At 40.1% G+C, this 1,153,433-nt stretch overlaps 23 protein-coding genes and 3 long non-coding RNA genes across 97 annotated transcripts; 12 read left to right on the forward strand and 14 right to left on the reverse strand.

Moving 5' to 3' along the window:
• The first annotated feature begins 8,367 nt into the window (after window positions 1-8,367).
• Window positions 8,368-86,219, forward strand: CSTPP1 (centriolar satellite-associated tubulin polyglutamylase complex regulator 1). Its single transcript, XM_021533346.3, has 9 exons — window positions 8,368-8,485; window positions 17,225-17,327; window positions 33,295-33,425; window positions 72,844-72,928; window positions 77,820-77,905; window positions 80,347-80,542; window positions 82,240-82,349; window positions 85,355-85,418; window positions 85,922-86,219. Exons 1-9 carry the CDS (start codon window positions 8,440-8,442, stop codon window positions 86,100-86,102), a joined length of 1,002 nt encoding a protein of 333 aa, XP_021389021.1. The 5' UTR covers window positions 8,368-8,439; the 3' UTR covers window positions 86,103-86,219.
• Window positions 86,220-88,407: 2,188 nt separating this feature from the next.
• ARFGAP2 (ARF GTPase activating protein 2) lies at window positions 88,408-97,564 on the reverse strand. The gene is made up of 16 exons (XM_021533345.3): window positions 97,462-97,564; window positions 97,106-97,224; window positions 96,144-96,216; window positions 95,519-95,650; window positions 95,348-95,428; window positions 94,468-94,570; window positions 93,730-93,786; window positions 92,005-92,057; window positions 91,490-91,626; window positions 90,813-90,944; window positions 90,206-90,334; window positions 89,998-90,126; window positions 89,495-89,621; window positions 89,290-89,380; window positions 89,057-89,175; window positions 88,408-88,630 (listed from the first exon to the last, which is right to left on the reverse strand). Exons 1-16 carry the CDS (start codon window positions 97,531-97,533, stop codon window positions 88,610-88,612), a joined length of 1,575 nt encoding a protein of 524 aa, XP_021389020.2. The 5' UTR covers window positions 97,534-97,564; the 3' UTR covers window positions 88,408-88,609.
• Window positions 97,565-105,284: 7,720 nt separating this feature from the next.
• PACSIN3 (protein kinase C and casein kinase substrate in neurons 3) lies at window positions 105,285-129,832 on the reverse strand. Of its 5 annotated transcripts, none has more exons than XM_021533333.2 (13): window positions 129,719-129,741; window positions 123,390-123,454; window positions 117,466-117,552; window positions 115,956-116,056; window positions 115,363-115,519; window positions 114,356-114,591; window positions 113,804-113,959; window positions 113,085-113,260; window positions 112,155-112,275; window positions 111,559-111,689; window positions 110,839-110,904; window positions 110,165-110,325; window positions 105,285-108,588 (listed from the first exon to the last, which is right to left on the reverse strand). In XM_021533333.2, exons 4-13 carry the CDS (start codon window positions 116,007-116,009, stop codon window positions 108,473-108,475), a joined length of 1,374 nt encoding a protein of 457 aa, XP_021389008.1. In that variant the 5' UTR covers window positions 116,010-116,056; window positions 117,466-117,552; window positions 123,390-123,454; window positions 129,719-129,741; the 3' UTR covers window positions 105,285-108,472. The 5 variants fall into 5 exon arrangements, with proteins under 5 accessions (XP_021389008.1, XP_021389009.1, XP_021389007.1 ...); XM_021533334.2 differs by lacking the exon at window positions 129,719-129,741 and adding an exon at window positions 127,678-127,810; XM_021533332.2 differs by lacking the exon at window positions 123,390-123,454 and having other exon boundaries at window positions 129,719-129,832.
• A 3,869-nt stretch (window positions 129,833-133,701) lies between these two features.
• DDB2 (damage specific DNA binding protein 2) lies at window positions 133,702-147,007 on the forward strand. The gene is made up of 11 exons (XM_021533329.3): window positions 133,702-133,814; window positions 134,718-134,901; window positions 137,542-137,672; window positions 138,294-138,485; window positions 140,967-141,133; window positions 142,128-142,227; window positions 143,546-143,723; window positions 144,416-144,561; window positions 144,815-144,979; window positions 145,289-145,334; window positions 145,798-147,007. Exons 2-11 carry the CDS (start codon window positions 134,730-134,732, stop codon window positions 145,890-145,892), a joined length of 1,392 nt encoding a protein of 463 aa, XP_021389004.2. The 5' UTR covers window positions 133,702-133,814; window positions 134,718-134,729; the 3' UTR covers window positions 145,893-147,007.
• Window positions 147,008-147,331: 324 nt separating this feature from the next.
• ACP2 (acid phosphatase 2, lysosomal) lies at window positions 147,332-156,635 on the reverse strand. The gene is made up of 11 exons (XM_021533336.2): window positions 156,508-156,635; window positions 156,333-156,428; window positions 156,170-156,256; window positions 153,614-153,766; window positions 153,191-153,289; window positions 152,947-153,036; window positions 150,578-150,710; window positions 150,414-150,502; window positions 149,700-149,806; window positions 149,307-149,482; window positions 147,332-149,224 (listed from the first exon to the last, which is right to left on the reverse strand). Exons 1-11 carry the CDS (start codon window positions 156,601-156,603, stop codon window positions 149,088-149,090), a joined length of 1,263 nt encoding a protein of 420 aa, XP_021389011.2. The 5' UTR covers window positions 156,604-156,635; the 3' UTR covers window positions 147,332-149,087.
• On the forward strand, window positions 148,620-187,419 carry NR1H3 (nuclear receptor subfamily 1 group H member 3). Of its 8 annotated transcripts, none has more exons than XM_031505028.2 (9): window positions 148,620-148,756; window positions 174,523-174,766; window positions 177,536-177,802; window positions 181,435-181,643; window positions 181,880-182,059; window positions 182,490-182,589; window positions 184,077-184,190; window positions 184,991-185,085; window positions 185,481-187,419. In XM_031505028.2, the coding sequence occupies exons 2-9, from the start codon at window positions 174,649-174,651 to the stop codon at window positions 185,625-185,627; spliced, it is 1,230 nt and encodes a 409-aa protein (XP_031360888.1). In that variant the 5' UTR covers window positions 148,620-148,756; window positions 174,523-174,648; the 3' UTR covers window positions 185,628-187,419. The 8 variants fall into 8 exon arrangements, with proteins under 8 accessions (XP_031360888.1, XP_021389012.1, XP_021389016.1 ...); XM_021533337.3 differs by lacking the exon at window positions 148,620-148,756 and adding an exon at window positions 156,704-156,831; XM_021533341.3 differs by lacking the exon at window positions 148,620-148,756 and adding an exon at window positions 156,788-156,897.
• Window positions 187,420-190,133: 2,714 nt separating this feature from the next.
• MADD (MAP kinase activating death domain) lies at window positions 190,134-259,057 on the forward strand. Of its 36 annotated transcripts, XM_077784185.1 has the most exons (41): window positions 197,363-197,528; window positions 197,844-197,897; window positions 198,184-198,289; window positions 199,300-199,523; window positions 204,238-204,428; window positions 206,922-207,536; window positions 210,167-210,470; window positions 210,846-210,977; window positions 212,196-212,309; window positions 212,976-213,056; window positions 214,230-214,286; window positions 215,036-215,214; window positions 215,794-216,029; window positions 216,386-216,541; window positions 217,514-217,621; window positions 218,418-218,611; window positions 219,199-219,530; window positions 220,230-220,369; window positions 221,571-221,672; window positions 222,579-222,617; window positions 223,645-223,704; window positions 224,162-224,264; window positions 225,307-225,493; window positions 225,663-225,813; window positions 228,171-228,377; window positions 233,082-233,135; window positions 236,195-236,292; window positions 236,632-236,715; window positions 237,169-237,327; window positions 238,723-238,831; window positions 239,368-239,430; window positions 239,815-239,935; window positions 241,039-241,144; window positions 242,232-242,342; window positions 243,243-243,350; window positions 243,441-243,605; window positions 244,744-244,816; window positions 245,726-245,832; window positions 251,152-251,221; window positions 256,087-256,133; window positions 257,587-259,057. In XM_077784185.1, exons 5-41 carry the CDS (start codon window positions 204,367-204,369, stop codon window positions 257,692-257,694), a joined length of 5,142 nt encoding a protein of 1,713 aa, XP_077640311.1. In that variant the 5' UTR covers window positions 197,363-197,528; window positions 197,844-197,897; window positions 198,184-198,289; window positions 199,300-199,523; window positions 204,238-204,366; the 3' UTR covers window positions 257,695-259,057. The 36 variants fall into 36 exon arrangements, with proteins under 36 accessions (XP_077640317.1, XP_077640320.1, XP_077640307.1 ...); XM_077784184.1 differs by lacking the exons at window positions 197,363-197,528; window positions 199,300-199,523 and adding an exon at window positions 190,199-190,219; XM_077784183.1 differs by lacking the exons at window positions 197,363-197,528; window positions 199,300-199,523 and adding an exon at window positions 196,735-196,754.
• Window positions 259,058-270,276: 11,219 nt separating this feature from the next.
• Window positions 270,277-330,490, reverse strand: MYBPC3 (myosin binding protein C3). The gene is made up of 33 exons (XM_077784415.1): window positions 330,333-330,490; window positions 321,304-321,570; window positions 319,285-319,380; window positions 318,970-319,056; window positions 318,684-318,832; window positions 317,651-317,768; window positions 316,275-316,323; window positions 315,047-315,091; window positions 312,752-312,808; window positions 312,136-312,138; window positions 308,093-308,116; window positions 307,183-307,349; window positions 306,290-306,422; window positions 306,057-306,059; window positions 305,529-305,653; window positions 304,841-304,946; window positions 300,749-300,915; window positions 300,206-300,371; window positions 299,206-299,312; window positions 298,856-298,885; window positions 298,546-298,682; window positions 295,601-295,678; window positions 294,356-294,515; window positions 292,220-292,324; window positions 288,896-289,084; window positions 286,807-286,941; window positions 285,432-285,599; window positions 284,068-284,156; window positions 278,965-279,160; window positions 274,603-274,742; window positions 273,678-273,837; window positions 272,962-273,098; window positions 270,277-270,504 (listed from the first exon to the last, which is right to left on the reverse strand). The coding sequence occupies exons 1-33, from the start codon at window positions 330,355-330,357 to the stop codon at window positions 270,277-270,279; spliced, it is 3,846 nt and encodes a 1,281-aa protein (XP_077640541.1). The 5' UTR covers window positions 330,358-330,490.
• Window positions 330,491-339,360: 8,870 nt separating this feature from the next.
• On the reverse strand, window positions 339,361-358,529 carry SPI1 (Spi-1 proto-oncogene). The gene is made up of 5 exons (XM_021533291.3): window positions 358,202-358,529; window positions 351,668-351,761; window positions 344,321-344,508; window positions 340,445-340,592; window positions 339,361-339,765 (listed from the first exon to the last, which is right to left on the reverse strand). Exons 1-5 carry the CDS (start codon window positions 358,244-358,246, stop codon window positions 339,449-339,451), a joined length of 792 nt encoding a protein of 263 aa, XP_021388966.1. The 5' UTR covers window positions 358,247-358,529; the 3' UTR covers window positions 339,361-339,448.
• A 32,119-nt stretch (window positions 358,530-390,648) lies between these two features.
• Window positions 390,649-410,970, forward strand: SLC39A13 (solute carrier family 39 member 13). Its single transcript, XM_021533290.2, has 10 exons — window positions 390,649-390,724; window positions 396,391-396,690; window positions 397,143-397,256; window positions 398,886-399,004; window positions 400,248-400,391; window positions 405,563-405,652; window positions 406,194-406,244; window positions 406,481-406,613; window positions 406,740-406,839; window positions 408,295-410,970. The coding sequence occupies exons 2-10, from the start codon at window positions 396,423-396,425 to the stop codon at window positions 408,368-408,370; spliced, it is 1,095 nt and encodes a 364-aa protein (XP_021388965.2). The 5' UTR covers window positions 390,649-390,724; window positions 396,391-396,422; the 3' UTR covers window positions 408,371-410,970.
• Window positions 410,971-413,247: 2,277 nt separating this feature from the next.
• On the forward strand, window positions 413,248-424,672 carry LOC110472054 (transmembrane protein 178B). Its single transcript, XM_021533289.2, has 4 exons — window positions 413,248-413,662; window positions 420,396-420,509; window positions 421,730-421,867; window positions 423,034-424,672. The coding sequence occupies exons 1-4, from the start codon at window positions 413,278-413,280 to the stop codon at window positions 423,276-423,278; spliced, it is 882 nt and encodes a 293-aa protein (XP_021388964.1). The 5' UTR covers window positions 413,248-413,277; the 3' UTR covers window positions 423,279-424,672.
• On the reverse strand, window positions 424,529-432,149 carry PSMC3 (proteasome 26S subunit, ATPase 3). The gene is made up of 12 exons (XM_021533288.2): window positions 432,037-432,149; window positions 431,873-431,953; window positions 428,800-428,925; window positions 427,943-428,047; window positions 427,791-427,853; window positions 427,199-427,336; window positions 426,928-427,071; window positions 426,568-426,716; window positions 425,971-426,067; window positions 425,678-425,823; window positions 425,451-425,532; window positions 424,529-425,338 (listed from the first exon to the last, which is right to left on the reverse strand). The coding sequence occupies exons 1-12, from the start codon at window positions 432,061-432,063 to the stop codon at window positions 425,228-425,230; spliced, it is 1,269 nt and encodes a 422-aa protein (XP_021388963.1). The 5' UTR covers window positions 432,064-432,149; the 3' UTR covers window positions 424,529-425,227.
• A 292-nt stretch (window positions 432,150-432,441) lies between these two features.
• Window positions 432,442-442,450, reverse strand: RAPSN (receptor associated protein of the synapse). 2 transcript variants are annotated; one of them, XM_021533286.2, is made up of 8 exons: window positions 441,753-442,450; window positions 438,836-439,027; window positions 437,476-437,634; window positions 437,049-437,147; window positions 436,829-436,951; window positions 434,187-434,240; window positions 433,394-433,593; window positions 432,442-432,611 (listed from the first exon to the last, which is right to left on the reverse strand). In XM_021533286.2, exons 1-8 carry the CDS (start codon window positions 441,966-441,968, stop codon window positions 432,539-432,541), a joined length of 1,116 nt encoding a protein of 371 aa, XP_021388961.1. In that variant the 5' UTR covers window positions 441,969-442,450; the 3' UTR covers window positions 432,442-432,538. The 2 variants fall into 2 exon arrangements, with proteins under 2 accessions (XP_021388961.1, XP_021388962.1); XM_021533287.2 differs by having other exon boundaries at window positions 438,836-439,174.
• Window positions 442,451-452,172: 9,722 nt separating this feature from the next.
• On the reverse strand, window positions 452,173-505,765 carry CELF1 (CUGBP Elav-like family member 1). Of its 11 annotated transcripts, none has more exons than XM_077784214.1 (14): window positions 505,705-505,765; window positions 490,016-490,056; window positions 474,236-474,423; window positions 473,370-473,452; window positions 472,917-472,965; window positions 469,669-469,800; window positions 469,395-469,474; window positions 468,839-469,000; window positions 467,431-467,500; window positions 464,696-464,824; window positions 458,353-458,466; window positions 457,987-458,172; window positions 456,978-457,121; window positions 452,173-455,357 (listed from the first exon to the last, which is right to left on the reverse strand). In XM_077784214.1, exons 3-14 carry the CDS (start codon window positions 474,411-474,413, stop codon window positions 455,230-455,232), a joined length of 1,455 nt encoding a protein of 484 aa, XP_077640340.1. In that variant the 5' UTR covers window positions 474,414-474,423; window positions 490,016-490,056; window positions 505,705-505,765; the 3' UTR covers window positions 452,173-455,229. The 11 variants fall into 11 exon arrangements, with proteins under 11 accessions (XP_077640340.1, XP_031360898.1, XP_031360899.1 ...); XM_031505038.2 differs by having other exon boundaries at window positions 467,431-467,512; XM_031505039.2 differs by having other exon boundaries at window positions 469,669-469,803.
• Window positions 505,766-505,977: 212 nt separating this feature from the next.
• On the forward strand, window positions 505,978-508,251 carry PTPMT1 (protein tyrosine phosphatase mitochondrial 1). 2 transcript variants are annotated; one of them, XM_021533265.3, is made up of 4 exons: window positions 505,978-506,190; window positions 506,261-506,341; window positions 506,876-507,067; window positions 507,939-508,251. In XM_021533265.3, the coding sequence occupies exons 1-4, from the start codon at window positions 506,020-506,022 to the stop codon at window positions 508,068-508,070; spliced, it is 576 nt and encodes a 191-aa protein (XP_021388940.1). In that variant the 5' UTR covers window positions 505,978-506,019; the 3' UTR covers window positions 508,071-508,251. The 2 variants fall into 2 exon arrangements, with proteins under 2 accessions (XP_021388940.1, XP_077640345.1); XM_077784219.1 differs by having other exon boundaries at window positions 507,883-508,148.
• A 111-nt stretch (window positions 508,252-508,362) lies between these two features.
• KBTBD4 (kelch repeat and BTB domain containing 4) lies at window positions 508,363-527,730 on the reverse strand. 3 transcript variants are annotated; one of them, XM_021533262.3, is made up of 4 exons: window positions 527,584-527,730; window positions 513,138-513,758; window positions 510,566-510,672; window positions 508,363-509,990 (listed from the first exon to the last, which is right to left on the reverse strand). In XM_021533262.3, exons 1-4 carry the CDS (start codon window positions 527,600-527,602, stop codon window positions 509,130-509,132), a joined length of 1,608 nt encoding a protein of 535 aa, XP_021388937.1. In that variant the 5' UTR covers window positions 527,603-527,730; the 3' UTR covers window positions 508,363-509,129. The 3 variants fall into 3 exon arrangements, with proteins under 3 accessions (XP_021388937.1, XP_021388936.1, XP_021388938.1); XM_021533261.3 differs by lacking the exon at window positions 527,584-527,730 and adding an exon at window positions 516,133-516,270; XM_021533263.2 differs by lacking the exon at window positions 527,584-527,730 and adding an exon at window positions 516,195-516,264.
• NDUFS3 (NADH:ubiquinone oxidoreductase core subunit S3) lies at window positions 516,343-520,586 on the forward strand. Its single transcript, XM_021533629.3, has 7 exons — window positions 516,343-516,388; window positions 516,484-516,546; window positions 517,312-517,409; window positions 517,674-517,823; window positions 518,608-518,733; window positions 518,999-519,118; window positions 520,339-520,586. The coding sequence occupies exons 1-7, from the start codon at window positions 516,343-516,345 to the stop codon at window positions 520,504-520,506; spliced, it is 771 nt and encodes a 256-aa protein (XP_021389304.1). The 3' UTR covers window positions 520,507-520,586.
• FAM180B (family with sequence similarity 180 member B) lies at window positions 525,449-528,640 on the forward strand. Its single transcript, XM_021533600.3, has 3 exons — window positions 525,449-525,578; window positions 527,438-527,505; window positions 528,028-528,640. The coding sequence occupies exons 1-3, from the start codon at window positions 525,512-525,514 to the stop codon at window positions 528,469-528,471; spliced, it is 579 nt and encodes a 192-aa protein (XP_021389275.2). The 5' UTR covers window positions 525,449-525,511; the 3' UTR covers window positions 528,472-528,640.
• Window positions 528,641-531,066: 2,426 nt separating this feature from the next.
• Window positions 531,067-551,884, reverse strand: C1QTNF4 (C1q and TNF related 4). The gene is made up of 2 exons (XM_021533260.3): window positions 551,803-551,884; window positions 531,067-532,592 (listed from the first exon to the last, which is right to left on the reverse strand). The coding sequence occupies exon 2, from the start codon at window positions 532,585-532,587 to the stop codon at window positions 531,484-531,486; it is 1,104 nt and encodes a 367-aa protein (XP_021388935.1). The 5' UTR covers window positions 532,588-532,592; window positions 551,803-551,884; the 3' UTR covers window positions 531,067-531,483.
• Window positions 551,713-632,281, forward strand: LOC110472047 (uncharacterized). 2 transcript variants are annotated; one of them, XR_004148435.2, is made up of 5 exons: window positions 552,611-553,414; window positions 554,782-554,915; window positions 627,761-627,948; window positions 628,909-628,938; window positions 631,158-632,281. It is a non-coding gene; the product is annotated as an uncharacterized LOC110472047 (long non-coding RNA). The 2 variants fall into 2 exon arrangements; XR_002465686.3 differs by lacking the exons at window positions 552,611-553,414; window positions 628,909-628,938 and adding an exon at window positions 551,713-551,798.
• Window positions 615,788-636,195, reverse strand: LOC144246487 (uncharacterized). Its single transcript, XR_013340179.1, has 3 exons — window positions 636,096-636,195; window positions 628,680-628,816; window positions 615,788-616,083 (listed from the first exon to the last, which is right to left on the reverse strand). It is a non-coding gene; the product is annotated as an uncharacterized LOC144246487 (long non-coding RNA).
• Window positions 635,783-733,148, forward strand: FUT8 (fucosyltransferase 8). Of its 6 annotated transcripts, none has more exons than XM_021533254.2 (13): window positions 635,783-635,869; window positions 657,973-658,052; window positions 677,153-677,247; window positions 683,587-683,718; window positions 685,013-685,433; window positions 693,479-693,594; window positions 693,713-693,881; window positions 699,812-699,926; window positions 705,925-706,162; window positions 720,337-720,583; window positions 721,713-721,889; window positions 725,712-725,862; window positions 729,577-733,148. In XM_021533254.2, exons 5-13 carry the CDS (start codon window positions 685,231-685,233, stop codon window positions 729,892-729,894), a joined length of 1,734 nt encoding a protein of 577 aa, XP_021388929.1. In that variant the 5' UTR covers window positions 635,783-635,869; window positions 657,973-658,052; window positions 677,153-677,247; window positions 683,587-683,718; window positions 685,013-685,230; the 3' UTR covers window positions 729,895-733,148. The 6 variants fall into 6 exon arrangements, with proteins under 6 accessions (XP_021388929.1, XP_021388928.1, XP_021388932.1 ...); XM_021533253.2 differs by having other exon boundaries at window positions 657,973-658,048; XM_021533257.2 differs by having other exon boundaries at window positions 657,973-658,048; window positions 685,136-685,433.
• Window positions 706,234-955,870, reverse strand: LOC110472043 (uncharacterized). 2 transcript variants are annotated; one of them, XR_004148436.2, is made up of 4 exons: window positions 955,790-955,870; window positions 852,252-852,340; window positions 849,224-849,279; window positions 706,234-706,306 (listed from the first exon to the last, which is right to left on the reverse strand). It is a non-coding gene; the product is annotated as an uncharacterized LOC110472043 (long non-coding RNA). The 2 variants fall into 2 exon arrangements; XR_002465684.2 differs by lacking the exon at window positions 706,234-706,306 and adding an exon at window positions 776,408-776,923.
• A 35,238-nt stretch (window positions 955,871-991,108) lies between these two features.
• On the reverse strand, window positions 991,109-1,001,105 carry LOC110472148 (astacin-like metalloendopeptidase). Its single transcript, XM_031504939.2, has 13 exons — window positions 1,001,037-1,001,105; window positions 1,000,784-1,000,808; window positions 998,517-998,533; window positions 998,101-998,125; window positions 997,194-997,265; window positions 996,251-996,385; window positions 995,503-995,620; window positions 994,581-994,759; window positions 994,373-994,457; window positions 993,852-993,979; window positions 993,006-993,121; window positions 992,366-992,591; window positions 991,109-991,381 (listed from the first exon to the last, which is right to left on the reverse strand). Exons 1-13 carry the CDS (start codon window positions 1,001,103-1,001,105, stop codon window positions 991,347-991,349), a joined length of 1,230 nt encoding a protein of 409 aa, XP_031360799.2. The 3' UTR covers window positions 991,109-991,346.
• Window positions 1,001,106-1,018,569: 17,464 nt separating this feature from the next.
• On the forward strand, window positions 1,018,570-1,038,920 carry SYT13 (synaptotagmin 13). 2 transcript variants are annotated; one of them, XM_021533251.3, is made up of 6 exons: window positions 1,018,570-1,019,158; window positions 1,023,740-1,023,962; window positions 1,025,878-1,026,018; window positions 1,027,563-1,027,876; window positions 1,032,231-1,032,360; window positions 1,033,089-1,038,920. In XM_021533251.3, exons 1-6 carry the CDS (start codon window positions 1,018,976-1,018,978, stop codon window positions 1,033,391-1,033,393), a joined length of 1,296 nt encoding a protein of 431 aa, XP_021388926.2. In that variant the 5' UTR covers window positions 1,018,570-1,018,975; the 3' UTR covers window positions 1,033,394-1,038,920. The 2 variants fall into 2 exon arrangements, with proteins under 2 accessions (XP_021388926.2, XP_021388927.2); XM_021533252.3 differs by having other exon boundaries at window positions 1,025,884-1,026,018.
• Window positions 1,038,921-1,049,733: 10,813 nt separating this feature from the next.
• PRDM11 (PR/SET domain 11) lies at window positions 1,049,734-1,091,953 on the reverse strand. 4 transcript variants are annotated; one of them, XM_077784220.1, is made up of 11 exons: window positions 1,091,749-1,091,953; window positions 1,074,039-1,074,157; window positions 1,073,553-1,073,656; window positions 1,072,411-1,072,673; window positions 1,071,556-1,071,623; window positions 1,065,328-1,065,740; window positions 1,064,437-1,064,553; window positions 1,063,578-1,063,725; window positions 1,056,653-1,056,840; window positions 1,052,943-1,053,593; window positions 1,049,734-1,052,101 (listed from the first exon to the last, which is right to left on the reverse strand). In XM_077784220.1, the coding sequence occupies exons 2-11, from the start codon at window positions 1,074,152-1,074,154 to the stop codon at window positions 1,049,937-1,049,939; spliced, it is 4,233 nt and encodes a 1,410-aa protein (XP_077640346.1). In that variant the 5' UTR covers window positions 1,074,155-1,074,157; window positions 1,091,749-1,091,953; the 3' UTR covers window positions 1,049,734-1,049,936. The 4 variants fall into 4 exon arrangements, with proteins under 4 accessions (XP_077640346.1, XP_021388921.2, XP_021388924.2 ...); XM_021533246.3 differs by lacking the exon at window positions 1,064,437-1,064,553; XM_021533249.3 differs by lacking the exons at window positions 1,063,578-1,063,725; window positions 1,064,437-1,064,553; window positions 1,065,328-1,065,740.
• Window positions 1,091,954-1,153,433: the final 61,480 nt, after the last annotated feature.

The following is a 1,153,433-nucleotide window of genomic DNA, read 5'->3' on the forward strand; positions in this document are numbered from 1 at the left end:
TCTGGTTATCTAGTTTGTAAATTATGGTCTCCATATTAAATACATTAAATGAAATTTTAACATTGATTTATATTTTATGTTATCATATTTTCCTTTGTTGCCTTTCCTTAAGTTTTCTAAGTACTGGCAGTACTACTGTGTACCTAGAGGTGCTCCTAGGTGTCATAAACTTTCAAATATTGTCACCATTGTCCCCTACAGTGTTCATCAAGTTACTGCTCACTTATGCTTAAAATAAGAATAAAACCATATGCCACCTTCTGCAGTGTTACCACAATTGTTTTCATTCAAAACAATATACAATTCAGGTTAGCAGATGAGAATTTAGGTGTTACTTAATTTTCTTGACCTTTCATTTAACTGCTGCTTTCTAAGCATTCCAATTGCACATTTGTTTTGGGAAACTTTATGATCATCTCATGGACTACTATTAATTCTACTCTGCAGTGCAGACCAGTAAAACTAAAGATTACATTAAATGGCTACATTCAAAAGCTGAGATATAAAGAATCTTGCAAAAGGTCCTTTGTAATGTAATGTCCAAAGTACAGATTCATCTAACCCCACCCCTTTTCATTTGTGTGTCTAGAAGGTGGGACAGCAACCAACTTCCAAGGCCCTTTAATCTTCCACTCTAGGAAAAAAAAAAAAAAAAAAAAAGAAGAAGAAAAGGAAACAAAACCATAAATAAATTGACTCTCAAAATAGGGAAAAAAACACCAAAACCAAACAACAGACCAAACCAAATCTTTCTTCACATTTTCTTTGAGATGGTGAGATGGTAGCTCTTCCTGTGTTTTTGAAAGCTGGTTCTGCTCCTTCTTTTACTGGTTCCCTAACATCATCTATGTAAAAATAATGCAAATAAACACCCTCTTCAATTCCTGATGAGACTCCTCCCTGCAGTGAAATGGCAATTATCCAGGCCTTGCACAATGTCTGCATTGCAAAGGTAGTAGCCTATGGCCTACCCTTAGGAATTGCACAGCTTAATACCTTGACTCTGGCACAGAAAAAAAGGAAAATAGGAAGAGCTTAAAAGGGAAATGTTCTCTCAAAATCCAGCAAAAGAAGAATTCAGTTTGAAGACAGAAGCCTAGCCACCTTTATTCCCCAAACACATTCAAATGGATAAGTAGCAAGTTGTGTCTCCTAAATTAATTTTTGACTCCACAGAGAAGTATTTTCTAAGGAACTGAAGACATGTATCTTTCTTTGACTTCCAGCTATTAATGTAGCTTGCCACCAATAGTCACTGTAGTCAGATAAGAAGTTTGTGGTAAAAATCAATCACACAATCAGAAAGAAAGGGGACCTTATATCTCAGTATGTGGAATATCTATGATGGGCTGACTTTTCCTTTCTTAAAAAACCTAGAATACTTAAATTGGGCTTGTAAAGAAACAAGTAGTCATGGGAATAGATGTGAAAACATAAACATCTTTCTCTCAGCTCACACACCTTTCTTGTTTGCAGAAGCCACTATGGAGATGTAAAAATGTAGACAGAACTATAAAGAGAGTTTTCTTTTTTGCAGATTATTCATGTCTAATACTTTATTGGCAAGTACTGCCAACACAAACAAGATACAACCCTTAAGTGTTTCTGATAAGATGTCAGCCATCTGCTTTTCTATCAGATGGCTGAATCAGAGATTCCTCTTAACCTCTCCCTCTGTCATACTAGCTCTTGAAAAATGGGAGAGAGGGAACAAATTAATTGCTCCCTATGAGCACTGGGTGAGACCTGAATAAAAGCAGAGGTGGGAGCAAGATCAAGACTTGCACATTCCCTTCACAGGAGCCACCCACATGTATGCACACACATCCAACACCCCTCCCAGTCACATATACTTGCGTCCATTTCATTGCAAGTTTAGGATTTTAGAAACTTAACACATTAACATGATATTAGCATTCAAAGAGTTTAAGGTAATCTGAGTTTGTGTATTGCATTTCCATTTGTGCTTCATTCTATGTCAGACTTGTTGGAAACTGTATCAGAGTTTGAGTGAGCAAAACCCAACACTTTTAATGCACAGGGAAGACCATGTCATAGGGACTATAGGTTTCTCTTGTTTCTGTTTCACAAAACTTAGAGCATACTGAGTATGTTTAGTAAATATTATAAATGGACACTAGCCACAGAATTTGAAACTCGGATCCACATCTAAACTTTTCATATTCAAGGAACACCTCTTCCTTCACTAACACAATGTAAAATTTAACCCTTGAAGTTAGAATCTTAAGGATTTTTTTAAATATCTCATGTTATTATCAGATTCAAATGCAGAATGGTCAGTCTATTTTGTTGTGGTATAGAAACTAGAATGATAAAGTTAAAAAAGCAAAAGAAAAATTTAAAAACATTCCTCAGATAAAACTTAATTAGGTCTGAATTTTCTATTATATTCTGAAAAATGTTCCATGCTTTCTCTAGTCTGTTCAGAATTAGTTGCCATAATCTTCATTTGCTGTTTCAGCCTCAGTTGGTTTATATTCTCTCTCACTAAGTGATTTGCTTCTCTTCGTAAGGACTCCAACCATTACATCATTGTCCAATCTCTATCTTCTCCTCTAGTGACTCCATAAAGGTATCACTCTTGAAAACACCTTATGCATTATGTAGCAAAAAGGAAAAAAACATTCACCACTATGTCCTCTTATATTAGGGAGTGAATCACCAGGCTACACATGTGTGCTTTTGCTGGAAAAATATTTTGACTACAACTCCTGTACAGTGGCAGGGTTCTGTAGTGGTGTCTTCTAAATGCCCTTTTGTGTAGCTAACAGACAGAATTAAGAATTGTTTTTCAACCATTCCACTATTTAAATGAATCTGTGATCTCCTCTTTCTTACATTTTATTGGCTTTCACCCTTGATTCTATCATTTGCTTTTCCATGCAGATATTATACGACAAAATATTTTCAGAGTGCTTTGCATGTGTTTAACCTCTGTTCTGCACACAGAAAGTTATACACCTTTCCCATAAGAGCTGGCAACTGCAGCCATCAGTTATGGCTTCGCTTCATCCCCAGACACAACAGCTCACTCCCACTTAGTTCTGCCTGCTCTCTTGCACACACACAGAGGCATTTACTTATTATAATTTTCTCACACAAACACCTTATCTAATGGATAACAGAGTCTGGCATCTTATGTTTGCAAGGAACATTTGATAAGTCGAAACAAAGAATGAAAATTTCTGGCCTTTTTGGGTTACCCCCCAGGATGAGCTAAGCCTTGGCTGTCAGAAATGCTTCTCATGCCAGAATTTCGTAGTGATATTTATTTTTACCAGGCATTTTAGACTTTTTTTTTTTGTTTGGCATGAGAGATCTTGCAAACTCTGCCAGAAATGGCTGTTTTTCTTCTCTGCATCATTAGTGGGGCGGCATTCCAACAGGGAAGGGTCACTCACTTGGTACTTAAGTACTTTTAAAGATGTTGTCCTTTCTTTCCTGATGAGATAATGGGAACAAAAACTGGATGATTCATTCAACAGTTTGTTCTTATGAAAAAGCCAACTTTGCTTACTAAACACTAAACTCAAAATCAGATTTTGGACAGTACATTTAATACATGCCAGGAATCTATTATACAACTTACAGCTACCATTGATCTGAAAATGAACATGTGGCCTCCCTGAGCCACAGAATTTGTCATATTACTATTCCCTTTTCTCATAAGCACATCATCCAGAATTCAAGTGTACTCATATGGCTGAGGAGTAGAAGAATATTTCAAGGGGTTTTCCCCCCACCAACTTGTATTTAAAATACAAGGATCTTGGAGGTTGTTTAGATCTCAAAATCAGATCAGATCTCTCTTTACTTTCTTTCTGTCCACCAGTTCAAGAGGGAAAATAAAATCTTAGCAATCCAGATGAAAATGCAGCTAAACTAGTAAATAAAATAAAAATTATGATGGCATCATGTTCACAGCACGTTTCCTGTATGCTCATGATATTTTACTAGTTCAATATATTCCTGATTTAAGATTTGCTCTTACAATTACTGGTGTCACAGTTAAGCTCTGTAATGGTACAAATGCTGGCTACTAAAGAGAGGTGCTGCTGTTATTTTGTTATCTATCACCAGCTGAAAAACACACAGTTGTTTCCAGAATTCATCTTTTGGCAGGTGCTAGGAGAGAAAAACTTGGTGAATCTTATTTCTCTGAAAATCTTAAAGAACAGTGTAAGTCAAATCTGCTTGTCTAGGTTTTACCTGGAGAGGTAAACCAGTATTAATACTGCATTATTTGGGAAAAATAAGTCATTTACTTGTGCAAAACCACTGTGCTACAGGTGAACCAGATAAACAGTTCATTCAGTTTGAGAAGGCTCAGATTATGAGAAGCACTACAAGTACTGGATCTTTTTTTTGTAAATGACTCCTGAGGAACCAACAATATAAAACCATGGATTTCATTACATAATTTCATTGTGGTTTTGGCTGACCATTTTATTTAAGATAATCTTATTTTTAGTGTATGTGTTTAGAGAGTTTGGTCACAATCCATATAAATAATTATTAAATCAAAAATTTAATGAGAGATTTTATGGGTTTGCAACTGACTCATATATGAATCATCCAGCTTTAGTGCCATTGATTTTTAAAATTACTTACAAAATAGAATTCTAATTTCACTTACAAGATTTCCATCATTTACATAAATAATAGCATGTGAAATTCTTATTCTCCATTTCTTCAGATCTCTTCTCAAAACTTATCTCTGCTACTGTGCCCAAAATAATAGATTATCAATAAAGATTGACAGTTATTTAACTCAATGCTTTTCTCCTCACAGTATAATTTGTTTTTCATGTGTCTTTTTGTTACAACACCTGCAATTTTATTAATTATTATGTACAAGGAAAAGCTCATCTGGAAAATACATGAGAAGCCTCAAAGAACACAAAGCACTATCAAAATCAAAAAAGCTGAGTTCTGCACAAGAGGGGCTCTTAGCTAACTATGTTTTAAAACAGGATAAACAAGAAAGGCTAGAGACATTTTCCTAGTGTTTCTATGAAACTGTCTTACATTGATTTCACAGTCAGATGAAACAATACTGAAGACTGCCCACAGCTTAGTTCTTTGTACATTGTAGCAACAGCATTTCCATCAGTCACTTGAAGGAAAAAAAGGTTGTTTCCTCTAATACACCTAATAGACTGTATTTTAACTACTGTAGTAATAATTGTTAAAATTCTAAGCAAATGAAACATTTAATTCCAAGAAAAGTTAAAGAAGCCGGTGAAAGGTACGCAAGCTGTTTAAAACAAGGCATTTCCTCTGGAATTTTTTTCTTGCTATCTAGTCCTGTTTATTATTCTATATAATACACTCTCTGAAAGAGGAGCTGTTTCTCAGGATAACTTTGTTAATAAAAGGAAAATATTTCAGTTCCACATTGATAGTATAATTCAGGAAGATGAACATAAAATCGGCTGAGAGTAAGCTAAGCAATTAATATAGTGGGGGCAAAGTATGTGTTTCTGGAGAAAACCAGAAATCTGACTTTAGCTAAGTTGCTGAAAAACACTTACAAAACTTACACAGGAAAGATTTTCAGTCCATGCATCTTAACATAATAAAGACATTTTATTTCATCATGTAATTTAAATTACACCACTAACTATTTTAAAACTTGTGGTCACATGGTCTCTTACATAACTAACAGTTTACTAAACATGATTTCTGAAACTGTACTTAAACCACACTTCAAAGTGAATTAAGCTAAATCAGATCAAGATCACGTTACCTCTGAAAGAGGGTGTGCACAAAATGTACCAATGTAATCCAACTTATCTTCCTTGAAAGACCGATCTGGATACCCAAATGTCCCTGGTAAAGAAAATGCAGCAATTTTAGCTACGAGATGTTAAGCACCACCATGATTCCCAGGGTAGACAGTAAAAGTGTGCTCCATAGGCTTGCCCTGAAGTGAGATCTGTACCTCTGATAATCTACCAAGAGGCTGTGACAGGAAATTTTCTTCTCCATCATTCTTCCAGCTGGGTCCAAAAGAACATTAAGCTCTTGTTAGATGTGCCCCTCTGGGGGCAGCTATTAAACCTCCACATGGTTTCCAGTGGCCGAGAAAAGCCTTCTCAATTTATTAAAATGCACTAGTCTAGGGTTCTAAATTCAAGTTGGTAAAACAACCTTAACACCTATGGACAGGCTGGCAGCATTTCTCCCTTTTCAGGTCATGAGAGTGAGGGAACAAGAAAATGCTGCTGATCTGTTATATCACCTAATCCAGGCTCTGGCAAGCCAAAGGAGAAATAATAGTAAACAGGAAAGTCTATAAATAGCTTCAGAAATGACATCTTGTTTTTATAAAATTTTCTTGAAGTTGTTAACAGTCAAGCACCATTACTACTGAAACTTATTGTTATTAAAACTGCAACTGGGACCAGTGTCCAAAAGGTTTCCCTTAGGGTCTGAAGAAATAACAAAGTCTAACCCATAGAGACCAAGTGAGAAAAAAGGAGAGGGGAGGGGAGAGGAGGAGGGGAGGAGAGGGGAGAAGAGGAGAGGAGGGGAGGGACCACCCCAAGGAAAAACCAGAGAGATGTCAGAATATGTAGTATTCAAAACTGGACTTTATTGGCCTCTTGTAAATAAGTGCTCTAGATACTGATCAAAGCTAAACTCTGGTTTACAGAAATGGTTTAAACAACAAAAAGAAAACAGTACACAACCTGTAGAAGACTCCTACCAGCTCAGCTGACCAGCATTACAGAAGAGGTTTTTAAACACCGGTGACACTGCTTATGTGTGTAACAACATAATCCTGTGTTTTCTCATTCTGCTTGAATATAGTTCCTTTCTAAATTCTGCTGAATTTCTGGGCTCAAAAATATCTTGTATCAATGTATGCTGTGAGCTAATTGTATCTATCACTAAAAAAATCCCATATTTAAATTTATCGCCATAACTTAGCAAACTGGAGTTTTGAATGAGTTTCATTGTAGTACAAATAATTTTAGGTAACATAATTTCATGAGTATCCTCTTTAAGACAATCTTACATTTTTTCAATCATTCTTCATGCTGGAGTGTCTCATTGTCTGCTCCCTAAGCTATTCTCTCTGCTCATCTTTGAAATATTTATATCTAAGCTATATGCTTTTAAAGACAGAACAAAAGACAAAGGAGTGATCCAGGCAATCTTAAGTGGGATATTAACATTTAAGTTATAGCATCTTGTTTGCTCTTTTAAAAGGTTTCCGTCCTTTAAATATAGATTAAAATTGAGTTGCCAATGCCTCAGCATTTTCCTCTAGTGGAATAAAGGCAGATCATATGCACGTACAAATGTTACTTTCTGTTTTGCATTTGTCATTAAAAACACGGACAACACCTGCAGTCCTTTTTTGTCTGGTTGCTTGGTTGGTTTTTTTGGTAATACTTCCAGGATTACATCCTGGGCTGTTATTTCTTCTAATGCTGATGAAAGAAACTGCAAAGTATTTTGGGAATTTTTGCCACATCAGCTTTTGTGAAAGAGGAGTCCAACAGGCTTGCTTCCAGCCACATGAAGAGCTCTGCTACTCCTACATCCCTGATACAATGGCCATTCCCAGACAAGCTCCCAGGCAAGAAAGGAAAGAGCCCTGTGACTCAGGACTTTTCTGCTCATTTCAGCTTGAATCTACAGAAGCAACAATTCATGAGGCTCCCCATACCTACCTCTCCTGAGCACAAGGGATGCAGAAATTCCAGTTCTGGGATAGTATGGACAGAAGGACACAAGCCTAAAGGATCTCCTTGGCCACACTTTCAGTCATTGGTCTCTGGAACACAGCTGCAACACATCATTAACCCAAGGATGTGGTCAGAGCAGCAAGCCTGGCAGAGTTCAAGCAGCATCTGAACAATGCTCTCAGGCTCATGGTGTGATTTTTGGAGTGTCCTGCACAGGGCCAGGAGCTAGACTCGACAATTCTGATGGGTCTCTTCCAACTCAGAATATTGTATGATTTTAACTTATTACAATTCACCTTCAAATCAAGGTTTTCCCCCCACAGCCCTAGTCCTAAATAACCCCTAGCAGCTTGTCTAAATGAGACAACACGTGCCTCTGCTTTAGCAATTTGGGCTCTTCGGGGGAGCCTGCTCACTCGCTCTCCCCTCTCCGAGGCGTCCCTCGGCCGCGGAGCAGCCGCCCGGGGCATGGCGCACCGCGGCGCCCGCGCAGCCCCGCTCCGGGCGCCGCCGCCGGCCCCAGGCACCGTCCCTCCCGCGGCTCCCTCCCGGCCTCGCCCAGCCCCCGAGGGCCCGGGCGAGGGGGCTGCCGGCGGCTGTGGGCGCGGAACTGTGGCGGCGAGGGGCGTGTTCCCAGCCGGGGCGAACCGCCAGCCGCGCCGGGAGCGTCGGGCGCCTTGGAAACGGGCGGAAGCCGGGAAGGAGCGGCGGGAGGAGGATGCTGAGCCCCGAGCGGCTCTCGCTGCCCGGCGCCGAGTACCTGGGTGAGGAGCGCGGCGCGGAGGCTTCCCGAGGGTTCTCTCTCCCTGCCGTGCTGCGGCCCGGCTCGGGGAGGGCTCGGCGGGCCGGGGTGGCCGCGGCCCGGCCTTTCCGGGGACGGCGGCGAGCGGCCCCGGGCTGGGCCGGGCTGAGGGGGCTCGCAGCGGCTCCGTGTCCGCCTTGGCTGGGGCGAGCAGCCCCGGACCGTAACAGAGCGGGGTTGTGGGCCCTGAGGTGGGAGGGCTGCGGAGCCCTCCGGGCACAGGGAGCATCCCTCCGGTGCCCGGAGGTGATGGAGAGCGCGGCCGGAGCTGAGCTGCCGCCTCCTTCCTCCACTGTCCGCTTTGGCGATGTGAGCGGTGTCCAGCCTCTCTGTGATAGACTTCACCCATTACCAACCTGTTTTGCTCACAGATCGATGTGAGCATCCTTATTTTATGCTCGTTTCCCAACAATGGGAAGGAGTGACGCTGATACGTTGCGAGCTGGTTCGAATGTTAGCTTTTGTTCTGAAATTAGGTAGCGTCGACAATGTTTCCCTACATAAAATGAAAATCTTTTAACCTGTGAAGCAGCTACTCCTTTGAAGACTACATCCTTTTTAAGCTGCCTGTAACGGCTTGATGTTCCAGGAAACTAAGGAGCAAAGTGATTTGATGTTAATGTGTCAAATAAAAATAATTAGGATGGAATAAAGTCAATATGACTTAATTTAATTGCTGAAAAGGAGATGAATTACGAGTAGTAAGCATTTGGATTGTGTTCAAGAGTGTTTGTGAAGTGAAACTGCAGCCATTACTTCCTAGGTCCAAGAGACTGTTCGATAACTCTTATAAAGGTATACATAATTTTCTGTGGTTTTCTTGTACAAGGGAGGTCAGAAATGGATCAGATTGTTTTGTGCTGTTTGTTCTATCATGATTTTGCCATTTCTGTAAGTAAAAATGGAACAAGAGTACAGAAACACTGCTGTAAATGGAAAACCTGTCTTGCCGTGGGTACTAGACTAGAAGACTTCTGTTTAACCATTTATGCAAAGGAGTGATCTAAGTCATCTTACAGTAGAATCTCAGTGTTCTGTAGCTGCTAGGCTGCTGTTAGGGTGCTTTGTGCATACCTGCATAACTGCAATGCTGTTCTGTGTCAAGGAAGTTCAAGAAATAGGTTTATTTACTGCTCTATTCAGGGTGACTCATGGGCCTCACCTTGCTGAAGTTGTTATTGCTGATTTCAGTTGTGGAGCTTTGGGTGTTTGAGAACAGCATCATAGTGCCATGTAGACACACTAGACACACACCCTTTGGGTTTGTGCTGTTCTGTCACACTACTTCAGCATTTTTAACCTACATGCTAATAGAGTAGTTCATACCTTTTCCAGAATGGCTCTAGGTTGAAAACTGCAAAATATATTTTCCTTAATGAACCAGCTTGGTTTCAGGTTCTTGTAATTGTTTTTAATTACATAGGCACTTTTAATTGTGTGAAACTTGTCAATAAGTATTGAATCACTCAAACCAATCTAGGAAGCAGACTAAAAATACTTAAAGTGTGAAAATAAACCAGTTTTCTGTTGCACATCTGAAAGCAAGACATGAGATATAAAAGAGAGATTTCTTAGATGTACAAGATTGTTAGGTGCAAGCAGCTTTACAAGTCACTTAAATAAGCCTCCTTTTATCTCTGTTCCACATGGTGATTTGGAATTACCTTTTCATTTTGTACAACTTTCTAAATTATTCTGACACTGGGGTTAGAAAAAGACATGTGACCATATTTGGGTGAAGAATGACTTCTATAAGAGTCTTTTCTGTTCATTACTTAGTATATCTTTGATTTAGATTGTAGTTTCTGCCGTCTATTAGAGGGGGAAACATATTCTTATTAGCTATAAATGTTACCAAAAGCAGTGTTTTTGCCTTCCTGAGACTTTGTAACTTGCCAAACTGCTCACAGATCCTAAAGAATTTAGTGTGGATTAGCAGTAGGAAAATGGTTAAAAACCAAACCAAAACAACCCCCAACTCCCCCTTCTCCCACCCCAAACAAACACACCTCCCCACATGTTTTTCTGAGTTGCATTTCTGTTTTCTACATTGGCATTTTGAAATCACCATTATTTGGATTGTTCTGTTGTGCACCTCAGGGTCTTGTTAATACAGTTATCTGAAGTGGGGTTGTAAGGAGCTGTGATAAATTTCACTTTCTGTAATTTCATTCTGAAGTTCTTTGCCTTAGCTTGCCACTTAAGGTACTGACTCTCACAGATGGGTAACTCACCCAAACCCTTCTTCCTCTTGTCTCATTATCAAAACCAGGCTAACACGTAAATTGAGCAGCCAGAATAACATAATGTGCTACTTGCTGTGTTATTCTACACAGCCCGCAGCCCCTGCTCTATTTGAGATAATTCTTCTACAGCCAGCTAGAATGCTGAGAGGGAAATAAAAGCAGTTTTGCGTTAAAATAGACATGAACAGGGAGAGAATTAAGTATTAACTTTAGATGAAAAATAATTGCAAAGCTTTGTTATGCCAGAGTTCCTGGAATATGAAAATCAGGGCAACATGTCTCATGCCACAATGAGACAGTAAGTAGAAGAAAAGAGATAACCATTATTTAGGGAATGGGAGTGGAGATGAGGTCTACAGAGTTGGCAGAAATGCTATAGTGAAGATGATGTTGTTACAAGCATGACATTATAAACAGTATTTTCACTGAATAAACAGCATTTATTGTTTGGGTATAGCGATGATAATCTGTTTCTCATTTGATGGATGAGACTGGACCTACAGTAGGCAAAATGAGGCATATTTGAGAGACTTTTTCTTGGCTTCCTCCTTATGGTTTAATAACTGGTGATTGCTCAGTTATTTATAACAGGCAGTGGAGCACTTAGGGTATTGTTCTGCTCATGCAGCTGTCTCTGAAGCTTCATATTGTATTACTTCCCTGCTTCCATTTCCTGTTACGGAGAAAAAGCAGTAGAGTACTGCAAATTTCAAAACTTCTATTTTTATGTATTCTCCTGCCTTCTACTACCCAGCTCCAGGATGTTGTTTTTTGTCCTTCTTTGCCAATATAAGGCATGTAAAAATGCAAATACTGTGCCAGGGAAGTGCCTTATCAGTGAAGCATGGGCCTGTTAAATGCCAGAAACACAGTTGTGTTTCCTCATCTCTCTCATAAAAGGTCTTGGGTTTAATGGTTATAAAGAGTATACATTCTTTTACAAAACTGAGTAGTTCCCAACAGAGAACTTCAGTTGTGTGGAGTCTTTGCTGAAGCCTAAGGCTTACTCTTCTTCTGAACAGTCTTAAGAAATATTGATCTGGAAAGTGCAAGTACAAATTTCTTTTAACAGCATAATCAACACATAGGCTACATTGTTGTCCAGACATCTCAGCTGACACTGATTCTCCTCTTAGTATAGAGCTTTGGTGAACTTCTGTGTAGTACTGTGACTGAAAGATCTCATGGTCTAGAAAAAGAGCAGAGAATGCCTTTTTAAAAATTTTATTTCTTGCTCTGTTGTACGGATAGGAGAATCGTAATGTAGATTGAATATAATGTGTAAGAGTTTGCTTATAGAAATGTTAGTTAAATTTGGATTATCTTAGGCTCAGCCTAGTACTTTGTCCAGAAGATGGAGGTTTCACCACCATACTGCTGTTGCACTCCAGGATTTCCACCTTTACTTAAAAGGTACAGGTGAAATCTGATCCTGAATTAGGTAGAGTTCCAGAACTGGAGAGCACAGTCCTTTGCATATGTCCCTCTGAGCATGAATAGGCAGGGAACCATTAGGCTACTTAATGCCTTATAACAAACTGGAATGAAAATTTCTTCCATGATTAATCATTTTAGATTTAAACAAAAATCTCCAAAACCCCCAACCAAACAAAAAACAAAAGAAAAGATACTCAATGATTTGCTTCAATGAGGGGCTCATTTCTAGCAGCTGTATGACACCTTGCAGGAAGCAGTCTGCTGGAAGGACTTGCACTTTTAAGTCAGTTTGTGTGCAGTATTATGCTCATTGTTTGAACCAAATTCTCAGCTATGGTCCAGACTAAATTATAAATGGAAATGTTTCTTAATTTTTTTGTTGAAAGTGGTTTTGAAAATTCGAATGTATGAAACGTGCTATAGTTACAGTGTGTGACCCCTTGGCACATGCTCCTGGTAACAGCACATCTCGCATTGTGGGATACCTCTGGTGTGACAAGGTCTACTTGTACTTATATGTTCTGTCCTTCAAAAAACATTTTGCTTTTGAGTATTAAGAGGAAATTTCACTGTGAAGCTATGCAAAGTTGGAAGGAACTATGACAGTGCAGAGATGTAGCATTTAGGTTGTTTTGTTCACTTACTTCTCTTTCCCAGGCCATTTCTTAGCAACATCTGAAGAGGTTAAGTCCTTAATGATATCTGAAAAGGTTATAATGAGCATCCTGAAAAACCATTAATGCTGGAAAAATTTCCAGAGTTGCTGTGATTTTGTTGTTGCAGTTGATATCCTTACTATTTCTCTCTTGCATCATTATTGTTTTGGTAATGTTTACATGAAATTGATTTTATGTTGCTATGGATGTATCTTTACAACGTGGGTAATAAGGTAGTCCTTAGTTAAGCTCCAGTTTAGAACAAATGCTGAAATGGTATTTAGCTATTACCTTATGCTCTCAGAGTATATGTTCTCTGAGATTAAAAATGCCAGAAATACTCCAGATCCATTAAAGCTTGTTATGCTCTCGAGCTTCTGATAACTGAAATGAACCATAACATTAATTGCATCAAGTAGTGTGTATTTTCAGCACTTCAGCTGAGGAGGAGGCAAATAAGTAAGAAAAGCTGGTCTTATCCAGGAATTCCCACTCCTGATTTTTCAGCATATTCAGTTATGCCAGGAATGACCCCAACTTAAAAAAAAACCAAAAAAACAAAAAAAGCCCCCTTATGTGCATACAGAGCAAATTGCTTTGATAGACAGCTCCTGCTCAGAAGTCATGACTCCTGAAGAGTTAAGCAATCATATAACCACTTGGATAATAAAACCATTACATATACATGGTATCATGACTTAAAAGTGACATCTATTTCCTTCCTTCCTCCTGAATTTCTGGTCTGAGAATATCAGTGCATATATTCAGTTTTGTGCAGTGAGATTATTTGCATTAAGTTTTCCTTCAAGACTTTTCAAGTATCAATGCTTGTTCTTATGACATGTGTAATCAAACCTACAAAGTAATGGATTGTTTGTTCTCATCAGAAGATTGAAACAAGTAATTTGGTAGCTTATAAAAATACTATTTTTATTATTTAAATACATATGCAAAATTATTTGGTGTGGTTATGGCTAAATGTAATTAGTTGTGATTGTCTAATCTGTTGTAGAGAAATCTATAGAGATTGTGGATGTAATCCTCATTATGCCTTGTACTTGTAAGCTGAAGATTTCTGTGACTTGGTCTCGCCATGCTTGAATTTAACAGTCACTGCTCATCCCTGAATTTGGTTCTGAGCCAAAAGTGCATTCATTCTAAAATTCATTTTAAACATTGGGCATGTATGTGATGGTGGGGTTTGAGCACATGAGTATCACAGGCCGTTCTCTTAAGTGCTGCAGGGGGCAGCTTTAGAGGAGCTGTACATGCTGCTACTGATTGGACTGAGGCTTCAAGTATAACATCACTGCTAGTGGTTTAATGATAAGAATTAAGATATTCTATGCAAAGGTATTTACTTAACATCAGGTTATGGGCTGCCTGAAAAATCCTCTGTGAGCTTTGTCAGATTCCTTTGTGAAAGCCAACTGTTTTTAAATCTGACAGCAAAGAGTGTGGTACTTATCAAATGAGTGTGTCAGGCACACTGGCTTCTTGTTCGGGGTAGTTGCCTGGGATTTCAGAATTGAGAATTTTTGTTATATATACAGAATATGGGTTGCATGGGAAAGTTCTGTATGAGTAGGGAACTTCTGTTACAGTAAGCCTGAAACAAATGCCGAGATGATATCCTGATATAACACCTCCTGCATAGAAACTGCAGTATACTAGAGTTCTGTCAGGAAGAAAATTAGCAGAGACAGAAAGCTGTAATAGCACAGTGGGTATTTGGGCTTTACATTCTGATTTGGACTTGCTGCCTTGTTATTGCAAAGAGGGCCTCAAAATATGAGCAACTGAATTTTCAGAAATTGTTAAAATGTATGAATCATCCTATTTATTTTGCCTAGAATGCCACAGATTTTTGACTATGCTTGCATTAACAGTTAATATTCCGGTATGGTTCCAGTGTTTGTTGTGGAAAGTACCATTTGTATAAATTAAGGAACTACTCTTTTGGTATATAACCAGACTCCTGGCACTTTATTTTGCCTCTCTGGCCTGCTAAAACCTGTCTGCAAATTACATTTTGTTCTATGACTTTCCTGTATAGTGGAACATTAGTTGGGTTATAAAACATATTACTTGCATCGTTCCATGGAACTGGGCAGTCAGTGAACAGGAAGCCAGAGCTGGAATTTGGTTTGGCAGTGTGAACTATGCTACCTGGAAAAGAGCACAGCAGCCAAAAGGGCAAGGAGGGAGACTTCTCAAGGAGATTTAAAGTGCTATTTTCTTTTAATTTCTCTGCTCACAGTTTCCTTCCCTTCCCCACACCTCTACTCACTCTTCTGGGAAATGGGTATAGAGGCTCTTTGCCAGTATCCTTACGGTATGCAACTAAAAGCTTAAGAGAAATACCCTTTTACAAACAATCGTATTCAATACTGACCTATATATTTTTGTGTACATTTTGCAATGTCTAAAATTATATGTTGAAAGTTGATTTATTCTCCAGGAGCAGTTCAAAGGTATTTATTATAGAGGTCAGCCACATTGTGCTGTGTAGCACTGTGGGACCATGCATGTCTATTCCCAAAGGCTTTTAGGGGAGGGTTATGACTCTATGGAGAAGTATGGTTCATTGATAGGGACTATCCTGTGACAGGAGTGTATACTTCCCCACAAAGTGTTGAGAATGACATGGCATGATCTGGTACTGCTGACACCTCAGGAGGGGCCTTGGGAGATGATTGCTGAACGCGAGATGGGCTGCTTCAGGAGGAGGGAGGAAGGATGGGCTGAAATAAAGTTACCCAGTTGTTACTATCTTGAGCCTATGACTGAGCTGCACGGACTCATTCTTCCCTCAGGGGACACAGGTGCGCAGAGCTATTTTTCTTTAATCACTCACATAAATTAAATTTATTCCTTTGCATTAAAATAATTAAATAAAGCTACGCCCTATATCTTTTAGTGCCAGATAATATCTTTAAACCTTTGGCTCACCATTTTGCTATCATCTGCAAGGTATTTTCCAGGGTGTGCTTAACCAATTTTACTATTGTCCTGAAAAGTGTTCTAGGCAGAGAAATCCCCTGATAGCAATCAATATTCATGCCTACTTTTAATCACTGTATCCACTGGGAATAATCATTTCCGGGCCTCTCTTGAAGTCCACCTGCCCCACACTAAGATGAAAGTGCCTTCCATGCTGTGTATCAAGTGGCACAGGCTTGATGCTCACCAGGATATTAAACACAAATTAAAATGGTTTGGAGAATATTGATGTGGGTCTGAGGTTGGCCAGTTGCTGGTGAGGGGGTGATTCTGCCAAGTCTGGAGCAGATTGGCAAGGAGCAAGAACAGTCCTTGCCTTTCCTATATTCCCTAAGGGTTTTCTCCCGCTCTTTTTAGGACACGACACTACTTGCAAAGGTACAGTAGGATACGTGTTTAGGATGGAGGTGTGTGGTTTGGGAACAGGGTTTATGTGCTTTCCAGGTTAGGAATGATTTTCCTGGGTTCGTTGTAACTTGTCTTCTGATTGTTGAACTTGCAGATTTGGAAAGTCTACTGCTTTCTTGCTGGCACATCACCTCAGACTCGGCTCTTTGTTGCTCCAACTTGGTTTCTAGCCAAAAACATCAAAGGGGCTCAGTGGTAAATCTGTGCTGTTTCCTCCCTGGCAAATGCTTGTTTTGTACAGTCTTCCCCCTGTAGAAGCAGCAGAACAGTTTGTGTTGCACCAAACTGTCTTTACTCAGGAGTCTTATAAGTGAATGTCATTCTGTGGTGAGGTATTGGCAGATCTGCCATTTCTGAAATTCTTCTGTGACTGGCCTAGGTAATTATTTGAGACTGGCTGTTGAACAATATAAATCGCTCTTGGCATTCAGACCTGTTCCCCACCTGCCACATTTACTGATGCTTGCTTGGAAACAGATGTACTTTTATTTGTACCTTCAGGAGGAAACCTTTACAAAACAACCTTAAAGCTACTTGGCTTTGGTATACAGGGAAGAGTAAACAACACCTAAAGCTCTGCAACAACCCCATCAAAACAGCATTGACAATCTTTGTAGGAAAGATGGCTCAGAACAGAGATCAGGAACTCCTCTGGAGTAAGCATTTTCCAGTGAAACTGCCTCACAACTCCTTACCTTCCTTCAATACCAAAATCTCAGGGGATTCTAAAAAAGAGTCAGTGCTGTTAATGACTAACGCTGTGTAGCCAGGAAGGAAAGCAGAATTTAGGTGATGAATTTTGCTATCCATTTCTGGGAGAAAGAAACCTCCACTCTATAATTGAGGAAGCAGATGCTTGATGTCTTGTGTAAGGCACATAGCTGGGCTTGTTTTGCTCTGGGAAGGCCCCATAGATTCTAACTTCTGTCTCTTACTCTTTTTTATTTGCAGCTCAGCGACATGTCCTCACATACATGGAGGATGCAGTGAGCCAGCTGCTGGAGAGCAGAGAAGATATTAGTCAGTACGGCATTGCCAGGTTCTTCACTGAATAGTAAGTACATCAGGATGCTGCCAGTAGGGCCAGCCTGAGAGGAGCTTTTAGAAACAGATAGAATACATGGAGAATGGAGCTGGAAATGTGCTGCTTATATTGTGAATGCTGGACTTTACTGGGTTAGTCAAGGGCTGCCTGAGCATGTACGTGGGTTTTGTACAGTTCAGTACCTCTTCTGTTACAAACATTCATGTGAAGGAGTCACTCTGGGGAACAGTGATTTTAAAAACATGGAAAACCAAATTCTGCTTCTCTTGGTCAGGACTGTTAGTATCAAGCTGCTTGAGAAATACTGAAGCAAACTGTTTCACAGACTGCTGCTGGTTTCAGCAGCGCTTGTTCTTCCTTTTCCTGAGTATGAATTTGAATTGTTTGTCTCCTTGTGTGATTGTTGTCCTGTTGAATGCTTTAATAGGATGCCTCTTCTCTTAAAACTTGCCTAAGTCCTTAAATACTGGACATGAGCACTATCTCTTCTTAGTAATTTGCAAGAAAATTCTTGAGAGAAAAACTACGTGCTTTCTGTCCACAGAAAGCAATACCAACATTAGTCAGCTGAGCAAATAGTTGGAAAACAAGAGCTTAAGAAAGATAAAGAGCAGGATTACAATGACCTCTACCCACCAAGAGGATTTCTTTACTGGGGTTGAAGGCAAGGTGGCTTTGAAATACCCTGCTGAAATTGTCATTGAGGCATCTCTGCAGATCAGCTTACATCTAATTTCAAACTGACCCTTCTGTGCCTTTTCTAAACTTCTGATCATATATACTTCACAAATTTTTCCATTTATTTTCATAGATATGATTTCTACAATGTTTTCTTGTTCACAGTGTCTTGTGCAGTTTCTGATTTTATGAAGGATAGGCAAATGATTTATTTTCATTCAATCTGTAATATAGAACTAGTAGTTATCTTTTTTTATTTTTTTCTTTTATAAAATATCTGGAGTTTAGCAGATAAAACTGTGTCCCCATACCAAAGCACAGACAGGCTTAGTAATTTTGAGAGTTGTGAAGATTTCAAATGTGGGATTCTTCATTTAAAGTGGAGAATGAATGATAAACAATATGGATGTAGAATGTGAAGTTTCCTATTATGAAAATGTCACATGTTCTGGCTCCCAGGGCTTAGTAGTGAGCCTTCACTGCCCAAAAGATTTCTGTTCATCCACTCAACTAACAACATTTGTTCCAGCTGTGCTTTGAAGGCTACACTTCTTTCCCAAGCAAATAAACTTAATCTTCAGTCTCAGCATCTTCAAACTCAAAGATAACTTGTGAGATTCCAGAAGGTTTGTGGGCACTGTTCCACTGTTTTCCATAATCCATGTTTTTCTGTAGGAGAGGACTGGAATCTGCATGTTTTGAATTATTCTGCAGTGATTTGAGATGAAGGGACTTGGTATTAGGATGTCCAGTTTTTAAAATTGTCCTTTCCCTACTTATGCTGACTTAAAATTAGAGACCAAGCCCAGGTCCTTAGACCGAACCCTTAGAAAGCTAGCAGGCCAGCCCAAACAAGTAACTTTTTTTTTAAAGTGCTTATGGGGTACAAGAATGACTTCTGTAACTTTTCAGAAATTGAAATTAGTCTGTCAAGGACAAGTGTTAGATATTTTCCAAACTCCTCTCAGAGGGCACACTTCTCAATACAGTGGTGTTCCATGGACCTCTCTTCACTGCTGAAAAGCAACCTGATGGCATTTCTATCATGCATTGCAATGCCCCACTTTACCATAAGTCAATTCAAGTCTTTGAGCCAGTTACAACAACTTTTTTTTTTTTTTACTTTTTTTTTTTTTTTTTTTTTTTTTGGTAATTAAGAAAACTTTATTGAGACTTAGCATACCTGAGTGAAATTTCAGAATTGAAAATTATGCAGTCATTTAGTTTTGTATGGATCAAGCAGTAAGTGTTTTGCTGGCAATGAGTATTTCAGTTGTTTCTAAGGAATGGAATTGGGTATGTATTTCACTGCTAGCTACCATCTAGCACTGTGATTGCTGATTGCAAAGGTCTGACCTTACTCTGTACAGTTTTCCTTCCAGAATGGTTTTAGTTTTCAAGGATAGTTTTTTCTCCCTCTTTATTCCAATGTTCATTTGTCCCAGTCATGTGGACATCTGCTTTCAATCTTGGGAGTACCTTGAGGCTTCCCTCATCTTGCTCACTTCTGACCCTTACAGGAACAGGGATCAATCACCCCTCTGCCAATTAATCCACATCTTTTAGTTAAACAAGTAAAATTATGTCTCTCTTAGGACTAATCTTGATGTTATAGATATGCTGAAATGCTACTGGTATTTGTTCATTACAAGCCTGAGAAATCTCAGCTCTGCTCTTGAATCTTCATGAAATGCAGACTCTTGAAAACCCTCTGTGTAATTACACACTAATGCTGCTTTGCTTCTTCCAGCCTCATGTCTGTGACAACATATCTTAAAGGAACATGTTCCCCATATACATTATTTATCATCCTGTTTTCTTGATCTTTCCTATACTGAAGAAAAATAGGGCCCTCATGCTAATGCATTTGATCATGCAGAGGGAATGTGCATAGCATCCCACTTCATAATTTCTGGGCTCTTAAAAGGAGTCTGTTTGTCTTTTTTTCATTTCAGCTTAAAGAACCAGAAAAAAAATTATGAAGAGACTTCCTTCTAGTATGTTTTACTTTTCTTATAGTCTAATCCTTTGTATGAAACGTTCTCTTCCAGCATGCAGGTAGATGTGCTGCTCTGTTCAAGACTCTTTGGAAAGTTCAGAAATAATAACCAGTTGTAACTTACCTTGGTTAGGAAAGTGTTTTTTTCATAACTTTAATAATTTGTTTGATAAATCAAACACAAGTGAACTGGAGACAAGGGGATGAACTTTTTTTTTTTTGAGTCTATATTCTTATTGCAAAACACTTCTCCTTTCTGTTGTTTCTGGTGAAATGTCTCCTGACCAATTGCTAGCTGGAGCATGACTGATAAAAAACTCTTGCTTTTAGCTTCCACTGGACTCTGCAAACTGATGTCTGAGATCCCCTTTTCCTGTAAAGAGTGCTTCTGCTGGCTCTGACTTGAACGCCCCTGCTGGATCTTATGTGACAGTTTAACAGTATTTATCTGAGAAGGTATCTGTGATGTGTGTGACAGGGTTGAGGGTCAGATACTGCTCTTAGATCTGTTGTGTGCCTGGCAATTCAAAACACCAGCTCAGCACTGTGTAGAGCCCTGTTTTACAGAAAGGAGCATTTGCTTTGTTCCTAGTAACAAGACTGACAGTGCTACATAGTTTGGGATCCTTGGGAAGGAAGATGTTATCATGGTGAGAAGTATCAACTTCTAGCAATGAAAGTACCTCATTTTCTCTTGCTGTCTTGATTGGCTGGAACGATTTGTTCAACTCTTTCCTTAGGGACAAATATGATACCGCTCCTTTGGCTTTCTCTGGCAATAGATACAGGCTTTGGTATCAGACAAACTTTTGGCTTGTTCAGTCCTTTATTGCTATACAACATTACAGAAATAAATCTGTAGAGTAAACAATGTCCTCCTCTTTAAAAACCGCCTCAATACCCTTGGGGGAGGAGGGCAGGGGGGAAGGGCCAGGAACAAGACAGATGGGATGCCCATGAGAACTAAGCCACTCACTGAAGGCAACCTTAATTGGCAACTGCAAATAAGCTGAATTATCTGATTATGAAAAGGAGAGATTCTTAGAGCTAGCTTAGAGCCATCAATTTTCTTTTTTCTTTGTATCTGTGTATGTAGGCCTTATCACCATCATCATCTTGCTGTCATCTGCTCTGCATCTTTCCCCTTTTCAGAGTAACTTGTTTTGTCTTGTTTGCAAGGATAGTGTAAGCTCTTCAAGACAGAAATGATATTGTACTGCGTGTACTTTACAGCACCTAGCATTGTAGAATGTCGACTCTGTACTTTGTACAATTACAGTACAAACAGCAAAAACAGTAGTGAGAAGGTCCTTAGGGCTTTGACAAGTTGTGCCAGATTCCCTTTCTGAGAGATGGAGCCATTCATTAGAATTTCTCAGTACAACTGTTTGGGGGAGGGGCATTGGTTGTTGGGGATTTTTAGTGTTAGTTTGTTGTGTTTTGGGCAAATCAGTAGTATTTGTGAGGTATTATTACTTTTAGGATATTACGTAAAATGTTGATATTCTCTCTGATATAATCATCTGAGCAATTGCAAAAAACTCCACAACATTTCTTGTATTCTTCAAATACTATCCTAATTCCTACATGTTCTTCTGCTATGGAGAGAAAAAGATAAAATTATACCACTCAATGCAAGACTGCACTGAGCCATGTGATCGGTATCAAGCTGCTGCTGTCAATGACCTAGCTGTGCAGCCCTTTGGGCTGAAAATCTCGGCTGGAATAATGTGCTTGATGGTTCCTGACAGGCTTTTACTTGGGATTCCTTGACCCCTAGGGCACTGCGTAAGACTGCTGTCTGCCTCTCCTTTGCTCTTCAGTTATCAGTGGAAAGAGTGAATATATGAACTCAGACACAGCACTTGTGCCAGAAGCTCTGAGGAGGTTTTGCAGCTAATGTGAATAAGTTGCTGTGAAAAAAACATTTCGAAAGCGTCTCTCTACTGACTGCACGGATTTAAAGGACAGAATTTGTTGATAAATCTTTCTGGGGAACCTACAGTAATCGCATATTTCTCCACTAAGAGTGTTGCTAATGGACACAAAGCCTTTCTGTTAGTCTCTTTGTTGCCTTCCAGTCTCACCTCTACAGAGAAGCATGAAGGGCAAACTCTCTTCTTGTAATTGAATTTCTCCAGCCCACCTTAGAAATGGGATTTCAGTACCTCCTGCCCACTGTGCATGGGGTGTGTGTTTTGTATGAGAGCTATCAAAGAACTGGGGGTTGTGGATAACCCTATTTATGATTTAAATTATGTGAATTTTGTCTGGAACCTGTATATCTGTCACCCAATGTTTTTGTAATAGAATAGCTTTATGGCAGAAACAGCATTGGGATTTTGATATGACAGCCAGTATCTATGAACTCCTTATTTTCCCAGAGTCATTTCTCTGTAACAAACATTACAACAAGTCTTAACCTGACAAATATGCTGATTGGGAAAACTGCTGTTGAGTAAACAGCTGGAAAAAATGCATATATTAATCTCAATAACATACTTAATTCCCACTGTAGTTTGCACATGTTGCCAATATATTAGAAAATGTAGTATTTTCTTACTTTTTTCTTGAGAGTCTTACAGATGAGTGGATATTCAGATGTGTCCTTTGCAAAGAAACAGAGGGGATAAAAAGGTAAAAAAATCTTTTTGGTAAACAGGATTATCTTGGAAGAACTGTAGCAAAGCAATAACAGAATAGAACTTAAGAGAAAACATTTACCATTGATGCTCTATGTGGTAATATATTCCATGTAAGAAATTTCTCATAATGTTTTGGTGACAAAAGAATCTGCAGGATTTGCCAAAGCATATGAATGTTAATACTTGGTACTGGCATATTGTCAGCACAGGGTAGTTATCCATGATATGTCTGCACTTTTATACTGACTTGGCTTACACTGTGCTCTTGCTCTTTGAAGAGAGGTAATCACAGTTTCCATGTGCAGTGTGATCAGATTATGATGCTCCTAGTATAAATTCACAGGAGTATCAGAGGAGTCTTTGCCCACTTCTTTCCTATTCCTTCACATCATGGAAATTATATATTTACTTGTGGTCTTTTTCAGAATAGCTGCAGCAGGAGTTGGCTGACTACTTCATGGAGACCTTATGTAATTTGGTATATTTTATTTTTACTTACAGCCTTGAAGGTTGAAATACAACACAGCTGCCATGAAATTGAGCTTCCTTTAGGATAAAGCCAACTACATACAGGTGGTGTGGATAGCTAATAAAACTGGAAAGAAATTTCCCAAAAGCCAGAGTCTAGGAATGTGGTAAATGGTACAAGCATCAAGACAATATATATCTGAGTTACCTTTGTGCCTTTTCTCTGTGCTAGAGTTGAATGTACTATCCTCTCTCTAGCTTTGGTTTTTAACTCTAGTAAAATGCTCATTTATGCTTCCATTTTTTTATTCCTTTTCATCAGAGTTGCTGATATTACTAGTACAAATTTGGAGAAGTATATGATCCCAGCTGGGAGTTGAGATCAAACTTTTGTGACTTGAAGTGTATGAACTTATACAGGCTGGGATAAGTTCATACCGGGGGATGAACAGATTGAGAGCAGCCCTACCAAGAAGGCCTTGGGGATACTGGTGGATGAGAGGCTGGACACGAGCTGGCAACGTGCATCACGCCCTTCCCAGGATGTCACAGAGTCTTCTGTTTAGTTTTACTTTCTCCAGCAGTCTGCTTTTGCTTTTTTTTTTTCTTTTTTTTTTTTTTTTTTTTTTTAATATATCTGTGATATTGGCTGGTTCCTGCCCTGTTCTTGCATTTCTTATCATGCATCTCTGTTGTGGTTTTGTTTCTATCCTTGCAGAATTGGAAGGGCCCTCAAGTCAGAATTGGGGAGCTCTGGAAATCTTATACTGTCCATCTTCCACTGAGAAAAGGTCTGTAGTAGAGTTTGCTGTGATGCAAATTAGATATTCAATGCTTATTTAACTGTTTGATAAGCAACTTTTGCTATCATTCTGGAAAATTGCTCAGTTGTGCTTGCTGAGTCACTCTGGGAATATATAGGAAAAGATGAGAAACATAAATAGTGATAGATGCACCACAGATGTAGTGGGACTACTTACAGGCTTTTGCATATGATCTGCAATGTGTATATAAAGCAGTAATCTTACCTCATGCTTGGTCATATGCTTGAAAGATTGGATTTCCTGCAGTTTCTCTAAGTGTTTTGAAGCAAACTGTTTTAGTAATGTGAAATTGGGAACTGGAATTCAGTAGAAATGCACACAAGAATAGCAACTTTGGAAAAACATAGCAGCATAGAAAGTTTGGTAAATGGTGTTTTTTCCCATATTATATGTGGGAGTTTAAAAATTATTCTTAAGAATGAAAGGCAGAGTTTTATAGTTTTTGTTAATAATATTTTCTTTTTAACATACTATTTCATCAAATAGTTTTTGATGGCTCATGCAATAAGAGTACCACTGTTGGATACATGGTAACTTTATGAATAGCAGTATCTCTTTCTGCATTACTAACTCACATGGTTTAGTTCTTGTTTTAATGAAGCACTTGGCATGGGTCTAGGCTACTTCATGTATATAGGAGTTCAGTTTTAGAGTTCTTGGCTTACATCTGTCTAAACCTATAAGGCTTCCTATTAAATTTGAGTCAAGTAGTGTAAATTTAAGGAACACTTTTGTTTTTCCCAGAAATATCTTTAAGGAAAGATGGATCAGAATTGAAGTTGGGGTTTGGGTTTTTTTTTGTTGTTGTTGTTAATTTGGGTTTTTTTTCCCAGTTTTGTGTTGTTAGAAGGACTTTTGTGTTTATTCTTAGGCTGCAAAATGTTGAGGCATCACAGAAAACCTTGAGGAACATTTCTAATTGCTGTGCTAAGAATATATGTGTTCCCTTCCTTACCCTTCACAGGATAAAATCCCTTAACTATGTCTGCATCTCCATGAATATCAAACACCAAAAGTCTTGCAAGTCTGAAAAATGCATTTTTAAAACATGGTTTATCTTCCTGTTATTTAAAAACAAAACTAAACAATAGCAAAAAAACAAAAATCTAGTTTCTAGAAATCTGCATATCTTCAGAGAACCTGAGATCTTCTATGCAGTGCTGTGTTGAAACTATACAGATCCCAGACTACATTAGCTTTAGTGAATTGCAATAACCATGTCCTGCAAATTTAATGTTATTGTGTATCTTCAAGTGAATTAAACAAACTGTAGCTGGTCAACACTGTAGCCAAGCAGTTGTAGTGAGCACAATGTGGTTTAGCTAAGCAATCTCCAAATGCAGAGTTAGCATTAATGTCAAATGATGTAACTTCATCTATATTAAGGAATTTTGGCAAGGTTCATTTGTTGCCATGATGAAAATATTGGAAACCACTCAGTCTTTGTGCTATAGTTCTTGCCAAAGCAACTGAATAGGTGAGAGAACACAAGTTGTAAGTTTTTTCTTCTGAAATTCTCCAGTCAAATGAAAGCTGAAATGAGCAAATACAGAATCTGTTTGCATGGCACCAGTATTGAATCTCTTTAGAAGAGGTATTCAGTTATATTTCAGTATTTCATGCATCATCACATTCCATAACATGATTGGGCTGCTACCTTTTAAAATAACTAAAAGTCTAGTTTATAAAACATGGAACTGTCTTACAATAGGAGACTTCATGCAGAATGGAGCAAGCAGGCCCTTACTTGTACTTACACTTTGGCCTCAACTTTCTGAGAAGTCAGTTTGCCTTTACTTGGCATTTTACTTTGATCTCAGGAGTTCAAGATGCATGCAGTTCCTCAATAATTTTCAAATTCATACTCCTACTTTGGTGGACATTTATGCTTTGGTATCAAAATCCATCTCCAGCTGATGTCAGTTCTGTAGCTCCTTTGGAACTGTTAGACAAGAGGAAATCAGAATGCTACCTTGTGTAACTTGTGTTTTTCATCTTTGTGCCATTTTCTCACCCTTGCCACAGGTTCACAATATGGTTTCTGTGGCAGCTTGAAGCTAGTGAATGAATTCCACAACACAACAGAGAGGACAGAAATACTGATTAGTTAATAAAGGAAGCCAAAGAGTAGAGAGATCATGGCGGTAGGATAATGAAGCTAACAAAGGACTTGCATCTCCTATACTCTCAGAATACAGCGTTATAGAGCTTTCTGAAGGAATTTTATTCTTGCCCCAAAATGTCAAGTTGGACTAGTTTGAACAAATATTAAATAGATTAGCTGGAGAGTTATCAGTTTTCCTTGTGTATCATTCTAGATTGCTTTATTATTTATGTATTTAGTTTAGGTTTTGCCAGAAAAAAAGCAGGTTTTTTTGAGGGAATCTGGTTAGCAACTTGCAGTCATCTCCATAAAAGCTAGTTATAATGGTGTTCATGCAGCTGTTCCTGTGGTGTGCAACTTAAACAGTTTCCTATGAGACATTAATTTTGAAGAATAAAGAATTTTAGGGAAGTTAAGAAGATAGTTAAATTAGATGTTGCTGAGTTAGCAGAAGTAGATAAACAGGCTTTGTTCATAGTTAACTGTAGCCAGATCCATTAACTCATTGCTTGTCAACATAAGTTTGGGTAGCTGTGCTTATCATGAAAAACAGAATGTGATAGACAGATCTCAGGGACACAAAAACAGTTGCAGACTTCCCATACATGAGAGACCCACTGAACACAGGAAAACTACAGGATTCATTTGTCATGTATGCATGGGAAAGGTAGAAAGGTCAGAACAAGGAAGACTTATTTTACTTCTTCACTTTGGAGATCCCTCCCTAAAATGGACCCCCAACTCATTTCAGGAATAAAACTATGCATGCTTAATAGCCTTTTTGCCAATTAGCATACGAAGCAGAGCAGAAGAAGTGACAGGGATATGAATATGCATTCATATTTTGTGTATTCAAGACTTCCGTAAATAAAAGAGCTTTTTAATACCTGTGATTTTTGCAGTGCACATTAGGGAATGATCCCATGTATTGCCCTGCCGTTGCAATAAACATACACTTTCTAACTTTAAACTGTTAGAGAGTTTTTGTCCGTTTCAGTTGCATATCAATATTAGATCTATATTCATATTTTAGTAAATCACCTCCTGTAAAACGAGATCTCTGTTTATACCAGCAAGACCTCTCTAGACTCACTGAAACACCATGTAGTCTGAAATTGCACCTGATCAGACTGAAAGAGCTGGTCATGGGTGATTGATGCTTATCTGTGGAGGCTTCTTTACGTTTCCCTTAAGCACCTTGGAGGGCTTCTGCAGGGCTATTTATGGTCTTTCATTGTATGCCCTTTCCCATCTTCCTGAATACTAGGCTTCCCAGCTCATAATTCTAAGAAGAAGCTTTATTTCACAGTAGAAAGGGGCCCCAATATGTGGCCTATTATATCCATATCAGCTTGCTTACCCTTTTCAAACAGCTATTGTGTTTTAATAGGACCCTGCCTGGCAGGGGGAGTCCTTAATTCCTGCTATGTAAGAATGGTCAGCTTGAGTTACAGCAAACTGCAGGATGCTGCTCTGATCAAAAGGCCTCTGTTTTTAAAGATTCCCATGTCCCCACCCCTCCCCATTTGCCTTTTAATTTTAATTTTTTATTTTTTTTTAATCTGGGCTACTAGTTCAACACAGTATGGTCATTTTAGCTTGGGATTTGCAAGCCTTGAGGTGTTAAATTACTGACCTAGCATATGAAAAATTAAGGGAGAGGGCTCCAAAAAAGATGAAGGCTTTCTGGGTAATAACAAGCAAACACAGCAACTCCTTTAATCCTTTCCTTCTCCAGAATCTCTAAACTGGTCTCAGAGGGTTTGATTTGCTACAAAGCAACATAAGAAAGCTTGTTCACTGCCTACTCTGAGCTGTGTCACAGGTGCTGTAGTTCATTTCCTTCATCCCAGTACATGGGATAATCTTTGTACCACCTGTATTAAGTCTGCCATGAATACAGAGATTCCTAGCCTATATTAAGAAATCTGAAAACCAGAGTTAAAATTTGTGTCGCTCCTTTCTTCCTTTTCACGCCCTTCAGCTGAAGTAAATTTGAGTGCATGAGACAGAAAGGATCTCAAAAGATCCAGTCACTGTGTTTGCAGTGTTATATCACCCAATCTTGCCAAAATTTTTGAATGTTAATGATTTCCTATCTGCCTAGTTGTTAAAAAACCCAACTATCTTCCCTTAAAGCCAGTCATCAGGAATAACTTCTAGCATCTGTTTTGTCTTAACACATTTCCAAGGAAATGCCTAAAAAGCACTGCTAATTATATTAGAGGATGATGGTGGTTTCCTTGCGGCTGACCTCAGTGTCCCAAGTTCTAAGATCTGTAGAATTTAAAAAAGCAATTGAAACAGTGGCTTTGAATTGGGGAATGCTCATGGTCCTAAACTACCTTCCAAGGGGGATAGCTAATAAAGCAGCCCAGTGATTAATCTGAATATTGTAAATATTGTAGTACACTTAAACCAAGAGGTGAAGAATAAAATTATCTTAAACTACACTCATACAGCAGTAATCACTACAACAGTGATTTTTTTTTTACCCAGTTAGGCATCCAGTTTTAACTGTTCCCTGTCTCGGTTCCTTCTAGGCAAGGTAAACCTCACTTTACTATCTCAGAGAATAGCCTTGGGCTAAGTGCAGTTGGTCATTTGGGGATGCTTTACTGTGGTGGATGAGTTATTTAAAAATAGAAATGGCCTGTTTTGTACAGCCTTTTGTATTTCAGTATTTTCTATTGCTAGAGCTAGTTCTTTTTTACCCATTGTAGCCTAGTCTCTAATCCTAATACTCCTGGTTATCCCTACTTACTGTGCTTTAGTTCACACAATGAAGCTATCTTGGACCTCTTGGTTCCTTTCAGATGGAGTTTAACTGTAAATGTGTTCCTTCTGCAAATGAACATTCAGTCAATGAGACTAGATTAGAAGTAGTCCTGACCATGTGTCAAGAAGAAACAAGTCCTGGGAGGCCTGTAATGTTGACATAAAATCCTCCACACTGTTCTTCTCTACAGACCTTTCAGTCAGTCTAAACATAGCCTCTGACAGCAACTTTGCATTTGACACTGCCTTATTTTTGCTTGAGACACTCAACTCTGCGATAATGACTTAGACACTTGTGTAGCTGGCAAAAGAAGGGGGTGGGGGGTGGGGTGTGTGTGTAAATGGTTCATGCTCAAGAAGCCTTCAAAATTTTTTCTTCATCATGCTCTTGATAGAAAGTGCAAGAAGTAATGCTGTCAATTAAGGAAAAATGGTTATTGTTTCTTATTTTCCATTTGGTAGTGGAGGGGTCCTATGAGCTTGTTGAGCTCTTTGCATGGTAACCAAAGGTGGCACCTGCTAGGGGGACAGCAGGGTCCTGGCAAGCTCTTCCATCCTTCTCAAGGACTTGGGATTCTGCATTGTGCATATTTGGCTTTGCCTGAGTTCAGCAGGCAGAGGCTAACTGCTATAATGGGTTTCAATTGAGATGTTACCATAGCATCCTGGGACTTTTACAATCTATTTAGAAGTCCAAAGGTTTGAAAAGAGTGCTTGAAAGTTTCTGGACGCTGGCAGGTTGCCAAAATGTAAAGACACAAAAGACAAAGCCTTATGAAAGCTGCTCTGTTCAGAGAAGCAGCACCTGAGTGCTAGAATTCCCAGCACAGCCATTTTTGATAGCTAGGGCTGTTTTATCATAGTCTCCTCCCATATCTTTTTTCTTCCTCTCACGAGAATAGCCTGGCTGTGCTGTGAGATGCAGCCCTATCAGCAGTAGTGTTGGAGGAGCCTGTTCTGGGCTTTGGCTGCTCTGGGCACAGGAAGGAAAGGAGTGAGAAAGCATCCTGAAGCCCCTACTGTAAGAATATCTTTAGATATCCCCGTCAACTGAGAACCTTGCTTTATTCTTCTCTCATCTTTCTTCAGGGTTTTCTCACAAGTGAATGGAAAAAGCTATTCTGTTAACAGAATATCCAGTTGCCTAACAATTCTTGTGTGAAATTTGAGTGCTCACAGTAAACTGGTGTTAACTAATGAACATTCAATTCAATTTGTAGTCTTGGTTTCAGCAAGACAATAAAATCACATCATTAGTAACAGTTGTTACTCTTCTAATTTGCCTGCTCTATTTACTGATCATGTAGAGGACTGAAACAATCATTAGGTTTGCAGTAGGAGGCTTGCAGGCTAGCGCAGTTGTTGAAAGCTTTCTTCTGGAAGGAATCTCTTGCAGATGGCTGCACTTCCAATGCCTAAAAGGGGAAAAAAAAGTTAACCAGAGAAGTGAAAAATTATTTTCCCTGCTTCTGGGTTCCCAAACCCATTTCTAAATGATTGAGGACAAAGTAATAACTTGTTGAGGTACCCTGTTTTTTTCCTAAGTCTTTCTTCAAATGTGCTGAAAAGCTCTAGCCACTTAACTTTGCTAACAGTATGAGCTGTTCAGTGAGAGGAGGACAGATAGAAGGAAAACTGAGCAATCCTAAGGGAAGAGTCTCAGCAGCTGTTCAGCTTGCTGAGAATGATTGAGCTTAATAGTTAAGTTTGTTCCTTTATTATTGATATCTTGCTTAAGCCATTCCTCTGAGTGCAGCTTATTTATTTTCTGTATTCAAAAGGAATTGGAAAAAAATATGTTTGCATGTATAAAAATCAAAGTAAGGTGTTGGTCATATGCCCTACCTACTGTTGGAATACCTGTAACAACTTTGGGTTGTCATAATTTTTCTTTCTTCTAGAAATGTTTACCTGTAAGATTGCCGCATTAATGGTAACTTCATCTCTGGGCAGCTGTTATAAAAAAAGGTGGCCAAGTTATTTTGGTACTGCCCATCTACCCATGATATAAGAATTTCAACATATATAATTTACTCAAAATATATAGTGTTCCTGTCCCTTGTAGTGATCTTGACCCTGTCTGAAAATAGATTTGTCATTGGGCTGCTTGCTGGATAGCTCCATCATGGGCTGGCTCCTTTGACCTGTACTTTTACAACTTATAAAAAGAAATGTATAAAGTAGGGTATATAAAATGTAGCATCTTAACTGGGATAAAATTCTGACTCCCAGGCTTGCAATCCTGAGCTTTTGGGGGAAAATCCTTCCATTGTATAGTTAAACAAAATCCTCCTCTACTCAACTAGCTGGAAGCACTTGGCTGTCAGCACATCCAGGTGTAATGTTCCAGCATATCCACCCACTCTTTTATCTGAGTAAGCAACAAATTATATCATACCCTTCTGCCTGGTAGTTTAAAGCCATCCTATGAAAATGCAAGGGGCTAGAGTTTTTGCTTATTAGAAATAAGGAGTAATATAGTAGGGCTGTCTGCTTTGACTTAATAGTATGTTAGCTTCATGTCTGGACTTTTCTGTTACAGTTGTGCCAGGATCTGCTTCCAAAATTTGCATGTTCTGTAGATGTACTGAGCAGCATAATTTGGTGCATTTAATTGTATCATTGTGCCTTCATTTTCTTTCTCTTCCAAAATGTCTCCCTTATGTTGTTACGTTTCTGAAAGCTGCCTTCTTCTATTACAGCAAGTTTCTTCTTTTTCATCTGTATCCTTATTTTCTCCATCAGTCTGTCAGATCATCAGTGAAACAATGCACATCAGAAATGAAAGAAGTCATACAGGCTGTGGTTTGGGATGAGAAGATCTGAAATTCCATCTCCAGCTTTGTCATAGGCATCTTGTGGGACCTTTTTCAAGTTACTGTACCTTACTCTGAACTTGTTCACTCTTAGGCAGTGAGTGACAGCACTTTGTAATGAATACTCTTTACTCACAATGATAGTCATGTAATTTTGGCATATTTTGATCCATCATATGATTTATTTATTTACTTTAATCTCCTGGGACAGTGGTTGTGCTTTACTTAACATGAATAAGGTTTCATAAATATAAATATTGTATTTGTCCATAATATTTACAGGAAGACTATTCCTGATTCCAGGATTCAAGTGTCATGAGTGTTTCTTAACCATAAGGTGATTGTACTTATTTTATTTGATTTACATTTCCTTTTGGGTAGGGGGGCTAGAAACTGTGTTCTATATTACCTTTCAACAGATGACAACAGATTTTGTTTGCTTGCATATGTTTGAGAACCAGGATATTAAAAATGAGAAATAGTGATTCCTTTTGTAAAAATTGAATGACTTCTCTCTACACACACACCCACATGCAGTTGTTCCATGATTTTTAAAATTTTGCTCAAGTCTGTCTGGTATAATTCTCTTTCCCTTTCCGTATTACGAAGGATAAAGTGATTTAAAGTCTTTATATTAAAAGAGGTGATTTAAAATTGCAAACTGAGAAGGTTCACCACACTGACCACTGGATTTTGTCTGTTTTGAAGATGCTACTGAAGGAGAGGATCTGCTGTGATGAAAGTAAACTTGTATCTTTCATTAATTCTCGTCTATGAGGGAGAGTTAAGCTGCTGTCCCAAGTGAATGTTTTAATGATCTCTCTGGAGTGTTTCAAAGCTTTGTCCCACTTGCATGATGCCAAGTGAAATGCACAAAATCTGTCTTTGAGGCAACGCTGTCATTATACCTTTTGGTATATAATGTTTGTATTTGCATTTCTTTTGTTCTTGTATGTTGAGCTTTACCGTGCCCAAAGGAGAACCTCTTGCACTTCAGAGAAACCTTTGTAATCAAATGTTTGCTCTAATAAGTTAGCCTAATGTGCTTACAACTCAGATTTTAGAAATTTATACTAAAATACAGAAACATGAGTGTCAAATTGAAGGTCCATCATAATGACCAACTACTCTTTTCAAAATGCATTAGTGCAAATTGTTATTTAGTGATGTGCCAACCAGCTTTTCATCACAAGTGCAATAAGTTTTATACATCCCATAATCAATATTCAGTAACCTAGAAATGATATCTTGGGGTTTCTCTTAAAGAGGATTTTTTTGTGGCTTTAAAGAAAACTGTAATGAAAACAGCAGTGAAGTTCAAAGGTACTAAAATAAAGGGTATCTTCTGGTCAAATAAACAACCGTTACTCTTGGCAAGCCATTTTCCAATGGATTGTTTTCAAATAAGTGGGTCTTGGACGCTCCTTGCTGGGATTCTTAAGAATGAATTTTACTTTCACAAACCTCTAATTCCTATAATTAAATTTCAATGTGTGGTTTTTGCAAATAGTCTTCTCTCTAGAGAACAGATGGGTATAAACTTTGGAGATTTGGTTTCACAAAATGTAATAGCCAGTGGTTTTCTTGCTGCTGTTCTAGTTGTTCCCAGAATATTCATATTGGTTCAGCTTTCTAACATTCTTGTTTTGACTTTCTGTCCACAGTTTTAACAGCGTGCGGCAAGGAACACACATCTTGTTCCGTGAGTTCAGCTTTGTCCAAGCCACCCCTCATAACAGGGCGTCTTTTCTTCGGACCTTCTGGAGGTGTTTCCGAACTGTGGGGAAAAATGGAGGCAAGTGTTCCAGCATCTACTGCTGTCCTTTACCTCGACATGAAACTCGTTAGCCAGGCTATTAATGCACTACAAATACTGATCCTTCACATTGCATTCTAATTATCCTAATATTATTCATGGGGAGAAAACATCACATTTCCCTGTGGAATGGTTAAAAATGGCTCCCAGAATATAGCAGGGTAGAAGCACCTTGGTTGCCAGTGCTACTTCTGTTACAGAACAGCATGTCAAGCAACAATAGATCAGTTGTGGACCTGTGCATTGAGATGGATAGGAAAAGAAACATGCTGGAGGTTGGTGGCTGGGACCCAGGAAGATTAGAATATTGAGTGTGGAGCATGAGGGCAGGGGGTACTGAGATTCTCATCCAGCTGGGCTCCTGAGTGCTTTCATTAGGAGCCTGCAGGAGGCTGGGTTCATAGTGGTGAGCACTGCCTGAATAGTCCTGCCATAGCTAGGTGATGCTGCAGAAGCCTGATGGCTGTAGAAGAGGGACCACTGACAACTGTGTGACCTCTTCACCAACCCTACCCACAAAGAAAAAGCTCCAGTGCCAAAATAAATACTCGTACTGTGCTATCGTGTCTAGCTATTCTTATATTGCACTTGGTGTATTAGGTATTACAGAGCTGGACAGAATTCAAAATAAACTCCTGTAACTACATGCAACTAAAATTATGTTTTGTTTTACTTTTTAATTTAGTATTTTAAGCAAATACACTGAAAATTGCTGTACAAATATGAATGTTGGTGGGGTTTTTTTACTATAAGCCTCATTTTTTCAGGCTATTCAGACTCATTTCTTCTTTCAGGAAAGATTAGAACCATCTCTTAAATATAGATAAAACCTTGCCTTTTGGCTAAACTTTGTAACACTTCTGCTTTTGATGAACACAGTTTACCAGACCATCAATAAAGATTTTTTTGACATATGCTATCTAGATCTTCGGCAATTAAGCAATCATAGTTAAACATGACAAAATCTGTCGTAAGCTGCTGAAGAAACTGACTATGCTATCCGTAACACCTTCTTCCCAGTGGGAGGTACTTTGTTACGTTATAAATAATTTGCTTTAGTTCAGGGATAATATTTTAAAGTTTTGAGGTAAATTATATGATACTGCAGTAAGGACATATCTGTTTTGAGATCAGGTCATAGTCAGGAAAAGTAAAATGTAGACTTGCAGAACATATTTCTGTGGGGAGTTAGAGATAATAGTGAAGAAGTCATCCACCAGAACTGCAGCTGTTAGTGGTAAACCATATTGAAAAATTGAGAAGAAGCTCTCTAATGCAAAGTATCCACTGCAGTACTTTCAGTGCAAGTTTTCATCAGGCTTCAGCACTGACCTCAACCAGATGAAGGGCACCTGGATTTGTTGAAAAGAACAGAAAAATTTTAGCTTTGTAATATCTTCTTTCTCTTTAACTTTTAGTACTTTTTTTGTGAATATGGAAAAGGCCATGGAAGAAAGTGTAATCACCAAGGTACTTTGAAGAGAAAGGGTAATAAGCACAGGCACAAAAGCTCAGGTGGATTTTGCTAAGCTCTGGTTGTGGCCTAAAAGGAGTTCAGTGTATATTTTTCTAACTATAAAGTATAGTAGTTTCACTTTTTAGTCTAATTAAATATTACATGTTTTACTGTATGCTTATACATCTACCACCATTTTCTTTTTACACCAACCAGAGACAGAAATGCATCACTTTAGGTAAATTACTGTCAATATTTTCATCCATGTAGTCCAATGTCTGTGGTTCTCTAGCCATAATTATAGAATAGAACCTTGAGGTTTTTCATTTCAGTTTTATTTGCTATGGAATTCTTTTTGCTATACCTGTGTGTAGAGGAGCTCATAACATAGATGGCCACCTAAGAATTAAACTCGTTCACTGAGAAGCTGAACCTGTGCACTGTGGTGGATGAAATATGGTCATTACAACACTCAGACATAGAGTAGACCTAGATGTTTTTTTCATAGCTGTGTTTGCATGAGAAACCTATGCTGAAGCAGACTCCTGGAAGGACCTGTGGACCCATGGAGAGAGGAGCCCATGCTGGAGCAGCTTTGCTGGCAGGACTTGTGACTCCATGGGGGACTCAGGCTGGTGCAGTGCATTCCTGAAGGACTGTACCCTGTGGAAGGGACCTACTTTTTGAAGTTTGTGATGAGCTGCAGCCCTTGGGAGAGTATTATGCTGCAGAAGTTTGTGGAGGAGTGTCTGTGGAATACCATATTGGAACTGGAGAGCAAGGAGATAAAAATGGCAGAGACAATGTGTGACAAACTTCCTGGTCTCCCTGTGTCACCTGGGGGAGGGAAGGTGGTAAAGAAATCAGGATGAGGTTGAGCCCAGAAAGAAGGGAGAGCTGAGTGGAAAGTTTTAAGATTTGGTTTTATTTCTTACTATCCTACTCTGATTTAATTGGTAATAAAATAAATTTCATTTCCCCAAGTCAAGTCTGCTTTGCCTGCAACAGTAACTGGTCAGTGATCTCTCCCTGTCCTACTCTTGTCTCATGAGCATTTCATTATATTTTCTCTTGATTATCCAGCTGACGGGGGAGAGTGACAGTACAGCTTTGGTGGGCACCTCGTTAGGGTCAAATCACCACAAGGTCAGTCAGTTATGGAGTCCTGGTAAGAAATTCTGCTTATGGTTATATAAAGTGCAACAGAGCATGGGACAAACAACCTGCTGTTTCTGAAATTAGTAGCAATATAGCTTGGGCTAACATAGGAACATTGCTTTTGAGATCTGAACTATAATTTCTGCATTTGATGCCCTGTGTCAGGAGTTTGAAGAGTTATTCATCAAATGGCCGCTTTATGTCAGTGGGATTTCTGTGTGCAGAAAAGGATGAAAATATACCCTTTGCTTTCTACAGTATGATTCTTATCTGCCCCAGTTTTCTCTCTGGGTTTGTTTCTGGGCAGGGATTGCTCCATTCTTTGTCATTGATTTATGTCTGTGAAGAACTATGAAAGCATGTTTTTTTCTTCCTTTGTCAGAAGTAGTACATTCACTAACTTCCACGTCTTCTAGGTTGTTCTTGGTTTTATTTATTCCTTTATCATAAACGTGTTTACTGCTGTTTCTCCCTCTCTCAATTACTTTACATTTCATTCCAGATTTGAATTTCATGTTTTAGGAGTGGGTGGTGGCTTTTTAAAAATTTTCTCCATCTGTGGAGGATATCCCTGATAAACAACATAAATACCAACCCTATAAGGATATAAGTCCACCTAATAAATAACTTACATCAAAGCTTGTACCCTGGCTGGAGGGAAGCAAGGGAGAATATTAAAGATGATGCAATTTCCAAGCTTATACAAACTCACAAAACCCCCAAACAAACAAACCCCCATCTTTTCACTTCCGAATGTGTAACTGGGATTTTAGAAAAATAGGAAAAAATCTCACAAATAAGCTCAGTGATTGTTTTATCTGGTTTGTAGCTGTTCCTCCTCGATGCAGGGAAATTTACTGCTTTGTCTGTCAGTCTTGACCATGCCTTGACTTGGAATATGCATGTCATTCACTTAAGCAGATGCATCAAGCCATGAGCTCTCAAATGGCCAATAATAGAGAAATCTGTCTGAACACAAGCAATGCTTAAAGGTAACAATCTGTGTGTGTCCAGAACCATGTATACAGTAACTGAAATGCACTAGCATTACTGTTTCTCTTGGGAAATTGCTGTAGATGTTACTTTTCTACTTCATTCCTTATCTTTTTGAATTACTGGGAAATAGCTCTTCATGGAGAAATATAGCAGATTTTATGTTATTTTTCTATGATGTTAGCTCTGTTACTCAATGTGTTCCGGTTACCTTGACTTTTTAAAGTCCTTTTGTTTAGAGACTAGATTTACTTTTTTCTTTTGTCTCTGAATAGTGAGGGAAATTTACTAGCCTCAATAAATGTGATAGTAACACTTCAAAAAGTGAAGAAAAGTTTGTTGTTTGGGGAGATTTGTTTGTTTGTTTATTTTTTCTTAAGATGATTTCTTTTTGGTGATATGCTGGATCCATTTTACAGGATTTTCCAGTGGTTTTAGAAGCTGAGCAAGATGCAGAGTTCTATTTTCAAGTATGCACAAGCATATCTGGGATCCCATGCATTGGGAATGTGATACCAGGACTAGAAGGAAACAGATTAATGTGATCCAGTGTCAAGAAACTGAGGTTTCTTGGTGAAAAACACTTCACAGAATTTCTTGTGAGAGAATCATAGAATATGCTAAGTGGAAGGGACCCATTATGATCACTGAATCCAGTTCCTGTCCCGGCATAGGATAACCCCAAGAATCACACCATGTGCCTGAGAGCATTTTCCAGATGCTTCTTGAACTTTGTCAGGCTGTTGCTGTTACCACTTCCCTGGGGACCCTGTCCCAGTGCCCAACCACCCTCTGGGTGAAGAACCATTTTGCCAACATCCAGCCTAAACCTCCCCTGGCTCAGCTTCATGTCTTCCTCATGTCTTCCTCGAGTCTTGTCCCTGGTCACAAGAGAGAAGAGATCAGTGCTTGCCCCTCTACTTCCCCTTGTGAGGATGCTGAAGACTACAGTGAGGTTTCCCCTCAGTGTCTTCTCTAGACTGAACAGAGCAAGTGACCTCAGCCACTTCTCATATGACTTTCCCTCCAGACCCTTCACCATTATTGTAGCCCTCCTTTGAACAATCTATAATAGTTTCATGCCTTACTTATATTGTGGCATGCGAAACTGCCCCCAGCACTCAAGCTGAGGCCACCCCAGTGCAGAGCAGAGTGGGACAATCCCTTCCCTGGCTCAGCTGGTGCTGCTGGCCCTGATGCACCCCAGGACATGTTTGGCCTTCCTGGCTGCCAGGGCACTTCTGACTCATAATCCACTGTCAGCCCATGTCCCTTTCCTGTGGCACTGCTCTACAGCCAGATTACACTTCCTAATCTATACACACAACCAGGGTTGCCCCATCCCAGGCGCAGAATCAGGCACCTTCCCTTGTTAAACTTCACATGGTTGGTGAATGCCCAGCACTCTGATTTCTCAAGGTCTCTCTGCAGGGCCTTTCTGCCCTTGAGAAAGTCGATAGCTCCACCCAATTTAGTGTCCTTGACAAACTTACTTAGTATTCCTTTGAGTCCCACATCTAGGTCATTAATGAAGATGTTGAGAACTGGGCATAAGATGGAGCCCTGTGGAACCCCACTAGCAAGAGGTCACCCAGTCAGTCTGTTACCCCATTCACTACAACCCTTTGTGCCCTCCTTTTAACTTTACCAATGATACGCAACACTCACAGAGGTGGTTAGAGGACAGCTTGTGTTTGTTGAAGCATAATGATCAGTTAGCAACAGATTTCTCCCAGAGGAAGGCAGAATGGCCAGAAGTCTTGTTTTCCCTTTGCTTGTGCTTAAATTGACCTCTTGGAATCTATCTGACCTGCTCTTTTGAATTGTCTGTTCCTCAGGACTCTTTAATTAAAACTGTGCTTTCTCAGTTTAAACAGCCCCTGCAGAGTTCTGCTGTGAAGCCTCATAAGGTCAACATATGCCTCTCCCAACCCCCATGGCTTTCATGTCTTGTTGGTTCTCTGTTTTTAATTAAAAAGATTTTTCCTTAAATGCTTTCCAGCCAATTAGAGAAATTTTGCACTCAGAAACTTGTTCCAGGCCTGATGTACTGAGAAGTGTACAGAAAGCTCAGTCAGAACCATTGGCACTTTTTTCCTAGAGCCCCAGCTTTCTTTGGTGCTTTTCAACAGCTTTTCTCTTTTTTCTTTCTTTGCACCTCCCCCTCTTCCCAATTTAGAACTGCTTCCAGCAAAAATAGCTGTTGTTTGATACCTTAGATTTAGCACTGAAATGTAAAACTGCTGCAGAAAGTTATGTTAGACTATATTGCCTGAGAATCTTTTTTACAGACACTTGCCTCCCCTTCAGACTGTTCTGAAGGTACTGTTACTGTTCATATTGAAATAAAATCTTATAAAATGACCAGGTTTTTTTCACATTCATCACATGGTGTGATGGCTACCTCTTTGCTTCTGCACACTTGAATTAGGAAATTGGAAGCCTAGCTGTCTCTGGAACTTGTGGAAAGGGAGGTTGACCACAACCAAGCACACAAGCTATGTCATGAAATGAGAAGAGTGGTAAGCCTCTATGACTAATTCTACTTGAGTTCTTGAGTTTGCCAGGAAGGCTAGGTTCCTTACAAAAATTAAAGAAATGTCTTATCTATATAATTAATGTAACTTGGACGTGGAGAAGAGCTAAATGGACCACTGTTCTCCCAGCTCAGTTTTGAAATATGCTATTTTAATGTATTTTTGCTGACAAGATTACTTTCCTGAGGTTACAAAATCCCTTCCTTTGCTAATGTCATTCTAATGCTTCCATATGTTATTCTTTATATTAAATTACTCTGCCTTTTTTTATTCCCTCCTTTGTAAGCTTTTAGACTGTGTCCATCTCTAGCTTAGCCAGTCTCTGCTAAGTGAGATGTTTAGAACAATACAGTGATTATCACAATAAATATCAGAATCTTTTTTCCTTTCCTTTTTGTTACTAAAACCAAATCAGATTTTTATACATGTTATTGTAGGAAATCTTTTATGAATCAGTGAGGTCTCACAGCATGTCCTAAAGATAAGATACCTGTGTTTTCTGGAAATTCATTCTGCAGTGAAATAGCCTTAGCTGAAATGATTGATCTCTAACCTTACTCACCTCATAGTTCCTTCATGCTACGGTTACAGCTGTTGCTATTTATGATTTATCAATGCTGCTCTGCCTGGAAGCACTCATGACTCTGGAGTATCAGGACAAAGGATTTCTGAAGCTGGGTAGAAATAAGTAGAGGATTACATTTTAGAGATGGTGAGATATATCTACAAGCCATTGTAAGTTAAAATGTCTGCATTGCATAGATCTAAAATGCACTGCAGTAATCATTTGTAGAAGTGGGTCAGTGATGGAGTTTTCAGCTAGTCTCTCCCTGAATTCAGTTCATGCCATTCTGTCAAGGCAGTTTGTGAAGTTAAATGTAGTACACTGAAAACCCTTCTTGTCTAATCTGGTTTGGGGTTTATTTTTCACCCCAGTATTATATTTCCTTTTCAACTGTCTCTGAGCATACACCAGCTCTTCTTAATATTAATTTTTTTTTCAGTTTCATATTCCAGATGTATATCTTGCTAAACCAGTAAATATTTCTGTTTGTTTTCTAATGTTTTCTGGCAATTTTGTGTCTTTTGACACTTCTTCACTGGTTGTGTCATTGGCAAATAAAATTAATATGTTCTTTACTTTTTGTCCCAGTTGAGCAAAACATTTAAATAAGCAGTGATCATTGTTGCATTCTGCTAAGCAATTATCCAAAATTCAACTGGTAATTATTATTACTATTTGTTTTGCAGTCTTCTGGCAAGTTTCTCATCCCTATGACAGCATTCCTATTCAAACCAACTGAAATGGATTTTTTTAATTAAGGCTTTTTTAGGTTACAATGTAGTCTTGAAGAGTTAGTATTAAAAATTGTGGGGAAGTTTCCTGGAACAAAACTGGTTCTAGAAGATTTGATCTAGCCTGGGATTCTGAATGCTCCATGTTTCTTATATTAAATAAACTTGGTCTGTCTCTTCTCTCACTTGTGACATATCTTGAAAGATGATCTGCACATGAAGTGTGCATAGGTGATCATCTAGTAGAATGTCTGTGAAGCTTTAGTTTCATTAATTAGCATGTTTTTTGCTATTGCTGATCTCTTCTTCAGTAGCAGAGGTGCTGAAAGGGAGAGGTAGACAAAGTAGATAAAAATCTTTTTTTATCTCACTTCCTTATACTATGATTTTCTGCAAAGAGGTTTTATGAAAAGGGTCTCTATGAAGCCCACATCTGCTTTCAGCCCAGTGTTGGCTCTTAGTCTGCCCTGAGAGGTGAAAGTACTGAAACTGAGGAATGCATTGTCTTTTCTCTGTGAACCCTAAAGCGTACTTCTGCCCATGATGTTGGCTGCAAGTGTGTGTCTGTGCTGTGTAATGCAATGTTTACATAGACAACTAAGCTTGGGGTTTGTGTTTCCATATGGTACAATTCAGCACTAACTCAAGATACTAGCTTGGGACCTGGAAGTTACAGAGCTGTATTGCTCTGACAGCAGCCTGAACCTAGTTGATGTGTCTCAGCAGATCAGTGGACATAAGGGGAGTGTTGTTATGGTGTGTCTGCACTCATTTCTGTGAAATAAACTCTAGCATCTCTGTGTTGAGCTGCTGAGAGCAGTGTAGCTGCAATCTGAGGAAGAAGACTGAAGGAGGAAGGCGTGTTCAGCATGAACAGCAGAGTAAGGACTCTCCTTCACACATGTAATTAAGTCTTCAACGTCGCCTTGGTACTGGGAGTTATAATTTTAAGTGAAGAGATAACTATATTTTTGTCTAGCTGCACAAAATATCTCTGAACAAATAATTTTTGTGTCTTTATAATCCCAGGTTCTTCAGCTTTTCTCTCTCATGATCTTGTTTTTTATAGTTTCCTACACATCACTACACATTCACTTCCTAGCTTTCCTAAATTAACTCAGCTGATTAGTGTGCTCCTGACTCTACAGTATGTTACTCTCATTGGATTGAGCAGATCTGACCTATATCTAGAAATTTTTTTCCTGTTTGTTCATTAGGAATTTGCACAACTACAATTTCTGGTCCCCTGTTCTTCCGCTTAATCTATTAGTTATACTCACAAAAGCTTTATATTCAGTTATTTTGATAAAATAAACTTGAGAGTGCCATTTATTTCTTTTGAGGAACTTATTTTCCTTTGTGTTGTTAAAAGGACTGACTGAGTTTCTGTTTCTGTAACTATATTACTGAACTATTCCAGTAAGCCTTTTCTTGTTAGGGAAGATAATTCGATCCTAGAAACTTTAAACCTTTCAGGAAATCCCTACTTTGCACTTTGTTTTGAGGCCTCATTCAGTTCCATTCAGGATGTCCATGTTTGACTAAAGTGTGATGCTGAATTAAGTACAGAAATTCTTGCATCCTTTTAAAGTTGCCTTACCTCAGTAAACACCTTGAAGTCTGGTTTAAATGAGTATGATCATGTATAAATTGTTGTATATGATGAAAAGGATTGTTGGTTTATACTTTGTTATGCCTCTTTCAAGGATCCTAGATGAGTATCAGTAGAAGTGATCTGCATGCATGATTGGTACTTTGATATGCTACTACTACTCTGTGAAATGGTGATAAGGTATTACTATGGAAAACCTGCAATCTGCAAATGAGTTATGAAATGTAGTTGGTAATATTTATAAGTTAAGCTTGATCCATTCTGAATTTGTCACAGGACATGACTGTGGTAATGTACAGTCTGTGATACCTTCCTTCATAAGTAGATCTGAGAATGATTTGCATTCTGTGATCCTACTAAGCCTGAATCTCATAACTTCTGTTGGAAAAATGGAGCTTTCTTTTTCTTGGATGAAGAGATACTTAAATCTCCATCACTTCTTGACCTCTTTTTTTCTTTAGAGCCATATCGCATAGAATTCTTCCAAAATTATCTCTGAAGTCATTAAAGTCTGCTCTCCTGAAATCCGGGCCTTTGGTCCTTCTAATTGCCAAGTAGCTAATTTTCTGAAACTTTTATAAAATGGTTTTTCAGGTATAAAGAAAAACACCTTAGAAATGCTTCAGGCACAGGAAAAGCTCACACAGTTCACACTTTCCCAGGCTGCAATGTCAGCCAAAACCCAAAAATCCATAGGATCAAAGCTTTGCTAATTCTAGTGCTCACATAGAGACTTTCAAATCCTGTCTTCTCTGAGGTTTTCCTGCATTAAGTTTCAGACCCAGAAATAGTCAAAATTTACATCAGCTAATTTAATGGATTTGTACATATTCTCCAGTAGAACTTGGGTGATATTTGTAATGCAGTAACCTGGCGTTTTCTCAGTAGAAGAAACCATAGCATCAAGGGGATCTGGAGAGTACATGGATTACACAATAAACCTAAAGGAAACGGAACATTTGAGAAGATTTTTTTTTTTTTTCTGTTTGGAAATGCAAGTTTGTGAGGTTACAAAGTGTTACTAGTGTTCATTTTCATAGAGGGCAGGGAGAGATGTCAAGAAAGGCAATATTGTCCTGAATAGAATTTTAACTCTTCCCCTTTAGTTCCTTTGTGTTGTAGGACAAACTCATTGAGAACTATATTCATCCCTTTCTCTAGTCATCTCTATATCTGCCCATGTTTTTGTTATATATCTCTGTTTTGATCATCTGTTTGTCAAATATTTGTTTCCTTCCAGCTATGGTATCTGCTTATCTGTTACCACTTTTCTCCCTACTCTTTCTGCTGGAGTCAAGGTATTGCATATTCATTCAAAGTGCTCATCTACTCTTCAATCAAAATTCCTTTATATAATTCCCAGAATAACTTAAACATTTCCTGAAAAGAAGTCAAGCTGTCAGTACTTTTTGCATGAAGTTGTCTCTGCATTGCTATCTGATGTCAGAAACAAAGCTTTTTCTGTATTTACTCTTTCTCATCCCCATTCCTCATGCTGCTATTAGGTATTTCTTCATTCTGCTAGCAGAGGCAGAAAGATAGGTGTGCTGTGAGAAGTTACAATGTGATGCAAATGATAGTTAACATGATTAGGGTAGTGAGCAGTTAATATTGTGGCTTGTGCCTGAAAGAATTAATTTTTTTTTCTGTCTACTTTGATTGGAAACTTCCCTTAACAAACCCTTCAAATGACTGAGCAAGTGTAATTGTCCTTAAGGTGCTGAGAAGTATTTCATGGCTTTCTTCTGTGACGGACAAGACCTCTAATATGATGTCTTAATTTCAGAATGATGATTATTGATAACACTTTTCTGTACCTACTCTCTAAGGATCTCCAGGTATTTTACAGACATTAAGGATTGAAGCTTCCCAAAATTCTTGACAATACCATTTTCATTTGACAGTTCCGGAAAGTGAGACAGGGAAATGAAGTAATTAGCTGAAGTTCACATAGTCAGAGTTCAAGATGTTTGGCCTTTTGATATATTATTTCAGTTTTATATATTAAAGTGGTTTTTTTACAGATACAGGATTGTTTTCCTGTGAAACAAGTAAGAAAACACACACATGTTAATATGAAGCAACATTGTCTACATAAATTGTTTGTAAGAATCTGTCATATTTTTTGTTTTTTGAATGTTTTGAGTGTACTTGTCTTACTCAGAATAGTAGATCACTGTGCATGAGCTGTGTAGAATGATGCAGGATGTAGTTGTAGTTGTATTCAAGTTTGATATTACAGCCCTCTTTGCTACATGCTTTTCTCAACAATGTCTTTAGAACAAGATAGAAATCAATTTAATTAACATATGTCATCAAGTTCATCATCTCTGCTGTAGAATCACATCTCTGTTGTAGAATCACATGCTCAGTATTATTTTCCTGACAATTCTTTGCTCTTTAGGAGGGGAAGGTTATTTCATATGTGTGCAATACCTGTCTGAAAATGTCTTGGCTCATAAGCAGTCTAGTGCTTAGCTGGTAGCTGTATCACTTAGAAAGCCAGTCTTGGTGTACAGAAGTTGCTGGTTTCTACAGTAAAATTGGCAAGAGATTATCCCTTTTGAAGAAGCTCAAAATAGAAACTACTTTATATGCTGAAGTATATTCTTTATTCATCTTCCCTTATTGTAAATTCAGACTATTTCCCTTTTATACAGAGGTTGCAGTCTTTTGTTGTTTTTGCTTAGCTTCAAAGTACTAGCTAGTAGAGTCTTGTTCAAGCATGTTATTTTTCAAGGGACCAACCACCTTATAAAATAGAAGACAGTTCTTTCCCCTTAGGTCCAGTCTACTAGTCAAGTTGCATACAAAGTCTAGTGAAAGATTTCTTAAATATATCTGTTCTGTGAAGGGCCATCTTCTGAGTTCTTTCATTTAAAGAGTAAAAGAACAAAGCTTAGAACCTGATCTGCCTATGTCCTGTCTTGCTATTTATCTGGAAAAGCAGGCTTAAAAGCTGAACTCTGGGTCTCAAACCCAGCAAAGTGGGATTTTGGCATTTGCTTTGAAGAGGCTACTCCATGGAAAAGTTGAGTATGTGCGTGGTGTAGCTAAAGCCAAAATTAAAGAATACCTGCTGGAGCTTGTCCCTTGTTGCAGGTTGTATCCATCATGTCTTGTCCTGTGAGTATACCAGTTTGATGCCCAAACTCGAAATCTAATGCACTTTTTTGGTAGTCAGCAGAGAGTGTCTGATCCATGGGCATTTTGAATAGTTCTGATGGCCTTCTGGTCATTATCCTTCTCCTGTTTTTTACACTAGGAGTTTAGGTAGAGCAGCCTTTACATTGAGGCTCTAAGTTCAGAGGTTGAGGAGAGACAACATAAAATTTACATTTCACTCTGCATTTCAAACATTTTCTGTTTTCTGGATCAGTACATTAAACCCTTAACAAAATGTGTCTTTCTAATGATGCTGTGTTAATTTATTCTGGCGCTCACTATTCTTGAATAAAGAATCATGAGTAAAGTTCATGAATACATTTTAGAAAAGTTTTTATTTCATAATGCTTTTTATCCCTTATAAATCTTCCTTAGCTTTTGTGTCTAAAGCATCCCCTAAACAAAGCAAAGGGAAGTGAATGCTGTATTAAATCTTACTAGACTAGAGGAGTTAAGAAACAAATCAATGGTCAATGAAATCAAACTTGTAATCTCTTTAAATATTTCCTTTGAACCCCAGCTAAGATATCTTGAAGAACTAATATTAAAAAGAAAATTCTAGTAAAATTTCTTTATCTGTTTCTTGGTAAGTAAACATTTCTAGCTTTAGCAGATTGTGTTGGGTTGACCCTAACTGGATGCCAAGGCACCAGACTGCTTTCTCACTTCCCCTCCTTAGCTGGAGAATGAAGAGAAAAATACAACTAAAGGCTTGCAGGTCAAGATGAGGATGGGGAGAGATCACTTACCAGTTACTGTCACTGGCAAAACTGACATGATTTATGGAAATTAATTGAATTTATTACCAATTAAATCAAGAGTAGGATAAAGAGAAAACCAGAATTTAAAAACGCCTTCCAGCAAGCCCTCCTTTCTTCCTAGGCTCAACCTCACTCTTGATTTTTTGTATCTCCTTGCCCTACCAGAGCTACAGGGGTATCTGCTTGGGGGTCTGGAGCACCTCCTTGTGCACTGACCTTTGAGTGAGAGTTACTTCTCTCACACAGCCTCGCTTCTCTCTCCAGCCACATGGGGTTTTTTATCCCTGCTTAAATATGTTATCCCAGATGCACTACCATGGTCACTGACCAGCTCAGCCTTGGCCAGTGATGTGTTGATCTTGGTTCAGGCTGGCATTGGCTCTGTCGCACCTGGGGGTGAAGCTTATTAAAACTTCTCACACAAACTGTCCTTGCATCTTCACCCATGACCAAAAGCTTGCCACACTAATCCAATACACAGATGCAGCAAATAAACAGGGTTACTAAGAGAAGCAGTTTTAAAAAACATAATACAGCTACTGAAAGCTTTGTTTGTTATTTCTTTTGTCTTTCTCTGTTGGAAGAATGTATCTGGAACATCCCTATACACACAGAGCCCGGAGCTTTGTTTTGCAAGGTCTTACGCTGATTTAAAATAAATTAAATTAGTTCTTGGGTACTCAGAATACTATTTCTGATAATAGCCATGCTTTGGGTGTACATAAAGGCAATTCCTAGTCAGACAGCTGATACTGAATAGGTGTTTTAACATTTTTTTCTTGATGCCAAGTAGAAGATGTCAGTATTTTCCTCTGTTCTCTGCTGTCCTTGTATTTAGATTGCTGGAGCAAATATGGGATAAACAAGGAAATTCAAACTGGCAACTCCTGAATCCTAATCCTCTTAATCCATATCTTTGGCAAATCCCTTAATCTCACTGTACCTTCATTTTTCTATTTATAACCTCGAGTTACACCTGTTGGATTGAATTAGATAATCTTTGGACATACAAGTGTTGGCTGGATTGGTCAAACTCAGAGTATTTAACTATCTGTATACAGCATATTTGATGGAATCAAGGCCTTAATGAACTTTCACTTTCTTGTTAGTGATAAACAGCTAACTTTAGACAGATGCATGTAAACTTGCAGCTTTTGTCCATTGTAATAATTTAACTCTTTTTTGAATACAGGAAAAAGAGTGAGTAAAACATTGTAAACATTTGGAATGTAAAATCTTTAACATAAAAAAGCCTTTAATATCAGTCTTTCTTCTCTTCTTTCCTCCCCCCTCCCCCAGTTCAGACTCAAAGTTTTTTCCTATGGGAATTTTTGTGCCTTTTAACAGTTCTTAGGATTATATTAAAATCAATTCTGGAGGAAGGGAGGAAAGGCTTTATGATAGATAGAACTGGATTTCAAGAGTTATATCTATTCATGTGAAAACTAACCAAACTTGCAGAGAGTAAATATGAAAGTGGTGGCTCTGTTTGTTGTGGTTTGGTTGCACAGGATTGTCATACACAATGTACAGAATCATCTTCAAATCTTTCAGACCTGGAACAGCTTCAGAAGAGTGCAAGGTGTACCATTCTTCTTTGCCCAATTGTTAACATTTCCTTCTTTGCCTTTGCTTACTCTCTTTGTGTTTGAGTATTTGGTAAATGTTTAATAAAACATTAACTGTTGGTCAGATACATCCAATACTTAATTTGTGGATATTTGTATATTTCTAATTGCTACAAACTGAACATATAAAAAAATAAAAATTCAAATTAGGAAAGTGTCATTATACAAGCAAATCTGTTTTAATTACCTTTTCTTTTTGTAAGCGTTTTTTATATAACGGAGATACATGAGAACAATTCTGCTTTTCACTCACTTATGACTACTCTGCAGGGCAGAGACCTCACTGTTATGTCAGTTCTAAACAGTGACTCTAAGGTATTTTTAGAAGGAGCTTAAATGTTAAGTTAATCCAATATCTTAAGCAGCCCCAAAATGATGGATATTTGCTTGCTACTAAGTTAACTCACCTTAAAAAATTATTTATTTGTCTTTTAGATCTTTTACAGTTACCATAGCAAAAGGAATTTACATAACTCCTAAAGTTACACAACAGTGTTGATTTTGAAACTGGAGTGTGGTGGTTATTGTAGAGGAGCCTGAATCTATAAGGAGTTAACTGTGTCATCAAACATATTCCTCATGACCTAGGAATGTGATTGTTCAAGTTATAGCCAGAAATTATTCTAAAATCTTGTTTTCAGACTATAGTAGCTTTTTAAGGAAATACAGGCAAAAATAAATAAATACAGAAAATATTAATAAAGAATTAAATAGATTGTACCCCTGCAGAAGAGATAATTTAAATAAAATACCAAGAGAGTTTTCTTCAAAATACTTCAGTTTTCAGTTATTGAGCTATCCAGAAGTGAGTTTTCTGTTCTTCAGGAGCCTTGTTCAGATCACTTTGAATTTACAATGATTTCAAGGTAAATGCAGATTTGGCAGATATTATTATCCTTGAGCCTTAAAGAAAAAATAGCATTTTATTTGTCTTCTTTGATGATTTCGAGGAGAAACAAAACCAAATAAGCAAAAGTGACCACACTGAGAAAGAATTGTTAATGAAAACATCTCACAGAACATATCTTCAATTAAGCCTCTGATACTGACTCCCATCTGCTGTAATTGGAAGTGCAGTACAGAACTTCTTGGGACTTGAATGCAGGTAGAGCAGCATGTCGGCTGCTAATTTTTCTGCACAAGAATGTATTTTCCCTTTGCTAACTGGGGAATTCTCCAGATATACTCAGTACAGTGTTCTTCTATAATTTCATTACTTGTGCTGCATTTTTTAAAGCTTATTTTTAACTCAGATCACTTTCATAATCAGATTTCTCTGAAATCTTTGCATTGGATTATCTCAGTGGGATGATATGGGAATCAATTGGGTGACTTCACAGAATTCAGTTTCATCTTTAGGTGAACACTACAACTTCCACTAGAGATAATATATTTGAAAATTGTTGCAGAATTTGTTCTCCCATTTCTGCATGTGTAACTATATAATTTTTTTCCAGTTACGTTAAGGTACAGGTGAGAACCTGAAGGGATACTGTATTCTGCAGTTTTAGCCTGGTCTAGATGGTACCTCTACTAAATATCCCTTGGTTATCTTCTACAGTTTTAGTATGTGACTTCTATGCCTGAGAGCCAGAAGCTATCTAGGGACCACTAAAACATTGTGATAGTTCAGTTGCTTTCTGCATGCACATTGTTGCAGGCTTTAGATTCACTGAATAGACAAATTCTGATAATACTACTGCATGCAATCCCCTTGCTTCCAAGTAGTGACAAGTGATTTGGAAAGGGCCACAAGCACCATGACAGGAGCTTGCAAGACAAAAAAAGAAAAGGCAAATTCTTTCACTGGTTTTGAAGGAGTTTCAAAGTTCCAAAGTATTTTATATTTTTGCTTGTTGAAAAGTCCCAATTCCACCGTGTTTTACCTGAGTCACAGGTGAAGAAGCTGCCCTGTAACTACATTGTCTGTATAGGCTTTGTCTAGCATGGAAGCGAAGGTGTTGTAATGGAGATGTTTAGGGAGTGGGATGAAGCATGATGTATTGCATTAATTGTTAATGCAGCCATTTTTGATTAGAAGTGCATAAGCAGGTTAGGGCACCGAGGAGCACCTGTTCCCTGACCACTGAGTATCAAAGTGTACACTTTTTGTTGATGAAACAGCAGAGTATCTGTGTGCGAGTTCAAACGTCTGAAAAACTGGCAGCTGGGTTTTCTTCACATAAAATTGCAAGCATTCTTCTCATATCATACTATCCTCCTGTGCATTCCCTCTCATTTGTTTCAGTCCCTCCCTGATACCTTCTATTTTGAGGGCAGAGTCTACCAAAGATGGATTAGCAAGAAAAGCAATTTCTCCTTCTGAAGACCTGGTGTCACTCATTAGCATTTGAAAAGGGTGAATGTAAATAAACAACAAATTATTTTAATTTCTGTTTAGTATTAATTCTAGTAATGTATACAACGACATGCATCTGACTGGATAAGGTAGAGATACCATTATTGTTTAGAAAGAAATTATTCCTGCAGCCGTTTAAATGCTTGGCACTTTTTCCCAGAAACCTTATTGCAACAAGAACAATTGACACTGTCCTTATCTTAGCATTACCTGTAGTGTCCTTGTTTTCTTTCAGTTGATCTTTCCAGGTGAAAGAGAACCAAGAAAGTATATATGTGTGTCCTGTAGAGTTGTCCAATATTCAGTTAAGTGTTGTTGCCAGTAATGCATGTTATGATCCCACACTCTGTCTTTAATATAAATACAGGCAATACACATGACTGTATGTTCCACCCCACAGTGCAAATGGGTTGCCCAGGAATACTTGCAAGTCGAAACCTGTTCTTTTAGAAATTGTACTTTCATTACCTTGGAAGCAATTTAATTTTTGTTCTTCACAGTAATTTTTTAAAATGGCTTTAAAACCAAACCACCATGCTTCATGTGGCTATGAAACATTTATAGTTGCTTTATTCTATTTTGTACTGGGAAAAAGTTCAGCATTTAAGATACCCTAGTGATTCCGTTTCTTGAGGTAAGAGCTAGACAGAAAAAGTTACCTATTCTGGTCATATGCCTAAGATAAATTCAAAACTAAAGTTGTTGTCATCTTTGAATTGAATGCATCTTAGACTTTACTAATGCCTTAATTAAATCTGCAGTACCATGTCGGCATAACCTGATCTAATTGCTGGCTAGTGGGGTACTGCCTTCTTGCATCCTTCTCATGGCAGCTCCAGCACTTGTTCCATCTTGTGCTGATCTGTCTCAGCATGCTAAACTGGCAGCAAACAATTCAGTACTTCTGCTACTTGAGTTAGTTTTCTCCCAGCACAGTACATTGAAATGTGCCAGTACAAGGTCACAAAGAGGTGGAATGCAGAGTGTGGTACTCTGCACCCATGGCAGAACTCAAACTGCCAACAGTTCCTAAGTGCAAAAATCCCAGCATTGACAAACCTGACCTTAAAATACAGGTTATATTGCTTTGTATTGATATTTAGCCTAGTCTAATCAAGTAATGTACTGGATATATTAATATTTTGCTTTAAAACCTCCTTTAGAGAGTAATACACTTGTTGCGTTTATAGCCAGAAAGTGCCATTAAGCCATGAAGTTTGACCTGTATAGCACATCATTAAACTTCACTTAGTAACACCAGTATTGAGCCAAAACACTTTTGTCTGACTGAAAAATAATTTGCATATCTTCCAGAAGGGCATTCAGGTTTGATTAAGTCATGTGAGCCTGAAGGGGCCGAAGGGCCCCTGGGAAAAATAGCAAGAGGAAGCAGTCAGCTGCCGGTGCTGCCAGAGCAATTAGGCTGGCCTGCAGCCCGGTCCCCATGAAGTACTGGGTTTTCATGGGAAGGAGAGCTTGTGCAAACTGCCTGCTCTGCTCTCGGACACCTTCCTCAGGAAGGCTGAGCCACGTGTAGATGTTCTGCAGTCATGCAGTAGGGTGGCCCTTGTATACACGCCACTCTGCTGCTGCTGAGAGGACAGTGCTTGTGAAGATAGCAGGGCCAGGTGAGAAAGAAATTGTCCTAACAGGGGAGGAAGGTTGTTTATTGGTAACTTGTTTTTTTTTGTTGGAGGTCAGAATTTACTAAGACTTACTTGATTTTGTACTGAAACATCTCTTTGGGTGCCTGTAAAATCAGATTCCTGAGCACACTACTGCAATCTCAACGTGTGGCAGTCTTTAATAGTGTGATTATCTTCACCTGATGTATTTTTTTCACTTTATGAAAATTATGGTGTTTTAAGTGTTTCAATAATATGTTAAATTCCATATTCTTGATTTTGACAAGCTAGTAAATTATCATCTTGAGCCTTCCTCTGTGAGGCATGTTTTGTAAGCACATGATCATTCCTGCAGTGCTTCTGACTCCTTTTCAGTTCAACCATCATTCCAGATTGGTCAAGTGCTGGTAACTGAGCCTCTTTACTTGATAGCTGTGTTTACTCATCTCAGGACCATATTATTCTCCTAATTGCATTTTTCTGAGCATTTCTGGTGACCACCATTTTCACCTGTCTTTGTAGAAACTATTTATAGAGGTGGAGCCCTCTGCATTCTTTGTTTCTGGATACAGTGTTTCATGTATGAGGCTCTAAGCTATATATAAGCTGACTATGCCCACAAGGTCTCTCCATGGTACTACTCATTCCTTTTAAATTTTTTGTTTCCTCAGTTTGTCTATGGCTCACAAATGTTACATTTAATTATTTTTCTCTTCTAGGCCATTAATTGAAAAATTGCTTTAAAATGTAGAACTGAGGAGATATTCTTGGGGATCCCAAGAGAAGTACATCTCCTAAGTAGTGATTCCTCATCCTTATTTTGAGATGCAACAGTTAATGTAATTAGCTGTTGCTTTGAGTAATTCAAAATTTTTAATCACAGCATTGTTTGTATGAAGGGTAATATCTCAGAAAACCTAACTGATTTTTGATGCTGTTTTACACCTAGACTTGTGTTCCCTTTGAAAAGATTGCTTAATTCACCAAGAAGCCTTTCTTCATGTTTCATAGCTCTCAGTTATTTAGTGATAAAATGCAATATTTCCTATTTGAATATTTTGTTTGGAAGTGCTATCAGGGTGACCATGATACAGATGCCCAGCTTATCTCAACTGGTGGCAATACTTTAAGTGGTATTTTGACCCCATCTTTGCTCTCATCAGTATCCTGTGTGCTCGTGTTGGGTAGGCCCTTCACTCAGAGTAAGCCCCAGTCTTAGAATGTTTAAGTGCTGAAGTGACTTCAGCTTTTTTCTAGTTGTGTAAAATTTCCCAGGTGCTTCAGGCTTTGAAAATCACTTCTCAGTAGTGCTGAGAGCTTGTCAGCCAACCCTCTTGAAAATTCTCACAGAAATTATGAACATCTGCTTTTAATTTTTTAATATGTTAAGTACCACTCCACTACTGATATCCTCGCAAATTATCGTTGGAATGGAAAATGTTTAGGATTCTGCAGAAAAAGAAGGATTATATGTATCAGATTAAATACAGCACATGCTTTTTCTGAATGCTACTTTTTTTTTTCCCCCATGTAGCAAAATGTCAAGAGGACTATTATTACTACAGTTTTCTCCTGATAGGCATATCATTATCTTTCTCTTTTTCCCCCTCTTTTTTTTTACCAGCTTCACTCTGTTTCTCTGCAAATTCCTAGCTCCTCAGTATTATTCACTGCTGTCAGATGCTTTTATTTTTTACATTGTTTTATTTATTTTTATACTGCTTAGGAATCTATGAAAGATATTTATGCTAATATTAGATTAATTTTACTTGAATCTTCCACTTGAAATATATCAGAAAGGTAGTTAAAGTATTGTCAATTTTTGGCAGGGAACTTAATCTCTCCCACTATCTGAATTTCCTCTTGGGTAGGTTGTGCACCTTTTTGGAAGGGAATATATCACAGAATATGCTGAGTTGGAAGGGACCCATAAGGGTCATAGAGTCTAAATCCTGGCCCTGCACAGAACCAGCCACAAGAGTCACACCATGTGTCCAAACACCTCTAGAACTCTGTCAGGCTGGTGCTGTGGCCACTGCCCTGGGAGCCTGTTCCACTGCCCAGCCACCTTCTGGGTGAAGAACCTTTTCCTAATATCCAGCTTAAACCTTCCCTGACAAAACTTTGGGCCATTCTCATGGATCCTGTCTCTGCTCACACAGAGAAGAGATCAGTGGCTGCCCCTCCTCTTCTCCTCACAAGGAAATGTGTGATATTTCATCCAAGTAAAGAGTAATACAAAAATGTGTCAATAAAGATGTTTGGCAGCACTGTGATAATGAAATTGGTATGAAGTATGCAAGAATGATAAATATTATGAAGAAACTAGGAGAAAATCTGTAATAGCATAATGCTTCAAAATAGTATTTGCATAATGGAGGAAGGGTTGATATAATTTATACAGACATGAGGTAGTTTTCTGCACATTCCTGATTTTAGCATTTTTTTGACATTTACAATTTTATATTACTGTCATGTCTTTAAAGGGCTTTTCCTTGAGTTTTTCTGAGATAAACAAGGATTTAGAGCACTGAAATAATTAATGAATACTAACAGCCTTCTTACTCCACATACTACCATGTATTCCATGTGCTGAACAAATTCCTTAGCAGGAATTCCTTCCTTTTCGTTCATTTTATAACTTGTGCATAAAATCAGGTAACAGCTTGGACAAAGCCTTGTTCTATTCTTTGAATGACTTCCAAAACACCTAAAGGAGTAAACAGGGAAAAATTTCAGTTTCAGATACAGGAATTTGTAACATAAGATGAAAAATTCAGTGCTTAGGCAATGCCATAAAGTTTCAAAAAGGGTTATTTTCTAATAAATGGATTTATCTCTGTTCATCCTTATTTTATTATATTGAGTGGAAAGACAGATAGTTTTAAACAGTGAAGATCCAAAATCAGGTTTTTCAGTTTACTCAAGTTAGAGTGGTTTACTGTAATGATGTTTTCCATTTAAAAAGCTGAATAATAAGACTTCTAAATAATAGAAGCTGACAGCAGAGGCAAAATAGCCCTTATGTTGGCATGTCAGTTCAACTGTGGGTGGATTTTCAGAATTTTGAACTCTTTAGCTATTAATAACCCACTCTCTGCAGAGAAATCTAATCTGGTAATTTCAAAATTAATTATCACACTTTCAACCACCTGATAGTCATAAGTAACTCTTGAAAAAAAATCCACCAAACCAACAAACTCCAAAACTTCAAAAGGGTACGTACTCCCATTACTAGTAAAGAAACTGACTTGTCTGGAATACCTTAAGGCAAACATGGCACTTTTGAAGAAGATGCACCTTTCCAAGTCAAATACATAAACGCATATGAGGGGGTGGAACTGGGTGCACTAATGACTTTTTTGCCCAGAGCAAGGGATGTTCCAGTGTTGTTTAATGAAATGCAGTCTCTGATGCTACAAAATAGAGGCTCATACACCACTGCTGAGTGCTAAAGTGACTGGTTAAAAATTCATTTGTCCTTAATTAAATGACCTTAAATTTCTTCACACGGTGGCTACTGGAGGATATAATTGGAGGCACCTCACACTTATTCACTAACTTTAGTTCAAAATTTTACTCTTGTAAGAGATTTTTCAGTAGATAAATTCAGAATGATTTATCCCTTTAATGCTCTAGCTTTAATAACCATAAGCTATTTCCTTAATGATTTAGAATTGTGTGATGCAGGAGATAGTTAAGCTTACACTCCAGGAGATTAATTTCCTGCTTTTGCACTGGCATTGGCTTCTTTTTTTTTTAACAGGAATATTATGGATTTCAGTCATGTTTTCTAATTGCAGTTACTGTAATTTATAAAGCATTGTCTGTCACTCTCTCCTGTGTGCTTTGGAGGCAAGGATATTTGTGAGGAAGGTGATGCATTGCTTTCAGACGGTGAAGAAAAGAGTTTGCCTGGGAATCCTGTGACCAGCTGTGCTGCCAGGTGGCTTGCAAGGAAACTGCTTCTGCCCAAGGAAGACAGCTGAGCCTGTGGCCAGATAAGGACTGTTAGGTTGGCACTGGTGAGAGAAGGAGTAGTTCTTCCCTTCCTCTCTACTGATTTTCTTCCCTTTCTTTGTGGGGGTGCAGTTAGCTGTGTGGTGAAGGCAGCTGATCCAAACAAAAAATAACCTTTAAAAAAGAAATTTCTTTTCAGTTTCATTAGTATTTGTCTTGTTTGTAATGAAGCTGTATAGGCAGCTGTGCTGGAATAATGGAGAGGATGGGAATGAAATGTAAGGGAGATTAAAACTTCCCTTTGCAGTAGAAGACCCTGTATAAAATCTGTGTTTATATTACAGCTTTTGTCTGATGGTGTTATAAAGGGCCTAATTGGTAGGTCAGACCTGCTCTTAACACCATCGAACTTCTCTTCCTCAGAAAACAATTTTTATATAACTTCAAATCTCTTGTTTACAATTGTAGCATAAGCTATCAGCAGCTTGTTGAATTTGTCTTGTCTGGCTTTAACTGCATGTGAAAGAGTGGGAGCCAGAGCACAAAGATGACTTGTTTATTGGCTCACATAACATTTCACTGAAAACATCCTGGTTGCAGGTATTTCTAGTGTTTTCCTGGACTTTCCATATAAAAAGTATTATGGATGCTTAACTGACAGATACACAGATATTAAATCCTCTATAGAATAGGTCCTGGCATTTTTTCAGTTTATTGTTCTTCTGTTCATCCCAAAGTTGTCAGAATATTTTTTCTATTTCTTCCAAAAGCCCCCTGGTACTACAGCCAATGAAGTAGCTTTATTCTTTTTCTTAACTCTTTGATGTACGTTATAATCTGCTATACATACAGAAAAGAGTTTGAACAAAACTATACATGTTTTACTCAGACCATAGATGTAATGTAGTTGCTTTGACAAGCAGCTTTAATATATTTCTACCTTTCTCAAACTGTGAAAAAGGCTCTAGGGGAACCAAGAATGTTTGCCAAAACTGCTTAGCCAAATGCCTAAACATATCCTCCAACCACACTCATAGTGTTTGAGCACAGCAGACTTGGACTGAGTCAGACTGACAATATTTCTAGAATAATTCTGTTTCAGATGTTAAAATTAGTGGATGGATAATGAAAGCACCTCTGCTGACTGCAAGTACATTAGAATAACAGAGCAAAACACACCACTGCAGACAGTCAGGAGACTAACATTAATCAAGGTACTCACCTGTATTTTGTATTGAAGCTTCCCAAAACAAACAAAACCACTGAAAACATTGTTCAGACTATTACCAGTGGTTCCTTAGTCTTGACAGTACCAGCTCAATTCAGAGCTGGTTAGCCTGAGGATTCTTTCTCTTTACTAAGTAGTGCTATCTCTAGCACTCATCTTCTGAGCATATCCACTTGTATTAAAGTGCCTTCGTGTGGCAGTACTTGAAAGCCCTCCTCCAGAATTTGTTGTGTTCTGTATTTTAACTGAGCAGTTTATATTAAAACCATTTCTGATTTCCTTGCCTATTCTCTTTTCCCTCTTCTCTATCCTTCTTTTTCCTGAGTAACTGTAGGGTGAGAAAAGAAGCAGTTTTGCATTTCAGTACACTTAATGTAGCCAAGAGGTTTGTTCATTGCTGCTTTGTACTTTCAGGCAAACGAGAAAATTTAGATTAATGGGTTGTTTATTCTTTTGCGTGTTCCTCAAATCAAAGGCACTGGATTGCATTATTAAAGCAGTTTTGTGTGGCAGGCTTGGAACTGTCCTCACTGAGCTGTACATGAAGAAAAACTATTGCTTTTCATCCCCCACTCATTATGCAGATTGGCACAGGAACACTGTTAAATGTGGTATCATGTACTATCACTTAAAGACCTTCCTTCTGTACAGCTAATGTTGGGCTCCAATTTCACAGGATGATCTGTCTTGGAACAGACAAGGAAACCCTAGAAATAGAAACATGTATGTCCTTAAATTTTAAAAATTTAAATACTAACCAGTTTAATAAACAGAGGTTTTTTCAGAACACTAGTGACTATCTGCTTTGCTGTACTTTTAAATCTCTTAATTGATTTAAAATTATTGATCTCTTCATTTGTTTGTCATCCATTCAGTTAGCAACAATGCTTGATTTAGGCTGGCAGCAATAGTCTACCCAGCCAAATTAATGAAGAAAATTTTCAGCATTTTTAGTCCAGACCCATAATGGAAGGACCTAACTAGTGTTAGGTAGCTGAATTAAATACATGACTCTGTCCTGTGGATGTTCTATACTGAACTGGCAATAGTGTATCTCTGAGTCTCTGAATACATTAGGTACTCTAATTCCTTTTTCATTCTGTGACAGCAGAATCTCTCCTGACCCAAGGCCTTCTGCTTTCGAAGTCAAAAGTCTGGGGGACATAGTTTAAGAGTTGAGGAAGCGATTGTTCATGTCTGGGGTAAATAGGAGGAAACAAGTTTCTTTGCCTTATTATTCTACTTCAGCTCTAGCTAATGTTCAGAGTAAGAAAGCACTACATTAATCGTCTTACGAAATGGCAAAACTTCTACTGTGTGCAACACACCAGTATGGCTGGGTGCACAGTGAGAAATAAGCAGTGTCACAGAACTCCGTCACAACAGAGTTCAGACTGGCTGAACCTCTGACCTTTCGTTGTGTAATACCAGGAATTCTTCTTCAGTGTCAGACCTGATGCAGGATGAAGTAATTATGATTTTTCTTATTGTCTGCTATGTTCCTGATTCTACAGTCCCTTTTCCTAAATTAGAATCCTCTAGTTGGTGTGACTGAAATGTACATTCTCTCTGAGATATGAGGGCTAGGTTCTCTAAGTCTCCCTAGAGAAAAGTGTTGAAAGTGAACATGTGGGCTTGTTTATAAGGTACACTGTCATCTTCCACCTGAGGATCATGTAGAATTTCTACCGCCATTTTCTTATTTCACTTTGCTATGTTAGTTTATAATTGTATCACAGATCACTGGGTTTTTCCTGTCACGTAACCATTGTCTTTCTCCAAGGGATTTCTACCTTTCTTGGGAGTTGAGAGTGCCAGTACTTTGTTTTTTAGGGGTTTGTTTGTTTGTTTTCAAGCTCTAGGAAAGTGCTGTGGCTTTTCTACCTAAAACATGTGAATGTACTAGTGTCTTGTAACTGCTATAGATACTGGGGATACTAACAGTTTTGGTCTTTTTATAACTTTTTAGTTCTCTACGTTGTTCATTCATGCCATGTTTTCTATTCCCATCAATGCTTGTAGGCCGTGATAGGCAAGTTTGTAAAATAATTACAGATTCCCTATTTATAATGTTACATATCAACTATTAACCTATTATAAAATGATTAAACATGAAAAATTATACAACTATGTTCTTCTCCTTTGTTTCTAGGCAGGGGAGAAAATGTGACTGGATCCCAAATATTCTGTGTGCAGCTATGTGTTTCATCTGTGACAAAAATATGACAGTCACTGAGCCAAACATTGTCACTTTTCTGAGAAAATTATAAATACTTTTTATCTTTCTGCATTAACATTCTAGATACTATTTTGCCTGCTTAAATTTATTCCTTAATTCAATTTTTCCCCCCCTTATTGCTTTTGGACATTTTGGAATCAGATATGGCTATTTGGTGATATATCATTATCATTAATGTTGTGTTGGTGACCAGTAGTATTCACTCTTAGAAATACTAAAATACTGAAAAGAAGAGGAATATTTTATACTTACATTATCTAGTCATAACTCTTCTGTCCCTATTTCTATTTTGCATCTGAAGGCACATTACTGCATCCACAAATTTGCTCCTACATCTCCACATATTCCTGCTGTACAAGACATTTCTAGCAGCTGAGTGGTTTTCTTTTTGTTTTCTAATAGGTACAATAGAAAGTATTTTCAGTGTTTCCTTTTAACATCTAGAATAGTTAACATTTTCACTCAGACATTGAAATTAGAATCTAGTCTGTCTAGCTCTGAAAGCTTTCAGATCCACACTGTGTTCATGGAAAGACTTCAGAGTGATACAGACAACAGTTCAAAAAGAAAAGGGACTCAAAGAAAAGCTAATTAAATTTCCAAATAATTCACTGATTTATTATTTCAAACCTTAACTGCAAAGCAAGAAATTATCATCTTCCTTTTGCTGTGGCAGTGGCTGCAGAACTGTGTGTCCCTCATTGAGCAAAAGTCTGTTCTGGTCACAGCTGTGTATACAAAGCTGCAAGTGAAAATGAGATGTACACATAAAGGCTCTCAGTCTATTTCCCTTTGTAGCACTCATTTGTTTGCTCTTTACCAAACCCCAGAAAATATCCTTCTAAAAGGAAAGCACAAAAGTAAATAGTGAGAAGATTTGTTTTTTCCTTTGATACACGTCATGCAAAATGACTTTCCAAACATATCCCATTTAGTGGAGATAATTTAGAAACCTTGAACTTCATCATTGTTTGATGCCTACAAGCAAGAATCCTAAAGGCCCTCTTCTCTCCAATTCCAGGATCAGTTAAGTCTTGTTTTGGCACATGGCCCCATGTTCTCCAGTTCAAAGAGTCACTTTTTATTTTTTTGATAACTGAGGAACTATCTCTTGCTGAACGTCTCTGAGGATTCTTAGAGATGGGATATTTTTTGCTTTCCTTTTGGATCCCGTATGTGTTAATAATTTCATTTAATCTTGAATCTCTTAAGAGCTAGCACTACTAGTTTTGGAGGCCTTAGTACTGCATGTAGGCTGGGACTTGGCACAGTAAAGCCTGAAACAGATCCAGACAGAAGATAACTCATGTGAAAGGCAACTGAAAGGATAGATGCTACCTTTAAACATGGCATGAAAGTGAGAGGAGAACAAATTAATGCATTCATATAGAATCCCCTTTTTTACCATCCACTTCACATAAAGTACTACTAAAATACAGCTACATATGATGCAGTGAATTGAGAGAGTTCTTTTGCCAGAAAAACCAGGAAGCATTTTTTTCCCATCAGGGCAGTATTAAGAAATACTTCTAATTGCAGGGAGCAAATAGGACCTCAGCTTTCAAGCTTTGCTTTGAAAGATGCAGCCTATTTCCTTTGAGTCGAGAACACATGCTGAAATACATTATATTTAAGTGATTCTTGCAGCTATATTGCTGTACAATTTGCGCCATCTGATTTTCAGACTTGCTCCATAAGTCTTAACATTGAATGGGAAAAAAAGGGCAGATATTGCAGGAAATAAAAGGAACATGTGTGTTCTAAGTCTTCAATGGCTGGAGATGCTTAAAGAGCAGCTTTCATCTCGCTCCTCCTCTGAGGGTTTACCATACTTGCATTTCCATGATGATTTTTTAGTGAACAGTCCGGATATTGTTGCATGGCAGATGAAAAAATGTAAGTGAAACCACAAAGAGTACAGTTGTGTTAGAGCAATGTAGCTGAGGCCCCAGCTGCTAGTAAAGGTTAGAACAGTGTTACTCACTGTGGATGGCCCACCTCACTGACTGTTGCTATTAATGGGTTAGTCAGCAGTAACTGTAGGTTTTTAACTGTTCCAACTAAGGACAGTCCTACATCTTTTAGAGATAGTGTTTTGTTCCACTTTTTTTTTGTTGTCTTCTCAGTAGCCTGCATCACAGCAGCAATCCATCCATGATTCTACAGAAGATGATCTTGCTTCCTTTAGGAAAAATCATTTGCATATCATATCTAGTAAAAATCATTTGCTCACTATGCTAAGTTATCATCCCACATCTAATCAGTTAAGTGATATTCCTTTTTATTGCTCCTGCTATAAAGATACTTACAAAGATCTTGAAGAGCCTGGTCTTGTTATAAGGCTGAAAAAGGTTGCACAACTGAATTCTGTTTTCAGTTTTAACAAGCCAGAATTATGGTATGTATTCCTCTCTACACGTGTCTTCCAGTAGATGGCCTTTTATTCCCCTCTAGAAAGCACTGTGCAACAACAAGAAAGTGTCCTTTTCTCTTTCTGAAACAACTTGCTCTTTTGTCTAGTTTCTTGCACTTCTCTGATTACCATAATATATGCATAGCATCAGTGTTAGTGCATAATGTTTGAATATTTAGGACCTGAACTTTCTTCCAGCAAAATAGTCTTAACTTGTGGTTCATGGTGCATGGTCCAAGGAAGTTTATTTAGCTGTAACATAGGTGGCATTCAAGTTAAACTTTGACAAAGATGCATTATGTCCATAAAAAACTTTCAGAATTAATGGAAAAGTTCAGAACTTCCTTAAAGAAACATTAAAAAAAAAAAAAAAGGAAATAATTTGTTTCATTTTTTAGAAATTAATATCTATGTTAAATTTTTATTAAATATGTATTTCTGCATGTGAAATACAGAGCAAACTAACATTCTTTCTCTCTCTTTTCAATCTTAAAAAAACCACATTATTTTGGACACATAGCTCACTAGAGTATTGTAAGAGTTAAAATCAAGGGACATTACAAAGCATTAGCCAAAAGCATACCCTTAAAAGGGGCAGTTGGATGCCTTGTTTCAGGTTTCTCATAGTGCATTCATTCTGTTCTGTATTCAGACCAGTTCTGTAGTGGTGGTCATTTACAATCATTAATCTAGCTCATTGATATTGTAATGGGCTCCAAGCATTCTCTGTGAAGCTTACATGCTCCACTGCATTTCCTTCTAAATAACTAATGATGACTTCTTCAGTCTCGTCATTAACCAGATTACCTTTCTCCAGCCAGTTGTCTTATAGATTTGCTTTGTTTGAGGTTCATTTTCTTTCTCAGTTTTCACACTCATAAAAGAGCATTTTTTATGACTGAGCAATACTGCCAAGCATAGGTCCACATACCATACTTAATTTTATGAATAGAGACTTTAACTGTTGACTTGGAGGCTCCTAAAAACAATGTCCTTTCCTTTCAGACTGTTGTTTTAGGCACTATAATTTCTGAAAGAAAATTGGAGAAAACTAGCCCATAGTCTGGGTACTTGGGATTATACTGCATAGCCTGTGTGTAAACCTCTAGTAAATATACCGTGCAGTAAAGTCAAAGAATGGTCAGGCTTGCTGGTGGCTTTCAGTTCTTGGAAGATGCATGTTTATGTCAGATAGATGGTTCCAGGTGAACACAAATGCACAGAGAAAGATGTTCTAGATCCTTCAATGCTTTGTGGATCACAACCAGCTTCTTGAGTTTCAAATAGAGTGCCTTGACTGCTTTGTATAATTGCATACTGGTGTCACTCTTGGTGGCACATGGAATTCTCCGTTCTTTGCATGCCTGAACTTGTCTCCTTCACGGCTGGGCTCGTGATGGATGTATTTCAGAGAAGCAGTATCAGCAGAGTGCCTGCTGTGATAACAGCTCTTGGTGAAGGTGCAGTTAACTGTTCAAAATCTTGCAGTAGATTAGTTAAGAGTTGATGTGGAGCAGGGTCAGGAAGACACACAAGACTATCCCTAGTCATGATACAAATTAATGCTGAAATTGTCTCTCTTCCATTGAGGGCTTGTAGCAGCTGCACCGTTCTTTGAATGCTTCTTCCAAAGAAGTCACTAAAAGAGGAAAGTCCAAAACATTCCTGTTTTATTCATTGTTCTGAGAAAATTGTTGACTGTTGCACCTCATGCCACATATTTGAAAATACCTGATTCTACCAGAACTGGTTCATTGGAACTTTTCACTGATGTTTCTTGGAAAAGTTGTATAGAAAGAAACTGGAATCTTTGATCTTACATTGTTACAGCAATCTTCAGCATTTCCACAGTTCATTGTGTATTTTCCTTATCCTCTACCTCCTCTTTCTTTTAGGTCAATGTCATAGCTTTCTTCTGCTCCCTGACCCTATGTGCATGACACAGATGAGCTGTCTGCCAGCTAACTGTGTTTCTCAGGGCTCCCAAATCAGAAAGGAAATACCAAACACTAATTGAAGACTGGCCATATTGTCACTAGTCCTAGTACATATCCAAGGGAGGATGTAAGGTCCTGCATTGAGTGAAATACAGCTGCATACCACCTGCCCATTTACTCTGCCCATCTCGTGATGTGTAGCCATGAATTCTTCAGTTGTTTTGAAGATCTTAAGCTTAATGACAACTTGTTTTCTTGAGTGGAGGCTGATCCACATCTTGTCTAAAGATTACTGCTGCTGTTTGAGAGCTTGGGGAAATGTTGATGGTCCCCTTCAGTGAAGTGTTGCCGGCATTCCTGTACTTCACTATTAAGAGTGCTGTGGGTCCTGTTTCAAGTGGTTGAGCAGTCTGCCCCCCAGATGGCCAGAACTTCAACAGGAGTGTTTTCTCCTTATTGTTTACAAGACCAATTAGCTCTGGCATTGGATCGATTATTTCCTACACGAGTGACTGAAAACTTCTCAAAGTGGAGAAAAGTCATCTGTTGAACAAGATAAAAGCAGGCTAAATCACCTATAGCTGGGGAGATCTGCTAGTTATATCTTTAGTAACATATAGTGAAAGGAAAAAATATTTTCATAGTGGACACATACAAAAAATGTCAAATATTATGGCATTTCAGTTATAAATTACTTTCACTCTGAAATAGAACCTTATTTCTAGTTTTCTAGTTTATCTGTCTTAAAAGGCATTTATCTGTCTTGCATTGTTTTGGTCTGGGTTTGCTGTGCCTCTGAAACATGTTGAGTATTCATACATTCTCATACTGTAGTCCACAAAACTAGGCCTGTGTCCTTTGAGACAGCTAAATGCCCTTAGAGATCATACTCAATGAGCTGAGCATATCTTTAGGATTATATGTGCTTTGGAATATGCATGGATTTATCTTTGTAAATGTTAAAGAACATTGCATGGATAAAATAGGGTGTCCATTTAAGTCACCATCTGGTTCCTGTATTCAACTATGTACTGGAAAATTTAAACCAGACGCTTTTGTTTGTCATCTTGTATCTTCTTTTTCTGCTTCTGGAAATACTGCCAGAAGTTGTGGCTGCTTCTCCTTTCTTATTGTTTGCTGTTCTTGCACTTTAGGAACTCTGAATTCTTTAAGCCAAAACTACATTCAAAGTCCCACTCTAGACTTAGAACAAGAAATTAAAGAGTTAACATTGTCTTTAGTGTTGCATTAGGCACACTGTTTAGGTTCCTAAAGGGAAAAGATCAAACTTCAATCATGTTTCAGATTTTCTGTGGATTCAGGAATATCACACTGTATCAGTTAAACTCTTTAAGTATTGGAATGTTTGCTCTACAACCATGAGAGCTGAAATGTTTCTAATGTCTCTATATTTCTAATGAAAATTTAAATTTTTCAGTTTGTGGATGTACCATGTTAACCACATAAGCACGCCAAATGATAGCCTTGGACTGTACCTTTGGCACAGCTCATGGTGCCCTGAGTAGCATTCACTCAAAGCTGAAGTAATGCTGCCACATGAAACACTTCATACTAAAGGGTAATTATGGGGCATTTGAAAAAGACTAGAGGATGATTAACATTTGTATAAACAGAAAGAATCTGGATTCTGGGGATAGAATTGGAGCAGTTCTGTATAAATTCATTTTCTGTTTTTGTTAATCTGGCAAGTGGTTTATTGATAAAAGGGCTCAAGATCAAAGTGCAGGAAAACAATCACACCATCTAGAAGATTTAACTCTTAAAAACCTTTAGCTTGCTCAAAGTAGTGTGCTACAAACTTTGCCCATAATGGACCCATTTCTTAGTTCATATGAACTGTCTGGGCTACCTCAAGAACAAATTACTTCGTTCTTTGTATCAGTCTGCTTAGCCCTCCACTGTATTTGTCCTGAGTCAGGTATAGGCTCTTCCAGGCAAATCTCACTATATCTCTTTCACTTTTTGTTTTTTCACATCGTAAACTGGCTCTTTTTACCTGTTGTCAACAGGAGTCACCTAAGTCTGCTGTTTGCAGTCATGCACCTTTTGTAGAGTGCAAAACATCTTGTTTGTGAAGACTGCTCACCTGTAGCAGCTCCCTTCCCTTGTGTCTGGCAGGATTTTGCTCGAATTCTCACAGGTTAGAAGAGGCAATCCAGGGTGCAGCCAATTGCTGAAGGTACCTTTCTATCTGAGCCAAATTGTAGTTATTCTGTGCATTCTTCAGTTACCCTATCTGCTTTTGCTGTCTTGTCAGACACAAAGGCTTCTGGGGTCCTTTCCTGAGGATCCCATTTGGGAGGACCTAAACAGAATCAGTGGAAAGCATAGGTCTGTGAGTAACCTGAATTCATCTGCCTGCTTGGATAGTAAGGATACCAAATGTTCTGTCTTAAATGTGTCTGATACCAGAGTGTTGACAAGCCATTACAGCAGGCAGGGTGCAAGTACAGCAGGTAAAGCTGAATCTGCTTTTCATTAGAGGATCGCTAATCTTAGGACATTGCCTTGCATACATCTTGGACTTTAAGGATTAAAATGTCTGAAGCAGGGAACTACTTAAGCCTATATAACAGTTTTTCTCTGCTGAGGAGGGGTGAATCTGCTGTCTTTATCCACCTCCTTCCCTCTTCCTTGCAGCTGGCTGTGCTCTTCCACAGCTTGCTTTGCATGAGCTTTCATCACATATTTCTGAGAGCCAGTGCAATTCACTAGCCCAGGGAAAAAGTTAAATTTTTCTCAGCAAGAGGCCTGCTGAGTGGCAGAGCTGGTACAAGGGGTGGTTCAGAGCCATGTGGCCACCAGCAAGTGATGAGAAAGGAGGAAGAAGAGTGAGCCTGTCCCTTTCAGCAAGAGTATAAGTTTAAGTTGGCTTAGGTGCATGTTGAACTTCATCATCAGGAAGACAGAATTAATGCATCCAGTTGTTAGAATAAGAAAGTACATGCTAGTAATTTATAAAATGTATAAAATATTGAAATCATATATGCTAGTATATAATGAGATTGAGCCAGACCTTGGTACGAAGCCACAGTATTAAAAGCTACTTATGCCCAAGACTCCATGTAAAGAACAGGTTCTTATGTTGATCCGTGATACAGATTTTACCATTATCCTCTTTAAACTATTCACTAGAAAATCCCCCTTTAAAAAAATAAGTTGTTTTTTATCTAACCTGGTATCAATCTTTGGCTTTTAGAGCATTTTCCCATTGCTTAGAAGTAACAAGTGGGTGTCTCTCAGTTTTCTTCTGATTTTCCTACACTCTTTGAACTAAGATTTAATGGTTGTAGAAGCTTTACATTTCAAGAGCAAAATGAATCCTACTGTACATGTCTTACATGAATATGCTCAGTCCTATCCATGGATAATTCCACTAGAATTCTTGACTTTTTGATTGTTATTAGCACTAGATATATGGAGGAAATTAGGCCATAGGTATCCTGGGAACAAGGCATGTGCAGGGTTTAGCCTGCTATCCAGATGATACTTGTGAAGTTGCAGTATTATCAATGCTCATGTTTATGTTCACTTTTTGGTAAAATTGCAGTTCCTGGAGACAGCATGAGAACACATGGATTTTTATTTTGGGGGGCTTTTGGTTTTTTTGTTGTTTTCTACAAAGTTGCAATCCTTCATGGATATAGAGAGGATACTAAATATGTGGTACTTACACCAGAAGCACTAAAAAACTAAAGGCCAGCAAAGACTCTTCCAACTCTTAAAAAAAAAAGAAATTAAGTTGTTCTGTGTTATATTTGCAGGAGACTGATTTACAGCTCTATGCCTTTATGACTCTTGAATGACTTCATGACTGTAGTAGAAAAACAACCTGTGGAAATTGTGTGTCCTACCATAATTCAGAGGGGACAGCTGCATTGCTTAGGGCTCCAGTCTGCTTGGATACTGGTTGTACCTGAAAAAATATAGGGAATAGGGAACTTTAATGTTTAATGAATATTCATCAAGGCAATTCTTGTTGTTTCTGGGAAGCTAATAATGTGACTTTTTGGAGCAGATTTCATACACCAGCTGCAGTAAATATTCTCCTACTGCTTTGGGCATTTTTATAGCTGTCAAAATGTTGTGACAACATTCTAGATAGCTACTTCTTATGTTGAAAGCAGCCTAGATACAGCAGCAATGACTGCAATTCAGGCTAAGTCCTAAATATTTATTGGCTTCCTGGGTAGATTTTACAGCCTTCACTGAGCTGTAGGCTGCTGTCAGTATGGAAGATAACTGGTTTTAAGATAATTCAGGTGTGTCTACACTTCATGCACAACACTGACAGCGGCATTAACACATAATTTAGTATTCCTGGAGTTTGCATCACTCCAGGTTGTGTGCCATCTGTTAGCCACATACAAACCAGAAGCTGCTTTAATATGTGCTTTAAAAGCCAGGGAAGTACAAAGCAGCTGCCTCCATGTTTCTCAAGGTAGGCCATTTTTATCCAGAAAATGGTACCTCCTTAGACTGTACGACATGGACGAAATTCTTTCTCCTCTATATCTCTGAAACATGAGAAACAGTCTGCCTCAGGCACTAAAAGACAATAAACTATTCACGGGACAAGCCAATCTGTAGGAAAAGGTTAGGATTTTGCTAGTGGCATGGTCTCAGTAGCAGTACAAGCTAGGCAAGAATTTGAGGTCTAGTAGAGCAGAAATTATGCAGAATGGTCAAAGTACTTCCTGTTAGGCTCCTTCTTAGTGAGCTGTTCTTTTAAAATTACTTAGGAATTTGTTATTAGCTCTTTTTTAGTAGATGAATGAAGTGTTAGTTCAGCTGTAAATGAACATGATTAACATGGAGACTGCAATTTCCATCCTTAAGCATATGGTTATGAGCAAGTTTGTTCCACTGCAAGGGCATGGTAGAATGTGTGTATCTCACTGCCCTGTGCTGTGGGGTCAGATTTAAACACTCCATGATTTGCTTCATTTGTTACTGGAACTTGAGACGCAGTAATTTGTGGTAGCAACTAAAGTGGCAGTTGTGGATTCTAGTTTTCACTCATTCTGACTGGTACCTTCCTTCTTTTCTTTCTTTCTTCATCATGCAACATTGAGCTCTATTTACTCAGCTGTGGCCTGGGGACAGGAAGGAGCAACGTGGTCATGCACCAAAACTGCCCTTGTTTATTCCCAGCAGCTCTTGGCAGACAACATGGTGCATGGGCAAATGTAATTTTCTGCATGGTCTTCACTGACCTTGCTGTAGGGGATAGGAAAACAGTGATCACAGCAAACTGAAGACACCTCCTAAGGTCTGTGGTGATCCCACTTCCTGTATAAAAGGTACCCAACTATAGTCTGAAAAAATGGTATGATTTGTTGGTCAGGCGCCTGAGGTGTCTACAGGCTGAGTTGTGTTACAGCCTAAAAAAGTCTGCCTGTGTACTTCACTGAATAATTTGGTACCATTTCCCCAGGCATTAGAAACGAAGTGTTTCTTTAGAGCAGGAACTTCTCTGCACCACTTCAGCTTTATGGGCAGTTTCTAGTATAAATGGACCATTTGCCCAAAGATTGAAACTGTAATTAATTCCACTTTTACTGACAACAAATTTAATTCTCTAATGAGCTGGTTTGGAGAGGATCTCCACCACCCTTTCCCAAATTCCTTCTGAGCAGGCTTTGACTTTTATTCTATATTGTTTTGTTGTTTTATGGTAGAGGAGTAAGGATGATGCTGTGATTTGGTAAGAAGAGAGAGAAGAAAAAGACAGCATGAATTATTATAAGTTTTTGAAATATGTTATTTCTGCCAAATGAGAGCTCTATTTATGTCTCAAAACTAATGCTCTCTTAGGGCCTAGTTAACTTCTCAAGCTGCTTTTGTCTATCAGTCAGACGGACTGAGAAAAAAGTGCAACTTTCTTTGAAAACCTCGTCCTTCAAAGAAAAAAAAAAACAACCTCAGACTCCTTCACCTTCAGGGAGAAAAGAGACTAAAACCCAAAATTATTTAAAAGGGCCTTAGCTGATTAAAGCAAGCAGATTATCCTGCTAGAGCCTGAATGCATGAAGAATGCTTTGTATACTGCTGGACACCACACTGTGGAAAATTAAAGGGGATCAAAGCAGAGGAACAGATATAACTAGGCTAAGTAGGGAAAGAAGTAGAGGGTAAGGTAAACAGATTTAACTTTAGATAAATGTAGTTATCTGTTAAGTAAATTCAGTAAGATACTACATTATGAAGAAATGTTATTATAATGATCTGTTGACAAATGAAAGAAAAAATATTAACAAGCGAGGTGTAAGGATGCACAAATATGAATTTTCATTTTAGCAAATAAAAAATGAAAATTGAGTATTGCATAAAGTTTCCAATTGGTATGATTCCTTCAGACCAACATCTAGACTTTTTAGCAAAGATCAGAAATTTATTGCCCAGCATTATTCACAGCTAGATTTAGAAATCCTTGACAAGTAAGAGGTCAACAAGAGCTTTTACATGCCCAAGTTCTCTGTTTTCATGTAACCTGCTTCCTGTGCTGGGTCTATGGAACATCACAGAATCACAGAATGGGTCACTGACCACAGTGGGTCATTTGGTCCAACCTTCCTGCTTGAGCAAGTTCATCCTAGAGCACATTACACAGTGTTGCATACAGATGGTTCTTGAGTATCTCCAGTGAGAGAAACTCCACAACCTTGTTGGACAACCTAGTGCATGGTCACTCCCACAGGAAAGAAATTCTTCGTCGTATCCATGTGGAAATTTCCTGTGCATCTGTTTCCGCCTATTGCTTCTTGTCCTACTGCTTGGCACCATCAAAAAGAGCCTGGCTCCATCCTCTTAACACCCTCCCTTCAGATACTGATAGATGTTGATGAGGTTCCCTCTCAGTTGTCTCTTCTCAAGTTGAGCAGGCCCAAGTCACTCAGCCTGTGCTTGTAAGAGAGATTCTGCAGACCCTTAATAACCTTTGTCACCCTCCACTGGACCTGGTCCAGGAGCTCCATGTCTCTCTTGTCCTGAGCATCTCAGAACTGGACACAGTGCTCCTCATTAGCTTCACCAGGGCTGAGTAGAGGGGCAGGATCACCTTCCTGGACTTACTGGCAATGCTCTTCCTAACACACCCCAGGACACCATTGGCCTTCTTGGCCACAAGGGCACTGCTGGCTCAGGGACAGTTTGTTATCCATCAGGATCCCCAGGTCCTTCTCCACAGAGTTGCTTTCCAGCAGGTCAGCCCTCAGCCTTTGCTGGTGCATGGGGTTGTTCTTGTCCAGATGCAGGATGCTATACTTGCCTGTTTAAAATTTCCACTGGTTCCTCTCTGCCCATCTCTTGTTGAGGTCTTACTGAACAGCAGCCCAGGTAGCCAAGAGGGCCAATGGCTTCCTGGCCTGTATCAGCAATAGTGTGACTAGCAGGACCATGGCAGTGATTGTCCCCCTGTACTCAGCAGTGGTGAGGCCACACTTTGAACCTTGCATCCAGTTTGGGCCCCTCACTGCAAGAAAGACATTGAGGTGCTGGATTGTGTCCAGAGACGGGCAATGGAGCTGATGAAGGGTCTGGAGCACAAGACTTAGGAGAAATAGCTGAGGGAGCTGGTGTTGTTCAGCCTGGAGAAAAGGAGGCTCAGGGGAAACCTTACTGTTCTCTACATTTACCTGAAAAGAGGTTGTAGAGATATGGGCGTCAGTCTCTCCTTCCAAGTCACAAGGTTAGAGAAAATGCCTAACCTTTTGGTTAGTTGCACCAGGGAAAGTTTAGATTGGATATTAGGAAATATTTCTTCCCTGAAAGTGTGGTCAAGCATTGGAATGCCTCCCCCCACCCCCATTCCCCACCAGGGAAGTGATGGAATCACCATCCTTGGAAGTGTTCAAAAGACTTGCCGATGTGATGCTTAGGGATATGGTTCAATGGTGGACTTGGCAGTGTTGGTTAATTGTTGGACCTTGCTGATTCTGTGATTCTGAGTTGTGGCTGTCATCTGAAACAAGGTTAATTATTTGGATAAGAGCCTAATGAAGACTAATGAGTTTGTGGCGGAAGAACTTACGCTCTGTACCTCAGTCCCACTGCCAGTGCCCTTGAGATCCCCTCCCTGACTACTGCTTGGCTCTACTTCCACCGCTGGCTCTTTCTTCCATACTTTGCATTCTTCTGTATATAGACATACTGCAAAATTGCTGCTGTTCAGCTAGTCCTCTTCTTAACTCCAGTCCACAGCCTTTTGGACTGTGAACATACAATCATGTAGGGCTTTTTGACATCAGGATGTTTCCATTCCCTTGGGATCCTATAAGCTTCCCTAAGAGTCACCTCTTTTAGATTCTTTCTGCTGAGCCACAGAGTTCCTTCTTGACCATTCTTTCACAAAGCTGCTCTCTAAAACATTAATAACTTGATTTGGTTTCTTGTGTTTTTTGGATCTTTGTTCTGTGCTTCCTATAATACAGTGACCAGATTTGTACACATTATTCCAAAAGAGACCATCCAGCTGCCTTACTGAATGCCAAAGTAATAACGTCTGTGGTTTATACTCTGTAGCCTTCCATACACAACCCAAAAACCTTGTTTGCCTTTGTTACTGCTGCCAGATGTTCTGTGGATGATTTTCAAGTGTATTGTGGGGAATGTCACCATGCCAGTGAATTTCAGCAAATTTAAGCAACTTTGAAATGATTCCTTTTTCCACATGGTTATATTCAAGTCAAACCAAACTGTGTTCTCACTTGAAACTGCCCTGTTTTGGTTACCCCTTTTTCACACTGAATTACTCACTACCTGTTACCAGTTTCTCTGCAGGAGGCTGTACAATAGGATTTCCCCTTCATCAGGCCTCTTTCAGATGGTGCTGGAAACTCCATCTACAGAGCCCAGCTCTGAAAATCAGGAACAGTTATGTTGTCTTTAATACTCAAACTACTTGAATTACAAGTAAAGGGAATAGGAGGCTTTTTTCCTAGAGAGGAAGCGAGGGGAGGGAACAGCCTATAAAAGAATTACAATGTTCTCACCTCTCTTTCCCTGCAGATTTGCTGACAGCACAGGAATACCACTGCCTGCTGCAGTTGCTCTGCCCTGACTTCCCAATGGAACTCACTCAGAAAGCAGCTAGGTGAGTCCTCATTCTCTCTTTAAAGGCAAGATTAGTCCTACATGTGTGGACTTAGGCACTAGACCTGTGGGTAAAGGTAGGAACAAGGTCCTTCAGCTTTTAAGGTTTTGGGGAAGAGACACCGTCTTTTGAGGTTAAGAACAGGGTGTTTCTCTAGAAGTGTGAAAGAGTATATATTTAAGATATACAAAGACTGAAATATCAGTGCAGAATGCTGCTATTGGCTCTATGTTCAGATGAGTTGCAGATAAAAGAATGTTAGCCAATATGTTTTTAACTGACATGTTTTTTAAACTCGATTTCAAATAGTGTTTACCATTCTAAAATGTGTTCCCCCTTGCCCCAGCTTCTATGGTTGATCACATTTAAACACACTAACCTCTGAAAGATTGCCAGTGTTTTAAAGTATGGTAAGAATATGGCAGCTAATCTGTTTGAAATTTTATTTTAATCTAGACAAGGCAAAAAGCTGATAGTTGGCTCAGGGCATTGATAATTTGATATGTAGTATTTTACTGATGGTGCTTGCTGATTCCAGTCCAACCCAGGCAGCTGATTATTAACTATCTGATATGAAAAATTTAATAAGTACACACATCTGTTCAGTTGCTTGTCCCCAGTGCCAGACTAAGAAAGAACACTAGCCTCATAGCAGAGATCTATCTGCTGCTTCCTTCCATGGAGGTATACAAGCACCAGCCCCATGTGCTGGTGTGTATTTCATAGGGCTCCAGCTGAACTGAGCAGGAATTTGTGATGGTGCATGCAATGAAGGAGACTTCAGCGTATCTACACATGTTGTGATGTTTGTGTCAAGGAATTTAGTCCACAAGGCTTCTGTAAACTAGAGGCCCCATTCAAGGGCTGGCTGCACTGTTGTGCATGTGTCATAGAGACAGACAAGCTGGCTTTGGGAGCAGGTGCTGGAGAGATACGAGATCTCTGTCAGAGGCACACAAGCTCAGGTGGGGGTGATCTCACTCCTACTTTTGTCTGGCTAGAGATTTAGTTGCACATTGCTAGCTCTGTAACAAGCTAATCTAATGGAACAATTTTAATAAATCTTTGTCATATTTCCAAACCATTTTTCCCTTTGCTTACAACTGTTGCTCACTCTCTTGTCCTTTTTCTGGTCTATACTTCCCATTGTCCTCCTTGGTCTCTGCCTGTTAGAAGGGTGAGCTCTGCAGACTTTCTTACAGCACCAGTTGACCTAGTCTTTGCAAAACATGAGTATTGCATGCAAACCTAGAGACATTGTTCCTTCTTCAGTCTGCATGCCCCCAACAGTTTTGTTGCTAATTTTCTTAGGAAAAGAACTAAATAAAGTAGCAGTGGGAGTAGCCACAACATTCAGTGACACAGCCAGGACCTGCATTGGTACTGCTGGGAATAGGGCAGCCATAGCTCTAGCCTTAGTGCTGCATGACTGAGATGATCTCACAGCATGGTGCAGTCCACTCATGCAGGAGCTGTTGCTATGCTCTGATAACAAACAATAGGACCAAGATCAGGATATGTCAGAATATTAGAATGGAGGCTACAACAATATAGGTTTTATTCATGTAACATCAGAGAGCTCTATTTTCCTATTCCTGGCCCAGAAGTTATACCCAAAAAATGAACTAGGATATCTGTGTCTGTGAGATTTCTTGGATTTTCTTTTTTAAAATTGTTATAGGCATTAGCAGATTAAAGACTTTAATCTACAGAGATAACTTTGATCTTCAGAGACACCTTTAAGCTTTCTGAATCTTGAAATTGCAGGACAGAAACTGAAGGATTTTTTTCTGATTTGATGCCATGATTTTAAGATCTGTACCTGAGCACTGATTTTTCTATTGTAAGAGAAGCACAAGGAACTCACTGCCCACATTTGAGTAGTGACAGCTCCGTAGTTCACAGGTCCTATGCTGTTTTATTTGGTGTGTGAGCTCATGTTGCACTGATCAGTACTAATGGAACTGGGGCTTGCAATTCAGTACTTGTGCTGTTAAAAGATTGCCTAAGAGTGCAGACTGTTTTGTATATTTTGCTTATTTTTGCCTCCATGTCTCAGTAAATAAACCAAGTCTCTGAAAACTCATTTGAGCCAGCCTGGCTTTAAGACAGATTGTGTCTTTAATGGCAGAAAATGGTAAAAGTCCTTGCAACTTGCCTGGTCCAGAGCTTTTCCTGGGAACATCCTGTCTAAACTGGATTTCTGAGATTTTAACCACAATCAGGAGACCATAAAATTTCCCCACTGGCACAATAGCAAGGCTTTCCTGCCAACCAAACCCACTTGAACCCTGAAAAGCCACTATACCCTCTACCACGATGCGTCAAGTGTAGGCATTTTTCTTCAGTCCTTTCCAAAGTTCCTCCTTGATTTTCATTATTCACTGAGTGCCAACGACTAACTTTAAATAAATCTGTAGCCTCAGGATTTAAAGTCTAATTTGGACAAGAAAAAAAATTCCCTTGAAATACAAGATACCTGATGAACTCTTTTGAGTTGCAGTTCATACTTTCAGATTTTGCCATCAATTTTGGTCCTGTTTTCTAGGTTACAGTCCATAGCTAGGTTTTTCTTGCCAAATACTTCAAGAAAGAGGTGCAGATATGTTGCATATGATGCTCTCTCAGCTTCCTTGAGTGCTTAGTCAGCTGGCTATGTGGGGGAATTGCCAGCTGCAGTCAATCTCCTCATAAATGATTGTATTGGATTTAAAGATTCTCAACATTTCCGGCGTGCAAACCCCTGGCCAAGCGGAGTGAGTAACCCAGCACCAGAGTGCACCTGCTTCTATTTAGATGCTCCTCTGTCACATATGTGCTGTACAGGCTTCCTCAAAGGCTCCTTGCTGTCTTTAACAGCAAAAACTGTCCAGTAAATTCTCATACTTCGGTGTACTTTCTCATGCTCTCCTCCAAGTAAGAGGCTGGAACTTGGTGCTGCAGAGCAGTGCCATTGACCAGAATTTTAGATTTAACAAGTGAAATGGGTTTCTTGTTAGGAAGGTGATGTAATATTGTCTCTCTGCATAAGAAATATGTAAAACCACTCTCCACTGTTGTTTTCCTGCATCTTAGAGCTTTGGTGCTTTGAGGGTATCAGGGAGACAGACCATCATTTCAAAGGAGGGAGTGCAGCTCATCAGTGATGTGGCCAATTGCATTTCCAGTGCTTAAATAGTGGTTGGAAATGCCAGTGGCTGAGCAGTTTTGCCTGAGAGATGAAGATGCTCTGCCTGCCAGCTTCAAAGTCATTTCCTTGATGTGGCCACTGACAATCTCAGTAACATGCTTATTAGTGAGAATTAAGAACTGAAGCTACTGCTTCTTTAGACAGGAGGAGAGGAGGCTTCTGGAATGTAATAAATAAATCAGAAGCACTTTGACATCTTCAAAGGGTTTTGTTTTAAATACTGGCTTTTCTCCTGGGGACCCTCTTAGCCCCAGTCTTTCTTCTTTGAGATAATTAATTCAAGCTGCTCTACATGTTTGATTTTGCCACAGTGAACAGAACTGGTCTGAGTGGCAGGGAAGTCTTGCAAGATCCTATGTTCTTCTAGGTCAGCCTCCCACACAGCTCCCTGGAGTCTTTTACATGAGACAGAATAGTGTTTCTCCAGCAATGTGTTTAGACAATTGATGCTGCAGGAGTTGGTGTGCAGATTGCATCTGGCCCTGTGTTCAAAAGGGTCCTATTGGATAAGCCATACTTTGGCTGTAATGAACTGACAATCCCCATATGGCACAGTATGCCAGATGCTGACTGTACAGGTTCAGTAGACCTAGATGCAGTTGAAAACACCAATTGCCTTTCTTTAGCATTGCCTTAATACTCTGGGTTTTTCCCCATCAAATTGGAGTATTTTCTTCTGTTTTCAGTCTAAGCTGTCATTGATTAGATGAATTTGATTTTCCCCACTCTTCAGAGACTGACCTTTTTAATCTTAGGCAGTGGTGGCAGTAACCAGAGTATTGTTTTTGTTTTAATTTTTGCCCTGAAATCCACAGTTTTTTCCCTTAAAGGAAGAGCTGGACTTTGCTATCACTTATATTTCGTGTTTATGACCTGTGGCTGGTATTTTACGTATTCAAGAAATGTGCTTCAAAATAGGGATGCATGTAGCTCCCTACATTCACCTACAACTTAGCAGGGACAAAGACTGTCCCTGGCCCAGGAAGTCTTCAGTTGCCACGACATTTGACTTGATAATCAAATAATAGACCTAATATGAAAAGAGACTGATCCTTTTATCAGGAAGGGAGGATAGGGTGTTCACAAAGTGCAGTTAGGAAGCTGAATGTTGGTGCAATGTTATTTCCTCTGTAGTCAAGTAGCATTTGTTTAAGTATAGATGGTGAATTGCAACTGTTCTGAAATATGTCCCAGTTTGATGACGTCTGATATACAGAGGAATAGCATGAGTCTCATTCTGCTTGCACCAGTTTACTACTTGTGTAACTGTCCTGTAGTCACATGTAGTCAGAAGCTGGACTTTGATGATCCTTGTTGATCCCTTCCAACCTCAGGATATTCTACAATTCTGTAAAACCATGTAAACCAGCCTTGCAGTTTTTGTACCAGTGTTTGTTCCATCTTGTCGACCAGGCTTTGAATGTCACACTGCTCTGTTCACACTGTAGCTGAAGTGTGTGGTTGACATTCAGGATCTTGTCCTTGCTTCAGGTTCTTAAGCTGCCTTCAGTTGACATTAGGGTGTCCAATCCATGCCACAATGGGTGTTCCAATTTCTCTCTCCTAACTTCTTATATTGGGCCACTGGCAATCCTCAATTGTGCATAGTTCCCTGGCTGCACTTTCTCAGGGTCTGGGGTTCATGGTTACAGACTTTAGGTTTTTTGTAGATGCTAAACTGTTTCTCTCATCTTGTCATAGGATTGTGCTGATGGATGATGCAATGGATTGCCTGATGTCTTTTTCTGATTTCCTCTTTGCTTTCCAGATCCAGTTCTACTACTCAGGTAAATTCCGGGAAGCTGTTGACTTCTCCCATTTGTAGCATTACAACTTTACAGCTTCCCAATTTCTGCAGTTTTTGAAACTTGAAAGGATATGGGTTTTTTTACAGAAAATATATAGCTAATGGACTCTACTGATGAAAAGCATCACAGATGTCAAGAGATTAGGAGACTTAATGAGGAGATTCCAAATTGTGAATAATGACACACCCGCAACTGCTATGTCTGATGAATTTATTTGTCTTGGCCTTGAGACATGAATTTCCAGCTTTATCTACACTATGTTAACAGCTAACAATTAGCTTTTACTAGGAGTTCATTTTTCCCTTTCTTTAAGGAAATTATTCAATCCTGCTGGATATAGCATAGGAAAAACCCACCAGCTGGTGCCTTTAAAGGAAAAGTAGCTGGACAAATTGATATAATTCTTCCCATTCAGATTTGCTCAACTATGATCTGGTTTCAGCTCAGAGAGTTTCTGAACTGGGTATAATTCCCATGGGTTTAGGAAACCTCAGTGGACTCCACTCCCAAGAACTTTTCTAGCCTCCCCTTGAAATCACATAAACTTGTAACCTCCACACCTTTTGATGAAGAATTGCACAGGTTTGGCACATGTCCTGTGAAGACCCACCTCTTTTGTTTGATTTGAGACCCCCTAGTTGGAAAGCAAATGGAACAGATAATCCATATGAACAGTCTTCATATTGTTGATCATTTATTGTATTCTATCCCACTTCCTCAGTCTGCATTTTAACTAGATAGGATACTTCTAAAATTCTTGGCAGGAAAAGTACGAATCAAGTAATATTGGTTTGTGTGTGGGTATTTCCTCATGCTCACCACACATATACATCTGTAAAATCCCAAGGTATTTTTAAACTTCAGGAGACAAGGTGGAGAAACTTGGATGAGCATTCAGGTGCTTATCCTCTACGGGGAGACTGCTTTAATATACATCATCCTGTTGCCCTAGCCCCTCTAAATTGTGATTGAGGAATGAGAATCATTCAGGACAAAAAGAGGGCGAACAGATATTAGATATGCTCCCAAGCACTGGCTAGCGTGCTACTTTCTCATCTTATGGCACACAGCACTTTCTAAAATAAAGCTCATGGATTTCTGTCCACTCACACTGAAATGGCTCCCTCTGATGGACGTAGCTCACAATTGGCCTCGACCAAGCAAAATGGGCCAGGTTTGGATACACAGAAACACTGGCTAGAAGCTGTTGTGAGCATAGTCTGTGATCAGAGAGTAAACTTGGGTGGCCTTCTGATTTGATTCAACCTGTGAGTTCCCATCTTTCTAGCAGTTAGGAGTCTGCTGTTACCGCTAATGCAAAAATCTTTTTCTGAATATTTCTCTGTATATACTTCCCTTGTAACTCTGCTGTACATATCACAACTTCATCCATGACATCTTATTGTAAAAAAACGTTCAAATTGGTGATTTTGAGTTGGGCAGAACCAGGCATGTAATGCCCTTAGTCAGGAACAGAAAATGTGTTTGGAAAGTTTTCTCTGATATAACAAATATTTCCATGGAGCTGCAGAAACTCAGCACAGCCTCAGGGCCTGCTGACAGCCTGACTTTCCTCTCCACCCACCTCATGCACAGCATTGCACTTCCATTCACTTGGAACTTAAATGCCACTGGAGTCCTGGCAAGCTCATTCTTGTGTACACACTCTCAGAGATCCCATCCCTGTCCTGTTCATGCAGGCAGAGTGCACACACAGCCTGTCATACACTCTCCCACCAACCCACACACATGCAAACCACTCCACATGGAATCTAGATTCGTAAACTGCTGACCACATCCATAAACAAACTTGTTTAAAATTAGACTCCTGCAGTAAACAGTGGGTAGTATGAGGAGCCTGGGGAGAGGCTTTCTGCCAACTCTAGCCCTGACCTGCCCTGGCCCTTCTTCTAGATCCTGTGTTATATTTACTTTGGAGCAGCATGGGGACAAGCTGATATACAGCCTGAAGCCCAACTAACATGCTTCCTTTCTTCCTGTTGCAGTTCAATGTAGTTTGCTCCCTACTTGGATGAGTTCTTAATCAGTGGCAAAAGGTGGAGAAGGAAAACATTTTAGACTTCACAAACCAGTCAGTTTTGTGTTTTACATTAGCTTTCACGCTTCACTGTTTTATCAGTGTGCTAGCTAGCCTTCGCTCCCTTGGGATGAATCTTCTCAACAGAGTGAGTGACGTCTCATAATCATCCTAAGAAGAAGAAGATAGCAACTTCTATGGAAATAGCTGTATGGACATGCATAATATCTGTTCTGAACATGCAGGATGCTGTAGAGTTGTGTTTATTTCCAGTTAGTCCTGTGTACAACACAGAACAACAATTTAAGCCACAATATGGTAGGTCTGGAGGATGCTTTGATGGTTACAGCTCTGAGTTTGAAATAGCTTTCTATTCTTTTAGAGTTCCTGGAAAGTGTGGCTGCCATTTATCAAGATCTGCTGGCTGGTAAGAGTCCAAATACTGTGATTGTGCCAACATCATCCTCTGGGCAACATCGGCAGCGCCAGCCCCCAAATGACTGCAACCCACTTGAAGGAGTAGAGGCATCTCTCTTCTACCAGTGCCTGGAGTCCTTGTGTGACAGATCAAAATACAGGTATGAATGGAGTCTAAAGTACAAATTTGAAGTCTCTGTCTCTGGAGACCCTTTATAAGGTTGGAGCTGTGAAGAAAAAGAGGACTTTTAACAAGCCGATACTCCCACATGGCTCTCACTGAAAAAGTACAAAGGGAAACGTCATAGCTGAACAGCTTTAACCAAATGAGAGAAACAATTTCATGGACCAAAGAAACATGGGGTTTGAACTGATTCTTCAAGTAATAGATGGATTTGAGTCTCTGCTGTCCATCTCACTTCTGCATTGACACTTCCATCAAGGAGAAATTCATCTTGAGTTTGCTAGAGGGGAATAACAAGTGCAGTTGCATTCTTGGGAGTTGAAAGAGCCCACTGGATGGATGGAGTATGAAGCTTTAGTACTAGGTGAGTTCACACTGTCAGTCTGTACCCAAGCCTGGTACACACTGTGGAACTGGTTTCCATCTACAGATCCCAGGCACAAGACTAGCTTTAGTTCAGCAGAGGATGGAGCAACAGCAGACTTTACTGTACAGCTTTGACAGACACTTTGATCATATTTTCACTACCTGCAAGAAATTATGCCCTCCTAGAAGGTCATGGTCTGGAAACAGAAAATAACTCAGGACAATAACTCATAACAAGTTCCACCTGATTTCTACTTTAGGTTTCCAAATCCAGATTTGTGATCCACAAAGTTACTGCTGAACTGCTGTCCAGTGCTATAGATATCTAAGCATGGAGCTGATGTGTTGTTTTGTTATTTTAAACAACAAAAGATCTACATTCCTTGTATGTCCTGAGAACTTCAGATGGGAAGAGTACTGTGGGCCTATCTGGTAGGTCAGGCTTTGCACAGCACTATGAGGGGAGCCATTCCCAGCCTTTCATGCAGTAGCTCAGTCCTCAGGCTTTGGTAACCACTGCTGCCTGAGGAATTACCAGCCCACCCCCACATCTCACAGGGGTGCCACTACGCCATTGACTGTTCAACACTTTCTCTTTATGAGGCAGTTTGATTTTGCATGAAATCCTTCAAGGAGTATTGGTCAAGAGCAAGAATCACCATGAAGATACTGCTTAGAACTCAGGATGAGGGGTTAAGGTCAGCGTAGAAGAAGGGGATATGCTGATTTAGTCCTCACCTAAATAGTGTTCTCTGACACATTTAGGCTCTCACTGGAGAGGTTTTCTTGCCCCTTGGATGACTATCACTGCTAATAATGTGATAGCAGCTTTGCTGAAATTGTTCAAAAATGTGTAGAATGTGGCAGTTAGGGATCTGGTTTAGTGGTGAACACAGTGGTGCTCCATTAACCACTGGACTCAATTGTCGTAGTCTTTTCCAAACTTAACACTTCTATGAAAGTTTATTGACTTCTGAAAGCAAGTATTTCCCAGAGAATTTTTGAAAAAAACATGCTAAGAGTTGGGATGTGTATGCCTCTGAGTGAATCTAGGCTTTTCTTACTGTCCTTAGAATGAAGACAGGTAAGACTGCTCCTAGGGATGTCCCCAGGCAAAGATCTTGCTTTGCAAATGGGGAGCATATCCAGTGCTCAATAAGCAAGCTGGCGGCTCTTCATTTTAAATTGAGTCAGAGCAACCTTACAGTGTTAGACCAAGTGAAAGGGTTTGTTTCTTGATATGAGCTGGGTCTTAGAAAAAATACTGTAATTTAGAAGACAAGATTATCTCTATCTCTCTTTTCCTAGCTGCCCACCTTCTGCTCTTGTGAAGGAAATGCTGAGTAGTGTGCAGAGAATGACCTTCTATGGATTCCTTATGGCTCTTGCAAAGGATCAGGGCATCAATCGAGCCCTAGGTAAGACTTCTCTAAATGATACAGCTCTAGGTTTTCAGTCATTCTGTATTTCTGTGGAATTTAGTTTGTAATTATAACCCACATTTTACATTGCCAGGAAGAGAGTAAGGGGAAGTTTTTCATATTTTTGTTGATGGATTAACTTTAAAAACATAACACTGTGCCTTACTGTCTACCTGAAGCTGTAGAGCTTTCTCAAGGCTTACTACATGAGTTGAGATGCCATCCTCTGTTTTAGCTCTCTGTGGTCGTGCAGATTTTAAATGGCTGGTCTCATCTATAAGGAAAGAAGGCACACCTAATGGAAAGCCTCTGCTGTCTCCTTGGCTGGAAGGTTAAACGCCCAGTCTTCCCCAGCTCTTCTCTATCTTTCCTCGAGGCAGTGTGATCTTGCTTGTGGCTATCTGTGGCCTGCTGAAAATCCAATCATAAAACACAAACTGCTACAAAAATCTGTACCACACTGCTGTGGGAACCACAAGGGTTAGCAACCAGCATCTCACTGCTTGTGTCCGTGTTGTGCTGGTTTGGAGCAAAGAAGCAGTGTTACATTGGCTAAAGACAGTATGTAACCCATCCATAAGTCACTCAAGGTTTCATATTTCCCCCTTATGCCTTGCTTGTGCTCTTCCTCCTCCTACAAAGAGCAGAAATGGCTTTTCTGTTTGACAAGACTGTATCCAGGAGATAAATCTAAGTGGCAGGAGCAGGGAGGGAGGGTTGTGTGTGTGGGTGTTCCCAAACACTCAGCCCATCTCCATTCAGCAAATCACCTGGCCATTAAGGCCATTCTCTGTCTTTGGGTAAGTATCCTCTTCCTCTCCTTCCGGGTCTGGGTATCTGCCAGTCCCTAACTGCAAAGACAAAACTCAACAAAAAGGTGTACTTTGCCTGAGGGCTGCTTCTTTGCACAGGTGTGTGTCATAGTAAAGTAAAAGTGTCTTCCCTGGGTGAACCCCTTCTTATAGCAAACCATTTAAGCTGCTAATGTTCCTCTGGGGCAGGGCAGATTATGCATCAAAAGTGCATGAATACACCCCTGCAATCCCCTCTGAAAACAGGCTTAGAAAGCAGTGTATTCACTGGGAGGAAGGTGATGCCTGGATGGCAGCAAGCAAAACCTTTTTTCCTTTGCCCTATGAAATCCACTTCTAGTCAAGCATAAAGAAAACAGATGAAAAGAAAAAAAACTCCTGCCCACAGCCCCCATTGTGCCATCTACAAAGTGAGTGGGTTTTCGTTTCCATTAACGTAGGCCAGTCCTCTGGCCCTCTGCCAGGCTCCTGCTGCGGCCTCTCTCAGAGGAGGGGCAGCAACCACAAGTGTGACAGGTGGTAGGGTTTTTGGCAAGGAAAAGATTCTTTTCCTGATGTCTTTTAATCTCTCCTGAAGGGTGATTTCAATAGTCTTTGGTCTGTAGGGGATCATAAGCTCCCTAAAACCCTTCAGTGAGAGCAGTTTCAGGCAGAGGAGGTTTTGGTGTCACAAAGCCAGCAGCTCCTCTTGAGAAACAGGGATAGAGATTAAAGCAGCTTGGGCAGTGCCATTAAGTTTGCCAGGCAGACTGGAATCTGCAGTATATCTCCAATGTAAGTGTTGATTTGTGAATTCTTCAAGTGCCATTTATCAACTCTCCCAAGTAAATCTTGTGCCCCATAGTATTCACTGTGCACTCTGCAACAAGTTAAGCTTTAGTTGTTTATTCTTTTAATTGAGCCCACAAAAAGAAACAGACTGGGACACTTCCATGGATCTCCTGACACTGTTTAGCAGTGCTAGACTTTACTGCTCATTTACAGGAGGAGTAGACCAGAGCCCAAATAAATAGGGGAATCAGTTCTGGTCTAAACTTACTCTAGTTTTCAGGCGCTCATCGCTACAGTTTTGATGACTGCTGCCAGCCTGCCTCTGTGGGACAAGGTAAGAGCAAGGTAACAGAGCCAGCAAACATATTTGCATCCCCACATGGAATACAAACCCCCTTCCCAAAGGTATTGAGTGTAGCACCCAAGTCTCCTGAAAAATCTTAGAAAGAGCATTCCTCATTGTACTGTTGGTAAAGATTATAAAATAGGTTTTTTGCCCTGGTGTGCAGTGGTACTCTTCAGGCTCTGGTAAGCAATCTCTGTGCTGTTCTTTGTCATGACCCCTATACAACGTGGAGTTTGGAAGGAGGGCTTTCCTAGGAGCCCCATCTTCCTTTCTGGCTCTGCTAAGGTCGCAGTGTTTTCAGAGAACAGCAAGGATTATCAATCAGCTGTTCCAGTCCTGAACTATATCATGCCCTTCATCTGGAATAGGGTTTCTAAAGCGAAAAGGAGTGTGTTGATCTTAGACTGAGAGGGTACCCAAGTACTGGCCCAGCCTTTCATGCTCACACCCAGACAGCAAGCAATGCTAGAGCACAGTTCATCTACACTTAACTCCTATAGGCAATGTGCAAAAGTCAGGCCTTTCCTGAGTTGCAAGGAAAGCGAAGGCCTTAAATCCATGGAGTATTTTGATCCCCAAGATCAGTATTCCACAAGAAAGGCAGGGGGCACAAAAACATGAATAACCCTGGGTGGTATAAAACATGTTTCAGGCTGTGGCACTGACAACACCACATCTATTACATCTGGTACTGGTGACTATACTGGGCAATGAACAGAGGCCCAAAGTTGACAGACTTTGGCCTGTTTGGTCAGATCTTCCTGACAGTACTCTAATTTTGTACAGTGAATGAAAACTGCCAATCCTCAGGGCTGAAGGAAGTGGGGGGGGGGCTACTGAAGTTGCCTCCAGTTTAGTCTGAGCTCAGCTATAGCATATATGAAAGACACAGTAAATGGATCATCATTCTTTACCTGTCTGTGATCCTCAACATTGTATCCATTTCTCTAAGAGGTATAAGGAAAAATGTTCTCTGTCTTGCAGGTCAGATTTTGGATGCTGCTATGCCTTGAACACTTTTCTTGAAGAATTAATGCCTAACTCTGCTGACTGTTTGTTTTTCTTTTCCCTAGGGGCTCTGCCAGATAAAGGAGACTTGTTTCTGGACCCTGCCATGGATCAGGAAATTGAGAAATTGTAAGTGGAATTGCCTAAACTAGGCGGCAAAGCAATAGATTAAAGGTAGCATGCTAAAGAAGAGTGGAATAAAGTACTGTCCTATTCCTCTGCTCTATTACAAAACAATAGAGGAGCTAAAAGAGCAACCTGAACAGGAAGAGTTTCTTACTTTGTGGTGCCTCAGTGCAGTTAACAAAATCCTTACAAAAATCTTCAGCAGAAGGGAAGAGTGTGACTCAAAGAAGGATCTAGAGAAAGCAGCAGTCTTTAATGATATTTTGTTTGGATGGTGAAAATTAGGAGTATTGGAAGGAACAAGATCAGCCCAGAAGATATGTTTAAATAGGAGAAGATTCACAGAGTGAGCCAGGGAGGTACCAGTGCAAGGTGTTCCCCCTCTGTGCCATGAACATCTTTCTATCCCTGTACTAGTTTGAAGCCTTTCTCCCAGGTTCACTCCAAGAGTGCTGCAGTAGAAGTTTTTGCAACATGCTGCCTAGCACATTTCTTTTCTCTTTCAGGGTAGCTCAGGTTTCAGGGCTTTCTGTCTCTGGTCCTGCCAGCTCCAGTGCAGACACAGCAAATATGCCTGTTCGTAACTCACCCAGGATTAACTCACCTTGGAAACCTCTACACCATCGTCGAAAAATGGATGCTGAGAGTGAAGGCTCCAATGAAGAGACAGACTCCTCTGAAAACTGAAAGTTGTGAGGGTGGGGACCATTCCCATCTTGGGTTCTCCAGAACCCACTGGAGGAACAGCACCTCCTCCCAGAGCAGCTGCTCTAACAGTGGGTTCTGTCTACATCAGCAGTGTGTGTGCTAATCCTCGGTGCCAGGTTCACCCATCTTTTCCCAGGAACAACTTGCCTTTCTCTTAGCTCCAAATCCGTGCAGAAATAGCGCCTCTGCAGAAGCCATTTACAGCTACAGAATTATGCTTCCCTCTGCTGGCAGGTAAGACAAGCCAGCAGCCGCCAGCTCCGCCACCACTTGGAACCAGCCGGGTATGCTCCCACCGGGGCGCTCCCTCCCAGTTCTGCAGTTCAGCAGCTGCTGAAGCAGTGAGAGCACTAGTACAGGCCACTTGCCAGTGATTCATTGTGTAGCTCTGCTCAGATTTGGCCCAGATAACAGAGGGGTTAAATCACCGGCAGCAGCTCTGCACTTCTGTTCCATTATTATTCCCAGTAAAGCTGCATCTGTATATGACCAAAGGTAAGGAAATTCCTGAAGTTCCTAGAAAAGGGAAGCTTAGATATTGCCATGCAACTTGTCTCTGCTTTGTGCTTTCTCCTCCATGTGTCCAAGACTTGCCGAAGCAAGTACAGCAAATAAGCTAGACTGCAGTAAGTACTGCATGGTGCTGTCTGGCTCCGCTGCTGTACTAAGTGCCCTTCTGTGAGGTCTCCCTGTCCCTCCAACAGCATATTATGGTCATTTGGAAAAGTGAATTTCAGAGGATTTGGAAAAGAGGGATAAGGTTGTTAAATTCCTTGGCCACAGGTGGTATGGCTTGCAAGTATATAGTGCACGTACTGGGTGGACAGAAGCTAAGGGAAAAGGAAGCAGTCATCAAATAAGATCAAGTTGGGGTTTTTTGTAAATGTTGGAATTGTTGCAGCAGCAGTGTAGCCCTTAAAACTACAAAAATACGTAGTGTCACATTGCATTAATGGTAACCCACTCAGCAGTTTAAACCTCCGCAGACCTGAACGCTTTGTCTAGCCCAGTTCCTGCACCCCAGCTTGCACAGACTAGTTATTTTGGGGGGAACTTCAATTTCTCATGCTTCTTTGGCAGCCTCCTTGCTCTTCTTGGTCATAAAGTGCTACATCACAGGCCACCAGGAGCTGGTACCCAAAGCTTGTAGGAGAGTGCCATCAGGGTTATTTATTTATTATAAGTTAAATAATTTATTGTCTGTACATTCTCTCCCAGCTTGGTGAGTGGCTGTGACAGCCTGGCAATAAAGCACGCTGTGTCAGGGCTCTGTTGCCTCTGGGTTCTCCGGTCTTCTGGGCTGCCCCGGCCGCTCCTCGGGGGGAGTGGAATCTGGTGGGCAGGACCAGTGGAGGGCCCCGGCCATCTTCCAGGGCCCCAGGAACCCCACCCCTCGGCCGGGGAAGGTGCCGGCCCCACCCCTGAATGCCGGGATCGCCACCAAGCCCTGCAGCCGCAGGGCAGCCGCACCACTGCTCCCTGCCGCTCCAGCCTGCTGTGGGTACTGTGATATTGACCCTTACCCCCCTCATGCCCCACCAAAGTGAAACATCAGCACGGAGCAGCCGAGTAGCTGCTGCAACCCCTCAACTGGGCAGGAGAGGTGAAACCCATGCAAGCATCTTCCCAGTCCCAGGCAGAAGGCTCCAGAACAGCCCCAAACTCTCTTTTGCTAACATTGTGTAACTAGCCCTTTCCCACCCTTCTTCTTACTACCTAGTCATCAACACCACAGTCCAAGGAAGAGAAGAGCACTCGTGTTCAAACCAGAGACAAAGCTGAACAGGACTAAAAGTTCTCACTGCTGCACCTCATGGTTGACTTAGAAGCTCAGTACTTTGATCTGATCCAAAGCTGGGCAACAAAATAAACCAGGGATCCAGTGAATTTCTTTACTTCTTTACCTGGGCTTTTTTTGCTGATGATGTAGTTAGAAGCTAAAAAAATAATCTTTGATTTGATTTTTTTTTCTCCTGCATTCATATATGTTGGTTTAGAAGACAGTAAAAAGGACTAGATCATGGTAAAAGGCAAACCCTGCAAATACAGAGGACTCCACAGCACCATGGATTGGGAGCAGTGATCAGAACAAAAAACAGTCATGTCACATGATGTTCAGAAAAATAGCATTCCCCTTTTCTCTGTCACTTGGTGAGCTAAGGTATGGGCCAAAGAAGGAGAGGAGCACTGATGAGGACAACCCAGGAGTTCCTGTCATCTTTTACAGCAATGAGGTTGACCCTGTAAGAAGGCCTATCTCCACTGGCTAGTAGATAGCAGTGGGTATGAGGGCACATTGAATTTTAATAGAGTGGAATCCAGAGATATTCAGAAAACATCCTGGGCACAGCCATGTCCTGACTCTCTCTGCTTACCTTCTCCCCTCCCCACCCAACCCAGACAAATAAGACAATCCTGTGGAGTTTACTCCAGGCAAAGTTGGCGTCAGTGCCTCTTGCTGGCTTCCCCTTGCAGTCCCTGGGTCATCAATATGAACCATAACGATCCTAAGAAGGAAACAGACAGAGACACCTTGCTACAACACCTTTGTGCAAAATCCAGAGACAAGACATTTGGGGGGTTTGGTATTTTAATGCAGTGTGAGGTTCTCTAGACAGGATGCTGTACAAAGGCAGAAGGTAAAATGACCTTGACTTCCAAAATTCTGCCTGGAATTTGTGGTAGAAGGTGGATCTGACATGACAAGGTGTCCTGTGCAGCAGGAGGGTAAGGCTGGCCAAGCAGAGTTCACTGGCCCACTGCAATTGCTCAGCTATTGTACTACAGTCAACAGCTACAAACAACAGGTATCTACCTGGAACTTTCCACATAATTTGAGAAAATAAGTGATAATTCCTATGGAAGCCAGGTAATGGTGAAAAGTCCCTGAATGTGACAACACCCTTTCTCAAGTTACCATCATTTAAACTCACCTGAAGGGAGTTCATCACCCCATTGGCCAAGACAGCCATCTTGCCAGCAACTGATTTCACTCCTTGCTTGAATTGTGCAATGTCAGCTGCAGGCAGGACATTTCCAATAGACACACCACCTACAAGAACCAGGAGGAGTTAGCCCAGAGTCAGCTCCACAAAACACTTCGATCCCCTCCAGTCTAGGTCTTCCAAAGCTGCCCCCTTCCTCAACCCACTGAGTGCTAACAAACCTGAGTGCACATTGTCAGCCTCTCCAAACAGGTCTGCAGAGCTGATGGCACTGCTGCCTGAGAGCTGCTGTAGTCGGGATCTGGCTTCATACTGCAGCAGAAAACAAAACAAAAAGGTTATATAGGAAAGGAACAAAGGACCTGAGAAAACAGTAGGAGGTAAAGCCAGAGCTTTACCAGTGTAAGCAGTGCAGAATGCATCTACCTCAGCATCTGCCTCCCGCCCGAAAAACATATCTGAAGAGATAGCTTTAGCCCCTGCAAACTTCTGCCGAGCTTCATTGGATTCCACCATGGATGGCCGGTTCTCAATTTCCCGCCTACTGGCGGGTCTAAGGAAACAAGAGGAGACATCTCAGATTAAGCTCACCAACACAGTAAAGAATCACGACTTCTGTCTCAGACCTCAACTAATCAAAGGAAAGCAAGTTATTCTTAAGTAAGTGTTAATTGCATAGGGGCTCTCCTCTCCCCATGTGAGGACAGTCAGCACTCAATGACCACAAAGGCTGTATAAACTTACAGACATGACAGGCAAAGAAGTGTCTAAGGCCCTTTCACTCGAGGCTCTTTTACTTGGGCTTGTCTGTGCCTGTGCAAGTCATTTTCTGCAGCATGAGGCTCCAGCATCTGTGCCACAGCTCCTACACTTATTCCTTGTCCCCTACACAAGTGCACAAGATACACTAGCAGTGGAAAGCACTTTACCTCTCTGAAACCGGCCGAATGCTGGAAACGGTCACCTCTGGTTCCTCCTCTTTGTCCATACCCCATGAAGAGTCCGTTTCCCATCGTGAGCCAAATGCATCTTCGAATGAGAAGGGACTGTATTTGTACCTAGGTACCAAAAATAGGTAATTTACACCAGACATAAAATTCAGGAATAAACAAAGACTATACGAAAGCTAAGTCTTACTTGGGGGGTCCAGATGTGAAGCTTCCACCATCTTCAAACAAGTCCAATTGGGAGCGGGAAGATTTTGCTACCAGCGGTGTCTCTTGCTCAATTACTTGCATCTCAGACATGACCGAGTGTGAAACAGAACTAGCACAACAAACAGGCAGAGTCAGGGCTGACGGGTCTGACGACATCCAGTCCCTACAACCAGTCTGCCTCAAAACTCAATCTGGCCTTCACAGGCAGGACAGGTGACACAAGTTATGAAGGAGAGTTGGGGGATGTCAGCCCCCTTCACCACTTATCTATGCTCCCTCAGAAATCTTGAGCTACCTTCTTAAAGGAAGGATTTTGCAGGGGGACACCTGTCAAGCAGCAGGACTCTAGTGCTAGACACTGACAGGCCACACATATCTGTCAAAAAGCTCAAATGAGAACCAGAACCTTTGAACAAAGTCCCTATTCCTTCTGGGGCCCGAAGCATTTTCAGTCAGAGAACAGCATATGAGCATTTTAACTTATCTCCTTATCTATTACAAGAGCTAACTACTGCCTTCAAGAAACTTTTCCAGAGCAGGGTACTTATAAGACACTTGTCTATACTATGCCATCTACAGCCAAGTACCTTCTGGACACCAATCCCATGCCCAGCCTCTCTGCTTGTTCACGTTTCTTCCCTTCAAGGCTCTGGAGTTTCTTCTCTTCCTTCTTCCGATCAAGCTGCAGTTCCTGATAAGCCAGTCGCATTGACGTGACTCTAGGGAAAGAACCATGGTGGGTACCAGCTCATTACCCTCCCTTGCTGCCCTTGCTGTGTTATAGAAGAACAAGTGATTAAGTAACCCCAACCATCCTTCAAAACAGCCACTTTCACAGCAGCTCTGCCAAAAATCCTTGCACAGAAGTTATTGCTTGTTTTGCCATCTCCTCCACTGGGATTCAAGTCTTTGGCTAACCATGATTTCCTTATTGTAAGCATCACAATGTATATCTACGCCCCACCCCTGCACTCAGAATGATCGACCCACTTAAGCCTTTCGCTTTTTCAGCCCTGTCCAGAGGTGAACAGAAACACACGATACACAGAAGCTCCCTACGCTCTTCCAGGAATGCTAATTTGAATAAAATACAGCAGTATAACTTGTACCCTGCTGCAAGGGCCATATTGGCATATAGCTACTGCTCTTCCTCTCATGCAATATGTTCTGAAGTCACATTTGGTGGTCCTAGGATGAACAGCATTAACCTCACATTACTTCTGCCTTAGGTATGCAAGGTCCTCATCCCAAAGAGGGCACTTACATGGACTCCTCAGCTTGTTTCCTGGACTCCACTGCCTGTTGCTCCCTCAGCTGTTCTGCCACCTGGGCTTGCCGCTCAATCTCACTGAAGCTCTGGCTGCTGACTTTCTGGGCTCCAAGACCTTTTTTTGCACCCAGCTTAAAAACAAGAACAAAATCCTGTGAATTCTTCATCCTAGATTGTTTATTGTAGAAGAAAACCTGAATCTACTTCTTGCTGCACCAATGAGGCTTTCAGTCTTCCTGTGTAGTCACAGCCTACAGACCTACAAGAGTTTGCAACACAGTATGGAAGAACATCCAAGAGTTAACGCATCAGTGGCCAGCACTTAGAGATCAACCAGTAATGATCCAGAACATAATTTTTTTTTAGCAATAATATACAGGCTGCTTAAGGTCTCCTTTCCCCTAAGCAGATCTCTATAGCCTTGTTAAGCAGAAAGCAAGAATCAGGGAAAGGACAGCAGAAATGCAAGACATGCTTTACCTCCCCTCCATAAAAGAGCTCAGACATACCCCTTTCTTGGCAGCTCCCGGCTTCTTCTTTCCAATGAGGGAGGATTTAAGTTCTGCAAAAGGAGGGAAGCAGCAAATAAGCAGAAGGGAATTAATTTAAGAGGCCAAAATTAGACAGCAACCCACAAGATCATCCACCACAGTCCAGCTGCAGTAGCGTCCAGGGCACACCATGCATCTTCACATCAGAAGCCTGGGTGATTTAACCCAGGCAAGAAAGATGCACGTAGAAGCTCCACAGTTGCAGGCTTGTGGCCTAAAGAAGCACATCCATTTCTGGAGCAGCTATAATTGAATTAGGAATGGTAACTCCTCTGAGTGTTATGCAGCAGGTATCAGGGTAGTTAGAGAAAGACCAGGTTTATCCCGTACACAAATTCAAGAAAATGCACCTTCAGATGCATGGGAAGATCAGAGCCTCATCAATGCCTTAAGGGACAAAGCAGCAAGAACTCTGAAGTTGTGTTTACATGAACATACAAAAAAAAAATGGACCTGAAGTGCAGCAAGCTGTAAAAGCAACAGGTTCCCCGACACCTCGCACTTGTCACTCTTGAGGGCATGCCACACTCATAAAACCAGACAAAGGCCAGCCAAGCAGCAGATGTCTGGGGAAAAGTCTAAGAAAAAGCAGAGAGGAACTGCCCAACACATTTTCCAGCTTCCTATAGGTAAGTCCAAAATCTTTTATTGCCCTTGTTGGGCTTTTATTTTGTGTGCGCATCTTCTGACTTTCTACAGCCATGTGACTTTTGTTAGCCCATAAATTATTCTTGACACGTTTTCTTTCATCTTTTCTAGTCTTATGATAAGTCTTTTTTAAAAAGGGGATTCAAAACATTCACACTATCTGAAACTGTTTTCTGCTTGCTGTTCCTAACACTTAATTCAAGGTTGTTTGGGTTTATGTTTGGAGATTTTTATATTTCAGGAAACATTTAACAGAAATGTTAATACAGTCTCTACAGATACAACATATCTGGTTTAGCTCTCAATACAACAATATAAGCTTTGTCTTGTTCTCTCCCTCTAAGCACAGGAAGCTAAAGTTAGAATTGAAGGCAGAATCTCAGGAGGGGCAAGCAGAGTTGTCACAAGCAGCCAGCGCAGGCCACCTGTTAGCCAATTACCTCCAGCAGGAGCAGCCCCTTGTGTTGACAGATACATGGACATGTCTGAGGAAGAGATGTAAAACATGGGGAATGAAAAGACACTTGAGGACACAGTCTTTCCACCCAGAATGAACCCACTGTGGGCTAGGAGCACGCTCTCAATAAAGGAAGAAGCTCCAGCTAGATGTTCTGTGTGCGGCCAGGACCGTAATGGCAGGGGAGAATCAGATACAAATCCCTATCATTCTGAAAACTAAAAATTCATTTGCCTCCAAAGGTTCTGTGGGGAAACAAACCAAAAACAACAGCCATGTGGCTTTGATCACCCAAATTCTAGATATGCAAGTCCCAAGTTTTACCCAAAGCTCAAAACCAGGAAAACATGCATTTGGAAAAGCAACGGCTTTAAACTTAATTATCCAAAACAAGGAGGAAACCTCCAGAAAACTGTGACTTGGTTTTGGGCTTCAGGAACATCCTAAGTACTGGCTCAACAGGGAAATAAGCTTGTTTAGATGTTCTGGAAAACTGGCTCATTGCTTCCAGCTTCACTGAGCTTACTACTGAGCAGTGGGTATAAGAGCAAGACTGATCTGAGAGTGAAGAGTCTTACCTAGAGGAGCCTTAGGAGATGTGCTCAACAAGTCAATAGATGGACCTTGGGTGGGATCTGTGGGCACAAAACCAGAAGAGAACATTCATCAGATTCTCAAACCTTTTCTTTCCAGTATGTTCACAGTTCCACTACATCTCTCCTAGCTCCTCTGCCCCCACAAATAAATCCAGTTACAGCTTGAAATATGCAATTTCCCAAGCAAGACAGCTTTATTTCTCAACAGAGCAAATTATTCCTTCTGCAGTCTTCTTAACACAGTACAAGAAAGCAAACATTCTGCAGGGAGATATACAAAGCTGTTTCAAATTACAGCTATGCCCCCAGGTTCTTGGTTTCCTTGTCCTTCACCTAAAAATTTTTCTATCCTATGTCATTTTCAGACCCACCAAATTCAAGGAATAGAGAAGAATATTTAGACAAATAATGTTTGGGGCAGCTAATCCCCAAAACAGTTTTGTGTACATTTCAGAAGAAGTGAAGAACTGACCACAAATGGAGCAGCATTTTTAGAAGTCTCCACTAATTTAACTAAACATCCTAACAATTGAGCCCAAATGGAGCAGTGTTTTTAGAAGTTACCACTAATTTAACTAAATATCATAAGAGTGTGAAGAACTTCCACTCCTTCAGGCCTGAACCAAAGGATAAGTTCAGCCCTTCCAACACTGGTTCAGAACTATATTCTCCTGGAAATGAAGGCAGGCTCTTGGAAAAATTATTCAGTAAAGAACTCACTTGAAATTTCGCTGCCTTCTGATGAATTTGCTGCTTTTTCCATCTCTGGAGAAGACTGTGCAGGATTCTGGGTGGCATCTGCTACATCCCAGGTACTGGAAGACTGCAAGGAGATACTCATTCCAGTTATTTCCAGAAGATGAATGAACCAAACAATCCTGCATTTACTACTGGTTTTGTGACCTGTATTCAATTTTAGGCCAAAGGAAACTTATTCCAAACTTCAGACTATGCCTTCCTTGAACATAACATATGGACAAGTCCACATTCCCTTAGCAGGGACAAAAATGAAAAAAAAAAACCAAAAAGGAAGCTAAGTTGAATGTAAGGCCAGGAGGAATGACAGAATCATTTGACAAGCTGGTTAATGTGAGGACTTCCCAGGTAAAAGGAAATTAGTTTAAATCTGGGAGAAAGTGTAAGTGAGTTTTCCTGAAAAAAATACATCTCCACTTCTCTATTTGCCATTACCTGAGAAAGTCTGCCTGGCATGGTGCAGTTGCCCAAATCCAGTTTACCAGGGTCTTATGCACTGAAAAGTTTCTTCTAAAGCAGAAGTTAAAAGTAATAGCTAGTCCTTGCTTTAACTGTACAAAGAAACTAAGCATTAATACAGCACACAAAGCATATTCCAGGGCATTGGTGGTAGCTTTGAGTTCTGGAAGCTAAAGATGGTCTCAAAAACAAAGGATGTGGATATTACAGGGACTGTTGAGATCTTGACTATGTCCCAGGCAGATGACCGAGTCTGACTTCTTCCACATTACTACTGATTAATTGTACAATTTAGAGTCCTTCAAGCTAAGTGGGACTGCTCCTGGCTGAACAGCTGGCTATTGAAGAGCTATTATGGCTGCCTGGTTTAGGCAGCTCTTCTCACCTGTGTGTGCTCCATGAAGAAATCAGCATCACTCTTCTCAGGGGAGTGCCCAGGGGCTCCATTCAGTCCATCTATAAGCAACTGAAGAGAGGAGAGGGAAAAAAAAAAGGTATCCTACAAGACTCAGCATCCAGCACTACCCATCTAGCACTGCAGAGCTCTCAGACTTACATCAGTGCCATACTTGGCCATGGCAGCACTTGCCAGCTGCCGGATCTTCTCCCTGTACATCTGGGCAGCTCGACTATTATATTTAGCATTGGCATCTGTGGTGGTACAGCCGTGCTGGCGGAAGAAAGCAGTCTGAAAAGAGAGGAATATTCAGTCTCCTGACTGCTAGATCATACTCAAGCAAGCACTAGACAAACTCAACAGAAAAAGAAAACTTCCCAGAGACAGAGGATGAAAAACTGAGAACGCAGCATAAACCAACCATTCACTGATAAGCTTTCTACAAGAAGTCTCACTCCAGAGGCCTATGGAAATCATCCGTCTTCTCTACAGAGAGATGATTCCGAGTCACAAAGCTGAGCATGAGCTTTCAAACTAATCAGTGTTATTAACTTCTATCATTTAAGAAGGCTTTGCCTCTCATTTAAATGAGATGTAAAAAATGAGAGATCTGCACATCAGAAAACAAGGCATGCAAAGGTCACAGTCTGACAAATTCCCCCCTTCATTACACATTTCAGATCAGACTGGTACCAAGAAAGCCACACAAAGGAAAGGGACAAGAAGCAGAGGATGTGGATTAGCAAGAGGGAAAGCAAGCAAAACGCCTACAGAGGCTCCTCACCGCGTTGGCATTGCTGCCCACTTGCATACACCTCAGCTGGAACCAGTTCCAGTTAGAATCCAACTCTGTGGACCTGTGTGAGAACCAATTATTTCTATTAATAAACACCAAGCAAACCAAATGCAAAACCAAGCTCTGACATAAAATAGTGAGATATCCCACTACTATTCCAAAGTGTAGGAGGCAAAGGTAGAAAGAACATCTTGGGAATTTCTTTACTCCTCTAAAAAATTAATTTCAACTTTCAAAGTGAGGAAAAAGACCACCTTTTACCCAAATTTTGAGGCTCTCTCCCTTGTACTGCTTGTTTAGAGGGCAGAGCTTGAGTTAGGAAAGCACAGCCAAGAACTTTTGTTCTACATGTGATCTCACCACAACATGAGAGACTCGTATTCAGCCTGTCCCACAGGTTGGGCCAAAACACGTGACAAAGCAACTGAGAATACATCCAAGTAAAGCTAAGGGACACAGAGTCTCATACTAGTTACTCAACTTCTCTCCTAACAAGTAAAGGTCACAGTTCTCTTAACTTAAAGTGCTAATTTCTACAAGTACTGAAAACAAGAAGTAGGCTGAAAAGCCAACACCATCTTCTCCATTAGGCTGATACCAAAAAGATCGAACAATATTCCTCTTTTTGCCTTGCTCAGTGTTACGAAAAATTACGTACACCACGCTGCTGCATTACTGGCAAGATTCACAGACCACACTCTCATCTTTGTTCCTACAATGCCAAGTCCAGATAGCGTTTCTGCAAGGTTAGTGAAAGCAACACGTCGACGTTCCATCCGAGGTACTTTGGAAGTGCTGAGTGACCCAGAACCTCCTGCGAACAAGCCTCATAAACGCCGAGGTGATCGCTCCGCGATCAGGCTTCTCTCCCAGTCCCTGCGTGCTCCCACCCCGGGCGGGATGGCTGCTGCGGGCCTGCCGGCGGCACCGCGGCCGCGCTCCCCACGCACCTGATGAAGCTGAGGTGCACGCCCAGGGACCTGTGGACGCCGGAGCAGTCGATGCACAGGAAGACCCCGTAGGTGATACTGGCCCAGCTCGGGTTCTTGGCGCCGCAGTCGAAGCACGACTAAAGCGAAGGCAGAGGGACAGGCAGGTTGAAGCTCTGCCGCTCCGCCACCCCCTGCCACAGCTCGGCGGCCCGGCCGCTCTGCCCAGCCGCTCCCCAGGGGCCCCGGCCCGGCCGCCCCAACAGCCGCCGCAGCGCGGCCCGGAGCCCACCGGGGCCCAGCCGGAGCGCAGGCCGCGGCCACAGAGCAACAGCCGGGCACGGACAGCCCGGGGGACCCTGGCCGCTCCCCGCTACCTTGTTGGCCGGCGCTGCCCGAAGCCGCTTGAAGAGGGTCTGGATCTCCGTCTTGCTCGGCTCCACCGCCATGATCTCTCCTTCCCAGACACCCCCGCGGGGACGGCAGCCGGCCGGGCCCAATCGGCGCCGCGGCCGCGGGAGAGTCGTGCTGGGCCGGCCCCCGCCGCGTCCGCGCTTGTGAAGGGCGAGAAGAGAGCGGGGCCCTCTTCGCTCCGGGCCGGCATTAAACAGCGGCAGCGCTCGCTGCGGGTCACCCCGGCCTGCGCCGGCTGCCGGCCGGACGCCTGGCGGGGTCCCGGCAGCGCTGTGCGCGCATCGCACGCCCCGAGCCCCCGTGAGCTCGGAGCGCTTTGCCGCAGCCCCGCAGCGGCTGGGGAGCGCCGGGCTGTGCCCAGGCTGCGCTTCTGGGGCCGCTGCGGGCCTGCACCGACAGACGCGAGCTTTGGAATAGTCATGGGCCACTGCCTGCCGTGGGTCATTGCTACCGGGAAAAAGCTCGGCAGCGTTTCAGACATCACCTGTTCCAGCAGCCAGACTCAGGGCACCGGGCCTGCTACACTGGCACAGACGAACGGTGATTTGTAAATGATGCACAGAACCACAGAATGGCCTGAGTTGGAAGGCACCGACATAGATCATATAGTCCAACTCCTGGCCCTGCACAGGATATGCCTAAGAGTCACACCATGTGCCTGAGAGCATAGTCATAACACTTGTTGAGCTCTGTCAAACTTGTGCTGTGATCACTTCCGTGGGCAGCCTGTTCCAGTGCCCAGACACCCTCTGGGTGATGAACTCTTTTCTATTATCAATCCTAAATCTCTGCTGGCAACTCTAAGCCTGACACTGGTCATTAAAGAGAAGTGATCAGTACCTACCCCTATGCTTCCCCTTGTGAGGGTATCGAAGATAATGTGAGGTTCCCTCAGTTTCCTCAAGGCTGAAAGACAAAGTGACTTCATAGACACCTAGTATGGCTTCCCCTTCAGACTCTTCTCCATTTCATAGCCCTGATTTAACCAGGGCTGAAGATGCTATTACTTGGCTATGCAATAATCAAGGCATCATGAGGCAGTAATCAAGGTAGGGAAGTTATTACTTCAGAGCAAAAATTATGTAATGGCCCTTATTACTGCTGTTTTATCTGTCTAGAAATAGTAGAGTATTGGCTAGAAAGTAATTCAGTTATAATGCAAGAAAAATAGAAAAATATGGTTGTGCTGTGAATTAGAAGTCAATGGCATATAGTCCATTCTTTAGTAAAAAAAAAAAAAAAAAAAAAAAAGTAAAAAAGTGACTGCAGAGCAATGAGAGGTTCAGAAGGATGAGAACAACAACAAAAGTTAATCAGCACCATGGTACTACAGAGATGGAATGCATTGGGAGTTCCTTACCTCTGAAAAGAGATTGCTCTGCAACACCATCTTGTCACTAAAAGAAACTTAAATGTACTAATATCTGGACAAGACAACTTTCAGTTTAGATTTAAAGGCTTTTTTCACTCATTACCGCAGATATTAAGGTAGGCAATAGAATTCCTTGCAATGGGAACCTAGGACCCATGGTCTTGGGAAGATACATGAAGTATTGGGACATAGAGATGCAATCAAGAGGAACAGAGTTTTTAAGGAGGAAAAAAAAAGCCCTGCAGAAAAACCCCTGCAGATTTAGCAGGGTTTTGTGTTCTGGGAATCAGCAAGACTCCGACTGTATGATCACAGTGAGGCCTGATATGGTAAGCACATGCAGTAAGATGAGAGGCTTCTGGCTGACACATTTGATTGAAACTGCTCTGAGATGAGTTTCTGAGCCGGGTAGTGAAGCCTGATCTAGCCTGACAGAGCTCATTCTTGGCAGCAGCCTTGTCAGTCTTGTCTTCAGTATTCCCTGGTTTCAGTTGCTTTTATTCTACTACGTTAATGGTGCCTATATGCCATTTCTAGGATTACACACACATGTAATTTCATGGGGAAGCAATGCAGGTAAAAGTAACTGATAGCATTTTTCTCACAGCTATTTTTAAACCAGTTGAGTTCCCTGATGCCATTCATGGTGCAGCTGTCCTGGCAGTCATACTAGGAGAGCTGATGTCAGGGTGCAGTAAGGGCTGGCCACACACTAGGACAGGGAGAGCTGTGAGGGGCTGTTCCTGAGGCCAGCAGCCTCATGGGGCATGGCCCATTCCCACAGTACGTGACCACAGAGAGCCCGGCAGGCCTGGCATAGCATCTGGTATCCAATTCTTGGATTTCATCAAGGATTGAGATAGCTGGACAAGTTCATGGTGATGAGTAACTTGCAGTCAAACTGGGCCAGGATCAGGTCCAGTGACTGCCAGGTGCCTCTGTGGTAATAAGGCAAGGTAAACCAGCCTACAGGTTAAGATCAACAAAGCACAGCCAGAAACTACTACTCCTCTAACATAGCTCAGACAGGGCCTAGGAACTCTGGGCTGAGCTTAAATGCAAAGACACCTTCCCCAAACACCATGGACAAAGGCTTTGGGCAGAGCAATGAGGTCAGGCTGCTCTGGACAGTGAAGGTCTGTTAGTGCATTCAGGGCCCTGGCAGGTGAATCTACAGAAGGGCAGGAGAGGGAGTCTCTGGTGCCAGGTTGTGTAAGCTGCATCTTGTGTAGAGGAGGAAGTTCAGATGATGAGAGTGCATTGGGAGTGTTTGTGTTTATGTTGGCTGGAGCTGCCTCAACCTGAGTTGCTTGCTCCTGCCCTGTCAGCATCAGTTATGTGGTGCTGCTCCCTTCTCTGCATGTTTGTTTCTTGTGTTTGAGAATGGGATGGGCATCAGTCAGCAGGCGGTAAGCAATTGTATTGTGCATCACTTGTTTTTCTTGGATTTAATTCCTTTTTTCCTATTATTATTATTATTATTATTATATTTTACTTTGTTTCATTTCTTAAACTGTTCTTATCTCCACCCACCAATTTTATCTTTTTCCAATTCTTTTCCCCATCCCAGTGCGTGGTGTGGGGTGGGTGGAGTGAGCTGTGTGATGCTTGGATTAAATAATGTGATGCAGGGGTAAATCATGACAGAGAGAAATGGCACATGCTCAGGAGGAGCCAAGGCAGCCTCAGAGGCCAGTAGGTCAGTGCCACACTTTGTCTCTGCTGGTCTGTGCTAGGAGACATGGGGAGTGCAAGCTCCTCTCCTCCATGGAGTAAGCACTGTTTCTGTTCACTGCATTGTGTCCTTGGAATGCTTGCTACAGCAGGGTTGCTTCAGCTTCTCTTCCTCAGCAGGTCTCTTGCAGGCCTTCAAACCCATGCTGGTTGCTCCAGATCCTGGCAAGGCTGTTGATCCTGTCCATCAGTTTTGCATAAAAGCAGCAGGGAGAGCATGCTGCTAGTCTGAGAAATAATCAGTTTCTTTTTGTTGCCTTTGTCAGTACAGGAAAGACCTCCTGCTGCTGACTGTTCCCTGTGAATGAGTGCTGTCACTGCACTGTTCTTGCTATTTCCTGCATCTGTTTCTTTTGCATCTCATGTGCTTTAGTGCTGAATTTCTGAGCTCCAAGCTGACAGCCTGCTCTTTGGCTCTCAGCTTCCCTTTCCATCTACATCCCAACTGACATCTTTCCTCCTGACTGCTGTGACACCAGACCCTGATGTAGCCTTCTAATCAGAGATTACCTTCTGTTATCCACCTCTGCCAATAGATAGTTCCCAGCATTATCCAAGAGAGCAAAGGAAAGCAAAGGATGATGACCAGCCATGATCTTGGGAGTCTGCCATACCACCAGGGACACATTTTCAATGCAGAAGTCTGGTTATCTGAGAGCATGAGGTTACTGTGAAAGAGCTGAAGAGATTCAGGAGGGAAGTGCTGTGACGGGGATAAAACATGCCCTGCACTTTCAGGCCTGAGCCAAATGTAAGAAGTGTTTCTCTGCAAGTCTGTCCAAAAGCAGGGTGGTAGAGGGAAAAAGGGACCTTGCTCTTTTCTCACTGCCCAGAAAAGAACAAGGGTGATAGGACTATGCAGGAGAGACATGAGGTGGCTGAGTCTTCCTCTCCTGTTCAGACCTATTGGCCCCTCACACTTTTGCTGAATGAGGAATTTTAGGAATGGGGCTGGCAAATTCAGTAAACTACCCAGAAAGTAACAGGGAGATGCAGTTTCCTATAGTTCACAATGTTGGGTGGTGGGGTACCAGAAATCTACAATGATGCCTTGGGCAAAAGAAGCAATTCCTAACCCAAATATTTTTAAATTTTTTTTTCCTCCTCTCTTATTAAGCAGTTCACAGACACTAACTAATCCACATGATTTCTCTTGGGGATAGCCACTAACTCTGGGAGAAATCTCTGCTCAGTATTTCCAGGCAGCCTGGCTATTTTCAGTAGTGGAAGGACAAAACACAGCCACAAATGGAGGAGAGGAAAATCAAGTAGAAAGCATTCTCCATCTCACTACAACAAGGGACAGGTTCTCAGGAGGTATGCTCCTTCCCAGATGAAAGGGACAATGTGTAGGAGGGTGCTCCTAATTATCTGTGGTTTCAGGGATCACATGGAAAACTTTTCCTTGGGTTAAGTTAGGTTTCTGTCACGTCAGCAAAGTGCCCTGCCATGTATTCACTTGGATTGATGCAAGGGAAGCAGCTGGCTGAGGGCTGTGGCTGACCAGGCTGCCAGTGTGCTGGACTGGGTGTAATTAGTAGCTGCCTCCCTAAGAGAAAGTATAACACCAAGGCAGGCAGTCACGTCACTCACTGGCTCCATGCAATGCTTCCAGCAAGATCTAAGATAAGAAGCTATTACAGTATGTGTAGAGTGAATAAAGTTTACAACTTATACAATTTTATACTGCAGTCTTGCAAATGTTGCAGTTTGGAGAAATGTCAGCAAATGTTGAAGGAACACATAATTTAAGGAACACAACAAATAGGTAACTTGAGAGATATTGAGGAGTGCAGTCATGGATGGCTTGCTCTGATTGGAAGTTGTGTTGCAGCCAAAAGGTTGGTTCTGCTGTATGTGCTGTGCCTTGCACCCACTCTGGGAAGTGGCAACTGTGGGCTGAGTTGATATCCCGAGCCCTGCTCAAACAGCGATTGTCATTGCATTGCTGAGCTCATCTTGGGCTTGTGCAAGTGCTGCATAAGTAAGGCAAGGGCTAGAAGTCTTGGAAGGGAGAAGAGAGGACTGTTCCTTTCATCTGTGCCAGACAGTGTTGCTGGGTTGCCAGACAAAACTGCTGTGGTTTGATGGAAAGGGTGACAGAAGTGTAGAGCCAGGGCAGGAGTGTGCTGCTCCTGAGCAGTTGTTAAGTGAATGTTTGTGTTTCTTTTCTTTAGGCTTTTGTTACTCCATTTCCAAAATTACAATTAAATGTTGATTTGCAGATGTCTGGTAATGTCACCTCTGGCCTAGCAGGTGCTTTGGACCTGGGAAGCTTTAGATATACCCCAAAGTAGGGGTATGCTAGCTGATGTGGCCTGGGGTTTCCAGGATCTGAGGACTAGTTTTAGATCTTGATGTGCTGGTCTGAAGATGTTACAGGTGTCCCTGCTGGAAGCAGGCTGTTTGGCCAGGAGCAATCACTCAAGTGATGGAAGACACACATCACACCACATGGAAGCAAGGTGAAAAATTGAGAAATTGGTAGACCCTGAGCTTCCCTCTTTCAAGGGCAGTTGACAGCACAGGCACTAACTTGCCTGAGGTCAGAACCAGCACAGCTGTCCACCCATCAAACATGACTCTTCCAAATTTTCCAGTAGGTGTGTAATCTCTTCCCTGCAGATCACTCCACTCAGGAGTCTGCTACATAAACTGAATCCCTCTAGTACAGGGACTAGTTGCCTGCAACCCCTACAAGCATTGGGAGTGTGCCTTAAGCAGAAGACAGTGATCCATGAAAGAAAGACCAGCAGAGCTGACCAGAAGACAAGGTAATAAGCAAGGCAAAATGAGAAAGCTTTTTTGAAAACAAAGGATTTTCAGAGTTGAATTGCCACTGTCTAACAGGCCACTAGGACTGAAGGATTTGGGTGCAGGGGGAGTAGGTAGCTTCAGCTCCATAGGGGGCTGCAATATGTAGAGGGGATGCACAGTCACTGATGAAACAAAAATCCATAGAATTATTTTTAAGCATTCCTTAGGAACTGTCTGGCACCTGTAAGGAAGCCCTGAAGAGAATCTGAGAGAAAGAGCAACTGTGGTTACATCTGGAGGCAGTGACTATTTGGGTGTCAGCCTCCTGCTGGAAGCAGGAACAATAGACTCAGGAAGGAGGTATTGAAGTCAAAGTGGGAGAGTGGAGGACCTGGAAGAAGACTTCCAGCTGCTTGGACAGAAAGGAAACGCAGGGAGGAAGGGACCACAGGATGTGTAACTAGGACCCAGTGGGAGGGCTGAGACTGAAGAGGAGAGCTTATGGACCCCCACACTAAGGGAGAAGAAGTGCTGAACACCACTACACTGCCTGTTGAGGTGTCTCAAGCTGCAGCTATAATTGCTTTAAGCTGAAAGACTTGACAAACCAGAAACCTCTGCAAGAAGGGTTACTGAATGATGAAAAACAGGACGACATGGCCAAAAAATGGATGTTCTGAAAGCAGCAGAAGTGATTTGGCCTGAAATTTAGTTTGGAAAAGTTCACTGCAGCCATGTTGCTTAGTCAAGATGTTCTAAAGATAACTAACCAGTTTCTTCCAGTTACAGTATCTACTTCACCCCCCACTTCACCTCCCTTTCAGCAAGGATTTGTTCATCATCTCATACTAATCCTCTTTGATCTGCTAAGAACCTAGGTAGCTTGGTAAAGTCTCACTCCCTTGCAGCCCTGAGTTTTTCAGCTCCTTCTAGCCTGGACCTGGGCAGTGCTTCATCACATGGTTACAAGTTTTTTGTTTCTTCTTTTTTTGGCTGGTTGGTTGTTTTGGTGCGAGGTCCCTTTGAAGACACTACTTTGTATCATGCCATGTATCATCATTATTGTTTATTTTGCACAACCTTTGTTACCAGGCTGCAATTCCAACGACATTTCCGTGGGTCAAGATGGGGTTTGCGGCACTGGCTTTGTCTCACCTTCAGCGCCATCATCTGTTAGCAGCTGGTCTCAGTGCAGTTACCCTAGAAATGATCACCTACAGGTCTGTGTGGAGTGTTCAAGCCCATTTTGACTGCAACACCAGCTTTCTTCACAAGCAGAAGGGATTTTTGCAGCCTGCTGTCCCTGAGCATAATGCCAGCGGTTCACAAATGCAAGGCAGCTCCAGTTCACACAGAGCCTGCACTGCAGTTGGGGGAGCCTGCGGGAGACAACAGCGCTGAGCTCCACAGCCTCACAGCTGTGGCCTTGGGCTGCACCTGCAAACAGAGCAGGAGCAGAGGCAGTGCAGGACAGTTTTTAACAGCACTCATGGGTCTCTCTGCAGGATTGCCACATACTTGCACCTGCCTCAGTGATTAGTGCCAAGCAAAACAGCCACAAGGACACAGGGGATGGGAAGTGGGATGGAAAGTAAACTGAAGCAGCAATGGCCCCAAGCTCCAGGCAGGGCTGTGGGAGTGCCACCCAGAGCTGAAGACTAACCACAACTCAGCTGCCATCCCACAGCACAGCTGCCCCGTGGGCTCTGTGACCCAGATTCTGCCTACAGGGCAAAACCATTACTGGGTTAGCCAAGCTCAGCTACTACTTTGGGGAAATGGGTGTGATCTGTCATAGATAATCTTTCACTTCCTCTTCCTACAAAATTCATCATCAACAGGAAATCCAAGCTTCGCATGACAGTTCTAAAATTCTTTCCCAGGAAGATGCCAGAACCAAATTAATTATCTACTAACCACAGGTGTATGTGCTTTCCACAAGGAATGGCTTTATTATAAAATAAAATATGACTAGATAATTATTCACTGTGTTGCCCATCAGGCACAGAGGTGCATTTGTGTCTTTTTTTACAAAAACTATGGGGGAAGAACAGGCTTCACTGGCCTTCTGGAATTCACGCACAGCAATTAGTTTATGTATACATGTCTCTGTCCACACACAAAACTTCTGGCATGGCATGGAAATTTCAACTAGAACCTTTGTGGTTAACAAAACCTCATTTGCTTCTGTGGAAAACCAAGCATCCAGGCAGAGCTATTACTTTAATATAAGATCATTAGATGTGGGTTGGTGTGGGTTTTTTTCCTCCTTCCCTCTAGCTGGATCTTTACTACACAAACTCTCTTTTACTAATCCAGATGGTTTTGAGTAGCCAGAACTAAGTGCCATGCCTGTTTGTAAGGTACAGTCTAGCCACACAGTTTTTAATTCTCAGTCTATTGTCTGCTGTCCATTACTTCAGCTCTTGGCAGGAATTTCTGATGTGCAAACAGTCCTTAGAGAACTTGTTCACATAAGATACAATAATGTCACAATTTCTGGAAACCTTCAAGCAGCCCACTATAATCAGGTGGTCATGTTTTCCTAGGACAAACAAGTCTGTTCAGACTTTGTCCTGTGGAATTTCAGGTTGTTTGTACTGTAATCAGCGGTCCTGTTCACTGGACATTTCTGTCCTTTAGCATGTTATGGCCACACCTAACTCCATCTCTAATTACAGCCTGACTAGAACTCAAAAGAGGAGATAAAGTCAGTTTTCCATGTCATCCTCTGTAGCTCCCTTCTACCATTTTTTCGACTTTACATGAAAGTCTAGCATTAGTGTTTGAAATATGCAGATTAATCAGGGAAACTTCAGTATTGTTTATAGGAATCTCAGGTCATTTTAGCACTGTTTTAGTCTCAGTTCTCTCATAAGCCTGGCAGGCATGACTCTCTTCATATTTGCATGTGCTAGGACAAAGGAGCAACAAATCATTCCATTGTGGGTCAGCAAGTGGAACACATGCAATTACTGGACAACACTAATTATATTTTTACTTGAGACACAGAACTGAAAGCAGACTGGATCTTTAAATAAATCCAAATGCTTATATACCAACACCTCTAATTACATGGCATAAGCTTAGAGGCATCTTCAGATACTGAACCTAGAATACTAATTAAATTCATAGCTAAATCCAGGCATTTTTAATGTCTGTTGCTTAGATATATAATTGCCTTTCAGAAATACTTTCTCCTTTATTGAGAAATTACATAATAGACTCTGAGAAAATGCTTTAGCCTTTTTCTTTTGGTTTGCACCCCTCTTCCCCATTCAAGAAGTACATTGCTAGGGCTATTTCAAGCAAAACTTTGCAACTGTAAATTTCTGTGGTCTCACAAAAGCACTAAATAGCATTAGTCTCCCATCTCTTTGTCCATGGCAGACTACATTTCAAGGCATCCAATATGCTGTAAAAGGTTATTTTCTGTTGTCAGCCAGGCAATGAGATTTTTGTGATACTTAATCTTCCTAAATTAACAGTTTGAATATGTCTATCCCCTCCTTTGTTTCAGTCTACATTTTGGTTTAGTAGCTGCTGTTAACACAATACATTTAATCCCAATGCTCACCCACAGCTTTAGACTTTATGTGTAGCACCCTTTTTTCAAACAGCTTTGAAGCAGTTCACCCCAAGTGGTTGGTGGAGGCTCGACTGAGTTTTTTGAGTTTGACTGAGCCAGGTCACTCACATCTGCTAGGCCAGAATAAGAATGTCACTACAGAAGGTTACTATAAACTCCAAATACATTTCAGCAGCACTTTCAAGCAGATGTACTAAGTAAGCCATTTTTAAGCAACTGCTTGCTTGCCTTTGTTTGTCTGACAATGGGAGCTTTTCCAGTTTTTTGTTCCCTCAAGCTCTTGGGCTTATCAGTCCCTATGCTGGAACATGCAGAGCACTAGGATCAGGATGCCAGGTCTTCCCAGCAGTCTCACAGGCTCTCAAAGGCAGGACAGGTGAGAGAAAGATGTTTGATACATCCTCACTGCTGAATGGCACTTAACAACTGGGCAGAAGTGCACTTGAAGCAATCCAGGACAAAAAGGGGAGTTACCCCTCTATAGATAATTTGTGCTAGCCAGTAGGCAACTTCCACAGTGCAACCCTCATCACAGTGCAGGGGTCTTTGGGAAAGCAGGGAGCGCACTTCTAGCCCTGTGTAAGTCAAGAAGATATTGGAAAGGAAAAAAAGAGGGTCTCTGCTGTGCATTAAGTGATCTTGAAGAGAGGTGTAGCAAAAATAATCCAGATGCATTAGAAACCCCAACATACACAAGTGAATTTAGGAACCCTAAGCAAAACAACACTGGAATATGGCTGTCATTTTGTTAAAAACAGCCTTCAGCATGTCTCAAATCCATTTTAGCTCAGGGAGCATTCAGTCAACTCCAACTTGCTGCACAACAGGTCTGTTCAGAACTCATTAGCCTGAACAGCCACACCATGCAAGACAGAAGCTTCTTTCTCCTGTGCCTCAGCTATACTATTATTCATTCCTGGGGTTATCTCAATAAAAATTAGGGCAGTGAAAAGGGATGTTCAGGTTGTAGCTGTGTAACTTTTACCAGCTGCCTTATCAGGGAAGCCAACAAGCTTGCAGGTGAGGGAAAACTTAGAAAAGACATGGGAAAATAAAGAGCTTTCTGCCAGTCAGCTTGATGGAGCTAAAAAGGGCTAAGTTCCCTATTACCTTGCATATCAAAACTTCATTGAACAGGAAGCCTGGAGGCAGGGCAGACCTCAACACCCAATGCACTATGGATGCATGTGCACTGAAGTCAAGGAAGGATGCTTTCTCTCTTCTATAGAGCTCCCTGAAAACTTACCTCCTTTCACTGAGTGCAAGTCAAAAGGATCTGTTTCTTTCTGCACTCCTACACTACTGTAGTGCTCATAACAGTCTTTATTCATCCTTGTTTATTTTTTAGAAAATCCCTACAGATCTAGATGTTTAAAATGAAGCATTAGTTACATGGAATATGTGCCTTTAAAGTCCAGAAGCTGCTGGATATACTGCAAAGGTGGGTTGGGGCCAGGAGTGACCCAGTGACCTCTGCAGGAGATGCTGGTATGGCTGTGAGGCAGTGGTGGGGCAGCAGCAATCATGATCCAACCTTCTCAACATAATTAGCAGGATAGAGTCCAACTTGACCAGTGAGAAGTCGGCCCTTGCACCAGCCCTGCTCATCTTCCTCACTAATCTTCATTAGTTCTTCACCTAAAAGTAAGAACAGTCATTAGGAGGCAGTCTTGAGAAAGGCAGCATGGCATTTTTACCCACCTAAGATGACTTGATAAAAAACAAAAGATTATTGGTCTCAGTCATCACTCTCTTCTCCCCTTATCAAAACCCCTATCATACTGCAGTTTAATCAAAGCCAGAATAACTGATCTCTTCAGTATTTATACTCAGTACTATCATCTTGACTAAGGAACTTCAACAGACCTTCACTACTTCTATTCAGCATCAGAAATCTTTTGTGCCCTATAGTTCTACCTGCTTTTCTCTCCCTAAGGAACATGCTTACAAACCAGAGTGATCAGACAGATCTGACACATTTTTTTCTTTGTGGCCCCTCTGATAGGCAAGTGGGAAGAAAATACAAGAAGCTACTAAGCTCTGGCTGTTAGGACCCAAAATGCCTGTTCGATGATGGAGTGTCTGGTTTGGCCAGTAAGGCATGAAATCAACTGATTTCTCAGACTATGACCAGGAAAGGCTTTTAAAATTCCCACATCTACTTTGGGAAGGGGCAGAAAGATCCCCTCCTTGACCAGTGGAAGGTCATACTTCTGCCAGAGAGGGAGGTCTGACTGCATCAATAGGCACATCCCACATTGGCAGAGCCTCAGAAAGTCACTGCTGTTAAGCTGAAGCCTTAATGGTATGTGTTGCTGAAAGCAGATTCAAAAAGGAGATGACTACAGCTAACAAGTCATACCCCATTTCATCTGCTGAGTGGAAAGAGAGAACCAAGTCAAGTTCTAGAGCACCCATACTGCAAGATCTTTTAAAGCAACAAGTTAGCCTTAGGAAGTTTACTAGTATGGTAACACTGCAGCACAGATACCGGCCTCAGGCGCAAGGCTCTGCTACTGAAGGACTTCAGTGACTTCCAGTGGGTGTGTTTTGGAGAGGTATAGCACAGAGATACCATGTAAAACTCAAAACAAGATAGATCAGAGACACTCCCAAGATCATGATGTCCACTTGAAGATGAGAGGAGGGCACATGCAAACTTAAATTTAACTAAAGGAAGAGAAGAAGACAGGTCTGTTTGCTCCAGCACTCAATCCTCTGCTGCAAGCCAGGATCTCCATTCTCGAGATACCCATTTTGAGCAACAGTTTGCATAGCTGTTTTTTGCCAGCTGACTTCTGCCTTCAGTAGTACATGTCAGTCAGGTGAGCTTCTCCCAAAATATCTATCTTCACATTATTTGAAAAGACAATCCAAAACACCTATGTAATTTTTATATCAATGGTGCAAGAGAGAAACATTTAATAAAGGCTCAAGGCACAATTCAGCATAAATGCCCTAAGGATAGGCAGGGTTTTGCTCTCTGACCAAGGCCTAGACTGTCTCTTTCCATGCGGCCTTACTACCTTCTGGTCTAGAAAAAACTGGATTTCCCATTGTGTCATCCACCTCAAAGGAGCTGGAAGTGGTCAGATCAAGGCAATAATAAATGTCATTTTTCAAGTGGACATGCAATTCTTACAGAGTGTTTCAATCATTCAGTGAGCCCAAGTGAGGACAGTGGAAGGTTAGTAAGAGATTAGTGTTTCTGTACCTGCTTTAAAGCTCAGCTCATCAGCCTCCTGTCCTGTGTAATCATAGAGTGCTCGTACCCGTACACCTGGTACGTTTAGGTCTTCCTCATGCCCATTGGCATCCAGGCACTTCTTGGGAGTGTCCTCATCTGACCACTCCGAAATGTCTTCCTTCCCTCCGCTGTGTGTGTGGAAGGCGAGAAGGGACAAGATGGTTGTTAGTAGATTGATCATGGACCTGAATCATGCACCACCCTGACTCCCCCTGAGACTGCTCTACTATAGGACAGGGTGCAAGAGGCCCAAAAGTCAAGCGAGGGCAAACAGGGAAGAGAGATCCCAGGAGATACTAGATTTTGTTGAAAGCACCCCAGCATTGGAACCCTGAGGGCCAGGAGGATAACTTGCTCTCAACATATTTTTATACACATACACACACACACACTCTTCATGATCTCCTCCTACTCTAGCAGATCTTCTTATACAAGAAAGGCCAGTCCTAACTGGAGAGCCCAGCTGCATCCAGAGTTATTCCAGCCAAGAATAAGACAGAGAGGAAAAGCTGTGTTTTGCATCCTGATGAGATATCTGGAATTATGTTTTCCAAGTCAGGGACAAGAGAAGAGGGGAAGAGCAGCAGAAGACAGGCACCTGGAACCCAAAAAACCCAACAGAGGCTATGTTCCATACTAACTTCACATGGGTTGGTGCCTTCAGGGTGTCATAGAAGAAGCTGTTCTGCTCCTCTTGATAGGAAAACCTGTAGATTGGTAAATAGGGCCCCTGAATCCAATTGACTGTGAAATACAGTAGTGGCCTTGAAAAAATCTCTATATCCCCATTCTTCTTGGTTCACTTTGGATAGAGTCTGCCTTTTAGAACAGGACAGCTACTGGAACAGTAGGATGAGTCTGTTCTGCTTCTCCCTATTCGCCCGGCTTGCTTCCTGGTAAGTGAAGCAGCTATACCCAAACTTGTCAGGTACTACTCAGCACAATACCAGCGAAAAACAGTAAGTATTTGTTACCTTCATTTAGGAAACCACACAAACCCCAACTCTTTTCACCCTGTCTGGAAGGAAGAACTGGGGAAATGCATGCCAGAATCAGACAGCACTAGTCAGACTGGGCTAAATCTTGTCACTAGAAGGATCTTTACCAGGAAGGCATTTTGCGAGGCAGAATGTGCTAGACAAAAAAATCCCAAAAAAACTCTAAAAACAAAACAAACCCAAAGCCAAACAGCTCCCTAAATGGCATTTTCTACATGGCCTTTTCCAGAGTGACACAGGTAAGGCCATAGGCAAGAGACAGGAAATTAAGGAAGAGATTACTCTTACCAATCCAACTCATTCATGTACCTAGGCAGGACTGTACTTTTCCTAACCTGATGTATCCCAGAATTCAGCCTTTACCTTGTCTGCAGAGGGGTCTGTGAGACAACACCATCTCGTGCAGGCAAAATACTGGTCAGAGTGACATCATCAGCCACCTTGCCACTCTTCTCCTTCTTGGTGATTTGCCTCTGTGTTTCGAGAGACCATTCCTGTCCAGGGAAAACCAGTAATACCATCAAAGCCACCCAGATAGAAAAGCTCTGTGCGTCTTTTCTGCCCAATACAAAACAACGGAAGACCAGGTGGTACTTCAGTAGCAGCTGAACTGGTCAGCTCAATAGCCTTGCTGGTATAGCAGGCTCATTTCTGTTGAATCCCAAGGTGCAACAAGAGAGGCTGTGAGAAAATCATCACAGAAAGCTGTCCCACAGCCCTGAGCACCACCTCCTGTTCTCTGACCTTGCAGCTGGATGGCTGGAATATAGCTTGGCAGCCTATGTGTGCCCCTTTGGGCAACAGACAGCTTGCAACACAACAATTTCAGAAGAGCCCAACATCCCGAGTCTGCTGAGCAAAGACATGGTCTTTCCAACACAAAACTAGTAATCGCCAATTTCAGCTGAGCAGCTAATTGTTTGGAAATAGCATTAACACACTCTAGAATGCTACCCCACCTCAAACTGAGGCCAATTCATCGCCATGCCTGGTCCATGAGTGTTGCGCCACCACTTCAGGTCCTCCTGGTTGTCTGCAGCCATGATGACTTGGTGGAGATCCCGATACAATGCATGAAAGCTACAACCAGAACAGGCAGAACCACCAGTAATCAAATCCCTCGGCAGTTTCCCAAAAACCAAGTAGGAAGGAAGAGATTAACCTCATGCACAATTACATAGTATCCTCAATCCCACAGGATTAAGAATGCTAGAGCACCACCTATTCAGCCCTAGGAAAACACAGCCTCCCTTACTGGAGAATCAGCTGGGCAAATGGGACAGGCTTGTTTGGTGTGGCAGTGCCTAACAAGTGCCAGTGCAGCTCATTAAGTGAGCACTGAAATAACTTGGCAAATTCTTGCACATGGACAGGGAGGTAGCTCAGATTTATTGCCTCTAACATAAAAGCGGCACAGAAGATTTTTGGCTGTGCCTGTTACCCCTGTGTAACCTCTGCTTAGGGCAACTAGTGGCCTTACAGGCATTACTTCACAAAAGGTCTCTCTACTAAGGGCAAAATAGGTGGAATAACCATCAATACTAGAAGGCAACAGAGCTACTACATTCCTTAGCCTGGGATTACATATAGCAACGTAAGGCTTTTCATTGGATAGAAATACACACACAGGACAGTACTGGAGAGTAGTGAAAAAGGAAGGGTTCAAAGGCAGAAAATCCTCTCTGGGGAGCCTGGCACTGCCTACAATCACAGACCCCAGCACTGGCCACTCTAAAGAGACCAAATGCCACTTCTAATATACATTTGAAAGGGGGAAAAGTGAGAGTTGGCTGATACAAGCAGCTTTCAGAGACACCAGAACTGGCACCCCTCACCATAGCCTAAGCACTCCAGGCTGGCAGAATTCCCCTCTGCATCAGGACCAGTACCTTTCACTGGTGGAGAGGTTGAGATGCTGGTGCAGATTCAGAAGCATCTCCTTAAAGAAGCACAATCGCTTGCGCTCTGCCTCCTGGCAGCCCTCAAACACTTGCTCCATATCCTCCATGTAGCGGGGATTGTAGCGATTCAATTCTTCCAGCATCTTCTCATATTGATCCTTGCACTGTAGCAGGAACACAGCAGTGGTGAGATGTGTTGCCCTGATGGCAAACAAGTAACAACCCTCCCTATTCTGGCTTGGGATTGATAAATATTTTCCACCCTGCACTGTTGAACAAATACACCAAAGAAATAAGAAATCCCATAGCTGATGTCCCAGTCCATTGCTCTCCTAATATTCTTGCAAGTTTCCTGTTCTTCCTTACTACTCTCTTTCAAACAGGACCTTCCTCTTGTGGACAGACAAATCAGCTATTTTTGGTAGCCAAGTCTTCAGCTCTACAGGCTCCACTCCCTGCCCCAAATCCCCTACACTTTTTTCCTTTTTCAGTTTAAATTTATTTATAAATTAAGATTTTGCCTAACTCCAAGACCAAGATCTTAGTAACTGAAGTCTCAGTCTAGCTTACTAAAGCCTCACATGATGGGATTTCACATCTTCTTACAGGCTTCAGCCAAATCATTTCACTGAGGGACATTACCACCAATGCTTTTTCCTTGAAAGAAGTATCCTTGTGACCCCCATCCATACAACACACACACACACCTTCTCAGCCTCCTGAGTGCACTTCTCTACACGCTCCTGCAGCTTGCGCATCTGCTCCTGTGAGACAGACGAGTCTGCCTTGGCATGGTTCTCCCTTGTATGGGCCGTTTTCTCCTCCTTCCGGGCTGCATGATAGTTTTTCTTAGAAGTCTCCACCTGCAGGAGAAGAGATGCAGAAAAAGTTATGATCCTGTCCACATTGATCCTCCAATGCTGAGAGGAGGCATGTTAATATTTGTTAGAGTCTACAGAAATCTAACAGGAATGCCAGTTCAGCATTTAGTAAACAATGCTTCAGTGTGAAGTGGTACCTTCAAATGATCTCTTTTTCAGTGCTCACCTGCTGTGTAGGAGTAAAAAACCTGTTAGGAAAGTCTTCCCATATGGGAAAGAAATTATAAAACCACGAGAACATGAGATCTTCAAGAAATCCATCCCTCTCTGGGAATTCTCTTACTCTAGCTAACCTAGTTTGCCCGCCCAGTGGCTCTTGAAATCAGGCAGCCAGCTCAATTACCCTTATCTCTCTTTCCCCATTCACACTTTGCTTACATCTTTCATCTTTTTCACCCAGGGTTTCTGGGCCTTGCGGAACCCATCCTCTGCATCCTTTGTTTCCTTGAAGCCTCCAATCATCTGCTTGTGGTAGGCCTCCTTCTGCCAGGCCTTGATCTTATCTGAATCTTCACCAGCCAGGTGGTTCCGGACAGCCAGGTGAATTTCACTGAGTTTGTCTGCAGCTGTTAGGAAGGCATGCCAGGCTTTTTCCAGAGTACCATACTGCGGACCTGCAGGAACAAGCACCGGAGAGGCTCTTATACCTACTGCCCATAGAAGGGAACACAGATTATTTTCCTCATACATCTACCAGTACATAGTCCAACTCTGCCCCATCAAACAAGTCAGCACTGATAGGTCTCCACAGTTCCACCAGGCAGCATCTAGACTGGCTGTTAGAGCCGGATGAGATAGGCATTTCTTTGGGCAGCTTCAACAGTCCCAGACAGTGCCTGCTAGGAGGAGGTTTCTGTAGAAAATTCTCTTCCCAAATCTGGCTTAGGCTTTAGAGCAGAGAGCAACATTTATTCATGACTGAGGCTAGGCTTCTGCTTCACAGACCATAAAGTCCTTTGGGACATCTGTCCCATTGTTTCCTGTTACTTTGTGAGACACTATCAGTTTGAGCACACTGGCACTAAATCACAGCATTAGTAGTTATTCTCAGACTGGAGGAGAAGACAGCAAAGCCATCCTTAAAGTGGGGTATCTCCAGCTTGATTTAAGACATGGACTGCCCAAAGACTTGCCAAACTTAGCACAAAGGTTTTTTGGTTATTTTTAATAACCATGCACATGACAAGAGAACACATCTCCAAGTGAATCAGAGGACTGACTATAAAATCAGGCAAATACACAAAATGATGTCCAAGAAAATTACCCCCTTCCTGGGGAGGGGAAGCCCATCCCTCACAGAAAAAGTGTCACCTCAGTAAGAGATAGCACTCAAAAAGGGAGTGCAATGATTGCTTCCTGTTCCCAGTCTGATATGCCAACTTTACCTCTCTCCACATTGGTCCTCCACTTACGGGACCATTCTGTTAGCTGCTGGGCATAGTTCTTCTCTATCTTGGCTCGCTCCTGGAAGCAGGAGATAAGGTCATTGCAGAGCCGGTAGCCATCATCGACACGTTTCACTGTCCGCTTGTAGTTTCCAGCCTGAAATGTCACACAACATTATTGTTTATACTGTACTGACTTTCACATTCCTTCAGTACAGACAAGAGCAGGCCCATCATTGCACAGGGAGGGAACATGGGCCCTTCTGAAGTCAGCATCTGGGCTCAGACGCTCCTCTGGCAGTCTCAGGCAGATACAGTACTGGAGAGAAGAAGCTGAGATGCTTTGCTTGCTTCTTTCACAGCTCAGATCAATGTCAGCTGAATAAGGAACTCTCATTCCACAGTATCTATGGAAGAAAGACTCACTACTCCCCTACAGTAACACACAGCATGGCACTGAACCTTCCCATAGTTCCTCCCTTCCACTCCTCAAGGGCATCATGTCACCACAGACCTGCAACTCAACCCAATTTCACCAGTGGGTGGCAAGATGACACTCCTACCTCCCTCACACTCCAATTATCCTTCCTTACCTCCCAGAAACTGCCCCCAGGAGCCTCCCCGCCAGCATCATCTTCTGATGACATCACCCTCTTTTTCTTGCAGCAGAGAATGTTTGCAGATTTCAGTTAACCTGAGAAGAGAGAAAAGTGATTTCCATCACAGCACTAGCTGAGCCTTTGCAGACAGCATAGTTCATGACTCTTGGAGCTGGAGGAGCCCAACTTGCTGCCCTGCAGTCAAGTACTGTCATCAGTGCCCTTGTAGCTGCAGATGGCAAGGTCCAGCAGAGATACACAGGGCTGAACCGGCCTCCTCCCTCCCTGAAGACAAGAGGCCTCCTTGGTAGGCTTGGAACACATTGGGAAAGGATGTTGCAGAAGACAATATTGCCAAACCTTGGCTGTGCAGATACTGGACATGCTCATGAATCCAACACTCTTCAGCAGCACCAAATACTTCTGCAGAGGTTCTGTTCTTAACCAAGGCCTTCAAGAGGGTAACAGAAACTGAGATAGCTAAGGCTATTTAAAATCTGCCTTGAAAGACTTTATTTAAAGTCTTGTGTCAATGGAGATGACTCCAGCTTCCCAGTGTGACTCAGGATTACAACAACTGACTGGGAAAAACAAGGCTGAGCAGTCAGCAGGCAGGCATGTCTTGAATGGGGAGGAGCCCCATAAGCTGCCCACCAGCTGAACTGTGCTCGAGCAGAAGTACAGAAATGTGCCCAGCCAAATGGCAGCACAGCACATCTGCCTGTTACCAAGCAGCACTGCTTCTCTAGAAACATGCCTGCACAGCTGCTTTCACTACACTCACTGCATTAGGCTCAAAATCTGGACTGGAATGTAAAAGGTTCCTCTCATTCTCTACTATCTCAGAACTTCTGCCCTGTGCTAGCCTGCACTGCCAGTTTGTTCCTGATGTGGTACAAAGCCATGAATTCCTTAGGGAGAGGTTCAGGATTGTTCTTGTGCAAGAATGAGAGAAGGAGTAACAGGACCCAAGCCCAGTCACTTGCTGACAAACCCAGTTCTTTTTGGACAAGCCCAGGTTAATGCATGGCCTTTGCTGCCACTTCTCCTCTTGCACATTCCTAGTTATAAAAAGCTTTCCTCACACCCCAGAGAGGTATCTGCTCATTCTGCCAGCCCACAGAGCACACAGCAGAGAAGATCAGGTCAAGAGTCAACATCTCCCACCTCATACAAATCCTTCTTGATGGCATGAGCCACACAGTCAAGCACCCCAACCCAGACTTCAGGAATTTCTGACTTTTGACTGTGCCCAGTGTCACCCCATGGAGTATGTCAGAAGTAAATTAATGATGTTCTTCTGGCATTCTTCAGATGGCTAGAAATGCTGAATTCCAGTCACTGAAGCAACTTGTTAAATGGGATATGACATTCAGGTACACAAACCTTGAAAATGCCACCAGCTGTCTTTGTCCTCCCTCCCCACCATTTGTCATCTGACTGCAAAACCATCTTACAGCCTCCAGGGTATGCAACTCTACTCCTGGCCCCAGTAACTACATACCTGAAAGCTGAAAGCGAGATACCGCAGGGGAGCAGTGGGAAGCTGGCAAATGTGTCTCAAGCTCTTCTTTCAGATTCTGAAAAAAGACTGGAGGAGACAGAGATGGACACGGTCAGACACTCCTTCACAGGGATGATGCCTGTTCTAATGCACACAAAGGGGTGTCCCTTTTCTACCAACCACTTAGGAGGGGCACCCTCTGATATAGCAGCTGCACCCACTGTGCCTTCCGAGATGCCAGATGCCATGTTCCAACACGTAGGAGAGATGCCAAATCCTTGTGTCACAAGATCTAGCCCCAGAGAGCATTAAAATAGAAACACTGGGGTGGCTGACAGCACTTTTCTGCAGGAAAGGTAGCATCACAACAGCTGAGCACAGGGAACAGCTTGGGCCAGAAAGGCCTAAAATAAGCACCCAAGAACCCCACATGGGGCGTGGTCCCCCTCACTGGACAGTGCCCAGTTTAGCAAACCCCACCGCCTTTATGCCCTCGCTGCATATACTTTTACACATAGCTGCCTTTGGGAGAAAGAAAGAAGGACACACACATACCTTCTCCAGTCTCTCAACTAAAGACGAAGACTTATACACAAGTCAAAGAACTTGATAACTCTACATAAAGAAAAAAAGAAAAAGCCACTAAAACTCACCAGAATGCATATTCTGGTCTACAGTCCCTTTAGTACAAGAGCACCTAGCACTGCACTGGTAGGATGTAGCCCTCTAGCAGGGAGCTTTTCTGTCCCTTGCTTCTGTAAGCGGTTCCAATCACATTCTCAGAAATACTTTATTTTGCTATATGATAGTGGTCAAGTAATGGTCATCAGCTTTCCACAGAGCAAAGACAAGTAAAAGGTCTGCAAAGGCTAAGAGAATCAAGGGCAGAATAAGATATTTTTGTTTATCTCACCTTTACATCCCTGGGGATTTACCTCAATCTAAAAGGTTTATTTATTAAAAAAAAAAAAAAAAACAGACAAAAATAGCAAAAAACCTCAACTATGGCCAAGCAAAAAAATCCCTTCTCAGTCTCCAGTATGCACTCAGCTGAGGCTGGAAGGTTTAGGGCAGTTGAGAGCAGAAACTGCAAAACATGGAAGTGGGATTTTTAGCCAGATGGTAAGACCATTTTTGAGAAGAAGTGAAAGAAGATAGGGAAAGAGAAGGAAGGAAAGAAAAGCAGACTGGGTTATTGCAAACTAATGACTTTTGGTGAAGAAGGGAAGGCAAGAGGTGAGGGGGAAGAGTTGTGACTCTGAGTCGTCCATGTCACTGGATAAAAAGTTAAAGCTTCCAGTAGTCCCCAATAAAACCAGAATAAATATTCCTGAAATTGCTATGATTAAAAAAAAAAAAACAACTTTGTGAAGGTGTATAAAAGTGTATTTAAAACTCATCCTTTCTTTCTCCTGATGAAGACATAGATCAATTATACATGTATACATGACAAATGAATGCTGTATCACTTTTTCCGCACTACTCCCCCATCCCCACTTTATCAGGAAGCAATGAATCACAAACATGCCTTCCATCTCTGGTTTCCAATTCAGGCTTACTACATGGTACTAGAATTTAGAGGGTAAATGTGGAAAGCTGTTGTATGGCAGTATATGGTTGTCCATTTGAGGGACAGTCAAGCTAAGCAAACATCCCAAACCCTGAATCCATTCTTTCTGCATTTTCCATGTTAGAATTTTAGTCACACCTGCTTGCTTTCTCAGGAGTCACCAACTCAAATAACCAGATTTACTATCACTAAATGGCTCTGAAATATAATAGTAGCTGTGCTGGATCAGACTAAGGTTTGTCACGCCCTCATAGCTTTTCTAGACTGCAGCCAAAAGGAGATACTTTCCTTCACTTTGACTACAGAGCAAGCATACATGACGCCTCCCTGCACGCTCTCCAAGCCTCTAACCACTTGCTGACAGGAACTTCCCTGAGCTGGATGTGCCCCCTGTGAATAAGCACTCAACAGATTTGTCTTCCATTAATTTCTTCAACCTACTTTTGAATTCATATGATTTTTTAGCATCTGTAATATCATGTGGTAAATATGCCACAGCTAACGGCTTTACTGTAGTCATCAACACAGTAGCCGGGGGGGGATACAATGAAGTGGTATAATATTTCTACAGGCTAATCTCCATGATCTGAGTAAGCAGTCAGTTGAGTACATATTTCCATAGCAGTTGTATAGTCTTTATAAAAATCCAGAAAAATCCAGCTTGGTAGAAGCAAAAAGGTCAAAGAACAAGAACAACCCTTTCCTGCTGGGCTTTTTCTGGACTTTACATACTTCATGAGCCCATGTCAGTCAGCAGATCAAATTGGATCTGCATGCAGACATAGGGAACGTACTTAGTACTTGCACAGAGGGGCTGAAAAGAACAGCTGCTGCTGTCACCCTGAGCAAGCCCTAGACAAGCAAGCAGATTGCCAATCCACCCCTTCATGCCGATCTATTCCTGAAATACCACATGATGTGAGCCACTAAGTGTTTGAGACCAGGGAAAACCCATGTTTGACGGGTAAGGTAAATACATGTGCCAAAGCCTGGACATTGTTTTACAGCAAAATAAAGATGACAGGGATGGACATGGACAGCCTTGTTTAGCAAGAGCCACCAAATGATTCAGGAGGGCTGGCAGAGCCTGTACAGTATAAGCAATGTAGCTGGAGTTATATTGGATCAACTAGAGTTTTATGTGGGCCAGTACCACATACAAGACTCCTCCTGATTCCACTGCCACCTCTTCTAAGAGGAGGCTATCTAGCAACAAATCATATTTGCAGGGCAAAGGAATGTTTATGCCTATCTTCCCACCTTTATTTATCAGCTCTCACAGTTAAGAGCTAATTAAGACTTCACAGCAGCTCCTGCAAGAGGTCTCTGAAAAAGATGGAGTGACTACACTGTTATTCATTTCATACCTCCAGAGGATTTCCAATAAAGGCATCACAGACACCACTACAACCAGCAACATCAGGCAAACTGAACCATGTAAATGACAGCTACAACTATTTCAGCTTGCTGTGTTAGAAAAGATACCTCCCTTCTCATGCCTACCTGCTCTCACTTAGGAGCCAACATAATTATTAGGCCACACCTGCTATCAACTCCCTATTAAGTTATCAAAAAATGCTTCTTGTTCTTTAGCTGCAGAAAGATGGAATGGCTCATGACTGGCACACTGGTACTGAGCTCCACTCAGGAAAATACCTGAGGGCTCATTGTGATAGAGCTGTTTCTACCTTTAAGCCATGTTGTTATTCTCACTTGTGATCCAGTCAGGGATGCATCTCAGAGCACAGATCCCTGCCCTCAGATCAAGGTGTCAGGCTAAAACATTCTCTTTCAAAAATATGTGAAACCCATTACGCATTGTAGGGTGTGCCTTGTTGCTTCATGCTTTCACAGCATCTGTGCAACAGGGTCCTGATCCACATAGAAAAACTTCTAGATGCAAAAGTAATAATAGCTCTTGTCCATTGAAAGCTTTCCCTCAGGCAGGTAAACCACAGAAATTCTCTTCCATCTCTACCACATTCCAATACTTCCAGCCTCCAAATGCCCAAGGCACCATGTCTATGCGCTGCTTGACTGCCTCCTGAGAATTCTTATGAGCAACTGTTTTCTTAAGTTCCCCAAGATCAAACCTCTGAACTCTACAAAGGCTCAAAGGGCTGCAGCCCTGCAGGAATTAATCCACACAAAGTTTGTATATTGTACCAGAGAAGGCCTTCTGCCCAACTCCTCTTCCCTTTCCCAACTACAAGAGCAAATGCTGGATACAGACAGACACATGTAGGGACAAATTGAGTTACATTTATCTAGTAAGTGAGACTTTGGTGAAGACACACTTTCATTGTGGATCAATTTCTATATAGGTGCTAAAGCCAAGCTAAGCAAAAGTTTTAATCAGTGCTACAAAATAATTTCCACCTAAAGACAAACTACTACCAGAAAGGAGGAATTTGATACTTTCTGCAACCAATTTGTTTGATTCCCCGGTCATTTTTCTGTACAGCACACAGTGGTCAAGGCATTCTTTTCCCTCCAAAAATATTGGCACTCTGGTATAGGTTGCAGATAAATGTTTCAATCAAAAAGATGGCAGCCCCCTTTCTCTTACAGAATTACTTTTTTTTCCTTCTAACTTGTCAGAATGAAACTAGAGAACTGAAGCCAGAAGATTCCTTGTCACTCCAGCAGTGTAACAAACTTGATTATTGTTGGTACAGCAGAGCTAAGAAGGTCCTCAACAGAGAGAATGAAATGGGGCATGGGACAGGGTGTCCTTTCCAGACTCCCCAGCTCTGGAACTGCACATCCAATAGCTCTGCACCAATAACTGGGATGATGTCCAGTAATGTGCTTTCCACTGCCATTATGCAGGAGGTCTGGTATTTATAGGCATACTCACCTTTCTGAAGAGGGGACAGTTCTTGTCTACTGCTAGAAAGAATGCCAAGTAACACAAAGATCTCCCAAAACTTCCCTTAGATGCATTTATCTCATTGCAGCATCACGCCCTCAGCAGTCACCTGACTGGGAAAGAGACTAAGCCAGTGTTTTCCAGCCTCTCCCTAAGGACTGAAGCCTGCCAGGGCTGTCTAATACAGTTTCAAACAAGATTTCAGCTCCTTTCTGCAGCCAGGGAGAGGTCAGAGAGACACCAGGCAGAACAGTAACTACACACATAGGTCACTTCAGCTCTGTGCAAGCCTGTAACAGAAGCCCATCTCCCAGCCCATGATTGTCTAGAGATTGTGTGGTTGTCCACTAGCAAAATTCTCAATGATTATACCAAAGTACTAAAACACAGACAAGATTGAAGGGTTGACCCCTGAGTCCAGACCACAGCTTCTTTAGCTTAGTCTTCACATTCAGATCAAGTTAATGTACCAATGACAGACACTCCCCATGTGCCACTCCAAGCTGTTTTTGAAGTGTTCATGCAGAACTCAATTTTTTCTACTATTAGCTATTCCCTGTCAGCAGCCAAGGCTACAGGACAGGCTTCTACTAATACATTGCTGCTGATCTAAGGGTTAAGATTCCTGGCTGACGTAGCTTTACCAGACAGAAACTGTTTTACCAATAAAAGGAAAATAATCTGATTTTATTTCCAATATGATGCAGAGGATCTTTAATATCACAGGAACACAGATCTACTCTGGTTAACATGACAGTATGAGACAATGCTAATGAAGGAATGTAGTGGGCTATCAAGGTACATGTAACATTTTCTTCCCAGTTATTCTTTTTATTAAAATAAATTACAATCTCAAATACAGAGCTGAAGGAGGGAAAAAGCCAGTGCCAAACCATTGTGTATGTACCATACTCACACAGGGCAATAGGCTATGTTCATCTTTATTCAAAATGGTTGCTGGAATAATTTAAACATGTATGTTGTGTCTAGGTGTTTAGCAGCTGCAGCTGACAATTTAGTAAGAAGCCACACATACAAGTTACAAGGAACAGCACAACCCTAGCTGCTTTTCTTAGACCTATGAACAGTATCATTCCCGTTCCACTCCTTAGTCACAGCATGCTCACTTTCTAGCTCTCACACTCTGTCTTACCACTCTCTCGGGGCAAGGTTTTAACCCAGGCAGAAATGGAGAACATGTACTTGCTACTGTCCCATTCCCTGGCCTCTTCATTTGTTTGATTCTATGCTGGATATTTCCCAGGGTACTTCCCACCCTGCTGCATCAGTCTCTGCAAGCAAACACCAACCACATGCACTTCCCTGCTCATCAGATGGCACCCCAAACAAGTTGAAGTTCTTTCTTCCTAAATCACTGATAAACAGGTGTCTAAAGCTCTAGTCAAAGCTAGTATAACCCTCCTCAGCAGTCTCAATCCACACCGAATGCAAACATTTTCCAGGATTTAATCTACATCTTACCTGGTAATGTTTTTTCTGCACTTATTAACTGGGAGGATCAATAGTCCATTCTGTAACACAGCTGCCTGGAATTTAGTAAGATAAGTTATTGTAGTAGCAGGTTGGACCAGTCTATCCTCTCCAACTAGGCTTGGAGTTAGAAGTTTGATTTGTTGGAATCTTTATGTGAACAACACCGATCCAAACAGAATAAAATGCCCTGGACTCATCTAATGCTGAGTAAAGAAGGCAGAAATAATGGGAAGTAGTGATCAGGGGTGTTTCCTGTGGTTGTGGATGGGGAGCAGGTAGGGAGGCAAACTCCACTAAGTTCCTGCCACTGGAATAGTCTCCTGTGATTGAATCACCTTGCAATGCCAAGAGCAGGGATCAAGTTTACATGAATGCATTAGGAAGTCCTAAAGAAGCAGACTGCACTTAATGCAGTCAAACAAACTTTGTAGGAGCCATAAGCCAGTTAGGTCCATTCTAACAATGAGCTTCTGATGGTTTCTTGCTTCACTAGACTGCACAGCAGTCAGAAGTCTCCAGCCTTCTCTGCTCCCTTCTCCCACTTGGAAACCACAGTGAGTTTTTAACTCATCTGCAGTTCTGCAGCTTCTGGGTTTTCTTTACAAATAGTTGTCTTTTCCACTGGCTGCTTTTTGAGAAAGGGGAAAGGGAGATAAGAGTTGGAAGAAATTTGTCCTTCAGACCAAGTGTGTGATAATCATGTGGCCAATTATTTCAAAGTATTGCATTTCTTTATCTATGGCTGCATCAAATGGGTTTCTGGTTTTACATGGTAAAAGCTGATTTACTAAAACTGCTTATTATGTGAATACTTTCCTTCCAAATATTCATATAATGGAGACAAAAACATTAAAGATCATCCTCAAGGCATTTCTGAAGTTCATCCAGTTCTCTGCAGAGTTTTGAGTCCCCAAACAGTCTGTTAAAGGGAGTGCAACCAACTCCTTGACTTGAGAGCTGAATAAGATAAAAATGAGTGCTAGGGCATCTCTTATGATAAAGAAGAATGAGGTTAAAGTATCACACCCATTGCTTCTGTTCCAGGTGTGACCAGTTCCTCCACTTTGACACCAAGGCTCTTTTTATACCTTTTGTTACCAGAGCTAGGTTTATTCTGCAGGAAAATCTAAACAGCATAAAGACAGCTGCAACTAAAGGCAGATTTCAACACCATGTAAACTGGAAGGACTGTAGAGTAGCTTTTACACAGAGTCATTTTGCCTATTTTTTTATGGGACCAGGCGTGAAACAAAAGCATCATTTGCTCTGTGGACTGGAGAGAACTTATATTCCCTCTCCAGCATCTCCTGGTTCAAGAAGAGTTTGGCAGATCAGCCACTTTGGAAGTACTCCACTTCTAAACATTTTCATGCACCTTTCTGACACACTTCCCAGAGATACACACAAGGTAACAAGGTTGAAGTAGGAAATCCATTAGGAACTGGCCTGCACTGTGGAGATTCGTACTTCATTGAATCATAGAATGGTTTGGGTTGGAAGGAACCACAAATATCATCTGTGCCTATCTCCATGGGCTTGGACACCACCCATTAGACCAGGTTGTTCAAAAGTCCATCCAACCTGGCCTTGAACACTACCAGGGATGGGATATCCACAACTTCTCTAGCAACCCTTTAAGTAAAGAATGTCTTCATAACATCTAAATTTCTTGTCTAGCTTGAAAGCATTCCCCCTTGTCCGATCACCATCTGCCCATGCAAGAAGTTGCTCTCCCTCTTTATATAAAGCTCCTTTTAAGTACTGAAAGGCTTAAATCCTTCTACTGGAAGGCCACAAATACTTCACACATTCTTCTTGAAGTTCATTGCCCTGCATGTCATGGAGCAACTTTTATCTGCTTTCATAGTATCTGCATAGAATCCACTCCTTAGTATCAGTAGTGCCTCTTAAAATAAGTTTTTGGATCTCAGGCTGGAAACCAGAACTATTAAGACTTCATATCCTAAATTTTATTCAAAATACTTTAGAAGAATACAGGCAAACAGGGCAGTCAGCCCAAAGTGCACACGTGACAGGACAGATTTTAATGTTCAGCATCACTGGAATTTCATTTGCTTTCTCAGTCCACTGCCCAAAGGAATGATTTCAGTTTCTGGTCCTCAAGATTCAACCTGACATGTGAGAAAAGAACACTGGAAGGCTTTTTAAAAAAACCACAAGCATAACAAAGCAACCTAGTGGGCTTTATTTCCCTACAATACTTCCTGAAGCAGCTCAAAACCCTAACTGTTTGCTTGCATTGGAGTCGAAGCCTGCTGGAGTCAACAGCAAGGTTTCCCATGGGTTACCATAGCTCACCAGTCCTCATCCAAGGCAGAGCTGACTGAAAACATCAAGAAGCAGAAGTAAATACCTGTAATCATTCAAGAAGTGAAATATACTGCATCTTCTCTCAATCCTCCATGAAAGCTTCTTGCCCTTGTCAGAAAAGGCAGCAAGGCCACTTCAGAGCTCTGCACAGCAGTACTGCAGCTGGTGCAGCTCAGCACTCTCAGGAGTGGGAGAGGTTTGGCTCAGCAGCAGGGGTACTGTACTGAGGGATGGCAGCAACTTACTACCAACAGCAAATCACCCGTAGGTAACTGAAAGGACTATGTCCCTGAGAACCCAGAAGGTAAGTACTGTATCTTCCTGCAAACAGGAGAGACACAGCTTGGGCAACCTCACAGTAGGGGCAGGACTGAGGAGGCTGAAGACTTGCCAGCACTGTTACTTATGGGTTGCCTGCAGCAATTCTAACTCCTCTAGCCTGGAAAAACTTAGTTGCAATAAACAGTCCTACCACAGTCAGCTATTAAGAGAGCATAAAATCCTATACAAACCTAATGCTTCTGGATCCAGGCCCCTGGTACCATGGAGACCTCTCACATGCCTTTTCAACAAACTGCAGTGCCCAGTGGCAATCACTAGATTTAACACACAAATTCCAACTATCCCAAGTCTTAAAGGCTCATTCCCATCATCCCATTCACAGCAAGGAGAAACCAGTGAACGCTCAAATGTGATTAGGATGCCAGTCACATTTACTGCCTTATAGCAGTGCCCAGCTTCAACCCACATTTCAGCACAAAGGAATTGAAACTAATGTACTGGTCATTGAAACAAAGCTGGATGATTACAGCAGAGGATGCACCACGTTCTTTGTACAACATTTTCCTTTGTGCTGCTGGAAAAACTTGTGCCCAGATAGTGAAGAGTGCATTTTGATGTTAAATTACAGTGACCACCATGCTGGAAGGTAGCAGCAAAAAGCTACCACTTGAACAGCTTAACTGCTTCAAGGATGCCAAATTCTGTTGTAATTCTTCAAAGAGCAAAATCCTAAGTTCTTCGTGAAAATTTCCAGATACAGTAGTCACTGTTTTCTGACCCATCCACTAAAGTCTTAGACTAAAATATTAAGGTTTTTTTTAAATCTATCTGTCACAGTTGCCTCTCACAGAGTACCCTCTACACCCATTGCACTGAGTAACTAGCGATAAAACAGCTTGCCTGATCACAAAGTCTGTTTTAAAAAGATAAGAGCTCCTTAAAGGGCTTAAACAGCTCTCATATTGTTCAGCCATTTCCCCATAAACTCTCAAAAGCAGCCCAAATTCACAGATCACTGATCAGCTGATGGCAAAAACACAGGCAGTTTATTAATGCTCTCTGATCAAGAGTATAGCTTTTTCCACTCAGGCTACAAGCAGATACTTTTAGCTTTTGAGGTCCCCAGTTCAATCCCTGGATGCCAGCCATGACAGACCAAATGATTCAAACAATAACTGAATAATCTCCACTCTTGAGATGGTCAGAATAAAGAATATGCAGTATTTGCCATGCTTGCTGATATCATGAGTTCTGACAGAAGCTCACATCACCCTGTTGTGGTGGTAGAGACATTCTTACAGCTTTGCATCTCCTAAGAAGTCCCATTATTGTGTTACTGTGTGTATATATATATATATATATTATTACATTATTGTATTATATATACATTATATATAGATATATAATTGTACTTTTTATATATATATGCATGTGTGTGTGTAAATATACATTGATTCTCCAATACATATTTATTTTCTTTTTGTTGGAAATTCATGATCACCCAGGGAAAGCCCAGAAGATTCAGGCTAAGTTTTGTAAAATCCACGAAAACCTAAAATGACTAAAAGCGCCAGTCATTATCCTGTGAAGAAATTTATTTGGGTCCATAAAATATGCAGGCTTTTATGACTTGGTTATACTTGGAGGGGCTGGTTGCACTGACCTGCAGCATTTTGGCACAGTCCAGCCACACACAAGCCTATTCACTTGTTGACATTTGAGAATAGACTTCCAGGTAGGCAGTTGTTCTCAGCCCTATACATGGGTGACACTCTGAAGTTACTGCTTTTTGCAGCCTGAAAAGAAGACAGTCTTCACCTGAACAAGTGCAGGCAAGCCAGAGAAGCTCAAACACACAGACCAGAAGAAAAAAATTAAAAAGCCAGTAAAGCAATACAATGGACCAGGCACAGAATAGGGAAGGCAGCAGGCAGCTGATCATGCTCACACATTCATTCTGTTCCAAGCTGCAACTCAAAGGACAATCGAGTAAATATTTTAGGGAACTTCTAGAGAAATACCATTAATTACACAAAACACTATCAAAGCAGACTCCATCTCACAGAAAGCACATTGTGGACTTCAGAGAAAGGTGAATCCTTGCATGAAAGAATGTGCCCAGTTACGCAACTCATGGGGAGAAGCTCCACTTTGACTCCACCCAAAGACCAGCTCACACCTGCATCACAGAGTATCTGGACCCTGTCATTTTAGCCCACACATTGCAGTTGTGCATTCTGCTCTCATTCCTTCCCAAGAATGACTTGAGTCACCCACTGTAAGGCTTAGTGACACTTCAATTCCAGGGTGCAGTGAGAGGCTCTGCTTTGGTTCTGTACTGCAATCAATTACCATCATATCAGAAATTCCTTTGTGCAAATTAGACCGGCAGCTGATTTGAAGGGGAGAGAAGTCCATTTCCAGTTTCAGGAAATAAGGAGCACCAGTTCTATAAGGACGGTCCAAGAGTGAACAAAAAGGCCAGACTACTTCCTAGGGCCACAAACAAGTGTCTGGTGGTGGTCAGCTAACGTTGCCTGCCCCACCAAGCCCTGAGCCTTCTTGCATACCTGAAGAACTGAAGCAAGGAAAGAACACATAGTTGGCACAGAAAGTGGTGGAACAAGTTAATGCGTTTGTGCCATGCTCACTTATCGATAGCTTTAGAGACCATGGAACCCTCCTCCCATGCCCAGTGACAAATCAGACTGTCTTCTCAAGCACTGGATATTCAGGCACATTAATACCCTCCCTGTTTATCAGCTTTCTCCTGCCCTAGGCTGGAGAGGACACGGTAACCCCAGCAGCCTACGAGGGGCCCGGTGACACGGCCACAGGCAGCACCCCTGGGTGCCTGCCCCTCGCCCTCCCCTCCCTGCTGTTGGCAGCCACAAGAGAGGAAGAGGACGAACAAGGACACCTTGTTCGGTCTCGTGTACCGAACTTCTCCAGTCAGCTGTCCGGAGTCCGGTTCACAGTCCGGCAACACGGACGCCGGAGACAAGGGACTGCAGCCCCGCGAGCACGGGCCCCGGCGCGGCCCCTTTCCCGGGGGGTCCTGGGAAGCCGCTTTATCCCCACTCTGCACAGCGCTGCCAGCGCCCGCGGCTCCGGTTTCAGAGTGGGAAGCGGCTCTGCGCGGATCCGGCACAAAGAGGCCCCTGTCCCCGCGGCGGAGCGGAGGCGCGGGCTCCGGAGGGAGGGAGGGAGGGAACGCCTCGGCAGCCCCCAGTGACGGGGCGGTGGCAGCGGGCCGGCCCCAGGAGGCCGGCGGCGGGGCACCCGGCGAAGCTTAGGGACGCGAAGGCAGTGAAACTCCGGCAAGAGCTTCCCCAGCCCCTCGCGACCAACCCGCCGGGACCACAGCCCCGCCGCCCTTCCCAGCACCGCACGCCGCCGCTCCCGCACCTACCGGGGGTCTCCGCTGCGCCTCCAGACGAACCGCGCCGAGCCGCCTCCCAGTCCCCTCCTGCCCACAGCCAGCGCCCAGCCGGGTACCGCCTCCCCCACCCGCCCCCTTTCCATGAGGAAACTTTTCCCTCGCAGTTGCCAGCGCGTCCCGAGACACGCTGCTCGCCGCGGGAAGGCGGCGCCGGGACCGGGACGGGCTCCGCCGCCAGGACCCCCAGCACCCCGCAGGGCACAGGTCCGAAAAGGCGGCGGGCCCGCGGAGCGAAGCCCACAGCAGCGAGCCCGCCGCTTACCTCGCAGGCGGCGCGGCGGGACGCTCAGCGGGCAGCGGCCACCTCGGGGAGGGGCCGGCTGAGCCCTCCCCCTACTTCAGCCGCGGGACTCGGGGGTCCCGCCCCGCCTCCAGCGGCTCCCGCGGGGCGGGCCCGCGCTCGGGCTGCTCCGATGGCAGCGACGGAGCCGCTCCAGCACAGCTCCCGCCTCCCGCCCCCGCCGCCCGGCCCTTGATCCAATTAACGGGAGCGGGCTCTGCCCAGGCAGGTGGGGTCGGCAGAGGTGCCGGGAGGGCAGCGCCGGCTCCCGTTGTCGTTCTCCCCTACCTCCACGTTGGGAAGGGCTGCAGCTGTGGGATGCGGAGGGGACTGAGGGAAATCGGCCTGGCTGGGATCCCCCTCGTGGCGGGGTCGGGAGGGAGACAGCTCTGGGAGGAGCTGCCCACTCGGCCCAGCCCCGAGTTCGGCTCCTGTCCGTGAGTTCGTTCATCTGTGTGCTGTACCGGCCAGCTGACGTGCAGGGCTTGGAGCCCCCCTGCTGTTGGAGCAGGAGGTTCCCCAAGGCTGATTTCCACCCAAGTGAAGTGCTGTGGTCTCTCGTGTGAGAGTGGCATGGGTCACTCTCCCTGGGCTTAGAGGGTGGCATCAGTTCACCTTGGCATCCGTCTTTCTCGTTCAGCCCGATCTTGCAAACTGCTTTCAGTCACTCTTCCATTTCTCTGAAAACGTCTATCTGAATAATTTGGACGTCATCTTTTAAATCCCTGAGTGCAATATCCCCTGGGCCAGGGCTTGCTGGCGGAGCGCTACCAGGCCTTGCTGGCCCGCCTTCTCTTGAAGTCACTGCTTCCAAGTGACTTGGGACATAATTCCAAGGACCAACTGTGGGTTTGTAGTGATGTTTATTCAATTGGTGGAAAAAGGAAAGACTGAGAGCCTTGCAGAAGAAAGAAAGGAAAGAGCATGCCATAAATCTTCCATTTCTCTGCAGCAGTACTTAGGTGTTTTGCCTTTCTTTCCAAGTGCCCTAGATTTCATAAGAACCAGAAAATAACTGTGCTGATGCCCTTCATATACAGTGAAATTTTGTGTTAGAAAGTGGACATTAGAAACCATTCCACTTAATTTCTTCTGAGACCAATCCTCTGTTCACCTTTACCAGCATAGGGTCTCTGGAAGGTAGACACCCATGACAGGTCATTGCCTATGGGTGTCACTTGTAAAAAGTGAAAAAATATGCTTGTCTTGTCCTTGAAGTTAATCACAGCTGAGAGTATAAGCAACTTTGTCTTTTACTAAAACAAAACTGAACCCTATTCTTTGGCACAGATACTCCCTAATTCAATTAAGTTCTGCATTTTTGATTTCTGTTATCAAAGTAATGTACATTAATGAAGGTCAGAAAAGGCAAGCTCCTGTCATCCATTAATAGTCTATATCCAGTGTTTGCCCGGTGTTATGTTTGCATGCTGATTTCTAGATTGCTATCTCATGTGCATCTAAGATAGCATGTCTAAGACAGATACTGCCCATGTGGGACTTGGCCACCACCAATACTGATTGCAAGGTGAGAGTATTAAATAGCATGGCTGTTGCGATCCTGTCCTCCAAGGCTGGAATGGCTTGGGGGAGATAGGGTGCTTTCGTAAATAAGCCCATAATGATAGTGATCTTTTTGTTCATTTTCGTGGTATGGGCAGCTTAACAATGGCCATGGAAGAGAAGGAGGTCAAATAGCATGATATTTACTCCTTCATCTCTTGGGTTTTATATTTTGTTTTACTTTTTCATGGAATATAGGCTTGTTTTCATATGCATGGCAAACTCTAGTTGCTCTAATGATATATACATCAGTATATATAATTTATATATTTGTATATGATTTATACATTTGTATATAACTGTATATTTAGCTAAGGTGGCAAAATTATTCATGCTTTGGACAAAGGTCCTGGAAACAAGGAGGCAGAACACCTAATGGTATTATTACTACCATGAAACTGATCTTAGTTTCAATATAGCTTCACCGGATCCAGTGATAAGACAACGTGATTCTGTTGGAGAGAACCATGTCCCATAACTGAGGCAGAACCTCAGCATAATTGTACATCAGAGAACTGGCAGAATAAAATAAACCTAATATCCTGCCCATGCAGAATTCTATTCCTCTTTGTTGCATACTGCAATTCTAAGACACTGTAAATACGTCAAAGAATATTTTTTCAAATTAGTCTTTCTCTTGCTCAGAGTACCATCCAGACACTGAGCTGTGGGACATCAGGCCAGTGGCATTTTTCTGTGCATGAACTGTGTACTGTCTGTTGTTCTTACCCTTAGTGGATAATTATTACAAAAATATCTCGTGATTCTCCAGAGAGAAATCAAACTTGGTGTTAGTCATTGACACAAACACTCTATTTAGCATGTGACCTCATCTTGAGTACTTTGTGCAGTTCTGAGACTCAACATTTGAGAGTGGTGTTGAAGTCCTCGATTGGTCCGGAGTCCAGAGTCTGGCTTGCCTAGGTTGGAGAAAAGCATGCTGAGGGAAGACCTCATGGCTCCCTACAGCTTCCTGAGAAGGGTAAGTGTAGTGGGAGATCTGATCTCTACTCCTGGGATCCAGTAATAGGATGCATAGGAGTGGTCTGAAGCTGTAAAAGGGTAGGCTTAGACTGGACAATAGGAAGCATTTCTTTACAGAGAGGGTAGTGAAACACCGGAACAATCTTCCTAGAGAGAGGTGGTGAATGCACCAAGCTGTCAATTTTTAAAGGCATTTGGACAATGCCCTTAATACCAGGCTTTGACTAGGTCAGCCCTGAACTGGTCAGGCAGTTGGACTAGATGTTCATTGTAGGTGCCTTCCACAGGCAATAGCCTTTTCTACTCTTTTCTAGTCTATTTCATTTCTAAAAAATGCTGTGATAGCTCCAAGATGGAAATGCGTAGGTTACACTGGTTTTTGCTAATGGGTACAGTTCTAAGACAAAAGCTGTATATTATAAAAGTGCCTGTTGAGACTCTAAGACTTGCTAATTGGTTTGGTGTATATGTCCAAAACCAGATTGTATTAGTGATTATCATTTTTGTGTATGGCATTCTGATACAGCAAGTAATAAAACTTTGTTACTGTTCAGGGAAAGAGCATAGAGACTGTTTGTTGTTTTTCTGGGGAATTTTTCTGTGCCTTTTCTAGTATGTGAGAAAATCCATAGGTAACTGTAGTTATAGCGCAAAAAATAGTAGCACGTGAAACCAAACCCTACAGAAGGCATGGCTATGTACAGCTATTTCAGAACCTGTGTTCATAGCCTCCTGTGTGGATGACTGTACCTTAATTACTCAGCATAGTTACTGTTAGGCCTGAAGCCAGGGACTTCACTGCTTCAGAGATGAGGGATAAGGTTCCCCACGGCCGGCAGACAGCAGCCTCCTTTGCAGGTGCGAAGTGCTGGTACTTCCCTTTCTGTTGGTAGAGCTCTTCCTTCCCCATTCTTGTCAGCTGCACCATGTAGGATCTAGTACTCTCTGAGCTGCTCTCGACAAGACTTTGTTATCAGCTTTTGAAGCACCTTTTGTTGTTGATGGTGTTGATGCTGTTGTTGTTGTGTTCCAACACCAGGTGAGTTTTCTTGTGGAAATGATGTTTTGATTTGTTTTGATTGCCGTGTTTGGGGCTTTAATAGGCCAATTTGGTGCTCTACAAACTAATGAGGGGCATATGATTTTACGTGCTGCACCAAATAAACAAGAGGCAGACAGACGGACCGCGCGTTTCAGGCCGGCTCGGCCCTCGCAGCCGCCTGTCGCTGCCGGGGGGCCGGAGGCGCTGCTCATGCGGATGGCCGGGAGGCCGGCAGGGGTAGGGGGGGGAGGCGGGCTAGGGCTAGACAAGCACGCCGAGCCCTCCCCGGCCTACCCCTGTCGATGGCGCTGCCCCTCAGCGGGGAAGGCTGGCGGGGGCCGCCATGGCCGGCGAAATCGGTGCCGCTCCGGGGGCCGGGCCGAAGCCGCTGCCCCCCGTTCCCGCCCCGGTTATGAAACCGCGGGGGAGGGGCCAGTGCCGGCCGCCGGCCGCGGCGGCGCCGGGAGAGCCGAGGCCGCGGGAGCGCAGGTGAGAGCGGGGGGGCTTTCCGCCCGGGCCGCGAGGGCCGCGGGCCGCGCCGGGGGCTGAGGGGAGGCCCCGCCGTGCCCGGAGGTGCCGGAAGCGGCAGCTGCCTGCGCAAGAGCCTGCGCGGTGCCCGCCGAGCTGGATTTAACAGATATCCGTGATGGCCATTCAGGAATTCTAAACGAGCTCAACGTGAGCGCAGGCTCAGCCCAGGGATGCTGTGCGGGAAGGTGCTGCGGCTGCGGAGGGCCTTTGGCGCACGGCCCGCTGGCTGCAGAGAAGGCCGTGGAAGGCCTGTGCTTTTCCTCAGGGGCCTGGTGGCGTTGTGGCCGGCATAACCCGGGACACGAGTCGCTGAATCTCACCGCCGTTAGAAGAGCAGTTCCGGTGTGGCTGCCAGGCTGTGCACGAGCTGAATCCAAATACCAGGTGGTGGTTGTGAGGAAAAGTGGCCACTATGCAGGAAGTACCTTCTGAGCCCATTTGTTGCAAGGCCAGTCAGCCCTGGCCATCATCATAAAAATTCTGACCTTTTGCTTAGCTGAATCTAAAGAGCTCAGTGTGAGCTACCAGAGAAACAGTTAGGGGATTATGTGGTTTCACAGATGTACTTTATGCAGATCTGTGGGTTTCAGGCTTAAAAGTCTAGTAGAGGCACATCTGTCAAAACATATTCTAGTGCTCTAGGATACATTCATTTTCATATGTGAACAAAGAAGATTTTATTGAACCTGTTCCTCTCTTCAGTAGAGAACAACAAAAAGCTAGTGTCATCCCAATGAAAGAGGATACACATCTAATCACTACGTTCGGACTAACTGGGATATGTTCCATTCCACTTTTCCTCTCTGTCCTCTGGTTAGAAGTGTATGACAGTCTTACCTTCCATGCTTTGCTTGCTTTCAGTGGTCAGGCAGAATGGCTCCAGTAAACCAGCCAAAGGACAAGAAGCGTGAGAGGGCATGTCAGCATTGGCCAGAAGAAGCAAAATCAGCTGGGAAGAGGAAACGGGACTATGGAGAACGAGGGAATGAGAAACAAGAAAAGAAGTTGTTTGTGAGAAAAGCATCTAGACCCTCAGGGAAAATCGGTAATATTTCCTCAGATTCTTTCTCCCTACCAGATTTACTGCAAATGACAGGCATTTACTAGTTGAAGAGAAAGAATGCCAAGAATCATGTTCAGACATGAGTGTTCAGATGATGTTAGATGTTGAAGTAATAGGCAGACTTGTGTTGGGGTAGTACATCCTCCAAGTTTTTGTCTAGTGAATGTGTGTGCATGCAGGAATGTTTGAGACTATGTACCCCTTGATAAAAGCCTGAAGCACTGAAGATGCTGTTACAGCTCATTTGAGGGTGGTCAAGTTTTATAGAATTCCAGTATTACCAGATCTCTGCTTTAGTGTCAGACAGACCAGTCTTGGTAATAAATTCTTACTCTCATGCAATTCTGAATACAACTGTTAGTTTAAGTGTTGGTGTCCTACAGCATCCAGTCTGAGCTGGTATTTGAACCCCATTCTTTCCCTGTTCTAACTTTTGCTACAGTAAGTATGAATACTTTCTACCTCTGTTCAGATTATAAAGGACAGAGTTTCCTCTAATTTCTTCTTCTCATGTGCATTTTTTTTCCTTTGGTGACTAACTTATGAGAAAGACCAAATCTTAAAGAGTTTTGATGTAATGTGGAGTTGTGATTAATTTCTAATATACTGGAAAGTTTAATGCTTTGCATATATTGAGGAAGTTGTCCAGACTTTACCTACAGCGATTTCATAGAATTATTTAGGTTCAAAAAGACCTTTAAGATCATAGAATCCAATGGTTTACAACTCTTTCAGTGAAGAAATTTTTCATGATAGCAAATCTGAACCTCTCCTGGTGTAACTGGAGACCCTTTTGTCCTTCCTCTCACTTGTTACTTGAGAGAAGCGACCAACTCCCTTCTTGCTGCAGTATCCTTTCAGGTGGTTGTAGAGAGCAATATGGTCTCCCCTCAGCCTCCTTTTCTCAGACATAACTTTTAATTCCATCAGTGGTTTAGGAAATCACTAGGGTTACTGCCTTATGTGGAGATACTATGTGTTTTCTGTACAATTTTGGCTTAAGGATCCAGAAATTACTGAAGTCTTTTTCAAAAGTCAGAGATACAGGGGTTCTATGATTTTGCACATTTCCATTGTGTGATCTGTAAGTCCAAACTTGGAGGAGTTAGCAGAGTGAACAGTAACTGTGGAGGCAAAATACTCTGTTTGAAAGGAGTTCCGTTTATAATTGTAGATAGTTAAAACATCTTCTGTAGTTAATTTAGCTACATGATTTTATTGTAACTTTGTGACCCGATTTTTGTATTTGGTAAGAATCTGCCATTCCTGTAAGATACTTCAGAAAAATGAGGCTAATCATATTTTCCCTTAACCCTTTCTTAAAAAGATGAAGACCTTTCTATTTGAGATTTCCCATTCTGTGTTCCAGTTTGTTTGTGTTTGGAATTTTTTTTTCTCCTGATCCATATAGGACAGTTTCCATTTCTTACAATTAAACCACCTTTTTAGAGGGTTTCTTTCAGCTGATTCTAAAAAGGCCTGAAGCTTTGTTTCTTAATAAACTATCCTTAATTGTAAAATAGAATCTGAAAAAAAATACCTCAATTTCTGTCACCTCTGAAGAAGGAACTGTGGATACCAATTCTTTAGTGAAAAAAAAAAAAAGAAATTAGAATAGAAATACTTTTGTACCTATTTCAACAAGTGTGACAAGTGTTCTCACTATGTGAACAAAGAAGTGTGCTTTTCTCCATCATTGCATTAAAGAAAGATTTAATTTAGGTTGTAATCATATAGGATGATCCACGTGTTTTCAGTCTTCTATGTTTGTTTTCTTTTTAATGTGTGTCCTTACATGAAAATAGCATTTGTGTTTCTTAAGAAATGCATTTGACATTTAGATTCCCTGAAGTGTTACAGGTAATTGTTGTGGGGATGATTAGATCACAGACATGCGACTGAACAGATTTTTTACATAAAGGTCCCTAAAGACAAAAACTTGGAACATGAGCAAAATCTAGAAACAAGCTGTGCTGTCAGCAAAAATCACTCCAAACAGAAAGGTTTTCAGGCATTGAGGTGTCAGCAAGTCTATTATCAAAAATAAAACTCACAGTGCTGTAAGCAGACTGTATGGGCTACAGCATGAGCAGACAGAAAGTTCTGATTCACAGCAGGCTTTTCAGGAACTGTGTGGGAGCTCCTGTTGCCATACTTGGGAAATTTTCAGGTGTTCCTGCTGATAATAAATGTAACTTTAGCTGTATGCAGGGGCTTACCACCTCCCATGGCATATTTCCAAGTTTCTGGGGCTTTGGATAGCAGTATTGAATTTTGGGTATGAAACATTGAAATTGTATGTTGTCCAAAAGGTGCACCACCCACCTGTGGCATTGCTTTAGTCCTTTCCTGTTATCTTTGTTAAATCTGTGGGAAAGAGAAGGAAGGTTTAACAAGAGGAAGCATACACAAATCTCTGGTGGCCTATGGGATGCACTGGACTCCATAATTGCAGAAGCTGCTGCACCTTGATGTATAAGAATTATTTAGAAGCTTTTATCTTGTGGCTGAAGCTTTTCATGGATTTAGTAGAAAATGCAGATGTCTTCCTATATTGTTTCTGTTGAATGAGCATGACAGGTGTTGCTAATCAGTAAGTTTTACTCTTTTCTTCACTGGCAGGTTGCAGTGGAGGTGGATTTGTGATGAGAAACAAGAGAGTCCTTTCCTCTCAGCTGGAGCGGCGATGCAGCATTGTTCATTATGTCTACCAGAAAATGCTGGGAGGCTCCATGCAAGCACAGCTCAGGCAGGTGAGGAGTGTCTCCTTCAGGACCTGTTGGACATTTCAGCTCCCTACATAAAAAGATCTTCAACACAAGCAGAGGAATTTTAAGGGGCCTAGAAAGTTCCCCACATACACAGTTTGTGGCTCCAAGTCTGGTGCACTCTTATGTTTGTTAATCCTGTAAAATGCAAGAACTGAGATGGCTTTCCCTTTTGTTTGACCCAGCCCTGCCTATTTTTAGCCTGTCTTAATTCTCTACTTCCTTGAATCATATTTAAACTTGTCCACTCTCCCAGCTGAGTTATTGCAGAGTGATACTTTTGCATGCTGATCTGACTGTTTTGTGATACTGTTCTTGTATCCATTCTACTTTGGCAATCGTGTCAGGTTAAGTGTTGATTTTTTCCCTCTTCACAGACATAGTCTTCAAGTCCATAATGTTTTACTGTTTTGTAGAGCCAAATGCCTTTTGTTTGAAAGTTAATTCTTCCTGTAACATCCATAGGTGGGAAGGACCTGGGCAAGCTTTGTTGTTAAGATATTGTGTGAACTTACATTAATGACAGTTAGAAATTGTTATAATTTCTTATTCAGAGAATCTCAGGGATACTTGAAAAAGTCATATTTCTCTTTACCTTTTTAACAGAGATTGGAGCTGGCTTTTGTGCGTTCTCTTTCCTCATACTGCCTCTTTCGAAGAGCAAGTCCTTTTGACAGGAGAGTGACATGTCTGGAATGGCACCCAACACACCCCAGTACGCTAGCTGTCGGTTCCAAAGGTGGAGACATAATCCTTTGGGATTGTGAAGTACTTGCTAAAACCTGCTTCATAAAGGGGGTAAGCCTCTCTATGTGAGGAATGGGTGGGAGGGAAAATTGGAGCACTATGAAATACTGCAGATAAAAACTGAGGTTTGTTGTGAGAAGCATATAAGGATTTTGGATTTCAGAGTAGCTAGTTATGGGTAGGACTGAGATGCAACAGCATGTCTGTTACCAGGTCCCAGACTGTTTTAGCACTGGGGAGAACTGAGGCATGATGATTAAGTTCATAATGAAGCAGCACTTGGTCTGTGCTCAGTGGAAAAATAATATAACAACTGGCAAAACCAAGAGATGCCAGAAACAAATATGCAGAGAGGGTGTGTCTGGTGTAGGTCTTGATCTTTCTCTGCTCACCTTTTATTGTGGCAGATGAAGAAACATCTCTGGGGAGAAACAAAGTACCTTTATGTCAAGTGGTAGAATGAATGGTGTGTACATCTGGCATACCCCCTCATTGCTGTATTCAGCCATTTCCATTCCAACAGGGGATCAAAGACTTTGTACCTTTTATCACCCAAGTTAAGATAGATACACATTGAGAGGTCTATCCTCCAGAAATTCCAGAGTCACCTTTCTCTTTTTGTAAATAGTGTGGTGCTAGACAACAAGGGAATACCTTGCTGGGAACTGAAGGAATTGCAGATTTGTCCTCCAGGAGAGCAGCTCCTGGTTTAGACAATGGTCATGTCAAAGACATGGCTGTGTTTCGTGCTTAGAGGACTGTGGTGTGTTTCACTGTTACTGTTAAAGACATAGCAGTGCCTGCAGACTTACAGAACACACTTTTCTCCTTCCCCATCACTCAGTGGATTTTTCTTTTGTTCATCCCCTTCCTTGTAGATGGGAGCTGGAGGGGCCATCACAGCAATGAAGTTTAACCCTTTTAACCCTAGTCAGCTGTACACTGCGTCAGTTGCCGGCACTACCACCCTGCAGGATTTTAATGGCCATACTGTCCGGGTCTTCACCAGCACCGAGGACTGGGAGTAAGAATAATGCTTTGGGCCTCTGTGTCCTGCTGGCAGAAAGCACTACAGAGAGCAAGAGAAACAAAGAGAGATATGTTTGTCTCTAATATGTGAGAGCTGGGCTTCCTCTTCCCCATATACATGTTCTTTATCCTCTGAATTTCAGGGAGGCTCATTCTTTTTATTTTTCCTTGAAATGGGGTAGTGGGTAGCAAAGAGCTTTTCACTAATTGGGAGGGACTCTGATGCTGCTTACTTCCTGTTGTACATGAGTGAGTGGGGATCCAGTGGATTTCCTTACTTGTCTGTTCTTAACACACAAAGCTCTGTGCCTTGGGGACCTTCTAACCTCTTCACCTGCTAGCAGTGCTGCTTGTTGTCAGGTGGTTTTTACAGGACAATTCATAGTTCTCACCATGCTTCTCCACAAATACCACTGACTTCAAGCAGTGCCTGCCATTTAGGGTCACACCAATTCATCCCACTGAGCTTCTGGTGCTTGTCTAAAATACCAAAATTAAGAATCTGGGTTCCTTCAGTAGTGAGTGAAAAGAGGAGATTACTTGCTAGAAGCAGCTCTCAGAATTATTTTCTCAAGACTGTTGGGTTTTTTGTGGACTCATGAGGAAGCCTGAGATCTTCAATTAGTTACTTGAGTTCTGTGCTTGAAGGTAAGTGAGAGAATTTGAGTCAGCTTTCACTTTATTTTCCCCCACCTAATTCTTTCTGAGTGCAGCTTTCACGGCTGTTTTTAATTTGGCTGTTCACCTGCAACCTTGTAATAGGGCAGATGGTGAACCCAAGTCATGCTGGGATGACTGGTGGGGTGACGTAAAACTGTGAGAGATAAAGGAGAGGTAAACTGCATCCTGAAACCTAAGTAGTTGTTCTGTGGGCAGCAGATGCAGTGCACTTGAATGCCAAAGATTTGGGGACTCCCAAGTAGCACTCTTCTTCTGTCTTTGTGTAGGGTTTCCACTTTTCCTCAGTAGACCAGCTAGGGGAAAACAACATAATAACAATACAACATAACATAAAACATAACATTCCTGCCATGGGGTTAGCAATAAGATTTGCACTTGGCTTTTCCTGCTTGTTGGTACCTTGAGAAAGACCAGATATAGCACTGGAAGCAGCTTCTAGGGAGCTAGTCAATGTAAGGAAAGCTTGGTGCTGGGCTGTAATGAGATTTTACATGGTTTATGCATGGAATGGTGCTGGTGTTGCTTGTGAACTCCTAAGCATGGCCTGAGCCAGGTAGTTCACTGCAGATAAGTCCTACCTCCATAATAGAAGCAGCAGTCCCTGCTGATAATGAGGTTTGCAGCCCAAACTTTGAAGGCTCAGAATATGTGTGCTTGGATTTGAAACAGATTAGAAAAAAAAGAGTTCTTGTGCATGTGCTCTGCTAGAAAGCAGTGCTTATACCTAAAGAAACTGACAGGGTGTACCAGGAGGTGACTGTTAAATTAAGATTTTCACTTTCACTCTAACCTTGATGTCTCTTGGCTTTGTGTGTATTTCAGAAAGGGCCAGGAGATTCTCTCGGAGACATCAAGTTCAGTCCTTATGAGGCAGAGAAGCTTTATGTGGCATCAGGTGATGGCACCCTAAGTCTGCAGGATCTTGAGGGCAGAGCGGTGCAGGTGATCTCTCGTGCCCTGGACTGTGGCCATGAGCATCATAATGTTTGGTGAGAAGAGGGCACTGCAAGGTTAATTCTCTGTTCCTTGGGGTTAATGCTGTGTTGCTTCTTCATCTCTCCCAGTGTTAGGAGACACATGGGGGAGCTTGGAGACAGGGTCCTGGTTGCTAGGCAGCCACAGGGCATGTAGCTTTTATATTAGCTGAGTGTGCCACCCCCATTTTCCCATGTTACTTTCTGGTGATGCCAATTCCTATCTTGCAGATTCTGACGGCTTTTCACTTTATGAAGTGTGAGGTGAGAAGAGCAGGGTAACTTCCTTCTCTTCATTGTTGTCAGTAGTCTGTCTTGTCAGTGGCAGCTCAGGTAGCATAAGCAAAGCTATGCAACATTCCTGTACAATCTGAGTTTCAGTTTATTGAGTTTACCCTGTGGCCCTGTTGTGTTTTTAGAATAATTTATCTTGCAAGTGAAGCTTTTGCACCAAGTTCCCAAAGGAGCCCAGCATTATTCTCACTGTCCTTCTCCTGGGAGAGCTGGCATTAAGACATGTGTCTTTATCAGATAAGTTTCTATTCAGTTTTGTTGCCTGGAGCATGAAGTTGAGACACTTCTATGTGCAACTTTTCAGTCCAAAGCTTCTGTCTTTACTGCTGCTTCAGTGTTTTGTGGAAAAGGTATTTTTAAAGCTGTTTCTCCACATTTGTCAAAGTCCCAAGGATGTTCTGATCTTTCCCAAGGTATTTTCATGTGCAGGCACCAAGTGGTTCTCTTCAGCCTCAATTATGTTCCACTGTTGCAATGTGTTGCACTCCAGCTAATAAGCACTTCAAAATGACATTGAAGTTGTTTCACATTCAGTCACAGACAAGCATTGCTGATAAGCTGTCCTCCTTCCTGATACTCAGGCCCACACCACCAGGCAGGAGATTGCAGTTACAATCTGTTGCAGTCTCCCGTGTCGGGGAGGAGATGTGGACCAGAATTTCTACTGCTTTCACTTTGTTGTAGGAACAGCACTGATTTGTGTCTTTCCCTCTAGTTGCTGGTACTGCAGTGTGGACGTTTCTGCAAGCTGCCGTGCAGTGGTGACAGGTGATAATGTGGGCAACGTGGTCCTACTCAGCACTTCTGGTGAAGAGGTTTGTATGGCTCCATGCAGCATCTCCTCTATAGGAATCTTCATGGATCATGAGCTTTCCTACTCTACAGGGACCCTGCAAAGAGGAGCAAGTGACTTGCAGCTCTGGAGATGAATTCACTTATTGTCTGGGTGGTGAGAAATTCTCCAATTCTGCCACCAAGTAGACATTTTACATTGTTGAGTATAATGGTAATAATTTCTAAACAATTATTACGTGTCATGTACTGTCCCTTCCTTAAGAGTATTTGCTACTAGCCAGAATAATTATAGGGTAACCTGAAAATATGAGCACACTCTGCCAACAACCTTCACACTTGCAGAGAAACTTAGTGCCGTGATGGGAGTCATTTAGGAGGTACTGCTTTGCTGTGCACCCTTCCATGGCCTGAGGGTAGGCACGGAGCAGTATTGCAGTAATACTGGGATGGAAATTGCACTCCTGCTGTTGGACACGAGAGGGCAGGCAGAAGCAGACCGTGAGTCTGGAGTGTAGCGAAAGAGGAGAGAATAGTTGGAGTGGGCCCTGCTTCCAGTACTGTCACACTGGCACTGCCCTCTCTCCTGCATGTAAGGGTAAGATCTGTAAAAGTTGGCCACCCAATGAGCTGTGGCCAAAGGTAGCTGTGCAAAGTAATGGGCAGAGTCAGGAGTTCTCCAAGTGACTTGTCTTTATTCAGCATTAGTTGCTGAATTACTTTTTTTTCCCCTGAAAGAATGTGACAGACTTTTCTGCAGTAGGGAGATATCCATTATTCTAGGGAGGATGGGCCAGCTTTGTGTTTATTTATTGTTGTTAATTGAAATATTTGTTCTACCCTCATGTTTCTTTGCTGACATGTTTCTAGAAGCTAATTGTATCTTCTCTCATTTTTTTTACTTAAAGGAAGGTTTTTTGGTTTTCCAGACAAAGCAGTTTTTTCCTTCTTGTTATCTTGGCAGAAGATTTTCTCTACATGTTCCAGTTTGTTTAAATCTTTCTGCAAGTGAAAGGCTTGCATTGCTTAAGGTCTTCCAGATGTGATCTTGCTTTGTACAGTGGCACTAATACTTCCCTCCATGAAGACCTGGGCTTGTGTTTTCTCTTCTCATAGCTGTAATAAATTGTCAGATCAGAGTTTTTCTAGAATGAAACAGTTATTTCTCAAGGTCATTCTTTTCCTTTCTTGTTTCCAGTGAATACACTCTTGGTGTATTGTAGAAGATTTGTTACTCTATAAATGTGAGACCTCTTTACTTGGCACTAGGAGATTATAATTTAATTTCTTTACTCCAGATAGTGATTATTTTTTTTCTACATGATTTTCTGTTTGGTGTAGGTCTGGAAACTGAAATTGCATAAGAAGAAAGTGACTCATGTAGAATTTAACTCCCGATGTGAGTGGATGTTTGCCACAGCATCTGTGGATCAGACAGTCAAAATCTGGGACCTCAGAAACATCAAAAACAAAACAAACTTTCTTCATCTGCTTCCACATGAGAAACCTGTCAATGCAGGTGAGTTAAGGATTTCTTTGCATATTCCATTGCATTGGATTTCTGCAGAGAGTCCAATTGGCTGAGCTTTTATTGTGGTGGCAGTGTTAGGTTTTGCTCAGATTCCAAGCTGCATGGTAATTAAAGCAAGGAAGCTGTTGGGAATACGTGGCCAGAGGCAAGGAGGTGGTAGGGCAGCTGCAGCACCTTCTTAGGACTTGCCATACAAACTGTGACACTGTACCTTAGAAGTGAGTTTGAAAGCAGCAGTGGCTGAGATTAGAAAACTGAATTTATTGAGGCAATCCCTTTAACAAGAGCAGAGAATGGAACTCAAAATTCTGTTTCTTGGGTGCAACTTTACCATTTAATGGAAGTCCAAACTGCAGGTGTTCATCTCATTATTCCACTGTCTTTCATTTGAATGAGCAAGTGCCTTTCTTTGCAATGTTTCCTCCTGTGATTCTGAAATGAGAAACATTTTCTTCTTAGGTAATCCAGCAAGGTAGGTTTCAGCTTACTTTTTGTAAGAGTTTTGAGTTTGAGACAGGTAGTTGTCTTGTGAAAATCTTGCCTATTGGGACACACAGCCATATTCACATCTCAGTTAAAGAAATAGTGATGGATTTTCAGTCAGTGAAATGTGACACTTGCATTTCTTGTCAGTCACAGCATTGTGATCTTTAGTTTGCCTTATTGTCCCACTTTGCTAGCTTACTTCAGCCCAACACATGGTGCCAAGCTTCTGAGCACAGACCAGCACAATGAAATCAGGGTTTACTCATCTTCAGACTGGACCAAGCCGCAGCATCTGATTCCACATCCACATAGGCAGTTTCAGCACCTCACACCTATTAAGGTGAGTTAAGTCTAAGAGGAGCACCATGCTTGGTGCTAGCAGCCATCTGCAAATCAAAAATGGTCTGATTTCTGGTTAAGATACTACACTGGTGGGTGGATATTTACACTGCTGCAGCTCCCAGTGGAGCAGTGTTCTTCAAGCTGTGGGTTGGATGTAATGAGAATTGCTCCCAATGTCATTTTTCTGGATTACGTCAGTGGTGAGCTCTGTTCCTTTCTCTAAGCTCTCCATGACTGTCTTTCCTGATCAGGCAACGTGGCATCCTCGCTATGACCTCATTGTCGTAGGTCGCTACCCAGACCCCAAGTTCCCTGGGTACACGCTGAACGAGCTGCGAACTGTGGATGTGTTTGATGGCAACACCGGCGAGATGGTTTGTCAGCTCTACGATCCAAATGCTTCTGGGATCATCTCGGTGAGCTGAGCGCTGCAGCTGAAAGGGCTGTCAGTAACACTGCTCTGTCTCTGGGAAGGAGGCATGACTTAGGGACTAGAACCATATCCAGTTTACTTGTGACAGACTCATGCTGTCATGGGATATGGCTGCCAGCTAATACTGCTGACTCGAGCAGGGCTAGTCCATGGTCCTTTGTGGGGTTTTTGTGATACTCTTAGGGAACACTTGTTTTTCCAGATGGTTTGTTGCTGTTATATAAACTGTGGTGGTCTTATGACTGTTACATAAGCAGTGATGCTCTTACAGACTCTGTATTTTCATTTTCAGCTCAATAAATTTAACCCTATGGGAGACACACTGGCCTCTGGCATGGGTAAGTAAAGAGAACCTAGGGCACTAAATGTGTGGGTCCTAGGCCCAGAAAAGGGCTGGCTTCTTATTCCATGCTATCCATGAAGCAGTAGAAGAAAACAATGGAGGGGGGGAAAGCCTTTTCCTGCTAGGCTGTACCATTTCCTTTTGTTTAATTTATCTCATTTCCTAGACTGTAGAGCCAAGTTTAGTCAGCTTTTCACAGGCTGTGTGGGATTAAATTAGCTGGCTATAGATTAGGTTTTAGGCCTGTGACAGATGACACTAGGAATTGGGTATGTTTCTTAGATCAGATTTCCATGGCTATGTGGACACAGCACCTACAATAACTATTTTTGCATCCTCTTATATTTGGAAATGTCTTAGAAAAAGTCTTTTGAATTTTTGGCATTTATGTGACATAGCCTAAGGTATTATGATTGATGTAGAGTTTCTGATTTGCAGTATTTAATTTTTCTTCTCAGGCTTTAATATTCTGATCTGGAACCAGGAGGAGATGGCAGCCAAGAAGCATGAACATCTCTTGAAAGCCATGACAAATGAGGAGATTGAACCATGAGAGAACAGGGGATTGGAAGCTGGAGTTCATCCAGACTTGGAGGGCAGAGGCAGGCAAACCCTGGCACAAGCAAACTCAAAAGCTAAGTTAATGTCTGGGGAGCTGTAGGAGATGAGAACAAAAAGCAGTGATTCTAAACCACAGGGAAGGGAGTAAAAAGAGATGGATCTAGAGAACTGATTTAATATTTTCATCCTTTCTGAATCCCAGGGTACAAACTCAGTTGTTGGCAATGGGCAGTATAAGTCATGCAGGGAATTAGATTTTGTCCTTCCTCCCCGGATCTTATGTTGCTTCCCTGATCCTTGTGGCCTCTGTTTCTAGAAAGTTGTGTCAATACTGGGTTCCTTCAAGTGGAGTTACAACTTGTTTTCTGAGGCATTAGGAAAACTTCAAAGATGTTCCCAGATCTTGCTAAAGCTACTGCTTTCAGCCTACCATATCTGTTTGTCACCACTTGTCAGAAGTTCCAGTTTTCTGTAGTCTGCAGTGGAGCAGCTCATGACAGGGTCCCCAGCCTGTTCTAGTGCAGCCAAGCTGAGAAACTATTTGCTAACAGGATTTACATCCTGAAAAGATAGAATATTCACAGGGGTGAATTCATAGATAGCTTGGGTATCCAAGGAAACACCAAGCTCTTCCAAATGCAGGCTTGGAAAATGTGTTGGTCAAAACATCAGGCTTAGCCAATTCTCTGCTTGCAGCTGTTTAACTGAACCACAAAGAACAGGATGTCAGAGGTCTCTATCATTGATTGCAAGGACAGTACAGAGCTGGGCACCTACTGATTCTGTAGTTTCTCTTTTCAGAGTTCTAGGCTGTTTCTTGCCAATGATTAGGTAATTTTTTTCACCCATGCCTATGGGCTTAAAAATGTTTGGCAAGAGTGTTATAAAACAGAAATGAGGGATTTCTTCCAAATACCCCTGCTCAGAGCCAAATTTTAAGACTGTTGTTAAAGGGTTAAGTTTTGCTTTTTCTACTTTGTTTACAAGGCTGCTGCTTGTCCCAGTGGTTGATGAGATGGGATGGGCTCCAGGCCTGTGCAGATTCTCCACGTTCGTGTTTATAGTTTTGCAATATTAATATCAATAAAATTTTGTACTAAACTAAAACTCTTTGATAAAGTGGCTGCTTTGAGGATACTGATGAACTACTTTTGTAGGGGAGAAGTTTGAGACCTTTCTACAGGAGGGCTATGAGACATAGTGCTGGGTCTGCAGCAGACCCCTCCAAGTTGGACAGGATGCATCATCAGCTGTATCTATGAATAGCTGCTGCAGTCAAAAGCAGTTTATGTCAAATCTCCCTGTGCAGTGTGTGGGATTGTGAAACAGGGAATTCCTTTAGCGGGGATATGCTGCAGTAAATTCTGTCTGCTTTCCAACGCTGAGCACACTGGTTCTAACCCTGTAACCTCCTATAGAAGAGGAGTAGAATTCAGTGCGAAATTGATTTTAATAATGAAATGTATTGGAACAAGTACAGAAAGTCATTCACAGTCAAAATGTCTAAATCATCATAGAAACCTTTTCTGTATTATGTGCAAAATTTGGTGCCTTTAAAAATAACAGGTCTGGTCCTCTTAACTGCACTTTCTATTACCTCTTTCTTGTGCCTGTTCTCACAGGCAGTAGCTTTTCCTTTATGACTGTCTTGCTGTGCAGGAGACCTAGTCTGTATCTTCAGAGGACAAAAAGGTGAGGAAGATGCTGAGAACAGCAAGCTGCTTCTGCTGATTTAGGGTTCCCATGCTGGCAGATGCTGATTACGGTGTGGAGAAAAGTCCCCACGGTACTCCTTAGGGGGAACAAAGGGAAATGTTTGTAACCTAAGAACTGGTTTCTGCATCCAAGAGGGGAAGGGAACTGCACCAAAAAGGGAAGTAAAAGTAGGAAGTGAATGTGCAGTATCACCACGTGAAGAGCCTGTGCTTCTGGTGCCTGCTGCAGTCTCTCATTTTCTGCCAAAAACTACAGGCAGGTAGTGAGCACTTGGTGTGAAAGTCTCTGCAGCAGCTGCAGAGAGGCCATGCTGGAGAAAGAATCAAGAATCACACTTTGGACAAAATGCCCAAATGTGTCAAATAAAGGAATCCACAGTCACCTGCCAAAGCCAGATCCTTAATGTTTGTTGTCCATCCAGTAGAGAAGATAGGAAGAAAAACTATAGAACTTGGTATTTAATCTAGTCTTAGGTAAACAGCTCTGCTACATCTCTTAATTACAGCATAAAAACATTTTGCTAGTAAAGCATATTCCTTGGGCTGAAATCTGGACTACCTGGAGTACTGGATACTCCCCTTAATATGTCCTTGAAGTTCAGATGTGGGAAGTAAAATTTAAACCTGGGATCTTTAGACAGAAACCAAATTTCTTATCTAGGGAGACTTTCCTTTCTAGAGCAAGCATTGCACAAGAAATTGATTGTGGGTTTGCTTCAGTCACAGAAATTGCTCTCTTTCATAAGAGAGCTTTTTAGGTTCTGCTCTGATTCCACTCTGAGCCAAATCCTAGGACTGATTGAAAACTGCTTGTTTTTAGGCTTGTCCTGATTTCAGTACAGTCCTCTCTTGACCCAATGTGAAGAGAGGAAGAATACCCAGTTGCCAGCAGCAACTATTTGACAGCAACCTCAAGAAACACTTTACATGTCTCCCATCATCTGCAGCAGTTCCCTCTGCATGGACAGTAGATAAATCTTGATGCATTGTTGGTGAGCTGCACCCTCAGCTCAAGCCCAGCCTTTCTACCATCAGCAGCCCTATGGTGTGAGGGAAAAGCAATCAAAGTAGTTGATCCTGAAGGGAAATGCAACTGGATGTAGCAACTGCTGGAGGCTCAAACTTCTCTGCCACAGTCATGGTGAGTGGTAATGTTTACAGTCACTTGAGAGGAGGAAAACTTGAAACTGGCCATGGTGGGAATCCCAGACTGGGTAAGCTGTATGAGGACCAGGGCACCAGACAGTATATTGGCTTCAAAGTTAAGGTCTCATTTCCTTACAGTAGCTCAGTTCTTTTTCTCAGTTATTTCTAAAGGATGTCACTTTTAGAAAGCATCCAGAAATCAAGTCCAGTTCTGTTCTGGGAAGTAAAGGCCAAAATAGAAGAATGCTGAGTAACTGAAGGTGCCCAATCATCCTTAGGGGCAACACAGCTCCTTCCTACTGCCTGGGAAGGAGTTGAAGCAACTGTCAGGCCTGCTCTTCTCCTTCATTGGAAACGTGCCGGTAGCCAGGGGGCTGAGACTGTATGCGAAAGAGTACAGTCAAGAGGAGAATGATAAGGAGAAGGAGAATGGATCCACACACAGCCAAACCCACAAAGAGTTCTGTAAGGGAGAAAATAAATGGTCAGCATGCTATCATCCAGACTTCCCCCTTCTGCCACACTCTGGTCAAGCCCGGGCTCACCTGTGTCATGCATGCTGCTCGATACCTTGCATTCTTGCTCCCAGTCCTGGGGAACAACAGGATCTGTGAGTTCCAAGAATCTTCGCAATGGGCATTTTTGCTGACAGCCAGGGATTGTCAGTGGGAAGGGTTCCTTCCCACTCTCATTCCGGTAAAACATCTCCACAGAGAAGTTACTGAAAATGAAACAGAGCAAGGTGGTTTCTTTTTCTCTACTTGAAGTTATCCCTTCCCAAAAACTAAGTGTGCACACCCTTTCCTTTATTCTGGTGTTAAGTTTTCCTCATGAGTCTTCCACTAGGAGCAAGATTGCATGCCCCAGGAGTGGAGCCTAGCCTAGGTATCAAACCCTCGAGGTGAAATCACAGCAGACATCTTTACTGCAGCCCTCACCCATCATCCTCTTGGTACAGTTCAAATAAATGACATGAGGCATATGGTGCTTGGATCTTGTTGTAGACATCTAGAGCCATCTGCAGTGCCACAAGTGTGGTGTCATGCTGAGAAAGAGGGAAAAAAACCAAATCAGTCACCCTTAGGGATGTGGCAGGGCAGCTCAGACCATAACAGACAAGGCAGTGCTGAGGGGATGTTATCCTTGTAACTTCCATCTGGAAAATGGGAGAGGAACTGTGCTGCTACAACTGTGGTCTGTGATGGTGCCAGAGAAGGGGAGGAAGTGAAACAGCCATATATAAACTGCACTGCTTTTCTGAGAACTAGTCTCTAGAGAGCAATTTGGAAGAAATGCTTGGCTTTCCAGGCAGTAGGCTGCTGGAAAGGGGAGACAACTGTATCTGCACTTTTGAAACATCATATTTGAGAAGCATCAACCCATCTAGCAAATAAATAGCGGCTCTCCAAAGTCTGCCAGTCTAATTCATGAGCCTGAGCTAACAGGAATAAGGACACATTGGGAATTTTCCCTCAGAGAACCCAGAAGAACGATGCCAGATACTGCATCTCCCACCCAGTCAGAGGCAAAGATGCATGTCCTGATCACTGCATGGGCTGTAGGGAAGCTAGAAAGGGTTAGAACTATCACCAAGCCCAAATCCCCTGTAAGCAGGAGGAGATGGCTAAAAGCCAGCCCCAGCTCTAACTTACCGCTGAATAGGCAAGTAGTTTTAGGTTCTGGTGGGCAGAAGCATTTGCTGCTTTGGTTAGATTTTTCCTGATGTGATCCAGCAGAACCCCTGAGAGGAGAGATCAGCTGGTAAGAGGCAAAAGCCAGACAGGGCAGCACAAGGCTCCCTCCCCAGAGCACTCACCGCCTTGCAGACGAGCTTTTTCTACCCGATTGTGGATCCCAAACAGAAATTCAAAACCAAAGTCTTTTAGTTCCTTCAACTGAGTCATGACTTCTGGAGTCACCCATCCAGGCAAATCCATTTTGTGTGCTTGCTAGAAAGAGAAACAGAATATTCATGTGCAGGTAACACAGGTCACAGATTAAACAGAGAAGGGGAGGGTGTCTGGAGATGTGCCCATACTGCTGTTGCTTTCCTACACTATTTTAAAAATGCAATATGTGCCTTTCCTGTATGTGTTTCTGACCTCACACTGCTATGCTGCATACGAAGAATACATGTGGGTTTTGATGTTGCTCCAGAAAATAGTAATGAAAAGAATAAAGATTGCAACCTGGGAGCTACATTTCTGTGAAAGCACAGCTGGAATGCAAGTATATTGTAATTGATACAATAATCTTAGGGCATTAACTTTACACGTGGCTAATTCTGCCCTGCAGATGGCATACAGTCAAAGAAAAAAACCAGATAAGCGAGTGAACACAAACTCAGGATTTCAGGTGTACCTGCACCTGTTCTCCTGGAGGCTCTGAGGGCCACTGAAAGATACTACACAGAGTTAGCAAGTGCTCTGTGGACAGAACAGTGGGATGCACCACTGATAAAGCCATGTACTCAAACCCAGGAGCCCGAGAACTGGGAACCAAGAGAAGAACTTGCTTTGCAGCCAAACCATTACATGAAAGGATTAGTTATAATGGCAGACAAACAGCAGTTGTGGTTTCCCAGCATTGCTACGAACAATTTTCTTTGCCACATCCCATTAGACTTCCGGAAGTTGAGGCTTAATATCCTTAAGGGCCCATTCTGTCTGAGCAGTTCAGAGAAATTCCATCAGCAGCTTAGATATTTAGTTAGTTCTTAATGAATTTAAGAGAATAGCTGGTAAGTTCAGCTATTTCTTGGACTTTTTTGTCTCCATCCAGATAGCAGAATGACTCTACTGGCTCAGGTGAGAAAAACAACCCTCTTCAGGGCACTTTTTGCATGACTTACTAAAAAGGAGAAAGACCAACGGAGCTGAAAAGACCAGTCAGCCTGAGGGTACAGTTCTGAGTGAGAAGCACTCTTTTCTTAACAAAATTCGGGTTTTGCTTTGGGACTGTGGGTTGTTCTCCAAGTTCTTGGGGATTATAGTGGCTGTCAGCTGGCCTTCCAGGCCCAATCTGAAAGCTCATGAAGTGACTCTTGAAAATTAAGATCTGAAATTCTTGATCTCTCTGACCAAAGGATATTTTTTTACCAAATGAAGTTGGTGATTGTTACAAGACAGGAGATGAGGTTTGTGATACAAAGGGCAGATTCACATAGTACACAGCAGCTCTGGATGGGAATATTCTCAGCTTGCAGCAACCCAAGCTGCTACTTTTCATAGAAAAGTGCTATTCCCTGCTGATTTATCTTTTAGACCCCCAATATAGTGCACACCACTGTATACCACTGCCAGCAATCAAAGCAGTCTTGCACACCCATAGAATTAGTGTGTCTCAGTGTCAAAATGCTTTTGTTTACTGTGTCCATAATTCAATAATTCACTAGTTTGACATGAAAGATCACGCTGTACAGTTATACTGAGAAACTTGAGTGTAACAACTTTAAATATCCTGGATATGTAACATTTAGTTTAGTGTTACCACAGCAGTTAACCCAATTTCTGATTTTGTTTAAGTCTTCATGAGATATGCTTTCAACAGAAATCAACTCAAATATAGAGTTTGGTGCCCCCATCCCAAATGGTAAAGGGTAACATCTATCTCTAGAATCTTCCTCTGACAAAAGAAAATAGGTCAAAACCAGATGTGAGTGAACCCCACTTAAATTAGGATAGCATTATTTTCTTTTAGATATGGCAATAAAATAAGCACAGAAAGAAAAGTGATTTATTTAAAGAACCAGAGAGGTAGGGGTAGCACCAGGAATAATCCTAATTAAGGTCCCAACTTAAATAATAAATTTAATGTTTCTTCAGTTTGCAGAGATCTCATTTCTACCCTACTGGACTTAGACTTGTCAAGAGACATCTAAAGATTTCAGATTGCAGTAATTTTCTAGTGACTTTCAAGAGATACATATTATGTAGGTGGGATTTTTTCTGACTCTGACATGATATATGTCTGAGCTACAGAGTGGGAGGTTATATGGTGTAAAAATAGGTAATTCTTGGCACATGCCTCTAGTGAGTGGGAGCTGTTATTATTCTGAAATTAGATCATAACTTCTAATTTTAGGGCAAAAAGTTGTTTAATGGGATTTTATAAAATAATTTCCACCAAATCCAGTGAATCCTGAAAACCAGATTCCAGTGGGTGTAAGATGATGGCCAGACTTACTTCACAGAACAGTGTGTCATACACACTCCATATACTCTCGAGAGAGATATCCCGGATCCCAGTCTCCTTTGCCACCATCTGCATGAATTGCTGTAGGTTGGAGAAAAGAGAAAGTTCTTCAATTTTCTAATCTCATACTGTATTATATGCACTGGTGTCCCTTCCCTTTTCTCAGAGCTCTGATTATATGGAAGTCATAACTACAAGCCTAGAACCACCTTATCTCATGTAAACCATCACTTACCCAGCTCTCTTTGGTCTTATTTATGTATTCTGCTGAGTGCCGTGTTTCAGTTTGTAGCTGTTCATACCGTGGACAAGGAGTCAAAGGGAACTTCAGTAGCTGGGCAAAGACAAGAGAAGCCAGGTCACCAAGAATGCTGGAGTACAGAATTTGCAGTAAACATAGACCACTATAATGAAACAGTGTAAACTGCCTCAAGTACTGCCTGCTGACATAGTCCTGATCATGTCTGATCTGCTCAAGTGTTGCACCTGACATGTTGAGTGAACCCAGCCCCTGAATTCTCTCATATTTTCTGAAAATAGGAAAACCTCTGCAAGGTAGGTCCCAGAAGTTCAAGACAATCTGAATCAAGACTATAGCAAATATTTTTGGACACTACACTACTTGAGTAGTCAATATATGTCTTTGAGATGAACTTACCCTTTCATCAGACTCAGGGACTGTGTGCACAGGGATAGGCTGCCAGGAGATGTTAGGGTTGAACATCTCTTGTCCTCTTGGGGGATACAGGCCTGCCAGATTGGCCTCTGCACTCATCAGCGTCCGATCACAGTCTGTGCTGCGGATGAAGATCTGCCAGGACAGGGACAGTGCATCATTACTAATGCTCCTGCAAGTGGTGATGCTCAGGCACAGGCTGGTGCACTCGCCCAGGAACACTGTCAAGTGCCCTGCAGCTGCTCATGGACAACAGGGGAATAAGAGTTAAAGGGACCAAGCCTGCTGATGTTGGCCTGGACAAAACTGTAAAGACACACGAAGGCAATCTGGTGTCTAATACTGGAGCTGTCTGGTCTGGATCAACGAGATACCCAGGTGCAGTGTGCAGAGGTTAGAGATAGAAAGGAGTCTGAGTCTGAGGAAGGGTCAGAGAAGAGGAAGACAAGGATGCAGAAAATTATGGGTACAGATAGGAAATGTGCTATATTTACAGAGCAGAACTGAGGCAAATACTCCTGCATTCTGTTGTCGGTTCTAGGAACGACTGACTGTGCTCAGGAAAAGAAATGGCTTCTTCAAGCCTCAATTTTTCCATCTGAGAAACAAAGACAAGAGTGATCTGACTAACAGGAGAGTAAACAAAAACAGGGAGGGCTGGGATTTTACCTGATCATTGTGGGCTCTTGGGATTAATGGGCCAAGACTTGACCATTCTAGAGCTCAGAAGAGAGAGCTCTGAGCCAGAAAAAAGGAGAAATGAGAAAAATACAGCAATGTTCAGGAGGTCAAAATGGCAAAACTTTAGTGTTCTGCTATCTGTGTACTGAAAACAGTTAAGGGGAAACTGGAGAAACTGGTAATAAAACAAGAGGAACAACAGGAAATCATAAAAGAATGTCCCAGGAAACAGCATGTTTGATCCGAAACAAGAACAAAAAGCCTGAAGAATGAAATATAAAGATAGTGATTTTTTTTTTAAGTGTTAGGAGGGAAACATAAAATACATATACTCTGTATAATCTCTCTCATGTGAAGTGTACCTCAGAACCTTACAGTCACAAGAAAAAAACTCAACTGGTCCTTTCTCTAACATCAATGTCTGCCCTCTTTTACCTCTTAACAGTGGCTTGAAAAAACTGACCCTGTACTCATTAGACAGATTTGCTTTTGTCCTTGATAAGCTCTGAAGAAATGAAATATTTTAAAAGATAAGGACCTAATTCTAGGAGTATCATAAAAACCCCAAGCAATTAAGCCCTGAGTGTACATGCTTTCTTCAGCACCTTTTGCCAGGCTCCAGCTTGTCGCTGAGTCAGGTGACAGACGGTCATATGGTGTCACCCAGAGGCAACACTTCTTACAAGGGAGGTTGCTCAACTTGAACGAGGGTTCAGGCTTGGTTAGCAGAACAGCTTTTGTTTGCACAAAACTTTGTTTGTTTTTCTTTCTCAAGCAAGAAAAGGAAAAGAGCTCCAACTTGCAGAAACTGTATATGAGTGAAGTATGTTTGTAAAGAAAATACTGAGTATAATTAAAGGATCTGTGTTTGAGCCAATGCTGGAAGTTTTGTTGATGAGGTAAATGTCAAAGAAGGGACGTAATCTGAATTGTGACAAACTGTGTTCTTACTGGGAAGCCTAGTAGGGGAGAAACAAGGAAAAGTGTATGGGGATTCTTAGTTTGCCCCATCTGTTCAATCAGCTTAATTGAGCTCAGATAAAATAACTGAAGTAGTGCAGAGCCTGTAGTGGGACAAGGGGCCTTGGCTGCCTGCTGTCCATCTGAACCAGCTTCTCATCTGGACACCAGTTCATGTTTCAATTGACTCAGTACCAGTTGATTATTAGCAGAGGTACTTGGGAGGATTTTTGATTTCCTTACTTTTCTTTATCTTTTATAATTTCACCTGTGCTTAGTACACAGTTTCACACGGTCTCTATGACTTTTTCCAAAAGAAACCTACCGGTTTCTCAAGAACTGTTATAAAGTGTGTGGACATCCTAATGAGAGAGAGAGGAATGAATAGCTTTGGGTAACTATAGCTGTCAATACTTTACAGTTGAAAGGAAATGAGAGGGTCATTGCTGGTCAGTAATTACTACTAATATTTACAGGCTCTGGTAAGATTGTACCTCAAGTGCACCGGGGAGAGCAGGGCCAACACGGGCTGCATTGCTGTGAGCTATTGTAACAGAAAAAAAAAAAAATCTCACAAGCTTCAGTAAGAAACAAATACCAACTACAACAAACATTGCTCTTTAGTTCCCTGGGCTTCAGAGTGGGCAGCTCGAGCAGTCTCACAGCTCTGGCTGGATTTGCCTTCACATCCGCTGCGAGGGCAGCGCTGAGACAGGGTCGATCCGTGCCCCGCGGCCAGACTCAGCACAGAGCCTGCGCTTGGGCCCTTCTTTTTCCTGCAGTGGGAACGGGCTAAGGAACGAAAATACTTGGGAGACGAGTCCCGGCGCCGGCGTTTCCTTTCCCAAAGGAGCCACCCGCAGCCCCGGCCCGCCGAGCCGCGAGGCTGGCACTGACCTCCTGCCGCCGGTACGCGTCGCTGAGGAAGTCGCGGTAGCGCCGCCGCAGGGCCTGGCCCAGCTCCCACTGCTGCCGCATCCCCACCTGCAACGGCACCGGGCGTCACCGGCGGTCCGGACCCCGGCCCGGCCCCCGCCGCCCGCCCCGCCTCGCCCCGCACCTGCGTGAGCTGCCCGAATCCCTGGGGCCAGGCGCTCTCCTGGTGCGGATCTCGCGGGAAGGCCTTGATGGGCGAGCGGTCTCCGTGCCGGTACACCTGCGGGCGGCACCAAGTCACCCCGGCCCGGCCCGGCCATCCCGGCCCGGCCCGGCCCCCGTACCCCCGTCCCCCTCACCAGCGTCACGAAGCGGAGGCTGCGGGCCCGGGCGGGCGGCGGCTGCAGACACAGCGCCAGGAGCAGCAGGACGGCACCGCCCCGCCCGCCCGCCATGGCGCTCGCACACCGCCCGGAACCGAGCGCCGCGGCCGCCGGCCCGCGCGGACGGGGTTCCGCAGCGCACAGCCCCGGCCGCGCTCCCGGCGCTGCGCCCGCCCCCGAGGAGGAGGATCTCGGCGGCGGGACAGCCCCGCTCGGCGCCCTGAGCGGCCGCGTCGGGCCCGCGGGGCCGGCGCTGACCTCCGCTGTCGGCCCTGCGGTGCTTCGCCCCGGAGGCGCTCGGTAGGAGCGGCGGGAATGAGGGCGCAGCGGTGTCACCGCCGCCGCAGCTTCGCTCGAGGACGCGAGGTTTCGTAGCGTTCTGGCGCTGTGCGTGTGGTCCCGGGCGAACTCGTGGGCAGGAGTAGGGAAGGAGGCCTGGCACGCAATGCCCGGCAGCCGTGGGTCGCTAATCGTCGCATCTCTCGGGTCAGCCTCAGGATGCCCGTGTGGAATGGAAAGCTCCTGCTGCTCCTGGCCCTGGGCAAAGAGGCTGCCCAGCCTTGGCAGGTTTTGCCCGGTTTTGGTTGTTCTTTACGAAACTTAGTCGAATTAGATGAGTGTGAGACGAAACCCGGCTTCTGCATCGGCATCGTTGGCCGAGGATCTCGTAGGTGCCGTGTTTAGAGAAAAATCATAGGCATTTAAACCAATTTAGTGCTACTTAGTATTTATCTCCACTAAGAAGTGCATAGAGGGCGGTGAATGAGGTTCTCGGCTTTCTCTTTTTTAAGAAAAGAAGGAAACATGGCTCTCGCGTTTGCAAGGAAGTCTTGGGAGGCATGAATTTGCAGCGTCAGAAAGTTGTGTGTAAGGTCTCAATAATTCAAGCCAAACCTTATCCCAGAGCAGCCCCCTGCATCATAAGCATTCGAGGCATGTAACTTGAGGGTGCCAGATTGTTTGTGAAGCAAGCGGGTTATTTCAGGACAGGATTGGTGCAATACACGAGGCTCAGCTGGACAGAATAACGTGTTTAATTTGCTCATGCTCGAATGCTTAGTGAATTTAAACTGAATTACGTTTCCTATCTGTAGGACAGCACGAAGCCGCATTCTTTTTTTTTTTTTTTCTTTGTTTACCGATACCGCACCACTGAGGAAGTTCCTGGCGAGTGCTGGAAGGAGAAGGTTCTCTGCGGAAGGAGAACGCGCGCTGTTCCTGCGGCACCTTCTTTGGGATTGTTCTGTCGTTGCTGCTGGTTTTGCTCCGCCGCTGCGGGCTCGGCTGCGGGCGGGCAGGCGGCGAGGCCGGCGGGAGGGGCTGCGGTCCCGCCGCCCGGGAGTCACCCGCGCCCGGAGCCTTCGCGCCCCGCGGGACCCGTGGGGGCGGAGCGGGGCGGGCGGCGCCTGCACGTGACCCGGGTCCGCGTGACATCACGGCAGCTCCGCCGCGGCGCCGGGAAGAGCGCCGGGAGCAGCGCCGGGAGCAGCGCCGGGCCGGGCCGCCCCTCCCGCCCGCGGCTCGGCCACCGGCGCTACGGGGGGCGGCGGCCGCGCGTCGCCGGGAGCCGCGGCCCGCGCCGGTAACTTTCCGCGCTGGCTCTGGGGGCGGCGGCGTCTCCTCCTCGCCGCCCGCGGGGCCGTGAGTCACGGCGGGGGACGTGGACGCGCCGTCCCGCCCCGCGGCCTGCGCCGGCCCGAGAGCCGCCGCGTTCCTTGGACCCGGAGCCGGCGGCGTAGCGCCGCCCGCCCGCGCCGTGCTGCCGGCCGGGCCGGGCCGGGCCGAGCGGCGCTGGAAGGTGCTGGAAGGAAGAGGGACGGCGGCGGCCCGTCCCGCTGAGGCACCCGTGGCCGGCGGGGTGCGGGCCGGGCTGGCGGCGTCACCCGAGAGCGGACGGGAGGGAAGGGGTCACTCGGCCTGGGTCCGGAGCCCAGCGCCGGCCGCGATGCGCGGTGTCTGCCGGCGGGGACCGAGGGCGCGCTGTCGGAGAGTCCCTTTGCTAAGGGGGTCGGAGGCGTTTGGGAGCGGTGTCAGTTTCTAGTGGCTCTTGTGCATCTGAAGAGCCCGGGTTTCTGTCTGCCGTCTCCGGACGTGCTGTCAGGAGATGTTTACTTGCTTTGTGGTAACTTGTTAGCTTTCCTCTGCTCAACTTTAAGTTCTCTGTGTCATTCACCTGTTGCATCCTGTCAACCCAGGTCACGAGTTTTCTAGGGCAGAAACTTTTCTGTACGGCTGTTGGTTTGCATGGTGCTGTTAAAAGGTAACTTTGCTTACATTGGTGGTTACTCTTCATTGTGCCGTTTCACTGAAGCTTATGCTGCTGAAGTCCACAGATCTGTCAAGACAGGATTTCGTTATGGGCTGGAAGCAAACCTTGGATCACCAGTGAAAGAGAAATGCTCTGCCTCCTGAAAATTCCTTCCCTTCTTTTCTTTTTCCTAAAGGGACAGCTGGGCTCTTCCCTGCAAGGCTTTTTTTGAGGGAGTCTCCAACACTGAGTCACGTTTCTGACTAACAATTTGGATCGCTGTGTGTCAGACAGTTTCTGGCTATGACTGCAGGTTATGTTTGTCTGTAGGGAAGAGTCTTCTTGGATCTGCTTCGTGTTCCAAGGTACTTAGAGTTGATCTTCTGTTCCTGGGTGTCAGAGAGAGGGCTATACCTGACGACAGACAAAAGAAAACAGAAAACCTGGATTTTATTTCCTTTACTGAGTGGTGGGCTTGATTTTTTAAATTGAGTCTGAATCAAAACATAACCCCCTTGCTGAAGTACAAAAACATTACTTATATTTTAATTAGGGAAACAAAAACTGTTTTCAAACAGCCAGTTGTTCCTGAGCTCTACCCTTCTATCATTTGGGTTGTGAAACGAGGGCATTGGACGTGGTACACATTGTGCCAGGACCAGGTGGAGATTGGCCTTGCTACACTTCTTTGTCACCACACCTGTGGTATATTCACCAGAAGATACTGCTGCTGCAAGGCTTGTGAGGGCAGACAGACTTGTGGCTTCCTGTTGTGACCCCTTTTTGGAGTCTAGAACTTGCAGTGACACTTCTTTCTCATACATGAATGTGTCCATGCATTCTTTTTTATACAGGAAGGTCAACTTTTGCAGGAGAAAAGCCAGGATGAAAATATTTAACAGCTTTCTCCCAGACCTCCAGAATAAAAGGTGGAGGAAATAAACCTAAACTAGCCTGAAGGGGGATAGAAAATGGGTCATTGTGGAGCTGCATGGGAGTTCTGTAGCTGCCAGAGGAAACTTGCAGCTACTCATGTTGTGAAGGGATGCAGGGAGAAGTACCACAGCAGGGACTGTATGTATATAAATTGCCTAATCTAAAAAAATAGGGACAGGAAACTTTATCACAGAATTAGTGTGTCCTGGCAGTGTGCCTGAGGTTGCTCTCGCTTGCTGTTTCCAGTTACTGCTGCTGCAGCTCGCTGTGCCTTGTCAGCATGTTTTCCTTACCAGCTGGCTGTGCAGGGAGGCAGGGGGAGGCTATGCAGGACAGGCGTGCAGCCGTACAAATACACAGCAGGAGTTTGCTGCCTTGTCCCTGTCTTACACCTGCAGGAAGAGTTGTGTTTCCAGTGTGGTAATGTGCATTTGATTGCTCTTTCTTTTCCTTTTTCTTGGATTAGTACTCGCAACTCGGCATGCTTGTTCTGAGGTAATCAGAAGAAATTTTGCTGTTGTTGAATGTTAGATCAAGTGGTGATGGTCTCACGTCTTAGAAATATGTCTCTTTTAATTAGATGTATGGCTGTCAAGACTGACAAGTTTTCAAAATTTCAAGTTTTGAATTTAAAAATCTTTTAACTGTTGCTGTTTTTCAGAAGTTGTGATTCCATCTCTCTAAGGAAGAGTATAGAATATAATGTGCTTTGTCTTGGGTGCATTGAAGGATGATCCTACTTTCTGCTCTGGAGGCAGCTGCTGTGAAAGTCTCATTGTTGCAGCTGTGTGGGTCTTTGCATGTTGAATAGGAAAGCTTATCAGATTGTTTGTCACTCTCCCTCTTTTCCCTCCCCCGCCAAGTAATGAGATTCTCACACCTGACAGCCTTGGAGAAAAGTCAGTCTTCCAGAACAGTCATAGGCGTTCCTGCCCATTGTGGTGGGGGTTGAACTTACTGGATTTTTTAGGCCCATTCAAAACCATTTTATGATTCTCTACAAAAATACCTTGTTTCGTTGGGGGAGAATATTCTGCTGATCTTCTGTAGGATGTGTTAACGTGTTTTCCTTACAGCATAATAACTCAGGAAGGCAGTCACATTCGCTTGGCTGTGGAAACTGTCTCAGTGTGAAGGAATTTCATCTTAGGAGGGAATTCAGGAGAGTGTTTCCTTCTGATAGGTACAGGTTTGCATTAAGGCTTATAAACAGGTTGAACTTGGTCATTAGATCATACTTCTGCTAGTATACAAGTACTGTGTTTGACTTAACATTTTCATTGTTGTTACTTCATCTTTGAGAGATGTGTTCAATATTGTTAAATGAAAAGAGGCCGTCCATGTTCAGTCAGACCTTAAAAATATATCAGTTAGAAATGATGCAATGGCTTTCTTTAGCATTCCCATGTCAATTTTGTTCTGTGACTTCCTGCTTGTAACCAAATACTTTTTTTTCCATATTTGGAACATTAGACAAATTTCTTTCTTGTGTTCCCACCAAAAGGGAGACACCACTAAAGCTAGTGTAACTTGTACTTTTATATCTGGGGATCTCAAAACCAGATTTCCTGTAAAGCAAAATTACTCGCTTTATGGAGTGTCACAAAGAAAATGTTAAGGTGATTTACATAATTTTGGTGTAATATAATAAATCACTTTGAAGTATGCATTGTCAATGTCTTCAACAATCTTATTTGGGTAGAACAAAGGTTCACTAAGGTAGTGCACAGAGGAGAGCAGAGCATTGCAGATCTTCCCAGTAGGTTTAAGGAGGGGAAAAAAAATATTTATTTAGTGGGAAGTCAGTGAAGAAATGAAGAGAAAATGGTAGAGGATGAGAAATCTAATTCTTGTTTTGAGCAGAACTGAAACTAGTGCCTAAGTGGGAGAACTATCTTGTGGGATTCAAGAATTGAAGCAATTTAAAAGCCGTGTTGCAGAGTCAGGTTGTATTGTGTACTCATAGAAACCTCTCTGAGATGTAAATAAGGTGTTAGGTGAGTATTAGACTGATTGCTAAAGCACATGACTGACAAGAGAGTAGGTGTTTCCTGGCATATAAGGCTTTCTAGTTTGTTTTAAGATTTAAAAAATATTGGCAAATACGCTCATAAAATTTCTTGAAACCAATAGGGCATGGAAGTCATACTCCAGGGAGTGGGGCACTGTTGGCCCACTGGTCCTCCTGCAGCTATGAGGCAAACAAGGTCGATTGGTTTAAATCAAGGCTTCCCACTTGCTGATAGAAATCATGATTAAAGTTAGTGATTTAAATAATTCATTTAAAGTTTGTTTTGCATTTAATAATTTCTTAAAAGGTAGCTTTAGAGTAATCAGTTAGGCTCATCTATTACTGCTTCTTGCCAAACAGGACGATACAGTGTATATGCATACATCTATTTATGCTATTATATCACAGTAGATGTTTACATTACAAAATGATCAGTTGTAATTACTAGGTGAATTTCTTTCCTTATGACTTGTAGAAAACTGCACTTGAATAAAAAGGTCAAATCAAATATGCACTGTTTTCTACTTATACTATAATCACACAAATCATGCACTGGATACATAAGAGAAAATATGCTTGCTGGAATGTGCTATTAAATAACTGATTCTGTAAGGGGTATTTAGTATGAAATGGTTAGTTTTGGTAATCGTCTCTTTCCAGATCTTAGAATGAGCATAACTCATTGTTCCTTGTCTTGTTTTAATTTGGATATTGTTAAGAGAGAGGTACCTCCCAACCATTTTATACTGCCTGCACCAGCTTTGAGGGAACTGAACTAATTTAAAAAGTGGATTGAAGAAACTAATCTCTCTGCCTTTTTAAGAAAGAATTGTTTTGTACTGACTCTGCAGACTTTGTGACTTTCTTGAGTTTAGGAGTTAGACTTTTTAAACATTATTCAGTATCCATCTCCTGCTTGAATAGGGTCTGCATGTGTTTGTTTAAATGGTTGTTTTAGATTTCATCATAAATTGCCATTAACTTAGAAAATAAATTAACAAGTGTAAAACTAATTTAAAGGAAAGTGTTTGGAATGTAAATAGTCTTATCTAGAGCGCTTATGAAATGAGTGCGGACAGATAGGTTTCTGTAGTATGTCTTGGTTGCCACGGACATACATGCAGAAATGGGCCAGCCCCCAAAGGACTCCACATGCCTTGCCAGAGATTTTTGCTGGAGGATTTCACAGCCAGAGATGCACACATAGTGGCTTTTCCCATGTTTGCCAGCAGAAGCTCACATGCAGCTTTGTGTGGGCACATGAACTTGCACTGGAACAGCCTTTGGGACTTGCTGTGGTGGTGCATGCCTTGACATGCAGGCACACATGCACTCTCAGAGTCCTGTGGGCAGCCCTCAGCAATGTGCATTAGCTTGCATGAGAAGTGCCATCGAGGCAGGACAGCTCAGCTCAGCCAGCTGCAAGCTCCAAGAGTAGGAGAGGCTGTCACCTGGCCCTCAAACAACAGCTTTGTGATTCCAGCCTTCTGGTTGACTGCTTCCCACCTTTAGCCGTTGTGTGCAGGAAAGGAATAATATGCTGATTTCTGTGAAAGGGCTAGGAAGAAGTTCAAAAGAATGCTTTTGTGTTTGCAGCTGGTAAGATGGATATTCTCAGGCATCTGCATGTCTGGACGGGAAGCCAGGTAAGGATATGATAGGTAAGGATATGATTTAAGGTTCATATAACATGAGGACAGGCAAGGTTGCACTAATGCACCTTTAAGGAAGGTGTTAGAACCCCTTCCTTAGCAAAAGAAGAGGGAACTTCTGTTGTGAAGAGTGTTTTAAAATGAAAAATAAAAACCTAAAATGTAAGATACAAAATAATTCTAGATCATACAAGGTAGTCTCTTATCAGATTGTGTCTGAAAAGCAAGGACATAACTTTCTGGCCTTTATGGGACTGAAGAAAAATTGTTCCTTGGTCTGCAGTAGGCTCTCAAGCTGCTGTTTGTTCTTGTAGAAATTGAACAGGAGTGGAGAAAGGAGAAACCTTTGCCTGAAGAAAACATTCATTTTCTCCCTATTGGTTGTACTTCAAGGGCATTTTCTAAAGTGCTTCTTTTGGGCAGCAGACTGGGGGTGAAGCTTGAAGAAAAAAAACAAGGAGAGACTTCAGGCTTTTTTATCCCTTGTTTCAGTATCATCTTCCACTGCTACTCCCTGATACTTGCTCTGGGTGGTGCCTTTAGCAGTGTCCCAGAATCAGTGGGCCATCCACACCCTTCTTCCTTGATACAAGGATCAAAATAAGAAATGGAGCCACTTGTTGGCTTAGTCCCATTGCCTACTCCCACACACTTGTACATGTGCTGGATTTTGCAGCCTGGATCTTGGATTTGCACTTACTTCTGAGAAGTCAAGGTTATAGGAGTGCTATGATAGGATAATGCGTGCTGGCTTCCTCCAGACCCTGCTGGAGCATCAGTCTTTGCAGGATCACTGGCTTCTCCTTTGTCCATGGGTCTTGTGTGATGGCTTCCTTCTTGTGGCAGGGTTGTGCCAGAGTTGGGAATAGACTGCACTCTTGCAGCAGGATGCTTGTGACAAACTCAGATGGTTTGATGGTTACGTTCTTTTGCATTTCTCTGTTAAAACCTTTGTGCAGACTTTCAGTCTGTTCTGAGCTATTATTGGGGCAATAGGAAAACATTGGTCTGTTAGCACCTCTGGTCTATTTGCACCTTGGTACTGCACTTTGTGCATGGATGAGGGTAAGGCCTCCTGGGTGCTTGGTGACAACCTGTGAGGAGAATTGGTGGCTCTGTTTCCCCTGTGGTGGGTGTGCCGGCAGTGCAGCCATTTCACTGGCTGGGGTTGGAGTGGTGGATTCTCTCCGGCTCTGGACTGTTTTCGAGCTGAGTATTTGTGGTGATGTCAGGCAGTGTGAGAAGGGAACATGACTTGGCAGGACAAAGTCTGCAGAAAGTTCAGCTCCACATTTGGCCAAGAGCCTTGAAGGCAATGAGATTGACACACACATTCTGTTACACAGCCTGTCACACGCCCTCTCACATGCTCCCTTCCTGTCACACAGATCCCTTTATCTCATTTTCAGACCTTTAACCCTTCCCTCCGAGCTTCTGCTTGGTGGGTTTATAAAACTCAGAGAAGTCTTTCTTACTTTGTTGATACTGTACCTTGTAAGGGTTCAGTTGCAATGACCCCCAAGGCAGAAATAACCTATACAGGCCAGTATCCAGAAGAGTAGTCAAAAGCAGGGCAAGTTTACTTTGCAGCAAAGCTCTTAATAGTCCTTTATTCTGACCTGCACCCCTCTGCCAGTCTTCATTGTGTTTCTTGGCAGCTCTTCTGATCTCTTTCATTGCTCTGCTGCAGTCTTCTGGCTGATCTATGTTTGGATATGTACATCTGCAACCCTGCCTCTCTCCTGCTCTTCTAAGAGCAGTATTAGCAAAACCTGACAAAACCTTGATGATGCTTGAGTGGGGAATAGACTACCAGTCAGGCTTACTCTGAAGCAGTTTAAAACTCTGTTATGGTATTCCTCTGATGTGTTCTTTATATGGGTATTTCTGTAGTACTGTAATTTCTTCCTGACCTCTGTGCTACATCTAGGGATGATCCTTCTATGAATGGGAATCAGTGCTTTTCCCCTACTGCCCTGAAGGGAATCTTAATGAGTTTCCTGCCTGTTTTGCAATCCAGTACTGTATTTCTGGTTTGCCTGTGAGCGGTAGTATTTGTTGTGATTGATGCTTTTGAATGGAATGGTGCTTGGATATAAGGTGTTATATAGACAAATTACTAAGAAGTTGTTTCTCAGAAGCAGTCTTGTATCAGTTATGGTGATGTGCAGTGTGCTGATGGAAGTACTGGGGTGGGAGGAAAGAAGGAAGTCGGAAAAATGAACAAACAATTTTACTGTAAGCAGCCCTCCCCTTCTCTTCTTTCCTCTTGTGCCTCTCTTCTTCATGTCCTCTAATTTCATAGCTGGTAGAGGATGGAGAAAACCAGTTTGAAAGAGAATGTAGTCTGGACAAGGGCTGAAGGCTTTTAAGTTCTCTTTTTGTTTATCTTTTTGGCTTTGCCATGATTTATGCTATGCCTTTATGTGTCTTTTGTCATAATGTCTTTCTGATAAAATGGTGCAGTTGCTTATTTTTTGCTTTTACCTGTTTTAGTAACTCAGTGCAGTTAGTGGACTGTGCCATGTTCCTGTTCAGAGGAGTAAACAGCAGTTTGAGGTTCAGTGTTGAAGGGATGCACTGAGGCAGCCTGGGGAGCAGAGGAGATTTCCCTTGATAAAAAGTGCTTGGTTAGAATAGGCCAATAGGATCATGAAATATCGTTCCCTTACTGCATAGTTGAGATGAAATAATTTTTTAAGGAAACAATCAGGTAAAACCCAGTATGTTGTGGGATTATCTATCACTACTATTTTCTGTATGCAGAAAAAAGGCCTGCAGTGCTCTTTTCTGAGCATAATCTTATTGGTCCTTTTATTCCTTAAGGACTAGGTTTTGCCCTTTTCCCTGGCATTTCCACTACCAGGATGTTATTTTGGTGGGTTTTTTAATGTGTTTTTTTTTTTTTTTTTTTTTTTTGTTTTTTTTTTTTTTTTTTGAAAGTTCTGCTCTTTTGCTTCAGATTGGAAATGGCACTGGGGTGATGGGGTGACATCTCAAATCTGCTGTGAATCAGACTCATGTTTCCCTGAAGCCAGGCTATAACATCTGTGGGACTAAGGGTCATAAGGAAGGAATGCAGGATCCATGGTAGAGTTTTTGTTCTGTAATATGGTGCTCCCAGGAAAGTCCACAATTATTGAAGGGAGAGGCTTCTCTAATTCTTCCCACTCTGTTCCAACTCCTATGCAAGCTGCATTAAAAAAAAAACCGGTTTTTTGGACCTATTTGGTTATTGTCATTGCTTTTCATCTTGGTGACACTATTATTTCTTGTCCCTTTTTAAATTTGTTCTCTGGGAAGACAAAGGAAGCTCTGGGTTATAAAACTGTTGCTTCAAGGAATGCCTGACTCTTTAAGTTTTGCATATCTATGTGCAGAACAAGATATTGATGGCTGAGTAAATATAGAGAAGGCATCCAGAAAGAAACTGAGTCTGTGGTCCTGTTTTCCATAATGTCATGCAGTGGCATTTATAAAGAAACAGAGGTGGTGGGGCCAGGTTGCAATTTTGGCCTTCAGGTAGGATGTGATGAGCTATTGCTGCATGAAGGGTAAGAGCTGGTCAGCAGCAGGATTAATTGAGCTGCAGACACCTCAACTTTAATTTTCCAAACTGAAGGGGGATTTAGTTAGCAGGTTATTTTATAGTAAGAAGTTTTGATGGTTGCTTGAACACTTTTTACTTTTTTTTTTTTTTTTGTTAGTAATGTGTATCTGATGCTGTGGTTAGAAATGTGAAGGAATAACACTATTAGCTAATACAGGGACCCTAGAAAGAAAAACAGACATGTAAACCAAAAACACATTTGCATAGATACATGTACTAGGGGGAAAAGGACTTACTGCTAGGATAGCTAAATTTGCTTGGAGAAATTGAGTACTACTGGCAAAAGAATGTTGTTTCAAATTTAAAGTGAGTTTCCATAGGGAAAAATTGCTATTACAGTTGATGCTGACACATTCTGTGGACAAGGACCCACCCAGGCTGGATTCCTACCGTTCTGCTTCCCCAGAAGTGGCACAGAGCTGCCCCTTTGTTTTCTGTTAGCAGGAAGGGGCATCTGCTCTGGGTGTTTTGTCCTCCTGGGAGGAGCACAGATGGAATTTTTCCTGTAGGAAGCCCCTATCAGAGACTCAGTTGTGCTTCCTGCCATCTGAAGGTTGGTGCTGATAGTGGTGTTGAGCTGTCAGTGAGCTGGAGTCGTGGCCAGGCATAGGGGATTATTGCAGTTCAGCTACAAACATCAGGTTCTGCTCATGATCATCCCTGTGAGTGCTGCAGAAGTTGGTGTCCCTCTAAAGTGACTGCTTTGTCTCCTCCCCATGTTGAGAAACTGGCTACACAGCTCTTCTGGCCAGACAGAGCTGAGAAGGGATGACTTGTTATTTTACAGGATGGCTTGGAGGGGAGGATGGAGGGATGCTGCTGTTGTCACATCTTCCTTGCTGTAAGCCTGTGCATACACTGGTTTTGGCCATTCCTGAAGTGGCTATACTCTAGGTTAGCCAAAAGCTTGAAAGCTGAGGTGACAATAGAAAGCCTAGAAGGGGTTAGAGATTTTTATTATCCAGACTAGGGTTGTGTTGCTTTCCAGAGCTCAAAGGAACTTGTGTCAATGGCCTTTTAAAGAAATTTCATGGCAGCTAGGTGGCTACATCACTCCTGATACGACTTGTTATTAATTTCCAGTTCATTAACCAGGGAAAAAAGTCTTCTTACCATAATCCCTTCCTCCCTCTCCTTGTTTCCCTCCCCTCTCTCTCTTCCTTCTTCTCACTCTTCGCCCATCCTCTTGTCTGCCTCTTGCTGTTTCCTGTTGTCAGAGGGACTAATATTTCCTTGCAAACAGGAAGAGAGGCGGGAGCAGCCCTGTGTGCAGTGTGAATGAACTCCAGTAACCTTGTCTCCTTTCTTCTCCACTCAGTTGCAGTACCAAGGACATCTGGCAATTGGGAGAGAGGGAGGGAGGAAAAAATAAAGGCACAGTCCATTTCAGGATCTTAGCCACCCTGAAAGTAGTCACATGTATGCTGTCTTTCCTTCTTGTTCCTTTGTTGACATAGCTCTCTTTAATCAGACAGAAACCAAGAGTTGAAGGGAAGGGCAAACCCAAAACATCAGCCTTTGCCAGGCAAGGTATAATGAGAGGCAGGTGAGAGAGCAGGGAGCACCTGCTTCTGGATGAGGCATGTGAGCAGGAGAGCTGACTTGAAAAACAGCTGCTGTTGGGGGTGAGCATTGCAGAGCCTGTAGTTCCCTGGGTGGGACTGGAGTCGGCGCATTCCGTCGTCATCTGATTTAAAATTTGGGAAGCCATATTTCCAGAAGGAGGGAGTCCACAGGTTCTGCAGGAAAGAAACAAATATTGTAATCTGCAGACTGTGGAGAAGGAGCAGGTTTGATTTTTTTTGACTTTTTATGTGGAGCAAAGCAGAAGTACTTTAGGCTTGTTCTGCCCTGTTTTATTGCATTGTGTTTGGTTATACAGTTGTGCCTTAAGACTCTAATTCACTTTGCTAACCCATTTGTTCACTTGTTTCAGTCCTACATTCCTTCGTGCCTTTTGTAGGGTGAAACTGGCTTGGAACTCCTGTTGCTACCATTGTTTGTTTATAATAGACACTTCACCCACAGAATAGCTAAGCCATATTAAGTGCAGATTCATAAATGTCCATAGAACTCTTTGTATTTTGTAATTTCTCTTTCTAATTATAAAGTCTAATTCTAGAAGGAACATTATGAAGGCTTCCAGTCTCCCAGAACTCAGCTTTAGGATGATTTTCTGTAATAACGAGATTTTTCCCTTCTCAGTGTTTTTTTTAGACATACTTTCAGAGCAGCACCTTTCAGGAAATCATAGTTACACCTTTCTTCTCTTCCCAGTACTCTTTCAACCAAGTGACATACATTTGTTTGTTTTAATCTTTTCAGTTGTTAGTCACTTCTGCTGTTGTTCTCTGAACTTTGTGGTGGTTTCCATGCCTGACCTGGGTAGGAGACGGCATGCCTTGTGTTGAGACCAAATGAAACCCAGTGAGAGCTGGATGCTGCAATGAGCCCACTTCAAAGGGAGAGACAAATGCCTGGGCAAAGACCATGCCAGGAATCACCTAAGTTATGTGTAATAAAGGAATTGTTTAGCAGCAGGAGTAAAACCCAAAGTAAGGTGGGGGACAGGGGTAGGGAGGCAGGCTTTGGAACTGAGCTAGGTAGGGAGAGGTGGTGATTAAGACCCTTAATTTGAGGGCAAGAGATGGGAATGCAGCTGCATAGCTGGGAGTGACTTGTAGGACTCTTCTGCATAATTGTCAGTGGTGCCAAACAACTTAAAAGGCTTACAAAGCAGTACTACAGTCTTGGACAGCTGCTCATGGTCAGCTGAATTTTAGCTGGACAGCAAATGAAAGCAATCAGGAGGTTGTAGTTGTTCCTTATCAGCTTGGGCATGATAGTGTCTCACCAATTCTTTCCAGTTTGTGGTTGCCTTTGTGCTACCGGGAGATGAATACAGATAATGTGATTTCAAACTGTGTCCCTGCAGTTCTCTGAGAGAGGGATTTACAGCAGGGGCACTGGACTAGTCTGTTCCCTGAGAGTTGCAAAACTTTTTTCCATTCTTTGTAGACATACTGTTCAAAATCATTCTTGATGGTATCCCGTTGCACTGCTTTTCACATTTTGCATTTTCATGATTTGTCTCTCCCATTGTTAATCTGAAGTTATTTTTGCATGTGAATTTTGACAGTTTTCACATATAATACTACTTTCAAAGCGACAGATTCTTTTTCTGTCTTGAAAGGTACAAAGTATCTTTTTCAACTTTTTTCTAATTGAAACGTGTCATATGAAGACTTCTGCCTCACTCATGGACCTGCTGTTTCAGCCTTTTTTGAGTAATGTGGTGATGTAGAGGGAAGAAGAATAGGCCAACGTGAGCTGGGAATAATCTTTGTTTCTCTGAAACAGCTACAAGGTAGTACCAAGATCCTATGGAAGATTTGTGAAAATACTCTGGCTGCTACACTAGGCACAGTATAGGAAAAGCATTAGGTCACAAAATATGGTTACGCTGTATGAAAGTATTGGAACAGTGGTGCCTCTCAAGGGGCTTAGTTTTCTGCTGGTGCTGTAGAGTCCTGTGAAATCTCAGTCTAACTGGTGTTTTCTTTTCTTGGCCATTTAGATCTGCAGCCAGCATCTGATACCCAAGGTAGCATTATTGCTGTGTGAGTCGTGCATTTAGGTTTCAGCAGAGGTCATTATGCACTGCTGTGGGCCCAGATTTCAGAGATAAAAGCTAGCAGCCAGTGTGAATCTATACTGCATGTCAGAGAACATGTAGAAGCCAAAATGCCTAATTATATCCCTGCTTTAGTTACCTCTGAAAGATAGCCCTTCCTGCCAGGTGTATTTGTTCACCAACAGCCTATTAAAGCCCAGTAGAGAGGTGCTGTCCTGTTGACACACAGTGAGCACAGTCATGTTAGCATATGTATGCAAACATGAGGTCTCTTCTGCTGATGCTGACACGCTGCAGAGTGGCTGCTTGTGATTCATTACAGACTGAAACTTAGCTATATATTTTTACCTTGGCAGAAACTGTAGGATATTGTAATTTACTGGGCCGGGACTGCGATGAGTAAATCGTGTTTTGAAGGATCACAGAGACTTGAACAAACTTCCTAAAAAGCTACTCTTTCCTCTGAGCATCCATTATTTGGAAGTAAAGGGCTTATTGTACTGTTCCTCTGATTGTTTGTATGTTACAGTTTCTTCAGAGATGTGCTTGCATCTGGTCTGGCTCCTGATCCTTAAACTCCTCACAGAAAGTGCCAAACTAAGAATACCAGGAAGAGGGCAGCACTCTTCAGCAGAAGTGTCACACTAATTGCATTTGGCTGATTCAGTTTTTGTATATTCTGTGCTGCCCAGTGGTATCTCCTCTACTTGTCCTCAATGAATGTGGGACAATAGTTTGGTATGTTCTGTAGCTTAGTCTGTTGATGACAGGTCAGATCAAAGTCTTCCAGAAGAATGTGTAAATGCTTCAGCTGGTTTAGAGGAGGACTCAGTTGAGGGAATGGGATGAGATTGTTGCTGAAGGAAGTGATGAATGTTTTTGACATTTAGCATGAGATGCAAAAGCCAGGGCTGCCATCTTTAAGTCTTTCTAAAAAACAGTACTTTGTTGTAACAGTGCTGACCTGGAGACCATCAGTATCTGAGTTGTTCTGTTTTCTCAGAAAAGAAGGGGAGATGGAAGAAATGGAGTAGGGTGAAGCTGATGGTGACACATTTTAGACACTAAACAGAAGTGTTTAGTGTTACATTCGAGACATGGGTGGCAAGGGCTAACAGAAATTTGTTCCCCTTAGCCTTTCATCTCTACCTGTTTCCTCACTGGAGTTTGTCTCCTCATCAGGTTATTCTCTTCAACATGCTGCATTTGAGAAAAGTGATTGCTTCATTTTGTCACATGGCCAGTCCTGGTTTATGAAACTGAAGGAGTTGAGACAGACAGTGGGAGGCAGCACAGCTGACTGTGTCAAGAAGACAGTGTTCTCTCTAGCAGTTATGGCTTGCATCACCTTTCTGCATTTTTGGTTGAAGTGGTGGTGCAGTTTGGAAGGTGTGAATATCTTATATTGTGACTATTAGTACAAAACTTGGCAAGATTTTTAGTCATGTAAAAACAATCCTCATGCAGTTCTGTGACAACTAAACCTCAGGCCTCGTCACACAACCTCTCACTTGTGTGCATGTGAGGAAAATGCTCAGTAGGCTTCTTTACCTAGCACCAGAGTGCTGCTGTTCACAGGTCAGTTTCCCACAGCCTGCAAGTGTTATTATTGTACCTACAAAAGGAAAACTGCTCTGTGTTAGGAGCAGAGAAGACAAGAAACCTTTTCTATCTGCCCATTCTGTTTTGGGAAGGTTGGAGGCTGATGCATGAAGCAGGAACACATTGGATAGTTCTGCGGTGCAGAAAGTGACTTCTCTGTTGCTGTGTCCTGGATGTGCACATGGATTTATATTCTCCTCCCTCTTGGTAGCTTGCAGTCTCTCAGACAATCCCCTTTTCTCCAGATGTCTTCCTGACAGCAAGGTTCATTCTTACAATGTCAGTCGTTGTGCAGATCACGCAGTTCTGAAATTGCATCAGACTGTACCTTCCTCTTATTTTCTGGAATAAGTTTCAGTTGAGGCAGGGATGCACTAAGAATGGGTCACTGTACTGAGGCCTGAGCACTGTTAATCAGTCCCTCAGATGGGTGATCAAACCCTTCCTTTGAAAAATTGCTGCAGGAGTGCTGCTGGTGATTCATTCTGCACAGTAATTAATCTTTGAGTGAGTCTTTTGCATGGTTTAAAGGAATGTGGAGATGCAGAGGCTTACTCTTAGCTTTCTTGTTTCATGCCCAAACATGTCCAGAGACATCTGTGTCAGCATTGGTGAGGAGCTTATGTAAGACTAGGAATGCAAATTGGGTTTGGATTTATTGCAGTAAAGTTCCTATCTCCATCTGATGCTCTATTCTGCTTCCACAAGGTTTTCAGATTCTGCAAGATTTCCTGGGGAGACTTTTTTTTAAAAAAGTTGATTGTGGTAGCTACATTGTTCCTTTGAGGACTCTGAGTTTCTTCAAATTGGTTGCAAATCGCATTGGTTAGGTTGTATTCTCCCATAGTAGGACTTCTGTCTGTAGGTTTGAGTTTCATATTTGCTGTCACTGCTTTTATCCTAGATAGTCTGTTTCTCCAGCTTCCTTAGAGGGAAGGGAGCTCTGAATTCCTGATGCAGTCTGAGGCTATGTTTACAGATGTCACGTGAATTAATGTGCCCCGTGGGTTTTAACACCTGCATCCACTGTGTAATTGGAGATGACAGGATCTCAGCAGGCCTGCCAATGTAACTTGCTTTTATACTTGATGCCTGTTTCAGAATTCTGGGAGGGGGTTCATTTTCGGAAGCATTCCTTTCATCTTTGTTTTTGACATTCTGAGAAAAGTTGTGTGGTCTGGTCCAAATAGCCAGGAGGAAAGAAGGGGCCTGGGACAGTGGTTTTCTGCATCTTTGTGGTCAGCACTACAGTGTGTGAGGCATGCCCCTGCTTGCCTGATGCTCTTGTATCTGGGCTGCTTCAGAACTTTCTGTCTCCTCCTGTGCTTCAGAGACTGATAGGCTTTCAGTCCTGAACTCAGTCATTCAAACTGGTACAGGCCTTTCACGTAGTTGCTTTTAAAATCAGTTAATCTCTTTAGCTTGCATTGGTAAATCACTGAGTTAAGATGAACTGACGTTCAATCAGCTTAGGGGTGTTTACATTAGCAATTTACATCAGTTTCACTGAATCTGTGCATCAACTGAGTAGGTGTGCAGGTGGGGCTTTTTGGAGAAAGTGGTTGGATTTGCTTTCCAGTTTCATGTTCTGTAGTGAAGTTAGGGCTGTGTAATGAAGATGCTTTTCAGTATAGTTTCTAGGTTCCACAAAAGGGTGTCCTCAGAAGGCTGGTGGTGAAGCCATTTCCTGAGAACGACATCATGGCCATTTCCCATAGGGAGCATGCAAGCTTTCAGTTTCTTACTGTAGGTTTGGGGAGGATTTGTAAGCTTATCTTTGATGCATCATCAACTTTTATCAGTCTTTAGCTGCTGATACTAAGAGGGAAATTCAGTATTTTGTAGTTGCTAAATAATTGTATGAAAAATCTCTTTTCCAATTTTCTATATGCTCTGCAATACCAAAATTCAGGGCAGCTGGCAGCAGTGAGCTGTTTGTTACTGGAAGCTTTAACAAAGGCCACTGGATATAATGCCAGGAATTTCCCTCTTACACACTTGGAGAGATCGGGAATGAAGTGCACTGGTAGTGTTGGCAGTAATGAAGACTTTTCTTGCTTTGATAAATCTGTTGGCAATGAAAGAATAGTTTTGCACCTGGACATGCTAGTCTTGTACCTTTTACCACAGTTAGTTAAAATATTGTGTTTTAAGAGTATTAGCATTAATAAAACAAAACTAATTACGGAAATGAAATCTTGAAGCTTGCTTGTGATACAGCTTGTAATAGATTTTGGAAGTTAATAGTCTCAGTAGCTGAACTCTTGCCTCTTTTGCATCTGTTTGTTTTTTCCACAGGTACTTCCTGACTTTCAGTAGTAGAGAGAAACGAAGGACTTCTAAGATAGATGCCTGTCGCCCCTTGCTTGGCAGAAACAATGCTGCAGCGATGAGATTATAGTGAGCCCTTCCTGTGTGGCTTCCATGGGTCCCACTCAACTCAGCACACAGGATCATGGGAAGAGGGTGGCAAGTGTATTTGAAATGGAGGAGGAAGGGCTTCCACTCTTCTCTGGCTCAGAGAACCCCCCTGAGCATGCAGGTATGCAAAAATTCTCTCTAAATCTATGCAAGATAAAGGCTATCCATTCTTTCAGCTGTAAGCAGATTTGATACTTGGCAAAATTTTAGGACAAGTTCTACTGTGCTTGAGGTACTCAGAGATGATGTTTCAGAATAGAGTCAGTTATTGATAGCTGAAGACTGGGTTTATCTAAGTGATAAATTTGCTCATTTGACCTTCTAGAGACTAGGTTCATGGCAGTAAGATAAAAGTTTCTTGGCCTTATCAAAAGCTGCTGAACAATAAAGCTTTACTACAGGTAGCAATCCAAAAAGGGTAGGTGGTGCAAAGAAATGATAGTTTTGCAGGTTCATGCAATGGGAAGACAGTAGGAGTTTCTTCATGTATTTCTTACATTAACTGAGGATGAAAAGTATCAGACATAGAACTGAGATTCTGTAGTTAAAACTACTACTTATAACCACAATCCTACACTTTCAAACTGTAAGAAGACAGTATAACATCTCTGGACAGGTAAAATGAAAAAAAAGGAAAGCATAAGTGCATGGGGTCTTCATCTTAATGAGAATATGACACATTAATGCATTTGCTCAGCAATGAGACAGTGGGCAATCTTGATATAAACAAAGATAATCTGAAGATTGGATGAGGACTCATCAATAGAGTAGAAAAAAAGAGAGTAGTTAAAGGGTGATATGAAATTATCCAATAAAAGTCCTTAAAATGGGTCTGAGGACTTGAAAAGAAAGTGGCTGATAGATTGTTTCCTTATGAAAATGTAAGGAAAAAAGACACAAAATGTGGAAAATATTTATTAAATAGGGAAGCTACCAAGGAAGGAGGACCCTAATGAGAGCTAAAGGTTCAGAGGTGTCATTCATGCTTTCTTTATACATCTTATGTTACTTCTGTGTTATCTTTAATGACAGAAAATAACAATAATCATCTATATAACTAAAATGCTTCATGCTCAAAAATAGAAAATAATTTGCATAGATCAAAGAATAAGCCTATCTGTCTCAATAAAACAGTCATACAAAAGGTAATAAGAAACTTATGTAGTGTCTTAAAGACAGCTAAGAAATCCAAAAGGGGGACAGATTTATCTGTGGAAGTCATTGGATTACTCTGTTGTTCCTCAGTAGCATATGAACATCACTTGAGGCTTCAGCAAAGTTGTTATACTAGTTAGTCCACCATTACCTGTGTTATACTAAGTAATCTGAAATAACTGTAGGCGTTGCATAATTTTTACTTGGTAGTACATTGTGTGAAGAGAAATATAGTTGAACAAGAGAGGAGAATATCAGAAATTTAAACTTTCTGATGACATTTTCTTGCTGTCCTATCTGCAATGAGATATACAGGCCAAAATGAATGATCTCCAAGCCTCTGTAAAGTCAGTGGGATTGAAAATCAACACCAAGATACTTACTGCTAAAAACATGTGTTGAGGAACACAAATAATAATGTCTGAGACTGACCTAAAACTAGTTAGAATTTCAGGGACTTGAGCAGAATAGTAAATGTAAATGCAAGTAAGGATAGAAGCATTGGAAGAGTAAGTACAAAAATGAGACCTGCAATTGTAACCCTCATGCTGATCAAGAAATGCAGGAGCCTTTTTCTTCACACTAGGCAGTAACTCCAGTGTGAAGGCTTTCCAGGCATATCTAAATGTTATCTGGAGATTTATGAAGACATGGTGGTTGTAATCTTTATAACAGCTGCCATAGAATAATCTATAATATCTGACATACAGAAAAATGCCTGCACTATGAGATGTGTAGATTAACAGATGTCAACGTAGCTAGAATTAAGTGGGTGGAAAAGAGAGAGGGCTAATAGAAAGGGAATACACATTTAATTATTGGCAAGCATTTGATTTGAGTGCCTAAGGTAAGATGTGTTGGAACAGACCTAAGATATTTTCAAAATGCAGAGCCACTGATAAGGTTAAAATTTGTCAGGATGATATAGGAAGAGTTGGGAGCTGCTGCACAAGACCATCCCAAGTGTGAGGCAGTAGTGAAGGCCCTGTGTTTAAACTAGAGCAACAAGCTTTAGTAAATGAACTGTCACTATGAGAGTGTTTGTTTTTAGGAGTGGGGAGCGCTCTTCTTGAAGAGGAGGTGCTGACTTCAGGATTCCATAGGCTCACAGAGCTTCTGAAGTGTACTGGTTGTGTGCTTATTGCAGCTAACTCCACAAGTTGCTGTCTTCTGTTTCAGCAGTTTCCCCAAGTGTTCAGTTACAGGGATTGTTTGCTCAATCTGTATTTGTAGGGTTACAGTTTCAGCACTGTATTTCTGTCACTACTGAATTGAGGAAACATTTTTCCTTATTCTTGTGCATATGTATGGCAGAAAACAGAAGTAAGAGAACTTTAGGTGAGTTCTGAAGAAATTTACTTTTTGCACAATCTTGGATTTCTGACTCAACTTTTTTTTAGGTCTTTCTCGTATTGGTAACGTAACTAATTGGAAAGTGCAGAACACTTGGCCTGAGCGTGTTTTGGCTCTTTCACTCTGTTTTGGAGAGGAACAAGTGAGAAGCTGTATTTGTTTATATAGTTGAGGTGAAACCTTGTAGATTATGTCAGTAAGTTTGTTGCAGAAGATTTGCTTGCCCAGAAAGGGGTGTGTGGTTGGGAGATAGTTGGTTTGAGTGAGAATGTTGGTTGTCAGGAATGGGGCAGTTAGCTGCAAACACCACGCTTCCTTCATGTCTGTGAGTTTTCTTTTTTTTTTTTTTTTTTTTTTACCTCACTACCATTCGTTTTGATAGAAAATCCCCCCTTGAAGCGGAAGAAGGGCCCAGCCCCTAAGATGCTGGGAAACGAAGTGTGCAGTGTCTGTGGGGACAAGGCCTCTGGCTTCCACTACAACGTGCTGAGCTGCGAAGGCTGCAAGGGCTTCTTCCGCCGCAGCGTCATCAAGGGCGCGCAGTACGTCTGCAAGAACGGCGGCAAGTGCGAGATGGACATGTACATGCGCCGCAAGTGCCAGGAGTGCCGGCTGCGCAAGTGCCAGGAGGCCGGCATGCGGGAGCAGTGTGAGTGCAGGCACCGGGCGCCGCGGCTGGGACGGGACCGGAGGGCTCTGGGAACGATGGCTGTAAGGCAGGGGGCACTGCGAGTGCTTGGGGAGGGGGGACATGGAAGCCTGAATGTTGGAATGTGTGTGGGAAGAGCTCAGCAAGGGTCACTTAGGGAGGTGAGGCTGCTAGTGGAACGCTGACACTCAGCCTTGCTTTATTCCTTGTAAGAAATTGTGGAATATACGAGCAGAGGAAAGACTCATGTTCATCAGGGCGCTATAAAGTGTGTTAGTAACATCAGGCTTGTGACCAGGACTGTAAGATTGGTCACTGTGCTCCTTGAACAACAGGCACTTTTCTTTGCTTCCTGCTGTGACCTTGTAAAAGAGGTCAAGGGCAGCTGTGTTTGTGCATGAGCTGATCTCATTGCTCCCTTTAGTGATCTCTGCTATTTTTCTCACGCAAGCCATAAGGCTGCTGTTTCTGAATATTCACCAGTATTTCTGCTGGCATATCATGAACAGTCCTCCTTGGCCAAGGTATCCAGGTTTCATCCCTTTTGCTGGTCAAGACTGACTGAATGCATTCTCAGTTAATGTTAGATCTGTGTGAAGTCTTCTTTTTTGACATTCAGCACCCAGAACAGCTAGGAACAGCGGGTGTTTCAGAAACATAAAATAATTTTGCAAAAACTAAGTCCTAATGAGGTAGGAGATATGCTGTTCAGTTTTTCAGCATGAAACACACATCAGTATCTTTGTCTCACCGGTTTGTATCAGCATTACGTGTGCTGTCTTTACCTCATTTCCCCTTTCCCAAGAGCTACAAAACAGATGTATTTTAGAAGCAATGCAGTAAGACCACTTGTTCACTTTGCTTCTCTTTTGTTGCAGATAGATACAGAGAGCCTCAGTATGTTTCTGCATTTAGTCATTGTTTTCTGTTGAAGACAGCTCAGGAAAATTAGGTCGAATGGAATCTTGGTGTTATTATCAAGAACTTGGCAATTCTTGTTGATGCTGTAATCCCCACTGCAAATTTGCCTTGTTAGTTTTGACAGAAATTAAGGGCTTTTTCCTCCAGCTGTTTCACTTGCAAGGTCATTCCAGAACTTCCCTCCTAGTAATTGCTGGAAACATTCTTCTAATTCCCAGACTGAAGTTATTCGTGGCCAGTTTATTGTTCTTAAGCCAGTGTGAACCATGAGTTTAAATAATTCCTTCCTGACAAATCAAGTAAGTTAGGTTGCTTTGAATTTAGCATGGTGTAGGAGCTTGCAAATAGGCAGTTTTCAAGATTCATTAGTAGCCAAGTAACATGTTACCAGATAAAAAATTTTTTTTGTGCGTTGGAGTCCCAAGATGAGGGACTGTAATCACTTGGATCAATTACTTCTCTCCTTAAACTGACACTGTAAGTAGCAGTCTCTAATCTTATAGATCTCCCCTTTTTTTGGTAATTGTATTAAATGCCTTTGCTGTTAGAATTGTAAATTTTGTGCATGGTGCATGTTCTTGTACAAACATCCTCACTGTTTGAAGTCAGGGATAAAGGTTACTCTCAGCTTGACTGTGTTATGTTCTTTGTCTTATCTTTCCAATCCCAAGAATGTTGTCTTACAGCAGCTCTGCAGTTCTTGTCTTTGTTTAATGTGATTAAGTGCAGTTGTATACTTCAGTTTTAGGGCCTGCTTTTCTGTGTAGTAGCTATAGAATCATCAAGGTTGCAAGAGATCTTTTAAGATCATCAAGTCTAAATGTCTGCCCAGCAGTACCACTGTAACCCTTAAACCACTAAACCATATCAATGAGCACAGATCCAGGTGCCCTTTAAACATCTCCAAGGATGGTGACTCCATCACCTCCCAGGGCAACTTGTTCCAATGCATGCCCTAACAAGGATTTTTTTTTTTTTTTAAATACCTAATCTAAATCTTCTCTGTCTAAATGGCCTGAGAGGCCATTTCTTCTTGTCCTCTCACTGTGGACATGGCAGGAGAGACTAACACCCCCATCTCATTGCAACTTCCTTTCTTTTTTATGTTATTTGTGCATTTAAAAAAAAGGCCAAAGAATCTTTCAGCACTTTTAAAGTCTTATTTGTAAAGTCAAGCTTTGTTCCTGAAGATACAGAGTGTAGGGTTTTTTTTCCAATTAGTTCCTTTTCTGCTTCCCTCCCTTCCAGAGTGTCAATCACAGTTGATGCTGTCAGAGCCTTGCTGAGGGTGTGCTCAGTGCCACTGTCCATGTCACTGATAAAGGTGTTAAACAGTGCCAGTCCCCGTACCAACCCCTGGGGAATGCCACTTGGCACTGATCTCCACCTGGACATTGAGCCATTGGCCACAACTCTGAGTGTGACCATCCAACCCATCTTTTATCCTTCATGTGATCTATCTGTAAAATCCATGCTATTCCAATTTAGACACAGGGTTGCATCGCTCCTGAGCTTGGAGGAGGTGATCTTTGAATATTAACCAGCTTTCTTGGGCCCCTCTTCCCTCCAGCACTTTATCTGATAGTACTCTACTGAGCAGATCCCTGAAGAGGCCAGAGTCTGCTCTCCTGAAGTCCAGGCCAGCCTACTTGCTGTGCACCCTCTCTCTGTGATGCCAATATGATCACAGCCCTGCAGGTGTGTGCATGTCTCTGACTCCTTTTATTTATTTCCTATGCTGTGTGCATTTGCATAGAGGCATTTAAGCTGGGCTCCCGATGAACCTGACTTACTCGAGGGAGTGGCAGGAATTCCATTGTGTTGCCCTTCAGGTGTTCTCCTGCTGACCTGCATACCCTCTCCAGGCTCTGGGCATCTCTTGCTGGATCTGGCATCTAATTGGATTGGGAGAGGAAAGGGATGGATTGAGGTTCCTGTCCCTAGGCAGCTTTAGTTTAAATCCCTCTTTGTTGCTTTTCAAGCCTATGAGAAAAGATGTGCTTCCCTTTCTCAGAGAGGGACCCCATCAGCCCTCAGTAGAGCAGATGCCTTTGAGTTCTGTTCTTTACAGTGTTGCATCCAAATAACATCTCCCCTTTGATGTAACAACTGAAGGAGACATATAACCCTGTTCCTGAAGGACCTGCCATTGGTCCTCAGTACATTTATGCGCAGTTACTCTTCTATTATTTATCTTGGAGTATGTTACTGCTCTAGAGTTTGCTGCTGATAGCCTGTATAGCAAATTATCCTCTCAAACTCCACCCAGGATTGAGTCTGACTTTTGAAGAGAGTGAAATGACACAAGCTGTTAAATTAACAATATTGAAAAAAGACATAGTAGTTATATAATATAAAATACAGTGGACACACCATGGCATATGAAGGAAACACCTGTTATAACATGACACTTTAGGGAATTGCTTTATGGGGAAAATCACTTGTTTTTCTGAGATCTGCAGGGCATCATGAGGGGAGCTTCAGACTTTTGTGAACACTTTACATGACAGTATGATTAGAAGAAGGGCAATGAAACAACTTAAAGTAGGGAATAGAGGGAGAAACAACTATCACTGTCTGTGTTTGTACACTCTTCTATGCCTGGTCCAGGCAGCTGTGATCTCTGCCTCTCCATCCACAGCACATTATCCTGTATTTAGTGTGGTTTCCATTGTGTTCCTATGATTGATTATGAGCTGTTCCTGCTTTAGATGTTCTGTCTGAAGAGCAGATACGACTGAAGAAGCTGAAGAAGCAGGAAGACGATCAGGCTCGGACAGTTGTGGTGCGTCCAAACCCTCCGAATCCGCCAAGCCCTTCCCACAAACTGACGCCAGAACAGCTGAGCATGATAAAAAAGCTCGTGGCCGCTCAGCAGCAGTGCAACCAGCGCTCCTTCACAGACAGGCTCAAAGTGACGGTAAGAACTATACCAGTGTACCCAAAATAAGAAAAAATGAAGTCTGGGGAGTTGCATTTTAGGTAAAATATTTGGGAGAGCAGAGTTACTTTAGGCATGACATCTGTGGGCTAAAGCTCTGTAAAGAACAGCAAAAGATTTGAAGTTGTTGTTTTCTTTCCTTGTTCTCTTCATCTTATCTTTCATCTTTAGCTCCATCTTTCACAAATATCTGCTGTCTCTTCCCATTCCTACAGCCGTGGCCCCAGATTCCTGATCCAAATAACCGTGAAGCAAGGCAGCAGCGTTTTGCTCACTTCACAGAACTCGCAATTATCTCTGTGCAAGAGATCGTGGACTTTGCCAAGCAATTACCTGGATTCCTGGAGCTCACCAGGGAAGATCAGATCGCTTTACTGAAGACATCTACCATAGAGGTGAGGGTTTGACTCCACCCCAGATGATAGTAGCAGAGATTAAAGATTTTGGAGTTATCCATCTAGAGAACTAGTTCCTTCCCTTTTTTGAGGATGGCAGACTGAAGGATCTCAGCTGTGGGATCATTACTGCAGTATAAGGTTATATTGGCAGGATGCCTGGTTATATACTGTAGTGCCTACTTATTCAGGAAGGGAATGGGGCAAGCGCCTTGGTAGTGGTAAGCAGGAATTTCCCATTTCTGAGAAGCAAGGCACCACAAAGGATGGCACCAGGCTTAATCTTGGAATTTTTAAGCACTCTGAGAGAAACTGGAGTGGTTTTGTTTGGTTTTTCTTTTTCCAAAGATGCTTCAGCTGTCAGCAAAGTACTGATACTGTAACATTTCTTCCTGCTTTCAAATTGAGTATATCTTATTCCTGTCTTCAGGTGATGTTGTTGGAGACATCTCGGCGCTACAATCCAGAGATTGAGAGCATCACCTTTCTTAAGGACCTGAGCTATAATCGGGATGACTTCGCCAAAGCAGGTGGTGCATTAGACAGGTGTTTCTTCCTCCCCAGTGTCTTGTGTTCTTACATATTTCCCTTTTTAATGTGGGCAGCTGGAAGTAGTTTATGGTGAGAGGTTTAGAACAGGACCAAACCAATAGCCTCACAAACTGTGGTTTTTTTTTTTTTTGATTTTTAACTTACGGTACCAGCTCATTTAATGTCTTTTTCTAGGTGTCAATTTGTTTGGGAAAATCTGGACTCTTAAAGCATGAAAATATTGCTGCAAGTGTCCACCTAGGACTAGCAGTTGGTAGGAAATTCCTTGCTTGTAGAGATGTGACGTGGTGGAGCTGTATCAGATCATACCAATCCAAACCACAAGCAAGCATATCACCTGCTAATCCAGATGGACACTTGGAGTGATGACATTACTGTAATTACATTGCAGTTGATATGAAGTTTGTACTGTGCACTGAGGATCCCCAGAGACTGCTTTAGACCCTTTATCATCCTAATATATGGTTGCCTGTGGTGTTGTGATCTCTGAAGTGTATTTTTCCAGGAGCTATGAGTGTTTGTAATTTCAGAGGCAGTAACAAGAAGTGTGTAACTTCAGCATTTTTAAAAACAAGACTTTAGCCATGCTTCAGCTGTTTTTTTTGTTTTATTCCTTGACTAGATATTTAACCATTTATACTTGAGATGGCCTGTGTATAAAACTTTTCTTTATGACCCTTTTCCTGGTTGCCTTTTCTTCAGGTTATTAGAAAGGCAAAAACCAAGAGTTCAGAAAGATTCCGTCCAGTTTGTTCTTCCTTCTCTTATGCATTTGTAATGCAAGAAATTAGAAACTTGGTTGCTATTTTGGAGGAAAGGTCTGAAGTTTTCAGTATGATTACATAGCACAAAGGGACCTGATTTGAAAGTGGTCTCTGTTATGGCAGTAAATATCAGTCCATTTCTATCTGACTGCATTTATCAAATGAGGTGATTGGAAGCCTAGGTCAGACCCTGCCTCAGGTTGCCCAGTTCTTTGAGCTGAAGGAAATGACATAGTTCAGAGTTCTTGGAACCACATATTTTTCAGCTCATACATTCTTTAGATGAACCTGAATTAAAGCTTTTTTTGAAAGCATGAAGGCTACTGAAGTGAAGGAGGTGATGCTGTGAGAGTGGACAGTGTAAATGTTGTGTTCATGACCTCCTGATGTTTTGATGGACTTGTCTGATAGTTGATGTAGTGTTCCTTTAGCTGTTGCCCAAGAATGTGCTGTGGGGCATTTAGGAAAACCCAGAAATAATATCATTTTACAGTTAGAACCTGACTCCTCAGCCACTGTTGTTGGTGCTTACCAGTAGTGGATGTAAAGGGAGGATTCATTAGAGCATAGTGTAAAGGTTTTTCCCTGCCTCTCTCTGCTCCCCACTCTCTGGTGTATAGCAGTGGATTTCTTTTGAAGGGAGGGGGAGAGAGGGGAGACAATTGTTACTGCCTCACCTTGTTCTCTTCTGTTTGTTGCAGGTCTGCAGTTTGAGTTCATTAACCCCATCTTTGAGTTCTCAAAGGGAATGAATGAGCTACAGCTTAATGATGCTGAATATGCACTTTTAATTGCCATCAACATTTTCTCTGCAGGTAAAAAGCCAGGAAGATCCGCAGAGCTGCAGCAGTGAGTCAGAGTGCAAAGGAAGTAGTGTGAAGTGATGTTACAAGCAGAAAAGGAGTAATAGAGTCTAGTGATAAAGGGAGTATATTATTAATTATATTCTGAATGTTCTAGTGCCACTTCCAGAGGAAATTGAATTCCTCACTACTGGAAAAGTGTGCAGGAAAACCAGCCAGTCTTTATCTTCCTCATTTAGAAAGTGATATTTTACTGCCCCCTTAATGTTCTTGGCACCTCTCTGGTGTGATGCAGGTCCCACACCATGAGTGACATCTAGTGGGCAAGCCAACATACTCTGGACAAGAGGCAGTGTTGCTCTGGGCCAGGACAGGGTTTGCCAAGAAGCCACCTCTTCTGTCTTGTGACCTGTTTAATGGCTCTTTTTCTTTGTTCCTGTTTTCTAACTGGCTCAGCTACTGGAGAGACTTTCCCATTTACTCTTGAATAGGTGGCTTTGCGTTTTTTCTGGGACAAAAATATGAGACCAACAAGCACTGTGTAAATGTGTTTGGTCTCTCTCACCTCCCTCCTCTATAGGAGTTGGATTGCACTCCCCATGTGCAGTGGATATCACTGAGAAAGAGACATTACAGGCAGCTGCCACAGTGTCATGGATATATCTCCCAGCTGTGCTGGGTGAATGTGAGATGAAGTTTGGGAAGACACCATAGGAGGAGGTGGGGTTAGACAGAGATGTTAAATCCAGGGAAGCTGCCCATGGCAATCTGCTTATATCTAATCTGCTTACTTCTAACCTGCTTTTTGGCAGACCGACCGAATGTGCAGGACCAGTCCCTGGTGGAGAGGCTGCAGCACACCTATGTGGAAGCACTTCATTCTTACATTTGCATCAACAGACCAAATGTAAGTGCCTGACCAGAACATCTCCAGGGATGATGCAAGCAGATTTTTATTTATGCAGGCAGAGTTCCTGCAGTATTGTCTCTAACAGGTCTCTTGCTGCCTGTACTGTCAGGCTTGTCCCTTCTGGGGTCTTTGATAGCTGTAAATGCAGAATTTGTGAGCTGTCACAATCTGCTGTCCTGTATCACATTCCATAGTTTAGCCAGCATGGAAAGTCTGGAGTTTTGGGGCATGATGTACTACTTGTGTTCTTTCATACTGCATCCTCCTGGAGAATGCTGGGTCTAGAGGAAGTAAGGATTGTGATTACAGTGTAATGTAATCAGTTGTGGTAATTTTTTTTTTAAATGACGTTTTAGGTGAATTCACTAACAGCTGTCTATTTGGCCCTGCAGGACCGTTTGATGTTTCCACGGATGTTAATGAAGCTGGTCAGTCTTCGGACACTGAGCAGTGTCCACTCTGAACAGGTGTTTGCCCTTCGGCTGCAGGATAAGAAACTCCCGCCCTTGCTCTCAGAAATCTGGGATGTGCATGAGTGACTGCATGCTCCCAGGGCGCTGACATGCTGACATAATGCCATCTCCCAGCCTTTGCTAACGAGAAGCCAGCCTCCCCTCTCCATAGCACTGAACCCTGGGCTGGGCATGCCTGGAGTGATGACCCTGGGGTTTCAGTGTTGTCATAAGAATATGCAGGAGGCAGCTGGGCTAGATCAGATGGAGGGGTTGGTTTTGATGTAGTGCCCATACCCCAAAGGAATAACATGAACCATTTGAAAACGGTAGAAATGAAGACCTTTCCCCCTGCCCCTCAACTCCTTTTACTTCAGTCTTTCTCTAAGCATATACTGAGGGTTTGCCCCATTGATCCTCTTCTTGCTGATTATGAAAATGAATTTGCAGGAACTTGCCAAAAGCTCTCTGTTGAGAGTAACCCAGCTCAAAAGGCTTCTGCAGGGTCCCCAGTGTACCTGGATCTGAGAAGCTCAGGGAAGTCAGTGTGGATGTTCTAGGGATTTCACTGGGTTTCCTATAAATAAAATCTCTTGAATGTGCTGCCCTTTACAATGATTCCAAGAGAAGTAGCTTTTATTTCTTTATTATGAGACTACATCTCTAGAGCTGCCCTTTATTCTGGCCCTCCTTTGGAAAAAGGATTCCTGTAATGTGTAGTGCCCTCTGTCTAACAAGGAGGTCCTCTGTGTAGGGAACATTGTGTATCAAAAAGATGTCAGGCATGAAGTAGTGGATTTTTTTTAATGTAATGCATCATGGTTTTATCTCATGGCGGTTCTCAGACAGCTCAATTTACCTTTGATCTGCTAACAGCTGAAAAACTGTAGTTCAAAACAAATCAGGGCATAGATTTTATCTTTAGGGGTGGAATAGAAGAAAGATGGGTGGGTAGGCCTGGTACCTAAGTAAGATGGGTGTGGTGGAAGGATCTCAAAAACTTCCAAGAATCTGGAGCATGTGGTATGTGTTCCAAGGTGGGTGTGAAGATGAATCGACCAAGGAGAGAGGACACACTGCATTTAGTGAAATATGTGGGCATTGCATAAGCTGTGGGCTGTACAACTCTCAGATCACAGGCTGCAGGAATATTGTGTGTAATCAGATCCACTTGCATCGTCTTCCTTTTGCCAAAGTCTTTCCAAGGTACTTGCTCAAAGTTTCAGTGATGATCATGGGATATGGAGGCACTCCTGCATGAGGAGTGCCAACTCCTTCAGAAGGACACTTGTGTCTTGTATCAATTCTTCACTTTGGGCATTGTGAGATCCACACTGTATTTATGGTCCAAGTTTTTAAGTATCCACATCCATAAGTATTCTAGGATTTACAGCAATATTTTGTCTGACAGGAGAGAAATATATTGTTATAAAACGTGTTCCTTATTTTCCAAGAAAAAACATCTTATGGCTGATCTCAGAGATGTAACCTTAAATATCCTGGTAGCTTGGTCTCATGAGTCTTCTCTGACATAGAGTCTATGTTTGCTTGCCCGGTGAGCATCCCAAGAGCATAGGTTCACATGGCTCGGGGTTTTTTTGTCTGTCTGTTTTTTGGTTTGTTTGTTGTTTTTTTTTGACTGTGTATCTGAACGCTATGCCCGTGGTGAGGGTATCGTGTCCATTTTGCACTTGAGGTTGGTCCCCTGCCACTGGCCTTCACTCTGCACCTTTGTAAAGCACTTGTAACAATCTGTAAAATAATCTGTTGTTTTTATAACTCATTGCAATTGCAAAAATTCTTGTTTAAATCTGTATTTTTAACTAATCTGTTTGAGAAATGTTAATGTTTATATAAAAGAATAAAGCCTAATACAGGATTTTGACATTCTCTGATGTGCTGTCATGAGACTGGAGGAAGGTGAAATAAGTTCTTGCTGTAACAAGCTGAAAGTTGATAAGAAATTACGAGTATATGTGTTGGGAGAGAAGCAAGAAGTGGTGAGAAAGAAATAGCGTGCAACCCCAGGCAGTTTCTTTTGGCCTTTAGTATGAGATTTTAGTTCAGTATGTGCCTTGCTGTGTGCCAGAGCTGACAAATAGGTGAAGTGGATTGTGTATCACAAAGACCATGCATTATGCATACACACCTCACCTCAATTTGTACAGCTGCATTCAGAATGTAAAGAATGTAAACCTTTTATTGTGTGTGTTCTACTCACCAAAATTGAAAGAGGAGTCCAGTGTGCCCCAGCTGTCACGTGGATTTCAGTAGGGCCTTACCTGACCCTTGGTAGGCTGCTCATTTCTCATGTGTCCACAGGCAGAACACCAGGAAGAGTTGAACCATGTGCATTACCTCAAAGGGAGTGAGCGGCAGGATGGGGGAAAGCGGAGAGCTGTCCAGCATTAGCTGCTTCTGAAGTGCTTGATGATCACCTGCCCCAAAGGGAGAGAAAAACAAACCACAGGCTGTTCTGCTGAAGCCTCTGCATTACTCTGGAGTATCAAATTCAAATTGGAATCTACTGAACCAGAGGAAGAAGGAATAACAGTAGGCTTATAGGAGACGAGTTGGATATGAGAGCGGGGGAGTAATAAGCACAGCTCAAGAGCTCATCAGTGCTGGGTGGATTAGAGGGTGGCTGGGCCCTGCTGTCAACAAAAGAGCTGCATCTTAACTTCCAGCTTTGTATTTTTTGGGCTGCATCTCCTTAATTTGAAGAGAAAAACTGCATAGGAATTTGGGAGAGTCTCAAGGTACAGCCTGTAACATTGATGTGGATGGCAGTGGTGAAAACAATCATTTTCCTTGCCTCTGTGTAGTGGTTTAATCCAGACAGCTACCAAGCCCCACACAATGACTTGCTCACTCCCCAGCAGCAGGACTGGGGAGAGAATCGGAAGGGTAAAAGCCAGAAAACTTGTGGGTTGAGATAAAGACAGGTTAATAGGGAGAGCAAAAGCCACACACACAAGCAAAGTAAGGACTTAATTGACTGTTTCCTGTGGACAATTCACTAATTCACTGTGGACAAGCAGGTGTTCAGCCATCTCCAGGAGAGTGGGGCCTTATCATGTGTAATTGTTACTTGGGAAGACAAACACCATCACTCCAAACATCCTCCTCTTCCTCCTTCCCCCCTTTATGCACTTAGCCATATGGTCTGGAATATCCCTTTGGCCAGTTGGGGTCATCTGTCCTGGCTGTGTCTCCTCCCAAGCTCCCACGTACTCCCAGCTTCCTCACCACCATGGCAGCATGGAAAGCAGAAAAGGCCTTGGCTCTGTGTGAGCCTGCTCGGCAATAACAAAAACATCTCTGTGTTATCAACCCTGTGCTCAGCACAAATCCAAAACACAGCCCCATACCAGTCACTGTGAAGAAAATGAACTCTTCCAGCCCAAATCAGCACACTTTTCATTATCATGTAGTCAAATACCATTTCCTTGTTTACATCTTCACATTCTCACTTTTTTTGGAAAGTGCAAATCCATACAGAACTTTTTTTTTTTTTTTTCATCTTCTAGAAGCTTCCCAGGTTAGCCTATGGAGCTCAAGCAAGCAGGTGTTGGGGAAGAACCATCTATGAGATTGGTGATCCTTTATACTTTTATGTTTACAAAATGCTATCTAGGCCTGAGATTCAGTCCTGCTGCCCTAAGTCTCTATACCTGATCTATTTAAAATTAATTTTGCTGATTTGGCTGCTGGAGAAATCTTGGGGGGGTTTGAATTACAATCCTGGGAGGTGTTCCTGGTTGGCTGTACCCTTATCCATCAGCTGTATCTGCTCTTGATGCATTCATATTAATGGGGAAGGAGGAAAGGTATTTCTGAAAACCCAATTCCTTTACAGTGAGCAAAGTACAGATGATAATATCAAAGTGTTTCTCCATTTTACACTCCATATGTATAAAAATTGTGGGTTACTTGTGGTACTTTGGTTGCGTTTTGGGGTTATTTTGGTAATCTTGGTTTTGTTAACAAATGGATTTGTTGAGCAGCATACTGGAGCTTGGCAGGAGTTAAAAAAGCGGTATCTCAAGCTTTTAATAACCAAATTATTTTGTAATCTTATGAAGCTACTAGCAAATCAGCAAGTATATAGAGGGCACTGTGTCTCTGCTGCAAGGCAGCGTGTTCTTGTCCGTGTGGAGCCGCGCTTTGCCGCGAAGCTTCAGCTGCTGCTTGCCAGGACGAGGTCTGAAAGCGCCAATTCGACGCTTCAAGCGGCTGAAGTGTTCCCGGTTCCTCTCGACAGCCTGCTCAGGAGAGCCGCTTCCTTCCAGGCTCCCTGACATCCCGCCTCAATCCCGCCTCCAATCCCGCTCCAATCCCGCTCCAATCCCGCCCCCAATCCCTCCCCCAATCCTGCTCCAATCCCGATCCAATCCCTCCCCCAATCCCGCTCCAATCCCGCCCCCAATCCCTCCCCCAATCCTGCTCCAATCCCGATCCAATCCCGATCCAATCCTGCTCCAATCCCGCCCCCAGTCCCGCCTGCCCCTCCGCGGCTGCAGCGCCCCCTGCGGGCGGCTGGCGGGCGGCTCCCCCCGCCCTGCTGCAGTGGTTCGCTCCGCCCGCCCCGCTGCCCCCTGCCCCGGCGGTGGCGCGCGCCGCCGGCGGCGCTGGATGCGGAACTGGGCGGGCGGCGCAGAGCGGCGGCGGCGGCGCAGGTGAGCGGGGCGGCCCGGCCGGCGGGGCCCGCTGCCGGTGCCGCAGGCGGCCGGGTGCGTGCACATGTCACAGGCGGAGCCCGCCCCGCCGACCCGGCATGTGGGTCGGGCTGGGGAGCGCGGAGCGCGGCCGGCAGCGCTGCCCGCGGTTACCCGCACCCGGACAGCTGGCCCCCCGCCCGCCCCGAGCGCTGCCGCAGCCGCCCGGCCGGTCGCCGTGGTGATGCTCGGGAGCAGCGAGCCCTTCCGCAAGGTCACGGCCGGCGGCGGACCGGGATGGTGTCCCGCCGCTGCCGGGAGCGGGGCCGGCCGGGTTCGGCTCCATCGTGCCGGGGCGGCGGTGGCGGGCGGGGCCGCGGTGTCCCGCTGTGGCCGCGGGGCCGCCGGCCGCTGTGGGAGCGGCCGCAGCCCCTGCGGGGTCGCTGGTGCGTTTCGGCGGCACCGGGCGGCTTCGGGAGCCGCGGCGTGGCGGCCGGGCCGGGACTCTGCCCGCCGGGGCTGCGGGCGCAGCGCCCGCGGTCCCGCGGCACCCGGGGGCTTCTCCCCGCTCCCGGCCGGTGGAAGCGGGCAGGATAGCGAAGGAAGGGAGAAGGACGGCTCAGGGCGGACAGAACTCCTTGGAAAGGGTGAGGCGTGCCGCCGTGTGAAGGGGTTGCCGCGGTAATGTGACTGGAAAGGTGCTTTTACTCCTTGGTTTGTAAACAGCAGATCCTGTTACTCCGCAAGACAATAGAATAGGAAATCCACTTTATACTGGGCAATTTCTTATGGAGTCGACTATGAATCAAATGCATTTTCCCCTCAGAAATGGGTGTCACCACCTTGTGTTGCTCGCTTGTATGGTCAGGTGGAGGAGGGGTAGAAAGCTTGGTCTGTGTCACTGTTTGTGTGGAGTCACGATAAAGAAGTGTTTTGAGAAATGATAAGCTTTGAAGGAACCTGATTTGGTTCCTGTCTTTCTTCTCTCCCTTTCTCCCTGAACTCCTCCATATACCACGCTGTTTTCAGTCATATGCAAAATAACATACATCATAAATTTGCAGCCCCGTGGAGATGGAGTAGAAGTGTCATCTGGCAATATGTTGTGCTCTCCCTAGACAAGCCAGCCATTTTCTCTAGTCCAGTGTGACTCTGGGTCAGCATTTCTGTTGGTGTGCTCTCAAGTGTCCTTGCTGTGCTCCTTGCACCATTGCTTATCTGCAAAAAGGATGCTACTTGTAGACACAAGCAAGAGGAGGGAAGATTTATTATGGTGTATCTTGAGGGTCACATAATCAAACCAATGTCATCCAGATATAGGTTATTTGGGAAGTGTCTCTATTTTTGGACTTTATACTGCTTGGACCTAGGCAACTGTTTTGGATTGGGCACAAGAAGCACTTGCTGTGTTCAGCATTAATGAAAAGCTGCAGTCCTGACACATCTGAGAGAGTACTTCACATCCAACATAGCTAAAACGCAGTTTTTACAGGATCTAATCTGGCCATCCCTTCTCAGTGTGTTATGTAACACTGAACTGATAGATCATTCCATCTATAAAATACTATTTTTGCCTTACAGTTGTATTGTTAGAAAATGCACAGCTTTTGAACACAATTTAATAGACACTGTAATTGAATGCACACTTGTTAAGTATCTTACTCTGTGTTTAACAAAATGCAAAATCATCAGCAAGTCTCTAGAATGCTTTTGTTAGGAGAGTACTACAGCCTTGTCCTCACTAAAAGATCTTGCACCTGCCTGTCCAGTGGTGCTGCATTTGTATCACGTCTGGGCTTCTGTGTTCTTACCAAATTAACAGCTGTAAGCTTCAGAGTCCTACTGTGTTGTTTTTCACATTACTACCTTTAAAACAATTCTGATTCTAAAACAATTCTAATTTTAGATGGGCAAAAAAGGAAAACAGTGTCCTCACTGAAAGAGTGTTGTGCATAACATGGCCAAGACACGGTTCTAGGATGTGTGTTATATGCCAAAGCTGTGAAAGGTGGTGAACCAAAGGCCATGTGGAAACTGGCAAAAAAAAAAAAAAAAAAAAAAAAAAAAAAAGAAGCTTCTAGTTTAAAGTTTTCATGGAAAAGCATAAATATATACTAAAGGGCAAACCTCTTCTTTAGCCATGGTACCTTTCTGTAACTCTTTTGAAAGCAGACAAGGTGTGTATGTAATGAATCACAGAATTGCAGAATGTGCTGAGCTGGAACGGACCCACAAGGATCATTGAATCCAGCTCCTGGCCCTTCACAGGACCATCCCCAGGAGCCACACCATGTGCCTGAGAGTATTGAGTCCAACTTCTGTCTGTTTTAGAAGGATGTAGGGGTCAGAGAAGTAAAAGTTTTGAGGATTTTTAACAGTAATCCTTGCCCATCTAGCCAAAGTAGCTTTTTAGTTTTTAGAGCATCAGGGCTGATGGCTCAGTAAAAATGGTGGAAGCATCAGTGCATTTCAGGCCTTACTAGAACACTTGTTTATATTATCTTCCTGAATTAAATTAGTGTTGGCTTTGATTTTATCTGCCTTGAGCTCAGGGGTATAGAGGCTCATAATGTATAGCTTTTCCCCTCTCAAGCCATATCAAATACTCAGGTTCTATATAGACAGGATATATGAAGCATACCTCTGTCAAAATATTCAGTCTGATCTATTTAATATCTTCTGTGGTGAGCCTGTTGAAAAACCAAATATTTATGAAAACTTTTGAGTATTAAATTAGAAAGTCACAAGTCCTGCTAAATTCTAAGAGACTAAATTTCTTCAAAATGTTTAATTTCCAGCACTCCAGCTAGTATGTTTTTTCTGATACTCCTTTCCATTTGTTAGATGAATGGCTTTCTTTTTTGGGGGAAATACTGGTAGAGATTTAGAATGTGAGAGGGGATAACAAGTGGTGTAAAATACTGTGTCTTCCCTGTCATTTCACACTGTCATTTTTAACTGGATTTGCCATCATGCTCACAAGGTGGTAATTGATACTTTTATGTTAAAACTTAGTACAGAGGTGAATGGTCCACTTGCTTTCCATTAGGAAGGAATTGGAGACAGGTAATGCATATGTTACAACCCAGATGAATTCCTGCAATGTCCTTTGGCCCTGTTGTGCCTGCATTTAAGACATACTGCATTAAATTTCCAGCCAGTTGACGTAGTTATTCAGTGCAGTGGTAGAAAGTACAGATACAGCTTCTGATTAGGGATTTGCAGCAATGGGGAAAGGATTTAGTAAAAAAGAATGAAAGAGCTTGATATGCAAGATTAATATAATGTCCTCAGTTTAAAGAGCTTTAATCTCTCTCAAGATATGAATTTTTGTAAAGTGAAAGCATTGTCAGTGACCTAATAAGAAACAAAGTGAAATAAAAATGAGCATCATGAGGCATCAATTAGAAAGGAGTGTATTTTAGTGGGATAATCTGTTAATCTGTGGAATAATTGTGATATATCTTTTGAGGACATAATGCTTTGCTGCTTTTCCTTCTCTACCTTGAGAGCTATGAAAAACTTCCATTGACCTACTGCTCACTCTCTGTGGCTGAACCTGTATAATTCAGCTGGTCTTTGCTCTATTGTTTGAACTGGAAAATAATTTTAGAGCAGTTAGATTCTCTGTCGCTGGATCTCCTTAAACCTGTCCAAACAACATGGAAATACAGTTGGTTATTGACAAACATGCTCATGATTTCTGTCTTGGAACTAGAATAACTAGCTGAAACCCCAAACCAAGCAAACTGAAGAACTGACCCATGTACAGTGAGGAGCTCTGAAGTATCTTTACACTGGAGAACTCCCAGATGGGGAGGTTGTACCTGTTGGTGCCCAGAAAGCACTAAATTGTGAGAGGTTGTGTTCACTTTAGATCGCTGCTACTAGCACGACCCTGGTAGAGATTTAGAAATAGGAAATGCTGCTTGCATATGCCTAAATTACCTAAGCTGAGGCAGTTCTCATGCTGTGATCCCAGACATTGCAGTTAAATGAGAGACTTGTGCTTCTGGGTTGCTGTGAGAAATAATGCATCAGCGTAGCAGCAAGGAACAAGGTTTTATGGTTTTCTGTTTCTAGTACAGCCTTCGTTATTTCAAAGCATCAGCATTCCTCAAAACGGAGCTGGTCATTATGTTGCCTTTGATGTATCCAGTAATGTTTGTCAGATACCACCTTTTTGTTTGTTACTGATCTCTAAACAGTTGTGACAATCAGGGAATTAACATTTGCTTTTTTGTACTAGGGACAAAGATACTGTGAAATTTGTTATCTGATGAACTCTGGGAACTGTGTGTTATCTTCTGAGCAGAGCAGCCTTTTATTTCATATCCTGTTACTTTGTCACATCTGCAAGATCAGTGCCCTGGTTGTGTCCTGCTTCCCATTATATTCTAACTGAATTTCCTAATGTCAGTGTAAAACTTTTGATCACCTTCTTGCCTGTAGCTTTGACACCAGCTTCCCTGTATCTCCTCTTGCCTGGATATCTTGTCCTTGCTCTGGAAAGGCTCTGGTGACAGCAGATGAGGAGTTGTGCCTCTGCCTGTTTCCATGTCATCAGCTAGTGGGAGGAGAGGAGTGCTTTTTGTGATACAGATAATTAAGAACCAAAACCAGTACCCACCAAAATTTGCTGCAGCCGCAAATGCTGAGCCACTCTGCGGCCGTGTGTTTCCTCTTGATAAGCAGTTAAACTGCTCTGCTAGAGCCACGAGCCAGGCACGCTGCTTCTGTCCCCCAGGCCACCTGCTTTCTCCCTTCTCTCATTAATAGTCTTAAGACATGCCCAACAGGGTGGTGTTTTCCCTCCTTCCTTTGCCCTGGTGACTGCCACTGCCAGTGTCTAGAAGATCCTCTCGGGAGCCCTTGCTCTGTCATTTGCTGGCTCCAGCAGTCGCTTGAGGTGGTTCCTGTCCCTTCTTCACACTGAGCTTGCTTCCCCCAATGTTTACGTGTGGGTGAGTCTGCCAAACACACGCTTCTCACACCTCAGAGCTCTTGTAGAGAGAAAATGGGTTTGTCTCTTTTATTTCCTTTCAGTTTTGACCAGCTGGTACTATGACTTATCAACAAAATTAATAGCAGGATTGGTTTGAGAGTAGGAATTTCTGATCTCCCACAGTGTTGATGAAGAGAAGGGAAAGGTGTGTAGAGGGAAGGAATAACAAGCAGGTGGCACATGTGGGGAGACAGGCTGAGTGCTTCTAATACACAAGGCAAAACAGATGTGGGGCTCTGAGTTCTGAGGTGCTAACAACAGCCAAATACTGGATTATTTAAAGTACTTTATTTTCTGGTTCACATTATCCTGAACAATGTTTCGGTGTTTTCACACTGGTTGTGAGCATTCCTCTTCCTCTCTCTTACAAATGGCTGTAATTTATTGTTGGGATCTCATTTGTCTGTGTGACTGATTTCCAGGAAAGAGTTGAATGTGCCTGTATCTGGTGGTGCTGATGCCATGAGTGATGTCTCCTGGCCCAGAGCTGCTCACTGTGGCTGGGGGAGGCACCATGGTGAGGGAAACACTGAATAATTTAGCAGTTGCAGCTGCATCTAGCAGTTCTCTCAAATGTCATATGCTTTGTTGTTTTCTTGTTAATTTTTTTATGGCTGTACATTTACACTATTTGGTTTTTGGAAAAAAACCTTCTGGTGCCTGCATTATGGGAACTGTGGCCTACTGCTCAAATTCCCACCAGAGGGCTGGGAATGGAAGCGTCTTGTGGGTGCTGGGGTCTGAACTCAGAAGCAGCACCAGCATTTCTCAGCTCAAAGCTCATGTCAAAAGCAGTCTGGTTTGGAAAAAAATTTAATGCTGTAGTGGTTGCAGGTGGTGTGAGGCTAATTTGGCTTGGGGGCATTGTGTGAGCTTTGGTTTGCCCTTCCTTCCTCCTGCCCCCACTCCTTGCAAAATGTTTGAGTGCAGATTTGAGGACCAGTGAAAAGCTGATGAGGTAGAGAAAATGAGAAGGCTCTTGTATTTTGTGATGGTGCCCCTCACAAGGAGGGGCAAAAAAGGACAGGCTTGAAAAGAGTTGGCCTTGTGTTACTGTTCTCTCATACAAATCTCCAGAGATGGTTTTTGAATAAAATATTAATTTAAATTCAAACAGTGTAAAGCAGGAGAACTGGCCAGATTGGGAGAGGGTTTTTAAGAATTTGTTCTATGATTCTGTAGTGAGTGGTGCCTCGCACAATGATCCTGCCCAGGAAGGATCATGAGAGATGTTTCACATAGTAAAGGAGGGGAGGAGAATAAGGTCTTTAGCCTAAATTGAAGTGTGTGAAATGTCATGTGGCTGAGGCTAAAATCTGTCATCTCCTTCCTATTAGGAAGTAGAGTACTATAAAAGGGTGTGCTTTTCCTGCATTAGATTACTGTTTATGGTTTTCCTCAAGAGTGTAATGGAATAAAATGGATAACAGTATTTGCATGCTGTTCTTCCTCACATGCTTATCTCTTGTTGCCCATTCAAGCTCTGGTCTTGATTTTTCTTCATGGCTTTCAGGTGCTACTGGTGGGTGCAGCTGTGGCTGTGTGAGGCAGGTGCTGCTGGAACCTCTCCTTTGCCTCTGCTGCTGCCTGCAAGTTCCAGTTAGGATTGCGTGCTTGTGTTAGCACACTTGGCACGTTCTTTTTGTGCCTGCGCTGCATGCCTGTGGAAGCATCTTGTGGGTACCTGGGTGAGCAGATTTTGTCAGCTGTGGTTGGTACTCAGCTTGGCGTGGGCAAGAAGGCCTCCTGATTGTAGTACTCGTGGATATGGAAAGCTCAGGGACTGGGAGGCGTTTAGCATGCTGAGGACACTGCGCTGTCATCTGGCCGGGGGCCTGCAGCTGCCAGGAGGCTCTGCCGGAGGCTCTGCTTCAGGCTGACTCCAGGCGGAGGCTCTGCTTCAGGCTGACTCCAGGCGGAGGCTCTGCTTCAGGCTGACTCCAGGCAGTCCCTGCGCCTGGGTGAAGCTTGCTGGCAGTGTGGGCAGCGCTGGGAGCTCTGGTGGTGGAGCAGAGGGGGTGGAGCGCCGCAGCTGCTCTATAAATATACCCGACAGGCTGAGATCTAGGGACTAAAAGATTGGGTTGCTATGGCGATTGATCTGAATCAGATTACCTGTGGGTCTGTTTTCACAGCATGTGCATGTGTGGTGACGGCGTGATCTTGCATGTACAGCAGGCTGCTTTAGCCAAGCTTCTGGCTGAAGCAGGGAGGAGAGAGGAAGCAACACTGAAGGGCCAACATATGGCAAGGACGGGGAAATCTGTCACTATAGCAACCGGGAACCTGAATCAGTCCAGCTTCACTCCGTGATACTGCAAAAAGGTTCCCATCTGGGTGGCATGATACTTCTGTTTGTGGAGTAATTCTGGTCATTTTCAGTCTGTCTGTCAGCACCCCTGCCCATGCTACTTCCAGTTTGCTCTCAAAAACTAATGTGGAAGCTAAAGACGCATGGCTGTGTCAGTTCTATTTTCATAAGGCAAAGAGATAATATTATTTAGTAGGAAAGGAAGAAATATTTTAATTGTTATAGTTATTGAGAAGGCCTTTAAAATAAGTCTTCTGTTGTCAAAACCTGTTTTCCCCGTTCATTCTTTAATTTTCTTTTATCTTGTTTGCTCTGTCCTTTCCCTCAAGATCTATTGATGGATGAAAAGTGGAAATAGTTGGGGTGCATCTGCTGCTTTACCTGTAAGCAACTTTTACTCATTGAAGTGATGCATGTGCTCCAGGGCGAATGCTTTTAAAATTTGCCTGCAGTCTTGTTCTCTGCTGGGTGATTTCTTATGCTTGGAACTATCCCCAAGGCATTTTGCAGAACCACACCTATGTTATAGATTAGCCATACTAGATAAATATGCCATTGTCTGTTTAGGTATGCTTGCAATTCTTTGAAAATGCTTTTTTTTAGGTTTTTTGTTTTTGTTGTTGTTGTTTTTTTTTTTTTTTTTTTTTTTTTTTTTTTTTTCTCCTCCAGAGTGCAAGTATCTTCTTAGGAGTCACACTTTTGGCATGCACTGCTGCATTGCCAAGGTGCATGGTAACACACAGAGCAGCTGCACCAGTATAGCAAGTCCATCCAGGTCAGATTTTAGAAATTGTTCCATGTTCTGTCAGGTTCTGGAGAATGGGAGGTGTTCTCATCTCTGCTGTTGTCTGTTTCTTGTGTTAGCAAAAACATTGTAGTACCTGGATAATAGCAATAATGAGCTTCCTAAAATGTTGTATATTTTAAAGTATGAAACTATTAGCAGTGTTTTATATAGTTGCTAAGCAGAGGAAATGAAAAATGGCTCATGTGAAAAGAATACTGTCTATCTGCTTCTTTAAAAGCTTAGTAGAAGCAAAAATAGCATGTCCTATGCCAGAGAGAATGTCTGGCAACATTTGAAACACACTTGGAAGAAGAAGCAACCAAAATTTCAGTGGTAATTATTCCATAAAGATTATTAAAATGTCTAAAGACAAAGCTACCATGAACATTTCATACTGGGCTTCAAACCATGTTCTTTCCAGTTCAGCAGTGAGTTAAATGAAGTTCCTGCCCACACAGGCGAGGCTGGCTAGTCCTGAGGTACTCACACCTTTTTCTCATGGCTTAACAGACAGGTCAAGGTGTGTGATGTGAGAAAAAGAAATATAAATCAACCCAAAAGTGGGCATTGAAACTCCTGGCCCTATTTCTGTTTGTTTCAGCTTTCAGTTTAGTTTGATTGGTGAGCCTAGAGGTCACAGAAAACTGCACTAGGGTCAGGCATAGTGGCTATTAGAGCTGAACTCAGTACAGACTGAGAGTTGGCTGAGAGTAAATAGAAATTCAGGATGTTCCAAGGAAACTAAAAATTTAGTTCTTTTTGGGTGTTACTGGAAGTTTGGTTTTTCACAAGGTGAAATTCCAGTGAACTGTAATTTATGTGGTTTCTGTCCTGTAACTTGTTCTATCTCCTTCACAATTTCCGCTTTTTTCTCTTACAAATTAATGTCCCATGTATGCTTTTTATTCAGGCAGTGTGCAAATTGAATTGTATGATGCTGATGTATATTCTAAAGGTATCCATGCACTGGTGAACTATGCAGTATGTCTTTTTACCAGGTAAAAGCTGGAGATAATGAAAGGAGAAGTATTTCTGGTCCGATCTTAAAGCATGGAAGAGTTGTAAGGAAAGCAGGGCTTAGCACCTTCCTGTTGTAAATTAATCTGGTTTTTTCATACCATTTTTGCAAGCAATGATGTAAATACCTGCCAGGCATCATGCAGTTCATTGTAAGCCTGGCCCATCAAAGCTGCAAGCCTCTGTGTGAGGAAAACAACTGCAGGTGAGTGTGGTGGGTTGACCTTGGCTGGATGCCACTTGTCCACCAAGCCACTCTTATCACACCCCTCCTCAGCAGGACAGTGGGAGGAAAAAACCTTGTGGGTCAAAGTAAAGGCAGTTTAATAAAGTATTAAAGAAGCCCAAGAAATTTTATTATCTACTTCCCAGAAGCAAGTGCTATCCAGCCATTTCCTCTGAAGCAGAGCTTCAGTAGGCTTAGTGGTTGCTCCAGATTATAAATGTTTTAAATAATGGATTCTCTGCCTTTCTTCTCCTCTCTCTTAGTTTTTTTCCTGAGCAGATGTTATATGGAATATCCTTATGGTCAGTTTGGGTTAGCAGTCCTGGCTATGTCCCCTTCCAAGACTTTGCATACTCCTCAGCACTGCTGGGGTAAGATGTTGGAGAGGTAGCCTTGATGCTGTGCCAGCACTGCTCAGCAATAGCCAAAACACAGATGTGCTATCAGCCAGTTACCAGCACACAGCACATCACTGGGAGGGCTGCTGTGGGGAAAATGACCTCCATCTCAGCCAGACTCCATACAGTGACACTGGTTGTGTTAACAGTTTGTTATTCTTAGACTAAATTGCTTTGTTTCTCTAGATTTGTGTCTCAAATGAGAAGACTCTTAACAAGAATGAGGGCTCCAAGGGATAGATGAAATAGGATAACTACACAACTCATTAGTCCCAACTCAATTTGGACTAAAGCAGGGCATGGCTCTGACACAGATGACTCTAAACTGATAGAAAGCCTGCTGTGGTTCTTTTATGCTGCCCTATCCATTGTGTGCTGTGGTGCTTTTCATGAGTGTGTATGTTTGTTTATATAGATTTTTATTTCTGAGAGGACTTTAAATTGCAGAATACCATGCAGATTGTCCTCTAAGAAGTTGTGCTACAACCTAAAATGTGGGTGTTTGGGGAATTTTGAAATGCAGAGTAATGCCAATAATAGAAGTGTTTGTTGTTTTGAACACTTTTTTCATGTCTCAAGTTACTGGTAAGCTGTGGTTTTCTGCTGGTTCTTGCCTGTTGTCTCTGTGCCTAGGCTACAGTGCTAACTTTTACTAGTGAGTATTGCTGACAGCTGCTACAGTGTGTGGGTAGTGTTAGTTCTCACCAACCCATTCACCATCCATATAAGTGCTTATTTCAATTTTGGTGTTGTCTGAGACATGATCTGTTGGTGCAGTATTTTTCTGTGGTAGGCCTTCACTTCTCTGCTTTTCTTCTTTTCTAGAGTTGAAATAAGATGAAGTCTCTTCTCAAGTGCTGCTTGAGGATTCAGCCTTCAAAGGGCTGGTTCCAATATGTTTGCAAAGAGAAAAGACACTGTACAATACCTTGTAAGAGAAAGCAACCTAAAGTTAAAGCAATTTGAGAGAGAGAAGAGGCTTTAACATTGATATGTCAAAACCTGTACCATCTCAGAGTCAAGATAATATCTTGGTTCAGGTCCAAATACCAACATGAAAGAGGAAAGATTGAAGTATCTCTTGGTTGTTTGATCTATTTCTGTCCTAATGTACTTAGTCTCTAAAATCTAGGAGATATTGGAAGGATTATAGGAAAACTCTTAGAAAGAAAATACTTTACTTCTGTATTGCCTATACAGGTGCTGTCTGTAGTTCTGTGGTCACATTATGTTCAGTCAAGTCTTCCATGTTCTCATAACTGCTTTCTCCTACCTTTTCTTTGTGCCTGCACAAGCATTTGTGGGGCCACTTAGTGAACCAAGTAAAAAATAATCAATCACCTTATAAAAACAAAAGTAGCGAGGGAGAAGAAGGGAGGGTGTTAAGTTTAGTCCGTATCAATTCCAGTTGGTTTTGCCCTATAGCTCACAAACTCTTCTGCCAGCACAGGAAATGGAATGATACTGGCCTGAAAGCAAGCTTTTGGCAGACAGGGACGGGGAGGCAGGACTGGGATGCCTGTTTGTGTTGCCTTATACACATCATCAACTGTAGTGTCTTATTCCAAGCAGGAGTAGGAAGATGAGTTCCAACAAATGCTGGTGCAATACTCTTCTAAGTGCTGTCATCAGCCATTGCTAGATCTCTGAAGAAGGCAGAGATTGAATAGAGGAAGGCAAAAAACACTTTGTTCTAATTCTTCTACCTCTTGCTCCAATCCAACAATAAATCATTTTCCCAGAAAGAGCCTTTGTCCTCTTATGTCTGACTTTAACTGTTGTGTTGTTAAGTGTAGTAAATCAATAAAGGTGGCTCTGGAAGGCCTGGCACAACATCTGCATCAGTCTGGTCTCCCTTGTACTTGTGTTGCAATAGAAAGCAGAAATTACAGAAAGTGCTCAGATATTTTTTTAAAAACTGACAGAAACTTCAGTGTCTGATGTCAGTGGGATGTAGCTCCAGCCATTCCAGGGACATTGTAAGCCCTGCCTATGTTCTTTGTACTTGTCTGCTTAGATACTCTTGAAATTTCATGGTTTCTAGGACCTTCATAATGCATACCTTGCTAACTCCTTTGCTGTGGGAGCTGTGGGAAAAATGTGTGAGGAATTGCAGTCATAAGACAAACAGTGTATTTTCTCCACCTTCACTGAGCCTCTCTTTCTGAGGAAAAACATCTTTGGTTACCATTAAGTAGCAGAATTTCCTTGAAATTGTACTTCTAGTTTGAATTGCGATGGCTTCTTGCTATGCCCCTGTCTGTGACTGAGCAGTTTGTTCTTTAAAGAGATCTGGGGAAAGACATTTGGAAAGAAAACAGATAAAGTAGTTCTTTAAGATGAAGACAAAAAGGACCACTTGATATCCCAACTTCATCTTGTTCCTCTTGAGTTTTTCTGTGCCAAGATATTTGCAGAATATCAAGGTTCAAGAGCTTTTCCAGGACAGATTCTATGTTTTCGATAATGTCATTAAAATATAGAATCAGAAACTTTGCTTCTTGTGTCCGTATTTTCTCTGTTGTTCAGAGAAGATAATTTACAACAATATTGCTGCTCAGAAGAGATAATTCATACTGCTGTTACTTAGGACTCTACAGCGATTATAGTTGAGGATCTACTAAAAACATGCCACAGTTTCACAAAATGTGGGATTTTTTACGTGTGAGGTTTAAAGTTTCTTTCAGTTTATTATTCCTTTAATAATACTTACTGACTAGTATGATTTTTCTTTTTTTTATAAATTGTATATGTGCTTTTTTGTTCTTACTATTGTAATGTTTTTGTGTTCTTACTGCTGTTTGTAAGGCTAATGAATAAAATTTTCCTGCTGTGTTCTTGCAGAGTGAAGGACTGGGAAAAAAACAGCTATATTGCTGGACTTTGAATGTGACTCTGAGATGTGACAATTACAGTGCTTATGAATTAATGAGGGAAACATCAAGAAAATTACCTGATTTTGCGGAGATTTGATGATGTTGTTAGTTAAAATGTTATACTTTTATACAAATAAAACCTAAACATTTATGCTGCAGAACTGAAAGATTTTAGTACAGTAATAATAATTCTATGATGACTTTAGGGTGTAAACATGAACTGAAATGGAAACCTTATTCTGGATATGACCCCGAAAGCAATCAATTCAATTTTTAAAATATAAAATAACTCTTATTAAAATAATCATTGGAATGCTCAGTAAACTTCTAGCATACTCTGAGCATCTCTGATTTTTAGAGTTTCTGAGACCTTTCAATTTCAGGAAGTTTCTGTTTTCAGGTTTGTTTCAAACACTGTAGGGAACACTGTAATGTGGAACTATATTCCTTTTTTAAACTTTATTTTTGTCCCTCTTCTTTAATGAATTCTGTGAACTATGAATGATGGGATTGGAAAGAATTATTTTCTAGATATCTATTAAGCATAATTATTGACAAGTAGTAATACTGCAGTATAATCTCAGTTTTATTAAGAGGATCTTTCTATCATGAAGTATTCAGAGAAATTAGCTGCAGGAGGCATGGGTGTCAAGAATAAGGAGTGAAGTTAAACTGAATGAAGTAACTGAAAAAACCCAGTATGCTTTACAAGATGCACTTTTGCTATTGCAAACTGCAATTCTGTAGAACTGCAGTTCTGTATCTTCAGACAAAAAGTGTTAGCGATCACAGTCTTTGGGAACTGTGGAGATCATTCCTGCTGACAGCCATTTGCAGGTTTGGGATGGTGGGATGCTTTTTATCAAATTGAATTTCTGGTGTTACCCCTTCTTTAGTTGTTCTGTTTATCCCACAGCTAAAGTTCAGGTTGTGTTGTTTTTCCTTCAGTCTTGCCAGTTGAAGCTCTCTTCTCAAGCACTCTCAAGATCTTATGGATTTGCCTAAGCAGCACACAAACCATTTAATGAGTAGCTCTGTGACAGTGGTAGGCAGCTTTGTTTGTCTGTATTTTTCCTTAGAACAGAATCATAGAATCTTTATGTCAGAAAAGGCCTCTAAGATTGTTGGAATTTCAGGTGAATTGGTTGAATTCTTTCTTTAACCAAAGAATTAATGATTGAAGTCGAGATGATTGACTCCAACCATTAATTCTTGAGATACTCTTGTATTTTTTTGTGTGCTTTTCATATCTCTGCTTCTGCAGGCATATGGCTGTGTTTTTGTTCTCATGAAGATGAGATTGTGCATGACCATGACTGCACTAAACGTTGAGGCTTTTTGAGAATATAATTAAGGTCATTAAGTTGCTTGTATATATTGGATGTTCCTGGTTTTGACACTTGCTTTTCTTGGTTCTAGATTGACTTGGCAGACATTTCCAAGCAGATTCTGTTCCCCAAGGAAGTGATCACAGCTGATGGGATAACTGACCACTGGATCAATGAACCGGAATTCCTTGAGATGACATAGGGAGGGGCATCAAGGACAATGGTGCAAAAAAAGAAAATCTGTTCTCGGCTACTTGACTATCTTGTGATCATTGGAGCCAGGTAATGTGACACAGCCTCAGCAGAGCTTTTGCTTGAGCAGTAGAGTGGGGATAAATAGCCCTGCATCCACTGGTGAAGCCTTCTTGATGCTTAGGAAGTGCTGTCTGAAATGTGTGCAGAATGCGCCCCTAAGGGGAACACCTGCTTGAGCCAGGGTACTTCCTGAAAGATACTGATGTGGTCAGAGTTTTTTTAACTTGTGGTCTTTAGACTTCTTTTCAAGGGTCTGCAGAGGGTGACTAAGAAAAGCTAATTTAGCTATTGCTCTCTGGTAGTCTACGTGTCTGAACTTTGCTTCTACTGCCATCAGAACAGAGGGATTCAGAAATTGAAAACACCGAGAGCTAAACACAAGTAAAATACAAGTTTTCTACTACTTTTATTACTAGTAATGTGCTAGCAGTAGAATAATGCTTCTTTTCTAACTTTTGAAATGTAGTCTGTAAACTCGGTTTAAAAAAAAATCTGAAACCTGCTTTACTTGGCTGTTTCTCCCTCTAATACTTATTTATCCTCACAGGAATGACATGAATGCCTTCTGGTTTTAAAGTCTAATTAATAGATAAAATGTTATGAATATTTACATAAAGCTTGTATGAAATGCAGGGTTGATGTGTTCTGTTTGTCAAACATATAGGTGCTCAATAAATGTTTTTTTTTCCTTATTCAAAGTTTATGCTGCAGCTTTCTGCAAATTCTAAGTAATGGGTGTATCCCAAAGTTTGTTTTGCTTTCATTTCTAAATGGTTCATTTCAGTGGTCCATGTGCATCAGCCTATTGCTGTACATCTTGCTTTCTTTTCAGAATACTTTGACTGTAATATTTAAATAGGCTGAGCAGAAGAAATGACTAATAGTTATTTTATTATTGCATTTTATGGACCGAATACTGTAATAGTTTAATACTTCTTACTTTCTACTGTCTGTAGAAAAACAACCAGATTTTATATATGTGTGTCACCAATTAGGAAGAGGAGGGAGAAATGTTAGCTGCCTCCTCCAGTGAAGCTTATAGTGTCTGATGTTCTCACTTAGAAATTTGCTACTATCACTTATGGACTCCTACAGTTCTCTTGCTTTTTGCCAGCCTGTGCTGGTTAGGCTGCTACTGCTGTCTTGTTTGGCACTTTGGCAAATGCCTATGATGAAAGATGGGACTGACTGAAAGAGCCTCTCCTACAAAGCCCTTAGGAGCTCCATGTGGCCTTTACTGTTACATCTTGTTATCCACTGTGCACAAATAGCAATACGTTTTACAACTGTTGGGTTCAAACTTTCTCAGTGTCTCAGAAAACTCTGTCCTTGTAGCTAATATTACAGCAGAGGCATGAAGTGGTGATACATGCACTTGTACTTTGTTGATGTAATTTTTTGGACCATTTGCTGCCAAAGAGACTCTCTAAATAGTACCAGTATTATTTGACATTTCTTTTTCAGCAAATGATGTGTTAGTTGTGTCCATTAACATATAAAAGCATATTAGTGTTTCTCTTTTTCATACTGTGTTTTAATATCTAACTTTACAGGCAGTATAAATCTTGTTACCAGTTTTATTATGAAAGCATTTTCACTTGTTTTAAATAAAATCTTAGTTTGGAAGAATTAGTCAGCAGAGACATTTACACCAGTAATTTTCTTTTGTAAATTGTGAACATTCTATTACCCACTTGGTTGAATTTTTTCACATCTCTTATATGAGAACAGCAAGTGTCATTTGTATTTTGAAATAGGCAAAAGCATAATATCTTGAAAGAATCTAGTGGAAAATTAGGAAACAACAGTATTGCCTTTCTGTCTTCTGTTTCTGTAGTGATTTGTGGTCCAAAGATTAGTGAGTCACAGTGGTAAATAGCTGTGCATGTTACCATACAGTTTATATAAAAATTACACTTTAAATCCCATTCTGAAAATAAAACACATATGTTTGTGTGTTTGCTAGAACTTTTGATGAAAGTGTTTTTAGGATGAGGTCCATACCCCTCCACTGTTCATCAGAGTTCTTTCCTTATAAGTTCTTGCTTTCCCAGTTAGGAGCTGATACTGGATTTCTCACTTAATTGTTCATCATGTTCATAAATGGCTGAAATCTAGGAGCTTTTCCTCTGACTTTGTATTTGGAGAGGGGTAGTGTGTTTCCTACAGAGATCTGTGCAGTTAAATTAATTTTGAAAGTCAAAGTCAGAGCAACATGACAATACAGTGTTCTCCTGGGAACAACATACTCCTGGAAAGCCTTTTCTTAATCAAAATTGAACAGGCTCCTTGCTAATGATTGTATAGACTTAGACTTCTTTACTGAACCTTTTGACCTTATGCTAGTGAGTGAGATCTGTGGCTAGTGAATGAGAAACTGCACTTTCCCTGGATAGTAGGGAAGAGAGGAAACAAAGATGAATCTGAGTCCACAGGCTCCTGACACATTAGTAGGAAGTTTCCAGAAATATTTTTTATTAGTCACCTATGTATGGGTTTTTTTGTTTGCTTCTTTTGTAGGCACCCAAGCAGCGACAGTGTTGCTCAGACTCCTGAACTGCTGCGGCGTTACCCTCTGGAAGACCACACAGACTTTCCTCTCCCGCCCGATGTTGTGTTCTTCTGCCAGCCAGAAGGATGTCTGAGCGTGCGGCAGAAACGCATGAGCTTCCGTGATGACACTTCCTTCGTGTTCACCCTCACAGACAAGGACACGGGGGTCACTCGCTATGGAATCTGCGTCAACTTCTACCGCTCCTTCCAGAAGCGAGTACCCAAGGAGAAGGGAGAAGGCACAGGGGGACATCGAGCTCGAGAGGGACAGAAGGTCCCTAAACCTGCGGATGCATCAGCGCCGCAGGAGGAAGTGGGCACAGAGAGTTCAGAGAGTGGTTCTTCACTGCAGGCTCCCAGTGCAGAGTCTACCCCTGACGTGAACCGATCCCCACGCAACAAGCGCCTGGCCAAAGGCAGCCATCGCTCCCGGAACAGCACTCTCACTTCTCTCTGCATCCTTAGTCATTATCCCTTCTTTTCCACCTTCCGTGAGTGTCTGTACACCCTCAAGAGACTTGTGGACTGCTGTAGTGAGAGACTGTTGGGCAAGAAGTTGGGGATTCCACGTGGGGTGCAGAGGTATGTTGAGAGGGAAGAACCTTTTCCTGCTACTGTTTGTGTTCAGTGCTGCAATTTATTTTCACGGTAAATTGTGGCTGCAGATGTGGTTGCAGAAGCAGCCAAACACCAAGGGTTGGCCTTTTTCACTGTTTTAACCCAGGTTCACAGTAGGAAAAGGAAATTTTTGTAACAATTCCTTTAAAACATCTCTCTCTGATTCTGTAATCTGGTATGATTTTAATTTTTGATGCACCTGAGGAGGCACTACCCTTCTGGGGACTGCAGATGAGTGCTCATGCTGTTACTGTTGCTTTGGCATTTAAACTCTGTGGCACTATGTGTCAGGACTGATTCTCTGGGAAATTAGAAGCAGCCAAGAAATAACAGGGAGAATTTCTACTTGGGGCAGGAGGGGAATGATGAAAATGTGCTTAACAAGCTTATGAAACAGTCTAAACTTCAGCGTGGGAGAGAAAAGACTAGAGAAGCAGGATCAGCTGAAATAGGTCAAAGTACAATATTTGAAGGAGCGTGGGAAGAGAGGTAGAAAACAAAGTGGTTGTCTAGGAAACATAGGAATGGTTGTTGGTAACAATACATTGACTGGAACTCGGTGTATATTTAATATAATGTAGGAATCTTAATGTATCTACTGTTGTAACATTGAGTATGTAGCAGAAGCCATTGCACTGGAAGGACCAATATCTTTATGTATTTCAGTCAAGGATGTGTATCTGTGCTACTGTGCCTGAAACCTTCCTTCCAGGATGGTGTTTTCCTTTCTGATGTGCTAACTGAATAGAAAAAGTATGAAATTGATCTTTGGAGAAGCAGGGGGTTATCTCAACAGTTTGAGGGACAGGACTGTGAGATAGAACATAAGTGAGTTAAGTAGCTTGGTACACTCCAAATTAGACTTGTCAAAATCAAAAAATTCCAGGATTATAATTATTATAATTTTTATCTTTATAAGCTCTTTACGTTTTGCATGAAATGGAAAATGTGTCCTATTCATAGAGCAGTGGCCTACTTCTTGGGCTACTGCCCTGGAATAGTTCTAGGAGACTGTTCTGGGCTAGTATGACTGCTTCCTGCATCAGCAGATCTATGACTTGAATCCACTGATGGAGAATAAATTATTTTCTCAGAGCAAAACTTCTCCCCTCAGTGGAAGTATGTGTTAAGGACTGTTATTTTGTCACTTGGTTTAGCCTGATAATTACCAAGGAAAAATGCTCCATTGAATTTAATGATTTTCCTCAATTTGGTGTTTGAATGACATGTGGTATTTGAAAAGTGTGCTCTTATTGGATATAATTCTTAGAGAAAATAATTGAGTGATGGATGAGGATGGCAAGAGAAGGAATATTGAGCATACATCTCTGGGAAAAGTGAAGCAGTAGATTTGAATTGCCATGGGATTTTCTTGTGGTGACCTGGAAAACTAGAATGGTTTTGAAGTGGTGGCAGAATAAAGGTGAAACCGAATCCTTACAGCTGGCACAAGTGGAGCACACCTCCTAGTAGCCTAATGTCTAATGCATGACAAGTAGCCGAAGGAAGAGTGGAGGATGAGAAGCATCATGGTTCCTGAGAGGTGTATCATGTACTCAGTGTAATCTCAAATTGCCCTTATTTTGAGCATCCAAATTTCTCTAATTATTCTGTCTTTGTGAAGCCTTCAGTGTCATAATCTTTTTTCCTTTTAGTTATTTTTTTTTGAAGTTATGAACTGTAAGATAGAACCTTCAATTTGAACTCATACTTTCTGAGGGATCAGTTACAGTAACTCAGGATATTTATCAGGCTGAAGTTATTTGGAGCATGAATACGTGAGGTTTGCAGCCTTCATTGTGCTACAGGATAAAGGGCTGAGGTGAACAAGACTCTATGCTTCCCTTGTCAGTCTCAGTTTTGAGTTTTGAGCCCTGAAGGCCCTGAGCAATGCTGTACATGCTTTTTTGCCAGCCTGTCTGTGAGCTGCAGGTTTGCAAATTGCCAGCTTAGGGTGTGGAGAACTTGCTGCTTGTTTTGCTAAAATGCCTAAATGTTTTCTACACAGCTTTCAGAGATTTAGCTGAAACAGATCCATTTTTCCCATGGGTTATTCATCTCTTAAGAATGATACAGTGCAATTTAGGACAGAATGATGCTGGGTATTTTATTATGCTAAAACATCTGGGAAAGCATGGATGTGGCATATTTTTATTATCTCAGGTTTAATTTCTATTCTTGCAAAGGCTTGTAGACTGCTAGAAGCAGAGTCTTGCAGTTAATCTGCTACAGTTCTGGATGAGATAGGAGAGTATCCTGTGTGCCTGCTGAATTTCAAGCGTGAGGGTGATGAGAGTTCTTCAGAGATCTGGACCTGACTGAATCCTTTAAACGTGTGAATGAAGTCTGAAGTGACATACTTGTGTTGATTCCTGCCACAGAAAGATTTATTCTTCTTCACATTGTGGATGTGTCAGTAAGCTTAAATGCCTGTCTTCCTGTTGTTGGAGGGTAGCTAAATATTCCATTCCTTTGTGTGATCAAAGGTTTGTTAGTTGCCTCTTTCAATCCTTGGTGGATCTGCCCTTTCTCTGGAAGGAATGACTGTCAAGTGAAGTTTTTGGAGTGTTAACCTTGGCATTCTCCCTGTCCAGGGACACAATGTGGCGGATTTTCACGGGCTCCCTCCTGGTGGAAGAGAAGTCCAGCGCCTTGCTTCACGACTTGCGGGAGATTGAGGCTTGGATATACCGTCTGCTCCGCTCCCCCATGCCCGTTGCTGGGCAGAAGCGGGTGGACGTGGAAGTCTTGCCACACGAGCTGCAGCCAGCTTTGACCTTTGCTCTTCCCGATCCATCCCGCTTCACTTTGGTAGATTTTCCATTACATCTGCCTTTGGAGTTATTGGGAGTGGATGCCTGCCTGCAGGTGCTGACCTGCATCCTTCTGGAGCATAAGGTAAGAAGGGAAGATCACTGATCTTTGATAAGTATGTAGGAAGTTCTGCCCTCTACAAAATCACGGTAGTCTGGATGTGTAGAACAGCTGTCTCTCTGCACTGCCTGTGCACTGTGCACTGCCTGCACTCCACTGTCTGTGGAGGATGAGGGGAATAAATAGCTCCTTCTGAGGTTCCTGTTTTGAAAAGTTCTGTTCTCACTCAAAAAACACCTGAAGCTTGTTTTGAGACAGATTAGTGGAGGGTTACCCAGTTCACAGCCATTGAATTTGAGTCTGCGGAGATCACAAAATCTGTGGTCTTTGTATGCACCCAGGGGGAGTATTAGGAGTGAATGGTTGCTGCAGTGCTAATGGGAGTTTCTTTGGTTGCAGGTTGTGTTGCAGTCCCGAGATTATAATGCACTTTCAATGTCTGTGATGGCCTTTGTGGCCATGATCTACCCACTGGAGTACATGTTCCCAGTGATCCCTCTGCTTCCCACCTGCATGGCCTCTGCAGAACAGGTACGTATTTTTCCTTTATTGGTCTTTCACAGGAGATATTTCCGTGATGTCTAAAACTCATATAGTTGTAGTCCTTTTTTCATTCACCAGCTTCTCAGAGATTGTATCAGTTTACCTTGCAAAGGACATTGCTTGAGTATGACTATTTAAATCATAGGCAACACCACTTATGTAGGATATCTTCAGACCGTGCTCAGTTAATAGAATGGATCAAAGCTGTAGTTCACAAACAATAGACTGAACAACCATAGATTGACAATATTATGATGATATTTACCCTCTCCCCTCTAAACTGAGTATTGAAGTTTGTTGAGGAGGGACCAGAGTAACATTTAGGGGTGCTTGAGGGCTCTTTAATTCAGAGTTCAGAAACTGTTGCCTGCAATCTCAGAAATAAGAAGTGTTGTGTAGCTTTATCAGGGAGCTTGGGTTTTGCTAATAATCAGCTCTTTGCAGGAGCTCATTAGTCTGCTTGGAAAGATAGAATTCAGGCCATCTTACTACTTCAGTGCTATCCTGCAACTGATGCTGCAGATTTGTTCTTGTGCCACTCTTTGGAGGTGACCAACAATTCTAAATTAAAATAATAAATTAGCCTCCCAAGCCACTGGTCTCAAGCTGCTACATGCCTAGTTGATTTAAACCTTTTTTCTCTGCTCATTGTCTTGCCAGAAGCAACCTGAATTTCCCCATAAGTTTTCCACATACATCTGAAAGAATGTCTATCTTGTACTTCTTAGAGATGTTATTATTTTGAAACCAAATTACCACTACAAGCATAAGGGTAAAGTCCTTGTATCTGCCTATTTACAATGGCACAGACTCAATTTGAGCTGAGGATGTATTCATCCATGACTTCTTGCTTTTCAACTTAGGCTCCCACTCTGAACATGATAGACATGGCAAGCTGTTTTCAAAGAGCTCTGTAGCCATGTAAATTATGTCCTGGATGGGACTGGGACATATAACATGGGACATGGAAATGTATTTTCTCCTAGATGAAAATTAAGGCTTTCTGAGCAGGAGCTTTTATTCTTTTCTTTTTCTTTTTTTTTCCTTTTTTATGCTTCCGTTGTATGATATTAATTACTTACCAGTGCATTTTGTGTTGTCTACTCTGCTATAAACATACTGTAGTCAATGAAAAAATATTTGGGAAGAACATGGTGATATCAAATGCAGATCTTGTCCTTATTAAAGTCTGTCTTTCTCTCACAGTTGCTTCTAGCCCCTACACCTTATATCATTGGTGTTCCAGCAAGTTTCTTCCTTTACAAACTGGATTTTAAAATGCCTGATGATGTATGGCTTATTGACTTGGATACCAACAGGGTAAGTGGCACCCATAAGAACTTGAGGCTTTGTTTCCAGGAACTGTGTACTGTCACCAGTGTACCCACTGAGAATTTGGTAATGCCTGGCCTCAGTCTGCCTTTGCCACTCCCATCTTAAACTTTAGGATTCCATTCCTTGTTCTGTCTCAAGGTCCCCATGCCTTTTGCATTAGACATCCTTTTTCAGTTAATTGATCTGTCTATATCATTAGAAGGTAAATCATTAAGCAAATGGTAGAACTTTCTTCTTGACTAATTGTCAGATGGCTTATAGCCCTACCTAAGAAACTCAGTCTGTTAAGAACCTTCCCACAGGTTGTCATGATTCTAGTGGGGCTATGTATCTCACTTTCTACAAGGATACGAGCTAGGCTAATTCAAGGAAAATGTGAATGACATCATCGACTTGATGCAAAGTGTGGGTTGATTCAAACTTCTTGTTTTTATGGTAAATCATAAAGTAACTCCACTGTTTATTATATTGTAAACAATAACAACATTAAAGAACTGAAGAGCAGGTGTCTGTGACTGTGTTTTTTTTTTTTTTTCTTATTTTACCTTTGTGTCTTCTACTCTTTGGTGACTGGAGTGCTGGAGATTCTGGGGGTTCTGTTTTGGAGCTACAGGTGGGGAATTTTTAGTCTGTTGTTGTGCTTAATTCCAGGTGATCGTTCCCACAAATGCAGAATCTTTGCCAGCATTGCCAGAACCAGAAGCTTCAGAGCTGAAAAAGCATCTGAAACAGGTAATATGCACTTTGGGGAAAGGACTCGGATTCAGCAGAATGTAGCATAGGTAGTGTTGCCCAGCTCTTCTGCTAGAGTGGGTAAGAGTTCAAGTCAGTGAATGTAAAGCTGAAATGTCCCTGTTCACAACAGGTGGTTTCTTATTTTTACTGTTGTTTGAGGCTAACTTGTTTCCAGTTGATACAGAAAGTTCCAGATTCCTCCTTTATGTTTGCCATGTGGGCTTTAAACTCTGACTTGATCCATCAAGCTATGATCATCTTTGTTTCCCCTCCATTCACAGATCTGTGTGTGAAGTGTCAGTCTCTCCTCTCAGGTCCTGCTAAGCCATTAATCAGCTTGGGTCATCCTGGCTGATCGTGTCAAGCAGGTTTTATCTCTTTATTTCTGTTTTCCTTATGCACGCTGCATGCAGTATCTAAAAGTAAAGTGTGTTACTGATGTGATGAGGTTTGCTCTTTCTCTTTCCTCATAGACCAGGAGAGCAAAGTGTGTAACCTCTCTGATATCCCAGTACCTGCTGTCAGCACAGATGGAAGTGATGTATTGCCTGGAGTTTTGTTAGATCAACCTTCTCCCCACTGCTGCCTCACCCCCTTGCAATTTCAGACAGGCACTATTTAGCAAAACTTTCTCACTAGTAGAAAGGCAAACTCAAGTATCAGAAGAACAAATTGCATTTTTTTTGAAGACACATTTAAAATTCACAGAGTGTTCGCCCAAATTCAACTTACATCCCCTAAGTATTCCTATGGGCATTGTCATTAAGGGTTTGCCATTGGCAAAAGAGTGCTCCTGGTAAAAAGCAGACAAATTGTGGCCCACTTTATTAAGGTTAACACTTCTATGTGCCTTTGGTTCTTTGAGTCAATAAATGAATTTCAGGATATCTACTTTTAACCTGCTGTAGAAAGTTCTTAGCTGCATCATTAAGGACAACAGGCTTGCCAGTTTCCAAAGTGACCAGATATGAATGTTTGGGGGTGGGGCAGTTATACCTCTTTCCTAAGATGTGTCTATTTTGTGATCCGTTTTATTTTCCTCTCATTTGTGATATGTGGTAGTAATAGATTTTTTTTTTTCCTTCCATTTGTTTCTCTGTGGTCATGTGTTCGTCTTGGCTCTGATGGGCTGCTGTGGTGTTATCATATGATCTTCCATCTTGCCTCCAGTGTCTCGTTAGCATGACTGCAATCACTCAGAAACAGCTGCTCACTCCTGACAACAAGGTTCTTTATTTTATTCTTTTCCCCTCGATTTTCCATCTTACCCTTTTCCTTTGGAGTTTTTTTTTTTTGTTTGTTTCTTTGTTTTTGTTTTATATATTTATTTATTTTTAAGAGAAAAGTTGAAGCCTCAGTGGGCAAATGGGAAAAATTAGGAAGATTTAGGATAGGGCTGGGTGTCCAGGACTGACTCACCACTTGTGCTGCTCCTTGAAGAATTTATGAGGGTTGAAGAGGTAACTTTATAGACAGATGAAGGCTTTATTCAAATGCAAAGTGGAGGTTTTCAGGGATACAAGCAGATGTTTGTATAGAGGTGTCTCCACATTTTCCTGGAATATCAAATTACTGGTTGAATAGCCACCTTTAAGGGCAAGTTTCAAGGCCTCTAGTTCCCAAGATGTATTCAAATTACACATGGAAATAACTCTACAAGCAGTAGAATTATGCAGTGCCATACTAGTAGTGGTCCAGTTACAACTCTGTTTTCATGTCATGAATGATCTAGCAAGGTGAAATTCTGTGCTACTCCTTGACTGGCTCCAGGACTCCTTTCAGCATTGAGGAGATCATTTTGACAATCAACATAAATGAGGGCTTGGAGATACTTGTTGCCTCAGCGTGGAGGTGGTTTAAGACAAATTAATGGAGCATGCATAATTGTTGCAATTGCCTAGAGGGCAGGGTAGCTCTGATTATTTGTTCCATAAATAACTGTTCTTGCTTAATGTGTGCACAATGTCCTTCAATAGGCCCTGGCCAGCATGAGCCTGAATACTCAGCCCATTCTTAATCTAGAGAAGTTTCATGAGGGGCAGGAGGTGCCTCTGCTGCTGGGAAGACCACAGAATGATTTGCAGTCTACTCCCTCCACAGAATTCAACCCTTTGATCTATGGAAATGATGTGGACTCTGTCGATGTAGCTACCAGGTGAGGCTTAACAGGAAGGTGGCATTGAGTCTTCATAAAAATTTGCACTTGAGGGCAGCACAAACATTTCTGTGAGTGAAACAGCTTCTGTCAGGTACTATTGTAGATTTCTTGGCATCATGTGGGGAAAAAGAATAGTAATTACAGTGTTTATCTCATATCTATGATGTACATGAACATAACTGTGTATCTTGAGAGGGTGTTTTGCTTCTTGCATCATCCACTTTACCTGGATTTGTCAGTCTGATATTGTATCCCCAGCTTAAATCACAAACCTTAACTACAGAAAGAAAAAGCTGGAGACTTAGTTTTTACCTCAGCTGGGAGAAACAAGAATTATATCCTTCACTGAGTGGGTGTTTGTGTTAAGATGGTGAATTAGAACAAAGTAATTTCTTGGGTTTAAGTTTGTTTGAATTTTTCTTTTATTTTTTGCAAGACAGCTGTTTGCTAAGAAGAGTTAGGTTACCATTCTCAAAGGTTTGAAACATTGTCTATGGCATACCTTTTAAGGGCTCTCTCTTCTTTTTTGTTATGCTCTGTGTTTTTATCTAATGTATTGTTCTCTATTTCTTTTAGGGTTGCTATGGTGAGATTCTTCAACTCACCAAACGTTTTGCAAGGTTTCCAAATGCATACTCGCACTCTTCGCCTCTTCCCACGACCAGTGGTAGCCTTCCAGGCAAATTCTTTTCTTGCCTCTAGGCCGAAGCAAACACCTTTTGCAGATAAGCTTTCCAGAACACAGGCAGTAGAATACTTTGGAGAATGGTCACTCAACCCTACTAATTATGCTTTCCAAAGAATTCATAATAGTAAGTGTTGATCTTGCCTTTCCTGCACTTGGATGTAATGCAGGATCTTAAAAACTAGACATTCTAGGGAAGGATTTAATTTTATACTGTATTAGTCCTGCTGGGGAGGAAAATCTAGTTCAAGGAATATTTTTCTCTTTTTATGTATGGCCTCATGTGTTTCTCCCAAGTTAGCCCTGCTATTGGTGAGTTGTTCCTCCAATCAATTTTACCTCTTGTTTGATTATGGAGAAGTTTTGTAGGCTTCTTAGACTGTCCCTTTGTGCAAGACTTAGTAGAGGGTAGTGTTACTATGAATGAAGCCTTTGACACAGTAAATGAGTTTGATTAATGCTCTTCTTGGTTTTTTTGTGCAGACATGTTTGACCCAGCCCTAATTGGTGACAAACCCAAGTGGTATGCTCACCAGCTGCAGCCCATCCACTATCGAGTCTATGACAGCAATTCACAGCTGGCTGAAGCCCTGAATGTCCCAGCAGAGAAGGAAACAGATTCTGATCCCACTGATGACAGGTTAGTGGGGAACATGCCCATAGTCACATGAGAGTTATCTCAGATTGCTGGAACTCTCCTACTTCTCATTTGCAGCCTTTTCCTGTAGTCTGCCAGGCTGCTGTTTCATTTCTAGTCTGGGCAGCATACACTGAAGCAAATTTTCTCACTTCTCCGTTACCACAGCAAACCTCTTAACCCTTTGCTAGTGTATTCATTTAATGTGATTCTCCATACTTTCCTTTTTTCTTTTGCTACCTGTATGCCATTTGTCATTTCCTCACACCCTAATTGTCTTTTCTTCCATACTGTTCTTTTTCTGGTTATTTCTGCTACAGTACTGCAAATACTCCCACCCATCCTACCACCCTTTTAAATGTCTTTTCCCTATCCATAGTTATGCAAAGCTTGTTAGTACTACCCACTGCCTGTGACCACCTTGTGTGTTTAGTAAACTGAAAGGAAACTTCATATAGTAGTTTTTGGCCATATTTCCTGGAGTTTTGTGTCTAATTTTATTCCTTTTTATTCCTTCCTGGTTTGTGAGATCTTTCAGCCTCAGACTTGCACGTATTTTACATTCTATACAGCACCAGTGGTCCTAACAGAATGGGATTTATCACTAGTGTAAAAAGGAAATGCTTTTACTTGTGGTTCCCAGTTTCTTGAAGTTGTCCTACATAAACACACACGTTTTGTGAATTAATACACTATTCTCTACTCACTTATGTTTAGCCTCATAACTTTATGTTGTTAGCCTCATAATCTCTTGCTAAGAGGTTTTAAATGTCTTCCCATAACTCTTCACATACCTGAAAGTGATGTTTTTTGCTCTTACCTTTCATGAAGCTGGCCTGTGAAATTTGTTTGTAACTACTATAATATGAGATTTTTAGGAGGTCCATGAAAACAGTGCTGATTCACATCTTTAAAGCGTCAGAGCCTGCTGTTGCTTTGATGCTGCCACTCATCTCTCTCTCTCGCCTCTTGCGGCAGTGGCAGTGACAGTGTCGACTATGACGATTCAAGTTCCTCCTACTCCTCCCTTGGTGACTTTGTCAGTGAGATGATGAAATGTGACATTAATGGTGATACCCCAAGTGAGTAACTTTTGCTTTTACTTTCACAAGGTTCACATAGGTTCCCTTTCCTAATTCATCTGAAGCACTTTGGGAAAAAGGCCTCCCCTAAATCCCTGAATCAGAATGAAGTATTGTCCCATTGTGGTCTTGCTCTGAGGTAAAAGTGTGTGGGTAGACTGAGAAAGGACATTTCTCCTGCTTATAAACAACTTCCTCCAAATAGGTGCTGCTGAACAAAACTGGTTCACTAGATCTGGAAGCAACCTTCTGCTGCCAGTAAATACTTTGCAATATGGACAGCAGAGTGTGAGCTCTCTCCTGCCCCTGCATATTGATTCTCAGTGCTAGCTCTGTCCTAGTGGGGACAGAAAAATGCATTCTCAGTGGCTTATATGGAAGCTGCATAAACACTCACTTTTGTTCAACAAACTAAATGTAGAAGTCCCAAAACATTTCCCTTGTCTCAAGGACAAGAGGTAACAATCATAAGCTGCAACAAAGATACTCTACTTGGACACAAGTAAAATAACTTAATGGTTATTGTAGTTGAATAGGTTCCCAGGATCACTGTAGAATGTCAAGCATTGAAAACTTTCAAAACTCAGTGAGATAAAGCCCTGAGCAACCTGCTTTAATTTTGAAGGTGCTTCTGCTTTGAGGAGAGAATAGGAATGGATGACCTCTAAAAGCCCATTGCAACCTAAATTTTTATGCAAGTTGATTCTGTTGAGCAGTCCTCATCTTCTAGGAATAATTAGATGGGCAAAAGGCTGAGGAAGGCAATGTTGTTTAATGAATAATGATGTGTTTGCAGATGTTGACCCCCTGACTCATGCAGCCCTTGGTGATGCTAGTGAAGTGGAATTTGATGACTTTCAAGAATATTCAGGAGATCCCGATGAACAGACCATGGACAGTGAGACATCCCAAGAGAATAACCAGCCTCGTTCAAGTTCCAGTACTACAGCCAGTAGCAGCCCCAGCACTGTCATCCATGGAGTGAATCATGTGTGTACTGAGATGAGTTCAGCCTCAGGATCAGCGTATTAGAATATAAAGAATGGGAGAATGCATGTGATTCTGTCTGAGAAAGGCAAAAGCTAATAGGACTGTGACACCATGCCCAGATTTAATTGCATGCTCACCCTGGACTTTCTGAGCAAGGTGGAGTTTGCTGGGACCCTCTTATGCTGGAATAGACCATTCCTGTACAAAAAAATTCCATTGCATTGAAAAATGCAGCATTAGCAGAGAGAAATGGTCCAGGTTGGGACTGCAGGAATTGCTTTTACAGAGTCTGGAAAGACCTGATGTATTTAGAGGAACAGGGAGTGGGGTGGAGAAACTCATGAATTTGTGGTCTTTTGAGCATGGAAACATGGTAATGGAAAGCCATTATCCTGAGCTAACACTTACTTTGTCAGAGCTGTTTTAATGGGAAGTAAGCCCCTAGAAAAATGCACAAATACTGCAGTGTATGAGAAATCCTAGTTCAGAGACATAAGTGGTGGGGATGTGGTGGGGGCCCCGTAGCAAGCAGCAAGGACTGTGCAGATTTCCCAGTTTGAAATAATTGTTCTTGTCCTGCCCTTCAGTTGTATGTAACACAAATTAGCGAACAGATCAATGCTTTGACTGGTCCACAGGAGGCAGCAGACTCAGCAGAAATAGAAGAGAAGTTGGCTGCTGGATTTTCAAACCATCTCTCTTCCTTGCCACTGCAACCAAGCTTTCCCAAGATAAGCTTGGATCGTCGTGAGAGTGACATTGCAGCTGGCAGCATGAGCTCCTCAGAAGGGGTGGTGAGGAAGCGAGAGTATGACAATCCATACTTTGAACCACAGTATGGTTTTCCTACGGAGGATGAAGATGATGAGCAGGAAGAGAGCTACACCCCAAGATTTAACCAGAATCTCAATGGAAGCAGGCAAGTCCTCCTTTTCTCCTTTTCACCAGAATCTCAGTGGAAGCAGGCGTGTGCTCCTTCTGTACAGCGCATCTGGGGTTTCTGTCTGCTTCATGTAGTTTAACATTCATGCACTCAAATGTCTTTGGCAACTGAGATGTATTGTTGATCACTTTCATTTAATATTGAAATGCTGTCAACCCTTGAATAAAAGCATCTTTTTAGTCCCTTAGTTCCTTACTTTTATGTAAGCAGTAGGAGCTATGAGAATTAACAATTCTTTCTACAACATTCTAGTATATCATGTACTGATTTCTGGAAACTGTTTTGGTAAATCTTTATCTTTTGGGGGGAAGATACTGCAGTGATTGGTGGCAATGGGTTTTCTTGTTACTCCTTTCAAACCAGAACCCTGTCACCTGCAAGTCTGCCAATGCCCTTTTGTAGACAAGTTTTCAATATGCCCTGAAAGGCTATAAAAGCCTGAATGTGAAGATGCTTCAGTTGTCTAGTTTTTGGTTTTTGTTGGTTTTTTTTTGTTTTTTTTTTTTTCCCTTGTTTATTTGGGTGTTTTTTTTTTTTCTTTTCTACAAGGTTGCAGGTAGTGTAGTGAAAACTGGTTGGAATGAGACCAACATCGGTCTCCCACAACCATACAATTTATTGATTTGGGGTGGGAAGGGGAAATGCTAATAACAGTTGTACTTAATTTCTTTAAAGGTCTCAGAAGTTACTTCGGCCAAACAGTTTAAAACTGGCCAGTGATTCTGATGCAGATTCAGATTCCAGGGCCAGCTCCCCAAACTCTACTGTCTCCAACAACAGCAGTGAAGGTTTTGGTGGCATCATGTCTTTTGCAAGTATGTACGATGCATTCATTAAGCTAGTTTTATTTATTGTATCAGAGTGTACAGAGAGATGGCTAGTCAAGAGAATGAGTTGGTTGTCAAATTGTTACCAGCTCTCCAGTAGTCATGGTGGCTTGCTGACAGCTGCTGACAGCTACTGCTTTATATATTCTTCAGTAAGAAGGACTTTGGTTTTGTGGTTAGCCCCTTGAGTTGTATGGCACTTTAGGGCACAGATCAGAAATTTCTTATGTTTCATTTAAACAAAGCATTGTATAATTTTATGAAATTGATTAAAAAAATCTTACAGTAATATGCCTTCCATGCTGCCATGTTGTGTACTTAGGTGCAAAATTCAATTCTTTGACTACCTACTTTCAATTATATTTTAATAAAAAAACCCACAGGTGTGGAACATGAATCTAGAATCTCTCAATGAGGGACAGAAGGCATGGCCACTTGTCTTGCACTACAGTAAAAAGCAGTGGAAGAAATTTGTAGCATTGGGAAAATATATTAAATGTTTCTGGTAATTTGACTGTTACTAAAGTAAGGCTACAAAAAAACAAAGAACCAAGGAAAATTGAAATAGTATGTTGACACTTTAATAATTTGAAGTGCTAATCAGCTCCTTTATCTAAATGTGATGCTTTCAGGCTGTCTACGGGCTTAAACAGATGAGAATGCATAATTGTGTCCTTAAGATCTGCCTGTACCAGGAAGAATGTGTGTTTTTTCCTAATAAATTAAAAGCTTCTATTTCAAAGCATGGTTCCATGGCAGATTTACAGTGTTTCACAAGACACAGTGAACAGTCCTCACTTCAGTTACATGTTTTGCAAATCTTCTGTCATCCTGTTTCTCATGTGGCCCAACCATTCATTTGTTCCCAAAAACAGGATCAAACTAGAAGGTAGACCTAAGACGATCTGTTCTAAGTGCAGGAAGACAGGAAGATTTTGCTGTTACATTTCAGCCTGGAAGACCCAAAATCAATTACTGTAACACAAATGCTAAGACATGTTTTTGTACAGTTTAGAATAATCTGATTACAGATGTGGTTGCAATGTAAATGAGGTCATGTAGCGGTTGTGAGACTTTTGGGTAATAAAGAACTTAATCATTAAGGATCTGAAATAAGATGATGAATTGCAGGATCTTTGGGTGTGTGCAGTGAGCAGTAGGCATTAATTGTTTTTGTCTTCTGTCATAGGCAGCCTGTACAGAAACCACAGCACAAGTTTCAGTCTGTCCAACTTGGCCTTACCAACCAAAGTTGGGAGAGATAAGAATACTCCTTTTCCCAGCCTGAAAGGTAATAATTTTTTACTTTGTCTTCTACAGCCTTTTCCAGTCTGAGGTCCTACCCCTAACAGGAATCCCAGGAGTGATGCCTTTTGGTTGTTTGGGTAATACCTGTGTTAAGGCGCAAGATAGGAAATAGTTTTCTTATTTCTCGGTCTTTTACCCAACAATTGTTGGGATGGGGAGTGTCCAATCTAGGCTGAGTTAACAGATAGAAAACAAAACCAATGTTCATAGTGTATTTTGTTTCATTTTATTTTTAAGTACTTAGTATAAAGAATGGGTGTGGTAAGCACATTTCTCTGTGTGCACCTCTATGAAAAAACTTGAGAGGGAGAGATATGTGCTTACCACAAATGGGAACCAAGAGGTAGGTCCTGCTTTTGTGCTGCCACTATCTTCATGCTTATCCATAGGTAATTTATAAAAGTGATGATACTGCTTTTGTAAATGCAGTATCCTCCCATGGAGACTGCAGATTATGTGAGTTTCAAAAGTGTTTATCATCTTTTCAGATTGCTAAATAAAAAATCAAATTACATCCATGCTTTCAGTTCTCTGAGAGTGAAGATTAATCCCTAGCTTATGTGCACAATCTTTTCAATCTTTTCATGAGAACATCTCCTGTTAGTCTGCGGTTTCATTAGGTAACATGTCTGAATGAGCATTAGAGAAATGGCCCTCACACCATGGGTGTTAGACAGCCTGGTCATCCTTGTACCAAATGTAATATCACAGGGGTGACTGAGCTTGCACTGGTCTCGTAGTGCTGAGACCTGTTCAGATGCTATTTTGAGGAGAGGTTTTATTCTGCCTTTTGAGTTATTCTATCTGATTAGAACTTACTGCTTTTGTTTTAATGTGTTGATTTTTTTTTTCATTTGTTTTTTCCTTCTCATCACTTTTATCGGTAAAGATTACTTTAATCTGGAATTGGGAAGGGATGTGGATGAAGGTTGGTATGATGTTTTGCTGACCTTTGACCTTGTAGAAACAAAGACCAAAAGGTGGATTTTGTGTTTCTGCTTTGGACTTTGTTTTTGAGACAAGTAGTCATTCCCTGTGTGTAAAGGGAGGAGTAAGAGGACTGGTAGGGTGAAAACACTAGCAGAGACTCTGCACTGCTGTTTTTGACAACCTTTTACCAGTTGGTTATGTTTTTATGTCCAGTTGTACTGGATACAAAACATGCTTCATGTCAGGGTTGTTTCATGGGTAAACTTAATGACTGATTCCATGCATTGGAAGAAAACAGTGATGGGGTTTCCCATTCCTCATTCATGCTTTGTGCCTCATGTTCTGCACTTTGGTGTTCTTTTCTTGACTATTTTAATGCTGTAGGACCTTTAATGTTACTGTGCAGATATGAGAATGGGATTTCCATGGAGTAGCTCAGTCTGTTTTATGCATGTGCAAGTGTGTGTTTGTGTGTGTGTGTGTGTGTGCGTTCATTTACATGTGCATGCTGGCTCAGTGGGATTCCCACTGGGCACTTCAGTGGTTTTTAGATATTTTTTGCCTCTGTTGTAGAGATACAAAGTTTCTGCATTAACTTGTTCTTGCCAAGTGTGTGTTTCTAACTGTAATGGGAAATGATGCTGGGACTCCATTTCATTGCTGCTGTTTGACCACTTTCCATCTTACTTTTTAATTTTTATTTCATGTGCATCCATTGGTATTTTTTCCTTGGTGATGCAGATGATTTTTGTAGTGCCATTCAAATACAATATGTGCAATAATGTCCTTGAAGATGCAATACACTGGTTCCACGATGCCAAATTTCAAGTCAAGCACTATCTGTTAAGATAAGTTATTCTGGCCCTTGTGGTCTTGAGCTTTCAAACATCCTTCCTGCACTAGTGTCATTTGGGTTTTATTTTGAGGGAGGGCTGGGAAGAAGCTAGTAGTTGGATTCTTTTGATGCTGACAGTGGGGAGTGTAGATATTTCAGTACACTACTAATTGTATATTTTGTGTCCCAGTATTTGGGTTAAATACTATAATGGAGATTATTACTGAAGCTGGCCCAGTAAGCAATGAAGGTGGGTTCCCTACAGCATGAGCTGTGCATGATGTAACAATTTCCAGCATTCCCTGTGCCTGACTTTGGGCTACCTTTCTCGCTGGGTAACCAATACCACATGATCTATACTAGTCACCCTCAATGCATTATGCTTTTACATATAGTGACTAATTTGAAGATGGTTTTTGTTGTGGAACTGCATGCAGAGCAGCCTAACTTTTCCTGCCTCTCACCTCCTGCTCCCATTACCATCTCTTTTTCTCTCCGCATTACTCCCATTACTGTTTTCTGCCGATGTGTGATGCTAGAATATGATATATGCTGCTGCTTTTTTGGAGTTTTCCATTTTGTTTGAAGTCTGTTACCTGTAATTTGAATAGGTGTGTTAGCCAACTTTAGTGTTGCTTGTTACTGTCCTGCTATCAGTTTGTTTTCTTCCTGCCCTTTCCTCTCACTCTGTTTCCTCTCCTCTTTAGGAAACAGACGGGCTCTTGTTGATCAGAAGTCTTCAGTCATAAAGCACAGCCCAACAGTGAAAAGAGAATCTCCATCACCTCAGGGACGATCTAGCAATTCCAGGTAATATTTTTTCCTGCTTTTCAGGTGTACAGTGTAGTTAGAGTGGCCTCCTACCTGGCCAATGTTTTCTCAGAAGTCTAGCTGTTGAAAACTAAGTACTACTTTTCTGTTGCCCTAGACCTGGACATGTTATTGTCTAAGACGATTTGGGATGGATATCTTACAGTTAATAGTGCACATGCTTATTTTTCTGTGCTCCAAAATGTATCCTCCTTCTGTCTGAGATCTAAAATGTACTAGATTTCTACTTTAACTCAGTAGTTATTCTTTCTAATTGAGTGTTCTGAACAAGGGGATCTAGCCCATTGGGTTTTAATGCACCATGTAGGGGGATCAGCTGAGTCCAAAGAATAAGTTTGATTCCATAAATTCATCTGAAGTGCTTTTCTCAACCTTGGGAAGGGACTCAGAATGGTGCAAGTAAACATTACCTGACCTGTGCCTGTGCTCTCTCCTCCCTTTCTTATGTAGCAGTCATGTGTAGAGTGAATTTATTTTGATCTACTGGCTTTGGGGGACAAGTAAGAAGAACAGTAACTGCAGTTCAGACTGGGGAATGCAGTAGGTTGCACAGGAGTTTCCTTCTTACCTTTCCCTCTGTGGCAAAAGAAGCTGAGCAAACATGTGTCCCACAAAACATGTGCCAAGGCTGCTGCAGTAATCCATTAGTAGTGCTGCACTTCCGCTTTCAAAGAAAGCCTACAGCCCAGATGTTGGGGCTATGGAAGAAGGTTGAGGCATAAAAAATTTCTATGGATGTGCTGTGAAAGTGAAGGGTAGAGCAGTACCCTAGAGGAGCTAGAGGAAAGCCTGATTATGGCTTTTTATAGGAAATAAAGGACAAAATAAAGTATTTGATACTATACCTATGGAGCAGAGCTTGAACGGTGTGCAGTTATGTTAGCAGCAGACAGAGCTAGATGTCAACTACTGTTGATAGGGAAGGTACTTCTGTGTGTGCCCTGGCTGTAGCTCTCTTCCCATGCAAGGCAAAGGAAGCAGAGATTAACTAACTTTTGCCTGCTTTCTCTGCCTGTATCAGTGAGAACCAGCAGTTCCTGAAGGAAGTGGTGCACAATGTTCTTGATGGGCAAGGTGTTGGCTGGCTGAACATGAAGAGAGTCCGACGACTGCTGGAGAGTGAGCAGCTCCGTGTCTTTGTACTGAGCAAGCTGAATCGCACCATCCAGTCCGAGGAGGATGCTCGACAGGATGTCATACAGGATGTGGTCAGTGCTGAACTCAGCAGGGTCCTCACACTGGGTGTCTGCTGAGGCTCAATTCACAGGAAGTTTTTGTCAGTTGTGAAAAGCTGGTGTTACAGCAGCTCTAGAATTTATGTTCTTGACTTACTTTCTCACATCTGAAATAGCAGCACTAATGGGGATTTCATTGCAGGAGATCAGCCGCAAGGTTTATAAAGGCATGCTGGACCTGCTGAAGTGTACTGTGTTGAGCCTGGAGCAGTCATATGCAAATGCTGGCCTGGGAGGCATGGCCAGTGTTTTTGGCCTGCTAGAGATAGCACATACTCACTACTATAATAAAGGTAAGAAGAGTGTTCATGAGAATACAGTGTTCATGAACTATTGGGAAGGTAGCTTGTTTTGTGCCTTTTGATATTTCAGGGCTTTTCCAGCACTTCCAAAATAGTGAGAATTGTACCATTGTTACTGAAGCCTTAAAAAGCTTGAGCCTGTTTTGTGTTTCTTACATACATGTTACTGGACCAAAGCAGAATAATGGCCATACTGATATTTAATTGAAAATGGAAACTCTGCAGTGAGATATAAAACCTGGCACTTCTATAGCTGAAGTGGAAAGTCTGGGAACGGGGACCTTCAGCTAAAACTGTCCCAGTCACAGTCTTGGAAAGTTGTTGCAGGCAACCTCAGTAGGGAGGGAGATGCTTGTAGTGTGGTACCATTTGAGACTTACATCTCTCCAACCACATTGCACTGTACAGTTATTCTCATACAACTAAACACTCTTAGAGAAGAAAGTTTGAAAACTGCTCTTTATTTTTCAGCTGTTTTTTAAGAATGTGATTCTTAACGCAAAGAAAATGCATGCTAAGGAAGAAAGCAAAAAACGACAAAAAGATAAATCTCCGCTTAGTATCTGACTTTTCTGTAATCTCAAATGATGAAAAATTACTTATTTCATTGTAGCAGAGGAGTAGCATCTACTAAACCCTTTATAGTTGGTGTCCTGGGTCTTGTATCAGAGATTTTTTAATGAGCTGGCTTAGATACACCCTGTGTTCCTTTCCAGTCATTGTTGGAATGCTGAGGAAGGTAAGGAAGGATGTGCTAGTGGAATAGTCCTGAATGTGGAGAATGGACTGATCATGGTAATTACAAGCTTTTAGTCTGACCCTGATTTCTAAGGAAAATTGGAGTGGCTGATGTAAAACTCGGTAGTTTTAGAGTGAAGACCAGATAGCATAATTTGATGATAAGTAGAGTTTTCCCAGTAAACTAACTGTGGTCATGACAGACAAAATTTGGTGCAAACTTCTAAAAACTCTTCTCATTATTACATAACATCTTAATTTGCAGTCAAGTTTTAGCTGTTTAGTATGTTTTACTTGTTTTCAATTAGTTGAAATTAGTATTTATTTCTAGATGTTTTATAGAGATTAGTCCTTATGTTTACATTATTTAACATATAGTAATAAACTAGTAATCCAACAGGACATGATGGATATTGCTTATTTGTGTAGAGTAAGCTAAGTCTTAATAAAGCATGGTGATTAAGTTATTATAATGTGGTCAAACTAAGGACTTGTTTTTAGGAACAAGGACAGTGGGAGGTATATCCTAGGAACCAGTCTCCTGCTGCTGTATGTGAACTTCCCACTATTTACTGTGTCTGTAAAAACTGGGAAGGGAGGCACTGTGTATCTGTGAATACACATTTGGAATGCAGATACTGTATAGTATCTTGATGTATCAGTAACAAGACCCACAAATGAGGTAGTACTTCCAGTTCTGGTATTCACATCTTGCAAAGTTGAGGAGGTTTCTGAAAGATCTGCAAGGAATTGGGGAAACACTTTTGCTCTGAAGGATGGAAGTGCTCAGTCTGTGGAGTGTTAGCTGTTGATTCTTTACAGTTACTGTCTAAATAGAAAGGTTTTTTTTATCTAGCAGAATCTTAAATCCACTGAACAAAAGTATCACAAATTCTAGCAGTAGCACAGATTTAGATAACGGGAAATGAAGTTTTGACTATTGGATTCATCAGGTATTGGAATAGTTTGAGCAGGAGGCTCTTTATGGAAAACCTGGTTTTAATTATTCTTTTCTGAAGGTTTTGCTGTAGTTCAAACTGTGGGGTTTGATACAGAGAAATTATCCAAACTGCCTTTAGGGGCATATGATTATAGGAAGTCTCAGAGACTGATGGAAGAGCTATAGGTGATTGGTATTTTTTTTTTTTCCCCTAACTGAAGTTTGATTTCTTGCATTATTATTACCCATGGAACTGATTCCATTTGTCATCTTTGCCCTGTGAGAGGAACTTATGTATCTTCTATAAATTGCACTCTTGGTGGTTTAGACAGAGTTGTTTAATTTTTCACAGTTTGGCAGAGGAGATGCTACAGTTACTGTGTCAGAGAACATTCCTAGGTTTCAGATATACACAAGTGAGATACTTGAGCATCCCTAAAACAGTACTCTGGCTTTCTCCTCTACTGTTTCCACCTGTGTGTTAGGCTATCAGCAAGCCATGTTGGCCTTTGGGAGCAAATGTGGCACTGAGCTGTTTTAGTGCCAGGCTTAATGATTTAGGTGAGACCATCTGTCTCATCTTTCTTCTCCTGCTCTCATTTTATTTTTCCTTAGGTTTCTTTATCTTTATTTATTTATTTACTCTCAACACTGTTCTTTTAATTTAAAGAGCCAGAAAAGAGGAAACGAAGTCCTACAGATGGATCTGTCACTCCAGTTGGCAAGGATTCTGCGTCATCCCCAAGAGTGGAGCCAAAACCTACGATGCAGCTGCCAGTACCTCAGCTAATGCCAAAGCCACCGAGCCCTGCAGGCAAAGGGCCAAGGGAGTTTGACACAAGAAGTCTGAAGGAAGAAAATTTTATTGCTTCCATTGGTGTGTATTGAGGTGCACGTGAAGTGCAGGGGGGACTTCTGGTTTGGACTTAGGTTCTATTTGCATTCTCTCCATTTTAACACACTACATTGCTACTGTAACATGCTTCATTTACACCTTGGATCACAAGGAACAATCATATGTATTTTCACCCTACTCTTGGATAAACTATCCACTGCAGTTTTCCCCCAGAAGCTGTCTAATCTTAATTGTTTCTATATTTCATTACATCTTAAACAGCCTTATTTTTTGTTCTGTGTTTGCTGATTTCAAGCAATGGAAAATGGCAAAAGAGGAACAGGGACAGCAGGACTTCAGAAAGGGCAGCTGTGGAAGGGAAATGTGAAACAAAGGTTTTGTGTCTTTGCTAGCTACCTGTGAATTATGTAGATTGTATCCGGATATAAGTGGGATCCAAAATCTGCTGTTTGTTAACAACAAAATTTCCAAAAAGAGTTATAGTGTTACAGTTTTAGTGAGCAGGACTGATGGATTTTCCTTCTATGCAATAGTAAATAGAATGTGCATTCTTCTAAACAGTATCTGCTAGACTAGTCCCTGGAGATTTTCCTGTTTTACTCTTAGCTGGCTTAGCTTTTCCTTATGTCTTGGGGCAAAAGTTTGAAGTAGGATTTTCAGAACTGTTTTATTTAGAAAGGGCTTTACAGACTTTTTTAGTGGAGGAGAAAGAAAAAAATTACTTTGATTGGATTCTGTGGGCTGTGGGTTGTAAACAGGAGAAGTACGATCAGCATATGAGAAATTTTTTGTCAACTGCAAAAATATGTCGTGTTAAATTATAGATGTTGCTTCTTACAGCCTGTTTAAAATATTTTTGTGGAATCACTGTGTGAAAGATTAATCTTGTGAAAATGTGGTGCTGTGAGGATTTATATGTAGTTTGTGGCATAAGACAAGGGAATGTGTGTGTTGAGCAGCCAAGTGACAGGAGTACAGACATACATTCTTATACACACATAATAACTGCAGGCTGTCTGCTGTTGAGTCCTGAACTGATACTGAACCCCTCTGACTTTATTTGTTTTCTGTTTAAAGAGGTTTTCTATGGAAGCAGTTGCTCAGAAACTAGTCTTGCACTGTATTTGAAAAGCTGTCAGGAAGCTGAAAGAGTTGCAGATTCTGATGTCCAGTGTTTCAGTTAGTTATTTGGTTTGCTCTGGATATGTCACTACTTTTCTGTAGAAAAGAAAAAGGAAAGTATACTTCTGGCACAACTAAGAATAAACCAGGGTCTAGGACAGTGTTCTTTTAAAGAATGAAGAGAGATCTTTTGATGAGATTGCAAAGACTGCTTCCTTCCCTTTGATGAAATTAAAGCCTCATAGAAATGGAGATAACAGACATCAGGTAGTTCCTGTTTGTGATGCATCATAAGAAGTGCTTTCCAAAATAAGTGCTATGCAATATGTCATGTTAGCTACTGTTGCCAGAATATAAGCCTTAAACAATTCACAGTCTTCAAGGACAGGCAAAGGTACATTCTCATTGGTGGTTCTAATGTTATGATGGTTTCCACTTGTCTCTTATGGAGCTAAATTATAGCAAGAATATGGTTTTACCTAGACTGACCAAAGTTCAAAAGACTTGAATGTTTTTCCTGGAGCCTTTTCTTCTAACTGCTTTTGTCTTTCACCCCAAAACATGAACTGGTATGCAAGTCACTTTTTAGAAGATTGTTGTAGAAACAGTGTAGTCTCCATGTTAATCTGACTTGTGTGATCTACAAGTACAGGTTGTTTCTCTTGTGTTGCAGACAGATCATTTAAAGCTGCTTGCCTATTATACTTCCTTTATATTCTGTCACAGAAACTTCAGAACAAGACATCTTCAGAATACAGGATTGGCCTTAGTCATGTGAAATGCAGGTGTTCTCATTCAAACTAATTTATTTAGGGAAGAGCATTTGGTAAACATTTACATCTTGCTGAAATACCAACTTATTTGTAAGTAGTTCCATTTAAACATGGGGAGAAAATGGTTTTATGTGAGGATGATCCAACACTAGAACAGGTTGCTTGGAAATGTGGTAGATTCTCCATCTGTGGGGAAAGTGAATATCTGAATGGACATGGTCCTGTGGCAGGCAGCTTTAGTTGATCCTGCATTAAGAAGGGAGATTGGACTAGATGATGTCCTCAGATCCCTTTGAACTTCAGCAGTTCTGTGATTCTGTGAAGTTTAGAAGGTACTTACAGCCTCAAGTTGCAGATATGTAAATAAAAATTTGAATTAATCTCTTGGTATTGTATAGATGAAATGCAAATTGGGCTTCTACCCTTTTAACCCATATACAGGAAGAAATACTAGAATGAGAAGTCTTCAGAAGGATGGAGCAAAATAATGTATAGGTCTGTTTGCAGTAGTCATGTGTAAAGTGTATGTTAGTGTGGTGATTAAGCTGCATCTCAAATCTAGAGCTGAATCTGTGCAGTTTTTTGGTACTACAGGAACAACGGCCATAAAGTTCACAGGGTTTCCTATTCTGAGGTGAAGTGGGATGGATTTTTACCACCTGAACTTTGGTCTTGACTGTGCTTGATACCTAATTCCTACCTAGAAAATTCAAAGTGAAGATGATGCTTCTGATACTCAGCAATTGCTTACTTCTGGGCTTCTTGTCTTCCAAGGTTTATCATCTGTAGTGTAGGTCATCACCTGTAGTGTAGGTCTTTTTGTTAGGACACTGGTGGCTTGATAGTTAATTAATTTACCCCTTTATGTTAGTGATAAGTTAGGTTTATTGCATACTTTCCATAACTGTTAATGAAAATGTCAGTACTTACTGAAGTTTCCATTACTAGTTTTCAAATAATTGTTTAATCCTGTCAGATCATGCCCATCAGGCCCTTTTTAGACCTGCTGTCCTGTTTAGTTCAGGGTCATGTAACAAAGCCATAGGTGTAGTGTTTTATGCCCTGTGAGTTTATTTGAAGTTTTGTTTTTCTTCTTCAACAAAGTAATTTTTAATGTGCTAGGATATACTCTACACTAAATTAACAGAAAAGTCATCTAAAAGTAAGTTAATGGCAGGTGTTGTAGCTTTCAGACTGGTAATTTTTAAAGTAAAGCCATATAAACTGAGCATGGAAGAGGCCAGATGTTTTCAAAGCCCTTTAACAAACAAATTCAGTCCATCTTAGAGATTGTTATCTCTGTCAGTGTATGCTCAGCTTGATAAGCCTGTAGGATGCTGTTTGGATCCCTCAGCAATTTTATCTTATCCATCTGTCTATTTATGAAAGTTGAAGGAGCATCCATCAATCATGAAGCAGATCTAGAAATCAGTCAGCTAGAAGCTGTCTTTCTAGCTTTTTCTACCTTGTTTTTCATAATACTTTGGAGCCTTCCTCCACAGTTGTAAACTATCCTTTTTATTTGTCTTTTTTTTTATGTGGACATTTTGCTCAATAGAACTTATTTAGAGCCTGTTTTGCCCTTATTTCTGCTATTTGCAGTGTGGAATGGGTTTCTAACACATTTAAGTGACCTTTCATTTGTTCAGGAAGTTTTCTTAAAGAGCAGTAAAAGAACATTTTACTTATTTTTCCTTTCCTTTGCCACTTTTTAAAGAGGATCTTCCTCTGTAGTGTCCCCAGCTTTAATGATGCTAGTGAGAGACGACAGTGCCTAACACTTAAGAGCCAGCTCACCATGTCAGCTTGTAGTGTTTCCTTTGGCCAATGAGACAGCACCTGGAATGATCTGATGTTTCTGAGCAGAAAAGGTGACTGCTTTTCAGAGAGTTTAACAATGTGAGTGATAGAAAAGTGCAAGTGCCTCATCGCTTTTTTGTCCCAGGGCTAAATTTCAAATTCAGTTTTAAATGAACTTCAGACTCTTTTGGTGTTTTGTGCATTGTATATTCTCTTATGGAACTCATCCACTTGAGTGCTGTGACTTTGAGATTTGGAAATTAGAGTGAAGCATGTCTGATATTGTGCTCATTTTAGTTCTTCATCATTTTCCATTCTCTATACTCTGATAGGAGCAAGTGGATTCAGAGAAGTTCAGCTCTTTACATATAGGACAGGTTCATAGGCAGAGCTAGGCTTTTATTGAAAATGTTGTTAGGTCAAAAATAACTTGTAAACTTTGTGATAATATGTAAGATATAATGTTGATTAAATGTTATGTTAACCTATAGTTTAATATTTTTGGAATTGCTGCTGCTGTTTTTGTGTCTTTCTCCTTTCAGTGATATAAACTAGAGACATTAAAATATTACTGTTAATTAGAGCTTCTGTGATTCCTATGTTTTAGATGGGTAAATATCTGACAGTCTTAAATCCCTTTCTTAGTAAAGGTGACTAATTATTTGTTCATAAGAGCGTGTTTTTCCTTAGTTGATTAACTGCTGTCAAAGTGTGGCCCAAGGAGGGGAGGGGGGATGCACCACCACCACTGTATGAAGTCATCTCTAATGTTTGAATACTGTTACTAAGAGATGATGCAGTGCTCAATATGTAACATCGACTTCTTTAAACTGGTGTTAATTAACCCTTCACTCAGTAGTTGTCATAAAATTCTTCCTTTTTCTTTTTTTTTTTTTTTTTTTTTGGGTTTGTTTTTGGTTTTTTGAGGTGAAGGGATGGGTTTTTTCTCTGAATTTTTTTCCCCATTTTCACCTGTCTGACCAGCTGCTGACTCTCTCTTTCTCTCCTGCTTTCAATGCATCTTGGGTAGAATTGTGGAACAAGCACCAGGAAGTGAAAAAGCAAAAATCTTTGGAAAAAACGAGTAAGGAAATGTAAAAAAATGTAGAAACTGACTCCTCCAGCCTCCCCATAACTGCCAACTCCCAAGGTGCAGGGTGAGCTTGCATCTCTGGCACACAGGTTTTATACTCATAAGAACAAAATCTATCAAGAAAATTTCTACTAAAGGACCAAACAAATCTGTTTGCCCCGAGGAAATTATGTTCAAATGTCTCTTTTTTTTTCTTTTTTTCTCCTTTCTTTTTTCCTCCCACAATTGTTGCCTTCAAAGAAGGGGAAGCAGGTGTTCTGCATCCTCACCAATCAAATAAATATGGAAGAATTTTAAGATACTCCATCTCCTTCCTTAAGAGTTAAAACTTGTTCAACAAGTTGTTGGCGTGGATATATTGATTGATTAAATGTTACTGGAATGAAAAATTCCTGTTTGTTCAAGCCGTGGGATGGCAAATTTTGTTAACTGGCATCAACCATGAGCAGTCAGTCTGCAAAAAGAAATACTTCTGAGGGGGAGAGAGAAGGTGTATGTGAATAACTGTATTTAGTGATGGCTTCTAGAAAATAGCCTCATAATAAGGAATCAACCTGATTTTGTTTTTCATATGCCTTGGTAAAGAAGGAGTAAAATAGTTTGAGGCTGTTGCAGAGTCTAAATAATAGTCTAAATCTACACAAATCTGAACATCTGTTGAAATATGATAATGAATAAAATATTGAATATGTATACTCTGCAGGTGCAGTACCAAGTTTTGCTCTTTTGGTTGTCACTGTTGTAAATAGGGACATACGACATAAGGGAAACAGCCAGTTTATAACAACCATATTGTGGTAGGTGTTTCCTAACCATAAGCTTAGTTTGTACTTTGCAGAGCTGATGCTACCTATTTTACAGACTGAAAATTGGGAAGGATTAATAGCCAAGGTGAATGAGTGAAGATTCCTAACATTCTGCCTAGGTCTGGATTTTTGGCACCTCAGTTAAATACTTCTGTTAACTACAGATTAGCATGTGGAGTTGGTTCAGAGAGAGTGGGGCCACTGGGCCAGCACTGCAGTGCAGCTTATTGTACTTAATTTGTGAATTGCTACCTGCTGAGGAGGAGTCTGGGAGACAGACACACAGCACATGCACACATGCTCTCCCAAACTGAGCCTTTCAGGTAGATGCCTACATTGGGAGGAGTAAATTGAAGTTTTAGTGTTCCATGTGTATTAGACATATAGCTATGGGGCTATATGCTAATATGGGCATTAGCTCTATAAAGAAGGGAATGGGAGGTTTTTAAGTGCATGTAAATTGACAGTGACAACAATGTAGTTGTGTCTATTGTGCTCCTTAAACTCAGTTACAGCCCTCAAATATCTGAACTGCTTCAGTCGATTTCAATTCCTTTGAAAGTCAAACTGCCAGAAACATATCTGAATTATGTGTTGGGACAGGAAACTTCTAAATTGCTTAAAACACACAGCTGAAATTTCATGTTATTGCTGTAGTAATGAGATATAAAACTTTTGGCTGTATCAGAACTAGAAATGATGACCACTTGAATGAGAAGATATAGACCTCTAGAAGTGAGCTATGTGTATTTCAGTAGAAAATAATATTCCAAATTCTTAGAAAATATATTTTTTGTTATTTTTCTTCACAAATTCTGTTTATGCTTTCTCTTTCTTAGAGTCTTTGAGGAGTTGATTTACAGCAACTAAGGCATTTGGGTCTAAAGGCAAAATACTATAGCAAATGAAGACTACTTTCTGTAAACACTTCACAGGAAGAATTGGTGGTTCAATAGTAAGCTAGTATGGTCTGCACAGCCCGCTTATGGCTTTGCTATTCATGAGTTTACATATCATCTCAAACTCACTCCCACAGATCTTTGTATATTATCCTTCTCTCTCTCTCTCCTCCCTTCCCGTTTTCTTTCCTTTTCACTATCTTATCTTCTCTAATATTACGTATAATACGAACATGTTCATAATTCCCAGGTTGTTGTGATCAGTAGTTACATAGGTAGTGGCATTGTTTGTTTAGAGATACTGGCTACAGACATGGGTATATAATACAAATATTCTAGCAGCTGATCATGTGTTCCTGCTACTGAATAGTTGGCAGATATGGCTATGGCACAAGTATTGCATTCAGTCTCTTCCCCTTTCTGAGAATATTAACATTCTGTGTACAGCCTATGACACACTCTTTTCTTGCATTGTTATTTACTTCATTCAGTGCTTATCCAAATTTCTTTTCAGGCTCTACCTCCCCATCATTCTCCTTTCCTTCTGCCATCCCATCCAAGGACAATAGATGATATGATTCTAGACGTGCATGGGAAACTGAATATAAAGTTCTTTATCCTTTCTTTCCCTTTTTTGTTTTTTGGATCGTTGGATTAATGAATGCATGACTTAAAAGCTTGCTGATTTCCTCTCTCTCCCCTACCTATGTGATTGCCAACTCTGGAGAGCCATTTGTTAATGTAATTGGGGAATGTTGGGAAGTACAGCATCATGCAAGTTTAGTCTTTGAAAATCTTACTGGGTAACACCAATTGTCACTGTTTATTTTCTTGTCATGTGTTACCTGATTTTTGCCTAGATAGTTGCAGTGGGCAACCGAAAAAACTCAGTCCATGACTTGGAGCAATTTAGCTGTTCAAAAAAAGATTCTGACTTTTAAGTAAATAGGTATTCTTTTTTATTACCAAGAATTAAAGGAAGTGGCTTCCTAGAGTTGAATGTCAACTGCTGTGCATGTGTTATTGTAACTGGAAGCTACTTGACTGTTGTCTGTCCTCTTATCTCTCTTGAATTGCTAAGAAAGGTACTGTTTAATTATAGTCACTCCTGGACTTCAGAATATTTGAAATTCAAACTAATGTTTGAAGACTAGCAGATGTGTTCTGCTGGCGTTGTTGTTTTTGTCAGTACCAAGGAATAATAAAAAATGCATTAAAAATCAAAGAAATGAGAAAGCAAATCTGTTTTCTTGGTACTGTTCCTGCTCCCAATATGTCTGTCATCTGCTTTCTCCTATGCTGTTTTTTCTTGGTACAGTAATTATTTACTCTTTCCTTTGTTTAGGACCAGAAGGTGTGAAACAATTTGATTTGGGAGAAACAGATGAGAAGAAATCCCAAATCAGTGCAGACAGTGGCCTAAGTTTGGCCTCAGGTTCTCAGGTCAGTGGCTCCTATGCTTGCTTTATTTATGTGGTAAGAGACAGGATTCTTCTATTCACTGCTTAATTATGAGAAGACTTCTAGGGTTTGAATATCTTGAGAGGGTCATTTGGTAAAATTTCTTTGCCGCTTTCTCTAGGGAACTGGTCTTTGTAAACTCAATTACAAGACACCATGGTCTTTCTGACACTCAGACAATAGTTTCTATTTGATTGGCTAAATAAACTAAGGAAGCATAAGGCATGGAATTCAAGAGCCCAGAAGAATGGGAAGTGATATGTTCTCCTTATGGTAAAAGCTAATGTGACTCTTCTTGTCCTTTTTATGTTTTGATTGCAGAAGAGTGATTTTGACTCTATTCCCAGTGGAGGACCAACAGTTATGGTCCGAAGTACAAGCCAGGATTCTGAAGTCAGCACTGTGGTAGGATATGCCCAGAGTGAAATCTGGATGTGATTGACTGCTTGTTAAAGTGGGGAAGGGCATTTCATGCCTACATTTCAAGTGGTGTGGCAGCACAGTGTCACACGTGCATCATGTACTCAGTGAGTTCTCTCTCCAGAGCCTCTGAATCGGTACCAAGCATGTGTGCCTGACAGAACATACATAGTGCTTGCTTTATGAGCAGATTACAGCCTACATATATAGTGCTGATACATATTCCTACATTTTGGTGTATTAACGGAGCTGGTGGATTGCAACAATTCTATAATTGTGTCTTAGTTTTGTAAAAACCATCTGTATAAAATAGTTTAAAAAGATAACCTGAGAGAAAAAAAAAAAAAAAACAAAACAGATTGTTTGATGCATTAAAAATAAGAGCAAAATCTCTGGTGTATTATCTATTGAAGATAATTGCTTTATTTTTCTCCACAGGTTAGTAACAGTTCTGGAGAGACATTGGGAGCAGACAGTGACTTGAGTAGCAATGCTGGTGATGGCCCAAGTGTGGAAAATGGTGGCAATTTAGCAGGATCCAGAGGCACTGTGTCAGACAGTGAAATTGAGACAAACTCTGCTACTAGCTCTATCTTTGTAAGGGCATTGCAGACTTCCTTTTTTTTTTAATAGATCTTGTACATTAATATGTGTGTGCATGTATGCAATACGCTCTCTGATTCAGTTCTAAGGGTTAATCAGCAATGACCTACAATATTACAGTGTCAAAGATGTAGTTTTGTCTGGATCCACATACCTTTTTTCATTTCCTGTGCAGTAAATGGTTTTTTGAAAGTAGTAGATTGACATCTTGCACCACTTTAGAGACTCTAGTAATGTTTAATATTAATTCAATATTTCTCTCAACCAAATGGACATGTGGTGGGCATTGTTTGTCCTTAACTAAAAGGAAAATTCCCTGTTTCTTAGCAGAAGCTGCTTGATAAAAGAGTGATCCATTTTAGTTTTAGCAACTATTCTGTTTCTTTAGAGTATTACTTTAATCCTATTTGAAGTGTAATCATAGCTTTCAAATATATTTGCTAGTTGGAAGATCTGTATGCAGTAAAACCCAAATAATTTGTGAGTGCTTTGTTTTGTAAAGTCCTTGATTATTGTGTATAACCTCTAATATGCATCTTACCAAGAAAATAATTATACACTTGATTTGGCTAAATCAAGCTCTTAAGATTGGTCTCACTGTGTCCATTATTTTGTAATCCTGATAAAAATGTAAAAGCTTTTACAGGGTTCTACTTCTAATGTTAAGAAACAAACAAAACCATTGTGTTTCATGGCAGATTTCTACGAAATGCATGAAAATGATTTAACCATGTCTGCTTCCTTAGTTGCAAGTGGGTGTCCTCTCAGCTACTGAAGAGTCAGACTTTTTTTTTAACATTTAATTTTCTGCATTTTTCTACTAAACTAAATAGAGTAGAACTAAATAGAATTCTAAGAAACCTTGCAAGAGGTTTAGAACAAAGATGATGGCTGTATATGATGTGTGATTAATTCAAATACCACACCACAGTTTATCTGGTGGTAGAGAAATAAATGGACCAGCTTTGTTGTCACAGTTCCTGCTGGCTGGTCACCCCAAATCTCTTCAGGCCAGATGAGATGTAATTATTTGCTTAATGTCACACCTTTATGAATGCATAAGTATGAAATAAGGGGCTGACAGAAGTTCTTTCCTTCAGTCTGGGCTTGCATTTCTGTTTTGCCTCAGTTTTCCTTTAGGGAAGCACTGTGCCTCCTTTGTGTTTTGATTTCTCTGTTTGCCTTTCTTTGATTTTTCTTTGGCTGACTCTGGATGTTTAAGTTTATTCCACTGCTCTTTGAACAAAACAATTGTTTTGTGAATGTTTGCAGGAGAAGCTTTTTTGAAGTACAGCTTGCAAACTGTGTCTGTGCAGCTGTGCTGTTGCACAAGAGAGAGCCCTGCAGCTTGCAGAGTTAAATGGCCAATACCTCTTGTATTATTTTCAGGCCAAGTCTCATAACCTGAAGCAGAGTGTGAAGGATAGCAAAGGGAGTACTCCAGGGAGAGGTCCAGATGATGGGAACCAGCGTGTCTATCTGTATGAAGGACTTTTGGGTAAGCTACTTTTTCTTGTAGGAAGGGAATCTTTCAGGTTGAAGTTCAGATTAAATCATGTCTAGGACAGACTGGAATTTTCACTTTCCCTGACACTTTTTTTCATCTCTAACTGTTGTCCATGTTGGTAGAATAGGAAGGCACTTCAGACCATTCAGAGTAAAGCCAAAGCTTTGCTGGGGAAATTAAGTAAGTGTAAGAGGAGATTGGTGTGAGTGGTGTAGTTTGCATAAAATTATGTCTGTCCAAGTCTCTTGCTCTTCTTGAATATGAATACAGTATGAAGAAGGGGAGAAGGAAGTTATCTATGCATGGAAAGCTAAAATATATAATTTATCTTGAAAAAATATCATTTAGCTTAAGTCACTGAACAGAGGGCTAAACTCAGAATACTAAAGGGCTTCAAGTGTATCCTTGAATTAGGAGTACATTGGCTTTTTTGTATTTTGTCTCGATTTGCTGTTAATCAAAAGCTCTCTCTTCCTGTGTTTTTCATCCTTCCCATTTATCGTTCCTACCTGCTTGGAATGGTGCAGGTAGGGATAAAGGATCTGTCTGGGACCAGTTAGAGGATGCTGCAATGGAAACCTTCTCTCTGAGTAATAATCTTTTCTTTCCACTTCTCTTTGTGTTTGCTGTGATCTGTGTCTGTGTGAGATATTCCTGTCGCTTTCGGGCAGTGTTAACCGTTTATGGAAGAAGCTGTACTTCTTAAAGAATAGAGATGAGAGGTGCTTTACTGTGAGGGATTAAAAATATTGTGCCATTAATTAGAATGAGACATTTGTCTTGTCTTTTTTTTTTACACTTTTCTTCAGTTGTGATATTGCTTGTGGTTTAACCTTCTTTACATTTTTTAATATAGTTTTGTTGTGTGTTGGCTTATGGTATTTTCAAGGAATGGGAATGAACAGGAATTAATAATGAAGTATCTGACTGGAGTAAACAGAATAAATGCTCAATTTTTTAAATACATTGCATAGGCAAAGAGCGTTCAACTTTGTGGGACCAGATGCAGTTCTGGGAAGATGCTTTTTTGGATGCGGTGATGTTAGAGAGAGAAGGAATGGGGATGGACCAGGGACCTCAGGAGATGATTGACAGGTAAATTCTTTAGTAGATCTTTTTCCTCCTCATTGTTTCATCTGGGGCTGAAATAGTAAAAATAGTAGGGAAAAAATTATTTTAATTCTGCTTAATATGCTATTGTCACTTTGATAACCTTGTTACTCTATCTGACTGTTCCAAAGGGAGCCTATTCTCCCTCTACTGGTCAGTAGCTCCTGATCCTGAAATACTTGTCCTTAGTTATGACATATATATTTTTTAACACTTGTGGTGAGATCTTTCCATAGAAATGGGTAATATAAGCATAAGAACAATTGACTGAATGGAATAGACTAGCACATTAGTAAAGCAAGAGATTTCTGTGGCAGGATGGCTATATTCTGAAATAATAGTGTGTTGACATACAGTGAAAGAATTAAATAGTTCCAGAAATGGCACTTTGAGCCTTCTCAAAATGCAAAGTAACTTAAAGGTGTTTTCACAGCTTGTAGTTAAAACAAACAAAAAAACCCATGAGGAAACCACCCTCTAGAAATGTCTGTGTGGTTGCCTAAGGCTTGACTGCTTCTAAAATGTCAGTCTTGACTAACTTCCTCTTCCCTCCCCCCAGCTCTGTTAACAGCTGATCATTCTGTGCTCTTGTCTACCACCTGCAACTCTACTGCCTCCATCCATGCTTTTGTGGAACACGAAATCTGGTGGCCAAAATAAGAGCTAGTTTGGGGTGCTACTTTCAAAACTATTATTCCAGAAACTGCCTACCTTACTGAAAAAAGAGAGTGCCTCGTGCACTTCCTTGCAGCTGTATTTAAGCTCTAATGCAGGATAGCTCTTGTGCTGTGTTCCTCTTCTGACAGTTTTAATTGTCACAGAGCTGAGACTACAGAGACCAGGAAGCTCTGCAGACCACTAACAAATTGCCCACTGAGCAGATGTTATTTGCTTCAACTAGTTAATAATTAAGGGAAATGTGGAATTACCAATGACAGTGTTGTACTGGAAAATGCCCATTTAACTTAGTGTTTTTAGAGGTTTATTTGCTATACACTTTGCAAACAGTGCTGTGTCCTGTGCCAATGCTTTAGTGAAGTGGGTGACGAATGCCTGTGAGTCTGCTTCACATGTAGCTCTTCTTGCAGATATCTTTCCCTGGGAGAACATGATCGAAAGCGTTTGGAGGATGATGAGGATCGATTATTGGCTACACTGCTGCATAATATGATTGCTTATATGCTTATGATTAAGGTGACTTCTTGTTCTTTTTAGTAGATTGCTTCTCAGATTTAAGCAGTATATTTCGTTTGTGTTGTCTTGAAACCATACATCTCTGTTTATGAAACTCAGAACTGAGGATAATAAGGGCAGTTTCTAGTAGAAACTGCAAAGTTGGAAGGCTTTCTGTTACTGGAAAGATAAATTTATTAGAGCTATCAATGGAAGCATAATCCTGCAAACCCAACACATTGGTACTTTAATTTATTTTCTTGTTTTGCATAGCAGAGCCTTGTAGGTTTTAATTTTAGAATATATTGAAAAGTACAATGCTTCTTTCATTCACAAAGAATTCTTGTCAAAGGAGGGAAGCAGATTGAGTTTGTTTTATATACTCTTCAACATTAAGGTTATAATGCAAATGTGTTAAAAAATAGTGTTTGATCCAGCTTGAAGTCAGCACTCAAACATGAGTGTACTGTCTTTGAAGCCTTTACTATCAATGGCTGGCATTCATAGTAGCCTTTTGAAATGGCAGCTGAGGCAGAAGTATTTTGCTTCTGATGTTGCCTGCAGCTCATCTTCAGGAAGAACCTTTTGCTGTTTGAAGGCTCTCTGGGAGTGTTTGTTAGAGTCACAGCCTAGTGACCAGGAAGCACATGGTGAAAGAATGAGAACTCTGAAAGATACCATGTTGTGTTGAGGGCTCCACAGCTGTGTAACTTGAGTCTGTGCAGAGGAAGAGGTGGAGGAGCTGTTCTGGCCAGTGAGACTCAGAAGTGATAACATGGAGAACTGCGGCTTCTGATGTCAATAGTTGGAAGTGGTGGGTAATGGAACTGCAGCTTGTGTACATGGGCAGGCAGGAAGTCTGTTGTGCACAGCATCACTTGCACAGTAGCTGGGAAAAGTAGGGTATGTGCAATGTGGTCCTATACTGCTGAGTAAAGAGCCCCTAGCATGAGTGAATTGGATATAAGTTATTTTACTTCTTAGCAATGGAAACCAAGATATATTTGGGAGATTGGAGTTGCCTCCTGTGAATAGAGAAGAGTATGCAACTGTCTGTATAATATCTGCTTTCTAGGTGTATGCAACTATCTGTATATCTGCTTTCTAGGTGAACAAGAATGATATTAGGAAAAAGGTGCGTCGTCTAATGGGAAAATCACACATTGGATTGGTGCACAGCCAGCAAATAAATGATATTCTAGACAAACTTGCCAATCTGGTAAGTAAAACATTAATGAGTGATATACCTCTGGGATATACAGTGGAGGAAATAAATTGCCTGTAAAATTTTATGTATATTCTCTGCAACACTAATTTAAAAATATTAAAAATAATTAATTGGATTTTAAAATGCTACTCTTCACAAGTATAGAATAAAGACTGTGACTATATGACCCTGTTTATAATGTTTTAATGTTACACAGTTATCAGAGGTGCAATACAAACATGTATAAACATGACACTTATGGGCCACAGTTCTGTACAACATCAATGTTTTCTTAATAACTTTTGTTGTTGGCATGGATCCATATAATTACTATAAATGTAAGAAGCGTTTCATTTTCTATCAGTTTCCAGGCCACTATAAGACTTAAAGCAATCAGTTTCTGTACAAAACTATTCCCAGTATTCATAGAGAATAAACCTGATGTCCTCTAATGACCAATAAGAATATAGGCTAAAGCTTCAGTTAATAAATCTAGCCAGTTTTAAGCACAACCATCATTGGGGTGGACACAAGCTAGGCTCTTTTAAAGGTAATTTCTATCTTTGGAACTTACTTTTCTGCACAGAGAAGACACAAAATTATCTTATAATTAAATGGGAAAAATCAGACCAGTTTACTGCAATGATACCAGAACTCAGACACCTTGCTTTTCCATACTGAGTATGGTACCATGTGAATATTGTATGCTGTGATAACTCTCCCAGTCACTAAAACTTACTAGAGTATCTTACTAAAACTAAACTTACTAGAGTATCTTGGCTATGGCTTTGTTCAAAATTGTCTCCAATAAGCTTATTAAATACTGTTAAAAATTCTTCTTTCTTTCATGTATATAACCTAATGGGTTTTTTTCCCAAGTTCATTGACGATTGCATGTGGGTTTTTTTCTAGAATGGACGGGAACTCCCTGTGAGACCCAGTGGCAGCCGCCACATCAAGAAGCAGACTTTTGTAGTACATGCTGGGACAGACACAACAGGAGACATATTTTTCATGGAGGTAGAGACAAGAATATTACTAATGCAATCAGTAGCAGAAGAAATAAGAGGAAAAGCATTAAAAATCTTACATAATATGTTGTACTCCTAGGTATGTGATGATTGTATTGTGCTGAGAAGCAACATTGGAACTGTGTATGAACGTTGGTGGTATGAGAAACTCATCAACATGACTTACTGTCCCAAAACAAAAGTGCTTTGTCTCTGGCGCAGGAATGGTCAGGAGACACAATTGAACAAGTTCTACACAAAGAAGGTTTGTATCTTGTTTAATAGACAAAATACTGCAGGCATAACTACACAGAAAAAATCAAATCCTTTGCATGTCATATTCCATGTTTAATCAAAAAATAGCACTGTCTTTCCAGCACTGGTTACTGAACTGCAATGCTATTTAGCAGCACTGACATCTAAAGCTGGCATTGTGCCCTGTCATTTACTTGAAGACAGTTGTCCATCAGAAAGTAATTTAAGAAATGACATGTAGCTTTTTTGTTAGAAGAAGTATCAGTAGCATTAATATTACTAAATATTGTGTGAGCTTGCAGGCTTGTGAAGATAGTAAAAATATTACAGAGGATTTATGGGCAAAACCAAAATAAAACTATGCCCTAAGAGTTAATTGTATGATTTTTGATCTTAGAATCATAGGATGGCTTGCGTTGGAGGGGACTTTTAAGATCACCTACTTTCAACCCCCCACTGCCATGGGACACATTCCATTAGTCCCACTGTCCATGTCACTGACAAAGGTGTTAAACAGCATCAGACCCAGTACTGAGACCCAAGGAACACCACTTGTCACTGGTTTCCACTTGGATGCTGAGCCGTTGATCTCAAATCTTTTGAGTTTGTCCATCCATCAAATTTGTTCCTTTCTAGTATAGAGTAGCTCAGCCTTCCTTGTGTCCTGTATTTTGGGCTATTGATAAAAATTTTTCTTAAATTTAGCTCTGAGATTATGGCTTAATCTCAGAGTTGAAGGACCATAAAGAGAAGAATATGCCATGAGGAAAATAATATGAATAACAAAAAGATAGGTATCATGTGCATGACTAGCAATATTGATTGCTGGAAGCTGAAAGAAAGGGAGGGATTATTTTGATGCTTTTTCTACAGTAAGAAACTGCATAGGCTTGGTTAGAATGTGCCAATGCATGAACTCTTCACTAACTTTTGTGGTTAAATGCTATGAAATAGTTTCTCTATCATCTTGTAAAACAAATATAAATGCTAATTAGTAATTAGTTGTGCTTGAACTTGAATAGGCTTTTAGTCATTGGGCACAATATGGGGCTTGCTCTTTTTTGTAGAATCTTAGAATTTTGCTGTTCTTTTCCCCTCCTTACTAATTTGGAGAAATAACATTGTATTACTCTTTTTGTATCTGTTAGTGTCGGGAACTGTACTACTGTGTAAAAGATAGCATGGAGCGAGCAGCAGCAAGGCAGCAAAGCATTAAACCAGGTACAAGATTTTAAATGTTGGGAACATTTGTTGTTTAATCTGCAATCAGCAATTTTTTTTATTAGTAACTTTGAACATAATCTTCTTCTACTTGGAAATCTTGGGGTAACTTTGTACATCCATGTTCGAGTAGCAGATTGTTGTCTTTAGCATGAGTGTATTTGAAAGGTATTTTAAGAATTGGGCAATAATGTAGTATTAAAAACGTGTTTGAAAAGTGTTTGCATTGTGTTAAAAGCCATTCCCCAGAGCTCAGTGGTTCTGCAAAAGATGATAATTTTTCAAAAATAATTTTAAGAACATACTTTTTAGCTGAACTGAATAATGCAAAAGAAACTAGATGAAAATGTCTAGATTATTCACCTATTAATAACCTCTATTAAATTATTATTTTAATCATATTTTGACATTTTAATTGCTTAAAACAATATCATGCAATGCAGCTCACAATTACAAGCCTCCTTTGTGCTGCTTATGTATCTGTGCTTAAGACTATGCTCTCTATGGTATTATGTAATTGCAGGGTCTTACTATGTAGAAATAAAATGTGGCATTTAAAGAAAACAAACAATACCCAAATATGACATACAATAAATACAGGATGGACTGACATTGATGTTACTTCATGTTACTAGAATGAAATTTATTACAATTTGTAAAATTCTAGTGGTTCTCAGAAAGCTGTCATTAGTGAATGGACTCACAGAAATGGTCTCTACTATTATTAGTAGTATCCTTTTGTTATGCACATCAATAGAAATTATGTTTTTACTATTTTATATTCCCCTTCCACATACCATAACTCAGCTGACTGCTTTCTGCTCTCTCTCTTTCTCTCTTTCTCTGGATTTTTGTTTTGGTTTGTTGTTGTTTTTGTTTTGGATTTTTTTTTCTTTATTAACATCACAGGCCCTGAGTTGGGTGGTGAGTTCCCTGTGCAGGATATGAAAACTGGTGAAGGAGGTCTTCTTCAGGTCACACTGGAAGGAATTAACCTGAAATTTATGCACAGTCAGGTATGAGGGAAATCTGTGAGAAGACTGAGCATGAAGCTTTCTGCAGCATGCCTTTATAGGTGTTTCCTCTTCCCAGAGTATCAGTAAAGACAGGGGATAGCTTGATGTGGGTAAAAAAACTTAGATATATTTACACTCAAACCCACAAGCATGTATCAATATATATGTGTAAAAACATGCTGAAATTAAATATCTATAGGAAAACTATAGTCTGTTAAAGAAAGATGTTGATACATCTTTCAGCTTCTTTTTTCTTGTGGTCTGAATTGTCTAAGCAGAAAACAAATGTTAGCCTGTATTAAGGGACAGAAAAAGTGATCAATAATAATTGAAGCTGCTATAATGCATCACACCATGAGTAAATCCTCATTGCATAAGCAGTAAGACTTAAAGATACAGTGTTTGAATATTGCAGGTACAGAAAGCAACCTTCTGCATTGTATTTAATCTATTGTATTTTAAAATTTTAGAAATTATCTACAAATTTGTATGAAAATAAAATAGGAAACTGGCTCTTGATGTAATTCAGAAAAATAAGAAAAGCAATGATTCCTTTTTCATTCCAAATAGCAGATATTGTGGGTATAGAGGAAACACAAGTAGAATTGTCATTTCTTCCTTTCTCTGGATGTTGTTTCTGTTGCTTCCTTTGATCCTTGTTTTTTATTTTGCTTTATGTTTTTTGTTTTGCATATATTAAATGCATGCTATGCTAGACAGTAGAATCAATTTTTAGGGGAGAAGGGAGAGTGTGTGTATATGTGTGTGAGAGAGAGAAAGAAAGAAAAGTTTCTGTCAGTTCTCTGTGGAGTGTTTTTTCCTTTCCTCCTGACTAGACTTTTCTCCCCACACAAGCTTTGTTTTTCTTTGAGGATACATCAGTGTAGATCCCACTGGAAGTGCACGTGCATCTCAAACACACATGCTCAGAATCTTTAATACTTCTCCCAAGGTCACAGCAGTGCCATGTGCCACTTTGAGTTCCTATGTGCCAGTATAATGAGTGGAGAGTTGAGAACCCCTCTCAGTTTCCTTGCTGTCTCTTTCAAGGGTAGAACCTGGATTATGTCCAACCTGCTGTAGAGTTTCAGACCTACTCTGTGATGGAACACTCTACTTGACTAAGTTACAGAGTTTATCTTTTCACTGGGTGTGCTGAAATACAAAAAAACTGTAATAGGAAGTTATTGATTGTACAGAATGAATTTTCATAGATCTTGAAAATGACAGATCTAACTAAAGTCTTTGAAAATTAAACCCTGGTCTCAAAGCAACAGTTTGATATTCTCATAGATGGATGTAATAGAAATTACTTTACCCTAAGGTAAGAACACAAAGTAGGAATGTTCTGTTTGCTACTTTGCCCAGAAGTCACAAAAGTTCTGCTCAAACTGCTCATCTCTAAGGAGATGACTCCATTTCATAAATGAAAAGGCAGGCAAATTCACATTTGCAGTGAGAAAAGACGTATGAAAAGTTAGCCACATCAGCACAGCATGATTTCTTAAGCATAGCAGGCATCTTCACAAGACAAAGACACTCAGTGGTAAGCACATAGTGAGCGCACATGTATTTGTGCAAAAGAAAAACTCCAGATGCAAGCCTTTTTTTTTCCTGAGAGACTGGAATGACATTCAGAAAGAACTTAAGGGAAACCTTGTACCGATTTTTAGTATGGGACTCTCTGAAGCATTACTTTAATTTTGTACAACAGGTACTGAGACCAGAACTCATAGAATGCCAGCTTTATCATATCCTTCTTTAGAGAAAATGGTGTTCTAATTTGCTGTCTGTCATGAAGATTTGTATCTTTTTTTCTGGAAAGGAGTCTATACAGGTCAGATATAGGACATGTACCAGCAATCTCCCTCACCTGAAGGATTATTCCTTCTCTTCATCACCTTTCCAATGAAGCTATAGCCAGATGAGTTGCCATTACTTAGGATGGTTATTGAAACAAATACCGTTCTGGAAAATCCACTGCATTTATTCATTATGTTTAATTCTTGGTCTTTTAGATTATATTGCCAGCTGACCAGGGTATTCAGTACCATTTAGGGGATCCAAGGTATACAACCTTGTTTTCCTTCTCAAAGCAAAGTGTCTAGACAGATATCAAACATGTCATTTGATGGTATCTGTAGAATGGACAACTGTAGCAGTTACATAAAGGATTCCTACTAGTTGCACCATGCAAAAAAACCCCAAAAAAACATCAGCTTCATAATCTTTGGAGCTAAAGGATGTTGGCATTCTTATTCTGACACTCATCAAACAGTCTGTTTTCTTAATAAAATGTCTGCTATTCTGGATGATTTTTTTTTCAATTCTTGTATACATTGTGTGAATTGCTTCCTAAGGCGGTTGATTTCAGAATATTTATATAAGCATCATTAAAACCAGGATCTCAGAACCATTTTTTGGTGTTGAAAATAGCATTTTCTATTTCTGTTGAGTTTGAATGGGGATACTGACCAACAAAAGCCTACAGGATCTCATCAGGACCAGCTTTCTCTTCATCTTCCTCTCTTTACTTAATATGATGGCTCTGTTCTTGGCTATCTTTCCAAGCGTTCTTTTCAGTATTGTGGCTTACTAGTATAAGGGATTTTTATTGTTCTGCTTGACTGGACATCATAGAATTAATTTAGAACATAGGAAGAGGGGTTTCCACTTTTTAAAAGAAAAATTTAAATGGAGTCTATGTGAGAAGATTGAACATAATGCTTCAGTGTGAAGCTTGCTGTTATGAAGCTGTTTTTGAAGGCTCTTGATTTGCGGTGTGTGTACTTTCTTACTGTCTTGTGAATTCCTTAGGCAATGTCTCAGATGCTTGGTGGGACAATCTGTTATTGACATGTGAGAGTGATCTTTAGTGTTCACAGATTGTCTCACCATGCTGCAGCATATGTAAGTTTAAGAATAAAAAATGTTGAAATCTGTCTGTACCTAGCAGGTTAGAGGTTGTTCATTAGAACAGGGAGGAATCAAGTGTATCTGTGGCATTGGCAGATAATTCTGAGTTCACATCTACAAAGTCTGTTGCAATATTGGGACTCAGGTAGCCTGTGCCTGTTGTGAATTCATGTGTGTCAAAATAGATGTAAGCTTAATAAGATGCATAAGGCACATGCCCATCTACAGTAGGATCCACACTGAATGCTCTGTCTTGAGGAACCACAGTTTCCCTAGGGTAAGTAACTGCTATTTCCTTTATGTGTGTTTTCTGATGGAGTGAGAGGAGAGCACCTCTGTCCCTTAAACAATATAGCAAGAAATTGCCCTTTAACTCATATCTTCTGGAGATGGATTGTAATTGTGACAAACTTTATAAATTTTCATCTTGCTCATAGGTCTTGTGGAAATGCAGTACTCCGTAACATTAACTCAGATAGTGAGCGCCTGGGGCAGTCAAGTCTCTTAGGCAGTTTTACTCTTCCCAAATAAAATGGCCAGTGTTTTGCCTGAGCCTTTCTATTGAGTTTCTGAATTTTTGTACTTCAGACTATTAGCAAAACTTTTTCACAGAAAAGATTACAGAAAAAACAGAACTAAGTGCAGTAAAGAAAGTATTCTGTTACTATTTGTTTATTCTGTAAGTATACCTCAAAAAATAAAGTGTTTCTGACCAAGTAAACTGATATACAACATGAATGAAAACAGTCAAGCAAAAAAAAGCTGGGATTAAGTCTCCTTTCCCTTGAGTGCTTGAACATAGGCAGAAAAAAAGATTTTTGTTTAAGTAAGAGGAAGTTTTGGTTTTTTATGTTGAACAAAAAATATCTCAGGTCTGTTGGTTAGTTCTCGATGAATAAAAATAATAATATAATTCCTTTGACTTGAAAATCAGCATGTCTTATCTCAGATGTATAGTGGATTTACTGATCTCTCTTGATATAGTAAATATTTTCAAAAAACTCCACAACAATTTCTAGTGTTGACATCCTTTGTCTTTCATGCATAGCATAAAATGCATGACTACATTGGTGTTGCTAATATGGGATTCAAGAGGGTTGCAGAGTTTTCCTTTCCCTTCTTTCCAAGATAATGAAGTTTCTCCAGTACTATTTAATAAAAAGGTCCTGAGATCACGGTGTCCTAATGGTATAGGCACTTGAAGTATCAAACCACACTATTGTAATACAGTTCTAAAAGGACCTCTCTAAAGTGTTTGACATAGACACTCCAAATATTAGGGTAATGTTACTCTTAGTGTTTCTCTTGCCTTGAAAAGCAAGTCTATTAGAAACTGGGATATGGATTAGAGTCTTGACAGCACTTACTACAGCTTCTTATGTCTGTGTACTGACTCTGACCCTTCTGGACATGTGTGCATAAGAAGGGTCTGTTTTGTATCTTCAAATACATTGGATGTTAAACACATTATGCAAAGAGAACTTGTTTATTCATGCAGTCTTGGCATCTACGTCTGGACTGAAAATCCTTGTTATGTAGTTCAACTGCTTTTGTCTTTTGGGGATTTTGGGGATCATGTATGTAAAACATGACTTTAAGGCAGGTTTGTTTTCCAAATGACTTGCTCAACTGGCAGAGCCATATGCGAAGTGAGCAAACCACAGAGAAGAATCTAAATTCCTCCATCCTGCTTAAAGCAGAAAACTGGTATGGATTGTTAAAAGGAGATGATTCCAAGAGTAACTCTGAAGATTATATGTCATAACCTCTAGTAAAATCCTACATGGCAGAACTGTCAGGGAGAAGAAAGGTTGGTGGTTCGTCATTGGATTCAATTTGACTGCTTGGTAGGTTAGGAGGATCAGTATCAGGGTAGGAAATATAGTGCCCCTTACCTGCCCTCTATGCTGGAGGAGGATGCATGGAGGGGCAGAAACTACCTGGGATGAATCAGAGGCTATAAATAGTGCCAAATTTGGGAGCCAGCTTTATTCTCGTCCCCCCTTTTGCTATATTTCAGGTGTGTTGGTATTCTTTTTGCAATAACTCATTTGAGTGCCTGAAGGGGTAGCAATGTTGGATATGTCAGAGTTACTAACTCCTTCGTTTCTCTTCCATGCTTTCTCCTCCTGCAAGGAGCGGAAGGTACTTCATCTTCTGCTGTCTTCGCTTCTTAGCACTTTTAAGTTTTTTGTTGATTTCTAGCATTGTGGCAAGTTTGTCTTCTGAATATTTATTTCACCCTTTATTTATATATTAAGCTGTAAATGAACTGGTAGTGTATGCTATCAAACTTCAGGTTGTACCTGTTGTGATGATGTTTTTTTTTAATTTTGATTTTTGGTTTAAAAAAAAACTCCAAACCCAACTAATTTTATGTTACTTTTCCTCCTGTTTTTGTAGGTTTTCATAGAGCTGAATCACATTAAAAAGTGCAATACTGTGCGAGGAGTCTTTGTCCTGGAGGAATTTGGTAATTACATTATTTTGATATTAGGTCTGTACTCACATGGCAGTAACTCAAATTTCCAGTCTTCAGATTCAGAGTTGCACCGCAATTTCAAAGATGGGAGAGAAAGTAGATTGCCTATAAGGAGTTGCCTGAGAGATGGGTGACTTTACATACAAATTTGCACATTCATTTTTATCATATTAAGATTTGTGATCTAGGTGCTTTTTTATTATTAGACAAAGTCCTGAGTCTTCTGAAACAAACAAAAAGTAGATGTGGATGTGTGTGAGAATTGTCTTGGTATGTTCGTTTTTCATCTGAGAAACCACATTTTTAAAGCAGAATTTAAAGTTGATCTTTCTCAACACACCATGCTTTCATTACAAAGAATTACTGTTAATTGCAAAGCTTTCTTTCTGCTCTAATGTAGTTTAATTTTTGTTGAGTGGAGCAGAAGCTGTTATGCCAAGTTATACTTTATTTATCCTGTGATTTTTATTTTAGAGCATGAGTGGAAAAGTAAAGGCTAAGGAGAACAGAGCGTTTGTGCTATTTTGGTCAGTTATTGCTATTGCATATCTGCCTGCACCAGAGTCTGGGCAAAATTTCAGGTTATCTTCAGTGTTAGTGTCAGTCACAATATTCTTAGCTAGGGTCTGAAAAATATGAGTGACTTCAGATGCAGCTCTCTGGAAGGGCAATCCACATACTTCTTCTGAAACCCAAATTGGTTTATTCTTCGAGCAATCTTTGAGACATTTGTACTTAGGAGTATGTATGAAACATAAAAAAAGAAGCTGAAATTTAATTCCATAGTAGGTCAGTATGCATACTTTGGCCATTAAGCAGAATCTGAATCAGCAGCTCCCATTATCAAGACTGTCATTGTTCTTTGGTACTCTGAGCAGAATGTTCTGGCTGAGAGCTTCTCCCTTGAATTATAGAAGACTATTAACATGAGATTTCTGAAATTAATGTCTTTGTCCATCAGAATGTGTTGTCTCCTTTGGGTGACATAAAGTTTTAAGTGATAAAACCCTTCTGGCTGTTGCAGTTTGCTTGTTGTTTACTGTAAATCTCCCAGGTTTTTCAGATTTCAATTGGTGAACAATTTTTTTCTGATTTTTTGAAAGTGTTGTTCATGGTTCATATGATCAAATCTATATTTTTAAACCGTGAACATTTTCTAATAGCTTAGCTGTTCATAAGCTCTATTCAGTTTCTGTTCCTTTGATATCATGTTTTCATGCTGATGGGCACGATTCCTTTTATTACTTAAAGAAATTTCTGAAGTCTGTAAAAGACTCTTGATGGGTTTTACAGTGATGAGTATTCAGAAGTCATAAAATTAACTTAAAGAATGGCTTCAGCTTCTGAAATATTTACTTAAAATAAATTATTTGGATCAGAAAGTAATTTTGGATAATTTTTTTAAGTTTTATACAAAAAACTTCTTTTAATAGTTTGTTTATATTGCACAAGACAAAAGACAGTGTTTGACTTGGTTATTTCTAGTTAATTTTTATTGGTGACTGTAACAGAGCGTTTAGCCCCTAAATAATGTCCGTAATAAATGTAAGAAAAAGTACTTCTTATTTTTTTACAAAAGATTTGTAATCGTGGGACTATTTAAAAAGCTAGAATTGTCATATGGAACTTATAAAAGGGTAATTTTAAGAAGTAATTAAAAATAAACTGGGAGTTGAAATCTACAATCAAAAACTGAGAAATTAAACCACTTGAGTTAAAAATGTCCTCTCTCACAAAATAGAAGTCACAGACAAGAACCAATTTAGATGTACCAAATGAGATTGACAATTTGCTCATCAAGCTAATATAGAGGAAAAAGGAAAAAAAGGAGGATGTTGCAGGGGAAGTAGCTTTTCTTCTTATGCCGAGATTAGAGTCTACAGCTGTTTTTTGAATTGTTGTAAAGGTGAGAGGGATATGGCAATCTGTCCTGTTCAAGATAAATGAACATGTTTGGTAGTAGTACACTAAAAGCATTCAGTAAAGACTTACTTGGACTTCAGAAGAATGAAGTTATTTAGTGTTAAACATTGTAAACTTTGCCATCAGATTTATTTTAGTAGGAGCATATTGAAGTAGTAGATGCTCTTAGAAAGGTACAATCTGGTAAGTGTGCAAGCTCCAGTCTGATGGGAGGTACTTAAATGCAAGATTTTGATTTTACCAAGCATGAGTGCTCCAAATTAGTGATAGCACAGGAGGAAATTAAAGGTCTGTTTGTGTTAATGCTGGGTTTAGATGGCAGCATCACAGTTGGACTTGTGGTTTCAGAGCAAGCAGAAGTTCAGGAATTGTGTCCCACAAATGAAAGTGTAAACTTAAGTAAGTGAGGAAATCCAAGGTTCTTCCCTCTGGAATTTGAGTTACTGCTGTGTACTTGTGCTTTACTTTCTTGTGGCCCCTTCACCGCTGCTGCTATGAAAACCTTCATTCTCCAGCAGGTAAAGTGATCTCCCCTAAACTCATTTTGTGGTAGCACCATATTTTCATTTACAGGACCAAAGGCTGCAGGATGGTACCTAATTTACTCCCTTCATCCACTCAGTTCAAGAGTTCAAGTTATCAGGAACAACTTCTAATGTTAGAAGAAAAGTGCTAATCTCTCAGTTTGAGGCTTGAATCTCTGAAATCTTGGGTCTTTTCTTTGTCTTGTTTTTTTTTTTTTCTTCTTGGGGTGGGGTTTGGGTTTTGTTTTTTTTGGTGGGAGGGCAGTTTCTTTTTTCCTTTCTTTCTTTTTTCTTTGTATTCTGCAGTAGTAGTACTTTGACTTCTATGTTTTTAAATGCAAACCTACTCTTCTTAATCTTCCTAACTCAGTCCTCTCAGGAGAATTTTCTGCATTGGAAGGACTGTGATGGAGTACTTTAAGTAAAGACAAGGCAACTTACTGTGGAGAGACAGTACCTTGCCTAGCTGCTCTCCTGTTCCCTCTCTTCCTACTCTCAGTTATGATACAGGACTTTACAGCTTCCCTTCTCTCCTTCCCTTGTGGCACAAGGTCCTTACAGCTTTCCCTTCCTGCTTTTGAAGAGTATATGAACAGTTGTATGTTATCCAGTGGGCAGTGAGACTTGCACAGCTGTAAAAGTCCTACCCTATTTGGCTGTGCACCAGCCTCACTCCCACCTTTATCCCCTGGTGACATGGAGTTAATTTGGAACATCTGGTGCCAACGGGTAAGGTAGCTTGGATGTGCACCTCCTTATCTCCCCAGCTTTAGTCTCTGGTATCACTGGGGCAGTGCAGCCTGGGTGTGCACTTCCCTTGTTTCTCAGCCCTTCATGCAACTGCCAACTCCAAGGAGAGTGAAAGTTGAAAAATATAACAAAAATATTACTTTTTCCCATCATATTCTGTACTTTTTAATAGATTATTTTCAAGAATGACAGTACCATGATATACAAGAATTAGTAGGTACTGGTTTATATTTTGAGAACTTTCTTAAACCCAGTCTGCACTGCCTACTCTTGGCCCCTTAGAGTGTGATCCATCTCCCTCTCCAGCGCTGAGCTGTGTCATACCATAGTTGAAGAGATGACATCTGCATGGATAGGTTTTGTTGTGGACTTTTCCTGGGTCTTCATACTGAACTCATCTGCCTCTGTTTCTTTTCTTGTCACTAGTACTATGTGTAATAAAACATTTATCCTTCCTCTATGAACCTGGAATTGTTTGGTATTGCATAATTTCTGTACTGCCTCTTCTAAATTCTTTTGTTGTGACACAGAAATTTCATGGCAAATTCCAGCTATTCTGGAAGGGAAGTACTCAGAGTTGGTCTTGGTATTCCCCTGATATTGATGTTTTGAGTTTGCCAGTTGAATGTTCTAGTGTGGTCTTGGTTCTCTTCTGGTGATTTCCCATGGTATCTGTTCACAACATTTGCAGACCGAGTGTGGGCCAAAGGCACAGTTCAGGTGCACTGCACACAAATGGAGTGGTTGCAGTTTGCTTTTTTATGCATTCTACAATGAGAAAAAAAGACAAATTTCCTTTAGCTATATTATGCCAGTTTTCTTTCTATCAGTTTGAGGCAGTGCAATGGAACAAGGGCAGATATTCTGGATAATAGATTTTTTTATCAATGCCCTAATCTTTTTATATAAAGCTTTCTATAAACCAACCAGCTTAGTATTTTAGGAATACGTGTCACTGAACTCAGCATTTTATTTTAAGGCAACTCATTCAAAAACTATGAATGTTTTCAGTGAGTATGTCAAGTAAATACCATCACACACATCCCATACAGGAGAAAGAATATCTTGAGAGACTTAAAATAGAGCTGGAAAACAGTCTTCAAGTTGAGAAAAATTTCTCCCTCAGCTCTTTTTTCCCCCCTGGATTTGACTTGCTTACTATACAGTGTACAGTGTCCAACAGTTCTTTTAAAATCTGTTGCTCAGCAGAGGTCTCAATCGCAAAATCTTTGGCACTTGTATAGTGACAAATTCCTATGGAATTTTTGGGTTATGATGTATTGTAGTAGGCATTAGGCATATTTTGTCATTAAGCATATTTTTTCATTATTTTTATTATCTAGCAGGAATAAGTAATATGAGAAAAGCCAGAGTCTTTTAAGAACCATCAAACATCTGCTGTGCCAAACAGAGGCAGTGAAAATTTTTGCCATCTTGAGTAATTTATTATGACATTACCACTGTCTTCCAAGGATATATGTAATGTAAATGAAAAGAAGTATAAGTATATAGAAGTGAGGGATAGTGAAGTGCCCTGTACCTGCACCTGCTGTCTGTCTGTCTCCCTTCCCTTTCCCATGGGAACATTGTGCTATTTCTCCACCATTTGCCTCTCGTTTTTTGAACTTTTTGTTTTGTCTCTTGCCCGTCCGGTTTTAGTTCCTGAAACTAAAGAAGTGGTGAGCCACAAGTACAAGACACCAATGGTGAGTCTACTGTGATGCCTCTGGTGGTTCTCTAGAGGATGTATCCTTACATTTTCATGTGGAGAAACAGATTACATTGAGACTTCAGGATTTACAGTGAAACACCAGCTGCTCTTTATGATGTTTTCAGTAGGAGGAGACAACAAAACTCAGTGATTGTTGGATCTATGAAATTAGAGGAACTCACCAGTAGTGCAGAAAGCACTGTTTCCTTTTTTAAGACAGATGAAGATGAAAGGTTGCCAATTTGGCATTGAACTTTAGCACAATAGGAACTGGTGGAACTGTTAATTTTAAGACAGTGCAGAACATAACCCTTACTCCATAGAACCAATGGAAAGGGGGACTACTTCCTAAGAATAAAATTATTATTAACAGTTTACCAAAAAATCACATCTCTTCATGAGCAATGACTTGTGAGAGAACAGTAAAAGTATTGATTCCTGCTTTATAGATGAATTCTTGTTCTGGAATAATGTTGAGTTTTTATTTAATTTTTTGTGAACACCAACAGTTGATAATGATATTTAGATACTTACATATAAGTCTGATGATCAGGCTTATGTGGGCTCATGAGGAAAAAAGAGAAAGGAATGATTATTATCAGAACGGAAATTTCAGTTTATGTCTGATGTGCAGAAATTTGGTGATTTCATGGAAACTCAGTCCTTCACGAGGAGAAGAGAGCAAAATTATTTGAAGAAGCTGGAAATGTTTTAGAACAAAATGCTTAGAATATATGTAGTTTAAGAAGCAAATAGCTGTATCTGTTAGTAAGAAAAGCCAGTTTAATGGAAAAAAAAAGTATTTTATGGAAGTGTTTTAGCTTGTACTGTAATACAGCAAAACATGTTGTTATGCTTATTACTTTTACAAAATTTCTAAGTATCAGTTTAAAGGACAAGAATTTTTAAGATCATCAGAACAGCTGGTATTAGAATTAGTATATAAATTAAGTCTAAATTACCTTCACTGAATTGTGCTGCCAGTCACCTGGTAGAAGAGGATTTTTGGTTAAATAATAGCACTGTTAATCAGTTAAATAATTGTAAAACTGTGTAGTGCTATGTGAAACCCTCTCTTTAGTTAGTTCTTTCAGCTCCTCCCAGAAAATATCTTGTCATTTCATGCAACAGACGAAAAACAAATATGAAGAATTTTTTTTCCAAAGCCAGTAGGCCAACTTTCTAGTTTAGCATACTGTTCTTCAAAATTATTAAATCATACTGTTAATTATCTAATGCTTTTATCCCAAAGAAATTTTTTAGTTTGTTATATGGCTCTTCTTCTCTCTCTGTCTGAGTTAGAAGGTGGTAGGGGACACATTTTTCTGATTTTGTCTGTAGCCAGAGGAGTTGTTCCATGAAGGAAGACATGCAGGAAGATACAAATGTACAATGGATTTTGTAAAACTCTTAATCTGAATTTCAGTATCTCTTCTAAATTCTTGTAGGCTCATGAGATCTGCTACTCCGTGCTGTGTCTCTTCTCATATGTGGCTGCAATTCGTGGAAAAGAGGCAGAAAACAAAAGCAAACCACCTCGACCAGTTTCCAGTTGATCAGGATACTTGGAAATATCTACCCTTTGGCATACTGATATGCAGTACTCCCAGTTTTACTGCAGTTACTGGAGCTCACTTTCTGTCTTTTATGAGAACTTGATTATTTATGTATGACCCTGCAAGTCTTTCCCCATAGAAAAACCTAAGCTTTCCTCGTTCAGTCTCCTTCTGAAATCATCCTTAATGGAGTTTTTAAATGAGCTTTTAATCAGACGGTTTTAAGCATCTGCATCCAGCTGTGAGTGACTTACTCTGGACATTCCTTTGAAATTCCTTTTTTGTCAAGACGACTAACAGCTTGAATTTAGTTGTTTTTTGTTCTAGTGGTACTTGTTACAATTTGATCTCTTTACAACTGCAGGCTTCTGCTTTCAGATTCTCTGGTATGTGCTGCAGTGGAAGCAGCCTGGTCCTGTATGTTGTTTCAATGTTGTGTTTTTGTTGTTTTTCTTCTGTGTTGTTAATTTTTAATTACCATCACGGTGTTCCTATCACATAGTTCTACAGTCCCTTTTAGTAGAGATGAACAATTTAGCTGTCATAGTCTTAAAATATCATGTGAGAGTTGAAGTTTGGTTATTTAATTGGTCCGTCTCTTCTCAAGTGGAGAGAGAAAGTTTGAAGGTAGTATAGTGTAAAAAGCCTCAACACTTCATGGGTTCTGTGGATTTTCAAATGAGATTTTAGGTAACATTTGTAGCTACCCCAGCAGTAGAGTTCACAGATGCAAATAAGCACTCCCTAAAGCAGTTAATCACAGGGATTAGAAAATTAATGAGACAATGTAAAACTTGGAAACATTGTTGGCAGAAGCACAGTACTGAAATCTACAGATCTTGTTCAGAAGCCCAGAGGATTTTGTTGTCTGTCTCCAAATTTTTTAAACTATTGTTTTTTATTTTGTTTTCAGTCTGTACCTGTATATGAAGGGATCTTGAAGATATTGTGTTTATGTATAATGAAACTCACATAGTTAAAAGTTCTCCATCACATTCCTTATTTTAAATAGGCTGGATATGAATGGGGTTTTTGCATCCTGTTTTTGTCCTTGAACTGTACTGCACTTGTCTGGAAAGCTCTTAGGATGCTGGAAAGTGAGACTGTCTAGAGAAAATAATGTTACGTGTAAAATACCAGGAAAAATTACTCTGACACAAACTGATGTATTGTATGTTTTGACATAGAATCCTGACTAAATGCACCCAGAAATAGCCCTGTTTTGGCTTGGTCAGGGTATCTACCATTTAAAATGGAATATAATAGTATGGGTGAGGATGATGTAAATATAATAGTATCACATCTATTTATAGAAACTGTACAGCTATCTGAATGTGAAAATAAAATGTCATTCAACCAGCAACTAGTTTTCATCCTCCTGTGCATTTCTATCATTTGTTATTCTGAAACAAATGTAATTATATACAAAATACGTCACACACATACATAAAATAGTGGAAAAGAGAAGACCCTGAATGGACAATCTAAATTTCTTTCCACATAATGAGCTTTAAATAATGTGGGTTTTTTTTTCCAAAACAACATCTGTGTCATTTGTCTTTAAAACAAAAGTGTTTGAAAAATATTAATAGGGAAAACAGACACATCTGAAATATGGAAATTTCTTTTGCAAGCTTGCAAGTAGAAGTGGTATGTAAATGATCTTTCATCCTTTCCTAACACAAAAGGGAAACTGAAATTGGCAAATAATGAAATTAACCTGGTTTGAATTTATTTTCTTTCTTTTGTCTTCTGAGACTAAATTTTCTTACAGCAATACCTGAATTTTTAGCATTTGTAGTTTTCTGCATACTACTGTATTTCAAGTACAGTTAAGACTGAAAGCACTTTGGTCTACAATAGAGATTCCATTTATGCAATGCTGAGTCCCACTGAGGTAGACTATTTCAATTTTTAGTCCGTAATTATGTTAGTAGACCTATTAACATAATCAACTTAAAATTTTAGGGGGAAGATTATTAAATGCACAACACCATTTACTATATAGAGCTCCTTTTAAAATTACATAAGCTGCTATCGGCTTTAGGCTGATGAGAAACAGCAGTGCAGAATAAGACTTTTAAAGGACCTGATAATAAAAATGGCCCTCTGTCTTTTGACAGAATTTGTTTTGATGAACAAGTGTGGTTAAATATAGTGCTTGCTGTTCCATGGCTGAGATGAATCAGTAACAAGCTCAGCAACTGCAGGCACTGGGCTTCTGCTCTTTAGGTGAGACTTGGCTTCAAAACTGAGGACAATTTTGAAATACATAAAATCTTCTGCATACTTGATATTTTGGGAGTAGCATATTCATCTGTGCCAAAGATGTGCTGTGCAGTTTCCATCACTAAATGCCCAGTGGTGCTCTCTGGATACCAAATGCAAGTTGGATTTTAAATTGTTGCAAAAGCATTAATCTTTTAGAGTACAATCTTCTATCCTTTCCACTCCATCACTCCAAAGTACTAAGAGGTAGATAAACTTTATTTTGGAGGAAAAATGGTTGTACAGTGAATTGCAAGTGTTTTTAGTCATGTCCCACTCATTTTGATACTTAGATAACAATACCTTGGCAGCAGGTAAGAACTTGGAAACCTCTAAACCTTCCAGAGCAAAATGGAAGGCTAATAGACTAATTAGGCTAACAGACTATAATAGACTATAATAGACAAGAGACTATAATAACTATAAATCGTTCCAGAAATTTCTTAAAACAAAAAGAATAATTTCTACGTTTTTACCACTAGGAGGAGCCTGTGTCTTAATTTTTAAGATTTTCAAAATTGCGACCTTTTCATTTTAACGCTTGTGTTATTTCCAAGGCTCTTACACAAATGTGACAAAGAACATAAACTTGCCTTAAAACTTCCTTATGGCTGAACAGGTTTCTTTTTTTACTACAATTTCTTGTTTATGAAAATTGGTTTTCAAAGTGACAGTTTTTAAAAGTTCTCTACAAATGCTGGAAATTATGAGTAGTCTTCCTGGCAGTATTCAAAGTGGAACCTTAGTTACTAATTTATCTGTATTCTGGTTATTAGATCTTCACTGTGATGTTCCAAAAATGCTCTTGTTTTATTTGTGAATGCAGTGTGCATTTCTAATATGAGTGGGTCCCATTTTAAAGATTAAAAGTTTAAGCATCAGTGAGTGTCATGATGCTGGTACTTATTAAGTGATATTTATTAAGGGTATGTCTGGAAAAAGTGTTTTGAAGGTCTGTTGAGGGAAAGAGCTTATTACTTTAAGAAACCTGTTGTAAAAATTTCCTCCACCCTGATTCCTAACTTTGGATAATCTCTACCATCCTCTGCATTCAAGATAGCTGAGTAAGATGAAATGTTCATCTGGATATTAAAAAGCTTAATTGCTAGTAAATATAAGTCATTAAGAATTGCAATTCCAACTAAAGTTCTAGCTTAGTAATCAAAGTGAATGGGAAAATTGGCTGTGATTGTAAGCCTTATGAAACTTTACATTGAAAAAAATTTAAAATATTTCTAGAATGATGCTGCTTATGCCAGAAGAGGGTTTTTGGCTCACAGAGTGTGTTTCTAATAAGGATGCAGTTGCCTGCAATGGTAACAAATCAGCTCTTGCCCCAGTGTCAGGCATAGGCTCCTGTTATCACTGAATTCAGAACTAGGCAGAAAATAGAAGCTAAGCTTCTCACAAAGAACAATATTTACATCCCAGTTCCCCTTGATTGCCAAAGGGATGAATGTTGCTGTCGAGGCAGGACGGGAATACGAAGACTGACTCAGAAGGCTGTGAGAGTAAAAAACCAGTTTATTCAAAATACACTGCTCTTTTATACAGAGCTTCATGAGGACCAACTCCATTGGTCCTGAAGTGCAAACAACCTACACCATTGGTGCAAAGTGCTTGATGCACAGTGCTAGAACTTAACTATAAACAATGTGAAAAACAAGAGATAAAGAATTATTTACATTTTTCTCCAACTCTTTCCCAGGATTCTGTCTGGCTAGAAACTCAGTTTCTTTCTTTGACTGAAGACCCACAGATGAAAGTCAGATGATGTTGCCTCTGAGGCAAGATCTTCCTTCTGGGAAAAAAATGGTTTCTGCTTAAGTCTGACTCCAGTGTTATTTACAAACTCAAAATCTCTGCTCTTAGACAAGCCAGGTGTTGTTGAAACAAAAAATCTCAGAGCTCCAGAAGAGGTGGGAATTGGGACCAAGAAGCAGCAGCTTTGTGCAAAGGACCTTGTCATACAAAAGGCAGTACCAAAGAGCTTCTTGCAGTTCCAGAAGTCACAATTCAGCCAGAGGCATCTATCTGCTTGTCTCCGGGGCAGGACACTCCCAGGCAGCTGAGTGGTGACTTTGCCTGTACTGGTGGTAAAGGCTTCATACAGGGCCCTAACCTGTGACACCCTTGGAAGGTGTTCAGTGTGAACAACAGCTTTGAGATTCTACAGCCATTCCCAGTATGGCTGTTTCGCTAAAATAGTGGGAATGTGATGAAGCTTTAAATAATGGTAGGTGTGTGATCCCTCTTTCCAGCACTGTGTCTGAAGGTTTGGAAGCTTGATGTTGGTGACAAGGGAGGTTTGAATGCAGTTGAGTACATGACATGCTTAGAGAAGACCTCTTTCAGGTAGGTACTCTAGTCAGATATGATAAAAATCATCTCATTTATACCAAGGTTAGTAAAATTGTAAATTAACTTTGTGTTTACAGGTGTACAATGTTTTGAAACTTCTGCAGCATGCTAGTTTTAGCACTGATTGATTTTGTTTTAAAGCCTCAATCCAACAAAGAAGCATATATATGTCAGCCAAGGGCAGAGTCCTGCTTCTATTTGCAACAGTTACTGTAGTGATAAATGTGGTTTAGGAACCTACACAGAAATAGAAATCCCCATCTCCCAAAATAGCTTTATATAAAAAGGAACAAACAGTGTCAGGAAAAACACCAGTAAAACTAAATAGTTGCTTCCTTCAAGTATGTGAAAACTCTGGTTCTGTATCCTCATTCTTTGCTCTCATTTTTTCCTTTTCAGTTTCTCATGCTAAGTCCAGTGAATACAAGTCTATCGATTGTACTCTAGGTATCAAAGAAATCTCCTTCTTCTCTTTTTACACGTCGCCCTGCTTGGATTCCTCGCTGTTTCCTCACACATCCTTGGCCTACGCTCTCTTCAGCCAGTCAGGCTCAACGCTGCAATTCAATTTCCCATCAGATCATCTCTATTTGTTTCCCTTTGTAGCTTTTTCATACATTCTTCTTGCCTCTGTGGCCATCATCACCTTCCAGCCTCTTTGCCCAAGCACTTCAGACTTACACTCTTCCCAGTCACCTGCTCAACCAGTCCCTGTTCCTTTCCAGCATCCTGCCATAGTCTCTAATTCCTCTCTCCTGTTCTTACCAAGTGCTCTGTCATCTTCTTTCATTCTCAGCCTTATTCCATGCTTACTCCTCTTGCATTTAAATCAAGTTATTTTCGGTGGAGTGCTGAAGAGTGCTACAGAGGGAAGGGAAAAGGTTTCCAGTCTTAGTGCTGCTGTTCTGGGATAGCTTCCAGTAGCAGCTCTTCCCTACACTGCTTGTTAGAAATGGCTTAACTACTTAATCTGATATTAAGAATAAATACATTTGTGTAAACCAGATTTGTAACCTAAATTTTTTAATAAATTGTTAATGTTTTTCAGTACTATAGGAAACAGAAATCATAAAAGTAAATACTATGCTTTGTAAATACACAGTCCAGTAATCCCCCCTTATACCAGTGAGAAAGAACAAGTCCTGTTTTCAGGTAGAAATTTTTGAGGACTTTCCTATGATCAAAATCTACTATACTTGGGGTTTTCTTTTCAGGCATCACATACAATGAGCTCACCTCCAAAGAAGAAGAGATGCTTGGATTTTTTGGCCATTTTTTTCCTGGGTATATGAAACTGTAAGTAAATAAAAAAAGTGTATTTGAGAGTTATATTGATAGTCTTTTGTGATCATAATTTCCTGGAATGCATCTGGATTTCTGGGGCAATTGCTAGCATTATGATAGGTACCAAGGAAATGCAACCTTATTGAAGGTTAAAGTGTATCCATCCACAATTTGGGTTCATGTATTTGGGTCCTACAATTTATACTTTCGAGCAAAACAATGGAAACTATGTATATTGTTTATATTTGCTACATACATTGTATAGAACACAAAATCACGTCCAAACTATTATCCATGGAGAAGAAGAAAAAGGGAACACAGTTAACACTTTTGTTTTACATTTGAATATCCACTGATATTTTATATATTTTAGATTAGCCACTTTTTTAGATTATTTGTCTTTGGTACAGCTGTCTCAATACACAATTATTGACTGAAATGTGTTCATAGGTATGACACTTATCTATGCTTTCAGGGCTGGTTATTGTCAATGTTTCTGTCTGGCAAAGAGAGCAGATGCTCAACTATTTTTTCTATATCTGGATCTAATAAGTGAGGCTGTTCTTATCTGTTTCTCTTTCACCAGTTCATGCTGTTTAGGATGTGTTGCTTATGCAGACTGCTGTGGGGACCCTGCCCAATGACAAGTAAAGGATATCTCTATGACAGCTTTTGTTTCCCAAAAATAGAGTTCTCTTCTTGGTAAGCACTTGAAAGGTATCAGTGGGGCTATTTTTAATCTCAGCAGAATGTTCTTATAAAATTCATTTTTAAGGAGACAGAAACAGCTTGTAGTTCTAAACCTGCTCTGAGACGACATGTTAGTGACAAACTTTTCTCCTAAATACATGCAAGGATTTTGTTTCAAAGTAATTCTGTGATCAAAGCAACAGAAATAATTTTTATGACTTCCAGAAAAGTTATTTTCTCTTGCTACTGTCCTTTGAATGGCCATCGTATGATTCAATTAAGGAAAAAGTTCTACCAAATAATATTTTCTTGTGTTTTAATAATTCTATTCAATTGTAGATATCTCTTGAAATAGCTAGAACAATAATCCTTTCTTATAAGGAATGAAACCTGGAGGTGAGATGTACTGAGACTATCTTTACATGTCTGGCATGTCCTGCACTGAAAAATTGTTAAAATAATATATAGAAATGTCTTGATCTCTCACTGTAATTTTCAACAAGTAGAACTGATTTTTAATGTAATTTGATATAGTAAGCCTAGAAAAAACTGAAGAAGTTGGTAAAGATAACTGTTCCTCTGTCTTACAGAGAGGAAGAGGAAGATAATCTCAAGACAGGTGAGGCACTTCTCATCAACATTTTGTTGAGACAATTTGAACTCAGTCAATTGAATTTGCATTTTACCCCCCTATATCACATAAGTGTTGTAGCTTAGGCAGCAAAGCTGCTTAAGAATTATAGAATAATAGAACAGTTTGGATTGAAAGGGACCTTTGAAGGTCATCTAGATCACTGATGTCATGGAAACACTGGTGACAACATACACTGATGTAGCTTCTTATTACACAGGTTACCCTTCTTTAGACACACAGGTATTCACCTGCATTGTGGGTGGTATAAAATATATATTAGGAGTTGACATCCTTTCTGCAGGAATAGCTTTAGTATTAGAGCATATACTTGGATTTACAGTGGCCTGGGAATGAAATACTCCTGAGATTTTTATTAACGAGTCAGAAAACTAAGGCTCAGGAAAGAAACAACACTTTTATTCTGCAGCTGTCACCACAGATAAACCTGCTAGTTTTAAAGTAATAGTTGTGGGTCTATGGTAGCAGAATACAGAACAGGCTGCAACCTGAGAAGCTCTGCCAAACAGTCACTGTCCTTACTGCTGTGTGGATATAAGTGTAATTTCCTTCTTTAGCTTCAACTGATCCATTGTTATTTGTTAATAGGAAAAAAGAATTAATCTCCATGGGGGACCATCCGTTAACTCCCACACAGCCTTTGGCAGCTTCTGTACAAACCTGCTGAAGAGGAAAAGGAGGAAACCCAGTAGCTTTACCTTAATCTGTTATACTCACACCACAATTTGAAGAGATTTTCTTCAGGGTTTGCAACCCTGAGCAATAATCTCTTGGAGTAAGAGCTGACAAGTGGGTGGGAGAGTTCCTGGCACTGAAGGGGAGAGCTGGTGCTGCAGCACGAGAGAGCTCTTTGGCCCTTTTCTTTGTTGTTTTAAGAAGTAATGGTAAATCATTAACTCCTTTTGCTGTTATTATTTGCTCACAGAATAATAGTCAGGATTTGAGCACTAAGGCAAGCTCAAGGAAACAAGGTGCTCAGATAAGGTTTGTTTGCATTTGACAGTTTAAGTCCAGCTGGTGGCTTTTATGAAGAGTATTACGTGAAGCTTCTCATTACCAGGAATAAGTAAATATTGTTTACTTAGAGTATTTACAAAACAGTGCTGAAACAAAAGAATTGATGCTGTGGTGTGGAGTGCGTGTTGTCCTAGGCTAAAGTGTCAGCAGAGCGTTTGTTTGGCAGGTAATGCCACCCTGAGAGCTGGGCTGGTAGGAGTACTGTAAGTGTTTTTTCTTGTCATAATATATTAGAGTTGATGTTTCTTACCTGAAGTGAAGCACTGGGCTTTAGTAATGCTCTGTAGCATCCCTGTGCTTCAAATAAATCTTACATATGTTAATCCAAAGCATCCAAGTATTTCCATCAGGAGGAAAGACATGTGAACACTGAACAGCCAACCAGCAGCCTCAATTGATAGGATTTAAATGGAAATTGTGGAAGCATCAAAACTTACAGTCAGTTTCACATCCAACTGGATAGAAATACTCAGCCGAAAGAGGTTATGTTTGTTGAAGTTACATATATTTTTCATATGGAAGGGGCTTTTCACAGGAGCAATAACAGATTTTTTTTTTTGTTTTGATGGAGAAACTACTGGAAGGACTTCAGTAAGACTGCTGGTTTTGAAAGTAAAAGGCACTTAGTGTGCTAAAAGAGAATGCTGCTAGGTAGGAAATTTTAGATTTTATGACCTATATTAATTCTTTATTTTACTATTGAACAAACCTTGCACACTTCTAACAGTACTAAACAACTACAAGGTAAGAATATTTGCCATGAAATTTAGAGATAAGGCTGATTTTACATCAGAGTAGATCTCACCCAGGAAATGACAGTGTAAACTGTCTTTCATCAAGTCTTTCAGGTATAAGGGGGGAAAAATTGGGAGATACTTTGTTGTTCTTAACCAGGTGGTAGGTTTGGGAGAAGTTTCTCAGTGTACATAGTTTTAATCAGATTGGGATGAAGGTTATTTACTTAATCATTTATTTATTACCAGCATGGAGTTAATGGACAATTAGTGACTCTACTTTCAAGATCTATGACAGCCACTGAACAGATAAATGACAATAGTATATGCTGGCAAAACATCAATAAACACCTACAATTTTCTGAAGACCTTTCTTGAAAAAAATACAGGAAATTGAGATTTTGCAGGTGCACCTTCCCCCTTTTCCTCTTTTCAGTGTGAGGAGTGGTTAGTTTTGAACTCAGAATTCTCATTTTTATGAAAACTTTTTAAAAACCTAGCTAGAATTAGCGCTTCTCTTTTGTTAATGCTTTGGATTTGCATTTGACTCATTGTCATTGGAAGTTTTGGAAATCAAAACTAATTTGTGTTTTTCAACTGCAGCATTCTTAGAAGGCCCTATGGAATTAGGCTCCAACTCTTGCAATTCAGTCACTGCTTTGCAATGTGCTTTGTCCCACAGATGCTGGGATGGTCCTCTTGGTCCACTGCATTCTGGTCACAGGTTCTTTAGAATATGGATAATCTCTATCTTTTATTTGTGGTATGTGCCTTTTAAAAAAAATAATAGCATTGCTCAGAAAATGTAAGCACAAAACAATATAAACCTGGATGCATGTTTTCCTTTTTAAATTGTATTTATTTGTTGAATAACAACAATATGCAACAGACAAGTGTTAACCTGGAATAAGTTTGCTTTGGGTTTAGAGGGTATCCTTTTTTGTTCTGATACCATAGTGAAATCATTAAAATACACATCTCATAACCATCAGTGCTTTTATTATGAAGATGCATTAATACATCTGGTTAATACAACTAACACGCTGTGTCAGGCTTTGCCATCCCAAGTGGCATGTTGGAGGCAGGGTAGGAGTGTTGCTTCAGTTCCTTTGTGTAGCTTCTTCCAAAAGGCAATGCTGCCTGGATTAATATAATCTTCCTGCTGTCTGCTGTACTGTGATCATTAAAATGTACCTCCCAGCCAGAAACTATCAACTAGTGCAGAAGAAATCCTAATCCAAATATTCCTCAAACTTGTAGGTGAGAAGCTAGAAATGCTATTGTGTCATTTGCTTAGACAAAATCATCTGCAAAAATGCCGACATATCACTCATAGCCTTTCACAAACCTTCAGGAAGAGTTATGACAGTGAGTTTATTACATTCATTCCAAGCTTCTACTTTAAAGTTTTTTATTTATGTGCAAATAGTCTCCCTTGCTAGAATTTTCACTGTTTCATCTGATGTGCAAAATTATCCTTGTAGATTCGTGTGGTGTCTCTGATTGGTAGGAAAAAACATCTAATAACTGCAATTCCCTGCTGGTGTCTTTTTAAAAGCTAGAAAACAAATAGTGAGTACTTATCAAAGGAATTATTTTCTAGAAGAAGGAGAACAGTAGCTATAGTCAGTGGCTCCCAAGTGGTGTGATTTGGACACAGTTCTGCTCGAGAGCACAGCAGTGGATATTTCAAGCAGTCACTGACAGTAAAAACAGTAGGAATTAAAGTTACATTCTGCTGTACAGAGACAATTATAATGATTATATACTGTAAATAATATCTTACTGCTTCGTTATTCTGAGCTACTTGTTTCTTATGAAGAATGTCAGAGTTCTGCAAAGAGAAAATGGAGTGAACTGTAGAATTGGGGGATTTATGCTTGTTTCAGACATTAGGAAACAACTAGGGGTTTTTTCAGTTTTACATAGTTTTACTATTTTTAAAAAATATATTTTATGTATGTAATGGGGGAAACATTTTATCTTGATTTCTTCCAATTTCTTCATGTGGAGACAAGGGCAATCTAACTATGACAGATATATGAAAAGAGGAAATATTGTCTGAAAACACACCGAGTGAGCAGGACAATACAGAACACTGCTGCCTCCTTGTACATGTGTATTATGTGACTTCTAAGATGAGCAGGACTCCTAAATGAGCAGAATTTATGTTTCATTAATCTCTTCACTTTTCTTCTTTTCAAGTTCCACTCTAATACTGAGACAGAAAATGGGAAGAAGGATTTATTGTCAAATACATTACCTGATTGCTATTACACGACTTCATTCTTTTAAAGTCTAAAATGTACATTACACATCTATATGCATTTAAATGTTAAGTATACTTTCTTTGTTGAAGCAAGGCTATTGATATTTGTTAGCCCTACTTTAATAAATAACAGTCTCTTAGAGGGAGGGCTTGTAGTGAATTAAGAAAAAATGACAACCAAGTATTCTGTTATTCTTACAAACTTTTACACTGGCACAGTGTATTAAAGGTGGACCCCCATGAAATACTGACTATTGAAAAAACAAACAGAAATCAAAACAAACACATATCCCCACCAACATTATAAACATTCTAAAAAGTCTCTACCATGAATATTTAATGATTGTTTATTCATAGATCTGACCAAACAGCCATTGCTCCTTCATCCAGCTGAATTAATTTTATTCGTACCTTGACTTGCAGATCAACTGAGATTCAGAGTTTTACTGAGGTGCTGGAGAATGAAAAAAAGTTCAAGATGTTATCAGACATTAAATAATGCTAATTTAAAATTGAGACATGGTACTGAAAGTGAAATGTGGACACTCTCTACTAGTTGCTTTTATTTGATGATTCTAAGAAGATTTAACGTTCCTAAAGCAATCTTCAGATGATGATAAAATTAATCTGTGAGCCCTGAGGGTACTGGCACCCAGCACTGCAAGGTGTCCTGTATGCACATTCCTGATTTAGCACTGAGTCAAATATTCAGCTTGGTGCTGTGTAGAAATACCTTCAGGCTTGCTGTGCTGAAAATGGATTTCCATCAATTACTATTATGTAGGTCACTTTTGCAGCTACATTTGTATTGATAAATAGATACTTTGCTAGCATCTTTACAAAAGTTATTTAATATTTGATTTTTTTTATTGTGTTATAAACATGTAACTTTTGTTCCTGGTCCTTTTTACAAACAAAATAATTTGTTACTGTTCAAAAAACGTTTGTGATGTAGCATGTACTACCTATTACATATGTCTAATAGCCAATGACTTGATTTAAAACCTTCAGTTATGGAATAAACACAAAGTCTAATGAAGTTATCCTCAATGCAGTGGTTGTAGATCGACCTCCCTTCCACTGCTAAGTATCTGCTCTAGAAATAGGAAGTCAGAAGTGCAATAATTGTACATCACCAGACTTGTATTATCTAGCAAGTAACCCAATTCTATCATAATGCTTCAGAATGAAAAAACAATCTTGCTGATGCACGTAATTAACAAACTTTTTATATACCACCCAAAAAATCAGGGTTAGATAAAGGGGAACTATGATTTAATTTCCTTTAACTACCCATTACTCTCTCTTCATTGCCTTGTTGGGGTTATCCATAGGATTAATCTGTTACCTCTGACATCCAGCCTGCACTCTATTTCAGCTTCACCACACTCATTCACAGCTTTGCAGGTGTAAATGCCTCCGTCAAAGGGAGTGGGTTTTCTGATCTCCAGGGTCAACACCCCCTGCTTACTGAACATGCGGTACTTGGCATCCCCAGAGAGATCCATTTTGTTTTTGAACCAGAATATCTTTGGCTGAAGAACAAAAAAGAAGATTTTTTTAAAATAGAAGGTAGGGAATGGAAGATTTACACCTGATCTTGCAGCCTCAATGTAGCCATCAAAGGCTAAATAGTATTATGAGGACTATTTACAAAGAACTGATAATAATTTTTCAAGGAACATCTCATTCAGTAGATATGCATGAAACCAATAGTTCAAAAGTTCAATATTTTTTAAACTCAAAAATAGCATATAGAAAATGTATGTTTTTGCCCTGTTTTATTGCAATTTAAAGAAAAAAAACCCCAACCCCTATTAGTTGTCTATAAATCTATCCACTTAGGAGTTATTTAGTTGCAGTTATTAAAATGTATTTGAATGCTACAAGTATCTTACTGAAGGGGAATTAAATGTCACAGATTATTAGAACAGAAGTATCATAAAAGTCCACAGGTGCTTGGTGACCAAATTAGGATGCCAAGATTTAGCCCAGAAGAGTATTTTCCAAATTCTCTAGCATATCTCTAGAAACTTCAGGAATTTAAAAATTAAGTTCCTGTTGGCTTCCATTATAGTATGAAGTGGTTACTTCTATACCAGTTCAAACTCTTATGTTTTGTTTCCAGTGCCTGAAAATGTGCCTTTAATTTTTATAAACTAAATTTTGAAAATGAAAAATCTCATATTCTGCTTTTGTTTGTTTCTATCTTAATAGTATATACAGTGAAGAAACAGTCTTTAAAGAATGGAAAACCAAGCTTAACATTTATCTGTTTTTCTTATAGAATTAATGTCTTCTGTTTCTTCATCCATAAACCCCAGAACTACTGCACTGTTTTTACAGAGTGCATTCAAATCTACTGAATCACTTTTGTCTTTGACCTGTGGTGTATTAATCCAGTGCATCCCACCTGCCACTTGCTTAATTTTCTTGACAGATCTCTGCTGAAATTTTTCCTGCCTTAACACATTTTTCTTGTTTCTCTATAGCCTCTTTATCTTTCTGGGTATATGTCTCTTGTTATACTTCATTACTGGCAGGGCATGAGTAGTGTCTCTGCTTGCAGTGTTAACTTTTCCATGCCCTACAAATCATCCTGAGGTGTGCTTGAGAATCTACAGTTATTAAGAACTGGGAACTTTTCATGCACATAAGGTAATGAGAGCTTTTGCAGAGCACTGCTGCATGTACTGAAACATTTTATCAAGGTTAATTTGGGCAATGGAAGTACAAAAACATATCTGGAAAAGCTGCTTTAAGAGCATTAGGTGTACTGAGGGTTGAGGACTACTTGGATCCTTCAGGCTAATGTGAAGGAGGAGGTAGCATGCCTGCATTCCAAAGCCTTCCATTACTGCACAAGAAGAGCTGTAAAATTGAGAAGGTTTTTAAAGAATCTTCTTAAAACCATGGAAACAGAATGAAGTGGATGCAGATGCACAAAAATGTCAGTTAACCAAGAGGGAATATTGTCAATAGCACTGTCATTTCTAAGCTGAGGCAGCTACTGGAAGATGGATTTTGCCTACAGTTGCTGGTGTTTATTCTGTAATGTTGTTGGGTTTTTGAAGCTATTTACATGGATATGCTTCCTTTTGACTTTTGAGTTTTGTCTGGAGCTCCTTCTTTGTCCAATGGACTGCAACAAATGATTTTTTTTTTCAGTTTGGACTGACTGATTGTTGCAGGTTTTGCTCTGTAGCAATCAGATCCCTTCACAGGTATGAGGCAGTGAAAGAAGCTGAAAATAAGCAGCCAGACATGAAGGGATTTAAGACAAGATTATGTCATAATATGGTAAATTCCTTCACTGCAGAGAAAAATCTTATTTCCCTTTTCTGAGAAGTCTAAATTTAGCTCCTAGCTGATACAGTTTGTACTGCTTGTTCCCAATTAACAAAATAGTACATCTTTATGTACCCTTTGATAGGACTTTAATAAATATATTTATAATGAGAAAATATTCCTGCAAGATTAAAAAATGAAACCAACAAAAGACCCACAAAAAACTTCACTTGTGGCCAGGCCTTATTCTAGTTAGTTTTGCAAAATAGCTCAGACTGTCAAAAACTTATGTGGATGCATGGGTATAACAGAAAACCTCTGTGCCTCTGTGTCACTTGGTTAGTGGAGCAGTAGATGACATTCAGCTGCAGTTTTCTTGAAAATGTGAAGAGAGCAAAGTATAGATTGTGAGCAGATCATTTTGTCATTGTTTACCTTCTCCAGTGATAGCATTTGTGCAGAGGTGCTACATTTCCAGTGGTGTGGTGTCACCACCAGCAGTGAGTGCCCTTCCCTCTGTCCCCTTCACTGCGTTGCCCCCCTGGCCGTGCACAGACCCCCCAGCGCTCGTCCCCCTCTCTGCAGCCCCGGGACACGGCTGGGTCCTGCTCCTTTCTGCGGCCATGCCACTCTCAGCCACCCTGAACTGGCAGGAGTTCTTGCCTTGGTGCAGCAACAGTCTGAGTGACAGTGCTGGCGTGTACCTTGGGGATCCCTCTGACAGCACAGCTGAGTGTGGTGTTGTATCCTGCAATCACAGAGCGGTTCACCAGAGGGTGGGTGAATTTAGGAGCTTCGGAGAAGTCGTGTTCTTTGTAACAAGGGGGTTTATAAGTGGTGCCTGCAGTTCAAAGAGACAAAATAGTAAGAACCGTGTTGGCAGTTCTGCTGACTTGTGTACAATCTACCATCATCTATCATCAATCTGTCATAATTTGTCTGTATGGTTTTAAGAAACTTCAAAGCTTTTGGCATTGTGATATAAAAAGTCTTTAAATACATTTCGTTCTAAAACACATCTCATGTTTAATGTGTTAGTTAAAGTAAAAGGTCCTGGTAATCATTGGTTTTCAGCTTCTGTTAAAAATATGACAGCCATATGTGTGCAGAGAAAGTCTTCACCACAGACATCTTCAACTTTTAACCCCAAAATATAAATATAATCCCCCTGTTGTATTATTTACTTCAGACAATATAGTCTAGGAAGACTGCATGATTAAATATTTTTAATTAACATTTGTATTAGTACAGATCTTCCTAGATAAAGGCTCTTGATGCTAAACTTCTCTATAAGTGCTAGTTACTAAATATTGAAAATATCTTTAGGGGTGCAGCTAGTAAAACTGTATTTTCCATTTGCCAGTGTATTACTTCTGATACTTAGTGGCTTTTGTGATCTTTGGTTTGAAGAATATGTTACCTGTTTTTTGGATATGGGCAGGATTTTTGGTGGTTGCAGCAGTTTCACTCAATCCACACAAATTTTCACTGAAGACTCGAAAAAAATACTCATTTCCCATAATCAGGTCTGACACGATACAGTTTGTGCGACGATAGTGATCGAAAACCGTGTACCATTCCTGTAACAAGACTGCACTGTTTAGAAAGATGTTATGAGAGGTCACACTGGTGCAACTTCTGTTAGGGAGAGATTTTTTTTTTGCTACAAGGAAAAGACAGGCAGACAGGTATTTAACACTAACCTGTGAAATTAATATTATGTTGCTTCCTGTGGAGATCAGCTGATATATTTTCTGATTTTTATATGCTGGTGGTGTGATAGGTGTATGAATGCTTCCATTTTGAGAAAAAAGTTCCCTCGCCTCTCTACCATATTTTAGCCATACTTGTATCTGGGGAATCTGGTACAAGATGTGTACTCAGAGTGTGACTGCTTAATGGGATCTTCCATGAGAAAGGTATTTTCCAGTTTGACAGGTATACATATCTCTCCCAGTACATACCCTGGTATGCCTAGCATCTCACTTCAAGTCTAACTCTTACTCCCTCCCCTTCAATCCTTTCCTGCATTTATGAAAAATATAATTGCAAATAAAAAGTATAATTCCACCTTCTAAGGAGAACTGTCTATGCAGTCATCACCAGAGACTGCACAGGCTTGATCTCTCTTCCATTTTCTACTGAGTATTTAATTTAATCTTTCACCTTTTGGGGTTTTTTTAAGATTGTATTTTTCAATGTTTAATTGCTTCTGAGGTGCCACAGGACACCTTGGACACATAAATGAGTGTCATGAGCTCAGCTATTTCCCTCAAGTCTCTGTGCTCCCAGAGCAGGTGCTGGTTTAACTCCCTTCAAAGCCACGGACCCAGCCAAGTTCTTACCATTGTTTTTTTGTCAGCTTTCTGGACTGTGTAGCCCAAGATCTGAGCATTGCCATCATCTTGGGGAGGAGTCCACTCCAGGGCTGCATTAAATCCCCAAACATCTACAAGCTTTATATTCTGAGGAGGACCAGGCTTGTCTGCAGAGGAGACATAAGAAAACACCTTAGCTTTTAGTTCAAGATCCAAGAGCTTTGTCATTTCCCCATGCAGGGAAAAAAATAATAGAACCTGATAGCAGTCTGTAACATTCCATAGCAACACACTTCATTAATGTGAAGATAAAACTATAAACAAGAAAATTGGGAAATTTTAAAATACCCTTTGAATATTTTTTTGAGACACCCGAATCCTATGGAGAAATAGAAAACACACTAGAATTAGTAACATCTTTAAAATGGAATAAGAAGTTTGTGTTGTTTGGGTGGATGTGATAAACTCTTTAACTGCAGTTTTATTACTTATTTTTTTTACCTCAGTGCAGTTTCTTGGCCATTTATCTACATTGCTATAACAACCAGGGCAATGGGTATGTGCCTTACAGCTGAGGAAAAACAACATAGAATGAAATTATAATAATTTTCTTTTTTTCTTTTTGAGGATAATTCATATTTATACCATGTTGTTTAGTCAAATGCTGTAGATTTAGATTAGATTTATTAAATAATATTTCTGTCTTTTTAAATTTGAGGACACCAGTTCACCTTTTTGATGTTAGATTGTTGCACCCAATTATGGGGCCTGCTGGGGACAGCTGGATAGTTCATTTTGTTATTGAGTGAAAAATAGTTCAAGATCATTCTAGACAGCTGATGAGAAACTGTCTCCCCATTCTGTAGCTAAACTGGAAAAATTAAGAAAATGGTAGGTTTGAGATGAGCAAAGCACAGAGGAATGTAATTATAGGTGACTTGTAATTTAATTCCTTAAAAAAGGATATGCAAACCAGTAATAAATCAGTCTTTGTTATTAGGGGAACTGTGACTTTCTACATCAAAGCATAATGTGCTATTTTTTTTTTTCACTGACAAACTTTGGAATTGAAGAGTGCTTTATAATTAGGTTTGACCCCTACTGTCCTCCTTCAAAGTCCTACTAGAACACTGCATGATGTCTGATAAGGGATATGGAATGCATGGTTCTCATTCCACTTACCATCCTCTTTCTGCCTATCTTACACTAACATTTCAGAGAAAAACCTGCCATCTTCTGTGTTTCTCAGCAGCCACCAACCAGATAAAGCCTTCTTACATTTCCTTCTCTGTTTCTGAAGTAGGGAATGGCAATATGTTGTCAAAGGAACAATACTGCTTATGGGGATGTGGAAATGCATTTGTTGTCAACTTGAATCACAACTTAGAAGAAAAAAACCCTATTTGTTTTGTTAGATATGTATCTTCATTATACAGAAATCAATTAATCTATTCTGATTTAAGAGAAGAATTTTTCATTCTATACACCTGTCTGTATATTTGTGAAGAACAACCTTTAAAAAGTCAGAGGTGGATACATTTGCTACATGGGTTTTTATGTTCTTGATCATTGTGGTTCAGTGAGATAATGCAATCTGCAAGAAGATCTATCCAAAATTTCTTTGTAGAATGGTAGAATATTTCTTTCTCAGTAATAACCAGTACATCTTTAGTTTGTAGATAGAAGATGGGAAAAGTTAAACTTACTGATGCTTCTTATCCAAGTTATTTTCCTCTGAAGGGCACTGTGTCAGAGTGGGGATTTATATTCTGAGGAAGTATCCTGTCTTACCCTCAGCACAAGCTCAGCTGAGGAGTTTTGCAAACTAATGAAATTTATACAATGGGAAGAAGAGCTAAAGTGTGATTTATCTTTCAAAGATAAATTATAATTTATGTTTTCAAATAATACACAATGAGAAAAATAATTAATTCCCGTTAAAAAATATAGAACTGAGGTTTGCTTCAGTCAATAGAAGTAATGATGAAAGACATAATTTATTGATTCATACAGAGGGTGAAAGAAGTTGAGGGAACCACATTCTCCAGAGATTGGAGATATTTTCATTATTTTAGAACTTTCTAAAAGTCGTTAATAAATACTGTATTCCCATAGAAAAAGTGCCTATTTTTTTGATCTGTGGAGTAAATGGCAAAAACTGTTTTGGCAACAAGGGAAGGTGATGGCAGTAACAGAATTGTTTCCTCTTGTTTGGAGCTGACCTGACTCATCACCACAGCAGAGCTTTTGGCGACCTGCACTCTTGCCTTCCCCCCAGAAAAGGTAGGTGCTGGAGCCACGAGCATTAATTCTTTATCAAGGAGACTTTTGCAAAGGGAAAAGTCTATTTAAAAAGTTAGTTGATGGAAAGACACCTCAAAATATCACTGACTGACTTGTGGTGTCTCTGAAAGCCAGGCTCATATTTCTGTCATGCCAAGAGAGTAAAAAATCTGGGGAATAAAAAGTGCAGTTAACAGAATTGAGAAGAGGTAGTTCTGATGACAGAATCAAGAATCAGAGTAGATGCCCTGATTGCAGAAGTATCTGCATATGTTACAAGTACTTTCTCTTCTTGGTCATGAATTAAATGAAATATATGTATTCCCATTCATTTGACCAAACTGCTCAAGAAGTACAAAATTAATGTCTGTCCTCCAACTCTTATCTGTGTGATAGGATTAGTTCTTTTCTTCATTCATTTTCTGTATGGTATAACTCTCTGGCAATGGTAGATGGATGTGTTTTTGTGACTTTCTACAGTACCAAACAATAGGCAGAAGATACTTGATGCTATGGCCTAAGAGCAATGACAGAATCAAGAGTCACTTACCAGTTTTAGAAAGATAATTTAGAGTGTAGGGTGCACTACTCCCCTTTACTTGAGTCATAGGGTCAGAGAATGGCTTGGCTTGGAAGGGACCTCAAAGATCTTTCAGTTCCAACCCCATGCTGTGGCAGGGACACCTTCCAGCAGACCAGATTGCTCAGAGCCCCATCCAGCCTGGCCCTGGACACCCCCCAGGCATGGGGCATCCACATCTTCTCTGGCACTCTTGGGATTATTTTGTTTTAGCTACCATTTACTTATTTTGCTCTTGCAGAACTGCAGTGACCCTCTTGAGCAGAAGCAGCTGCTGGTATTAAGACATATTTGCTCCAATTTTTTATGCTGTTCTTGTTTGCTGTTGGCACCATTGCATACCCATTCTGCCAACATAATTAATAAAACTTTAAGCAGAGCAAAGTCAGCATTTTTAATTCCAAAACATTAGGAGTTGAGCCGAAACACATATTCTAAAAATGTATTGATACACTGGAAGAAATATGGGATAATGGTGTGAAAGTGTAGGGAAAGGAAAATAAAAACAGTTATCAAGAATGTTAAAAAGAGCGGTAATGAGGATAAATAATAAAACCCTGGCTAAACATTAATGAAATCTGAATAGGCAAGATCATGGAATATCTCTCACATAATCCCAACAGAAATTATGGAAACTTTGGCAATGCATTCCTTTAAAATGACATTAGAAAAGAGACTGGAAATTGTATAATAGAGAATAAGCCCCAGACTAACTGGACACTCTTAAAAGTAAAGCATTAAATGTGAATTTTTCAAATTCACAGAAATATGTCTTCTAATTTTTGGAATGGTAGAGGTATATTACAGCAATGGTTTTATCTTCCTATCCTTCTCTAATGAAAAAAACCATGTAGGACTACATCCATTCCAAGATTAATATTTCCTTCCTTGAGTACCATATGGCTGTGCCTAAGAACACCAGAACTCTGAAATTCTATCTCTCTCAGAGTGATAGAAAGGAGATTGATAAGGATAATCAAGGATATGGAATGGCATCTGTTTGAAAATAATCAAAATTAAGAGAGTAAAACTTGAGAAAGTTAACTGAGGCAAGTGGGACTGAAGGCTATAAAATAATGAGTAACATGGAAAAGCTGAATGATTATTCATGTTTTTTTTCTGATACAAAACTGTATGGACATCAAAGGAAATTGTTAGGAGACAGACTCAAATCAAAACAAATAGGTATATGTACTTAAAATGAAATTCCTTATAAAAGGATGCTTGGATTCTCAAACTAGACCTAGTTTAAATACAGACTGGATAAAATTAGGCAAGCAAAAGAACACTAAAGGGCTATGGAACACATAAAATATCCCTCACCTTCTGAAGGTCTCTAGGACACAGATAATTTCAAGGTGGGAAAATGTAGTAGGAACGCTAGCCCTTCTCTTTATCCTACCATCTGCAAGCAACCATTGAAAGGGAAGGGATTCTGAGGTAGTTGGACCTTTTTGTGTTGTCTCAGTCTGGCCATTATTTTGTTTTGCATGATCTGCTTAATTCTGATGTTGTCAGGGTCTTACCTATGATTTGTATTGTTATTGCAACTTTATCAGACATGTTTTCTATCTGAAGAGTGACTTCATATGCTCCTGAGTGATGAAGCTCTGCTTTTCTGATGAAAAGGATGGTGTCCGTGTTGCTGTTCCGAATTCCCACATCTTTGGAGTCTAAAGTTTGACCATCTTTCAGCCAAGTGATTTTGGGTCTTGGTTTACCCTAAACAGAGAAAAAAAATGTTAAGGCTTTAGTATTTCCATTTTTCTCTTAGCGATAAATCTAGAAAGCTTGATATAAAATAAAGAGTTGAGATAGTAAACTCCATAAATAATTTCTGTTTTCTTCCAGACAAATATTTGCTACCATCTGTGTGGTTTAATGGCACCATGCTCTGAGGATGCCATTTAGTAAGAGTCTGAAATGACACTGAGAAGAAATCCAGAAATCCTATACTTGTGCTGGTCTGGTACTCTTTCCCAGGCACATCATGAAGCCAACAGGTGATCTGACTTGTTCTGATTGCTGTTAGCAGAACCCTTACACACCTGAGGACTTTATTAGCTCTGCTTCCCTTCTTCTCCCTTTTTTAAAACATTTGATGCTCTGTCCACATTTTGAAGATATTTTGAAAAATTATTGTCACCTTGAAGTGTTGGGACGTGAAATTTACTGTATAATTCTTTCTGCACTGCAAAATTATTTTGGTGACTGTCAACCTAAGCAGTCAGGGTTGCTACACCCATGGAAGATTGCATTGTGGAATCAGTGAGATATCATTGGTGTGCACCACTCTTATCCAGCCATTTCCAGGAAAAATGGTAAGTACTATTTAATTCTTCAAAAGTTAATGGAGTGCTACTTCTACAGTACAACTCCAAACAAGGAAGAAAATGGCCCTAACATATTTATTAAGTGTATTAATATTTAATCCAACAGAAAATAACTCAGTGCATTTTTTTTTTAGTTTCTGACAGATTGCCAAGGTGAAATAGTGCAGCACAGGGCTGGAGTAGTTCAGATGGCTGGAGAGGGAAAGTGGGACCTTGCAGGGCAGCAGCCAGCTGTGCTCAGGATGCCCTGAACTGGAGGCTAGGGTGCTGAAATGGGAACACTGCCTCCAGTAAACAGCAGAGAAAGCAGCTCTGGAAGGTTCCTCAATCCACTGAAAGCCTCTCTCTCACTTTGAAAGACTGTATATCTTCCCTTAGCCTACAGAGGGAGATCAAGATACTCAGACTCTTTTGGTGCCTAAAGGTAGGCAGAATAATAATAAATCTTTGTGCATTGCTACACCTTTATTTCAGGTTTGTCTGGTATTTGCTCAGAAGGTCTGTGTACCATCATTTTTTTTTCCAGTGGTATTAGGAAAAAAACTTCACCTTTTATAAGAGTGAGGCCAAGATCTGTCCAAAATTATACTTAAAGGATGTCTCAAACACCTAGAAATTGCTATTTGTTCATTGATGCTCTTTTCTCTAACTCATCAGATGTATTGCAGTTTATTTTACATCAAGGCTGATATATACCCCTTGAATGAGCAATGGTTCTGGATCTTCCATTCTCTCCCTCTCTGGTAAATTAATTTCCTACAGCTTTCTGCCAAGGGGCATAGTTAAGAGAAACTCAGGCCTGCAGTGCTGAAATAATAGATACAAGAGAGTTTAGTCCTGTTCTAGTGTACCTGTACCCTGGTCTCGTTTCAGAGAACCCTCACAAAAACCTGTTAGAGCAAGAAATGACTTCCTCTCTTCAGCTGGAATGTATAGTAGAGATTCTGGAATAAGTGAAAGGGTGTGGGTTCTTTTGTGTTTTGTTTTCCATATCTGTGTCTTATTATTTGTGAACAGGCCAAGAACTAACTCTATTTTACTTCCCACATATGCCTGTATATTAAAGTGATATGAAGATCCTCCTTGAAAAATTTGGCTAGGGAATGCTTTCAAAATAAAATTAATCTGCCTAAATAGTATAGTTCTATGGGCATTTATTTAAATTTCTACTTTGTCAACACAAATACTTGGCAGGTTTTCAGACTGATTAGATTGTTGCTGCTGGTGTTCTAGTGTGGTTGATCAGATATTTCACTCACAGCTCCTCCTTTTTTGAGGTGCTCTGAGAGCCAGTGAAAGATTGCAAGTGTTCAAAGTGTTGGTTTTCATATACTCTTATATTTATAGACTGTGAAAAGCATAATCAGATAGAAAGCATGTTCCTAATACATATGTCAGAGGATTGGATTTCTGCAATGTGTAATAGATAATCTGAGAGAGAACAGTGAGTGACAGAGTAGCTAAATAGCACCAGAGAAACTTAGGGAGTTCACAGCCAGGGAAAAATTAATTTAAATGCTCTTAGATATCTATATTCACACATATATGATGGACAAAATAGACTGCTCAGTACTACTGTGAATTTTATCCACTAGTAGCACATAATACCCCTCCAATCACATGCCATGTAGTTAATTTTGAAGCAAAAATGTGTTGATTCTCTTCCTTTCACCAGAATGTTCCACCTGCTTAATGCACTCAACAGAAGAAAGGTTGGTAACAATGTTTTACTTTCTTTTCTGGACATTTTGATCTAAAGGTTCAAATAGATCTGACAATAGCATTAAACCCAGGATACCTTGACAGTGTATTTCACAGAATTATACTGTAGTGACCACAGAGGTCACTGGAAAGGCTGCACAGAGACTGTAAATAGCAGAAGGCACTGACTTCCACTAGATACTAGAGTCTGTATTTACTTAGAGTCTTCTGCAATAGAAATGACCAGTGACTTAAAATTTTTCAAAATGTGAAGGGAAAAGTTCTTTTTTATTTGCTTTATTTGAAAGGTCATCAGTATTACAGATTCTAAATAGCTATAGCTACAATTCTTAATACTGTGAGAGCTGCAATTCAACACTATGACAAATTTAATTAACTAAAAAAAAAACCTTCTTGAATTAAAGTCTTCTGGTTTTGTTCTCAGAGTAAAATCTAGTGTTGCTGGATAGATTTTAACATTTTTTGTTAGCTTTACCCTTTAGGAAACAAGAACTTATACCTGCACATGATTTATCAGCTACTCAAATCACTTTTCAATCAGTTGGTTCAATTTGGGCAAATTTGACAGAGCACTTGAAATCTCTATGATTAGCTTAGTACAGTTCTGTGGAAAATTGATGGCAGGGTGAAATACCAAAACCTCAGTTAGTGTTCCTACTAAGAAAAGTCAGGGAAAGCTCAGTATTTTAAGTCTTTGGTTTGGCAACAGCAGAATGATGAGGCAGGATTAAGTGAAGCTCTGGATTAGTTGCCACATGCACTTGCCCTGGCCAGGGAAGTGAGGATGTGTCAGCTGGGGAAGAGGGCACAGAACTGGCAAATCTCTGGGAATATTGCAGAGGGGCTGCTCCCAGCAGAGGAGATGCTGCATGTGCTGGGACAGTGGTGACATGGGGGTGTCATGGCAGAGTCTTGTGGGGAGCAGAGAAGGTCTTGACTCTGTGTATGCACTGCTCTCAGCAACAGCTAAAACATCCCAAAATTATCAATACTCTTTCCAGCACTAACTCAGAACATGACCCCCCATAGTAACTTCCATGAAGAAAATTAACTACCCAGTCAAAACCAGCACAAGGGGACACAAGACACAAATCTCTAAAATGCTAAATTTTATTCCCCTGCTTATAGGACAGCTTGTCATATTTGTGCAATTTTTCTTCAACTTGGATGTCAAAGCAGGAAAAATATCTGTTTATTTTACGGATTTAAAAAAATAATTACATAACTCAGAAATAGCAGATGTACAAGTCTTGAATTTTGTGTGTGGCTAGACATCAGTAAAAAAGTAATTTTAAAAATTTGGAGATAAGAAATGTGAAAGAAAAGAAAATGCCTTATGATTATGCTGAAATAATTCAAGCATGTAATTCAAGAAAATTATGCATTCATGGGTGTGCAATTGCATACTAATCAGATATATCTCTGTGAAAAACACAACTTTTCATGTGACTCAGTAACCGTAGTGCAAGAAGACATGTACCTTTAAGTTTACATAAATTTTACTCTAATAATTTTTTTCCTGTTGGTGCTGCTCAAACAAAATGCAGGTGATATGTGCATATTGTGTATTGAAAAAAGGTTTTACATATCTCTAGCATCTTTTATATGAGGATTTCAAAGCTCTTCACTAATAACAGGATTACATTTCTATAAATGTCAGTCCTGGACTGTAGAGAAATTTCAGTGTCTTGAAATTTTAACTGAAGACTTGATTAAGTGATAGATCTGTTATTACTGAGGATATCTGTGTCAGAGCCAGAGTCTGTAATTTACAATTTCTTTTGCTATTTCTCCCTTAGAAAACTACTTCCTTACACACACTAATTCTTGCACTCTATTGATATTATAGTCTTGCATCTGAAAAAAGGCATGTGGGGTTTTAGAAACGGTCAAATAGTTGTCTGTACAGCTCTAGAAAATGCCAAGATGAGGTAACTAGTCAAGTCAGTTTTTGTGTATATTTTAGTAATTTTGTGCATGCCTTAGAGAAATGTAGTTACATATATGCACCCTTGATAATCTTCAGCATGCTCTGGTATGCTTCAGGCACAGTAATGCCCAAGCAGGTCTTTGTACACACACTCAAGTTCTGCATCCCAGGGCCAACTGGGGTCTTCTGTTTATGTGAAAACTCTGATTTTTGCAGTCAGCCTTTCAGAAATCAACATACACACTACACACTTTTGCCAAAGAAGTTTCCCAGTGACATCATATGCCTTAGTTCCAGAAGAGTAATTAGTTGGATTCTTACACTGTCTACTAGCCTGTCTACTTTCTCTCTAATGTGCCTCCTGTGCCCAGTAAGCAGGAATGGGCTTACATTTACTTAGACCACTTTTTCCTTCTTCCCCAAAAGGTGGGCTTAAGGAAGAAACTCTGACTGTAAAAAAAAAAAAAATACTGAAAAAAAGAGTGATTCCCTCCCCTTCTCAAATTTTTGAGAGGGTTTAATGAATCATCAGCCATACTTATGTAATTCTGCTAAAGCAATCAAGCAATGGGAACTTGCATTAGGAAAACCGCTTTAGGTAAGTAATCATAAATAACCATGACAAAATAGAAGCTGATACATACCTGAAAAGGGATCACAATATTGATTGTCTCACCCACTTTCTTCACCAGAGTCTGTCTGAGGTGGCGTGGCAGCCAGAATTTGGGACGCTCTGCAGTTAAGCATTAGTACACTAAATACAAAACTTTTGATAATATGCAACATTATTTATAGCAAAAATAAGGCAATAGATAATTTTAAACATAAGAAAATTGTGGAAACACTGTTTATACTTTTAGAGACTAGGTCAGTCTTTCAGTAGTTTCAAATGTATTTGTCTACTGGATAAAAAGTTAACATTAAGTCTCAGTTATATATTTGCATCTGAGCATGTTTTCAGTGACAGCAGCATTGTGAAAATGTGTCACATCTGAAATGCCAAATTTGGGTGGCTCTGTTGGATGTGATTCTTCTATATGGACTTTGTTTCTTTGGAGAAATTCTTCAATTCAGTAGAAAGAATGGGACAAGGGATGTATTAGAGTAAAAGGGTGATTATAGATTATTATCTATTGCTATATTGATACTGCAGCACCTTGTAAATTGCAGCACTTTGTAAATTTATGGACCTACTCAGAAAGCACAGCAACTGATGGATTCCTTTATCTTCCTACAGTCATTCAGTTACAGTTCTTTCTTTGAGGTGGATGTAATGGAATCTCTTTGTAGTATCTTACTTTTCACTAACAAATAAGGACCTTACTTCATGTTTTTTTCATCTAGTCTCTGCTTTCCTCTACCTCACTAGAAAGCTTTCTAGGCTCTCCTTTAATCCTTAGTCTTTTCCCTATTATTTACAGAAGGAATTTCTTAACATACAGTTATATATCTATCTTCATGACCATTTGGTATTGAGATACATTAAACTTTGTTTTATTTACATTGGCTCAATTTACTGCCAGTGAGACTCTGGCAGACACTTCATGTGAGCCAAGGTTGAGGAATCCACTATTAGCAGCTCTTGATGTCTTTTGGACTCCAGTCAAATGAATTTTAATCTACTGCTGTTGGGTGATACCCAGGGTGGTAATTAATAATCTGAGACAATGAAGTAAATAGATCTCTTGCCATAGCCAAGACAGTCATTTTGCAGTAATATAGCAGCTTTTCAAGCAGAGAGGTAAATATTAAATAGATGTTTCTTAAATGCTGACAGTGCCATTGCAAGAGGTGAAGTATCCATATTTTGAAAGTGAGAAGTAGAATTTTATTTTAAGAGCTATGCTTTACAAATATAAGACCTGGGTGCTGTAGAGATGTTCTCAGAGTCAGAAGACACTGGGCACCTAATCAAAGTGCAAAAACAGTTTGTGTGTTATTCTCAGATAAAGGAGAATTCTGGCCAGGAGAAATAAATGACTAAGGTTTATTCAGTATAGATACTCACGCAGGATCTCTTGAACAGTAACAGGCTCTTTTATTGTTGCTGCTCCACTCTCACCAGCCAGGTTTACAGCCTTGACACGGAAATAAAGTTTGTCCCCTGTGACCAGATCTTTAATCAGTGCAGATGTGCGCTCAGTTAGGCCAGGAAGAGCAGGAATCCATTCTGTAGCTACAGAATTTGCATATTGCAATAACACATTATTTTTCCAAACTGATGCCTTGTTTGCAATTGAAAGTAAATTTCTATTAGGGTAAAATGAACTCAAGTTACAACACCATACTTAAAATGGAATAAAATTAGTTGGAAGAAGAACTGTAGATCAAGGAGGTGTGTTTACGTGTGGAGTTAAGCAATCCCTACACTTCATTACTCAAAATAGCTAAGGATAAGGGAATCATCTTTGGGTAGTTTCTTTGGCATTTTGTTTTATAGAGCTTAGAGCTGTGGGAGTTCTTGACATTTATTTTACTACATAAGAATGGGGAGAATTTTGGAAGTAGCTTTAGCAAGAAAGTGAAGCCTTAATTTAATATTTTTCTTGGAGTAAATATAACTTCTGTGTCTGTCCAAACAGATCAGTGAGAGACATATATGCTGAAAACAATAATAGAGCAAATAACTGTTGGAATTTATTGTTTAATTCTAAATTGACACATTAGAACAGAATTCTTAGTGCTTCTTTTTTATAAAGCACAGAAATATGACAGATAAAATCATTCTGCTCTGACAATGACATAGATAATTTGGTAATTTTATAGTGATGTCTCATTAAAGACTGTAAATTGTTTCTACATAAATTACCTCTGTAAACCCCCTAGTTTAGATTATTTGGCAATCAAGCCTAGTGTCAGGGAAAATGTCAATATTGAAGTGACTATAAATTTGTTCTTGGACTTTTATGACATAAGTATTATGTTGTAGCATAACAGAACATTGAATTATGTAGATATGGTGCTGTTACACTCTTTATCACCAGTAAGAGTTTAAATGAGGTAAGGCAATGGTTACTTTAAAGTTTGACTGATGTTGTCACAATTGTGTTATTTTATTTGTTTTAAGGAATATGCAATTAATGGATGATACAGAAGTATAATAGTGACTATAGAAGAGTAATGATATTTTTGTTTTACTTATGTTTGTTAAAGGTTATGATGATTGTGAAGATGACATTATGGATGTGACTTCCATGGTTTTACAGTCACATTGTAGTGAGTATGGTGATGGTTGGCAAGGAAGGTAGACATTGATTAGAGTTAAAATTTGATCATGCTGGAAATAGTTAGGTTTTTGGTATTGTGTATTGAGATGAAGTTATTGCAAATGTAGCATTTTTTAAATGCTCTGTTGCTGCTGCCTAGTACTCATGCTTACTTACATCCATCTTTGCAGTATTCCACCATGTAACCATCTAATCCCCCAGCTCCAATCCTCTCAGGGGGCCTCCATTTCAAGGAAACAGTGCTGTCAGAAACATCCTCCACTGTGAAGTGGGTTGGTTCACTTGGAGGAGCTGTAAGGAAACACAGACAAGTAGATTCTGAGAAATAGCAATACAACTATGAGAATTCAAAGGCTATACAAAGAGTGATTAACCACTGATTTATGTACCACTCTCTATATTAATAAAATAAATCTACCTGAAGCTCAGTTGTAAAGTGTAACACCTATTACATCATTTAATAAAAGCAGAGCATAAGATTTCTCTTATAGGCTAAGGAACAAGAGGTTAAAATAGGAGTTCGTATTCACAGATGCTCCCTTAAGAGAAAACTTGCTGAAAAAAGACTTGTAGAAGAGAGTCAAATTGACTTACACCCTGATTGTAACTGGACAAAATTCACATGGTCAGAGGAGCAAACTGACAGTGCCTAAATTTCGCTTCACTCACACAGTGAAAAAAACCCCCAAATTTATGACTACATGTTTATAGAAACACTACTTCTGATTTGTGCATTTTTAACAGAGACATACTTAAGAAAAATATTTTGGGGATGAAAAATTTTGATTTAGATACAGCTTTTTCATAGCTCTTCTAAACAGGTGTGTCATGGCTTTTTATAAACCCACAGTTCAGAAAGACAACTAGCTAAATTCAGTCTTCTGCAGCACGACTATTTTCTACTAATTTAAAAATAATCAAGAAAAGCCCTTACTAGAGGATTCAAAATACACATTAATGTTACTGTGAAATAATTGATACCAAAAAGCAAACAGATAACAACTTTATCAAAATAACATTTAGGGTGTAGGACCATAAAATTTAGTATACATACCATAATAGTAATTGTGTTAATAATTCTGTTTGGCATAATCTGTGTACATGTGTATTATAAACTGAACATCTACTGAATATACATAATAGATTTTACAAGGTAAGTTAAATACAGTTTCTCATATTGTGGAACTAATTGAAATCAGTCTTAGTTCCCAAAGTTATTGTAAAAAAAAAAAAAAAAAAAAAAAAAAACAAACCCAAAAAATCACCTAATTTCATTTCTGTAACTGTCAAAAGTTTTGTATTCACATGAGAGCAAGTACAGCACACAGGAGGCAAATGCAATTGGGATCATACACAACCACACAGTACACGATCAAAACCCCAAACCTCTTCTCTGAAGAAGTAAGTGTGAACTTTATCCTTAATCAAGTGTAAACTCTGCCTATCCCATGAAAACTTTGGACCTTTTTTTTCAGTAGCTCCACTTGATGGTTCTTGTTTGATCTCTTTTGTTGCAGAACAGCTGTTGTGAGTTTGAAATCCAGAATTAAGAGACCCTTCTTGCAGTTCAGCCTTCCCTTCTGACTCCTTCACTGCATCATCTGCTTTTACATTATCTCCGTCAGCAGGCTGTCCCCCTTCGCTGTTGTTTGTAGATTTAGAAACTCTAGTCATTTTAGTCTCCAGCTATTTGTATTTCTGTGGGTCTTCTCCCTAAAAGTCTTAGCAGGCAGGCTTCCTGAGGACTCCTTTAGTTTGCTCCTTGCTCAGGGACTGCAGGAGACACTGCGCTGCTGTGTTGGGAAGGATTATTTATAGAAAATCATTCCTCAAATATTTTCTTAATCATCTATCCTTTTAGCTGTGGAGAGGGCTGGGATTAAGGGAGCACTGGACGGGATACTGTGATATTTGCACCCATAGGGGAATGGGAGAAGCTGTGAGGGACAGGGAAATCTCTGTCAATTAGTTCTCCTCCTTTTGAGATTCAGCTTGACTCTCACACTTCTAATTATAGCAACTAAAAATTCATCAGCAATTTCATGAAACTGGAACCTCTGTGCTCTTCAGGAAGAGGCATGAGAGATAGAGGAATATTACAAAGGAAAAGATTGATTAAATATAGAATATAGAGGTGGTTGATAGCCTCTTTCCTGACACATTCTTTTTAGCTGTAAGAGTGGCTGAAGAAAAGAGATCAAAAATTTGTTTTATCCTAAAAATACCATGGAGTTTCAAAACTCACCAATTGGCATGAAGGGTTGCGAGGCAGGGCTTGGCCGGGACATGCCAATAGAATTCACAGCATAAATCCGCATCTCATAAACCACTCCCTCAATCATCCTCTTGGCTTCATAGGTTAGCTCTTTTAAAAGGTCAAAGTTCAGTCTCATCCATCGGTAGCTCTTCTTCTTCTTTCTCTCTAAAATATAGCCTGGAAAGGACAGCTGTTATGATGTAAAAGAACTGGAAATTGTTATCTCACACTCAGGAAAAAAGAAAATCCTTTTAAGCGAAGGAGAAATTTCATTGAAATGTCTAAGATGTGGTATAGAGTTAAAAATTTAATTTATTTCTTTTATTCTGCTTCACTTCATTAAACTTGACTAACAGCCTAAATCCCCACAAAGAATTAATTGGATTAACAGATTGAAAATTCCTTTTATTTTAAATTAATGTTTTATCAAGAAACTGATGCTAGATCTCTGTGTTCTTTGCGAAGTGGTGGGAATGCAGAATGCTTGCCAGATAATGCAGATCTCAGCTTGCTTCAGCCCTACAGTGAGTGAGATATGGCCACTCACCATTTTTCTTGCTCTGATTTCCTTGGGAAGGAAAGAGAGCCTGTATGATAACAGAGAACAAAGAGAGCCGGGTGCACTGCAGACCAAATCTGCAGTACAGCTTAAGGTGTCATCTGTATGCCTGGAATCCATGTCTTAGCACTTCGCCAGAACATCCATAGCTTTTCCAACACTACCATGTTGTTTTCCAGAATGACTAAGTGAGGCTGGATTATCAGTATAAAAGATAAACTTCTCATTTCCCAAAACTGGAAATGGAATCTGTGATTCCTGATACTTAATATGGAGGATGGTTGTATATCACATTGGAAACATAGATGTCAGATATTTTCCAGTTGACCTGCTACAAAGGACTACTGAACTGTTTCTTTCCATTTAGCTATATTAAATTTCTGCTGCTTCTCTGTGTTGCAGATAGAGTGACTGGATGTGATCCATATAGGCTTCTTTCAAACAAACTCTGCTATGAAAGCCATTCATCTTTTAACTACAGAGTGACTATCAGAAAATAGTCATGTACATGTGCCATGTATCTGAGTGTGTTGTGTAGGTGTGCTCCTACCCATGGACTGCAGAGGTCTGTACAGATGTCTGTAACAGAGGGCAGCTGCAATAGTGTAAGTCCATAGCAAGGACTTATAACTGAGCCATGCAGGAGAGTGATTCAGTCCCTGCTGCTCACCAAGGTCAAGGCTATCAAATTTGCAAAAGTCCCTTTGGTATACCTGGGAAGTATGATTCACACTTAAGGTGTCTCCAGGGATAAGGAAAATGACAGGCACATTTGATTTGCTGGCATTCTGTAGGCACAGACACCATGTAGCCTTTCCTGTCAATGCTGAAATGCAAGAAGAGCATGGGAGTCCACAGAATGTTCTGGGGAAAGAACAGTGGAAGTATCTTTAAGCTGACAGGTTATATCATCACTTGAAATGCATCAAGATGTACTCCTGGCATACTTGTTTTCAGTAGCTTTCAGAGTTAAGTGCGGTGAGCGACGAACCTATTGTTCTTCTGGTATGTTCCTGTTTTCTTCTCTCTTCAGCAGGGTCTATGAGACTGAGAGAAGTTCCATCAACTCAGTTCCTGGGGTTTTTTGCTGTTATAGATAACCAGTGTTAAGCACATAAGTGTCAAAATGAAGAGGCTTGCAATTAAAAAAAAAAAAACAGGCAGAAAGGAGGTAAAATTACAATACCGGTCGTATTGGTGACATTTGGTAAAGCAGATTATTTCCCCAAATGCACCAAATGTGTGAGAATTAAAGATATTGTTTTAGTAATACAAAAAGTACACAAAACCCCAGGAAAGGTGAAGATGGGGTGTGAATTTCTTTTTTATATCTGTTGGATACAGCTAATAAAGACTGTATCTGACTGCCTACAAAGCCATCTGTAACAATATGAAGACAGATGAGAATGAATATGCCTTTTAGCCCCTGCCTTCTTGCTTGTAAAGCTCTGTTTGAATGGGTAGTGCAGCATCTTGGCTTTTCCTCTCTCCCTGCTGCAGGTGTTTTATTTGAGCTGTAGCAGTAATGAAGCCTTGTGCTATCTGAAGGAACCTCCTCAGGTAGTGCAAAGGGTCCTTACTGTGGCATAAATGAAATCTTTCCTTTGACAGTGAAAACAAAGCAAAGAACTTTTCAAAATATGTGCCCTGAAAACCCTACAAAACAATATCACAGGCTTTTTAAAGTCAATGAGGTGGAGATTGCTTATGGTAATGACACAACTACTGGTAAATGTCTTTGCACATAATATTTTGACTTCTTGCTTGCTTCCTGCCAGAATAGATGAAACCACAAAGCAGTGGCCCAGCGGTACCTTGTTTATTCCTGGGCAGGTAAATTCTTTGATTTAAATGAGATAGATCTTGTGGAAAAGAATGAAGTCCAAACATCCAAATGCAAATGCAAACTACTTGCTTCCAGGTACTATTCAGGGGATTAAAAGAATTTTAGATATTTCTAGCTCTGGCATCCCCATGGGAGTCAATATAGCTTTCAATGTGTTTTTTCAAAGAAACTCAAACTCCAGAGATCTTTATTAAACAAATTGCTAGACATGGACTCCAGAAGAATTTTTTCCCCTAAAATTGGTCAAGACTCTGCATTATTTTCTTTTATTTCTGAGGATCACAGAGATTTCTATCTAAAACTCACTATGCTCTATGCAGAACTTAAAATGGTGTCAGTGATAATCTCGATTGTGCCTGCTAATTTCCTTCATCACGTGATAACTTTGCACTCTAGTTTTTAGTACAGGTTTTAAGGTCACTAAAATGATTGAAAATATTTTATGGTCCATTTGTTTTATATGAAGTAGAATTATGAAGTAGTTTTCCACTATAAAACATACATTGCATGAGTGCCTGAGATTGCAGCTGTCTGGAGTTGATGACGGAGGCGGCCACAGATCTGTTTGGATATTCCTAAGTAAGCACAAAGGCCTGTAAACTGACTTAAACTTTCAGTCTTGAATGAGGATAGTTAGCTTTAGCAATTTTTCATCTCAATTTTTTGTGCTTTGGTAACTTGTTTGCTGAAATACTTCTCTGAGTCAAACCGCACAGGCAGGTGGCACTCTCTCCTCAAAATTGGAGGGCCAGACCCTGGGCTGGTTTGAGGGTTCAGTGCATCAGAGCAGCTCCTGTCTGAGGGTCAGCTTTCCTTGTGTCTACACAGAGAATTCTTCTGTGCCATTTCAAAGGAGCAGCAAAAAATATATGCCAATGCAGGGGACTTTGTGTGTTTGGACTCTTACCAAGCACCGGTTGCCCACCATCATATTTAGGGGGTTGCCACTGCACAGTACAGTAATCTTCTCCAATGTTGCTGATTGTGGGAGCTTCTGGAGGGTCAGGAACATCTGAAGAAAGTGTGAGAATGAACAAGAGTTTTTATTGTTTCAATTTCTTTAGGCAAGTAAATTAAATATTTTTAATACTTTCTTTTTCTGTGTGGTATTGAGGTAGTGGTGTCCTCCAGGAATCAGTGTTGGGCCTAGTCCTGCTTAATATCTTTAGTGATGATTTGGATGAGGGTATTGAATCCATCATTAGCACATTCATGGATGATACCAAGTTGGGTCAGAGTGTCGATTTGCTGGAGGACAGGAGGGCTCTGCAGAGGGGCCAGGACAGGCTGGAACATGGACCAAGGCCAATGGCATAAGGTTCAACAACATCAAGTGCTGGGTGCTTCACTTTGGCAATAACCTCTTCCAGCACTGTAGGCTGCAGGAAGAGTGGCTGGAAAGTATTCCAGTGGAAAAGGACCTGGAGGTGTTGGTCAACAGCAGCTGAACATGAGCCAGCAGTGCCCAGGTGGCCAAGAAGGCTGGTGGCATCCTGGCCTGCATCAGCAACAGTGTGGCCAGCAGGACCAGGACAGTGATTGTCCCCTTGTACTTGGCACTGCTGAGGCCACACCTGAAGTGCTGTGAATGGTTTTGGGTCCCTCACTACAAGAAGGACACTGAGGGGCTGGGGCACATTCTGAGAAGGGCAATGGAGCTGGTGAAGGGTCTGGAGCACAAGTCCTATGAGGAGCAGCTGAGGGAGCTGGGGGTGTTTAGCCTGGAGAAAAGGAGGCTCAGGGGTGACCTTATTGCTCTCTACATCTTCCTGAAAGGAGGGTGTAGCCAGCTGGGATTTGGCCTCTTCTCCCAGGCAGCCAGAGACAGGATGAGAGGACACAGGCTCAAGCTTCACCAGGAGAGGTTTAGGTTAGACATTAGGAAGAAATTCTTCACAGAAAGGGTGATTAGATTTTGGAATGGGCCACCTAGGGAGTCACCACCCCTGGAGGTGCTTATGCAAAGACTGGATGTGGCAGTCAGTGCCTGATCTAGTTGACATAGTGGGGTTAGACTTGATGAGATCAGAAATCTTTTCCAGACAAATTTATTATGTAATTCTGTGATATAATTCTAGCTTTATCAGATAGCAACAATAGGTACAACCATAATGTATTAACTTAATCTAAAGGGAATCCTGCTCTTCAATTCTTCTTTGTTAGGTTGATTTCCTTTAAATATCACTGATTATTCATCTCCCTTTTTCTTCCCAGATAATAATAGTTTTTTTAATATAATAATCAAATTTTTGCAAAATTGTAAGGTAATTCTGTTCTGTAAGATGAGACTTGCTCCAGGGTTTCCTATTTTCTCTAGAATAAATTTTATAAAATACGACTGCATGTCTCACATTTTATGTCACTTTGGAGATATTAATAGTAAATATCCTGATTTAATATTTATAAAAGAAGAAAGAAAACTTACTATTTACCAAGGAAGTCTAAATTTTAATACTGTAGGTGAAAGTAATTTTCTTTTATAATTTCTGATTTGCTTATAACTTGTTCTTTTGTTATGTGTGCCAGGGTATCAGCAAATTAAATATTATGAAAAATTTATAAAACTTACTGACTCAAAATCATATCTCTCCCTGGTCTTTTGTGACTCATTGAAGAGTCTGTCAATCTGTTCATCTTCTATCATATACAGTACGTTTCTTTATTCCATTAACCATTTACTACTTATAGAATGAAGTAATCTCTGCTTAAAAACATAACCCATGACAAAATGACTAAAAAGTTTTCATATTTCTGACAAACATGAAGCATGTACTTCAAAATGGATTGTCATCCATAAAATGATAGAATCACCTGAAACAGGTTACTACAGGGTTACTACTGGGAATTCTTTTCTTTTCACCTCTGAAAAAATACTTCTGCCAAAGTTATGATTGATAATATTCCTCTCTTTATGATCCTTTTCCATTTTTCTAAACTTAAAATCAGAACTTGTATCAGAGAGACTTTTAGACTTTTTGAGAAGGTTGAACTTCACCAGACTCAAGATTCTTTCATGCTCTGCCTCTTTCTTTCCTTCACTTACCAATAACTTTGACTGTGATATCAGCCTTATCTTCTCCAACTGGATTCTTAAGTATAACTCTGTAAACTCCCTCATCCTCTTTTTCTGCCCCTTCAATGATGAAGACACAATGGTCTTCATGCATCTCCACACGGACTCTGCCTTCAGATTCAAACAGGAGCTGTGGGCAGGGAAAGTGACAGATAAAATCATTGCAAATTGTGCCAGGGACAGCCTGATGAGTCTTTGTATAAGCTGGAGAAAAACTACAAATCACTAAATATTACAATAATTATTGAAAAGCTGCAAAATGTTTCAAGTTCTTTTTGTATGTAGAAGAGGGAATACATAGTTGGTTCACATAAGTAACATTGGGAAAATTGGTTCTGAAAGTCTGCAGGCTGTTGGGATTGACCACTAGTTACACAAACCCAGTTACGTTTCAAAGAAGTTACTGAGTACTTCCAGAAATTCCTACTTGGTACAGCTGCTAGCATCACTGTGAAGAGTCTCATGGTTAACAGCTGGTTACTGTATAAATTAAAACACGATTATTGTAACTGTTAATGGCATCAGTGTGATTTTTGTCACTCAATATTGTAATATGGAGAAACTTTCTACTTTTCACTAAAATCTAAACAAAAGGACCACAATGTAGTTGTACATATGTAACACACTTCTTTCTTCCTTATGTGCCTATATATCTTTAGATTTAGAACAGGAACCACTAGAAATAATACATATCCAAATAGTGATCAGTGCAGCAAGACCCTAATCCTGAGAATAGTTTATTGCTGTAAAATAAATGTAAAATATTTTTTACTCTATCAAGAGAGAAGTCATTTATGTGAAAAATGAAAGTTGCTGCAAAGCTAATCCAGTTTCACTTCTTTATAATCCATCCACTCTCTTTACCCGTTGTCATCTTTCCATGTGTCCTGTTATTATCCTAGTTATTATTGAAACTTACAGGTTACTGAGGGAAAAAATCCCCACATATAAATCTAAAAGAGTTTTCAAATAACTGCTTTAACTCCTTGTAACCCAGTCACCATATGATGGTGATTAGAAAGACTTTGTCAATCAGCTTCTTACTCTAAAACTGCTCACCAGATCTCTTGTGCCCAGCAGGTGGTTACCACTGTGAGGCAGAATAGTGGGCCTGATGTGCTGTTTGATTTTTAGTATCTACTGAATTAAATGTTATTTCCTTTTACCTGGAAAACACTAACACTTGTGTGGTTGCATAAATAAGAAGGAACTTACCTTATTATCAGTGTTTAAATCACTGCTGTTTTCTGAGGGAGTCATGGAATCATCACTGTTTCGAAGTAGGTCATTTCTCTAGATAAACAAAGAAACCACAGAAAGTCAGCTAAGGCTGAGCAGAACAGTAAAAGCTGTTTCTGCAAGACAGAGAAGAGTTTGTTAGGGGGATTGAATGTGAAGGTGTGAGAAAAGCAAAGTCAGGCAGCAAGCAGACCTGGAAGGAAATCCACCAAAAGGAAGTAAAAAGCAAAAATGGAAAAAAGTATCAGAATGTCATGAATTAAGGGAAGGATAAGTCAGAAAACTCAGGTTTGCAGCTTAGCAAAGGAAGAAGAATAACATTCCTGCAGTATTGCTGTAACCTGTGTCCTCTGATACTAGTTACTCTGTATGTGTAAGTACAAAAATAAGGATTACTTCTCTCTGTAACAATGGGATAGTAAGCTGATGTAAATATTTTAACACTCAGAAATAGTTGGGTCTGTAATACTCATTGAACGAGATCTTTTGAGGCCGTGCTACTCTTTGAGATTTCATTAGTAAGTATATTCTACACAGCCTTCAATCATGACTGGTTGCTTTTCCTCATGTGTTGAGACCTCACACCTCAGAAGTAACGCTGTATAGAGGTCATCTGATACCCAATCATCATTTTATCAGAGAAATTTCAGTATAGAAGAGTCAATTTCTTGCCTTTTAAAAAAATTATTTCCATAGTAATTCTGCATTGAAGGATGAAATTTCTGCGTGCTATTAGATATGCTGTTGTGGTTTGACACGGAAAAGAATTTTCTCGGAAGGAAGAGGTCAATTTGGATGTTGACCAATTGAAGGTGGACACGCCTCTGAGAACACAGAGGGGTTGAAAGCAGAATTCCCAGGAGAACTCGCTCTCTTTGGTTCCGCTCAGCCGCAGTGCAGCCTCTCCCCTGCCCGGCCGTGGCTGGGTGGGGAGGGGAAGGCCCCTGGCCTGACTGAGGTGGGCCCAAGGGTGGAGGGACTGGAACCCCCTGCAGATGGAAGGGTGGAGAAATCTGGGATGTCTCCGTTCCCCTCCCCCCCCAGAGTCTCTCTCTCTCTCTCTCTCTCTCTCTCTCAAGAGACAGCAGCAGCAGTTTTGTCAGCAGTTCACCGCGGGGAAGGAGAAGAGCAAGGGGGGACCACAAAGTGCCCAGCTGCCTGTGGGAGTTGGAGCCTGGGCATCGAGCCATCCTGGGAGTCAGGATTTTTAACCCTTCCTTGAGAAATGAAAGCTTTGTGAAATTTTTCTCCTCTTTGGTTTGAAGGAGAGGAAGAGAGACAGCTTGGACCCTGGGATGTTAGAAGGAGAAATTCTAGGTGGGAGGAGGTGAGGAGTGTTTTTTTTGGCTGGACTTTTCCTTGTTGGCCATTGACTGAATTGATTTTTCTCCTCCAAGAGAGCCTGTATTTTAGGAGGATGCCAGTGAGCCAAGAGACCTGCTTCAGCTGGGAAAAGACAGAAGCGGAGTGAACAGAGGAAAGTTAGGGTGTTTGTGGTGGTGACCCCATCCTCAAAGAAGGAGAAAAGAAGATCTCTGTTCTTGGACCCCCGGTCCCAGGGGGAAGTGGTGGGGCGACTGTGGTCCCAAAAAATGAAAAAACTGAACTGTTGTTTTCTCCCCTCTTGGCAGGGCATACTTGAAAGGAAAAATCCTAAAAGCAGTCTGTCCATCCATGCATTGGTGGTGAGAGCACTGTGCATGGAAAGGAGAAGGGTCACCATGGCAAACTTTTCTCCGGGTGGTGCCATGTGTGACGTGGAAACACAGGATGTTCCAGCTGTGTTTCTTGGGGGGTCTGTGGCACAGGAGAGACTCCTGTCGCCCTTCAAGGGCTGAGTATTGATTGTCTGGAGGGTGGAAACCTGATTGGGGTCCAGATTGTGTCTCACTGTGGTTTGTTGGAGTTGGGTGGTGGGAAGAGGAATGTTGTGCAAGGTTTTCATTGTGATCTTTGTGTGTGTTTTTTCCCCCCTTTTTATTCCTTTTATAGTAGTAGCTTAATGAAGTTTTCTTTCTGTTATTAAGCTTGGGCCTGCTTTGCTCTGTTCTCGATTTAATTTCACAGCATTCAATTGAGAGATTGCATTTTCATGGGGGCACTGGCATTGTGCCAGTGTCAAACCATGACATTTTATGCTAACCTGAATAAGAATGTGGCATAATAATGAAGAAGTAGGAGATTGGGGGAATTAACATAATTGGCAATATTATTTTTTCTGTATCTACACATATGAATGTGTAATGATGCTGGAGAATGTTATGCAAAATATTTCTGTTTTGTGCTAGTTATAGCTCAAGAGCCCACAGATGGTGAGGGGTGGAGATATTTTGAGATACCCAGAAAAGAAGCTCACTTAACATTTTAAATCTAGCCTCTAAGTACTTTCTCTGATGTTTTGTAATTGCTTTGATAAGGTAAATAGCAAAGTTTCTCTATTTTTATTATATGAAATTCAGTTTTATGCCACTAGTCTGCTAAGATGACATTTCGTCACAAATGGTAGAATCCTTGATAAAGACTAAAAAAAGAAGTTGCCACCTTCAGAAAATGTTCATTCTATCAGGTGAAGGTGATGACTCATAGTTTATTTTTTTTCTCTGAGGTAGGAAGAGAATAAATGTGTATGGCATCCTTCTATCTGCATCTACATATATCTACTCATATATAGTCAGCCTGTTGAACTAGAAAAACAGAGAACAGTTCATAAAAAGGAACAGTTCAGGATGAATTACAAAGCCAGCTATGTCTCAGACAGCTGCAGTCCAGGTATTTAATTTTTTTTCTTGAGGTTTAAAAACATAAAATTGAAAGGAAGATGGAAATACTTGTAAATAACTGTAAACCAAGTAATATTTGAGAAGGAAAAATAAATTTGCAGTTGTGACTTGCTTCAGACACTCTGTCAGGTTGCACATTACCTTGTTTACTTTCTGCCAGATGACAGTGGGTGTTGGATCTCCTGACACAGGAACATCCAATCTCAGTTTGTTCCCAGCCACCACGACAATCGTGTCAGGGGATTGGCCCAGACAGTCAAGGTGGATCTTAGGGGGTTCTATAGTAAAAATGGAGAACAAAAGTTTCAAATATAGTTTGAGTAATCTGAATGAAACATAATAATAAAAAAAGAATATTCATGCATTAAAATAAAAATGAAAAAAATATACTGCTCACTTTGCTGTTGAAAACATTTTTTACTTGCATATAAATAGTGATTGCTGTTCTTACCTTCTCTTGGTACAAAATCTATCTTGACCTCTGAGAGGGAAAGGAAAGAGGAGACATGGAAGGAGAAATAGATCAGAAAACAGATTTTACATAGTATCTGCACAAACAAAGTAATTTAAAAGCTGACTGAAACTTCATAAGGCACATTAATCAGCAGATTTATACAATAAATTAACAAACAGGCTCTGTAAACCCATGTGGTAATGGTAATGCAAAATAACAGGGAAAAGCAATGTGCCTACACTGAGGTATCAGTAAAGAGATCAGCATTCTCTTCCCTGGTATAACCATGATTAATGTCACCATTTTATCCCTGTGGGATTCCCATTACACATTCTAAAATAACTCACCCAAGAACTGAAGCTTGGCAGAAAGGTTATAAGCAAATCCTTGTGGAATGAAGGAATAATCAGCCTCGTCCTCTGGTGTTACATCCTCAATAATTAGCTTATGGATTCTGGAAATATGAACAAATATATTGCACTCCCTTACCTTGCGTCCCCAGAAGAAGCAGGGCTATGTCAAGAGACAAGGTGCAGGCTATAGGATACTAACAGAAATTATTATTCTTCCCTTGCCATGACACATGTCAACAACCACCAGGGCTGTAGATTGCTCTGCTCTCAATATTAAAGCCAATCCATATCAGTACATTGTCTATGAATGGAATTTTTTGTCAAGGTGGATTGTTTGAAGAGAGGAATCAGTTCCCTTGCTCTAGTCCAGTCCTTTGCCATCACAAGGGCAGTTGTAACACTGCTGACTGGTTTCATTTGATCTGATTGTGAGACAGTAACTCTGACTCAGCAAATTAAAAAGTAATTCTCCATCCCTGTATTATTTTAAGTTCAAAACAGAATACAGAAAAGAATACCAGGAAAGACTTCACTTGGTATTTAATGACGAAGCTTCTTGGTCTCCATTTCCATTAGTAACTAGAGTGCTAGGAAACTTGAGCACTGAATTACGCAACTGTATATGTTAATATAAATGGTTATTTTTCTGTAGGGTTTACTCATATGTACTATCTTAACACTACTGTTAGTTTTAAAGTTATCAACTATGTGTTTTGAATACCAAAACACCATGTAATCTTAATGAAAACTAAGATTTATTTTTGCTGATATACCACTGAAGTAATATACATAAAATGGACCAACTCAGACTGCACACATAAAAAACTAGTCTGTCGCTAAATGTTGGTTGCATATGAAAAGCTTTTAAACCTTTTACCTGTTAGCTGGAGCCAGGAAAAAGTCTCCCTTTATATTCTTAACCCCTGAGATAACAATTCTTATGGATTGCACTGCAATTCCCAAGCTTGTACCTGCTTTCTGAGACAAGACTGACCTGCCAATATGGGAGATCTTTATCCTTTCGTCTGGGATCACCTCCTTTCCGTTTTTCAGCCAGATTCCTTTCACGTTTTCATCAGAAACTTCACACTTGAAGACTGCCTGGTCACGTGCCTTCACTGTCAGGTCTGCAATGCTCTGATAAACTTCCAGCTTTTTCTCTGATATTGTGAGAATAATCGATACACGCATCAAAAATCAGAATAGCTCTGTAAGTAGATGATGTGGATTTACTGAGTAGAATAGGCAAGGGCTGAGGAAGCTGTCTGTGGTAGGAGGAAATATGAAGGGAAATAGACAGCCTGCAGGGCTTTAACAGGACTGATAGCTAAGCACCTGTTGTTATCAGAGTATCTGTTATATCCGGCCCACAGGTCTGAGTTCTCCTTGAAGCCTTTATTATCAAACCCTATGTCCCTTATTGCATCTCCCTTTTCCCTGTCAGGGGAATTAGCTACCACTCTGCACTATCTGGAGAAGGTTACCTTCAGCCTGCTCTCATTTTTCAGCTTCTCTGGTTCTGGGATATTGTGCCTACCTTGCACAATCAGTTCAGCAACTGATACCCCACCATTGGTCTTCACAGTGTAGTGTCCACTGTCCTCCTTGGTTGACTCATTAATAATGAGATACTGTTTTTTTCCATCTTTCTTGAATCGGTATTTAAATGTTTCTTCTCGTGTCAGTTCAATTCCATCCTTTTCCCTGAAATTCCAAACAGTGTTGAGTCATTTTTGTTATGGCTGAAAGAGGAGAGTGAGGCGCAGCTCAATGTTACTAGGGATTGGAAGATACCAGGTGAGCCCAATGTTTGTAGCATTTCAAGTTGGCAAAAAAGGGATTGTTGCACAAATGTCAGTGCAACCAGAATTGCACTGACATCGCCTCTGTCTTGACTGTTAATTTTCCTGAAGTATTTGACTTCTTATTCAGGAGAATTCACCACAAGTAATTATTTCATTTTTTCATTACTTCATTTATATTCTATAGATAAATATGAAAGTATGTTAAATGCTATAGGAGATAAAGTGTTGAAAACACACTTCACCAACAGGGAATTTACTGTCTTTAAAACAGCCATAAAGTAAATGGGACTTGATGGGATATTACTTAAAAGTCTTAATTTTCCTGATGTGTATTAATTGTTATAAATCCATGATTTGTGGGCATCAGCAAAAGGAGAAAATTTTAGGATGTATTTCAAATGAATGTGTATTTTGGATTTTGTGGCTCTTTCCATTCAAGTATGCCACAGTATACTTAAGACTTTACTAAATTAAGCTTCACCATCTAGCCCAGGAGGAAATTTAATTATTGTAATTTCCAGTCATCATGAAGGGAAATGTACAGGGAGGACTCACGCTGTTTAATCAAGGTCACACAAAAATGCATAGGGTGTTTCAAGGGTTTCCTGTTCCTAATCATAAATAACATAAACAGCAAATACATGCAATTACTTCAATTTACTAATTTTGTAGCATTACATTTTTTGTTTTTACTTGATTATATTTTTATTTTGTTACTTGAGTACTGCTGCAGTTTGTAGATGAAAAAGGTTTTTCCTTTGGTAGTCACATGGAAAAACAAATAGAAAATATGTCTGATTTTAATAGAGTAAAAATATTATTTCTAATTTTTTGTCATTTCCCTTATTTGTGACTTATCTGTGACCAGTGACTGAGTGACTATTCAGTTTAACAAATGAGCTTACAGAATAGCAAATGGAAATGCTACTTGGGACTCATTAAAATTCTATAGTACTAATTTCTAAGTAGATGTATGGAAGAAGACCTTTTACCTCTGTCAGAGTCTGCTAAAGTAAATCACAAGATCGAAACTTTAAGCAGAGACAAGGAAATTACAACTTGTGATTTAGATGTTCCTGATGCACCTACAGGTGCCTCATGGCTGTTTGTTACAGCAGAGCTCTCTGGAACTCAGAGCTGCTTTAGTGAGGGACTGGCCTCCCAGGTCACAGAACAGCGCTAGTAAGGGAGGAAGAAGAAGATGCCTTCAACAACCACTTGAAACACAGCACTTAGTATTATTGTCAGGATAATGTTTCCTTTTCTTTCCTCTTCATTCCTCTTCAGACAAGAGTCTGAGACAACATGTAAGATGATCTCCTAAGGCTGGTGTTGTGATTCATGCAAATTAGTTCTGGAACAAGTGCCACAATTCATTACAGAAATATTTGATGAATCACTGAGAATTGACTTTAATCCCAAAGTTCAACATGCTGCTGTCACTAAATGCAAAGCCAAGCACACACTGTGGCTAGACTTTTGGAGCTGAACTTTTAAATTTATTTTTTCAAGGTCTATTTTGATACATGGCTTATGAAAAGTACCTGAATGTTCTATTCACCCATTGGTAAGAAAGAGTTCTCTTGAGATCTTGACTAAATAATGAAAATAGTCTTTTTGTAGTGATTAGTGTCTTAAATCCCTTGGAGGGGAATACTGTCTTTAACTGGTGTTTGTTTTACTGACTAGCACATTGCTGATCCTGTGGATGAGCAGAGAGTTTGCAGAGGGATGTAGTGACAAATAGAGACTGTAAACATCAAAACAGAACTCCAGATAGCATTTGTCTTAAAATAATACACTGCTGCTGTGAAAAGCAGAAAAGCTATATAAGGTAATATTACAGGCCTTCCTTTGACAATTGGAACTATAAAATAGAAGAATCTGTTGATGTTAAAGTGTAAGTGAAGCATTATATAGAATCATAGAAATGTTGGTTTACAGAACACCATAGGACATTGGCCCAGCCTCACATTTGAAGCAGAACTAGTTCAGTAATAGGTAGATCAGCTGTGGTTTAGTCTTTCCAAGTCCCAAACATCTGCAAGATCAAATATCTGTTCTCAACTTCATCACTCCATTCCTCTTTGTCTGGAAATGCACTCCTATTTCCTGTTTGGATTCTGAGGATTAATTGGTTGATGTCTTCTGAGATATCACTGATGTAGGTACTATGTGATAATTGGGACACACAGATTTATTGCTATAAATATACATTACCATGGTATATTTTGATTTGGAGCTGATAAGATAGTACATCCAGCATTCAGAGATGGACAAGTTAGATCAAAACTATGCATTTTATTATACCTTTCTTTCAAGTATTATCCTATTTTCAAGACCATCTGAAGTTTAGAAAAAACCTGTTCCGTAGTACTGCAAGAGTTGTAATAATGTGAAAGCTTCCAAGAGAACATTCTTTTCTGATTGCTCTGAAGAGACCCACGTAATGAATTCTCCAAGCCCTAGTCTGGTGGCCATGCAAGTCACATAATTGCCTTTGTTCATGTGCTTGTGGTTTTATATCCTGGGTTTGAAGATTTAAGAACTATAACAGGTGTTCTGAGTTAGTGCCTGTTACTTGGCTTAAACTGTTGATCATTTCCCTAATGTGCCATAAAACTGGAACTTTCTCCACACTGTGTTTCAAGTTTTCCCTGGACACTTTTCTCCCCAGTCGAAAATATTCCCTTTTGTTGCCAAAGAGCACTGACAGAGTGTCACATAACAAAACCAGTAAAATACAGTGTGAATGTCTGACTGCTCAGTTTTCCATTGCAATGATTTGATGAGTTTCTCTGACCACTTGCTGCATTTCAGACTGAGGCAGCTGCTGGTTTGCCCTTGTCACATCAAATGCCCATCCCACAGATAACAGCTCTGCAAGATGTATGGGAGTTGTTCAAAGGCACAGGATCAAAGTGTGGCAGCTGCGCTGTGTTCTGAGAGGGACAGATCTGATTGTCCCCATCTCTTGTGACCAGGCATCTGCAGGCAGTTCCTGAACAACAGAATGCATGTCCCTGTGCTTGTGGCTTTAATAGTGTAATGCACACCCTGTACTAGCTCTTGGACTCCATTTAAATTCTCAGTTCCTTCCTTTGGGACAGCAGATCATTAGCTGGCACTTTCCAGGAATGTAATGGGCATTGTGGGAATGCTTGATAACCATGTGCCTGAAGCTGTTAACAAGCACAAGGGAATTTCATCTGGTAGAGAAATGAAGTGAGAATAGCACGCATGAGATGTGGCATATGAGCCCTGCTTGTCATGCCTGCCCAAGCAGCATGCACCTTCCAAATTCTGCTCAGCTGGAATGCCTAAGAAAACAGGATCCATGATCTAAATGTTTGTCATCTTAATCCTCACTGCATAAGCATAATGACCAGCTTTGCAGGATCACCACAGCAGATGTGTTCCCTCTGTGTCTCAAGAGACACTAACTTTTTTACCTAAGAAAAAATATTTTAGAAACACAAATGCTTCACTGCAATTGAGAAAATTTCAAAAAGTACAGCGAACTCACCACAGTATGGATCTGATTAGTCTGGGCAATACTTAGATATTACTGAAGTGTAAACACCGAGCAAGAAATTCTAGAGAAACTATAAAATATCTGTACTAAATCTGGGTTTTTGTGTCATGATTTTACTTCTCGGTTCCTCCTCAGTATTTGACATATAGGAGGAGGGACAATCTTTTAATTAAGTTCATTATGTAGAATGCATTATCCCTTTTTATTCCACACCTCCTGGTATGTTCCATGGAGGAAGATGGTTTCATTTTGGTTTGCTTTGCTTTGTTTTTTTCTTCTATTCCCTTACCATTTCACAGTCGCTCCTTCCTCAGACACTTCACACTCAAACTCCACTCTCTCTCCAACCATCACCATCTGGTCCTCCAGTGGGTGAGTTATCAGGATTGGAGGTTCTGAAAATAAAGAAAATTTTATTAAAACAGTATTCTGAAATGGTGGAGACCAGAGGTAGGTTTCACCACTCTGCTCCATAGGAAGAGTCCCTGAACAAATAAATGGTGATGCTATCTTAGAACTTAAAATTTACTATGCCAGATCACCTTATCAGAGTTTTCAATTTACATTTTTATGAATTGGAATAAAAATATATGATTAAACAGATTTCATATATATTCTAAATTTCTAAACAGGAGGAATTACTTTTCTGTACTATTTGATCTGCTTGTAGAGCTTGGGACACATGTTGGTCTTGAGCAGAATCAAATTTTTAAATAAGTTTCTAGCCCCATTGTTGAGATGCAAATAACTTTCTGAATGAGAATTAATGATAACTATCATTGTTCTGCTTTCCTGATTAATGTCAGGCAAATTTTTCCTCAATTTAACTGTAAGAAAAATACTGACTTCAATAGATCTTAGAATATGTTAATATGTTTTCAAATTTCCTTTCCTGTAAGATAAATTTGAGAGTAGATGAGAGAATGTCAATACTAAATGTTAGGGGAGGTCTATTTCCTTCTGATACCATTGCTCACCTTTTACAAATAATTCTGTGAAGCTCTTCTCATCCCCTACCACACATTCATATGCTGCATCATCAGCCAGAGAGCAGTGGTTTATAGTCAATATTCTCTTGTTCCCAACAGCCTCAAAAATATATCTGAAAAGAAAATCTAAATGTAGTTATCAGGAAAAAACCCTTCTGGACCTGTCTTGTCCTGTCTGGAAGAAAAAAGATTCCTCTTTTTCTGACATCAGTGGCAAGATTTGTAAGGACTCAAGCCCAATAGCCCTGTCCTGGTACAGTGAACAGAAGCGGTGTTTGAAAAATAAGCACAGGAAATTGTGGGGAATCTTCCTCCAAGTGTGAGATGTGATCCTGTGAATGGTGTTGGATGCTGTCCTAAGATCTAGCATGACTACCATTAAAAATGACTTCAGCACAAATTCACTGGAAACTTGTTTTACATACAAGTTACACTGAGATATATCCCAGATGAGGAGAAAGCGTATTTGAGCCCTGGATATACCCATCAAGAGCAGAATATAATCTCAGGACTTACTTGCTAAGTTGGTAGATGAAGGCATCCAGTCCCACATGTAGATATATAGAGCAGAGGGAAGAAAAAAGAAAAAGTTATGACAACAGCAAACTGACCCTGAGCCATAGTACTATGTAGATCCTTTCTCTCCTATTTCTCCCAGTTTTTTCCTTTCTTTCTCAGAAAAGCTAGATTTTTCACTTTGTCAAAGCTGTAGCTCCTTCCTTTTTGAAGTTCTCATATTTCTAGTTTACCTGCCGCTCACTTGGATCTCCTGTCCATTCTTCAGCCATTTCACATCAGCATCTGGATTGGCAACTTCAACCATTAATTTAATCTTTTGCCCCTTGTCTACTTGGTAAGCTGGATCCAGTTTCTTGAGGAATGCTATGATAAAGAATGATTAAAAAAAACCTTATCATTTATATATATTTTTTTTTCATGCTGGGTCATGAAACAAATCTTTATTCCCTTTCATGTTGTTTACCATCATCTTTAATGTTCCCCAATTTCTGCATCCCTGTTTGAATTTTTACCCTGTCTGTTCTTCATTCTGTACCATTTTTCCTTAATGTAGGATGACAAGCATGTGTTGCAAACCAAAATAAGCAAAGTAGAATACTCTAAATAAGATGTGAATATGTATTCCAACACATCCTAAACAGAGTTACATCTGCCCATGCAGGAAAATTACACTTGGTCTTCTCAGTACTGATGAATGAAGGCTGTTGCCTCCTCTGTTTCAGACTTTTTAAGAAGTCAGTTACAATTAGGCAATTAATACTTTGCCGGATTGGAAAAGGTTTGAGAATTCCAAGGGTATCATACCAATGAAAAATAAATTGTTTAAATATGTCATTGTTGCCTGACAACTTGGGTGGGGGGCAAGTAGGGGATGTTGTTTTATGTTCAGGGAACTATAAGGGGCCAAGCTTGTGGAGCTGGTGAAGTGAGCATGTTCAGTATGTCCAGAGTTCAGAGCAAGGTATCTCAGAATATTGGCATAGCTGCAATCTTTGGTAATCAGTATTTCATATGTAAAGCTGGGTAATAGCTGGAACAGGAAATTACTATTTCTCATGATCTTGTATCTCCTGCTGTAAAGAAGACATGAACACTATATTTGGAAGAAAAGCATCTCACCAACCTGTGCTTTTTTTCTCTTCCTTCTTTATGCGTTTGAGGCGTTTCAGCATCCCACGCAAATCTGTGATACCATACTGGAAAGCAATTTTCTCGTATTCTGTAGGAGGAGCTTTCCTCAGGATATCCCAGACATCAACATCAGATTGTGATTCAGATTTTCCTTCACCTCTGCAGAAAGGGATTAGAGTCTCTGAGTGCTGCTATTACGAGTATTTAAAGAAAGCTATAGGGTTGGCAGCTACATATTGTCTTGATGAAGCCATTTCTTAAAAAAATAATTAACAGTCTAGCTTTTTACTATAGTATTAGATAAAATAATGAAAAAAAACCTGGTGACTTGTTTTGATTTTATTTTTATATAGTGATTAAAATTGAATTCTGTCCTGAAGGGTTTATTTATAACAACCAAAACTAATACATTTTAACTTCCTTTAATGATGGGTAATGGAAACATAAGGAAACTTATTTTCTTGTGATGGTCAATAACAAAACATGGAAAACAGCAAAGCAAGGAACTAAATTGATATGCTGGCAACATCTTAGAAAAAAGGTGCTTGGTTTATGTAGGTAGAAGACATATCCTCTTCTACTCAGGACAATTTTTATCTTCACTGAAAAGAATCACAGGTTATTAAGACATTTATTATCTGTTGTGAAGGAAATTGTTGTCTGTAGTAATCTATAAAGCATAAAGAGACTGGTGAGTAGTGGCAAACAAGACAGTATTTACAATGAACTGCTTATTTATATTTTAGCTAAAGAATTAGTGACAATGAAAGAATTAATGTTTGGTTTAGTAAAACTAAGGGAAAATTTTGCTGTCTGGCTTTGGGAGAAGTGTTCCTTTTTATCTGCCATCATATCTTTGTTTGAAAGATCATAAATAGAAAAGGAAATTGGTATGACCTTACCGGTTGGAAGGGCGCAGGAAGCTGCTGTACTCCAGAAGGACACAGAAACCGTATGGGAAAACACGCAGCATCCCAACGGGCAAGAAAAAGGGCAGCATGTGTTAGTACAAAAGAGCCATGAATCTCATCTTCACCCTTAGCAGAACATGCCTGTGCTTCAGTAGTAGGGAGATGAAGGAATTCATGCAAATGCTCTGAAATGGGCTTGAGGGGAATGCTGATCCATACTGAAATCAAACTTACTCCCACACTTTGCTTATACAGTTCCGCTGTGGGATTTATATGCTGAGTGCAAGCACTTCTGCTTATTCCTACTTATTGCTGATCACCTTCCAGGGAAACAAATAACTCTACTTCCCCCTGCCATCATGGCATTTTTGCCTGTCATAGTTTGCATTTTGGTAAATAGAGAAATGATGGAAGAAGTAACATTTTAGTGAAAAATTCTTAGGAGAAAGAACTTTCTGTGGCTGTTGTTTCTGATTGCCACCAGCACCAAGCAGACTCTGATGCAGTAGAACACACCCTTATAATGAAATCATGTTCAGTGGTAAACCCCAACAAGAAGACAAGTTATGCAACAGGTGATGCAGAGAAAAGTGGAATGTTATTGGGTTTATTTCCTTTTTTTGCAGGAAAATAACAGTCTAATTTATTTGTGATAAATACTGCTACTTAATAGTACTACTGTAGTCAATCCAGACAGCAGATATAACCAAACATTTCTGGTACTCCTTTTATTGCCAAAAAAGTGCCTGCTTGCAATAGGACCACTGTCTTTAATAAAGAAAGCAAGCAAGAAAAGAGGATTTCAGCTCACTGAGACTGAGCTGAAATCTGGTAAGCAATATCTCATATTGTCAAAGTGCTTTAGCACTCACTAAGCCCAAAGCCCTCACCAGCACTCACTGAATTGATAGGAGGAGCTGAAGTTTGGAGTGCCTACGATAACAGCAGCATACTGGGTATTTGCTTTGCCATAACACTGCATCAATATCACCACAAAATTTTACCAAGGTTCCTCTTCTATACACCTATCATTTAGTTTAAGGCTGCTACAAATAGCTTTTAGTTTTGCTTAGCAGGAGATAGGAAAACTGAACTGATTTGCCACATAGGTCAAGATTTTTTTTTTACATAAGCAGTTCTTGGGCTCGTTGCCCTGATCATGTCAAGGAGTGGCTTTCAAATATTTCTAAATACATGAATATTAAAATAGATATATAAGTACTAAATACTAAGTACTATATAAAAGTAAAGGTATATAATATTTCTAATAAGTATTTATTATTTCTACTATTACAGTCAAACTTCTGTGGAGAAACTGTATCTAAAAAGTATAAAATCATAGGAAATAAGAAAGACTTAAGAAATTAAAATATTTTCATCTTCCTTAAGACATTACATAAATATTGGTAGTTTATCTGCCTACTTACAGGCTTGTCTGTATATACAGACTTTATATGTGAAAATTTACAGGTAGGACTATTCATGGAGATTTCAGAAATGTTTTGTGTGAGTTATTTCTGAGTACATAATGAGAAAAATCTTCCAATTTCAAAGGAGTTCCTAAGGAATCTAATACCTTTCACTATCAAGAAGACCTCACTAGTTTTTGCTTTAGCTTTTACATTACTCAGTGTCATCCTATTGTTTTATCTTGCAATACTGTTCTGGTGTATGTAATATAAGAAGTTTGAACATAGGAAAGAATATAGTCTCTTACTAGTAAATACTAATTTTTTTTTAATTAAAATAAAAGACTTTTGAGTTTCATGCAAAATGGGACTAAAAGCTAGAGGTTGTGATTTCTGTTTAACAGAGTTCTGAAAATGGAAAGAAGAAAATGTTTGCCTTTGAGCAAAGTTTTCCCATCCCAGCACTCCTTTTCACTATTTTGCATTTGTTGAAATATTCTCTTTGATCCCAGAAAGACACAGAGTTTGTCCAGAGAAGCTGTACTTCTCCACTACCAAAAGAAACTAAGCAGTGTATGAAAAGTAATAGAGCACTTGGACTCATGAGGTTTCTCCCACTCCTCCGTTCTTCTCCCTGATGCTGGGGATCCTTATTCACAGAGATCACCTCATAGGTTAGCTATGCTCTTGGGGGCATCAAGATGCAGCTCAGTGAACCTGCTGTAAATGGAATATGCAGCTGATATGTTTTAAACATATGTGGAGGGGTTAAAAATAGTTTTGTACATCCCAGAAATGGTTCCTTCCTATCCAGTTACTGTCAACTGATTGGACTCTGTCAGCTGTCACCTCCTTCAAGGTCTCTGCTCACTATCCCATTTAATAGTCCTGTGACAGCTGTTCCCTTCCTCTTCCCAATGACCTCTCCTTGGCCCATGACATCTGTATGTCAACACCAGTTAATTAAATTACAGTGATAGGAGATACAGTGTTAAATGAAGCTCTTTATTATAGTGAAGTTATTTATTATAGAATGATCATTACCTGTGGATTGAGGGACACTTGTAAAATGGTGTAAGAAAGCAGAAATTGTAAAAGAATAATTATCTATTCTGTTTGAATCTGCAGAGCTCTTGAGAGTTCCCCAGCATGAGATCCCTTTTCCTGTTCTATTTCAATGAAGAATTATTTCATTACATTATGAGATTTTATGCCTATCTGTTCTCATTAATATAAGTGGTCTTCAACCTGAGGTGTGCAAAGCCTAAAGAGTCCACGAATTACTTCTGAAGTGGCTGTGAAAAACAACTAGGAGCAGTGAATTTATGTTCTTAAATTCACTAGGCAGAGATTTGTAATTCAAGAAATGGCAGAAACACTGTTAAAAAGCAGTGAAATTGATAAGCTTCTTTTAATAAATTATATTTGTAGCCTAACAAATGATAGTTAAATCAATAAATTTAACATTTCTGTAAATACTTAAGACTGTTACTGCTGTTTTGAGTTTGATTACTGCTCACATCTAATTATGAGAGCAAAAGAGAAAGGCACAAGGAGAGGGGCTCTTAGTACTCAGCACCTCATTCCAGCTGAAGATCCTGTATGCAATTATGCAAATATTTTCATGCTTGTTTTCATTTATTTAAAATTTGATAAAGAAGATAAGCTATTGTTTTATGCCTTACATCTTCTATGGAAACTAGAGACTGCTTATAACAATTTGGGTTCATGCTGGAACAAGAAACTTAGATATCAATGTCAGTTATAGAAAGTTTGATAGGTGTCTTTTCTGTCTGATCTGTCTGTCCCCCTGAAGTGTCCTGCTTTTGGTGCTACTGCCAAGCCAGGATTCACCCATGGACAGATGCCCTGCATGGAGTGTAACACAGGGGTTTGTGCACTTGTGGCCTTGTTTGCCCCACTGAAGTTTGAGTGAATTAGCCTGAGGCTGTTGTGGCTTTATTGCTTTCTGCAGGGAGTTACTTCACATGTCAGCATGATCCTGTGATCTTTGTGAGGATAAAGCAGTTTTTATAAATAGTGATACCACTGCCTGAGCAGAGAGTGAACACAGATTCACAACACTCATCCAAGTAGTTGATTGTGGAAACTTAAACTAAGAAAGTTTAGACTTGCAAAACATGAATCTAAGTGACAAGTTTTTATAGTAGTTTCAGGTGCTGGAAAGACAAACTGAGTGACCAGGGTCAGTGAACAGAAAGAAGCAAGCAAAACTTAATCACCTATTTGATAGGCAACAATATTATGCAAATGATTTTTCTGATTCTAAATACTTTGACAACAGGAATACAAAACAGCAGGTTATTGAGAAAATCTGGAAATTCAAGGAAATTTTAGAACTGGTTGTATGAATGAAAGTAATGGTAAAAGCCAAAGGACATTCAGAGACATACACTGATCGTATGAAATTGTCTTAATTTTAACCTTAGAATAGTTTAAAAGAATTTCTGTCTCAGAAATGAGCAGTCAACAATTGTCTTTTGCACTATTTTTTCCATGTTCTACACGTAAAGACGACAAAGATGCATGCATTATTCCAAACCAAAGGGTTCTTATATTCAGTCTGACCCATGCATTTATAATACAATTAAATAGAAAGCTTACTCTCTGTTGGCAACAGTGGAATCCAAAACATTCAGATTAAGAGTTTGGTAAAAAGAGAAGAGCATAAGTAAACAGGTTATGAAAACAGATACAACAAAGAAAGATGAGAATTAGAGAAGAAATTACAAGAAAAAGAAAAGTGAAAGTAAAAGTAACAGAAAGAAATGCCAATTACAGTTGGAAGAGTAAAACATATTTGTTATATTTATGCAAAATAGGATATCTATATCATAGTTGAACTGTGTAATAGTTACATTTAGGTATCTAATAAAAAATCTTGGTTCTTAATAAGGCAGCATTATAAATAGGTATTTTAATGCCCGCCCTTGCTCCCATGAAAAGGGTTGCTGGAAACCTGAGTCCAAGCCTTTTCTATCTTGGGAAAGATAATTTCTTTTCTTTTTTTCTCCTATATAAACCTAGCAGAAATGCAGCAAATGCTGTGTATTTCAGGAAGTAACCATAATTGCCTATAATGCTTTTTCCATTTAGAGCTGCTTTAGGAAAATGACAAGAATTCTGAGTTTGTGAAACTTCCACTTATTCCAGTTCTGTTGTTTCAGAGTCATTCAACAGAAGCTTTATTTCTCTAGGTTTATGGATTTTTTTTACTCACCTTTTTTTCAGTAGAGAGCTGAAATTAAACTCTGCCCCATCATCGTGTCCCTCGGTACTGTACAGTAATAGAAAAGCCATAATTAGTTTCAGAAGGAAAAGGGAATAGCTTGTGAGACTATAACATTATACAGATGACATATTTTTGTAGAGAAGTAGTAGATGGGTTTATAATGAATTAGAATGTGCATTGACATGGAAGGTGACTTAAGTAGGCTCTGTGTTCATATTAATTTGCATTTAGGTTTAAAAATAAATGTAATGAAGTTGTATTTTTTCTGTGCTGACTGAGCATGAAGTTATACAGGTTATTAATTTGGTCATCATATTGATTTGGAATGTATTCATTATCATCTGTAATAGGTGTTGCAGAAGCTTCCTCCTTTTCTCTGTCTTTTAGGAATGTGGATATTGCTTACAGTTGGGGCACTATTAATCAAGATTTGTGGAATGCCTCACAATCTAAAATCACTGGTTTTACCCTTAGTATTATCCCAGCTGAAATTGTTTCTTGAGGTTCATTGTGTTACCAGGATCCATTAACTGAAAAGAAAGGTGTCGCATCATTGGTGTTTGGGAGAGTTGAAGGAGGAGTCCTGTGATCTGGCTTTCAGCCTGAAATGAGGTTCAATAGGCCTTTGTTCAACAAGCATCATGACAAGCAATGTGATGAGATGGTCTGAGAAAACAAGAAGCACCAGGCAGGAGCTTTTTGAGTGTAGTTCCACCTGTTGCATATGGTAAACTCAGATGGAATGCACAATGTTATTTTTGGTGTTCTGAATCCAGTAGGTTTTAGCTGTGCTTCTGATAATTTGTAATATTGACCTACTCTGGAAATAGCATAAAGTCACTACAATCTCTTCTTCAGATTTAATTCCTAAAAAAAAGGTCATCTTTGTATTCAGATGGGATTTAGAAAGCCCAAATGTATTTTCTTTATCTCAACCAGTCTACTATCATCAATGGCCAGCTGCTCTTTAACATCTCTGCTGTCTTGAGTGCAAGAATCTGGTGATTACATCTCACAGCATTCATATTCTTCCAGAAGCAACACCTTGCATTTAATTCTTGTTTCATAAGCAGAATTTTTTCTTTCCAGCTGTACTGGTGGTAGTTGTAGACCATAATGTTGCTTCTGTCCACACACAGTCCTAATTGCCTCAGAAAAAAACAGTCTGTCTATAGAATGTAAATCAAAGTGTTGGGAAAACTCAGTATTGCAGGAACAAGAATTTTTAGAAGAAAACAGCCTAAACAAAAAAATGATGAGCATTTTAAAAGTACTGTTAAAAAATAAAACAGAAACAAGTGCCAAGCTTCTTGTGCTGCTGGACAATATAAGGTTAAACAACAATTTAGAGTCTGTGTAATTTGAAATATGCTGTGAGAAGAGATCTTTTCTTTAAGAAAATGCTGTTTTCACATCTTTGGTTCCTTTCAGAATAGTACAGTACTGGAAAGGATAATTTCCTGGGCATAAGGCTCAAACAGAGAAGTGTAGTTTTGGCCTTACTTTCACAAGAATTTGCATATTTGCAGGCATAAAATGTACATAAAAATAACTATTGTAATCAGAAATTTGGAAAGGATTTTCTGTGATCGTATATTCAGTAAATCAGATCTACAGCTGGGAGAATAACTATTCACCTTATTGTTTCACAAGTGGTAGTTAAAGTTTCAGGAAAGACCAGCAATCAAGGTTTAGCTTTTTGAAGAATAAGACTAGTAATTGCTTTAACATGCATATAGTTAAGTCTAATCTCAGAATTCCTGTTTTTGCTATAGTAGAAAACATTAGGAGCAAAAGGCATAGAGTGAAAAATTTAATGATAATAGGATGAGTGTGCCAAGAAACAACATTTTTTAAGTTGTGTGTTGGTACATTTCTGTGAGCAACAGCAATTTTAGCCAAAATGTGCTCAGTAGATAGGAAAGCACGTAATACAGAGGGCAGACATGCATATAATTTAAAGTTACATTTTTCTTCTGACAAGGGTGAGAAGATGCCACTTGCCAAACACATGCATGTTCTCTAGATGAATCTGCCTCTCACTGATCTACCAAGCTACTCTTTTCTTTATCTGTTTTTATCTATCCTTTTATATTCTTATTTTTTTAATTTTTTTGTCTTACTTTTTATTTGTATGTATAAATACTACACATTATAAACAGTGATCTCTTTGAAATTTAAGCTTCATCTTAATTCTGTGGGGTTGTTTTTTTCTTTTCCTAAGCAGAGAGAGACAGTTCATTGTAAGACTTAAGTTTGTCTGCTGACACAGTCAGTGACTACCTGAGAAAGGCTGAAGTCATCCGTCTCCCCCCTCCTGCTAGGCTCCTGAGTGAGGGTATCAAAGACACAGCTTCAGATTTAAACAGTTCCATTCAAAATCTGGCTTCATTCTTACAGGAGAAGCTGCCAATCTGAATAGCCTGAAGCTGCTCACACTGCACTCCCTTTGAACTGATTTAGAATTATTTTAATTGTGCTGACAAGAAGAGAAACTCTCCTTTCACTGCAGTGAAATAACACAATGCAGCTATGCACTGAGCGGCCACTATTTTACAGTGAGGCTGGTGAGCTATCTACAGATGGACTTAACTGTAGATAAATTCTGCTAGCCTTGTTTAATTCTTTGGGATAAATGTTAGAAAAATTCTCATATAAAAATGGGACTTAGAGAGGTACTCAAAGAGCTGCCACAGATGATTTGTGTCCTATAGAAAAATAGATGTCAGAATATTCTTGGTCTACTTTTCAAAAATACATATAAAAACTAAAATAGAAACTTATTTATTATTACATGAAGGAAAAAGAGAGCACATATTAATGTCTAACACTAAAAAAAAATCCAACCAATTTTGTGAATCTTACTAATAGAAGGGAACATTATTCTATTAAGAGAGATATCAGTTCAGAAAGTATTAAAGATGGGGGGAGTCTGGCCTTTTGAACACCAGTCTTTAATATCTAAGACTACCTGAGTTTTCACCACTCACAATATCATTGTCTTCATTCAACTAAAATAGATATATGACATGAAAACAGATACAATCAAAATGCTTGCAGGAATGTTACCAGTTATACAGTCCTTACAGAGCTCACACTGAACTCCACCCTCCTTGTTTAGCAAATGTTTGTACTAAAGTACATGTAATTCCTCAAGCCAGACAAAGTCAGGACCAACACCCCACAGTATCTTTTCCATCTCTATTGGTCTATATCTGGAGTGCTCTTTACAGGCCTGGAGAAAAGGTGCTGCAGTTCTTGTTACAATTGTACACATTATGGATTGCCTAATTGAAGGCAAACATGATTACTACACTAGTACAAACTCTCTTAGGTGATTTCCAGGAGTTTTATAGTATTTTAATAGTAGAAATATTTTCTTAGTAGACATCTGTATCTTTGTGTTTGTTTGTACAACAGCTTTGCTTTTAGCTAGTTTAATCTGGGAAAGTAATGAATTCCACAAGGATGTGCAACCTGATCTAGGCAGGTTTCTGCTGTGCATACTCACGTGCGGCGGAAGGCAGCTCGAATGTCCAAGTCTCCACTTACAGGTGCTTCTGATGTGACAAAAAGTAACAAAAGAAAATGGGAAAGCAAGTCAACAAAATGCAAAAGTACACTGCTATTTCTAAAGTTTTGCTTTGTCGGCATTTTTAGAAATAAATTCTTATATTGTTAATTGTGATTAATTGCATACTGAAAGATTAACACATCACCTTTAAACATGTAGCCTTCACTAATTAGCTTTCAACATCCAGTGTTTTTTTTGATAACTTTTTTCTGTCTCATGTTTCATAATAACCTGGAGCCTGATGAACTATCTTATCTCTTGTCAATTCTCCTGCTACAAAATTTTAATTTCAATGGGATCTTCACAGAGGATTTAAACCCTAATGAGAATATGACTGGACATAAACTGAATACTATTATTAATAATAAATTATAATCTATCCTCTGACAGCACAGGTAAATTCCTGGAACTATGTAGAGAGGTACAGAAACTTAATTAAGGATGTTTTATAGAGAGAATTTTATTACATTATTGATATAAATTGGTGTGCTGCTGCTGCTGCTAGGAGAAAAACTGTTCTCAGTTGCTGCTTCTAAGTCTTATGAATTCCTATCTAGTGAAACTATAAAAATTAACACTGCTGATCAAGTAACATAATGAACTTTTATCTTTACATTAGGTTCACTGGTAGCTGGACACCAGTTAATGTTGCAGATCCTTCAACAGAATTGCTGAAACTAGAAATGGTCCAAACATCCAGCTCTTTCAGGTCTCTTATGCTTATACTCTTTTACTTAAAATTTTCCACACTCAAGGCAAATTGATGTTGAACTGTACTTCCTTTTCAATTTATAAACTTTTTAGTATAGCATTTGTGAGGGTGGCACCATGCGTTAAGTAAAATGAGTCATCTGCTCTTAAAGCAATTTTAAGAGACAATTTATATATCTTCCTTTATATAGTAAGGAAAAATGAATTGACAATAGTGTCACACATCTAAATCTATTTTTTTTTAAATATCCATTTTTTGTACTGAACTTTTGCCAAAATAAGAATGAACTTTCTTCTATTCTAGTGGAATTAAACATCATGAAAGAATGAATCTGAAACCATAATAAAGCCAGAGAAAAGGTGGGCAGTTTTGCATCTTTGAGTGTGCTTTCTTTAAAAGCATCACAGTTCTGACTAGAGTGACAACCAAGTGGTATTTCTAATGACGCCAATCTCATTCTCCTCTCTGGATCTTCAGGTCTATATTTCAGGTCCATGCTTGTCTAGTAACCACTATGTACCAGAAAGTATTGTTGGTGGACAGGAAAAAAATACAGGGGCAGGAAGATAAAAAAAAAATAGATGGAATGAATTCACCTTACCATTGACTGTCAGACTGAAATTAGAGCTATCAAACTTGTCCTTGGTGGACACCTCACATCTGTACCCTCCTGCAAAAGTCATGTTTGCTTCTATTATTTCCATTTCAAAGGTGTACACCTAGAAGAGACACCAGTGATACAATAATTAAGTTAGAAAATGAAATGGTGAAAGAGAAGGAATATATGGACAGAAATAGACAAAAGAAGAAATACGTCTTTGTGTCCTTTTAGAACTAAGAATTTGGCAAGTGTCCAACTCATTACTGTAACAAAAAATTACCTATAAGCCCCAATTCAGTAGAAACAGCTGAAGACTGCTGTCAGTACAGGTATTCCTGAGGACACAAAGGTGCATTAGCAAACTACGCTGGGACATACACTAATTGCATGTACATTGGAAACAGGAATAAAGCTTTCACCAAGCAGTTTTAGCCTCTTCCCAGAACGTATGCAGAACGTGCCAGAATTCAGCAAAAGGAGTGGCTAATGTGAGCGAGCCTGTCCAGTTCCATCCAGGAGAGGGTGGTAGTGGCTCATGTACCACGGAGGAAGCAACGTCGCGGTACAGACTCATTCCTGCTCAGGTGCCTTTGGACAAATTTCTGGTAAAAAATGGGTCTTACTCAGCTACATAAAACAGTCTAGACAATCCAAGAGAGCAACGAATTCCAGCACCAATAGCAGAATGATTGACTTATTAAGACCAAGATAGACGATGCTTAAATAGCTGTCTAATTGTTTTCTCCAAGTTTCTGGAGAGGAAGATGAAGGGAATCCTGCAGTAGAAAGTGCAAAACTACTCCCCCAGTCCTCCAGATGTTTTCTCATTTCACCATAGATAAAGTATGCAAGAGTCTGTATGTAAAGATTGTCTCTTGTCTCTGTGGTCAAAACACAGACTTCTGTGGATAAGTATAGCCCTGTGTGTTTCTTTGGGTACCTTAACATCAAAACAGTCCTATTTTAGTTTATATTTTCCTCAGATTAAAGATTAGTACCTAGAAGACTGAGAATCCTGTTCTGCCAATTGTACCTTGGTATTTCGATCATAACTGTCATGTAGCTGGAGATGTTGCCCCACTTTGCTTCCCAGGTCCATCCACTTTCCTTTGAACCATTTCACTGACGGCTTCTTCAGCAGGCTCTCACCTGCAACTTTGGCAGTGAATGTGATGTTTCCACCTTGCAGGAGAAGTAGATTAAAGTAAGATTATCAGTTACATTTATGTGTTGTATCACTGCTGTCACCCTGTACTTGGAGAAGTAATAGTCAAGCAACAGGTACAGTGTACAAACTTCACTTGACTAACATCACTCACCAACAGTAACTTCTCCATCCTGTGGTCGTGCCACAAAGAGTCCAATGGGGTCCAGAGGTTCTTCTGGTTGTGTTTCAGCAGATGAAACTGAAATAAACATCATAATTACTATTTAGATTCCTTTGCATCAAACTATATAGTGAACTAGTTAATTAATTTAAAAACTTGTCAGTAGATTTCTTCTGCCTCTGAGATTCCTCATTGTTTATGATCTGCTTTCATTTACTGTCTTTATCTCACACTAAGGAGTCCCTGTGAATATTCTTCCCTTCTGCTAATAAACCAGACTTGATGTCAATGTTAATTTTCTATTACCTTCTGTGTTTTGGCTGCTTTCTGCTGGTGGAGCAGGTGACTCTGAGGCAGCTGGGGCTGGAACAGCTTCTGCAGGAGTGACTGTCTCACTTTTTTCTGGAAATGAATGTAAGCCAAGATTAGAGAAAGTCTATTTCCTCTTTCTTTTTGAAGAAATTTTGCAAAAGAGGAGCCTTTAATATATTTTAGGAAATGCAGAGAAATTGCTGTTGTTTCCTAGAGCTTAAGGATGTGCTGAAAGCAGAAGGGGCCCACTGAAGCCGGATGATGAGGCTTTTTCTTTTGCTGAGCTCAGAAAGAACTGATGCCTGGTTTTAAAATTTCTGTAGTCTTTATGTGTAGAAACTTGTCAGGTGATGAATAATGCTATTAGTAGTTGCAAATGTCAGTAAATGAAAGTAACTACTGTCAGTTTCTAAACAGAAAAGGTAATGAAAAAATGATGTAATTATTATATTCGTAAACAGTTTTCTTATTCATGAGATTTTTTTTAACGATGCTGTTGGAATGTAATGTTCCAAAGGCTATTGTTGTGTGCAGCTTGGAAAAAGCTCTAGACACTGCTAGTAAACAATACAAAGTATTTTACAAATCCATCTGTAATATCTTCCCCTGGCTTATGGAAGTTTGTATCCTCTCAATTAAACCATGACCTCAGAGACAAATTTAGGCAAATGCATTTGGCACAATGGAGAAGACAGAATTGTCTGAAAATTGAGTAGGAGTGAGCAACTGGAGCAGATGGAAGGAGGTAGAATTTCTTGAAATAGATCAGTTGCAGCAAGATATTTTTTCTCTGTAGGTAGTGGAGCCACTTCTAAATAATAACGGGCAATCCAGTTACTCTGTAGCATTACATATTCTGCTCCACTATGCTCCATAGCATTACTTGCAAGTTTTCTGCCTATAGCAACCTCTACATGGAACTAACCTGAAAGACAATGAGGAAAATATAATGAGGACAATATGGACCAGTTTTCTTCCAGGATGAGCTAGTCAGCAGGACCATATGTCTGCATGCTCTGACAGCAGTCAAGTTGTTCTAATCCATACCAGGATTTCCCTTTACACATAATCTGTCATGTCCTGTCTTTGCATATGGAACAGGATATCTTGAATCATGTTAAACACTCCTCCATTTCTTTTCAGCTGACCAGAAAGTCTCAAAAGGTCTCATCATGTTGCTAGAACAAACAGTGATAGCAAAGAAAAGGAAGTGATATGAACAATGTGAGTTTGAGGCTTTTCACCAAGTTGAAAAGCAAAAAGTCAAATACCAGAAGTGGTAAATGGATACAATTTTAGAAGGGAAAAAGGTATCTGGAAGGTCAAAATGTATAAAAAAATGAGTGATTTCATCTATGCTAAGCATCTTCAGATGCTTTTTCATGAGAAAATTCCAGGGAATTTATATTTTAAATTTATTCCCAGGAAAAGCCTGGGAAAGTTTTTGAAACTGGTCTTTTAATGTGTACAAAGGTAGTAATAATGGGAGATACACAAATATTCAAAATATTCAAACCCCTCTTGAAATACATATTTTTGGTAGCAGGAGATTTGGGGAATGTATGAGCTTCTAGAAACATTACAGTAAAACTTGTGCTTTGTCAATTGTTACAATTTTGTATTTAAATTAAATTATTATAAGAAAATTCCAGTCCTAAGACTAGGCATCTTAGTTTAGGTCGGGGTGAGAGTTAGATTAGCTTTACTTTGCTTTGCTTTTCAGTAGTTAAGTGTAAAAGCTTGACAGATTTCTAAAGGTGTACATTGACATTTCCCCTATGATCTCTTCTCTGTGGACTTCTGATACCTGGAAAGAGGTGCTTTAGCCACTGGAAATGTATTCCTCAGCTTAATATGAATTAGCAGCTTCAAATAATTGGGCAAAACAGATGTATTACTCGTAGAGAAATTTTACAGCGTTATAATAGGCTAATTTCCATGTGTTTATCTGTGAAGGTTGCATGTGGGACTGGAAATACTGATTAAACCAGAATTGCATAGGAAATTATGTACCTGGTTCCTTGACCTTGAGTTCAAATTTGACCTTGGAACTTCCAGCTATTACAGCATATGTCACATCATCTTCTTTTCCTACATTATTGATTGTCAGTGAATGCTTGTTGCCTTCTGTCTTGATGACATATTTTTCACTTTCAGTAATTTCTGTGCCAGCTCGCTGCCATTTCACCTTGATGCCAGATTTTTCTGTCTCTGCTTCAAACACAGCTGTGTTTCCGGCTGTCACCTCTGTTGTCTTTGGCTTCTTGGTAAATGCAGAAACTAAAAAAAAGAGAGAGGGCTCACTAAAATCTGTTTTGCAGTTGTGGCATATCTGGTGTAGTCAGCTGTTGTGGCTGCAGCAGCTGTCTCCTTTCTTTCCCATCTGCCCGTGCAAGTTATAAATTACAACACTTTACACAGAGAAGCCGTGGAATTGTCTTTGAGTTTATCAAGTTCTGTGTCTCACTGAGATGTCGTATCTCCTCCACATTGCCATGAAATAAAGTGGAATGGATAGGAAAATCACCTCACTTTCTGTCTTCCTCTTTCTTTTTCCCCATATTGAGCTCTGATTTTTCATAAGTGAATGTTTTGGTCTATGACAAGAAAGCATGGAATATATTCTTACATATCTAGCTGTCTACATTAATTTGCCATGCACTTTCATCTAGAATTATTAATTTTGTCCTAACAGCTGGTTAGGACAGTTGTTACAGTGGACCAGGATCTGCTCTTCCACAACACTTTGTGCAGTAACCTGTGCCCTAATACACCACAAGGAATTAATGGTTCATCTTTAGTCCTTCTCTTTTGACTGATCAAGGCTTTAGTGAAAAGGAATTCACATTCCTATCATGACCCTTGTAATTCCATTCCAGCTAAAATGATATCAATTGTTTGTATTCAGAAGTTTACTTCAGCATTAAAGTTGTACTTGCCTACATGACACTCTACAACAATTAGTTTTCTAATAATTTTCAAGAAGTAGATTAAAATATTTCCTCAATGTGTCAAGAAACACTTCGGAAGCTTATAAGGAGAATTAATGACATTATTAATATATAGGCTGAACAAGTGTAAACCAAATGATGTTTTAATTCATATGGAATCGAAGTACCACAGCAGAGAGGAAACTGTAAACAAGCAAGGTATCATGATTTTGATCCATGAGTATCCTAATCTCACTCAAGATTAGGTTTTAGTAAAGTAACTTGTTTTACTATTTTCTTTAACCTGATTTATTTATTTATTTATATTTCTTCATCTTTATTTTGAATCAAGTTTTTAATTTCATGCTCATGTTTTTTGTCTTAATGAAATCTGTTATCATTTGCTAATTGCCATGAGCTATTTTCATATGTAAAAATATCAGCAATTAACATTCTGCTTCATACACTGTATGTTTTTTGTGCATTATTCTGTCATCTTTCTATTGACTCACCCCTGTATAACTACATTTTTATAAAATACTAGTAATTTTATCACATCTAATTTTATCAGTCACCTCTGTGGCAAATTGTCTACGGCCCTACTCCTCTGGCTGCCACAAGAACTCTTCCAAACAACACAACAACAGTTATAATTAGCTTTGAACTTTTAGTTCTGCTTTATTAAAATGAAAGGAACATGGCATGAACATGTTTTGAAAGGAAAAGCTTATATTCATGTTGAAACAAGTGCTTTAGTTCATGTAAATGGTATACTATTAATAATGCCATCTATTATTTTTATAAAACCTCTATTTTTGTAACATGTCTTCAGACTGCATAATTCAGTTAGCCTTATTGAGTTATATCTGCAAGGATTTCATCTGATGGCCTTTAGTCTTTAGTCATAACACAATTCATGCTTCTGGCATCGTTTTGCAAGGATTTGAACCTTCTTAAGCATCAGTTAAAATATCAACTACAAACACTTTTAGAATTTAGTAAAGACTGAATTTTGCTTTTCTTCATTATATAAAAACCAAAATTACATTTTTTTCAATTTCTTTTTCTTCTCCCCCCCCCACCTTTTTTATATTTCTGATGAAAACAATTTTAGTTTTCAATGAGCCTACAAAAGCCTTGACTTACCTCCTATTTTATTCTTCTGCATGCTTTCCTTCCCTGTTAAAAGTGTGGGAAATTTCCCCTGGGAGTGGAATGTTCCTGCATGCTTGTAATTGAGGCTTTTTCTAATCTGGTGCAATAGTTCTTTTAAAATATAGTGCTTTGTAGAATATAGGACTATGTACTATAGTGTCCTACAGTGGGCTGCCTGTTACCAGCTGCACACCTTTTGATACTGTACTGCACTGCTGTAAATAACACAGCAGGGCAGGGTGTGTATTGGTGCAGTGTTTCCTAAATAATTGCAGGAGAATTACTGTACACAGCAGGCTGGGCATGCAGGATTCAAAACACCTGGAAAGGTGGCCAGGCTGCTGCACAGTGGGGAGACAGGTCACTTCTGGTACCCACTCCACTACTGACTAGCTAGCTCCTTTCCCTATGATTCTACAAACAAAGCAGCAAAGAGTTTTCAGTCTTTGAGTGCTATTATCATCACTCTTCTATTTAAGCACAAAAGAATCTATAAATATATAAATTACCTAACAGCAAAGTGATTTGTAAAGGTTCCAGCCTACAGTGTCGCGGTTTCATGACACGCATACTTGGAAGTAACTCTGATCTGCTGCACACTCTGTAAAGTGATTAGATTTCTTACATTTGCTTTGTAGATGACTCAACAAGAACAAAATTATTGGTGAGAACACAGTGAGAAATCTCTACCCTACATAAGAATTCTGGCTTTAGGAAATCTAAACACATGTACAGAGGTTTATGAGTAAGACTCCGTGTATTCCCTCCTTTCCCCTTGTCCTGCCAAAAAACTCAGTTCCAGCTTAAAACAATTGTGAATATTTCTGGTAAGCACAGAATTGCAAAAGTCCAAAATCTCCCATGAGAACAAAGGCCTGCAAGGACAGTTGTTGTGTACCCACTTTTTCACTGGTAAAGGAGACTTGAGTTTTAATTGAGTCTTTTTCTAATATTTGAGATTCAGTCAGGGGCAGTAATATTCTAATATTTGAGATTCAGTCAGGGGCAGTGTCCGTAGTGGCTTCTCTATATCCAGCTGTATTCTCTTTCATCTTTCACTGCTCTTTTTGCAAAGGAAAACTAAAGATGTAGGGCTGTTGATTTTACAGGAAATTACTTTGCTGCAGAAGAGAGATTGAACAAGTATGTGAAGAGAATACAGTATTTTTCCCTTTTGGGGAAAAAAAGGGGCTGCTCAACAGGATAAAGAGTTCAGTTATTCCCCACCCCTTCATTGCTGGTGCTACTTAAGTAATATGTAAATCCAAGCTGACCAGAGGTTTTCTTTTTCTCACGCAGTTGTACCAATCCAATTCAGGTGTTTCCTCATTAGGAATGCTCCTAAACAGCACTATCTAAAACTTCTGGTCTGTCCTGAGAATCACACTTCTGCCTGCTTTTATCAGAAACACATTCCTCATCTGACAATCTCTCTCACTTCAGTGTTTGGCTTCTACCCAGATATATCACTCTGAGTTCTATAGATCCATCCCATACTCTAAACACTCTTGAATATAACCACCACCATGAGGCAGTGGAAAACCCAGTGACTGTGACACATCTTGTGTGATGTTGTGTCAGATGCTGTCCTGTGTTTATCCAGACTCCAGGTGCCCATGCAGTTAGGTGCCATAGGGCTGGGGCACCTGATGTCCTCTGCTGCCCACTGTGTTAACTCTGATTCCTGGGATGCTCTGACCCAGCCAGCACAGGGGGAGAGAAAGGTGACATCAGTACTGGCACACCATGGCACTTCTGGAGAGAGAGCAGAGAGCCATGTGAGTTACCAGTGCTGATGAAGACAGAGTGTTGAAGGTGTTCTGTGTGTTTAGTGGGGATGGAATTGGTGTTGCTTTGGGGATTTAATGGAGGGAGAGAAGAGGGATGTGAAGCTAATGAAAGAAAATGAGCCTAGGGCCACTTTGTACTAACTCATTTTTCGGCACTTCACCTCTCATAACCCAGGCCTTCCTAATCACTTCTAGCTTCCATAATGCAAACACACTCACATAACTTCTGAGTAACATAAACCAGCAAATTTTACCCCAGGCAGAAGAGGAAACAGCTGTATGTGGTCTGCAGTTATCTTGCAGAAACTTTTTGGTGGTTAAGGCTGCAGCAGCCAGAACTTGCATCTTCTAAAACTCTGGAAACACCTGAAGATGTACACATCAGCCATAACACTATATATGTTACACAAATTACAGCTTAACTGGTCAGTAATAAAAACCTCTGTTTGGAGATCTGTCATCAGATTGCATTTTGAAAATTTACTAGCAGGTCTTTCAATCAGGAGGATGAAGAAAAATAAAAAACATTTGCTTTGGGCCAAATTAAACTAGAATGAAATAATTTCAGTTCTAAATCTAATTTTCTGTAGTAGTCACCTAAATAAAAGAACAAAACTAGTATTCTTCCTCATTCTGCTGCCATTTATTAAATCTTCATACTAGCATCTTCAAGCTTTCTCCTTTACTTTCTGACCTGCTTTCAAGCAATGTCCTTCTAACATCCATCACCAAACAAGTTTACTATTATGATTCAGGTCTTTTTCATACACTCTATACAAACCCCCAAAAATGGCTAAGCTACTACCAGGGTTTCTATCTATTGTACAAATAATGTTTCCTTTACTCTCTTGTTGAAATATCTATTTACTGGGCTTTTGTTTTATGAGTGTTTTGAGGCAGAGACTGTATTCCTGTTGTCTTTGTACAGCATTAAATTGTTAGTAGGTAGCTGCTAAGTGCTGTTGTATCTCTAAAAGGAATAAAAATTACTATTAGAATCTAGAAGAGTAATTCTTATTTTATTATTGTCAGAAAAAAATGGAGGTAAGGTGAATATTAAAGTAATGTTCAAATTACCAAAATAATTTCATTTGCTATCAACATTCCCTAAATAATCTGGCTTAGAGACACAAGCATCAGTTGAAAACCTATTCCTGAAATATTGGAATTTCATAGTATGTGTGAACTATGTGAAATGAAAGTGAGCAAGAAATGTGTTTTCTACAAGAGTGATTTTAACTATATAGAGTGGTACAGGAGAATGTGTGTTAGATGACATTTTCAGATGATATTTCTGCCTTTCTGAAATAAAACCTGCTAAAGGTATACATTCTTGAGGATAATCTAATATATCTGGTTGATGCAGATGCTAGAAACTACAGGAAATTTGTAACGAGTGAAATTAGACAAAATAATCACGGCTGAGTTATCTTACTGCACATTCTCTCGATTTGGTGTTAACATATGTATTGATCAATATATTTTAATAATATTACAAAAGCAGTATTAGCTTTTGGAATTCTTTAATTTGTTAAGACTTCATGTTGAAAATTGATCTTTTCTTACACTTGGCATCTAGTTTTGCTTCTATATCATTTGCTCTTCCATTGAGTTAAAAGCCAAACAGGTTAAGCCAAGTTCAGTAATGGAGCTTGTAAATTCCTTTCTGAGGAACTATATAAAGATGCTGCACATTCCTCAGTCAGGACCTAAGTGGCTTCTTGCAATTACAAGCTTAATCATTCCATGATCCAAAAGCTATTGAAAGCCTCAATCTTATCATTCCTTGCCTACTTCAGCAGCTGAGATTGCAAATTCCTGCAACATGAGCAACAGGCAAGGAATAGTTTCACTAATCAGTCACCTCTCTATGCATCCATCACACTTTCTGGAAAAGGGGGATAGTAGTGTTCAGCTTGGTTTGAATCTTAACTTACAAAATAGAAAACTATGTCTGTATGAATTTAGGGTTTTTTCTGCATTCCTGTGGTGCAAAGAAGTTTGTTGTGCTAGATACTTGCAAATGCGAAAGAATGATCTCATATTCAAACTAAAATTCTGCAGTTTACTCTTTTTTTTTTTTTTTTTTAATTACGGAAGCCTCTGTGTACTTACGAGTTATTTGTAAATTCTTGATGAAATTTCCTAATCAGAACTACAAAATATAGACTCCCCAATCTATAAAATATGTGAGTAAAAGCTGACAGATTTTCAGAGAAGGTGAGTAATATAGACTTCTCCTTTTTCCAGCTATAATAATGCACACACTTCCCATTAAGTCCTATTTATCTACTAAATTTGGTGTTTAAGAAGTCAACTATTTCCTCCTAATGTCAAAAATATTGTTAGGGAAATGGTTGGGGTTTGTTTAACATTTCTGAATTTTCAGAACAAAAAAATGATCAAAATTTCCAAAGATAAACTATGAAGAGTTTAAATCAAAGAGAAGAACATAAAGTTTCTGCAACAGAATCCTGCAAAAAGTGGTGATTTTCAAAATTTGATTGTTTGCTCTGACACTAAACTCTTACAGGTCTTATGCATTCTGTTGCTCTTGTGGATGGTGTAGAATTTCTAAAATGCAAAGACAATACTTTTGGCATTCTTGAAATAAGTCATGGAGTGCTTTACCCTGAAGTATTTTAGTTGGGCAGTTGAAAGTGAAAGAATATCTACTTCACCATGCCATTTTAAGTTTAATGGTTTATTCAATGATTTTTGGTTTTCTGGTGGGAATTTTTGGGCGGTTTTGTTTATTTAGTTTTTGGGTGGTGTTGTTTTGGTTTTATTTTTGTTGTTGTTGTTGTTTGTTTCCTTTTATGTGTTAAAAGCCTTGTAAAAACGGCAGATATAAGCAGAATATTTATGGTCATTCTTTGACATGAAGAAATTTCTTTTGCCTATACACCAGATGCACAAATTTCAGTAATACAGACTAGGGATTTCTTTGGGCTCTTCAGTAATCCAACTATATGATGTGTGAAAGGCAGGAATTGTGATTTATCCAAGTATGAATTGCCCAGTGGTTATTTGGCCCTCCTGAGATGATGCTCAGCATTATCCCATCTTGAAATGGTTTGAACTGTATAAACAACATGAAATAGAAAACCAAAGGGATTAGTGTCTCCTGGGAGACTGAGAAGATCCTCTCTAAAAGTTGTGGGGCATGTGACTGGTTCTGTCTCGGTCAGAGTGAGTAACAAGAGCTTTTCCTCCCCCTGCTGTGATAATCCCAGTGTTTGGTCTAGCTTGCTCATAAGAACTGCGTGGGACTAGTGATGTTAGACACCTGTTAGATTTCTCTGGAGAAATAAGTTGGAATAGAATTTCCCTTCACCATTAGCCAGCAAAAGTGGGCATCTTCACAAACAGAGACACTGCCTCTCACCCACAGAGAATGAAAATATTTATTAAAAGGCAGTTAAACAATTAGAAATCAGAAGTCATAATGCCAAGGTATCACTGTCAAATTTTGCCTACTCTATTGTATTTATTTTTGTCTGCATTCACAACAATGAGACATTTTCAATAAAACCTAAAAGTTGTATGATTTAAAAGCAGAATATGAGTATGATTTTCTCATTTTTGGAGTGATTACTGAACCTTTGCAGCTTATATTTTCACGTTTATGTGTACAATTACAGGATCTAATATATATTTCTTTTTTATATACAAATCTACTTTAATTAGAAATGGTAACCTCATGAACATGAAATGATGTTATATTTGTAATACAATGGAAGGGTTGCTGACATCACTGTTGTTTTAGGGTTATCATACAGAAGGAACACAAAGAATCTTGTTGGAGTTAACCATGCTTTGGTGCTTTGCAGGTTGTAATGGGGGAGACTCTGGGTGTGTAATAGGTCTGCCTCTGGCAGTGGCTGATTTCAAATGTTTTGGTCAAATGAAGGTTCTTAGCAAGTTCTTTTGTTATTGTGACCATAGGAGATTGTCTCACTGGCCAAACTGAGAGGAGACCAATGCCTGCTCAGGCCTTTGCAAAGCACAAAGGCCATTATTAAAAAAACTCCACAGCTGTCACTGGCTAACTCTGGAAACTGCACATGATTAAAAACATGTGCACCTTCTATTGCACATTCAGGTAGTGGCGATTCTGGGTGTGCACTGGCATCAATGAAGTGACAGCTCTAAAGTGGAGAATCCCAGATTTAGTACAAGTTTCTCCAGGCCTGACTATTGAATATGTTTACAATTGACAAACAATCATAAATTCAGATTTTGTCAGCTTTTTTTTCCAAACTTGTGGATGCAAAGTGCTCCTGAGATGTCTTCCTCTGCAGGTGTCCTGAAGTTAAGTGCCTCTTCCTTTTCTTCCCAGGCTCTCTTCCTCATCAAAACAGCAGATCCATTGCACCTTGTACCCTGTTCTAGGCCTCCTCTATGTGGGCAGCATCTGAGTGATTCCTTATTTGAAGATTTTTAATTAAAACATTCATAAATCTGAAATACTTTTCTGGCATTTTTCTATGTGGCCCTGTGACCTTGGTTTCCTGAAAAGGGCGAGTTATCTTCTGGCTCAAGGAGAAAGAATGAAGAAGGGCAAGAGAAAAGAAATTGCATGTATTCTTCACAGTATAAATCAAAAGCCTTTTTTCCCTAGAGTTCTATTCTCAGTCATTGAAATAAACAGAAAGAATAAACTCTGACCAGGAACTGTTTGCTTTCATTTTCACAGAGATTTCATTCACAATAAGCACCATCAATTTTTTTGGCAATATTTCTTCTACAAATTGTCAGGGGAAAAAAACCCAAACCCGAAATAAAAGCAGGAGAGGTTTGTACTATTTACTGTCCAAGAGAGTCAATACAAGCCTTTACTTATTTTTTTTTCTGAGTCCTAAAGGTGACCAGAAAGGAAAGGAGAAATTAAAAGCATTTGAGAATTAAATGCATTTCACCTCTATTTCTTCCTCATCCAAAGTCTCTTGAGAAAATTCTGTGGCTGAGGTTATCAAAGCAGTTAGTGATTTCTTTTCAAGATCACTCAATATCTCTTACATTTATAACTTAATAAAATAAAATTTCCTTTTCCTATCTATTTATTTTTTTCCATTGAGACATCTCATTTCTCTAGAATACATAATCTACTCACACTTTTCCTGTCAAGCTGTTCTTAGTTTTGTCTGCCAGTTACGATCCTTACCTGTTTTCTTTACCGGCTCTGGCATCTTCACTTTGTTTCTGGTGGAGCTCCCAGCTGCATCTAGGAAGCAGGGTATGAATCACACGGGAATGTGACTGCAGGGCTTTTGAGACCCCCTAAAGAAGCACTGGATGGAAGCCCCCATGCTGCTCCTCCCCTCGATCCCCCCCGTTGTCGACTAGGCACCTTATCAGCAGCAGGACACACTTGACAGGCGACATCAGCCGGGCTAAATATAGCCAAGTTCCAGGAGCCAGGGAGCTCAGGCCACCCAGGAGTGGCTACCACGGGTCTGCTGCTATAAACCAGAGCACAGTGTGATGCTGCACGCGTGTGCGGTGCATTTTCTAGCTCCAGGCATGTATTGCCACGTTTATAGCACATGCAGCAAACTAGATCTGATGGCTACATCTCCTGTGTGCTGGTACCTGCTTAGTCTAAGTGTGCATTTGCTTACGTTCTTATTACTTATTTCAGTTTTTGTTTTTATCATAATTGGGTCAGAGCTGAACAGCCCCTCACATACTGGTTTTGTTGTTTCTTTTTTTAGCTCTTCAGCCAAAGACTGTATTTGTAGAACTAACTGTGAACTTTAAGGAAAGAACTTTCTTTTGCAGAGACACTTACACAATACTGACATTTGCAGTCACAAGCAGAAAGCATGACACTACTTATATAGTTTTAGTCCTCCCTTCCTATCCACCCACTTGATCCACAGCATACGTTTCTTGATAACTAGCAAGTTTGTTTTTTTTTTCTTCTTTTAAATATAATTTTTTAAATCATTCCAAGGTTCTATTTTATACCACTAGAAGTTTCAGTTTTGCTTAATCATATAAAAAAGATCTGGGGGAAAATCTCACTAGAAAATTATTCTTGTATGGCCATTTCATGCTCCAATCTTTGCTTTTTACTTATTCATATATTTAGCATATGGCAAAATAGTAACTGTGGACAATCATTCTTTTATTATCATGATGTTTTATCAATTTTGAGTTTTAAGCTTTGCTAGAAAAACTCTGGAGGCTGAACATAGAGCATATTTTAGCCACCACTAGTATTGAAAAAATAATTAAAAAAAAAAAAGGTGTGGTTTTCATTTTTCCTCCAGCTTTACTATCTTGTAGAAAACAAATTTTAAAAGTATTTCCTCTTTTGGCATGAAGTTCAGAATAGACCAGTGTGCAAGCAGCTCATCAGTCACTGTGCTCTGTGTCTGTCTTTCACATCTGACTCCCTCAGTAGGCTGGTAGGACAAATGTGAACGTGCAAGAAACACTTCTGATATCTCTTCTGATTTGAGGCCAAATGCTTCCTCCCCTTTCCCTGAAGCAATTTTTTATGGATGAGTGAGGAAGATGGGCAGGATGTCACCTGTGTTTATTTTCCATTGCCTATGTTTCTAGTGGAGCACAAGTTACCATGATATATATTTGGCGACTGTCTTGTGCCTGAGGTATTTCACTGGGAGTCAGGAAATCTGGGCTATTTGCTTTCACTTGAAACCTTTCAAAGGGCTTGTGTCTCACTTCTTCCTCACAATGAAACCCAGCTATGAGGATTTAATCTGATGCAGGGAAATGATCCTAATCCAATAATAACTCTTTGCAGATTTTGTTATTTTTAATGTGATTTAAAGTAATATTTCAATTATACTGCTATGTTCAAGACCGGGAAAAATTGATGTTTTGTCTGCTATTACACATTAGGTTACCAGGTGGCAGCATTGTTGCAATAGTAAACTTTTTTCTAGAATTTTCTATATTATATTACATTATGTAATATTACGTGATATAATATGATATTACTACTTTTAATAACAAAACTGATATGCAAATAAAACATATAATTTCAATGTTTACACTGACCCAAAACAGATGTGTAGTGGATTGTGATAACTACTTTCTAGTGCACTGCAACACTAGATAATTGTTTAGCAAGTGTGTGAAGTTTCATCCTGTATTCAGATGAAACTAATGTACAAGAACAGTGAAGCAACATGTAATAGATGTCTCAGGGCCTGTGCTTAAAAAGTGAGTGAGAGGGAAAATTCTTCCTTGTCGGAAGAATTACTGAAGTTATTGCTCTGTGCTTCATACAGTGTCTTTCACCACATAATTCAAAATCAAGTTCAAAAATGACAGAAATTGGTGGCCTGCAGTGACAGGCTGTGCAATTTTGGATAACTACAGAGAAAACCAAGGAAAAGACTACCTAACTTCTTATTAAAAGGCTATGTATTTAGGTGCTTGTGACTCTGCCCAAATGTAGGTATCCAGGCAGAAACTCTATATATTACTTTTCTATTTTGGGCTTCTTTTCCTGGTAGTTTCTGTCATGCCATTTAATTTCTTGTCTCTATTTCTGTTTATTTGTTTCTCTGCCTCTTTGTGTCACGAATTTACCACCTCCTCGGCGGCTCGGCAGTTTCTGAGGACAAGGCAGTAAAATTGCCTCAGTGGCTGCAGATTCCTGCTGCCGGCGGTGGGACAGCACTGGTGGGACAGCTGAGGTGGCTCAGTGCAAAGCACAGACCCCGCAGGACTCATCCACTGAAGTGCTCACAGAATCACAGAATATCCTGAGCTGGAGGGGATCCACAAGGATCATCAAATCCAGCTCCTGACTTTGCTCAGGACAGCCCCATTATTCACACCAGGTGCCTGAGGGCGTTGTCCAGATGCTCCTTGAACTTTGGCAGGCTCCTGCTGTGACTTTCCTAGGAGCTCTGTTCTAGTGCCCACCCACCCTCTGGGTGAAGAATCTGTTCCCAATATCCAACCTAATCCTCACTGTTTCCTTTGAGTTTTTGAATCACAGAGTGCGGGTGTGTACAGAGCAAAGCCACTTGACCTTATTGACAGAACTTGAGTTTACAGGGACTTAGGAGATTTGGGTAATGCTGGTCCTGCTTATTTGAGCTTTCCTCTGCACAGCCATTTTGTATCCCTACTCTTTGTACTCCATATTTTACTTCTTTCAGTATATTTGACAGCAACTTGCTTTCATTTCAGGGATATTCTTTTAACTGGCTTCATGATAGAGAGCTTGAGTCGCTGCATGTTCTAGACTATGGGGGAAAAAATGCAGTCTGCATATGCTCAGTGAGAACTTTCTACATTCCATCCTCTGAAGAAGTTATTTTTTTGGTCAGTGGGGTCCAGTCCAGGGGTCATCAGAGTTTTCTATGCCTTTATGTCAGGGCTAATGTGGGACTTCAACTTAATTCAGACACTTGAACCAAAAGCAAGCAGCCTTTGTGTCCTGTGCTCCAAATGTTATCTCCCTCAGGCACATCAAAATAAAGGTTGGGGGGCAAATAGTTGGAACTTCAGAGAGAGAAGGGATCACACCAATTTGAGAGGGAGGAGGAAGTAAAAATGTGGGATTGAAAGATGGATTGGGGGAGAAAATTGGTTTTTCTAGGTAATATGGGAGGGATTTGAAATAGATTCTCAAAGGACAGGAGTATTAGATGGGGAGCTGGGATAGAAATGGGGCGGAGGGAAGAGAACTGGTGATAAGACTGAAACCATAAGAGGATGTGGGATGGAAAAGCTATAAATGGCTGAACAAATAATTTGGAACTGAGAACCATTCACATAAAGAGAAGATGACTAGATGCATATGTGAGAAAAGTTGGCCCTAGAGGAAGCAATGAACTACCTGGGCCAAAGTTGAAAAAGGACATTGAGAATAAAGCAATTGGAATCTACTAAATATGGAGGCATCTACTGGCTGAATCTAGGCATGGAGAAAAGCTGAACAAAGAGCTGGGAATTGATAGCTCAGGCTGGCAGAGAAAGGAAAGCACAGTGTGGGTGAGTGGGGAAAAAATGGAATAGGGAATATCTAGAGAAGAAATCTAAAATTATGTTTCTGAAAGCAGACACCCAAAACTCAGAAACCTAGGTAAATCTAAAAGAACCCAAACTGATTTGTATACGCAAATGCCCAGCTCAGCACCCAAACATTCTTCACTTTGCATAAGGCAGAGGAATCGAAGCATTCTGCACAAAGATACCAGTGGTCAAAGGGCTTCTTTTACCTAAAGCACTGCTGCTCTGCTGCTGGGGAGTTAAAACAGAAGCTCAGAGGGAACCCTTAAGGCACAGAAACTGCATTCCTTCCTACCACAAAGCCGCTTCCCCAATCCTTTGCATAACCTTGGTCTCCCCAGTACCTCCTCCCACCCTTCTTTCTCCTCCTCCACCTCCTGCTAACCCTTATCTGCTCCACCACATCCTCATTCCCCTCCTGTCCATAGACTGCTCTGCTCATTCTCACGTACTGCTTGGGCTCCCCAAGAGCAAAAAGTAACACTGTGGGGAACCAAAGGCATGAAGGAGGATGTGGCTGGATGAGTGGAGAGAATGGAAAGAAACACAGAATGGAAAGAAAGTTGCCCTGAAAACCCTGATCTAATAGGCCTGCTTTGAGTAGGGGGTTGGATGGGTGACCTCCAAACATCCCTTCCAACCCAGGTTCCTCTGTGATCCTGTGTGCTGATGTGAGGTGCTCAGCTCAGGCAGACATGGGTGAGTTATGAGTGAGGAAATGAGAAAGGATAACTCAACCTACTGCTGTTTTCATGCTCTCTAGAAGAAGTTCACATTCCCCAGCTCTTGGAATAGGACTCTGATTATTTAGGTTATATACAGACCTTTGTAATTGCACAGGTTCAACTGAGCCAAGTGAATTGCAATGTGCAAATTTGTAAGAGAAGAAAGGTGAAACTTGGTGAAGTTCTAGCTACTGTCACAGTTGCTTTAAAGACCAAGCTCTTAATCTACTTGACTGTAATATATTAGTGGGTTCATTACAGTAGCATTTTTATTACACGAACTACATGTTTAGTGTTTTAAGTATATGGGTATGCAAAACTATGTAAGTCTGATTTGAGTATTTCTTAGAAAAAGAAAAGGTGGTGAGATTGCAAAGTAACACACAAAATAAATTAGAAATAAATGCAAAATCTTGGAATTGGTACCACAGTCTGTGTCATATACTAATATTTTCTATCAATAATACATACATTTTAAATACACAAGTGTGGGATTTCCATTGAGAGCATACTGTTCTGGGCATTCTCAGAGGAAAAATTTTCATTGTGTTGTCATCAGTAATAAAGTCCTTTCTATGAATTTACAATGTGCAGCTAGGGTACAGGGAAAATTTTGAACAACAGTATAAATACACTGAACTGTCATGTGATATATGTACTAGTTATGAAGCTGGCAGTATAGTTTGAATTAAGCTCAATGATAATGAAGTGAATTTTGTCATGTGGACATTTGAATGAGGGAGGAAAAAATAAAAAGAAATGGAAGGCAAAGAGATTAAGTGATGCAAATAGACAAGTAAACTAGGGCAAAAGGCTTACTGAGGAAAAGAAACCTGGTAATGTACAGAACCTAAGCCCTGTTGTAATCACAAGTGAAGACAAACATGGATTGTAAGCCTCTGTCAGTGTATGAGTCTTGAAATATAGAGGGTATAGAGATAAAATTTCATGGAGGAGGCAAAAACCTCCAGCAGATATATAGGGATGTGTGTATATGCATTTCTCAGGAAGTTTGGAGGATTCAGTAAATGTGGGCCTTCAGACAAAAAATAAATAATAGCACCTTTAGCTGCAGTTCTGTCTGGTGCAGGTGAGTAGTATCTTATATCTAGAAATGTCTAAAGCTCTCTTTGACTCACTAGAATTTAAAAATACATGCTGCCACTGTAAATTATTATAAGCAGATTATTAGTATAGCCAGTACAATTTTTCTGTCTTTGCTGCCTCTGATGTACAGTTAGAGGGAGTCTAATATATTTTAGGTGCAGTTCAGTATTTTGAATTTAGCTCACTGATAGTTTTCTGAACAATCTTTCCACAGGAATTGATCAGGAACCACTCAGCAGCTAATAAAGCTGATTTTTAAAGCAGGTTGCAAAGGGCCAAATACAAGTTGCATATCCAGCTGCAGTATGAACAATTGGTTTGAAAGAGGATTGATATCTAACAGCAGTGGGCTGCAAAATGTTCCAATGAACTTGTCATAATCATGGGTCATCTCTCCAAATAATAACCCTGCTGATCTTTTTCGATCACATCTACCTGTCTAGTACTTGGCCACCTTCAGAGAAAATGGAATGCTTGCTCCTCTGTAGTTTTGCAGAACCTGTGATTTAGTCATATTCATTTTGGTATTTTTGTCTAAAACATCCAGAGAGCTTCTGCTTGCATGTGCAGCTGAATGGCAATAATTCAGCTTGCTTGGACTGCCTAGTGTCCCGAGCAGTTGGTTTGTGTGGCAGGCAAACAGCACTCTGGCAGAGAAGCATCATCATTTGGTCTCCTTCACAGCTGCAACACATGATTATTCACTCTTTATGCCACAGATGAAAAACCTAACCAGAAACAGATGGGGAGCAAATATTTTTAGAAACGGTATTTCAAAGCATTAACAAGAGGAAGAGAAAAAGTTTTCAGCTTTGGAGATAAAATTTTAAGCCTTCTTATTAAAGTATATTCAATATTACTTAAAAAAAATTATTTATTAATAATATTATCCCCCCTATATAATTTTCTCAGAATCTTTCATTTCTATGTTTCTTGTGGTCAAAACCAGTGTTAAATGCAAATTATTTAATTCAAGTATATGTATAAATTAACATTTTATAGTAAGGCACAGTGTTCAAATAGCTCATTTATAGGTTCTTGTTTGTTTGAATGCTTATTTTAATTTTGTATTATTTCTCCAGCATCTAATTGGATTTTATGCAAGACTTGCTAGGGAAATAGAAAAATAGGTCTCATAGATCTTAGAAAGCTTTTTAGTAAGCTTGAAATGGCTTTTGTGATATCCTAAGCATCGCCACAATCAACTCACCAGTTGGCTCTTTTCAGTTATCATAGTTTTCCTACAAGGAAAAATGATCCTTCTCCTCCAAATTACAGTGTCAGAGAAGGATCAGTTCTGCTTTTGAAGCTGTGTTTGTAATAAAGATATTTTTATGAAGAGAGGAATTATTACTCTAGTTTTCTTGAATATCAAATTTGCAAGTCTGATGCGTGCAAATGTCTTTAATCTCTTTTTAATTCCAGGCCAGCAGTAGAGAGTCCTCATCAGTTACAAGCAGAAAAGTCCTGAGTTTTTAGCTCAGCAAGAAGGAACCTTAATTGTGCCAGTGTTTAGTGTTCTAGTCTTCTGAGAGCAACAGCTTCCATCCTGAAACTTCAATATGGATGCAGATGGAGTTACCTGAGTCTAATTTAGTATTACAGTATTTCCCATAGGAAGTAAATCTTTTGAGTACAATTTTAGAAACAAAATCTCTTCTTAATTTGACTTACCCTAACCCTGAGTGAATGAAAAATGATACTCAAATTGACATGATCCTCAAAGCATAATAAGTTGGATTACAAGATTTTTAGAAGCATGAAAGATAACTCTCTGCTAATTTTTTTGGCACTGATGTATTTATCATGTTCATGAACTGGGAATAAGAATTGGGAAGTAGTACTTTGGGATGTTTTTTAACCAGGATCTTTCTTGTTTGGCTCCAAAGAGGCACTGTAGGCTGTGATGTTACCAGGCTTTTCACTTCCACAGTGAGATTGTTCATGCAGATAACACTGACTGTGTTTAGATTTAGTTTTGAGAACTCAGATCTGTAAGAAGCTCATCACTTTCAACTATTTCTGATTTCACTGAGGAGCAAGCTCTGAAAAATTTCAGGTTATTTAGTGATATTTGTCATGTTGTACTGCATTTCAATATTGTTAAAAAAACTCCCTTCTCTTCATTCTTGATCTGCCTCATTTCACTTCATCTATTTTGGGAAAGTCCTGATCTTTGAGTCATTGAAACAGTTGAGATATGTTAAATAATGTTAAAACTTTAAATGCTAATTTTCTTACTGTTGCTTGAATTTAGATTTAATTTCTGTGCTTAGATGTATGGGGTAAATTTACCATGATGTTTCAAGTATTGAATTATCATTTATTTTGCATTTTGAGTGTTATCTATACAGTGCAGTTGTAATTAATTACTATTAATTGTTATTACAGTAGGGCTTAAAATCCACAGTTAAAATCTTGAAACTCTTTTGTACTGGAATTCTGCAGAAACATGATTAAACACAACTTATTTCCAAGAAAGATTCATAAGCGAGAATCAAGGTGTCACTGTGGGGGAAAGGAAGACAAAAGAACAGGAGCAGGAAATAAGTAAAACCACAGAAGAACATGGTTAATTGATACATTCTAAATGGTATGGGAATATAAATGCAATTCTTGGTATACGTGACCAGAAAATGTTCAACTAGAATGATTTTTGCACAGGAAAAATAGTGAGAAATATGTACATACATGTATTTTTAAGTTTCCTTCAGTACTCTAGTCTGTTTCCCAGTAACGTATTTCATTTCTTAACATTTGTTACTGAGTTTGACACCATTGACAATGTTTCCAGGTAAATTAAAAAGTAGCTACAGATGGATAAGGCCCTATAACCCAGTGCACCTTTTGTTCAGACACTGCACAAGAGCTGCATAACTGAATGCATGACATTTGTTTGTGAACTAATCATTTATTATGCAAACATCAAAACTTCATTATATCTAATCTTCTTAAATATGTACATGTTATTACTATGTAAAAGAACGAGTATCATTCCAAGATCTGCAAACTTCTCTCTAGCTCTGAGAGCTGCGGCAGAGCCTGTATTAATGCTAGTTTAAAAGCTGGAAGCTAACACGGTGTCACTGTGAGTGACACAGCACCACCTCTGGAGGCAAAACTTCATTGGCTGTATTCTTTAGTTACAATACAATCAAAACAAAAAAAAATTAGAAAAAAAAAAAATCTTTCCTGACAACAATATATTTGTACATTGTTAAATTTCCCAACTCTGTCCAACTTGGAGGATGGAAGCAAAGAATTCTGTCATGATTAGGATTCTCAGATGCTGAAGAAGGGAATTCGTACCAGAAACATCTGATGATAAAGGCTGTTTAAAGGCAGAGAAGGGGGCACAGGAAGCAAAGAGAAAGATGCGTCCATCTCCTCTGCTGGTATCCAGCCAGGAGCTCTCATTATTCTTCTTGCTTAGGGTCCCATGGCCTCAGTGAGGATAATGCTTTCTATCAGTGGCCCCCCTTCCCATCACCTCTCCACTAAACTGGTAGGTCAGCTTCTTCTTAACTTTCTTGACTTCCCCTGTCTTGCCATAGTTTCTCAAAGCCCGTGCCATCTTCTGGTAGGTCATTTTCTTGCGGTTGCCTTTCTGGATGCCCCAGCGATGTGCCAGTGCTTCTTTGTGTTTGGAGGAGAACTGGAAAGTACCTTTCTCTTTGTCCACCCACCAAATGCTGTCCTTCATGTCCCCACTGCGAAGAAGGTCCAGAAGGAACTGATACAAACGGATCTTTTTCTTGCTGCCTGTGTGAGTCAAAGAAGAAAGCCAGTGGAGCATTAGTATTTATGTGTAGTTCCTGGAAAAACAGCAGAAAGTATCTAAGTATTTCAGCTACCTTGGAAGATGCATAATTTCTTCAGCTTGCAGCATTTATAACAGTAAACTATGTAAAAGTGTGAGGACAAAATGTAGGTTGATATACCAAGAAGAAAAAGCAAGAATTAAGTAATTCAAATGGCTAAATATCTGAAATTAATTTCCTAATTTGAAGTTAATTGAAAAACATTGCTAATCCAAAACAAACTTGAACCTAATTTTGGCAGGTTATACAGAATGTGACTCTCATATACTGAGCAAAGAGAGCTAAATATTTTTTTTAATTGGTTCTTCCTTAACCTTCTTGTCTTGGTTTTCCTGGCTGTTAATAGAAATTGGAGTAGAAATGGCAAAAGCCATTTCCATTCAGGAAGCCTGAATAGACAAAGATGAAGGAGGCAGGGTAGTACATTAAGAAATGAAGTTTGAGATAGTTATGGTTGTGAGATTCAGAGGATGGAAGAGCGCAATGAGTTAGGGAAAGAAAAGCTTTGCCAGTGGCATAAAATACTAGCACAGCAGTTCTACAGTTTTCTTCATTATCCTTATGGTAATATAACACCTGCTCAGATCATAGCTTGACAAAACCCTTTTGTTTTCACTGACCTGTTTCTCCATGCATAATTCCAGGCCCAGGGTCCACACCATCATTCTCCCCATCTGAAACCTCCAAGGGGGGGCTCTGCCTCTCTATGTCCTCCTCATCAGAGCTGGGCTGAGGTGGAGAGAAGTACATCCGGGGCAAATAGGACACCTTTTGGAGAACAGAGTAGTAGAGGGAGAAAGCAGTGATATTGAGTAGGGCAACAAGATAAAAAAAGGAAATGTAATGAAGAGAGGCACAAAGAAAAGGGGAAAGAAAGAAGTATGGGAAAATGTTTAGTTTAATGCTGAGTGACTTAGTTTTTGGCATTTATAATAAATGCCATCCTATTAAGAACACTTTCAGATAACAGTCAACACTTACACATGGACAACCATGCACCTTTACCAGAGGGAAGAATGAGTAACATTGTGAATGTCAGAACTTTCTCATATCTTATATCCTATCAAGTAACGCTGCCCCCCTTCCCCATATTTCCCCAAAGCTTGCTTTCTTCCTAATGAGTTACTGATCCTGGTTGTCTATCCCCAGAGTGAAACTACTTTTCAGAACAACTTTTTCCTAACACAGACCATCTGGAGCTGAATTCGAAAGAGATGAACAGTTCTGCCCTATCATGGCTGGCTTTGGGTCTGTTGTCCTCTTCCTTTCTCAGTCACAGTACTTCCTGATGGCACTGAAACCCTATGGGACTGTGTCCAAATTTGGAGATAGGATTGTACTGGTCCGTCAGCTTTTTCTCTTAAACTTCCCCCATGAGGAGAGGAGTAGCCTTAACACTAAGATAAGGATATATCATATCAGCCCATATTTTCTTTTCCCAAATGGCAATCTGAAAATTCCCCATTAAGGGGGAATTTCTTGTCTGCAAAGCTAGCAAGCTATTTTTTGTGTCAAATTTTCTTGCCCTTATATAGAGGTTTTGCCAGAAGCAGTGTGGAATATACCTCAGCTCTGTAAATTCTCAGTTGTGGTCTGGTTTGCTAGGAAACATGACCAGTTGGCATGAATTATTGCATCTTCTTATTTCATAATGTGAAACAGGTCAGTCTGAAGGGCAGGGAATAAGAACCCAGTCCCTACATTAAAAAATCCCAACTAACATCCCCCAAACCCAGCAGCATATCTTATGCAGCTTTCATTAAATGGGACAGATGATAGTCCTAGAAAGTCAGCTCTTCTCCTTCAGCAGAAAAGGATGTTCTGAGCCCGGTGCCGTCCCCAGGGCACCTCAGATGCTGAAGTGGGCAGTGGGTGCTCATGAGCCACTGACCCCGTGCTGGGTTTGGCCCAGTTGGGGCTGTTTGGGGGAGTTTTGCACCACCTTGAAATGTCCCAACAAGGCGTGTGCCAAGGGCTGGTTTGGGGGCACGGCAGCTGGCAGTTAGTGAGTTGGCAGATTGGCTGCAGCCGATCTGGCAGGAAGGGCAGGATTGGGCAAGAGCGCGTGTAAGCTTCCTGTCAGATCCCCGGGAGCGAAACTTCAGCCCTCGCCACGGTCCCCTTCAGCTTTTTACAGTTGAGAAAGCTGCAGCCTCAGGGGTAGGAAGGAAGGGAGAGACTGTGCCATGGGGGAAGGGGAATGAGAAGGTGGGACAATGTCCTACAGGGGAGGGGAATGGAGACTGGGGCCCCTGCAAGAAAAGGGCTGTGGAAACCTGGAGTGCTTTGGGAAGTTGTATGGGAGTAAGGAACCGCTTCTCTGGGGCTGGAGTGGGACAGTGGGACAGCGGGAAGGGACATGCTGTTTTTCAAGCAAAGGTAGCTGCAGAGGCCATCCTGGGGAGTTGAGTGAAATTTCCCCATGCTGTCCCTACTTCCCCTGGCTGCTTTACTTATGCTTCCTCTACACCAGTGTCACACAGTTTTGGGACAGTCACAGAGGACTGACCCATGTGCTATAAAGAGGCAGGTTACTAATACAGTTCTGGAGAGAGAAAACTTAAGGAACTACTAGCTACTTTCCATGTTCAGAAGTTTTCCCAGGGTCTGTGGCACCCATGTGTGATTTTCCTCTTTCTAAAGTTCTTACAGCTTTCCAACCTTCTCTTTCCAACCTTCTCCCTTCAGAATGAATTTTTTTTTTTCTTATTTTAATATTCCTGAGGCCCCTTTTGTCAGGCTAACAAAACTTTTTAAAGAAGTCTTGTTCATGAACAGATTAAACTTCAAATTTGATTTCACAAAGTAAACTGATATCCACAGAAAATTAAAGAAATATCTTTGCATGTTCCTCCTTTACTGCAAACACTAACTCTGATATTGTAGGACAAATATGCTAGTTTAAAACTAGCAAATTTAAGGAGGGTTAAAACTTGCTTTCTGCTTTTTTCTTTGCCTGGGACTGTGACTGCGACACACCAGAAGCTGAACTTCAGAGTATGCCAAATACTGTTTGCATGAGCTATTCTAGGAATAAAAGTTAAGTAAAAAGCCAAAGATTCCTCGCTGGTAAGGAAAAGAAGGGTAGTGGTTAATTGTCTATACTAACATCCACAGCTTGATAGGGTGTGGGACAGGGAGATCACAGTGCTCTTTATCAATGGTTGTAACAAAATTACTTCCCTGCCTTTCATCCTGAAATGAAAGATCCTGAAATGAAATAGCTGAGTAGGATGAACATGGATAAGCAGAAGTTCCCTCTCTTGTTTTCCAGTTGTGCTTCCAAAGACATCTCTAAAGGGGCCCATTTTCATCCTTTGCACTTGGCCAGAGGTAATGGTTGGTCATTAGGTATTAGCAGTTGCAATGAGCAACTGAAACAACTCAAAGCTTCCCACAGACTGCTGTTCCATGATGCACTTTTTATATTTGTAACTTTCTGTTCCTAATTCTTTGTTTGTATCTACATCTTATATTCTATTCCTGATTTTTTGATGGCTTGCAGTTTCCTGTTGTCAGTGTTAACTTACTCATGCTATTTTTTCTCTTCTTTCTTTTTGATTAATACATTATTAACATGCAATTTCAGTTTGCTTTCAGCAGAGAAACCCAAATGATAAGCCCATGCATGCTGTTTTTCTTACAAAGCTTCAGCAAGGGTACTCTTATATACAGCAAACACTCTTTTCTCCAACTTCAGTTCTACACTGTCTAGTATTTAGGACATTTCATGTACTTCTCTTTAGCACAAGATCTTCCAGCTTTCTTACTGCTCCCAGTAATGACTTTGGCCATATTCTTGTAGGATCAAGAGTGATTTCCACATCTGCTGTGCTTAGTGTCTTTGTAGTATGATGGAACACTTATAATTTCAGCTTCAGTGAGAATTCACTGGTGCTTTGGTGACTACTGCATAGTGGAGTATCTTTTTTTTTTTACAAGGAATTGCCTGGCCTAAAGTAAAATCTGAGCAAAGACAAGACACTGTGCTTTGGCTTGTGACATATTTACTCCCAGACAGAAGCACAAGTAGGATCTCCTCAGCCTGTGGTAGAATTGCCAGTGGCTTGTCTTAGCATTTCTCATACAAGTCATATAAAACTGTCAGGCTTCCTTGGAAATATTTAAAACTACTTTAAAGCTCAGAATTACTTCTTAATAGTCATGCTATGATGATACAAAGTTTCTCAGCTCTAGTTCATTTGCAGAATTGCAAACCAGTTGATTTTCATTCCAAATTAAACAAAAATTGAAATTCCAAACACCTCCACAAAATGCAGTTCTCTTTTTAGACAGTGTGGGGAGCATGATTTCTCATTATCCAGGTAAAAAGAAAGTTTAAAATACATTTGTCTTTAGAGTGAAAAGCTTTACATGCCCTAAGAATCTAACTCTTTAAAAAAATCTCTTTCACTTAATTGTATGCATTTCCCAATGTATTCTTTTCTTTACCATTAATTATTCTCTGAAGTTCTGAGCAGGGCTGGTAACCATACCTGATGGTTGAGTCCAATGTGTGTGGTTGGGATTGCAGAATCCAAGACGTGCATTTGCTCAATCTCCATGTGCCTGTAGAGCTGCTGCAGCTGGGGAGGCTGCACACTCTGCAGCTCTGTGAAATGGTTGTCTCCAAAGGTCTCAAATTCACTATGCATGTGGTGCGGATGATATTCCCAATAATGATCTAAAGAAAGTAAAAATAGATTGCCCATCATTGCAAGATGAAAAAGCATGGCTTTTACCTGGCTTTCATTGATTCTTACTCCTGTCACGGCCCTTTCTGCCCTCTCCAAACCGCTCCTGTTGACCTGTTTGTCTGCTGACAATCTCTACAGATTCCTGTAAGGTTTCTTTTCCTAATCTCATAAATTCCTGTCACTGGGAAGTATCACTTAGGCCACTTTAAGTAGGAAAATACTCTCAGACAGTGAGATGGATTTCAATGACAATTTAACACAAGATGCAGAAGATGTTAATGCTGGCACCTTTCTCAAGAAGAGACCATAACAAGTTTCAAAACATTGTCATTATTGAGACGACAAATTCTACTGTTTTACATACTGTCATATTATTATTACACTCTTCCTCATGGCATGGAAATGAGGAGGTGGAAAAAAACGTAAAGATTATTCTGCAGCTATCTTCTGTCTTTATTTTACTGTGCTAATAAAATTTCAGGAATGCTGCAGGAAAGGCACTTTTCTAGATATTTCCTGCTGTTTTGCTATATCACACATTTTTAAGTACCAATACTAGAGAATAAAAGGATAAACATGTTTGGAAATCTGGTGTACACTGTATACAGGAAGGCTGAATTCTAATGCAGACTCTCTTTCTACCTTTTTTATCTCTTTAGTACATTTGAAATTTCTGTGATAATTTGGGGTTTTTTTCCAAAAATATAAAGAAGTACTTAACTAACCACTATAATGTTTCCTGATTCATTTATCTTTGAAATTAAATTCCATGTCATTCTCAGTTTTAGATTTCCGGCTTTTTTAGTTCAACAAAACCCTTCAGCTTTTTAGAATGTTGTATTTGCTGCTCAAAATTTAAAATTTCCTACAAGAAATGTGAAGTATTGCTAATTCTATTTCACATATACAACAGCTGCATACATAATTTTGCAAAGATTTGTGTGCTACCTGTTTTTAAAATCAGTGTCAACACTACAGCCTCTGCTCTGACTGAGCTTGGAACTAATCTTCCAGGGTTCATCTTTTTGTCTATCACTGTATGCATGGTTGAAATTTCTTTATGATATTCTGTGTAACAGTTCTAATTTATATCTTACTGTTCCACATTAAATTAATCCTTTATTAATTTTTAAAAATTATAAATAATTTTTTAAATGTATGTGTTTTCACATTGCTGTCATGTACTCTTACACTCTACTTCTAATTATCCCTTAAGCTAGCATCGGCTCTGAGTCTTTCAGTGTAAATCAGTATATTCACCCCCCTATTCACATTTGTACACTTCTCCAGGCTCCCTCCCAGCTGTTGACCTCCTTCCAATAACACAATGGGCAGAATTGAACATGTTTCTCTAAATGTAGTTAAATTCATAGAGGAACGGTCTCATTCTGCAATATATTATTGTGCGTGACATCTGGATATTAATGTGCTGTGAATATTTTTCTTAAATATCAACTTAGTTCTTTTTCTTATCTCCTATCTCCTCGTCTTTCCCCATTTGTGTTTCAAACAGTTAAGTGTAATCACATTGAGGATTTGAAATCCAGGGGAGTGTCTTTGGATGTGGCTTCCTTTAGAGTGAACTCAGTGATATGTTTATACCAAGCACACTCGTACCTGAGAAGCTGAAAGCTCTTTCAGCTGTTTTTGTGCTCAGGCCAGTAGAAATTTATTTGGAGGCTCTATGAGATCATTTATTACACCAGCACTTACTTTTTGGCCCTTTCTGATTTTCTGATTCATTAATAAACCCCACCACTGCATGTGAAAGGGGTGGAAATGTACTTATAAAAGCATCCAGGGAGCTGCTGCATTTGTCATTTCTTCACTTTGTTCTGTGGCACTTTCTATGGGCTATGTATGGATTTTATAGCCCTAAGATAACTACAATGCACAGTAGCACTTCTTCACATTGCAGTTCAAGACAAAAAAAATCAGTTTCTAGTGTAAAAAAGTAGGGTTTATGGATGCAAAGGACCCGGGTGCTTTTCTATCCACTTCTACTTCAACCCAGGAAACAGCAGAGTGTGTGAGTTTAAATGCATAATTTACCTAAGGCTGTGTAGGAAGCTTTGAGCACTTTCAGTGTGAACCTTGTCCATTTACTTGGAAGACTGAGCCACACTAACTCATGCTTTCTCTGAGATAAATTAGTGCAGATTTCTCTAAGTAGAGCCAACCATTGAGGTCCCATATACCATGGGCAGCTCTGCAAATTAACTTGTTGAGAATACAGGAATAATCTAAACTCTTGTTCCTTAGAATGATCTGGCTCTGCTTGCTGTGTGCAAAGTGCTCTGTCAGAGGGCAATGCATATTCTCAAAGATCCCTTGTCACTCATAACCCACAACAGCAAATGAGATCAGTGCATAACTGGGAGAATGACAAAGCCCAGGAAAAAGTCTCTGAGGCTGTCGGTGGCAGGTCTTCAGCTGTGGAATGTCTTACTAGCAGCAAATGTGGTGGCCAAGAGAGAACTAAGAACTTATCTGACCTCCATAGCCATGAGTATCTGTGCACCCTCTAGGTGCTCCACTTTTGATTATTTTAAGATTTTTTTTTATCAGCCATAAGGTTTTTATACTTCAAGATACCTCTTAGTTTTTTGGAGCCTATGACAAGGTTACTGTTGCTCCAGAACTGTTTCACTTTTCTCTTGGCAGATCAATTAACCCATGGTACACTATTTATGCATATTCATGCTAATAACTAAATAGTAATTATCATATTAATTTCTAAATTCCTTTTTGATGGAATTAGATGCTGCTGTAAAAATGAATAAAATAATATTATTAACACAGCATATATGATTTAAAGTAATGACATAATAGTATTACACTACCAAAAAATCTATATCAGAAATTTCTTAAACACAAACTTATGTCCAAATATTCAATTTGTGATACGGAGCTAAGTCCTTATTCTTTCCAAAATATCTATAATTTCCCAGTAATGCTTAGGAAAAACAATATTGGTTTAGTAACATTAGAAGAGAAATTACAAGTCGTCTCCAAAAGTCCTTCTGCAGTTAACCATCCTGACTAGGTTATTGCATATGAAAATAAAATGAGAAAACTTTAAATATTTCCAGACATTTCAGTTACCAGAAACTCTTTACTTCTATGTTCTTTGTTAGTGTTATATCAGTTACATATACCAATTTTGTTCTTTTCTCTAAAACATGAAGGTAGACGGAAGAAAAAGAGAGATAAAAATTCTAGGTATGGAAAGTGCCTGTTTTTTGGGTAAAGGAAAATGTCATTAAAAGCCAAGCTATACCTACACAACGGAGTCATTATGAGAAATTTCATGTGAAGTGAAAGAGGATGTGAAAAAAATTCTCTTACAGAGACATGGAGATCATGTTTGTTTTGGTCTTGTATGTAGTGAAAGGTTAGAGGAAGGACAATAATGAATTCTGAACTCCCTCCCATGACAGAGAGGATGTTAGCCTGTTGGGAAGCAATAGCTGACCTAAAGGCATTGTGTTAATATTAATAATGGAGGTAGATCCTCACTCCACAAGTGAGAAAACCCGACTGAACTTTTTCATGCACCTCCTCATCGCTGCAAATGGCTTTGCTCCTTTTAATAGATGAATAATGGTAGAACCAGCGGTCAGAATATGAAACAGGCTCAAGGAAGGTAACAAATTTGTAATAAATGTGGAGCAATGGGCTAAGTGTGCACAAGGCAGTGCCCAGCGTGCAGGATTCCTGCGGCAGCTGTGGAGGCGGAAGCGTGAGCGCTCTGTCAGCACCGGCTCTGCCCAGGCACAGCTGCGCCAGCGCCCCTGGGTGCTCTGGGCTGGGCTGGCCTGATCTTCCAACACATGCTGAACTAGGAGGGGGCTTCTTTCACTGCTCCACACTGCATAGCTTACAAGATCCCACTGTGTTTTGCACATCTGAAAAAGCAAGTAAAGGGAAAAACTCATAGAGGAAATGAGAAAAATATTGAAGGACGCAGGAAACTCAGTGTCTTGATCTGACACTACAGAATCACCTTTGAGAAGAGTGCTGTGGTCCTGGGCAGAGCATCAGTCTTATCTAAAACAATAGAATCTCATTAGCTCTCACTTCACAAGCTTCATGACTTTAATTATACCAAATGGCCTATGGGTCAAGCCCCATCAAATCATGAGGATAGCTTTGAAGAGAGGGGATTTTTAAATGAAATGTGGAATTCTTTCTCTTTTTCCTATAGCATTTAGGACTAAGGTTCACATGTTTGGACATTCCTCTACTTCTATGTGGGCTAATAAAATCAAAGCTGAGATTCCTAAATGGTCATGTTACTTCAGGATGTGGGACAAAAATAAAAGCCCAGATAATGAAATCTAGTAAGTTCCATGAGGCTAGCAACGAAGTGAACAAGTGTCAGCACTCAGCTTCATACAAAAAGTGATTTTTACTAAACCTACAATGTTTGGTAATAACATAGATACAAAGCTGCAGTGGAATTTTGTAATTACTAAGATTGCATCAGTGTTACAAAATATGCTGTTACACTTAAAGACTTACAAGCTCAAGGTAGGGTGATGGACTAATACATAGTCACTCAAAGGAGCTTCTGTCCAGCATGACTGTGTCTCTGTGTTTATTACAGTATTTAAAACAGAGTTACACTGCAGTACAGAAAATAATCTCACACAATGCTTGTGGTGATGAACATATCATGCTGTGGTTTTGCTTGTTAATTTCAGTGTTCACTTATTGGAAATTATTTCCTAAATAGTACTTACTAGTGGCACAGATCTACAGATTTTTTGTGGACTTTACTACCTATTTGTGTAAATATGGAATAAGGGTTTCCTTCAGGTCTATATTAAGGGAAAAGGGACAGTAATGCATGCAGCACATGCATACAGGTTATGACATTGCCATCTCCCTTTCACAAAATTAATTTTCTACTGGTGAGAGAGAGGTAGTCTGACACCTCAGGAAATTTTCCTATTTCTTTAACAATCCTTTGTCAGAAAAATCAGAAGTATTATTCTGCCTATTGGCATTAACTAGTAGTATTGAGGTGCACAGTGGTACTGAGTAAACCTGCAAAATTATTTTTATGTATTCTCAGTAATCTCACTGTACCTCAAGCAGAACTTCTCTCTCACAATTCTGCTCTTATTTCTTCTTTTTATTCTCCTGTCTAATCAGGTTCTTGTCTCTTTTACTGCTGTCACTGCAGCACCTTTTTATTCCTTTCCCCTCAATTTTTCAATCATTGTGCATTTATTCACTTTGTTCTGAACACTTAGTACATATTTCTAAATGCACTTTGTGGCATCCTTTTCCTGCCCTTCTGCATGGCTCTTCTCAAGACTCCATATTTCTGTCATGTAAACAAAATGAAACTCAAAGTTGAGATTGTCAATGTTTATCAGAAAGAAGGTAACTACAATAATTTGTGGATTTTAGTATCCATCTGTATTTTTTGGTTGTTCATTGCTCTTTTGGACTGTGAGCAATTCAGGGCAGCACAGGGCATATTTATATATGCTCTGTGATATTTATACACAACCAACTATATTACAGGTGCTTTCATAAATAAAAATTTGATTGAAATGTGCAGGCTGGGTTTAGATTGCCTCTTCCATAAGCACTTACTATAGGAGTTAAAAATATGTTTTTGGGGTCTTTAGGACAAGTGCAGCACAACTTTAGGAACAGACAAATAGTTAAATGATGCTAGTGATCTGAGAAATGTAGCCTAGAAGCAGCCTTTCAGTAGAAAAATGGGCAGTAAACCAGATGGGGTAATTAAATTATGAAAGATAAAGGGAAGTTTTTGCTTCAGGTAGCCTAGATTTAATGACAGAAAACTTATTTCCCAGTGTTTTTTCCTTCATGGCATCTTTTATGTTTATTGTATAATTGTCACAATTTCCTTTTGAGATAATGAATGTTATCCTGTTTTATGAATGTGCAAACAGGTATGGGGAATAATGTAAAAACCCTGAATTTCCATGTGGAATTTGATGTGTTTGATTAATGAGACTTGACAGATGTCATGAGATAACTTATAAAAACTGAATTAATTCTTTGTCTTCAGGTGTTAAGAATATCATAGGTGTTTCCTGGATGAAGTGTAGAGAACAAATTTAGGTAGGAATCTCTTTCTGCAAAATGCTTAGAGCAATCTTACTCAGTAACTCACTGCTCTTTTGTTGCCACAAAAAAGTGCCCTACTATGATTAGCTCATGTCTTAAATTATAACAGCAATGGGTCTAATTGCTATTTCAGTGGGATTCTTTCAGGGAAACTCCAGGACCTGCAGGGACTGCCACCAGTAATAGAGTAGAACGGTGCTTTTCCTTCCTGAGTCAATATTGACTCTGGTATTTCCAGGGTGCTGTTGCTGGACCATTGTATTGCACGGGACATAAAATTCACAAAGCAAGACTCTCACCTCTGCATTGATATTGAGTCCAGTGCCCAGGCAACATTGAAATATAGACAACAAAGCTTTGAAATCACATACATAACGTGAAGTAATGAATTATCATACAGCATTTTTACATTGAGATATGCTTATGTACAAACAGCTACGAGGAAGTTTTACATAGCTTTAGAGACAGGAAGTACTTGGGTGTACTGGAGGAAGAGTGAAAGTTAAAGTTAGGTGTGGCAGCATGCAATAGAGATCAAAAGAAAGAGAAAAAATATGGAGTTGAAAAAGGCTAAATACCAAAGAAAGCTAAGCACAAATAAATTCTCTAGGACCTAAGTGAAATGGGACTTGGACATAGGAACACAAGAAGAGGAATACAGGGTTGCAAATCTATGTCCTTAAAAAGCTGAGAAGCAAGCTGAATGCTTTTGATCTGTAGAGGAAAGTAAAAACACACTAAAGATAATGAAGCATAGAGATCATGAGATCCTACTTTCCTGGGAACTCCTTGCATCATAGAGTGCTTTTTAAAATGCTCTTTCAGAGAAACCATGTTGCAGTTGCTGGATTGTAACAAATAATATAATAGTATCATATTATTAATAAAATAATTTTTGTTCCTGATTCAAAAATGTGTTCCTATACATTATAGATCACAGCAATAAATGTGTTATTTTCTTGTATGTCCAAAATCCATTTCCTGTGGTAACCCATGATACTTTATGCTCCAAGGAGATATTTTTTGACTTACCGCCATGACTCTCTCCATCACTGTTGAGATACTGGTAATAGTCATGGGGCTGTCGGTAGAGATCTGAATCATAGGGTACCATATCATCAGAGGGCTGTAAAAAGAAGAGGAATTTTTAGAACAGTAAGTTTATACAAATAGTTTCCAAATTATTCATATAGTTTGTGAAGGGCCAATGCCAACCCATTTTATATTGCTTAGGGAAAGAAAAGGGAGACTTCAAGTTATTACTGAATCAGCAGAAATGTGTGATGCCAAACACTGGTTTTGGAGAAGAAAAGAATAATCCCAGTAGAAAAGAGACCCAGCCTGTGTAGCAGAACTTGTCCAGTTGTAATACAGAAATCCCTTGTATCCCACACTCCAGCCTTCTGAGGATACTGCTTTAGAGCTGTTGTAGATATTACGCACAAGTAAAGGTGAAATATTTTCTTTGGCAGTAACAGGCATTTTCTTTTATTGATGATAATGATGATGATGATTATGATAATGATGATTATTGTTATTCCTGCACACAAAAAAGAAAGCAGAAACTTGTCTTGCCTAAACATATTGTTTCTACTAGGTCTGACTAAATGGTGGCAGTTGGAGGATAGTGATGCTGACTGTATCAGAGGGTGTAAACACATTTTCTTTCTCAGTTACTGTCCAAGGTGACCTCTAAATATTTACTGGTTCAAATCAACTGCACAGGGCTTTTAGATACACACAGTGAAGACTTAAGAAGTCCAAATGTGAGTAGCATGCTTGGCTGTAGAACTGAAATCCTCTCTATCTTCTTTAAAAGGTAACATAGGGTAACTTTCCCACTTTTCTTCCTCCTTAGACCTAGTATTACAATTTGAACACTGAGCAAGACCTTATGTCGTCACAATATAGGTTGTTTATTATTAGTTGTTCACAATTTTCTTACTTCATTTAATGTTCCTTCTTATTTATTTACAGAGTGAAGAGTTAGAGAAAGACAGTGCCTGTCATGGGGTTTTGTTAAACCCTAGTCCAGTTAAGTTTTTTACAGTACTTCCTTCTAATCCAAACAAAATTCTTGTACTGTCAACAGCAAAGGAGAACTCCGCCAGCTTCTTGCCTTTTTTTGGAGAGGAATCTACTTCTAGCATTTCTAGGTGTTCATAGAAAAATTTTAATTCTACTAATGACTCCATCATAACTAACTTTGAAGGACAAATATAAATAAGAGGACAACTACATGATGAGTGTATTTCTTGTGTTTATATTTCTTGTGTTTATATTTCATATGCCTATCTGTATGCCCCAAATCCTTTCCTTCCATGAACCTGTCACATTTTTGGAACACCTGCATTTTTAAAGATTATGCTGTGGTAACAGCATGACAGAAATACAGGACAGCTTCTCTTTTTCTTACTCCTCTAGACTGCTTGAGAAATGGAACCTAAGGTAGCAGCTGCCACTAAAATCCAGATGGAGGTGGTAGATAAACAGCAAGCAAAAGGAAAGGACTTCTTTTTTTTTCTGGTTTCTTTAATTCTTCTGGTTAACTCCTTCAGTTCATTCTGCTGGAATTTGGGGATTCAAAGATTGTCCCTTTCTGAGGATTAAGATGTTGGAACACATACCACAAAACCCGAACAAAACACTTCCAGAAATTATTCTGGAACTTGATAAATCCTTAGCAGCAGCCAATGTGTTCTATAAAACTTTTGAGTTTCAGCATACACACTAACTGGGAGTCAGATCCATGGAATATTTAAGGCCTCAGGAGAAAAATCCATCACCTGGCTACAAGCTCCAAATATAATCGATGGTGACAGATAATTGCTTTAGGGAAATCTTGAGATGATGATAAACCACAAAAAAAGGCTTTATAAGGGAAAAACTAAGGAAAAGAGACATGTCATCCTTTAATTGCACCCACAGCAGGGATACCAGTGACAGGACACTTCTCTGGTCTTCAGAGCTATACTGTAGGTACAGTCTCCCTTTCCAAATCTATGTGATTACAGTAGAATTGCCCTTTATTCACACGGAGATACAATGGGAAGTATAACCTGTTTTCCAGATTTCAGGGGGGTGGTCAAAAAGTCAGTACAGCATGCATTTCCTCAATGTTTCTGCTTTCTCTCTGTGTATTTTCTTGGTGTTCTCTCTGTGGTTATAGGTACTTACTCATCTTCATTCCTTCCACCTTTAGTGTACTCTGATCTCTGACAAGAAAAAGTACTGAGACTGTATTTTGCTTTCTTTAGGATAAAGTTCCAAATGGAATTTCTATTTCTCCTTTTCATTATCTTTGCAAATTAGTTCATCCCACATTAGTTGATTTCATTTCCCTAAATATATGCTTCTTGTTAAGTATATAAACTTATGTCTTCATATTCAGAATTTTAAATTATTATAATTTATATTATAAATTAAAAACTAATATTAATTATAATTAATATTATTAATTACTAACATTCAAAGGAAAGCATTCATGTTATGTGAAAGGGGAAATGTCAACATCTAAATGGAAAATGCATATCATACTAGTTGGGAAAAAGTCATATAAATGTACAGTGTTTGAAATAAAAATCTCTGTTTCCTCACAACTAAAACTAGAAATTTATAGAAATTATTAAGAAGTCAATATCTAAATGCATTGAAGCTTTAAACACTGGTAACTATGTAGCCAAAATTAAACTAACTTAGAAATAAATCAGTATCCTATCAATTGAGGCTTAATTTGCTAAAATTTCCACTGATACAACAAGATATCACTCATATCTTTACAGAAGTATAGCTTGGCAGGAAGGCCAAGCATTAGTGCAAAAGTAGATAACAATATGTATTTTAGCCATAGAAAAATACATTTGGCTTTTCCTAATTGTGCTTTTCCTGTGTTGTCTTCTCTCAGTTTCCAAACTCCCTCACTTTGGACAAATATACATTAACAGCCAATAGTGTCTCCCAGTCTGACAGCTGGGAATTAAATATTTTACAAGTCAAAAGCTACTTTTACAGCTCAGATGTATATTCAATGACCAGAGCTAAAGGGAGGTGTGTTAAATAGACTCTTAAAACAGTGATTCTCTTAATATTTACAGATCTGACTGACTGCAGAGTAACTTGCAGATACTCAACGTCTAAAAATTATTTTACATAGGGCATTGGGTTTGAAAGTCTGGGGCTTAACATTTTTTTATTCTGGATTCTTGGAATCTTTGTCCTTGGATTTGTTTCCTGTCCAGTGATCCTTTTGATAAAATATGTATGTGTTTATCCTTGTTAACTCATGCCACTGGACCCATCCCCACAAAGGACTTGTAATGCCACCGCTTTCTATCTTCGTGCCTGATCTTCAAGGGCCCCCATTAACCAACATGGAAAGATGTATATTAAATATTTAAAAGTCTACTTATCATAAATGTAATCAGATGGTGGTTAGAAGGACATATAACAGCATGTATTCTCTCTGATTATCCTATGGGAAAGTGGGATATTTCCCTCCATTTATCAGAGAGTCTATTTTCAATAACATAGTTTTAATTGCTTTCTGTATTTTTTGGGGGGGGTTGTTGTTTTGGTTATTTTTAGAAAAGTTTCTTTAGAAATGCTTCCTCTAAGAAGAGAGAAGAGGTTTCACCATGTACTGCTGTTGCCTCTTGTGCCAATCTTTACCCACTTGCCCTGTCCTTCTCTGGAACCTCCCCACCCACACCCATTTCATCATCTTACTGACAGCTCTTCCATGACACTGAACTGTTTAGTTACTCCTGACAAAAAGCAAAGAATAGCTCATGTTTAATATTTAACTGATGTCAATGGCCATTTGTTCTATCGGTTGTTTCCATGTATAAGAATGACTGAAAGCTTTGTTAGGATCCCATAACTGTGGTCTAAAGTTGGTATCTCCTTTCATGCGTGCCATGAGGTGCAGTGCACTATCTAAGACAGTATTCTACCCTAGAGTGAGAGGTCAACAAACAATACTTTCTGTCACAGACTTGATAAATGAGGAGTGGCCTCAGTCTTCCATCTTTGCCCTGAAACTCAAGGGAAAAGCCACAAAACCAGTCAGAGAAAGCCTCAGTTGGCATTGGTTAAGAGAGACACATTGGACTCAACTGAATAGCAGTCTGAAAATTTTGTTATTCCCCAAGACTTTGTCAGAAGATTCCAGGAAATTGTAAAATCACTAAATGCTAATCTGTTTTTTATCTTGGTATAACTATTCAGAGGCATGTGATTCAAAAATACTTCAGACAATTTCCAGCGATGTGCCGCTGATACAAGCTTTAAGGTCAAGATTAATTTTATTTCCTTGGAAAAAAATTACAGTATAACTATTTTAGAAAAGATGAGTAAAAATACTAGCATGATTACTCATTGGGCCATCCTCACTGGACCATGTTGGCAGTGCAGTTATGTGGAACAGAATACTTCTGTGGGGCATTTTTGCTCTCATGCAAAAATACTTCATTCAAAGCTATGATTTCTACAGGTGGCTACTTAAGGATTCATATAAAACTGGAACCCTCTTCAGGCAAAAGTGTTTGACTTAATAATGTTCTGACCCGTAACACAACTGAATTCTACCATGCACTGGAAGACACAGACCCAGTTTGCAGAATTTTTCCCCACAAAATTTCTAATCTTCAGAGGAAGATGCAGTACTCCCAAACAATTTAAACAGTGTTTTCCATCTGAAGGATAAGAATTTCCTAGCTTGGGCAAGAAAAAGCAGTTACTGACCCACCCTCAACTGAACGGGGAGGGGTGGAGGAGGGAAGTGTTGCTGCAACCCCTGCCTAGAAACAGGCTTGTGTCTCCCCACTGAAAAAGCCCCAGGAGACACAGACATGCAGGAGTGTAGCTGCAGTGCTCAAAGTGCACTTAAAGCAGTTTTGAAAAAACAAACAACAATATTCAATTTTTGGCAGTTTAATCACAAAACAAAAAAAATCAAGTTGCCCTGTCAAGTGCTTAATGAAGATGCACTTGGTTTTTCACTGCCAGTTGTATTGCTCATCTGAACACAACCCAGACAGAATATTAACTACAAAACAAATTAGAATATGGGCCAAACTGTGTTAGATTTTCACTCAATTTATTCAACATATGTCCTGGAATTCAACTCTGGGGGAAAAAAGAGACAGAAAACTTGGCTATGAGTTAATAAATGGACAAAAAATTAACAATTGCTTTGTTTTTTTTTTTTAAATGGAGATGTAGTTTTCTGGGGTAGCTAAGGACAACAAGATTTGTGTTTCTTTTTAATTTATTTTTTTTAAGCCAAACAAGTAACATACTGAGAAATCTCTATATATGTTTTTTTTTTTTTAGTTAGTTTCTATTCAGATTTCTATTCTGTTGCACTTGCACCAGACCCATTGGGAAATTCTGCATATTTAAGAATAAGAAAAATATTTGTAGTCTCCTCACCCTTTGAGTAGATAGGTGATTTCAGGGGCACTGATGATAAACTGAGAAAATAAAGGGTCTCCCCCAAAAATAAGATAAATACTTTCAGTCAGTCATCATGAATTCTGAACATGATAGGAATTCAAAGGGCAACTTTTCTGGATGGAAGATAAGAAATGTTTTTAGTCTTCATTAAATGGGACAAGACAAAGCCAGAACTTGATACAAGTTTTTGCGAAAAACCTCTTGGATCTGCATTGTCTCTTTTCTTCTCTGTCACATGTATAGCAACTACTGTAAGCCATCTACCACATAAAAAGCAAAGTGAACCACCTTATCTGGCACGTCTTCAGCTTCTACAAACTTAATGAAATCTAATTAAGGCCTCTTGCACCCATTCTGTTTAGAGATTTCCCATTAAGGCTGGTTTGTGAACACCAGGTTAATGACATTATTTTTTCCATAAATAATAATTTTTTAAATCATCATATGATAAATTACAGCAGTGCAACAATTCTTCAGAGTTAAGGAAAGGATAGACCTGCCCCATAAGCACACAGAAAAATTTATATCTTAGAGAAAACATTGAAAGAATCAAATAAGGACCGCAGGTTTTTCCCCATATGCCAATTACTTTTTCACAGTTAGTGAATTCAAGAGAATTTAAGAAAATATTAAGTTAAAAACTAAAATGCCATCATTGAAAAGAACACACAGAATCCTAAAATCTGCAATATGCAAATGAACATTCAACAATTCTCTCACAGATTAGTAGACAGTTAAATACATAAACTATGTCAGAGACTTCAGATGATTAAGAATTACAATCTGAAGAAAGACGGCTTTTATATCACGTAGGTGGCACTGAAGAAGAGAGATTTACTGACTTGCTATAAATGCCATGTACAAAAATACCATACATTTAATCTCTGAAAACAAATGGAGATCAAAATCAGATACAAGTTTGGGGAGGAAATGTTAATTTCCCTTTCATTGCAGTGTTGTCACTAGTTTTATATATTGACCTAAGCCAAACTTCCTGACATTATAAATACAGACCAAACCAGAGATATTCTCAAATAAATAAAACTGGTTTACTTTGCCTTTTACTACTGAACCAAATGATCCATATTACAAATAAATTCATATACTCACAGGGGGAATAAGGGGAAATCCTTCCATCTTGCAAGCTTGCAACATTCAGCCAACTTCTGAGTGAATTTTTCTTAATTCAGTTTTCAAACATCCAGAATAACTGACTTGCAAAAAATCATATTTTAAAAATGGGAGGAAAAAAGGAAAAATAAAGAAAAAAGAAAAGGAAAAAAAAAAAAGTGAGATCCTTGGACTCTGTGAAGTCCCTTAGCAGTGGTGGATCTCAGGACAGGAGGACCCTAACAAGTTTTCATAGTTTGCCCTAATAGGTTCTGAGGTGAACTTCTTCCCGAGTTGTATGCGAAGTTCCTGATTTTATCAAATGTCTGTAGAAGGCAGATAGGCCTTGGGTCTATCTGCGCTGTGACATCACACTTGAGCCAGTTTGCATAAATCTCATTTCAGGGAGCTGTGGCGCTGCAGCAGGAAGTCTGCCCCAGCATGGACAGGTGCTCTGCTGTACAAGCAGCAGCCCAGGGCCTGCCATGAGCGTGCGGTGCAGCGCCCGGGGGAAGGCTCTGTGCTCCCACTGCACATGAACCAGAACCATGGTGCTGCTCTCTGCTTTAATGAGACACCATAGACACAGTCCTGACAACTTCTGTGAGGCCAGAGCAGTGGCATAGACTTGCATCAATAATAGTCCTGTGTTGAAATTTATGTGGCAATACTTAGCAGGTAAGAAAAAAAAGAGTATGCAGTTTCAAATACACAGTCTTAGGTTTATACAAACACTGAAGTTATGCCCATGAGACTTTTCGTCGTCAGCTTTGCATGAGAGTAAATTCAGTGAAAGATACTTTGTCCTCTTACTTGTTTCTTGTGAACTCTTTTCTTTTCTAATTCCTACAGGAGAAAGTGAGTGGGGAAAAGGAGAAAGTATTACATGTCCTTCAGGTCCCGAGTACCTTTAGCAGTGAATAGAGAACAAGATCTATAGACTCCTGCTTGAAGATTCAGGTGCAGAAATACCTTGTAGAGATTTTGTGTTAGTTCTGCTTGCTTGATTTTCTCCCCTCTCTTTATCCCACTGTTCTGCTGGCATTTGGCTGCACAGAACAAATGCCCTTCATATGCAGGTTCTGGCAGTGCCAGAGGTGAGTGGGGCATGGGGCAGGACGTAGGGGATGGGGCCTGGCTACAGGGGGAGAGAGCTCTCATTCTGCAAAATGCCTTCTTGCTTTGCAGTTAGTTACTAATGTCTTGGAAAAGTGAAGTTTCTTTGTCTGGTTTGTTCCCCTTCAGTCTATACCCATGTGCCACAGGTTCTGCTTTTGAAAGCAGCCTGCTTACCACTCACCTGGATCTGTGTGCAAGGGGGAATTTCAGCCACTCCAGACTTCCTCCCTTGTACACTGGTAAAACCAGAGGCCACTCACAAGTTCCTCTCATTCCCCACCCTCAGGAACTCCATGAGCAAACCATATTAGCAATGGGATAATATCAAGAACATGATGGGATATTAACTCTTGAAGCTTCTAACTGGATTTCATCAGCATTAGTTGATACACAAGCATTTAATTCTTCCTTAATTCATACCATGAACTCTTGACTTCAGCCTGGGAATAAGCAAGCTGCTTAACAGTCCACTTCTGCTTCTGAGATGGTTCTCAAGTCACCCCCTGGATACCAGCCTGGAAGTGATCAAACCACCTGGGGGAAAAGGAGAGAAGCAAAATAACACCCTGATGATAAAATTCAGTGCAAACAGAAGAGAAGGGAGTGAACACACAAATCTTACAGTGGGCAATTGAATAATAGGTGATAAAAGCAATTGTGGAAATCCTGTGTCTATTAACAAGGCTATTCAGAGCGAGGAAGATATGCTATCTGATTCACTGCATATTGAAAGATAGCTTAAGCAGCTTCTGCAAATATTAAACATGTGTTTTATACAGAGAGGCTTCTACTAAAGTGGAATGAAACTATATTCCATAGGCTGGAGGACATTTCTGTACTGACTTTTAGCAGAGGAAATTGCCTAATTAGGACAGATATTTTGCACCAGCCTTACTGCACTCAGGGAATGCTGACTTGCCAACATTATCGACTGGGTCCAAACATATAGTAATTGTAAGTGCATCAAGGCAATCAATATAAAGAATTAAATTGATTCTCTATATGCTGACTCAAAACTAAATTATATGACATAAGGTTTCAGGACGAGCAGGAAGTCCAGCAATTGAATAATCTTCCTAGGAAAGAGGATATGTCCATAAATGGAAATGCTCAAAGTGAAATAAAACACTTGTTTATCACAATTGTATAGCAACATCATTAGTAACAACCTTGCTAAAGTTCAACACAGACTAGTTTCTCACAATTGCATATAACTGATATTTTATCCTCTGTTTGTGAGCACAGAATCTTCTCACCCCGAGAGCAAGGGCAGCTAGAGGTGATACTTTTGCCCCAGATCCTTGCAGTTGCCTTATTAGATTACTTAAACCAAGAAAATAGATGAAATTACAGAACAGTTGTGTAGTAGTGAACTGATTTCCAGAGTAACTGATGTGAACTGCTACTCACAGGGTGCATTTTGACCTTTAAAAATACTTTTGAATTTGGATGAAGATCCTTCTCCATAATGGAATTTGAGAACTAGAGAAAAAACTGATGAGCTGAAGGATTAAGTTTTTGAAAGATTATTTCTGATAACATTAAACATTCATCTGAATCTTTTCCCTCTAAGCATCACCTCACTGTGTGCATTTTTCTTGGAATATTTCTTGCCCTACCTCTAGCCATTTGTTCTTTAAGCCATTTCTAACCACAAACTACCAAAGCAAAAGGGTTTCATCTAGCAGCCACATCACAGAGAGGTCTCGTCACCTCAAACCTTGTTTGGTGCTTGGAAGGTAATTTTCCCCCCTACTAAAACCACAGACAACATCACTCATTCTGTAGTTCTTTAATCAGAAACAGGTGTTTACACAGATTCTGCTTCTGAGTTTTCTTGTAACAGAAAGACAACACCTCTAAGCAAGGAATTCCCCTGTGTTCTGTATTCTTCACAGTATTATGTTTTGGCATGGAACTTGTTTTTATCTAGACCTAATACAGCTTGTAGGTCTTGTATACCATCCTTTAACATTTACTATCCATTGAGACTACATGGGTCTCTGACTGTGGAACCTGTGGGGTCTGGAGGACAGTCTTCTCTTGATAACTGCTTGTTGCATGCACTCATACTGAGGTGAAGATATTTGTTGAAATATCTTTATTGCATATGTTGTTGTGAGAGAGTAGGAGGCAGAAAATGGCTGCTGCAAATTCTGGCTGAAAAGATTTTATTACCTCTTTTTTCTCACGTGGACCTGCACCTCAGGAACTTTAACAGACTGACTATACTCTCTCCTGAAATATGTGCTCCTATTTCTACTGTGGTGGTATCACTCACTGATGTTCCCTTGTGATACCCACAGGTTTATTGGCATGACTGTATTTCAATAAAGACTTTTCCTCACTATATGGGTATCCCTTCCCAGAGCTGATGCAATTCATACTTGCAAAAAAGTGCTTTTTGACAGTTCAGCTTTCATGAGTTCCTGAGTTTTATGTAACAGCATCTATACAAAGACTTTTGCTAGTGGGAAATGTGATAAAATGCAATTAAAACATCAGTTTTAGCTAACTTCAATATATTGACAAAGATTTTCAAGCATAGACTAGATTCCATCCATATGAGAATGGAGAAAACCACTTTCATTTGGAGGAAGAGAAAACTTCATGGATATTTTAAGAACTATTATGATATGCATTCACTTACAGAAATGAAAAGCATTTATTTTTTTCAGTTGATTAGTAACTTTTAAACTCTTCATAAAACAGAATTCAGCAAAGAAAAAATCTCTCTTTGGCAATTTATATGGCTTTAAGATCTGTTTACGTGTCATCTGCATTTTATTACTTACTGTATTTGGGAAAACTTGTTTGGGTTTTAAGGCATTTTCAAATAACTATATGGTTATGATTTTATATGGTTTTTAATGATCTTCTGCATTCTGTGGGCAACAGATTTTCAATTTACACATTTCTGCTCGCTTATTGTTATCCAATCTCTCAAAACCTTAGTATCTTTTCAAGCAATTAACATGGAAGACTGCTTTAACCATCTACTTCTGAAGTCTACATCCAGTGTGCATCCTACCTACAGTCAGTAGCACCAGTAAGGTGAAGGCAGAATTGTCTATCACCCTCTCACCTCCACACAGCCTCTCCCCAACCCCCCCAAAAAAAATCAGATACTTTAATGGTAAAAATTAAATTATAAATTTAAGGTGAATCTGTGATTCAGCTTGAGAAGAATATATTTGTAGAGAAAACTACTTGCTGCTGATGGAGGCTCAATACACCCTGTATTTCTTTTGACAAGGTGTCACTTCAGATTGATTCTAGTCTGATGGCATGGAATTCCCACTTGCAGCTGGAGATCTGAGCTACATGTTCAGTTTAATCTGAAAATAATCCAGTTTGTGCATCCTAATATTTCTGTGTGGTGCAAAGTGTAGTAAGTGGGAAGGATCGGGATATTGATTTTAGAAGTGTTCTTATGATCCGAACTATTTTGTTGGACTACATTCACCACTGGAGAGGATTCTTACCGTGAGTCTGTAGTGACCTCTGCCAAGCTGTGTCAGAGACATCTTTTCTGTGTGGAGCTTGATTTGTATATTTAGGTAGCAGTTCTTTCCTGAGAGCTCAGCTGTACCTAGTCTTGATCCCTAATGTAAATAATACTTTCCAAGCTTGCATCTTATTAGGATTATACCTCTTAGCAATCTCTCAGAATTCTAAAGAGAACAAGGCTATTCACAAATAAATGTGCTTAGGTAGCTGGTGGATTTGTAGCTGTGCCTCTGGCTCTCTGCCACCACTTTGATGAGGACTTTGTGCTTGGAATGTTGCACAGACAGAGGAACTAAAGTACTGGGAGCCAGTGCTGTCTTCCATCCTCCCCATGGGTGTTTGGCTGCATAAGAGCTGAAGTATGTATGCAAGGCCTAGGTCACAGCTTTTTGTGTGTGACTAGGCAGGTGTGTATGACACACTCAGGAGTATATTATCTGTTGAAACTTTTTACCAACTAGAAAATTGTGTTTAAATTAATTACAATTCATTCTTTTGTATCCTCAGACCATCTTTACTAAATAAGTCACATACAGTTAGGTTATTCAGTCTTCACTTTTACTTTCTTGCCTGTGATTTTATTCAGGTGTCTTGAAATCTGCAGGGTTTGGTGAAAAGCTGAAATCCTTACCTAACCTGGTAGAAAAAATTAACAGCCTAGAGATAAGTAGCTCCATCTTAAGCTTTTCCTTTCTTTAAGAGCAAAGTTTGCCTAGTGCTTTGTCAAGTGCTACATCAGCCAGGTAAAGGATACAGGCCCATTGAAGGTGCTGATAAATTTTTGTTTAGATGCCGTTATTTTGCTCTATATTTTTAGTACTATGTTTTTTGCAAAGTTGTTCTGCTAACAATAAATGCGTTGATACTTTATTTCCTCCCTTCTCTTGTTTGCATGACTGTGACTATTGGTCCTCTAATGTTGCAATCTTTTCATTTTAATGCAAGCAATTTGCATTAAAAAATCTACAGTACCGTAGGTACTGTACTGAACTCTATTTAATTTTTTTTGTTGTTGTGCAATGTATTACATTGAACATTAAACAATTACATAACATATTGCACATTAAAGAAAAAAATACTAGGGGGGAATACTTTTGTGAAGGGTATTCAAAGGACATCAAAATTTGGTTTTGATGTGATAGTTTAAAGGAAAATAGTGGAGAAATACAGCAGAAAGTTTTTGAACAATGATCTCCCCCTTAGAATGGAGAAAGGAGAGGAAGGAAAAAGAGTCTGAAGCAGGAACACCAGACAGAAGGAGACTTGTTTTTCAGGTCATTGGTGGGCAAGAGTTTAAGCAATAAAGGAAAGTGAAAAATTTTCCACTTACAGGTGTTCTGCAAGAGGAAACTGCATATCCTTGATAAAGCCTGGTTGTGTAGATGGGCACAGACAGCCTCTAGGACAGCAAGCCTTACAACAGCTTTGCTGATAGAAGGCGGGAGAAGGAAAACTGAGAGGTTTTGTTTTGGCCATATTATATTAATGGCAGTATTTTAAAGAATGTTACAGAAGAATAAACTAAGAGGCATGTATCTTGGAAAATTAGAAAAATAGAATTATATTCCTGTTTTATGAGCAGGAACAGTCATAAATCTGAGCAAATTAACCATGTGGAGAGCCGAAGGTGTTATGACAAGGATTTCAGTGCAGTGGCAGTGGGGTGCAGAGGAGCAGAATGCTTTGATTGCAAAGTGCCTGTATATGGTTGAGGGGGGGAAAGGGAAAGAGGAACTTGGGGTATCTTCATTTGTAGGACTGGATCAATTCACAATAATTACCAGAAGGAGTTAAACATTTTCTGGGGTTAAAGTGAATCAGAATCTGCACACCATGTGCTGGAAATTCCCTAAATGATTTCAGTGGTCATTAAGAAAAGGGAAATGGTACTTTTCTGAGTAGGAGATGATGGGAGACAGAGGAGTAGACACCAAAACAGAGCCATGGCTGACTATTTATAACTCAGATTACAGGACTCCTGCCAGCTGAGAAGGGGACAAACATTCTCAATGGCTTTTTCTTTTGATTGGGGGTCTTTTTGGTAACCACTGTGACCCTCTGTGATGGATAACACAAGAAGCTGAGATACAGTTCTCTTAGAAATACTACGTGCAGTTATGTACAGCATAGGCAAATATAGGTAAAGCTGCTGATAAAATATACTCTGCTGGTGAATGAAAATTCAAGTCTTCTGCAGTGACCTTATTCTCACTCCCGTGCCCCTGGGAATTTCTTGTCTCAAGTTTCTTGTCTCTTCAGTGACAGACCTCACCCATATACAAGGCCTTTAAAATTTAATTAAAGTACTGGATTGTGTATTTTAAACAGTGACAAAATTTAACATAGTTTACAGTTGCAGCATGTTGTTACCAAAGCTGTTTTTTCCCTTTAATTCAGTAATACAGAATAAACTTAGTTTAACCAGTAAAAGTATTATGTTTAGACCCATATTTTCCAGGCAGTATTTAGGGATTTTTCTGCTCAGGGTCTGTATGACTTTGTAAGTCAATGAAGCATTTCTGAGGAATCTGAGAAAAATATAAAAAGTAACAGTTTTACCAGTGGGCTTAAGCTGGCCATGTAAAATGCACACATAGTTGCACCTACATAGATGAATTTTAAAGATCTACAAATAAAAATATTTTTTAAAATCCGAAACCTAGAGGTACCTCTTTATTTTATTTTCTTTGTATGCCTTTTCTTCTGAGTACCATTTGTCTCCAGCTAAGATCTTGCCATCATCCCCAGTCCACAACAGGCTGTAGGGTCTCTACAGTGGTGAAAAAAACGAGAACATGTCTGTCCCAACAGCTTCTCCAGTAAACCAATGGCAAAGTTTGTCACTGGAGTAGCAGGCAGAGTACAAAGTCTTCACAAAGGAGTGCTGGTGCTGTTTATCTCACTACCCCAACCCATGGTGTTTCCTCAGTCCTGCTCCTGCTCCATTCCCTTGCTTCTGCCTGCTTTGTTAGGAATCTCTCTCTGATGCCATGACTAAAGAAAGCTTTTTCACTGTTTTGTTCCTAATTGTTCCTGTAATCATAATCTTTCTGAACAGCGTTCTACCCACCTATCCACCCTGTCTCTTGTGGACACTGAGGTGCCTGCTGTCTGAGGAATTTTAAAGATTCCTCAAAAAGGAAAATCTCAATATTGCTTTTTGTTCCACAGCTATTGTTCTGGTCATGACATCACTTTGCATGCTCAGTGCAGATTCCTGTCAACCTAGAGTCACCCAGTACTACTGCCCACCCTGCCACAGTTTAAACTTCCAGAGGCTGTCACTTTGTGCAGAAGTTTTTACTATGTATTTAGGAGATTGCATTTCCACTTTTAGCTTATGCTACATAACTGTGTATATTTAGTGGAAAATTCTGCATTGAATTGAATTTTTTTCAATATATAGAGCATTTAGAGTGTTTTGGAATCAAAACTATGGTGGTGGGTACAGAATTTAGAGCAAATCCGGCCTGCAATGAAACACAAACCCACAGCAGTAGCTGCGGGACTGAGCTCACCATACAGTTTCCAAACAAGCTGACAGCAGTAGGAATCGTGGTTTATAAAAAGCTGCCAGCAGTGCTGAGCTGGTGAAGAGAAAGAGGAAGCTACAACGGGAAAGAGAAAAACATCACAACCAAAGGCAACTTCACTTCTCTGCCTTTACTGTTTTTAAATAGATTTGGCTCTAAGTTGCTGTTGAGGGTGCTGTGAAATCTTACAAACTGATCCTCACAATATTTATCCCTTTCTGAATACCACCTGCAAATCACACCCAGATTCAAGGGGACTCCTCTGTGTTTTTGTGCATGCATGTGAGAATCTAAGTTTGTGAGTAGGAATACACACCATGTTACTGAGGCTATTGCTCAACAGCATGCCAGTAAATAGAAGTTTACTAGAACAGCTTTTGCCATTTCACTCCCCCTTTGCACGATTTGCTGAGCTGTTCTCCTGAGATTGTTTCCTGATGTTTACATCCACTTCATTCTGTGGATTAACTTGGTTATTCTTCTTGTCCTATGAAATGTTAAAAACTGCTTCTTATCCTCAAATCACCAGTATCAGAAAATCATCTAAGGCACTATTGACCGAATTGTCTTGCATTGGGTATGAGGACGGTGGGAAGGTGGTGTTGAAGAGCTCATGCTGGGAGTGGGACACATGCTTACTACTTCCACTTTGGTTGCTACAAGCTCTAAGCTAGGTGATAGAAGATATGCTGTATCAAAGTGGGAGAGTAAAAGGTAACCTCAGAAAGATGAGGAATAATGTGAGAAAGGCTGATGCTTAAAGTTAGTTGCATTAGCGATTTCTTTGTTTTGGGCCATTCTGGGTTCATATCTTTGATTTTGTGTATTTTAGTTGAGATGGGATTGACTTTTTGTAGAGCTAGCCAAAAGAAAACTTTGTGGAGGGGAAGACCTTAGGAGCTTTGCAGGTGAACTGCATTTTGTGTTACACTGTATAGTTCTTGAAGGAAGGACCTGACAGGGTCTCTATGCATGTTTACTGCTCTGAATCTGAACAAAAAGAATCAAAACAAAAGCAATACAAAGATGTCAGAGTCTGTTTTTAGTGGCTGTGTTGGTCCTAGAGAGTGGTCTGCCATTGGCATTCCCCGGAAGAATTGATCATGATCTGTGAGGATAAACTGAGCACAAACAATCTGCAATCAGTTTGTCAGTGGGAGGCAAAAGGTAGCAACAGAACACATGACTCCCATGATTTCCCAGCAGCTAAAATGCTGGGCATAGTTGCAAAGGGTTAAGTGCACAAAAATAATAATAATTATTTATTTTCCTTCATTATTGCTTTTTTGGCTCCAAATGGATGAGTACATTTTATTTCAGGGCCTGAGGTATCAGGATATACCAAGGTGTTCTTAGCTCTGGGTCCAGAGTCCTTTATATTTAGCAAAGAGCTATGAGTGGGTATTGGGATCTACAGTGCTTTTTTGTATTGTTGCTGAAATATTAACATCAAATCTTCAAGAGAGTCGACACTAAAATTACTTCTTTTCACAAGCTACCTCTTGGTGATGTAAGAATGGCCTAGTAAAAATTATTGTCTTCCTCAGAATCTCCTTCAGAGAACAGTCCCCATTTTCTCCATTCCCATTTTGTAGGAAGTCAGAAGAGACAAGGCTTTTCTTCATGGCCAGTTTGTGTAGGCTTGGAGAGAGACTCTGTGTAGCTCCTCTTCCATCCAACACATAGACTTCATTCTTCTGCAATGTGCACAGACCTGGGATCACCCCCAGCTGCCTTTCACCTATCATGGAAAGAAAGTTTCTTAAATATTTTTCTGTTTATTCTACTGATCCTATCTATTCTTAGAAAGATCAAAACCGAACGCAGTTGTTGTACTTACTCATAAAACTGTCGTAATTGAGATGGAGACAGTACAAAGCAACACACTCCATTTTCAGAAGTCTTCAAACCTGTTTTTATTATAGCATGCATGCTTTTTACACATTCCTACAAAACTCATAAGTTTACACTTTACAAAGTGCTTGTTGGAATAGGCAGTCGCAGGTTTCTCTTATTTATCTTGCTTTCTTTCTTGGTTTCTATGTCAATGACCTTGGTAGGAAATTCTTTCAGGGGTAAACATGGATCCTCTTATCAAACTTCTCTATGGCCCACAGAAGTCACTGTAAAACCCCTTCCACATTAAACCATGATTCCTGAGACAAGAATATTTTACAGATCTTTTAAGGTCAGTCATCATCAATGTCCTAGACAGGCTTTCAAAGAACTAAGGGCAAATTTTTCACCTTACCACCAAGTACTATATCAGGCTTGGTGTTGGTAATGGCACTGATGAAAGGTGCTTAGCTGAAATATGAAAAATAACCCAAATCAAGAAGTCATTACTGTGCTGTTTCAATAAAATTAAATGTAAAACATTTTTCAGTGTTTTTTTTTCAAAAAAATCTTAATCGTTCCTAAATTAATTTTCAGAATCTTTATTCTTTAGTCCTTAAACAATCAATACTTAACTTTTGAAACTAAATATCTTAGCCTGTAGTTCTAAGTTTAAAAGGCATTACATTTTTATTAAACCTGATTTGGGCTTATTTTCCTACAGAGAACCACCTCCAATTTGGAAATCTGATGAATAAAATTTGTCAAATCTGTGATAGTCTATTTATTTACCACTTTTTCATCCACAATTCTTTATTGTTGCTTTCACTCCAGAAAAGTCAAGATGTCCAAACATAATTTCTCTTGACAGATCCTCCTTATAGTTTCATCTCATGACAACAGGGCCTCATAAAAGAGTAACTAAACTAACGGATAATTTAAATGTCAGGGAGTTTACAGGGATTTTTCTCTAAACTTAATTCCTATGTGTTAGGACACTAAACACTCCCCTTAGGCAATAAGGGCCTTCTATTCTCAGAATAAGACCACATAGATTAGAGGGTCCACAGTCAGACCCCAGAGTGCAGCAGCACCTTCAAGATCTTCCAGATAAACAGGTACCCCTGGGCACTACGGCACTAAAAAGCAATTTCAGCTCAGCCACGGGCCTGGCCATGCCACTGTATGTCACAAACCTCCCCCAGGCATCAGTTTGAAGATTTCTGCACAGTAATATTTTATTCAGGGAAGACATGCTTTATGAGAGTCTTAATCCTTGAACATTTTCTCACAAATCCTGTCAGGCAGCGGGACTTCCCTTTTCTGCAAGCATTTTAGCACACTCCACTGAGGCTAAAACTGTTTTCTCAGCCTGTCTTAGATGTATTACATTTACATTACATTACTTTGAGTTCTGACTGACAGATTAAATGTTAGATTTTGCAGGAGATATCTTCTAGAATAGAAGTGGAGTCCTTATCATCCTAGCAGGCAGAAATTGCTAATTTGTCATTAGGGAATCCACTTGGCAAGAGTATGAACAAAACATCTGAAATAGTTTTAAAGCGATTTCTTACTCCTGTGGTTTCTGGTTTTGAGTGCATTGCTCCCCAAGTCTCTTTCTTCCTTCACATCTGTTATGTGCCACTTACCAATGAGATGTTGGAACATATGGCTATAAAGACAAGGTACTAATTTGCTTCATTTTAATTCCAGCTGTATAAGGATAAAGGACACAGAGATCAGTACCAATTATTTGACAAAAAACAATTAAAGCCTTTCACACATGCAAGTTTACTACAAATGTATTCTATGATCACCAGCCTTGCAGGTGAGGAATAGTGTTTGTTACAACAGAACTTCTCTGGATAGTGATAAATCACTAGATTAATTACCTCTAGATTTTCTGCTTATATTTCAGGGGACATCAGGGGACATTTTCTTCATGTGCTTTGTGTTTATTTTATTTGACTGGAATGGAAACGCAAAGTATTTTCTTAGTAATTTTCCCCCTAGATCCAGTTTCTTCAAATTACACTAAAAATATTCAGAAAGCAATCAGAAAACACACCTTGTAACAGTTTTTTTACTAAGCTTTGTTACTCCTTTCATATTTTGAATTGGCTTTGGTTGTATCTGTCTCCAACATTTGCTTAGGTTCATATATAGAAGGGAGTCAAAGAAGTTTGACCCAGGCCAAGAAGATTTTTATTTTTTTTAATAGTTTCTTATTATAGTGATGAGAGAATATTACATGTTTTCCCAGTCTGATGAGGAAAGGAACCCAAAAAGTAGGACTGAAAACAAAAATAAAAACTTTTATTTTTGAAGTAGTAGTATTTTTATGGGCCTCTTACATGAGAACAAAAGACCTTGTTCTTCCATATTCCATACCATTTTATCCAAATTACAAAAACTTGTGAATTTGATATAAACACATAGCCTTTGTCCTGAGCAGACAAGAGAAGTTACTTGGAAAATGAGTTTTGGGCTCTGCATTCCTAAGTACTTATTTTTACATTGTCATCCAGCCCAGCCCTGAAACTTCTCACAAATGTGTTCTTTTATGCAGTGACACAAATCTTTTAAATTCTGGAAAATGCTGCCACCACAATTTTTTCCTCTTTAACAGACTTAAGACCTATCTGACTGAGGGCTGTAAGTTCAAGTTCATTTGTGCTTGTGCCTGCTGAACACCTAAATGTTCTGTGAAAGGACAGGACTGCAGAGTAGCAGTGCCTGTACTCTGCTGATGATTACCTGTATGGGAAAGAGTTAGGTCCTGGAGTGTCCAGCACTGCATGTGCATTATTACCCTAGAATTCCCACATTCCAAACTTTGCTGCTGCTGTTTCAATTGGTGTTGATCAGTCTGTGTTTATTGAGCCTTGAAAGAAGAGTGGGGTTGTTTTTATTTAACCTACTCAGGGTTTTCTGTGGAGCACAAACCATGGACAGCTGCACTGCCTGTTACCATAATGCAATTTAGAGGCTCTTTCTGTAAAAGCCTGCTGTTATTTCATGTATGTTCTTGCTGCTGATAATCAGTGGATAAACAACTTTCATAATATGACTGCAATGCCCCTGCCCCCACCCAGCAGCCTGACAGTTGGCTTGATGGTTAGCCACGGACTCGGAGCAGCCCTGGGCAGCCAGCTTGCAGACTGCAGCCTGCCTTCAGGCCAGCACGGGCCACTCACAGCATCTCCTTTCAAAGGGCTGGGCAGCCTCAGCACACAGGTCTGTAAAGACCTGCTCCCTCACACAGAGGTTTTGGAGCTACTGCAGTGCATCAGTAATTGCAAAGTGATGGGATTTGATCCTCTGTATTAGTGCAGTTCCAGGAAACAGTGCAGGGCATTTTTGGAAAATTAACATCACTCATCATGTCATCCAAACTGATGGACACTGATATATCCACAGATTACATAACTCTTGAGTTTCTCTTTTTTTACCACCATCCACATCTGGTTTTTAACACAATTCATTTTACACTTTACATCTTTCACATTTCCTCTCATGATCCAAGACCTGTCTGCGCCTCTCTACACTGCTTCTCCAGTTTGTGAACCCCTCAGCTGAGGTAATAAATAATTGCCCTACAATAAGCATGCTAGCCCCATATTGCTGCAGACTGAGCTGCATGCCAGACTGTCAGAGCTCTGTGCAATTGATGACTGCAGTCATCCTGCTTTTAGAGCCAGGAAGGAAAAATAAATAAATTATCTTGTAGTGCACCATAGACTGATTCTCAGAAGTATTTTGCTCAGCCATATGGTAAGGAAACTGGGAAGTGCTCTTTCTTATTCTAAAGTTTTATATGCAAAACCCTGTGTAGATACCACTAAGAAATCTTGATGAGAAAGAAATGTAATTAAAGAAAGGGATGCTTGAAGGTAGAGCCACTGATCCATCTAATGAGGTAGTCTAATACCTAATGAGGTGTCCTCATTGCTTGCATACTCCAGCAGCACCAAGGTCTTCATCTGATGAACTGGGAGCTCAGAAACCCTACACTTGAGCTCAGAGAGAGATTCAGATTAAATCAGTGAGTGAAAACAGGAGAAAGTGAAACAAATGTAGTGTGAGGAGAGGAACTCAAGCTCTTTCATATTCACTTCTCCGTGAAAACTCAGGGCAGGCCCATGACAAGAATTCAGAAAGCAAAGGGATATTCACTCATATAAAATATTTATGTAAAACACAGTCTAAGATTGTAAGGCACCAGGCAAGAATAGGACAGTATGAGGGTCCAGGAAGTGGAAAATGAGATGCAAATATTTTCAAGCATTTTAGATAAGGTAGCATGAGGTTCAAATAGATAGATGGTTAAAAGCAGAGTTGTTAGCATATAGGTAATGGAATATAAAAGTATTCTTGAGTATGTGAAAAACATCTAGACCAAAGTAAACATTTGACAGTCAGTTGGGTTGAATATACTTTTAGGCATGAACCTTACAGTGAGATCAAGGAGAAATAACAGAGCCATTTGGTTTAAATAGTAGTCTCTGTTCCTTTCTGGGCTGGCTCCAAATATCAAGAGTGACCACATACATCTCACCATGACGGTTCCCCCCAGTTTTACCATCACTGCCTTCAGCCTTAAGAGAGATCTTTTATGGTCTTATTTTCTCACTATCTTCTTCTTTCCATTTTGCATAGGTCTTATTTCCAAAATGTAGACCTGGGCTGCTTTTGGGCGTGGAACTGATTACAAGAGCAATGTATTAAGCCTTTAATCATGAAACAGTCTGGAGAATGCTGAGGAGCTTGGATATGAACTGAAACAGATTAAGAAAAAATCAGTGTGCCAGAAAGATCTAGTGCTATGATGAATAACAAAGCATAGAGGAAAGCCTAATATTTAAATACGTGAGCTTAGTGCATGGTAAAATGCATGCTGCCTTGTCTACACAAGATTTCTCAAGCATATTTATTAGCATATATTAGCTAACAGGTGTTAGCCTCAAAATTTCTAGACAATCTAGGGAGTGATATGAGTCTGAAGATCTAAGTACAGTATTAATTTGACTGCCTTTTTGGGTTTTGGGGTTTTTTTTTTTGGGGTGCTGGTGTTTGCTCTTGCAAGTTCTTCAAATATTAATTGCAATTTTGAGAATGTGTCCTACTCAGGGAAGCATCTTCTGTGATCCTGATTATATTATAGTTATTTGTAAACAACTTTGGGGGAGATCCCATGTCGATACTAAGGTTTTGATAACAATAACCAGGTAAAATTGCACCAGGATACATTTATTCTAGATTTTTTATCTTACAGAAGAAGATTTTCTTTTGTCAATTTATTTTCTCTTCCATTCCTGTCTTTTACTAAAGATTTTTCTTCTTTTACTAATAGACTGAATTAATGTACCCTTGAACTTTTCAACGGTTTAAATATTCATTGTTTTAATGCTTATCAAAATCTGCATAAAAGTAGTTCTGTTTCAGTAATCTTTCTGTCCAACTATGGCTGACCACTGACTTGTGGTTTTATTAAAAGTTTCATGATACTTCATGTTTTTCATATTAAAAAAGAAAATATTTCTCACTTTTATTGCAGAGAATAGGATATAGCTTAGAATATGGGAATTCAGTGAACAGAGAAAATATATTCCAAAAGTTATATGATTTTTAAACTAATCTCATGATCTGTTGTGGTTTGGCTGTTGATTTTTGACTCTTTGGTGTTCTGGGCATTTCCCACCCTCTTCTCAATGAAAGAGCAGATAGCCCAAAGTCACAGAGTTAGAGTTCCAACTCTGGAAAGATTCAGGATTTTTCTATAAGAACGGGATGATGATTCATTCTGTGCTCTCACAAGACAATCATGCATCTGCCCCTGTTTCAAAATCAGCAGCCCCGCCAGCTCGTCTCCATCGGCCTTGAGAAAACAGGAAGCAGAACACCACAGGAAGTGGTGCACTCTTACACCCACCCCAAAACTTCGCTGCTGAACCTATTGCAAAATGCTAACAGAATGCTGCAGGGTACACTGAGAAAGAGAGGAGAAATCTGCTGACCTTCGGGTGCCTGTGCAACTCCTGGCTCCGGTTTCCCAGGCCCGCAGCCTAACTCAGTCACCAACATGCCCTGTGTCTCTCCGTTTAGACCCTCTGTTATGGGATGCCCTTACGCAGAATGCAAAGGCTTTTTCTTAATTATTTTGTTTCATCCTCCAAATTTTACAAAAATGCAATATGAAGCTTCTTGTCTGGAGGGCTGACAGACTGAAAGATAGAAATAGAGAAGGTAGAGAGGACTGTGTGCTGTTGGTCGTGATTAACTGTGTACTCATTTCCTTGGCAACATGGAAGAAATGGGTGTTTTTAGAGGAGAGATTTATCAGTATATCTTGTGATTTGGATGGTTTTCATACTAAAAAAGTAAGATTATTTCTCACACTCATGGTTGCAGAGAACAGCGTGTACCATACGTTTTCAGAGAATAGAGGTGCTTTCTGCTTATAAAAGGAGGTGCAGGACAGACTGCTCTCAAGCAGGAAACAATTCCTTGGATGTGCTGTGGGGCATGAAGTAGAACTAGGAAAGGCTGAAAAACTAGAACAGGATATTCTACAACAAACAAAAGAGACAAAAGATAAACAACATACAAAAATGTTTTCAATTTGGGAGGCTTTTTATTGGTTATTTTTGAGTGCTAAAATAATAACGAAAATTTATTCTGAAAAGCCAAAGGAGAAAAATGCAATTTTATATGCTGGATGATGGGCAAGTAAAACTTTAGTAGAGGATCAGACATTAAAAAAGCAGGATTTCTTAATTAGAGAAGTTGCTTCAAAAGAAACCTTCCAATAATAGGAAGGCAGGAAAGGGTCAGTAGTGGAATTTGATGTTAGCTATTTAGCCTAGATCCAGGCATTATATTTCTGTTAGATGTTTCAGTTGTCCAGTAAGTGCAGATTTGAGAATCTGGTCACAGAAACCAAACTATTTCTAAATTCTTGTTAAATTCAGTGGATTGTTTTGTCACTATTTAGAATGAAATTGAATTACCTAGCTTTTCTTTCCTGTTTTTTGTTTTGGTTTCTGGGGTGTTTGTTTGTTTGCTTGTTTTGCTTTGGTTGTTGTTGTGTGTGTGTGTGTTTTATTTTTTCTTTTTTTTTTCTTTCTTTTTTTTTTAATTCAGCAAGTAAAAGCCAATTATTCCTTTAACTTCAACCACATAGAGAAAAACAGTCAGATTCCATAATCTCTATCTAGTCTTCATCATTTTTGAGAGTTGAAGAACATTAAGAGCTGCATTGCAAGAGTGCTGAAAGTCCTGTACAGACACTAAATGTGCATTTGAAGAGAATGTCTTCAGATCATTGAACAAATATCCCCAGGAAGGTGGCTTGGTTTTAATAAAACAGCAAAGTTCTATGTAGAATCTTCAAGTGATCTTGCCTGGATGTGGATTTTAGACAAGTATCTTATTCAGAATGGATGAATGCTCTCTCTCTCTTTGTCACTAGCACCTAAATCTCTTCTTTCTCTGTCACAGTTCAATTGAACTTAATCTAGAACAAATGGAAATGTAGCTCCACTGAAATGAAATTGACTATTTTGCCTCCTGCTTTACTATGGAGAGACTTCTATCCAAATTTCTGTTCTCCAGACTGCTTTAGAATGGAATTTGTAACACTTCCAGCACAGGTAGATTTTGAAAACACCTAATCTGAGACAAAAACTTCATTATACTTCCTTCTGAAGGAACTCATTCTATACAGATTGCTTCTGTTTTGCACAGTCATTCAGCAGGCAACGTCAGTTTGTCTTGTAACTCCCCTCATTGCATTAACTCTCTTAACAACACACACTTTGGAATTTTTCTAAAGATCACAACCATGGGTTTTTTCTTGCCATAAATAAATTTTAATTTCAGATGTGCTCAGAGATTTGTAACATGACTAGTTCCAAAATTAGTATATCCATATTTTTCTCATATTTAGATTCTCTAAATCTCTCTCTTTCTGCTGGTTATTCTGTCTGTTGCCTGTTTTCAAACTTCTAAAGATGTTATTAAAACCTTGACATTTACTGGACAGAATTCTGCCATGCTGGTCATGTATTTTCTCCTGAAAATTATGGTAGTTACTGTTTCTTTAGGTATCAGGCTAAACCAAATGTAAGATTGATCCTGTTTGTTTCTACTGGAATGTTCTGGTTCACACACTTGTAGATTTTGCATGGAGAGCTTTGCAATTTTTGGGGGGGTTGGGTGACAAATCAGCATATCCTTAAACTTTGAGATATGTCTTACCACTGTGCCTTCATACTAAAAAAAAAAAAAAAAACAAACAAAAAAACACACACAAAGAAAAAAAACAACCAAAAAACCCAAAAAAACCCACCACTGGTTCACTAAATGTTGAGGTCAGCATTGAATTCTATATCTTTGGGAATATTATGCATGTCCTTAAGGTTGGACTTCTGAAACTCCTAGCCATATAAAGATGAAAATTAGCCTATTCTGAGCAAGGAAGAGATTCTTATAGTGTCTTTTACTGTGAAAATACATACTGGATTTCCACATGGAAACCAAACATTTAGGAAAAAAAACCCTATCCCATCAGTTCTTCCTCATTTATTTTATTCAACTTTCACTACAACTCACAACTGGCTTTCAGCTTCTTTCCAAAGTTCTGATGATTTGTCTAAGACTGTTTTGTGCTTAGTATTTATTGAGATTTATTTTTTCCTTATGAGCTATCTAAATAGAGTGTTATTAACTTCTGCAGAAAGAAATTCAAGTCTGGGTGGAAAAATCCCACATTAATGTTAATTGTCATTGCACTAAAACATAAAGCTAATGAAGATGATGTGGGAAACCAGGGGCTTTCAGTCCTAAACTCTGTGTGCTTATTAGACTAGATCATGCTCTCTGAAATTTGTGCCTTATTGGTGGTCTAATATGCAGTATGAAAATAATCTGATGTGTGAGGCAAAAAATAGAAGGAAAGGGGTGCGTTTTATGCAAATAAACCCAGAAAGTGTTCAGGACTAGTGAGTTTTAAATGCTTTGCTAACTGTCAGACTCCTGTTGTCAGATTTTTCCATGTCTGTCACTGGAGAAAGCATTGATTTTATTGTATTTGACATGCCCTTTGCAAGTCAAAAGCTAGCAAAGAGGCCCTTTGTGAACAAAGATATGTGTTATAGATCTTGTGTTAAACTGCATAATGTGGGTGCAGATTGGAAAATGGAAAGCAGTCTTTAAAATATGGACATGACAAGTGATTTGGAGAACAAAATCTGTCCTACAGAAGGCTACATTAGTTACATTTGATGGGATTTCAATAAATTACTTCTTACTGTTTTTTCAGAGAGAACTTTTTCAAAGTTGAAAGATGCTGCTATCCCTCCTGTCTATGGCTCTGCCTGGGCAGTCTCCAAGCTGGCTCCTCTGGTTTTCCTTTCAGCTGTTACTACCAAGAGTATAGGAGGCCTTAAGTAAAGCCCATAAATGTTTTGATTTATGGACCCTCACTGAGAGGAAGCGCCGTTTCTCCAGTAGCTGTGTGCTAACACACATTTCTTACTTCAAACCCATCTGGGTTTTCATTTAAAAATCACCCTGCACACGTCATCCTGCCCCTTCATTTGCTCTTTTAAATTCACTGGCAAGGTTTTTACTCTGCTTTTTTGGTATCTTTATTATCATCAGTCAGCAGCTTCTTTTAACTCCTCATTACCTAATTTTGCTAAGCTAGAACTGTTCAGGTCTCCTTTTGTGAAATATGTTTCAGATTTATTTGCTCAGTCCATTGTTTGTTTGTATTCATTGACAAAACTGAAAGACCAAAAAAAGAATTGGAACAATAGAGAAAGAGAAAAACGAAAGGAAGGCTGAAAACTCAAAACACATTTTCATCACTTTCAGCATAACATATATTTTAGTCAATCAATTTATCAATTCAACCTTAAATCAAAGCATATTTTTATTACATCAATTGAAGCATAATTTTGTTTAATTTCACTACTTACATTTCTACAATGTGAAAGACACAGTTTGTTCTACTCTTACACACTTCAGACTTGATTTTCATAGTTCTTGAGCTCTATTGATTTCACCTGTGCTTGTTGGAACATTTAGACTACTAGACATTTTACCAATAATACAATCTTCAGAGCTGAATATGATCTACAAAGAATTTTGTAGTATCAGTAGTACTTTATTAGCTTTAACAAAATTAGTATCTAAAATAGGTAAACCCTATGTTTTGAATTACAGTATTTCTACATGCCAATTCCATTCTCGGTACACCAAATTTTCTTAGCTGGAGTAACTTCCTTATGTAAGGATTATGTGACAGAGCTAGAGTGATGTTCAGGACAGACCTGATCTCAGAGAAAAAGATTTTTGTTTCCCTTCTTTGTGAAAATTTCTATCAGTTCTAGACTTATTTAACAGCTTGCCTCAGGTTTCAGTTATGCAGATGCCCACGTTAATTTTTCTCTTTGAGCAGTCAGCTTGAGTCTGAATCAGATGACAGAATGGACAAGGTTGTCTAAGGACAATGTCTGCTCTGCTCTGGACATTGCAAAAGAAGAGACTGCAGCTGCCATAGACCTGCCTGGTAAACCCACCTTTGTTTATTCTGTAGCACTCAGGACTGTAAGATTTTTTATTTACTGCATAGAACTTCAGAAATTCAGGTAGAAGATTTTTCTTAAGATAGGCTAACGCTTGGAGGATACAAAATCAGATATTCTGTGTTTTTTCTATGCTTCCTGACTTAATTTTAATTATTGTTTTCCACCGAAGAGTTAAAGATTGATTTTGGTGCATCACCTTCCAGAATCATTACTTTTGTTCTCTAGTCTTCAAAATTATGGCTTAATCTCTGTTGTTAAGTGCAATGAAGCTTCATTTAGGATTTTTATTTCCTGTGAACAAAAATAATGAAAGTTTGCAGAAATAGAAAAAATAATTAAAAATAAAAAAGTTTTAAAGAGCAACCAAAGCATTTCTATTCAGCATTTTTTCCAGTTAATGATAAGCTTGACTGTCTCTCTCCCCACCCATGCAAACACTGAGCTTTGATGCTGTAGATCACAAATGTCATGATTTTGCATTTCTGCTTGCTGCTTTGGGCGAAGTAGAGCAGTGGGGCTTTGCAGAGCGGGACAGCTGAGTGAAATGTTTCTTGCTCTCTTGATACTTTCTTTCTCTTTCAAAGTGACTTGCACTAATCCTTGTGGGAAGGAAGACGATGGTGGTTTTACACAGACATTCTCAGCAACTATTCTTTACTTTGGCAATCTTGGAATTTCCCTGAAGTCTTTTGCTTCTTGCAAGTTCTCTGATACATGTTTTTGCCTTCAGTTTATTTCCTAAGTCTCTGAGCTCCAACCAAACTTGGTCGCTGTCTTCCAGTAATATAGTGGAAAATTAACCTTTGACCCATCCAGACCCTTTGGAACACCAGGACTGTAAAAAATTACAAAAAGTTGTGGAGGCATGGCTGGTGCTTGCCTCTGGTAGATGGATTTTATCAGAAAAGGTAGTGCTGATTTGTATCACTCAGCCACACTAAGGTTATACAAAGAGCAGCAAAGCCCCAGGAGCATAACAGTCGGTCTGCTCTTAACCTCAGGCCTTTATCTCTCACAGCCAGCTTCCTTCCCACACCACAAGCACCACGTGTTATTTTACACTGAGGCAACACTCAGCAACTGGGGTCTATCTGCCCAAAGAATGGGACAGGAAAAGGAGGATGACATGAACATAAGATGGGTGGGCACCACAAGGGCTAACAATCATGGAGCAATACTCTCACAAACCAGTGCCAGTCTACTCCCTGCCACAGTGTGTGAGCTTTGGAGTGCTCATCAGTCGTTTTTTGTTTGTCCCAAGGTGTTGTCTTTACCTCTGGGGATGAGAAGTGAATTTGACTAAAAACTGCTGAATGAGGCGAGAGAAAGCTGAAGGAATATGAGGGTGATAGCACCTGCTCCAGTCTGCAGGAAGGCACCCACGACTAAAACCAGTGTCCCCCCAGTCTCAGGGGACAATCTGTATTGCACCCGGATATGCTGCTGGCAGCGGCCCCTCTAGAGTTCCATACCACACAGTCACCCCACGTATGAACTGCAATTTGTTGAACCCCACAAATAAGTAGGGAAACTATTTTACCCTTTAATGCATTCTCTGTAACTCATATCTAAAGGGGGAAGAGAGGCATATTGGAGTTCAGTAGAGTGGGACCTTCTATAGCCTTTGGCAAGGGAAAAATCCCTGAATGTATAATCCTGGAGAATAAAGAGAAAACAAAGGAAAATCTAAAGCCCGTGGGTAAAGTTTTGTCTGAGTAAAAATGTGTTGGTATTTACTATTTAATTGTTAACAAACAGGACAGATACTTACTTGGCTGTTGAGGGTTTCATGATCAATATGTTGCAGGAATCAGAATAGTATTTCTTACTCTTCACTTCCCTGATATACAGCATAAAATCATAAACTGTCTATAAAGATGAGATGGGGTAGGCAAAAAAAACCCTAAACCACCAGAGACAGCTGCATAGAACAGCAGCTGTGACACACACAGGAAATTTGGATGGAAAGAACCATTAGTGCATTGAGACCATCTTCTTGTCTGTTAGCAGGGCCAACCCTCTTTTAGCAGACTTTGAAAAAGCAGCTCCTCCATGACACATATGGGTGGCTTTAAGATTTTGCCCTACTTAAATAGTCTCTCAGGCAAAAGGCCTTTACAGATATCAGTTTCTGCCTCACCTTTTCTAATTTGAACTTTCATCCCTCCTGCAACAGAAACAGGCCTATTCTTTGTATTTGAATGACCTGTCAAGATACCATTTTGCTCAGTGTTATCCAGGTAATGACTATTCCTATGTTGTCCTACAGCAGTTTTAACTGCATGACAAAACCCATCCTAGGATAGGCATATGATGGCTAGGGACAGCTGTTTTGCAGCTCTTTCATTGAGAGATGGGTGTGTGTCTTCATTGTTAGAGGAAATAAATAGCAGGCAAGACTGTACATGTCTCTTGGCCAAAATGCACATCTCCCATCAAGCTTCAAATACTACAGTTTTGCTTTGCAGACCATCTGCTTATTCTCTCAGTCCCTTAGGAAGGGAGAGTATTAAACAGTTGATAAACACAAGCTCAAATTTTAGAGACTTTGTGACAAGTCTGTACTTGGGCCATCCTGATTTCCTGCTCGTAATATGATTGATTTCAAATTAATTCTGAGGGAAAAATCCAAAGTAAATGTTACATGCAGAACTGGATAAATTTCATGGCAACTCAGAGGGGAAGACTATTCAATCCAAATTTAAAACCTTTTATTTTACCCTGTTATAAACTACCAAAGATACATAGTGGATGTTTTTTGAAGAGCTTCAGCTGGAAAACAAGAAATTGCATTGGCAAAATCAGAGGTCTGAAGACTCCTGTGGCTCTTAAGCCCAGTCTGTCATCTTCTCCACATTGTTAGACATAGAAACCATGTGTTTTCTGTCAAAGTCCCACAGCAAACCATGTGGAAAACAAAGAGCTATAAATAACTCCTCCCCAACATGAAAGGTGACTAATCTGCTGCTTCCAATAATATCACTCTTCAAACCCCTAAAATTTTCCTTTGTCTTTACCTGTCTTTATCTTAAAGCCAGATGATGTGGCCATCACTGTGCTCTTTCCATGACCACCTCTTGTACTACTTTGGTTCTCTCTTTCAGTCTTCAAATACTTGCAGAAATGTCACTTTAGCTAACTGTAACCTCTGAATTACATTTCCGGAGAGGCAGATTTCATTAAATAAAATGGAATAGCAAATGATGACACAGGACAACATGCTTCACTGTTTAGGGTCTGGTTTGTAATCTAGGATATTGAATTAATTTTCTGACTCCTTGGCTCATTAGCTGGCCACTTGCACCCTCTATGCCTTTATTTTCCCTCTTGGTCATGGCAGGCACATGTTTAGTGCCTTATTTGAAATAAAACACTATGTTTAAATAAGAATTAAATGCTTTGAGAGCTGTAAATTAAAAAAAAAGGCAGCAATACCAACACTAAATGGTCTTACCACAAAGAAAAGTCAGCTGAAACTGTGCTACAGACCTTACAATCCGTGCAAGTCCAGGAAAAAAATACTAATGAAGGACTTAATCCCTCTGTCCTTGCTGCCACTCAGTCTTTATCAGGTATGGAGGATAAATCATCCACTTGGTCTTGAATTTGCCCTACATTTAATGGAAATGCAGTGGCAAAAGCAGTGTCAACTTTACTTAGCACAGGCTAACGACTGCAAAGGCATTGCAGTGCAACAGCCAGGGGTATTTCAGCACAGTTCTATAAGCATTTGTATAACTGTAGTGCAACAGGATGTTTTGTCAATAGAATTGGAATTGATATATTTGAAACTATGAAATGCATAAAGCACATGATAGGGAAGTTTATGCAGAGTTTTAAGGTCTGTTTTTAACTAGACATTTAGTAATGACTATGCAAGCATTTTTATTTTTTTCCTGTTTTAGTGTGATATGAGCCAAAAAATGGCAGCTGAATTGAGCAAGAAAGATGATTTCATTTGTTAAATATTTTTTCACATGACCTAAGTCACACAGTTAATGTAATTCAGTAGCATATTTTTTTGATTTATCTTCTTTTCTCTCCAGTAATTTCTTTTACAGATTCGGGCATTCACATTTGGCATTTGATTTCCAACTACATTACAATATTTTTTCTTGCACAGGTATAATTTCAGCCAAATGTTGTTCTCTCCTACTTCTACAATAATAGGAACAATAACAATTTTGTAATGCCTTAAAAGTCAATGGTTTGTGTTGGCTACATTGTGTCATAATTCCAGGCTAGTTTGTTATTTTGAATTCATTATACATTTTGATACTCTTAGGGTGAGTCATAGTTAGCGGGGAAGACCCGGTAAATGAAGAACTGAAATTTTTATTGCTTTTCCATATTTTCTTTTAGAAAATAAGATCAATAGGTATCTTATCCTGGTAAATTTTTATACAGTAAAGGTCTGGAAGTTTTCCCTGAATACTTTGGCAGCTCTGTGTGGGGCCTGTGTACTAGTTTACTATAGGAAAGTTAAATCTCACTGGGCTATGAAAATGTGGCTTTGAAAAGTATTTATCCACACATAAAACTTTTAAATGCTTATGACTTTATACACAGAAGTTTTTGATCATCATGAAGTTTTTGGACAGCTTGCTAATGATCTCTTCCTTTCCTTGTGTTTTGCCAGGCCTCTCAGGCTTCCCCTTTGACATAACTTACTCTTGTGCCCTTGTACTTTTAATGTTTTGGTAACTTCTTGTCTCTGGTCATCAGTGTCTCCTCCTGTCTCTTTCTTGTCTTTTTTTTTTTATGCCCTTCTCGTGTCTTTCTATGATGTCTAAAGCTACCAATATATCCTGTTCCATGCACCTCTTTCCAGACACAGCACCATTTTCTCTCCACACCATGTTGTTGGGAACTCTGTTAGATGGCTAAAAAGGCAAACCATAGCCCAGCTCCATCTACAGGCTTGTGAATAAATCTTCTTGCAACTAAGTACCCTAACAAAATATTTTTGTAGTCCAACTAGGCCCTCTGTGTGGGAGGTCAGCCTTTCAAACACGCAGTGGTTCATTTGAAAAACTCCCTTGGGGCTCTGACCTTGTAGGCAAATCTCTTAGAAACTGGTACCAAATGGCTTTACATGGTGAGCTGTCCAGACAGTGTCTGCTCAGCAAGGCTATCTTTTCACAGCCCAGAAGCAAATCTTTGTTGCGTCTGTACATGGATTTTATCCCACTCAAGGGAGAAGAACTCAGAGTGCTTCAAGTGCAGTGCAGGAGGAGCTAGGACAAAAATCAATGACTCCATTTTGACACAGGCAGGAAACAATGAGAGGGAGGGGGCCTTGTTTCCACAACATAAATAACATTTTTGTGACTCCCCTATCATGATTCAGCAGCTCTGATGTAAATTTACAGTAACAAAGGAGACAGGAGATGGTCTATGCGGGAAGGAGTGTCAACAAAAGCATCTTGTACAACTTCCTCTGGGCTCCTCAGCTGTGTTATCAGAGGTGGGCAGCTGTGTAAGCCCAGCATTAGGGGAGCAAAGCCCCAGACTGCTGAGAAGAGGCCTGTGGTAGTAGCAAGAAATAAGGGTGGTAGATAAACTTTCAAACTCAGGATCTGTGATCTTTGTGGGGCCACTGGCTCTGCTAACCAGCAGATGTATTTCCACAGTGTAAGTAAATGCCTGACCTGGTTAAAAACATACAATGTTCAGAGTATAGCCCATTTCTGAGAGTGCAAAATTTGTGATGCTCAGAAACATGGGATGAGCCTAAAAATGTCATGGCTGGTTAAAACATTTTTAGATCACTGCAATATTAATTTGGAGTTCTTATTTTTGTGTTCAGTTTTTTAAAATTTTGTCAGTTTCATGTTTCAAAATTTTTCAAGAAGCAAGAAGAAACTGATATTCCATGGGACCTCTTGCTATGCCAAGAGGTTTGGCGTCTGAGAACACAAAACAAAGATGAAATACAAAACACAGCATGAAGTTGTGGGTTGAAAAGGGATTTGGCAGTTCTGTGTCTCACAACTTCTCTCAGCTATCTTTATCACTATTGTATCTGCAACTAAGATCAGTTTTACAGACCTTGTCTTTGAAATGCTATGCCTTTATGCCAATTTTCTCCTCCTAAGGTTTACTTTGAATTGGACTCTCACAATCTTTCTTGCCCCAAGCTGCTTGTTTCCTTCTTCTACTAGACCTGTTGATTCTCTGCTAAATTTACTCATGCTTGCACATTTCTATCCTTGATCATAGCACCAGGAAACCATTGCTGTGTACTGGGTTGCTCATCTTGATGGTGCATGTGAATTGTTCTGTTTAACCAAAACATCAAGTTTCCTCAGATTACTGGTAACATGTTCTTATGAATATTAGTTGTGATTCAGTGACAATTCCCTTTGTTTTTTTAATTCTTCTGAATCCTCCTCCATAATGTCTGCCACTAAGTTTCAGTCTTGCCTGTGACAATCCCACTATTATTCCAGTCCTGGGCTTCTTTGTCAACTAGAAAAGAAAAAAAAGGGCTTCCCCCACCTACTTCGAGTACCTTGGATGAACTTAGCTATCAATTGCACTTTTTTTAGTGCCAGCTTTATACAGCTTCAGTCACCTTAGACAAACAGAAATGGAAAAACCCTGATCTCACAGTTTTCTTCCGTCTTTGAGAACTTATTTCATAATGCAGGATGTCAGACTGAAACATAGCAGATGTCCTCCTTGGTCTTCTTACAGAGCTATTCGTAGCAACCTGCAAATCTGAGTAGTTCTGTGTTGTACCCAAATGGAGATAGCATAGATTCATCAAGAGTCTGGATGGAGACTGTAAACCCCTGACCTCTACACTCTTGTGACTTCCTCATTAGAAGAAAACTGGACTAGACTGCAACAACTGCACTGAAAATTTGAGTGGTCAATGCTAATAATGGATCCTCCTGAATTTCAGAAGCTGGGAAATTTAATTCTGTCTCTTTTGGCTTGGGGTAGGCATTGTTCTGAACCACAGTAGTAGCTTTGGAGGTCCGTAATTATGACCAGCCCCTTCATTACAGAGGCCTGATATTTAAACCTTCTCTTCACACCACGCCTTACAACCACTACTCTTACAGCTCTGCCAGTGATGGCTCCTCCAGTTACAGTCAGTAGCTCTGTACAGTGTGAAGCCTACAGTAACCAAGGTGAGTGACAGCACAGGCCTCACTACTTGCAGTGGCTGAGAGTGTGAATCTTGGCACCAGCATTCAGAATATGGCCCTCACTAGCGAGGGATGTGGGTCACAAGCTTTGCAGAGCCTGGAAGAGTGAATGTTGGTTATGAAGTATGTGCATGCCTGCAGCACTGATACTGAAACGTGCATACAGAACTGCAGCCTGTACTCTGCCAGCTGAAGGGCAGGAACCAGAGCTGGGTCTCTACCCTGGAGACATGAAGCTGTGCTAGGTTATAGAAATGAGGTTTTTCATTACTGAGCACTGAAAAACATAAGGAAACCCTTCTTTCATGGTCAGAACCCAGCATTAACTACATTTAGATCTAAGACAAAGACAATTGTGTATCAAACACACAACACATAACATGCTTGGTAGGGTAGCATTGTGACCTCACTATTTAAGTCTGAAACTCTAGTGAGGAACAAACAAATTCTGGTCTTCTGCTAGAGGTTTAGATTCTGCTAGACCTTCCAGCACTGTTTTCCATGATTGCATAGATTTCCCTTCCATTTCTTGCTTACACTTGTTAAGGTGAGGTAAATCAGCACGAATCTCCATTCTAACTTTTGTAAATTGCCTATTGTTCATGTGCCACATTTTTCCCATCTGCCACATTGCAGTCATCTACCCTAATCCGCTCTCTGGCTTTCTTCTTCCCAGAACAGGCCCATCATTTTTCTTCTTCCTCCAGAGTGACACTGAATTCTGCCCAGATTAAACAGGACTGACCAGGCAGTTCAATTATTCCTTACAAACACTAGTAAAGTGCTAGTGCAAAGCTCCCAGCTGGAAGTTGTGTGTCTGTGCATGGAATCAGGCATAAAAGGAGTCAATGGGGCTAGTGGACAAACTTGAGGTGCACACAGAGTTAATCTGCTCACAGAAATACTGAGCTTTACATCTGAAAACCCAAATACAAAAATAATATGATGAGTAAGACTAAAATTCCCTGTTCTGAGCTTCCATGGGCCAGCTCCCCTCCCCGCCCCTCTTCAGGGCTCAGCAGTCACTTCTCCTTTTCTGCCTTGCCTTGCAGAAATGTCTCCTGGGATGAGTCAGAGCTGGACTTCCAAGCAACAGGGTTACTGCCTTTGGCCCTACCAAACAGTGGGCAAAAATGCTTCTGCTGGGGCCTCACAGCTCCTTTCACATACTTTGAGGGTTCCCCCTGATTCACTTGCCCCCTGATACTGTTTTTTTTCCTGAATGAGGGCATCGTAGAAAACATTAAGTTGACATGGACCTCTAGAAGGTCATTTTAGCCAGTCTCCTGCTCGAAGCTTCACAAGCAGATCAAGTTGCTCAAGGTCAGGGCCAGCTGAACTGGCTGAAAATTTCCAAGAGCTACCACAAAAACCTTGGAAATCTCTTCCAGTGTCTGACCACCTTTATTGGGAAATTTAAAAATCATTCTGCCCTGTCCACATTCATGGTCTGCCCGTTTCCCAGCTTGCCCGTGCTCTCTGCCAGCGCTTCACATCAAGTCCTCCACATGCAGGCTTTCCAGAGATGTTTTGACGTGATGTCTCCATAGATTTTGCTGGGGCTCCGGTCCCTTTTCTCTGCAGCAAGCGCAGTTCAGGGCAGCGCTCATGCCCCACCCTTTTACAAAAGTGAGCTTCTTACCGTACCACAAGAGAAACTATGTTTTAGGCGGTCCTGGGGACAGTACAGAGAGCACTATTAGGTGCAAGGAAGTATGAACGTACTAAGCCACTCTGACCCCTTTATTAGCAAGTTTTCTGGTGGAAATTCAGCTGTCAAAACGTTTTTCTAGGTAAGACCGTTCCCCTGCGGTGGCCAGGGAGCCAGGCTCCTCTGCAGGGCCCCCGTCCTTCAGCCAGAGCAGAAGCTTGCCAGCTTTTCTGAGACACTCGAGGCTGTGCCCGGCTACAGAAAAGCCTCCCATGGCGCCGGAGTGCCCGGGGGAAGGTGACACCATCCCTGAGCTCGGCTTGTTCGTGTCGTGGGGACAGGCCACCAGCGGCACCGCCTCGCTCCCCACGCCGGGCACCGCAGGGGCCGCTCCGGGCCCAGCTGCCAACCGCGGTGCCGGCCAGGTGCCCTGAGCTCCCCGCGGCGTTCCGGTGCCTCACACAGCTGCGGCTGCCCGCGTCCGACGGACGGGCTCGCACCCACACCGGTCCCCGCGGGCGGCATTCCCCGCGCTCCCCGAGGACGCTCCGCGCCCGGCCCGCGGCTCCCGGCGGCGCCGTTGGGCGGGCGGGCAGCGCCGCCGCGCGGGGCGCCCGCGCCACTGCAGCTCCCGGGCCTGGGGCTGCAGGCAGCGCCCCCGGGAACCGCCGGTGCACGGAGGAAAACTGATTCTCCGCGCCGCCTTCTGCATTTTTAAATCTTGGGGTTTTTTAGCCGAAATACTGTAAACGGATTTTTCATATGGGCTATCCAGCTGTTAATATACTCCTTTATCAATTAAAGTAGGGTTTTAAAAGGTAATAATGATAATACTAATACTAATACTAATACTAATACTAATACTAATACTAATACTAACACTAATACTTATAATAATAATAATAATAATAATAATAATAATAATAATAATAATAATAATAATAATAATAATAATAATAATAATAATAATAATAATGATGTATGTAGCATTTGTCATGAATTGACCAATACTTCTGAGTGACTTAATTTGCAGTAACCAATGTATGTACCACGCTCTAGTCCTGTCTCTGGCCTTTTGTGGATGCACAGCACACCAGCCTTTGGGGGCTGTGCATGAGGTGTACGCCATGGCTCTGCCTTCATGGTGCCACTGAACTATAATGGGCTTGTTTTTTTTGTTTTTAACTCTCTTCTGGAAACCTTCCTCAGTTCCATCATTGTCCTGCTCCTATAAGAATGATGCAAGAAGACTACAAATGTTGTAAATAAGGGTAAGCATTGGAGACACTCAGGTAAGGACATTAGGGAGGCAAGAGTATCAGTTACAAGTCAAAGAGAACTGAATATATAGTGACTGTTTTACTAGTCTACCTTTAAAAGTGATATGTTTTTTTTTTACCCTCAGCTGGAGAAATAATTCAGTAGAGAATACAGAAACTTAAAAGATAAATTATACTGAAGTGATTCTGTGGCTTGGAGGAGTCAGGTGAAGGTCCCAGATCCCTGATTTTTTTGTATGGATATCTAGACTATTGCTGGAAATTTCACTGCACAACCACCAATGGTGTAAAAGCTCAATTTGATGCACAGCAGCTGACAACTGATGACATGAGGTACAGAGCGAACATTTAATCCAGAATACTTCCTGTGTTGAATTACAGCAGAATGTCATAAAAACAGAGAGCCTTGCAGTGAATTCCTGCATCATTCTAGTCAAAAGTCAACTCCCAGTCATTTCACTGAGACCGTGGCACCCCTACTGCTTGCAATAGTTGAAATTCTTGGTGTGGTTTGGTTTACCTGAGGGGTTGCCTGTTGTAACTGTGGTAATCACAGCTATGATCCATCAGCACAGGGAACTGTGTCACTGGAGCAAGGCTCAGGAAGGCTGAGGATAGCAGTAGGAAGGCAGCTGTGGCACACAGAAACTATAAATCATACAATTTGAGAGCAAAATGCAAAATACTTTGTCTTAAAATTTGCTTTCAGTTTAGCTTCCTATATAAACGTTCTGCTTGTAAGCAAGAAACATACAACTTAAATCTTTAAGTGCATTTGCAGCGCAGTAGCCTGGAGGACTGTGCTGCTGTTACACAAATGCAGAAAGAGCAGCTAAACCATTCAGGCGACTGTGGCTAGCGTAATTCCTAACTCCTGCTCCAGGGCATGACATTGGTATGATGTAATGAGATCGGGTGAAACCGTAGCGAGAAGCACCAACATCAGCACTGCCTTCTTGGGAAATAGGATTCATTCCGAAATCTGGAATGAGAATCAAGTTCTGTGTCTCAGGGAAAATAGCAAGAGATGGAACTTAAAGGTACCTCAGTACATTTTGGAAAGTGTCTGTATTGGAAACAATACAGGTCCAGCTTAGCTTGGCTTGTATAAAGGTAAATCTTTATTCTCTTCTGACCTAGTTTCCTAAGCACATGCAGTTTCTGCAAATCTCTGCAAGAACCGTGGATAACCTTCACTACTAACAGGACACCAGTGCTTAAGGAGTTCTAGTGGTTCACAAGTTATCGTGAAGATTGCAATGAACCTGTGAGGAGGAAGCAAATCTGTTGAGAAGTCATTGTATCTTCCAAAAGCATTTCTAGGCTCAGTCCTCAGCCACACTTTCTTCTGCTCTAACAACTTCCAGAAATTCTGCTCAAACCCCGGTTTCACACTGTGCTTGTCTCTACACATCTGTAGCCCAAAGAATTTATAATCCGTTTAGGGAGATTAAAAAATAAAGAAAAAAAAAAATGTCAGGAAGCATGTTCCAGAAGTCCGGGTCTCGCACAGCACGCGTGTCCCCGTAGGGGACGTGCACGAACACCGCGCCGCCTTGGAGCCGCGAGGGGCCGCTTCGCAGGGCCCCGTTCCTGCGCGGGGCCGTGCCCGCGGGCAGCCCGGCTCCCGCCCGGCCGGACACGGCGGCGGGGGCCGGAAGCGCAGCGCGGCGGCGGCGGGTGCCCGGCGGGGCGGCGGCGCTGGGGCCGAGGAGGCCGGGACCGACGTGGCCGGCCGGGGGAGGCGGAGCCGAGGGGCCGCCGGGCGGGGCAGGCCCGCGCCGAGCCGCGGCTGGATGGCAGCGGCGGCCCGGGGCGCGGCGGCGGTGGCGCACGGTAACTGCGGCCGGCGGCCCGGGGCGGGGGTGGCCGGGGCACGGCCGCTGCCGCGGTGCGAGGGGGGACGGCGGGCCCGGGAGCGGCGCCGCGGCGGGACGGGGTGAGCGGGGCCGGGCAGCGCCGCACGCAGCGCAGCCGCCTCCGGCTCCGGAGGGGTCCGGCCCGGCCGAGCGAGGGACAACTCTGGGAAAGACGTGGCGGGGAGCGCCTGGCGGGGCCGCTGCTGCCGGCGGCCGGGCTGCCCCTGGGCTCCCGGCGCTGCGTCCCCCCTCGCAGCCCGCCTTTGCCGCTGCTCGCCGGGGGAGCGGCGCCGGGCGGGCGGGCGCGCCCGGGCTGCGAGCGCAGTCCCCGCGGGACGCAGCCGAGAAAGTTTTGGAGGTCCCTCCTCCGGCACACGCTGCCGCGAGAAGGGCTCGGCGCGGGGGCAGCCCCGCGGGACGCGCGGAGCGCTGGGGCGGACTGCGCGGCCACAGTGGCACGGGGACCCCGGCGGCAAGTAATGTGCTGCCCCAGAAAGGTGCGTGAGCAGCGCCCATTACTAATTCGCCCCGCGGCAAACAGGTCTCGCTTTGCTTCGCTCAGCCTTCCTCCAATGGAAAACCCGCGCTGTCCGTCCCATCCGCCGCGATGTGACAGACCCGCCGCGTCAATCGCCTGCCGTGAGAGCGGGGCCGGGGCCCGGCCCGGGCTGGGCGAGGGCAGCGGGAGCGGGGCGGTCTGCCCGGCCTGTGCTTCGGGCTGCCACGGATATAGGCTGGGAGGAGAGACGTCCCAGCTAGCCTGGGGGAATGAAGGCCATTGCCTGGTCCTCAAACTTCCCTCTCATCCCAGGGATGAAAGGATGCAGAATGGGGAACGAGTCGCAGTCTCCCAAACTCCGGTAGTGGTCAGTCGGTTTCACGTGCCGTACTTGCCAGCTCGTAGGTTCGCCCCGGGTCTGTAATCTGTTCTGACCTGCGACCCATTGTTTGCAGTCCTGCGCATCACCAGCGTTTAGCTGAGCACGCTGTTATGTGCAGAAATGCGAGTCTGTGCAGAGTGGGTTTTATGAGAGGGATGGGGCAGAAGGGAAGGGTCCCACCAGAGCAGTGCATTCCTTAGAGATGGGCAGTGATTCAGAGTACTCAGGGAGTACTGGAGACCTTTTGTGCTTCTGCCGAGGTCAGAGTTTCCAGGAGGAATTCAAAACTCTCCACAGGGCTAATAGAGGGAGGTGGCTCATGCAGAGTTTTTTTGGCTGAAAATTATGCTTCCTCCCTGGAAAATAACTTTTTTCCATTCCATGCAGTACTCTTTTGCAATTGTAAGACCAGGCAACTGGCTTCCAGGGAAAACACTGGTAAAAAAAGCCTCTTCTTTTAATTTTTTTTCCTTTCAACAGCATCTGAAATGTTATTATGTGGCAATGAGCAATTTCATCGAGAGAAGAAATTGTGTGGTCTAAGGCAGAATGTCTAGGAAGAGCGTAATAGATAAAGGCACGGTCATCATGTCAGTGTTTCATTTGCTCTTTTCCAGTAGGTTTTTGCCTTGGCATTTTAATTTTGTCCATGTTTCCTCAGTCACTGCCTGATACAGAGGTATTCAGTGAGCACTGTGGGGTAGGGGAGGCCCTGGGAACCTCATGGATCTCCTGGCTTGGTGTGCAGCTTCCTCTGCCCCTGCTCAGGAGCATGTAAATGGCAAATTCTCATTTATTTGTTTTTTCTGAGCTAGCAAAACCTAATGGTTATTCCAGTCCTGAGGCCATTGCAGGAGGAGCTGAGCAGACCTGAGTCCTGAGTGCATGGACACGTGGTGCTCTGAGAGTGCTGCCAGTGGTCATGGTCACCAGGCTGTGAATCAAGCACATCTGGGAGCTGTGATCCCAGATGGAGAATTGTCAAAATTGATAACTAAATGACCTGCTGGCATTTTTCTCCCAGAGTTGCATGCTTTTAAGGATCTGATAAACCCTACTTGAGAAAACACATCTCTAAACCTGCTTATGCCTCTGCCTTGTGACCAGAGATGTCTCTGAGAGCCTGTAGTGCTTTCTCTAGAAATTTCTCAAGACATTCTCTGTCTGGGTTCCTAAAACAGATGCTGTTGTCTAAAATGAAGGGTAGATATAGACTTCCTTCACCCTTTGCAATTGTTTTGACAGGGTATTATTTTCCTCTTGAGCAGTTTTTTTCCTGTGACTACATCTTCCCTGCTTATTTTCTTCCTCTTAAATATTTTCCACTGGGGTAACCAGTTTAAATGTTTGAATTTAGAGACTGCTAATATTGTAATGAGATGGAGAAGCAAAGGGACTGTAGAGATAAAAAGCTGCTTTGGGGTTTTTTTGGGTTTTTTTTGAGCAAGTGGTTATGATGTGTTGGGAATAAGGAAATGCTGGGAATATGCTCTAAGCAATTAGCTGGACACAAAGAGCAGTTCAGGTATGTCCTGGACAATACACTGAATTTCTAATAGATGTTTTATAAACATGAGGAATTTATTGCATGAGATACGGAGTTGTTCCTGAAGCATGATGTAATGATGGTCTGGCTGCACAGGAGGAAAGAAATGTGCTGCTTTTTCCTCATGTGAGTAACCTATGGACCACAGAAAGTTGACCACCACTAATGTGAGTTAGGGGAATCAGTTTTCTACACTTTATACCCATTTGTTTTCCACCACCATCCCCTTTTTGAGGAACCTGATCCCTTTTGTGGCTGGAAGAGTGACATGAATCAAGTATGCAAACCTTTTTTAGAGTCCTGGACATGACCTTTATCTTGTGTGTTACTGCGTCTCAGTCTCTGAGACCCTTTCAGGTGTCTCTTGGGGCTTTTGTGGGTTTTGAGTGTGGAGAATGAAATGCAAGAAATCGACCTGTTGAATCAATTGCAGTGTTTACTTTTCCAGATTGATTCTCAAAAGCTGTGACAATGTTACAGAGATTTGTGCTGCTTCCCATCGATGTTGAGCTGTATGTGTGTGTTGCTTCTTCATAGGCATGTATAATTGCATAAATTCTGATTTATTTTGGTGTGTTCCTCACAAAGTTCTCAGTCATTTTATAGATCTAATCCTATCATAAAGGACAAAGACATCCATTAGGCCCACTCCAGGGTTGGAAGGGGTTTAGGCCTGAAGGACTTCAAAGAAGGGATCTTATCTTTGCAATGAAATTGTATCTGTATGAGTTGTTTCTTTTTCTCAAAACTAAAAAAAAAACTAAAAAAAAAAAAATAAAGCCAAACCAAATAAACTCCAACAAAAAATAGTGCTGGATATTCTGCATCCTAGATAACCTATTTTAGTATATCCCCACTTTGGCACCATATATATATTTGTTTCTTCATATTCAGGCTATATCTTCTATATCTTGTTTACCATTTGAACTGATGTGGAAGAATTGTTGAGTACTTTCTCCCTTTCTTGTGACTCTTAATGTATGCAGGCTGTTCTGTTCCTTTGGTGTTATCTTTTTAAGACTAAACACACCCAGGTCCTTTGGTCATTTTTCCAGGTCATGCTCTCTGTACTCTAGTTTTGTTTCTTCCCACAGCAGTGTCTCAGATTTTTGCATGTGTTTTATGAGGAAGACTCACCTGTGTGAGACCCACAGTGTGACTATGTCCCAGGATGACTTTTACCCTCTTTGTAAGCAACATAAGCCTGCTGGCTTGGAATTAATTTCTCATTCAGTGTGTACTTTTTCTTTGTGGCATGTTGGAATTACTGTTCTGTTATTTCCACTTGATTCCACACCTGCCTCCCCTGCCGTTAGTGTATTGCTTTGTACTGATACTTACTGAGATTGATTTGATAGTAAGTCATAGGTAGGTGTGGGGTTCCTGCAGCCAGATCAAAACACTGCAATAACATGCCCCAAAATCCTAAGCTGGTTTGAACTTGCTGTGTTGAGAGATTTTAGTTTTTTTGTTGTAAGATAAAAGAGATAGCATTAGTGGTTCTTGCCCAGCTAGCCAAGCCAGTGTCTCACTGATTCCTTCTTGCATCCCTGCTCCTGATGTCCATGGTCACTGTGCTTGGAGATTGGTGTTGTCTTTCAGAGAGGCCATGGGACCCTGTCCCTTAATTTCTTTTTGATTGCTTTTGACTGCAGCTTGGCCTTCCTCCCTGCACTGTTTTTGTTCATGACTGAAACTGGCAAAGGACCATGAGTTTAAAAAAGCAGTTTTTCCTGCTCGTTTGTTCTGATGCTGCTCACTGGTGGAGTCTGGTGTAAGCATGGAGAGGTGATGCTTTGTGAAGAAGGGGGGGCAAGGGGCAACACTGCCCTTTTCATCCACAGCCTTAGATTGGCTCCAACATCCTGAATTTTGTCTTGAGAATGGCAGGTCCCTTTCTATCTGGCTGTTACTTAAAGCTTTGATATCTTTATCAATTTCTTATCTTATAGGTAACTACCAACTGATCATTTAATTTGATCAAGAGTCCTTCAGAGGATTGAAGTTACTGGTGTGTAACTTCTCCCACCCTTTTTTTTCCTTTTATAAAGGTAGGTGAGGCATGATGCTTCTCCAGCCTTCTTGTGGCCTTCCCATACTCCTGTAAATTTTCAAAGATGGTCACTGATGCTTCAGAGATTAGACTGATTTCTTACACGCTTTCAAGTGAATGCTGTTATTACCTCTCAAGAGCTGTTTTGTGAGCATTTGTTAGGTCTATCTTTTTCTAACCCACCCTTTCCTCCCATTTCCAAATTATTTTTGCTTGTCACATTTCACTTTTTCTTCTGGAGATTGAAGGAAAATTTGTACTTCAGCCTTTACATCATTTGCTTTCTTTCCCTCTTTGTCAATGACTGTAATTATCTTTATTTTTCTCTTCTAACATGCCCTCTTCTCCAGTTTTCTTGTGACTGCAGAGCTCTTGCTAAAACAGCTGTGCTGGTTTTTACTAAAAGACCATCTAATCCAGTATCCTTCTACAAAAGGATAAAAACAGGACAAGTAGATATGATATTTTTCAAGTACACTTCCATTCTCCCACTCCTGTCATATCAGGGAGTTTCCTGAGTCTAATGTGAGCTGTTTAACCATTAACAGTCAGATTTGTCTTTCTAGTACTTGTCCTGTCTTTAGATAAGTGCATGTAAAATTTTTCATCATTTTTGGAGAAGCACTATCACACAAGTTGCCTGCTGCTGAAGGGTCATATTTGTTTGTTTTGAAGCTGACCCTCACTGGCTCCATGTGGATGGGCGTCAGCACTTGTGTCTGATGAGATGGTGAATAGTCTACCCTGTTCCCCATCTTTTCACCACTCGTGAGTTTACAGACCTCTGTTATGTTGCCTGTCTTGCATCCTAATTTGTTACAGGGGTGCTGTTCCATGCCAAAGAGGAGGCTTACCTGGTAGCATCTCTGGTCAATACCTTTTGCTGAAGCCTTGGGACACTGAAGGGCAAGAACAAGGGTGCTTGGAGTCCTTGTCCAGCCCATCTGAAGGGAAATAGTGAAAGCCTGATGCTTTCCCAAGATGTCTCAGTTTCATGCACCCACTGATGAACAGCCTCTCTGTCCTTTAGTGCTGTGTTGAAATCAAGAAGAGTTTCAGGTGTTCCTCATGGGAGGGCTTGGTGTGGCCAAGGTTGTTCCTCTGGGATGGTGGAACAGAGTGTTGAACATGTTTTCAGGACTTCTTTCCCCTTATCTTTTCAGAGATTGGCCAGCCCGGCTGAGACCACTTAGCAATGACAAAACAAAAACTCCTGCTTGATGGGACGCTCTCCTTGTTTCTGATCGTGGCCTGTGAAGCTCAGCAGCTGCCGAGGAGTCATGTTGCTGCTAGTTCTGGTTCTCTGTGTGACAAGGAGGCAGAGTCCTGGGGACACCTGTTCAGCAGTGAGCGGCTGGATGCCTGGATCTGTTCCCTCATCGGTTCCTTCATGGTGGGGCTGAGTGGGGTCTTCCCCTTGCTGGTGATCCCCCTTGAGACGGGAGCTGCGCTGCGCTCTGAAGGTGAATCTGCCAACTGCGTTGGCCTTTCTGAAGCCACCTGTCCTGGGATATGACAGCAGCACAGTGGTGAAAAGGACCTTGTCACAGAAATGTCTCTGAAATAGAAAGTCTGTTTTTGGTGCTTTAATTCATGCCTGTGAATTTGAAAGGGAATCCTTTGACAAATATAAGCCCTGGATGGAGCTTGTACAAAGAGCACTGGTTTTTTCCCTGCTTGGTTCAGGACCCTCCCAGATACTACTGCCCCAGCCAAGTGGTGTAAGGGCTTCTTGCACTCCATTTGGTTTGTTCTCTCTCCTTTGAAAGCTTGCTTTGCAGATACTTCATGTTTGGGTTTCTTTGTGCAAAATCTCAGCTGGAGCTGTTTTGGTTCCAGGCTGAGTAGTGATCAGTTTTTTTCTTCTTGTTTCTTCAGTTTTGTGGGGTTTTTTTTGTTTTTTGGTTTTTTTTAGCTGGATCACACCGTTTGAAGCAGTTGTTGAGTTTTGCAATTGGTGGACTACTGGGAAATGTGTTTCTTCACCTGCTTCCTGAAGCCTGGGCCTACACATGCAGTGCAACAACAGGTATGAGAGCCTTCTGTGCCTGGAAGCAGCTTGTATTGTGCCTCTTTTGAGTCTGTTGCACCTTGAAAACCTAAGACCAGCCAGTCTGGGTCAGGCCAAAAACTAATCTAGGCTGGTATCCTTTTTCAATTAATATATAAAAGCAAATGCCTAGGGAAGGATGTGAGAATAAAAAGCCACACATGTAATATTTCATCTTTGTACTCAGCAATCCTCCAAAGACTTTGAAATTAGAGGCTTCCTCAGTTGGCCATGGTTTCTTTATGTTTAGTAACTTGGAATGGTTTTCTTGTTTATCAGCTTTTTCTATCATGCCTTGGACTCCTGTAAACCTCTGTTTATTTTCCTTTGTCCCTTCTGTAAGGAAAGGGAATGCTTCTTTAACCCGATGGGAGTTTATGGTTTGTGTATATGGTCTGGTATATGAACATGTTCACGATCTTATTTGGGGATCAGGTACACCTTTTTTACAAATCTGTCCCTATAACAGTGTTACTCCTAGAACATCTTTCTTGGTACTAACTGGGGCCCCTCTGTTGGATGCTTCGATTCATGGGAGCTCATGTATTGCAGTTTTTGCTCCATGAGAAATCATGGAACATTGTCTATAGAGCCACAGTTAAGATTGGAGGGTGGGGCAGGGGAAGAAAAAGGAAATGTCAGAAACTTGTGTTTGCCAGCAAACTAAGCACTGAGCTGGTTTTTTTTAGGTATCAGTGTAACTCCTTCATCCCTCAAATAGCCAGGGTTGCTGAAACTTAAAATGTTTGTATCTATCTGCTTCAGCAAACTGATATCATAGAAGACAAGTGCTGCTGCATCCCACCTGTTGAGAAACCAAGAAGTCATTTTTCTGCTGAAAATGTGAGAGAGGGAAGATGGTGCCCTGGGTTTCCCAGGTTTTCTTGCACCTATGTCCTGGGGTTTCAAATCTGCTGGGCCTTTAGTCCTCTTCTTCATCACAGCTCTAGCACTGTCAGCAGAACTTCCTGTACTTTTTTTCACCCTTTCTACAGTGGTTCCCAAATTACTCTGTTTTCTTGCTCAAGCTTGTTTGCTTCTGCCAGACTGTCCTGGAGTGTAAAGGTTTCCTTGACCCATGTGAGTCCGGTTACAGAGTTGTTCTGTTCTTCCATTGCAATGCAATTTCCATTTCTGGCAGTGAGGCTGAAGGGGTTATCTCACAAGCTTGACTGTAATTGAAAAGAAAGTTTATAGCTTTGGGCATGATAACTTACTGAGGTGTGGCAGAAAGGGGAAGGTGAGTTTGTAACTCCGCTAATGGCAGATTTCATGTCAGGGCTTGCTGCTGAGTAGGTAGAACTGCTGGATTTTTGTTGATATCATATTCACTTGCCTCTGGAGCTCAGGGAAATTCCGAGTGTTGCCAGGAAATATTCTGGGTTGAGCTGATGTGGAAAAAGGGATGGTAGCTCTCACTCTCAGTGTCTTGAGTTGATGATACCTGTTAGCTCAAGAATGAGCAAGTTAAACTAATCTGTTTTGAGATGTGTCTACTCCTCCTACCTTGCAGGGAGTTTTTCCACTGTTGTTTATTTTTTTGTCTTGGAACTGCTTGAAAAACTATATATTTAATAGACACATGAAGATTTCTCTCTTGTCCTTCAGGAAAAGGGCAGAGCTTTCAGCAGCAGAAGCTTCTGGGTCTCTGGGTGATCATTGGTTTCCTGACCTTCCTGGTGCTAGAGAAGATCTTCCTAGAGAAAGAGGAGGAATATCCTGGTGTGGTAAGTTAGCAGTCTGAGATGAGGGAGCACTCTTATATTTGAAGCTCTGTACTAAATACCTCATGGGCCCTATATGACAGTGTCAGGAAATTATCCTGTAGCTGTGAGTACCTTGTCATTTCCCTTTGGCTGTTTTTTGCCCTTTTTTTGCCACTGGTCTGTAGGAGTAGGTTTCATCTTCAGGCTTGTGTTTTGTGGTTTTAACCGAGATTTCTCACTTCTGGTTTGGTTTTGTTCTTTATGTGGTAAGTGTAAAAGAGAGCTCCTATTCTCTGGGGGTTGGGAGCTGGAGCACTCTGCAAATCAGACTTTTGCTCAAGTAAGCTTTGAGGGGTGACAGCTTGCTGATGCATGTTCCACCGACCCATTGTGACATTCTCTTTCTGGGTCCTCAGTCAGGACAAAGGCCAGCCTTCTTGAAGATGTTTCTTCTTAGTTATGTCCTGGACCAGATGTTTGTTTGGGTGACTTTGTGTGGTAAAAGGGATTTATAACTGGCCAGGTAATCCTAAATTCAAAGGAGTCACCCAGCTGCAAAGGGGAGATGTAGATGAGGTAGCAGAAGGTTAATTCCAAGACAGAGGAGAGCACCTAATCTTCAGACATCTGCACAACTCCTAGTTGCAGCTCCTTTAGACTGTTCAGTCCTTGCTGTGCCATGACTTTTGAGAGGTGAAACTGCAGGTCAAGCACTACATAAGAGCAATTAGGTGTTAGCTTTGACTCAATGTGAGACTTTAATGCCCAAAAGGAACTTCATCTTCTCATTTAGAGAGAGGCTGAAATCCTAGACAAGTATCTTGTTGTTTGGAAGATGATGATCTATAGAATAATTCTGTAGACTTAGTTGCTGTGGTGCACTGGGGAGAGCAAGACTCTTTCCCCCATCTCCTGCCGAGATGGAGTTCTATTTCTCTGGGCAGCAGCTACTAACAGGAGGCACAGGCTCAGTCCTTTATCTTTCTAGTGGAACTTTACTCATGCCAAGGACTGTGACTCCAATTCCTCCTCTTTCTATTTCTCTTGAGAATTGGGAGGTCTTAGCTCTTTCAGGGCAGATATCACAATGCTCTTTGAATCTGTCTCATTTCTGGCAGTTGTTGTTAAACTGGGGTGTCAAAGCTGCTGAGTCACATTTTAAGGATGAAAGGATTAAAGGTGAAGGTTGGATTTCTGATCCTGTTTCATGCTTATTCATCCCTGAAAAAAAAAAACATTGACAAATTTGTTTCTCCTAATTTAGGACTGTGATTCCAAAGCACCGTCTGGAAAGATTCCCAATGGCACTGGCTGCCCCCTGCCAAAGGGGTCCTCTCAGTCCCAAAGAGCACGAGCTCAGTGTAACGGCTCCTCTCTCCAGTCTGGTCCAAAAAACAACAGAATCAAGGTAAAAGGCCCACAGACTCATCTTCACTTATTAGTCAGGTATTGTCTGTGGAAAGACTGCTTGAGTGGCGAACTCAGCATTTGAGTTGTGCTTAATTTTGCTGCCAAAATGTGTCCTGGTCACAGCAGGGAGGAAATAGCAGACTCAGAGAAAATCTACACTGCAGCTTATGTGGAAGAGGCAAAGTCAATATTATAAAGGCACAACTCTGAATGATGTGTGTTTTGGATGAATTCTGATAACCGAATTCAGTAGAATTCTGTTTTGTTACTCTATATTTTATAGTCAATATATCTTTTTTTGCTTAATTTTTTGCACCATGATTTCTCTGTTCTCTACTGCCTGCATTGTACTGATTCTGAGCTGCAGTTTTCCTTTTAAGGAAACACCTTTTGGAAGTGTTTTCACACCTTTAGGAGGTGTGTTGAAGCTACCCAGAGCAGAATTTAAAAGTTCAGTTTCTCAGATTATCAGTTTACCTGCTGCCAAAAAGGACTTCTTGTCCACTTCTGTCTCCAAACCTGTATTTCCCATTGCTTCCTTTGCACTGGATCTCATCTAACCTCACAGTGAGCCTATTCAGGGAGCTAAACAGGCAAAGAATTTGCTTGTCTACACCCACACACCCACCTCCCACCCCCTGGTCTATTTCTCTCCTAACTTAACTTCTTGAATCATCTTGGCATGCAGACAGGCAGCCTGTAGTGCTGGGATAAGGGAGATCAGCAGGCGCATAGGACTGGAGGTGGAGGAAGAGTCCTGCACCATGGGGAAGTGGATAACCTTCACATTGGCTTTGCTTCGTGTTCCATGTTGCTAACTTTGTACTCTGGAAAACCCTTTTCTGGGTGGATATTACAAGAGAGAGAGTAAACAACCACTTTGGTGAAGGAGAACCTGCAATTTGAGTTGGAAAGCCCATAAAAATGTACAAGATTGTATGAGAGTAACTATGGGCAGAAAGTGTGCTTGTATGAAATAGCTCAGAGCTGGATATGTGGTCAGGCAGAGGCTCTTCAGTCTTTCTATTTTAAATATGTTTTGCTGTAACTTTATAGCTCTTCCTACAGAACATGAAAGTTATGCTAAGGTCACTGAGTATTTTTGACATCTGCCATATTCATGTAATTTGTACATAACACTGCACAAACTGAAAGGTGCCATGTGGATGTTTTTAGAGGTGGTAGTAGTGAAGACACCAATATTACCGGGTTATGAAACATTGTGCCCTAATTTTGGAAGAGTTTATATAAGGAACTATAGACTACTGATTTTAAATAGAAGTGAAACACAGATAGGGATACAATAGCTCAGGGCATAATCGTAATATAAAAAATAATAATGTAATTAATGCTAACTGATAAGATTTTATGTAAGATAAATTTTTATCAGGCATTTTTCCTGCCTCTTACTGAGGCGAAAAATTGTTTAATAAAGGTCATGACAAGTGTATGTAAAACATAACTTTCTCCCTCATTCTAATCAACTTTGCTAATATTAGCTGTATTAAAAATCTGTTCTTCTAAGTTATCAAAAGGGACTCTTTTAATGCAGGCCCCCTCAAATCTGTTTGGGTTATGATTTTTCTAAGTTATTATTTATAAAAACAGTATATCTTCACATTTGCAGGTACTGTGTTACATAAATGACACATTGTGACTGCATGAAGTCAGCAATAGCAGCTAAACTGAGTAACTTCATCAGAAAAAAGTGCTAAATTTTTAACAGGTTTTGATTCATGCAATTACGAGGACTAAGATTAAGAAGGACACCAGATCATATTTACAAGATAGGGATAGTTTCTAGTTAGTCAATGCCTTGGAAAAACACATGAGGATTACAGTAGGAAATTGTCTGAACATATTCTTCCCTCGTGGTGCTACAGCCAGGAGGATGGGTGAGTAGGAAATAATATGTAAGAGGAGAGGTGAGAGTTCCTCTTTTTGTATAGCAGTAGTGAAACAGCTATCTGGCTTTTTCCAGTAGTGCTATTCCAAATATCCAAAATACTACTAATAATTTGCAAAGGAGCCCAGAAAGAGATGAAATAATACTTTAAGTTTGCAGTACATAATAAGTGGCTTTCTTTAGTTTAACTCTGGAGTCATTGCAGATCAAGGGTAACAGAGTATACAAATACCCATGCTAGAGGAATGATTAAATTTGAATAGTTGCAGCTATAGCAAACAGTAGTAGACTAGAACTTAGAGACAACTCTCTGAGGGTAACTTGCCAATGGACCGACTTGCCTTAGAAATAGCAGATAGATAGCAGATTTTTTTGTCACTTGCGAGCTGTAAGCTGTGGTTTAAGCTGCTCTCTACAGAGTACATGATAGCTTAAGAAACAATGAAATCTGTGCATAAACTAAATTAAGTTCTTTCAGCTGTGTTACGTGTAAGGTGAAGGCAACCATGGAGAGCCCTTAGCTTTTAAATCCTAACACATCTGTTCAATTTTACAGACGGTTGTTGATATGCCTGAATTAGAAACTTAAGGCTTAATGGGTGTAGTTTTAACTTTTTACCTTCTGATTTTTTAGTCTGAATATTTTAATAGTCTTCCTGGTAGGTTGGAAATTATCAAACCTACCAAGATGCTCCTGTGTTGTTAGCCTGTTTCCTTAGGCAACAACATAAGCAGTCATTCCATCTGTCTGTCCATCTGTTCTGCCCTTCATTTTCAATAACTTTTGAACCCATAATTAATTTTCCTTGAGTTCAAGAGAGGATAAGTCTTGAGGGTGATCAGATTTCTGCAAGTTCCATAAAAATCAGCATGACAGTAGAGGGGGAAGGCAAAGGGATGTCCTGTTGAAAGCCATAACTGGAATGGGTGCCAAATGCTGCCTGGCTGATGTGCCTGGCTGCAGTTGGGACAGAGCCAATGTGTGCTGAGCAGGGCACGTGCAGGGAACTGGTGTTGCTGGGAGTGAACAGAGCGGGTACTTGTGAAGGAAAGAGTGAAATCCATAGCATGACAGATTTTTTGGTTCTCCTATTCACTCAGAAACCCCTGTTTCTTCAGCAAACAAAAAGGGAAAGATACTGTTTAAATGAACAAAGTCACCTTTCAGGACTTAATCATTAGTAAGTTGTAGTGAGTTGACTGTTGACCACATATATATATTAGAACTTTGCCTTTTTAGCTGCTGCTAGAATTTGTCCTAGCTTAAAAATGGCAGATGGGAGGTTTCCTTTGCATACAAACATAAATAAATTCTGTCCCTCATTACAGCCTTTATTCCCTCAATGGGTAAAAACATTGTGTTCAGTACTTTTGCCTTGCTTATTCTTTCTTTCTCCCTGTGGCACATGGGGTCCTGGTAGATTTGTGGAAGTATGTTTTATTACACAGTGACATTAATTCTGAAGCATGAACATAAACACTTCATCTGGCTGTGCTCTTTATGAGCAACGAGAACATCCTATTAGGGATTTGCAGAATGTAAATGTCAGAGGCTCATTACTGTCAAATCAACCCAATTTATTTCTGAGCACTCCAAAGCTTTGCTTCTTTCAGTGACAGCTTTTGCCCAAGCCACTGACAACAAAAACTCATAATGTTTTAATCATGAAGTCTATTTTTTCTCTATATGGTGGTATGGGAAAGCATTTTTGTGTAAAACTTCTGTGAATAATTATTATTATCCTGTGGGGGAAATGCCATCATGTAAAAAAACAACATGAAAAGGAGAATTTTCGTCATATTTGACTGTCTAGGAGTAAGAAGTAAAACTTGCATTTTTGTGTCTGCCTGCATGCATTTATTTGGGTTTCCTTTCTTATAAAAACATGCAGGGATCTTTTTTGCCTTCATTATGGAGGTGTTACTTAGCTTATTACTTAAAAGTGGGGTAGGCTTTGCTTAATTCTTAGTTTTTGTATTTAATCTGTATTTAATCATCAGTGAACTTTAAAAAATTTAGAAGCTACAAAGGTGCCCCAAGATAGTGCAGTAAAAGTGTCTTGCAGAAAGGTGGTGCTTTGGAGAGAGAGATTTGACAGACAGCTCCTCAGCTGTGGCATACAACTGACAGAAAGGTGCCCCAAGCAGACTTGATAGAAACAGGGAAGAGCACAAGACCAAAAAGAGCTGATGAAGTCCATCAGCACTTGTGGTTGTCCAGCTGAACTTCAGCATCTGATGCTCTGGTGAAATAAAAGGTTAATATTTCACAGTTTCCAGACAGTGTCTCCACTCACTGGGTACTGCCCTGTACCTGGAATTCTTGCAGTTCAGAGATGGCCTGATATATGGGCTAACACCTGGTTTGATAAAAATTTAAACTGAAGTGCCATATAGTGAACTGCAGTATCTCAGGACCAACATGCAGCAGTTTTTGTTAAATATGATGGAAAACCCCCCAAAAACCTGTGAGCTAAAGAGCTGGGTGGTACCCTTGTAAACGACTTCAGGTCAAATACTCAAATTTTGTCAGGAGATGACCTTAGTTAGGATGATGGGGAATTTTAACTTGTAGATGGACTTGTGAAGAAGGCAGCTGCTTTATGCTTATAATTTTAAAAATGTGTTTATGTGCAAATGCTGATACATGCTATCCAGCCTTCTAGTAGGTGTTTTTTTGGTGACTGTCATCACTATCTTCTCTTTTGATTTTTTGCTAAGGGAAAGCAAACCCACAAGCATGAACTTTTTTGGTACAATGTTTGAAGATTTATTTAGTTAGAGAAAGCAATTCCAGCAACATTTGTTCTGTTGCATTGTTCTTGCCAGCTTTTGAAGAGGAGATATTTAACAGTTGATATTAAAGTACATGACTTGAAAACAAGATCAAGTCATACTTGAAGCCAGTCACCTGTATAAATCAGTCAGTGTTGCCTAAAATTTGACTTAGAATTAAATATATTCTTGCTTTTTGGCTTTCTTCTTTATTATTTTTTTCTGTTTCTAGAGCTCTTCATTATTTGCATATAGTAATTATTTTAATCTCAGACAATACTTGCCTACCCTAAAACTTAGTTTACTCTAAAACCAAAAATTACATTTAATTTGTGCTCAAGCAGTGACATAATTCAAGATTTTCATCAGAAGCATTGTGCTATCTTCTTTCCCATCTGATTATGACTGCATAACCCATGTCTAAGCCGTGTGCTTTTTTATCTTCTTACATCTCTTCCTTTATCAGGGACTCTTCCTTCTCTTTGCAGATTAGTGGATACCTCAATCTGCTGGCCAACACCATTGATAACTTCACACACGGCCTGGCAGTAGCAGCCAGCTTCCTGGTTAGCAAAAAGGTAAGGTTCTGTCCCCAGCTGTGTACTGAAATGGAAAGGCCTTGTCTCAAGTATGATACAACATGCAAAACAGCCAAAAAATGCAAGGAATTCCTTCCTGTTTGCTGGAATTTTCTGAGAAAACGCAGGCTACAGTAAAACCTAACCCTATGCTGATCCTCTGATGCAGAGCTTCTTTGAATTTGGGACACATTAGTCATTTGTACTGGCATTAGGGGATGGATTAGCTCATCTACCCTCATCTACTCAAAAGACAGTCCAGAAATAGCATGATGACAATGGTCACCTCAGTAACTGGGACATAGACAAAGCAGAGATATTTATGATATTTTTGCTTTGGTCTTCAACACTGATGATGAGTTGTGGGGTCCCCATTGCCCTGAGCTGGAGCACCATGACTGTGAGAATGATAAACTCCCAGTCAACCCTGCACTGATGTGGTATCTGCTGCTCCAGCTGGATCCCTGTAAATGTATGGGACCTGATGAGACTCAGCCAAGAATAGTGGGGTTGTTTTCTAATCACTTTCTCTCTGCTGCAGGTTGGGTTCCTAACCACAGTGGCCATTCTCCTGCATGAAATCCCACACGAGGTGAGAGGGCTTTGTATCCTGCCATTGTGAGGGAGATTACAATGTGCTTCATTTACTAAGAGGAAGTCTGGGTCTGGTTAACATCTTCTTGTCTTCTTGAAGGCTGCTCCCTTTGGGGAGACTGACAACATTGAAAACCAGGAACAGTCTTGAAGCACTGGCCTTGTTGTGAATGACCTTTGTAAGTGAGAAATTAGTATTCAAGTTCATTAACTGTCAGCTCTTGGTTTTCTTAGGTTGGAGACTTTGCAATCCTACTTCGGGCTGGCTTTGACCGCTGGAGCGCAGCCAAGATGCAGCTTTCCACAGCTCTGGGGGGAATTCTAGGAGCCTGCTTTGCAATATGTGCTCAGTCACCAAAAGGAGCAGGTAAAGTTCCCTAAGACTTTGTTAGAAATGGGGGAAGAGGTACTGCTTGTCATCCTTCTGTATCTTCTTTCCCTTCTGTGTTGTGTCCCACAACAGGAATAACTGAAGCTTTCTGTATTTGTGCAGGAGAAACAGTAGCCTGGATCCTCCCTTTCACTTCTGGAGGATTTCTATACATTGCCTTGGTAAATGTTGTGCCTGATCTCCTGGAGGAAAAGAATCCTTGGTAAGTGCTCCCTCCTGTTCCTCTGCAGCAATTTGTGCTGCCAGGGGGCAGGGGTATAACCCTTCCCTGTGCCTCTTCTGGAAGTGTGTAATGCCATCTTTCCAAATCTTATGGGCAAGGCTGCAATCAAAATAGACTGCTTGCTATCTGTTGCATTTGTGTGACTACAAAGACCCTCTGTAAATGAGAGCTTTCACCTGGGTGAGTCCCAGAGATTGTGCTGGCACAGTATGCATCAGGGCCAACTAGAGCAAGTTCCTGGGAAACATGTCCAGTAAGGACACCACTTCCCAGTTTGTGTTTTCAGCTTCCAGTACATACTGGTGTAGGGCTGTCCGAACCAGGGCCCCATAGAGGTGTGTATGTCTGATAACCACATATGAATCTATCCTTCCATGCTTCTCTCATCCCTTTCTGACCCTATCCATTAATTCTCACCTCTGCAACCTCCTTTTAGTAGCAGTTTGCAGAGTTTGACTTTACTGTATTAAGTGATGCTTATGATTTGGTTTTTACACTCTTGCGTATTGATTTTTTTATTAGCTATCACTGTGTTGCTGTGTGAGTAGAAAAATAATAGTTTTTTTCTCTTTATCACTCAGCATTTCATAGTCTGTCATTGTATTCCACCTCAGACATGTCTCTTCTGCACTGGTATATATATTCCAATATATCTGGGGTTCTCTCGTGTATTATTTTCGTTTCTTGCAGTCTAATTAAGGCTGTAGCAGGTCCAAATCCAGCTGTTCCACAGCAAAGGCCTCTCACATCTGTTGGCAGAGCTGCTCCTGAATGTTCCCTCTTATTTTAGTTGTAATAAGACAAGTAACTTTAGTAGTTTAAATAAGCTGCCTTGGTTCACCTAGTTAATTTTGACTGAAACAGTGCTCAAAAACCAACTCCACAGTTCTTTCTGAGGAGGTAGGAACTTTTTGTGGAGAAATGTTAATTTGGGTTGGTAACCTCTTGTGTTGGCAGAGATTGTTGGTAGAATATGCAGAAGTGGGAGGCACACAGTCACTTAAATCCAACATAAACCTGAGACAGTGCTAAAAGAATAGCCAAATTTGGGGGTTTTTTTTCTGTAACTGTAGTTGTTAGCTGGATGTGGTCCCTAAAGTGTGTGTGCACATGCTGCATAAAGGCTGGTTTCCTCGTGAGTGAAAGGGCATGAATATGTATCTGAATAGCTGCATGACTGAATCAGCTTGAATTGATTTGGAAGCCTGGAGTTGGGCCTTGCAGCTGAGTGAAATAAGTCCATGCCAGTTTATAGACAACTCCTTTGCTTGGGGTGCTGGGAAGGTCTTCTCATCTGTGTTAGTGACTTCATATAGCTATTGTGTTCTCCACGTGGTAAATTTGGAAGGGAAAAGAACAAATCATTGGAGAGCTCTGTGCAGCTGCCTTATGGGGATTGGTTTATGGCTCCTAATTTTGCTGTTTCTTTCCCAGGAATTCCCTGCAGCAAATTCTGCTCCTGTGTACGGGCATTACAGTCATGGTGCTACTCGCGCTCACAACTGAGTGACCTCTGCGCAGACCTCATGATGCCTCCCAGAGCCACCACAGTGACTCTGAGCTTTACAAAGCAATAAGGAACACTAACGTTACTTCCCACGTGTGTGCGCAGGTCTGGCTGCTAGTATGAGAAGCGGGTGACAGAGAGGTCTGGTTGTGCAAGACTTCATTCCCTGGCTCTCTTATCCCTGTTCTGCTAAAATCCACACATGAGGGCTTCTGTTCTTTTTTTGCTTAGTTGGTTTTTACGGAGCAAAAGATACATTGGGCAGAAACAAACTGAACAGCTGCCCCACTGTGAGTGAATGATGTTTCATTCGGTTCATTCTGATGGAACTGCACCTCTCAAGAGCTTGTGTGAACACAGAGGTGATTCCTGTAGCTGATGAACATAAAAGATTTAAGGGCTGGAGTCAGAACAGGCATGACAAAGCTTTAACCAGAACCCCCTACCCATGAGAGGTTGATGGTGCTATGAGATAGAGGGGAAGAGACCCTTTCCAACTTGATCTCCAGCTGTTCATTGACACCACTGGTTCCTAAAGATAGTATTGGCCTCAGCAGTCCAGCTCTTTTGGTCTGTTTCGTTTACATTGAAATTAAGCCAAAAGCTTGAGGCATTTTAGGCTAGGTCACTACAATTAAATGACTCAGCTTGGAGATTACTTGCCTCAGCCCTAACCACTCCAGTAGCCAGCACAGCCCAACTGTTTATCTGATAAATGATCAGTAAATGTTTCTTCAATTGCCAACTACCAGCTCGCTCATGTCTGGAGGGAAAGCCATGTAGCTGTTGTGACTGAGCTCCCTCTCCTCATAAACATTAGCTGAACATGCCTCTAAGCCTGCTCGTGAGACCTGATTCACGCACCATCTGCCCCACACCGTGTTTCAGAGCTTTCTTGAGGTGTAGCATGTTAGACCTGCCCAGCATGCTACAGCACTCCTAGATTGTCATAGCAGAGGTGCTTGAACACTATAGCCTGGTCAGCAACTGATAACTCCTGGGTAGCTTTTCCTCTGTTCAGTGTAGATGGTTTAAGAGCATGCTGTAGATAGCAGCCTATTTCTGGGGTTGTTACCTCACAGTGGAGTTCATCTGTTGAGGACGAATGAATAAGAAATAATTCTGACAGCTTTTGGATGGGAAGGTTGAAACTGCTGGTGAAAATATTTTTAAGGAAGGTGAGAAAGGGATATGAAAGGGTGACAATATGTATGCTTTAAGAGGAATTTTCTGTTATGTGATGCTTGGGATAAAACCTTTCGCAATTTGAGACCAATAAAAAGAAATAAAATTTCTACTGCATTTCTCCATCCCAGCTCACAGGGCTGACCAGGCCATAATTCCACAGGGATGTTTTATTGCCATGGAGATGTGCACAATTACTAGATCATCCCTTCTGCAGAACTTAACTTTGATTTGATTAAATTTGTTTAAAAACAGGTCTAATTGAACTAAGAGAGTCACTGAACACAAAACAGGTGCCACAGTGTGATTTACACCAACTTGGCTCAGTCTTAAAACAGCTTTTGTGAAGCAGTACAGCTCTCCAGTCTGCCCAGGGCCTTACCAAGAGGACTCGTGCCTTGAGAGGGCAATTTGGGACAGAGTAGCAAGGCAGGTATACTGCCCACAGCAGAGGCATTATTTCCGTAAGAGATTCCTGAACTGTTGACACAGTTCTTTTTTATGACAGCTCCTGCCCTACTTTTCACTGAGTGCTGGAGAGCTCATGCTTGCAGTTCTGTCTGCCCAGGAACTGCTGTCTGAAATTTTTTCAGCTTTTCTTTCCCTGGACTTCCATCAGTAACTAGTTTCACTGCAATGAGGAGGAAGGCTTAGTGCAATTGTTTATTCCTCTTTACAAAGTTGCCTTTCTGTGCCAACTACTCTCTCCATCATTCAATTGTCTGATGTCTGAAGGTAGCATCCATTTCCTGTTTTCCTGGAAGGATGATTAATCCAGTTAGCCTGCAGGGACTGGGGGAGTATGCCAACCCCCTGGTTCTAGCTTTGGGGGTTCCTTCTGCCCAGGGACTGCAACTAAGCAGGCCCTATAACAGAGCTCTGGAGGCAGCAAGCTTGCACAGAAAGTTGTGCCTGCTGTTTCTCAAGATGTCTTTCCCAAAATAAGGCTGGCATTTAAGTTGAGGCATTGCCAGGTGAGTGCCCATGAGTTGGCGTTGTTGCATCAGCACTGAGCCTTGCCAAGACTGAAAACCACCGTCAGGATTTTATACTCAGCATTCAGGAATGTGAAGTGGATGACACTGAACAAAGAATTTCTGAGCTGTTTTTCTTGGCTGCTATCACAGGCATGGATAGTCTGTGGTTCTTGGGAAGATACCCTGGTAGGAGGTAGAATGGGGCTGGTGGGAGGGAGGGGTTCAATAGATTTCTACTGCGTCAGCCCTAGGGCTGAGGATTGAGAGCCTTGGGAGGAGATGGAGCATCACTCCACCACTTTTGTCACTTTTGGAAATGCAGAGCGAATTGTATTTTCTAGCTCTATTTTTTCAGCTGCTCTTATGCATTTTCCCCCTTCATCTGTATTGGTCTGCTCTGCATGGAGACAATAGAGATGAAATAAATGGTTTTTCATGTCAGGTTGTGTTGTTGGGTTATTTTATTTGGTTGGTTTAGGCTGTTTTTGAAGTTCCTACTTTCCTTTGATTTAAAAATTCAATTTAAATTTCATTTGAATTACACAGACATATCTCTGGGTTAGTCTAGAGCAGTTTGGACTCTGGGTTGCTTTTAGACTTTACCCAGACTTTCACAGTTGAAAGAAAAAGTTCTATTCCAGTTTCATCGTTCTGCTGCCATGGAACTTTTGTCCAGGAGCAGTGTGGTAAGAATTATAATTCTTGACTGTTGTTCTGGGTACCCAGATAAATTTCTCCTCTTTCAGGGGAGAGTTTGCATGGTAACTTTACTGTTCAGAGAGTTTTGTAATCATACGTGACTGTAATTGGTTATTTTTTAAAATCAAAAAGCCTCAAGGCCTGTCTGGTTTTAATTCATACTAAGCTGGATACCTGCCATGTCATATCCGTATGACAAAGGTGCCATCATGAAAAGTTGTGTGTTCCAATTGCCTGAAAGGACTAGAAGAAAATTCTCTACCCTTCAAAACCATGGGTTCAGAAAATGTCTTATCCTACCCTTCATCTGAAAGATTTTTAGCTATAAATGATTCATTTATATCTCTTCTTACCCCAAGTCTTCTGTAAAAAGAAAGAAAACCATAACCCAAGAACTAGAAGAAGATGAAAGTAGGTAAGTGATCTAGGGCATTATCTCAGTCTGTGGATTTTGCCAGTAATCTACATTTTGGAATCTCTGTTCATGGATTTACTACACTGCACTCTTGGGCGGTGCTGATACTCCTGCCCTTAGAACTATGCTATGAGCCTTTCTCCCTCATGCCTTTTTCCTTCTCAAAAGTAATCAAAATTATCATGAATTAATCAGCTCTCTGTTTCACAGGCTCTGGGAAGAATGGCTCTGACACAACTGTAGTAGCAGAGAAAGGAGAACAATTAAGACTTTAATTCATGGGAACTTTCTAAGATGATAGTGTTGCTGAAGCCCCTGTCTTTTGAAACTGTAGCCTGAAAAGCTCACATGGAGAGTAGGGTGACATAATAGGATTGCAGACTTAGGAAATGTGAGTATTTGGATCTTCTGGGAAAGAGCTATTACACTTGAAGGATTTTTCCATGTTAGCTAGAGCAGTGATTCTATTTGAAAATTATTTTTCATTCTTGCTGTGGAAGACTTAATTTAGCTGGTATGTTTAAGAAAATTCTTTTGACAGCAGCCCTTTCAATTTGTGTGCCTTGAAGGCACCAGTGTGCAGCTGCATGGATGGTAATCCCATCTGTCCAGTGCAAACTGCGGAAGAGGATCATGCAGAAATGTGGTTAGAACAAGCTTTAGCTGTGGCTGCTGCATGTTTCACCAGGCAGAGTGCTCAGGGGAGATAAACAGTACTCTGTTCTGGGCAGTGTAGCTGGGTGAAGTGCTGGGGAGGGTTTTTAGGCTGTGCTCAGTGTGGCTGAGAGACCAAGTGACAAGGGGGAGGTGGTGGCGGGGGGAAAGTTTCAGAATCTCCTACAGTTGAGCATTTGCTCCTGGGAACTTCTAAACAAAAAAAACCCCAAACCTAAGGATTGGACATTAAATTAGTAGTTTAGGCATAGCATTATCACTAGATCATTTTATATGGGGGCCAGAATTGGTGAGATGATGCCCTAACAGCTGGCTTTGGGGACTGACTGATAGTGCTGCAGCTGGAGGAGCAAGTCCTACACAACAAGCAGGATGAGAAGGGATTTTGTGCCCCTATAAATGCTGCATTTAACTAATGGCTTGGATTTAATCTGCTTCTCATTGCATAAAATAGGTGGACATTTTTCAGGCCTTATTTTCCATTAACTTAAAATGAAGGGTAGAGGAGAAGTCAAAATCCAAAAGCCAGCAAATGATGTTGCAGCTGGTGTTTGCATTTCATGTACATTTGAAAAACGGCTGGCTCCCGTGGCCTGCGCAGAGCCCTCCTGCCCTGGGCAAGCCAGCGGGACGGGCGACTGCCGGGCCCGAGGAGGCCGCGTTAAGGCTCGCAGAGTCCGTTCACCCCTTCCTCCGGTCACCCAGCCCCGGCAGCTCCCGCGGCCACCTCGCACCGCCTCGGCCACGGGCTCCGCCGAGCGCTCGTCGGTCCGCGGAGCAGGAGGCGTACCCCGCGGCGGGGGCGGCTCCGGGCCCCCCGTGGGGCCGCGCCCGGGGCACGCCGGGGTACGGGCCGGGCCGGCGCGGGGGCCGCGTCCCTTCCGGGGGCGGTGCCGCGGGCGGCGGCCCCAGCCGGGCTGCAGGGAAGCGCCCGCCCCTGCCGCCCCCGGCGCGCTAAGATGGCGGCCGCGGCTCAGGCGCTGAGCGGCACCGGGCTGCTCCTGGCCGCCGCCGCCCTCGCCCTCCTGGCCGTGGCCATCGGCACCGACTCCTGGTACGAGACAGACGCGCGGCGGCACCGCGAGCGCTGTCGCGGCTTCGGCCACAAGCGCAGCGACCCGCCCGGCTCCATGTCGGCGCCCAGCTCGCACCTGCCGCTCCGCGCCCGGCCCCCGCGGGCGCTCCTGCCCGGCCGCCCCCCGGCCCCCGCCCCGGCCGCCGCCGCCGCCTCCGCCGCGCTGGACTCGCACTGCGGCCGCCGCTTCAACTCCACCGTCTCGGGGCTCTGGAGGCGCTGCCACCGCGCGGGCTACGAGCCGGACAGCGAGGAGCTCATCCGGAAAGGTGCGGGGGCGGGGGGCGGCGGCGGCCCCGCCGCTGTCCGTGGTGCTGAGCGCGGTGCCGCCGGGGCTGCGGGCGGGGCAGCGGCCGCCGCTGCCGGCGCGACCGGGCGGGCGGGCGGGATGGAGCCCGGCGGGCCCGTGGCTCCCGGTGTCCCCGGCGTGCGGGGAGCGGCGAGCGCGGCCCCGACCCCGTCCCGGGGTCCTGCGCGCCTCCTCTCTGCCAGAAATGCTGCAGTGCTGGGTGGGACCGCGTCCTCAGAGAGCCCCTTCGGGGGCCCAGTGCAGGGCCTGACTCTCGGTGGGCGTCCTCCCAACCCCGACACTTTCTTCTGATTGAGCGCTGAGAAACGTACAGTGTTGTTTATAGCGCTGCGATTTTTGCAGCAAGGTGAAAGGAACCTGTTGTTCCCATTCTAGCATGAGGGAGTTCTCATTGCTGCAGTAGATTGCCAGGCTCTCGTGGTGGCAGATGTCACTCAGAGCCCCCAGGGTGAAAAGAGAGAAAGCTATGGATCTTTTACTATTGTGGCACATGGTACAAAGCCAAGCAGACCATGAAGTATAAATAAAAGTCCTGCATTTGATGGTACAAATAACATAGTGGGCTGACCCATGAAGCCAATGGTTTATGTATGGTTAATGATAAATAACAGGACTTAGTGTTCCAGCAGGTACATATTAGCACAGAGAAGAGTAGGAGTTGGGAAAAGTGCTTCCATTGAGGCACAAAATGGAAATGCTATCTTAAGAAAGCGAGAGCAGTTTTTCAGCTTGGCTTCCAACTGTGACGCCAGTCCTGCACAACAGAGGCTGGATAGACTGGCACTGTGAATCTCAGCTCGTCTTTGTCCCTTCTTTCCAATGCACAGCAGTGACTCTTACTTCTCTAAACTCTAGTGCTGTGTGCTTAGCTTCTTTCTCTCTTTATTCTCCTAGAATCCATTTAATGTAATTTCATTTTTATTTCCATGCTGAACTTCTTTCACTAAAAGGGAACTCATTAATTTCTTTCTATTAATTGTGGCTGTCATGTAAAATATCTATCTATTTTTTTTGCTTCACATCAAGCAAAATGCTTTCAGCTCCCACTGAGATTAGCTAAGATGGAGGAACAGGTGGGAAGAATACTAGTTTGGTCCTCAGTATTTCTCTTTCTGAGGTATTTTCCCAACACCACAACAGATCACATAGAGAGTCTAGAGTCTGCATTCTACATGCAGGCCATTACAGGGTGATGAATGGTCTTTCTCAGTGTTTGATGGGTAAAACTAGAAGGACTCTAAATCCAAAATGTTTTCTGTCTACTTTATTTCCTTTTTTCCCCCCAGCTGTTTTAATAAAAGACCTTGCCTTTCCCTACAAAAAGCATTGCCCCCCTTATATTCTTTGCCTGTTAGATCTGCAGTTGCTACTGTAAAGAGGGAAATTATTAATAATAGTTATTGTAGAATCAGATCTTTAAATAGATATGACTCTCTTATCCCATCTCCTGACCTGTTTTACTAGCAGCCTTCTCCTCATTCCCACTGTGTCTGTCTTTTCTCTGACAACTGTGATTAAGCAGCCTTTTCTGACTGATGGTCAGGTGTGGCTGCATCTGAGCTGTTCTCTGAAGCATGATAGCAGATCTGGTGCTTCTGAAAAAGAAAATCAGGTATTTTTTCCCCCAGTGTGACCTGAAGATTGCTCCTGTGCACTGCTGTAAGTCCTGCTTCTTCCTCAATTTTCATTACGTTTTCAGCTAGCTCTTTGGTGACGTGTGGTGCCTTTCTTTATTCCTAGTATTCCTTAATCTAGGTATTTTTAATGGTCTTTTAGTGGCAGAGAAGTAAATTTTACTTTTTCTCGCAGTTCTGTGGTAATTTTGGTTTGGGTTTATAGTCTCCATTTTTTTCTAGTCTCTCTGGAATAAGACTTCTTTCCTTTCTGCATCTCTCATGAATTCTGAATAAGTGACTCAAGTCCATAAATACACTTACCCATATAGATAATTCCATTATTTTCTAGTCCTGTATTTGTCTACTGCTATTAATACAAAGCAGTTTCATGGAAACTTGCATACTTGAGCATTGTAGGTAATGATGCATGTACAAGCATCCATTTATATATCTAGGATATTAAAAAAGGCAAAATATATTCACTTAATATATTTAAAAGGAAAAAACTACTCAGAAAATGTAGTGCAAAACTGAGAGGTGGGAAATGTTTAAGATGGGAATGATGTGAGATTTTTCTTAAAATGCAATATGACTATTCTGGAACTGTGAAAAAATACACAGTTTCATTTTAAAAATACAATTAAAAGGCAAAAGAAGGAATTATGTAAAAGCCACATGGGGAAAATGGAGATTAGCAAGAAGTGAGAGATAGAAGGCAAAGAACTGAACCATTTGGTGGAGAAACTGAGAGGATCTCTGTGCACATATGGGAGGTTCTTTGAGTGTAAGAACATGAGCACTACACGTCATCTTGTAGAGCCTGTGCTATGTGGATTCCACATTCAGTAACTGATGCTACAACAAAAACCATCTGCATGGACTGTTTTTAAGTAGTAAGGTCCTGCAGGGATACATTATATCTTATTTAGGGGGTCTTCTCTACCTATTAGTACAGTAAAAAAGTGTTGCTTACAAAATGGTGACAGTAGAAGATGATGAATTGGGAAAGATTCATTCTTAACAGGCTGCTTTGGATGACTTGGTGGGCTCATTGAACAACATGCACTTTAACATCTCTAAACTGAGGGAATTAAAAAAGAAAAGGTTCATCACTGTTGATAAACCAGGGTTTTTATTGCTTTTCAGGCTTGCTCTGAAAAGTCTCTGGGGTGGGACTGACACATCTCATATATACTGAAAAGACTTCTTGGTACCACAATGTAGCTGGGAAAGTGAGGAGAACCACTGGATGCTTAAGCAGAGGAACACAACAGTTTGGGGCCATAGTGAGGTCCTTGAGAGAAAACTGCTCAGTCCTGGTGTCTGTACTTCCCATTCTGTCTGGCTGATGGAAAGTGGGAAGAGTTACAAGATTGCCTGTGAGGTCTGTAGAGGATCTATTAATAGTGGTATGTTTAATAAACTTGATCTGTTTGGTCATGGCCCTTGGTAAGTATGTTCTGTCAGTGTGATCTGTAAGAGCTCTTGTGGTATTTTAAAGGAAGATTGATTCATTTGATCTAGTGGCCCTTGGGTGACACTGTAGACAGAGTGAATGCATGGCTGTGGTGCTCCTTACAATCCTGGGCAGAAATGTTAGGAAAATGCCAGGAAGCTTCAATGCCCTATTGGTCCTGGGGCATGAAGGAGGGGAGGGCCAGGCCTCACATGGTATTATTTAATTGTTAACTGGCCATGGCTGCTCATGGGCAGGAGAGGGTCTCTCCCAGCTGTGTGAGAGCCAAACCACTCTGATACTGGGCCAAGTGGCAGAATTGAAAATGAACCCTCCATTTCTTTATAAACTTCTGGCACATTGTATAAAGGAAACCCGCATGTCTCAAAGTTGGAGACAAAAACTAAACTGAAAATCAGGGTGTGCTAAGCCCAGGATTACAGACTAAATGTATCACAACAGGGTTCGTGTTTCCATGTTTCTGGTAGTTTAGGAACAAGGGGCCTGTGCTCTGACTGCGTATCTGGCTGGTCTAGCAAGTATCCTCTGACCTTTCCCATCCTTCATCTTCAATTAGGAGAAAGGACTCTTCCAGAGACACTCACATGTACTCTTCCAAGGGCTGTGTGAGTTCCAAGGGGAACCTGTCTGCAGTTGCAGTCCTGAGGGGTAAAAAAAACACGTTGAGGACAAAGTGTTAGAAACAATGTTGGCTGTGATAAGGCACAGGAATGTAGCTGGGCCATGAAAGTGTCAGTGTGACACTGCTGGATGCCGTTCATGTTTATTTTTTAATCAAGAAAATTGTACATGCAGTGTGACTCTCACAGTGTTCTGTTAAAGCACTTAGAAATACATCAGGCTGTCCATCTGACCTTTTTCTTGGATGTGTGCTTTATGGTTAGCTAATGACCAGAGGAGAAGGAGGCACCTGCCTCCTTCTGTCCTGTATTCCCAATGTCCTCATGTGCCAAAACAGACACCACACACTTGTTGTTCACCACATGACTCTGTTCTACTCAAGCCCTTGCCTGAAGGCAAAAGTTTTAATTTTGGCAGGCTTTCTTATGGCGCTTATCTGAGCGTGTTGTAAACAAAAAGGAAATCACTTTACTAGCAGGTTTCTGAAATGGAGGGGAGGATGCTGTCCCTATTTTATAGACTGTGATGTCAGGTATGAAGGGCTCAGGTCCAAGGACTTAATGGAGTACCTTTAAAACACCTTCTACTTAACAATAACTTTGGGACTGCAAACCTGATTTTGATTTTTAATGTTTTCCTTGAGTACTTAGACAACAAGGTGTTATATGACTTTAAATACAGTCCTGTGGAGTACCTGGCCATATTTGACTGCATGGCATCTCTGCAAGTGAGACCTAGAGATTTACTCAAAAAACAGGAAACACAGACTAGTGATGGCAAATGCAAAACTGAGGATCTGAAGGTTGCCTGAGTGTGTGTTAAAATTTCCTGGGAGAAGGTGGCTTAGGTATTCAGCTGAGATCATACTCACTGCTTCTTCAGGTCCCTGACTCTCTTGCCTGCCTATTTCAACTTTTCTAGAAGATCTGCAGAGAGAGGCCTCTCTTGTTTTGCCTAGTGACTCATATTAGAGTGGGTCCAGCCTGTGCTCTTGGGAAAATGGAATCTTGTTGGAAAAATGGCTTGTGCTGGTGTAATCAAAGGCTGTCACCAAGCCTATGGATTAGAGGTCAGCACTGAGCAAAAGCCCTAAAATATGTGCACTCCTGAGCTTTTTTTTTTTTTTTTTTAATTTGCTGTTTCAATATAATTGTATGTGCTAACTATATAAAATTAGCACTTTGAATTCTGGGGAAGAAGGAAGAAAAGATTAGGAGTACAGTTTTTAAACCAGAAGCAGAATGAATTGATGTCCAAAAATTTTTTAATAACCAGTTTTGTATGGGAAGGTGGAGAGGTTTTAGTTTTAGTTTACATGTTAAACTCTTGGAATAACAAAGCAAATATTTTTCTTAGTGACACCTGAGATGTACATAGCTTTGATCATAAGGGATGTGTGTGTCTCTAGTCTTTGCTTTTTCTTTAATGAGCTATAAAAATAGTAATCCTTGCTCTTCTTTAAAATGCTGCTTCATATGTACTACTTTTATGATCAGGAAATGTAAGAGCATAAATAATACTTTTAATGAATGCAGTGCATTATAATCTGAAATCTGATGTCATTTGTTTGTTCTATATACATATTTCTCAACAACACATGCAAATTGTGTCCATATTGAAATTGAGTTCAGTCAGCAGTCACAGGTGATATTTGATTAGATACTGTGATGTATTGTACATGGCCAAAGTTCTTAACTCAGATGCCTGCAGCCTTTGCAAATGAACTGGCACCCTGTGACACTGGGCTGTCTTGCTCATCATGGGCTCAGGTGGCTCCACAGCCTTGTCCTGAGGTAAGTGCAAGGAGGGAGCAGGAGAGGGCCACTGGCCGCAGGTGAAGGGCAGCACCTCTGTGTATTGTGTGCAGCTGGAAGTGCTCTGTGGTGCTGGGGAAGCAGCAGGGAGCCACAGCAAGGGAAGGGGTGGTGGCAAGCACAGCTGAGAATTGGAGCTCGCTTGAAATGGCCTGATGGCTGGAACTGCATAGGTCTCTCATCTGCAGCTTCTGATCTTGTGAAATGGGGGCTTCCTCTTTGTAGGTCCTTGCGGAAACCAGATCAGTGCAGTCCCAGTGAACATTGTCAGAGAGCAAAATCAAGCTTCTCATTGCTGTAGGAGCCACAGAAAGCTCAGTTCTTCTGGTGGGTTTTCTAGTGTATTTTGCAAAGCTGATCACTGAATCTGCAGCTCCCTGATAGTGATTGTTCACCAGCTTAATTAGCTCACTGGCCAGTTGATTGTTTTTGAATGGTCCTTCTGCTCCAACATTCAAATAGCAGTAATGGCCCTGTAGCCACTGTTTAAGAGGAACTTTTTCTACTATTTAGCTCTTTCACCTTTCTGTTTGCTCTCTTCTACTCCACCATCCATGTTTATTCTCCCTCAATTTCTAAATTAAAAATCCCTTTCAACAAGATCATGCTAGTAAGTTCAAATTTACATCTGGGGTACACTTTTCTTTCAGCTATAATGGAAACATAGTATTCTACCTGGGTACTACTGTTCATTGAAAGTAAAGCAAAGAGCCAATGACTATTGGAGTAAATTCAAAAGATTCTCCTATGCAGTTCACTTTCCAGCATTCATTCAAAATTTTCAAAGTGTTACAATTCTGTCTTCTTAGAGATGAAGCTGTCCTGTTGGTGCTTGGCCACATTCTTGTCTCCTTAGACATCCCAAAAAAGATCATAGTTCCTCTAGAAAGCTTTTAGAGATGTTTTTCCTGACTGTCATTACTATTTAACTTCAGCTGTTGCTTATTGGAGAGAGCACCTGGCTCCTGCTTTGCTGGTATTTCTTTGTAGGTTTTCTCCCCTCCTGATCCCAAAGCCTTTGAAGTAAACAGCTCTTTTTTGGCTACATTTACCCTGTTACTGAACAAAGCTTCCCCTGTGCGAGCTCTGCTGGGCTGGCCAAGCCAGCAGCAAGTGCAAGGCCAGAGGGGTTTCATGCTGTTTCACACTGATGTCTCTTTACAGGAGTTATTCAGCGCTGCACTGCTGTGAAGTACCACTACACCTCCAGCTCTCTGCCTCGCAACTTACCCATCAACATCACCAACACCATCCGGCAGGATGAGTGGCACGCGCTCCGTAAGTAGCCACAGCAGGGCTCAGGAATGTTTGGATCATGAAATGCCTTAATGCAATGCCAGCCGAGGACTCAGAATCACCTCATCTAAGCATGGCATTGGGCTCTAAGCATAGATACAGATGGATTAGTGAGGAAGTGCAAGCAGCCAACTGTATGACTGAAAGGGGACATGGGATTTGGAGGGGCTTAAAACTGGGAATTCAAGAATACAGATGTGTGTAGTGCATTGCAAGCTGTCATCATATTCTGGATCTGGGCACAGGCAGTTCCTAGCTGGCTTACAGCAAAGGTGCTGCATTGCTGTATAGATCCTGTTGCAATTTCCTGTGTGCACACCAGTGACCTGATACAACCCCCTGGTCACCAGTTCTTTTAGGGAACATCTCAGTTTGTCTTTGCACCAGCATCTGGCCCACAAGCTGCCTCATGCCCAAGTCCTTCCCACACAGATGACTGACCTGTAGCCTGTGACTGAGAATGATTTAATCAGTTTTTTTCTACTCCTGCTTTTCTCTGTTTTTTTGTTCTGTTGCTCACATAATTCAAGATAGACCCTGTCATGTGAGAGTCAGCACCAATAAATCCTAGTTCAGCTGGACACTGAACTAAAAGACAAGAATAGCAATTTTACTATGGATAGCAAAGTGCTGTTTATGACACTGGTAGCCAGGCTTTTTTTTTGGAGCTTGTTACTGGAGTTGTTCCCATAATGTTGTATTGATCTGCTGTCTGCTTCTGTCCTCCCACTATTCCTCTTTTCAGTTCACACTATGTGCCTCCTATGCACTAATCCTTTAGTCCTCTCTGGTGTCCCCTCTTGCTTCTTTTGTTTCTATTTTCAGCAGAAAATTTTCTCCTCCAACAGAAAGATGCCACACCAAAAATTAAAAAAAAAGAAAAAAAAGCCCTTGCCATACTAACATGAGTTTGTGATGCACTCCTTCTGTCCCATGCTGGGGAGTATTTGGCTGGTACTTTAGATCAGAACAGAAATGCTCTCCAGTTGCACAGCAGCCAGCACAATGGAGCCATTTTAGAGGGATTCCTTTAGTTTCAGTGTAATGGACAAACTATCTACCTCAAAGAAGCTATGGGAGGAGCAGTCCATGGTTGAAGTATAAACTTTAGAACCACTAAATCCACATCCGGCCTCTGCACTGGCTGTTCTCTCTAGGTACTGCCATCTTCATGTCTTTTGTCTTTTCTCCTTTTCCTTCAGATCTGCGGAGGATGACAGCTGGCTTCATTGGCATGGCAGTCTCCATCATCCTGTTTGGGTGGATCATTGGTGTGCTGGGCTGCTGCAAGCAGCAGGAGCTCATGCAGTATGTGGCTGGGCTGCTCTTTCTAATGGGAGGTGAGAGCCTTTCGCTTCTTCTCCTCAAGTCACCACATTCAGTTTTGCTGCCTTGTACAAATAAAAGTAACGTCAGCCCACAAAAACTACATGGAGCAGTTACTTAGTGCAGCAAGCTGTCAGCACAGTGCAGTTACTACTTCCAGCACTGGGCAGGACCTGTGTTTGTGTGGGTACTGCGTGTTTCTCAGTAGACCCTAATGTGTGTGTATGAGCCTTCTGCTCTAGAGAGCTGGTGTGTAGCCATGGGGACCATGTGCACAGTGAGCACAGTCCTCTGGCTTGCTCCAGGTGTGCAGCCTGTGGCTCCTGTCAAGACAGCTCAGCCCAGTTTTCCCTAGGAATCATAACAAACAAACATAAGTTAATGTGGAACACCTTTCTGATTCTCAGACATGCTTAGGTCTTCATGTAATGATGAAGTCCAAACCAGCCAAGCCTGGGAGGACATTGGCCCGGTGATAAGGATGTGAGCTCAGTCCCTACCAGAGGTGTTACATCTGTTTGTCCTGGGTGGGAGCAGATTATCTGTGTGGCCAAAGATTTTACTGAACTTTGATTTTTCAACCTGAAAATGGCAGGATAGACCTGGAGTCTAGTGTACTAGTGTATATTAAACATATTAGAGTGCCTTGTGTCTTCTTAGGCTTTTTTATCCTCTATATAGGTGTTCAGTGAATGTGTAGCAGATGGCAAAAATCTGGGCACGCTTTGTAGGCCTAGGGTGCAGCTGGCAGAAATGTGGGCGTTCCTAGTGGAAACCAAAAAGTGCTGCACTTTGCAGCCCTGGGATTCAGTGAGCTAATTCCCTTTCATAGGAGAAACTGCCCAAGTACTGTCTGGAACCTGATGACATTAGACATGGAAATAATCTAAGGAGAATCAAAGGATGATGAACTATGACTGAGTTCAAAATTGCAATGAAAGGTACTAAGGTAGTACTGGTTATTTGTGAAGTTGAGGTATCCTGTAGTCCTACATATTTTCCCTTCTTTTTTATTTTTCCTCTGCCTTACACAGAGAGTAGCTAGTAGGACTGCAGAAAAAACCCCAAGGGTAATTCTTGATTTTTAAAATTCATGACTTTGAAAATACTGAGGGAAAAAACCAGCGCGTAATTAACCTCTCTGAGGGCCGTGTAGAACGCTCTTGCTTTTCTCCTGCAGGTACTTGCTGTATCATCTCACTCTGCACATGCGTTGCTGGGATCAATTTTGAGTTATCCCGCTATCCTCGCTACGTCTATGGGCTGCCAGAGGACATCAGTCATGGCTATGGCTGGTCCATGTTCTGTGCCTGGGGGGGCTTGGGCCTCACCCTGCTGGCTGGGTTCCTCTGCACATTGGCCCCATCACTCAACACCTCCCGGGCATCCGTACAAAAACCCAGACAAGAAAATGGGGCTGTGTGACCCCAGAGAGAATGAGGAGAGACTCTGGAAAGCGCAGCCTGGGCAGAGCTGTGGGTTAACACCAGGAAGAGGTGGCATGTCAGCGGGTGGAGAGCAGTGCCAGAGCTGTTGAAATGCCAGCCCATGGGACGCTGCTACAGCCTCCAGTCGCAGACACGGACATTGCAAGTAACTCCAGGTTTGAATTATTGGCAACTTGATCATTGATGGTTTAAGGGGGACAGTTCTTTCGATTTGTTTTTTCTTCTGTTTACAAGGGATCAAGTCCAAGATTGTGTCTTTTTTTGTGCTGTTTTTTGAACTGTACCTCCATGGTCCTGTTATTGTCCAGTTGTAAGGGATGTTTACGCACCAACTCTATTGCTGCAGGTCTGTGTAATTCAGACCCAATTTAGGGCAAGGAGCTAAGTGAAGTTGGCTTGAACACTTTTGCAACAGGCATGTCTAGTGTTGGCTCAGGCCATCCTTTCCCAAAAGAACCTTGATCTAAGCTGAGGTTTAGGCCAAAGAATTAGCCCATTCTTAGTATTAATTTATTTAAATCAGAAACCTGTGCTATTCCATGCTGTGGACTCAGCTATTTACTCACTACTCAAACTGGTTCCAAAAGGAGCTAGCTGTATCTGAGCAGCAAGACTCCAAGAAAACTCTTATGATACGACTCTGGGAAAGCAGAGGAAAGTTTTTCTCAGCTTCTTACACAGTGAAGGTTACTCATTTGGCTAACTAACATACCCTTGTTTAATGGGGACATGTATGCAACATGCAGCTTTTAACTATTCTATCAGAGGTACATTTTTCAAAATGTGTCAACAGTTTGAGCTGCCAGGATCAACTTTCACTTCTGAACTTCTGGGTGCAACTCCTGTGAAAGGAGATGAGTAATTCTCCCTGTGCTCAAATAACAGTACTGCTAAAATAGCAGATGTACAGCCCCCTCTAATATTAATGTCCAAAGGAACCACAGTGTATTTTCCTCAGGAACATGTGGCTTCTGCCCCTTCCAATGTCAAATGCCCTGAGCGCAGCGTGTCAAGAACATGCATGTTCTGCTGGAACAAGATCCCTCTCCAAAATGAGCACTAAGGACCTTGGTACCAGCACAAGTACTAGGGCTAACTCAGGAACATCAGCCAAAGTACTTTGGAGTGCATTTTTCTTTCATCCATCTATTCTTTTTTTCCTTCTCACATCCCTGCCCCTCTCCCAAGTGTCCAAAAACTGCACAGGTAAAGATGAGATGGCCAGCATTTGGAGATGTTTACATTGTATTTAAAATACAATACAGTGGCATGTAAGATACTTAATGCTAAAGTCAGTGTATTTATGAAAAGTGTAATTTTTAAATGGAAATTGTAGTTCTCAACTGGCATTAAAAGTACTGAAAGACTTGCTCAGTGGATGAAACCTCAAATTCTTTATGACTAATGACCTGATTCCCCAGAGAGCTCACATACACATACCAGCAACAGTTTTCACATACCAGCAGAGGTAAGTTCAAGTGACAAAGTTAAAACATCATTCATGTGTGAATTATGTTTACCCTTGAAAAGTGAGTGTTCAAAAGTTTCCAACTCTAACCAGGCTGTAGGCTGTTCACTGGCTGTGCAGGCACGAACTGAGGATGCTGTCTGAGCTGCAGGTCAGCAATGTCACAGTACAGTTACTGCAGTACAGCCTCTTGGTCCTCATGAGAAGTATCAGAACAGGTTTAGTCCAGTTCTGGCTGGAGGAGGGTCCAAAGGCAGCATGGTGGGCACAGTGGACAGCAGGCTTTTAGCCTCTTTTTACACAGACATAGAACCACCGAGCAAGGGCGACAGCCCCAACACATCATGGTTTTGTTTTTAAAGGGAAAAAATGCTTTATTTTTTCTAGACAGAAAGTAAGTGATACAGTCCAGTCTATTCCTGTCCTCTGCCAAGGCCATGACCTTGACTGGGCAGGGATCAGGCATAGTACTGCAGATTGGCTTTTTTCTTTGCTTGAACCTCCAGGATTCCTTCCATGTAGTCCTCGTGGGTGAGCTCTGTAGCTCCACGGCGGAGGGCAATCATCCCCTGCCCAATGAGACGGTACGTAGAGAGGGAATGTGAGCATCACAAACAATTGCTCCATTCTAGATTTCACATCTCCCTCCCATCAGTGCTGTTCCTATGGAGGAATACTTACCGCTTCAACACACACAGCCTTGCACTGGGCTCCATTAAAATCATCTGTGCAGCGAGCCAGTTCCTCATAGTTCACGTCAGGGCTGATATAAGCAAATGGGAAAAAAAAAGTCTGACAACATGTACCAAATAGAAAAAGCAACATAGGGAGTTTCCTCAGCCCCACAGTAAGCCCCCAACAAGTGACTGCCAACCACTTCCCAGCCCTGAGGTACCAGAAGGCCATACCTGACATTCATTTTGCGTGAATGAATCTGCATAATTCTGGCTCTGGCCTCCTCATTAGGCATTGGGAACTCAATCTTCCGATCTAATCGCCCAGAGCGGAGCAAAGCTGGGTCCAAGATATCAACCCGGTTGGTTGCAGCAATCACCTAAGCAGAAGTAGGATCATCAGTGTGAGGCACCTGGAGACAGGCCACTTCTCCCCAAAGATTCACCAAGGTTCTTCCCTGGACATTGTTTTCCATCCCCTGCTAGAGTGCCCTGGACCTCAGCAGAACTCCCTGATAGCTCCCAACCTTGACTTGTGTGTTGGGCTGAAAACCATCAAGTTGATTAAGCAGCTCCAGCATGGTCCTCTGCACCTCCCGGTCACCGGCCTTCTCACTATCAAACCTGACGGGAAACAAGTAAAACTATCAGTATGAACCTGACCACCCTCTGTCCCTAAATTTTTAATCACATCAAAACATGGAATGACTGCTGTTCATGCTCCTTGGCTAAGGTGTTCGAAATTTTTCCTTGAAACTACAGTCCTACCATGATGAGGACTGCAACTGGAATAACTGTCAGCAGCACCTAAGACTGATTTAGTCCTTGCAGCTGAATGGGGCTTATGTTGTCCAGGCCCACATAGTAAATGAGGGTGAACATCTCCAGGTGCCTGCTGCAATGATCAGAAAACAGTTTTATACAGCAGGAGGCTATCAGACAGATGCCAAGTCTGACAAACTTTGCTCCTGTGCCCAAGGACTGTGGCAACTGCTATCCATCTGTGACTATGTTCACACTCTTTCTGAGTAAGCCATGCTTTAAAAGGCTCTACACTTAGATACACAGGCAAAGGAGGCCGCTAGGCAGTTCCCAAGAACTTTACAGCATGAACTACAGCTCACCTTTTAGTGCCAATGGCATCCAGTTCATCAATAAAGATGATGGAAGGAGCTTTTTCCTTTGCGAGGGCAAAAGCATCGCGTACCAGCTTCGCTCCATCGCCAATGAACATCTGCACAAGCTGCGGACCCGCCAGCTTCAGGAATGTGGCCTGGGAAGTGAAAGAGAATCAATCCTAGACCTCATTTCACAATAGGATCTCTTCTGAGTACTATAAGAAGCCCTTAATTAAAACAAGCAAGCAAGCAAATAGACAAGAAAATCCAAGCCTTTGTGTGTAAGACCTTCTTCTCCTGGAGGTGTTCTTACTTTTTGTCAGGTACAATTCTACAGCAGCACACACTTTCACAGGTTCTTTTTACCTTGGTCTGGGCAGCACATGCTCGAGCTAAAAGTGTCTTCCCTGTTCCTGGAGGCCCATACATAAGGACTCCTTTGGGTGGCTGTATACCCAAATTTTCAAATTTCTCCTTATGATTCATCGGCAGGACAATGGCCTCCACGAGCTACAACAAAAGAAAAAAATTAATACATAAACCCATTCTTCTCCACAGATCCAGGCCGTCTGCTTTTGAGTTAAAAGTTCAAAGACGCTGTCCACAGTCACACCAGAAACTATACATAAAGTATCACCTCTTGGATTTGTTTATCCAGCCCCCCGATGTCACTGTACTGCTCGGTGGGCCTCTCATCCACCTCCATGGCCTTCACCCGTGAATCATACTCAGTAGGCAGAGTCTCCAGGATCAAATAAGAGTCTTTGTTCACCCCCTGTAAACACAAGTCCTTTGCTTTTAACAGGTTCCCTCAGATAGCATTTTAATAAACATGCAATCAAAGGTGATTTACTAGGCCTCAAGGATGCAGGAATAACCAGCTTTGACACTGGCATTCATCAAACCACCCCAGCTTGGCAGAGTGGACAATGCCACAGTCACATTTAAAATGACTGGTCCAGTTTATATACAATAAAAAGACAGGGTTTAAAAAACTTACTAAGTGGTCTCTAAACTTTCAGAATATAATTGTATGTATAAAAGACACATACCCCGAACTGCTTTTCTTTACTACAAATCTAACTGAACCCATAATACCTCTCTATGAAAATTTTAGTAGCGAAATGGTCTTGGGGAAATTTGGACAGATTTGTCTTCTTTCTTAAAGGCAAGACATACACAATTTGCTGGCCACCATCACATCCAACTATCACAATAGAATCACTCACCACCAGATCTCCAGGCTTCAACTTCTCAGCATCAACCAACCCAATAACAGGCAGGAAATATGTCTGTCAAAAGAAATCAGAGTGAGCAAAACCAGATTACCAGAAGATCCTTTGCAACATTCCTCACACTTGGTTGGGCACAAGGGTCTTGCCTGACGTGTAGAGGTCTTGATCACAGCACACTTGCCCTTTCGCTGGGAATCCAAGTCAATGTTTGCTCCATCCTCCTCCTGGTCATTTGGGTCAACATCCAGCAGCTGAAAACCAGAGTGAAAGAGTTCATAACAATGTAACCAGGCTAGCAGGATGACCCCAGGATTAATGCTTCTAACATACATGCATTGGAAGAAATAAAACTTTGCATCATCCATCAGCAGTAGAATCATGAAAGCATTAAAGCCCTCCTGTAAAAATTGCTTTCTTCCTTTCCTTATGAAGCAACAGGCAATAGTGCAAATAAAGACATTATAAAATTCAGAACAAAATAGCAGCTAATGGCACTGATTCCTTCTCCCATACAGCAGCTCACATTAAGGCTTAAGCTCATTAAGTTTAAAAACAGTAGTACAAAGCAATCAATTTTTAATAGCAAATTATCGACATTCTTTTTCCTATCGTCAGAATTATTGAATTACAAAAATAATGTGATGGAGTAACAGAGCCGTGGCCTTTCATTCACTGTTTCACAAATTTCAGAGAGTATATGTCCAGTTTCAGATGCTCTAGTTTACGCTTAGAAGGGCTGTGCCACCCTCTGATGCTTGTTAAGTACAGATGAACAGTATCCAAAGCCTACAAGGAATGACCCAGAGAACAAGTGGGCAAGAGACGTGCACTTCCAGGTCACAAATAAAACTAGCAGAAAAACCCGAAAGTCCTGGCTCTGGCAGCATTGGTAGTCTGAGAATACTCCAGGTCTTGAATCCCTGATGAGTTCCCTGTCTTTCTCCCTGCCACAATAAACTGCACACACTTCTTATATCGCTACATGAAAGTTCACCACCCTCACCTCAATAACATTGGAGACAAGGTATGGCAGGGTTTTGTTCACTTTGATCTTTTCACTGTTTTCTTTTATCTTATCTTTCATGGCCTGAAGCTCGTGGGTCACTCTCAGTACCTCACTCTTCATGATCTGCAATTGGTACACAGAAGAAAGAAAAAGGAATCGTGTCAGAAAACAGACAAGATAAAATTAATAGATTGTTCCAAAAGCAAACAGTTATAGAAATCTAAGTCTGAGGAATAAAGGGAAATGTAATATATATATTAAAAAAAAAAGCAAATCCAGCAAATTAGCCAAAATTTGTTAGGAATCGAGTCTACACAGTCTGTTCTGGTCTCTAACTAATCAATAACCCCAAATAATTTCTTCCCAGTGTCACTTGGTAGCCTCAGCCTAATCAGTCCCAACAGCTTACAGGGTTGCAATTTAACCTACGTAACAATATGACTCAGATATGGCACCTGTGGTTTGGTTTGGATGTGATCTTTAGTTATTTTTTTGCAAGGTGGTTGGAACTAGATGATCTTTAAGGTTCTTTGCAACCCAAACCGTTCTATGATTCAGCCTGGAGAAGAGAGGACTCCAGGAAGACCTCATGGTGGCCTTTCTGTATTTAAAGCTGTCTTGAAGAAAAATGGAGACAGACTTTTTAGTAAGACTTGTTGCAACAGGACAAGATACCTCTTGGGTTTTAAACTTCAAAAGGGTAAATTTACACTAGATATAAGAAAGGTAAGCAAAGGATTGCTATCCTTTACAGTAAGGATAGCAAAACACTGCAACAGGTTGCCCAGAAACATGGTGGATGCTCCATCCCTGGAAACATTCAAGACCAGCTTGGACAGGGCTCTGAGCAACCTGGTCTAGTTAAAGACATCCCTACTTATGGAAGGAACTGGCCTTTAAAGGTCCGTTCCAATCCAAACTATTCTATGATTCTATGATCGTACTAACTGTAAAGAAAAAAAAACTCAAAAAAAAAAAGGTTCTGTACTCCCCATCCAACAGGGGATTTACACCCACCACAGATGTCTGCAGTGCTGTCTGGCTGGCACTGATAGGCCTTTTCCTGCCCTTCCTGGTTAGTCACACAGTGTGCAAATACACACTTTGTGATTCCCACTGAAGTGACTGGAGCACCAAGAGATCTCAGGAGACCTGGTCACACCTGAATTGGGTGTGTGATTCTGTTCAATGGGGAAATCCACTCTTCACTAAGAAATTATCTTTTTAAAAGTCTTGATATGCCTAAGCATAATACTGTGTGTAACACATCCACAGGAGCCAATACAAAATCTGTTAAATAAAAACTTACTAAATTTAATAAAACAACCTAGAAAACATTCATGGAAAACTACCTGAAGGGAGGGTTCTGACAAACATTTTGCTATCATAATGCTCATACTATAAAATGAAGAAGGCTACTTCTACTCCTTACTGTATTCTACAATTTAAAAATAAGGCATGTATTTACCTTTACTGTCTTTAAAGAATAATCAAATACATTGGTAAGTCAGTATTACTTGTGGAGCCTGAACCAGTATAGGATGAAGTTACTCTATACAATTTATGAAATATTTTATCTCAATACTGCTAACACTAGGCAGCAAGCATTCTAAATTTGTAAGTGCTCTTTTATGCAAAGCATGTCTATCTTTAACATCTTCATGAATGAACAAGCAAGAGGATGGAATGTTTTCTCATCGTGTTTGCAGATAACACCAAACGGGGGGGGGGGCATAAGTCTCCGTGTTCAAAGGCAGAACTGCCAAACAGAAACCTTAAAAAAATGAGGACACATGTAAAATCCCATAGCAGGGAGGGAAGTGCACCTTGCAGTGACACATGCTGGTGACTGTCTGGCTGAGGAATGGATGTGGGGGTCTCCATAAGACAATAAAATGAACAGGAGCCAGCAATACGTCCTGACAGCAAGGGTGTCAAACAGCATCCTGGGCTGTACTATCAGGACTGCAGGCAGTAGATGGAGAGAAGTGTTCAGTCCCCTTTATTCAATACTTTTAGATCCTACCTAGATCACTCAGTCCAGTTTTGGCGTCCCCCCCCATACAGCAAACACATGGATAAACTGAACTGAGTTCAGCATAGGGCCACCAAGATGGCTGGGGGCTGGAGCACGGGCCCTCCTGAGGGACGTGGATTTGTTCAGCTAGAGAACAGAACAGCTGGGGAAGGAGTATCAAAGAGACTGAACCAGACACTTCACAGGAGTACACAATGGGCAGATGAAATAACAGACTGAAACAGGTGCGGCTCAGACTGTAGCAAAGCAAAATCTTTATCCTTGCGAGGTCTGTCAAGCAGCAGCACTGAACACCCTGCAGAGCGGTGCAGTATGTGTCTTTAAAGGCTTCCAAGACCCAACCAGATAAAGCCCTGAGTAGCTTTATCAGGGTTATGGCTGACCCTGCTTTGAGAAGGAGTTTGGCCTGGAGGTCTGCTCAAATCCCTTCCAACCTGAATTATCCAAAGATCCTCCCTGACTCAGGCCACAGAACAGACTTCCGCTACCCCCTCTGCCTACGAGGCAGGGAGGGCCTGTGTAACTTTAGCTAAAGCATCCATGGCTGCGTCGAACAGCTGCCCCTCAGCTTCCTCGGGTCGATGCTCGTCCACTGATTATTCCCTACCTTCGTGGTTCAGTACTCCTCAATCTGCCCTTCTCGATTCAATTAACCGTGTTTAATTTTTTGCCGTTCCCGTGGCTGTGCTAACCCGCCCGCTCCGAACAGCAGCAGCACAGAGCTCCCGGGAGGGCGGCCTGGCCCAGGCCCCGCTCCCCGGCCCGGCTCCGCTCCCCGGCCCCGCTCCCCCGCTCCGCTCCCCGGCCCGGCCCGGCCCTGCTCCCCGGCCCTGCTCCCCCGCTCCGCTCCCCGGCCCGGCCCCGCTCCCCCGGCCCGGCTCCGCTCCGCTCCCTGGCCCCGCTCCCCGGCCCCGCTCCCCGGCCCGGCCCCGCTCCCCCGGCCCGGCTCCGCTCCGCTCCCTGGCCCCGCTCCCCGGCCCCGCTCCCCGGCCCGGCCCCGCTCCCCGGCCCGGCGCGGCCCCCGGCCGCTACCTTGATCTCGCTGTCGAGGAGGCGGGTGCGCTGCACGATCTCCTCCGTGGACATCTTCAGCACCTCCTCGCCGACGCCGTCCTGCGGGGGCACAACGGCAGCGTTACCTTCGGCGCAGCCCGCGGCTCGCCCCGGCCCCGCCGCCCCCGGCCCCGGTTCCTCACCTCCGACTCATCCCACACCGACGCCATCTTTCCGCCGGCCCGCGGGCGCGCAGGGCGCGGCGGGTTCGGGGCGGCAGATTCCGCACCGCGGCTTCCCGGCGGCGCGGGGCGGGGGCGGCGGCGCGGGCGGGCCGTGCGGGCCGGGGGTTCCGCGCAGCCTGCCCTGCCCCGGCGCTGCCGCCGCCCCGGGGCCGGCCCCCGCTGCCGCGGCCGTGCCGAATCTGCCGGCGCGGCGGGGAGCGGCCGGCGGGTCACGTGCCGCCCCAAACCTGCTGAGTGATGGCGGCGGCGGCGCCATGGCGGGGCGGGGCCCGGAGCGCTGGAGGCAGACGGGGCGGTCTCCCGGAGAAAGCCTTTATTACAGCAGTGCCCGTACACAGCAGCCAGGGGGAAGGGAGCGGGGCCGCGGGTCCCGCGCAGGGGAGGCCGAGGACGCCCCCGGCGGGCACAGCCCGAGGGGGCCCGGAGCGGCTCCGTCAGCCCGCGGCCGAGCCCGCGGCGCTCAGACGTAGCCGGGCTTCACCGACAAGCGGCGGCAGTTGGGGCAGCCGCGGGTCCCGTTGGTCTGCAGGCACCTGCAACGGGAGGAGGTCGGGTCGGTGAGGGCTCTCCGCGGGCGGAGGCTCCCCCAGCGCGGCTCCACGGCTGTTCACCACAGAGCTGCTCCCCTGGGCCCTCCCGCCACGGACAGAGACTGCATCCCTCTCCCTTCCCTTCCAGCGAAGCACTTCGGCAAATTCCTGTACGAGAGTTTGTTCCTGCACTTCTGGAGACAAGTCCACAGAGCTCGTCGGGCATGTCTCACTGCCCAGTAGTTTGATGCTAATTCTGGTGTCAGTGTGAGACTTTGTTACTAAAGTTTAGTTTTCAGATTAGTTTTCAGAGTGTTTTGTAATACTCGTGTTTCTTTTACAGTAAAGTGATGGTGCAGCTAACTTTTTTCATGCCGGTAGCATAACAGTATGGACAACTTCATGTCTGTGTGCCACTAGCCAAGGGAGAAAGTGAGTGGGCTCGGGAAAAGCCCAAACTGACCCTGGGAGTGAAGAACTGATTCCCCAGGAGGAATCAAATAAGAATCTGTGAACTGGGTTGATCACCTACAAAGTGAGGACATCAGTGAATAATTATTTAGAGGACAAGTGGGAGTGCGATGGGTATGATGGCTAAATCTCACCCTCCAAGGCTGTGAGACTCTTAGCACTGCAATGGGATCCTGCAAGGCAGGATCAAGACAAAGGTAAGCAGGTAATCAAGACAAAAACCCGGGGAGCAGCATGCATAGGATTACTCTGGGCATAAGCAGCTCTTTCCTGTGACTGTCATCACAATAATTTTAGTACTTCCAGCTAATTACTTCAAGTGGAAGAAGTGGGAGCAAGGTAGTGCCTGGAGCTGGTTGTTCTTCTCCCCAATGGACTCTCCACACATGCCACAGTACAGCTCCATCTCCTCCACACATTCATGGAACTTCACTACATGGTCACGCAATTCTTGCTGCTGCTCCTTCGTGCGATAGATCCTTTCACACAGGCAGTGGAGCTTCAGCAGGCCGAGCTGCACGTGAAGGACAGAAACATAAGACAAGTGAACGATAGGGTGAACACAGAGCAGAAACAGGAGTGGGAATGCCACAGCCCCATCAGCCAGCTGGAGAAACATCAGCAGGCTCAACAATTCCTGTCATTAACTCTTCTTCTTTGTGTCACAAAAGGTACCACCAGGTTTGAGACACTCAGCAGCTCTTCCACTCATGGTTTCCCTGAGCTACTTCTGATATACAGTATATTTCATTTCCTTCGCCTCCAGCCAGCACACAGTTCAGCAGCTATTCAGGGCAAAAATGTTTTTCAGGAAGAGACCTCTGATCGTCTAGTTCTCTGCCTGTTTCACACCCCATTTTCACTGCTTCCCATTCTCCTTTGCCTATCCAGTTGTGACTCCTCACTCACTTTTCAGACTTGCAAACTGGTGATTATCTGTGCAACTGCCCACAACCAAACACTTCCTGACAAAACAAGTCCCAAACACTCACTAGTTAATAGGAATGCTAATGAGCAACAACAAGCCTGAATAATTCAATCTTTCACATCTTATATTGCCTGACACAAGACTATGAAGAGTGCTGAAAAGAAGCTGTAGGATCCTACCTTGTTGCCTAGTCCCTCTGCCAGCTCCTGTGCCTTTTCAATGCTCTCCAGAGCCTGTGAATTGAGAGCAGTGGTTGTTAGTTCTCAGCCAAATATATGAAAAACAGTCTTGTATGAATGTCCTATGAGCATTATTAAAAAAGAAGAGGTAAAGAAGTACAGAGTAAAATTTGGATTAACAAGTATCCCTGCAACACTGAAGAATCAAAAAAGCTTTTTTGGGAGGGCAGATTTCCCTCCCCTCCCAAAAATTAATCCATGAGAAAAGGCTGGCTTCTGAAAGACCACAAGTAATGCAAGAGCTACATTTCTGTCGCAGACACTCAATGTCAGTGTTGGCAGAGGCTGGTCCCCAAGCAGAGAGAGTAGAGACTTATTTCAACTCCATCTCACATGCTCATCTGGGGCTGGGATGGAGCACTAGCAGAGCAAGCCTTGTCCCCATCCTACCTTGCAGGCTCAATAATTGTCAGGCAACTTTAATTTCACTTGTACCAGAAGTGAGGAAAGGGATCACCAGCACCAATACACCACACTCATCTGTTTTTTCCCTGCTATTCATATATCCACCTAGCCTTACTTACACATGGTGTGATGTAGGAGTGTTCTGCTATCCATTTTTAAAATCTGAAGGAAATATTTAGCACAGCAGCTGTCATTCCAAATGACTCCCTACTTTCACATACATGTCACAGTGTTCCTTGCTGTTCTGATAATTAGTTTCTCTTTTCCAGAGCTATTGGGATCTGCTTCCTATTTGTCCAAGGGGAAGAAGATGTCTCCCTTGTGATGCAGCAGTTTTCAGGAGGAACATTATAAAATTTCTACCCTATAATTTGGCGTTACTGCTATTGTAGGAGGAAAGGACCAGATGAGATGCAAAAATGTGCTGTGAATGCAGAGGAGATGGCATTAGACTTGTGGTGGCAGCAACAGCCAAGGATAAGGAAATGGTAAGAGAGGGAAGCAGGAACTAAAGGCCAGCAGGGAGAACATAACTGGGAACTGTGCTTAGGAAGACTGAGTGTCTACTGGAAACTCCTGAAATTAATGACTGTGAGCAAGAATCAAAGTGAAATGTGTGGGGTAGGGGAAAAGATGATGTTGACAAGTCTAGGGGACACTTTTTCTTGGACAGGAATATGAGACTGCACAAGAATGAGGGCAAGCAAGCTGTAAGCAGCCTGTGAGGATTTGGAATAGCATTGATTACATTACATGCAAATGAAATGGACTGACTGTCCGAAGAGACCGGGAAGATGGAGGAAGCTTGAGCAAAAATAGGGAAACTGCAAGTTGGAAAGTTAGCAAATTGCTTTACCAAGTAGCTGATATAGGAATGAGTCATATGAGAAATGGAAACTGGCAAGTTGAAGAACAGGCTTGGGTGAATATTCAGGGATTTGACATCTAAGGAGGTCACATTTGGTCAACAGACATAAGGTTCCCGACCCAGCAGGGCAGACTTCCCTCTAATGCCTGGAACAGAATACAAGATTCCTCCACTTTCTTCCGTGGGATTTGGTGAGATGGGAATTCTGTGCAAAGCCCTCATCATGTTCTCACAGTGAGAGCTGCTTGATATCACAGTGGCTCAACATAGAAACAGTGAATGTAAGAGTTTGATGAGTGCTCTGAATATTCTCTCCTGCAGAGGACTACCTGCTGTGTCCTGTCCCATTCTTTTGATACTGAGCTAACTTTCCATAGTTTCTTCTCCCGTTGCTAGCACTCTGTTTACTTACTGTGATTGAACAGTGTGTCTCACCCAGCTGATTCCCTGACGGAGGCACTCAGATGCTGACAGCACCCTGAACTTGTCTATTCTGACATAAACTGGACATACTGATATGTGAGATGCTTCATTTGTCCTAAAATTTTTGGTGTCTCAATATGAGCGATAAGAGTGAATTTTCATCATACTTGGACCCAACCAGCATCTTGATGTGGCACTGTGCACAGTTGTTCAGAGCTAGTTCAGGGCTAACCTTTGAGCATTTAATATCGTGGGTGAGTAATGTTCCTGCCGTGCAGTGTGCTGCATCTAGTGGAGTCTGGACTTCAACACACGTACTCACTGCCTGAGCATTTTCAAAATAAGTAGCTTCACCCCCTTGTTCTATATTGACTGGTTGTCTAGTCCCAAATAAATTCCCGCTCTCGTTCCTCTGTTTCACATCAGAGTTTACAGTTTACACATCAAAGTTTCTCCAGGAATTTTATGCCACCTTTGCCTGCAAAGCACATGGTGGAGCTGTAGAGCTGTCTAAACATCATTAGCACATCAGTGAGCTTAGTCATATAACCAAAAAGTGAGCAGGGGAATCTATTTCAGACCATAAGGCTTCCTTCCTCCAGTGCTGGTTTCTCAGTATAGAGCTTAAAAGTCATCAGGATTGACTAATGAAGCAATTCTGTAACTTAGCAGCCTGACTCAGAGTGGATGTTCCTGCCATTAGTTTCAAATTCCTGGCTGAGAGAAACCATTCAGAGAAATAGAACTGTACAAGCAACGATGGACCCTGTTGGTAGAACCAAAGGGGTGTAGGTCTCTTCTGAACTGTACCCTCACCACCGTGCAGTACACGACTGTACTCTAATCTTGTCCTACAAGCCCCTGTAGAAACAAGCTTGCAACTGACCTTGTCCAGCTCCTTTTGAATCATCCAGCACTTAGTCACTCCTAGCAGCACCTGGATCAGGCCCAGGCGGTTTCCAATCTCTGTCATGATGCTCATGGAAGAATCATACCGAGGGAAGGCTGTCTGCAGAAGCAGGGAGGAGAACACATGTTTTGCTATGAACTGCTTTTAATGCCCTCTTGCTATTGCCCCTATCCTTCCTGGCAGGAAGGGGCTGTACCTGCACGTCCCTGCGACTGCGATGGATATCTGCAAAGCAGAGCAGACACAGTGCTTGCAGAGGCCGGTCACCATGCTGCAGGGCAATCTTCATGGACTCCTGAAAGAAATTGCCTCTGGTCAGTAGAACAGCTTGTTCCTGGTTCAAAACAGCAAGGCTGGGACTTTGCGCTCCAGCTACTGAAAGCTCAGCTCCAAAGAAGTGGCATCATCTTTTAAGGCAAGGAAAATATTTTTCACATGTTCCTAACCAAGGGCCATTCATAGACCCAAATTTTGAAGCCCTCTGGGCTACAGAAACCACTGCTCTAAGACTGGAAGGCAGCAGGAGGATTTACAGTCAAGTGTGAGTGGCAGGGCATCTCTCTTGCTCCAGTGGCGTGGCAGGATCCCCTGGCAGACCCCCCAGCTCTGCCCGTGCCCCGTACCTCACAGCAATCCATGGCGTCTGCCAGGCGCCCCAGCTTCCGATAGGCCACAGCCATGTGGTACTGGCTCATGGCACGGTACTTCAGGCTCCAGCCCTTCCCGTAGTCATTCACCAGTTCAGCAGCTTTACATGGGAAAAACAAGGCTTTCTCATAGTCCTGTAAGGCACACAAGCACACAGACAGCAGTCACAGCAAAAATAAATTAAAAAGGAGAGAAGGAAAAAGACCCGCTATTTTTATTTACTAACCCTGCAACAGCTGTACATCTTTAAACTCATGCTGCTCCTCTTCCACGTGCAGTATTTTGGTGGGTATCAAATTGTGAAAGATGGAATTGCCATATACTGAATTCTTCTTATTCTCTGGGTCCAGGACATTGGGGCAATGGCCCAGCAAAGGAATTTGATGTAGTATGCCATTAACTTTATTCTGCAGGAACCATTTACCCTCTGTAAGCAAAGGCTGAAAACCTTCTCTGCTCTTACATCATCCCTACTTGTAACATCTACATGGAGCCTTCATTTTCTCTAAATGGTGAGTCTGGCTCTCCGAGAAGCTCATTATCCATCATTGCAGGGAAGAGGAACCAAGACTCCTGGCCTCATCAATTCACAACAAGTAATAATACATTTTAAACATCTTCTTTTTGCATTAGAAGCATGTTAGAAATAAATATTATTTTACAATAATTATGTAAAACTTATCTTAATATCTAAAACCATTCTCAAGTAAGTTGTATGAGACTGCAGAAGTGAAAAAGTCCTCATATTTTTTTAATTCTCCACAATGCACAAAGGAAACCACAGCTTCTCAAATTTTCTTTCTCCTTCTTATTTCACACCATTCAGCACAATGTTACTTTATTTTTGGTCACCACACTTCACATGATGAGTCTTCTATGAGTGAAGAAATCAAGTCTTTGTGAGAAAAACATATTTTTTGCTGTCTATACCATAAGTTAGAGCTGGCAAATCACCCCTGTGCTCAGTCCCTGCCTGGTTTTACCTACAGCTGCTTGTTGGCAGCTATTTGCCTACAATAGTGGTAGAAATAGAGAATCCATGAGTTTTGGCTGCCAGCCCTGTGTCTCTGATGTGATCTTCTTTGAAGCTAAGTTTGATCTTTTCAACACACATATTCACAGCTGCTTCTACTGTGCTGTGTAAACATGACACTAATCCTCCCATCCTTACTGTGGAGGAGAGTACTCCATTTGGATTTTAGGAAGGGATTTTAGCTTACAATACTCTCTCGGTACTTCACTTCTTATAGGAACGACAGAGACTGAAATTCACGTGATTTCTAATGCTTCCCTGAATCTGTGGGGCAATCACTCCTCTCCCTTAGGTTACTGTACCTTTATCTGGGTATAGAAGTTCCCGAGGCTGCAGCAGACTCGACACTCCAGCATCTTGTCATCGTTGTTGTGTGCATAGCGTAAAGCTTTCTCAAAGCACTCCAAAGCCTTCTGGAAAATGCTGAGGCCCAAGAAGGCATTGCCCATGCTGAGGCTCACCTGGCCATTCAGCTGCATGCTCACAGTGGTACCCTGCATGTTCAGACACGTCTTACAGTAAGAGATTGTTTTCTGGAATTCACAGAGTTTCTCATTGCTGCGAGCCAGGTTTAGGTAGCTCTCTGTAAGGAAATCTGGGTCTTCCAGCTCCCGCGCTGTGTCAATCTGGACCACTGCAAACTTTAAGTAGAGAATATAGTGTTTACAGAAGTGTGTAGTTTATTTAAATACAGCTCAAGCACCCACAGAGTAGCACCCTGTACTGGAGAAGAGGATCGTCTGAGCAGGGCAGACAAGGCCATAAACACATGGAGAAGCATTGTATGCACTGAGCAGTTATCTGGGGGTTTAAAAGGCCTGTGAAGACTCAGAAGAAACCTCTCCCTCCCTTCGCACAGTCTCTGGGCAGGGAAGATGAATAGCTGTTAAATGGCCCTAAAGAGAAGCTGGTGATATTTCAGATGAAACATCTGAAACAATGCAGTTCTGTTATCTTTCACTCCGTGTAATGTATCCCACTTTCTCTGGAATTCCTAAGCTATTAAAATACTGTTAATCAAAGAAAGTAAGCTACTTCTTTAATGAATTTTCTACTAAAAAATTGCAGTCTTGATCTTGACAGTTTTAGTTCTATAACCTCCAGGATTTGTTGAGTACTGCTGTCTTAAATGAAGTCTTTCAGGTGGCAAACTTTTCTAAGCAGTAACTCTTATGTTTTGTGATGAAGCAAGCACACTACTGGTTTGATTTAATATCAGTAGCAAAGGTAAATAGTTAGCAGTTTTCATTAGACATTATCAGTTAGGATTATGGATGGCAAATTCCAAAGAAATCAATTACTTCCTTTTTATGTTGTGGCTACACATAATAATTTAGGCTACTAGAACATTTTGCATTCTTTGGAAACAAAAAAAACCCAAACCAAATTAAAAAATCACACACACAAAACCCCAAAAAACAAAAGAAAACAAAACCACAAAAAAAAACCCCAAACAAAACTCCCAAACATCACCAACCATAAATTGTGTATGTTGGGTTTGTAATTATCTTCTTGGTTTCCATTACAGTTTAGGAAAGCTCCTGTGTGGACTCAGTGATGCACACTAGCTCATGCTTCCCTACATTCCCTTAACTTTGCACAAGTTCTTCAGCATTTCCAGATTGCCACAGCCTTTTCTCTTGGTGCAAATTAATTTTTCCTCTCCAAGAGAGGTTGAGCATCACAACTCTTCTTAAATCACTTTTTATTTCATGCCTTAAATTCTGACCCTTTTTGTCCTGATATTTCCTCTCTCAATGGCTTATTGCTAAAGTTCTCCTTTCTCTGTCCTTTGACCAGTTGCTGTGTAAATTCTTCAGTTTGATTGAAGCCATTTTTCCTTCCTAATACTGCGAAGAACTAAAATTCACCAACTCTGATCCCACTTTCTGTTCTCTTCTCAGGTAAGGAATTATGTTTGGGTATACTAAACTCACTCCTTTGCCTTAATTTTTTTTTTTTCTCTCTCCATGAAGTATTCAGTATTTCCTTCAGGTAGCTACATCTTGCCCTTTTTTCTTATTTCTTCTCCAGTCAGTCTGTTGTTTTTGCCAGCACCTAATTTCACACCACTTAACAGAATTGTTTATCTTGAAATGTTTTCCTAGTGTATTAATACCTATCCTTTCTTCTTCATCCTAAGTATTTGATTTCAATATAGGGCTTTGACATGTGCATGGCTTCATCAGGAGGGTGTGCCTCTCTCCCCACTCCAATTCCAAACAGAGCTACCAAAAACTTTTCAATGAGATGTCGACACCCCCTTTACATTTTGTTCTAAATGCTTATAATAGCCAGTCTAGTAAGAGGCAACCCAAAACATCAGGACAATAATATCAAAGCCCTTCAGTAAGACCCTATTTCAGGCTGGGATAGTTTCTTAAGACTATTACAACACTCTCTTGCCTTGTCTTACAGATTCTTGAGTTGCCCTCCCAAATGCTGCCTGCTGCTCTCTGTACACATGCTCTTTGTTCTCAGATCCACACACCAGCTTCTTTTTGTTCATTTAATTAAACTGTTTATCCTCATGTGCTTGAAGTGTAACTTCAGCTACTTGTTACCACTCTTCCATCAAGCCCCATATCCTTCTTTCTTCCTTCTATACTGTCCTGACAACTGGAAGCTGCTCTCTGACCTAAACTGTGAGACATCTGGGATGTCTCAATTACCTCACCAAAACAGCATCTTCTTTTCCCTCTTAATCAGCCCCTGGCAAAAAAAATAATTGCAATTAGAAAACCCCCATATAAGATCTGTATTAGATATCAGCCAGAAGCTGAACAAGATAACAGACTTGTCTCCACAAGATCGATAATTATTCTACAGAATCCACTTGGAGTTCTCTTTTTATGCTGACATACACACTGTAAACAGCTTGTAGTTGGACAAAGGCTCTGTTCTCATACCTGTTCCTGAACCCTGATAACATGGTGTGCCTGTATGTGGGAAATAACAAGACAGCTTCCCATGAATAACTGGAGAACTTAATTAACCAAGGAATCCTGATGAACCAGGCCCAGTGAAAAATCATGTTCTGTGTGTCTTGTGGGCTGGAGCTCTTGGTGAGCACAGTGATTACAGCAGCCCAGAACATGCATTCAATAGCTGCTATTTTCTGTTACACACAAAACACCCCCCACTTCAGGTTCTGATCTCCAGCCACATTCCATCGTGGGTGCGACACAATGGCATGCATTCATCTCCAGTTCACCTTACCTTCAGCATGTCTTTGTATCTGCCCATCTCTGCATGAGCAGTGATGAGGCAACCCAAAACCCGAAACCTGCCAGCAGGATCCGCAGACTTCTCCAAAACCCTCATCCAGACTCGCAGGGCCTTTTCGGTCTGGTTAGACTGGTAAAGATGGAGTCCTTTCTCTATCTGTTGCTTTGTCTGGTCCTGGCCCATCTCCCATGGATTAAAAAGCCTCATACACTAACCTCTAAGGATAGCAAAAAGGACGTGCTTACAAGAGAACACAACGTAAAATGCCCCACTGGAAGAGGGCGGGTTGTGTGCTCAGAGGGCCCAGAGCCATAAGAGCCCAGCCATGTCAGGGGGCTGGAGCTGTGGTAGGCAATGGCAAGAAGTGGTTGGTCAGCACTGAAGGCAGAATCCCAAATCCACTAGGCAAACATCTTGCTTGCTAGGGCTCCATCAGTGCATTTGTCGGTCCAATCCCATAAACAAAGAGGAAAAGCACAACAGGGAGAGAAAGAGAAAAATCCCAAGCCACAGGAGTGAAACTCAATCTGAACAGCAGTGCTGGTCTCCTCCCCATTGGCTGCAGCTGCTCCTGCCACTCTAGCTCACGTGGCTCCCAGGAATTCTAGTCAGGCTCCCCGGCTCCCAAGGTCATGGTGCCAACTGCCCACCCCTGCCCGCCAGTATGCAGCTTATAAATACCCCAGGGAGAAACAATTGGCTGCAGTCACAGCCTCGGGTTGCCTCGACTGTCTCTTTCCTCTCTGGCCATCCCCTTAGACAAGTACTGCTGGTGGTGGGCTAGCTTGGGAGGAAGCAGACTCAGGTAGAACAGTAGCTTTAGGAAAAATATATTTATTAAAAGTCAGGCGTGAACCAGGTAAAAACTTCAGTGTGTACACACCCACACTGTTACTCTTGCAACAATGTACTTGATATTTCGCTAGGCACGAAATCAGCCTCCCTTTTGAAGACCTTGTTTGGACTGTTTTTATGGACATAGGTCAGCTCTGTCACAGATTTGCTGCAAATACACCTCTGACATCCTAAGTTTAGGGACAAGGAGCAAACCATCCTGAAAACCTTTGTTTTTGACTGAATGTCGCTCCCTGTGATGAGTGTGGTAGTCCTCCAAAAGTTGTCAATGGCACTGCTTAAGTTCTGCATCCAGAACTTGACGATCTTTTATGATGAATAACAATAAAGACACAGAACAACAGGTATCTGCACTTTTTGATCGCAGGAGAAGTGTTAGCCCCATTAAAAGATAGCTTTATGTCTCCCACACTCTGTTAAAAAAATCAGACTGGTTCCTCCAGGAGTCACATTTAATACTCTCACCAATGTGCTGCAGCCTTGGTGGTCTAGAGATTTATTCAGTCCTTAAGAAGATTCACCAAACCTGGGAAAAGGGTGGCAGATGGAGAATGCTACAGGGATATAGAATGTTTTTCAGATGCAGAAGTTCCAGGAACCAGTTTTGTGATCCTTTTACTGGGCAAAGAGAAACAATTTGAGGTTTTAACAGACCTGCCTGCAAAACCAGACATGCCTCCAGCTGCCTCCCTGCTTCTTGGTGAATTTGATAGCAGTTCTTCCCCAGGCAAAGTATAAATATATAAATACCTACAGAATCACCTCAAAGGGTACTAATCAAGCTATCCTGATCTGTCAACAAAAACCCAAGGGAGCCTTCCTAAGGTAATATCCTTAAGGAAAGCAGGACACAAAATAAGGAACAATAGCCTACCAAGAGGCTTTACATCATAGCAGTCATGATCTTAAGGGATTACATCTGTATCCAAAATTCCCTCAGAAAAGTATTTCAAAAAGAAAAATGTTATAAATTGTAGAAGTGTTTTGCTACAATAAGAGAGATTCTCTTTTGGGAGCTCATATACACTACGATACTTACATTATTTAACTTAGCTTTGTTTTTCAGAGATGTAATGTGTTAGATATTTCAGCATAGACACTATGTAGTCTCAAACTCTGGAAGTAGACACTATGGAAAAATCTACAGAAGCTGAAGAAAACTAATGGTGAGGCATTGCTGGTTAATGTGCGAAAATCCCTTCAGCAGCACTATTAAAATTGTAAGCTAGGTACTTTATAGAGTTGAGGACTTGCATAGAAGTCCGATTTAGAATATTAAAAAATCTCTCCTCCTTGCAGTAATTATTTTATGTCTCTCTAGATGTAAGTGGTGGGATGGAAACAAGACGCAGAAGATCAGTCCCCATGGAAAGCATTGACAATGGTGAGGCCATTCAGATTTCTAGAGTTGGAGAAGTTAAGAGGCCAGGAAAGCAGCCACTAGGAGCCTGCTCTGTAACAGAATCAAGCCAGGACTCAGGAATGGGGAAAACAAAAATTTTACCATTCTTGGTAGATCAGACTACTTTGCAAAATTAACCTTCCACAAGTGAGCTGCCTGTAACGCAAACTCATCATGAGATTCTTTTGGACCATGTCAGCAAAGCACTGCTCCCTTCCCCACACAGCACAGCCAAAATGAAGAGGGTGCCTTGCAGCCTGACAAAACCTACCTAACAGGAGATGATCTGCCCTGCATTTTGTTAACCTCACTTTAGCTCTTTGCTTTTGAGCACTATGAAACAGTATTTAGTTTCTTAGGAATCAATTTGCAACTCACCTGTTCAGATAAAAACACCCTAGTAAAATAAGGGCTAAATCCATCAAATTGAAACTGATCATTTTCAAAAAATCAGGAACATGCTCTGATATGGAACAGACCACTCTGAGCCCAGCTGCAGCTGTCTAAATAAGGAGGGATAAAAGATGAATACTGCCTGCCTGTGCTACTTCAAAAAAAGCAATGGCATCTGTCTGTGGCTCAAGATAGCTATAATTCATTCAATATTCAGGTACAGATTCTAAAGTTAACAATCTAGTTTCTCCTCAGGAAGTGCAAATAAATGAGCCTGAACGGTGCTTGGCAACATCAAATTAGGGAATCTTACCTGTCATACATGCAGTGTGGCTCATCATGCACTCACTTCTTCAGAGTGACCACACTGACCTGCTTCTCCTCCTCCCCCCCATGCTCTTCATAATGTCCCTGGTGACTCCTGGCCGCATGAAGAGAGCAGAATGTGGCAGGTAAAGTCAGGAAGACTGGAGTCAAAACAAATAGTGAAAGGTGGAGGTGGATGTGAGGGGAAAAAGGTTTATCCTAGAACATCCAGCATCAGGATTTCATCTACAACTTTGTGTATTTCCTACAAATGCTGATAAATGTAACAATTAATGTGAAAATGCTGATTATTTTCAGAGATTAATACACAGACTCTTAGGTGTAGTTTGACTGCATGCTGATTGGTGGTGGCCTTTTGAATTGAAGAAAAAACCTTCAAAAAATAAAAAAACCCCACTCACCCAAAAGGGATCTGGTGTCAGTTCTGTAAGATGTAGCTGGCAAAGCTTTGATTTTGTAAGACAAAGTGAGTGAACTTTCTACACAAGCTGGAATCTTCCATTCTGCCTCAACAAACCCTTTTTTTTTCCTGATTCATATGTTTCTGTCCATCCTTGGCCTCAAGTTGTATCTAAACTGAAATCCCTCCAGCCTCTCTTCTCAACAGCTGCAAATTAACTGCAGGGATCCCAGCACAGTCTGTAACAGGTGGCTCTGTGCCTCGTGCTGCAATTGGTGTGCTCAGGGCAAAGAATGCAGCACTGAATCCTGATGCTTTGCAAGTGCTCTCGGATTTACAATCATGTAGGAAGTGATGGGGTGAAAAGAGTATGCCAGATAACACAGAAAAGGACATGGAGGAGAAACATAGCTGTCCTAAAACTGCTTGCAAGTCTCCAAGATGCAAGATAGCAGAAGGAAGGAATAACATCAGGGAATTTTAGGAGCTTTCAGAAATGCAGCAAAATCATGGCCATTGTGGTACTTTCCTTTTGAGAGAGAAGCAATATTCGTGTCAAACTTGTGGCAGGTTTCTAAATGAATTATGCTTTGGCTATGCTAAATACTTTTTATTGATTTGAAATAAGATATCATAAAAGATATCTTAGTTCTATGAGCAAAGCAGGTAGCCTTTGCTTATCACTAGTAAGTAATCCAAATCCATTTGCAGTTTCCCTGTGTACTATTTCCAGGATCAGGAGCACTGAGGGCTGCAGGTACTTTGATGTTGCAGAACCAGGATAGATTCAGCCAGCTTGGCTGTGTAAGGGGAAGGAGGCAGTGGCAAGTGTGCAGCTTGTGAGAGTGGCATAAGATGGTGCCTCTCTAATCCCACACAGCACCACACACTGGTGCTGCTCCTGCAGAGCTGAGGGCTGCTGCTCTGCCCAAGGTATTGAACCACCCTGAAACACCCTGAGCACAAGTGCATGGACAAGCAAGTGGCTGCACGGCACCAGTTCTGTGAGGCTGGATATGCCTACTCCTCACTCCCAAGTATTGCACGTATTTGCATTATCCAAGATCCTCAGCTTTTCTGTATCTGAAGGGGACTTAACTGTCAAATGATCCAAAATGGATGTATATCAACCAGAAAACCTTTTCCATTTCCACTCAAAGTAGCTCAGAAGTAAAAGTACAGTACTTTTACACAGAAGTCCAGGGTGATACTGTGATAGTGGAACAAGTGGTATTGGGCCATGAATATTTTTGTGTCTCACAGCTAAGAAGCTGTAAAATACTTTTCTCACATCTCTCGTCATCTTCTCACCCTTGGACCCAAAAAAGAACCTCAAGTTTAAGACACAAATACAACACACAAGGACTCTTCTCAAACAGTTTAATAGCAAATAAACAAAGGAAGGTACCACACTTGGCATATACAAAATGACTTGTTGTCGGTGTGTCTGTGCAATTAAAACAGCTTTAAGTTGCCCTTTGGGACAGAAAGAAAAAAAAAACACACACACACAAAAGGAAGAAAATTCCTTTAACACATACTCGCTTGTTCCAAACTTGTAACAAATCTTTTCATTTTTAAATCCACTACACAAACTCTGCGATCAGATCAGAAAAGCAACACGCGCTCCTCTGCTTTTTAAACCATTAAAGTAAAATCTGTAATTCTCTACAGAGTACAATACAATTTCACACAAAAAGACATTTTGTTTTGCAAATCAAAACAAGAAAAAAAGGAACAGCTCAAACAAGGTAAAGAAAAGCATTTCTACGACTGAACCACGACTTCGAGTTGATTAAATCCCGTTAACTGCAGAACAGACTCTACATTTGGTCATAGTGGCAATTTGTTTTCTCATCACATTGTGAATCACTTTACATTGTTTTCTAGTAGAAAAGGCAAAAAACTGTACAAAACCCCTAGTGTTAAATACAATGTTTGTACCAATAAAAAAGCCCACAGGTTTGTCTCCAAAATGTAAATTTTCTTTTTAAATTATTCACAAAAAGCAGCCAAAAATCAGAAAGGCAGCTGCTGCTCCACTGTCTCAAATCCATTAAAACCACCACAGAACAATTAAAACAACCAAAGGAAGAAAAGGAAAGAAGAAAAGGAAAGAAACAACCAACATTTGGCATTTTGGTTTTCTTCAGATATTTTTCCACAGGTTTCCCCAAGGTTCCTTATGGAACCAAACGCACACGTACAGAAATGTACGGGCAGCTCCTCCACACACTGCAGGCTATCTGTGCCCCTGGCACACAGCCCTGTGCATTCAGACTGTGGGACTAACAGCAGCCAGCCCCCAACCCTACTTCCCATATCAGTGAGCCTCTACCCTTTTTCATTCAGCCTCACGATTCACTCCCAGGTACATATATCATATTCAAATTGCTCTCTTTTGTAAGCACATTAAGGACTGTCTACACAAGTCTGGTCAACACCTAGTGAGAATACAGCATCCTCAACCAACTCAGGAGTAGGACAGAAAACAATCTTTGCATCTTTACATTATCCCAAACACTGGACAAAATGAAGATTTCTATCCCATCAAATTCTACTTGTTTTCTCAGCAAAAACCCTTCTCCTGGAATTCCATTTCACATTATTTCAATTTTAAGAGACCTACACTAGCTTGCTGCTGCTTCTGACTGAAACTTATCACAGCACAGCCTCTTCAGGTGCCTTCATCTAGAAGCTACTTCCCAGTTTCTACCTGTGCAGATGGGATGTAGGGCAGGGGAAGCCTGCTACCCAGAGACCAGTAACCTGTTCTAGTTCATCCTGCAAGCCATAAAAACTGCTCAGCTCATTACCCAATTAAAAACTAAACAAAAACTAAAAAAAAAAATCTCCGCAGAGATTCCCCAGCAAAGGCCCTTGAAAAGAGAGCTGGGGATGGTACCCTGTTCAGGTAACAGCTTCAGAGGCTGTTGTATTGTGCTTGTCATTTGGGAAAAGAGCCAGCAGTTGTAGAACCAGTGTTACAAACGCTTTCTCTGGGAAATTTAAAACACTTTATTTCATGAGCTAACTTAGATCCCTTCAGAATCCTACCATCAAACTCTGACTTATGGTATTGGGGCTGGACTTCAGAGAAATGTGCCCTGAGTTGTACAAAATGCTCAGTGTTTGAAATGAGCCCTAGTTTAAGACAGGTTTGGAAACAGAAATATTGTTCTGTTTCCTTCCTGCTCCCAGCTATCCTCTTCCACCAAAACTTCCACTAGGGGAACAGTGTAACCAAGCACCCTCAGAGCTTCTGACAGCACTGGAGATGGAGCAAGGTCCAGGTGCTCTGTCAGGCAGACAGTCTAAGTGCACAGGTAGATATGCCCTCGGGTGGCTTCTGATCAGATATTTGTCATACCAAAACCACCAATTTAAAGGATACCTTTGAAACCCACTAAATTGCTCAGTTTTTGCACAAACTATAGAAAACAGAGAGGTGAAGGTGATATATACGAGGGTGTGAAGAAAACAGCAGGAAACATGCACAACATTTCTGGGCACTATCTTAGTTTGAAAGATTAAAACAAAAACATCACATTTTGCTGAGGAGATTGTAGTTACAAAAAAAACCCAAGCATGCCAGAGCTTAACAAAATACAACATCAATTTTGATCAAATTTTCACTGCAGACTGGTAATCACACAGGGAAGCAGGGGAAAAAAAAAAAATCTGTAAATATCAGGGCAAAAATGTAGCTACAATCAGAGGAAAACCTAGTTCAAGTGTTTTCTGTTGATGCCACTTCAAGTCACAAGTTTGAACTCATAAAAACACATGCTGTCTCCTCAAGCACAGAAACCAGATCAGCAAAATGTGACTAGGAAGTCTCCTGAAAGATTGAGTCACACCATATAATTGACTTTTTCTTTGAACTGTGTTTTTAAAACTAAGCACACAGAAAAAACTAAGCCTAGAAAGTGATTTGCTGTATGTTCACAGAAATACAAATATTCTACAAGGTATGCTAGCAAGGCTGCTCTGAAGACAAATTACAAAGAATCAGATTCACAAAATCAAGTGGTTATCTTACGAAGGTCTAGAAAAATAGAAATTCTTTTATATTCAAATGCAAGTTTAAATATTTCCCCTTCAGCAGTCTTTCTAGCAAAACCAATTTGGCAGCACAAAAAAAAAAAAAAAAAAAAAAAAAAGAAAAAAAAAGAAAACAAAAAGAAAAGAAACAAACATAATAAAAATACACATCAGCATCAAAGGTCAACACAAGGTCAAAGGTGAGAGTTCAAGCATCAGAGAAGCTGAAGAGACAAGGATTTGGACGATGTACTTGAACGCCACATCGACATGCTTTAGGCACAACGATGAACAAACGGCAGGAATCTAGAAAAAAAAACAAACCAGAAAGAGGGAGACCCACTGAGTTACACAGAGCAGTACATCCAAACACGGAGAGAGAGAACAAGAATGGGCACTGTACAATGAGATCTCCTGGGGAAGGGAGTTGACAGGGAAGGGCAGCACATGCCAACGATGGACAAGTAAAAGTCAAAGTACATGAAGGACACCAAGTAAACATCAAACTGCCAGAAACCAAATGGAAGCAGAGGCCTGGATTTCACTCTCAGCACCCAGTCTGCAGAGCATTCCACAGCCAGTGACACACTGGTTAGAATGCATTCACCTTGCCCCGTGCCCAGTGTGTCTACTACTTCTGTTTAGAACAGAGTAAACTCCCTCCCCAGGAGACCGATTCCAAAAAATATGACTCCAGGGCAAAAATTTGCCCACAGAGACTGAGACCATGAGAGACAAGACAGAGGACACAAGGGATTCACAGGTGGTTTGATGTTTGAGACTTTTCTTGCACTCTAACATGGGAAGTTCTTAGGCAGTAGTAGCCCAGCAAATCCACGTTCTTTCCTTTAGCTAGTCTCTTCTCATTCCCTAGGAGCCCATGTAACTGGGGGTGGGTGATTTGGAAAAGGGAAAAAAAAAAAGATTATACAAGACAAAAAGCCCACACATCAGAGAAGAATTCCTTAAGACTTGACTGCAAGTTAAGACTTGTCCTAGCTGAGCACTTGTCATACCATTAGACCTGCACAGGGATTTTCCATTCCCAACCTTTTATGTAACAGCCCTCAGCTCCCTGGCTTCATGAGGAGGAGATTCTGGGCTCTGAGAAGCTCTACAGTCACTGTTGCCAGTTTGATGAGCAGAAAAAATGTGTTTCCTGAAATTTACTTGAAGAGTTTATAAAAAATAATTCTTATATTAAGTGACATAAATACCTCTCTTCCCTCCCCTCAACTTGTGAGCTGCAAGGAACGTTTTGGGATCAGAGTGGGAGGCAGAAGAGAGAGGAAATGGTTTGCTTTCTTATTCTGCCTCCCTACACCCCCAACTCCCCTTTAGCTTCTGTTTGTGGCCTTAATCTTCAGCACATCTCAAAGCTTCTGGTTACAGACTAGAACAAGGTGAGATTTGCATATTATCTAACATCATTTGAGAATAGCAAGTGTTGCATTCTTGTTCCAAAGCAACAAGAAGCACATTGTCTACTAAATCAGCAATGCTCCTCTTATTAGAACTGCTGAGATTAATTTGCTTTTCATGCCTTCCAATAAAGGGAAAGGACTTTAGTACAGAGTTTAAACCAACTCCAGCAAACAGAGTACAATGCAACTCTTGCACTTGTTTCTGTATTTCAAGAAATACGCTAGATAATTTGCAGACAGGTGCAAGATTTCACTCTTAAACCAGAAAAGCAAATTCATAATGAACTGAGGCATGAGAAACAGTAAGAAGCATGAAATCAAGTGACATCTTAGCATGCACCACTGATATTCTTTGGTTTGTCTCGGGATTTTCTTGATAAGGTTTTTTCAAATATTTCTCTCAGCTATGTTGAGGGCAAAGACTGAGTTTTATCCAAGCCGTGTGGGAAGACTGGCCTATAAAACAGAACCATGAGATGCTGGACAAGCTCTTAATGACTTAGAGGAAGTTATTCCAGTTTGTCCTTGTTTTATTCTCACAACAGTGATAATTCTGCCTTCTGTGTTTTATATTTTGTGGCAGGTATGCTAGGGATATCAATTATCTTTAGGTTTAAATGTCTGCAACAAGAAGCTTTCAAAGCATTTTACCTGTTCATAGTTGCATCCTTCATTTGCAATTTCCTTTATCCAAGTTGTTTTTAGGTATTTCCAAATAAAATAGGAACAACTTCATTCTGCTTTGTTGTTCTTCCCTAATCCACAGCCATTACCAGTTCAGTTGGATTAATCATGCATGATAGAATTATTGTAATATGTGACTTTCAGTATTCAGGTGAAAAACTTTTTCCTGATAGATGCATTTGCCAGTGAGATTCTTCTGAGCTGGGATTTTTAAATAATGCCAGCCTTGTATTATAAAAAAGCTAAACTACAAAGAACTATCCTATTTTGGACAGTTGATTATCTAGGGGACTGAAGAAACGATGATTTCATTTACTTTAGTACTGACACTAAGCAGTATCACACTAAGTTCATAATTCTTTCACCTTGTTACAGCAGCAAAATCAAATATCTCCTGAGAAAAAGAATAAATCTATTAAGTAGACCATTTCCACTTTGTAGACTAAAAATATTTTAAGTATTTCCTGGTGTCACACATAATAAGGAATCCTATTCCATCAGAAGTTCTTTTAGCTTTTCTTGTAGGAAATCAGGTTCTTTGGTTCTAAGCATATAGCATACTTTGTCCATGTGGCTGTTTTAGCCAACCTTCTGCAGTTTATTTGAACTCCCCAACTCTTTATCTTACTATCCAGGAAATAGGGAATTTGACACTGACTTGGTTTGCACTTGAATGAGAGCATGATGTGAACTAAAAATTTAAAAGCCCCAAGTCCCCGGAATCCCAGACTTCACTGCTAATGTGTGAGGAAGAAAACTAGCTTAAGACTGAAAGGCAAGAACAGCCTAAATCCCCACAATCAGCAGCAGCCACCAGACAGACACAGAAATGTTGACTTTATCTGATCAGTTTTGTTATCAGAAAAAAAAAATCTGCCCAAGTCACAAACTTGATACATTTATTAACTTTGGCAACATACACATTGATACACCAAGGGAAATCTGAAACAAATACACAAAAAGGGCAACATCTTCAGCTGGTGAAAACTGATGCAGCTCTACTGCGTTCAGAGAGCTGAACTGCATTGATTCAAACCATCTGAGGATAACATCTTTTAAAATTCAACCTGCATAGATTTATTTTCTTTTTCTTTTTGGCAATACTTAGTTACGCCAGTAAGGCACAAGAGCTAGCCCAAGTTAGGTGTCTTAAGGTGATTATGTCTGGGAGGAGTCACTGATCAAACTAAGCCACAGTGTAAACTGGTGAATCTCCTAAAATTACTAGGAGTCACACCTGTTTGCAACAATGCCAAGCTTGATCTGTAAGTTACAGTATTGAGGACACAGTATAGGATGAAGAAGCTAAAATATCTAATTTTGGGCAACTGAAATGACTAGTAAAGAGGCCAGAGCATCAGGCTAAAAGAAAAACAGGACAAAGGTCTTAGATAGTACAGTAGGGTAGGATGCAAAGAAGGTAAGAGTGACTGTAGAGACCCCAGAGCACAGTGCTCTCCTCCACTGGTTCACAGCATTCATCTTCCTCATTTAGCAGTTGTTGGGCTGCAAACAGGCCACTGAAAATCAGTAGTTTCAATCATACACATCATTATGTGTGTAAAACAATCACATTCAGGATTCTACAAAACCCTGGCCTTTTTTTTCCAGTGAAATAATTTAGGTAATAAATATTCTCCACCCTGGAGCGGTATAAAACTTCTATAAAAATAGAAACAACATTCTTGGTTACAGCAGGTTGCACTTGGAGCAGTTGCTCCCAACTATGTTTTTTTAAGGTTTTTTTTTTCCTTTTTTTGAAAAGTATATAATTTATATATATATATATAAAAAATTCCCATTAACACCCTGGAGGCCTTCACACTCCAACACTCTTTTCTCAGAAAATCAGGACACATCTTTCCTATGGTGCAGAATTCAAGTGTACATGGTTCACCTCAGTGTATGTTTATGTTTCTAGAGAGATTCAAATAATTAACATAGAAGGGTACCACATGCCAGCATAACGGGGAAATTTGGCAATCTGGCCTTTGAAACTTTGCCACCACAAAATTATTTAAATAATACTGACAGATTTATCTGTCTGCCATCAATACGGACAGATTGACATCAACTGTTTGATTTTCAATCTAAGAACTGGAAAGGGCTCCCCCCAGGTGTTACATATCAGGCCTTGTAATTCTGAGGTTTGAGATCCCAGGGGGCCCAGTCCCTGGAAATGCCCAAGATTCCCAACAGATCACGGCACACAAGTGGGGATTCAGACCCGAGATCTCAGGTTTGATGGGTTTAGTGCTCCTCCTGCTGGAGCAGAACACGAAGTCCTGACCTCATGTCTGACCCACACACATCATTTAGCAGCTGGCTCCCAGACTGCAGTGTTAGCTGGAGCCCTGGGAAACAGCCTTACATCTCAGGAGTACAAAGAAAACAAGGAAAAAGAGATATTATGAGGTAAATCAAACTTCTGTTAAAGACACAGAAATTGTAAACTTCCTCTTGTGACAGAGGTGGATTTTGGTGGTTTTAAAATGGAACTCTACACAGATTTCTTCAAACAGCTCAGGCCAGAGTGTCAAAAGTCCTTTGAGCCCCCTAAAACCAGTGAATATCAAAGGTCCTTAGCAATGCACTAGCAATTTCACTGGTGTGCAGAAAAAGCGTGTGTTCAGTTAAGGGGTGCATTCCATTTTCCTTCAATATAAAAGATACCAGCTTGTACCAAAAGGCAGAAAAAGACTGAATGGCTCAATACTCTGGTTCCACAGCTCCTGGTTTAGCCTGTTTTGCACTGGTACACACCACCTTAAAGGAAAACTGCAGCAGAGAGATACATCTAATTACTAGACCAAATCACTGCATGAATTTTGTTCATTTAAAAAAAAAAACAACAAAAAACCCCAACAAAATAGAAAGTTATTATTTCAGTAAATAATCAGCACTTACATTATGCTTATGAAAAGGAATTCATAGCAATCTCTGCAAAAAAAGGACATTATTCCATAGAAATGGGCAATTGGATCAACTGTTAAGAAGAAAAATTGTCAAAAATTTCTGCAGGTTACCAGGGATCTAAAGTTTATTGTTTCCAGATCCACATGTATTCATCCAGTTAAGCTGCCTCTACCCTTCCACAAAACCTAGATGAAGTACGTAGTTTAAGTTTTCTTATACATGGAGAAATTCACTGCATCTCATTACTATTCCACTGTAGACAGGGAGTGAAATTTTCTGGGCAGAGACATTATCTAATAGTTTTATAAAGTGCTGTGTACATTCACACTGCTATATAAACCCTAGTTTATATACAGCAAAAAAAAAAAATAAAAAATCACTGCAGTTTTCCTTTGGCTTGTTAATGTGTTCACCCTTTTAGCCCATCTGCTTTAGAGATGATTTAATAAATCCCCACTGTGGTATACAGTTAAGGAAATTCCAAAGAGCACATGGGGCATAACAAAGGCTACATGGAGTTGATTCTTTCTTACCCAGGACTCTGTTCTCCTTGCCTATCTTTGTTTTCATCAGCTGTTCTGTGTTATTTCTGCTTTCCCTTCTCTTCTCTACCCCAAGGCAGTGTGGTGTCAGTTTCTACTGCTCCCTTTAACCTTCTCTCCCCACCCGCAAGGAGCTGGCATTGGTCCTTCTCAACACACACTGGTTACAAACACAGCAAACTTCAAATAAGGGAAAAAAAAATGAAAACAAAACAAAACAAAAAAAAAACACCTCAGCGATATGGCACCTAAACTCCAAAGTAAAACACTGGAAACAAAAGCACAAACTTGTCCTCCATCCGAAGCAGGATTCTCAGCAGAGGCTGCAGCAGAGTCTTCAAGGGAAGATGTGCCAGATAGAAGGCATGGATCAGCTTCCAGGACTGTAAAAACACAGCCTTAGGGCTTCGAATCACTAAGTGTGCTCCTCTCCAACTTACCAGAAGATCCTTCTCACTCCAGTCCCAGAGGGGAGGTGTGCTCAGTATGGCTTGCTGTCATTCTTGGAGCGCTTGAGCTGCACTTTCAGCCGCTTCATGCCGATCTGGAAGCCGTTCATTGACTGAATGGCAGCCTGCGCAGAGACAGGATTGTCGTAACTTACAAAACCTGAGGAGAGGAAAACACACAATTACCCCATGCCAGAGCTGCCCGTAATGGCTACTCACAACTGGAAATGAGGCACTCACAAGGTCAGAGAGGTTTGCATGAAGTGCCATTTTCAGAAGCTCACAACTGTTTCAGACTCCTCATAGCTTCTAAAGGCTCTCAAACAAATTATTGCTTTCTGACTTATGAAACTTTGGCCAGAACATTACACAGCTCAGGAAATTAACATTTTTTAGTCTATCAACAAAATAAGTAGTGCTGTTCATAAGAACTCATACCTGGGAGAAAATCAAACCTGGAAAATGTTCATCCAGATGCAAGAGCTCATTAAAGATACAAGATGGAAATCACCCTCATGACATTATGGGAGCAGATTTGTTTGAAGTGAAATAGCTGCCAAGGAAGGGTAGCACTGGTACCACTACTGTGTTTAGGTTGCTCTCAGATGGGAGGTTGCATATCATTCCTGGAAAAGATTATCCTGGAAATAAACTTCTCCAGTGTTTTGAAGGAGCCTATTTTAAATAACTCCACTCAATGCCTGGAGTGAGAATAACTCCCACTCCAGTCAATGGCTATGTGTCCATATATAGGTGCTATAACTGAATGATCAGCATATTTCTGTGCTCTCACAAAGCATCAGAGTGTCCACATCTTTTTGACTCAAATAGGAAAAAATTCAGGATTTTATGTAGACACAAAGCTATCAAAACCATAGAGGAAGGTGCACCTCTCCTATTCCATCACAATGAATCTCCATCTATCAAAACAGTCATGAGAGCTTATGGCACTACAAAAATGCAGTATGGTACCCACAATAGTTATATCTATAAAGATATTAATACAAATAATTATCATAATGTACTAAGTAATAGATACAAATTATTATTGAAATTATTGAAAAGACAGGAAGAGGCAAGAGGAAGAACTATCTCAGGATTACAAATAATAATCACATATCATTCTGAATTAGAAGGGATCCACAAGGCTCAAGGAATCCAACTCCTAAGTGAATGGCCCACAAGGGGATTGAACCCATAATTAGCACAGTGCTCTAACCAACTGAGCTGATCTCAGGGAAAATTATCTAGAGCCAGAACACTATAATAGGGCACAACAGTATGAAACTGTGAAAAGCAAAAAGTCACATTGAAATTCAGGAAAATGCAGTTTATTGATGGAAGCATTTGGTTTATTTATTAGGAATATATAGAATTCCCCACTTCCTTAATAGCTAGGCTAGACAATATACTGAAAAAGAGATTACTATAAAAGCCACCTTTTTACAGATAATGATTTATTAGAATGACAAAGTATCCTGAGTTGTTGGAATGGATCCACAAAGATCATTGAAGTCCCTGAGAATCACCCTGTTCACCTGAGAGCACTTTCCAAACACTTCTTGAACTCTATCAAGCTGGTGCTGTGACCACTTCCCTGGGGAGCATGCTCCAGTGCCCATGCACCCTCTGGGTGAAAAACCTTTTTCTAATATCTAACTTAAACTTCCCCTGACTCAGCTTCAGGCCTTTATCTCGGGTCCTGTCATTGATCACCAGAGAGAAGAGATCAATGTCTGCCCCACTGCTTCCCCTTCAAGGAAGCTATAGATCCACATACCAAAACACTTGCTTAGATTGGTCTGCTTGTCAATGAAAACCTTGGCAGAGACGACATTTCCAAATGGCATGAACATCTGCAGCAGATCCTGATCCCCAAACTCCTGGGGAAGATGGTAGATAAACAGATTGGCTCCCTCTGGACCTTTAAACAAGCAGGAAAATAAATTCAGAAAGAGCACGGATACCACATACCCACTGCACAAAAAAGGTGGAAGAGCCAGTCAAGACAAATTTTCTACATAAAACAATGAAACTACTGTTTACACTACTGCAGAGCACTTGATTCCAGAATAAATGAGCATGACCCTTTGCTGGGATTGATCACTAAAATAATTCTAGCTCTTTCTGAACACTTTTGTTTGTACTTTACACACTGTGTGAAAACTGGTTCACAGATATTTGCTGTAATGACAGCTGAACAGTAAGTTTGAATACTAGGTGTTGACTGAACAAAAAATGGCTATACAAAACTTGTGGTCCCAACAGAACTAAGTAAATTGCCAAAAAAATACAAATAATCACATTGCTTGTAATCTGACAGATTATCTTATAAACATGCTACATTTTGCTGAAAACTTACTCCTACATTCTACATTATTTTACATATATTAAATTTAACCTGAATCTGAAGAGTGAAAAGACTGGCATAAGTAGCTGTTGGAAGAGGTGAAGGATCCAGAAAACAACATTAACAAAACCACATCTGAATTCTCTGACAGTGGGATCTGTCAGGCTGTAGACTCATATTCTCCTTCCCTCTGAGAACATGCAGGAGTATAATTAAGGAAGCACTTAAGACTAGACAATTCCCATGAGAAACATCCTGTATAAAAACTACTTTGGGCAGCCTGTAGTAGAAAGATCCCAGAGACCTTTTTTATATTCAGTAACTCATAGATTTTAAAAAAATGACACCAAATAAAAAATCTGCAGGTAAAGTAGGTGCAAGGGCTAAGCTTGCCCTTTTGAAAACCCATCTCAAATAGTTCCTACAACTTTCTGCCTACCTTCTTTTTGACTTCCTGCTGCACCAATACTCTGCTGTGTTAAGAGACTCTGGTTATAGAGCGTGGGCAGTGCAGCAGCAGCATATTGCTGGATTCCAGAATAAGCCTGCGTGAGGGCTTCCATTGTGCTACCTGTCCCATTTGAGAGACCACCACTGCCAAGTCCTCCATTTAAGGCTGCCATTCCTGTATAAGAAAGAGGAAATAAAAGATGACTGAATGCTTCCACCAAGTCAGATCAAAACTCTTTCAAATGCTCTGCATGACTACAAAATGCAGAGAGCAAAAAAATCACCCCAGAGAGATATCACAGGCTGAGGAATGAGAATCAGCTATTCCCCCAGGCCACCACTACACATAACTCACCTGCTAAAGAGCTAACATTGAGGCCTGCTGTAGCACCTGCCAGTGTCTGCAAAGCTCCAAGAGAAGCCATTGGATTAACAGAAGAGCTGCTACTGGAACTAGGTGAGGAACCTGCTATTAAAATAAAACAATTAAACTTCAACCAATATTTTTTAGTTCTGATAACTCAATTTCTTCATTAAGCTATTCCAGTAGAAAAAACTCGTAGGGAACAGATTCAGGCAACACAGGATATTTTATGTAAAAAAAAAACCCCAAATCCACACAACTTGATTATCATACTGCTTGTATGTTCTAAGCCCTTCCTACATTTTTAAAAATTCTACTTCAACATAACATCTACTCTTTGTAGCAATAATAATATCAGTAAATGTAAGACATGTAAGATTGAGACATTATAAAAATGTTGGCTAAACTCTGTTTCTCAACATAAGGTAGCCAGCAGTGATGCCCTGTTTCCTGCTGCCCAAAGTAAGAGTTACTTGCTATGTATTAACATATATCCTTGAAACATCACTCAAGGTGAAAAAGACTTGCAACATAGGTACTAGGGACATTAAAGAAGGCTGAACATATGGTTTTCCCATACTGCCAGAACAGGAACACCACATGCCCAGATTATTTCGACACATTAAATAAATTTCTATTAAAAATCCTGATGACACAGCTGGGGCAAGGATTGAGAAAAGTCTTGAAATTTACATCCAAAAATAAATAGTCTGTCCTCTATTGCAGCAACATCTTCAACTACTTTGACTCAGTAAGACAAGTCTACCAATATAGTACCTAGGACAGTAACAGCTTACATGGTTCATCAAATTCTACACCACGTAGAGTTAATTCTACAGAAGTCAACATCAAAATCATGAGGGAAAAAAAGCTGGTATGTCAAAAGAAAAAGATGTTCACATTGAGGTCAACTACAAAGATTTATGGACATGATAAAATAAGAAATGCATAGTATTTTTATGACTATATGGCAGTGATTTTTCTAACAGGTTTGTACACTACTGTAGAAAACCAGCTATGTGTATTGCTATTAACAAAGATATTTATAGTTACTGCACAAGATGCACTAGAAAATATTTATGGCAGCTAAAAATTAAAATATAATGAAGACTGATGCTGTAGAGGCATCTTGTAATCTGCTTGCAAGAGGAATTTACCAGTTTGACCAAGGAGGTAAGAGAAGAACTGAATTTGAGACATTTTCAGTTTTCCTCATGTTTTTGTGATTCTCCATTATGCTGCATACATCCATAAAAAATTTAAAAGAATTTTTAGCATCTTTCAAGCAGTTTCACACACACTACATATTTACCACTTCATGTTTGTGGCACAAAGTCTCTGCTGGGGTGGGATATTAGAACTATTTAAATGGAATACAGCCTAACAACCCGTTAACTAAAGTAGTTGTACCTAACCAAAGCTGCATGAGAACCAGAGAGCTGCACTTCACACCACTTTTTGTAATAACAGATGGAATGACGAACCCCCTCTAGTACATGTTAAGACAAACTGTCCTAATAAATCAAAAACTAAAATACAAAATCCCAAACTATTTTAAGATGCTTACTCTGATGGAAAGGAGACACATCCTGTCTTACTATCAGTAGAATATTAAATGTTGGGAAAACACAGGGAACAAGTTACAGTATAAACCTCAAGCTGGTAGAAAAACTAGCAGAGCTGCTGAATAAAAGCCAGAGTTCAGAAATTGTATGGTTACCTTGATTGTAGAATACCACTTGTTTCTACAACGTTTCGCTGCTGATCTTTGTAATTGAAAAAGACACTACATTTGATAGATGAGAACACCATTTAAAAACCCTTCCAAACCTATCCCAAATAAAGTAGCAGCAACTAAGGAATAAAAGGCTAAAGAACAAAGTGAGAGAGAAAATGGATATCTTCCCTACTTTAAAAGGCTGTGATTTAAAATAAAGTTAAACCACTATAAAAAGCTGATTACACAGTTATTTTAGTTTAGCCGCCTTTATCAGAATTTTTTTAGGCAACACAAGAAATGCTTTAGTACTGAAAATGCCAAGAGAACTGAAGACTTGTCTGTATTTTCTTTATCCTGTGTACAGAGGAATTGAAGACAGCATCCCATTTCTGATCATGACAAAAGGCAGATAAGTAACAGTACAGCAGAAATACAGGGCAATTACAAAGGAATACTTCCTATTTATAGCCTATATACCAACAGAGCCATGTGTGAATCTAGGATTTTTTCAGCCAAAGGCAATGTCTTTGTAATAAAATTACAATTTTTATTCATTAATTTCAATGCAATGTGAAAACCAAACTGTTGGACTCTACTATGTTCTAAGGCACAACTTATGTAATTTAATCATGCACTATGCTAAGAAAAATTTCGTTTTTATTTTTAAATTATAAGGTGACAACATGACCTGATATCCTGCAATTCTGTTCTTGAAATATCTAATGTCTGTTTTTTCCTTCTTACATGTCAGTCTTCTATTTTTCAGACTATTCCTAATAGCAAAGGAGTTCCACTGGTCTAGTCATCATTTCTGTTCTTGTTTTTCTTGTGTTGTATTTTAGATCAGAAGAGAACAAAGCAATGGGGATGGAAATTCAGTATTGTTTTATACACGTTCTTTACTCTATCCCTAATTCTTAATGTTGTTTTCTGTGCAGTTTTTGATGGGTTGTTGGGATTTTTTTCTTGCTGCTAAGGTTGTTTTCTTAGATCTATATACTGAGTTACATCTAGTCAAAAAGGCGAACTACAGAAGTATCTGAAAAGACTTAAGAAGGTTTTAAGAAAATTTGAATATGTAATAAGGAACAGCTTTGTAGAAAGACACTGAAAGATATATTATTAGAAAGATAATGAAACTCAGACAAGAACATCAAGTAACAACTTTTGGAGGTAGGTAAACTGAGAAAGCACTAAGTCTGTCCTAATTCAGTCATGTAACATCCAAGCAATATCCTGAAGAAAAGTTAAATTCAGGTGATGAATCTGACTGAACTGTACCTGAATTAGTTCCAGTAAAACCAGAAACACCCTGCTGTCTCAGAAAACAATTTTGCCAGAGACACATCAAGGCCAGGAAAATCATCTAAGCTTTGAGGTTGCCTTTAGAAGGAAGAGAAATGGAAACATACCTCAGTGTTTGCAACCATTCTATTTTCCTCTGAAGCAGATAATTCTTATTGGTGCTCAAGTAAAAAAAATGGCAGACAAGACACTCCTAACCTGAGATACTTCTATAGTATTTTCTTGGATGTTCCTTTCACAAGCTAGCAGTTTATTTATGGTCATGGTCTCTGCAACAATGACTATGTAACAGCAGCAGACTGCTCACTTCCGAGAGCTGATCTTCATCAAGGTTTAAGGTTTTACTTCATCCCATTCTACATCAAAATACACAACTGTGCTTGGAACTATCTAAAGAATATTGTCTGAAGTATGTAGGAAGGCAGCCCAACAACTGTATGTAACATCTCTGAGTTCCACCTTTCCAACATGATAGCCATCCATAAGCCCATGGGCTGCACTGTGCAGACTTCCAAACTCCCCAGATACAAATTAAATCAGTGCAAATGAAAGAAAATCAAGAAGGCAACTATGCAGAAGTACTATCTGGATTTTTCCACCAATTATGCAATTTGAGTGGAGATGTACAAATAAGCATCAGGTGAACATTTGGATGACAGATGGAGAGAAGTCAAGGAGTTAAGTCACCTCATCTGCAGTTAGGTTTAAGAGGTTATCACAGTAGATGTTGCCATATGTCCTTCAGACAAGGCAAGCTCTTACTAACACATGTACTGAACTGCTATATAGTGAATTTCTACAAGGTCTGGGTGTGGTTCAGGAGGGATAGATGTTTTCTGTGTGGAGCCCAAGAGCCTTCTATGTGAACATATATAGAGTGAATGCACATGTGAATATTAATCAAAGTAGAATCTCAAGTTTACTTGAAGACTCAAGAGTCAAAAAGCTGTATAATTACAGGAGGTATCAAGGGATTGAATTTGTCTGTACACACTGAGGCTTCCCCTCATCCCAGTTTGAGTGTAATTCTAAAAAGTGAAGCATATTTATACCTCTAACAAAAAGCACCAGAACTGTTTGAGAATTTGATGTCAGCGACTACTTATAGACAACATGCCCTCCAAAACTTTTTATTTCTTTTGAACAAAGCTAATTTTTAGTCTTTAAAATTATATTTGAAATTAGGTTTAAAGAGCAATACAATAGTGTCTGCTACATGTTACAGGCTTGTGAAGAGTCAATTGATAAATATGTATAGGATATAATACAAATGATCCACCATAACTGCATTGCTGACACACAACCACTTAGGGATATTACTGATGATCAGAAGGTTATTTGAATTCAGTAGAGAAAGTACTGGAAAGTGGCCTGCTTCCCATCCCCAAGCCCTTCCATGAGCATGATAAAAAAATGGAACAGTGTCCTGAAATGTGTCTCTCATCAAGGAAAAAGAAACCTGCATAGTTCCGTGGAACAGCCAAAATTCACAGAGGGGAAGCCAATTTCAAAGAATCAATGAATAGTAGCATAACTTCATTTGAAAGGGATCTCTCTAGATTATCTTATCTAACAGTTTGCTCAGAGCTGATCTAACCTCTGAATTTGAAAATGTCTTTTCCAACTGAATTCTCAGGCTCTGAAATGACGGCGATTTCACAGCCTCTCTGGCCCCTTGTTCCTGAGCTTGATCACTCTTGCCAATAATTTTATTTTTCTATCTAATCAGAATTTTCTTGGCTGCAACTTGTATCCATTGCCCTTGTCCTTTCACTGCACACTTCTGAGAAGGGGCTGTCCCTGCTTTTTCTAGTACATCTGACATTTGAAATTCACAACCTGCCAGCCTTCTCCACCTCAACAAAATAGAGAACAAACTTGCTGCAGTCATCAGATGAGACAGCCAATAAGGAAATCTTAGCTCTAAATGCCAATCTCAACAAATTCTAACCTGACAAAGCATGAGGAAATATAGGAGAAACTGTTAGATATTTTCACCTTTATGCTTCCTTTATGATGAAGAAGCATTAGTGGGTTATGAATGCAGCTCTTCTGTAGTCTGAACTCTTCACAGTTTTTTGTTTTCTTTTGTTTTGTAATTGTAGATTAGGATACATAGCTGTGTGTCAAGATAAACTTAAAAATTTCAGTATTTTAAGGATTGCAGACCACAAGGTTTTTATGTAAAAATGTCCTGCAACAGAACACTCTTTGGACTAATTCTTTCTTTTAAGTAGAAAACTGTGCAAAGCACCCATGGTTTAACTCCCAATCATGTGACAGAAGGTTTTTCAAACAGCTTTTCCTTCTAATCTCTTTATAATCTCTTAGCCTGGCTCCTTGGTCCTCCTACGCAACTCAAAATCTAAAACCCCTTCCCTCCAACCCTCTTTGGTCTCTCACAATCACAGATGACGATGTCAACTCTGTAGGACAGAAGCCAGAGATGCTGGAAAACTGACACCCTGAAAATACAGGGTCTCCCTTCTCATGCCAAGATTTAGTAATAACTCAAAATATGATAGAAATAACTGAGCAGAACACTGATCCTCATTTGTGATAGAAACCTAGTATGTCTGCCATAAGCACAATTGAATTTATTTTTAATTTTTTGCTTGTTCCATTTAATGATCACATTTAACAATAAGGCAGCAAAAGAACACCACTTGGACATTATAGTATCTCTGGTTGATGTACCTAACCTAAAGTTAAAAAAACCCAACTTAAACAAACAAAACACAAAAAAAGCCAAGCAAAAGATACTGATTTTTATGTGTAACTCATACACTAAATTCTAGACAACAACTTTCCAGTAGAAATGCTAAGTGTCTGTTTATTCTACATTTATGAGGAAGTTATCCTTGTCTTCATTAATGGAATATGGAATATAAGCTGTACTGTTCTAATGCACAGAACGCTTTATCTCATGATAAAGGCATTTTCTCTTTCCATATTGAGAGGAACAGGGTGTATTTACCAGTGCCTGCCTAAAATCACACATAAACCAAATGTGTGGTGAGATTGTAATAATATGACTGGAAGGAGGTCACCTACGTTTTCTGCTTCATGATGACCTCAAAAATTCTTTTTACTGTAAATTAATCTGATCATTTGGAGGAAGAGACACAGCAGGTAAAAAAGCTTTTGCTAGTGGCAAAGATCTTATCCTAAACAGAGGCAAGTGAATCCACTAGTAAACTGTTCCTCTATTACAGATCAACATGAAAGTGCCAAAAAGGGATAGACAAAGAGGTGACATCTATCCTGAAAGGACTTCCATGCCAGGCTACAGCAGGGGCAGTCTCTTACCTGAGCTGGTGAGCACGCTCAGGGGGCTGCTGGAGGAGGTGAGCGCAGCGGTGCCACTCGGTGTGTTCTGAGCTGCGCTGGCCGCGGCTGCCAGGGCGGCCAGGTTCTGTAACTGCATTGCGTTCAGTCCTGCAACACAGGGAGGAATGCCAGTGTCTCCTGTCAGAGCCACCATCACCCAAGTGTGACAGATCCAGCCAGCTCATCACGAGGGATGAATGGGAAGGAGCTCAAAAGCAACAGGCTTAATACTAGTTACTGATCTTTGCTACATTGCAGCTCCTTGCTATAATTGAAAAATTTTCCTTTGGCCAGATAGATGTGGTTCTGGAAAAGGCCAGGTACTCCCAACACCAGATGGAGACTCCAAAGGACAGAAATTTTCAAGCAGTGTTCTCTCCAATCCAAACTTAATAGGAGTTAAGCCAGGGTCTGAGAGCTCATGTGCAAGCTACAGAACTTGCCTAGACACCAGGCCAATAACTTCTCCCACTCTCATGTCTCTCCACACCCTTTCTGTGTGGACAGCAGTAACTGCAAAATTCTTTCACAAAAGCCTCACACCACAGAGGCCACAAAGTCATGGCTTCAATCCACCATCAGCATGTTTTGTTTGGTCCCCCTAGCAGCCAAGAAGCAACAGTCAATTGTGAGACAATTGTTAAGTGGCAACTCTAAACCACAGGATCAACCAACGTTATGTGCATGCTGGTCAAACATACTGGAAAGGAAAACAGGAAACCTCAGGCATGCTGTGTGTAGGGAGCAAGGAATACTGCAGGGGGAGGAAAGGACCCCTGTTTTTATGAATTTTACTGGTCAATTTATTCATCTGACTCACCTTCATTTTGAGCCACCACTTTTGAATGAAACCATTTGGTCAGTACTGACTGTACTTTGCTCTCTTTTTCTGCCAGAGGATCCATTAAAATGGATCGCCTCCTGAATTCTGCATTTTAACCATCCTTTGGTAGACTAGCTCCATTCTTCCAATTCTGCCTCCCTTCACTTTTCCCTTATTTTCCATTTTTGTCTCTACCTTTGGTTATTCCTCCTCTCTTCATCTAACTTCAGACAATTCCCAATATTTATTCCCAACATTATTAAAAACAAAACTAAATTAATCACCTTTCATTTAACAACATCAGAACATCCTAAGCAGAGGTAGTATCTCATCTTTAGGATACTCAGTAAGACCTTGGGAGCAAAGCACACATCCCAAATAATTAAAACCTCAGTTTTGTAATCTAAGCAGTAAACAGACAACATAAGAATGTGACAATGCATTATAAATGAATTATTTTCTACAGTACTTCTAATACCTTTAGTATAGTTTGTTGTTTTTTAAGCTCTTTTTCAGTTGTTTTCTGTTTGTGGCAGGATCCATTTCCTTTGGCAAATTTAGTTCCCAAAACAAGTAGATTCTGCCTTTATTTAGGTTCTCAAGATTCCATTCTAACATAAAAGCATGAAGTTAAAATCAAGAAGTTTTCTATTTTGCTTTTATTGTGCTACAGAGAGTTAAAAGTGCAAGTGTTGGAGCTAATGAAGAACAGTGCAGCTTGTTTCTTACTGAAGCAGTTTGTCATTTGCACACTGCACCTGTCCTCTTGTCATCACACTGTTTCCCCATCTGCCTTCAAACAGCGTTGAGATTGAATTTTGTCTGTAAAGTCTGATAAAGTGTGGGATCTAATAACCTACTTAATTTTTCTTTCTGTGAATTTCAAGAAGAGATCAGCTGATATATTATCAAGACCTTAAAACTACAACTTTTTTGGTAGGGAATCACAGATTTGGAATAACCATACTATTTATATGTCTGTTTTTTCAGTTTTTAAGGTATTGTATGTTTTTGTTTTGTTTTGTTGCTTGTAGTTGTTACTGATGGGTGCACCAGACAACACAAGTCAGATCTACAAAGACACTTTTGGATGAACTTCTACACAGAAAGGGCACATGATATTGGCAACTACTGTAAAACTCCAGGAGGCAATTTGAAAAGTTGAAAGTCTTTAGTATTGAAATCAAAACTATAGATTTCTCTGCCGAAGCAGAATTTAGAGAATGTGGTGAATGGAGCTGCTAACATGTGTTTTATTATTTCCAACTGTGTGAAGACAAAAAGGACAACCAATTTACAGCTCCAGGACTGCTATACTCAGTGAATATTTTGACTAGCAATCCACAGGAAGGAATTTGGCTCACATCTATGAAGCTATTTTCCATAACAGTAATGGCATAATGAACTGTAATTCAAATGAATTAATAAAATAATCTGAATGAAGCACTAGGTCACATTCCTAACAACAATGTATTTCCCACTTAAATGCTTTGTTCTTAAATGCATTGAAAATGGGAAAATTAAGAATTCGAAATCACTGAAAACATGTGCATTAGCGAGTACTTATTTCAAAACACAGTTCTTCACATATGCACCTGTTTGGATGAAAACAAATACAGAGAGTATTCTTTTTACTACACATAAGGGAAAATAATTTTAAATGCCAGAGGTTGGGGAGATAGCACCACTTACCTTGGGGACAATAGTTAAATAAGATTAAGAAGGAACATTCACACTTGTAGCAGAGAATTCCTGTCATTTCAAAGGAGTAGGCAAACACAGGACTACTCATTTCAAATGAGATTAAAATGCCAACATCCTTTTGGCTACTTTGTTTACCCTTGTTCTCTTGTTTGGCACTGAATTTGTCTTCCTGTGGAAGAAAACTCACCTCCCATTGGGTGGAGGCTGCTCAGTGTGTTCAGGTTCCCAGATGAAGCAGCTGCTGTCTGCTGAAGGAGCTGCAAATAAAGCTAGACATTACACCAAAAAACAAAACAAGAGTGAGAGTGAGGGCTGGCTCTGCTTCTGGGAGAAACTGCATCACACCACAGCCAGAGCGCCGTCACAAATGAATTCCTGCAGCCCATGCACCACATCATAGCAAAGTGTAAAGAGAATCCCCTGAACAACACATCTAGAGCACCACCACAGTGAAGCTCCACGTAGCCCATGCAGCACACTGCAGCCAAAGCAACAGCACAATGCTTTCCTCACTCAACATCAGCAATGCTGAGGGAAAATTACAGCCAACACACCAAGACAAAACCAGCAGAATCAGTAATGAGAGAGAATTCTTATTCAAAACACCTAAGGCAGGATTGCCAACCCTAAGGATATGCTACCTCAAAACAGACTGTACAGCTGACACTGCCAGCATGGGACAAATGGCAATGCCATACCAAAATGAAAGAGCCACAAGGAGAGGGAACCTCCTCTACTCTCCTTATGCACAATAGACATAAAATATATTTCAAGCTGTAGCTCAAAAGGTTTTTAGAGATTTCCAAATCCTTTTTCTATTAACTAGCTGTTATTTAAAAAAATCCAATTTATCAAAACTTAGAAAGTAGTAAGAGAATTGTCCCATTTCAACTATACAGCATGTCAAGAATGAGATTAAATTTTCCTTTTCTGTTCCTCAGACTTAATATTACATGACTACAGTTGTCAGAGCTACCCTGGCAACTCTCATGAGTCACAGCATATCCGTTTTTGAAAAGTTCATCCTTTAGGAACCCAGCAAAATCAACTGAAATTAAACTGCAGTCTACCCTCTGTTACATCATCTTTGCTTAACAGAATAGCTTCTCTCTGTTTTCTGTAGTGTTTGCTTTTATTTGGTTTATTGCTTTTTGGGTTTATTTACTCTGCTTCCAATCTGATCATCCTTCCAATTTGGACAGTACCAAGTACTGTTCCAGGTTTCTCTGGAAGAGGATGACAGAAATAAATGAAAATGATAAAGGAATACAAGAACTATGTCATCCGATAGACATGAAAAGGGCATTTATATGATAAACATTGAGGCAGTACTATATAAAGAAAAAGCAGATTCTACAGAACACAGGAGAAAAACCCAAGGTGTTTCAGTAATTAGGGCTACTGTGACTGGGGATGAATCCTCCCATAAAAGTATCCCAACTAGATGAGAGCACATAACACAATTTCAGCCTTCTCATCCACAAAATGGATCCTCTCTACCAGGAGCTTTCTAAAAATGAATATATTAAACACTGCAAGACGATCAGACACTCCAATCCCTGAGAAGATTAAAAGAACCCGAATCAGAAACTCACTGCTAAGTACTGGGGTCCCAGTGTGTTGAGACCAGCCAGGTTTCCCCATATTGAGGCAGCACTGATCTGTTGCATTTGTTGCTGAAGTTGCTGAGCAATTCGTTTCTGCTCTTTGTCCTTCTGCGTGTCTGCAAATTTTACAACAATGGGAGAAGAGCAACCCTGCAAACAGCAATTCAAACAATTACATACTTGCTATCCCCAGCAGTCACAAAAATACTGATTTTAGACCCGTTGGAATCATTCCCCTCCTCCCCTATGCATACATATAGACATATATATATATATATATATATATATATTCAAACAGAACATTTCATCAAAGGATCAAAATCTTGTTTGCTTTTAATTCTGTTTTGTATTTTGTTTTTTTCTCTGCAGATGAAGTTTCTATCTCCAACTCTAAAAATAAAGCAAAACAAACACAAGGGTCCAGGAGCAGTTTTTGTGAAGAAACACACAACTGCACTTGTCCTCTCTGCTCCCTAGTCCCTGAAACTCCACAGTGACTGCCTGACAATTACATCTGCTCTTGACACCCACTAAGTTGTTTTACCTCCATGGTTTGTGCTTGGTGCATTGCTTTGATTGCTGTTTGTGCCATGGCTCTTGTTGTAAAAGTCACAAATGCACAACCTGGGGAAAGAACAAAAAGAAATCAAGTTGTTCACTACCTCCACAATTACTGAGATGAATACAGGAACGAAAATCCTTACTGGGTAGAGAGGGGGTGTAGGTGGGAATCACAGAAAAAGCTCAAATGCCAGTTGAGTTGCAAAAGGCAGCATCCAGCATCTTCAAACTACCAAAAAAGCTTCTTGCTTGCTTACCTCGGCTCAGGCCATCTGGGCCCCGTAATATCCTGCATTCTTCAATCTGCCCAAAGGGGGAGAACATCACTCGAATGTCATTTTCATTGCACTTCTTGGATATCATTCCAATAAACAACTTCCTATCTTCTACTGCTAAGGAATCAAAAGACAAAGAGTATTACCAGCAAATATATGCTTACTAGATCTTAGGTCTTCTCTGTTAACTGCAGTTATTTTCATTGTCTTTAGGATGTGGGCTTATCAAAACCAGATTCCTAGTAATGGACTGCATCTTCATTTTAAGAGGCTGCATTTGAGGTACTTCAATGAACCTGGCAGATGTCTGTTTTATGATTTTACATTTATGATTTGCTGACTATTTTTAGCCTGTAAAGTCTGTGAACAACAGGAATGCAAAAAAAAAGGAAAAAAGTATGTCAGATTCAGCACTTTCCCTGTATCTCTCCAGTTCTAGGTGAGAGAAGGCTTGAATGTGGTTTATTGGACTACTTTAATTGTCTTTTCTCTCTGTCTTTAGACTACCAGCATATACCTAACTGCTTATAAACAAGCAAGTGAACTGCAGAAAGCTTCTTTTTAGCCTCATGACAATCACCTAAATTTAGATATGCCATATCCTCAAGCTCCTCTCTCAACAGTAGAAGCAACAGCAGTTGCTAAAACAGAACACTTTTACTTCTGTTAGTGATACGTCCAATACGATCTGCACCAAAAGCACAAAAATTATACCTCAAATCAAAGCACGGACTGTGTATTACCATTTCATAGCTTTAAATACTGATGCTAATATTTTAGATATATTAGAGTTGAATAATACCTTTCAGTGTGCAGACTAGTTTAAAATAAATGGTTCAGAAAGACATTTGCCTTAACTTTTCAGTTAGTTGTTACTAATGTCAGCTAAAGCTTACTTGAGTGAGTGGGGTAAATTTGAATTCCGAGCAGATTTTTATACTCTCAATTTACTTATTTAAGGATGCTGATCACCTCTGAAACACTTTCTTTTAAAGGATGAAGTGAATTATTCACAATATCACTTGAAAATATAAAACAGTTATACAACATTAATCACAATATAAAATGATGAAGACTCTAGCACATTTTGAAGCTTCAAAAAAGTCTTCTCCTATTCAATGCTACAATGAGGGGAAATCAACTTATTTGTCGAGTCTTCTACGATGCTGGAAAAGAAGACTCCAAGCTATTCCAGCAGACATGACTTTAACTGGACATTAAATCTTAATGTTGTACCCAATCCATTTTCTGGTCCTAGAGCAGAAAGCTGTTTTCAAGTCCTTTTAGGAGACCATTTTTGTTCAAGAGATCCAGAATTCCTTGTCTTGGTGGCAAGTTCAAATACTTTCATAACTAATGCTTTCTTATTTCTTGTTGTCACCTTCACTTTTTATTAACACTCAGAGTTAAATAATAGCCTCAGAACTAACATCCTAAAATCCACTGAATACTTTTTAAACTTTCCATTATTTTCCCAGGATATTTTTATGTGTGTTTATGTAATGCAAGGTCAGTTGTAGTTTAGAGAACCTATTCTGTTCTCCTCCCAAAAATACTTCAAAATAATGACTCCTTTTTAGATATATTGATACAGGAACATGTCCTGTATATATGTGGAAGAATGTGCACTATATGCTACCCATGCATTCCATCTTCTGTTTTCTATTATATTAAGAGGTAAGCTTTCTCAACCCAGGACTATCTTCTCCATGATGCAACACAAACTACTGCAAATGAAGAAAATAATATTCAGCTGCACCTAGAAAGGCTGAAACTACAGAATGCTAAATGCTTTCTGTGCTTAGGTTGCAGCAATACAGATACATACATATTTGAACATGCATGTATGTATGTACATAAAGGAAAGGCATTTCTTATAAGGAAATTCATGGATAAATTATAATTTACCCAATGGTAGATGATAAATTCTTAATCCACCTGAAATGGCCAATGTGCAAAAATATTCAGTTTTTCTTCTCTACTGAACTGCTGTTAATTCTCAACCTCTCTTGTATGCTGTAAGTATTTTTGACTCCCACCCTAGCTGCAACAGGCCTTGCTTCACATAGAACAATTGAAAAAGCATTTCTAGATTTCATAAAATCATAGAACAGATTGGTGTAGAAAGGACCTTAAAGATCACCTAGTTCCTTTAACTAGACCAGGCTGCTTATAGCCCCATCCAGACAGGTCTTGAACACTTCCAAGGATGGGGCACCCACAGGTCCCCTGGGTAATGTGTTCCAGTGTCTCACCATCCTTATTAAGAATTTCTTAATAAAATCCAATCTAAATCTCTTTCCATTCAATACTGTTATCCCTTGTGCTATCACTATACTTCTAGATAAACAATCCCTCCACATCCTCCTTGCAGGCCTCCCGCTTCAAGTACTGGAAGGCTGCTAGAAGGTCTCCCTGGAGCCTTCTCTACTCCAGGCGGAACAACCCCAACTCTCTCAGCCTGTCCTCACAGGGGAGGTGTCCATCCCTATGATTATCTTGATGGTCCTTCCCTGAACATGATTCCCAGGTCCATGTCTTATGCTGGAGGCCTCAGAGCTGGATGCAGTACAATAGATGGGATCTTACAACAGCAGAGGGAGAATTACCTCCTCAACCTGTTATTCCCTCCTTTAGATACAGCCCAGGATATGACTGGTTTTCTGGGCTGCAAGTGCACACTGCATGTTTATATTCATTTTTTCAGCCACCAAGTCCTTCTCAGGGCTGCTCTCAATCCACTCATCAGTCAGCCTGTATCCATTTTGCAGCACCTTGGCCTTGCTAAACTTCATGAAGTCGACACAGGCCCACATCTTCAGCCATCAAGGCACCTCTGGATGGTTTCCTTTCCCTCTAGGGTATCAACCACAGCACTCAGCTTGACATCACCCATGAACTTGCTGAGGATGCACTCAATCCCACTGCCCATGTCCCCAACAAAGATTTTAACCACCTTAGTACAAAGAAGAACTCACTGGATGTTTCCCTAACTGACAACATGGTTCTACCACAAGCAGCAGCGGGAGAGATACTCTGAGTCATGGAATTTGAGAGACATCACTCACACTACCTATTACTGAAAACACACCTTTATGATTTCACTTTTTTTTCCTTTTAAAAAACTCCAACTCAAAACTTCATTAAAAGCTGTTAAGCAAAAGGGAAATCCTCAAGCTTCCTGACTAGCACAAATGATGATACCAAAAGGAGACTTTAGTAAAGCTTACCATTACTCTTTTCACTGTCAGCTGGTTTCATCTGGATAGGATGGTGCATCTAAAATGTGAAAAGATTATTTAATCCCAGATACTTTCACTTCATACTATATGAGATACATCCCATAAGAATTGTGAAAGAAAGAAATTACAGCCTAAATTGCTTCTAGAGAGGTACATATGTAACACTACAAAAATTTCAAGAAAAGGCTTTCCTAATTGTATGCCATCATTCCTCCTAAGAGTATTATAAAAGCCATGCCCGCCCATTTTACTGCCGTATCATTCTTTTAAGTACTCCAAAATTCCCATAAGATCTGTTATTATATAGATCTCATAACACTGATCTTTTGAACAGTTTTTTACAATATTATTTTAGGGCAATATAATGTGTTTGTGCTTCAGTGGTGCTGGAGCTCAGAGAAACAAGACAAAGTTGCAAAGAAAGCAGGGCTCTGCTCTTACCCCTGGGAGGATCTTCATGTTGTGAAGAGCATTCTGTGCTTCTAGTGCAGCTTTACGGGTATAAAATGTAACAAAACAGCACCCTGCAATTGAAACAAAATGTTACCCAGGAAAGAACATCCAGTCTTGAAGTGCTGTACAGAAATTGCAAGCTCCACTTCCATCCTTCCTATGCAAAATGTATGATAAGTAGAAGAGGTTAGGTACTGAAACAGGTAGGTGCTACTGTTTGTGAAAGTTTAAGAAAGATTTCCAAGTGTAGTATAATAGAATATGTTCAGAACTGACCCAACATCCCTGCTACACCATTAAAACAAACACTTAGATACATCTGTTGACTACTTCATTTTCAGTTATTTTCTAGCACCAAAACCCTACCTTAGCTTCACAGGAAATATTGCATATAACTGAACTGCAAATCCACAAACAAAATTCAGTAAGGATTTAATGTTTATAAGTATTCAATTAACATGAATGACTAAAACCCCAATTTCATATTTATCTGAAACTGTGTCCCAACCAGCCACATTTTGATCATATCACAGCACTGCAGTGATGCTCTCTGGAGCAACACAGTATTAGTGGATGTTCTGCTTTGCAATTATAATTCATACTCCTCAAGCATCTCCATCACTGCTGAGTTCTGAAAGAAATTATCATTTTTCTGAGCTCAGTCAATGACTGGATCACAGTTAGAGTATAATTAGACAAACACACTTAAATGCTTTATAAAGTCTGGGTTTGCAGGAACACCTGGTCACACAGAGAACCTATAGGGCTGTTTGAATAAGCCCACAGCTAAGACTGCAACTATGTGAAAGTGGCTGAAACCCCAAGTCTCACAAGAGAAGTACAGAAGTTCTCACCTTTGCTTTGAGGAGGGTTTTGGCTCCTGTCCCGCAAGACATTGATTTCATAGACAGCACCATACTGTTCAAAAAGTTCTCTTAGATCCTTCTCACACCAGCTCCGTGGGACTTGACCCACAAACATTTTGATAGCATCTAGATCAGGTTGGTCTGGGTGATCCAGTGTGCCATTCATTTTCTTTGTGCTAAGAAAAACAAAAAGGAATTTCTGGTTTTTATCTTCATACAAATTCTAAACAAAAGCATGCTTATGGCAAAATTAAAGAAAAAAAATATTTTCTACACATATATAAATGTGTATGATGAAAATATACATATAAAAAGGAACTCTTGCACATTCCCAGTATGCATACCAGAGTACATTTGCATTTACTGGCAAGCTATGTACTTGGAAATGAAACACACTCTACATAGCTGTTTAAAACTCTGTTCCCATAATGTAGTCAGCATGTGGGATTCAGGATATAAATCTGCTGAGATAACTGAAAAATAACACTAGTTCAGCCATGTAAAATTTTACAGAAAAAGAGACCAGAACTGAAAGGAACCTGAGCTCAGTCTACCTACAATCTACTAAATATATCAGTAACCACCAAAAATGAGAGCATGTTATTACAGCATTTTAAAATGAGACTAATTGTAACTGTTGCTCAAGGTGAAGATCCATCTTAAAACAGAGAAACAGAATAAACTGATGCAATGGTAAGTTTCTTTAAAGGTTTACAAGGTGATACTTCTTTGTGAAACTAGGGAGCTTTCAACAACAACTGGCAAAAAAAAACAGGCTTAAATTGTACGTGAAAAGGCTGGGATTGGACAATTCAGTCACTCACAGACTGAATTAGGTTCAATAATGTCAGGATTCTAACACAGAAAAGAAGGTCACTTAGACTACAACACCACTGAAGTTTTGAGTATGGGAATCCTCAATAGATTCCAAGGTACTCCGTCTAGCCATATGAACAATTTACAGCCTATTAATAAAAGTTGTGTTATGCTCCCACCCAGTCAGAGTTGACAAGCTCTACACTGCTCCCTGTATTGACTCCTTATTATTTGTTAGGTGCAGTGTGATGTGTTATCAGTACTCCCAGCCTGGTACACCAGAACACATCTCCTTACAGAAGTCTGACTGTAGTGACACCCTATTGTAGCTATAGTGATCAGTTGGTTAAAATTACTGACCAATCCCTGCATAATTTCAAAAGGACATGGGGAATGGAACAGCAACTGCACAATGATTCCTCCCACCCTCAAACTCTTTGCTGAAGGTGGTCTTCTTTCAGAGCAGTCCTCTTCACGTCTGCTTTGTTCCTTTAAAGATAGTTTGAATGGCTTATTAATTGCACATGATAGTAAACAGTATTCTTCTCACTGTCCATCTGAAATCGTATTCCCCTCTGAAAAGAATCTAAAAAAAAAATCCAAGTCCAGTACTGTTTAGTATTTTTCCCATCAATACACTGCTGTTCAGAGCCTAAGGAAAAACTAATGTTAGGGAAAGATCATAATTTTATAGCTGTATGAATAGACCTCAAAAACAACAAAATTTCTTACTAGAAAGAAAGGGAATGATCCTAAATCCTTTCACTCCTCTCCACCCTTCCACTCAGAAAGGATCAGTACCTCTCCAGATAGCCAAGGGAAACACCACCTTTTACAAAGATGTGAACTATCTCTTTTATTTCAGTTAAGAACAATTGGAAATTGTTCGCCCTCTCCAGTAATAATTTTCAGCCCTGCTTTCCAACCGCTTCAAGAGCACAACATGGCTACTATTAGCTGGGCAACTCTTAACATGACCTCAACAGTATTCAAGGAGTATTTTACTCCTAATTAAAAGGTTTAGACTGGAATCATTAATAGGGAAGAACAGGAACAGTTCTTCCCACAAGTGATTTCAACAATCCATTTTATAATATCTGTAGTATGCCACAAAAAATATAACTAAACAACTTCATTCCTCCTTAGTCCTTATCGCCATAATTATCAAACCATATTCCCTCTCATCTAGAAATCAACATCCATCTTCCATGACCACTAGGATTTCTTCAAGAAAACAAACTGCAGGCTGTCCTATCTCTCCTTCCTGTCCCCCTCTGTACCAACAGACAGCAGGGGCTTGAGACAGCAATTCCAGCTATCATTTTAGTTACAACAAAGAGAATATACTTACACAGGGCTTGCATTCAAGGAGCAATGGTCCACCATCATCTCTGGGAGGAAATCCAGCTTGAACGCGGCCATCACCTCAGTCTATGACAAACTACTAACACTAAATCAATGTACTGCCTAACCCCCCAACAACACCACTTCCAAAAGTCCTGCAGGTCTTAACACTCAGCCACACAAAAAACACTCAAACCACAGAAACAGAAGCTCAGGGAGACCAGCAATAGACACCACAGAAACAGGCTGGACTGGGAAAGGGACATGGAATCCCAGATTAAAAAGGGGATGTGACCATGTGAAGGGAAGCTCAGCTTAATACACAATGAAAATGCTGATGCACTAGGCTTGTTTTGTGCAATTTTCCCTGGCGAAGCAGTACTGAGTGCACTGTCAGATAAACAGAGTGTCAGATCCATGAAGATAGCAATGGGTAACAGAGCAGAAAGAATACAAACTCCAGTCTTTCCACCCCCAGCTAACTCCTTGTCTCCCAAAATGGCAGATCAAGGCCTTGAAGTTCAGACAAGCACTTTCCAAATCAGCAATACTAAGGTGTGAAGTCAAGAGGTTCCTTCACCATAAACATTTTTAATAGCTGATTTCACTACCTTCACCTTGGGCTCTACTATTGACATTCTCAACTTTTATGGCAAAAAATGCCAAATACAATTTTTCTCCAAACCTGCCAAAAAAAAATCATAGCTAGGAAGATCTGATTATTCGAAAATTCCTTAACAACTGCAGAACACCAAAACTGATTCTTTTTATAGAACAAAAACACACATTGTTCTGGAAACAATACTTTGTCTAAAAATCTGGATATACAGCGTCTATAAATGAACAAGAAAGGGAAAAAACCCAGTGACTTACTGAAAACTGTTTTATAATCTTTGAGAACACTGATCAGAACACCTCAGCTGCTTCATCATTAAAACAGACACAGCATATTGATCAAGGAACTGTGAGATGCATTTATATACACAATACAGGCTTCTTGTTAAATCTCCAGTACCCAAACTAATGGGGAGATAATGTGGATAAAACTGGATACACTGTGAAATGCAGAAATATTTGACTGAGTGGAGTGAGTGCTGCAGAGGCAGCTGGGTATGTTGGAGCGCTCCAGGAGAAATGCTTAATTGGAGTCGAACATGAGACCAGAAATCCTTATAAACAGTCATTATAACCACAAAATAACCTCTCAGAGCATCAAGGATTGCATGCTGGAGCAGCTGTGATCACATCTTTCTCCTCTGTCATGACTGCAATATGTACTTGCAGTTATTCTGACTGGCCAGTATACACAGCTTTATTTAAGCTTGCACAGTTACAGTATGTCAATTGTTTTTTTCATAAATAATGTTTCCAACCTCTGAAAAAAATTTTAGAAAGAGAACATTTCTTATCTTTTGCCAGCAGTGAGGTTAATTAAAAGGAGCTAGGTCTTGTAATACAAAGAGATATGCATACACTGCAAAATAAGAGAGGACATGCATTTCTTACACATCAGATATTCAACAGTAACTACTTAATGTATGGTCTTACTATGTGATAAATGCAAGAAAGCTTTCTCTTTAAAGAAAAAGGTGTAAGCTATCTGCTAAGTACCATTGTTAAGAATGTTCAAATAGGCATTAGGGAGTACAGGTCAATTTTTCAGCTTTCAGTAAATGAAATTGTTCTGTCTACCTGTAGACACATATTACGGGCTTCCCACTTGAAAAATGCCATGTTAAGTAAAGCCCATCATATTCATCATAGTCAAATGTTAAACTGATCCTAGAGCCCATTTAATGCATTTATCTAAAATGAGACTTTAGAGAAAAACTTTTCAGATTAATATGATTAGAACAACAGATCAAAAGGATGAGATGAATCTATAGACCAACACTGTAAATTCTGGCCCTATTGAGGAAGACCAGAACTCAGTCCTTCTGGTCTTTCACTCATCTTTAGCTTTTTCCAGCAGCCAATAAAATGCCCCAGCTGCCATGCTCACTGTAGGCTTGATGAAAGACAATGTTGGCAACACAGAGTCGAGAAAATGGGTTTTTAAAATGTTACTGAGATTGATTAGTTTACTGAAGAAAATCACTACACCATTACAATTTGAACCTATGCCCACCCTTTTCCCCATCTCTCTGCTCCTCAAAATCAAAGTCCTATCTTCTTCTTCCATTAAGAAAAAACTGCACCACTATAGGCACAGTCTGTTAGAAAGGAAGAATCAATACTAGAATGGTGAATAAATACCTGAAGATATGTTAACCAAGACTCAGTGCCTCTGAGTGCCATACTTCTGAAGTAATGATGGCAACTTCAGTGACAAAACAGCGTACAAATGGATTTGGTTGTGTTATTTAGCTGAAGGCTTCAAGCTAGTGAAATTAAAAGACTTACAGACTTCACTTGTGAAATTATAAGGAGTGAAAAAAGATGGCATTTCACTACTGCACAGAAATAACAATTAAATGAGGAAGAAGTGTTTCTTTAAAATGTCATCCTAATAGTTTCTCACAAAGAAAGAAAAAAAAGGGAGCTAAACACACTTATTTTTTGCTCAGATGTCAAATTCCTGCTGGCTTCTAGAGCCATTCTTTGACTGTTTCTATACAAAGGATAACAGAAACAATGTCTGAAATTCCAAGCTCCATGGACTGCAGCTACACATTTAAATGTGATGCTCATCAGACAATATGAACATTAAAAAACTACTACATACTACACATTAGATCTCAATTTTTTCTGAAGCCCTAGATGATGTTGCAGAATGTGTCATTATATGTGCTCCTCAGAGACTGCAGAGTACAAATGCTGAAAGTTTTTTGCTTTTTAAGTTTACAGAATTGCATCATATCCTAGGACAAAAAAAAAACCCAAAAATTCACCACAAAACTGAAAATCCCGTATTATATTTTCTTGCCTAAGAAAGCCTAGTTTTAATGAAAAATTAACTCTGAAAGCTGAAGATAATACCATCTTTTATTTTATACATTCCGTACTCGGACAGCATATACAAATCTGAAGCTGAGGGACTACTGTCATGGTGAGAGCAAGCTATGGGAAAGGATGTAGGCTATGGGGAAATCAGACACTGTGAAGCTCTGAAGGAGACAAGTCCTAGAATAAACTTCCCCTGTATTATCTGTGCATATCCAGATACTTACAGTGCCGCTGAATTGCAGTTTTGTTTTTAAATTGATAACCCTTAGGTTACATGCATCAAAATACAGTAGTTGCTTTGTCAATATTTTGTTGTTTCATTGTTGATCGTGTAAGCATGTGGTCAGAATGTTTTCTGCTTGTGTTGAAATCCAAACGGTCTCCCATGCCTCACTGGGTACAAAAAGCCCCTTACCTAGTAGCCAAAACTGCAGTTTCTTCCTCTGCCAATCTCTTTGACTGTTATGCATTGTGGGTACACAAAACTGACACATTGAGAATATTGAATTTACCATCAAAATACGTGAAATTTTTGGTCTCCCTACAATTCAGATTAAATTAACTGAAAAACATTTTATTTATGTGAACTTTTGTATAATTTCCCAGGTGGAGAAAAGGGATAGGAGGGGAAGACAACTGCCTTTACCTTGGCAATACCAAAGTTTTGCGGTGCTCCCTCTTACGCCTTTATCTCAGAGCAGATAAATGAGATCTAGACACAGATGAATTTTTACAAATCAGGTACATAAATTTAATTCTAATAATAGATCCTACTAGAAGCTTTTTTCTCCCTCCCCTTCCTCAAAATATTTTTGGGGAAAAATTTTTGAGGTACATCAATACATTTCTGATCTACTTCTCTGGCTTGTGAATGAAGTCCTGTAGCTTCTACTTCAATTAATTCTGTGAAAGCTCAAAAAGAATGAATTATGAACTTTCATCTGACTGAAGAACCCCCAGGACTCCCAACTCTCTGCCAGCAGATGAAACAGCAAGTCACCCAGTCTTCTGGCTTACACAACAAGGCTTTCTCTGCCTAAGTACTCTCAGAAGGAGAAAAATTAAACAGCAGCTAAACATACCTTTTTTGATAGTAAAGACAAATTATAGCTGTAAATTATATAAAATTTATTTTGAAAAGTTAGGGAATTATCTTTCTTGAAACAGGAGATGAAACTTTGTACTGAAGTGAGGAAATTTGTTATTATAATTAATTCTAAACAGTGAAGCTTATAAAAAGACAAGAAACACATACTGGTACATTTTTTCTCTCAAATTGTTTATGGGTCTCCTCAAATAATATGCTTATCTGTTCTTCTTGCTGTGCGACATATACTTCACACAGAATGTTCTTCCCCACAATTCACAAAGCAGTTGGAGTTCACAGGAGTATAACGGACGTCTAACAAAGGCAAATTGAAACTATTAAGAGGGAACACTTTACTAAATTCATAAACAAATCCATAAACTGGTAGTGACTTCTGTAATCCTGTCAAAGCTTGACAAGGCTTGACCACAGCTGGATGCATGCAGAGATATTTTCCCCACTTTAATTTACTATACTTATATAAAAACCCCAACTATTTTTTTTTAAACAGATAACCCATGGGCTATCTGCCTCAAAACACTGCATATAAGAATTACACCTTCTAGTTAACATTAGGAAGAAACAACTAAGTAATGTCATCTTTAAACACAGCCTAATCAATAAAGATTTTAGACCCATTTGTGTAATGCACATTGTACTAGGCATTATCAGAAAGAAATCAACAACCAGAGTATGCCCAGTCTGGCAGTTCCCAATATCTCTAGTCACATCTTTTTACATTTCTAAATCAACACATGCAACACAAAACCTTAATGTCAAAATAGATATGTTTGAAGACAATGTTTAATTAAACACATAAAATCACCGTTTCTCTGTAGCCACTGATATCACAACTATAAGGTGGCAAGGCAGTTTATAAAGCGTGTGTAAGTCTGTCTGATAATGTCACAGAGACAAACCAGGAGGCAGTGATGTTTTCCTGAGAGATAGAGAACTAAGAATACTGTTTGCTATAAAATACAGCCATACATTAGAGAGGCAACCCATAACACAATTATGCCAATACATAACAAAAGCAGAATTAAAAAAATTTAAACTCTTTCTATGGATATGTTTTACCTTCTTAGACTAAATCCCATATATCTCAAGATCCTTCAAAACTTTTCCCTGTTTATTTATGTGTAGACCACAGCCAACAGACAGAGCAGTTCAGAGCTACATGCTCACTCATGGAAAAAGAGAGAGAGCTGAATATTCTATTCTGAGTTCCTCTTCACTTAATGCTAAATTATCAGTAACTTCATGTCTTGACACATTTACCAGTCTGACAAATTTATTTGAATATGAACAATGGATTCAAATGTTTTCAAGAAGGAATCATAAAAATACAGAATCGCAGAATGGCCTAGATTAGAATAGACTGGATTAGAATGGACCTTAAAGATCACTTAGTCCAACCCCCCACAACCATGGGCAGGGACACCTTCCACTTGAACAGGTTGCTCCACGGCTCATCCAAACTGGTCTTGAACACTTCCAGGGATGAGGTATCCACAAAGTCTCTCAGCAATCTGTTTCAGTACCTCACCATCCTGATAGTAAAGAATTGTTTCCTAACATCAGACCTAAACCTGTTCCCACTTTGAAGCCGCTCCCATTTGTCCAGTCACTACATGCCCTTGTAAACAGTCTCCATCTTTCTTGAAGATTCTCTTTGGGAACTGGTGATGCCAAACAGTTTTGCTTTGACTGCCATTCATTTATTGGTCTGAACAATCTAGGTGTCCCTCTTGCTTTCACTTCAAACACCAGGCAGTGAAGTGAATGCATGTGACTGCACAAATTGTCAAAGGGCATGTGTGGCTATTACTTTAGGCAGCTTGTATCTCCAAATCACCTTTCCAATATGACAACTAAGAAAGCAAAATCCTAATGATTGATACAACAGCATTCCCGCTCTGAGAAAGGAAAGCAAGAAAGCAAGCAAAGAAAGAAAGAAAGAAAGAAAAAAAAAAAGAAAGAAGACATATTTCACACACAGGTTAGTACATTTTTGGAATTTCTTGGCAGAATAGTGCAGATGCAACAAATTTATGTGAGTGGAAGAAGAGATTAGACAAGTACTTGGAAGAGACCCAACAGAAGCTACCAGACAAATCACAAGAAGTGAGGTTCTGAGCTTAAAACGGAGAGGCTGAGTGACCACTAAGTCAGTTTCTTGGTGATAACAAACACTAGAGGTTATCAGCCTCTGTGAATGGCAGTGATAGGCCTAGAACATGCTAAAGAGCTGGAATTTGCCTATGCATTTGTGTTAGGACAAAACAACTATGTAAAAAACACACTATATTAAAAAAAAAAAAAAGAAAAATAAAAAAAAATAAGGAAGAGCTGTCCAATTAAAGATACTCAAGAACTGAATTACATACATATGATGTAAATGCTCATTAAAAGCATCTGCACTATATTCAATTGCTTTAGTAAGTAACACTAAATCCTCCCCAAGAGCTCCTCCAACACCATGAACTACACAACCCAAACCCCCTATCTCTGGACTTCAGGAAATGTAACAGCACAGACAGCAACTAGTATATAAACTTTCCTTTCTTTTTTCTTTTTATAATGCCTTGCAATTGCTTTCACTATACCACCACACAACTGATGAACAAATTCAATCTGTGCTATATATTTAATACCTGGCTCACTCCTGACGACAACTTACACCGAATGGCAGACAACAGCGCTGCAATACGAGAGCTTATCTACCAGGAAACAGGTTACAACATCTGCTCAAATCCAAGAAGTCAAAAAAAAACTACCCCAAACTGCAACTAAGTCCTGCTCTGCCAGTAACTGCTACTGACATACAGCACGTCTAATGAGAACTTGGAAGAAGCTGAATTACCAATCCTAGGACCCTCCTATAACACATGTATGAACTCCACAAATTTTAAGGCAGTGGCCTACAAACTTTTTCAATTTTCTTCTCATCTTCTGATGGACTTCCTCTTCATCTGCTTGCCTGAGAGGGGATGCAGGATTGTGCTGTGAATATCCTGACAGGACTGTGGGTATTTGAAGCAGCCCACAGCTCTGCAGAGCTGTTCTCTAGGACAGAACAGCTGCATGATGCTACCCTGAGTTTTACTTTCTTAGTGCACAGCTGCCATCTAACACAGCAGCATGAGGTTGCTAACCCAGTGCTTCAGCTGTGTCTGCTGCTTCAGTGATGATACTATAAAGGCCTGCACAGGCATTACCAGAGAGAGAAAACTGGAATAGCCTGGCCACGAGACTACCTCCTGACAGGGACCTAAAACATCCATCTAACCATAAAATCTTTCATTATCCTATTGTCAATATGGAGTAAGAAAGCAGATAGCCTTCATAGCATTATCTTGAGGTATATCCAACTATTCTTTCCAGAACCTTTATCTATTTCATTTTTTTTTTACATAAATACCTCCAAAGAATTTCAAATCACTCAATCTGCTATAGTGCTATATACAGTGACAAAAAACTTGAGTTAGCATATGCAAATTTTTCCAAAGGCATACAGTACGTGCTCATCCTGTTTTCAAGGAGAGTACTTGCACAGCACTAGGACAGTAGACTACTACTTTAGCACAGTGAAATGAGGAAAAAACATGTCTATATGTAAGTAAAATCTTCAAATTAAGACAGTTTCCTAGAAACTTAATATTTTCTTTGGTGTTATTATCTCCTTCATATATCCATTCCCCAATGATATATTATATACTTGCGTTCATCTTCATAGAAATATAAGAGATACCTGGATTGTTTTATTTTCCTTATATTGTAATAATTTTCTTCTGCTAGCTTTAATTTTGTAATTAAAATTCTCAATTGTTACCTTCAGCACAGTGATCTGAAATTCATGTTACATTTCCATCTTTCCCCGATATATTTTGTTTATTTTGCAATTTCCATTCTTTTTCAGACTACAGGAACAAAGAGGGTGTTGTGAACACAAATCATAGCTTGGAATTTAAAACTAAGGTACAGTATAGAGGAAAACTTACTGTGATGCAAAGAAGACAAGAAAACTCTGGCTGAGAAGACACTGTACAAAAGGGACCAGACACAAAGCATATAAGCGAACTGCTAAAAGACCAAATAATGTATCTGAAGCGATTAATTTAACGCCCTTAGAGCACCAGTATCTGTAGAAGAGATAGCAACAAGCCTTAATGCAGGTTCCTTAGAAAAACTAATTTTGTCAAATCACAGACAAGGAGTAAAAATCACATGCTTAACCCTCTTTGCAAGACATTTTACAATTAATAATTGATATTAGGGAAAAGCACTGATGTGTCCCAGAGCAATTGCTTTTAAAGCAGATATGTACAGGTTTCTTCTCCTTGTTCTAGTATACTAGTTTAGTATATGTTCTAGGATACTAAAAACAATAAGAGAAACAGTTAAAAAATTAAAGTTTTTTATCCTTACCTCTAGGTTCCGGTTTGTTTTGGGTTTTGTTGTAAATATATGTGAAATGTCTATTTCAGGTACTGCTTAAGCTGTACAGGAAGGTATATAAAAGAAAATTTCACTTTAAAATTGTGGTGTTTTTAACATATGCAAACATTCCGGTAGTTTGATTTTGAGAAGCATTTTGAATTTTTATAATCACATTGCTAGAACATAAAAATACTTGTACTTTGCAAGAGACAAAAAACTATGGACACCTTAAATACATAAGAGAGATTGAAAAGACCTGTAGACACTTTGGCACTGCAGGCAGAAAAAACTTCTTGAGAAAGTAGGAAAAGTGGCTTGGTCACAACAATAGTAAGAGGAAATGAAGACAGCTGTATGACACAGGAGACAAAGCAGGAAATGAGTTTAAGATGAGAGGACTCACATTTCTACCTTGTGGAAGGACAGGGGACAGGATGAAACAGTTTAGGAAGTGGCAAGGTTCAAGTTTTCCTCTTGCACCCTCCTTTGTTTTTGTTTATTGACTGAATTCAGACCCTGAGACACAGAAATACAGAGGACAGATCACACTTGCACTTCCATGCTCAAATCTTTACTGGAAGACAAGAAGAATGTAATGCCTACAAGCGATCTTGTGCTGAAGGCAAGGTACAGATTCCACTTGAGAGTGTCTTTGCCATCTTTCTCTCTCCTAAATGCTGCCTCTGAGTTTGGTTGTGTGTTGGTTTTTTGTTTTTTTTTTTTAAAGATGGAAATAGCTGAAAGTAAACTTCTGGCCATCTTTTTGTGCAAGAAACAATCCTACAAGCAATTATATGGAACAGAAAACTTTGTTTCAACTTTTTTTACCTTGTCAACACAAACACAGTACCTATAAATTTGGTTTCATGTATTTCTGTATTTTCCTGTCATTTCCTGTATGACATGAATCTGCAGCTCTGTACTTAGTCAAAAAGATACACTGGAAAAAACAGGTTTGACATCTCTACAAAATTTGCCAGATTTTTAAGGACTCATCTCCATGTTTAAGACAGTCTTCTGACACTGAAACAGAGCAAAAAGTTATTCCTCTAGTAAGGACCTGGAAATCCAGTCATTCTTGGAAAGCTCTCAACAGTCTGCTTGTCCTCAAGCCAAACATGCCATAAAACATTACAGCAGGCAGAGCAACTACATTTACACAGAGAAGACTATGTGGTTGCATATTGGACCCAGGGGGAATAACAGAACCAGGTATACAATACCAAGACAATACCATGCACAAAGACTGTTATATTTTTATATTGTTTATATTAACCTGCAGGAGGAGAACCTCTGAATCAAAAAACGCTTTTAAATTTATGGCAAACAACACATCTTGTGCACATGTAAACTAAAGCCTTAAAGAACTGGCCAGAATCACTTTTTTTTTACTTGAGAAATGCAAAATGTTAATTCAAAGGAACAAACCATGAATTATTATTCTCCACTGAAATGTCTTAGAATGGCATTTAGACACATTGAAATATTTTTCTGATTGTCTTTTTTTTTCTTCTTCTGAGTTTCAAGAGACCTTTTGGACTAAAAGCAACAAGTCTCAAGTTTCACTGTCCTTTGCAGCCATCAGATCAATTGGACAATCAATTCTGAGGAGTCCTTTAATCTCAAATTGTTTTTATGAATAGTACCAGATATGAACAAGAATCAGTTAATACTATACTACAAAAATTCACTATTTCTCTCTCATTTCATTTTATCCAAAGGAAAGCTTTTTGTTGCATGTTACCTGAAGAAAGTTGGCAAATGTTATGCTCCATTTACCATGAAGGGTTGAAAGGAGGATCTGGGGAACCACAGGCCTGTGAGCCTGACCTCTGGGATGGGGAAGGTCATGGAGCTCATCATCCTGAGTGCCATTACACAACACGCACAGAACAAGCAGGAGATCAGGCCCAGCCAGCAGGGGTTTCTGAAAAGGCAGGTCCTGCCTGACCAACCTATCTCCTATGTCAAGGTGACCTGCTGAGTGGATAAGGGAAAGGCTTTTGGTGTTGTCTACCTGAACTTCAATAAAGCCTTTGACTCAGTTTCCCACAGCATCCTCCTGGATAAGGTGACCTTTCATGATGTGAATGGGTGTACTCTTTGCTGGGTAAAAGCTGGCAGGATGGCTGGGCCCAGAGAGTGGTGGTGACTGCAGCTACATCCAGCTGATGGCTGATCACCAGTGGTGATCCCCAGGGCTCAGCAGTGGGGCCAGTCCTGTTTAATGTCTTTATCAACAACCTGGATAAGGGCATTGAGTGTACCCTCAGTTCACAAATCGCACCAAGCTGTGTGGGAGTGTTGATCTGCCGGAGGATAGGAAAGCTCTGGTGAGAGATCAGGTAGGCTGGATCCAGGACCGAGGCCAGCAGTGCGCAGCTCAACAAGGCCCAGTGCCAGGCCCTGCACCTGGAGCACAACAACCCCATGTAGTGCTACAGGCTGGGGGAAGCAGGGCTGGAAAGCTGCACAGCAGAGTAGGACCTAGGAAGGTTGGTTGACAGCAGCTGAACATGAGCCAGCAGTGCCCAGGTGGCCAAGAAGGCTGGTGGCATCCTGGCCTGCATCAGCAATAGTGTGGCCAGCAGGACCAGGGCAGTGATTGTCCCCTTGTACTTGGCACTGCTGAGGCCACACCTGAAGTGCTGTGAATGGTTTTGGGTCCCTCACTACAAGAAGGACACTGAGGGGCTGGGGCACATTCTGAGAAGGGCAATGGAGCTGGTGAAGGGTCTGGAGCACAAGTCTTACACGGGGAACTTGAAAGAGTGGGGGGGTTGATCAACCTGGAGAAAAGGAGGATGAAGGGAGACTTTATTCTCTTTACAACTAACTAAAAGGATTGTGTACTCAGGTGGGGGTCAGTCTTTTATCCCAAGCAGCAAGATCAGACAAGTTACACCAAAAGAAGTTCAGATTGGGCATTAGGAAGAATTTCTCCACTGAGAGGGTTGTTGAGCATTTGAACAGACTGCCCAGAGAAGCATTAAAATCTCCAGCCCTGGAGGTACTTGAAAAATGTGTAGATGTGGTGCTTAGGGACAGGTTTAGTGAAAGACTTGGGAATGTCAGGTTAATGGTCGAACTCTGACATGGCATCATGCCAAAAGTCTAGTCTCTGTCTAGACTCTAGTCATGGAATCTTTTAGGTTGGAGAAGACTCTGAAGGTAACAATCTACCATCTTTTAATGCCCATTTTTATCTCCATGCCAAAGACTTACATTTTGGAAGGGGCTCATATCTCTTATGCAGAAATTTTATCTGAACACAGATATGTTTCAGTATGGTAAATGTGTATATGACAAGAGTCAATACAGAGGTAGGATTGACTCCTTATCTCAAAGCAAAGCTGACTCCCTCTCATTTTTGTTCTCTGTACTAGACAAGAAGCAGAATGCCATCAATTTTATTCTGATACATCTCTGCAGTGTTAATCACAATGAGGCATTTAATATTGGGACGTATACAAACAATTTTATATACCATTATTAGATGTTCAAGAAAAGACTCCATTTGGAGTCTTCCATTTGGACATCTTTCTCATTCACATTTAGGCAGATGAATTCAACTTTCCTTTGCTCTTAAGATGAGAAACCACAGATCTTGCACCAATCGAAGCAACTTATTTTCATCATCCAGAAACTTGGTGATTATCTTGCTATTTAAATATATGCTTGTTTTGTTGCTTAAGTAATCCACATATATTGATTCTAGGCCTGGGTTTTGCAATTGGAGAATCCCATGAGTTTGAAAAACGAGGTCTAATCAGTTTAGTCTGTCTCAAAAGATGCAAATTCTTCAGAAAAAAAGCCAGAAACATAATGATCAGTACTGTCTCTTTCCAATCTTCTGTATGGTCCAAATGGACAGCAAAGGAGAAAGAAGTGCTAAATACACCAGTCATTACAAAAAAGTTGAGTGTTTTGCAACCCACAAAACGCCTGGAGACAAATGTCCTCAAACTGGTATTTCCAAACACAGGGGTCAATCACCAATTCTCTAAAAAATTACTTGAAAATGAAGGTGTTCCTGGATTTCTTAAACCAACTTTAGATCTTTCTACGCTGATAAGTAACATATGGAGAGACAGGATATCCTGCACTTTAAAGACAAATTTGTTTTTCTTTCCGATATAGACATAACTAAATTCTTCCCAATGTATTTATGAAAACTGTAGCAAATGTCTGTCCATAGCAGAAAACAACTCTTTCCTCAAGACAATATAAAATCTCAATTCTCCCTGGTTGTCTACAGACAAAAACACACCTTAAATATTTCTGCCATCAGAGGTAATTCACTGTAATAAGAAAAATCACCAAACTTTGCTTGTGGTGATACTGATAGTGTTACTTAACACAGCAGTTACAGGTCAATTGTCTCAGAAGTGAACTGACACTCTTGAAGTGCACAGTACAAACAGTCTGATATGTTCTTTTGTACTCTGACCACACACTAAATCATTCTAACTTCCTAAACCAGAGAAACAACTAGATCACAAGAGGAGCTTTTTACTAGGTTGTCAAGCTGACTCCATCTATAATGCAAGCTACCATGAGAACCAAACATAACCAAAGGACACAGCACTCAGCTGGAAAGTGAGAAGGGGCGATTGTCTCAGCTGCCACCTGAAACTACACCCTTACTAGACTTCTAGAACAAAGAAAATTGTGCCAGAAGATCCTCACATTTGACTCCAATCATTTTCATACTGGACTCTGTTCCTGTTCTACTGCATATAATCAAATTTGTCTCAGCCCAGAAATTGTTCCACTAATACTCACCTTTAGGGTTTCATGTACTACAGAATACTGCAGATTTGTTCTGGTGAAGAAATTACTATGAAGACATGCATTTCTACTTTGCAGTTATGTTTCTAAAATCATTAAATTACAGATGGAGTTAAAGACACCTATTGACTCGGTACTCACAGTCCTGAACTGTTAACACTCCCAACCCCCTTTGGCAATACAAAGGCAGGAAGCTACAGAGTTTAAGGTTCAGGGAGCACTGCTCACTGCAGTGGAAAATGACTGCTTTCATCACTGAATGTAAAAACAACATCTCTCTAAACCTTTATAAGGAAGCTCTACTACACAACTGAGGGATATAAACTTTAGTTAGCTCATACCTGCAGCTACACACCTCTGTCCAGCCGTTCCAGTCTTCACTCTAAAAGATAAGGAAAAACACACATTGAGGAATTCAGAGTTAACACCAGACAATAACAAGCATTATGTGAACTCTACCTGATAAAGCACTGAGGACTGGGAAAATGAGCGTATTTCTAATAATAGAAGTCATAATGAAGTGGTAATAAACCTCAATAGCATCAAAACAGAAGCTGCATATTTCAAATATACAAGGTAAATGAAAGGGTGCACAAAAATGGACTGCAAACACAACATGGCTGAAAACGGAAGTCTTAGAGCTTCCTAGCAATGCTCAGTGGACTAATGCCACCTATCTGGCCTTTTGGCTGTCACAACAGAAGCAGCTACCAACAGCAGTAGCCACAATCCTGAACTCCTATATGGCGTTATTTTGACAGCTGCAGCACTAACAGATGACCATGAACCTGCAGAGGGGAACTCTAATGCACGACTGCATAAATGGAAATGTCTCAAAAAGCACTGAATTAGGGAACACAGAATTGAACAACACAAGGAAAAAAGTTATTTCTACATCTTAAGCAAATCATCAGCCAGGAACCATACAGATTTTCTGTACTAGCAACTCATATCTAGGGGATGCTACTTCATGGTTCAGAGTTCTCTTTTTGCAAACTCAGTAACAGACTCTCAACACAAACTAGTCTGCATTTAAAAACAAACTTGGGACTTTTTTATTTGTGAGGTTTCTTGACTTTTTTCCCCAACTCAAATAATTTCTTCTCTGCCTCCTCCTGGGTTATTTTGCAGAACTACACTCATGTCAGTCTAGCAGTATTTTACAGAAAATCCAAATCTATTTACTTATCTATTGTTACCAAACTAAAAACTGCATCCACCAGCAAGCAGCATTATACAAGGCTATCTGAACTCCCACATTTTGACTGCTTTGCAGGCCCCTACTTAACCTTTGTTCTATATTTTTTTTTAGTAAGTGAGAATAAGTGAGCCACATCCTCTTCTAACTTGCCATGTAATATGCTTGGTCATTTATCGCATGTATTTATGCCCTCTTTTTCAAAGGGAAATCTCTTGAGAAATTTCAATTCTTCTAACCCAAACCAGGAATCCTGACAAACATAAAGCAGTTATCTGAAATGTGTATTTTCAAAATTACGAATTTTTATTTCCTAGAATATTACTCAAAACTGACTATTGTTCAGAGAACACTTCACATATTTATTTTGGTTCTGTTTCAGAACATTCTGGATTATGAAACTCCAATTCGTGACTGAGGCAAATGTTACCTTAAGATAGTTGTTCCACCTCAGCCAGATTCCTCTACTTCTCTGTAGTTTAATTACAAAGTATTTGTTTATGGACAAAAAAAATGGTCTTAGATCCCTACTAACAGACCTTCTTCATGCCTAACTTCTAATGTCTTCAAAACAACAGGTAACAACTTTTTCGCTTATATGCTAAGTTATATTCCTTTGATAATCAGCTTTGAGATAAAATGAACGCTTAAGAATATCTATATAAACAACTTTTTGATGTTAAAAAGAAAATCTTCACTTTGCACATGTAACACTCCAGTGAATTAATTTAAAAACTTCAAAGAAACCAAAAGTGCAGCTAACATAGCCAGAGGAACCCATAATTCTTGGATACCTTTGGGAAAAAATACACTTCACTGAATCAAAGGCAAAATCCAAGACAATAAAAACTTCAAAAACCAAGCAGCAAATCTGACAACCACCTGTAGAAAGCCTGGGAGAGTGCTCTTAAATCACAAATTGTTTTAGTACGGTTTATTTAATTGCATGCTGAACATAAATACACTGAATAATTAATCCAGGTTTATACATAGGACAAACCTGGCCCAAAGGTCAAAGAATCTGTCAACCATGTTTCTTCTCAGGAAAAACTGGGTCTTGGATCCCTCAGAATAACGTTTATACATACATACATAGAGCTGGATGCTGCTAGCCATGTGTGCAGCATGGTCACTTCTGTAATTAACTGATGGGGCAGAAAGCTCTTGTGCAAAGTAGGTTCTCCGCAGCCAGCATTTGATGCTGATAGCCAACTGTTTTCATAGCTGCATGAGTGTGCTTAGTGCAGTCAGCAAAACAATTAATGGGGTAAAGTCAGATCGTTCATCATAGCTTTTATAATAATTCTCCTGAAGTTGTCCTCTGACTAAGGTGCTGCAGCTGAGTACAGTTGTCACTTTCAACTACTGCATAAAGCTGGGAGGAACTACTGACACTACCCGAGTACTCCACGTAGAGAAACGAAGTTTTAATGCTTAGATTTAACGGCCTGCCAGATCTAAAAGTGATAAAATATACTCTCACTGATGAACACTTGCAACTTTCGATATGCAATATAATATAAATAGAACTGCAGCTTGTAATGAAAACAAGTGGCTGTATCCACTAAGTACCAGACAATGGATATGAGCCCAATAAATCTAATAAATAAAGTAATACTGCTTTTCTACTAAGTAGTAAAACTTCTGTCTCACCAGCACCCGGGACCATCTAAGAGAATACCAGATCATTTAATGGATTCTGATCAATGAAATTACTGTCATAGTCAGCACTTTGTCTAGACCAGTTCTGATTTCTCATTACACTTTCCAGGAACTAATGTTTATGGCATTGTTAAGGTTAGCATTGGCAATTAAAGAGGCCAACAGATCAAACAGACCACATAGGTCAGCCTCAGATTCATCCTGGCGTCAACAGTCTCTCACATAAATCAGTGTTCAGTCTGGACTCACTGCAGATTTACATGCTTTTAGGAACCCATGTGACTAATAGTGAAAATTTGAAAATATACAAAGAACTATTTCTTTGGAAGAAGTACAGGAGGGAGATAAGGATGCATCAGAGAGCGACGGAGCAAGTACACTACACGGATTATGAACCGAGAGTCCTACGCAAACCAGAGGAAGTTTCAATCACTGAACAGCTCAGGCCACAACCCACAGAAATGTCACTCTGTAGCAACCCTTACTAACGAGGCAACAACACAACAGAGAGAGCAAGGGGAAACTCCTACCATATAAAAACCTTACCAGAGAAGCAGACATACTGATTTATCTGAAAAGTTTCCACAAAACATAAGTCCGTTAATAAAATCCAAATAATCTCACCAACAAAAGATTTAGTTTACTATCTCTCTCCAGATTATGGTATTAAGGGACTCTCAAAATATACCAGGAGTTGCAAATAGAGAAGGTACAAACTAAAGCAACATTTCATTTACTTTTTGAATGAAGGTCAGAAAGCATGCATTCATGTTTTGCTTTATGGAGACTCTACATGCCACAGGAAGACCTATCACATACAGCAGAGTTTGGTCATCTTTTGGGTAAAATATTGAGTTTTAGTGAACACAAACAATATTCTCAGTTTAACCACTAAGCATACTCCTAGAAGCAGAGGAGCTTTAGCTGAAATTTAACAACCTCATCCATCTCAGCCACAAGATTCAAACACTAACACTTTCTACTTGCCTATCTTTAAAGGCAAGATAAAAAAAAATCTCGACAGGGAAACCATCCCTGTGCAATGTTTAGATAGATACAGCTTGCATAGCCTGTGTGTTAAAAATTCAAGATACTTACACACCTTTTTTTATGATTGTACAAAAGGGAATAAATTCAAAAGCAAACAGAGAATAAAGATGTATTGCAGATCTCCCACAAATACCCTCAAATGCAATCACTATTCTGTATTGCCACACCTAAAATGCCAAAGGAGGACACAGTGTACATGGCTGTTTCCAGCATCTCCTGCTAGCTTCAGAAGGAAACTAATTTTGAGGTGTCCCAATTTTGAAATATCAGAATTGAACTGCATACAAAATTCTGAGTAGGTCTGAAATTCTGTATTTGCAAAATGTTGAAGCATAAACATTTATATTCTATTTCAAAGAAACACAACTAAGAAAGACTGATTTACCTGAGCCTTGTATGTGTCTTGCTTGGCTTATATTAGACAAATACTTGCCATGAACTCTACCGTGCAGAATCTGCCATTGCCACGCCTGCAAACCAAAGAGTAAAAATATGCTCAATTATTTTTATTTTTATTTTGTAACAGGCACACAGGTAAATCCTTTGCAGAAGTAAACGGATACGAATTACACTCATTTACATCTGCAAAGAATTGGAGTTACTGCTCTATTATAAGCAATGAATACTGATTCAAATCACTTTTAACAGCAAATAATCTTCATTAATACTTGAAGAGATTTAAGTATTACTGGTGCATAGAGCTGAAGCTTTAAAAAATATTTAATACTATTTCTTTTTCTCCATCAGAGGCAAATGCTGGCATTGCTTTGAGAACATCAACTTAGGAATGTTCCACTCTTGCTCTAAAACACAAATTTAATAAAATATAACCATTTCACTGCAAAGCAGTTCTTACTATGCTTCTAGTCCAGATCTCTGAAGGTTTCTAATTTGTAAAATAATTTGTATATATTTCGATTTCTTTTGTACAACATTTACTCCCCTCTTCAGTATCTTTATATAGTATCTGAAACATACAACTGTAAATAATACCTTAAAACTTATTTTTAAAAAAGTGCATTCACTTACAATCTACTGAAAACACATGAATACATGCCATGAAGCATCATTTCTGTGGGACTACCAATCACAAATGTAACACCACACTTCAGATGAACTTTCCTCTGTCCAAAGAAGTTTTTATTCCTCATTAAAAATGTGAATACAACTAATAGAATGCCTTTCCTACTGGTATCAGCAGCCTTTTACTCCAGACTACTCTCATGGTCCATTTGTGACCCTGACACACCCTCTCAAGGCTGCTCATCACCAGTGCTTGATGCACACTGATTCCTGTGTCAGCACAGCAAGCTCTGCTTGCTCCTCTCTCTCCCCAACGCCTCACAAACTCTCCCTGCTGTACAAGGCTGGATCCATAACTTGATCTCAGATTTTAGTTGGATGGGTGGAGAAGGATCAAGAGTGTCAATGTACTTTGCCAAAAGCTAGAGGTTCAGTACTTGCTTGAAGTCTTATGCATATATTTTCAGATGTTCTTCACTTACACACTCATCCATCAATTAATTTCCATCACTTTTACTGCAAGGCACAGTATGACATCTGCTATCAGTTTTCCAGTGCTAGCAGGAAGAAACTATAAACTTTATGCCAGAAACAAGTACTTGCATACAGCTTTGGCTGCATAAGCATGCAGAAGGGACATACAATAAATATCTTTCTCATGCCTAGATTCTGGAGGTACCTTATACTTCCAAAAATTTACGTGTGACAGTCTATGTAGCACATAATTTTCTCTCTGTCCTTCTGTCAGAAAAGCTCACCAATTTCTTCTCAAATGAACAGCAGGCTTTCTGTAGAGCAGCATCAAACATAGTGCGTACCAAATCCTGCATTCATTAACTATGTTAAGACAACATTTAGGATTTCCCTGTCTAGAACCAAATTTTATATGCCCCAGCAGACAACACAGGCAAACAACTCTCACTTAATATTTTCAGGTTATACACCTCACAAGACTGGATATGATCTCTCCATAAACATTCAATAGAAATGGGGAAGAAATACAAAGGAATAGATTGAGATACTCCTGCTACAGATCCAGTTTAAGCTGGTGCTATTGCCAAAGGACCAATGCACAACTCTTTCCTCACCAGCTGTTCATTCCCACCTCTGTGTAAAAAGCCCGAGAGAGGAAATGATCAAGGTGTGATCTTGTCCACTACCAACAACAGGAAAATAATAGTTTTAACCCAGACATGCTCCTAGATTCAATTCACTGCACAACTGCACAGATGCTCTTGGTAGCACAAAGAAAAGGAAAAACACATCAAAAATGACACAAGCCTCTTTCAGAGCAATACTGGCAGATGCTTATTTAAATTATTCAGGAACTAGATCATCAGATTTAGGTACTGAATTTGACACAATTAAATCTCTACTGATTGATCTTTTTTAAAGGCCTTAAGTGATAAACAAGGCTTTTGCTGCTTCTACAAACACTATGTTTGTAAGAACTATATACATGTCCTTCCATATAATCATCTTCATTGTTCCAATTCTTTGTCAGTGGACTGCCTCACATATTAGACACATGTCACTCCATATTCTTGATAAAACAATATGTTATAACTTTTTAAAATCACAAGTAAATGTTTTCCAATTTTCATTTACTCTTCCTGGAGTTTAAATACTTCACAACAGCAGTTTTAAGTTTCATCAGCTTGAAATGCATACTGGACTTATTTCAAAATTCCTGTAATCTTCCTGTATGTCCACCCTTAACCTAACTTTATTATTTAACTGCGTAAATATAGTATTTTTAAAAAGGGCTTACTTTTGTTACAAAAAAAAAAAAAGGCAGTAGGGCAAGAAGAAAATAAATTATGACTTCCTGTGGAATTTCAGTAGCTTCGAAGGACATTAGACAAAAGTTAATTTTTCATTTATCTTGTACCCTGATTAAAGCTTTTATGCAGACATGGTAACAGTCAAGATACAATGGATTATTGGGTATTCTCCCTTAAATACAAAATGGCAAACAAGCACATATGGCAAACAAGATTTCCTGTCTTAACAGTTTGGCTTAGCTCTGAACAATGTCACTTTCTCATATATTGGCTTTAGGAAGATTCAAAAAAAAATGGCATGATTGAAATTCCCCAGTGCTCTTCTACTACTCAAATGCCTTTGGTACACATATATTTATTATTTATTCAGAGTTCTATCCATTTATCATGGCATCTTTCACAGAACAGACACACAGTATTTTTAAACATGCAATAATGTACTTCCAAGAGGCCTTTGAAACTGCCTAACTATATTCCTGCTCCAAAACTACTTGAAGGAAAAGGTGAGTATGGTACAAGAAAACACTTGAAAGCTGAGGAATCACAGAACTCCAATCATTGCCTCAAACAGTACCAAGAGTTGCTTTTAACTGGTAACTCATAAATGAAATGCTGTCAGCTAGGGAGTCAGCAAGTGGAAAAGTGGGAAGACAGGTCTGCGGGCAAAGGACCCAAGTGGAAAAGTGGGAAGACAGGTCTGCGGGCAAAGGACCCAAGTGGAAAAGTGGGAAGACAGGTCTGCAGGCAGAGGATCTAATTTTAGCAGAGGATGCCAGGATTAGGCAAAATACCAAGATACTTAAGGTAACAAGTTTAACATCCCACAGGCTACATATTTGCAACAGATTCTGTAGAATTTCCACACGAAGAGGGAAAAAACTACTGCAGCGTGTCTCCATTAAACAAAGAATGATCAGAAAACAGCCACATAACTAAGTTGCTTGAGTTCAATCAGTTCAAGAAGCTGACCCTCTGTCATACATCAATGACAAGTCCCTGCCTGCAGACATCAGTACAATCCAGACAGTGCCAGGCAGCTGAGATCCACCGATTCGCCTCCAAAATGTCCTTCTTGCAAATACAAGAGACACACAGCTTTCTCAGGAGGAAATACATTGAACACTGCAGTGGCAGCAAAGAAAAATAATTCAAACTGAGTTTATGGAACATGGTCCTCAAGAAAAAAAGGCAGACTCTTGCTAAAATCAATTTCACAACTGAAATAATGTTTTCCTCTCTCAAATTCCAGAAACAAAAGGCTGATGCCTATTTGCAAAGATATTCAACAGACAGTAGAATTTTTAAGGGGACAGTATTTATTGAAATTTAGAATAAGTATCCTACAAACAATTGCCCTCTTTCTCCCTCTCAAAAAAATATTGCCACAGTTAATGGTGTATTAAATTGCTGCCAGTATTTTGAGCATCTTTCTGCTACTCGAAGATCATATCAACAGTTTACTACAGCGTAGCAGCTAACAGACATTCTGTACTACTTATTCAACTGATCTACTATTTAAATAAAGCAATTGTGAATAGTAATCCCAATGTGTGCAGCACCTTAATACAAAGTTTATGCAAGCACACAGTCGGGGAAGTCTTAGTTGCAAGTTTCCAGCCCTTCCTAACAAGGTATTTCTTACAAGCCCCATCCGTGAACACCAACTCCTGATTCCAAACTAGGCAGGCCAGGGTCTAGCTCCTCATTAATCCCCATTGCCCATAACAAGCAAACACAGCACTCGGATCCTCCAGGACAGGATCTAGCTTTCATTAATCTTCAAGGCAGACAGTGACAACAGACCTTTTATGGAAGGATACAGGCCTTGGTTAATCACTCCCCAAAGCAGGAAGGGAGATTAAAATCCTCATCCCAGAAGACAGCAGCTCTTTTGGAGGTTAAATCTATGTCTTTCTGATGCTACTGCCATCCACAATTTGCCCCTGCAAGACAACTCCTCCATTTCCAGTCCCTAGACTCCCAAATTTGGATGGACTGCAGTTTACAAAAAAGACAACAACCGCAAACAGATCGCCTTTCACTTGGAACACCAGCTGTACCCAGAGACGCGGAGACAGACAGATGGACATAACAGAGACTATAAGCCCTGGCTCTCAATTCTGCTCAGCAAATGCCCACCAGGCCAGCTACACTGCCTGGTGAGCCAGTGTGCTCTGCTGGACAAATATAGAAAGCAGAAAGTGGAACAACCCTTTCAGCAGAAGAGATTCTGCTCAGCTCCCCGAGAGGGAGGAGCAGGAGCTGAACCAGCTGAACTGCTTTACCCATACATGGTCTCTGAAAGAGTCCATTGCTAAGACAAGTTCCTTTACACACACACACCCTCATTCACTGTCACACCATGCAAGGAGAGAAAATAATTAAAGTGTACAAACCTAAAGGAGTTACTGTTTTGAAATGAGTTCTAACTCCACTTTGCTTGCGCCCACCTTAATAATACATGAACACCTAACATAATTCACCAACAAAATCTGGGCGGCAACTCAGAAACAAGACAAAAATCTTCCTCTCAGGGAATCCCCACAACCACCAACATTTCAATAACTACTGAACTAGTGAAGTCTTCCTTGTTGCTTTTGGACACACACCCCCACATATTAAGTTATTGGTTTGACCTTCTCCCCCCTCCCGCCCAAATTGAATTATAGAAATCTTTTTAAACCCTTCTCCTTTTTCAAGTATTGTCCTAAACCAGGAAGCATGACCTTTCTCATTGGGTGATACTAATTACTATGGTGACCTGTCATATCTTGTCTGCTATCCCTGTAGTCCTTTTGCCAGTGTTTAAACACTAACTAAACCTTTTCCTATGCATTCTTCTTAAAAACAGAAGAAATGCACTTCTGTGCTGCATCCTCTTCTCCCTCCAGCCACCCCACCCCTTTCACATTCTGGCACAGAAAGAGCGGAGTAAGTGTAATTGAAGACCCAAACCCATAGGTCTTCACAGAAAAAAACCCTAAAAAACTATAGAAGTGTCACAGTCTATTTCGATTTTTAGTACACAAGTAAGACAGTTTGCAAACTCAAAAGCAGCTTCAATTATATTTTAAAAAGCATCATTATTCATAAGCAATTTATTACTGCATGCTGCTTCCTATTGCTTCTCCTTGGTGTATCCCACATTTATGCGGTGATACCAAACTACCTTACAGGAGCAGCCAGGAAATTTCTTTCACACAAGTAAGTGGAAGTTGCAACTTCCAGCTATATCAGGAATGCAGCAGACAATTCAGAACTCAGGGTAGCACACTAGTCGGGGAGTTTTGTTAATGTCACGTGCAAGTAGACACAAAAATGCTGGATTAAAACCAACAATCCTGATATTTTTTCAAATTTCTCATTACTGAGATAATGGTTTAGGCTCCCTGCAAATTCAGGAAGATAACAGCATACACACAATTAGCTCTATACCTAAGCACAGTCTAAATTATTTTCCTTACAAATAAGAATCAAGAATATGTGTCCTAGTCTTGCTCCCCAAGAAATGACTATTAAACTTAGTTTTGAATTAAATGAAAAAATAATTTTAAACCCAAAGTCCAAAGTAAATTCTGCACCAGACAAATAGTGTCATAGCAGCTTCCACACTGTGAAATACAGACAGTACCACCTACAGCCAGTCTCTGATAGTGATCAAATTCTGACACTGAATGCATAATTCAGAGTGTAACATGGGTGGCTTTAGTCCATAAGTATCAGAAAATACCCACTAAACTTTTCCTAAGTCTCCAATGCATATTATCATGGATTTCTGAGAAGTCAAAACTGCTTTAGAGAAGTAAACACATAAATCTTACGTAAATATATAAATCTTTTTCTTCCCCAAAAAACTTTTTCATATTGGTATTTTCAAGGGTATAAATTCTAATGTCACTTAGGACCCTGCAAGGAATTTTTACCATTGTAGTCATCAAACAATCACGCGCAAGAAAAAACAACCAACAAAAACCTAAGAAGAAATACAACTCATCACTAAGTTGACCTGTCACCCAAGTATTTTTAAATTCAGAATTTTAAATGGAGAACAGAAAAGTTTTGAAGACAAGTAACAAGCAAATACAGGTAAGTAGGCAAAAAATATTTTCAGATGGCGCTCTGCTTTGGTAGACAAACCTATAAATTAGAGAATTACTTTTACACTGTATTGTGCCTACACAAAATGTAAAAGCTAGAAGTGATGCTCAAAATACATGCTCTCTTCCTGAAAGATCAATATTCCATTGCCTTCTGTAGAAACATTTATCAAAACTCTATCTTGTAAGATTTTGCAGAGATAATAAGATGCCTGGTGTCCATCCTGCAAACCTCTACATATATTAAGAAAGATGCTACCTTTTTTTTTTTTTTTTTATGTAGACTTGTCTGCTAAGTGCTTGATTTGAATTACAAACTCCTCTGCTTTGGAAAAAGCAGACATGAATATTCCCTTTCCAACAGAGTCTAAAAAATTTGTGGATTGCATGCCTACATTGGAATATCTTTTGAACTGCATAGTTTGGGACAAAAATAGCAGAGAATATGCATGGGTTCAGTGAAAGCCTGAATTTTAAATAATGTTTGAAGGAAAACAGTTTTACTTTGACATGTGAAATACTGAAATCTAGTGGATAACAACTACATTATTTTTGTGAAAGGTGAAGTACAAAACAGCCAGCAGACAGAAGTGAAAACTACCCAAAAGAACAGTTTTGATAGTGGTGAAAAAAGAAGCCATGGTCCTGAAAAACTCAATTTAATTTAAAGTAAAAACAATGTAAGACACTCACCTGGGTTCTTATATGAATTAGGACAGCATCCAGTTCTGGGAGAATACAGAGTATGCAAGCATTTAAAAAAATGCTCTGCAAAGGAAAGCCTGCAAAGGATACCACACCAGCATGACATCAGATATTCAACAAACACCCAACAAACACCCATCCTCTCATCCACATGCTCATTCAAGATCTCCTAGAGGTGTGGTGCTGAAAAGGACAAAGAACTCAAACTGCCTGCTCATTTGCATGGATTTCACCAATACTCAAGCTAGTTAGTCTATGCTATATTACAAGCAATTTAGTCAAACCAATGTAAAAATCACAGATAGTATGGGTTTAAGCCCAGTTTATATAAATCTGCCTGGGACTTTACCACTGCAAGCCAAGCCATTATATCATTTATAAGTCTATTCTAAATTGGTAAAGACTCATTATCAAAACCTGCAGTTTGTCAGTTTGCCACTAACACTGTGCCTCTAACAGAGCAGCCAGTAAGCCAGCACACCTTTTCTAAAAACAAAACAAGATGACAGACCATGCTATATCAAGTATACTGAAGACACACAGGTAACACGCATACACGGGACAGACAAGACAGCTTGTGGACAAGGATTCCTCTTTTGGAATAAGGCTATGACTTACACATACCTGTGACACAAACTGCATCATCTAAACTGAAAATCTTCACTAAGAGTTGGAAACTAGTGAAGATTTCTGTTCAGCCATCTAGCTGCTCATTTTTCATCCTGAATTCAGCTAGCAATGATGCATTTTCTTTAACACAGAGCTAAGACAGCTGGAAGTTTGAAGCCACTCAAGATGTCAAAGATGACTTCCTTTCCTTGGAATGATGACTGTGCTGCACTCCATTGCTGTCACACAAATAAGCCTGCTCTGTCCATCACTGCTCACTTGTGAGCTGTTCCTCCCTACAGCAAAGCACTTGCAGACTAAGTGGCACTACAGCTTTGACCCAATGTATATTTTAGTTCTACTTGCTTGAGTCTCACATCACGTGCAAACAAGATGATGTTCAGTTGATATGTGGGAAATCTCCTCTTTAAATGTGAATGCTAAAGCTCTCTCTTTTCATTCTTATGTCCCAAACACAAAGTGTCTTGGCATCTTCATAAAATACTGTTGTAGAGAACAATAGCAGAAAATGTGGTATTTTGCATTCTTGCATTTATTCATATAACAAGTATCTCTGATGACTAGAAGAATGGCAGTAAAACTACTGGTTACTTTTTCCAATCAAGATGATCTGATCTCTCTTGCCTCAAGAAATCTTGTAACAGGATCACCACTCAAGATCCTGCTCTGTGATACTTTGGGAAATACCCACTAGAGGCCCTAGATATCTTTCCTCAATTTACAATCCCCATTCTAATAAATACTGAAATATTTTAGTCTTCTTCTATACTATTATTTTTTCTCCTGCCAAATATCTGATCAATGGATAAAAAACATACCTTCTTGCCTGAAGGCACTGAATAACTTTGCACATAGTCTTGGAAGGACAAGCAATACTAAACATGCCCAGATTGAAATAAAATATTTCAGACATTCATGGCAAGACTGAAAAACAAGAAAGAAGAAATATAGATCTGAGTGCATTTGACTATTGCAGCTGTCTCACATTATGTCTTGGAAAACTGGACATATTCACTAAAGAACAGTCAGTCTCCAGTTCAACAGCCAGAACAGTGGGTTCTTGGATCTCAGTGCTAAAGGCTAATAACCAGGAAATATCAAAAATTATGACAATTTGTCTCACTTCCCACCTACTCTGAAACAGGCACTAAAGAAAAAATCAGAGTGGGCACTCTGAAGAGATTTGTGGCAGATGACTCAGTAACTGATAATCAATAGAACAGCCACATTCCAGAAAAATATGCAAGAAATAGTTAACGAGCAACCTGCTCACAACAAAGGTTCCCAATAAGTTCAATTAGATACTGGATTTCAGGTAGAGTCTTACTTAATTCAAAGTGAATCTAAATATTTAAGAATCACATAAGCATCCACCTTTATGAAATTCAACCAATACAGGATACTGTTAGTGATTTTAGAAGAAAATTTACACATTATAAATATTTCCCTTATTTCAAAGCATCATATTTTGTTTCAACCAATGATTCTTCAGCTGATGTACAGGTTACTTGGCAAGGCATGGATTTATTATTCATGAGATAGACAACTATTGTATCTCAATGATCCTGCCACATTTCCTGCTTTCCCCTTTAGACGAGTGGTGCCAGGGAGCATGCTTACAGAACCACTACTTGTAGCAGAAGAACTAAAAGAACCTTCCCCCTGCCATGCAAAGATAATCCTACAAGTGCATCAAGTTTTGGAGGCCAAGCAGAAACACGGATACAGTAAGAAGAACACAGTAGCAGAACTATGGACTTCGTTACCCTATGTCCCATAGTGAAAAATAGATACATTCTTCTTGCTTTGTAGGTAATTCACTTTCAAAACAAAACTACCTAACACAAAATCTTCATGTTTTAGTGTTCATGACTTCAGAATAGTCACTTTTCAATTGTCTGCTTTTCTGCAGATGCTGTGCTACTGCTTTCTTTTGCATGTAAACAGAACGTCCTAGGCTTGCATCAATTATATTGTTACCTATTTAAAAAAAAAAAAATCCAAACAGATACAAAAAGAGGAAACGTAACACAGCAGTTAGGATCGGACATTGATTTTCCCCAACGTAGCATTAGAAACTTAGGGAAAGGAAAACCTTTATGTAATAAAGACAGAATAAAGACAGATATGCAAGAATGATAATCCAAAAATGGTGAATACACTCCTTAGAACAGTGTACATCTTCCCAAAATAAGTATCAGCAATAATTCTGAATGTGAGCAGAGGCTGAAAGAGAACAGTAATCATCTAAAGAAAAAATAATTCTTTACATCACCGTATTTAAAAATTTCTATTTAAGAATTTTATAGTATATACATTTGCACCCATATCTCTGAGCAGGTATAAGATTTGTGCTCCTGTCCTGAGGGCTCTTCATCAGCAGGAATGCAACTGAACATATTAAGCTGCTAGATGCAAGCTGTACCCACTCTTAACATTTCCTGGCTCAATCTAAAGACGTATGGATTAATTTTAAACATCTACCACAGCAGCTGTATTTCCAACAATGCTGCTTCTTCAAGACTTAGGTCCAGGCACAATTCTAGGAAGATACAGTATTTCACATTATGCAGAGATCCCAAGAACATAGCCGAGGGGAATGGAAAAAAGAATAAAAATGTGATGGGTTTATTATGGCTGTGCAATGCCAAGTCAGTGCAGTAAAATCTATTTGATGAACTAACCTAGAGAAAAACAATAGAGGAGACAATGAAAGACAGGAGGAGAGAGTTCAGCAATTTTTGTGATCACTGGTACAAAGAATAAGATTAAAAGGACAGACATACACAAAAAATAAAAACACAAATTCAAGACATTCAGAAAACACAAGCTCTTGTAAGCTAGGATTCGAAGCCAAATACTTTTCTAAATCCGGTGAACTGGTGAAACACACCCAATGATCACACTCAAGCAGGACATACAAGAAAGCTGCAATGCTTGAAAAATGTTCCCCGACAACTTCTGGGAGAAGAGAATGCCTGTGCCTTAAAGGTGAAAATGTCTGGGCCACAATTCCTCAGGAATTTAAAGGAGTGTTTTCTAAAGTTGCCTCTCAACTTCCTTCTCGTAACAGTCCTATTAATAAAGCATGCTGTTATCAACCTTTACTGCTTCTTCACGTATTTATCACCAATTTTACGCTTCGTCTCTCCTGGTTTTTATATTCCTCTTCCTGCTTCATTCCAGTAGTGTCTGTCACGCCTTCTCATACTCGAGGACTGCAAATCCTCACACTGCACTGAACTCCAATTTCCCTGATCGTGCTTCTCGTATGCCGGACTCGCCTCCACCCCTAGTGCACCAGCACACATTTCACCGCTCCAGCGGACAGACCCGCGCCATACCGACGACAACAGCAACCGCACCCCAGGTTCCTGCAGCTGCCCGGGGCGCCCAGCCCGGCAGGCGGACGGCGGCCGAGCCCGGGGCGGCCGCTCCCCCGCCTGGGGGTCCGCCCGGCCCCGCCGCAGCCCCCCCGCCCCCAATGGCGCCGCCGCCGCGGGCCGAGCTCGCACCCGCAGCGCCACCGCCCGCGGCGCTGTCAGCGCTCGGATCAGATACGACACCCGGCAGCCTCCCGCTCCGGGCCCCGGAGGGGCTCCCGGCGGGGCGGCACCGCCCCGGGATGGCGCGCACGGGGCGGCGGCGGCTCCCCCGCGGGCCGGAGCGGGGCGGCCGCCCCGGCCCGGCCCGGCCCGGCCCGAGCGGCCTCGCGGCGGGAGCGCCGGGGAACGGGGCAGAAGGGGCAAGGAGCCGTTACCTGCGCGAGGCGGATCGCGCTTCCCGCCGGCTCGGCTCGGCCCCGCGCCGTCCCCGCCGTGCCGTGCTGTCCCTGCCGTGCCGTGCGCGGCCCGAGCTCCTCCCGGCGGCGCCGCCCTCACCTGCCCCGGGATCCGCCCGCGCCCCGCTCCGCTGCCTGCGCCGCCTCGGGCCGGCTCTGCAAGATGGCGGCGCTTCCGGGAGAGACCACGGCGGGCGCGGCGTGGGGGGGCCGGGGCGGAGCGCCCGCCCCCCGCGCTCTGCCCGCCCCGCCGCGCCTCTCCCGGCCCCGCCCCGCTCCGGCCCTGCCGGGCGCCTCCCGCCCGCGGCCCGGCCCCGCCGCGGGCGTCCCCGCTGGTGACGCTCGGTGCGCGCGTCCGCGGCGCTCCCCCGCCCGTCGGCCCGGCCCGGCGCGGTGCGGCGCGGCCTCAGCGCGCATGGGGGTGGTGGAGGCGCTGGGCGCCGGCGCGGCGCGGCTTCTTTTCTACCCCTCGCTGCTGTACACGGTGGCGCGGGCGCGGCTGCCCGGGTCCCACCGGCCCTGGTTCCACCGCATCGACGAGGTCGTGCTGCTCGGGGCGCTGCCGCTGCGGGGGCGCATCCGCAGGGTAAGGCGGGCGCGGCGGGGCGGGCCGGGCCGAGAGGAGCCGCGGTCCCTTACGGTGCCTGTGCCCGCAGCTGGTGGCGGAGGAGAACGTGCGCGGCGTGGTCACCCTCACTGAGGACTACGAGACCCGGTTCCTCTGTTTTTCTCCCCAGGTGAGCCCCGGGATTGCTGGTGTGTCCCTCCCCACCTCCGACCAGCCCTCCCGCCCGGTCTCTCATCGCCGTCTGTCCCGGCACAGGTGAGGCTTTAGCCGCCTCCTGCCGTCATCCCGGCAGCAACCGCCAAGTCCTGTGATAGCAAAGCTGGGACTACTCGTACCTAAGCAGACTTAAAAAACTGTGCGTCAAACCGGTAAAACGTGAGCATGCGAGTGAACTGCAGCTGCAGTAGCAGGGAAATACAGGAAGCATGCAGCCCACGTACATCACTATACAGGAATGCCTTTAGGGTTGGAAAGAGATTCCAACCTCCCTCTTTCTCTTCAGCTGAAACACATTTTTTCTACTTTAACTACTACCTTCTGATGACCAGGACTGAAATTTCCATACATCTGATTTGAAGGATTGATGTTCAAAGTCTGTTTACAGCCTCTCTGAATTTCCCAACCGTCTCAACAGGTTCTGAGTTTCTTTCAGTAAAAAAACAGCCCAAAAGTTCACTGACCAAATCTGCTATGTCTGTTACAGGAATGGGAGGCAATGGGAGTGGAGCAACTGCGTCTTAGCACTGTAGATCTAACGGGAGTCCCCACCTTGGAAAACCTGCACAAGGGCGTGGAGTTCATCCTGAGACACCGAGCCCATGGTAACAGCGTCTATGTGCACTGCAAGGCAGGACGCTCCCGCAGTGCCACCATGGTGGCAGCATACTTAATTCAGGTCAGAAGTCTCTGCTAAATGGGGTGAATTTTCATTAAAAAATGGAAATAAAATGCAGACAACCTTTATAGTTTACTCTTGCTCAGGGTGTCTGAGCATGTACAGGTTAATATTTCATGATTTTACAGAGCTTGGACACCCATTGTAAGAGAGGCCTCAAACTTACCTTGTTTTGAATCCAAATTTTGAATTATTCCGCTTTTCTTATTTCTTTTTGTGGAGGAACAGATTGAGGTGAGAATAACAAGTCACTCAGGAACATACGTTTATCTCACTTAGCAGATAAACATACTTTTTTGTTGTTCGTATTTTCTCCTTGGTTCACTGGAGTGGTGAGCCTTCCTACACTTTTCCATAAACGCAATTCAGGATCAAGAGAACTGACTTGTTTTCTGAGTTCCTCTACCAACCCCACTGGGGAAGCCAGCACTAAGAACAAAATCCCACCTGTGAATTCTTCCCTTGGTGTTACTAAGTGCTCCCTGGAAAATCTTCCATTACTGTTGAAAAGAAAAGTTTCTCACTAAGTGTTCAAATGCAGTGGGAGTACCAGTAGAGATAAAAAAAAAAAAAAAAATAAAAATCAAGCTGCATTTTTGCTCTGGTCTAGTGGGGCTAGAACAGGAAACTGTTCACAACAAGAAGGAAGGCTGAGTGAGGCAGAAAGTGGAGGACATAGGCAGCAACCATTCCTCTATAACTGAGCAACTCATTTAATGAATGTGTGACTTGCAGGCCTCTCTGAGAGGAACACTGAGTAAACGTAGGGGGCAAAGCAGCAGCAAGCTTTCTAACACCTCTAATATTGCCCATAGCCTCCAGGATGGTTCCATCAACTGGATTTTCACTTGCTGGGTTTCTGCCATTTCAGCTGCATCACTGGAGCCCTCAGGAAGCAATAGAGGCCATTGCCAAAATTCGTCCTCACATCCTCATTCGACACAAGCAAGTGCAGGTCCTGGAGAAATTTCACAGGAACATGATCACTGGGAGAACTGCATAACTTAGTAAGAACTAATCAAAATCAGAATCAAAATCCTCATTTCAGCTGCTATAAAAAAAGTTTTTATGATTATCAAAAGCTTAAGGGTTTTAATTCTTGACTATCAATAAAGAATGTTTTACTGTAAGGGGGAAATAGGGCTGTTTCATTAAAGCTTTCTTTTCTTATGGCTAATATCCTAGATCTTTTGGACCCCTATAGTACTTTTCTACACATCAATGCTGAGCAGAACTGCAATCCACAGGAAGTTCAAAAATATTTGTATTTGAAGCAAAGAGAAAAAAACAAAATATTTTGTCTCAGTAGAGACTTTATTTAGATTCTTACCCAAAGGGTTACAGTGCCAACAGAGAGGGGTAGGAGGAAGTGATCTTATTTCTGTCTTTTCACCAACACTATGTTATAATTACAGGTGGGGATTTCCTGTACAGTAAAGGAAGTCAATGCTCTAAAAATGATCTCCCTCTTTATACTAGGTGATGACAGAGCAGTAAGCAAGTACTCAGTTGGTTACCACTCCCCTAGAAGTGCTGAATGTAACCTAAGGGTCCTGGGATCAGTTCTGGAATCTGACTGCCAGGCCCTCCTTCTGCAATAGGACACAGGAATGTTTAAATGGGGCATCCCTGGGGGACACAGTGCACGTCTAACTCTGTGACTGACACAGCAGCAACACGCAGTCTCCTAGGCAGTTAAAACTATAGCAGTCTGGGCCAAGGAGTATGTTCTCCATATGCCACAGGATTTTTTAGTGGTGGATTGGTTCCAGGCCAAAATAGCCATTTGCTGCTGTTTGGGCCTCAAATGCAAGCAGCTTATCATCAAGGAATCAAAGTAGTAGTATTTAGTCCATCTGAAATCTAAGATACAACAGTTCAATAGTGGTTTCAATAGTGCTATGTAAAAGAATAGGTCCAGAGTCAGAAAGCCTGTACTTCCTCTGCACAGGTACAGAGAATGGGGTCTTTACTGGATGTTGTGAGCTTGTAGTAGGGACTGGTGCTGAGGGTCGTAGGTGTAGCACAGCAAGACACTGTTGCTGTCTATCACTAGGCCTGTTTAGGCCAGGACAAACTGCAGGTTAGTGAGCAGCACTTTGACGCCACTTGTGACTGTTACAACAGAGGTGGCTGGGTTAAGTTTAAAAGTATTTGCATCGCCCTTTTTATAGCGGTCACGAAAGACATAGATGCTGCCATTGCAGCTGGCAATTTTCCAGAGGGATGGTACTGAGCTCCAGGCATCTGGGAGGCACAGCCGGGTGAAGCTATCCAGCAGGGGATTGTAGCAGAGCAGGGAATCCCCCTCGGCCACAATAAACACCACATCCTTGTGCACAGCAGCGTGCATGCACCCTGCAAAAGGCAGTACGTATGGCTTCACGTGGCATTTCTCTGTGTTGGTATCATAGCACTGAATGAGCCGAGAGGGCTTGGTGAAGAAGTCTAAGTCATTTTCCTCCCCACCCAACAGGTAAATGACACCATTAAGGTTCACCCCTGCAGCTCCAGAGACTGCCACTTCCAACTGGCTGGTCTCTGTCCAGACGTTGTCTCGTACTCTGTAATATATGACAGCATTAGAGAGAGTGTCCTGTAGAGTTTTCCCCCCCAGTGAATATATTGCATCCTTGCTTGGCACAGAGACGAGGGTGTGCTGGAGCCGGTCACGGGGCAGAGGAGCACACCATTCCCAATCTATAGTTGCATTGTTGCATTTCCACATGCGCCGTGGAATGGAGCCACCAACGACATACAGGTCACTACCGTGCTTGCAGGCCGCGGTGATCTGGTGACACAGGCTGTTCTGGCCACTCACACTGATGGAGTCATCATCAGCACAGTGCAGAGAGACAGCGAGGGAATGTGTACGTGATGACTCCTTTCCAATCAGGTAGATGTGAACATTTTCTCCAATCACCTGAGCGAAAGTAGAAGTGTGTCAGCAAAATTACATCTGTTCACACAAACATCAGTGATGCTCAAGACTGAATTTTTCAGTTTAGGACCCATCTGTGGGCCTGAGGTGTATAACCTCCTTCCCCAGTTCTGCCACCCTAGAACATTCAGGATTCAGAGCCTCAAGGCCTTTTCAAGATACCATTCATATCTGACAGTCAAATAGCCACACATGTCACTGGAACACAAGGGTTCATGGTTTAGGTGAGGGCCAGTTACATCACTGACGGAGTACAGTTGTTACAAGGCAAATGTCAAACATATATTTCTGAACAGTTTATTTGGTAACTGAGGTGAAATAAGTTATTTGTGGCACTGCTCCAGTCACCAGTAAAAGCAGCCTCAGGTTAAATGAAAAAAAGGCTGTCAGTGGGGTTGTTTATGACACTGAAAGTATCCTCTCACAAGCACCATGAATTTCAATGACATTTGTGTATTGTAACTTTGAAGTCAGACCTGTGAGCAGAATACCCTGCCCTGAGAAGTGTGAAACCACCAAGTGATACATCAGCCCCAGAACATAAGGTCTTTTTATACCTTCAGACTCGATCGAAGAGTCTCTGAAAAGCCCGCTCGCTCCTCCTTGTTGAAGTTGATCCAGGTTTCTATGGCAACTGTTGGATTCTGAGAACATGGAACGCCATCTGCAGTGCGGGGACAGAAAGGCATTTATGGTATCTAGACAAAGGTGTGTGTACTCAGGAACACCCTTTTCCTGCGGCTGCCTCCCCTCCACTCCCATCACAAAACCTACTTTCTAGAGACAAAAAACAGACAGAGGTGTTTATAGATTTTGTCAGGCATGATCAGCACTGCCAGCCAGCCATATACATTAATTTGGGTAACTGTAAGAAGACAGCTGCAGATCCTAAGCACTTTGGGTGAGTTTCAGCAATCTATTCAGGAATCTATGTCCAAAGGAAATAGGACAGGAAAGAGAACTTACATACTGTGTGATGATGACAAATACTTTCTTATTTAATCATTTAGGCAGAAAGATTCTGTTATTGAGAATCTCACCTGCCTTTCTTTCTGGCTGGTCCTAGAAACCTATCCAACAAAAATCATCTACAAAATACGTCTGGGCACTGTCAGGTAGCTGATCCTCATGACTGAACATCTGCTGTTGCTGCTATCCTCAACATTTGGAAATCCCCAATGAGCTACTAGAGCTTTTCTTAGCTGTGTGACAGTAGGAAACACTCCAGAGAATGCATCAGATTTAAATATCTTTGAAGACATAACTGGAAGTTTTGGTTAAACCACAAAGTCTTAAATCATCATCATCATCAGTACATTACCACAGTTTGAAAGCCAGCAATTATGCCTGTGTTCACTGAGAAGCTTCCCTATGAAGACTCTGATTTTGTAGTCTGTTCATGACAAACTCTGAATTCAATGATGCTGAAGGCACCAGATAAATTCCAATGCTTTTCTCTATAGTGGAAGGGAGCAGAAAAAGTGTGGCACAAAAGCAGGTATTTCAACTCTATTTAAAAGGATTCCCATAAGCTAACCATCACATGTAGTGTCTATATAGAAAAACAATTTTTTTAAAATTGGTCCTAGAGTGCAACAGAAGAATTTATTTAACTTAATAAATTACTATTTTATTAAAATAATTTTAATCCTTGCCACTAAAAGTTTCCTCTATTTAATTCCCCATTAACTTAACAAAGATGAAGGAAAGGCAAAATAAAAGGATCTTTCCTACCAGCAGTAGGGAAGTATTTCAGATTTTAATCCATTTTATGAGCTAAGTTGTGGCAAAAATACTGAGTAATGTAATTCTACATATAAAAATAGACAATGCATAGAAAAAAGTTATACTGAACAATTGTTTTACTTTAGGACCACAGGTGCTAAAGTCCATAGTCCTAAAACTGTTTTTTATGTGGAATCCCTAAGAAACTAAATGTGATTGACCTATACAGTTTTATTTCATTATATTAGAAGTTTTTTTAAATGAACTTGTGACTTATTTTAAAAACTTTAGCTAGATAGTTATCAAAATTACTCTAAGTTTATCACAGTTTTTGAGCAATCAGTACATATACTCAATAGGTTCTTGACTGTAAATTTCTTTAGATGCAATAGAGATAATTTAATGCAATATATGTAAAGACTCTCATATGCATAGCATCAATTCTAGAGGCTAGTTTAAGTCTCATGGATAGATTTGCCAGTGTTCCAAAGGAGCCAGTCATGATAGGTTTATTTTTGCAACTGCATATAAAACACATGACACACAAAGTCTCATTAATTACTCAGTTACAAAGAGTAATTAAAAGCAAGAAAGAGGCACATTTGGATGTATGAGCTACTTCCACATTCTTGCTTCCTCTAGCAATGATACATTACTGCAGAAGAATGGGCTTATGACTGCAGCTTCCTGGAGAGGTTAACAAGTTGTGACTGTACCTACTAGGGCAGCAGATCTTTACGGATTGGTGGAAGCTGGAATAAGTTGTTCATGTGTTGACATGTCCTTCACAACTTTGAGTCATGGCACCCATTACTGTGGAAGGCTATTACCTTTACAAGAAGGGCAATTACTGTATTATTCCATTTCAGTCAGTTGAGTGCCTAAGTAATCCTAGCAATTATATACAGTTGTAAATAACACTAAAATAGTCTAAAATATGTGCTCAAGCCTTCTTACAGATGTTAGTTATTGCATTACTATGTTAAATGGTTATGAGCTAAAGGGATAAAAAATACTTTCATTAGATGTGCATTTCTGGAGTGGTGAAGCCAATGCTTCTTTGTTTTACTTTTAATGCAAACAAAATTAAAACAAATTGTTGGAAGCTGGGTTTAAAAAATGTGTAACACTTCTAACCTGTTGACTCGGGAACTGCTGTGAATTTCCAGCATCCTGTATGTCCCTTTTCTATAGCTTAGATGTTTCATGTCCAGTAACAATTAATAGTTTGGGGCTTTTTCTGATAAAGGTATCCAGAATGTTTTGCTCTGCCTTGTTTAGATAATATGAATAGACAGTGATTAGGAAAATTTGTATCTTTCCATCTATTTCATTCACTACCTGATCAGACTCTGAAAGTCTCTTTGTACATCCACATCCTAGGTAGTTTCAAGAACTCCTTACCTGTAAGGATGTCTGTCAGCAGGCGGAGAGGCAGGTGTAGGAACTCCTCTGTCTCCTGCAGCTGAGACAAATGTGATTTTGCACAGTGTTTGGCAGCTGTGTAGAGCTCCATGTCACTGTGTTGATCTGCCAACCACATGACCTGCAGACAGTTTCTAACCTGCACTGTACGGGCCAGAAAACGGGAGCACTCTTCAAAAAGGGCAGTCAGCTGGTACATGTCTGCCACTTCATAAGTTTCCTGCAACTCCTCTGCCCTCAGCTTTACAGTTCCATGGTAAATATAGTCCACAAGGAGCTGAAAGACACTCTCACTAACATCCTGCAGCTCAATCACCCGGTTGTGGGCCTCCTTTAGGTTGGAAGTGAACATAGAACGAAAAAAGCAGCTCTGAGCTGAGAGGACCAAACGGTGCAGCTGGAATTCTTTGCCTTCCACTGATATTGTAACATCAGCAAAGAGCTCATCCTCCAAGCATAATTTCATAATACCCTGGGCCACACGGCCTGAGTGGGAGCGGTCAGTGAAGGTGTAATTCACAAAGTAGTTTTCTTCTGCAGAGGAGCCTCCAGTCTCTTCTGATGAGTCCATGGTGCTGCACAAATCAGACCTCCAGCAATCTGTAAAATCACAATAATTATACTGCTTTCTCTCACCACTTACAAGATTATGCAGTACTTCAGGGTACAGAGAAAAATCAAACATATTGGTAAGAGTCCAGCATATTTTAGACTTAACATAAATAGCACAGGCAGAAACTTATGCTTGAGCTTCAGAATCTCAAACAGCAAATGAGAAGTTGGCATAATAAAAATTATAATATATACCAAACTTCCAGTACAGTGAACATCATATCCCAGCAGGGCTGGGAGATGTGCGTATCTGTTCACCACTCGTTTCACTGACACAAAGAAATGCACCAAGTTATTCAAGCGGAAAGTCCAGCAACTGCCCTAGGAAACTTGTAAAGCCAAAAAAAGCAGCAGCAGCAGCATAGCTGGACTAGATGTGAAAAGGATTACAGCATCATACTAAAAAAGAGCACAGGCAGCAGTTCATATCATCAGGAGGTGTTAATTACTGTCAAAACCCAATGATGAATCTGTATCCAGATGAATTTGTTTTTACCAAAAAGATACACGAGATGTCTGCCTGACATAGCCACCAGTCCTTCAAGCTAACCAAATGAGATAACTGATAGTTATGCTGTTTGTTAATGTACCAGTCAACTTCAGCATGCAAAACAACATTTTAGATGTCATTAGTCACTGTTTTCCAAGTGGAAAGGGGATCAAAATTTAAAAGAAAATGCCTCTTAGCAGGTACCACGGATTTTTGCAGTGCTCCAGGTAGTTTGGGGTCAGAAAATCTTCTGAAACACAGGACTACTACAGCAAGGAGCTATTTTTTTACCATGGCTCTTGGCAGCATTAGGAACAGTTGCCTACCTGCATTCATTTAAGACTTATTTTTACAACTGAACTACCAGCCATGATGTTTAATATCAGAAATTTCTTCAATTAATAATGAACATTATTTCAAGAACAATGTTTCATGAAGATGTGATTTTTTTTTTCTCCAGCACATTCATAGTTACTCTTCCACGGTTTATCTTGCTAAACATACATTTTCTTACAATTACTCTGCTTGATCAGGAGGATTCCTAAGTTCTTTGTTCAGATTCTGTTCATGCAAAGTAGTGTCTACATCCCTTACTGGCTGGACAAGTCCACCTCATCTCTGGTGATACCCTGCCTTAATTATACTCTAATCTAGATTTTACTGTAGTTCTGGTCTGTCTGAAAAGTACCTATATATTAGTCTATCAGAGACAGAGAAACTGCACTCAGCATAGAACATATCAGTACTATTTTTCCAGCTTTACAAAGCATGAGCCTATCCAGCAAATTGGCTTCCACTTCAGTTAAAGCTCTTTATCCCTACAGTCAAGGTGCTTAGGAGCTTCAGCCCAGAATGCAGAAGAGACCACACAGAGGACCAGGATATAGACAAATTAACTACTCTGCCCACAGAACCAGCTGCCCACACTGCCCTGTTCAACTCCCAGAGGACTGATGCCAAGTCACAAAAGAAATGCCAAGAAGCAGCTAAAGACTGCAAATCTCACATCTTCCTTGAAGACACCCAGACAAAGCTCCCCTTTGCACGCATGGTGTCTTGGCTATAAAGAAAGAGGCATGCAGGACAGTTAACTATAAAGTCAACCCATATGCTCCATAAATTCCATAGGCCTAGCTATCAGTGATACTGGTTTAACCAACACCTAATACACCTCCTTCACAGGATCACAGAATCACTTAAGTTGGAAAAATCCTCTGAGACCATCTATGCCAACCTATGGCTGAACACCACCATGTCAACTAAACCATAGTACTGAGTGCCAGATCCAGTCTGAAACACCTCCAGGGACAGCAATACCACCACTCCCTGGGCAGTCCATTCCCATCTCTAATCATCCTTCCTGTGAAGAAGTTTTTCCTGATGTCCAGCCTAAAGCTCACGTTGCAGTTTAAGCCTGTGTTCTCTCGGCTTGTCGCTGGTTGCCTGGGAGAAGAGGCCAATCCCCAGCTGGCTACACCCTCCTTTCAGGCAGTTGGAGAGGGTGGTAAGGTCATCTTTGAGCCTCCTTTTCTCCAGGCTAAACAACACAGCTCCCTCAGCCGCTTCTCATAGAACCTGTGCTCCAGCTTCCTTCGTTCCTTGCTCCTGACACAGTCGGGGATGTCACGGCGGCGCCCGGGATCGGAGAACCCCTAAGCACAACTGACAACGACCCCAGGGCCCGGGCCGGGGAGAAGGCAGGAAAGGAGGCTGACCCTCGGAAAAAGGCAGACCCCCAGCAGGACGGCGCTGACGCTGCGCAAGGCTCAGCGCCGGCTCACCCGGGGCTGCCGGGCTCCGCCGCGCTCCCGCCCGCACCTCCCGGCGCTCGCTGCCCCGGCCGGCCCGGCGGCCGCGCCGCGCGGCACCCACCTGCGGCGCCTCCCTTCATGCCGCCGCCCCGGGCTGCCCCAGCGGCTGCTCCCGGCCCTCACCCTGCGCCAGGCGCCGCCGGGCACTCTCCGATTCCGCCCACCGACCCGGAGCCGTCCCCGGGAAGCTCTTCGCGCGCTTCCGCCCCCGGGGGAAGCGCGGCGGCGCTTTCCGCTTCCGCCCCGTGCCCTTGCCCGTTCTGTCCGCGGGATGTGGGCGGCAGCGGCGCGGGGCCTGGCGCGGGCCGCGCTGCGAGGTGAGGCTCGGGCGCTGTGCCGGGGCAGTGCCGGGGGCCGGGCCGGGCCGGGCGGTTGGCGGTGGTCGGTGAGACGTGTCCGTTTCTCTCCGCAGCTGGCGCGGCACCGGCGGCGGCGCGGGCCCGGCTGGCGGGGAGCTCGGCCGCGGACACTCGCCGTAAGTGAGGGGCCGGTTTGGGGCCGGGGGGCGGAGGCGGCCCGAGGCGTGCGGTTCTGCCGCTGCCGCCGGCGGGAGGGCGCCGAAGCGGCCCACGGACGTTCCCCGGCGGAGGAATCGTTTCAGTGAGCCTGTGGGGAAAGGCTTGGTCCGGTCACCCGAAAACCCCAAGTGCGCAGAAAAGTGGCTGTGTTGGAACCGTACTTGCTGTGGGTTCCCGTGCTCGCTCTGGGTTCCTGTCTGCATCCTTTCTCACATACGGGGCCAAAGCTGTCCCTGGGCAACAGCTTCATAGCCCTTCATTGCACTGACCCTTACGACGCTTTTAGTCGTAACTTTGAAAAATCCCACCCCAACAACGTGAGTTCCTAGAGTATTTTGATTACGAGGGACTTGCTAAGATGTTGACATGTCCAGCAAACCCAGAAAACAAGGCCCTTTCTAGACGCAGCTGGAATGACATGAGCAAATCCTACGTTCAATCTACATTGATTGTTCTGTCATCTCTGTTGCACTCTTTTTCATCTGGCTGTTTACTTTACATCATCTTGTATAATTCATGCTGCTCTTAGTCTACAAAATTTTAGCACTGACACAAATTTCCTTCATTATCAAAGTTTCTAGTTCCATCTTTTGTGTAACACAAGGACATTGCTATAGCGTAGTTTGTGACAGACAGCTAGCCTGGTTAAAAGGAGTTACTATTATTTCTGTAGCTTTCTGTATTCCCTATCATAATCTTGGAAACTTAATTTTTCTCCTTAGCTACTGTCAGACCAAAAAATGAAGTGGAACAGAAGCAGTTATGTGCTTTTGGGGAGTACGTGGCTGAGATTCTGCCCAAGTATATCCAGCAGGTACAGGTAGGTGCTGTTCAAGAAATTGTTCTTGTGGTGGGACAGGATCCAGTGAACACACTGCTTTTGTGTTACCTGTTCTGAGAAGTTGTTCTGGGAAAGAAAAGTGGTCAGAATTCAATGAGAAGTACTGTTATTTTAAGCCCCTTGATCTCATGCCTTTTTGTGTCTGTTGTATCTCTTTGTTTGAGTGTTCTGCTGAAATCAGTATCACTTTTGGTCCTGTTGGTGTTTGTACTCCTGCCATTCCCACTGTTCTGTTTTCATCAGGTGACCTGTTTCAATGAGCTGGAACTTCTGATCCATCCAGATGGGATCATTCCTGTCCTGACCTTCCTTCGTGATCACACCAATGCCCAGTTCAAATCCTTGGCAGACCTGACTGCTGTTGATGTCCCGTCTCGGCAGTACCGCTTTGAGGTAGGAACCACTCACAGGTGCAGTACTTGGAGGGCTTCACAAGTGCTGATGGCTGTGGGTGCTGTTGCACTCTGACCACTTTCTTTTGTTTCTGGCAGTGAGAAAAAATTTCATGAGCTGTAGATAGAATTCTTTTAGTCAAAGGCCTCCAGTTGCTTAAGAAGTGGAATTTTTTTTAATTCAATATTTTTCTTTCAAAAATCAAGGTAGTATATTCATAGAAATAATAGAAATGTAGACCTTAATTAATCTTTTCCAGTCACCAAGGCAGTATCAAACAAGGCTTTAAAATTCCTTACGAATTTTTGGGATCTTCTTTTCAATCTGCTTGTAGTATGTCATAAACAGCCTTTATACTAGACTTCATCACCACAGAAGTTGGAAACGTTCCCTGGTATTCAACTCTTGCTGAAAATTAAGTGTATTTTTTCCTAGCTTTTTCCCATTGATAGTAACTGTAAGAGTGATTGATGGCCATTTTCTTTGAGACAGACCATTCATTGTCAAGTGTTTCCATCCTTCCAGTAGTCTCACTTTTTAAGATTTAGTATCTGTCTTCATTTCTCTGTCATCAGTCATGACGTCTAGCTTTTGTCACACTTCTAAGGATCAAAGTGATGAGCTGTTGGAACTTCAGTTGTAGGAATGTCTTCTAGTGGCCAGCTCTGAAGTGCTGAATGCAATCCTGCTCATAAAGAATATTTGAAATGGTCCTTATGTGGCTTTTCTTAGGCAGTGGTGTACTGCAAGGAGATCCATAAATGCTGCCTGTTCTCTGCTTCAGATTGTGTACAACCTCTTGTCACTGCGGTTCAACAGCCGCATCCGTGTGAAGACGTACACCGATGAGTTGACACCCATCGACTCAGCAGTGCCTGTGCACAAGGCAGCAAACTGGTATGAAAGAGAGGTGAGTGCTGGTGTGCTTGGGAGCAGAGTCTTTGTGGAGAGAGGCTGTATTTTCCCAATTAAAATGATTCCCCAACACCCTCAGGAAGAAAGAGAGAAGTGGCTGCCTCTTCAGAGCGGGAGATAAAATTATGTTTGATTTGCTTTTGAATTAATTCCCACATCAGTTTTGCTGGCACTGTACTGAGATTTTATGGATATAACACATGCAGGTTTTTGGTTTTTTTTCAAATACAGTTCAACTAACTTGGCTCCCTTTCATTTAGGTTTGGGACATGTATGGTGTTTTCTTTGCCAACCACCCTGATCTAAGGCGAATCCTCACAGATTATGGGTTTGAGGGCCATCCATTCCGGAAGGACTTCCCACTCTCTGGTTATGTGGAGGTAGGAGATATAGTCATGTCTAAAGTTACCAGATCTCTCCAATGCTCTTTTCTGAGTTCCAGTACAAAGATGTGACTGCTTTACAATTACTTGTCTGTATTTCAGAGGAGTTATATAAATATGCATAGAAATTTGCATTATCACACAAAATATCATCCATAATAAGGCAGTTTAAGGCTGGAGAAATTGAGAGAATGTTATATCCTGTATACCAAAGATACTTGTCAGGCAGAGGAAGTGCTTCTGCTTTCAGCATGTTTTCTGGAAGATTAAAGTTTCCACTGCAAAACTGAGATGTCTAGAAGGATAAAGGACTGAACTCTTCTTGATTCAGTTGGAACTTCACTTTGTTGTGTGTTTGTAGGCCCAGATTATAAAACTCTTATTAAACTGACTCTTGCTCTTTACCATTTACCTCTGTCTGCCAGCCACAGGTGAAATGAGAGTGTTTGGTATCTGTCTAGTTTCAAATGACTGCCCTGTAGAAGCAGGTGTATTTGGTGCAGTGTTAAGACTGAGTAGTGTCTTAGAAGGAAACAGTGAAGTTCTGCAAAAAAGAGGCTGTTTTAAGAAATGTAGAAATAAGAAAATCCTGCAAGCAAGGATAAGGCAGCATCTCCTCATCTGGGGTTCAGAGATATGGAGTGGCACAGTGAGGATAAAATAAGCCTATCAGAAGTGTCTGGTACTCACCTGCATTCCATCCTGGTTGTCTTCTTTTTTTCCCCTTGTTCTGTGTGTTACACTAAAAATTAGAGCAACTAAAACCACAGAAGTGCCATATTATAAAGAGTCATGAGTGTAGTCCTCAGCCATGCAGGCCCAGGGTGGGCCATCTTATTTCAGTGACTCAGGAGAAATTCCTTTGCAAAGTGACAAATTAAATGTGCTATTGCACGTGAACTTCATGTGGACTGTTAGGGTGGGTGCTCCTCAGTCTGGGTGCTTAGTCATGACACCTGAGGGCATGGTAGCAAAGCAAAGCAGAGGGTTTTCTTGGCCACTCCAGAGATCTCAGTAGCATCTAGAGAGCTCTTGTTAATTATTGAGGAGAACTGCTGCTGTGGCAGAGGCTTGTGGGCGTGTGTTTTTCCCATGAGTAAGAAGCAGAGTTGTCTGCACAGAGGGTGGTCTGGGTCAGTGCTGGCTCACAGTGCACAGCAGACATGCTGCAGGAGCAGGGTGCAGGTGACTGGCCTGTGTCCTTTGTGCTGTTCCAGGTGCGGTATGATGATGAAGTCAAACGGGTGGTGGCAGAGCCCGTGGAGCTGGCTCAGGAATTTCGCAAGTTCGATCTGAATAGCCCATGGGAGGCATTTCCTGCCTATCGTCCAGCTCCAGAACCCCTGAAAATAGAAGCAGGAGCCAAGAAAGAAGATGCCAAATAGCAGCAGAAGGAAGCAGATGTGCAACACCATCCTTTCTCTTCCAAGATAGTATTTATAATAATAAAAATTGATATGAGATACTTGCCTGTTGTGATCTCGTCAATAATGTTTTCAACTAGATGAAAAGCACAAGGCCTGGGAATGCTGATTTACAGTCCTTATGATCCAACTGGTAGCTGTTTAGCTGGTGCTTTGAATTGTCAAACGGGATTTGTCTTTTTGGTTTGCAAATTGAACCGAGTGCAGCCATTGTCTGTGGCCTAGTGTTTCTTGAACAGTGCTTCTGCCAGCAGTCTCTGCAGGTAAGCAGGTAAATATCAGAACCTGAGCACTCCTTAGAGACTCCACTGAAGTGGAGTTTGGGCAATGGGACAGCAGTTTCATAGCTCCAGGATAAGTGTTGGGAAGATGGTAATAATATGGCAAAAAAGGCAAAGCCTGTGTAAACTATTCTAATGCAGTTCCTGTTAGGACAACACAAATGTACATCAATATAGACCTAAGCAATTACGGAAATCTCTGTTTCCAGAGGGAGCTGCAGGTCACTTCTGATGTGACACTCCCTCTGGCTTTTTCTTCAAGCAGTCTTTATTTTCTCCAGCACCTTCAGAGTGTGTTTTCTTTTCCCTGCAGCCAAAAATATACCCCTCCCTTGTCTGATAGACAAGAGTCTGTGTATTTCTGTCAATATTCCAATTATTTTGAGCTCTATGATACAATAGCATTACCACTTCCTTTGCTCTTGCGGAAAATCTCTTTTTTTTCCAAAAAAGCTGGAAGAATGCTGTAGTTCAGTCCACCCACCACCTGTTTGAATGGGATTACATTACAGCAGTCATCAATTAATAATGTCCCTTGTCCTTGGTCCAGAGAATGCATAATGCTGTTCTGGACGGGAAAGCTGCCAGACTTCACTAAGATCTGAAAACTGTTTATATAAGAGATTTCATGAAATAATTCACAGTTTGTAGAGATTCCCTGAATCGATACTTAAGCTTTTAAATTGTAACAGCACTAATTAAAATAGGTATTTGGGGGAGATTAGGGTATGGAATGGAGGAAGGGTTACAACAAGAGTAAATTCAATAAAGAAAAAAAACCCCTACTTGCTGTGACTAGAATATGATCTCTTTCCAAGAATAAACACTGAACTGTATTCTAAGAATTTGGTTTCATATTTGTTTCTGCCCCATCCTTATAAGCATGGACTGGTTAATTTTTTTTTTTTAAATTTTTAAAATTTTGTTTCAGCTGCTGTGGCCAGCAGTGTTTGGGATGTGAGTCAACAGTGTTCTCTGGTTAAAATAAATAGCATTAGCCACTCATCTTAAAAGTTACAGCTCTACATGGGAAGGAGAAGTGAACACAGATCAGCAGAAGTTTGGGGTTTTATACAATTCTTAGCTCTATTTTGGATCTGTCTTCAATTGAGCAGATTAAATAGGAAATGAACTTTAAGTTCTTCCTACAAGACGTTCCACAGTTGGTTGTTTCCTTGCAGTGGCTTTCATAGTATCCTGATGCCTATTGTGCAAGAAAAAGTTTCTGGTGCCACTTCTATCACCATGAAGATTCTTTATAAATGAGATTTCCTCTCTGTGTTCTCCTTTATCTCAGGTTGCTTGGGCCACCACACCAAGACCTATGATCTATATATTATAAAAATATGCATTTCCCAGTACAATAAGTCAGACTGATGGTAGCAGGAACACTAGGAAATTTACCTTTAAAATTAATGTTTTTTCAGAGGGAGAATTTGATCAACATCAAGAAATGTCAGACATGATGCCTGTCAAGTTAGACAATATGCAAGGTTTGCCCAAGAATGTGTGAACTGGAAAAGCAGCCAGCCCACTGGGATCAGGCATTGGCTCCAGCAGGTCTTCAATATGTGGAATAGTTGCAAGTGGACCTGAATCTCTTCTCATTAAGGAAGCCTGGGAGATCACGAAGGCTGCAATTTACTCACCTAGGCTCATTATCCCAGGGCAAAAGAGGTTGCACAGCCTTATGGAATAATTGTGCACTCCTCTTCCTCCACTGCTCCTGAGCTCCAGAGGCCATTTTGCTTGTGGAGCCTGCTCACTCTGGGCTCCTTCTCGCTGGTGGTCGCTTGCTTTGTGCTAGACAAGGCTGGGGTCAACTTGGCCAAGCACAAAGCTGTCTTCTAAACCCTGCCTGTTTTGTACTGCCAGCTGTTGCGGGGTTTGTTTGCCTGGGTTGGATTCCCCAGCTGCAGGAGGATGTAGCAGCTGTAAGGATGTAAGTCAGATGTAGCTGACTTATAGGCACACTATACAGAAGAGAGATTTTCTGGTACTGAAGGGACAGATAGACTTTAGATGATGACTCACAGTCACCACATTGAACTTCTCCAGCTAAGTAGGTTTTGCTGGTGTTTTCCAGAACCCTGGCATTTCTCCCTACAGCCAGGCAAACAGACTGTCTTCCCTGAGGATGTGGGTACTGACAGTGTCAGGGTGCCCACCTACCTCATGTGCAGTAGGTGCAGTGGGATGGGGCCCTCTCTGTCACTTTTACACAGCTCATTACTCCTTCAAGCAGTAGATGCTGCTCACAAACTGAAACCAAAGGACAAGGAAAACATCCTTGTAAGGACTGGCAGCTCCATACCTGGAAAATACCAGTATTACAGAGGTCCTGTCTGGTTACAGTCAGGCCTTCACTCCTGCTTCCCTCAAGATTTTGTTACTTCTTCCACTCCAGTAACTCAAATATCACTTTTTCTGGGAGCCACATATGTCCTTTCCCTCTTTCTTCAATCTTCTTCCTTCCTTGATCATCTCTCAGACATCCCCAGGCTGGGGAGTAATCTCCCCAAGTTCTGGGTGAGATGATCGAAGCAAGAGGTTTCTTCAATTCCATAAGCAGAATTTCCCTTTTGTGAATGTGCTCTCTCCCTGAAGTCCTACTTCAAAGAAACTTCCCTCTTAAAGAGGCTCTTCTGGTGCTACACCTTGTGCATCAATCAGCATCCAGTTTTTGACCCTTTTTCCCTTGTTCTCATTTCCCAAGTTCCTGCTTCTGAAGGTCATGGTGAAAAAGAAGAAACCAGTCAAGCTGTCCCTGCATAAACCTGGCTTGTGATCTTTTGAAACTGCTCCAGCAACAGACGGTATGGCCAGGGGAGTGCAGAGTGGCAGGGCTGTGCTCAGCTGTGAGTACCTGGCAAGGACAAAATCCTTCAGGAGGAGCAGGTGCCCTGCCTAACATTGCAGTACATGCAGGGACTTAGTGCAGCTGTCAGAAATTCAGCCTTTTTTCTGTGCAAGTATTTCTGCTGTACAGAGAGCTATGGAATATTTTTATCACTCTGAAATTGCCTTTGTGGGATAGTGAGGTAGTTCTACAAAATTCCCCTAGCTCAAGGCAGTATCCACACTGATGCTTGTCCCTTTTCTGCCATTGTGTCAGTCACCTGAGCACAGCCCCCAAGCCTCCTCTCTTCTCCCTCCCACCAACGTGGCTGTACTCCCCCAGGCACTTCAGCTGCAAGCTGTTCCTAGGAAATTCTGCTGTTGACAAAATCATGTACAGCTCTCACAGATGTTGGCCAAAATCCTGTTGGGCAATCCTCTTCATGTCATGTGCTGCAAGTTAGAGGGAGGCTGTTTCATGGGCTGCAAAACACAGGGGTTTTTCCATAGTGGCTTCTAGACAAAGTCATGTGTACACTGTGGCCTAAAAGGGACCCTGGCACAAAGCAGAAGGCACATCAATCTCACTGCACAGATTGGCCATAAGTGTCTGCCTCTTGGGTAGCTTGTGATTCAGTTTAATAAAGGAAGAAAGGAATGCAAGTGAAGAGTAAGCAGCAGAAAATAATGGAAAACGGAAGCAGCTCAGCATGACCTGAAGATACCTAAGCCTATGACAGAAAACAGATCTTGCTTTGAATCCAACCTGAGGGGAAGAGTGGCTCTGGATATTGTGGACCCCTCTGTGATGCTTCCATTTTGTGCAGGAGGTAATACCAACCAGCACATCATCCCAGCCCTTAGTACACTATCTGGTGACAGTATGTCCTGACTGATACCCTGTAACTTCCTGAGCAAGCAATGCATTTCAGCTTTACCTTCTCTCTTTTCTAGGCAGACTTCTTTTTCCCTTTAACCTAGAGAGATGGCATTAGTTCTCATTTATACATATTACTGAATATTTGTATAACCCTGGCATTACATTCTGTGCCATACAGAATAGAAATACAGAACAGTTTGACTGGGGACTTAGCACTAACAAATATGTAAAGATTTGTAGTGAACAGACATCTCCTGTAAAGTGAATCAAATGAAATTTTGTCTATGTAATTTAGAACATCTAAGGGCGACTATGCTCACTGTAACCCAAAAGTCCACTCACAGGAGAGGAAGATGAAGTGCTAAAGCCTGAGCCACTTTGATACTTGGTGTTTGTTAGGTCACTGTACTGAGTTCTCCCTCCGGGGGGGTTTGATACAGAACTGAGCCAGTGACACTTCTTCTGCCTGCTTGTATGTTTTGGCTGCTACTGCCCTTCCATGAATCTGCAGTCTGCTAGCTTTATCTGTTTGTGACATTCCAGGATTGTTTTCAGATTTTTGAACCCAGGAAAAAGGAAAACTGAAATGTGACAGAGACACTGTGTAGAAATGGAAGGGACTAGGGGGTCCTCACTTCTTAAGAGGCAAACATATGTAGTGGAATTTCTTGCAACTAACAGCTTCCTATAATCATTGCAGTGGAAAGTCAATCTTTGAAAAGGAAGCTTGAACGATTCTGCCAAAAACATCACAACAAAGTTTTCCAAGTTTCCAAAATATGACGGAAAACATCCTTCGGGGTCAACAACTTGAACTGCAAGCCCTTCCCAGGGCTGTGACCAGAAACACAGAAAGATGGATGCATTCCAAGAGAGGCTGCTGGGATCCGAAGCAGCACGGGAAGACGCCCCAGGCGAGCAGCTGTGGCGTGGGGCGCGTCATTGTCGCAGAGCGGGTGGTGCTGCCATGGCCCGGGCACAGCTCAGCTCCTGGCTGCTCCTGTGTGTGTTTGCTGCATCCCAGAGGCTGGCAGGTAGGGAGCACATCTGTTAGCGACATGGCCCCTTGGCTTGGCAAACCTTTGTGCAATGCCATTTGTGTGATGCTTTGCTGCTCCTCCAAATGCTGCTCCTCCAAATGCCTGGCCCGAGGCCTCAGGCAGCTGCACTGGCATGGGATAGAGCTGGAGTCCAGCTGGGGGGGTTTTGCACTGGTACATCCTTGCAGGTTGAAGACCTGCTGCTGTGTTTGGTGGCAAGGGGAGGATTTTCTTGGGTCTCCGCTGAAAAAATAATCTCCTGCAATACTGTTTGTGGATTTTCTATATGCTTTTTTGGAAACAAAACCCCACCCAACCCTGTTGAGTGATAAAATAAGTAAGAATTTTCCCTTCCCCAGGGAATACTTACGTTTTTATTCCAATACATTATCTGTTGTGCTTTGTTACATTTTTCTCTATTCAAAAATCTTCCACTGTGTATATTTATGAGGCAGTAACTAATAAGGGCAGTTTGGCACCTATTCAGCAGATGCACTGACTTTGCAGCTGGTCAGACATTTCTCAGGAGAGGGTTCTGTGAGGTGGGAGCATCGGTTACTAGAGACAATACCAAGCAAATAAATTTTCAGATGATATAATGCTTTCACCTGAGCTAAAAGCCTTGCTGGTACATCTGTGGAGGACTAGAAAAAAGAAGCTACATCCCTGCTCACATTCCAAAGCCACAGCTGGCTTGGATCACAGAGCTTGCAGCTGTGCAGAGAAACAAACACTGCAGGCTGCCGGCTGGCAGTGCACTTCTCCAGAAGCTCGTGCATCTCCCTGAAAAGGTCTAATCAAAAATGAGGATTTGGAAGTGTTTTTTGGTAGCAGTCATCACACGTGTGTAGTACTAAATAATTTTTCTACTTTTTATATGCTCCTGCTGACTTTAACTCTGGTATTCAATGTAAATCCTTACTTTTTTTTTTAATATATGTATGAAAAAGCTTTCATCCATTTAAAAATGAAAAAAAAAAAAAGCCCATAAATATATTGGAGAGCTTACTATTTTATATGAGCTTTTTCCATTTCATATTTCTTAACCTGAGGGATGAGCCTCTAAGAAGTAGAAGAGGGTCTTGGCTACCTCATGACACAGAGGAGGGAGGGGATGCAGCCTCTCTTTCACAGTCCTGGACCAAGACTGCTTATGTCTCCTTTTTCATACACACAAAGAAAGAAATAGATGCGACAGTTAAAGCACTGTAAGTATTAGGAAATGAAAAATGAACAATTCTTAGGATTAATGTGACTTTCATATTCAAAAACTGCCATTCCTCTGGCCTCATATCCATTTTCCTCAGTTTTACATGATGTCATATGTCCCAGCAAGTAATTAGCTGGACATCAAATGAGCCATAATGGATCTGGCAAGGATTCTTTTATCCTCACACTCTTCCAGCAGCAGAAGCTTAAGGAAGAAGTAGATAACCAGGATAAGCATCAGTTTCTGTTTCTAGCAGCATCTTGAGGAGCCTGCCAGCACCCTCCTTTCACTGGGCAGCATTACTTTCTCCAGCAATAACTGCTAACCAGCCAAACCCCATTGGCTCAAACCCCATCCATTCTCGGTGTGAGAGTCTTCCTTGCTGCCTGTCAAAGCAGTGCCTTGCTGCTGTATGCTTTAGCTCTGCTGGCAGCACTGAGGGCTGTGATATCCAAAACCTCGCCTCAACCACTGCTTCTCTTAAAAAGCTTGTTTTGCTTATCAAAATCCCGTGGTCAGCATCTGTCATATTTGGCAAGCTGAGTGGTAGCTCAGGAATGTTGAAGATGTTATTGACAATCAAATGGCAAAACCAGTAAACATGAAGGTCTTGTGCTACCAAGCTCTGTCTGATGTTTTCCAGATGAACATCCTCACAGCGGCACCAACAGAGCCCGTCGTGGCCCAGAGGACGCTGGCATCATGTTAGAGGTCTCCTGAGCACTGGGGGCTCTGGGCCGAGGCGCTGTTAGTGCCCACGCTCCCACCTGCCTGCACGTAAAAACTCACCTGTTCTGTTTGTTCTCATCCCTGCCGGATTTCAGGACCCCCGGAGAACGCCTCGGCGATGCCCAATGGCATTTGTGCCCCCTGGCACTGCGGGGCGCAGCCCACGGCGGCTGTGCCCGCGCCGGGACAAGGGACCGGCCCCGCTGGGCTTGGAGGCGGCCGCACCGGGGAGCGGCTGCGGCGGGGCTGCGGGGGGACGGCGGGGCGGGAGGCGGAGCTGCACAGCGGGGAAACGGGCTGTGGGGATGCTCGGAACCGGGCTGTAGGGATGCTCGGAACCGGGCTGTGGGGCTGGCAGAGAAGGACGCGCACTGGGTCCCTCACGGCCCCGCCGACCCGCCCGAGGTGTGCTCGGCGGCGCTGCGTTGGGCTTTGCCCGCAGCGCGTCCGGCAGCGGTGCAGCTGTGCGGGGCTTTCCGTGACAGCGCTGCCCCTCTCTTCCAGATGCTCTGGGGAAGGCTGGATATCCAGACCAACGGGACAATCCGGCTGCGGGATGAAGAGCTGGCCTCCCTACGCCCGGCACGGCGCCTCCTGCAGGTTTTAGAGGAGGAAGTTCCCAAAACACCGGCAGAGATTGAGCAGCACCTGAGATACTATTCACTGACCGACGCTCCCTTGCCTCCGACAGAGTTCGACCGTCTCCTTTTCACCAGTGTTTACAGTGCCTATCAGGTTCGCTCCATGCAGGGTCTGGATAAATCCCCCTGGATTGGCTTTTTCTCTCAGCTGGTTGATGAAATCTTCCGTGACCTGTGCAAGGGGCTCTGCCCTGCAAATACCACTCTCCTCCAGGCTTCCTGGCCTTGGAAGGAGAAGCCTTCACATTTAGCATCCCTGAAACATTTCTATCGCTCTAACCTGGCCAGGACCAAGAGAGACACCTAAAGAGGGAACCCCCGTAGGAAAGGGCACACCTGGCTTCAGCTGCCTCCTTGGTTATTTTCAATGCTTTCCACAGTGTGCAGGACTTTCAATAAATATGCCACACCCTTTTGTCCTGCTTTCTGCACTGTGCTGACAACCCCCTCAGGATTTATGCGCAAGCTTTTATTTTTAAATGAAAAAAGGACAAAAGTGCATTTCTCCCTTTTCTGATTTTTTGCTAAGTGAGCTGTGCTGAATGGGGCAGTGCTATTTAGATGTCTTATCTATCTTGATCACTGATGCTCAGGAGAGATGGCTTGGAAGTATTTTTCTAAGATATTATGCTGGTGTCACAGCTGACTTCCTTTCAGATAATTCAGTTCACTCTCCTTATATTCTCACTGTGGTTTCAGACAAATACAAGATCTTTTCTCCTCTCCAGTAGCAGCTAAGCAGGTTTTGTTGTGTTTCATTATATAGGTCACATATTTAATTTAATTTTTCTCCTCATGTGGCATCATATTTTATGTGTCAACAGCAATTTCCCATATCACGTATTAATTTTTCTTTAAAAGGCAACCTGAAAAGGTATGTATTCCATGAAGCTTTCTAGTGTTTGCATATCATATTTACACATATACACAGCTTTGTTTCAGTTATCATTTTGGAATATACTTCCTGAAATCTCATTTAAATTCTGAAGAATCCTGACCTAGTTATTTCTTCAGCAGATTTTGCCTTTCTTCTATAAAGTTTTTTTTTTTTTGTACAGCTGTGGCATTTTACAAGCCAAACATAATAAACACATAGTCTCTATCAGAAATATAATTATTTTACAAAAAGACATCATTAACATTTGTCTGTCTTAAACACTGTGGTGTGGAATTAGATAAATGTAATTGTCTCCTCAGGAGGGTTTTGATTTTGATTCTTGTTGTTTCTAGCAGATTTCCTGCTGCACCTATAGGTACATAAATTTCAAACGTTCATTGCATGTGCTTAGACAATGGGATCCATAATTCCCTTTCTATCAATATAATTTTTCCATGTTAGACAAAAGAGGCATGTGTGACCTTCAGAGTGGGAACTGCTAGTTTCTGACCTAGTTAATCTTATTCCAAGCCATTGTAGCCCAACAGATGGAGAGGGAAAATGGTAAGGCAGGAACAAGAAGCCTGGAAGCAAGATGCTCCAGACAATGGCTTTAGAGGTCAGCTAAGGGTTTTGACAGGAGGTAGATTTAAAGCAGGTTGTTTGTTGTTGGATTTTTGTTTTGTGTGCTTGTTTCATTTTGGTTTGTGTTTTGGGGTTCTTTTTGTTTGTGTCTTTCTTTTTCACCCCAAATGGTATATTAATTAAAATTAGAATTTAATTGAAGTAAAACTTCTTGTCTTACCTTATGCTGGTTTTTTACATACTTCAAATCTTTACTCTTCATCCTTTTCCCAAATATGCCCCAGTCTTTAATGCCTAGGACATGTATGGAGTGACAGAGGCAGTGAGTTTGAGCAGAGTATCATCAAAAGGCTGAGCTGAGATGGCAGTGGTGCATAAAAATACTGTATTGCTGGAGAAAATACAGCCTGAGCCATACAAATATATGGAAAAACGCGGAGTGGGTTGGCTTGTGACTCAGATGCCAACACACTGCTTTGAACTCGGGATTTTGTTAGGAGCAGTTTTAGAGCATTGCTGCCTGTTGAACGGATTATAAAGTACACTGAAGTGATGCCATGAAGCTGTGTACATGCTTAGGATGGTGCACGTTTGCAGTTTATGTATTTTTGGGATACAACCTGGGGTTTAGCTCAACTGAAACAGCAGCAGTGGTGCTACAATGAAGTCTCCTGTCCTCCCACTACCTCCTCAGCGGATCCCGCTGGCTGCCCACCCCTGTTTGTCAGACTGTAGGAACACAACAGTGCCCACTGCAGCCACAGCAGCCTCTCCACAGGGCAAACTCTCGGTGGAACTCCGTACGTACAAAACCACTGGAAATGGATGCTGGACACATCACCCACGGTTCCTCTGACCCCGCCTGCAGGAGGCTATCAGTGCAGCACGTGGTGGGCCAGCAACACCCTTGTGTTCAAGGGGCTCATTTCTGGGGAAGGTAACGCCCCTGGGGTCAGCAGAACCACTGCTGGGGTGGTACTACTCACACTTGGTGTTATGAGGCCTGCTCCTGATCCTAATCTTTAGAGATTTAAAGACAGATTTCTTATTCTTCTTACTTACCTTGCTTCTGGGCTTTCAGAGCATGTTCCATTCACAGATTTGAGCCCTTATCTTTCACTATAAGATGCCTGCTCTTTTGTTTGCTTCTAAATGTATTCTTTACATTAAATGAAAGTTGAGATTCTCAACCACACCTTCTTGACTTCATCTACATCAGATAAAGAAAAGCACAAACCACTGTGAAACTTGCAATAAAATCATAAGAGGTACCATCCCTTCACACACACAAGTGATTAAAGAGTGTACACAGACAGACTGGCTCAGTAACACATCCTCAGCTCACACAATTACCATGCTTCTCTCTCACCTGAGTTGATACCTCAGCCAATGACAAGCACACAAGTCTCACAAAGTAGCATAAATTCCAAACTGAGAACATTCTCATCTTTTGTATTTTTATTACATTCCTTTTCATTACACTTATTCCCTCCCTGGATAAATAAGGAAAGTCACCACACCCTTTTCTCTCTGGATGCTGGAGATCTGCAGTATCATGACTGCAGTAGTTCTCTGGTCCTCAGCATCTCACTACAGTGCCCCACCCCTGCCCCAAAACTACCTCATGCTTTTATGTTAACTCAAACACCAACACGGGACACACAGCTACAACCCCAAAGGCCTCTCTAGGGACGAATGGCACACACAGCAGTGGCCCTGCTGACAGGGCACAAGTGTGCAGCGTAAGGAAAGCACTGGACACATGACAGCATGCTCAAAGCAGAAGATGATATTCAGAGAAGCTATACTCAAGTTCATGGCACCTTGGCTCTTCTTATGCTCCTTTCACATCTGCATTTAATTGTTTGACCCTTGAGGTGAGCTGGCACCTGGAAGCCACTTTGGCTGAGCCTCTGAATAGATGAGGAAGCCTGTGAAGGTGATGTACTTGCCATGGTTGCTGTAGGCACCATAGCCATCATGCTGATGGCTGTAGAGCCAAACAGTGTCCCCATATTGCAGAGGCAGCATGATGCTCTGGCTCTGCATCTCCCGCCTCTTGGAGTGGTTGTCATCATAGATCATGGCCTGCACCTCGTTGTGGTTCTTCATCAGTTTCACTGACATAGTCTTAAAGGGCATTTTGCCAATGGTGAAGGAGAAATAGTATGCACCAGGTATACGGCATGTGAAGATGCCAGTGGAGGAATTGAAATCTTTTCCAATATTCACAAACTCTGTATCAAATGTGATTGGCTCATGCTGGGTTTGCTTCTCATCTGTCCCCAGGAGACTCTGTGAGCGGGCAACAGAAAATGCAGAGCGAGGGTCCTGCACCCTCTTTGGTTGGTCAGGCAACACGTGTCTCTGTGAAGCTTCATTCTGCTCTCTGGGAAGTTGCTGAATTGTGTGAGGGTGTGGCCCCAGCTCTTGAGAGTCAAGAGCATTCTGGAAGAAGGCAGAAGTGTCTGGATAGATCAGGTAGCCATTGAAAGTTGTATAGGGCCCCACATTGCTGTAAAGAGCGTACTTGGGATCTCCATGTAAACGCAGCCACACTGTGTCCCCGTAGTCAAGCTGCAGCATGGCACTCTGGCTGGCCACCTTGCGCTCCTTGCGGTGATGTTCGTCATACACAATTACCTGCACCTCATTCTTGTTTCTCATCAGCATGACAGACAAGTTTTTCTTTGGGTATTTCCCAACGGTGAAGGAGAAGTAGTAGGCTCCTGGGATCCGGCAGCGGAACAATCCAGTCTTGGGGTCAAAATCATTGCCAATATTCACGTACACTTTGTCAAAGGTGATCACCATCTCAGAGCTCCCTTCCATACTGCTGGTTCTGGCCACAGAGAAAGCAGAGCGAAATTCAGTACTGGTGTCTGCTGGGAAGCCATCTGTAGGAAGAAAAATCATGCAGCAAAAGAGGCCGAAGATGATCTGAACATTCAGTGTCATCATTTTATCTGGAAGAAAAAAGAAGCATATTTTAGCAGGAATAGCATTAATTTACAGCTCACACATGAGCTGAAATCCAGACTGAATATTGTTAAATAAACATGAAGAGCTATGTCCAAATATTGAAAAATTTCCAGTGTGTTCTCTGATCAGTGTATGGGACCACACCATAGTTCAGTTCCCAGCTCCACTTTTATATTTTCCTAGTGAGAGCTGGTCCTTTTTTTAACCTGTACTCATGGAAAGAAAAAGCATCTTCTTTGAAAGCCTAACTATCCTACAGCTTGTCTGCAAAACACCATGTTGCTCACACTGCAGAGGGATCTCAGAGCCTGCTGGGGATTTGCCAGAGCTCCCTTTTGTTGTGCTTTTTTTATTTATAAGACCAAGGATGAAACAAAGCCCTACACAAACCCTGTATTATACAACTGAGATGCAGCTGAAGGGCAGGGAGAAGAGGACATATGCTCTAGAGATTCCCATGCAGATGCCATTGCCTCACAGTGCAGTAGTTGTTTCACAGGATGTGGAAGCTGGAAGCCAAATAAGTTGTTAGATCCCATTATTCCAACATGAATCTGTGAAAAGTATAAAGAAATATGAAGAAGGAATGTCTAGGGAAGGAAGACAATGGAGAAAATTGCTGAAATAATAAAAAATAAGAAGGAAACCAAAATGGTAAGTAAAAGGAAAGTTTCCTAAAGTGTACAATTCCTGAGAGAAACTGATGAACCAAAAATGGCATAAAGGAAACAACTCCCTAAATGGATAACAAACCAGACATAAAAACTTCTTTGACCCCTAAAAAAGTTAGGAGCTAATAGGATTTTCTGCAAATTTTTTTTTTGGACTGAGGCCAAAAATTATCTATTGGCGCTTTCAGGCTGGAAACAAAACTGCCAGTCATTCCAGTGAGAAGCTTCTCTCTCTGTCACCTCTCTGTGCTTATTAAAATATCATTTAGGCTAGGAGGTAACTGCCTGGTTTGCAGTCTGCTCCATCTGTCACCCCCAAACTGGTGCCTTGCCAGCCTGCAAACAATGAATTCACAGACCAGCAGAACAGAAGCAAAACATGCAACTCATTGAAGGGGGAGGGTTGAAGACCAATCCTGCATTAAAAAGGATAAAGGGGTAAATATTTGAATAATTTGAGATGGCTTAGTATTAGAAGTAAAGCAGACAGAATGCACATAGTCTGTGAGGTGGCAATGGGATCCTGCTTTGGCAAGGTGTGATACTTATTCTTGTATCGAGAATCACTCACCAGCAGGAATTCAGCTCGACCCCTGCTCTTTCACACTTGAAAATAAAACTGAAATCTGAGGTGCAGCTCTAATACATAAGAACCCAAGAATAAATTAAACTCTCAATTACATGAAAATGGCACACTAGCAAAGACTAGAAGAAATATCCATCCCAATTTTACCTTACATCACTTCTCTCATAGACATCCTTAGCAGGGCTCTCAGCCTAAGCAGGCTTGTAAGTTTGTCAGTGAAGGGCTGAGCAAGGAGAGTTTGCTGTTCAGTGGAGCAAGGACGGGCTGCTGATCAGTGATTACACTGAGCAAGGATAACACTGCTGTTCTTAGTGCTGAAGAATGCTGAGACCAGCTTGACAAAACTCTCACCCACACCACAAGGACATGCAAGACTGAGGCTCCCTGACCAAGGCTGGAAGTAGCAAGGATGTGCAGGTCCTGATTTGGAAGTTGAAAAGAAGGAACTAAAAAGCTGCCAACACATTTTCCAGCAGAAAGCATATTTTGCTGATTAAGCCTGAGAACACATAATGTAAAAAATTCTTATTTTGAATGCATAATAAAGTCAATCACTTTATACTATAAAGACCAGCATCACTTTTGCAGAGCAAAGATTTCTAGCATACCTCCCTAAGGTGTGTGAAGATTCTTCCCTTCAGTGGGGACACTCCTCAAGGTTATTCCTTGAGGCTGAAAGACAGAGATTTTCCCAGTTGTTGGTGTGGGTGAGTAACATCAATCTCTGCTTAACAATTATTCTGCTACCTTGAATATAATTGCTTGAATATAATTGCTTCAAAAATAGTGCACTAAATCAGTAGTGATAGTGATCCATACTGTGTAGTAAATTATTCTGATTAAGGTTTTTTCCCCCTAATCATTATTGTAACAAATTAAAATAAATAATTTTATTTATATAAATATATTTGGTTTGCCATCCTTAATTTTGCAGGATGAAGTAATATAAAAGCTCAATTACACCTGTGTAACTCTTTAGATATAAGCCATTGACTAATGCTGGGGCTAAGACTGTATCCAGCTGTACCTTGGCTGCTCTCTCAGAAAGAATTTAGAAAGTAAGGGAGTCCTTTCTGTACCTTGTGGCTTCTGTTTGTGAAGGGAGGGCTTCTCTAATAAACTTTATCTGAAGCTCCCATTCTGCCTGCAACATATCAGTATTTCCTGACCTAGCCTGCTTCTCCAGGCCCCCATGGGCTGCACTGAAGGTTGCTGAGAGAGCTGAGTGATGTCATTTTGAGGCCACTCTCTGTCAGCTTTGAAAGGTGATGGAGATCAGAGGAGGACTTTGGTGATTGGAGATAGGAAAATGTGGCACCTATCTTCAGAAAGGACAAGTGACACTACCTGCAAAACTACAGGGTAGTTGACCAGTTAGCCCCTCACTCTGGCCCCTGAGAAACTCATGGAATTTCTTCTTAGAACACATTTTTAGTCAAAGGACGTGTAATTTAGCACATGTTATTTAATTGAGCATAGACTAATCAAACTGATTCCCATCTTGTAGGAAGAGATCAGTGGATGTCATCTGCATTTTAGCAAGGCTTTCGTTTCAGTCTCCCAGAGCATTGCTCTAACCAAATTGTGATGTTAGATAAGTGGACTGCTAGAAAAGTGAAAAACTGACTGGATTATCAGGCTTGAGATCTAGTGTTTAATGTTTAGTTCCAGATGTCCTCTTCAATATTATTTATCAATGCCCTGATAGCAGAAAGAATGCTCACTGATCAAGACTGCAGATGACACCAAAACAGATGGTTAACCAATATACTTGGAGGCACAACTGTTATTCGGAGGAACCCAGATAGTCTGGTGGAATGGACTGAGAAGAAATTCAGTGACAAAAAATGCAAAATACTGTACCTGGATGGACTAACCTGTGTGTTGGTATGTTGCTGTTGAGGCAGGACGGGAATGAGGAGACTCTGTCTCAGAAGGTTGTGAGAGTAGAACTCTGGTTTATTCAAATGCGCTGCTCTTTACAGAGCTTCGTGAGGACCAATTCCATTGGTCCTGAAGTGCAAACAACCTACACCATTGGTGCAGAGTGCACCATGCACAGTGATAGAACTTAACTATAAACAATATGAACAACAAGGATATAAAACTCTTACTTACATTCTTTTCTAACAGATTCCCAGGCTCCTGCCTGGTTAGAAACTTTCTATTTCTCTCTTTGACTGAATATGAGACCGACATTGGTACAGACTGGTGACTGACTGGTTGGAAATCTGTCTGAAAAGGAACTGTAAAGGATCTAGGGATCGAGGAGAACAGAAGTTTGTACCTGAGATAACACTGTGCCCTGCAGGTGCTGAAGGCTTACAGCCCTCTGGGGTGCAGAACAGAACACAGCCAGGAACCAGAGACTGTGATTATCGCTCTTTAGCTGGCACTTGAGTGACTCCAGAAGAGGGCAGCCAAGACGGCTGAGGTCCTTGCCCGACAAGGAGAGGCTGAGTGAACTGGGCTTGTTTAGCTTGGAAAAGAGAAAACTTTGGGGGGAATCTAGTAGCAACCTTCCAGTGCCTTTAGTGGCTCCTGACAGTGCAAGGTACTGCACTGATGAGCATGGTGGAAGAATAACAGACAATGGTCATTAAATCCAAAGGGGAAGACTCAGACCAGATGTAAGCAAAATAATTCCATGATGAGACAACTAAGAATGTAACAGTTCGCCCAAAGAGACTGAGAGATCTCCATCCTTGGAAGTTTACAAACAAGACTGGATTAAGCTGTGAGCAACCCAGTCTGCACTCACTGTTGGCCCTGCTTTCAGCAGGAACTTGGACTAGAGACTCCCTAAGTCATGATTCAAGCTTCTGTAACTGAATCTCATAGCTACTACTTCTTGCATTTAAAATTCACTCCCTAATAACTCTAGCCATGGCACTTACATGGAATTAACCAGCTAACAGCAGGTCTAACAGACAAATTATTTTCCACCCATCAAATTGCAGCATATTCATTGAAACAATTAATCCATACCCAAGTGTCACACATCTGCTTCCATGCTGTCTTTATTTTTCCTTACTTTGTGCATTCCTCAGGGCAATGACTGTCTTATCTTCCCGTGTCTGTACAGCACTTGGCTACTGCTGCCATTTAAACAATTCTAGTAGACCCTAATATCCCACCAAGAACTAAATCCCAAACTGTCACACTCGTGAGCCAGTTGCTGGTTCAGCAGTATTATTTTTGCAGTGATACATCTAGCATGGCAGGCTCATTCCAGCTTCCAGCTCAGAAAACCAAGCCCTAAAGGCAAACTTATAATGGCTGATGTTCCTGGTTCATACTCATTTATTGTTATTCCAGCGATCACCATGGTGTGGCTGCATGGAGAACCAGGATGACTGTGACATGGCTGCATGCTCTTGAGACAGCAAGTGACAGGAAAAGATTTGGCATTTGCACTTTTAGCAACAAGCCTGCTTTTCTGAAATGCTGTCTGTTCTTCAGACCTTGTTCAGCATATCCAGGAGCCGGGGGGGATACTGGAAGCACATCACTGCTGGCCAAAAAGCACAGAAAGACAAAAAACAGACCAAATTTAATAATGTGTGTAGTGAATCTGACCTTATGGGCCTCCAAATGACCACTATCCTTGTTTCTGTTTGAATGATAATTTCTCTGTAATAAGGTCACTTGTTGGATCACTCAATACAGTTGCAAAGACCCTCTGCTGGTGCTGTCCCTTATTTATCAGCTCTTTCCAAAAGCAAGTCATTTAAATAAGGCAGTTAATTATGCTGCACTTCCATTAGCAAGTTGTTTCCTTGACAGCTCCCACTCACCACTTTCAGCACTATTTAGATTATTTTAAAAATAATGTGGAAAGTATCTAATAACTGCCTCTCAAACTAAACCAGTCTAAGAATAAATTGCCAATCATTAGGAAGACACACCCAGCTAAAGGGGTTCTATAAACAGAGGCTCATGACAGCTTTTGGACTTGAGTATTGCCATAGTAGTTCTGAAAGATAAAGCTGCCAAAATGCCCTGTTCCTCCCTCAAAAATTGTTTCTGGTGCCCAAATCTCTTTTACTGGTATATTTCCTTCTGGCAGGGAAGAGATAGCACCGGGGAAATGAAGGTGGCCATGGACACTGTGGCATCAGCCTTGAGCTGATCGAAGTTTTAAAACTGAAGAGTGAGGTGGAAGATCCAGGCTAGAGATGGAAAATGGGTCTTCAGCATGTGGCAGCTGTGTTATTCTCATTACATTCACACATTAATTAGGGCCCTTTGGCCCTTACCCTGCCATTCCTTATTGTCCCAACTCCACAGAAGCATAGAATGAAGCTAAGCATACCCAAGGGATAACCTAGGAAGGCTACTGCTTTTACTTCAGGCAGTACCAGCAGGGACAGCAGCCCACAGAGAAGTCAAGAAACTAATTTTGGAATAGGAGGTACAAAACACATGATGTGGCTAAACAATTCTCAAAGACACTGGCATTTAATTAGTGACCTGAAATTCAGAAGAGGCTAAAGTGGTACTGACTCACATAGTAGAACAAGAGCTGCAAAACTTTCTTGAAATGAAAGTCAGAATTCACCATTTCCATGACCCAGGAAATTTTAATAGCTTTGAGTTTGCTGGAGGTGGTTTTTCTGTCCTGGAACAGAATCAATCCACCAGTGAAAAGACAATTAGTTTTACTCTTCTATTGAGACACATGGATTTACGAAAGGACATTCAACAATAGAAAGGTCACCCCATTTCTACACTTGCAGGACAGACCTTCTTGTGAAACCCACAAGGGTTTTCTTTTTATTCCAAAATATTAATTATCCAGATTCCCTAGTCCTACCTTATGCAAGAGTCCTTTAATTTCAGTGGGAGTTTTGCCAGGAATATCACTGAAGAGTGAGATATGAAACAAAATTGAAGCAGTACAATTGGATCAGCTGTTACTAAAAGGTTTTTAAATCCTGTAAGCTGCAAGAGCAAAGACCTGTTCTCCCTAGCTCTCACCCTAATATTTAAGGACAGCTGCAAATGTTTCAATTATTTGAATCAGTGAAAGCCTGTATAATGAACATCCTTCTTGGACTATAGTTAACCAGATTTTTTTTTCCCAAGATACCACATACTGTCTGTTCCACTCATCCAATACAGATTAAGAACATCAGATAATGATGCAAATGCATCAGTTCTTCCAACATCAAAGAGAAAATAATTGTTGCACATCCTCAAAAGCAAAATCTGTATAAGAGTATGTGAGTAACAAAATCAGTGATTCACTTATGGCTCTGGCCTTTCTCTGCTTTTGATGAATGTGTTGGTTTTTTTTAAGTCTGACACAATCCTAGGAGGTAAAACATTGTCTGAAGCATTCAGGATGCCTTTTGGAAACTATATGTCACATCTTGAATGACAGACATGTATGGCATTAATATAGAAAGTGCTCAATTTTGAATGTTTCCCAGAGTCAAAGGAGAGCCCTTTAACATAATAAACCAGCTTCGGCATACTCAAAAATATGTGAAGAGGCAAAAATTATTTTCAAGTGCCTCAACTCCAGCCATACTCAGGAAATGGAAATGGAGAGACTTTTTTGGCAGAAGCCACTACTGTTATCTTGCATTTCAGAATATGATGAAACTTCAACTTCAACTGAAGTCCTAACAACTCTGGTTAAGCTAAAGTGATGTTACGTGAAATGATGTAAATTCACTGACCAAAATAAAAACATGATTGTTCTGACATTAATATTTTTCTTCTTTAACATAATTTAAGAAAATTTTCATACACATTTGAAGTGCCAGGGTGACACACTGCATCTGCCTTTTTGGCTACCATTACATTTTAGAATACATTAATTTAGACAAAATGGTGTTTTAGTAGAGAAGATGGCTGAATAAATCCTAGGTGGGAGCAAGGAGTTATTCCAGCAAACTAATGCTTTAAGATTTAATAATTTTTTACATCCTTTTCTAAATGAACACATTACACAAGTCCAACTCTCCACCATGTACACACTGCTCAAGAAAACAGGACTAAAACTTCAAAGCAAAGAAACATACTCTGGCCAGAAGTGAAAAAACAGAAAACACTGCTAGAACATTTGAGTTTAAACTGTAGTTCATTAAACATGTTGAATACTGTAAAGTTGTTTGGCATATGCAGTTAAACCAGCTGTTGATAAGCAATCATCAAAATTACACCAGCAATAAACAGTGAAAAAACCTAGCCATTGATGGGAAGGAGTTCAAACAAACAGCTTCTGTGAAAGCAGAGGCCAGAGGAGACAGGAAACCACATCTTGAGAAAACCAAGTCTGCTGCTGTGCAGTGTTTATTTAACATTGCTACCTTTAGACATAAAACACTGAGACCATTTCAACAGTTGGAATTTTCACATGGATCCCACTACAGTTACAGTAATGCCAAAGTTAAACCATCTCTTTTCTTGGCCCCAAGCATTTTTTAACCTTTTTAGACCTGGTTTATGTGTGCATTTCTTTTTCTTGGTGTTCACAAGAGATGCTGAGACTATGGAATGAGGCCCTATTGGAGCATTTCATCTCTCCAAGCAGGAATCATACTGCTACACCAGAAGGGAGATCACACTGGCATAAAGGATTAACAAAGAGTCTGGCTTGGAATACCAGGAGATATTTTGATAGAAAGTATTTGACACTTTGGCAGCGAATACCATAAAGTTAGGAGAGTGAGAGAGGAAGGCCCCAAAGGCAGACTCAGAGGATGGAGTAGAGGGCAATTTCCTTGCTCCAGGTGGCTGGGATAGAAGCCGTGTAGCAGGAGGACTTTCCCACCAAAGTCCTGGGTGTTTTTGCCTGTGAAGGTAAAACCATATGAAGCAAAAAGACACTGCCAGAGACTGTGCCAGCAACAGACCTACTGGGATGACAGATACTTAATGAGAAAGAATGCTGACTACAAGCAGTGCAATTCAGGCTATTCTAATGCAAAAGTCTTTAAAAATGAACAAGACTTATTTACAGGGTTTTTATTTTAAACTTATCACCTGGATTAAGATATTTAAAATTAATATGATGGCTGTGGATATTAAAGGTGTATTTGCATGAGTCCAGAGGAGGGCTACAAAGATAACCAGAGGGCTGAAGCACCTCTTCAATGAAGATTGGCTGAGAGAGTTGGATTTGCTCAGTTTAGAGAAGGCCTCAGGGTGACCTTATTGAAGCCTTCCAGTACCTAAAGGGCTATGAGAAAGCAGAAGACAGACTTGACAAAAGGGCATGTAGTGACAGGACAAGGGAGAATGGCTTTAAACTAAAAGAGGATAGGCTTAGATTAGATATTTAGAAAAAGATCTTTCCTGTGAGGGTGGTGAAGCACTGGAACAGGTTGCCCAGAGAGTTGTGGACGCCTCATCCCTGGAAGTGTTCAAGGCCAGGTGGGATGGGGCTTGGAGCAACCTGGTCTAGTGCAAGGTATCCCTGCCCATGGCAGGGGTGTGGAACTAAATGATCTCTAAGGTCCCTTCCAAACCAAACCATTACATGATTCTATGAAATAAAATGGTTTTATTTCATCACCTGACAGAACTGGAATGACCAAGTTAGTACCACAGCAGTGCTAAAGGAGAAGGTGAAGAGGAAGTCAATGACTGTACAAATGAGAGACACTTAAGAGGCAATGAGGAAGAAAACTTTGAAGTGTTTACAAAATATTTTTCTAGGTTGGAGACAAAAACTGGGAACCTACGGAAAATGCAGATGGGTTCAGCATCCCAGACTACAGCTGTAATTTTCTCTTTTAGTGAGAGTTTTTGCATGAGAAAGATAAATAATTTTTCCCAATAACGTAAGAAGCCTGAGGACTTTAAAGGGCTCATACAGAAAGAGAAACTGTTTGGACAACCCCACTGATCACAAGCTTATTAAGGCTTTCCTGAAGTGGCAGGATAGTTCAAATCCTTAGGGACATTAAAAAGAAATAAATCTCTGCTTTAAAGTCAGTTGGGTAAACTGAGCTGTGAGTGACAGAGTGGAAACACTAGGTAGGCAGAATGACACTGGAATCAGTACTCTGGAATCAACTCGAATTCCAGCCCCTTTATTCTTTCTGTTTTATTGTTACACATCATAGCTTTTTCTAGCAGTTTGTAGACACTACTTCCTTCCAGTGAAGTAAGGTTTAGCTCTCAGGAAAATCTCCACTCCCTCTGCTAACAAATCAAAGTCCAACAACAGTTCAGAGAACATCGGTAGGTGTTTAGTATAGGTAAATACACCTACAGTATAGGCAGATATTTGACTTGTTTTGAACCACACTTTCCTCTATGGACCTAAGCAAGAGTTTGCTTCAGTGCAGCTGAATGAATATTTTCATCCTCCAATCACGCTCACCAGAAGAGGAGTTTCCTGGGCTCTTCTCAGAATTAATGCTATATTTGTCAATTTTCTTTAAATGCTTAGTTGTAACAAATACTTAGAGACATTAAACTAGAGGTCATCAAGATGAGAGTAAATATTCCAGTTAAACACAGGCTGTACAGGCTTTCCTTTCTGTTCCCTGTTGCCTTCCACTTTCATTCACATTTCCAGTCATCAAGCAGCACGCTATGGCACCATCAGTTGGGCAAAATCTTGCAGTGATTCTTTCATGCTCTTCTCTCATCTCCTCACTAAAAATGAAAACAACTGTTAACAGTAGGTTTATTTGTCCAGGAACTAATAGAAACCTGTGGAACCTGAGCCCCACAAAAATGTAGCAAATAGGAAAGCAATTGGCATTAGAGGAATTACAACTTTCGTGTTACACCTTCCTGTTGAAGACTGTTGTCCTGGAAATTGTGATGATATTACAAGAGATACTGGAACCTGTGGTGTGCTCTCAAGGCTTGTCCATTGTCCTCTCTGTAATGGTTTTATGTCCTCAATTTTCCTTCTGTGAATTTGTGCTCCTGCACTTTGTCAATATATGATTTTAATTTAATTGCAGTGTAAGATCCTAATCAAAGAACAAGTTTGAGATTTTTCTTTTCTGTTTTCTTTTACAGCTGCATAGACATACCTTCTCTCTCTTTCTCACTTCAGTGGGCAAATAATCATAATTTTTTCCTGGAACTCTGCACCTGCAGAAGTTGTTTTCAAACCCTTCCCCCACTCACTGGAATGCTGTCCTCCAGACATTTCTCTAAGACCTGTCACATCACCCAAGTGAGTAAAAGCTAAAGGGAATATGCTGGTTCTTGCTGGTTAATCATCAAGTCTCAAGTTAGGATAAACCTGTGGAGTCCAACAGTGGTCGCCCATGGGAATTAATGGATAGCTGAGTGCCAGTTAGGATTACATGCCATGACAACGAAAAACATTTTTGTTTCATCGTTATGTCTGAACTCACTGTCTGATTTAGCAGTCCAAAAATTTTCTCAAGGTGGGTAAATCTGGTCTCCACCCTAACAATCTGCAGTTAACAGAAAACTGTCAGAAAAAATGAAATTAGTTTTACTTCACTTGATAAATCAACTTCTAATGCTATGTTTTATACTGACTACTGTTTTCTGACAGTAGGCTTTGCAAATCTATCTGAAAAATCTCTCAATGTACTGGGGCACTTTCCTACAGGAATGCTGCTTTCTTTGTGAGTTTTTTAGCGTGTCTTGACAGGTAAGTCAGGAAAACATGCTGTCTTTTAACATCTGCCATCACACTCAGCCAAAAATCCACATTCATTTCTTTTCATGCCCTGCTGTTTCATTACTGTAAAGAAACCCAGAGAACACTAAATTGCGCTGCAGTGCTGCTCTACACTGTCAACATGCGGCAACATCTCAATTTGGAAATTCACTGAGCTCTAGTTTAGGGAAGAAGGTGATAAAAGGCATTAAGATCCATTTATCTTTCATCTCTGCTCTGGCACTTTCATTTCTGCCCGTCCTCCTACTGGATCAGGATGCAGACCTGAATGAAGACTCTCTGTGGTGAAAAAGGGGTGTCAGTCAAAATCCACATATGCTAATAAGTCTTTTTTCTGGTCCTGTTCTCCAGCTGTTTAACTGGATCATAGAATCATAGAATGATTAGGGTTGCAAGAGAGCGTAAAAATCGCCTAGTTCCAGCCCTCTGCCATAAGCAGGGACTCCTTCCACTAGACCAGGTTGCTCAGAGTCCTATCCAACCTGGCCTTGAGCACTTCCAAGGATGGACATTCATAATCTCTCTGGGAAATCTGTTCCAGTTCTTCATCACCCTTACAAGAAAGAATTTCTTCCATTAAAAGAAAGATTTTTTTTTTCTTTCCTCACAATAAAAAATTATTATCCATGATAATCCTGTTGCTTTTGTACCCAGTGAATTGGTAGACATATAAGAAACAATAATTGAAAGAATGCCTGGGACTACTCCCATTTTTGTCACCAGACAGTTGAGACCCCTTGAGATAGGGACTTCCCCTGGTATGGAACAGAAGTTCTTGATGAACACTGAAATTCTTCAATACATACAGTGACCTTCAATATCAAGTGCTTTTAATGAATCAGGTTTATCCAATACTTGGCCCACTAGCAATCTTTCTTTTATGTCTACAAATACACAATTAAAACCAGCAAAGTAAATCAGCAGGATTCGTAAATTGTCATCCTTATTAATACTGACACTTCACAACTAGCCAACCAGCAAAGTGTAATTCCCCACTTTCACTCTTACCTGCCAAATCCCTTGTGAACAGACCTCTCTGAGGAAAATCTATAGACAGTTGGAACCTGAGCTCTTTCAATTTTTTAGCCATTTCACTAGCAATTATTTCACAGAAGGCTATAGCTTTTGCAAATGAAAAAACCCAAGACTGTGAATTGATATTTGATATCTTCATAAAATCACTGATTCCACTTTTAAAACATTTAGTATATTTTGGTTCATTGAATTAATCAGCTTGTCATCTTTTTCAACAGGGAACTGTGAAGTTCCTCCCCAACACCCTGCATAAGTCAAGTTTTCACTTCACAAGTTTTTGAACCTGGATTTTTCTGTGACAATCTGACACAGAGGTGCTGCCGCCTACAAGACAGAATCTACAGCCTTGGATGGAGGGACAGAGAGAAGCATTCCTGAGCAATGCCCTCAATACACACATATCTTTACAAGATTTTTCCAATATCTGCTTTCTAGCTTTATATTGCTTCCAGTATTTAAAAAACATCAGTCCCTCATCATGGCAGCAGAAATGCCTGTGTGACTATTTCTGCAAACTGTCTGTACTGGGGAGCTGCTGGTAAAAGGACTTGGCATTGCCAACAGAAGGCACTGCTGGACACTGCTCTTCACTCATCAGCTCCTCATGCACAGGGAGGAAGCTCTCAGTCCTGTCAAGTGCTCACAGATTCCCAGCTCATCTCTGTGACCAGCCAGGTTCCTTCCAGGCAAAATTGCCTTTGACAGCTTGAAGCTGTTGCCTATGATTTTGCTAATAGGAAAATAATTTTGTTAAAATACTGAAAAAACAACTGCAGCAATGCATTGGCAGGTTTTACTTGACTTTTAGACTCTAGTTGGACCTAATATAAATAATATGAAGGATATGGCTGCCCTGAACCCAGCTATGCAGATGCTTCATTTAAAGCAGGCTTGGATATCATTACTTTGCATTAAATACTCAGCTCATACTGAAGGAAGGGCCATTTGCAACAGCCTACACAATTTCCTTACAGCCACATTGAGAAATTTCAGTCATGCAACCTAAACCCAAACATTCATATTGAGTTCATATTTAAGACAGTGCATCCTCTATTCAAATTCTTTCATTCCCCTACCTTCCTTGTAGCTACTTCTGTCTAACATCCCTCCTTTTCAAGATAATTATCAACATTTTCCACCAGGAGAAACATTTACCATCTGCAGAACCCTCTCCAGCATGTTCAGTATTTTTCTGCACAGCGTGTCTCAGATTTCCTCACAAGTTTTCTGAAGAACAACCCTTTCACCTTGTTGTCTGCTCCTAATAGTAAAAATATGATTTTTTTTTTTTTTTACATTAGCTATATTTGCTTTATCTCCTTCCAGAACCACCTTGTTCCAAAGCTAAATTTCCTTTAGCACTGGATCACAGTAAGCCTTCTTTTGGATACTCTTTCTGTCTCTCAAATAAAGACTGTTTCACACACTCATCTGAGAAGTAAAGACAGTAAAAGCAAGGATGGGAAGAGGAATTATGAAATAAACTCAGCCAAAGCAGTATAAGCTGATGTCAAGCACTGCTCAGTCCTTGGGTGGAAGGGATGTGAATTTGCTTTGAAATATCTGGGTCATCAAGTGGCTGGCTTTCTAAGCATATAATTATTTTTCCCAAGGTGTTAGCAGTAATGGAAGATGGGGGCAGGGGAAAAGTCCATCACAGCTTATACAGTGTCACGGTTTGTGCTCATGTGTCCCAGAGTAAATAAAAAAATCAGGATTTCCATCAATTTATGGACAATTCCAGCATAAGACTGTTTAAATTATGAGAGATTATTATTCTAATATGTTCATTGAACAACAGCTCCATGAAAACAGACTACTAAAAAGTGCAGTCTAACTCTTTATTTTCTCCTTTACTTGTTCATTCAACACAGATTCTTTCCAGCGGATTCTCTTTCAGTCCTAGAGAGTACCTGTTTTCACAGAAAAAAATCCCTATTGCCTGCTTGCTATAAAAACACTTCCACTGCTCCCAGTACAAGAGCTTTTCTTTTTGTTTGAGTGAAAAGGTCTAAAGCCTGAGGAGAGAGAAAAAACCCTCTCCCTTTAGAGGATTAAAAAATTGTTTGGTTGGACTCAGAATTTGTTCTATTCATGATCTTATGTACAGCCCACCACTTCAGCATCCCAAAGTGTTCATCATTGCTCTCTTTTTTCTTTCTACCTGTCTCCTCACAGAGATCCAGGATTTTTCACCATGCACAGGGGACTGTCTGTTCCATTTATATTAAAAAATATATGTTAAACCGTGAGTACTACAGGACCTAGATTTTCTCTCCCTGGATAAATGCCTAAAAATATAAATCATAGGACTATGATTTATTTTATTCCTATTCTGAATTACATTATTTCATTTCATTTTACATCTAAAAACCATTTTTGGACTACAGCCTTTCATTCAAAGAACAAAATACTAGAAGAGTTTGTATTTTCAGTTTAGATAATTCTACTAATTCCTAATCTTGATTACTTTTTCTTCTTCCATAGCATTGTTTCAGCATTCATAAACTCAATCAAGCATCTGCTCCTGGGAAATCAGAATGTCCCATTCCTTCCCCTTTCTCCCAGAAAGAGAGACCTCTTCTAACTGTCTTCTAGAAAGCTCTTACTCTTCTTTCAGGCTCTTTTCAGAAAGAGCTGGTCTGTGGTCTTGGTGCTGTGCTACCCCTGGATATCAGACGAACATCAGAAATGATGATCAGAAACATGAAATGATAATCTTAATAAAATGATAGAAGAATGGTCTAGAGGAGAACTTAAGACACTGAACAGTCGAAGGTGCTTTCCCATTGCAGGATCACTAGCCTTATTTGATTCTTCACAGATGATTGTCTAACCTGTTCTTAAGATGTCTTTAGAACCTCCCTATATCAAATATGCAACTGTTTTTATTATCCTAGGTGCTAGAAAATTATTCTTGTGGTTTAAAATAATCTTACTTTCTTCTGCTTCTTGCTTTCTTCTCCATCCACCATGAGCCTGAAGAAAAGATCATCCCCTCATCTATTTTTTATCTGAAGGCTGTTATATTCCCCTGTCAAATTTCTGGTCTAAAAATTACAGTTATTTCAAATCATCTTGCAGGTCACATTTTTCTGACCTGCGATGAGTCCTGCTGCCCTCCTCTGGACTCCCTCTGTTTGAATTGCACCTGTCTCAAAGTGTAAAAACCAAAACTTTGCACAGCCCCCAAACTGAGGATTTGGCCTCAGAGCAAACGGATTGCTTCATGTCTTCCAGACTTCCATGTCTTTTACATATTCTAGCAAGATGTTTGCCTTTATTTGCAACAGCATGACATTGACTCATATTCAGCTTGTGATCTATCATAACATACTCTTTTCTGTGGAGTTGCAACCTAGTAATTTACTTCTGTCTTGTGCTTATTTGGTTGGCAATTTCTGCCTTATTGTAGAACCTTGTATTTATCCCTACTGAATTTAATTCAGCTCTTTTCCTAGAGAAAGTATTCCAATTTATTGGAAAAATTTTGAATTCTAGTATTTTCCTCCTGCATCTTTCAAATATCACAGTTTTATGTCCCTGGAAAATGTGCTATACCCACTCCTTATATTACCATCCAGGACCTCTAGGAAAACACTGAAGAAGTAGATCCAGGTCACCCCAATGCAGCTACTGTGTCAGTGTTAAGCAGCTTGTGGCCTCTCTGAAGGACTGGCACATACTAAAAGCATACATATTATGAGCTTTGAATCTTCTGATATTATTTAAAGAAGATCTGCCTATTCAGATAATCATGTTTACCCCGTTTATAGCCTCCTGCACCTGCTATGCCCCATGCTTCACCAAAACAAATATTTGCATTAATGTGCTAACCATAGTCACGAATGTCAACTTTTACATTAAAAAAACCCCAAACCCAAATGAAATCTCCCATTCTTTTTCTACAAATAGCCTTTAATATGTAAACTGAACAGAAACCAATTCTGTTAGAACCCGCTGGAATGCTGACAAAACAATTGGGAAAGATGTGACCATTTCTCTTCATAGATTTAGGGGTGTGACAGAAATGTCCTAATTTATTACAATCTAATTAATTTATTACATTCTAATTTATTACATTGTAACTGTAGTTACAACAGCAGCATATACTTCAAGGGCAGCACCAAGGCAGCTGGTTGATTCAATGGACTAAACATTCCTTTGCATCTGCTCTTGACCAATGACTACAGGATCTTTTCCTCAGAGCTAAAACACCAGCTATGACAGTCACAAGCAGGCACATTGCAGACAGTAAGCCTTTGTGTACATTGGAATAAAGATGATCTGGTATTCCTGCTAACAGCAGAGGCTTAACTCTCTTGTCTAGCCCTGACTCTTATTCCAGTAGTTATTACCACAGTGACCCCAAATTCCTTAACCCAATATGGACAGTTTTCCTGGAACTGTGGCAGAAGCCCTGGCACAGCAGAAAACATGCATGGTGCAAATTAACCAGCTGGAGGGTAAAGAGGGAGAAATAAGGCTTTATAAATTTTACCTGTTTCCCAGTGGGGCCCTAGTAATCAATTATTAGCCCCTGGAGTAGTCACTTACTGCTTGCTCTGTGATCATCTGATTCTGGCAGTGTTACCTCTGCTGGAGACCTCAGACCTTTGATTAGATGCAGCAGGAATTCCTCCTTTGTTCTCTAACCTGTCTGGAGGAAACTAAAGAGAAGCTTTACAACTAGAGAGAAGCTTTATAGGGACAAGAACCCAGGGGTAGATTTGGTATTCACAGAACACCAGCAGCACAGCAGTTGTGTAATACTGGCTTACCTCATTTGAACATCACACAAATGTCCTTATCTAGGAGAGGGTCAAAGGAAAAGGTACAGAAAAACTCAAAGGAAAAACGAAGTCCTGACTTTACTTCCACTTGGACTGGATGGCCAAGGGGATCTCTACTAAATTTCTGAGTGCCAAATGAGAAGTAAGAGGCTTACATCTCAGAGATCAGAGCCAGTATTTCAAACACTGTAAGATGAACTATCAAATTGCTGAGCCTTAATGTGTCTTCCAAGACAGTACAAAGAACCTCACCCCTATAGATTAGTCAGTAAACTGCAATTCAGTGAAACATCATTTTCCTTAACTGTGTGCCTTGGAGTAGAATACATGCTTCATATTTTGGTGATTTAAAAAGGTAGCTGCATGGAAGAGTTCAGGAGTAAAACCCACCAAATCCTAACGTCTGACCTCAGATGCTGATAACAAAGCCCTAGACATCATCATCTGTAAGACAATAGCAATTTCAAACCCTATTTTTTTCCTCTATTCTTTTGCCTAAAAGTCAATACAGAGATGAGTATCTCTTGGAGGAAGACATTTTTCAGCTGAAAAGACTATATTCTTAGAGGTACTCACCTCTTTGGAAATCTACTGTCACTAATAGTATCAGTTCATTTCAATGCTTTCTGCCTATAACTAACCCTAAGAATAGGTGAAATTCTGGCACAATGACAGTGATCACTCAGAGGCTCACTGCCTGTCCATTTTCTGCTAGCACTGGCCTCTTTTTCTTTTGGTCTTTGTATTACAGGGTGCTCTGCACAGAAGGTTCAAACCATCTTGTCTCTTTACACCTTTGATATATCATTTTTCTCTGTGTGTCTGTGTTCATCTAGGTTACTTTACACAAAAGGTTATAGGTTATTTTATACAACAGTAAGTCTTCCAAGAGTTGGTGATGAACAGGCAGCCTTCCTGCTCTTCCAAAATATACCTTTTATTAAAATGGAGACTATAAAAGCTATCATGCACTACATGAATACAAGTCACAGGATAGTAATTCTGTTTTTCACAAGTATAGCTGCTGCCATTGTGGGCCCACCCAGCCTTCTGTATTTGGAAAATATGAATAGTTCACAGTTTATGAATAGAGAGCACAGCACAATGGATAGGTGACTACACAAGTAAAATATAAATAACAACACAACTAAAACATAAATAACAACAAACAGGGTTCTGAATTTTGGGCCCAAATCTCTGGTTCCAATGTATTTTATTCCTGCATCTGTTTTTTCACCTACAAAAGAGCAAATGTCTATAACACCAACAAACTGTCAGATTTAAACCAATCCTATATCAAAGCCATAGGTTCTCCATTATGGTAACCAAATGCCCTCTGAAGGCATTGCTCCTTTCAGAGACAAAATACAAAACTCATCTGTAGACCCTAGTCCACAAACCATTCAGTACTTTGAATTATAGCTTTTTAGAGGGAAACAGAAGGAATGCACAGGGTAATGCTGCTCTATTGGGAATCCTCATTCTTCCTTGACATTCCTCCTAGCGCTACAAATTAACCCTTAAAAATGGCTAGACAAGGAAACAGCTGCCATATGCCAAGATAGGATTGCAGCCTCACTGGTGTGTTTCAAACTCTTGTTACACATCGTGTCCCTGGAGAAGAGAAACTGCAGAAGGTTGCAATAGCATCAGAATGAATAATTGAAGCTCGGCTCATTCAGAATGTGCATAAACGGAAGGGTCACAATGCTGCCTTCTAGTCAGCCAGCAGTGCAGAAACACACCAGTGTCTAATAGAAACATCATCTAGAGATACTGACCTACTTCCCTGGGAGCTTTTACAGAGTGGGTTGAGGATGCGACAGTGGGATGGCCAAGTACACAGAGAATTAAATCATATTATCTAACAGAAAATCGTACATAACAGACTCAGTTGTATGTGCTACTCTTGGTAAAACCCTCGAGACTTTGTTCCACCTAGAAACCAGATATCCATACAAAATAAATGCTATTTCCCACCTGAGAAACTGTCCCTGTGGGAATTTGCCAGGATGCTTTTCCCCATGGTGAATCCCTGGGAGCTTTTCCTACCTCGGCTCCATGACAAGTGGGGCCAAAATTTTATATCCCTTCCCACATAAACTCTACAGCCATTTAATATTGGGAATGATAGGTGTGAGGGAGGGTAACTCGGGCATTTCCCGCTATTGTCCAGCCGCTCGGTGGGAACGGAGGGAGCGCATCTCGCCCTGCCCGCCGCCCCGAGGGCCAGGGGCTGGGACACCGCAGGGTGCCCCGAGCGCAGCCCCCCTCCACCAGGACGGCGGCGGCCGCCGCCAGAACCCCGACGGTCCCTCCGCTCCGCACCGCCGGCCACCCCTCAGGAGCCGCCGGGGCCAGGCCCGCCCGCGGCCCCGCTCCCATCGCCCCAGTCCGAGCGGGGGACCCCAGCTCCGCGCCCGGCCCAGACGGCGCAGCCCGGCCCCAGCGGCGGCGGCTCCCCCGGCACGGTACCTGCTGCGCCCCGCGGCGGCGGCTCCGCGGCGGCGGCGGCTGAGCGCGGTGCGGGGCGCGGTGCGGGGCGCGGTGCGGAGCGCGGTGCGGGGCGCGGTGCGGGGCGCGGTGCGGGGCGCGGTGCGGAGCGCGGTAGGAGCGGGGCCGCGGCGCTGCCTGCGCACTGACAGCTCGAGAGCCGCGGCGGCGGCGGGGGCCGGGCTGGGAGGGGGGCTCGGGCACCCGGGGCTCCGGCGCCGAATCAGTGACGGGAGGAGGGCCCGGGGGCGGGCGGGAGCGGAGAAGGGGAGGGGGCGGCGGGGCGAGGGGCTTGGAGCCCCCGTCACCGCCGCAGCCCGGGCGGCCTCCGGGAGGCGCCGGCGCCCGCGGGCGCTGCGGGCCGGGGAGGCGTGTGAGCGCACACGGGGACAGGGGTGACCGAGCGATGCGGCGCTGTGAGACAGCCGGGCTCCCGCTGCCTTCCCGGGAGGAGAGGGCGCTGGGGTCCGGGCGCCGCGGGATGATGCCCTGCATTCAGCACAGCGGCGGCTGAGCGAGGCGGGCGGGCTCCCCGCGCCGCTCTCCGCCGGCGCACGGGGCAGCGCTGTGGCACCGGCCGGACCGCAGCGCCCTCCGGTCCCGGGCTGAGCCACCCGGGACGGGGCTCCCACCCTGGCGGCCCTCGGTCAGGCCGGTGAGGGAGAGGAAACAGCCTTAGCTAGACCAAAGGATGTGACTGGGGGAAGCGACAGGCTTTTGGCTACACAAGATCAAGTTCATGCCTGACCTTCTGCTCTGGAGATCTCTGTGAGTCTCAAAGCATGTCTGTAGACTAACTGTGTTATATGGCTTATCAAAAGCTTGTATGTCTCTCTAGAAAGCTTGGCTTGCCTTAGATCATCACCTAACAACAACAAGGCTACTACTTGTTCCTTTGAAGGCTGGCATTGATTTTTGCTGGCAGCAAAATAGTAGGCTTTTCGCATTCCTCATCTGAGGTGAAGGGCAAATTTGGGGTTTTGTAAAACACGCTTATTGTTGACCCCGTAAAATTGAATGTTGACTTCCAAAAAGAAGATTGAAAGATGTGGATGTTTAAAAAATATTCTGACTCTCCAACACTAAAGGTCTTTTACTCTTCAGCACCCACTTGCTATGGGAGGAATTTAAATGCCAGAGTACTCACACTGCTATATGAAGCTGGGCTATGCAATATGAAGCTGCCCATGCTATATGAATCTGGCCCATGCAATATGAAGCTGGGCACTGCTATATGAAGCTGGGCCATGCTATATGATGCTGGGCCATGCAATATGAATCTAGGCTATACAGATGGGGCACCTAATAATGTTTCCCCTTGTGGATTGTCCAGCCATTGTAGCCCTTCGCTGGCATACTCTGCTATCCAATCTCCATCTCCACCTTCCCTCTTGTGGCAGACATCTGGACTTTCTCCTGTTGCAGTAACAGACACATTTGAATCAGTTTTCACATACGACATGTACCAGTCACAAGGCTGATTCTTTACAATAGACAGAGAATGGAAAGAAAAAAAAAAAGAAAACAAAAAGCTTTCTTCTGAGAGGAAGAGGACTGACAGATGGAATGACCAGAAAGTAATTTACTCTTTGGGGTAAGGATGCAATTTATGGCATAACAAGAACTTCCTACCACTTGTCTAGTGTGGTGTTCATATCATATTAAACACCTGCCACCCTGCAAATCCTCCCTAGTTCTGTACCCACCAGGTGCTGCATTGTCCCTATGTTATATCTTTTTCCTTCTCTCCTATAGAGCGAAACAAAGGCGTTGATGACAGGCAGAATGAGACATGAGAGAGTTAGAGACTGATCCTCATGTGGGGCTGGTAACAGCTGTCAGATGAGCAGAGTATATCCTGGATGGGCTCGCATCCAGCTGGTACTGCTGGCTAAACACATTTTGTGCTCTCTTAACAGCTTCTTTACACGTTTCAAAGGACAGATTACTCAACACTCAATTCACTGCTTCTGGAGGAAAGAATGGACCACTGACTCCCAGGATATGAGAATACTCATCTTGGACATAAACTAGACAAACTTTTCATCATCTAGCAATGATAGCAGTGATGAGTAATTATCAACAGTATGATAAACTAATCCTAAATATCTATGTTGCCACTGGGGTCAAAGTGATTGAGTACTAAAATACTACAGTATTATAGATGTATATTTTGCATTGTCCTGTGCAGTCCAGATGAGCTGTGCTCTGTTCTGCCTCTGCCAGACAGTTTTTCTTTCTCTGTGGGGCAATGCTAGTACATGCCTCCTCTGCCCCAGCTGAGGAGAAGCAGAGGGCTGAGAAGACATCTGTGCTTCCACCCAGTAGCAGCTAGTGGATTTACTACATCTCCTTGGCAAAGTGCTAAAACAGAGCAGAACTGCCTTATCTCATCCAGGAAAGAGGCAGGAGTAGGTGGAGGTTTTGTGGGGGGAAAGGAATATACTTCCCAAAAAAAGACCTGGTCCCATCTCATACTGCTGCCTTCACTGCAGTTCACAGTCTTCCCAAGGACATGAAGCCCCATGGGCGCATTGGAATGCTTTTTCTGTGTTAGCATTATGGAAATTCTCATAGCATAACTCATTACTAAATGGCAGCATTGGAAGTATAATAATCAGTGTCATAAAGTTCAAGATTGTGGAAGAGGATGCTTATTTTTTTTTTAATTAAACTGATTTCAGTCACTTGTACTCATTCACTCCTATTTCACATATTCAGTCATAGTCACAAGCTCCATGATATGTGTGTGTGGTCTGATCATGGCTCTGTGTGTATGGGTGTATGTGACACAGAGGACAGGGAACAGCAGCTCTGAGTCTTTGGGATGCCTTTTAGATTTGTCTAGATCAGGCATAAAATCCACAATTTTGACAAGCAATTTTATGATCCCTGGGAGTCAAGATGTCATGGCATGACTATAACCTCAGTTTTGCATTTTTCATCCTCCCTAATTCTTAGGCGAGGCTGCTGCCCATCATCTTTGTTTTCTCATTCTGGGTATCTTTATTGCTGCCTTCCTGTTGAGAGAAGAGGGATGAAGAGGGATCATCTTTGATGTGGCTGTATCGGAGCACAGACCTTCTGGTCTTGATGTATGCATATTCCTTATTACCTGATTAAATGTTGTTGCTTGTACCCTTGTTAAAAAACACATGCCATATTTTTAAGCTCAATCTTTATTGCATCACTATAAAGATATAAAATGTCAGAGTAAGCAGTGATTCAAACAAGCCTAAGGATTAAAAAGAATATATCAAGAATATATAAAGACTCACTAATATGTAAACCAATTTCCAATTTATAGTGGGAGGCTAAAAGAAATAAAGCTCTGTGGTCCATGTGTCAAAAACGCTGCATTAGGCTGCTGCTGTTTATTTATTTATTACAAACCTGGAAATGGAATGATCAGGTTTTAGCAGATGTTATCACTTGGCTTACAGTGAAGTCTCTCAACAGCAAAGGACATAATTAATGATTACCATTATTTTTGAGACCCCACCTGCAAATACTGTTCTTGTAAATTAAGGGATTTGGTGAGCTTTGTTTTGTTTTGTTTCTTTTCATGGTCTGGGTTTCTATAATTCTGAATAGCCTACTTAAGGGAGATATGTGTACCATTTCCCTTAGAAGAATTTAAACTTGAGCCTTGAGGGTCATTGATCGTATCAGGTGTCTGGAGTGTGTTGCAATGGTAGAAAACCAAGTGTAAAGAAATTTTGTGTTGAAATTTGGAGTATCTCCATCTAGAAAGGTAGATCAGAGGGCAACTATGACCATGTCTCTAGAGAAGCTGTTCTGTGCCACGTGTGTGAATGAGGAGGGAACAACAGCTGTGGTCAGTGCTGGGTGTGCTGCGTTTTCCTTTTCTTGCCAGCTGAAAGAGATGCTGGGTGCATGTGGTGCATGCCGGCAGAAATGCAGCATAAGTTATTGAAATGCAATTCTGTGTACAGTAAGAACAGAATAGTATTTCTTGAAAGACTATTTTGGGAGTCACTGGCAGGGCCCACAGAGAAAATAGCACCAAGAAAATGTAAAAAACTTATGTGAATGACTGGAAAAAAAAAATCTGGTAAACACTCAGTTTACTGAATAGGTATTAGACTCCCAGCAAGACACTGATTGAGGACTTTCTTCAGCAATATGTAAGAGAAAAATTCAGGAGATATCTGATGGAAGTTCTTGCAAGAACGTGAGCAGTAGCTGCTGGTGACTCCATGAAAAAAAAAGATGAAACCAACAGCCCAGTGATAACAGAGTAGAATGCTGCACTTTTGGTGCATTTGACAGATACAAATGCTGATCTTTCCACCAGAAAAAGAGCCAGAAACACAAAAAATTGGCAATAAAAAAGAATGCATAAAAATATGTTTTGAATTAGTGTGTGGAACATAATAAGGTGTCAAAAGAATTTAGATAAATAGTTCACTTGTTTGTCTCCTAGATCCTGAGAAGAAAAATAATAAAATACAATCCTTGATGATAAACAGAATTTTGATATAACTCACAACACAAGAATTTCAGAGTGATTCTTTGACTAGAATGGTTGATGGTTTACATAACCTCTGTGGGAAGGAAGGTGTGGTATAATTCCATGAAACTTAAAGTCCTGACAAGCATTTCACAATGACCAAACATGAAAAGAATTTTCCTGGAAGAAACAAAGCATTTTCCCTTATATTTGAGGAAGCTGACATATGTCAGAGAGATGTACAGCTCTGAATTCCACTGGGACACTTGCAGACACATGTACAGGTTTTGTATAAACTGAACAAGAGATCACCTGACACTACAATCAAATCTGTCTCACCCAGTTAGGAGAAACAAGCAAGCACAGACAAAAAGAAACACAAACAACAGTCACCTTAAAACAGTTTGCCTAACAACTTAGTTCCTATCCAACTACCAAAGAAGAAAACCATCTTTACAGGTATAGGCTTTCACCTTTCCTCATGCAGTTTTTGTCCTTTTTCCTTAGAAATATTCTGGAAAATTTCTTCCTTTCACATATCACTAGGATACAAGTTAAATATCATAACCAAGACCTTAATGTCTATATTCAATAATACTAACCCAGTATCAGCTTCTAAAGATGAAGATCAGTTAGCAAATGCAAGCAGGAAAGCTTAACAATACCATTGTAATTTGATCCATTCAGAATCCCAAATAAATCCCTAAAATTTGTAGATGGTAGATACATAAGCAGAGAAGAAATTATTTCTTTAATGCATAGATATTTTAACTAAAATGGTATTCAGTGACAGCTAAATTCAAAGTTTTTTAGTGATAATAAAATTTGCCTATTAAAATTCACTGATTTTTTTTTTCTTTTGCAAAACTATCATATCCAACTGAAGAATATATTATTTTCTATTTTAGGCTAATAATAAAACAATTTTGAAATCTTCCTTTCCACAGTGTGTACCTACATCTATGTATCTCTGTTTTTCCTCCATGTCCCTTGAATTAAATTCTGAATTATGTGGGCATTTACCCACAGCAGCTAAAATTACTTTTCATCTCTGAGCTGTGTTTCTAACAATCTGAATATTAAACCCTCATCCTCACTCCAAGAGACTAATCAGAACATGTGTCAAAGAAGCTGAGAAAAATCTTTACAAGGTAGATCAATCTTTTCAGTAACTAAGTTCTTCAATGTTTCAATTTGAAAGTGTGCATATCCTCAGAATACCAACATATTCCTGAGTTTTTACATTTTTGAAATTCTGTAAATTGACACATTTTTATTACTATCAGCTCTCCTGCAGGCATCCTTGGGATTTAAGAACTCTACTTATTACTTGAAATTATGGAAAAACACATTGCCAAGCTATTCTTTACCAATAACAACATGGTTGGAAATTCTGAACTTCTGTGAATATAATTGAACAAATATAAACAGCAGTGGTCTGAGCAGTAACCTCTAACCTTCTGCTCTTTTTTCTTGCCCCTCAGTTGTGTTCTTAAATGTTTCTGAATGAGCACATAAACTGCCATGTGGTAAATCCACATTAGGAAATGGATATGTCCAAAAAATAGTCAAAGAAGAAAAGAAAATGCAATTCAACCTGGATGAGGTTCCTGGTTCTGTTCATTGCGCATTTCCACAAAGTAGTGCTGTGGCATCTGTTAGAAATTGGACATAGGCAGGGACAGCCTAAGGCAGTAGAGGAAATATTTGTTAACCAGCATCCTCAAGCACATACACAGCCTGCTGCAAACACTGTGTTGAGTCTCTTCACAGGGCTTATATAAACCTGGCTGTGCTTAGGCAGTTCCTTCAATTGTCTTAAATGTCAGTAAAATCCCCTTTTCTCAAAATCTGAGCGCAGCCAATAATCATACATAAACACCCCAGCTCTCTGAGATAGCCTTTTTCACTTCCATGGTTCTCGATTTAGCACTTAACTGTGTCTGTTGAAATAAGCTAAAAGTCTGCATGTGTGATAAGTCACATTATTTTGAGTGAATTATGACACAACAGAAGTGTCTGCAATAAATCACCCATCTACACTACCATGCCCACTCAACAGAACACAGCCTTAAAGTCTCATTTCTTGAGTGATGATTTCTTCACTAGTTTTTACTTCAAACAGTGTTGGAAAATAGCAGCCTCCTATTTTCATTCCCTGTTAAAGCCAGCTTTGATTGAAGCCCAAATCTTCAAAACAAAGTCCAAGCCATTAACTTTATGTATGTTTCTGAAAAGAATCAGTGATCAGAGAGCAGCAGTGTCCTCAACCCATTTAAAAAGAAAGAAATAAACAGCATATATTTAGAAGACAACTTCTACATTTGGAAAACACCTTCTCTGTCACTCTTGAGACAGGTGCTATGGAAGAAGGCTCCAAGTTGGTTTTGTCACTCCAAAAGTATTTTCCCTTCAAAAAATTTCCTACCCAACTGCCATCTGTGTTAAGTTATACATATATAACTCAATAGACAGAAGAAGGTACTTTTGTGTTTCCATCTGTGCCAGGTCCCTTGTCTGCAAACAATGAGCTTGGCTGTTTGAATAAAAACATTTTCCTGATATTTATGTCTCTAATTGAAATTATAGTTTGAACCTAATGCGCATTCAATTAATTGTAGTATATGAGTAATTTTATTTTCTTATTACTCCTTGGAGCAGAAATACGGATGTACAAAACTGTATTCCATTTTCTTCTAAATACCATGCATAATTGGACAGAAACTCTCATCATGACCTACTTGCTTTGCAACTCTGCCCCCATTCCCTGCTTCTCTATAGAAAAAGTAAATTTGATCAGATTTCTATTATTTGGTAGTTTCTAACTTTGTAAATACTTTTTCCTTGCATTAAGCTGTTTAGAAAATTTACAGTTCTTGAGATCCCAAATGTTCACATTCTAATGTGCAACATCTTACCCAGTATGCTCCAATCCCTCTGAAGTCTCACAAGTAAATCATGCAGTCTTGGATTACTAGCTGTACAATTTGCTAAGTAATTTAGGCATGCAGAGATTGCATACAAAAGAAAATGATAGAAATTAAAGTATTTGTACTTTTATTGTGCACTGTTCAAAGTGACAAGGAACCTGGTATTCCTTTGGAATGCTAAGTACTTAATATTGAATGCAAGCCCTGTAAACCTTTTTCTCAGTAAAAATTCAGTTTCTCCTAAAGAAATAACTAATACCTTGAAAGAAAATCCTTCCACATTATGGCCATTCTAGATTACACCTCTTAGATATCTGCGCTCCTGCTAAGTGTTTGAAAATTAGTTTCATTTCCCACTATCAGCGTTTTTTGGATGCATCTTTGTTATACCTAAAGGATTCTCCAGACCCATGCATTCAGCCCAAAAATTCATGCTTGTATACCCTAAAGCTAAGTCATTTTAAGGCAAAATTAAACACCCAGCTTAATGCATACAATGTAGTGCATATGCAAAGCTGTGCCTACTACTCTGACCACAACTTTACGGAGGCTGACTACAACGCTTCTTTCTTGATTATCAACACACTCTAAACCTAGCTTCCCCTGTAATACTTTGGATTATTGTTCCACATTACTTTAATATGATGGCCCATAAAGCTCATCCTCTTAACCCAAATGTATCCAGTGAATTAAAAACAGTCCCCTCAGTAGCAATCAAATGTCTCCTGTGCCTACTCATCACAGGAAGCAAAGTCATCCTTGATGAATTCTATCAAGCTAAGCTACAGCAATCAGCAGCTTCTTTCCCATCATCCAGCTGTACTTCTGTGTTAAAATCCCTGTCAGTTATACAAAAAGTCTGCCCCTCTCCAGGGTGTAGGTGTATCAAAATTCAAATTGAAAGAAAACACATCCGGTTCTTTAATATTTGTCTCCTCAGTTCTATGGCTAAAGGCAAGTTCCCTCTGTGTTTTCTCATTACCCTTTCTTTCAGATTTCAATAAAATGTTTTTTAAATCTCTTGCTTCAGAGAGGCAATCACTGAACAGCAGAGCCCAAATACTTCTATTAAGCCCCCCAACTCTGTACCTAACAGGATATTGTGGTAGGACCTTGCTTAGATTGTTAAAGGTAAGTGTTCAACACTTATTCTGTACTTCAGTGATCTACCTCTAGCATTAATATAGTAACTTTGCAACACTTGCATAGAGTTCAGGATTTGCACATCACAAAATCAGATTTCAGGCAGGTTTCTGGCCAAGCAAGTGGTTCTTCTTCAAGGGAAATGAAGTGTTATTGGCTGAAGTGTTATTCTTTCTCTTTTCCTCTCTCACTTCCTCCTCTTCTCCTTTCACATGGTGCTGAAAGTATGTTTATTGGTGACTGACGCCAGGGAATCGGAAAAAGCTCATGTGACTTCTGTGTGGTCTTTGTTCTATTTGTCCGCCCACTGATTTCATGTTTTCCTTTGCTTTAATGACTTTACAACAATCAACCACACAATTATGACCCTATGATTTACAGGAAGGTAGGCTTCTGATTAATGGTTTTGTGCTGATTTACTTGTAACAGCTTTTCCCCCAAGTTGTTACCCTAAGACACACAAGCCCTAAGGCCTAAACCTTGAATGTCCTGTCTCCTTCATGCCCTAGGTGATTGTTGGGCAGCCTATTCTTAGATCTCCTCTATGCTGTCAAACTCTTGCAATATAGTTATCAGCAATGGGTTCTGCCTGACCTTGAGCATGCTGCAGAGTGACATGAGAAGCTTCAGCTTTCTCATATAACTCAGCCCTCCTGGGGGAAAAAAGTACAAGAAAAGCCAAATGGTCTAATTAGTCTCAGACTCACAGTCTGGAAAGGACAGACATCAGCCCTCTGCACTGCAGGAAGCAAGATGGTTTTTTCCTTCTCCTCAGGGGCCCATACTTTTCCCAAAGGAGCAGAGTTAAAAAAATAAAGAGACAGAAAAAGAAATAAAGGCCAAAGATAGATAGCTCAATTTCCTCTTTTCTAGTTTTCCTTTTCTCCTCAGAAGTTGAGATGTGGTCCTCTTGGCCCATCTTCCATTAGTGCAGCAATTCAGCAGGCAGGTAACAGGATACCATGGCTGGAAGGACCACAAGTGCTGATCTGCTGGTCACTAGTGCCTAGCTTCTGGAAAGGGCTGGCTGTGATCCTACCACTTCAGAGAATGAGGACAAGACTGAGCAAACAAAGAAAATTCCATTTCCCCCACCACTGCAACCACCTTGGAAAACCTGTTCTTTATATCCTCTGTTCCTTTTAGCAGCAAAACATAAACATTGTCCATAAATGCTATACAGGCACTGTCACTCTGAAAAATCTTGGTCTCTGATATATATGGTTAGTAGCATTTTCATTCTGCAAGTAACTCCAAATGCCTCTGTGGAGGCTTCTTGTGAAATTGGGAGCAAGTCTCACTCAATAAGAAAATCAGAATACATTACAAGATAGAAGTGATTATAAAGCTTCCTTTCATAGCCTATAATTAAAGTGTGGTTTTAGATTAGAAAGCTGGGTATCCTGGAAGATTCATGGAATCTAAGTTCTGGCTTTCTTATTCATATCATGAATGGTATGTTTCCCCTTCTAGTTTTTGTCTCTTTAGTACAAAGGTTTGACTTCACTTATTTACTGCAGTCTGAAACCAGGAATAAATGCTCGACACAGCAGAAAATCTTATGGTGTATGTCATAAAAAATGAGTAAAGAGATGGTAAATGTAGCCAAAGGACTTCTGAAAATGGTCAAACATATATCAAACACACTGGAATGTCAGAGGGTTATGAAAGATTGGTGAGTGCTATTAGAAAAGGTCAACCTTTAGTAACAAAATACTTTCAAAAAAACAACTCATCTTGACACACGGACTCACACATTTTAGGAAAGAGAAGAATTATTAAAGAGGACAACTGAAATTTTTTAAGAATGCCTGGCATGTGACAGGACTACATCTTGTAGCTGGTCATCTTTCCTCTGACTAAAATTGAACAGGGAACAGTTTGTAATACATTAGCATCATCTGCTGGATAGTGCAAGGAATACAGTTTGGAAACTGCAATACTCAGTAAGATACATACCATTATTGTTTTTGGCAAGGCATGCAGAATAGGAAAAACAATTCAGACTCCTTCTGTTTTAGAACATTTCACATTTTCTTTTATTTCTGGAATGTTTTCCTCTGGTAAAACCTGGAGATTTCTGCCTAAACTTCATGTAGCAGAAAGTTCTGTGTGACAATTTTAGGAACAGGATATTGGTATACAATATTGTGGTATACGATATTGGCATTTAATTACAAATGTAACATTTAAAGAAAGGGGCTTAATTATTTTAGCCATAGAAAAATTTGAACATCTTGACAATGAAACCTAAAAAAGAACTTATAGTCCACAGGCAGCAGTCCAAGACACGTTAAAGAGGAAATATGAATTAGGGTGGTGCCAGAAAAACATACAGCACTGTGGGAAATTGAAGCCTTGAATGTCTTGGCTGTAAGAGATGCCAGACATTAATTTGGCAGAATGGGATATATCTCATATGCATGGAAAAGGCTGTTCAAAAATGACATCAGCAGTACTCTACAGTGATTGTTCTATATCTATCCAAAACGGAACAGACATTGCGAATCATGCACAGCTATAATGACACAGATGAGTTACTGTTTAATTTACTCCCAGCTCCATTTTGCAAGGGTGGTGCTGCACTCTCAGCAGAAGGCCCAGTGCCTGCAGCAGGGCAGCTGTGCTGCGGGCTGGACAAGAGCTCCTGTGGGAATCCAGGGCATCCCTCTGGCTGCCCTGGAAGTTCTGGGACCCTGGCAGGGGGTCAGGAACCCCCCTGGACAGAGCCCCAAGAGACACTGTCTCTGATCTCTGTCCATGGAAAAGAGTTTTCAATCTTACAGGATGAATTACAAGCTCTGAGTGTTTGATATAAGTAATAATTAAGGGAGGCACGGGTGCAAAAGTAAAATTTTAGGATTCTAGATAAGGGGTCCAAAGGGGACAAGATGGAGGAAATTGGGTGTGTCTTGTCCTTTTTCTTCTTCATGCTCTCCATGTTTCACTGTAGTGTTGACATTTTTCTATTGGTTTAGGCTGGGAATAAACTGTTCAATGTAGGTGATAGATATTGGCACATTATTGTAAATACAGCACAGGGAGTTTCTGGTATTTAATGTTTGTAACATCCCACTGAGGGCAGAGCCCCACACGCTGCCCTGCAGGACAGACCTGCGGCAGGGCAGCAGAACATGTTAGAGATAAGAAAGCATAAACAACCTTGAAAACCAGCACAGACGAATTATGGCTTCTTCTTTGGCAACGGGCCTGAAAGACAGAGACTTTCTACAATGTCGGAATCATCAATACCTCAGATTCCGACAAGCTCCCAGCCTGGGTGCCACCTGCCCCTCTAGAGCACAGCAGACACTGTGCAGGCTGAGCCTGCCTAGGCTGAGCCTGCTGCATCATGAGGCTCTGCTGATACTACCGAGGAGCTCCAGGAGTGCTGAATCTTTGCATTAACTACTTCAAAATCAGGAAAATTCCAAAGCATGCAGCATTTTCCAAGAGCTGCTTAGGAGCGTGAAACTTTTCTTTTGACTTCTCCTCATGCCCATATCGTGAGGGCTCATGGATACTCAGAGAAAGATACACATAATTTCAGGAACACAGGGTTGTTGCCACGTAACAGATGAGGATATTTTTAGTCTACTATCTCTGTGACAGAAGACAATCAGAATTGCTGTATTTTATACTGGAATTGCATCTAATATGTCCTACATGATGTAAAAAACCCCTATGAAGCAAGTATTTATTTGAAATACTCTGCTTTGTAAACAGAAATAAAAAGGAAGCCCATAAATACTGGAAAGGCAAATGACATCTTACAAAGTCATAAAGTTGCATTATATAACACTGCACCACAGCCCCAGCTACTGATCAGCTATGTCTTGAAAAAAACCACTGTGGTCCTTTTAAATGCTCATGAATATACATAAACAAACCCACTGCCTTTTTCTACATCTTGCAGCAGGAAGTTTGAATATACAAATATATTGTGCTGTAATAAATGATTTTTGGTATTATTTTAACTTTGAGTAATATTTTCTTATCTTTGATGTGTTTATTTGTATTTATGTATGCTGTTATTAGCAGCTGAAACTATAATATGTAGGAGCTGAGAATGGTGGGTATCCAGGTTCTGGCCATTTAAGTCCCGCACAGATCCTTGTAAGCCTCCCCAGTCTCGACTGGCCAAAAGATTTGCTCTTTTCCAGCATTTTTGCTGCTCCTTCCATTTATATCTTCCTTGAAAAATTCAACTTTACAGAGATGTTTATATTCAGCAGTATAGCAGGCACACTGTCCCAGTCTTGAAACACTTAGAGGCTGCAAAGTTCCACCCTTAAGGGTAAGAGAGCACCCAAGATTTGTAGCTGCTCATGGTCAAAAGGAACAACAAAAGTTAGAGGGTCTAAGCTAACACTAATGCTAATCCTAACCCTAATGTTAGTCCCTGATCTACTACATACATGCATGGTAGTGGGAGGGAGGGAGGGAGGAAGGAAGGAAGGGAGCAAGCAAGGAAGGAAGGAAGGAAGGAAGGAAGGATCACCAGTCCTTGTTCCAGTACCAGTCCAGCTGATGGGATGTGCAGCATGCTAGGATGTGCACCCAGGCTTGGTGAGGTTAACATTTTACGGATAGGTTTTTTCCACTGTGAAGACAGGTTTCTAGCTTTCTCTTCAAATCAGTTATCATGCTCAGTCTGTTCTTTCAGACCTTTTTGGAAATGGGTCAGAGGGCTTCAGAAATATTTGGTGGTCTTGACCTCCCCTACATCCATTCCAGCTTGTCAGCCTCATTCTGTGCTTGTGCTGAACTGTGCTGTGCTTATCTCCAGTAACAAGAACAAGGACTTTTGTCACAGAATTTGCTACCCTACTTCTGCATGGCCACCTTCTCCAACCATAGCACGTTATTACCAACAATCCCCGGTTACTGCCGACAATCCTTGTCTGTTATTGCCAGTGATCCTTGGTTGGCTTCGCAATCATTCAGCTATCAGTGTTTGAGAATCTTCTGGGATTCTGCAGAGCCCTTTAGACAATGCAGCTTGACAATCCAAAAGTGAATTTTACTAAGACTTGGTCAGAGGTAAAGAGCAAGGAAGGTCAAATAGTAGTAGCATGAGCACATTCTGATTGTCTGGGATTCTGTGTAGATTTCTATTTGCCTAAATGTACTTGGATTCTGACATGTACGGTGTGTCCTGATTTCAGCTTGGGTAGAGATAGTTCTCTCCCTGGTAGCTGGTGCAGTGCTGTGTTTTGGATTTTATATGAGAACAATGTTGATGCTTTAGTTGTTGTTGAGTAGTGCTTACCCTAAGGCAAGGACTTTTCAGTTTTCTGGGCTCTGTTGGTAAGGAGCTGCACAAGAAACTGGGAGACAGCACCTGACCTACACTAAGGAAAAATTCCACACCACAGAACATCACAGGCAGTATATAAACTGAGGGGAGTTGTCTGGGGTCCTGCAGATTGATGCTCAGGGATGGGCTGGGCATCAGTCAGTGGGTGATGTGCGATTGGATTCTGAGGGCATGGGAGATTTTTGAGACCCTGAGATTAAAGCATGTGACAATGAAAAGAGGTGTTATTCTAGAAAATAATAGCTTTGGATAATAGCTGAAAAAAAAGGAAAGGAGAAAAATTATTCATGTGATTCAGACTGTGAACTAGAAGGAAAAATCATTAGAGAAGTAAATTAAGGTGAACAAAGGATAGCAGGATTTCAAGAAGCAGGGAACAGAATTCTTAAAGGTTCAAGATAAGATGAATGGGGTAGAAGTTGAGACCCCAAGATTTCCTTAGGACAGTTGATCATTTGAGGCTAGAACATAAGAGCTTTACTTACGCATCAACTGACACCTTTCTATCTTTTCTGAGGGCATGACCTAACCGTTCAGTCCTTTTCTTCTGAAAGGAAATCAGCCTGAGAGAACAAAAAGAAAAAATAGCTAAAAATATACAGTGAATCATGGAAAATTATATCTACTAAATTTCACAGTGTACTGCTATTGCCATAGTAACCATGGTTGGTAGATTACTGCAAGCTGTTTCTTTGCTAAATTTTTCTGGAAGCTTTGCCAATTCTCAGTTTGGTTTCAACATGAAGTTTAATAAAAAGTAACTCTGAGACCTCACATTGTCTCCCCCTATCTCTCTTTTGCCATCTTCCCCTTTTATTCCTCTTTATAAGAGACAAGTCCTTTAGGGAAGAGTTTTCAAAGGCATCTTTTACCAAAGTTGTTAATGGACTTATATTAGGATTTGTGCAGAAACATGTTATGTTTTTGGTTCTTGATTTCCAATTCAGTGAAATGTAATTCTTTGTTGGAAAATGAAGTATTACTTATTGCAACTTTCTTTGGTTGTTTTTCTCATTCCACATAACAGAAAAGTCCAGCTGATCAGTGATACAGCACCATATATTACAAAACAAGAAAGTAAAAAACAGCATGAGAGGGAAAACATGAAAAGAGACTTTACCTATTTTTCCTACTTTCTGAAACTAACAGCTTCCAACTGTGATAACAATCCCCAACCTGAGAAAAGGGTAGGGACTATAAAGAAAGAAGGCAACTAAACAAATTTTTTTTTTTTTTTTGGTGAGAGTTTGTTTCTCAGATATTGCAGAGGTGCATTTCTTGTGTGCTTTGAGAAACAGAGCTTTTCATTCTGCCTCATTTTTCTCTCTTGCCTAATTTCAGAAAACTAGGATAGGTAATGTACAATGCCACAACAGAAGATGAACTGACTAAAATTGTTGGGAAAACACTGTGAGTTAAGTTCATCATTGCTTTTGATGAGTACTTGGTAATCCACAATGACACACAATGGCATTCTTACAGTGCAATGCTGTTGGCCTTTTCCATACAGAAGTAGAAACATGTCCAAAAGAATGGTATCCTTTTGGCAGATCTATAGGGTCATGAGCATGTAGCATCCTATAATTGCCCTTCTCTGGCCAGTGTGTCATGAAACCATAATGGGCAGAACAGATCACAATTTAGATTTTGGAAGCACACAGATGATCACTTTCTCCATCTGATAAAACTTAATAGAATGTAAAAAATTCCTTTTTTTTTTTTTAAGAGAAAAAATAGTATAATTGTGGACATCTAGAAGGATGAATTATGTACTCCTGGAAGAATAAAACCAATTAGGGGAAAAGTCCTGTGACAATTGAAATGCCATCTTGTTAGAGACAAGAGGAAAAGACCTTTGGTGTGTAAACAGGAAGTTCCTGTTTGGCTTGATTCTTGAGCATTTCAAGCCAAAGGCTGAGTAGTCAAAGAAACAACTTTATGAGTCATCAGATGCAGAAAGAAACTTTCATGTTTGCCATCAGCAAACACAGAAATGTGAGAAAGATGCACAAGGGATATGCAACCTCTTTTGCTTTGAGAGAAAAAGAATACTAAGTTAAAAATAAAGCTTAAGGCAATACTTCTGGTACAAAAAGCTTTTAGAGCCAAAGCTCTTAACCTCTTAAAATATGACTCAGTCATCTACATAAACTTATCTTGGGCAATACAAATTTAATTCTTGCTGCTACATCAGTCCTTAGAAGACCATGTGGTTAAGCTATAAACTACTGTGTTTCATCTACAAAACTGGTCAGTAATTTCCTTTTGTTGCTGCGCCATCCTTCTGGATGGTAAAGAGGACCTTTACCATCAGTAAAGTTCTGTGATAATGCAGATGTATTTTCTTTTTAATAAAACACACAGACCTATACCAGAAATTATTATGAGGGAAGACTGGCAGGATCAAAGAGTGTAAAATAAAACAGGAAGGGAGAGCAGCTGTGCAAAATAAATGTGTAGTGTCCCTTGAAATATTCTCTATACAGTGCTTCTTTTGGTGAGAGAATTGTTATCACCATGCAGGTGTACAATTGTAGACTGAGAGAAACAATAGAGAGTAGGAGTGTGACTGAAGACTGATAGAGTTCTGGGACATGAATAAAATACTGAAAAGATTTTAAAAAAGGAAGAAGTCAAAAGTTGTAACCAAAAAGCATATTCAAATGAGCTCTTTTGAAGGGAGAGCATGGTACAAAGACCCAAGTAGGTCAGCCCTGATTCACTAAATTAATAGTCAGTACTGAGTAGGAAAAAATATTTCACATCTTTTATTTTTACAAATATCTGGCTTAATCTACACAAGTCAGTTTGGGATGAGCTATCTCAAATTTATCAAAGAAAGTTGAATTACCCTTGAGCAGCTGATATACAATGGTTTATTGTTCCAGTGTCCACACACTGGTTCTCTCCTAGGAATAAAACCTAAGAAACGCCTTAACATGAAGATCTGAAATGAACCATCTTTATTTCATATAAGGAAATTGGAGAAACCGGTCAGATGATAATATTTCAAATCCTATTAGAAGTGAAAGACCAAGATTCTCTCACACTTTGATAGTCTGTGCCTTCTTCCTACACTGTGCAGACACATAAAATTGTTGCAATCCCTCACACATATTGATAAATATTTCTCACCAAACTATGTGACCAGATGCCACACAGTGTGCTGTGAAAGAAAAGGAAGGTTTTCAAGAGATTTACCAGGGCAATAAATTGACACTCCTCCTTTGTCTTTTAGAATTGTCGTGATCCTGAAGGGGAAATCCTATTTATGCAAAAGATAGTATAATAACATTTTTCAAATCACACATTGTGAGTGTTATGAAGGACAGAAATGAGAGCTTACCTTATTGGCATTATCCCCAACAAATCTAAAAGAGTGTGGTGGCTTTCCCTACAAGTTACTGGAAAGGGACAAAATAGAGGACCAGTAGTGTTTCTCCATTTGACAAAACAAGGCCAAATTTCAAAGTGCAGTAATTAAAATAAAAGCCTCCAGCTTAGTGACTGCTTTGGGTTTTTAAATCTGGTTTTCTTATGCAACAAAGATCATGTGGTCATGAGGAGAGACACATTTAAGAGGTGTTAGCTGGCCAGGGAGAGAGTCTGGAGGTCCCAAGCAGAGAGTCGGTGCAAACATAATTGCAAACTAGTAACCCAGCAAACCATGCTGCCCTTTGCTCAGCCAAGCAAGTAAAACTGGGGGAGCAATTGATCTGGAGCTACTGACACAGTGGAAGAAAGGAGGAAAATCTAGGGACACAGTTCTGGAGGTCACTAGGGCTCATTATTTCTGCTACTGATTAAAAAACCAATTTGCTAAAAAGGGATTTTCTTGGCTCTTTGCTCACATTTTAGAGTTCTTTGTTGCAGAGGAGAGAGTAGAATTGCAAAGCATGTTCTGTGCTTAATTTATGGTCCTTACTGACATCCAAAACCATGTAGAAATCCCAAAGCAGCCAGATTACCTGTTGAACTGCAGGACAAATACCATGAAGTACCTCTGACTTGCAACTTGTGTTTTTTCCTTTTCAGTCCTCCAGTTCCTTGGGTTGCAAATATATGAGACTTGACCTATTTCAAAATGCTTCCATCTTTAGAGGACTACATTACTTTCATGCAGATAGATCTGCACAGACTTACACACTCTATTGCAGCATCAAAAAAGTATTTACTATTTTAATAGTGATTAACAAACATTGTTCATGTTTGAATTTCATCCACCAAAACAAAGCAGCAGCTGACTTCTGAGTTATATTACAATTTTTATAATGCTGCTGGATTTTAAATTGGTTTTCCTAGTAGTTAGCACTTCCCAATTAAATAAAGTTAGACAATAGTTCTTAAGACAAGTTTCAACAGTGTTTCTTGAATTGCTATTAGTTTTAAGCAATTGCAGAAATTACAGGATTTATAGCTTGATTAAATGCTTGAAATGCTGAAATTTTAAGAACAGTATGGAAAAGGGAGCCTATATTTGCTAAAATTTAATCTAAGAAACTTTAGCCTGGAAAGGTTCTTGGATTCTTGCAAATTTAGATGTTAGAAATTATTCAGATTTCAATTTCTCACTTAGTAACTCATTTAACTTATTAACTCATTAGTGACTCATAGCAAAAATCTGCTGTTCATCTGCTATCTAAATTTTATTCTGAAATGCCATTTCATGGTGAAGAGAATTCAAAATATAGAGGAAATTGGGACATAATAAATTCCCATCTTCTTGTCTTCCTAAGTCTTGAGAGAACTGTAGTTTGTTCTTAGGATTTCCTGACAAGGCCATGAGCAAAGACTTGATGGACCTTAAGTCGTTTTGTGTCTTATGCACGTAGGAATCTCATTTTGCTAGAACCAGGGGAAAAAATGAAGCCTTCAACAGAGTCTAGCCTCAACCCAGGGAGAACCTGTAGCTATAGCCACTTTTTCACTGAATTGTTTCTTTAGGGATGTAGTGAGTCAAAATATATCAAAATTTCTCCCACACTTACGGCAAGTTTTTAGAGGAGGCACTTGCAGCAGAACAACTGATACCAATAGGCATCACCGAATATTTCCGTCATATTTAATGCAATATAATTTAACAAAAGGCTAGGTGAGAATTTTTTGATCTCTGAGTTGAAGAAATCAAGCTGTAAGTTGAAGGAAGAATCATAGAACAGTTTGGATTGGAAGGCACCTCAAGCTTCATTTTTTCCCTTAAACTTTGAAAGGGAAATGCTGCTCCCCCTCATTCCCTGTCTGGAAGAGGCAGCAGGGATTTGACACAGCAATTTCAGAGGGCTTGTGCACCTTGTGCATGGCCTAGAGGGTGACCAGAGCTGCCTGGAACCCGGGGGACAGGGGACAAGGCTCTGAGGTACAGGTAGCCCAAGACCAGTGGGGCAGAGCCAGGCAGAACAGCCAGGGAGAGGGGCAGGCCCAGCTGGGAGCCCAGGGCACCGGGAGAACTCGGACAGGCCAGGCCCGAAGCTGGAAATTCGCCTGGCACCAGCACCTGCAGGCACCGCCGGGACAGGCTGGGAACAGGCACGGCCGGGACAGGCTGGGAACAGGCACGGCCGGGACAGGCTGGGAATAGGCACGGCTGGGACAGGCTGGGAATAGGCATGGCCGGGACAGGCTGGGGATAGGCACGGCTGGGACAGGCTGGGAACAGGCACAGCTGGGACAGGCTGGGAATAGGCATGGCCGGGACAGGCTGGGAATAGGCACGGCTGGGACAGGCTGGGAACAGGCACGGCCGGGACAGGCTGGGAATAGGCACGGCTGGGACAGGCTGGGAATAGGCATGGCCGGGACAGGCTGGGGATAGGCACGGCTGGGACAGGCTGGGAACAGGCACAGCTGGGACAGGCTGGGAATAGGCATGGCCGGGACAGGCTGGGAATAGGCATGGCCGGGACAGGCTGGGAATAGGCACGGCTGGGACAGGCTGGGAACAGGCACGGCCGGGACAGGCTGGGAACAGGCACGGCCGGGACAGGCTGGGAATAGGCACGGCTGGGACAGGCTGGGAATAGGCATGGCCGGGACAGGCTGGGAATAGGCATGGCCGGGACAGGCTGGGAATAGGCACCGCCGGGACAGGCTGGGAATAGGCACGGCTGGGACAGGCTGGGAACAGGCACAGCTGGGACAGGCTGGGAATAGGCACGGCTGGGACAGGCTGGGAATAGGCACGGCTGGGACAGGCTGGGAATAGGCACGGCTGGGACAGGCTGGGAACAGGCACAGCTGGGACAGGCTGGGAATAGGCACGGCTGGGACAGGCTGGGAATAGGCATGGCCGGGACAGGCTGGGGATAGGCACGGCTGGGACAGGCTGGGAACAGGCACAGCTGGGACAGGCTGGGAATAGGCATGGCCGGGACAGGCTGGGAATAGGCATGGCCGGGACAGGCTGGGGATAGGCACGGCTGGGAATAGGCACGGCTGGGACAGGCTGGGAATAGGCATGGCCGGGACAGGCTGGGGATAGGCACGGCTGGGAATAGGCACGGCTGGGACAGGCTGGGAATAGGCATGGCCGGGACAGGCTGGGAATAGGCATGGCCGGGACAGGCTGGGGATAGGCACGGCTGGGAATAGGCACGGCTGGGACAGGCTGGGAATAGGCACGGCCAGGACACAGCCCAGGCCAGGCCAGGGTTAAAATTCAGAGCCTGGCCCCGGCAGGGCTGCAGGTCCCAGAGCCATTGATTGGGGCTATTGGTGCTACTCCCAGCAGTGCCCCAGCCCTGACAGAGACACCTGGATCACACCGTGTACATCCCTGCACACAAATGTCCTGCCATCTGCACCTTACACACCAGCAAGAGGGATTCTGGTGTCTTTTTGCCCGTTTGGGTGGTTGTCAGTCTACCAGCCTTGGAAACCATCCTCTGACTTTGACAACAACCATCAATTAAAGCTGGTTGAAGATGGGCAGGAGTCACATAAGGACAGTTATAGAAAGGATACCCACAAGGATATGAAAATCTCCTGAGGGGTAGCATATTTAGGCTGGATCCCATTAACCAGATTACAAAAAGTTGTTAAAATGGATCCTGTTGCCTAAGGCAAACACCCTTTGTTTAAAATAGCATGTGTCTAAATAGTACAGATGTTGCTTTCTTTACTAAAAATAAAGTTCACTGGGGCAATGGTTTCTGAATTAAACAGTGCTAAGTGATCTTACAGGTGCTTCCCTTAGTAGCTGATGCATTTCTAAGACTGATAGCATGCAACCGAAGCTTGCTTTGAGCAATATTTCTAAAATTAAACTTCATCAGCCTGCTGAACAAAAGAAGCAGACTCCACCTGTGTGCTCTTGCCTTCAGTGCCAAAAAGAAGAGATGTGGCTGTAAGCAGCCTCACTACACCAAAGGCTCTCTATGTTCTGCCTTCAGGACAGCTTTGTCCAGACTTCACTGCTAATCACAGTGGGGTGCAGATCAGGTGCAATCAGTCTGCAAAGCTTTGATCCATGAGCATAATCCAAGGTGACTGCTGTTCCCCCCAGGACTTGTGCAGCCTTACAGGCTGTGGGCACTTTTTTTACACTTTGTCAGCCTTTACACGCACCTCGTGTCAGAGTGCCACAGTGACTCTGATGTGCTGAATGAAGGATATGCTGGAAAACGTTTTTCTGAATACAAAGAGGTGAGGAAAACACGTCATGCAGGATATTTAAGCTTTGAAAGTGTTAGAAATTTGGGACTATATTTATTACATGTCAGCAAATATACTTTGCAAGGTTTTCGCATTTCTGTGCTGCATTCCCTATACCATGCAGTAGATGGCAGGAGCCAATAAAAATTTCAATGCAATTTTTGTAGAAGTAACTAAGCTGATCAGACTTATCTCTGTTAGATTCTCATGTTTAATTTAAAATAATTTTAGAGCAGCCTTTTTACATTTATGAACATTATTAATACACATAATATTTCTTCTGTTATAAAGTTTATTTCTTTATAATATAACTTGTATTATTAAATGATTAGTCTTTCAAAATTATGTTGATATTTCAGGGTATTTTATGAGCTCTGAGATTTACTAGACAACTTCCATAAGTTTCCTAACTTAAATTACACTTTAGGTTCTGTTTTTGTGACATGTGAAATATTTACTTCCATGTTATTTGCACTTGAATACATCAGTCATACTACAAAAACCAGAAGAGGAACATGCTCTAGGCATTAAAAAACAAAACAAAACAAAAAAACCCCAATGAAATAAAACCCATATCAGAATTAATCAAAACAAGCATAGGTTCAAATATTCAGTTGCAAGGATGATCCCTCCTCCCTATATTTCTCCTCCCAAGTTTAATAAAAAAGAAAATATTTTTCTTTGACTGTCAATCAAGATTTCCTATGAAATAGTGAATATTTTTTTTAAATGCTGATCTAAATTGTAACTAACTATGAAGGACATAACATTCTGTTGTCAGAATCAGTTGCTCATACATCTTATAGTCAAAAGGGACCTAGCAGAGAAATATAAGTAAGCATTATGAGAATTTATTCTTTGAATTCAGTATGGTCCAGACTGTCTCTGCTTCCTGAGAGGAGACAAGTATCTGTTGATAGTGTGTGTTCTTTGTCCACACAGCTGAACATCTCAGCTTGTGCTTGAAGAAGTTGGGGGCTTTAAGATTGAATTTTCATGGGAGAAGGAGAAAGAGGCATGGCTGCACCATGGCTGCTCCTCTCCTGTAGGAGGGTCTGAGCACTTACAAGCTCTGTGTGTAACTGCTGCCTGACCTGTTTTGCTCAAGGAAATGAAGCATATGTCTTTAAGATACCAGAGAACAGACAGTTAATTGTGCAAATGTGGTACCAAGCAAGTATTGTTACTTTAACTGAATCTGGAAGTCCTGTAGTCCACTATTTCACTATTTACTGCTATCACTGTCTGTATTATCAATTATCTCAGGTATGACTCATAAACATCTGGCTAAAAGGAAGAGCTACTACCACAACTTTTTTTCTGTGATAAAAAAAACCATTCCTGTCAAAGTGGATCACTTGGGGATAGACTGTTACTGTAAATTTGTCAATGCAAGTTTAACTGATAAATCTGGTTTAAAGTGGATGAAGCACTCAAAACTATTTTGACCTCTATGAAACATACTTGCAACGCTTGCAGATAAGGAAACCCTCTCCATCAGCCCTCCTGTGCAGGCACACAGTTTGTGGTCATTGGGAGTGGGGCTGTGGCTGAGCCTCATCCCCAGTGGGCACAGCTGTGAGAAGCAGGGGAGCAGCACTGACAGCAATGAGCCATGGAGAGCCCAGGTGCACTGACCAACCACCAAAGGGAACAGAAGGCACACAGGGGCACTGCATGAACAGTGTTAATGCAGTTAAGTTAGCCTGATAGCTACATTTTCTATTGAACAACCTATTATAACAGTTTTATGTCAGTCTAACAGCATTTCTAGCCTTACATCATAAGATATATTGGAAAATCCTAGAAAATGTAGGAAGATATTATTTGGAGGGTTTATGAGTCATTTATACCCCTCATTATTAATACCCCACATTAACAATGAGGGGTATAAAAGGCTGGGCTAAGGAACAAGCAGGGCAGACCTTTATAGACTTCTGAAGTGGTGTGATGTTATTCTGTATGGGTAGATGCCTGAAGCCTTCTGATGTAGTATGGTGTTACTCTGGGTGAATGCTTAAGGCCTTCTGGAATTGTATGGTGATGCAGTGTGTATCGTGGTTGTCTCAGCTGTGGCATGTGCTGTGACACTCGGGAGCTTCAGCTGTCAGAGCCCTGGGCACAGCCTTTCTCTGCTGTGAGGACTTTGGCTGCCTGTGCCATGGTCAGCACTGATTCCTGCACCTGTAACCAGGAGTGAGGCTGCTGTGCAAGGAACTCTGTGAGACTGGGCTGCCAGGAGCCTCCCTGGAGGCATCCTGTTAGGCTCAAGTCCTTCCATACTCCTGCCTGAGCTACGTTGCTATTTTGTAGTCTGGCCATGTTCCTTCCTGAGCCAGATCCCCTGGTCTCAGTGTCTGGGTTGCCTTTGATCTGTTACATCCCTGAAGATTTGTCTGGCAAGCACTGAATTGTCCTCTGACCCTGTGTAGTGTCACCAGACCTGCTCAGGTAGGGTGGGACTTCACCCTTGCTGGTGAGGGCATTGCCCTGCTGTCACCCTTGGCTTCCAGCTCACCTTGCCTTGCAGAGCAGCTCTCCTCTGCTCCCTCACACCAGGTCACTGGAGTCCCTTCTTAAGTAAGGATCTTTTCTAGTGAGCCAGTGAAATGAAAATATGATCCTAGACCCTTGAAGAAAATGTAGTTAATTATATCTAATAGCTGGCATATTTCCAACAGTGCACCAAAGCAAACTGTTATTAGTGAAGCTAACAGTGTTCATAGTAGTCCGAGTCTGCTAAATCCCTATGATAAACTGAAAAACTCTGGACTGCATTGTTTTCCATCCAGAATCTCAGTATTGTTTTGGCTATTTTCTTTTTCAGCTGCTGAAGGCAGAAGTAGAATTCATTAACACTCTCTCTGGCATACAAAGGTACTTGTTCTCATTCCTATCCTATAAAGAAACACCATGTTTTATCAAGGCACAGGGCAACAGAATATAAATATTTTAACCCATGATTCCTCCTTTTCTGACCTTACTGGCTTTGGAAAGAGGCCTTTTATTTAAACCCCTTGTGATAAATTTATTACTTCTGCAATGTATTGCAGAATTAGCTTTAGCAAGAGAATTTAGGCAAATTTGGAAAAAGAGAGTGATTTGAGGAAGAGTTCATAACATGGTACAGTGGAGTAGAACTGAAGGTAGACCTCAAAAGGCTATGGGACATAATGATGGTATTTTTTCTGGGACATGTAATCAGTGACAGTCATGTTTACTGTTCTATTAAACTTCAATTAATTTTTGAGTGACTTGGAAGCTCGGGAAGCTACTGGCACTGCCTGGTACACTGAGTTGTAGGCACAGGTTAGAAAGGACTTCTCTCAGCTCCTCTGTTCTAATGAAGCTGTACATGTTTCAGGCTGTAGTACTTTCAAACTCTAAGAGCTTATCTCTCAAAGTCAAGCAAATATATACCTGTTCCATTGTGGTCTGTTCAAACATGGGATCTGTCTCCATAAAAACCTCACTGTTGCTCACATTGGATCTGCTGCAAGAGTAACCATGGAACTGCTCATCTTGGAGAAGACTTCCAGTACCTAAAGTGGGCCTAAAAGGATAGGGAGGCATTGCTTATCGGGGGGTCTAGGGATAGTACAAGAGATAATGGTATTATACTGAAGAAAGTAAATTTAGATTAGATATTAGAAAGAAAGTCTTTACTGTGAGGATGGTGAAACACTGAAAAGGTGGGAACTAAAGGATCTTTAAGGTCCCTTCCAACTCAAACCATTCTATGATTCCATGAACATGGCTGGAAGTGAAATGGATATCTCATCCTGACCACTGGCGTACAACTGCTGTTTGTAGCCCTTCAGCATGGGGGATGAATGTGATCTAAAGGGTTATTTCCTCTCAGAGGCAGAAGCCAACCCACTTTGGCCTGATCAGATGCTAACTATTTGCAGGTTTAGTGCCAGTTGTCTGAGGCCTTCTAATAATTACAGACTGGGTACTGTTACTTGTTTTACTATTTTATGCAACTATATTGAGCAAACAGATATTTCAAAACCTTTTGTTTCCTGAACTGAAGCAAGAACTCTTTTGGTGTGATTGGGTGTAAGGCAAATAGGCCTTTTTATGCCACAGATCCTCCCCAAAACCCACACATACATATTTAATTTCCTTCCTTTGACACTCCATGAAATACTCTCTACTCTACCCTTTCTTCTTCTGCTGCCTTCTCAAAACTATTTTTTGCTTGGGTATAAGATATATTTTTAAAAACCTTTTAAAAGCTCTTAGCTTCCCAAAGCCCTAGTGGAAGTGATGCAAACTGTTTTTAATGAGTCCTGAAGACAGCCTAGAGGCTACACTGACTGAAATATCACATTTTTAACAATACTTAGTACAGCTGTGATCTCTCCAGCCTAAACCTCCCTCACCTGTACTCAGGCACTTTCTCTTCCCCCACCTTAATCTACCTTCATAGTTCCATCACTTTCAGTTGCAAAACAATAGTTTTCTACTGAACAGCCTATTATAACAGTTTTATGTCAGACTGACAGCATTTATAGCCTTACATCATGAGATATACTGGAAAATCATAAAAAACTTAGGAAGATATTATTTGGGGGGGTTATTAGTCATTAAGTATGGCTCAGGTCCTGTAAGCATTGAGAAAAAAAAAAAGAAGAAAGGGCCATGAGCAATGTGTTGATATCACTGATTATACATGGAACTACGTTATTTATACACACTACATTGTTTTCAGACAATTAAAATTATTTCTTAAATCTCTTTCTACAAAACTGAAAGTCTAGAGGAAAATTTTACCTAATACTTCCATCAGGTGACTGCTATTCACACAGAAAGAGGATGAATAGAAAACTATCTCCACTTCAGACATTTTTGATTTCTAAACTATCATTAAAATGTCACAATTCCACTGCAGTCCTCTTCACTTCAGGATTTTCTCTCTTATCACAGCAGTCAGTTGGTTTGGCTCTTTGCTTCTTTTGCCATTGTGCACAATTTAATACCACTGTCAGAGGAGGATAATGATGGCACATCACAGAAAGTTTTTGTGTTTTCAGCTCTGTATGCTGGAGTGTAACTGAACCTGTTGATGATTTAAATTGTTCCTCTAACTTTTTGAGGTTTCAAAATATTGCCAACTCTTCCTCCAATAATTACAGGCTATGGCAAATCAGTTCACTTTCTCTGAGTGGACCAGAAAAACCATATTGACGGACAAATGCAAGAGAGAAAGGACTGATAAATTTCTGTTACATGTTCACACCTCAGTACTCAGAAAAGTCACTGCCCAAATTCTAAATGGAAATTCATCATCAAAGTTGGTATTAATAAATCATATACCATCCCCTGACAGAGGTCAGAAGTTTAACAGATCTTGGAGAACAAACTTCTTTCATGCTTCTACAGGTGGTCTCTCCAGATCAGTGCAACAGCTGAGTATGACTGATGTGGGGACTTCCCATTCCATTATTTCCAGATTTGTAGGTGCTGTTTTCACATGGTGAGACAGAAATCTCCTGGATGCTTCTCTGTCCTTTGGAAGAAGTGGGAAGTCCATGCTTCATCATGCTATAGATCTCCTGTTTGCAAGAGAGAAGGGCTGGTGGCCGATGTAGTGGTTGGAAGCTGTCTGGGGTACGGTGACTGTGACATAACAGAGTTTTCAATATTTGGTGAAACAAGAAGGGGCATCAACAAAACTTCTACATAAGAAGTTCCTGTTTCTTTAGATGCTACTGAGTACAAGCTTGTACCTCATACAGAATAATCTCTGCCTTAATATATGTTGGTATTAATTATACTTGCAGATGTTAAACCTTCCGTGATAACTTGGCTGTATGGTAGGGGTTTATCCAGACAAGTAAACTGAGTGGCAGTAACACCTGTGTGTTTTGGGCTGTTACAAATGGCTCATTAAATGTTGTTATACATTTCTGATCTTAAGAAAAGGGTGGGATAAAGACTGCTGTTACAGATACGTATTTGATCTAAGGCTGACTGTACTAGGGGCTGCCTGGAGCAGCATCTCTTAGGTCTGCTGGCTGATCTTTGCTTGCTGTGAAGGAAAAATAACAGAACACTGCTGATAAGAGAAATCTTTTCCTCTGATTTTTTAATTTTGTACATTTGCTCACTTTCTACCCTGCCTGTCCTGCAGCTGGCCTTGATATCTTTGTTACTGAGTTGCTTCCCACCACATGGAGAGCACCACAGAAACTTTTTTGAATCATCACTTCCATTCAAAGATAGTCACTCCAGTGCCCATGGAATCCAGGGAACTAAAGTAGCTTAAAAAACATCTGCGTAGTTGGTCAGCTACTACACCCTAGTGCTCAAAAAACTGCTTGTGAAAATAAAAATCCCCTCACAATAGAAATATTAAAACAGGTTTGTCTGTACAGGGCTTTCTGTGATCTTAGCAAAAGTAACAATTTCAGATGGCATTTAAACCAGTGCTGAAGTGCTGAACAACTCTTCCTTCACATTTTTTTTCCCCTACTAAGAATATGTGTTTGCCGTCCCATAGGCTACTGGAAGGGTGAGATGACTTATCTGACCCATCTATAAACTGTCTTTTCAAAAGCACATTTAATAAATTAATTATTAATTTCCTTGTATAGAATGGAGTCATCACATACTTTATTAGGAGCTTTGTTGGTACTGAGAATCAAATGTAAGATTTACTTAACACAGGCAAGCAGCAAATGCAAAGGATCTGCTCCTGTTAATTTTCAGTACAGGCAGAAATACAGACTGAGTGTCCTCAAAAACAGATGCATATTCCCTGAGATCTCCTTTGCTGTGGCAGAAAATACTTCAAATTTAAAAAGGAATTAGTTAGAACTGGTTCCAGTAAGGGTGTTTGAAGTGTAACTATCAAGCCTGCAAGAGTTCCAGATTTGCTCACATTGTAGAAACTTTTCTGTTTACTACCAGCTAAAGTTGTACATCTGATCCTGAAGCTACAGGGACAAGAATTTTCTGTAGAATATAAATAAGGGAGGAAATATGGATTTCTTGTGCAGGGTGATAAACAGATCAATACTACATGAAAGAGATATTGATGGGTATGAAACTTATGTAGTGAAGCATGCTTCTTTCATAATTTCAAAATTAACAGAATTTTACACTGGAACTTACATAGGATTTTTTTTTTTAGCATAAGCCCAGAATTGTACAAGGATGGTTGTAAGAAATCAGAGATTCAGAGCACAATGTCAGCAGTTTAGGAAAAAAATTTATTAGATGGGTATTTTACTAATAGAAGAGTGAGTAATTATCCCAATAGCACAGAGAAAGAAGTAGCTGCTGACATATCAACTAGCCATCTAGGAAAAGAAAAATGTAACCAAATGAGAAGCAGTATTTCGTTCCACTTGGAAGGAACATTTAGATAAGATACAGGGCAATTCAATATGATACACATAATTGCTTCTGAAGAGAATAAACAAAGAACTGATCTATAGTAATGAATACCTGCACAAATCCAAGCAAATTTTGGGGGGGAGTGGGAGGAGGAGCTTTATTTTGAGTATGACAAAGAAAAGTATCCATGATTAATCAAATTATATTCAAAAGTCATGAAGCTGTCAAAGCTACTGGATGCTGACTTCTGAGATAAAATCAAAGTTTTCAATGCAGGAAAACTGGGAAGTTCTGAAAACTGACAATGAGTACCAATTCTCAGGCAGACTTTTAGACATGCAGTAAAATCTGCCAGTTCCAGCACAGGCTTTCCTTTACCTTGAGGTAACCTAATAATAATGAGAAAGCTGAGAGAAATGCCACTGAAGGAAAACTAGACATGACAACATAAAATTCAGATCTGCTACTGTGCAGATCTGCAAGACGAAGAAAGATTTTACTTTGCAAGAGGCCTCCAAATATTAAATGTAAACATAAAATTTAAACAAAGAAAATACGAAAAGTCTTATCTGGCAGATACACCAAAACTTTAGTAAAACACAGAATTGGAATGAGTTTTTTCCAAGAAATACAGAATAAGTAGAGTAAATCTAATTTCTCATGGATCTGTATGATTTGTACCCCTAAGTGCTTATCTATCTCTTCTCCCAGCAATAGTTCTAGATGTCCCCAAGGTCTGAGTCTGTTCAGAGACTGGCTGACTTTGAGCCATTTGCTGACAAACAGTAAATGTACAGTGATTCAGTTCTCCTGTCTCTCCCTTGGGTTTCATCTGCCTAGCACAAAGCACATAGAAAGGTAATTATCCTTAATACCTCCACCATATTTTAAAATTTAGATGGTACCAAACCTGAGTCTCACCTTTTGTAATAATTGGTGGGAGATGGGTTAGCTTAGGGAAGGAGTTGGAAAAACTCTTGGATCATCATAAATATTGTAATGTCAGCTATTGTTCCTGTTGTTAATTGAGAATGTCAAGGATTATTAGGTACCCAGGGAATAAGAATTGATTCCTCAGATTCCTGACTGTAGGAAAAAACCCAACAACCCACTTTGCAAATTCCTGAGATTCTTGGAACAGAGTGTAGGAAAGCAGCGAAAATGCTTACTATATAACTGCGTAACAATATGAAAAGCTGTAAGTGCCAATGGCTTGTGTTTGTCTTTTTGCATGCTTGCCAAAGATAATTTTTCACTTCAAGGACATTACTGAAAAATGTTGGCTATGAATCTTAAGTCCCTACAGGTACTGCTCAGAGGAGCAGGCAGAGTAGGAAAGAAGAAGTTTAACAGAATCAGTTAATGTCTTGGCTGTTACTTCTACAGAAATTTAAGGAATTTTGTAGTGGGAGGCATGCATCATCTTATCACCCTTTCATAACATTGCCAGACTGACCAAGAACTTGTTCCAATAAATAGATTTTATGTTGCTTAACTTTCAGTTCTTTTGTGGGCTGTTTCAACTTAAATGAATTTTCAGGATGTCAAATATCATATCAAATTATATGTTAATAAATTACAGTTCTTCTGCCCACAGATCAGTATTGTGAATCTCTTACAGCTGATTCAGTTTCTTGCTTTATTTAACTGAAAAAGTTTTTTCTATTGCCCCTGAGTTCCCCTATCAGGAAAAAAAAATCAGGATTTACCAGGTGTGTCACCAGTGAACATAAAGAAGTTCACAACTGGTTAACATTGTACAGTGGAGAGATATTGGTATTAAAATCTCCAGCCAGTAATAGTTTGCAGTAATGAAGGACCCTGATACCTGAGTTGATAAAGGACTGGTCCCAGGCAGATTTTGGATGTCTTGCCATATATCACAGAGCTAAGCTTTGTATTTCAGGAGCTGGGTTTTGATGTTGCAATTGCACAGATGTTAGTAAATCACTGCCTGTCTTCTCCAGAGAGACATACGGATGACAGGCACCATGGGATGAGGAAAGGCCTACTCTATGTTACATGTAGTGAATGCAAACTGCTTTGAAAACTGCTTGAGTGATGCAAGTACTTTTCATACCCATATTTTTACAAAGAATGGTTAATCTATAGATGAAATATCATGAGATGTTAAAATCTAGAATCATAAAATCACTGGGCTTGGAAAAGACCTCCAAGAACATCAAGTCCAATCTTTGAATGAACACCACCATGCTCACTAATCCATATCTCAAAGTGACACATTCACTCATTTTTTAAACACTTCTAGGGATGGTGATTCCACTGCTTCTCTGGGGAGCCTGATCCAATGCTTAACCGCTCTTTCAGGGAAGAATCTTTTCCCTAATATCTGACCTGAACCTCCCTTGACCTCAAGTTGTCATTTCCCTCTTGTCCTGTTTCTAGTTGCCTGAGACAAGACACCAATCCCAACCTGACTGAAACCTCCATTCAGGTTGGAGAGAGTATGAGGTTCCACTTGAGCTTCCTTTCCTCCAGGCTAAAGAACCTGAGCTCCCTCAGGTGGAAGGCTTATGTTCCAGACCCTTCACCACCTCCATTGCCCTTCTCTGGATATGCTCCAGCACCTCAATGTCTTAATTTTTGTGAGGCCCCCAAAACTGAAGATAGGATTCAACATGTGGCCTCACCAGTGCCAAGTACAGGGGGACAATCACTGTCATGACCCTGGTCACTGCTGGCCACAGCAGAACACATGGTGGTCTTGGCCACTTGTCTGCTGCTGGGTCATATTCAGCTGCTGTTAACCAGTATCTCTAGGTCCTTTTCTGCTGTGCATCTTTCCAGCCACTCTTCCCCCACCCTGCAGCACTGCATGGAGTGGTTGTGACCCAAGGGCAGGACATTTACTTTTTTAAACCTCCTGCAATTGGCCTTGGCCCATGATGAACCTGTCCAGATCCCTCTGCAGAGCCTTCCTGCCCTCCAGCAGATCAACAGTCACAGCCAATTTGTAGTTGGAAAACAACAATAAAATCACCAGTTAGAGCAGGGTGCCTATGTACCCTATAAAACAAAGTTAAAAAGTCATTTGGAGCCTTCTGCAAAGGATACCCATCTGACGTGATACAGCTAGGTCTGACTGAGAGAGAGAATCCCCTTGCAAATGAAGGCCATTGTGTTGCCCAGAGCCTGAAAATGGGATTCCCCATGCTAGGAAAAAAAAAACCTTCCAAAAATAAATGTCAAATACTGAAAAGAGTTGCTATTGTGTATATCTTCACTGGAACAGTGCAATCCAGGGCGTGCTGGTGAGAGGTGAGGGTGGCAGGGTGCTACTCACAGATGAGCACTGCAGGTAAGATAGTATAAGCCCTTGCCATGAGACCAAGCCATACCAATCTGTTTAGGACACTCCTCATAGAGGACCTTTTATATTCCTCACAGCTCTCCAAATTTGTTGAGCTTATCCTGTGCTGATCCCACATTGTCTTGTGTCACTTGGCACAGTGATTCACAATGTGCTTGCAACTCAAACCATTTTTGCCTCTCTCCTTCCCATTGTTTGCCTAATGTTCATGGTGCACCTGGTGTGCCCTGTTCCACTTACTTACCACCTTGTGATGGGTCTTCACCCTCCTCAGGCTCATCTGTAGGGCTTGCTGGGACAGGAGTGAGGGAGGAGAGCTAAGAAGCTCCCTCGGGGTGGTGCAGTGTTGTGAGGGAAGGAAGAGGCATAGATGAAGTGGCAATGAGACAGAGAGAAGAGCCAACTCCTTTTTACCAGAGGAGAGGAAGCACTCCTCCAAGTAACACAGCAGTTTCTGCTCTCCTTCTCTCACTACTTTGTCTGGAAGTACTCCTGTGCCATGTGGGGAGCAGAGAGGCTGGGCAGGGCTGGAGCAAGGTGAGATTGCTGCAGACATGGAAAGAGCTCTGTCTTGTTCATGGAGACATCTGTTGAAGCTCGTATGTGCACACTGTGCCCCTTCTCTCAGGAGACTGGGGTGGCAGGAGAGGAGAAGTCACCTCCTGGACCCTCCATGCAGCTCCCTACCTCATGTAACCTACTCATCCCTTCCCAGCAGATCTGAAATGCTTTTCTCTGCAAAGATCACAGAGAAAGAAAGAGATTGACATAATTAAAGCAGATGAAATTTCATTGCTGTTTCTCCCTGCTCTTCCTGGAGCAGCTGTCTCTGAAGAAAGCCTGAAACCAGACATGCCTGGCCACACCATTGACTTTGATGAGTGGCTTGCAGGTTACTTCTGGGAACCAGGATTTTCACTTCAGAAATTTTGAGGACATTACTTTTCATTGCTAACCCTGAGACAATGTGTCCAAAATAGTGTCCTTGTTCCTGTAGTTCTTGTAGCATGTGAGCTGTGTCTGGCTGAAGCAGGTCCTCCTCTCCTGGCTGCTGCTGAGTGCACTGGGTCAGCACTGGGTTAAATGAGCTCTGTTAAATCAGTGTGGCAGGCACTTCTCCCTAGCTATGAAGGAAATAGAAGTGTGCTATAATAAGTTGTGCAAAGACAGAAGTTCTCTGAATGGACAAGAATGGGTAGAGATTTTGGACTTTATTGCAAATAAATAAATAAATGAATAAAATGAAGCCCAGTGAGAGAGTAGTTCCAAATAATGTGAGTTTAGGAGAGGCAGTTACTTTTACTAAATGAGTTTCTGTAAAAAAAAATAATTGTCATCTGTTTTCTGCTGCTTTCCTACTGAGAGGGAAATGTGCCAGTGTTATGGTACAAAGCAAAAAAATGTTTCCTGACCAAGTTGAAGGTTTGATTGCCAGCTCTGTGCAGCTGATTGGTGCAGACAAGCAAAAAAATGCTTAGCATTCTGTTGGCAAAAACCAGGCAATTGATGATTTATGACACAGATCCAGCCTGTCAGCACAATTGACTTTGCTTGCAACTTCATCCCTAATATTTCTTTCCTGAGGACTCCTTTCCCCACCTTATGGAGATGTGCACCCACTCAGCACAAACACGTAAGGACATGGATACTTTGGTTTTAACCAGTCAAGTATCAGAAGGGTGTATGACAGCTAGTTTTCCACCCTTCAGAAACATATTTCATAAAGTTCTGCTAATAATGACACAATTTTTGTCAAAATGGGTAAAAGACATGCTGCTGACACATGGACATAAGAAAATGTCAGGGAAAGAAATGATCACATTCCTGTTGCTTGAGTCACCTAATGAGACAGTAAATATATTGCAAAATTATGCCACGTGTCTTCAGTGCATTAAATCCCTGCATCAGAAGGGTGCCATGAGCAATCTTTTCACTGTACATGCTGCCTTTGAGACATGCAGTCTTTGATACATGGAATACATTCAAATCTCACAGATAGACTTTTGTCCTAATTGAGAACAAGGGCAGTAAATTAATCTGTGTCTCTCAGATATCATGTTAAGTATCATGTTTCTCCAAACTTTTCTATCCTGGAACCTGAAATGGATGGAAAGTGTTACTCTTACATCTTTGGGATCTGTGACAGCTGCAGTTTATCTTGAGTGGGACCACAATGATAGGCAGAAGAAGAAACCACAAAAATGCTTTCTGTGTAAAAAGTCTCCACAATCAGTGTAAGACTGGCTTGATGAATCTTCTTCAAAACCCTTGACCTAGTTTGGCAGGCAGAATGTGTCCAAGGTGAGAGAATATAGTATTACAGTAATTCCCTGTTCCTACAGGCCTGCAGGGACCTTATTGTGGGGGACAGCAGCCCCAAAAGAGAGCTTATTTACATCTCTGGAAGTGTGTGGTTTAACCCCAGCCAGGAACCATTCCCCACACAGCCACTTGTTCACACACACCCACCTCAGTGGGATGGAAGAGAGAATCACAGTAGAAGTGAGAAAACTAGTAGGCTGAGATAAAGACAGTTCAATAGGTAAGGCAAGAGCCATGCACACATGCAAAGTCAAGCAAGGAATTCATTCACTGCTTCCCATCCTCAGTCAGGTGTTCAGCCATCTCCAGCACACAGGGCTCCATCACACATAACAGTTACTCAGGAGACAAAATGCCATGACTCCAAACATCCCTGTCATCCTGCCTCTTCACCCACTTCTGTGAGCTGGTCATGCTGCCATATGGTGTGGGATATTCCTTTGGTCAGTTGGGCTCAGCTGTCCCAGCGTGTCCCTTCCCACCTGACTTGCACACGCCTGCCCTTGCCACTGGTGAGATGGGGTGAGGAGCAGAAAAGGCCCTGGCTCTGTGGGAGCGCTGCTCATCCATAATGAAGCAATCCCTGTTATCAACCTGCGTGCAGCACAAATTGAAACACAGCCCCATACCAGCTGCTGGGAAGAAAATTAACTCTATCCAGCCTAAACTAGCACAGAAGGTGAACTCTTCCTGTGCCCACACAGAGCAAGCTCATTGCAATCAACAATACAGGAATGAAATAATTGAGATTGCAGGCTTCTGGTCACAGCAGGAAGTACAGGAGGCTTAAATTTGCCCCCCTCAGAGAACCTCACCTGTCATTTGACATAAGTAGTTTCAGAGGCAAGAAAGCAATTCGCTCTCCACAGTGCCTCACAGACTTTGCATTTTTCGAGATAATTCTAAAAATTGGACTAAATTGTCCTATGTGTAAGACATGAATGTTCATCAGTGTAGGCTCAAATGAGGTCATAATCTGCTTGTTTGTCATGTTTGGAGGGACATTTTGTGCCCAAGCAGTGCAATAGTGGAGACACACTAGGTTTTACAGCCAGTAGCACAGAAGGGACAGAAATCCAGACATTTCTGCAAGAAAATAGTAATTTGAGCAAACCAGAGATCATGTAGACTGCCATATATTCTCCGGAAATCTCTGCTGATGGAGATTGCCATATATTGGGCATTTAAGCTTCCCATCACAGTACTGGTTCAGTCCCTTGCCCTGACTTTTATAAGCTAAAAGACTAAGAAGGTTTTTAGAAGAAGCAGTCTGGAATTGCTAACCAAGTAATTAAAAAAAAAAAATCTCAATGTATTTTATAGAAAATCCACATTAAATTCATATTTCCCGTCCTTGCTTTCAAGGCTGTAAACAACTCTGCCCACACAACTTTCTGCCCACAAATTCACATGCGGTTTTTTTGCAATATTGTCTCTCAACTGCTCCTTTTGTGTCTCTCCCACACAGAACGTTTTGCTGGGATTCCTCTCCACCTCCAGGCTTCCAACATCTGTGATAAATATCTGTGTATATATTACACATTATTGTGTTTATGTATTATCATATGCATATATAAAATGTGATTTCCCTTTCTATTTTTCCTTAAATTGACATCTTGCCCCAAAGGTGAAGGCTCTACTACACCCTTCGCTTCCTTTGTAATATATTAATTTATCCCTGAATGATAATTTCACATGTGTTTTGTAACTCTGGAGAAAGGATTGCATTAATTTTTTCTAAACTGTCATGTACGCTTAAAGTGACATATTCAGGATAAGGCATAATAACAGATGCAAGTGAGCTTCCCACAGTCCCTGAACTTGGAAGAACAACTAGCAGTAGCCTGGAGCTAAAACCCAAAATGCTTAGGCTACCTGTCAGAGAAAGTCCTTAACAGATGTATGTATGTATAGAATGTATTTTGGTCATATAGAGAATATGATGGCAAATGCTCCAGGAGGAATTTATAGAGTAAGAAACTTGAGTGCAAGAATCTGTGGTGTGCTTTGCCAGGGACATGCTGGTAATGCCAGTACTAATGGGGTGTGCTGGCAGGGAGACTACAAAAGTGTTATCTGCATGGTATTTCCCCACATACACATCTTGTATGAAACTGAAAGGGCTGCTGCCTGCTCATGAGTTTGTTTTTTTTTCCTATTGTATGGAAGCAAAGTGATCTGCAGTTTCCCACTGCAAGACCATTTGGTTATACAATTCTACCTGAATGCATTCACCTGATGCTAAAATAATGAACCATCTGATGAGAGGTTACTAGTAAAAAGTACCTCCGCTCACTAATCTTTTCCTCTTTTAGTTTGGTAACACTTAAAATGTAGTTATCCTTACTCTTTGACCTCTACAGTCTACTCTTTGACCTTTTGAGTAATTTGTCTTTATGACTCGAAAAAGCGATTGCTTTTTAATTTGTGTGAGCCTCTCAAAGGTAGTGAACAAATGACAGTAAAGTCAGAAGGTAGAGAAAGAGTCAGAAGTTAGAGAAGGAGAAACCAGTGAAATAGCTGAAATGTTCTCATCGTGCCACATGAAGTTCACTGGAGGCTAAGATGATAGTTTCTCTTTAATGGCATTGAGAAATGCTAGAAATGCTTTGTGTTAGAAAGGATATTGTGGGTTTGGCTTTTGCAGAACTATAATTGGTTTTATTTTTCTTGTGAAATGAAAACCATGTGAAAATCTGAAGCTGGGTTCTTTTGCATCAGTGTCCTCAAAATGTTTGTAGACTATTTTAAAATTACAGTTTGGTTTAGGCCCCTTTAATTTACAATTTTTTTCCCTGCCATCATGCTCTGCTATGGTATCATGAGGAGATCTGTTCATATGAAGTCATTGTTTTGATGTCAATTTTCAATGAAAAACAATTTTAGAGTTGCAAAGCTAAGCAGAATTTAAAAGTGTAAGATTAAATCGACAAATATTTTTTCTGGAATATGAGTCTCCTAGTGCTGTCCCTATTTACTCTTAAGATCTCTTCCTTTTAAATTATGTGTGAAATATGCTCTGACTCTGTGGGGAAAAATGTGTATCCCTGTAGAGCTGCAGTGAGTCACTGTCAAGAAAAATGCATGAGTCTCTGAAAAACATGACATTTATTTTTTTATAGGGTAGAGAAATCAGAAGGAACTGAGAATGTTAGTGTGATAAAGTTCATCATGGAAGGTGTGTCATTCTCTTTGAAAAATTAGAGGAAATTCTGGTGAAGATGACATGATCCTCTGTAGTGTTTGCAGAGGATGTTAAGCAGCAGTACATGCTGCATTCCTGGAGCAATGCAGGGTGCTGCAGCCTGGCCCAGTCCACACAGAGGTGCACATTGTAGTAGCTCTGTTATGTCAAAGACAAAGGCTTGGTTGTGTATCTGTTGATTCTCTGCCTCCTGCAATCAAGTGGGATGTTTCATGTTCCTCTGTGGCTTAAGAAGAGTTTCACTTAAGGAGCTGTCATGCATACCAGAGGCAGTGAGACAGGAAATGTAAAAGATAGGTGTCTGACAGCAGTCAAGCTGCTAAACTGGCATGTTGGGAAGGTTGGTTCCCTTACATGTGCCAAAAAAGATTAATAGATAATCCTTCAAAGTACTAAACATTATTATTAAATTATCTGAAAGGACTTAAATTTCCTGCAGAGCCAGGCAAAAGAAAAAAAGGAAACTCGCAATCCACCTCATCAGAACCATCAGGGGTATCATTTTCTGCAAGGGTAGTCAGAAGAGATTGAAATTTGACTTCTTCCTGGAGGTTTCTGCTGTCTCTTATTGTATAAATTTATCACCAACTGGCAGGTGGAAACAGTCTGGCAGATGTGAGTTTCAGTCCTCTCACCAAGAGCTTGTAAAGCTGATACTGTAGAAGCTGGTACCAATGTACTTTTTTCAATGTGGTGCTAAACAGAAAGCAGTCTGCCAAAGGATGCATGGCTTGTCAAACTCCTCTGAAAGTAACAAAGACAAAATATACAGGTTCCCCTAAGAGCATTCCCTCTATTTCTGTCTTGTAATCAAGGACTGAAGAAAAATGAGAGGACTACCACAACAGTCATTAAGGAAAACTGTGACTAATTAGAGATCTTCTTGCCCATGAAATGCTGAAACAGTTAATGCCTTTAAACTGGAAACCCCAGAATTATAGCCAAACTGATGGAGTAATTAAGAGCATGTTGTGGGTGTTTACACACAAGAGTGGTGTGTATCTATAGCTCAAAACACTAGAACTATTTCCAGAGTGGGAGAGACATGCAGGAGACTCAATTAAGAAGAATAATACTTTGGCTGGCTGTCTTTCCTGATGAGCTCTGCTGTGTTGTAAGGAGCCTTCGAAGGGAGGCATGGCTTCTTACATCTAGGACTTTAAAAGCTTTAGTGGCCTGGAGGGATCAATTGGAAATGTACAATAGAGAACAATCTCACAGCAGCAGGAAGGTGGAATGCATCCACTAATGACTGTTTTCTCCCTTTCTGAAATTGTAAACTGCCCACAAATTTTGGATGGGACAGTTAAATGATCCCTAATAGAGTGGTTGCCTCTGTAACTAGTTAGCTTGCTCACTTAATCATGATAAAGGCATACAAAAATTAAATTTTCCATTACATGTCTGATATTTATCAGCTAGCACAAAGCAACATAGGTTTTTGCCACAGAACTGTCATTGCTACAAGAACTGTAGTGGCAGGGAGAAGAGTAACATATTGGGTACTATCCCCAAATATTTAAGTGGTCTTTTTAAAAAGAGAATATATCTAAAATACCTCATTTCTTCTTGTTTTCAAATCAAAACATTTTTTTCTGTAATTGCACAGAAACTCTTGAAATTCTACATAATGCTTAAACAACTAATTGACCTGACACTGTGGACTTCCTGTGTGCTTTGCCGAGCTATGACTTTGAATAATTTACCAAAAGGATGGTAATAAATCATAAAATATTAAGCAGACTTTCTACAGAACATAAGTTGGAGGGTTTTATTTAAGTTGTGAGCCTGTTAATTTCTCAGACAATCGGTGTAACTCTGTCAACAAGACCAAATGTGGTTTGCGAGTCCATGGTCTTTCATCTCAAAGAGGCTTTTTGCTGATGTAGTACATTACAATATCTGAGCATTAAAGTTACTCCTGCTCCACTGGGATAGAGCCTGCTGTGTCTGGAAATGAAGTGTTGCGTCTAATAGCATAAATCTAATAATATAAACCCAGCCATACATGATCAGACCAATAAACAATATAGATCAATATCTCCTCTTCAACAGTGGTCACAAACAGGTGTTACTTAGGCCAAAACTGAAGGACAGTGAGCTTGGAGGCAGTAGGCAACTGAATTATACAAATATACAGTGATAATTACAGGGATAAATAAAAAAAAAATCTTTAAATCTTCCCTCTATTTAGAGAACTGTGTTTGGTACAAGAGCTGAGCATTTTTTTTGTGTTTTTCTATTATGGAAAACACTGTTTTAATTGTGGTCACAAATGAATGGATTATTGAAAATTTGCACAAATGGGAGTTTGTTGGAATGTTTGTCTTTAATTCTTGAATGCATGTAGAACTCCCCATTTTTAGTAATAGTAGCCACTTTCTGTGTTTTGCTAAATAGAGGCTGGATGCTAAGAACCTTTTTGGAGAGATCAGTGGATACTGACTTTTATAAAAAGATGTCTTGCAATCCCAGTCTCCAAAAGTAATAAAGACAGTTCTTTATGAATTTACTTTTTGCGTGAATTCCCAAAAACAACTAATGAGACAGGAATAACAGAATCATAGAATATCCTCAGCTGGAAGGGACCCACAAGGATCAGCAAGTTTAACACCTAGCCATGCACAGGACAGCCCCAAGAAGCACACCATGTGCCTGAGAGTGGTCCACCTCTCAGTGAGAAACTTCTTCCTGATACGCAGCTCAAACTTCCCCTGACTCAGCTTCATGCTGTTTCCTCTAGTTTTGTCTCTGATCATGAGATGAAGAGATTGGTGCTTACCCCTCCTCTTCCCTTCACAGGGAAGTTGCAGAGTGCAATGAGGTTTCCCCTCAGTCTCCTCTTCTCCAGGCTGAACAGATCAAGTGACATCAGTTGCTCCTCATACAGCTTCCCCTCCTAACCCTTCTCCGTCCTCAGAGCCCTCCTTTGGATGCTCTCTAACAGCTTGTATGTGTTTGGTTAAAAGATAATGCTACCAAAATAAGTCTGCCCCTCATCCCTGTCTTAGGAAAATTTGAGAAGGGCACCTGCTTTCTCAGCAAGATAACTGATCTTATGGATGAAAGGCATCATAACCTCAAAAACTACTACTATGCTACTATGTTTAAGAAGCTGAATCAACAACCAGTAGTAGGCGTCTCCAAACTGAATTATACTGGAGAAGGTTGAAATTTAATTTATTTGGTTTAAAATTCTTGGCCCTTGTGTATATTTGAGTTCACATTTGATTTCTTGGATAGTCAGATACGTTGCCTGTATTCTGTTCTCTGCCCATTCTTTATCAGACCCCACAGGAACAGAGATGTGCTACTGACTGAACTTCTAACCAGTAAATATCTTCTCTCTTTTCATACATATAACCTGGTAGCTTCTCTACCAGAGTGTGCATGGGGACATCAGAAAACGTAGTGAGAATCTGAAGCCCAGGATTCTGTGGATGCTCCCACATTCTAGGCTGTCTAATATTAATTGAAACCATTTTGATTCTCAGCTTTCAGTTGCCCTGAAGAGATATCTGGAAGTTGGATAATACAGTAATGAAACGATGGAGGAAAAGAGGTCAGATGGAAATGCTCCTCCCCAAAAGCAATCACTCCCATTGGATGCAAGCCTTAGGGTCCACTTCACCTGTACTGCACAATCAGAAGCTGTGGAGGTGAAAAATATTAATTATCATCTGTGGCTGGCAAGAAGATTGTGCTGGGTCCTGTTAATGTTAAACTTTCCAGTGTGAACGATATAGGTCCAAGATACTGACTGGAATGTTGCAAATGTTAATATAGAGGAGTAATTTGTCATGGAATGAAATTGAAAGTCTGAAAAGGGCACAAAATTTTAAATATGCAAAAATTTGCAAGATGAGGAGACTGATTAACTGAACTGTATTTCCATTGAAATTGTGATAGAAAATTATTGTGATGAAAGAACCATCTTAGAAGGAAATTAGTGATGAGGCTTCTGAAGGAACTGTTCTGAGACCAATCCAAGTTATGGCTTTTCTTAAAATATTGACACAAAATCAAAATTTTGCTGATGAAATTATGTCTGGTCCAAAGTAGGAAGATACCATTAGATGACAAACTGGGATGTGGTACAGAAAGAACCAAATGATCTTAAGAATCAGAGTCTGAGGGATGGGTTGATTTTTGATATTTTAAAGTATTAGGATCATGCATGGAATTAATAACCAGAAATTTTGGGATGTACTCAGAGTTCATGAGTTGAGAATTACAAAGAGTGAGAAGGATGCAGGATATCTATGAGATGTCAGTGCAATACAATCATAAAAAAGTAAGTGCAATCTTAAAACTTTTCTCAAGCAAGTGAAAGAAGAAATAAAGTACTAACAGCAAGATAACAAGATATTGCTCGTAGGCATCTGATATTTGGGAAATGAGAACTAAAGCAGAACAGATGATGATGGGAATGGAGTGTTTTTAATACACTGGCTGGTTTAGTCTTGGCAATCCAAAGGTAAGAGGGCAGAGGTTCTGGAAATTCATTCTGGAGTCTGGGGAAGGCAGGTTGGAAAGAAGACGTCTTCCACCTGAAGGGCACTGTTGGCTTTAGAGTAGAGCCAAGAAATACTGAACTTCCTTCTAATTTTAAGACTTCTGGCAGACAGAGCAGTGACATTCTGGGACAGCTTTTTAAATAAAATTGTGGGAAAAGAAACACAAGTGGTTTTACAATGGACAGTTTAAAAGAAGGCTATATTATAGGTTTCTTGCAATAACAGGAATCATTAACAGCCTTTTTTTTTTCTCTCACTTGACATTAAAAACTCAAATAAATGTTTCCAGCAGCAGCTGGATAAATAAAATCTGGTTTCCCAGAGGATTTTGTCTTGGGGTAGGGCTCTCTTGTAGATCCTTTGATGTTTGAAGAGAGGTTGCTTGCTTCCCATACCCCAGCAGGGGCATTCCTGCCTTTTCCTACCTGTCTGCCTAGTTCCACAACATTTGTGAGGAATCTACCCCCTCTGATGAATTTGCTTCAAACTGGCTAACAGGTTTTCAGAAGAGATGTGTAACAGTATGAAGGCATTGACCCTTTTCCTTCAAAAAACTGACCAAAACCCCAACACTGTTGAGGGAATAATGTTAGAGGTGATTCAGCTACAAGGCTTAAACAGCATCACATCCAACTTACTTTCCAGTAGAATAAACACCTCACTGCTCTGACAGACTCTCTGGTAATGGGAAATTGTGTGAGCAGCCTACTGCTCCCTGCTGAAGTCCTTGTTCTGTCAACTTGGTTGCTCTTCAGATACACAAGGAGAAGCAAACTATTCCATAACAAAGATTAATAGATTACTTTCTTGATTGAGGAGGAGTGGTACTGTTTGTTCACTAGCTCATATATTACCTTCCGGCCTAAGAAAGACAAAATCCAGGAAATACAAGAAGAAGAAGGAATGCATAAGTTTCTGTAATTGACTCAATTTATTATTTACAGGCAAAGGCTTGTGACTGAAGCTCCCAAAATCTGGTTGCATTTTCTGTCTGAATGGAAAATAACTCCTTTAAAAAAATGATTTTGTTGATTTTGTTATTTTCCTTATCTTTATCCCCTCTAATTTACATAGGACTGGTTGCAATTTACATTTATGTAGTCCTAGCCTAAACGTCTAAACCCCTGAACATTTTCTTTTTTATGCTGTTACACGCCTCTGTTATTTTTCAAATCTCCTGGACTATACACCAAGGGAAGCAGAGGAATAAAACATTACTTCAAAAGTACTGACATCCAGCAAAGACACTGAAATGCTGAATCCTAAAGACATTCACATTTGTGGTTTTTCAGTTTGCTGCCCAACCTGTCTTCCTGTCTTGTTATTTATCCCTGTGGTGAGCACTTTCAACCATAAACTCATAAATGTATGACTATCATATGTGAGAGAGAGTATGGAAGGAAGGAGTGGTTAAAGGAAGTGTTTGAAGGGACCTAAATTTATTCTTTTATTGGTGTAACTGTGGAATGTAGGAACTGTAGATGAATTTCAAATTATAACAGAAAGAATGTAGGTGGAAAACCAAATGGGCTTGGTAGGAATGGTTGAGAATACAGCCTGCATGTTCATGGCTTGTGGATTACCAAGCATCCTGAAGTCTTGTTCAGTCAGGTGTTTGTGATCTGGTAATGCTGCTGATCTCCTGTGTCCTGGGCGGGTGATGACACCAGGCATAGTGCACAGAAATGCTGCTTGCACTGTAACCAGGGGAACTTTTAATGCTGGTTGTGAGCAAAAGCAGAAGAAACATTTCTGCTCACACAGAGAAGGTGCTATATGGATAGAGATGACATGCCCATTTTAAACTGTATTTTCTAAGCCTCTATCCATAAGACTTCTTCCTAATCCTAGTATAATTGTGGTAAAAACTCCACTGATTTTGTTGTTGTAGGAGCAAGGAATAATGCCTTCTGAGAACAAAAAGAATTATTAGCGAATTTGCAGTCAAACCAATACAAGCAGATATTACATTTAATTCTCCTGTTTACACAGCAGTCCAATTTTGAGATGGGAATAAGCAACAACAAGCCTTGTAAGTGTTTTTTTCTGTAATTAATTTGGAATTTTGTTGGAGAACAGTAATCTAGTTATGGAAGACCTGAGAGATACTGCTAAATTATTTACATCCACAACAGACTCCACTGGTTCCAGTTGGTGCCAGAGCCTGACATTGCCTGAATGCCCCTTGCTAAGGCCTCCTTAAGCTCCTTAATTCTAGTACCTTTAGTAACAGCTCCAGATCTTGAATCAGCTTTGTGTCCACATTCCGTCCTTTCATATCAGCTCCCCAAGAAATGTGTTTTAATCAAAGGCTCATCTCAAAAAGAAAAAAAATCCCCAGTAATTTTTTCTTTTGAAGATAATTGCCTACATATAGGCCATGAAATGTCACATTACCATACAAAAACCCTTTAAGAAAACATTGAGCCCTGTTGAAAGGATATTCTGTTAAGGAATTCAACTGTCTACTGTGTTTAATAACATTTAAACCTTGTTCCATGAATCTGAAAATATTTTAGCAGTGCCCAACTTGCAAGCCCTGTTTTGAGATGGGAACTGAGCTCTCTTGGTCAAAGTGCTGTGACAGTGCTGGGTAGACAGATTTGGGGTATTGCCTGCAAATTCTGTGGTTTTATTGGAAAGATATCCCTTCCTACTGATCTCTCAGCACTCCTCTGTCTTTCTCAAAGGACTCTTCATGGAAATAAGCTAATCTTTTCAAATTCATTCATTCCTGCCACTGGGTGCTACCCGCTGCCAGAACCTTCCTGGTCACATAATTATCCCTGCAACTGCCAGCAGTGTGCTGCAGAGGATTATGCAGCATGAGCAGAAGAACTGCTAAATAAATCCTGTTTTCTTTTAGATAGTATCAGAAAGGAAGGACAAATAGTAAAACAGGGGAATATCACAGAAAGAGACATAGCTGCTGTTGAGCTCAGATATCTTTTGATGGTTTTGGGTTGGTGGCTGCAATGCTGTATATGCAGCTCAGAATTGGAATTAACTCCCCGGAGCTGTAAATGAACATTCATTAGGGTTCCTTTGCAATAAAACAGGATCTCCTCATCCATTTTAAAACTGGATGAGTCAAAGAAAATAATACCTTCTTTGGCAGAGAGATAGGCAGGTTGTTAATTAATAGGGCTTGTAATTTTTATGATTCTTTGACATTGTCCTTCAAACCCCTGCAGGTTTAATGGGCCTGTAGTCTTATTGCTTGGGAGTTTTAGAGAATGCTTTTTCTGTGAATACCCAGATGTGAATGCTTCATCAGCAAGTTGTGAATACTGCACTCTTGCTTTTGATTCTGCCTCTGAGTTTTCAATCTGAGGGCAGTATTTTTCAAGCCAGAAACTAATGTTGAGCAACTTACATTCAAATTTTGAGGATTCTGCTTCATGGAAATGTGGCTATTTTTATGTAGAAGCCTTTCAAATAGATTTAATATCTGACACTGTGTACCTAGGTGTTGGCACAAGAAATTTTTCCCACAGTCCATTCAGATTAATGATGGCATTACTTGAATATTTGCCATTGTACATATTTAAGGTTGGAGAAATAACCCTAGGTTGGAGAACTGAAAGGCATTAGGAGCTTTCAGGCATTAAGGGTTTCTTCTCCTGATGATGACTCTCCTTGAACAAATAAACTCTCCAATAACAATACTATCCTGTGTGTTATGTGCGATCCACTTTAATAGGCTTGTAAGGGTATGTACGTACTCCTCAACAGACCATGATGCAGAGATCCCCAGCTGATAACAGTAACTCTACTAGCCCTAGAACTGGAAGAGGTACAGGTTTGTCCTCCACTTAATAAAACATGCTAAGATTAAAAAAGAAAGCAACATACAAGACTCCACAGTTCCAGAGAGACCTCTCTGGAAAGAAAATAGTTTTTTAGTCATACTTCTGCCAGAACTCGACCTTGTGGGACAAGTGGTGTGGATTGCCCCAGGAGGAACTGTGGAAGGAAGATGGAAATTTGTCCAATCACATGTGCATCTGTGAGTGAGAGGGGGAGGAGGTGAAGTCTCTTTGTCCATTGGGTGTACTTCAGTCAGATTATGTCTATACTGCCCTCAAACTAGTGGCATGTTCAGAGATGCATCTTAGCTAGGTTTGAACTTCCTCATTCTGCCATTGGTTTAGTACAGCACAGAGCCCAGCATAAGCTCATTTTCTTCAGCTCCTTAGCTGGATTTTGCTCCCATTCCGACCTTCACTCTGTGAGATCAGTATTGCACACTCTATCCAGTGCAGCTCATTTTAAAGATGGACACATCTCTGTGCTGTACAGTAGTCAGTGGGATGGCTGTGTACCCAGCATGGCAAGAATACCTTCCCATTGTCACTCATCATGCTCACATCTCTCCACAAGAACAGGATCTTTCACAAACAGGAGGAAAACCTGAGCTCTGTTGTGGTTCATTAGGAACAACAAGCCCTGCTGTGCCCACATCCCATCTGATGTGTTGCTCTTGGATTCCTGTTGTTTCCTGTTTTATTTCCCCCCCACTGCTTCCTGCCTCTTTGCTGTACCTGATGTGGTGAGCAGCTGAAGTCTCTGGGGCACAGGGTCAGTGCTGTGAGGTGTCCAGCATGGTTTGGGGCATGATCGGATACTGTGTTTGAGCTAAGCCCTTCTTATGGTAAGAAGCTCAGCTGATTTCTGCTTGTTTGCTGCCAGGAGTGTGAAGGTTGATCTAGGTAAGAAATCTTTCCACTGGGAAATACTATATTTCAAAAGTGAATTACAACTGAAAATAAAAGGCCACGTTTTCAGTCCCAAACAAGATCCCTTTGAAGGTGAGGAGTGACATGGATATATGCCCTCCACACCAGCCCCACAAGCAGTTCTTGTGAATGTCATTGCTCAAATGAACACAATGGGCTTATGTTCTGATTTCTGCCTTTGGATTGAGTGATATGTTGAAGATAGTAGTGGGGGGAGCTAGAACCCAACATCAGACCTAGGTTAGAAGAATGTTTTCAAAGGAATCTGTGGACAGAATGCCCTGAAGCTTTTTGAACAGAAGCTGACCCCTGCTCACTTCAGAGTCAAAAGCTAGAAAAGGCATTATCTACCTTTGATTCCCCTGCCAAAGTAAACGCTCATGGACCAGACAGAGTCTTTAATTTCAGATCCAGGTCCTATTTTGTTCAGAGCAGCACCTGCAGAGTCAATATTTTGACTAAAATGGCAAAGGCTCTCATTGCCTGTACTTGGCTATAAATGTATCAGCAGCTAGAGCTGTGTTAGTGACTAAATTACATTTTCCCATTATGAGATTTAAAGGACCCAGTGGGTTGACGTAATTGTTTAAAAATTATTCTGTTAGGGGATAGCTTGTTGTTTTATATGTTTTAAAACATCAGGTTGAATGAAAACTGGCATCTGCTATCAATGAAACAAATCCACAATCCTCTTTTTCAGATCTCTTTCTTCCTGATTGAAGTCAGTGTATTCTTTGGCGTACAGCATTTCTGCAGTGAGGTAGTTCCTAGTTGTTTTCCTTTCTTTGAATATAGACTGAGAGCCAAGATAAAGTATCTGACTAAGTTATACTGAAAGAGAAGGAAAATCCCTCTAAGTTGTTGGTAAAAGATGAAGGAAATCGATTAAGACTTTTTCCATAAAGGACTGGATTTGTTTTCAAAATGTTGTGCTAGTGTCTCCTACAAACCAGATTCATGAATGGGAATATCATCCTGAAGATAACAGTTCTTTCAGAAACAGTTACAGTGTTATCAGGAAGCTTGGATTTTTGTTACAGTAAACGCTGGAGCTGGTTTTGCCAACAGCTTAAATCATGGAAATCTTTGTCTCACTTTATAGATGAAGATCATTCAGATATAACTGAAGATGAATGCAGATATCATCTTTCTTTGCATGATAGTACCAGCCATTTAAAGACTCTAAAAGATTATGATGTGGAAAGCTATTGTCGAAGAACTTCCCTCTTCTCTACCTTTTCCCAGACTGGTGGACAGCAGGTGCATTAATACTTTACTTTGCAAGAATGAGTGCTTTTAAAAAGTAAAGCAGATGGCAACATTGGCTGTGTTTATGAAGGGCAGTTTGCAAAGACTGCAATTCCCTGTCTGTGATATCACACACATGTTCAAGTGGAGGCTCTTTGGAGGCTAGCGGAGGAGGACCAGCCACATGTACCAGGCGTTAAGCACAGAAGCATTTTTTCCATAACCCCAGTGGAAGCTGACAAGTTGGTTTCCAAACTAGGAAGTGAGATCTAATTATTCTGTGTGAAAATAGCTTGATGCATTGGTAAAGCAGAATTCCCTTTCTCTCCTGTCCTGTCCTATCCTGTCCTATCCTGTCCTGTTCCCCAGCTGTTATGACACCTTAGCAGTAAAAGCCCATATCTAAATGGGGTAGAAATAAAAAGAAATATTTTACTAGAAACAAAAAAATAAATCTAGGGCTTTCATACAAAATCACCTGATGGAGAAAAAATGTTTCAGCTGAACAGATTTGCTAAGAATTTCTTTTTGCAGACAGCTTTCATTGAGGGGGAAAAAAAAAAATCAAAGGGTTGAACATTTTTTCAAGCCATAAAATGGATTTAGAGAGCTATTTTCAGTCCCTGGATTTGTCTGTCAAACTTGATGGTACCTGCACTACGGAAAAGAGCAAGAAGAGAGGTCACTGTGCCTCACAGAAGGTGTAAGCTGAAGAAGAGCTCAGCCTGCAGGGGAGAGTGTAGGCATGAAGCATATGCCAGTCTAGGGAGCTGTGGTTCGACATTGTGCTGAGACAGAGCAAAATACTCTGCTTCAACTTAATGTATTGGAACCTGATTGCTCTTGGAACACTGAACATTTTAATATTTTCATATTTAGGGGGAAAAAAAGAGCAGAAATATCATTAGTTTGACAAATCTGAAAGTCCCAGTTACCCAAGAAAAAACCCCAAACCCCAGTATGTTTGTAGAAAATGACCCTATGAGAAAAGAATGCTTTGTCCAGCCTTTATTCCAGTAGGAGTCTGTTATGTTACCTTGTGGGTAAGAGGTCAACTGAAAGTCTTTCAACTTCAGAAAGTGTTTCTACAACTTGGACAAAAGCACCTTAGGAAAATATCTAGAACTAATAGGCAGATCTTAGAAAAGAATCTGGCAACCAGAAAAAGGAAAAAGGTAAAGAGATACAAGGAAAAAGAAGGCTTGTAATCAGGTTTTGTCTGCATGGGATGACATCTTGTAGACACTGATGGAGCACCAGCATTGCCACCAAAACCCAGTGAGGTTGTTTATCTGAGAACTAAGCTGCTTTCAGAGGGCTATTGTTTCCATTAGAGAATATTGTGCTCTAGCAATGAAATCTTCATGAATTTTATGCATTCTGCTGTTTGTCAGTGAAAGTTCTTTATCTCATATTTGTCACCCAGCAGGATTCAGGCCCAGATCTCTTCTAAGTGACTAATGCTATCACCTTTCAGCCTGCCACTGACAAGCTCACAATCCCCTATTACTGTCAGCATTGTGGGCATGCTGAAGTATTAAAAGCTCTTTCTTGTTCCATCAAAGGAAGAATTAACCTTTTGATCTACTTTGCAGCATTCTGAACCCTGGGTTGTTTGTTTCATGTTAATGAAATTCAATCTTTGTGCAACAGCAGAGGCTTCTTAAGTCTTACAATTCTTCAACAGAGGCTGGGAATGGAAACCTGATCTCACAAGTATGGTCTGAAGTCTTGCTGTCAAGGTCATTCAGCCTTTTCTAAACAAAAAGGAACTGCAGGGGAAAAAAGGAATATAAAATGTTTTCTGCTTTATTTTTGACCATTTATTGTTCAAAAGATATTTTTCGCCTTCATCTTTAAGATTAGGTCTAATAACAGTCCTATAAACATCCTTCTGTCAAACAATTGTCTCAAAGCAGTGATGTGAAAATGTCTTCTTTTCTTAACTCTGCATCAGAGAATAGATGGGAGGTAAGTGCTGAATTAATTATATTAAAGATTATTCTAGATTTCTAAGACTTTTCTTCATCTCTGTATATCCAGAACATGTGTAGAACAACATTACTGGTTAGCTTTTTTGAAGTATACTGATGGATGGTCTTTAGTCCAAGAGCTGAGGGTAACAGGGGAAGAGTGGTAATGACACTAGATTCTGTCATTGATCATTAAAATAGTGGAGCTGGGCAGGAAAGATGCTGGCACTGTCTGGCTGGCAGGGCAGATTTGTTCTTCAAAGCATAGTTTGCACTGTTACACCATGCCATACAACATAATGAGGAAAAGAGCATGTCTTGCTGTTTGCAGCAATTTTCCACAACCATTTTTCTTGTTTGAATCTCTTGCATGCAAGACATGCAATTTCCACGACTCCAGAGCTTGTTTTTCATTGCTTGAAATAATTCAGTTCTGTGCTCATGTGGGGAATGCACTACAACAGCAGAGAAGTGATGTCATAAACCTCTTTAATTCCTTTTCTGGTTTTTCTGTAGGGGTAGGCAACTTGCAGCTCATGCACTTGTAACTCCTTGTGCTTGTAATAAAATTATTGAAATGAATCTTTCATGAGATATAGTTCAGATTATACCACAAGAATTTCCCAGCAGCATTTTTGGAACTTCCTTTGAGTGCCAGACCAGTGCAGACAGGTGGCTTAGTGTGCACGTGTGTGAGAGGGGCAGAACTTTTTCGTATGACTGTGGCCATCACCTGGTTCTGTGCAGGCTGCAAGATCACCTTGTGTCCTGATGTATCAGCACTTGCAGTGTAAACTCTAAGCACAAATACAGAGGCACAGCCAACAACAAAACCCTTTGAATAGCTACAAGACAAAAATAGGATTGGTTTTGTGTATACATGAATAAGCAGCAAGATCCACTGTCTGCCTTACAATTTAAAGTGTAATGAATTGAACAAAGTATGACTGCCATACTACCCCTTGTGTACCAAAAGAAATTGAGGCCACAAAGAGAGAAAAAGCCTGGCTTGAGATGATACAGCAGTTCTTCAAGCAGAGGCTGGCAATGGAAACTTGATCTCACAAATATAGCTTGGAGTCTTAATGTCAAGGTTATTTAGCCTTGTCTGTACAGAATGAAACTGCAAATCAGAGAATACAATCTATTTCCCATTTAATTTTGAACTGTTTATTGGACAGAACTACACATTTTTGTCTTACCATTATTACTGTTTATTCATAGTTGCTTTGCAACAAAAATAGTTCAAGATATGGAAACTGTCTGAAATTGGTAAATATTTTGTTATCTAGTCCCACACTTTATCACTATTATTTTTTCCTTCTTGGTTTCTTTAGGAGTGAAAAAAGACATCTAAAAGCTGGTATTTATGCTTAATTTGTAGACAGTAAAAACAGGAGATGTTTGGAAAGGTACATCAATATTGATTGGAATTGTGTCATTCCCAGTGCAGTACATTCTTGTGTAGAAGACTGAACTCTAAATTCCCTGTTTCACTGATTATGAGATTTTGCAGTAATACTAATAGCATGGCATTTAGCCTGCAAGGACCAGAGCTGCAGTGCAAGGGTGCCTCCCTCACCCGTTTTAATTCCTCTTCAACCCTCTGCAAAGCAAATTTACAGGTGGAAAGTCTGGATGTGGTACGAAGACCTTCTGCTCGTGTCTGCTCTTATTCCAGCGACAGAAACTGGAGTCCTCTTTTTCCGGACGTGTGTTTAGCTTTCTGACCAGGCTCTGTTTGCTTCCTTATTTTCACCTATCATCTCCATTTCTTAAATAATTAAAGAGCTTTCTCTGACTTGATCTGTACTTTAATGCTTTGAATGCATATATGTAGCTACAATTTTCACCTTCAAGCATCAGGATAAATAAGGATTTTGTGCCTCTGAACCGTTCCACCCTTGTGATAACAGTCCTAAAGTAACCTGAATAGCCAAGATGCTGAAGGAAAGAAGATGGTTTTGATCCGTCTCACTAAACTCATTTTCTTTTGAATCTCTTTGCAGATTAGTTATTTGTCTTCTGTATATTAAAGCACTTGAGTAGGAAAAAGAAACAGAGAAACCAAGAAGAGTGTTTTTGTAAAAAATTTAAAACAATGTCTTCAAAATTAAGAATACTTATTTTTATCCATTTGCAATAAAAGCATTTCCATTGCAGTTACTGTGGTAGGCATTGGGACAGCTTTCTATGTGACTAAGAATACATAACTGCATATTGAATGCAGCTGTCCTCCGGTTTTAAATTTTATGGATAGTTAACCTTTTCCAGTAGCTTTTACTATGGACCTGAATATTTGCTAGGATGGAGGAGGTGAAAATGCTTTGGAAGGAAGGCAATTTAGGAGATTAGAGGAGGAGAAATGCCCAATTCAATTAGTTTTTCCTCAGGATGTTCTTTGCTTCTTTTCTTTTTACAAATTGCACTATCTGTATCAAAGCTTCTCCATAAGCTCAGTTCTTCTGCTGTGTCATCTTTTCTCTGCAAGATACACCACCCCTTTTGTCCAATTTTGAGAATTTTTGTGGCACTACTCTCACAGAATATGTCAAGTCTTCCATTATTAGATACTGCACTGACCATTTTTTTCCCCAGTGATATATAATGGGAGCTGTTCCTTGGGTCCATGGTTTTTAGATTGCTTTTTTTTTTTTTTGCCTACAAAGAGCAGCAGCAAGAGTAGCTTCCTCATGCCCATCTTAAATCTTCTGAATGGACCAAATCCCAATGCACGTGTCTATAAGTCCTGTTCAAGTTCTGTCTCTAACAATTTTTATTGCTTTCAAGATGGATTTTCAAAATATTTTTACTATCTAGTATTCCCATATTGTATGTATGATGGAAAACCAGACTGTTTTGCATTTCATACAGACATCTGGGGCAATATTACGTATTTTTTGAGATAACAATAGGGAAATACACATTCTGTAAACTAGATTATACTGAATCCTGCCTGACAGTTAGTTTCAGAGCAAGTATTTATCATATGCATGATCTCATCTCAGTCTTCTGCTGTTATTTCATATTTACAGTCCAGACTAAATAACTTAATAGGTTTTATGCAGTTTGTCTTTTAAAACCAGCTATGAATCATATATTCTAGACATAATCTTGATCATGGAAACTTCAGCCTTTGCATTATACTTTCTAATGAAGCTAGCCTAGTTTGTCTCTTGTCCAGAAATATTATAAATAACATAAGCAAGCAGTATACATTTCTATTGAATGGCACTTTCTCTTTCCCTAGCTCTCCCCCTTCCTTCTGTTTAGAAATCATCTATTTGCTACAATTTATTTTATTGAAGATGTGAAAGAATTTTTATTTTCCTTCTGATTAATAGAAATTTCTGAGTTCTTATTTTTTTCCTTTTCCTTTTTTTCCTTTTTTTTCTTTTTTTGACTATAGCTTGTCTCTTATGCAACCAATTAGTAAATATAGTTTCAGTTACCAGGTGATATCTCATGGGTACCAGAGTTTTGGGGGGAAAATCTTGTAAGTGCTATAATGAGAGTTAGTTTGCTATTTTATGAACAGGTCATAATTACTTTCTAATGTTCCATCCTCCAAAGGTTCTCATACTCATGATCCTAACATGTTTTAAAAATATTCTCAGTTACTGTGTTTTAATCTTGGGCATTGGAACCTCTTCTGAAATGTTTCTTGGTGCTTTTGGCTTTGTTTGCTTGTTTTGGTAAAAGAGGGGCAAGAAGTTTCTGAATTTTACCAGATAATTTTGCCTGCTTGAACTACTGCACAGGACTCTAATTAATGTCTTAATTTATATGCAATGATTTTTGTTTAGTTTTCAACCTTTTTCCCCTCTAGGATAAGGCAGATGACACTTGTAGATAATTTTGATCCATTTGAAAATTAATCACAAAATAATTTCTCCAAAATATGACACACTTACCATTGATAGCTAAAAATGTTAACATTTTCTTCTTCATCTTCTGGGTGTGCTATTCCATATGGAGAAATCCTCTTTTATATTATTATATTTCTATATACCAAAGAGATCCCTCATTTATAAAACCTTTTGGTGCTGCTTCACCCTTGTAAATATTTCTGTGCACAATCCTCAATAGCATCATTTTAAACTCTTTCACTTACATTCAAGAAGGAGGTCTATAAAACTCTGGATTTTAAAAAAAATTCCTTTTTTGGTTCAAGTTTTAAAATTGCCTCTTTGTGACAAGTTGATGATCAGCAAGCCTTCTGTCACCAGAGGGAACTGTTCTTATAATCAGGGAGATAACTGTATCTTAAACATTTTGCAGCATTTATGAGCACATCCATTTGTTCAATTCTCCTTCATTTTTAAGAATTTCATTGTCTTGCTGAGTTCACCAGGCTCTTTCCTTATATTAGAGTCAGACATTTTAAAATCTGTTTCATACTAGCTCTTGCAGCAAAACAAATTGTCTTGATTTTCTTGTTCACTAGAGCTTATTTTCTAAAATGCTCTGAAGTTGTAAACAGCCTTGCTCTTTAAAGATACCATTTTTGTCTTTAAAGTGTAGTGTGGCTGGCTGGACACCTTCATTTGAAATCACTCAAATTCCTAACCTCTGTGACTTTCCCCTTACAAAGTCTGTCTTTGCCAAATAGAAGAGCTGTCTGAGATTTTCATGATATCAGTGTTTTAGATGCCATTTGCATGTTTTTAATCTCTTGGAGAAAGTCTGCATCATTCTGCAGTCATCTTGCATTTTCAGGCAATTCATAGTGAGGTACTGGGAGGTTCTTAGAGAGCACCTCACCCCCAGCTACAGAAAAAAATGGGACAAGACCAACCAAAGCCACGAAAAACACTAGTATATGTGAGGTTTAACTGAAGCCTACTGTTTATCTGTGAAATTACTGAGCTTTCTTGCATGCAGACAGATAAATTTTGAGAATTTTTATGTCTGCTGCAGTGGTGAAGCTTTATTTAAGAAGGATTTGTGAATGCTGACAGGGAAGAAAGGTGTTTACGAAGAGGAAGCACCCAAGTTCATTGGTATATGGTATTTTGGAGCAAATATCTGATGAATCACAATTGACAAGGATGATAAAAATCATCCAGAAGGCTGAAATTAAAATATTTAGCATTAATCAGTAACCACTGTACTAATAATTAAGTGATTCTGTCTTCAAGTGACAGTTAAATGGACATGTGGCAAAAGCTACCCATGAGTTTCTTTCTATTATCTTCTCTCTGCCTCTGCTGGATAGCTCATATGGATGGAGAATTTGCTTTTCTTAACTAAATATGATTGCAAATGAAAAGTGCAAGCTGCTTTGTTATGCAGCTGTGGGCTTGTCAGTCAGTTACTGTCAGATTTCTTTGGGAAGTTCAAATATGAAGCACATTAAGCTTCGAGTAAAGACCAAATTGGGGTAATCAGTTTGGGTAAATCAGAAGAGCTTATTTTACTTCAGCTAAAAATCTTGCTGTCTAGGTCTGATTCTCAGCGATACCCTTGTATTTACATATTTAAAAACTGGGAGTTGCAGAAAGCTAACTTCTGATAACAGCATTTTTTCCCTGTTAAATGCAAAGCAGCAGAGAATTAGGTCCCAGCTCCCAGTCAAATTTGGAAAAAGAGAACAGCAGTGGGAGATAGCTTTTAAATATATTACAAAGTAAAAAAACCAAAACTATAATACACTCTTCATTTATTTTTCATCACCTTCCTTGTATGTGTGAATAGTCGCACTGAAGCACAACTATATTTAATCCTTGTTTAAGTCAGCTCCTGTCAACATAAGCTGTAATTGCAGTCAGTCCAACCTCACCCAGGAGCAGAAGCAATTGTAGCATGAATTCCATCAGCTCCCTGCCTCTCAGGGCACAAAAACAAGACCAGTGCTGCAGTGCCTGGGACCTGGCCAGGGCCAGGATTAGAGGCACCAAGGAGGGCATTCTTCAGCAGGCTTTTGGTTCCTCAGACAAAGTTGTGTCCCAGCTGGAAGTCAGGTGACAAATCCAGCTCTCACTCCTGTGAGGGCAAATCCCCGTGGATGTCCAGTGCACTGTTGACAGCAGGAGGTGACAGCAGCGTGACTCACACTTTGGGTTTGGTTAACTGGAATGCCAACAGGGTGACTCTGGAGTTGTGTTACTGTTGTTCCTACCATGGCAAAGACTCAAAGTGTTAGGAACTGTCTAGGTCTCAGTAATGTTTTCATCTTTTTGCACTGGTAAGTGCAATAGAGATGTTATGAACTGAAAGTCAGTAATTCTTGATCCAAACAGGTAAATGGTAAATTATATAGGTATAGAAGCAGTGTAATAGATCCCAAATTCAATGCACAATTATTATGAGATATACAGAGAAGAACCGACTATCTTAAATTTGCACCTTTGTTTTTCATGCTCTTCCACAGGAAATAGCATGAAAATACTATTTCCCAATGAATGAGAAATTAACTGAAAGAAAATTTCATAGATCTGAGCAATGTGTTTGAATGCTGCTGCCTTTACACAGAGCTTCTCACATCCTGACTGATGTCATGAAGTGACATCATAGTGGAACACGGCACAATGCTCTTTTAAATGTCATCAAGTCCAAAACTTGATGGCATTCTACACTAGGTGAGAATAAAACCTCAGGGCATCCAGTCATATTTTTTCTACAGATTTGTGGAAAAGATTCTTTCAGCTCTTTCTGTGATTCTCTTCTTAGTTTCCTTTTCTCATGCACCATGAATTGGTGAAAATGCTATTTAATGCATTAACATGGTCCTAAGGATACAGACTGGTGAGTCCTGTTTTGCTAATATTACTTTGCATCATCTTCCTCTTTTATCTTTCAGATTGGTGAGTTTGTCTCTTGCACAACTCTCCCAAAATGGTTAATGGTCTGAGTGCCTCTGTGCCAATGTGAAATCCTGCCATTGTTTCTCTAAAGGTCATTACATTAAGTAGAAGCTGCAGTGATCTTTATGAAGGCAAGAAAACCTGCCCAAAAATGATAAAAGAACAGCCACACACAAAGCCTTTGGTAACTCTGTTATTGGTCAAGGAACTCTTGCTTCAGTAAGAGTTACTTCAGTATATTTTTGCTTTATACTGAGTTTTGTTTTAAACCATAAACTAGTTTTGTCAGCACAGTTACTCAAAATGTAGAAAAAAAAATCAGAGACATAATCCAGTCAAAGAAACAGGGCTACTGAAAATCTTCACAGCAGTACGATTCTCTGTATGGGGAAGGATGTCAGTTTTCTTCACCTGGCTGATGAGACTGGTTGCCTTCCCTGAAAACAGCCCAAGACATAAAGCCACTGGGCTCCCCTACTCCTTGTTCATATGGATGTGCAGATAGACCAGGAGTCCATGGAACTGAGTATCACTGGTCTTCCCTGTGAAATTGCTTTCAAACTGTGGACTCTGATCCATGGCTCCAGGCTTTTCAGGCTATGACAAGCAATGGCACAGCTTTCTGCTTTCATGCCTATGGATCTGGGACTACTGAGGCCACTTGAAGGCCTCCAGGAATACAGACATTGATTGCTGTATAGCCTAAAATGTTTATAAGCAACTATTTGTTGATCAATAAATGACAATGTTTCCATTTCAGTGTTGTTTTGTAATGCAAATGCTACCCTGCTGAAGTCAGCTAGACTGCCCATATGAGTTGTCTCAAGCTGGAGACAGCCCCTCAGAGCTCAGATATACTGGAGCTTGTTTGCTTTCCTGACATCCCACATTGACCAGTGTTAAGGAGTGGAAGATAGCCACAAGTAGGCAAGAGTAGGTCTCCTGAATTCCATTTTGTCTGCCATGTGCCCTGACATCCAGGCTCCTGGTCACTGCTTGGTCAGCTCATGTGCACTTTTTAGAGAAGATATGAAGACAGCCTCTCTAGTCCAGCTGCAAGGGATACCAAATTCAGAATTCTCTTCCAAAGAGGGTACTCAGACTTTAGACTTCTGTAATTTCAGGGTAATGATTACCACCTAAGGTTAATAACTTCATGCCTCGGTTTACCTCCAGTACAAATCATCCACCTCTTGGATTGGTGCTAATGGATACTTCAAATGATACAGACCAGAGCTGCTCTAGAAGCAAGGCTGGGAACTTCTCCATCTCTAGAGTAGTGTCTGTAGGTAGTAGAGGCTCCCCAGCACCTGGGTTTGAACTTGGCATGAGACAAGTGCTGATACTGACCATTTACCTTTAGGAGGCAAAAATGCTGTTGAGCTGGTAGCAACATGCCTGAACTAAGACTGGAACAGCTGATTTCACTGCAGCTGTAAGGCTGAATGAGGATTTCTCCTCTTCCATGCAGAATGGACACTTCACATAAGGACCTGTAAAGTAAAATTCCAGAAGTATACCACTGGCCAAAAAGTGTAATCAAAACAGCTTGACAGTTAAATGTCTCAAAAGAACATTATTTTGTGAACTTCCAAATTTCAGTAAATATTCACCTGAAAAAGTAATAAAATGAAAACTAGTTTTGGAAAAATTAATTTCATAATTTTGGTATTTCAATTTAGCTTAGGATGTTTTATTTAATGTGTTTATTCCCTAAGTTGTTACTACTAGTAAACATTTTATGTTACTACTGACATGTTTGATGGTAAAAGAGCTCTGTTTATTTCAAAAGTAATGAATTGAGTTTGTTATATTGTAATGGTTGAGAAATTTTATGTTTGCTAGATCAGAGTATATTGTTTGTATCATAATGAAACTATTAATATAAATAGACAGCACTTTGATCTAGAAAATACTTGTTTCAACTTACTGTTGAGTAACAACTTACTACTCCTTCAGATTTTTAAAATTAAGGAATATCTGTGTTTCTTCAGGAAACTCTTCCTGACTTCCTTTGTAATTCCACTGTAAAATAAATATATTTTTCTGGCACAGCATAATGCCAATGAGACAAAGGTTAGAGATAATTTTACACTGGTACAAATGCATTTGTAGCTCCTTTCAGGACTCCTGTGGGAAGCAGAGAGGGAGATGGAACTCCAATGTCTTTTCCTGGAAAAATGCATGTGACCAAAGCCCAGGTGTCTCGACCTTTGCCATCCTGCCTGCTGTTGTGGCAGAAAGGAGGTGCTGCTTGTGTGACTGAATTGCACTGCCCTGCTTCCCTGGGCCCAAGGCAGGGGTGGGGAGGGATGGGGATTGTTTCTGTTCATGAACGAGCAGAAACTGGCTGACCATGGTGTTGGGTACAAAAGGCTTTCTTCTATGACTGCTTCTGGCCAGGGGTTGCTTACCTTGCTCCGCTGGACTCAGAATGCAGCCTTCTGTAACATGGGAAAGCGAGCAAGGGGATTGGACAGGGTAGGAAGGAAAAAGGGAGGATGGATTTGTGAATTGCTTCACATGGAGAAAAAGGCAAATGTTACTCTTGTTTTGGTGAAGGAGAAGGTAATTTCTGAAGCATGAAATGCAAACTGAGACTTTTGTATCATTCTGGGAAAGGGGATAAATTGTTTGGAAGAAACTTAGATTTAAAGAGGTTCTTGATTTTTGGCAATAATGGCCATCAGAGAATGATTACAGGATTTTGTGTGGAGAGAACTACGAGACCCAACTAAGCAGAAAAATGACAGAAAGTGCTGATAGAAAAGATATGTGCAAGATTAAAAATAAACACTTTTTTTTTTTCTGGATGATTTTTGCCAACTGCTGGAAGTAGTTCTCTATTACTGCTGGAAAATATCTCACTGTGTTCTCTACTACTTCATTTTATTCCAGCAGGTTTGATTACTTAAGGGCATACATTTGTCTTGGTATATGATTATGCAATGCATTTTCTAGTGGCTAGAAACTAGAAGTAGTATCAAGGTCACACTTGATAACCAAGGAAATAAGATGCCAAGGTTTATAGATATATCTTTCATTTGTAGAGTTATCTGATGTGGATCAACGTAAAATAACAATAATGGCAAAGTCTGGAAGAAGTTTGTGCCATTGCTGTTGCAGGTTTGTGGCTGCATGGAAAATTTCAAGCCTCAGGAACCACCATCACCAGCATCTTCTCCACCATTAGACAACATATTTCCTTTTGCTCAGATCAGCCTGAGCAATGTGCTTTGTGAAGAACTGTGTGTGCTATTTGTAGGTAAAGGACTTGCAGAGTCTGGTCTATTTATAGATAATACAGTTAATCTCATCTTGAAAACAAGGAGAAAAGCGATATAGACAGTGGCAGCTGTGACACTAATATATTATATTTAGCCACCACATCCTCTTCTAACCTGCTGTTTATTGAATGTCACGACTGCACACAATTAGTCACTGTTTTGTCATTGCTGGTTGTCTCGTGCTGGTCTCCTCCATTCAGCTTTGCAGACTCATTAATAGTTAACTTGTGATTTTCTTCAGGGAGGTTAATCCAGTTTATTCAAATGTTCAAACTGTATTTAGCTGGGAGTTTTATATTGTTCCAGCTTCATTTCCCACACAGCTGTACGTGCTTCTTGCAGACAAAAGATCTGTACAGTCCTATTTATTTATTGATTACAAGATTCACGCTGCTTGGGAACAGGAAGAAAACAGCAGCCAGTGGCAGGTGGAACACTTTTTTCCAATTATAGTTGAGAAGTCTTTATCATTAGTCCAGTTATACCCATCAGACCATTCTGGACTGACCTCCCAGCGTATCTTCCTTGGAAATTACCCCATCCAAGGCTGTGTACTGAACAAGATAGTCAAGACTGCTTTCAGCATTGTATGTTTCCTTGAGCTAACCACTGGTTAATACTGATTTTTTTTTAACTATATTAAACACTTCTCTCCTATATATAAGAAATCCAGAGCTACAGATTAAAATTGACCATGAAACCCATGAGAGAAAACAAATGTAGTTATATCAGCAAATGATCTCTTCCAGATGGCCATGATTCTACAGTTCCTTGCTCAAAAGGGTTTGGTCATTATTTTTGTTTTGTCATAGACCAGAAACTTGCTATAAAATCCTTGTCCCAAAGCTTATCTATGTATAACACTAAATACATAAATAATATAGGGAAAATGTGTATATCTAGAAGGATGATCCTATCTTATAAATACTTGAAATGTGAGACAGTAATGGTACCAGTAAAGACAGCCTTACAGTTACATAGGATTCACAGTTGAGGGTTAAATATTTTTTCTCTATTTTCCATTTTATACTTACATCCTAAAACCAGATAAAGAAGGCTATTTTTTCTTGCAATAGAAATATTTATTTCTAAACTACAACATGTGACATGATAAGGTGACATTTTAGACTTGGTCTATGTCAGAATGATACCTAAAGAAGAGTTAAGACAGCAGCAAGGAGAGATCATGTTAAAGGCAGCTAACTTCTTTCTGATAAGTAACAGGGAGAGTAGCTCCTGCCAGCTTGTCACTGCAAGAAACAAACCCTATGATCTTAACCAGTTTCCAGTCTCTGTGTTTCAGCAATGGCTGACAGAGAAGCAAATCTGCTTTTTATCGTCCTTGTGCAGGCTGCTGTAGCGTCACTGTGGCTAACCTCTGACTGTGTGAAGGACATTGCAGCAACCTCAGAGAACATGATAGAGAAAGCTAAGAAATGGGATACCATAAATAGTGAGAGGGATGAAAAATTAGCTGAAGAAACCTTTTGGAAGAAAAGTAACTCTTTTTAGTTTGGTGTCATCTTTTGTGTGTTTAGAAAACTTGGGTTTTAGTGAAGCTGTATCCAAACAACAACAAAAAAAATTCTCCTCCATGCTGTCCACAAGAAAAGATCCACAGGCATCTTCTGATCTATGTATACACTAAAATTACTGGGATTGCATCTTAGAATGTAGAAGCCTGTTTCCAATTTACAGATGGTGACATACAAGTGCAGTAAATCATAGGTTGAAATTTTTGAAACTTCTCTTGAGTTGAGGAACAAATATTCCCTCAAAAACCCTCAATGATGAATGTTTACAGCTTATTGACTCAGTTTGTATTTGTCTGTTCTGCACCTTTGATGATCTGGAACAGTGTCAGCTAAGGGTCTCTTCCCTTTTGCATGAACTGCATTTGAGAAGACTCAAGCCATGCCAGGAAGATTTTAAATCAGTGATGCATGTTGAAGAATGATGCAGAAATTTCCAAGTGCAAAAACTTTTTAATGATTCACCATGATTCAGAAACCTTTGATCCTGCAAATAGCAAATATATGTGGCAAACAAAGTTGACCCAATCCTAGAAATACAGATATATTTTATTTAGACTGGGAAAGACACCATTTTCTGATGTTTCCTGTAAGACGGAATTTCTGTTGAAAAGATAGACTGCAAATACCAACACATGGGATTTCTGAAATGAAGTATGACCCCTGGCAGCTGCTGGCTGAAATTGGTGTGGTGCTCACTGGGCTCAGTGCTGCCCACCTCCTGAATAGCAGCTGTGACTTTCATGATTGTGTTAATTTTGCTCAGTGTCTGCTCCCTTCCCAGGTCTGGATTGCTGGGACGTATCTGCCCTCTGGAAGCAGTTTCAGAGTTTCTAGGCCCCCAAGCCAGTTGGCTGCCTTGCTTGTAGCAGCTGGATGTCTGGCAGTCCCTTGGAATCCCACTCCATGATTCATTAAAGATGCTGATGCCATCCCAGTGCTGATACTAGCCTGCTCTGATGAAACCATGTCTTGTTGGAGAGTTCACAGCCATCTTTGACTGGTAAAAATTATTAACTGATACTCCCAGAGACACTGATACACAGGCACATCATTATCATTAGTTCCCTTGCTGTATAATTATCAGACATAATCCAATATTTCTCCCATGAACAAAGCATTTACCAGTTATGCTCCACCTGCCCCTTTGGCATTGTCCACAACACAGAGTGGCTGAGCAGGTCTGCCAGCCCTTTCCAGCCTCATCCTCATTCCCTGGCACACAGTTGCAAGGCAGAAGTGATCTAATGCCCATTACCCAATTGTCTTCACACAGTTCATCCTTATGTCAACCTATCCTTTCCCCATATCCACATCTCTGTCCTTGGCTGCCTGGGCCCACTGCCTTCTGTCACTTCAGTAAGGTGGCACTACTTTATTTTCCACTGCTGCATATGCTCACTTTTCGTCTCATTATCTCCTCCTTCAGTTTACTGAGTTCTCTTCTGCCTTCAAACCTCTTTTTCCGTATTGCCTATCACTGGGGAGCCAGAGCTTCCTCTTCCCCTTCCTACTTCAGAAGCAGTCAGACAAAGCCTTTTCACATCCTATTCCTTCCTCTCCTCTTTTTCAATAAATCAGTCTCTTCTGCCTTCTTCTCAGGTCTCTATTAAACACTGTCTCAATATGTTTTACCTCCTCTTTCACCATTTTTCCTGGAGCCATGACAAAGTCAGTTTTCTCTTTGTCTTGCCTCATTCATCTCCTTTCCACTCCATAACCCCAGCTCTTCTTCCACTGGGATTTGTTCCACCCAATTTATCTTATTTCTTAAGGCTTATTTGATTCAGCTATGTGTGTGTTTATGTGAGCATCTAAATCTAATGACCCATTCTTTAACCCATTGGTAAGCTGAAACCTCAGCAACAACACTGAAGATCTTAAAAATACCAACTTCCTGCAGTTTTCATGAAGATTGATGACTGGATGAAGGAAAAAATTTGTACTTGCCTTTCTTGCTAGAAAAGCTGCAGCATGTGCTCCTTCTTCCAATGAATCTACAATTATTAATTATTATTATTTGTCAACACCAGGAAAAACTTCACTCAGTGTTTGTGAAGTCATAAGAAACAATTTTTAAGAAATCAGACAACAGGAATTCTGTTTTCATGGAACTGCTCCTTTTTCACTCTTTCACTCAGTGTTTCATTATTTAACTTTGAAGTTTTACTTTTTATTTCATATCTACTTTTAGTTACTTTTATCTCGGTACTATCAAAATGTCTCATACAAATTTTTAGTTGCTCAGGTTTCTGGTTTGACTTCCATTCGAGAATCTGTTCTTTCTGCACCTTGACTTCTTCTTCAAGGTATCCCTCTTTGTGTCTCCTTTCAGCTTTGTGCATTGTCTTCTCTTAATGCTTCTATTTCTTTACTTTCTGTTTGAGGACTCTTCTCACAAATGTCAGTTCCTTAGTTTTGTAGCTGCTGGTGATTTATCTGGAAGAGAAGGGAAGAATATAGAACCTTTCTGAAACCTTGTAAATGAATTCATAGTCACAGTGAAAACTGATCTGCCCTCTTATCAGACTTGATAAATTTTCATGTAAATGCTCACATGCAGAAGAAATCTTTCTCTTATTACAAGCTGAGATGTAGATCTATTTCTGAGATATGTAAAATTATTCTGCACTATAGTTCATGCAATGAGAAGGCTGTATGGCTTTCAAGTTATACCACTCTTATTTTACTTATTTTATTCTTAATGACCTCTCATTAGTATTTAAAAAATAGTGGGAAATGAAGTTGGGACCTTCTGAATAGAAGAATATCAGTACTTGGCATGGAAATCTATTTAAAAAAACAAGACTTGAAAAAAGAGAGCAGGATAAATTGTTCCTTCATCCTAGAATACCATCTGAATTGTTTCATAAATACCAACAATGAGTTAAATTCAGCATTTCATAGGTAAGATCCTAAATCATATACTTGCAGAGCAAATTTCTTACAACCTGAAATAAAAATATAACTGATGCAAGAAATCAAGGATAGTAGACTTTTATAATTGAGTGACAGATAATGAGAAGCAGCAGAGAATAGATGCTCTCTAGTGGGCCTGGTTATGAGGGATGCTCCTCATTTTCAGTCCAGGAGCACACAGGGCAATCTCTCCAGCAGAGTTTTCAATCACTGTATTTCATAAATCCCAGAGACCACACACAACTGCCTGCATAGGAGTGAAATTAAGATCCTGTACTAAGTGAGAATTTGATTTTGCCCTGAGCAATTTCTGCAGAAAATTTTCTTAGTGCTTCAGCCTGTGAAGTATTACAGGTACAGTGCTACGACAGATAGCTTCATTTCCACAACCAGTAAGAGCTCCTGAGTGACAGTAGGTTCAGCTCCCAGTTTCATACCTAAATTGAGCAAAAGGAAATCAAGTAAATAGGAGCAAGGAAATTGCAGCTTGCTTGTGTACCATCAGATCAGACCACAGCTCTTACACTAACATGAGATAAATGGGCACATCTTGCTTGACAGGCAATAACCTCAGTTCTGACCAATTGGTGGAGAGTTTTGAAATATTTTGTTTTTACTTGGATTTTAGTCTTTAAGTCAGGCTGGAAAAATAAAGCTTCTCAAAATATTATTTTATATATGTGTCAAAACCTATTGTGTAGAGAGCAGTTTATGCTTTAAATTTGTAATAGCTGGCTGCCTTGTAATGCACTACCACTCATGTAATTGCCGTCAAATTTTAGTGTTTTGGTCGAATAGTTATTTGCTGTTAAGTCACAATCTGCTTCTTATGCACTGCTTGTAGGAAACTATGAAATTATCAGTCTATGATAAAATAGCTTATGGAAGAGGGTAGCAGTTGAGGCTAATAGTAGTAGTTATGTAATTGCAGTGAAATGTGGAGAGATTCTTCAGGTCACTATTTTTCTAGAGTCTGTGCAGACAAGTAGTTAAAAAGTGCCTGCTTTAGTTACAGGCGACATTGTATGAAACATACAGAAGAAAGGGGAAGCAATTATGGGTACATATAAAGATAGTGAAACAAAAATAGTTAAACAAACCAAAAATAGTTAAACAAAAATAAAAGTAGGCCTGTATATTTTGTCAACGAGAAACCTCGTCATATGAACATTTCAAGTGGAATCCAGAAGATGTTGCGGACAGACTGAATCAGCTGCAGGAAGAAAAGGGTAAATTGATTAATATAATCTCAATTGCACTGAATTTGTACCTCAGATATCACAATGTTTGTGCTTTGCTTCAGATTATTTTAGTGAAAAGAGTAAAGAAGCATACTTGTCCTATTGCCTTATATTTTTAAGTCTTCTCAAAATCTCCCTTGCCCCTGGAATAAATGCCAAACCTTTCCTCACTTGATTTATTTTGCTTTTCTTCAGTTTTCTCTTTGTTGTTGATTTTAATTTTCTGGAATTTCCTTTTAAATTTGTGGGGATTTTATTCAATAAAATTTATCCAGGAAATTGACTGAAATGCAACCACTTTGGTGGAATATTTTCCCCAGATTTTCCATAGCAGAAAATAAAAACAGTGTAAACCTCTGCCATTATCTCATTTAAATCTGTTTCTGCTTTCAGATTATAGCTTCACTAAATTAGCATTAGAGAAACAGACCTTTATGTTAAATTCATTGCTGGGTTGTGCCAGCAGGACTAGTTGCATTTTAGTGGTCCCTCATTGCCTGTTTGCACAAAATTATAGCAAAGCCTTGAATAGTAAATTAAAATGGAACACAACCTTTTTATGTTGTACTTAGAGTAGTTGAAAGCTTAAGCTTCTGTAGAACCCCATTACTATTGCATAAAGCATGTTTCCCATATTTAAAATTCTGATTAATTAAAACCACTTGCAGTAATTAACATGCATGCAAGAGGAAGCCAGAAATTATCTACATAAAATTGCTTGTGGTTTATTTTGGTGTACATATAAGAAAACTTGATATACAAACTCTTTTCCTGGACTTCTGACTCCATGAAGTAACACTGTTTGGGTGTCTGGTTTTATGTTATTCCTTATGGTAGGTTTTTCTCTTACTGACAGCTCTGTCTCTTCGAGCAGAATTCTGTCTTGTGTGTATTTCATGTCCCCAGTTTGTGACCCAGCAGATTGTGACAAGTTCTTCTCTTGCTTACTACCGCTATCTTTTTTTTGGCCAATGAGCTCTTCTTTGTCTTCTTCACATGCAGTACTGTATTAATGTAAGACACTATAGGAAATGTAATAACTAATAACTATTGACACAAAATGCGGTGTAACCAGAGTTGTTGAAAGATGTTGCCAAATGAGGTGAACTCAATGGCACTTAACAGTATTTAAGCCAGGATTTTGCCTTACCTCCCTGCCATATATTTATTTCAAAACAAGTGCTCTCTGGGCCATAATCCTATAAAGATCCATAATAAGATAAAGTGTCTATACATAATTTAGGACTAAAAATTGCTAAAAGGATATAGTAAACACCCCATTTTTATAGCACTGCATCCCAGTAAGCTCCTCTTTTATTTTACAATTGAGCAAGAACAAGAGTAAGCCAAGCCCATCTAAACAGTAAAGATATAGTGCTGGTTTTCATGGAGGCTTTTAACAAAATCTACTCTGAAAAACAGATTTTACTGGATAGCTAACCTGCAAATGCATACCAAATGAAATGTGACATTACTGAAATAGCTTTAATTCTTTCATAAATACAAGTAAGATCCATATCTGCTTCTACCAGAAGACGGCAAAATATTTAATCCAGTTTGTTTTGTTCTTTTTTGTGTCTGGACTGTTTGAAACACATGACCACTATATGTGGACCAGATAGACCACTGAACCTGCTTCTGAACCATCACAACTTCTTTTTGATTAATCTCCATTTTGAGATTTTGAGTTGATTTTGATGATACTTGTAAAAGATACTGTAGAGTCTGTGGGTGATATGTTTATTCAGAGTGCATCTGTGCCCAAGCACACCCACTGAATAGAAATTGTTCATCTCATAAAGCTGGCAGAAGACAGATACTGAGTCTGCAGCTCCGCTGAAAACTCACCCAGAGTTGCAAAGGTGAGCTCACCTACCAAGACTGACTTTGTGGATCTGGTTTTTCTGCCTATTCCTAAGGCTATGAATTCAGTGTGGTGCTGTTGGTAGATGTTATTCTTCTCACCTGGTTTAGGAAGCAAGGAACCACCGTGCTTCTTCGTGGATATGTCACTTGTGTATGAACAGTCTGTGGAAGACAAGCTCAACGACTTTCAAAGACCTGTATTTTCTTCCAGTAAAACCCAGCACAGCCCCCACAACTTTACAATTAATAGCTGCAAGTGAATTTCAAAGAAAAATGTTTCTTCTGTATATGCAAAATTTCCTTATTAAAATAACCTCTGTGCAGTGCCTCATATAGGCAACTGCAATGTTTCCTGTGCGTGAAGGTAGAAAGACTTCAGGTGACTAAAGATGATTTTCAGACAATAGAAAGAAGGTTTTTAGCAGCTAGAGACCATGATACTTCTCACAGTGTCTGTCACTTACTTATAACTTTGTGTAAGTCTAAGTTGTCAGGTATAAGATACTGTGATACTAATTTTTTCCTGCATGTGGAAATAGACTATAATAGTAATTGCAAGCTGGCAGAGATGCTGTGGATTTATCTCTTGCTTTATTGTGCACTGATTACTCCTCGTGGACAAGCCCATTATTCTCTGTTAGTGTGTTAATGGTTTCCCCAGAACACTGTGCAGCAGGACTTGTGATGATGGAGTCACATCACTTTACAGGTAAAGCAATTTGAATGAAAATCAAATTTGAATCAAAGCTTTCCTAATTGTTTAGGAAAATATTTCCTAATTATTTATCCCTCTTTGCTCTTTCTCCTGTTGGTACATGAAGACAATTTTATACCACACCACCGTGTAAATTTTTTGTCATTGTTTGAGTAATTGCATAACTCAGTCAAGAAAAACATAACCAATATAAATTCAAGGTAGTGACACCTTTTAATAGTTATATATTTTGCATATCATATAAAGTATGATTAAAGTATTTCAAATTGGCACTAGTTGGTAATTTATTTGATTAAAAATTAGCATATCCAGATATTGCCATGCTGTGATTATGAGGGTTGATTTACCAACAAATTGTAAACCAGGCTTATTTGGTAATGTGCTGCTCTAGAATAGGAAGAGATGGTTAAGCTTACTATTACGTAGGGTTGAGGAGGTAACACTTCATTTACTCAGAAATGCATCACTGATGTTTTCACCCAAGAACTGAATAATCTAAGAACCTGTACTGGGTGTACTGGGTCAGACAAGAGGCAGGCCCAGCTAGCCCAGTGCCCTATGTCCAGCACTGGCCATACAGAGAGGCCCAGGAAAGAAGCACAAGGCAGGCAGCAATTATACCTTTCTCCTAACATAATCCTGCACTCCAGCTGTTTCCAGCCATCTTTCCTTGAGCTAAATGTTGTTTGGCAGTCTTAAGTGACCCTTAGCAGGCATCTCGTTGTGCCCATGTGAACTTTACTATCTGCAATTGTGGCAAGATGTTGCACAGGCCCACTACCTGTCACATGAAAAATTACCTTTCTTGTTTGCTTTGAACCTCCTGCTAGCCTCTTCTCTAGATGATCAGTAAGGTCCCCTCCAATCCAATCCAATCCAATCCAATCCAATCCAATCCAATCCAATCCAATCCAATCCAATCCAATCCAATCCAATCCATTATTTTCCAGACCTGGGAGCTCTAACTAATTTAAATCATGCTCGAAACAGAAATATTTCCTTTTGCCTTTCAGCATTTCTGCTAGATTAGACACTTCTGCCCTTTCATAATAGAAATTGTTTGGTAGCTTTTAGAACAGCTGACTCCACAACTTCTATTGCATGGAAATATTTAACTTCTGTATATTTCTATGTACATGTATGTCTGTTTCTGGAGTGGTGCAAATCTGTACATTTGTGGTTTTCAAAACAGCTCTATCTGTTTAGACCAAATGAAGCTGTCTTTGGGGATTTTCCTCTCTGTTTATTGATGATTATATAAATTTAATAGGTGTTTGAAGATTTTTACAACTTTTGTAGCCTACCTTAAAGATAATCAATAACCTGAATCTTCAATATAATCTCTGTACAGAATTAAATGATAAAGAGAAGTGTGTAAAACAAAGTAGAGCTGTGTTTTCTCCTCTTTGGACTTAGGCCTACTTGCCAATTGATTTTGGTTTGATATTACTGATCTGGTGAGAATTTGGATTATGGAAACAGGAATGCTTCATGTAATTTATTCCAAGGGTAGAATGAGAACACAGCATATTTCAATAGTGAATACTTCAATGCAAATCTGACAACAGTGATTGGCATGGATGAGTAGCCTCTATAAATGAAAAGTCTTTTAAATTGTGCACATTTAGAAGAAATATTCAGTAGCATTCAAATTATATGTGAACTGTAATGAAACAAAGGAGGATCATAAAATAAGCAAAGTGAAGCTGACTAAATGCTTAATTCAATGGGTCTGTGGAAGAAACAGGAAAAGGTGTAGGCACAATTTGCCTTTTGAATTACTGTGTTAAAAATCAACATGCAAATTGTTTATGCGGAAGTCAAAACCAAACCAAGCCAACTACCTCCAAGCTAGGCAGCGTTCCACCCGCAGGAGATTTGTTACATCATGCCTTAAAACTGCCAGCAAGAGCTTCGGGGAATGTGAGCACTGCAATGTTGCAACAGGCCAAGCACCACCCAAGGAACTGGCACACTGAGCGCACAGCTGGCCTTTGCTTTGTAGGTCTGGTCACAGTTCTAGTGCATGAATTCAGTGCACAAATATTAACTTTGAGCCACATATATGCTCCTTTTCAATAGTTTAAACAGTCATCTGAGGCAATAATGCAATAGAGTTTGTTTACAATTTCTGAACAGTATAAGATTTAACAGGAAGCAAGTCAGATAACTGACTTCTGCATTCAAACCTGTCACATGACAAACTGTATTTCACATTTAAGACATAAAACAATGCTGTTATTCCTTGTTGCCTTTTGAGCCAAATTTTATTCCTTTATGAGAATGGATTTTAGCTTCTTTTTGGCTTAGTAAACTTTGGGTAGAAGGTGACAGCCTAAAGAATTTGCTGCCATATCATAGTTTCCATTCCCTCAGAGACAGAGATGTCTTGTTTTAACTAGCTTATTTTGCTAAAGCAATGAAATTAAAGGTTGACCAGGGATATAGACTCTCACACGTAACTAATTAAATGCCTTTTATTACTGAATAGTGGATGGAGACATTTGCTGTGGCAGACAGGTTATTTGGTAACTGCAAATTGCAGATCTTTCTTTGCCACTGCTCTGTTAGTCTCAGTTTACAGAGAACCTTCAGCAGTGTCTTCAGAAGACACAGGGAATGCTGAGAGGCTACAGCAAATCACAGTAGAGGCAGAGTCCTGAATGCTGAATGACGTTTCAGCTACCAAATCCTCTGAAACTGTCAGGATAAATAAGACTCTCTAACACTGTCTTTTTAGTGTCATTGAGTAAGGCATTACTTTATTCTTAGCCTGGAGGTGTTCATGTGGCCAACAAAATTCTGAACTCCACACAAATGCAGATACAAAACTCATTTGCTTATTTATATGTTTTTAGCAAACAAAGAAATTAATGTTCATTGGTTCTAAATTACATGATTGTCCTTCATTAATTGGTATTATATTTTCTATTGATTATTGATTTCTCACTTCTCATGCTAATTAGTTTATATTTTTCAGTCTTTTTAGTATTTTTTTTCCAGGTAGGGACTTTTCAGCACATAGTATAATATACTGAGTCTTTATTAGCTTCTTCTCTATCTTCTGGTTTCTGCAAAATGTCCTTGTAGTCCATAAATTCTATGCTTCTTGTATCCAATTTCAACAATACATCACTCTCTACCAGGCCTTGTTCATTGAAGCATATCAAGTTTAGCTTAGCAAAACTTAAAATTTCATTCATTTTCCCAAGCACTATTCCCACACTAGCTGCTTATGACAACTTTGCTAAATGCTGTCTAAGAGTAATTTAAGAATAACACACTATTTGTACTATATATATGTTAAAATTAAACAATAATTAAAATTATTAGCTAAAATTATTAAGAGGTTCTATTGTTTCAAACACTTCCAGAATAATTTCACTACTTTTGTGCTATTTCATAGTGCCAGCTTGGGACATCAGTGCCTATGTTGCTGTCTCTTAGTTACTTACACAATCACTGAATTATCAAATAGTAAGAGTTTCTACCAGTTTCCCTAAATTATGCATGGCACAGGATGTAAAACTTTTCCAAACTATTTGTTACTCACACCCCTCAGTCTGGATTCTGGGCCATATCTTCCTCTTGGTGTCAAGGAAAAGGACCAATTCCTTATGAAATTACAGCCAGAACCATACCATTAGCTGGAATTAAGCTGGTTAGCCTCCTGCAATGAACTGCCTTCTGTGCTACATGATCGTCTAATTTGTGAAGCCTTGTTTAAAAATGCACACAGTGTGCCAGGTGGAAAAAAGCTGCACGGAGCTTGGCACTATTCACACTTACATGAACACAGGGATTATACTTATATTGTTCTGTGTCCACATTTCTGACATTTTCCTTTAGAAAACTGGTAGCTATGGAGAGTTCCCTTGGTGTGCACGCAGTGGCATTTTGGGAAGTGTGGCCTTACATTCTCTTTCGGCTTCTAAACTCACTCTGTAGTACCTGAGGTCCATTATGCAAAGCCATCTATGTAACAGGGAGTATTTTCCACTCCTCACCCTGCAGGATCTCAGAGCATGTTCCAAAACAATGTACACGTGTCATTTACTGAGCACTGTATGGGGCTTACTACGGCTCAGTAAATATTTCACCCGTTCAATAAAGCCTACATTTAGAGCCTACATAGGGTGGGTGTCTGTAAGAGTTCAAGAGTTGAAGAGAGGTGGCAATACCAGAGAATATAAAATCTACTGAAATAAAATTTGAACCAATAGGACTGTTAATAGCCAAAATATCCCCCAGGAACAGGGTGTGTGATGAAATCTTATGATAAAAAAGCAGCTTGCCTGCATTCACTGAAGATTTGAACTTTGAAACAAAACACTCGAATGCAATTAACCTCCCCAAGATACCAATAAAAGAACATCTTTGTCATGCCAACAGAGAAATAAAACTTTGCAATAAATTCTGATGAAAATCCAGAGTCTAATACTATTTAAAAAGAAACTGTAGCATTGATATTTGATACATTGCATTGCTGTCCTGTGAGAGCCACCTTCTATCTGGTGATTTCAGATCTCTTCTGCACATGCTGGCTCATTGCCTTTGAGAGAGTTGTTATCTCACCATTCTTCAGATGAGAGCAGGAAAACTAATGATGAGTTATAAAGTGATCAAAGTTCACACAAAAAATCAACAGCAGAGCTGATAGGAGAAACATCTTCATTCCAGTTCATCTACTGTAACCATATTTGTCTACATTTGCAAGGTATATCTAACAGAGGGTTTATCCTGCCAGGTCATTGTATACAAAATGTGTCAGGTTTTGTGTGGCTGCCCTGCCAGAGGTACAGGTTGATAGTTAGAGTGGGTATATGGGTTAGAGTGGTGTATGGCTTATAGTGATGTATGGGTTAGAGTGGCACAGCTACACTCCAGCGATGCACTCCAGTGCACCAGATCCACACCTGCCCATCGGAGTGATGGAGTAGAGTTTTACCATTTACTTAGCACAAAATTTCAAAAGTAGACAAAGAACAAATTTAAAATCTGGGCAGAATAAGTTGGAGAAGAGTGGACTGGATAAAAAAAATAAGATTTAGACAGGAAATCTAGATCAGTTTTACAGTGCTGGTGAAGCTCATAGGTACTTCAGCCCAAGGAAACAGTTGGACTTGGTAGAAGGCAGATTGCATGAATTGCATGATTACCCAGCAAAACTAGTAAAAGCCACTTCACATGTTTATCTTCCAGCCACTTCACTTATTTCTCTTTATTCAGAAAGAGACTACTCACACTTAGAGTAACAGAAGAGCATGAAAGTTTCTCTTCACTAGGGACCAATAATAATTTCTGGCAATAGTAGCTACTTTGTCCAAGCCAGTGGATATTTTGAAACATTTCAAACCACTGCAGTAGAGATTTAAAATTTTCTTTTAATGTACATGTTCTGATTCAGAATATTTAGAAACTTGTTAACAAGAACAGCTCTACTATTTTAAGAGGTGAAATGGTCAAAGGTTTTGTACATATTTTTACAGCTGTATTGATGATGAGAGTGAGGTATGGCTGACTGCCACACAGAACTCAAAGAAGTCATTGGCAGATGGAACATGACCTGAATCATTTGTTTAGCTGGGAACAGAAGCTGTTTTGCTCACCCTGGATATGTAAAATATAATGTCAGTCAGATGGGCATGCACATTTCTTTCCATGAGCTGCTGCCGGTCACCTCTGGGATTCTGCCTTTAGAAAGTATTCCTAAGTTACTTAATGCATCCAAATAGTTTTTGAGTTTGACTGACTGACATATTTGCAGTTATTGGGAATACATGTACAGGTAATTCACAATACAATTTATTATTTAATTCTCTAATTGCATTATTTTAGCTATGTAAAGTTTTGTGTTACTCAAGTGGGAAAGGGAAAATAATAAAAAACAAGCTTATAATAATTAGTACAGGTTTGAAGGCCTTCTGGATTGTGACTATCCTTTCTGGCATTGCTATAGAGAAACCCTGGAATGACTGAACCCTGCTATATAAATCTTTCTGCTCCAAGATCTGTACTGCTGTTAATGTGTTTTTGACTACTCAGTGTTTAAGCTGTATCTACATATGTCAGTTTTTACCAGTTCTCTCTCATAGCACTCCTATTTCTCTTATCAAATATGAACTTGGCTGTAGAATCAAGAGGAAATAGAAACACCAAAAAGAAGCAATAATTTGTATTAAAATATGTTTGTAAAAGATTATGTAAACTTTTCACCCTTGATGTCTCCGATGAGAGAGGAGCTAAGTTCTCTTCAACTCTTCCCTGGAGGTAACTCTTTGAGTTCAGACAAATAGCAAGCCTTATTTGAACACAATATAAATGTAGACAGTGTTGGCTTTATAACATTGCATTGTTGCACTAGCCATCATAGAGGGTGGAGTAAAATGCTGCAACTTATCAGTTGTTCTGTGGCCACCCTACAAAGATAAATAAAGTTGGGTGGAATTACAAAATAATTTTGGTTCACCTCTGCTAAGATAAGACTAGATAGATTATATATGTGTTCCTAGCTCAGTCTATCTAACACCTGCAGCATACAGGGGAAGGGAATAGCACAAAAAGAGGCTCACCCATTTTGAGTCCTTATGAGGTAGGAATCTGTACTTATGTGCTGCAGACTTTTGGGCATAATTCCCAAATTAGTAAACCACTTCTCTCTTGATTCCCTGTGCAAATTAAAGTTTTGTGCTACCAGTTTAGATAAAATAAATTTTATTCTCACACATGTGCCCGAATTTTAACTCAGAATGGGAAAAATCTTGCAAACTGTAAATTGCTTATGATTAGTGCAAATAAACACTACTACACTAGCCAAAGAGATATTTGCTTAGAGAGCAAAAGTGTGTCTTTTAATCCTCTTTCAACACTGGCCAGATCAGTAACTGCCTTTGGTAGTAACCAGGAACTAAACTTGCTCTGCTGCTTTCTGTGCTGTTAAAAGGGGATGCAACAGCTCAGCTTAATCTGGCACAATTGAGAAGGCTGCCTTAGGCAATGCTCACATACTTAATCTAAGAACGATCAGACTTTATGAAAAGTGTAACTGTATATTACTGGAATTGAACCCCCCCAGCTGATTGTTAGAGAGGCTCTGAAGTAATCACTTAGATGTTAATTCAAGAAAGGTGAAAGGTTAGCAAGGAAAAGAGTTTCAATTCTTCATATCATGCAACATAACATTTTCCAAAATTACTAGAGAAGCCTAAATTATTTGGTTTTCTAACTATATTGAATAATTTTCCTTCTTTAAGGTTAGTTTAAATTGATTATCACAAGAAGAGAAAATTATGAAATGAGATAGCCAGTTCTAAAGCCTGGTAACAGTGCAGTGCCTCTGAGCACTACTGACAAAAGCTTTCTTTCTCTCTGCTAGCTGACAGCTTTGTGATTACAGTGGGACACTAAGGGAGCTGCCACCAAGTGGGAATGCTGGATGTCAGAAGCAGAACCTTAAACAACTTTGGCATTTGGTGGAGAAACAACACAGATGGGCATACCAGAGTAACTTGCTCACAACAGCCCTTCATTCCCTACAGCCTTTCAGTCCCAGCAAAGAGCGTGGTATGTTTTTAACCATCTGGAGGTTGTTTTTGTTGTTGTTGTTTTTTAACTTTGTTTTTGTTTTTGTGATTTTGGGATTTTTGGGGTTTTTTTAAATGGTTTTTTGTGTTGTTTTTTTTTTTCCCCTCAGGGATAATGCAGTTTAATAAGTTAGAAATAAAGTCTTGAGTACATCTATCACTGAAGCAAGACCCACTTCCAGAGCTGCAAGTAGATGTTTTGCTTCAGCTGTAGAGTTGGTGGAAGTGAAGTGTTTGTTTGTTTTTTATTAGATACAAAGCCATACTTAATTGCCGCAATCTTTACTTTGTTTCAATGCTGCTACAAACAGCAATACAATTCTAGTGAAGGCCCTGCGTATAACTTTAAAGTTTCCAGGTGGGGTACAGCATCTGGTTTATCTGGTGCTTGCTAGGAGGTAGATCCTTTTTCTTAATCTACTTGCTAATGGAAGGAAAAACTGGTCGTTCAAGTTACATGTGGGACATGTGACGTGAGAATGGGCTGATAAGTAAATTGCGCCCAGAAATTGATTTGCTTGCTTATTAGCTGTTCTTCCATTTGCGCCAAATACTGATAGACCCAATAACAATGAAATGCCCTTGGGAAATTCAAGAACTATTTCAATTGCAGCTACTGATGTAATAATAAATTCACATAAATTAGTCAAAAGGAAAACAAAATAATTGAGTATAATGAAAACTTAATTGAATAAAATGTGTTGGTCTTGCCTGGTTTTAGTTTACAGAAGTATTTGTGTCCAGAATGCAGCAGTTCCAGGTGACATGCCAGGCCAGTGCAGCAGACTGTCCTTCTCCAGCAGATCTTTTATCGGCTGCTCATTCTTTGACCTCTTGCAAAGGCCGTGCTGAGAAAGAGGACAGCTGGGGTTATTATTTGAAAAGCCGATAGTATTCTCTCTATAAGTCACAGATAAAATGTTTCACATTTCTATTTCAGGCTGTAAACCAGACCGGGCTGTTCTTGAGTGTAAGTTTACCTTCACAGGAAATCCATTGTTTGAAAGCTAAAGGAATCACCACACCCTGGGAGCACACAGATGAGGCTCTCAGATAAGTTCTTGTTCTCCATGAATACCTAAAAATTATCTGATAATGCTATTGTTAAATCAAAATATTGAAAATCTTACAAGAAATGATACGTTTATTTACAAAAATCTGTTGGGGTTCGGAACTTGATCTGAGAAAGGAAGCAAATTAGCAAGTAGGAATTTTAAAGTCCAGTCCAATGCAAAGATAAATCATCAATCTGGAATCAATCACAGCAAGTTAGCAAGAACCTAAATTCGAGGGCTAAGATCTTAAAGCAAGAACTTGACCTGTTGTACAAAAACATTGGCAACCCACTAGCTTTATTTATTCCCCTCTAGTTGTATACAAACCAAAAACTACTCTGAAGTAATATTCCTGCAGTCAAGCATTAAAAAAAAAACAACAAAAAAACCCAACAACAACAAACAAAAAACAACAAACCCCAGCATTTTCCCCTTCCTTCTTGTGGCAGAAATAGAAGCTGAATAAAGATAGGAAATTTCATGTAAAAATGTGTTTGTGCATTTTCGTCCTAGCTGAAAAGAAGTCCAGAAGAGAGAATTAATACAGCTGTAAAGTACTATGAAAATCGTGTAGACACCAGCACTCTTTTGAATGTCTTGCATTCAGCTCTTATAAAATAAATCTGAGCAAGGAAACCTTGAAATATTGAGGCAATTAGCATCTTAACAATACCACACTGACATATTTAGAAGTTTGTAATTACTACTCAGCTCTAGAAATGCTGCTTCTTCTATATTTTACAGTAGAAAAAGTGATGAGTTTGTCTATCTGTAAGGATATCCTAGCTCCTCCAGGGGTAAGAAATGCATGGAGATGATGTGAAACATGAGAGAGAAGACTTACTTCTTTTTGTCTCCATACACAGCTAGACCAGAAACTCAGTTTCAGATTAGGTTCCATTAAAAGAACAGGCCATATCCATTAGCATATTTGGAAAATTTGATAAGAAAATCTAGTTGCAAAACTCAATTTGCTTATATGGCAGTTCTGAGGGTGTGAAACATCTGATTTTTAAAGTCATATCCCCCCCTTGCTCCTTATAGGAGTCATCTGGCTAAATACACATAGACTTTTAAAGGAAAAACTAAAGGCACATTTTTTTCCCCTGCATAATCCTGAAAAATTTCAAACTGTCACTCTGAAATTTAAGGCACTTGAGAAAAAAGGAACAGAGCTTTAAAAATGATAGTCCAAGTGGCTGAGAGTTTATGAAAACAAGTATTTCTACTGTCAGCAACAGAAATGAGATCTTCAAGTGGGAAGTGCTGGGCCAACTTCAGGTGTTAGTGTCTACATTGCAGCTCATCCAGCTTGTAATGCAAGTTACATTGTTGGATTTTAATTCTGAAGTAGCTTTTACTGTGCATAGTTTTGGCTAATCCAAATCACAAGTTTTGGATACTCTGTATTTTACTTACTCATCTGCAGGGACAAATGATTGTGTTTACACAGCTGTACTACTTGAGGCTCAATGTAAAGAAAGAATGTACACATGGAGAAGATCCTTTTGCCACTGCATTTACATTATTTTACTTTACTCTTTCCAATATAACACAAGAATGGTCTCTGTTCTGCTGAGATGTACAGACTGCTGCTGTTAGTTAGTGAAGCTATCCTTGCTTCATTTCCCCAGAAGAGATACCACTGTGCAGCTGTATTTTCCGCATAACCATAGGCATCTCTGATGTATAATGAAATCCACAACATGATTTTTTGATTACACAACCTACCCAGTACATTTTAATTGTTTGCCCTTTGTTCCTTCTGACCTTTAAGCCTTTGCTTCCAATAAAACCAGTAAATTGAAACAAGCTTCTATGCCACATCAAATCGGACTACAACTCAAGAATTGTAAATGTGAAAGTGTCAAGAAAGAATAAGTTTGTTCTGATTCATATAAACACTTTATTCTAATGTTTTGGGTACAGATAAACAGTCCTTGTGCAATGTTTGTTATGGTTTCACCTGCTTCAAGATGGAAATTGAAAGTGTTTTGGTTAATGGGACAGAAAAGTTTCTTGAGTTGCTCTGCAGCTGCAAGTACTTCTGTAGGTTATGCTGAAGCACTGTCTCACATCTTTTAACAGCAATGCATCTCAGTAATTCAGTGTTTTTTTTTTCTTTTCCCCACAGAGGAGGAACCACTGCTTTGTAGTGCACTTACAGTAACTGGCTGTACCTGCTGGCACTTCCTGGAAAAGCAGAAATAAACTTTCATAATATCCTTTAACAGACACAGATATAAGTTGTAGTAAAAATGTTTTAAAATTTTTCTTAAAACACTACTAACTTGGGAGGGATGTTTCAAGTATTTGAAATTCTTTTCTACATGAAGCTGAGACCTAACAAGTACAAGACCCAATTTCAAGCCAGTGGAAAAAGCAGGAAAAATTCTGAGGTCTACAACAGAAACATTTGATGGATTCTCTAAAATGTTCATTAGAATTTAAGAAATTTGTTTTTACATTAAATGATTGGTAATAGCCTTAGAATTTTTTAAAAGTTTATGTAATATTGGCACTTTCTGTAATCTCATTCCTACTGTGTCTTGAATTACCTTTAACCCCTATGACATGTTTTCTGTAATTCTTATGTTACAGTTGCTTTTCTGCAGTTTCTAGACTGGTGCAGTGTCTGGGTACTCACAGCATGTTGACTTCTACACGGAAGAAAAATAAACTGATTTAGATCTTTGGGGTTTTTTTTCCCAACTCATCCTCTTCAGTATATACAGTCTTTATTTATGAGGGATGAAGGCATAACACCCTTCCACTCCAGTTTTTTCAAACGTAATTTATACATTTCTTTCTTGAATATACTGGTTTTTTGAGCTGTTCCTACCCGTGTCTTCTTCCTCCTTCATATGACAAAACAAAGCTTGGATAAATGATGCTACAAACTGTATTATATTTTATAGTAAGCAAAGAGAAAAATACCTGTAACACTCACCTATTCTGATTTTAGTTTTAGTGGTCCTTGAGTATTACCATTTTACAGTGGTCTGCAACAGGTAATATAGACTAGTTGGTATGAAATAAAGCACCATTTGCAGCACCAAGTTGCATATGGTAGGATTCAGATAAAGATGTGGTTTAACTCTGATGTCACATGGAGAATTGGATGTCTTTATAAATGAAGTATTTCCAAGGTACAGTTACCTTGCAATAATTAAAAATTGTCCACAAAACCTAAGCTAACCAATGTCCCTAACTGATGCTTAATTAAAAAAAAAAATTGAGAAGTACTTTTTAACATCCCTTCCAGCTCTGGTGGTTCTCTATTTTAAGTTTACTTTTACTACTGTGATAGCTAAAACCTGAATATTCTTCTAATAAGTTAATATAAAGGGATAAGGACTTAAGATATTTTTTTGGGGAGTTGTTGTTATCCATTAAGACTGCTTTATGGCTCTGGGGTTCAGAGATAGTGAAGAATAAGAGACAACTTGTTAATACTGCACAGAGAAATAAAAAGTTCACGAAAGTAGAATTTTGTTTCTAGGGAGGTTTAAATGTAGACTTTTTAGTATGTGTTCATGTAAAAATCAAAATACCTTTACATTCCATTTTAACTCACATTGCTACTCAGAGGAACTTCTGAGACAGGTGGCAGGATGTCTCATCAAAGTGAAACTAGAGTTGCCCTGCTGAGATTCCACCTGCTATGTGAAAGTGCTACCACCTTCTTGCCAAGTGGAGAGAATTAGCTGACTCCAGCAGATTTTGGGTCTGTATCAGGTAAAAGTGATTTATTAGACTGTGAGATTGAGGACTAGAAACTGTACACCCCAGAACTAAAACTAGAATCCTCCACCTTAAAATTGTTTAAGAAAATTAATTTCCTAACCATTGTAGTGAAAAAATGTCCAATATTCTAGTGTAAATTTCCCTTCCCAAGCATTTCAGAGCACCACAAAAACTAAGGCTCTGCCCCTTGGTCATGGGATGAAGAAGTTGTTGGAGTCACAAGAGGCATTTTACAGTAAAAATGAGCTTTATGTGGTGAAAATAAAATTAGCTGCTGGCCTTTCAGTATAATTTGGGAAATGTACTTCAAATTGTATGTACCTGCTGCATTTAGCATTTGTAAAATGTTAGCACTCTGAAGCAGCACTCCCCTCACTAGCTTTTCATCTTTCTCCCTAATAATTTAATTTTCTTTCTCCCATTATATTATGGCTTAGCACAGCTTAGCTCACAAATTCCTTAAAATAAAAATGAGGCTCATAGCAGTAGGTGCTATGACATGATTAGAAACTGCAATATAAATAAAAATAACTCCTAACTGTACAAGTTATGTGCAGATTGATCACATTTTACCCACTGGTATCTCCAGTGGATACTGGGCATGGTACTGTGTAATTTTCTTTGATTTAAGAATATATGCCTGTAGCACAGAATATCATGGGCTTGAAAGCAAGTAAACCAGCAGTAGTTTCCTTGTTGCATTAAACAATCACTTGAAATGAACTTAATTTCACACCACAGTAAGTACAACTGAAATCACCATGACTGTATCAATGAAAGAATCCATCTATTTTGGCCTGATTTTTGTCCAGTTTGCAAACATTGTATCTAAGAACTGTTTGCAGTGAAAGTACTCTAATATTTTGTGGGTTAGTGATCAGATTTATGTCTAGCAAATAGTATTTTCCTACCAGACAGAAAAGACTCACCACAAGATCTTCACTTTTCAGAAGTCTCCTGAAAAATTTTACTTTCTTTTAGAATCCTTCTTTAGGTGACATCCTCCAAGCAAAGTTAAATGTATCATTTGGAAAGACATGCCTTGGTTTCTGGATCATCAGCTTTGAGTCACAGAATGATTTGTGTTGGAAAGGGGCCTTTAAAGGTCTTCTAGTCCAAACCCCCTACAATAAGCAGGGACATCTTCAGCCAGATCAAGTTGCTCAAAGACCCGTTCCATCTGATGTTGAATATTTCCAGGCATGGGGGCTTCATTCCCTTCCCTGCACTGCACACACTTTTGGTCCTTTTGCATATACCTAGACTTTAAAAATGTTTTTGATTTATGGAACTGGATTTTGGAATATAAATCTTTGACTAAATTTGTAGGCAATATAATTGTTAGTAGGTATAACAACTGTTGCAGTCATAGGAGCTGGCAACTGCGCTCAGCGCTTGACAACCATCAGCAATCTGCTTATCATCTCAATTTCTCAACTAATCTCTATTATTGTCAGTTAGGAATCAAAACCTTAGGGAAAAAAAGATATATTAATTATTTCTGCATTTCCAGATCGCTCTGGAAGGTTGCTATGGGCACAGCATATTGTAACTCTTCTTGGCATCCCCCAGACAATGCTGGTGGTGGTTGTGCCCCAAGCTCCATGTTAGCACACAGCTGATCCAGAATGTATGAAGTCAAAAAAGAAAAACCAAAAGACACTGGCATAATGTCTCACGCCTTACAAGGACATTTGTGAATGTTTACTAGTTCTGGGGAAAAAAACCCCAAAACCAAGACAAAAACCAACAAGAGGGCTAGTGAAATAAACCAGGGAAGACAAGTGTGAAGGAATACAGGACAGAACACCAATATGCTGAACAGCTCTTCTGAGCTCTGGGAGGGGGTGCAAAAAGGATGTGATAGTTACAAAATATCCATCCGAACTAGCTCTGGCTTTTACCGAAATCACAGTATCTTCTAACATACTCCTACTACAATTTCTACTTTACATGCTACCTTCCCATCTCTGACATTTCGTCTGCCAAGCGCACCAAAACATTATAGTGCACATTGCAAACTTTTAAAATGTACATAGTTTCCCTAGATGAATCTTTAGGAAATTACAGCTAGGTTAGACGCCTGAAATTCCACATCCATCCGAGTTCACCCGTTTACGTGCACTTTTGGGAAGGATTTTGTCAAGCCACAAAGGTGGAACAATCAAGGGTGCTTGGATGAGAGCGGGCCTCTCCCCAGTCCTGCAGTCACCCAGCAGCCACAGAGCACCCCTTTTTCTCTCATAATACAAAATTTCGTGAGATTTCTCTCTTTTCTAGGGATCTCTGCATTAAAACCACTAAGCCTGTTCCCGGGCAGGATGCGCTGGCGCTGCGGGCAGGACCAGCCTGTTGCGGGCAGCAGCGCTGCCGGGGGCTACGGGCGGCCCTGCCCGCCGCTCGGCATCGCTGCCGAGGACAAAGCCAGCCGGGGCAGGGGCGCCTTCCCGGCGGGATCAAGCGGCAGTTCAGGGGTGCCCTGCAACGCCGCCGCCGCCGCGCCCCATCTCCGCCGCGCTCCCTCGCGCGGCCGGGCGCCGCTGCTCCGCGCTCACGCCCATCGCCGGGGTGAACGCGGCCGCTCCGCGCCTGCCGCGCGGCGATGCGGGGACAGCCCCCGCGGCGATGCGGGGACGCCGCCGAGCCGTCCCGCCCGTCCCGGCCGCTCCCGGGGCGGCGCGCGCGGGAGGAGGCGGCGGGGCGGGGGGAGCGGCGGCGCTGGAAGGTCCGGGGCGCGCATGCGCGCTCCGGCGCTCCGTGACGGGGGCGCTCCCGCGGCACCGGGGCCCGGCTCGCGCTCCCATAGGCTGCTTCCCCCGGCAGGCGCGCGCCCGCGGCGCGGCTCTTCCTACCGCGCCGGCGGGGGCGCGCGCTGCCCGGGCCGTGCGCCGCTGTCACCGCTGCCCGCGCGCCGCTCCCCGCCCTCGGCGCGCGCCCTGCCCGCGCCCCGCGCCCCGTCCCCGCCGGCTCCGCTCCGCCGCCGGCGGGTTCCTGCTTCCGTCTCCTCCCGCCGCTCCCCCGCCCGCCAGCCCCGCCGCCCCCCCGCCCGGCACCCGTGGCAGCGGCAGCGCGGGCTTCGCCGGCGGCGCCGGCACTCCGGTAAGGGGATGCGGGGGCTCAGCGGCAGCCGCGGCGGCGGGGAAGCGGGTACCGAGGGGAGACCGGGCTGCTCCGGCCAGCGCTCCCCATCTCTGCCCCGGGCCTGGCGCCGCCGCTTTTGCGACTCGGGCGCTGCTCAGCAACCGCTGCCGCCGCCGCCGGGGTGGTGATGGCGGGGAGGGGGCCGGTCCCTGCCGTGCGCCGGGGTCCCCGTGGGCTCCCTCACCTGAGGGTCGCTGGTGGGGCCTGAGGCCGCCGGAGAGCGCGGCGGAGGAAGGGGAGGCCGGGGCTCGGCGGGCGGCCGGGGCATCACCGTCGGCGGCGGGGCCGGGCCGGGCCCGGGAGGGAGATGCGTGCGAGCCCCGGGCGCGGCGTTGCCCCGGGCGCGGCGCGGGCAGCGGGGCTCCCGCAGCGCGGAGCGCGGCTCTCGCCGTCCCGTGCGCCGCGGCCGCAGGGCGCGGGGGGCGGCCTCCAACTTTGCTTGTCCCGGGAACTGCGGCCGCCCGAGGGGACGCCTGCTTTTGGCAGGGAGGAATACACGGGGAGCGTGGGCTGTGAGGACGGACCTCACGCTTTAGGGCCGCCTGGTAGCTTGAGGAAGGGCTTGCCTGACACGGGTACGGAGCCATCGGTTGTTGCCTGGGGCTTTTCCCACGGAGACCTTCCCTGTATTTCGGCACAATTGGCTTTGGTCGAGGATCCTCTTACTGGTAAGGCTCTGGCGGTTTACCCCTAGGCGAGTTAGTGCTGATGCGTGCTCAGGACTTTCACACGTGTGTGCAAGTGCGCGCACTGTGTTCTTGGTGCACTGCAAAGACCAGGCTGCGACCCTCTGCTTTCAGAAGCTCCTGGTTGAGGGTACAAGAGGCAGAAACTATAGTGCTGTGGTGCAGATTGTACCAAGAAGCCTAAGGGCAAAGACGTGAGCTGTAAAATTGCTTGTTGAAAGACTGTAACTTCTTCGGGGCAGTACCTGCTGTCCTTGTGCCCTTAACACACATATGGTATGCTGTGATGCACATGCTGTGTGTACGTGGATGTGGCAAACAGCCCTGTGCTCAGAATATTCATGTACTTTATCTGCAATCTTGTGTTAGCACTTGGCACCTCCTCTTCTGTGTGTGTGTGTTTGTATACCGAAACATACACATCAGCTGAAAATTGTATGTTGTGGTATAGATGTGTACATACTCTTTCTGTCCTGAAGTACAGGATCTTAATGTCTAGGCCTGAAAGTTACTGGAGCAAACACTTCAGAAAGAGTGAGCATGAAAAGGTTTCTTGATTTTATATTATTAATCTTATTTATTTTTCCAAGTAATTTTCCACTGCGAGTCATCAAAAACTTCAGAAAAGTCTGAACTGCAAAAGCAAATAAGTGGCCAGCTTGCCTGTGCTGCTGGTGCTTGGGGTGCTTTTACAGATGACTTGCAATTTCTTTCATTATTAAAGAAAACTAGTTATGAGGAGTTGGTGGCTCTGCTTTGATGTATTTCCAGTAGTGTCTGTTTCTCTGGTTACTGCAGGTATGCTTACTGCCAGATTATCAGTGATGCTTGTTAGGGTTTTATATGTATATCTACCTTAAGCAGGCGCACTAGCATATTGCAAAGTTTGCATACTTTCCCAACTACATGTAATAAGACAGTATTTTTCAAAGTTGGAAGTGTAATTAATTACTGATATTTTCTGAACAAAATGTTCAAGAATGAGAGAAAGGAAGGAATCAACTTGGAGTGTAGAATCAGGCAAATTCACTCCTTCAGTGATGTAGCTGCCAGGACATTTGACAACTGGGAAATAAGGTCAGTTGGAAGTTGTAGCTTTCTTTCCCTTTTAGTCAATTGTCTTAATTTGTTTAAAATTTTGGCAGTTTCATTAGCTAATATATAAATATATGAGTTCTAGCTAATACAAGAAAAAACATGTTAGTTAGACTTGCAGGAGTAGAAATGGAGCTATTTCACCTTAAGTGAATCAGTAAAGGTTGTACTAAACCACATAGGGGCTTCCCTTTGTTTTTGCATCTGTGGTTTATGATCATTTTATTGAGACTTCAAATAGAGACTGGATTGTATAATTGAATGCTTATGTATTAAAAATATTGCACACCATTCAGAGTGTAAAAATTTTATTTTTGGTCCATTTCTGTCTTTGTGTGACTGTATGGAATAGGTGCTTTATCTGTCAGATCCTTTCTAAACCAAATGATTTTCCCAGGCTTGGATGTATGCAGTTAAAAATAAAAAATGATAATTTTATTTATAGTTTATCAGATCAGTCTGTTCAATGACATTTCAATGGATAAAGAAGAAGAAGGTTTGGATTTGAGTATTTGTATCTTGTTGCAGAGTCAGAATTAAAGTAAAAAGTCAATACTATAATCTTAAACTGGTCTGGAGGGGGAGCTAGTGTCAAAGCAAAAGTGACTTAATTAAAGCTTGTTGTCTGGTCATAGAATATGCTTTTAATACAATAAGGAAAACAAATATAGATGATGCATGCTATATATGATTGCATTAATATGCATCTCTTGTATGATGAAAATAATCTGCAAGTGAAGTGACGTGTGATTTTTTTGGGAAATAAGAGTATGTGTTTTGCTATTGTGCAACATATACTGTATCCAACGAACTTTGAAGTTGCAAGATCAAGCTCTTACACATGAATTCATGCCATCATGAAATGGCAGAATCAGAAATTCTTGTAAAACATGTAATGTGGCCTGTAAATGTAGTTTCACTAGTAATATTTTCACATAAATCTCCTGAGATATATTATGTATTCCTTTGTGTTGAATATCGAATTTAGGACCTTTATGATATGATTTTTCAAAATAATCTATCAGTGTTTTAATGATTTATATGTTCTAAGATGTTTTCCCATAAAGGTCTAATTTACTAACAATAACCTGGGTTCTTTTTGTTGTTTTTAATAAACCACTTAACAGGGATCCATGAATGTATATCTAGAAAAGACCTCATTGCTTGATTTGTAGTATGGTGTGTGTTGACTTAGACTGCAGGTATAAATACTTAGATCTGTTGCAGTGTTAACCCCAAGGTAGTAAGTCCATAATTTTGGTGAAGAGAGGATTGTTCATTAAAATTTTGTAGGGATTGCTGATATATTTTCTTTTTATTTAAAGATGATTTGTCTGCAAGAAAGATGAAGAAAATAAAAATTTCCAGGACAGTATTAATTCCCTCAATTTTCCTACAATACCTTTCTTATTAACAACACACTTGCCAACATTTGTGGTGCATATGGCAAGGTCCTTATATAATATAATGTTGTTATTGATTTTTTTTCTAACACGTTGTTCAGTAACACAGCAAGAGTACCTTGAGCACAAGGGTACAGAGAACAAGATCAAATAACCTTTAATTTTTGTGATGTGAATATATATATTTTTTGAACCAATGGTTAGGTTTTTGATAGCCAGCTGTTTAAAACTCCATGAAATTCTTTACACATAACCAAAATGTTCAACATTCTAGATTAAAAAAAAGTCAGCAAACCTGATGGATAGGAGGAAACCCTCTGTCCTGTGGGATTGCACATGTGAGTAATACACATATAGCATATAAGTCTTTAAAAGTGCTGAAATTTTTCAGTTTTGCTATGAGACTTGTACCACTTGAACTAGCTGGGAATGTGATACTAGTAATTTGTTATTGAGCTGTACTCTAACTGATGTTGTCTGTGTATGGTTTTTTGTGATTTTGAAGAGTTTGAAAGTAGAGGTGGAACTCTGGAATCTTGGGCTCTATTCCAGGCTCTGGGAGTGAACATATTCTGTTGGATGCTGATTTTTCTGCTTATTCCTTGTGTGATATCTCTGTCCAAATCTTCTTTGTCCTATCCTGAAATTTTATCACAATTTTTATCACAATTCTATTTTCCCCAAGTAAACAGTTTGTTTCTTGCTAAAGGGCTTCCTATCTGACATCCAGTACTGCTGTGCATAGAGGTTCTAACTAATAAATTGTTTATCCAAGTTTCTTTCACTGTTTTAACCCTTTCACAGTCCTGTCTGCTGGTCTCAGGTTTCTGCCCACTACCCTCAGTTTTGCATCCAGTTGTCTGTTATAAAAAGGATCTCTCCTCCCTGTATTGTGCATTTCCACTGGCTCCTGTAGTTCTGTCTTTGGTAGTTTTCCCTCTTCAATTTTGTGTTTCATTCTTACTGGCTTCCCTTATCTGAATTTGTTTTTTCCTTTCTTGCCTGTCTTCCTAGCTGTCTCAGACTTGGTCTGTATCCCAAACTCAAGATTGTGTTCATTGTGTGAACTGTATCAGCTTTTTTCCATGTTGCAGTTCTTTATTTAGTCAATTTTTATTGGTTCCTTTATTTTCCACCCTTTTGTTTACATGGATAGCTTAAGTTTTCATACTTGTTGGATACAGCAGTGGTATCACTGAGAATAAATTTAGATGTCAGTGATCCATCCTAATAGTCAGGAAAGCAAGCAAGCCTGTCAAGAGATGAGCTTGATTTTGTGGGGAACTCTTGTCTGAGCTGCAGTGCAAAAATGGAATATACAAACAGGAGCAGCTGGGACAGGCTACAAAGGAGAAATTTAGAAAAATTGTCCTGGTATGTAGGGAAGACATCAAGAGAGCCAATGGCTACCTAGAGATGATGCTTAAGAGGGAGATCAAGGGCAGCAAGAAGAGTTTCTTCTAGTACTTGAGTAGTGAAAAGCAGGACAAGTAAAATATGAGCTTCTTTTGGAATGTGATGTGTCATAGTGACAGTGGATGCAGATAAGGCTGGGGTACCCTGATCCTTCTGTTGCTTAGTGACTTATCACCAGCAAGGTCTCCCAGGCCTCTGTGCTTAGTAGCAAGGGTTTGAGGAGAGCAGCTGCCAGCAGTGGCTGAGGATTCAGATGGGGATTATTGAGACACTCAAATCCTACCAGTGCATGGGGCCAAAAGGACTGTGCCTGTGAGTGTTGATAGAGCTGGCCAATGTCACAGCGAGGTCCTTCCCTAGCATCTTTGAAACATCTGGGATACCAGAAGACCCTCCCAATGGCTGAAGAAATGCATATGTTGCACCCTCCAAAAAAGGCAAAAATACAGCCCAAAGAGCTACAAACTCGGTAGTTTCCTTTTGTCCCTGGGAAAATAGGGGCATGAATTTTCTTGGAACACATTTCTGGTCACAAGAAGGAAGTGAATCGGAGCAATCAGCATGGATTTATCAAAGGTAAATCATGCATGATGAGGCAGATTTCCTTCTATGGTAAACTGACTGAATGTTTGGATGAGGTAAGAGCAGTGGATTTAATTTTCATGGACTTTAGCAAGATTTTCAACTCAATCTCCAATGATATTCTTGTATCCACATTTGGACATTACAGATTGCTGGAGAACTAGAAGATATAAAAAAAGACTGGTTGGATGGATGGATAGATTCAGAAAGAAGTGCTTAATGTGTCATATAGGGAGGTTGGTAACAGCAGGGGTACTGCTGGGATTTATCTTGAATAGTGACAAAGTGTGTTCTTGTACTTGAAGATGACACCAAATTTGGGGGAAATAGTTGCTATGCTTGATGATGGGGCTGCCATTCAGGAGGATTTTGTCACTGTGAACACAAGGCCCATTTGGAGCTTTATTCAAGAACAGCTGCAAAGTCCTACACTGGTGAAAGAGGAGCACCTTGCAGTGATATGGGGGACTGACAGGCTGGAAAGCAGCTCTGCTGGAGAAACCTGGGGTCTTGGCAGACGGCACTCTGACCATGGATCAGCAGCAGCAGCATGCCCCTGCCAAATCATAGAATGGTTCCCAGCTACCAATGTCAAGCACAGCACTGAGGGCTGCTATGGAAAAGGAAAAAAAAAAAGGACTCTATCTCAGTCACATCCTATAAAAAGGGACATAAAAGATTGTCCAAGTCCAAGCCCTCTGCCATGGGCAGGGACACCTTCCACTAGACCAGATTGCACAGAGCCCCATCCAGCCTGGCCTTGTACACTTTCAGGGATGGAACATCCACAGCCTCGCTGGGCAACCTGGTCCAGAGTTCCACCACTTTGACAGTAAAGAATTTCTTCCTTAGTATCCTATCTAAGTTTTCCCTCTTTCAGCTGAAGGCCATTCTACCTTGCCTTATTACTACGTGCCCTTGTCAGAAGTCTGTCTCCAGCTGTCATGTAGACTCCCTGCAGGTACTGGAAAATGCTTTAAGATTTCACAGGAGCCTTCTTTTCCCCTCCCTTTCCCTCTCGCTGTCCACAACCCTGACTCTCTCAGCCTAAAGAAAGGAAGGGCAGCAACATCTTGGACTCTATGAGAAGGAACATAGCCAGCAGATGGAAGGAAGTGGTTGTCTCTCTACTTGGTACTCATTTGACTGCTTCTAGAGTGCTGTGTCCAGTTTTGGGACTCTCAATACAGGAAAGACACTGATAAATAGAAGTGAAGGTGGTGGAGGACTACCAAGATGATTAGGGAGCTGGAACACTCATCCTGTGAGGAGAGGCTGATACAGATTTGTTCAGCTGGAGAAAAAAGGTGATGTCAGTGGGATCAAACAACAACATACTGTTTTTTTTTAAGGACATCACTGAGAAGATGGAGTCAAGCTCTTTTACTGAGATGTGTGGGGAGAGGACATGAGGCAGCGTTTATAAATTGAAACACAGAAGGTTCAGGCTGGGTATAAGGAAAAATTCTTTCCATGGGGGTATTGAAACTTGTAAGAGGTTGCCCTGAGAAGCTGTGTAGCTTCTGTCTTAGAGGTTTTCAGGAACCAAATAGGAATGCTGAGCAACCCATTCTTATCTCATATCTGACTTTGAGCAGGAGATTGGAGCAGGAGATAGACATGTGGAAGTCCTTTCTAAGTTCTGTTATCCTGTGAGTCTGAAGCCGTGGATCTTTAGTTCCCAGAAGCTTTACAGGATTGGAGTAAGTACTGACAGAATATGTAGGTGGCTCAGGTGCAACATATCACAACAAAATCTATAACAGTAACATTACAGTGAGTTTGACAAAAGCATCACCTGTATGTCACAGTAAGCATTTTGCTCTGTCTTAAAAAGATGCATGTAGAGCTTAAAGCATATAATTGATTAAACTTTTTGAATAAAAATAACCTTTTGTAATGAGGCAGTAGGGTATTTTTATGTAGTTTTCCTTGGAAGGAGGAAAAATATTTTTGCATACTATGTAAACATTGAAGCAGCTTTGACATGGACACCTGGCACAGAATGGGTCATCTTGAAAAGCCTTTGGCAACTTAAACTAAAAAATTACTCTTCTACAAGGAAGTATCTGTCAGCCTTAAAAATTGGTGATCTCTCTTGGTCATTTGTCATGATACGTATGTAAATTCATGTTATGTAGCTCATAATGCATCATTTCAAGGTGATGATTTTCTGACAACCTGTTAAATCAGTTACAATTAATTCTGATTTCTCCCCCAAATATTATATACTAAATCCCTCACACGATTATTGTTTCTTCCTGCTCTTTTCTCCCTCCCCTGCCACATTTTCAGGGTGGGGAATAGAGAAGATATGTAGTCCTAAGATGCAATGAGCCCAGTAACTGTTTTGGGAGACTTTGGGCTAAAAGTCTTCAAATCAGAAGACTTGCCTGTTGCAGAAAACTACTGTGAAATAACAGGCTGGGTGTATGTGTATAGTTAAAATTTATTTTTCATTTTTGTTAAAAAAAATTAAGTATGAGATGTTATATGAGGAATGATCTTTTTCTGAGGCTTTTTGCCTCTTCATTTATGTTTGCTAACCTGTCCTCTTTAGATATCCTCCCTAAAACAAATGGTGATTTCTTTAGCAAAGCATAGTTTTCCTAAATCAATGATTGTATTTAGTTCCTTCAAATATTAGATATTTATAAGCATAATATGCATAATTTATTTTCAGAATATATACCATGGTGAAAATAAATACTTCATCTGTTGGTCATTCTAGAGCTTGATGAAGTTTGTGCTGCTTCAATTTCTTTGTGGTAGTAATATTCTGAATGTAAATGCTTTTTAGGAGTGTGCTTTCATTATGTGTTTGCTTCTTAATCTTATAGTATGATGAATAATTTTCTGTAATGTTAGAGAATTTTTTTGTGAGGCAGTTAATAACAATAAATATCACCATGACATTATTAATTCTGCATGCTACAGACTCTTTAGAAGCTTGTGAAACTTTGCTGTGAATATCTTATGGATACCAATTTTGACTTGCTGTGAATTAAACTCTTCAAAGCGTTGCTCTTACAAAAGGTTTTGTAAAAGAGCAGTAGGAATTCTCTTCCAATAATCTACTAATGTTCATCTTTAGTTTATTATATTATTTACATTGAACTTCACCATAGTTTATTTGCCCAGTGACACAGTAACTTTTCAAGGCACATCTGATTTGTATGGGTACCAATATATTTGTTAAGCTTTTTGGAATTTATTTTTTGAAAGGTTCTTTTTTTTAATGTATGTGATAAATATTAAAGTAAGTATTTATCCAATATGCTGTTTATTGAAGAGTTCATAAAACATTGTAAAAATATGTGTTTAAATTATTAATGTATTCAATTACAAAAATTTCTTCTTAAAACCCTTTGCCTCTAAGGAAAAATCCTGTTGACCAAGTTCAGCATATGAGCTTTTAGATTGCCTGGAACATTTGTCTTTAGCTCTATGCTTCTATTTATGATGATAAAATATGTAGTATACCTGACAGGCTATATTTAGCTGATATTTTTTCTCCTTTTTGTGTTTGCTAAACAACTTCCTTTATTTCAATCAGTGCTCATACAGTAACAGCAAAAACTGTTCCCTCTCAAGGATGCAGTCATCTAATGTGGCTGTAATGTGTTGATGGATACTCTGTCCCCCTACCCCCTTTTTGATTTTCTCCCACCCCAATTGTATAAAGCCATTCATGGCAGGGCACCTATGTTTTTAGTTTCCTTCAGCTGCCTAGGCAAGCATTTGTGTCTTATTTAGGGCAAGATTTGAATATACAGGAGAAAAACTTAAAACTAAACATAAATGTTTTCCTTACTTTTGAGGACTGAGACGCCTTTGTGGTATTGTGCCGTATCTCAGTATGCTTAGATAGTCTCTGCCCTTCCATTTTCTGTAGTCTGGGGTTTAGAATTACTTGTTCACAGTTTACAGTCTTCTCAATGCCTGTCTTCACATTTCTGTTCAATATCTAAATCTGTTTTCACAGTTATCTTGGGATTTGTTTTTTAACAATACAGCATCTGACTTTTTGATCTGTCTATTGCTTGGGGTGTTTTTAAGTTATAGCAGCTAGGACAGCATGAATTACACCTTTTTCCTTACGTGGCCCACGTGGAGCCATTCAGTGACATTGAAAGATGTTCTCCTTGAGTTATTCTTCATTGCAGATGCCTATTCAGCAGTCTGGATTTTGGATTGAACTGCTAGGCATTCTCTTTGCAATGGTTTTTTGTCTTTTAATGTCAATGAGGTGCTGCTGGATTAGGTATCAATGCTCTGAAGTTTGTTCTGCCAGGCTGTAAAGATGGATGGCAATTTTGGTAATATGGCACCTTACATTACACCCTATGACAATATTTTCAAATTCTGCAGATATATGCTTTGTGTACTTCCTAGGGAGTGGGGGATGTCCCCTAGCAGGTTGTTTGTTTGTTTTTTTCTGATGTAACTTTTTTTCAGTGGAAACAGGATTCTTGTAATGCATGTGAGAAAGCCCTTTTATCCTTTTCCACTTAATTACAACAGATAGTGCTCTTACAGATGAGGAATTCAATATAAGTAGAGCAAAGAAATATTTGTCTCCCAAGAAGCCAGGCATACATATGAGATACAGAGAGATCAGCATAATTTAAAATGCTTGTTTGATTTTCCAGTACAACATACTGCTGTATCATGCATAGGTAATGTTAATAATTCTTCAGATTCTGTGTCTGCAGAAGAGCTGAGAGAACATGGTCTGTACTCAGTTGCTTGCTCTTAAGACCCTTCTGTATGTGTGCACAAAGTCACTCGCAGTTTATCCTTAGGCACGCTGAACACGTCGAGTTGCTTCAAGCTGTTGGAACAAGAATAGGAAATATCACAAGGACTGAAATCTGACATAGGGTCATAAAACCATGTGTTGAGATGTAACAGGATATGCTGGCATCTCTTCACCAGAGATGTTTTGATGCTAGACTTTCCGAAGAATGAGTTTGAAATACTGTTTTACAGAGCATTGATTTTTTGCTTCCTTCCAAATCCACTGTGTCCTGGAGTCCTGCGCAGATAAGATCCTGCTGTCCTGGCTTTGAAAAGACAGTCACAGTTTTGTGACCAACTGTATTTTTGGTTAAGACTTCCAAGACTGTGCCTTTTGTGGCACGTGTTCTTATGTAGATTGTGAGTACATTTACTCTTCCAACTGTATCAGTCTCAGGTTTGCTGTTTGGGTGCTATTCTTCGCAAGAATGGAAGGGGAGCTGACACATTTCTGTGCCTGCTGAGTGGATTGGTTAACTGCATGCGTGTCTCCAGTGTTGGTTTGTTCACAGTTACAGGTTTCACCTGTGGTTAAAATACCCTTTATCCAACTTTTTATGTCAAGTGGACATCAGTTGTCATTAGGAAAAGATTAAATAGGTCCTTTGTAGCTTCAGTTTTTGTTGATGTGACATGTATTTCTCCCTCACCCCATCTTTGTTTGGTGGGGATGCCTTTTGTAGTACTTTGACGTCTGATTCCAGGTTTTCTCCTGCTTACCTAACATCCTGCTTTTTCCAGTGGAGAGCCCTTTTCTTAGAGGAGAGAGTTGGAAGATGAGCATAAAATTGACTGTGGTACAATATAGTTTAGATTATCAGGTGTTTTCAAGTCATGCCATGCCGATTAAGACATTGGGATGATACCCTGAATGTCATGGAGTCATAGAATAGTTTGTGTAAGAACAGACCTTAAAGATCATTCTGTTCCAACCCCCTTGCCATGGGCAGGGATACCTTTCACTAGACCAGGTTTCTCAGAGCTCCAGCCTGGCCTTGAATGCTTAGAGGGATGGGACATCTGCAACTTCTCCAGGCAACCACTTTCAGTGCCTCATATCCTCACAGGAATCAATTTCTTCCTATTATCTGATTCCTAAGTCTACTCTCAGTTTGAAGCCATCCCCCTTTGTCCTGCTACTACATGCTCTTCTCAAAAGTCTTCTCAAAAGTCCCTCTTTTTTGCAGACTTCCTTCAGGTACTGGAAGGCAGCAATTAGGTTACCCTGAAGCTTTCTCTTTTTTTCAGGCTGAACAAACCCAATTCTGCCAGTCTTTCCTCATAGGAGAGGTGTTTTGCTATAGATATAGAAAATGAAATTATTAATCTTGTCCTTTTGATTTTATAGATTTATGTAACTTTTTATGCTTTCAAAAATCTGAGCTAGTAAATCGAGGTAATTGTTTAGTGTCCCATCAGAAATGTTAACCAGGGTATCAATTACATGGTTATATTTGGAAATAAGCGGAAAAAATAGTAATCAGAATTGTATCTTACTTATTTCACAGTGCTATTTTTAAGGTACATGTGGATTCTGAACAGCTTTCATGCTGAGTCAGGCCTTTTGACTTTCTTCATGTTCATATAGCGAATATAAATACAGAAACACTTTATTTCACAGTTCCTAAATTTTCATTTAAATATATTTCCTTGTGACGCTGATATGAAATGCTACAATATAGTCATACTATGTTAGACAGCAAAGGTACAGCCTGGGTATTCCTGAAAATTGTTACCTGCTGATAAGTTTGTAAATAGTGGGTAAAACTCACTGGCAACTGCAAGTCAAATGTATTTAGCCAGTTTTTTTGTTTCTTAAGGGGGTTTACTGTAAAGAACTGCTTGTGTACCTAATGTTCTCTGTGCCATTCTGTTACACAAGAGCTCCTTGAAGTCATAAGCCAATAGGGAATCTTTAGATTGCTAGCCTTTTGTTAATGGCTTTTCTCTTGATGTCTTCTACAGTTGTGTAGTATTTTAACTTTTATTGTCCCTGGCAGAATCAACCACAATGAAATAGATTATTTATCTGGTTTAAGCATATCTTATGAAAAAAGGTTGTAGTTTTAAGGGTTCTTTTTGAAATTATTAGTACTGTGAAGTGGAAGCTTTTGGAATACTCCTTTGGACAGTTCTTTTCTTGTATTTTGCTTGAAAATATTTTATTAATATGGTGTTTATTAACTGCCATCACCTGATGTTGAATTGTATCTAGAGCTCAGGGCTCTATTATGGCTTTCTTTTTTTTTATTCTTATGTTAGGTCAAATGTGATTGTAGATAAAAAAATGCTCTGAACTGTGGTTTCTCATTTGAGAATTCTTCAGCTGTGTTTGGACATGGGGTGTGAAGACTTACTGATATTTTCAAGGTAGATAGTCCCAGATGTGCAATTAGTATGTGCTACCATAAAAAAATACAGTGTGACAGTATTTAAGAATAAACAATGGTAGACCAAAATGGAATATTGTCAGTTGAACTGATTTCTAATGACATTTGTACTATTAGGGGTGTCTGTCTCCCCTTAATTACACTAATTAAATATGTATAATTGGTGACAGCACGTATAGTGTGTCGAGAAAAGATATTTGGAAGCCAGGGTGCATTTTGAGTTTCAACAAAACATTTTGTCTCTCATCTCTCTTTTATCTTGAACTTTCTCAGCTTTAGACCTTCTATTTCCTGATGGAAATGTATGAAGTGTAGTGACAAGTTTGTCCTTTATCCAGTGGGCTCTCTAATGAGTTCAGTGATGGACAGCTCTGATGTCAGACTGTATTTCTGTAAAACTTAAGTGTACAGTGAAAGCTGCTACAAATTTTGCTTGTATATCAGGCTTAAGATCACATATGTTTTTTTTAATGTTATCTCAATGTCTTTTCTTTCATGTTTCCCAGAGTTCATCCATGTACTACCTTTTCTTTTCCTACTGTCCTGTTACTGGAATCAGGATTTAGCAGAAACCCCATTTTCATAATTCTGTAATCTCTTGGTGTTTGAGTACTGCCTTGTTTTCTGTGCTTGGTGTCTGGCAGCATCTGACTGATGGGCAGGGGTGATCTACGGTTAAATGAAGCAGCTGTTACAAAGGGAAACAGAAGTGATGCTTGGTACAATCTTTGCTGTTTGAAAACTGGGTTACATGTATAGTGTAGATGAAACGTATCCATATTATATGCATATTATATGCATATAGACAGATGTATATACAAAACTATGTAATGATACCAGATTATACTGGTCATATAGGGTGGCTTGTACCACAGTCATTGGCTACTGTAGGGAAATCTGACTTACTACTAATGCATACTTGCTTTGGGTATGAATAAACCACTTTTTTGTGGAGCCTTTAACTCATAGTAAATTCATTACAGTGTCTGTCTGCTCTTCTTCATACATTATAAACTGAAAGAGGAAAAAAAAGATGAAATTCAACTCCGTTAAAAATCAACATGCAACGTTTTTGCTTTTTATCCCTAAGTAGGAAGGACATATGTATAATTTGCTAAATATTTTCTTCATAAATTAAGCATGTGAGAAGTAAGAAAGTCATATAGGATGGACTAATGGATAGTAAAAGTGGGAGACAGGAAAATAACAACCACTTCAGGAGGAACATTGAAGTGTACATTTGAAGGAATAGTCTCTTAATATCATGCTGCTTTAGTCTGTTTGTGGTGAAGCCTGCTCAAGGAAAAGATGTCAAAAATTTTTTAAATACCAGCAACTTAAAAGACCTGAAATCTCTCTGAAATGAGATGTACTCTAGTATTACTGCATGTTTTTTCTCTAACATTTAGGTTCTGTAAATCTTGGTGTGTAGTATCAAGGAATATATTCAAAGGCATTCCTGTTGCACTGAATGGTATAAATTACATGGGTTTTCTACATAATATTTATACTGATGGAATTATATTTAATATTCATTTCAGCTCCCTTCATTATCAGGCACCTGACAGACATTGCAGAAAGGTCTTTCAGATTTTGTTATTGAAGATCCCTGACTATTTAATTCTTTCATCTTAATTACCAGGATCTTAAATTTGGTAGTCTTCTTGACTTTGTTTGAAGGTTTGTTTGAAGATCTAACTTTGATTAACCTGTCTGCTGAGCATGAACATTTACCATGTCTGATAAACACGAAGCTGCACTACTCTCAAGGGAAGCAGTGTTGTGTGTTCCTTTTTTTTCTCAGCTTCCTGGTTGCTGAATGCTCTTAACCTTCCTATGGAGGAACAGTGGCAGCAGTACAGAATTGATACTATCTTTGAAATCTGCACAGCTGCTGGTATGGGTCTGAGTCACAGCAGTGAGGTTGACCACAATCTTGTTAATGCACTGCTACTTGACCAGTCAGTTAATAAAAGCAGAGCCACTCAAGCTGATCGATGATAGGCTTTGCAATAAAGCGCTACAATGTTTATTTGGTTCTTTTTTTAAAATCTTTGAAAAGATGAAATTATGTATGAATTCCTAGTATAATTTCCATAGCAAAATCAAACCACGTGCTCACTTTGGGTAGGTTTGAAGAACTTACCTTTTTCAGAAGGTAGAAAAAAATTAAGAAAAAGGGTGAGGCATCTAAGGCACAATAGAAAATGTGGTTTCTTTCTTTTAATTTACTAAATGAATTGTTTCAATTCAATAATAATTCTGTTGGTGTTGATATTTCTATTGTGTGTTCACATCTCTTCCAATATAGATTTTCTCTGAATATAAAATACTTGAGTAATGGTATTTGTAGGGGTAGCTGGTATTTGCAGTGTAAAGTGTATATATTTTTTTAATTTTTAAAAAACTTTACCTGCTTTATGTCAGAACTTTGATAGTGTGGATTAAATTCCACAGTTTAAAATGATTCTGTGAAATTAATAGCAAGGTTCTCTAGATTTTTTAATGTAAATATGAACTAGAAACAAATAAGACTTTTTTTCTATTGGCTTGCAGCCATGTTCCTTTGTGTTGTGTTTTCAACATCACAGTTGTTTTTCAGTGAAATGTATGGTACTGTCTTTCTTCTGTGAAGCTTGCTGATTTTTTTTTCCCTGTGACTGTCATTGTCTTTTGGTAGCATGGACTTTCTCTTTTGAACTAATTATTGCAACTGGTAACAAATAAACATGAGGCTGTACTGAATGAACAATTTTCTCCCTCAAATTCTAAGTCTTTTTTTTTTTAAATTTTGTTTCTTGACCTAATTTTAAATGAATGGGTTTTGCCATTCATGTTTATTTCTTGTTGATTTTTATTTCTTCTATATGTTGACTGTATTCTCACTTAACAACATTCTTAATTGGGTTTTCCTGACAACTTTTTTTCCAGTCTTTTCATTCATTAGCCAGAGTCCACAGAGTGTTCTTTCTGTGTGATTTTCTTTCCTTTGAATTTTTCTCATTATTTTGGTTGAATTTCTAAATATAGTTGCTACTTTCTCCTCTTTTTTTAAATGTACTTTTCCAGACTTTATCTGCACTTAATTTTAGTTTCCTTAAGCCGGTTTGATTTCAAATCCCTTTTGACTGCATCATCCCTAATAAAGTGGACCATTGTCTGTTACAGAGAACAGCTGGCACAGATTGAGATTTGTCCTTTCTGTTAATCTTTCAGCCTTAAAACAGGTAGCTGTGTGCACAATGCTATTGGAAGTTTTCCCAGCCATGTGATAACCCTGAGATTGTTCCCAGAGGTTGGGAGAGTGCAGTTGGCCTTTGTCAAAAATATTTCAGGACTTGTTCTGACGTGATGATTTGCATTTCAGTGTCTGGGAAAGTTTTAGTCATTGCTATATTGATGTCACCTTTCAGGTTAACTTTTGTAAATTCAATAGTTAAGCCAGTTACTAACTAGAGGTTAACTCAGTTTTATCTGTGATCTGCTTCCTAAAAGGCCTACTCTGTGAATCATTAATATTAAATCTTATACTTTGAATGATTCTGCTAGCTGTCTAGAAAAAAACCCCAAACCACACCCAGCAACCAAAAAAAAAAAAAAAAAAAGAAATAAACAATCTCAACAGTCTATCCAACTCCCTCACCCACTTAAATTTTATTTTCTGGTTTGGTAATTTATAGGAGGTCTACATTTTCCTGCCCATTGTAACTTCCCCATTCTAATGTTATGTGGAGTGTTTGGCTTCTTTTGCATTCTGTATTTCAGCAGAGACATACTGAAGATATTCAAGAGAAGACTTCCTGCCCCACCCTATATATCTGTCCTCCCTGAGCCATAACAGGATGGAGTATCTCATGAGATGTGTTGTGTCAGTTGAGTTATATTTTTGTTTACTTTCCGAGATTTCCAGCTATCCTTTTTTTTATTCCTATAGTTCTTGTGTTAGCTTGCTGAGAAGCAGAAGTTTACAAAGAAGCTCTGGAGATATTCTACTGTTTGCCACCTTCTCCTCCCTGTGACCCTTTAGCTACCTACGCTTGCCACTCATTCCTTTGGAGCTGTGATCTAGGTTGCCATTTGTAAGTCTTGTTATTTTATTAAAGAGGACAGTCTTTGCCTTTAATTTGCTCACTGGTGATTTGAATGACAGCAGAGTTTTAGCCTGCCAGGCTGGGAAGCACAGATGGCACTTCACATGGCTGAGAAAAAGTGGAACTCTGGGGAAAAGAAGCATATGTTCTCCTGGATTTGAGAGAGCTAAAAGAGGTCCAGTGCTTGAAGTGTTTTTCCAAATTTTCCCCAAATTTGTACCACACATGTAATAGTGTAATGCATTAGCAATGTTACTCTAGCATACACAAAACTTTGTAAAGTGAAAAATGTAGGCCTGCAGACACTGAAAACAGTGGTGTGTCTTCCAGGAATAATGGCATGTGTCAGCTAGGGCCGTGTAAATAAAAGGGAGAAATGAGTCAAGTGCTTGGGCCACTGTGTATTGAAGGACAGGAGCAGGAAAGAACTTGAGAACTGTGCAATAATAGGTTTATTACCTTCTGAGTCATCTCCCACCTGACAGTTGGATAGGTTAAAAATGTGTTTATATTTGGTTTTTTTTTTTGTAACTTAATTCTTTATTTGGCCCTTTAATATGTCCATGAAAGAAGTCAGGGGATTGTGCACTGTTCTGTGTACTGCATCAGTTTTGTAGAGTGTTCTGAGTTTGTGCCTTGATAAACCATTATGTGTCAAAATTTCAATAGCATGAAGGGACTTTGTACCTTAAAGCTACTCTTGTATTTTCTTCTCTAAAGGATAAGCACTTAATGATAATAAATTTTGTTCCTCATTTTTATTTGTGCTGTTAAAAATGGTGTACTCTTAGAGCAAGGTCAAGTGGCAAAATACTATGTGACAAAGTAAGACAAGTGGGAGATTTTTCTCTTTTATGCTTATTTTGATGAATATTGGGGAATAATCTGGCTTGATTGAAAGTGGAATTTCATTGACCAACTTCTATGTCCTTCTCAAACCAGTGGTAATTAAAGCTTGTTTGAAGGGGAGTCTCCTATACCAAATTGAACTGCATAAAGGATCCTGTGTACTTCTCTGCAAAACAGATGATTCTTGGGAGCTGCTTCTCTGTGCAGTAGAAGTTTGATGATTTGACTTTGTACCTTGCATATGCCAGCATTTTTAGCTCTTAGCAGTAAGGAATCTGAAGAAAAAAAGCAACAAAACCAAACCCCAAACCATTATATGATGTATATAGAAAACCGTACATGATTTTTTTAATATCTACATCAAAAATATTAGTTTTACTTCTGTCTCCGTGAGATGTTTTTCTTTCCATATTTGTTTAAGTAAATTTGCTTAGTACCAGCAATTAGCAGTTCTACCAGGCAGATGGATTGATGGGTATAGGAGAAATGAAATTCAGTTTTTCTGCATACTCTCCATTAGAAATGACATTATCTCTTAAAACTGGAAAAATCATGTTCTGAGCCTCACTTGGATTTACAGAAGGAATAATTTTCCATTTCTTTTTCTTTACCAATTTACTGATTTTGTTTGTTTGTTAGAAGTGTTGTGTTGTGTTTAAGTGTTTTAAGTAATTTAAAATAGATTCTTTTTATGCAATGTTCTCCCTAACCTAGGCTCAGTCACTTTCTTGAAACTTGAAACTGTAGAGCTGGCAGTGGAAAATGCGGGTGACTTTACAAAAAAAGCTGGTCTTCTGTGCTTCAGAAATGGCTTGTACTAGAGAAGGTAGGATATTCATTCTTAGAAGTAAATTTATGCATTTGGAGTAATAGAAAATGTTTAATAAATAAGAAATAGGTTGTAAATTCATGTACTTGAGCACTGGTGAGAACTCTGGTTAGACCCAGACTGATGATCAGAGGCAGAGTGCTGTTGTATCACCCAGCTCCTGATCTGCTTCTTTCTCAGATGATGTGGCTTGGTGAGGGTAACATAATTCTAAACCACACCAGCTAGTTTCTAGCTTTTAAAAACAGATTGTTAGGACCAGCCAATAAAGCATTCATTGATTTACATTTAGACTGGCATTATCTCTGATCACAGTCACACTCAGAAAAGAGCAAGTCATTTGGATAAGAAAGAGCTGGTAGTGTGATTAAACTGAACTTGCCTTCTTAAAGGAGAAAGAAAGCATTTGGCAAGTAGGACCTAGGAAGACATAACAATAGTCTTTATTGGGTGTGAGCGCATATATGGGACAGAAACATCTGAAAATAAATATATCTGAGACATAAATTTATGAACAAATCTTGTTTGAAAATCAGAGGATGAGGTCTAGTCTCAGAAATGAGGAGAAAAAACTCAGTGGTTCAAGATGGTATTTTATATATTTATCTAAGAATACTGTGTAAGATGCTGAGGTTGATCCTGAACTCAGAAATTAAAAAGGAAATTTGGGATTTCTTGGTAGTAGAATAAAAGAAATCTCTGAGAAAGAGGGTAGAATAGATAAGGAAATATTTGATTGTTATTTGTCATAAAGTTTTCACTATTCTTTTCAAATTCTGATATGTTTCTCAGATCTACCACTGGTATCCTGTCCATATCCCAACTGTGAGAACCCTAGCCTTGCTCTGGGATCTCATGTGGTGGTGAAATTCCTCCTCTAACCCGTGCTTCCAAAGAAAAACTCCGCAGGCTTTAGCTGTTCGGTCTCAAGGCAGTTTATTGCTAGTTATCTAACAGATTATGTTCTTGGACTGCAGCTATTTGATCAGTGGCCTGGGTAGAGGCACACACACACCCTGACATCCTCTCTATCTGCTGTCTTCTTCGTCTCTCTCCTCGCTCAGGGCTGCTGCTGTCTTTTATATGATATATAACGTATAACATGTTTATAATTATTCCCCAATACCTACTACCTACGTTGCTAAGTGTTTTTCTACTTTAAACCAATCTGTGAGTGCCAACATCACCAAGAACATGGAAGTAAGGAAGAAGAAAGAGGAAGAACAGGATCAGCCCACTTTCCTCCATCTTAGAACTTCTGACCCCCATGTACAAAGTGAAAACCCCCCTGTACATGTGTTAAAACCCCCCTGTACAATACTAAAAAAATTTCCCCTCTACTTTGTAACTACTTTTACTATACTATCTAACCTTTTGTGATTGCTTGTTCTACCTCCAAAGTTGGTAATTCATTCCATGGCTCAAGCTCAAAATCATAGCTGTTTTTCAGCTGTCTGCCAGGGTCTAGAATGCTTCTGACCAAGGCCTGGAACTTCTAAAAATGTCTGAAAGACATTTTGAGTTCCCACATCCAACGGGAATGTTTATTGTTTTTATTTTTTCTCTTCTTAGTGCATAGTTTATCTTCTTCTGAAGCAGACACAATTTGCATTCTCTAAAGGTGGAGTTTTGAATGGTATTGGGAAAGTTGGCCTGGCATATGGGTCTAGTGGCTGTTTTCAGAATTAAATCAGTTTGCCCTAGTCAAATGGAGAAAGAATAAGAGAAGTGTTTCCTTTTCTTCTTATTTCTTGATGCAATTCCTAAGGTGACGTAAATATTTTCATCTAACACTTGTGTAGTTACAGTCACTAAAGCGTGACATCCTTGAACTCCTTGAACCTTGCTCTTCTGATTTCCAACTTTGTGTCTTTTCAAAATGCAACTTAAATTACATGAAAATGATGAAATGTTTTGGACTTGGTTTTGGTTGTAATGCAGGAGACTGGATTGAACACTGCAACGCTGCAGATGTCACTGATTCCTTTATAAGGATATATATATATATATATATATATATGAATTAAAAAAAAAAAGAAAATGGTAATGACTAGTCTTTGTACACGCAGCTATTCAAAGTCAGAACTGGGCATATAACTAAAATTTTCTATCCATAAGGTCACTTCATGACCTTTATCTTCAAAAAGATCTGTGTAAGAGGGCAAATTTATCTGGAAGGAACTGCTGTCTAATTGGTGATATTTGTAAATACTCTTGAGGTGGTGGAAACAGAAATGCAAATATTTTTAAAAATACTTTCAATTTTTACATTATGAATAGAATTCAAATCTCTGGGATTTATTAGCAATACTGGGCTGTAAAATTGTAAACTTTATAGTAGTTTTGAATGTGTCAGAGTAGACTGGCTGTTTTAAGATAATCACAGTTTATGTAAAGTGACTGTATTCTTTTTATGGAACTGTGGGAAAAAGCCCAGAGACCTTTATTTCTGTTCTGTTAGTAATGTAGGGCATAGTGATTTGCCCAGCCTGGTAGGACTGGAAAGCCTTTTGGTACTGCTTGCAATTCTGTTGCTTACAAATAAATCAACTTGTAAATTTAGTAATAGTTCTTTTCATTATATGAAATGTAAATGTTTCCACTTCATGTTTACCATGAACCAATCTGTCTAAATCTGTTTTTCCATATATATGTCTCACATAATGTACTACCTTTTACTTGTTAATGAGGTTGGAAATATAAACTTGTAAGAAAATACATCATAATGCTTCACACAAAAGTAAGAGTAAGCATCATTCTAGACCATGCTCTAATGTGTTCTTCCCTGTAGGACTACCTCTTGCATCATGTGGACTCAGAATTTTGTTCTGCTTGCTTCTTGAGTCACCTTCAGCTGAAAGTTTCACCTCTCAATTTTTGTGAAGCAGGCAGTGTAGCTGATATGGCTATATGTAGCTACAATAAAAAAATGAGTTTATTTTTTTCTGATTTTGCTTTTTATACATGGTGCAACTGGGTTGTATTTTTTGGTTTGAGTTTCTGAGATACTTTATCACAGCAAAAGCTATAACCTTTTCATTGAGTGCCTTAGCCAAAGTGTACCCGGATTATCAATCTCAAATAGAAGTGAAAATAGGCTACCTGTTTCCCTCAGGCTTTCCATTTTTGGAAGTTCATGGGCTCTGACTTTGTAGGTGCTGATTGCTTTAAATAATTTATTACATGAATAGGAAAACACAAAATTCAGATTTGTTTTTTATCACTGTTTCTGCTTTTGAGAGCTTTAGAGTTGCCAGTTCACCTTTAACAGTATAGCTGCTGAAGCTTCTCTTTGAAATATAAAATCACTTAATTTTCATTCAAAAATAAGAATAATTTGGCAGAATTCTCATTGCAATAAAAGTCAGTTATCTGAAGTATTTATAATTTTTTTTCTTCGTTCCTGGTCCTATTGTTACTTTAATTGGTTTCCTGTTTATTTTTTCTTTCTTTCTTTCATTCCTTTTATTGAAGTCAGGTTCACAAATAAGCTTTTTCAACAGCCAATTTCTTGCTATTTCAGAGTCTGATAGTGCAGCTTTTGATTGCTTTTCTGTTAAATGGCCAGGAATCAACATTTAGTTCAGTAGCGTGCTGCCATTCTGAATTAGTGAGACAACTGTTAGGAAATTATGTACTAGCTCCATGCCTTGATAACTCCAAAGTAAGACTTTGTTTAAAACAGTTTTTTCTTCACTGAAAGACTAGTCAAGAACTCTAAAAGGCTTGCTCAGGGAAGTTGGTGAGCCTCCATCCCTGGGTGAATTTAAAAGATAGGTAGGTGTGGCTCTTAAGTACATGGTTTAGTGGTAGACTTGGCAGGGGAAGGTTTCTGGCTGGGCTTGATGATCTTCAAGGTCTTTTCTAACCTAAATGATTCTGTGATAAAAGCTGATGATCTTTTCCTCTTCTGCTTTCAGAGATTTCCTACGCTTCAAAATGAAAGTGAGGAAGAAGAATCCCCAAAAGTGTTAGTTTGAACAATAATTATTGCTTGTAAGTAAGTACTTCTTGTTCTTTGTAATGTTGCCTTCAGAACTGAAACCTGCTGTTCTGTTGATAAGTCTTTGTCAGCTGAGAAGAGGAAACTTTGCAGAAGAGAGGTCAGGTCCTTCACTTTTCAGTGACCATTGACAAAATGGGTCAATCAGATATCTGTTTCACCTTTTGTTTCTCCTGACACCTATTTCTCTCCCTTCTCCTCTTTGCCTCTCATCTCTAAAAAGATAAATTCTTTGGTAGGTTCATTATGTACCTTCTGTCTTATGTACAAAATCCTGTATTTCTCTGGCAGTATTTCTGGGCCCTTTCCAGCTGTATTGCAGATATTACATGTATTGCTCAGAGGTAAGCTGGTCTTCTGCAGAGGCTGGGCACAGGCCCTACTCCATGAAGTGTTTCAAGAGTTATAAGCAACTAAGCTGTTGTGGGTGGAAAGTATTGTGTGCTCTGGGATATCCCAGATCCAATGCTTCAGATTCTTATGGTTTTGAAGGTCTGGGCAAGTACCATAATAGTAATGTTTGAGGAAACAAACACGTGTCCTCAATTTTTTTTTTTTTTTAATTTAAATAAAACTTAGCAGAAAGGTAACTCTCTTCATTTTGAGAAGAATGCTAAAGAATTAAGTGAACTTCACTGAAACATGAGTCTGGGTGTGAACTTAGAAACCAAGCATATTAAGACATTATTCTTTTTTTGGTGCAACTGTAGAAAAGACTGTTATAATCAGTATTCTTAACTATGACAAGAAAGTTGTGAAAATTTCTTAAACTTCCAGAATTGAACAAGTTAGACTAAGAGTTCAAGTAAATTTGTTGCAGATTTGATGCTTTTACAGTTCACCTGACTTCAGTAGTAGTTGTCAAGCTGGCAACATCTAAAGCGCTCTCAATTATTTTGATTTATTTTGTGCACTTATAACTTTAGAAAGTACTGGGGTATTGTGTAAGAGTGTAATGAATGGTTTATTTAAAAAAAAAAAAAAAGTGGGATTTCAAATAATGTTCTAGGGACTTTCTGGTCAGAATGAAGAATATGGTGATAGCTTTCCAAGTGTCCACATAGGTGTCTTGAAACTGAGTTAGCTGTATTGACTGCTTCCTATTGGTGAAAGGACTTTTTCCATTTCCTGAAGCCAGCTTTCTTCTCTTGACTCCTACTGAAACAAGTTAACTGATTTACCTCACAAATCCAGAGGAAAAGTTTTGGTTCTTGGCTTTTGGGATGGATCAGCTCAGACAACTGTTCAAAGAAGTGTCCAAATGGTTCAGAAGAAGGAGAGAGACTCTGCAGGCAGGAGCAAAGTATGGCAGTGTAACCTGTCCCTTCAGGCAGCTGCCTGTCAGTGGATTTGCCCAGCAGTTTGTGGTAACGCTCCTTTGAAGTTGTTAGGCTCGGAATATGTCATTTGACTTTGGAGAAAAACAGGCTTCTGTGGAAGCTTCAGACTAGAAGTAGCTAATTTTGCCAGATCCCTCCAAGCCAGTGCAGTTAGTCAGAATGGTTTAGTGATATGAGTAGAAACAATGATTCAGAGGGGAAAAAAAATCTTAGCAGGAAATCTGTAACAGTCTTTCCCCTGCCCTACCCTCCTAACTCCCCAGCCCCATGTGTAGTATCTGTGTGCTCCAGGCTCTGAAAATGAATGAAAGGAAGAAGAACTTTCATGACTTCTCAAAACCTGGCTTGTAGTCAGAATTGGTTGGTCCCTTGTACATGATGTTATGTAACAGAACAATTTGTATCTTGATTTGAAGTTTTGTAAATTAAAATCTGTTTCCTTGTGAGAGCCTGCTTGCAGGCATGCATGCATATGTAATTACCTACTTTTGTACTTCCTGTTGTTCTGTGTTCACACTAACTTGCTTTGTCAGGAAGCTGTGGTGATGGTTTGACTGTCTTTAGCAGAGATGTTTTCTTTCCTTTAGCAAGAAAGAGACACAGTGGTTGAGAACTGCATGAAACTTCTTCTTGCCTTTTCTGTTTAGCTTGTGTGGGAGGGTAATTAAAGGGATTTGTGCAGGTCTATAAACTGCAGTGCCTGCAGCTATAGTTAAGCCAGTGGCTTGGTATATGCATTGCTCAACTACTGAGGGAGGCTGAGCAGTGGCAGAGTGTCTAGATAAGATCTAGGTAGTGTTGGTGGGTTGAGACAAGTAACTGAGCACTACAGTGAAGGTGATATCTTCCCCCTATTACTTGATTATGCAATCCATGGATTGTGTTGGATTCCTGCTTCTGGTCAGATTTTGTAACAAGCTGCATTTGGAATTATTTTCTGCTATCACTATATGGCTTGGGTAAACTGTATTATAATCCATATACTTATTTGATATTGTTTTCTGATTATTTTCAGATATAAAAATGTTTCCATGGTAGCCTTTCCTTTTTTTTTCCAAATCATATTTCACACTTAGTCTAATCCATTCCATCTATGAACTGCTGTTCTGTAGTTTGTTGAGAAATAAAGATAAAATCAACATTTTTTATTGGATTCAAAACACTTTCTTATCTTTTCTGGGGTATTCTGTAAGTTGGACTAATCTGAAGTAGGCTTTTCAAGATAAACTAATCTCTGGAAAAGGCCTGTATATCTTCAGTTTTATTTATTATAAGGGCACCTAAAATCTCAGATACATATTCTCTGTTTCTACATATCTAAATAGATCAGTGTATGATTCCTGATGGAAAATACCTTTTCAGGCAGGTATGTTGCTGATTTAGCCCTGCCATTTTATCAGGACTGTCCCTCTGTGGTTCTGGAGTATCTGTAGTCTTATTTACTACTTTCCCTCTTGCCTGAGAATCAGCAAAGTCTGTTTCTTGTTCTAACATTTGGCTTCAGTGTGCTCTTCTATCCTGGTAGGCATTTAGCTTGGATTCTTCTTTGAAAGATTGCTTCCTGCTCCTCTGTCTCTCTGAACTGTATTCTTTATTAAAAGTGTGTTCTAGATAAGTCATTTCTGATGCAGAGGCACAAACAACAGTCTTTTATGTTTTTCTTTTCAAGAAAAGAGGATGCTAATGGATCCATTGACACACATGTTTACTGCAGTGCAAAATGATACCAGGCTGAGACACTAAAGAGAGGTTGGAAGATTGGAGGAGAATTTAACATGAAGCAAGAAATTAGAATGAGCAGGAAAAAATGGGATTCAAGCCATTAAGGGCAAACTAAAAATCCTACTTTTAAATTAAAGAAAAAGAAAACAGGCGAGTCCAGGATAAGGAATGGCTGAGAGTTCTAAAGAAAGAAATTGATGGCTAAGAGCTACCTTAAATCAAGAGTATCATGCACAAAAAGTAGTTCTGAGTATGTAACATCACACCAGGATGAGCAAATGAAAGTGCTGTTATTCAGGACTGTAAAACTGATGTAGGTCTCTCTACACAACCTAAGGAAGAAATGGAGTCAGCTAGATCATTGTGTCCAGTTTGGAACTATGCACTTAATGCATGCCAAGAGATCACAATTATCTTGCCAAATTGGAAAGTCCAGGAGAAAACAGTATTGAAAATATAACGCTTGATCCAAGACCTGTGAGGAGAGGTTGAAATAATAAGAGGCTGATTAAGGAGCAAAATTTCCCCCCCCCCCTTAATTGTCTATCTCTTTCGTGAATGAAGCATAGGGAGAACAGTTTTTTGCAAATGATGCTGAGAAGGAGCATAAGATCTTTCTGCATATTGCAGTGTTTCTTTTTTTTTTTAGCTTAAATATTTCTTTCTATGGACCAAGTAACATTTTATCTCAAATGCATCTGCGTTTAAACTTAAATAATCCAAATCTAAAACATCAACCGAAAATTTGGAAAAAAACTAGACATGATAACCTGGTGGATATTATTTGACTCTAAATTAGTATTATTTTTACAGTGCGTGAAAAGCCAAATTTCAAATACCACTGGTAGTCTGTACCTTTTAAAATGTCTGGGAATAATCTGTTACATGAAACTAAACTTTTGTAATGATAAATTGTTTACTGGGACAAAATCAGAAGAAATAGCCAGGCAAGAAGTTTCCTGCTTCACAAGTTCTTTCAGTTAAATAGGTGAGGATGTACATCACAGGGTTTTTGAAGTTTTGTTTTTAGTATGAAATGCAGAGAGATAGGGTAGGTGTGATAAATGTATCTGTGAATTATGAATTTTTATTTAATGTTATAATTTTTAGATGAAATGGTAGAGGGGGTGATAGTCTTGCATGCTTTTTGCTGTTGAGTGAAAAAAATTAGTCATGGGAAGAAGAACAAGATGTGGGTAAATGTCAAGGTGACATCTGCAGTATAGAAATATTCTGCAGTTGTTTTGGCTTTGCTCTTTTCTTAATGATATAAAAAATTATACTACACTGATAATTCAGTATTTCTTTGTAGTTTGGATTATATTAAATAGTGGCTAATAAACACATCTGAAATTGGCAGATCCTGTTAGCATAAGAAAATTTTCATTTAATTGTTTTTGTACTTCAGTCTTGGTGGGTTTATTTTTTACTTCTTTTATACTTAAACAAATGTTGAAATAAGCCAAGTCTAAGGGGAATGAGAAAAATTAGGTGTTTGCTAGTATGTGGAAAAAAATCTAATCAAGGCAGAAGTTAATTGTAGGGTGATTCACTTGAAACTGATCCTAATGATACTGTCTTAATCAGATTGATTTTGCCTAAGCATATTTGTCGTAACTCAAGTTAACCATATTAAAATTGGTTAATGAATCCAAAAACCTGTCAGTAAGGAGGGAACTTTGAAATTCTAAGGAGGGCTCCCTCATTGCTACATGGCAGGAGGTTCTTGGTCATTGGCTTTAGCTCTTGAGAAGAAGACCTTGCTCCTAATAAATGTCTAAATTTGATAGAAAGAGGTCACTAACTGTTAATATGCTTGGCAAGTTGAACTAGAAAGTATTTGGCTGGAGCCAAATGTGTGATCTCAGGTCTAGAGACCAATATTGTAGATTGCACTTACGGATTACAGACAATGGTTTTGAATAACACAAGCAGTAGAAGGGGTGCAGGGGAGGTTTTATTAACTACTGTATACAATATTAATTGGCTTGTGGTGAGTGTATAATGCCTAGTTTGGGGTTTCTAAAATTAGTCAGAAATAGTCTTAAGAGGTTTAGAAAAGAGCTGTAAAAATGCAGGTTCTGAGAAAATATATGTCATTTAAGAAGCTTGTTCTGTTAAAGTGTTACTTAAGCAGTTTTGAAGATTTGAATTTTAATCCTAAGTGAAAATGCATTGATGAGACCTGAAAACAGACATTTGGTTAGTAAGTAGTTGAGCAATTTATCTGGGAATCATTTTGTTCTCTCTCATTTTCTCTTTTAATGTGTTTGAACCTCATGGATGGTTTTATTAAAATGTGTGCCTTTTCTTGGAGAGCATGTGTGGTCCTGATGCAAGAAACAGGAGAAAGTGTTTGACCATTGGATCACAAAACAAAGATGGTAGTCATGAGTATTAGAGTGCAGCAAGACAGTATAGCAGAATATACACATTAGATGCCATTGGCCTTGCAAATGGAGCTGAGATCTCATGTTGTGGCTCAGGAAACTAAGATATTAAAGACTACTATGGAGCAATCCCAGTCCAATTCCTGGTGCTCCCCTCTGGGGGCAGCTATTAATATACCCTTACCCAAGTCAGCATGTTACTGGTAACATTTTTGTCACAAATACTATGTAAAATACACAATGTGTCACAGTAACAGGAATATAAATCTGTGAAATCCATCATTGTCTCAAGGCATTACCAGCTCCTTTTCTGCCAGCCAAATGCATTTTCAGGCATCGTATTGCACCTTCTTATGCAGTAGCTGTACTGCTCCTTTCTCCTTTCTAGATGGTGTATAGATTTTTCATGTGTTGAGCTAATGGTAGAATCCTTCTGAATGAATGTTGGCTTTGCAATTCTTCCACTGAGCATGTTCCTTTCCAGGAAATATGCTAATGTTTTTCACAAAGAAAGACTGCTTTTTGCACCTTACTTCCTAACCATATTAATATTAGTGATACTCCTTTCCCCTCTAAGCTTAAGATTGGCTTAGGAAGGCAGAATTATTGTATATCTCTCTTCTCTTGATTCATCTCAGTGAAGAAATTTCCTTGTGTTAAAATGTGCTTTTTCCTGTGTGTTACAGTTGCAGCCCTGGGTAAAGGTCATGCTTTTAGTGTCTCTAAATGTATGAGAATAGCTATTTACATTATATTTCCCTTCAAGCAGATAGTAGTCTGGAATTGCAAGCTTCTGGAGGGCAATCTTTTCATTTTGCACTGTTGTCAAATGACTTTGTGTCATCAGCATTATGTGCAGTTGTGTTTGGCATGAACATAGTCTGAAGGGTGCAAGGAGATTGCTGATTGTCCTTTAACTGTAAGAGTGACTGAACTTACAACTCGGTGCTTTTCAGCACTGTGCAGGTGGTCAGTGAACACTTGCAGCAGTTGATAGTTTTTGTGCACCATCTGTGTCATGCATCCTTCGTGATTATCTTCATTTCAATGTGTTTTGGTTCTTGCTGAAGTCAAAAAAACATGGAAAAATTATGTATGTTATTGTTACATGTTCTTTACACTCCTCTGAGAAAAATTCATGTATCTTTTGGAGAGTGGCTGAATGAAAATTGGTGTGATGAGCCACATGTATTTCATAAAGGGGACACTAAAAAGCCACTAACGAAGTTGTGGGAAATGGACTCTTGAGTCCTCATAATTTCCTGAATGCTGTGATTAGCATCCCACAGAGCATTATAAAACAGTTCATTAATTATTGTCAGTGACAAAGAAGGCTCTGGAATGTCAGCTGTATTGTGCACTTTTCTGTGGTTACAAGATCTTGTGAACAGGGGCCAGAATATTTGCAAAAACAAGTATATATGTGCTGTGATGGGCCACTCTTAGCAGCAATATGACAAAACTGATGCTTTCTGGAATAAAGAATAAATGGAATAAAACTTCTTCTAGTGTAGCAATACTATTAGAATTGGTTCTTAAGTTATTTTGCTAAAAATATTTTATGATCTTTATATTTTTCTGTTATAAACAATTTCTATTTTAAATGAGCATTCATATTAAAAATGCTTGCACTAATTTTGTCCCTCTGTTTCCATTCAAACAATTTATCTAGTTGTATTCAGTTTCCTGATCTACGTGTTTCCTTATTATTTTATAATGTTTCATCCTAGTATTTCAGGTATTCCAGAAAACTAATTTACGTATACCTGGAATCTCTGTTTTCCAGTTAATAATTGTTGCTGTTAACCAACATGTATTTCTTAAAACGTGTTCTGATGTAAAATGATCTGCATGATGAATCTGAGTTACTAAGCTCCATTGAATGGGAAAAATTAATGCATATATTTTTGGAAATTATTTTGCAAAAACTGAAAATTGAACATTCATTCTACATCAGTGCTACATTGTTTATTTGAAATGGTATCTTTCTGAAAACTGTTCTAAAGCATACACTTGAAGTCAAAAGTCACTAAATCAGAAGTATTACACTGATCCCTAGATTTTTCAGCTAGCAGCTTGTATTTAGTTTTGTCTCTTTAGTCCAATAGCAATATTCCAGAGAGTGTTGCTAGGATGTGAACAGTGAAAAATAATCTCTTGAGTTTGGGAGCATTTTACAGCAGCATGTATGAGAATGGGCTGATGTTTTGGTGTTTCACCAGAGCAGGGAGCATAGCTTGAAGCAAGGTCAAGAAAACAGATAACTCTGTTCAGAAAATTAGCGGAATGTAGTTCATACATTCTAAAGGCTTCAGAGGGTATTTTAACATAAGCTTTCCACCTCTTGTTCAGCTTTTTTTCTTCCACATGCCGGTTTGGAGCACTGATCTTTCAGTCTTGAACTGTGTAAATCCCTTAAATTTGGCAGAACTTGAGGGTTTTTCCATTTGTCTTCTATTGCTTATTGCCTGCTTTTCCATTATTCCTTTGCATCAACTTTTTCATAATTGAATAACTGTAACTGTTGTAAACATGTCATCTAGAGATGGAGTGGATGGCAGAAAGAATGGGATCTTTTCCTAATGTGTGCCAAATATGAGTAGGTTTTGTGTGCTTTCCCAAAAATACATGGATTTTCTTCAGATCTCTGTGCACTGAGACTCAAATCTCTTCTGTAAAGAAGACTCAGAAAAATTAATTGATAGCTTGATACAGAAAATAATCCGAATTTTGATGCAATCCAGTACTCTTGTTCAAATATGTACTCTTTCCATGTAGTTGCTCACTAAGTACTGGCCAGCTACTTCTGTTGCTATCATGTATTTCAATAGCATTTTAAACCCTGCCATTTCTTTAGACAAGTTAGGAGCATGTATCCATATGCACAAATAAAAATAATTTTTTAAAAAAGATTTATCTATGACCTTTTTAGCAGTCACAGTATGAAGAAATTTTTTTTTTTTCTGTTTTGTTCACATCTAGCGTACTTTTTCTAAAATGTTGAAATTTATTCTGGTACTCCTGAATATTATCCTGCTTAAGGATGTAACTTTTTTTGGTCTAATTCTTGGCCTGTTATGATGAGTAATCAAGTGTTTCTTTCATCTAGTAAGATTGTTGTGTTTATGAATTTATTATCTTTCTTCAGCTGCTAAATTTCTCAATTCTGTTTCTCAGAGTGTTCAGTGTTCTTCAAGACAAGAAGAATTTTACCTTTTTTTTTTTTTCCTCTGTTCCTGTGGCCCAGTCCATGCAGTCAAATTGTGGAGAGGATTCTAGACTTTTTTGCCATGTGAGCTTGTTTTTACCTTTCTCCACCTGTCGTTTAGTTAGACAAGATTAAAGAATGAAGTATAAAAAAGCATTTTTCCTAAGCAAACAGGGAAGACAAATTATTTAATAACAATCTAATAACAAGATAATTAATAAAATGTTGAGGGTTTTTTTTAGTATAAAATATTTTATTTTTGGAATGATTTGGATGAACTGGTTAAAAAGTGTTTGTGGGAACATAATGTTTTTCTTTATTTATTGTCAGAATTGATTCCCTTTCCCCCATTTTCTTGTTGATAAATCTCCTCAAGCACTTTAAAATAATGATTCTCATTTCTAGAAAGCTCAGAACTGTAAGTTAAGGATGTTTTGGTGGTGTGTGATTGTAGTGATATATCCACTTTCATGCCTTTTTATTGGTACCCTAGCATACAGTGTGTTTAATCTATAATCTTTTTAGTCAAGCAGAGAAAATCTGAGAGAACGGGGCAGGAGAGAAGCTCAGCACTTAAAACATTAAACTATCCCAATCAAGCTATATTAAAAAAAAAAGAAAAAAAAAATAAAAACTAAAAACCTTAGCCAAACTGTTCCAAAAGTCTGAGAAACCTTTCCTAACAGCACTGCAAAATGGTGGCCCACACATTGCTCCCTGTAAATGTGACTCCTTCATAGGTTATACCTTAATCTTAATTGACTATACTTCTGTACTAGGATCATCCTTTTAAATGTGTATATAGAACTGACTTCCTCATGTTGCTTATGCTGGTCTTGATACCAGGAAACTGGAAGGTGCTGTACTTAATAGAGCCTTCTTTTGCAAGAATTCTGAAGATGGTCTTTGAGCTAATAGACTGCTATGTTTAACTCCTGTTAAACACAACCATGAAAAGAGTTATTTGATATGTGTTCAAGTATGGTATCTTGAAGAAGAGCCAATACAGAGGTGACCTGATCAATAAACTATAATTAAATTGCCCAGTTTTGGCAATTCAACAATTGCTTTTGGTAATTCAGCAATTGCTCTTCAACAATTGCTTTTAGAAAAATGAAATTTTGGGGAGAAAGAGAAACAGTTTTTTTTTGTGAATTTGTAACCCCATAATGGAATAGAAAAATCCAGAATATATGGTTATTTTTTGTAACGGTAACAGTGTAATGCAAGGTTTCATCTTACCCTGCTCAAGAGCCTGCGCTGGGTCATGTGTACTTCATCATAAGAATAAATCGTCTGGAAAATATAATCTCTTGTGCTTTTCTGGATAGAAAATATAGGAAACTTCAGAATTATATTTACAACCAAATAATCTTGGCATAATGTTTTCATTTTAATTATTTTTTTGTGTGTGTGCTTCTCTAATATAGATAGGGAGTGAAGGAAGTTGGCAGTGAGTACCTATTGAGATTTGGGAAGAGCTCTTCATGTGGTCAGGTAATGTATAAAAAATTCTGAATGGTACTAAATGAACCTGTGCATGTAGCATTCCATGAAGATATGACTATATGATTTGTGTTACTTGGTACAGTATGTCTAGTAATGGATCCATTTAAAGCAAATCAGGGTTGTGTGTTTTTTTTTTTTAAATACCAGTGTTGAATTTTTGAAAGTCTTAGACTTTAAAAACCTAACCTTTTGAAAATCTTAGGCTTTCATGTAAAAATGAGGTATACTACTAGTATATTTAAAATACATATTCCATTGCATGCTGTTTATAAATCTGCTGTTTACAGATTGTAAAATGCAGTCAGAATTTTGGTGGCTGTTTGATTCAGTCTCTATGAAAGCATAGGTATATGCAGCAGTCAAAAGCTGCTGGAGGGCTGGTATAGCTGCAAAGTTCAGTTCAGCATGAGGATTCTGTTCTGAAGAAAGACTTCTAGTGCTTGTTATGTTGGTAGTATTGTGTAGTGATGGATGGAATGCAGGGAGAAAATCAGTTACCACTTTATCAGTGTTATTTGTCCCAATTTTCAGTTCATGTTTCCCCATGTATTATGCTTCTGGGGTATCTGAATAGGAAACATAAAGAATTTTTAGAATTTAAAACATTTAGTTCCCTGAACTTTGAAAACAAGTTTTAGTATTATCTAAATGTACTTTTCCCCCCCTCTGACTGCCTGGAATGTAATGCTTTACGATTACACATATTTTAAATGAAGTCTCTGGGTTTTGATGTTTTGGCAATCTTATTCTTTTCCTCTATATAATGTGGTTAGAAAATGGGTGAGGCACTATTGTACTGAGAATTCAGTGTTGCTATTCTGTGGGCTTTTCCCACTCCAATTAGTGTATTTAGTAAATAATTAAATTTATTTGACATCAGTTACAGAAATGTAAATGAAAAACAAAAAATGAGTAGTTTTCCTCCAAATTGATGATTGGATATCGTTCTGAAAAGATTAGCAATAATTCAGACCAGCTTTTGGAAAATGAAAATGTTTGAAATCACATAGGTAGCATGGGTTTCTGTTTTGTTTCTGAGAATTGTCTTGAATTGATTGCAGTGACACTTTGGATATGTATGGATGCTTCTGTGAATGCTGGTTGCAGGATCAAGATCTAAGTTAGGGGTGCAAAGCAGGAACAGTAAGTCCTTTGAATGCAGAAGGACTTAATTACACCAGCAGCAGCCAGCAGCATGTGACACCCTGTGAGCACTTTACTTATTACTCAGTTCTGAAAAGTGCAGTCTGCCTGTGTTTTAGGTAGTCCATATACAGATTAAACAGTGAGGTTCCTAAATTAATACATGAACACAAAGTGTTCACATGCACAGATTTCATTAGGATATGACAATCACATACAATTAAAAAATTTCTTCAATCTTTCCCTAATAGACTGCTTTTTGGAGACTTTAACTGTGTTTGTCTTAATAATACTCTGTTAATTTGTAGAAGAACATACTAATCGCTGCATTTACAAAACTTACTATTGGGATTTTTTCAAAAATTTGCTATGAGGGATGGAAAGCTCTCTGATTAAAACAAAGTTACAGACAGGATGTAATAAGTTAATTTCCTCTAAGCTCCTGTACTTACAGTTTTATAAATTGCAGGTAAAATGTTATGTTTCATGTTTTAGTTTACCATCCAAGCATCTTTCATAACATTTTTTTTTGTAGAAATGCTTATGTTGTCTCATCTTTCTCTGTTTTCACATGACTCACACATTGTGACTTCTTTCTTTCTGTGGTTTACTGCTGCTTTTCCTTAAAAAAAGAATGTGAGAGAAAGCGATCTTAAAAGTAAAATTTGTTTTCTCTATTTTATATTTAATCTGTATTAAGACTGACATGATAAGGCATAGTTTTGAAAAAGTTTTCCCTAAATACTCCAGCAGTATGGTTTGTTGTGTATCTGCAGAATTCAGTTCTTGGTACCTATTTCCAAATGCATACGCATGCACTCTACCATTCGAGCCAACTCCCAAATAATTGCTTTTGAAATGCTTGCAGTAAAAATAGTCTCCCTAACTCTGGTGCTTCAGAAGTCCAAGTTTATTATATTAGGTATCTTGAAGACTCTTAAGAATGGTACCAGAGCTCTATCAGAATGGGCTGAGTTCTGTGGCACTGTTTTACTGTATTTTGTTGTTTACTGTATTTTCCTCACTTCTTTCCTTTGCTTACCGAAGAGATTTTCAGCAATGACCATGCCTACGTAAGATCCAGTCAGAAAAAGTCAGATTTAAGTTTAATGTGATCTGAGCTTTTGTCTGAGAAGGCTTCCTGTCCTACTCAAATGTCAGTAGCAGTTATCTGTAGAAGTGGAAGCAAGCAGCCATGACCTTTCTAGCTTACTTTCTGAGCTTCCAGGACTTAGGTTACTCTAAGACAGATGCAGTATAGTATCCACGGATGGATTTTTGTAGAAAGAATATCTAAGTCTGCTTTGTTTAACATATCAAATTCTTTAAACTGAAAACACTTTAATTACAGTGAATTTCACAATCTGGTAGCACCTTCTGAAAATCCTAATATTTTACATCAACTAGGTCTCCCTAATTCCGTGCTTATTTAGTTTATAAAACTTAGTCACCTTCTGAGGCATGACATCCCTCAGGAAAACAATGTTATTTCCCAGTACCTAGTGTTAATTGATGTGCCTATTGTTTCTGATGAGTATTGTAGTTTCCTAGCTGCAAGAATTCTTCTGTCATCTTCTTTGTGAATAAAGACTTCAGTGTAGGCATCAATTTAAGTTCCTTCTAGTAACTGCAAATGCATTTATTTCATTTAACTTTCCCGCTGTGGTCCTGTATTTAATGTGCTGTAATAATCAGCTCAAACATAATTTGCACTTATGGTATCTGTGTCAAGTCTTTTAGTTCCACTGTGCTTTAAAAATATTTGATATAGCTTTTATGCATGTAAGAATTGGCTTCTCAAAGCTTCTGTAGGCTGTCAATTTAGTATCTTCTAATTAAACTTCATCACCTCTTCTCTGCTTGGTTTATGTGTGTCATAGGGAGCAAAAACTTGGTCATTGAAATTTTACAAAGCAGTTGTACTCCAAAGACGTCTTTTTGCTGCTTCTGGTCTTGTATCTGGAAGTGATTGTGGACTTGAAGTCACCAGGTCCTTCCCAGCATTTTCTAAAAGACCATCTGGTTTTCTTATAAAATTCTGTCTTTATTCTCAGCAGTTCTTTATTTCACCACAGAGCACTAACTGGTGTTAAACAGCTTGTTATCTTATATGGGTGGTATTTTATACCTTACTGTATAACCTGCCTTAGAATCCTTTAGAATCCCTGCTAGTCTCCACAAAAGAAGGATGTTTGGTATCATCTATTTATGGGACCATTTCTTTTCTCAAAATATTCTTGAGACTTCCTTGTCTTGGGAGCCCAGAGTGCTCAAAGTATTTAAAATTTTGTTTGTTGTACTTATGTGTAGATGTGACACTTTGGGACATGGTTCAGTGGTGGACTTGGCAATGCTGGGGAAATGGTTGGACTGTGTGATCTTAGAGGTCTTTTCAACCTAAAAACTTTTTTGATTGTATGAGTCTACTTATCTGTCTAGAATATTTTGATTTTAGCAAAACCAACTTCAAAAACCAGTGTTTTGCTTCTTAAGCTCCTCCATACCTACCTCAGAGTAGATAATCATGTGAATAATGCAACATGATGGGGTAGCCCCTGCCTTCTAATCTTCTGCTGCCATTTGTTATAATGTTCATTTGCAATTTTCAAGTGGGGAGCAGACTGATTTTCTTGTTTCATTGTTTCTTTTTGATTTAGTAGTTAGGGCTAGAGATGTATATCCTTTATGCCCCTCTTCCTCGTGGAACTGACCTCTAAATACCTTCCAGACTCTCATTTAAATTACTAGGAAATTCTGTCCTGAGACTCAATTTGCTAAAACAGCATTGCTTGCTTTAAAAAGAATACGAAGTTTTATGAACCAAGAGCCTACTAACTGTGTTTGGGCCTTAGCCAGACTTGAGTAAAAAAGAGTTTGTGGAGTGTGTGTGACTCTTGCAGGAGGTAGCTCAGAACCATGGAGAGCTCTTTTAAAGTCCAGTATGGGGAATAATGGGCATTCTTGATTTTTTCTTGTTATTGTTGCTAAAATTAGCCTGAGCTATTCAGAAATGAAGGAAACTGAAGGGCTAGAAAAAGCCTACACTGAAAGTAGGAACAAGACCATAATACCTGCTCTAAAAGAGTAGGTGGAAAAAGCCTAACTTGCATGTTAAGGAATTGTGAGATCCTGCTGTAAAGCAGCTAAACATAAGAGCTGCTGGCTATGATAGTCACATCCTTATTATAATGTGTTCACCATAAAAAAAAATGCTGGTTTTCTCACAAATAATGTGAGAAATTATTCTATGAAGGAAATGGCTTTCTGTGTGGCTGTGTACTTAGGAAACAGTTGCTTGACTTTGAAATTGATTCAAATGGTGATTTAAAATCCTGCATTTTGTTACTTACTATCAGTCTGAAATACTTTAATGGGATTTCACTAGAATTACCTTTCAGAACTTACACAAATTAAGCTTTTAAGTATTTTGTTACTCCAAAGTATTAATATTGCTTTAAGAATTACAGACCTTACATGGAAAATGAATTTAAAATATTATTTTTAGAATGTTTAGCTTATAAGATAAAGTATTCTTTGGTAAAAAACATCAAGCTTGCTTTAATTGCTGTTGAAAACATTGTATATATCTGGGCACAGAGACTCAAATATGCTATCTTACAAATAAAAGAAAATAACTAACTGATTAAAGCTGATAGTTGCTAATACTCTCCATGGTTTGACAGAAAATATATGCATTAGGGATAGTTGTTATAAATAAAAATGAGAATTCTGATTAACAGAGTAAACTTAAAGTATTAAGTTTAAAAGAACATAAAAGGAGCTGAGCAAGAAGCTAATACTTTCAAAGGTGTTTTAAACTCAGCAAGTTTTAAACTCATCTGTCATTTTTCCTTAATAATGTGTCATGCCAATGTTGGGAGGAAAAGACATTGGCAGCATTATGTGAGATTTTGACTTACAACTTCATAGCTCTGTTTTATTCTTAGCCTTACTGTTGTACAAAGTGCTTTGAGTTTTTCAGTTCCTTCACGTTTAAATAAATGGATAGATCTTAGATCAGTGGTATACTTGAGCCATGGTGATGGGGAGGACCACATGCAGAAAGCAATCAACTTTTGGTGGCATGAAGCTCTACAAAAGCTGTAAACCAATGTAAATTAGACAGCATGAACCTATATACTAATGTAAGTAAATTGCTACTTGAATTAGCTCATTAGGTGCCTTTTTTTGTGCTTTTTAGTGTGTAAAGTTCTGTATCCGAAGTAAAAGGAAACTGGAGTGCCATGAGAAATTTTTGCAGGCTGACACAGTGCAATTAAAGTTAAGGTAGATACTTTTTTATCATGTGGCAATGTTACTATTTGCAATCCCCAGTAAAATTTGTCTTGCTCTAATAAAAGTACTGCATCAAACATGTTTCAATTTGAACAAGGAAATGGTAATACAAAAGCAAGTCTGATTATTTAGTTAATGATCCCATTTGACATTCTTTCTCTGATGTGGCCCACTCAAAACTGTATTCTGGCATTTGTGTCAAATCTCCCAGTCTCCGAGCCTGCCATATATAAGAAGAAAGTCTTGCAGCTCAGTTCTGTGACTATTTTTTTTCCTCCCAGCATCTGAATACTGTATAGCCTTCACTATACTTTGATATTGCAAAACCTCTTGGAATATCACTTCAGTTTACTTATGCCTGCCAAGTGTCATGCATTTTTGCATAACTATTACAAACTCAGCAGCTCTCTCATCTGCCTGTTTTTTATCTTGATTTATAAACATCCAGCTGAGTTGTGAACAGACTGATGTTAAGTTTCCTGGTTATTAGATTTTTGTATGTTGCTTTGATGCCAGCCAAAAGAGAAGAGATCTTACCTCTGATCTTGCTTCTGATGTTTGCAGCCATTAAGGAATGACACAGGGAAGCAGATGGAAAAGAAAAGAAAGTTTAGTGGAGCACTTCAGCAGAAACAAGAATGGAAAAGTCAAATATTACCTTAAGGTTGTCCATTGTTTTTTTTCTCCTTCACTGTCCCTTTCCCAAGGCATCCAGATTATTCTACTGATAGGGAGCTGCGCTTTCCCCAAGGAGAGGTGGCTGTACTTTGGTCCCAGATGAGCACTGAAACAGGAGGCAAATGTTCTACTAAGTTCTGTTAAGAAAGGACTGCACCATTTCTGTTTGTTAACTCTACAATAACTAACACAGAGCAGAAAGCCCTATTCTGTTCAGCCTCTTGATTCAGCTACTGTATGTTTTTGAAAGCATTTTTGGTGCTTTAATTAAAAGGGAAAAAGCAATTTGGAATCCTTTATTTAATGAAATAATCTGTTTCAGTGCCTGTTTCCTTTATCTGTTTTGCACGTGTTTAGGAACTACTTTCTCCTACCTCATGAGCTAAATTTATCCAGGTGGACCTCCTAATCCCCAGAGTTTGTTATGTGTTTATTCACAAGAGTAAGAAACAATTCAATGTCACAAATTCTTTCTTTTTATAACACATAAGTTACGTCCTTCTAACTTCCATACACTGTTCTTTTACTTCACTGCTTCCAAAGATTCTCTTCCTGATTTTTTTTTTTTTTTTTTGAATGAGGCTTCTGCAAGGATTAGCAGTAGATTATTAATTTATGGCTGTGGAGGAAGATCATGCTTGATGTTAGAGGTTTGAATTTTTATTATTCATCAACTGTGGTTTTATTAGAATAGGGTTCTGTGGAGTCAATACAGTAAGTAAACAAGAGAAAATAAACCCTTACTATCATATGATTGTCTCGTCCATTTTCTGAGGTAATTTTTGTTTTACAAAGACATTTCATTAGTTCAGATTAAATGAAGGTAACGTTTCACTTCATGTGTTTCTGGTTAATGTATTATCTTAGTAGTTAAAAAGGACTGTAAAAGTGAACACTGCTTTATCCATTGCTTATTAAAATGAATCCATATATGTAATTTCCTTGGAGGAGTGCATTGTTTCTGTAATTGACTCCTTTGTCATTCTAAAAGAAGAATCACCAATAGGTTTTTGTCTGTTTGACAGAAAATCTTGTATATATTTGACAAGTACGCTGCTCTTTTTCTTTCAAGGTACAGTTCCCTCTTTTGTTCATAATAACATTGATTTAAAAAAAAAAGAGAAATTACTGTATCTTTTTAGAAGCTTTCAAGTGTACTATGTTACAAGAATTATAAGCACTTATATTTATTCCTGTATCTAATATGGAGTATTTATTATTTTCAAACTGTTGATATACTGTTGATTCTTTAATCTAGTTTAGAAAAGTAATTACTTCTGATTAGATTTTTAACTCCTGATAAACTCTTTCAAGCTCAGTGTTCTATGTATAGCTTTAGCTCAAAAGCCCCCAAGTGCTGTGTCTATGGACTTCTCTGAGCCACTGCTGTCGTGATAACTGAACCTTTAAGTGTTCATGTAGAATAATTTTGAGGAATATTTGGTCTCTGACACTAAAAGTACCTAAATTGGTGTTTGGATAGTTTGTTTTTTATCTCTGACCAGAAGCTGTGTAGTTGAAGTAGGATTAATACTTAACTCAGTTGTGTTTTTTGTTATTCTGCCTGTGTGCTTTACGTTTTTTTTCTTCCAGTAGAAATAAATTTAGTAACTATAGGGACATAGAATGCTGAATTTGGCATTATTTTTATGTAGTTCACCTTAGGCGGTCTCTATGTAACTAGCTCCTCAAAGGAAATGAAATGTTTTTTAATTGGAAAAGTGCTCAGTTTTAATAGAGTAACAGGATAATTAACTCTTTAAGTTTTGCAAACTCAGTGAATAGGGAAAAAAGAAGAAAAGGAAAAAAAGTTTACAGGGTTTTCTCTGCCCACATTATCATTGTGAGTGTACTGTTGCTTCTACTTGCTCACAGTTCATTCAGTGCGTTTAAGCCTTGAACTGCATGAAGAAAGCTTATGTTTCTTTGGAAGATAGCAGGAATTTCCTTGAAATTTTGGGAGTTGTATTCTTTTACTATGTAATACTTTTAAACAGTTGTTCAACTTATATGTATTTTGTTTTCTCCAAATTTCCAGATCTGTGATTTTTCCAGTGTTATTTTAGTGACCTTTAAAATTCTGATTGAAAGAAAATTCTTTCCAAGGTTTCCTTAACATATTTATAGTTTTTATAAATGATAAAAATACAAAATACAAAAATATAAATAAATAAAAAACATATGAGAGAATATATTAATAGTCTTCTATTATTTTTATTAAAATGAAGGTTAAATAATCTATCTTGGATTTTATTTTTAATTTTTTTTCCATTTAAAAATTTTGCCTGATATTTTAAACAGGGAGTAATGCTTAGAGATGGGTAAACAATTACTTGACAAAACTGCTAAATGGCTGAACTACTTTAATTGATTATGCAGATATATATATTTTATTCAACATGTATAACATCTTTCAGCTGCAAATTTGATGGTATCTGTAAATATTAATGAATCAACTTCAAACATAATTTTGAAGTTGGCAAATATTAACAAGGAAAATTGGGGCCTGGTGAAACTGACTTTTCTGTATTATAAAATCAATACAGAGCCTAAAATATTCTTTGATTTAATTCTTTGGTTGCTAGATCACATTGTATCTTAATCTAGATTTAATGAAAGATGGTAGTTAAAAATATTCTGATTGAGTGTTTGATCTTTGTGGATAATCTGTGATTAGCTAAATAACAAGCAGAAAATGTGGTATTTTAAAAGAAAACAGATTCTTTCTCACTGTTATGATGAAGAATAAATCAAAAGGAAGTTGTTCTTACAGAATGTGGAATTAAAGGGAATTTTTTTTCTTTCAAACAGTTACTAATCTCACTGACTGCTGGAATAGTGGAATTACATGTTAACCTCCAACCTCCATGATGCAGTTGTGTTTCCTTCCTTCTGCTATGGACAGGGTAAGCCCTTCTTCGTATGTGTTACCAAGTTAGGATTTTTTAAAATGTACTGCTGTTTATGTGACTGATAAAATACATTGTATGTTTGCATGTTACGCCTTTTAGAATAATATTTTTTACACACCAAAGGCTGTAGAAGTTATTTTATTTCATGGAATCACATAATGTCTGGCCTTAGAAAGTTTCTTTGGGAATCTTCTAGCCCAACACTAGTGATCAAAGTAGGGTTGATTGGAGTGCATTGCTTGGGTCTTTGCCCAGCCTCCCAGGATGGAGATTTCACTCACACTTTTTGCTGCACTTTCACCAGTATGACTGTGTGATGCACTAAATAAATCTAATCCAATGTGACATGTTTAATAAAATAAGCTATCATGGGAACTTTTAGTAATGAACTGGTTTTTTGACCATGAAAAACAAATAACTAGCAATTGTCCTGCAGATTTATTTTTCTAGATATTTTGAATCGATCTTTTCTACTTTCTACTTTTTCAAAAATTTTGCATCAAACATTTGTATTTATTATAACCACTTTTTTCTTTTTGTTTTTTTTTTGAGGAATCATTGTCATTAACATCTGATTAATTTATTGATGTGAAACTTCCTGAGTGTATGGGTTTTGGTTTTGTGGGCTTTTTTTTGTTTATTTTGGTTTCATTTTTGTTTTGTTTCTGTTTTTTTTTTTTCTTAATGGTGGATATTTAGACTTGCAAAAGATAAAAATCCAGAAATCACCTGAGTAATTTGTACCATTTTGAACAGCAAGGAGGTAATGTAAAAGAATATAATAAAATAGAAAGTAATATTAGAAATTCTTCCGGGTTGAAAGAACTAAGACCTTGTTCAGTGCTTCAAATACTATTATTCTTGATAACAACTCCTGTATTTGTGGTAGTTAGGGATCACTGATGGAGGAAGTGGAGGCTTATAGGAAATAATTTCATACATTCCTTAATTACTTTCGTACATGATTCTGATTGAATTTAGACTTGTGAGGGAAATTGCACTTATATTCTCTCAGCTTCAGTTTTTCTGCTACATACCACCTTAAGAACTTGAAAAAAGCAGTAGCCACCTTGGTTTGGTGATTTCTGTTGTGTCTTCACTGATCATCAGTCTTGTAGGGAACTTATTGATGCTACTTTGGTTGCAAATGCAGGAACTCTTGAGCTGTTGATGATCTCTCACTTTGTATTCTACATGTGTTCATCCTATTGATTTATTTAAGTTGCATCAGTAAATATTGAATTCCTAAAGGAAGATAAATTTGGCACAAGATTACTAATTGGTCATTCTGAATATTTGTTTATTCCTCTGCCTTCTATTCTGAAGATGTTTTCATTTCAAATTTTTGCAAAGTTATTTTCAGGTATAAAATGTTACACGATTAAATGGAAAATAGTTTGTGTGCTGCTCAGCTGAGCATTTTACATCAAATACACACTATAGGCTCCAAAGTAATACCGGAGTCTTCCCCTACATTCCCCTGCTTTGAACGTTTTGTCTGTATTATAATATATATTGTGCTAAAGCTGCTAAATGTATCTTCAGATGACTCTTCTCAAGTTGATAATCTTGCTTTTAGACTCAAGGTATTAATTCCTCAAGTGCCAGCAATTTACCTTTTTCATAATCTCTGTAAGTCTGAAAAATCATCAAGCTTCTACATTCAGTGACAGAACCTCTTCAGCAAAATTTCAGGAAGGATAAATCACATTGTATCTTTCTCCAGAGCTTGTTCTGATTGTTTAAGATTTTGTTTTATAGCCAAATGAGTGGGCCTGCAGCTTTCACACAGTTAAGGAAGTCCCTCAGTACCATCTCTTCCTTCTCAAATGTTTAATTTGAGAGTAATCTGCTGATTGTATCAGATGCATAGTCCTTATTTATTAATATACAATTATAAGGGACTATATGAAGAGAATATCATGCAAATTGCTCAGAGCAATCTGTACAGATATAAAATTAGACTTTTACCGAGAGAAACGCTAATAAAGAGGGAGTTGTGGATGTTCAAGTAAATAGTGAGTGAGTCTAATGATTATATCTACTTATGGCCTCTGATATATGTGAATAGAAGTTAAGAAAAAATAAGTAAATTTCTACAATAATTAACTATATGTATGGAATACTATGGATTTTATATTCTTGTTCCAGAAAAAAAGAAGTGGGTAGGTTTTATGGGGAGAAAAAATATGACTACACCAGTGAGCTTGACTAGGAAACTAAATGAAGTTAATTTTGGATAGTTCTAGAACACAAACAGTAATGCATGCTCTGTCAATGGGTTTCTGTTCTCTAGTTGAAGAAAACAATATATGCAATCTATATGTTAATAAAGGTAATTAAAAAGTTACAGGTGAATGAAATGCTTTCCAAATTGTTTCCAGTCATGATTCTAAAAATGTTTGCAGCTTAATGGGAAAAGGTCTCTTGGGATTGATATATATGAATGCTAGAACTAGAAATAATTACCAGTCCTGGCTTGATTACAGTAGCAAAACATAGAGAAAAATTTCAAAGAAATGATGGTTAACAAAGTAGAGGTAGATATAAATGGGAAATTAGATAAATGCAGCATGGATTTGTTATCAAAGATTTTTTGATCTGTATTATTTTTGGTTTACTTACTAACTGTTTCAATGGGGTCAATTTCCCAGTGAAACACAGTTGAGGAGATAATGTGTACATATCCCTTTCAGCATTTCTTGGCACATTGAAAGTTCTATATTGAATGAGAGAAATTGTGGATGAAAAAAAGGATCATTTGTTGGAAAAGGAAGTAGCTGAAGGGCTGAAGTGACAGGGACTTTTGCTGCAAGGAAGAGTATCAGCCTGGAGGAGAGACCCTGTTAGTGCAGTGGATTACATGTGTTATTCATCTTGGATGTTTTCAATAGTGACAATGTCACAAAAATATAATAGTTTATAATGAAATGTAGGCCACGAAATAGAGGAGGGTTCTGATGGGATCAGAAAAATGTACAAGAGTATTTTATATGGTATACTACAGTAGTAGAATGGGATAAAGTGTAATAAGATAAAAAGGATGAAAAATAAGAATTTCTGTATATAAGATAGGAGCTTATAAATTTGAAGAGAGATAGATGCAAAAAGATTTGAATGTATTATGTCCTTGTAAAATGGTTGCTGACTGCCAGAGCAATGCAGCCACGACAAGAGAAATCTTGTTTTGAGATACATCACACTAGGCAGATCCAAGAGAGAAAAGCAAGTATATGTTTCGTATGAGACACCAGAAATTCCTTGTGTTATATGCAGAATTTTGATTCAATTACTGTGTCAGTCTTCATAAAGAATGCATTGCATACACTGTGAATAATATTTGTAAGGTTTGCTTATTTTTATCAAACACTACAGAAGGATTTACTTGTTACTTTTGTCCTTTGATCCTTAATTTTATTTTAATATCCTAAAAGGATTATTTCCTTAGGCTCTAATCCTTTGTCAGAGGCTGTGCCATCACATTATTCTTAAATAGGAAGGGGAATCAGAAGGTTGCTTTTAATTTTCATTTTTATGAGAGCACAACAGGCTAACATTACTTAGAGTAGAATGGTTTCCTAAGAAGGTAATTTTTGTTAGTGAAATCTTAAAACACTAGTTTAAGTTTACTTTTAAGGGAAATGAACAATGTTCTGAGAGTTCAAACTAAGATGTATGTCTGGTGTAACATGCTTTTTGAGTGTTTCACAGTTAGTGGTAAGTGATTGTAGTAGCTCTTAGAGTGGGATGAATTTAATGTTTTGTACATTGCACAATTTTAGGTGATGTACATGCCTTAAATGTAGTCCTGTATATGTTAGCTGTAGTGATATGTGTGTTTGACTTCTTGAGTAATTTTCTCCTTTTCAGCTTACATAAGATTTACTTTTTTCCTAGGGCAGTAGGTGGTTGATGAATTTAATGTTTTGTACATTGCACAATTTTAGGTGATGTACATGCCTTAAATGTAGTCCTGTATATGTTAGCTGTAGTGATATGTATGTTTGACTTCTTGAGTAATTTTCTCCTTTTCAGCTTACATAAGATTTACTTTTTTCCTAGGCCAGTAGGTGGTTGAGCCAAAAGTAGACTTGCTTAGTTTGCTTTGAATTTAATCTAAAATAACTTGAAACTATACATTGCCAAGAAAAATCATAATGCTATTCTGGGGCCGTAATTCTGTAGGAAACAAAAATACACAAGGAGAAAATACACACTGCGTCACTGAATTTACTATTGAAAGCATGTTTGAAATAGTACATCAAAAAGAACCTTATTTAAGCTAGATGTCCTTTCATTTGAAATCTAATCATTTGAAATTTCATTTGAAAACTAATCATTTCATTTGAAAACTAACCTAAAATTGAAGGAAAAAAATTACTTAATTACCAATATACTATGTGATGCATTTATGCCCTGGAAAATGCAAGGGTTTGGGTAAACCTAATCAAATGTAAGACAAGAAATTATGGTAAATCTCAGAGGATAACTAACTACTAAATTAAAATTTATGGCTTTCTCTGGTAAAATAAAAGTAACATAATATTCTTAGATAAAGGACCTTCACTATATAATTATAACATAAATTTATAATAACACTAACAACTGCTATTTAGGTATTTTTCTGTGTACTGCTTAATAAAATATATTTATTGGTACTTCTCTGCCCCACCTTTTAGGTTTGGTGGAATCTTATTACATATTCAATGTCAGATGGTGTTAACCATGTTATCATCCATGACAAGTTTGAATTGCTGCATTTGTGGACTGCTGCTGTGGGTTTTTTTACCAACTCAAGGCTCAGTCTTGGCAGTCTTGAATTTAGTTTACAGCATGAAACCTCATAAACAGCTGTAGAAAATTAAACAAGTATAAATATTGACATTGCATCTTGACTTTGTCAGGCAGATAGTTGTGGCATACGTCTGCATGTGGAGATCTTTCAGAAACCTATAAAGCTATAAAGATGGCACAGTTTCAGAAATGCGATGATTTTTCCTGTGTTTTGATTTATATAAGGACCTTGTGTGAACTTTGAAATAATGAATCACAGAATGGTTTGGTTGGAAGGAACCTGAAAGAGGCATTTAGTTCCAGCTGCCCTGCATGAGCAGGGATGCCACTAGATCAGGTTGCTCGAAGTCCCATCCAGCCTGGCTTTGAACTCTTCCAGGGAGGGCACATCCAGGGATCCTGGTTACCTCATCTGTGGAATGTCAAATACTTTGAGAAAATGTCAAATACGTTGACATTTTGCATTTCCAGAACAGTATGAAATAAAAGAATTGGTGTGAAAGCCACATTACGGTACAAAGTTGATAGTTAAGTGCTGCTGGAACTCATGTATAATTAGATACACCACATTTGAGATACAGGCTTTTTAGTGTTTTTTTCAGAATGTTCTTCCTATTCATTCAGCTAGTTTGGCATCTTTACTTTATATTTAACTCTACTGTGACCTAACTTATGAAAAGAACAATGACATCTTCAGAGATTGATAGAAGTCTCATAAAACCTGTGAGGATTTTGTTGCGTTTAGCCCAATGCTGAACTGATATTTCATAGAATTACCAATCACAGCTAAAGTCCATTCCTAATAGGCCTCAAAGGTCATCTGTACACAACTCTACACACTGATGAATGGATTTTTTTCCTCATTAAACATCTTGATGACCTCCAGATCATTTCTATCAGACTTTTTCACCTCATGTTTCACCTTGTTGTCCAAACACTTATGAGTATGTCAAGCTGTATGGAGTCTGCTGTGGGTGCAGAGAGGTCCCTGCTCACTCTTTCTGTTCAAACTGATTGTCTGGTCTTACTGTACATTTCTTCTCTTCTATGGGATGAGGACTCGCATGACGATTTTTCTTCTTCCATTCAGCTTAGGTGTTTTGGAACAATTTGGGGATCTTGTTGAATGCCATTTGAAAATCCACATTGACCAAATCGATTATGTAACAATTAGAACTGGTTCTGTTTTCTCTGTGTGCTTGTTTACATCTTCAAAAGACCTTGAATAAATTTATGGGGCAGAGTAACGCTAGTACTAGAGAGTAATGTTAGTATTAGAAAAAGTAATGTTAGTACTTTTTTACCTAGATTACTTTCATCCTTATGTCTGCAGATTTATTTCATCTTATTATTTCTGCCAGTTTGGCTGACACAAATATATTTTTTCCTGGCCTGTAATTGCAGGGTTCCCTGCTGTAGCTCTTAGAAATAATTCTGTTTACTTTTAAATTTTCCATTTGTTTGCTACAAAGTCATTATGAGTAAGAGGTTGCACACCTCTGTTAATAATTAAACTATTGCTTTCTTTAACTTCTTTAGAACTGTTGGAAGAATACCATCTGTTCCTGATGACTTGTTATACCAATTTTGTGGATTTTTGATTGTCTGATCTACAAACACTGTTGTTTGAGACAGACCAACGCTGCCTCTGACAAAGAAGATACCTGATTTGTGAGTCTGCTTAAGCTTATATTTTATGAAAAACAGATTGGAAAAGAAAGGTCAATATTTTGCTTGCAAAGTACTGTATAAACAATTGTATCCCATCTTACAAGTCATAAGGGAATTTTTGTTTTTACCTCTTTTAAACATATATAAACTACCCCTCCTCTCCAGATAACTTGAGAAATTTTTCATCATTTTCAAGGCTAGAGCTATTGTAACTGGAAGTGTGTGCTCCAGGCATATTTCCATAACTGGGTGAGTTTGGAAGTTATTGCAATTTGAGAAGATTTTGTTCTAGGCTTTAAATGAGTTGGAACAGAATAAAATAACTAAAAGAAATTAAAAAGAAATTAAGGTGAAAGAAGGATCAAACAGAAAAGAATAATTTGGGCAAAGGTAGATATGGATGGTATCTCAGAGGAAATATAGTGGATTTGGAGATTTGAGAATTCAAAAAATGGGTTACTTTGAAAATTGAGTCAGAATGGCATATATGTGCCCTTTAAAAAAGGTAGAAATGTTACATTACTCAGAAAGAGGAAGAAAGGGGAGAAGTACTTCAAGAAGACCCTGGACATGCTCTCAGTTAAAATTTGGTCTAGGTAGATGAGGAAGTTTGTTCCCTAGTAGAATGATATTTTGCCAAGTAGAAAATTAGGTGATTTTGCATTTTTTAAAATGGCATGGTGGTTTTTTTCTGAGAGAAGGTATTACCTTTAGAGCATTTTTTGCCTTTTTTTTATAGTTTTAATAATAGCAACTTGTTAAAATAGGTTTGATAGTTTTGAAACAGCAGAAAAATGTTTCTAAAGTCATGCCTGATTTTTAAATACTTGCAAATAACAGAATATACTGTTAAAATGACTATAACTCATTTGTTAGAGTGGCAGTCATGATAAAAATAGAGAAAAAAGTTAATAAAAGTAAAAAAAGATATATTTATAATTAAATAAAAACTATTTGTTGATAGTAAAGGAAAATGTTAAGTTTACCAGAGTGACTTTTAAGCTATTTTAATGTTTGAAATGACACATGAAATGGTAAATATTTCTCTTATAAAAAGCAGCATTTCTTCTGTCTGTTTCAAAGCCAGAATTAATTGCACAGTCTTTGTCATTCATTTGTGAATTCAGCATAATGTTCTGTGGAAAGTTAAAAGCTTTTTTCTTTGTGACAGAAAGTAGTAACATCTATTGTCATTCTTGAATATTATTGACAATACATTCAGCTCATTTGCAGTCCACTACATTTTTACATATCAGAATTATAATTTCAGATTCATTTTTATTTTTTCCCACAGAATATAAATGAAGAATGATGCAATATTAATTATTTCTATGTACAATCTAATAAGAATCTTCTTTAAGGAGTTGCAGTAAGACAAACACTGAAAATAATTTTTCTCTGGTACAATGTGTTGAAGCAGAGGAGCTGGAATTGTCCACCTTTGTCCAAGCTAAGAAAATGTTTGCTGTTTTGTGAGTGGCAGCAGCTCTGGAGTGAATTGAACTTCTGAAAATGCGGCCATGGACTGGTTCCTGGCGTTGGATTATGCTCATCCTCTTTGCTTGGGGAACTTTACTGTTCTATATTGGAGGACACCTGGTACGAGATAGCGAGCACCCGGATCACTCCAGCCGGGAATTGTCCAAGATCCTTGCTAAGCTGGAACGGTTAAAGCAGCAAAATGAAGACTTAAGGCGCATGGCAGAATCTCTCAGGTAGGATCTCAAAGTAATTAAAACTGCTCAGGAAATGTTTGAAATATGAAATAGCAGAATTTAAATTGTAAGGGCTGTTGGTGGGAGCTTTTGCAAAATTATATTTCACATTTAAAAGTATATATAAGTGCTTTAATCTGTGCTATAAGTAGATGAAAATATATTGCAAAACCTTTACATGAATAATGTGCATTTACTTCTGGTCTAAGTAATCATTACTTAAGTCATTTAATGGTGTGGAAGTGTTGCTGTCACAGTAACAGAGTTCTGTAGGTGATTCACCCCTCAATGCCAACTTCAAACAAGTGCAATTATTATGACATTCATACAAATTAGAACATCTAGTTCTTTATACTTCTGCATGCAGTAATTGGAAGAGCTCATTTTAAAATTGCTGAAAACATTTGTACTGCTTGCTAAAGATAAATGCTGACTTGCTGAAGATGATCTGCAATAGATTGCTGCATTATACAAATTCTTTTATCTAAGTTTTCTTCCTTGCCTTGCTGCTAAACTTGTAGAAATGCTTGTAAAACAGTCAGATCATCTCCATTCTTACAATTGCACAATCATTGAAATATAACCCATTCAAATTACACAGTGACTAGAAGAGTAATGATTTTACTGGTGACAGGGTACTGTTTGTCTTGCAAGCAGGAGGCAGTAGAGGCAGGAGGCAGTAGAGGCAGGAGGTGCTAAGTAGAGGCTAAACTATATTTTAGACAGTGATGATTTTTCTAAATACCTTTCAATATTTTACTGACCTTATCTATATTTAGATAAATATTAATTTTTTGGTGGGTAAATTTTAAGTAGAAGCTTATACTGTTGATAATTTCCCATTATTTATAAAAATAAAAACATCATTTTATAGCTACTCTAAACATGCTACAGTATTTCCACATTCCTTCTCTATGATTCCATTAATGGTGTCAGGATGCTGGAATTAGATGCAAAATTGATCTTCAAGGCATAGTCTTTTTTCTGGAAGTAATCTAAGATTGGTGAAGTACTGGACTTTGAGGGAAATGATGCATGACAATATAGGGTCTTTTCATTACTTTTACTGTGCCAAACCCTTGGTACTGTTTGCATAGAAACATTATAAATAGGTTTTAGAAATATCCTGGTCAACCTGTATGATTAAAGTTTTATATTATAATGTGGTACAGAATTTCAGTATCTCATTTCTTTGTTTGCCAGACAGAATAAGCTGTGTTGAAAATAGCTGTCAGCTTTGAAACTGTCCCATTTATAGTTTTGTAGCAGTGTGTCTGTTTGAAACGAGGCATTAACCAGCAGTCCATGGATTGAGTATCTGCGTCCTGGAAGAGATCACTGCTGCTGTGGGCATACATTATAGAAACAAAACACCTCTTAACTTCAGAAATCCAAATAGACAGAAAAGATTACTTTTGCTCCAGTTTACATCTTAAAGTAAAGACATAATTTATTTTAGGGTTTACTGATCAAAGACAGAAGGACTGGAATATGATTTAATTGCTAGAATATTTTGTTTTGTTCTGAAAATAATTACTGATAGTGGCAGTTAAATCTGAGTGTTAAGACAACATTCTCTGTATCAATAGAGCTCATAATGGGCATGAGGTAAAAAACTTGATTTTGCTGCCCTTTCCACTAAGATTTTGTATCTAGAGAGCAAAACAGCATGTGTTTTGTGGTTAAAACATAGAATGTATTATGGTATGCAACAGGGCTACTAAGATAATGCCTGAAATTAGGAATATTCCAAATAAGAACTTTAAGTTATTTGTGGGGGAGTTTATACAAGATGAGAGTGCCTACCTGTAAAATTGAAACAATAAACAAACATCTAATTACCCATACTAGTTAACTATACTAGTTAAAGTATTTTGGCAGTATTAGATAAAAATTTTGCATGATAAAAAGCTTCAAGTTAACAGAATTTACCTTAGTGAGCAAAGAAGTATTGTGAATGTTAGAAAATTATCATAATGAAAGCTAGTGCTAGTTAGGGCAGGAAGGGGCAGAAGGCAGGTATGGTTACAGGAATTAGTAGTTTAATTAAAGTGTAAGTTGTTTATTAATTTCCGTTTTGAAGTTAGAGAAAACTAATATTTCATCTTTTTAATTGTTAATTAATCTGAAAAATGCATTTCAGTACATTTCAATTGCCTGGAGTTTCCCTATAATGGGTTCCTGTGACTCCTGTGACTTCCTTACCACCTGATAAAAGTGTCAATCTTCTGGGATGGTTGAAAACAGGAGGTGGACTGTGCTTGTTTGCATCTCTCTATGAATGTCAACATACACTGACAAGAAGAGATCTTTCCACCCAAATCCTCCTTTGCTGCCAATTTATGTAGCAGCTCCTCATCCCCAAAGGCAACAACGAAAAAGAAAACCAAAAATCTACCCTGTGAAATATATCTTATGTGCATGCACAACCAACCATTCAAAACTTGACGAAGATCATATCTGTGAAAAGGCATTATAAAATCCTGCTTGACCCTTTTTTCCTCTTTGATACTGAAATAATATCTGATTTTGTAATTTTCTCCTGCTTGCTTCTTTTCACAGAAGAAGGACTGTTATTGTGGTTTTAGAGCAAGGATAGGTACTTTTTTGGGTTATTCTGGTTCTCAGGCAGTGCAACCGTCTGTATGTTTGATTTCAAAAAGTATGTTGTTATGAATTTATGATTTTTGAAATATTTTTAATTTATTACCTATATTGGTTAAGAGTAGTTCATATTTTTGCAAGGATTTTTGGTGAGCATATTTTTTCATACTTATTTTCTAAGATAAACCTTTGCATGAGTGCAAGTTGGAACAGTCACATCTTTTTGAAAATGGTCTGAAATAAAAATAATACTTCTATAGGAACTGCATACACTTTTGTGGTGCACTTCTGATTAATTGAAATTGCATTAGGTACCACGTGGTTTTTATTGTGTATTTAAAAAGCCTTAGGTGGGAAGTTACTCTACTTTTTCTTTTGCCAATATGATGATTTGTAAAAACCTTGCTTGTGGGCTAGAAAGTGGCACAGATGTATATTAATGATGCAGAAGACAAATGGAATTAAAGGTGTTTTGTAGTGTTTGAATTTTAGAAATTTTGTGCATGAATATTGTAGTATAGTGAGTTGGGAGAGTTACCATAGTCTGTATATGATTATAAGCAATATTGTGTGAACAGATCTAGGTTGATTTTAGAAGCAGTCTAGATTTCATTAGTGCAAAATAGTAATAAATCTGAGTTTTTTATAGGCTATTGTTTTACTATTCTCTATGCAGTAGACCTGGAAGAACCTTTCAAGGACACTTATTACAGATGTAGTAGGTGTGACAGCAAAACTGGAAATCTTTACTACAATTTTTTACTAATTTAAGGGAAACTTGAGAGGGAGTAATAATCAAATCAAAGTATTACATAATGTTGTTTCTTAAAACCAGTAGTTTTACCTAAAAGTTTTACTTTCTTTTAGGATAATGATATGACTTCTAAAGACTGTCCCTGTTGCATTTGGATGATACAAGGCTTTTAGGAATAGGAGAGCTTAAAATGACAACTTTTGTAATGTCCCATTTTCTTGGATGGAAACTGTGAAGCTGCGTATGCCTTCATCCTTGTCCTAGGCATTCTTTATTTTTACAATACATGAATGCTTCCTAGTATTCATGTGCTTCTTTATGTATTACTGGGTGGTAGTCAAATTCTTATATTTCAGGGTATTTTGATGAAAGATAAACCTGGCAGTTTAGAAACCAGTAATTTCGGAGTTCTCCTCAGGGAAATAGAGAATCTTGTTAAATGGATTCATACTGTGTTCATGTTATGAATACATCACTTTTGGAGTGTATTTGCTTCCTAGACTCTTTTAAATATTGCATTTTGTAGAACCTGCAATTCTTTTAATAAATGTGATAACCTGTTTCTTATTCTGAATTAGGAGTGTGTGTTGTAAAGCAGAACAGAGGTGGAAAAGGGCAAAATGTCATCAAACACATAAAACCAAACATCAGTATCTCTACATGATATTTTTATAGTTCTGAGTGTAGCTTCAGAAAGAAGAGATCAGATTTTAATTTTGAAAGAGGACTAGCGTTGCTTTAATGTAGCTGGTGCTGAGGCTGGTGGAGAATCCAAACTCAAGATCAATGAATCATAAGCAACTTTATTAAAGCACTTTTGTCAGTTTCTCTGGATAGTTTTGTGTCTAGTAAGCCTGTAGAAAAAATTAAAGAGGCTTGGATAAAAGAACAGTTTTGGGTTGATAAAGATTTAAATACTAAAGTACAGTTTCTTACTACATGTATTAAAAATATCTCAAGTTTGAAGCTGAGGGTATTGCACAGGCCATTGTGGGAAGAATGAAGATAATTGAACTAAATGATGTCCACCTCTGCTCTTTTTACTGTTTTTTTGTGCAATTCTGAGCTAAGGGAAGCAAGGGGTGCAGTAGGTATAAATCAGTGTTGATCAGGGCTGTGCTGATCTAAATTGATAAGGGATACTTGCTTTTTATTTGCAGATGACATTGACTCTTTCGGTTTTATTTACTGAGGAGGTTTTACTTAAGAAGGATGAAGTGACCGCCTGTATTCTGTTTGTGTGTGCTAGTGGTTGTTAATAATTCAACATGATTTTCTTCTTGGGGAAGAGAAAAAAGCGAGAGAAGAAAAGGCAATCATAATGTGGATTTAGGTAGTTATAAACCCTTTAGCTGCTTACAAAGAACTTGGATATATATAAATGAAAAAATGAGAAAGTATTTGAGTGTGAACTTGTGAAATCTTACATTTTTCCTTTTGCTGATAAATTAGGGTAACCTTTTAGATATCTCGGAAAGAGGAAAAGGTTAGAATGGTTTTTATAATTTATGGGGTTTTAAAAACTATTTTTACAATTATTTTACACAGTATGGCAGTTCTTCTAGCTAAATTGAATGTCACTATGATTAATTTTTAAGGGGCTCTTTTTGCCTTCAGAGATCCAGATTAGAGATCCATTGCTTGTCATTGCCCCTTTGTCATTGTACCTGAAGGTGATGAGAAAGTGGCCTCAGTCATATGGATTATGTACACAGAATTATTATTTTTTTAATCTGGATTACTGACAAGGGCTAAAGCAGAAACAGTTTATCTCTGTAACACAATCTTTTTGATGTTTAAAATGATACAGGGACTATGGAAAAGATAATTTGTATTTGCTATCAGATGGTAGAAAGCAGCATTCAAACATCACACCTTGTAACTATTGAGAATTGAAATAAATCAGCTAGTTGGTTTATTAGCTTGACTGACCATTTAAGTGTTCGTTAATGGTGTTTATTTTGTGTTCATAACTTAATTACAGTTTTACCATAGTAATAAGTGAAGGATACTCTGTACTAGATGCTTACTGATGTGTTTTTTTATTACTGCTTATAATCATCTTAGTTTAGATGAACTTACTTTAAATTCACTTCTCATATTTTAAAGAGTAAAATAGTTGTCAGAACTTCTGTAAGAATTTTTTTTTGGTAAGAATTCCTGTTTTGTAATAGGCATTCTTATTCATGAGTATGCATAATTACTAGGATATTCTGCACTAGAAGTTACCTGCATGCAGGATGCCATGAGACTAGACGAGGATTTTAATTCAAACACTTTTCCCTCAAATGTTATATACAGCTCAGCTGAAGTACTTGTAGAGGGTAATAACTGCCAAGCTGTGCTGGTTGCAGAGAAGAATCTTTTCCTTAATTTTGAGACTGGATGAAAGTGAGGAAGACAGCAATTCCAAGTCTGATGAGGTAACAGATGTAGAGACACAACTGAAAAAAGAATAAGCTATCTTAGTTTCATCTTAAAAAGATATGATTTTGGAAGTCTAAGCAACTGGTTTAGAGAATATCCCCCCATCCCAGCTCTTTTATCTAACAGTCTAAGTATAATAAAAATTTTTATTGCAGTGTGCCAAAGCAAGATGAATGTTAAATAGCAAAATGGTACTTTCTTTTTAAGATCTTAATTATATCAAATGATCAGCATTACTGTGCTTCTTTCATATCATCCACAACCATCCTTCTGTAGGATTCTGTAATTGCTAATTACAGACTTTCCTTATGCTAGGAGGATGTGTGCACTGTCTCAAGATTTCTTATGGTAATGGTTTTCTATCCTTTCGCCCTATTGTTCTTCACAGACTCTACCTTTAGGGTATGTGACTTGTACAGGATAAACTGTTCCATTTTTTTCTGGTAATTTTGTGGTTAGTTGTTCTTTCACAACTCAAATTGTGGTACCAAGTTGGCAGATCACAAACACATTTCCATCTGGTAGTTTTAAATTAGTGTAAGAATGTAAATGTTTTTCAATATACTTTTTAAAGACTTGTTTGTATTGTCTTGTACGTGGCAATCCAATACTGTATCTCAGTAGGTTATAGCACAGTACATTTGTTGTAGAAACAAATTTACAAATTGATTATTGAAACAGATTATATTTAGGGAGTGCACATGTTTAAGATTAGGATATTTTACACAATTCTGACATGCTTGTTCCATCAGTGCATGGAAAAGCAGATGTGCAAGCAGTTAATGATAATTCCTTTTTGTTTACCATGGTAGTTTTAGAACACAAATATTTTTTCAGTAATTTAATTATCCCTAGTAGGATGGGGATAGGATAGCTTTAATCTGAAGCTTTAAGACTGCCAAATCTTTTACTAAATTTTTGTCTGGCTACGTAGCTGCTTCTTCCTCCACCTCTCCTATCCCCTTCTGAATAAAGGTTCTTAAATGCTGTGCTTCATGTGATGCACCTTTCTAATGCTCACATTATAGGTATTTGTTCTTCTCAGCTGTTCCAGGGAAAATGAACTTTTCATCAGTCCCTGAAATTTTATTGGCATTTAGTTATCCAGACCTGAGAGACAATAAAGAAATAACATCTCAGTAGGATATTTTAAATTTCTTTTTAGCAGGGAGGGTGCTCCCTCAAACCACTATTTTCTCTATGCCAGAGGCATCTTTTTTCTGTCAAGGACTCTTCTTGTGTATGGTGCTGTGAAACTCTGTGTTTGTGTGTGGAGAGAATATCTGTTTCTTTTTATGCTCATATTCTTTTCTGAAGGAAGAATCATCTTCATGTTCTGCAAGAATTCTGTATTCTTTGCAGTTCTAAAGACTTCCCATTGCACGTCTGCTTGCTCTTTTTCTTTCTGGGGTCAGCTCTTACAAAAGCTTATAAAACATGGAATAATTTTTAACCAGAAGGATGATTTCTCTTGAAATGAAAAGGGTTTTTATTTTCCCTGTATTAAATTTGTGAGGCAAAAAGAAGTTAGCATCTAATTTTTAAACATTAATAATTTTGCTTTATTAATATCTGGATTCAAGTTGAGATGATGAACAAACCTCAGTAATGCTCTCAAGGCTGATTTATGGCTCATAGATTTTAGGATATGTGTTTCCATACTTCTCCTGTGCTGACATATCAGAAATTTAACAGATGGATGTTTAAATTGCTGGTGTTTTTTTAGGTGATCTACAATTTAGAATACTAGAGTTGTCATAAAAAATCATATTAGTGGTACACTTAGGAGTCTGAGTCAAGGCAATACATTGAAATCATCCTGTGTGGATGTGTAGGAAAAATCAGCTGGAGATCAGGTGCTGGTGCCCTGGTTCTCCAAGAAGATATAGCCAGGGTTCAAGAGCAGAATGGCTTTGTGTGCTAGTCAGGTTAACAGTTAAACTGCCACAGATATTATTTTCAAAAGCAGAGCCTTGGATTGTCCTTGGTGAGTGGCAGTCTTGTAAACAACACAGTTGAGGATCAGGCTGCATTTCCTTGCAGCTGTATTGTGCACTGTTTTTTCCTATGGGATTGTGCTTTTAAAATCGTCTTTATGTTAATATGTTTAATTTCTTCTGGTTTGAAGGAAATCTGATGAAGGTTTATCAGTAAAACAGTATGAAATAAAAATGAGTGGAGAGCTGAATTGTTAATGCAAGTAATTTATCAAATAATTATATTTATAAATCATGCAATTTCTTTATTTTCTGTATCCTAGGATACCAGATGGTCCAATTGATCAGGGACCAGCTGCAGGAAAGGTACATGCTTTAGAGGAGCAACTTCTAAAGGCCAAAGAACAGATAGAAAACTATAAGAAGCGGACAGGAGATGGTTGGTAGATAATTTTTCTTTGAATTCTAAAACAAGTTTTGATTTGGTGTTTTATATCACAGATGTGTTGGCTTCTTTACAAGTACTGATGCTTTTATGCCTTTTTTTTTTCTTAAAGTTGAAGGCCTTGGAAAAGACCATGAAATACTGAGAAGGAGGATTGAAAATGGGGCTAAGGAACTTTGGTTTTTCCTCCAGAGTGAACTGAAGAAGTTAAAAAATCTAGAAGGAAGTGAACTACAAACACGCATTGATGAATTTCTGTCTGATTTGGGTCATCAGGAAAGGTACTTCCATTAGTTGGTTCTGACCTTTTTAACTGTCATTATGTTGTTTAAAGATGTGTGGCAATTATGTTTTTCATTGTTGTTAACCATCAGGCCTCCTTATTGTTGGAGTACTTTTTGTATTATATTAACATAGTCTGTATGAGTTTTGTTTGTGCCGAACAAAATTAATCCAGGAACTGTTAAAAATTCAGTGACATCTGTCTTTAAGCATATTATAACTGTGTTCCCAACAGGACTGCTATGACAGTTTGTGTCTCATCTGTAAACAGCTATACAAAAATAGTTGAATTAACTAAATATACTACCTTAAATCAGTGCTCTGAAAAAAAGCCGTGATCTTTATATGTGAACATCAGTAATAAAGCAGGAGCCTTTGAAAATAATGATATAGTAAAGGGAAAAAATTATTAGAATTTTCAATTCCTTAGAAATAATGCAAACACTATTTAAAACATGAAGACCATATGAATTTGATTATTAGTATGGGCAAATAGTATAGTCCATTAAATTTTGTAATTTAATATTCTTCAATTCCAAAATCCATTTTGTCACAGATTTATTGAGTTGAAAGTGAGAAGGGACTATTCAATTATTGAGAGTTATTATTTATATAGAAGACATGATTAAATTTCATCCAATTAGTTCTCTGCCAAGTGCAGTTTTATATATTTGACTGAAATAAAAGTAGTGCTCGGCTGAAGCGGAATTTTCTGAAAGACTTGAGATCTTCACTTTAACAGTGAATTGACAGAGAAGTGTCACTTCCCTGGGCCTTTTGTTTCAATAGTTATCTCCTCTCAGAAATACTTATTTATATTTATTTTCCACAGAAGTTATTTCCATCTGGGCTTCTTGAACTTTAGGTCATGGATTCTTATGTACCTTTTAAACTATGCTAAAAACTGGAGCAATAGTCTAATACCAGACTTCCTGACATTTGTCATGGTAACAGAATCACTTATGTGCATGTTATTGCTCTGTTTATAAAGCCAGGATGAGGCAGTGACTGCAGCGAAACTTTGAATTATGTTGTGTGCGTTTGATGCCAGAAGGTTCTTACATTGCTTTTTCCCAGAATGAGTCCTTTTCCCTAGTCCTTTCCATTGTACACCAATGATTATTAATTCATTAAGTCTTAATTTTTAAGTTTCTGCATTTCTGACATGCTTGTGTTCACATGTCACTATACTTCAGGATGAGGTGAAACCTGTTTGAAAGGTGCATAAACTCCTTTGCATTGAATTATAAAACTGCCCTGGTAGTTTTGAGATGAATCTCACTGTGGTACTAAAAGAAGTTTGTATATGATGCAAGCAATCACAACTGCTCTTTTTTTTTTCTCTGAGAATTTCTGTGTTAAGTACAAGTATTCTTTCAGTTGTCTATATTATTAAATGTAGAATAATCTGAAGTTTATTTAGTCTTTGTAATAGATCTGTGTAGACCTTCCTATCTCCTCAAATAAGACTAAAGTTATTTAAGCTAAAATCAAACAGCCATGAACTAGTTTTTATTAAACTGAATGTAAACAATCTGTTACAGTGTAGAAATTCAAAGGAATTGAAAATGTTTCTATGATATCCAGCCTGTGTTCCTGGTGCATTTGCAATGTTGCCTTCAAGCAGTAGAATTATCTTGTGTTGCAGAATGAACAACTTGGTTGCCTCTAGTCCTGAGGAAGTTTTTTCCTGCACCTTTGAGGTCAAGCTGTCGCCTTATTTCCCTTTAATCTTTCAGTCTTGTTGTGTGAATTGCAGGAAAATTCTCAGTTTTTGTGCACATCCTTTGGCATGCGATGCACTGCTGTCTCTGGAGTGTTCTTTGCCCTTAAAATGCACAGTACCTCCCCAGGGAAGGAGCACTCTCATCTTCCTTCCACACTGTCCATCTGCTCACGTCTCTGAAAGGAGCACAGCATAAGTTTGGAATGAGCAAATCAGATGTTTGTCATTGACTCTGAGAAGCATAGGTTTTTGTTCTGTTTTTTTTTGAGTTTGTTTGTTTTGGGGTTTTTGTTTGTTTAGGGTTTTGTTGGGTTTTTTCTTTTTTTTTTTTTTACTTATTGCCTGTTTTGTTTGTTGGTTTGGTTTTTTAAGTGCATGTGCCCTTTAAATTTTTTTTAAAGGAATTAAGCCTATTGCCAAATGCTCTTTTGTTTACAGTGCTGTCTTAAAAAGTTATTTTCGATAAATGGAATACTGCAAGTGCAGCTGCTATTACTTAATTTTATTACATATACATTCACATAAATATACATAAAGATATCTGAGAAATTTTAATATGTATTATAATCTACTGTTTGGATTAGAAAGATTTGTGTTAATTATAAGTACTTAAAGGAGGTTTTCATGCTGTCCTTATGTGGGAAAACAAAGAGGTGGGTATCAAATGATGAGGTAGCTATGTAAGGAAAGAGGCTCATACTTGTTTTGTTTGTAAGGAAAGCCTTCTGTGTCACAGATTAAGACTTGCTTTGTAAGAGATGATAAACTTTGATTTCTGTGGTTCTGGACAAGTAGTATTAGAGTTTTTTGTTAATTTTGGTGATGTTAAGGAAATTGTTTACTACTCATATAATAGTGCTACTTGCTGGATGCCTTAATTACTGTTTGTTGGCTACGCCCTAGGAGCTGTGTGGATTTTCTCCAGGGCAGTGCTGGTCTTGCCTGTGTTTTTGTCAAGTATTTCAGTACTGATTCTGTTTGAGAAACAGTGTTGCCTAACACAAGAGTTTCCTTGAGAATTACATAACTGTATTCTCATAGTTGCTATAGGGAAGAGGGCTGTTGAGAGTAAATTTGTCTAAACATTGGAAAGACTATTTGATATTGAGTTATTAAAACAGAGCAAATTTATCCTTTAGTTGTCATGGTTGTTTCCTGTGTTGATAAAAGTTGTTTGCAAGGTGGCTGTTACTGAGTTTCATTCCTTCTCCTGGGGAGTAGCTGTCATCAGGGATTTTGTGGTAACTGGCCAACATTTGATGCACAGTATTTGGACAAGATTTCACATTATTTCCTTTGAATTACATATTTTCCTTTGAGTTTTTATTTGTTGGTCTAAAATATTTAGGAGGTTTAAATTTTTTCATATGACTGGAATAAATGTCTAGACTTAAAAACATCCACCCTTCCCTCTTTATTTTGGCAATCAAATACAGATGAAACACAGCCAGATTTTTTCCTCCATTCTGCTTTCCAGGAACAAAATACTTTTAAGTGCAGCTCCAAGATTTATTTTGCGGTATGAAGCAGCAACAGCAGCGAGTTGATGATGTTGGTTGGTAGCCCAGTGAAAGACCAAGTTTGATGCAATGAATATCTGCAGTGCCACTGTGTGAAGTTTCCTGCCATTTCAGCACCTGCAGTAGCCTCTAATAACCCTGTGCAGGCTCATCCTTTGTCTGCACTGAGCTATCTTGGGCTCAGTGATCACCACTCCCTGTGCTTTTAACTCTCTCCACGGGGCATGACCCAGGTCTTTGGTATTTGTGTCTCTTCTAAATCTGTATTACTAAGTTATCACAGTGATCTGCCACACTCAAACTCTAGCAGATGTAGCTAGAAAATGCACATTTCTAAGCAGTAACAATCAAAGAAAAAAGGGCTTTGTGACTGTGTCTTAAAATAGCACTACCTTCTAATCATTTCTGTGTGATAACACCTGTGAATTTTTCACTTCCTGGTTTACTTCAGGGTTTTATAATTTTTTTTGAAGAAGATTATAGATACTGTCTGAAAACTCTTTCATGAATTTATAACATTTCCTGCAAATAATTTTATACTTTTTATGGTTTCTACTGAGCAAGGCTGCCTTTACTTAATGTGGTGAGTCACTGAGGCTGTGTAAGGACACTCTCACCCATTTCTCTTACCTCAAAAATTATCAAAATAATTATATTTCATCCATGAGGCTAATGATTAAAACTAAGCTACTGCCTTTTCTTTGTCGTGGTTACCATGGCCAGTAATATAAAAACTAAAATTTGTGCAACACTTTTTTGTTCTGTAGAAATAGGAAAAATTACTTAAGAGCTGACAGAATTTTTAATTGTTGATTTTTAATTGGTAAACTTTGTATTTTCAGTTATTTTTTCAATATTTAATGGAAATACATTTCTATAAAGGATGGGGGGAGAGTACACTGATTACTTATGCTACAGGTACAGAAACCTTTTTTAAGGCTAATGAAAGAGCATTTTAAAATGGTTTAAAATGTGGCAATGGGGTTGCACAGCTGCTTTTAATGATTTTTTTTTTCATTTTTTAATGTTTAAATCTTATTTGTATTTTTTCTTTAAACACTCAACATGGTTACATCCTGATTGGGAGGAAAAACATATTTAAACTCCCAAGAAAATGCATTGGTTTCCTTTTCCAATATGCCTACTAGCCTATGTGTTTTCTGTAAATAGGGAAACTGTCTTAAGAGGAGCAGACCTTTTATCTGTTCAGTTATCTGTATATAATGCATTGTATTAGAACTAGTCCATCATTAGTTTTGTGGTAATTCTCTTTAAACTGTGTGTGCAAGTTACTGTATTATGTGTCTGTAATAGTGATTTAAAACTAGTCACTGGTGGTACTTTAAATTAATTTGTATGCAATGCCACAATAGGATGTTTCAAGCTCAATTACCTTGTAAAAGAAAATCGAGTTTATACAGTTTGAGATTAGAATGCAGATAAGGTTCTTCCAATTGATTGACAGAAGGTAAGGATTACTGCTGCTGAGTAATTTGGGTAAAATATTTAATACAATAATAGATGCTATAGTCAGTGTCTCTGTTACCCTGTATAGAAGCATGGGGATAAAGACCAGAATGAGTGTATGAGAATAAAATTACAGATCCATAAATCCAGTTATTAAATTAGCAAGAAAAGTTTGTCTGATAACTCTGCTGATAAATCAAATTAGGGCAGCTCTATCTTTATCTCAATGTTTACTGCTTCAATATTGTGCCATTGAAGTAGTTTCCTAGTAGGTGTATGCAGCCTGCTCCTCTCAATTATGGACAAGGGGTAGCCTTGGCTAATTGGATTTGTGCTTCCAGTGCTAGCAAGTGCTGCCAACAGCTTGACAAGACCACTTCAAATGTTGTTACAAAATGTGTTTTTCTTACCCTCACACTGTTTTTTGGTCACCTCCCAAATTTCTCTGCCTTTGTTCTGTTGCTTCTTTTTCTAGTGCTCAAACTTTTGGTTTATCAAGAATTTCAGGGAATAAATAGCAGCATCTGAAGTTCAGATGAAAATATTAAGAAAAGTGGTTCAAACGTATGTCTTTAGCATTGTTATGGAGAAATGTTTAGCAATATTAAATATTCTCAATCTGTGAAACCAACTCTGAAGTGACTGATTCTGAGTTGGGCCATCCTTTACTTTTAGAATAACCATTAACATTTCTAGAAACACTTTCAATAGTTTGTCTCTAGTTTTCTATTTCTTCACAAAAGCCACAGAGATTAAAAAGAAGTTTTTTCCAGGGTGGTACTGTTTGGACAAAATCAGTAATTTTGACTTACCTGCAAATTTCAACAAATGTCATATAACATTTTTGTTTTCATGATCATGAGTTCTTTATTCTCTTATTTGGCCAATGAAATGTTATAGCCCTAAGAAGAGAATCTCTAATGTATTAAATCATCTCAATTTAGTATTTTATAGTTCCTCAAAATTCATGTTTTGTAGTATGGATTTGCATGGCCATGAGTCTGTTTAGAATTTTTAATTGCTAATGGGTGTGGAACAACTGTTGGATGAAGGACACAGTCAGTCTGTCTTGGCTGCTGTTTGAATTGTGCAGTGGGAGGTAGCATGAAGAAACTGATTTTGAAGCTGCAATTGAAATACCTCTTTAATTTGTCTTTGGTTTCATGTAATGCTCCAAATTAGTAATGTTAAGATTGTTTTCCTTTGTTGTTTATAGGTCAATAATGACCGACTTGTACTACCTCAGTCAAACAGATGGAGCTGGAGATTGGCGAGAAAAAGAGGCCAAAGATCTAACAGATTTGGTACAGAGAAGAATAACTTATTTGCAGGTAAGAGGATTTTTTTCTTCTTATATATGTAGCTAAAACCTTGCAATAGAATTTAGGTTTAGCTAAAACCTTGCAATAGAATAATTACATCACAGTTTAAAAATAAATGTTGTTGTATGAATGAATTATGTAGAAAATAAGTCATTACATATGTTTCAAACATTATTTTATATGTATATGGAAGGTAATATTCTAAGACAATCATTGGGGCTTGTATTTTTGTTGTTGGTTATTTTGGTTTATTTGTTTCTTTGTGGGGTTTTTTTGGATCCGCAATTATTACTGGGCTCTACTTACCTGTTTGAATTGTTCACTTTATTGTAAAAGATAATTGTCTTGTTGATTTTTAAAATTTTTGTCTTTAGAGTATCAAAAAGCATTAATATATTTGCATAGTTTTAAAATCAAAATTTAAAAGTCCTTGTATCAAACTTCTTAACTAGCAGCCCATTTTTAAAAATATAAGGAAGCAACATTGAAGTGCTTGTATAGTGTATTATCCAGTCCTGGATTGTTTCAGCAAATGTTTGAGACTTCTCTAGATGCTCGTATTTTTGACTTGATAAGGCCTTTTAAGTATATGTGCTTGTGTGTCTTTGTGTGTGTATAAAATCTAAATAAATCTTGATCTGAAGGTGTTGGGAGTTCTTTTCATGACTGAATGAATGCAGCTATATATGTAGTGATCAAAAGGATATTTAATGTAGCTTGTTTTATTTGTACTTGGTTTATTTTTTATGGCATGTGTGCAGCTGTTTTGTATGGTCATTCCTAATGCCTGATCTTTTCTCTTGTGTAAATAGCCGAATTTGTTTCTCAGATTTTCATTATTTCACAGTTCAGCTGTTGAAACCTTCTCTTCTATGACCAAGCTATGTATTTGTTGCTTGTTAAATGAAAAAAGACACCCTTCTGAGGAAAAAACATCTCTCTAAATTGTGCAGGAGTCATCACTTTATTGTACTCAACTCCTTTCTAAGAACTATTCCTTATTTTCTCATTTTGATACCACTGTTTGTCAGTAGTATACTGTAATGCTTTTCATGCTGATAAATATAGCTTTTCTCTACCTTTTCTTTGTCTTTTACTATCCATTTGTTGTTGTCCTATTTAGTAAAATAACTGTGCAAGTCATCAAAAAAGAGCACAAATTTATTTAACAAATATGCACCAATGTAAAGCAGTCAAATGGTTTGAAATTGCACACATTTATATGCCTCTATTAATAATAAAACTATTTTAAAAAGAAAATAAAATTAACAAACTTTTCCCCTCAAGTTGGTGCAAAAAAAAATTATATGGGACATATTTGTAATTGTTTTTTTAGTTAAGTATGAAAGGACTGGATAGCTTTTTTCTGGTACATGTTGAACATTGACAGCTGCCTTATTTTGGGACATCTCCCTGGGAAGTCATTTAGCTGAATGATTGTGAATAGTGATGACTGCTACTTCATCTGGATGACATTACCATAAATTTGATTTAATGAGGCTACATGTAACTAGTTTCCTATAGTTGGAGCAACATTTAAAAAGATAGGACTTTATATTTAAGGAAAAGGCCTTATTTTCAGAGTTGTTTTTTATGAAACAGATGAAGAAAATGCGCAAGAGAAGTCAGATAAGAGCACCTGTAGTGCTGTAATCAAGTGAATAAATTATTACGAAGGCAGCAGTTTTCTATCCCTTCTCTTTTGTGCCTATTTTTGTTCTGTTTATTTTAGGAAGTTTGTGATTCAGCATGCAGTCTTGTAATAGTAGAATATTTTTGCCTCTGATTTAAAAAAAAAAAAACAAAACAAATCTTTTTGTTCAGCTTTAAAGGTTAAAAATACAATCAGGTGAGAAAAGTTGCTAAGTACTCAACAACCATCAATTATATTAGTCATAGTTTGCCTTATTCAAGTCATATTCTGCCTTACTGTTGGGCAACTAAATAGTATGTATGCAAAGAGAAGAAGACTTTTTTCACAAGACTTTTTTCTGAGCTTTCTGGACTTCACAGTATTTTTGGTGGTTTAATGTGTCAGTTAGATTTTTCTGTCTTAAAGTGTATTAAATCCTGTCCCTCACATTAAAATTACTGATTAATGTTTTTAGCAAAAGTCCTCATGCTAAAATGACAAGAACAATAAAAAAGGCTTTGGGTACTTTGCATACATGCAAGGGGATGCACCCCATACAACTGTAATCAATCAAATCAAAAGTATCTTATATGGCTTCAGTATAATAACCACCTAAGGAAGTGTGGTTACTGTGGGTATCTGTGTGAGGTTTTCTCTAGGAGTGAGGAGCACAGCGTGTTAAAGTCCATCTGCATGCTGGGATGTTTCTCTCAAGCCGAAACTTGTGTGTCACAAGAGGGTAGAGGCAAACTATTGGAATTTCTTTTAGAGGAAGGTTTGAGATCTCAGGCTCTCAAATCAAATACCTACTATTTCTGACTAGGAAGAACATTTTCTTCCAGCAGCTGGAAGAAACTTCTGGTGGTTTGTTTGGACTTTTTGTTTCTTTGTGTGGATTTTTTCTGCCCCCAAAGTCATGAGGGGAGCTCATATGAAAAGGAAGGATTACAAATGACATCACAAAAGAAGGGTAATAAAAGATTGTATGAATTGTATTTGTGATAACTAGGTTGAGAAGCACCCGTTATTGACATATTTCTCAAAAAAAAGTGATTTTCCAAAGATTTTAGGTGGGACCCTCTTCTCCAACAGACTGTGTAGCATCAAAGAATAAAATGTCTATTGAAAATATAAAAAAAGAAAAACTTTGTTAATGAGCATCACAATGTGTTTATGGGGTTTTTCTGTAAATGGTAGCAGAGTGCTTTCCCACTCCACTCTAATCTGTTGTGATTCATTGGATTAACTACATTTCTCTGAACTGTGTTTATTAACACAGTGGTTTCTCATACAATAAAATGTATATTAAAGAGCAGGGTTTACTTTTGCCAGTTTGTCATGTGTTTTGATGGTTGACTACACACTGGAAGGTGGTGAGGCATTGAGGCAGTGCTTGGGACATTATTCCCACCTGAGCCTGCTTGCTGTGAATGGGCCAACGAAGAGCCCTGGAAGAAGAATACAGTGGAAACCCTGAATTTTGTGAGAGCAGCTGTATATGCCCATGTTCTTTGTGATGAAATACCATTAAATCCATCTTTCCAGTTGCAAAAAATCTACTTTTATTTTTGATGGTATTCTCTTCCATAGAAATATGTAATTCTAACCATTTTGCTGTTCTGAAAATTTGCTCATTTTTTCAGTTGCATTGTTCATAGAAATGATTCAGAGGAAGATAAAAGGTGTAAACTCTGGAATGGCTTGGTGATCTAATCTTCTGTGTATTGAATTATGTTTTGTGTGATTGGTCAGCTGTAGGTTTTTGTTTGTTTGGGATTATGTGTGGGTTTGTTAAATTTTTCTTTGGATTTTTTTGGTATTTGTTTTTACTCCAGTTTTATGGCTGTTACATTACAGGGCTTGACATTCGTGGAGGTCCCTTTCATCCCTATCTTGATTATATAGATCATTAAATTGGAAATAGGAGTGTGATCAGCAGTGTCTTTAGGGTTGAGAACAGAATGTACTACCCACTCAAATCAGGGATTTATAATCCTTTTCTGTGACTTTGTGCTAGGAGGAAAACTCTTCTGTCAGTCCTCATTGGTTTTAAAATTGACTGTTATCCATTATCATCTCAATACTTTTAACTGGTTTCTTTGGTTGGCAGTTTTGGTTATGAGCACCCAAGCTGTTCTGATGCTTGAAATGTAACTTTTTTTCCTTATCAATGGGTTATATTTTCACCTTTTCCTGGAAACACCAGTTGAAACTGCAATATATCCAAGTATCTCTACTTCCCTTTTTCTTTTAAAATTCTCAATAGACAATTGAAACTCAAATATTGCCTTGTCTTTTTGCTACTTGAGTATAGCAATTTGAAAAAACCCCACAGTGATAAAGAAATTAGTTAAATAGATTTCTTTTTAAGTCATAAGCTAATACTAATATATCTAGTTTTTAGTTAAGTCTACAAATAATGAAAAAACACAAGTAAGTTCATTATATTAACATGATAAGCAGTCACACTATCAAATTATATTTCATTGTGTGATTACTACTTGATTTCCATAATATTGTTCATAAGCTACTATATGAAGCTTTAATTTGCATGAAGTGAGAAGGGCACACCTTGACAATATTTCAAATATGTCATTGATTAAATGCTTTCATTTTAAAGGACACAAACATTTGGAGTTGATGCAAGTATATAAAGCATTATCTAAGGGCATTTCCTAAAAATTCACAGAAATTACCCCTTTCAAACACAATAGTGTTATGGCTTTAGGTAATAAAGTAACCTCCAGAGACTCCTTCTCCTCCCTGGTAGGACAGGGAGGAGAATAAATGGGAAAAAAACCCAAACAAACAGAAAAAAAACCATAAAAAAACCCATTGTGGGTTGAGATAAGAACAGCTTAACAACTGAAACGAAGCAAAATATGATAACATTAATGACAATAGTAATAATAAAAATATAATACTGTTGATAATCATGATATGAGGATGTATTTTTTTCATGGAGTTCTTTCTTTGTGGACTTATACAGAATATTAGTAAGGCCTTCTTTCTCTTTTGAAAAATTGTGGGAAATACATTTGTTGTAATTTCAAAAGATACCTGCTGGGTTTATTCTCAAGTTATCCATTAAATTTGTGATGATAAAAGTACTAGTCTGAGGAATAAAAATTGGGAATGAAAATTTTATTTCATTTATTGATTTCATACCAAGTTAGGCTTTGAATCAGGTGTATTTAAAATGAAAAAAATAAAATGCTGAAGGTACAGCAGGTGTTCTAGAGTTTTGGGTTTATTTTGGATGTTTTATTATTCCCTGCCTCCCCCGCCCCACCCTGTCTGAATTGTCATCCCCTCCTTTACATAACTGAATGCACAAACTAATTTTATTTTAAAATATTTTAAGACTCAGAATATTCAGATTATTTTTAAGATCACTTGAAGGAGGGATCTAAGTTCTCCAGATTGGGATCATTTTTTTTTGAAGATTTGATTTGATTGTTGCAAATTTACAGAAAATTTTATTTAAAGTTTAGATATGAAAGAAACAGAATTTATATTGATGCTCAAATATCAGTGTTCTTACACCTTATCTGAAACTTTAATCCTGGATATGTTATGGAAGACCTTTCTGGAATTTAGAAGTATGTCTATAGCCATGCAAGTATGAATATGTATAAAAAGAGTACTATCTTTTATGTAAAGATAAACTCTGTGATTATGATGTTGTGTTGTCCACATACCTAAAAATTCCACACACCTAAAAATATTTCTTAGTTTGCAATTTTAAACATAGCATTCATACAATGTAGGCATTTGCCTTCTATCTTGTGGTTTCTTGGTTTGTGGAAGTGAAATATGTTATTTTATGGAAAGTGTATGCAGATTAAAATTCTGTCCTTTATCAGTCTGTTCAGGAATGTGTTTTACATTCTGTATTTACTATGTGGTCAGGTAGCCTGGGAAGCAGTCCCTTAATAAGCATTTGTTTTATTCTGTACATTGTAGACAGGTGGAAATCTTCTTTAATGAGATGACATGCATGCTTATTGAAAGAGAACTAACAAACCGGAAAAAATGCCAAGGGAAAAAGCTGAGAATCATGTTGATGAAATGTGAACTCTGAGTCCAAATGTTGGCTTTTTCTGACAGATTTACAAATGAGAAAATAATTTAAAATCTTGAATGTATTCTATTTTATATTAGGATAGTGAAGTATGTTCAATAAGTGTTCATGTTCACAGTGAAGAATTCACATAAAATTTTCACGGAGCTGAAGCTCACTCATCCATTTTAGTAGGAGATGTGTTATAGCAGGGTGGCTTCTGTGATCTATGACATTTGCCGGTTTTTCAGAAAAACTCAAGCGTTTGGTGTAGCTTCTCTTCAGCTCCACTTTTTCACCCATCCTTACAGAACCCGAAGGATTGCAGCAAAGCTAAGAAACTCGTGTGTAACATCAACAAAGGCTGTGGCTATGGCTGCCAGCTTCACCACGTGGTGTACTGCTTCATGATCGCGTACGGCACGCAGCGCACGCTGATCCTGGAGTCGCAGAACTGGCGCTACGCCACGGGCGGCTGGGAGACCGTGTTCCGGCCCGTCAGCGAGACCTGCACCGACAGGACGGGCTCCTCCACCGGCCACTGGTCAGGTAAGGCCCAGCCACCCGCTCCCTCCTGCTTGGGCGCACCTTCGCTCCCGCAGAATCCATTTGTTGTCTCTTCTGCCTTGTGTGGAGCACTCCAAGTGTGGCTGCAGCTGTGTATGTAAGCGCCTTTTACGTCTCATTTGACCACTGTGTTAAAAAACATTCCTTCATAAGATAGCACTTCATTGGCAGAGTTTTTTTAATACAAAAGTTTCGTATTTGGGATTTAAATTATGATTTTTGAGCAGCGTGCTACTGTGTTCTCTGCTCCATATCAATCTAATTTTCATGGGAGGAGATTATTAAATAGAGGCTACTGTTAATAAACTTTTTTAAAAAAAAGGGATGTTTCCAATATTAAGCAATAGAAATATAAAAGAAATGGTATCCAATTATCACACCCCAACAAAATAAACAAATAGTTGAAATAACTTCTAATGCAAGATGAGCAGATCCAAAATTGATGCTGTAAAAACAATGGCAATGTTAAATATTAATTTTTATTTGTTTATCAGCAAGTTGGTCCATTCTTATATCATGCTGAACAATTTGCCTAGAATAAGTAGATGGATACTGATGTTTGAAGGATCAGGTAGCTTTGCTTGTGTAAAAACAATATTTGTTTTAAATTACATCTTTCTCCATGTGATTGGTAGTCAAAACATATCAACATCTTCAGTCTTTTCACTAGGACACTGCATACCCTGTGCATATGGAACCTTGAAGTAACTATTAAAGTTTTACAGGTCTGAAATTAACTTAATCAGATTTACAAAATCCAGTTTACAGGTTGCATGTAAACTTGTGTGTTTACACATTGAAACAGCATTTGCACATTAAAATAGCATCTGTTCTTCAGAGCTTTGAGATGCTGCAAAATTAGCTTTGAGAATTCTAGTGAGTTTGGTGAATGAGATTTTTTTTTTTTTTTTTTACAAAAAATGTTCCTTGGAAATGGTTGGACATTTTATAAAAACAACTATAAATGGACAACAGATATTGAGAACTGCAGATTAAGTTTTATTAGTATTTGGCAAAGTTAGTAAGTGAGACTACAGTCTGGACAAGGCTCTCAGTGGACTCTTCTACATCATTCAAGAATTTAGATGCAGGCAGTTTTGTGAGCAACTTTTGACCACGGTAAGCTGGAAAACAGTGCATTCATGCACATATGGCTTCAAAATGTCATATGTTTTCATGAAAATCTATTTAAATAGATGATGACTTCCTGCAATATAGGCTCTTGCTGATGAAAATACACATAATGCTTTATTTTAGGTTCCTACAGTTGGGGTTCTTTTATTTTTCTTTTTTCTTTTTTTTTCCTTTTCAATTAGTTTCTAGATCAGGATCAATAGGTTGAAGGCTGTGCACATGAAATAAATACCCTGATGCAATCAATTATTTTTTAAATAATGAATGCCACTAATTTGAGTTTTGATGTTCAAGAGCTAGAGGGCTATGAAAGACAATCTTTCTGTAGTCGGCCTGTTGGCCAGCCACACATGCTATAAACTGTGTTAAATTCTGATCTTGTGCAATGGCTTGGTTGGTGAGGATGAATGATGCTGACAAGGGATCTCTTTACTAACCTCAGCCTGGCTTCAGTAGGAGTTATCACTGGATACTTAATTGCTGCTAAATTTTAAAGACAGTTTATCTTGCTGAAGATTTCTGTGTGCTTTTTATGTCTCCCTAAATCTATATAGATTTTTATTTACTTGTATATCTGTTTATTTAGTCCCCGTTTTTTCAAGGTCAGATAAGTCTGAAGTTCTTAACTCTAATTAGGAGCAGCTTGTTTGCAAAACCACACCTTTAATTTTTTTTTTCCTCTATAAATTCTGAAATCAGCATAGGATTTTCTGTATTTTCAAAATAAATAAATTAAAGTGCATTGACATTTATAAATTTTCATTTTTCATAAGCAAAACATTTCTCCTATGTAGTGTAGGGATTTTAATTTTTTAAAAAATTATGTTTCAAAAATATTCATAGAAGTGAATCATTTTAGCAAGTGTTCAATGTAAATTATGGAAATAGGCCAACAAGTCAGAAAAATATATTCTCTAAGAGAGATGCTTTCATTAATTTACAGACCTGAATAGATAATCATTTAGTAAAATGTGCTTCATGACAAAATTGTTTAAATTTGTACATCTATTAATTGCTCCTGCTTGATATTTTTTAGTTTTATTCACAGCACAAAATTTTGCAGATTCTGAACTTTATCTTCAGTGAAACAATTTAGATTGCAATACCTTCTCCAAGAACTAAGATACTTGTATAAGCTGAGAATGCATATAGTTCTGAAATTTTCTTTGCCAAGTCCTCTCCTAACTAGGTATAAAAGCTAAGCTTGGTTTTGGAATTTGGGAAGTGGAATGAATTTTAAGGAGCAAGCTGATATTTGCCTGATAGCAGAAGATTAGTAAGATGTGTTCTCATTGGTGAGGATTTAAGGGTCAGCTCAGCCCAGGTGATGTCTTGCAGGAGTTGTTCTTTGTGTTTGATGTGGGAGTTCTGGAATGAAGTTCAGCTTTTCTGGCTTAAATATATTCTATTGCAGATTTCTGTAAATACAACAGTTATTTTACACTGTGGCATAAGTTTTCCTTGTCCTTTGTTTCCCTCATATTGTCATTCTAGAGAAAAAAATCTTGAGAGATGGTTGTATATATGCACGTCTTAGTTCTAAAATTATATCTTGCCTGTAATTGCATCTTTCTTGTAGTTTGTTTTTCTTTTGATATCTATGGTCAAACTGTTTATAAATAATTTAGGTAGGAATTTTTAATAAAAAGCATGAATGATTTACTAGTAATAAGAGCCAAAACATAGACAACTATAGGCATATTTATCATTAAATTTTTGATTAATTTTCTTAAAATTTATTAGTTAGCCAGGCCATAATGTTATTATCATTGTTGCATGCTAAAATGGAGCCTCTTCTTACCATTTTTCCCTTGCTGATTTATGATGTTATGGTGGCATTTTCCCAATAATAAATTGAAAGAGGTCTACAAAATAACGTGACAAAAAATCATAACTGAAAAAGAAAATTGAGTAATAGGAAGGACAAATTAATGTACTGTTAGAAGTCATATCTGCATTTCAAGCTGGAGAAGGAAGGGATGTAGAGGTAAAGAAGCCATCTACTTGCTTTAAATAACAGTATGTGCTCCTTCCCATAAAGCCTGAAAACCAGAAAGATGAAAGATAATGCGGAAAAGGAAACCTTCCTGCAGTTATCCTTGAATATTGATTTTGCTGCCTCTAACTATGGTTTGATGAATTTATGCTTTTGAGGAAGGGATACCCAGAGGGGAGAAAATGGCAGAGCTCTTCATTTGTTGGTAGTGCCAGTTTTTAAGTATTTATTGAAGTACAATCTTAAAATATGAATTAAATAATATGTTTATATGTATAATTCAAGAATGAGGATACTGTGAGTACACAAAATGAATGTTTAATTTATTAAAGTCTATCTGGCAACAGTAATCAAAAGGACTAAATAAAAATTGCAAAATCAAACCATAAAAAGTTGTACAGAATTAATTGGAATAAATTAAGAAGTTTCACTCCATGAACTAGATAGTCCATGACAGTAGTTTTTTATGGAAATCAGCTGCATATTGAATATTGGCCTAAAAAAAAACTCCTTGAACTTGCATACAATTGTATGAATTATGTTTTGCTCTTACATCTCACTCTTACTTATAAAATTTTGCAGAAAGAATGGATTAATTTCTAGTTCTAATTTTTAACATTGTACTTATACAGTGACTTTCATTAGTTACATTTTAATTCAAACAAGGTGTGTTTCTGTAAAGCAAGCTGGAGATCGGTGATTTGAGAGAACAGAGTGGAACAGCAACCTCTCAGAGCTTCCCCTTTTTTCAATTGTGTTAATCTTGAAATTAGACCACTGATACTGTGTAGATTTTTTGCCTTCAAGATGCCTTGTAAGATACTCTGTATAAAGACATTTGTCTGTGTAAACACAGAAATATATTTAGGAAGTGGTAACTTTTAAAAAGACCTTGGAATTCTAATGAAGTAGGTCTGAGTTTTCAGAGCAATGCAGTAGCCTAAAAGAGCTAAGTGTGATCCTTGTTCAAGTCTAAGTGGAGGGTTATGGAACAATAGCAAGAAGTTATTTTCACTGTGCAGAGCAAAGACAGGCTGCAGGACACTGTCTGCTTCTGTTATCTGGCCTTCAAAATGAATATCGATAAATAGGAAAGGATTCTGAGAAAAACCTACGCTGATTCAAGGACAAAAAATCTACTTTACAGTTGGAGATTAAGAACCATAATTCAGTTCTAAAATCAAACAAGTTTTAAAAGCTGGTCCTGCCACATTTTATAGGTATTTCTATATGTGAAATATTTCTACTTTTAGACAAAGATGTGGCTGGATTATTTTGATTAGAGATGAGATCTGCTTTTTGGCAACAACTCGCTGCTGCTGTTGACCCCTGTTATGGCAACTGGTCCAGAAGCAGAAAAGCAAAAAAAATGCACGATCTGACATTGGAATTACAGGAGATGTAGTCTTTTCTTGTAACTAGCTTTATTTCTTTTGGGGATTTTCAACATGGAAGAATGTTTGCCTTTGGCTTTTTAGAGTGGGTAAGGGTTTTTTTAAATTTGTTTTGTAGTGATACTTTTAATATTGTCTTACAATTTGTGTCATGAAGTTCACTTGTGCAGTCCCTAATCTGCCATACTAAACTAAATTAATTTGTATTTTAAGGAGATTGTAATAAAATACATCTGTGTGTTCTTTCATGCTATAATCAATCAAGCCAAGTTTATCCTAATTAAGCCATTTATGTGGCCTAAATGTACCACTGGTTCTCATCTAATTATATGAGGAATTACATCAAATCTATTCTTGGGTAAAAGAATGGAGTTCTTGGAAGCTGTTTTGCTTGTCAGTGGTATTTTTTAACAGGATGGGAGATAAATGGGAAATACTTTCATTTAAATATAACTATTATCCAGTAAATTATCTGATAGAAGTAAGAATGTCTGTATGTCATTAAAGGTTAATGTATATTATTGTGCTATCTATCAAAAAATGTTCAAGAAGCAAAAACATAGGGTATGCAGTGAGTTCTCCGTATGTCATTGCTAATTTAGGTTAAGATTTGATGTCTGTATAAGAGGCAATTGAGTATTTGATAATAGTTCCTTGCATAGACAGGACCATAAGCAAATTAGCAAACATGTTCCATGAGAATTATTTAACTGTGTTGAAATGAAGAAAGATAACCTAAATGTGCCCTGACTGAAGATAATTACTTTCCAAATAGCAGGGGCTTCTTTCCCTACATTTCTTGATAAGGGAAAGCTGAAGTCTTAAAAATCCAAAGAATACATGGAGGCAAGGAAAAGGATTCTTGACTCTGTTCAGTGGTAAGAATAATCGATCACACATTTGGTCAGAGATCTTAAGCTGTTCATATGAAATACTACACTTTGCAGCATGACTTTCCCTTTTTCCTAGCAGACTGATGGTGCCCCCCCACAGTGTAGTAGCTAACTAGTACCTGTAGGTCAGTGGTTAATTGCAAACCTTCCTCACGAGCATTAAATAATGGATGAAAAATTACAGATTGGTAAACAAATGTCCATTACAAACTGGAAAAAAGGTTTTTGCTTAACTGTCACCCTTCTAAGGATTGTTTAACAAGCAAAAAAGCTACAAATTAACTTAATATTAGAGTTTATTTGATTTTTATTTTGAAGTTTTTTTCAAAAAACTTTTTACTTGAAAAGTTGTGCTGTAGCATGCACAGTAGGGAAAAATAGTGTATTTTGTACTCAAAAATCAGGGTTTTTTTTTAACATGAAGAGATGGCATGAGGTAAATTAAGTATGTTAAGTCTCAAACTGCAAAGTTTGAAATGTTAATCTGACTTCTTTGGCTGCATAAATTTCAATCCAAACAGAAGTATCAGTAGGTTTTTGGGGAATTATAACCTGCATTAAGGTTTTGAATAACTTTTTAACGTATTACACTGGTAATTACAATGTCCTAATTAAGTAATATTGCCTATTTTTAAGTAATCTTTAAACAAGGGTAACCTGAGTTGGCAGCTGTGGAGTTGAATTCAAGTCATCCAAACCCTTACTATGTGTTGAAAATGACTAATGCCATTTCCAGGTGGGAGACGTCCCAGAGCACTGCAAGCACAATGGGTTATATGGCTCTGGTGCTTAGGAATATATCAATTATTATGGTGGCCATTCTTTATCTTCATGCAGCTACTCTCACTTGTTTACAGTAGCACAAGGCTGCACGTTTCATTTGTTTCATTGTAACTTCACCAAGTGTAAAAGGTTTTTGTCTTTTTGCATTTGAGTAACGAATTAAAAGAGAACCTTAAAATGTCAGCTAATTCTCAAGATATATCTCTTGTCTAGGTTTAGAATGTCATATTGAAAAGCTGCTTATAGGCAAATGGCTCTGAATGAAGCTTTTCCACCATGTGAAATAACTGAAAATTATACGAAGACTTATATGGTAGAAATAATTTCTTGCAATATATATTTTTCTTCTCAATCTTTAGGCCTTCAGCCCACTGATTTATTTGTGGTGTTTGTTTGATTTATTTGAAAATCTGTTTTTTATTGCACTGATCTCCTACCCATATTTGAAGATCCACATTAATTTTAACATTTAGTTTAATTTAGTATTTCAAATGAAATGATAAATATTTTATATTAAAAGAAAAAATATTTTAATACCTTATTTTGGGCACTGCACATCCATTAATGTGAGTTTGCTAAAGTTGTGTAGAAAAAATCTTTGGAAGATGTTTTCCTTTATCTGATATTACATAAATCCTGTGACAAACCTGAACAAAACAGGTTTTTTTTTTTAAGTACCCTTAAATAAAATAGTGGTTTTAAGTTTCTGATAATGTGCAAATTAATAATTGTTTATTACTGTAATCGTTACGGAGAAAGCATCTCTATTTTTGTGTGATTTTTCTTGATTTTTTTTCTTAATACTTCCATTACATTTCTTCTGTGACTGAAGATCAGAAAAATATCCTTTTCCATTATTTCAGGCTTACATTCTTGATCTTCTCCTTTCATGTTGGTAGACCATATGAAGTAGAATGCATCCTTGTTTCTTTTAGATGCATTGTTAAGGTGACGTGTGCCTCACTGCTATGAATCTCAAACAACATAGAAGGTTTATTCTCTCCTGTTTTATTTATGGATAGCTAAAATGTCCTTTTGTCTGCAAATACCTTGAGAGCTGTGTTCCATCTGGACTTGAGTATGGAGGAACTTTTACTTATTCATTGAAAGAGGAGTCCTCCAAGTGTTCAAATTAGAACAGTGAAAGATTGGGAGTTATAAACCACTATCTCAAAAAGACAGAAAATATCTTGTCTAAACTGGGAGTGCTTCTCCATTAGATGCCTGGACAGGCAGCTGCAAATATTATGCTCCATTGTCATGACCTGTTGAAAACTTCTAGGTCATGAGATATGAAATACTGTCTGCATGTTGTCTTGTTTTTTTACATGCTTATAACATGCCTGTTTCTGGCTTGAGTGTATGTCCAGTCAGTATATGCATGCAAGAGATAAATCCCTGAAGTAGTTGAAGGATTATTATAAAAATAAGCTATTTTCTATTCCAGAAAAGATAACCTAACATTTAAAGCAAGCATTTGGAACTATTTTCAAATCTACAATAATTAACATTAGACTGACGTGGAGAATAAGCTTCAATGCAATTGTTTGAAATCAAATCCAAAACTGGTTTTTCATCAATATAGTTGTAATGATATTTTTTATGTGTTCCTGAGTTATTTCAGCTATCCTTATGTATGATTTTACTTTTAAAACATCAATTCTGTTTACTTGAATGACTAGACTTGGGTAACATGGCAAAATCCCTTTGCATTTATAACAGTGTATTTGCCTTTGCAAATACATTTCATTATATTTTCTGGCAGCTGGGGAGTTGGAGCGGCTCTTTATCAGGTACCCCTTTCATATTGGCTCTTTAGATGAAATGGGGCATTGTTCAAAAGAAGTTTGAATATATAAAGATAAAAGGAAAAAGAAATTGCTGGGTAAGCTGCTTGATTTCTACCTAGTTTGATGGTCTCCTGACTGTTCTCTGAAGTCCATTTGTACAATCTCTTCATCTGTAAACTTTCCAGCTGACACGCTGGGTATCTAAACAATTGAGGATGGGAAAGATCTTTACTTTTTAATGTTCTCTCAAAGTGATGTGACAGTTGCCACATAAAGCTTCTGGTAAGCGATGAGAAGTTTTCAGTAGAGTGAAACAGAAATATTGGTCTTTATAATGCAGCTCACCTGAGCTGCTAAAAGGGGAATGGGGGCTCTGAAGGCACCTCTGCTTTTGTTTTTTAAGAGACAGAGCTATTGCAAATGCAGAAATTGTTACACTCAGTTGAAGTCTCCATCAGGTCAAAAGGGAAAACATTCACTGGAATCTCATCACTTGTTAGGACAGTAAGAGCAGTGTTCATCTTTGTACTATGCTTTTGATTATGGGTAGGATTATCAAAGAACCAGAATAACATGGGAAAATAAATGTTATTGCAAGACTGTCACTTGTGTTACAAAGACATGTTGGTAGTTCAGTGGCTCTGGGAATTACCATTTTTGCATGAGCAGAAAAGACTATCATTAAAGTTTTACTTTCTAGGAGGGAGATGATAAAATAACATCTTTACAGATTTATTTTAGACAAGTTTCTTGTGAGAGCAAAGGTTTTCTCATTGTGCCTTACCTTTCTCTCTGCTCTTTTTCTTCTTAAGCCTAAATTAATTTAAGTCCTGAATATTGGATGAATTTTGAACAAATTTTACTAAAATAAATAGGTCTTGCTAAGGTCTCCCAAAAGTCCTCAAAATAGGTAGACTGGATGTATGCAAAGAGCCACTAAAGTCAACCTGCAGGCCTGTGAAGAACTGAGAGACAGTGATTGTTCACAGATGCATGCCACTTTTCAACACACAAACAGTACCCAGAGAGGTAAGAGACATGTGAGGGTAGCTGCAAGAGTTGTGCAGGAGAGGAGAGGAAAGAATGGAGGAAAGAAGCCTTGGAAGTGCTGGATTGAGAAAAGTAGTAGAAGGCATGTTGGCATGTATGAAAGCATTTTGGTTTATTCACTCCTGAAGGTATTGAGATTCAGCCCCTTGGGATGACAAATGGGACAACACTATCCATATGGAATGTGAATCCTGGGAAAAAAAAGGACTATATTCATTTTCTTTAAATCAGAATTGCACCAAATTTATTCAAGATCTGTCTGCCTTAAAAGGCTTGATTACATAAAGGATGATTAAAAACTTAGTAAGTGGAACACTAGTGAGAAATAGTTCAGAAAATCAAGTTAAAAAATGCTGTATTAAAATTTTACAAAGCAAAAGCTTAGAGAAAAAATCCCCATTTAGGTATATGAGTTGTATTTTACCTTGACTAGTTTTAAAAAAAAAATATTATTTTTACCTCATGGCAATTCCATTTTATAATTCAACTATGGCATAAAGCTTTTGTGGGGTAACTTTATTTAAGTTTGCAAATGCCCAGAAGATAATTGTAGGAGGTGTAGTCTGTATCACAAAACAGATAAAAGCATACTTTTACTTTTTTCTGAATTAGTTGACAATTCATGGAGAGCGTAACATGACATAACTTTGCATAGTTTTCATTTTTTACTATGTCTGAAAAGCAAAGCACTGAAGCTCATTGATGAGCCCTGAAGATGCTGTCCCATGCAATATGTAACAGGAACCAGCAGGACATTGAGGAGCAGTGAGAGAGTTCAGCACAGTCCTCTCACCACGCCCTGTGCTAGTCAAACAGCCTTCCCAGCACTCTGACATATCTCCTGTGGTTGAATTTAGAGTTGTTCACTTGGGAAAAACTCCAAATTGGCAGTCAGTCTTCGTGCTGTAGAGCTTGGCTAAATAGATCTGTGATATGTCTAAGCAAGTTGGTATCAGCTTAATTAAGTACATTATAGAAACAGAAGAGCAGGGAAGCTATTCCATTTTTACGTCAGTTTATTCAGTTGTGTTTCTAGCAAGACAAACCAAAATTAAATTGAAATTCTCAGTTATAAGACAGGAATGTCCTTAGCATGGTGTTCTTTGGCATACTTTTAAGGACTTCTTGAAAAAATTAGAATTGGCTGATGAATTTTGAAATATCAGGAGAGTGAATGATCAAACAGGTTTTCATTTAACATTAACTAATAGTAGTGATTGTGTGGTAAAATGTCATCCTCTTTTCAGGTAAGAAATTAATCAACACCCAATGAAAACGCCCATCCAAGCTCACGTATGAGCCAATGTTCAGATGGCAGTAAGCTTACCTAAAATGACAAAATTCCAAAGGTCTTTTTGAGTCAAATCAACATTTTTCAGGCTTCCAAAATAAGTTGATAAGAAAGATACAAACAGCAAAAGTTATTTTAAAATGGGTTTTAATTTAGAGTAAGTTTGAGAAGTAGACAGATGATAAGGTTATGCCAAATCACAAAAATTATAGAAATCCTGAGGGGTATAAAGTGATTAAGGCACATTGGCACACAGTGTGTCTGGTGGAAATTGAAACTGTGTTACTGATGTATTAGTGATGAGCATATCTAAAAACTGGTATTAAATAATAACTAAATGGTACAACTGGCATGGGTCATATGAATTAAAGTCAATTTCAGTCCAGAACCTTCCTCTTGAGAATGTTCTAATGGTAAGAGTGAGTGTTTTCAAGATTGCATTATTTTATGACTCTTGAAAAAATACTCAATCTTTGGTTACTCAAAGAAGTAAAATCCAAAATAGGATTAAGTTGCAGAGCTCTGGAAGACAATAATTTAGGTTATTCCAAACTGACAAATAGCACCTGGAGTCATACAAAAGTTAAGCTGTAAATAGAATTATAGTGAAAAATTTTGACACCTGTAAAAGTAAAATAAATCATATCAGAAGAAGTAACTTGAAATATTGCTGACATATAAGTTATGTATAACAACTCTAGAGGTATCTCTCAACCTAAGTAATTCTATGATTCTGTATCAAATATCAAAATTGTACCACAACTGAGCAGGGAGTTGGACCTGATTGACATGATGATGCTGTGATTTAAACAACCAACATGAGAAAAATATGCAAACATTAGCATGGATTATTACTTTTTATGGCGGATCTGTTACTTAACAAAATACATGTGTGAAGTAAAAAAAACTCAAGCATTTTACAAATCAGAGAAAATGTAGCTAACAACTGAAGTGTGGATTAAAAATTAATTCTGTATTTTTAACTTGGTTTCATTATCTTTAGTTCAAAAATTCATGAGTCAGTGATGTGACTTACTGTTTTCTACAGTATCTGCTTGTCTGTTGATCCGAGTTTTGGTTATCTCCTGTATCATTGATTTTGATTGCAGCTTATTTCTGAGTAGAATAAAACCATATCCTGCTGTCCAAAAAAGGATAACAGTTTTTTAAACTATGTCTGTTGAAAATAGGACAAACTCATTGCCTATTAGGAATCTTTTCACAAATACTGAAAAAAAGAAAAAGTGATCAGTGGGGTAAGAATGCTGTCTCTTGCCTGTATGGCTGTTGCAGAGCTGTTTACTCCTTCAGGGTTACTAAAGAGTTACTCTACACTGGTTTTATCCACTGCAAAAGCAAACAGTTGCTGTAAGTGTTCCTTTCACTGCATCTACTATCTTGTAATTTTAAAAGTGAATTAAGACTGATAGGGAGTTTTTCCTTCATTCAGATAAGATGATATAGGTAATACAATCTAGAGAGTTGCCATAAGGTTTTCTGGAATTGTACACGTATCTACACATATACATCAGCAGATGATAATTGCATGTAAGCAATTAACACACTACAAAATCACTGAAATAGCAATGACCAAATTTACTATTTGAAGACAACACTTGTCCTAGTAGTTAATTTTAAACAACCAAATTGTTTTTCCTAAATGAAATACATTTGCAATTTCATTACTATTCCAACAACATATCACATAGAGTTGAAATCTGAAATCTGATTCTTTTTCACAATCTTCTTTGATACTCTGTGATTTTGGTATACTTTAATATAGTTTGCTATATATGCTGAGAGTTTTTGTAGTTATTTCTTGCCAATCTAATTTTCTTCAAAACCTTAAGACAGCCTGAATTTTTAGAAGCACACTCTTCCTTTAAATAGGATGGAACAATAGTAGGTCAGATTGCTCAATCAGCTTTATCAATAGCAAGACTTTACAAATGACTGTTTACAGACCAACAAATTTATTCAGTCACAGAACAGAGTTTTGAAGCTTGTCAGTGATGCTGTACTTAATAAAAATCTACCTTTTATATGCAAATTTGCATCACCCACCTTTTTCCCCTCAAAAGATTTGCAGCAAATTTCCTTCTCTAACTTAAGATTGAAGTATTTTCTTTCTTCTTTTGGTTCAGACTGCTTTTGTTTTATTTGCCATTGTTTCTTCTCCCATCCTCAGTTGAGGGGAAAAAGGTAATGGAACCTCAAGCACTCTTTCATACCATTCCCAAGCTAAACATTTATTGTATTAACTTTTGCCTGATACTTCACATCTGCACCAGATTTAGCACTTCCCTGGCTTCACGCTGCTTTTCTTTATTGCAGCTTTCTGAAGTCATACTAATAGAGTAATATCCATCATATTCTAAGAAGATTTAAATGCTCAATATTTTTGCTGAATTTATGAACTTTTATTAAATCTTTTCCTGTGAGTGTGATTTAATAGATGGTAAAAAAATGAAATGGCTTCTTGAATTAAAAAGAATCATCTGTATCTGTAGTATAGGAAATTCTTCTAAAGAATCCCTCACAGTGATGGTATACAGTGCAGTGATGAAATACTGATATATAGATATGTCTTGGAAGATAGATTGCCAAATCTGGTAAAAATGAATTGAAAATGTACCTGAACATAACTAACATTCCTTATTTAAATAACTATATCTCAGAGAGTTAGTGCAGAATTTTGACTAATCTTGCCAAAGTGTTCTAACCTTTGGGATCTTTGTTCTTAAACTCATTATTCCTTTCTTGAATTGATTTTTTCAGCTTTAAGGTTTACTTGGTCATGAACGGTCATGAATTTGATTTGCTTATATTTTTAAAGTGTTTGGTTTTTTTTCCCTGACTGGTAAGCACTAAAGGGAGAACTAACCATCTTTGCCAGTAAAAAGTGCAGACAATGGAAACATTATTTTGGAGGAAATGATCACAGTAGAAATATTAACTGAAATGTGTAGTGCTTTAAAAATGTAATTTTTTTTGTGTGTTGTCATGTATTATAATTTATTTCAGTATATGAACGTAGCTTTGAATTATCATTTATGTAGACAGTAGTTTAGACTGTTGTATTTGTGTATTTTTTAAAATCTCTTAAAATATGTTTAATGGCTATTAAGCCTTGAATTAAAATCCCGTCTGTATATTCTACTGTAGTTAATATTTAAAACATAACAAATTCTTACCTGTATGTACATCACATGCTCATACAGTGCTTGTGTTTTCCATGGTCTATTTAATTTACTACTTCAGATTTGAAGTTCTTGAAGACAGGAATTGTCTTTCTCCTCTTCTAACAACAGAATAGTTAATCCAGTGGTTATAATGATGTCTGAAATTTACTGCAATAAAAGGTGGTCAAAATAGCAGCAGATCTGTAGTTATATTTTTAACAATTTCCAAGGCCTTAAAGTATTGATTTAATTTTTAAAGAACTAACTGAATTTTAGACATTTTAGATAACCAGATAAACCTTCACACTCGGTATAGTTGTATATAAGAAGGTATTAATACATAATTTTGTATTTTATTTACATTTTATATTTTATTAACTACCTGCTACTAAGAATTCAAGAACCTTCAATTTTGTTCTACTTGAGGTCATTGTTAGATACAGCTTGTATATAAATCTAGTCTAAAATTACGATTTTACTAGATTTGTTAATGCTGTTTTAAAAAAAGTAGAGCAAGAGTTAAGTAGTCTTTTTGAAATTGAAGATACGGGTGAATTGATATGTTTGGGATATTATTTGCCAATGGTAAAGCTTATTAATAAAGTAAACTACTTGACTCATCTTAGTATGTATTTTAAAACAGGTGAGGCTAATGATAAGGATGTTCAGGTGGTGGAACTTCCCATTGTTGACAGCTTACATCCACGGCCACCCTATTTACCCTTGGCTGTCCCTGAAGACTTGGCTGATAGACTAATTCGTGTACATGGGGATCCTGCAGTGTGGTGGGTCTCACAGTTTGTGAAATACTTGATTCGTCCACAGCCTTGGCTAGAAAAAGAAATAGAGGAAGCCACAAGGAAACTTGGCTTCAAACATCCAGTGATCGGGTGCGTATTTAGTTTTCTTTTTAACTGTCTGTGCTTTAATGTATGTAGTGATTCCTGTTCAGAAAAAAATATTTTATGATGATAATCAGAGTCTCAAAGTATTTTCTGGGGAGAGAGTGTGATTTCTAGATGAAGCTCTTATTTTTCAACTGTGCATAATACAAGTTGATTACAAGTACTTCTTCAGCATACTTGTCTACCTGCAGTTGGACAGATCTATAAAGGGGAGCTCAGTAGAAGGTTTTTTAACATGTCCTTCCATTTCTGGTAATACTGAATTTCATTAATGTAATTGCCTTACAGCTTGTATTCCAGGCACTTTACTGTCTGTATCTTCTTTCCCGTGCCTATAGCTTTTACAATTAAGGAAAAAAAGGCTAAGCCCATAATTTACATGCCACAATTCACAACTGATTTTATCACTGGCTACATATGAACATACTATGTGCCTTTCCTTTCCCTGCTGGTGTTTTCACTGTTGCTGTTTCTCGGCTATAATGATGAGTTGGAAAGGTCTGTGTAGGGGAATATGGGGAAAAAGAATAAAAGCAGTAAAATGCAGCTTGTGGGAGAAAGGTTTTTCCATCATGTAGTCTGAAAAATGTTGCTGCTGCTCTGCTAGAGTGTTCTTCCTTTGCCAGAATTTCCTTCAGCCCTTAAACTTTCTTTTTCTAGGAGTACACAGTAGGTTGTCCAAATGTTAGTTGCCTTTTGACCTCGAGCCAGTAGGGCACTTCACTACTGCTGTGTCTGGAGATTTGTTACATTTCAAGGAGGTCAAAAAAAAGCGTTTGTAAATACCTTAATTCAAACTATGGATTATATGATGCAAATATTCCTATTTTCCTTTTGACCTGTATTGATCAAGCATTATCTATCTACAGTAGCTAACTTTGTGCACAAGAGGAATGCCACCTTATATGCTATAATTCATTCCTTTCTTTGCTTCCTTGTCAGATTATTATATTGCTTTTGAGAACAGACTGACTTCATATTGTCAGTGTGTCATGATGGACATGGATGAGCTTTGATCCCTCATTATTTTATGTATTTATTCAATCTAAAATTTCATTTGCTGAAGTATGTGTAGTGTTTTTAAAGGTAATTCCTAGTTTTTCCCTTTTTCCAGTGTTCACGTCCGAAGGACAGACAAAGTAGGGACCGAGGCAGCATTTCACCCCATTGAAGAGTACATGGTGCACGTGGAAGAGCGCTTTGAGCTTCTTGCTCGCAGGATGCATGTTGATAAAAAAAGAGTCTATTTGGCTACAGATGACCCTTCCTTGTTGCAAGAGGCAAAATCCAAGTAAGATGAATTGTGTTTATATTACAGTTTCTTCCTTCTGGTGGGCTTTACAATTTCTGACTGTTGTCCATCACAAGTTTTAGTATAATTTTTTTTTAATCCTTTATTCAGTTAAGACTGCATTTAATTTTCCAGTGATTTTGATTTTTCTCTCAGATATGTTTTTTTTGGGATCGTTTTCTCCCAAGTATGCTTTTCAAAGCTTAATGTTAAAAATCTAGAAGAGTTGAGCATGCTGTAGAAGGGAGGTGAATAAAAATAATATACATATAAACAATATAAATGTAAGTTATAAGCACACAACATTTATTATTGAGCGTGCATATTAAAAAGAAACTACTTAGTAATATTGTAAAACCTGGTTAATATATTAAGAAATATAGAAAACATGTCAGAAGATATGAACAGTTGCTAGAGGAATTTTTCTAAGTGGGTTGAAAAGCTTATGAAGCAGCTCTTCCCTCTTTCAGAAGGACTTCTATAGTAAGAACATAGAAGACTTTCATCCTATATGTTGAATAATTTTGTCCTTAAATATAGGGATTCTCAACTTCTTACAGTGTCTTTGTCCTTTTTTTGTTACTCTGTATCTTCTTCTAACTCTCTAGAACATGGATACACAGTAAATATTCATTTACTTCTAGATGGCCTATATTTCCTTGTAAATGAATACTTCTAATTAATTGATTACTACTTTCTAAAATCAAAGCAACTCAATAGTGGCAAATGTTTGAAGTGTTCTATTCTTAGTGACATTCTTGGAAAAATATGTAAGATAACATGCTACATAACAGATTTTCTTTGGCATATGCAAAGTAAGCAGAAAAAGTTATTTTGTAGTAGAAGAATTTTCTACAGCATTGAAAACCTGTCTATTTCAACTGTGCTGTTTCTGTGTTTCATATTCATAAAAGGCTGCTGTTTAAAATTATGGTGTTTTGTGAAAACTAAATGAACATAGTCAACTCCAGATGATGGCAACCTAATCCTTTTTTATATGTGTAAAGGCAAAAACAATAGTAGAAACAATTACAGCTTTTAAAGTGCAAATCTAAACAATGAAAAGACAGGCAACACAAAGATGAGGTTATAATATTTAATTCATCATATTGCCCTAAATAACTTTAAAAACTGTTTGTAGCATAACAGAACTCAATATTGATGTAACAATCTTAGTTATGCATTTTTCTTTATTTTTGTTTAACCTTCAAACCTTAGCATTCTTTATGAATAATAATGAGATACTCTACCTGTGTAAACATATCATCTCAAGTTTTTAATAGCAACAAAAACTAATTGTAACTTATTCAGTAAAACAATACTGAATTGTATTAAGAATAAGAGCTCAAGTCCATTCCAAATGACTATTTTACATTCATAGGGTAAGATACAGCTCAATCATACAGCATTAATTTTATGTTTTCTTCATAAAAGGCATAGAATCTGTAAGTATTGAAGAATTTTTTATGTGTTGCTGCTGGGTTTTCAGGTCACAACTTACTCTAAAACATAATTTTCTACGTTGCTTGCGCCCTTCTGTTGCTTGCAGCTTTAGATGCCTCGAGTAGAAGGCATTTGAAACTTCCTGTGATTTCACAGAAGGCAGGATGTAATTTGATGTTTGGGCATTTAATAGCATCTGAAGGCAGGTTAAGGTCATGTTTTGGCAGCAAAGAAGCTTTTCTTTCTCTTCTTGTGAAATCAACTATAAATTGGTTTACACTTCTGACAAAAATGTTCTAGTCACATTGAACTACCAAGCTTTGATAGAAGCAGCTGTCACATTGCAGTAGCTTATGTTGCATTCATTATTTGGTGCAACAATATTAGTAAGTCCTAGGTACTGTATCTCTCGACAAGAGAGTGACTGGCTGTCAAACAGCGTTGGCATTTAAGTAAAGAAAATTTAGCCAACATTCACATGAATAGGCATGTTGTTTCTAGCAAGAGAACTATTTAAACTAATCATAGTCTTGAAAACAGAAATGTTTTGACTTGAGTTTCAGAAACTTCCCTTGCAGTCAGATGTCTGCCAACTGCAAGCACAGTAGTAAAGATAGTGCAGTCGCTATCACCAGTTTGTAGTATGTTTGTGTTCTGTTTCCAAAAGAAGGAAAGAAGATATATTTTCAGAATTAGGATCATGTAGAACAATTTAATAGAGAGTAGCCGGGTTGAGAGTTCAACAACTGTAATGATCAGGGGATTAAAGCATTTGACAGCTTCTGGTAGGCAGAGGTCATGGTATTTCTCTTTGTTAAGTGATGTGTTAGGGATGGTGTAAATTGCTTTTTCTTTGGCTGATTTAATAGTTTTCACATGCAGATTTTTTTAATGTCTAGTACATGTATTTTTTTGTCCATAATACTATTTACAGTATCTTCACTCTTCAAGGTATTCAAAACAATACAGATGATAAATTCTTAAAAGGACCATATTTAATATATTTCTGGTTTGTATTTAGGTATTATTCTTTTGTACATGAGCACAAAAATTCAACAAACCACATTCTTCCTTACAGAATGTTTTCCTGTAAAGTCATCTGTATTTTCTTTTTTTCTCCTTTTTTACTGTTTATTTACTTCCACAATAGCAGGTTAATGTCTTTTCTCCCTTTCTACTATCTGCAATTTGGCTAACCCTCCCCACCCCCAAGTCATAGTATGCTTGATATATAGAATTCAGCACTGCTTTGAAGTACTAGGCTCTGATGAACAGCTAATATATTTTCCAACTTTTTTTAGAGCAAGACCTGAGAAAACACATTATTTCTTACTCAATCTGTTTACACATACACTCACAATCTTCTTTCAGAGGGAAGAAAATTTTCAGTGCCTGTTCTGGACACTTCCACAGGCCTAGCAGTTGAGAACAGAAGTTTGGGACTCACCTTGATTTGCACCTGCAGTGATAAGCTGTAGTTGCACAATGAGCTGAGCAGCTTCTGAAACCAATGGAAACTTGAAACAGTCTTGTAACTGTGCTTGATTTTGTATCCTTCTCTGAGGCTGTTAGATGCAGGAAGGAAAGATTTTTAACCCTGTCTCTCTCTCTCTCTCTTCCCCACGTTCTTTTAATTCCTTGTTTTCCTTTTCTCGTAAGAGCAAATAAAAGGATTTTAAAAAATTAAGTTAATGTTACATGAGAAAATCTTTTATTTTAATGTGATATAAACCAAGGTTTCATATTTCAAAAAATATTTTGACTTAACAGTAGTACTAATTTTTTTTGTAATAAGTGAAGAAAATTGTATAGCCATGGAATTTTACATATATTTCCTTTTGAACAAAGGAATTTTGAATTTGCAAAATTTCTTCTTCATATAGCCTTAAGAACTGTGAAAGGCTTTTTTTATTCTTTTCATTAGTTTTCATGCATTTATTTAATATGTCCCTTTCACAGGTGGCTGTTTTTTTGCAGTGTCCCAATCAGTATCAATGGTATGGCAGTAAGTGTAGCCTAATAAAGTCATAATCCCATATCATATTTAGCAGTAGAAAAAACTTAGTGATCTGAGTACATAATTTTAAATCAGCATCATTTGCAGAATGTGGTATATACTTCCTGATATGTCTTTCACTTCTGCTTTGTTATGTATCTGACAGATGTACAGAATCTTTTTATTTAAATATTTTTTCTAGATAAAGGGAGAGCATGCTTGGAGGCAGCAGTGACATTCTAGAGGGTTCAGCAAAATTGTAGTTAATTTTCTGTAAAGCAGAAACTTATTTAAAATTAATTAACAACCCTATTTTTCAGCAGAGGTAATGCTTAAAAAAATAAACAGAACAATGCTATTAACTGTATACTGTATTTTCACAGATATCCAAATTATGAATTTATCAGTGATAACTCCATATCCTGGTCAGCAGGACTCCATAACCGATACACTGAAAACTCCCTAAGAGGTGTCATTCTGGATATTCACTTTTTGTCTCAGGCAGACTTCCTGGTCTGTACATTTTCATCCCAGGTAATGTGCAATGCAGAGACAATGTTGATTATATGTACCAGTTCTAAATCTTGGTTTTCTTCATGCTTCTGTTTATAAAAATTTGTTTTAAGATAAAAAGCACAGCAAAAAGTCACCAAGCAGTATTTTGTGGCTAATGTGCTGATCCACCTAATTCACATATGGCAAGAGATGACTTCTATCAGATTGAATGTTTTTTACATGCTGTTGTCGTTATTCTCTTTGGTGACACAATCACACGTGATTGTACTGTTAGATGGAAATGGACGCAAAACTCAGAAGTTAAAATTCACTTAAAAACTAAATGTTTTCCACAGCCTCAAACGTAAATTTTCTATGGTACTGTAATGACAAATAGAGAACAAGCACAATATTAATAGATGGTCAATACAGTGATATATTGACCTTGACAGACGGAATTCTTAAATAAAATTGCCATAGCAAGAAGACAGCAAAATTACAAGAAGTATAGAAAAGCCTCTTATCCCTCAATCATGCTGGTGCATACACTCTATCTACCATTCACCACATCCTGTCAGAGACAATGACATTTTATAGCATATTTAGAAGGTTATTAATACAGGCTCTTTCAAACCAAAGACCTGAGTAAAATCCAAAGTAAAAATCCTCACTAAGAAGAGCTGTGAGGAGCCATCCACTTTAATAATAATGATTGATTTAGCTGAAGCACATGCACTGAATGCGTATCACAGAGAAAGAAACAAAACCTACGGCTGTATGTCTTAAATGCCACACATGCATTGGTGTAGAGGCAGTTCATAGTCTGAAGGAAGAATTATGTAGTCTTGGATAAAGACTTAATGAAAAATCTGTAATGTTTTCTGCTACTGTTATATTCAGATAGCTGTGTTAAAAGTGATAAATGTTTGCTTTAAATAAAACTCTGGGTATTAATATACTTTAAATACAGCTGCAAACGGCTTGGCCAGAATATATTGTAATTGAATTTTAAGTGTTGAAGAATATGTGTTTAAAATATATCAACACAGTTAAGGTGATACAGGTTGATCAGGACCTCTGGAGGGCACCTGACACAACCCCCTTTGAAGTACATGGTGTCTTTGCGGTCAAATCTCATTCTCTTTCACCATACATTTGACAGTAGACTTGTTTATTGGATAATGTATTTGGTTTTCCAGAGTTGTAGAAAATTCTACTAAAGTATAGGGGATGCAGTATTACAGTGTTACTGTCAATAGCTGGACTATGAATTTGGTCCAGTAATTACTTTATTTTAGGCAATTTACTGTGCTGTAATAAATCAATCTCCTCAAAAATAATTTAATACTGGTTTTTCTGGGCACGCAGCTGTGTGGATCTCTACAGAATCTTTGTATATTGGGCTTTTCTAAGGTCTATTGCAAGTTTTCCCACTATTCATAAAGTTTCCTTTTAAGGGGTTTTAAATTTGATTCTCTAACATTTCAGTTGCTATCCCTGTCCTTTCACCAATTAAATAAACTATTTGACATTTACTTAGGTGAGCAAAATAAGGCAGTTAATGACCATCTTTTGCCCAATAGGTGTCAAGAGAAAATGAGGTTAAAAATGTATTCTTATTTATTTCCATTGTGGTTTTGGACTTTCTCATTAATCAATTTTATGCTGACTTTTTTTTTTCTATTTTTCCGAAAAGACTCTGAACATCATTACAGAGGTATCAAGAGAAAATGACACTATATGTGAATAGAAACAGGAATTCCTCTGTATCAACTGGGAATTAATCAACTAAAATTAATTAATTAAAAGAACATTGGTAGAAGTTGAAGAATAGGTATTTCCTTAAAATACTGTTGTTAAGGAATTAGTCCTATCATGAAAAGAAGAGTCAAGAGGAACAAGCTACCTTGGCACTATATTTCAGCAACGTCACATTAATTGAATAGATTAATTTAATTTTATAGAAAAACCACATGGGAGTCACACAAATCATAACACAGCAGGAGAATTAAGAATACACGTTAGAACAAAGATATTTTTTTGTCCCTTCATTGTTCATTTGGATGAAGTCATAGCTCCCTCTGACTGATATAACTTCATTTCCTTCCAGAATTGATTAGTCTTTGTATTTTTAATTGTACAGGTAAGTGTACAGGCTGTAGAACATGGGATCTGGGAATAAAAAAAGGGAGGCTAGCTTCAGTTATATTTCTGCATGCGGATGTTTTGCCTGCTGTCCTCAACAGTTTACAGTTTAGTCACCCAGGTTTGGTGCTACACAGAAAACAATTTCTGAGAGGAGATGTTAAATGTTTTATGTCAGATATGCAGGACACAATTGCTTAAAGCATTTGTACTGAAAGATTTTAAATCTTTATAGTGCATATTGTGTATGTCCTCTTCCTGGGGTACACGGACATGTAGAGGACAAAACAAAAACAGTCATGGAAACTATAAAATAAATAGCCTTTTTCAAATATATGAGTAATCAAACTTGTTTCTATATTATAGTGTGTAACAGGTACTTTGAAATAATTAACTTCAGCCTGATCTTCTGAAAGGTACTTCTGAAAAGTTATTTTAAAGTTCAGATGCAGAGGGATAAAAGGAAATCTATTACATTTTTAAAGCAAATGCCTCTCTCAAAGGAAAGTACAGCTATGTCTTGTTTGACTGATCAAAGTTCTATTCACTGTGTCTTCAAAGGGAGAAAATAAAAGTAAAATCAAACTTTACTATATTAACATAGACTGAAAATTATGAAAAAGCTCAAATGATTCTTCATGTTAAAGAAATGTTCTATATTGCTAATCGGCCTTTATCAAACTTATGCAAAATTAGAGAAAGATACAGTAATGGAGGTCAGAAATCAGAAAACCCACAAAAGCCAAGCCAGACACCTGACAGAGAAGAGCCTTCTAGCCAGTTGTTGAAAACTTTTTTTTTTAATATAGTGGTATGCTTTTGTGGTTCTGGCAACTCTGAGAAATACAACATAATTCTGATGTGGCAACATGTGTACAGTCTGAAGAAAATTCCCTTCATAAAATAGGGTACAATGACAAGTAAAAATGCATATTTCTTCTCACTGACATAGTTATTGTCTTGATAGAATTCAGTTTCATTATTTGTCTTCTAAGTTGCCAGCAATTCTATCATTATTCTAATATATACAGCATTTTAAAGTCTTGGACTTATGGAACTGTTTGGTTGTGAAAATTTGTACTTCCTTTAGAAAAGTAAATGCAAGGCCTCATTACTGCATGATAAATTTGAAAATGTAAATTCTAAAGGTTCAAAGGGAAGTAAAATGCAATTTTTAGTGGTAGTAGTAGAAAAAGAAAACTTACTTGCTTTTACACTTGATCATTAATTTTAAAAAGCAGTTGCTAGTGTTCATATAGATATTTTAATTTTAAACTGAAGAGTAGATGATACTAATTATTTATCTATTTATTTATTTATTTGTTTACTAAATCTGATCACCAGAGGCCTAATTAACATTCTGCAAAATTTCATGCTTTTTAGTAGCAAATATACAGGGATTCTGTGAGGTTTTTTGGTTTGGTTTAGCTTGATTTTTTGGGGGCCTATTTTTGTCGGTTGGTTAATTAGTTGTTTTTTTTTAACCCAGACATTCCAGACCCTGATATTCTTAGGAAATATGACTATACATTGGTTATTGATTTCTGTGGTATATTTCTGTGTGGTATGTCACACAGAATATTAATGACTTCTGTTTTTATTTCTAAGGTTTGTCGAGTTGCCTATGAAATTATGCAGACGTTACATCCAGATGCTTCGGCGTATTTCCATTCTTTGGATGATATCTACTACTTTGGGGGACAGAATGCTCACAACCAGATTGCTATTTATGCTCATCATCCACGAACTGCTGATGAAATTCCTATGGAACCTGGAGATATAATTGGAGTAGCTGGAAACCACTGGGATGGTTATTCAAAAGGCATCAATAGGAAATTAGGAAGAACAGGCCTATACCCATCCTACAAAGTTAAGGAGAAAATTGAGACAGTCAAGTATCCTACATACCCAGAGGCTGACAAGTAGATAAAAAGGAAGACATTCAGCATATTATAAAAAAACTCAACGTTGATTGGCTCAAACCAGTCAACAACGTACTAACTATTGGTTTCTATGGGATTTGAATTTGCATTTTATCATGCGGTTAAAATGAAACTGGAGAAGCTGAGAACAAGTGGATGGGCTATTGTCTGAACTTACTATTAAACATTTTTGTTATATGCACTCTCACACATGCACACACAAACCCACATACAACAGGAAAACTGTTGTTTTATACTTCTTGTCTCTTTTCAGGAGCTGTCCTGGTCATTAGTCTTACGTGAGCTTTGGGCTCTTTTCTCCGCCATTAATTGACAATAATGTTCAGACTTGTAACACTGCCACATTGTGTAATTTGAGTGACATGAACATCTTTTGTATGTGCAAAATTTGAAACATGGTGCCTATATTTGAAAAGTTTGTGACCTTTTTAGAAGAGCCATGCCTGTTTCACAATGGGCAAGAGTCCACTTTCATCTGCTGTTACCGTGACCACTGAACTTGCTTCAAACAACAGATTCAGATTTCAGACTAGATTTCTTTACAAGTTTGGGGTTTTTTTTTAGCATTCCATTGATTACTTCTCATCATTAATAAAATAAACGTTACATTCAACAATCAAGTAGTTACTGTCTCTAAGGAGCTTTTGTAAACAATGCCATGGACAGATTTTTTAGTACTGCTAATTTCGGGACATTGCCTTTGATTGAAAAAAACCAACAACACAAAATCCACAAAAGAAGGAAAAGGTATCCGGAGTTTCATTTAATTTTAAAACACTTGTGTAGTATGGCAGTTGCGTAGGGCACAGTGGTGCTCAGCTTTGTGGACAGTCAGTAACAGCAGGATTATTTCAGTGGCTAAATTGCTTACATTTACCCTCTGACACTATTTTCTTAACTTTTGTGTTTCTCTTCTGAAAATAATTCAGAGTTTAGAGTATTATTGATGGCCACTTAGCATTTTGGCATTGAATGTAATTACTTTTAAGTGAAATACTTCAGATTATCCCATTAATAGAACCTGTCAGTCTGGACTACTTCAAAAAAATCTAACAGCTTACCCAAAAATTGTAGGTTACAAGAAAATATACAAGGATGAACTTTTATGCATGTCATAAGATTATTAGTACTTCTTAGTGTTTTGAAATTTCTTGCCAGTCAGCTCTCATTAAGAAGAGAGATAATTTATAAAATAATTTTACAAATAAATTCATAGATTTGATGGTTGTATATGTAGATACCTATAATATGTAAGATGACAAGAGATTGTTTCCAAATAAAAATAATATTTAATAGCATTTTATAGCTTCTAGTGCAATCCAATTTGGATTACTGGAGAGCAGAAAATGTTTACTGTTCAGAGGCTGAGGAAATGCCACATCAGTAAAGGTTAAAACAGCATGGCTAGTTGACCTTAGCAAAGCAAAAATATGCTTAATTGTATTTATGAATAGACCAAGGACAGTGTTTACATAGTGAATGGATGCACTTGACCATGAATAAATTTTAGGCTGAAAATTAAAAAGAAATCTCTGGCAATATGCAGTCCAGCAGCAGGCTTCCAGTTGAAATAGTGCAGAGATGCAACTGGATTGGTATGTGAAGGAATTACAAAGTAGTACTTTCTGACATTTCTTTCAGGATTGTTCCTGTAGATTCCGTCTGGTAATGTGCCCCACAACTGAAAATTTATTTTGTGTCTTGAAAAAGAACAACAAAATAAAAGTTGAAAAACTCTCGGGGGAAAAAAATATACATTTACCATAGTGCTAAATTGACATATCAGTGAAAATGAATTGAGATACGAAATGAGATTTAAAGACTGGTAAAAGGATAATGGAAAGTTAGAGCAGCCAGGAAGTGCTAAAGATGAATTTTTGTGACAAAAGATATCTTGAGTCAACAGATGCTTCTGTATTTTGGAGCTGCTAAGCAGCTTTCTAAGTTTCCAGTCTAAGTGATGCTAGTAAATTTTCCACTAATTCAGGCAAATACGGTATTTCAGAGGTACAAATGTAGGCTAAACAATTTTTTTTAACTTTATTTTGCGGTACATAAGAAGCTACTGCTACTTTCCTTTTTGACTTGAAAAAAATATGAAGCCATGAACATTTCTTCCTCAGCAATTAGGTCATTACATTTTTTTTTAGTAGGTGGAGGGGGGAGCTAGTTTAATTGTTTAATTGTCTCCACAAATACTACATTAGCTAATTGGTATAGATATATAGATTTTGAAATTTTTTTATTTTTTAAGCTGTTTACTTACAGCTTCAGAGCCCATAATTTCTAGCTCATTTTTTAGCGTGTGTTTCAGAAATAGTATTCATAAATAAATTAGCACTTAAACTTTCCTGTAGTTAGGTAACTCAGTTAAAAATACAATGAAAGAAGTTAAATAACAGAATATCTAAGATGAGCCCAAAGGCAAAAACAGGTGTGGTAATGAGAGAACTGCAAACACTGATGTAGAAGCTGTACCTATGTAGTGTGGCAATTCCTCAGCAGACTGTTTCTGACTAAACATTGGCAAAGTACACATGCCTCCTTACATATTCTGAGTACCTAATGAATTATTAGGTCATCATCTTTGAGAAAATGATCATGAAATTATGCAAAATTATAGCATTACTGTTAATAATTCAGAAATGTACTAATGTAGATGCTATGATCTTATTCCCCAGGGTCATATGATCCTCTAGTGCTCAAAGTGCAGTACATCTCAGAGGAAGAAATCTAGCAATACCCTTCTTGCTGGATGCATGTTTCAAGAGATTTGTTTCCTTTAAGACTACCAATTAGTTATATTTTGGAATCCTGGGACATTGGTACATTAAAACTGATTTTGTTTTATATTAAATGACATGAACATTCGAGACTATTCTCACTGTACAGTGGGGTCCAGGTAATATAGAAGGATTGATGAGTATGTGGAAAAGAGACCCCCAGATTTTTACTGTGGCTCACAGAAAAATGAAATAATAGAAAATAAAAAATTTTGTCTTGAATACTTGGGAGAAAGATGGATCTTTTGAAGGCTATGAACTCATAAGTTACTAGCCAGAATGCTTGTGAAGAAGCAAGCATACATTGTGTTTCTTTTGTTTACCTTCTAGCACTGCAGCAATCTAGTCTTGTAATTTTTACTGCATACCAAACCACCTTCTCTGATATCCATAAAACAAGCCTTCATACCCCTTAAACAACTGCTGTTTAATTAAATTTTTTCTCTTTAAGAAACTATGGTGTGTGTATGTGTGTGTGTATGCATGTTGCATACATAAAACCCAATATGAGCAGCACTCTTAGCATTCTTTGCTATTTTGAATTATCACTGTCTCATTCACTGTAAAAACTTACTTGCCAGCTAAATGTAATCTTTGGAAACGGTATTCTACATACTGCTTGGAAGCTAAGAAATTTATTCTGAAGGATTCAGTTAACAGGATTTCTGTGACACTGATGTACCTCTGACCTGAGTTCTTGATTTTCAGGCCAGCCCATGGTCAGATGCGTGGGATTTACAGGCTTTCTCTACCAACATCCTGGCCACATGAACTGCTGAGTATTGTGGATTTGTTAATGAAGGATGAGGTTTTATTTCAAATTTTTTACATACTTTTTATGTGTTTACCTTCAGAGGATTTTTTTGTTTAACCCTTCTGTCACTGAATTATAAGAAAACTTTAGGGAAAACAGATTTTTCTCCTTTACCAATTTTCTGAAAGGAGATCTGATGATACCTTTTTTTACAGAGACATATTTGCAATGGAGATGTTTCCTTCATAATGGGTTTTATGTTTCTTTGGTTTGCAATTATAAAATAAGGGTCTTCTGAGCTAGGAACATAATAAGTGGATAATCTTCATGACAAATTCTTGATAAAGGGAGGGAGATTTTTCTTCATGCCAGTGGAGTAGCACCTACCATTTGGAACATTTTCATAACAATGAATTGAATTTGGATTTTCCAGGTCATTAGTTTCTTCACAATGTAATCTCTGATGTGACTGAGGAACCCAGGTAAAAATAATTTGCTTAGTTTGGGAAATGGGAAGGAGAGACAGTCTAGTAAGATATGATATTGTGCTTTTAATATGAGTTACTACATCATCTTATAAAGCCACAAATAAACATTTTTGTACTGGGTTAAGCACCTCTGCTAATGAAATCATACAGAGAATTTGCAAGCCTCCTTGTGATTTTGCCTAATACCGTTTCAAGTCCTGTATAAACATCATGGTCATACTCTGATTCTTGGTTGCTATTATACTACAGTTTCATTCCTGTTTTGTGGCATGGGAGCAGGTTGTCAAGGAGTTCAAAAGGTTCAGTTTTCTTACTGTATGGAATTAAAATTGCATTTAAAGCTCACTTTAATTCTACTTCCTTAAGGTCCCCTTAGAATTGTAATTGTAGTCTCCAGACTTGTGTCAAGGTTTTCCCTATCTACTTGCAAGCTTACCTGGAGCAAGACTGAACCAAAGAAAGTTATAAATACGAAACACATACAGGTTGCGTTTGACTTCACAGTAATCTGTTAATTTCTAAAAAGCATGAAACATGGCACTGCATGATATAAATAAGAGGACAGTATAAAATTCCCAAGTCTGCAAAAAAGAATTGTTTGTCTGTTTGCCTGCATTGCTGGTTGCATTCATTGTGTACAAGATTATTTAGGAATCCAAGTAAATGAGGCAGAAGTCTTTCAGCATTAGTACTGAATCCCTTCCACTGATGTTTGCTGGTCTTTAGCCCTTTCTGTGATATTTGCTATTCAGTGGAATCCCTTTATTTATTTATTTATTTTGCTTGTTTCCTTTGACTCAGCTTGTCAGCAGAATCCTATTGCCACTGCAATTCAAACAAGTTTGGATTAATGCTAAGTCATGTCACTTGTTTGCACAAAAATGTCTTTGCCATTGCTCAGAATTAACGTCACACACAGGCTGACTCCTTGGGTGGTGCTGTTGAGAGAAGGAGCCATCTCCACTGCACTATGCTGTACATGTTTTATAGCTGCTGGCACTACATGTTCTGTTTTACATTGAGTTTTGCATCACTTTATTCAGATTCAAGGTTTTATTTTCATTTTAGCATATTTATGAAGGGTTTTCTGGAGGATGATGGGATTAAGTCCCAAATATCCTACATTTTCTTTAAGAAGTATAATAGACCTCTTCCCATTTCCTCTTAACTGTCTTTAAGACATAACTTTAGTTACATCATTTTAGTAGAAGCAGCTTGATGGATGTTTCCTGAAGACTGTGTCTTTTTTTGCTCTTCTATTAGTCCTACCACCTACTTGTATCTGATCTTGATTGACCATGGTTGTATGAACCTTCTTCACACCTTTCTACTTCACATATTTGGATTTCTCTATCCAGTGCTCATTACTTGACCAGAATTCCAGGGGGCAAGTCTGTATTTGGTGTTTCATAATAAGATGTGAAATTGTATTACTGGCATATTTGCATTTTTGTTTTTATTTTTAAGGAATGCATTTTTGTGTTGTCCCTCATTAGTATAGTCAAGGATTCAAAGAGGAAAATCTGTTGTGCCTGGTAAGTGTTTAGGAGGCTTACAAGTCATAGAAATGTCTTTAATAATAAGGTTTACACCTCATACCATGACAAGTATCTTGACCAGATGAAGCATGTATTTTCATAGCATTCCCTGTTCATTTTTGGCTAGTGCTTATTGTGCACTAATGCCTGCAGCTTAATTTGCAAGAGACACAATGTGGATGCAATCTTTTTATGGGACCATACAGAGAATTTGCTACTCTTCAGCCTTGGAATCCTTTTTATTAACTTAGTTTTAGTGTTCCTCTCTGGCAGGTTGTATAACAGGTTTTGTATAACACAGCTGCACCATTCTCAGTTAATTAGCCCACTGCAAGCAGAGCTGTGAGAAGCCACTGAATGTGGAGATTGCTGTCCAGTTTGGCTGTCTACAGAAGATCCATCTCTTAAAGAAGCCAAGCATATTTGATGACACCTTTCCAAGCAGTAGCAAACTGGAAGAATGGAGAGAGACCAAAAGCCAGGACATCTGACTTGCTTCTTTGTGAATAGGAAGGAATTGGGCCTGTGTTATGTTGGTGGGAGTAGTTTGCTTCAGTATTTCAGCTGGTTGCTAGAGAATGACCTATAATGACGAGTTCATAATTCTAAATCTCTGGTCAGTTTGTAACTTCTATAATTTCTTTTTTTAAACTCCAGAATAAAATTGATATACACAATAAATTCAGACTTGTGAAATTAGACAGTTTCATTTTTGCCTCAGATGGTATGTTAGCTTTTCTTAAAATCATGGTTGCTTATGAATAAGATTCAGTTATTCAGCAAAGATAGAAAAATCTTGTTAGGGTGGCTTGACAATTTTTTAACCTGTACATCAGTAGAGATTATACAGGGGCTAGAGAATTTTTATGTAATAGATTTAGGATTGATAGATTTGTTCCCTTAACAATTCCTTTTGTTTATAAACAACAGAAAAATTTTGTTAATCTTAAAAAGGTATAGTTGCAATGTATCTCCTTCCTCAAAACGTATTTCTTTAGGGCTGTTATGTGCTATGACTGCTTTTTTATTACACTGATCCATCTTAGCTCGTTTATATATTTCTGAGTGTATTGCTCATTTCTTTTGTCCAATGTTTAGACTATAACATTTATGATCCAGGAGTTGCCTTTTTTTTTGTGTTTCCACTTCTTTGTCCCAGTGGGATTCTTCATTCAGTAGGATCCCTAGACAGTACAGTAATATGAATAATAATTGTAGCCATAAAATGGCTTAAACATTTATATCTGTAATGCTAAATTCAATATGATTTTGTAGTGCTTGCTTTTATTTATGTAATATTATTATTTTGTTCAATTTTTTAATATATTGCTTATTTGCCATTATGTGTGTATGAAAAAAAAATACTTAACCCTCAAGGAATCCAGGTATCAGAAGTCAGATTCAGGAAGTTATCTTAGATATCTCCTACATGCTGATGTCCTTTGTCATTGATAGTATATTTACATCTTTGGTTCTGAAACAGTCCAGTAATTTAAGAAATTATCTTGAGTACATTTTGTGCTCTCACTCTTTCTCTTGGAATTTAATAACTGACCATGTGTATGCTAAATCTACTTAACTGTCAATTGAAACGGCTTAATTTCCATGCTGATTGGTCTGGTATATATCAGTCAATGATAATTTTGGCAGTAAGCAGGAATGTATATCCTTGATTTCTGAGCTTTTAAAATTGAGTAGGAGAATAAGTGAAGCAGCCATTGGAATAAGAGGCTTTTCTCACCTTTTGGTGAAATGTCTAGAGCTTGCTTATGCCCTTTTTCATTCTTGCACATATAGACAGTTATGTATCTTAGATGAAGGGATAAAAGCTGTTGAAGCATCTGAAGAAGCCTTGAGAAAACCAGGATACATCCAAGGTAATATTTGGCTTGATACTAACTAAGGTGTGCCAATCTTGTAATTAGCTGAAGGTCTTGTTCTTCCCTTCCTGGGCTGCCCCTTCAGGATTGATTTAACAGACAGACATTATTTGGTTGTGACTTCATGCTGGATGGACATTGCTTCCAGAACATCCTGTTCCTTTCTGATAAGATGCATCATGTTAATGCAGGTGCTCTGCAGTACTGCCTCTGTAGTAAAATAGTCTGGGTTTCCTCAGTGCAGTGTTGATGTTACTCCCTCAATAGCTTCTCTAGAAGGGTTTCCTTTCAGTAAAGCCACACACGGTGGTTGGAAAAAAAGAAAATAATACCATTCTTTACTGATAAGAGTCTGATATTTTATTTCTGAAGTAGCTGTGATTGGCCTTGCTGGCATGGAAATCCACAAGGTAGATTTTAACTTTGCTCCTGTTGCAAGTAGTTACTACTGTTAGCTGTTGCCAAAAATTTGGTGCTGAAAGAAAGCTTTAAGTCTCTAAAAATACTTCTGTCTTTTTACTGTCTGAGAAAGAGTGGTGACCCGTCCTGACAGCAGATGCATGGAGTCCACAAGAACTAGTTAGGGCTAATTCCGTGTGATACAATTTTTTCTCTCAAAATTGCCACTCTTTTGCCTAAGTCTCTTTTATCCAGCTTGAATTAATCTTAGAATTTAGAAACAAGGGAATAGTGTTGTCTGATTGAAAGGGAGTTGTAAATAAGTTTTCCAAGCATGCTGCAAGTACAAGGCACAGCAGTGTCCACTACTCTCTTTATTTATGCAATAATTTCTCCAGCAACTTTTCTACTGCTACTGCCAACTTCTTTTTTTTTCCAGCTGATTGCCTCCCTGTCTCTGCTTATACATAGAGTGGTCTTCTACTCTGTGCCTTTATAGCTCAAAAAACCCTAACATATGTAGAAAAACTGAAAACAGAAAATTAAATACAAATATATTATAAACACATCTGATTTTTTGCCAAAATTTATATTCTATATATCACATTTTTAAATGTTAGCTTCTCAGAAGGACAAAAACATTTCTGTTCTGACTTTTTAATCCTGAAACAAAAACAAACCATAGAAAAAAAGGTTTCTAGGAGGAGTAAAGCTTTTCCAGAAACAGTACATCATTTAGCCCTAGCACAAACAATGAAAAATAGAAAGCTTATTGAATTCCCAAGAGTAGAACTGCATCAAAGAGTACTGAGAGTGCCAGAGTGGAAATACACAGGATTATAATTTGTTTTTCCCCTGCTGGTTTCACAGCTCATCTAAGTTGCTGCTTATCTGTGAGGAATCAGCATTAATTTGCATCTGTGGAACTGGGCAGACTCTCCAGTGTGCAGGTTGCCTGTCAGAACAGCTATATGAAATTTAGTCTCTATACTTTTTTAATCTCACTACAAGATTACCTTGATGTTCTCTTAGAGTATTTAGTATTTTTGCACCTTGAGATTTTTGGATCACCACTTGTGAGTGGTATATAACATGAATAATAAAACTTTCAGTATATCCATTTGGAAAGCATAGAAACAGCTGTTTGTGCATAAGGTGATCCATTTATGCGTCATGTTAATTAATAGTTTTCATGTCTTAGGAAGTACAGAGTGTATCAGTGTTTACTGCACAGCAGTATGGCTAGCAAATGATTTGTGAAATCCCTGTCCATTCCAACTGGGATGTTTTTAATAAAGGACAGTATCTATGACCAACACTTTCGGTTTGAAATCTGCCACTTGCTTATCATGGCACACACTCAGTGATTGAGTAATCAAAAATATGAACTACATTTTACTATCGGAGACAGATTCAAAGAGTAGTTGAGTCTTACAAATCACTTAAGAACATGTTATTGGACAAAAATGCTCATATAGATTTCAGTGAAAAATCTCTGATCTGGAGTTTTGAGATGCTGTCTGGGAGGGTGCAGTTTTCCAAGTGTGTATTAGAACAGTGCACTGTGCCCATGTATGCCTATTATTACTACTTGTCTAAGGAATTTTATGTTGCTGATGTATTGCTTTCTCAGAATTCCTCTCATAGGTCAAGCTTCTATTTTGTGTATGACACTATAGTGATATATACACAAGCAGACAAAGATGTTTCAAATTCCATAAATCCTTTTTCCTTCTGTATACATTATTATTAGTGCTCTGGAATGAGAGCATCATCAGATTATCATATCAATACTGAAGTATCTCTAGCATGCTTACAATTAGAAAAAAAATGGTTTTTTCCGGGAATCACAACTGAAAATTGCTTAGATGAGTGATCCTTATTTTCAGCAGTAGTACCATTTTGTGATGTATCTGTTTGCAATGGAAGGCCTTTTATCAGAGCCTGTTGGAATACTTGTTTCCCTGAGGAGGCATTTTCGATTCCAGGGAAGTGTGCTGATGGAAACATTCCTTAAAATTCTCTTGCTACAGAGATGTGTCAGAAATTTAGCTGAAGCATTTTATTCTGGCAATTTCTTCATAGACAAGAAAACGTAGTCCACAGGGTAGTTCAAATTATCTGAGAACTCTGTGGGGAAAATGGTGATTTTCTGACTGATGACAAATACTTATTTGTTTAATGCTGTAACATTTTTTCAACAGCATCTGAGAAGATTGCTCTTGTATGCATTTCTGATCTATACAGGCTACATTCAAGTAAAGGTTAATCTAAATACCAGGAATAATATCTACAAAAAAAATTAGATATGGAAATAAAGTTGTTTAACTGCAGCTTCTGATGATAATGAGTGTAGTTTTCTTCATAATTTCTTTGGAAGTTTTCAACCACTCCAAGGATTTACTTTGTGCCAGAAATTAGAGTCTTAAAAGGCACTATCCTTTGTCTTATACTCTATTAAAATTTCTAAATTCTTTTCTTTTCAGTGTTCTTCATGCATGCGTTGCCTTTCTTTGTCTCTTTGTGATATGTATGTATTTTTTAAGACTCCAGTAACTAGAACAGACTTTTGAGAGTTTTGGTATCAGAAGGACCTACACACGTGCAAATAGTCTATGTTTCATCATTATGAAGTTTTAAGTGAATCGTAAGTAAAGCTCCTAAAAATACTGAAATGTACACAGCTCAGGTGTCATAATGACTGCAATCGTGACTTGATCTTGAATTAATCTGTTCAGCTTTTGTCTGTTTTGAGAGTCTTTCAAGTCTTATAGGTCTTAGAGTTTGCACCAGAAAATTTGAAACGAGTTATGAGTGAAGTGCAGTGCTGAGAATGGTCAAGGATAGGACTGCTCAAATATGTCCAAAAATTTTCACCAGCTGTACTCATTGGTCTCTACAAGAAAATAACATAGACTTCTCTAGAGACCTTTTCTAAAATATTTTTAACAATTATTTTTCTGGATATGTTTTTTATTATTATATTATTTTAGTAATTCCTTCCATGAGTTCTGAAAACTGACTGATTTCTTACCTTGTTCATTGATTGTTTGGAATAAAATGTGAACTGAATAGGAATAAACAGGTCAAGAAAGAGAAAAGTTAATTGCTTCTCACAGATTTATGTTTGTAGTGTGCTGTTCCCTAATGTATTCCAGTTTTCCCAACTTTCCATTTGCTTTGTATTTCTTTATACCTCATGAACTCCATGATGAAAAAGAAATAAGCATAGAGTGTTTCCTTTACATCATGCTGAAGTGTACTCAGCAATTGAAGAGCCTCGGTTTTCTTGATCTAAATGCAGTAATGCCTGCCCAGCCCCCCAGCCCCAGTGGAGTGCATGTTATAGCAAGACATCTGGAAAAAATAAGATACTTTACAGGTATGTATTTTTAATTATTAGGGGATTAATATTGAGATAGTTGTGCATCTGCTCATCTGTTCTTCTCCTGATAATGATATATTTTATCTGCTCTTCAGTAGGAGGTATCCTGGATGTTTTAGTTATCAGCCACTACATTCTTGGATGCAATAGCTCTTTCTGAGGGTTTAGGGCAAGAAACCCAGATCAGTTCTCTGTCAGTTCTTTCCCTTAAAGTCTTATTAAAAGATGAAATAATTAGCAATGCTTTTCTCCACACAATTTCCCCAGGTTCATAGTGACAGTTTTCTAGTTTATCCATCACTGGCTAAAGATTATTTATCCATGTTCTAGAATGTGTGTATATATCATTTTGTCTATGTTTTTTTTAGACTTTGTATTTTGAGGGACTATTGTTAGGGCAGACTGGGTCCTGTTATGAGAAAATTTTAGTCACTCATGTTAGGATTTTTTCCCTTATTGTCCAGGTATTTAGAAACGATGATGACCACTCTAAATGTGTAGATAGCAGTGTGAATAATTAACGTTTTTACTATTTAGCCCCAATTCTTTTGGTTCCAAGATCTGTATAGTTTTATATTTTGATCTTACCAGAACTGGAGCCTGCTTAATTATTTTCTTGAAACCAGGGTAAGTTTTTCTTCTTCATTAAATTATACATAACGCTAGCATAAAGCCCTAAGGAGACCTGACCTGCAGATCTCAAAATTTTGAACTAGATACAAGGTTTAGCTCAGGATAATTGCAGTGATTCCAGCACTACTGCAAAGCCTTGTCTCCATTAGCACCACCACCCACTATCCATAGCTATTATTATTATTATTATTACAGTGTGGTAATACAGCTGAGAAAAGCTACAAAAGTCCTTCTCTGGCTCAGCAGAATTAAAAGATGCAAATTAGTGAAACCCAAACAGTTACCCCTTAGAGAACTTAGTTGTTTCAGGTTAAAATTAGTTTAATCTTCACCCAGGTTTAGGGGACAGGTACTAAACACAGCTCAGCTAGCAGTTTGCTTTGTTGTACAATAAAACCCTCATATCCAGCACTGTTCTGTGTGTTCTCGTGGTTAGGGAAGAAATCCCAGAAATATGTTTTCCAAATGGTTATATCAATAGCCTGTGCATAAACAATGCTAGAATTGTTTCTTGATGGAGACTTAGACAATATGGTATCTGAAATAGTAGTTGAAATCTAGCAGTGTTTAATGAGGGCCTTGGATTTTTACATGTATGGAGAAGCTTACCACAAAAATCTGGTGTTCAGTAGGCTCAGTCCAGAAAGGGAATAAAGGAATGGGAGCTGAGCTGTCCCTGTAGATATGGTTGTAACCATCTACTGCTTGCTATTTTCTTTACTGAAGTTATAACAATCTGTCATATATTCAGGTTGATTCACTGCTTTTCCATTATCATTTATTCAACTGCATTGTAATTTATGCATACTATGATTTTCTCTTTATTTATCTATTTTCAGGAGCCACGTTGGCCTCCAGAAGTTGGCACTGATAAGGCTGTAATGGCTGGCAAATGTGCCTAATTTGAGCACATATATTCTGAAAAATGCTAATGGTCCTAAACATTACTCATGAAAATGTCACCAGGTGGTGATCTCTGTTTGCCTGCCTCTGCTGCACTGACATAATTTAGGTTAGGCCAGTGGCAGGACTAACTCAGCTTTCAGCCTACCAGTGTGTAATACAAGCCTTAAAATATGTGAAACATAGGAACCTCATGTTTGAGTTCATACTCTGTCACCATTTATTAACAGTAATAATTTAATAAGTTTTTTGTTAAACAAAATATTACTGTTTTCTAAGTGTGGTCATGTACATTTAATCTATTTTCAATCCAAGGAATTGACAATTTCTTGTAAAAACAAGGTAGAATTTATATAAGAGGAATGAGAATGAGAAATATATATTGAACTGCATGTGCCAAGTAAAAGCACAAGCACTTAAACTACTCTAATATGCTTGGATCCTGATTTTATATGAAATGAAACATGTCAAAAACAAAGAGGAATTCTGAACCCTGAAGATTAGTGATAGTGCACTGTCTTTCAGATATGACATCCCTCATAATTGTTCTTGATCCTTATTTTGAAATGACTTCAAGTGGTTCAACTCAGTTTGAAAGAGAACTTAAGTTTATGTTTCAGCTTCCAGGAGGTGTTAGAGGATTTTGGTATTATTACATTCTTCCATGTTAATTAAAGGCACAGATACTCATTCCCATTTCAGCACATATTAAACCCCTGTTGGAGAATGATTCCCCACAGCATCACAGCTCAGAGAAGCAGGTGTTTGACTAATGTTCAGTGAGGATGAAAACATTTCATGACAGATGTTCAGAGAAAAAGAAAACATAATCATTATTGCTGTGTAATTTTAAATTAATTGAATTTTGCTGTAATAGTGGCTTAGTCCATAACTGCTGGAAGATGGTGAAGCTGTAGGAAAAGTCCTGTTCATCATGTATATCCATTTCTCAATGTTGCCAGTACTCCAGTGGATTGTAGTCAGATATACTTCATATAGTTTTAATACACCAGGGAGGGAAACGGCAGCTAACTACAGTAAAGTGAAAGTCATCATAGCCTGATCACACTTTCTGATTCAGTGTAACTCTAGATTAACACACCTACACAACACTGAAGTCCTAATTGTAGATGCACTTGGAAAAAATTACTGTTAAGGTGGCCAGCAGGAACTTGCTAGTTGCTCTTTTGAGACTATGTCTTGAAGACAAAGTTTAATATAAGATGCTCTTTTTAAACTCCTAATGGCTATCAAGCCTAATAAAAGCAGTTTGAACCATCCAAATATGGCTACCTAGTAGTGCTTAAATACTAATTAAAGATACTTATCATCTGGAATGGAGAGCCTTATTGAAGCCAGTTCACAATTTCTGCTGACAAGCTATTATATTCTAGAAATGATAGGTTAATTAACATATCATAGCCATGGGGGAGGTATGGTTTGCTTTTTTTGTCCTTGAAAGAAAAAGGACATCTTAGCAGATGAACTTAACTAGTAGTGTTGTGTCCTGTGAAGGGATCTGAAGTGAATGTGCTTTGTGAAAAAATGGAGTTTCTCAAGTCTTTTTACTTGTGACAACTGTCTCTCTAGGAAATAAATTCTAAGGGAGGACTTAGAGTATTATGAATGTTATATTAATGAATTTTTCATTGAATAGAATCTTTCTCTATGTTTATACTTCATTTTTCTGTTACTCTTCCAAGGATAAGGGAATATAGATAAAAAGTTGTCTTTTTGTTTTCTATCTGTCATTTATGACTTGTTATGCCTTGATGGTGGATTCTTTTCAGCATGCTCCATTATCCCTGTTTCTAATTGTTTGGATGCTCACCATTTGAATAATGTTATGATTATTCCAAGACCATGAAAAAAAATTTCTGCTGCAAACCAGAAAATCCTATAGAAGGAATAATTTTGTGTGTGTTTTTTTTCCCCTTAGGCAAAATCTGTTTTCCACTTTGCCACAGAGGGCTCCTGAGATCTGACATACTCTTTATTTTTCCCCAAGTTTTTAATTACTTATTTAACTTTATTTATTCATATAACTCTTTTGCAAAGCACTGCTATGTTACATTCCTGACAAAGACAAGATTCTTTTAGTGATACTCCTTTCCATAGCATAAGTGGAGAGCCCACTGAAGTATCATAATTTGAGCATGACAATTCTCTCTGCACTATTAAACACTGAGGGTTTAATTCCTGATCATAACCTTAGTCCAGAAGAAATGAAACTGCTAATCAATTTTCCTCCCTTAGTCTCATGCACTCAAATGGTATTGCAGTGAATGTATTCCAGAAGATTCACTGAGGCTGAGTTGCAGTTTCTGACCATTGTATTTGTCATTCAGATTGATCTGGCATAAAGCAGGATTAACAAAGTCCCTTCCAAGGTTAATTCAGGCAACTACTGTGCCTACTGGTACCTTCTGTCATATTTGACAGGTTCAACACAGCCACACCTTCATGCATTTAAAATAGAAATCTGTTGAGTGAAGCTGGTATCTCTCACTGGTCTCAGACCTGTGGGAAAGTTTGGGGCAAGGAAGGCTTACCCTTGGTAAAGGAGAGTCGGTTTAGGGAAGATTTGAGCAAACAGGGCATCCATGAGTCCATGAGCAAACCTGACAGCAAGCACTGATGGAATTGACTGATGTCATTGTGAAGTCACTCTTAATTGGTTTTGAGCAGTCATTGTGTTTGGGGGAGATTCCTAAGAGCTAGAAGAAGGCAAATGTCATTCTTGTCCTTGAGGAAGAGAATCTTAGGAGCTACAAACTGGCCAGCCTTCCTTCTAGGGAAGGGAATCCATGGGGCTGATAATCAGGGAAACAATTTCTAAACATATTAAAGACAGAAGGTTATTTGGAGTTGGCATGCAATTACAAAAGGACTTTCTTGCTCAATAAACCTGACAACCTGCAAGGTTGACTGGCTCAGTAGATGAGAGAAGAGCTGTGAATGTTGTTTATCTTGATCTGAGCTTTTGACAGAGTCTGAAATGCATCCTCAAGTCAAACTTACAAAGTAAGTTATGACTAGAGAAGTGGACAGAGGGGTGGAGTGAAAATTAGCTGAGCTGCTGGCTCAAAGGTTTTTCAGCAGCAGCACAAAGTCCAGCTGGAGTCCAGTCACTGGTAGTGTATCCCAGAACTGGTAGAACCAATATTGTTTAGCATCTTCATGGAAGACTTGGATGATGGGGGGCAGAGCGAACCTCAATTTTACACCTTGATATGTTCTAAGGGACCCTGGCAGGCCAGAGAATGGGCTGCCAGGAATCTGGTGGAGTTCAATAGAGGGAGGTGCCAAGTTCTGCACCTGGGGAGGAACAACCCCATGCATTAGAGCAGCATTGGAAACCAGGTGGCTGAAAAAGAGCTTGGTAAAAAAAAAGACCTGGGGTCCTGCTAGATGATAAGATGAATGAATCAGCAACAAATGCTTGCATTTGACTTAGACTGCATCTGGAAATTATTCCCAGCAGGAAAAGTGATTATTCCCCTCTACTCACCACTGGTTGAGGGCAAACCTGAAATGCTTTATTCAGTTCCAGGCTCAACAGTACAAGAAAAATGTGGACTTGGAGTGAGTCCAGGGAAAGGCCATGAAGAAGATTAAGGGATTGAAAAATTGGCTGTGCTGGATCAGCTGGGATTGTTCATCCTGGGGAAGACTTGGAAGGAAGGAAACCTATCAGATATTCTAAAGAAAAAGGAGTATCCTCCTTCACCAAGGACAAATACTGAGGCCTGCCTGTGAAGGTATAAGCAAGACCTTAACATTCTAAAAGGTCTTTCAAAAATAGGCTGGAAAAGTTGCTTAATCATCATAGCGCATTTGCTGAGAACAATGTTAGTGGTGGCTTCTCCTGCTCTGTAAGCACAGCAGCTTGTTGTAAGTCCTTGTGTTTCAGAGAAAAGGTCATTTAGGAGATCTACCTTGCTTTTAAAGCTCTTTTTGATGGCAGCCAGCCTAGAAGAAATTGTTACTGATGAAGACTTGCATAACACAGTCCCCAGTATAGTCCTGAAAAGTAGTCAGGTAGTAAAAATTATGGTCTGTATCCATGGTCTTGGAAAGGCATCAGCCAACCAAAGAAATTGTATATAGCCAGATTGGTTTTACAATTTGTGTAGCGTGATCACACATTAACTCTAGATACTTCCACATTAGGTTTCTTCTGAGTTTAGCTGAATGATGGAGCTGACAAACATGCTTGGGGGTGTGCATGTTTTTTGTGCTTTCTGATACTCCTGACCACAGAGGTATTGCCCTAAATTTCCTTGTGTACTGAACATAATGCATCTGAGAGGAGAGATTTAAACAGTTCTGACATTCCTCGTTGCATATTTTTTTGCTTCCCTGAGCCAGAAATGCTAAATTTTTGGATCATTATCTAAAGCTACTTTCTACATAGACTCATGGAGCTGCTTCTTTCCTTCCACTTCACAAATTTTTCGTCTTCAACAGTATTAACATACGCACTCATCTCGCTATTTGAGTCAATGTTCCAGCACTAACTATCTTCTTCCTGTCTGCTCTCAGCTAAAACTTCAACTAATCATGTAAAAAGAAATACAGAGCTCTTTAGCATGCATTTGAAATTTTATTTTAAAACTTTCTGGTGTACTTGGTTTTTTTCCTGCAATAGGAGTCAGAGCAATTGCTATTTGTGATGGATAACAAAAGGAACAACATATTAATAAATGGTGATAATGCCATTTTGTGAGATTACTGAAGGGAAAAGGGAAGGCTTTGTGTGCCATCCATGTTTAAAGAGCTCACTGAGTATAGGTTCCTTAAAAGTTTATTTTGCCCTTGTAGGAACACCTAGAAGCTTGGCTTAGTGTTTTGAGAACTGTATGCACATACAACTAAAATATATCAATGCTTTAAAAGATGGGTAGTATGTTCGTAGCTCATTCAAAAAAATCTCAAATAAACTTCATCAATAAGTATAAAAAAACAGTTTCAGAATATTTTTTGGACAGTTATAAGGACCAAAAGCTTATTTATTACACTACATTGAAAAGCCTGAGTCCTTTTACCTCTACCTTAAGCTTGTATGAATGCTAGAAGTTGAAAAGGTACATATTTTGATAAGACCTCTAAAGGACATTCAATTTTTTGGCTGCAAGGGAAGAATAGACCTCATTAGGCAGAAAGTAAAAATGAACAGTGAACTACCAATTTAGTGATGAAAGAAACAAAATAAGAAATGTGGAATAATTATTAGGAGCTCTGATAATGGACCATCTCTTTAAATTGCCTGGCATTTTCCATTATGTTAGATTTTTGTAGTATGTTAGGCTTTTTTCCTCAAAACTTAATACCTTTTTGTTTTCACCAACCTTTAAAGTTTTTGAGGCTCAAAGACCTGCAGCAGGAGACAGTTTTCTTGTAAATACTTCAAAATTCTCATTGAATTATAAAATATTACAAATTGCTACTTCTCTTACTTAATTTGCATTTCAGAAAGGGGTTTTTATAGGTTACTGAATATAAAGGCTGCAAGTCCATGCTGCTGCTTTGCTGTGATAATAAACTATTATTACAAACTTCTGCAAGCAATTAGATTAGAAAAAAAATCAGGATCTTAAATTTAGTCAGTGTAAATAATAACTGCAGTATTTTGAAATTTTTTTAAGAAGTAAACACATCTATATATATGGTAATGATTTTATGCTTCTTACTTTAAAGTGCGTTCAATGAGATCCTTGCATGAAAAAAGACAATTTTTTTCCTGTTAACCCACAGCTACAAAAAACAAAGACTGAGAACCTGACTGCTAAAGATGGAGAATTCTCAGAAGGTAGGTGTTGTCACTGATGATGTCTGACACTCTAATCTTCAATTCTGTTGATATTAGCATCTATGAAATAGAAAATGTCGGCAAAGCACTGGGCAAAAACAGATAGGATTCCCATATTTACTTACTTGATGGTATTTGGCACCCTAGTAATGAAAAATACTGGTGAAATGCCTGACAAAGTCTAAGCAGAGAAAACATACATATGGAGAGGCTTGGTGTAATACTCTGCACTAATTAAGGCAAATTTACATTTACCTCTAATTTTGACACAGATGCTGTGAAGGCTGAATAATTGATGCATAAATTCTTTCTGTTATGCAGCTCAGAATGTGAATGATAAAGAATTTATGAAAATGACCTGAAAATATATTACCACATTGTCTTATTCAGCCTTCAGTCTCTATTGTGAACTTAGGAGGAAATATGGCCCTAAAAATAGACAATGTTTGAGAGGAAAAATATGGGGGTATTTTAAGTTTTGTTAGTAGTGCATAATGAATAATGTAAATAACAGCAAGTTATGAAAAAATGCATACTATGCTGACATTGATTGGGTAATCATTTGGAATACACTTTGGTGAGAAGCAAAATCACGAGCTGCAGAAATGCCAATGATGCAGATTTTTCTCCATTTCTGGGGACTGTAGGTTTTCTGCATTTATTCTGAAATGTATAGAAGGCATGACATGATTACATTTGCAAGTAGGTAGATGGAATAAACCCTCTTCCTGATGCAGTTCATAATTTAAAGCAAGAAAATTGTCTGGTTAGTCAAGGAGATGTGCAATTAGGCCTTGCACATGCTGCACACAGCTGCACTTACCTCGGCTGGGTTTTTTCTGCTCTCAACAGCTTGGTCATGTGTAACTGAACCAACTCTGACCTAAGAATTTGCAGAGATCCTTAAGTGGCATTTTAGGTATATACTTTATATCAGATTTTTTTTTTTTTTATCCCCAGTGATAGCAAGGGCCAATTGTTTGAGTTTTATTTGTTCTTGTTTGTTAATGCACTGATGTTAATGCAGAGCTGTTGATGATCAACTTGCCCACCTCTGAGAATCATCAAGTCATTTGTTGCAACTGACTCACAAGTTCTGTAATAATCCTGTTACTTGGATATTGGTGTGCCATAGAGTAAAGCTGTGTGTATAGCTTTCAGATGAAGAAAGTTGGATATCAATGCCATTCTCTAGGTCCATTTTCATTTTCTCTAGGAAAATGATCTAAAAATTTGAATCAGAACACAAGTATATGCATTATTAGGGCTGCACAGATCTGCGATTTAAAGTTCAAGAGGAATAAACATGTAGACTATAGTAGCTTTGTAGCCCAAAATGTATTTATGTGCTATAAAGGTTCCATAGGTTCTGCTTGTGCTTGATTCTAGCTAGCACTGTCACATAATTAATTTTTCTAAGCCTGTTCTTTTCAGAAAAGTAATATTTTTGCAGTGTTCATGTCATGTCAAAAAACAAACCCAAACATAGCCAACCAACCAAAAAAAAAAAAAAAACCTCTGAAAATAATTCTTGCTATTTTTAAACAGACTATACTTGCTTTCCAAATTAAATCAAAGGTATGGATTATATTTCTATGTAAAAATGCTTGGCATGAGCTCTGGCCTTAGAGAATATAAAAATTGAATATGTGAGATTGTTTAAAAAGAAAGAACTGTTAGGTAGCATCCCTGATATCAGTTTTATAAACTGCTTCTGATACAGCAGTGATGTGTATATTTTAAATTAAACCTAGTTTAAGACAATTTCTTTTTTCATAGTCCAAATGAATTGAGTCAGTCTAATTGTAACAGCGGCATACTACTGATATGGTTACAATGCCCAGATTTACTTTCTCTGGAAGAAATAAATTTTAAATAGGAATTGAAAAAATAACTTTTTTAACAAAATCCATTTAATATTCTACTTGGTCATCCTCACTGGTTTAAAATATAATATTGTTTTATTAATATATATTGTAACAATATTGTGCAGAATGCATACAATCAACAAATATAGATACACTGTGTTAGCAGAATTCTGCTCTGTGTTTCTTGGTGTCTTCCACTTGAAGATAGTAGAAACACCCATAAATGTCAGAGAAAAGCAGCCTAGTTAGATTCTACAGAACTTGTAATTTATACATGAAAATCCCATATTCTGCAAACAAGATTTCCTGTTATCTCATACAGCAAACAAGATATTACTGGGCATGGTCATATGCAGATATTGTATTTTCTGATTTATGAATGGCTGAAAGCCTAGCTTCATTAATTCAAGTGGAATATTCTGGGTGAAGCAAGCTTTTAATTTAAGTTCTTTTTCTGGGTGTCTTTTCAACTGCTTTGTTTGGGATACTGATGGGGATTTTTTTGCTGCATATTCCACTTAAAGTGTCAAAGATGCTTGCCAGGTTGCTTCTGTTGTGAAATGAAGATAAATACCTCTAAATAAAAATAAATATATTTTGCTTCTTCCAGGCTAGGAATCTTGTAATCAAAGATAATACATAAGATTAGGTACCTTATGCCTGGGTGGGAGCTAGAATGATGATTAAATACAGTTTTTGTTTCAGTTTCTGTGTATAGAAGAGTCCCAGCATTTTTACTCAGTTGTGTGGACAGACCTTTTTTCAACCCTAAGCTTAAGAATGGGAATTCTTCATGTATCAGAGTGATATGATAAGAAAGGTTTGGTATTCTTCTAGTTTTAGTTTTTCTTGGATGCCTTTTAATGTGCCATTTTTGAGATTGGGCATTGTCATATTAATATTTTGTCTTTTAAGCCCCCCCGATTTTTGTATTCATAACATAATAAATGACTGTCCCCTGAGGAAAGGTCACTTTCATCTATGTTATTTAGACTGCAACAGCTTTCTTTTCAGATTCTGGAGGATGTAAAGGTCTGTAGTAACTGCAAAACTGAGGCCAGTTTGTTTTGTCCATGTCTGAAGTGACCCTCTTCCCTCTGAGACAACATAAAGGTGAAAATTTATTGAAGTGTAGAAAGACCAGCACTAGTATAAATGTCATTACCTACATACACCTGATGCAATTTCTCTGCTCTTGTTACAAAATCGTATTTTTCTGAAGTAGCCTAGAAATTTTTGGTGAGTGAATTGAAGAAAAGTCAGAAAGTTGCAATCTTGATTCCAACAGCCTGGCTTGTAGACCAAGACTCTGTTAAGTACCTACAATAGTGGGGTAGTGCCAGAATATTTCTGACCTTTTCAAGTTAATTGTTTTGAAAGTCACTGGTATTCTGTTTTTATTACTAAAGCTTTTCCCTTGAAGTGTTCATAATTTAAATGTTTTCTGAGTCATTCAGTTTGAGAAGTTAAAAATTGTACAATATAATAAAAGAAAAAGAGCCTTGATATGAAACAAAGGAAGGATTGTGTCAGGTTATCTTTCTTTCTTCTGATTGACTGCTTTTTCTTCTATTACCTCTCTTCTTAAAAATGCAAGTAATATGTTGTTCTACCAGGGCTGTGATCTTGTTAAGCGAATAACATATATCTCTGAAAATGTGGGGAAAACCATGTCTAATGCAGATCTAGATACTGCCATACTGCCATTCTTAGTTTCAGGGGCATTGCTGTCTCCTGTTAACTGTCTGTCCACCAGGAAACTCAGATCCTTTTCTGCAAAGCTGTTTTCCTGCTGCATAGCCTGTACTGGTGCATGGGGCTGTTCCACCTCCAGGGCAGGACTGGACACTTTGCTGGGCTCCATCTGATTTCTGTCAGCCATTTCCCTGGCCTGTTGGGATCCCTTGGAATGGCAGCACAATCCCCTGCCTTTTCAGCCACTTCTCCCCATTTGTGTCATCAGCAAATTTGCTGAGTGCACTCTACCCCATCATCCAGATCATTAATGAAAATATGGAACAATTTTGGACCCCAACCTTATTTGCTACACGTATTGCCACTTACAAGCTTGTAAAAGACTTCACTGGGCTCAGCATGCTGCGGACTTAGTCTTTTCTGACTGTGTATCTCTATTCCTACCAGGTTACGTGTGCCTGTTTTCACCTTCTGTATAATTCCTTTTAGTCCTGGGCTGTGATCTTGCTTCTTTCCAGTCTCTTCTCTTGGGATCCTGAGCTCCACCATCTTGTGGTCTCTGCAGGCAAGGCAACCCTCACCCTTCACACACCCATGTGCCTCAACCTTCATCTCATTTATAAGCAAGGTCCAGCAGAGCACCTTGTTTGCAAACAGTTCCTGCATCAACCCCACCAAGCTGTAATTTTGAGATCTCTGTGTAGTTCACAGGGGTGCATAATAAATACATGTCCAATAGGACATCAGTTGACCATCAGAGATCAAGCACATCTTCTGGCTAGTCTTCCCAGAGTCATACTGAAAGAGTTATTCTTTGGAGCTTTTAGTGCTGCCTATGTGAAAGTAGGAGAATATTAATATTCATAAGTTACATATACAGCTAAAGTTACATTTTATATCAAATCAACTAGTTACAGGATTTGTACATGAAATTTTTCTGAGACATCTAAAAGCAGGGGAATATATAAATTTTTCAGAGCTCTTTCTCTATGGTGTTTTCAGGGCACTTTGTCAGGTTATACATAAAGAACATGGTTCTCAAGTTCAGACAAGGTAAGTATTCCCTGTATCAGGGAGAAAAGATAACATGATAGAGCTGAGACAGACATGCTGGACATAATTGGAGATGTGTGTGGGGAGAAATGTGTAGGTGATAATGAATTTGAACACTGGAAAGCAAGACAATGCTTGACGAACTTCGAGGAGGTCTATCTCTGTCAAACTGTGTGCTTTGTGAAGCTACAAAAGTGAGCATTGTCTGAATAAGTGTTGCTTCTGCAGGATTTTTTAAATTCTTCTTACTTCCAAACCAAATTTCTCCTGTGTGGTTGATTGAATGTTACTTAGTTCAAATGTATCTTTGACAAACAAGCCCTTCTAGGTTTTGGAAGTCTTCCAGTTTTGTGGTTTTGGTGTGGTTTTTTTTATTTTTTTATTTTTTTTTTATTATTTTTTTTTTTTGAGGACTGCTTGCTATCAACCAGTAGTGTCTGCTATACAAGTCTGGAGAGGATTGAGAGGTTAGTACCAGTAAAGGAAAAATAGGAATTGGCAAGTGAATGACTAATGGAACTTCTTTTTACTGTATAGAGGAATGGAAGTTAGACAAACAAATGTTCACCAGATTAAGTTTTCAAATTACATATTAAATAGTAATAATAATAATAATAATAATAATAATAATAGTAGTAGTAGTAGTAGTAGTAGTACAATTAGTTCATTTATTTTGTGTTCCCCAGAGCCCACTGGGAAAAGTAGAAAGATCTTTAAATTTGTCTAGAAACTAACGCTTCCAAGTGTTCATCACAAAATCTATGGAAAGGCAGAAAGGGGCTCCATTGTGATGGTTTCTATGGTGTCTCCATCCAAGGGTCTGAAGGGCCATGAGCATGAGTAGGGTATGTAGTGTTTCATTTAACTGTTGTGAAGTTTTGCACAATAAACTTTCTGACAGTCTTGGTCTACCCTGACATGCTTCTGTTGAGTGAGCACAAAACACCTTCACAATTTTCATTTATGGAGAATAACAAAACATATTTGAGGGAGAGGCAGCAAGGACTCAGATGTGTCTATATAGTTCCTTACAATCTACAAAGCAAGCAGAAGAGAATTTCTGGTGTGCTTGATTTATTGATTTTAATATACAGTAAATTGACAGGACATTTCTGTCCTACAGCGCACCTGTTAAAAAAATATAATTGCAGAGAAGTATATGCAATAGATCATGGAAATGTTTCCTTCTGGCTTTTCTTCTTGGCAGATGTGCTAAATGGTTATTCCTTTCATCATATGGTTCTCACATTGTAAAATATAACCTGCTTTTTCTCTACTGCATAAGTCAGGCAAACTGCACATGCACTAGAAGAAAAAAAAAAAATAGATGACCTTTCTGAAACATTGAAATTTTTCAGGGCTTTTTAACTGGCATTTCATTTGTGTATGCTGCAGTCACTTGAATTGGCACACTTTCTGTGACTTCACATTTCTCCTTTCTCCACATCAAATATAATTCATTTTGAAAATGAGCAGTGACATTTTATACTGAGGCTTTCTTAATCTTTGAAGTTATAAGAGCCAATCTTCCTATGAGGGGAACATTTATAAACAATGTCATTAGAATTCTTCTGACAGGTCCAAATTAATGCTACAGAAAATAAAAACAACAATAAAAAAGCTGTTAAACTTGTGAAAGTCCAAATCTGGGCTAAAATAGCAAACACACCCACATGGATGTACTGAGGACATAGTCCTCTCCCTATCTCCTCCATCTCTGATACGTTACTGGTTGGAGATAGTGATATAACTGTTAAATAAAGAAACAGCATGGAAATAAAAAAAAAAAATTACCTTGACTATATTCTTTAGAGTTTTGATTGAGGGAGTTATCTTTTTGTACCTAATTCAACTCTGTTTATTGTTCATTAATAGTTTGGAAATTGCAGATGAATGGACATAGGCAGAATAACTTAGAAGGGTTGGTTCATTTAAATGAATAAGTGAGATTGTATGTGTTGTTTATGTTGTATGTGTCCTGTAAAGATCCAGCAGATTTAATAACATGAGTCTGAGTGATGACAAAATATTACTCTTTCATTACTGAAGCCAGATATTATTTTTAAAATATTCAAGGAAAAAAATAATTAGCCCACGTCTTGGGACTGCCACATGAATGTCCTGTGGTGAAAAATTACTTATGTATTTGATATTTCTTGAATGGCTTTAATAAAACATATGAAGAATATTAAAGCAAAATTCTCTCAGAGCACTGACATGTGCCAGAGGGCAGATTAATGAGAACTGGATAGCCAAGCCACCTGCCTGATTTTTGTACTGACAATTCACTGGTGTTTTAAGAAATTGCTAAATGAGTCTGTAATTTTTCATTGCTGGAAGTACAGTGTCTTAGATTTTCCTTGGATTCCTGATCAATATAAAGGGTAACAAGACAAAAACAGTCTTGGCTGCAGGGGCATTTGTACCAGTTCTGGCTGTAATATCAATATAGCTGCCACATTTGTCACCTGACATGGCAATTATGTGTTTCTCAAAGAGGAGGCACTTGGTTTGCTGTAGAGTATTGTGGCTCCATATTCACATTTTAGCTAAGTCAGTCAGAAAGATTATTATAGAAAATTACAGTTACAAAATTGACATAGCATATCACAGTCAAAACTGATGTATCTCTTACTAATTTTCTGAGCTCTTAGTTAATAAAGTTGTTCTGTTTCGCTACTGCAAACTTTTTTTTTTTTTTTAAAGAGTGGGAGAAGATCCTTATGCCCATGGTTGTTTAAAAAGCTTTGAAAAAGCTTTGATTCACGTGATGATACCCAGACTGTTTGCAAAAGACAGGTCCCAAGCAGAAATTAGAGAGATAATAGGAGTTGCTATCTCTTTTTAATTCAGTTCTACATATGAAATCTTGGTATGCCCCCCTTCAAAAGGGGGAAATTCTGTCTACAAACAGATTTAAACTCATGCAACCTTAGGTACAGAAAATAGAAATGGATTAAAATATTTGGCCAACGAGAATATGAAAGCAGCTAAACTCAAGTAGGCCCACAGGCTAGAATGAAGTGTGCCAAAGGTTTGGTCTTCTGATTTAAGAAGTATTTAGGTGTATCCCAGCTACAATTTTCCAAAAAATAACTGGCTTCCTTATCCAAACTCTCCAGGAAAGTTAGTATCCTTCACTCCTTAGGCACAGGAAATTCATAACAGGTTTTTGCTCAGGGCTATGGGTTTGACTCCTGAATCTGGAGGATTTTTTTACTTTATTTTCGGGATTTTCTGTGATTCCGTGAAGCTCAGCTTTTTTTCCCCTCATTTTTCTACCTCTACTGAATTAATCACTTGATGGGGAGCAGTTGGAACTGAATAAGATACAGGGAATTCAAACTTGAGCACATTCATTCTCACTGCAGGGCAGTGTGAGAAGTTTCTCTGATGCAGACCAGATTTCTTACACCAGAACAATCAGTCTGCCTTCCCCTCGCCAGTCTCCTCAGGGGACCCTCAGAAGGCATAAGCCAGCCTTGCTCTCTGCTCATCCCAGCCCCATCACACAGGTGATGGGTGATGAGACAGCCATCCTCCAAGCTGCAGTTCAGATGAGGGGTGCAGATGTGGCTGTGTGAGAAGACTGGTTCTCCAGCCATGCCATAGGAACCCTCTCAGTGCACCAGTAGATGTGTGCCTGTTACAGGATCGACCACCATAGTCTCCATCGTGGGATCATTGTGGAATGCACGGATATATTTAGTGTAATTGTGGCATAACCTCACCTAAGTAGAGGAGATGGGGAGATCTGGCCCCAGCTGCTTCCATCAAAGCCTATGGGATATGCATGTGCCAAAAATAATTCACCCCATTGTCAAATAGAAGATCTACAGAAAATGTGTTGTGTTTGCTGTGAGATTGGAAGGAAGTGGCTTAGAGGAAGGAAATTTATGTCTGTTCCTCTCAGCTCAGCCTGAGACATTGCACGTAGTTCAGTTGTTGCCTACAGAGCTTGTCTCAGGTCAATGCCTACACAGATTAAATTCCCAAATCTGACAGGTGGGATGTGTTTGGTGTGCATGCTCTCAGTTGCGTGCTGTCCCTACATGAAGTAGCTGCAAAAGGAGAGGTGTTGGGAAGGATAGCAGGGGATGGGCGTTGTTCTGGGAGAAGGTTCCAGGTCTGGCAGGAGGACAGTCAGTGCAGCCTGGGAGGCTGCAGCTCAGTGTGACAGAGACCACCCTGAGGAGCACAAGCAGGACCCAGAGACAACCAAATGAACTTCCTTGGGATCAGAGGACACTGGCAAAGTTTGGTGCGATCCAGAATGCCACACAGCTCTCCAAAGTGATTCCTATAAGAAAAGGTCTCTCTCCAAGGTCACAATGAGGAGAGGAGAGATTTGTTTGGAAAATTTTCATTTTCATTCTGTCAGATGTGGTCACTTGGAATTTTTTACAACTTAAAAGCTGGGTTATTTATGTTTGTTTCATATAACCTGTCCCTTTTCCAGTTTGAAAGCCTTTTGTCTTCTTACATTATCTCCCTATAGAATGAGATCTAGGCAGATCCAGATCACACAATTGCTGCTTTTCTATAAATCAGTAATTTCTGGGTATTTATTATTTTTATAGTTCCTGTCTGTAAAGGACACTATCAGCTGATCTTTGGTGTGGCTTTCTGTTGGTTTTGGTGTGATAATAGAACTGACAATAACTTCCTGCAGGTGAAACCTTTGCTTTGCAGCTTTTGCTCTTTGAGTGCTGCCTTCTGCACTAATACTGTATCTGGTTCAATGGTTTTGACACAAATGTGTATCTTCTTTTTTGGCCTCTGTATTTTTCTTAGCTACTCTTCTGCATATGTGCTTAGGTCTGTAAAGGTTTTGACAACTCCACTTGTTTGAAATGTGCAGCTCTTCGTGGTGCAAGTAGGAAGAGACCTAAGTAAAATAGTTGACTGTGACAGATTGTAGGCAAGTAGGGCTCTTCCTGTGCTTCACAAAATCTGCTATCATGCGTGGATTGTGAAAGGAAATGGCGTCTTGGGTCTTCTCACCATATATGGGACTGGAGAAGTATTTAGATTGTCATGTAGGGCTAAGATGGATTTGTTCCCAGTTCATTTCAGTTCTTGCAGCTCATCTCTGTTTTTATTCACACTTACTCATAGCGTTCACACACTTGCACAATCACCCACAAATTTGACAATCTGCATGAAAAATTAATAATGAAGATCTTCAGACCTGAAGACCTTGAAGATCATAACATTATTTAATGCTTTAGGGAACATGGTACAATGAACTTGTTATGCAGGAAGTGCATCTCATCAAGCAGGTGTCCTTGCCGTGTTCAGCAAATGTACTTCTACGTTGTGCCTGGCAGGTGGTCTCAGAGCTACAAGTGTTCAGTGCATCTGGCCCTAGTGCTTGGGGACTGCATCAGCATAAACACTGCCATTTCTAATTACTGCCAAATCAGAAAGAGCAGTGGGAGGATCTTTCTAGTCCTGACTTCTTCTGAGTCAGGTGCTAGTCCTGAGCCGTAGCAATGTGTAATTAGCTGGTGTGCATTTGTTGTTCTCTGCAAGGGTCCTTTCATATGGCCTTTCAAAAATGTCCCTGCCCCATCTTTAAGTATTCTTCCTAGACTGCTCTCATCTAAAGAAAATATGGCAGGAAGAAGGATTTAGAGCTATAAAACACTCAGATAAGGAGATGAAAAGATAAAAAGTAAAACATCAGACAGGTAGGGTAATATGAAAAGAGAGTGCTTCACAGTCAGACAGTCTTAATGTTGAAAATCCTTAAGACAAAGATATAAAAGGCACATCCAAACATTTGACCATAATCTCCAGTGTAAGAAGGCTCTAGAAGACATTATGAGGTCTTGAGAACCACTGTCCTTGTCCATCATGGCCAGGATATTTAGTGCTTGTGAATATATGGATATGAAAGAATGGTTGTTAAAGAATGAATGAGTTAAAACCATACGAGAAGGACACTGACTGAGTGAAATTAATTTTGACTGAAATAAAATTCCCTTTCTTTCCTTTATGGTCTCTCACCAAGTTTAGTCACAATACTTGTGTAACACCAGTGCCATCAGTTAAATTCAGAGATACATAACCAATTTTACATTATGTTAATGATATTATAATATTTAGAAGAGGTAGGAGAAGAGGCTCATTATATTTTGATATTGAATATGTGTAATTCAGAACTTTAGAGGGAAGAAGGAGGACAGCATTATTGTTCCTTTCCTTGACATGTGAATAGGTAGGTAAGGAGGCCCTGTCACTACTAATTCAATATTAAAAATGTATATTCTGTTGAGAATTGTCTGCTTTTATTAACAGCAAGTAGAATTGCCAAGTTCATTTTTCAGGGGAAGCAATGTTGCTACTGGCACTGAATGTATTCCTCAACATTTCCAAAAATGCGTTGTTACCTACATTGTTTGTGTAGCATCTATTCCCATTGTTTGCTATGTTTCTCTACCTGATCATAGTGTTACACTGTACTGTTGAATTCACAGTTCTCAGTTTGCTTTTGGGTCAAACGCTGGTGTGAAGTGCATCATTCAGCCAGAGCCATAATGCACTGCTTAGCAGTTGTTGAGGCTCTTAGTTTTGGATATTTGTGGGAAGAAAAGGACGCATTCCTGCATTCACACACTGAAGCAAGGAATGAGAAATGGGGTCATGAACTGGGAAACACAAGGGTTTTATATCTAACCACTGCCTGGATGCATTTCCCCTGGGGAAATGTGCTTTGGGGAAATGCTGATGTGGGTGCATTTCCCCTAAGCACAGTGGGAAGGACACTGCTGTGTGGCTCAGCACTGCCTTTGTGAAGTGCCATGTGCTCTTTGCAATGTCACGGACCCCTCTGTGCCAATGGGAATTTTGTCTGCTATGAGCCATTAATACTGAGGTCACCATCTGCTTCTTTCTGCTTCTGGATGCAGACAAGGATTGTATTTTTTTTTTTTTTCCCTATATGGTCTGCAGCCAATGTTTTGGTTTTAATATCTTTAGCAAAGGAAGAGAAAGAGGTGCATCAAATGAATAATCATCCTAGAGGCTTTTTGTGCATTAGTAACACAGGAAAAGCTGTCAGACTGCAATTCTGAAACCAATAGTGGGAGTTTATAGTATTTAAGAAGGTGGCAGCCCACACTCTTCTTCAGTATTATGACTTGTGAATGTGCTGATGTGTTTTTACACACTAAAGTATTGCTCTCAAAATTTTAGTCCTGGCACTCATGTAGTATTTTCTACAACACAAGACATAATGCTACTTTCTGATATAAAAATCTTTTTCTCTACATGGTCATTTGCACTCTTCTTGCAGATTTTAAAACACAACCATTTTTGTTCTCTACATCTTATTTGTGCAGGAGCACTAATTACAAAGATACAGAGCAGTAGAAAATCTCAGTAAAAATGTCAGTGATGGTCATCAGCTTGGAGAAACACAGACTCTCCATTAAAGTATCATTAACCTTTGGTTGAATCCAGGACCAAAAGCTCTCAAAATGGATATTAACAGGGAGTTTGCAAAATGAAATGCTGGAAAGATGAATAAAGAACCAACCTAGTGCATTGATCAAGCTAATTTTCTGGGCATTTAGTAGAGCAGCATCGTTAGGGAATAATGGGCACTTTTATTGGCAAACTGAGCACTTTTAGTATAGCTAATGAGACACAGTAAACATGCAGGTTCCTCATACAGTTTTTCTCACCACTTTTCAGATTAAATTGGCAGCATAACATCTTTCTTCTATATTGTAATACAATATTTAAGTTTGAGCACTGCTCTGAGATACATTTTGCATGAAAGATCTTTCACAGAATAACTGCTGTATTTTTACACTGTCAGATAGAAGAAGCAAATGGAGACACAGGAGATATATCACAGAGGTTGTTTGAGGTGAGAGCTGAATAAGGGAGATAGCAGATCCAGTATTCAGTCACTTGAATGAAAAGAACATTGAATGCCTGGGACAAAAACTGTGGAAGTGTGTTTTTGTTTGAGTGCTCTGGGTTGCGCCCCCAGTGTTAACTTAATCTTCCCTATTGCAGTTTCTGCTTGTTTAAAGAAATGTCTAATTGTAGTCTTAATGTGTCCCCTACTCCTTTTCAGATGAATGTTTATTGACTTATTACAAGAATTTTACAAGTAAAGGCAATGTTGGGGATTATTTGCTTCATTTTTTCATCATGTTCTAAAACTGCCTAAGTGATCAACAAAGAAATTTTGATACTTCAGTTGACATTTAGCTTCTGAATAGTGTCATGAAAAAACAAAATATTTCCTCTAATGACTTGTCTGGGAATCCCATATAAATAAGGCCATACTTCAATGTAGTATGTTTGCCTATTTGTTTAGACAGATAAAATTGAGCAGTTTAAACAACATGCTAAGGGTCCTCCAAACCTGACTATTTTTATTGTCTCCAGATGTCACTTTCATAAATATAATACCTGTTCATTGCAGGCTGAGGTCAAGAGAGGGTTTTTTGGTGGTATCAGACAAAGCTGCAGTATGCTTTTTGTGACAACAGAAATTCAGTGTAAGATGAATGCAGCACAGAATACTAAAGCTCAGTGTGCCCCAGTTTCATGGCTGACTGGAAAGCAGGGCTGTTCCAAACTGAAGGTAGAACAGTGGGGGGTTCTCCTTGTATAAAAGTCGGGTTCTTGTTTGTCTGCCAAGTGCCAGTTATCCTCAGGAAGTGGAGCACTGTTAGAGGTTGTTACAAGTCACCAATACTTGAAACACCTCTACATTTTACTATATTCCTTTCAAATATAGCAACTAACATGCAGATTATGGAAAAATAAAACCTCTGTTGCATATTCTTAATTGAAGTCTTTGAGGAGTCAAGTGTTAGCTTTTCACACATTGTCATTTTCTACCACAAGTAGTAGTAATATTGGGACTTAAGTTTTTATATTTCATAGAATCACAGAATGCTGATGTCAGAAGGGACCTCTGATATCATCTGATCAGACTCCTGATCAAGTAGATCAAGTAAATCTGCTTGATCTAGTCAAGCAGATTTGCCCAGAGGCAGCTGCTCAGGGGCAGTTCCAGGAGGCTTCTGGATTTGTCTGAGGATGGTGCCTCCACAGCGTCCGAGTAACCTGTGCCACTGCACAGTCACTCTCGCAGGAAAAAACCTTTTTCATATGTTCAGGCAGAATCTCCTGTGCCTGTTTGTGCCCATTGCTCCCTGTGCTGTCAGGGTGCTTGAAGATATTGTTGCTTTGCCTCAGTATTGGCCACTGGGGTACACCACTGGTTACTGGCCTCAAACTCAACTTGGTGCCACTGATCACCACCCTCTGGGCTCTGCCATCCAGCCAGCTTTCAATCCATGTCAGTTCTGCTCACCTGAATTTGCTTCAGATTTTCTTCATACTGAGGATAGTTTGTTACTCAAATCTAAGTGGAGCTGAAGCCATCATATATCAAGAGAAGTAGTTTGGTCCTAATATATTTAATTTTAGATTGTAGTGGTTTGGCATTGCAAATGAATGTTCAGAATCTGTCACTATCATTTTGTCCAAAATCCTGGTAGAGTTTTCTTTTAGATAACTGTAGGTAGGATAAAACATACTGTTGCTTCATATTTGATTTTCTTCCTTCACCTGACTGTTTCCTTCAGCGTAGCGTTAAATTTAATTACATTTTCTGTTTGCTGCAGGAATAGAGGAAATACTTGTAACCCACCAAGCTGATATTTGCATTACCACCTGCAGAGATGAGAAAGCTTCAGCTACTCATTTTGTTCTTGGCTTCCTGGCAATTCATGCTAGGTATGGACAAAAGGATACTTTGAGGTGTCCCCAAATCACTGAATTTTGACCATTTAGCAGTAATCAGAAAACAGTCCTCTTCAGTGAGAAGTTGTGTTCAGAATAGTGCGCTCTTGCTAATTCCAGAAATGTTGGACTAACTCCTGTGTTTGTTGGTGGATTGTGTGTTCTTCATCTGAACTTTCAGGTTTTTGCATCAGCTATCTTGTAATGTGGAAGTGTGACTACAAACTTTGTCAAACAAAATCTGAAACCCCTAATGTACTGTACTTAAATGCTTTTCAAATTAACAGAGACTTCTGATGACGGAATTCTAGTCAGGTAATTTTCAGTCTGCTAAAATAATTTTTTAAATTGACATAAGGCATCTCTAATATAAGAATGTTATTTGTTCTTTGGAGAAGATTAAAGAATAGTTGTGTAGTTTTATTCTGCTCCTAAACCTTTCATTTTCAGTGTCACTTTTATCTGTGTCTTGATGTGACAGATGTTGTCAAATACTGAGAGTACTTGACATATTTTTTTCCTGAGAAGTTGCTTTTATTTTATTTGTTTTCCTTACCTTCAGTATTTCTGGCAAGAGCACAGAAGAGCTTGTTTGGCATTGCAAGTCACAAAAATTCAAGATTCATCAAAATATCAAAGTTTCTTGGTGCAGCATCAACCCTGTCAATCCTTTGAATTTTGCCTACAATTTATAATATATCTCAATCACTAGACTGTGCAGGTTGTGTTTTTAAGCCTTTTAATGTTGGACAGTCAATGGAAATACCACAATTAACATTACATTACTTATTTTGAAACTAACCTTTGTGTCAACAAAATATCCCTTTGAGCTGCTCATTTAACTTGTTGGGTGTCATGCCTCTTTTCCCAGGGGAACCCATCCCTGGATGATTGTGCTGTGTAGTGACACTGACAGCTTTTTGCTGCAGGGAATCTTCACATATTTTTACCAGGTAAAGATACAGCAATACGATGTAATTTTAGCTGTTTTGGGGAATGGACACAGTAAGAAAAGCAATCACAGCTGTGGGGCTCACAGGACTAACATGTAGCTGTGAGGCACCTGTATTCTATTCCTGGCTCTGGCATTGTCTGGTGCTATTGTGAACTAGTAAATTAACCTTGTTCTGTGACTGCAGCACCATTTATTAAGTGGGAATTATAATGCTTAGCACCACAATGGGGCAGTGTAATTCTTTGCTAATTAATATTTATTAAGTGCCAGATTCTCCATAACTCTGCACCTTTGCAATCATTTACATCTGTGCAAAATGAAGACAAAGTGGCTGAAAAGTGCTGTTGTATTTTACACCTACTCCTTGCCAGTGTGAAGGGTAACACCAATATTGCAGCAGTGGAGGATCTGTCTCAAATAATTTTCAGGATACTTTTGCTGGTAGGCACAGATGTACTAATTCAAGGGTGGGAGCACCCCCAACACATATATCCACAGTTCCTCTTCTTAGAACATGGCACGGAGCAAAGTTACTGTGGTGTTAGTTAAGGTACAAACTTGCAGGACACTACTTCACAGCCTGCTGCTTATGTGCATATTCTTAGATCCTAAGGTAGCTTATCTGGCAGTGAAGAAGGATTAAAGTATGTTATTTACTGTGACAGTGTAAAAATTAATACCCCAGATGAACCTTGCAATAAGTCTTTCATACCTTCAGGTATTTTGATAAACTTAGTGATCATATATTTTTAATTTTGCTTCAATATTATAGCAAATGTTTTAAATATTATAAGGAACACAGGAGTTCAATGAAACAAAAGAATTTAAAGCTTTTGGGTCTTCATCCTTTGCCTCCTTTCTTTATGTATGGAAGAAGGCTGTGGATGTGAGTCTATTTTCCTTTGTTCCTTCAGTAATATTTTCCTTCTGGAGATCTTTCAGTTGTCCCCAACAGGTGAATAGAATCACTGCTCTGTCATTGCTCTTGGTTAGGCTGCCCAGAAGTCTGCAAGACAAACTACCACCTTAATTAACTGATGAAAATGAAAAAAGGAAAACAGGTAACAGAAAAACTATCAGGCTAGCACAGAAGATGGGGGTGGGGGGTGTTGTCATTTGGCAAGATCTTTGCAGAATCCTTTTGGCAGGTTGATACTAATCAATGCCTGTTTGCCATGCCTGGCCCAGCTTTTCTTTCAGCTAAATATAAAGCTTCTTTTGAAATCTGACTGCATGACTTATTCTAGGCTATGAGAAAATTGATAAGGAGTGCCAATTGTTTTGGAATTAAGAAAAGGAAATGCTACTTACTAGATTTTGCATTTACTGTTCTCATAGGCTGAAGGCAGAAAATTATTGCAGTTCTATTCCTGCTCTGTTCAGGTTTCATTTGAAAAATAATGGAAATAAGACATTTTGTTCATTTTCTGTCCACTTGTCCTCAACGCTTTGCTTTGCATACAGCAGTGCCCAGAATAATGTATATGTTAATCACAAAATTGCTTTAGTGCACTTTCTTATTGCCTCTTTGATTATGGGCCTGTCACCAAGAGCTGAGCTGCTCAGAATACTTTCTGATTAATCACATTCTCATCAAACACTTCACTTGCAGAGTATCAGATAATGATCCTCCTCACAGAGAGTTAAAGGTTTTCCAATAAATAGAAACTGTGGCTGTTGGAAACTCCAGACAGTGTGCTATCCAATAATTGAAGTGATGGGAAACTATTCTGTCTGTGCTTGTCTCTAGAAGATTAGCACATTAAAATATTCACTCTTATGATTCCAAGCAAAAAAACTAGGGTAAGAGAAACACCAGATGAGGTGATATGAAGTAAGCATGAGCATGATCAGCAAGTATGAATCTATATTAAATGAATGCCCTACCTTGCAGGCTCCATGACAATCTTCCATCTGCTGTTATTGCACAAACAGAAATGTGTTTTCTTGTGGCATCTGTTTGTGTTTGTGTTTGCTCATAGAGAGTATCATGTGGCTGAAATAGTCCAACTCATCCTGTCATAAACTTTATCATGCTCAGTCTGTCTGCTTTAGCCACTGTAATGTGTGCTGTAGTTCCTTGCCCAGTCTGTAGCTCAAGAAACATGATTTTCCCTGGAGAGTCCTCTACAGTCTGCCACTGTGGGAAATAGGTATTTTATATTGCAGATTGAAATGGACCAGTTAGAAAATAGCTCTTGATATTCTTTAGTACAGAAAATAAAACTGGTTCCAGAAGGCAAATTTGAATGAATTAGAGAGGCAGGAGGGGAAATCTGCTTTCATGCCTTGCCTGCTACATAAATGTTTTGAAGATTCAAATATTTTTGTTGTATATCCTCCTTGATTTTTACATTCTGCAAAACTGCAAGATGAAGGGGCATGAAAAATCTGGGGTTGCCCATTTCTGTCAGGGATGATGGCTACAAGACACATTATATTTTTATGTACACTACATACTTATAATAAGTACATTATAAATGCAATCTTGTATTTTGGATAGACATTAAATCACTAATTAAAATAGTGACCACTTACAGATAAGTCAGTAATCACTCAATATAAATAATGTCAGCAGTTTGTTAAGGTTTTTTAGGTCTCGAGCAGAGTGAGATATACCTCATCAAAAGATAGGTTTTATCAGGTAGCTTAAGTTACCAAGAAAGTGTTTTACCAAGCTACCACATACTGCCAGATTTCAATACTATTTATGAATTTGCTCTTAGCCCATGGCAATTATAAAGTAAATTTGATTTAGTTTAGTCAGAATTGAAGGAATCTTAAACTGGATCCGATTCCTCACATGGAGGGCAGAATAAGGGTAAATACACAGAGTGTGGTTCGGATGAGCCGTGGTAACCTGTCAGACCCAATGCAGTGACTCTTTGCCTTATTCCTTTTTCTCTCCAAGTTGCAAACCACACAGGGAACAGAGAAGTGGTTTAATACAATAGCTTATGTAAACATCCTGAGTGTCTGGAGACATTAATTTAGTCTCTGCTTTTCCACTGACTTGAAACATGATGCTGAAAAAATCCTTACAGACCCCATACCTGAGCTCCTCCAAATTCTGATACTGCATAATAATTCTCATCTGCTCTTGTAAGTAATTTTTATATCCTCTGATTAAAGGTTGAATTTAAAGGTTTATCTTTCCATAAAGAATAATTAAGTCAGGTTTTGTTATGTATTAGATTTTTATGAATAGATCCCTTAACAGAGAAAAATTCTCTATGTTATCAAATAACTGACTAAATGTAAAATGCTTTTTAGTTGTGGCTTAAAGGCAGCTAACACCAGACACCCCTTTAATCAAATGAGTGAAAACTATTAATGATGTGAAACTGAGCCCTATACATCCAGGTAGTGTAAGACTTACACACTGAGTTAATTCTGTTGAGATTTAATTTTTTTGCAGCACAGTGACTTCCTGAAAGGATGGTGAATCATTCCCTGCATGTTTCCTTGGCCAGAGCTAAGAGTAACAGGGTTGGTAACCTGTTCTGCTCCAGGCATGGTGCTAGCACTCCAGTCAGAGCTGATATTCCTTCCTGTTAATCTGGGAAATAGCACAAATGCATCTCTCTAATCCTTTCTGGGGGAGGTAGAAATCATGCCTGTGATTTGTTTCTGTTCTCATAGGGCATGCACAGGGAAATCTGGCCTGTTTCTTTAAATGTACATCCTCCAATATATTTTCCTGAGGGAAAGAAGGCTGCAGATCTGTGCCTAGCAGTCTGAGCAGAAAATGGTAGTTCTGTGATAAGTAGTTTTCCTATTCTTTTTGTGGTTGTTGCACTGTCCTGTGATGATTGCTAAAAACCCAGTGATTTCTGCACTGGTGAAATGAAGTGAGCTCTTCTTGTGTGTGTGGACCGTTGGTGCTGGATTTTCTCTGGTACAGTTAGCATGGTCCCTGAGCACCCAGAGGTAGGGACAGAGACTTGGAATATGGCCCAGTGTAGAACGAGGAAAGAGAGGGGGTCAGATGCATTGGTGGGATAATGTCATCTGAAATGGAAAGAAGGGGCAACAAAATGAGGGGCAAAGGTTGTTTAATTTAGAAATTATCATTGGAAACAGCATTAATTGAAACAAGTCATATGTTTTCTCTTAAATATTCCCAAATTTTAATCCAATTGTTGTAATTTGGAATTCAGCATTTTAATTATACTAACACATTTTAATCCATTTTGTGATAATTCACTGAAGTTTTCATGTGTACAATTGCAATTAAGTTTAATCTGAACCTCAGCAAAATTATCACTGAGCAAGTTTCTGCAGTCTGCCCATATCTGTAGAAATGAGGAAAATATTATTTCAGCTGCTACATTTGAGGTAGGAATGGACTGAGCAAGTTTCCCAAACTTTAAGAAATAAAGAGAATTAAGAATTGGAGGTAGAACTAGATTAATTCCTGCAAGCCTCATTAGCTCCTACCAGCCTCGTTCAGCTCGTTACTGAGTCTCTCAGTATTCTACAATGAGCTGCTTCAGGGAGTTAAACTCATTAGGAAAAAATCAAAGAGTTCAGATTTTCTCTTCAGAATATAACTATTTTACAAACAGAGGATTGAGTGATCAGTGCTTGCAAGTGGGAGAGAACATGAGTGAGGGTGGAGGAGACCCAGCTCCTCTTAGCTGTCACACTAAATTTGTGTTCCTCAGTCAAATCACAAAACCACCAGTAGCCAAATGAAGTTGCCGAAATTTTATTCATTGAAGGCAAAGTAGGAAGTATTTCAAGCCAAATGCACACTAGTGCATGAAATAATTTTGAAGTGTTGTTTCCTTTGATGAGTTTTCTAGATAAGAATTACACTTCTGCCAAAATATTTCCATCAAGTCTTTGTTTTAATTTACCTTTGAATCGAGTCATTATGTCATGAGGTTTTGTGTTTATGGTTCAGCTTTTTCACTGATTATTTTTTCAGACATTGTGAAAAAAGGTATTAGAAACATTATAGTGACACAAACCATTTAGTAAAAAAGCTGCTTCAGGATAAAATGAGGTTTGAAGGAACACATTGTTGCAGTGGCATGACAGTATATATGTTTGATAGAGAAAATAGGTAATTTCAAATTATTTAAACCAATCAAAGTGGTTGGTTGATTTATTTATAACGTATTTAAAGGACAATTTATGTGAAATACACTATGTGAATAATTTGAACTACACATTCAGAAGCTGTATCAATAGTACAACACACTATCAGGCACTTTCAAATGTTAATGAGCATCTGTAAGTGCCTACATACTCTTCTTCAGCTATTCTTGAATGTTCTAATGCCACCTGCGCATCCCCCAAAGTGTCTGGGGGCACAGGGGCTGCTGTTGCCAATGGATATTTCAGGTGGCTCAGGTTCTGAGATCTCAGCATAGCCCCGGGGATGGGACGTGGTTGCACCTCCACAGCTCTGTGACAACAGCCCAGTGCCCCTCTTTGGGCTGAGTGCCTTCCCCCACACATTCACTGTTGTGTGGCTCTGCCTCTGTGTGCACCCTGCCCCTTGCAGCAGCTCCCTGATGTCCATGCTGGTGAGAAAACAGCTCTGAGTTCATGGACATAGAATGGGAATTTCATACTTACAATTTATACAAAAATCATTAGAGGAAATATAGAAGGGACAGTCTGACAGTTAGAATCTTTCCACATCACAATAAAAAGGCAAACCATCATCCAAAGTTCTGGATATATGAAATATTTTTTTGCATTTTTAAAATCATAATGCTCTCATATTTTAATTCATTTTATACTTGTAAATTGGTAATTTGTTCTTGAAAGTAGCGTTATGTTTCCTATGTGGTTATGAAAATGATATCCTCATTGATAATAGCAATTGAATAAACCAAATTCTACCTGATGACTCATAATTGTTATTCTAACTCATGAAAGGAAAACATTAATTACTGTACCTTAATTTTAAACCAAAATATCAAGGGAGCTCTACAGATTAGTACTTCATTCTAGCAGAAAGTTTTGAGGTATTCTATTTGGGACGCAAAAGGTGGTTAAAATCTTACATTTCCTTTAAAGAAGAATTTTAATGATAGTAAATATTCTTTGCTATCACATTATGCATTTCTCCAGGTGCATAAATGCAGCATAAAAACCAGTAAACATTGTATTTAATATGAACTTTCTTGTGCTTATTCCTTTAGGCATCTGCTTCAAGATATTCATCTGCACCTGACCATGAAGTTCTGGTTTTGCTGTGGTACCTGGTTTCCCTGGGTGGCAGATTGTTCACATTTCCTCTTGTTGAAATGCTTCAGAAGAGCAATAGTCCTGAAAGTGGTACTGGGTATTTCAAGTTTAATGTTCCATCTCAGGCGAGATGAAGAAATCATGCAATGTTGGTTTGATAGCAAGATATTAGCATGAGGCCAAGGCTGGAAAATAATTATCACCTTTAACTCTGTTGCATCTTGCATGTAGATTTGTTAACGCATCTAAGAGCATTTAAGTCAATGTGGCTTAATGTGTAGGAATCCCAGATGAAGAGAAACTTGAAGTCCTAAATCCTTTTCATACTCACTTTATTCACTGTTTCCTTTCTCCTCTTCATATATATATACATAATTTTACTTTTGATTCTTTAGTCACTTAAATAAATGAGTGACTACTTTTTTTTTTCCACTTAATTATTCTTTCATGTAATGTATGGCATGATAGGGAACACATGGTCAGTAATTTCACTGCAAGAAGAGCAGGGGCAGGTCTGAACTTCTGAACTGGGAAGGTGGCAGAAGGATTGTGGACCTTACTGCTTTTGTAGCACTGGGAGGATGGAAGCGGATGACTACAACTGTGTTGACATTTTTACTGAAGCATCCCAGTGTCTGTTTCTCTGTGAAGCAGAGAATTTCTGCACTGAATGTTTTCCAGATTGCACAGAAGCAGAGATAACAAAATTTCAGTCAGGATGACCTGGTAGGAAAAGCACAGGGTGGGGAAATCAGAATGTGTAAGTGCTGTTCCTTACTCTGCTACAGACACCTTAAATAACCTTCAACAAGCCCATGAGTAGTCTTTAGTATTTCTCCTTGCATGATGCCTATCCTGAAAGAAAATATTAACTTTATTATATTTGTTTTTGCCAACACTAAGTTCTTTTTGAAAAGGAGTTATTATAACAATGAAAAGTATTAAATCTTTGACATTTTTAAAAGTTAATGACAAAGGTAATACTTATTTTTTGTGGTAGAATTATGTGTGCAAAATTAGATTGGTAGCAATGGCTGAATCAGTACCAAACTCATCAGATCTGAGTCAGCAACTTAAAATAAGATTTAATTTCCTATTTCCAGTACTCTGGATTCACTTTTAAGGGAAAAAATTGATTGAATATTTATTGAACAATACTGCAAAGAAAAACCATTTATTTTTTCAGCAATGAACCTTTTCTACTCTGGATATGTACCAACTTTGCATTTTATTTTCAATAGAAGCATCAACTAAACTTGAATAATCTATACTTCTCTAGCCTGCATCTGATTAAAAATGATCAATTTACTGGACCATTTTCCTATCTACTGTTTAATCAGTAATTGGTTTCAAGTTAAAAAACATACTTCTGTCTAAAAAAGCACATTAGTCTTCTAGTGTCTGATGGGAGATGAATACTGAGGAATACTGATGATGCATATGCCTAATTCTCTAATTCCTGTTCTTCTGCAGCCATCTCTTTTTCATAGAAAACATCCTTCAGAGTCATTCATGAAGAAACAAATCCATATGTTTAAAGCAAAAACAGCCTGATATACTTAGTACCCTAACTGTACTGTCTTCCCAGTTTTTCCTGGACAGACAGGCCTTTACTAAAAAAAAAAAATAAAAAGGTCCCTTTTACTGTCTCACATTTGCTATATTCATAAACTTCAAAGGAAATTGGCCTGGTCACAGCATCCACAGTGATGGATCTGAGTAGCTCTGGCTCTTAAAGCTTCAGTGGTCTGTGATGAGCAGCACAGGACAGTTATAAAGGATGGATGGCTGATGATTTTGGTGAAGCTCTGTAAGCATTTTCTGCATATCTCTTTTTAGTGGATCTGCTTACCCACTTTTATCACTGATGTAGACATGTTGATGATCTGCATTTTCTGTAAGAGTAAATGTGTAATATTATAAATTATTCATTACACCTGCGTGTTTCAATCAGAAGAGGAGACAATAAACAGCAAGAAAAACAGTAACGAGGGCAATGAAAGCTGTGTTAGAGTCCATTCTTGTTAAGGTACTGGAAGACATAGGAGATTGCTCCAAGCTGCCCACACACATATTCTGCTTATTTTTATTAGATAAAAAACCCTTCCTATAAAGCAGTGCATGTCATTGATCCCTTGTGAAGCAACGTGAGGATTGAGCAGAGCTGACACTTTATGAGTGGGACAGAGTTACACAAATGTGCTATGTCATGACTCATATTTTTTTTCCACTTCTAAATCTTGCTGAATAAACTCATTCCTGCAGCAAAAATATTATCTTTATTTAGTATTGGCAGGAGTGATTTATATCAATTAGGGACTTACTTAAATGCAGAATATGTTTTAAAAATATATATAAGTAGCATGGATTCATCAGGGTTTTTTGATGCTTTAATACCAGGCTAAAATTCTTGGCTATGTTCAAGTAAGCATCTTAATTCAGGGATCATGTTCTGTCTCTGATCCTATGACTGTCATTGCTAATGCTTATATTAACATACTCATATATCATGAGGTTACAGTCAGACCATACAATAATCTATGCCTTTCCTTGTAACTTTCATAATACAAGGTTATTAATTCCAGAATTCAAACACTGCAGAACTGGAAAAAGGAACGAGTTTTGATATCTAAAGTTTTAGTAGAACAATTATACACAAGACTTAATGAAGAAATTAGGAGAAAAAGGACACTTTGTAGTCAAGGATAGATCCATCCTTTTTCTGATCTTGAAACACTGTAGTATCTTACTGCTTTATCAGATAAATTTAGTCTTAGTGCCAGGCCTTGCTTCCCCAGAGTCTTATCAGTAGAATGTGTATAAAAGGATTTGGGAACAGAAGTCAGTTAATTTTATAGTATGACAGGACAACTTGGACTGGAAAGAAGCACAGGAAATCTCCAATTCCACCTCCTTCTCCAGCCAGGATCAGTTTTGGGGTTGGACTGGGACACTCAGCTGAGCCTTGCAAACCTCAGAGGATGGAGGCAGCACAGCCTCTCTGGGCAGCCTTTTCTGCTGTTTGACTGCTCTCATAGAGGAAGGTTTTTCCTAAACCTGTTCTGAGCTTCTGTTGTTGCAGCTTATGCCCACTGTCATCCCAGCATGCAGCGCTGAGAAGGGGCAGGCTCTTTGCCATAGCCTCCCGCGGGTGTACCAGGCTGCTGCTGTAGGTCCCTGAAATCCCCGCTGCCCCAGCTGAGCGAGCACGGCTCCCTCAGCCTCTGCTCCCAGGACGAGCAGCCCCAGCCGACCCTCTGCTGAACTCGCTCATCGTCTTTCCTGGCACACCAAGCCCTGTAGCTGTGGTCCAACGTGTGCATAGCAGAGGCAGTTCATCACTTCCCTTGATCTGTGCTGCTGCTGCTGCTGACACAGCCCAGGAAATTGTTGGCTTTCCTTGCTGGCAGCACATGCTGTCCAACAGTGTCCACCAGGGCTCCCAGGACCTTGGCAGCAGAGCTGCTCTCCTGCTTGCCAGGAAGTGCTCTTCAAAGTACAGATCATGAAATGAAGACATGGAATATTTTATTCTGATTCCCAAGATAGATATTTTGACGTGTTTTTGTTCTTTATGTTTTCTTTGAACAATTAAAGCTCAATGACATTGATCCAATTTTGAAAAGAACTAGAGTTATGACAGAACTCTACATCATTCTGTCTGCATTTCTTAAATCAGTTGTAACTACTACTCTATCCTTCTTCCCAGGAAGATCCTAGCAAAAATTTTAAACAATATTATTCTATTTGTTGAATTCAGCTTGATTGGAATGTGTTATGATTCTCATATTTTACTGATATTTTGTAGGAGTGGAAAATATGATATGTAAATCAACTGTGCAGGAAGAAAAATGGTCAGAAGAGGAAAAGTGAAGCAAAAATAGTATCTGCCAGAAAACCAGCAGTTATTCTTTTGCAATTGACTTGTAAAACAGGAACAGGGTTTGTGTGTTTCAATCATACCAGTAAACAAATAAATGAAGCCCTTATGCAGCATATTATGCAGGATACTGTGGACTTTATAGCTTGTTTTTTTTGCCATTTGTAATGAGAAAGGGCAACAGATTGGAAGAAGGCAGCATTAAACCATAAATTAATGAACTGTAATGTCTTTAAATCCCATTGTGAGCTAATGTTAGATTGTCATTGGTTAAATGCTTTCAAGGACTGATATTAATAACACTCTAAAGGGAGAGATGTCAGCTCCCTAATGGAATGGGGCCATTCAAGCAATATATTTGAAGACTGGTCAGCAAGCTAGCAAGAGCAAAGTGTATGCATGGAGACAAGGGAAAAGGAAGATCAGAGGATCATCACTTAATCCTTCCATCTTAGATTGTCAGAGATGAGAGAATAAATCAGTTTTTCACAAGAACACTTTGTCCTGCTGGGCTTGTGTGATGCTGCAGTTCCAGGAACAAAAGCGACAGGGGAAGATATTTATTACAATGCTGCTCTGAAAATGAAATAAAAGCAAGTAAAAAATCCTGCTCCCTAATTACAAAACAGAAAGTTGTTAAAAATATCTGTGTCTTCTATTGTCACAGTAACATTCATCCCACAGGGATTTAAAGATTTTCTTCACTTTCCATGCTTAAGAATGGGCATCCATTTCTGTGATGTTCCACTGCAGCTGATCAAAAAATGGACATTAGAAATGAAAGAGAAACAAGTCTTTAAATGAAAATGCAGAGGTATTGTAGTAAAGGATGGAATTGAGCCAGTTCCTGAAATAATAACTGGATTGATTTTTTTTTAGAGAAGTTATAAGACTATACTTGAAGGCATATACTACTAGGTCTGTACAGTGTCAGAGTATTTTTTTTTTTTTTTTTGGTGGAGGTGGAAGTCCATTTGGGTCAAAACCATATGCTCAATTGGGTCTCCCATGCTATCTTTACTGCTATAATGTTCTCTAGGTCCAAAGACCATTCTCTCTGAGCTCTGTTAGCTGTGACAGAAGATGAGGCTGGTGTGGGGTCAGACGGTTCGGTACGAGCACTGCACTGACCAAGCTACACGATGGGAAAGCCAAGGCAGTGCTGGAGGCTTAAGGATTGCTGGAAAGGCATAAAAATGGCTTCTGCTTATTCCCAATAAAAGACATAAAGTGGGAGGAGAAAAAGTCTGAGGTGGGAGATGAGCTGATATTTTTGTCAAAGGGGAACTATTGGAACTTTTGCCTAGATTAGTTATAATTCTGGACATTAAGATTGCCCATGTATTCACAAGGATTGGTGGCATCTGTACCCAGGCAACATCTTTCCCTTTGCTATTACAAAAAGGGTGCTCCTCTGGGAGACAGGAATGGAGGAAATGCTTCTATTATAAAATAAGAGCTGTGGAGATTACAGGATGGGTGATCCCGGGATAACCAAAGATGTGCAAGGATGTAATTGCTGTCTGTTAAGAGCACCATATTAAAAAAAACCAAATCAAACCTATATTTTTCATAATGCAGGGGTTTTTCATCTTGAGCTATGAACATACAGCAGTACAAAGGTCATTAAAAGGTTGCATCTTTTAATTTTTGGAAGACAAGATCTGCAGACCATGATGTGTTGGTGGGCAGGTAGAGAGATTTAGAGTCTGCATAACAAACTTGGGAGACATAGATACATCCTTTGGGTCGTTTTGTCTGTGTGCCAGGGAGTATTCCCTCCTGTAGCACACAGTGTGACTGATGGCTTTAGTTATGGTTTCAAGGTCACACCCTAATGTATGGGGTTGATTGCAAGATTATTCTGCCATTATTGTACCAACAGCACATTGGTATGGTAGAGATTTCTTCTAAAATATAAAAAGAGAATAATCGCCTATATTTCCACACGGATCTATTCTAAACCTAATAGTAAACTCACAATGGCAAAAAAGGTAATAACATAAATACCCTGAAGAGTCTTGTTCCCATTAAACTTCAGAGAGAGACGGATTAGCCTTTCAAAGGATTTTATTGGTTAAATGTAATCACACAAAATAGTCCAGTTCTCACAAATTTTTAGAAGATGGTACTATGAACTGTAAAAGGAATGTATTAATCTTTAACAGTTTTTACATTAAAGACTGTCATTTTCTGTTAGAAATAAGCATTTTTATTAGTTGTCTGAAAGCAGTGGAACAGTACATTTTTACTTTTGGTTTAATAAAACCAACATTGTATACTTTTGGCAAAATATATCTTGGGAAATGCACATTTGAAAAAAAGAGGGTGGGGGTTATTAAAAACACAGATGTATACACTGAGAGTTGTGATAGGCAATCACATGGGAACCTAAGTGATTCTGACAGCTTTTCTGTTTTAATGGTATCCTTGTTTGAGAAGATCCGGGATAAGAACTTGCACTTCTTGCACCTGCCTATTCTGTGTGAAGCAAAGAGTTCAACAGTTCAGGTATTCCTGAATGCAGTTTGCTTAGATTTCCATGATGGAGAAAGAGCTGTGCTTGATCATGGTGACAGCAGAGGCTCTCAACACGCTGTGCCAGGCATCAGTGCAGAAGGTGGCATGTGGCTGTTGTAGGCAAAAGGAAAGGAAGACAGCAGAGATCAAAATAGTTTTTAGGCATTTTTGAGGATGTTTTGCAAGGCACTACAAAAAGTTTAAATATCAGCAGCAGTCCACATATTCATTTGGAAACCATTACTTCAGAGATGATCACAAGGGCTCATGAGTCAGGGATTGTCATCCACATCTTCTGCCCGTGTGTGCAGTGAGGACTCCAGTCCCTTTTTAAAAGACAGAGTGCAGAAATTGTGTATATGTCTGACTGTCGGCGCAACTTCGGGACTGACAGGAATGGTTTCTATTTTTCCTTCCCCATATGGACTATCAGAGGAGCAGTGAAGAAAAGCAGTTATTTCTGTTTCCCATGCTTCAATTTTCTTTGTACAGAGAAAAAAATAAAACAGAAAGAAAATTGAATTAGGAAAATAAAGGAAATCTGAATAACAAGGAAAGTCAAATATCAGTTGATGACCATGAATATTGAAATATATGTTCATCCCTAAAAGACGCAATTTGTGGTGGCTCCCCCACACTTTACCCTTAGCAAGTGTGAGAGATTGCTTGTCTTTAACAAGATTTCTTTAATCCTATCTGCAGGAACTCTTCAACACCATGTCTGCCTATCCCTAAACTTCCAAATTCAACTCCCAAATTCAGATCTGTTCTCTTCTGCATCTTTTCAGTCCTGTTATTTTTTTATCAGTGTTAGTTGTAATTTTTCTCCTCTCTGGCCTTGTGCAGAGTGATGTCTGTGTTTTCTATTTCTGGCATAAATTGTGCAGATGAAAGGCTCACAGGATGTGTTCCCACCACTCTTCCAAGTGGAGAGGTCAGGCTTGAGATAGAACTGCCCTGATCTTCTGCACCGCTCTGCTTTCCTGCAGCCCTTGCTCCTGGGAAAACAATGTCACTCCAAAGAAGAGCTCTTTTCCCCCATTTGCAAAGGACACTTACCAGAAGGGTCTTTCCAAGGGAAAACTGGAATTATTGGGAGGACTGGAGAACTGCTCAGCCAGCTGCAACCATGGTGGTGTGACTCAGAGCAGCAGAGGCAATGCTGTAATGAGCAAGATGCTGCCAACTGTTACTTCATCTGCCTTGAGAGTTTGGGAGTAAAGAAATGAGGAAAAGGAAGGAAAGTGCAGTCAAAGGCACTTAAATATCATTAGAGTTATGTAAATCAGGCAAGTTAAAAAGACAGAACTTAAGTGTTATTTCCCTCCAGGGGAGTTCTGGGGATAACTAAAAGGGGGGAGCAATGTCTTGAAGAAAGATGAATTGACAATTTTTCTACAGACAGAAAATAACCTTATATTGATGTCTAATTTTGCAAGACTGATAAATATAAATACAGAATTTAATCCTTTAAGAATAGTATTTATCAAAAGGTTCATACCTGGCTTTAACATTTTAACAGCATGAAACTTAAATAATAATTACATTTTTTGGTTACTCTTCCAAACTGATTAAGATAGTTTATATTTGATTGTACATTACTCCAATTATTTTTGGTTGTACATAAGAAATTCAAAGCTCTGGGTAGATAGTAAAAACATAGCTATTAAAGACCATGACAGATATGTATTTGCATGGTCAAGAGCCGTTACAGCTGTGACTTTAACTATTGAAAAGATATTTGCTACAAATAGATGTGTTAGCGAGGATAATGTTCAGCAGGGGTGCAGGAGGCTGGAGCAAAGCATCCTGCTCTGAACAGCTCTGCTGTAACAGGCGTGTGTGACTGATGAGAGCCATCAGTTCTGCTCTGTGGCTGCCCTTCAAGGCAGTCTGGATCAGGTCAAGATGGGGTGACTCTATTTATAATTGCACATCTCTAAATGTCCCAGATCTTTGCATAGAGGTTCAAAGTTAGGAGGAATTGAGTTGTGATGAGTTTTCACTAGGAAAGTGTAGACAGATTACTAAAGAATTCTCTTGTCTGTGTGGCAAAGGAAACACAGTAGCATTTGTGAAACTAGATTGGTGACAGATTTTGGCTTATTCTGCTTCCTATTCATTTTATGAATAAACAAAACTCTTATCTGAGTTACAGTGGTAAGGATGGAGATATTAACAAATTAATTTCTGCATGTAGCCAGTTTACTAGAGCAATGCCACCTGCAAAGAGAGAGGTTCACTGTAATCAGAGCACTCTGCAGTGGGAAGAGAAGGAGCAGATGAAGAGGCGGGGAATTGCCATAAGAGCTGAGGAACATCCAGCCACGAGCAGTGCTGGATTTTATGGAGAATATGAGCATGCACAAAGGATTCAACAGCTAACAGAACACAGACAAAGCCTGAGCCCAGTGCACAAAGTGTTTTTGCTTGGAACTGCCAGTACATCTGCACTGCAAAATATTGGCCCACAGAAATAACTAAGAAAGCTGACTGTGGCTGCAAAGAACTCTGCATGGGATTGCTTTGCTTCTCAGGAGCATTTTGCAGACTATCTTGTGCACCTAAGCCACCTAACATAAATCTTCACCTTACATTCACTGGGGTGTTGTGGTTATATCCTGATTCACAAAGCAAAGAGGTCGATGAAGAGACTGATGAAGGTTTGATGGCTGAAAAATCTGAGCATTTGTTAGATAGGGCTTTAGCATAATTTATGGGCACATCCCTGGCTCTTCAAATCAAAGTAAAATGAGGGATGCAGAAACAATTCATAATAAAGAGGACTGCTTGATAGTAAATGAGGTTGTCTAAATAGCAGCAAGTGAGACGGTAGTCACAGCAGTTTCTGAGAGAGGAGTCTTTCTGGATGCTGCTCTTTGATTGTATTTTAGCAGTTAGTTCACCTGAATAGTGAATGGCATCTCCAGTGCGGCTCATGTGAAAGGGGAAGAACAAGAGCTTGGGGTCATGCAAGCCTACTTACTGTTTTGGAAGCAAAATTTTCTCCTCCACTGCTGCCACTGGACCTGCTAAAGTTTCTCAACTTTCTTTGCAGAAAGAGAATAATCAAATCCTGAAAGACTTAAATGTGTGAAATCTCTTGAAATTCCTAAATTTACTACATATGAAGAAAAAAAAAAAAAAACTGCTAGAATGCTGAGAGATTTAATGACCTTTGAAATTATTTTTTGCTTTGTGTCATGTCATGGATATTGTGTACACCCCACAGTATCCTTGAGAATCTTCTGCTCTGGGGACAGCAGTAATGTGACATGGGTGTTGTAAATTGTGCACCAGGATTAGCCTGTCTGCTTTTCCCACTGACTCTGAGGGGACACTGCTTGAGAACACATATTAAACTCCAGGTATTTCAACACAAGTGGCTGGTCTTGATTTTTTGTTAAGGTGCGTGAGGCTCTCACATCTGCTTGACTCAGCAGGAGGACAAAATCCATGCTAGGGAGAAACGTGTGACACTGCATAGAGGAGGCAGAAGATACTGTGTTTCAAGGACAGCGAAACAGACTCCAAAGAGAAACTGCTGTGTGTCAGCCTTACAGTAAGAGCCTGCTCTGATGATGTTACAGCAAGACTCTACTTTTCAAAAGTGTCTAACAGATGTGAGCCATAGGAAACTGCACAGGTACCTGCTAATTGGACCACTCCACTTGAGAGGCTTTTGAAATGAGTCATAGGTGTAACCAAGTTGCAGGTTCATAACACTGTTTTATTCATAACTCTTAGCTGAGAGATACAGCAGTGAGTTGTGCTTTTAGATGTACAGGAGGAAAAATAAGCAATGGACTACATTTTTAGAAATCCGAGAGTTGTGCTGAAAAGATGCAAAATAGTTCCCAGATCAGCAGAACCTGCAGAGCTGCAGGCTGCAGAGGTCAGCAGTGGTGAGGAGACCTCAAACAGACAAGAAATGGATAACTTAGTCAGGCTGGACTCAGCAAAAGTTAGGAAATAAGAGCAGCTGCTGCTCACAGAATCAAAGTGTGATAAGAGGCAAGGACCTCCATCTGATGGTGAGTTCAGGACTCGGCCAGGTCTCACAGAGCCTGACACCCAGTGGGGGAGGAATCCTGTGGCTTGAACCAGCAGCAGGAGCCATCCCAGAGGCTCAGTGATTTCTCTGTTTCTCTGCTGGGGAGCCAGTGTGGCTCACTGTGCTCTTAGCACAGCACAGGCCCTGCTGTATTCCTGCAGGCTTTGTAAATGGACCTTTTCTGCCTGAAAAGGGAGTAGGACACTTTCAAAACCAAGGAGGGGATACTTTATACTATTCTAACTTAATGTTTGTGCTCCTGCCTTGCAGTGCTGTCTTAGAAACTCCTCCAGGTGAGGAGCTTGGGAAATGCTCATGCCCTCTGTGTTCAAAAAGCCCTGGATCACAGGATTGCTTCCCACAGGGCAGCAACACATGCTGGGCTGAGGTGCACAGGTCTGATTTCCTGTTCCCAGGTGCTACAGATGATCAGCCCCTGCACAGTTTGTGTAAAACTGCTTGTGTTACCCTTCTCCAGGTGATTTCAATGGCCTCTCTGCTGAAATGGAAAGGTTTATCCAGAATGGGGAATCTGAATGTATGCCGCAATCTCAGGAAAAGGAGTCACCATGCAGAGGTGCTGTACCTCCTTTAAACTCACTGACCTTGGCTGTATTCTCATAAGATGAAACTGCCTACAAGTGTAGGGACTTTCCCTTTTAAAGCCGTGAAAAATTGTGGAGAGTTGGTTCCTAAAAAACTATGCTTTATCTCCATATCTGTTTTTATTTAAGTGGCCTACACTTAATGAGGCCTCAGAAATTTTTATACAATTCCTATTGCTACTTGAGTATCTAAAACTAGTTCTGACTATGTGTTCCCAGCTTTATGCTGCAGTGTTCAGTCACCTTTTTAAGTTTTCTTGCTGAGAATAACCATCAGTTCCTTGATTTTTCTTTGAATATTTTTTTATCTGTCATCTTTGCAGCACTCTGTAAGAACACTGACCTCATGGCACTGCTTTCCTGTCCAGCTCAAGTTGGACTATGCAATTTGCATAAAGGAAGTAAAAACCACCACATGCTCTGTTTAGAAATATTGGTTAGAAAACAGAACAGTATAACATAGGAAAAGGCTGCAGATGAAAACATGTATCCCACAAAAATCATTAAAAGCAAAAGCAATATATATGTGAATTGCAAGAAATTCTCCTCTAGGGACCCTGGAAACACAAATGCACAAATACTCTCAGATCAATATCAGGAAAACAAATACATAACACATCTCTTGTGGAGACAGGGAGAAGACAGATCCAAGGTGCACAATGCATCTGGAGTAGGGGATGAGGAGGGTTTTAGTCAACCTTCAGGTGCAAAGAATAAAGCCCCTTCTCCCAGCAGGTGACCAAGTGAAAATGAGAGCCTGCCTTCTCTAGCCTCTAATGGGGACCTCACATTGTCTACACCTGCTTCTCCTGCACCTCATGTGCATTTCTCTGCCTCCTTCAGTTCCAGACATGGGTGATCCAGAGCTCTATTAGCAGGATGAAGTTAAACACCTGACCTGATCGTGCAGCAGCTGTAACTAAAGGAAGTGCTGGACAGTGTTTGAAGTATGGTATTTGTTTACTGTTGATATGTTTTGCAGGTAGGTACTGTGTCTGTCAGCATGTTCTTTTAATTTAAGTTTCTTTTCTCTTGATCCTGTGAGTGCCTTGAGGTGCTCTGTCTCCTGGGACAGGCACTTGCATAGTGATGTTACTAAAGTAGGAGTGAATTCTGAATTCTCTCCTTTAGATGGTAAGAATTTGCTAATGTGGTGTGGCTGTTTTGCACAGGTGCTGTGATGCATAATCCTATTTTAAGTGAATATCTTGTGTCTGCTTTGCATTACAGGAGGCACTAAGCCATTGAATTTCTCTTTGGGCAGACCTGATATGTCAGTCCTGGTGAACAGGCATTTCCAGTGTCATGTTGCATTTGTCTGACCTGGAATTCAAAGGCTTGTCTTTGAAGACAACTCTTTCTACCTTGGTCAAGGAGAAGTTTATATTTTGTATGAAAAAGATGCATATAAGAAATCATAAGAGAACCAGAAATTCTGGTTCTGCTTAGGCTCAGCTGGAAATTAAATACTGCCCTCAACAAGGCCAGAGAGTGAACCTGATTCACTGCTTAATTACTCCAAAAGGCAAAGCTGCGGGTTTCAAGTCTATTTTTTCCTTTATTTTTGTCCTTTTTTGTCCTTTCCTTTTCTTTTCTTATTCCTCCTCCCACCTCTTTTTTCCATTTATTTCCTTAATAATGCAATTCTATCTGCATTTTCTTCTGCTTATTCCTATCCCTAATTTTAGGCACAGGCAGAATGGAATGTGGCTGATTAGTTGGCTCTATGCCAGTGTTAGACCTGGCAGCCAATTCCTGCTGCCAGGAGAGGTGTTGGGATATGGAGGCTGATAGCAATGTTTGGCTGAGGAAAAAAAGGTAATGAAAAATCAATGGAAGAAAAATTTCTCCTTTGAAATGTTTAACTCTGTTTTTCATCCCACCTGGTAGCAATAATAACCTGGCCATATTTTCTCCTCTAGTGGTGTTTACATTGCTAAGAATACTCAAATCAACTCTTCTTATAGCCTTTTCTCCAGTGACAGTCAAGACTAGTTTTACTGGAAATAAAGAAAAGCCTGACTCTTCTGACTTGAATGCCTGTTGGATCTGGTTACAGCTTGTTAGACACCTATGTCTTCATTTAGGTTCCCATCAAATAAAATACAGCCATGGGAATCCTCTTTGCAGGATTTTCCAACGTGTAAAGACATTTTTGGCAATTTTATATCTGAGTGTATCAATGCATCTCAATTGTTTTACTTTTGGGTTTATTTCTTAGCTTAATAGGGGCAAATGGGGACAAACTTTTAAGTGGTCTTTGGAGTCTTTGGATTTTGTTTCAAATACTTAGAAAGTTGAAATATAAATAAAAATGGTGTTACTTGCTTTTTATTAAATTTTAGGTTGTTCATATAAACTGAAATTGTTCATGCCTAGCCTGTAGTCTAGCTAATAGCTTTTGGGCCATATTCCAGACTTGTCTATCTTGTGCACTTTTATTCCTTTGGTCTTGTTAAACACATTTTGCCTTTGGTCATACTCATCTTAGTTGGTGCAGTGGTGAAAGGAATGAGTTTCTCTGAGGAGGGTTGGAAGAGATTGTAAAGACATTTGTTTAAAGATTTAGCAAGGGTCAATAGGAAGTGCATTTGTCTCCTGTTAAATTTATGATGAGTCTGCAGCATCGGTTAGTTGCATTATCTGACAACCATTGCTTGAACAGTCTGCTGTCTTCTGCTTTTATAAGTGATTCTTTCTTCAAAGTTTATGTGCATTTGTGAACTGTAAAGCTCTCTAGCAACATTTGTGCCAGTTTATTTTTTCTTCCTAGCAAATTTCAAAAGTTGCTCTTCAGCAGCAAAATGATTTTCACTTGCAGACTGCTCACTGGACAAAGTTAACCTCTAAAAGCAATTCTGTTAGAGGTAGGAATATATTTTATACAGAAGAACCCCAAGTATAGAAAAACCAAAATTACTCAAAGGAAGCATAACAAATTGCTGGCATAACCAGAATTTTCATGTGTTGACATATTTGTTTTTTTAAATTATGAGGTATCTCTTGCCCACTGGCAGCTTCCTCAAGTTGATGTGGCACTATGAAAATTAGCCTAGACTGAGTTTCTCAGCTGGTAAGTGCATTTCAAAAGCTAGGCTTATCCAAATGTTTTTGCCTGGTGTTAAATCAGCTGCAGCTATCCTGGACCAGTCCCCTAAGGATTTATTCAGTTTATGTTGCTTTTGCAGTTCTTCCTTTTATAACTGTGTAGCTACCACTGCCCAAATGAGCTAGTTTAACTCTGCATTGGGTTGTATTATAGGCAGTCTAAACATTTCTCAGCAGAAGAATGCTTACTTGGTGTTTTGGGAACTCTTTTCACTGGAGTAGCAAGCTGCCTATGGGATTAGAAGTCTGCCTATCTCTGCAATCCTGTTGCTGAGTGTTGGTCCCTGGGTTTATCAGTCCTTGTGATTTGTGTAGTTATGAAAAACTGCTTGCAAGTGTTTACATTAGAGATGTCATCTTCATCTCTGTGTGTAAATATGTTGTTGTTCCTATTATTTCCCCAAACTGTCGATTGTTAATCTGTCATTTTCAATGATCACACCCACTGAAATCCAGTATGCAATAAATTACATTCTAATCAAAATGGATCCATTTGCCAAATGTTGCAGAAAGCAACCTGGCAGAAATTTATACTTAGCTGATAAGAAATGTCAGAGCCAAATATTTGTATATTAATTACAGGACCAACAATGCTTACATCCACAGAATTCCCTCAATCAAAGACCAAAAGGATTGGTCTGGGCTGATGATATCAGTCCATTTCCACAATTTATTGCTGGATTCCTTTGCCCTTCACTCAATGACTTCTCAGGGCTTGTCCAGCTTAATTTTAAAAGAATCGGTCAGGGAAGATTTCACCATCTCTTTCTGCTCTTGCAATGCTTTCTTTTGATGTTTATATTGCATTCTATTTTCTTTAATTTCACTCACATTGATATAAAAATATAAGTGTTGAATGAGTCTCATAATTAAATACTGTGTAAATTTAAAACTTAACTGATGCACTCTGTAGTTTCTGATCCTTTTTGTTTTTGTTTTTTTTTTTTTTTTTTTTTTAATTCTAATATATGCTATAAAATATAAACTGCTGGATTTGAACCTAATGTTACTCTAAAAGACTCTGGCTGTTGTTGTTTTTTAACAGGATCTAAATACCCGACTCAGACAAAAGCAAAGACAAAGTGGCAAAGTATTTCAGATTAACACTGTGTATTGAAAAGGGCTGTGCCAAAGAGTAGTATGATTATTATTGCTATTGCCTTGGCCACACGGATATTTCTACCAAAGTGACATACAGATAATCTAGCAATGTTCAAGAGCTCAATCAGCACTTCACTACCTCCTTCATGGCTAAACAGGGCCATGTCCCCTGATAATTGTGCATGTTTCTGTGTACTTGTCCAGTAAACAGAACCAGATTGCCCCTTTACATTTACATTGCTATTTATAAAGAGTTAAACTAAAGGAACCTGTATAGTTTTCTTCTGTATGAGCTTTTCAGGGGTGTGTGTGTTACACACTGAAGTACAGCACTGTCAATTTGTGCAATGGAATTGTTGTCAGTTCAGATCATCTTTCCATACAGTTCACTGTAAACTTAGTAGAACAAATGAGTGCATGCAGTCTGAGGGGATGGGAATTATGTATCATCAAAGCCATGAGTGAACTGCTGTAATGTTATTGATTTTTTTAAAGGCATGAAAAGAAACTTTAGTTGTTGTACTGCATGTTATTGTAAGAGCTGAAAGAAACCTGAAAAGAAATTCTATTTAATGCTATTAAAAATGACATTCAGGTGACAAGAGTCTGGAAAATATTTTCTTTTACCTTTCCCTTTACTCAGACCTAATCGCTTTCTCAAATATGCTTCCTTGTGTAGCTCTTGCCCTCTACTGGAATAAAGGAAACACAAGTCTGTTTGTCACCACAGCAGGATTTGAAAATGGTGTGCTTAATTTTGCTCTTCCTTAATGGGTGAAATAAGTTTCAATTAAAGCTTGTGTTCATTTTGATCTAGAAAGCACAAAATATGCACAACTGCCATGTGCATGATTTCTCTCTGCTGGCTGGAGGTCAGTTGTTTGCTCTTTGGTACAACTTTAACGGCTGTGCCCTGTGTTGGAAAACATTAGATGATTCTGGTGGTCAGAGCCTGTGGGATACTTGGAACAAGAAGTCCTGTATGAACACCCTTAGGTGGTGATGGTCATTCCTGAGCTCTGTAGTTCCCATTCACGGGAGCTTTTGAAATTGTGTGCTGGCTCCCTAACTAGCAGCATCTCCTCTCTGTTTTATTAGAACCAGAGGGAATCACTGCTCTGTGTGTGCCTGACAAGGTCTGCAAACCGTGAAATGAGAGATGGGCGCAGTGGCTGCTCCAGCCTTTAGAAAATATTGATCCTTGCTCTTAATTAATTGCAAATAACAACTCAAATTATTGGTTAAAGGAATAATTGTGCTCCTGTCTGGTTTTGTTGTTATTATCTGTAACCCCCCCATCTCACTCCAAATCCTACAGTGATAGCAGCTTTAGCACTTGCAGTTCAGCCTTGCTTTGTCTGGAGAGAGAAGCCCAGTAGAGAGCTAAATGTACCATTCCTTGTTTTTTAACTCCTGTAGGGTGCCCATTTAAGACAAACTATGGACATCTGTAATGTAGCCCATTTCTGGCAATGGCAATGGTGTTGGGGTGCCTCTGGAGCAACAACGTGTCTTGAGCTTGTTACTGCTGTGGCTGTCATTGTTTCTGTCACAGTATTGCTGACAACTGGCTTCACTCTTGAACCCTCAGCCTATTTTCAGCTCTAGCCAGCTCTGCTAGGTAGCTAACTCCCTCATTAGGAAATGTACTCCTGTCCTACACAACTTCTCTCCCCTTGATCCTTCTCTCATTCTGTCTCTCTCTCCCACACCCCTGCCCAATTTTCACTTGTCCCTTTTGCTTGCTGGGCTTTGCAAAGATTCTTCCATAAATGAATGCAGGGTTAGATCCGTTCCTTATCAGAAAAATTTGCAGTCCCAGCACTTCTTTTTGGTGTGTCAGAGATTTAAACATTATTGTTTTCATTTGCATCTGGTTTCTGAGGCAAACTTTTCATCTCCCTGTCTTAAATGATCTGCGTTTTCAAACATGGAGAATTTTAGCTTTAGCCCTTTCAGAAATTACTCTCAAATCCTTCTGTGGAGAAGAAGAAGGAGAAGAAATCAATAACTTTACTGAGAAGGAGGACAGGAAATCACTGTGTAAAATCTTGCAAAATTCTATAAACCACTGAGAATTGCAAGACAATTCTCTGGGTATCATCTGTGCTCCTTGGTAAAGAACAGGCCACAGAAGAGGCCAGGTTATCCTTCAAGCAAATGATCCTGGAGCTTGGAAACAGATGAATTTCTCTCTCTTCCACCAGAATGAGAAATTTTCCAGTCAGTCAGAGAAGGGCAGGAACAGTAAATGGGATGCATGGTAACAGTATCAGGAACGTGCAGCTAGCTAAGTAATGTTAAGTAGCTCAAATATGCAGCCTAATATTAATATTACTAATACTAATATTAATTAATATTGTTAAGGTTGCATGGCCAAGCCTGTCTCAAGTATTTCCAGCATGAAGCATGGTCGTGCAGCCTTAATTCACCTGTAGGCATGTATCCTTCACAATGTAATCCCTAATTGCATTTCTCATTCTGCTTCCTCAGTATGGTATTGCATCAGCCTCTGCACAGCACAACAAAGGGATGAGGTAGGAGCACAGCAAAGGAGCACTGCTACTGCAGGCAAACAAAGTGTACAGAGAAAATATCTCAGGACCTGTACTGCTTAATGCCTTCAGAATGACACAGTGGGATTGAGTGCACTGACGGTAGACCTGCAGATGACATCAAGCTGAGTAGTGGGGTTGACACATCTGAGGGATGGGATGCCATCCAGCAGGACACACTCGAGAAATCAAGACCACAGGAACCTTATTCAGGTTCAACAAGGTTCAACAGGTTCAATGAGGCCAAGTGCATGATGCTGAACCTGAGTCAGGGAAAGCCCTGGTATCAATACAAGCTGGGGGTTGAAGGGATGGAAAGCAGCCTTGCCAAGAGGACTTTGGTGGTACTGGTGGGTGAAAAGCTGGGCATGAGCTGGCAGTGTGCCCTGACAACCCAGAAAGCCAATTGTAACCTGGGCTGTACCTAAAGAAGCCAGCTGCTCATCGGCAGGTCAAGGGAGATGATTCTCCTCCTCTCCTTTGCCCTTCAGACTCCATCTGGAGTACTGCAACCAGCTGTGGGCTCTCCAGCACAGGAAGGATGAGGACCTGTTTGAGTGAGCTTAGAGGAGGACCAGGAAGGTGATCTGAAGGCTGGAACACCTCTCTTGTGAAGATAGGCTGGGAGGTTTGGGGTTGTTCAGCCTGGAGGAATGAACACTGCAGGAAGATCTTTCAGTAGCTAAAGGGAGCCTACAAAAATGAATAGTGAGAAAAGTTTAGCATTATGCATTAGAACAAGGGGTAAATGTTTTAAACTAAAGGAAATGAAGAGATAAAAGACCTTTAAGTGTGCCTTCCAACCCAAATAATTCTGGGATTACATGGTTTAAAAATTGTCCTGGACAATGCCATTCAACTACTGTTTCTGTGTTATACAAAGCCTTTCAGTTGTACTTTATGAAAGGTGGTTAATATTTTTGTGTGTTTTTCACCTAGAAGTTGACTCCCAGAAGCAGTGACTATATAGAGATGTAGCTGGAATCTATAGACAGAAAAAGAGAAAGACAATGAAAGAGTTGGCTTGTATCACATGGTACACTCAACTATACATTTATGAGTCTTAGACATCTTTATCTAACTTTTTCTTAAAATCTGGGGTGACAAATCCTCCAAGAAAGGAGCTTCAGCATGATATTACAGTGTTTATTTAAAAAAATCCAAATGTTTTATCTTGAATATTCATCTTGCAGTCATGGAAAGGACAAGAAAAACAGGTTTAAGAGGACATTGAGATCATACTATTGTAGATATTTTGGTGGGGTTTGGTTTATCTTTTAGTTGCAGCCTTTTATATATTTGGAGATTTTTGGCTTCCCTCAGCCTTTTAAGGCTGTACGGTACTTATCTCTAATCTGCTTCATGATGTGGTTTAGCTTTCTATCATCTTCATTTCTCTCACCTACATGTCCTTTACCTGAATTTTATTACTTTAGAAATGTCTTCCAGCAAATGAAATATTCCTAATGAGGTCTTATCAATGCTAAGTGCAGTGGAAAAGTAACTTCATGTGTCTTGCAGGCTCTTTACAGTGATACAGGAGAGCAGCAATTTGCATTCGTATCTAATCTTGGATTTTAATAGGAACCAAACAGCTGTTCCATTGGTGGTATTTCCAGAAATGGATGGAACAGTATGATTGGAAACTTACAAAATAATTCAGCTCGAGGGGAAAAAGTGCTTCAAGCCAAGTAGTTGGATTCTGTTGATTGTAGGCAAAAGGAAGGCTCAGGTAATCTTGAAATAAGTTGACCACAACTTTACCTGTAATAAATTTACCTGTCATAGGTGTCTCTGCAGACCTTCAGGCAGATTTTCCTTGCCACCCAAGGGAAATCTTAAATATCTCTATTGAATGAGTGGTCAGAAAGTAAGAACAATGGCATGAACTTCATCAGCCACTGACTTTAATGGGAACAGATTTGGTATTCAGAGAAAAACAGTTTGCCTAGGGAATTGTCATCCTCATGTCTTGCACTATAGGATGTAGATGTGTTTTGGTTTTATTCTTTTGAGAATTCCAATGTAAGCTGACTAAATCAAAGTTCTCCTCACAGTGGATTGAATGCTGATGAAGATATAATTTAGTATGTTACAGCTGCTTGCAACATAGTGAAGTTATGATGTGTGCCTCTTTCATGTATAAATAGTCTTCTTTGCTAGAAAATATATCTTCAGTATTGGTTGGTTGATATAAACACATCAAATTTTGTATCTATTATCTGCTTCCCATAATCTGATAAGCATTAGACTTCTAGTCAAACCCCTGGCTGAGAGGCTCAGTAATTCTAATGAATATGTGAAATAAAAAGCAATGACTACTGTCAGCTCTTTCCAACAGGTTTTTGGGTTTGTGTTGACAGGCTGTGCAGGGTGCACTGTGGTTCTTAGACCCTCATCAAGAATTTGCAAGAATCCTTGTAATACTTTATCCTGTGGTTAAAACCTTTTGCTGTTTAATTCTTGGTGTCTGCTTCCAAGTGATTATTTACTCAAAGCTGGCATAAGAAATGGACTTAAGTAAAATGTTATCCAGAAATTCTGGTGTCCAGTTTGTATTAAGCCCCATCAAGTAAAACAGTGCATTAGTTCAGGGTTCTGGATAGTTTGTTGTGGTGGTCAGGCAATGTCAAGCCTTGGCACTGTCAGACTCATTAACAAGATTGCTCTAAGCTGCTAGAGAAACTGTTGCATTAATTGTCATCATCAATGTCAAGAGGAATAAGGTCTGAGCTTTGAAAATGGTGGCAAGGGAAAATGAAGGACATAGTCTTAAAGGTATCTTACTGCTTCATTCAGAGCAGCAATTACCTTCCTCAGACCCAGATGCAAGACAGACTGGATACAAATAAAACAAACATTTCCTCTTATAAATATATTAGACTTTGCAGTGATGCTTCTGACATCCAGAAACATGAACATCATAGAACCAGATGCAATTAAAGTGGAAGGCTAAGTTGATCCCTACATATGCAAACACTCCCAAGTGCTTCTTTGGGAGATCAGATCTCTGTCCATTTCTAGGGAATTTTGCAAATCTTGGGTAGAACACTTCTTACAGAATGTAGCCTGAATTTTGCTAGGTAAATGGAACATTTTCCTTTTTCATTAAATTATCTGTTATCCACGTTTAGTTGCTGTCATTGATGTGACTGAGCTGAAGCCATTAATCGTGGTTCTAAGTAATCCTTTATTAACTAATTAAGACAGTGAACTTCTAAAATAGCTTCAGTATAATCCCAACAGAGAGGGAAGCCATGCTAAAACTCTTACTTTTGTAAGTGAATTGCTGTCACCTATTATTCTTTTGTACTCTCTCACATCCTTGTAGCAACAGGAGTCCCTCATTTTTTAAGGGGACTGCGAGCACACACTTTGTTGACAAAGGAGGATTTTATTTTGTAACAGACATCGACATTTCTCTCTTTCCTCTTCCTGGGAAACTGCTAACTCAGATCATACTCAGTTGCCTGCATGCCCTAGCCATGGTTCTGCCTGAAAACTCTTGAGGATAATAGCTTAGCTGTGGATACCCTGCCAGTATGCATGGTCCAATTGAGGAAATGCTGTAGTGAGGAGCATAAACATCTCAACAGGGTCTGTATTTATTTGGAAAAAGCATACAATGCTTTCACTTGATCTATTTTCTGAGAGTTGGTGTGAACTAGATTGTTCTGATATTCTTTTAGGTCGTTCACTTAGTGATGGGAGAGATCCTGTGCAATAGAAAATTTTTCTTCAGTGGAGTTTAATCTTCTGTGGAACTCATGAAAGATGGAGTTGAGCAGGGTTGTAGATCCATATCTACTCAACTTCTCATTTCAGTACTGTGGATCTTGACTTTAGCATGTGATATAATGAGGGTAATTTATTCAAATCTGAGTTTTGTGAAACTAGTCAGCAGCAGATCTATAGAATTTCACTACTTTATAAGATCATCTAAACACTTTTACCTTGCAAAGAGGATCTAAAGACAAGGACATATTTTGCCTTTCTCAAAGCCATCTCTCTATTGCAGTTAATGATTGAAAAGTACACTATTCTTGATATTTTTCTCTCTCTTAGTTGATGATTAAATACCTCAGTGTTCCTGGAAAACAAATGTTTCTTGAAAGATGTTTGAAAAATTTATTTTGCATGAAGGAGGAATACAATGCTCAGTACAGATCACCAATTTAAACATTTGACTGTCTTCACTTTGCACAGGCTAGGCACAGCATGGAGATGCAAATTCCAGAATGCTTAAGTATTGGAAGACCTCTTTATGTCAGCCTGCTTGTGGTGACAAACCACCTAAGTGACATGCAAGGACATCCCTCAGCCCTCCCTAACTGCATGCCAAATCAATGATTGTGAGGAATAAGCTTTGAGACATGTGGAGACACATCTTTCCTTGTAGTAGTGTAGCTCTTGATGTGAAACATGTAGCTGACTTGGAGGTCAAGCAAGAAAAGATGTTCAGAGGGATTCTGTTGCCACTTCTCACTCATGTAAGAATCATATATTCAGCATATATTCAACTCTAACGGTGCATGTTATGTGCAGGATTGTGAAATTAAATAAGGTCTATTAACACTTAAGAGAAATTAATTAATTTAATTAATAAAATGAAAGAGAACTAGAGGGAATTAACCAGGTTTTTCTGGGTGTGGGAAGTTTTCTTTGATATTTCTGTATGACACAATGATGTGCTGCAGTCAGTGCCCTTCTGACTGAACTGAAATTAACTGTTCCTGGCAACATTTTAAATCAATGAACGTGCTCTATTAGTGTGATGCATACCTGCACTCTTAAGCATAATCTGCATTGCTCTGTGGTGTCTGTGAATTGATTGGGTCCAACTGAGGCTGCAGTGACTCCTGTGTTGCAAAAACCTCCTTAAAACCCAGGCATCTCAAATCCAACACCCTGTGCTAAAGGACTGGACTGCCTGTAGAAAGAACATTTGTTCTCTTCTCTTCTTTTGCCCTCTCCAACAGGAGCGCCAGTGGGCATGTGAGAAGCCCTGTGTGTGGGTGTTATGTAGTTGTGTAGCTCAGACTCTAAACAGAGGAGTTGAGTCTCTGAAGCTATTAATCTTTCCCTAGAACTAAATTCATGATATAGTTTTTGTTTTGGAAATCATAGTGTAAACTAACAGGCTCGAGCAAATCTGAAGAGAAAAATATAAAAATAGAGAGGAGGCATTAGCAGGGCAAAGACTGAAAAACAGTCTAATCAGATTGAAGGAGACTTTGTATCCAGTGCTGCATGCAGTTAATAAGATATAGTTGTGTGCCTTGCTGCACTGGGACTTCATTGCACTGTGTGTGGGTTGCTATTGTATTTAAAAAATAGGGGAAGCGTGAGGAAAGGCAACAAGGATCTAATCTTTGAGAATGTGCCATAGAGGCCACCCCTGGGGAGGACACCAGACCTACTCGTCTCTTTCTCAACTTTGTCTATCAGCGCAGCTCTGTTAAAGCGAAGAACACCCCACAGGTCCCTGTGCAGTGGTGCTGTAACAGCCCCTGCCTGCATGCTGGCACTGGCCATGAGGACCTTTATTCAGATTAAGAGATGATGGTGTGCAGGTTAGCTCAGATTCTTGCAGATACAACAAATCTTGAAGCTTCTTAGCTCTGGACAAACGAACTTCTTATTATTGGTGTGCTGTCGGAATTCAATTTCAAAACTTAATGGGTTTTAGATGTATGTACCAGGTGGATTTCAGACAAAAAGGCAAACATCAGAAGTGGAGAGGCTGTAATGTATTAATGTATTAACTGTACACAGGGCAGTAACATGTTCTGCCAGGTGAGATCCTGTAGCTTCATCATTACTATAACAGGACTATTTGTAAATGAAACTGCACTCTTGGTGAGAGACTACTTTTAGAGGTTTCCTTTACTTTTTAAGTCTTGGGCCAACTTGAAATGTAAATGTAAAATAGTGAGCATTTGGTATTCAGCTGATTGAGCTCTCTCAGCTCTAAAGTTTGCTCTCAGTTGTTAGGCAGCACCTCCAAAAGGGTGCCCTGTAACTGTGGCATCTCGCTTTTATCTTGTACTTGCTCAGAAGGGATGTGGAATAGGAGATGTTGTGCAAGATGGCTGGGCAGAGAAGAAACAGGACCCTAAGATAGCTAAGGTCATCTGTCACTGAGGCAGCGTGTTCAAACAAATGTAAATTAATGTTGAACTTATCCAAAATGGAATAGCTGATTGTATTTGAAAAAAATCAAAGTCTTTATGCTTTGTATCAGGTTGGCTCAAATTTTTTTGTTTAGGCTTTACTGGAGGAAAGTCATACATCTGTGTACCTTTCAAAATGTTCCTGCAGAAGATTTCCCTGAAGTATTTTTTTTACTGAAAAATTCTTCAGCCAGCTCTGTCACTCAAGCCTAGCAACCTTAGGGCCCTGTAAAATGGTCAATTTCTAAGATCGACAAAGTCTAAATATATAATTAGATAAGTGGTAGGGGCTAAAAGGAACCACAAAGCAAAGAATTTAATCTGGTAGTTGTCTGTCACATCTTTGTCAGATAAACAAAACACTTCTATTTGAAAATTTCCTGTTGTTTTTACAAATTTCTACATTTGATGTCTGTGGTGGGTTATCAGTGGGAGAGAAAATATAGCAAAAGGCTTGTGGGTCAAGACAAGGGCAGGGAGAGATCACTCAGCAATTACCATCACTGACAAAACTGACTCAGCTTGGGGAATTTAATTGAATTTATAACCAGTCAAATTAGAATAGGATAATGAGAAACAAACCCAAATCTTAAACATGCCTTTCCCCCTCCCCTCCCTTCATCCCACTCTTAATCTTATTTCCGATTTGTCACCTTTGCCCCACAGTAGCATAGGAGGATGGGGAATGGGGGCTATGGTCAGTTCATCACACATTGTCTCTGCCTCTCCCCCCTCCTCAGGGGTCCCTCCCAAGGGATGCAGCTCTTCATTAACTTCTCCACTGTGAGTCCTCCATGGGGTCACCAGTCCTGCCAGCAAACCTGCCCCGTCATGGGCTCCTTTCCCCAGGGGTTCAGGGGTCCTGTCAGGAGCCTGCTCCAGCTCAGGCTTCCCAGGGGCTCCTTTGGGCATCCACCAGCTTCAGAGTGGGGCTCCTCCACGGGCTGCAGGTGGATCTTTGCTCCACTGGGTCTTCCCATGGGCTTCCCGGGCACAGCTGCTTCACCATGGTCTGCACCATGGGCTTCACGGGAGTCTCTTCTTCTCCCACCTTTTCCATGAACCTTGGTGTCTGCAGGGCCATTCATCTCACGCATTCTCACTTCTCTGCTCTCTGGCTGCAATTTGGTTCTGCACAATAATGTTTTTTTTCCTTAAATATTTTATCCCAGAGGTGCTGCTGCTGTCACTGATGGGCTCTGCCCCGGAGAGAAGCAGGTCCCCCTTGGAGCCAGCTGGTTTGGCTCTGCTTGACATAGGAGAAGCTTCTGGCATCTTCTGACAAAAGCCACCTCTGTATCCTCCCTGTTTCCAAAACCTTGTCATGTAAGCCCAAAAACAATGCCAAAGCTTTTGGGCCTGAATCAAACCCCAAACTCTTCAAAGCTTGCCGACAAGCAAAGCAGAGATGGAAACACTGAAGGAAAAGGCAGAACAAACCCAGGTATCTCTGACTGAAGAGTCCGGGTGAAGGGTGACAGACATTTTGGAGATGTCTGTGCCTAGGTCGTGCCTAGGTCATGCGTAGGTCAGGATGTCCCATCAGCCACACTCTCTAAGATTATTGTCTAGGTAGTACAGCCCAGTGAAGGCTGAAAGGCAGCAGAGGAACAAGCTGAGTTGCTCTTCTCATGCTGGGATGAACTGGCCTTACAGAGACCTGTGAATGGTAATACTGCCTAGAAGGCTGAACTGCAACTATTTTGATTTGATGTAACTGAGTGAAATAGATTGTGGAAGACATCTGCTTTGGAAATGTATCTGGCACAATAAATAACATTTACATGACTCTTCCAGGAAATACCGCTGTGACATTTACTGTTGTTTGTTGGGTTTTTTTAACCTGTATCCTGACTTAACCTTTTTTTGAGACAGAGATATCAGCTGCTTCAGAGAGATAGCTGATACTTGCCTTTCCTCCTCTGAGCAGTGGTTTTATTTTTATCATGAGTGCTACAGAAGACATATGGCATTTCACAGACACTTCCAGATAGTTACTCAAAGGGATTTATAATTTGATCCCTGATCCTACACTGAGTTTTTCAAGAACCATCCACTGGTTCTTGCAGAGGCATGGCAAAGAGAGTAAAGTGCCCTCAGGTTTTAGGGTTTAAATACATGTAGTACAACATGGAAAAACAAGAATAGGAAATATATCCCACACTTTAACTTCCACCAAAAGACCTGAGCAGGTAAGAAAAACAGCCGTAAGTGTGTATGAAATACTTATTCTTACCTTGGCAACTTTTTACTCCTTTGTTGAAACAGAACACATACGTAACACTAATTAATTTGTTGGGAGCCTTATGAAGATGAATAGTAGAAAGCAGATTTCCAAGAATAAAATTGAGGAATGAGAATCTAAAGTTTGGGATTTGGGATTTTTTCTATGTATCACGAACAATAGAAATTCCCATAAATTTTAGTGTTGCTTTTCCACATTATTTTGGCAGTGATCTTGACATTTTAATTGAGTCATGGAAGTGAATTATAATCTTGTATAGTTTTTGCTTTTTTTTTTTTTTTTTAATTTAATATAAACTATTTGACAATACGGCAAAAAACTAGCTGACAATATAGCACCCTGAAGAAGAAAAATATGGGCTACAAATTAGAACCCTAAATTAAATGTAGTGATAATTTAAGGAAATCTTGCTCATGATTTTTTGCCATGTGACTTGCAACATTGGGAAGTTCTTTAATGAAGGAATTGCTTAATGTTGTAGTTGCAATGTCTTCCTCCACTAAAGGACCTTGAGATGAAATTAACCTAACAATAATATGTACAAGGAAAAGATCATTGTAATGGAAGTAACCAGTTGAAAAAAAATATTAATGGATGTGGATATAAGTTTCCTGCCAAGTGTGGGTACAGAAAAGACAGTTACACGCAGAAATGCTGTTCCCTGCTTTCTTATCATCTTTGGAACTATTGTTTTATTCCTCCCTTCACAACTTCTGGTTGGCTTTTTTCCTAGATTTTCCATTCTGTGTTTGCTAGAATGAATGTCCTTACCTGTCAGTGACTTGTTAAAACAAAACTATCCTCCATGAGGTTCTAGTGTTATTGCCATTGAGAAAAACCTTCAGCACAAGAGAAAAGCCTCAACCTCGGTGCACATTTCCAAGACTTATTGGTATAAACAGCCATCTGACATCCTTCAGATTTCTTAGACCGGTATAGCATTTTATCTTCTCTGGTTTCATGTTTCCCATTTATATCAGCTACTTTGTGCTGCTGCTAAACTATGTGTGACCTTCCTATGCTACCTCAATCTACTCTGAGCAGAACTTCTTTCTGCAAAACTTCTTTCTGATATTCAAATCCCCACCAAGTGACAATGGTGACAACTCGTTGTCACCGTAACAGCAAAGTGAACCCTTCCATATGTCTTTGTATGCTTGATATGGGCATGGGCAGGATACACATTCAGCTATTGTTAATGTGGTAAAGGCATGTTAAAATGGAGAACAGAAATCCTTTTTGTGGTAGTGGTTTCTGTTTTCATGCTTGGAATTGCACAGCATGTTGGCTTAAATCTCACCAATCTTTCTTACCTTCTGTCCATTTACACAAACCTACTCCTGGCAAATAATTTTGTGGAGATTTTAACAACTTCAGGATTTTCTCTCCTTTCCCCCATCACCCTTTCCTCTTCCTTCCCACACCTTTCCTTTCATGATTTCAGTAAATGAAATAATGTGTGGAGAAACACTATTTTGTGAGATAACATTTAGTTATCCTCCTTTGTCAGTGAAGAGCCAGAGGCGATCGATGAGCATAGACTCTGTTAGGATGGAATCATACCAAGGGAACATATGCTTATACTTCTGGAACCTGTAGTTAGAGGTTTGAGGTTTAGTAGTCCTTCTATCCTGTGGTGCATCTCAGTCTTTGAGGGAATTAGGGGAAAGATATATAGGAAGAGTCCTTTATTTGAAATCTTCAAACTTACTCCAGGTCAGCAATGCAGCAAACCTTCTGGTTTTAGGGCTTGTACAGGAAAAAGATCACACCCTGTCTTGGTCTTTCTGGACAGAAATTACTGGGATTAGATTTGTTATGACTGACATCCCTGGCCTCTTTTAAAATTTGGACTAAATGTCAATGGCTATGTGAAATGAATGGTATTATTTTTATCTTTGTGTCTGTTTCTATTACAAGTTGCCTGTATACTTTGCATGTGTACCACAAATAACTGTTATATTTCTTTCCATGGATGAGTAAAAGAAGGCAGATCCTGTAACTGCCTGCCCAGATCTTTGGACAGTATTAATTTGGGAGGATTGGTCAGAGAGAAGGGTGTTTTGTAAACAGTTTGGTCTGTAATTTGGTCCCTACTTATTCTAAGGTGCATCAGTCACACCTGAGCAAATGCATGAAATTTTTTTTCAGTTATCCTTATTGTCAGATTGATTATCTTTTAATCAGCTCCTGAGTCATGAGGGCAGTGGTTGCTGTGTTTGGAAAAAGCAGTGAGATGAAGGCTGATGGCATGTAAGCAATGAAGCAGCATTTGCAGAAAAAGCAGTGGCAAGTGGCCTCATGGGTATCTTCCTTAAACATAAACAGACAGGATTGTTTGTGTTGTGATTAAAAGTGGCTATTTCCCCTGTATCCTTTCCCTTCTCCTGCTTCTCCCTGCAGTTTCCTTGAAAAAATGCTCAGTTCATCAGAACTAGAAATTTATGGAAATGTATCAGATCTGATCAAACTTACCAAGAATATTTTCAAAACTAAGATGAATTGTAAAGGAGGGTTTGAGAGAATTGACGAGAATAATTGCTTGAATTTTGCATGCTCAATGCATATGATAATATTTGTTGACTAATTTAGAGAAGTTTCCCCTACCACTCACAGCTTTTCCTCTCCCTTTTAAAGGCCTAGCATCGTCCACTTTAAAAATTCTTGGCCTTGCAATGCCAAGAAAATTTTCCTCTCTGATCTGGTTGAAACTGGAAATCCTGCAAGAACTTGATCTGTGACATGGACTACATAATGCTCTCATGGGATGTGATATTTTCAAGCTGCTTGTTCTGTGTGCAGCTAATCCATTTCCATTGGCATCATGGCTGCAGATTAAGCAGAGTCCATCTGCACACACATGTTACCTTTTATAGGGCAGAAATAGTCCTGTGGGACTGACAGCTTTCTCATTTGCTGCTCTGGCCCATATAACTCTGAGTCACAAACCCATGTGAATGGATCTTACTCATTCAGAAGACTCAGCTTTTATGGAAGACAATGGAAAGTATATTTTAAAAACCCCTGCTTTTATTTCTTATGTGGTGAAGCATCCTATATCATTAGCTTTCAACCTGTATTAGTCCAATAAAGGCAATTAGTTTTCCCCATGGCAGAAAGCCTGTTCTGTATTTGGCAAGTGCCCTTGGAGCATATCCTTGGAGCAGATGGCTGCTTGCCTGCCAAATAAGATACAAATTAGATTTCCAGATGATTGAGTGACGGTGGCAGGAAAGCAGCCTCTCTTCCTAACTCCTCCTCTCTTGCAAATCCGGTTAATCAGTGAAACATAACCACTCTCTGCTGGGCATGGGTTCTGCAGGGAAAACCTCTCTGTACATGGGCCCCACAGCGAGGAGGTGGGGCTAGTTAAAAGGAAATGTTTTGCTTTCTTGAATATTTATTTATAATGAATAGCAAATCTGTCTTCTACACAAGTGAATTGCCAAGCCTTATTTAGTCCATAAAGAAGGCAATAAATTAGTATCAATGGTCCCCATATGTGTCTCCATCAAAGTCCTGCACTGTCTTGTGACTAGGCTGAGCTTCCGTGCAGCAGGAGGATAACTGTGGAGCTGTACTGTGTGGCAGATCTAATTATGATCAGCTTTTAGGTTCAAACACCATCTCCCCATTACGTGCATGTGTATCTATCAAATGGGAGTGCACTCTGCTTGGCCCAGGAGGACAGGCAGCAGCCTGGTAACTTGTGTTTGTCTCACATATTGTTTCTTTCTGTGTTTAAAGTAAGACACAATTTTATGTTTGAACGTGGTTGTTTCAATATGGTCAAAGGTAAGCAGGTGATTGCTGACAGGTAAAGGTGACAGCTGGAAAAAGCACTTTAGTTCCATTCCAAAACCCTTGGAAACAACCACAGACTCACCATGCACCTATGAAGTGGAGCCAAGTTACATTTGGAACCTCATGTTCTAGCTAGATAACTGGGAAAAAAAGAATAATGAAAACAAAACAGCTTTGGAAAAAGACTTGAGGGAATAAATAAAAGTATTTTTCTCACAGTGGAAAAATAAATTCAGTAGGACCACTAGTATGCTCGGCCACAAAAATGCATTTCCAATAAAGTTAACAGGTTATGCTGGTACAATTGTGAAGGGAATCTGGCTTAGCACAGAAGTCAGGGACCAGATCTGCAGCTGATGCAAGTACATGTGGTCTCTACTGAAGTCCATGATGCTATACTTACCTGCAAAAATGTAAAGAGTTGGCTTGAGGACAACTACAGTCTAGGAACGACTTCTGCTCTTCCATATTCCATTTGTTTTTCCATAAAATGCAGGTTTCTCTGTATCTTTGTCTTCTATTCATACAAATAGTGGGGAGAAAAAGATTTGTAAACCTACAATAATTTGTCAAATTTTCAATATTGTTTTCTCATTCACATAATTCTTTCTACTTGGTGTCTCAATTATTACATAGATGTAAAACCAAGTATATTAGTGCTTCTGTGAGGCAAAAAGTAAAATATTTGTTGTAGCTGTATTTTCAGATTGTTTGTCAATTTTATACCCTTCATTAAAAATGCATTGCTTTCTGCAGCTGTCCTTCAACCTAAAGAGACTTAATGAAAGAAGTACATAGAGTTATTTAAATTTTAAAGAAGAAATATAGAGAGGATGAAGCCAGAGTCAGCACAAGGTTTTTCAGTAGGGTCAGCAACACTCAGGTTTGCCATCCCAAGGGCAGCTGGGGAACAGGGTGCTGAGGCTGGCTGGAGGAGAGGCAATGAGGACTCAGAACTGCTCATGGTGGATGCAGGATTTGAGCACAGGGAAGAACAGTTGGAAGACCGCTGGAGTTTTTCTCAGGAGAAAGAGTTATGAGATTACAGCATCTAGGAATTAGCAAAGACCATGGCAGAGGGGTTGGAATGAGATGATCTTTAAAGGTTCTTCCAACTCCAACTGTTCAATGATTTTATTGCTAAGTCAAAATGTTAATAGCAGCTAGTATGGAATTTGATGAGGAGGAGTGAGCAGAAAGGTCTGTGAGGTTTGCGGTGTGACGGTTCTTTTCTCCACACTTTTTGCTTTCCCTTCAAAGAGGGATTGTATGATGAAGTTTCAAAGAAGCTCTTGGAGAATCAACCAGGTTTTCTTCTCCTGCTGGTGCTCAGGATGGGGCTACAAATGGGGCAGCAACAGCTCCTGCCACTGCTGTGGGGCTGCCTTAAATATCCCTCAGAAAAGCAGAGCTGTGTCAGCAAGAGACCTGTTGTGACAGTCACAGAACAATCCCACACTGTCAAGGCAGGGTGACTTGCCACCCCAGGCCACACTTTTTTTTCTGAGGTTAGGTTCGCTGGAAGAAACTTCAAAGTTTGGATATGCTCTGAAAAGAAGCTAGAAGGGCTTTAAAGTTTCTGTGTCTCTTATTCCTCAAAAAATGTGCTCAGTTTAGAAGTAAAAGAAAGTTCATTGTCCTGCTGTTTCTTTGAATGTTCAAGCTGAACATTTTCTCTGGCTCCCACCTGTTACAAAGGCATACTGCCCTAGATTTAGACCCTCTGAAGACATGTACATTGGTTGAACAGCTATGAGGTTTTCTTCTGGTTTCATCTAATTTTTGTTTATGCTAAAAGCTCAAAGTAGACGAAGTTGTTACCAGTTGGGGTGAATTTAGCCAGCTGAGTGAAATCCACAGGTTGTCTGGTTAATTTTCAATAGCTCTTCTGTGGAAAATATGTATTTTCATATATCTCTATGCACTAGAGATTTTGAAGAAACTTAAAAACTCTGATCCTCTGAAAAGACACTTTTTTTTTGCTGGTAAAAGCAACAGCTGTGGTACACCAATGTCACTCCATTTCCTGAAAGCAAACAGCCATATTGATTTAAGGTGAAAAAGAACTTGCTTTAATTTACCTCCCTTAGCTGTATTGGCTTTGAATTGGTATCACAATAGAAGCCAGTGGTAGCCTTAAATGAATAAGCCTAAAAATCACTAAAATCAATGCACTAAAATCAATAAGCCTAATAGTCACTACACAAAGAAAATTCATCTAAAAGCTAAGCCTGTGTCCTCAGAGAATCATGTTAAGCTTGGAAATATGAGTGGATATTTCTCCTATTTTGCAAGGTTGGAAAGAGGCTATTTGGTTTTGGTTTTAATTAGTTGATGGACAAACTGAGGCATAAACAGGAGAAGACACATCTGTTATAGTGCATTATCCGTGGCACAGGTAATACTTGAATTAAGTCTTCTGGATTTTTTCATTTTCACCTTGATATAGCATTTCTAGCATCTAGGGCCTGAAATAGGAAATGCCCTGGCATATACATCAGTATGTGCATTTCTATGCACTGCCAATAAAATCTGTTTTGAGAGCAGCATACAGGCAATATGTAGACAAGAAAATGAATTTTTTCAGCAGAGCTATTTTTCAGAAATCCTGTGGAACCTTTAATTTCCTGTGAACTTTATTTATTCATTCATTCTTTCATTTCATTTTAACTCTTCCTTCCTTTTGAGGCAAGAATCTTATACCTAGAAATGACACACTTGGAAAGCCTGTCATGGACCACCAGGGTGGTGCTAGGTACAAAACCAAAGGAATATTCAGAGGTGGTGGATGCTCTGTAGGAGGACAAACCCTGGCTGCCCCCTCTGTGCAGGAGTCTTTCACATAAAACCACTGAGAGGTGGATGGCAAATATGTTTTAAAATAATTATTTTTCCTCTTTGTTATGAGTCCAGTGATTACGATTCACTGAATGGTTCTAGGACATACTGTGCCTCCTTGGGACTAAGGACCTGATTGTAGTTAGACTAGATGCTGGAGTTTCTCCACAACTGTTTGTGCTCATAAATCAGAGCTTCACTGTGCACCTAACCCTTCAATTACCTTCTCTCCAACTGCAGATTTTTCATGTCAGTGCTGAGCTTTCCTTCCAGGCTCCCTCCCTCCTCTCTGCCCCATTTATTAACCCTTATTAGAATAAATCTGCCCTAGTGGGCCTGTTCTGGCCAATGCATCTGGACTTCAAGCAGGCTCAGATCTATTTTAATTACTCTCCTTTTAGTTATTATTGCCTCTGTCCTCAGACTATTTTATCTTCTTTCCCCACTTTGAAAGCATTTGAAAGAGGTTTTGCAGTTTTGTAACATCAGATAGAATTTTGCTCATCAACTAATATGATTTCTAATATAATTTAAGCTCCTCAGTAAATTCCAGCTTCTCTCTTCAGTTATTAAGAAAACTTCAAATTTTGTATTACAGCAAAATTGCCCAACAGTTCACAGTATCCATCACTTCTACCTATTTACAAAAATTAGGCCTGGGTCATTTTGATAGGGAACAATAAGAAAGGACAGACAGTAAGCACATCTCAGTAGAAGTTTATAATCAAAAATAAAGTCTAAATGATATAGAAATATTTTTCTTATGTTTTCAGAGCCACAGTATTCCTAAAAAAAACCCCCAAACTAACAAATAAATAAACCCCAACACACGTAGTCTTGCCCTCCTTGTCCCCTTCCACTGTTAAAATTTTTTTGCTGTTGAATCAAAATCTAAAAACACTTCTAGAAAAGGTGGATGTTTGGTATTTTGGTCTAATTTCAGTTAACACTGAATCAAATGAGACTGGATAAACAATTGGAAAGGATTGCAGACTGACAAAATATGGAGTAGATGCCATAAATAATTTTAACTGTTCTGCTACCTATCTTTATGAGGTGTGAATTGTATATAAGTATTCCATTATGAACAGTTTGGCAGAGTTAATCATATAATCAGAGTGATGTCTAAACTATGATGTTACTTGTTGCATTTTTATTATAAAGAAGAGATAAACTATGAATTGTTGTAAGTAGATTGTGGTTAAAATGGGTAAATGTTTGCAGGGATGGTCCTTATGTGTTTCATGGGGAAAATGCTGATGACATTTTCAGTTTTTTGCAGAACCAGAATTTACACAACTGTAATAATAAATGTGCTGGGCATTTTATTGCTGTATCCATAATGTGCTGTAATTAAAAAGAAAATAGAAGATTTTGGAAAAGCAGAAGATTTATGCTTTTGTTTATACTGCTTTCATTGCTAATTGTCAATCAGTGAGACACTGCAGCTGGTAGCAGTCTAAACCTGTTCTTAATTAGGAAGTAGGCTGAGACTTGCATCAGGGATGGACAATATTATTTTTATTATTACTATTTTTACATTCACTATTTATTATTTTTACATTTTTGTGATCTCCTTTCTTCAGTGTTTGGTGTTGTTGTTTGTCAGCTACAGGATACCAAGCTAGGTAAAGCAAAAGCTTGAATCATGTACAAAAATGGCAGCTAATCAATAAATGTTATCCTTTGAACAGTACTGGCCCCTGCTTCATATTGCTGTCTATATAAGAGCACCCATTTCATGCTCTTTGAAGCTTCCAAACAGAAAAGGAACTTAATCTTGTTTTCAATTGTTTACTTTTTTAAAAAATTATTTTTCTTTAATTCAGGCATAAGTTTCTGGTTAAATGCTTCTCCTAGATGGTACTGATACAAGGTCTATTTCCAGTTTGCACAGATTTTCACTGTGATTAATAATTTTAATTCTGTTTCTATCATGATATAGATAATAGATGCTAGCAGCTACTCCAGTGGCACTGTTCCTATCCTGTTTCAGGACAAGCCTTTTTTTCTGTGTTGTACCATTTCAGATTTTATTATTGAAGTAGTTGTGCTGTTCCTTTGTTTCTTCAAAATATTTTTTTGTAGTCTTGGTCACTCCTGTTCTAATGCAGTTGCCTGTAGCTAGTTGTCTTAAAAGGTAACTTTCTTCACCAAGAAATGCAAACTTTCTACAGATTTGTTGCTCTTTCTTTGAATATATATATTAATATATAACAAATTAATATAATATTAATATAACAAATAAATACTTAATTTGTTTGCAGATGCAGTATCTTCAGAGGGTTAACAGCTAACCACAATTTGCAAATGGAAGAGGCGTGACTTTGGTTTTTCCCATATAAGTTGCAAGTTTTGGACGTCAGCAAATGTCACAGTGAATGGTATTTTCTCTGGCACTTATTTATCTGGAACTTTTTCTATATTTTTATTTTCTTTGCTCTTTTTTTTTTTTTTTTTTGTGAATAACTTCTGTTGTTGTTATTTCATTTTTGTTTTGTGTGGTTCCTTCATACCAAAAAAATGAATTTTTCCTTCAGTTACTCTTCTACAGAAAATCATACAGTTCCTATTGAAACACTTCTGGAAGTCAGTATAATCCCAGTGGCATTCAGAACAACTGATGTGTGCTAAATGGGATTGCAAAGAGAGCCACTCTTCATAAAACCCTACATGCCAAAATCCATTTAATGCTTCCTTTTTAGGAGCCCCAGCTGAGAACACGCAGAGTTTTGTTAAGCTTGACAAAGTAACATCTTGCTCCCCAAGCAAATGCAGCTAAGGTGGATGGGTTCTAACAACATTGTAGGGAAGAGAATTTTGATATGCTTAACAGCTGCAAGTTTAAATGCTTGTTTTCTTCGGAGTATGCAGAAACCTACACTCTGCTCTGCTGCCTGCAGGTTTCATGTGTTACTGTGTCATACCTTTTGACCTCTACAGGGAAATTAAGTTATATACACCTAAAAAGGACCATGTTTGTGTATGTCATTCCCATCCGGTTGGCAGACAGGGGTTATGGCAGAAAATCACAAGGAACTGGATAGCAAGGCTATGGAAAACAACAGAGGTATTGATTTGGAACAGCTTTTCCTGACTTTGCATGATTTCTACATGAAACCCCAGGTTGGAGGGATCCTAGTGACTAAAAATGGTAGCTGAAGCAAGAAGGTAAGAGAACAGGTTATGAGCCAATTGAAGCTGATAAAGAAATACAACATTGGGAAGTGTCTGTCTGACTCAATCCAAAGATGGAAGTCAGGAGATCTTATCCAAATCATCATTAGACTGAATTTCTGTATGTAATTTTGTATAAAGATCCTTTCTTTTAAGCTAACATCCAGGATGTAAGGATCCTTTTGATCATTGAATAAATTCTGTCTTTAAATGGAAGCTCAAGTTTTGCTCAGGTAACATTACAGGTTCCCATAGAAAGAGTTTTAAATATGGTGCATGTATCATCTTGCTGGCCAGATATTAACACTTGACAAATGAAGCTGGACTGTGTTATCAAGCAAGGGAGGCACAGAAGATCTGGCTGTGGCACACCTGGTGGGTCCAAGGTGCAGTCAGACATGTACCATCACTCCTCTTTTATTCCCCTGCCACGGCAGAACATGCTTGCTGCAGCGCTCACGTTTCCTCGCGCTTTCACCCTCCTCCTTTCCCTTGTGTAACACGTACTCATGGACCATAGTGTCTGCTGTCATATTTTCATTATTCCCACCAATGTGCATCAGTCTCCTTATACTCCTTCTTTTCATAGGGATCTTCTTTTTCTTTTTTTTTTTTGGTGCATAATGAGCTTCATAAAATTTATTTGGGGCAGGCCTCATCACAGATTTGTGCTATCACATCCACGAAGGGTTAGAAATGTACAAGTTATGGGTTCCTGCCAGCATTCATAAAACTGTGTTTGCACTTTATTTTTGCTGACTCCTGATCTACTGAAACTAATTTAGTCATTTTAATTGTTTTATTCATTTAGAATTGCAATATTAATCAAATATTACAGTTGTCTCAACTGCACCTGTCTATTCTGCTGAGGTCCCTCACTGTGAACACTTGGATGCACAATGATATTACTTCTAACCAAAGAGAAAAATATTTTTGCTTCACATTTCTTCTTTTCTTCTGAGTTTGTTCATTCAGTATAGAAGGCTACTCTTGTATTAATCATGGAAAATTTTATTGTTGCTGCATCATAGTCATAATCAAGTCCATGTTTTCTATTGATTGAAATTTCAAACTTTTGAGGGAAGTATATCCCATTCCCACCTAAAACTGGAGGACAGCCAATATCACTGTACAAAACAGCTTGGTTCCTGGTAAAGCTAAGTGCTTTATACAGACCTCAGCAGGTTTCCCACCTTTCCAGAATGCACAGAGCATAAAACATTTCCAGTGCTTCCTCTCTGGAAGCATTTTTTGAATCATAATTTAGCACCATATTTGAAAATTCATTTAATCAGTAAATTAAATGCTTTTATGTGATCCTGGGTGTATTTAGAGCTTGCTTAAGAGGCTCCCAAAGCAGTTTGAGTACTTTTGTCCCCTCATCCTATTCCTATTGTTACTAATATCTATAAATCTTAATTGAAATTACACAGCTGAAGAACTGTGCTAGTCTGTACTCAGCTGGGATGAGAAGTCACTCTCTGCTCCTGGGCCAGGAAAGTAATCAACGCTGTTTAACCACTTTTAATTGCACAGGATCAGTGCTTTAAAGTTTGAAATAAGATTGCCATACTTCAAAGTTAAAGTTAAATACAAGTAAGGGGCTGTGGGAGTTTGAGAAAGAGTGATAGAGTGGAAAAGTCCACTGATCAGGACTATGATACTCCCTGTGTGTCTCTGAATACTAACCCATTACTAGGCAAAGTGTTTTTTATTTAAAAGGCTTATTTCTTCTGACTACATAGTAACTAAGAACTTCTTTTCAGGGTTAACTCTTGGAAAAGGATACATCTAATATGAGGAGCTATGCATTTATCACAGGTTGTACAATGTTGATGTAGGTGCTAGGGAACTACAGAAAGTACTTGGTATCTACTTAGTCTGTAATCTTCTGGTGTAGAAATGATTCTATGTTTAATATCTTGTTGACAAGTCTGGGGGTTGAGGTATCATGGCCATGAATAGTAAAATGTAGGATTAGGACTTTGTGCAGAAATTGTTCTGTTCCAACACAGAATGAAAAATATCTGACTGACCCCGTGGGAAATCTGACCTGTTCTCTAGATGTGATTCCAGCTGTGCCTCTGTAGCACTTTCTCTCATGCCTCCACATTGCCATTTCAGTGAGTATATCTGTCTAAGCAGCAGTGTGGGATATGATCTTGCTAATCTGGTTCTGAAACTCCCCCCTAATTCTTCACTGCATAACTCATATGTCTTTGCACGTGTCCATGGGTGTGCTGGGAAGAGGGGGCAGTCCTGTGAAGAATTAATCTGCCCAGATTTTTTGCTTTCATCCAAGATTTTGGGTCACAAATACCTTTTGGTTCAACTCTCATCTGTCCCCTAGAGCTCAATTTAATTTTTACAGCAAATACCACCTCTGCTGTTCCTCCTTCTCCGAGGTGTTTGCAGCTGTTCCTATCTTTGTGAGTCTCAGTGAAATGTTTGTTTCTTGTGTTACTGCCCAGCTTGAACTCTTACTGGAGCACTCTGCAGGCTCTGCTGACAGAAGGTGCCCTCCTCCTGCCCCTGGCTTTATCACGCACTGGGTATATTTAATCTCCCCTGCTTTGATGTGGTCTGAGGGCTTTAGCAAGCTGTTGCCATCTTCCTGAGGGGACAGCACTCTAGGGACAGACATGCTAGACTGATGGCTTGAGAGAGAGAGAGAGAGAGAGAGAGAGAGAGGATGCTTTTAAATACTGTGTGCTACATGTCAAGGAAGAAAAACACCAAGAAGTTATAATAAGCAGGAAGAGTCTCCACAGACTTGACAGCTGAACTTCTGAATGAGCTGTAAAGTGCATTTTAGCTCTTTCATGCATTGGAATTTAAATTGGTAGCTGCTCATGAAGATGAGCACTCTCTCAGCCTTCTGCTGACTTCTGCAGAAGGTGTGGGGAAAATGCACTTTTCAGGCTTTGCTAGAAGGAATTGGAGCACTTGGGTTTAATCAGCTCTATCTGAGACTCTATCTCAGAGGATAGCGCTCTTTATAAGCAAACATACAAAAAAATCTCATTCACTCTTCCATGGAATATCATACAGTTTTGAAAGAGATTCCAGAATTTAAATGATGAGTCTCAAGACTTCTTGGCAAAGTCAATGCATCTAGATTGTTCTCGTGGATGGTCCATAATTTCTGTGTAAAATATTGCACAGTGGTGAAAGCCTCAGCATGGGCACAGAGAGGGCCCCAGTGAAAAGAAAATGTCAGAGTAGAGGTTATCAGACCATAAAGAAAAGGGAAGGTGTGTACAGTATCCACTAGGTAAGACAGTGACCTTATTCCAGTCCTATTTAATAATATAATATAACCACAAAGGTACAAGCAGTGATTATATCCTGTGAACAACTCTTGTTGGAGAATTGTTGATGCATCTTGCTCAGATAAAGGTTTTTTGGTTATTTAGGTTTGGGTTTTTGTTGTCATTGTTGCTTGTTGTTTGTTTCCTTGAAAGTAAAACCTGCAGTGTGCTTTTACTTAAAATTAGTTATAATGACTAAATAATAATTAAAAGTAATGACTAAATTTCAAGAGAGATTATTATTTTATGTATTTATTGCTTAAAAGTCAAAGGAAAGGTATTTCTTATATGTCTAACATATTTCTTATGTAGGAAACTTCTGTATCACTGTACACATTTGAGTATTAGACAGAGCAAGAAAAAGTACAGATAGATCATACAGATGAGGACAGATTAAGTGTTCTGCTTGTGCCATAGCATGCCAAGACATGCTAAAAAGTGGAAGGAAATAATGACCAACCCAAATATTGATTTTGTTTTCTAAAACTACTATGCCTGATAACTTTTACACATACTCACTTAGAATGATAGTCTTATAAGGCTATAGGATTAATTCTTCATTATTTCTTCTTACAGTACATGGGTAAATGCATTATTGGAAACTATATCAAAAATGTAGCTTAAGAACAGTGGCAATATTCCTAAAATCATACATTATTTATCAAGTGCTGTTTCTTGAATTCTGATCTAGTGTCAGCCAAAGGAGATGTTTAGAAAATGGACTTGACCAGTATAGTCAGGCAATTGCCCCTGCACTTGTCCTAAATTCTTATTTGACTAAAACATTTTTTCTTGGAGACAGCAAAGCATTGCAGTTGGGTTCCTCCTCCAAGTTTATGCTCTTATGGATCCAACTTCTCCTGTTCTGTAAGGTTTTTCTTGGGGGGAAGTTGAGTTGTTGTACTTGTTTCTATGTTCAGGAATCTTATCTACTTATTCAAAGTATATATTACCTTTCATGCTTGGTGTTTACTGAAGACTTTCTGTTTTCATTTTATAACTTTTCCACTGAGTCTGCATTTTGATGCCTCAGAAAAAAATATAGTACTGCAACCACCCTGTACCCTCTCTGTCTCTGTATTCAGGATCTTTTCCTTAATTGTTCTTAAAATACCCTCCATGCTTTATCTGGGCTAGACACAGTTTATTTTTTTTTTTACTTTTTATTGGTTAACTGATTTGCACACATCCAGACCTAGAATTTGCTGTGTTGTAGTTTTCTCTAATGCTGTAAGGAGGTGACCTTTCACTCACCAATCCTGCAACAGTGAGTACAGCTATTATAAAAACGCACAGATTATTCTGTTCAGCTACAAGGAAAATGGATAACTTCTTTAACTGTAATCCCTTTCTTCCCACCCCTTGCTTCTTTTTGTCATTCAGAAAGAACTCTAGAGTTCAGTTTTGGTTGGGAGCTTTGTAATAATGCAAAAACATAATTCCTTATATGACCCAGCAACTTGTTCCTTTCAGTAGTAATATGAATACAAAATTAGGGGGTTAATACAGAGGGTTATTATAACCATCCTAATAGTGTAAGATTGCTGTTATTGTAAAATCCTTTTTATTGTTCAGGCTTTTGGTCTCACTTCCTTGTTCACCAGCACACTAGTTTTCTGTTTTGATGTGACTTTACCTGCTTCCAAATAGAGCAAAACCAGTTCTTTGTTTTGAACTCAGAATATTTTACACAGTAAGCTCTTAAAATATGGTAATTTTGAATATGAAGTATGCTTAGAATTTCAATAGGGTTCAATCTTCATAAATCAATCCTAGGTGAAATCTGGTGTGATATATTCTTTCATGATTTTGCATCCTAAATCAAAGGTTACTTATGCTGAAATCTGAAACTTTAAATCTTCTGTCAAATTTGACAGTAAATATATATAGATTTAGCTGGTAGTTTGGCAAATATTTGTACTGCTAGAGCAAGAACTTTTGAGGGTGAAAGTGGCAGTAGAATTACTCAGATTCAATAAGGTTAGGGAAGATGGAGGAATTTTTTTTACTCATTTCTTGTAAGTGATTTTGTGAAAAGAACATTTTCCTCTTCCACTGCTATCCTTGAGAAATCTGTTGTAAAAGTTAAAACATTTATCAAAACTGCCACAGATCCTATGACCCATAGAAGAAGGACTATCAGACCTTAATTGCAATAGCTGTGTAATTGCAGAACTTCCCTTCCCTTGTTCACCTACTCTCTGACCTTTATGTCAGCTTCTAATTTCCTTCTGTAATTGAGTCTTCTTTCTAGAGCAGGAAACGGTGGCAACAAATGCATTTTAGTGCAGAGGAAGATCCAAACAGTGCTGTCAAATGCCTATCAAATTTACTTTAAAATCAAGGTTTTTTTGGGGAAAAATCAAAACAGGTAGTTTGAACAAGTCTCAGATGAAAAATAAGATAGTTTACCTAAATCTTGTTGTGAGCATTATGTTTTCAATATATTAAGTAAGGACTTAAAATACTACCATTCAGCATGTGCAAAAGACAGCTGTTTACTCCAACAATTGCTCATTTCAGCAACATATGCTAATGGAAGTCCACCCTAAGTTTACTTTGCATCAAGGGACAGCTAATCAATAGAGATAGGAAAGAAGAGGACTATACCCTGAAAAGTCTTAGTATTCTCATCCAAAGCAGGGTTTCTGTATCATGCATGTTTCTGTATCTTTTCTGTGTCACAATACGCCTCAATTTTATTTCCTCGAAGAGACTTTCATTTCAGCACTGCCTGTCCCACCCAGCTTTCCCTGTGTTTATTGACTGATACAGGAGTGATTTGTGAATTTACTCATGAATGTCATAATCTTACTGGTTAATCAACAACACTGAGAGCCACTAAGCAGAAATATACAAAAAAAGTTGGGATTAAGTTCCAGGCTGCTCCAGTAGGAAGTAATATTTAAATGAATCAAAGTATCTGCTAGTAAGATAACGTTGTCATTTAGAACAATTGCATTCTGAGGAGTTATGTACTTCTTTTACACACCTAGTGGCCACAAACTGAAAAGATAAAAAAATCTTGTCAAACTTAACAGACTTAACAGACCCATCTACAGCTTTACAGGACCCAGAAAGAAGTACAATTACATGAAAAGAATAGTTGTAATTTTTCATGTCCCCTTTACTCCTGGATTAGAGAAACAAACTGTAATACAGGATATTTGCTGTAGACATTGTACTGCCTTGTAGTCCATATTTTTTTCTGCTGGCTGTGTCTTTTTTTGCTTGTTATTAATATGTTTAGGACATTGGGGAGTAGAGAGCCAACCCCACAACGTGGGTGTTTGAATCACAAAATTAATGCATCTATCTAATCTATTCAGAATTCAAGAACAGAATAACTTTGGTTATTATGCATAACTATCAGTAGGGACTGAGTAAAAATGATTAAAGCCAGCCAAACTCAAAGGTTATACTTAACCTCCACCATCCCTCAGGGAAAAGTTTTCTAGAACTTGGTCCTCCCCAGCCAGAGAGAACCTATGGTGCTGTGAAGTGGAATGGCACAGAGAATGCATGTGTGCAGGGGAAAGCACAAGCCAGCAAATACTGTGTAGTGCTATGGCACCACTAAAGGCAGAACTTCATAATTTGCCTTAATTTTCTCTACTTTGTTTTTTAAAAAAAATCTTACAACATCTGAAGGGTCAGCCCTTTAAAATGAGGAAAGAAGCAATTGTTTTTTAAAGTTTAGATAACATACAAGATTCATATCTACATGCCCTTCTAAAGTTTTACTAATTTGTTTCCCTGTAGGGACTGCCAGAACAAGCATGGCCCTCTGCTATCTGGTCTTCAGTATCTTTTGTAACACATGGTATTTTAACCACGTTTGGCCTCAATGGTGATCAGCATCCATCTAGAAAAGAGTCACCTTGCCTTGTCCTGTTTGTCCCGATTTCCCTTCCTTTCACGGGATTATTCAAGATCTCAGTCCGTACCATCATTTTTGAAATCAGCTGTAGCTTAAAGAACAGATATCTTTGGAAATCAGGTATCCAGCATTGATTTCATTCTCATCAACTAGATCAATTCAAGACAGTCCTTGAACATTAGGATAAGTGAAAAGTACATGTTTACAGAATTTTCTAAAATTTCTCAAGTGAGTGAACATTTCAAACTCTTCCATGACTGACAAGATAGAGTCCCTGTCTCTGAGACAATATTTTTAGGAAAGACCATAGCCAAATAGAACTAAAAGAACAGAATTGCTATCCACAGGATTTATCAATACACTAGTATGCAAAATAAAACTGAACTGCTGAGCCAAAGCTTTCATACATACATACACATATGTATGAGACTTGCATGCATGACCTTCATTTTCCTTGGATTAAAATATTCTAATACTCAAGAATCACCAAGCACTAATCAGACTGTAGTAAAAATTTGCTAAAAACCAACAAGAACATCTAGCTTTTTTGATTTTATTGAGGACAATCCAGAGATATCTTACAGTTAAAAGTTGTAGTACTGAACTAAATGAAGCTCTTAATTCCTTGAAAAGGTCAAAAGGTTTCATCCATATTTTGCAGGGTGCCTGACTGACTTCAGGAAAAGGAAGCTCACATCCTAAAAATTTCATTATAAGCATCTTCTCTTTTCACTTTTTCAGAAAGCATTGGATATGGAGAAGATAGGAGATATTCCAATATGAGAAATCTGGTACTTCAATTATACATTATGGATTTGCCTCCTGGTAGTAACTCAGAGCAAAATCTTTACAAGGCCAGTGCCTCTTTGAAATCATATAATTATTTTCATTCCACTTTCTTTTTGATACTCTTTACTGACTTTTCTCCTACCTACTACTAAAACACAAAATTGAAGGTACCTCTGGAATTCTAAAAGAAAAGAAAAATGACCATTCCTTTTCAATGACAATGACAGAACATTTTATTCCTGTCTTTAAAGTTTCAGATTTGCCAACTTATAATTCACAGTGACGAAAGGTGCCTCAGGCCAAGTGCCAGAATGATTCAGAGCAGTTGACATGCAAAGAGGTGCTCCCTCCTGTGTATATATTTCACTCACAGGAAATAACTGCAGGTTTGTATAGAAGGAGTAACTAGATTAACTTTGGTGGCTGGCAGTTATCCCAGCCTTGTTCTGTGCTCCACATCAGTGACTTCTCAAACAAATATCTTGGAAAAAGCAAGTATACTGTTTTGCAAAGATGAGTTGGTTTAGTAACTAAAGTATAACCAGAAAATAATACTTCGCATTATTTAGATTGACTTGGAGACCTACTTATCATGTTTCCTAAGTGCTGTTGTTTGTGTACACCTATGCAGGGCACACATAAATAGCATAGTTCCAAGAGAAATGGGTAAGATCAAGTTTTTGTGCCTACAGTGTCTGTAAATCAGTGACAGAAAACGAGGAGAGGAAAAAAAAAAGCTTAGATGAGATAAGTAGATAAAGTAGGAAGAATTAACAGAAACTTAAATAGTAAATGTATTCTAAAAGTGGTAAAAAAAGCATCAGGAAACACCAAAGGCCACTTCAATGAGTTGGAAATGTGCATTCACATGTAAAGTTGTGAGTCAAGTAAGGTAGAGCTGAAAGAACAGAAAGCTCAGGTGGAAGGGGAAAGGGAGAAGTAATACATAATGAACACAGAAATAGGATGCCTATTTTGTCTGATATAATAATGCCTCTTTGGACTGAGTGAAAGGTAGGAATGGTAATTAGACATGGCTTGAGACATGCTGGGTAAGCTGAGCAATGGGAAGTAGCAGAAGAGATTAGTTTCTCCAGGGAACACACAATGTGCACTGGTCTGGCTAGACAGCCTTGTTTCTGCATCTCCTCTGTTTATAGTGCAGCTGCTCCCAGCTGTCAAAGAAAACTCTGTATGATAATCTCTAGGCATATCACTATTATTACTTTGCACATATTGAGGAAAGTACGAACTGACAACCTATTCCCCGCCTAAGCAGACCAGAGAAAAGATTTCATATTCAGCCTAAAGAATGTTTTTGTTACTGCAGCTAATGTCCAGCCCAGATTTAGTATGTTGATAAAGATTTCAAATGGCATTTTCTCTGAATATAAAGAAAGTACTTGTCCCATCATATTACCGGAAGATAAGCAGTGATCCAAGAGAGGCAATAATGTTTACCTTTTTTGTAGTTGTATCATGTAGCTTAAATTATAGGCTAAACTTTGAATTTATCCCTCTTGTATGAAAGAAAAATCACTGATGTCTGAGGATGGAGAACATATTGATAAGATACCCGTAGAAGCTACAGAGTTTTTAACTGTAGCATTGTGTGCTGCCATTTCATACTGTAGCTAAAAAGGTTAAAGAAAAAAGGAAAAAGATGCTAGTTTCAGAGGGATGTGAGGGATTTTTTTTTAGCTGAGTGTTGAATTTCCTCAGTCAGGGAATTTCCTTAAATCACCAATATAATTGACAGGGACTGACTATTATGATGGCAGGTTGTGCTCATTGAATTCCGGTTTGACACAATCTGGAGAGCCCCTGCAGGGAGCACAAAGACAAAACAGCCGAAGAGGTCCTCAGCCAAGGGACAACAGGTAGGGAACTTCCATTTCCACGACTAAATCTTCTTTTCTTCTACTGACTGCTCAGTTTCAGCAGATTTCCTTAAATCCTCAACCTTTTGTTCTTCTCTTCATTATTTTGTCAAGAACTTTTAAGTAGAGCTCCCTTGGGATTATAATGTCTGAACCCTTTTTAAAGTAAGAGCTTTTGTTTAAATAAACTTTCCCCTTTTCATTAAAAACCACTTTGCTCTTGTAAATTAAAACTAACCTTTGGAATATAATAGTGATTATAACCTGATCTTCTGCTCAACACACTGAACTGGGGCACCTGATCTAGTTCCGAGTGCTATAAAGAATGTTATCCTTTAACTACTGTTTAAACATGATCATAAGTCTTTTTGAAATTAGGTGAACTAAACAGGCTTATTTGCAAGCACAACTTACTAAATATTTTGAAAAAGTCATTTGCATGAAATATCTGAGATATCATGCTCCAAAGAACTGGAATTAAATGTGAAACTGGTTGTAAAATCAGTGAGACGGCCCTGAAGGAAAATTTATTCTCTTAATAAATGTTTTTGCCATAAAAATACATTCGTTTCCTATGTCAAGAGATTAACTGTTTTCTAGCTAATATTGTTTCCATGCAAAAGCAAATTGCATAATCCTTGTGAAATGAGAATACTTTTAGTTGGGAAAAATAATTGTCATATATTGCCAAATTTATTATCCATTTATACTAGACAGTGCTCTTTCTAAATAAGAAAACAAGATGTAACTCATAATTTAATAAAAAAACCTTGCTCCTGACTTTCATTAAGAAACATATCCCAAGTCTTAGAATACATGGAGAAGGGAAAAAAACCCCAAAAATACAGCAGAAATATTTATGACCAAGCCCTTACATATACTGAAATAAATAACTGTACGACCTTTTATATTTTAGCTGTATGTTCAGACTCACTCTGCATATAATCAGGCTCATCTTACCCCTAGCTGAGCTCTAGGGATTTTAAGCAGCAGAATAAAAACACTGAAAGTGGAAGCTTCTTTTTGTATATTTAACAATTTTGGAGCACAGAGAAAGACACTTGGTTAAGGGGTAAGGCTGAGACAGCAGGGTGTTTCTTAGAAGACAGCATTTAAATATCATGGACCGTCAGCTGGCAGTGTAAATTCAGTCAATGCAGCTGCTGCCAGTTTAGCTAAGTCAAGGGTGCTGCCTACAGTCCTGTATTCTTCTCTCCCACCTGCCCTTCCCCAGCATCTGAAGCAAATGATGGCTTTGGTGCAGAACAGGGAGGTTGCAGGTCCTGGATCCCACTGAAAAACTGAACAGCCTTGAGCAAATGGCCTTTGGAGGTCTCCAAAATAGTCTCACTGTGCTTGTGCCTCTAATTAAATGCAAATAATATAAACAAAAAGCACTATGTTTCCAGGGCAGAAAAACTAGAAAAACATGTCAAAATGAGCTGGGCCACATCTGCAAGTGTCAGTTTTAGGATTCTACATTTTATGCTGAGGAAAAGAATTCTGTGTTCAGCCCTGCATTTTTTGAGAGGAGGTTTCAGGTAAGAGACTACTGGAAGAGAAACAAGGCATGGACACAGGGTTAGAAGGCAGAAGGAAAAGATTCCTATGGTGGGGTGTCTACTTTAAACTCTGTTTAAAAAGTTAAGCAAGAGCAAAAAACCCACCAAACTAAAATTTCTACCTCCCAAACAAACGAAACCTAAATGCCAGCCTAAACCCCAACGACCAAGCAAAAAGAAAAGAAACAAACCACCCAGCAAAACCCCACAACACAAAACACACAAAACCCCCCTTAACATGCAATGAAATGCAAAATATGCAAAACACCCAGCTAAACCACAGAAACAACAAGACACCAAATGAACATAACCCCAAATCCCCACCTTACTACTCATCTGCCACCCAGTGACTATATTACTGTTTTAAGAGTGGGTGCTAAATCCTGCTCTAATGGCGTCAAACCTGCTGCTGTTCTCACATTTACAATAAAGGCCAAATGCTACACAGGTACCAGAACAGGTCTGCAGCTATAAAAATTACTAAAGAGTAGATTAACTAATTGACTTACTCTACAGCAACCCAAGGCAGAGTCAAATAACTTCCCCCTGCTACCCTCCCCTAAGTTTTTACTGTCGAGACATACCCCTCAAAATTACTGACTGGTTTAAGAATCGTGATTTCTGAATGATAGGAATTGATCCTGTTGCTACACCTGTGGTTGGAACAAGCATCTTACTGCAATTCTTCCAGCAATTCAAAACACCTCTCATGGCTAATACCATGTGACCTATTTAAAATGCCTCTATAGTAATTTGCCATTCAAAATGCTCTCTACCTCCTATTTTTTAGTAGCTGCATTTTCAAAGATAGCTTTGTGCAACTAAATAATTCATCATTTTTTAGTATAAGATAGTCCTTTTAAGAATACAGATACAGGGGAAATGGTGTACTTTACACCCTAAAAATGCGTTTGCAAGACATTCATATTCTTCACTGGGACTTACCAGAAAGTGCAAATAGAGATCCATTTATCACACTCTCAAATTCTACATGTTTCTTTAAAAGCTGATTTTTATTGCAAAGGCTTTAATTCCCCAAATGGAAGCAGTAAGCACCAGCCCATTTTGTTTCTGGCAAAACTGGAGGAAAGCTTATTTCAAATTTCTAATTAAAATTCTTTCTTGCTGCGTAAGGAGCCCTGATGGGATTCCTCAGGGTAGTTGGATGGGTTTCTGATTGAATTACAACTGGCCCAATTGCGTGAATATTTCATTTAAATGTTGTGAACTGAAAACAGCAATTAACGACAACCTGAATAATAAAAAGCACTACATTACCTTCAATCCTCTCCTCTCCCTCAGCTGATTCAATTTAAATGCTTAGTCACTAGGAAAAAAAAAACAAACACCAAAACAACCCCAAACAAAACAAAGAAAAACAGAAACAAAAAGCCAAGCAAGGGTCACTGTGTGGGAAGAGGAGACATCTACAGTCCTCATCCTAGAAGTCAGAAATACTTTGCCTGGAGTTGATGACTGTGGATGTGACACTGTTGCAGAACTGCCCTCACTGTTCTTCTGACCTACCACTTATTCAGTAGTCTACACTGTGATTTCTGTCCAATCTCACTGAAGGTAATTTCAGTCTATTGTCTCACCTTTATTGTTATCATCAACAATTTTTTTTCATTAGTGAAGCATACTGCCCATAGATTTGCTGGCGAACATTTGCTAATCTGGTTAAAAATTCTGAAACTCTCAGATTGGACAAACTCTTCCAGCCCTACACATGACCTTCTGAGTGAATTACCCACATTTACAAATTAACTTTTAGGCCAGGGCAATTAGGAGTGATTCAGCTGTGTCTAATTGCTTGGATGGATTATAAATATCTCCCAAAGAATACAGTAATATGAGTTGATACTTAGGATGAAAATACATGAATTTTGGGACAATTATAGTAAAACTAAATGCTGGGATGATATGCAATTTCTTCTGATAATATGGAAAGCCACTATTGTATGCAACCTGCTTTCAGACAATCTTCTCTTGCATTTTTCAGCTTTGTCAAATATAAAAATTAAAAAGCTCATGAGAACTGGTGTAAATCTGGCCCAAGATCACTGTTTCAAAAATATTCTTAGGAGGTGATGACTGATTGAACCTTGACAACTGGAAGAAAATAAGTTGATTAATTATAACCTTTGCTGTTACTTATTAGTTATCCACAGCATTTAAATTGCTGACTTGATTATCATAATTGCAACAGCATAGTGACTAAATCAGGAGAAGTTATTACTAGGACTAATGTGTTCCTATAATAGAGTTTTCTATGACTGTATCAATATCCATAGTTCATAATAAAACCCCTCCTTTTCTTCTCACATTAGGAGCTGCTCAATTTAAGCTAGCACAGATATACTGGGGAAAGACCCCAACACCAAAACCATTGAAAATAATAGGAAAGAAATCCACAAGTTATTTAGTCTTCTGAAGCAGCCATGATTATTTCATATGTGAAATGGAGTCAGCACAAAGCACTGCATGAGGATCAATGTTACAAGTCTCACATGCAATGATATAGCTTTATTCTGGCAGCTGCAAACTCTTCTGGCTCTGCCTGTCCCTTGTCAGCACAGCAGACGCTGTCACTTTGTCTGATTAGTATGGTATTATCTCATGGGCTGATTCTTCCACAGAAAAATGAGACACTTTACTTAGTTTCATATTCCTCAAACTGATTTGCAGTTGGAAATACATCAAAATTGCATTTACTTGCTTAATGATGCTATTTTTCTAGATCTTGGGGCTTTTTTCTTGGTGGCAAAAATCTGTAGATTATAGCAAATTTTAATAATACAATAGAATGTCTATATTTATATAGGTATAATAATATAATTTGTCAAATACAAATTGAATCATGTTTTGCGTATTACTTATTTGCAGTTTATTGTTCTTTTTTTACAGACTAATCTTCATACTTAAAAGGCATTTCCCTCCCCTTGTGCAGTTCTTCCTTTGTTTTTGAGCTACTGTCCTCACACTATGAGCAGCTCTCTCAAAGGTACTCTGCCTGAATTTCTCATTCTAGACTTTGTTCCAAACAAATCCAAATCTGAAAGGAAAAAACAGCTGAAAGTAATATGGCTTGGATTTCAGAAAAGGTCCTCACTATAAGCCATAAGGTTTTATGTTTTTGGTGCAAGTTTGCGAGCCAGCTTTGGTACTGCTAGAGTAAACCACAAACAGTCTTAGAAAATCAATTTGTAAGCTGGAAACTACCTCAGACCAAAATCTCCCCAAGTTAGGTCCATGCATCAGTGAGCTAAACTGTAGTTCAAATCACTCTTCAGATCTAACAGCTCAAACTTTCACCAACATTGAAAACATTCAGACTGCATTTGGATACTATACCTATGAACAACTTCAGAACAGTCCTGAGGAAATGTTTAACAATGGATCCATTTTTATGTAATGCCATTTGCATTTACAAATTTACCTAGAAATCAGTTTGGTTCAAGGTAGACTTTGGCTTCTAGCAAAAAGAGAGGAAATAGAGATGGGCAGGCAGGAGGACAAATTTTAAGTTTAGTTCTAGAGCCAAAAATAGCAAACTGATTTTTTTCTCTGTTCTGAAATGTAAAATAAGGAAAAAATACCTGAATTTAACCTCCTTTAAAGTGTGCGAGCCCTAAATTGATATTAAACTTGGTATTTGAGCTGTATGTGATAATTGGTGGCTCAGTCTAAGTGAAGACTTGATACCATGTTTTTGCCTTTGCATGCACTGATACCAATCAAAGTCCCAGTCTGACTGGGCATTCAGATTTTTTGACTGGTAGGTTGACTGATTTTTTTTTTTTTCTTTTTGTGCCTGTGTTGTTTTAAACTTTGAAAAAGGGCTATTTTTATGGTACTGACAGAATCATTACCTTAAGTCTGATTTTGTTTAAGTGTAATTACCCTAGACAAGGTGAGGGGCTGGAGCCAAACCTCAGAGTAATCTACATGTGCCAAGAGTTCAAAGAAGGAATTTGAAATAATGTTCTTCTTTAGCACAACTAGGCTAATCTGTTTTTGAGGAAAGGCATCCACTCCAAGACTAATGTTTCTCAGAACTATGTGGGCTTCAGTCATCTATCCTAGCACAATTTAGCTTTAACCAGCCATTTATAATTATAATATTCAGGCTGTGTTCAGGCAGGTGATCATCTCTCCTTAGCACTGGTGAGGCCACAGCCTGAGTGATGCCTCCAGTTTTGGGTGCCTCAAAATGAGAAAGACATTGACTTACTAGAAAGAAGGGAACTGGAACAACTGTCATGCAAGGAGAGACTGAGAGAACTGGGAATGCTTATCCTAAGAAAGTCTCAGTGGGGATCTTATTAAATGTGTAAAAATACCTGATGGGAGGGTGTTAAGATGGCAGGCTCAGAATATTCTCAGTGGTGCCTAGTGGGAGCATGAGAGGCAGTGGGAAGAAACAGGAAAACAGGAAAACACTTCTTTAGCTGTGATGGTAGTTAAACACCTGAGCAGTCTTTCTCAGTAGAAGAAAGACATGGGATGTTGAAGTGGGTTCAGAGGAGGGCCACAAAAATGATCAGAGACCTGGAGCACCTCTCCTGTGAGGTCAGGCTGACAGACTTGGGGTCATTCAGCCTGGAGAAGAGAAGGCTCCAGGGAGATCTAATTGTCACTTTTCAATGTTAAAAGGGGGCCTACAAGAAAGGCAGGAACTGACTTTTTGGTATGCCCTCTTATGGTAGGACAAGTGGGAATAATTTTAAATTAAAAAATGGTGGATACAGACCAGCTTTTCAAGAAGACAGCAGTGAAACACTGTAACAGGCTGCCCAGAGAGGCAGTGGGTGCCGCATCCCTGGAAACACTCCAGGTTGGGTTGGACTTGGCTCTGCGCAACCTGGTCTAGGAGATGTCCCTGCTCACTGCAAGGGTTTGGACTGGATGACTTCTGAAGGTTCCTGCCAACCCAATCCATTTCAGGATTCTGTGATTCTATAACAGCTTGTCCTGAAGACTGTGGAGTCTTCATCCTTGGAGGTATACACAACCCATGGACATGGTCCTGGGCAGCTTGCTCTAACTGGCCCTGCTTTAATCAGGAATGGTTGAACTAGATGATCTCAGTAATTCTGTGCTACGTATCAATGGAAGGCATACTGTGCATTGGTTTATGCCAGCAGCTCTTGTTGTTATCCCTGGGGTGGAAATCCTATTGTAAACTTTCCCACCAGTGAAGTTACATGGGTTACAAGGAAGGGTGTAGGCAAGGTAGAGAGGGCAGAGAGATGCTTATGTCCAGTTCCCAGAAATCATCCTGCCATCACTGCCAAACTGAATTTTTCTACCTAGAGTAGATGGGCTCATATACAATGAGACAAAATTATTTTTTGCCTAGATGGTGAAGAGCCTTGAAATTGCACTCTCACACATTATGAGAAGCTCTTTGAAGTGCACCACAGGTTTTACTTTTGCTGTGGAACTGTTTTACTAAGTCCAAATTCCCATCCCCCACATTATTTTTTGTTCCCCGTGGTATTAGATATGACCTCAAAAACGCTCTGAAGAGTAGTGTAAGGCTAAAGCCTCACTTCTAAAGAGAACTGGCTGAAAGTTTTACCAGTTTTGTTTTTCCTATGGAAAACATTTTCATCCATCTTTACATTTAAGGTATTTCAAAGTCCATTTGGAAACACAGGTGAAATATTTAAAGCATCTTGTTTGACATTTTTAAGAATAAGCATTTTGATTTTGGTCCAAAACAGCACATATAAATTGAAGTAGTTTTAAAAGTTTCACTAAATTCATAGGAAGTCAAATTAGGGTGACAGGCTTTAATCTTAATCAAAGCCAAAATAATTAATTTTCCCAAGACCTCAGAGCTTTTATACATGAATTTCATTTTACAGCAAACCTAAAATGTTTTCTTTTGTTTGAAAATATAAGAAAACATATTATTTAGATATCACAAAACCTTTCACTAAACAAAAAGACTGTAGTTAATTCCCACTTCTTATAACAAAATATACTGCATTTAAGTCATTAGATTGCTGCTTCAAAAACCTACTGTCTCAAATATGTTATTATAAATCATCATTATTGTAACAATTCATCAGAAATATCCCATAACTGAGTATGTACAGGTATATATTTTTTAAATCTGCATGTCTCACATCCTTCAAGGTGTTGAATAATCTAATTATTTTCTAGTTGAATTTAGAATTCCTGGAATTGCAGAATATAAAGACCCATTATTACTCTTGAATATCTCTCCAATTTTACATGGCTGCAGTGTTTTATCTATTCGGATGAACTATATTCCTGCTAGCTAGGAAAATCTGTTTGTCTGCAGAGAAGCTGCAGGTTAAAAGTACAAAAAAAAAAAAAAAATGCAAGATAGGCAACCCCCTCTGTCTTTATGAAGCAGGAACATATCTTATTAGACTTCAGATTTCAGCATTTTTATTTGTTGAAATGAGCCAGAGCCAGCTGGACAGCTGTAATTCCAGAACCCAGTTGGAAGTTCTGGTGACAATACTTAATCTCTCTTTTCACTGTATAAATAGAAAACTAGGCGAACTAAATGTAAAAATAAAATAATGACTATCATAACTTATAAAAATAGATTACATCATGCTTTTGTTCAATTTGTATAAATAAGGGGATAACAGAGGGGTTAACTTAAAAAGGAAAAAATGGTCACCAGAGATTATCTATTTCTCTGCTTTCCTAGCATATGAAACTAGCTCAGTTAGAAGGAAAAATTATGTCAAATGCTGAACTATCAAGTCTGTAATGTGAACATTTCCAAAGTCTGTAAAGTACTATCAACTAGGTTCACACAGGGACCCAAGTATTTAAGTATCACTTTAAAGACATAAACCCACAGCTGGGATCTTCAACACCCCTGTCCAGCTGTCACTCTGGAGATAACTAAATCATGTGCCACTTTGTGTTTTCCACTAGACAGGCACAATGAGTCCTGCTGGTGATTAAGCTGCTTGGTGTATAGTTCCTGGGCATCCTCCACCTGACACATTTCTCTTCCTGGCTTGAAAATATGATCCAATTAAACATTTGTGGTTCAACTACTCCACCTGCCTTTGACTCCCCAGAAAACATGTGCTGTGGGGGTTGTTTTCCTTTTATCCAGTGCCTCCATCACTGAAGTCTGTGATTCCTAGCCACTTGCAATAGGCAGTACATCAGGTGGCAATATCCAGACAACTCAAGGAAAATAGACCCAACCATTACTTGTTAGGTTGTAAACTACTAAGCAAGCTTAGCAAGATTTCTGTTTTTTCTTATTCTCATTAAATATGCAAATCACTATATTATATTTAAAGTGTCTATCAGGCATATTGTAGTTCTAATGCATTTGACACAATTTATTTTATAAATGAAATTTGGAATTTCCCCAGGTAAGGATTTGGTTTCTTTCTAATTAGTTTTGGAATCATTTGTACAGCTTAAATTGTACTTACATGGATTTCATTGTTTAAAAAAAGGAAAGCTATTCAATTTTAACTTGAATAACAGTATTTAATTTTATAGATTCTTGCTCAGAAGTCTAAGAGGTGAAAGGAAGATAAAACCTGTTTGTATGCTAGAGTGTCTTTCCCAAAGCTTTGATAAGGAAAGGTTTGATAATGCTTTTAGACAAGAGTAGTGAATTCATATCCCAAGGGCATGCAAACTGTTTTTCAGGGTTTTCTTGACTTTTAGAAGAGACAAAATAGAGTGAATCACAATGCACAGCACTTTTTGATTTATCTTGATGTTTAGATTATATGGATTCTGTATGAGAAGTTATCATGTACCTTACATGCTGCAAATCAACTGCTGTGTAAGAGTATTTCAGAGGAAATAGCTCACAACCTGGAGTCTATTCAACAAAGTCCAATCAACTCCCCTCCTGCCCCAGTCCTAATCAAAAAGACCCAAACCTACTGAAAACACACTGACAATCTGAAACAGAGCGACCTACCCCTCTGACTTCAAATAAATTGGTTTCTTAGTATGCTGTGCTGTGGTTTTCACTTCAAAAAAGATTGGAGTATTCCCAAATAGCTTTTCAATTATAAAAGAATTCTTGGTCTAGCAGCTGGGAGACTCGGAGGTTGGAGGTTAAGAAAACACATCTATTACAGAAGACCTGAGGATGCAGTAATTAAGTGCCACAACTGAATCATAACTAGATGAAATCTCAAATCAGGTTGCATACACATAACTGTATTCCTGCTCCTATAGCACAATGCACACCTCTGTCGTAACAGAGTAATTTTGCTCCATGGCACAGCAGTTCTCATTAAGAATAACTGCAGAGAAATTATCTGGGAAACCAAAATGAAAGTGTACAGTGACCATGGATTTTCCTCATTTTCCTTTTTTTGCATTTGCTTTCCACTTAAAAGATGGAAATCTTCCCAAGTATGCCCAGAAACACCATCACATCTGAAACACTGATATAATTGGGAAAGGAGTATAACTTCTGATTAGGAGTCAGGAGACCAGATATCCTGTTTTGCTCTTTTATTTTCATAGAATCCTAGAATGGCTTGGGTTGGATGGGACCTTAAAGATCACCTAGTTCTTACTGTCATGGGCAGAGACATCTTTCTCTACACCATTTAACCTCCAAGAGTTTCAGGGCTGGGGCATCCGCAAGGTTTTTAGGCAACCTGTTCCAGTGTCTCACCATCCTTACAGTGTAGAAATTCTTTCTAATATCCAATGTAAAACCACCTGCTTTCAGTTGAAGGCCATTCCTCTTTGTCCTGTCACTATTGGCCCTTGTAAAAAGTCCAGATTTTGTTAATTCTCCATCTTAACAATTAATTTTATTTATTACAGTGTTTGTCTTGGAGCTGGTCCAGAAACAGAACACCAGTTTTTGATGATCACTTTAACACAAAACAATTGAGGTAATTTATTTATAGGGAAACTCAGGAGAGAGCCAAGCTGCATTTCCAAACTTTGCATTTGGACAAATTTTGCACTGGACAATCATATAAACAACCATTTAGAAATAAGCTTCTTTTTATTCAATTGAATTTACTCAGCCTAAGTGTAATATTGAACTATCTGTCATTTTGTTATAGCCACAAAAATCTCAAAGTACAGCCTTCACAAACAAGTTTATCCCAAAAACAGGTTTTTTTAATAGCCGTGGAACTCCTACTATACTTGAAGTGATGGACAAGCAATAGGAGCTTGTTGTCTACTCTTTTTTTTTTCCAAATAAGAAGCAGAAGTATTAGGGTTTTGTTGCAAACACAGCTCTGAGTTACATACCATATGGCCAGTTTCAGATAGCAAAACACCATGTTAGCAAAAGTTTACAGTACAGAGGGGGAGTTGTAATTTAAAAGCCAACACAAAATTTCCCTTTTAGAGGTGCTTAGAAAGAAGAGAACAGAGGAAAGGTACACAGGACTATGGTTGCAAATGGAAAAGCTGTTATGTTAGGTACCACTACTGTTTTCTTTTTCACTGGCCCTGTATGTCCCCATGTCCCTCATTTTCTTTCTTTTTGATAGTGGCCACACAGAATGTCACAAATTGATCCCATCTTGCTGCTAAGTCCTGGTATGAGTGTGCAATGTGTCACACTTCTCTGCAATTTTTGGCATTCTCAGAGCACATCTTCCCCTCACAGGCAGCAGAGAAGTAAAGCACCCCACCTTAGACTTAGTACTAAAATAGAATATTTTGCTTCTCCACACAAGCCACAAGTAAAGATGTGAGGCTGGTTCACCAGTGTACTCTAAGTACTAATTTTCTGAGTATTCACTTGGGATCTCAACATTCTCTGTAGAAGTTCTTTCACTTGCCATAAAGTACTGAAACAAGGAGTGATAAGCAATGGGGATCTTCAAAACAAGTCTTGGACCAGCTGTACTAGAGTGAAGTGTTCTTGACTTGCTGCATCTAGAGACAGATTTAACCAGTGACTATAAGATATTTTGGAGTAGGGTACTGTCTCCTGGGTAAGATATCTTTGTATCAAATCAAGGAGAGAAAAATATTTAAATTTTGCCTCTCACCAAAAATACATATGTTTTATGTGTAAGCTGTTAAGTCTAGGTGTGGCACTCGTGCATCTCTCTTTTTTTATTTGATGAAAGGGCTATAAAGCTGGTGGGATATTTCCCTGAACCTTGAGGTTAGGTGCCTGGGCCTGGAAAGAGTGGTTCAAGAAAACATGGTTAGAAAGGTTCCTGGAGAATTTTCTGGTTCTTGTGAATCCTATGAGTATGCTGCCTTCCTATACAATACCCTGAAAAGTTACCCTGAGCTCTTAATAGACTTACATTAAAAAATGAATCTCCCACAGTCACTGTAAAATGACATGCCAGCATGACTAAGTAGCATTATTCTAATGATAAAGCTGTGCAACCCAAATGTTTCTCATAATTTGCATAAATACATAAATAAATAAAACAATCAAAATCTTGATGTTGTTTTCCACATTGCACAGCATAATCTTGATTTTTGGCTATTTCATCTGGTTGCTTTTGTTATTCAAGATTGCTAGGCAAGCTCAGCAGCAAAAGGATGTGGGAAAAAGTTAGGTTCTTATTTGACCTGAAGAAAAACAGGACTTGACTGCTGATGGAGAATATTTGTCTTAAAGGGAAGTTTTTTAATGCACAAAATCCTCAGTGAGTGTAAGGCAGCACAGCCCCTCTGCAGCAAAGGCTCCTTTGTGCCATCTCAGACTACAGAACATTTCTTCTGGGCTCCCATGCTGTACCTCCCCACCTCCTGTCACGAAGGCTGCATTGCTACGAGCATCAGCTGAGAACCCAGGAGATTTTGGATGTCTCAGTATGTTTAAAATCCAGTTTAATCTTAGAATGTAGATGGAGGATAAACCCAAAGCTTTGTTTGATTCTTTTAAAATCTCTGGGGACTGTGTAATTCCATCAATATTTGAACAATACTAATCTGTAGAAAATGTTGGGGGGGGGGCAGAAAATCTCATTTTAATTCCTCCACTTCAGAGCAATGTGTTGAGAATGAGGCTTAAAGTCAGAGGCACACATCCAATTTATTTGAATTTCAATTACACTGTGTCTTTCTCATCTCAAATCTGACAAAGCTGAGGGCATGTGAAGAGCAATGTTTCACACAAAAAAGAGTTTCATACAAAATACTTATAGCTTCACAAATATATGAGCAACCCTGAGGAACTCTAAATAACCAGATCTTATTTAGCCCATGGAGAAAGAAGCTCAGCAATTCTGCTCAGATATGGTGCATATTTTTCCTCAGCCTCCACAAATACACCCACTTTTATAAGATCTTTTCTCCTTACTCTAACAGAACATTTTTGTTACCCCTTGGATATGCAGCTATTACACACTCTGTATCTCACTCCCCTATTAAAAACAACGTTAGTTCTATGTCTCAAGGAAATTACAAAATCAATCTATCTATCCTAACAAGCAAAGAGAATAATAGAATTTTTTTGCTTCCAAACTAATTTGTACTAGCAAAACCAACTAGTCCTTTCTCTGTTGCCTTAATTAAATGTATTCATCTGCCTGATTTCACTCTAGAAAAATGAGGAATGTGGCAGAGGGACATGAGCATATTTTATTTTACATAGGCACACATGATTTAGAGAGTAGATTTTACATGCCACCAGCATTAGTGGCATATGTTCCTGCTAATAATAATTCCATCCCTTTTCTGGAATATTCAGCCATATTCAAACACAGTTTTAGATAGAGGACCCTGCCCAGACACATTGGTTTGGCCTGTGGTCTGGATTTTTAGCCTAATTTTGTGGCTAAAACCAGACAGTTGATACCTTAATCACTTTAACAAACCTATAAATGACAGAACTGAGCTGCACATATTGTCTGTCTCTGGCAGGCTTCCATAATCATCTCCCTTAAACACAAGATTTTTCAAAATGAGATAGAAATTTTTTTCAGATGCTTACTACCTTTCAACAGAGTAATGCTGCTTATGTGCATCATGCTGTCTATTCCAACATGAATAAAGTTATGTTATATCCAGTGTCTGAACATAAAGTGTTTCCCATTGCAAGGCTTTAGGAATGGTTTTAATCTCATTACTAAATAATTCAACCCCAGCTAGAGGGACATTTAAAGAATGGGCCTAGTGAAAATTCTTCATAGTCTTCTGCAGCATTACATCTATTAGATTCTTGAAACTGTGATTACAGTTCTGTGCAGTAAGGAGCAGATGCTCCCAGCAAAATCCTGCTCAGCCTTAAGAACATGCTAATGTATACTGATTTATAGACAGATCAAAATGTGCTGTGTGAGATCACCTGGCAATTATCTCACAGCATGAAATATAACAGAGTTTAAAGTATACTATTTTCTGTCTATAAGAAAAGTTTATAAATTGGTCACCTCAAATGAAAATGGGGTGGGGGGGGAAGAAAGAAAAGAAAAAAAAAATCTATAACTACATATATGAATATATGCCAGAGCAGTTTCCAAACCAGAGAACCTATAATAAAACCCTCTTCATTTGTAACCTTTTCCTGGTTTCTTCAGTCACTGCAATTACTGAGTAGAAAGCCATGGTTAATATATACTTCTGTATTGCACACAACACAGTCTTGTTGGCATTTTTCAGATTATGGCATTATGCATGCATTAGCATAATTTCCAACAGCTTTGTGGAGTGTTCCCTTCCTCTAGACACGTTGGGGAAAACAGGCTTGTTTTAGTGGGAGCTGGTGCTGGAACCTGGAAGGCCTCCCTTATCACTGCTAAGGGCAGTCAGTTTTCACCAGGCATACATCCATTTTCAGAATTTGCTCATTAAGACTACTTCATGCCTGAATTCAGAGACTAAAAGCTAGTACAAACTTATTAGGACCTCTCCATAAACTGCTGCAGCAATTGAATGTTACTTGAGGGCTCATACAGATGCGCACTACTAAAAATAAAGAACAGAGTAAAATGAAGAGCAGAAGATATATGAATTTGGTTCATTCAGAAACAAAGTGTTAAACACATCTATTAAATGAACCTACTTGATGCAGCTAGGTAATGCAAATGCCTAGAAAGTAGATTAGCAGACATCCCTATCACTGAAGTGATTCTTTCTGCAAGTTCACGATGTCATCTTCCCTTTGCAAAGCCAGAAGTTGCTGTATAAAACAGCATCTAAATTAAACACTGTATAAGAAATGTCACTAATAGCTTTTATATATGAAATGTGTGGAAAACATCTGAGTTGACTCTTATGTTGAGAAGTAGGGAGAGAAAGAGATTAGGGTAGGAATCAAAATCAAACAGCATTGTATTTCTTCAGGAATTCCAGCTGCATTCACTCTAAGAAAATTTACAGCACTTGGAAGTCCTTCCAGTATCCAATATTGCTGTCAGAAATAATCTGAAGAAGATTTAATGAAGCTGCTGTAGCAATCAAGGTCTACTGAAAGCAATTCTTTCTGGTTGTGGAGACCAAGATAAAAATCCAGTTTAGGAATATATCCAAACTTTCATATGGTAAACATAAAATATAGCAATATTTTGAGAGGGAGATAATTACCACTAACTTTTGTGTGTCTTTTTAGAACAATTAACCATAAAATCTCAAATGCATGGTTTTGAGGATATATTGGTTCGGATTTCCCAACCTTCATGTATATCTCTGTCGAGAAGTTATTGAGCTCGCATTCTCTGATGATGTTTTGTATTTTCTGGTCCTGGAAGAATCAGGCTTGGCATTTTTTAGGTGTAAATGAAATCAAAGTGATGGTTGTCACAGAAAGTGGAAGCAGGGGACCACATATCTCAAAAATAAAGTCAATCCTGATTTGTTTTAGAAATTTGAGCAACAGGTCTACATCTTTGCCTGAAAGTATTATTCAGTTTCAACTAAATTTTTTGCAAGATTCTGCAGAAAAATTTTAATATCCTCCAAAGAGCCTGTTTTTTTTAACTAGTTCCCCAAAACCAAATGTTTTTAACTTCCTCAGCTTTTAGTTTGATATAGGAGAATAGAAATGTGACTCAATAATTATATCCTAGGCAAGTGAAAATAGGGTTTTACGTAGCTGTTTTTAAACTACCAAATCAAAGCAAGCAGTCGGCAAAATACAGCACACACAAAATAAGAGTTTTCTCATTTGCCAATTAATAGGAAGACTGAATGGTGAGAGCATTTTCAGGTTATCCAGCAATATTTATAACTATTTAAAGCACAAAGGGAAGGCAGGTGAAGAGGCAGGTGAAGCATGCATGGGACAGAGGTTATAAAAATTACATCTTTATTGAAGTCCTTCATCCAATTAAGCACATAAACTGGTGCTGCAGATTTCACCTGAAAACGTTAGCTCACTTAATATCAAGACACCAAAAGGAATTCCATTGCAAGGCAGATCTCCTCCTGCCCCCCCTCAACAAAATGGCACCTCTGCAAAATTGAGCAGCCTTGTCCACATTTCTTGAGCTGCAGTTTCATCTCAGAAGGAATGAGCTTGCTCTCTCACTTCTGACACTCCCCTAGCAGGATTCTGAACAGATACAGATTAAATCAACCCAAGCAGATACAAAATGCAAACAAAACACTGCACCCAGTCTTAGTTCTATAAAGAAGTGTACTCCACAATCCACCCTCCCCAGACATCTGTCCTAAATAGTTCTGTCAGGAGCAGCTTAATATCACCCATTGCCCAAAACCAACAAAAAAATCCTTCAAAAACTTGTTCTGTTTGACCTCCTTGAATAGTCTCTTGTACTATCTGCTGCCTCCTACAAAATTATTTGGCCTGTCTTGCGTTGGTCACTTAGCATTTTCTCCTTATGGTATTTTTGATAAAGATTTCTTCCCTCAGTCTTGGAAATGAATTAATGAGCCATGACCAAGTTCCATTCCTAATCTATTAAATTCTTCCTTTTCAGAGACTTATATACAGGCAGCAACTCTATACTATTTGGAGTTTAACACTTACACATACTCTCCAAGAGATTTTTCCCTTGCTGTTATTCAATGTAGTTCTCAAATATATTTCCAGCATCAGTTTTAATTCAGCTTGACAATAACAATCTTTCCTGAATTCTTTGACCTTTCCCTCCAGGAATTTATCCCAGTTATCCCCAAGGCAATACAAGGGACGGGCCATTGCAGGGCTGGGACAAAGTGCTTTGTTAGAGTTCAGTGCCTGAATCAGCAGTATGCCAGCTTAACGAGCTGACACAAATTATTGTGCCTTTCTGGAAATAAGTGGCCTTCTTGTCTCAGGAGACCAATGTGAAGTGACATATTGAGGCAGTACTGGCATTTCCATCATCACTGTTCCCAGGGCTTGAGCCTAAGGACAAGGGTACCACTCAACTAAACAATGTGCAGCAGTAGCACATAAAGCCATGCAAAAATTTGCCAAGTCACAGTAATAAGACATCACTTTGAATCTTTTTGAGCCATGGGTTAAAGTAACTGAAGGAAGCTGAAAACATGAAATTGTGTTTGTTGCATCAATTTTTACATGAGGCTCTGTATTCTCCTTGCACAGACCTGGAGTCATGAAAACAAACAAAGAGCAGGAAACAAAAAAGGAAATTTAGCCATTTTCCTCATTTGCACCCCTGCTTGCTTTCATGTAATGCCAAGTACTGTGGTGCAAATCTTAGTCCAAGTAGAAAAATGGTAACAGAGAAAGAGATGTGTTTGTGGATTATAAATCCAGTCTTTGATCATTTCAAGTCAGTGTCAGTGTCTAACACTTCCTGACCTGCAAGATGCTGAGCATCTGGTACTACATCCTGTGGGTACCCCAGGGAACACAAACTGTTACAGTATCAGGCCTAATCCATAATTCATTTGAATGTGAGAGCAATAGCAGATAGAAATGAGCTCCAGGTATTCAGGTTACCTTGAGGGACAAATGGGCAAGAATCAGCCTCCCTGTGACAAAATCTCTATTTAAAGAGATGAAACTTTGTGTACAAGTAGGAAAACCTCAGTTTAAACTACTTTGGGTTTATGCCAGTGTGTTTCCACTAATAGGACAGAACACAAGAGACATGGAAGGAAGGAATAGAAGGAATATGTGTCAAATCAATACTTTTTTTTTTAACATCACCTTCCAATTAATTTTAAGGTTATTTTTCCCGTACCCCATTCTTCCCACCTTACTTCACAAAGAGAAACACAAAACACCAGAGCACAGAGGTGTTGCCAGACATCTTGCTGTGCTCAGACAGAAGGTATTTGGCATCATAGTGTAACAAAAAAGACCACCCCAAGAGAAGAAAATCCCTGAAGTCACAAACATCAGTCAGATAAGGTGACTGGAATAGTGGAGCACTCTTGCTGCAAAGGAACAGACATTAGTGCTAACTTTAAGTAATGTCTCTGTGCCTTCCCAATGCACAGTCCCCACTGTGTCACACTCAGACCCTGGGAGTGTCTTCAGTACCTTGTCTTCCTCACTTTTGGTTGAGAGATTTGAGATATGAGCAAGGAGGCTGCTAATCCGCTGAGCAATGGACAACTGAACAATTTTTATTCATCAGCTCCCTCTTTAGCCATTTCAGCATTTTCAGCTCTCAATAGGTGCTGTCAGCAGACAAAAAGGCAATTTAAAAAGCTTCAGTCTGTCTTTGATAAACACAGGAAAATAATGCTACATTTTAGTAGTCCAGTCAGAATTCAGCTCCCAGCAAAAATGCACTTCATTGCAGTCTACTGCAGTTCTTTCTGACACTGAAAACCCTACTGAAAATGGCCCCTGTTCTCCTGGTGGTAGCCCTCCAAAGACCCAGTGGTGACATGTACTTCTGCATGATTTTTGTGTGCCAAGTGCAGAATTAGTCTTTGGTATTTGCTAAACAACAATAATTCTGTTCTATTCTGCTTGGTCCCTGCTGCCTCCGAGGTGGAGCTTCCCCAGTACTTCTTTCAAAGTGTGAAACAGTAATTCTTCATTTAAAATTATGTTTGTCTCAGTCTGTTGAGCATGGTTTTTACCATACTGCGAGCTCACATAGTACCTGGCAGAGCAAGGAAATAGAATTGTTTATTCTGTCTGACATACAACAAGAAATTCAAAGTGTGTTAAGCAGAATGCCTGTTGAAACCTGGGAAGCCAGAGCAGTACTTGATTTCAGTTCACACTTTCTTCATACCTGTGGCCCTACAAAGATGTGATTCAGCTGGGTTCCACTACACAAAGAAAGGATTTATTAACACTGAACAACTGAGTATTTAGTATCTGCACATCACCTGGTTTGAGATAACCCAGCTGGAGTATCAGGAGCAATCTCCCTCTGTTAGCCTGGCACTCTACCCAGATGCTGTGCACAGCCAGCAGAACTCAGCTCAGCTCAGGGCTAGCACAGCTCTGCTGCTCTTTCTGGACCAGCACAGGCAGTTCTGCTTGGCCCCTCAGGAGCTGCATCAATGCACCAAGTGTGGTTCATCCACAGAGTTTGTTGCAGAATGGAATTAATCAGGCATAACTGAAGCTATATGGTTACACTGGTCCACGATTTAAGCATCACAGGAGAAAGTGAGGAGATCTAAAATTTCATAATGCTGGTCAGAAAGTGTTTCCATTAAATGCTTCATGGAAATTCACTGACTTCCAGAGGTTCTTCATGGGTCTTTTGTTGTTTTGTTGTTGTTTTTGTTTGGGTTTTTTTTTTGTGTGTGTGTGAGAAAGGCTACACTTCAATTTTTTTTTTTTAAATTTGCACCTTGAAAGCATTTCAAAGCAATCTAAACACTTTTGACAATTTGGAAAATGAAGAATTCTCTTTTGTTTACAGTGATTGCTTTGAAACTGCAGCAGTTAATGTTTAAATAAAATATTTAGCTTCAGTTGATACTTTGCAGATATTACTGTATCAAACTGAGGCTTCTTTGAAGTTTTTGAATTAAAAAATCTAAAGCAATCTTTGGCTTTCCTCATCCTATCCTATTCAAACCAGTTCTGCTTGTCAAGAAAGAAATCCTATGCAGAGAGTTTGCTGAATCACTGTGTTATGTAGAAGGCTCCAGGAATGATCCAGAAGGATCAGACAGAGGGTGAACTGCAGCAAAAGAGGCTCTGAGGCAATCACTGGTTCAAGGGAAACTTGCTCAGCCTTAAAGTGTCATAAGGATTGAAAAGTAGGTGGTTAGGTAAAAAACTGCAAGGAAGAAAAGGAGTGAATGTATGTTGGGGGTGGGTGGATGTTGAAACTGGGGAGAAACACATGAGAGGAAGCTCAGGCTGAAACTCCATGTCATTGCCCAAGGTAAGAGCAATTCCAGCCTGTGCACTCTTTCAGAAAGAGGACAGTGCTTGACATGCTGCAGGATTATGTCTTCATTTAGCTTATTTCCTAGTCAATGATATTCAAAGTGAACATGTCTTACAAGAAAGAGTTCATAAATCCAAATATTATGATTAGAAACTTCCTTCAACCTTCAGTAAATTTAGCACTGGGGAAGAAGTTGCCAAATTGATAGCCCTGAGAAATGAAGCCCTAAATTTATCAAAGAGGAAGATATGCCAGAGATGTCTGTAATTGCAGAGCTTCTGCATTTCTTTGGAAGTCCTGATGGAGGATATTTAAGGCTAAAGAAGGAATTCAAGGCGTCTATCTCCGCAGCATCTGTCAAAAAATGATCTCTTGTAGATTCTACCCTGCTAGAAGTTGAACAGAATTACCATCACTGGAGCATTCACAGAGCTGTAGTGAAGGTAGTGGGGAATAGGTGCCCCTGCTCTGGCTTCAAACCACAGAGCTGCTGCCTTCAATCCAGTAATAGATTTTTAAGTCAAATTGCAGAATCTGAGATGTGCTCCTGCAAACTGCAGATCATCAGTGCATTAAATGAATGGAAATACTTCCTCTACCTTGCCCTATTTTCTGAGCCCTCGAGGGAATTATTTGCGATACCCATACTATGCAGCATTGAAGAGATTACATCTCTCTTTTAGTTTAAGGTGGAAGCAGCATATACAATGAGATCAGCCAAGCTCTTGCAAGCCCTGTCCACTGAGGGGCACAGGCAGAAGAGGTGTGTGCCCTCTCTGCTCTTCAGAGGTATGTACAGTTTCTTGGATGGACAATTAATGCTACGCACAACTGATAGCAGCCTTTTGGAGAGTTTTAATCTGTTTTTCCCTCCTCAGTGTTTCTCAAAATGGTAGTGTTTTCATGATAAAATACTTACTATTTTCAAGTTCTTAATCATCTAGATACCATTTGGGAATATATAACCTTCAACTTGCTTACTCCCAGTTGTAACCTGACCAATGGCAAAAGTTGCAGAAGTCAGTGCTTGATTTTTACAGGGCCTAATACAACTCTCTCCCTGCAATGCCTTCTAGATAGTCCCTATTCTGAGAAGCCTGCCCTGGAAACACATCCTAAAACCAGGCTCTTTACATCCAATGAAATTCTGCATTAATCTTGCTGTGCCTTGTTTCCACAGATAAACAGAGTAACACTATCTCACTTCTACAGATAGGATTTTATGAGAATAAATACCTCATTTTTTAAAAACTATTTTGATTCTGTAGTGATTAGACAATGCTAAATGAACCAAGTCTAAACCAAACCAATGCATACATACATTTAATTTCCTATCTCTTCCCTTCTCACTTTTTTACAACACTTTATTCTTTACTTATGGTGGCAACATTGATAAAAAAATTCATCACAGTGTGCTACTGGGGTCCAAGTACCTGTAAGAAGTAGGATCTTGAGCAGTAAATATCTTGCTAATACAGCTTAAGGAAAGCACTCTCTCCCCCTACAAACAGGTAATGATAGACATTGGCTGTGATGCAGACAGCAATGTTTGTGGGGAGTAGCTGCAAACAAAACAGCTTTTAGTTCCTTCATCAGTTGTATTTAACTTCTATTTTATGTTTTGTAGGAGTACCTTAAAAGAAAACATGCAACAGATGAAAATAAAATTTTGAGTTACCTGAAATTTGACTTCCAGAGCTTTTCTATGATCACATACCTGTGAGGGCAAAGAGTCTCACACCAATGTTTCGGCTACAACTGGCTATCCTGAACTTGTAACAATGAAAGCTCAAGCTCTCTTCCCTTGAAGACTTTCAGATTCTGCTTCAGAGATTCAGAAATTTCATATACAAGCCATCATTGGGTTAGAATTTCTCCCCCTTAGTGGTTCACCTGGTAGGACAAAAGGAGATCTTACAGGAGAACCACTGAGGTCACTGATGACCAAAGTTATTTGCTGCACCCTTTATTTCTCATCCCTATTATAAACCTTTATGTGTATATGCCACCACAGCTTCAAATCACACAGTATGAAGTGGACATAGCTCTTTGATAATTTATTATATTTGGGAAGAATTTCCCTTTCTTAGCCAAATATCATTATAAAGAAATTATTCAAGATCATCCTGCAGTTCTATGAGGTTTTTATCTTCTGATTGTCTTTTTGCTACAATAAGCTAAGTTCCCCCTTTGGAGCACAGAACCTGCCTTTCCTATTGGAACAACAATGTGATGTTGTGAAATGATTCCATCACTTAATCACTGCACATTCAGAGGGGAATTATAAGCAGTCATTAAGATGCTAAATCAAGAAAAATAAATCAAAAATAATTCACACTAGTATGGATTTTCTACACAGTATTTGAAATACGTCTTCCTGCTTAATCCTAGTCAAGGATACCACTATATTGCCAGAGAGTATCTTTTTTCCTACTTGTGGACTTTCTACTGTTTCTGTGATTTGGTTAGATTTTTTTCTGTTAAACCATGCTGGCTAAGGTCAGTGCTTTTATAAGAGATCTTGTGAGGGAGTGTGGAAGTCCAAAGTCAACAAGGTATAACTTATATATCTGAGCTCAGCATGTTTTCTCTGTTTTCTTATTTCTGAAGCAACAACACCCAAGAACATTATCCATTTAAACACTCCACTGAAGCTTATGTTGTTGAAGACCCTGTGATGTACCTCAAGGTTTGAAGACTTGCAATTTTCCACACAGAGCTATAATAGTCATCTAGACTAAGCAGCAACTTTGCAGGATGTTTTAATTGTATTTTTTACCTAAATTTGTGTAATACTGCTATATTCCTGCATAAACTGGCTGTTCTCTCTAACTGCTGTGTTTTGGTGACTACAGAAGCAATCTCTCTTGGGCTGTTGTAGAAGAACTGTATTTATAATATTTAGCTAACTCTACTTGCCTTCTAAACCATGGCTCTCAAGTGTTCACCATCTTTGATACATTTTTCCCTTCATATTACTGCAATGATTAGGGAGCTATTATTATGCAGATATATAAATGAGGAACCGAGGTACAGAAAATAATGGCTCATCTGCAGTCACACAGACAGAGAGAGCTTATATTATTATTATGAATCATTATATTTTATTTCCTAGAAAAATACTTCAACAATTCTTCACTTATTCAGTAACAGACCACTAAGGATTTAATAACAAAGCTTACAGGTAAAGCACTTGCATTCTGCTTTCAGTTGTAGGGAACCTGGAGTTCTCTGCTGCATTGACTTGTGTATAACAACCCAGCAGGTTACATGTTCTGAAGAATTTTTATTTCTTCCCCAAATTGTTCAGGTTACTTGGTGTTTTAAAATCTGACTGTAATACCTGGTTACTCTTGGGCTTGGGTAGAAAAAAATAATAGCACTGTAAGCTCTTTCAGAGAAGCTCAGACTCAGAATGGACAGACAAATTTAGTTTACTGCATTGCTTGCTCTGGACTTGGTGTCCAAATTTCAGAGGAACAAGCAGCAGTGACCCTCCTACTAGAAGGCCCTAACTCAGATCACTTATTGTAAGAAGACAAGAGAGCCAGGGAGAAGATAGTATGAACTCTTTTCCAGCCTATGGATTTGAGCTTGAGGGTGATACAACAGACACTTTCCAGCAAGGCTGAGCAGCCACAACTCGTCTCAGGACACAGCTGAGCCCAGGCTGTGCAGAGGAGTGTAGCAGACCAGATTTGTTAGGGCAGGAACATTGTGGCTTCCCTGAGCCACATTGTCTTTAAGTCCCTTGTCTTGAACATGCCACTGTCTCCATCACAATGAAACAGAAATTAAATTAATGCATTAATCCTAAACGGATTTACATAATTTGTTTTAGACATAGTATGTCATCTCCAGATGAAGGGAATAATGTAGAGAATACATCATCTATTCTTCACTGACAAAAAAGCCAAACCAAAAATACAAAAGGAAGAGCAGACAGAGCAAACTGGAGCATACAAGCAAAAGAGACTTATCTAATAGTCTCTTCGTTATTCTGAAAGCAAGGATCTAGTGCAGGTTTCTGGCACAAGCCGGATACCTGCTGAGAGTAGGCACATTGAATTATTCATGCTTTTGGTTATAAATAATGCACTCCCTGCATATATCTAATTTAAATAGACCCATAAAGCCCAGTGGATTAGTGACTGCATGCTGCCTAAAAGTAACAGATCATCTAGCCAAAGTCTCTTGGCTATAACCTGCTCTCAGCAAGGCTCTTCAGGAGGATAATATTTTAAAGAATTTTTTTCTGATGCTTCTGTTGATGCAGGGATAATATTCTGTATGTAAGAGCTTAAGAAACTCAAATTGGAGTGCTGCACTTTACCAGGACACCATCTGTTTGGTAGTTGCATAATTTTGCTGTATGGTCATCTCGTAATGATGGTACTGCTCTCTCTAACAAGGAGACTTCACATCTCATACTGCAGACAGAGTAGAAGAGTTGATAGCCCTAACAAGAAAGGACAATTGTACCTCGTGACAGTTGTTCTTAGGCATCATTTCAACAACAACAAAAAAAAAAAAAAAAAAAAAAAGAATGCACTCAGACTTTACATACCAGGTTGCTGAAGAATGCAGTGGGAGGTGCAGTGCCAGCTGCAGGTTGAGCTTTGAGTGGTGGGAGCCTGAGGCAAGAGGCCATGGACTGGTGCTGACCCTTTGTGCAAGAGTGGGGACCTGTGGCCCAGCCGGGTGCTGGACACTTGGAGGTATGCAGGAGCTGATGGCTCAGCTGGAAGACCTCAGACTGTGAGGCTACAAAAGCTCAGGGTTTCTCTTGTTCATGGTCCCTCTATGGAGGTACCAGCTCCAGCTGTTATTCCATTGCTTCACCACGGTAAAATTACTTCAAGAAATCCAGACTGAGTCTGAGACCCTGTTATGAAAAATTCAGGGTTGAGTCTGTGAGGAAACCTTGTGTGAGGGTGTGGGGTGTGCAGGGAGCAAACCCAGGGTCCTGTTGGGTCCCTGGAGCTGCCTGTTGCAAAGACACCAGCAGTGAAAGTGTCTGGTGGTGGGAGCAGGACTGCCAGAGTGCTCCTGAGCAGTCAGACAGCGAAGTTTCCGAAAAGTGCTTCATAAAAACATACAGACTATAGCCCTCACTTCTCTATTCTTGAATTTTGTACATCAGTACCCACCTCCTGAATCTTCACTGTGACTGGCAGGTGTAATGGGACTGCATTGGCCCAGGAACCCTCCTGTTCTCAAGATAAGTCTCAAAGTAGGCTAGAATTAAGGGAAGTTAGGGTGATTTTAATTTTGTGGTATCCCATAAGGAATGCAAGAAGGATTTGTACTTCTGAGATAACAAAGACTTTGTAGGCTGGCTGTCAGTTTTACCAGCCTCCCTGGGAGAGGTTTTTAAATTCTGACTGATGAAAACCTCCTGTCTTACATGAGCTCCTTTTGTGATATCCTGAGAAATGCTGTCTATCTGAGCTTGTGAATGCCCAGTGCAAGCTCAGTTCTGGGATGGACAATCACAAGTTTTAGAACTGCATATTGCACCCCACCCTTTATTCAAATCCACTTCCCCATTTTGAATATGCCAGTGCTCAAATGTGGTACATTTTCACAGAGCACCCAAAAAGCAGGCAATTTTTACCCCTGCTTCTAAAAGGATGTAGCAAGTGCACATCTCACACATCTTCTCAGCTAGTGGACCAGGTCTAGATAAATATAGATCTTGCTCTTGGTTTCCAAATAGTGAGTGCTGAAGATCTGACCTGGTGTTTTACCTATCAATCATAAGAGGAATATGTTCATGAAATCGAAGTTGTCCCACAAATGATTTTTTTTTGTCCTATTAGTTTGAAGAATGAAGGGGAGCAGGAACATGGGAGAAAAAACAATATTTTGACTTATTTTGCCACAATTTTCTTTTACCCAATGATTTCAGCAAAAAAAAGGGACATTACAAGGAGTCATGTCTCATTAAACATTACTGACATGGTGATTACATAGAAGCTTAAATATTCTTCTCTTAATCCATAATGTTAAGTACTATTTAGTGGTTACTTTTTTTTGTTTTACATTTAAGCATTCACTGTTTATAAGACTAGAAATTAGAACTGTTCAGCCTCATCTGGAGTATTGGCCCTTAGTTCTGGGTGCTCCATCTCAAGAAATGGACTTTCTGGGGCAAGTTCAGGAAAGGGTAGCTAAGACAGCAAAGAGACTGCAGTATCTCAAATGAGCAAAGGCTGAGAGTTGGGACTCTACATCCTGAAGAGAATTTTTGGTGGAGGAAGGTACAGAAATGTCTGAGAGGGCTTAAGAATGGAGTCATAGTTGTCTCAGAGCTACAAGAGAGAGCTACAGGCAATGGGTGCAAAATGATGCACATGGAATTCCATATGAACACAAAACATTTTTTTTTTGCTGCAAGGTGGTCAGACACTAAAACATTGCCTGTAAAGTTTCCATCCTCAGGGATTTTCATAATCTTACTGCACACTCTCCTGAACATCCTGCTCCAGCTGACTCCTCTTGAGGGAGGGAGGTTGGACTAGGCAAATCTCCCAAAGAGATTTGTTCCAATCTCAACTATTCTGTGATTCTATGAAAGGAGAGGATGGCTAATAAATACCTGAGGTGAGTAAATTTGTTCTTTGCCCATCTAACACTGAATTTGTGATTTAGAAGTTTAAAGGAACAACTCAGCTTTCAATTTAAAACAAAACCAAAGAAGAAAAATTATTTGTAAATTAACCTATAAAATCAAAGCTTAGTCAAATAGCCAGGCTGTTTATTTCCCATTTTCCACAGCACTGTAGTTAATGTCTCTTGTGGGTTCCAGAGGCTGCTGCTGGGGACAGAGACAATCCTCTCTGGTCAGAAAGGCCACATATATATTTGTGGCTAAAAGGATAGGACCCACCAACTCTCCTCCATCAATGTCAGCTGAACAGGATTTCTGCCTCTAAAGCTTGACTTTTAGCCATGTTTTCAGCTATGCTGCAGGCCATACAGCCTTCACCTCAAGAGGCTTGGAGACCCAACAGGAAGTCCAGCTTTGAAAGAGCTTTTTCATTTGCCAAGGAGCAGCAAAGCCCCTTCCTGTTCTTGTAGCAAATTAGAGACATAGGACAGTCAGTGTGGATACAATCCCTGTGTCCTGTCCATTAGCACCAAGTCCTACACATTCTCAAAAATCTGCTCTTAGAGACACAGGGGCTTCAAGAACATCAGGGATCAACTTTTCCCTGAAGAAAAAGCATGGACTAAATCTATCAGCAGACAGTGCATTAATTTCTTATTGAATCACTATTAGCTATGTCTGATGTTTTTCTTTAGAGTCTAAGGGATTCTTAGCTACTCTTCATCTGACTGGTCACACAGCACACCATGGCTTAGTGTTTAGAAGATGGACAGGAGAAAAATCTTGCTTTCTGAAGCTCCCTGAAACCTAAGATCAGAACTATTCTGCATAATTCTATTAAATTTCTGTTCTTAAAAAAGAATCCCAAAAACCCCCAGATAGTATACCCAAAAAGTAAAGCCATATATTTAATGGAAAGGGAAAAAAAATATCACTGCTGGCTTTAAGAAATAAACGATTCTGCAGTAAGTTCAGAAACTGTCTCTCCAAACAGAATCAAAGCTTCATAATGAGACATAAAAAACCCACCTCCACAACAAACACTGATGGTGGAAAGGAGCACTGAAAATCAAGGATGAATTGAATTATTACTGTCACCCTAGCCCTTCCTACTCCAACATTAACTACTTTTAAACTTACACCACAGATGAGGTATTGTAGGATAGCACAACATACCATAGCCAATGCACCAAAGAAAATTACACAAATGGAAAATGAGGTAGCAAATGAATAATTAGGCAGTACAGCCTTACTTCTGCTCTGGAAAGAGTTTGAAGGGAAAAAAAAAAAAAATCACACAAATCATTGTTTGCATCATAGTTGGACATTTGTTTGATAGCTGTTACCTATGAAGCTTCAAAACTGATCCAGTGAAAAACGAAAGAAAATCTCTTATCATATCACATACCTATTATCTCACTTGAAAGGTAGTTATTTTTCTCTTGATGTAGAGTTCTTCTCATCTTCCCCATCTACATTTTCATAGATAAAATCTAAACCATTCAGAATGTTAGCAGAAGTTGCAGTATGCTGCTTGGCACTTCTCAGCAATCCCAACAGACTGAAGGCTTTGATTTACTATTAACCTTAATTTCATGTTTTCTAGCTCCCATCTACACATGTCCACTCAACCCACTGTATTTAAAATAAAAATTAATTTGATAGAGTTTAGAAGTAAACTCTGCACTTGATAGTTATGGATTTACTCCTGACATAACCATCAACAAGATCTCAAAATATTTATAATGATTATGCAAAATCTTCATGTTTGGCTTGCCAGATGTGTGCTTTTTTTTGGCATGCAAGCCAAGAGACACCAGCATCCATCTCAGCACAGTGATTACATCATGATTTATTTCTTCAGGAAAGAACTCTAAGTACTGAATATGGGTATTAGAGTTTATGTGCATGTTAGACTGGAGTACCAACCACTCTTGTTCACGTCACATGTGTGCTATAGCCCACATGTTCTGGAACACACTGCTTTCTTCTCTTGATGAAGTCATGCACACCCCTATTCAATCTGATTGAGCAGGTACCAGGAGGTATCAGGTAGGTAACTAGGAGGTATCAGGAAGAAAAGCCATGGGCAGTTCAGAAGATATTTCCCAGAAGAGAGACATTCTTATGTCTCTCTTCTGGGAAATGTGCTATATAACATCCAGTCTACAGGAGAGCAGGTGGAACACTGAGAAAAGAGTTGACAGAAAATTTGAGTGGGAAAGAAGAGAAAATCTTGCCTGAGGTGGGATCATCATACCATCCTGCTGAAAACATTGTATTCTCTCTGAAGCATTCCTCTCTGTAGCCTGAGGGCAGCCAGTTCCCAGATGACACCATTTTGGGAAATCTATTTTATAAAGATGAAAGTTTCCTCTAGGGCTAGGATGTGGAAAACTTGGAAGAAAAGGTTTTCTGTTGGACTCCTTCCACAGTCCTCCTAGACTTCAATAGTTTTTGGTATAAATGGACACACAGATCCTCAGATGAACAAGATCCTCTGAAGCCAATTTCTATAGATTAGTAATACTTTACCACCTCAATACCACAAAGCTGGCTTTACTTTAGCTTGTGTACTCAAAACTAAACCAAAAAAAAACCTAAATAAACCAAAACCAAATAAACATACAAAACACAAACTCAGAGAATTTGAAATCTCTCAGATTTTCTTAGTGGAAATCTCATCACTTGTTAGCACCCAAAATCTACATTCTCATTTTCCCGGAGGATTTCAGCACACTATGGCAAACTCATCCAGCTTTCAGGGTGTGAAATGCTTCTCTCACATAATGCTCCTCTCTTCAGTTTCTCCGAAATATCTGAGCTCTTGCAAACCAGAGATTACCAACTTCATCAACAAGTCACTTGTGGATGACCATTAGATAACAGAAATCACTGTCTCCAGAAGAAGCTACAGGTGTCTAATCTACTATTCCTACCTCTCTCCACCCCCAGCAAAAACTCAGCACAACACAAACAATCCTTCAAAAGAAATCTTGCTAAAAGTAGATATTGATCTTTTCCTCCCTTTCCTTTAGCCTCCAGTTTTCTCCCCTTATTAGAAATGGAGTTGGTTTACCCTATTCCTCACCCAGACTGCAAACATTAATAATACAGAATAAGATTCGCACTTGCCTGAAGCAATTTTATTTTCCACTAGCTGCCCACTAAATGGCAGTTAGAAGCTATTCCAGCAAATGGAGTGCTCCATGGCCTAGGGGGATGACATGCCACATTCTCCTTCACAGTCATTGCTTTAGTTCCCCTACAGATTATCTAAATTATCCACAATACAGCCTTCTTCATTATAGCTATAGGAATGAAGCAGGACTATATGAAATTTTAACATTTCTACAATGCATCACTAACCCCATCACCAGCTCAATATATTCATTAATATTTCGAGTATTCACAAGCAGAAGTTGGATAAATTTGCCGATTCATTATAATGCTGGTTTTGAGAAGAAAAAAAATCCAATGTTTCCACAAACAAGTTAACACAAAATTGAGGATATTTTTGCTGCACAAGATCTCTTCAGCAAAGCATTAAACACAAAATCCACTTTCAAATGTTTTTAACTTATCTCTTCCTAGTGTTAAAACAAAAGTCAACCTTTTGTGATTAAAATGTGTCTTTTCCTTCAAGATGTCTATTTGATAAAGATTCAGTGTGAAGCCAGTACAAATTTATCTGAAGCCTTCGACTCCAAAAGTCTATTTTCTTCAATTTGTAACAATACCTAGGTACACATCTGAAAAAAAGTCTGTACAAGAGGGATAGACTTCATCTGAACTGCAGGGGAACCAAGATGCAATATTTTAAACAAAGACCGACCATGAGTGAACTTTGAAAGTAATGATTTAGAAAAATCTGAATGAATGCAAAGAACACACTTTCCAGAATAGTGTTTATTATTATGCAAATGCAAAACTTTTTTACCTTATGCAAATCATAGGAAAAAGGATGAAAATCCAATGAGAAACGTAATACAATTTGCACTAGGTATAATTAGTGGGCAACTACAAAGATACAACTTCCATACATTTGTGTGTCAGATACAGATACCAGCACAGGCCCTGCATGGGGTAGTCTTGTGTTTCATCAAACTATTCAAGTTTTGGAAGAAATCATGAACAGAAAAACAGTTATACAACCAAAATGGTTTTTTTTGTGTTTTTTGGTTTTTTTCTATTATCTCTCTTACCATAGGCTTTTAAAACAACTAGGCAGCAGTGGAATAAGTGGGAAATGTTTAGGAATGAGGAAGCAAGTGGCTAAAAGATGGGAGGTGGAGGAGGTATGATATGGATAATTGGTCAGTATTGCAGTGGAGGAAAGTAATTAGTGGAAACTCTTGAGTTTGTGCTTTTCATTTTATTGCATCTTAACCTTGAAAGCAGTGTTAGTGGTAAGGCAAGGAAGTGTGCCAGCGATAGAAAAAGCATTAAAAGGAGTGAGGATGAGGAAGGACTGTGACATTTGAAGGATCTCACAAAACCATTCACCTGGCAGGTGAAATCTGGTAGAAATAAGCATAAAGCAAGGAAAATTACTGCTAATAACCATCAGCAGAGAAAGAATTGGACCAGCAGTTGGTTCCACAAAGTAACAAGTAAACACTCAATAGCAGTGAAAAAAAATAAGGAAATATTTGGAATTAGCAAAAGAAAGATAAACAGAACAGGTCACTATGCCACTGTTTAAATCTACAATTTATCTTTCTGAATATAAATATTTAAGAATGGTGTGTGTATGGTTGAAACCCTTGGCTTGAAAATAATCTGTTATTAGAAAACCAAAAACCTTCAGAAGGGGGAACAGGAAAAAAAGAGGACAGAACAGTAAAAAATTAGTGGCTTCCCTATGAAGTAGACAATTGGTAGGCAAAATATTTCAGGCAGTGGCAGGGATTTAGGCAGAATATAACAGGTGAAAAATCATGAAAAGACATGGAAAGGCTGGATAGGGATAGATGGTCTTTTAAAGGAAGTCCAGTAAATGAACCTACAGGGAACCATGTTCAAAGTAGCAAGGAAGGCACAGGGTAACATAAACCTGTAATATCTTGCTGGAGAAAGTTGTGAATACAAAAATGTTTATATGGGTTCAAGGAAAAAAGGGATAAATATTTGGGGGATAGGTACATTTGGCATTACCAGGCAGACAAGCTACAACAGAATTGGCAAATCCCCTGAATAAAGCAGGAGGTTCAGAGACCATGTACACATGTTTGTTAAGCCTTGCACATGCTTGCCCCATTTTTACTCTTCCTCATGTATTTCTATATGGCCACTGTTCATTTTTGTTGTCTTAGTGATTAGCTGCTTCACTTCAGAAAACTGCTTTTGAATACCCTGACTACAATATAAACCCTTCCTCTCCCTCTGTCCTGTAATACTTTTCCTAGGTGAAGTTCAAGCCCCATTTCCTACCCTATGCACTCCAATATGTCTGCTTTCAATTTAGACTTGTGCTGAAACAAACAAACAAGTTTCCATATTTCCAGTGTAATTTTCCTTAAAAATGCATCAGCTTTACTTTAACTCCTCCCTGCCAAGAAAAAGCAAAACTCTTAGTGATTTTACATTACATATATACACTTTCAACGTGGCCATTTTTCTTCTTTCTGCCTCACTAAAGTATCATGAGCTCTGCTCTCCATTATTATAATTCCAGTAAGGTGGACAGTTAAATTAGTATAAATTTATTGAAAAGAAGAAGGGAGTTTAGCCTATGCTATACATGAATTACTTCATCCACCACAGTGAACTTATACTACCTGCAGTTTAATAGTAGAGAGGAGAACAACTACATAGTTTATAAAGAGGGAATTAGAGGAACCAAAACAGTTGCCTAAGATGAAATTTAGCTGCAAACACTACAAATTAAGGCCCTTGCTCTTGGGAAAACAGCATTATATTCTTCTTTTCAGGACATTGACACTCTCAGAGTACCTTAGTCAATTCTGTTGGGTGACATTTTCCTTATACATATTAATAAAAGTTATCTATAAATAATTTTACCCAAATTTAATCTAGAAATAAATTAAAAAAAAAAAAAGCTTTCCTTGTGCTTAAAAAACAGTGATAAAAGTGCAAGAGGAAGAGAGAAAAGTAAAAAGACTTTTAGGGACAAAAAGAATAACGTAACCTTTGAAAATTTGATAAAGCTTAAGATTTGTCTGCTCAGACACTGCCTTCTACCTCCATGTAATTAGATTTTAATTTTCTTTTTACATCCTTTCCTCTACAGATTCTGAGAAGTAATTATTTCAATATCAATTGATTTGAAGGAACAGTCCCAAGCCTGAATTAAGCAGCTTATGGAAGTTTGTCTTGCTCCTGGTTAAACATTACTGCTATGCAGCTGGGTAAGCTGCTTGCAGTAATAAAATCCAGATGAAATAATGGAACTGTGCTTGTGAGCCTAGGCTTGGTCTGGCTAGGGGGAACTTCTCAAATGTCTCTTATCAATGTTGGGGATTTAGAGAAAGCCTTCCCAAACAACCAAGCAGAGACAGAAACAAGGTATAAGTTTGATTTCTTCCTTCCAATGTGCCTTTCATCAAAACAATATCAAATATTACATGTTTATAAGCAGTATGTAACATAAACAGTTCTTCTGCCAATATTGTAATAGAGAGCTAACTTCACAAACATGAGGTCTTCACCTTCATCATACAAACAACAGTGTAAAGAGACCTTCACACTGGCAGTTTTTGCTATCAGCTATAAGTTCAGGGAACTTAGCAAACCAGAAACAGAAATACTTAAACAATAATTTAAATTAAAAAAGAAATTAAAATACACACACACACACAAAAGAAACCTGCAGGACAAAAAAGTAGATATTTTTGAAGTGTTTGTTACAAACTTACCTTTTGCTTTGACTTTTCTTCTATTTTACCTTTTTACTTACAGCCAGGAAAGTAGACTAGGGAAAAAAAAGGGAAAGTGCATAAATTTTAATAATGTTAGTTATTAAAGTAAGTATAAGTAGGGTCTGGTCAACAGTGGAAAAAAAAATAAACCCAAACACAGAAAAACAATGCCTACCACATTTGTGAATTTTTATGTTCTCCTTTTGTGATTCCTGCAAGCCAGTTTGCACAAGCCCCACAGCAGCAGGTTCTTATCAACCTCTGTTCTACCAAGTGGAAATGGCTGCTCAGATTAGAAAATGCACAGCACATGGGGCACCCACCACTTCTCTGAGCAACCTGTTCCAGTGTCTCCCCATCCTTGCAGTAAATCATTTCTTCTTTGGTGAAAGATGGAGAGGGGCTTTTTACAAGGGCATTTAGTGATAAGACATTAAATATACATAATGTGCACTCATTGAGACAGGATATTTTATTATTGAGGAGGGGAATAAAATCTTTGCTCCATGGAGAGCAAAATTAGAAAACAGCATTGCACCAACAAAACCCAGAAGCATTTTTTCTATGGTCTGGTGGACACTCCACTAAGATGCTTACCAGACTTCAGCAAGAATCTTCAATCTTTGGCTATCCCTTGCCCTTAAATTGAAACAGCTAATGAGATTCCAATGGTATCTTACAAACTCAGCTCTTCTAATCAGGCTTTTTGCGATTCAGATATTCTCACTTTTGCTCTTTCTTGAAAATTAGTGCTCTACAGTCTGACAACCCATGTCCACTTAACAGTGTAATTCTTCCAGAGCCTTTCAGAAGAAACTGCACAATCCTCAAAATTCCGGACTTGAGGGCTTAGCTTCTCACTGGTTAAAAATGATGCAACAGCCAAAGAAAGGCTTGGAGAATATTCTCAGTGGGGCTTCTAAAATAATCATGCTTCACATATGAACACTGTGCAAAATATAATCAGTTGTTGAAAGACAGCGAAATGGAAGTGTCTTTCAAATCTTTACTTCTTTAAGTGAGCCTGTTCATTCCTTCAGGTCCTCCATTATTTTCCTGTGCAAGACTCCTCATTCCTCATAAATGCCTGTTATTAAAGTTACTGTTATGTAAAATTTCAGCTGACTTATTTACTTTTTATCCTACCCCTAGCACAAGCCAGTTGATACCTTTGTTTTTTGAAGCCCACCTAAAATCCTAACTATTCCACATAGGCTGCAGCTAACTTGCTATGAAGGACAGGGAAGCAGACTCTGCATTTCAAGCTAGCACCATGCCATCCAGCAAGGAGAAATGTCCAGACAGAATCCAGGATACAGTGTCATTTATAAATCAAATCAACATTCAAAATTGAGTTTGCAGGCTGATAATATGGCCATCCAGTGTTTCAGCCTAATTTCTTAACCGGCCATCTGAGACGTACAAAATGACCATTAAACAATTCCAAAAATAGGAGAGGATAAATCCCATACCTGTCACATTAAAGCACTGTGCATAGAAAGCCATTCATGACACACAAGAGGCTATTTCCTTGATCTTTTGAAACCCTCACCTACTCCTCACAACTTTATACTTTCTTCTGAGCTGCATTTGAAAATGGATAGTTCTAAGCACAAACACTGATTATTTAAACAGTGCTCCTACTGTACTTGACTTTCCTCAGGGTAGGATCTGGCAGGGGGCCAAAATAACTGCCAGGAAAGGCACAATCACACTACAAAGGGACATTCAGACAGATTCCTCCTGAGCCAAATTTGTCTTCAATTTCAACTATACCTTCACCTTCCTCTGGAATTGTGGACTTCTGCCACTGACTTGGAAAAATCTTCTGCTCAAAAGACCTTGAACAATCAGGTAATCACTACTGCTCACTGAGGACTTTATTTATTTTTAAATTATCATGTATTTGGGTTAGATAACAACAGCTAGATGAAAAACCCCGGAATCCCTAAATGGTTTGGGTTGGGGGAGATCTTTAAATGGTCATCTAGTCCAAACCTTCTGCAAAAGGCAGGAACACCTTAGGTAAAGCTGAGTTACATCCATTTATCAATACTTGGTGCTTGAGATCACCACACTACAACATTCACAGTCTCCCATGGGTGAGCGGAGACTGACATGCCTGCAGTTTCTGCACAAGATTCAGCAGTTTTCAATGCCAGTGAGGTGCAGTGATACACACAGTGTTTGTAGCCACACTGTGCTAGCATACAAAAGTTACACCCTGGGTGTTTGAGGTAAAGATATGATTGAAGTTACATATTTATTCTAGAACAGCAAGGGTAAAACTTAAGATTAAATATCTTAAACTATACAAGAACTGGAAACTATCTTAGACATTAACCATGAAACATCACATTTCTGTGTCTTGCTCCTAGCTTGAACCAAAACCTTCCTAGTTCAGTACAAGTTAAGAACAGGAGTCACACTGGTAACTCCTCTGCACATGCTGTCATTGACCTTGCTTTGGGTGTTCACCGAAAGCAGGACAAGGACAGGCCTTAACAGCACAAATGATGAAATATGACGATGATGATAATAAACACAAAATAAAGAACTTGACCCTGAGTGCCATGTTCTCTGACATCAGCTAAGCAGCAAGGCATTTAAACACCAGCACAGGAGTTTTGTTCTGTTATCTGTTAACTTCTGAGGATCCCACATCCTTTTGGGTCTGCACTCTGGATTTTTGTTGATTCCCCATAAATTGGGTGTCCTGTAAATACTAGGCTCCAAGTGATTTTCATGCTCTGGATCTGGAAGTCCTGGAATGTTCTTGCAACACGTTTAGACCTCTCATGTCAGATCTGTACTTGGAGTTGCAGTGCCTGTACAACAGGGTCTCAGACGGGAACCAAGGTGTATTTCCACACCACAGACATCAGTCAAAATGTTTTACTTGAAACATTTTATATCCAATAAAGATTTCGACAAAATGCTACTGAATATTTGTCAGTCAGTTGTATTTCCGAACTCCCCTTCCAGGCTGTTAAAATAAAAAGCAAAAAAACAACAGTCTGCCTACCTCTTGATTCTCATGCTGTCACATTAATCTTAAAAATGTTTAAGTGCTGCATCTTCTGAACACTTCTCTTTGGCATGAAATGTCCCATTCTGTGGATAAAGTAGTTCAGATATAGAATAAATAACTTTTTTACCCAAAGTGGTACCATTTCTTCAGAAAATCAAGAAAAAAAAATCATATACAGCTGGTCTATTCTGCTATCAGAGATGAAAAAATCTTGGGGTAGAAAATTTGTCTGTGTCTTTAAAAATAAAATGGATTAACAAGGCTAGAATAAGCTGGTGGTTGCATTTCAGCTGGTAGTTATATTTCAGTTGTATTCGTTGCAGTAATGTCTAATGAACATAAAAATATCATTAAGGGTAAAAGTGCCTTTAGCTGATATGTTCCGAGATTTATCTATGCAAATTTGAAAAAAACAGTGATGTATTAATGCTTTTAGTGTGCACCTATCATCTGTAGGATTCAACTTACAGATGGTGGCATCCAGAATGGGGAATCTGCACTACAGTCTTCAGAGATGATGTACCGGAAGGAAATGTATCCAGAAAGATGAAACTTTATTTATTGTACTCAGGTACTTTAACAAATTGCTTCCAGACCTAAAATGCTTGGCTAAAACACTGAAATTGTATCTCAGAGCTCCCTCTGGAAACCCTGAAGACTTATCAAAGGAATATGCTATTAGTACTGCATTACCTGAAATAAAGGTAGACTTAAAAAATACACTATCTGATCAATTGGAGTAGTTTTTATTGACTTTTAGAGACTTTTAATTTTTTTCTCAAGATACAAGTATAGTTGATTGCCAAAATCAACAATAAAATCAATTTATAAGAAATAAATAATAATAAATTTGTTTATGCTTCACAAATTCCAGACTTGTATACATTTGTCTTTTTTAACTAAGCAATGATGCTTTATTTTAAACTATAGTGGTAATTTTTCATGAGTGGCAAATATTTTAATGTCTTGCAACCATTTTAAGAAGTTTCCATTCCCTTCTTCACCCGTGTTACTTCATGTACAGCAATTAATTAACATTTGTAAAAGTGAGTGGGAGGACCCTCTGTGGAGAGGGCAAGAAGTGGCTTTGGGGAGGAGGAAAGCAGATGATTAATGTGCAGGGTTGATGCTGTAGTTAACTGAACAGAAATTTTCTCTGTTGGGGCAGTATCTTGCAAAGACACTCTCTTCTATTTGTTACCACTTTCTTACCAAAATTTTCACCCCCTTACTTGTGATGGATTCCAGTCCTACCCTTATGAGACTGGTTTTTATGAGGAGAATAATTACATGTACATGTGTGTGCCTCTTCTGGTTTCACATCTCCATCACTGACTTATCAGCCAAGACAAAATGATTTTTATAAAGCACTTCTAAATTAAAGAGAGTCAGAATATACCAGAATAAACATATATTTTTCTTAATGGTCTTAATTTTTGATGCTGAGAAATAATATCAATTCTATAAGTTTCCAGGAAGGTAGATACTGGTACATATCTTACCTTACATGTCCACATCACAGTGTAGACCCATTTCTCTCAGAAACATTCCCAGGTGAATTTAGAGTTAATTGAATGGGCAAAGACAACTGAGAAAGCACTCTCTGCTTCTTGATCAAACTAATGAATCCAGGACTGTGAGCTCAAATTTATGTAAATTTGTAAGATGAATTTAATGCTGGAAAGCACCAATTCAGCTGAACATGTAAGCAAATGAACTGTTTGAATCATGTGGATGTTCCCACTGGGATCAATAAGCTGGCCTGTGTTATTGCCACAAAGCATACTAGAAGAAATGCCCCTGCTGAAAAATGAAAGGGGATACTGCAAGAAGCCCCATATTACTAATGAAATTCAGAATTAAGGTACAGAAATGAAAAATAAGAAAGAAGAAAAAATGAAAACAATAAACAACCTTCAACATTTTACAGACATTCAAACAATGCTTGTGAGTGATGCAAGAAGAGGAACATATGAAGATTTTTGTCAGGTCAGGGCAGACATGGTTGTTTTACTCTGTTTTTGGAGATTAACTCAGAACAGGCTACTGCCAAATCAACACCTAGTTCTTAGCTGCCCTGACTAATTTCCAGCTTTAATTGAGGATCAGGGCCATCATTTTGAGCAAAATACCTTGCTAGTCCTTTTTAAAATGTCTAATTCTCAGTTTGGGTTTTCTTTCATATTCTGAAGTACTTCTAAGTAAAATTGCTTTTATTATAATTTTCAGAGCATCAGTCTCTCTGGGAACAGAGATTTTTTTTTCCCTTTTGATCTTTACATTTATCGCTAAAGAAGATATTTTTATTCCTTGCACTTTCTTGGAGAAGGTTTAAAAACTTTGTCTCTTTCCATAGTTACACTGCACTTGTCCTCTAGTGATCCCAGCAGCTACACATGCTTTTGGTGGGATGAGTGCTGACACACCCCTGACTTTTCCACGAGAAGTACAGCGGCAGGTTTGGCTCCTGACCACGCCGAACAGTGGAACAAATGTGGGAACTGACAATGCCATCTCATGGTGGACGTACAAACTGCAAATGCAGGCTCTAAAAGAGATGCAAAAACGGCTGTTGCCCTGGCTAGGTGAAAGTATGTGGAATGCTCAAGGATGCAGCTTAAAGTATGGAGATGAATAATTGTTAATCACTAGCCTTCTTTAAACCCAGCAGGATTAATTTAAATGCCGAAGCTGAAGACTTGGCTTGTGATGGCAAGTGACTATAGGAAAGGAAAAAGAAAATGGAGAGAGAAATGCTCTCATATCATTTCCCCATTTCTCTTCTCACCTGTTATAGTCCCTTAGCACACAACCAGCACTCACTCAACATGGAGGAGATACCTAAAGCATTTCTATTCACAACAATAGCAGCATTTTGCCCTGGAAGCTGGGGTATCCAGAAGTTAGAACCGTGTCTGTTAGATGCCCAGAGATGTCATCCAGAAGGTGACAGAGAGTGGGACACAAAGACCACCAGACACAGTGATGTGCGTCCCTACTGCCGAGGAACGGTGAGTATGCCCTGCAAGTTTCTATGGGAACCACATGCTTTTTATCATTGGACTGTTATTACACTGAAGTTCTAACTTTAATAACTGCTTCTTGGAAGAGGAGGAATACTGAGGCAAGAAAAAAAAGGATATCATTACTAGCCAAAAATAATGGAAAAATCTTGGTTTTCAAACAGCAAGATGAGCAGCACAGTTGAGGTTGCTCTGCTCAGTGTTGTGAAGGCAGCTCAGGGACGTGTGTGAAGAGAGGATGGGGTTAACCCTGGTGCAGATGAGGTTTCTGTGCCATGCCATCTTCATCACTTCTGTGCTTGGGGATGAGAAGCTGGATTCCAGCAAGTCCAGATTATTTGTGACAGCTGCCAACGGAGAACCAGCCTTACACATGGTAGGCTGTGGTCTCACTGCTCAGGTATTCCTAGTGTTCCTTCTGCTATGTCTGATTTATTTTTTTTCCTTAAAATGGAGAAAAAGTTCCTACAGTAAAACAACATCATTAACATTTTAGACAAAGCTTGTCTTGTGACATCAAAAGTATTGTGAATTTAACCTGTCTTCAGTGAATAAGTGTTCAGTGAGCACTCTAAAGCCTTCAGCTGGGAAAGTGTGTGAATATGCATTTTGGAACCATTTATTTAATGCCTTTTTTGTTGGTTTTTTTTTTTTTTTTTTTTTTTTTTTTTTTACTTTTGCTTTTACTTTTGCTTTTTACGTTTCTGTTGAGAAATTTAACTCAGCCCAGTGCCCTGAAAAGGAAAGAAAAGTTGCCTGGAAGGAACTGCATACATGCTGAATATTTATATAGAATGACAACGACATTTGACTTCAGGTTTTCTTTGACAAAACAGTTCCATTCAGCTGTGACCCATATCTCTTTGTCCTGACAAGCTGAGGAAAACATAAAACATTGGGACCAAAATTGAATGAGGCTTGAATTCTTCATTTTGTTCCCAAAAACCACCAACTTAAATTTGATACATCTTAGTGGATGAACATGTTTTATATTGAATTTTAAAATTTTATAAATGTTATTCTTGCTTCTATTTTTCCATAGTACAGTTTGTCAAGTGATGTTCAAACACATCCATAAATTTAATTCTTTTTTTTCCAAGAACCTTGTTTTTTAAGGAACATGACAATAAACTAACAAATAGACTGAGGATAAGAAGGGTGTGATATAGAGGAAAAGTGGCTGACGTGATTGCTCTCTTTTTGGTAAGGCTATATGTAATAATAGTGCCTTCCTCTAGTAAAATTTGTCCTACTTTTCTAAAATATTCTAGAATATCTCTAAATCCTGCAGCCCTGCCAGAGTCACAGTCCATTAGGATCTGGCTGGATCGTTTACGTGATTCGGAGAGCACTGCCAGGAAACTGGGGATAAATATGGAAAATAATATTGATGTCTTGACACATCAGGATCTGCAGCATCAAAACTTAATGAGTCCCTCTTGAGGCTGCACCCAAAATAAGCTCTTCAGAATTAAATGGAAAGCCATGGTTCTGAACATGTGAAAAAGCCCACTATGATCTGTAAGCCTGGGAATATTAAGTGTTGGTTAGTTTTACTGTAAAGCCCTTTAGTTTCCTCTGTGAGTTCATAGCCTGATTCCTTTGTGTAACTACTTAAATATCACATTATGATAATATTGATGCTGAGTACTGGGGCACTCAAGGAGCCACAGGTGTCAAAATTAAAGTAGCTTGTTCAACTTTCACCGCTTCATGCATAACTATTGCTTTCAAGTTACAGCACACTAAATCTTGTATTAAAATAGAGTACTTGGAATGGGAACATTTAAATACAATTATTTTCCTAGAACAGTGAATATAAAAGCCGCAATTTATTTGTAAAAGATAAAATTACATAAATCATTTTATGATAAATCTGTATTAAATATCTGAGCAAGAATGTCTTTCAGCATCCTGCTCACAGAAGAGTTTCTGTTTTTCACATCAAAGAGTTATTAGCTTAAAAATCCCAATCAAAACCTCACCCCTAGCTCAGGAATTTGAATCCAGCCTTGCCTTGCTCCTGATTAATACATACTACCCACTATGCTGCACAGCTGTACTACATTTTTCTTGCTCTCCTTTGGTGATGAATCTGAGCAGTCTGTGTGTTAGCTGCAAAGTCACAAGGGTCACATAAATATCTGCAAGATAGGCAGACAATGATGCTTCTGGAATTTTTGAAAAACAAGGGGAAATAACAGAAAATAAAACAACCCATCTGGAATCTAAATCAAGAGTTGTTTACCTTCTAGCACACACAAACAAACCTTCCAAGGAGAACATTCTATCATTCTTGCTCTTTGCGTAATACCTCTGGGCCCTTTTATAACATGTAACTATCAGATGCCAAAAATCCCAACTCACACAGATTATTATTGCAATGCTTGGAAAGTTATTCCAATGAATCAGGCGCACACGCAAAAATGAAGAGAGCTATCTCTGTTCATTCAAAGGCTGTCCCACAGTTGCTTAAGGTTATAGTCTGATTCACTTGGCTTCTCTAGGTTTTTCACAGCTAGCAGAGACCTTGGATGCTCTGAGACTCTTGTATGCCAATCAAAACAAATTCTTAATAAGCAAAGAAATCTTGCCTTTGAAATCCAGAGAGAATCATGCTGGCGAGGAGCAGCTATGCAATATTTTCTTTTCTGTCAAAGCAGCAGTAACCTTCTTAAAAGAATTCAGGAAATGTCAAAAAATATCCTTTTCTCATGCACCAAACCAGATTTTTCCCCAATTGTCTTCACAGGATGAGCTGTTGGAGGATACCAGTGTTATTTGATTTTAGCAATGAGGAGTCAAGAAAATAAAGTTTCTTGACTTTATGCATCATGACTGTTAAAGCATCTGCCTCAGCAGAAGTTGTATCATGGCTTTACAGAGAAATTCTTCCAGTTTTCACTCCTTTTGAGGTCTGAGGACACTCCACTTCTGCTCATAGTGTAGCTTTAGAAATATTGAGGAATGAAGATATTAAAGGCAAGATTAGGTTTCGTTTTCCTTTGGAGAATTTAGTTTTGCTAGTCAGGCTCAACTTTTGAAACTCTCACAGAAGTAAACCTGGAGATTTAGGCCCCTGGAGTATGAGGGTACTCAAAGTGTTTTAAAAATTACTGATGGTGAACCCTGTGAGCCCAAATGCAGCAGACTTGAAGGAGTGAGGGGGATGATTATTTTATCTCATTTTCTATTTCCCTGTGCTTGCCTATTGCAGTAATGTGCGAGATTGCTGTCAATGCTTTCCACTGAAAAGTCTTCAGCAGATTTATAGAAAATAGACTGATTTCAAATTTCCAATAACCCAGGCCATAAGTCTGTGTTACCCAAACAGCTTTTGTGATTCTCTTGGTTGTAGGGATAGAGATAGTTCAGCTAAGAAAGACAGTATGCTCAATTTACATCTGTCATTTGGCTGAGAGCAATACCAAAGCCTGAGATATCTTGTTGTGTGTTAATTACAAGGGGTTCCGTGTGTCCTGAAAAAAGATGTTAACAGCATCAAGAGGCTGGTGTTTTTGGAAAAGCACAGAGAGAAGGGGAGAGAGCACAGAATTATTCTTGGAGTCCAAGATGATGAGCATTCTTTGAATGGGACTGATAAAATCATGTTAAAGGACAACTGTGAACTGTAACAAAGGTGCCTGTAGAATGAAATGCATCTTTAGGAAAGGTTTGGAAAGTCAAGAGGCTCAGACAGAGTACAAACATCCTTTCATCTTCTTATGTCTCTTTTTCTCTCATAAAATGTGACCTCTCTCCAAGGATACTTCTGGAAGGCAATTATAACAATTGGAGGGTAAGACAGAAGTACAGGGAGCACAAAGTTAACTCCTCCACATGTTGGCCATGAATTTGTGAATACCTGTTTTGATTGTGAAGAAAGGAATTTTCTAATGTTTACACACTCACACTTCTACAGCACTTTCCTTTAAAGGGGATTTGTTCTGATTCATCAAATGACTTCTCTGAAATAACTGGCCTAAAAATGTCCCTCATCCTTTGCTTTTATCTTATTTGTTTAATCACTGTTTTAAATAATAACAATTAAAAAAAAAAAACCCAAAAAACAAAACCCAGGAAGATAAAAAGGAACTTTCAGCTTATTTTTGCAGAGCATTTTGTATTCCACACATGACTACTAATGCATTTCTGAAGCAGAAATGGAAACATGTCAGTTTTTCTAGTTACTTCTTTCCCTAGCTTTGCCCACTGCTTAGCCTTTCCATTAGTACTGCCTTGGGGGTTACCAGCAAACTCCAAAGGGATCTGTGAGGACTCTGCTGAGTTGTGCATCCTCCACTACATCTGCAGAGGAAAACACCACTTGGATTTGGTATGATGCTGACCAGGAAACTGAAAGTAAAGGTATTCCGTCCACATAAGCACATTAACAATTAATACTCTAGAACCATTCACTAAGGAAAGTACAGACAAATTTATACAATGCTGCTCTGTGAAGTAACAGTTTGTTCTGAAAGTGTTGGTTCTACATGATAGCACGTGCTAACATACTGGGACAGCCTCAAACACCTCTCCCACCTCTGTCCATGCTGCTCAGAGAGTAATGGGAGAGCCACAGAGGGGAATGCAGATATGCTGACTCAGCAAGCACGCACCAGGAGTCCTTCCACTGTAAAAATGAATTCCAGGATTTGACAATGATCAACTGTGGTTAAATCAGAGCCCTGCATTCCGTCTACTGCTATTGCTGAGCCCCGAGACCAGGATCTGAGCGTGGTGCCATATGATTATTTTACTGCTGAGAATAAAGAAATATGCATTTAACTTCTGGCACCTGCAACATGCCCGCAGGTAGTTCTTATTCAGTAACAGAACCAGCTAAATCCTTATGTGTGACTTCTCTGTGGCTCATTTATTTCACTTAACTTCTGCCTTAGCATGCAATACAAATATAAACAACCACATTTCAGCATATAGATATACATATGCTCAGCCCAGTAGATTCTCACATGCATAGAATTGTGAATTGTGAATTGTGCTCATCTATGGCACTGCAAGAGATGAACATACACACTTGATCCTTAGCTGTCTGTAGTAAATTTGTAATATAGGCACTGGAGTCAAAACAAGTCATTCATTTCTTCCACAGGTCCTCTCTTCCTCATACGAATTTTCCATTTAAGTGGCTGGTGATCAGTGCTGCATCCAGCATACCTGCTGATTTAAATCAGCTCGGGCCAGTTTTCCATAGCCTTGTTTTGGAGCCAAAGGGCGTGATAATGTACATGGGTGAAAGCTGTCTGCAAAGTGTAAATAAACAGATCTAAGAGTTTGACCACCCATAATTGCAATTTCCTCTTTGAGCAAGAAATCAGTGGAGTCCTCCAAACTGCCATTCTCCTTTGTTGTTGGCACATGTTTAACCTCATTCAAGGACAAAAATGATCTGACAGTAAGACTTTTCAAATCTAAAAATTGGCCACAGGGAAGATGAATAAAATTGGTGCTGTAGCCCTGAATCCTGCCTTTTTGCAGACAAAATTTAGTTCTCACTTTATGTGTGTGCATGGGAACACCCTTAGGTTCAGTTTCAGAAGAAAAACCTAACTTAAACAGTTTTTGTGCATAACCTCCAGCCTACCAACTCACTGCTCTTCTCTGTATGCTACAGAAAAATGGAGGACTGGGCCCAGGGGGAGATAGCCCAAATGAGGGCAAGGGAAGTGAAAAGCAGCATGAGAATAGATGAATTTGGACAGCAATCAAACCAGCCTTGTCACCACTCCTTCCCCCCTATGTATTTTAATTGCATGGTTCCAAATAATCTCTTCAACTTTAGGAGGAAATCTGCTTGTCTGTGAGTATTTGATCTGGAATTAACTCTGTCAATATCTGCAACCCCACTACCATGGGGAGATCCTGGGGTTCTTTAGGAAGAGAAGAGGAGATGAAATGGGATGTAATACACTGTAACCTGGCAAAAAGCACTGAATAGAATTGGCCAATAGCCAAATGCTTTCATTCCTAGCAGAAAGGCATTAAATGAGACTGGCTGCATTTAACTGAGCATCTTTCTGATTAAATAAATGAGTAAAGAAACCTCTGTGTATGTGCATTTGCATTATATATTTACATATAAATTTTGCCATTCTTAAATGCTTTCCTCATTTCCAGCCTATTGTAAATTGCTTTAATGGTTACAGTAAGGTTGGGAACACACAAAGAATGAAAGAGAAGAATGTTCATGTCAGGATTATGTTTCTTTGCTTATTCTGTGCCAGCTGGGCCAAATTCAACACTTACGTGCACAGCAGGAATGAACCTGACCCACAGATTTTTCAGGGCATAGGTAAAAACTCCTTAAAGAATGGGAAAAAGAAGGTCAAGGTGCAGAATGGTTTTAGTCTTTCTTCTGTGGATATTTTTCAGCCATTCCTTCATTCATTGATCATTCTTCTAGGTGACTCTCATAAATAAAACTTTAGTAAATAAGTTCATAGAAATAGAACCACAGTGCTGTCATGCATAAAGGTTGTCAAACATTCTCTACTGTGACACTCCTTCTTCAGCTGCCTGTAACATAAGGACATGTCACCTATGTGGCCTTGTGGTTTCTGTGTTTTATCTCTTTCTAAATTGATTTATGCATGCATCAAAACCAAAGATGGCTCTGTGACAGCTCCCTTGCCTCAGACATGTATGCTGTGGAATTAAGCATTAACTTATTCCTGAAACTGTTCTTTGTACCACAGGAAAGCCAAAGAAAAGCTTTTGGTGTTTCAATGGCAAACTCCTCTGCAAGGCACAGAATATCTAAACATCAAGATTTTTCTGCCATTTTAGAATGAAGTTTCAACTCTGGCTACCATGTATGCTTTTGCTAAAAATGCTGATCATCCAGGGATCTGTGATCATTTACTGAGTAATATGATAACCTTTGAAATCATAAACAGTTAAGGAAAGCCCCTTGGTAAACAAGAGTTGTTGAAATTGTTTGATCTCTAATGTATATCCCTTTCTCTAGAGTTATAAAATCCACATGTATTTTACAGAAATATCCTTAGATCTTTTTGCTGCAGACTTTCCAGTCCAGTTAACTCTTCTTAGTTTTGAGGTTTGTTGTTCTATTTATTGGGGATTTTTTGGTTTTTTTTTGGGGGGGGGTGTGGTGTGTGTGTGTTTGTTTGGTCGGTTGGTTTTTGTTTTTATTTGGTCCAATTAGTATATTTTTACTACCACCACTAGGTATTTAAGTTGGGATTCTTTGTCTGTATTTGCTGCTGACACAATTCCTGTGGACTCATTTCCATCCCTGCAAAATTCATGTAAAGAGGGCATAAAAGGCTGTCAAATTAGAATTATGGCATTCAAATTGATTTTTCCACATAGTTAGAAGTGACTGTCTAAGCTGCAGACAATGAATAATCAAATCCTAGGATCCTCAAGTCAGGGTGTTCAGTGTGACCCATGACTGCGTTGTGCTTCATAGTGCCTCCACTGTTTTTTGGCATTAATGTCTGCAGAACTCCTAATGCCCTAATCCCACAGTATTCTCCAGGGCTGATTTAACCCCCATTGACTACAGGAGACGAGCATCAATACTGACCTGCAGAGAAATTTATCACATGTAAGTTCATCAGATGTTACCAATTCAGACTGTGTACTGTGCGTGTATGTGTTTTAATTTTAAATCCTACTTGCTTCACTAGGAAGATTAGTATTTAGAATAATTGTAGTATTTTAGTTTTATCCAATGCTATTAAACAGCCTGAATTTAAAACCAGCAGGTTTTTAGAGATAAAACAATGTTAATAGCAGAGGTTTGCTGAGATCAGAAGTGAATTCTCTGACTGCACCTAACTGGGCACAGTGTCTGGCTTCAGAGAGCTGAGCAAAATGGAGGTCACGAGGCATGAGACTGATGAAAAATAGTGGCTTAGTTCTGTGGGACAAAATGATTTCAGAACAACTAAAATTCTATTTTAACATCTTTCATTCTCTTATCAAAGGACTGAGAGTGAGGGTACTTTTAGATGATTCGTGGTGGGGTGTAACAATTTTCATTCCCTGATAATTCACACATCTGTAAATTAGTTTCAGTCTAGGATTTACTCCCAGAAGAGCTAAATATTCCCTGAGTTGGGAACTTTCATCTTGGGTAGGAGATACTTCCTGATTAGCATATCTGGCACTTCGGAAATCAAACTTCCCAGTCATGGCTTGCCAATATTTGCTGAGAAAGCAAAGGGCAGCATCCCTTTGGGGACAGACCTGCCTTTCCACAGTGTACAGTATGTTTATGTGGTATATCTATGCTCCTAAATGCTATCCTGTAGTGGACCATCCTACAGAATGTGTTCTTTCATGAAGTGCCAGTCTGTGGTGTGATCTGTCACCTGTGTCACTAATGGCAGCAGTGGTCTCATCAAGCAAAGCTAGCTGGGCATTGAAAAGGAGAACCTGAACATGTCTGGGAATTTACAAAGAGCCATTGGAGCAGTTAAAGCCCCTGTGTGAGGTGGGCAGGCCACAGAAGCGTTGGGATGCAAAGGGTTACTGACGGTGCTGCTGCTATGGTGTACTCATGCTGATGTGTAACGTGGATGCAACCTGTCCATTCTGACAGGTCAGGAGATGAAAGCAGGGACACAGTCTGGACCTTGGCTGGGATACTCACTGACGTTTATTCTTTCTTGCTTATTTTTTCATTTTCCAATAGCTCCACTGGAGTAAAATATACTCCTATGGAATGGAGTAGCATTATTAAAACAATAAAAGGAAGCAACAGTTACAACTTCACCAATGTCCATTTCATTCCCAGTATGAGACATTTCTTTTGAAGCACACTTTTTTTTTACATTATATTTTACCTAGACTATTTCCAAAGAGTTTTATTTTCTCATAAAATAACCATTTCACTTCTCTGTTGCTCAATTACATGGTGTTATTATAAAACATAATCTTTTGGCTTTCCTTTTGTAAATCCTTTTCATCTGAGTAGAACTACATTTGTAGATGGTAGGTTATCCTACCTCCCTCTTAGTACAAGGGATTAGAAATGTTTGTCTCTATGTTAGTAATATCACTAGCATTCCCACAAAACTTGGAAATTTGTTTTGGGCAGGTTTGACTACATGAGTGAATTGGTGTTTAAAATATTTAGAAAACAGTTACTTCCATCTGAGCCAGGCTCACTAATTTAATTTCATACTTTTCCTGAAATACCTGCACAAAAGCTTTCATCTCTAGCTTTCCAATGAATACTTAAAGATAATCATATTCTTTATGGCAAGGAATTGATCCTGAAATACTGAAATGCAGCAAATAAGTATTGATCTTGTCCACAGAAACAGAGTGAAATTACAGTTATTAAAGACTTTTGGGTTTATTTATGCACTTTCTATTCTACTTAATACAAACACCAGATTATGTCAGGAGTTACACACTGAAATAATTAAATTGCTGTTATCCTACCAATTATAAACCTCTTGGGCTTTGAAACTGTAAAACTACAACTAAAAAAGATAAATATAGTATTGACTAAAATTGACAAGTTTCATCTGACAAGAAATCAAAGAAATAATAAAAAAGCTATGGATAGTAAAATAACCCAGAACAGCTTTCATCTTCCATCTTTGATGCAAAGTGGCATCCTGAAATGACTATAGAATCTAGAAGTAGATGAATAACAGCAGAGGGAGAGGCACAGGCATAGAACACAGGAAAAAAATTGGTTGTGCCAATGAGCTCACAAAGCCATGAGACGAGAGACTCAAAAAAACCAAGCACAGCACTAGTGGATTTCTCTTACAGTGTTAAATCCATCCATGGTCCTCAGATTATTTTTCAGAATATGAGGCAGCTCTACCACATTCTACTAACCAGAGCACCTGCATTTTGCATAGATGGCATTTTGAGTTGTATTAAATTAATTTCTTAGAGTGTGGAGTATTGTTCTTCATACTGCTTAACATTCTGTAGCCATTAAGAAAGATGATTTGACTTTTAAAATTATTTAGACATAATGAACAAAAAAGGGCTATTCTACAGGTAATAGAGGAAAGCTTTAGAAGTTTCCAGTTTCTCTATCCATGTAGAATATTACCAAGACTTTTTAAACTCCAGCACCAGTAATTGCCTGTGCCCTTTTCAAACAAAACTGCTTTTGATTTCAGCATTTACTGTGTCTTTCTCCCATAGCTGTGCACCATACTAATGCTGTTGCTTTATCAGCTTCTCTCCAGCCTGTTCACCTCACCAGAGAAGCATTGTTCTTTGCAGAATATCCCCTGATGCTTTGCCAAAGCCTAAATTTGAACAGCTTGAGTGAAGAGATTTCTAATGCTTCCCCTAAGAGGTTGATAACACTGTAATTAGTCTTTCTGTTTAGCAAATAATTCTAGCTTTTCCCCTTTCTTTGTTTCATAGATACTTTCTTTCCTATATTCACAAGCTATTTTTAAAATATTTTACATTCCGTATTTTTAGGCAGATTTCCTACTTCTGCTTCCTCAGTTTGTACTTATTTTATGCACACTTAATTCTTTTAACCTTTTCCTCATGAGCTTCCTTAGCTTTTGGTATGCCTTTAGAGTAGCTAAAAACATTAGCTTTTCAGACAGGGTGCACGTGCAATGCTGATCATGGTGACTTTATTAAGATTACATAAAGGGCATTACACTGAGGACATATTTTGCTAAATAATTAAATGTTACTGGAAAAGCAGCTCCTTTCAAGAAAATCATCTGCAACATCACCAGGAAATTCTTTGTATCCTTAGAATTCTCCAAGGATACTTACAAGAGGAAAATTGCATTGAATTAGGGATTAAAAGTCCAGTAGTGTCCTCCTAAATTTAGAACTAAACAAAAGAAAGAAGCAGTAATATTACATTTTTGACACTTACAGTATTTATGTAGACATTTCTTGAAGTATGCAAGTGCTGAGTTACAAGGATGGTAGAATAAAACACAGTTTTTGATTTAAAAGTTAATGTATGAGACTGGGGAAAAAAACCCAGTTAAGCCACTTTAGGGGACATATTATTACATGACTTTAAATGGTTTTTGTTATAGAAATTTTTCATTTAAAATACTACTTGGGTAGTTCAAATGTCTACTGGAGAATCATTGTGCCTATTTCAAGATCTAATTAATTTTCAGTCAATTTTCTGAAAATATTGAGCAGAATTATTTTAATCTTGTGGAAATCTCAGTACAGCCTTAACCATAAAGTTATTTCTTACATTTTCATCCTTAGAAAAACCCAAAGTTATCATAGATTTAATCAGATAGGTGAAGTATTTAGATTTATTTTTCCCTTGGAGCAGTTGTGCACGTGCATGCCTGGATGTTTGAGTTCCTAAATAACAAAGGTGTTGTCAGAGCTTTGCTCTGTTAAACGTGTACAAGATATTCTAATTTATCAGTCACCAGTACCCAAAGATTAAAAGTACCCAAAAATTAAAAGCACCCAAAACAAGACAGACTTCATCTTCTGGACTGACAGTTTTAGTCTCCAAACAGATCCAAAGTTGCACTTCTCAAACCAACATCTGCTCCTGGCTAATGAATGTCCATGACTTGCGATAAAAATAGTCCTTAGTCCATTTTAGCTGGACTCAAAATTATATTTTGTGCCTTAAGAATAAATTCCAGCCACTTAAAAAAACGTGGCTGCAGATGATGGCGTTGAACAACAGCGTCAAAAAGCCATTTATTTGTGAGTCTGTGCTTCAAGATTCCAAGTTTTAGGAGATGGGTGGAAGTACTGCAAGGGACCCTGTATTTCCTGAGGAGGGTAAGGGCAAAATGAGATCATCCTACCATGCACAAAGGCAGAGAGAGGTGCAGGCAGAGCGTGCTTTTGCAGTGTGCCATTAGGCTTGCCCTGCATGCGGCCCTGGAACGACCCGGGCAGCTGTTCCAGGAGTCAGCGAGTGCTGCTGCTGTCAGACACAGCACGGGCATCAGCAAGGGAGAGGCACCTCGTCAGCTCCTGTCTGTGCACTGCAGACGTTTTGCTTTGCAACACCTTGTTCCTCCTTGCAAAGCTTCTTATTGTCAGTACCCAGCTTCCTAAGGAATATACAAAACAAGTAAGATTCTCTCACGCCATTTTTTCTCTTTGCAAGGAAAGTGAGAGAGAAAAATCTTGCAACTCTCAATGGATAAGGAATTAACATCACCATCCTCATCACAGAGTCATGGATCAATTTCCAATCTTGTCCCTCTGACAATTTGCATGCTTTAAGAAGCTCTGCTTCTCTTGTGCTGCGTAAGAATTACACTCACACCTACTTCTCCTCCTTGCCATCTTCCTTTTTCTCTCTCTTCCTGGCCCAGCATATTAAATAACCTTCTTATTCTGTGATAGGAAGACACCTGGCCAAGTTGCTTCACTTTTGGCCACATGTGACTCTTGCTGAAGCTTTTAGTATTTACACTTGTCTCCCTCTAAAAGAATGTGTAATTGCTTTTAATGAAATTAAGGCACTTAAAATCCATTAGCTTTACACAGATCTAAGACAGCCTGTGGATCAAAGCTTGTCCCAATGGCAGTCATGAGAATCCGAATGTGATGTGTGACATCTACATCCAGGCACTGCTAAACCAGCTCAGTTTCTCAGCATTGATAGCATGTTGAAATTAAATAGCCAAATAAACAAAGCAATAAAATATAAAATTAAAATTTGCCCTAAAGTATGGATAGCTCTAGAAATGGAAGATTCTAAATGCTATTTCACATGGGTGGTTACTCTTCTAATGAATCATTCCAGTGGATTTCTTATGTTGGCTACTTTCTGTTGGAAATAAATGCAACATGCAAGAAGAAAAAAATAACCCTATTAACACTGCTTTTGAGACCTTTCTGTATTTTCTTATTTTTTCATTATCACTGTATAAAACTAATAACACACATTATTATCAGCTTTTTTTACTTGACTGAACAAAATCTATTACTTCAGTCAAAGCTAGCTTCTATAAAACAGCAGAAGTCTTATTTTGGGAAAGTCCAGTCCTTGGCAATGTTTTACAATGGCACAATATAAATTCTTCATCAAGAGATGAATCATCTCTAACAAAGCACTGGGACATTAATTCCATTCGGCCATTATTCATATAGGACCTCTAAGCCAAGAGGTAAATGACATGCTGTATCACTTAAAATATCGCTTCCTTTATTCCCAATTCATCTTGCCCCATTTTTGACAAAATGCCACCGATTATTGGAATTGTCTTCTTAAATACAATAAATATTGTTTGTACTTACTCCTAAGAAAAGAATGTTGGATTTTTGTGTCAGAAAGAGAGAAATTCAAATCTCTATGCACAAAATGATGATTGCCTACAAATATGATGTGGCATTTTCAATAAATAAAAAACTTACATACAAATAATAAACTAAAGGAAAGCCCTGAGCAGACTCAGGTGCTTTCCTTCTACTGAATTAACTGGTGTGTTTTCAGAAGTTTTATTGATGCAAAACCATACTCTCTGAACACCTGAAAATTATTCTGGGGCAAATATGAGTAAATACAATGAGTGGTAATTTGTTTTTAAGGGCTGTCAGCACTTTAGGGGCTGAAAGGGAAGAAAAATAAGTATGCTTACCAAACTCAGAAATCAAGCTCACCAGTGTGCTGGTTTGGACTGGAACAGAGCTGTTTTTCCCCACAATGGCTAGTATGGACCTATGGTTTATATTTGTGCTGAAACAATGTTGATTATAAAGGAATGTTTTAATAGATGCTGAGCAGTGCTTACACAGATTGAAGGCCTTTTTTGTTTCTCACACAGCCCTGCTGCACAGGGGCTGGCTGGGCATCGATCGGCTGGTGGGGAGTGATTGTTTATATTTGCATCACTTGCTTTTTTGGCTTTTATTATCTCTGCTAGGTTGTTTTGTTATTTTTTTTTTTACCTTTACTTACAATATTATTGTTGTTGGTGCTGCTGCTGCTAATAATAGTAATAATAATAATAATACACTGGTTTTGTCTCAATTCATGCATTTCTCACTCTTACACTTTCAATTCTCTCCCCCATGACACTGGAGTGAGTGAGCAGCTGAGCTGCTACTAATTCACAACAGCCATAAAGGGCAAAAAGGCTTTGTTTGATAATTTTGTCTGCCATTGGGCATCTCAGAAGCGAGAACTGGGCTGGAGCACATCCCAGACCAACATGAAATGTGCAGGGCCAACACAGAAAAGGAGAGTGTGCATTCTTGCCAGGTGGATTACACAGCCTGTCCTGTGCCAGGAAAGGATTCTTGCTGCCTGTGCTCCCCACCAAGGAAAACATCTCCTGCACAGGGGCAGTGCACTGAGCCCTTCTGACTGCAGCAGCCAGTCCCTCAGGTCCTGCAGCTCTCAGACAAACACAGCTAACCCTGAGCTATGGGCACAAGACATTTTTCTGGTAGGTCATGAATTGGGTATTACTGTTCTATGTGCCTAATTCGTACTGATTATATGGGAGCCTCTATGCATAGATGGTATTGGAATTTTCATTAAAGCTTGAAATAATAGATTTTTCCCTTGCAGTCATTGCATTTTTCGCTAGACCATTTTGCCAATGTCAAAGCAAGTTTGGAAAATGGAGAATGATTATGCTGTGTGGGTGTAGGAGTGGGAGAAAGATAGGAGAAAGAAGAAGGCAAATAACCCTTGAGAAAAAAAAGTTCAAAAGAAACCCCAACGAAACAAAAACAAAAAACAAACAAACAAAAAAAAAAACACCAAAAAACAAAACAAAAAAAAAAAAAAAAAGCACCCAAAACTCCACACCAAAGCAAAAGCCCTCTTAAACTGGCTATTTTACTGAAAATAAAAATATGTACTTCTAGAACAACATTCCTCTTCAACATGTCCCACCATAGGGTTACAAAATCATTGGATACAAATTTGATCGCAGATGACCAGTTTCTGATTAATTCATTGTATATCCACTCATAAAATTCTTAAATTTGGAATGAATCTCATGCCCAGGTATGCACTGGTGTGGTGAAACACATTAAGTCACTTACAGCTGGTTGTTGCACCTGTTTGGGAATTAGAGTTCACACCAACCTGCAAGAATCTTCAGCTTGCAGAGACAAAGCCTTTCTACAAATATTCTTGCTTCAATTTAGCTATTAATTACTATTCATGTACTATTGTCATTAATTAGTTCATCTGTTAATCATTCAACTCAAGATACAGCATAAACTAAATTGGTAGTGTATGAAATTAAGACCAAACATCTCATATAATGAGTATTTAATGTAAAAAGCCTGCACTTTTCCAAACTGTCATATGTGGATCTTGGTATTTTCAAAACAACCATTAAAGGGCTACAATTTAAAAATATTTTGAATTATTCTTGTAAATAAGGAGCCTAAGTTCTAATTGCTAACTTGAAGCCTTTTGGTTTGCCATGTTATTTTGGAATCTTAATGTCCAAGTGTCATTTTAAAATGGGATTTAGATACTTTTGGATATTTTACTTCTTGTCTAATAGTTAGTAGTCTATGACATTTATGACACTGTCAAGTTGGGAAATCTTCTGAGCCCACTATATCACAGGGTCACAGAATCCTTAGAGTTGGAAGGGACCTCTGGAGATATCCAGTCCAACCCCCCTGCCCAGGCAGGGCCATCTAAAGCAGGTAAGAGAGAAACTTGTCCAGGTGAGTGTTTAATGCCTCCAGAGAGGGACACTCCATCTCCTCCCTGGGCAGCCTGTTCCAGTTCTCTGCCACCCTCAATGTAAAGACATTCTTCCTCATGTTTAATATTGTTCAATTCTATTTCTGCAGTTTCTCTTTCATATCACAAACTTTGAGGAATGCCTGGAAATATTTTTCATCTTCCTTTAGGTCTCCTCAAAACACTTGACGTGGAAGGGATTCAGAATGCATTTTTATGAACATTTAAATTTCCTTGTATGCCAAGTAACAAATGTGTAAAACAAAGAACTGCTATCAATAAACAGATATATTATATGCTGAGCCCATGTCATGAATCAGAGTTTTAAGACAAATAATCAGCCACATGACAAAACCAGAATCAACTGACTCCAGTGGTTCCTGATATACTACCTGCCAGAAGCCAGAGGGCATTATATTTCTTTGTTAGACAACATTTCACTTCCAGTAAATATTCATTGACTGTTAATTTCCTGAGTAGCTAAGGTACTATTATAAATTTTGCCAGTTCACGTAAGTCAGCAAAAAGCAATGAAAGCCAGCACTTAATATCACATATAGACAGCCTAAGTCAGCACTACAGTTACAGGAGACCAAAGACACAGAATTACTAAGACCCCTCAATTTAACATTGCTAAATTCTTAATGAAAATTAAAAAAAGAAAGAAAGGAAATAAAACTTTACCTACACTTGCTTGTCCTATTATTTTATTATGCCTTGTTCTCTGGACTCTACAGCTCTTCTCCATCTGGCCTGCAGGCATAAAACTGATTTCAAAAGAAGCAAGACACTAACTACTTTTGAGAATTTAGCCTGAAATATTTTGGATTAGGCAGAGTCATTTAAATTTCAAAAACCCCAAACACAATTTTTAATGTCTAGACCATCTAGATGACTGAGTCTTCTAGATAGTAACATAATTTTAAATTCTAAATATGCTGTTATAGTTCATGACAAGAAGACACAAATCAAGACAAAAGTAACAAAATTTAAGAAATGAATAATTTTGTGCAGATGCTGATGATATAACTGCTTTAGAAGTCCTCCACTTCATTGTGCATGCCCTCTCTAATTTGTCATTTCCCTCATCTGCTTTAAGCACTTATTTCTAACAAGGCGTACTGCAGAATACATTATGAGCAGGGTATTAAGAATCATGAGTATCATGTTTTAATAAGACTTCTCCCTCTGACTTCCTGAGTGAAATGTGTAAATCAATTCACTCTGTATCCTCAGGTTGCCCATTTATATAATGGATTGTAGCTATACCTGGACCAGAACTTCCTCACCTGCGAGCATCACTTTGAGAGCTTGGTACCTGTTTAACAAACACTGGAGCTCTGCAGCTGTGATTCTGGTCTAATCTTCATGACAGAAATTTTCTTCTATGTCTTCTTACTTATAAAAATCTTGAGGAGGGTGAAATATGTGACCATAAATTTAATAATGATGACGGAGAGGACCATAATAAGAAAATGCTTTAGGAATTATTTGGTTTATAGTTGGGTATTTTGCTGCTTAGGAAGTCCAAAGAACAAGTTGCCAAAACACATAGATCAGGGCATTTTGCAGTCACCAGCTGTTGCAATTTGGTATGCTCTGCAATTTATTTTTTGGGATCATTTGGTGTCCACGGGGACACCATGACCTAGGTCAGAGCATGATAGATCCAGTTGGAGCAATGATGAGTTCTAGTCTACTCTTCCACTTTCTATTCAGCATAATATTACACTTTCAGAATTTTCCATTCAGTGACCTCAGTAATTGGGAGGCACTAATTAAGTAATTTCTCACAAGGGTACAATATTACTGTCACAATTTTTAAAAGAAGATAAAACTCATACTGACAGTCACTGAAGTTCAGCCACAGGGCAAGGTGAAATTTCTAGACCAAGTATTTTTTATATCCAATATACTTAGATTTGGGTCAATGGAAATGTTTAATTAATTAATGCCAACTTTGTGAAGTATTTGAAATCAGTGGAATTAAGACAAATTTTTTAAAAAGCCTAATAATTGAAATTCTAGGCAATTGAAAATTTATTTTAAAATTATTTTTTACTTTGAAATGAAGTTCAATTTATTTTTTAACAAGTATATAAGCATATATTTAAAGTTGTATTAAATTCAATTTTTTTTTTTTTTAAACAAAATTTGTACTAATAGTATATGTAATGGTGCTGAAATGAATTGAAAGGATGTTGCTTTTTCTAGCTTGGACTCCTTCTTGTGCCAGTAACACAGGAAATAATATGGAGCTGACAAAGGCTGGAATGCCAATAATAATAGTAATATATATTTTTGAAAATGCAAAGACAAATAAATGCCCACAAAAATATTATGTTTCTTTCATAAGTGGAAAAATGTATAAGCCAAGTATTTAAACAAGGTCTTTGAATTTTAATTTGAAGATCAATAAAAAGGTGATAACCTTCAGCCATCAACACTGAACTTTCTGGAGGGAAAATTCTGCAGATTTCAGGCTCTATCTGGTGAGCAAAGCCCCAACCTTCTCCCACCTGTTTTTTGATTCATGATTGTCTTGGAAGTCAGAGTTATTGCCAGAGCCTCCTTTGGTTAATATAAGAGAGTATCATCCTAAGGAACCATCCTCCAATATAACCCAAGTAATTAAAAAAAAATAATCCAGTGACACTTCTGGTGAAAAAATGAAGTAGTCTAAACCTGTGGAATACCAAATTCTGAATGCACTTTTATAAACAGGAAATTCGCTCTCAATTCACAGAATAAGTCAGTGTTGACCATCAAGCGAGAAGGATAACGGAGGATCAGCTTCTACCAACTCCAACATTTATATCACTTGTTAGTACTCTCAGTGAGAATGGCAGACATGGGCTATATTGACTCTTGATGAAAACATATATTGTGACTTTCTTTATATCAGAATGTAGCAGATTTTTTTTTTTCTGGTAGTATGGAGATCCTGCTTTGGTTTTATTGATTTTAGGACTCAGTTAATCTAGGATTTATAGACTATAAGAATTATACTAGGACTCCTCAAAAATATTTTCTGTTCCATTAGGGGGAACACATACATTTATACATATTTTTTTTACCTCCTCATAGATTTAGTCCTAATCTTTTAGATAGTTATAAGAATCTTAAAGCTAGACTGCAAGGAAACCTGTAGCGTAGGAAACAATGAAACGCTGTCTTGGAATGAAATCTTGGGGATGACCAAAGCTTTAATGCCTACACTGGCATGAGATTTTACTGACAAAAAGAACAAATTTAAATTTAAAACAGAAAGAACACAAATTTAACTTTAAAAAGGTTTGGGATGATTGTATTAATTCCTAATTGGAGAGAGGCTCTTTGTGGAAAGGAATATCCCATTTCTGATATAGGTACCTTTCTTACGTGAGGATTCCTACTGCAATCTCGTTTGTGTCTAACTTCTCTCCACTGTGAAGTCAAGAAAATAAATAACAGTTGTTGTATAATAGAAGCAAAATTAAATGATTTGCCACGTGATGTCTGATAATTAACTAAATAAGATTCCCTCAAACAAGCAAATCTCACTTGTTTTTATGACTACATTAAAATGTGAATCTTAGGCAAAACAAGAACATAAATCTCACTAGAAGAAGTTATAATAAAATCAAACAGGGTTCTGAGTAGAGTGAAGGCTTTATTGAAAGCCATAAAACTTCTTCAGATGCCAGTGGAAAAAAATTATGATAATAAAATCAGCTCTAGTTTAATGGCTTGGTAAATGAAGAGAACATTAAATGGAGTCCTGCAGGGTGCTTACAGTCCACCCCATTATTATCTCCCCACTACAAACAGGATGCTTCCTCTAAACACCTCACTATGAGCTGTTTTCCTTGGGGGCCACTCCTCTCTCCCCACTGACAGATGTTTTGCTGGTCAGTGCCTCTGTTCAGCTCTGGAGAACCAAACCCTGGTGCAGCCAAAGGCTGCAGCCCTCACCCAGAGTGCTGCCACACTCCAGGGAGATGCCCCAGGAGAGCACAGACAGCAAGCTTAGTCTGCCAGCAAAATGAACAGTAGGGTGGTCCCTTGCGTATGTAAGAAAGGCCCATTAACAGCAGCAATATCCTAACTCAGAATTAAATTCTGTGCTCTAGAGTGTCATTTTTTTCTCTTAGAGAGAAAAAAAGAAAAAATCAGCATATAACCATCTGTGGTTCTCTTAGCATGAAAAAAAGGAAAACCCCTGATTAAAAATTTTAAAAAATGAAAATAACACGGTGTCTTTTCTGATATACAGTATGTTATGGTGCCCCAACTTCTATTCTTTTAGTTCTGAGCTTTATTTTGGGGAGAAAGTCCAACAAGGAAGACTTTGGTCAGGATGCAAATGCATCATTAGGTCCCTACAATTATGCAAATTGTAAATTAGGAATTCAGAGTACCTAAATTCAATGCAGTCACAGAAGAGCACACTAAAACTAGTCCCAGATTTCCTCTTGCTTTATTTTATGGAAATCTCGGTCCTACATGTTCTTTGTTTACAAACACCGTTCATTGGAGATACTCAAAAATATAAAGGAGTTATTACAACGTGGAATGAGTTTTATCCTTTCTGGAAAGAGTTTTTCCAATCTGAATTCCAACTGTCCATTTAATATTCCAAATTAAACAGCAGCTTTAAGCTCTCATGGAATTTTTGTTCTAACAGAACTATGAATTTGCCATATACTGTGAAATTCAGCAGGACAGATGCTTGAAAAACACTTTTACAGAATGAGAGAATAGTGTATAAAAAGGAGGTGCATGAAAAGAATTTCTAAGCCGAGGCCTAGCTGTTCAGGACACAAAAAGAGAACAAAATTAGAACATACCACAAGAGTATGATTATAGAATCAAAAAATGGTTTGGTTTGGAGGGTACCTTTAAAGGTCTTCTGGTCCACCCCACCTGCCGTGGGCATGGACACCTTCCACTAGAGCAGATTGCACAACGCCCCATCCAACCTGCCCTTGTGGGATGGGGCATCTATCACCTCTCTGGGCAACCTGTTCCAGTGTCTCACCACCCACAGTAAAGAATTTCTTCAAAATATCTGATCTAAGCCTGTCCACCTTCAGTTTAAAATCATTACTCCTTGTTCTGTCACTATAGGCCCTTATAGGGAATTTTCCCTTCCTGGTATTTATGGGATCTGCAAGGAATTGAAAACCAATTTGAGCATCACTGTTCTCAGATTATCTGTGAGCCTGTATTAGTAGATTAGGAAACTGGAGGTTTCCCATAGCTCTCCTTTATTTAAATGAGTTGATAGGAAATGTGAAACACATAGGCACAAATACATTGCTAAAAAGAAAACCATAGAGGAATATAGCCTAAATTGCACTAGATAGAGCAAGTCAACCCTTTAAAAAATCTTAAACTTCTTTGTGTGGGCAAAGTTGTGGGTCATGTTCATTTGAGGCACTGATGCATTAAATGAAGTGTTGCCCTTATGTGCTGTCAGCACCATCCCTTTATATTGTGTGAATTCCACATGAAGCTGGCAAATAGCTTTATGCCCACTATTTTCTCATGTGTGTGCTTACACTATTTTCTCACAGAGAAATTAATGGTGTTGTTGTTTGTTCAGCAGCACAGGATGAGAGCTAATCTGACAGCTTGCGTCACAAATGCAGTTTGCAATGGAATTATTAAAGAGAGGGACAGGTCTAAAGGCTAAGCTTCAAATATTACAGGTTGAGAGAAAGAGAGAGGGAGGAATACAGATCACTATGCACTGAAGCAATGTGAGAAGTGGGGAGCTAAAAAATTCCTTGAAACAAGAGGAAAGAGCAGAATCAGGTTCTGATTTTGCAAGGGTTTATGTGAAATACTGGGAAATGGTCATTCTGGCTATCTTCCCTCTTTCTCACCATGCACTTGTCCATGCCAAACCCTGGGCTGCTCTGCACACATATTGTCTTGATTATATTATGATACAATTATATTATTATATATTTTGTATCTGCCAGGATTTGTTGCTATCTATTCAACCTTGTCAGCCTCACAGGGCTGGAAATAGGGTTAGATATGTCTGAAAGGAGAATCAGCTGGGGTGACTGGAATGAGAGATGAGTTGTATGAAGAGGCTGGAGTTGCAAGCTTGCAGTGCCATGCATTGCTGGCAGGTTACACAGGCTCAGGCTGACTGATTGAAAATGAGTGTATTACTGAAGTCTGTATTACTTTGTATATGTGGGTGGGAACGTAGTGGTGGTTGTGTGTGTGTCTGTCCCCTGCCAATTCTCACTTTTCTTCTCTAATTGGAAAAAAACAAATTAGAATCAGAATTTTTGATACAGCATCAAGCATGTTTAGAGAGCACTGTCAACACCTTTCAGAGTCCTTTGAACCTGCAGTTTCTGAGTTGCAGCAGCAGAATAATGGAAGACAATCTTTATGTTTCATTTTAGAGAAGGCAGCATCTCAGGCTGACAGAGAAGCACCTACAGAAGTAAAATTTAAAGTTTGACTTTAAATGTTCAGAGTTTGAATAAACACTAACTGTGAATCATTCAATTTCCACAATGGAATGGAATTCTACCAGTAGGAGATCTGGAGATGGGCAGCACCATATGATGTGTGAAACAAATTTGAGATATGTTACTAAAAGATGAACAGTTTTCAATTTGCTCCAATTTATTAAAAATCCCTAATTCATCAGAAAGATTGAACAAGATTAAAATCAGAGTATCTCATGGATATAGCTGTCATTCCGACTATAAATCAGAAAGAGGACATTTGAACTCAGATTTTCTGTGTCTTAAGGTGAACTAAGGCATCATTGTGATTTATGCAAGTTTTCTGGTTGATTTATTCTTTCCTGCTCTAGTGGGTGAATAGGGCGAACAAGAACTTAAAAGCAATGATTTCAACTGATGTACAGGTACCTAAATAGCCTCTGTACAGGTATCAAATAGCTTTTGTTTCCATGTTAATCAAAATGCAAAAATGAAAAATCAGTTTTGGAAATATTTGATTATTTTGTTTTGAATTTTCTGGAATTTGGGATTTGTTTTTTGGATGCCTTTATCCTGTCTGTCTAAACTGTTTATTTTATATGACCTTTTGCTAGGGGTATGTCAAATTTTATGCTCTGGAAAAATTCCAGGCTTGTTAATTAGCATGTCTGAATGAATAACTGGTTTACAAAATATTACATAATTTTGGCTTCTTGTCCCATAATAAGAGAGCTAAGTGTCTTTCATAAAAAGTAAAATTGATTCTACTTAAAACTAAGAACAGTTAATTATCATGCAGTGTAATTTCAGCCTGTAGCACTGTCTTCCATTTAGGATAATATATTTCAATATCTGACTGAGACAATGTTACATTTCTATTTGTTAAACTCCAGAATTTGTGTTCCATGAAACAGATGTCAAAGACATAAAGAGCAGTGGCATCTCAGAATAAGTATAAAGAAAAACTCAGTAAAGGTGAGGCAGGGAAGGGAGGGCACTTGTTAAATCCTGTGAAATCCTAGAAAATGTTTTCTATCTAATTTATTATATTACATATATGTTTACATATTATGGAAGAAGAATTAAATCCATTTTAATCCATATTATGGGAGAGAATGGACAAGAGTGACACACTATGAACATGCAAAGTTTATTTGCTGTTTAATGTACTGATAATAAACTGATCACCATAGAAGCTGAAAAGATCCAAATTCATCCCAAGCAGTCTTTCTTCCATGCACAACACTGCAAATTAAGCAAGAATATTTTCAGAGGGAGCTGACTGTCCGAAACACCAGGAATTGGCCACTGCTAGGGCCAGGAATTGAAGTAAGATTGAACTGTGGCTCGATCTGATGTGACTACACAAAACCAGCAGTGAGAGCACTCGTCAGGTAACTGGTGGCTGCACTGACAAGCAGGATGGGGTGAAAATCCTTGGCAAGGTATGGGCAGGAAGGAGACCTGCATGGAGGGGGCCTTAATTGAGGAAAGAGAGGTTTTCAAATTGTCAAACACTTCTCCAAAGATATAATCTACAGCACTGCCCTACCAGGAAACTCTTTCTGATTTCTATTGGAACCAGTATACAGTTGTGACTGGAAACACAGAAATTGTTGGGCACAGTATATTTAATCAGATTTTGCTTCATATTGTTCCATTTTTAACATTTCTCTTGTTCTACCATCACTATGGACATATCAGATAATGACATTTTATTTTAACTTGCAGTCATCTTTAAAGTTAATCAGAAAAGAAAATGCAGATCTTTTGTAGCTGCCAGGAAAGAATATAATAGAAAGTATGAAAGTTGGTTTTTACTGAAATATTCTTGTCTGAAAATATTAATGGATTAAAATAAACTTTTCAATATTGCACAAGTTTTAGCAACACCTTCAATAAAAGCCTTTCAATTCCAGTTTGGGATTTGGAGTCTGAGAGACAGAGAGATCCAGCACAACTCTCAGGATTATTTCTTACATAATTCAGAATCTTCACATCACTAGAGAATGCTCCAATCAATCCATCTGGGCTGTCCATACCATTTCTGCTTATGATTAATTCAAGTTATGATTAAATCACATTAATTTTTTTGTGTGAATGTACAGTGTGAGAAGCTCAAGATTTCTATTTCACAGGAAGAGGGACAAAACTTTTCACAGATCTTGTCTATCAATACTTCAGCTAAGTAGAAAATTTGAGGGCCTCAGGTAAGGGCAGGGAGGTTAACACAGAGACCACTGTTTCTTTATGAGGGTGCTGGATTATGTTTTACTCCAGGATAATCCCCAAAAAAGAACGTTCCTTTGGCTACTAAGTCCTAGAGTACTTAAGGTATAATCCTTCTGAATTTAGGTTATGGTTATACTTATATTTCTGTCATTGTTTCATAAAATATGGGGCCTGTAGACTATCGCCAAACTTTTTTTTCTGCCTGTCATGTTTCCAGTAGAAACATGTGCCATGGGAAAGTGCTGCTTCCAAAGAATGCTCACAATCCAGTGAGAGCTGACTCAAACAAAAAGATACTAAGAGGATATAATCTTTCGTGTTTCCAAACTTTAAAACATGCTGTTCTATACATAAATATTGAATAATACTCAGTACTATAGTCTGGCTAGAAACACATTTTGTGTCAAAAATCTGAAGTACAGATAGACCATTCCTTCATATTGGAAGCGTATGAAATTATACAACAAGGGAAGAAAATAACCCTTTACATATCAACATCAAAATCTGATATCCAGTACATTTTTTGGCACAATTACAAAACATGATTCTTGTTTGGAAAAAAAAAATAGAAAAATTTGAACATTTTATCTGGATAATTTAGAATACTGTATTTTTTATAATTTTAATATAATAATTGCAAGAGTGCATTTTGATAAATGCATTCTTCTACAAAAAGTATTTTAGTTAAAAAATTTATGACCAGGTTTTCTGTAGGGCAGTCAGTATAACTACAAAATTACCCTGCATCCTCTACAAGCATCTTGGACTTTAGAGCTTTTCTGGCCAGATTTCATGACTAAGGTCAGCATACGAAAATCACTGTAGGATGAAAATTTTCCAGTTCCCTTTCTTTTTTTAAAAACAGGATGCATTTTCTGTTGCTAGAAGAGAAAATAGTTAGATCTTGAAATAAAGAGCCCACTTATTTCTTGATTTTTGCCAATATATTTGGAATGTGAAAGTCTTGCACCTAATGCCAATTTTGATACATACTGATGAGCTTATATTAATGTCTCATCAAAACAGGTACTTGAAGTGATGAAAATTTAATTATAACCTCTAATTGCATTTTATTTTTTTTATATTTGAACAAGTAGGGTTCTGGTATTATGCACTTAGAGGACAGAGGATGCTGACTCGATTAGTAAAATTTTTTTGTGTCCACGAGGACTCCTGAAGAGGATGATGAAGAATATAGGGACTGACATATGTTCGACATTTAAGCATTATTCAACATTTTCATTTTATGTAGTATTTTTTCAATGTAGTAGTTAATGTAAAAACACTGACCCCTGAAAATTCATTGGAATACTGCCTGTTTTCTGAAAGCTACCCAGTGAACACGTTAAAAATTATAAAAGTGAAATGGACTCTTTCCAGAAGTGCCAAGAGTCCAGTGAAAAGATTTATGCTCCTTTTTGCCTATATTACTTCAGAAGGTGTGGTATTGCCTTACTCAGTTCTACATGAAGATGCAAGATACACAATACATGGTGAGGAAGTGACCAGTGACATCTTGAACTCAGAATATTCTTCAGTGGATATTTTAAGATAATTTTCTCCCCCAGGTAATTATTAATTTTATTATAAGGCAAGGAGCTCTTAAGGAAACCCCAGGACTGACACAAAAATCAGGACTGTGGAAATGTAAGTGTTCATATTCCTAATTTCCATTAAAAAGAGTGATTTGAAGACAGAAAACAGTGAATGCTGAATTTATTTATGGTGAATGACTTATGGAGTTCAGATTTACTTATCTTTATAAGAAATTAAAAGGTGACCTAGCATAGATGAATAAGACATCTGGACAAAGATTAGAACTCATTGTAAAATTCTTCATCACGCAGAGAAACACTTCATGGCTAAAATCCAGGTGTTGGCAATGAAACTAGAATAAAGATTGGCTGGCAATAAGATCTCATTCTGTCTGTGCAAAGTTTTAATGGCAATTGTGCACTGACATGGTTCAGTTCAGGTTGTGCCTGTTTCCCATACCTGACTTTGATTGTGTTTCCTAGAGAAATTCACCAGCTCCAAGCAGAAGTTTCAGATTTTTAACTCAGGAACTAAACAGCATTATTTTATGGCTGAAAGTCAAGCTATTTATATAATGGTGCTATCTCACTTCAAAAATCTGACTCATTTCCTGAGAAGTTGGATGTTGTTTGTGTCCCATGCCACAGATAAAGTTTCATTAACTTGATTAAAGAAAAACTAAACTCATGTTTGAAAAATCTTTGCTTAGTGCCCTTGGTGTAGCACAAAGTAAATTTGGAATCATGTTCGTTTTCAACCTATTTTTTTCTTGAACTTACATTCCCTGTACTTCAGTATCCTTGACACCAATCTCAAAACCTTGTCTAATCATAATCTTCATCACTGCTTTCAGTAAAAGCTAAGTTAGGTTTTGAAAGTTTGCTTTTAAGCTGAGAAGGAAACAACTCCAGATGTTTTAAGGATGATAAATTGTTTTGTCTTTGGAGTAAGTTTGGTTAAGGATCCAATATAAACACTTAAAGACATGTAGATGATCAGTTTACCAAGTAGAGAAAGGATAATAAACTGAAATGAATCTCATTTGCTATTTTAATATGCTTCAAATTACATTGAGATATCTGACTTTATTTGTTGCCTCAGACCTAAAGTTATTTTAAGATGAAAGCTACCTGAAGTGGTTAGAGACACTCCTTATCTTCTGTTAGCAATTTTTTTGTGAACATGGGCCATGCTTTTGCATAAATCTGAAGCTGAGTTATAAATAACCCTTGCTGAGTTTATGAATTTGAATGAAAACTATTTGAAACCCATTGGAATCTAATGGCTTCAACTGCAAACCAGAAAATGCATATCAGTAGAGACAAATGTCCTCTAAAATTCACTGATATTGAAATACCACTCCTTGTATTCAATTCCTGCCTCAGATTCCTGCTATGATAAATTTATTGAGTGACTGCTACCTACTTTGCCATGTGTGTTTGCTCTGAAATGAACTGAAATCTACAAAACAAAAAGGGGAAGCAGGAGTGATTCTCATGCCAGTGGTAGCTCCTTCCCATCAGAGAACCTGCTGTAACAACACCACTGGGGTTGCAGGTGCCAGGCCATGAGAAAAGGAGGGTGAGACTAAGAGAACAGAGTAATAAAGGAAAAATATTCCCATGGAGGCTTTGCTTTTTTTTTTTTTTTTTAAAGTGCTGCTACAGCAGCCTGAGTGAAAGGTTACAGAGCTGCAGCAATGTGAATTTTTTGGCAGTCTGGCTTCCCTCATGGAGCCCTAGTGACTCTCAGACTGACACTGCACCTCTGTGTCACCTTGACTATTGAGAATTCCTGGCTCAACCATTTGCTTTCCTGATAACATGTTAAGTGCCAGCAGGGCAAATCCATCCTTGATTAACACCCCATCACAGATTCAAATCTCAAATGCTTAAGCAGACTTTTCATCTCAGGACACTTTTCCCTGTGCCACCACTGTTGGTTAATGATAGCAAGTAGAATATGGTCACACAGAACTTATAAAATTAGGTGAAATAAGGTTGTTGAAATGCATTTTGATGTGTGCCTCTGCCACCCAGCATTCTTGGTGAGGAAATTAAATGAATCTACTCTTTGCTTTTCAGCTGTGGTTTGGCTGTTGGTTACCTGTATGTATCAATTCACAAGTCCCTGCCTCCACCTGTCAAGTGTGTAAAACTGACTATTTCAGTCGAGAAGAAGGGCAATTTTTTGTGTAAATCATCATCAACTACATCCAAAGATCATGCGTTATAGTGATGATGTAGAGAGATTCACAGTCCATGTCCAGTGTGGGTAAAGAATATAATGATAGGATTCTGCAGAAACAAATAATTCAGACTTTCCTCAGTCTGTGAAAATACCCCTGAGGCAAGAATACTGTTTGTGGATTTTTTATGACTCAAGGCAGCTGCTGCTTCTCTTTCTGTTATCTTCACTTATGCTATACACCTTCAAGTTGCTTTTGGAATGAATGTGCTCTGCTCAGGTCTTTTTATTTTATTACCCCTGGGATACTTGTGAAGCACAGAGTGAGAACAGACTCTCTTACTTGTAATTTAGTCACTCATTTGCATTTCCATTAATTAGTGAGAAAGAAGGAAGTTCATAGAGAAGAACCAACTCTAAACCAGTTAATGGTGTTTGTGCAGACATGTAGTGCATCAAAAGAGTGAGCTACAAACCTGTGCTATAGTTTTCTCCTAAAAGTCTAAATGTTATGGAAGCTAAGAGAGCACCAGTGAATCAGATCCTGTACCTGAGACACACTGTCTGAATACAGTGCAAGGACATTCTGGTTATAGGACAAAAGATCATTGCCATCCATGGTCTATGAACAGACAATACCATAGCAAAGAAGGAGCAAGAATTCTAAATAGATCATTCATCTACAGCAAATCTGCCTTTTCCAGAAAGTCTAAATCTTGCTTGCACAGTAGCTGCCGGTGCAATACAGTTATTTCTGCATTTTCTGTCTTCTCAATTTGTCTGTGATAGAAAATATAGAAACTATATCCAGCATCTTGCTTTCTCATCTCTGTTTACACCTGATCTGAGTAGCAGCTATTTCCCCAAAAGACAGCAGGGGCTGCAATTCTTGCTGGTCATTGCACAAACAAGTACAAGGAGGGTGTGACAACTCCTTTGCCTTGACAGCTTTATACACCTGTGTATGGCCAGGCAGGAGACACAGGAGCAAATAGCTACCTACAGCTGGAAAGCATTGAGGAAGACCTTGGAATTGCTAGCTTGCCCTGAGGTTACTACTGAAAGAATTCATTTCCACGTGTTAAAAGCCATCGCAGATTTTCAGAGAGAATGGTGTGTGTTTTCCCAAAGCTGTTTGTGGCAGGTTGTCTGTCCTTTTAACACACCCTGTATGTGTCCCATCAGGTAAAACTGTGTCACAAAGAACAAATGACTGATGCTCCCAGATGACCCATTTTAGTGTACCTATTGTTTCTCCAGTAGGTATCTGCCACATGCAGCCATACTGCAACTTCACCCTCAGGTTTGCTGAAGCATGTGCACACTGCAGGTTTTAATAGATATATTAACAGTAATTAACAACTAATAATAGTAATAGTAATAAATACATCTAATAATAATAAATACATTGTGTCACAATGCAAAAGTATAAACTGATAGAAACATTTTTCCTTTTTATAGAGTTATGGCCAGTTAGTGTTAGATCCTGACACAGATGACATAGAAAACACTGGGCCAAAAAAAAGCCACAGTCTGGATTGTGGCTAAATTGATTTAGAGGCTAAATTGGGGGCCATCGGCTTTGTGTATTTCACTACACTCAAATCTTACTCTTAAGAAGTAGTGAAGAATTCATAGCAAATACTGCCATGCTAATATAAATTACTTAACTAATTAATTATTTTTAAAAGGTTTCCTAAAACGCCATTTGTATTTCCAAGTCAGCTGATCTTGGTGGTTGCGGGTACCTCAAAGACAACTTCTGCCCAGAAAAATAAGCCTGAACTTAGATTTTGCATGCAAGTCATGGGATGGCTGTGGGCAGTGCTGCCATGCCTAAATAATTTATGCCATCCTCGTTTGCAAAGAACTTGTGCAGTAGAAGCACACCAGCCAGACAAGAGCTCCTCCAGGGAAACCAGTCTGGAGAGGTCTTGCAGCCACACCTGCATTCTCCTGAGTCCACTCCCTTATCTCCTCAGCAGCAGCTTGTGGGGAGCTGGAACCTCTGACCCAGGGAGCCTTTCCTGCTGCTCGGGCTTTAATGTCTGGAGAATTCCAGCAGTGAAATAACTGCTGCAATCTGGGTGTGCAACACTGCAAGATCAGTAGGGCTCTAGCGCTGCTTTTCCTCCCTCAGCACAGCCAACCAAAGTTCTGCAGATTCTCCTCAAGTGACTTCAGACACTGCTGCTTTCTTCACTCACAACACAGGGCTGTTTATTTGCAGGTTTCTGCTATTTACAAAGTAGGAACTTTATTGTTTTATTGATGGCTTTGATGGGATTATAGATTAATAGATACCTCTGACAATTGTGTAATGTAATATTCTTTCTTTGGCCTGCCTTCCTAAGAAAGTGTACCTCACATGCTTGTGCTGTCTGCATGACTGGCAAAACTATATTTTCCTCAACTCACTAATTTCAGTCAAATTTGCCTGAGTGTAACTGAATACAGGAGAAAAACTCAAACTGTGTGGGCAATAGATGCTGCCACTCACTCAGACAAAGAGGTAGGGGATGTTGGAATGTTCAGGGAACAAAAAAGGAATTGAGTACACTTTTATGTTGTCTTTAAGGATTTCTACTCGACACTTTAAAGTGTCTTGACCTTACAGGTGAAAGTCTAAGCCACTTTTTTCCTCACCTGGCCCAGAGGATAACTTTCTACCTAGAACTCTCTCCCTAAACTCTGTAATTTAGTTAGACACTGTTCCCAGCACCTTACACTTTTGGAAAAGTGAGAATAGAGCAGATGCACTCACCACTTTTCCAATATTTGTTGACATAGGGTATTAATGACTAGCTTGAAGGAGCTGATGGCCTGAGGCACAGCTCCAGTAATCAATAATCCTTGGAACATCCTGAGCCAAGGTTATTTCTGTCCACAAAAATGAAATAAGAGTCAGGGAGGTAATTTATTTAGCCCATTCATAAAAACATTTGATTCTAAGCACAAGATAATAACAAGTAAAATCATGATGTTAAAAACAAAGATAACAAGCTAAATATGAAAATAAAAGTAAATTTTGCAAAAATATAACCCCTTGCTGCCAGCTAATTAACCACAAATAATGAAAGCATAGTACAACCTAGAGCAGATAAACACACAGTGTAAGAGCCCTAACAATTATGAATAAAATTTATCTATTCCTGAATCAAGTTGCTGTATACTCTAAAATGAGCCAGCAACAGACAGTTATGAAGTCCATTTTGTAAGTAATTTCACACCTGAAGGTTTGCAGCTGAGGAAGATGCTTGTCCAGCAAAGTAGATGAATATCAGGTATCCTTAGGTTACCTTCAAAACCACAGCAGATCCAACTCAGCCTTATCCAAAGCAGGATAGGTACTTGATTCAAAATCATTAAATCTTGTGAGCTATTTTTTTGCTTCTTATAGTGAGGCAGAATAGGTGGAGAATTGAAGCTACTTCAGTGCAATACTAATGCATCCTTCCTGGTGTTGTGCATTTCTCAAGGAAAGTGAATTGCAGCATAATGTAACTGGGAGCTATTTCCTGTCCACCCAAAAGTTCAGAAAATTTCCCACACTGTGTATGTAGTAGATAAGCTAAAATCTGATGTCAGCACTGGCCACTGCAGTGGCACAGTCAGGTGCTTGCTCACTCTGTTTGATCTTTCAGTTTCTTACGTATTTTCAAAGGCATCTCTGCAGGGTGGGTGTAGGGTGCTTTAGACATTATGCATCCATGCTCATTTGTATGCATGTACAGATAACTGTAGAGCTGTGGCAAGAGTAAGAAACCTGGCTGAATTGTTTGGAATCAGATCTGCTCTGTTTTGGCTATAGGACCCTTTTCAAACAGAGTCTGGAACCTGGAACTGCATCCTTGTTAAAAAACACCCACACGTCTGTTTGTGCTACTGACTATGAGAAAGGATATGGTTTCACCAGAGCTGGCCACCAAGCAGGATGTGGTATTGCATGGATCCATTTGAGGTTCAGAGACTAAAGTATTTTCATCTCTTTTGGGTGAATTCAGAAAATGCATCCCACAACAGCTCTGTCTCCCTGCATAAATGATGCCACTCTCAGAATCTGTTCAAGGTTTCTCACCTTATCATTTTGCTAATCATCCTGATAATTAACTCCCTGTACATTCCTTCATGGTTTGGAGGGTTCAGTGGAAGAGCCACAGGAATTAATTTGAGCTCCTATGTTCTAGCAGTATCTTACCAGTGTACCCTTGCCAAAAACAGACACACTCTGCAGGTCCCAGGCCCTCTGTCACAGCTGCTCTCTAATGGCCCGAAGGACAACCTGTGCTCTCCAGTTCCAGCTGGCACAAAAGCAGCCCTGCAGAAAGACAGCCATCCTAGGTCAAAAGGCTGTAGCAGTAATTAAGTTGCAGTTCTGTGCTGAAAAGTGACAGTACAAAAAATGCTGCTGTAGGCATCTCTGTTTATCGTGCTTCCTTGACTCCAAATGTACCCAGAGTGCAGCTGAGAAGATTTTCTTTCTTAGCTTGCCTCTTTTCCAAAGCTAATGTAAATCAGAGCCAGATCAAAGTCCTTTTTCATTCCCTGCATTACTATTAATAGTAAAGGGCATAACTGGCCAAAATAGGCCAGTAGAAAGGCATGTATCATCCTATCACACCAAAATTAATTCTTAAGTCTGTCTGATCAGCCTGGACCCAGTGGTTCCAGCACTGTTCACTGCAGAAGGTTCTACTTACTCTCACTAGTGATGGCTCTGCAGGTATAATATAAAGTAACATATACTTACAGATAACATCAACACAGGAAACTGATAGAGGAAGGAAGCAGTTTTGCTAGCAAGAAGAGACCATTTCAACACAGCCATTTTTTCTGCCTGGAATGGCCCTTTTTGTGAGCTCAGGCCCTAGGGCAAATCACTTCATGATGATGGTAAATGAGATGAAAGCCAATCTCACTCAGCAATAAAATGACAGGATGGGATTAAGAAAGAAGTAAGTGGTGATCTATCAAAAATATGGAGTATTTTTGACAAAAGATGTGATGAGGAAGCCAGAGGCTAGAGAGAAGGAAGTAATGAGGATGAAAAACTAGAAAACCACAAGATGGACAAAGAAAGATGAGGGAATCTAAAAGGATTTGGTGAAGGACAGCAAAAAAAAGGAAATAATCTACAGAAAAAAGGAATAGGAAGTTACCTATATAAATGGAAGACAGACATTAGAAATTAAAAGAATGAATGAGATAACTGTGTTAAGAAGCACAGTAGAAGAAGAGAGATAAAACACTGAAGGGGAATGAATTTTAGGGGAAACAAATTAGAAATAGGAGAGTTTTGCATCCCTCAAACATGGAACCCTCCCTCAATATTAATGAAATCTATCCCTGATCATGTAAGAAAAAAGTAAAGAAAAGCAATGAAAAAATAGGTTACTTATCTATATAAAGGGTAGGGTGTTTATGTGTGTATTTTGCTCCAAGTTGTGCTTCAAAAGCAGGAATAGTTTCATTTCAGGGCATCCTCAGGGCTTTTGTACTGCACCATTTAACAATGTTATAAAAAGAGTAATCCCACTGGCTGTTCTCCAGGGCACTTGATAGTTAAGGTTTCTGCAAAGCAGAGTCATATGAAGACATTGCTATTTTGAGTATATTCTTTTCCTAGAAGACTTTTCTGGGGCAGTATGTCATTTCTTTTTGACTGTCTACCATGCTTAGTTTGCTGACCTCTCTCTCTCAGAAAGCCTGTTAATGTTTATTTTGTGCTGTGAAAAGTCACTTCATAACTTCAGTTCTTTCCCTTTATATATTAATCATCTTCTGCTTTTAAAATAGTATCTATACAAATGAAAAGCTGGTATAAATTAGTCTTTGACACTTATCTTTTCATCCCAAATAATAATTTTCTTCTTCTACTTCATACTCACAATACATCTTTCTATTCATCTAAGCTCTGCCCTCTCTCACTTTACACTTCAGTCATCTCATCTGAAAGTATTAACACAAGATCTGACCTTATGTATAATCTCCCAAAGGTGTATTTGCATTGCACCAGGAAGGATGTAACTGTCTGGCTGCTGCTGTCACTACGGCCTTTATATCATGGTGATAACTTCCTAAAGATCAGACACAGAACTTTTTCTGCCTGGGTTTACAAAAAAAATATTACAAGTACAGTTCCACTAAGTCTGGAAACAGTTTTAAACTAAATGCATCTAAAGCTCCTCTATGGTTGATGAATAATAATCTAAGCTATGTAGAGAGGGAAGTAAAGCCAAAGGGAAAGTAATACTGGGGTGGGAGTGAGAGACTGAGGTAATCAAGCAGAGTAAAACTCTAAACTCAATGGTACTCAAACACCAGTATCCAGATCTGCTACTGGCTGTGGTTTACTGTGTTTTCCTTGTGAATAAATACAATGTTTTTCATAATTGATCATATTTTATCATTCTTTAAAAACTCAATTTCCTGCTAAGCATTCTGAGAATTTAAACAAAATTCCCATGCAGTAGTATGTTTTACTATTACATAAATTATGTGTCCTGGACATAAAAATTAACACAATAGCCTAAATTATTCATCATTGTAGAATTTATGGTCCTTTAAAGAGGACACAAATGACCAGTACAAAATAATTTTTTACAGGTTTAAGTGAAGTTGCATCTCCTTTTACCATCCCCTTTACATAACATTATAAGCTGTTACACCAAAGGAAGATCAGAAATTCTATTCAACTAAATAGTGTTCTTGTATCTTTTACAAAAGAGACTCAATTATCAGTAAATTTAATGCGTGTGCAAAATTACTCAATTTTCTCCATATCCTTATACTTTTTCTAAAAGATACTGTAGATAATGATTTGTAGATAAGGAACTGGAATTCCTATGTAGAATACAACAGAGCAGAAAAACAGTGTAACTCATGTATATGCTCTTGAAAAACTCAAACTGAAAACAGACTGTGCTGAATAATAGATGCTCTAACTTTAGATAAAATTTCAGATGCATATGAAGCAGAAAAAAAGAATCACCCTAGCACTACTGAGTGAAAATACCTATAATAAATCTACAAGATCATGAAGGACCCAAAATTTCCTTATTTTTGGATCTGACATAGCTGGAAAACTCTGTTAATGGTGGAAAGTATACAACAAGTTGGTGTATGTAAACAGAATCCATAGAAATGTGTCCACCCCTTTAACAAATGCAAGAATTATGGGTGTTAGGTGAACAAAAGAAAAAAAATGTACTGTAAACAAGGTTGCTAGGATATCCTTCTGAGAACATATGTATCATAAAATAATGGGTTTGGATTAACTGCTGAGCCACATTTTGATATTTATATATCTGGCTATTTAAACCCATCCATTTTTGTACACAATCTCTCATTCCAAGAGAAGACAAAAAGACATCATTCTTTATCAGTTTAGCTGCAACACAAGATACAAAACAGGTCACGGTTTCTGAATTCTTAGTTCCAGTCCAACCATGACCAAACAGGTCAGAGGGAAGGGAAATAAAATCACTGGAGTTTCTCCAGCTGGTAAAAGAAGAAACATACTTCTTTTGCCTAAGGAAAAATGTCACTTGGATTAGAGGTAGGAAAAGAAAAAGAAATTTCCTTCTACTATTGCTGTTCTCCACAATTAGGAGAATGATCATATTTTAGTAGTCTACCTATCTTTCACTGTAGCCAGGATCTAATATCTGTGGAACATTTTAAAACATTTCTGCTACTGATTTGTTGAATAAGATCTGAGTTGGAAAAAAAGGAGACTGGAACACATTTTATTATAGTTATAGGTTAGGGAAAAGCACCTGCTATTCCATATTCTCTTCCCCAATTAAGCATGCTCCTCCCCATCAGCATTTCTTAGGTTCTGCTGCAGTGCTGTATAATTGTATTTCTATCTGTCAGACTCCTATTTCTTTTGTTTCTTTACTGTTGTACTGCAGGGCTGTGACATCCTTATTGCTGTTTTCACACACTATCTTATATAATCTCATAAGAATTTCATTGGTGACACAACTGTCTCCCCAGAACACTCCTCAGTCTTGCAGATCCTTTGCCAGGAAAAGCCATAAGGTCACCCTGAAGCAGTGTTTCAAGTCCCAAGTGGAAAAAAAAAAAATCACATGCTACTGGAGGGGAAAAAAACAAGAGAAAGTCAGCACACATTAAAGGAGGGTACAGAGAGGGGTAGGAAAAGAAACTGAAAGAAGAGTGAATGTGCGAGACTGATACAAAATTTTTATTTTAGAAATTAAATATTTTAAACCCTTATCTGTCTGAACAGCAGCCTACAGAGGTACAGTTATGCTCCTAGATATCCTAGCAGGAATGTGCAAGACTGTGGCTTTAGTCCCCCTTCTCTCCCAAAGGTTTCTAGTAGATGTAATGCTAATGAAATCAGTAGTTACTCCCCTCCAGACATTATGCATTTCCAAACTAAAAAGCTAAACTGAGTGAGAACATCATGCAGTCTTTGAGGCAGTTTTAGGCAGATTATGCAAGGGTAAATATATCAGATTTTTAATATACACTGCCCTTTTTACAGTACCTCATCACAATGAATTTGGTATGGTTTATGAAGATTCATTACCACAAATGTCATAATCTCAGAAAATCAAATAAGAAGTAGATAATGACTATCTCCATTACACAGGTGGCAAAGAAAAAAAATTAATAACCTGGTGGAGGCTTTACAGTGAGTTAGAGAGATCAAGGAATGTAACTTGGCAGGCTGACTTTCTTCTCCTTGGCACCAGGGAACCAGTAAACAGAGATGAAGAACTGTTCAGCATTCAAATTAAAAAATGTCATACAAGACTTATTACATTCCTAGTGTTCTGCTGATATTCCATGCTTAGGGGTAATGAGGAAGCTTTCAAAACTTTCATGTATTTGTCTTAATTTCATAGTCATGCCCTTTGCTGAGAGTACAACTGTGGCAGTATATGTAAACTCATAATTTACCTTTAGGCTTTCTAATATTTCGTTGGAAATATTTTGGAATCTTTAAAATGTCTTATTTTCACTGGGCTATTCACTCAGAAGGCTGCTTTGGAAAATCCTTCTACACATTATTTTACAGTTTAGGATTTCTTGCAACATGTAGATAAATATGCCAAAATCCCTTACAGTGAGATGTTCAGGGAACTATAAGCCTGACAAGTCAACTCCAAGACAGAGATGGCAAACATCTTTTTAGTGACAGACAGAATGATCAGGAATTAAGTCCTAGCCCAGAAAATACCTACGTGCTAAGGAAGCCTATCAATTACTGTATTCCTAATTTAAATTTGACTCAGTTTTAGTTGCTGCACAATTTAAACTTATTTAATAATGAATGGTAACTCATAGAAAACATATAAAAATTAAATAGAAACCTTTAGAAAATATGAGCATTTAATATTTAATATATTTTGGTTTTTAAAATGCAAGGAAAAGGTTTTTGGGTTTTTTTTACTCAGTCCTGTCCCTAAATCAGGAAAAATAATGTGAGAAAAATGGCAGATTTAGTACTTCTATTTAAAGAAATATCCATTCAGTCTTGCTTTTGGAGACAAGACAGCAAAACTCATGATTTTCTCCATTTAGAAAGTAGGTTGGCCGCAGTAAAGGTGTTTAATCACTTGCAGGAATAAACCCCATTTAGAACTGGTGACAGTAGGTAAGGAGTTTCTGTAGGTAATGAGTTTCTGTTCTTTGGCCATCTTATGTGATCTTTCACTAGGACATGACCTCACAAACCTGGATAAAATAACCCAGAAGCCAGGAACTGAGCAGCCTTTAACATGTCCTTCATCCTCCTCAGGACCAGATGTGATCTCCTCTCATCACAACTGAGGCATTCTGGCAAGGGCTGAAACTGTCAAGCTGTCAAGCCAAGTAATTCCTGTTCAGGAGATAAACAGAGAGCTTCTCTATCCAAGCCTGGCAGTGTAGCACCAGAGTTATTTTCAAATACAAGATTAAGAACAATAAAAAATAAACCCACTTCACAGAAATGTTTTAGTTTAAAATTCAGGATTCTCCACTGCTTACACTCTGAGATAAACTGCATTTCATCTCATTTCAAGATGTACACATGGGATAGTTAATATCTGTTGCTTCAGCTGATACATGGATGAACTCAGATCTCATTAAAGAGGTTTCAGAAATAGCACAGACATAAAAGTCATTCTAGAACTGATTATTTCTAATTGACAAATTATCCTGCTACCTCTGCAGAGTGCTCAATCTATTTCCTGTGTAACTTTAAATAAGGGAACCAGGAGACATCTTGCTAAGGTGTAAGATCAATAATTCTGAGCAAGGAAAAGACAATAATAAACAAGAGAACAACTTATTTTATGCATCACTTCCTGTTTTAATTAAGACCAACTGGCCACTACCATTCACAAACATGTTGCAGGTGTGGAAAGTTACAGAACAGATCTGTGTGGCAGGAGTCATCTGGAGTGTGGTCACAGACACCAACTACACCATACACTTGCTGGGGCCTCTCTCTCAGCTTCCTCTAAAGCTTACCACTTGGCAATTCTCAGTCATAAGCTCTTGGTGTGAACTTTTATTTAGAACTGACCCAAGACTCAGTTAGTTGCTGTGTATTGATTGAGACAGCTGCCTGTACTTTGGACAAGTACCTTCACTTTGCCATCATCCCATGACAAGTATGAGGAAGACAAGATAGTTCACCTATGTATGCCCCAAGGATAGATGAAATTACTGTGCACATGGAAGTCAGCTCATGAATTTTCTGCAGTTCAGATGTTTGTACAAATCACTAGAATGTCTTCATCACAATAAAAAAAAACATATAAATAGAAAGCAACAGCCATAGATTCAACAACTCAGCAACATGCATAGGGAATCTCTTGCTGTGGACATTGAAACTACCTATTGATATCTATGTTTCTGACTGCTCTACTTTCCAGCCTCAGAGTAACTGGAGGTTATGCCCAGTTTAATGGCAGCATGCTCTGGAGAAGGAGAAGGCAGTGCACCATAACACACTTTAGGATGAGGTCAGGGAGCCTTGTTTTGCCCAAGTTTGGAAATTGCCTCTTTAGAGGTGTCTTCTCCACAATTACTAAGGTGTTACACCAGTCCCTTGTACCCTGCATAGCTCTGTCCTCCTCTTTAAAATGAGCATGGACAGAGGAAGAACACAACACTGACATTCAGTCCCACCCTGCAGCCACCAACCTACAGGCAAAGTTAAAGAATCTTTAAAGAAAACTCTAGGCCCATACTCTGGCCATGAACTGGAGAGAAGTGCCTTGGCTCAGTCCAGCTGCACATGAATAGTTCCTCTGTGCTCCAAAACCAGGTTACATTATCCAGCTGCTGATAGGGAATGGCTCCATTAGCTCTGGTCCTATATCCATATCTTATATGGTATTGCTATCCCACACTGGTCAGTGTGGGATAGCAATACCAAAATCTTAATACTAACCTGAGAACAGCTGAAGTGTGCAGATGCAACAAGGCAGTGCCTGGAGAGTCTGTGTGGTAACACAAGTGTCACAGGTATCTCAGGGCACAGGTATCACAGCTGGATCCTTCTGATCTGACCTAAGGTGGCATTGCCTTCTGGTTGGGCTGTATGGGACTTTTATTGGTCAAGAAGCAGTGAATAAAATGCTTGCCATGTTATTGGGTTGCTGTGTTCCCTCTTTTTTTCCCAAATTATTTTAACTTGGAGGGTCATAAATAGGCTGCAAAGGCACAGAAACAAACCTGTTTGATAGGTCTAGGGAAAGAAAATACTTCATTTAGAAATGGGAGGATTTTTTTACTCCATAAATAGAACTGAAGACTGTTTGTATGTAAAATTCATCGCACCATTATTGTATGAATGATGAAGAAATGACAATTGTATAACACCATTTATCTAGGGTCCCAAAGTAAAGGGCAAAAAAATTAGTAATGTGCCCTGGGGATGCTTCCAGTGGAATACTGCAAAGAGCAGGAAAGATCAATGGAAATTGCTTCTGGCTGTTAACTTACAGCTGCTCCTTCCCTACTGTTCAGGCAAGAGCCAAAGCAATAAAAGGCTGATGATGGGACCTGAAAAGTAGCCAAAAGAAGGGTTCTCTGGGAAGTCTGTGTTGTGCTCAGCCTAAGGAATGTTTTATTGTCCTGTATGGTAGCCTTTAACTAAAACCTGCTTAGTAGCTCTGACAAGACATCTGTCTCCACGGTCATTAAGCTGAGCCCTTTAATATCATCTAGAAAATTTAATGTTTGTTTAGCTTAGAGATATTGGTGAGAGCAGGTTTTCTAGAGAGGGTGCTGCTTCCTTACCCTTCCCCATGTGTGCAACAAGCTACGCTTGCCTAGTTATCCATCTGCTTACCTCTCTGGCTTCTCACTGCAGCTACAGCCTGCGTGTGTTTTTATGCCTTGGCTTAAAATTTGTCACTTATGCATCAGGTACTGATAAATAGTTGGGCAGGGTAGTTCTTCATAAGCATTCTGCCAAAAGTACCACATCCAGCACCAGGAAACTGGAGTAAGATAAATTCTAGCAATGAGATACAATTTTTTAGCAATGAGAGTAATTAAAAGCTGAGGTAATTTATCTGGGAAAAGGGATTTGCAACTGCACAAAATGTTAATGTCAGATTCAATACTTTTCTAAAAACTGGTTTAATTCCCAGTTTTGGAAAAGTTCTATAGCTTGTATATCCTGAAAAATCTATCTAGGAAAATAATAAGACATAATAAAATAAAATATATATCTACTTTGGGTTTTGATAGGCTACTTTGTTTTTTAGATTAAGATTTTTGAATTTTTTTTACAATACTAGAAAAACGTACATTTAGAAAATGAAGACTGACATTCTTACTGGAATTGCACAATATCATAAACTATGAATTTATGACAAAAAAAAAAAAACACTACAAGTGTCCAACATAGCTTGTGATAGGCCACTGAATTTTTTTCAATTCTTCACTTACCAAAAATATACAGACTTCATAGGATGGTTTGATTTCCAGTTATTGCATTGATTATTTTTCTTTAGCATTAATCAAGCCCACTTAAAACACACTGGCAGAAAGAAAAATTCTGAAAATTTTCCGTTCAATATTGCCAAACAATATTAAGTGTGGGACTTAAACTTGTTTTTACTTCAGCCAACCCACTTCAGTTCAAATCATACATGTGGAGGTCCAGGCATAAGCATGTTTTGTCCCAAATATTCAGACTGTTGCAGCAGGGAAGTTGTGATCAGATGAGCCAACTTCCTTTTCTGCCTTGACACTCATTCTCAGTGTGCCTGCCTCAACTTCCCCACCCTCCTGTCCATCCATGGGGCAGGACCAATGTGGGATATAAGGATATTCTTCCTTCTGCCCTCCCTTGCCTTATCTTGGCAAGATGTGGCTATCATATTCTACTCATTACTCCATGCTGAAGGCTGTTGTTAGAGTTGTGAGCTTGTTGAAGTGTGTTGTAAATGTCAAAGGCTTGTTAGCTGACACTTGAGAAGTTTGTGGATTGGGAGCTTGGTGAAGTGTGTTGTAAAAGTTAAGGGCTTGTTGTCCAACACTTCTGAGACTAAGTGCTGGGCTAGTTGCTGGAGTTAAGATGATTATACAATAGAAGCACAAGAGTTCCCTGACATGTGGTCTGGTGTCTTTGTTCAGCCTGACAACCTGACAAGAATTTGTAGCAAATGTTCTGCCCAGTACCCAGTGGGTCATGACAACACATTGAAAACTTTTGACAGAGGATATTGAATTAGATATCTAGTAAAATGAATCTTCAGCAAGGCTGCTCATGATTTTAGGAATGGATATTTTAGTATTCTAGAATGTAGCAACATGTTTACATTAAGAAGGCAATAAGAAATTTGCCTTAGTCAATATTCTTCAGATAAAAGTATTTCTGTGTGAGAAGATCCTTTGTTTCAATAGAATACTCCTGTAGCTGAAGTATGGTGATAAGAAATCAGGAGCTGATAAAAGAAGGGTGACAGTTATGATCAAAATGTTTTAAATATTTCCCTACTATAGAGATGACAAGTCTCATGTGGCTAGAGTTTAGGCTGTCAAATTTCTCTGTTATATGGAAGATATTTGGTGAATATACTTTGAAATCTCCTGCAGCCAGGAGTAAAGATGGTGCATCCTCTAAGAAACCTATTCTCAGAGATAAGCCAAGTGCACATCAGAGGTGATTAATGAGAAATGTATAATCTCTTCTAGTGATGCAGGGGGCAGGTGGAGAACAGTGCAGCAAAAGTGCATTGAAAAATGGTTGTGGCATCTCTGTGCATGGTATCTGGAACATGCCAGTGCCACAGCCAGTGTTGTTGCAATGCCTGTCATTGCTAACATCTTCCATGAAATTGCCATCATCATGTGCAAGAGTATCCATCAGTCCAGCTCTCCCAATGTGGTACCAGTGCAACCACCACATCTTGACTTTGAAACGTCCTCCAAAGCTTCCTTTTTTTCACAGCATCCTTGTGCAATCTCTTTTAGGGCACACACAAACAGTATCTCTGTTGTAACTGCAATCACAAGTAATTTTTCTTTACTTCTAAATTCTAAACTATTAACAGCAACACTGCCAGGACCATCCTGGCACATAGTGTCGCCATCAATACCACTTTCCTTCACATCCACCAACACTCACAGATTTTAGAGCTGCATTCCACAGAGATTTTGCTTTCTGTGATCTATTACTTTCAATTGTAATTCTTTTCACTGCATTTGCAGTTAGACTGCACTCTAACCACATGAGACAGAGTTATGCATTGGTTAATTTACTGAGTTCTGATGCACTGCACAGTTTGGTTCCAATATCTAGGGTAGCTCATTAAAGATGGAATTGGATCTCTGTACTATAGTGCAGTGTGCAATATGGACAGCTCTAACAAAAATTAAATCAAACACTGCAATATGGCAGAAACACATAACTACTGAATTTCTTGGAGCCCTACTAAAACTTATAGTATTCAGTAAATTAAACAGCCACACAAAAAAAAAAAAAGTCCTATGAAGGTTTATGTCTATACTTGGAAGTTAAAAATCAAATCATTCCTATCAGTGTCAAGGTATTATGTTCACTAACTCTAGAAACTACATTCCACAGGTAGATTGATATGACCTACCAAGCAGTATATACACTTGGGAGCATGTTCTGTAGCCAGCTATCAAATGTCATTGAAAAAGCTGAAGCATAAAAAAAAAAAAATCAACATTTTCCTTAACGATGTTAAACTTTCAGATTATTAACAAGTTATTTTTTGGTATACAAGCTGATAGCAAAATGAAACTTCATCTTTAGAAGGCTGTTGCAGAAAGCAGTAAAAACAATCTCCCAAGAATTCATACCAGTCAACCTACATTCACTTAAAACAACTTGGATTATTATTTTCTAACTTTGTATTACTTTTTATGTTCTCCATAAGTATGGTCTGAGAAATTATCAAATACCTTTGAAAAATAGTTCAGAGTTGTTTTGGTTTTTTCCTTTAGGGAAATCTATTTTTAACTAGCAGGCATTTTTTATATTAAAAAAAAGATTCTTGTTTTCAAAACTTTTTTTTTCCAAAGCTAAGAATCAAACTAAAAAATGAAGCCAAGAAGTTTTTGCCAGAAAAAGTATGAGGACCTTAATTTATTTCCCTTGAGGTATGAGAAGGAAGCAACAAAAAAACCAAAAGCAGCAGCAACCTTTTCAAGTTAATACTTTTATGAAAAGATGTGCTTTAAGTGTGGAATCTCTTTCACATTAGAAATTTTCTTGAAAATTTCCAGCAATCAGTGTGTTCACATAGTCTCTATAATCCTCCGCTTCTCTTTTCTTAATTTCCACTCCATTGTTCTGTTACAAAATAGAAAAGCCCTAAAATAAATTATTTAGCAGCAAGGCCAGTCATGTAACACCTCTCATCTTTCCTTAAAAACAACAGCTTGGAACACATACGTATCTGTACACCATTTTCCTATGAAACATCCTTTTGTTCTTGGCCTCTAACTTCATTTTCCTAGTAAATTCTTTCCACTGAAGTGCCCAAAGTATAGGCATACTACTGTTTTCTGCTGGACACGACCCTAGAAACTAATTTAGTATAGATCATAAACCCTTAATACTACAGTGGCTTTGTTAGCAGTACAGTAAAGAATTAATAAATTAAGATTTTCTGCAAGCTAAACTCATCTTGTTATGAGATCAAAGTTTACTGTGACATTTTCAAATACGCAACTATTTTCATTCTGGAAATGCATATTTGTATCAGGAGGCTGCCTGCTGCAATGTCAGCTCACACAGGCATTGCAGCAACACCTTCCATAGAAAGTCTTACATTCCACAATATCTGCCATTACATTGGGTCAGACTTTGAGCATGCAAGGGTGAAGCCAGATCAGAGGTGCAGCAGAAGTGTCTTATTGACTTGTGAAGGGGGAAAAAAGAACAAAATCAATAACCCATGTAAGTCATAGAAAGTTTTCACAGTGTTTTTCTTTCTGCCCTGCCATCCAGACTTTGAAAGAGAACACAACCCTTTTCTGTCCCAAGCTCTCCAATCCCAAGCAAAATGTTTTTGTCAGTCACTGCTTTCAAACTAGACTGCAAAATGTGGTTGTCTTCTCATCACCTTGACCAACCTGAAAATTCCCTGCTCATTTTAATATTTTATGTAAAACTTGAGGAATCACTTGGACTTCCATTTTCTTGATTAAACTAAGCATGGTTTTAATGTTAAAGTTAATAAATATAGACATAATGAAATATCTCCTTCCCTTAAGGAAGCTTGATTACAAAGCTGGAGACTCCAGGTTGTTAGGAAGCAAAAGAATGTCATGATGTTTGGTGCATTTTATGTATCATGTAATGAATGTTTCCTAGCATGTTGCTCTTGCATGGTAAAGATGGTTCAAATTGAATGTGCAGCTCTAAGTAAACTGGGGATTGCCTGTAATCTACAGCCAAGGCTCATGTAACGACAGGACGTGAACTTCTCAAAGTTTGTTCTTCTGCAGGCAATGAGAAAAGTCCTAGATGCTCACTGTCATTGTGAAATTTCTCCCAAATCTGAAGAAGGAAAAACCTGCAATGTGCATATCTTGACACAGCCAGTTACACAGATTACCAGAGTGCTGTCCTTTACTATCCTATTTCATTTTTTTTCTTAAGAAGGTAAACCCAAGTATAAAGCCTAGAAGACTATATCTTAGTTCCACAGTCAAAGCATTTCTCACTACAATTTTGAAATTCCATGCACTCACTATAATTCCTTATTCTCACTACAATTTCAAAACGGTATCCAAAGTTAAAGCAGACAACTGCTAACTCTCTAATATTATATCTATTCCCAGTATTGCCATTGATTTCTCTGGGACCCTGAGTAGGTCACTTTACTTTGCCTCATTTCCCTTATTTCTAAATATAATTATAAAGATCAATGAAAAACTGCTTTTGACCTCAATAAGGTATTGACCTTGATATACTGACCTGTTGGTAAAAAAACCAAATACAGTTCTCATTTCTCATTTCCAGGACTCCAAAAAGAGGAAACTTGGACAGAATTTTTCTTGAGCTACTGAATCCCAAACATCTTTGGAAGGAATCTGTTCTGAAAGCAGCTTGTCTGACACCACAGCACTGTTTCTTTCCTGTTTTTAATTGTCTAACTATGTTTTTTGAAGGACAGTAACAGATGCTTTCGACCTGGAGGAACATTTCCACAGAGTAGCATTTCAACTGTTACACTCCAAGTGATAAGCCTTCCAACTCTTTATTTTTTAATTCTTATAACATTCCTATTTTCATGCTCCCCCCTCTAACTTCCACATTGCCATCAGGGCCAGAATTGCTCTAATAATTCACACTGACATTACAGATACTATTAAGTCTACATACTTCAATGAAATTGCCTCTTTGCTGTCTCCTTTATGGCTTATAAAGATACCTCATGGCTCACAAAACCCTATTTTGTTATGGAATCTGTTTCATTGTCCTCCACAAACCATATCCAAGGCTAAAGAGATTTTTTCCATGAATCTTCATGCTGATACCCAATAACTATTACACAGGACAATGAATGTTTTTTATTTTCTAAATGCTGGCCTCTCTTGTAATTCACTCCTGGATATCACTGTAATTCGGTGCTGATTCTCAGTAGTGAGCATAAACACAAGTAAACAGTAATTGTGCAATGTGGCCATATGGAATATTCATGAAAACTGATTCTGGAAGAACAGTCATGAGCATCTGTATGAATTCTTTGTAATGCAGAGGCATTCTCCATGGAAAATACAGCCTCTTCAGTGCTCATCATGATCATGTCTTTTTTTCTTCATTCTTTACCCACTCCTGCAGGATCTGGATGACCTTGCAAAGTATTCACCCAAAAAGAGCACTAATCAGTCTGAGGTAGTGCAGGTCTCCTCAGCCACTAGTGCAAAGCAGATGAGAATGAAGGCACAGGAATGCACACCCTTTCCTGAGTGCAGCACAAAGGGGCTGCATATTGTGACAATGAAAGGTCTTTCCTACTCTGCTACTAAATAACAGAGGTCACTTCAGAAATACTGGGTAGAGGGGATGCAGAACCATAATTCCCAGAGAACTGCAGCTGGGTCTGCCCTGTGTACCTCAGAACCTAGACATTATAATACTAACATGAATTTGAGACTGTGATGTAACCAATAGAGATCCAAAAAATTAATACACTAAGAATATTTCTCCTTTGTATAGTCAAAATTGCTAAGGAAACATTGCTACCATACATTTTTATAAGGTGAATATTCTATTCACTGCTTAAGATTTGTTTCCTTTCCTATTTTATCAATGTTAGATACAGTAAATAATTATTTTTTACATATTCTGTAAGGAAGATTATTTTACTTGGGGCTTGTTTTCCCTTTCTCTTTCCCCCCCCCCCCATTCCGAAAATAACTTTAAGTATTCCATTCTTTTCCATTTGCCATTCATGGTGTAGAAATGTTGGCTTTAAATCAGCTTGTATACCTAGTTTATAACAAGACCTATATTTGGATGAATGCTTACATAGGTTCCAATGCTCCCTTGAAGCTCAATCATTAAATGCTTTAAAGCATTATAGAAGAAATTTTTTTCTTCTAATTTGAGAAAGTTCAAATTTAAAAGTTATTAAAAACCTCTTTACGCAGTCTCCAGTTCCCAAAATGAGATAGAGGAAAACACTGTTATCTGAAAACCAGAGTGTGAAAGGATAAATTAGATTTCTGAGAGATCTTGAATTTTAATAGTCCTGTATGTTTTTAGTAACACAGGTATATATTTTTTTCTATGTCATTTTTATCCTAACGATTCTCCTTTAATCTTTTCAGTTCTGTCTCTCCAGCCTTGGCCTTTTTCCTCCCACTCTGAGGTTTCATAATGCTTTTTCAGCCATTATCTTTTCACCTAAATAATCCCTCATTTTCTGATTCTCAGGAGCAATGTCTCAGCTGAAAGCCTAATCCTGGCTACTGCCTATAATGGCTCCCCAGGATAAGTAATCATCTGAGCTATTTGACATCCACTTATGTTGGCCTTGCTTGGACAGTAGAAGGATAGCATTTTGTGCTTCCTAACTTTACCAGCAGCATCTTCCTACACAAAATCCTGCAGGCTTATATGCCATAAGCAGCACTGACTCCCAGATCAGAGTCTTTAAAGAGTCTTTATGTTCATAAACCAAAAATATCATTAAACAGGAAAGAATTATTCACCACTGTCTTCCCACTCAGGACACATGAACTGGACATTTTACTAATCAATGTGTGTTGTCTTCCACTAGTGTGTGATCAGGCATGGTACCTATTTCAGCTTCCTCTCAAAGCAGTATCCATACAGAACACATTGGCAAAGATCCAGTATCCTTTTATCCTTTAATGCAGAACTCCATATGAGTAGTTCAGTAACCACAATAACAATAACTTTTACAGATTAAACTTATCCTTCTCCAGTTTTTTTCTTCTCTGTCCTTTATGGATATCTTCACGCATGTCATTTCTTTCCCCTATGTTTTCCATGCAGATACCAAAGAATTTCTAACATTTCATCTATAGCCTCTACAGTATGTGTTTCCTATACTCTGACAACCCTCCTATGATTACTTGTTGCCACAATACCAGCTCTGTGATTTTTATGTACTCCAGAATATCTCTGCTCAGAATCACAGAGGGGGAACAAAACCAATCTGTGTGTGGTTCTACCTGTAACATGTCAGAGCAGAGCTATGTTTTTTTTATGCTCCAAAATATGAGGGTAAAAAGTTATTATTTACATGATTCTTTGGTGAATGTATGTTTGCAGAAGAGCAAAGCACCTATCCACTTAGAAACATGGGAATTAATTATATTTTTCATTTATTTTAATCCTCTTCCTGGTTAAGAAGGTTCAGCTTTTCAATAAGGTCTTTTTCCTTAGAAAGGAAAGAAACAGACTCTGATTTAAGTAATGTTCTGTATGCCATTGGCAACTGAAACAAGTACCCTGAAGGCATTTGTTGGACACAGAGACTGTGTAGATTTCTGAAGACACAAATTTGAAAACTATAATATTCCAGTGAAATCAGAAGGAACTAGTGAGCAGCCATGACTGAGAGAAAAGTAACATGTTATTAAATGTTAAGTATCAAGTAGTTTCATCAACTCTTACTACATGTTTTGAAATATATTGTAGAATGAAATATACATGAATCTATATATCAAAGCATCACTTATATATCAGAAATACTCTGCTTAGCTGAAGATTTGAAGCTGTTCATTAGTATTTACTAACATACTTTTGATAGTCAAAGTACCAGTTAAAATCGGGACTTTGTTAATCTCAGTTGAGTTTATATGCCTGATAAGAGCCCTGGAAAGCTTTTTTAAGGACAGCTTTGACTAAGACTAAGACTTAGATATGCTTAGATGGTTCCCTAGGACCTGTCACAAGCCAGTTGCAGAAAAGCAGAAATACCAAAGGTGAAAGGAAAGGAAAAACAATTGTCTTTCCATGTTGTGGTGCCCAGAAACGCAGAGTGCAGCGCTGCAGAGGCTGAGGCCAGCTCCCTGAAAGCTGAAGCATTACAGATGGACCTCTGGGGTCCCAGACACTGCCCAGGTCAGAAGGTCCTGCAGCCCCACAGGACAGCACCCAGCAGGGATGGAATGCAGTGGCTGAGCACGGAGGCGGTGGGCGTAAGCAAGTTGGTGCTTGTCTATTGCAGTCAAAGAAGCAGTGGCGTGGAACCATCTGCAGCCCTGTGCAGGAGAGAAGTAAAAGCTGTGCTGGGCTGGGGAACCCCCAGAGCCACTTGCCAAGCCAGCCCCCATCACTGAGATGCCCCTGCTCTGTGCCAGGCATGTGGGGAGCCTGTGGCTGGAGCACTCCCTGCAGGGAGAGCTGCTGGCCAGCAGGTCTGGGCTGTGGGCTGGGAGAAGGCTTGCTCATAGGAAGTGCAACAGCAAATATGGCCCTGATACTTGTCAAATTCTCTGCATCACCCAGGTAAGGGCAGGGATGCTCTCACAAGATTGCTGCATCCTTATCCCAAAAATTCTGAGGGCCAAGAGTGTTTAAGTGTCTCAAGTGGAGAGTTTGTCTCCAGAATGCAGTGATTACTGAGCAAATATAAGTGTAGGTGCATACACTATTGGGTAATGTTGTGTACTCAATCCTGCTCATGGCAGGTTGGTTAGGCAATTAGACTGTGCCTGGGAAATGCTCACAGCTGGAGCCAGTCTCACAGCTCAAGAGCCATGACTGGAGGATGCAGAGATTGCTGATGCTGTCAGTTGTCAGAAAAGGTTTGTATGGGAACAAGGGATCATCAGGGCACTGCAGGACAGCTCTTCTGTACTTACTGTATAATGTTCAAGTCTTCTTTCCTCTGCTAAAGATAGCAGAGATGCCAGTTTAATTCTCTTTTCCCTCTTTTGATTTATTCCATTTAGTAAACAGATTGGCTGTTCTCTTTTTTCAGTGAAGATTATGTCAGCTTTGACATATTATGTATTTTATGAGAGATCACCTGTCTTTAATGGGTACAATGAATTTGATTCTGGCTTGGTCTGATTTACCCAGGTACTTTATGTGGTTATGATACAATATCTAATTGATAGATCTGACAGGAAATCTGCCCCATTGGGATCAACATGGGCCAACTGATAGAGAGAGGTGAAAATCTGAGCTCAGACCAGATGTATTTCAAGGCAGTGAAGCACTCAAAACTCTCTGATCCATTAGTATCCCTTAGCTCAACACCAATCCATTTACAGTAAAGCACTGAGCAGAATGGATGTTTTTCACAATTTTATCTATAACAAAACTGAAAGCCAAGATCAATATGGGAGTTAATTCCTAACAAATAAATATAACCCAAATTTACCAAATAAGGCTTGAAATGTCATCTAAATAACCCTCCCAAGTACTTTCACTCATACAATCTATTCAAAGTTACCATTAAAACATTAATTAATCCTCAGCTGTTTTAACCCTCCACAGTTCGATGATACCAAGAAATAATGAAAAGAATTTGGGTCAATAGTGATACTGGTTTCAACAAAGAAAAAATAATTTTTTAACTACACTTTTACAGCTTCCTCATTATTAGAATCGTCCAAACTTGGAACACAAAATTCAGGGTTTTCATTATGAAGTACTATGCATAGGGGATAGGTTTTTAAAGTCTTACTTTTAAGACAAATTTTAGGCAGGGTTGCTCATGTTTTTAAACATAAGTGTCTGTTCATCTAAAACTCTCTTTTCTGGTCTGCTTTCTTTTAAGGTTTGCTGAACTATTTGAAGCCATTTATCTCACCCCCTATGTTCAGAAAATTAAACAGCTTGCAACCAGTTTTTAGATTTCAAAATTCATTCAGTTGGGAAAAGGCTGCATTCTACAAAGAGCAGAGAAGTTATACATGGTCCATTTTCTCTTGCTGGCCATGACATCTGCAGCAGCAGCACTCCACTTTCTTTCCATCTTTACATGACACTGTATAGTTTTATTACGTCACAGATAGCATTCAGGCTACTAGTTTCTAGTGATTTCTGGGAAATAAAATGTCCTAATCTAGAAACTAACATGGGACTTGCTGAGATTATAAATTTTTTTGTTATTTCCATTTCACTTCATATATTTTATTGCTGAAGGTATGCTAATGACCAACAATTAGTGAATACTGTCTCATGTCCTCCAATTCAGTTTGGAGGAAGTATCTGGAGGCCATCTGGTACTGACAGTACTTCTCTGCATATCCTGTTCGTGTGTCTCATCATCCTTATGAAAAAAAATTCTTCATTGTGTCCAGTCTAAATTTACTTCTATCAGTTTTAAATTATTGCACTTGTCCTCCCACTACAAGCCTTGGGGAAAAGTGTCTGTGTTCCTTAAAACTCCCTTTATTTTTTGAAAATCCACAATAAAGTCTCCTCAGAGCCTTCTGCTCTTCAGGTTGAATGCAATTATTTAGCACGATTTTCAAGACAACTGGAAGCAGTAGGATCCAAATGGAAAAGGGAATTCAAGTTAAATTTAAAGTCTACAGATCTGAAATAAGGTTTAACAGGGCAAATTCTGTGTATGGATGCACTTTAAACAAGACTGGATAGTAATGCTTTCTAAAGACATTAAAGAGAGTGTAACCACCAATAACCTTCACTACAGTTCAAATTCTCTAAATTAACAAAGAATGCATTGTTTAAGGAAAAGGAAACTGTTCTAAACCAGCTGCTCAAGAAATGGACTAGAATAAAAAATGTTTGCTTATTATTCAAAGAAACCACATAAAAACCTTTCAAAACAAGCTTTAAAATAATTTTTAAAATAAACCCTTAAGCAAAGTAATAATCCAAACCAGAGTAGGAACACTATTTCATACTCTAGAGAGCAGAAAAGGCAGTCTAGAATCTAAATTACAGGTCAATGAAGAACAGCCACGCTCAATATTGTCCCAGTTTCTTTAAGTGAATTTTAACAACATGCCTGCATAGACAGAGAGGCTGGCTGTTGTTAGTTCATTATGCTTTAATATGATAGAAGGAAAAAACCTAGAGTGCATCAGTATTCACATGAGCACTCTCGTAGAGATAAGGAGCTCCCAAACTCCTAGTATATTTGGAGACCTGACCCTAGAGAAAAGCATTACCCCTACTCAACTGGCCAATAGGGGCTGATACACCAGATAGAGAATACTGAAAATCAATGAAAACTGAGTCCATGGGAATCCTTATGTCTCCATCAAGATTTTTTAAAAATCAGTGCTGCTTTATCTTCACACACCTTAGTAACAAGAAGGTGTTTCTAAAGTACTGAGAAATCAGAGATTTCCTACTAGGGGAAAATCTGATGCATAAATACAGAACCTAAATTTCCCTACATTTTTTTCAAAAATGTCCATTTGTGACTGAGGAACATAAAGAGTTGCTTTCTAAATAAAGAAAAGCAATGGTAAATTCAGTGGAATTTAAATGCAGTAAGTGCCAAATAAAGCAAACAATAAAATATTTTAATTTTTATCACACTGTATAATTAAGCTATGGCACTGAGTACCACCAGAAATCACTGATGTCAACAGCTTAGGAGTCTAAGGTGGACTTCATGTTTATATGAAAACTTATAACATTCACAATTATATTATGTAGGAAAAAAAAAAAACAACAAAGCAACCATAAACTTTTATAAGCCTTCACTCATCAGTAAACAAGCAAATCTTTAACTGCTGAGAATTAGAAAGAAACCTTCCATGTGGACTAGTTATTCCATAATTGCCCACCTTGGGGTTTCTTGCACTGCTCTCTGAAGCATCTGGGGATGGCTTCAAGAAAATGCATGGATTACAGGTCTGACTCATAATGGCAATTCTTACTCTAGAACACAGCGCAACTCTTTTTTTACTTTTTTAAAACATTATAAACTTACAACACAGAAATCTATATCACAGATGTTTCACCTGTGAAACTTAAGGGCTACTAGTTCATCTCAGCTCTGCAGGGCAGCATTACTATTGCAAAGATCATCTCTCCCCTTGGTCAGGTTTAAGTACCCCACCAGTACTGTCCAGTCCTGCCAATCTCAGCAACCTAATGTTGCTTTGTAGCCCAGCACTGTGACACTGCCATAGCTAACAGGCCTCTTTTTGAAAGTCCACAGCCTGTGTAAGTTTGGAAGCCCTGAAGTTCATGTATTGTTGGGCTGGCTTTGTTTGAACTCTTCCTGTCCTTCCTGTGCTTTGCTTTACTTGATTTTGCTGTAACAGCAACAGACTTGGCACTGGAGACCACGTGGCTGTAAACAGCTCACCAATGCTTAAAGAAGTTGAAGAATGCAGATCTAGAAGCTGACAAAACTGTTAGGGCTTACAGAGAGAAGAAACTGTATGTACATCACATAAAGTATCATACATAGTAAATTCAGGTATATTGTGAGGCTGCAAAACAATGAGGAGTGAGCAAATAAAGTGTGTCAACAAACAAAAATGACCCCTAACAGATCCTGAGCAGTGTAAGAGGACGACATGAACATCAGTAAAGGACACCACATAATGCTGACTCACCACAGCCTTGCCCATCACAAATCAGAATGAAACCACTGATACTGGAACTCAAAGGAGAAGAGTGAGCACAAAAGCAGGAAAAAGGAGCAGAAAATAAGTGTGTATATAACAGCTGTAACAGCGTTCTTCCACCTGGGCTTCTCTTTCTGTAGGAATGTACTAACTATGATTCTTTGATTAGATGGTCAAGATTTCTTTCAATAAGAAGTTATCTATATAAAACATTAACAATTTATTATATATTTCTATGAGGATATAACAGGAAACATTTACAGATTTTTACTCTTGCTGTTCTCTGAAGGCATAAAAATAAACCTCCCTTGTGGCATTTCCTGAATGTTTATGGGAGCTGAACTGACATGACATTGGCATAATTGACAACTCTTACTGTAGGTATCTCTCTCACCTAATGGTGTTTCCTTTTACTTCAGAATTCAAAAACTGATTAGCAATGATTATCACTTGTATTTTTAATTTCTTGCAGGTTTTTTCCCAAGGCTAATACTTCCATACTTTTCTTAATCTTAAAAATGTTAATCTCCTGTGCTGCCTCAAAATTAAGGAATCTTAGCAACAGGTCACTTTATTTGCTCAGAAACAGCAAAAGTAACATTTTACTAAATGGGATGAATCCTGAAAAAAAGGCCCTTTGCTGAAATGTTGGAATATTTAAAGGAGAAGAAAAGCATTGGAAGGAAAAACATGGAAAGCATAAAGTTCAATTTAAAAAACAAGAGATTGCTGGAGGAGAAAGAGCAGTTTCAAGTTTAAACCAACAAATACTTTTCTGTGAAATCAGAATCTTCCCCTCTTTGATACAGAATATTTGGGCAAGTCACTCAAACTAAGCATCTACTACATGCTCTTTCCCTCAGTTCTTGAATGCATGCCTTAGTACTCCAGGTTTGCTCAGGACAGCACTTGAGCATTTCCAATTGGAACTGAATTGTGCTTTGAACACATAACAGGCTATACAATGCAGAGAGCTCTTAAAAACTATGCCACAGACACACAATGATGTACAACTACAAGCATGTGATGCTCTTCAGCTCAGTCTCTGTGAATAAGCTCTCTCTCAGTCAACTGGAAGTGATAATGGAAACTCTTCACATTATGATCCTAAATGCATTACCATTTATAATGCATTTAGATACGTGTTTAATGTTTACAAAGGGAGGGGTAAAAATCTCAACTCTTCATAGCTTAAGGTTGCTTATAAGCCCTGTGGCATATGCTGAATAACAGAATAAAAATCAAGTATTGAGTATTTTTCCAGCAAGTGAACATGATTCATGCTATAATATATTGAGACCTTATGGCAAGGAGATGAGTTAACCGAGTTGAAACAGCAGTGTTTCATAAGTGGAAAATTAATTTTTAATTGTAAACTACAAAGACTTTAACTCTGGAGTACCTTTAATATCTTGCATTTTAAAAGTAAGTTGAAAACCAGAAAATGCTGCGTGTAAAGTCAACTGCCATCTCTGAGATTGGACTTGTCAGTCACCACACACACCTCAAGTATTTGAACTTGTGGAAAAAGTAGTGTCAGCATCTTCCTATCCTTTTTGCAGGCCTGTTAATTGCTTCTGGTATCTCATAGGACGCTCTCTGCTGCTTTTATTCTGGTTTGTTTGTTTGTTTGATAAATCAAAACAACAACAAACCACCAAGCAACTCTTTAGGCGTGTGGCCAAAATCCTACTAGAATTTGACTAGATCTTCCTCTCACATCTCTTTTTTAACTTTTGTCAGATGGTTTCTTGCCAAACACGAACTCCTACTTTGTCCCCTCATCCTATCAGTTTGTTCATGGTAGTCCATTCAGGTTTCTCTCTTGATATTCCTTGCTCTGTACTGACTGACTGACAAGACCTTCAGTTTTTTTCCTATGGCAATAGGGACATGGCACCATTTTTTCCCAGACAGACATTTTTCACTTGCCACTTTTCTCTCAAGGATGTTAAGTGACAGCAGCCCCCCTTCCAACCCAGCACAGCCTCCCTCCTGTACACACCTATTTCAGCTGTTGCCTCCAACACCTTCACTCTCCTTCCTCTAGACTTACAGATTCTTTCCTGCACAAAGAAAAAACAAATTCTTGCAGATATTTTTTTCTAGTTTTCAGTGCTTCACTTTACTTCACTGTAAGCAGGTGACTATGTAGCTCTCCATGCACACTCCAGCACTGTAACAGAGATGTCATGCACAACAGGGAATAAGTCATACACGTTCCTTCTGTTCAGCAATGAACACGTAGTTTGAGCATCAGAAGTGAGAAGAAAGCTCATGTCTTGACAAAGTTTGATGGCTGAAGGTGTGGGTGTTAATGTCTTTGACATGGGTCCCGATGTCTCTCCTAACTTTGGGCAGCAGGTTTGTTGCAGAGCCCGGACAGCCTGGCTCCTGAAACAGACAAGGGTCTGTACAAGCCTGAGTTTTTGAATTTTGGGATAAAATGGTAGGCTCAAGGGAGGAATATGTGGAAGGCAGTTTGGAAAGGCTGCACCTTCCTGGTGCCTCAGCCAGTGGGGAAAGGAAGAGGGCAACATGCAGCCAGTTTAGGATAAAAGGAGGCTGCACCCTCCAAAATCCCGAGAAAACTCCACAGCTGTGCCTCAGTGGACTCTCTCCTCTTACTGGAATAAAGTTACAGGACTCCTCTGCCTCCTTTTTGGATATAAACCTCTGGTGTTTGTGGATTTTCCATACAATAGGAACTATAAAAGGGTTAAGCATGCTGAAGATCATAGCTGTAAAACTATTAGAAGTTTATATTCTGTAATTTGACCAAGTTTGGACTATTTTTAATATGAATTTCACAGCAGATACACCCTGCTGTAAAGGCTTCCCTACTTCCAAATTTTACAACTTTACCTGAAACATGGTCCCAGAAGAGGCTCTGAAAGAAAGGTGCTTTTGAATTATTGAACTTTGCACAATAGCTTATTTTTTCCCAAACTTTCTCCTAGAAATTGAGAAAGCTTTCTGATGATGAATCCTACCTCTGAGTCCAGAACTGCCTGATGAGTATTGCACCTTGTCACAGCATTTAATACTGCAACTATGGTTATCAGGCTAAATTAATAAAAGTAACAGAAACTAGTTTACCACATATCTTGGGTTCTAAGCTTTAAATTCATATCCTGCAATCTCTACTCATTGTAGGAGTATTTCTGCACACAAGGAAAACAATTACACATGTATTTTATAGTATGACCGTGTGACAATATGACTCCCTCATAGAGGGTTAAAAATCCCAAAATGCACACATTCATCCTTAATGGTAAGAAAGAGCTTTTCAGTTGACATTTACATAATTTTGCTGCCAGAGTTACCAGGATATATTTACATATATAGTTTTCATTTAATATATATCATATACCTATGCCATCATAGAGACACATGATAAGCCACAGTTATCTAAATTGATGTGAAGCAAAACTGACACAATGCCAACCAAATTCCCAGAATGACAATTCTGTCTGTCATTGCATCACCCCTCAGGCAAGGCCTGAGTAAGAAAGATATAGCTGTGTCCCTTGAAGGTCAATAAGCACAGGTTCAGCTAGAGCTTGGGAAGAAAAGAAAATACAAGGAGTATTTTTCAGTAACTGTTGAGCTCTGGGGCTGTGCATGAGACTAAGTCCTTGATTTAATGTGCAACTGTTCAAGCCTTAAAGCTTTCTTTGAAAGTACATTTCTTTTCAGTACTTTTTCAGACATACTGATGAATATGTTAGATAATTATTGAAATAGCCTTTCATAAATTTCCAAACATCTTATCTTGTAATGGGAAAAAAAAAAATGTGGCTAAACTTCAAAAGTGTGTTTAACTCATCATCATCAATTTTGCCTCATCTGTGTACTACATCTGACATTCCCTCTATGTGAAGACAGATCCTTATGGAGAGCATTCTACAAGAGGATCAGTTACCTGGTACTTAAGACTTGCATTCCTGGTTACCAAGAGAGTGGGTTTAGATGTCCATCATATTGTCATATATGTAAGAGCCAGGACATAGCTGGAAAGAGTAGAGTCAGAGCATCTCATTCTTGCTGGAAGCTGAACATCCAACATGCACTAAATGCTGTCTGCATCCTTATGGGATGTATCTCAGTTTTTGGTTGCCCCTGAAGTTACTCAATTCCTGTGCAGGTGTATTACTTGCTATATAGTTGCAAGGGGTAGCACAAGCCTGACAAATTAGTATGAGGAGAGACACCAGTACTAACCTGCTGAAGTAAAAGCAGAAAGAGAAGGAAAATATTGGTTCACTTTTAAACAAGAGACGTGAACTAGTCACCAACACTGAAAAGGCAGAATTTCCCTACAGGTTTTTCACCTCTCTCTTTACCAGCATTGTTGGGTCTCAAGCCTTGTGAACAAAAATCCAGCTTGGTGAAAACACAGCTCCATCATCAGTGAAGGAAGAGCTAATTTGTGAACTGTTACAGGTGTTTGACCCCTACAAATTCATGGTCCCTGACAATATCCACCCATAGGTGTTAGAGAGCTGGCTGAAATAATTGTGAGCCCAAGTAGATCCCATCTGGGCTGTGATTATGTGAGAGACTGAGGTACAAGACAGTGACCAAGAGAGTAGGTCACTCTGAGGGTGAAGGACTGCCTGAGTTCCCTGTATGCTCTGCATTCCCTTGACCCCAGCTGTTTACATAAAAATTGGCTATTGCCTTTGTCTTTGTTCTTTTATTTTTCAACTGTGAGAAAAATTATTTAGGATTTCAGTGTCTTTGAGAAAAATTTGTAATTTTTAAGAGGGGGAGAGATGAAAGATGCTATTATGCTTGGAGTTGTTTATAGCTATAGTCAACCAGTACTCCAGCCTGCTGACAATTGTAGATCTGATAAATAATATGGTTTTATTGAGTGGAAATCTGATGGACTTTACACCTTCTCTTCAATTTCTCTGATTTTCACCAGAAAGAGTTTGCTAAAATACTAAGATAAAGTCTGCCACGTTGTTCCTTCACAGACAGACTAGAAAAGCAATCACTCAGAATCATGAGATGCCATGGACTACCAGTAGCTGAAATCCAAAGTACCTATTGAGAATAATAATTTGGAGGAAGACACATGCTGGCTGTCAAAAAAAAATTGTTTGATTTTTGCTACTGGAAGCCTGGTTCAAATCCAGTCTTGGTTTACATGACTGTAATGGTGTGGAAATAGCTGAAAAAACTTTCTGGTTTGGGGTTTTAAAAATTTTAATCTTTTCTTAAAAAGGATATTAAGACAGCCACAGAAGGGAGCAATAAGCAATAAGAGATAAAATGGTCCAGGTGAGGAGTCATTAATTACTTGGAGATAGTGGCTTCCAGCACTAGGAATGACAAATGAAATGAGTTATACAGAGGAATAGAGCAGACAAATCAGCCAGTTATAAAATAAGGAATTTGCAATGGGAGATGAAAACCATAGACCACTGCAGTACTGCTCCACTTTTGCATAAAACCTCTCAGCTCTGGGACAATGGGCAGTCAGATTAGATGAAGATTACTTCCAAGACAAAGCTGTCTGTTTAGAGATATTAAATAAATCTTGAAGCAGATTTACTTTGTTCTGCAAAAATAGAAGAGAAAAAAAATACAGCATTTTTTTACAAATTGGCAGTAAGACAGAGTATAATCAATTAATAGTACATTGCATTAGAGCTCTAAATAAAACAGTTACTGTAAAAGCATTCAGAGAATTAAAAGAAATAAAACATAATTGAATTTAAATTATGGAAATCAGGATATGAAAACATCAGCAAATCCCATAAAGATATCAATTAATGAAGCTCATTAACACCAAAGAGAAAGAAATAAAACTCTCTTTGGATACCAACCTTTGAAATAAGGGGGTCAAAGTGGAGGGCTGTGAAAAGTGGGATAGAATATCATATGATACACAGCTGAAAAACACCTGGATTAGAGAAGTATGAACCATCAGAGAAAAGGCAGGCACTAGAAGGGGACAAAGAGAGAAGAGTGCTGTGAAATCACCTACAGCAATTCTATAAAGACCCATCCTGAATTAAATCTTGACATAAGTGATAAACTAGCCAAATTAGTTAGGGAAGTGGTAGTGAGATTAAGTCTTTTGGTGTCTATTAAAAGACTCTATATCCTGAAGTTTAAAATGCTAGAAATTGGCAAAATCTTGAGAGTTCACTGAATGATGTTATAGATGATAGACAGAATTTAAGTAGACTACTATAAAGAGGAAATCTAACATGGTACATTGTTCTCTTGAGCAGGTTGCATGACAAATTCATATGTGCAAAGACCACCAACATCCAGTATTTAAGAAAACGCTGCTAAAAGGAAAAATATTAGACAAATAATTTGAAATACAAGTCAGAAAGAGAAACCTAGGACTTCTAAGTGACAAGAAATGACAGAAAGTCATATGAGAGGGTGTACAGATAAGAATATGAAAGCCAGTACAAAGGTACAGTGTCAGAATTGTGAAAATCAAAATGCGAGTATGAGTTTCAACCCAGTGAACTCAGTGTTGTAGTATAACAGTTGAACACCTCATGTAAAGTACACTGGGTATATTGTTGTGTGACTTTTTGCCACATAACTTTCTTTTTATGAATGTGTTTGGTTTAATTACTTAACCTTACTTTAAACACAAAATTGTATTTCATTGTACTGACATTGCTGTGAAAAAGAATCAAATTTTCTTTTTACTTTTGAAAAAACACCAAATTTTGCCAGCAGGTCTCAGGGTTTGCCATCCATTATATTAAATAAAATTCAGGCAGCCTGGAGCTCTAACAGTGTTTTCCCTAACATTTTAAGCTTTTATGAACAAGAGCATAGCCTCTTCATAGCTATAGCATACTCCCCTGATTCTGGTAAATCACAGATATTCCCCAGAGAGAAGCAGTATGTGAAGTCCATACCAAATCAGCACCATTTGTTAAGTTTGCTAAGAAAAGCATTAATTGATGTCTCAGTGTTGTCAATTTGTCTTCTGAGAGAAAATTCTTTTATTAAACCTTGATGGTGGATCAAAATTTAAAGGGTTGGGGGTTTTGGGGTTATTTTGGTTGTTTTTTTTACTTCTGGTTTAGGGGTGAGGGATGCTAGGTAATGAAGATGGGAAAAATTAAGAATTTTTAGAAGCACAGCTTACCTTTTAACTGAATAAGTATTACAGATTGTCTTTTACCAGTTTCTGAATCACTTCACATAGGCCACAATCAAAGATTAGTACCCCAGACCATGTGCACTCCTGATATGCCAATTCTGCCATAAATATCTGTAACACATATGACCCTCACACTCAACAGAAGCACAGAACTGTTAAACTTTTGTCTGGAAAATCTGATGATGGAGTTTGACTCTATTTTAAGAGTTCCAAGAACTTCCCACTGACTATGTGCTAGGACTCCATGGACCTTATTTTAACCCAGTTAGCTGTAGATAGAAGAACAGCCACATTAACTGCACAAATTATGCATCTGCTGTTTTTCTAATATATTCACTGATACACTAGAACTGCAGGTTAATTATGGTAAAAAAATACCATAGATTTTGAGAAATCCTAAATTTGCTATACAAAAAACATTTGCCAAGTAATTTTTCTCCTGCAGTTTAATCACCAACATCTGGCCTTGAAACAAGTTTTTCTCCATTGTGTGCTACCTATAAAAGAGTTCTGTATCTGCAAGAGAAGGGGATTTTCTCTTCAATCCTAGTTCCCAGCAAGAAGTTCTTCAATTTAGCCTGAGGAGGTTACTACAGTCAAGAAGCCAGACAGTGAAATTGCATTTATACTCCATGCTGGAACAGGAAATTGCCTTATTTTATTTTGTCTTTTTTTTTTTCTTTCACATGGAATTGTTCTCCAACTGATCCATGATTATTGAAAAGACAATAAGGGCAGTGGGATACTTGTAATAAGGAGGGAAAGGGTTTTAAAAATTCTTGATACACTGAAAACATGGTCCAAAGTCCTACTAAAAAAAAGTATATCCACCTTGTGTTTTAAAAGGACTAAGGTGACTTGGGTATTACATATAATAAAAAATATTCTGTGTACCTGAATTCTTACAAACTCTTTGCTCAGGGGATGAACTTCAAAGACTCTATTCCGTCTCATTCGTGGATGAATACATGTACTACCAGGCAGAATAATATTATTCATCCCTTTTCCTATATGCAGAAGATAAATCAAGAGATGTAGTAGATCTGCAGTCCTTCATTGAGAATACATGAAGGAATTGTGTTTCTCAGACAGTCAGAGCTGGTAACAAAATATGGAGAGGTAAAAACTTTAGTTAAGACACCTGACAGAGCTATAAAAGAATAAAAATGGAGATAAGTGTTTAGAAACAAAGCCACATCTCTGTAGTTTTTAAAATTAAAGAATTTTAGGGTAAAGTGAAGTAAGCAGAAATAAAAATAGCAACAAATGAATGAGATGCAGGGGGTCACAGTGCAAGACTGAAGAAGGATGGATGGGGTCAATGTAGAGGGTTTTTCTAGGGGGCAGAAATACTGCTCTTTGTAAAGAAATAACTTCACTTCAAAATTCTCAAAATGAGCAGGAGAACATGATATCCCCTCCCAGTCTCCTTACTTCTCCAACAAAATTCTTCCTTCCAGCAAGTGTTGCCCTTTATTTCAATTTAAAAATTAATAATTTTTCAGACAGAATGGCTGGGTATGTCAGTTATTACTCACCACGTTTCCATACATGTTCCTGTCTTTACAGTAATAAAATTGCTGTTTTCCCTCATGTTTAAGAAACTTTATGTTAAGAAAGGTTAAATGAATAAGACGTTAAACTCAAACAAAAAATCAGTGACTTTGGAAAAATATCTGATGGCCACTGTCGATCCCATCAGATAGGCTCCATCAAGTACAGTCATTATGTAATGTTTTTACTAAGACAGGGTTCCAGTCCTAAGTTAGGCATCGAACAGGGCTGACACCATATATGAAACTCTTCACTCTAAGTACATCATACTCTTCTAGAGCAGGGTCTATTTGCTGCTTTTAAAGACAGTCAGACCTCATTAGCATGACCCACTTTCTTAAACCAGGGAAGTCTATTTAGGTTCATCTGTAATGGAGTTACCCAGAAATTACTGAGTTACCCACAAGTGCTCCTTAAAGCATAACTGACACAGAAAACAGAATAAGAAATGTCAAAAATCACTTCATTATGATATGTTAAATATGACAGTGGTAGGACCACCATTACCACCAGCACCAACAAGAAGAAATAATAGGAAGGGAAAAGAACTCTTTTAGCCTAAAAATGTAATAATGAACATTTTCTCACATTAGAATACTAAGTGTTCAAGTGCTGAGGGTTAACAGAGTGGGACAACAGCCAGGTAAAGAATGATAGATAGGAGTTCTCCAAATAACCTCCAAATAAGGAAGATAATCTACTCTTTTTTTTTAATCCCTCTTGTTAATTAATACTGATCATTGCTTCAGTGGAAGATTTTAACCTTAGCCTGAAACATACAGTATTTTTATAAAAACATTAGAAGACAAAATGTTCTCCTTTTTTTTTATTTTTTTTTTCTAACATAAGCAAGGCAGTTTCCATGTGTAGCTATTTTTTGCCTTTAACAAAGGAACCATGATGACAAACTCTTAGAAAAAACTTCCCTACTGTACTTCAATTTTGCTGGAACAGAGTGTAAGATCTACTGGTTTTATCTCTTGGTGTCAGGAAAATGAACAATTCTAAGTCACATCTGCAGTGCTCTGCTGACTTGTTTTTAAGTCTGACCACACTGAGGTCGCTCCCCAGAAGCAGCTGCTGGCAGCACGCACTGAGTATGGAGAGGCCTTAGCCAGGACATTTGGCAAATAATTCCTGCGTGTGTTTTTGACATGCTGACACTCCACCTGCAAATCACTCTAAGTGAAGACTCTAAATCCTGTAAGCACTCCAGGTGATTAGGAAAGAGAGCCTTTACAAACCCTGACTGGACCAGGGCAGGATAGGGTGGAGTCAGAGCTCAGCGTGCTGTAACAGAACAGGGAGTCCTGCAGCCATTTAAACACAAACAAGTTTCAAACTAAATTCCTCAAATCTCAGTCTTCATTTTATAGAAAAACTGTCCCAAGTTAAGTGAAATGGTACAATGGGTTTTGAATAAATGAATAAATAACATAATTAGCACTTGCTGTATATTCTGCCCATAAGCAGATTTCCAGGCTGTCAAGAACAGCATTTTAAAAAGATCTTCAGTGAGAACCATAGACTAATAAACATCAGTAAATTATTCTGGGGGTCATCTACTCCATCCTGCCATTCAAAGCAGGGTTTACTAGAGCAGGCTACTCAAAACTTTGTGTAGCAGAGTTTGGAATTTCTGCAAATATGGAAATAGAGAAGTTTATACCAGAAATAATGGGAATGCTTCAAGCTCATAATTAAAATGAGAAAGGAGTAAACTGATTTAACTAGAAGCAGCTCTCTCTAATATTCACTCAAAGCATAAAATAAAATAATGAATTCTTTGCAGTTCTTCAGAACAATATGAAGCTTTGAAAATAAATTCTCAATGGTCTACTCTTTCCAGGCAGCCTTAAAGGCCAAAAATTCCCAGAGGATATAAGAACATCTGATATCCCAGTGTTAGGGCCAACTAAGTGTTCAAATTTTCCCTGTAATTCTCACACTGAATAGTTATACTCTGGTCAGAAGGCATTTAAAAATTAAAAGAAGAAGTACTGGAAAAGATAGCTCTTCGCATGAAGTTTCTACACAGATTTATGACTGGGTTATAAATTGTTGAACTCTGAAAAGCATGTCAAAATTTAAAGAGGTATTCAACCTTCCTCTCCCCTGTCTCTTCTTGCCCCCTACCCCTAACAGAATATGTGTTAGAAACTGTAAGTTCTAGTAGAGAACAATTTGGAAGATTGCTGTTTTACATAACAATGTTCAGTTTTTTTAGCTCTTTGCCTCCAGTTCTACTTAAAACCTGAAGGTATATAAGCAGCTGCAAAAAAATAATGAAAACATATTTAATTAAAAAAATACTCAAAGAACACTTGGACCCTAATTTTTTCTCTTTGTTAATTTGATTTTTACTTGATTGCCTAGATTAAAATGAGGACACATTGTAGTTCTTAATTCAAACTAATTCCATAGGGTATTTCTCGTTTTATGAATTGTTTAAGGGATTTTTTTCAGAGATGAGAGAAGAGGGATTAAGCCTAGGTCTTCTTAAATCCACATTTCTCTCTGTTACTATCTGTTGATAAATAGACTATAGAAATTTCATAGCTTTGATGGTAAAAAATTGCAAATTGTTCTGTCCAAACATCCATTTAATGCACACAAAGTATTTTATAGGTACCAGTGACAGTGTTTGATTAGCCAAATAAACACTGTTTGGCTAACATGAACTCTATGTTTACTGCCAGAGGATTCCACTGTGACGTTGTAATTGCTTGCTTCTTAAAGGGATGATTAAGGCAGTGACTGAAAGGGGACATAATTATAATTTCCTAAATTCTAATCAATTTGGATTTAGGCAGGAAAAGCACAAACTTCAGGGGATTTCTTTAGTTCCTCAACCAATTATATGAAGTAACATTTCTCCATTATACAACACTCATATACATAAACCAGATAATCCTGCATAGAAATAAGCCTGCATGCAATTCTTTTAGCCTCATCAGCTCAGCAGGAGCCTTCTGTAGATGGACTATACACGTATAGGACATGATAGGATTGAGGATCAGAACACTTGTTTCTACTGAGAATGTGAAAGTCAATGACAAGAGGTCACTGCTCAGTGTCATTGCTTTTTTGAACAGAACTGCTGAGGTATAACAGACACTTGTCATCAGAGTTCCAGGTGAATATTACAGACAGTCAAAAATTATCCCAGTCACAAGGCTTCAGAATCCAACTCTAATGAGAAAAACAAAATTTTTCACTTTCAATAAAATGTGACTATTTTGATCAGGCTAAATTTGAATGCTTCCCACAATGACATTCCCATTATTTTCCTTAACGGATTCTTTTATTCTATTATGGGGAAGCCGTTTGTTCCAGATTCTTTTTTCTGGGAAAGGAAAAGTTCCTGGAGCTACAGAACTTACTGATTACTGAAATAGAGAAAAGCCTGGATTAAGGATTATGTGTCTTGTGACTTCTTTCCTTTCTGAGGAACAGGAGGGTGTGTGGAGGAAGAAAGCAAAGGAGAAGGCAGCTATTTTGATCTGTATATGATGAAATGTGTTCCTATATTTCTGTGTATTTCTGGTTCTGTATCATGTTTCTGATTAATCAAAAGGTTTATTTTCACTTTAAAAAAATGGAAGAAACATTTACAAATAGATTATTAAAAGTTCTACAAAACAAAGTAAATATAACTATCCTCTCTATAGAAACTAAGCAGAAAAGAGTGATTTGGATCAGTCAGATAATAACCTATGGAACAAGACCCAAGCTTTTTACTCCTAATTGTGTACCTTCTTTCATTCCTTTCCTGCTACTCTGCCTTTATTTCTGTTTGTTTTTTTTTCCCTCTGCACTTCGAGCATCTTTCTATTGCTCGTGCTTTTCCCCTAGAACAGCTGCTCCTTGTGTATAAACAAATAACACCCATAGCTGCTATCCCACCATTATGAATTTTCTTTCTGATGATACTCAGGAAAACAAAATTAAATTATTGGTTCAGCAAAGCACTAATAAAACTGTAGGGAATCTCTGAGGCAAGACAGAATTTCAAGGATCTTCTTCTGAACAGAGCTGGAGAGCTGACATCTGCTGCCTATTTGTGGAATTTGTTGCAATAGATTTGTCCGGGAGAGGCTCCATGAGGAGCCTCTGTTCACGTGTAACAGCTCCCCCTTGTGTAGACGTTTCATAAAGTAACAGCTAATTAGGTTGCCGGGGTATAAAAAGTCTTAAGAAAACGCTAGTGAAATTAAGCGAGAGAATAGCAGTTGGAGAAGAGAAAAACCAGACACATTAATACGCATGTTATTTTCTTTTTCAAGGTTGCAGCGCTTTTCGTTGGATATGTCCCCTTGAGTCAAATCACCCTGACAAAACTAACTGGCAAACATCCTGCCTTCAGTTGAACACTGTTCAGTTTTTACTTTAGGAGGAGCAAGAGAAATGTGTCTATTTGAAGTCAAAACCACAGATGTGGTTTTGCACCTGATTCTAGTGCCTTAATATGGAAGTTCTGGAAAGGCAAAATTTAAGCAAAGACAGTCCAAGAAAAGCAAATATAATTTTAAGATGCAAATGAAATGCAATCAGTAGGAATTCAGCTTTAGTGCATAGATGTCAGAGGTCCCTGCAATGTCCAGGTACAACCACTTAGTCTGCTGGAGTGTTCATCAGCTGGAGGGAGAGCATTGCCTCTTTGCTTTCAGCTTTTTAGAATCCATACTTCAATGCAACATCCTCCTTGTCCTCATTTATGAGCTACAAATACAGTACCCAGTTATTTCCCTTCCATTGGGATGGAGTTAAGTAATTAGCCACATCTTGGCTTCACTTTAAAAAAGCAGTGAAACCCATCATATGCCTAAATTGTAATGCTTAACTCACTGATTTCAGGTGCTTGTGTTCAAAAATCCACCAGGGAAAACTTCCAATCAGCTGTCACTTCAGTCTAGAGACACCCAAACTCCCTGAGGCTTCTCAGATGAGTTGGTGCCTGCTACTTAGCCTGCTTCTGGCAAAGCAAAAGGGCCTGTGGTAAACCTTTACTATTGGAAGTGTGTAAATTAATCTGAATTATTTTCACAGAGCTAGGCTGAGAAGCAAATGATCACTGGCAACCAAGTTGAGCAAATAATTGTCATGAGCAAGAGGAGTGGATGGTGATGAGCACAGTTAATGCACAGTCTTTGTCTGGCTCAGCTTTAGCCTTGCTGGTATTTTGCACACAGAAATGATCAGCTTGCTGTCTAGGACAGAACTATGGCCAATTAGGAAAAGGAAACTAGGTGTTTCTCTTCCTAATTAGAGTAAATGTTCCCAGTACAGCTGTTGTACACTGATAAGATCAGACTCATGGCAACTACATTCTGTAACCATGGCTTGCTCTCTTCTAAAATCTGTCAAATGAAGGAGATGGCAGCTGCACTTCATGTAATAGCCTGGCACTCAGCAGGAGTTGGCAGGTGCAGATTTTTTTTCTTTTGAGAAGGTTAATATCTACATGTCCTGTCTCCTAATGCAATAATTGATCATCAGACTCATAGCTGCTTGTGGTGGTGCTGTGTGCTGCGCTCCTTTGGGAAGCTGTCACAAAGCATAAGAGAATTCAAGATTGCTATATCAGGAATTCATCATGTTGGATACCAGTAAAAGTGAAGAAAGTGAATGTCCAGGTTCACTGCTCCAGCACTATTTACACATTTATGCACTGACTGGCTAATAATAAAACACATAAGTTTGGGAGGGAGAACCCACCAGTCCTACCCAATCTAGGTGAGTGAACCTGCTACAGACTAGGCTGAATACACATCCTCTGATTCTCTCTTCTGCTCCCATGATCTTAAGATGAGTCATGTCTTTATGAGGAGGGAGAGAACAGCCTGCCTTCAGCCCCACAAATAGTTTTAAATACACAAGGCAGGGCACTTTCTGAGGCCATAAGTTTTAGACTACCTGAGGGAGTAAATCACTCCTATTTTGTTGGGTCCACTGCAGATATATTCCTTCATTGCCTTATTTTTTTGGCTCTCAGCAGAACTTACAGAAAAATAGGTGCTCACGACAATCTTAGCATGCACGAAAGCACAGCTGCAAATCTTAAGGCAGCTAAAGCTTTCTTTAGCTTTCTTTAGCTGCCTTAAGAGATCTGTCTTAATGAGAAGGCTCCTCAAGGACTGTAGGGTTCACAGGGTTAGGCAACAACTAAAGTGGAACTTCTGGATTAAAATCAAATAGATTTAGGAGCAGATCCAAAAATTATTGAAATGAGCTTCAAGTATCTGCAAGTCACTCTTTAAATTATTCTCTATATATTGATTTGCCTATGAAATACAGTAAAGCTGATGCATTTGTAGGCTGGACTATAATTAGGACCTGCCACCTGAAACAGATTGACATACACTGGTGAATCCTTTAAAGGTTTAATGTGCTATTTCCCCACTCTAGTAGTGGACAGTGTTACTAATCGAATGGAGTAATTACTTCGATGATGGCAATTAAAGCAAACACTTATCTCTTACCCAGAATGTATATGAGAGGAAATGTGGTGCAATCTGCTTTAATTTTTTTTTTTTTTAATCTATTTGTTCTTAGACTAATATTTCACATTTGCTCTCTTGGGAAAGACTGAAGTGAAATTTAAAAGCACCCAAATTCTGTTAGAACAAACATGTAATGACTCACACTCCTAATTTCAAGAACCTCTTTTTGATTTTCAGTAATTGGAATATTTCCTTTTTGTTTTTTGTATAAATCAGCAACAGAAAATATTCCCTGTTGATTATGATTCCACAATAAGCCTATTACTAACTCAACTCTGGTTTCAGAAAAAAGATAATTTTGCTGGCTTTATAATGCAGGTATGTTTCCAGGGTAGAAATATCACATTCTGTTAGAAAATAATACTGATTCTTACTAAAACCACAAGAGAACATTTTATCTCTGGAGTTCTGAAGAGACCCCTTTTGAACAATTCCACTGGGGGTCAGATCTAGTAGACTGTTATCTTCTATATACCAACCATGTAAAATGGACAGCAAACCAGTGCATAAATATGCAGTCCTGGAGAGAGCACAGAAAGCCACACTGATTTAAGCAACTCTTTCAGAAAACCTTTCCCTCAACCAAACTGGATCCTCCCAATAAGACTTGCTTTTAATAATCAGTTGCAATGTTCCCCACTTAAACTTTATAAATCACACATCAGTATGAGATAAAGACTAACATAAAATCTTTCAGTCTGAACTACAATGATCATTAATTAAAATTAAGTGTTATGGTGGAAAGTGCTCAACACTAAACCTGGTGGTACAACCATTACATCAGATAACAAATATTGGTGCTTTGTCTCTCAGACAAACCTGTATTCATCCCAACAGCAAATTGGCACCATTGAAATACAGCATAGAAACACAGGCAAGGGAAATAGAGCTTCAGAATGACTAAGTGCATGCACTCAGTAATCCACCTGGAATGAATGCTGTCCTCTTCATGTTCTCATAATACATACTTTGTGTGAGAATTTGGTGTACCTGTTTCTCCCTTTGGCCTTTGATGTCCAAGCTACTGCTGCAGATTTTTAAATCAGATAGCCCAATCTCTTTTTTTGTCAAGTACCATAATTCCTAGCTGCCTGTCCTCTGCAGAGTATAAAATTAGGAATTGTGTACTCTTCACTGTTAATATATTATTTTAAAGTTTAGTAAGAAATTATAACAAAGGGCTCATTTCTCATGCCCAAACATAATTTAATTCCTGAAATCTGTGAGGCAGGCACCCTTATTCCCTTTATACAATACTTTACTCTTGGATATGTATCAGTCCCAGAGCTCCAGAATCTCAGATTTGGCCAAAACTCTAATTACAGGGCTGTCTGAATAATCCACCTATACAGCACAGGTCCTGTGAAGCCTTGCTCCACAAGACTTTCACTGACATGGCTGCTCACTGTGCCCAGCAGTTCCACACACACACACACACACCTCCCATGTCGCTGTACAAACCACAAATAATGTGTCAACCAGATCACCGTGCCAGCACAGCTCCAACACCCATGCTCTCCCTGTAGCTCGGTGGCTTGCATCTGATGCCATTTCTTCCTCAGGCTGCCTGCACATTTGGCTTCCCTTTTTCACCAGCTGGGAAAGGTTACCAGCCAGCTGCCTGCTTCTGAACAGACAGCAGAAGATCTGCACAGACATAGAGGCAGAAGAAAATACAAACGGGAGCCAGTGTTTGACTAGGAATCATTGCTTTTGACACATGGCTGTTCCTCCACAGGGCTCAATCCCATCCATCCTCTGCCCATCTGCTTCCCACTCTGTGTTGTCACCCCATGACATTCACAAGGTCGATATCTTGCTGAGTGACAAGATGGAGCACAGACTCATACAGAGGAAATTTTATGTTCAGGGTGGAGTCTAGTATATGCACAAATACAAATCAAAACATATTGAATCACCCATGGATGACATGGAAATATTTCAGAAGGGAAACCTGGCTGAGCTCCTACCTGTGATTCAGTTAGTCATCTACTCCAGTCTTTCATAGCAAAAGATGACTCGTTAGACTAGGACCTGAAGTATATCTAGAAAACTGGATGAGTCAGAAATAGGTTGTCTTAAAATACCTTGGAAACACACCTCTATTCACATCCTATTCTGACTGAGATGCTTGTGTGTCTGAGAGCATCCACAACTCTATTTCCTGACCAGTCCTGAAGGACATAGAGATACTTCTCTTTTTTTTTTTTTTTTTTTTTTTTTTTTCCTTCATGTAGAGTATAGTTTTCCGTTTGCAGTGTAAAACCAGGGAATTCTCCAGAGGATTGTGACTGGAGAGGACCCTCTGAATGTTTTATATTTCTTCCTTTGTATAGAGCCCTGCTAGTGAATGACTGCATCCCCTCCAAATGTGTTGGCTTGGAGCATATTCATGAAGGAAAAGATCACACAATTAATTGCCCTTCCTTGTGTCCTGTGTGGCCAAGGAAGTGCTCTCTGGAAACTCTAAGGATCTGTTCAGTGCCTAAGAACTACATTAATCTGAGCCTGAGAAAAGATGATTTTACAACAGCATCAAATGTGAGCTCTTTCCTTGATCGAGCTTTGTAATATATTTTGTTTCCTTACTGAAAGTGTGCCCAGAAGACTAAAGCAGTGATTGTCACCGTGTATTCAGCCCTTGTGTGACCAGATCTCAAATCCTGTGTTCAGTTCTCAGCCCCTCACTGCAACAAAGGACATTGAGGGACTGGAGTATATCCAGAGAAAGGCAATGGAGCTGCTGAAGGGTCTGGAGCACAAGTCCTTTGAGGAGAAGTTGAGAGAGCCTAGAGAAGAGGAGGCTCAGAGAAGATCCTGCAACTCCCTGAAAGGAGGATGCAGCCATGTGGCAGTCAGTCTCTTCTGCCAGGTAGGAAGTAGCAGGACCAGAGGAAGCATCCTCAAGTCCTGCTAGAGGAGGTTTATATTGGATATTAAGAAAAATTTCTTCACTTTAAGGGTTGTCAAGCACTGGAATAAGTTGCACAGGGAAAGAAGTAGAATAAATATCACTATCCCTGGAGATATTTAAAAGATGTGTAGATGTAGCACTTAGGTGAACACAGCAGTGCTAATGGTTGGGCTGGATGACCTTATAGGTCTTTTCCAAACCAAATGATTCTATGATTTCAAACTCTTTTCCACCTACAGACACACACAAAATCCTAACCAGTGGCCTGTGCCATGATCTCTCAAAGGAAACAGCATCTGGGTGTCATGGCACAAAGCAGGTCCACGGACTCTGGCCGCAGCAGTTGAAAAGCCTTCCTGCATGATGAAGGCATTCAAGCAGGCCAAAGTCTGTCAGGATGGATACTGGCAACAGATCTTTGTGGGATCCAGGCCCAGACAGAGCCTGAGGGAGCAGCACAGAAGGCTGCCCCGGCACAGTGTTCAGATGTAGCAGAACACACGCAGTAATTGAGACAATACAGCTGGTAATGGGGTAAAGCAGCACCTGCTGATTGCTTTGCAAACAAGACTGGTCCAAGAGAAAGAGAAATGCAAGCAATTTTACAGACACAATGTGAGTTGGGGTGAAATCACTGGGAATAATGTGGGAAGGCATCATGTAAAAAGATTAAACAGGGACTTGAAGAATTTGTGCAGCAACAGAGCTAATATAAAGTTGCCCTGTCTAATAAATGCTATGGAACAAAAAAAATGGGACATTAGGAATGGAGAAGAGAGACTATGGAGGCACAGAAAAAAAAAAAAAGTATGCCACCATGGGAGAATATGTAGGTGGAAATATGATCAGTGTTGTACACAGGAGCAGAGAAATGTTTAAATAAAACATGTCCAGCTGGTTTGTTCTGCTACTGTTCTTAAGTGAAGTGAAACCATTGAGACAGAAGCCCTGTTCTGTGTGTTTAATAATTTTTCAGGGAGTGGGATATTAGAAGCTTTGGAAAAATACATCAAAAAGTGATACAAAAAAGACTCAAGGAAACAGCATGGGACTGAAGCAGATTTTAAACATTTTTCAGGGCAATAGGAGTCTGAGTATATGGAGTATGCAGTTGTCTTCAGAAATGGATGTCTCTTTAGTATGCTGTTACTCAGCTGCATCTTTCAAGCTTGATTAATGCTTAATGTGATTGTCTTTAAAATCTGTCAGCATTTGGCATAGATCAGATAAGTGGCTGTGACAGAAGTGCAAATATTTGTACCACAGTTTTGTACCCTGATGTGGTTATGATTAATAAGTTTTGCTTATGCACCTCTAGAGATTGTTTTGTAAATTATCCTGCTTGGATATATTAAATTTATATTAAATTAAAGTGCTCAAATATATTTTCCTATGGGCTTACTATTTTAAATAAATAGGCAGCAACATTGCTTAGAGAATCTAGCTGGCACATTTTAAAAATCATGCCAAAGTTGAACAGATTAACATGATCAGAAAGAGATCGAATCACAGGATATGTTCCTTGATATAGGCAGTAAATGGGACTAAAACAATACTTTAAAAATAATTTTAAGGAAAATAAAAGAAGGGATTTTTCAATAAAGATAAGAAAAGATTCCAGATGCTGTAAAATGTAAAATTCACACAAATGAAGCAGTAAAAGTTAATTATTTGGAGATAAAGCACAAAGAAAGAAAGAGTTGTTGACTAAAGGAGCAATGATGCATTAGAGAAGTTTTTTGCTATCCCTTCTTTATCTGAAGGACTTGAAATAGTGGGGTTTTCCAAAATGGTATGCTGTACAAAGTGAGAAAAAAGCAAAGCTTTTGTTTTGTCTGGTGTTCAAACAACCTCCTGTTATCATAGGTGTGTAATGGATCTTGGTAACATCAATAAAGACATAGTCCCCAACTACACTGTGCTGAAAAAGATAGGAGTTTCTCAAATTCATAGCTCAAACGGAGTTAAAGTGATTGAGGAGAGTAGCTGGGGAGGATGGCTGGTGAAAGATGAAAATACTCATTGATATTATTGATATTTATCAGATTATAGATTCTAATTAGATGCTAGAATATTAAGACAGACAAAGGGTCAGAGAAAGGAAAAATACCCATTGCCTTTGACAGTCTGATTTTTTGGGGTTCAGTCTCCATAGGGAAATAATTACCACTTCTTGACCAGAAATTACATTTGATCCAATGGAGGTCTGAACTTAGGCAAAGGAGACTGGCAGGTAATGGTGTTGACCTTACCTACATTTCAGTCCAACTGTCACACTTCCAACTCTGATAGTGACCTGCTTCCTTTTCCTCTCCTACACAGGGTTTCACAATTTTCTCTCCTCTTCACTTTGATCCACCAAAAGATTGATTTCTTCTAAAGATTACTGTCTATGAATTTAAATCCTTACTCTTTGTAACTTAGTTTCCTACTCATATTTTCCTTCCATAAGCTCTACTAGCAAGTTTTTTCTATATGCAATTCAGATTCAGCAAAAGGTGCAGACACAGTGTGATAATGTTTGGTAGAATAAAAATGACAAAATGAGATAAGACACTTGGCAATGATAAGGAAGGTTGAAATAAACTGTATTCTAAATCTGAATATAAGGTCCTTATTAAAACAAAGATTATTAAATTATTCCTAAATTGCTGGGGTTTTTTTGCTTTGAAGTGCAACCAGCCCAGAAACTTCCCAATGCCCACATCTAGTTTGACATCAACTGTAGATAGACTAAAAGTTTTGCATAAATATTTTTAACAGAATTTCTGTCTACATCTGATTTCCTCCTGTAAGTCTGGAAAATTTCTCAAAGTAAGAAATTCGGATGATGATAGCCTGAAAACAAACATATACGTTATTCCAGAATTCTGCAAAGGACAACCTTTCTTTATCAAACAAGTAACACAACAATTTTGATAGATATTATGGTGTAGCAATTCCATTTTGGACCCTGAAAAGAAGTTCTCTTGTTTCTTCAAGCGGAGAACCATGAATATTTGCATACAAATACAGCTTTGGGACATAACTACATTCTGTTGTATATGCTGATTGCAAAGAGTGTGATGCTTTAAACTGTATTTCAAAAGTCCTGAATTCATGAGCTGCAAACAGCCTGTCACTAGAAATTATTTCTCCCCGGACAACAGAATGACAGCAAAGTTATTGTCTACATTTTAGTGATCTGAACACTAATGGATTCATTAAGAAGCAAAATGTCTATAGAAGCCAGATAGCCCATTCTGTCCTTCTAAGTCTTCTGGCAACAGATTAAGGGTTGTGAATGATCAAATCTTTGTCTTGTTTTGGTAACTGAATCTTTAAAAGTCCAGTGTTCAGTTTCTGATTCTGCCACTGTTTGTGTAGGTTTCAACACATGTTCTATTAAGAAGAGTTGAAATAATGCCCCTCTGTAAGGGGCCCCTTCCTCCCAAAAGAAAATTCATCAGGGCATGTTTTCAATTGCAAATTTAATACAGGATCTCTAAATTTTTGTTGTCGTTGTTTTTTTTTTTTAATTGAAACTATTTGAAAAAATGACCTTTACTAGTTGAAAACTTGGAAATCAAAAAGTTCTCAGCCATTTAAGCTGTTAGATATGGCCTGTGGATTCAGGATCTTGAACTTGATGTCTAAATCTTATCCAAATTCTATTTTGAGTTGAACACTTTCATATATAATGTTTAATTTAGAAGTGACTTAAGGCATATCTTGTCTGCTGATCTTACTTTCAACTATTCCTGGATTTCAGCCCAAGCCATCCCAATATTCAAGTTTGAAAGTACTTCAATCTCTAGATGGCTTGTCAGATATGCAGGAGGATTAGAAAGTAGGTCTTTGTTGTGTTTATTTTTAACTTTAGCTGTTATCTACCTGCTCTGGAATAAAAGAACATGCAAAATACCCTTGAAATTCTGGTAGACATTCAATATCTTTCTGAATCTTTTCCCTACTGAAAACACAGTTCACAATAGCTGAGAAAAAAAAAAAAAAAAAAAAAAAAAGAAAAAAAAAAAAAAAGAAGTACCCAAAAGATCTCAGAGAACTATGGGATATGCACTCAGGAAATAACAATAAGAACATAAAGAGTAATTGGAATGGCTTGTCCTCAAAGGCTGGTCAGTCAGGCATATTTTGTCTGCTCTGGCAGAGGTAGTAAGCAGTCACAGTGAAGAGATAGTCTTAAAACATAAAACTTACCTTTGTTCACAGTGCCTGAGATATCTCAGCTTTTAAAATGGTAAAGGTCATTTCTCTGCAATTCTGTAGTTTGCCTCTCACTTACAGCTTTGAAGCCTTTCACCTCAGCTGCTGTGGCAGTGTTTTCCCAGAGATGCTTTGGCTGTGCTCCCTGTCATTCTCATCCTGCTATTCTCAGGGCCTGGCACCTGCAAACCCCAATAAGGCTCTCCTGCTGAGTTTTCATTTGAAGTCCCATTGGTGCTAGATTTCACCCCCTTCCTATCTCATGGCTGCAGTATCTGGTTTCTATTAGGGTACTTGATAATATGCATACACAAAGTCTTAACCTGCATCTGATCAAAGCATCCTCCATCTGTCCTAATAATTGGAAGATCCTACACAGGAAAATTTGAAGTTCGTCACCCAGAAATGAGCATATGAAAAGGGCAAAAGAAAGAGGCAGAAACTGGTGCTTAGCAAGCAAGTACTCACTGCTTTTACTGCCAAGAGTAAAGAGTTTGCTTAGGGTGAATGGTTTTTATTGGGTTTTTTATTTTGCTTTTGAGGAAGATGATACCCTTCCACTCCCTGGCAGTTAATGTCTCTCCATCCTTCCTGACTCCTTCTCCTTATATAATCAGCAGGAAGACTGTCATTGCTTGACAGAGGCCTCCACAACATACACAGCTGTGCTGTGGCTACTTTTCTGCCCCTTTGACCTTTGATCTTCACCCAGCTCTGTACTCAGGCTTATTAGCCAGTATTTTGCACAGGTACAGTGACACTCACTGGCAGTCGATCAGTGTATGGCAACAACCGCCTATCACTGAAACACACCTCCAGAATGTTTCCAAAAACCAATCATTTGTGAAACAGCTTCAAGCAATTATGGACCACAGATCAGCAACAAAGTTATGGATAAATCATCCTTGATTACCACCACAAATTAATTGCTGCTTGTTATTTGTTATTAATTACTGACACCAATTGTTCACAAACCACTATAAATCACTGACAATCACCAGTCTATAGCACCAAAGACCATTTGCTTTGTTACTGCATTTAATTGCAAAAGCTATGAGGTTTTATACAGAAAAGTTCAACAAGTTTAGCACACTGTACCTGCTGCTTATTCCCAGCACATAGGGAATACTGCTGTAATCAAAGAATGCCCAAAGGCAATCTATGCTTTTCCACTCAATCCAAAATTCCAGGTGCTCAGGTTTCTTCAGAATAGCATTTGCAACATGCACATTTGGTGTCCATTTCCAAGTCTCAGAACAAGGCTCTTTAAGCCTTTATTTATAATCTTGTAAATCATTGGTGTGTAAGATAGTAATCAAAGGCTTTGGAAATAGTAAACACACATAAGACCATTCTAAACATTTATGAGAATTCTCTGTAAACACTGGAGAAATTTATCAGGACAAATTACAAAAAAAATTGGTACAGAAACCTGGATGACAGTTATAAATATTGCACGGGCTTGTTGAGCTCTAGAAGAATGCCACCTTCTAATTAACAGTACTTCAGATTCTTTAGAGCATTTGAAAAATACCTGAACTCTTGGATGGATAGGCATAAGCATTTTTTGCCTAAATGTTCTTGCAATATCATTCACCCTCCTGAATAAAGAAAATCCAACAGAAAATTAATACCCTAACTTGTTATATCTGACATTTATGGATGCAAACCATTTTCTCTGCATGGGGTCACTATTGCCCCTAATTACATAGATAATACTAGCCCTCATTTTGAAATGTAGATTCTATTCCTGTTATGTTTCATTTGACATAATCTTTTATGATGACTGACATACATTATGTAGATGTGTATTAGAGCACAAGTCCTTGCTAATTACATATATTTATTACAGATATAATGAAAAAAATTCAAGATACTGGCAACTATCAAAGTTTTGTCTCCATGGAGATATCACCCTGCAGCTTAACAAAATGAAAAATCAAAAAAATGGCCATGAAGATGCAACAGAGACTTCCCCTTTCTTATTCTTGTCTTCAAATCATTGGTTAACATTCTCTCATCTCTATTCGAAGTCAACATGGGAGATAGAAAGTGGTCTGCAGGTGTATTTCATAAGGAGGAGAAAACATATTCACGCCAAATGACCCTCAGAGGTAATCCATCTCCCAAGAGAGGGAATCTGGTCTCTCCAAATCAACACAAGTTTCTTGTCTGTAGAGATTCTCAAAAACTGCTTTTATGTGGGAAGGACTGAAAAACCAAAATCACAGATATAAATCCTGCAGAACTGCAGGATATAATTAAGATCAGCAAACTAAAATAAATTGCTATGCCTTTAATCCTATACTCTAGTACATCTCAGGCATAGACAACCTAGTTTAGGTTTCTCAAAATATCAGAAATATTGGCAGCACCATAAAGATGATAAGATGAAGTCAGGGTTCCTGAGTCACTGGGACCACATAATCTTCAAAGATTTTTTGACTTCACAAACTTCCACCTAGTACATAAGTTTGTGATGCATTGTAACCAAAACTGGAGCATATGCCTACAGAAAAGTTGAGAAGTACTGGTCAGAAATCTTCTTTTAAATAAAGTGTTAGAAAGTGGTAAGCATCACCTTCATTTTTGGTTTTAAACACATCACCAAAACTTGCTGTGCAGCATATAATATGTCCCATTCTTTGGTTTGGAAAAATACACAGTTGAATACCACAACAGTGCTTTCAACTCACTGCAGCAGAAACATTCATACTTCATGGTACAGGGCTCTGAAATGGCTCTGTAGACATGGCACAGAGTTAACTTCATCTGCTTCAAATTAAAATATGTTTTTTTAATGCCGGATTCCCAGTTGGTATATCAGGCATTTAGAGATCTGTGCAAACATTTATGTGAGGCACTGCTGGAATGATGTTCTTTATACCAAATGCTAAAAAACTTGTGGCATCCATCTCAGCAATGACTGAAACAGAAGCTCAGCAGCTGGGCAGAGTGTGATGGAGCTGCAGAGACAAAATAAAACACACCCAATAACAGCAGTAAAACTACCAGTTTCCGATTCCTCCTTTTCCTTTTCCTCTCAAGAGAACACAGTTAGACCCTTTGTAAGCTTTACTTTGAATATATTTGACTAAATAAACCATTTCATCCATGTGCTGCCTCTGTAGTGCAAACAGGACTTTGGAAGGCAAATATGGTTGGCAGCACCACAAGGACTCAGTAATACATGCTAAGAGGAAAATATGATAAACTGTTGATTCATTCTCAGTAAAATTGTGTCCTGTACAGGGCCAAAACTTTGACTCCATGATCTTGATGTGCCCCTTCCAACTCAACATATTCTGTGGTTCCATGAAACATTTGCAAGGGTGAGGCGGGTGGAAAATAGATTGGTTGTGAATACAATACTGACAAAGGAATTAAGCAGCTTGTACACTTATATTATTAAGTACTATAGCATCATAAGTAGTTTAATCCACTTTTGCCCTTGCTTAAACAAAATGGGAGATTCCGGCATGCTCATTGCAGCAAAATTTTTCTGGTCCTAAATTATGTCACTCTGTAACTCTCTACAATCTCAGGTGTAAACACCTGTCATGACTATTTCATAATCTGCCTATATGGAACAAACAGCCAGAGTAAAAACTCAACAGATAACAAACATACCTCGGAATATCTAGGAGAAGGAGTCCTTCTCATCAGAGCACACAAAGAATCAATCCATGTAAATATAAGTTTCATACACAGCCCAGAGCTCCAAGACCAAAAAACTATTTCACCACACATGTGAGCATAAGAACACAGACCCAGACCCAGACCCTCTGTTACTGCCACTGATATTTCCTAAACCTTCCTCAGTCCCATCCTAGAATCTCTTGTCCATTACAACTGGTCACTACAGGTGGGAAGTGAAATATAAAGAGATAGGAAACTGGAAACCTGGATAATGCAAGATTTTCTAGTCTTCAGACAGAGAAGGAGTAGTGTCTCCAGGGTTAAATTGATATGAACTATATTGACTGAAGAACAAAGTTACAGAAAATATCAAAGTAAAGGGTTCAAGTGCTAGTGTGGTTAGGGGTTTAATTTTCATCTTTCTAATTTTACTTTTAACAGGAAAGCTGTAATAATTGAAGGACAATCAACCTTGGGGCTCTTTCTTTTCTCCTCCTTAATAGTGTATGCAGGTTAATGAGGCCTTTCCTAACCTTGATTGTAAAGGCATTAGGGAACTAACCTGCCAGCTGCACACCTAGAACTCCTTAGCAGAATCCAGTGATATTTTAGGAACACCCTAATAATTTCTTTTTGTCTATGATCAACAGGGATTTTTAACACTGAAATGTGTCTGTTTACATAGGTTTTCTTGTGTGCACATGAACACACCACTCCAAAGAAGTTTTTAAATCCTGAAGGACTCTTCAGCTTCATCTGGATGCAGCAGTTTTGTTTACTACCTGCCATATTTAGCTTTCAGGTCTTACTCCAGAGAAAGCTGCCTTTTAGTTTTTGAAGTGCTTAATGAATGTAAAAGACTTTTTGACCCTAAGGAAAAAAAACAACTTGCAAAGTTCAGTGTATTTTATGTTGCACTACATTAATGAAGGGTGTATGAATAAGCATGCTGTGCGCTAGCTCTGTAGTGATCCTGTTACAACCAATCGTGGCCTTCTTCCTGCCTGGCTCTGCTGCTTCAGGTTGCAGAGAAAATCAGCACATTTTGAACATCTAGCCAATCTGTCACTTCATCTTTGGTTTCTGCACATGAGAGAGAACAAAAACTGACATATATTTGTAAAGACACTCTTTACCCTGAAGCGCGCGTTTGCTCATTGGCTTTATCTGAGCCGCTGGAAAGCTGCACGTGTTGGAGAAGGCATTCCTCTCACTCCACTGAGCTGTAGCAACAAAACAAGAAAAGCCTCAAAGCAGAGAAGGAAAGGCATCTGCCAGTGCAATTGCAATCAGCCCTTGCTCAGGTGCCCTGAGGAAACTAAAACACAGTGTCTGTCTAAAGCAGCACAGAGGCTGCTATTTCTTGCAGGATTTGTATTCGGTGCTAACAGCAGCATCTAAGCAAGTTACAGTGAGGAGTGGGAATTACTTCTGCACACTTCAAGAATGAGCATTTGCATAGTGCACAGTGTGAAAGTGGGGTTAAGCAGCTAGAATTTCACCTAGAGATCTGCAAGTCATTTGTATTGATGGAATTAACAGGACAGAACCACCTCTCAAGCATTAGTCCATGTAAACCTGTAAAAATTGAACTGGACATGCAATAATCCTGCCAGAGAAGAATTCACTTGTTCCTGCATAGACAGACTGTAGGAATTCAGGGGCTTCCTAGTCTATCTATGATTAACAGCCTTACTATTTGTTGACATGTAGGGACATTTTTGCTATGTGAAGACATTTAAGAACATTCTTATTTAAGTGGTTAAATATAATTCATATATAATTAATTCTCTTGTCTGTAGTGACTGATGTGTAATGTCATGTCTATTGGTTCTCTTTCTTGTTCTGTGATTTTGAGGGAAGTGATCTCACTTTTTTTTTTCCCCTTCTTTTTCCCCTTTTGTTTTTGAGAGTCTTGGTATTTTAAAGGGTTTTAGAAGCAGGCGACTCCTATTCTATTCTGTTCTCTTTAGAAAGCTTCCCTAAACCCTGGAACATGTTTCTGATATTTTCTTTTGTTGCTTGAGTTCCCAGCTTTCCAAAAAGCTGCATATTTTAATGAATTATATATCTTATTCTGTGCAATCTTAGAAGCTACAACTTCAAACATTTGTTATTTACCCATGCATTTGTTTCATATGCCTCCTCAGTGAGGCCAACTGTAGTAAACCTCCATGGAAGCAAAATATTTAGTTTTTCCCACTTTTCTAGCACTATCAGTGTTTCTTCCACTGTACTAGTATTTTTGGGATCATGGTGACTTGAATACTGATCTCCTACTTTGTCCAAAACTGCCCATTACTCCCCTGAGCTTCCTTATCTGCAGCAATACTGCTGCCATTCTTTGTTCATGCTGGGAGCATAAATTGTCATTAACTGTAAGCTGTTAATGCATTTGCTTCACTTTTTCAAGCACAAGGCCTCTCTTCAGACTGTGGCATTTGTCACAAGAAGCACAATTTATTGGGCTGATTTCTGTCTTCAGCTTTTCTTTTCCTGTTAGCTTAGGATCTTGCAATTTCTTATCTGAGTTGTGCCTGTTATCTCCCTCAAATGACCAGAATGTCTCACCAGCTTTAATAATTTGCATATTCATATAGGTATTCAACTTCTTTTTATATTCTTTCATACACATCATTATACATCTTTGTAAAACATGCAGTACTCTGTGCAGTTCAATGATACAAACTCATAAAGGCATATTTATCAGAATTAATGGGAAACTAATGGAAAAACCAGGCACTTCCAAAACAACCCTTATCAAAATTATTTTCAGACAGCCCAATAATTCTTTTTTTCAAGAAAAACATGCTCAAATATTTTTCAGTTATTCTCTGTGGGTTTTCAGGTTTTAGGTGCAATGGTGATTATGCCTACTCTCCTCTTTTGTGCAGAAACTTTTCTTCATCAGTGATCACCAGAGAGCTGAGTTTAAAAACCTCCATTTCATTCATTGCCTATGTTGTATCAATGTGGTTTCATTGCATCAGATGAACTCTATACAGCAACCTACTCATCTGTCTTGTGCAAGAGGCTCTTTTTATCAAGTTTCTAGTCCCATGGTTCCTGTACTGCTATCTACCGGGGAAGAAAATAAAGAAAAAAAAAAAAGAAAAAAAAAAAAAAGAAAAAAAAAGAAAAAAAAAAAAGATGATTATGCTGTAAATCTTCCTGCACATTTTTTTTTTGAATATGAATTCAACCAGAGGAAGCCAAAATTCTTAGTTCTGCTTTTCATGTTCATAATTGCCTCTTCCAAGATGGGCCTTTTCATGGGAATGAGTGTGATTATATTTCCTGTGCTTACCAGGAACAGGTCTTGATGAGAATCTCTTTCAGCCCAACATGAGAAGCCTTGCTAATTTCTCACTTTGCAATAGGATATGAGAGTCATCGCCTGTCTTCAGCTTGCTGTCAGTTCTCTTGCTCTCAGTTCCAGTTCAGTAAAAGAAATTTTGTGACTTTGTGAAAAGACCAAATTTTGAATTTTGCCAGCTGTGATGGTTTATTGTGACAACAGTTTTGCTGTGCAAAGTAGTAACTTTTCCTGAAAATGCATTTTCTCAACATTGTGCCAAAATTCACAACAAAGATGTTTCCATAGCTTTAATAATGAAACTTATTTTCTTCTATGTAACAGAATAACAAGACTATTATTGAGTACTGTTTTATCACAAAAAACACATCCAAACCAACCAACCAAACAAGGAGATCAATCATTACCTCACTTGACTATCATAATCTCTGGCATTAATTTCTGTAAATGAAAAGAACTTGGAAAAATTCATTGATGGCTGTCCCCATCACAGCAGTGGCACTGTTTGGCTCACAGATTTGTTCCCCTTTTAGTTAGTAGCAAACCAGTTCAGTCAGCAAATAAGATGAACTTTCTCAGAGAGAACCTTCCTCCCTCATACAGTTGGTCTATTTGTGTTATGAACTCAGTTTAAACTTACCCCTCAAACTAGGCTGTACCTTTTTGCTTGTTCTCAGTATTGTAGACCAAAAAGACACCCCTGATTACAATTATTTCATATGCAAGTATCATCTTGAAGTTAACTCCTGGTCCACAAGAAGTGGCCAAGGTCTGAGTGACTTAGGCAGAGCCAAAATTCCACATGCAGGTATGCTGCAACAACAGATTTGTTTCTTTTCTGAAACTGTCTCATCTGAGGCTTTGCAATGTTTGACATTAAGGAGATTTTAATTGGTCTGAAAATACTGGTGCATCTTGTATTATCCTCTTGAAGCTCAGGTTTGTCATAAAAATATGGTAATTAATGATGCTTGAAGAACAACATTTGGTAAAAGTTTATGAACACAAGGTTGCATGGACAATTGTACCAAATCTAGATGAACTCTCCTTGGGTCAACATTGAAAAAAATTTAGGTTTGTTTGAGAAATTTCTAACCTCATTTCCTCAACACTAAAATAGAAAACCATCAAAAATGTACAAAAAGACAGACTCTTATCAATACATAAACACTGCATCCTCATTAGTTTTCATTTGCAAAGGTAATGAAGTAGAAAACACCAGCAGTTTGGAATTTACAGCCCTAAGAATATTGGTAAATAAAAGGAGCAGGCTTGCCCAATATTCCTGACTCCATCCATTTAAAGTCTCTTCTGGAGGACTTAAGAGGGAATATATATTGGTTTTAGAAAAATGGCATCTAAATCAGGAGAAACACACAGAATCAAGTAGGCTGATGGAAATCTATCTTTTAACTTGATGGCAGTAATGCCTGCAGAATTTGGAGAGATTTATGACAGAGCTCAAGGAATATAATATTCCTCTTGAATTAACTAATTTTTGCAATCACTGTACTGTGAGTGGTACACAGCTGCCAGGAAAGATTTGTGGTCTGCCTGAAGTACCAATTATCTTTCATTTTCTACAGTAAAAGTGTCTGGAAATGTGAGTGATAGCAGCAAATTTAACACATCACTAATGATGGAATTAAATGTAAGCTCCATCATGTCTAGCAACAATTTTTGTAAATAACATAAAATAAAATACAGAAATGAAATAATTGGAATATGTGCAAGAAAAGTTAATTTAGTAATTTTTTGAAACTAATGATATTTCCTATCACAACTGACTTATCAACCTTAGCTCCTGCTAAAAAAGAGTATTATTAGGAGAGGCTAACTTTGTTCAAGTAAAGGGTAGCCCAAGAAAGGGCAATCTAAAACCAGCCCAATGTGGACTAAAAATTCTATCTAAACCACTGCTTTAAAGCTAAGCAGATCTCACTCTTGGCATGTACCATGGAAAGTTTTTTGGATTTCCTGTGATCAGTCTTGTGTTCCAGACACTTGCCAAATCCCAGCTGATGACTGTGGGACTCTCCCATATGAAGCTGACTCATTCACTCTTTCACTAATCACAGCACAGAAAAATCATGGTTTCCAAATACAAATAGTTGTGTCTTTCTTGACACGTACAACTCACCAAACTGTTTGAATAACTCTGTCTGAAACATTGATTTTACTGGTAGTTTGGAAATATTTTTTTTCTAACTAAACAAAAGTTACAAGTATTTGAATGAAAAGATAATAAATAAAATCACATTTCTACCATTTGAAGAAAAACTGCTCTATGCCTAAAAAATAAAGGTTGAAGCCAAAATGTAGGTCAGACTTAAAAATGACATGGAATTTATCATCACTGAAGCACAGAGAATGGGCTCAGATTACTTAGCGTGTTTGAGAAGCTGGGAGCATTTGACAATTGCCTCTGAGGCATACCCAAAAGAGAAATTTAATAAGGTCTTTAAATATGCTCCTGAGAATCAATGGGCCACAGGGGAATGCATCAGAAATGCCCATCGGTCTCAAGAAGAAATTTTCAAGGGCTAACACACATAAACACACAGTCACAGAGGGGAAGCTTATTTTAGAATGTGGGTGATTCCACAAGTCAGTTTTGTGTATTATCAGCAGTGAGATGTTTCTAGCTTTGCCTATGACATTGGAATCTTTATGTACTTGGGGGAATTATTTTTTTTCTTAAATCTGCAAAAGCAGAATCTCTATTGGAGTTTAAGCCTGATTATTGTCATCAAATATCAAAGATGTTCATGTACTACACAGCTCGCTGCTCTACATGCCCCCTAGATGCTAATTTTCAATATTGCTGATTTTTGTTGCACATCTTTTGGCTCAGCTGCTTGTAAATTGCTACAAGGTGTCCCAGCCAGACATGAAGCTGTAGGGAAACATCTGTGGTGAGAAGAGAGTATGACCACAGCTGTAATGTCTTGTCCATAGGCAATATTCCTATGCACATTACTGAGCGCTAACTTATAGTTACACAAATAATATTTTTTTTTCTCAGTTTCAAATCAAATGCAATTTTTAGCAATTACCACAGTGTAGCAATACAAGTTTTATCTTGATAATTGTCCTGTGCCCTCCTACTAGGCTCAGGCAAGCAGATTCCATGCTTCAGCAGTCAGAGGGTCCTCTGCTCAAAGGAAACCTTGGAACAGGCAGAGATATGTGGTCAGAATCACAAGGGGATCGTGATCTCACTTGCATCTCACTTCTGTGACACCTGTGATGTCCTTGGAGGTTACTGAGGCACAGGAGCAGGTTGAGCAGCTTAAAGGGAGAACTTGGTATCTGCATGTTCTGAGGAAAGTGCCTTTCTCTGGACTATGCTACTGGAAGAAGTTTCATAAGCCAGCTTGACAAAAGAAACAGTGAAAATGATAGAAAAACCTGATGTTTGCCAGATACCCTGTCCAGCTGGCATAAACTGAGTGTTAAAGGGAGACTGCTTGGGCAGCAGCTTTTCCTTCAACACTGGCGATGACGAATGGAATTAATAACCTTTTTAAAAAGAAATTAATTATTTGAAGAGCCGGGGCTTAATCTGATATGACCCTAGCCTTAGTTTCAGCTGAACCTTGCTTAAAGAAAAGAGGATATAAATGATCGGAAAATAGGTTAAATGCATTTTCAATCCTAATGGCACTACTTACAGGCTGAAAGTGACATAATGAAATGAGAAGTTGGTAAAACACTTTTCTCAGCTTCTCAGAGGGTGACTGTACATCTTGAGGTCAGTTTAAAGGACAGCGTGGAGCCAGCTGACATCCTGCACCCATGCTAGATAACAGTTAACAGTTTCTTAAGCAGCTCTTCTATTGCAGCTCTTACCTGACTCAACCTTTTCAAATGTGGAAAAAAAAAAAAAAACCAAAAAGGAAAAAAGGAAAACACCTCTTCAGGAAGGTGTTACAAAAGTTTTATTTGTTGTGACAAACCTGACACTATTGAGACTGTGGGGAGTAAAAATGAGGTAGAAAGCGTGGCCTAACAGGCCATCACATGCTTTAAGCAGTGATGGAGAAAAACCCTGTAGCTGACAATATCAAATATTTATCAGCAAAATAATGAAGAATTAAATTTGTTGGAACACACTGTTCCATTCAGGAAGGAAGGTCAGCAGAAACACTCACAAAAATAAGTGTCAGAAGGTGATGTAGCATGTTCAGCAGGGGACAGTATTTTCTACTCTGTTGATAACACAATCAAGTTCTTTGTGTTGACATTGGTAGAAGAAGAAAGATTAGATCTTTCTCTCCTCTGAATGTTGTGAAGTCACTCATGGCAGAGCTGATTCTCTAGCAATTATAGCCACGCTGAGCTAATGTGGCTTACAGGCAGCAAAGAGCCCTGAACAGAGATTGTAGCCACACTGCACACCTGGAGACTGCATCAGCTCTGCTCTCACTCACCTTCAGCATCTCCACACCTCACAGGCTCAGGCCACAGCCAGGCTGAGCTCACCAAGCAACATCACAAAGGGACTAGTAACACCTCTCTTGCTTACATGATGACTCTGAGTGTGCCAGCTCAGGTGTGAGACCTTCTGATTTTACATATCTCAAGGCGGAATATCACAGACCAGCTTCAGCCCTTCCTTCCTCTGCGTCTGGGGTGAATGGGCTCAGAGCCTGAGGAGAAGCTGAGACCCAGCCAGACTGGGCAATACTGAGTAAAGCCAGAAAGGTCCTGGACAAGGCTTCACACAAAAGACACAAGACTACTGTAATTCATACTGCAGTAGCTCTGGTGCCTATTAAAGTGGCTTGTACTTAATATCACACATTTCTCCAGTTTTTACACTGTATTGCTGGTTTCCACTCATTGCTTCTGAAGTGGCAGAAAATTTCTTAGAATACAGAATATGCAACCAACTATACTGCATATCAGTATATATCTTATCAGGATATAGTGATTTAAGTTATTTTGAATTAAATAAACTATTTCAAGTCCCCTGCCTGTTGCATAGGCAATCTGTGAGCTTTTTCTTGCCAAGATGTTCTAATGTTGTTCTTAACCTGTCTGCCTTTTGAAAAGATTTTATTCATCTTGGGCCTGAGTTATTGATGTAAAAATCAAGTTGCTGCAACTACATAACTGCTACCAGAAATGCAGTAAACATAATATGAGTCTTATGGCACAGTACTGAGCCCACAAGCATGCACAGTTCTGGAGACAGGTCAAGCCAGGGATACAGACAAGCTTTCAAACAAGAGAGGAATCACAGGAAAAGAGAATAAACAAGTTGCAGTAGCTTACAAAACACTTAGGGAGAAGACAAGAAAGTGAGAAAACAGATCCTGTGTAGTCCACAAGGTTTTGCATGGCTTTTGCTCATTCTTGCCTTTCTTATCTCATTTTAACCTCAACACCTTTTAAAGACTTTAAGACAGAAGACAAGGACAGTGTCTGTGGAACAAGGCAGGCTGGAGGCAGTTACATACTGTAAAGCTGGGGTGACTTAATGACAAGTCTCCTAAGGACTGGGACTTTCTCAGCTCTGTAATAATCCTCAAACCAATACAAGTGCATCCATGCATGTATAATTCAATCCTCATTTCACAATTTCGCTTTTTGCTGTAGTCATATTAACTAAAGTAATCTACAGATGCAGGTTACCCAAAATACCATTTCTGGTACAGAAATCTAAAAATTATTTTCTGCCTTGGGAAGCACATCCTCATCTCATACTGCATTTGTACATAAAGCTACAGGATGCACCTGAACAGAAAAATATTGATTACATGAGCTGGTTCCATGCTTTAGAGTATTGCTGTTGTTGCAAATTTCACTGTAAGAAAATGGCCCAGAGATTTATGGATCAGCTCTGTGATGATCTAGTATAAGTGCCATGCCATTCTTTCACATCTTTAGCAACATTGGGATCAGAAGGGTCTTTTCCAAGGAACGAGCTGATTTTTATTTCTCTTCAACTATAAGCGGCACTGAGACAATGTGAGAACTCCACAGTCTGTTCCTATGTGGAGGAATTAAAGGATTGAATGAGCTTTTAGTGTAAAACAACTAAATTATTTCAAAAGTCTAGGCTCTCTAAAGAAGGTCAGTGAAACATAAGTCCTTACCACCCCCTATTTGTTCTGTTTATGGGAAAAGGGAACAATGTATATCACATAATGTGTGTTACTAACCAATATGGAATGAATTTGAAATTAAGTCTTTGCAAGCAAGAAGGAAATGATCATATAATGAAAACAAGGGAAGAAAGTTGCAAGTGATTTCAAATGCCTTTTACTGGAACATTTTACAATCAGTTTTTAAGCATTTTCCTACTGGAAAAGGAGGAGACTATTCAATCAAACTGCAGGACAGTATCCATGTGAAGTATTGAGGGTGTAATTGTTTAAGACCTGATTTGTTGGGGAAGCAGAATTGCATTCAGTGATCAGAACACATTAATTTAGATACTTGAGGTAGTGAACCACTGTAGGTTTTTGTAGATGATGATAATCCATGAACATAGTCTGACAGGGGAGTGTTAGTTTTTTTCCTGTCCTTGATATCCAGAAAACATAACCTGGGTAGTCTTTTCTTTATCCTGATAGTAGTTAGTATTGAAAAAGTCTCAGTTTGGCTCACCTCCACACTTTGAAAAACAGAAAATACATACCCAGACTACATGGAGGAAAACACAAGTCATTTAATCTGGGTTTCTTCTTCAATATGTTCTAGGTTCTCCATGTTAATTTTCTAGCTATCAACTTTAAATGATCTTAATTCTTTTCCCATCTATAGAGGGCTGCCAGACTCTCCAAGGACAGAATTTTAACAAGACCACTAAAAGTTCATGACCAGCTGCAGGTAAACAACTGCTATCCTTTTCTCTCACAGATAGAATGTGCTGCTTTCAAGTCACTCTTACCTGCTTATTGACCAAGATCCTATTAAAGCAAATTATAAGCCATCAGAGAGAACCACATACCCCAGCACCACTTCCAGTTTGATTTTCATAGATATTCTTACCAAAGTTTTGGTGAAAACTTAAGCAGTGTTACTGAGGAAATAAACCAAAACAACCAAACAGAACCAAATAAAACAAACAAACAAACACTACCACTAAACCCCCTCCCCCACAAAAAAAACCAACCAACCAACCAAACAAACAGACAAACAAACCAACCTGGAACAAACCCAATTTTGCCTGTGGGAAAGAAGTATAGAAATAATGCTTGAATAATAATACCCTAGAATTTCTTCTTTGCTTCTGTTTTGTTAATCAGGCTTCTATCAGCTCCATGTTTGTATATTTCTTTAGAGCTGGTCATGTTTTTTCTATTTTCTTGCCAAAGGGGAAAAGAGGAGAAAAGGTTCAAGCAACACTATTTCTGAAATGATACTTTCCCTATTCTGAATAAAGCATACCTTCCAACTGTTACTTTTGGCAGAGAGATCAAATGCATGATTTAGCTCCTTCACAGTTATCTTTGGTTATGAAAAGCTAATTGTTTGATTATGCTCTTTGTCTTTTCTTTTTCAAACAGAGATTCAATAACCGGGAAGATTTTTTTTTTTTTTTTATAAGAGAAGTCATCTTTTCTGCCCTCTGCCCTGTCTGAACTGATGTGCAGATAATGATCAAATCTTGGCTTACACAGTATCTGAAATAGATCATGATTGCATGAAGATTTGAAAACTGAATCATATCTGCATCAAAATGAGGTTGTAGCAGTGCATAGAAAATTTTATTTTAAGTGGATTATCATTTTCCCTTCTCCAAGTTAATTTATGGCCACACATTAAATGCTACAATGCATACCAGCTCTTTGGTATGGATTTTAAAAACTAAGTGAACATTTTAATTTCTGGTTGTCAGTATGGACAAATGAGATCTGCTCCAGGACACACAGTGCACAGAGTGAGTGTGTATTTCTTCTGGGCATTTATGACCTTGGGTGGTTGAAGGAACCTTTCAGCCTAATGTCTGACTCTAGTTAAAGGCTTCAGATCAAATGAAATGCCAGAACCTTTGCAATTTCCCCTGGAAAACTACTTGGGAAGGAGAAACAAACTTCAGCTTTTCAAACAGAGCAGAGGATGCCCACTTTCAGTGTCAAACTCAGCCAACACAAAATCCCAAATTTAAATTATTTTATGCTGGTTTTGGTACAAAACTTGGTCAAGAGACTTCAACAGGCTGCACAAAGGTAAATTACTGTCATTCTCACAGAACTGTGTAATTCCATTCTATTTCTAACATTTCTAACTGTGAAAGTTCATTTTATTTCTAGTGTCTTAAGTGCCTCACTACAGCATTCAGGAGGAAAATGAGACGGCCTTTTGGTCATCTCCCTTTCTCCCTCTTCCCTTCTCCCTGGCCATTGCTGCTTTTTACCCTTTTCGTTTTCCACCCCGGAGCAATTTTCAATCTGCGTTTCAAACACAATATTTTTTCCTATTCATCTCTTCAACAATTAGCCATTAAATGTTCAACTTAAAATTTTAATTAGCTTTACTTTCAAAAGAGACAAATCGAGAACCACTGCATTCATATTTCAGGATTGTTTCACACTGGAAGCTTGTTGCAAAATCACTATAATGTCAAAAGCTGCTGTCAGTTCTGTTCAGGAAAGCTATCTATCGAACTAGATGAACTAAAACCTACTTAAAGGTGGGGAGGAGGGGAGAGCAGTAACAAAACCTTTGATACAGCAAGACTCAGACTTCTATCAGGGCACATGACACAGCTATTTCAGACTTTGCTAAGCACCTTTAAAGTGAACAGAACCACTGATACTGCTGAAGAGTTCTGCCCTTTCATTTTAATATTTCTTAATTTTTTCCCCCTTAAGTTCTTATATTTACACTAATTCTGAAAGAATCACCAATACCACCATCTGGAGCTCCCTAATAATCTTTTAAAATACAAAATTAAATAATAAAAAAAATCCTTCCCACTTTTTTATTATGCCATGCCTGCTCTTCAACTCTCTTAATTTCTCTCCTTCCCTAATGCTTACCCACCTAACTATTTATGAACAGTAAATTATTCTCCCCACAGAGTCTCCCTACAGGTAGGCTGTGCAAACCAAGCTCTTTCAGGATCTAAGCCATGCAGCAGGGGTAGCCTAAAGCAGAGCAGTGCCTTCACCTGGCTCAGCTCACCCATACTTGCTTAGTCCTGCATATTTGCATCAGCACAGCAGTGTTCCTGTGCTAATTAGTGCTGCCACTCAGCACAGCTAACTTGGCTGCAAGAAGATGCTGACACCATCCTATTGCTTTTAAATTTAGAATTATAGAACAGCTACTGAGCTCTCTGTGAAGTGCACAGTGCACTCATTCCCCTCCCATACCCCTGTATAAAGCATGGTCACCTCCCTGCCCATACCACAATTCCTTCCTCACACTTCTTCCAGTTTGGATCACCCCTTTTCAACATGGGGGATCATGGCTGTATTCCAGTGAGCAGAGCCTTGCAGTGTGATATGAGTTCTTTCCTACCTCTGCTGGAAATACCCAACCTAATACATAGGAAAATTCAGGTCTCCTCCTTACCAGTTGCCTAATAGCCATCTCTCAGAAAACTGAGCAATATTCCTCAAACCTGCGGCTGTCAAAATGGAAGAAAGCAGAGAAAAAAGTAATCCATTTTTATCTCTTCCTCTTCTCTTCCCTTCTCACTACTTATAGAAGCTGTCTCTTTTCTAGTGGTCGCCTTGGAATCGTACTAGGAGTAGCACAGCCTTGACATGGAGCCACTGGGGGCTAAAGAAGAAAAGGCCAGTGGGATTTAAAAAGGCAGTAGAGCCATGGACACAGTGGCAGCAATCCTGTGACAGGATAGGTGTAGGGTTTTTTCTCATTCCTGCTTCTGCTCTTTTTCAGGGACGACAAGACAAGGGGTAAATTGATAATATGGCTGTATTGCCACCATAGCAATAACTAGATTCATTTTCTTAGGAGAGAAGGAGCACTTGCTGATGATGAGAAAGCTGCAGGCAAAGGGACAGTTCCACCGAAGTTATGCTGTCGAGACACTCAGGTGCAGAATTTGCCAACAGTGAGAAAAGAGCCCCATGAGTGCAAGGAATGAATGCCATGGTGTAGTGATGGCAAAAATCTGATTCACAGGAAAGCCTCAGCTGGGAGCAAGGATGGAGGATATGGGGATAGGTTTCAACCTGGTGAGACCATTGTTGTGCTTACTGCAGCTTAGGGCACAGGGAGTTTGGGATATGGAGACCCAGGCTACACAAATTGTCACAGAGCATGTAGAAAGTATGAAAGATGAGTGTCTTTCTTCTTGGTCATTTAACATGCTGTAGTTAACAGCAGTAAATTCTGTGCTAGTCCTGAAACTCATATCATTGTACTCCATTTAAGCACAATCATTTCACTTCTGTTATTCCAGTTTCACCCAAATATCTCAGATGGAATGCCTTCCCCATTCTTTTTCACTGGGCACACAATACCTATTTATTCCAATCCAAGGTCAGAAACTGGCACTGCAAAACTAGAGGATAAGAGTTCAAAAGAACTTCCTCTTGATGAGGAATCACTACCAGCAGTACAAGCTCAAAAAACATTTTACTGAAAGCTGCCAGAAGAATAAGATTTCAGAAAATGTAGTGGGTATGGCACCTACATGGAACATAAGTCACATCAATTACTACAAAAGAGTTGAAACTTTAGTCTGCATCTTCCATGTAATTAACCTAGCCTCTGTGTTCTAGCAGCAGGCTATTAGATTACCCTGAGTTAGAGAATATTTAACTGTGTATATAAACTGAAAAAGTTCTAAGATAAATACTTGATAAAAGAAAATTTACTTTTTAACTGCTTTTTCCTGCAGAAAAAAAAAAATCACAAACAAACACCCACCACCTGATAATCTTTAACTATCATTTGAATTCCAGGATAAGACTGAGCATTTTACAGAACACAGTTACTCACTGCTGATCTCTTCCAAACTAAATATAATCAGCAACAACAGTTCCATTTAGCATTAACAAGAATTATTATGCATATGTGGCATAAGAAATTCTAGTCTACCATGGCATTTGGCTGAAAGCCTGATAATATTTTTTTATATTTATAGGGTAGAATGTGAACATTTTTTTCCTATCTTTCACACTTTAAATAATTTAAGCTTTATTTCTTGGCCTTGGAAAATGGTGCTATCCTGGGCTGTCATCCAAGAAGGGCTTCTTAAAGGACTAACAATTGACTCTGTAAGATATGAAGTCACTTGATGTTATTTCAGAAAGAGAAATAAACCAGCATTCATATAACTTTAATTTCTCAATAAACATTTCTGCATGTGGAAGTGCTTGGTGCTCAGCCCAGGAGAATTTATCTCTCACAGCAAGTGCATTGCATGCACCCAAAGAGATGCATGTCCCTGCCTTAGATTAGGTTCTCTCAGGAGGAATAGGACGTGTAAGAGGCACAAAGAGCCTTTCCTTAGCATACTGCTCCATTCTTTTGGATCCATTCTGACACTTTGTTATAGATGCAGCCACCACAAGCTCATGATTTCTGTGCTAAACTCATTACAGGGACAGGAATAGAAAGGTAAATATAAAAAGCCAAGGAAAGAAGGATGGACAAGAGAGTTACTATGGGTAAAGATTGTTTGTTAGCATTGGAGCCTATAACACTTCTTAGAAACTTTTATGAGATAAATTACAAAAATCAAAGACATAAAACCCACACTATTTTATTTCAGATTTTAGCTGGTTTAGAGTCATAAATCCAGAACATTTGGGTTTGAAGGGTGATCCAGTTCTAACACCCCTGCTACAGGCAGGGTCACCTTCCACTAGACCAACTCGCTCAGAGCTTCATCCAGCATGACCTTGAACATTGCCAGCAATGTGGTATCCACAATTTCTCTGGACAATCTGTTCCAGTGCCTCACTACCCTCACCATAAAGAATTCCCTCCTTATGTCTAGTCTAAATCTACTCTCTTTTTTCTTTAAAAAACAATCTCTTGTCCTATCAAAACAGGCCCTGCTAAAAAGTGTTTCTTAAAATCCCTCTTTAAGTACTGGAAGGATGCAATAAAGGACTCACCAGAGCTTTCTCTTTTTTGGACTGAACAACCCTAAATCTCTCAGCCTGACCTCATAGGAGAGGTGTTCCACATCACTGATCATCTTTGTGGTCCTCTGCTGCACCTGCTCCAAGGTGTCCATGTATGTTGGGTGCCACAGGGGCCTCCAGGTGGGGTCTCATAAGAGCAGAGTGTAGGGGGGCAGAATCATCTCCCTCGCCCTGCTGGCCATGCTGCTCTTGATGCAGCCCAGGATATGTTTGGCTTTTTGGGGTGCAATTGCACATTTGAGTGTACTTGGGAAAAAATCCCTACCTAAATCCTATGTAAATGTCACCATAAACACTACTTTGTCTTAGGCATCTTCTTCATCTGCTTGTTCTAGAGCAGCTCATTTCAACAGCAAGTGAAATGATGATTTCTGCCTGCAGCAAGTGGGATCATGTGCTGTGGTGCTTCTAACTGATCTCTCCTGATGGTGCCAGCTGGGTTCTGGGGATAGCTCCAGCTAAGGACTTCAGTGCCCGAGGCAGGGCTTGACACAGAATCAAGGCTCTAAATCTAGAGGCACAATCCAGAATACACACAGATAGTTGCATTTCAAACTTAGAGGCATTAAACTAACCAGCTATCTCCTTGTTTAACCTTCAAGTTTCCCAAGTATTTATAAATCTGTGTGTCTACACGTGTCCTGGAATGCCCCAGCAAAAACAGCTGGTCAAGCATATTTTATTCCTCCATCTTTCAGTATCTTTCTGTGGAAGCAGATCCAGAGCACATCAACATGTGGGAATTCTTCCTTTCACAAAGCACAGTAGTAACTTCTTTCTTTAAAATACAAGCAAAAGAGGTCAAGCATTCTATATTGCATCAAAGTAGTTAAAATACTTGTGCAGGTATTGGGAGATTTCAATAGACTTCCCAATGCAGAGGATGGTTTGCCAGTTGCTATGCTGGGCAAGAGCTCTCTCTGCTATTCCTCTCAGAGCTGTGGTAGTACAAATAGTAATTCAGGGCTCATGCAGTCAAAAGAGAGAACTACAAGGTTAAGCATTATGATTTGTCTTTTTGTCTTTGTGATTCAGATGAGTGTTTTGGGTTTTTTTTTTTTTTTTGTTGTTTGTTTTTGTTTTTTTTTTTTTTTGCAAGTGACACATCTTTGATTATGTCTTTCCTTGGATCAAGTTGTTGTCCCACCTCCACTAACATGACAAAGACTCCTCTAGGATGATAAGTACTATGCAAGTGTAAATATCCTAAAAATTAAATTATTTTAAAACTAAAGAGCCAATTAAATCTGAGATTGGTAACCATTAGAAATCTCTGACTGAATCCTGGTAAGAGAATTATTCAGAAAGGCAATGTAATTGCTGAACAGAAGCAAGATCTTTGAATTGAATTCTTTGAGGAACACACTGAAAAACATGGTGCTCCCTTGCTGAGAAAAGCAGATCTTGAAGAAAAATCTCTGTGCAAAATAAACCAAACCAGATTAAAAGAGTGACAGACTCAGTTTTGCAGACTAGACACAACCAAATACAGTCAGCAGCAGCAAGTTACATCTTTGTCTCTCCCAGTGATGTGTTCAATTACCAAGATGAGATTCATTCAAAATGAACAGCACAGTAAGTAATTAATTGTAGTGCAGATACTTTGAACTCCAAGAGATGTGTTATGTTCTGGCTGTCACCATTCATTCTGCAAAAATCAGAATATTTCACATGTCAATTTTTTTGAAGACAGTTTCTTTCTACTTTCCAAATGAAACTCAGAATGAAGCAAGATGTGCTACAAATCTCAGAAGTTATTTACTCAACATATTATACCAGCTCTATAGGTGCTTTTGACAACTCTGTACAAGCATTAGGTAATTTCATCAGCTGAGTTTTGGCAGCAGGGATGGATGGCATCAAGGCATAGTGGATGGGGAAGGAAGCACACACAGGAGGAAGTTCCCAAAGCAAAGTGGAATGGTAGTGCTTGACAACTTACTGGGAATAAAACTGTGGTCAGACATGCCTTTCTGAATCTTTGTTTCAAGGCTATGAACTTCACCTCCTGATCAGTGCCTCCCTGAGAGAGCCTTCTGCTGTACAAATCATAATTAACTGGGCCTTATCACTGGCTCTTTTCCCAAATTACCATCTCAGTTGACAATCAGCTCAGAGCTGCTGCTTGACTAGACATAGTCATAAGTATGACACTGCACACCTTCCATATACCCTCTATGTAAACAAACCAAGTATGCAGCAGACGCTAAAAATCAATAAATACAAACTAAAGTTCTTGCTGAATCCCATTGCAAACTGTACTTAAAAGCCCTTTCCTTAGTCTTGTCTTTGGAACCTAAAAGTCCTGTTCAGCTTATGTCCATGTCTGTCTCTGTGTTTTTTCTTTTTTCCTCAATTTCCAACAGCACTGATCTAAGAATTTCTACCATGGAAGTGGTGTTTTGAGCAGACTTTTACTTGTCTTTATTTGGAGCAAAAGATGTATATATAAAATGAATTCATAAGATAAATAATCTATAATCATAGGATAATTCAGGTTGAAAGGGAATTCAGATGAATACTGTTTCACTGAGACATCCTGCATAGAATACCTCCAAGAAAATGTCAGAAAATTTCTTAACCATATTTTGAAGTGGGTTTAATCAGTTTCTCCCAAAAATGGACCAAACTGTAGCCTAGTACCTTTATGACCTAAACTTAGATTGTAAATTTCTAATCAGTTCTCATAAGAGAAATAACTTCATTTGTTTTGACAAAGCTGCAGATATTGAGAAGTTTTCTCCTGGTATCCAGAAATAAAAAAGGAGAAGTTCTCAGTATAATTTGCTGGAAACTAATGGAGCACGTGAATGAATTATTTTTGTTCAATCATGTGAGCACCAGAAAGCAGAATTATTAGCACTCCCTTTATGCATGAAGGCAAAAGTGGGATTTATCAGTCCTGCATTCTCCTTTCTCCATCCCCAGTGTTTGTATTGTTCTGTGTAGGAAGACCTACATCATGTTCTCATAGATATTGTCCATTTTGAAAACTTTCTATCACATTTCAGCTTCCCCCATTGTTACAAATAACAAGACTGCTGGTAAATAGCTATGGTTATAGGTAAGTTCTTTGTGGGTTCTTAACTAAAAATCTTCATTTTTATTTCTTTATTTTTAGCTTATGACATTTCAACACTGGTTTTCTGTAGTAATAGTTCTACTTATTACTTTATTTATAATTTTCAAAAATACCTTTGTCCAGATAAATAACTGTACTTTTCCGTCTTAGTTGTGTGAAATATTAAGAATGAGCAATCTGCTGTGTGGTGCTAAGTTGCTGACTGGGGTCAATTCATTATAACAATTCCACACACTGAATTTTTTATACCTTACTCAGAACCCTAGATTCTGAAGGTTAATCAATATTTTAGAATCCAAATTTTGATGTTAAAAGAAGAAACAATAAAAGAAAAGATAACCTGCCTGCCCATGATGTTGCACGGAAAAAATCTTGAAAATTTATTCTGTTTTTAAGAACTAAGGAATGATGTGTAGAGTTGTGTTTTCAGCAGCAATGATGGTCTACTTAAGTTATTTTAATGTTTAGAGTTAGCAGCATTACCCACTTCATGTGAACATCTGTGCCCCTTTGCAGTCTCCATACCTGAAACACAGCTCTGAAGTCCCACATATGCTGACATATGTTTATACAGCAGTTAAAGGCAGAAGCTGCTCTGCCTGCAGTGCATGACTCTACTTTTGGAGGTCCCTGGTGTCTTTACAAAAGCAGCACTGGAGGTGGCTGGAAGCAGCTCTAATCCTTTTCCTTCTACTGCTGCTGTTGCTAATGGCTTCTGGCTGCTACTGTAAGGAACTGTGCCTCCTCCAGGGGATTCTTCAAGATGGATGAGGACTCCAATGGAGTTTTGTGGGAGGGTTGGCACATCAGAAATGGGAAATAGGCCTCTGAAATGGGAAATAGGCCTTTCAATTGAAGCACACAGGTTTTCCTGAGGTAGCCCATACAGCTACACTATCCCTTGCCTATCTGCGATATATAATGAACACAGGTAAATTGATCTGCTGGAACCTTTGTTAGTTTGTGTCAGACAGATTAGAAAACAACGAAATCTGAAACCCATTTTAGTGAAGTACATTGCTGTCTGGTTTCTGGCAAATAAGTTCAAATCACACTGTTTCAGACCTACATGGGAAAAAGGCAGAAGATGTGTGCAGATTTGACTAGTTGCCTTCTGTGCTGTTTTTGGTTGGGGTAGAGTTAATTTTCTTCACAGTATTTGATATGGGTCTCTATGTGCTAGAAACATTGCTGACAACACAGGGATGTGTTTTGTTACTGCTGAGCATTGCAGACACAGAGTAAAGGGCTTTTCTGCCTCTCACCAGTGAGCAGGCTGGGGGTGCACAAGGAGCTGGGGGGGAAACAGCTGGGACTGCTGATCCCAACTGACCAAAGGGATCATGACCACAGACCATGTGGCAACATGCTCAGCATAAAGCTGGGAGAAGAAGAGGGAAAGGTGGGTTGTTTGGAGCGATGGTGTTTGCTTTCCCCAGTAACCACTGCATCTGATTGAGCCCTGCTCTCCTGGGCATGGCATCTGATTGAGCCCTGCTCACCTGCCTGCCCACAGAAAACAGTGAATTAAATCATCAATTTTCTTGGTTTGCAAGTGCAGCTCTTGCTTTACCTCCTAAACTGTTTTTACTTCAACCACCAGTTTCCTCACTTTTACTTTTCTGGTTCTCTCTCCCACTCCACTGGGAGGCAGTGACTGAGTGGCTGCGTGGGGCTTAGCTGCCACCAGAGGTTAAACCATGACATAAAAACCTAAATCATGTGGTCCAGACAGGCAAGAAGGAATCTTTGGGATTCCAAAGAAAAAAGATAATTCAAGACATTACACTTGTTTTTACCACATTCAAGACATTACACTTGTCCCACCACAGTCCTCTACTTCTGGCAGAGAAATGCTCTGCTCGAAGTGCTGCACATGGCATGTAAAAACTGTTTCTGACTAAAGTAATTAAAAATCAGGAAACACATCACGTCAGCTGCAGTAGTTTCCTATCCTTTGCAAACCAGAAATACATTTTTGTGATTTTAAGTGTTTACACTGCTATCGACACTACTCTCTACTAAGAACTGCAATTTAGGGATACTCTCTTACCAATCTTTCCCAGTTTAGTACGAACACAGTTCATTTTAATTACGGATACAGAAATATCTGCAATGTCATGCAGTTCCAAAGCTCTTTAATCCTTTTCAATGAATAATTATGGGGTGCAAGTACTGCTTCTAACAATCTCAAATTACGTAGATCCCACGGAAAAGAAAGAGAAATTTTACAGCATTTTGTAAGCTCACACTCTCCCAATTTTTCATCTAATTACCTAATTATTCTCTCATTGATATAAGCTTTGTACAAAGAGTACTGAACGGGGCTACAGAAAGGTGATACCAATTAATTACTTACAGTAATTGTCATTTCATAATCACATTAAGTTTTAATTTGCTGCTGCCAGCTTGTTAAACTGCCAATTACACATTTCATTCTTTTATGTATTAAGAAAAATAGTAATCATGCACTTACTGCTTTTATAATTCCTAAGTTAATTTTGCAGCAGCTTGAGGTATGTCTTCAGTACTCTGCAGCCATGCTGAGCTCTTTGAAGAGTCCAGTGAATGGGAAATTAACATTCTGAAGCAGCCTCATTAGAACCAAATAAAATGCTCATTTGGAACACTTTAATCTCAACCATCGAGAATTATTCACTGAAAGGAGACACTAAATGACACCACAGCTTGAGTGCACACCAGTAATCAACATGATGTGATTTTTGCTGTGTATCTTCCCTTTGTGGAAGGGGAGAGGAGACAGCTTCATATTCTCCCTGTTTGGTTGTGACATGCAGGTTCCTCTACAGGCACTGAGCTGGGGATGGCAGTGCCAGCAGAGGGGCATGCAGACATTGTATAAGCTTGCAAACTGCAACTTCATCCTGCAAAACTCCAGGCAGAAGCACTTGTCCTGAACATTTCACCTGATATGGACAACACCACAAGCAAGCACTACAAACTGGATGTCAGTCCAATTTCCCGTACCATAACTCTAGGATTATTCATAGCTATTTATGGTTGAAGTCCTCAAAAAACAAGAGGTATACAATTCCAAGAGAAAGAATTGGAACTCTGTCATATTAACTAGAACAGACTTCTAATATTGAATATCAGGATTCATTTTATTTCCACTGTTCCTTGATATGATGGCAAAGGTTATGTACCAACACGCTAACATTTTCAGATTTTGGTTTACTAACCCCATATCTCTCAGAGTTTCCACGTCAGATGGATCTGGCTTTTCTAAAGGAAAGGTAAGGTATGGGAAGGGAGGTAAAAGAGAAATATTTTCCTTCAGTCTTTCTAGACCCCAGCAACCTGGCAGAAACTTGATTTCAATACAATATTGCAAAAAGTAAAAGCCACAGGCAAAACCCTCTTGAAAAGAATATAAGATCAGTTGAGGTTTAGTGAAGGTGGCAGAAAGGCTCAAAGGAAAATTTTGTTAAGAAGAAAAATGAGTGAGATTTTATTGCATAAAAAAGACATTGGGGAAAGAAACCCACTGAGATACTTAGCAATTGTGACATAGCTGCAAATCTCTCTGATCTCTTTATTTTACCTCTTTCTTTTTCTCAATGCAGTGCAGAAGAAAATGACAACCTGAAGCTCAGCAAATTGTTCCATGTGTGTTGGACACACAATATTCAATGTATGAATATATATTCCATATATTCACACATTGAATATTATATTCAATGATTATTTTATTTTCTCTCTTAATCTGCTGAGGTTTTGCAAATTCTATCATTTCTGTACAGAGTCCAAAATAACAAGTTGTATCAAAACTAGTTGAAACACATCTCTGAATATTTCACTTTCTTTGTATTTTCATCCTTTCCTCTATTTCAACTATTTGATGCAGGTAAAGCAAAGATAACCATAGACTATTTAGGTTGAATATCACAAAAGAATTTTGGCAGTGGTATTTACTGACTGGTGAAATATTGCCCCATGAAAGTGTCAGAGCCTTCACTTCAAACCATTCTTACAGCCCTCTAGGGAACAAGGCAGCACCAGCCTCCAGAAGGCAAGTCCACAATATACTCAGTCTTTCCTGCTCACAGGCTGGATCACCATCACATCTTGCCCTGCTTTAGCATTTTGGGAAATTCAGCTCTTCCACATTTTGGAATTACAGAACTAACCACAGACACACACACAAAAAAAAAAAAAAAAAAAAAAAAAAAAAAAAAAAAAAAAAAATTAGTCTATTTCTACCAGAGTTTCTCTGGGTGTGTGTAAATTTCAGGGTTTTAGTTCTGGTTTGAGTAGAAAGAAATATTCAGGCCAGTTCTATTTAGTCTGAGAAAATTCACTCATTTTCAATAAAAATTATTTTCCCTACACGAAATTGTTACAGAAGTACAATAATTTCCAAAGTATGCTTTATTACTGTGACTAGAGTTACTAGTGACTACTGACTGATATCACTGGTGCAGTTTACCATATCTCTTATGGTTCAGTAGACTATATCTTTACATAAAGTAAAACAATATTTCATTGAAACATACTGAAAAACAAGATGAAACCTTGTAGTCCCAAAGTAGTCCCAAAGTCTACTATTTAAAAATAGGTCTATGTTTTTAAAAAATTAATTATTATTAAAATCACTTCTTTCTGTACAGATTTCAGTTTCAAAAATATTCAGGATGCTTATTCAGTGTAGTCCATTCCATTTGGAAAGTTTAGACATTCACCTTCAAGACTTTTAAACTCTATAATTATTATTGCTATGAGTTGTTAGTATCATAAAGCTAAGAATATTTAGATCATCAAGAAGTGGGACTCTATGAAGACACAGCAATGTATTCAAGAGGTGCTACAACATTCTACCTGATTCCTTGAACTCATCATGGAAAATGGTAATAAGAGACCCTGTCCTGATAATTTCCACCACCAAAAGTTTTCTGCCTCCTGTGACAAAATATATAGCTGATTATTTCTTCTACAATATTCCTCAACAATTTGCCTGGGATTTTCATTAAGAATAATTTCCAACTTTTCTGTGGTTGTGAAATCCAGCAATAATCAGCAGGAATTGTTATTTCCATGGGGCCTCTGTGAGCAGTGTGCCACCAGTGTTTACTGTGTGAGGCTGATCATCTCTGGGTTACTGTGCTGTCATAGCTGCCAAGATCAAGTGCAACAAACCTTCAGGACCAGCAGCACTAACTTACTCTCAAGTGAAATTGCAATGGAGAATAGGCTTCTGAAGTAAAATTACTGCCATGGGGTCTTTTTTAAAGAAGAGGTCTGTCTAAAATAAAAACACTGGGTGTGTTACAGTTCTACTTAAGTGCTCTCCAAGATATTCAAGCATCAAAGTAGTTTGAAAAGAAGATCATTTATTCACCGAAGTCTATAATGAGAAACCATCACTTATCAATACATAACAATTTCCTCAAGCAGAAACCGTGACAAGTTACTGCAAATCCCAGTTCAAGACTCTTACCTGCTCTAATAGCAAGTGGACATTTTAATGGTATCTGTGCACTTCAGCAATACTCAAAGAAAATATAATATGAAGAGAGAGAGAAAACTACTTACAAAACTGATTTTTTTTGGGTCCTTAACTTGGGAAAAATAGTTTACTAACAGCTTGTTGTGTTTGTTTGTTTACAATCTTAAATAACTTTCCTGTGTTCAGGTTTCATGATGTAGTCAGTAACTTTTTTTCCAGTATAACAGGAAATTTCTTGGGTGGTGTGAGTAGGGCCCATGCCTTTTTAACAGTGAATATATGATATAAAAACAAGCCTGCAAAGATAAATAAAAGAGTAAAATTTTAGAGAGCTCTTACTGCAGTCAACACTGCAGTGAAGTGAAGATGCTCTCTCCCTTTGATCTTAAGCAAGTTGTCTGGAGCACCGGTAGCAGTCTACTTCTGATATTACACATCTAAGAGGGGACTATAAGAACAAAAAAAGATGCTTGGAAATATATTCTAGCATTTAGAACCAGTTTGGACCCTATGTTGGCACAAGAACTTTGGCATCAGAGCTACAACTACTAAAACTGCATACACTTACATATCTACTACAGTGGATGCAACTTTAGGAGAGTGCAGGTGCAATATTAAACACTTTCAGTGCTGCTAACAGGATCACACTTGGTCTGCTCAGATATTTTTAGGTTATGTGGCCCACTAAAATTATTTTTTAAAAATTTCACCATCACTTATTGGCAATAAAAATATATTGGATAAAATCTTGCCAGGTTTTCAAGACAGCCATCAATTCAATTAATATACAAAACGCTTTGTGTCCAGTGCCCAACTTGAATGAAATAAGGAATGAGGTGTGTTTTATTACTGTTGATATTTGTGTCTTGAGACTTTCTAGTCCAATTTTACAAAACAAAATATTTAAGCTTTGATTTTGCTGTGGCCCCTGTTTGACTAGAATACATTACAGAAGCTGGTTCTCCTGAGCATCTAGCACCCAGTGCTTTTGTATTTTTCCTTTTGTTAAAGGGCAATTTCTTGGCTTAATCTGTTTGAATATCTGTTGTTATTTTTATAATGAGCATTTTATACTTTCATGCCAGGCCATGCAGATGTTTGTGCTTTAGTACCACTATTGTTGACATTGATAGGAGTTACAGTTTTGCAATGAAAGCAGATCATTCACTATAACATGCAGAAGTAAAATTTAGGCAGCTAATCAGTAATATTTGTAAGCCCATTTAAAATAAGAATAGTGGGCAGAGGCATTCTACTCTATCTCCTTGAAGATGTGATAATAGACCTTCATAGCTCTAGGGGTCAGTTACTAAAGTTCATCAGAGGTACATGGTCAACTACTTTTTGCTAATGATCTCTTCTGAATTTCTCTCTTTCTCAGCACAGGGATTTAATCCAGAGGATAATGATTGCTCCAACTGATGTTAATTAGGAAAGTCATGATTTTCAGCAGCAACTTTGTATTTGTCGATTTCACTCAGAATCAAGAAGTAAAAATTAAACTAACTTTACTAATAAAACTTTCCAGTCATTTTAAGCATATTGGTATTCAGTATTATCCAGTAGAAAAAACAAGTTACCTTTATAATTGGTTGTATTTTTTCTATTCTTTTCAATCTGTATATTCCTTTCTGTGTTCCTCCTACCATCAGGCTTCAGTCCCATTATCTCTCTCTCTTTTTCTCCTGCATCTTATTTTTCTTTTTTTTTTTCCATCACTGAAGGGATAAAAGGGCTCTGTGAGGAAAAAAGTCAAACCCAAAAACCTCACTGAATTGAAAGTGTATAGTGTGCCATCTATATTATAATATATACAATATACGCACTCATGATAAATCAAGCTTTCCTATAAAACTTGACCTAACAAGCTTCCTAACATTTGAGGAGTTAACTCTGAAATTATAGGTTAGTTTAACATTCTTTTTTAAAAATTAGTACTGAAGGGTCAGAAAGACAGATGTGTATAAAAATAGAGGGTGACAAAACTAATTCATCCAAATAAGGAACGAGTCACAGTTTTCAATCACTCTTGAAGCCATGGTTGCAAGCTCAGAAAGAAAAACATGTGCCACTTCACAATAAATTTACACCCAAAATGTTTCCCCTTTCAATGACCAGAGGTCAAAATCTCTCATTTTGTGAGCAGACACATACTCAATATACCCTGTGAGCTACTTAAACACTCCAAGAACACAATATCCGGACTATGAACCCCAGCATCTGACACGACGAATTTGGATCCTAAGTCTTGGGACCATGCATGAGTATCTAAAATGGTGTTGTTCTGCTTTTAACTGGGGTTTCTTTGAGCTATTGCTCTCTAAACATTTAGAAACAAAGAGTTCCCTGTCTGTGAGGTTTGCCCTACATCCTTTGTTGTCTGTGCTTAGTTCTTTAGGAAAATTCTTGTAAGGAATGCTCACCTACCTCCTGAATGTGAAAAACAGCATTTTGGATTCTTTTCCCTGTATATAGCTTCCTTCAAAGGCAGAGCTTTTGTCCAGAGAGCTGCTCTGGACGATCTTTTCATTGCTTACACAAAGGCATTTCAAGTTTCTCAGCCAGCACTCTGAATGGTCACTTAGAAAGAGGCCTTTGCTTTGCTACAATCCAAGTCATCTTATGCTCAGATGAAAGAAAGCTCTCAAAACCCAGTTTCTCTTCTTACAGACAATAGCTGAAATAAGGTCAGTGACTTAGAAACATAAGGTGTTTCTTGTTACATCCAAGAACCCGCAGCATGCCTTCCCTGCCAGTCAGTGGCTTCATTAAATCTCTTGACAGTTTTAATAATTAGTCCAACAGTTTTTTACCTCCTCTGCATGCAAAATGCCAGAGGAGGCAGCTTCAGCCATTAGTATAGATACACTGCATACAGTTTTCCCCAGTGATGCAGTCACAGCCCTGAGTCTCTATACATTTTCAATGCAAAAGGTTTTTCATAACCCAGCAATAGTGATGTCATGGTAATCTCTACATGAAGTCTTTTAAGATACATTATAATATTTCATTATTACCTTAAACTTAGTGTTAGATTTGCAACTACAAGGATAGATACACCAGCTTACAAAGGCACAGCAAGAAAGAAACTAGATCAGAACATCTTACTAGATAAAATAAACTTTTGATAGTGTTATATTTCTATGCGTTCTTAGAAGATTTTCTGAATGGTTTCAAATGATGTAGGATGGAAGTGTAATTTCCCTAGGGAGAATCACTGAAATAGTGTGATACAACATTCCTTTAGAAATGCAGTAATCATAATTCCAAGGACTAAAGTTGTACCAGGTAATAAAATCTATAAAATCTAGCACCCAATAGATTCTCATGCTTCCTACGCATCACACAGCTCGTGCAGAAGGATTAGCGAGACTGGCAGAACACGACAGGATGTGAGCTCAGCAGTGTAAACAATATCAGTAGAAGACAAAAGTGGATAAATCCTAGCTCTTTCCAGAAAGTCTAGCCAGCAGGGAATGAATCAATTTTAAAAGAAATTCAAATTTTCTAAACTAATTATTATGCCACAGCATATCCCATTTAACACTGCTGAAGAACAGCTACCTCAAAGGCAGCTGCTGTTCACACCATGATTCCAAGCAGTGAGCAAAGACAGGTTGGGCTACAAACTGCAGTTAATTCCACCCTGATTACCAAGGGACACACAGCACGCTTCAAGTGAAGATTTCAAAGAGCTGCAACATTTTAGCTAAGAAGAGCCCTTGGTTATTAAAGTCTTAACAAGAAAAATCAACACAGAACATTGTAAAAATATTCTCATTTCTTTTCCAACAGTCGATTTTCTTTGAAACACAAATAAGTTAAGACTAAACAGATGAAACAGGTCATAAGTAAGTCTGTTCATTCTACACCAAACCATCAACAAATTGTTACTGTACATGCTCCAACATGCCTTTTTATTTGTGCACACAGATGGCTTTGGAAAAATCCAGAGAATCTGATAAAATATAGGCAACCCATCTTTTTCTCACACCTCAGAATCAAAGACCATGGAGACCAGCTATTTGAGCTACTTTGTGTTTCTGTTGCAGACTGTCACCCAGACCAGAGATAACTGTATGTGAAAAACAATCACTGGTAGGAAAAAAATCCATAAATTTCCATCGTTCAAGTTTTGCATTAATTTCTTAACCTCCTGATCATTGAAGTTTAGTGCAGCAAAAGCATCCAACAGAAAATAAGGATTTTGTGGAGACCTCTCAATAACTGTGGTCATGGCTAAGCAGGTGAAAATAAGACTTCAAGCTCCTGATTCCTATATTTTCTGGGTTAGGAATTGTGCTGGAACATGCCATCTTCAGGCCTCCATGCCAGGACTGATGCATGGCTCTCCCAGGGCCCTGACTTCACCAAGGGCTGTAATGGCCCTGAGTGACCATAGCTCGTGGGCTTGGGAGCTGAGTTTGAGCTCTGAGCTGTGACAGAAAGAAATGTGAGCATCTTCCCCTTTTGGTGCTTGGTCTCTTTGCTAAAAAGATCCCTGCTTCATGCTAATGTCTGATTGTATATGGATGAATTAAATATTGTACCAAGTGTAAAAAATGGGCATTTAAGTCTCAGTGATTCTTAAGAGCAGGGAAAGAAAGGAACCTGCAAAGGACAGAACACAATGACACATTTAGTAGCATTTTCAATCTAAAATGAACTGGAGAAAGAAGTTGTCTTGCATATATCCCTATGGAAGGTGGGTGTTATTAAGAGTATCTGGGATCAAGGAACATTTAATGGTGTCTGGGAGCCAAATGTGTTCTGCTTTATCTGCCACTACACAGGAAGCAAAATGAATTGCAATAATTTTTCAAATATATAACTACTAATGTTAGGTTTTTGCAACCTAACACTCTTAGGTTACAAAAAGCATTTTTGTTTTAAACTATCATGAAACCAGAAAAGTGACATGTAAAGATATATCTTACCATTCCCCTGATGAAGATTGGTCTTTATCAGCCTCTGATTTTTTTGTTTTTCTTATCTATTCAGTTGTTTTCATGTTGTGATGATCTGCTTATGTGAATAACTAAGAAAAAAAATTGACTTTTCTTGAACCTATTCAGTAAAATCTAACTTTTCAACCTTTGATTTTGCATTGTATTTCTTATTCCTCCACTGATACTAAAAGCACTTTTCATTTTTCAAACAGTTGAAAAATGTTGGTTAACTCAAAAGTAAGAAAGCATCACATATTCATTGAAATATATACACAAAACTAAATTTCAGAAATAGTTTTATTGTTTCATTAATATATAGCAAGAAAACTGATATAAGGGTTTGACACCGAATGATTATTTTTAAAACACTGAACATAATATGGCACTCAATAGACTTTTGTCTGATGCTATAGAATTCCAGTTCAACAACATTTCTCCATTTACATATCTCCACTACATGAAGTTAAATAGCAACAGGAAGCAATATTTCCTCTTCTTTCAATTTTACTTTAACAGAAGCTTACTACTGCTTTTCCATTTTTGAGAAACAAGTTGTCTTCTATTGGAATAAAAAGCACATGCTCTTTACAAAAGAAAAAAATCTGAAATCTCTGCTAGAACGGAATGAATGAAGCTATATTACAAATTATTTTCCTTAGTAAGTTTTCTTTACTGTTATAATGTGATAAATATATATAACATATTTCTGTAAGAAAAAAAAAGGACTCGCATTCAGATAACTTTCTCCAGTGCTAAAGTATCCTGGATATATCCTGCATATACCACCCCTGAACAATTTGTGTTAGAAGCCAGACTACAATAAAGAGACATCTTTTCTTGATTGAAAGTGAAAGTGAAAATAATATCAGTATGAATTGTGTAAACAAAATCAATAGCATATTTGGTTCTGTTTCTGAGATAATTGTGAATAACTTGTCTACTTTCTACACACTGCATGACAGCAAATAAAATCCATATAACTGTGTCATTCAGAATTCCTCACACAAGCATGGACTTACTTTGGCTCTGTAGATAAAATCCCCCAAGAAGTGCTGTAGCTTTTCAGGCCAGAAGAATCTTGCAATAATCTCACCAAACTTTGCCTTTCATAAACCACTGAATTTTATCAACTAAATTCTTGAAAAAAGCTATGACCTCCAGCAGAGCTATGTGAAGATATTTTCTATATTTAAAAGCCTCAGGGAGATTAATTTAGCACATTCATAAAGTTTTTCCAGAAGTTAATGAACTTCTTTAGTAAAAGTTTTAGTCTGATTGCTGTCTGCAGTATAGCTTTCTCTGTTAGACTGCAGAGCTCTCTTATTCTAAGATCATACATATAAAAGGCAGACAAGCCACCCAAAAAATACTAATTTTCTTGTGTTGCTATTTGTCATACTACCAACTTTCTATTTATGTTGGTTATTCCGCTGTAGATATGTTACAAATTGGATTTGGATTCCACTGTAGATACGTTACAAATTGCTTCCTTTGAGTTACACTGCATAGCTCTGAATCATGTTCTTCACTGCTTTCCAAAGCAGAACTTCTCATTCTAGTAGTTTGTCCTGCATTCTTGACTCCATGATTTACTGTCTGCTATGCCGGTGTATTAAATTCTGAGCTCAAGGGGACTCTTATTATCAGGACATTCAGAAAACTGTAGAACTGCCTTGTGTCTATAATTTAGTATGTTGCCATATATTTCTGTCATGGGTAACTTTCTGAAGCTTTCTGAATTGTATTTCTACTTTTATTTTAGGACCTTCAGAACTAAGATGCAAAGAAACAACAGCTTTTAAAAATAAAAGTAGATAGAAATTAGTCTTCTTAAATAAATCTTGATTGAAAGTGAAAGCAATTCTACCACAGTGAAACCTCTTACTGAGGCACTGCGATTTCACACAGGGATAATTTCTTCAGGTTCTATTCCTTCTCACACTTTTGCAGCACTTCCTTTCCTATATGACATCCAACTAGGTCTCAGCAAAAAAAAACAAATACTACACTGTTCTGTGTATATTCTTGTTTAGGTTGCCACCCTCTGAGGTGTCATATTCCTGCTTCCCTGACCTACTTCTGTCATGATGGCCCAGGCCAGTGTAAACATGTTAAACTTGGGGTGGATGTCTCAGACTGGACTCGGTGAGGGTGAACACACGTGGTTTTGTGCCAGATGCGAAGGGAGGGCAGGATCCTGCAGCACAGGGAACCTGCAGGCAGCAGCAGGCAGCACACACCGCAGCTGGTGACTGCCACCGCGGCTCACTGCAGGTGCTTACACCTTCCATTCTGCAGCACATGGGCTGCCTGGACTCCAGCCCACAGCTCACGTGGCACTAGGAGTGGGTTTTGCCCAATACTGAATATTCCAGCTATGCATTCTGTTTCTATAGGGCTAATTCATATTGCTGGCTGAACTTCTTGTGACATTGTGTAGGAATATGAGATATTCCTAAGTGAAGACGTTTTGCATTTATCACCCATGTAAATATGGGCAATAATGAATTTTTCAATTAAACAAATTCTCTTGCTGCAAATGTACAGTTCTGTCCTTGAGTTTACTTCAGCTGTAACAAGAAAAATGTGTCTGTAGAAATTAGCAATGAATTATGCAGTAATCCAGTCTTATGTTCTAGAATTTTTGTCTAATATTTCTGTATATTGAGAGGTATTGAAATAGAACTTAGAGCAGAAAAAAAAATTGGTTTTCTCTTTGGAGAAATGTCTTTTGGTTTTACTTAGCAAAAACAGAATTGAGAAAGAGGAATTTTGAAATAATTCAAAATGTACAATGAGACAAAAAAAATTAAGATGAAAATTACGACAGGAATAATCCTTCATTAATCAGAAGCAGAACTGAGCAATTAGCTTGGTCTCACTTTTCCCTGATTTGTTTGATAAAGATTTCAATTTCTATTGAACTTTAGATGTATCCTGGAGCAGAATATCACAACAATTATCACAAAAAATATCACATCTGAGACTGCCTAGAGACTGATTTAGAGACTTGCATTCTTCATCTTCTGGAGTTTAGAGATTTTTCTTCTTCTCCTCTATGTGTCCCTGGGATATCTCTCAGTAAGATTTCCAGTAGTACAGAACAGTCTGTTTTACAGTGATTGTCTTTCTCCTTGAACACAGGATAGGAACCATCAAGTTTTTCCCATAATTTGTTCTTTGCCTTTCATGGTCTTTTGTCTCACTCTCCCTTTCTCTCTCTCATTTTCCATGTCAGCCCATAGAATCAGGAGATCTGAAAAACTGTGTTTGATTCACTCGTACACTCTGGAATAGCCACTGAGCAAAGAACAACATAGTGGACTCCTGCAGCAGTTCCTCCAACAGCTGTTTCTGCATCCCATTTATCTGCAGAAACATAACAAACTGCAATAATTAAATGGATAATCCTCTTGTGGGGAGAGGTAAATAAAAAATGTCAGGGAAAAACCAGCATGGGGATTAATTACTTCCAGTCATACAAGTCTCTTATTAAAGCAGATTGTCCAACTATTGGGCTATGTGCTAGATGTTTCTAAATAGAATAATAATAGAATATTCTTACAAGTTGCTAAAAAGGTTTCTCTCCTGAAAACCTTGAGTAGGATGGAAATGTGAGATAGATGTCTGAGCAAGCAATTAGCATTCTTATTGCTTCTCCCTTCCTCAATAACCTTAGCATCATTAAATGGCAATAACAAAGCTGATAAGAGTTATCCTTTGAAGAGGCTTAAAATACAGGAAGAATAAAATAGAGCGGAGTGACTACTTTAGTTTGCTTTGCACAGAAATTTGTTTACACTGAATAATTCACATTTAGTGCAGTCACAACCTTTTCATCTCTCGGAAAGCTTGCACAGCCTGCAAACAAGCCCATTACATTAGAAATTCTTGATGCCTTGAAACTGAAAGGAAATCAATGCATTTGGCCAACTCATTACATTACAAGGTACAAGTCATATATTTTATAAGCTCATTATTGGCACAAGACCCATTAAAACATTTAGTAAACTTATCATGAGTACAGAATTTGCAGCTGACATGATTTCAAGTAACAGGCTATTTTTTATGCAAGGACTAATTTCTCTTGACAAATTTGTCCTATTGCTACCTAGCAGTGAAGGATTTAGGGGACTAAGCTTCACCACGAAGTTCCTTGTGTATAAAAAGTAGCACGGTCAGTTTATCTTATTTCTTAGGGTTTTTAATGGCTTTTCTGCTGTATCAGAATGCAATTCAGAAATGCTTCCACAGGACAAATTCTTCTACCAAGTCCTTGAGTTTTCTTAATGGACCTCTCAAGAATGACAACTTGCCATCCTATTCCCAGGTTTTTACTATGCTTCCAACCGTATGAATAGCAAAAAGAAGCTCATCTTTTATTCCTATTCTCTGAAGCTTATTTTAAGCAATCTATTCAAAGTCTAAGTGAAATTTGGAGGTATAGAAATTAACTACTTGTTCGTTCTAATTTTGATCTAGGTAGACTTGTTGGACTGTGGTCTTGACAAGAATCATTCTCTGCAGTGCTCATCATCACAGCACAGTATTAGCCATGACAATCCTATGGGGAATGTTGAGCAATGTCCAGTATGAGGACCAGAGCAATGCTAGGCAGGAAAGGACAAAGAAAAGTTCACCTGGACTGTAACATCATTTGTAAATGGATAAAATCATGGGATTCTCAGTGGTCACTTCCTGATTGTCAAAACCCTTTAAAACTCCATATATCATAACTTGCTCCATTGGCAAGCGGCATAAATAGCTCAGGCAGCTTAAGGGGCTCAGTGACAAACTGCTGTCCCTTGAGTCAACATTGGACGAACTGAAGAGTTCAGGGAGATAGGAGGGTAAAGTGACAAGGTTTCAAGGAAATCATAGAATTTCATCTTCAGGCTAAGATGCACATTCCTAAGAAGGCTGAAAATCACTTGGCAGAAAGCAATCAGTCTAGAAAGAGGGCAAACCTGACAGAAATGCCCAGTGAAGCTGTCTTCTCTCATTAACCACAGCCTCCCAAAGGCTGAGATCCCTGATAGTTCTCTGCTGGAGTCTGTGTCCCTTGGAGATGCTGCACTCAAGGAAAACAGACAGCCCTTTTGTGATGCCAGAAACAAACGCATGGCACAGACCCTGCCAAATTCTACACAGTAGTCTGGGGGTAGATTCAACATTTAAGGAATGTGGGAATATAAATATAAAAGAGGGAAGGCCACAACATGTTCTAAACTCAGAACGAAAGCTGTTAGGAAGGGCTCGAAGGACCACTAAACATTCAGACGTAAGATGAGTACTTAGTGTTTATTTTTCTCAGAAGTGAGAATGGAAGAGACCTTCTGTGCTTGCATAATCAAGCTGGGTAAGCTCCAGCAAGTTGCCCAAGACTGCATCCAGTTTGAATATTTGACTACATTGAGTTTGGAATATTTCCAAGGATGGAGACTTCACAGCCTCTCTGGGGAAACATGTTCTGATGTTCAGCTACAACAGAAAAGCATCATATTTTACTGCCTCAAGGTTTTTGTTCATTGCTTCTTGTCACTAGGCACTAAGAAGAGTCTGGGTACATCCTTATAACACTGTCCCTTCAGATATTTATACATTTGGATAAGAAGCAACTTGAGTCTTCCCTTCTCCAGGCTAAACACTCCTAGTTCCCTTCCTCATACAAGGATGCCCTTGGCCATTCTTGTGGCTCTGCATGGAGAGCCCAGGATGGCCAATTTCTGGCTGGTTGGATAATTCATCTCATCACACCAGTGTCTTCTTTCCTGAAGCACTGACAATTATAAACTGATGTTTAGCTCATGAACTTGAGATTTAACTCCTCCTCATGCTGATGGTTAGAAAGAAATTTTATCACAGGTCAGAGTGACCAGAAGATATTTATGGGGATATCAGAAAAACCAAGAACTTATATTGAAAATATCTCTAAGACTGGACTCAGAGAATTGTTCTCTTTCCTTTTAAAGAGAAGTTCAGATTACATAGTAACACTGAATTTTAATCCTTGTTACTCTGTAGAAACCTGACAGCCAAATTATTGTATTTTCACAGAAATAAGAGGTATTACTGTAATTCCTTTAAACTGTTTTTCTTCTGTCTCTAATGATAACTTTAAAGTTAAATTTATATAAATTTAAATAAAATTGGTGCTAACAGCAGTTAATCTCAAAGAAGAGAGCAAGACTGTAAGCACTGCTGCAGTAAATCACTTTTAAAGATAAGTAATTGAAAGCGGGGCTAAATGACCCCACATGTAAAACACCAGCAACTGTCAGAACTCTATTTATTCTCACATTTTTTTCTCTGATGTTCCTAGCTGAGCTCCTATATTGGCTTGCAATATACTTAAAATTATTAAAATTGAAATTAGTAACAATTCTTAATAATAATTGTTGGTATAAGCTGAGAGCTATCACAAGCCCAAATTCCCATCAGGAATTATTCCAGAATGTCTCTGTGGTAAGCTGAAGCTTTTAGACAAGATTCTAGCACAGTTGGGAAATTTAAGCTAACAACTCTTAAGAGACACATTCTCTCTAGTGTTTTCATTTCCTGGAATCTTCTTGCTGAGGAAGATTTTGTTAAATAAAAAAAAATGAGCACTGCCAATTTACCTGTGAAGAATGTAAAATAAAATAAACCCAAGAACTATTGCATATGTATCAACCACTTATTTTATACATACTGATTTAACACAGAACTGCAATAGGATACAAAGATATGTCTAGTTTACAGCAAATTACTCATTCCTGCACTAGAAAAATTCTTTGAAAAACAGCTTAGCACCTCAGAAGCTTAATTATTAAGATACCCCAGAAACTGGTGGGTAGAGGGGAAAAAGAGTCTCAAGTGGAAGCATGGCTTGGAACTTAATATTTCGAAGCTGAACTCTAAGAAACTGAAAGTTTACTCATCGGTTTTGTGATTTTGTTACATTTCCACCTTTTCAGTTAGAACCTTCCAAGGTAGAAAATCACAAAACCAAAAGCTCAGTTTTAGAAATGTTCCTTTTCAATTGCATAACTGCTTGTCTTATCTTGTCAGTTTTCTTGTCAGATTCAATTCCTTGGCACTAACAAGTCCCCATATGAAAGCTGCAATGAAAAAAAGCAACAAGTAACTGAGAGGGGGATAGAAAATGAAAAATAGTGTAAACCTGGACAGGTTTACACAAAGGCTAATTACACAAAGTCTATCTAGTGTTTCTTGGAAATATTTGAATGAACAAAGAAAGACAATTTTACTTGAGAAAAAAACCCAAAAAGACAACTGGAACAATATGAAGGGCTGGTCTAATGCATCTGGGCAGTAAAAAGGCAGTAAAATCTTTGCCACCTGGTAATGAAGAAGACAACAAAGGATAATGGAAATCAAGAGGAACAGCTTAGTTTTGAGACAGATCATCTCAAAAACTGACCAACCAAACAAAAACAAACCCTCCTCCCCAGCTCCCCCCCTCCAAATATCAAAGGAAATAAGGAAACCATTCTATAATAAGGAAAACATTCTATAGCACCTGCATGAATCAGTATTTGGTGCCAATTTGTCTGGTACCAATAAGATTAATCACTAAGGCTCAGTATTAAGTTAAATCTGGTAAGTTCAACCATTCTGGGAACTTTTCTAGACTGACTAAAATTCTGAACATTTTGTCCAGGCTTGCACCACATAGATTGTAAAACCTAGAATTAATTCTTCAAGAGTCTGCCTACTGCAATTTTTCTCAAGCCTTGTTTAACAAAGGGGGGGAAATACATGTTCCTAAGGATAGCTAAATCCCTGAAAATTGTGTAAAAGGATGAGATGCATGAGAGGGAGGGAAGTATGCAATTAGCTGTTCTCTGAATTATCTAAGCAGAATGATTGGAACAAGAAGAGCATTGTGCAGCATGTTACCCTCAGCAGGCACAGGCTGTGCTGTTCCATGTTCCACTTACAGCTCAGTCTTCAGGCCAGTGCCATGCTGGGCATGTCCCTGTGCCACAGCAGAACTCGGCCAGCTGATGGCAGACCCAACCCAGCAGCGGCAACTGCACCACCTGCCTGCCCTTGCCTTTCTCTGAAAAGTGCAGCAAGAAGTTCTCATGAGAACTTTCTGTTTGACAGTAAAAATGATGAATGGAGTTGTTTTCTTTTGAGAAAATCCTGCAAGAGCTCAAATGTCAAAATGCTGTATGATCTTTCCATGGATGGGATCTGCACAGTGTGCTGTGTTCTGATCAGAGTTCTGCTGATGCTGTGCAGTTCAGCCTTCCCAGAATTTAAGGGGATGTAAAATTATCTGTACCATCCTTTCTTCCTTATGTTAGTGTAAATGAAAAGTGTTTTAAAAGATATTTTGCAGAGTCTGGATCCTTTTCCTACTGGGATCATACTGAAAAACCAGCATCTCCTGGGGAAAAACTGTAAGAGTACATGAATGAGAAGGTGATAGTTCAGCAGGGAAACAGGTTTGTTTAAGGATTCAATGTAATATTTATTATATTGCAATATTACATTTTAATTGAAATTGTCTGCCTTCAGGATAATTAAAATCACTTCAGAGAGGGGACAAGATGCCAACATTTCTCAGTTCCACATGGAAGTACTCATGCTTTCACCAAACCTAATCTCAAGTTTTACTTTGCTTAAGAAAAACTTTATGTGAAACTCTTCACTAAAGTATCATTCACTAGAGGATTGATATTAGCTCCATCAGGAAAACAGCAATGCATACTCTCAAGAGAGGAGGAAGGAGGCAGACAGCCTTTGTTTCTGCTGCTTGTGAATGATCAGCCCACTGCACCAGACTCCACCGAGGATGGCACTTTAGGAATGAAAAATTACCATGTTTTACAGAGCTGGTGGCTTAGAGGACCACGTTCCATGCTTCTGTCTCAGTGGCTCTGTAACTTCCTGCCTGCGCCTTTTCTGCCCCAGGCCATATTACCCATTTTTCTTTTTTTGCAAAGTGGTGATGTAAGACTCAGCCTTTTGATACTTGGAAACCTTCTGTACATGCCTGCAGCAGGAAACCTGAATGTATCTGCCAGAATATGCAAGGCAGAAGTGCATCTGTTCCCCAGCTATGAAGTGGCTTCTTTCTGAGGGATTCCCAGCACCAGCTCATTTCTGTGTCAGCTTTCGTAGTCCAAAACCTGCAGCAGTTTTCTTCCCACCAGATATATTTTTTTAAAATTTCAATTTAAATTGGTGTCACTTTGGCATGATGAATACTTTTTTGCTGCTTACAGTCATTCATTTTATTTTAAATGTTTTTCAGCATGTCTTCTTTTCCTTTTATACCAAAGCAGTTTTTTTCATCAAAAGGTTACATTAAATATTTAAGTGTCCTAATAATGCTAATGCAAGTCTAGGAAGAGGTAGGCAATGCATTTGCTCAGAGTTGTACCAGAGCAGAATTTTAACTATGTGGTTCAGATAAATCTTGCACCCTTCCACTCGACAGTGAGAAGCTTTCAGAATAGAGTCTGAGTCTACATCACTTTTCTAAGTGGGAACATTACCAAACTTGGCCAGCATTTGGATATAGAATTTCCATTTCAGTATTGAATTCAGCAAAACTCTGGAAACACTAACTCATGAGCTTTGAAAAGTGCACATCAGGCCAACAGTCCAGTAATTTGTAGTTCTGTATTTAGTGAGAGGCAATATGCCCTTAGTGAGTAACTCTATGCCCTTTCAGAAAGTGGAACCATCCACTGGATACAGCATTCCTTTCAACAATATTTACATTACAGCTTTTGTAGCATTCCATAAGGTCACTGTCAGGGTCACCTGTGTCTCTTGGGTTGAAAATGTACACTGAAAACTACTTCCTCAATGGATTTTCTTATTATTTAAACAAATTATCTCCTGTACATGAAACCAGTTCCTTGACTACCCCACTACAAAAAATAGTTTTTCACACACTTGCTCAAAAATAAATTTTAAATATTCCCAGACATTTAAAAGAATCACCAATCACTTATCTACCAACAGTGCTGTTTCCTTGCCCAGCAGTAAATAATTTTCACAGTATCTGTTGCTGTGCACACTAAATTGTGCTTCTGAGCTGGTGCACCTGTTGGAGGTCACCATTGTAATTTGGGAGGCTCTTCCCATAATTTCAAAAATTCCAGATAAAAATATATACCTTGATATGATACTCTTATTCTTCATTGCTTGATCTCAACTTTGAGTGTGATGCTTTTGAGGACACTCCCAGTTATTCTACAAAATACCCAGTGATAACAAGATCTCTATATTTATGTGTAAATACACACAAAACCACATACACACACACATGTATACACTATATTAATATTTAAAAGCATATTTATATATATAAAAGCATATCTCTGTACACAAACACCTAGCTGCAAAATTTGACTGCAAAGGCTCTTCCACAGCTGTTTCAGATCCTGTTTAAATACCGATTCCCACACTGACAATACTGGATTCAAATTAACATCTGCAGACCTTGCATTACTACTGGGTACACTTGCAAAGTGTTTCATTTCCTCAGGATTAGATTAAACACTTTGTCCAGAGACAGTGGAAGCAAATTCTGCTTCCTGTCAAAAGAATTCTGCTGTTGCCTTGATGCATCATGAATTTTTTGTTGCTCTGTACTTATTTACTCAACTTCCCAGTGTAAAACTAACCAATCTAGACTACTTGTCTGCTCCTTCTACCTTTTCACTTGAAATGGGTTTTTAATTCTGCTATAAACTGTGACCAGTTCTCAGTTCAGGCAGCTGTTGTATGATTTCTTGATCACAGCATATTTTTATTTGGAGTCTCAAATTCTACAGTTTATCTAATTTTATATTAATTTACAATTAATGGGTGAGTATTCAGGTTTGCCCAAAGGTTAGCTGTTGCTCAGAGGTGGTACTGATGCCTTCTTTTTGGGCCACAATGCTCATCCTATGCAGATTTTCAACCACAATGAGTGTGGTTCCGGCTTTTGTTTCTCCCTGCTAAATTTTGAGCAAAGTGGCTATGATATAGTGCAGTGATATGTTCTCTCTCCTTTACTGTCTCTCACTGAACAGAAAAAAACTGGAAGCAATATTTCTATGTGTTCAAATTACAGGATTCCAGAAAAAGTAAGAAGCTGTGCTACTTTTAAAATTATTATTACTATTAATAGTAGTAGTATCCTATTTAGTCAGTAGTTTTGTCATATAATGGTATATTTCTTTTAGCAGCTTCTCCCTTCCCCTTTACCCTGTTCTCTTATGCTGCTCCTGTAGTAAAAAATAAAAAAAGGAACTGGGAATGCCCAAGAGAATCATGGCACCAATCCACCATGGTGGGAGAAGAGATTTGCTTTAGGGGAAGCAGACCTGTGGTAGGAATGAATCCACACGCTCCAGTGATGATAACTGAAGTTATTTTCAGCAGAGCTGTTTCTCACATTACTTCTTTGCTGTTTTGCCATCGGGGGCAGGCAGCCATTCAGAGACATGGCATCTTCCTTGGCTTGTCATGAAAACAGCAGATGCCACCACTGGTTTTCCACTGGGACTGAATGAAGTGTTCAGTAAAAAGAATGGTCCTACCTAAGGCAAGTTATATATTATATTGAGAGGTAAATGCCACTCCTTTCCTGTCTTTCATCAGTTCACACTGTATGAAATAGTAAAACTGCCAACAATTTACATAACACCTTTCATCTAGAAGCATCCCAAAGCCTTTACAGAGAACAGTTTTCCCTACTGTTAAAACACAAGACTCTTTAGCATGCAGTAACGTTATACAAAATTCCAGGACAGGAAGTGGAACACTGACAAAAATACCATACCCAGACTAGGCAAAAGTTTACTGGTTTTGGAGAATAAAGCCTTCTGAACAAACCAACAGAGCTGTCCCATCCATATGCTTCAAAATTGCTCTTGAGACATCTACATTTTGGAAACAAAGCATATTCAAGCTTCATGGCCTATGATTACTTAGTCTGCCAGAAAACTATTTCATACTTTGTCTTTTTGATGAACCAGCCAGGAAACTGTGTCAAAATTGACAGCCATTTGCTAACAATCCATCATTCAGTCAAGAATGATATGCAAATATTCTGTACATAAACTAAGAAGTTGCTGTCATTGCCTTGAATAAATTACAATATAAGCACAAATAAAGCAATACCAGTGGAAACAGAGGAGGAACAGCCAAAATATTTAAACGCAGCAAAAACATAATGGGTACCAATCTATTCCTTAAAATTAGAGGGACTACCACAAAATAAAGACATTATAAATAAGTGTTTACCTGCACTACGCTCTATTTGATCATTACTCTTGTGGATTGTTAATATCTCATTAAAACTGAATGTTAGAAATTGAAAGGAGATGATGAAGATGCAAAGATTATTGACACAAACTACAAGATGGATTAGCATTGGTGAGAAAAAAAAAAGAAAAAAAGATATAAAGACATTTGAGCAAGGAATGAATAGCCTATGCAGCATGACAGGCTGAAGAAATCACCTTAGGACAACAGAGCTAGTAAAACTAAGGGGAATATTTCATATCCAAGCAGGGATACCTTTTCATGTGTTTGAATTCATCTGTTTATTCCATTTCTGAAGCTGTGTCTTTAGAACTAGGTATTTGCACCTGGAAGGATTTTTTAACAGTCACTTAAATTTTGCTATGACTAAACTGGTTATTTTACAGAAGTATTAGTGTGTTATGCTATTCCAATTCAGCTAGGTCAAATTCTTGCTATGAAACAGAGTGGTAGGAAATATCTACACTGGGAAATTGCAGTGATTCCAAAAGGCACAAAAATATCCTTCTGCTATTTGATAATTAGGAAAACTTTTTTTTTTTTTTTTAAGGCATCAGTAACATGCTGCTCACTACTAGCAAAAGGTCTCACTGTAATAGTCTTTTCATCGGGGCTTGTGTCTCGGACTGCACCTCAAGCTGAAGTTTAAAGCTCTGCTGCCATCTGCAGGGTCTGTCCTTCTGTCGCTGCGAGCTGTGAGAGTTCTCTGGAAACTTCCCCATCGGAAGCACACAGCAATCTGTATATCAGACTCCATCACGACTGCTCTTTTGTTTATATCACCCTCACTTGGACTCAAAAAGGCCAAATAAATTCAAAGTTAAACGGTAAAGAAGTCAAAGATAAATTGTTACATATAGACCAAATTTATTACGATTGCCTTTTTCTAGATTATGTCATTTCTGTAATCTTATTTCTAGCATGGAAAAATATATCATTACCAATTATGAAAACTCTGCAAACTGATCAAAAAATTAATTTATTTGAACTTTTGCTCTATAAAGAGAGGTATGACTGCTTCTTAACATGGAACAATACTGCTCTTGCTCTTGAAGATGCCCAGGTGACCATCTTCAATAAGTATCAATCCAATATTTTGCTTAGACTCCCCTATTGCTATTAAGCATACATTAAAAACCCTTTTTGTCTGACACAACTTCATGTCTGACCAGTTTCAACTCCTACTGAGCTTTGGGTTTTTGTATCTTCTCCCTGCATATACAAATCACAGTTCTGAACCATATATTTCACAGATTTATTACTGGAAAGAAAAATAAAGAGTTCAAATATAAAGATGAGGATGATTTTGTGATTTGATCCCTCTACACTGCAGTTCTGAGAGCAAAATAAATGAGTTAGAGCAAGCACACTCTGCATTTGCAGAGACTAAAAAAATGTCTTCCTTTCTTTTCACCTGAAAGTGCTGGCTTCTGTTGTACCCTTTTACCAAGCCTGAACAACAGTACTGAAGACAAATAGATTTATTGCTGATTCCATCAAGGTTCTGACTCACCTTTGCCATCTAACTGATTGATTTGTTTCTAATTTGGAGAGTTCAGTTTCAGGTCATTTTCTGATTCCTCTTGATTTTTTTTTTTTTTTTTTTTTTTTTTGTAGCATTCTCTGTACTATATTCAGCATGAGATCACTTTGATAACAGAAATAATTAAATATTTAGGATAGCCAGACACATTTTCTTTATGTGAACTAAAGGTAAGATTAAGTAATCCTCACCTTCAAATTTGTTTTGTTTGGAAACTGCTTTAATTCTAAACATGACTGATTTAATGAACAGCAGTGACAGCAGCTTGTGGCTGACAAATGTCAATCTTGAAAGCATTTGAGGTTTAAAAGAGTTATAGACTATCACTGATATTTTATTTCCGGATTTGTTTGTTGTGATACAGTCATTAGACACTGCAGCCTTGAACCTGCTGTCAAAAAAAAAAAAAGACTGGAATCATAGTAAACCTCATAATGTTATTCTATTGGTAACATGTCCTATAGAGCTCCTGAGTGACTGACTTAAGTCTAAAAGTGTCATTGTTTGGCTCTGAAGCCCCCAATCCTAAGAACGCACAAGTTTCTCTATAAACTGTTACCCAGTACTCTAGTTAAAAGTGAGCATGTGCTCTGACATGTGAGCTCCACAACCAGCAGCTCCATCAGGAGCCTCCATCTGCTCTGCTGTGGGTCTTCCATGCACAACAGTGACTATTCTTCTTCACAGAGCATCTGCTCTGATCTTGGTGTCCCCTGTCTGGTTCCTCACTCTTTGTTTCCTTTTCCTCTCTCCCTTTAACATTTTATACTCTTTCTAAAATTCATTTCCACAGAGGTGCCGCCAGCTTGGCTGCTGGCTCAGCTGTGTCCTGGTGGGGTCTGTGATGTGGCTTTCTCCAGCTGGCTGTGTCAGTGTGGGGCAGCCCCTGACATCATCCCACAGGGGCCTCCCCTGCAGCCCCTCTCTGCCCTGCCACCCACAGACAGCATAAAGTGGCATTATAAATGACATAAAATTAACTTTAGCTCATACACCTTTTGTTCCTGGTCCCTTCTCTCTAGAGACAGGCTAAGGTTATGCATTGGAAGAATGACTGCAAGTGGGGCATTTTGTGACACTTGCTACAGAAAATGGCAAGCAGTGCTGGAAATAGGCTGAAGCAAAAGGTAGTCTTATGATTCGTGCAGTTGACATAAATGAATGGCCCAGGTTGTTCAAAGAATCACCAGCAAAGGTGTCAGCATAAACAGGCTTAATATTAAAGTGAAAGCACGAGGTTTGTTGTGGCAAGGCCCACTCTACTACTTACTAGGTAGTCAAAGGACACAGAGAATAATTGGACTGAAATCTAGAAAAAAATCAATCAACCTAAAGCTAAAATCAACCAAAAATTGCCTATATGGAGTCTGTGCCTGGAAAAGGGTAAGGATAATAATGCTGAAGAATGAAAAGGAACAAGGAGACCCTCCCATTGAGTCACAAGGTTCAGGATCGACCCCTTGCTTGACCAGTGGTTTAGAGCTAAAAGTTTTAACAGCACTTCAACTTAACAGCACTCAATCAATAGCTCAGCTTAAATAATTTAGCAAAATATTAATATAAAAGTTAACTATAGCAGAACAGTAACTCACAGTTACTTGCAGATCTAAAGTTGTAAAGAAGCTGAGAAAGCAACATTCATAGTACATCTGCTACAGCATAGTCACACCTGCACACAGGCAGAGACCGAAAGGAGTACAAGGTATATATCTGTGAAGCTTCCCCTCAAATTCAGCACAATACTCACATCAGATGCCTTTGCACCTTCACCATGGACCAAGGGTTGAGCCTCTGGGAATGGGGGTTTCAGCCCAGGCTCCATCACAGGTGCTCAGTGGCAGCACTCTAAGTATAGCAAATTTTAGAGTTTGCATTTTCCAAGAGCTGTCCCAATGAGGAAAGGATTGCTGGTTGTAGCCCATGCAGCCCAGGAGAGCACAAATGGTCTCACTCTCAGGACCGCTGCTTATAGGGTCCCATTACAAATGGCTTTAGACACAATCATTTTCCATCCTGACCACATTTCATGCTGGAAACATTCTTTGAAGGTTTGACAACAAAAATGTTATTCCACTTAGCTTATTATTCAGGCAGGAAAACGAAGTTTCCAAGGCTGTTTGTTAAGAAACAAGCTCTGTAGCCAGCTCCCAGGCTCCTGGGAGCAGGTGGTGTTTCTGATAAACTCAGATGAGTTGAGCACAGGTGCTCAACTCAAAGCCTAAGGAACATTTCTGGGATCATGGTGTGGCCTGAGGAGAAGGGTGGGGTTTGTTGCACCACCACAGCAGTAAAACTGCACTCTGGAGAAAGAGATTTCACCCCAACCTTTGCCATAAAATTACTAAACAGTACTTAGCACTTCTTTAAAACAGCAATTACCAAGTTCTCTAAGGCAGAGAGATACTTTTCTTCCAGCACTATGACTCGCAGCTAACAAATTAACTGAATGAGTACACAATCAGCTCTTTAGCCACAGAGGCAGGTACCTGGAACAAGCCAGGTATTCTAGGAGATAACGAGGAGCATGGTATAATCCTGAGAGGATTGACAGAGGGTGAGATCAGACAATTGCTAGCTGGGGTCCAGCTGGAGTTTTAACCACAGTCTAAAAATGCACACACAGCCAAGCTGGCCCCTCCACAGCTCTGCACTGCATCAAAGCTGACAGACTCCATGGACCTGAGCTGACTCTTCACAACCTCTGAACTAGTGTCTCTGCATCCTCAGCATCATTAATTTGCAACCCAGATAAATAACCCATACATCATTAACAACTGCACATCCAAGGATGCTTATTTTTTTTCCATATCCAGGTCCCTTTTCCCAGAATTTTAATTTCTCTATGCTCTCTCTGCTGCACAAAATACACACACATTCCCCTCCACGTCACAGCTTGAAACTACATTTTCTACTGTCATCTATAAATTGGCAACTAAAAGGTACTTGTCCAACCTCGTGCACACCTTCTCCTGGACAAGGCTGAGAATTCAAAATTCAGGATTAGGTAACTCGCTCTGGAGAACTTGCTTAAGGTTTCCATTGTGTTCTTTAAAAGCTGTAATGCAATTAAAGCATTTTCCATTTTGCAAGTCAGCAGCCAGGACATCTTCAAAATGTTAAATGGTTTGTTTAAATTAAAGCACTTGTACTATGCTTGAGTTTAATCCTTTATACCAAGATCAATATGAGCACAATGCAAATCAGGTCAGAGAATTTAAACAACTGAAGAATCTTAGTTCTGCTTTTCAAGAGTTCAGACTATTTAGTAATAATTTTCTTCTAAGGAGTAAATCATATTTTTACGATCCATATTATCTACAATAGGAATCCAAGGAAAATTAGATCACTCACCAATCTCTGCAATTGATCTATTTTAAGCAGAAGTAGCTTAAGAATGTTGGGCATATGTTGCAGTAAGGTAGAAAAATCATAAAGAAAGGCTTCATAAAATCAAGCCTGCTCTCCCGGAATCAGTGACTGGTCTTGTCAAGCTAGCACTTTGCAAGTTCCCATGTGAAAACAATCCTGGTGTGAGCAGTTCATTAACGTAACAATCTATTCCTGGGTGAAAAACAACACCTGTATAAACTGTTTTTACACTGCTAGATAGAAAAATGAAAACTATCTCTCTAAAAAACTTTTCCCGAGCATACACACTGGGGGTTTGAGTGACCAATCAATCAATACTGTGACACTTGTCACAGTTGTGACAACTTATTACAAACAAATAAAGTAATTGGCAAGAAAGTTACTAAGCAAATGGAGTCACACACGAGGTCTGTAAAACTGTATAAAAAGAGAGTTTTGTGAATAAAGAGTGGTCTTTTACCACCATGAAGAAAATGGAGTCTGTGTGATTTAGTCCCATAGGCAATTTCCCAAATTTTCAAATACTGAAATAATATCACCTATTGTCTCATAAAGTGCAGTGTTATTTACATTACTTTCAAATGCAAATGACAATGCCTCTCGCTGAAAATTTATTCCAAATCTGAAATCACTTGCCATATTCCAGCCATCTAAATCAAGCATGCTGTTCAGGAAACTCAGTTCTTCATTCAAATCTAGGTCTGGATTAATGATTTCAGGACAATTTCCCATTCTCAGATACTAACATTCAGATACTCATTCCTGAAACAAGCCATAATTTTTCAGCACGTGTCAAGCTAATCCCACCAGCCACATTCACATCAAAACCAAAATGAACACATGGCAGCACTTTAATAATCTCTCCTGCTGCCTGTTTTTTCCATCAGGGTGGCCCTGCTTCACGGCTTCTTGTCACTGTGTAGCTTAACTTGCTGTACATGTAGGATGTCCATTATTTGTATACATGCCAAGATTACTGTAAATGTGCTGCAGTAAATGCATAAAGAAACTCAATTTGTGCTCTTTTTTGTATTGCAGGCGTGGTGTCTCAGCAACAGTCATGCCTGCTTTGCCCTCTGCAGGTGCTTTGCTGACTCACCTACTCGCTGACACGGCAGCTCTGTTTGGCTGTGCAGCACCAGTGCATACATAAATACAGCATTTCCTTCTCCTTCCAAGGAGCACTGAACTATGCAACTTCCAGAGGATGAAATATGATGGGTGGGTTTGCCTTTTGCTGGGTTTGTGCTGCTAAGGGCCTGGGAGGTAGAATTAAGGTACATCAAGAGAATGTGTGCAAGCTGTCAAGTCAATAACCTTTGAAGAGGTTTTTAGTTTTGTTTCACTTCCAGCAGCTGATGTTCTATACTTTTCTCCATAAACAAGCAAAATTCCATGAATTCTTTAAAGATCATGCCATGCCAAGCAGCAAAAACTGTATAAGATGTTATTTGAAAAAGAGTTATGGGCAGTAAAACACTGTAAAATAACCTACATGGATTTTAGTAAAAATGTATAGACTTTAAGCTGTATATTGGGAAAATAAGAGCAGTCTCAAACTTTTAAAAATACTACTTTTTTTGGAATGCCTTTTTAAAGGCACATTACATCAGTCAATAAAAGAGAAGTAGCTCTGCCAGATAGACCACACAAAAATGCAAGAACAGTGTAAGTTATGCAATACAAATGCAAAACAGTAAGTAGAATACATATCATCTTTTAATTTTCACTTTTCTTTCAAGTTTCTTCCACTTTTCACTGTTTGTATTGCTTCTGCTACTTGGAGTTCTTCATTGCTTCTGCTAATCTCAATAACTCTTGACTTAATGATCTGTTCAGTCAATAGAAAAATCAAAACAAAAAAAAAAAACAATTGATTGAATCAACTGCAGAACATTTTTCAGAATACACTGAACTGAAAAATGAAATAGCAGATTTAAGATGTTATATATAACTAGTTAAATACCTCATCTTTTAGTTATGTTCATTTGTAAATTTGACTTATTAGGTAATATTGTCTTTATTCATCAGATGGCACTTATCAATTCCAACAGCATAGCCATTAATATGACACATTCTAATACAGCTGTCAGCTTCTCTCTCTCTGATCTCAGTTTAATCTTACTGTATAAAGGGTGATGAAAATGTCTGGAATATCTTCTCATCTTCTGAAGAAACGTAAGAACTGTTCTCCCAAATGGCAAACTAAACTCCCCAGTGACGTCATTATTTGGATGAGATTGCTCTGGAGCCCAAGATCCAGGAAACTAAAATTGCCAGTGCTGGAGAACACTAACCTGGGGCCTATATTGGGCCAGCTGTGGTATAAAGAGGTATATCCAGTGCTGAATAAATGAGTAACAGATGTAGTGAATGTACTGCATTTATCTCTAGAACCAGGAGAATCAGTTCTTCATACACTGATGTTTCCAATTCCTTATAATACTCCTATAAAGAACTTGAGACTAAGGGATTTCATGAAATATCTGGGGAGAAGTTGTGTGTAAATGATTGTTACAGAATGGCTTGTAATTAAAATCCTAACACTTAAAAATGGCAGTAAAAAGTTGTGTCATATCATTCTGTAAATACAGCTAGTTTCCTAAAAGGGCTATGGAGATCATCACCAAAAAAAGCCCTTCTCTCTATGAGCATATGACTTTCTGTGGTGGCTTACATATTTGCTATTCTGTGTACAGATGGCAGACCTATGATGAATTTTGTAATTCAGTCAATATCTGACTATTCTGCCCATTAAAGCTGGCTGTTGTGTGAGACAATTCTCAGAGTCTAGGATTTTAGACTAAAAGAAAAAGGAAGTGCTCCCTGGAGAAAATGGGCATTGGATAGTGTCATTTTGGTTTTGCCCAAGTGGAATTTGAGATATATGCTCTTCCTCCAAGAACTGATCTTTTTCAGACATTGTAGAATCTCTGCAGTAAGATTGGCTCTGGCTTTGGAAAAATAAGGTGGATCTCATCAACAAAAAACAGCATATTTCTACGTGTTCAGGAGAAGAATACACAACTTCTGTACTTACAGAAAATGTTACAGAGAGAAATTGCTTCCACAGTCATGGAATAAATAATAAGCCAATTAAAAGAAGTGAAATTACATAATTACTTGGAGCTTGGCAACATGCCCAGCTCTGCCATACAGATATGAGATTAATAAACAGCTCTTTCATCAAACTGACATTATTCCCCCAAATGACAAGAAGAGACAGTTAATATGTCAATTGAGATGTCAGAAGAAAAGATTTTGATCAAGGATTAAAAAACCTCATTCATCTACTCTACAACAGTGCTGATAGTACTCTCTGATGGTTTTGCTGCCAAAATTTCCAAAGTAAAGAAATCAATAACTAAACCAAGTGATCAATTTCTCCAAATTATATTATACTGGAAGAAAATTTATTTTCAGTTACTGGACACTATAGAAGTCTAGAAAGTGAAGGGAAAAGGCTGTAGTCAACTGAAACTGCTGAAACTACAGGGGAAATCTAGGTCAGGAAAATTCAATTACAAGAACTGTGTAAGCAATTGAAAAAAAACCACACTAATACTCATTAGAGGAAAAAAAGGCTTACTTTAACTTTCAAAAATAAATTTAAATTTGAAAGCTTAAATAGTCACAAAATATATGTTTGAATGTGCCTATTCACACTATAAATTCTAAATGGGAAGTGTGTGGGTAAGCTGCACAAGTGACAATTACAATGCAGAAACCATACTACTTAGGCACTGAATTAATGTTATAATTTGAATCATGAATATCCACAACAAATTGTTCATAAAATATTCATGGAAAAACGTTTACCAAATAAATTTACAAACTCAGGCAATAAAGTTATTGTGAGGATTTTTCTGTGCATTTTGTCAACAGAAGAAAGAGATTAACATACTGAATAAATTATCCTCCAGAAATAGCCTCTTATTTTGTGATTACTGTGTAGATTGGCAAAAGTAACAAAAACTTTAATGAAACTGAATATTAACATTTTATTGTATAATTTATTTAAATGGAGAATGTAAGGATTTTTAAATTGCTGTAACTTGCAAGTCTATCTCATTTTACACAGTAGATTTGGGCATATTATTACTACACTGGGATAACCTTGTCCCAAATAATGTTCTAGGGAGAGAAGAATTGTATATCCTGTAATGAAGGGGATGTTTTTTCTGTTTTGAAAACTACTTGAATGCTATTATCACTATTGGAATAGATTTTCTCACATGTCAGTTGAGGTAAGATATTGTGTGAAATCTGAATGTCAATCACCCTATCAGAAAGTGGTAGAAACAGAACCAGATAACAGGTTTCAGACAAAAGCAGACTAATGCATTTCATTTTGCAAAGATATTTACTGGCAGCTCATTTTATTATGCAGAGCATAACTTAAAAGGTTTTGGGCTAATACCAAAAGATTTGGGAGCTGAGTTTAAGTAGACCATTACTTTTCTTTCATTTACATTATTTTATAAATATTTATTCTGAAACCAAACAATGCTAGGTATCCATTTCCCATATATCTGGTGTAACATGTGCATATTCAACACATATGGATGCCAAAAATAAACATTACTAACTAATAGACTCTGGAACACTTTGATCTGGAGTGTTGTTCATCAGCTGAGACCTTAGTATTGCTTAGGTACAAAAAACAACTAGACTGCTGTTAGAAATGGCACATATTTGGCTAAAAATAATGTCTTCTGGAACCAATGTAAAGAGGAGTCTGAATCCTATCGTATCAAGCACACTGAATTATAGCTGTAAAAATATCTTGCTAAATACCATGGAAAGAGGCAGGATCAAAACCAGAGCAGATTTAATGGGCTATTTTATTCTGTTTGTAGAAAGACCAGTGATTTTATTGCCTATAGAAATTACAGCTAAGTTTCATTCAGAAAGGAATATTTTAAACTCTCTTGCACAAGTTGATTCCTACAAATGAATGTAGAAAAAAAAAATCTCTTGAATTCCAAGAGATTAAAAGGATTACATTTGGGAGTTTAAGCGAAACCACAGCATCCATTTCTTTCTCCCTTTGGGGCATTCAGTGCTGCACTCCTGTGAAAGAGTCATGCTCCAGGTTCTAATAATATATCTCAAGTCTAACCTGTAATACCTTACTTAGGTCAAGTTTTGGGGTTTCATACAGCTTCTCCTTTTACTCCTCTCATGTAATATAACTGAGTTTGTAGTCAAAATGTGGCGTTGGTGGTGGGTTTCCACAAGCCAGGTCCATCAGTTACCCCTAACTTAACACTTCTACTCCACAGTCCTATGTCCTCATGCCATTTTACTTCAAGAGGTAATTTACTAATGTGATAAATTACATCTAAATATATTAGGAAATCTAATTACCAACACTCATATGTTCATTTGAGAGGTGGATCTACATAAGCTAGTGAAGGCAAAGTATAAGACAATGAAGAACCTTTGATGTTTAGAAGCTGAGGCCTTCCAGCCAGTTTCGGACTGCTTACTCCCCCCAAAAGAATTACTTTTGAATCTTTGTATTAAGGCCACCATGCATTGTCCTAAAATCCAGCCAAAATCCTTTTGGCTAAATCAAATAGAAATTTTTCTCCAAGTTTGCCATGGACAAGAAGAACAATAAAATATATAGCAAACAGAAGCTTAAAAGTAAACAAAAATAATTATAAATATATATCTCCTTGTGTGGACATTCCCTTTGAGTTTACTTCTTTCAATTTCAATTGATTATGCACCGACAGTACAACTGAATTCAATCATTACAGCCCCATAACACAATGAAATAAAAGGTAGTAGCCATAGACTAAAAGCATCCAAAAAAGACGTTCTAGAAGACAACTGTGTAATGGAAGTACATATCCTGCACCAAGACAGAGGACTGGAAAGAAAAGCAAAGGATTCTGCCATCAAGTGGCTTGAGATAAGGGTCAAAACAAGTCAGATTGATTGGGACACAAACTGCCAGCAGGACAAGGCAGCAGCAAGATCCCAGAAGAAATGGACACAGCCTATTGATGTTCACATATTAACTCTCAATACAGGCAGAGAGTTAAAAAATAAACTCCAATCATAAAAAATAACTCCTATCATATAGTTACTGACTAAAACCAGGGCCCACAACTCTGGTTGCTAATTCAGACTGAGGCTTGAGAAGGATAGAAAGCTTTATAATGAATCAAACACTTACCTAAGAATCCTCCTAATATTTAAACACTTTCATTGTGCAGATGGTTTGACAGTTCCTTGTTCATGAATCTCTTGCTGTCTGGTTACCTTAGTACCTACTGCAGAACCTTCCTAAACCACTGGCTACCGAAAGAACCTCAACATTCCTGACACCTTTTTATCTCCTGCTCACAGATCCCTGAGTGCACTGAGACCTTGATTACCCTGATCAGCTTCACTTGGGAGCTCCTTCCAAGCCTTCCACTCATGGGCCAGGGAGCCTTACTGCAGCTCAGACCAGCATCTTCACTCTCTGGTTAAGTTATAGAGGAAGTGTGTCCAGTGTTGTCACAGTTGTGCCTCTACTTGGCCATGAACCCTATTCATCCTGGCCTGTGGAACAGATTCACTGTTTGACCTTGGATCTCCCTTGTTACTGTGAACTTCCCCTGCTGATCACTGGGCTGTATCTGCCTATTCCCTCTGATACTGGCTTTACAATTTTCCTGAAAGAGATATGAAACAGGCAAATTCAGGCAACACCTCTTCTGCCCATTAATGCCAAATAAAAACGCTTTCTTTTAATTTCCATTGTTTGGTCTCTCACTTAGATATGTAAAAGGACAAGCATTCATTGAAGATATACAATTATATTAATGAACTTCTGATTGTGCTTGTAGTTGTAACTATTTTCTTGGATTCTCCTGGTCAAGAATGATGCCAATAGCTTTGAAGGGTCAATTCAGAAGAGTTGTTATGAATGACTGTACGTGCTACAATTGAAAGGGAAAAGGGAAGTTTGTGGGTTTTGGTACCTTGTTTTTTTTAACAATTCAAAGTAGTCAAAAAGTCAGACTAAATGCTACTTTTCTTTAAAGCAAAAAAATAAGTTATCCCTCATATAATTGCCTGAGTCTGTGCAGTGCCTAGTGAAAAAGAATTCAGACCATGAGGGGCAGACATACTGAAATAAGCATGGGAATTAGAGCCTTCTGCCTCCTCATAGAAAAACCTCTCATGTTCAAACAACCTGTTTGTCATTGCTGAAAGGATGCATTTTTCTCCTGCTGTGTAATGGGAAAAAGGGAAAGCACACTGGGTAGCTGCAGACTTGCTGGCACGTGAGTGCAGGATTTTCCACTGACAGGTCTTCTGGGCTGTTGCTGAATGCAGCATAGACCCTGTGGTCATGCCATAAACACTGCATTCCTCCATGATCCTCCTGGCTGCTGTGTCATGGGAATTATGTCCTTTGTTATCAATACAGGCTGGTCTTGTAACCCTTGTTTGGCTGCTTCTTCAAGTGATTTCCTGCACGTGCACATTTCCATCCCTGTGGCATTCCTGGAAATCTTGGTATTTCATTCCACAAAGACTGGCCCAGCTGGATTGCTATGGATGTAGTTTGAGGGAAAAGAGATGTTCTGCTTCATCCCTGGGAGGCTTTGCATACATTAAGTTTTCCACATTCCCAAAGTGGTTTTGGTTCAGAAGTCTCAGCTTCACATCTTTTGGGTAGCAGCCCAGAAGTATAAACTTGCAGAAAAGCCTCAAAATGTGCCTGGGGCTCTGTCCTGCCACTACAGCTTCCAGACTAGTCCTGCCTGAGGGAGATGCCCACTTCTGTTCCCAAGCAGACTGAATGCATATCTGCATATGGGTCCAGGAAAATTCCCATCAGGATTTGTGAAGCTGCTCTCCCTGCTGAAATATTCTCTTGCTCAGCAGGTGTTTTCTTCAGCAAGATGGTGTCTCTGAAGAAGATGGTGCTGCATTATCTGATATCTCTTCTGGAGATAGTCAAAGATGAGGAAGAGGATGCAGTCATAACTACGTGTGTGTGAGACAAGGAGTGCTTGAAGTGAAGTGGGCCCATTCAGTAGAAGCCTCGTGAAACCACACCTGGGCTGACACTCAGGAAGTCCTGCAGCCCTGTCTGTGGGGTTGTGCATGTCCCTAGAGCTGGGGAGAGACCCCACTTGCATGAGGGAAATGTTACACTTTGCTTTAGGGAAATAAGTAGAGATGAGATCCCACTGAACAGGGTGGCTTCTACCCTCAGGTTGAAATTGGAACAGGGGGCATTGATGGTCACAGCAAGGGGGTGTAAAAGTCCTCATGACAGAAATGGCTTTCAGACACAGACGAGCTTCCTGGTACTGCTGTCCCTGTACATTCCAGCTGATGGCTGGACACCAGGTCAGGTAGAATCAGGGACTGCCTGGGCTGCTCGCCACATCCTGAGATGCTGGTATCTCATGAGAGTTTTCCTGGGGCAACTGTGTGGTCACATCCTTGGGTTCAACCTTGGGTCTGTCTCTGTGACCACCTTTAGCCTTTTGCAGTCCTGTGCAATAAGAATCAGACCAATTCCACACAGACCTGGCCTTTGCATATTGGAGAAGTGGCTCCTCTACCAGTGGAATTAAAAGAAGGAACTGCAGGCTCTTAACATCAATTGGGTCTAATTTTTTTCTTGGCACAGATTGCTTGATTTTCCTAAAAAGAAAATTTCTTAACTATTGTAGCAACTTCAGCAATACACAGATGATCACAGCTCTATTAATTTCTCAGCCATTGCCAACAACATTTCAGAACTCTTACTGAAATCACGATTCAAGGGTAAGTACCTGAATCACCTGAGCCTGTCTTCTCATCATTTTGTGGAACACCTTAATCACACCTGAAATTCCTCTCAAAAATAGTGCTAGGATATTAGTCCTCCCCCATTGGTTTTGCAGAATTATTTTCTCCATTTTGTCTTGAAGGAGCTTAGGAATCAAAACTGGCAAAAAAATTTCCTAGGCCTGCATTTTTAACAGCATTTTAGAAGGACTACTCCTTTAATGATATGTTGATAGCAACACTTGATTGCTTAGAGTAACTCAAACAACATATCAGAAGCTGAACCTGTCTTGCAGTGTGAAGAACTGAATAAATGCCTCTTCTAAAGCAGATTCAAGATCGCTGTGTTCAGAGGTATTTACACAGACACTGTGGGTAAGGAAGCAATCTTCAATGGAATTAAAACCACTCTCAAGAGCTGACTGTTTCTTCATCTTATAGTATAAACACAGACAAACCTTTGAGCAAATTCTTTCAGATTAGTGCCTCCTTTAACAAAATAAAATATTTTTTTTTATTTTCCACGTAAATTTTAATCTGAGATGCAAATAAATTTCCCATTGTTCTTTTCTAGAAACATATTTCTGTGAGAATAATTTCAAGGTTTCTAGGGTTACTAAGTAAGAACAGGAAAATATTTCCTTTTTTCAGACTTAAAAATACAATATTTTTTGCAAAATTTATCAGTACAGTAAAATATCCCAAATATATTACTAACCTGTATATTAAATACCCAGGTTAGTAATATATTTAACTATCTTTCTATGCTACAAATAAAAATAGCAGCCTATTTTGTTCTCAGATCTTTTACAGGCTTGTCTGCATCAAGAGAATGTAATTTTAAGTGTGATTGCAGGCAAGGCAATAAAATGAACACTCCAGGAGCTGTAACACTCTTGCAGATCTCTTATGAGATCAGAAGATAAGAGCTTAGTTACTTTCTTGACAAAAAATTTTTTCTCTGAACATGTGCATGAACTCTGGCAGCATTATCTGGTCCACCTCTTGTCCTGTGATAGGCTTAATCATCTCTGCAGGACCAAAAAGGGCTTGTGGCTAAACAAGCCCCCTTAGCTGTGCCTGCCTGCCTGCCAGAACTGTACAAGGAAAACTGCAATAGGAAGTACCAGTCCTTTCCTGGAAGTAGATTTGTCTTGTCCTCCTTTCTTGTGATTTAAAGTAATTTCTGGAAGTGGAAATGTTAGACTGGAGTAGGACTCTGTCCAAGACCTTTTTGTGCTCAAGACTAAACCCATGATGATGTCAGTGGCATACTTAAGAGACATCCCTATGACTGAATGAAGGGGGCTAAGAAGTCAGACCACATGGATCAAGTGTTTGGCTGGAAGTGACTGCTGGAAAAGAGAAATGGAAACTTCTTTTTTTAATGAAGGTTTTTATTCAATTGTTAAATAGAAAGAGGTAATAACTTAACTGTGCAGACAAAAGGAGGAGTACACCAGATGTATAGAATTTGTACATTTGTATGGCTTGGGAAATAAACTTTTTCAGGAAGATGAAAACTTTGATTCTTAATAGAATAAAATTCCATACTGAACCAAGCCCAGATAGGAACAGAGTAAGAAACACATCATTTCAATATTCACAGAATAGGTTCTTCTTCATTCAGTCAGTTGTGGATGCTAGATCTTCTTTGGGTCCTCACTGTAAATGAAATGAGAGTATACTTAGCTTTCAGAGGTCTCTGAACAAACTGTAGCATCTCTAAAATATGTATATGCTAAATCACATCTTATCTGGCAACTCAGATTGCTTTATATTTGTGGACACCTCAAAGTGACACAGGGAGTTTCTTAATTTTTCTTTCCCTCCACAGCAACAGTGTACAGAAATAGATACTACAAAGAGACAATATAAAATTGCTGGTTTGGTTTGGGAACATGGTCAAGTTAGCTCATTTCAGTAGATTCATGCAAACTCTGTGTGCTTGTCCTTATCCCATGGCAGATACAAGGCTGCATGACACAGCCAAGCTTCCTTTCCCACCAACACAAGCTGCACTGCTGTGCAGTTGCTGTAGGCTGCAGTCATACACACAGGAATTCCTTTATTCCAGCTGGTACACACTAACTCGAAAGCCTGTGGTCACTTAATTGTTTAGTTGTGGCCTTAGTTCTCAATCAAATGGAACTGAAGAAAATGTGTTCTAGGTGGAAAGGTTCCAGGAATTCTGACCATGGAAATGTTGCCTCTCTGCTTATCATGGGGCTGGGTGACCTCATTCACCATAGATCTGTCTCACCCTCTGAACTGTGTGATTAAAAACTGCACCTTTTCCAGGGGAATGATATATTCAAATGCTGCATTACAATCTTTTCTCTTTCTACTGTGCTAGTAACACAAACAGCATCATTAAATTGATTGCCCTTATTGGCACGTGCTTTGGAATAGCACATATCTGAGAGGGGAGGTGGACAGTGAATCACCTGGCTAACAGCACTTATCCTGAGAGTGGCCCCACCTGAATGAATAAATGGGGTCAGTGTAGAACTGATCCCTTATGCCAAGAACAAGGAAAGAAGTGATGACCCTCATGGAGAGCAGTTCTTGAATTATTTTCCTGAGTGAATAAAAGGTTGGTTTGGCAGGGAGTGTTTTCCTTGCTGTTCTCCTTGTTCTCAGACTTACCAGCAGTAAAGGTGGCTTGGAAACCAAAAGCTGTGTGGGCACCATCTGTGATGAACTCTACGAGCATAAGATTACTAGAAGCAACTACGCCACTGGGGATCTTTGATCCACAGGTCTTGTCCATTAGAACTGGAGAAGACTTGCTGGATCCATCATAGATTTTAACATAATCACCCTGACAGCCTCTAGTTTTTTGAAGCTGAAAGGCTTGAAAGTACAGGGAAACCTGGAAGGGAAGAGAAAATCAGTTTTTAATATATAAGTATACTTCTTTCATGGAATGTCCTTTAAAACAGACAGAACCTAAACCGTAACCAAGCATGGACTCACAGACTAGAACTGCTTACCCAGCTTTGCCTCTCTTCCCCTGAAGTTGCAGGGTTCAGATGTAATCACTGAATGCTCCCATGCTCAAGGAGCTTTGTCTTGGTTTTGCAAGGCCGAAGCCCAGCTTGTGGACGTTTTTCAAAATCACAGCTCTGAAATGTCCTTGCCTATACCTGGCTTAAGCACATACCTCTCTAGAAGCAGAGAATATTCTGAAATTTTTCTCATCTGGCAACTGCTGTACAGAGTACAAGATGCTTAACGTAGAAAGAAGTTCAGCCATATTTCAAGACCACTATTAACCTGTGTTTACCTTTCTAGATCGGGTTCGGATGAGCCAGACACAGTTGGTGTTATCTGAGTAATTCCTTGGGTAGTTGGCAGATCTCAATGACCCAGAAGGTCCATCAAGAATAGTGCTGCAGCGACCTGAGGGAAAAATGCTTGTTTCAGGATTGCAGAAGATTTCAGTCATTCACAGCTACAATCTCTTCAGAATGGACTGATCACTGTTTTCTGATCTACAAGCATTCATTTAGAGTACTAGTACATCTTCATTAAAAGGAGGAATCATGTTGTCCTAATTTTCACATAATGCATCAAAGAGTAAAGTAGTGCTCTGAAAAGCATCCATTTTTATGGATTATCTCTGTCATTTATCAAGAGATATCCTTCTGCAACTTTGTAAAGAGTGAGAGCTTTCAATTCACTGCAGTTGGTGCCACTGTTTCCATTGAGAAGGGGAAGTGATGTCAAAAGAGTCAAGCACAAATATGATGCCCCTGCAATGCTTAAATTCTAATCTTAGGAGGAGCACTTGGAGTGCAAGAGGCTCTTTTGGGATTTATAGTTGTCTGCTGAACTGGAAGAAACCAAATTATTCCATTGAAGTTTAAAATGCGGTATGCAGTTAGTCCAGTTGCATAGCAGCCACTTATGCTAATACCAAATGTGTTTAGCAAATTTAATTTAGAGGCAGCTTCCATTTTCTCACTAATCACAATGTGCCTCCAGTTTCACCTTTGTATTCCCTCCTGGAGTAACCCTAGTGGGAACCAGGAATTCATGAGAATAGTCTCACAGTCTGATGAGAAACTGCTGTCTCTGCCATGTGCTCAAATCTAAGTTAAAGATAACAGGGTGGCCTGGATATACTTACTGCAGTTGTAAAGTTTGTTGATTTTGGCCACATCCAAGTTGCTCATCCCTTGTCTCTGTCCAATATGTACTGATCCATCAGGAATTGGTATAATAGTTGCTTTCCCAGTGGTGTTGGTGAATGTGTATCTGAAAAGACCCATGAGAAACAATGTTCTCTTAGCACCATAACTTCTTTCAGGATTCAGTAGGATGCTTTGGAGGGAGAACAAGAACTGTACATAAGCTGTTCCTGTGGCTAATAGTGCTGTTAAAACTGGCCTCATTGAGATGTCCACCAGTAAGAAGAGTCAATGCCCAGATGCTCTCCTTTGCTCCCAAGCCCAGTAGCAGAGGGCTCCCTAATGGAAAGCTAAGGGACAGTGTATCCCAGTCCTAGGGAGCAGCTGGTCTGAACTGATCCATGGTGTTTTCCTCAGAAGGAGAATTGGGGAAACTGGTAGTTAGGAGAGAGTTATGATAGAAAGTAATTCTGATGTAAGACTTGCATTCCTAAAATAATAATGCCATGCTGCTACTTACGGGCCATAGTGCATTACTGAGGTATAGTCATATGGAAGATCCAGGTTATTGGAGTTTTCAAATTTCTTGAAGTCCGGTCTGTCAGCTGTAATATATGATATTGTACTTAGAAAATGCTTCCTACCTACTCCCTTTGGGAGAAGGGGGATCTGGGAGCAGTAGGATGTGTCTACACCACTTCCTACATTGAGGAGTTCAAAGTACTTACGAGGACTGATGTACTCCCACATGATCTTTACATGTTTATCTCTGTCACTTCGAGAGTGCTCGTGCAAAAAGCCCAGAGCATGCTCCAGCTCATGCTGAATTACTCCTTTCCACATGCAGCCTCCTTTCATCACAGAGACAGTCTGTCCACCTCCTACTTTCCCATAGTTGGACCAGCAGCTGAGAGAGGCATTGAACAACAACAGAAGACTTATGGGATGTTTATTGGCAGACAGGCAAAGAGGCAGAACAGAGAAGCTTGCTTCACACCTCTTGTGGGAGTGGAAGGATTCCTCTCTGCCCACTGTGACAGTCAGAGTGTACAGAGGCAGAAGTTACCATGGCATATAAAAGAACGAAGCATATGATCACTGCTAAATCTTTCTGGGATACTTTTTTTAGCACAGAGGCTCCTGAATTCTGACCTTACCATGACTTTAACTCCCTTGAAATAACATTTTTTTTTTTCAAAATCCTAGACAGTATCAGAGCTGGAGATAAGAAGGAAATAATACATTCAAGCTAAGTGTTGAACAATTTTCTCATAAACTGTAATTCTGAACTTGATGGCCAACAGTGTGATTCAGAGAACTGTTGGTTTTGTAAGTTGAAACTAGTTTACTTTTGTAAGTAGGACCTACAGTATTCAATATATATTGTGCTGAACTGTGCACTATACCACACAAAAACATGAGCTTAGATATTCTTTCCCCCTTAATGGTGGTTTTCCATGATTTGTATTATTTCAGTGTCTGCAGTGAGTTCCTGATGTACCTGATGAACCCTTGAACTAGTAAGGTACCCAAGAAAGACACCTTGGCACTGTGATAAAACAAAAGCCTCTCTGAGGTCACACAGAATCAGTGTAGAAAAGGATTGAAAAAGAGAGTAGAAATAACTTGTTAATTTATCATTCAACTCACCCATCAGCAGATCTAATACTGAGGTAGTCACGTTCTGCCTTGCGCTTCACAAAATTAATACAAGTCAGTGCTTCAAATTCTGCCATGGCATCATGAATTCCTTTTACATGGCTCTCCTCTGGGGAAGAGAGTGTTAATTTTAGAGGTCACAAGCAGACGTTAGCAGATACCATTAAAATCTCACATAATCTCAAAAACAGGGTAAATGAGGGACAGAAATATTAGTCTAGATTCTTTCTTTCTTTCTTTTTTTTTTTTTTTTTATTTTCAGTACTGAATTTTGTTTAAGATTTTAACAGCCTGGCACAATATCCTCATTATCCAGATATTTGTCCAAATGTATTCAGGTGCCTCTTTTTTCAGCAACTTATTCTTAATTATAGTAGCTATTTTTGATGTATCTTGTTTGACACTTGGAGACAATTAAGGGAAGCTGATGAAAAGCAAATCATTGAAGCTCCACTGTAATAGTCATGAACTGTATAAAGGAAGGTGTTCTGGAAGACACTATTAGAGGGAAAGGTTATTGCTATCTCTAGAGATCAGTCCCAAAACATGATGCAGGCAAAATGTCTCAAGAAATATTTCTCGTTCAGGTCCTTGTGACTTAAAATTTATCTATGCTTGCATAGCACAAGTAAATCCTTAGAATTGATTTGTTCAACTGTTTGCATGCTCACTCAATGTAAGTTTCTCTCTGAAGAGTATTGAAGAAAACCCATTACAAAAAAAATATATTTAAACCCACCATAAGCAGGATCCAATTCATAGGGAATTCGAACAATCCCATCACTGGACTGGGGCCAGTTGCAATGACGACAGTTGATGGCACTGCGACTCCTTCGTGGAACTATGTCACCTTCCTGCAAGAACTGAGAGCTGTCTGGTGAGAGAGAAAGGGTGGAAACATTTGAGCCATAAGTTGCTGGACACCTGCTAAGCACACTTGGAAAAACAAGCAATGGCAACAGTAAGAAGGATGTTTTAGTTTGGTACTAATTTAATTAACAGTGTCACATCTTGTAACACTGAATGAATGGCATCAAATATCTCCCCAGGAAGGTGCTGGGCAAAAGCAGAAGGTGCCAATAAGGAAGCCCAAGAAGGTGGGCAAACCAAAAAGAGGAGTGTTGTCAGGAGAAAACTGTAGGAATATTTGGTGTCCCTTTCTACTTTACTTCAAGTCTTTACTTGAATGACTCTTGGAGTCATGTGAGAAACAAGCTGATAGATCAGGGAATGTTTGGAAGGATTGGGGAAGAGGAAATCTGGAGCAGTGAGAATGGAATTGATTGCAGCTTATCCAGGAGTCTGCACTGCAAAGCCATATGATTGCTCTATGCAAGCAATGCTTCATTCAAAAAAAAGGTTGTTAAATAGCAAAGCATACAAATACCCACATTCTTTTTATGTCCAAAGAATGACAAAGATGTTGAAAGCTAAAGCTGAAGAAACTGTGTGAATAGTTTTTAGTTGCCTCCACACCTGGGAGCATCTTCAGTACTGACACAATAGCTTGAAATGCTATAGGGCCTCAGCAGACCACAGCGTAATCCCAGTGGTATCTCTTACATGGTCGTGTGTATGATGGGAAACACATTTGCACAGATTGTGGTAAGACATTGTACCTCCCACATCACCTTAAAGCAACAAAGACAGCCCCCTTATAGACAGGATTTTGGTGGCATTACCTTTGTTCACTTTCAGAATTTTGTTAAAAATATCTTCATCCTCCTCATCAGTCTCTGTAGGCAAAGGAGATTCTGTGCAGAAACACAAGAGTATCACTTTCTCATTCCCAGAGGAAATATGAATCCTGATTTTTTACTCTGATGATGTATGATTTTTCCAGTGATGCATGTAAAACTTAGACAGCCTATTTAGGGACTGAGAGGGATGTTCACTCATGTAGATATTTGTTCACTGAGACATTCTTGAGAATCTCCTAGATGCAGTTATTTTAGCATTAATCTAGTCCCAAGAGCAATTCTCCTTCAATTATTTCATTCTCTTTTTTTTTTTTTTTTCCCCTAGCCATCATATTTTCAGGCCTGAGATGGCACAGTTTTGATTTTTTATGAGCAACTCACACTCAAATCCCCAGCATAAGATACCAGAAACAATAATGCATGGAGAGCAGTCCTGCTACTTCTTGCTGGACACGATGACCTCTTGAAAAATCCTCAAAACCAATGAAATTACAGGTTGGACTTATGTCCCCACCAAGCCTAGCATGAGGGACTCATAGGCCTTGCTAACAAATTCAGCCAACTCTGCATTATGCAACAAGTCTTGACATCAATTAAAAGCAGAAACACATGACCTCTGTGCTTCTAACCTTTAGAAGTGACTTAATTCAAGACATAACTTAAGCAGAGCTATTTTTAGCAGAAGTAACAGCTGAGTTTTTTAGCAAGGCCAAGATTGGCCAAAAACACAATACTTTGATTTGCATGAAGCACTGTGGTGAGTGCATTCATTTAAAATTCCTCATAAAGGTTAATTTGTGTTAAGCCTGTGTTATTTTCTGAACTAACTGAGTAGATAACAATCAGTATATCCCCTCAAATATGTACTTGTAGATGGAACAATACATACCATATATATTCTCCTCTGTAGTAACCTGCAAGAACAATACATCAATATAATCTCACAATTTATAATGTAACATTAAATTAAATAATAAAACATATAAATTGCCAACAGTGTCCAGGCTACCATTGCTACCATTGGCAGTATCTTTCACCAATGCAGCTTTTATATACTGTGCCATGTGTAAAGAAGTACCACAGGGTGGTAGATGCTCTTCTTTGGTACCTTAGCAAATAGGGATATCATAAAGGCAAATGCAATATGAAGTGTGGAATAAGGTTCAGATACACTCTGATGCATGGTTGGGCAAAGAAGACTTTGTTGCACAGGTGTAGATATAGCTGGAGTACAAGAGTCCTGACCTTACTTTCCACAGTGTTGGACCCCAAAATGATCAGAAGATCTGAATTAGCTTTCCTTACCTCAGTAGGTTCTATTGCTGCAAAAAGAAAAAAAAAAAAAAAAAAAAAAAAAAAAAAAAAAAAAAAGAGACAAGCATCAGACTCTGAATGCAACTTCACAGTGTTCAAAGCATGGATGGACCTCCTCAGCCATGGGAATGCCTTTGGCAGATCCCTTGGAGTACACCATCTGATGCACAGGCACAGAAATTAAAAAGATATTTAATCAAACAACTGTTAAAATTATGAGTAGGCTGTGCTGAGGAACAGATCTTGATCATTTGCCATCTAAGAATCAACAAAGTGTTTTATCAGTTTCAGTGTGGAAAATTTCAAAATAAATCAGTGACGAAAAAATGCTTTGTCCCCAGACTTCTCTGCAAAAGCTGCAGGCTAACTAGCTCAACAATATCTCCTGTTTCACAGTGTCAAACAATAAGGTTATAAAATGTGATGGAGGCTATGATTTAGCATGGGGAAAATAATCTCAGCTTCATTATGCACCTGACAGCAGCATGGTACCACTCTGAGTCCTAAGGTGCCTTTCTACTGTGGTGCCTTCTGATTTTTACCAAATACGAGATTCTAGATACAAAACAGAAGTGAAACTCTGACCTGATGTACACATTTCTATCTTAATTTTTATAATATCAAAAAAGTTTAAAACTTGGAAGGACCTTCGGATGTCATAAGTTTGTCTGCTTTCCCTAAGGCAGAAACAGTTTTATCTGTATTATTCCTGACCACAGTTTGTTTGACCAGTTCTTAAGTATGATGGATATGTTGCAAGCCTATCTGGCAATCTCTTCCAGTTTCCTAATAATTGCAGTCTTCCTTGTCAAAGTATGAAACAATTTTGGTTTTCCTAGTTAACACTGAAACAGAGAACACTCATGTAAACAGTCATTATTTCCAAGCCCATCTGTGCCCCAAATTTTACTATAATTTTTTTCAGTAAAAAATATGCCAAACTATATCGCCCCTTGCAGCACCATTCCATTTTCATAATTATTGCTCAAACATAGTAAGAAGATGTCTTCATTTTCGGACTCTATCTAGGACCTGCAACAGAATTACTTTTATTGAGCCAAAAAGACTTCAGTCCGTGTTTTCACACTGTTATTTCAGTTACATGGCAATGGGAGTCCACTGCAATGATGGTGGTTTATTATAGAAAAATTCAGTCAGTTCCCACCAGCTGCATCAGAGAGATCCATGGCGACTAAAAACATTCTGCAGGGAAGAGTATTTTTGAGATGGGTTGACTGGATCCAGAATTTATGTACCCAAGAGGCACTTGATTAATTGAGTAGTCAAAGTCAGTGAAATTAGGCTCCAGATTCCTAGGCACATAAAGCCTTCAACTTCTTTTTAAAACTCAAATGAGACACCACAGAAGGCGTCTGCCATCTCCTTGATGAAATGAACATCTGGTGTGATAGGGCTTTCAAAATTATACAGCTCACATTTCCCTACACTCTAAATACTGAAAGAAGTCTCAAAAGGCACAAAACCCAGTAACAATGATAAATTAAAACTCATTGTATGCATTTGTCCCAATAAGCCTGCAACCTTTAATCTGAAAAACTGACTACCTTGAACTTGAGCAAGTGTATCCCTTGGTCCCTTCTAAATATACTGAGTAATAATTTAACATCTCTTTTTTCCCATGCATAAATGACAGTTCAAAAGCAGAATTTGTCAATTTTCTTTTGTCACTGACTTGCTCTATGTCAAGAAAATTTTCCCAAGGTGTCTTCTTTTTGCACACATTACACCCAGCCTGTTAGTTTCTTGCCGTAGTTAAAGTCTGCCTACAGTTTTATTTCCATCGACCTCTGAAGGTTTGCAATTATCTCCTTGTATTTTGCCAGTTAACAAAAGCTGTTCAGCTAAGCCTGTTCCAAACCAGAACAAAGCAAAGCTTTCTTTGATGCCTGACATCTTTCTCATACAGCTGAACTGAGGTAGGCAAGGAGGCAAATGATTAGCAGTCCTATAACATTCAACTTAGTGAAAAGGTATCAAGATGTCTAATTAAAATTTTATTTCAAGCCTGTGAAAGCACATCTAAATTAACCTAATAAACCATGCCCCAAAAGTCTGTGTAAAACACATCTTTGTAAAAACACATCTGCACTCAGCTCAATAACAAGTTATGAAACATAGCCTTATTCAAAAGGCCTGTCAGTGCTTTCACATGCTCTAAAAGCAAGTCAAAACCAAGAATATTTTAAACAGTCAAGAAACAACAGGTGCTTTTAAAATGCACTATAAATCCTACTTACTTGTTGTGCTGTTTTCATAGTTGTCCTGCAAAACCAACAGGTAAAAGGCATTATACTTCCACAGCTGACAAATGCGGCAACAATATTATCAAAATCAGGATGAACGGAGGAACTAAATCGTTACATTGCCTTTATTTATTATAGCACTAATATTTTCTTGCAGAAAATGTATCGAAGTGGGCCTTCACAGCTTCACTGCAGGAAGAACAGACCAGCTGGACGCTGGGGCACAGCTGCACGGGGCTGCTCTCACCTGAATAGGGAAGCCCAGGGCCGCGGGAAGCAGAAGCGCGGCGCAGAGCAGGGACCGCTTCAGCTCCATCGCACCGCCGGGGCGAGCCCTTATCTCGCACCCGGCAGCGCTGCCGCTAGATATAGCAGCAGAGCCTGCTCTGCCCGGGCCGGGAAACCCTGCCCAGCCAATGGGAATCCCAGCAGGAAGCAAACTCCTGCTGCTGCCCCAAACTCCAGCCGCTTTCGCCCCTGGGCATCTCCCGGCGCTGCGCTCCCGCCGCCGCCGGGAGCATCCCCAGGCCTCCCGCGGTCATTCGTGCTGCTCTCTAGAGCTGGCTCGGCCTCATGCTTGGGCTGCCATGCACTTCCTCTGCTTCGTAGAGGATCTCTCCTGAAATCTTGGGTTTGACTCTTACCACACAGGAAGCCCTTGTTCCTGCATAACTCTCCAGAGAAATGGATTGTTAGGATTTCACAGGGTAGGTGACTTTTTTCTTTATGTCACTGAGATTACAGAAGGCCATGACATTATTGTGCTGCTTTGAAATATAGAACACGTCTACCCAGTGATCTTATGACTGTGTCTTCCCTGAGACAGCTTTTGGTTCTATAAGTAGAGATTTTTGGTTTTTCCTGTGTGTTTCTTGATGTTTCACCACGTCAGGAGCGTCTCCTGTGTTCCACTGTTTCTGGCAGCCTGGCAGTTATAGGTGCCCTTATGAGTTTTGTGACCAGCAACCAGAGCAGGGGAAAAGAGAGCAGCAGCATAAGCAGCACTTACTCATTTTGAGACTGATTAACAGATTTGCTTTGCTGGAGTGCACTTGTCCAGAAGTAGAGCGGAGTTGTCTAGAGAATGCAGTGAGCAGATCTAGCAAGAAATACTTGTAGGAGGCAAACCTGCCTCTTATCACAGCAACCTCTTCTCACAGCAAAGCTCTACTTACTGAACCATTTGCTGAAGCTGCTGTAGCTGGGAATGCATCTGGTCTCTGATACACTTTTGGTTTGTGTCAAAGTATATTTTCCATGCATGGAAAAGGAAGCTGAATTATAAAATGCACTGATTCTGCCTCTAGACCATGCTAGTGCTCAGATACTCTCAGAGTAAGTTCTAAACCCACTTATTCCTTATTTCTGTACTGATGTTCTAGAAATTCTCCATGTTGGTGAATAAATCAAGAAACAGCAGAAGGCTTTCCCTCTATTTGTCTCTATATCATACCCAGTCAATAGTAGGAATTAGATGGAAATGAAATCTGAATTGTGTTGGAGGGGATTACTCTTTATTTTAGCAATGGAAAGTTCACAGTGCAACTGTTGCCTGTTTTAAGGAAGTCTGGATTGGCAAAGTCCAGGGACGAACTTTGGTCACCCCCACAGGGAGGCAGCATAGGGGGATATTACTTTTCTGTGTCTGCACACTGGCTGAAGGAAGGTCTGCCCCAGGCACGGGTTAGTAAACAGCAGGGTGGCACATGGTCTTTGTGACCATGAAAGTGCATCAAGCAGCTATTGTCAGCATGTTAATCCTGTTTTGTGTCCTTTGTGCGCATAAATGTTCTCAATAAGCAACACTAAGTGTCTTTTTTTAATATTTGTCTTTCAGAAGGATGAAAATCTTCCTCATGCTGAAGCAAAGCTGTGCAGCTCTGGCCTGCAGTGGGAGAATGTTTCCATGTTTCTCACTCAACACAAGGACAAAACAAAAGTCCACAATGCCAGATACCTTGGCATGCCAAAACCATACCAAAACCACATTGCAACATGGAGCTTGAATATAATATGCTTTCATTAGAGTTTAGAAGGAAAAAAGGAAAAATCAGACCACTCTCAGGGAAAATCTGTCCAGGAGCAAAAGGAAGGATCAGAGGTAGCTGAGGGCATTAAACGAACTTGAAAAGCAAGATAGGAATGTTGGTAACCTCAGCACTTTTGTAGCCTGTTATTGGGAAAATACTACTCCTGAATGACTGATTAGCTGCCTGTGCTCAGGAAAGAGTGAGGCAAAAAGGATCAGCATGCTTTATCCTGGACATGTTACTATGCTGACATACTAAACAGTTAATTAAATAAGTTGCTGCATGCCATGTTTTCCATAAGCTAAGAAATAGTGGTGATGGGGGAGATGGCTTTTTGGGATCAAGGATGTGTCTGTAAATGTTGCAGCTGGCAAAGTTCACACAGCAGAGCAAGGGGGAGTGCTGGTACTCATGGTTCCTGCCAGTTCTGAAGATCTTATCACCTGTGCCTCATATTTAGATTCAATATTTGGTTATTTTTCAAAGTGTGGTACTCATGGGGGAGGAATTGTCAGCAGACCTGTTTTCTCTAATCAAAATACACTCTAATGTACTGAGATATTGCAAAAACAGGACATAGTTTTACTAGATACAATACTAGATACTAGTAGAGAAAATTCCACTGAAATTGTTTGGAACTCTTAGGAACCAAAGGACTTCACAAAGATAAGCTGTGTATCCATGTATACAAGAAAAGCATCTGGCAAGTTTTGTCAGACCCAAGTTCTCATGTTAGTATATCCCAGTTTCTGGTGGACAGTAGAGATTCCACAGATTTTGAACACATGAACAATTATTAGCAGATGTCCAAAACCAACATCAAAATCTCATTAAGTACTTGAACAGTGTCACAGTCTGCAAGAAGTCTCTCAGCAAAAAATAGCACTGCTCCTAAATGACCACCACAAAACTTGGAGTTATGCCTGTTAGACTTGTTTGCTGAAATCTGTAGGCATAACCAAGAAAATAATATACAAACATATAATTAAAAAAAAAAAATCCCTTCTGTTGATATAAGAATTCACTGCAAGTATATATAATCTAAATCAAAACAGCAGATATGTGAAAGATACAACAATTCTGCAGAAATCTTTTAGATTTTGCTCAGTGATATGTCATTTAGTCATGTGTTATTCTCTTTGGAGTCTTCCACTGTAAACAGCTCCCGAAGTATAATGTAAACCATCAAGATTTAATTATGGACAGAAATTACACTAATTGCTACTAATTGCTGTGCCATGAAATGCAGGAAAAAAACAATTCCAGGAACTAATAGAAATCTGTATACTGAACAGCTTGTGGAAGTTATGTGATAACTGCCATAACTGATTCATGGTAAAATACTAACTAATCTTGAAAGTTTAAAATCATCTGCCTTTACTAAAACCAACCATTGAAGCAATGGTATAGACCACAACACATAACTGAAATTGCTGTGGATTGGCATCACATGAATAAACACCACACAATTACATATGCAATCTGGGGTTAATGACAATCTGAACTAGGAATATATTATTTTAGGTAAAATTGCTCAGTATCATTTCCCAGGAATGTCTCCTTTGTGCAGCATTTTACTATTTTGGCTCACTTTCATTTGGAAAAAGAATTCTGGTTTCCACTGAGCTCTTGGTTCATGAATTCTGAACCCCCATCCTCTGGCCTGTAAGTTTGCTCCTGTGCAGCGCTTTCATCTCAGTGCTTTGTCTTCCTCTCACTAATTCCAAGTGCCCTAATCACACAGAAATCACTTCCTTTTCTGTGGTGTCTTTATGATCAGACACTTTTCAGATATAAATCAGTCCTCACGCAAGCTTTCTCTGTGCTGGCTTAAAGGACTTTCAGCCCTTTAATAATTCCACTCTTCTTGATTCTACAATTATATTTTCATTCCCTCCAAGTTGCCTGTACCTTTTTGGAGTGCAGTGATTAGGAGTGGACAATTTCAGTGCAATTCATGCCAGCCAGGACTGCACTTTGCTGGTTGAGAGTATTATTGAAGCACTGGCAGCCCCTGAGGGTTTCACAAGTAACCAGCACAGACTTCAAGTCCCTGTGTTGAAGACTGATGTGTGTTATAAAAGACAGCTCTAGACAAGTCAAAGTGGAGTTAGAAGCTGTTTCCCAGTGCCCACGACCACACTTGCTGCATTCACAGATTTACTTGTCCTTCATGTCTCTCTCCACATTTCTTCTTTGGATCCTACCTCCCAGAGAAGACCTGGAGTTGCTCAGATTCCTGTTCCACTTTGTGTTTTGCTTTCCATTTTTGGGGGTTTCCATGTCATTTCTAACTCCATCTGGAGCAATGAATCCACATGATTTGCAGGTTCTTTAGCAGAACACTGACACATCCTCTGTGATATTAATGACTAGCTCCAGCTGCAGTCCTAGCCCTGACTGTTTATTGAAAGAACTCAAACCTAAGATGATGAACATTGGCTGAGCCACTTTTATATTCAAAGAGCCAAACTTAAAAACTTTGAACTTTGGTCTGTCATTGGAAGAAGGACAATGAAGAAAAAGGTTGTTCTTGGGGTTTTGTTTTTTTTTGTGATATGTTCTTCTTTATGAAAGAAAAAATATGGAGAGAGGAAAAAATAGTAAAGAAAAAAGTTGGAATAATAAAAACGTTTTAACTTCTAAAATAAAGGTTGCAAACATGTTGATTGTAATTTCAAAATCAGAATTCAAGGCCAAATTTAGCAAAGCAAAATTTAGCAATTAAACTAGCGTTTGTAATGAGTGTGATCTAATGGCTACTTGGGATGAGGGAAGGAGAATGGAAACTGGAACTTTAATTTGGACAATTCTAATAGTGAACTTCTGATTGCCTTGAAAAAAAACAACGAATTCCTTTCTTTTATCAGGAGAAGCCATCTGATTTGTCTGCTGCCCTTAGGTGAAGAAAGGATGGATCAAAGGGTTTACACTGTGTTTCCAGCCTGCAGAGTAATGTTATGCTGATTGCAAAGGAATCCATGTGATGGGGTAAGGTGCAAGCTGTTTGAGCAGTGCCTGGGGTCATTTTTGGTCCCTCTGCCCTCAGAAGGAGCACACCCAGTGCTGCCCCAGCTGGGGAGATCTCCTTGTGACAGATTATGCAAGGCCAGCCAGCTTCCCTGCTTGGTTTGATCTCCTGTGAGCAGAAGTGTCCTTTTGCCTACAGGGAGGCTTTTGCTTACAGTAACCATGCCATGAAAGCTACCCTTGTGAGTGCTTGCTTGGCAATTTAACTAAGGCAGAGGAAAACACCTCTCAGGTGAGTGCATGGGAGCTGCCTGTGTATGCTGCAAGTGGAAAGCACATCTCTGCCTCTACAGTACACAGATATGCCTGATAAAGGGTCCATTAGGGATTGGACATTGTCCCTTGCTCAAATATCACTACATTGACTTATTTTTCCTTTGTCCCTCACCAGAAAGGCTCTGCTTTCTGACTGTGCAGCTTGTCTCAGTACCTTTCTCAATACCTTTGATTGTTATTCACATATTTGCTTCCCAACTGTCCTCTAAGCAGGCTTTTTTAATATTTCAATGGGAGTCTTGAGATGGCTGTTTTGCTCTTACTCTTCTTTTCTAATGCACCAGGTTAGCTTATGGATTTGCTTCCTCTTCTGGAGCATAATTTGTAGCTCCTCTCATCTCTCCTGAGCAGGTGAGTTTGGACACTGTGCCAATTCTTACTTTATGTGGATCCACAGAAAAGTACTTCACAAAAATTAAGTCTTGTTTTAAGCGAGAGCTGCTATCCAGGCAGATACTAATGGTTAAATATTAACATGGGAAAGATTACCTGATAATAAACTTCAAAGTTATTGAAACAAAGAATCCACTTGCATGTTCCAGGAGTCTTTTGCCAAAGAGAGCATTTGCCTCCAAAGAAGCAGCCAGTGATCTCTGAAGCTCTGACCACAGTAACTGATGTGCAGCAGGGGCTCCTGTGTTTTGTTCTGCGCATTGTGAGCCTGCAGCCAAGGCATGGTGGGCCTCGCACGGCCACGCTGAGGGCCGTGCTCTGGCCTGGGGGCCGAGGGTCCAGACTGGACCAGCAGGGTCTGCAGCCCTTGGGTGGGGCACAGCAGGGCTGGGATAGCAGGGACAGTGGCTGGACAAGCAGGATTGGTGCGAGGGGTGCTGGAGCAGCAGCGGCAGAGCTGCAGCGGGCAGCGGAGGAAGGGTGGGAGGCCGAAGGCTTTCCTGCTTTGTGCTGCCAGTCACTGGGGAGGTTTGCAGAGCACAGCCGCGGCCTGGGCTCACCACCTGCCACCTCTCAGTGCTGGCCTTTCGGTTTTATAAGGAAATAATTCAGGTTTTAAAATCTACCACTGCCACTCATGATTTAACCATTTAACAGGAAAACCACTCTTATTCAGCTCTCAGTTTCTGAGGGATACTCATTCCTGCCTCTTTCTTTGAGCCATGCTAGGGCTTCTGTTAAAAACACATCCAAAAAGTGTGCCATCATGGATTTACCCTTCCAGCAATTCCATCTGGAAAGGAGGAGGAGTTAAATGGGTACATTTATATCTGCACCTCTCTCCCCTTTCCACTACTGATTTTATTTGGGTCACCAGGAATTTCAGAACTTTTTACCATAGGGTCTGGAAGGATCCTGGAGCACGAGGGTGTCAGTCTGTTGCTTTCACCATTGCTTTGGGGAAGAGTGGACCTAACAGGAAACAGAGGATGGCTGCTACCCAACCCATGAATTATCTATCCATGATGCTTCCCAAGGGAGCTGTGGCTACATTAACCTTGGCTTACAGCTGTGATTACATTAAAGAAAAAGCTTCCACAGGGGCCTTTCTTTTCCACTCATCTGCAGTGGCTATCCCATTAGTTACTGAACACATTAAAGGCACATTGACACACAACCTCCAATTACAGTGTCTGAAGTCCTTACCAGGGTTCCCTCTGTTGCTCAGTGAACACATCCCTCTCCTCAGAGTACATGCAGTTGAAATAAATTAGAGAGGCTGCCTTGAGATCTTCCACTAAAGAGAAAAGCCTATCTATGTTTTCATATATAATTTATTTTAGATTTATCTAACTAGCTGATAGAAACATGTATGGCCAAACTTTAATGTTAGGACATCTAGCCTTTTGGCTTTAGGTTCGTCTTTGCTAATAGTTTCAGTTCTCCTCAGTGAACTCAGATTTGGCTCTCAATTCACAGGTTTGTATGGAGGAAAGCCACTTATTTGAACTGTAAGATTTGAACTGCAGCTCTGTTTTTTTACAGAAATGGTTCAGTTGTAAATCTGCACATGATGCAGTATGAGCTCAGCAACAAATCAAGGTCAAGGCACTCTGAGAAATCTTCTACTTAGAGGTCTGCTTCCATCCTTTGCACATGTATTTGCCCTCTATCTCTGATAAGAATGTCATAAACAGGTTCTGTGTGGATATTTGTAATCCTCCTTCAAATAAATAAATTATTTTTGTAAGAAATTGAAGTAGTGAATGATGTGAAATATTCAAAGTTGTTAGGCTCTGCAAATGAGAGAAGGGTGGAGTATTTATTACTTTCTTATTCTGATAATCTCTTCTGATCTTGAAGAGAAAGAGGCCCATGTGATACTCGTTTTGGACCATCATAAAAAGGTGAAGAGAATGTAGAGCTCGTCTCTCCAAGAATTTATGAGGGCCATAGAGGCAGTCTCTGTGGCCGGCCATTAAATGAATTATGGCTGTAGCCTCAGACTATTGCAATCCTGGTATCTTAGGATCTGTTGAAAGACCAAGAACTAAGGTGCTGGTTTGTGTGATGACATAACTGAAAAGAACAGTAAAATGCAAATAGAAAAAGAAATACATATATCAAATAGTCAAGTCAACCTTCTAACCCAATAAACCAGAAAAACTCTAATTTTTTTGCCCGATCATTAAACTAAGTGGGCAGCAGACTTGCTGACCTACTGGTCCTCACAGGAGCAGGACCACATATTTCTCTGCTCATGGGTATACTTGATTAAAGCACTCACAAACTGAAATGAATGGGGATATTCTTTGCTGTTACTGAAGACACTTGTCCTAAATTATGAGCTGTTAGGAGACAATGATATTTTTTCCATACTCTAGTGTATAGTTACTGTAGCACATGGCTATCCTAGGGTAATTTAAAGAAGCTTTCCATTAAGCAGCTTTTACTAAATTGCAATCTGTATGTATGTGGCACCGCATTTGGCAGGGACTGGGATTTTGTGCCTTGTCTTTTCTCAGGCTGTGACATGACACAAAGCAGGTTTGGGAGCTTCCTCACAGGGCCATTAGCATGACTCAGTAGGCACTGTGCATTCCACTGTGTCTGGAACAAAATTACCTATATTTTCAGGATGTTTAGGCTGTCTACATGGTTGTTATAAAAAAAAAAGCAAAGTATGAATAAAGTGTGATTTCCATGCCCCCATCATTTCCTGGTCTGTGCAGAGAAAGCCAGACTGGGTAAGATGTAGGCAACCATCTCTCCTACACACCTGCCTTGCAACTGCTGAAGATTACTCAACTGTCCCTGTTCCACAGACAGGGGCCGACCTTTCCCTCCTACTGTCTGGTACCAAGTGTGTCACAACTTTGAACAGAAATTTTGACACAAGATGCATGTATTTTGCCACAATTTAGGTGAAATGCAAAATTTAAACTTTATTGGAACAAAACCTCTTTCTCTTCTGAAGTTTATAAAGCACAGCTTCAGTGTGATTTAAACTATATCACATATTTTTTCTGATATTGCCATCAACTTCAGTGGAACTGGTACTTCAGAGGAGTTAGGCTGTATAGACAAGAAGGGCCTGACAGTGATGAAGAAAGTGCAAGCTCCTCCTGATGTGACAAGTCTATGCCAAGCTGGGGACATCCAAGAGGTATGGGCTTGAGTCACGAGGGCTTTTGATACATAGTGGTGTGAGAGAAGATGTTGGATAATAAAGACAACTTGCATGGGAAAATGGTGAGTTTTAATATGACCATGTTAGGCTTAAACTCATTTGAAGTCTCTTGGGAGAAGATTTCGTGGGAGAAGAATCTCAGCATCAGCCTGAGATTTCATATTGTAAGAAAACAGATCAACCAAATGTTGGTAATCTGTAATCTATTTATAAAATATGAGAGTGGGAATGGATCAGGAAAATACTAAGTGGAGATAAGGTACAGAGAAAGAAGAATCACCTATCCTCTCAGTAGCTAATGGATTCTCACATGGTGAAGAAAAGGGAAGGCCTACAAAATGGACAGATAAAAGGGAAAAGAGAAGGAGGAGGGAAAGGCTTACAAAAGGAGAGGGAGGACACAAATAAGTTTTGAATGTCATAGTTGTGTTCAGGAAAAAAAGACAATGAGCTGGCCAGTGTAAGCACAGCACTGAAGTAGAGATTGTGGAAACTAGTGTGGAAATAACTGAGTCAAGTAAGGGAATTTGCACTAAGGGTTTTACTCTTCATCATTACTGTGTCAGGTTTCCTCATACTGGACCCAGGGAAGAGCCTCTGACCCACTTTGCAGATTTGCAGCTTGAAGATTAGTTACTCCAGAGTTTTGACAGCAGCCAGGGAACAGCTGAGGCTTCAAGTCAGTGAGCCCAGCGGGGAGAGGACACTCTTTTGAAGCATAATTTGGGCAGTTGTGAAAATTAAGGAAACAATTTCCTAGAGTTATGGAAAGGAGCACATATGGTGGGGCTCCTTTCAAATTTGGATGTAACTTTTTCATTCTTATGTTAGGGGAAGGTTTTGCCCTAATGATTTTGAAGACTGTGTACTAAGCAAGTACAGCCCTCTGGGGCAACCACAGGCAATGCCCCTGTGATTTCCACCACAGAAGTGCCTAAATCCTGAAGGTGGTGGCTATCTCAAGATCATTTAGATTAGGCCTGACTGCAAAGCTGTCAATAAAAGTGCTGGCAGTAGTATAAAATGTGAAAGACCTACTGCTCTATTTCTTACTGGACAACATCAATTCTGAGCAGCAATCACCTATCAAGCTTGACCAGGATGAAGTCAGATCTCATTGTGATCTCAATCTGAAAAACTAAACATAGCATTTATTTCTGCAAAAACCAAAATCAGCTCCCTGTCTGAGCTATTTCAAAGGAAGGCATGGAAGCCAGAGAGATCAGAGCAGTCAAGGAATAAGGATACCATAAGCACAGATCCATGCCACTTGTGCACTTAACTCGGTGAAAGGCATCTATCCTGATAGCTGGAGGATGTTTTCTGAAAAGGCTGTTTTTGTAGAGGGTGTTTTTCTCTCACTGGAAGGTCTGGCTTCATGATCTTACGTGCCAACTCATTTTATCAGAGTGGTAGCTGAAATTTGTATAATAGCAGTGTCATGGAAGATATTTCAAAGCCTGACAAAATCTTATGGGTCACAAAGAATGGATAGAGGTGAATGTGAACAGAATATAATTTCTCGAGTTCAGAACTAGAAGATGTGAATCTTTCTTATTTTTGCTTATTTCCTCCTCTTTGTTCTCTACCTCTATGTCAAGGAACAGGATCAAACAACATCATCTTAAGGAAAAATATTCCTGTACTGTTCTTGATATTATAAGGACTAAAAGTGATTCACCATTAGCCGTTAAGAATTACCACTGCTGAGGTACTTGCAGCTTCTACTGATTGAGGTAGCCAGCAAAAAAACCCAATAAACATAGTTAGTGACTACACTGAGCCGATCAGCACCCAGTCTGTTCACTGTGCCTTCCTGCCTGTGCCTCTTTGACAGATGGAGGGGATACATGAAAACTTTCACCGATACTTAAACGAAACACGGAAGGAAACAATAAGAAATCAACTGCTGCTGACAAACTGCAACTTTCCACGAGTCAGTGACTCAAAATAACTTTTCCAAAACCAAGCTGATTCTCAGGGTTTTACCTAGAAGATGTAGGAAATACAATTTCTATGGCATGTGATGTCTGCTAGAATAACCACAGGCTTCTCTGACCCTGTGGCCTCTGTCCATCGTGGGGCAAAAGAGCCTGCCCAGAAAAGCACATAAGAACAAGGCAAACATACAAGATACTTCCCCCTTGTTTGGAATGTGAATCCTTCTTGAATCTTCCCTGCAGCTCTTATACTGGAATTGGGAAGCTGATCCCTAGACAGTTTCTCCCACACACTCAGGATTTGAGAGATCTCTTTCTTCTTCCCATGCAGTATCTCTTTTCTGGGCTGAGGAGTTGTAATTTGTTCTTTCATTCCTATACACAGCCAGCTGTACACCTTGAGTTATCTGTTCTGATCCCTCTATGAACTTGATTTTGTTTGACGACATCCTATTTTAGACTGGAAAGGCAAGAGCTGCATGTAACTCTTAAGGGATAAGCAATCTGCTCCACAACTGGAATTAACTGACACAAAAGCAGATGTTGCTTTGGCCATTTTGCTGCTACTTTGATTCTTGAAGTGCAGTGAAAAATATGGCAGCATTTTTTACTGGGTCTTCCCTATTTTTCTCTGGAGGTATTTCTGCAGTGACAGTGATATCTGCAGTCAGAGAGGCTGAGGATGAGGAGCCAGATGTGGAAGGCAGAGGCTCCAGGCTCTGCTGCCAGTCCAGAAGGACTGCTTGCCAGCTGGGGCTTTCTCACATAGGGGTATCTCTTAAAGAACAGTTGTAGATTACTTTTTTTCGGCTTAATACACACAGTGTTGCTCATATTCCAACGCAACTTCCATGGAATTTTGCCACAGAAATGAGCACACAGATCTTGCATAAGTCAGGCCACAAGTGCCAGGTTGGGTGTAAATTAAATTAGTAAACCCCCATGTAATTACAGTGTATATTTCTAGCTGCTTAAACTGTATTATCAGCCAGTAATTTGCAATAATATTTTTCTTTATCTACTTCTTTGGGAGACACATATAAAACCCAGATGTGTTCAGTAACTAGCTCTGATTCATTATCAGAGTGCATCTTATCAGCAACTATTCACAGTTCATTTGCAAATAAAATGGCGCTATCCTGTGCTTAAAGGTTTAAGGACAAGGCTATCATGAAAGTGGATAGAGCTAAGGCTTTATAGGGAACCATAATTCTTGAATTTCCTGGCTTTGCTGCCTTAACATAGCTGGAGATATAATTCTAACTAAAATTATGAGATCCAAATATTTTCTCTGTAAAGTATCCTTTACAGCATTGGCATTGCAAAAGGTTGAAACTCTGGCATGGTATGAACTCTGAACAGAAAATGTAAGAAAAATATTGTCACCTCTAGGAGGCAGCCGTTTATTGCAAATACACAATGTGCACTCTGGCACTTCGGAAGGCTTTGAAGTTTTTCAAATTGCCTGTGATTATAAAAAATAATCTAGTGGAAATAAAAGTATGCTTGCAGTGGAAATACCTGCCCAGAAATAAACTCTGCTTCTGTGGTCAATCAAGAGCCAGTTCTCACATTAAAAAGAGTTAGGCACAAAACAAGCTCTGTTTTCCTGGATTTTCAATAGCAAATTAGCAGAGTTCAATGGAGAAGCAGGATATCTGTGTGTTATCTGGTCTCAGCAAAATACCCTCCCCCATATGGGAAAGCATTTACTCATTTGCTTAACTTCACCTGCTAATTTGGCTCACACTTAACCTTTTGTCTGCCACTTTACCAAACAACACTCTTCATTGCATTTCCAGTGATACATTTTTCTGTCTTTCAACTGGGTCTGTCTTGAGCTGGAGCTGACATTTTCTTTCTGAATATGTGTTACTGAGGTGCTGAGACCTCACACTAAAGCAATTCACCTGGTAATGCATAGATATTGTTTTCCTGCTGATGTGAAAGCTGCTTTTCTCTTTGCAGCTGGCCCTTTGATGCTCTGAGAGGAATTGTGATTTTTTGAAAACTTGCTTTATACAATAATTCTTCACATCCCACGTGGTCCCCATATATATGTGGAATTACACATAACAGAATATCGGTGGTGTCATTGGTGATTCAACATCAGTGTAGACCACAACTGAACAAAAAAGCCCCATAAAAACAAAGTGCCCAACACTAGTCTTGATTTCAAAACTACCCGTGATGGATAACCCTCTGCAGAGGTTGCCCCCACAGGAATGATGCCAGTGGTTGGAAATCTGCAACATTTCTACTCTGAGTTTATCTGGCATCATCTTCTGGCCATTAGTTCCTGGTAACACAGTGTTTGCTCAGCAGCAGAGAACTTCGATCATCAAAGGTTTATTTCACAACTGGGTGCTTAAGGATTTTGACCAAGATACCCCTTAGCCTTTTCATCGATAAAGAGACTGTCCTTGAGGCACACTCTGATCCACTGCCTCACACCACTTAATTCATTCATGTGGTGCTTTCCTGAACCCCCCCTAATTTTCCTATTTTTCTTATAGTGTAGCATCTAATAGTATCCTGCTACAGCAGTCACACCAATTCTCATGTTACAGGCCCTTCTTATTCCTCCCCAGTTTTTGCTTTTTGGCCCCTTCTCTCTACTTTCTAGTATTGAGCCTTCCACCCTCTGGCAGTATTCATCCAGTGCTGCTGCAAGGGATGCAAGAGATGTACAACAGTCAGGTTTACAGTGGTTGCTGGTGACAGGGGGCACGTGGCAGCCTCCTTAAACTGGCAGACAGCCATATTTCTTCCATAGATCTCCTGAATTCCACAGATTTTAATCTAGGACAGTGTAGTGTATCAGTACAGAATCATTAACCACAAACCCTCCACTGCATACATGCAGCTAGCTGGACCCTCCATGGTACTAAATCCTTATCATCATCCTGAGGGTAGAAATGTGGCAAAAGACCACACACATGGGTGGCAGATGCTCCTGTAAGTCTGGAGGTTCCAGGAGTTCTACATCCATTAGCATCAGATGAAGCACCACACTCTGAAGCTCATTTTGTTGAGGCTGATCATTGTATAACTTCCTTTTAGAAACTGAGTCTTTGTTCTTCCCTTAATTACCTAATTTACTTGATTTATATCTCTAGGTCTGCTTCAGTGACAGTGATGGAGGGACCAAGCCCACATTCCTTCTTTATTTTCTTTTTGCATATGAATATGTAGAGAAAACTGCTTTGTCTTAATAGTGCTGCAAAGGATTATTTCAGTGGTTTGTTAATACTTCACCTTAATCTGGGGGAGGAATACTTCACCACTTGGAGGAAGACAGAATCTCTTTAAGATTTTACAACCTGAGGCAATAGCACACAAAAGCATAAGGAGTCAGATGCAGTCATTGCAAGCATAAGCCTTTTACCTTCACTTTTGTTTTCACAGTATTTCATTTACTTATTATACAAAATGTATGACATCCTTATGTGGCCTTCTGTTACTAACTGATTATTTCAGTGCCCAAAGTCGGTGATATAAACACCTTGCTAGGATCTGGAAAGCTATTTCAGACCACCATTCTGTTCAAACTGTTCCATTCCTATAGCACAGAATCACATAACAAGTCAATACAAGTTAAACATGAGCTTACACCTTCAGGCTAAATCTGACTGTCACAAGGATTTCCCTGAGGGGGAGAGAAAAAAAAAAAAAAAAAAAAGCCCAAACAACTTTCCCATTTCCATCTGTTAACTCACACTTCTGCCTGGTGAATTCCTCAGTGAAAAACAGAGTATCTCTGATACCAGCCCCTGATGGAGTGGAGTAGGCTGAGTCAGGGAAAGTAATATGCAAACATCTTTCATTCAGATGTATATCAGCTTTTACTTCTGGATTCTGGCACTTTAATTTGGTGTCTTCAATTGTCAAAATAAAGACTGAAAATCCCACCTGCTTATTCAAGTGGTTGGCAATTATATTAAAAGGCGCTTTTTTTTTTCTCTGTTAAAGCATGAACTTCAGCTAGGCAATGCAAAAACTCTTGTATTTCTCCATGTGATCTGTACTACTAAGTCTTCATTCAGAGTAAGCTTCTTTTATACAGCTCTTTTTTAACAGAAAGGCCCAAAATGTCAGCAGAAGAGCTCACAGCAGAAACAAAGAATCTATGGGCACCAAAGGTTTACTGGTACCTTATATTTTGTCATCACAGAGTATTCCTGTCTGAAATACCAGAAGCTGAAAACCATGTGTATGCTTTTGTCATTCTTATTCATACCTTACATCAGAATCTAGAGAAAATATGTGGATAGGATGACTGTGAAATATGTTGTCAGGCCTGAACCTGCCCCTAAAATCTGGATTGCAGAAACAGGCTTTCATCTTTTTACCTTGTCAAGACTCTTTCCTATGGTAGATGTGACAGATAAAAAAGTTATGTGATTCTGGACAGTATCAGTGTGAATGACTAGTGGGAAAGGTCATAAAATGGGGTCACCTGACCCCATTTTATCTTACTACTGCTTTAAAGAAAAATAAGTGATTTAATTATTGGGTGTTGAAACAAGCAAGTGTAAAGATGACTTTGAAACACATTTCTGGCCCAATTTTTTTAGAACACAATGTGCTAAAAATAAGCAACCATGCAGTGGCAGTACATGTCAAAGCTACAGTTAAATTATGTATCTGTACATGCATCAGTACACACACAAAAATCTGAATTCTCTGGCCTGTCACTTGTAGAAGCTCACATACTGATAATATTCAATGTCTGGGAAGAGCTTCTTTGTTTTCCTAGCAATAGCAGCAAAAGTCTGTTGCCTGGCTGTTACTATTAAAAATCATATCTGACAATGATTCTCTGCCTATTACATTTCACATCAAATACAATTTCTGGCAAGAAAAACTTAATCTTCCTATATAAGCAGGCAGAAAATATCTCACAGATTATGCTATGTAATTATTGTCTTGCAGAGAAAGTTTGGCGTGACATTACTTCTACAGCATGTCATAAGCAGTCTTCATGTAATTCTTCGTGTAATTCTCAGAACAGCTTGTGGGAAACACAAGCTTGCATCTCATTAGTAGACTGAATGCCTTCTCCACTCCAAATCTCTCTCACTGTATTCTACCCTTAACAGAACCTTCTTCCTTTTCATGTGGTTTCCAAATCTCTGAGGTCTTTGACCTAACTGTGTTAGATTTCATTAGCACTTCTATGAAGAACCCATCAAGGCATCTAAAGAGTGTGTCCATCTTTTTTGTCATCTTTCAGACTCTTCTCACTTCTGCTTCTCTTGAGTGGTCGTAGAAGTCCCTAACAACATGGTTCATTCTTTAAACTCTAGATGAGACCTCATGGCACCATGAGTACACTGTTACCTGTTCAACTGTGGGCTGAATGAAATAGCTGTTAGATAAGTCAGCAAATGGTTGGAACAGTCTACTTGTGGCAGAGAAAATTCACATCAGAAGAGGGAAACACAAGGATGCTGCTCAAGGCTTTGCAATCTCCCAAGATACAGAAAGCAAGAAGCAAAAGGATTGTTTAGTCAGATTTCTCAACCCCCTCTGTGTGATGTTCTTCCCACTGCTGAGCACTGGGAGAGGTGTGCCAGTGGTCCAGCCTGGTGTGCCCAACTCCTGGTCCTGTAGATAGAAGACAAAGCTCAAGGTTTTCCTTATGTGCACTGAGCTGAAAGACCAGCTTCCACAGGCTCAGCAATTTATTAGGGAAGTGCCTCTGCTTAAGGAATCCACTGGGATTTGTTTCTTGATGGGAGGTCAGGAAGCTTGGAAGCAAGGGGTGAGACATGTCTGACATGTCAGGTAGGGTGAGGAGAAGGGGAATGTGCACTGCAGCCATTAGGATGCTGCAGTGCTACAGAGGAATCTAACAATTAAAGTGAGACTCAGATGTGTGAGGGAAGTTTTGTACCAGGAAGGTGAACATCTCATCAAGGAACAAAGACTGAGTGAGTTGTCATGAATAAGATGTGAAACATCAAAGAAAAAAAAAGTTAAGAAAAATCTATGCAAAACCTGAGCTACAGAAGGATCAAAACCCCTGAATTTCTAAACAATTCTCTATACATAGTTAATTTGTTTTCCTGATCCATGGGCATCAACTATGTTCCAAAATAGAATGACAAACTTCCAGTAGAATCAGTAGAACTGGGTATTTTTGGAATATTTTACATTATGCTGACTATTTTCATTCTGGCTGAGAGATGCAATGACCAGAATGATAATCACCTTCTGGCCACTAGACTCTACTTGTGAAGTACACAGAAAAGGGTAGTACATGTCATGAGAAACACATCAAATTATGGCATTTATTATTCTCTTCCCCAAGCTGGGCATTCTGAGAAATAAGGCAAAAATAAATGAGTCAGAGAAAGATAATCACTCCATCACCTCGAGAGAAAACTGGGACGGACATCCAGCTCTTCAAGTCTATTCATGCAGGTTCTTCTGTGCTTAGCAGCCCACTGCCTGACACCAGTGTGGTAAGCACTATGACTAATATCTAGCATATGTTGTTTGCGTTCTCATTTTCTTCAGAGGAAGCAGCATATGCACTAGTGCATCTTGTTTGGTAGGATTTTCTACTCTCCTTTTAAATAGAGGTGCTGCTCTGCATTTATCCTGCAGAAAGGAGTTCCAAAAGGTTCAGACCCTGTGCTTTGAGGGGCAGGTGGTGAGGCATGGGACAGTGCTTAATTCTTGTCTGTGTTTTTTCTGCAGCCTCTGAAGGATGAGAAAGTTTTGCCTGACTTATACAGAAGCTTTACTGTGACCACAGAGTTATCGTGCAGTGCTATCATAACACAGCTTCTCAGGCTAGCATCTTTTGGCAGTCACTATCTTTGCCTTAAGACAAAACAAATGCAACCTCTTGAGCATATCAGCAAGCCAACCACGAGAAATTTTGCTAGAGAGATGATCAAACACTTGGATGCACTTTCTGTGAGTTAGCTAGCAAGGCCAGCCCCTTCTGCTGACGTCTTTCCTCTCTATCACACATCAGACTTTTCCCAGTGGAGCTGGAGAACAGGCTTCAATGAAAACTGCCTGTTTGCAGCTATATGGAGATTGCAAGCACCACAATTACTATTTCCTCTCCTTGACCTGGAGCAGCAACTCCATCAGCAGGATAGAAAGGTAGCCTTGTTGCCTAGCAAAGGTGGGATGATTTATCTGTGTGTCTAGATTGGTCCCTTTGCTGCAAACAGAATTGCTTTCAGACTTCCAAGGAGAATGAAGCCAGGCTAGAATTTGGAGTGGATGCGGGAGAGCTGCTCTCCCAGGGAGTAGGAAGAGCCACAGGGTCTCTCTGCTTTCTGTTCCTGTGCAGCACAGGACAATGGTTTTGTCTGCTCCAGTTATAGCCCTGGGGGCTACCTTAGGGACTGCAACTAGCATCCTTGCCCTCTGTGGCCTCACCTGCTTCTGCAAATGCAAGCAACCTGGGAAAGGACTCTCAGAAAAGGACCAAGAGGATGAGACAGAAAATACTAAGCCCAGCGTGCTTCAGCCAGTCCAGCAAGTAAGACACAGTCTCTAATTTACTCTGTGATATTTCTTTAAAGGCAGAGGGTGGGAGTACAACTTCCCTGTTAAGCTACTCAGCATGTGATTTATGCTGCCTGTTTATCTGCTTGCTGTGTTCGAGATATAACAACATGCCAGTGGGAGGAGGAGTGAGGGAAAAACACAGATGAGCTGGGTACCACAATTGCCGGAGCAGGAGACAGCTGCCACGGAGCCAGAGAGAAAGCTGCTAATGGCAGAAACAGGGGATGAGGACTGGAAATGCTGCTTAGTTTTTAAGATAGATCAAAAGGGAAATAATTTCCTAAGAAGAGAAGACTGGACTGTACCAGGTGGCACGCAGCATTGTGAAGAGGAGATGGCTCCTGCTGAGATCTCGTATGGCATCTATTTAATTCTATTCACAATACCTCATAGTTCCTGCAGGATAGTTCCCTGTCAACAGCTGGTTTCTTGTGAAAACCTTCCCTCCTCCTCCCTCTGCCCTTCTAACTGAGGGGATTAATTATGTGTGAAGCTAAAACAATGCATTGAAATCATAATAAAAAGCAAGTGAGAATCTAGATTATGATGACTGGACAATCTCACTGTGAATTTTTCACTTATTGTAAATGCAGTGTGGAGTATGGATAGTGTCAGGCATCCTTGTGTGCTCTTTCATTTTTGTTAGAATCCAAACAGCATGATTTACTCCTGAGCTCAGTGCACTAGGGAGCTAGGGGAATTATAGAATGCTTATAATATACTTATTAATGGGAATTTCTTCTTTAAAGGGAAGTGTTTGATTATTTCCTTGGTTGAATGTGGTCTTCAGCATGAGCTATAGCACTGGTCAATCTCTGAAAGTACCTGTTGGCTGTTGCTCCTGATATTTGTTTGTGCTTGTGTCCTTTTCAGTTTCACCTAGCCATTCAACCAAATTATGCCATAGTAGCCCATTCCAAAGGCTTGTATAACAGTCTTTGCTTGCCTTTTAATTATTTGAGCTGACTATTATTTTTGTATTCCTAAAGAGTGTAGCAGAAGTCCTAATTGAACTTCTCTGTAATGGTTGTAAATAAATCTTCAAATATTAAATATTCCACTCTTACCCTCTTATCAGAAAACCTTGGCATCCTCATGTTCTTGTTGCAGTTTATGCTGAGGAAAGATGACCAAATCTACAAACAGTATTGTGAGAACTGGTGCAGATACAGAGAATGGCATTAGCAGATCTTGTGGTTGCTGGAGCAGGGGGGGAGGTGTAGGAGCTACATCAACTGACCATGGATTAATTTTTGTGTGGAGTTTAGGACTTCTCAAGAGATAGCTGCTAATTCTGAGCCTCCCTCTATGAGCATGGTGAATAACTCCTAGAACCTGTTTGCATTTTCCTAGGATGAATTTCACCTGCTAATCTGTTTGATAGCTAAGTCAAGTCCCTTTCAGGCTCCTTTCTTGTCTTTCCTACCCCATACAGGGGGTTTGCTAACACCTGTATATAAAAATGTACAATGATACAGAGATTTTTCCAAGTTTACTGTTAAAGTGAATGAAAAATGTATAACTTTTACAGCCACATTACTATGCAAAGCAATTTTTTCTAGCTGTTGTCTGCAGCAACACAACCCACAGACAACTTTGTCATCAGGCTCCTTCTATGAGTTTGATGTGCAATCTCCAAGCCCAGAAACATCTCAAATCCTCATTTTAACTCTATCCTTGGACTGGGATTTTTTTCTTTTATACAGCTTTTTGGAAAACATCTTGGGAAAGTGTTAATCCATCCTGGATCTTGTCCATGGGGGTGCTATCCTGTTTGCAGGACTGGAATAATCACTATGTCTCCATATTGTTCAGTTAAGTCTCCAGTACTCAGCAGCTATTCAGTTATGGTCCTCAAAATATGTCTACATTCATCAGGTTTTGCCATTACTTAATCCAGTATTTGACCAACATGGGAGAAAATTATTCAATCTGCCCTAAATGTATCATTATTACCTGAGTGATTGCATTCTTTCAGCATTGTAGAATTTAAATTTGAAGTATTATTTCCAATGTTATGGGCTTTATAGCTCTTTTTAAAGAAATCTGGACATATTATAGCAGCCGAGTGAACATTCTGTCACAGAAAGTGCAAAATGTTCTTAGTTTGCATATTCCATATGCTTAGCAATTCATTCCAATTAAAATAATTTTCTTGCCAGGAACATGAATTCTCCTATGCTGTCACTGAATCAGAATCAGTCTCTATACCTTCAAGAAATGAATCTCAGTTTGAGTTCTGAGCTTGTGAAATTTTATTATCTCTATGTTTATAAATTGTTCTGTCAGGACATTTTTTTCTGACTACATTAATACACAGTATGTCCTAGTCAGTGTTGGACACATTTAATTATTGAAACTTGTCAGGGCCACTGATTCTGATAAACACAGATGACAAAAGAAAGATGTAGCAAGTCTGCATTTTATTCATTTGGCATGTCTCCCATGACAGTGATGCTTGTATTTGCTATAGACAGAGGCTACCCATGGACATGCCCTACATACATGAGGAGAAGTCCAAACACAAACATACATCTACAAAACAATGAGAAACTGCTGTAAATTTGTGAAGTCTCAGCAAAATCTGCAGAATGAAGATTTCCTAAACACATCCAGCAATGGCAACAGTCTGGTGCTTTGAGTGACACTGGGCAGGGACACAGATGGATCATTTGCAGCATCCTTGCTCCTTTTAGTTTACTTGCTTTCATGCATTTTTTGCAGAACTATCTGTTCTGCTCGTGACCTTATTTAAGACACAACTGCTGAGTTGCAAAGGAAACTTCCATAGGGCACTGCTATGTAACTGTATTAGCACACAGCACTTGGGAAAAGAGCTGGCAGCAACATAATAAACAGAGGCAGATGCAGTTGGAAGAGGGGGCGAGCTAGTCCCACTGTGCTTGCATATGTCTCTCGTCTCTAATTCTGCAGAGCAGACAGACAAGAGGAATATTTAGACCCAACAGAGTTCTTAGATGCTATGTGCTGATGGATTTCCTGACTATTTTCTTCCTCTTGCTAAGTACCTTGCCAGGTACTTAGCAAGAGGAAGAAAAGAAAAGATTGTACTAACAATACCTCAAATTTGTGTGGTGTTTTCAATCCCAAAGGATCTGGAAGTGCTTTGTGTGCTGGCAGCACGCGGCAATACAGGCAGGAGGCTCCAGTGTGTGGCCAGTGAGTGGTAGGACACAGCAGCTCCAGGAGAGAGGACAGCAGAGGCTGGTCACCACTGTGTGTGCTGGATGTATGCCCCTGCACAACAAAAGCAACCTGCCTTTTCTAGCTGTTGTGCAGTGATTCCTCATGTATTCTGCTTGGTTGGTTTGTTTAATTTTAGAAGGATGGAAAATTGCATTTAAAGTTTGAACGAGTAAGTTCATGTTTCCTAGGTATTTTAGGACTGATGAAGCTCACATCTCTATAAGAGGGATCACACTTACAGCCTCATACCATGTAATTTACATAATATCTAAACTCAACTGAATGCTAGGTGAGGATGGCACACAATGATGTCTTTCTGTCTCAGCCCACTTCCCTTGCAAAGGGACAAGACAATTAGACAAGCCAAAATGCTATGTTGCACAGTAGACTTCCCAAACACTGGTGCACTGGCTGCCTTGAGAAGGTGGAGTCACTTACCTAATTAGTTCCCTACCACTGCCAAGTGTATGCAGCCAGGATCTCCACAAACAGAATATGGCTAGGCTAACATCCAAGACAGCCCTCTTTCTTCAGCTCTGTTTCTTGAGAGGTAGCTTCCTCTGGACATACAAGCTGTGACCAGGAAATCCCTACACAGACAAGAGCTTCATCTACATTCACTATTATTAGGAAACAATAAGACTAATGAAAAACTTCCATTACAGTTATGAACCTGTTCTGTCTTGCCCTCAATCTTGACAAAAAGTAGGTTAGCAGGCACTAGGCTGGAGATAATCCCACTGCACAATAATCAACTGAAACAGCTATTTTACTTGTGGTTTTTGTCTGTTATGTTTTGGAAATATTAAGAAAATAAGTTGCAAGGGTTGGGGTCATTTGCTTCAGTCAGCTTTTGTTCTTCCCCATCAGTGAATCCAAATATAAATAAATCAGGAATTATTTAAATTGTAAGAAGGCAGGATCCTTTCTTGGAACATTAGCAGAAGAGAACTGTTCTATTCCAGTAAAATATTTTTTTTGTTCTGGGAGAACAGCAATGACTTTTCTGCCAGCCTTTGCTTGGACTATCTGAGCATCTTGCAGGTTCTTCTGCTCATCCCCTGTTCATGAATCAACAGGAAATTGAAGTGTTAAGAACAAAATCAGACATAAATCCAGATTTCAGTCCTGGTATAATAAAGGGGAAATATGTGTCTGATGGTCAGATGGAGCTCTGGTCCACAGAACCAAGAGGGTGAAATGACCACTGAATCAACTACTCTTGTATTGCTGGCTGGGGGACTATGTACAAATTATGAACGGTACAAACAACTCATCTAACGTTAAGAGAATAGGAGGAATTAATGTAATTTGTGCAAAGTAATAAAAAAGTTTTAATTTTCAGTTCAACATTAAGAAAACTGCAGAGCCAGTCCAGCCTCGAGCCCTTCTGAAGTTTCCCAACATTTATGGCCCCAAACCAGAAGTAACTTCACCTGAAGTTGTTAACTACACGCAGTACTCTCTGAAGACAACAGAAGAACCAGCTAGTGGAAAACATACTGCTTTGGATGAGAACAGGATGAAGATACAAGTCAATGAAGAGCTGTTTGTTCTCCCTCAGAACGGTAGGAGCTTTTGGTCTTCAAACTAACAATTGCTTTAGTGAGTGTGGATCTGTAATACTTCTATACATAATGAGATTGTTGTTAGATAAATAGATATGGAATTCATCGGTTGCTTTTCGCTTTCTTATCATGAGCACTCTGAGTTTTCCTTTCAATATATTTGTCTAGTAGAAGGTAGTCATGGAGCTTATAAGGACATTCTGATAACAATGCTGTAGCTGTATCTTGTTGCAATTTTGCAATTTTTTGTTTTACTTAAACATCTTTTGTTTTGAAGAATCTGTCTCCCTTGGTAGCAGCAGACATTTCATAGAAAAGCACATTTAGTGTAGCTGTGCTGAGAGCAGTAGCCAGAGTATGTGTGAAATATCTGGCCAAAATTAGGCAGAATATCTCCTCCAGGTCAAATGCTAGCTGTCCAGCAAGTACCCTTGTCAGGGACAGTGGGGGCCAAAGCTTCTAATTTTCTCTGCTCCTTTATTGCCATGGTTTGGTGAGATGTTCTTGGCTTTTTGTAATGTGCAGTGAAACTGAAGGCTGACACCTCAAAGGTTTTTGCCAAACAGAATTCCTGTTTCCCAGCCAGCCCAAAGGGTAACACTCCAAATCCTGAAACATAAGATTTCTGGAACCTGAGAGAAAATGCAATCTTAATTATATGTATCTGGCAGCATGTCTGGGTTTCTTCCATACTGATTTTTAACTTCACAGCCATCTTTTAACAGGATATTTACTCCTATGGCTACCACTTTAATACAACCTTCCTGAAGATTTGCCAGAGAGACAATGCCATCTGCCATTATTTTTACTGAGTATTCTTTCTAGTTATTTTTAAATTTTTGAGATTATATTTTTGCCCTTCTGGAAGGACAATTGCTACCTTCACCCCTCCAATGTGAGGCTTGTGAGTACAGAAAAGAAAGTGCCATGGGAAGCAGATGCATTGGAGGAAGAGACTGTCTGAGCCACATCCGTAGGTGTCAGGGAAAAGATTATAAGGGTGAAAAGGATGAAAGATGATGGCTGCATTTAGGCTAAAGCTTTATATAAGTGTTGGTGTAAGAGCCTCTCTGCACTGCTAATGGCACAAGCAAGTTTCCTTCCTGCTCTGCCTGATTATATAGCTCAAGTGTTGCTAAAATTAAGCAAGAATTGTTGCGTTCTCCTTTTGATGCCACAATGAACTGGTCTGAACTGTGGCTGAGATTTTTGGGAGGAAGTGTGCTGGTCCCACTATTGTTTTCTGTGTGAATCAGAACTGACCTTGCAGATAACAGTTTTGGACAACAAAAATCTCTGGCTTTTCTTTTAATCTTGCTTTATTTCAGTATGAAATACATACTCATCTTCAAAATCATGCATGGAGAAACTGCCTTATGGATTCCAAGTTCATTGCCCTCAATCTGGTCAGGTGGTATGGAAATGGACGTCTTTTGCATGAAAAAGACTTAATTGTTAAAATTAAAAAAAAAAAACCAAACAAAAAACACCAAAATGTTTAGAGTGGTCTGACCTAGTGAAGAGTTGCACAGCAGTTCAAGAGCAGATTCACTTTTCATTGCAGAGAATATTAAATTTAATAGTGCCAGTTAAAAGAAAATACAACAATATAACAGGTAATGAGTGTTGTTTAGACACCTTGGCCTAGTCATAAGGTAAAAGAGGAAGTGTGGAAACCATCATAGAGCACAAGGTGGTGGAGGGCAGAAGCCTTGTCCAAATGCTGTAGAAAGAAATGAACGTGCAAGTAAACAGAACAAAAAGGATGTATGATGATGGATGAAGAAGGAAAATAAATTATAGTCCTGCATAAAAAGCACAGAAATAGCGAGACATTTAGAAAAGTAAAGTCAAGAAAAAGTGGATTTGTTGTCTTGGGAAGGGGAAGAGCTGCTTGCTAAAGGGCTCATTTCAGTTCCAGGTGTGGTCAAGGACGTGTGTGTCACGGAGCACCTGAAGCCCGAGCGGGCAGGCAGCGGCCGGCAGGCCCCTGAGCTGCACTACTCCCTGCTGTACGAGCCACAGCGCGCACAGCTGCGCGTCACCCTCCTCCAAGGTAGGGCACACGTCTGGCCTGAACGGGACCACACACATGGTGGGTACACTTAGAGACAGTTCCCCCCCATCTTAAGGCCAAGAGGTGCCCTCAGGACTACTGGATGTTTCACTGGTGCTGGGTTTGCAGAATTGGATACCTGTCAATGTCACTGCTTGAAGAGAGGGCAGAGCTTTGGAACATTGTTTGCATAGCTTTGTCAGGAGCTAGGATGGGCTCCTCCAGTCCCAGATGTGGTCCAAAGCAACCTCTTCTTTTTTTTTTTCCTTTGAGTTAAGAGGAATGTTGTTACTATCTCCTTCCTCTCTATACCTTTAATTCTTTAACCTGATGCATTCCCAACTGCCTTTTCCTCAAGTCAAGTCAAAACCTGAGCTGGAGATACCAGACTTATTTTGAGAAAAGTCCCTCTGGCAGTGCCTGGCCAGGCAGCCAGGCTCTGTGTCACTCTCTGACAACTGCAACAGCTTCTCTACTCAGGGCTGGAGCATCATCAGTTCCTCTGGGAGATTAAAATAAGCTGACTGAATAATTCATGCACAGTGTAGATCTCTGTGGAAACCTAATCAAATCACAGCCTCTAAGGCGAGAATTGAAAGGGTGCTCCTGCCAGGGAGCAGGAGCTCCTGCCAGGGCCTCCTGCCAGCAGCAAGCCCACAGTTGCCCTTCAGGATGGACACCCACGCCAGCTGGCTGCCACCCTGGCACTCCTGTGCACAGGACCTGGCTCTGCTCCCCAGTGCTGCTCCCCTGAGAAGCCAGGTGAGCCCTGTGACCCACAGGTCCTGGCAGCTCAGGAGCAGATGTCCTTGGACTGTCTGCAGCAAGGACAAGAGTTTTTCCCTCAAAGCGGTGATATTCAATGACCCCTGGGAGGAGGGTGTGCTCCTTTTGCTGCCGGAGAAGGCAGTCCAGCTCTGTTGCTGAAGCTGAAGAGGAGTGTGAAATGCCATTCTCACTCTAGATTTTTCAACATAAAAAGGGTATAAAATTAGGGATGAATGTCCCTTGACACAGGTCTTTTGGGCTGTGGGGTGGCTTCTGATGGATTCATTTACCAGAGGTTGGACCAGCAGAATGGAATAACCCTTAGACATTGGCCGGGAGGGATGGATGTGTGCCAAGGGAAGCTCTATCCCATCCCTGATGTCTATGACTGACCTTCCTGCTTTTAAAGTAAGAAGTAATTTTTGTGTGCCAAGGTAAAAGTAAACGAGAACTGCCAATCCCTGTTTCATGCTGCCTCATTTCAGTGCAGTTCTACATCTTTCAACAGAATGTGTTTCCTTGAACTCAGCTGTTGCTCTCCCAAACACTGGCAGCATCCTTATGCAGTGGCACAAGAACAGGGACACTGTGCAGCCTGAGGAAAACACCACAGCATGGTCTTGCAGCTTAATCTGCCCCCAGACAGGCAGGAACAGGGCTTCCTGCCAGGGTCTATTCAGCTGCTTTATTTTATGGCTGTCATGAAATAAGCAATTTAGACACAGATATTTCAGGGCTGTCTTTTATGAGAGGTCCTTAACATCCATCTTTTCTAGCTATGCATGATGGAATGAACGGGGAACAAGACACTGGCTGTCATTGCTACATATTGGGCACACTGGAGAGCAAGTCTGGTATTGCTGAGGCCCAGACAGAGCTGAAGAAGAAGGCACTTCATACCCTTTGGGAGGAGGTGCTGCAGTTCCCATTAACAGAGGAGGAGATGCCAGGAGGGACACTGACTCTCACCCTGAGAAACTGTGACAAGTTCTCCAGGCACAGCATTGTGGGGGAACTCAAACTGAACCTTGCTGAAATGGAGGAATCCTTTGGAAAGGCCCAGTGGGAAAGGCTAAAGAGCCCAGAGAAGGTATGGACTCAGTCTTTGTCAGTAGTTCAGAAAACGTAATGATTAAGAGTTTGGACAAGAGAAACCGTTTTCCTAGAGAGCTGCATGTGGGTGGGTGGCTTTATTTGTTTGGAACTGGTTTAAAGGGGTGATGTGTGACTGCAGAGATCACTCAGCACGGTTCTCTGCTTTTCTGTAGCTCATCATATGAGAAGCTTTTCTGTTTAAAGCTCCCAGCTGTTAATATGTCACAACTCCTTCAACTCCTCCCCAATTACATGACAATCTGACATTAGCATCTGTAATTCAAATGCTATGTTTAGAAAAAGGGGTGTGAGCTTCTGAGAATTATTGATACAGGACCAGAGTGGCAAGAGCTGAAATATCAGAGAGTGCCTGCAGAGCCCAATGGAGCAGCAGAGAAGGACAACAGTGCCTTGCGCTGCATTAAGCAATGCCAGCAGGTCAAAGGAGGGTGATCCTTCCTTTCAACTCAGCATCAGTGAGGGCACTTCTGGGATGCTGTGTCTGTTGCTGGACTCCCCAGTGCAAAAAAGACATGGAGTTTCTGGGAAGAGTGCAGCAAATGGCCATGAAGATGTTTAAGGGGATGGTGCATCTTCTGTAAGAGGAAAGTCTGAGAGAGCTGGAACTGTTTAGATCAATGTGTGCAGATACCTGACCTGGGAGAGGACAAAAGCAGATGGAGAGAGACTCTTTTCCCTAGTGTCCAGTGACAGGACAAGAGTCAAGGTCACAAGTTGCAATGTAGGTAATGCCATTTGAACACATGAAAAATACCAAGAATAAACTCGCTTTTTTTTTTACTGTGAGCATAATGGAGGGACTCTGCAAAGCTGGGTGTGGTAGGGCATATGGTGGCACCCTAGGGAGCCTTAATCTAGGAGTGAAATACGTTGTTGGGACTGGAATGATGGACTGAGGGACACATACTTACTGGAATCAATCCAGTGCTATCTGTTCTGGTAGATCAAAAATTGCATTGTGTTGGTTTCCTTAAACATCAGATCCTTCCTTTCCTTCCTTATCCACATTTTGACAGTTGCACAGACAGGAAAAATGGAGGGAAGAATTCCAACATTCTTGAAGTGGGTACAGGGGATGCTTCATGTGCACTAATTTCTTGACATTTCCTCAGGAGCCTTTTCCCTGCCATGAGCTAGATTGTTCTTCTAGCAGCAGCAATTCACTTAACACAGAAGCAGGGTGCTGCTACTGCTGCTGCTTGTTCATCACAAGTGGTATGTCTTGTAGTCTGCTGTGGTATGGCTGAGCAATGCAAAACATCAGCACCCTCACTAAGCATGATGAAACAAATTGTTGCCTGTCACCATTAGGGGTGAGAGCTCTCCACTGAGCTGGCCACAGACACAGAGTTAGCATTTCTGATTTCCAGTAGTGCTGATTTATCTCATAACCACTTGAATACTAACAGGACTGTCCACACTAAAAAAAACACCTGTCAGAGACAGAGACAGTAGAAACAAATGGGTGGTCTGAATGAGTTTAATAAACTTCAAGCACAAGACTCAGTATTTGCCTAACAGATGTAATCCTCCCCCTCTCCCCCCATACTGAAGCATCTGCTTTTTTAGCAATACACAAGGAACAGCCTGCTCACAGAAATGATAAGTTGTTTTTCCAGTGCATCTGATGGAGTCCTGATATACAGGGAATTCTGCTTTGGTCCAGCTTCACAATCACACACGGAAACAGCAAATTCATTTCTTCTCCAGGCTGACAGCATAAGGTTAACACCAGCAGTACTGCTACACAGTGCCCTAGTTTGAGCTAAGGATGTGCAGTGAAAGCTGAATTTGCGTCATCTGGGACCTGAGAGAGCCAACCATTGCACAGATAGCTTATGTATACAGATCCTGAATCATTCATTGAGAACCAGAGAGGGAGGGAGTGAAGAAGAGCTGATCAAAAAAGAGGAGCTATTTCTGACAGTATTCATCCAGGAACAAAGTTACTGAAAGTGTCGAAAGTGTGACATTTCCTTGAAGTGCCAGGAAGGGCAGAAATTTCGTTCTTACCTTCCCAGTAATTCTCCCACACACAAGGGAAGGAACCCAGAGTGGAGCTTACAGTTAACCAGGTAATGCAATTAGCATTCAGGAATCCATGGAGTCCAGTGAGCAATGCAAAGACGTAGATGCTGTAGACTGATATCCTTATCTTGTCTTCCTTCCCTCCCACTGCTTTGCTAATGACAGTAACGACAGTGGGTAGATGATAGTGTGTCCTTGCATAGCAACATCCCTTTTGTGATTTCGTGGTGCCCTGCACGTAAGACATTGATGACTCCTTGTTGCTTCTTATTCATATTGCATAGCAAGAAAGACTGAAGCTCTGATGGTTGTATGAATTTGCAGGATTTCAGCACAAAATGTAGGTTGTGGATTTAATAGGAAAAAAGAAACAAAGAAAACAAAGCCCAGAAGGGGAAAGAAAAGTACCTCTGGTTTGGTCTGTTCACACAAAACTCCAGCAGAGACCAACCATTGCAAGTTTTGTTTCCATTTGGATACAAGTTGTCCAAAACCTTGATCAGCACATCAGAAGCTAGAAAGTCATCCGTACAAGATGTGATCCGAGTACAACGTGTGTGTTTGTGTGTGTGTGCACGTCTACAGAGCCCCACCCCCTCCCAATCTCTGCTGCATCTGCCTGTGCCTGGAGCTACAGGAACCAAATTCTAGCCAAGAGCTATAGAATGGGATCTGCTGAGATTTAGTGGGGGTAAATAAACAAAAGCAGCTTACGACATGCCTAAACTCCAGGCTCGCATTGAGGTGGTGTTTGGGTTTCCCCCCCCCCGAATGTACAATTCTTTTGCAGAGCGCATACAGGCATTTGAAACTGCCTCTTTTTATGTGTGGGCTTTTCTACGGTCCACTTCGATTTAAGACAGGATTCATATAAGTGAAATGCATACAAGCCCTTCCTTGCTACCTTTGTGCATGAAAACAAGATTTTCTTGGGCTTACCTGGGATTGAATTGCAGGCTTCCTTGCTAATGGCCTTCTACCGGATTTGTGCAGGACAAATTTGCCATTTGAAGCAGACAGTGATGACAGCCATGTTTTCTGGAGAGTCAATCAGCTCATGGAGAGCATACAGGGGCCTGTCCTTGCCTGTTCCGAGAAACTGGTTGAAAACTTAACTTGAAATATTTATGGCTCACTTAGTAGCAACACTGCAGAGCACAGAAATAGCCTGGAGAAGGGCTGTCTATCCTCGAGGATGTAGAACATGCTAAGGAGCCCAGAATGAGTCTAGTGAATTGGCATTGGCTTTCTGGGACTCTTCTGGGTCATTAACCTCACAGTAAACCAGATTTCTGTCACAAGCTCCCATTCACTGAGAGAATAACTACTCCCCTTTTGTTCCTTGCCAAGGGCTGTCAGTTCTGCACACAATGGTGTGGGATGTCTCTCCTTCCCTGCTGGCTTCCGAGAAGGAAATAGCATTACTCTCTTACAGGAGAGCAGTGGTGGTGTGACTGTGTGCCTAGGCTTTCCCCAAAGGGCTGCTTGTCCAGGGCAAAGGAAGGAAGGGGAAAGGGAAAGGGAAAGGGAAAGGGAAAGGGAAAGGGAAAGGGAAAGGGAAAGGGAAAGGGAAAGGGAAAGGGAAAGGGAAAGGGAAAGGGAAAGGGAAAGGGAAAGGGGAAAGGGAAAGGGAAAGTCTCCCACAAGGGAAGCAGGGAGAGCTCACAATCCTGATGGAAGGCAAGAGGGAAGGAAGAGTAATGTACTGTGCCCAGCTTGTGGAGGACTTCAGTTTGGCTAGGTTTTTTCTCATACCAAATAGGGTATCAGGGATGGTGAAGTCCAGCTCCAGGTCAGACTCAGCCCCAAACACCACCTCTGCTTTCCCAGGGAGCCCTACACTCCTGCTGGGCAATGCAGGCTGGAGGCTGAGTCCAGTCATAGCCTTCTGAGGAATGGAGCACCTGAAACCAAAAGTGAATTGTGAAAAGCAGTAAAAGGGGTAGTGGATATAAATGTAGGGCAGTTAGGTGGTCTCTCAAAATAGGATTTTTTTACTATTTGCACTGTATGTCAGCCCCAAATCTTCTTCTGACTAAATATTACACTAAAAGTTGATGTCAGAAGCAGTTACTTTCCAGTGCCATAAGGATTCAGTAACTCACATTATGGGAGCCTTATGAGCCTCGGGCATCTTTGCCAGGTTTATTCTCATCCAGCATAACTGGAAAGATCTCCTGTACAGAGAGACAACTTGGTTGGTCCATGACCTTCCACCCATCAGTCTTCTAGTGCTGTTTTCCTAATGTTCTGGCCAAGATCATATACCAAATTAACCCTTTCTGTGTCTCCATTTCCAGGAGCCATCCACAGGCCATGGGGAGGTTCTGCTCTCTATTAGCTACCTGCCAGCAGCTAATCGCCTGCTGGTGGTGATTATTAAGGCTAAAAACCTCCATTCCAAGCAGCTGAAAGATCTACTCGGAAGTGGTGAGTGTTATGGCAAGGAAACAGATACTGTTGTTTCTGCTATTATGTAAATCTAGAAAGAAAGTGGGGAGGGTGAAGTTTGGTGGGAAAAAAAAAAAAGAAAAAAAAAAGTCTGGCTTGGAAAGCCAAAGTGATCTGGATAATTTTTAAAAAGTGAAAACCAAATGTCCTCTGACCAATATTTCTACCGTGCTCCCAGTTTGATGTCACCAGTGTCAATTGTCTTGCATTTTTTTGTGCAGATTCAGGCATCACAGTATAAAAAATATTAAGATATTAGAGAGTGTCCAAAGGAGGGCCATAAGGATGGTGAAGGGCCTGGAGCAGAAGTCTTATGAAGAGTGGCTGAGGTTACCTGCTCTGTTCAGCCTGGAGAAGAGGGAGGGAAGCCCCTGTGTATGGTCTTCAACATCCTCATAAGGGGAAGTGAAAGGGCAGACACTGATCTCTTCTCTCCCATGGACAGGGACAGGACCTGAGGACACAGCGTGAAGCTGCATCAAGGGACATTTAGGTTGGTCACAGCACCAGTCTGATGAATTCCAAAAAGCATTTGGACAATGCTCTTGGGCACATTGTGTGATTTTTGGGGCGTCCTGTGCATGGCCAGGAGTTGGACTCCATGATCCTGATGGAGCCCTTCCAACGCAGCCTATTCTAGTCTAGTCTAGACTAGTCTATTTGTTGCATGTTTATTAATATACTGTCTCTCTCCCCTCCCTATACAGATGTTTCTGTCAAGGTAACACTGAGGCATCAGTCACTGAAGCTGAAGAAGAAGCAGACCAAACGTGCAAAGCACAAGATCAACCCTGTGTGGAATGAGATGATCATGTTCGAGGTGCCTCATGAGCTCCTGCGTGCCTCCAGTGTGGAGCTGGAAATGCTGAGCCAGGACGGAGCTGGCCAGAGCCATGTGCTCGGCAAATGCAGTCTGGGCTTACACGTCACAGGCACAGAGAGGAACCACTGGGAAGAAATGCTGAGGAATCCCAGGAAACAGATAGCCATGTGGCACCAGCTCCATATGTAGGCTCATCAAGATTACTGACAACAAGAATCCCACCAGGCCTCAGAGCCTGGGGGAATAAGATGGACTTCATCTTCCACCTTCACCTCCATGAAATTGCTCAGCACAGCACTCTTATTACAACACCCTTCTCTGATCTTCCTGCCCATTCTAGCCTAGGAAACTGTCTGGAAAATGTGTTTAAAGGACAGTCTCTCACCTAATCAAGTGGTTGTCTCAAACAAGGGGTTGGCTGCCTGGATGGTTTGAATTAATTTTATTTGCCTGCCCAATGTCTCTTCTGAGAGGTCGCTGTTTCTGTAGAGGAGCAGAGGGGAGCAAAGAAGAGCAAAGTTAACATGGAAACGTAAGCCCTTCACTGGCATCTAGTGCTGTCACCCCAGTCCCTTGGGTGAGTGTTGGCTCCATATCACAAACACGCAACTGTTTTACCAATCACTGCTTTTCATAATACTCCACAAGACTGAGAAATGAAGATCATAGAACTGACTGTCATGGCAGGCACAAAGAATCAATATGAAAAAGAGAGTGAAGCCGAAGTGGATACCTAGAAAAATATACAGAATTAAGGGAGAGAACAGAGGAAGAAGAACTACTCATCCTGTGTAGCCTTTGAGCAAACACTGCCGAGCAAGAAGTCAAATACCTTCCTTTACTTTTGTTTCCTGGACTTGTATTTAAGATTCATGAAAACTGCTGAAAATATGAATGTTTCAGGACCCTTTAGCAGAATATCTATACAGTTTATCTTTTTATGGTGTCATCCAGGAAGATCCTAAATATGGACCAAAAAGTTCTTTTTGATGTTACCTCCGAAAACTTGGACCAGATCTTTCAGTTTACTGCCATCTTTTCTATTTGTTTTCCCCAAGTTTCAAATATGCTAATTGTATTCCAGGCAACATCTAAAATTAGGCAAAAGAAGTAGGATAATTCTATACCTTAGCAGCTGATAGATGGTTTTGGTTTGACAGTTAACTATTGCACTCAAATCCTCATACCAGCATTACTCAAAGACAACCCTTATTAACTGCCATGTATTTCATCACTTCCAGACAGAAGGAATTCACCAATCAGACAGACTCTCCAGGGATTGTTTTTATGTGCACTTTCAAGATTTGATGTAGCTTAAATGTTACTTTTGACTGTCCTTTTTTTTTGTGTGTTTCTAGATGGACTGAAAGTCTGGCATTGGCAGTGATAGTGTCATGACCCTATAAGCACACTGCTTGTCCTACTACTTTTTTTCAAGTAGTAGACACAACTTTAAGGGACTTCCACGGGGACAAGGCATCCAAAAACCTGGACACAGAACCATATAATTTTCCGCCTTAAAAATCTCAGAGCTTCATATTTGCAGGGTCAGACTGCTCGTTCTTTAAATCAAAATATTAATCTAAGCTTTAACTAGTATCCATCCTATTCTGATGGTGCAGTCAAATAAGTCTAGCAGCTTGTCAAGGGAAGGCTGCCATCCTGTTGGCAAAGAGAAAAGAACAGAACCAGTGTCTGAAAACTGCCTGAAGCACCAGGCACAATGGGTTATGAACTGGGAAATGAAGTTCAGCTGAAAGTCAGTAACTAGTGGTGACTGGGGCTGATCGTGAGACTGACAGAGTTTAGCACCTTCATAAATGATCCAGACAATGGTGCAGAGCATGGCCTCGGCAGGTTTGTGGATGATGCAAAACTTGGAAGAGTGATTGATACACAAGGCAGTTGTGCTGCTGACATTCAGAGGGATGCTGAGAGAAATGCTGGAGAAATGCTGGGCTAACAGGAACCTCCTGAAATTCAACAAGGGGAAGTGGCACCTAAGGAAGAACAACCCCTTGCAGTGCAGGGGTGAAGGCTGATGATCTATAAAGGAGCTTTCCAGAAAAGGACCTGGGTGTCCTGGTGGACACCAAATTGAACATGGGCCAGCAGTGTGGTCTTGCAGCAGAGTGCCTTGTGCTGCGTTAAGCAATGTCAGCAGGTCAAAGGAGAGTGATCCTTCCTTTCAACTCAGCATCAGTGAGGGCACTTCTGGGATGCTGTGTCTGTTGCTGGACTCTCCAGTGCAAAAAAGACATGGAGTTTCTGGGAAGAGTGCAGCAAATGGCCATGAAGATCTTTAAGGGGATGGTGCATCTTCTGTAAGAGGAAAGTCTGAGAGAGCTGGAACTGTTTAGATCAATGTGTGCAGATACCTGACCTGGGAGAGGACAAAAGCAGTTGGAGAGAGACTCTTTTTCCTGGTGTCCAGTGACAGGACAAGAGTCAAGGTCACAAGTTGCAATGTAGGTAATGCCATTTGAACACATGAAAAATAGCAAGAATAACCCCCCTTTTTTTTACTGTGAGTATAATCAAGTACTGGAACAAGTTGGCAGAAGAGGCTGCTGGGGGTCTTCATGCTTGGAGACAGTGAAAATTTGATGAGATACAGTGTGAAAAACCTGACAGCCTGCTCTAGTTTATCCCACTTTGAGCAGGGGTGAGTTTGAACAATATGATCTCCAGTGGCCCTTTATATCCTCAGCGATGTTATGATTTTGTGAAGAAACTGACAAGGTTGATGCACACTGAAAGCTGTTATCTTTACACTATTTATTTTGTGGGTGGTGTAGCCAGGAATTACAGGATCCTTTTGAAGAGAGCAATAAATTAATCTTTAAGCAACCAGACAGACAGAAAAGCTAAGTATGCCCATGAATCTTACACCCAATAGTTTAATCTCTGATATTGATCTATTGGCTAGAGGGCATGTAAACAAAAGAAAATTGGTTTCTTGTTTTGCTCTATGGGGTTTTGTTTACTAACAAAAAGTGGTAGGATACTGTGAGAAAACTGGACATGGGTCTAGTTGATAGTGAATTCTTAATGCTTACTGTGATCCTGATTTGCCTGTAGATGTACTGACAGGTATGGAATAATAATTTCCAAATAAGTGCAGAATTTATTGGAATGTTGGCCTAATTCACACATAGGTTCCAGGCAGCACTGTGTTTTTTTGGGGGATGAGGATAAGAAAGATAACTTCACGTTATGACGCCATTTGGCTGGCAATGGAAAGCCTTAAGGGCCAAATATTTGCCTTGCTGCCAACTCCTCTAGTTCTGCATCCTGCTTGCTTCACAAAGTCTTTTATAACATCTTGGTGACTGATTGTAAACAGCATTATCTGCCTGTGCCCTGGTGATCCTGGCACACCCTGTAATAGATATCAATCAGTCCTATGGCATTTAAAAGCATAGATCCTCAGAATCTGACTTAGCTCTGGAAAAACAATGTCATCTTTTACAGCAGACAAATACATGTATTCACACTACTTAACCACAAATCTGTCTTCGGAGCAAAGCAGTGCCATCAGTGTTAATGAAAGGCATTGTTTCCTCCTCTGCTGCAATGGGATTTAATGGGAAAGAGAGAAAGAGTGAAAATGCATACATCTTCCCCGGATGGATCATTCTTGTCGTCTGGCATTTTAGCCTGCAAAGAATGCTCCTCGCCATCAGCACGGCCTGAACAAAGGCTGCCAGGTGTCCCCGGGAGGAGGTGGCCGCAGCCAGGGCTGACAGCGGGCACGTAAGGGGATGAGGGATGCTGTGTACGTGTGGCACCCGAGGGGCAGGGGCGCCCAGCCCGGCCCTCTGAACTCTGCTAGCAGGAGCCGTGTGTCACCCATCACATTCCAGCGCCTGCCCAGGTCCTGCCGCACCCCTCCGGACAGCCTGGGCAGCAGCACCTGGGTGTCCCCGAACCTCAGCACCCCAAGGGCCGAGGTGCTGAACTGTCCCAGCAGGGAAAGGGCTGGGAATGGCTGTGGTAGGTGACAAAGTCATGAAGATAAATCTGAAGTATTTGGAAATGCCGCTGTATCAAGCAGCTTTGGCAACTTGAGCTGTCAAAGTGCAGTAAGGACAGAGCCAGACAGACCCTTGGTTTTCAGCTCCTGAAGCTGAAAATGCAGGAGCATCAGCAAGCACCACTGTGTATTAAATTAAAGGATGCTGCTTATAAATTGCATCATAAGAGAAGAAGCAAAAAAAATCCACTTATGGCAATTAATGTTCCTAAGATATATGCGTGACCAAAAGCAGCCACAAGAGTCCCCAGTGCCTAGTTAGTGGCTGGACTGGTAATTTTGCCTGCTATAAGCATTAATATGAAGAAGCTGGAAGCCAAGAGACTGTAGGGAATAAGGAAGGAGGGAAAAAAAAAAAAAAAAAAAAAAAAAGATGGTGTCAGGCAGTCTACCTGGTCAGAATGAATGATCCTTTTCGCTAAAGGCCAGAATGGTGAGTTTAAGGATAGGGATTCATAGTCCCTCCTCCAGTGACAAAGCACAAACAACCAGATTACTGTAAAAAAGCCTGAGAAATACAGCTCCCGTGTATATTACCCAGCTTTGCCTGGGAAAGGTGGCCTCCTGAGGCGGCCTCTGCTCAGAGGAGGGGGCTGAGCAGGAAATGACTTGTGACTACATTCAGTTCCTTTGTTAAAATATAGACTGCAGCCATCTGTTGTTTTGCCTCAATCTGCACTCAGAGCTAGATCTTCCTCCCCAAAAATGATCTAGTTTGATTCTAAGCAATTTGTCCTACAGTAGAAGAATTAATAAGCACAAATCATTATTAATAACTAAAATACCTGTGATGTTTTAGACTCATTACTACACTCAGCACCCTTCCCCAGTTGTAAGGGGAGTACAGCCAGTGCCCTGTAAGGGTAATATTTTTTCAGTGCAGGGTTTCCCCCTCAATTGTTGTCCCAAATATCCTTGCATGCTAATAAGAAACATATTTGCTTGGCAAAGAGTTAATACATCAGAAAGTAATGGAAAATTCCCTTCAACAGGATTGGGAAAATTTTCATGCTCAACATTTTTCCCAGGTACTGATGGGCTTGATGGCTTTACCTTGTATTTTGCTAGCATCTCTCTTCAGTATTATCTGGCAGTAGTGTTGAAAACCACTCCTTTTTTTCCCCCCAAAATGAAGTAGGTTGTCATTTGGGCCCAGAATTACAGCCCAATGTTTGCCCAAATTTTCCTAATGTCTAAGATGAGTAGACTACAATGAGATTTAATAAGAACTGGAAGCTAAAGTGACTTGGACCATGCTTCTTGAAGTCTTTTGAAGGTCAGTTTGAAGACTGATTGAAGGACAGAGCTTTGACAACATTTTAATGTGTTTCAGAATTTAACTAGGTATTAAAATATATTTGGTTTATTTGTTAAAAGATAAGCATGATGAGTAAATAGTAACACTTAACACTTAATATTATTTCTTCTGTTTTCAATATGTACAAAAAAAGTAGTAAAGTGAAATAGTGATTTGTGACCTTCCAGCATGAGGAGGCTTTTCTGCTTACTTGGTCCTTTGGTGTCCCAGTGTGTTTATTGTACAGAGCCAGATATTGTTTGTCAAGACTCTATATTGTTCTCACAATCCAATGCACAAAACCAGAGCATGATGCTTAGCCATTGTGTTTAATATTACAGCACAACATGTAAAACACTGCAAGTAAATAATTACAAACTGTACCAGTGCTGTGTCTGCATTGTTTACAGTAAGTCCCCTCTGCTTGCAGCCCACGTCAGGGGCACAGAGTGCTGGCATGGGTCAACAGAAGATGCTCTGAAGGGTGTCATCAAGGATGGGTGTACAATGAGAAGAGGAGGAGTCAACAATAGAGTCCTATCCTGGGCAAGCAAAAAAAATCTATTGGCTTTTTCAGTAAGGTGGCAGCTAAACAAAGCTCTAAGGGCTTTCCAGTAGCTACAAAGAATTTAGAAAATGGGATCTGGGAACCACTTTCTTCCCAGATACTGGCTCCATCTCTGAAACAAATCTAAAAAGTGGATTTAGATGGTTTTTTAAAATTATTAATTTGTTTTTTGCCAATATCAGTACTTTCAAGTTGGTGTTGGTGATACTCTGTAAACCATGCATTCGTGAGAAAAACATGCTTGGCTGACCTAATACTGCCACCAGAATTAGCTGGTTCTTAACAAGACACACAGATCAAAACCTGCACATAAAAGTAAAAGAAAAGAAATTTTTGGAGCAGGAGCGAGAAGTCTGGGGGCACTGACAGTTTGGGGGCACTCTCACCCATCACAGTCATCGTTAAAGCACAAGGAGAGAAAGCAAAGCCTGTCTGCAGAGCCCCAGGCTGTTGCTGGCTTTGCAAAGAGGGGTGCCTGTCAGCTGTACGGTGAGGCAGATGGCACTGAAGAATCCACTGTAGAGATGAAGGAAAAAGCTGTGTTTTTGCTGCAAAGTGAGCTGAACACGGGTGGTGCATCTGCCAGGGGCAATCCTTCCCACCTGGGAGATTTCTACAGGGTTACTCAGTAATTCCCAGCTCAGCATATTGAAAAGCAGCAATAATTGCCACAGAACCATTCTTCTCTTAACCCTGCTGTTCATTGTCACTTCAGATTCATTAGAAGCCTTTTCTTCCCCCTATGGTATTTAAAAACTAAACTGGGATTGTCCTGTAATCCTTTGTCTGCCAAGAGAGAGTAGCACCTAATCCAGCAGCTATATCACAGCCATTGCCAGTGCCAGTCCTGAAGGTCTGCAGCCAGTTCCTTCACTTCCCTGAGCCCTTAGTGACCCCTGAATGTGAAATAAACCCAGTGAGGACAGGGCTCCAAGATGCACCTGAGAAGACAGGTCACACCTAAAACCAACACACTACCCAGCCCTCCAGACATCTCTCCTGAACGTCACAAAGTGCAGTGGTGGCCTGGAGTGCAGCTCTGCCGCTCCTGACACTCTGCTGCACATGGCTCCCCATCCCAGCCCTGGCATCTCTGCAAGGCTCTCCCACCCCTGTGCCTCCAGAGGTACCACCAGTGTCCCCAGAAACAGGGTGTCTGGCAGCTATGCAGACAGCGCCCTTGTTTTTCTCCTTGATCAAAACAACTTCAAACAGAGGATTTCAGAGAGTCAAAAAGTCTAGCTAGCACATATGCTGTGCTGTGGGAGCCTTTGATTATCCAGCAGATATTTTTAGAACCCTTTGTAAATGAGCTGTGGCTCCATTCGTGTGGCGTATGGCGACAGCTCTGCCAGAAACAGCCTCTGGTCCCCTGTGCCACTGCAGGGCTGGACCTGGCACTGCCCAGATATTGGCATCTGCCCTCTGATTTAAAAGTCTTGGGGGGCACCTGTTTAAATCCACCCACGTGCTCAGCTGCCTGTGCTTTTCCTTCTGTCTCAGGAGAGCAAGATAGGGAAGATGGATCCCAGGAAGTGCTGCAAACCCCCTCTGGTTGTGCCTGCAAGCTCTTGGCATCATAGGCTCCACACCCTCTGCTTCCAGGAAGAAACATGTCCAGTTTTTTTGCTAAATGAAAATTCTAGCACCAGCTGCTAACAGTCAACTGCATAGAGAATATCCAGGACACCAGCAGAGCTGGGGAAATGTGTGGCAGGCTTTAATGCTATGACAACCATCGCCAAGGAATTTTTCAATTTCCTTTTCACTCATATTGATTGACAGGACAATCACTGATCCTAAAAGTGAAGGGCACCTTTAGCCCTGGATCAGATTAATTTTGTGCAAGCTTCCATTCCTGATAAAAGCTCAGTGCACTTTCCTTGAAAGGATCTTGCATTTAAGTCCTTGGTTTGAAGTTACAAGCAAGGAGGCTGATCACTGCCAAAGGTAACTAACAACAGTCTACACCACAAAATTGCCTGTAGGAAATGAATTACAATGCAGCAGTGCATTTCATGAGCAGTTCTGACTCTTTACACATGGTTGAGCTGCTGAAAGTGTTGTCCTGCCTTCATGCTGTCAATTGACTAGCAAAGGCAAAAACCCCAGAGATGGAGTCTTCACTGCTGACTGACAGGTGCCCAGGAAACCCAACTGAAGCTAAGCCCTGACAACCATCAGGATTTTGCTGGGCTTGCTTACTGCTCATTTTAAATCACTACAGGGAAAGCTGCCAGAAAATTATAAACTGTGTGTAATATGTAGTCTGCTCCATGAAGTGGACTTTGAGGAAGTCACTGAAACAACCTTTCCTATTAGACCTATTGGATGACTAATTTGGGCCAATTTTCACTTCTCAGCCAAGAAACTGCTACTCACTTCCAGCTCCAGTGGCTATTCTCCATTAAAATTTGGAGGCATTCACTCTGAACCCAAAATTTCAGTACAGCCCTTCACCTGAGAGGACTGATGGGTCTACATACACACTCCCCCTGGGCCAATTGGAAAACTGGGAATCCTTCAGACCAGATTAAAGAGCCAGTCCTGTTGATGGTTCCATCCCTGCATACTGAAGTTCAGCAATACTATCAGTATCGGCACTCAGTGTGCAGTGCCACACCCAGGATCCACACTCACAGCTGCACAGCCTGCTCCTTGCTTTCTGATTCCCTCCACTGCCACACGGACACATTTACAGCTGAGTGAGCAACTGTTTGTGCTGGAAGGGCTTTGTTTTCTGCCTGTGTTTCTCTCTAGCTATAGCCATTACCTAGGGATGGACGAAACCTTTGCAAGGTTGCCCCTGCTTGCACTGCCATGCAAACCTGAGCCTCAGTGAAGGAAGAATGATCCACAGTCCCTGCAGTGCCTTTGCTGCGAGATGTATCCACAGCAGCAGCCAGACTCAACCCACAGAGGCAATGTTTTCAGCTGTTTGGACAGAAAACACAACCCACAGCCCAGGGCTAATCCATGGACACGTGTCAGACGTTGTCTCTCTTGCCCACAATGATTTAGCAGATTTAAGACCCTCCATGTATAAAAATAGTCTTAATACACTGAACTGTTTTAAAAGTTACACCTTTAGTTAATCAACTGCAGTGTCAAAAAAAAAAAAAAATAAAGAATCCAAAGTTAAGTCAGCCCTCTCTTTTAAGGATAGAAAAAGCCCAGATTCCACAGGATTTGGAGTATTTAGAGCTCAGGAAAAGTGTCTCCAACCTTCAAACCAAACCAGGCACATATGTAAAGCTTTGTCAATCCGTTACAAGCCCAGTCCACCACAGCAAAGCTAACAATAATGCCACTGTACCTGACTAGAAAGGGCATGCAGAGCCTCAAGGGCACCCACTCTGCATCCCTACCCGAAAATAGCATGTGCTGACCCAGAGCAGCCCTGGGATGCTGGGAGGTGCCAGCTCCTGGTCTGCCTGCTGCAGCGTTGGCATAGCACTGGGATAAACCAGCCCATGGGGAAACGAAGCAGCTCCATCACAGGACACGCTGGACCTGCTTGCCAAGGTGTGACTTCAAGGGGCTGCAGAGGCACTCAGCAAGTCAGGAGCCAGTCACTCAGGAGGGAGAACTACCAGCACCTCAGGGGGCTGCAACTGACCTTTCTGGATTAATCAGCACTGGATCTGCTCTTTATAGTCCTGGGCTGAGGGAAACAGGAGTGCATCAGCTTAGATGCCCTTTATCTGGCAAAATGACATTAACCTCCAAGAACAATTTAAAGAATTAGCAAACCAACTTGATAAATTTAATTTTTTTTTATTAACAATCATTTTACATTACAAGGATAATATGACAAAAGGAAAGTTCTTGTGTACATACTATGATATATCAACATAGCTCTATTCGTATCCAGTGTCCTAGGTCCTTTCACACAGGTACTATAAAGCATAGTCTGTAAAGTAATATAATTTTAATGTCTCCAAAAGAGTGATATTAACATATTAATACATATATAGTAATAGATGTCTAGATATTTTTCTCTCATTTCATATGTGTGTGTGGTGGGTGAGTGGGTGGGTGAGAGATCGCTTCAAACAGTTCAGCAGGGCTGTGCTTGGATGTGGATACGGAGAGGTTTGAGACAAAACCTCATTTTCTGGAAGTAGAAATGCATTTTTGCTGACTGTCAGGTGAGTCTATGAGGATGCCATGACTGGCAGAAAGCTCCGTAGCCCTCCTGTAGCATTTGGGACATTACAGCATATGAGACGTGGTTCCCCCGCGTAGCCCAGCGAGCTTATTCGACATGAGGTGCAGTGCATGGGAGCCCCTCGCCGGGCGGCAGCAGCACCAGCAGGGCGGCTGGGAGGCGAGGCCCGGGCTGAGCGTACGCGGGTGTCAGTGGCTTCGGAAGGAGGGGGCCGGAGGAGAAAAGTGTCTCTGAGGTTTGTGAGGAGCAGGTGCTGAGAGCTCCCCGCCGGTGTGCGCGGCTGCTGGGCTGCGGCAGAGCGGGGAGCCGCCGCCGGGCAGGGGCGGCTGAGGTGGATTGCCAGTTGTGTGGAGGAGAGAGGCCTGGGAGAGGGCACTGAGGTGTGTGACGGGGCTGGGGGCAGCTCGCACAGCGTCTGCTCATGCAATACCAGTGTAAAGATCCATTCGGATGTCGGAATTACAACTCACCCTCCTCCTGACCAAAGCCAACAAATAAAACAAACGGCAAGGAGTGCAGTGGTTGCCAGGCCTGGCGTGGAGCTGCAAAGGCAACCCTCCATGCTTTCCCTCCGGCCCTTGTGGGGACCCAGCTCACTCACTGACCACCTGCTGCCAGACCAGCCAGAGGCACCTCTCAGGTTCTCTCAGGCGTCAGCCAAAGGCTTCAGGATGCAGCAGGGCCAGTGTCCTATGAGTGGCTGTGTGAAGGGAGGGATGGATGGATGAGACAGCTGCCCATCCCACAGGCATCAGCAGATACTCAGGGAGGACTGATCCACCCCCATCCCAGCATGGAAATGCTGGTCATGGGAAAGCAGGTGTCTCTTTGCACAGGCAGGGTAAGAGGACTGCACCCTTTGGTGCTTCAGCCTGGCAAGGTCCGAACGCTGTGTGCTGGGGCCCAAAGGCACACGTGAGACACTGACCATGTCTTCCATACAATCACATCATTTCCTTTCCTCCAGAAAGCCTCCCTGGGCCCCTGGCCAGGCAGGCTGCTCACAGGCTGAGGAGCGGCTGTGAGTCCTGAGGGAGCAGAGTGGTTCCTGCAGCAGAACAGCGGCCAGCCTGACCCAAGAGAGCTGAGCGTGCCTTCCCAACTGGGATCGCACACTCTCATCTATCGCTCCGACTTCATGGTTCCTTCTCGTTTGCACTGTTCCCACTCCATACACTATCCCTGCCACCACCAACTGCGTGGCCGTAACCCTTCCTCCGCTCAAAACCGCCTTGGCTCTCCTGCTGCCTTCACCCCAGTGCCACGGCTGTGTCGCCGACCGATGCCCACAAGCGCACCCACGCTCTCGCTGGTGCCGTGTGAGCTCTGGCCAGCGCAGGGTCTCCCTGGCAGTGTGCCGGCGACTGCTGAGGAATGCCAGGTGGAACTGCAAAAAGCCACGTTTCCACAGCACCAGTGCCCGCAGTTGCCAACCACATCCATGCAGAGAGACGAAAGTGCATATGAGGGTGGATATGTGTCTGTCCAAGTGTGAACACACAGGCTCTCAGCAAGACGCTTTCTTGGGAGAATGACACTCAAGCATTTTCCCCTACCAAGACAATCCATTATTAAACAAACCTTATTTATCACTTGGTTAACATGCCAGCAAGGAAACCCCTTGCCCTAAAAACAGCCAAGCCCCTCTCCATAGAGTGCTTTACATGTAAATGTAGGCCTCAGTGTATGGCTAAAACCATCCCAAAGTCCAAAGTTTTCAGTGTTACGTGCCTTGTGCTAGAACACAGGGCCAGCCTTACACAAGGGTGGTTGAGTCTATCTCTATATTATAATCTTTATATCTATTGAAAACATAGAAATATATAAATATATAGGATTTCATTTATAGATATATAAGCATGTGATTTTAATCTTTTGTACTGTGTGTATATGTAGTGGGATGTGCGTATATACAATATATAGACCATATGCATATGTACTGTATACATACACTAGCTTACATGCACACACATCATACGTGTCTCCAAGGGAGACAGGAATTGCATAGGCATTACTGCATTGGATACAATGGCTGGGGGATTAACGTACCATTTCTCTGCTTTTAAGACCTCTTTTAACAGGGCTGAAAGGGGAATCTGCAAAAGCAGAGGCTGTTGCTGTTTATTTGCAAGCCAGCTGTCTAGGCACTGGTCAAACAAACAGCAATCCTCATGATATAAGAAAGGATGGGGACTCCAAAGACCCTGTGGGCCATCTGGTTGAGTTTGTGCTGTGAGAAAGAGATGGACCAAGCCTGATTCACGTCTGAACAGTCATACCAGCAAAAGCGTCACCAGTTTGGGAGACATGGCTGCAGCTGGCTCAAGACCCAAGACAGACGCCACATGAGGACCCTGCCCACTGTGTCCCCTCACAGCCCCCATAACTTCTGTGTGCTTTTGCTGGTATGGGAAGAGCTTTGGTTTCTTGTGAGGATTATCCCTGCTGAGGTCGGTCTTGTGGCTGGAGGGCCCGGATCCCTGTGGACACAGGTGAGCCCTGCAGAAGGACATGTCTAAATGTGCTTCACAGATTTCTGCTTCACAGCAGGGTAAAAGAGGCAAGGAGCCTGAGCAAAAAGTGGGGAAGGGAAATTGGCAACCAAAAATCCCACGGGTTAGAAACAGAAACCCGAGGGTTTGGAGAAGTGTGCAGTATTCACAGTCAGATGCCACAGCTAAGATGCAGGGGAAGGAGTGTGGGAAGGAGACAATAAAGAGGTCATTCAAGAAAAACCGAATTCTCTGTCTTTGCAGCCTAACCAGTTCAAGACACTGTGAGGAACACATTCAAAACAGCTCCTCTTGATCTCTCAGCACAGCAAGAAAGGCATTGATTAAACCTGATGCATGGCAAACTTGGAGCCATGGAGGCCTCTCTCATCACCTTGCTAAGCCCTCCCCATGCCTGCTGCTGCCTCCTGGCCTCACTGACACCAGACTGGGCCCAGACAAACAGCAAACAGAGATGCACCTGCTTCTGGGAAAGGCTTGGGAGCCCTGGGAAGCCAAGGGTGCTTTGCATTGATATTCCTCCCTCCTCCCTGTCTTGTAGTCATGTTTCCATCCATGGACTATCCATGAAAGTAAGAGCTACAGATCTGACAGGTGGGTTAACCTGGAGGGAAAGCTTGCAAAGCACCTGCATTTATCCTAGGGCAAAGACCAGGTTTATTTTCTGATGTGCAGGTTAACAGGGAATTGTGTTGGAGGAGATGGGATGTGCTGGGCTGGGCCAGCTGCTCTACCAAGCTCTTGTCTATCCTCATCACCAATGTAAGGGGTCTCTGACCGCTCCTATCATAAGTATCCATAACATCCAGGGGCAGGGAATCACTGTTTGCAAGCAAAGTTATTTGCTACAGGAACAAGTGCTCTGCCTGTGTCTGCTAGCTGCCAGAGAATATCACCACATGCTGCACATTTCACTGCACCATTAGAAGTAAAAGCTGCCGGTGAAAAATGTCACTGATGAAAGCAGGATTTGCAAGTGTACCAAAGGGAAGGAGTAACAAATTGGAAGAGTAATTTCTGAAGAGGCCTCTGGCAACTCTTACCTCACCATTTCCTCCCCAGTAGCAAAAGTTAGGAGGCTTGGATTGAGAGTTGTAAACAGGTCTCTCAGGCTACTCAACACAAGTCCTGGGGGAGCATTCCTCTTTCCAAAGGTGTCTGGAGACTGTCCCCAAATATTCCTCCCCTCCATGTGGGCCAGGCACTTTGATGGGCCTCTATGCCAAGGAGTTTTGCTGCTGCAAACAGAAAAGCAGGTGATTTTTCCTCTCCACCCACAAAGAGCTATGGATTCTATGATTTATGTTCACCATGCCCATCTCCAGTCAGAAATGAATGGAGCAGCAGTTTCTCTATCTTCTTTATCTTTTTGCATCTCCTCCAGTTTAAAAAAGGATGGGAGCCTGCCACCTCCCTGGCAGGCAGCAGCTCCAGAGCTTTGTGGCAGCACCCTGAGCAGAGCCAATTCACCATGCCTGGAGAGCTACGAGCACCTTGTGTGGAGAGATGGAGAGGTCCCTACTTTATGGTCAGGCAAACAACCACCCAAGGCTGTACTGCTGGCAGGGGGTTTCCAGTTTAATTTTCACACCTCTGCATGAATGGATCAACTTGATCGTATAATTTGTAAGAAAATACAGGAAAACGTGAAAACAAAGCCATTTTTCATGTTTCTCAGATGTGTCATATCAATGCCCCTGTGTTGCAACTGTGTGATGCCCTGACCTAGCTTGTGACATTTCCATGAGGACCACAAGGAAGAGCACCCAGCACCTGCACCCCTGGCAGCAGTTTGGCAGCAGGTGGGTGGCCCTCTCCTGCCTGAGCCAGCCTCAGGCTGCACATGCTGTCAGAGGTAAGGCAAGGGGTAAGTGCTACAGAGGGTGCTGACCAGCCTGACCAGCCCTCACTGCTACATTCACAGGGTCCACGCTGCTCCGCTCAGATCATCTGACTGAAAGGCCCTGTTTTACAGCAAAGGGGCAGTGTCAGGACACAAGGATGGGCCACCACTTGTGCTTTGGGTGGGCTCAGTCCCTCCTCAGTCCCGCAGGAAGAGAGGCAAACACTTTCAAAACCCTGACCAACACCAGCCTAGCTGTTCCTATGTGGTCTGAAAGTTGTACCATAGTGGCTTGGCTGCACATCTCTGCCAGTGCTGGCTGTGAAGTTCTGCTGAAGGCAAAGGGGTTAGCAGGAGGTGAGTGAGACCTAGGTAGAAGTGTGTGTTTTCCTGGGGAAGACAGTGCGTGAACCCTGGCAGTGAAAGTGACTCAGAGAGAGATCAGTTCCAAACATGCTACATCTCCATTGAAAACAAACAAAAAAGTTTAAAAAATAAAATAATATTATATATATATATATATATATTTATATAAATGAAAAGCTATTAACTAGCAGCAACGGTTCTAGAGATATCTTAGCACCAAGACCAAGGGCAGGGGGTAACAGGAGAAAGGAAAGGTTCAGTGTTGCTGATACCACCATCATGTTTCCAAACAACACAGCTTGGCACAAAGCTCATCCCTCTGGGAAGTGAGAACATGTTGGCTTGGACACCTTTTGGACCACACATCTCACTCCCACGATGATCTGGTCAGGTTGGTGCTGTCCATGCCACATCAGCAGGGCAAGGCACTAGCATCTGTGGAGTTTTTGCACCTTTTTTGTTTGTGTGGTTTTTTTTTTTGGTTGGTTAGGGTTTTTTTGTGTTTTTTTTTTTTTTCTCTTTTCTAACCTGAAGTGATATTGTGTGGATGGAGCTTGTTTACTTTAAAAGAATAAAACAAAGAAGAGCCCCAAGCCCACAAAACAATCTCTTTGTGATGAAAGGTGCAAGTCCCCCATTCACATTTCAGCTGGACTCTGCATTCTTCCAAGAAAGGAAGAAATATTTTGCAGGAAGAAGCAGAGCATCCCTTCTTCCTGCTGTCATCAAGTCAGCTGTGCTGTGGAACATGTTACCTTGGTCACAAGAGAGTAAGTGAACCTTTGTAGGACATCACACATGAATATAATCCAAGATAATCTTGCATTGATAGCTCCTGCCACCAAACTGCAGCAGGTTTTTTCTTTCAGTCATCCCAAACAAAACAAAACGAAACGAAACAAAAACCCCACAACAATCTAGGATTATAAAGACATGGTATAAATAATGTAAATTAGAATATAATTTTTAAGCCTTTGAATCTCCGCCCAGAGGTGGCTCTTGACTCATTGGCTGTCTAGCTTCCACAGCAGCCCTGGTTTTGAATGAATAGTTGTATATATATATATATATTTATCTCATACAATATAAAAATATAAATGCAAAAATTTCCCCCTGCCTTCTCTATTTTGCTATTTTATAGTCTGCACATGACATCATGTTATAACATATGTATGATAGACTGGTACTAGGGTTATCACAAAAGGAGCTGAAAGCCAAGTATTACTCTACAGCCCAAAGGTAGGGAGAACTGAGAAAGAGGCATCACAGTTTAGTGGAGGCATTTGTTTCTAAATCAGAATAAAAACCCAAAATAATGCCCCCAGCCCCTCTCTCCTGCCAGTAATTTTTTGAGTGAAGAAATATTTCACTCAGTTGAAGAGAACTGGGTGGAGCAGGGGGCAACAAAACACGGGATGCTCTGTCAGAAATCAGAAATCTGATGATTGCCAACAAAAGGCTCAAATGGCTCAATAACTGGGCTGAACAATGGAAAGAGAGGCAGAGATTGAAACCAAGGGAAAAACAAACAAACAAACAAACAAACAAACAAACAACCCCAAAATGAAACAAAACAAAAAACAACCCAGTAAACTGACAACACACATACAAAGGAAACTGCTGGGAGGATGAGGCTGACAAAGACCCGTTGTCTAGCTTATAGGTTGTTAGGTTTGAACATGTAGAGTATGGCCCCAGCACATGCTTCTAAAGAATGAAATGTTGCCACCTACATTGCAGCTGCCATGGTTGGAGACATCAGTAAATGTCTAAACATTGTCTCAATCTTTAAAATTCTGCTTAGCTTCTATCAGACGCACATCGTCTTAAATTTTCAGTGTGGGTTTTTCCTTAATATAGATAATATATATATTTTATATAATATATCAAAGTTTAGAGTATAGATTAAAAAAATTATCTGATCTGAGGCATTCCTTCCTAAATATCAGGGTAAAACTCAGAGCCATGGTCCATGCTCTGCAACATTGGCTTCTGGTCAAGAGATGACATCCTGCTCAGCATTTCGGCCGAGAGCGCGTAACTATTGCCTGACTTCTCCTCGAACCAGCTATCGAGTGCCCTTTTGCAATCGAAGTTGGCAATGGGCGGCCCGTTAACAGCAATTGTCAACAGGTCACTGAGTTGCTCCAGCGTGAGCCGAGAGCGGTTGTTCTTGCGCACTCTCTGCAGGGCGCTACGCCCCTTCTCACAGCAGGCCGAAGAGGTGGGAAGGACTTTGAGGATCTGAACTATTTTATTTAGGAGGGGAAATCTCTGTTTGTATTTACAAATGTGACTGAGCAAGTCTTTAAAACCATTTTTGGTATAATAATCCACTTTGAGTTCTCGCCACTCCATCAGCAGACTCCCTCGGGTGTCCATCCCCTCTCGGCAAACCTCTCTGGAAAATGATGGGACTGTTTCCAGGTGTTCAAATATTTGTACCATATCCTCCTTCCCATAGCTCATGAGCTCATCAGTGCTTCTGGGCCAAGCTGCAAGGTCAAATACCTGACAGGCCTTCACAAATGTCCGGCTGCGGGAATCAAACCTTTGGGCTAGGATCACCTGGGTCTTCTGGCAGATCTTTTCTCTGATTGACTGGAATTTGGCTTCAGCCACCCGTAGATTTTTCACTGCAATTCCATTAAAGCTTTCACGGAAGTTTTCCTCAAATTCCTGCAAGTACTCCCCTGGGGAGTCTGCTAGCCGGCTGATCTCCTGGATGGCCTCCTCTATTTTATCATCCACCTGCGACACAAGAAGATACTCCCCTTGGAAGACGTAGGCAAGGCGTGAAAGCACAGCAATCACATCCAGCAGGAAGTAGATGAGCTTGATCGACTGGTAGTCCATCAGGAACTGCAGGAGAGCCAAGGCAATGGCAGAAGCATCTGCTCTTTGGGTCTGGCCACTGACATCTTTGAGATGGGCTACGACCTCAAGGTAATCCTTGATGAGAGCGTTGAGCACGTTCTGCTCCCCAATGATCCACTTCACTGCTCGAATGTCCCCCAGGAATTCGGTCTCCTCACACAGAGTGGCAGCAGTGACCCTTAACTCGCACATGAGTCGGGGAGAATAACGATAGAAACTAAGCAGTTGCTTCAAATTGTTTTCTAGCTCCTCCAGACATGGTAGTTCCTTCCCGCTAATGGCATCCAAAATTTCCAAGTGGGGCCTATGCACCATAAAGGGAAGGCAGAGGAGCCAGGGCAAGGTCTTTCTGATTGTCATGAACAAGTTGGCTCTCAGGCTGGCGGTAATGTTAGCACCATCAACTCCCAAGCCGATCGTTGGCTTCTCATCCTGCAGTCGTATTCCCAAGCTGGAAAAAGCCCGGTCTAATGCTTGAAGGTAACTGTCTGTTGTAGAAAAGCCAAGTTCCTGAAGAGACAGGAATTCAGTTGCTGGAGGCCCATCACTGCTCGTGTACTGCACATAGACCGCAACTGTATCTGCAAGCAAGTCGTCGCTCTGCCCATCCAGAATGATGCTGAGGAAGGGAGATTGCCGGATGCGCTCAACCAGGTCCTCTCGGAGAGCCCGGGCGATATGGTGAATTAAAATCTGGCAGTCTCCTTCATTCATGTACTGATCCACCACCTTGAGTTCACACTTTCTCAGTAGTTCTGCCAGAGGCCGAAAGTCGTAGTAGGGCCTGCCCTCCAGTGCCAGGTGGTAGGCTGTATTGAAAAGCAGGGTCATATTTCGGCACATCTCTTCTGTTTTCTCTGGGTGCATCCTGAGCTTGTAAAGCTGCAGGCACTTCTTGTGGAGGTTGCTCTGGCTGTGAAGCTTTATTGTGTGTATCTTGAACTGCTTAGAGCCAATGATGAAGGCTGAAGTCCGAGAAGATTGCACTGTGTACTGCCTACAGACATGGCACCACATCTCATTCAGTGTCGGGGAGTAACGCAGAAACCAAAACTTTTTAAGCCACTCTTGCTTGAACCGCCGTATCCTCCGGCCCGTGGCAGAAGACATCTTAGAAGGCTCATCTGTAGCAGCAATCATGTCGTTGGAAACTGATTCATCAGCAGAATCCACCTCTTGGTCATCATCCTCCATGATGGTGGGAACTGAGATGATGCTTTCTGAAGCTGTAACAAAAAAATAAAAAAAAAAGGAAAAAAATATGGTATTTACAAAGTTGCTGAGCTAGAGAACCATCCTACTGGTGACAGTAAGAGCATTGCCCAAAGAGCTGGTCACAACCTCTCTTCTTCTGCCCACAATACATTATGGATAGAATTTGAATCATGACTTTGAAGGGAAAAGGAATCTATATTTCTGCATAAGAACTTTGTCTCCAACATGCCACAATGAACAGCAACAAAGGACACTACATCCTGGCCACTTGAACAATACACTGTGTGACCCAAATATTCTTTTTACTGAATGCTCCTGGCTGCTTGACAGCATGTTCCTGGAGGAAATGAAATGTATCTTCAGAAAGAGACACGTGGTTGTGTTAAGGCAGTGGAGGAAACAGAGAGAGATTTCCAACAAGGGACACAGCAGGACATAATTTCATATACAAAGAGAGAACATTTCAGCATTACCACAGAGTCATTCATACTTTCTTGGTAGCATGTGAGGCATTGTGGAAGGTCTTCCGCTGAAAGAGAATGCATCAAAAATACAGCAAACAAACTGTCTGCAATGGAATGTCTTTTTTATTGGCAGTGCATTATCAATTACAATGGCAACAAAGAGAGTAAATTGTTATACAGAGTCTTTCCCAAGCAGTGTTTTCCACTGTACCCACAGCATCAGCTCTGGGCCCACCCAGTCACAAAACCTGACAAAGAACCTTCCATGGAACCACAGGTTCACCTGAATACTCAGAACAAAATGCTTTAGATGGGTACACAGCACACAGGCATCTCACTACTCTCCTTAGGCAGGGTTTGGAGAATGCTCTAATTCGGCAAGGCTTACCTGTGGGGTCTGAGAACTCTTGGAGCTCGGGTACCTGGGGCGGTAACACGGGCGCCTCGGGTAACTTCCCAGATCTCAGCATGTCTAACTCAGCCTGTAGCTCCCGGATTTTCTTCTTCAGACGGATGCAGTTGGGGCAGAAGGATGTGCTAGGGATTTCATGGGAGTTGCCTTGTGCAGACGCCAGTGACAGCTCAGTTGGGCTGTCTGCTTTAAGTGACAGGGGCTCTTCTTCCTCGTCTTCAAGGATGCTCATCTCTTTGGCTGAGATGAAAGAGGAACTGTGAGGGATCCTCCATTCGCTCTCACTCTGGTTTCTGCTGAGGCTCAGGGAACTGTGCTGCATGGCATTGCCACACTGCTCAAAGATGTCTTCAGCCTGGTATTTAGATGCTCTTCCAAGGGAAAGTGGTGTACTTGCTGTTAACTGGTTTTCTTCAAACTTGGCAGACTCCAAAGAAGCCTCCAGGACATCTTTGAAGATGAGGTCAATTTTTTTTTTCTTTGTTTGGGGGTGGGATTCCCCCTCGTCACAGCTGCGCTTGTAGGGGCTCTTCCCCTGCTTTAAGGTAGTGAACTGGAGTGCTCCCCTTGCATCCTCTTGATTTTCTACATTCTTTTCTGAATTTTCATTCTGTAACATTTTGTCTCCTAGAATGGAAAACGAGGGGTGGGGATTATCACTGGGAACTGAGCAACATCCCTCAATCTAAAACTCAAAAAAGAACAAAAAGGCAGACTGAATCCCTGAAGGTCTGCATATTATGTTACAAGCCAGGGAACTGACACAACTCAGTGGAAACTGAGGCTTGCAAGAGGAGAAGCCCCGCTAATGGGCATGTCTGTAAAAACAGAGACAGTCCTGGGTAACCACAGCAGAGTAGAACCCACACACTTCAAAGAGAAGAGAAACTACAGGCAGCTTGTTTAACCTAAAGGTATAACCAACCTGTGTTGGAAGAGGACTATGAGGTGAATGACTGATCATGGTGGAAACTACACCCAGAGCCTAAATGCTATTTTGGCTAGCTGGAAGTTCTGTGCCTGTTTTGACTTGGTAAAAGGTATCAAGCGTACAGCAGTGCAGCAAGAGATTTACACCATTTCATGACAACCCCAGTGTCTGTGCACGCCATGGCACAAAGTTTGCAAGCCCCTTTATTCTCGTTCAATTTGGAGGCTGCTCCAGAAATGCAAAAGTAAAGGAGTAAAAACAACTTGCACACTTAAAACCTAAGGTACACATTGTCAACTGAGCTACAACAGGTGAATGCCCTCCAAGGATGGGACATCTAGCTTGTCCGGGTGGAGTCTGAGAGCATGACCATTCAGTAATTGAAAAAAAAATATTAAAAGCAACCTCATATAAATTATTAATTGCTTAAAATAAAGGGAATAGCCAGATTTCCTTACCTGGAAATTCAAAAGACGATAGGTTTGGCTCAATTTCCATCACTCTTCTATCTTGTAAATAACTTCAAGCATTGATGGCTTCCCAAACAAGACGCTGCTTTATGCTGATTTTTGGTTTTGTTTGCTTAAAGTGTATTCATGCTTTCATAAGAGTTATGGAGCAAAAGCTACCATTCCCTCTCTAAGGAGAGCAATGCTAAGAATGCAGAAAAGATGCAAGACTTGAAACAGAGTAAGGCACTGTAAAAAGGGCTGGCCTGAATGGATGGGATTTTGCACTGGGTTTGGATGCTGACTGGGAAACTCAGCCACTTCTTTAGTGAATCCATAATAACAGATCTCAGCTTTCACTCTCTCTCTTAGTATTTCCCCTGTTATGGACCATAGCAACTACTGTGAGACGTAGTGATTTAGAGGCAGTGATTTAGGTTCTTCTTTCTCGGTGATTTTTTCCCCCAACAAGCCGAGTGCTTCAGCCCTATGGAAAAGCTAGAAATCACAAGACGATCCCTCATATTATTGGTCTCAACTCCAATGATGAGGCAGGTCAGAAACCATCAGCAGAAACAAAACCCAGGAACAATGTTATTTTTCTGTGAGTTCGTAAAGCGTGCCACTTCATTTGACAGACTTATCTACAGGGATTTGGTAACTTTTAAATAGAAAGTGCCTCAGCAGATTTTTGTGCTGCTTCCTGACCACTTCCCAGTGCCCTCCCAGTGGAAGCTTCCATGTCTCTCTCAAGTCTAGCAATGGCCCAGGTGATGCTCCATTTTAACAACATCTCCATGCCCCTTTTGTGAAGGCAGGCTAAACCCAGATTGCAGCAGGATGAGCTCACCAAGATGTCAGGGGGTTTCTGGAATGGTCTCTGTCGCCACAAGAGTTTCTACCTGAGGGTGCATTAGGTTGTGGCAGGTTCTGGAGAGTCCTGAGTCAGATCTTCACCACACTTGTAGCACAGAGCAGGCTGTGAGTTATGGTTTCAGCTTCCACAAACCATGACACCATGATAATCCAGGACTAAAGGCATGTCTGCATGGCAGGGCAATAGCTCATAGCCTTGGTGCCCCTGTAGAGCAGCTGCTCCAAGGACACAGACTGTCTCTTGCTGTACTTTCAGAAAGCACTAAGCCATCTGGATGACTAATGTGTGCATGTTACAGCAGCAAAATCACTGCAGCCTGTACCTAATCTCTCACTGGTGTTCATTAACATAAAAAAGAAAATTCATACCAATGTTAATTCAAAAGTGGGAATTGTCCAAGTACAGCCACCATGATGTAACACTGCAAGTGCATAACCACCCTAAGGTGACAGAGATAACCAGCTTTTTCAGGACATCTTGTCCACCCCATGACTGAAGAGGAGACACCTTTTACCAAGTCAAGGCAGCAACAGCAGCTGTGTAATAATATACTCAGAAATCATAATTACAAATTATATTTAGTGTGGCTGCCCCTCTGAGGCCCTGCCATTCTGCAGCTAGACTGGAAAGAAATGCTCCTAATTAACTTCAGGTATCAGCATTGTACAGATGAACAGATGCATTAAGAATTTTTGCTTTCCGCTAAAGCTTCCTATATTGATGACAATACGTGGGCCCAAAGGACTGCTGGGTTTGTTTCAACATTGCTACTCTTTAGACAAGATAACAATTTTTATCCAAGGAAGAATCAGTGTGACAAGTACAAAGCCTCCTGTACGTTGTATACACATTCTAAGGTTGTGAGACTAAGGAGCTGATGACGCGCTGATCCCAAATTATCTTTCTGAAGAAAGAGGAGATAAATTAAACGAGGAAAATGGACATACAAACACACCAAGGAAATCTCATTCATATGGACACAAAACCAGCCAAAGCTCCCTCAAACAGGCTGCTCACAGAAGCCAGCATGTTCAGAGGAAAAACCTAACGCTGTCTTGTAGGACCGTCAGCTTGGCAATCTTTGGGCCAGAAAGTCTTGTGACAGGGGTGCTCTGTGATCCCTGTGCATTGCAACAGGCCCTTGCAGCACACACACACACAGCATGGCACCACACAACACATGACGTGACACATCACAGCACAAATCTTTCTTTCATGATCTCCATGACTGTGGGTATCTTACTCTTCTTGTACACCCATCCATCTATGCCAGGCAGAGCTGGGGGCGCTCACCCAGAGGTGCTCTGCTTCTAGAAATGCCGCTCTCCTCACACAGCCTGTGCAAAACCTACTTCATCCACAACACTTGGCCCAACTGTGGGGCAGCCTGAGGGGATCAGGAGAGAGGATGGAAAGGGAAGGGACTCACCACTTGTGAAACTTCTATTCATGGTTTCCTGGGACATACTGTGCAACCGCTTCATGTAATCCTCACTGTACCAGACCCGCAGCTTCTCCCCAGGGTGGATATCTCGGCAGGCACGGAAGTAAATCCTCTCGCTGTGCTGAAAGGCCATCAAGTTCTGCTCCCTCTCCTCCCGGGAGATGATGACGTATCTGAGGGCAAGGGGACAAGGCAGGTGTGAAGCACAAACTTCTCTCCTGTGCCCCCCCTTGCATCAGAATGACAACCATGAAGAAGCCAGAATGACCTTCGGAGAGAGACATCAACACAGCCAGGCTGGAAAGCATGGAGTTATAAGCAATGGTGTGCAAACAAGCATGGCCACCCAGGGAACACTAAGCCAGTGTGGATGTTTCTTGCTGAGGAGGGGGGATGACACTAATGCACATCCAGTCTGAAGGGATGTCTGCCAGCAAGGGTGACAGACTCTCCCAGTCAGAAATATCTTTGCCTAGTGAGGAAAACAAGAACTTGCAGACTCCCATTGTCACTTCACATCCCAGGGCTCCCTCCCTTGTCCTCAGGAATATCTGGAATACGGCAGGGTTCCTCTGCCTGTCTGTTTCCCGAAAACACTGCCTTCCTTTTTCAGTTGGTAACAGATTTGCTTGCCTCTGTCCTCTCAGGCAAGCAGAATTGAGATTCTAAGGACAGAAACATGGATACCTAATGGGCATGGGATTATGTGCTAGTTGTCAAGGTCATGCCAGTATTGGAAGATTTTGCACTTCGGAGTTCAGCAGGGTGTGACAAAAAAACCCAATTCAGCTCTGCAAGTGGAAACCCCAACACCACATTGTAGGGATCTCCTGGCAGTGCTGACAAAAAGATCACTTTCAGGGCACGGGGTTTATTTTCCTGATTTAAAACAGCTTCATTTCAGCTCAGCAGAAATGTATTTATTCCTACTCCAAGCAACTGGCCCCTTGTGCAACTTGCTAAGACAGAGATGTATCACTAGAGTCATATTATTTGCTCCCACCCTCCTCATATTCCTGCTATAGGACATGAAAAAGGCTTGGTAATACTGGCTCCAGTTGCCATCAGCATGAGCTCACAAGACCTACCCAGGAAGGAGGCCCCATCACAGCATGTGTAGACCCCAAATCAGACGTGAACAGCTGATAGCTAAAATTTATTTTTCTCTTATGCTATTTGCCTCTGTTGTTCAGCATGCCCTGCTGCAGCAACCTCAGCAAAGGCAAGGGGGCTGCAGGGGAGCATATGGCTCCTCTGACATCTGCTGCTATTAGTTCTTGCCTAAGTTCCCTAATGTATATACAGGTATTCCTTTGTCTTAAGAAATCTGTCAAATTTTTTGAATATTCTACCTTCTCTAGTCATGTCTTTAGCACAGATAAAGACACAAGTCCAACTTCACGTGATCCCACTAACCCACACAAGAAAGGTCACAATCTTGGTGAAACCTCCCACAAAACACAGAAAACAAGTCTGCAGTGGCAGTGTCTCAGATTGCCTGAGGCTCTGGTTTTAATGTTAAGCAACTGTGCATGTGCCGGCAAGCAGTTGTAATTTTCCTAAAGTGTGCTACCCAGGATTCTCTGCCATCTTCAGTAATTATTTAAACAGCAGTCTGGTACTGCCAACATTGGCTTTTATTAACCCATATTTACTTCTGATCATAAAACAAAGGGAACTTTTGAAGTACCAGTTTGTGTATTTGAGAAGAGAGACCTGGACCAGTGGGGTGGGAAGGAGGTCCTGCAATAGCACACAGCTGCCAGGCTGTTGCTTTTGTGTGTAAGTGATCACTCCTCAAAAGGTGTATCAGGCCTTCAGCCAGCCATGAGATACACAACCCTTGAGACAGACTAATGTGCTGATGCCTTGCAGCACAGGAGAATCTCTCCTTGAAGCACAGGAGATCCTAGAGGATGCTCTCTCCAGTCCAAGCAAAATGTCAGGATGCTTCCTAGCACCAGCTAAGGAGAGACCCTGCTCTGCATCCTACCATCCACAACAGATCAGGCTGCCCCTGTGAAGATTTACTAACCTAAAGTCACTCAGAGATCCTTAATATAACATACATGACCTGCACATCCACAGCCAGTGGCACCGAGGAATTCATGCAGCGGTGGCAGGATGGTCTAGTGCGTTTTCAGCAAACTGTATTTGACAGTGAGATGTAGAAAATACAACTCTGAATGGGAAGTTAACTATTTGCACCAGGGCTCACTTTTATTATTAAGTATTTTGTTAAGCATGAGTATGACCTTCTTCTGTTCACTGCTCTCCTTCTGCCTCTACAGCCCTCCATGTTTCAGCCTGAGTATCCTTCAGCTCTGCTGCCTGCATCCTGTGGCTCTGGCCACCTGCTGGAGCAGCAGGGATCTGGGAGGAGAGTGCAGGCTGGAGGGCATGAGCTGCAGCACTGTTGCAACACTGCAGCAAATGCTGCCTGGCTGCTCATCCAGCCTCCTGCAGCCACTGGCACAGCCACTCTCTTCAGGAGCCCCCAACAGAGAGTTCTGGGATAACCCAGTCACAAACATGTTTCTTCACAGCTGCACCCAGCTAGCAAGTGGTTTACACTCCTAGTAAGGAAGCTTTCCATCTGTGAGACTTCCCTGAGATAAGGTAAATGGGATGAGATCATGCACACAAAAGAAATTGTTTTGAACCAGTGCTGCCCAGCCCCAGACTCCAGTTTCCCCAGAGGCACAAAAGACACAGGTTACAAAGGACTGCCTAAACCCCACATTCCAACTGTTGGTCTGAGACACCTAGTGCCACTGCACACCATAGCTGAGAGGCAAATGCTTTCCACGGATGGAGAAAATCATTCCACAAAAGTGTAGCCAGCTTGGTGAACCAGGGGCACAAACTACCTGCTGAGGAGAGACTGCATGATCAGCCTTCACTGACATATATCCCCAGGGCCAAAGTGCTCACATCCTGAACAACCCCACCCTTCCTGCAAAGGTTGCATAGTGTCCAGTCCCCTTCCCAATGCCAAATACTCCACTTGGATTGAATAAAGGAGGCTACCTTGGTTTGGATGCCCAGGACAGGCATGGTTAGGCTGACCCAAGCACTGCACAGATGGGCAAGGCTCTGCTTGCAGAGCACGTTTCCCAAGAGAGGATCCTGTAATCCTCAGAGGAGAGTAAGAATCCTTCAGCAGACCCAGAAACCCTCAGCTGCACCTGGTCCTGCAGAGAGGCATTGCCACCAGTCACAAATCCACCATTTCATGTCCTGTCTAGTCCTTGGGACAGGCCAGCCTCCAGAACACCACAGTTCCTGACCAGTTCCTGGTCCTACTTAGGACCAGACATGGCACCAATGGAGACCACTTCTGACTCATCCACAGCTACTGGGGCTAGGATCAACCCCACAGCTGTCACAGGCACAGCACCTTGCTCTGCAGGACCACCTTTCCCACAGACTCTCAAGCTAGCAGCAAATAAAAATTATTATTTCATTTTTACTAAGGCCCAGCCCACTCAGAACACCAAATTCCCAAGTTTTGATATGGGAATGAGCATGCCCAGAAAAATGTCAAGTTCTTTTTCTACAGCTGGGATCATTCCTCCCCAGGAGGGGTACAGAGCCTCCAGTGAGGATCCAGAAGAGATGGTGACGAGGGAGGAGACCTCTGCAGCTGGAATGATGTTCAAGGTTCTCCCCTTTTCCCCTCCACTACTGCCCTGGACTTGCCTCATGGCTCCTTGCTGCCCACTCCATAGCCACTGGCCTTTCCCAAACCAACTTTGGGCACAGAGCCAGGGCAGGAGAGCCCATGCAAGAGAGCAGCCACCAGCCCAGGCTGATGACATGGGATGCCATAACCATAAACCCTGTCTCCGTGCTCTGATGCCAAGTGTCTCCAGGAGACCCACATCTGTGACAGGCTAGTTACCAGCTCAGGCAAAAATTGTAGAGAGAAACAAATGACTCAACAGCAGCTGTGTTAAAAGTGTTATATATTTATTGCATTCTTAACAAAAGTACTTTTAAAGAGAGAATTTTTTCAGCATGTACAAGATATGGAGATACTGGAGTTGAGCACAGCAGTTTGTTTTGACACAGACACTTACTTCAACAGCCAGTTAACATGATAGGTGCAGGAAGAAGTATCCTTTGCGAGCCAGTACAGAAAAGCCACTCCACCGAGGGGTCTACACAGGGCAGGAGGTATGTCCCCAGATCTGGGCCAATCTGTAATAGTCCACAGAGGAAACTGGGCGAGACATCAGGACCTTTCTCCTGACCTGGGGATTTGCATTAAGGGCTGTGCATCCTGCACCAGGATGCTCTCTGTAAATACATCTGTGTGGTTAAACTGATTGCAGCAATGATGGTAACTCCCTCCAGTGCCCAGCACCTGCAGGAGTCTCCTCCCTTTGCAGAACCGAGGGTTCCCAGAAGGGATCCCCTGAACAACATCAAAGGAGCTAATCTTAGCACTATACCCATGGGAAGGCATCAGTAGAGACCAAATATTATTAAAAATATAAAATACTAATATATAGCAGCAGCACTATATTGACTCAGTAAGCCTTTAAAACATATCACTTTTTTTTCAGCTCTCTCTGATTCATAAATTAGATCCACTTTTGTCACATTTCCCAGTCTCCCCTTCATCTGAAGAGAGGCTGTGACTTTTGCAGAATATGAATGTTTCAACAGAAGTAAAAATACATCCTCAGTGGAAGGTGAGTAAGTTCTGCCCTGGTCTGGCATCAGCACTAATGGGAATGTCCTCTTCATGAAACCAGTTGGATCATTCCTCAGGAATGAGGCTTTTTTCCTTGCCAGACCACTACTTTCTTGAGCAATCTTTTATTGCACCACTAAAAATAAATTACAATTAACTTTTCAGGAAAGAAGTTAGTGCACTATACTTTAAAAGGAGAGGCCAGACACGTTAAAGATAACCCTTGAAGTCTGCACAAAACAAGCTATCCTTCTGCTACACCGTGCTGCCTATGTTCAATTCCACAGAAGTTTCTGTAACTTTTTTGCCAAGTCTGTAGCCCAGCCATGGCATGATGACGCACACTCAATTTTAATTGGAATACTGTCCTGCAACCAACCTCCAAATACAATAGAATAGCCTGGAGAGCACAGTGTGCTGTGTGGTTAACACCTTGACCCTTTTCCCTGCGGAAGCTTATCAGGATAATGGTCTGGGTTTTTTCAGATAGGGGCAGCATGCTAGATCCAGAGGTGAAAATTAAGGAGAAAACAGACATATTATAGAAGAGCTACCACATACATTATCACCACCTGAAGTGACACAATTAAAGCCTAGTTCCAGATTCAGTGTTGTACATGAGAACCTCACACAGCTTTAGAGCAATTAAATTGTTGTAACACTGTTCTTTCTTGCATCTATATTGGTAAAAAAAGCAGTATAAAACCAACATGTTTAAGATTTCAACCCATGTAGCTGTGAATTTAGATTATAAACCCTTCATGACAGGAAGACACAGAACAGATCCCACCCTAAATAAAACTAAGTGCAAAGTAACTGTACTGAAGCTGACAGAATTCAAGTAAAACAAAACCAAACTGACTTGATGTTAGAAGCAGGCCTCTACATCTTTTCTGGTTTCTGTTCAGTCTCCCACATTTTGAAGGGATGAGGTAGTTCAAAACTAAAGAGTTGACAACATTCAAGAAAATAATATGATACAATTATCTTTAAATGTTGTCATATGATCAAATAATTGTATTTTAACTGCAATTGTGAAAGGTAGGGGTTTCAGATGGGAGCAAACAAAAGTTGAACTCTTTAATCCAAGTGCATGTGGCACTGAAGGATCCTTGCAAAGGCCTTTTCAGCAGTTTAAACCCCATGGCGCTCAAACCTGTCCTCAGAATCGTGCCTTCTGCCCCGCCCCTGCACAAGCTCTGCTTTTACACTCCTCTTCCCAAAGCTGTGTGTAAGTCACAGGAAGCCCTAGACAGCCCACTATTGCTGAATGAAAGATAAAAGCAATGATCAATAAGAGTTTTTATTGTCATAAGGCTGAATTTCTGCACATACTGCATATACTAATATTCAGGAAGATGATGGGAATGCAGTAGTAGGATAAATTTGTGAGTTGATTACAAAGGGATCCCTGTAGCATGCTGTTTCAGTAAATAATATTTCACAGGCATAGGAAGAGATCCAGATAATGACTTCTATTGCATTTCTTAGTTTATACGGCATTTAAAGCATGGGGAAGCCAGTGAAAACTCTTAAACTCTATGAACCCAAAGATGTCCTACATTCCAAACTCTACAGTATTTGAGATTCCTCTTTGCCATTGCAGAGGGCCAGTCCTACAATTAGCTGCCATATTCATACTGCTCTGTTAGCCAGCAGGGGGAATGATGGGTTTGGTCAGCTGTTGACCTTCCCCACAGAATACTGATACACATGGAGAAGCCATGAGAACATGCAGCAGCTCAGGAAGGGGCATCCTTCTTTACTTTATATTAAACAGACTAAAAATGATGTTTTCTTTTTCGTGACCTGGTGGCCTGTGCAGAAGTTGTCCATTTTAGAGAGCTTTGGTTAGACTCTGCACTGGGCTCGGGGGGTTGTTTAGGGCAAGCTGCTTGTAGACAGGACCCTGGATCTTGTACCCTGTGGAAAGCCTGGACCCTATCACGTATTTCTGTCAGTGTCTGACACATCTGGCCAACCTGGCTGGTGAGGTCAGCCACGCTCTGGCTGATGGCATGCATGCTATCCGCCATGTCCCTGTGAATGGCCAGCAGCTCCTGGCAGAACTGCCTGAACAGGTCTGTTTGCTGTGCATGGGAATGGAGAAGCTGGCGGTCGAAGCTGGAGAGGGGCGGGCTCCTTGTGCGGGGGTGCGGGGGTCTGCAGGCCGAGGTGGTGCGTGGGGATGGACAGTGCAGCTCCTGCCTTTGGCTGGCAGCTTCCGAGGGCTCTGATGAGGAAGAAGTGCGAAGCAAGGAGGGCCTGGAGAACGGACTGACACCTGCAACAGCCCTTGGCAGCGAAGCGAAGTGGTGCTCCTGAGAAGTGCCTGGCATCTCTTCATCTTCATCAGCTTAAACAGAAGAGGAAGCATGAATTATTAATGTGAAATCCCTCTCAACACTGGCTTCTGTTTCAGGATATCTCAAAGAACGTGGAAAAAAGGAGTTTTCCCCTCCCCCCAGTCTGCCAGTTCAGACAAGCCTGTAGCTTCTGATGCATAAGTGAACATGCAAGTGCTGCAATGTTAGCATCTGTGTGACAAGCTTAGCCATGAGAAACCTGAGAGTGGGTGAACCAAGCTATTGTGGTATTCTATACAGAGAACTGTTCATTACTAGAATATGTATCTATTTCAGACAGTAGCAATGACTTCTCTTCCCCAAGCCCATAGGTAGCTAGCACAAATATTCTGGAGGGACACAGACTTCTCATGGAGAAATCCTGTCCCTCCGTCATTTCTTGTCCACCCTCTGCACTGAGAAGAGCATAGATGCTGTATTTGCTGCTCTCAAGGTGTTCTGCAAAGCCACTACGTGGCTTGGCATTACTAAGACAACGAGGCAATCAGACAAAGCAGCAAAAGGACCCTATGTTAATCAGGCAAATACACTTGATGCAAAATCAAAACTAAAGGAAAATGCCATGGGAAAATTCTCATTAGTTGCTAAATATCTAGTGATGTGCCATTTCACAGGTACAGGCATGTGAAGAGTAAGAAGAGACAAGGTTTCACCTGGCGTAGCTGCCCACTATTTACTTACATAACCTGAATTCTTTTTACCTCTGAAATAGTGCAACTGGCTTCCAAGATAGATGCAAAGAATAACCAAGTCCCACTTTGTCAGTTCTAGAAGATTTTGTCCTTGCTTTCCCACTAACTTCAGATATGAGATCAGACCTAGTGTGGTAGGAGAGGACCACCCATGAGGTGTTAGTTGACTCACTTCCCAAGAAGCTATCGCCTCCTTCTCTCCTTTGTATCCCTAAAAGCTCACAAACAAGAAGCTGCACCTCCACGAAAGAAAACTGTGTACAAAACTGTGGAAAGAACCTGCACAAAAGCAGCTTATGGTTGAGCACTGGCAGGTGTCTGAGAATTGTGGTGTAAGAAGATTAACTTCAAAAGCAGGGCCAGCAGTTTCTTTAAAACCAGTGAAGAAGGAGTCATTATTGTCTACCTTTTTCACAGCATTCATGCCGACCTTCTGACCACTACTGAGAAATCATTAGTGGCACAACCTCAACAATGAACACCAGTGATAACTGAGACCCTCAAAGCTCTCTTGGAAGTGATCCATCAGCAACAGGCAGATGCCTTTCAGTTTGGTAGCATTGCTGTTTTATCAGAGTGAAGATATCCTAATCCTTCCAAAAAACACTTCTTCCACAGACCAGAGGCAGCTCATACTTCAGCTACAGATGCTCCCTCACTTGTAGGATTAGTTCATACTTATAATCCATCATCTACTTTCAGACGACAGTATGGAAAAAAACTAGATAAAGACAAACTTGGAAACAATCCATCTCAACACTCCACAACCACCAGAGCAGAAACCAACACCAGCAGAAGGACAGGCAACCCAGCCATCTCACACAACACACAATGCTCTTCTGGTGTCAAACTGAGATATGCAAGCACAAGACAAAGAGGGATTAAGGCAGTGATACTTACAGCTCATGTACAGGCTGCCAACCACATCCAGATCCGCTCTCCGGCAGCCGTGCCTCTGGTGTGATGAATGCAGCGCCGACTCGATGGCTCTCTCATGGGCGGTCAGGACGATGGCTGAGGGCTGCCCCCCGCCGACGGGGCTGGAGAGGGACCTCTGCATGAGTGCCAGTTTGTCCTTGGTCCTTCTCTTCATGTCGTCCCATCTGTGTTTAATGTCTTTTACAGACCTGGGGACTTGGCTGACTGATGTGATCTGCCTGGCTATGCCTTCCCAGATCTTGTCCCTGTCAGCATGGGATAGACGCATTGTGTCCCTCCCAAACAGCATGGCTTCATTTCGGGTCACCTCAGTGACCAGAATGTCCAGTTCTTCCTTGGAAAACTTGGGCTTCCTCTTTCGTTCAGCCATGTTCCTTGGGTTGAACATCCCGCAAAGCATAATTGGGTAAAAGGAAATCAGCGCAAAGCAACCCTTGCATCCAACCACTTGGCCAGTGCAGTACTGGGGCAGAGGAGTTTGGTGGGATCCAGCTCCCCTGACCCACAACAACCTCTCACCAGGAAAAGGCAGCTGTTTTGTTTTTAGAAGGCAATTTTCAAGCTTAAGAAAAAAAAAATACCAAGCAACACAAGTGTGAAGGAGCCTTCTCAGCTTTAAAGTTAAAATCAAATTTTACACATCATCTGATGCCCTGACTTACATATGAGATTTTCAGTTTAGCCTCACATCACTCGCCACAGTTTGTGCACAGAAAAAAAAGTGAGAACTCACAATCAGAGCAGTGAATTAGCTTCTAATCTGACACTTCTCAAAACTTAGAGGAAATGTAGAGGCTTGAAACATATCTTATTGTTCTACCTGGCAAAACATGCAATAGAAAACTTTTACACCAGCCTCTCTGTTACAACTTGCAGGATGTCATGAAGAGGCTACATCAAACTGGATTTTTTTTAGGGTAGGTAGGTTTTGACTAGACTGGTGGGCAACTTCTGCAACTTGCTTTCCCTAAGGAAAGATCTCTTTTTTCAGCATTGGGGTAGTCTACATCCAGCATTTGTCTGCTTCATAGCAAGCTCTTGTTTCACTCAGAAATGGCTACCATTTCCCATTGTTCTCAAAAGGAATGAGGCCACCCACTTGATCTTCCTGGCTTGGCTTTCTGTCACTGCCACCAACATGAGCCTGCAACCAGTTTCTGGTGCTTCAAATGAACAACATTTAGCCTCAGCCTACTGAGAAAAAGAGGCAGCCATCCTGAGAACAAGCAATTTTATCCAAAGGGGGTGTGTGTTAATTTCTCCAGCCACAGTCAAAGAAAACTATAAAAATAAACAAAACATTAGTCCTAACCATGTTTTGTTATTGGAAAAAAAAAAAGAAAAAAAAAAGAAAAAAAGAAGGCAGTAGATCTATTCAATAAGGAAGGAAAACAGACTGTCTGAACCTACAGAAAGGTGCTGACCCATGTCATTCTAGTTCTTCCTAGTGCTGTTAACACTGTTGTTTAATCAATCTCACTGACACTGCTGCCTTCCATCAGGGCAACTGTCAGTTTGGTTAAAGCTAGAAAACCAGTAGGACAAGCTGCTCAAATCCAGGGCACATCAGGGAGAGCTGGGACCTAAGTGCACAGATGCATTTCATGGGAATAAATATAAATGAATGGCTGAGATACTGTCTTGGTGGAGCTTTGTTTATAGAGAGAAAGAAGGAGTATTTAGAGAAGATGGTAATGAAATGATGGAGAGCTAGCAAAGCACCTGTTACCCTGAATCTCAAAAATCCCCAACAAAACAACTCACCAAACTTAAAAGGAAAAAAGAGTTCTCCCAGCTGAACATGAGAAGAAGGGAAAAGGCTACACAAGACATTGAGCAAGGGAATATTTAGTTTGACTTTTATTGCATTCAGCAAAACTGGCCTTGGTGTATCTCCTCATCAGGTACATATGACTGCACAGTATCATCAATGCCTCCATGAGGTGGCAACAAACCTCCACTGATAAGCTACTCTGCTCAAGAGTAACAGTATTCTGCAAAGTGCTCTGGGGTAGGAATGGCTTGCAGAACAGAACAGCACTCTCTGGAGACATGGGGTCACAAAACCTGGTGCCCCCTCTTCTCTGCCAAACACACAGCTGCGGTCACCAGCAAAGCTGCACTGATAGGGAATTAGAACCCTGTTTGCTATTTCCAGACAGGATATCCCATCAAGTGCATTTAGGACAGATTATGGTAGGCCTGGATATTCAGATTTTAGTGTTTCTACTCATATGCTCCAGCATGACTTGGGTCAAAACAATCTAATTTACATATTTCAATAGCAAACTTGCCACACATCAAGTAATGAGCTCTGGCCAGTTTTAATCACAAATTCAATTAACCTTAGGTTCCTAAGAGGCACATCAACCTCCACCTCCTCCTAATAAAAATGCAGACAGTGTTACTATCAGAGGGGATCCTTTTCTCCTCTAGCATGCCATAGGTCCTTACAGGCAGTCACTGATATCTACAAGTACCTCTCTGGTGATGCCATGAGGGTTTCAGCAAGCTCCAGAGCAGCCCCAGCTGTGAGGTTGTGAATTCACACCTCAGCCCAGGTTACTCTGGAAGTGCAAGACACACTGAATAGTAGGCATTTAATGATTACCCTACAAAAATATCTATCAACTCCACTTTTCTTGGTCTCTAAGAAATAAGCATGTAATTTTCCCCAGGGCTTTGTGGTGACCACAGCCCCACAGTAATTTAGGATCCCTTCGCTCTGCTTAAATTTGACTCTGTAATAGATAAGAACATTTGTGCCACTTGCTGCAAAGTAGCAGAAATCAGTTTGTGATGTTCAACAAAATGACATTCATAGGCTGGTGGCTTTTACTCACCCTGAACACAAGGGCAGTCACAGTAACCCTGACTGTTTTTTAAATGCTTATTTTTAAAAGGTCCTGTAAAGTTGAAACAGCAGCTCCATACTTAAAAGATCTACTAGTCAAAGTTGGTCCTGCTTTAAGAAGGCTATTGGAACACCTGAACAGAGCTCCCTTCCAAGCTCCATTATTCAATGAAAAATCAAATCACAGGTGCCTTCATTATAAGGAGATACAGGAAGATTTACAGGACAGTGTGTCTCCCCATGTTCTCTGTCAGTGTGTATGGAGAGGAAAGGGGGCAGAAAGGAAGGCAAAGGAGAAAGCAGTGAGGAAGTCTTGCTTCAGCCTTTTCACACTGGCTAAGGCAAAGGATGAATTTATAAAGCCTAAGAATTCAAGACCTCACATGTGAAGGGGTTACAGACTATAAATGCTCAAAATATCCTGGAAACCCTAAACATGAGGCACTACACTTCAACAATTCAGTTAGGCATTGCAAGTTTCTATCCTACATCTGGCTCCGGGCAAAGTGATACACAAAAGGATGGACTTTCCTGGACTTTCTGAATTACATTTGTTTTTTTGTCAGAGCCATTCTTTTTAGAGGACACCAACAACTGAGAATGAGAATTTCTTCAGAAGCTACCAGGAAAATGGATGGTCCTTGGCAACCCTTCAGAAGTCCCAAGAACTGCCATCAGCAGCAATTTACGGTTTGCGTCCAAAAGGCATTAATTTTGCTTGCTGCAATCCATTGTAAACAGCCACCAGAAAAATAAAAACAGAGGAAGATGTTTGCATATGTTGAAGTCACAGAGTTTCATGAAGTATTGCAAACAGCAGGGCTTTACTCTGGACAGAGATGAAGGATGTGTTAGCCGTGTGCCAGCAGCCAGCTTAGGAGAACATGCTCCCAGCATCAGGAGTTTGTCTTGACTAACTAACTGATGAGGGAAAGGGCAAGAGGATGTTACCAGTGCCATGCCATCTGCTGCACTTGTTACTCCTTCCTTCCTGTCATCCACTGCCTTGGGTAAACAGGCACTTGAAATTAAACCACTAAGTGCTGCAGTGTACATATTGTTGTCCTCAGGCAACATGAAAATGGACTCAGGTGTGGTATTCAAACAACAGAAACAATAGCCAGATCTACAAGAAGAGAGAGGAGTCAGCCCAAGCTGCCCTCCCCATGCCATACCCACCTACCCAGAAGGTGAGTAGATCTGCTTTGCAAAGCACTCCATCTGTGAGTGATAGCAAAGAACACCATCTGAAAAACAAAAAGAGCGCTGTCTACAGCGTCCTGGAAGTCAAGCATGGTTTCTGTGCGTGATCTCAGTGTCAGATGATGTTCTAGCACAGAATATTAAGCACACCTTAATATAAAAGGTGCTAACAAACAAAATCAAGGCTTTTTGAGGACTCCTATTGCCACCTGAACTGTCAGTCAGACTTTACATAATACTACTGGTTATAAGCACTTTTCAAGAGTAAAATCAGAAAAATCAGTAAGACTGATATAGCCTGCAGAGACCCTTTGATACAACCTTCCCATGAGGGGATCACAAACATCCCCTTTCCACAAAGCCATAACACCTCCATCCCTTTCAAGGCTGTATACAATGGCCCAGGCCACACTCAGACTGAGACTGAACCATGGCAAATACAAGTTTAGGCAAGAATATTCTGCTCTTTGGTGTTAGCACCATGAGTAATGCCTATTTAAATCCAGACATCAAACTTATGTTCACAGCAGTAGGAAGAAGAGCTCATCATAAAAGTTTTGCTTTCCAAGACTGTGTTTTACCCCCGCTTCACCGTCATGCAGATCACAAAGATCAAGCTCTAGCAGATTTTTGAACTTTGCATTCTTTACTTCTACATATATGTCTGCCTACCTTCTCCACTGTATCACTGCTTCTTTTTGAAGTGATGACTCCAGCCTCACTTGAATACCTCACTGACTCAATTCATTGAATACAGCCCTGGTCTAGTATTTTATCTCATCCAGCAGTGACAACTGTAACAGCTGGAATCCTTACATAAAAACAAAATCCTTTGCTGAACTTTATGAACATAAATGTAGGAACAGCTGCTATCCATGTGAAGACTGAAATGGCCACAAGTGGTGCAACCAGATACGACCGGTTAGGTCAATCTTTCATTTACCTGTACTTCATGCTTTTTATTCCCATAACGAGGGATAACTGAAAATCCTAGATATCCATGCCAACAAACCAGCTAATCCCACTGCTGCCTTACTCTTGTAGGAGATGCCTTCTTGATAATAACCACTTCCAAAGCTCCCCACAGAAGCAGCACTGGTCTGACAGGCCTCACCGTGCAGCAATGTCCCGTTCTGGTGACTCGCCACTCATGCGAGGCCTTGGTGATGGACGTTTCGCACATCTATGCCAACACCTGAAACTCTGCTGCGTGGTCACACATGGTCCCTCCTGCTGCAGCTGCCCCAGCAGGGCCAGCCGCGCCGAAGCTGCTCTGCCGAGGAGCGGGACCAGCAGAGGGAGAGCAAGCACCCGCAGCAGCTCTGCCTTCAGTTCCCCAGCTCGCCCTTCTCTCCCTGCTCACCCTTCTCCTCACCCTGCTCACCCTTCTCCTCACCCTGCTCACCCTTCTCCTCGCCCAGCTCGCCCTTCTCCTCTCCCTGCTCGCCCTTCTCCTCTCCCTGCTCGCCCTTCTCCTTGCCCTGCTCGCCCTTCTCCTCGCCCTGCTCGCCCTTCTCCTCGCCCTGCTCGCCCTTCTCACCCTTCTCCTCACCCTGCTTGCCCTTCTCCTCGCCCAGCTCGCCCTTCTCCTCTCCCTGCTCGCCCTTTCCCTCGACCAGGACAGCTGACACTGCCAACCAACAGCCAGCACGGACAGCTGCTTCAAATGCAGCCCAGAAAGAAAGCAAAAAAAAAAAGCACCTCTTTTAGTGTCTCCCAAATATCAGTAGGGACAAAAAAATAAAACCCAAACAATCAAATTTATCTCGGGGGTAATGCAAAGCATTTTGCAAATACTTGAACATAACATAAAAGAATGAGTAAAAAAAAATGGAGTGAGACATGTCAGTGCTTGTAAGAGTGGATCAACAGGATCATCTTTAACATTTATTCTCATTCCAGAAAACAGCAATCTTCCCTATACACATCCTTGTCTTATTTTAGACCCTTTCTTTGAATCTGACATCAAAGATACTCATTACAATGAATACTGAAAGAGTACAAGCATACCATTTGCAAAATGGTGGTAACATTTTGGTTTGGTTTTGCAACACACAAAACAGTAAGGAGTATTTGATGGCCTCTCTCTGGAAGACAGTCCAAAAGGGAAAGCAGAAGAGAACTGGACTCACCTCATCCAGTTTGCTTTGGTTTCATCTGTCCCATCAATGGACTTGTAGCGGTTGTTCTTATCAACGATCTGTGGAACAGAGAATGGATGCAGCACATCAACCAGCTGATCCAGGCAGGAGAAGGTCTATGAATCTCAAATCACTGCTTCAGTTCTAGCCTTGAGTCATGGTGTGAAACTCTAAGCTGTGAATCTCAGCTCTCCTGGTACTACAGGGTGCTGACCTGGAGTGTGTAGAGGCTACTCAGAACTGACTGAGAGTAATTTTTCTAAGTACAAATATCTGTAACTATGGATGCAGCTGACAAAATCATTGACAATCCTGGGATAAAAAATATTAACTTCCCTTTTGGGACAGGGCTGAGACACATTTATTTTACAGACAGAAAAGTGTGAGGAGCATTTCATATCAGCAGCTCTCCATTTTTTCCCAATAATAACTCAAGTCCCACATTGTAATTTTCATAATTAACATGTGTTGATCCAGTAATCTCTATCTCATATGCTAACCAAGTCGTTTAGTATGAGGGGGAAAAAGTTTTAGTGCTGGAATCTGCATGTAGATCAGTTCCTGATGGCCTGGATTTTTTTTCTGGCTTCCTGGCCACCTCCTCTGGTCAGGCAGGCTGGGAAAGAGTGCTAGAGGCCCATGAGAGAACCCTGCAATCTCTAGATCATCTATCTTAAGCTGCTAATATTTACAGCAGGTTGATGCTGATGTAGTGCCCATGTGGCCAGCAGAAGACCTTCAGAGAAGGGGGAAGATGACTAAGGTTAGGCTCCACAAGCCCATGACTCCCCCAGCTCTGAACTGCATGGCTGAGGTGTCACTTAGTTGGGGAAACTTGTCACTCACCAGCCACGAGAAGAATCCTGCAGACCTGTCCTGGCTAGAGATCTGCCCCTCATACGGCCCAAAGATGTGACCTTTGGGGATCACCTCGTTCATACAGCGCACGTCGTTCTCCCCACTGGGCTCTTTAACCACCTCCATTCCAGGCGGGATGGTCAGCGCTGCCCGGTCCGGAATGCCGACAGGCACTGGGGTGTCAGACACAAACACTGGGGGGCCATGGTTTGGACACTCATCCACAAAGTACTCCTGGCAGGACTCACAGACTGCAGATGTGAAGGAAACAGGAGTTAGGTAGGGCAGACATGATGCACAGGCTCCTGCAGCACACTGGATGCACAGCACTCAGGAGAGCTCCCTGTCCTCTCCCTGGCCCAGCTGAGCTCCCCCCTAGACTGCAGCCTACACACACACAGATGCTTCACTGGCTGCTCCCTTGTTCTGCCATGCCTCTCAACACAGGCTCTGCCCCAACCCACACCTCCCCTACCAACACCTGCACCTGCCTGAGCTCTGGTGCCCTGCATGCATTTGCCACCGATGGCTGAACACACATGGAAAGGCTCCATTACTGCCTGCAGAGACAGAGGCTGAGGGCTCCCTGCACATTCCTGGTTAGCAGTAAGTCCTCCAACCAAAAGGTTTGATTCCCCACACATCAGAGGGATGTTTTCAGCATCCCTGAAAACAAATATCCTCATCATATAGCCTTCATTCTATGCTTGGGAGAGAGACAGCATCCCAGGCACCTGTCCTTTGTCCAGACAGAGGCAGGTCTACCAGTTGGTAATTTGTAGATATGCCAACATAAATGGCACCAGTTTTCTTTCCAGATTATGAGAGAAATAGTTGTCATCTGCTCAATGCTCCCTTTGTAGTTTCTGAATTCAAGTAGTTGGGTTTTCCACACTCTGAGGGTTTTCCAATGTACAATTTCATATATCCAGCTTGCTTTTCTCCTACCTCCCTACTTCTGCCTATCCCCTTCATGGCCGAACTGCTTTTGTGCAACAATTTACCTACCAACCATGCTAGTGTTTTCAGGTGAGAATGGATTTTTTTCCCCCCTTCTTCCTGACCCTAACTGATGGGCAAAGTCTACACAAGCAGCAGTGGTGCTTTTCCCTCACTCACAAGACACTTACACCAGAAATCCACTTGCTGAAAGCTCTTGGTCATGATTACATCCCGTTTCCCTTTCAGTTTCTTGGGTTCCATCTCCATGGACTGTGGGTCAGGCCTTCCAGAGCTGAGAAGGAAACAACAGAAGGATGGTGTTAACCTAGCAAGATGCTGGGACTGCACACAGAGAGAAGCTGAAGCAATGGGGCCTAACCAACTCCTTCAGTCCCAAAACTGTAGCAGAGAATTAACTAAACTTGCCACCCAACCTGCCAAAATCTGGTGTATCAGATCCGTAAGGCTAAAGCCCACAAGAGAAAATGGCTTCAGCTAGAATAGGTGCACAGGAGTAGGCAACCACTCCTATCAAACATCCCAAGGCAGACCTCACAAGGAAGAGCTTTAATAACTTCAAATAGATCAAGTATATTCCTCAACACCACCTTTAAGCTGGGAGGTAGGTGGAGAGAAGGGGTTGGAGTACATCAGACCAAAGCCCAGCAACATACCAAGGCTGTCCATACTCCTGGTCCCGGTGTGGAGAGCAGGCCTCTGTTTTTATCGTCACCATCTCCCCTAAGGAAGCTTGGGTCTGGATCAAACAGTCCCTCAAGTTCTCACTCATGTTCTGAAAAAGAATGAAGGAAGGGAGTAGAGATATGAGTAGCTGAGAAATGACAACTTTGCTCCCCCAGGAACCACAGCTTTCTTCCCCAGGCCAGGATGCAGTCAGCAGATCAGGCATCAAGAGTTGCCATCACACACCAGAGCACCCACAGGTGCACCTGGAAACCTCTTCCTGCACTGGGGAGGGAAGAGCAGTTCAGCTGCAGGTCAGGTGAAGAGCGTGAGACACCACAGAACGACTTGAGGTATGGAGAATCTGAAGTATGCTTCACAGAGCCCATTAAAAACACACACAGGATTTCCAATTGCACATGGAATTTAAGAGTAATGGGTGTGCTATGCTATGGGAACACGGAGCACCACTACCTCAGAGCAAGTCTTCGGGGGCAGAAGGACAAGAAAGAGGAATGCAAATTGGGGCACTGAACCAGGATCTGCCTACAAACCTTACATACGCCGGTCTCCATATAGGAACAGAATACAGTGTACCACACCCCTACAGGTAGAGCTTTCTATGTGCTCTAGACACCTCTGAGGAACAGACAAGTGCCTACAGCACCCTTTGGGACTCCACCAAAATTATACAAATCATATTTGTGATGTTCTTTTTCAGCAGCCAGAACTGAGCCGCCACCACCCTTCTGGCACACAAGGCTGCCATACTGAAAATGCCTCTCCCTCTGCTCAACACAAGAGCCAGGAGGCACTGCACAGAATCATCAATCATTTAATGATGTTTAAGGACAGCAAGCTCCAAAACAATAACACTTCCCTCCCCCTCCCATCATGGGGTGGTGCTGAAGAGAAAATATAGATATGTCAAGTGATAATAATTTGGAATGGATTTAATTTAGATTTTTGGAAGGATGATTAAACATAAGAGCATCTCAGTGTGAGAAAATGAATAAATTAGAGTGCTGCTCATCTCTTCATTTCCATTTATCTTAAGACTTCCTCTAAGGTACACAAACTGTCTGATCTCAGGTACCACACCAGATCAGACAGATTTCACAGCTGCTACCCCCAAATCCCCTGTGATGGCCCCTTCCATGCCCAATGACATGCTCTGTTATGCTGCATACTTGCAGTGCTGACAGAGGGGCCTCCACAGCTCATCACACCACTTCCATCAGGGAAACTTGGCTCGGGGTATTTCTAAATTCAAGTTCACAAACCCCTGAAGACAGAAATTTTCTTATTCCACACATGCTTGTATGGGCCTGAACACAATGGAAGTCTGGTCTGCATTTCTGCCCTATTTTCCGCAAGAAGGAATGCCATTCCCAACCTCTCTGGCTCTACTTCATGCCAGGGGACAAATGATTTGTTTTTCCAATCAAACTTCTCACATGCCAGTGTGCAGCCTGAAAGACATTTATCAAACCTTTATCAAGGAGTGTTACTTAATACTCATACAGTGGTCTGAAAGCAAAGCCTCAGCGTAAGTACAACTAGACACATGCAAACACATGCACTTTAAAGCCTGTACAGGACATCCAAAACAAGACAGAATTCAGAATTACCACAGCCATTCAGAAGGAAAGCAGTAATAAGGCCAAAGGAGGGCTCATTATTTTGGCAGGCTGAGTCCCTTGTCTGCGCTCTCTGGAGCAAGAGGAAAGCTCTGCAGTCCTGTACCCATACAGCAGCCAGTACTGCAATCAGGGCCTACCTAGCCTTCTCAGAGAAGAAAAAGCCTTTTCTGCAAAGTCTGCAGTAAAGCAGCTGAAGAGGGAGAAAGCTTGGGGAGCAGGAAAATGTTAAAAGACAAGAAGATATAAGTGGTGTGCCAGTGCTGGTTAGCTGTGGGGCCTGCACTTTCACAGGAAAGGTGGATGCTGTCTGTGGGGCAGGTGCTCTAAGTCAGAACAACCACGTGTTGGAAGCCTGGCAGACAGGACACCGGAGTTAAAACACCCGCATCCACCAATCATTCATCAGGAAGAGATGCATGCCTTTGTTTCTGAAGATAAAATGACTTTTCCTTTCTCACTCTTGCCCCACGGATTCTTACAGAGTGAGAGAAACCTTGCAATGACACAGTCTGACCTCCTACCAAAGAAGGTCACTGTGCTTCCTTCAGCTCTGGTTAAACTACTGCATAGCTCCAAATAAAGGGGAAAAAGGAAGAAGAAAGAAACACTGTGTTTACACATGAAGCTCTGTTTTACTGCATAGCACATTATGCAGCCCACCCCTCTCCTGGTCCTCTCTGAACTCCCTCCTACTTATCAGTAACATTCCTGCGCAGCACACTGGCAGGAGCAGCACCTTGCACCGAGATAAGGCCCTCCCTGCCCCTGCTCAGGATTGCCGTGTTTGTGTCCAAGTGCTGCATTCACTTTCTGGTCACCATGCCCAGCTGGGGTTCTGTTTCCAGCGAACCGCTGTGCTGCTCTAAGAACCCTTGCTCCTGCCACAGCTCCCAGGGCACTATGCATCCTGCCAGCCCTCCCACCTGCTCTGAGAGTAGGTGACTGCTTTAAGAGCATCACACAACTCCTTGTCCCACCCAGCACACAGCTGGCCCAAGTTCACCACTAACACTCCTCTTTAACTTGCCCAGATTTTATGTTGCCCACAAACACAATCCAAATTAAGTTTGTGCTTTTTTTCCCAAGACACCAACAATCTTAGAATCAAGAGAATCATTTGGGTTGCAAATGACCTTTAAGATCATGTCCAATGTAAATCTAGCTCTGCCAAGTCCACCATTAAATCATAGAATAATTTATGCTGAAAATTACCTTTAAAATCATCAAGCCCAACCATAAACTTAGCATTGACAAGTCCACCACTAAACCATATCCCCAAGTGCCATAGCTACATGCCTTTTAAATAACTCCCAGGGTTGGGGACTCAACTACTTCTCTGAGCAATTTTTTTTTAATGCCTGATAGCTCTTTTGTAATTTCCAATCTAAACTTACCCTGGTGCAACCTGAAGGCATTTCCTCTCATCCTATCACTTCTTAATAGGGAGAAGAGACTGGTTTCTGCCTCTTTATTAGAACTGAGCTAAAAACCAAAAAAATTTCCAGCTGAGACTCCTACACTACCAGCAGTGGGGCTCCTTTTGTTGCCACACTGTGACCCTTTATTTAGTCAGGTTTCCTTTTATGTACTGAATCACATAATAGCATGGGTTGGAAGGGACCTTAAAGATTGTCTAGTTCCAGTCCCACTGCAGAGACAGCTTCCACTAGACCAAGCTGCTCAAAGTACCATCCAATTTGGCCTTGAACATTTCCAGGGATGGGGCAGCCACAGATTCTGTGTTCCAATGCCATACCACCCTCACAGTAAAGAAATTTTTTCTAGTATCTAATCTAAATCTACCCTCTTTCAGTTTAAAGCTATTCCCCCTTGTCCTATTGCCACAGGCCCAGCCAAAAAGTCTGTCCTCAGCTTTCTCAAAAGCTCCTTTCAAGTACTGAAGGTCAGCAATCATGTCTCCCTGGAGCCTTCTGTTTTCCAGGCTGAACAATCCCAAGTCTCTCAGGCTGTCTTTGCAGCCCTCTGATCATCTTCATGGCCCTTCCTCTTCTGGACTCACTCCAACAGTGTGTGTGTGTGTGACACACTGAATCATCCCACCTATTTATTCTCATGACTTGTTGCACAATTTCAGTGCATTAAACATGTTATACTTATCAACAGTTTTACCTTTAGTAAAATTATAGCAACACCAGAAAATCATCTGGTGTTGCTATAAATCATCTAACTATGTTAGAAAAGAATGATCTAAAAAAAACCTGTAGAGACTGATTATTACAATTAATACCCCTTACCTCATTACCAATCTGATCCATATCAGCTGCTACACTATTTTACTGGAAGTGAACAACAGACTGTGGGTAGCCTAGTTTAATTTGCCCAGTTAAACTTGAAATTGGCCTACTTGCTTATGAGTAACAGACAACCTTTTTTCAAATCTAACTCATTATACATGTTTTTTTTTTTTAATTATTTTTAAATTAGCATTTATGGCTCAGAGAGCACTGCTCAGCCAGGCCTTTTAAAGTCCCTGGACGCAAGTAAGCCAGAATAGCAAACTTTAAAATGTACTGCAAATAGCAGCTGTAGTAGCTGCTATTTGCTAATTTCCCCAGCTACTGCTACAACACAGAGCATTATATTGCTGCTATAACTGGTAACACCTTCTATCTTTTCTTCCAGGAAAAAAAACATACGACACTTCTCCAGTTCCAGACTTCAGCAGATGACCATGTTTTTAGGACTCTTTTAGCTTCTGATGTATTCAAAGTGGTGTTTAATTTTTTGTAATTTCACTGCTCATTAATTCCTCTTTCTTGCCATTTCTCCTCCCCCTTTAGCTTTCTACAGCTACAAGAGTCTAGTTCACATTCTGCAGTTTTCACTCCCTCCACTTCATTGTTTTGGGGGTTTTCTTGGCAGTTTTTATAATTGTGTTTGTTCTATCACCCAAATATGAGGAGCCTCTAAAGATTTCAGATGATGTGGAGAAGCAGCATGTAAGCATAAGCAAAGCAGGCTCCTTGGTTATTGCTGAGTATTTCCAGGGTGTACTTGGCCTCATCTGTGCATGTCCCTGTGCCAACAAGAACGTTTAGCCCTCCCAATATTCAGTGGGCACACAGCCTACTGCAGCATCCTAGCAGCATGTCAGCAAGGCCAATCCTTGGTGAGAGGGATGCTGTGATGACCCAGGTGCTGTCTGCACACAACATCAAGTGCTTTGGACAGCAAAGGCAGTTGTGCACAGAGGTCTTTGGCAAACCCAGGACATCAGCGTGACTGCTACAAATCCCAAGAGGCATCCCTGGATCATCCCTGGGTTCACAGGCCGTACCACACAACCCCTCCTGTTGTCAGGCAAGGACTTGTCATGTTTCTGCACGACAAATATTAAGATCTCCGGTGGTTCTGCCAGATTGCTCAAAATCAGGGAAGTAGAAAACACAAGAACATCTGAGCTATTAATCTCCAATGCAGGAAAAAACCTCCAAATAGGGTTAAGCATGAACAAACCTGTGAATTCCTGTCCTCAAGTATGCTGCCTTTATCACTGCCACTCTTGTAGTTATTAGTTAACAGTCACAAGCTCTTATCTGCATGGATCGGCCTCCAAAACAGAGCTTTAATTTTACATTTTACTGGCAGGTTTCCCAGACTGGGACATTCCTTCATGTGAAACAGCCATATAGGAATCAATCTCCTCCTCAGCACACAGCTCCTTCAATCAGCTTCTCACTGCTGAACTTCTGGAGGTCATCCCCTCTTCTTTTAAGGCAGATCTTACATATCTTGTACCACATTTTGAAATGCAGGCCCATGGTGAAAGATGGACATGAGTTCATACACTTCTACAGTTGCATACGATTACCAGAAATAGTAATCCAGAACAGTCAGCTACTGACAAGCTGAGAACAGGGAATAAAGCACAGCATTCAAGGCTCTGAGCTGCCCCCCATACAGCCGTGGAAGACCCAGGCTGTTCTCCCTGAGGTGAATGCCCTTACCAAGGTCCTCGGCCATGCCAACCACTTCAGATCACTTTCTGAAGTACCAGCTGGCTATGCAGCTCATGCTTAGAGCCAGCGCAAACTCAGAAAGATCAAAGATCACAAAGTAACAGGGAGGACCAGCTTGCTCTGAGGATGACCACTGTCCAGACAGATATAAGCCAATGCTCCACTGGGAAAATTGGTTTTGCCTAGACAGTTGCCACAGCATTTTCTCCACAAAAGTACAACATTTTTGTGGGTGAGGCTGTCCTCCACCTGGGCATGCAGCGGAGCAGTCTCCTGGCACAGCAAAGGTTGGTGGCAGTAGTGCAAGTCCCCGTGACCTGCCTTCCAGCCTGCTGCAAGGCCAAGGCTCTTTGATGACCACAGAGCAAGGCTGACTGCAGCCAGCACACCTGGCAACACAATGAAGCAGTCACAAATTCACACTTAATTAGTGAAAATTATAGGTCACACATCATGTAGGATTTGAGCAGTCACTCATTGTCATTTCATTCATTGTCAATTACCCTGCTACACTCAGGAGGCATAAATTCACTGGAAATATTAAATATTTTGTTTGAGTTTCAAATTCTGAAAACACTGAAGAAAGTCAGGACTCGGAGAAAGATACCTGGAAACACCACCAGTTTTTCTGCATCATTCTAAAGAAGCTTGGAGAGTAAGCTTCAAAATAACGAAATTTAAACATGTTTTACGGCAGGGAGGGGAGAGAGTTTCCAGTGGTTTTAACTTGCCCAAGACCAGCAACTGACATGACAGGATGGGGCACCACAGCACCAAATTCCCACTGCCATCCTCAGTGCAGATTAGTTGGGAAGAGGGAAATTTTGGTTTGCCAACCTGGAACTCCTCCTGTAGTCTCAAATGGATGGGAGATGAGTTCACACTGTCACTCTTACATGCTTCATTGGCAAAACACGTTATCAAAACTCTCCATGATCTGCTTAATGACAGACACGTTTCAGAGAGGGAAGAAGACAGAAAACCTCTGAAATAACTCCCGAACCAGTCTGAAGTTTGTTTCATGATTATTTCTAGTGAATATGGAACATACTGATAACTTTACAAGATTTGTCACAAAATTCTGTGTTGTGGCCTCAGAGCATTTGCCCTTTGTTGATCTCAGAGAGAGTAGGAAAAGGATCCATGTGCTGGTCCATCCACTGTCATGGATCAGCATAGCCTATGCAAAGCTGGTATTACTCAATGCAACTTTTCCATGTTAAGTGTTGAGTAAGGACTCAAACAAGCAGGATGCTGACAATGCAAAGCTCCCATGCAGCCTAAAAGCCTCTGAAACAGTGAAACATGCCACAGAACCAATGCAGGTACTGCAGCTGAAAGAATACATAAGTGACTTGCATTTTTAAAATATATGGAAACTTTTCATTTTTCCTGCTCCCTGCATTGAACTCACAGATTTACAGTTTTAGGGTAGAAATGCGAATTTGGAAAATCTGACTGACACCCCTTACGTCCTACTCCTTTCTTTTTAGCCTACAAAAAAGACAAAACCTCTATCTGAGACAAGCAAGAGGAAGAGAAGGCAACATTTCATGAGTTTATCTCAGTTGTTAATCCCCACGACAGACAAGTTATATGTGATTCTTTTTAGTTCTGGGCACCAGGCAACAGTTCTTTCAAAGGGTCCTGGAACCTGATGGGAAAGGCTGAAATACCCAGTATGCTGGGATACTGCTTTGAGCAACTGGAAAGAATTGCTTCCCAGGTTAATGGCTGTAATAAACCTCACCATCTTTGGTCAGAACTGCCAGTTGCACTTTGCCTCTGGCTTCAACATAAATATATACCTACATTTATAAAGTTAAAACAAACAGACACAAAGCCCCAGTACTAAAACTAGATGTTATTTTACCATTTTTCTCCCTAAGGACAGAATAAGAGTACAACTAAGTGGCAGCTGTAAGCCTTCTTCCTTAAGACACTACTGAAAGGCGTTCAGATAGCAATAGTGATAAGCACTGAATAAACCCACATACATAGAAGAGCCCTGGATATGTAGCCATGCAGTATCTTCTTAGCTTTCCAACAATTTGTATCATTCTTTTGTGTAACTCTTCCAATTTTCTCCGTATTACTTCAAGATGCTGGCACTAGAAAGCCATGCTGATGTAAGACTGATTCTGAAGTAAATATAAGGTTTACAGATGTAAAACTATCTCCTCACCCTGATTCATTACCATCCTGCTTGTGTCCAAAACCACAGCTGTCTTTTCCCACTAGGACCTGGCACAGAAAGCTCCTCAGAGCCGCCTGCCCATTCTGACCCCCATGCTCTCAGATGGGACTGCTCAGGACACAGCCTCCCTTCACAGATCACGTTCAGGACATGCCTTTCCAGGTTCATAAATCTCCACTTGTCTGCGTGAAAATGATTCGGTTTCAATAATCTCATTTACCAAACAAACTGCATTACACCGTCCTGCCCCTATCAACAGCTACAATTCACCAAACGTGCTTCATCTACACAGTTTGCCAGCGATGAGTCATGTCTTCTGCATCACTAAGTAAGTGTCAGGCAGAACTGGCTTCTCCTTTCCCCTTATCTGAAGAGAAGGGTCATCAAGTCTACTTCTTTGAAAACACAGCCTCTACATATCATATTGCAGAGACTCTTCTGTAAAATGATCAAGCTCTAGCTTAAAATAGCTAGATTATTTGCTCCCCTCATCTAAGGTGGCAATGCCAGAACAGTGATCTTTTGATGTTGAGAAGATAGTTTGTACATTCATTTTAAAGTCAATTCTCAAACAGTTGATTTATTAGTGTGCTCCTTTACCTTAGAGTATCCTTCAACCTCCTTACTGTTTATACTGCCACTTCAGCTTATTTATTGGATGCTGGTTCTCTATCAATCACTGCCTTCACTTCCTAAGCCACATGTATTTTATTGATATTCTCTGGCACTGGATATTAATTGGGTTCTCACACACTGAGTTAGCTGCCTTTTATATGTAATTGTATATCACATCTAGAGATGTCTCTTTAAATCAACAGTAAACTTCTCCAAGAACAAAATCATAACTTTTTAAGAAGTACAAAACACTTCCATGCCACCAATTTTCAGGCATGAATAATTTTATATTTACCCAGGATTGGTGTCACACTACCCAGCTTTTATTTTCCTGGGCCATCCACTTGGCAATTTTCAAAACTGTCCCAACACAATCACTCATTCCGTCTCCTGCATTTGCTGCAATCCACCAAAACTAAATAAAAGTGAACAAGCTAGAGACCTTCTCTCACTCATCTAGTGCTCACTATATTTCACGGGAATGCACTTTTTTTCTTAGCATAGCTGCCAGCAAAACTGCTCACCAACAGGACCCCACGCTACACAACTCCCATGTGGGACCCTGGATCCTGACTTGCAGCACTCAACTACTGAATAATGAACTTATACTTCCTTTGCTGCTGGCCCAGCTGTCAGCCCCAATGGCACTCAAGGGTACACAGTTCAACAAAGGGAAGCAGAGATGTGAATTTACTGCCCAAATGACTTTTTACTCTCATTCATGGACAGACAAAAAGGCTGGAGAGAGGAAGTGTTTGGTAGGCACATAAGGCTGGGCCACTGTCACACTCCTGCTCTTCTGCTGTGTTGAGAGAGGGAAAAGACACTGGAGTGTCTTTAGTGTTTTATAAAGCCCATGCAGGAAATTCAAGATGCCTTGGTCAGTTCCTGCCAGCATCACTGTGCACCTGGGACCCTGCCACATAGAACTGAGCATCTGCCCGCCATCCCATTGCCCACAGTGAAGTCACATGCACCCAGAAGACCCCTGCACCTGTGCAGGATGGTCAGCCCAAAAATTTTTATAGATGAGCAACACTAGTGATTCATGTATTTCAACAATGATGGAGGTAAAAAGGGAAAGGGAAGGGAAAGCATGGGGGTGGGCAGGAAGCAAACCCCAGACATTAGTTTCTAAATAGCAGATGTGGCTATTCTGGCTAGCAAACTTCCACTTGAATTTCTAACCCACAGAGATGGGAAATGATTCATGAAAAACCAACAGGATAAAATTAGCTAGAAGGCAGAGGGATAATTCATGCAACCCAACTGTCATGGGCTGAAGTGGCAGCACTACCTGGCATTTCAGCCTCCAGTGCCCTTCAGTTACTGGCACCTGGCCAGCAATCAGCTCTACATATATCTCCTTAGTGTCAAAATTAGCCTCTCTGAATGCACATCCATCTTCTAACAAGACGGCCTTTCACTCAACACTTTTCCAGAAGTTCCAGCTTTTCCTTTCTTTAAAAAAGAAAGATTACCTGAAGTATGCTGTCTTTTTCTTTCACTGGTGAATGTTTAGGTGTGTCAGAAGACCAAATGGATGGACAGGCTTGCACATACATCTGTGAGCCATGACCAAGCCATGCACTAAAATAAAATTGTCCCAACAACTCAAAAAATTCAGTGCGTTTTGCCAGAGCTCCTTTTTCCTGCACAAAGCAAACAACCCACTCAACAACAATAACCAAGTGCTGGTCTGCCAGTGATTTTTTTTATAAGACTGCTGCTAAATTCTGTCAGGAATCGCAAAACAGGATTTCACTCTTGATACAGTAACATGACAGAAAGTTTCTTGAGCAGATTGTCACTTACAGATCACAACTCAAAGCTTGTTATCCCAAAGGCCAATGAGAAACTTGCACTGCTACAAGAGACCTCTGGACTTCCAGAAGGCACCTGGTTATTCAACAATGCCCACTCCCACCACGCAACTCAAAAGCTTCTGGAATCAAATGTATAATTGTAATGCCTCTGGAGCACCAATACTTCTAGGCAGGCAGTTTCAGGTGCAGGAGAATATCCATTCCCTTGGGACCTATGAGTACAAATGTAAAATGAAGATAAAATCCTGCTTTGGAACCATTTATCTACTTGGTGCCTGTTTCTGTGGAAGGATGTTACAGGACAGTTCCTCTATGCTTGTTACAGTGGTTTCACTCTACTTGGACTTCAGGACATGATAGGCAGCTCCTTTCTTTTACTTGTTCAGCAAAAAGGGAAAGAGTATGTGGAAGAAAATGAGAAGGTAGGAGCAGATCTTACTTTCACTTGTTCCCAAAATTCTGACAAACTAGCTCAGTCCTTTAAAAGCACTAACAAACATAGCAGGCAAAATGAGAACACATCAACTGTTCCACAAAATGCAGAGGAAGCAAAAGCAAGAGCAGTATTTATTTCTCCTCATTTGTACCCTCTTGCAGGCCATTAGGAAGATAAGATCTCACAGCACAACAGACATTATTCAGAGCTGGTAAATCTGTCTACAGGTTAGAGACTCATGTTACATGGCTTGGATGAGTAGTGGTTGAGCATGGGTCACACCGACCCCCTTTTCCTTGGGGCAGGCAGCAGTCCAGATACTCCCAGTGTCAGATCTGCCAAGAAACCAGATATCCGTGTGCTGAATTCACCACCACCACAATTTGATCTGCACATTCCCTTCCATACAGAGAGAGGGGTGTTCAGACCCTGCATATCCTAACACAGCTAACTAGAAAAAAATTTCCAGCAGGGGCCAAGCACTTCTGGTCTATATGTGCAACCTTAAGAGCATCTTCCACATAAAGGTGCTGGGTTGCACAGAAATACCTGGTCCATTACACTATGGATTATTTTAAAAACACTGATTAGCAGAAGCACAGAAAGAGCCTAAGAACTCATTCAATTCCAGTCCAAAAAGCAGAGGGAGCATTTCAGAATAATGTCATATGTGCAAGTCACTAAGGGACTACGAACTTTCACCAACTATCCTAGAAGAATCCAGAAGCAATATCTCAACACCTGACTAGTAATGAGGTCTAGTTAAAAAAAAACACCCAGCAACTCACTAGTTAACTCCATTACAGCTAGAGAGCACACATTAGCATCTGTCTCAGCCCATCTAGGAGATGCAATAGTGGATCTGCTGTTCTGGAGCTACCACCTTTGCAACAGCAATGCAGCATTAGCTGGTGGGACTTTGTGCTAAGGGTCAGAAACCTCTACACCCACACAGCAGCTGGCCCTTCCCTACCTGAGGTAGAATTTTCAAAGAAAAAAGCAACTTACAATACCATATATAATAATATTGTCTTTACAATCACAAAGGGAAAAGAAAATTAGTAATCTAAAAGCTTCTAGTCTTCAAAAGCTGATTGAACTAATTCGGTTGCGGAAAAGATAATCAGGAAGCCTAGGTGTGAAACACCACAACTATAGAATATATTTTATTGCTCATAAAAGTATGCTTCTGTGTCATCAGTATGGATGTTTCCCTCAGTCAGTTTCCATGTGTTCTCATTAATTTCCCCAGAATTTATAAAAGGACTGGACTCTGCAAACTGTAGTGTATTTAGCATTTAGCATTAATTGGGAATTAGCAATTCCCAACTCCAAGCAAAGAGTCACCAAGTCAAAGAAAGAGCAGACCACATGAAGTACTCCAGCAGCATCAGAAGAAAAGAACTTTAAAAACCCAAACAAAAGCAAATCACCTTGATATACATAGACATGAGGAAGTCAAGATTTATACAAATGAAAGGTGTAAAGAAGAACATACTGGGTCAAACTTAGGACATCTTCCAAGGATGATGCTGTAAACACTTAATTTTGAGTCTACAGTTGAAGGTCCACATTTAACTCCCCCCAGCATATAATGATGCAGTTTATATGATACATTTTCAAAATAAAGCTTCATTGTACTAAAAAAGGAAAGCACTGGAAAATATTTCATATTGATTATCAGCCTGCAAATGACTGATGGCCTTGACCAATATAAGCTCCAATTAGCAGCCTTCAACATTCTGAAACACTCTGAAAGGGTGTCAGTGGAGGACCATTGGAGGTGTGTTCCCCAGATGCCCTGATCCATAGTCAGAAGCCTGGACCAGTGCCCTGCTGCCCACAGAGATGACCTGGCTTGGGGAGCAGCACAGGATGCTCAGTGCCGCAGCTCCCACTGTGCAAGGCAGGAGCCCTGCTGGCTCTCAGGGAAGCTAATTACAGAAACCCTAGAGCTGCTTCATGAGTTAATCCACCACATCACCTCCCATGAACTTTTATCACTCTGTCCTTATACATCTCCCCCATACCCACAGCTGGGTTTCCACAGGCAGAAGCCAGCCCCAGCTGACAGCAGCACAGGCAGCAAGGCAAGTGCTGGGAGTGGCAGCCCCAGTAGGGCTTGATGCCAAGATTTTAGAACAGCAGCCCCTCCTCTGGGACAAGTCACTACAGGCGAAGGAAAACTAGCCTTACTGAAAAGCCAAAGCCTGAGGAAGGGAGAAGAAAGGGGGCAGAGAAAGGAAGCCATTTATCAGAACATGCTCAAATTGGACAACTTGGCTTATGACAGACCCTCCTGATGGGCCCCTTACTGATGGCTGTCCATGAGTGAGGGACTGCATTGAAATAGCTCTGCAGTACGCATTACTGATTGACTGCTGCAGGCTGCCAGTTTCTGCAGCTTAAACCTTAAATTACACCTATAATGCTTTTACTTTCTGACTGCAGAGGAACTGTTCTGAGCCTGAGTACTGCCTTCCAGCCTTGCAGAGAGAAATGCCCTTTCAGCAACAGCTCTGAAGGATACAATTATCCTGCCCCCACAAATGGAGCCATGACCAAGAAACACAACAGCAAAGCTTTAAGTGTCAATATTTTGAATTGTTTGACTGTCTTTGCAGAAACATATGTTATTGCACTTATGTGAAGAGCTCGGGATGGAAGTTGGAAAAATGCCTGTGCAAGTACCACCTTCAATTCTAGCTGAACGTCAGCAGACAGTGACCAGACCAAAACCACATGGAAAATGTCATTCTAGTTGCCAAGTCAAAATTTTCTCCTTCATCTCTGCTTTTTGGCTCTCAATTTTCCCAGTCTTTTCTATCAGTATTGTCTCTCACGGTGCACATTAAAAAGAAAAACTTCTCCAGCATGGCATAGTTGTGCTGCCCTCCTCACCAGGTTTCTTGTCCATCCACCTTGGCTGCCACTACCTTTCAAAAATGCCACAGGATTGCTTTGTTTTCCATTGCTCTTTGGCCTCTTGCACCTGCAAAATTCTTCCCTTTCCTTTTCCCTCATCTTCTTTCAAAAGATGCCATACAGGACTGCATGAACCTCTCACCTTGTCCTCTGCTTTTCTTAGGGTGGTTGGACTTGCTATTGGAATCCTCTTGCACAAACAAGTTTAACTGGAAAGAATTCCTGAAAAGCCACATTTTACTATGTAGCTTTAGAAGGAACATTTCTCTAGAGGCTTTATTTAAAAACACCTTTGGTAGCAGAGAAGAGGTCACAGGGAGAACAGAAATTAAAGCCTTCTTTACTCCACTAATGCAGAGGCATCAGTGCAACAGGAGGCACTAAAACTGCCTGCAGCTGCACAAGAGCTGTGGTCCAAGAAACTTCGCCCACTACAAGAAAGCCTCAGGCAGGCAGGAGAGCTGTACAGTCGTACTTAAAATGACAAATGCCACAGCACGACAAGGGGTGAAACGTGAAGCAGCAAAGCCAGCATCCCACAGCAGGGCTGCCCAGTTGCAGTCCAGCAGGAATTCTGCTACTTGCTCAATGCCAGCGGATATTGCACATGCTGACTCCCTTCACTGGCTATGCCTGTGCCTCAAGCAGCTCTCAGCCCCAGGATCTGAAGGGTCTGTGCTCAGGTGAGAGAACAGATCAGGCAACGCAGCACTGATGCAAGAAGATACATCAAACAAACCCTGATGTGTATCTGGCAGACTCTAGATTTCTTAAAATGACAGAAAGCTGCAATACAAACTGAAGAATAAAAGTGATACTTGCTTGTTTTGGCTTTACTTAGGAAAATCACAGGTCTCAGGTATACATATTCCCAGTGCAAAAGAGGCATCAGAAGTTCCCACGTGCACTCACTCCACTGGAAACAAAGTCACTACTTCTCACTGGTCCAATCTTCACATCAAGTTTTAGCAGCTTATTTCTTTGTTCTGAAGGTCCCCAAGTTAACATACATAATGATATATGTTTGGCTATCAAACAAAAATAAAAAAACAAACACAAACCATTGTGTCTTTAAGACTACATTTAGTTTCTCTGTGCAAATTTTCACATCCATGTGACACCATTGGATTGGCAGTAATGATTTTAACTATGCTACCCCAAAATGTCACATACATTAGGCAGCATTTTAAGAGCTCTGGAAATGGTTTAGTAGAACCAAGGGAAAGGCCCTGCTAACAGCAACTTTAAGATCAGAGTTAGGTAGAAGCATATATGTATCTTGCATAAATGGACATGGGGAAAAAAAATACTTAAAACCCCACAACTCCACTTGGGAATTAACCAGCATGACAAAGAAGTTATGAAAAAAAAAATTAAAAAAAAACCCCACAGTAGAATAAAGTGTATATGGCCCTCTCTCCAAAAACACCAGACGTCTCTTGACTAGGCTTGTTGTAATTCTCATTGATATACACTCTTTGATTCCTGACTCAGAGTGGCAACTTCCACTCCCCACAATTCCTGTATCCTCCTGATCATAAAACCAGCCTGCTGCAGTGAAGGAGCCCTCCTGCTTCACGCTCCTCATGCAGTGTTCACAACCTTTACACTGCTCCTATCAATTTCAAGCAGTTCCATCACTTTCCAGCAAGGAATACGAGCAACAAGCTGCCCGCTGCCCCCATCCCATCCCATCCCATGCCATCCCATGCCATCCCATCCCATCCCATGCCATCCCATGCCATCCCATGCCATCCCATCCCATCCCATCCCATCCCATCCCATCCCATCCCATCCCATCCCATCCCATCCCATCCCATCCCATCCCATCAAGAAGGACCTTGCATCAGTTCATAAAATATAAGGTTTCAAAGAAGTCATTGCTTTTGCCCTCATTATTTAAAATCAGGTACTATCCTCACAATACTCCTGCCCTTTACTTGCTAAAAAAGTGCAAGTAATTGCCATCAGTGAGCAATAAGGCTGATATTGAGAATCCCCCACAAACTGCACCAAAAAGCACCATGCTTCACGCATGGTCCCCAAAGATGCTAGAGGAACAACAGGCCAGTATCCCAAAACTAGAGAGCTCTGCACCAAAGACAGCACTGAGTCAGGAGCCTCAGGAACTCCTTCATGCTCCACAAGCAGCTGGAAGGAGCAGCAGCCTTTGACATGACTCCTGGGCAGGAGAGAAAAACAACTTGCCCTGGTCCTGCTACTCCATGCCACAGTGAGATCGGTCAATTCAGCATTCAGTCAAGAGCCAAGCATCCGCATCTCCCATGGCTACCTCAAATCCTCCCTGGTGAGTGGTTCCAGCAGCAAACCCCTCCTTTGCTAACACAGTCCTTGGCCACACCAACATTTGAACTCTTTGCAGGCTGCATGTATTTCAAGAGTTCCATGGCACTCAGCCCTGTGCTAAACTATTCCTTCTAGAGCAGGAGCACATTTGGTCCAAAGGCACCCCTTGCAAGAAGCAAATACCCATCATCCCAATACTTTTGTTTCTGACTGCAGCTTGCACTTGAAAAGCAAAAGTGGTTTGTACACAATTCATTAGGAAGTCAGGAGACTCATTTCCCTTTCCACTTTCACTTGGTCATTAGACAAATAGAAATTTAGGGAATGTGAAGCCCAACCCAGGCAGTGAGCTTGTGCTCCACCAGGCTCACGGGGAGTTAAACCTTGCTGGCAGGACCGGATCCAAGGGGCTGCTGGATATTTCGGGCTGGGGCTCCTTTGCTGCTCAACAAACCACTGCACACACCTGCAGTGCTGGAAAACAATCCTATCTTATAGTTAGGCTGGTATTTTTTTAAGCTGGTTCTGCCAGTTCTCCTCCCACTTATGAGAGGCATTAATCACAGGAAAAAGAGGAAGCAACAGTAAGCCAACAGTTTTGCCCACAGGCCAGTTTTTGTGGTTTTTTTAGGGATCTGAAAAGGGGACTCTGGAGGCATCTTCCATTTCCGTCTGAAACAGAAGCGATATAGCAGCATTTGCAAAGAAACTTGAGAAACTCTGTTAGTGAAAAAGAAAAACAAAAAACACCCAAACCCACAGAGGGAAGAAAGCCCAAGAAGATGCATCTGGAGTTTTTCTGTGGAAGTTAAGAGAGCATCCCGGCTGAACGGCTCAAGGCAGCTCTGCCCTGGGTCTGTGCACGGGGTGCGAGCGATGCCGCAGGCAGAGTGCCCGTGTCCCGCACGGGGGTGTTCACGTCCCGCACAGGGGTGTCCGTGTCCCCGGGGGTGTCCGTGTCCCGGGGATGTCCGTGTCCCGCACGGGGGTGTCCGTGTCCCCGGGGGGTGTCCGTGTCCCTCACAGGGGTGTCCGTGTCCCGCACGGGGGTGTCCGTGTCCCGGGGAGTGTCCGTGTCCCGCACGGGGGTGTCCGTGTCCCCGGGGGGTGTCCTTGTCCCGCACGGGGGTGTCCGTGTCCCAGGGGGGTGTCCGTGTCCCCGAGGGTGTCCGTGTCCCCGGGGGGTGTCTGTATCCCGCACGGGGATGTCCGTGTCCCGGGGGGTGTCCGTGTCCCGCACGGACGTGTCCTTTTCCCGGGGGGGTGTCCGTGTCCCGCACGGGGGTGTCCGTGTCCCGGAGGTGTCCGTGTCCCCGGGGGGTGTCCGTGTCCCCGGGGGTGTCCGTGTCCCGGGGGTGCCCGGAGCGCCCCGCGCCGCCCGGAGCGCCCCGCGCCGCCCCGCCTCCGCGTTCCAATGTGGCGCGCGCCCGCCCGCCCCCGCCGCCCATTGGCCGCCGGCCGCGTCATTCGCCGGCCCCGCCGGCGGCCGCGGGCGGGGCGGGGGGGCCGGGCGGGCGCAGCCGCGGCGCGGGCGGGAGAGGCGCGGCGGGAGCGGCGGGGACGGGCCGGGCCCCGAGCAGCCCGCCCCGAGCGGGGAAACGCGGGGCGGGCGGGGAAGGGGGGAGATACCTGTGCCCGCGGGTCTTCGCCGCCGCCCCACCCGCGGCGGGCACCCTTCGGCCGGACCTCCCCCCCGGGCTGGGACGGGCTTCCCCCCCGCGCTCCGCAGCCATTTTCGTGGCCACCTTGGCTACCAGCGAGGCTGACTCACCTCGGCACTGCGGGCGCGGGGAGCCCGCCTCGGCGTCGGGGGGCCCGCTCCGCCCGGGAGGGGCGGGGGGAGCCCGGCTGGCTGCGCCCTCCCACCCCGCCGGCCCCGCCGGCTAGTCCCAGGCGAGGACGGGTCCCGGGGCCGGGCCGGGCTCGGCGGAGGCGGCAGCGGCGGCTCCCTCCCTCCCGGCCGTGACCACCATCTTATTAGCACAGGAAATGACATGGAGAACGGAAGAGAGGGGCGTTCGGGGGCCGAGCCCGGGGACCCCCCGAACCGGGGGGAGGCGCCGCCGGCCCGCCCGGCCCGGCCCGGCCCGGCCTGCCGAGGCTCTCCCCCGCAGCATTCCCGCTTTCCTTCCAAATACCCGCGGTGGGAAAAGAGAAGGGGAAAAAATAATAAAAAACAAACCCCAAAAGCCGCATACAGCTACGGGGAGAAAAAACACCAAAAAACAAACGCAGAAGAAGCCGAGCAAACCCAAACCGCCCGCCGTTCCCACCTCCTGCTCCGGAGCTTGCGAGTTCCGCGCGGAGCCGCCGGCGATCAGCGCCCGCGGCCGGCCGGGGCTCGGGGGGGCTCCGGAGGAGAGAACCCGCCCGGGCGGCCCGCGGGCACCGCGCGGGGGGAGCCGCCGGCCGAGGGGGCCCGTCCCGGCCGAGCCGCCGGGCTGCCCCCGGGCGCTGCCGCGGCCACCACCTGCCGCTGCCCGGCAGCCGCCGCGGCGCCCCGCGGAGCGGCACCCGGCCGCCCGCCCGCGCCCTCGGGGCCGCCCGCCTCCGGGCCGCGGCGGCCGGACCTGACCCCCGCCCGCCGCCCTGCCCCGGGGCTCCCCCGGCGGCCGGGGCCAGAGGCGGAGTTGCCCCGGGGCGGGCGCCTGTTCCCCCGGCAGCACCCCGCGCCTCCGCCCGCCCGTCGGGAGCCTCATGCCCATCCGCGGGAAAAAGTGAATGAGAATACCCGCTGTTTCCCCGGCGCTCGGAGCTCGATCATATTTCAGATTACCCCCGCAAAAAAGTAACCCACCCAACAGCAACAGTAACAACAAACCCTACCCTCGAGCTCTGCGCAGAAATTGCGGGCAACATGACGGATGACAAAAAGTAGGCACAATTTAATAAACAGAGGAAGCATGTCTCACCAATAAAACAAGTTCTAAATAAAAACCATCTGCAAGCATTAAATTTGAAACAATGCAAACTCTTCAGCTGCTTTGCCAAAAGAGGCACAACGGGGGGTAAAGAGCAGAATGGATAAATAGCCATAATTTTCCAGTTCCTTCAGTTCACAATGGACTTGTATGCAAACAGGGCTGTGGTGACAATATGCCAGATTGGATTCTTGGAACTACTTCCCGTTTTCTGCAGTCCCGAAGAATAAATTCTCTCTTGATACTCTCCACTCTGAAGTGCTTACTATACAAAGTTGGTGTAAAGAAGAGAAAAACTGAGTGAGGACAAAAAGTAAAAAAGTATATAACCCAAGCAAAATAGAGGCCTGCTTCTGCCATCCTTCCACTGCTTCCACTGCTCTCACTGAGTGTTGTGAGATGACAGAACTTCAGAGTTAGGTCTTGAAGTGTCACGTAATTTAAATTGCCTGGCAGAACAATAAGGAAGGTAATCAACTCGGCTTCAAAATAAGCTCTCTTTGCAAAAGCAGCCAGTGTGGCACAGATGATTATTCGGAAGTTCAAATGAGTATCAGTCCTCAGATCTCCAAATGTAGTTTGATTTTTGTTCCCCATTTCTAACCTCTGGGGAGAGGATTCCTTCTCAGAGGAAAAGCGTGCGGTGTCATTTTACCCCTTCCAGTAATTGCACTTGCACTTGCCTTGGAAAGACCATAAGCTGTCAGCACCTTCAGACTCCTCAGAAATATTAGAGATCCTAATAGAGCTGCCCTAGTTTGCAGTTTCTCTGTGTGCTGAAATGTGTGAGAACACTCAACTGGCAGTAAGTACAACAATGGGTTTGTAAATATGATTGATGAATGAACCAAGAGGAAAAATAATAACTAAAAAACAATAAAAATCAAGTGAGTAATACAAATGCACACTGAATGCCAGGCTAATTTGGAGTAATAGTTTAGTTGTAGCTATTGTAATCAAAGGCTGCAAGGGGACGCTCAAAGGGAGGCATAAAGCTTTTATTCATAAAGAAAATTAAATATGTTAATGCAATATAAATAACAGCTATTATGTCTTCCTGTAAACACAGGCATGCTAATTTATTGACAGGGAATTGCCTTGTTTTAATGTCTGCCAGTCGCCTTTATACGTTTAATAGTCAGGTGTGTTGGGTTTTTGTAGCAAGGTTTGGGTAGTGAGGAGGCTACAGGGGTGTCTTCTGTGAGATGCTGCCTGAAACTTCCCCTATGTCTGACAGAGCCATCTCTAGCTAGATCCAGGCTGGACTTGCTGCTGGTCAAGGCCGAGCCCATCAGCCACTGTGATAACACATTTAAAAAGGGAAGGAAAAACTGCAACAGCAATTGCAGCCAGAGAGAGGAGTGAGAGTATATGAGAGAAACAGCTCTCCAGACACCATGGTCAGTTGAAGAAGGAGGGGAGGAGGTGCTCCAGGTGCCAGGGCAGAGATTCCCTGCAGCCTGTGAAGAACACCATGGTGAGGCAAGGTGTGTCCTTTCAGCCCATGGTGGTCCATGGTGTAGCAGGTATCAACTTTTGCCCTCTGAAGGACCCCACACCAGAGCAAGTGGATGCTAAAATCAGGCTGTGACCCTTTGGGAAGCTCACACTGGAAACAGGCTCCTTGCAAGACCTGTGGAGAGAAGAAGCCACACTGGAGCAGGTATGCTGGCAGGACTTGAGACCCTGCAGGAGACATGCACAAGAGCAGTTTGTGAAGAACTGGAGCCTGTGGGAGGGACCCCACACCAGAGCAGGGGAAGAACATGAGGAGTAGTCCCCCTAAGAACGAAGGAGCAGAAGAGAAAATGTGTGATGAACTGACTGCAGCCCCCATTCCCTGTAAAGTTAAGCCCAGAAGAAGAGAGGGGTGGGGAAAGGGGTTTTAATATTTAGGTTTTACTACCCATTATCTTCCTCTGATTTGATTGGTAATAAGCTAATTTTCCCAAGCTGGGTCACTTTTGCTCATGATGGTAATTGGTGAGTCTTCTTTACCTGTCTTATTTCAACCCATGAGCTTTTAGTCATTGTATTTTCTTTCCACTGTGTGGTTGAGGAGGAGAGTGATAGAACCGCTCTGTTGGACACCTGGTGTCCAGCCAAGGTCAACCCATCCCATCAGAAGATAAAATCCCCATGAAGAAGATTTTGTATCTTTTCTATATAGAAACAAATTATGGAAGAAAGATGGTGCAAAATTGTACTCTCTCTGCAAAAATGTTACCTTTGGGGCTTGAAAAGGCTTCCCTTCTTCAACAAGCTGCCTCCTCACTTATTAAGAAGACACAGGATTAATTTTTTTTAAATAACTACATTCAGCCCCCACTCCACCACCCACAGCAGTTCTCCTCTGTCTGACAGGCTCTCAGAATAAAACTTTACAAATGGCAACATCAGTTCAGAATGACTGTCTGATTAGGTGTTGACAGAATGACTGTCTAATTAGGTGTTGACTTTCCAGTATTATATTGTCAAATCTGTTCCTCCATGAAATGCTGGATATTCTCCTGCAGAGGCAAAAAGTTTCTTCTCCTGACACTGAACTTTTAGCTGATGTTATAAAAAATAATGCTTGCAAAAGTGGGTAAAACTGAATTAAGCTTCAGTTAAATGATCTTCAGAGCTCCAGGTACTGGGAGCTGGCAGGTACATCTGTCAGCTACAAAATCTGCTCCCTGCACCAGAAGAGTCTGGATTTATTTTGTGGAATGAGCTTATCTAAAAACAGCCAGTGTCTCAGGCACAGCACTGCAAAGAGAGTGGAAGTCAGGACCTGTGCTGGAAGTGGGTGCCGGGGGACGCCTGGCTGTCTTCAACAGGGTGTCTAAGGAAAGGTAGGAAAGCATTCGGGTTTTCCTGCAAGCTGTAGCACACAGCAGCCTTGACATTACTGAGTATTCTCTCATTCAAGATTGTCAACATCATATGTAACCACATCAATACCAAGAGGCAGCTGCTTCCCAAGCTCTGAGAAGCTAGTTGCTGGGGCCAAACTTCATCTTCCTCCAGAAAAGGTTGCTCAGTTGCCAGCAGAAAGGAAAATCCTACTGCTATTACCCAGGAACATTTCTCCAGCACACAGAAAAGATTTAAATTTGTGGGACCACAGTGCTGATACTCTCAGTCAGTGTGTCGCTAGCTGATAAACATCCTTTAGCATTAAAAATTCTGTTAATAAGCCACATCAAAATCAGGGACATTTCTACATTCATAGGTTATTGGATAGTGAAGCAGAACACAAACTTTTCCTTTGAAAATCTGAAAATGGCCCACAAAAGAAAAGGATATTACATGACTGAGAAGGAAACTCGGCCAGAAGCCCATAGTTACAAATTACTGCAGCAGGGTGGGACAGGCTCTGAATGAGGTGCAGGGGAAGAGCTCTTTGAAGAGCACGTAACTGTGCAGAGCTGCAGCTTGTGTTTTTATTTCTGCTGTACAATAGAAGCGGTGATGACCTTCACCCAGTAGTGCTGGGTGTTTTTCCTCATCATGCTATATGAGTCTTCCACTGTTATTGGTAGAAAAATATGAATCCTTTAGCAATGCAGTGCTCTCCTTGAAGTTATGAGTTTCAATGGATTGAGCCTAATGAGTAATTCTCCAAGGAGGCTGATAATTAGTGCTGAGTTCAGCTGGTAAACAAGAAACTTCTGGGTGCAACCTTCTGCCTTTTACTCTCTTCTCCAAGGCAGTAGTGTCTTTAGGGTTTCCTTTTCTGTGGTCAGTGGGTGCTGTCATGGCCACCCAGTCCTAGCTGTACTGACAAGGTGATTCACAGGCCATGAGCTGAAGAAGAAAACTGAACTGGGTTAAAAATAATCCACAAAAAAAAAGAAAAAAAAAAAAAACAACCAAAAAAAACCCAAAAAAACCAAACCAAAACAAAACAAAAAACTTAGTTATCATAGTATTGGTCCATGCATATGGATAGCCTTTTTCCCAGATTGGTGCCCATGCCTCGGACTGCAGGGACAGCAGCAGGAATGAGCAGTAAAGCTGTAGCCAGAAACACAGAAATTAAATCACTTGCCCAAGATCAGTCCTGAAATATTTTGGACAAAAGGAGGCACGTACAAAGTCTTTCTCAAACACTAGGGTCTGAGAATTTGCACTGGTATGTTTTTAATGAATAACCAGAACTGCTTTTCCATATGAAATGGTCTCTCTGTAGTTGGCCCAAAGACTGGAAAGCAAGGAATGTCTCTGCTCACAAGCACTTCAAAACTTGGTGGTTTGTTTCTAGGCACCCGTCACATGTTTTGGCAGTCCATAGGAATGTGCACTTCTATATATCACAAGCAGCTACCCTGGCTTGAGCCAAATAACTTTTGCTTAACTATAAAGTTTTCTTTAAGAAAGACACTGAGTTCTGATCTTCAGAAATCAAGAGATAAAGAATTTAGCTTTCCCTTTGTCCTTTCCACATTATAAACATGTGCTTAGAGTCTCTGTATGAATTTGGCAGCATCCATCTTCTAGCCACAGGTCCTTTTTATGTTTTTCTTTATGCTTAGACACATTCTTGATATTTTCTTCCTGGGAAGATATTATCTATGCTGTTATCTAGTCAACTCAAAAAATTTCCTTCTGAGTTAGTTAATGAATTTTCTCTTTAAATCTCTCAACAAAGGAAATTGGATATTTCTATCAGTCCTTATATTGTTTTCCTGCTTTTCCTGTGAAGCCCACTCAGTTTTTCAACATCCATTTTAAAACACAGTCGTCTGAACTGCCCCTAGCAGTATAGGATTCAAAACAAAAGTGCAGATCTGTATTTATACACAAGTGTCTTTACAGCTCTGCTTTCAGGATCACCACAGTAAGTCATTGTATCAGGACACTCAGGTTCCCCATGAAACTGTCCTTTTACCCTTTCCAGAGCTGCTGTTACCCAGAGAGTGTTCCATCACTCCTTGGGAATGGCCTGTGCTCGCAGTGCAATACATGGCACTGCCTGCAAAATAATTTTCTGGGAATAGGCCCATGTTTCTGACATCAAGCATTCTCAGATCAGATATCATAACACCTTCTCTTCCCTCATTTGCTAGGATAAATGCAAATACTTCTTAGAAAGCCCATTCATTACCAGGTGTTTCCTGAGCAGGGGACATTATTTAGGAGAGGCTGTCACTTCAGCCCAAGTCTTGCAATTGATTCTGACTCTACATTGACTCTCTACCCACTCTTCTTACCCAGGAGTAAGTACTCCCTGCTGCTCTTGGGAGGGCTGGGGTAGGCTCTCATGATGCTTGCTGCATTACAAGAGGATGGCCCTTGTCAGGCAGCTCTTCCAGTTCATCTTTAGGACAACCATATGGAATGCCTCCTGCACGCATCTTTTATTACTATTTCATTTTATTGGAAGGGCAGGAGTGTTGCTCTTCAAGAAACACTAACACGGTATGTTACAGACAATCTGTGCAACACTTCCCCACTAGCTGATGTTATCCTTAGCAGGCCATTTTATAAAATAAGTCAACACAGTGCTCAGCCAGAGCAGAGAGCTCCAAAGCACATAGTTCCAGCAGATTTTTGCAGGCAGAGCCTCTGCCATTCACTGCTGCACTGGCATATTATGTTACGGGCTCTACATCATGAGAACATGATCTATAAATCTCAGGATTCTCTCTTCCAAATTAGGAACATGTAGATCAAACATAATCTTGAATCAAAATTTTAATGAATATAATTGAATTAATCTACATCAAATACATACTTCCATGTGGTTTTGAAGCCTTAGAGGGGAAAAAATTAAAGATTTTTATACCAAGTAAGTTGTTGTTTGTTCTGTTGCCATCCAAACCTTTTCATGTTGTTCTAATGCATCAGAGTCTAAAAATTATTATGACTGGGAGCTAATAATAAACAAAAAGTAAAATGACTATCCAGACCTTCTGGTCTGTATGGAGAAGAAAACTGGATATAATTGTAGAATTCTGATTTTTTTTTTTCGTAATCTCAGCTGTTGAAAATAGCATAATTGGAGATAATCAAATTGCTTTGTAAAAAGATCATCCACTTAGAGGGCAACATACTCCACTTAACCATAGCATTGAAGAATGTAAGGGGGAAAGAGCCTTAAATGTTGCATCAAAAACAGAATCTGAAGAAAAACGGTGGTAGGGGACTACAGTGTGCTCTCATGACATTTGGTATTTTCTTTAAAGCTTCTGATTACATGGGTTTCTCGGCTTTCATTTTAAAAATAGTGCTTTCTTATCCTCTGGCTTAGAGGCTGCAGAAAGCCTAGGCTTCTGGACAAAATATTTAAAGATACCTAAGATAGAAATAAATAAAAGGCAGCCACGTTTTTATTATTGCTTTGAATGTCATGATTGTAAAGCTAATTCTGGTGTTTAGTGGCTGGCTACCTTTTTTTGTTTTGTTATTGTTCCTGAATTCTGAAGTCTGCCAGGTCTCCTGCCTAATCACACAGTGTTTAAGTCAAGAACCACTTTGGGGTTTTTTTTGTGTTCTGCATTTGATTAGCACTTGGGTAATCTTACAGTCTCTGTATTTTCCATTAATACAAAGGACTAACACAAGTGACAACAACGACTATGATGCAGAGTAGTTTCAAATCAGACAAATTACTTTATCAAAAGCATGAAGACCGAAAGTGTTCAAGGTGAAGAAAAACATCAAAAAAGGCCCACTGAGCTGAAAACAATGTTTTCATGGGTACAACTTGCATTGATTAGAGATTTAAAAACTGGGTTGTTTTTGGTTTTGTTTTTGTTTGTTTTGTCGGGCTTTTGTTTGTTTGTTTGTTTGTTTTTTGTTAATGAGAAATTATTATTTTGTCATTTCCTTTGACTTTTCCATTTTATGATGAAAGCTTCATGTTTTAGGCAGAGGTAAAATATCATGTGTTTGCCAGTGGAAGCTTTAGTTTCCCGCAAAGGTTATATGCTATTTTCCTTTAGTAACATTGTTAATAACTTTAGCTTATCGAAGGAAAGCCGTTTGCTTAATACAAAGTGTCAAAAGTGTTTCTGAGAACATTTTCAATAAAAATACATACAAACTGAAAAGGAAATCAGTTAAAGCTCAGTATTTTTCTTTTCTACTCTCTGAAGACTAAAACAGATCCAACACTTAAAAACATTTTACCAGAATGGATTTTCCTATCTCGATCAGCTGTAAGAACACTTGATGCAAAGGAATGCCTTAAAACATGGGGTAGATTCCATGGATTTTCTTGCTGAGAATGTTTTTATTTTAAACTTTCACTAACAGTTTCCTCCAGACTTGTCGGAATATAATTTGTGTCATGATCTCTTCCAGTAGGAGGAAAAAATAAGTTGGAGGATGTTTTTCTCCCTCAATTTCCTTTGTGAATGTGTTAGTGTATTGCGTGGATTTATTCCCTTTGCTCGGGTGGCTTTTATGGGCACCTTCGCCTGTTTGTGCGGGGCTTTAAGGGTGAACTGAGAAGATGCTCAAGCCGCCCCGCAAACCCTCGCAGGTTTGAAGTCTCTGTTGGTACCAGATCAGGTTTTCCGCTGTCCGGTGGGAAGGACTCGGAGCAGCCGCTTTGGGCTGGCTCCGCCCGGGCCGCTCTCCCGGCTCCGCCGCCGCTCGCCCGGCTCCCCGGGTCCTTGCCCGCGGCAGGCGGTGCCCGTTCCAGCGCACTCCGCTTTTCCCGGGCCGGGGTCGGTGTTGTGCCGCCCGGGGGCCGCTCCCGCTTTTCCCGGGCCGGGGTCGGTGTTGTGCCGCCCGGGGGCCGCTCCCGCTTTTCCCGGGCCGGGGTCGGTGTTGTGCCGCCCGGGGGCCGCTCCCCGCCCTCTGCCGGGCAGCCCCGCTGTGCGGTGGCAGCGCGACCCGACCGCCTCCTGGCTCAGGGAACGAAGGGCGGCTGGAGAAACGCTTCCCATCCCATCGCCACCTCCGAATGCCTGGGGGGCAGGGAGACAGACTGCTCAGAAGGGCCCACAGTGACAGAGGAAGGGTGGGATGACTTTAAACTAAAGATAGAGTCGCTTTAGATTAGTTCTTAAGAAGAAATTCTTCATTGAGAGACAGATGAGACACTGGAACAGGTTGCTCAGACAAGCTGTGGATGCCCCATCCCTGGAGGTGTTCAAGAGCAGGTTAGATACAGCTCTAAGCAACCTGGTCTAGGGGAAAGTGTCCCACCCATGGCCGTGGGATTGGAAGTAGATGTTCTTTAAGTTTCTTCCAACCCAAGCCATTTTATGATTCCATGTTTCTATGAAAATCAGCAATTCATTTATACACGACCTAGATTAAAACCAATTTTGTTTTGGGCTGCTACAGAAATTTAAATGCCAATTCCCTCTAGGCCACTCAGTTGCCATCACTACCAATAAACAAAGCATAAAGGAGGTAATGAAGTGTTAGAAGATGAGTCCACTCACTTTATGGTCCATTAGGAACACATTAAATGTTTGCCACATAATTAAAAAACCCCAATATTTTAAACAAAACCGATTTTCTTCAGGTTTCCTGAAACTGATTTTTCTTCAGCTTTCATGGAGACTATGCAGACAGAACAGAAGCTTAAGAAAAGGAATGTTACAAGTATTTTCATGGAGCTCCTTCTTCATCTGAAGCACAGCAAGTAAATTGTAGTATTCCCCCCAAAAAGGACAGCATTGTTTCTTTTACCTTTGATGAATCAGTAAGTGCAAATTGATTTCTGAATAAAGCTGTGCCTCCAAATGTAGATTTTTCCATATTTTTCATACCAAAGCTCATTTTATAGGAAGATAGCTCCCTGATGGTCAAAACAAGCCAGACCTACATGGAATTGTTGGGAAGGTATTTTGGGACTGGAACAGCCTGTGTCAGAGAGAGGACAATGTGGAGTGAATGAGTGGGGAAAGCAAAGCACTGACAGGAAGCTGCGGGGTGTGGAAATAACAATACCACATCTCACAGTAATGTTGAATGCTGTGAAACCCCTGTCCACCCATCACTGCCAATCTCTCAAACAACCTCAAAGTCTTCTGGATGGCACTCTCAGAGCTCTAACTGCCCACATGAGCATACAGCTCTTGTTAATACAGCATTAACCTCATCTACATAACTGAAGCAATCCAAAATCACTTCTCTTTTTAAGTGCAGAGGATCATAGAATCATACAAACATCAACAAGCAAAAGCATGACCTAGACAAGACAGCCCAGCATCCTGTCCCTGCAAAATTTTAAGTTGTTTAATACTGGGGAATCCAACACTTCCCTGGGGAGATAATTCCAGTGGCTGATTGTTTTCATTGTTAAAAATTTGTCCTCTTGTGTCAGATCTCAGTCAGAACTTCCTTCAGGAGTTACTTGTACCCTTTACCCCTCATCTTTACTATGTGACTCCTCATAAAAAAGGCAGTCTCCATCCTTTTTGTACCCACCCTTTAAATATTGGAATGTGGTAATGAGCTCACCTCTAAGCCTTATATTCTCAAGGCTGAACAAGCCAAATTCTCTCAGCCTTTCTTCACATGGCAGGCTTCAAAGTCCTTTGCTCATCCTCATGGCCCTTCTCTGGAACCTCTCCAGCCTCTCCACATCTTTTTTACCTAGGGGGGACCAAAACTGAACCCCACTAGGGTTCAGTTGCCAGTTTTCCAGGCATGGCCTGGCAAGCACTGAGTAGAGTGGGATGATTTCTTTATCTCTGCTTGTGATGGCCTTGTTGATGCAGCCCAGCATCCCATTGGATCCTGTGTTGCATCATCACACAGTGCAGCCATACTGAGCTTGTTGTCCACCATGACCCAGGACCCTTCCCACAGAGCCTGGATAGACCTCAGCCTGTGCTGACCTTCAGGATTATCTTTTCCCAGGTGCAAGACCTTACATTTGCCTGTGTTCCATTTGATTTGTTCTCTACTCTTCTTCTGGTTTTAATTAGCTCTATGCAAGAGCTGCCCAGAAGGTTTGGGTTTCTCCACAGTGCAGTCACAGCACTACAGATGGTGCCAGGTGGAGGCTTCTGAGCTGTTCTGAAGCTGGCTAACTCGAACAATGGAAACAGCCCATGGCAATGCTGATCCCAGAGTGGACCACTACATGACTATCAAGACTAACACTAGCTATGTATTTTGAAGTTATTTCCAGTACCATTGTACTACAACAGAGTCACTTCTATGCCATCTTCCTCTATGCCGTGTGAAAATCTGTTATGATTTCTCACATACCACAGCCTCTGAAGTGGTCATTCTGGCTTTAAAAACAGGAGAATATGCACTGTATTACATCAGACAAATGGTTCCAGTATATGCCAGGCTTGTGCTATTTTGCACATGATTTATTTGTTAACCTTTATTTGTTAACTTTTTACTATTGGAAATGAGTTTTAGGAAACCTCTTTATCCACGGGAATGCATATTCGTTATGTATTAGGCGTTTATCCTCTATTGGATTCAATCTTTGTTGTGCAGAACTCTGTTATGGCACTGTTTCTCCAGCAAGGGGCATGGAAGATCTTTAGCTGAAGCCTGAAGCTACTTCACTGAGGCTTGCTAAGTTCTTGGCAAAACTATTTCCTCAAGTCCAGAGATGGCATGATTCTGTGCATCCCTGAGCCACCAAGAAGGACTGAACCAAATGAATGCTCAAGGTCTGCTGGCAGGCTGCTCTCTGATGCTATCCACATGTGATAGTTTCCATCAGTTTGGGTCAAAGAACATCAGATTTGGAGTAGGTGTGAAAATAAAGTATTCCTCTTTCACGACTGTTGATGCATTTGCAGGCTTCCTCAGTACTTGTGGGGATACAATACATTCCATTTTGTGAGTGTGTATCTGAAAGCACAATTTCACAGACATGAAAGATGGCATCTTTCCTCTCATGTTCTGAGCAGCAAACTGTCCCTTGTAGCCTCAAAGCAGCCTCAGGCCTCCTCAGGGTGATGCTAGTGAATACAGCAAGGCCCTGAATGTTCCTGCTCTGTCATGGGAGGTTTGTTTCAGTTTTTCCTTTCTTTATGTCCTTCCCGTGCCACACATGTGCTGGGAAAAATCATCACCAAATCCAAGGATGCAGTCATGCTTTTGTTATCTGCTTGCTGGAGGCACCACCAACAACAGATTTTATTATGTATAATTCAAACCTGGATGCTGGTGCAGTGGTGATGTGTGACAAGGGGACTGTGAAAGGGTGAAGCATGTCTCTGCTGAGCAGTTAGAAGCACCAGGATGTATGGCAGGGAAGGTACAGCCTCAACCCATGTAGTGAGTTGCTGGCGCAGTGTAGCTGAGTGAGGGCTAACCCAGAACCTGATGAATAAGGCAGAGCCAAGCTGTTAAACTTCTGCATTTCTACTCCCAGCTGTGGTATCCAAAACGTGTGTAAACATGTAAATGAATTCTGGTCCATGCTACCCTGTAGGTCTGTGCAGTGGAAAGCAGAAGGATTGAGCCAGTGGCAGAGCTGACAGGTCTGTGGTCGTGACTGGTGTTATCACTTCACGATTGCCAGAGTAAATCTCACCAGCCCTTTTCCAATATGGGGAGAAATTTTCAGTTATGATGCTTTTCCATCAGTACTATTCAAACTCGGATGGAGAAGCTAAAGTAAAGGGATTTAGAAGCTGCCCTTTGCAAGATGTAAATCCACTCTGAATTCATACTGCTCTTCCTCCCCACATGGTGAGATAGCTCGGACCAGCTGCTGCGTTTCTGTAGCCCCTTAAGGGGGGAGTTGCTGCCCGGCTGCTGAGAGAGGGGTGTGCAAACAATATTGCTGGCAACAGTAAGAAGTGCTGGGACTGACTGAGCTTTGGGATCAGACCGATTGTCACGGCTGAGTGGGACACATTTCTCCTGCTACTGGTGCCTCTGAAATGGAGGGATATATGTTGTTTACTGAGATTCATGTGTTGGGCACTGGCACTGCCTTAGGTTCAGCAACAACTTGCATTTAATCTTTCTGTCAAAAGCTGACAAAGCTTTTTCCCTAGGCCCATGTTTATCTCTCCACCTGGAGAAGCTGATGTAATAGGTAGATAAGTCATTCCTCTTAGGATGGAGCAGGGAAACTGCATTCAAAGGGAAAAAACTATATTTGGAGCTTGACAAGAGCAAGTATCGAAAGAAATAGTAAGTGTACACATACCTGAAAGAGAGCAATGCATCTTCTTTTGCAGTCACACACACACACACACACACACACACACACACATTATTTGCTTGCACCATTCCCAATGCTTAGGAGATTTAAGGTTTTCTCTTTTCTCTGCAGGTGTATTAGCATACCTCTATATGCAGCCATTCCATTAGCCATTCCTGTTATCATGTAAAAATGAGAAGAAGACTATCTTCTTTTTCATGTCTGAGTCCACAGCTCTGCCTTTTCTGTGGCATATGCTACCTCAGAAACTTTGAGCAAGAGGTGGTGGTCAGTACTCCACTCAAACAGTGGAGCAGAGGTAGGGATGGGTTAATCTCACCTGTCTGGAGCTGCAGGCTAGGCAGTGAAACTGTAGGTGATGGGTTTAGCTGTATTTATCTTTGGTTTAATCTCTTGACCCAGGTCCAGACATTCCACTTTATGAGGGAATCTGTAAGGTCAGATACCTGTGATAAAGGTAACTGGAAGAAGAAAAGGATCATAGGGAAGTATAAGGATACCTGAGTGAGGGAAGATGAGACACCAAATTTCTGGCAGACCCCAGAGGTTCTTGTGTACAAGATGCTCTCCCAGCAGAGACTGTGCACATTGACATGGGCCACTTAGGCTTTGCTTGGTAATAGAAAGCCAAAATCCTAAGTTGCCACCATGCCCATATCTTTCCAAGGACACAGACTGCTTCTTCTGCTAGCTTGTATCATACAATACTTAAAAGAATCTGCCTACTTCAAACTCACTTCAGGCAACATTTTGAAACAGGGAGAGCCTTTTGAAGAGCTTCTCAGGCAGAAAAAAATTCCATCTTTTCAGTGGCCCATGTTTTCCAGTAATTGCAGGTCTGGCCCTCATCTTGCACAAACACATGCAGGATGACCCAGCAAGGGCACCCTCTTGGCAGGATCATTCCTGTATATCAAAGCCTGTGCCTTTCCACTGGTCATAGCAGTGCTCTGGCAGCCCATCACTGTGTCTGTTCATGCTCTCACCATGATGTTCACAAATACTGTTTTACAGAGTACACTCTTTTCTCTGCCAATATAATCAGAATTTATGTGTACAAATCTTCATTATTTACCAGCCTTCCAGGAAGTGAGAGCTGACAATTCTGCAGACACTAAGTTCCTTTCTGGATTGCTGCTGGACTATGGGAGAGCAGCAGGTCAGGGATGCACCTCCTTGAAACATGTTGAGAAAGTGGACATCATATTGGCCATTCCTGGTTGGTGAAAAGGCTTTGAGGTCTATCAGTTAGTTGGGTTGCAATGCAAGAAATGATGGGGCATAATTGAGCCAGTTTAGTGATGGGCACTGTTACAGGACAAAAGCACATTTGTGACTCTCTCTCCTCCAGATGTCTCCAGACACAGAGTACCCTGCTCTGTGCAATAACAACCCAGCCTCACATGCCTCTGCCTTGTACCTCTCTCCCCAGCAGTGGTCTAGTGGCCATAGGGCTGAACTGGAGACAGCTTTCCTCTGCTTCTCCCTCTCCTCCTCCATCTCCCTCTCTTCTTTATGTCCCATTTATAATTGAAAAATGCTAATGGAATGATGTCTCCCTTACAGTTTGCAGGCAAATCTCAGTTCTCCCAAATTTTATTAAAAATTGACATTAACAGCCTGGAGATATCTTCTGAGAGTTTTAAAAAATCTTTTGAATATTGTTTAGGTGTCCGATTTAAAAATATTTATCTCTAGTAAAGTATATTCTGTAATTTTTGTTGTTAATGTAGAACAGAGTAGAATAATGCATTAATCTCATGGGTACTAATATGGCACCTGTTGTTTTTTTTTTTTTTCCAGAATACAGAAGATAAATATATACTGGATATGGCTGGGGGGTTTTGCACAGTAGTATTAGATATATAATTATCTTCATCTAATGAAGGATCTTTAATGATTTTAGGATTTCTCTTGTTCTTAGAACAAGCTGCTGGTGCATCCCATAGGAGAGCAGCAATGCTTCCTGGAGGTCTGGAGCCAAGCTGTGCAGGGTGAGGGATAACTTTAACACTTCTGGTCCCCATGGTCATTGAGCCTGTGACACTCACTGCACCTGCTGCTCCTTGTGGCCATCAGCAGCAGGCAGGCACTGCTTTTACTGTTTTCTTTGCAGGTGGAGAAGTGAATCACAGACAGGTAAAGTGATGTGGTCAAAGCCACAGAGGAAATCTGAAGCAAGTTTTTTTCCTATTAAACTGAGTGCCCAGCCTTGGGCTGCACAAACATCCTCCCTAATGTCCGAGCAGATATCTGTACATGTGGGCACCTGCCACTGCACCTCCTCCAAGGCAGCCAGAAATGCACAACTACATCACAAACCTCATGTTCCAGTAATTACATAAAATTCTCTTTTCACTCCAATGGCAAGAAGATCTGTGCTTTTTCCTCCTGCCAGTACCAAGCCTAGAGAATACAATAAAGTCCTGGGTGCTGGTTTTGTTGTAAGGCAAAAATGTGGGATGATTATTACCTTGGGAAGAGATGAGGAGGCCTAAAGAAGGTGTCTGAATTATTCAGCTTTCTCTAACATAAAGCGAGTCATTCTGTTCTGCTTCACAGTCATCTACTGGAAATATTTTGGGATTAAAATGGACACAAATTTTTGTCTTTACAGTGCCCTGTACAGGGAAGCTCAGATACACTGTGAGAAGGAGCTTGCTAATACATGACACAAAAGAGCATTTTTTTAATGCCCTGGAATGGCTTCTGTCTGCAGTCATATGGAAGACCATGGTCTGCTGCTGTAGGACTCTTAGAAGAAAGCAAAGGTAAACTCTGCAAGGAAGTGCCTAAATTCTCTGTGTAACTCTCCACTCTAGCAGCTGAAGATACTTAGGGACCACAGATCAGGGCTGGTGGAAAAGTGCAAAACACAGTGTGGAAAACATTGAAAAATGGCCCATTCTTTGAGGATTTAAAGAACTGTAAGGAGGAGCAGTCTGCAGGGTGATACCATTTCCTTCTCAGGACTGGAGGGGAAGGTTATCTTTGATCCGATCTGCTTTCATGATCAGTAAAGGGATTTAGAAGCACTTTCACCCAGCTTCTACCAAGTGAAATTCTTACAGAAGGTAGAAGAAAGGGAAGATATCTATCGCTGGCATTGGTCTGGAGACTAATAGAGGGGGATGGGGGCTTTAGCAGGAAGCAAGTCGTAAAAATTCCTGCAGCAGTATCAGCAATGCACTTTATCCCCTCCTGAGCAGTTTTAGGCCTGAAGAGGATCAGAGTCCTTTGCTGAGCTGGGCTGAGCCACATGAGCATCCCTGTCTCAGTCGGGCGGTGGGAGTGACTTCAGTGGTCTGCTCACCAGCAGGAAAGCATGCCAGAACAAAGCCTCACTGTCCCGGAGGGAAAGTAGGAGATGCTCCGGCACCGTTTCACCCTCTGCAGCTGGAGCACATCACAGAGGCTGGCTAACAATACTCGAAAGAGGTTCAGAACAGAGCATGAGTTAGATCTCGCCTGTGGCTGATAAGAAAAGTGAAATTAAAATGTGGTTTCTTGATCTGGAATTCTCGTCGGACAATCAATTCTTATGGGAAATATAATAAGTCCTTTGATGACTCATTATTCCAGATCTTTTTGGTGATATTCAAAGTGGTCCAAGGGATTTATACACACAGCTATCATTAAACCTGCTGCATAAAACACAATTGCAATTCCCAAGCTGCTTTGAAATTTTCAGGTCGTGTTTCATCCAAGAAATGAAAAGCCCCTGTTGGGCAGCCCGCAGTGAGGAGGTGCTGTGGGAGGAGCCCTGCTAGCTGTGGTACTTGCCCCATCTCTCTTGCTGTGCTTGGGGGCAGCTCATCAAAGAGTCCACCTGCCTGTGCTGTGCCGGTGTGTGACATGCAGCTCTGTGCCCGGCAGCGAAGCTGGCGGTGGAGAGGTGTGCCAGGTGACAGCTGGCTGCCAGTGTGCCCCGCCCGGTCCCGCAGGGCTGACAGGGCAGCAGCTGCCGTGCCCTCAGACGGCTGATGGACCCTGTCTGCAGTGCGGTGTGTGCCCACAGCCCGTGCCCTCTCTGCGTCTCTGCTGCCTCTGGGGGCTCTGTCTCCTTGTTGTCTTCTCTGCCTTCCAGGCAGGAATGTGCCACCTCTTCTTGCTGCTGTCTCAGTATTTCTCTGACCACATCTGCATCACTGCACCCTTAGGAGCTTCTTGACTCTACAAGCTGCAGCGTTCATTTAAGTCATTTTCACAGAGGTAATTAAGAGGCAGTGCCCCATGAGGAGAAACACAGACAAAGTGCAGGGAGGCTCTGGGCTCCTGCCCAAAGCAACAGCTGCCTGTGTGTGCTATGAGCATTAGGTGGTGAGGAAGGAGTGATGTGTCTGCAGGATCCCATGGCACTGAGCAGATCACACAAAGAAGCCGCTGCTCCACAAAGCATTTCTTTCCCAGCTATCACTCTTACAGGCATATGAGGTGAGATGAAGAGAAGCCAAGTCACAATGCTTGTGTTAAGCTATGTCTGAGCACCAGTGTAGCATCCCTCAGCTTATGGGGCAGTAGGGCAGGAGGGAGAACATCCAGCTGAATCGAATGGGAACCTCCATCTGGGAATGACAGCATTAACACAGGGGAATACAGGGAAGATTTAGGGAGGAACATATGGGTGCTGGATGTGTGGTTGTGAGACAGTATCACAGGGATAAAGTGGGAAGCCAGACTTCAAGTATAACTGAAACAGTGTCAGAAAAAATGAGCTGGAAGAAAGAATCTCCCTCCATCTTTTCTGAGGAAAATGGCCCAGAAGGAGCCTCCCAGGGCTGTTTCATTTTCACCCCCTGACAAAAGGAGATTCTATGCCAATGCAGTAAGTTTCCTCTGGGGAATATAGATGGAGGAGGTCTCATTCCCAGTCAAGACATAAAATATAATGGATCTAAACATAATATATCTAATGGACTCTAAATCTCAGGGGCTCCTACCCTGCCCTACCATCAGGAGCTGAATGCAGACGAAGGCATTCAGGCTGGGTCTTTGAGAAAAAAACATGTCCTCCAACCCACATTGGCCCTGGGTACATGGAGGGGACTGCTCTCCAATGCCTTTATGTTCCTTGCCTCCCACTGCAGTTTAGAGGGAGGGAGTTTGTGAGACACAGTCTCTGCTCTGCCTTGAGTTTCTTTTTTGGAGGTAATCAGTTTTCCCATAAGATCAGAGGTGAAGGCAATCACATCACCATGTGGTGATTTCAGGCACAGATGTATATGTTTTTAGCATCAGGCAGATAACAGAAATAAATCAAGCCCTGACAACCTTGTGATTATATATTCATCTAAGAGCTCTTAAAGCCACCACAAGAAGCTTTTTTGTGTCTAGCAACACCTCCCTGAATGAGGCTGCCTTTTGTTTTTGTGGTCTTGCATCCACTCCGGCATTTTCAGTGTCTGTGCAATGTTTCCCTGGGGAAAAGGAAGTGGACCTATGAGGGAGTGGCAGATGGAGGCTGGGGCAAGTCCATCCTACAGGTTGCCATTTGTCCTCCCTTGTCAAGTGCCAGCACCTCTGGGCAGAGACAATAAAACTTGCCTTCATAAATGTCGGGTGGCAATGATGGTGCTGTGGGGCTGCTGCAGAAGGTCACTGGGAGAGCCTCTCCTCACTGCTGGGGCTGCAGAAGATCACTTGGAGAGCCTCTCCTCACTGCTGGGGCTGCAGAAGGTCACTGGGAGAGCCTCTCCTCACTGCTGGGGCTGCAGAAGGTCACTACAAGAGGCTCTCCTCATTCCTCCTCACCATACTGAGCATGGTGTAAGGGGATGCAATGGGAACGGGGACAAGAGAGAACTGGGCCATGGCTGTTGTGAGAACACAAGTGGGCTACAGGAGAGGTTGTTGAAATGTGAAGACTCTTCCTGCAATTTGACCTACTTTTGGTGTCTTTAGGGGCAGCTGATGCTCTTTCTGCCTGTTATTAAAAAAGGTTGCTATGGGAAATCCTGTAGCTTCTCCTTAAAGGCAGAACTGCAGAAGCAAAGCTGGAAGCCAATGCCATGAGGGAGAAAACCCCATTCTGCTCCAGAGTGCACCTCCCCCTGCCCCTGCAGGACCCAGTTTCCCACGGGCTGCTGATATTCCCCAGAGGCACACCACCCCTCTCCTTGTCTCCCCCCTCCCTATAGCTGAATCCTGTGTGTGAAAATCCCTGTGTACCAAGAATGACCCTCGATGTGCAGCAAACTGATCTCCCTTGCCCTGGCACATCTGCTTTCCTGCATGGTTATCCAGCACCTGGACCACGGCATGCAGGCATGGGGCACATCTCCCCTGCCCGCTGGCCCCTGCCCTGCCTCTTTGCACACAGGCATGCATACACATGGAGAACAGCTCTTAAATGTACTTTCTAAATGCCATAAAAGAAATTTATTTTCATTCAGAAACTTTCTAGATTTAGTTTCCGGTAGGTGCATCCAACCTAGTGCATTTGATGTGGTGAGGAAAACTCCAAACCCTTTTCCACCCCAAACCCTACTGAATGAAACATGGACCCTTCAGAATAAAGCCCAACAAACCTACAACTAAAACACTGTACCAGAAGCCCCAAAGCCTAAGCAACTCTATCTTTGAGCATAATGTGGCAGAAACTCTGGGAATATATCTTGCAGGAGTTACTTCCTGCCTGGAAGATGATACCACAGGCATGAGATTCAATATTCATCTTCTGTTTGTTATTATTCTTTAGTTTAAACATTTCTAGCACACAATTAGTGAGAGGAAAAAAAAAATGTCTATTGACCAATTACATATCTTCAGTCACAAACAGCAGTGTGTGGAAGAAAAACAATATGAATAGAAATGATGGGCTGAAAATTATTCAGCCAAACACATATATATAGTGCTGTTAGTGTTAGAAATTATAATAGGTCTGAACTGGAGCTCCATTCGAATCAGCATTCACATGTTCTGTCCATCTGCCTTTGGGTTACAGTACAGAAGCACAGACCTGCATCAGACATTAGGGGGCTTGTCTGCTCAGATGGAGGACAGCCAGGTGTTTATCTGTTTGCAGTTTATTACAGGCCATGTGCTCTGTGTCTGGGTAGGAGCTGGCTCTCTCACATTGGTTGCTACATTCTGGGTTCAATGGGGATTTCTGGGCAGAAGGAGATACCACACTGACCAAGAGAGAAACTGAGTTTGCAGATGTGAAAAAGGTATGGACACAGAGCAGTGGGGAGGAGGTGGGTGGGAGAGGGAGGAGCTTCATCAGAGAGAGAGAGATTTTTCCACAGAGGCAGATATGAAGAGTCTGCTGACATGAGCAAGAAGAAGGTGAAGCACTCAGACCTGGAGGAAGTCAGCTTTTCTTGAAAACTGTAGGGAGATGATATGGAGTTTGCTGTTATTTGATGCTACTTTAATTTTCACAAAACCTCTTTTTCTCTTTGCATTTCTCTTTCCAGTTCCTGTCAGCACTGGTTACTTGTACCTCCAGCCCTGCAGTGTTTGGACCAATGCAGTGGGAGAAGGTTTGTGGGACACTTTGAGTCCTTTCTGAGAAGACTCATCAGAGGTGATGCCTGAGCTGCTGGCTGGCTGGCTGGCTGGCAGCTGCTCCCTCCACTGTTCCCTGCTGTAGGAATGTGTGGCTTCCTATTTCTTCTGACATGGAGACACATTGAGCTTATTGATGGAGTATTTGGTGGGGCTTGAGATCAGTGAACATTGCAGGACATTCAGGGAGAGGAGAGAGAGGAGCTGGCTCTGTCAGCAGCACAGTGAAAGAGAGGGAAGCTTTCTTGTCTTCTCTCTTCTGAGCTGCAAGAACACCCAAATACAAAAGCAAAGGATTCTAGATAGAAACCTCATACTTATTTTCTCAGTATGGGAACCCTCATGAGGAAGAAAATAACTTTATCCCAGGAGCTGCTAGAAAGAGCCCTTGGGGCAGTATTTATGCAGCAGCAATATCTAGATCTTCACAGGAAGGGAAATATAGTGCACTCAAATAAAAGTCTAGGCTCTAAATTGTTCCCTCCTGAAAAAAAAAAAAAAAAAAAAAAAGGAGTATATGTGATGCTGAGCCGAAATGCCAGATGATGCTTCAGAAATGATTTGGAGGAGAGAGATGAGGGTTTATTTACATTGATGTCTGCAACCCCACAATTCCCAGAAGGCCAGCAGCCTGCAGCTGGGTTGTCTGCCTCAAAAATAAAACAAGTTACACTCAGGCAGACATAAAAGGTTTCCGTACTCTTCCTGCATTTGTGGGCAACACTAAGCAGTACAAGAATACAACTTTGTCATATCCCAGGAAATGCCTGTGGATCTCAAGGGTCTAAATTGTCAAGTGTTAATATGTTCCATCTGAACATCCCACCTGAGTTCCTGGCAAGTCTTATTTTATTTTACTTTGTGTTGTGTGCTTGGAAGAGTCCCTGAAGCCCTGTCTCAGAAGCATCCATTTCTTCAGTTCAGTGTGCAAGTGGCACAGCAGAGGCTCCTTCTGCAGGAGCATTGAGGTGTCCACACAGTGCCTGCTCCCAGTCCCACCTGAGCTCTTTCTCTGTGGCTGTTTTCTGCAGCACAGAGCAGGGTTGTTTTCCCAGCCCCAGTCTTGTCTCCCTGCCTTGGCTGTAGCACACACAGCAGCCTGCTGCAGATGGTGTGAGGGGCAGCACAAAAGGGAAGGTTATGGACTGCTGCTGGTTTGGGTTATCGAGTAACTGGAGGCACAGTGCAGGCAGAACATGCTGGGAAGACACAAGGCTCTCACTGATTGGCACAGATGCATCCTCCAAGCCTTGGCAACTGAACAGGCTTGTAGGTGAACAGTCATGATGGAAGAGGATCTTCTACAGCATCTTCCAAATTAGTAAATCACTGCAGTGAAAAATTTTCTTTGACTGGCAGAATCTCTGTAGCTTTGGTGTTTGTTGTTCTAAGTTCAGTCTCTTCCATCCTTAGCTTAAAAAAAAAAAAAAAAAATGGATCTGCAGGAAATGAAGCTAATATTTCATTTTATCTGTCAGCTTGTTCTACAAAGCATTGTGTGAGAAGAGTAAATGTGACTGGACCCTGACCTGCCTCACAAAAAGCTGGACACTCTCCCTCCACAAACATGCACTTTTTGACATGTTTATTTGGGGAAGAACATACACAGAGCCCGATGAGCCCAGGCAAAAGAACTCATTCATGAAGAAGGAAAAGAGCTGATATTCCCATTTCACCAGGGCTTTTGAATAAATAAATAGAGAAATTAATAATTAATAGACTTAAACTGCAACTCCTTACTCTAGGCAAAATTCCCCTTCAATGAGCTCTTTGCTCAAGCACAATATAGGTCAGAAATTTGTGATCTGACCTATATCTTCATGAGGAAGATTTTAAAAAATTATAATTGTGGGTTGATTTTCTCCCCTCCCAAAAGAAACATTAACTGAAAGAGCCATGTGGAAAGTAGAAGTCTGTATTGTCCAGTGCTGGGGAAAGGAGGAAGCTAAAGTATGGTCTGTGTCTTTCTTGCACATGTCTTTGGTTCAATAAGCAGCAATAAAGGTATCCAGGGGAGGGCATCACAAGGCCTCCTGAGCCCTACTTTTTATAGGGCAGGGAGACAATCTGTAGGAGAGCTTCCTGAATAGGGAAACCACAACATAGCTGGACTCACCACTAATCCCATGCACAAACACAAGCTACAAATTATCCACAGATATTTCTGTGCTCACTGCCTAAATGATGGCTAACAGTGCCAGACTAACAGTTGTGCAGACCTGGAGCATTCTTTTGAGAAATCAAGGCTACAGCACATGAATGTCATGATTCACCAGATTTTGAGGGCCCCTTGCTCATTGCTACCTCCTTCTTATATGTTTTTATTCAATTTTTACTCTGGAGTGGGGACAATACAGACTTTGGAGAAAAAAAATGCAAAATTTAGTCAGTAAAAGAGTTTGAATCATCAGTACTTGGATTTTTACTGGTTTTTTTGAGTTTTGGGTTTTTTCCCCCTGTTGTTAATTCCTCCTAGTTCTGGATTTTCCTCTGCTTGTCAGCTAATTGCCATCCAAGCAAACTCTTCTGGCTGTATTTCATTCTTGGGTTTTGCTAATGTCTGTGTGATGCTTTTACCCAAATTCTCCATCCACACTTAGTCTGCATCCTGTCCTGCTCTGCTGTCTGCTCCCTGTTTTGTTTCCCCAGGACTTCTGATGCTTCTGTTTATCCCACTTGGGCTGTCTGTCCTTTTTCTGCCCAAACACTTTGCTTGTCTGCTTCTTGCAGGTTTCCAGCTCTCCTGAGATATGTACACAACTCTTTCCTGAGCTAAGCCAGGAGCCTTCATGCCCCCACACATGCCCCCGCCAAATCACATTTCTTTCTGTTTGTAAAAACAGCAAGTGAAGAAAAGACCAAACAACACACTGATGACAAAGCTTTCACTTTAGTCAGTAGAGATGAAAGGAGACTCAAAGCAACTTCTTGTAGAATCAGACAGGTAAATGGCAACAAAGGAAATTCAGTGCTATTATTTTCTTTATAAAACTCATTGCAGGAAGGCACTTCAAGTATTTGTATGCTGTAAAGGTTTCCACATTAGCTCTGTCAGATAGGAAAGATAATGTATCATGGCAGAGAGCATTCAGAAAGATCTTTTTGGCCTTGGTCAGCAAAGCTAACTCTTGTAGGCTGTGAAAGGAATGGAATGGAAGCATGTCCTGAAACATTTCTTGGACATACATGCTGAAAAGTTGACATACATGTTTAAGAAATTACCCAGAAATTGCCCCAGGGATGTTGCAGTTTGTTTTCTTTGAAGAAGGCTGTAAAACTGCTTTCATTTCATAATGTATGGGGCATGAAGTAGCACTGAACATCATAAACTCCATTAGAGGAGTCAAGTGGGCTAACATTTTATAGAAGGCACCTTCTCCATCTGTTTCTTGGCAAGGAGTGAGCTTCATCGGTGTTTTCTCACCAGTCATAGATGGGCAGAGCTGATGGCCAGGATGAGCAGGGAGACAGAACTGAGTCCTCTGAACAGGCAGACCTGGCAGGTTTGGAGGGCTGGTCCAGCTCCATCGTGGGAGTGACAGACAAGGTCCTTCAGACCAAGATAGCAAGTGGCAAATGACAGCACAAGGGGACAATATGCACTGGAAATATCTTTTTCTCCAGCAGAGTGACTCATTCAGCCATGCCTGGCAGCTGGGCCTCATTAGTTGCTTTACCTATCAAGGAGGCAGAGAGATCTGTGATTTGCTGAGGAAATATTAATTGCATAAAAAGATAATTATGGAAAGGCAATTCACTTCATGAAATTAGTGTTTTGAGAAGGTGGCAGCTCTAGTGCTGGGGCAAGTGGATAATGCAGGGAGCGGCGGGTGTTACAGTACATTGAGCAGTGAAACACACGCTCCTGGCGGAGCTGCATTCACAAACCGAGCAGCCTGTGAGTCGCTCGCCCCAAGCGCCCTCGAGATGTCACCTCCATGACAGATTCACTGCCACACAAACACAGGCTCCGACATGGGCCTGCATCCGTGGGTAACCCGGCTTTCCAGCAGTCAGGGCTCTGTGGGGCACCTCTGGGACCTGCTGCTTGGAGATGGGCTTGCCCCACGCCCGGCCATCCCCCTCTGCCCTTGGCCGCTGCCGGGGTGCGGGTGGCCGTGTGTCCTGGGTGTCCTCTGGACAGCTGTCCCCTCTGCTGCAGTCTCCTGCTGTGTGCTAGCAGGCAAGCCCCGCTGCTGGGAGTGCCCCCGAGCAGCAGGCGGGGATGGTCTCCGGGGCAGTGTGGCTCGGGGCTGCAGACGGGCTCCCACCCCGGCAGGAGCCTCTGGGGCCCGTGGCTGATGCCACGCTCCAGTGACCATGGTGGGGGCAGCTAACGCTGACTGCGGTGCAGCCAGGGTTTCTGCCTGCTTTCTGAGCCCTATGCACAATCTTCAGAGAAGGAAACAAAGCAGTTTTACCCACTGAGGCCTTGCAGAGAGAGCAGCAGTGCTCTCATGTGCAGTGAGACCACTCATGGCAGTAACAACCCTCTTCCAGGGGCCTTTGTACGGGACTCAGGAGTGACAAAGGGGCAGAATTACAGGGAACTGAAGTGAATTCAAGGTGGCACAGCTGTTGGCTGGCTGCAAAATCCCAATTCCTATTGTATTACTTCAGCCTTTGTGTCATATATGATACACTTGGGTTTCATTAGCAAAAATATTCTTCTACATAGAAGACAGGCTGCAAGGCTGTAGAGGAGCTGATTCAGATGAGAATGTCCCAGCAGAACAATTGGTGCTATTTATAAAAAATTCACTCTTTGCAGTGTATAATTAGAAGCTTTGCCTTCCACACACAAATCTGAGATAACGGCTCTGAAAAAAAGTGAAGGAAATCCAAACAAAACAATTTCTGTCCTGAAACTCACTTGTTAAAAACTCCTTCAGCTTTCCCCCACAGTCTCATCTGGATATCTCATCTTTTCATGTCCTAGCTAAATGACTAGTGGTTTGGGGATGTGGAAGCACCACAGAATGTTTTGCAGCCAGGAAGGTAGCTCAGGCAGGTAGAAGTAAAACTTGTGGGTTTGTTACACCCTCATATTCAAACATCACTTTTGAAAGCCCCACCAGCTGATGACAGAGCTGCCTGGAACAGAAGAAGCTGCTATGGCTGGAGATCTGGATTTCCAAGTTGGAGCAAAATTTATTTTCAAAATTTATTGTGAAAAGGCAAAGCCCATCTGTTCATTTTCTTTGACACAGAAATAGCTTTAATTGAAAATTACATTTTAATATTAAAAAATACTGTGTCTCTATAATGTTAGCACATATCATAGTATGGATTAAAAACATGGCATTCATTCTTAACAAACTCTCAGAGGTTTTCTATAAGTGCACACAATTAAAGTGGATTACTAGCTAAAACCTTTTAAAAGACAGCAAGGTAGTTCATGAAAATGAACTATAGTGAGATCAGAAAGTTGCTCAAGAAACCCTTCTTGATCCACATTTTTCTTAGCAGTGATACGAAGTATTCCCACAAGAGCTCTCAGCTTTCCTGAGGCAGCAGCTCTGATGCTGTGCTGTCAGCACTGCTTGTCCATCCACGGCCGAGCAGAAGCCCAGCCAGGGCTGCCAGCCTTGCTGCAAGGGAACACCCTCAGCAGTTGCTTGGTGTTTGGGGGTGTCTTGGCCCGGGACCAAGGGAGGAAGGGAAGCCAAGGACCTGGGCAGTGAGCTCTCCCGCCAGCACTGGGCTGATGCTGGCAGGGTGGGGACAGCCACCCTGATGTGTAGAAGCAGATTTTAATTAAATCCTGTCATATGGCAGAACTCTTGGAGTCCAAACAGCAACTACTTCTCCATCTAGGCAGACAGCATTCCATCAAAGTATGTGAGATCTCAGGTGCAGATGTGGGGATTGCTGAGTGCATTTGCTTGCCATATGAGCTCTCTATTTAAAAATTATAAATTGATGATAATTAAATTATTTTCATATACATATACCATTGTTTTAAAGTGATATAAAAATTTGCTTTAAAAACAGTAAAGGGAATACTCACAGTCCCCCTGCAGAGCAGCTCTTTTTCACTCCTGTTTTACAGAGAGATAAAATGAGCTGTGGATCAGCCTAAGTATCTGGTTTGGAGATCAGACAGATAGCTAGATGCAGAGCTAGAAATAGAAACCAGGAAACTTATTTTTCACTCTATGCTCAACAGCATCATCCATTCTCCTATGGGAAAGGGAAACAATTAAATTATCATGGGAATGCTGGGAGTATTTGGAAGGTTGGAAAGAAAACATTTCCTTCCCCACATGTAGCTCCATGTTGGCTTCCCTTCTCTGCCAAACACAGCGAGCAGTAGCAGACCCTCAATTCTTGTGTCCTAAGGAAATGTGTCATTTGCATTTCTGGCACTTACTGGGTGCCATGAGCTCCTCACAGCTACAAGGCTGTCCTCATTGAGCCTTCCAAGCATCCTTTGGGTGGGAGATGGAAGATCTGGTTGCTCACCAGCTGGGGACAGTGTATTGAGCCAAGCACTGGCACTCTCTCTCACAACAGCTTTCTCTGAAATCAGAACATACACCATTATTTGGAGATGTGTTCACTCCTGACCCCTCAGCTACAGCCTCACAGCAAATATGGTTACCAGAGGATTCTTGAAAACTCTCCTAATTATTGCATTCTTTTTCTTGAAAACAGTCTTACCTAGTTACTTGACATATGGTTCAAAATATATGATTTTCTGTGCTCTGCACTTTGTTGCTCCTCACAGTTCATTCCTTCCAGCTCTGTTTTCTGAGCTTACAAGAACTTGCTTAGGATTGAGTGATAAATGTTTTAAAAGTGCTTCCGGCAGCATGAACTGAGTTTTGGCAGGCTAAAGCCTGTTCAGGATAGATACAAGCTGAAATGGCAGGGCAGTCTGGATTTGGATCAGTTTTATCCAGAAGACACCACCACAGCAGCCTTCTCCTGCCTAGGACATAGCAAGAAACCTGCTAGCAGAATGATGAGGACAATACAGCCTCTGCATCTGAAGATGCACTGCTCCTGCAGCTGGGACCTTTATTTTCAGTGTGCTCATTTGACCAGAAGGAAGAAGCTGTGGATAGGACTGGGGAGCCACCTATAACCTCCAGTATGACTTAACTTGTTTGATTTAGCATGGATAATTCCTTAGGCATCTGGTGATCAATGGGACCTGCTTGCAGCTGGGCCCCTTAATGCTGCTCACTTTTCAAAGAGATGCAGTAATGGAGTAGAACAGGCAGTAATGAAACTCTGAAGGACCCCAAAGCAGAGCTTCTTTTTCTCTTCCTTTAATTGCAGGGCTAATGTTCCACATAAATATCTAGCAGCTGGTTATTTGTGTATGTCACTTTGAAAGCCTGGCTAAAGAACAAGAGAGAGTACAGCTGGGAGTCAAAAAAGCTTTCAGAGGAGATAAGGCACTTTGCCACCAGCACTTCATGGGAGGAGCATTCAGACAGCAACATGATTTTAAAAGATTAAGTGCAGAGAGTATTAAGTTCATACAGAATTTAAATATTTATTAAACATATGAACCAGAGGCAGCCACAAAGCACCAGGTTTAAGAGACGACTCCTGAGATAAAAGGTAAACACAGGTGGTATATAATATTCTCTGGTTCCATAAGGAGAAATCAGCCAGACATTGCTAAATGAAAAAAAAGCATAAATCTCTGAAATTATCTGAGCAATAATTGCCTAATGTCAAAAAGACAAAGCACAGGGTTCTTTCCTCTATTCTCTTTATTATTTATAATTAACTTTTTGCTCAAACCTGCAGCCATAACTGCTCTGAGTGTAGTCACTGTCTGGGAAGCTACCGGAGGCTGACATTTTAAAGGCAGAAGGGATCTGAGCTATCCCCTGAAAAGCAGGGTCTCTGCCTTTGTAGACAGTTCCTCTGATTTCTCATGCAAATATATGGATAAATATCCAATTATCTGTATCTGACAGGCATGTCTGTATGAATAGAGACATGCAGCTGTGTGCTCATCTCAGACTCGGTGTTTTAAGACTGTCTCCTGCTTCAAGGAAGTTGGCATTCAAGAGGAGAGATGTGTTAACTCCCAACCATTGGCTGAAAAGCCATGGAAGTTCACGTGGGCCACCTCTGGCAGAGCTGGTTTTGATGGACATGGGTGAGTAGAAGATCAGTGAATGGTCCAACAGCACAGCACTCTGAGGGCACATGTGACACAGCAAGCCCATCTGCTGGGAACCAGTGCAAACGGAGGCTGTGTGGCTCAGCAGTGAAAATAAGAAAGAAAAGTGAAAATAATCACAAATAAAGACATGGAAGTGAATACTTGCAAAAGAAGAAAGGCTTGGTTAAACTCAGAAAGCAGGTTTTATAAAGGGATCAGACACTGCAGATGAAAAACTCTGCAGGGACATCAGTCAGAGGAGTTCAGTCTTAATGTGAGACTGTTTTTTTTATGCTCTTAAGAAATAACACTAAATTTTGAGCCCCAGATGATCTAATTAAGTATGTTCCTGTCATCTTACCTTAGTCTAAGTAATTGAAGAATATGTCTGCTGGTACTTGCCAGACAGCTGGATCTTTTGACATTTTTCTCACAGAAAGTCTTGACTCATCTCTTTCTCTCACCTCCAATATTTGTGCATTACCTACATTCCACTTAGCTTAACTAAAGTGAGGATGGCATAGATGCCTGTTACAGTTAATCATTTCTGGTAAATGACTACTCATATTCATATCACGTTCTATTTCTAGTGATTATAAACAATTTCCTCTATAATTCAGGGCTGCTTGACTATTTATAGACCTAAGAAAAGAGTTAAAATTATCAAAGGGGCCAACACTTGAGAGACAGGACATGATAAATTGCCAGCACCAGTGCCAGGGCAAAGAAAAATCTGTGAGAAGATAGCTTGAAGAGGTGCTATTGGGTGGAGGGAGTTTCCCACCAGCCATTTCCAAACAGGGGCTTTGATATCCAGATGTGAGCCCCTGGCACAGCTGTTCCTTGCTGCCACAGGACTTCCTTTCTCACTCTCCAGAGAGTTGGCTCTGAGGCTTGCTCTGCAGTGCAGGTGCTGCTGCCTGTGATCGTTGTGCAGGACTTCACTTTCAGGATGACTGTGTTCAGCCCTTTCCTGTCAAATCCATGTCCTTTAGGTTTTCTCCAAAATGGAGAAATTCTTAAGCATTTCCAAACCCCTGGTGTAATAAACTCAGAAAGCTGAATGGACTTAGAGCAGCCTAAGCTAATTTACAAGATCCATTTACTGGCAGGATTTAATTTTAAATGTTTTTCCCCCCCCTGTTTTTAAATGCTTGCCAAATGGTCCTGCAAGCATATTGACATGGACACTCTCAACACGGACAGTCTCTGACTGTGCAATTAATGGCTCTCAAATATTTGCACTGTGGGAATGTGGGAGTGCTATTGTTTTTCTTCCCAGGCAAGCATGATGTCCCCATCACTCAACACCCCCTTCCAAGGTTTTTGGAAGAGCTGTGAGAATGTGCCCTGCACAAATAGCTACATGACATTTTTATCTAGACCAGATTTACTTTATGTGTTTTCTTCAAATATTTGTGGGAAATAGATAAATGCATCAGGAATGTATGGTAGGGAAATAACTCTTTTTAGAGGAAAGCAGTGTCACAGACATAGTACAGCTCCTTCTGCTCCAACCTGCCCCTCTTACCTCTGCAGCTCATCTCAGGGTTTTAAATGGTTTTGGACAAGTCCCCAGAATTCAGGTACTTTTTTCAATGAAAATTAGGTGGACACTACTCACACATCTCACAGAAGAGCTGTTTTGCTTCAGTCTTGGATTTTTCTGTGACTATGTGTGCACTGCCAAGCATTTTCATTTTGCTTCTTCTCCAGACCAAATGCAGGTCAGTCTGACAGTCATTACCAGGGCTTACAATGCTGGGACCTCTCACCTTCCCATGTTCTTTCTTATGAAGGGAGAGGGAAAGGTGGAAGCCTCCACAAGATCCCACAAGGAAATGGGCACAGCATGGTCCCACTCCCATTTCCACTGACAGGGAAAGACATTCAGGTTGCTTGAACAGAGGTCTTTCATGCACAGTGAGAAGTTCAAGGGAAAAATGGATTTATTTGTTCAACCTTTTAAGATATAAAAGTTGAAAAGCCTAAAACTCAGAACTCATCTTGCCTGGTGAGCATCAATGTACCCAAGAAGTAGCAATACCTGCATCTCCACCATGCTTTTGCCCGTGTTGGTATGAATTCCACATTTCTGGAAAAACAAATGAGGGATAGACCTGCCTAAAGGCCTTTTAATCTCTGATCTTTGTTTTGAATGACCTTCTGGACTAGTTTTGACTCAAAGGATGTTATAAACTGGGAAGTCCTCCTCCTGATGGAAGTAATGAAAGAACAAGTTTGTGCCAGGCAATACCAAAGTGACTGCACTGAACAACCCAGAGACTTCCCCGGTAAACCAGAAACCTGTGGGTGAAAACTATTGATGCTTGACTTTTTATTTTTTATCCTAGTTAGCTTTCCAAATGTCAGTGCCTCTCAGTTTGCCAGCAGTAGCACCACTGTGCTAGAAAGTAAACTGGGATACAGCAAAAGCTCAGAGTGGAAAACAAGGACCCTTCAAACTGCATCATGATTTTATCCAACCTCAGGAACAGCCAGGAAGTTTTCACAGTCAGGGTTCATTTGACACATTTTTTTGGATGCATCCAAAGTCCAACTTGAGTTTGAATTTTGTTTTCCAAAAGAGTGTTGTGTTCAACAATGTGCTTGTTTGAGTAACCTCTGTAGACAGGATGTGAGAAGCTCACAGGTAAATGTTACAGAAAGCCCAAAGCCCTCTTTGCACAGCTATTCTTAGCAGAGATTTTATTGACCCAACATCATCTGTATTGCTTAAGATGCCACTTCTGGTACTCACTGAACCAAGAGAAAAGAAAACAGCAGCAGGGAATGCATCCTTCCCAGCACTCCCTGCCAACTTTATTCTGATTACCTAACTTTTGTACCAAAGCAGGTTTTTAGAGCTCCAGCCAGCAGCTCCTGTTGCTGAGCACTGTAGAATTAGACAACCTCTTCCATTCCAGCACGCAGGACCAGGATAGTAAAGCACTTTTCACTCCCATGAGATTTCCAACAAAACAACAGTTACATTCTGTGGATTTTCACTGTCCCGACCAAGACCTGCAAACTCATTTCATGCAGGGAACAGTGTGAACACCTTATCACTCACCATCTGCTTAGGCTGCCATCAAAATCCTGCTTTAGGAGGACCCTGACCTAAAGCTGTGATATGTTTCTGAGTAGTACATATGCTTTAGCCAAAAGAAGAGGAACAGCAGAAGGAAAACTAAGACGAGGGGATGGTTAGTAGAAACAGTGCATAACTGAGACATCTGTTTGCCACAGGGGCAGCAGAACAAGACAAACTTGTGAAAATTGCCTTCAATGGTCAGGGTTGAAGCTGAAGAACCTGACAATATCTCAATCTGGGGGGCAACTCCAGTGAAAGGAGATGGCATCCCCATTTGGAGTCCATTCTGTTTAGCTCTCCAGCACAGATCACTCTAATTCCATCCTATTTACAGTGTAATTGCCCTATAAACAGACACACAAATACAGCATAAGATCATTTGGATCTGTAATTAGCAGTTAGCAACATTCATTGCTCCCTGCTCTAGTTATCCCTAATGAATGGCCTGTACAAAGAGCAGGCTTGGCACTGGGACAAATTTAAGTGTGACATGGGCAAGGGTAGTGCCAGAGATCAGCACCATTTGTCACAAAGTAAGGACATGGAGGAGTATCAATGTCTAGCATGAGCAATGAGAAGATTCCCCAAAGCCTGGAGGGGTAGGAGTCAGAGGACTCAGACTCTGCCTTTGACCTGGAAGTGTGGTTTCAGGAAAATAAATGGGTGTCTTCATGCATCAATTTCAGCACCTATCAGACAGGGCTGGCCTCCTTAAGTCTTTGAAATTGGGTTGGGAGATAGAAGGAAATTTTTATGCTCCTCATATGATATATATCCTCATATATTATAGTCCAGAAAATGCTCTGAAATTTTAGTGGATGCAAAAAAATTAGAGATAGATGATTTAAAGGCATCTGATGAGAGAGGCACTGGCTGAAGGGACTCAGAAACATCTCCAAAGTCAGAAATTTTAGGCTCAGACAAAACCAGATGTGTTTGAGGTGTTGGCAGCAGACCATAGGGAAACAGGGACATCCTCATCACCTCAAGCTTGTGAAACAAAGCAATTTAATGTTGGGAAACTATATTCTTTGTAGCAAAAAAAAAAAAAAAAAAAGCCCTTCTGGGTTTGACAGATGGAGAAAATGGAATTTTCTGTCCCTAGAAACTACAGTTCTGGGAAACAGAGCTGGGCCCTGAGTGAATCAAAACTGTCTGTGAGGCTTTCCAGCAGATCTGTCATTTGCTAAACAGTGATGATAATGGTGAAAAAATATCCGCATTCTAAAAAAATCTATTGCAAAGGGAAACCACCCAGCTGGGCTTCTACTCTCTGTGTGAATTCAGGCTGTGGTATTATCTGCGAGGATGCCTTCTTGCTGGCAAATGTTAGCCAGTACCTGAAGGAAGAGAAAAAAAGCAAAACATTTTTTCTGGCCCAGCTCTCCTGTGGAGGTGTATCCTTCCAGTAGTGACTCAGCAGCTTAGCTTGGAATTGTTCTTTTGCTGCCTTCCATTTTTTGCTTGCATTCCACGGAATGCAGGTCATTTGCTTTGGCCTCCTTAGGCTGATCCTTGGGTGTTTGATCTCTTTCCCTCCCAGAGGACCATGCTCCTCTCTGGACTGCCCCATGCCATCAGGGGCAGAGTGGTGCAGCAGGACTGTCCAGGGTGTCTGTGCTGCTGCTTCCAAACACTCAGCCTTGGCACTCTGCACCAAGAGGGTGCCTTGTGCAGGAGGCAGATAAACCTCACATGCACCATTACTTTTGAGGAATTAAATATCTAGGAATTAAGCATGAATTTTCTGTTCTGTCTTGTTTGATTAAAGTTAGAAAATACCATCTCAGTGAGGCTGGCCTCCTTTCCCACATACAGCCTCTGGCAGCTAAGGCTTCTCCTCTTTTGTACCCAGTAGCTTTATGCTCTTCCCACTGGGTGCCCTGATCTGAGAGAACTTGTTTAATGAAATCTCCTGTCTAATGGCAAAGTTCCCTGACATTGGGACTTACTAGGCCCCAGGAAATTTAAGAAAAAGCAGAGGAATTTTTCCACCCACGCAGAGCAGAGTGTGAGCCATGGGTGGGTGGGCAGCAGCCTTGGCTTTGGTGGCTTTGGAAGGCAGTATTGCATCTCCCTGGGGAAAGGCAACTCTGACCTGCCCGTGGGGACCCATCCTCCCACTCCCTTTCAGGAAACATTAATGGAGGCTGCTTCTGGTTCATCTCCTTTCTGGCATGTGCTTGTCTTTTTGGACCCCTATTCCTGAGAGTTTGCCAGCATTTTGCAGTGCTGTGCAGAGAAGGTTTCATTCAGGTATCAGACTCGCCCTGCCATCACACTGCTCTTCTTCACATTTCTGCTCTCCTAAGCCAGGGGAGCCCCATGGCCCCATGCAGCCCTGGCTCACCCCAGCAGGCTGCCCAGCCCATGGAGCTCAGCATCCCAGCAGCCAGGCTCCCTGCAGCCCTGGCAGCCCAGCACAGGGAGGCATTAGCCAGGCACAAGCCTGTCCACCCGGAGCAATGCAATGCTGGCCCTGCTTCAGCTGGAGAGCTCAGCAGGGCCTGGCTCTGGATAATCACAGCAACCTAGGCACAGCCTCTGGGCTCAGCAAATGCTGTATTTAATGTGAATAAAATAGTTACAGGAATGGCACTCACTGTAGTTAGAAAAGAAGACTGCCTGCACCTTCATTGTGTGTTACCACTAAGGAGCACTCTTTTCTTTAATTTGTTAATTTAAATTTTCTTTAAATTCTGCTTCCTGCCCTGGAGCATTTAAGATCCTTTGAGAACTACCAATGGGAGGAAAGAAGAGGGGAAATTCTGTGCTGGGCTCCAGGAGCACTCTGGGGCCAGATCCTTCTCCTCATCCCACCAGCAGCCAAACTTCTGCTTGGACCTAGAAGGAACATGTAGAAGGGGTTTATTGCATGGCTGCCTGAAGGGCAAGATCCTTTTGGCAGCATGAGGAAGAGAAGCAGCTCATTCTTATGCAACAGAGGGGCCTTACCATTCAAGTCACAGAGAGAGAGACCTAAGATGACATTTTTAAGTCCCCTCTCAAAGACGGCAGTTGCAATAAGCAAGACTCTTCTTTAAACTGCCAGTAGATACTGAACTGCCTCATGATGAAGTTTTTGGCAGCCTGTGATCACAGAGGATGGGTCATCTGGACACATCTGTGGGTTGCAGATGGGGCATTTTGCTGAACTTCAGGAGACCTTAGGATCTTGGCTGCATGCACAGAAGGAGCAACAAATTCAGGGGCTTTTGTGAAACAGCACCCACAATAACAAGCATTTTTCTTGCTCTTTCCAGAGCTGCACAACTCTTCCAGTGTCTTAAGAACAAGGCTACCCCGTAAGTTCTAACAACATCCATCAGGAAGGGAGATACAATAGAGCATGGAATAAGTATATGTGGGAGTAAAGGAGGGGCATGAGGAGATCGTCTACATAATTTTTAAATCCAGGCAGATCAGATGTGCTGAAGCAGCTCCTTACATCCAGGGAGATGCAACAGCTGAGCAGGTGATTGATGAGGCCTCAGCTTGGTTGTGCTGAACATTCTGCCAAGGAGTGGGAAGTGACACAAATCGGTGAGCTGGGGTGGAGTTGCAAGGAGGCAACTTTAAAAATTGGTACCATATGTCAGCTTGCTCAGCCTGGGCAATTCCTCCCTGTCTGGGTTACTCCGAGCATGGACAAGGGGATTGCAACCATTAATTTTGGAAAGTGCTTTGATAAAAAAAAAAATCATAGTTAAAATTATAGCTTGATTTAAAACAGATAATAAATTTCACAGCAGCTCATAACAGCACCATCAGCAAACACATTAATCCTCATGTACCTTGGAGAGGAGCAATGGCAAAAATCAGTGAGCCAGGTAAGTGGAAAGAAAGATGAAAGAAATTAACATAAGATAACATTGACCTCGAGGAAAGTAGAAGAAGAAATGCACCATGGCAAGTTATAGTGCATAAGGAAGGAGGAGAGGGAGTGTGCTGACTGAAGCAGCACAACAGGCCTTGGGAGAGCCATAGCAACAGAAACAGATTGAGGTGATAAAGCAGGAAATGCTTCACAGGGAGAGGTTTCTCAAGGCAGAGAGATGACTGAACAGGACTGAAGCAAGACCAGCCAAAGAAAATCTCTTTGGAATCTACTGTCACTTGCTTCAGAAAATAGACCAGCGGAGGTCAAAGCAGTCTCTTACCTTGGTTCAAAAGAACTCTGACATGTCTGGTTTTCTTGGAGCTGGAGCAGTTCTTAGGTCCAGCAAAAGTTAAGGCAACATTAACAATCAGAGTGGTTGGCTCTAGCCCTAATGCCCAGTGGAGTGCATATTGTGCGACAAGATGTGGGGTCCTGCATGCCTGTGCCATTTTATTGTGCAGTTTCTTAGGGAAGTAATCTCATTGGACTGTGACAGAAAAGATATTAAAAAGAATAATTAATTTTGTCAGATGATTTTGAAACAGGCTGTTGTTGATTTTGAAATAGACAGAAGGCACAGGGCAATTCAGCCTGACCACCCATTTTAGCAAGCTGGCCAGATTTCAGTTTAGCAATTTGAGTTTCAGATGGGTAACATCTGTTTAAGATCCACCACCTCTGATTGCTTTCTTTTTCCCAGTCCTCAGTCCATTTCAAGAACTGTTCCAACATGCAAGTGCAGATTAGAGTCTGTTCAAGCTGTCAGGTGACAGGATACCTTTTCTAAATATGCTCAGGATTGCAGTAACAAAGTGTTCAGCAAACAATATTGTCATTACAAGGTGTATTTCTGCTAAGATTGCTTAAATACATTGTTAATGATGCCATCCTTGTGATCTTGGTCAGGCATCATTTTGGGAGGAGGCTGGATGCCATGCTGGTAATGACACAGGTGCCTTCCACTTTCTGCTCTGAAGCTTTCTACAGACTTTCAGTTCCCACCTCCATGTCCAAAGAGGATAAGGTAATTTGGTCTTGCAGGAAGCCTGTAAGAACTATATCACTGAAGTTTCTGAAAGACTGATCCATGGTGGGGATAAGCCCATCCATCCATCCATCCATCCATCTAGAATTTACAAAGACAGGGTGAAATCTTGTTCCCCTTTGAAAAGGGAGTCAAAACTGCTCCCTGATTTCAGTGGCACTTGTAAGATGCACAACCCTTAGTTTCAGTCAGTGGTAAATCTGCCTCTTCCGTGAGGACTGATGGGACAATCGATATAAGCAGTGTAGGTATTGAAGACCAGACTATGTGCTGTTGGTAAATTGTAAAGGATAGGGTGAGGGTGGGCTTTAATTGTGCTGTTGGTAAATTGTAAAGGATAGGGTGAGAGTGGGCTTTAATTGTATTTGCTAACAGACTTCACCACATGTTGTGTAGAAAAAGATATTACTAATGCTGTTAATCTGCCGTGACAGCAATCTTTTTTCCTCTGTGCACTGACTGCTCACAATCACTAATCACTGGCATTTGCTTTTCTTCAGTTCTTTCCTTTAATGAGCAATTAGACTGTACAATGGTGGACCCATGGTGGATATAATTTTCAGGTGGATACCTATGCTATACCATTCAATTATTACAAAAGCTGCATTACCTGAGTTAAATTATTAAGAAATATTTCCTGGTGTATGAAGTGGCAGCTGTTCTGGGATGAGAGGAATCCTCCAGGCTCATAAAAAGCATATGAAAATGCAGCATAGGTCCTCATTAGAGAAATATCTTTGGCTGTCTCTACTTAGCCTCTTAGATAGCTCTCAAGCTTGAAACATAATCTTAAAACGACATGTGCCAGAGTGGGGCAGGGGGGAAAAAGCCTCAAAACTTGAATTTAGGGCTTGGACCCTGAGCTCTGGGAAGAGGTGGTACAGTGGTCCCCCAAGTGCTGGCTGCCCACATGATGGCACATCAATATAAAAGGAGTCAGGCTTGTGTCTGATCTTGCTTTGTCCAAATTAAAGACATCTAGACAAATAACCATGTTGATTTTACTTTCCACAGAGTCAAACTAGATAGGATGGCCCTCTTCTTCCTCTTGCTGCCCAACTGTTTCGCACACACCACCAATAAATCCAGTGAATGAAACTGCTTGCAAGTATGGCAGTTCCACTCAGAACTAATTCAGATTCTGCAGAAATGTTGTAGAATAATTTTGTGGAACTTTTTTCTTCTGTGTGCTTTTAGCTTCATGCTTATGCGCATTTATTTGATCTCTTTTGCTCTTAAAATATATCATAAAGACTAGGAGACATTAATGATGAGATAGATGGCAGGTCTAAATTGCATTATCAACACTGCCTTGTCATCCACCATCTGGGAAAAATAACATAATAGAAATGGAAGTTTAAGTCAAAAAATCTGTTCAAAGGATTCAAGATATGCCTCTCCAGTTTACAGACAAAGCTGTATGACAACAACTACAGAGAGCAGTTTATTTTCTCTCTTCAGAAACAGAGTTCATTGGATGCTCTGCAGGCAGTATGCCTGAATTTAGAATTCTGGGAAAATGACTCTCAGGGGTCCCTTTCTGTTCCCAAATCAATTTCTCAGCTCAAACAGTGAAATAGACTACAGGATGCAATATGAACACATTGAATATATTGAGCCCAACTTCAAATTTTGAAGGTCTCAGAAGTTTCAGTTAGTGAGGAAGATGTTGTCCTATGCTAGAGGCACAAAGCATCATCTCCTCGTCTTGTTCTGCCCAAATGCTTGTAGACAGAGTTCAAGAACCCTCTTGATCCCGAGATCCTCGATTGTGCATCAGCTGTCTTTGCCTGTGACAGCCCTAAAGTGAGGCACGAGGGCTGCCCCTACTAAACCCATTGCAGCGAGAGCTGATCTCTTGGGAATTTCCTCTCTCAGACCTTATATTTAGCTATAAATAGAGAACAATGCAAAATGCAATTTGCAGGACATTTTCTTGGTTGCTTAGCTGGATGCCTTCTGTCTGAACAGATGAAGACCACCCAGAGCATGGTATTTTAAGCAACTTTCGTTTACTTCTTCATTGTGTTGGAGGCCTGAATTGTGCTAGACATGCTGAAGTGGTGGGCACTGACAGTATCCAGCAGCTAAATTTTTCCATAAACTCTTGGGAGATGGGCTGGGCTGACTATAGGTGTAATTGAGGTAGGTTTGCCCTGAACCCTTGGCAGCACCCCACTTTTCTTTTGCTTTATTTGTAATAGTGTTCATTATTAGCTGCTTTTCACTATCTGCTGAGAGACGAAGCTGATCTGAATGCAGGAAGGGTCACAGGAAACTTTGAACAACCAGAAGTCTGCTGGTGGAACTGGCTGTAGGCAGAGGTCTCTCTGTGGCTGCCAAACCAGAGCCCTCTGGCAGTGGGACACACACAGCCCCAGCTTCTGAGTCAGCTCCAGCAGCTCCGGGCGTGGGCAGGGAGGGAGGGAACCAGACACAGACACAGCTTGAGATGTCCCCAGTGGACTGGGACATCCTCTTCTGCGCCCCCCCTGAGCTACCTGCTTGGTGTGCTATTGAAATGTCAGTCTCCTGGAATTTGATGCTCCTGAGTCCTACGGGAGGAAGCAGCAGGCTGGATCCTCAATGCAGGACTTCCGTATAGAGCACAGGAGCTGAGTTTTGGAGATGGATGCACAGCTTTTGTTGTGGCCATTTCAGGAGACTGGCAAGTTCTCCAGCACTGGAGCAGGTTGGCTTGTTGAAATTGTTGTGAAATCTCTATCCCTGGAAATATTCACAACTTGGCAGATCAAAGGGCAAGTAAGCCCACATGAGTTTGTCTTGCTTTGGATGAGATTTCCTCCCAGATTATCCTCTGGCACTCTGATGTCATGTCAGGGTGACATGACTTTTGAAACAACTTTTGAATGTTCCCAACACAGGCTGGGCAAAATGTTAGAACACAGGCATCTAAATTTACATTCCTAAACTTTAGCTTAATAAAAATTATCAGAAGCGCCAAATCCACTGATGTAGATGGGCTCTTTAAATAAAAAACATTGCTACTTTTCACAGCTCACCTTGACCTTTCCTTTGTTTTGTTCTTTTGTTTTTTCTTGCAACTTAATAGTGAAGAAATCTGATTTATTCACAAGAGCTGACCAGAAAGAAAGGATTTTTACCAAAGATCCAATACAGAGCTGTTTAAAGATTAAAACAAAAATGAAAACATAAAACCAAAACCATAACACCATTTGCTCCCCTAAACACACCACCAACAGCCAGGACTTGTAAATTCTACAGAAGCATCCAGACAATCCAGTTCTTAAAGCATTTATTTTAGGTATGGGCAAAACAGAGTTAAGATCTTTAGTCTTTCTGGTTCATTATGTGGTCAATGTTTTTAATTATATTTGTTTTGGCTTAGGATAGAGTGAATGCAACCTGAGATCTGCTAGGGGATCATGGTCTGAAGGACAGCTAGAGGAAAAAGCCAGCTTTGTTCTCTAGCTTTCATCCGAAATCATGCTGGCTTGAATTTTGTACCAGGCACAGTTGGAATGAAATGACAGATCCGAGCCCATAAAGCCGAGGACTGAAGAAAACTCAGTTACGCTGGTAATTCATTCGTCTCCCTGAGACAGGAACACAGGCTGATCAACATTCACTGTGTGAGAGGTGGAGTCAAAACAACACAAAAAGCCTTCAGCAGGGATGGATTGTTTTAAAGCATTTTTCAGTATTTTCAAAAAAAATCCAGCATTTTCCTGTGGGTCAGATTTTGCCTGCCCTTTTTCTGCTCTGCTGCAGGTTGCACAGATGCACAGTCCTGTTTTCTGCATCCAGCTCTGCTGGGGAGGTGCAGCAGAGACTGGGGCTGCCACTCTTATGACAGGTGACACACACACAGCAGGACCTGTTGCAATCCATCTGTGGATTAAAGTGTAGTTTGGGTGGCCTTACCATGAGTGTCTCTTGGGAACCTCATAGAGGTGTTGTAAATGGAGCAGAAAAAACACCATCCCCTCTTTTCAACTTAAGGAACTCATTTTGGTACAGCCTGGAACAAAACTCTGGAAGAGCATCACTTGAGAACTTGCACAAGTACCTTTCCTGTTGCAGTGCTGAATTCCTCAAAAATAATGCAGTCATGAATAGAAACATACTAACCATTAAATGTTTAGTGAAACCAAAAGAGAAAATTGGCAGGGAAAGAAATGTTCTTTTTAAATTTCTGAAAGAGCACTGCAGGCAAGAGGGAGCAAACAGCAATATCACAGCCTAATAACAATGCTGCTTGAGGACTCCTTTAAAGTAATAAATACGTTTTTTATAAGCATATTTCCCCATTTTGGCATCTCTGGGTTCATATACAGATGCAATTTCATACTCAGAGCGTGGCTGTAAGGATGCATCTGAAATGCCTGGGGGCTCTCCAGATGGGGAGATGTGGGTAGAGGAGCAGTCTCTGTTAGAAGGGATTTAATCTGAATTGTCTCTCATAGATGAGAACAAACCAAAAATCTGGCATTCTCCCAGCCCCCTCCCTGCTGTCTGCCTCCCCCAAAGATGACTGCACAGCAAGTTCTGCCCAAGAGTGTGCAAGACCCAGTCGCTGAGCAGAGCAGAGCATCAGTGTCCTGGCTGTGCTCCTGGATCACACCACAGGATATGGGGCTTTTTCTGTCCTCGTCCCTGTGTGAGGGCCACCAGCCTCTGGGACAGCCACAGGGAATCTGTACAATGCCACAGTGTCACAGCATGACAGTCTCTCTGCCAAGGGCCTGTCACACCTTTCTTCTGGATCTGTAATGAAATTATTCTTTCCTCTGCACTGTCGGGTGAGGGAGACAGTGGGGAGGGGTAGGCAGAATTTGGGTATGATTATCTTGTCTTCCCATGCTTTTTGCCTTTTAGTAAATAAACTTAATAAGATGCTGGGCAGCAATTCAATCTGTCATGCTTCACACATCAGAATAATTCCGCCAGAAATAGAAAGTGTTCAACCCCCATTAGAGGCAGTGCCCTAAAGAACAGGCTGATTTCTCTGGTTTTTGGCTTGTAATTTATTTCACATCAATTATGCACTGCCAACAAATGTAGCTTTGTGCCAAGCTGTGATCTGCTCTTCTTTTAAAGATGTTCTAACCATTTTACTTCTTTTCAGACTGCTTGTTGGCAGATCCCTATTGAAAGCAAAATCTTAACTATGTGAAGACACACGTGGCGCTTCATTCCCAGAGCCACAAGGTAATTCCCTCTGTGACACAAGGTCCTGAGCCAGCTCTCCCCAAAGTCTTTTCTCCTCATTAAGAGGAATGCAAATTTTGCCTGGCCTTGTTCTGATTGTTTCTGAGCAGGGACAATATGCTGGGAGAAAAATGTTACCATCCTGATGACCACGAGATAGACCGCACACACCCTGACACTCACCCCTTGGCAGATCAGGGATCCAGTCCTTGAAGCTTAGGATCACCAAAAAATGGTGGCAGAGAGAGGAGCAGGGCTGCTGACACCCTGCTGGGAGCCAGGTCTCATGTTCCCTACACATCTGCATGCTCCATTGCTGGCTGGGAAGCTCCTCAGGGAGAGAGTTCCCCTTGGCATTGTAGGGCTGTTCTACCCCTCTGCCTCTCCCACTGCATTGTCATGATAATGGGTCTGCTGCAAAGGAGAAGTGATACTCTTTTTTTATTATTGCTAAATTAATTATTTGGACCAAATTCCATATGGCTTTGCTTCTCATATTGCCACTAGCACAAAAAGTGGAAACATTTCCCATCTAAACTGCACCTTGTGGAAAAGGCACAGATCAGATCTGCAATAGAAAGGCAAGGCAGCCACCACTCACATTCAGGCAGCATTGCTGAGCTGATGTTTCTGTAAAGCAGAGGTGAAGTACTCAAATGGACCAGCCCTGCTGTTCAGCTCACTGCCCAGTGTGATGCTCTCTTGCCTTCCCTAGCTCTCATTGCACAATGTTTTCCAAGTTTGCATGAATCAGACCTGGAATTCACAGCCTGTGCCAGGAATTGCTCATTCCATGCCATTCAAAGTTTTGCTGAATTGGGCATTCTTTTGAGAATGCTTTTGAGTCTGTTTTTTCAATCATTCAAACACACAAGGGGAACTAAAAAGGTTTTGTTTCTTTCGTCCCATGTCCCCATCATCTGTGCTGTTTTGAGAGCTCATTGCAGATACATGTGGAGATCTTTGTTCCAGGGAGCCATTGGCAGCTGCTATCTTGGGAATCAAGAGAGAGGCAGGCAATAGCCCTCTGCCAGGGAGAAGCTTGAGGTTTTTTATACTCTTCCTGCATGATGCTGGAGCCCAAAAGGAAAGGCATGTCTCCAAGAGGTGCAGGTAAAAGCCATGCCTGCCCAAGACATGCAGGGCTCTGATCCTAAAGGGGATCAAAGTGGGAATGCTGTGAGTTCAGTCATTGAGCTGGCTGTCATTTCCATCATCAGCAAGGACAAGCAAGAGATCAGTCATTCTCAGTGGCTGGCTGTGCCCCGGGGTGGGCATTGCAAAGTCAGTCCCTGGTGGCACCACAGGGACAGAAGCATGAATGCATTTGCCAAAGTGGATCCAGAGGGCCTGGCTTGTTGCATTGTTCCATTCTCTGAAACAGGGGAGTCAGGCCGGGGAGGGGGAGCCTTGCCTCTCCTGCTTGCCTTCTGGAGGGAACACGAAAGCTCCCAAGTGCCTGGTGTTTCCCAAGGGAAAGCAGAGCCTGCAGGTACCTGCTGCTCTGGAGGAGAGGGTGGCTGGAGCAGGAGTTTGCATGCCAGGAGGCATTGAGATTGCTTTGCTTTTGAAGGGTGTCATTTAATTACTTTGCTGCATAATGACATTGCCTGTGTGTTTCCTTTGCTAATATATTTTTGCTGGCTGTTGGAGACAAAGTGATTCTAAATCACAGTGCTGCGATGGTTCAGGTATCAATATCTCACTGTGTTGGTTATGAACTATGGCAGTATTGCCTTTACATGTTTTTTAATGCCATTTCACCTCCAGGAAGTTGTAAATATTTCTCCATTCTAACATCCTAGCTAACACTGTTTCTGCAGAAGGTTTCTGGAAGTTTTGCAAACAGGGCCAGCTTATAAAAAACATTAGGAGCTCTTTGAATAGCCAGGGTGAGCTGCGACTGAGCCCTCTCCCTGGTGAAACCAGACTGTGAGGTGCAGGACTGGGATGCAGAGCCAGCCAAGGTGGCTGCAAGTCACCCAGGGCTTCTCATACCCACACAGAAGTGCCACTGTGGAGGAGTGGTGCACCTGCATGCACACTAATTCTCCAATCTCCCCTAGACAGGTACATAAATATACATCTATAAGTGCTCCTTTGCTTCCGAGCAATTATTTTCAGAAAAAATCTCCAAATCTTCTGGGTTTATAGAAAACTAGTTAGATCAAAACAATTTCCTCTGGTCTATTAAAGCTGTTTTTACACTTCAGCTGAGACACTATGAGGTTTACTTGTTTTCTTTAGAGCCGTGGCCTAAAAGCCCTGGCAGGAGCACAGTGTGCAAACAAGGTAACAATGCTGAAGTGCTCTTCCCAGCAGGTTGAGTAATGTTTCCATGTCCACTTCTCACAGAGAAGCTCTTTGCCACCTCTAAATACACTCACAGCCAGAGTTATGTTCTTCTTACCCTGTCTTTTTTGTTCTGCTTGCTGGAAAAAATGAGAAAACTTGAATGTTTTGTAATAGAAGAAATGTTGTTGTACAACCCCTAGTGAAAGCTTTTCATGGTGGGATAGAGAAAAAGCCAGGTTCCAGCAGGCTGGGCTTTACTGGCACAGTCAAGGGGTCTGTGGCTCATTCCTGTCTCCAGAAGAGCTTTCTGTGTGACTGGGAGCAGATTTATTGAGGCAAGCAACACCCCAAAACACATTTTTGTTCACAAGTTCTTTAATAATGGCTGATTCAGTCTATTACAAAATGAATTATTTATTTAATCAATATTAAACTAACAGACATAAGATTTCAAGCAAGCTAATACTACACAGAAGGACAAAAAGAGACTACTAGTAGGTATATACAGCACTGTGTTAAAGGTACCTATTAATACCTGTAACAGCTAGAGGAGAAATAAAGTAACTTAGGATTCAATGTATCTTACCATCCAGTTGTTGGTGGGGCACACATGGAGATCCTTTCCCTCAATCCCCAGGGAAGTAACCATGGGTTTGTGTCCAAACTCCAGGGAGAAGTCTTCCACGCTTTCAGGGTGTGTGTGTGTAGAAGGCTCCTGCCTCTGTGATAACTCATGTGTCTTTTATAGTTTGTGAAACAGTGTCTTTTAATCAAGAATATTTCTTCCATCCCTTCCCACTCCGCTCTCCAGACTAAGATGCTGGTTCTTAGCTGAGGCCTGAGCCTTTTTGGTGCCAGAGATGAGCCCTTGCTGGGTCCTTCAGCCCAGGTTATCTCTTTATGCACCCACTATCTGTGACAGAGGGGGTAGATGTCCTGCCACACGTGGGAACCTGGAGGCCATGCAACACTACCTAATGCTGTACTCACCTCCAGACTAGAGGAAAGCACTGGTCCCTCACAATTTATATCTTCTATTTAAGGACAGGCAAAATGTCTTACTGGATCAGGACTCCATCTTACTGGATCTTACAAAGGTCTTACTGAATCCATCTCTATCTCAATGACCAGGGACAAAAGCACCACCTTAACCATCAGAGTGTGTTTCCAAGAGGGGGAAGGCAGTGATTTCTGATGCAGATGGAAATCAGCCTCGCCTTGAAGCACAATGATGGCCTTATCTCATAATTATTTCCTAGTGAGTATCATTTCACATGCAAATCCTCTCTGTGCAAAAATTTAATCCTTTTAAAAATTCGGAATGAGTGACAGGATCTATAATTTCCTGCTGTGGTGGCACTGCACAGTGTCATCAGGCAGTGTGGTGGTTCCAGCACCCTCTGGTCTCATCTGCCTGCACACTGCAGGAAGCATTGCCAGGGGCTTTGGGTACAGCCAAAGCTGCCAGGCTACTGGGCAAGCAGCTCTCTGCAGGCATTTGCAATCTATGGGGCATTTATAAAACAAGATTTTCTCCAAACAAACCCATTCAGGAGGCAAAATGCAGCTGTGTAAATATAACCCAGGTGCTTGGGGAACTGAAAAGAACCCCTGATATGTATCAGAGAAAGGCTAATGTGGGTCAGGCTGATAGGTGCCAGCTGACAGCCCATGCTAGCCTTGGCTTAGCACAGAGCTAGCACAGAACCCTCTGCGGATATTCTGTCTGCTATCCTTGTCTAGGCTGGGCCTTCCCAGAGGAAAACTATATCCTTCATTAACTGTTGTCCCCATCCCTATCTGGGATGCTCTTGAAGCATTATTTGGGATGTTTTGGGGAGACCTACTTTTTCTCATTCATTGCTTATATCATCAGCCTTTTCCTTGTGTCACTGTGAAGCAGAAAAGGAGAAAAAAAGAAATTTATGTAGGAATATTACTGGTCTTCAGAAGCCTCTAGTTGAGAGGCCCGAGCTGAGAGCAGCCTGTGGGCCAAAGCCTATGTTCTGGGCTGGGGATGTCCTGGTGGTCTGCTGAGGATGTTGTGGAGAGAGAAGTAAAGAAAGGCACTCTTCAAGGAGGTGTTTGCAGCTTTCTCTCCACTATCAAGGAGATGAATGCAAAGTTTCAAAAAACACTAAATAGGTTTCATATTTAGACAGCCCAGTGCCCCAAACCCATGTTTCACAAATCAGAATTTTAATGTGTTGAGTAGCACCTGTCTCTAGATATTCATGTTCTTTTGGTTGACGATGCTTACGTTGGTACACTGTCAAATATATATGTGTGTATGTATATATATATGACTCTGTCATATACATGTATTTAATATATACAGCTCACAACTGCACACTGAGCTCACTGGGAAAGGTGAGAAAAGGCAAATACCTGAGGAGAACTGTTTTCTCTGCCTGGAATGGAAGCCTGCCCCGAGCTGTCAGCCTTCAAATGTGATCTGTCAGTATCAAATTCTTCACCAGCTTGCTTTCACATAATTAAAGCACAAGTGGTGCTAGTTTTGATATTGAAAGAAAAAAAAAAAAAAAAAATCTCATCTCTGTCTCCCAGGAGACTCCTCTAAATGAAGCAACCCATCCTGCAAAGGCTTCCCCAGTGACAAACAGAGCATGCCTAATGCTGAATCGAAACTAAAATATACAGATTGACAAGAAAGAGTACCTTGGGCTGGGGACAGGAATACAAAAACACTGAAAGCAAAGCACAGGGACTAGGCAAGGAAGGAGAGCCAGGAGGCAAGTTAATTTAAGAGACATAAGCTGCTCCAGGCTGGACGTCTTCTTGCACAGCACCGTGACTGCTGGAGTGAATGCTGGATTATAAAACAAGCTCTTGTGCTGGCTGCTGCTGAGGAAACCTTCACTTATAACAGGAGCTGGGAGAAGGGAACAGTTTGCTGGAGCTGGAATCCAAATCTGTAAGATATCTGTAACCAGGGAAAAAGCTAAAATATTTTCCAAATGGCAGGAAATGGCAAAGTAGACCCACATATTGGGAAACCTTGGGTCTGCTGCCAACTTTGGCCCTTGTAGATTTGTTGATATATGTAAAGCTAAAGCATGACTGAGCTCTACTCAGTGCAGTGTTATTGCCTGGCTTTATGCTAAAGAGCAGCAGTTGACAGGACAAAGTACAAAGTTTTGTTTTTATGTAAAGATGGTTCATTCAAATTTAGCTCAGAGTAAATAAGAGCAATAAATGACTGTCTCTGAATCCCATCTGTTAACCCAGGCAGAGAGAGTTTGGTGGCCAGCAATCCAACTCGTAATGGCCCTGCTTGCAAAGCAGGGGCACATCCTGCCCTGTCAAACCAGAACAGGCATTTCCATCTGGGTTTGTGAAAGAAGGCAGGACATATCCTCTGCTTTGAGATGTTTCGTTCAAGGCAGAAGGTGAGTAGTTTTAAGAACTGCAGAAAAAGTTATCTTCCCACTGGTGTAACACTAATGCTGCAAATAAATCTACTCTTTCTGAAGGCCATTGCTAGGCTGTCTTTTCTCTCACTGCCCTTATGTCTCCTTGTTCCTGTTGCCTGAATCTGAACAGAATCCACACCCCACACCCCACACACTCCATGTGTGGTCTAAAGGACAGTCCCTTCTGGTTGTGTAGGGACCAGGGAAAAATAGGACAACTAGAAATAAAATTGATTATTCTCCCATTTCCTGGCCACATTAGTATAAATTCTGTATTCTCCCCTATTCATCCCAAAAGAACTAACATGACTCAGAGGACGCAGATTAAAGAGATTCACAACTGCACAGCAGGCACGGGTGGAAGTTATATTATGCTGAGGTTAAAAAATGTGAAGGAAACTTAAATCTGCCATTTTCTTCCTCATTGCAGTTCTTCAGGAAGATAGATAATTTTACATAGACAAAAGAGAGAAAGAAAGCCTGGGAAAAGCAGCTGTTATCTTTGTACATATGTATGAAGCATGCATTCAAACCCCAGAGATTTTCTACAGGAGCAGCCAGCCCAGAGAGTACCCTGAGGTCTTATGAGGCCGACCATGAATGCAAAATTGATCATCCTCAGTACTGGAAACTGGCTACTTTACAATCTAGAGATGCTTTATGATGACCTTGCAATGGGATTTATGCCTCAGAAAATGGTCTCACTGATTAGTGGGAGAGCTGCCTGCAGGCCCCTGGGGATCTCTGGTCTTGCATCAGAGCACTGAGCAGTGGGAGAGCAGCATTAGCCCCCTTTCAGCCCATTGCTCCCAGCAGAAAGGAAATAGGATTGCTTGCCAATCCCCCAGTGACCCTCAGCAATAGGCAAGCATTAAACTGAAAAAGAAAATAAATGACATTGCCATTACTGCAATGCAAAGCCTAATGAAACAGCTGCTCTGTTTAGAGATAGACTCTGGTCTATCTACATGGTCTAGACTGTGGTCTCACTGCAAGGCACTTCTGCTCAGTTTTGTAGCTAGTTACTCCAACTCAAAAAGCTTCAGAGTAAAACATTTTATTCCAGTAGCTTCCCAAAGTTGAGTCTTATTCCTGTGCCAAGCTTGCTCAAGTTCCAGATAAATGAACTATTTAATCCTCTGCTCTGCTCATGGTGCTCTGCCTGTCACAGTTCTGCATGTTTCAGGTAAAAATAATGCCTGTCCCAAGTCTCAGCAAATCCTATCTGCTCATGGGCTGCAAATAACCCATGAAACCTGCTTCTTCTAAGCAAACAGATGGGTGGCATCAAATTTAGTATCTCTAAATGGATGGGAGCTTCTGTTCCGTACTTCTTACAATTAACTAGTTTACTTTGGAAACAAACATACATGAGGAGACAATGGATATCCCTATGCCTGATAGAGACAAGGTGACATGGGTTTGGGGCTGTTAGGTACCGAAAGTTCCTAAAAAGAATTTGCCAGAGGTATCTGGCATAACTCTAAAATATATGGTCAAGGTGTGGAGATACTGCACAATGATACACCTACCCCAGTTTGAAATTATAATTGAACTGAAATTATATAATTAGTCCCAAATAACAGCAGTGCTGTGCTCACTCTAAGTTCTTATCAGCCAGCAAAATCCAACTAAGAAGGTGGATAAATCTCTGCAGGATTATTTTGTGTTGATCTTCACGCTGGACAGACCCTGTAAATGTCAATTTATGAGATGTGAGGTCCATGTAACATGACATTTGGTGCAAGCGTGTGAGGTAGGAATCCAACACCTCAACCAACTCTGGAAAAGACATGCTCAGTAGCGGCTGAGGTATAGGCACTTGTGCACAACTCTTTGTCATTTAGCCATGATTGTTTCATTTAATGATATGATGTGATTTGACTGTCTGCAGTTTATATAATTACAGGACTCAATGTATCACCATTGTTCGAAGAGCTTCCTTATGGGAGAGATTATTCATGTGAACAACACAATTTCTTCTGTCACAGACCTTAATAATAAAAAAACCCTAAAGACAGAGTGGCTGGCGGATCTTAAACAACTTTTCAGTATTGCTTGCTGTAGTGGAAGAAGTCATAAGTGGGACACTGAGATTCACCATTTCAGTACATCCAACACTGCAGTATACAATGCAGTAGAGCAGGAGTGGCTGCACTGGTGTAGAGGGGAAGTAACTCAGGGGATGAATTACTGTATTGGCAACCTGCCTGTGAAACAGGTGAGAAAGGGCAAAAATATGTGCAGCCAGCTCTAGGTAGCACAACTTAGCTGCAAATCCCTGTCATGTAGCATCTCTGCCTAGTTGTATAATGTTGTCAGTGGCAAATTGTGTCTCTAAACCACCTCAGAAGGGAGCATCTACCCACAAGAGCAAGGTATTTTTTTACATGGTTACATGTCCTAGCTATTGCCAGACTGGATAAGGACATCAGTCAATCAAAACCTCTCTAGCCTGCTCTAATGCACCAATTTTATGTCCTACCACATTAAATTCTCAACTGTGTTTCCCGTATTTAATATCTTTGGAGGCAATTAGTTTCACTCACCATAAAATGTCATGTTAATTACAAACAGAACGAAATGTAATATATGCATTCACTTCATCCACTTTGCACATCAGGCAGTGTGTTGCACTGGGCACATTCCAGAAGTTTGTTTAGAAAAGCATCTCTGATACTGCAGAACTATGAAAATTGGAAAAGCTTGTTGGAACATGGTTGGACTTTGATCCTCAACAGGACAGACAGCAGATCTTATTTCATTTTTTCTGAGTCTAAAACTGACTCTGGGAAGTCCTATGTGACAAGTTCTTGCCAGCTTTCTGTCAGTCTGTGCTTCAAACTAAGCTGGGAGTACCAAAACAGCAGACTCCAGAGTGGCAGTCAGTACACTTTGTCCTTTGTGCCTGCAAGGTCACCTTCAGCTTTTTCCAGGGCTTTGGGGACTGACTCATTCACATTCATAGCCTCACCGGGGAAATTTAGCCCAAAGAACCCTGCAGCCACAATTCATGGCCTGTAAACCTGGTGCCTCACACATCCTGCTCTGACATACATTCTTTCACTCCCAAATCACATCCCAAGATCAGAGCTTGGACATGTCCAACTTGCCATGCTAGAAACAAATCCATTTGTCAACATTTCCCTTTCTGTGAGAAACTTTTCATTTAGAAAAAAACCCTCATATTTTTGTTCATTACTTCATACACATGATGGGAGGCAATCTGCTGCTGTTCCACATACCTCCACCCCCCAGGCTGACACACAGGCAGTGTTGTCAGTCTGTGATGAAAGATGAACAAGCTGATAATTTACTTGCCTGACACCCTATGGCCACAGAAGAAACTTGTCACTTGTCCAGGTGAAATCTGAGAATCCAGAAGCAAAAGAGGTAAAGACGAGAAGGACAGATCAAGCTGTCTGATTCAGACTGTCTTTGAGAGTCACAGAGTACCTCTGGTTCCCAATTCTCAACATGACATCAAGCCATAATGTAGGAGAACCCCCTGTTTTAGTCACAGGTGGCATCTTGAAAAAAAACCTACTAACCAGGCTGGTGAAGACACATTATGTCATAGTGTAGTCACTGCACATGGCCTCACCGTGCACAAAATGTGTACAAGGTTTTTGAATTTTCATGGTAAATCCTATTTGGTTTTCTTTCCTCCCCTGAGGCTCCTGGGCAATTCCTTGGTGAACAGCATGTCACACTACAGTTTGCTTGAGAGTGTCCTACTGTGAATAGTTGCCTCTTTGCTCCTCTTCCAGTGACCCATAGAAGATGGGGATCAAACAATCCACAGCAGGTGTTTAACAGTACAGGAGAACTCTCCAGGAATGTTGTACTGATGTGTCAGAGCACAGGCTGAGAGAGCAGGAGGGGGAGAATCACTAAGTGCACTGTGCTTTTACTATCTTTGTGTCCAGAGGTCCACGTGCCTACTGACTCACCTGCTTATTTTCTTGCTTCAGCTTCTTTTGGACTCTCACCTGCTGCAAGACATTGTCAGGAGACAGAGCTGCCCAGGAAGTCTCTGTTACATTGACAGAGCCTGCCACCCTTCCTTTCCTCCACCCTTTCCTTCCCGGGCTGCCTTTGATGTGCTGCCTGCCAGCCTGTAGCACATGTGGCCCCTGACTGAAGAGAAGCACAGAAGTATTTTGAACTTAACCTGAGTTGACAGCATTAGTGCTTAGACCAGAAAGATTCAGGTGGGGGAATGAGGGGGCCAAATGGAGCTTCCCAGAGACTTCTGTGATGCCATGTTGAATCACAGCCCCATTCCTTCCCATTGCCCTGGGCACAAACATTTATTCACTGTGCTGACTGCTGAACCGTGAGCATCAAAGGGATTTAATATTTCAGATCTGGATCCATGTCCAGGATTGTGGCTGCTATTGCCATGACATCATTTGGGTCTGATTTGACAAGCAATTTTTTAAACCACTGCTGCCTACCTGCACAGGGTTTTCTACCAGTAACAGGGTCTTTAATGAGGCAACTGGTTAGGAAAGCCTTAAAGTCAAAATAATGATGAGCCAGCTCAGTTTATTGGTAGATGTATCCAAGTTCTTTGCACTAATGTCCCATGATAAGTCATGGCCAAATCACCACCCACTTGTCACACTGTTCTTGGAGGAAGAGTTAGGCCAAAGAAATATATTTATCCCTTCAGTCCTCCAGGGCTTTGCTTAAATCAGAGGGAGGAGACACTGCCTGTGCAGTAGGCAACATCCATTTCTCCCCAGCTGCAAGCCTACTTTACATTTATCTGAATAAATAAGAGCAGGCTCAGCTCTCTCAGAACTCCCAGCTCTGCTGACTCCTGTAGAGCTGCCAGGCACCGCTGGAGCAGTGCAGCCATGCACAGCATCCTGGGGGAGGGCTCTACTCTTTGGAGAGGTGATGGCCAAACCTGGAAAGTGGCACATGGCCCCATGCAGGGCCTCCTCAGCACGGAAAGATTGCTGCAGCTGGAAAAGAGGGAAGGTGTCCAGCCCAGCTTGCGGGGGAAAACATCCCTTCTTCTTTCCTTTCAAACCAGCCCCCAGTGATGTCCTGGTGACCCTGTTCACTCTGATGGACTGAAATGGTGCTCTCTGGAGAAGATGCTTTGCGGTGTCCTCTCCAAGGGGCAGCAACTGAGAAAACACCAATACTGAGCCATGCAAGCTCAGCATTTGGAGAAAGCCCCATCTGACAGGCTTTTGCTGCTCGCTCTGAGAGGCAGGCACTGCACAGGAGCAGGGGCTGAATGAAGCCTGACTTCTGGAGTGGCTGGCAGGCAGTGCTGAGGGCCAGGGCTCTCACGGCTGTGCAGTGGGGCAGGGCTCTGGGCTCTCTGGCCCTTGTGCAGCCATGGGGCAGCAGCTGAGCTCACCCCAAAGCACGGGCAGGTACAGAAGGGGGGAGGGCACAGGTACAGAAGGGGGGAGGGCACAGTTGTCCAGCACCCTTGGGGTCTGCTGCCACTTCCACGAGGAGCCCTGTGAGCTGCCCTTCCCAGGGAAGGTGAGTGGATCTGGGTGTGAACGTGGCCAGAGGCAGAACGCTTTCTGCTCCCAGATAGGGAAGACGTAGCAGGAAATCCCTTGGGAAAACTGCACCTCTAGCTCAAGATTCTGCATCCACATTCTCCCCCAAATATTTACATTTCCTCATTTCTGCAACCTATAGGCGCAGGACTGGTAAAGCAGATTACAACAGGATGAGGCTTTTATTTACACATTATAGAATCACTTTCTGTTTCTAAATGCAGTTGGGAGGCAATCTCCTCAACCACATAATGGGTTATTTCATAATGCTGAAGTTTAAACAAAATATTTTTTTATTAGAACAGGAAATAAACTGGGATCTACCAAGTACACAAGAAATACAAACCTACTGAAAAAAAAGTATATAATTTTTCTTCACATGGCTGAGATGTGGTATCAGCAATTGGAAGTGGCATTGTTCAGCATAAAGTAAAAGGCAGGAAAATGTGACAAGTCACATACAAAGAATTATTAGCTGATGTAATCAGTTTACTGAAAAAATGTGTAGAGCACAACCTTCTTAAATTTGTGCAGTTTTAATTAAAAAAAAAAGAAACAAAACAGCCCACCCTGTTGGGCATGTTGTTTCCTTTCAGTCTGCTTTGTGGTTTGGGGTTTTCTTTCTCTGTTTTAAATATTTTCCATGTAGGTTGGCAGTGGAAAAACCCACTTTGCTCACCCCCTTTCTCACCAGCCAGCTCCTACACAAGCCAGCACAGCCCCCAGCTCTCCCAGCTTGTAGCAGGCTGGTTTTGCAGCAGTGACTGCCAGTGAAGGAAGCAGGAAGCCTTTGGATGCAGGACCATCATCCTTAGAGGTGCAGACCATGCCGTGCAGGTGCAGCTTTGTGGATCTCCAGCAGCACCTTTGATGACATGCACAAAGGGGTTGGCACTGGCATCAGGCTGGAAAAGCTCAGCTCTTGTTCTGTGGCGACAAGTAAACTGCTCCCAGTCAGACAGAACTCTGTGGTGGTGGCTTCCAGTCTGTCCCTTAGTTTGTCCATTGCAAAGCAGGCTTGTGAGGCAGATGTGTGTGGGTGATGAAGACCTGAAGGCTGTCTGTAGCTGCCTCAGAGGGGCCCACACTGCAAACTTAGGAGAATGGCAGTGCAGAAGCTCTCACTGCCTTGAATTAATTAACAGGACACAGGAGACTTGTCCCTTTGTGATGCTTTGGAAGCTGAACAGAGAGCATCCTCTTGCTTCTATGGGATCAGCAAAGCACAGCTAGATGCCAGCCCCCAGAGGACACGTGTTTGTGAACGAGGAAGGAAAACTATCTTAACACCATCCTTTAGCCCTTCAGTGAGGGAAAAGGTCCATTGGAGCAGGGGCAGTGATGGCAAGGGCAGCCAAGGCTGGGTTGCTCCCATACAGAAGCTGCTGGGGAGGGATTCCTTGGCCACAAGTGGCTCCGTGCTCCAGAGCAGGGTGAAGTGCCTGGAGGTGCCAGCCTGAGTTCTGCTGCCTGTACCTCGAGAAATGCCTCCCCAAGGCAGCCCCAACAGATCAGATTCCTGGTGTTTAGCAGCTTCTTGGAGCACAGCTCAAAAGCACCACAGGCTCCCTCCTCTTGGCAGGGATAAAGAAAGCAAAAATAAACCAGCTGGAAGAGACACGGGCAGTCCTGGTGACTGGAGCAAGTGTCTAGGTTTGTTTGGAGCACCCACAGCAGTAGGAGGTGAGACTGGAGCAGGAATGGCAGTGGGGAACAAATAAAGGCTCTGTTGGGGACAAGGGGGTGGTTCCTATGCTCAGGGTGACCCTGCCCACTCTCTGGGGGCTGCCATAGGGCAGAGCATGGAGCAGCTCTTCCCAGGCTGCTGCTGTTGCCACCCACTCTTTAATGCCAAATAATAGAGAAAAAACTACTGGGTTTATTATCAAAAACACCTGCTCACTGTCAACACAAACTGGAGCACTGAGAGAAGGGATGAGATAGGCAGGGGATATGGAAAAGGCTTCAGTAGCCTTGTTATCTGATCATCTCAGTGATCACCACATCCCTCATTTTCCCTCAGCATGCTTCTTCCTTCACATGGCTGTGGCTCTCCCAGTGATATGACCATGAAGCTGCTTGGAAGGGAGTAAGAAACCCTCCCTGCCTCTTTGCTCCCAAAAATGGGGAAAGTGGGGCTTGGTGCTCTTTAACCTCGTGTTAGGAGGCTTAGTTAGGTGTCTGTTGTAGATTCTTTGCAGAATATACACATCTGGTATGGTTCGAAAGGCCATGCTATGTTTGCAGGAAATAGACTTTTCCTCTCCCTCCACCCCTTTTTTTAATGATCTCATTCCCAGAGCAAGAAATGGCAGGTGGCTTCACACCACATATGGCCAACTCATAATGTGCATCTCCACAGAACTAATATCCTGCCATCAGCAATGTGCTTTCTTTGGATCAGATTTGGAAGGTGATATAATCCTGGGTGCATTGTTGGAGGGAGACACACAACAGTTTATCTGCCACTCTCCTCCTCTGGTGGCACAGTGGTTACACTCAGCACTGGGTTCCTGTTTGTGTGGGGTTTGTGCTCAGCATCACTGTGTGCTGAGATTTCTCCCACTTACTGTCAGCTGGCCAACACCTGGTTTCTGTGTGAGAGCCCAGGGCAGGTGAGGAGAGCTGTGCAGGGCTCCTCAAGGGGGGAAAAATGGTAAAGAGCCAGTATTAGAACTCACCCCTCCACAGGCTGGTGGTAGAAGCAATGGTTAACATTTCTTCAAGTTCCAGTAAAACAGGAGTGCAGTGTAAACACGTGATTGCTAATACAAGAATTGTTAAAATAAATGTATATGTGGGAGATGTTTTAAATAAAGAATATTTGTGGGAGAGAAGCAAAGGGGTAGACAGCTGTGTCATCCTCACAGCCCTCCCAGCACAGCAGCAGGGGAGGTGACTCCCAGAAAAGCACATGTATGTGGAGATAGTCCCCACTGACATCATACCCACCAGTGCACCCTGTCCCTGTTTGGGTGACACTGGGATGTACTGGAAGGGGTTTTGGTGGCATCAGGCCACATCCTAACTCACAGGGAGACAACCAAGTGCCTCTTGTGCTACCAGAGCTGACTAACAGCATGGATGGAGCTCTGCTTCTCTCCCTTCTGTGGCACCAGGGTTTGGTGCTGCTCTCCCAAAGCACAGTGCTCTGGTTTTGATGGTTTGTTGGTACATGAGTCAGGGGAGTTTGTCCAGTCTGCATAGTAATTTTTGTTTGGCTTGAACAGTCTTGCTGGGAGATAAATTTCTTGCTAGAAGGGCTGTCTGTATCTCTGAAACATATGAGCTTTCTCAGCACCTCCCTGGGCAGTTCCCAGGGAAGAGGCAGAGAAACAGAGCTAACTTAATTATCTATCAACTAACAGTGAATAAACACATCTCACAGCGAGCAAACAGCATCTCCAGGTCCTTCAGTCTCCTTTGCCTACAAATTGTAGAGGAAAGAGAGAAGCCAAATGGGCCATCACTTAGTTTCCTGGTCTGGGAAAGATCAAATCTATTTTTATTTGATGTTGTCACAACATTTCTATGTAGGTGAAGCAATATTTGTGGTGGCATTTTTGGATTTGCAGAAAATGTTTGGAAATTCCAGGGGTTTGTTTCAATGAAAAATTGTAAAATATTTGAGGATGTCTCAATGGATCAGAGGCTTTTTTGTTTTGTTTTGTTTACTTATGGAGAACAAAGAGGCAGGATGTGTGTATGGGCTAACTGGAGAGGTACTGTAACTCAGCATGGGAAAGGGAATCTGACACATGTGCACAAAGCCAAACAGATGAAAATGCAGTTTATATAAAACCTGTGTGCAGAAGTAGGGAACAATCTGGGGAAGGGAGGGGAAGATCCAGAAGCAGGACTGATAGCATGTGTTTAGTGCCATGTAGATTTACAGTACTTTATGAGCCCTAATGAAGGCTCACAAAGGTTCTCCCAAATGACAGCTGCAAACGCTGTCCTGCAGAAGAGATGTCTTCTTCTTCCTGAAATAACCCTATGCCATAAACCTGCATATTTATAAAGAACAAACAAAACAGGGAAATGCAACCCCAGCCAGCAGGAAATCCTCAGATGCATGAAGGGAAATAGGCTGTGCTAGTGAGATGATTCCTTCATTGTATCACCTAATTCAAGGCAAAATATAACCCCAAGGTTATTTTACAGGGAAAGACAAGTAATCTTCTTTTGATAAGCACTGTTGGTGAAAACTGCTTGGTTTTCATTTTGACTGTTTCATAAACCATAGAGAAACTTTCATTCATTTCTCCTTTTGAAGGCCAGACTGGGTGGGGCTCAGGCCAGGCTGCATGGGGCTCTGAGCAACCTGGTCTTTTGAAGGTCTCCCAGCCCATGGCAGAGCCCTTGGAATTAGATGATCTTCAAGGTCCCCTCCCCACCCAAACCATTTTATGATTTTATAATGATCATTCTATGATTCTTTTCCCTATTACAATTTTGGGGAGGGTACACCTTACCTAGCATGGCTATCAAGTGCAGTGGGTCACCAGTGGATTGGAAAAGCCCTTGGGGAATTTCCCTCTCCTCCTTTGACTTGTTTTTGGTGGCAGGGGCTCTGCCTGCCCTCTGGGAGCATTGCTGTCAGCCAGGGCAGGCAGAGCCCTCCTTGCCTCACTCCTGCCCCTAACTACCATTGCAGGGGCTGTGGAGGGTGGCTGAAGCACAGCCTGGACTTTCTCAAACCACTTGATTATGGCAGGGAAGACAGAGGCCCCTTGTTCCTTCTGGCTGTGCAGGTGTGTGCTTTCTCTCTAAGCCATCCTGCGCCGGTGCTTCTCCTTTAGCTCTCGGTTCACAGGAAGGTTAGCCTTTCCTTTAGCCAAACCTAGATGGTTTGTCTTCTCCAGCTAGTTTCCATTTCAGAGAGTCGTTTATTCTCTTCTGTTTATTCCCTTTTGCATGTGGAAAACCATTCTTCCAGTGGATCTCACCATCTGTCAGGTATTGCTGCCATTGCCTGGATGGCTACACTGACAGCACGTGATGGAAGTATTTTCTGGACAGTAATCTGAAGAATAGTTCTTCAGGCAAAAATGTCCAGGAGCACAAGGATCAGAGAAAAGTATTGCAAGGTTATTCTCATACTTTTTCTCTGCAGATTTTACTCATATCCAACTGTCATCCACCTTCTAGCACTGTCAAAAAAAATGTAGCCCGGTGTCATCCCTGAAATGTGGTTAACTTGTTATTGTCCTGATGCCATACTTCCAGGGGGAGGTAATATCTGGTTTTCCTATAAATAACTGAGGATAAACACAGGTCCTTGAACAAGTCTCAGGTGCTCCAGGCAACAATTCTCAAATATTGGCACAGATATTCAAGGGTCATAGATACTCTCTTCCAATTGCAAGTTAGGAAAACAGACCCAGAGGGACAGATTTGCATCCTTCTGCAGCTGAGCTTCCAGATCAGGTGATGTGTGAACAGCTATTCCCAAATCAGGGAAGACACTGTGTGTTTGAGCTAAACCAGATCCATCTGAGGGGACACTGGCAGGCTGCCATGCATGATGTGCAATAAAATATTGAGGAAGTTGGGCTGCTATAGCCTTAGGATGTTTCTCACTGCTGACTGTAGCTAACTCATGTGGCGAGACAGAGCCAGCCTCCTCTCCGGGTAGGAACATAAGAAACAAGGAAGACAAATTGCAAAAAAGGAAATTTTGGTTGTATATAAGGAAAAATATCCCTCCCTGTATCATAGAATAATTTGGATAGAAAGGGACCCTTAAAGGTCATCTAGTCCAGCCCCCCTCTGCAGTGAGCAGGGACATCTTCAACTAGATCAGGTTGCTCAGAGTCCCATCCAACCTGGCCTTGAACGTTTCCAAGGATGTGGCACCTCTCAAGGCAACCTGTGACAATGTTTCACCACCTTCATTGTTAAAAAAAGTTTTTCTTATATCTGACCTAAACTTAGTCTCTTTTAGTTTAAAACCATTACCTCTTGTCATATCAGTACATATCCTGCAAAACGTCTGTCCCCATCTTTATTAAGAGTCCCCTGTGGTTACTGAAGTCTCCCTGGAGCCTTCTCTTCTCCAGGATGAACAACCCCAGCTCTCTCAGCCTGTCTTTACAGGAGAGGTGCTCCAGTCCTTGAATCACCATCAGGACCCTACTCTGTCCACCTTCCAACCATCCTATGTCTTTCCTGCGTCTGGCTGCAGCATTCCAGGTGGGGTCCCATGAGGTTTCACAAGCACTTTGGCAGCAACAGCAGCCATAGAGACATGTATTAATAGACTGGGTCCATCTGCTTTTACAATGCCACTGCCCACAGCTGGAAGGAGAGAGGACAAAGTAACCTGTGCTCCAGATCCCCTTACCAACCATCCCAAAGGCCCAAAGCATCTTTTGACTGCCCTGTAAAAGTGCTCACACACTGGAAAGGGTGCTCTGGGAGCCTGCAGTGTTTCCATCCTTGGAGAGAGTCACAGCTGAGCTGGACACAACCCTGATGGCCTTATCTAACTGTGAAGACAGCTTGCTTTCAGGGGGGAGGTCAGCTCAGATGACCTTTCATAGTCCTCGCCAACAAAAAACATTCTGTGGCATCCACTAGGGCAAAAAAAGGCAATGGAGTGAAGTGAGTGACTGGAGTAAAGTGAGTGACTATGATGGCAAGAAAGAACTACATCTCCTAATTCTATTCTAACTACTCATTCAGGAACACATTATCAATATTATGGTCTCAGTTCTTCAGCAAAATAATCTCAAAAGCAAACAAGTTTTAAAAATAACCCTTTGCACACACACTGGACATTAAGACACCCTTTCTTGATCTTGACATGGACACAGTTCCAGTGACAAAGAAGAAACCTGAAAATGTCCTAAAGAGACAACTCTACCTCCCTTCACTAGGCAGTGATGTGTAATTTATAGAAAATCTTTAAATGAAATTTATTTGAAGGTATAAACAGTGAAGAAGAGGAGAGTTTGTCAAATGTGGCCCTGACCTATGGTGCTAGACATGTACTGTGTAAAATGATCCTTTCTCGAATTCTTGCTGTGAAACAATCACTAGATGAGCGAAAAGTGAAGTAACTCCCTTTTGGATAAATCATGTGCAGCACCTTACCTTCAGGTCACCTCTAAGGGGACAGACAGGAGGAGATAAAAGGATCTTATCCACGATCTTTCACCAGGAAGCCAAAAGCTCAGTATTGCTTACGAAACATATTTTTGACTTTTTGAGGAAACATTTCCCAGCCAAATGCTTTTCATTTTTTCAGCACAATTAAAGGAAAAGGAAGAGGCAGGCTTGGTTTGATCAAAATAGACAGCAGATGCTGGAGAAGAAGAATGGGAAAGGTTGTCAACTGGAGCAAAGAGGACAGAACAGCCCGCTGTGCATGGGCATAGATGGAAAGGGCCATGGCTCCACAGACTTTCTGTCTGAGCCTGGAGCCACTTCACCTTTTCAGGTTACAATAACTCACACAAGAAGGGAAAAATAATTCCTAAGCCCCAGGGATGAAAGAGATCAACACTAAAGTGAAGGCAGTCATTCCCTTTAACCTAAATAACTGTTCCAGGATCTTGTTTTACAACTACACCATCCAACTTCTTGTGTGACAGGGGAGGAATTTTATCTCTAATTTAGTATATATTCTTGATTGTAATTTTCTCTGCAGGTATTTAAGATACTCCATGCAAGCATAGGTAACAGGAAGTCTTGAGCTGAACAACTTCCTGTCTAGCTGCAGAAAGTGGAAGAAGGGAAATCAAATAATTTGGTGGACATGACGTAGCTAGGCAGTACTGCATCTAGGCACAGAAGTCAGGTATATGGAGTGATAGCAGAAATCTATACAGGTGACCCTTTTTCAGGCTTCCTGAAGTACAGCTCCTGTGACAGAGCTTACACAGGGTTGTTAAAAACTCCCGCACCAGCTACAACAAACCACAGCAAAGCTCCCCACTTCATTGGAAAAAGCACCTTTGATCAGAAATCATCTACCCTAGGGTGGTAGGAGAAACCCAGTAGAAATTTATAAGTGTTGTTAAAATTTGTTTTTGTATATCTTTCTTAACAGTGACAGAAGTGGCATAACTCAGTGTAAGTCTACTTGTCTTATGCAACTAAGGTAATATGAAAATCCTTCTAACTTTCAATAACAGGCAGCAAGTTCCTATTTCTGAGTTCTCATTCCTTTTTCCCCTACCCAGAAGGTCTCAGTGGGGCTGACAGCCTCCAAGCTTGCAGAGACAAGAATGTGGCAACCTGGGTTCACTGTGACAAGGGACACATAGAGGAAATATCCCCATGTTCTTAGTATTGCCTTGTTAAAGAGAGA

Source organism: Lonchura striata, chromosome 6, assembly GCF_046129695.1.
Source record: "Lonchura striata isolate bLonStr1 chromosome 6, bLonStr1.mat, whole genome shotgun sequence".
Lineage (NCBI taxonomy): Eukaryota > Metazoa > Chordata > Aves > Passeriformes > Estrildidae > Lonchura > Lonchura striata.

Excerpts from the sequence above, each read along its gene's own strand:
- CSTPP1 (XM_021533346.3), top strand. The coding sequence starts at position 8,440 with ATGCTGAGCCCCGAGCGGCTCTCGCTGCCCGGCGCCGAGTACCTGG. Across the intron at positions 72,929-77,819 it reads CTCACTCAGAAAGCAGCTAG|GATTGTGCTGATGGATGATG; the intron begins GTGAGTCCTCAT and ends ATCTTGTCATAG. Across the intron at positions 77,906-80,346 it reads GATCCAGTTCTACTACTCAG|AGTTCCTGGAAAGTGTGGCT; the intron begins GTAAATTCCGGG and ends CTATTCTTTTAG.
- ARFGAP2 (XM_021533345.3), bottom strand. The coding sequence starts at position 97,533 with ATGGCGGTGGAGCCGAGCAAGACGGAGATCCAGACCCTCTTCAAGCGG. Across the intron at positions 93,787-94,467 it reads AGAAGGCAGCGAAATTTCAA|ATCCCACCCAAGGTCCATCT; the intron begins GTGAGTTCTTTA and ends TTGTGCCCACAG. Across the intron at positions 89,381-89,494 it reads GGCGGGAGGCAGATGCTGAG|TATGAAGCCAGATCCCGACT; the intron begins GTAGATGCATTC and ends TTTCTGCTGCAG.
- PACSIN3 (XM_021533332.2), bottom strand. The coding sequence starts at position 116,009 with ATGTCATCAGAAGATGATGCTGGCGGGGAGGCTCCTGGGGGCAGTTTC. Across the intron at positions 112,276-113,084 it reads AACCTCTCCACCAGTGAAAG|CTTTCATGCATTGTATCGGG; the intron begins GTACTGGTCCTG and ends TTCTGGTTGTAG. Across the intron at positions 108,589-110,164 it reads TGAGCTGAGCTTTAAAGCAG|GTGAAGAACTAATGAAGATT; the intron begins GTACAGAAACAC and ends TCTTACTTTTAG.
- DDB2 (XM_021533329.3), top strand. The coding sequence starts at position 134,730 with ATGGCTCCAGTAAACCAGCCAAAGGACAAGAAGCGTGAGAGGGCATGT. Across the intron at positions 134,902-137,541 it reads TAGACCCTCAGGGAAAATCG|GTTGCAGTGGAGGTGGATTT; the intron begins GTAATATTTCCT and ends CTTCACTGGCAG. Across the intron at positions 141,134-142,127 it reads CATGAGCATCATAATGTTTG|TTGCTGGTACTGCAGTGTGG; the intron begins GTGAGAAGAGGG and ends CTTTCCCTCTAG.
- ACP2 (XM_021533336.2), bottom strand. The coding sequence starts at position 156,603 with ATGGCGGGCGGGCGGGGCGGTGCCGTCCTGCTGCTCCTGGCGCTGTGT. Across the intron at positions 153,290-153,613 it reads TCCCTGAGTCTGATGAAAGG|CTACTGAAGTTCCCTTTGAC; the intron begins GTAAGTTCATCT and ends GTCTTTGCCCAG. Across the intron at positions 150,503-150,577 it reads AAAAGCTCGTCTGCAAGGCG|GGGTTCTGCTGGATCACATC; the intron begins GTGAGTGCTCTG and ends CTCTCCTCTCAG.
- NR1H3 (XM_031505028.2), top strand. The coding sequence starts at position 174,649 with ATGGGTCCCACTCAACTCAGCACACAGGATCATGGGAAGAGGGTGGCA. Across the intron at positions 177,803-181,434 it reads GGCCGGCATGCGGGAGCAGT|ATGTTCTGTCTGAAGAGCAG; the intron begins GTGAGTGCAGGC and ends TTCCTGCTTTAG. Across the intron at positions 185,086-185,480 it reads TTTGCATCAACAGACCAAAT|GACCGTTTGATGTTTCCACG; the intron begins GTAAGTGCCTGA and ends TTGGCCCTGCAG.
- MADD (XM_077784181.1), top strand. The coding sequence starts at position 204,367 with ATGGTGCAAAAAAAGAAAATCTGTTCTCGGCTACTTGACTATCTTGTG. Across the intron at positions 210,978-212,195 it reads GCATGGCCTCTGCAGAACAG|TTGCTTCTAGCCCCTACACC; the intron begins GTACGTATTTTT and ends TTTCTCTCACAG. Across the intron at positions 256,134-257,586 it reads ACAAGTACAAGACACCAATG|GCTCATGAGATCTGCTACTC; the intron begins GTGAGTCTACTG and ends AAATTCTTGTAG.
- MYBPC3 (XM_077784415.1), bottom strand. The coding sequence starts at position 330,357 with ATGCCAGAGCCGGTAAAGAAAACAG. Across the intron at positions 298,886-299,205 it reads TGCCAAGCTTCAGTTCTTGG|AGGTCAAGATAGATTTTGTA; the intron begins GTGAGTTATTTT and ends TTTCCCTCTCAG. Across the intron at positions 274,743-278,964 it reads AATAACAATACAAATCATAG|ACAAGCCTGGTCCTCCTCAG; the intron begins GTAAGACCCTGA and ends TCTCCTCTGCAG.
- SPI1 (XM_021533291.3), bottom strand. The coding sequence starts at position 358,246 with ATGTTGCAAGCTTGCAAGATGGAAGGATTTCCCCTTATTCCCCCT. Across the intron at positions 351,762-358,201 it reads GATTTCCCCTTATTCCCCCT|CCCTCTGATGATATGGTACC; the intron begins GTGAGTATATGA and ends TTCTTTTTACAG. Across the intron at positions 344,509-351,667 it reads TGATGGAGAGAGTCATGGCG|ATCATTATTGGGAATATCAT; the intron begins GTAAGTCAAAAA and ends TACTTTCTTTAG.
- SLC39A13 (XM_021533290.2), top strand. The coding sequence starts at position 396,423 with ATGACAAAACAAAAACTCCTGCTTGATGGGACGCTCTCCTTGTTTCTG. Across the intron at positions 400,392-405,562 it reads CAAAAAACAACAGAATCAAG|ATTAGTGGATACCTCAATCT; the intron begins GTAAAAGGCCCA and ends TTCTCTTTGCAG. Across the intron at positions 406,840-408,294 it reads CTGGAGGAAAAGAATCCTTG|GAATTCCCTGCAGCAAATTC; the intron begins GTAAGTGCTCCC and ends TTTCTTTCCCAG.
- LOC110472054 (XM_021533289.2), top strand. The coding sequence starts at position 413,278 with ATGGCGGCCGCGGCTCAGGCGCTGAGCGGCACCGGGCTGCTCCTGGCC. Across the intron at positions 413,663-420,395 it reads CGAGGAGCTCATCCGGAAAG|GAGTTATTCAGCGCTGCACT; the intron begins GTGCGGGGGCGG and ends GTCTCTTTACAG. Across the intron at positions 421,868-423,033 it reads GCTGCTCTTTCTAATGGGAG|GTACTTGCTGTATCATCTCA; the intron begins GTGAGAGCCTTT and ends TTTCTCCTGCAG.
- PSMC3 (XM_021533288.2), bottom strand. The coding sequence starts at position 432,063 with ATGGCGTCGGTGTGGGATGAGTCGGAG. Across the intron at positions 428,048-428,799 it reads TTGTCTCCAATGTTATTGAG|CTGCTGGATGTTGACCCAAA; the intron begins GTGAGGGTGGTG and ends TCTGGTTTTCAG. Across the intron at positions 426,068-426,567 it reads GATGCCATTGGCACTAAAAG|GTTTGATAGTGAGAAGGCCG; the intron begins GTGAGCTGTAGT and ends GTTTCCCGTCAG.
- RAPSN (XM_021533287.2), bottom strand. The coding sequence starts at position 441,968 with ATGAGGCTTTTTAATCCATGGGAGATGGGCCAGGACCAGACAAAGCAA. Across the intron at positions 437,148-437,475 it reads ACGCCATGGATTGCTGTGAG|GAGTCCATGAAGATTGCCCT; the intron begins GTACGGGGCACG and ends AATTTCTTTCAG. Across the intron at positions 433,594-434,186 it reads CAGAGGGACTAGGCAACAAG|CTCGGCCTGCTGAAGCTCCA; the intron begins GTAGGATCCTAC and ends CTTCACGTGCAG.
- CELF1 (XM_021533282.2), bottom strand. The coding sequence starts at position 476,485 with ATGGCCGCGTTCAAGCTGGATTTCCTCCCAGAGATGATGGTGGACCAT. Across the intron at positions 469,804-472,916 it reads TGACAGTGAAAAGAGTAATG|CAGTAGAAGATAGGAAGTTG; the intron begins GTAAGCTTTACT and ends TTGATTCCTTAG. Across the intron at positions 469,001-469,394 it reads ACCAAGCACAAACCATGGAG|GGTTGCTCTTCTCCCATTGT; the intron begins GTAAAACAACTT and ends TGCTGTTTGCAG.
- PTPMT1 (XM_021533265.3), top strand. The coding sequence starts at position 506,020 with ATGGGGGTGGTGGAGGCGCTGGGCGCCGGCGCGGCGCGGCTTCTTTTC. Across the intron at positions 506,191-506,260 it reads TGCGGGGGCGCATCCGCAGG|CTGGTGGCGGAGGAGAACGT; the intron begins GTAAGGCGGGCG and ends CTGTGCCCGCAG. Across the intron at positions 507,068-507,938 it reads TGGCAGCATACTTAATTCAG|CTGCATCACTGGAGCCCTCA; the intron begins GTCAGAAGTCTC and ends CTGCCATTTCAG.
- NDUFS3 (XM_021533629.3), top strand. The coding sequence starts at position 516,343 with ATGTGGGCGGCAGCGGCGCGGGGCCTGGCGCGGGCCGCGCTGCGAG. Across the intron at positions 518,734-518,998 it reads CAAACTGGTATGAAAGAGAG|GTTTGGGACATGTATGGTGT; the intron begins GTGAGTGCTGGT and ends CCTTTCATTTAG. Across the intron at positions 519,119-520,338 it reads CACTCTCTGGTTATGTGGAG|GTGCGGTATGATGATGAAGT; the intron begins GTAGGAGATATA and ends GTGCTGTTCCAG.
- FAM180B (XM_021533600.3), top strand. The coding sequence starts at position 525,512 with ATGGCCCGGGCACAGCTCAGCTCCTGGCTGCTCCTGTGTGTGTTTGCT. Across the intron at positions 525,579-527,437 it reads TGCATCCCAGAGGCTGGCAG|ATGAACATCCTCACAGCGGC; the intron begins GTAGGGAGCACA and ends GATGTTTTCCAG. Across the intron at positions 527,506-528,027 it reads ACGCTGGCATCATGTTAGAG|ATGCTCTGGGGAAGGCTGGA; the intron begins GTCTCCTGAGCA and ends CCTCTCTTCCAG.
- KBTBD4 (XM_021533262.3), bottom strand. Across the intron at positions 510,673-513,137 it reads GCTGACAGACATCCTTACAG|ATGGCGTTCCATGTTCTCAG; the intron begins GTAAGGAGTTCT and ends CCCGCACTGCAG. Across the intron at positions 509,991-510,565 it reads CTCTTCGATCGAGTCTGAAG|GTGATTGGAGAAAATGTTCA; the intron begins GTATAAAAAGAC and ends ACTTTCGCTCAG.
- C1QTNF4 (XM_021533260.3), bottom strand. The coding sequence starts at position 532,587 with ATGATGACACTGAATGTTCAGATCATCTTCGGCCTCTTTTGCTGCATG.
- FUT8 (XM_021533254.2), top strand. The coding sequence starts at position 685,231 with ATGCGGCCATGGACTGGTTCCTGGCGTTGGATTATGCTCATCCTCTTT. Across the intron at positions 706,163-720,336 it reads CTCCACCGGCCACTGGTCAG|GTGAGGCTAATGATAAGGAT; the intron begins GTAAGGCCCAGC and ends ATTTTAAAACAG. Across the intron at positions 721,890-725,711 it reads TTGCAAGAGGCAAAATCCAA|ATATCCAAATTATGAATTTA; the intron begins GTAAGATGAATT and ends GTATTTTCACAG.
- LOC110472148 (XM_031504939.2), bottom strand. The coding sequence starts at position 1,001,105 with ATGGAGCTGAAGCGGTCCCTGCTCTGCGCCGCGCTTCTGCTTCCCGCG. Across the intron at positions 997,266-998,100 it reads TACAGAGGAGAATATATATG|AATCTCCTTTGCCTACAGAG; the intron begins GTATGTATTGTT and ends GTTTCTGCACAG. Across the intron at positions 991,382-992,365 it reads CCAAGCCACCTTTACTGCTG|TGAGGACCCAAAGAAGATCT; the intron begins GTAAGTCTGAGA and ends TTTCATTTACAG.
- SYT13 (XM_021533251.3), top strand. The coding sequence starts at position 1,018,976 with ATGGTTTTGTCTGCTCCAGTTATAGCCCTGGGGGCTACCTTAGGGACT. Across the intron at positions 1,023,963-1,025,877 it reads GTTTGTTCTCCCTCAGAACG|TTCCAGGTGTGGTCAAGGAC; the intron begins GTAGGAGCTTTT and ends GGCTCATTTCAG. Across the intron at positions 1,027,877-1,032,230 it reads GGCTAAAGAGCCCAGAGAAG|GAGCCATCCACAGGCCATGG; the intron begins GTATGGACTCAG and ends CTCCATTTCCAG.
- PRDM11 (XM_077784220.1), bottom strand. The coding sequence starts at position 1,074,154 with ATGAGTGAGAACTTGAGGGACTGTTTGATCCAGACCCAAGCTTCCTTA. Across the intron at positions 1,071,624-1,072,410 it reads CAGGATTCTTCTCGTGGCTG|ATCGTTGATAAGAACAACCG; the intron begins GTGAGTGACAAG and ends TCTGTTCCACAG. Across the intron at positions 1,052,102-1,052,942 it reads AGAGTTCTCAGACCCCACAG|CTTCAGAAAGCATCATCTCA; the intron begins GTAAGCCTTGCC and ends TTTTTGTTACAG.